General features: G+C 40.6%; 120 protein-coding genes, 4 long non-coding RNA genes and 2 other non-coding genes across 328 annotated transcripts; 62 read left to right on the top strand and 64 right to left on the bottom strand.

Annotated features, from left to right (window-relative positions):
* The first annotated feature begins 31,278 nt into the window (after positions 1-31,278).
* LOC100124254 (protein dimmed) lies at positions 31,279-50,321 on the top strand. Of its 3 annotated transcripts, none has more exons than XM_001608125.6 (6): positions 31,279-31,764; positions 35,831-36,002; positions 40,587-40,719; positions 41,668-41,856; positions 42,286-42,422; positions 43,617-50,321. In XM_001608125.6, exons 3-6 carry the CDS (start codon positions 40,591-40,593, stop codon positions 43,774-43,776), a joined length of 615 nt encoding a protein of 204 aa, XP_001608175.1. In that variant the 5' UTR covers positions 31,279-31,764; positions 35,831-36,002; positions 40,587-40,590; the 3' UTR covers positions 43,777-50,321. The 3 variants fall into 3 exon arrangements, with proteins under 3 accessions (XP_001608175.1, XP_032456994.1, XP_032456995.1); XM_032601103.1 differs by having other exon boundaries at positions 35,831-36,012; XM_032601104.1 differs by lacking the exon at positions 31,279-31,764 and adding an exon at positions 34,457-34,477.
* Positions 50,322-53,361: 3,040 nt separating this feature from the next.
* Positions 53,362-54,701, bottom strand: LOC103317854. Its single transcript, XM_016985852.2, has 3 exons — positions 54,449-54,701; positions 54,071-54,320; positions 53,362-53,991 (listed from the first exon to the last, which is right to left on the bottom strand). The coding sequence occupies exons 1-3, from the start codon at positions 54,672-54,674 to the stop codon at positions 53,790-53,792; spliced, it is 678 nt and encodes a 225-aa protein (XP_016841341.1). The 5' UTR covers positions 54,675-54,701; the 3' UTR covers positions 53,362-53,789.
* Positions 54,702-54,737: 36 nt separating this feature from the next.
* On the bottom strand, positions 54,738-55,832 carry LOC103317855. Its single transcript, XM_031931888.2, has 4 exons — positions 55,549-55,832; positions 55,316-55,446; positions 55,108-55,258; positions 54,738-55,037 (listed from the first exon to the last, which is right to left on the bottom strand). Exons 1-4 carry the CDS (start codon positions 55,812-55,814, stop codon positions 54,803-54,805), a joined length of 783 nt encoding a protein of 260 aa, XP_031787748.1. The 5' UTR covers positions 55,815-55,832; the 3' UTR covers positions 54,738-54,802.
* Positions 55,833-56,163: 331 nt separating this feature from the next.
* LOC100679284 (guanine nucleotide-binding protein subunit beta-like protein 1) lies at positions 56,164-66,181 on the top strand. Of its 7 annotated transcripts, XM_032601087.1 has the most exons (10): positions 56,956-57,084; positions 57,156-57,341; positions 57,432-57,715; positions 57,797-58,017; positions 62,413-63,448; positions 63,535-64,081; positions 64,573-64,844; positions 64,925-65,103; positions 65,175-65,508; positions 65,579-66,181. In XM_032601087.1, the coding sequence occupies exons 7-10, from the start codon at positions 64,701-64,703 to the stop codon at positions 65,879-65,881; spliced, it is 960 nt and encodes a 319-aa protein (XP_032456978.1). In that variant the 5' UTR covers positions 56,956-57,084; positions 57,156-57,341; positions 57,432-57,715; positions 57,797-58,017; positions 62,413-63,448; positions 63,535-64,081; positions 64,573-64,700; the 3' UTR covers positions 65,882-66,181. The 7 variants fall into 7 exon arrangements, with proteins under 7 accessions (XP_031788367.1, XP_031788366.1, XP_031788369.1 ...); XM_032601088.1 differs by lacking the exons at positions 62,413-63,448; positions 63,535-64,081 and having other exon boundaries at positions 56,838-57,079; XM_031932507.2 differs by lacking the exons at positions 62,413-63,448; positions 63,535-64,081; positions 64,573-64,844; ... (1 more) ...; positions 65,175-65,508; positions 65,579-66,181 and adding exons at positions 56,164-56,293; positions 56,627-56,795; positions 58,126-58,508 and having other exon boundaries at positions 56,887-57,079.
* Positions 58,248-62,730, bottom strand: LOC100124253 (globin). 4 transcript variants are annotated; one of them, XM_032601105.1, is made up of 4 exons: positions 62,476-62,730; positions 60,827-61,031; positions 60,018-60,243; positions 58,248-59,434 (listed from the first exon to the last, which is right to left on the bottom strand). In XM_032601105.1, the coding sequence occupies exons 2-4, from the start codon at positions 60,979-60,981 to the stop codon at positions 59,303-59,305; spliced, it is 513 nt and encodes a 170-aa protein (XP_032456996.1). In that variant the 5' UTR covers positions 60,982-61,031; positions 62,476-62,730; the 3' UTR covers positions 58,248-59,302. The 4 variants fall into 4 exon arrangements, with proteins under 4 accessions (XP_032456996.1, XP_031788373.1, XP_031788371.2 ...); XM_031932513.2 differs by having other exon boundaries at positions 60,827-61,012; positions 62,476-62,580; XM_031932511.2 differs by lacking the exon at positions 62,476-62,730 and adding an exon at positions 61,631-61,928.
* A 108-nt stretch (positions 66,182-66,289) lies between the features above and the next one.
* Crl (courtless) lies at positions 66,290-70,065 on the bottom strand. Of its 2 annotated transcripts, XM_008217749.4 has the most exons (9): positions 68,971-70,065; positions 68,768-68,885; positions 68,389-68,691; positions 68,100-68,318; positions 67,849-68,021; positions 67,113-67,779; positions 66,954-67,035; positions 66,762-66,880; positions 66,290-66,689 (listed from the first exon to the last, which is right to left on the bottom strand). In XM_008217749.4, the coding sequence occupies exons 1-6, from the start codon at positions 69,002-69,004 to the stop codon at positions 67,610-67,612; spliced, it is 1,017 nt and encodes a 338-aa protein (XP_008215971.1). In that variant the 5' UTR covers positions 69,005-70,065; the 3' UTR covers positions 66,290-66,689; positions 66,762-66,880; positions 66,954-67,035; positions 67,113-67,609. The 2 variants fall into 2 exon arrangements, with proteins under 2 accessions (XP_008215971.1, NP_001154931.1); NM_001161459.1 differs by lacking the exons at positions 67,849-68,021; positions 68,100-68,318; positions 68,389-68,691; positions 68,768-68,885; positions 68,971-70,065 and having other exon boundaries at positions 67,113-67,307.
* Positions 70,066-70,133: 68 nt separating this feature from the next.
* Positions 70,134-76,916, top strand: LOC100124251 (zinc finger protein 853). Its single transcript, XM_008217748.4, has 4 exons — positions 70,134-70,790; positions 71,165-71,566; positions 71,651-72,652; positions 72,753-76,916. Exons 1-4 carry the CDS (start codon positions 70,650-70,652, stop codon positions 73,590-73,592), a joined length of 2,385 nt encoding a protein of 794 aa, XP_008215970.1. The 5' UTR covers positions 70,134-70,649; the 3' UTR covers positions 73,593-76,916.
* A 182-nt stretch (positions 76,917-77,098) lies between these two features.
* Positions 77,099-81,454, bottom strand: LOC100124250 (neural Wiskott-Aldrich syndrome protein). 3 transcript variants are annotated; one of them, XM_001608120.5, is made up of 8 exons: positions 81,198-81,445; positions 80,872-81,104; positions 80,063-80,343; positions 79,412-79,717; positions 79,036-79,339; positions 78,606-78,956; positions 78,251-78,518; positions 77,099-78,027 (listed from the first exon to the last, which is right to left on the bottom strand). In XM_001608120.5, the coding sequence occupies exons 2-7, from the start codon at positions 80,965-80,967 to the stop codon at positions 78,264-78,266; spliced, it is 1,593 nt and encodes a 530-aa protein (XP_001608170.1). In that variant the 5' UTR covers positions 80,968-81,104; positions 81,198-81,445; the 3' UTR covers positions 77,099-78,027; positions 78,251-78,263. The 3 variants fall into 3 exon arrangements, with proteins under 3 accessions (XP_001608170.1, XP_031788360.1, XP_016845934.1); XM_031932500.2 differs by having other exon boundaries at positions 77,099-78,041; positions 80,872-81,454; XM_016990445.3 differs by having other exon boundaries at positions 80,872-81,454.
* A 171-nt stretch (positions 81,455-81,625) lies between these two features.
* LOC100124249 lies at positions 81,626-87,353 on the top strand. Its single transcript, XM_001608119.6, has 7 exons — positions 81,626-82,138; positions 82,228-82,489; positions 82,573-82,710; positions 82,788-82,949; positions 83,037-83,234; positions 83,310-83,518; positions 83,612-87,353. The coding sequence occupies exons 1-7, from the start codon at positions 81,954-81,956 to the stop codon at positions 83,775-83,777; spliced, it is 1,320 nt and encodes a 439-aa protein (XP_001608169.1). The 5' UTR covers positions 81,626-81,953; the 3' UTR covers positions 83,778-87,353.
* On the top strand, positions 86,387-104,003 carry LOC100116199 (prefoldin subunit 5). The gene is made up of 3 exons (XM_001608247.5): positions 86,387-86,654; positions 102,169-102,554; positions 102,627-104,003. Exons 2-3 carry the CDS (start codon positions 102,350-102,352, stop codon positions 102,896-102,898), a joined length of 477 nt encoding a protein of 158 aa, XP_001608297.1. The 5' UTR covers positions 86,387-86,654; positions 102,169-102,349; the 3' UTR covers positions 102,899-104,003.
* Positions 87,774-95,878, bottom strand: LOC100124248 (organic cation transporter-like protein). 4 transcript variants are annotated; one of them, XM_032601083.1, is made up of 10 exons: positions 95,835-95,878; positions 92,245-92,473; positions 91,537-91,768; positions 91,353-91,456; positions 91,091-91,245; positions 90,827-91,016; positions 90,613-90,745; positions 89,768-90,125; positions 89,501-89,685; positions 87,774-89,386 (listed from the first exon to the last, which is right to left on the bottom strand). In XM_032601083.1, the coding sequence occupies exons 2-10, from the start codon at positions 92,367-92,369 to the stop codon at positions 89,189-89,191; spliced, it is 1,680 nt and encodes a 559-aa protein (XP_032456974.1). In that variant the 5' UTR covers positions 92,370-92,473; positions 95,835-95,878; the 3' UTR covers positions 87,774-89,188. The 4 variants fall into 4 exon arrangements, with proteins under 4 accessions (XP_032456974.1, XP_032456973.1, XP_001608167.1 ...); XM_032601082.1 differs by lacking the exon at positions 95,835-95,878 and adding an exon at positions 95,540-95,589; XM_001608117.6 differs by lacking the exon at positions 95,835-95,878 and adding an exon at positions 93,659-95,437.
* LOC100124247 (flavin-containing monooxygenase FMO GS-OX5) lies at positions 97,809-100,481 on the bottom strand. The gene is made up of 7 exons (XM_001608115.5): positions 99,636-100,481; positions 99,416-99,554; positions 99,049-99,307; positions 98,808-98,911; positions 98,582-98,669; positions 98,340-98,503; positions 97,809-98,276 (listed from the first exon to the last, which is right to left on the bottom strand). The coding sequence occupies exons 1-7, from the start codon at positions 99,821-99,823 to the stop codon at positions 97,947-97,949; spliced, it is 1,272 nt and encodes a 423-aa protein (XP_001608165.1). The 5' UTR covers positions 99,824-100,481; the 3' UTR covers positions 97,809-97,946.
* LOC100124246 (RNA exonuclease 4) lies at positions 100,599-102,228 on the bottom strand. The gene is made up of 2 exons (XM_001608113.6): positions 101,480-102,228; positions 100,599-101,401 (listed from the first exon to the last, which is right to left on the bottom strand). Exons 1-2 carry the CDS (start codon positions 101,759-101,761, stop codon positions 100,832-100,834), a joined length of 852 nt encoding a protein of 283 aa, XP_001608163.1. The 5' UTR covers positions 101,762-102,228; the 3' UTR covers positions 100,599-100,831.
* On the bottom strand, positions 103,648-110,293 carry LOC100124245 (lysine-specific demethylase 9). The gene is made up of 6 exons (XM_031932474.2): positions 109,586-110,293; positions 109,330-109,397; positions 108,331-109,251; positions 107,925-108,254; positions 106,879-107,840; positions 103,648-106,798 (listed from the first exon to the last, which is right to left on the bottom strand). The coding sequence occupies exons 1-6, from the start codon at positions 110,052-110,054 to the stop codon at positions 105,388-105,390; spliced, it is 4,161 nt and encodes a 1,386-aa protein (XP_031788334.1). The 5' UTR covers positions 110,055-110,293; the 3' UTR covers positions 103,648-105,387.
* A 176-nt stretch (positions 110,294-110,469) lies between these two features.
* Positions 110,470-115,025, top strand: LOC100124244 (dynamin-1-like protein). 3 transcript variants are annotated; one of them, XM_031932485.2, is made up of 8 exons: positions 110,470-111,504; positions 111,780-112,344; positions 112,412-112,659; positions 112,732-113,262; positions 113,339-113,530; positions 114,074-114,341; positions 114,422-114,633; positions 114,715-115,025. In XM_031932485.2, the coding sequence occupies exons 1-8, from the start codon at positions 111,403-111,405 to the stop codon at positions 114,769-114,771; spliced, it is 2,175 nt and encodes a 724-aa protein (XP_031788345.1). In that variant the 5' UTR covers positions 110,470-111,402; the 3' UTR covers positions 114,772-115,025. The 3 variants fall into 3 exon arrangements, with proteins under 3 accessions (XP_031788345.1, XP_031788344.1, XP_031788346.1); XM_031932484.2 differs by having other exon boundaries at positions 114,029-114,341; XM_031932486.2 differs by having other exon boundaries at positions 114,131-114,341; positions 114,715-114,995.
* A 91-nt stretch (positions 115,026-115,116) lies between these two features.
* LOC100187722 (N-lysine methyltransferase SMYD2-like) lies at positions 115,117-117,861 on the bottom strand. Its single transcript, NM_001134397.1, has 5 exons — positions 117,803-117,861; positions 116,780-117,488; positions 116,393-116,653; positions 115,705-116,302; positions 115,117-115,604 (listed from the first exon to the last, which is right to left on the bottom strand). The coding sequence occupies exons 1-5, from the start codon at positions 117,859-117,861 to the stop codon at positions 115,117-115,119; spliced, it is 2,115 nt and encodes a 704-aa protein (NP_001127869.1).
* Positions 117,862-118,487: 626 nt separating this feature from the next.
* On the top strand, positions 118,488-121,723 carry LOC100124243 (cell cycle control protein 50A). 3 transcript variants are annotated; one of them, XM_003424562.3, is made up of 5 exons: positions 118,488-118,914; positions 118,987-119,811; positions 119,880-120,045; positions 120,270-120,322; positions 121,126-121,723. In XM_003424562.3, the coding sequence occupies exons 1-4, from the start codon at positions 118,860-118,862 to the stop codon at positions 120,280-120,282; spliced, it is 1,059 nt and encodes a 352-aa protein (XP_003424610.1). In that variant the 5' UTR covers positions 118,488-118,859; the 3' UTR covers positions 120,283-120,322; positions 121,126-121,723. The 3 variants fall into 3 exon arrangements, with proteins under 3 accessions (XP_003424610.1, XP_031788364.1, XP_001608157.1); XM_031932504.2 differs by having other exon boundaries at positions 120,422-121,357; XM_001608107.5 differs by lacking the exon at positions 120,270-120,322.
* Positions 121,724-122,186: 463 nt separating this feature from the next.
* On the top strand, positions 122,187-135,422 carry LOC100679230 (formin-J). 9 transcript variants are annotated; one of them, XM_031932465.2, is made up of 16 exons: positions 122,188-122,534; positions 124,062-124,725; positions 124,804-124,999; positions 125,086-125,166; positions 125,242-126,714; positions 126,799-127,047; positions 127,160-127,261; positions 127,674-127,778; positions 128,118-128,262; positions 128,345-129,771; positions 129,895-131,316; positions 131,411-131,614; positions 131,693-132,171; positions 132,255-132,498; positions 132,572-132,677; positions 132,750-134,433. In XM_031932465.2, the coding sequence occupies exons 3-16, from the start codon at positions 124,892-124,894 to the stop codon at positions 133,307-133,309; spliced, it is 6,705 nt and encodes a 2,234-aa protein (XP_031788325.1). In that variant the 5' UTR covers positions 122,188-122,534; positions 124,062-124,725; positions 124,804-124,891; the 3' UTR covers positions 133,310-134,433. The 9 variants fall into 9 exon arrangements, with proteins under 9 accessions (XP_031788323.1, XP_031788325.1, XP_008215963.3 ...); XM_031932463.2 differs by having other exon boundaries at positions 122,187-122,534; positions 128,345-131,316; positions 131,696-132,171; XM_008217741.3 differs by having other exon boundaries at positions 128,345-131,316; positions 132,750-135,422.
* A 1,273-nt stretch (positions 135,423-136,695) lies between these two features.
* LOC100124242 (phosphate carrier protein, mitochondrial) lies at positions 136,696-139,678 on the bottom strand. Of its 2 annotated transcripts, none has more exons than XM_001608106.6 (6): positions 139,333-139,678; positions 139,040-139,196; positions 138,180-138,340; positions 137,869-138,105; positions 137,483-137,779; positions 136,696-137,316 (listed from the first exon to the last, which is right to left on the bottom strand). In XM_001608106.6, the coding sequence occupies exons 2-6, from the start codon at positions 139,125-139,127 to the stop codon at positions 137,089-137,091; spliced, it is 1,011 nt and encodes a 336-aa protein (XP_001608156.3). In that variant the 5' UTR covers positions 139,128-139,196; positions 139,333-139,678; the 3' UTR covers positions 136,696-137,088. The 2 variants fall into 2 exon arrangements, with proteins under 2 accessions (XP_001608156.3, XP_031788370.1); XM_031932510.2 differs by having other exon boundaries at positions 139,284-139,389.
* Positions 139,679-139,849: 171 nt separating this feature from the next.
* On the top strand, positions 139,850-143,105 carry LOC103317853 (polyadenylate-binding protein 2-B). Of its 23 annotated transcripts, none has more exons than XM_031932514.1 (9): positions 139,863-140,074; positions 140,186-140,223; positions 140,717-140,853; positions 140,955-141,084; positions 141,170-141,237; positions 141,325-141,566; positions 141,645-141,740; positions 141,813-141,882; positions 142,949-142,974. In XM_031932514.1, exons 3-8 carry the CDS (start codon positions 140,719-140,721, stop codon positions 141,844-141,846), a joined length of 705 nt encoding a protein of 234 aa, XP_031788374.1. In that variant the 5' UTR covers positions 139,863-140,074; positions 140,186-140,223; positions 140,717-140,718; the 3' UTR covers positions 141,847-141,882; positions 142,949-142,974. The 23 variants fall into 23 exon arrangements, with proteins under 23 accessions (XP_031788382.1, XP_031788381.1, XP_031788385.1 ...); XM_032601091.1 differs by having other exon boundaries at positions 139,866-140,074; positions 140,970-141,084; XM_032601094.1 differs by having other exon boundaries at positions 139,887-140,074; positions 140,970-141,084; positions 141,654-141,740.
* Positions 143,106-143,721: 616 nt separating this feature from the next.
* Positions 143,722-144,967, bottom strand: LOC100116167 (dolichol-phosphate mannosyltransferase subunit 3). 2 transcript variants are annotated; one of them, XR_004345086.1, is made up of 5 exons: positions 144,718-144,902; positions 144,411-144,634; positions 144,176-144,324; positions 143,943-144,085; positions 143,722-143,865 (listed from the first exon to the last, which is right to left on the bottom strand). XR_004345086.1 is itself a non-coding variant. In XM_001608246.6 (3 exons), the coding sequence occupies exons 2-3, from the start codon at positions 144,630-144,632 to the stop codon at positions 144,262-144,264; spliced, it is 285 nt and encodes a 94-aa protein (XP_001608296.1). In that variant the 5' UTR covers positions 144,633-144,634; positions 144,718-144,967; the 3' UTR covers positions 143,803-144,261. The 2 variants fall into 2 exon arrangements, 1 of the variants encoding a protein (XP_001608296.1); XM_001608246.6 differs by having other exon boundaries at positions 143,803-144,324; positions 144,718-144,967.
* A 69-nt stretch (positions 144,968-145,036) lies between these two features.
* Positions 145,037-146,143, top strand: LOC100116137 (U3 small nucleolar ribonucleoprotein protein IMP3). Its single transcript, XM_001608245.6, has 4 exons — positions 145,037-145,360; positions 145,444-145,758; positions 145,843-145,915; positions 145,999-146,143. Exons 1-4 carry the CDS (start codon positions 145,224-145,226, stop codon positions 146,017-146,019), a joined length of 546 nt encoding a protein of 181 aa, XP_001608295.1. The 5' UTR covers positions 145,037-145,223; the 3' UTR covers positions 146,020-146,143.
* A 235-nt stretch (positions 146,144-146,378) lies between these two features.
* On the top strand, positions 146,379-150,334 carry LOC116417732. The gene is made up of 4 exons (XM_031932492.2): positions 146,379-146,876; positions 146,947-147,979; positions 148,061-148,771; positions 148,853-150,334. The coding sequence occupies exons 1-4, from the start codon at positions 146,807-146,809 to the stop codon at positions 149,109-149,111; spliced, it is 2,073 nt and encodes a 690-aa protein (XP_031788352.1). The 5' UTR covers positions 146,379-146,806; the 3' UTR covers positions 149,112-150,334.
* Positions 149,182-151,514, top strand: LOC100124241 (iron-sulfur cluster assembly 1 homolog, mitochondrial). 2 transcript variants are annotated; one of them, XM_031932528.2, is made up of 3 exons: positions 149,182-150,689; positions 150,951-151,004; positions 151,131-151,514. In XM_031932528.2, exons 1-3 carry the CDS (start codon positions 150,606-150,608, stop codon positions 151,383-151,385), a joined length of 393 nt encoding a protein of 130 aa, XP_031788388.1. In that variant the 5' UTR covers positions 149,182-150,605; the 3' UTR covers positions 151,386-151,514. The 2 variants fall into 2 exon arrangements, with proteins under 2 accessions (XP_031788388.1, XP_031788387.1); XM_031932527.2 differs by having other exon boundaries at positions 151,110-151,514.
* Positions 151,515-151,682: 168 nt separating this feature from the next.
* On the top strand, positions 151,683-155,191 carry LOC100677867 (mediator of RNA polymerase II transcription subunit 26). Its single transcript, XM_003424560.5, has 4 exons — positions 151,683-152,116; positions 152,646-152,720; positions 152,801-153,076; positions 153,164-155,191. Exons 1-4 carry the CDS (start codon positions 152,054-152,056, stop codon positions 154,337-154,339), a joined length of 1,590 nt encoding a protein of 529 aa, XP_003424608.1. The 5' UTR covers positions 151,683-152,053; the 3' UTR covers positions 154,340-155,191.
* Positions 155,192-156,273: 1,082 nt separating this feature from the next.
* LOC100124240 (UV excision repair protein RAD23 homolog B) lies at positions 156,274-160,870 on the bottom strand. The gene is made up of 6 exons (XM_003424558.5): positions 159,986-160,870; positions 159,800-159,872; positions 159,437-159,659; positions 159,195-159,365; positions 158,776-159,110; positions 156,274-158,695 (listed from the first exon to the last, which is right to left on the bottom strand). Exons 1-6 carry the CDS (start codon positions 160,049-160,051, stop codon positions 158,430-158,432), a joined length of 1,134 nt encoding a protein of 377 aa, XP_003424606.1. The 5' UTR covers positions 160,052-160,870; the 3' UTR covers positions 156,274-158,429.
* On the top strand, positions 159,783-163,783 carry LOC100124239 (synembryn). Of its 4 annotated transcripts, none has more exons than XM_008217738.3 (11): positions 159,783-159,971; positions 160,931-161,253; positions 161,340-161,479; positions 161,548-161,654; positions 161,733-162,025; positions 162,093-162,259; positions 162,332-162,584; positions 162,984-163,128; positions 163,189-163,336; positions 163,404-163,523; positions 163,593-163,783. In XM_008217738.3, the coding sequence occupies exons 2-11, from the start codon at positions 161,176-161,178 to the stop codon at positions 163,717-163,719; spliced, it is 1,578 nt and encodes a 525-aa protein (XP_008215960.1). In that variant the 5' UTR covers positions 159,783-159,971; positions 160,931-161,175; the 3' UTR covers positions 163,720-163,783. The 4 variants fall into 4 exon arrangements, with proteins under 4 accessions (XP_008215960.1, XP_032456975.1, XP_008215959.1 ...); XM_032601084.1 differs by lacking the exon at positions 159,783-159,971 and adding an exon at positions 160,344-160,422; XM_008217737.2 differs by lacking the exon at positions 159,783-159,971 and adding an exon at positions 160,659-160,750.
* A 1,330-nt stretch (positions 163,784-165,113) lies between these two features.
* On the bottom strand, positions 165,114-176,394 carry LOC100124238 (B-box type zinc finger protein ncl-1). Of its 2 annotated transcripts, XM_008217734.4 has the most exons (10): positions 174,190-176,394; positions 173,663-173,994; positions 173,341-173,545; positions 172,768-173,272; positions 172,507-172,680; positions 172,196-172,431; positions 171,746-172,103; positions 171,432-171,664; positions 171,221-171,339; positions 165,114-165,248 (listed from the first exon to the last, which is right to left on the bottom strand). In XM_008217734.4, the coding sequence occupies exons 1-9, from the start codon at positions 174,871-174,873 to the stop codon at positions 171,235-171,237; spliced, it is 2,832 nt and encodes a 943-aa protein (XP_008215956.1). In that variant the 5' UTR covers positions 174,874-176,394; the 3' UTR covers positions 165,114-165,248; positions 171,221-171,234. The 2 variants fall into 2 exon arrangements, with proteins under 2 accessions (XP_008215956.1, XP_031788340.1); XM_031932480.2 differs by lacking the exon at positions 165,114-165,248 and having other exon boundaries at positions 170,899-171,339.
* A 408-nt stretch (positions 176,395-176,802) lies between these two features.
* Positions 176,803-180,608, top strand: LOC100124237 (OTU domain-containing protein 5-B). Of its 2 annotated transcripts, XM_008217730.3 has the most exons (13): positions 176,833-177,216; positions 177,305-177,581; positions 177,699-177,797; positions 177,883-177,974; positions 178,049-178,200; positions 178,294-178,442; positions 178,518-178,673; positions 178,759-178,915; positions 179,007-179,218; positions 179,304-179,423; positions 179,496-179,648; positions 179,735-179,921; positions 180,009-180,608. In XM_008217730.3, exons 2-13 carry the CDS (start codon positions 177,438-177,440, stop codon positions 180,146-180,148), a joined length of 1,761 nt encoding a protein of 586 aa, XP_008215952.1. In that variant the 5' UTR covers positions 176,833-177,216; positions 177,305-177,437; the 3' UTR covers positions 180,149-180,608. The 2 variants fall into 2 exon arrangements, with proteins under 2 accessions (XP_032456962.1, XP_008215952.1); XM_032601071.1 differs by having other exon boundaries at positions 176,803-177,581.
* A 57-nt stretch (positions 180,609-180,665) lies between these two features.
* LOC100680460 (serine/threonine-protein kinase Nek8) lies at positions 180,666-182,302 on the top strand. Of its 2 annotated transcripts, XM_008217729.4 has the most exons (7): positions 180,666-180,807; positions 180,896-180,986; positions 181,048-181,215; positions 181,294-181,454; positions 181,531-181,675; positions 181,780-182,091; positions 182,193-182,302. In XM_008217729.4, the coding sequence occupies exons 1-6, from the start codon at positions 180,755-180,757 to the stop codon at positions 182,047-182,049; spliced, it is 888 nt and encodes a 295-aa protein (XP_008215951.1). In that variant the 5' UTR covers positions 180,666-180,754; the 3' UTR covers positions 182,050-182,091; positions 182,193-182,302. The 2 variants fall into 2 exon arrangements, with proteins under 2 accessions (XP_008215951.1, XP_003424605.1); XM_003424557.4 differs by lacking the exon at positions 182,193-182,302 and having other exon boundaries at positions 181,780-182,125.
* On the bottom strand, positions 182,113-186,235 carry LOC100679151 (MAM and LDL-receptor class A domain-containing protein 1). Of its 2 annotated transcripts, XM_031932482.2 has the most exons (9): positions 185,354-186,235; positions 185,044-185,281; positions 184,524-184,956; positions 184,259-184,435; positions 183,738-184,170; positions 183,041-183,619; positions 182,560-182,969; positions 182,318-182,483; positions 182,113-182,219 (listed from the first exon to the last, which is right to left on the bottom strand). In XM_031932482.2, the coding sequence occupies exons 1-9, from the start codon at positions 185,478-185,480 to the stop codon at positions 182,173-182,175; spliced, it is 2,610 nt and encodes an 869-aa protein (XP_031788342.1). In that variant the 5' UTR covers positions 185,481-186,235; the 3' UTR covers positions 182,113-182,172. The 2 variants fall into 2 exon arrangements, with proteins under 2 accessions (XP_031788342.1, XP_031788341.1); XM_031932481.2 differs by having other exon boundaries at positions 185,044-186,235.
* Positions 186,236-186,240: 5 nt separating this feature from the next.
* Positions 186,241-189,770, bottom strand: LOC100124236 ((Lyso)-N-acylphosphatidylethanolamine lipase). 2 transcript variants are annotated; one of them, XM_008217727.4, is made up of 8 exons: positions 189,456-189,770; positions 189,265-189,333; positions 188,610-188,686; positions 188,324-188,530; positions 187,902-188,231; positions 187,303-187,420; positions 187,035-187,221; positions 186,241-186,888 (listed from the first exon to the last, which is right to left on the bottom strand). In XM_008217727.4, the coding sequence occupies exons 2-8, from the start codon at positions 189,306-189,308 to the stop codon at positions 186,655-186,657; spliced, it is 1,197 nt and encodes a 398-aa protein (XP_008215949.1). In that variant the 5' UTR covers positions 189,309-189,333; positions 189,456-189,770; the 3' UTR covers positions 186,241-186,654. The 2 variants fall into 2 exon arrangements, with proteins under 2 accessions (XP_008215949.1, XP_032456976.1); XM_032601085.1 differs by having other exon boundaries at positions 189,609-189,770.
* Positions 189,771-190,196: 426 nt separating this feature from the next.
* Positions 190,197-193,011, bottom strand: LOC100124235 (phosphoglucomutase). Of its 2 annotated transcripts, none has more exons than XM_001608097.6 (8): positions 192,746-193,011; positions 192,410-192,659; positions 191,663-192,101; positions 191,389-191,591; positions 191,122-191,323; positions 190,829-191,021; positions 190,574-190,757; positions 190,197-190,502 (listed from the first exon to the last, which is right to left on the bottom strand). In XM_001608097.6, the coding sequence occupies exons 2-8, from the start codon at positions 192,653-192,655 to the stop codon at positions 190,278-190,280; spliced, it is 1,692 nt and encodes a 563-aa protein (XP_001608147.1). In that variant the 5' UTR covers positions 192,656-192,659; positions 192,746-193,011; the 3' UTR covers positions 190,197-190,277. The 2 variants fall into 2 exon arrangements, with proteins under 2 accessions (XP_001608147.1, XP_031788358.1); XM_031932498.2 differs by having other exon boundaries at positions 192,410-192,665; positions 192,746-192,854.
* Positions 193,012-193,328: 317 nt separating this feature from the next.
* On the bottom strand, positions 193,329-196,315 carry LOC100124234 (coatomer subunit alpha). Its single transcript, XM_001608095.6, has 8 exons — positions 195,957-196,315; positions 195,755-195,794; positions 195,433-195,656; positions 194,961-195,352; positions 194,655-194,828; positions 194,182-194,495; positions 193,786-194,102; positions 193,329-193,704 (listed from the first exon to the last, which is right to left on the bottom strand). The coding sequence occupies exons 1-8, from the start codon at positions 195,957-195,959 to the stop codon at positions 193,615-193,617; spliced, it is 1,554 nt and encodes a 517-aa protein (XP_001608145.2). The 5' UTR covers positions 195,960-196,315; the 3' UTR covers positions 193,329-193,614.
* Positions 196,316-196,409: 94 nt separating this feature from the next.
* LOC100124233 (actin-related protein 3) lies at positions 196,410-198,965 on the top strand. 2 transcript variants are annotated; one of them, XM_008217723.4, is made up of 7 exons: positions 196,410-196,496; positions 196,586-196,816; positions 196,911-197,091; positions 197,171-197,485; positions 197,570-197,884; positions 197,982-198,200; positions 198,275-198,963. In XM_008217723.4, exons 2-7 carry the CDS (start codon positions 196,776-196,778, stop codon positions 198,452-198,454), a joined length of 1,251 nt encoding a protein of 416 aa, XP_008215945.1. In that variant the 5' UTR covers positions 196,410-196,496; positions 196,586-196,775; the 3' UTR covers positions 198,455-198,963. The 2 variants fall into 2 exon arrangements, with proteins under 2 accessions (XP_008215945.1, XP_031788361.1); XM_031932501.2 differs by having other exon boundaries at positions 196,423-196,816; positions 198,275-198,965.
* Positions 198,703-201,724, bottom strand: LOC100124232 (transcription factor 25). 2 transcript variants are annotated; one of them, XM_008217722.4, is made up of 9 exons: positions 201,555-201,693; positions 201,308-201,476; positions 200,833-201,236; positions 200,534-200,759; positions 200,210-200,463; positions 199,819-200,128; positions 199,461-199,754; positions 199,193-199,383; positions 198,703-199,120 (listed from the first exon to the last, which is right to left on the bottom strand). In XM_008217722.4, the coding sequence occupies exons 2-9, from the start codon at positions 201,440-201,442 to the stop codon at positions 199,087-199,089; spliced, it is 1,848 nt and encodes a 615-aa protein (XP_008215944.1). In that variant the 5' UTR covers positions 201,443-201,476; positions 201,555-201,693; the 3' UTR covers positions 198,703-199,086. The 2 variants fall into 2 exon arrangements, with proteins under 2 accessions (XP_008215944.1, XP_001608143.2); XM_001608093.6 differs by having other exon boundaries at positions 201,308-201,724.
* On the top strand, positions 201,414-205,408 carry LOC100124231 (ATP-binding cassette sub-family E member 1). Of its 2 annotated transcripts, XM_008217720.4 has the most exons (10): positions 201,414-201,853; positions 201,932-202,383; positions 202,699-202,936; positions 203,027-203,242; positions 203,326-203,533; positions 203,606-203,792; positions 203,882-204,288; positions 204,359-204,671; positions 204,759-204,993; positions 205,082-205,408. In XM_008217720.4, the coding sequence occupies exons 3-10, from the start codon at positions 202,724-202,726 to the stop codon at positions 205,127-205,129; spliced, it is 1,827 nt and encodes a 608-aa protein (XP_008215942.1). In that variant the 5' UTR covers positions 201,414-201,853; positions 201,932-202,383; positions 202,699-202,723; the 3' UTR covers positions 205,130-205,408. The 2 variants fall into 2 exon arrangements, with proteins under 2 accessions (XP_008215942.1, XP_032456961.1); XM_032601070.1 differs by lacking the exons at positions 201,414-201,853; positions 201,932-202,383 and adding an exon at positions 202,468-202,527.
* A 406-nt stretch (positions 205,409-205,814) lies between these two features.
* LOC100116097 (RILP-like protein homolog) lies at positions 205,815-207,987 on the bottom strand. Its single transcript, XM_001608242.6, has 6 exons — positions 207,096-207,987; positions 206,878-207,019; positions 206,670-206,797; positions 206,226-206,599; positions 206,061-206,159; positions 205,815-205,985 (listed from the first exon to the last, which is right to left on the bottom strand). The coding sequence occupies exons 1-6, from the start codon at positions 207,417-207,419 to the stop codon at positions 205,862-205,864; spliced, it is 1,191 nt and encodes a 396-aa protein (XP_001608292.1). The 5' UTR covers positions 207,420-207,987; the 3' UTR covers positions 205,815-205,861.
* Positions 207,988-208,126: 139 nt separating this feature from the next.
* LOC100124230 (glycosyltransferase 25 family member) lies at positions 208,127-210,934 on the bottom strand. The gene is made up of 10 exons (XM_001608091.5): positions 210,576-210,934; positions 210,273-210,501; positions 209,854-210,196; positions 209,656-209,781; positions 209,384-209,573; positions 209,234-209,308; positions 209,099-209,156; positions 208,904-209,031; positions 208,620-208,823; positions 208,127-208,520 (listed from the first exon to the last, which is right to left on the bottom strand). Exons 1-10 carry the CDS (start codon positions 210,758-210,760, stop codon positions 208,355-208,357), a joined length of 1,704 nt encoding a protein of 567 aa, XP_001608141.2. The 5' UTR covers positions 210,761-210,934; the 3' UTR covers positions 208,127-208,354.
* On the top strand, positions 210,818-214,843 carry LOC100124229 (DNA primase small subunit). Of its 2 annotated transcripts, XM_016989171.3 has the most exons (7): positions 210,818-210,924; positions 213,082-213,194; positions 213,275-213,425; positions 213,499-213,674; positions 213,740-213,935; positions 214,015-214,222; positions 214,303-214,843. In XM_016989171.3, exons 2-7 carry the CDS (start codon positions 213,101-213,103, stop codon positions 214,690-214,692), a joined length of 1,215 nt encoding a protein of 404 aa, XP_016844660.1. In that variant the 5' UTR covers positions 210,818-210,924; positions 213,082-213,100; the 3' UTR covers positions 214,693-214,843. The 2 variants fall into 2 exon arrangements, with proteins under 2 accessions (XP_016844660.1, XP_031788362.1); XM_031932502.1 differs by lacking the exons at positions 210,818-210,924; positions 213,740-213,935 and having other exon boundaries at positions 213,066-213,194; positions 214,065-214,222.
* Positions 214,844-214,926: 83 nt separating this feature from the next.
* On the top strand, positions 214,927-216,030 carry LOC100116059 (V-type proton ATPase subunit e 2). Its single transcript, XM_001608241.5, has 4 exons — positions 214,927-215,155; positions 215,255-215,302; positions 215,376-215,463; positions 215,687-216,030. Exons 1-4 carry the CDS (start codon positions 215,058-215,060, stop codon positions 215,717-215,719), a joined length of 267 nt encoding a protein of 88 aa, XP_001608291.1. The 5' UTR covers positions 214,927-215,057; the 3' UTR covers positions 215,720-216,030.
* Positions 216,031-216,267: 237 nt separating this feature from the next.
* On the top strand, positions 216,268-220,156 carry LOC100124228 (E3 ubiquitin-protein ligase RMND5A). 2 transcript variants are annotated; one of them, XM_001608240.6, is made up of 7 exons: positions 216,268-216,503; positions 216,875-217,158; positions 217,253-217,390; positions 217,468-217,766; positions 217,849-217,951; positions 218,033-218,187; positions 218,265-220,156. In XM_001608240.6, exons 1-7 carry the CDS (start codon positions 216,368-216,370, stop codon positions 218,326-218,328), a joined length of 1,179 nt encoding a protein of 392 aa, XP_001608290.1. In that variant the 5' UTR covers positions 216,268-216,367; the 3' UTR covers positions 218,329-220,156. The 2 variants fall into 2 exon arrangements, with proteins under 2 accessions (XP_001608290.1, XP_003424602.1); XM_003424554.5 differs by having other exon boundaries at positions 218,247-219,578.
* LOC100124227 (synaptic vesicular amine transporter) lies at positions 218,444-232,344 on the bottom strand. Of its 2 annotated transcripts, XM_001608089.6 has the most exons (12): positions 232,161-232,329; positions 228,398-228,541; positions 226,051-226,251; positions 225,792-225,948; positions 225,578-225,720; positions 225,326-225,508; positions 225,133-225,234; positions 224,875-225,049; positions 224,752-224,803; positions 224,478-224,661; positions 224,257-224,390; positions 218,444-224,179 (listed from the first exon to the last, which is right to left on the bottom strand). In XM_001608089.6, the coding sequence occupies exons 2-12, from the start codon at positions 228,510-228,512 to the stop codon at positions 224,108-224,110; spliced, it is 1,518 nt and encodes a 505-aa protein (XP_001608139.2). In that variant the 5' UTR covers positions 228,513-228,541; positions 232,161-232,329; the 3' UTR covers positions 218,444-224,107. The 2 variants fall into 2 exon arrangements, with proteins under 2 accessions (XP_001608139.2, XP_016844656.1); XM_016989167.3 differs by lacking the exon at positions 228,398-228,541 and having other exon boundaries at positions 222,783-224,179; positions 232,161-232,344.
* TRNAA-CGC lies at positions 226,457-226,528 on the top strand. The gene has a single exon. It is a non-coding gene; the product is annotated as a tRNA-Ala (tRNA).
* A 3,465-nt stretch (positions 232,345-235,809) lies between the features above and the next one.
* On the bottom strand, positions 235,810-239,416 carry Or300 (odorant receptor 300). Of its 2 annotated transcripts, XM_016981188.2 has the most exons (8): positions 239,309-239,416; positions 237,429-238,627; positions 236,884-237,327; positions 236,707-236,794; positions 236,537-236,636; positions 236,362-236,454; positions 236,060-236,215; positions 235,810-235,978 (listed from the first exon to the last, which is right to left on the bottom strand). In XM_016981188.2, the coding sequence occupies exons 2-8, from the start codon at positions 237,688-237,690 to the stop codon at positions 235,928-235,930; spliced, it is 1,194 nt and encodes a 397-aa protein (XP_016836677.1). In that variant the 5' UTR covers positions 237,691-238,627; positions 239,309-239,416; the 3' UTR covers positions 235,810-235,927. The 2 variants fall into 2 exon arrangements, with proteins under 2 accessions (XP_016836677.1, NP_001177714.1); NM_001190785.1 differs by lacking the exons at positions 236,362-236,454; positions 239,309-239,416 and having other exon boundaries at positions 235,928-235,978; positions 236,508-236,794; positions 236,896-237,327; positions 237,429-237,690.
* LOC100124226 (calnexin) lies at positions 239,375-243,544 on the top strand. Of its 14 annotated transcripts, none has more exons than XM_032601079.1 (8): positions 239,375-239,636; positions 240,459-240,761; positions 240,832-241,127; positions 241,218-241,877; positions 241,974-242,114; positions 242,542-242,664; positions 242,794-242,955; positions 243,038-243,544. In XM_032601079.1, exons 2-8 carry the CDS (start codon positions 240,485-240,487, stop codon positions 243,089-243,091), a joined length of 1,713 nt encoding a protein of 570 aa, XP_032456970.1. In that variant the 5' UTR covers positions 239,375-239,636; positions 240,459-240,484; the 3' UTR covers positions 243,092-243,544. The 14 variants fall into 14 exon arrangements, with proteins under 14 accessions (XP_032456970.1, XP_031788355.1, XP_032456963.1 ...); XM_031932495.2 differs by lacking the exon at positions 242,542-242,664 and adding an exon at positions 242,244-242,369; XM_032601072.1 differs by lacking the exon at positions 242,542-242,664 and adding an exon at positions 242,244-242,369 and having other exon boundaries at positions 239,380-239,636; positions 240,418-240,761.
* Positions 243,545-243,901: 357 nt separating this feature from the next.
* LOC100679947 (CDGSH iron-sulfur domain-containing protein 3, mitochondrial) lies at positions 243,902-245,565 on the top strand. The gene is made up of 2 exons (XM_003424553.5): positions 243,902-244,174; positions 244,571-245,565. Exons 1-2 carry the CDS (start codon positions 244,106-244,108, stop codon positions 244,931-244,933), a joined length of 432 nt encoding a protein of 143 aa, XP_003424601.1. The 5' UTR covers positions 243,902-244,105; the 3' UTR covers positions 244,934-245,565.
* A 453-nt stretch (positions 245,566-246,018) lies between these two features.
* LOC100124225 (KAT8 regulatory NSL complex subunit 1) lies at positions 246,019-260,693 on the bottom strand. 13 transcript variants are annotated; one of them, XM_032601060.1, is made up of 14 exons: positions 259,200-259,664; positions 257,798-257,897; positions 256,868-257,315; positions 256,052-256,570; positions 254,883-255,745; positions 250,806-251,374; positions 250,378-250,572; positions 249,385-249,724; positions 247,855-247,962; positions 247,690-247,768; positions 247,448-247,604; positions 246,949-247,184; positions 246,690-246,824; positions 246,019-246,607 (listed from the first exon to the last, which is right to left on the bottom strand). In XM_032601060.1, the coding sequence occupies exons 3-14, from the start codon at positions 257,123-257,125 to the stop codon at positions 246,467-246,469; spliced, it is 3,600 nt and encodes a 1,199-aa protein (XP_032456951.1). In that variant the 5' UTR covers positions 257,126-257,315; positions 257,798-257,897; positions 259,200-259,664; the 3' UTR covers positions 246,019-246,466. The 13 variants fall into 13 exon arrangements, 12 of the variants coding, with proteins under 12 accessions (XP_032456951.1, XP_032456949.1, XP_016836519.1 ...); XR_004345079.1 differs by having other exon boundaries at positions 246,165-246,607; positions 247,855-247,982; positions 249,385-249,739; positions 256,787-257,315; XM_032601058.1 differs by lacking the exon at positions 259,200-259,664 and adding an exon at positions 260,521-260,693 and having other exon boundaries at positions 246,165-246,607; positions 249,385-249,739.
* Positions 260,694-261,614: 921 nt separating this feature from the next.
* Positions 261,615-266,078, top strand: LOC100116018 (small G protein signaling modulator 3 homolog). Its single transcript, XM_001608239.6, has 12 exons — positions 261,615-261,862; positions 262,169-262,452; positions 262,533-262,907; positions 262,998-263,128; positions 263,210-263,443; positions 263,514-263,754; positions 263,849-263,946; positions 264,029-264,208; positions 264,295-264,405; positions 264,476-264,786; positions 264,881-265,041; positions 265,109-266,078. The coding sequence occupies exons 1-12, from the start codon at positions 261,794-261,796 to the stop codon at positions 265,299-265,301; spliced, it is 2,388 nt and encodes a 795-aa protein (XP_001608289.1). The 5' UTR covers positions 261,615-261,793; the 3' UTR covers positions 265,302-266,078.
* Positions 265,313-268,947, bottom strand: LOC100124224 (glycerate kinase). 2 transcript variants are annotated; one of them, XM_008217704.4, is made up of 3 exons: positions 268,204-268,324; positions 267,350-268,042; positions 266,142-267,239 (listed from the first exon to the last, which is right to left on the bottom strand). In XM_008217704.4, exons 2-3 carry the CDS (start codon positions 268,035-268,037, stop codon positions 266,308-266,310), a joined length of 1,620 nt encoding a protein of 539 aa, XP_008215926.1. In that variant the 5' UTR covers positions 268,038-268,042; positions 268,204-268,324; the 3' UTR covers positions 266,142-266,307. The 2 variants fall into 2 exon arrangements, with proteins under 2 accessions (XP_001608135.2, XP_008215926.1); XM_001608085.6 differs by having other exon boundaries at positions 265,313-267,239; positions 267,350-268,947.
* Positions 268,369-269,186, bottom strand: LOC100115985 (histone H2A). Its single transcript, XM_016981175.3, has one exon. It carries the CDS (start codon positions 268,871-268,873, stop codon positions 268,499-268,501), a length of 375 nt encoding a protein of 124 aa, XP_016836664.1. The 5' UTR covers positions 268,874-269,186; the 3' UTR covers positions 268,369-268,498.
* LOC100124222 lies at positions 269,180-272,514 on the top strand. 3 transcript variants are annotated; one of them, XM_031932497.2, is made up of 4 exons: positions 269,180-270,275; positions 270,339-271,340; positions 271,540-271,841; positions 271,920-272,510. In XM_031932497.2, the coding sequence occupies exons 1-4, from the start codon at positions 270,068-270,070 to the stop codon at positions 272,100-272,102; spliced, it is 1,695 nt and encodes a 564-aa protein (XP_031788357.1). In that variant the 5' UTR covers positions 269,180-270,067; the 3' UTR covers positions 272,103-272,510. The 3 variants fall into 3 exon arrangements, 1 of the variants encoding a protein (XP_031788357.1); XR_004345084.1 differs by having other exon boundaries at positions 269,229-270,275; positions 270,339-271,414; positions 271,920-272,514; XR_004345085.1 differs by lacking the exon at positions 271,920-272,510 and having other exon boundaries at positions 269,186-270,275; positions 270,339-271,414; positions 271,540-271,643.
* Positions 272,515-286,699: 14,185 nt separating this feature from the next.
* Positions 286,700-288,751, top strand: LOC100115947 (tubulin-folding cofactor B). Its single transcript, XM_001608236.6, has 3 exons — positions 286,700-287,059; positions 287,458-287,745; positions 287,812-288,751. The coding sequence occupies exon 3, from the start codon at positions 287,871-287,873 to the stop codon at positions 288,600-288,602; it is 732 nt and encodes a 243-aa protein (XP_001608286.1). The 5' UTR covers positions 286,700-287,059; positions 287,458-287,745; positions 287,812-287,870; the 3' UTR covers positions 288,603-288,751.
* Positions 288,752-288,935: 184 nt separating this feature from the next.
* On the bottom strand, positions 288,936-290,231 carry LOC100115907 (histone H4). Its single transcript, XM_003424547.5, has one exon. The coding sequence runs from the start codon at positions 289,818-289,820 to the stop codon at positions 289,509-289,511; it is 312 nt and encodes a 103-aa protein (XP_003424595.1). The 5' UTR covers positions 289,821-290,231; the 3' UTR covers positions 288,936-289,508.
* On the top strand, positions 290,043-290,722 carry LOC100115866 (histone H3). The gene has a single exon (XM_001608234.5). It carries the CDS (start codon positions 290,085-290,087, stop codon positions 290,493-290,495), a length of 411 nt encoding a protein of 136 aa, XP_001608284.1. The 5' UTR covers positions 290,043-290,084; the 3' UTR covers positions 290,496-290,722.
* An 85-nt stretch (positions 290,723-290,807) lies between these two features.
* LOC100124219 lies at positions 290,808-292,472 on the top strand. The gene is made up of 5 exons (XM_001608076.6): positions 290,808-291,303; positions 291,378-291,578; positions 291,653-291,805; positions 291,878-292,036; positions 292,106-292,472. The coding sequence occupies exons 1-5, from the start codon at positions 291,256-291,258 to the stop codon at positions 292,391-292,393; spliced, it is 849 nt and encodes a 282-aa protein (XP_001608126.1). The 5' UTR covers positions 290,808-291,255; the 3' UTR covers positions 292,394-292,472.
* Positions 292,473-293,119: 647 nt separating this feature from the next.
* Positions 293,120-294,148, top strand: LOC100124218 (histone H1-like). The gene has a single exon (XM_001608075.4). It carries the CDS (start codon positions 293,193-293,195, stop codon positions 293,799-293,801), a length of 609 nt encoding a protein of 202 aa, XP_001608125.1. The 5' UTR covers positions 293,120-293,192; the 3' UTR covers positions 293,802-294,148.
* A 923-nt stretch (positions 294,149-295,071) lies between these two features.
* LOC100115833 lies at positions 295,072-296,991 on the top strand. The gene is made up of 5 exons (XM_008217701.4): positions 295,072-295,299; positions 295,574-295,662; positions 296,135-296,261; positions 296,339-296,394; positions 296,768-296,991. The coding sequence occupies exons 2-5, from the start codon at positions 295,588-295,590 to the stop codon at positions 296,897-296,899; spliced, it is 390 nt and encodes a 129-aa protein (XP_008215923.1). The 5' UTR covers positions 295,072-295,299; positions 295,574-295,587; the 3' UTR covers positions 296,900-296,991.
* A 205-nt stretch (positions 296,992-297,196) lies between these two features.
* Positions 297,197-301,940, bottom strand: LOC100124217 (ceramide synthase 6). Its single transcript, XM_001608074.6, has 6 exons — positions 300,712-301,940; positions 299,166-299,283; positions 298,607-299,050; positions 298,243-298,361; positions 298,020-298,164; positions 297,197-297,937 (listed from the first exon to the last, which is right to left on the bottom strand). Exons 1-6 carry the CDS (start codon positions 300,888-300,890, stop codon positions 297,821-297,823), a joined length of 1,122 nt encoding a protein of 373 aa, XP_001608124.2. The 5' UTR covers positions 300,891-301,940; the 3' UTR covers positions 297,197-297,820.
* Positions 301,941-302,342: 402 nt separating this feature from the next.
* On the top strand, positions 302,343-309,104 carry LOC100679299. The gene is made up of 5 exons (XM_003424546.5): positions 302,343-306,258; positions 306,340-307,105; positions 307,242-307,823; positions 307,922-308,036; positions 308,100-309,104. Exons 1-5 carry the CDS (start codon positions 304,526-304,528, stop codon positions 308,279-308,281), a joined length of 3,378 nt encoding a protein of 1,125 aa, XP_003424594.1. The 5' UTR covers positions 302,343-304,525; the 3' UTR covers positions 308,282-309,104.
* An 88-nt stretch (positions 309,105-309,192) lies between these two features.
* Positions 309,193-311,280, top strand: LOC100124216 (STE20-related kinase adapter protein alpha). Its single transcript, XM_001608072.4, has 5 exons — positions 309,193-309,671; positions 309,752-310,106; positions 310,186-310,547; positions 310,620-310,862; positions 310,936-311,280. Exons 1-5 carry the CDS (start codon positions 309,626-309,628, stop codon positions 311,013-311,015), a joined length of 1,086 nt encoding a protein of 361 aa, XP_001608122.1. The 5' UTR covers positions 309,193-309,625; the 3' UTR covers positions 311,016-311,280.
* A 117-nt stretch (positions 311,281-311,397) lies between these two features.
* On the top strand, positions 311,398-314,097 carry LOC100124215 (GPI transamidase component PIG-T). Its single transcript, XM_008217697.2, has 9 exons — positions 311,398-311,571; positions 311,648-311,887; positions 311,972-312,149; positions 312,226-312,457; positions 312,526-312,693; positions 312,766-313,063; positions 313,140-313,292; positions 313,367-313,613; positions 313,761-314,097. The coding sequence occupies exons 2-9, from the start codon at positions 311,710-311,712 to the stop codon at positions 314,014-314,016; spliced, it is 1,710 nt and encodes a 569-aa protein (XP_008215919.1). The 5' UTR covers positions 311,398-311,571; positions 311,648-311,709; the 3' UTR covers positions 314,017-314,097.
* Positions 313,643-323,621, bottom strand: LOC100124214 (neprilysin-4). 5 transcript variants are annotated; one of them, XM_016986577.2, is made up of 17 exons: positions 323,369-323,621; positions 320,989-321,154; positions 319,683-319,844; positions 319,627-319,652; positions 319,245-319,381; positions 318,827-318,942; positions 317,528-317,771; positions 317,219-317,303; positions 316,905-317,150; positions 316,624-316,826; positions 316,145-316,536; positions 315,855-316,077; positions 315,366-315,542; positions 315,041-315,203; positions 314,755-314,964; positions 314,559-314,665; positions 313,643-314,489 (listed from the first exon to the last, which is right to left on the bottom strand). In XM_016986577.2, the coding sequence occupies exons 1-17, from the start codon at positions 323,493-323,495 to the stop codon at positions 314,214-314,216; spliced, it is 3,060 nt and encodes a 1,019-aa protein (XP_016842066.1). In that variant the 5' UTR covers positions 323,496-323,621; the 3' UTR covers positions 313,643-314,213. The 5 variants fall into 5 exon arrangements, with proteins under 5 accessions (XP_016842066.1, XP_008215920.1, XP_016842071.1 ...); XM_008217698.3 differs by having other exon boundaries at positions 319,627-319,844; positions 323,369-323,620; XM_016986582.3 differs by lacking the exon at positions 323,369-323,621 and adding an exon at positions 323,043-323,203 and having other exon boundaries at positions 319,627-319,844.
* Positions 323,622-324,100: 479 nt separating this feature from the next.
* On the bottom strand, positions 324,101-340,430 carry LOC100124213 (segment polarity protein dishevelled homolog). 15 transcript variants are annotated; one of them, XR_004227996.2, is made up of 12 exons: positions 339,581-340,422; positions 337,191-337,260; positions 336,677-337,112; positions 336,378-336,588; positions 336,103-336,231; positions 335,814-336,028; positions 335,279-335,483; positions 334,892-335,196; positions 333,682-333,990; positions 333,314-333,590; positions 327,634-330,512; positions 324,101-326,663 (listed from the first exon to the last, which is right to left on the bottom strand). XR_004227996.2 is itself a non-coding variant. In XM_032601063.1 (11 exons), the coding sequence occupies exons 1-11, from the start codon at positions 339,739-339,741 to the stop codon at positions 326,623-326,625; spliced, it is 2,046 nt and encodes a 681-aa protein (XP_032456954.1). In that variant the 5' UTR covers positions 339,742-340,430; the 3' UTR covers positions 324,101-326,622. The 15 variants fall into 15 exon arrangements, 10 of the variants coding, with proteins under 10 accessions (XP_032456954.1, XP_032456955.1, XP_008215911.1 ...); XR_004345082.1 differs by lacking the exon at positions 333,314-333,590 and having other exon boundaries at positions 333,682-333,909; positions 335,279-335,465; positions 339,581-340,430; XR_004227998.2 differs by lacking the exon at positions 333,314-333,590.
* An 864-nt stretch (positions 340,431-341,294) lies between these two features.
* LOC100124211 (zinc finger protein 236) lies at positions 341,295-356,661 on the top strand. Of its 3 annotated transcripts, none has more exons than XM_016986573.3 (22): positions 341,295-341,473; positions 341,722-341,852; positions 341,930-342,045; positions 342,125-342,484; positions 342,562-342,693; positions 342,785-342,949; positions 349,438-349,569; positions 349,911-350,054; positions 350,677-350,794; positions 350,871-351,228; positions 351,315-351,450; positions 351,526-351,665; positions 351,787-352,161; positions 352,235-352,469; positions 352,542-352,773; positions 352,953-353,065; positions 353,155-353,403; positions 353,481-353,896; positions 353,971-354,121; positions 354,199-354,457; positions 354,646-355,285; positions 355,377-356,661. In XM_016986573.3, the coding sequence occupies exons 2-22, from the start codon at positions 341,789-341,791 to the stop codon at positions 355,774-355,776; spliced, it is 4,935 nt and encodes a 1,644-aa protein (XP_016842062.1). In that variant the 5' UTR covers positions 341,295-341,473; positions 341,722-341,788; the 3' UTR covers positions 355,777-356,661. The 3 variants fall into 3 exon arrangements, with proteins under 3 accessions (XP_016842062.1, XP_016842064.1, XP_031788332.1); XM_016986575.3 differs by having other exon boundaries at positions 341,295-341,565; XM_031932472.2 differs by lacking the exons at positions 341,295-341,473; positions 341,722-341,852; positions 341,930-342,045; ... (1 more) ...; positions 342,562-342,693; positions 342,785-342,949 and adding an exon at positions 346,112-349,275.
* On the bottom strand, positions 356,630-359,462 carry LOC103317850 (probable tRNA (uracil-O(2)-)-methyltransferase). Of its 2 annotated transcripts, none has more exons than XM_001608065.6 (4): positions 359,132-359,462; positions 358,711-358,825; positions 357,601-358,636; positions 356,630-357,518 (listed from the first exon to the last, which is right to left on the bottom strand). In XM_001608065.6, the coding sequence occupies exons 3-4, from the start codon at positions 358,573-358,575 to the stop codon at positions 356,652-356,654; spliced, it is 1,842 nt and encodes a 613-aa protein (XP_001608115.1). In that variant the 5' UTR covers positions 358,576-358,636; positions 358,711-358,825; positions 359,132-359,462; the 3' UTR covers positions 356,630-356,651. The 2 variants fall into 2 exon arrangements, with proteins under 2 accessions (XP_001608115.1, XP_016842095.1); XM_016986606.3 differs by having other exon boundaries at positions 358,711-358,803; positions 359,132-359,423.
* Positions 359,183-361,910, top strand: LOC100124208 (FAD synthase-like). Its single transcript, XM_001608062.5, has 7 exons — positions 359,183-359,791; positions 359,863-359,957; positions 360,033-360,156; positions 360,218-360,330; positions 360,393-360,536; positions 360,616-360,755; positions 360,833-361,910. The coding sequence occupies exons 1-7, from the start codon at positions 359,671-359,673 to the stop codon at positions 360,945-360,947; spliced, it is 852 nt and encodes a 283-aa protein (XP_001608112.1). The 5' UTR covers positions 359,183-359,670; the 3' UTR covers positions 360,948-361,910.
* Positions 361,911-363,442: 1,532 nt separating this feature from the next.
* LOC100124207 (TOX high mobility group box family member 3) lies at positions 363,443-608,397 on the top strand. Of its 11 annotated transcripts, none has more exons than XM_008217683.4 (13): positions 363,443-363,623; positions 364,724-364,852; positions 397,481-397,590; positions 573,185-573,307; positions 582,957-583,115; positions 586,436-586,551; positions 589,718-590,054; positions 591,866-591,978; positions 595,886-596,021; positions 600,711-601,151; positions 603,535-603,627; positions 604,355-604,638; positions 604,779-606,020. In XM_008217683.4, the coding sequence occupies exons 3-13, from the start codon at positions 397,507-397,509 to the stop codon at positions 604,843-604,845; spliced, it is 1,953 nt and encodes a 650-aa protein (XP_008215905.1). In that variant the 5' UTR covers positions 363,443-363,623; positions 364,724-364,852; positions 397,481-397,506; the 3' UTR covers positions 604,846-606,020. The 11 variants fall into 11 exon arrangements, with proteins under 11 accessions (XP_008215905.1, XP_032456958.1, XP_008215899.1 ...); XM_032601067.1 differs by lacking the exon at positions 363,443-363,623 and adding an exon at positions 364,013-364,103; XM_008217677.4 differs by lacking the exons at positions 363,443-363,623; positions 364,724-364,852 and adding an exon at positions 393,180-394,073.
* On the bottom strand, positions 607,269-609,732 carry LOC100124206 (histone H2B-like). The gene has a single exon (XM_001608057.6). It carries the CDS (start codon positions 609,563-609,565, stop codon positions 609,173-609,175), a length of 393 nt encoding a protein of 130 aa, XP_001608107.1. The 5' UTR covers positions 609,566-609,732; the 3' UTR covers positions 607,269-609,172.
* A 69-nt stretch (positions 609,733-609,801) lies between these two features.
* LOC100124205 (2-methoxy-6-polyprenyl-1,4-benzoquinol methylase, mitochondrial) lies at positions 609,802-612,063 on the top strand. The gene is made up of 5 exons (XM_001608056.6): positions 609,802-610,426; positions 610,511-610,923; positions 610,991-611,079; positions 611,164-611,287; positions 611,502-612,063. The coding sequence occupies exons 1-5, from the start codon at positions 610,249-610,251 to the stop codon at positions 611,589-611,591; spliced, it is 894 nt and encodes a 297-aa protein (XP_001608106.1). The 5' UTR covers positions 609,802-610,248; the 3' UTR covers positions 611,592-612,063.
* On the bottom strand, positions 611,676-621,870 carry LOC100124204 (CD109 antigen). 2 transcript variants are annotated; one of them, XM_016986535.2, is made up of 12 exons: positions 621,573-621,870; positions 619,471-619,809; positions 618,503-618,856; positions 617,346-618,243; positions 616,771-617,274; positions 616,279-616,689; positions 615,859-616,207; positions 614,785-615,787; positions 614,165-614,699; positions 613,882-614,075; positions 613,522-613,802; positions 611,676-613,436 (listed from the first exon to the last, which is right to left on the bottom strand). In XM_016986535.2, exons 2-12 carry the CDS (start codon positions 619,803-619,805, stop codon positions 613,246-613,248), a joined length of 5,055 nt encoding a protein of 1,684 aa, XP_016842024.1. In that variant the 5' UTR covers positions 619,806-619,809; positions 621,573-621,870; the 3' UTR covers positions 611,676-613,245. The 2 variants fall into 2 exon arrangements, with proteins under 2 accessions (XP_016842024.1, XP_031788331.1); XM_031932471.2 differs by lacking the exon at positions 621,573-621,870 and adding an exon at positions 621,258-621,544 and having other exon boundaries at positions 611,682-613,436.
* A 175-nt stretch (positions 621,871-622,045) lies between these two features.
* LOC100115787 (histone H4) lies at positions 622,046-622,617 on the bottom strand. The gene has a single exon (XM_016981307.2). The coding sequence runs from the start codon at positions 622,480-622,482 to the stop codon at positions 622,171-622,173; it is 312 nt and encodes a 103-aa protein (XP_016836796.1). The 5' UTR covers positions 622,483-622,617; the 3' UTR covers positions 622,046-622,170.
* A 214-nt stretch (positions 622,618-622,831) lies between these two features.
* LOC100124203 lies at positions 622,832-625,374 on the top strand. Its single transcript, XM_016981308.3, has 3 exons — positions 622,832-623,577; positions 623,953-624,120; positions 624,199-625,374. Exons 1-3 carry the CDS (start codon positions 623,515-623,517, stop codon positions 624,211-624,213), a joined length of 246 nt encoding a protein of 81 aa, XP_016836797.1. The 5' UTR covers positions 622,832-623,514; the 3' UTR covers positions 624,214-625,374.
* A 90-nt stretch (positions 625,375-625,464) lies between these two features.
* Positions 625,465-646,514, bottom strand: LOC100678876 (tricalbin-1). 3 transcript variants are annotated; one of them, XM_008217675.4, is made up of 19 exons: positions 639,397-639,653; positions 634,475-634,689; positions 632,457-632,707; positions 632,293-632,378; positions 632,019-632,214; positions 631,316-631,686; positions 631,002-631,227; positions 630,647-630,798; positions 630,387-630,481; positions 630,141-630,314; positions 629,394-629,591; positions 629,041-629,310; positions 628,795-628,968; positions 628,456-628,720; positions 628,131-628,351; positions 627,821-628,046; positions 627,611-627,731; positions 627,314-627,528; positions 625,465-627,061 (listed from the first exon to the last, which is right to left on the bottom strand). In XM_008217675.4, the coding sequence occupies exons 1-19, from the start codon at positions 639,455-639,457 to the stop codon at positions 626,910-626,912; spliced, it is 3,669 nt and encodes a 1,222-aa protein (XP_008215897.2). In that variant the 5' UTR covers positions 639,458-639,653; the 3' UTR covers positions 625,465-626,909. The 3 variants fall into 3 exon arrangements, with proteins under 3 accessions (XP_008215897.2, XP_031788339.1, XP_016836795.1); XM_031932479.1 differs by lacking the exon at positions 639,397-639,653 and adding an exon at positions 646,222-646,514 and having other exon boundaries at positions 626,910-627,061; XM_016981306.3 differs by lacking the exon at positions 639,397-639,653 and adding an exon at positions 638,049-638,164 and having other exon boundaries at positions 626,910-627,061.
* Positions 636,355-637,821, bottom strand: LOC103317849. Its single transcript, XR_513046.4, has 3 exons — positions 637,369-637,821; positions 636,954-637,166; positions 636,355-636,777 (listed from the first exon to the last, which is right to left on the bottom strand). It is a non-coding gene; the product is annotated as an uncharacterized LOC103317849 (long non-coding RNA).
* A 2,564-nt stretch (positions 646,515-649,078) lies between the features above and the next one.
* LOC100678844 lies at positions 649,079-653,959 on the bottom strand. Its single transcript, XM_003424590.5, has 10 exons — positions 653,695-653,959; positions 652,152-653,588; positions 651,714-652,081; positions 651,310-651,645; positions 650,970-651,237; positions 650,473-650,903; positions 650,168-650,386; positions 649,605-650,092; positions 649,414-649,528; positions 649,079-649,320 (listed from the first exon to the last, which is right to left on the bottom strand). Exons 1-10 carry the CDS (start codon positions 653,708-653,710, stop codon positions 649,165-649,167), a joined length of 3,834 nt encoding a protein of 1,277 aa, XP_003424638.1. The 5' UTR covers positions 653,711-653,959; the 3' UTR covers positions 649,079-649,164.
* A 470-nt stretch (positions 653,960-654,429) lies between these two features.
* On the top strand, positions 654,430-661,913 carry LOC100678812. 6 transcript variants are annotated; one of them, XM_008217671.3, is made up of 26 exons: positions 654,430-654,693; positions 654,768-655,033; positions 655,313-655,527; positions 655,625-655,865; positions 656,004-656,084; positions 656,155-656,318; positions 656,400-656,561; positions 656,638-656,916; positions 656,991-657,242; positions 657,324-657,572; positions 657,655-657,903; positions 657,985-658,233; positions 658,316-658,564; positions 658,646-658,894; positions 658,977-659,225; positions 659,300-659,557; positions 659,653-659,802; positions 659,887-660,039; positions 660,169-660,318; positions 660,423-660,527; positions 660,596-660,775; positions 660,846-660,962; positions 661,036-661,146; positions 661,225-661,365; positions 661,438-661,593; positions 661,684-661,913. In XM_008217671.3, exons 2-26 carry the CDS (start codon positions 654,883-654,885, stop codon positions 661,696-661,698), a joined length of 4,575 nt encoding a protein of 1,524 aa, XP_008215893.1. In that variant the 5' UTR covers positions 654,430-654,693; positions 654,768-654,882; the 3' UTR covers positions 661,699-661,913. The 6 variants fall into 6 exon arrangements, with proteins under 6 accessions (XP_008215893.1, XP_016836710.1, XP_031788333.1 ...); XM_016981221.2 differs by having other exon boundaries at positions 654,447-655,033; positions 661,441-661,593; XM_016981220.2 differs by having other exon boundaries at positions 654,448-655,033.
* LOC116417737 lies at positions 661,892-663,535 on the bottom strand. Its single transcript, XR_004228005.2, has 2 exons — positions 662,183-663,535; positions 661,892-662,094 (listed from the first exon to the last, which is right to left on the bottom strand). It is a non-coding gene; the product is annotated as an uncharacterized LOC116417737 (long non-coding RNA).
* A 46-nt stretch (positions 663,536-663,581) lies between these two features.
* Positions 663,582-698,098, top strand: LOC100124202 (rho guanine nucleotide exchange factor 12). Of its 5 annotated transcripts, none has more exons than XM_031932470.2 (28): positions 663,582-664,676; positions 665,406-665,625; positions 665,789-665,838; positions 667,035-667,092; positions 667,860-668,062; positions 668,149-668,355; positions 669,052-669,273; positions 670,058-670,330; positions 670,528-670,662; positions 670,776-670,889; positions 670,966-671,064; positions 671,132-671,224; positions 671,311-671,504; positions 671,580-671,926; positions 672,014-672,175; positions 672,258-672,314; positions 683,916-684,048; positions 684,327-684,404; positions 684,490-684,546; positions 693,432-693,691; positions 693,821-694,202; positions 694,293-695,034; positions 695,131-695,590; positions 695,670-695,846; positions 695,926-696,137; positions 696,214-696,370; positions 696,456-696,523; positions 696,608-698,098. In XM_031932470.2, the coding sequence occupies exons 2-28, from the start codon at positions 665,472-665,474 to the stop codon at positions 696,716-696,718; spliced, it is 5,205 nt and encodes a 1,734-aa protein (XP_031788330.1). In that variant the 5' UTR covers positions 663,582-664,676; positions 665,406-665,471; the 3' UTR covers positions 696,719-698,098. The 5 variants fall into 5 exon arrangements, with proteins under 5 accessions (XP_031788330.1, XP_031788326.1, XP_031788329.1 ...); XM_031932466.2 differs by having other exon boundaries at positions 695,128-695,590; XM_031932469.2 differs by having other exon boundaries at positions 684,327-684,405; positions 684,494-684,546; positions 695,128-695,590.
* A 575-nt stretch (positions 698,099-698,673) lies between these two features.
* On the top strand, positions 698,674-700,361 carry LOC100124201 (dTTP/UTP pyrophosphatase). Its single transcript, XM_001608046.6, has 5 exons — positions 698,674-698,714; positions 698,843-699,079; positions 699,215-699,459; positions 699,526-699,672; positions 699,735-700,361. The coding sequence occupies exons 2-5, from the start codon at positions 698,990-698,992 to the stop codon at positions 699,871-699,873; spliced, it is 621 nt and encodes a 206-aa protein (XP_001608096.1). The 5' UTR covers positions 698,674-698,714; positions 698,843-698,989; the 3' UTR covers positions 699,874-700,361.
* On the bottom strand, positions 699,802-702,147 carry LOC100678707. Its single transcript, XM_003424588.5, has 3 exons — positions 701,289-702,147; positions 700,767-701,056; positions 699,802-700,688 (listed from the first exon to the last, which is right to left on the bottom strand). Exons 1-3 carry the CDS (start codon positions 701,347-701,349, stop codon positions 700,359-700,361), a joined length of 681 nt encoding a protein of 226 aa, XP_003424636.1. The 5' UTR covers positions 701,350-702,147; the 3' UTR covers positions 699,802-700,358.
* Positions 701,506-704,597, top strand: LOC100115745 (mitochondrial fission 1 protein). Of its 6 annotated transcripts, none has more exons than XM_032601110.1 (6): positions 701,506-701,589; positions 702,823-702,882; positions 703,402-703,611; positions 703,733-703,838; positions 703,924-704,010; positions 704,102-704,597. In XM_032601110.1, the coding sequence occupies exons 2-6, from the start codon at positions 702,838-702,840 to the stop codon at positions 704,113-704,115; spliced, it is 462 nt and encodes a 153-aa protein (XP_032457001.1). In that variant the 5' UTR covers positions 701,506-701,589; positions 702,823-702,837; the 3' UTR covers positions 704,116-704,597. The 6 variants fall into 6 exon arrangements, with proteins under 6 accessions (XP_032457001.1, XP_032457002.1, XP_032457003.1 ...); XM_032601111.1 differs by lacking the exon at positions 701,506-701,589 and adding an exon at positions 702,270-702,344; XM_032601112.1 differs by lacking the exon at positions 701,506-701,589 and adding an exon at positions 702,291-702,406.
* On the bottom strand, positions 704,213-708,115 carry LOC100124200 (tectonic-3). 2 transcript variants are annotated; one of them, XM_016982885.3, is made up of 6 exons: positions 707,718-708,114; positions 707,319-707,579; positions 706,663-707,234; positions 706,351-706,587; positions 706,095-706,266; positions 704,213-706,027 (listed from the first exon to the last, which is right to left on the bottom strand). In XM_016982885.3, the coding sequence occupies exons 3-6, from the start codon at positions 707,011-707,013 to the stop codon at positions 704,739-704,741; spliced, it is 2,049 nt and encodes a 682-aa protein (XP_016838374.1). In that variant the 5' UTR covers positions 707,014-707,234; positions 707,319-707,579; positions 707,718-708,114; the 3' UTR covers positions 704,213-704,738. The 2 variants fall into 2 exon arrangements, 1 of the variants encoding a protein (XP_016838374.1); XR_004345083.1 differs by having other exon boundaries at positions 705,849-706,027; positions 706,351-706,508; positions 707,718-708,115.
* Positions 708,116-708,209: 94 nt separating this feature from the next.
* Positions 708,210-711,161, top strand: Mlh1 (mutL homolog 1). Its single transcript, NM_001161485.1, has 8 exons — positions 708,210-708,425; positions 708,503-708,566; positions 708,628-708,827; positions 708,909-709,339; positions 709,412-710,312; positions 710,393-710,456; positions 710,533-710,731; positions 710,798-711,161. Exons 1-8 carry the CDS (start codon positions 708,313-708,315, stop codon positions 711,082-711,084), a joined length of 2,259 nt encoding a protein of 752 aa, NP_001154957.1. The 5' UTR covers positions 708,210-708,312; the 3' UTR covers positions 711,085-711,161.
* On the bottom strand, positions 710,898-712,838 carry LOC100115704 (grpE protein homolog 1, mitochondrial). Of its 2 annotated transcripts, none has more exons than XM_001608230.6 (3): positions 712,568-712,838; positions 711,616-712,114; positions 710,898-711,534 (listed from the first exon to the last, which is right to left on the bottom strand). In XM_001608230.6, exons 1-3 carry the CDS (start codon positions 712,654-712,656, stop codon positions 711,427-711,429), a joined length of 696 nt encoding a protein of 231 aa, XP_001608280.1. In that variant the 5' UTR covers positions 712,657-712,838; the 3' UTR covers positions 710,898-711,426. The 2 variants fall into 2 exon arrangements, with proteins under 2 accessions (XP_001608280.1, XP_008215875.1); XM_008217653.4 differs by lacking the exon at positions 712,568-712,838 and adding an exon at positions 712,476-712,529.
* On the top strand, positions 712,715-715,240 carry LOC100124198 (ribose-5-phosphate isomerase). The gene is made up of 7 exons (XM_001608043.4): positions 712,715-712,806; positions 712,895-713,477; positions 713,559-713,619; positions 714,067-714,182; positions 714,287-714,420; positions 714,515-714,656; positions 714,778-715,240. The coding sequence occupies exons 2-7, from the start codon at positions 713,235-713,237 to the stop codon at positions 714,964-714,966; spliced, it is 885 nt and encodes a 294-aa protein (XP_001608093.2). The 5' UTR covers positions 712,715-712,806; positions 712,895-713,234; the 3' UTR covers positions 714,967-715,240.
* Positions 715,241-716,090: 850 nt separating this feature from the next.
* TRNAK-UUU lies at positions 716,091-716,163 on the bottom strand. Its single transcript has one exon. It is a non-coding gene; the product is annotated as a tRNA-Lys (tRNA).
* A 128-nt stretch (positions 716,164-716,291) lies between these two features.
* On the bottom strand, positions 716,292-716,835 carry LOC116417734. Its single transcript, XR_004228002.1, has 2 exons — positions 716,638-716,835; positions 716,292-716,563 (listed from the first exon to the last, which is right to left on the bottom strand). It is a non-coding gene; the product is annotated as an uncharacterized LOC116417734 (long non-coding RNA).
* A 3,831-nt stretch (positions 716,836-720,666) lies between these two features.
* Positions 720,667-730,212, top strand: LOC100678749. The gene is made up of 3 exons (XM_003424542.4): positions 720,667-720,933; positions 727,084-727,198; positions 728,601-730,212. Exons 1-3 carry the CDS (start codon positions 720,928-720,930, stop codon positions 728,822-728,824), a joined length of 345 nt encoding a protein of 114 aa, XP_003424590.1. The 5' UTR covers positions 720,667-720,927; the 3' UTR covers positions 728,825-730,212.
* Positions 729,008-731,234, bottom strand: LOC116738617. Its single transcript, XR_004345087.1, has 2 exons — positions 730,767-731,234; positions 729,008-730,439 (listed from the first exon to the last, which is right to left on the bottom strand). It is a non-coding gene; the product is annotated as an uncharacterized LOC116738617 (long non-coding RNA).
* A 110-nt stretch (positions 731,235-731,344) lies between these two features.
* Positions 731,345-738,053, top strand: LOC100124197 (putative pre-mRNA-splicing factor ATP-dependent RNA helicase PRP1). Of its 2 annotated transcripts, XM_003424541.5 has the most exons (14): positions 731,345-731,550; positions 731,849-732,078; positions 732,155-732,276; positions 732,361-732,512; positions 732,585-732,831; positions 732,908-733,056; positions 733,793-733,805; positions 734,207-734,545; positions 734,625-735,550; positions 735,638-735,857; positions 736,124-736,246; positions 736,334-736,524; positions 736,603-736,765; positions 736,857-738,053. In XM_003424541.5, exons 1-14 carry the CDS (start codon positions 731,428-731,430, stop codon positions 736,982-736,984), a joined length of 3,126 nt encoding a protein of 1,041 aa, XP_003424589.1. In that variant the 5' UTR covers positions 731,345-731,427; the 3' UTR covers positions 736,985-738,053. The 2 variants fall into 2 exon arrangements, with proteins under 2 accessions (XP_003424589.1, XP_016838365.1); XM_016982876.3 differs by lacking the exons at positions 731,345-731,550; positions 731,849-732,078; positions 732,155-732,276; ... (2 more) ...; positions 732,908-733,056; positions 733,793-733,805 and adding an exon at positions 733,306-733,534 and having other exon boundaries at positions 734,178-734,545.
* On the bottom strand, positions 737,782-765,192 carry LOC100124195 (alpha-protein kinase 1). Of its 2 annotated transcripts, none has more exons than XM_016982738.3 (3): positions 761,809-765,192; positions 742,745-743,206; positions 737,782-741,487 (listed from the first exon to the last, which is right to left on the bottom strand). In XM_016982738.3, exons 1-3 carry the CDS (start codon positions 761,815-761,817, stop codon positions 740,225-740,227), a joined length of 1,734 nt encoding a protein of 577 aa, XP_016838227.1. In that variant the 5' UTR covers positions 761,818-765,192; the 3' UTR covers positions 737,782-740,224. The 2 variants fall into 2 exon arrangements, with proteins under 2 accessions (XP_016838227.1, XP_016838224.1); XM_016982735.3 differs by lacking the exon at positions 761,809-765,192 and adding an exon at positions 743,400-743,960.
* A 3,305-nt stretch (positions 765,193-768,497) lies between these two features.
* LOC100124194 (F-box only protein 9) lies at positions 768,498-771,345 on the top strand. 2 transcript variants are annotated; one of them, XR_001728876.3, is made up of 7 exons: positions 768,588-768,770; positions 769,246-769,464; positions 769,542-769,850; positions 769,923-770,278; positions 770,354-770,600; positions 770,674-770,934; positions 771,023-771,345. XR_001728876.3 is itself a non-coding variant. In XM_016982789.3 (6 exons), exons 1-6 carry the CDS (start codon positions 768,768-768,770, stop codon positions 770,860-770,862), a joined length of 1,323 nt encoding a protein of 440 aa, XP_016838278.1. In that variant the 5' UTR covers positions 768,498-768,767; the 3' UTR covers positions 770,863-771,345. The 2 variants fall into 2 exon arrangements, 1 of the variants encoding a protein (XP_016838278.1); XM_016982789.3 differs by having other exon boundaries at positions 768,498-768,770; positions 770,674-771,345.
* A 200-nt stretch (positions 771,346-771,545) lies between these two features.
* On the bottom strand, positions 771,546-800,203 carry LOC100115660 (progestin and adipoQ receptor family member 4). Of its 4 annotated transcripts, XM_016982799.3 has the most exons (7): positions 799,794-800,203; positions 799,640-799,718; positions 791,306-791,751; positions 788,174-788,398; positions 778,629-778,732; positions 778,390-778,527; positions 773,922-775,248 (listed from the first exon to the last, which is right to left on the bottom strand). In XM_016982799.3, exons 3-7 carry the CDS (start codon positions 791,451-791,453, stop codon positions 774,994-774,996), a joined length of 870 nt encoding a protein of 289 aa, XP_016838288.1. In that variant the 5' UTR covers positions 791,454-791,751; positions 799,640-799,718; positions 799,794-800,203; the 3' UTR covers positions 773,922-774,993. The 4 variants fall into 4 exon arrangements, with proteins under 4 accessions (XP_001608278.2, XP_016838288.1, XP_031787833.1 ...); XM_001608228.6 differs by lacking the exons at positions 799,640-799,718; positions 799,794-800,203 and adding an exon at positions 793,910-794,354 and having other exon boundaries at positions 771,546-775,248; XM_031931973.2 differs by lacking the exons at positions 799,640-799,718; positions 799,794-800,203 and adding an exon at positions 792,791-793,205.
* LOC100678649 lies at positions 775,656-777,895 on the top strand. 3 transcript variants are annotated; one of them, XR_004345078.1, is made up of 4 exons: positions 775,656-776,234; positions 776,441-777,320; positions 777,389-777,553; positions 777,707-777,895. XR_004345078.1 is itself a non-coding variant. In XM_031931974.2 (3 exons), exon 2 carries the CDS (start codon positions 776,620-776,622, stop codon positions 777,277-777,279), a length of 660 nt encoding a protein of 219 aa, XP_031787834.1. In that variant the 5' UTR covers positions 775,656-776,234; positions 776,441-776,619; the 3' UTR covers positions 777,280-777,320; positions 777,389-777,664. The 3 variants fall into 3 exon arrangements, 1 of the variants encoding a protein (XP_031787834.1); XR_004227934.2 differs by having other exon boundaries at positions 776,441-777,292; positions 777,707-777,855; XM_031931974.2 differs by lacking the exon at positions 777,707-777,895 and having other exon boundaries at positions 777,389-777,664.
* On the top strand, positions 779,046-784,025 carry CCE-A6 (carboxylesterase clade A, member 6). Of its 3 annotated transcripts, XM_016988145.3 has the most exons (10): positions 779,046-779,136; positions 779,923-780,295; positions 780,886-781,174; positions 781,335-781,520; positions 781,613-781,812; positions 781,891-782,047; positions 782,111-782,422; positions 782,566-782,710; positions 782,884-782,989; positions 783,488-784,025. In XM_016988145.3, the coding sequence occupies exons 2-10, from the start codon at positions 780,158-780,160 to the stop codon at positions 783,536-783,538; spliced, it is 1,584 nt and encodes a 527-aa protein (XP_016843634.1). In that variant the 5' UTR covers positions 779,046-779,136; positions 779,923-780,157; the 3' UTR covers positions 783,539-784,025. The 3 variants fall into 3 exon arrangements, with proteins under 3 accessions (XP_016843634.1, XP_032455970.1, NP_001165962.1); XM_032600079.1 differs by lacking the exon at positions 783,488-784,025 and having other exon boundaries at positions 782,884-783,214; NM_001172491.1 differs by lacking the exons at positions 779,046-779,136; positions 783,488-784,025 and having other exon boundaries at positions 780,137-780,295; positions 782,884-783,215.
* CCE-A5 (carboxylesterase clade A, member 5) lies at positions 784,187-787,811 on the top strand. The gene is made up of 8 exons (NM_001172489.1): positions 784,187-784,374; positions 785,474-785,762; positions 785,973-786,158; positions 786,215-786,414; positions 786,488-786,644; positions 786,740-787,054; positions 787,271-787,415; positions 787,574-787,811. Exons 1-8 carry the CDS (start codon positions 784,225-784,227, stop codon positions 787,740-787,742), a joined length of 1,611 nt encoding a protein of 536 aa, NP_001165960.1. The 5' UTR covers positions 784,187-784,224; the 3' UTR covers positions 787,743-787,811.
* Positions 796,072-826,663, top strand: LOC100124191 (serine/threonine-protein kinase Doa). 13 transcript variants are annotated; one of them, XM_032601038.1, is made up of 13 exons: positions 796,072-796,208; positions 797,584-797,936; positions 799,076-799,219; positions 804,381-804,508; positions 810,263-810,632; positions 821,290-821,368; positions 822,828-822,894; positions 823,675-823,788; positions 823,932-824,022; positions 824,109-824,279; positions 824,414-824,543; positions 824,629-824,879; positions 824,971-825,575. In XM_032601038.1, exons 2-13 carry the CDS (start codon positions 797,775-797,777, stop codon positions 825,181-825,183), a joined length of 1,920 nt encoding a protein of 639 aa, XP_032456929.1. In that variant the 5' UTR covers positions 796,072-796,208; positions 797,584-797,774; the 3' UTR covers positions 825,184-825,575. The 13 variants fall into 13 exon arrangements, with proteins under 13 accessions (XP_032456929.1, XP_031787831.1, XP_031787830.1 ...); XM_031931971.2 differs by having other exon boundaries at positions 824,396-824,543; XM_031931970.2 differs by having other exon boundaries at positions 810,248-810,632; positions 824,396-824,543.
* LOC100124190 (NADP-dependent malic enzyme) lies at positions 825,914-842,596 on the bottom strand. Of its 2 annotated transcripts, XM_003424539.5 has the most exons (10): positions 842,542-842,596; positions 842,092-842,466; positions 840,799-840,946; positions 837,481-837,670; positions 829,828-829,986; positions 828,989-829,351; positions 828,562-828,873; positions 828,086-828,454; positions 827,717-828,011; positions 825,914-827,627 (listed from the first exon to the last, which is right to left on the bottom strand). In XM_003424539.5, exons 3-10 carry the CDS (start codon positions 840,879-840,881, stop codon positions 827,512-827,514), a joined length of 1,887 nt encoding a protein of 628 aa, XP_003424587.1. In that variant the 5' UTR covers positions 840,882-840,946; positions 842,092-842,466; positions 842,542-842,596; the 3' UTR covers positions 825,914-827,511. The 2 variants fall into 2 exon arrangements, with proteins under 2 accessions (XP_003424587.1, XP_001608277.2); XM_001608227.5 differs by lacking the exons at positions 840,799-840,946; positions 842,092-842,466; positions 842,542-842,596 and adding an exon at positions 839,643-839,972.
* Positions 842,597-842,632: 36 nt separating this feature from the next.
* LOC100124189 (SET and MYND domain-containing protein 4-like) lies at positions 842,633-846,027 on the bottom strand. Its single transcript, XM_031931972.2, has 6 exons — positions 845,292-846,027; positions 844,054-845,199; positions 843,692-843,972; positions 843,441-843,608; positions 843,214-843,354; positions 842,633-843,127 (listed from the first exon to the last, which is right to left on the bottom strand). The coding sequence occupies exons 2-6, from the start codon at positions 845,162-845,164 to the stop codon at positions 842,858-842,860; spliced, it is 1,971 nt and encodes a 656-aa protein (XP_031787832.1). The 5' UTR covers positions 845,165-845,199; positions 845,292-846,027; the 3' UTR covers positions 842,633-842,857.
* Positions 846,028-846,772: 745 nt separating this feature from the next.
* On the bottom strand, positions 846,773-849,683 carry LOC100124188 (SET and MYND domain-containing protein 4). Of its 2 annotated transcripts, none has more exons than XM_003424538.5 (6): positions 849,295-849,683; positions 848,112-849,217; positions 847,755-848,041; positions 847,517-847,681; positions 847,301-847,444; positions 846,773-847,221 (listed from the first exon to the last, which is right to left on the bottom strand). In XM_003424538.5, exons 2-6 carry the CDS (start codon positions 849,211-849,213, stop codon positions 846,955-846,957), a joined length of 1,965 nt encoding a protein of 654 aa, XP_003424586.1. In that variant the 5' UTR covers positions 849,214-849,217; positions 849,295-849,683; the 3' UTR covers positions 846,773-846,954. The 2 variants fall into 2 exon arrangements, with proteins under 2 accessions (XP_003424586.1, XP_001608081.2); XM_001608031.6 differs by having other exon boundaries at positions 849,384-849,683.
* On the bottom strand, positions 849,384-858,405 carry LOC100124187 (glutathione synthetase-like). The gene is made up of 10 exons (XM_032601051.1): positions 858,185-858,405; positions 857,008-857,339; positions 856,732-856,907; positions 854,391-854,800; positions 852,484-853,781; positions 851,378-852,411; positions 851,006-851,289; positions 850,751-850,919; positions 850,476-850,647; positions 849,384-850,393 (listed from the first exon to the last, which is right to left on the bottom strand). The coding sequence occupies exons 1-5, from the start codon at positions 858,282-858,284 to the stop codon at positions 853,348-853,350; spliced, it is 1,452 nt and encodes a 483-aa protein (XP_032456942.1). The 5' UTR covers positions 858,285-858,405; the 3' UTR covers positions 849,384-850,393; positions 850,476-850,647; positions 850,751-850,919; positions 851,006-851,289; positions 851,378-852,411; positions 852,484-853,347.
* LOC100678311 (FAD synthase) lies at positions 853,663-876,500 on the top strand. Of its 3 annotated transcripts, XM_032601052.1 has the most exons (8): positions 866,983-869,438; positions 871,261-871,377; positions 871,473-871,989; positions 872,277-872,532; positions 873,668-874,079; positions 874,312-874,453; positions 874,534-874,773; positions 874,869-876,500. In XM_032601052.1, the coding sequence occupies exons 3-8, from the start codon at positions 871,843-871,845 to the stop codon at positions 875,052-875,054; spliced, it is 1,383 nt and encodes a 460-aa protein (XP_032456943.1). In that variant the 5' UTR covers positions 866,983-869,438; positions 871,261-871,377; positions 871,473-871,842; the 3' UTR covers positions 875,055-876,500. The 3 variants fall into 3 exon arrangements, with proteins under 3 accessions (XP_031787960.1, XP_032456943.1, XP_003424585.1); XM_031932100.1 differs by lacking the exons at positions 866,983-869,438; positions 871,261-871,377 and adding an exon at positions 853,663-853,787 and having other exon boundaries at positions 871,822-871,989; XM_003424537.5 differs by lacking the exon at positions 871,261-871,377 and having other exon boundaries at positions 871,822-871,989.
* Positions 861,176-864,414, bottom strand: LOC100124186. The gene is made up of 5 exons (XM_001608029.6): positions 863,939-864,414; positions 863,100-863,430; positions 862,472-863,026; positions 861,968-862,365; positions 861,176-861,895 (listed from the first exon to the last, which is right to left on the bottom strand). Exons 1-5 carry the CDS (start codon positions 864,083-864,085, stop codon positions 861,581-861,583), a joined length of 1,746 nt encoding a protein of 581 aa, XP_001608079.1. The 5' UTR covers positions 864,086-864,414; the 3' UTR covers positions 861,176-861,580.
* On the top strand, positions 869,955-871,676 carry LOC103317842 (tRNA (guanine(37)-N1)-methyltransferase). The gene is made up of 3 exons (XM_032600213.1): positions 869,955-871,193; positions 871,261-871,377; positions 871,473-871,676. The coding sequence occupies exons 1-3, from the start codon at positions 869,955-869,957 to the stop codon at positions 871,674-871,676; spliced, it is 1,560 nt and encodes a 519-aa protein (XP_032456104.1).
* Positions 876,501-876,858: 358 nt separating the features above from the next.
* Positions 876,859-879,555, top strand: LOC100124184 (opsin, ultraviolet-sensitive). Of its 3 annotated transcripts, none has more exons than XR_004227953.2 (6): positions 876,875-877,168; positions 877,603-877,818; positions 877,895-878,276; positions 878,385-878,569; positions 878,639-878,799; positions 878,872-879,546. XR_004227953.2 is itself a non-coding variant. In XM_016982792.3 (6 exons), exons 1-5 carry the CDS (start codon positions 876,921-876,923, stop codon positions 878,739-878,741), a joined length of 1,134 nt encoding a protein of 377 aa, XP_016838281.1. In that variant the 5' UTR covers positions 876,881-876,920; the 3' UTR covers positions 878,742-878,787; positions 878,872-879,546. The 3 variants fall into 3 exon arrangements, 2 of the variants coding, with proteins under 2 accessions (XP_001608074.2, XP_016838281.1); XM_016982792.3 differs by having other exon boundaries at positions 876,881-877,168; positions 878,639-878,787; XM_001608024.6 differs by having other exon boundaries at positions 876,859-877,168; positions 878,639-879,555.
* A 91-nt stretch (positions 879,556-879,646) lies between these two features.
* LOC100124183 (monocyte to macrophage differentiation factor 2) lies at positions 879,647-886,737 on the bottom strand. Of its 3 annotated transcripts, none has more exons than XM_031932103.2 (5): positions 886,397-886,737; positions 883,461-883,655; positions 881,580-881,825; positions 881,253-881,514; positions 879,647-881,180 (listed from the first exon to the last, which is right to left on the bottom strand). In XM_031932103.2, the coding sequence occupies exons 2-5, from the start codon at positions 883,529-883,531 to the stop codon at positions 880,914-880,916; spliced, it is 846 nt and encodes a 281-aa protein (XP_031787963.1). In that variant the 5' UTR covers positions 883,532-883,655; positions 886,397-886,737; the 3' UTR covers positions 879,647-880,913. The 3 variants fall into 3 exon arrangements, with proteins under 3 accessions (XP_031787963.1, XP_031787964.1, XP_001608073.2); XM_031932104.2 differs by lacking the exon at positions 886,397-886,737 and adding an exon at positions 883,747-884,301; XM_001608023.6 differs by lacking the exon at positions 886,397-886,737 and adding an exon at positions 883,792-884,301.
* A 153-nt stretch (positions 886,738-886,890) lies between these two features.
* On the bottom strand, positions 886,891-898,401 carry LOC100124182 (solute carrier family 16, member 10). 5 transcript variants are annotated; one of them, XM_008217617.3, is made up of 9 exons: positions 897,424-897,790; positions 894,371-894,719; positions 894,155-894,291; positions 890,809-891,234; positions 890,588-890,726; positions 890,350-890,515; positions 890,023-890,269; positions 889,767-889,928; positions 886,891-887,042 (listed from the first exon to the last, which is right to left on the bottom strand). In XM_008217617.3, the coding sequence occupies exons 2-9, from the start codon at positions 894,649-894,651 to the stop codon at positions 886,987-886,989; spliced, it is 1,614 nt and encodes a 537-aa protein (XP_008215839.1). In that variant the 5' UTR covers positions 894,652-894,719; positions 897,424-897,790; the 3' UTR covers positions 886,891-886,986. The 5 variants fall into 5 exon arrangements, with proteins under 5 accessions (XP_008215839.1, XP_016838247.1, XP_031787952.1 ...); XM_016982758.2 differs by lacking the exons at positions 886,891-887,042; positions 897,424-897,790 and adding exons at positions 887,538-888,395; positions 897,979-898,401; XM_031932092.1 differs by lacking the exons at positions 886,891-887,042; positions 897,424-897,790 and adding exons at positions 887,538-888,395; positions 897,871-897,920.
* Positions 898,402-898,991: 590 nt separating this feature from the next.
* On the bottom strand, positions 898,992-901,549 carry LOC116415676 (deoxyhypusine hydroxylase). 3 transcript variants are annotated; one of them, XM_001608021.6, is made up of 5 exons: positions 901,436-901,549; positions 900,727-900,870; positions 900,077-900,378; positions 899,673-899,999; positions 898,992-899,599 (listed from the first exon to the last, which is right to left on the bottom strand). In XM_001608021.6, the coding sequence occupies exons 3-5, from the start codon at positions 900,354-900,356 to the stop codon at positions 899,289-899,291; spliced, it is 918 nt and encodes a 305-aa protein (XP_001608071.1). In that variant the 5' UTR covers positions 900,357-900,378; positions 900,727-900,870; positions 901,436-901,549; the 3' UTR covers positions 898,992-899,288. The 3 variants fall into 3 exon arrangements, with proteins under 3 accessions (XP_001608071.1, XP_032456945.1, XP_008215844.1); XM_032601054.1 differs by lacking the exon at positions 901,436-901,549 and adding an exon at positions 900,984-901,007; XM_008217622.3 differs by lacking the exon at positions 900,727-900,870 and having other exon boundaries at positions 901,436-901,537.
* Positions 901,102-908,965, top strand: LOC100124180 (tuberin). The gene is made up of 23 exons (XM_001608018.6): positions 901,102-901,566; positions 901,660-901,796; positions 901,890-902,083; positions 902,163-902,541; positions 902,623-902,965; positions 903,046-903,194; positions 903,284-903,456; positions 903,537-903,705; positions 903,780-904,004; positions 904,079-904,331; positions 904,411-904,529; positions 904,593-904,881; positions 904,959-905,155; positions 905,228-905,347; positions 905,428-906,246; positions 906,312-906,483; positions 906,563-906,761; positions 907,121-907,307; positions 907,376-907,540; positions 907,611-907,783; positions 907,850-908,342; positions 908,414-908,584; positions 908,662-908,965. The coding sequence occupies exons 1-23, from the start codon at positions 901,488-901,490 to the stop codon at positions 908,884-908,886; spliced, it is 5,430 nt and encodes a 1,809-aa protein (XP_001608068.2). The 5' UTR covers positions 901,102-901,487; the 3' UTR covers positions 908,887-908,965.
* A 124-nt stretch (positions 908,966-909,089) lies between these two features.
* LOC100124179 (protein canopy homolog 3) lies at positions 909,090-910,569 on the top strand. The gene is made up of 5 exons (XM_001608016.5): positions 909,090-909,442; positions 909,522-909,648; positions 909,731-909,865; positions 909,935-910,099; positions 910,172-910,569. Exons 1-5 carry the CDS (start codon positions 909,346-909,348, stop codon positions 910,290-910,292), a joined length of 645 nt encoding a protein of 214 aa, XP_001608066.1. The 5' UTR covers positions 909,090-909,345; the 3' UTR covers positions 910,293-910,569.
* LOC100124178 (28S ribosomal protein S33, mitochondrial) lies at positions 910,500-912,332 on the bottom strand. Its single transcript, XM_003424535.5, has 2 exons — positions 911,134-912,332; positions 910,500-911,051 (listed from the first exon to the last, which is right to left on the bottom strand). Exon 2 carries the CDS (start codon positions 910,933-910,935, stop codon positions 910,588-910,590), a length of 348 nt encoding a protein of 115 aa, XP_003424583.1. The 5' UTR covers positions 910,936-911,051; positions 911,134-912,332; the 3' UTR covers positions 910,500-910,587.
* Positions 911,945-916,837, top strand: LOC100124177 (two pore calcium channel protein 1). Of its 3 annotated transcripts, none has more exons than XM_001608014.6 (12): positions 911,945-912,254; positions 912,809-912,996; positions 913,077-913,241; positions 913,315-913,440; positions 913,530-913,837; positions 913,910-914,190; positions 914,267-914,485; positions 914,575-914,694; positions 914,764-915,103; positions 915,169-915,470; positions 915,541-915,647; positions 915,731-916,837. In XM_001608014.6, exons 1-12 carry the CDS (start codon positions 912,125-912,127, stop codon positions 915,974-915,976), a joined length of 2,532 nt encoding a protein of 843 aa, XP_001608064.1. In that variant the 5' UTR covers positions 911,945-912,124; the 3' UTR covers positions 915,977-916,837. The 3 variants fall into 3 exon arrangements, with proteins under 3 accessions (XP_001608064.1, XP_003424582.1, XP_016838197.1); XM_003424534.5 differs by having other exon boundaries at positions 912,032-912,254; positions 912,776-912,996; XM_016982708.3 differs by lacking the exon at positions 911,945-912,254 and adding an exon at positions 912,395-912,538 and having other exon boundaries at positions 912,776-912,996.
* LOC107980472 (mevalonate kinase) lies at positions 916,702-921,055 on the bottom strand. 3 transcript variants are annotated; one of them, XM_031932101.2, is made up of 5 exons: positions 920,822-920,994; positions 920,678-920,729; positions 918,335-918,429; positions 917,229-918,241; positions 916,704-917,127 (listed from the first exon to the last, which is right to left on the bottom strand). In XM_031932101.2, exons 4-5 carry the CDS (start codon positions 918,126-918,128, stop codon positions 916,861-916,863), a joined length of 1,167 nt encoding a protein of 388 aa, XP_031787961.1. In that variant the 5' UTR covers positions 918,129-918,241; positions 918,335-918,429; positions 920,678-920,729; positions 920,822-920,994; the 3' UTR covers positions 916,704-916,860. The 3 variants fall into 2 exon arrangements, 2 of the variants coding, with proteins under 2 accessions (XP_016837704.1, XP_031787961.1); XR_004345077.1 differs by lacking the exon at positions 920,678-920,729 and having other exon boundaries at positions 916,702-917,127; positions 920,822-921,055.
* Positions 918,526-920,958, bottom strand: LOC107980453 (probable dolichyl pyrophosphate Man9GlcNAc2 alpha-1,3-glucosyltransferase). The gene is made up of 3 exons (XM_032601050.1): positions 920,822-920,958; positions 920,678-920,729; positions 918,526-920,588 (listed from the first exon to the last, which is right to left on the bottom strand). Exon 3 carries the CDS (start codon positions 920,581-920,583, stop codon positions 918,871-918,873), a length of 1,713 nt encoding a protein of 570 aa, XP_032456941.1. The 5' UTR covers positions 920,584-920,588; positions 920,678-920,729; positions 920,822-920,958; the 3' UTR covers positions 918,526-918,870.
* Positions 921,056-921,673: 618 nt separating the features above from the next.
* LOC100124174 (zinc carboxypeptidase) lies at positions 921,674-925,384 on the top strand. Its single transcript, XM_001608012.6, has 5 exons — positions 921,674-923,674; positions 923,986-924,510; positions 924,604-924,894; positions 924,976-925,060; positions 925,140-925,384. Exons 1-5 carry the CDS (start codon positions 923,516-923,518, stop codon positions 925,346-925,348), a joined length of 1,269 nt encoding a protein of 422 aa, XP_001608062.2. The 5' UTR covers positions 921,674-923,515; the 3' UTR covers positions 925,349-925,384.
* On the bottom strand, positions 925,070-934,421 carry LOC100124173 (luciferase-like). 4 transcript variants are annotated; one of them, XM_008216824.4, is made up of 8 exons: positions 928,160-928,391; positions 927,799-927,930; positions 927,503-927,710; positions 926,592-927,067; positions 926,328-926,505; positions 926,029-926,253; positions 925,715-925,944; positions 925,070-925,631 (listed from the first exon to the last, which is right to left on the bottom strand). In XM_008216824.4, the coding sequence occupies exons 1-8, from the start codon at positions 928,181-928,183 to the stop codon at positions 925,470-925,472; spliced, it is 1,635 nt and encodes a 544-aa protein (XP_008215046.1). In that variant the 5' UTR covers positions 928,184-928,391; the 3' UTR covers positions 925,070-925,469. The 4 variants fall into 4 exon arrangements, with proteins under 4 accessions (XP_008215046.1, XP_031787488.1, XP_031787489.1 ...); XM_031931628.1 differs by lacking the exon at positions 928,160-928,391 and adding an exon at positions 934,120-934,421 and having other exon boundaries at positions 925,301-925,631; XM_031931629.2 differs by lacking the exon at positions 928,160-928,391 and adding an exon at positions 929,226-929,358 and having other exon boundaries at positions 925,301-925,631; positions 927,503-927,731.
* Positions 929,766-937,606, bottom strand: LOC100124172 (frequenin-1). Its single transcript, XM_001608009.6, has 7 exons — positions 937,178-937,606; positions 935,710-935,734; positions 935,581-935,629; positions 935,396-935,485; positions 935,246-935,324; positions 935,069-935,157; positions 929,766-934,912 (listed from the first exon to the last, which is right to left on the bottom strand). The coding sequence occupies exons 1-7, from the start codon at positions 937,239-937,241 to the stop codon at positions 934,733-934,735; spliced, it is 576 nt and encodes a 191-aa protein (XP_001608059.1). The 5' UTR covers positions 937,242-937,606; the 3' UTR covers positions 929,766-934,732.
* An 81-nt stretch (positions 937,607-937,687) lies between these two features.
* LOC100124171 (probable G-protein coupled receptor B0563.6) lies at positions 937,688-939,829 on the bottom strand. Its single transcript, XM_001608007.4, has 5 exons — positions 939,539-939,829; positions 939,323-939,472; positions 938,587-938,864; positions 938,239-938,505; positions 937,688-938,147 (listed from the first exon to the last, which is right to left on the bottom strand). The coding sequence occupies exons 1-5, from the start codon at positions 939,759-939,761 to the stop codon at positions 937,977-937,979; spliced, it is 1,089 nt and encodes a 362-aa protein (XP_001608057.1). The 5' UTR covers positions 939,762-939,829; the 3' UTR covers positions 937,688-937,976.
* A 117-nt stretch (positions 939,830-939,946) lies between these two features.
* Positions 939,947-944,586, bottom strand: LOC100677827 (protein GPR107). Of its 2 annotated transcripts, none has more exons than XM_008217616.4 (10): positions 943,876-944,576; positions 943,687-943,797; positions 943,435-943,598; positions 943,206-943,357; positions 942,562-942,779; positions 942,334-942,467; positions 941,992-942,259; positions 941,639-941,911; positions 941,385-941,557; positions 939,947-941,309 (listed from the first exon to the last, which is right to left on the bottom strand). In XM_008217616.4, exons 1-10 carry the CDS (start codon positions 943,963-943,965, stop codon positions 941,147-941,149), a joined length of 1,746 nt encoding a protein of 581 aa, XP_008215838.1. In that variant the 5' UTR covers positions 943,966-944,576; the 3' UTR covers positions 939,947-941,146. The 2 variants fall into 2 exon arrangements, with proteins under 2 accessions (XP_008215838.1, XP_003424580.1); XM_003424532.5 differs by having other exon boundaries at positions 939,968-941,297; positions 943,876-944,586.
* A 315-nt stretch (positions 944,587-944,901) lies between these two features.
* On the top strand, positions 944,902-946,996 carry LOC100233148 (uncharacterized). Its single transcript, NM_001142876.1, has 3 exons — positions 944,902-945,073; positions 945,251-945,477; positions 945,556-946,996. Exons 2-3 carry the CDS (start codon positions 945,275-945,277, stop codon positions 946,823-946,825), a joined length of 1,473 nt encoding a protein of 490 aa, NP_001136348.1. The 5' UTR covers positions 944,902-945,073; positions 945,251-945,274; the 3' UTR covers positions 946,826-946,996.
* A 1,716-nt stretch (positions 946,997-948,712) lies between these two features.
* On the top strand, positions 948,713-952,423 carry LOC100124170 (alpha-tocopherol transfer protein-like). Its single transcript, XM_001608004.6, has 8 exons — positions 948,713-948,963; positions 949,073-949,203; positions 950,332-950,529; positions 950,613-950,772; positions 950,895-950,956; positions 951,119-951,312; positions 951,433-951,646; positions 951,739-952,423. Exons 3-8 carry the CDS (start codon positions 950,355-950,357, stop codon positions 951,942-951,944), a joined length of 1,011 nt encoding a protein of 336 aa, XP_001608054.1. The 5' UTR covers positions 948,713-948,963; positions 949,073-949,203; positions 950,332-950,354; the 3' UTR covers positions 951,945-952,423.
* On the bottom strand, positions 952,370-959,513 carry LOC100124169 (U2 small nuclear ribonucleoprotein auxiliary factor 35 kDa subunit-related protein 2-like). Of its 4 annotated transcripts, none has more exons than XM_032601046.1 (11): positions 956,666-956,911; positions 956,142-956,586; positions 954,767-956,030; positions 954,488-954,671; positions 953,856-953,904; positions 953,619-953,754; positions 953,462-953,528; positions 953,166-953,370; positions 952,927-953,059; positions 952,614-952,783; positions 952,370-952,540 (listed from the first exon to the last, which is right to left on the bottom strand). In XM_032601046.1, exons 3-11 carry the CDS (start codon positions 954,895-954,897, stop codon positions 952,434-952,436), a joined length of 1,182 nt encoding a protein of 393 aa, XP_032456937.1. In that variant the 5' UTR covers positions 954,898-956,030; positions 956,142-956,586; positions 956,666-956,911; the 3' UTR covers positions 952,370-952,433. The 4 variants fall into 4 exon arrangements, with proteins under 4 accessions (XP_032456937.1, XP_001608051.1, XP_001608048.1 ...); XM_001608001.5 differs by lacking the exon at positions 956,666-956,911 and having other exon boundaries at positions 954,767-954,948; positions 955,060-956,030; positions 956,142-956,215; XM_001607998.6 differs by lacking the exons at positions 952,370-952,540; positions 952,614-952,783; positions 952,927-953,059; ... (3 more) ...; positions 953,856-953,904; positions 954,488-954,671 and adding exons at positions 957,595-958,451; positions 958,540-959,513 and having other exon boundaries at positions 954,985-956,030; positions 956,666-956,959.
* Positions 959,514-959,679: 166 nt separating this feature from the next.
* Positions 959,680-962,132, top strand: LOC100124167 (dnaJ homolog subfamily C member 22). Its single transcript, XM_001607996.6, has 5 exons — positions 959,680-960,732; positions 960,824-960,971; positions 961,130-961,494; positions 961,585-961,692; positions 961,773-962,132. Exons 1-5 carry the CDS (start codon positions 960,445-960,447, stop codon positions 961,977-961,979), a joined length of 1,116 nt encoding a protein of 371 aa, XP_001608046.1. The 5' UTR covers positions 959,680-960,444; the 3' UTR covers positions 961,980-962,132.
* LOC103317841 (ankyrin repeat domain-containing protein 65) lies at positions 962,123-966,801 on the bottom strand. Of its 3 annotated transcripts, none has more exons than XM_031932096.2 (8): positions 966,502-966,797; positions 965,900-966,403; positions 965,114-965,493; positions 964,372-964,681; positions 964,083-964,303; positions 963,436-963,891; positions 963,123-963,367; positions 962,123-962,658 (listed from the first exon to the last, which is right to left on the bottom strand). In XM_031932096.2, the coding sequence occupies exons 3-8, from the start codon at positions 965,168-965,170 to the stop codon at positions 962,526-962,528; spliced, it is 1,422 nt and encodes a 473-aa protein (XP_031787956.1). In that variant the 5' UTR covers positions 965,171-965,493; positions 965,900-966,403; positions 966,502-966,797; the 3' UTR covers positions 962,123-962,525. The 3 variants fall into 3 exon arrangements, with proteins under 3 accessions (XP_031787956.1, XP_031787957.1, XP_031787958.1); XM_031932098.2 differs by lacking the exon at positions 962,123-962,658 and adding an exon at positions 962,770-962,988 and having other exon boundaries at positions 966,500-966,801; XM_031932097.1 differs by lacking the exon at positions 966,502-966,797 and having other exon boundaries at positions 965,953-966,380.
* Positions 966,802-967,084: 283 nt separating this feature from the next.
* On the bottom strand, positions 967,085-972,637 carry LOC100124165 (MAGUK p55 subfamily member 7). 6 transcript variants are annotated; one of them, XM_008217612.3, is made up of 11 exons: positions 972,181-972,617; positions 971,655-971,747; positions 971,295-971,581; positions 971,080-971,211; positions 970,739-970,765; positions 969,996-970,163; positions 969,845-969,916; positions 969,511-969,763; positions 969,061-969,372; positions 968,633-968,976; positions 967,085-968,554 (listed from the first exon to the last, which is right to left on the bottom strand). In XM_008217612.3, the coding sequence occupies exons 2-11, from the start codon at positions 971,677-971,679 to the stop codon at positions 968,381-968,383; spliced, it is 1,794 nt and encodes a 597-aa protein (XP_008215834.1). In that variant the 5' UTR covers positions 971,680-971,747; positions 972,181-972,617; the 3' UTR covers positions 967,085-968,380. The 6 variants fall into 6 exon arrangements, with proteins under 6 accessions (XP_008215834.1, XP_032456938.1, XP_031787950.1 ...); XM_032601047.1 differs by having other exon boundaries at positions 969,061-969,237; positions 972,181-972,614; XM_031932090.2 differs by having other exon boundaries at positions 971,655-972,637.
* Between the last annotated feature and the right edge of the window lie 4,372 nt (positions 972,638-977,009).

Here is a 977,009-nt window from a genome sequence, read left to right as displayed (position 1 = left end):
ATTTTCTTATTAATATAATGCGTCCGCAAAGGGAAAAAGGCAAATTTTTACGATTCTCGCAATTTCCGAGATAATTTTCGGGGATTCTTCAATTACGTCTGATTATCCGAGAGGCAAACGCGTGCGCGTTACGTTCGGCGCACACGTAAGAAGGAGCTTCGACAATCGGCGCAATTTTTTCGGAAACCCAGAGAGCAGCTCACGTCTTCATTGCAACTCGAGAGAGAAACCGAGCAATTTACATAAGCAGCCTTATTAAGTATAAATTCAAATTACTATACGCGCGCGGCGAGCTCTCAATTACACGTCCTATACGTACAAAGCCCAGATTCTCCGGTTACCACACGCAGCATCCGAGTCGACGTGTACACACGCGAAATTACCGGAGGCGCGAGTGTAGGTCAACAATCGGCGAAATTTCGGGCAAACGTAAAAACTCAATCGAGATAAACACGCCACACGGCCGCAGAGCCGGGGAAACTTTTCCGAAAGCTCATCCCGCGCGCGCGCGAGCGAGCGAATAAATACATCAGAGCTGACCGCCGCGAGAAAGCGTCAATTACGCGGACGTGCGCATTTTCGGGCTATCTCGGCGTGCGCGAGTTTTACCACGCCCGAGAGAAATGCGTCCGTCTCTCGCCGAATCAAAGGAGAGTATCGTCGTTCGCACGCGAGCCGCGTTTATGCTGCATATGCAAAGCGGACCGGCCCTCGATCGTTTTTTTCTCTCCTTTATTTCAGTTTCTCCCCCGGAGATGATGTTATTCACATTTGAAAAGTGCATATAGCTGTGGAACGAGGTTTTTATCAATAGAGAGACGATGCGAGGCTGTGGAGTGAAAAATCGAGAGTCGTAAATTTAGCGAAGCTTTTGTGCATCGGAGATGTAGAGAGGGAGAAGCGTATACCCGGATATGCCGGCGCTGATCGAAAGTTCGCGGTATTCGAGATTATCCTATCGAAAGTAACGGCGACGATAAATTCTAGCGCTGCACGGATGAGCCTTGTTCCATTTCCGAGCTTGATTCTCTGTTGCACATCGACCGAATCATAAAAATTTTAATCGATACGATGGTCATAGCCTAGCGTAGTTTTACGCGTCGATTTCGAAAAACTCGTGCGTCACAGCCGAACCGTATAACGCATTATCATATAAGAAGTAGAACAAGAATCTCGGCGTTGAATAACCCGCAGAGAGGCCGCGCGAATTCCCGAGAATTCAAAATAAAAAACGTCGCCAAAACCAAAAAAAGCATTTATATACAGTTTCTCTCTCTCTCTCTCTCTCTCTCTCTCTCTCTCTCTCTCTCTCTCTCTCTCTCTCTCTCTCGCGGCGATAATAAACAGCTAATCCGCGCCTGACAGATGCATACGCGATTTCGTCACTTTCTACTCGGTTTCAACACCGCGAAATCCCTTGCACACATCGCTCTCTCGGCGGCTCTGCGGCGATACAGTCCTCGATGTCCCTCTCGGCTCTCGTTCCTTTTCGTTTTTATTCCCTCACCTCCCCCCGCTGTGCTCGCCGACGTGTGTGTGTGTGTGTCGCCTCGCGAAATCTCGTTGGCGCTTTCACGAGGTCAGAACCGGATCGGCTGCAGCGAGTCTCTCCGAAAAGCAGCCGATACGTGCAATTTACGAGGGGCGAGGCTCTCTCCCCCCGTCCTTCGAGACTCGCCGTGCAAATGTGTACAAATTCACCGAGAGAGACAGCTTAATTTGAGAAAATTAATTTTTTGGTTAATAATCATCGGGGAACGACGCCGAGTGTATACAAGTGAGAGAACACGTTTGCTGTGGCTGACAGAATCTATGCATAAATACAGGCGTGCTTTATTGCTCTTATTTTTAATGGAACTTTTGAATACGCAGCAAAAGTCTAACGAGACCGAGAATAAATCGGTATCGAGGCTACTGCGGATCCGGCGTATCCCTTACGGAGCGCGCTTCGATTCCGAAATCCGTTACGTGTCTCTTCAGAGTCGGATTTCACGACTATCGATACATATCACGCGCGTCCAATTATTTCGAAAAAATTCAGCGAATCATAACCTCGCGCATCGTATCTGATTGCCCCGCGCGACTGCGTATTACACGCCTGGCAGCGAGAGAAAGAAGAAAATTTATGCCATTAGCCTTAATGGCGTTCGATTGAAAATTTTCAATTACACGTACTCATATACGCGCGCGGTTAAAAATTGATTTACAGAACGCCGGCCTCTCGCGCGCGTTTGTTGCTTTCGAGTCGAAATGCTTAAAAAAAAAAATGAAAAATACGAATAAAAAAGCCGAGTGGACCGATCATTACGGTCGTCATTTAAAAGGCGTGTCAATTGGCCGCGGAAGGGAAGAGAACGTACCCTCCGGTGATCTTCAACTCTCGATGAAAGTTATCAAACATCGAGGCGAGGCGGATGCGGCGCAAGGCACACAGACACACACACAAACACACACACACACACAAGGGGATAATGAGCGAGAAGGAGAGGAAGAATAAAAAACGAACAGATGAACGATCCTTGGGCCAGTTTCCCAGCGGTGCACGGCCTCTTTCTCCTCCCTCGTGCGGACACACGTTTTCTTCTCCAAAATGATACACTTCAAGCGCAGAAAAGAGAAACGAGCTCGTCTCCCCGCCGTCGTCTCTAATTCGCGCGCGATAAAAATGATAAACGCGCGCGCGCGCTCGCGGGCGGGAGAGAGCCGCAAGAGTTATTACGTGCTAGCCGCACACGACCACCTGTACCTACACTTCTGCGGTGTATATTTATATATATGGCCTGCGCTTATAGGCGGAGAGAGAGAGAGAGAGAGGGAGGGTCAGTGACCGGTCGTTTTTGGGCCAGCGCCGCATCGCGCGTAGGATGTCCGAGCGTGCCTTAACCCCCTGCTCGTGAATACATTAAATCCGATGGTTGATGACCCCTTCCGCGTTCTCCGCGCGAGCCTTTTTTCCGCCGAGATCGGCCCCGAAATGCGCGCGCACCAAGATCCGAGTTTTGCGCTCGATTTATTTTCCGGGAAAAGCTACACATACATAATTATCGAGAGCCTCGTGTTCAGCTATTCGGAGAGAACTTTCACTGTGATCCTTTTGACTGAAATCCTTTTGAAATTTCAATTTCCAATCAGGTTGTACGCGTAATCTCCCCGCTCTATGCCGCGTATACGTAGGTATGCCTTATCTTTCTTTCTTTTTTTAATTCACATCAGCGACAAAACAAGCGAGCCCGGCTCTCTCGATAAAGGCCAGTTTTATCTAATGCTTCTCTATTAAAGCGTCGCCACGTATTTAATTACACATCCGGTACACGCTCTATAGAGCGGCGTTACGACACAGCGACGTTTTAAATTTGATTCAGCCTATAGCACTACTGTGCGCGCGCGCGATTGATAATCTATTAATGCGACGCCCGCGACTTTCTAAGAATATTTCCTCGCAAAGGCTGTTCGCGATTGTTGACCGAAGGCTTTAGAATACACAACGATGCGGGCGTGTTTACATTCGATAAAGAGTCGGGGAAAGAGAGAGAGAGAGAGAGAGAGAAAGAGCTATACATGTTATTGGATGTGTTTTAAATATCAATATGACATTGAACATGCTCGCGCGCACCTGATAAGCCGCGAGATACGCATCTATTATTTTCCTTCGAATTAATTCCTTTTAATAATCGCGGCGAGTGTTTTCCACTCCAAGAGGAAACGAACGCGGTTATTGGGTTAAATTATTCATTCGTCGTCGAAAGCCAAAATATCGGAGCAATTGCGTAACGGAAATTAGCGCTTCGCTCGAAAAATTCAACGGCGTCCTCTCTCTCTCTCTCTCTCTCTCTCTCTCTCTCTCTCTCTCTCCGAGTCACCGATAAAATAGAGCGCGTACGCGCTATCTCGCTGCCAATTAGCCCGTCTCTTTTCGAAACGAAAGAAAAAAAGTCAAAATAAATAGCCCCGATACATAGATCGAGGAAAAAGAGCAGGTCGATCTTATCGAGCTATTGTTAGCATCGTCGCGCTCAGATCAGCAGGGAGGAAAAAATGTCGAGAGCGTATACCGATCGATCAAGATGACGGCCAGTCGCTGATGGATAACGCGCGCTCGAGAGCCTCCTTCGTTCCTCATCGAGGGAGAGACACTTTACTCAACAATTACTCCGCGGACGCAGCGCCGTTACTTCTCGCCAAACTTGTCAAACAGCGAGTTACGTCGAATTATGTATCTAATCGAAGGCAGTTCGCTTATCGAGGAGCAGCGGAGGTCATCTGTTCCGGACAGGAATACGTCGAGGTAAGATAGCGGGCGAGGCAGAAAAACATAAGACCTTTTCTCGAGGTTTAGGGCGCAGGTAGAAGCCGGTGCGCCGGAGATGGGAAGTTCGAAAAACCTGACATAGAGTTACAGAAAATAAAAATGAAATCCATTTGATGAAAATGAAATAAAAATGGATACTTTATTCATCATCGCTTCGAGAATCTCGTCGACGCGACTAATTGACGCTACTGTATATATTTTGCTGCTGGTATTATAAGCTCGCGGAGGAATCCAGATCTCCAACCTATATAACGTCGGAAATTTCACGGACGACGACTGCCGATGTATACAAATCGGCGGAGCGGCTCTGCCGGTTTTCTTCTCCGCTTCCCTTTTTCGTCGTCTCGCCGCGACGAATCGCCAGCGCGGATACATGCCATCAGGAGAGAGAACAAGGCGTGTCGCCGCTGGATACGTCGCGTGTCGGCTTTTCTATCGCGGCTTATCTCCCGGGCTGATGTAGAGCGCGAGAGAGCCATAAGCTTGTGAATTATTGGCGATTGGTTTTCTCTCGTTCGTTACGTTTTTTGTTCCTCCCCCTCTCTCTCTGTTTGGAAAAGTAGTTAGCGGAGCACAATGGAAGAGCCGTACTTTTGACTCTCGTAAAGTCTTTGACGGCTTTCACCACTTTCCTGCTCCGCGCGCGGGGATCGTGCTCTCGCGTGGCGCGCTATTTCCCTTTTCCTCTTCGCCGGAATAATTCATTTCCAGATGGGATCCGCGCGTAAAATAGCGGTGGCTTGTTAGCTGAGAAAACAGCGCGGGGAATTCGACGCGGTTATATCTTCATAACTCGCAAAAGTACGCCGTGTTTCATCGCTGTGCTAAAATTGCGCGCCGAGTCCAAAAAACGCTCTCACTCTGGAAAGCTACGGCGATCGATCGAGATTTCCCAACTGCGCGAATAAGAGCCTGCCGGCTTTGCAGAGTGAAAAAAGAAGGAGAGACAAAAAAGAGCTGCAGCCGCGTGGAGAGGAGAGGGAAAGAAACCGATCGCGCGAGAGTAGGGAAAAGTATCGGGGCTATATCGGCATTCTAATCAAGCCGACGACGACGACGACGACGACGACTGTGTCGAGCTGCGCGTATACAGGTATACGTGATCGGCAGCCGTGTCTATGTACCTTTTCCAAAACCGGAACACGAACGGCCTTGCCGGCCGGCGGTCTCTCTTTCTCTCTCTCTCTCTCTCTCGCTCTGCTATACTTGTACGCCACCACGCCCTGCTCCGACATTCTCCGCTCGACTCGCGCGCGCACTCGCACGAGTGAGTGCATAGTCGAGATGCTGAATTAGTGACGGGCGCATAGGCATATAGGCGTTGTGGGAACGAGAGGGCGTCTGGAATTTGGAAATTTCGGCTTTTGATTTACAAACGCTCGATTCTTCCCATTTTTTGTCCAGAAAATGCTTTACGAGCTGGGATATTATATAGTTTGTTACTTTGTCACCGGGTTTTCCATATTTTCTCACAAGAGCGCGGGCAGTGTGTGACCGATAGGGCTTTAATTTAGAGCATCACTGCTACAGCGCGGCCACCAATTACGCGCGCACGATACGGTGTGCAGCTTCGATAAGTAATTTGTAGCTGTTACTAGGCTGTTAAAATGTTAATTTTTTTCGTATAATTAAAAGCCTTATCCGAGAGAGAGAGAGAGAGAGAGAGAGGAAATCGATTCGGTCGCGCAATTTCATCGGTAATAATAATAGCCCCGCGCGCGTCTATTCAGAAGAAAGCGTGAAATAAGCCGGGGAAAACAGGCGTAAAAATTCGCGCTCCACAGCAACAAAGAGAATACAAGAGGAGAGGGACACAATGGAAAATATAAGAGAGCGGCTGCTGCGGCTCCATCCATCGCTCTATGCTCCGGCGGAGGAAAGTGCGAAAAAAGTGAGCTGAAAAGACGCCGGAGAGAGAAACATGCCTGCGCCGCGGAGGAGAAAGAAAGCGACTCATATAGAATCCCCCGCGAGCGAGCTTTACACGCACACGTGCGCGCGGGTGCACATGACTGCAGCAACAGCCTCTCGACGCGATCTGTCTATATAATAAATATCTGTGTGTACAGCGTCGCTCTTGGCTCTGTGCCGCCGCGATGTAGCTCCGCCGCAACGAAATAGAAACTACGCGCTGAAAGCGATATCCCGCGGTTTCACTACTTAACTGCGGTTCTTTCACTCTTGGATTTTGGAAGGGATATTCTCGGGATGATGGATCAGTCACCTCTGGCTAAACCAGTTCTCCCACGAAAATGTAAATATTTTCGCCGAAGGAAACCCGTATTAATTCGGTGCGGGTTAGGAAATTTGCGAGACTGGTATGGTAGACAAGTTGCAGACGTTTGATTTTGCTCAGCTGCTCCGATCAAATACTGGATTCGAGACTCTATATGAAAATCGCGGTGGGTTAAACTAATCGCAAACACCCCCTCTCGCTCGCAGCCTATGAGCTAACCTTTGTTTGCCGAAACACACAACTCGATCGTTGTTTGATTTGTACGAGTTATGTGTCGGGGATTGTCGCTTTCCACGCACGTAAAAAGGGTCGAAACGCAAGGTTTGGAAAAGCGCAGGGTCGATGAACCTGCATGTTTATATCACGTTTTTCAGCATAACTAATAAGCGGGGTATACCACTTTGTTTCACTTAATTTCTAATCCCGTACGCCTAATTCACTCGATTGGTTTTCTCTCTCTCTCTCTCTCTCTCTCTCTCTCTCTCTCTCTCTCTCTCTCTCTCGATCCTTTTTTTCTGCGCGCGTGAGCGATGTGCCTTTCGTCGCAACACTTGTTTAAATATGGATGACGTGGATTTGAGTCTTATTTCATAAACGCTCGTAGATGGCTGAGGGGCATTACAAAGTCATCGGGTCGTTTTTGCATTTTGCCTTTTTTCAAATTTTATTTTCGTGAATAAGAGCTCGGAAATATATGTGTCAATGATATACGCTTTCTGTACGTGCCGCGCTCGCCTCGAGTGGAATCGAAAATTTAAAAAACTCACTTTTTCCACACTTGTGCGCAGCAGCGGTTTTCGAAAACTACTGACCTTATTAGGACGCACCTTTCCATTATCATATTGTTCGGATAAGCATTCTAAAAAGTAACTGTTTCATCGAGTGCACTGTGACGAAGTAGGTTACCATCTCTGGAAATGATTTATATTATAGATTTAAAAACGACGCATCTGTTCAATCTAGTCACGTTTTCATTCGATCTTCGAATTTTCTACTAAAAAAGACACGGTTCTAATCATTCTATCCATTATCTGCTTGGCTGTTCCTTTTCGCCGTATCTCTTTCCAATTTCCGTCATCGCTATCGGCCATCCCAGTGTATACATAGCAGTTTACTCTTGAGTAAAGTCGCTTGTATAGACCCGCTCATCTTCCTCAAGATCGGACTCGCCGACTATAATCGCGAAAAATGTGATTTTCGAAATTTATTCGTGCACACGCTTGCGTTGCGTAATTCGACGCCGACAACAAGGCGCAACGACAAAGAAGAAACATAATATGTACACATGCTCAATTATCACCCACGGCGCATTAACATAAGAAAGGCCGCGCGAAAAGAATGTCGCACGTGTACTCCTTTTTACCATCGCATTAAAAATCTCACATACACAGGTATATACACAGTGATATTGAATGCAGTCCGCTCTCGACTACTTTAAATAAAGCTCAAAGCGAGAAGGAGCGCGTTAATGATAATCAATTAATGCTCGGCGGACGTAACGCGAATTTACACGCGGCGAGTAGTTTTAATAAGGGAAAAACATTCTTTTTTTTTAAATTTCGCGCTCGGTCGTGAAAACGCACGTTTTCTTCCAGCGAGTCGAGTAATCGCGAAATTACGTGAAAAATAACGAAATGAGTGGGGATTGAACAAATGATAATAATTCCTTAAATAATAATTCACCTCTGCTCGTGAAACTGCTGCGCGCGAAGCTGTTACGCACGCCTCGCGCGCGTAATTTAAGAATTCAGCCTGCCGAGTATAATCCAATTAATTACACATCCTTGCCTTTCTCGCGCGAGCAGCTCCTCTCTCTCTCGCGTCTGCATTTCATTAAAACGAGTTCCACGTCAGCCCCCGGAGTAGGTGTGCGCAAAAATAATAATGTAACGATAATAATAATAGCCATGCAGCGCAGAGGGACTTTGGGAATCGGCTGCGACTCTTTTTCCCCTCGAGTTATACGGCTTATCGTAAAGATAAATTTTTCTCCCGCAACCTTCGGCGCTCTCTTTAAAAAGCGCGCGATTTTCAAGGCACACATTACTGTATGTGCTGAATAAATTCTACAAAACGCGAGCTGCACCGAGCGCTCTGGACTCCTATTTAATTATGCGCTCGAAAAATTTTTTATTATCTTTTCACGGAATCAAAAGCCTCGTCTCATTATGGTAAACGGCGAGTAAAGGCGTGTGCGCTCGATCCTCGGGTTCGGGTATTAAGAGAAAAATTATTCAAAAATAATGTCGGCCCATTGCAGTAAGTTCGCATGAAGTTACGGGGGAAAAAATTCAATTACGCCGCGCAAAGGGGCGTACGTTAGCGCGCGAGAGGAGAGATATGGGGAATCCATTTTTCTTCGCAAAACGAAATATCGCGTCGAGTGGTCAAAATCGCGTACTTTCACTGCGATTTATCGGGCCGATATATGCTCGAAAAGCGCGTATCAAATGTCGTTAATCAGGACTTTTCTGTCGGTGCTCGCCAAAAAAAAAACTTTAACCTCTCTCTCGTAAAAACTTCTCACATGAATCCCGCCCAGAGGCTCCTCTCTCTCTCTCTCTCTCTCTCTCTGTCTCTCTCTCTCTCTCTCTCTCTCTCTCTCTCTCTCTCTCTTTCTCTCTCTCACTCGCTGTCGTCCAATTTACAAAAGACACACGCGAAAAAAAGACTAATAGCTTATTTTAGCACTTTACGGGGAACGCTCGTAAAAGTAAACGATTTTATAGCTATCAATCTTCGGCCGCTGTATTGCCGTTTAAAATATCGCTCTGCTTAATGAAAAAAGAATCGCATTTTTAATCTTTATTTCGTCAGTACATGTACAGGTACACCCATGCAGGATAGTCTCGGTCGAAAGAAGGGCGCGGGCCCGGCCGGCATCTATACTTGTATACTTAGGCCGACTGCAGCGAGTGAACTCTCGTCCCTCCTGCGCGCGCCGCACGAGCGAGAAGGTCCCCGAGGTCCTTGACCCAGATCGAGACACGTGTTCCGGCGCGCAGGCGCTGCAGCGCTCGGTGCAGCAGGATTCTCGGCCCTTTGGGCTACCGCATCGCATCGCAGAGAGAAGCCGGAGAAGTTTCGCCGTTATCGCGGATTTTTGTTTTGTTTTCGCCCCCGACTCGAATTTCTCACCGGCCTGATCTTGCGCTTATCTCGCGCGGATCGCTCTGTACTTGGAGAATTTACGGCTCCGGACGGTCCGGCGGTTTCACGGGCGGCTTCGATTCGGATGTGATAACGAGGCTTTCGCCCCCCCCCCCCCCCTCCCTACGCCATTGTAAATATCCTCGCTTGTTATTGAACACGTCTCGCGCTATGATCGATGTGCGCAGCTTCTAGAACGCGCTGCGTGCTCAAGAGTGAGCTGCGGGACTATTGAATAATATTTGCCGGGCCGTTATACACTGTAGCTAATTTGCACATTTATACCATTTAGCTTGAAAATATCGTGCCGATGACGCCGTATTGTTATAAATGGAGTGTGCTCTTGTCTGGCATAATGCACGAGCGACTCGTTTGCGCCGCGCGTGTACGTATACCTTTAACAAATCAAACATTAGAGACGGAAAATGAATAATCGAATATAATGATAATTTTTTATCGCGTTTCATAATCTTTGTTTAAACACGTCGCAATGAGAGCTAAAAAAAAGTCCGCAGAGACGAGTCGCGAACGAGATCCGAATTAACGAAAGTAAAATAACATCGCGCTGTATATTATGTAAAATATATTTCCTCGCTCGAATCATATGTAACAAATTACAGGCGCGCGCGCGCGAGAGAGAGAGAGAGAGAAAGAGAGCCTTGACGAGACTTTGGGAATTTCGCTCGCTCCCGCACCGTTATTCAATATGAAGCTCTTTTCAAAGCTATTATTAGATCAATGTATTGAGGATAAATTTCGACTCTCGTTTACAGGCGATAACGAACGAACGAGGCGCGCATAAAAAGCGGTAAGGATTCTAAAATTGAAAAATTTCCGCGCTCGCGGAAACGAGCGACTTTTACGCACATAGATACAGTTGTAAAGCACATGCATGCACATGCTTGCGCGCGCGTAACGCGATTTGCGACAAGGGTAAAACGTGCGCGTGATAAACAGCAGCAGCATATATTTTACACGCGATCTACATACAGCGCGATGGAAGCGGTGCACACAGAAAAAGCAGACAGATGCGCGAGACCTTGAGGAACACCTGTATTTTACAAGTAAACGCGATAAAAAAATAATAAAGCGTGTTCGAGATATAGACGATCACGTCTAAGTATAATGCGCTCGCGTGAAACTTGTTGAATATATATCGCATATTTTTTCTTCACATTTACGCAAACGGCGAACTTGAATTTCTGCCGCCGAGACTGTCAATATTTTTCAGCGTCTATTACACACACACACACACACACACACTGGCTTTTGAATTCCTGACAAAGTGCTTCCGGTGTATTAACGAATTTATCGCCGTATTCCGGTTATAAAAGAGGACACATGCGCAGTGTGTGCGTTAAGTTCACACAATTCGACGAGTGATTTCGGGCAGGGGACGTACCGAAAGCGCGTTATTCCCCAAAAGAAACTTTATAAGAGCCCTTGTAGCAATAATGTGAGGTGAAATTATGTTGCTCAAGTTTACGGCATAAAATGTATTTTTCTTTGGAATTGGCCGTAATTCTCAAATTACCCGTGTGCAGTATATACAGCTACGCTCGTAAAAATAATGTCTTAAATGTTCCCCGCGAGCTGCGACGTCGTTTTACATACGATCGTTATATTGTAGTTCAATAGCCACGGATATATTCTCGAACTTTCGACGATCTTTTAATCGAAACAAACAGCCAAAACTTCGACGACGACATAACAAAGAGCCGCAAATTGCGCACAGGGAAAAAATCCCCCGGTGTATAAATCGTCGTAGCCGTCTCTCGGATAAAATTTTTTCCTCTTCCAAATTAACCGAATATCTCTCGTTACTCCAAAAATTACAAAGGAGAGCTTCATTCTTCGCTTCGCTTCGCGAGAGCGACTGGCTTTCTCCCCTTCCCTGCGCGCGCGCGGACTCTCCTTTTTTCGTAAATGTAAAACAGTAAAGCGAGCCGAGGAGCAAAAAGAAGCCGCGGATAAAACGAGTGAAACGAGGGACGCAAACAGGTTTACCCTGTGTGTGCTGCGGCAGCAGCAACAACCTCGGCCCCTCGCGCGCGCGCGTGTTTGTGTGTGTCTTCGATCGGGAGCCCGCGCGATGCCGTCGGGTGAGATTTTTCTCGATTCCGAGTCGCTCCTTTATACGGCCTGGACCTTCGTTTTTCGGCTCCTTTTTTTCTCGTTCGCGGCGACCTTACGCATCCGAGTGTCAAGACTTACGAAGATTGACGCTGCCCTACGCCCCCGAATTTCCTCGAAGAGTTTCCTCCGTTATGCTCGCGCGTATCTGCTCCGAATTATCTCGTCAGCTGAGCCATAAAAGTTTCTCGTACATCGTCCGTTTGAAATTTCCATCTCATCGCCGTGTGCGCCGGCAGCGTTTTTATGTGTATGCGCCACTGATGTAAATCTCCCGCCGAAGCAGCAGCAGCAGCAGCAGCAGCTCTGATTAAACGCCTGAGTGACGAGCGTCACGGCGACGTTAATAAATTCAGCGCGACGTTCGTAAGGGCCGTCTCGAATCTGACGCGATTACGATTTCGCAGTGGATTCGGGGACGAACGGCTGGTGCGTGTACCGTTACGTGTGGTGCTACTGAATTTTATTTTAGATTAATACTTACGTCCGCAGGTTTACGACTTATTATGCAAATCTCGGTGACCATAAGCTTTTGCGACTATACCGAGAAATTCGTCTCGCGACACACTATATCCCGATATATTTCTCGAATGCTAAACGGGGGATTATATCGCATTAAGCGCTCATCCGCGTCGGCGACAACAAATCGTTATTTACACCAAAACGCGACGTCTTCATTTTTTCCTCAATAAGTATTAACTACATCGACGACAGAGCCCCATTCCAGTCCGCGCAGGGCCACAGTCGCGCGCGTCCTCGCTGCGACGTCCTCGAAAAATCGTCCCACAGCTCAGCGGCGAATAAAAAGCAACGGCGCATAATTCGCAAAGGTGCATTACGAGCGCTCGCTGTTCTCGGCCCAATATAACATTCGGCATTGTGCGCACGCGCGTGCTCTTCTCGCGGCAATGAAATTTTATATATTCGCGCCATCGGCTTTTTTCGTACACGTCGCGCCGAGAGAACGTGTAAATGCATCGCGATGTGGTCCAGCACGCAGGCTTTTATTGCTCAGAGACATTGAGAGTAAAAAATAAGGAGAGTTGTTTATTGGCGCGGGGGACGATGACGCAGGTCGGCTGTCTCTGGAAAATATTTGAGGATATGGGGAAGACTGCGCTCGTAAATATGGTAATTATCTAAGCACTGATGTGTATATTATAATAACGGGGTATCAAATTGTTCTTACGCGGAAAAGCGGCGAAAGATTCGCCGCCCGCAGAAAACGGACGAGCCGTTGCGCAACGAACCGCAGATCCGAGGGGAGAGAGTTACGCTTTGCGTTTATCGGATTTCTCCGGCGTATTATTTATCCGATCGACATATAATACGCGAAAAAAGCCGCAAAGAGCGGCGCGTCGACGTCACTCCCGATAAATCGTCGAATATAACTTAAAGAGCCGAAAAGGAGGCGCGTAAACACGGGTCCGAGAGAATGCGCCCCCTATACGCACCTATACTGCAGCGTGTATAATGAACAAGTGTCCCCCCTACACGCTACAACAGCAACGAGGGCACAATGCGAGAAAAGGATAATAACGGGCCTGGCAAAAATGTTCGCACTTCGCATGCCGCGATCAATTAACCCGGATCTAAGAGCTCGTTCGTATATTATACGTATACACATTGCTAAACGGCGGGCGTTGCACTCGGCCAAACTCTGAAAAATGCAGTTCGCGCCCAGCTCGTTGATCTTGGGAAAGGATTATGTGTACGTGTCTAGGCGCGCGATACCGGCCTCGCCGCCGCGGCCGGATAATAAAATAGATAATGACCTTTGTGCGTGGCTCGCTCGCTGATAACGGGGGAGAGAAAGGCCGCGCGCGGGAGATTGGAATCGGCTCTGCAATGAAACGCAACAATGGTGCTCTCTGTTGTATTGGCTCGCGCGAGCGAGAAGTTTAACGAGTAGATCGGACATACTTCGCGCGGCCTGATTAAGTTCGATTTCATCCTCGAGCTCACTAAATGTACAAGAGTGAAAAATCACTCTAATAGAGTCAAAGATGACAGAGACTTTTGAGCAGATAAAACAGAGCCAGTCGGAATAGAGTGAAAAGTAATTTTCTTCAAGAGTGATTCATGTCACTCAAATCCTTGAGTGACATGATATTTCTACTAATACTACAAACCTAACCTAAAAATAATTAAACATGTATGTTTATCATCACGCTGCGAGTAACTCTGAAAAAAGATAAATTTTCAAAAATTTAATTATTTTTACTATTATATTTTAGGTTCATTATTTAATTTATTGTTCGTATTATTATTAATTTATTATTCATGCATTTATATTATTATTGCCTAATGTGTTGATTTAGTAAATTAAAATTTTTTGACGGCGACGGGATTTCAACCTGGACCCCTAGCTTGACAGTCGAGCACTCATCCAAACAGGACTCATGTGTGCACAGACTTTCGGATCGAATATATCATCACTACTTTACATATTAACTAAAGTTAATAATATATGAACAATAATTAATAAATAAAATCAGCAATACTTGCATAATGTAACTAAACATCTGATTATTAGATAAGTCAATAATATTTTCCGTGCGACATCACTCCAGCATCGAGTGATTCAGAGAAAATCACTCTATAAGATGATATGACTCAAACTTGAGTGATCTTACCGATCACTTCTTTTTAGAGTGAAAAAATCACTCTTGGAATTTAGAGAGAGTATCGCGTGTACCGGGATGATCGAGAATTGCGCAACGACGGTCTTGAGCAAGCCGGGGTATTACAAAAGGGCTCGCGCATTTGTACGAAAATCGAGAATCACCATGCGCTCGCGCGTACGTACGAACTTCTCTCTTTCGAGCACGATTACATAGCTGCAGCGATTTCCCCGCGCAGCTGATGGAGGAGCTGAAAAACGCTCTTCAAAGGAGTAGTCGATCAATCCTGAAGTCTACCGCCGCCGCCGCCGCCACAATGCGCCGTTATTGCTGCAGCATTTTTACTCCGTCTTCGCTGTATAGACAGCTCTCTCATTGTGTTACAGCGGCCAAGTGGAATTTCGTTCGACTGATCCTAATCCGCGGCTTTCGAAGCTCCGAGCTCTCGGATATATAATACGCTCGAGTAATCGTCGGTCAGCGATTGTGACACGCCGCGTCTTATATAACGAGCGCTATTGCTCCAGCCCATTGTGACGACGATGCAAATCGTTATAATATTTCGGCTGTAACGCGGCGAAGATAAAAAATAAACGGTGGAAAAGAGGCAGCTCTCGTCGGTACAAAGAGTGTACGCGCGGCTCTTATCCAGATTGAATAAATCCGGCGATCCGAGATTTATAACAGCAGCCGCTGAGAGAGAAAGAGAGAAAGTCATTGACTCTCGCATTTACATTTAAGCAGTATAATGGAAGAGCCCCGCTCCGCTCATCGTCCAGTGCACTGTACTGTGCCGCGTCAACGATTCAATTAACGCTCGTATCAACAATAACAAAAACACTTAGCAGTACGACAGTACAATAAAGTATAAACACACAGGCGGAACTGCGTAATCTCTAACTGGTTTCCTCTGCATCGCGCAGCTCTACTTCGGGGGACAGCCTGACGTCAAACTCGTCGGCGGCGGCTGCGGCGGGAACGCGGACGCGCGCGGATTCGAAGTGAGATAAATGAGACGCGCGCGCGAGGAGGAAAAGGAGAGGAGACACACATTCGCGCCGTCGTAACTCAGCGTTATCGCGCGCGCGCGCGCGAGCGGCCTTTCTCTCTCTCTCTCTCTCGGGGATGCGTTTCGGCGCAGGACTTTTGATCTCGTATAGTACCGTATGCGTATGTGCAAATTCGAGGGGCGTTGCTTCTAGGCAAAGTGGAACGAGCCATCGCTGTGTCGAGCAGAAGAAAACATTCCAAGCGTATTATTGCGCTATGACTCTCGCGTTCCAGGAAGCAAGAGCTGCGCGCAAGCTCTTCTCCCAGGTGTTCGGGAACGTGCGTTTTCTATCCCCTCGACCGATACCTATACAGCAGCTACACTCGCGCCGAGAGAGCATTGGAGAGCAGTAGAGCACGCGGTCGCTCGATTCCCTTTCACTAGCCGCGCGATTATTATAGAGGCTTGCTGCCTCTCTACTCTCGCGCGCACACACACACACACACACACACGGAGTACTTGTCCACTTGTCGAGCTCGTCGCTCGCTCGCTCCGTCATTATCGTAACGTCTGCTCTCGTTTGTACGTCTCCCGTGTGCTGTATATGCTACACTGTTGTTGCTGCTTTTGTTTAATACAACAGTTTTTCACTCACTGCGATCAAAATTATGTAAATATAGGCACTCGACAGCACACCTGTGTACAAAAATCCACGCGGTAGCGCACACACACACAGAGGCGCAATCGTGGCCCGATCGCGCGGAGGAGAAGCCAATTAAAGGCTAATTTAATCAGAAAACCCGTTCCTCCGGGGCTCCAAAACGGCGCTCGCTCTCTCTCTCTCTCTCCCTCTGCGCAGCGAGCTGGAGATAAGCCCGGCGTTCGCTGCACGAAAATCCGAGCGTATATTCCGCGGCCGCGCACCAAGTCGTGCTCGCTCGTATAACCCCCCGCGCGCATCCTTTTCGGAATACCTGTGCTCGGACGTACTTTTTAAAACTTCGTTCCCTATCGGCCAACGGTTCCTCCTCGCCTCGCTCTCAATTGAGTCGCGGAGATGAAGGAAAGTCGCGAGCGAGAGGGAAAAAACCGTACACTTGCCTGGCGAACTATTTCGAGGCGCAATACACACCAGGGAGAGGGAGAGACGCTGTCCCGATCACGAGAAAATTGCCTACTTCCTCGTAACGAAAGGCGTCCGTCCGGCTGATTGCTTCTGAATCATAGCGGCGGCTCGTCGCGTCGCGCGCTCCGGCACAAAGAAATGAGAGAATCTCTCTTTCTCGAGGGCACACACGGGCACACGCTCCCGGCAAAAAGCATCAGTGCACGCGAGAGAGGCTCTCTAGCGTTTTTGCCTCGCGTGCGCGCGACTCGAGATTGATCTCGCTTGACGGGCGTTTTTTCTTCTTCCTCGGACCGGACCAGAATTAACTCGCGCGCATCGCACAAAAAGCGCCGGCTTTTCGAAAAATTTGAACCATCTCCCAATCATTACGCGGGCATACGCGTGTTCTCGTATTGCGGCTTTCTTCCCCGTGCACGCATATCCGATGTATGATTGCGGAGGGCATAAACATTCACGATCGGCTGCGCATCTAACGGGACGATCCGGCGGACGCCTCTTAATTCGATCGTTGCGAAAGGAATCTCGAATTGCCCTCGCGTTCTCCAGCGTCATCTACTCCGATTTCGAAAAGAAAACGCCTCTCGCCATTGTGCGCGAGAAATCAAGCGAGCGCGAAAAAACGCAGCCGGAAGATATTATCGCGTCGCAAAGTACGGCAATTAAAAAAAGTCACGCTCGCACTCGCGCGGCACGAAAAGTCGTAGAGAAGTAATTTTGCAGCGGCCGCGCGCGAGCGCATAATAAATGAATTCCTAATCGAAATCCGGCCTCCGTTTATCTGTATCGCGTTATTCAATACTACCATGCGTCCTTTCGCTGGCAAGGCTCCTGTACACGCGTCTATATCGTTATGGTCTCGTTACAACTCCCGGCGCAATTTGTTCGATAACGCGCGGCTCTGTACACTATAGGCGGCCCCGCGCTCTTTGCCGGCCGATTCTTTGCGCGTATTAAACGCGAAAACGGAGATACTATCTCCGCACAAGGGTCCATAATGAAAACTGCATTTTAGTAATTAATTATACGGAACGACTGAGAGAGATCGGGGATTTAAAAAATCCCGAGAAATTACAAATTGCGCTTACGTAAATCGTCGCAGAGAAAAAACGCCACACACTAGGTTCGAATCTAGGAGCGAATTCCAAAAGGTGTCCTTATCTGCGATCGGCGGACGTGTCGCTCGCGCGCGCAGCTGACTTTCGAAGCCTAGTGTGTGCGCGGAGAGAAAAAAAGCGATACAAGCTCGCGCGCGCGTGTGTGTATGTGCTCACTTTCTATGCGGACGACAAATTGCGATGGTTCGCGATACCCTTGCTGATAGTCCGCGGCTGCTGCCGATCTTTACGATCGGATCCCCGAGCGGCTTTGTGCACCGCGTCTATGTGCTCGCTGTGGGACGTATACCGCTGCCTTCGGTTTTATGCGCACCTGAGACGAAATTATTACCCGCGAGAGATACTCGAGGGGAGAGAAATTGTGTTCGGCGTATAGAGGAGGAAGTGATTTTCAATTTCTCGCGCAGCGCCGATCGATCTTCCGCGCGTATCGGGCCGATTTGAAATTCGAACGTCGTTCGAAGAGAACGCGCTGATTTGAATTTGAAAAAGAAAAAACAGAGACATTAGCGGTATAAGGTACATGTAATATATCGGCCGGCAGCGGATCGTGAGCCGCGCTTGAAAAAGTCATTAAGCTACTCGCGCGCGCGGCAGTTTGTCGCAGGTCGTTCTTTATCCGGCGAGAATTCCATTTTCGATCGGGGTTTAAGGTAGTTCACCGGAATATTTATTTTCTTAGGATATCGCTCAAACTTTGTTTACATGTTCAATTAAGTGTCCTCTACAACGTGGTATATTCTTTTTTACCCCCCAAGCGACATTATTTTTAGAGATATTGAACCTTGAAATTTTGTATTTTAACATGGGAAGCCTATACCGAGTCCGAATTTTGAGGACGTTTAGTTGAATTGCGAAGCGAGTTTTCTTAGAATATTTTTGAAAAACCAGCTTATGCTGTAAAATAGCAATACAAATCATGGAGAAAAAGTCGGCTTTTTTTTAAGATACAACAATTCAAAGTTTTCATCCCATGCTATATGCAGTATATCTATATAGGCGCGCAGTGTTTCTCCCTCTTACAAGTTTTGAGAGTATTTTGTACTGTACAATATCTTTAAAAAGGAATTTTCTAATAAAAACCCTGATTGAGCACCACCGCAGCCGGTGAAATACCTTAAAAATGTTTAACAAGCTCGCGCAAGCCGTGTTTATTGTTTTACTTACAAGGAAGCGCCGTGACAAATTACGATGCGGTGTACCGATAGCGTACGCACACAGGCCGATTTTACGATCGCTCGAATCCTACTGTGCTTTCGTTATATACTCTATGTCTTATTGCAGCTCGTTTATGGACCTCCGAATGCATATATATCTTTTCGGCGTATTAAAAAAATAATCGTTTCGAGAATAAATATTTATATCGTCGGCGTACGCGGAGAGCCGGAAACGAATATAGATTATTCGGAAACTATCCGCCGAGATCTTTCGGGCGAATTGCGTGATTTCGCCGTCCTGATGTCATAACGCTAATTCGACGAGGTGATCGACGTGTCGATATTTTTAACAATTGCACAGATAGAAACTAGTGGTAATCGATAACTCGCTCGATCGGCGTTATCGTCTCGTTATCTGGATTGGAAACGCTGTTTCGATAAGTAAATAAATTCTGCTGAATCGTTCGATTATTCGAAACCTCATATTCTTCGCGATTATATTGCTGCCGACGATAACAAAGCTCGCGACTTTTCAGAGAACCAAGGATAATCAAACGACGAGATTCGAGAATCGTGGATTGCGACACGCGACTCTACGAAAATAGCGAAGGTTCTGACTTTAATACTGCGCAAAAATTGTAAATCACACTCCTCGTGTTCTCTCTCTTTCTCTCTCTCTCTCTCTCTCTCTCTCTCTCCGCTATAAAACTGTTATAAAGTTGTCTCGTGCACCGCTACGAACTTCGGTGAGATTTAAAAGCGCAGATTTTTTCGAGTAATCGTGTTTGTACTTCGCGGAGTAAACAATGCGCGGCTTTTTTAATCCTCAAAAAACATCGCGCACCCGCACGTGTGACTTTTTCGATTGTATCTCCGAAATGACACTTTACGTAATCCTGCGCGCAAGACTGTACGGTAATCATATTCGTAAAAAAAAAAAAACAACATCGCCGGCGATCTTGTCGACGATACATGCGCGCGGGACAAATATTTGCGCTGATCATAATTACAGTGACGTATCATCGATCAAAATCGCTTAACTTCATCTCGCGAATTTATCCCTTCGAAAACGAAGGATCGTCGCGCGTTGCGCAAAAAAGGCGCGTTTGCAATAATTTCCCATAATTGCTCGTTCGAAAAAGCCCGTTAATCGCCGCGCGCGCACGAGCGCGCGAGAATTTTAATAATCGCGGCGTACGGCCGTTCCCTTGCACAATCGAGCGTCAAACATCATCTCTCTCACATTGAGCTTCATTAAAAGTATAATGTATACGCCCTCTTTCGAGCCGCTTCACAAAACCCCCGTCCAATTACCGCCGGCGGAGCGCTTCCGATGCGTCTCTCTCTCTCTCTCCTCTCTCTTTCTCCCTCGTCTCGTTACAAGCTCCAGCGAGCCGTTATCCGATGTGGGACAGCAAAAAGGAAAAGAAGAAAAGCGAAAAGTGTCCCTTGGCAGGCGCCGGCCTCGTGTACCAGTATACATCAGTATACAAAGACTCCGGGAGACCTTGATGGCCGCGTTGCGCGAGCGCACCATTGACACTCATTTCTCTCCCCCTCTCGCGCGAGAGATCGCCCTTCCCGCGCGAGAAAGAGCCGCCGCGCAGCGGAGGAATTCCTCTCACTCGATAACGCTACCTACACAGCCGCGCACACGTAGCTTTTCTGCAAACGCTACTTTCCCTTGAGGCGAATGAATTTTCTGCTGGGCTTTTTGCCTCCCGAGGAACAGCTGATCGCGTGTTCAGTCGGATTATGCGCGTATTATTTTTGGGCTTTTCACAATAGGCTTTCGAATCTCTCTCCCTCTATCTAAAAGCAAACTTGTGTAGGCCGCGGAACTTTTTTTCTTCCGATCGTTATCATGTGTAGAACGTAGCCGAGAGCATCGGATATAAATTCAGCGCGCTATGGGTGTTGAGTAGAAAAGGCCGAGTTGAGCAAGACGGACTACTTAGTCCTATATAGCGGAGAACGATGATCCCGATGAATTGAATATTCGGCATCAGCTGATGGCTGTGCAGGACTAGCCCTAAGCAACGAGCGCAGCCGGTTACGTGCGAGAAGTGAAAGCGACTCTTAAAAATCCACTCGATCAATGCGCCGCAGCACTCTTTATTATTATATACGCCCGGCGAGATTTACGCCGCTGACGTAGACGCATTGTAATGAGCACGGAGCGAAAATAAGGCAATTTCGTTCAATTACAGCGCGCACTAAATCTCTTGCCGCTGACGGAAGCCATTATTGTTTCCTTTTTTTTTCTTCGAGACGATCATCCTTGGAAAAATCGCACATTAACACATCATCGCTCGCTCGGCGTCGTCGACCGAATCCGCGTAACGAAGTCGCGAAAAAAATCTCACGCCGAGGAAGAGGAGCGTATAAAAGCGGAAAACGTCGCGGCGAAATGGAAAGTCCACGCGTACACCCGTTAATAAATCATCGGCAAATTAACGCGTGCGTATGCGGATTTGGAACACGCTCGCGACGAGCACATTATTACGCCGGGGACTTTCTATGTACGACGCGAGAGCAAGTGTCAAGTACTTCCCAGGCACTTAACGTATGTACGCGCAATAATTGCACGTTGCGCTGCCGCACGCGGCGAAAGGTCAGGGCTCGATGAATTCCCCCCATTGATGAACGCGGAAAAAGATCGGGGTCGGGTTTCCTATAGATATGGCTTTTTTTTAAGGCCGCGTGCTATGGAGAGGTTTCTCCGAGAGTTGGGATTGTAGAGGACGGAGTGTGCGTGGGCTGTTTTGCGCGCGAAAATTTGATATACTATCTCTTGAAAAGTCACAGAAATTATTGGATCCTTTCATCAGTTTCTAACCTCGATAGGTTGCTAAAAACTCCTAACGCCGAATTGCAGGAAAACCACTTTATAGACTGGCCCCTCCCCCACCACCGCATTTTTCTAATTCCCTTGTCCCCATCGGCGAGCCCACCGCATAAATAGCGGTTTGTCACCTGTGTTAAAACTGTCTTTTGTTAGGTCGCGTAGAAGCAGCCCAGCTTTGGAACGAGTTTCCAACTGATCTCCGCGAACTGTACGGGAGCATGTATCTGGAAATTGTCGACACTTTCGGACCCTCGTCTGTTGTAAGTAGCCATCTGCTTTTTGCGCTGTATTTATTTATTTATTTTTTGTAACTTGCGTTTTTATGTTTTCGTTTAATTATAACTGCGATTCATTAATTTTGTGCTTACGGCGTTCACACGTGCCATTCATTGTTTTGTTTCTTCTTCGAAGATGTTATTCTATTTCATTTTATTTATTTGTTTTTACGCCTTAATTTTAAGTTTTTATCTGTATTTTAGCGTCTGTCAACTTTGTTAGGACTACAGCGTACTGTCAGTCCACTCCTGCACTCATTTTGTTGTAAATATACTCTGTAGCAATTATGACTATAACGGACCCTGAGTCCCTAGTCTGTGAGTAAATGAATTCTAATTCTAATTCCAATTCTTGGGTTGCTTATGCTATAACTGCTACAGAAGCTCTTAATTTTATTCCCTAAGTCGCCTGAACCTGATGTTAAAACCTTAAACGAATAATATTGTGGTGCAAATTAATTTGGAAATTTTGCGAGTGTTACTTGGAGAATATCTTTCAATCGAAATTTGAATACAACGGTATAAGCGTATCTCATAGATGTAACGAAAATATAATGTCAGACACCGTATAATCGGATCTGTGATAAAGTTATTTAATAAAATAAAGTACCCAATTCGATAAATCAAAATGGCATTTCGTCTTATCAAACGATTCGGAATATCTGCAACCATCGCACTATGCTCAAATGGGCAGGATGAAGAGCCCAGGCGCTATGAGAGTCTCCCAGTTGTGAATATTACGGCATCAATTAGCGCTCGGGAAAGCAGAACACTCGCAGACAAAGAAAATCACGAAGCATCGAGGGAACTCTCAAAAGCCTGCTCGACACTGTGGGCTCTCGGAAAACAGGCCCCGCTACAGCTAGAGCAGAAGGAATTCACGTTTTTCGGACAGCGTTAATTAGAGCGCGTGGTAGTGCCCGAAAAAAAGATCATAATCTGCCGCGTCGAGAAGCGAGAGAGAGAGAGAGAGAGAGAGGGAGAGAGAGAGATGCGCGCAGCGGCGGCTCACAATACAAAGGATCGAGAGCGGAAATACAAAAACCCGCGCGGCGGGGCAAAAGCGTGCGGCACAGCACAATACACAGCGCGGCCGATTCAAAAACTCAAATGAGATTTCGCTAGCCGCCTATTAATAGCATGCAAATGCGCTGATAGCATCGTCGGCCGTTAGCGTTCCTTCTTCCTTCGCACTAGCGCGAGCAGAAGAAGATACCCGGTTACAAAGCTCTCGATATAAAAGTCCCGTGAATCAGGCCAGCCGTCGAACTGCCGCACACAATCGAGAGAAGAGCATAGCAATCTCGAAAAAAGAAAAGGAAGCGAAGGAGGCTATACGATGTATACATAAAAGCGCGCTCGCGGAGTGAGAACTGCAAAAGGCCTTGACCCGTAGTACGTAGGCAGCGGCGCAGTATTATGCGCGCCAGAGAATCCCGGCTAGCTATGCGGGACTGTATGGCCTGGCTGTGTGTATATAGGTATACAGCCTGCACACGCAGTAGTCCCCTCTCGCTCGCTACTCGCTGGCGCGAGTCAAAGGACGCTCGCGCTATACTATACTGAATCAGCCGTCGAGGAATGCCAGAACCGTTGTTCGTGCGGTCTCTCTCTCTCTCTCTCTCTCTCTCTCTCTCTCTCTCTCTCTCTTTGCAGCGCGCAACTTTATCCGCGCGAGCGCCGCGTGCACACCTCCTGCGCTATAATAATCGGGTCATTGCACAAGTCCGGAAAACGGCTTATTGCCGCCCCCCTCTCTCTCTCTCTCTCTCGCCTCCTATAAATATTAAAGAGCTATTACGCGCGATATCGATGAGCGAAGCGTCTGAAAATTTTGCGAGAGAAAACGTCTCGGGGGATTATCGAATTTACTGCCTACCATTGCACAAGAGGGGAATCGAAGCTTTTCTTCGAAAGACCGTCGATTTCGTAAAAAGTATAGGCGCAACCTAGCTTTAATGAGCCGGCGCGGAGAGAATTTTATGGCTAAGTGCGCGCGCGTGCATTTAAATAATTTTAAAGCGAAAAAATTCAGCCGGCTTTTTTCGCCCGGAGACTTTCTCCGCGGTCTGCACTAAAACAAATTGTTACTGCAGCAGCCGCCGTCGTCGCGCCCGAGCCTTTAGCCGGCCGTTATTTGGGTTCGTTTCGTTAACCGCGTCCGATTTCAATACGCGAATTATTATATCCTCGCCGGAAGAAATTCAACCTGCGGCTAATTACATCAGCGGCGTGTCGTTTAGCTGAATCAGGCCCAGAAAGATCCTAGGATCCATTAGCAATTACGTAAGGCCGCGCGATGAGAAGCTGAAAAAAAAGGACGAATTATGTCTCCGTCGCTGTAAACACGAGCCTCGCGTTTCGCAATTAGCGCCGCACTCGCGGCTTGCGTATCAATCAATTGGCTCTTAATTCTCTCGCTATACTCCGCGCGGGGCCGTCATCAATTTTCGCGCTATGCACACACCGCGAATAACACCCGCGCAGTGGCGCTCATCGCTTTTTCACCGTCATTACGACTTTTACGTAAGGAGAGCCCGCGCGCGACTTCCTGCTCCGAGAGCTGCGACTACGGCGAGGCGGCGAAAAAAAATATCCGCAGAGAGGCTTGTGAAAACGAAAATCTAAACGAGATCGCATCCGCGCAATAATGAAGCCATCGTGTCATCGAGTCCCGGATTGATGATATTTCTGGTGCTTTTTCGACGCGGGCCGCGTTTACCGCGCCGCAGCGCGTAAGATGCCCGATCAAAAAGCGGGCGCTTCCGATAATTGCGGACCGATATTAAAATTACATTGAATTATTTATGAATTATCTTCAAATTGCAGGGGGAACTCCTGGCTGTGTTATGATTGAGCCATCATCATTACGAGCTTCTTTTTTTTTAATTTGCCGAATTTTCGTACTGCTCGCCATTATCGAGTGGTGTATTGATTGCGCTCTCCCGAGAAATCGACTAGTAATTATCGCTCGACGAGAAAAAAGTAATAATGCTCGTGATAAGACCGCCGGCGCGCGTTGTCTTGTTCGATGTAATAATCGTCCTTATCGCTACATAACACACACGTACACGCTTCAGATCAGTGTAACGTATAGCGGCTCTGGTGTTGTATAATAAACGGATCGTGTGCAGCCGCAGGATTGAAAAATTTTAGGGTTTTCTCGGACTTGCGCAAGCCAGAGTCTTAAATTACAAAATCTAATTTTACGCCGCGAGTTACGATACTGCACGCGGTGTAATAAGTTGCTGTGTGTACGATAAATAAATTCACGGTTATACATAGTACAGTGAGCTGGAGTTTCGGCTCTAGTATTCGATAGGTATTCGCGCGCACTCGAATGTGAGCTTGATTTCCGAGAGATTACGCGCGCGGCGGAGACACTCGAATCTACGTCAATAAAAACACACGCGGGTTCGTAAACACACAGACACGCGGAAGCTAAATATTATCGTCTATTATAGAGACCGAGGCGCTAATAGAAAATTCTTTATCACCGCGACAATTTTTACGATATATAGCCTGGAACTCATTCGGCAAATCCCCCCGTCAATCATCCGTACGCACAGATATATATATAAGTGGCGACTTCCTCCGGTAGCTCTCGAGATGGTTTTTACTTTGTTGAAATAGTTGCGCGTTTACAATGTATACCAGCTGTGTAACACACAACGTGATCGCAAACAATGACAGTGAATTTGCGTCTCTCTCTCTCTCGTCGATCAACTTCCGGTTTTCGCGAAATACCCCAGACGACCTCTCGTTAGAAGATTAGCTTACGTAATGAGCGCACGTGTGTGTGTGTGTGTGTGTGTACGAGCCGCGGACGCAATGTGTGTTTTATGTGGAAACAACGGCGGTAAATTATTTTAAACGTACTAAAATTAGCGGCGCACACAGCTTTTCAAGACTACTCGCGAATCTACGTACCCACACACGCGGACAATAAGTGGGCCATTCATGGGGCTTTTTGCGCAGTGGCTGTAACCGCAGATGAAGCTCGCTCGAGGCTGTGTGTATGAAAAAAAAATCAATACACCTCGGCTCTCGTACGAGAGTAACGAACGTTGTATTTTCAAGTGAATCGCGAATGTGAAAGTCGCGCGCGCGCGCGCGTGTATTTTGCGGCGTTAAATATTTAACGCGCGATAAGCACGCGAAAAGATTAATTTATTCCGGAGCTGTGTTCCATTCAATTCATAAGCCCGCGTGTGTGTGTGCGTGTGTACGCTGCAGCAGCGTGCAATTAAAATTTCCATCGGTTTCGATTAAAACGTGTACAACGATACACACGGGCGAAATGTATCTCGCAATACACACTCGGAGAACTTGGAGGCTCGACAGTCAAACCTAGATACGTATCCGCGCAACGAAATGAGCGGGAGCCGTGTAGGAGAGAGAGAGAGAGAGAGAGAGAGAGAGAGAGAGAGAGAGAAAAAAAACAAAGTGTAGCAGCAGCACAACAGGCCGATTGACTCGAGCTAGCTCTGGTATACGAGATATGCAGATGAACTAATAGTGTATACACGGGACCGAGATGAAGAGAGAGAGAGAGAGAGAGAGAGAGAGAGAGAGAGAGAGAGAGAGAGAGAGAGAGAGAGAGAGAGAGAGCAGGAGATAGAATAAAAGATCATAAGCGGCGATAGCCGCGTCCAACGGGAAAGAGAGAGAGAGAGAGAGAGAGAGAGAGAGAGAGAGAGAGAGAGAGAGATAAAAGGATTCTTCTGTCATTATTGAGCTCGCGAGCGAGCAGGAGAGCTAAAAATGAATGGCAGCGGCTGTCCGAGAGAGGCTCCAATTATCTCCCGACTATCGAACTTTCGAAGATATTTCAAAAGCTCGTCCGAGAGAGAGAGAGAGAGAGAGAGAGAGAGAGAGAGAGAGAGAGAGAGCGCAGATACAAGCTGCGAAATTTCTCCAACGACGTCACCGCGGACCAATCTAGAGGAGCGAAAAAAGGAGCCGTACAGCGATAGCGATCAACCTCTGAGCGAATTTTCGACTAGGGCAAGGCTGCGCGCGCGCGAGAGAGAAAACGAGTAGTTTTGCCGAGCGTTTGCGCAAACATCGCGCGGGGAAAATCTCTCGGCAGCAGTGGATAAGGATCGATATTTTTGTGATCGATGACCGACTCTGTGTACATAACGATTATTTATTTATTTTCTTTTCCAGGACAAGTTGGGCAAGCAACTATATAAAACTCCCATCGAAATTCCGAGCGGGAACGCGGGAACAATCAGGCCGCGGCGACATCAATTACCGACGAAATCGACGGAAAACTCGGCGCTAATTGCAACGCGGACGGAAAAAACAACGATCTCTGTCCGTGTCATTCCCAAGAAGCGCAGAGCTATCCGATGGGAACCCACGCGTCTCTCTTTCATCGCACGCGGTCGTTCACATGAAAATCGAAGAAGCTACGCATCGGGGAAGAGAGAAGTCAAGTGAAGAAAAATGCCGTCTCTGGGACGCTCGGTTTTCCGTCGAGTGTCGAATTCTGATGCACCTGCCGCCCGAGCCACACAACCGTTAATCGTATTAGGCCGTTGCTAAACGCCCCGGCGAAACTCGGACTTTCTCGTAACGCGATACATAGGTACAGCGTGTAATCCCCGCGGATAATTAAGTACGCGGCCTTATCTCCGCAACGAAGACAAAGCGGACGCATTAGCTCACAGCGCGACTGACTTCTAAAGGTTCTAACGATTCTCGATCGGCACGCGTCTCATTCGTTCTGTTTTCGTCGGCGCTGCGTATATAATCGAGGCGTCAACCCCCCGCCGCGTGAGAAATCAGAAAAGAGCGCTATCGGCGAGGGTAGCGGGCGGACTCGATCGCGCGATTTATATACTTACTCTCGTGCGCGCGGCCTTTTTAAATTGGAGCTCGTTCGCAGATAAGAATCGCGGCGGCGTTACTTTGCGGGATTTCATTTAAAAGTGTAAGAGCTCGTAATAACAAGGCTCATTTTCAATGTATTGAATTTATCAATCAAAATTAACTCAATCGATTTTAGAGTAAAAATATCAGTATTTATTATATCAAAAAGAATACAAGTTGTAGGAAAGTGCTAGGGCTGAACTGAGGGCTACAGTCCGCAGAGGGCTGCAGCTTAGATGCATATTTCGCCTGCATATAAAAGAAAAAGGTCCGAAAGCATTTTATTGCACATCTGGACACATCCTAATCCGCGGACCGGGGACGGTGCGTCTCGAAACGGTCAGCGAGCGAAAGTTTTATTGCATTACCTGGGTGTGGGGTTTTTCCCTGAATAGCAAAATGCTTAAAATATAAAGCCGTGCTCGCGCACGTATTTCTCAACACAATGCCGCGCTAAGCTTTTTACGGCCGAAATTGAATGGGCCGATCATTTCTCAAAGCGCCTTATTCTCGCGCGACAAAGTAAAAGCCTCTTCGATCCCCGTATGTGCTTTACGAGCGCGTAATGAGTTTCGTAAAAAATGAATCCGCGAACGCACTGCGCAGAGCTAAGTTATTAATTAATATCATAGGTATATTAGAGCGACGTCGCGCGCCCGGCAACAAATCGGTTCTCTCTCCGCGAGGCGCACAAAGCTCGCGATAACATTGACAGGTGGCCGCGGCGGCGGCGGCGGCATAGCAGACCGGTCACCGAAATACCCACACGCCGGCTCATTAAGTCGATCGATAAACCTTTTCCAAAGAAACTTCAGAAAAGCAGCGGAGTTTCGTAACGAGGTAAACTTGTATCTTTTCTCTCTCGCTCTCTCCCACTGCTGAGCCTCTCTCGGCTTGAAAAATGCTGCACACATTAATCCGCGCTGAAAGAGGCCTTTAGAACAAAGTGCCGGAGAGTAGTATAGAAATAATTCATGTGCCGCTCACGGCTCTCGGTACACGTGTGCGCGCGCGTATGTGTGTGTGTGTGTGTACACTCACTCTCGTTAAAGAAATCCTTGCTAGGAGTGACCAAAAATCGGCTTTCTCATGCGCGCGCGGCGAGTGTGTGACTCACGATCGGCAGCGTTTTTTTGCGCGGATTTCACGATCGGCCGGTGTTGGTTCTTCGTTATGCCCCGTAACCTAGATTAGGTGTATGGGAGGGAGAGGGAATTACTGTACGTCTGAAAATAATAGCCTATACTGTCGCTGCTGCATTCCTCGCTGGCACCGAAAAACCGTCCAGCTTTCAAATTTTTCTAATCAAACAGGGCAAAATTTGCAATTCCCGTGTGAGAACACGACCAAAAATACGTATCGAGCGCCGATTGTAAATACATAACGGGGAAAAGGAGAGAACGCCTGCGTGTCCCGATCGATATAGCCACTATGGCGCCTCGGGCCCCAAGAACCCGATGCCCAAAGGCTATACGGTTTGACAGATTTTTTTTTTTTTTTTTAGAGCAACGAGTTTCGCAAGATCCAAATAACGATCGGCAGAGAGCTCTCCGGCGGAATTTCAAACGGCTCCGATTTACGTTTTCGTACAGGTTTTGTAACCCGTAATATCAGAGCGACTTCGATTACGTATATTCTGCATATGCGGCGATTAACAGCGCGTTACTAGAAAACTACGTATTAATCGCTGTAGCACAAGCTACCGCCGCCGTCGCGATCGTGAAAGGTCTATACTCAACCGATTCCGATAGTCATGCCGCTCTACGCGTTCCTTACGCTGTATATAATTGATCGCGATAACTTTCTCGACATCACCATGCGCCGCCTGGATTTCTCGTCCGAAATGCGTTGAATAACCGAAAACCTATAGTAGGAAGCTGGAAAAATCGCAACGACGTGAAAATTCGTAATGACTGAGGGCCACACGCGCGCGCGAGACTCTCCTAGACATATCCCATGCAGTCGTTACCGGCAATCTCTCGATTATTATAAACGCGCGGCGCGGCGAGAGATCGTTAAACGAACAATGGAACGCCGAGAGAGAGAGAGAGAGAGAGAGAGAGAGAGAGAGAGAGAGTCGCTGAAAAATCGGTGTATATAGATAGGGGCAGAGATTTCATCAGTGCAAATTATCTCTCTTTCTAGTCGGGCGATGGATAAGATATACAATACACGCCGCCGCGCGCCAGCGCAGAGAGTCACGAGTGTCTGTGTGTGTGTGTATGCGCCTATTATGTTTTTGACTAATTTTATCGTCCGTATCATTGACGGGTATCAAAATAAAGCACCGCAATACTATTGTACGGCCGCCGCCGTGGCGAATCGATCGATAGCGTATTTATGTGAATCCCGGCGTCGAGTGAGTGTTTATACAGAGTATGCGTACACAAAACGCCAGCTATCCGCATAGCGGTATTATACTCGCATCCTTCTTCCCGGTCTAAAAATTCGGCTTTCGCGCCTCGCGACTGCAGCAGCAGCAGCGCGAATTCGAAACAGTCGACGGCTGCATCGAGAGAGGGGGAAAGAGAGAGAGAGAGAGAGAGAGAGAGAGAGAGAGAGAGAGAGAGAGAGAGAGAGAGAGCACAGGTGAACCCGGAGGTGGCGGCGGTGGAACTGGTTTAAAGGAACGTTGTGGGAGTGGAGAGGGGGAAGCACCGGCCGAGGAGTGAGGGACATGTCTTCCACGCTCGATCCTTCCCCCCCCCCCCTCTTCTGTATTATACGGCGAGGGTGTTATGCACTTTTTCCAACGGCGACGCCGAGTGCTTTGCCGTGTTTTTCCCCGCGGAGATATCGAATCGAGATCGTAATTGTTATATGTAGATCGCGGGAACTTCCTTCTATTATATCTAGCAACCGCCGTGAGATAAGCGCGCTTTCCTTCGCGCCGTTTTTTTTCGCGTCCTTGGACCGCATCTCGTGCGCCGAGCGTTTAAAGACTGTGCTGAAAAAAGCAGAGCCGCTCACCGCGGTGTGAAAAAAGGCAAACGGGTTCCCTTATCTCGCTTGCGCCGCGTAATTTGGGCAGCATTATGTATATCAAAGGTGGAAATGCAGAAATGAGGCAGAAATCCGTAACGTCGGTTTCCCGAAGAGAAAAAAGCGCTCACGTATCCGCGCTGCAGCAGGGACTTTCACTTATCGATCGAAAAGTGTAAGCCCCTCGTGTGTGCAGCCTGTAGACAGCCGCGTAATCCGCGGCCTGAAGAAGGCCCGAAAAAAGGGGGCAGCCAAGTAGCCGATCCTCCCGGAATCGGTGGAGGAAAGAAGAGATAAATCCCGCATAGAGCAGAGTGCAGTGGAGACGAGGCCGTACACAGCACACACGAACGCGCGCGCGAGACGGAGAAAGAATCGACCAAGTGTGCGCATGGAGCCGGAGGGGGGTATCTCAGCGGCGGCGGCTACGGAGTGGTGGAGGGGCTCACTGAGCGGTGAGACGGAGAGCGAGCGGGAGGCTAGGGGAATAACCGCAACAAGTAGTCGTTTACAGTTATAGTCAGTCCGTATCGGGCGTTCGGTCAGCTGAGACACGCACGCGTCGCTCGCTCGCTCGCGGCTCACACATTACTCCGTACACACGATTATTTTCGAGAGCCGAGAGCTGCTTCCTTTCGGCAAGTGCATAACCACGGACGCAGACGCGGGCTCCTGCAGCAGCGCACGAGGAGATTGCTACGAGTCAGTGCCGCAGCGCGTGTGAATAAAAAGTAAACCAGCCACGAGAGAGAGAGAGAGAGAGAGAGAGAGAGAGAGAGATCCGGATCGATAAGAGTGCTTCGTCGTCGTTCCTCAGATTTTCGGAGTGAGCAAGAGACTCGGTGCATCCGGAGTCTTCGCCGAGCCGACTCTTCATCGGCTGCCGAGACCCGAGAAGAATCAAGAGGATCACTTGGACCGACGTTATTTTAACGGTACGTACCAGTGCGCTCGCTTATATGGCCCGTCTACGTCCGTCTCTCCGTGTGCGCGAGTGTCGCGCCTGCGCCGTGACGGCGTTATTTTCGTAGAGACAGCGACAGAGACGGCGAGCGAGAGAGAGAGAGAGAGAGAGAGAAAGACTCGCGTCGACGACGGCACTCGCGGAAAAACGTGTAATTCGACGAGCGACACGACGAGCTGCTGTACACACACGCTCTATGCTAATCTCTCGCGCGGAAGACGTGCGCGTCGTCGCTCTAGCGCGGAAAAATAAGCGCTTACATAAAAAATTGCCGCGCGATAAGCTCTTGACGCCGGGCATACGCGCGCTCTAAACAAAACCGTGCTACATCATCCCACACCGAATTACACAAGTCGCGCGCGAGTTTTCGAATTCCGAGTCCGATGTAGCGAGCGAAAAGTGCAGCGCGGCGACTTTCCCCCGCGAGCGATCGGATAGCGGGACGAGCCCGAAAATTCTTCGCTTCGCGAGGGTATTTAAATGGCCGACATCTCACGGCGCTGTTGGACTGTGAAAAAGGAGGAAGGAGTCGCGGAAATGAAAAAAAAAAAAAAAGACACGAGACATAAATAAACTCCGAGCCACGAATAGCTGACAGCCACGTATAGACCACTATAAAAGCGCTTTAATGGCTTGCGGGCTATTGATACCGCGGGCGCGGCGTGTACTTTTTGCATTTTTCAAACACGAACGAGTAGCGGTGGAAGGAAAAAAATAGCTTCTTTTTCGGCGAAATATCCAGCGCTGAGTTACGAGATACGCCGGACTGATAAATTCAAGCGTCTGCATCATTGACACATTTGCTCGCTGCCCTGAACTCTCCGGCTCTGCGCGACGAGATATTGTAAAAATTCTAAATCATCGCAATTTAATTAGCTCTTAATCTTGTTTATCCGACGACCGGCTTGTACGTTTCGACTCTAATGTTTCCAGTCGATTCGGCTAAAACTTTATCGCTCTCGCTCGGTGCATATCGAAATATTTTTCAAGAGAGCCGGTATCTTCCATCTCTCCTCTCCGATTTTTTCTCCCGATGCCCCTCGCCGGTTATTTTCGTTCGCCGCCAGCTCCTTTTTTTTTCGATTTTCAGCGCGCCGATGATCGCGGAGCTTATATGTTATACATTAGAGTATAGCAGCGGCCGGTTTTCCGTGTGTGCGTCCGCGCCGCCACGAGAGAGGCTAAACGATTAGAGATATCGGCGCACTTATCGAACATTGTTTATGCAATCCCACGGCTTGCTACTCGCGTTTATCAATCGAGCGATTCGAAGAAAGCAAAGTCGCGCTGAATTAATTTATCGGCCCCGCGAAGGAGCCTGACAACAGCGGCCGTAGACGCGCGAAGGTGTGCTCCGTATACCTATATACACGTTGTAATATATAGATGTTCTTCGAACCCCGAGATAGAGGCCGAATCGCCGAGCGCGGCGTGTGTGGCGTTAATAAGCGAGCTTTTCGAACGAGACACACACCGGCAGGTAAATTCGTTAAAATTTCGAAGAGCGAAAAAAATGCTAATAATTCCCATTATCGATAAAGAGAGCGAGAAAAAATCGTTCGCTCATGCAGAGATAACGTTGCGGTTTCTCGCACGTTCGCGAGTTTGATCGCAGTCGCGCAACCGAGTGTTGGATGAATGAAAATCGAATCGCAGCGAGAGTGCAGCCGATCATCGAAAATAAGCGGAGACACAAAGGAACGATTGCGGCAGCCGAATAGTTATGAATCGCGGCGATAAACAAAACTCGCGGAGCTCGCGAATTCGCGATCAAATAAATGTCGCAAGCGCGCGACGCAAAAATTCGCGAGTGTTTCCAAAGAGCGCTGCGCTCGCGTGCAAGAACAGGCCTCCCGAAGCACAAACGAAAATCTGGGAAAAGAAACAAAACAGAAAACCACAATGTATAACTGGCGAAAATAATCGAGCGGGGACCGGTATAAAAAAGCGCGCAGTGTGTGTGTGTGTGCGGCTGAATTATCGAATTCCTCGGCCGTAATGGCAGTTTGTGCAACCTTCCTCCTTCTTTCGCTCTCTCTCTCTCTCTCTCTCTCTCTCTCTCTCTCTCTCTCTCTCTCTCTCTCTCTCTCTCTCTCTCTCTCTCTTCCTCTTCCAAAAGCCGAAATTGCGAGCCGCGCGAAGCAGGACTCGATGGCAATTTTTCCGATCGATCGAGGCCGGACGCCGTGGTTATGTAGGTCCTCTACCCTTGATGTTTACATCGCGATCGTCGATGCGCAGACGCGCACGTGGGAAAAAAGCCGGCGGAAAAATCGGAACGCGTCGCCGGTTGTCGGCCGCTATGCACTAGTATAGGAGACTCTTATCTCTCTCTCTCTCTCTCTTTCTCTCTCTCTCGCAAAGTCACTCGGTGAATGTCGAGCCGCTTTTCCGAGACTGCAGGCACTCGGAAGAGATAGCTGGACTTGCGCGGCGGCAGTCGGCTCTCCTAATGGCTCGCGCCGCCGGATTCTAGCTGTGGATTCCGGACGTGCAACTATGTCTGCCTCTGCGCTGACGGTGTATACGCGCTTACAACTGTTTACGCGCTGTCTTTGCTGCTCTTTCCGCGTACGGAGACGCGTTTCGTCGAGTGTGTATCGAGAAGAAGCTTTCGGATCGCGGATGTTTTTACTTTTCGCGCATTCTTGCGCCTCGACGACCACGAGGAGGATGATAATAAGGTAGAGGAGAAATTTTAACAAAGTCGTCGATCTTCTATGCGTGCAATTTATACCGCTACGCGCGTCGCGGCTACAGTGATAGGATTATGCCATCGCGCTGTCTTGTGCGAGCGCACGTAAATGGCGAAGGTCGTTCGTTACACTTGACTCGCCGGCCGAGGCTCGTTTGACGCGTGGCTCTGTGTATTATACGAATCCTACTTTTTGAGTTGAATTCCAATATTTGCCTGATCAGATAAACGCTGCAGTATCAAAGGAGCAAAAGCCGCGTAAAGCTACGAACAACAGCGAGCGCGAAAAAGAAAAGAGAGTGATTCAAGACTTTTCGCAATCTCCATTAGCGAGGAATGCCGAGCACACCGCCGCCGACGTTCTTCGCACGAAAATGAAAGTACTCCATTTCTTGCCGCCGCCGCCGCCGCCGCCGGAGCAGCAGCAGCAGCGCGCCGGGTAAAAAGCGCGAGTCGAGCCGAGCGAAAGGCGGAAAAGCCTCTATCCCCTCGAGCGCATACGCTCTATGCCGAAGCTCTCGTCTATCCGAGCACACTCACAGCGAGCAGCTCTCCGAGATTATTCTGGCACGCACTTGGGACACTCGCGACCCGAGGATTCGCAGCTGTATGCGCCGCTCTGCTGCTCCATTCATTGATTAACGTCGCGCGCGGCGGGCACACGCACGTCGCAGCCTTAATTAAGATAAATATACACGCGTTCTGTGCGCGGCGCCGCTGCGTTTTCTCTATGATTGCCGGTTCGGATAATGCGCGGATTATATACCTCCGCGTCTGCGCTCTACGCGTGTCAAAATCGCCTCTCTTCCTTTTTCCTCTCTAGCATCAGCGCGCGTAACGGGAAGCGTTGCTTTTTGTTCGGCCGCGTGAGATGCGACGATTGACAGTGAAAGTTCTTCTTTTTTTTCATTTCTCACCTTGCAGTGTAATGTCTCGTATATATATATATTGATTACACGAGTGTATAGTGTGTATAATTAAATCGATCGAATTAATTAGCGATATCGTACGGCGAGCGCTTGCCAGTTATGAATTGATCGACTGTTGCAATACGCGGCTCGGATTGCGCTCGGCTTTTCGTGTATCTACATACCACGAATCTTGAGGAAAATCGAAGATCCGCTCGATCGATGCGGCGTTATCGTGTTTATATTATTCTCCTATATGCTTCAATCGCACGCGAGGTACAGCACTCGGCATTATCGTCCCTCTCTCTTCCTCCTCGCATGCGCCAGATAACGACGACGCGTGAACTATTCATTGAATCCTCCTCCCTATACTACACTATATTCACGACTGAGATATTATGCTAACGATCGCCTACTTTTTTCTCTCCTTGCAGATATCGCCGACGCAGCGGACGGATTTAGTGACTGTGACTGTGTGTTTTGTGAGGGGAAAAGAAAAAGTTTTCTCTCAAGACTCGAGTTTCGTCGACGAAGCACGACTTTGGATGGATGCTCTCCTGAGATAAGTCGCGCAAAGCACGTCTCGGGAGACATAGACAACGAGCAGTAAGTGTGTGTGTGTGTCTTTGGCTGTTTGACTCTCTGTTTGTTTTAATTACGAGCCGCGAGCGTTTTCCTGCTGCTCTAAAAGGATTTCCCCCGTCAGCTTATCGTCGCGGGGAATTATGTGACGTGTGCTCCGTGATGATTTACTGCGATTTACGGGCGATCCTGGCCTCTTGTTTGAGTTGTGTAAAGAATTGGGGGCGGATTACAATCGCGTTGCCGAAACAGTGATGACTAATCTAAATAAGGAAAGAGTGTGGCGGCCGAAACATTTGCCGATCCATTATAAAAATCGCGAGATTAGTGGTAGAATCTGTGTCGTTTTGCCCCCTCCCCCCCCCCCCCCCCCCAAGTGGGTCACATCGGAGGCGTTTGTTTATTTTGGTATAGTGGCGAGCTGGTTTTTTAACACATGCGGGTGTACTTTTCCACTTTTACAACTGCGAGTGTACAGAGCCAGAGGTTGTACGAGTGTTTCGTATCGAGCCGATTCATACATTACATCGATAGACGCACACACGCTCTCGGTAAACAATAGAAGCTTTTTGTGGCTCTCTCTCTCGCGAGCATTTCCCATTATACGCGAATCGTAATGAAACTATTAATTAAATTAATCAAACAGGGAAATTAATGGCTATTGGTAATTTATTATGGCGATATTTCATCGATCCAATCAATTGTAAATAAGATAAACGGGTTCTCTCGTGTGCGCGAGTGTATTATATATCAGCTCGGCAGATTTTTCCTGCGCTCTCGGACAAATTTCACAGCTGCTGCGCATAGATAAAAACTAATGGGTCGAACCTGTTTCGAATGTAAAGCTTTTGAATAAGAATCCGCACTCTATTGGGGGGCCTCCATATAATACAACTGATGCATATTGGTTATCCCAGGTGAACACACAATTTTTGGGATTAAAAAAAGCGGACTATACATCATACTTTCCATAATTACTCGTTAACAGATAAAGTCTATCGAATCAATCACAAAAGAAACACACACACACACACACACACAGATGACAGCACGTTGACGCCACGTGATCGCCAGCATAACGATTCGCTTTAAACCTCGATTCCTAGTAAAACTCGGCGCAAAAAATGGAAGCACAGAAGCGCTGTATACGCGGACAGAAAGGAAAAAGAATAGAAGATCGCCGAGCACAGACATAAAGCAACGCAACCGGCATCACACCCACACCACAAAGTGGCACGACACGCGCGATGGCGCGCGAAAAGCCGCGAAGAATGCAAATAACGCCGACGGCTCTTTTCGTCGACTCAGCGCCGATTCTGCTGGTTCTCTCTCTCTCTCTCTCTCTCTCTCTCTCTCTCTCTCTCTCTCTCTCTCTCTCTCTCTCTCTCTCTCTCTCTCTCTCTCTCTGTTGTGTTATTTTTCGTATACGTATACGCGCCGCGTGCCACTGACAAAAAATCGGGGATAACCCGTGAACGTGTATATATAACGTATAGGACTGATGCGCGTGCGTAGATGGACTTTCCTATATGATATCTCAGCGCGTACGGGATTTCGGAGGGAAAGGCGCCGTTAATGGGACTTTTGACCGTGACTGGGTTGCGCGCTCGTTAAAAACATATTACGCCTGATAGAAATTCTCGGGACGAAATTATCTTTGGCTTCCACTTTGTGCAGAGATGTGCAAAGTCAATAAATATAGTGGTCATCGTCGCTGTTGTTTTTGTTTTGACACACCTATTGTTAACTCGAAACTCCAAAACACTCTATCTCGACGTGCTCGTATATCTCCGGTAAACAATAAAATCCACTTCAATCGAAAAGCCCCCCTCCGCTATCGCGATAGTTGCATAATTCTGTGTTTTCAGCGGGAAAAAACAGCGGCTTTTCCAGAAATGCTCGCCGCTCACCACGAGATCAATTGCAATACGTACACAATCGTTGCGGCGATCAGTAATACAATATGCTCTCGTTACACATCTGCGAGAGAAAGAGAGAAGAAAAAAGGCCCAGCGGTACTTCCCCGTGATTAATGTTATTGACGGTGAAAAGCTCGAAGGCAAACGACGTCGCTCAATGGACTCGGCGCGATGTGGAGCACGAGATGTAGCTTATCAGGCGGGAACAGCGCGCGCGAGCACGTGTTCGTCTGTGTTTTCGCGCGCTCTCGGCTAGATGACAGATCTCGCGCGCGGGTGTATACAGTGCTTAGCCTATGTTAGATATGCCTGGCTGAAAAAGCAAGAGTTGTTTGCCTCTGTCGCGGAGCCGTCTTCTCCTATACATGTAGCTTTGTACATTTTAAACGCACTTTTTTTCCTTGTTTACACGAACGACGTCATAATTGCAAGAGTTAGCGCGATAAAACTCGATAATTCGAAGGATCGCACTTGCATATTGGTTGTATGCAACGCGTCTCTTCGCGATTCGTTTTTATTGCTCGTTTGCGCTTCTAACGATCAAATGAATCACTCGGACTCGACTTTCCGAGTATAGCGAAGTCGTCGGCGGATTTGCATCCTTATCTCCGAGCTTTATCTATCACTTTGCCTTGCGTACACACGCGCGATATTTTCTATACATTAACCTCTATCTCGCCTTTTCCAACCGAAATTCTCGCTCGTCCCTATCACAAGCGCACAGATTAAAAAATCACCGCTGCATCGGATCCTCGCCGATAATAAACTTGAACTCGATAGCGCAGCTGAAAAACTTTCACCGCGTCCTTTCGAATTTTGAAGGCCGTTTCAAAACCTACACATCGAGTCCATCACCCCCAAATCAAAGCACAATTAAATGTACCTACACAGGTACTCTTAGCTGGGGGGAGAATAGAAACGATTTATTTCGCGGCGTTAGAAAGGCTCTTTCAGATCACACACACATAGCGCCGCATCGAAAAACGACTCTCTGAGAAATGGAGCTTTTCTAATCTTGCGGCGGCGATAGCGAGAGCTATTTTGACTATTAACTATATGTACCCACTCCTCGCTGTACATCTTCCTTGACATTCTTCGAACCCGCATGTTTAACCAGAACCGTATACAACACACACGCACAGACGCGGGAATTCCCGCAGACGGCAGGATCCCAAGCGAAATTTCAAGAAGCCGTCATCAGGGGATTATCGCGGAAAAATTGCGCAAACCAGGCGGAAAGTGGAAGCCGCACGTGACGACGCGAGCGATCGCCGGGGGGAAAAAGCCTCGCGTGCGGATTTTCACACTTCTTTTTATCCGCAGAGTTCAGCGATCTGCTTAGGCTAGACGAATTTTATCGGGTCGCCTTTTTCTTCCCCCCCCCCCTCCTCTCCCTCGCGCGCGATTTTCGATTACGTTTTTTTCTCTCGCACGAGCGTACACGTTTGCAATTGTCACAACAATGGAGATAAAAACGCGCAGTGTATGCAGTTATCGCGAGCCGGGACGACCGTCTCTGCGACAGCATCATCAGCATCCGATGCAACCTACCGCAAATCACGTAACGGAGAGATCTCAAACAAAAGTTATTTTTACTCGCGCGCGGGCGCACGCGCTGAATCACTGTCAAGGTCGTGTCTCCGGCGCTGCAAAAATACACATACGTACTAAAATCTCTCTCGCTCTCTGATGGAGCTGACGCGGAAAAAAAGAGCCGAGGAATGTCGCATTAGAGCAGTAGACACAGTCGTCGTCGTGCCAATGAACTTGATCGGTTCGCTGCACCTTGACCCATTTACGTATAGACCCGCGCGAGTCTCGAGCTCCGAGAGAGCTTACGTTGTGTATGCACACTATTTTCGCTATTGTACGTCGTATTTTCGCTTTCCTCCGCGAGGGCCTTGCGTCGACGAGGCCGGCGATAAAGGTAAAAAAAGAATTATTGAAATTACAATGAGAGAGAAAGAGAGAGGCTAATCATCCCGCCAATGCCGACGACGCAAGGATGTATGCGCATACTGTATCTCGTACACATGCGCCGGCACGCGCGCGGATTTTTCTTCGAATCGAGCGCGTCTCTCTCTCTCTCTCTCTCTCTCTCTCTCTTCTCGACGTATGCGCAGCGCTTGCGTTAATTTTCACTGCGATAAGAGTTATATATATATATACGTGAATGCGATTCTTATCGGACGCCTCCATGCGAAGATTCGCGTGCATCGGTTGCATTTGAAATTCAAATCGCGCGCGGCGATTTTTTCCTCCTCTAGCTCTCCATCGAATTTATCCGCGCACAGGTTGACGCGCGAGATATACTGGAGGCAGGTGTGCGGCGCCGGAGGAGAAGAGGCATTGGCCTCCTTAGCTCACGGCGTGATCTAAATACGCGGCTAGATAAGAAGCACGTTTTGTTTCTAATTGTTCTCTTTCCCATACACGCGCCGAGGCTGAGAAGATAGCCGTGCGTAATCTCTGTGCTTGACATAAGCGTACGATTTTTCGTCAAAGTAGAACGATAATTTTAGGAAACAAGTGAATCGGCGAGGATAATTGCCCCTGACAAGTCAATTATCGTCCCGAGTCGAACGCATTGCAGCCGGAATGCCTGCAGCGGCTGTAAATATATCGGCGACACACAATGCCTCGTTAGACTCGATCGGCGCTGGACTAACGAGGCGCTTTATTGTTTCAGGATAATGCGAAATTTGGAAAGGCTATCAGGCAGCGATCAGGACTCTGTCGATCAGGAGATGTACATCGACCTGGACGACGCCTCCGTTGACTCGCTAACCGGCAAACGAGGTCGTCACCATGTCGGCGCTGAGGTAATTACACCAGATCCTTCTTGCGATATACACATAGTGCATTCCTCGTAACGTGCGTTCTTTCTCCCGAAAATATCCGTGAAATCGCGAAACAAGTGCCGCGACATTTTCGCCGAGTATACAGAGCGAGAAGCACAACAGCAGCAGCAGCAGCAGCAGCAGCGCGAGAGAGAGATACGTTGTCACCTCATTATAAGCAACAAGTGTGCGGCACTTCCTTCCTCGCGGGCGACCCGGTTAATGCGCCGTATATCTGTGGAACGCTATCGCCGTACGTAGCCCACCGCACCGTGTCACCCGCGGCTTCTTTTTTCGTCGAATGTAAAGCAAGTGTAGAATAAACGTCGAGGGAAAATCACTTTCGATCCCTTATCACGGCCGTCTGGAGAATTCTGGAAAAGCACGACGTAAAAGGACGACTTTCTCTCGGTGCAGAAAAAAAGGAGAACATACGGCGCCTCGGGCTATTTATCCTCGAATCATCGTAATTGACACGAGTGATAATGTGCGGGCCAATTTCAGCCCCTCGACGTTCTCTCTCGCACATACGTGTAGAGGCTGCGGTCGCGCGCGAGTATACATACTTGAAAATTTCAAGGAACTCGCAAGAGAGCGGACAGAGAGAGAGAGAGAGAGAGAGAGAGAGAGAGGGAAGCCAGCCGAGAGCACCTTTGCATAACTCGAATTTCCAGTCCGACGCGACTAATGGCTCCTCCGAGTAATTGTCGAAGCTCTTGTGTATTAAAAGCAATAGAATTGTACAGTTTGCCGAGCGGTGATTCCTCGCGCTAATGGCGCTTTCGGCGAACGATTTTATCGCACTCTCGGATTGTTTCCAGAGCGCCGGGAAAAACCGCGGCAACCGCGTGATTTCCCGGACTATGCGCTAATCCTTCATGTCAACTTATTCCTCTAATCGAGTGCATTGCGTGTGTGCTGTTCATATAGGTGGGCGACGAGAGCGACAGCAGCGGGAGCGAAAGGGGCCCGAAACGGGTGAAGCGACGGAGCCGGGGCGGCCCCCCGACCACTCGGAGACGAAAGAGCGGCATTTCGGCGCGAGAACGAACCCTCAGGAGACTCGAGAGTAACGAACGCGAGAGGATGAGGATGCACTCGCTCAACGACGCCTTCGAGGTAAGCAGACCACGTATATTACTTGTGTATACTTTGCCTTACGTAACAAGACTCGCGGAGAATATGTATCGCGAGCTGATATTCTCGCTAATTTTGCTCTTGAACTCTAATATCGAGTCGCGATGGCCTTTCGCGCGCGTGCCGAGAGGGAGCTTATCGAGACGCCGTGGCCGATAAAGCTTCGCTCGCGCCGTTGGCTCTCGTTCTCGGCTCTCCCATGTGAAAACGAGCGCCAAAAACGGCTGTAACAACGCCTTCTCCGAATCGGAGATTCGTCACTCGCGCGCGACGTTGTTTCTCTAATACGCTGTATACACACGGGCGCTTATATGCTAATGCGCGCGGACGCGTGTAGGCACGGCGCATTAGTATATCAACGGGCAGACGTTTTAATCGGCATGTGTCTATGCGTTGTTTCTCTGCCGACAGCAACTGCGAGAGGTGATACCGCACGTGAAAATGGAGAGGAAACTCAGCAAAATCGAGACGCTCACGCTGGCCAAGAATTACATAATGGCGCTGACGAACGTCATATGCGAGATGCGCGGAGAGGAGCAGCCTTACACGTAAGTTCGCATATTATGTATCGTGTACAGACAGCTACATCACAGCGAAGCGCTTGTGTACGATTCGATGTATATTTAGCGCGAGAGAGAGAGAGAGAGAGAGAGAGACACACACACACACGAGTCTCTTATTTATCTTTGCGCGCGATCGACTCCTCTTTTCGGCTCTACGTAATCTTCATTGTTTGAGCAAGGCCTTTTTTTCCTCAATATCGCCAGATAATGCCGCGGCTTTCTAGCCTTCTCGGACGTAATTTCGTATGCGTACGGCGCGAAATTGTATAATGGGGGTATTTCCCGGATTATCGCCACCGCGACGGCTCTGCAATACAACAGAGAGAGAGAGATTATATTGGGCGTCGCGTGCGCTGGTAATAAAAGCGGCTAAGAAGTCGAATAAATTCAAAGTTAATCTCGGCCGATTTCGATTAAATATATCAACACACGCGCGCGCGCGCGCGCAGCAGCGCAAGTTCGTTCGATCGGCCTCGTAAAAATCAAAGCACACCATTCCCGCAGTCGCATACGGAATTAGACGGCCGGTTTAATGAAATCGATTCGGCCTACGGCCAATTGTTTTCGTGCGCGCGCGACGATAACGCTCTCAGCTGCTTCAATAAAAGACGAAAAGAACGAGAACCGCGCGCGCGTGTGTGCGTGCGTTTCATACACCAGTCAAAGTCATAATAGCCGTTGTAAAAAAAGAAAAACAATCAGCGAAGCGCCCGTGAATACGCTCGTCGAGCATCGCGCTGTATTAATTGTAATTATCAAGAAATTTCGAGCGTTATCGCGATGTGCGCCGGACGTGAAAACACAGCTGGTCATACCTCGGCGCGTCTTTCGCAGATAACCGGAATTCATGTACTCCTGCGTTGATAAAGCCTCGAGGCTTTTCTCGGGCTTCGATAAATCGCGCGTGGGCGTCGTATTTTTATACGAAAATTCTCAAAATTTTAAATGCCGCCGTCGCTTTTTATCTCTCGTTAGGTTATACGAGCGCGCGTGTGTCGAAATCGAGTAAGAGAGAGAGAGAGAGAGAGAGGGAAAACAAAATAAACACGAGCCCCTCTAAATCTCTTAGAAAACGCACTCGCGATTACCGTGTACACCCATCGACGATCTGTATCAGCTCATACGCAATATACACGTAATAATAAACGACGTCTCTTTCTGTCCCGTGGCTATGCACAGATTCGTCGACGGCGAGTGCGGCTCGAGCAGCGGCGACAGCAGCACCGGCCAGCTGGAACTGAGCGGGGGCGACGAGCAGCCGGAGGAGGCATCGCCGGCCTCGCTACACGAGACGAACAACAACAGCCTTCTGCACGAGGATCTCGAGCGCAGGATATAAGCCGTTGGACAAGTGACTAGATAGAGGAGAGATAGAGAGAGAGAGAGAGAGAGAGAGAGAGAGAGAATTAAAGAAAGTGCGAACACCCACATTGGACTGGACTGCTCGATTTCGGAACTTTAGCTTTATGATACGACTTACACGCAAAACGAGAGTGCAGTTGACTGAGAAGCTTGGTTGCTCGAGGGGGGGGGGGGGGCGGCGGATCGTCGAAGAAGCAGCAGCAGCAGCAGCAGCAGCGGGGAATGTTCTTCAGTGCAGTGTCGGAGTGATTTGAAAAGGGGTACGACAATACACACACACACACACACACTCACGCGCGCGCGAAGAGATGGCGGCAGAGTGAAGAGAGGAGAGAGAGAGAGGAGTGCGCGCTATATTTTCCCTTTCTCCGCGCGCGCGTGATCGGCTTTCACCGTCGTCTTGTAGTCCTCAGCCGGATATACTCCACACACACACACACACACACTCCTGTCTCTCTTTCACCTGGTGCGTGTTGCACACACACGCACACGACGCCTCGCGTCTGGGATTTCTAGAACGCGAATCGGGTAGAGTAGTAGATCGTATCCGCGCGAGGACGTCGCCGAGGAGGAGGAGGTGGAATCACACAGACACACACACACACACGCGCACACACAGAGGAGCGAGAGCTCGCGCGAGCAACGAGGACGGAGGAATTTCGCTATATATTCTGCCGGACGAGAGCTATGGGGGGCGAAACTGTGATAGAAACCTCGTGCGTTGCTCATTTTCGATGATTTATGTATGTACATGTTGTTATTACACACACGCACACACACACACACACATGAGTGCTCGCGCCGTTCGATATGACAATATGTACACGCTAAGTTGTATGCTATTATTATTAATATTATTATTATTATTGCTACTATTATTGTATGTTATCGCTCCATACATGTCTCGCATCTTACATAGTCGAAGCTGCAATAGACGTGCGACGACGAACGGCTCGAGTCGACACATATATAAGTACTCCCTCACCGTTGCTCCGATCACGTCCTCGCTCTCTTTCCATACAATACACACACACACACGCGATTACGTTCTACAGCTGAAGGAGTCATGCAAATCCGAATATATTATAAATATACATACCATTTTAGATTTTTATGCTATACATGCCGTTTCGATTGTTTTGGAGATTTCATCGAGTGCCGGGTATATGTAATACATTAAATGCGCGTATATATTGAGGGCAAATAATCGGCGGCGATTTTCGTGTGATATACTTTCGGAAACCACGTGCGAAGAGGTGCGAAACGACTGATACATGTACGGGAGCGTCACAGTAGGTACAAATGTAAATGCAACAGAAAAAAAGCGTAAAAACCCGTCCAAAAAGCTTGCAAAAAAAATTGAAAAAATATGCTGCTGCAGCGAGGAATATAATCAAAATTGTCGATGAAAAAGTACGTAGATGTAGAGAGGGAGAGAGAGAGAGAGAGAGGAGCGAGCGAAAAGAAAACTTTGCAAATTTTCGCAACTTCCGATACCAAGCGTCGCCGCCGATTTTCCAACTGTACTATATACATGAATATCAGTGGATATTTTTGAAGGATCCCTTATTGATATATATACACACACACACACACAAATTCTACGATATATACCTATAAGAGAGACAGACAGCTGATAAATATATATGGTGTACACGCGTTATATTGACATTCCACGAGAGGACATGGCGAAGCTCGCGCGATAATCCTCGATACCCGCGCGCGCACACACACGCATCATCGTCATCATCACCCCCATCAGCGTCCCCGTCACAATCGTCATCGTCATAATCATCGCTGAGCAGCAGAAGCTCAGAGTCGGATTCAGGCTGCTCTCCTCGCCTTTATCCAAGCAGGTATATAACGGTTCCGGCCCCGAAATGCGCTGCGCGGCGGCGACTTCGGCGTCAATGAACTTGCTCGAGAGTTTATAGTACATATATATATACATATATATATATACACACACGGCGCGCGTGAGAGAGCCTGCTGAAAAAGAATGCGGGCGAACGAGTACGCGGCGTATCGTGTGTCGCCCTGCGTATGTGTTGTACCTATATACGCAACGCACCGTCGAATTTTCGCCAAATCGCGCACGATGCGTCGCCTGCACTCCAGAGATATACGTGTATATTTTTTTCGGGTCTTCGTCGTCTCTTTCATTTCTCGATTTTTCGCGGACACGCGCAAACAGCAGCGAAACGAGAGTTGCATTTACAGAGGGAAACATAGCGTCCATATACATTTTTATTGCATATACATATACGATGTTACGATACACATATATATGTAAATCCGAATGATATCGAGAGTAGATTTGGCGCGCGAGCTTGCAAGTACGACGATATAATGATGCATGTACACACCCACAAGTAGATAACATTGACTATTATTATTGCTATTATTATTATAGAGAGATATATGAATATATATGTATCGGATTGGTGAACGGTTAGGCTGGTCTCGCGTTGAGATTCAACGTAGGCCCTTGAATATAGAAACGGAATAAAATATTGCGCGCGAGATACTATTTTTGATCGATCGTCGAATCGAATCTCAACTTAGTGGAGCGCATGGATTTTTGTGATTGATGAAAATTATGCTTAAAATATCGGAATATAATGAAAGTTGATATACTGGATACCGGAACTGGGTCATGATATTTTAAGGATAACTTTCAGTGCTTCTTTTTTTTTCTTTTGTTTGATAAAGGCATAAGTGCATTATTGAATTTTTAGTTTAAAATTTTAAGAGAGAGTTTATTATTATAAATACGCAGCGATTTACAGGAGATACTGTAGCAAATAATATATACATCCGAGAAAATATATTAAAAAAAACGATATGATTAAATATCAAACATATAGATATATATATATATTTTAAAGAAATTTTTTTATTGCGACGATATTTGTATATTATGAATATTATAAATTTTGTATGAAAACAAAAAAAAACGAAACGCATTTCCGTACAAATAGAACGATTAACGAGAGCAGAATCTGTTTGAAGAAAAAAAAAGCATCGGTGCATGATCGGAAAAGCAAAATTACGCAGCAGCACAATGTAACGAGGAAAAATTATTTTTCAAACGCAATCGGGAATTCCAATAAAGTAATCGATGTCTAGCTTCGGTGCTTAGTTACCAAGACTCGAGCAGAATAATGTACTTCATGAACGAACATAAACATTCTGACGCGTCTTTCAACTTGTAAAAAGACAAATATATGCCATCGAGACGTGAAATTATGAAAAAGCATGTGAATATAGAGATAAAATTTTTCATATTTTTATACTTGTAAAAAAGAAACGACGTATATATCGATTAAGGGTAGAAGAGAAAATTGTCGAGCGATGCTTTTCTATGACGGAAATGAAAAAAAAATCAGTTGTACGAATTGAAACGACAATTTGTAATAGCTAAAGAGTTTCGAGTATGGATATTATTAGTGATATTTATGACTAATACACGAGCGAGATGTTGTATGCCCTCGTGCTTGAAAATTATTTCGGGGTTAAGATTTTAAATTATTTTGCACTTTTGCGACCGTACTACATCTGTATAAACACAGCATTCAGAATCTAAAGAAAAATTGACTGTTGTACATCATACCGAGGAGAGGAAAAACCCTTACATTGATAATAAAAACGTGCAATTTTGTTTATCTTTCTTGTTTTCTTTTTTCGTTTATAGAACTATCTCACTATGTCAGAGGAATAGCCTTTATTCCAACACTTTGCGCATAATCTATATGTAAATTCTAATGTCTGTCAACGAAACGATAAAGCTTCGATTGTCACGTGTAAATGTTTGTATACTTTATTGTTTGTCAGCCACGAAACTAAACTGTTTATTCTCAACCTTATATCTGTTAATGCTTCATTTTATCGCACGCGCGCACAGCTCTTTTTCCGCGAATGAGAGAGTGCCTAATTTTGTAGAAATAAGTCGATAAAACGAAGAGAAAAATATATTGCAATACTCATTTCTACCAAGTTAGATATCTTTCACGCTCGCTTGCCTTCCAGTCGCACGTCGCATCGCACGCAATACAAAGAGCCATTCGACGAGCGGAAAAACGTCGACACACCTTTATAAAGAAATTCGATTCTCTCATAATGCAAGAATTCAACTCTTGCATATGCGTATAGAAGAGAGATTCGAGATGAAACATCGCAACATAAGGCAAAACGTTTGGTAGTTTTCTTGTCCCGCAACCGTAGTACAGCGGACGTCGTCAATCACACGGATGCAATTGCTTCCAGTAGACGTAAACAGACGTCGAAATTGAAAAGCCGATGCGGGAAAATTAATCAAGCGCGCGACAATGCAACTATTATACACGCGTATTATCATCGGGATTCCTCGCTCGTAGGAGAGCAGGCAGTGGCAACACCTGCAGCGCGCGCAAAACAAGCCTCGAGGCCAGCAATTTATAATCGCGAGCTACTCCTGACATTTTATATACTCGAGAGAATCGGGAGAGAGAGAGAGAGAGAGAGAGCCTCTCTCCGCTCGGGGAGTGTCGGCTTCTCTTCCGAGGCGCGGGTATCGTTTTTCGAGCCGGTGTGGAGAGAAGAAGCGAGGACGAGTTCGTTGACCGATTTTTCCTTCACTCGCGCGAAAAACGATCGTCTGGTTCGTACTTATTTCCTCATTCGTCCAGTGACTTACATATTGTACACACACACATGCTATGCGACTCACATACACAACACGCGTGAATTGTAACGTTTTTATTTATTGTGTATTCGTATAGAGTAAGTACAATATTGAAACGTGGCGTTTGTTCATCGAAGGGCCTCGTCGCTGTTCCACGAATATAAGTGGCCATGATAACTGTCGCAGTTTCGTATACGATTAAGCGGGATTTTTCGAGGTCGAGCGAGAGAGAGCCACGATTATTTGTTTTTTAGGTCGTCGGCTTTGCGCGTAGTTTATTTATTGTGAACATTCAAAGTTATCAGCCTGTCTTTTTTGTTATTCCGCTCGATTGTTGCTCGACGCAAACGTAAACATGCGGGACACATGCGCAAGCTCGATAAACGTCGGCGACGACTTTGTAGTTTTTTTTCCAAGCGAATCCACCGAAAAATGCCACGTGTACGTTTGCGAGTTGCAAAATTGAAATCGAGAGCTTCGTCGATACTGTAAACCCGGACGATATAGCGCGATACGGAAATCGTCGACGGGTGAAAATTTCCTCGACGTGCAAACGACCGCGAAATTTCGTACATAAGCGAGTGAAAGCGGACATGTATGCGAATATACAAGCGCGCGCAAAAAAGAAACGCATGTATACAACGTACGCACGCTTAGTACGTTGCAGTAGTGTATGTGTGTGTTTGCACTGATATTGTATACTCGTTTGTAAAAAGCTACGGCCTCAAAGTAAAATTCTAACGGATTATGTAAGACTGCTGTATACGAGTACATTATATAGCGTTGCGGTTCTTATCGAAGCCGGCTTGTGCGCCTGCGAGTCGTTCTTTTTAATTGTATACATGAATATGTAAAGAAAGCTCAACTACTCGGATGACTGACCCGAGAGAGAGAGAGAGAGAGAGAGAGAGAGAGAGAGAGAGAGAGAGAGAGGCGTCGTTTTTTGTCCTACTCTTGCGCCCGCTTTGAGTATGCGCGCGGAAAGGTGTTTTCATCCGCATTCTTGCAGACGTTTCAATTTTGAGAGCGACTCGACGCTCGACTTTACTCGGAAACGATGATCGAGTATACGATATATGCGTAATTCTAAATTGAATTGATGCCAGCGCTGCGCTGTGCACACGAACGAAACGCGTCATTTTAATTGCGAGCCGAATTAGCTCATTCCATTTTGTAATTGTACAGCGCGTCGACGCGAGGTCGAAGCATCGCGTTATGTGTGAATGGATTCTCGTAACGATAACGACAATAAGAAAAACATTCAAATGTGTCAAAAATTTTCAAAGTTCCCACGACGCTACGAAATAGACGCATGAGACACGATCTCGAGTATCGAGTGGAATCGAAGCTTCTCATTAAAAAAAAAAAAAAAAAAAGAAAATATCGTCTTTTCAATGCGGTTCTCTTGTACTGATTGGCAATTTCCTTCTCTCTATCGTCTCGAGATCGCGAGTCACGCGACTGATTCTTTTTCGAGCGCACAATTAATATTCGACTTTATTGTAGAGCGATAAAATGATAAAAGCCCGTAGCCGAAGGTCGAATCGTCGCGAGCGCGCTTGAAAGCCTCGGTGAATAGAGCGCGCGGGAATAAATTTACATATATTCAATTATTGGTTGATGCGAGCGAGAGAAAGAAAAAAAATAGATATGTTGGACGCTTGTTCTTTTTTTTCCTCATCTTGTGTTACATATTATATAGGGTTTAAATTATTTCGTGCGCTTCACATCTCTTCATTATCAGCTTGTTTTCTATAAGGAGGAAGACGACATATTCCTATGATAATCTAAGTACATTACAATATACAAAGTTCATCGTAAACTGTTGCTTAATAAAGTGCAAAATGTTTTTTCTTTAATCCAGCATCTACGCTTATTTATACCCGAACCCCTAACGACGATAAAACGACTAAATATCAAACATTATCAAAGTTTAGTAATTTGAGTAATTTCTGAGAAAAAATAGTTTTCGTAAACAATGGGTGTATAAATGCACGCGAAGGGAGATTACGCATTAACAGAAGGAAATTCGATGCATCATTTTAGTATATCTATTCGCGATGTATATACTGCCTTGTACACGAGACGCACGTAAATGCAAAGGTGGATAGTTCATCAAGTGTCACAGGCAGAATTGATTGAGGACGTTGCTGAGAAGTTAATTCATCTTGGCATTATGGTAGTATATGGCCGCGCAATATTTTATAACCAAAATGAACGTTTTTTTATGGTACTGTCTCGAGCGAGAGAGACGCGTCTTATGCGCCGTAAAAGCACGCTTTCAAGGCTAAACAGCCAACGGATTTCAGGTTCGAATATACGTGGAATTTGTATGCAGAAACGAAAATCACTGTTTATGCATGGCAGATTCTGCCATAACTCGCACAGAAACGTCCAGGCTTTATTTCCTGGAAATAGTTTCGAAGTGACGAAACTGACATTTTGGGGGCCTTGGCGTTAATGTTTGCATTATCATAATTTTGATGGGTCTATTACGCACTTTACTTGTCACAAAATTAGCCGTCGGTTACGTTTCAACGTTTTTTCGTTCGTTTCGAGTTTATTTGATACCCAACTTATGGCAAAATCACCCAAACAAAGACATACGTACTACTACGCCTCGTATGAATTCGACGCAGTTTTTTAGGTTATTCAAGTACAATAGGACAACGTATTTACAAGTACACATTATTCAACGATTAAATCATTTAACATAACGAACTTACGAACTGCAGCTGCCTCTATAAGTCTCCGCAGATTGATAACTCGACAGCATCACGTCCTCGGCATCCGGGATTGGAAGAGCACAAAAAACGCGTAACGGTCACTTCGAGTTCTTTCCACACACTAATGGCGACTATGGCGACCCTTGTCCTTTTGTCTATAAAAATATCTATAAGTATTCGATCTCGCGCCCTGCATATGGGGTACAAACTGATGTGCAACCTGTAGTTGCGCCGGGGAAACTAGTGCGTGCTGCCACCTGTGACCAGCTCGCGGAACCATGACCGCTTTGGCGGTTGACGTTCGTTCGTGTCAATAATCTCGAATGGAACGTGCAGTTCGTTGCTTAAAAAAGGTATTAAAACAAAAGTCATTGTTGATCGTGCGTTTTGCAGTAGAAGATAGAGCAAAATTAACTTCTGTTTCTGAATTTTCTTGAAATTTGTCAAGACTTAGTTGAAGAAAGCAAATCTTTTTCTCATTAGCTCCTAACCTGACAAGGCAAACAAAGCACAAAGGCTAAGGACCTGCTAATGGGACGATTTCAAAGTGTAATAGGTACGTCGTATCGGTAAAGCAAAAGGAATTTTAATCAAATTAATCATATTAATTGTATTAAGTATATGATAAACTTTTTACAGAATATGCAGAATATTTTCTATGATAATTTAGGAAACAGATTTTTATAAAGAGATCTGATATGTCAATAGTTCAAGGACCTCATTACAGAATTAACTGTTTTACAATGGAACTGAATTGCTACAACACAAATATTTATACTGGAGAAAGTATATTAGCCACCAAAGATTTTAAATAATTTAAGTAACTAATTAATGGTAAACCTTTTAACGTATCAATCTAATTTATAAAGCTGTACCATTATCAACAAATTAATACTGATCGAGTTTTATGAATTTTAGGTGGGAAAATTACGTTGGTTTTTGTACTAATATGGCAGTCCTCAAGGAAAATTATTTTATAACCATGAATTTTCATAGAGATGCATGCAAGATTTATATTAGTATGCTTACAAGCACTGTTCCATTACACGTATTAGTCAATAGGTTCTGTAGGGTTAATTTTTATTTGGCCATTAACGAACAAAACTATTGAAAATCTAAATCAATAACTAATTTGCTTGTTACAGTTTCTTTGCAAAGTTCAAGCTCTGCAGATACTCAACCAGTATCGGGAATAAATTGAAGGTAGAATATACTCCAAGGTGAACACCATTATACAAAAAGTGAACAAAAGCTTGTATCTTTTTGACAAAACGCCATTCATTAACTAGAATCAGATTTTCTAAAGTAGGTTTACACATTAATTACAAAAGTAATTTTCATTGCAAGTCGCCAGAGTACCGTTTTCTCACGTATAGTATTATATTTTGCAGGAAATAGCCGTTCTATCGAGAGACGCAGTATAAAGTATCTAAGCCGACTTACCGCACTGAGTTTATTTCAGAACAAAGTCAAGCATCTCGCCGATCTCGATAAGTTCGTCCATACATAGAAGCTGGCTTTCGCGTGAAATTTCCGCTGATAATTGATTGACCGGCGAGTTTTACCAGCCATTAAAAGATTGATCCCAGATAATGACGGAAAGTTTTCAAATCAATGTTAATTGCTCTCCGGAGCTGAGGTCGACTGAAATCTAGCAATTACGAGCGGCTTCATAAACGAACGAAAACAGAAGCTGAAATAAAAAAAAATGTTAATTGCAGAACTGATACGCTCGAAATGTCATCAGATGACAAGTGTATAGGTACAGAAGAAAAGCCGCTTCAATTAATTACGTACGCGGCCGCAACGAGAGAGTAGGTACATAGGTATAGATAGAGTTCACTAACAACACCGAGAGAGTAGCGGTGAAATCGAGCCTCGAAAAGGTAAAAAGAAGGAGAAGAGAAGGAGATGGAAAAGGAGGGAATCCGCAGCAGCAGGCGAGCTGTCGAGTTTTAACGATTGTCGATTGAAATCTGACAATGAAATCCAGCTCCTCTCTCTCTCTCTCTAGCTCTACTGCTGGCGGTCGCGTACGCGGCCTTGTCCTCTGCAGTGTGTGTGTGTGTGTGTGTGTCTTCTCTCTCGCTGGTCAAGGTCGGCTCCATCAAATCAGCCCCTCGAGCGAGTAAGCGCGCTGCAAGCTCCGATACATCGTTTTTCCCTCTCTCTCTCTCTCTCTCTCTCTCTCTCTCTCTCTCTCTCTCTCTCTCTCTCTCTCTCTCTCTCACTGAACTCCACTTCTCTCGCGCAACGACACTACCCTCCCGCTTCCCGCGTAGAGATATATTCGACAATCGCCGCCCCCAAACAATGGGTCTCAAGTGGTTTTGTTCTCTTGAGGGAGAGCGGAGGGATGGCTCAGCTAACGGTTTGTCTAGTGGCATGCATATGTAGAGTCTCGCTTTTGCTTTCGCCCGTGGATGCGCCTGAAATTGCATAAAAGCTCGTTCGCGAGCATAATGAATTTAGAGCCGAGACGTTTTAATGTTCCGCTCAAGGTTCGCGCTAATGCCTCTCCCGACAGCGAGTGTATAATAGAACTTGATGTACGCATTTTATTACATGTGCATCTTCCTCTTTCCAGGTGTGCGCTGCGTGTCAGTTGTTCCCAGAGTCGCCGCTGCACCGAGCGAATCTATCGATGACAAGCGCGCCGAGGATCACGACCAGCGCGAACGTCAGTCCGGCGAAAAGTGCCTGCACAATCAGCTCAATCGACGACCAGAAGCTCTCGTTGTCGGAGTCATCATCGATCACGGCTGTGGTAGCTGTGGCATCGCCGTCCGTCACCTCGTCGTGCCTATACTGGCGGCGACAAATGGCGATCGTAAATTGATGATTGCCCTCCTCCAATTCATCCTGATCAATCGAACGCTCACAGCACCGCCAAGCTCGTGCTCGTTTGCTGCTGTTCCTCGGCTCCAGGCAGCGGCTCGTCGATGAGTTTGGTGAGGTCCTTGCCGAGCTCGCGGAAGGTCGTGCGACCCAGCCAGTCGGCGAGCTTTTGGTGTCCCAGCTGACGGAGTCGACGCTCGATCAGCTCGTGCGTCTTGCCTCGGCCCTCGCCCGGCGTACCGTTCCAGTGCAACAGATGCCGCAGACACGGGATGTCATCGCTCACCTCGTGCTCTGCGATTTGATTAAATTAATCAGAGGAGGAAAAACTAATGTAATGGAGACTTGCTAATGAAGACGTATCCTCTTGATGTATGATGGATCGTATGGAAAGCTCGCGCAATGAATTGTAATATACGTACCGGCTCCGGCTAAACTTTCGGGCAATTCATAACTGTCGTAATGGAGCGCAGCGACGAGCCGACGACACTCGTGCGGGTCGAGACGAGCTGACAAGTATTCTAATTCAGCGAGGTTAACGTCTATTGTCGCGCGGACCATATTTCTTCCTCTTTCGCAGATCGACGTCAACGCGACTAGCAGCAGCGTCAGCGGGGAATGAATCATTTTTCCGCGTGTGTACTGCATCAATATACTGCATTCTAGCTTACGCGCGAGGGGTTATAAAAACTGACGCGTGCGCGGAGACAGTTGAATGTGCAAAGTCGTTTATTCGAAAGAGCTGTCTGTGTATAGAGCTATAGAAAGAAAATAATCTATTTCCGGCGTTTCTTGTCGCTCTTCTTCTTCTTTTTCTTCCGGCAGCAAGGTGAACAACCGACAGTTTCGGCCGCTTCCTCTTGCGGCTTCGCCACGGACGTGCGGCTGTCCTGCGTGCCCGTGTCGATCATCCGGGGATTCCCCTTTTTCTTCTTGCTCGACTTTTTGAAGGACGACTTGCGCGACGATTGATACGGGTAACCGCCATCCTCGACGTCGAACAGGTCTTTGCTGTGTAGGAATAACGCATCGAAAATCATTGTGCGAATCTAGGCTGACATTGGCGGCTTTTTCGTCTCACTTCGAGTCCTTCTTTTTGCGCCTCGGGCAACATTTCTTCAAACACTTGACGATGCGGTTGCGCAAAAACAAGGCGCAGCAGCAGGCCACCAGCACTATCGTGCCGAGTATCGCTAGGACTATCGAGACTCGCAATTTCGGGCACAGGTGCTCTGGAATTCACGCGCGAATTGAAAAATCGAATTTTCACTCAAATGCACAATGTATACCGAGCGCAGAGTCCAATCTGTTGGGCTTCTTGTTCTTCTTGTCCGCGTGGTGCTTTTTCCCGTCCTTTTTCGGCTCTGCGGTCGTGGGCTCGGATTCCGAATCAGCGTCGTCGTCGTCGTCATCGCGAAGCCTGAAAAAGCGCCGTTGATTCTCAAAATCCGTTCGAATCGTTCGAAAATGCAAATCAATACCCGATACTACGCATGCACATCAGTGTACACAAAGAATATACTTTGAATCGTCCTGGACAAGCCTGTGATCGTTACTATTACTATCGACATCGATCACTTCGACGTTCTTGCCTTTGACGGGTACGTGCCTCGATCTTGGCTTCACGTCCAGCGTCAGATCCAATTTCGAGTTGGGCTTCGATCTTGATTTCAGCTGAGAAGAAGCCTCGGCCAAGTAAGCGGGTTCAAAGACCGGGCGCAGTCCAACGGGACCGAAATAAAAGTTGCCCAGCGCCGGCGCTGCCGCTGCGTCGCTCGGCATCAGCATCTCGCGCGTCGCGTCTTGTGTAGGTATACAGGTATATAAAAGCTTTACGAGCCGATGGCATGCAGCGATACAAATCTGTTTTACGTGGGAAAAGGGGGATTAGACTGCGATGCGGTTTTACGAGCTAATTGAAAGAGGTGGCCGGCTACGTGTATTATATCTGATCTTTTTCTCCATTGCGCTATTTGTCTTTTTTTTATTATCGCGCTTGGAATTGCTTTTTACCTGGTTATCGTCGAGAGTCCATCTCGCGCAATGCCTTCAAAAAGTCGGGAGGTTACTATTATTGTTTGTACCGAGAGAGAGAGAGAGAGAGAGAGAGAGAGAGAGATTTCGGCTACGTTCAAGCAGGTCGAAGTCAACAGCCGTCATGAGACCTACAGTTCTGTCGGAGACTTTTATAGCGAGCTTATTTTCAACTCGATTTTGATATGCAAATTTTACGCGCTTCCATCCTCCTCATGGCGTTACTATCAGAGGTACGCATATAAAATATCTGCATCTTCTCCGCGACTCTCGCACCCGAACGTTTGCACGACCAACGGCGAATTTGCATGTCTAAAAATATCGACCTGATTTTGTGTGAAAAATAACAAACTTAGTTCCTCGTCCCGTTCCGCGATAGAGGCATAACGTATATTCCACTCTCTTTCTCTCTCTGTATGTAATAAATAAGCTCCTCTCCGCTCGGCATAATTCCCGTCCGCCAATCGACTCGGTCGACGTGCGCTAATACTCAGCTCTGTCTCTCTCTCTCTCTCTCTCTCTCTCTCTCTCTCTCACACACACACACACATACGCACTGCCTCCAGAGAGTATCTCGGACGACGACGACGACGGCGTTTCCCGGCGACTCGGCAAAGTTGAGGCACCTGTCGGGAAAATTGAATCCCGCCGAGTGCCCGAGGCCGCGCGGCTGTTCCCCGGTGACGGGGGTAAACTGCCTCCGGCGACTCGCCCACTGGCGCGACAAATTGCCAGGTGATGCTCCTATATACGTATACACCTCTAATATCTCAGAGCAGCTTCTTCTACGTTGTATGTCACATACACGACTCCGTCGGAATTCAAGCGACCTACCGAAATCCCCGGGACAATGCGAAAAGCGCCACATTACGGCGGACAAAGCGAGAGGCCAAGTTACCAGCGCACTTTCTTCTCCGGCTTCACGAGCCGGCTGCCGCCGTTGCTAATCGCCGAGACTCGAGGAGCAGCGCTAGGCGGAAAGCTCGCCGTCACCCCAAGAGCCGACGTCGGAGAAAGAGGTATTGTACGGAGACTTTTCTTTTTTCTTCTTCTTCGAATATGCTCAGCTTGTAACCAAAGTTTAATCCTTCACAGAATCTCACCGACGATAAGCAATAGCGATCCTCCAGGAGACAGTCGTCGCGGCTCACCACAGGTGGTCCTCATCGTCCTATGCAGCCTCGCGGCGATCACCGCCTCGGCCCTACTTCTGTTCTACCTCCGCAGGCGGTCTCGACAGTCTTCTCAACAGCAGCAGCCGCTTCTCGATAGCTTCTTCTGGTAGGTAGCATGTAAAAGCGCGCTTTGATCAGCGGCGGGCGTGCAATTGATAGCGAACAAACGCGCGTCTCCACTTGTCTGACTTTAAAGCCCGCCGGAGAACGAAAAGAGCCGGGACAATCTCGGGGAGATCGATCGGTGCACCTGCTGCTCGTCCAGTCGCGGGGATCAGTCCGCTGCAGCCACTTCCGCGAAGTCCGCAGTAGCGCCGAGGAGGAAGACGAGGAAAAAACGCAAGAGAAACAAGACCGACGTCTCGAGACACTACATCGAGAACGAAGAGCTGAGGAGCAGGATAGCTTGTATTCTGAGAGATCAGTGCAACTTGAGGTGCGACTGCTGCAAGTGCGATAATGTCCAGCAGCTCGATCGAGGTTCGCTGAAATTTTTTTTTTAGAGTAATTTTTAAGATTTGCGTTGCTAATGAGTCGTTTTCTTTGCTCGACTTAATTCAGGCCAGCCGAAGCGCGGCAGATTCAAATTCTTCCGCAAGAGTAAGGATAAGAAGACTTGCAACGACGCGCGATGCGACGAAAACAAGATAAGCTGCCTCGTGGATCTGTGCGGTAATCAGCCGCGTGATAACGACGACGACTCAAAAGCCATCAGAGGCAAGCCTGGATTGCGGATCAAAGAGTGACGAGCATTGTACGCGTGTAGATGCCATCGGCGAGAGGTGAGTTAAAAATATACCCCGACACGCGATGCACATGGAGAATCCAATGGTTCTATACGATGACTCGGTATGCGTGGGTGTTGCATATGTACATATATGTCTAGGAAGAACGGGACGGTCATTGGCACGCCGCTGATGGCGATATCCGGCCGCGCCGATTGCTCGCTGTGTGTGTGTGTGTGTGTGTTTGTGTATATGTGCGTGTGCGTATAATTGAAAATGCCTTGAGAGAAGTTTAGAACAAAGTTTATTAAAAAAGAGTTTATTTTTATAATATTTTAGTACACAAAAAAGGTAGTTAAAAAAATAAATGTCGAATTTGCTATTCAATCATCGTATATGTATATCATATACCAATAACGTCAATGCGTATCTGTGTTATAATATCCACGAAGGTGATGTGTATTATATATATATATTGACGCTGTCGAAAGTATAACATGCTATGCATATCATATATCATACGCCGTGTGCGTGCAGTTGTTAGCGATCTTCGAAAGCAAAAAATTTATAGTCCTCGTCTCCGCGCGGGAGATTGTGTGTATAGGTGCAGTGAGGTACGTGTGTATATGCAAATGGCCTATATTCGAAATCAGCGTTACATCGTCTCTGTATGTAAGTGTAAGCTTTACAAGGGATCGAATGCGAGAAAGAGAGAATAAGAGACGAAAAGTAGCGAACAAGTGTTTCGCGGCTCGCTCTGAAAACGGTGTATACGATTTTATCGATCGGAGCTAGCGCTCCTCTTTCTCCGTCGCGACTCGACTTGTTAGCTCGCTCCGTCTCTCTCATTCGCGCTAAACAATAGCATGAAGTCGCATATTCCCTCTATTGTGTCTAAGCGCTCTAGAGACCCGCGCGATGCAGTGGCCGTGCGTGATAATGTCTGAGCTTCGCTTTTGCTGGTGTACGAGAATTTTCGAAAAGGACACACATTTATACATACAGCAATTTTCTATATGCGCACTTATAATTGTAACAACAGATTGTGTACCCGATATTATTATATAAGAATGTTGTATAAGAACGCGACGCGCGTATTACAAAAGAGCGTCTGTATGTGTATAACGTGTACGTGTGTGTTCAGAGCCATTGGCGTATCAGCTCCTTATCAGGACGAGAGCACAAGCGAACATTCATATAATATTGTTATCGAGTATAGTATTTGTATATACAGCAGCGACGAGTAGAAATCATCGGTTGAAGAGATATAGCTCTGTTATTGGCGCGATTGGGAAGAGAATTACGGCGTCGGGACGAGGGTGTCGGAGCGGAGGAGCCTGCATTACGTGGAAAAGGTCTGGAAGATGCCGGTGTAAGCAGCGTCGATCGTCTTGTTCCAAGCCTCCGCGGTTTCGGCCGTGAACTTTGCCCCGAGCTTCTGGCGCAGTACCTCCGCTATCACCTCCTTCAGATGCTGTAATGGATAGAAAGATAAGCAAGAGGAGATATATGTATGAATTAGTCGTAATGATTACGCGTCGATGATTACGCGTTTCCGACGAGTTCCGCGCGCGCATAATGTACTCTCGATATATACGCCGGAGACGCGATACGATTTAACGAGCACTAATTCGATTCAATCGAGCGACGCTTCTGTACCTACGGATAATAATGCTTCTCATCTTTACTAGCTGTTTCGCGAGAAGCTCGAGAGTTTTCCACCAACTTTTTGCATTCTCGATTTAAAAGTTCGCGCGCGCGCGCGCTGATAGAACTTTTTTTATCTTCACCGATGCGCTCAGTGGCGTTATACCTATACGCAAAGTTTTCGCGCGAGTAATTTCGCAGCGTCTTATTAAAGCTTTAGCATATCATATCATTCTCATTCCGATCCCGCGGCTCGAAATTAAAAAGCGGAAAGCCTCGCTGATGTGTATACATATTTACTATGCGCGCACGTGTCGCATAATTTGTCCGCCTCTTAAATAATCAATAAGCTAGTGCAGGTGCGCTATGTACATACGTAAATGTATGATCGTATAAGAGTATGTACTCACGAGGAACTGTTCTTTGGTCTGGCCACGTCTGTGATGCCTCTCGCCTATGGCGACGAGGTTGGCCTCGAGCAGGGCCGGATCGTTTATGGAGTCGATGAGATTGTTGAGTGCCGTCACGATGTTGAGGCAGTGCGCCTGGAATTTCTTGTTGGCCGATAGCTCCTCGAGCGGCACGTCCTTGAAGTGCGTGAAGACCTTCTGGTATTCCGGATACTTTTTGAAGTAGCTGCACAGAGTTGAAGCGCGTTTTCGAGGCATTTTAAAACAGCGAAGTTTCGTGCGCTAGGATGTATCCGATGGTAGTCGAAGTTTCGGCGAAAGCTCGTTGAGAATCTTTGTTCGTCATGTGACTTCGAAAGATCTCGATTGGAGCAACGGCTCCTCGCTAATTAAAGAAACTCGCGAAACAACTTGGAGCTATGACGACTGACGTGTGCCGAGAAATCGTTAAGTTGGAGCTTTACGACTTGGCAAAGAGCTACGGCTCTGTTTTCAGGCAATTTGAAACGCACATGATAATAATAAAACCAAGACGACTCGGCTGTGGAATATTATTCTCGGAGTCGCCGCGCGGACGTGTCGGGATTAATGATAAAGTTCAGAGCGCGAGTCACTCTATACAAGGCGAGAGCAGTATAAATATTGCACCTGCGGCGAGTGAATAGTAATGCATCGCGCATAGCCGGCCCGCACGTGACATATAATAAGAGCCGTCGCAACTTTCGAAACAAAAAGCTCCCCCGAGAGCTTTCATAAAAATAGCTCTCTTTCTCGCGAGGCAAAGTCAAGTTATAACATTGTATACTCACGCGAGCATGATGGCAACGCCATTGGGTATCGGCTCCTTCCTGACGATGGCCCACATGTTCTGGACGAGCTTCTTCTGCCGACCGGTCAACCCAGTCGCCGGGTTCAGGACGTTGTCGTTGGCCGAGCCCCAAAACAGACTGCCGGACGAACCCATATCTCCTACGCTGATGCCTCGATTTGCACACCTGCGCACAACAACAATACCTGCACCAGCGCAATTACAAACGAGCCTCAGCAGCACAAAGAACGCACTCGAGCGCGTGGCCGAGCCAATAACAAACACAGAGAGCGAAAGAAAGCAATATAAGAAGGCAAAGAGGATATATATATATATATAGCGCTCGCAATATAGACTTAGGAGCGCGGAATCAACAGCGCGCGAGCAGCGCAATCAAAGAGCTTTCTTAATTGAAATCGCCTTTTCGACGCAGCGCTGATTTTGATTGCTGTTCATTGATTGGCACAATCAACGCGTGCACACAGAGTCGGAGAGAGAGAGAGAGAGAGAGAGAGAGAAGCTACTGTGCCCGAGTGTACAGCAAAAGCCCGATCGATTGGCTGCCCCCCGCGAAATTGAATTTTTTTCTCTTCCCCCGAGGATACGTAATTAGGTGTTATCCCCTGCAGTACAGCGGGCGATTTTTTTTCCCTTTCGTTTCATTAGAGAGCGCTCGCGGCTCTAGGTTATTCACCGGCTGCAGCTTCGTTATCGCGCGCTCGGCTCCGAAATTGTAAATTTGTTTTCCGCGTACGCGCTTATAGCGAGATAAACAATAATACTCAGAACTGATGCTGTAACTCACCGGCGACTCGACTGGCTCCTCGGAGACTCCTCGGCGCAGATGGAGGAAAAAAAATCGGCAGCTTATGAGTATAGCGAGGGAGAGAGAGAGAGAGAGAGAGAGAGAGAGAGAGAGAGAGCTCGTGGTGATTGCTGGTGTCCCTCGTGCGAAGCGGACGGGCGCCGAGTGCGCGCGCGTCTTTTCGCATGTGTCATGTCTCGCAGCAGCCGGCTTTTGGCCCTCCCGCCGACTCTTCCCCTTCTACCGAGAGAGGAGAGGAGAGAGCTGCGACGCCGCAGCGCAGAGCAAGAGAGAGAGAGAGAGAGAGAGAGAGGACTTCTCGGCGGCGGCGTTGTCGTGTGTGACCCGATTCTCTCTCTCTCTCTCTCTCTCTCTCTCTCTCTCTGCCTCGCTCTATGTGTACGTGCGTTATTATGTGCGCAGTATAGGTTCTACGGCGGCCTCTAGTGCGATAATTAGAAAAACGAAGCCGTCGCGCTGATATCACTTTTTCGGGGACGAGATGAAAGGGACAATCCGATGTAATGAAAATAGAAACGAGCGCGGAAGATGATGGTATAATGGAGAGACGTGCCAAGAGCTCGCTTTTTTCCATCTCTCTCCTCGACTAGACCTATATTTTTCTCTCTCGCTTTCCGGCGGAGCTCGTGTGTGTGTGTGTGTGTGTGTGTGTGTCACGGAGACGTGGAATTTCTCGCGAATTTTATACGCTTTTCTAGAGATAATTAACGCGAGTATGTGTGTGCGAGGGAGTCAAAGCGACGACATTTTTCCAATTACAGACGCTGCGCATTGGTCGGCCAGAGATACGGACGCAGAGGACAATTTATAACATGCATACGTACAGATCGAGTTGAATCGCAGTCTTGCTCGATGATTTCACGACGAGAAAGATTTTTGTATGGTACAGTGCATCAGAAGCATCACCGATTGAGCTCCGACGACGAGTTCTCCTGCTGCTGTATTATTATATATTCTACATACATTAGAGTGGACTGTGGAGACAGCTGAGGGTCCCTTATACCTGAGCCCTTTACTTCAACCAATGGGGATTTTGGACGCGACTTTATGCACTCCATCCTCTCGCATTATGCTTTTATATTGTATCAAGCTCAAGTGTCAGCCACGTGACTCGAATACCTATATGCATATCTACGTAGCTTTTATACGCATGTATGCATCAATATATCTATGTATGTGCAGATGAACGTATGAGGAATTCCGCAATTATTCTTGAAGGATAAAAATATAAAGGAAAAAGAGCTTTAATTTGAAAAAAAAAATTGTTGAAAAGAGCTGCTTTTAACTCATTGATATATTTTTACCTACAAGCAATTATTTATTTATTTATTTATTTATTTATTTATTTAACCAGTACAATCATACTACATGTTTGTCTATATAGCTATAGACAACAGTAGCATATCCTATAGAGGCAAAACAAGTTTACCTGTTATACATAGGGCCGGTTCACAAAACTTAAACTTAAAAACTTACATACTAATACTAAAACTAAACAATTCACGATTTGTTTTTATAAAACTGGTTAACGGTGTTATAGCCTTTGTTTGAAACTGCAATTATATTTAATGAGTTGCTTTATAACTATATTTGATATAACCAAAGTTCATTAGGTAGGTCATTAAATAGTTTAATAGCTATTACGTAACTATTCTTGTTACAGAATGTTCTTATTTCTAGTATTGGATTTACTTGTCTGATATAGTGCTTTTAGTTTGGAATGGTGATAATACAACGCCTCTGTATATTATATACTCAATGTATCTGTCTCATGTTGTAATAAAAAATTAGGCCTAGGTAACTTTTAACGATCTTTTTAACGTATTTTTAACGATCTTTCATTTTCAAATCAATTGAAGCTTCTTTTTTTACTATGATTTCAGAAATAAATAAACGAAGGCTATATACTCACTGCTCGCATAATTTAAATGGCCGAGAAAACAGTATGTACCACAAGGCACTTTTTCCGCGCTGGAATGTCATTTCACGTAGAACGGTAAAAATAATTGTTCTCCGCGTGCTCCAAAATTTGATGTCCCTCATATTTTTACCTTCCAGCCATACAGCAGTTTTTATTCGTATGGAATTCCTCGTATACATGCACGCACACAACGTGTCCCGCGCGCACGGCGACGGCGCATTGGCCCGTAGAAAATCGCGCGCGCAAATTTGAACTCGTGCACGTACACTCGAGCCGCGTCTCGCTGGTGTGCGTACTCCCGGTGCGCTGTATGCGCGAGAGAGATATATATATATGCCATGCGCGAACGCGAGAGCGAGACTGTACTCGCGACAACAAAACAAACCGTGAACAGCGGCGGAAGAAGGCGGGAGGTGAAGCTGGCACGTCTCCTCGTTCTAAATATCAAGAAATCATGGTCTGACAATCCTCGAAATTCACTAATTTCAGCGCAGCTCATCACCTCCCAGGTCAGTCTCTCTGATTTTCCGCGAAACCCTCTCGCTAATTCCCGACCGGGAAAGCTTGTCTCGAGCTCGCGGTACCGAGCCGTCCATACGCATACCTATATACATCTCACGTCGCCATGTTATCCGAACGTATTATATTTTCCCTCGAATTCTGCGTACCGGAGACTTTCGCGATTGCGACTTCTCCGGGATATGCTTTGATTCGAGGACCGTGTTGTTCCTCGGTAAAGTTCGATTTTGCAGCCAGGCCTTTCGAGATGAGACTCATCTGTTTTACGCATCGCGAGGATCTCTGAGGGAGGTCTTCAGTTTATGTATGTATACAAAACTGCGCGACCGTTTTTCGCGAAATTTTCGGATAATTACGCTGCTCTGCTGCGAGTTATCAATGAAACTGAAAGTTTTTCACTCTGAAGCATCTTCCACTGAACGTTTGGAGTAACTCCAACTTTGAATGAGGGAATTAACGGGTAGTTTTTTTTACTCTGCAGGAAACACCATCATAATCACCAGCGTGCCGTGAGCCTCCCGTCTTCTGCCAAACGCCAGTTTCACGGGTTCATCAGTTCCCCTGCAAAATCAAAATCCAAGCGAGAGAGAAGCTCGAAATCAATCAATAATGGCTATCCTACCACCAGACCCAGTTTATTTGATGAGAGGCGACATGGGCCCAGTCCATAGTCTGATGTTTCGAGTTTCACCTTACATCGAGCATCTCTATGCAGGAACTGAAAGTGGACGGGTACACATTTGGGACTTAATGGTGAGAACTGTGATACTGTACAATTGTGCCTTGTACTTGTGCACTCATTAAGCCAATGATATCCTCTTGCTCTATTTCAGAAAAATCGTGAAATTTTTAAACTCAATACCTCTAATGAGCCTTGTTTGGCAATGCACAACATGGCAGACGAATGTTTTATTACTCAGAGAAAGGGGGGTGCGATTAATTTCTGGCAGGCTCGCAGCTCCAGTTGGGTCATAAACAAAACTGTTGACACAGATTATTGTGGTTTTTGTCGGTGGGTATCAACATTTTTTTCTCAACAGGATAATAACTCTGTTCTACAATCAATTTCTCTTATCATTACAGATGCCAAGTTTCAACAGAAAGTGAACTGTTAATACCGCTCAACGACTCACGAATTGGATTATTTTCTTTGAAAACTTTGAGAACGGAAATAGAGTTGAACCCTGCTCATTGTCTTCCAGATATGAAATCTCTTGGACAGGTTATGGCTATAAAACCATTTGTGAATGAATCTCAATATGTGTTGGTTGCTTACGATGGTGGACAGATGTCTTTGTGGGACTTGAGGTCAAAGAAGATTCTATCCTCGTTAGAAGTTGAACAATGTCCCATGAGTGTTGATTATAATTCTACTTTGGTGCATGGCATTGTAGGGAGTCCATGTGATAATTTGGAAGTTAGTAAAGCATAATCACTGCAATCAATTGATTACTTTAAGTCTCTTATTCGTATAATTGAATTTCCAGGTTTTTTCATTGTCCAGGGATAATGAACTTTTTGAGAAAACAAGATTGCCTTTAAAAAATCCAGGTACATCAGCTATTGCGATCAGACCTGATGTTAAAGTATTTGCTGCAGGAGGTTGGGATGGTCGAATAAGGATTTACTCATGGAAAACGCTGAGACCGCTCGTCGTTTTAGATCAGCACAAAGCTACAATCCATGACATAATCTTTTCGACGTGTAAAGTTGAAGCTTACAACAGCAAATGTCTAATGGCTGCTGCTGGCAAAGATGGAAATATTTCTCTTTGGGACCTTTACAATTAATTGGATACCAATTGAATAAAAGATAATATTTTCTATATAATTGAATTTATAGTACAAATATTCAGAAGAAAAGACTATTATCATGAATGGAGAGTTTATCTTTGATCATGAAATAAAATATGTATTTTGAAATAATTTCAATATTTTAAATTCAAATACAAATGCTCCAATATTAATTTTCCATAATTTTAATAAGTACTTTTCTTCTAAAAACTTGTGATCTGTGAATAATAATTTTTTTTTAGTTAAACTGTTATCATTATTTCTTTAGAAAAATGAAGTTTATAAAATTAAAATGCATTTTAATTACGTTACAAATTAAAATATTAATTTATTTATCTCATCATTACTTTGGCTGCTTGAACTTGAAAATTAAAAGTCAAGGTGAGTATAATGAGAAGAAATGCGTAAAAAATATTTACAATTTTAATGAACAAATAACAATCTTTCACCATATTCAAAAATTACTTTTGAGATGAATAATTTTGCTTAAATAACACAACATCCTGTCAGAATTTTGATCTTGAAATAATTTACATTGCAAAATATTATGCGGGAATTCCAAGAGTCTTACGAACTAATTTTTGAGCAATCCTTTCAAATTCTGTTCGGTCTTCTCTCCACATTTTTGCTGCGTCAACATTTGCTCCACTCTCATCATTTGGTTCAGCTAACATGCTAACCACACTTAACAGAATTTTTTCTACGCTTTGAACAGGACTCCATCTTTCAGCACTGCTTTCATATCCCATTGGGTCATCACCGGGGGCATGTAAAATACTAATGCAAACTCGGCCATCTGAGTATACTGTAAATTACAATGACATAAGCTATGCATCATTTTTGCAAATTCTTAAATTCCTCAAACATTTCAACTTACTGTTTGGATGGAAAATTTCACATGTGAACTGCATCTTTGGTGGGCTTAGAGGATAATCAGTTGGAAAAACTAATTTGGCAGGAAAGATGCCACCTTCGAAGCAGGTTCCTTCAGGACCCCTAAAATTGCAATTTGTTAAACACTTGGTGACCAGACCTAAGACATATATACAAACGCGATTAGTGTACATACGTAATTAATGCTTCCCATTCGAAAAAATTTTCTTCATTCACTGGGCCAGCCATAATTCCTTCAGGCGGATTAACCGTTAATTCTGAAATTTATTCAAAATTCTTGGTAAATTAAATAATCGTTTTACAAAAAATGTTATATTAATGGGTTCTTTTTTACGTTTGTACTCAGCCATTAAGCGTCTTAAGGCAAAACCTGCCATTATCGAATATATTGGTTCCTCTTCTTGTAAAAAAAGTTTTTATAAAATAATGTTTGTAAAGTTGACGATTATAAGAAACAATTTTCTCCGCAGTATATCAATCGTATATGTTCAGTGCTGTGACAATTGCAAGGTTATATATTTGAGGTTATAGTAAGTATAGCATCAGCTGATGATTTGTCAAACTTTGCTGATGTGCGGTCAAAGCGACCCGCGGAAAAATCTGAACTCGTACTTATACTTACGTATACCTACAACTTTTTAATGAACTGGTTTAAGAATTTCTCATTATAGAAATATTAAATTCAGGTTTTTTTCATTGTATATAACAAAATAAACTAATGTAATTAAAAAAATTTTGATTTATTGCCAAAACTTTAATAATTTATTTACAATTTAATTGTTTTAAAAAGATTCAAAAGTTTTTATTTATAAAACCTATTTACAATTCTTCTCAACTACATTTTCTATGATATTCTGGTGGTGCTGCTCCAAAATCTTGAAGACTAAAGTAGTCACTGCTATTTTTGTGTAGATACCTCAAGAAATCATGAATGTGCGATAGTAGAAGTTGGATGCTTTTTTCATCCAGGGGAGTGTATGATAACATGCTTCCCAATTTCACTAGAAAATAAGTTTTTAATATAGAAATATTTTTGTTCATCTTTAATTTTTAACGATAGATTTACTTACCAAATAATCTCAGCAAATGAAAAGCTCCATATATCTGACTAGCAGGTGTATTGGGTTTTTCAGTCATAATATCTCCATATTGGTGTCTTTCCCATCTATACAAGAGTTGGGTTCCCAACATAACGTTGAAATACTCCCTAAGACCTCTTGTAACTTCCAATACTGCAACTTCTCTACAAAAATAGAAAAATATCCAAAATTTTAGCTTATTGTCTTATGAAATTAATAAAAATTGTGTAATTTTAACATACTTATTTGGAGTATTTGTTTTACTTGATGTTTTGAATTTTGTATAATCATCTAAGATTTTATCAACTGTGTGCCTTGCTGGTAATATTACCAATTTCCTTTGTCTACTGATTGCGTCCCAATCATCAACCAACCATGGTTTTAATTCGTCAGGAATCTTAACTTTAATTTCAACTTTGGATAAAAATTGCTCCTCTGTTTCAACCGTAGGATCAATACGACTAGAAAAATATTTTACAGATCAGTATTCATTTCTTCACACTCTGAACTAATAAAATCGTTAGATCTTACCTGCGCTTTCTTCTGGGCCCATCTGATGAGGAATCATTTGAAGTCGGTGTAATGGATCCACTGTTCTTTTGATAGCGGCTGTTTATTCTCTCGCTTGTGAGTGTTGGAGTATTAGACCTACTCTCCGAGTCTTTATCTTTGCTTACTTCTTTACCCTTCAAACTAACTTTTGAAAACACTGTTGATTTTTTGCCTTTCTGGCCAATCTGTTGGGCTGCATGTGTCTTTTGAAGATCTTTTTGGCGTTGAACATTAACTTCATTGTATTTCATAACACGACTCTCTGGTACCCATTCATCCCAACTGAAAGACAATGAAAGGAATAAGTGACAGCAATGTTGAGATTGTTAAATATATAGCAATAGGTGTGAACCCATACTTTTTATTCCATCCAGCATAATGAATCAGATATTTAACCTGCTTTTCTTTTGTTACGTTAGTTTTCAAGCACTTTGCTTCGTAAATTAACGGCCCATGGAAGCATAAAACGCGTTCACCTGTGAATTAAAAAAAAATCATAATTATTATTCTTTTTGTAATTACTTTAATTAACCATTAAAAATAGTACAAAACTAGCTATACCTTCTTGAAATTTGCAAGTTGGACTGCCAGGCATTTTGAATGAACAATGCTATGTTATATTTGTCTACACATTAAAACGTTTTACTTTGTAAACAATAGCTACCTAGCATAGCTAACGAGTAACGACTATAAGTACATAAGACAACATAAATAAACAACACGAGCGCGCGAGAAAACACAATCTATAAATATAGATATACATGCAGCAGCCATCTTCCAACCAGCTTATGATGTGAATGGCGGTAACTTTTGCGCGCGAAATTTGAAATCTGTTTAAACTATCATTTATAATTTTGAACTCATTTCGGAGTCGTTTATAAGATAAAACTTTAACTTTTTTTATCTTAACAGAACTAGGGTAATAGTACTTCTGGTTTTATTAAAAATATGATAAAAATGATCATCTATTGTTATCCATAGACTTTTGCATTTTAGTAGAAATATTCACATGTCCCTGCGCTTTTCTGTAATAATCATTTCTAGATGGTTTTTAGAAAACCGATTTAGAATCGATTATCGTACATGTATAATATTTTACACGTTTTCACAAAGTTACATGAACAAAAAAGTTATATTTAAACATTTGGGAACTTATTATTTATGTTTTACTCTTGAACTGTATTAAACAAATTTCGTTTCGTCGACCAGTAGCCGCCAGGGGGCAGACATTCTCGCGCTCATCTTAATTCGCGGCTCGCTCTTTCTGCGTTCTATATATCACTAATCATTCCAACCATCTGCCTATATATATCCCGCACCCTGCTGAGTAAAGATGCCTTCTATATTGTGCAAAAACACAGTCTTGTGAGATCATGCCATGCCTATTAAGTACACGGCGATAAATATAAAGCTGTCGCGCACACTCGCGCTTTACATTTCCATCTCCAATCTCTAAACAAGCGTGACCGCTTATCTTATGCAGTGTATACTATACATTATACTATAGCTATATATACATGTCTTTACGTTCTGACATATGTAGGTACGTTATACAAAAGCGCCAAATGAAACGAGCGCCCTTCCCATCGCACACATACAGCGCAGTTCCGAGTGATTTGTCCGCCCCCGCGCACGCACACTCTCCGCATCTATATAGGTATATAAAAACAGTGCACGCACGTACTATAGCTATATGTATCGCGACGGCGCGGCGGCGGCGGTGGCGGCGGCGGCGACGGCGGCGGCCGCGAAGAGAGCGCGATTGCATATTGCAAATGGCTGCGAGTCGTTGTTGCAGGTTATCGCCAAGGGGCTAGACGCGCTGCTGTTGAAGCGAGAGCGCGCTACAAGTATTTCTCGGCGCCAAGTACCCGACCGATTCAAGGCGAGGAGCTCGTTATACGGAGCGGAGAAACCTAATCGGCATCAGCGGGAGAAGAAGGAGGCGCGGGATGCGCGGGTCGGGCTACGAGGAAGAGTAGCCGCGCGCGCGCGCGCGAGTTGAGTGCATAAGCGACCGCGGTGTTGTTTTCGTGAAGTCAGCGCGTTCGCAGCTAGCCGCTGCAGCCGGCTTGTCTTGTTGCGACGTGCTGGGACAAGGACTGGCGCCTCCGGTTGTCGCCCGCGAGACTTCTCCAAGTGCGGCTGTCTATTCGCGTTTGTGCGTGCGTGACTAATTGAGTCTGAGCTGGAGCGCCTCGCGCCCCCGAGTGTATGATAGGCTGGCGTCCACGGGCAGAATGTCGGGCTACCGCCGGGTCAACTACTACGAGCTCTGCCGGCTCTGCACCAGCAGCGAGGGCACCAAGATGAACATCTTCCTCGAGGAGGGTCGCAGGAGACAGCTCCAGACCAAGATACAGACGTATCTGCCGGTTCAGGTTTGTCTTTTTTTTCTTCTGCTATGCCCTTTTCTGTTCTTTTCCTGTTTTTTTTTGCTCTTCGAAGAGCGCTTGTTTATTTTTGCGTCGAGTGCTGCTACTTATATACCCGCGAGAGAAGCTGTTTCCCTTTAGCCAGAACTCCTTATTACTTTGGAAGTATTTTTTTGCTTTTGTTGTTTACGTGACCGTCTGCCGTTTGCGCGGGGTTTTCCCCTGTTTAACTATTCTTTCGGCTTGTTTCGTCTTTTGTTTACAACTTGTTGCTCGTTCCAAAATGAATTTTCAAACAGACTGCTCTTTTGGCTGGTTTCTAGTGTTTTTTAGTTTTTAAAATGTGACAAATTGTAAATTGCTTTACACAAATTCTGTAGGTGCTGGAGGAAGATTCGCTGCCAAAAATTGTCTGCCTTGAATGTGTGCGTAAGTTGGAGAGCTACATTGAGTTCCGAGATGCCGTAGTGAATGCTGAAGGCATGTTGGAATCCTACTTCACCTCTCTGCGATTCTCGGAAGACTTTCTGAAAGAAGGCAAAGTGTACGTCAAGACTACTAAGATAGAGGAGAAGCCAGTCATTGCTGAGGAGCAGCGTCAAGAAGAAGATCCTCTTAGTGTTGTAGAAAAAATAGTTCCCACAACTACAACCACTCAAATTATAACGGATCAAACTCAATCGCATCCACAGCAAGTGTTGGTCAGCAATATAAATGCATCCAATTTACAAATAATTAGTGGGGTTCAGGCTCGAGTGCAACAATATAAATGTGCAATGCAGGTACCTGTCCAGAAATTGTAGCTCTAAAAAAGTCAAATTGTATTGAAATAATTTGTAAATTATGCGAAATTATTTTTTTTTCAGATGCAATCTGGAAATGTTGCAGCAGCTGTTGTTGAAGCAACAGCAGAAACTCATTATAGCTATCAGCAACAGACATCGCAGCAGATGACACAGCAGCAAAATCAAACTCAGAATCAAATAGTGGAACAGCAGCAGCAACCACAACCTCAAACAGCACAAATTCAAGTGCAAAACCAAATACAGAGCCAAAATCAAATTTCACAGCAACAGGTACAAACGTTAAGACAGATGTCTCAGCAGCCATCAAATCAAGCTAGTCAAGTAACTCAACAGCAGCAACAGCAGCAAACTCATGTGAGTCAGGAGCAACAAAACCAAACTCAAATAACTCAGCAACTGCAACAACAAATACAGAGACAACAGCGTGAACAGTTTGAAAAGCAAAGACACTTGCAACATATAGAGAAGCAGCATCAACAGCAACAGCAACAGCAGCAGCAACAACAACAGCAGCAGCAGCATCAACAACAGCAGCAGCATCAGCAGCAGCAGCAACAACAGCAGCAACAACAGCAGCAGCAACAGCAACAACAGCAGCAACATCAAGAGGTCCTACGAAGCAATATAATTTTAAAAACCGAGGACGTGAATGAGCAACAAGCTTTGCAAGCTGATCCGCAGAAGAACGAAGTAGTAGTTGTGAATCAGCAAAATCAACAAAGTCAACAAACGTTTACGACGGTCCAGGCATCGCCTGAAGTATTTTTGAGTTTGGGTTTCAAGGATGCCTTGACAGCGCAAGTTACACGGGATGATGCAAAGGAATTAAAAGATTTTGTGAAAAGTCCAGAGGATGCGTTATCGCGCACCTCTATAAGCCATATTTCGGAGTTCCTGAGAATCCGTTCGGGACCCGAGCAGCCCTCGCCATTAGTCACTGTGAATCCCCAAGCGATATCGCAGGCGCCACAGCGGCAATATGCTTGTCGAGAATGCGGCAAGACATTTAACTCTATGAATCAAATGAATGGTCACGATTGCACGACAGCTCTGTTAAATGAGGTATTTAAAATAAAATATCGTTATGAGTAAATTTGTTCATTTTAATTTTCGCGACTACATTATTGTACTAATCGAACGATTATTATTTAAAACAAATCAGGTGACAGAGATGAGCGGCAATGGTGGTACGGGCAGCGGTGGAAATGGTACAGGTACCGGTAACGGAGAGAAAGAAGAGAACCCTTTGCAAATAGTTATTGGTAGTCCGTTTAGCTGCGATGTTTGCAGTAAGGGCTTCAAACGAAAAGAACATCTCTTCCAGCATCGCAAGCTCCATACGGGTGAGCGGCCGTATGTCTGTACGACCTGTGCCAAAGCCTTCAGCCGAAAAGAGCATCTGGTGCGTCACCTTGTCTCGCACACTGGTCAAAAAATGCACGAATGCGAAGTCTGCGGTAAGAGTTTTTCGCGCAAAGATAACCTGCACAAGCATCGTAAAACCCATGGGATGTCGGGTCCCTACATATGCGAGACTTGTGGAAAGTCCTTCGTCGTCAAACATTATTATCTCATGCATTTAACGACCCACGCACCCGCTGTTTCTGATGGAATCAATTGCATACAAGATCCGCTACCTTACAAGTGCGATATTTGCCACAAAGCTTTCTCCGTCAAGCAGTATCTCACCACGCACAAACTCAGACACAGATCGAAGAGCAATAACTCGGCCCATGCCCAGACCAACAACGCCATGAACGGACAGCAGCAGCAGCAGCAGCAACAACAGCAGCAGCAACAGCAACAGGTACAACAAGCGACATCAAGCAACGAATTGACGGTTACGAGGGACATTACCACTGCTAGTATGAGCAATGGTACGGGACACGCCGGCAATGGTTCGGTAATAGAGATTCAGGGCGTCGTTGACAGGACAGAACAGCAGCAGAATGATGCCTTTGCCAGTAGTCATTATCAGAACAATGTCGCACAGTTTCAATGAGATAAGGGGAAGCGTGTCTATTACGTTCTCTTGCCGAACGGAAACAATCACAAGATCGTCGTCGTTTAAGACAAGAGAAATGTGGACACGCTTCGGGATTTCTCGATCATGGGCTCTGAATCTCTGGTATAGTGCTTTCGTTTATCTAACATCACACGCATCATTTTTTTTTATCCTTTTTTTAGATCCCTTGATAAGTTTTTTTTTACCTTTAAAACCAGTAAAATATTATGCGTAGAATTATGCAAACAAGTTATTATTTTTATATATATTTTAGCATTGTGTAAGAAATTTATACAAGAATCGTTCTTTAAAACTCATGAATTAAAAATTATGGCCGTATTCCGTAATTATCTCAAATACCGCGGAAGCTCCGAAATATCGCTTTGTTTGTAGAGAAATAATCACATTACGGAGTAGTCCAACAATTTTAGAAAATATGTATGATCTGGTCATGAATTTTTCTTTTATAAGTGACCTCTTTATAATAAGTATTTTTTATGGCAACTTAGCTATATGAAGGTAAAAATCTTGCATGAAATTTGAAATTTTTTCAACTCAACTGATATTTACAAGAAAGAGGAATGTTCGTCAATATATATTTATATATATACATATATTTTTTTTGTGTAAAAGAAATCAAAACTTTGACATGCATCTCCAGACATTTATTTGTTTTGAACGTTTTTTAATAATCTATTTTAAGATTTTTTTTTAACGAATCGGAGTTTATTTTGGATAAAGAATTTCTTTTGCTAAAATAACTTAGAGGCTACATACCATACATTTCAATAACAAAGGCCTATGGGATCAAACTAATACAATTGCTAGACTTAATTTCTAGATACGAAAAAGCAGTTACGAATCTGTATTGAAATTCGTATCAGGTAACGATGTTGCTCTCCTTTTTGTTGAAAAGGAAAATCTTTCAAATTTACAATCTGAACTAAAAGAAAATTTAAAGTACCGAAATTACTATACCCAGATTTAAAATTTCTTGTACCTACAAAAGGACATATGTAATTGAATATTCTATATATCTAGAAAAGAAACATATAACTTTCTAGACTAAACGATGAGAAATACATTCATAAATTGTCGATTTTTAGTGTCTTAAGGGAATTCTATACATATAAAAGAGTAATATATTTTAACAAATCTGTATTATAAACAAGTGTTATAAAACAGGATAAATTGATATTTCCTGGAGTAAATAGGAAACGTTTTATCTGAAACCGGTGACAGACATATTGCTTTATGGATTTAACCAATCAGATGCAAAAGCTTTATACCAAGAATTCATAACAAAAGTAAAAACTGTACATTTTTTACAGAAATATACATTGTAAACATAAACTAAATAGAAATTTTAATACAGAAAAGTTGTAAGATATAAAAGAGTAACATTTTATTTAGCCTAGCTTGATGAGAATCTTGGTATAAACATTTGTGCATCGTTATATCTTATAGTAAACAGTTTTTAGTTTGTAAAACTAAAAACTCGAGTTATAGCTGGTGCTATATCATGTTGTAAAATATTTTTCCAGTATGCATACGCGGAACGATACGCTCCACAATTTTGCATTTTGAGTGAAATTACACATGATTTGTATTGATCCTTGTAAAACTTTAAGTAAATCTCTTAAGATTAAATCCAATTCATCATTAACATAAATTTATTGTTTACACGTAAAGTTCAGGGAGATGCCAAACGCATGTATACTAACTTTCACAGATTAAAACATAAGATAAAATTAGATCCAAGAGTCTGTAGTGAAAATGTGTATTACCGTGTACCAAGTTTGATAGAGAAAACAAAATAATGTACTCATTGAACAGAAATTTTTGTAAAACTACGAAAAATTAACGTACTGAAATGGCTTGCTTGTGAGTTTCAATATTCTTCAAATTCGAAAAATTCCTTTCTATTGCAATACATGAAAGCTTACATTTGGCGGTATAAATCTTTATAAATTAGCGATAAAAGAATATTTCGATAGTTTTGAAAACGTCTAGATGTAAGGGATAGTATAAGAAAGAAAAAAAAATATCAAGATGCGTCACTTTTGCAAATACATATTAAAAGTTATTAAAGATATTGAAAACCACAAGCTTCATGCATTACAAAAGCACTGATTTTGGTAAGAGAAAACTTTGGCTTGAAACGGCTTTTTCTCTAGTATATACCTACGTACACAAGTGTGCAATTCTGCACTTATGCTACACTCATTAGAATCAATGGGTTTAACAATGATAGATATCATTTATTCAGTTTTATCGACGGTATTTCCTTTATAATAAAAAAGGAACGATTATTTGCATTAACCATTGCGTGACTTAGATACATTAAGATACATATAACATGCGTATAATTAAGAAAAGTACGATCTGTCTATTCAAAGTGAATTTGATTTCATGCCATCGATTTTTTTATTGACTTTAGTGATTCACTTAAAATATATGTAGTATGAATCTTATTGAGCAAACGTTTAAAACGAGTAAGTGTTACTGTAAGTGTCCATAGACTTTGCTAAGATCAAAAGATGTCGCGATTCACAAATAATATGTATTTAATCATTTACGTTTCTACTAAGTGCAAACAAAATTGTATTACTATTTTTTAAAATAACGATGCATGTATTTTCGTTTATTGCTTTTTATATTATTTTGCGCTCTTAACTTTTGTATACGTTTTTTAGTGTAATCTTTTAATTAAGCATACGCAAATACGATAACTACATAGTTGATTAATTAAAATTATAATCTTCAAAGCTAAAAATGTAATTTCTAGCTTGATGATATACAGAGGTAATTTACGATATTAAAGAGAACAATTCTAAATGAACGAAATATATGAGAGCATTGAAAGAATCACTTTTTCAATCGCATTCTGCGAAATGAATGCAAGAAAAACGGTATCATGTTCCCTGCGTTAAAAAAGTGACAAAAAACAGAAAAATTTTATTTTTTACAATAATTCGTAATTATTGTATTCACGCATAGCCTATTCAATTTATACCTTGGGTTATAAACTTCTGCATTCGTAGACGCGACTGATTAACGTTTACATTCATATTGATTCTTAAACGGTAAAGCGCTTTTCAAAAATTAAAATTTCGAAATCTGATAGAAAAATTTTCATCCTTTTGGCTATGACCGGCGATAACCGTTTGAAAATCAAAGGAATCTTCAAAATTAAGAGTAAAGAAAATGAAAAGAGTAGAGTTAAATTTGCATATTTGTGTAAATTATTATAAGACCAAAGATTAAAATATACTGTGTAATATATTGTAGTCATTAAATAGAGAAATAGATCTAATTCCACAAAAAATCTTATTTATTTTCCTTAAAATGCTTTTTGTACTATTAAATTCTTAAACTAAGGTAAATTGGACTAAGGGAGTTGCGTACACTAAAGATAGATTTGGAAGTCATAAAGCCTTTATTATTATTATTTAACTAATAAAATTAATAAAATTAATGTATTATACATTTAACAAATAATATTAATGTATTATGAAAACTATATATTTATAGTATACTTTCTACATGTTCATGATTCCAAAATGTAATGGATACTTGGTTTTCGCCGATGAACTTAAAGACTAGTCAAACGCCTTGAACAATTGCCCACAACATAATACAGATAAAAACATTCTCAAGGTAGAATTTGTGAATACGAGGTGCGCTTACATTTTCATCCAGAGAACAATGATTTTTAGGCCAATATTTTTTTTCACCTTTATACACTAACAAATTTCACTATCCTTTTAACGCTCTATAGATCGGGATTCTTTGTTACAGAATAATTTTACTACTTTAACAGTGAGAATTTTCTTGAATGATAACATAGTTTATTTTGTATTAACATAAATTTTACGCATACTTGTGCGTAAAAAAATGATTATAGATTTGGGAAGGAAAAAGTTTAGGCACTGACAGGAAAAATATAGTAAAACCGTATATTATTATTTTTGCCTTTGTAAAATTTCTAGACAAAGTAGGTAAATCTCTCTTAGTATTAATGGGCATGAAATTTTATAAATTTTCTATTAGTTGTAGCTAGCTAACAGTTAAATTGCGTTATTCCTTTGTTCACTGCTCATGGATTTATAGAGTTCATTATTGTAGACATTAAAAACTTGTCTATTTCTTTCTTTTTATATTATATATAAAATTTACAGAACAGAAGTTACTTCAGTACATGATAAAATCAAATAGGTGCTTTACAAAAACGAAGACTTTACTCTAGCGTCTTGAACAACAAAATAAATAATACTTATTAGAATCGGTGATTACTTGAAAATTACTATCGACATCAATATGAGTCTTATTTTTGCAACAACAACCATTTCACTTTGTGGTATTGACGTTGGTACTCCAATATATAAGGGAACTGTTCTTTCAAATCCGTTTGCATCACGACTCATGAGTTCTAGAAAAATCATACTAGTCATTGAAATTGAATGCCACAATATTCAATTAAGTAGTTTTAATAAAAAAAGATTTTTTAAAATTACGATTCGGAATGTCGGTAATCGGAATATTCAGTGCACTTAGTAAAGTGAACTATTTAAATTGAGAAAGGTAATTTTATGGAATCTTTTTTATAGTGTAATTAATAAATATTATTATTTCAAATTAAATATATACCGTACCATTCAAAATATACTAATCATCCCATTCATCATCATTGTCACTAAATTCACTTGAATCTTCACTCTCACTGTACATTGCTCTCGAACGTTCAGCCAATGCTCTGGTTAACGCCGCGGCTAATCCACCTTCAGCTACATTTGGCGTGGCACTATTGGGTCTCGGTTCATTTGCTACTGGCTTTAACGTTATGCCACTACGTATTTCTTCTAGAAGATTACTCCTTGGATCCCTTGGAGTTGGTGACTTCGTTTCTTCTTTGTTTATTTTCTGTGGAAGAGAAAATTAATTTTTAATAAGTTTCATGCGATATAAAGGCTTTGGAAATTATAATTACTATAAATTATTAAAATTTACTTTAAGATTAACGCCTTTTTGTATGGACTCCAGTAGCATCGACCTTGGATCTGGAGCCTGGTGCTTATTATCATTGGCACTATTACCATTATCTGTATCTCTGGGACTACTGCCCATACTGGGTAATGGTGGAGGAGGTGGTGCATTTGTAACAACTTTTGATGGTAGTTCTTGGGGCATTGGCGGAGGCGGTGGTGGAGGAGGTAGAGCAGATGCTGGTGCTGGTGCTGCTGATGGAGGAGGTGGCCTTGATGGAAGTGATCTATGAACCGGTGGAACAGCAGGGGGTGGTGGTGGAACCTGACTTTGAGTTTGAACTGGGGGTAGAGGTGGAGCTTTCCTCTGGTGGCTCTATAACAATAAGTGCAAAATCTCATTTAAGATCACTTGTATTGATTTATGAGTTAATTCGTTCAGATTTATGACTTACATTATTAGAAACTGCATTTGTGCTAACTGGTATTGTTCTGGCTGGAACTGGTGGAGGAGGCTCTAATTTTGGCTGAGGTTTTGGCACTTGTTGTTGTACATTAGTTGGCGTTGCAGAGGCAGGTTTAATTTCTTTTTTGACTGCATTCATTCCCCCATAACTTTCAATAAAGTCATATATAAAATCTCGCGTTTCTTGATGCTCTAAGTGACTTTCTGATATTCCTACTTTATCGAAAAACGCTTTTAATTCTGGATCTATAACTCTACAACTATTTATGTCTGTTCCCATATGTTCCACATGCCTAAAAATTAAAATTAATCATTATTTTATCACAGTGCATTTTACACTTTTTTTCGGTCTGCAATATAAATACCTGAAGTCAAATGGTAAGCCAATATCATTTGTTGTTAGCTTTTTCTTAGCTTCTTTCTCATGGCTCCTTTTTTTCTTTTTACTTTTACTCATTGAAATATTAGACATACTTCTGTTCACATTAATTGCCACAGGTGTTCCATTTGAAAAATTATCTGGAGGATTATGCGTGAGTCCCAGAGAAGGAGTACTTATGCTTTGATTTTTGCGAGGGAGCATCATCCCCCTCTGATTTTCCATTTCCATTTTTGAATGCCTTTCATTTCTACGCCTTGCTTTTGCATTCAATTTTTCAATTAAGATATTCCTTGAAAAGAGAAAGAAATTAATACGTATGCAGTATTAGATCCAAGTTGATATACTGCCAGTTATGCCTACATATACATGTTTTATTCACAAAACTGGAAATAATACACTAAAATTTTATGCAAATATTGGTCAGCATGTATCGTAACTGCAGATATCACGCCTATACAAGCAAAAGAAACCAAATTTTTTCTTATCTCTATACCTTGACATATCTATCTGATAAATATCATCTAACTTATCAATTTGATAAAAAGTAAACTGATTAAATATACTCATTGATGTATTGACTTAGTAGTGAATTTCATTTAAAATAAATTAATTTATGCAATGTTTATGAGCTTACCTTAAAACAATAGCATCAGTTTCATTGGCAAAATTAAATGCTGCCATACAGTCTTCTGCTTCAAAAGTGTGAAAATAATTAAATGGAGCCTTGTACTCCATAGAATTGTAGACTTCATGTTCCCATAACATAGCTTTCCTCTGAATACAGTATAATCTCAGAAAAAAGCTGCGCTTTGAAGTATCTCGGATCAAAGTGATGATTCCTGTATTTTTCTTTATCCATTCGTTATGCTTTGGAGGCTCTGTCAAGTACAGCTGGATAATACCAGCAGCAAGGCACTATAAAAAATAATTAATAAAATCATTTGTTTGAGCAGTTATTAAAAATATTTTATGGCAGTTAGTCATAAAAAAGAAGTAATAGTATCAGAATCCATGATGTGATCTAGTACAAAAATAAATGCTGAACAACTACAGATGACATCAAACAGTTGTTATGCGACTCATCACATTGTAATCGGGCTGACACTCACAGTCTGCATTCACAGCAGGAAAGGCCAACTTGATGTACTTAACTCAGTAGCATATTTATTATTTACTTGATCGTAACATGAAATACGGTACCGAAAATCCAAATTTTTATGCCTTGTATGACCTTTGGGCAAACGCGAAAATGCAAATGATACCGAGGATTTCACAAGAGGCATGAGAGGTAAATAAGTGTCAGTATATATGGTAGTGGTCCCATGGAAGGGAACTAAATGGGCAATTCTCGTCAATTGCGAGATCGAGCGCGTTGTCGACACAATTATCAACAACCTTGAAAATCGCTCGATGAATGAAAGATGATAGGATTTCGAAACTGACCTGGCAACGATTTCCGATTAATCGGAACACTTGCTCGTTCTCCTCGGGCTTGAGCAAAATCGAGCCCCTGTGCTCATTCACGCTGCCCGACTTCATGGTTCGCGAGAAGCCGTGCTGCTGTCGTGGTCGTCCCTCCTTGTCCCAGGATCCTCCTTGGCTGGCCAAAATTATAATTCCGCTCAGTCGGGCAACTTCGACTTTCCCTTTATGAATCAGTGCTTCTCGGGAGAGGACTATCGGGCATCACCGGAAGGGTTAGGTTTATTTCCATTTTTCGCGAATTTGCCGCTGGGCCAAGCTCGAGCCTCGCACACCCGGGAACTTACTCGTTGAACCTCGCGTCCGTGGCCACCTCCTTGTCACTGAGGATTTGAAAAACTCCGAAAAAAATATTTTATCAAACGTCAAAGCCCCAAGAGAGCTCGCGAGAGCAGCACAGGGGAGGGGGAAGGGGGCCTCTCTCTCTCACTCTCCCGTATCGCCTAAAGTCGGTCGCAAAAGCAATGCTTGCCAGTACACTTTCTTTTACTCGTCCAGCTGTTTTCGCTGTTCTCGCAAAATGTTCGCGATAACAGTGCTGTAATCAACTTGGAATTCTACCGTGGAATATTGGGAGTAAGCTCTATAGCGCGAATCATTGCACTAATTCAACGAAATCGCGCTTTGTTGGTGCTGTTTTCGTATCGGTAGGTCGGCAACAGTGACGAGGAACAGCTGATTTCAGAGAGTATAATTTGGCAGCACCGTCGTGGATATAATACATATGCAGCTGATGCGACTCAGTGGTGCTTATTGCTCCGTAGATTCCATATCTACGTTTGTTGACATTTAGAAGCTGTCAAAGCACTTTGAACAAATGTCATGATTTTGTAAATAACAAGTGAATTTTTTAGTTTCTCATGAGTGAACGAACAACAATATGGTTTTTGTGAAAAAGAGAAATCTTTTGCTATCGTCCCAGTGAGGTTACATTAATCAAATCAATGCATTTGTTTACAAAGTGTATTTTTTTTCAACTTTTCAATCTCCTGTTTTGGAATCCCTCGTAATATTTTGTGCAATAAATAAGTAACGAAATAACCATGAAACGTGCCAACTCAGGATCTCCAGAGCCATGTAGTGCTGATACATTGCCTCCGGAGGCAAAGCGCTCCAAAATTCTTTATCATGATGAAGTTTATGTTTATAGTTTGCTTGATTTATCGGACGATGTTTTACTTCATATTTTCAAGTATCTCTCGTCGTTTGATTTAATGTCACTTCATTTGTAAGTGTAGTTGTGTTGTGTAAATTTTGTTTTATTTAACGGTGTATATCAGATAAATTTTGTAACACCATGAAATTACCTCCTTTTAGGTGCTGCACTAGATTGCATAATCTGTGTTATGATAGAACTTTGTGGAGAACTGTAGATCTTCGTGCTCAGCATTTGCCTCTTGAAGAATTAAACGAATATATGAAATTTATCCAACCTGTAACAAAAACGGTTGCCATACGTGGAAACAAGAGAAAAAGTGAATTTCCAGAACTCGATCAGAGTTTTCTCAATACCCTTAATTCGAAATGTGGAAACCTACAAGAGTTAATTCTTGAGGATTACAGTATTTTACGAGGAAATGTAATTTTAAATTCTTTTAATATAATTATATAATTTAATATAATGTAATTAATATCTTTTTTCATAAAACAATCTACTTACAGATACAAATAAAAAACTTTCCCAGAAGTCTTCAGAAATTATCTTTTAAAGGTTGTCAAATAATTAAGGATGGTTTAAATGGAGAGAATAATAACAAATCTTATCTATGGGGAATTGATCGTCATATGCCTAATTTGACGGTAAAATTACTTTGCTAATTAATTGTTTGTCCTCATTATTATTTATTATAAAAATATTTATGATTAAATTCTTCCAGTGCTTGATACTTACCAATTGCAATTGGCTTAATTCACACTCATTCATGGCAATTAGTAAAATATCAAAGCTTAAAGAAGTAAGGCTGAATTCTTGTCATGGGTTAAGTGAAGAAGTTGCATATGCAAGCCTTGCCTGTAGATATGGACTGAAATCGCTAGAGGTAATTTTATAAAACCATCATATTTAGAGAAAGCCTTAAATATAAATTTGTACAAATAAAGAAATAATGTAATGAATTACTGTTCAGATATTGGATTTGCGAGATACGTTTGTGGGAGATAGTGTTGTAAGTAGTTTTAATCAGACATCAACTTTAACTGAAATATATCTGGAACGTCCCAGTTCTGAAACAGTGCAGCATCGCCCAGATGAGCGTCCTCCACAGCAAGAAGTACTGCTGGTTCAGTTGCAGCGAGGACCAGAAGCAATACACCAAAATCATCAGGTAATCATTATATTTTTTTTAGTACTGTTTATTTAAAATACAGAATTACTAAATGTTTGACAATCAATTTTTCAGGTTGTTAATGGGGATGCTTTCAATCGTTTAATTTTTAATATGATTGATGATACAGTAAGGGGCAACATTTCTGATAGGTCAGTATGCGCCTTAGGTTTAGTTAATCATGAAATCAATCAAGAAATTATACAAAATCGTAATGAAGTACAAGTCGTTCAAGGCAGACCACGTACTTCCACGAATCCAAACCTAAAAAAATTAGTTGTAAGGTAAGAAAACAACAATAAAATTTTAAAAAGTTTCAATCATAATTTAGAACAGTACATCAAATTGTAATTTTCATTTTTTTTTTTTTATTCCAGAAATTATGCAGGAGTTACTAATCAAACGTTGATTAATTTTGTTGTTAATGGTCCAAAGCTTGAATATCTTGACGTGACAGGCACGTCCGTTACGAAAGAAGGATTACAATTTTTCAAAACTAACCGGCCTAATGTGACTATTATTTCATCTTTTGATGAAATATAAATCTTACTCTGTGAATATAAAGTTTTAAAATATAATCTATATATACATATGTAAGATGGACAATGATGCATGTTTTGTAAAAATCTTTATATACCTTTAAATTTTATTATTTAAAAATAGTGCAATAGATTGGTTTGATTATTGGCAAAACATTTTAATTTATTCTGCCATGAAACTTTGCAATGTAAGAAATGTTGAAATTATTGTACAACTTGAATGGCTTATGATTGTGCTGAATGTCAAACTTAAATAATACCTGTGTTAAAATAGGCACTACGCATTGAAATAGAATTAAGTCTATCAGTTGTACTAATTTTGCTATATTCTAGTGAAACTGGATCATCAATATTTGTACAAATATTTTTATTTTTAAGTATTGATAGACATTGAAGAATTACTCAGATCTAATTTGAATAATTTTATAAGATTGTGTAGAAAAATGATTTGCCTTTAAACATAGGTAAATGCTTACTTTTGACAATTCATAATAATCTAATTCTACTTAGTGTGGATACTGAAATATTGTTTTTGGCCGTGTTATAGAAATAACTATTGAGGTGTTCCGTGAGATATAAATACCTATTTTTAAACCATTGGTACTACCTATACGCAAAAAAGAAGGAACAGAAATAATATTTTGTAGTCAATTAATAGATCTATGATTCGCATATACGTTCTTATACCAATTGCTTCTAATACCAATTTAATATCATTAAAATTAGACCAATCATGTGTTACGCTTTATTTGTTTACCCCAAGCGACTGACAGTGTATCAGGATAAAATGCCCTGTAGATTAATAATTATTAATGTTTACTTACCCTAGTGGAAATAAAAAATGTAATAAAGTGTAATAAAATATAAGAAAATGTAACAAATCGTACCATTTTGTACGTTTTTGTTGAATTTCGGACCTTTTCTACGTTTTATTGCAGTTTGTTACGTTTTATTTCAATTTATTACAAATCCATTAATCCAGAATTTCATGGGGGTCTCTTCTTTGAAACGACAAATGTAACAATACGTAAAAAAGTATAACAAAATGTAAAAAATCGTTTGTAAGCGTAATATTATATAAGAAAATGGCGACTTTTTTATTTTCTTACTTCTGCTTACATCCTATTACTTTTTCTTACAATTTCTTATGCACTTTCTTATTGACTATATTAGGCGGTAAAATAACATATTGTTATGTCCGAGTAACGAGTAACAATATGTAATAAAATGTAAAAAAACAAATCTGAAAATGTGAGAAAGTGTACAAAAACGTATGAGAAAAAAGGTTCAAAATCCAACAAAAAGGTACACTTTCTTACATTTTCTTACATTTTTTTACGTTTTATTACAATTTATTACATTTTTTTCCACTAGGATATTATTAGTTAAACTAAATAAAGGATGCGCCGCCTTGACGACAAACAATTTAGCGAGAGAGATTTACACCCATTAATGGTACAAATGGCAGGCTGATAAACTATATCACTTGTTAAATGCTTCCTGATGTTCTATAGCATATCGATATCACAGAATTACTAAAATTGACGAGTACACTTGAAGTCCCCCCAAAATTACATTCGTAATTGAAATTGGTAGTCGTTTCAAATGCGGAAAAACTGATGGATTTTCATACTTATGTTAATTTAAAATACGTAAACAAACAATACTTTCTGTAGGGTAAAACATTGGCAGTTGTGTCATCTAATAATGTGATCATAAGCACGACGATGTTATACGACTCTGTTTCGAAGATCGACGTTCGATACGTGTGCTATTTTTGATTTTATACACTCGTGTGATTGTTATTCTCCTAGCTTCGCTCAAATTTTTATATTAGCTCATTGAACAAGAAACTTTATTTATTTATCATTTTGTACATGAAAATGTATAATTCATTAGAGAATTAAATATACGGATGCTTTATTATATCGCATCTACCGCGTAAATATATTTTTTTCATTTATTTCTTATAGTCTGGATGGGTTTGGTGATTTTGTCTTGCGATGCTCTCGTATACAAAATTTATGACGATAAGCTGACCAGCGTAGCCTCGATCGTAGCTGTATAAAAAAAAGACGCTGACCCCGCAAATAATTTTTTATAGCCGGAACCTTAACTCTCCCTTGTCTCTATATTTTGATCCTCAAATCTCTCACATCCTGCCTCTCATTCCTCTCATATAATAATGCGAACCCATGTGGACAACTTATATTAATAAATAATATTCAATAACATTGATACAACGCATCTGCTGTACAAACGTTTCTTTTTCCTGAATTTGTTTCTCGATCGGTAAGTGAGGGCGACGGAGATATTAACTGTAATATCTCTACGACGTAGACGCAGAAGAAACCAAGGACATTCTTCGTATTCGAATATTTACACGACAATAAGCCGGCGAGCGTTTATTATACTTATAGCCGTAAGCATTTTCCAATTGTTACTCTCAAAATTTCGCACCGCCAAGACATGCCTTCTTCAACCTCTCTTTTCGCCCCCTACAGACAATAAACCACTATAGCCAATGAAAACTTTCGTTGGTAAATTTTGCGGTAACTCCCTCTCATACCGCGCATCGCCTTAAATCGGCAAACAGACGAGCTCCGACGCATCAGATTCGACTTGACCGTCGTGCGAACAGCATCTACAGTAGATCTTTCAAAGTGCTAGAGTATACTATACCTCCGATACTTTTGCAATCCGTCGCGTTCGTCGCAATCTTGTGCCTTGTTATCCTCAGTTTGGCGTTGCTAGCGTCCGTCGAAACTGACTGCCGCTGGATAGGATGTCACGCTCAATCGGCCAGCGACTGGTGCGATGTCATGGGACCAGGATACAGAGTCAGGAAAAATTTAACGTTTAGGGACTGCTGGTTGCTGAGGTGAAGTTTTATATATTTGAAGACTACTGACCTGTTGAAAATATATACCTGGATACATCCATGTGGATATTCCATATGGATACCCACACGGATATCCATCTAGTTTTTTAAAAAGTCAAGACAGTTAAAAATTTTCTATGCGCCTGTTATGTATAGTTCATCTAACCATTAATGAAAATACCATCCGGATGGTATAACACCTAAACTGGGGTTGTGAGCTCAAAAATATTCACTTTTTAATTATTTTATAGAAATTAAAATTTTTTGTAATGCTAAAAAAATTAAGATTTCGAAGCTCACAACCCCAGTTTTGGTGTTATCATGCGGATGGTACTAACGAATTTTTAACTGTCTTGACTTTTTAAAAAACTAGATGGATATCCGTGTGGATATCCATATGGAATATCCACATGGAATTCACATAAATGCATATGGAAAATCCACCTGGATATCCAGGTATATATTTTCAACAGGGTGCGTTTCGTAATGGATCATTTTCCTGCAAACCAGAGGATTAGATTTTATATCTGTATTCAAAACAAAATTCAAGTTCATCGACGAAATTGTGCGTATATACTTCGATTGGATTGTTGACAAACTAATGTAACGCTGCAACTGCTGTTAAATTCAATTGATTTCAAGACTGTAAACGTTCACGAAATAATTTCATAAAATAATTTGACTAAAAGGCAGTACTAATTTTGAACATTGTTTCGCACATTATTGTTCCCTTATATAGAAGGATTATAGGAACGAAGACTCGAAGTCAGAGAGATCGGAGCAAAATGATATTTTGGTTTTGCATTTTTCGTTCAGCGCTCTTGACGTCTAGTTTAATTTTGATTTCGCGTATTTATTCGATCATAATTAAAACTATTATCGTTTTGTTAAACTCCCTATTTTACGTTAGAATAACTTATTTCACGATTCACGTCTATATTAATAACGCAACCTATATTACGTTCAAAATGCCTTCTATATGAATCCGACGCAAATCGACTTCTATTTTTGTTTTGTACCTTTCATTTGTATTTGGCCGTTAATCTTATTTGACATCGCTATAATTAAAAAACGATCAAGTGGAATTATTTGAATAAGTTTGGGAGCCAGGGTGTAATATTTTTTTTATCATTTTTTTATTAAACTATATTATAAACGATGTTAGTTAATGAAACGCTTAATTTTTTGTAGCATATATACAAATCACTCATGCTAAAATCAATCATCGTATAATGCATCAGAAACTATATTTGCTACACTGAACTCTGATCAGTAGACGTTGTGCGTCTTTTAATAGTTTTAACATCTTATTTTTTATCTAACAAAAGGCTCATTAAAGATTTTATTAAGATACTGATATTTTCAACCATTCACATGAAATAATATTACAAATATTGATGAGTTGTGCAATTTATTTATGCGGACACACTCAATTTTTATTTTGGCACAGTTTCAACGTTAAATGCACTATATTAAACGCACAGTATAGAAATGGCATCGTGCATCGCAGCACTGAAAAATCTTCATGTTTTTTTCAACACATCGGGGAAAGTACAACGTGAAATGGATGGTTTACATTTATAATACTGTATCAGTTCTTTTTAATCTATAACGCGTTAACTATATACGACAATGCGTAGTTTGTCCATACCGATCGAGTGCTCGCACGCATTTTCTTATCTGCCATGCTTCGCCCATCCAATGTTTTTATCGCGACTTTTTTTCCGACCCACGTTGGAATGTTTTTTTTTCTTCTTTGTATCACGTAAAAGTCGAATGAAAGTGATAAAATTAAAATACCCTACGGGGAAAAAAAGATAATTTTAATGTTTATAGCGACATGCTGTCTGGCGTCGATTCGACAACGTTGCACCAATAGCCCGAATTCACATCTAATCGAATGAAGAGAGAACGCGTAAAAGAATGCTAAAATATAAGGATATACTTTATAATTATACTCGTGACGCAATGCCCTATATATTCAATGAACGAGCACAGTACATAGCTGCTAAAGATCGGTACAGTTCGCAACTGGCGTACAAAGTATAACGTATAGTCATAATCATCGGTAATATTATAAATACACGCAATCGAGCGCGTGTCAGTGAAATATCAAAACACAACAAATTACAATCCGTTCGGTTATACGCGGATTCATCTTAATTATGTCGATCCCGCGGGCGTTTCGCGGTTACAATTTCTTTCTCTTGCTCTCTCTCTCTCTCTCTCTCTCTCTCTCTCTCTCTCTCTCTCTCTCTCTGCCTGGCAGTTTAGTGCCTTGACGCAACTCGTCACGCAAGGGTAATTTTATTGACATCGTATAATTACGTCTTCTTCATCGCACTTTTTCGCGAGCCTGAAATATAAGTACTGACGGTATTCGCGACACTTCCTTCTCCGGTACACCATCTTGCAGGTCGGCAAAATCGGGTGAACGATGCGAAAGAAGACTATTATGGACAAATAAGGAGAAAAATGATTCATGCTATCTAAATGCAAAAATTCATAGAGTCCGGATGCGCGTGTCGAGGAAATCAAGCGGCGGACGTCGGTGCGATGCCGTTGCCTTCCGCCTTTTCTTTGTACTTGTCGCAGCCGATTTGCTCGGCTTCGAATAGCGTATCCGGCAATTTCGTCCCCAGCGTCTCGGGGAAGGTCAGCGACAAGAGTCCCGCGGTGAGGGTCACGCTTCCGAACAGCAAAACTGGCACTCCCTCGTAAGTGAGCTTGGCCTGTCGACACACACGCACACACACACACAAAATGACGCGAGTTTGTTAAAAACCACAGCTTGGAAAGTTACAGACAGGATGGTATTAGGATACTCGATGTAATATCGGGCTTACCAGTAACGACGTCTGCGGAGCGAGGATAGAACCGAGGCGGCCGGTCATACTGCAGATGCCGAGCAGCGAGTGCCTGAGCGTCGTGGGGAAGAGCTCGGTCGTGTAGACGTACGAGGTCGAGAAGGCCATGGTGATGCAGGCCTTGGCGCAGACGTAGAAGAGCAGCGCCAGGATCGGCAAGAATCCTGAAGAATATCGACTCACGCGTGATAGCTCTGGGTTTTGCGTAAAATTCAAGCTACTTTTTTATTCCCATAACGCCCTTACCGTGATCGGCGTCCGGCACGAATTCAATGGCCAGAAGGAAGACCCCAGTGAGGATGAAGGTTCCGCAGAGAGTAGCCTTACGTCCGACTCGATTGAGCAGCGGCAGGACGAGGATGTTGCTGGGAATCTCGATGGCGACGACGACTATGAACTTGATGTACTTGTTGCCGGCCAACAGGGTCGTGGCGTTCTGCGACAAGCCGTAGTAGACGAAGTTGTTGGTGAACCAGCAGAACGAGCAGATCATCAGTCGCACGAGAATCTTGGGACTCTTGAATATCGTCATCAGCCTCGTCGGCTCCTCTTTACTCGCCTTCTTCTCCTGCGTCAGCTCTTGCTTCGTTTTCTTCTCTTCGCTCTGTACGCGAGATTAAGAAACTTTTAAATATAAATAGTGAAAAATTCGGAATCCGAAGAATAAACAAATTTGTTGGCGGTTCCAGATCCCCCTCGAAAGGGCATTTTATTTTTGGATTTCGTCGCACGCACGCCTGATTATTAGGTATTGCTCGTGCGCGGCACACGTGTCCGAGAGTAGATTATGGATAGTCGTCGTCGGTCGGCATACTAATGCGAAATTTCAATGTCACGTGCGCTTTCTTTCGAGTGTGTGTGTGCATAGCGTATACTATTATGGTGTGTGTGTGTGTGTGTATTAAGCCCTCGAGATAGCATCGCGCGCCTATAGCGAGTATTTTCGGTTCTTTGACCCTGACACCAGGCTCCCCGAGGCCGAGACGTCGTGGGTACCGCGCGAGCATGTACACGCATGTACAATTATAAAATTGGAAAAGCCAAAGTTGAGAGGGAGGGGGACGCGATTTTTGTCAACAGGATGCGCTTACCTCACTGGGCTTTTCGCTGTTTATGCTCTTGAGCTCGAGGAAGGCCTCCTCGGACAGATCGATCTTGTTCACCCGAGCCATTTTCCTGTAAATCTTCTCAGCCATGTCGCGTTTGTCGTTGGCCAGCAACCACCTGGTGACGGGCAGATCTCGATTTAGAATTCGATCCCTCCGCTTTATTATCGCGAAAATACAGCGAAATTCGTGTACGAACCTCACGGATTCCGGAAGTATGAACATGAGCAAAATGACGAGCAAACCAGGCCCGTAGATGAGCCGCATGAGGAACCTCCAGTTCCTCATCCACATCGCGGCCAAGCCGAGCCACACCTCACCGATCGCGAAGATGCAGGATATTATGGTACTGCCCAGGATCCTCTTCTCCACGCCGGTCATCTCCATGGCTGCACGTGATTTTCAATATTAAAAAAAAAAACAACAAAAAAACAAAATATATCAAATATGCGCAAAAACGTACCGTAAATGAAGCCGGCGCTGTAGATACCGGCGGCGAAGCAGGCGTCGATGAATTCGAAGATTACGAACATCAAGTAATTAACGGCGAACGAGTGTATCACACCGCTTAAACCCGCGAGGAAGGTTATCACGGCGAGGACTGTCCTGCGTCCGTATCTGCATAAAAATAAAGAAAAGGTTCGGGATAAGCGAGCGTGTAATCCGCCTCTTTTCGGCGTTCCCATGCACATAAGAGAAAACAATTCATCATCGCTTGATATTACTTGTCGGACAGCGGCGAGGCGAAAGTCAGCCCGACGAGCTGGCCCACGTTGTTTATCGTTCCGACGAGATTCAGCATCCATTGGGTGTCGCAAGTTATTCCCCACTGCGAATGCATGTATAAGGTGTATCGTTATGCGTATTTTTCATTTGTTTTTCACTCAGATTCGAATGTACGGTTTCTACCTCGTTCATGATGGTGAGATCGTCGGGATCGTAGATCAGTTGGTCGCATTTGATCGTCTTGTTCTGGAAGAAGGACGGATCCGAGCAGTCGTTGTTCGTCGAACCGATGTTTGGGTTGGCCGGCTCGTAGCGCATGCAGTACTTGGAAGAATCGTCCGGCTGAGAGCTCTTCAACCAGGCTGGGCCAGCGAAGGACGCGTTGCTCGGGTTCTCGCATTCCGGTACCGCGCACCTTGATAAATGAGTTTTGATCAAATTTTGATGCTTTTATTCTCGATTACGAATTATGGATTCGAGTAGCCATATGAGAATTTATGATTCGAGGGATGCACTTTGTAAAATTTAAAATCTTGTTAAACATCGCGCGCTGCAGATTCTTGCACATATAAATACATCAAATTCGATCGTTGCTTTTACGACGAAAAACACAACGTGTTACGTAAAACGGATAATAGACTATACTTTATCCTTGAAGAAGTGAGATGAACGCGGTAGTATAAGGCGAAGCGCAGTGCACGTACATACGTTACGGCTCTCGCGGTTGCGTTAATTGCAAGAGGGCATTACAATCAATTCTGCTTTATTACACGATCAGTTGCTCAAACCCAGAGAACATCATGTGCGCGTCGCGTTCTCTCCCCCACAGTGTTTTCCGTTAAAAATCCATTTTCAAACACGCTATAAAAATAAGAAAAACAAATGACTCACCTCAAATCGACGGGTCCGGCGGTGAAGACGAAGTCGAGCGTGAATCCCGCCGAGAGTATGAGCGGCAGCGTGATGAGCCCGTAGATCGTCAGCTGATACTTGCCAAAACTCTCGATGTCCTGCATGTTTACCGCTGTCTATTTATTATACTTCCTGATGTATCGAATCACACAAACAGCTCCTACAAAGCTCTCACAGCTGTTGCGCACACCAACGCATTCACTAATTCCTGTACATTTAAAGCACCATATGAGCGTTAGACAAATATGGGATAACCGAAAAAAAAAGTTTCGATCATTCGTACACGCGATGAGGAACTTTAATTAGCCATCGCAGCTGTCCGGTATATTAGGTGTGTTGCAGCTTTACGCGCGCCCGAGCTTTCGGATTCGAAGGTGAGCTTGTAACAGCGGGGAAGCGACTGTCGCGCCGATAACAATTACAGTCGACCTCTTTGGATTTTGTGATATCCATGTTATTGCTATAATGCAGGTCTGCGAGACACGTCGCTGCAGGGGATGAACGACCGAAGGCCGATACTGTTCATATTATAGACGCATCGATCAGCTGGTGAACCAGTTACTCGTTTATATACACACTTGCGCGCGACTCCTCGGCTCCTTTTGCGCATATGCGGCATCGCACGCGGGATTTGCACGAGATTCGAAACTAAATTTTTACTTTACGCATAACGAGTCTCTGCGGATCGATTTGTCATGCTCCAGAGCGAGAACAAAGCTCGTCGATATACTTCAACAATTGTGTTGAATGACCAGAGGTCGGAAATTCATGTACAGCATGTAATACGGATATATGCGCGGCTCGTACAATTAATTACTTTGCGCTTCGCACACACTTCGCGTACACTTATCACGTTTACGAGTTACACGTGCGCCAGATAAAACGCACAGAAGCTCCTCGCGAAAAGAGTGTATTATATATGCCTTTGTTGTACATTATAAAGCGACGTTACAATTCTACACTTAAAGCCACGTTGGAATATTTTAGCAACGCACGAGTAGCCTCATCCTCTTTTTTTTTTTTTTCGTTACATCACGCCGATATGTAATATTAGCCAGCTCCTCTATAAAATCAGCGCAAACAGAGCTTATAGATTATGTAAGCGGCAGTTATAGACACACGCGAAATTAAATTCACCATATTACGTATAAACATATGAATAAATTACGTTTATAACTAATAACCGTCAGCATAAAGTGCTTCGAAGAAAGCGCGAGTATCATAGCGTCCAGCGATCACAGGCGCTGATAGATATGAGATAAAACAATATCGTATAGCGAAAAAAATGCGCACAGCCACTCGCGAGACTCGTGCGCGGGAGCTTCGGGCGATTCGAACTGAAATTCGAAAAAATCGTAAAAACAGTCTTACAAGGAAAGAGAATCGCACTTACGCTTCAGAAAACGCCCAAAAACGAGGCTTCGGCAGACCGCGTGAAAGACGCGCGGCTGCAGCACGATCGAGCGCGGCTCATCTAAGGAGGCTTTATATGCGTGTATAATCGACGATATTTACTCTTATCTGCTTCTCGCGAGCTGCAGCCCGGCTACATGTATGCTACGCACTACAACAACACAGAGTCGCTCTCATCGAGCCGCTATGTATACACTATATACAACAACTACTCGACCGGCCGAATCCCGAGAGCCGAATGGAATGGTGCGCGGGTCAGCGGCTCTTTTTCCCGGCGTGCGCTGCGTGTTGGCCGTGACGCGGCGACTCTCTCCCTACTCTCTCTCTCTCTCTCTCTCTCTCTCTCGCGCTCTATCTCTATCTCTTTGTGTACACCACGCACGCGTTGTGTGCGGGCGCGGATGACCGGCGATCCTATGTACACTCGTGTACCTATGCCGATTTATCGTTAGCAGAGAGAAATGTATCGGCTTTCGAAATGTAGTCTCTGGCTCCTCTCAACCTGATACGAGGATTCCGAGGAGGTATCGGCTACATCGGTGCGGTATAGAGATAAGCACGTGAGACTAGATGTGCTTTTCGACTACTGTATACTCTGAGATAACTATAGCTAGTACTTATATGAAGCTAGACTAATTGCTCTGGAATGTGTGTCTAATGAGCGCCGGTCGAATTTAGCAATGTTACGCGTGCTTTCTACATACATGAATACGATTATAGAGGAGCCGATCATCCATCGTTTATCTATTATATAATTGCGACACGGAAAATCCATTGATCAATCTAATCGTCGTTTTTGCGCGAGCGAACGTTTCTAACAATGGCCTATATTGCGGAGAAAAATGCTCAGAGAGCTCTACTACTCTATTTATTATTCTTTCGGTAGATATAGAATGATTCACTAAACTTAACACTTAATTGGGCGGTTGCAAACTTTCCGATTGAGACTAAATTTTATAACGCAGACATTGATGAGTGGTTCAGTTTAATTTTCATTCTATTTAACACGTACATGTATAAATGTGCATCTGAATCACGGTACCATAAGTATATATATATATATACTGACGGCATGAGCTGCACCACTCAACACCGTTAAAGTAGTTCACCGGAATATTTATTTTCTTAGGATATCGCTCAAACTTTGTTTACATGTTCAATTAAGTGTCCTCTACAACGTGGTATATTCTTTTTTACCCCCCAAAGCGACATTATTTTTAGAGCCTATACCGAGTCCGAATTTTGAGGACGTTTATAGTTGAATTGCGAAGCGAGTTTTCTTAGAATATTTTTTAAAAGCAAGCTTATGGTGTAAAATAGCGATACAAATCATGGAGAAAAAGTTGGATAGGGCAAACGAGGCTTTTTTTTAAGATACAACAATTCAAATTTTTCATCCCATGCTATATGCAGTATATCTATACAGGCGCGCACTGTTTCTCCCTCTTACAAGTTTTGAGAGTATTTTATACTCTAAACAATTTACATCACCATTCTAATGTTTGATACTATGAATTATAAGGTTTTGACATTAGATAACACTGTATAATATCTGAAAAAAGGAATTTTCTAATAAAAACCCTATTTGAGCACCACTGCAGCCGGTGAACTACCTTAAGATAAAAAATATCTCAGCACGCAGCTGAGTGCGCGCGAGATACATCACTCCTCTCGCGGATGATACGAGCGGCATTTAAATACATTCACATTGTTATACTGCGGGAAATAACGCGGAGAAAAACACTGTACAGCTGAGTATATATAATAGCAATAAGTGCACAGTTCTCATACCCCATGTTATTGTATAACAGATTATATATAATAATTACAAGCACACACACACACACACACACACACATACAGAAGAGCGACTATATGTTATAACATCAGCAAACACCACTGAATGACTCGACTCTGCGGTCTAAATGTCACGAGTATAGTATCCTATCGCATAAAGCGAGTAACCCACCGACAACAAACTGGTAGCAACTGGTTAAAGCCGTTTATACGCGTTTATCAGCAGTCGCGCGCTCGCGCTACTTTTTTTAATAACGAATACCAATTACAAGCTTAACTAAGTTTCCCACTCCAGCGAGGTATACCCACAGTAGAGGATTTGCGCCTCGCGCGTATGTATACGTCTACACCTAAATTACCATCGTAATTGAGAAAGACACGCGCCGCTGCCGAGCTATATGACTGACTGAGCGATGACCACGCGCTCGCTGATGATTCGGAATCGTGATTTATTACGCTGACCATCGTTCATTGGCTCGTTATTATATTGTTCTTATTCGGTTTCAATTATACTTATTGCTTTGCGCACTAGACGCGAAATAGCTCTTATTACCGAATGCAGTATAAGCAGTTTTCAATGAAGACTAATACTCATTTAGCGAGAGTTTGAGAATGCGTATAAAATAAAGACGACTCCTTTTAGTTACTCGAATTGGGAGCCACCCACGATGTTTGATCGGAAATCCTCGTTTTGTGCATGATATAGCGATTTAAGATCTCAGCGCATAGGGAAGAGAAATGTGTAGAAGAATGTTTGTGGGTCACATCTTCCTATCGCGACAAGGACCTTCGCGTGTACTCAGCTGGAGAAGTAGGATACAATAATAATTTGTCATTTTTTAAAGACGCGGCTACTATCAGGCCAGATCAAGAGATTGTTAACGTTCCCATTAATCCGGCTATTTATTATTTTTTTATTTGCATTTTCTTGCGAATCAGATCCGACGTACGAATGTTTGTTTTCGATAATTTCATCATCGATAATTTCTACTGTCAATAATATACGATATTGCGAGAGTGAGAATACAACGCACAGTGGCAAGAAAGTTTGTAAAAAACTTTTTAATCGGTAGAAAACCGTAAAAAAACTAATCGCGATTCACAATTGTGTACTCACACGCGTACGCGTTCATTGATAATCTACTGCACACCCATTGGGCGCGTTGTGGCTATATCAGTTTAACTCCGCACTGCAATCCGAATATAATATACAATAAGTCACTGCAACGATGAATCTCGTGGGATAGCTCGGATCGAGTATCAATATGCGCTGACGATCTGTAAGTATATGTAAACACAATTGTAAGAAACGGAACCGCGTGTGGAGTAAATATTTGTTTGCTCTGCAAAAGTAGGCGATTAACCTAGATAATTCACTGACACATATCACGATGTATGCGCAATTTAATTTGTAAGCTGATCGAGTGTAACGATTTCGAAAAAACTGAGCGTCTTATCAGGCATGCGTAATGCGAGTAGGCTATTATACACGAATGTATACTCGATTCTTCGCCAATAGTTACAGCATTGCGTCCATAGAAATTACATAAAGTATATAATAGCAGAGGAAATTCTCAGCTGTTATTTGCCGCCCGTAATTACGATATAAGCGCAGCATAATTGAGGCGCACTAAAAATCGATCCCAGATCGCGTCTCTTTTAATATTCGAAATCAACTCGGGATTTTATTTACTACAGCGCGTAACTCCGCTGAGTGAATTAAGCTATTTTTCTCGTTATTACAGCTTTACCGCGGCGCTCACCGTAATACCGGCAAAAACTCGTTTGCAATAATAGACCTCGGAATTCGTGCATATAATAAAAACATACCGCAGAAATGCAGAGAATTTTTCAAAGACGCGCAGTCGTCCCTGGAACGATTGATTGCGAAGACGAAGTACGATATACACGAAAAATATATCCAAGTGAAAAATGTAAATAAGCACACTGACATGCGTTGGTTGCAGCGTATCGTGTAACAACAATGACAATTCCATATTACATTCGCCTCGCTTTGCGTGTATAGTGTTATCGAATTGGAGCAAGTCGCGCAGCAATTGGGCGGCAACGCTCGCAATTGCATCAATGGAGCCGAAACGCGCGTCTTTGTCAATTATACCAGTCCCTTCTTTCTCAGCTCTTGCGCGTACCACAGAAGAGCCGCTGATGTGCAGTGCGCGTATGCAATTCAATTACTTATGCGCGCGATCGCGTCGGTCATTGTATGTATATCGGATATTAGCTCTACAGTCGTTCGAAAAAAAATTCGATTAAGGCAAACTTTCACATCAGACCGGAGCATCGCACAAAGGAATACAATTACACAGTAAAAGTCTAACAGACATACAGAATTTATTTCGATTCCTCGTTGAAGAGTTAAAAAAAATAACGTAAAACAAAAATATTGACGAGTATTATATACATTTACACAGAACGCTATCTACTGATAAAAACCACAAAATACGGCACGACTAATTGCCATTAACGGCGTCGAGCTGAATGTAATTCTCGCTATCGATGATACGATAACGATCTTCTCGGTAGTGAACGAGATCGTCTAGGAATCGGTTGCTGCTCTCGTTGTGCAGTTTAGTGAGCACAGGAGGCAAGCGCTCGATCGCCGCGGTGTCCGCGAGATCGTCGTAGTAGTCGCCCTGCAACGGGCCCATCATGTGGAATTGACGTTTGGTGAAGCCGCGCTTGTTGAACCGATCGTCCATTTCTCTCTTTTCGTCGGCGAGCATAGCCTCGCGCGAGGGCAGGTCCCGTTGTTTCAGCCAGAAGCGCAGCACGAAACGCGCCTGGAAACGAATGTTCCGTTTATTTACAGCAGCTCTATGTTACGGAAAAATTTTTTTACGCACCTGTAGATCGAACATACTGAAGGCGCAGACGTAGAAGGGAAGCCCGATGAAAGCCAGGGTGGGCCTCTCGATGCCGATCACGTGCTTCCACAGAGGCGTCACCATGTTAGAGTCGACTCTGACGCCGCAGCTTTCCGAGAGGAAAGGAAAGCTGTACTTGTAACCTTGGATGGAGGACAAAAAAATAATGTTATCGTTGTGTTTTGGTCACGTATGATACTTTTTAAGTATTTTTAAATTACCTGTGCAGTAGAATATTATATCCACGTCTTCGGCAGAACCGTCTTGAAATACGGCCGAGTTTTCCTTCAGTTCTACGACATCCTTTTTCTGTAACACACCAATCATTTTCAATTATAATGCTGCATCTCCATAAACAATTATATGGCAATTCGGCACCAAATTAAAAAAGGGAAATCCCCTTATATAAGCGACTCTAATTCTTAATAAAGTATACCTAAATCTTACTTGTACGACATTGTCGGGAAACTTGGTCAAGATCGTCTCCTTCGAGTGATGACTGAGAATAACACGTTTAGCCTTCTTTGAAATTTCCAAGGCCAAGTCCATGCCTAGGGTCAAGAGAATATAGCGAATATATATATATATATATATATACTTCAACGCGCGTGCGCTTTTTCACAATCGAAAGCTCAGTGTCGAATACCGGCACCGAGCATAAGTATAAATCGATGTATTATAACATTACCGGAAGGTCCAGCCCCAAAAACGACGACCCGCTTGTCGGCAAAAGTGTCAGGAACGCGATAATCGTGGCTGTGCAATTGCTGACCCTTGAAAAGCTCTCGACCTTTGAGCGCGGGAAGCGACGGATCGAAGTAGTGCCCGTTGCATATCATCACCCCATCGAATTGCTCCTCAGACGTCGTATTCTGGCGCAGGTCGCGGACGCGTACTTTCCACTTCTTCTCGTTTGTCGGCTCCGCCAACTCGACGTTGTGCAAGAACTGCGGGCATGTAAACAAGGAGCGCGAGGCGCTGTTATAAATTATATGTATTAGTCTAAGCATAAATAAGCATGCAACGGATAATATAGAAGAGCAAAGCTATTATACCCGAATCTTATCTCGTAGTTTGAAGTGATCGCAGTAGTCGTTGAGAAAAGCAAGTATCTCCGTACGGTGAAGATAACTCCTGGAATTTTCGGGAATCGGATAGTCCGGAAAACCCATCACTTCCTTCGGCAGATTCGTCCTGCGCAGAAAAAAAAAACGAAATTACACACTGCCGATTTTATTACGATCGTTATTGAAATAAAAAAGATATATACGTTACCTCAGGCTGTCGTACATACTGGAGTGAATCGGCAGACCAAAAGCGTCCTTACCGGTCTCGGGCACGTAGACCCAGGTGCCGCCGACCTTGTCGGTCTTCTCGTAACAGACCACATCCACGGACTGGGCCAGGCACTGCTTTATGCCGGCCAGTCCTGCCGATCCCGCCCCGATCACCGCGACCCTCATAATAATGATTATTCAACGCGTGTATCTGTCAACCGATTTTTTTTTCTTCAAACTCCTTCGATATTCACTGTGCATGTGCTGTACCGCGCGAGTCGAGAGGAGAAACGAATATAAAGATCGGCGCAAGACGTTCGAGAGAACGGCGGTGAAGCAACTATATACGTGCTTCGGGATGATAAGGGGAGACAGGCGTGATTAGCGCTTATTTTTGAGAAAAGCGCTGTGTACGTTATACGGAGGAGGCGCTACTCCGCTGTACAATCGGAAAACAGCTCTCGTATGGTATACAGAGGTCAAAGTCCGCGTTGGTACGCGATATAAATATAATTGTCGTGGGAAACGTCGTGTCGTTTATTTTCACTTTCAGTGGCCTACGCTACAGGGCATTCCGACACTCCGAACTCGTATGTGCATGGAATATACCGTCGACGAATCTGTTTCGTCGAGACGAAAACACGCAGTGGATATAATGTGATCGTATATACTCAACTGCAGAGAGATGAGAATTTAATCGGCGCTATGGCAAAGTCGTTGCTCGATATACGATATGTAACTAGAGCAATTTCTCGGCCAAGACTCGACTTTATACCAACTGAGCGATCTGCAAATAAACATTTTCACGCGGCGGGCAAGGCTGTACCAGTGTGTGATACCGCGATAACAAGGCCGTTGCACTCTCGCGTACACCATCCTAATTGTTTAAACGCCAGCTGTTGACCTTAGATCGGCCGTTTGAGGAAAGAAAGAGTTAGTGTATATCTTTCTGGGTCTTGACTAAAACTTATTACTCATATTCATTTATTTGCTTCTTTTTTCCAATATAATTAACTTTATTTAACAATAGAAAAATACTTAAAATAATTTTTTATATAATTTGTTTTTCGTCTTATGCACACATTTACAATATTTAAGGAAAAGGCACGAGTGCCATCTGTTATCGAAAAGAGAGATGCCATTGGTTTTTTTCGAAGTCATAGATCATTGTATCGTATGTATCCAAACAAATCTTCATCTTTTGGTTCTGATGTCGTTCTCCCATTTCTTTCTGAAGAGTTGATACAGTTGCATGGTTGCTCGGGCGTCTTCGATGGAATCGTGCTCCGCGGATTGGATGTCCAGACCGAGAAGTTCAGAGGCCAATTTCTTCAAACTTGGCGTATTACCTTTAGTAACTTTGCGAAAGACTTTATATCTTGACGTGTCCCGTTGAAAGCGCTTTGGGTGCGACAGAAAAAGCACAGCCAAATCATTGTGAAGAGCATGGCCTACGAGAGTTCGACCGCGAAGAATTTCCGCTACTTCTTTTTGTACGACCTTGAAGTCTTGTCCAGTTTCCAAATGATGAGGTTGAATACCACTGACAGCTGTGCGGTAATCTTTCACTTTTTCAGTGGGTTTCACATACTTGTCGTAAACACAATATCCATGTCTATTTACAATTGATACACGTGCGACCATACTGTCGGTTCCATCTCCTATGCCGACCATTTCACAATCCATGGCAACCACTTTTGTCAGTCCGGTGTTGGATTCCTCTTTCTTCTCGTTTTCTTTTGTCTCAGTCTTGGCTGCCTGCTGCTGCTCAGAGCCAGAAAATATTAAAACGATGTACCGAATAAGAGTACGGATAGAAGAAATGATATAATCGAGTAGTACCTGAACTTGAATTTGCTGTTTTGGTGCAGGTTCCTTACTGCTTTGAGTACGTTTGCGATTGCGCTTTTTACGCTTTACCTGAATATCACTGGGGTTCGTTTCGTTTGAAGTTTCTGTGACAAGAGTTTTAAACATTTGCCAGTTGGAACCAGGTATTCTGAGTCCAATATTGGCATCTTTTTTACTTGCAGGTACATCTTTCTTCTGTTCTCCTCCAGTTGGGTTTGTCAACTTGTTGGACAGGAGCTTATTGACCTTATTATTTACAGCTTCAGCTATCATTTTGCTATTTGAACTATCGAACTTACAGCTACTTTTTTTACGCTCGTCCAATGTCACGTGTACGTCGTAAAAATAACAGGAACGAATACTTGAAAACACTGATCGAAACTGCTCATTTTTAGTAATCGCTAATTGAGATTATCATAGAACTTGACGAAATCTATACTTTTCTTCATAATTTTCTTTCTCTGGATTTCGTCAGAATATACTGTTACTCAATCAATCTTGTGTTGATTCTCGTATAACCTCAAAAAGCGACCGTTTTCTTCAGAACGCGCTGCAAACATATAATAATGGCATCAGCCACAAGCCAGAATACGCATTACACGGTATCGATGCGCCCTCTATGGCGGTTGTGTTTTGTCTTTTGAGGATTCCATTCCACGAATCCATACCGTCTTTTTTAGATGTCCGCTAGAGGGTTCACCCGCACATGAACGACTGAACGAGAGTCGAGACGAGTGCGGACTGCGGCGAGGGAGAAGCAGTCGTTTTGCCCGTGTTTGGTCATAGTCCTATAAGTGCTATTTTCAAAAACAAAGTGATTTGATTTTATAATCCGTCGAAGAATCAAACTATCGATAAAAAATGTCGCAGATTTCCTTAACCGAACAACCGCATTTACAACAAGTAGACTTAACTCAATTAAGTTTACAACAACTCACACAGTTGAAACAGCAATTGGATCAAGAACTCATGGTATTTCAAGATTCATTGCACAGTTTAAAAATTGCCCAAAGCAAATTTCAAGAGTCTAACGAGTGCCTTGATAAATTCACACCAAATGCAAAAGGTAATTTATAAACAAAGAATTTGCTCCGTCTTGAATTAGTTTTAGGTTAGAAGTATAATTTATTTGTTGCAGGAAAAGAAATTCTGGTGCCGTTGACTGGATCAATGTACGTGCCAGGAAAATTGGTTGATACAGAAAAAGTCCTTATTGATATTGGAACAGGATATTATGCGGAGAAAAATATACCAGACGCCAAAGAGTATTTTAAAAGACGAGTTGTCTTTGTAACTGAACAGATGGAAAAAATTCAGGCAATAGGTCAAGAAAAAAGTAAAATTAGAGAAGCTACTATTGACGTAATGGAAATGAAATTGGAAGCGCTGCAGAATAAGGTTGCTGAATGAGCAAACCTTTTTGTCAGCAGCATTTATATTGACATTGTATACTAAAGTTATTTTTACATCATTCATTCTCTTAAGCAAAAGTTTGCAAATAATTTATGTGAATGCAGAAACAAATGAAATATAATATATGTAGACTGTTATTGATACATATACTCATTCTTCTATGATAAAAGAATCAAATAGCAAACATTTACGTATATAAGGTGAAATTGTTTTTTAAACTGATTATGTATACAAATGCATACATTTTTTTATCTTGATGAAATATAAATTTTGGACACCATGAAATTTGTCACATAATTATTTACATCCACTTCAATATACTTATGAGAATAAATCAAGTTAGCAAGAGCCACAAGATTCATAAAAATAGGAAAATGAAAAATTCAAATATGAGTATAAATTTTTATCGCTCTAACAATTTTGCAGGTACAAGCTTATAATCTTGATCATAATGTGACAATATATGATTACGATGATAATAATAATAATAATAGTAATAATAATAATGACAGTAAACAGTACAATAAGCATAATCATAACTTGAGCAAGCTTTAGTTCTATAAAAAAAGAGTTTAAATATAGTTTAGATGGTAAAAAAGCTGATAGTTTATCTCATATTTTGTGTATAACAAATAAATATATATATTTTGTATACCTCCCATGACACAGAAATGAAAAGGCAAGCTTAATAAAAATAATGAAAAACGAGATTATTTTTTAGACGACATAAAGAAGGCTGTGTGTGCTTGATAAAAGTCATTTTATTTTTTTTTTTTAAAAACCTAGTTGGAATGCCACTCTACACGTGAGACGGGACAATATGTAAAACTATATTCTACGATATATATATATATATAACTATATATGCTTTATGATTTTTTCGGTCAACGTTATATATTATGTATATATAATAATATGAAAACGCAGTTTATTGTAATATACTTTATTTCTTGACAAATGTAAACACTCTTCAATGAAAATGGATCATATTTTCGTATGGGTTTAGACCTTGAAACTCCAAATATTCTTGAAACTTCAAGCTCGTTTCCCAAGTGTCAATTATCACTATTAAAGTACACAACATTGAACTTGTTTAAAGAAACATTGCTCAAAAACACTAATAATCTTACGAGTGTGTATACCTTTGTCCTTCCATTATACAATCAACGTTCAGCAATAGTTTTTTTTTTTTGCAACTGTAAAGACCGAGTCTTGTTAATAATTCTCTTTCAGTTTTATTTGCAAATCGGAAGAAGCGGGGGAAGTCCTCGTACACACACGAAGATTTCGATCCTCATCTTAATACGGTAATTGTCTTTTTGTCTCGCTTTCATTTTAGTACTTCAGTGCTTTTGCTCTCGAATAAACTGGCTGATATTTACATAAATTTACATCACTGCTTATTTTTCTCGCCGTTTTCAATTCCGATATATGTGTAGGCTCGACACCACTTATTCCGACTTAATGACGATGACAATGAGAATAAAAAAATCAATTAAGTTAAATTTCACGCTTGGATCAAGTGCATTCGTAATAATTTATACATAACTATCTACATATTTACGTTGACAAAACGAGAAAAATAAAAAGAAATGGACGAAAAATTACTGATTTAAATCGACAGCAATTTTTTAGAAAACTATTTATACATGCTCGCATTTGATTATTTAGAGACATAATATAGTTTTATATTATGTCTTATTTTTTCTCAAAACTCGTTTTTTTTTCTACGAATAGTTAAATAAAGACACTTCTAAACGCAAAAAGTCGATATTCACACAAACTTCTAAACTTGGATACTTCACTGGTTTGAAATACTTCATAGAATTTAGATAGTCTTGTGTGTGAAGTAGAGCCCCCAACGCTTGAAGTATTATTTTCTTTTTCTCTATTTTTTTACCCTACGATGCAAAAAATAAAAAATATCTCGACCTAAAGTTTTCGTATATAAATAAGTTAATAAAGATATGAAGTTCAAGAGTTGAATAGCTTGAGCAGAAAATTCTTATCCATTTATAGGAAAAAAAAATGAAATAAAAATAGATCTTGTCTCGTCTTTATGGATAAGAGCATAATTTTCTATAAGATTGATACATTTATATGTACAACGTGCCGTGACGATGCTTACAAAAGGAAAAAACTTCACGTTTTTATCAATCTTTTGAGTAATGCTTTTGTTTTTTTGCAACTTTGCAAAGATTACAGAGATTTTCGAGAAATTCGAAAACCTTTGTTTTGATAAATACAATTTTCCGTATTTCTTGCAAGATAAATCAATGTGTCTTACATTTGCCTTCGCGAGAGAAAGCCGAAAAGAGCGTGTTTACCTTTGCATGTCTTATCCCTCATCTTCCTTATTGGCTTCGCTCCCGGCGATAGCCAACGCACAAGATAGACTCATATTCGATAATTTAATTTCACTTCTATCGCATTTTTAGAAGTTAAGATTGTACTATTTTGTCGAATACTGATGGTATTGGACCGGCTCATGTGACCGTATTTGCACTATTGTTCTCTTGAATTTGGTCAGCCGTACTAGCAATAACGTTATTACTGATTTCCTCCGTACGAAGCTTTTTAGTTTCCGGTTCAGTATTGCTTGAAACACTTGAACTCGAACTAGACTTACGTTTGTGGTTGCCAGAATTGCTTGTAGATCCAGATACTAAAGGATCTGATGGATTGTTATTTCGCTCAGACGAGAGGCTCTTATGAGATGACGAATGCGAGCTGCGATTATGAGTACTACTCGACGAGGAATCCTTAGAAGATTTGCTGCTCTTGTGACGGTGACTACTGCTACCACTGCTGATGTGCCTACTGCTACTGCTACTGTTGTGATGCCTTTTTCTATCCCTCTCTTTGTCCCTGTTTTTATCCCTTTCTCGATCTCGGTTTCGATCCCTGTCACGGTCTCGATGTTCGGTCTTTTTATGTTCCCTATGTTTTCGGTCGTCTCTGCTACTGTTGCTGCTACTACTACTACTTGGCTTTTTCTCGTTTTTTTCGTGATTTGATTTATCGTCTGAGTGTGAATTCGAAGGCTTTTTCTCGCAAGTTGATTTCTCTGTTTTAGACTCTATGCATTTCTCGTCAATAGACGTTGATGGCATCGTCAACGTAGTCGGGCTACTTTCTCTCTTTTCTTCCTCCACGGTAGCAATTTTCGTATTTTCGTCTGCTTCATTCTTCACAACGCTCTCTTCTTTTGACTCGTCTTCAGCAGTTTCGATCAGTGCTTTTACAGCATTTTCCGTTGCGCAATCGAGTTTTGATGTAAAAGCACTAACTGTTTCAGCTTCCAGTAGCCTATAAGCTTTTTCGACAGCTGCGCTGTCTTCGCTAAAAAGTTTCTCAGCTATCTCCAAACTTTCCTTGCGAATTTTTTCAAGCATTTCCTTGGACGCCGAAGACACGCCATCCCGCAACGATTGGCATTGCTCTTGCACATCTGTTTTGGATATGGCTATTTCCAGAGCTTTGTCGACCACCTGGGTAGCGTAAGTCTTTCCGACGGTCTGTCTAGCTGACAGCAATTCGGTGTCTACTTTCACTGGGATACTGTCTTGTTTCAAGCTTGGCGGCTCACTCACCCGAGTGCTTTCAACGTTGGGTTTTGGCAGTTCCTTTAGCTGAGGCTTGGGCACGGCTTCCAAAGTCTGGCTACTGGAACTACTTGAGCGCGCCTCCGTTTTAGAAGCATGATGACTACTAGACGAACTGTGTCTTCTGTGTTCGGACGACGACGGAGAAGATTTTTCACCGTGCTTACGTTTACTACTTTCGTGATTACTGCTACTACTGCTGTGATGATGACTGCTGCTACCACTTGTATTGGTATTTTTGATACTGTTCGATTTATCACTACTGCGATGACGATCCTGGTGCTTTTTGTCCCTGGAAAATAAGAAGACGATAAACGTATGAATATAAGAACATTTTCAGCTATTAAGGAAAGTGATCAAAACAGATATTACCTCTCCCTTTTCTCTGTAGAGCTTTTCCGCCTTTCTTGCTTACGATCGTCGCTGTGTTCTTTGTGCCTCTGCCGTTGAGATTTCTCAGTTGCATTTTTGTCTAGCGTGATCGTCTCAGTTGTCGACGATCTCTTCTCTTTTTGTTGCTGATCAGACTTCTTGAGGTTGCCTTGGTACTCAGCCGCTCGCTCCTTAGCTTTCTTTTCTTCGTCTGCATTATCGCGACGATCTATCCGCTGGCTATCTGTATTTTCCTTCTGCTCATCTTCCTCGGTATCTACAAGCGCTTTCTTGCTCTTTGTGTGAGAATGAGAGGATCGCCTGGGGCCAGCATTGACTGTGGTAGAAGTCGTGTCTTCGGGATAATACCGCTGCAACCTAACGTGCCAGGCGATGCTCGAGACAGCTGAGACGGTTCTAAACTGATGGATGATATTGCGTGGTAGAAAGTAAATATCGTTGTCGTAGAGGCTCACCCTCGCATATCGTATCGATTGCCTACGGAGTTGATTAAGTTTGGCGTCTTCGAGCCACTGAACGCACTGGGAAATCGGAGGTTCGTGTAGATCTAATTGAAGCTTTTCAACGAGTTCCGGGAAGTCTGCTGCATGGAAGGCTATAACATCCTTGGTTATACGGTTGAACTCGCAAGGCTGACCGCCGTGGATGGCCTTAAGCACACCGACGGCGGCGGTAGTCATACGGTCGAGGCCGTGACCTACGTGGTCCGCGTGAGCGCGAGTACGATCCTCGAACATGTACTCTCGGGCTTCGCTCAGGCGTGGCAGGTACTGGAGGTTGCGAAGTTCATTGATACCAGTGCGACGTCGCTTGCACGGGCTCTTGTTAATATCTGCTGTAGGGACAAGTTGTTCACCAGGTCGAATCCATAGGATGGGACCATCATTAGACTCCTGTGGGCTCTCCATTCGTACTGCTGATAAAGGACCCCAGGGCATGGTCTGCAAAAGTGGAGTAAAAAGAATTGTTATGTTAAGTCAACGTGATAAATTGTCGAGAATATTTGAATCAAAGATATAAGTCACCTTCTTCAAGAAAATATTTTCTTCAAGCATCTGCAAAATGTTGGGAAAGTATCCCCCCACTTCTTCATGTACAGTACCAACTAAGCTAATTTGATGCAATGGTCCATATCGAAAAGTACCATTGTTGTATGCTTTACACACGTGCTCTTTATACTGGAGCATTGTCGTCGTCTCTATGTCACTTTTGTGGCCTAAAACCCCATTTTTCACGGTCAGGGTAGGATAAATGTCAGCCATGTGATCCAGTAGATCAGGCATGTAGGAAGCTGCATTGTGAACAATGCCCATAACGTGATAGGCATTTCCATTCTCATCCTCTCCAAACACTACCTAAAAAGAGAAGATGATGATTAAATATTTAGCTGGTAAGGCACAAATTTCTTTAGCTCATAAACTGGATACCTACTTGAAAATATTCTTGAGCTAATTCTTCCAGTTGTTCACTTGTAAGAGCATCAATTTCATCTTGATACATGTGAACTACTGAAGCTCCACCATTTGGATAAGTTTCTATGTGAATGAAATCCTTATACTTCAGTCCTTGCAGGTGAACAGATGTTTCACTTTTATCTGATTGTTTATCCAATAATTTGTAGTTTTTACACTGCAAATTAAGCTTCAAATTATCGGAATTCGATTTTAATATAGAACTCACTGAGCTCTGAGATCTGTGATTTAAGACTGTTGAAGTACTGCTTCTTCTATCTCTCTGACACTGTATACCAATACTATTTCTTTTAATTTTACTTCTCTTGTAACACCTTGTGCAGTGATGTCGCTCCGATCGTTGATCTCTGTGTTTGTCTCTTGATGATGAAGAAGATGAGTGTGACTTGCTCTGTGAAACCACCTTTGACTCACTTTTGCACTTGGAGCTATCGGGTTCATTTTTTAACTCTTCAGGCTCTTGTTTGACTCTATCGACTGCAGGTCTCTCCACTGATTCACTCGGTGTATCAATGTCCTCTTTCTCTTGCTTGATACTGCACTGATGAAAGTTGTTTTCTAATGAAGATTCAACTTTTAACTTCTTAGCATAAGCATTTTCAATGATCTTGGCATTGGTTTTCCAAACATTTCCTGCTGATACCATTGGTAGGCCATAAGTCATTGTACTTTTAGTGACAATGGCGCTGGCTGGACTGTTGGGACCAAGCGAAACTCGTGGCGGATAGTCTGGGCTCTTGGGGCTGCCCAGTCCAAGCTGACCACTACTTTGCAAGCTCTCTGCCAACTGGGGACTCTTGCTGGATGCGTTACCAGCTTTTTCAGTAGCAACACCCTTGGTGTACCTGACCTCATTGTTGGGAGACGACGATGAGTCAACCTGGGAAAACCCAAGAAGTTGTAAAAAACAAGTTATACAGTACAGTGGATATTTGATAAAATGGCAGACTGTACTCACAGGCGACAAGCAGCCTTTGGAGTTACCCGTCATCTCAGCTGCATGAGGCTTTGGGCATGGCGTGTCACCTGAAAAACAGACAGAGATGAAGCGTACAGCGGAGGAGTAGTAGCACAAACCAGAGCTTGTTTTTGTCGTAGATGATTCTAAAAATAGTCGCGTGTCTCGTTTGGGCAACCGCGAGTGCAACGAGAAGCTGCAACTTCACAAGTGGTCCGCAGAGACCTAGAAAGCTCTCGCAAGGGCCTGTACATACCTTCGGCGGCGGTATCCTGCTCGATCATCAGACGAGTGGCATCCGCGGCAGCAGCCGCATCAACAAGCCGAGCAGTGGTAGCGGCAGCCGCATCGTCGGATGCTTCGTCGTTACCAGACATCTCGGCGACGCTGGCCGCCGGGCCGGCGTTCTTTTGTAGGCTCCTGAAGGTGCTCGTCGAGGGCAGCCGAAGCGTGAACGAGTCCGACGATGTCTCGGCAGGCGGAAGCGGAGCAGCAACGGTGGCGAATGCTCCGGCGGTGTCAGTAGCTACGACGGTGGGCGTCGTTCCCTCGAGCTGCGCTGGCTGTTCCAGGCTCCTCCAGGCCTGTCGGCTCCTCGGCGAATCCTCGGCTTCGTCTTCGTGCTCGTCGGCGCGCTTCTCTGAACCTGTGCGCGCCACCCCAACGCCACTATTTACATCGCATCGCACGCTTGACACGGCTCCCGAAGCAATATCGGTGGCCATCTTGCTTTTCCCTCGCGGACGGCGCTGCGCTATCCGCCTCTCACCACTTTGCTGCTTGTCTGTTGTCTCTGTCTCTCAGGTCTCTGTGCGCCGCGCCGCCGCACATAACTCGCGAAACTACGCGACTACGCGAGATGAGAGAAGGTTTGTTACGCGCGACCGCCGCGGCCCGCGCTATAGTATCATCGCTGTATATAAAACGCTGTAATATACTATACTTTATATACCCGTGACATGCCTATACTGCACATTGCACATATATTATTGTCGAATTGGAGTTCGCGGGCGCGATGGTGGGGGGTAGATACAGCGACTAGTAGATATCTATATTGGTACTGTACATTTTAATACCTAATACCTATAGGTATAGGCATACGAGCTACGAGCCAAGGCGCACGTAGGCGCACGCCGACCGACAACATCGCTCCCTGCCTCTTTCGCTACTCGCTAGATCCTTCACGTATACCCTATACTCATAAGATATTTCTTCTTCCTTTCCTACATATTTTAGCGCTATTATGCTATGCTTGTATATGTATACATTTACCAACAATTTGCCTAACAAACCAACGTTTTATTATAATGATTATGCTATTATACCACTTACATTGGCTACTTGCATCGAATTCCGCATTATGTAGCTGTTTTGTTGTAAACTTTGCTTACATTACGGTTATATAATTATCGTATTGGCCAAATTCATATGTATTTTGGATTTATATTAAATATAACGAATAATTGCATTTTCTGCGCAAATTTTTCTTTAGAGAGAACTTTAGTTAAGTGACGATTGATAGAATACTATCTTAGCCACCTACAGGCTGCAGACAATAGTAAGGTAGCCATTGCGAATTTCAAATTTCGCGGACTGTTGGCGAATCCAAAATGGCCGAGTAGCATATATTATTCGCCTCGCGCGCAGCGGATAATAATCTACAAAAAGAAAGAAAAAAATCCGAAAAAGAAGGGGGTCTCGCGCGACGGCAAGAAACTGTACTATACGTGAACTTTGTGCGCACAACGAGGTATAGCTCGCACAGTATAGACCATCAGCGGAATAATCTGTAGAAGTAGAAATCTATCACTATAGAGTGCTCGCGCGCGCGCGCGGAAAAACCGCCGACGATTACGACCGATGCGCCAAGGGGTGAACAGCAGCAGTGGGCTCGTAGGTTCAGCTACTCCTGACTCGAGTCATCGCAGCGCGCGTTACCTGTAACGCCCAGGAACGAGCTGACCGAGTCTTCTGTCCGGACGACAGCCGGTATACAAGCCAAATTCATATCTCGAGTACCGGCCAACTCTTGGACTTGCGCCCGTTTTAATCTCTAAGCTAAGGACCATCATCATGGAAGCTTTAATTCCCGTTATTAATAAGCTGCAGGACGTATTTAATACCGTCGGTGCCGATGCCATACAGTTGCCGCAGATCGTCGTTTTAGGAACACAGGTCTGGCTCTCTCTCTCTCTCTGCTCTCCTTTTTTCTCTTTCTTCTTCATTCTCGGCCTGCATTGTTCTCCTGTGGGACTACCACCATTTGTCCCACTTCAATTTAATGATTTTATTTCCTCCTTCTTTGGATGCTTACAGCTTGTGCTGACATTGAACGAATATTATGCCGTACTTGTGTCTTATTCAGTTTCATGCATTTTTATCTCTTAATTACACTGTTTGCTGGTGGGCAGTTATACTTTATCGTTGTATTTTTTTGTTCGTAATTTCAGAGCTCTGGAAAGTCGTCAGTTATTGAAAGTCTTGTGGGACGAACATTTTTACCAAGAGGCACAGGAATTGTGACGCGTAGACCACTAGTATTGCAGTTAGTTTATGCTCCAAAAGATGACAAAGAGTATCGCAGCGCTGAAGATGGGACTCTGGATGTCGATGAATGGGGCACCTTTCTCCATCAGAAAAATAGAATCTACAAAGACTTTGATCAGATTCGCCAAGAAATCGAAAGTGAGACGGATCGAATGGCTGGTGCTAACAAAGGAATCTGCCCAGAGCCCATAAACTTGAAAATTTTTTCAAAATCAGTGGTTAACTTGACATTGATTGATTTGCCAGGAATAACAAAAGTTCCTGTTGGTGACCAACCAGAAGATATTGAAAGTCAAATTCGTCAATTAGTTCTCAAATACATCTGTAATCCCAATTCCATAATTTTGGCTGTTGTAACAGCCAATACAGATATGGCAACTAGCGAGAGTTTAAAACTTAGTAAGGATGTTGATCCAGATGGGAGACGTACACTGGCTGTTGTTACAAAATTAGATCTTATGGATGCTGGTTTGTATATTTATTCTTATCAGGGGCTCTATTAAATTACGACTAACAACCATGTTCTCGATTACAGGTACGGATGCAATTGATATATTGTGTGGACGAGTGATTCCTGTGAAATTGGGCATTATTGGCGTTGTGAATCGCTCTCAGCAAGATATTATGAACAAAAAGACCATACAGGATGCTTTGAAAGACGAAGCTGCATTTTTACAGCGTAAATATCCTACTTTAGCAAACAGAAATGGAACACCTTACTTAGCAAAAACCCTGAATCGTTTACTGATGCATCATATCCGCGATTGCCTACCAGATTTAAAGGTAAAATAAAGCTATTAAAGTGTAAAAACCTAAGCCAAAGAACAGCGTCATCAATACCTGTATTTTTTTCAGACGCGGGTTAATGTAATGGTTTCTCAGTTCCAAACTTTGCTCAATTCTTACGGAGAAGATGTAGGAGATAAGAGCCAAACACTTCTCCAAATTATTACGAAATTTGCGAGTAGTTACTGTTCTACCATTGAAGGTACTGCCAGAAATATAGAAACAACCGAGTTATGCGGAGGCGCACGCATTTGTTACATTTTTCACGAAACTTTTGGTAAAACTTTGGATTCCATTCACCCGCTGGCCGGCTTAACGAAAATGGATATCCTGACTGCCATTCGAAATGCTACTGGCCCAAGGCCTGCTCTCTTTGTGCCTGAAGTTTCTTTTGAACTACTAGTCAAAAGGCAAATTCGCCGACTTGAAGAGCCTTCATTGCGTTGCGTTGAACTTGTACACGAAGAAATGCAGCGAATCATACAACACTGTGGAACAGAAGTTCAACAGGAAATGTTGCGTTTCCCGAAGCTACATGAACGCATAGTCGACGTTGTTACGCAACTTTTGCGCCGACGACTTCCTACGACGAATTCAATGGTACAGATTTATTTAGTAAAATACAAATAAAATTTATCAGGAATGACGAGTTAATGCGCATTCTCTTGGTTTATAGGTGGAAAATCTAGTCGCTATAGAATTGGCTTATATTAACACCAAGCATCCAGATTTTCATAAAGATGCCGCTCTTGTCTCGTCATTATTGAAAAATGCCGAAATGAATCAGCCAAAACAAAACAGAAGACATTTATCTTCTTCTGCTACTACAACTACTTCTACAAATGCCATAATTCCTGTTCAGGAAAATGTAAGTTATTTGTGACAATTTTTTTTTTTAATGGATCTGCATGTAGTTGGTCCAGTAGAATGAGTCTTGGCTATTTCTATAAAGAGTTTTCTTTTTATGCTATACATTACGCGACACGAGAATAATCTACTTTTCTATAGTGTTGCATTGATTAAATACTTGCCTACAGTCACTTTATTCACTTGAAAAATCAGAACTAATCATCTACTGTCAGTAAAAAATTGAAAACGAAAAAAAGAACACACCAGATTAATAAAAGTTTGCAGAATATGATAAAATTACTGTAAGAATCGAATTTACGATGAAAAGCTAGAGAAATTGATAAGCGGTAATTAATTCTCAAAATAAACTTATATTGAATTTTCATCTGCAAAATCTGATTCTTTAAAACTTTCATACTGCGCAATGATAGCATAAATTGAGTATACCATCTCTACGCCTATGCAAATACCCTGTTAACGCTTGTACCGTATTTTCTCGTACTAATAAAAACCTTAGAGACCGTCATACAATCGAGATGACTACAATGCATTTTCGGAGCAGAATAACAAAGAAAATATACAGCAAAATCATTGGCTGCTCAGTAATTTACTACCACAGGGAAGGGCCGAATCAGCTAGTTCGGTAGACGGATCGCCAGTACGAACCCGTGATGAAACGGCTTCGTCAAATCCAAATCAAAGTCCCGATGGCGTAGTAGAACTGCAAAAGGGGTCACCCCAACAGAAAGCAGTTAATCTACTACCCGAAGTACCAATGCAAACATCTCGTAAACTCAGCGATCGAGAGCAACGAGATTGCGACGTTATCGGTAAGTTTAATTTGATGATCAATTCACCGCTACTAGCAATTTTCAGAGAACATCTATCAATGATTCGTTTCTTCTTTCAGAGAGGCTCATCAAGTCGTACTTTTATATCGTTCGTAAATCAATACAAGACAGCGTACCCAAAGCTGTCATGCATTTCTTAGTTAATTACGTGAAGGATAATTTACAAAGCGAACTGGTCACGCATTTATACAAGTCTGATCATGCAGAACATTTACTTAATGAAAGTGAACACATTGCCGTTAGGCGCAAGGAAGCAGCTGACATGCTTAAAGTGAGTTATTGAAGACAATTTTTTTATAGTAAAAGTAGAGCTGATCCATTTATTTATTCGTTTACTTTTTACGATTTCTAGGCCCTCACCCAAGCAGGTCACATCATCAGTGAAATTCGTGAGACGCATATGTGGTAATCTAGCAACGTTTTCGCTGGGCTAGTTTCAAATAGAAAGAACAGTGTGAAAACATGATTTTAGATAAGTTGTTCAACAGACACGTCTCGTACCTATGTATATTGGACCTGTGTAAATACGTATTCTTACTTTTCACGCGAGCAAAAATGTCAGTCTCATTCATGAATAAGAGAGCACTCATCTCAGAGAGAAAGAAACACGTTGAATACTCAAAAACAAGAAAAGTTGTAGTTTATGTTATTTACATTTCGTACCAATGCTTGGTTCAACTGGGATCGCGGTAACATGCCATATTAGATCGAGTATAATATGTATATGCATATGTCACACAATGTATACGTATACTTAAACGGAAGTTGACGACATGGCGTTTAAGCATTGAATGATGGATTGTTGTGTTTTAACTGCTTCGAGACTCGGCTCCGACAAAATTTTGTCAATGCAATTCGCGTGTTCTAGTAGTAATGGTAACGCATCCTCATAATGTCCATCGTACATTTTTGTCAGAGCCGCCAGTCGTTTTTTCATTGAATTTTGGAGCGAGGCATAGAGCTTGCTCGTCTCAGTCTTTTGACCACATGCAACGCACTCTGTCGCATTTCTGGTTCTACGGCATTTTTTGAAACACTTTTTACATTTGAAATTGAATTGGTCGCTCGGTAACACAATTGGCCAATCAGCGAGACAAGGCTCGCACTGGCAGTCAAAGTAATATTTTTCGGCCAACAGGCGACGCCTAGAATCTCTTTTGTTCTCGAGAAAATGCTGTCCATAACAATCCAGGATTTCCGAACCTTCTGGTATGTAACGAAGGGATGTCACGACGACGGTGCCTGAACAAAAGAAAGATAGAAATTTGCATTTTTAATTCGCGGACTGTAACTTCTCGCGTGATCGAAGCATTTTTTAAGTATACTCGCATACAATACGCACCATTGGGAAAGGAATGCCTGACGATGTTTGGATAGCAGCTGTGATTGGTCAAGCTAACCGTGGTGTAAATGGCACCTCCGACGTTGCGTGGCTCCAAAATCTTGGTTTCGTCGTCACGCACGTTCTCGACTATTTCGTAAGCATTACATTTGATGGCTTGCATATTATGTAATAAAGCTACTGCCAAAATGTGTAAATGCCTTTCATGGTTATCGATTTCCGGATGGAAATAATTTAACGAATAAATGAGGCTTTTTGCAAAAAATACCGAGTGGATTGCTCGTTGAAGATTATCCGCCGGATCCGCGTCGGCGCAGTGGCTTTCCAAACTGAATACGGTTTTGTAGTCTCGCGACTCGTACGAAGCCAACGAGGCAATGTCCAGACTGTCCTTGTCGTTTTCGTGGAGTTTTAAAAATTCTTGATCGAGCGAAAATTCCTTCTCGTTGCGCAGAGCAGCGGCCACTACTGCCCTGTAGGCCAAGAGACAGTTGGTTTTCTGCGCTTGTTTCGCGTAAAAGTAGTCGAAAATTCTGCACTCGTACTTGTGGAATTTGTTCCAAGCTCGCCGCCGGCAATCTTCCGAACAAAATTGCACCTGGGAAGCAAAGAAAAAAGATCCTCAGTGCATGATCGATATCTATGTAATGTTGCCGCGCGAACGAATAATCGGCGCGTGTCGAATTACCGCTTGACAATGTTCACACGGCACCCTGATGCTCTCCGGCAGTTTCAAGGAAGCGTGACAGCAGAGACAATTTCTGCAAAGCGCTGCGACGTCGGTAGTAGAGGCAAAAGGCCGATCCACTATTAGCACAGTGCCGGGCTTGATGTCTCTCGTCGCGTATAGCTTCCTTCCCTTCGCCTCGTCACTTCCCAAGGCTAGCGCGTCGGAGCAAGAGGTCAGAAAGTCGTTGGGCTTCGCGCCGTGCACCGTAGGAATCCTTATCTTGGTTTGACCAAAAACATATAATTATAAAATACAGCCGTCAAAGTCTCGCGGTTTACGAGCTACATATCTCTTGGCGCGATTAAAATCTTATTTATTAGGCTGAAGTGTAAATTTAGACATTACTTGATTCGCCGTTGCGCGGCGGGACCTCGAGGCCGCGTCGAGGAGCCTCTGCGACAGGGCCAAGCTCTGCTTCTTCTCGAGAAAGTCTTTGAGCAGCTGGGCCTTCTCGATCTTGAACAGCTCGGGCTCCGCGCCGAGGCAGCGTCTCCTCGCCAAGTGGTCGATGCGGTGCATGGCCTCGTTGAGCGCGTTCCTCGCCTCCGCGGCGTCGTTCTCCCTCTTCAGGCAGTCCGAGAGCATGAGCAGCGCGTCGACGCGGCTCTCCTCCGTCCAGTCGTCGTCCTGCTGCGGGTCCATGGAGGCCAGCTTCTCGCAGAACAACCGACAGTCCTGGCCGCAGCGCAGCAACTCGCCCGAGCGATACCAGGCCCGGGCGCGCTGCAGGAGCACTTGGAAGAAGAGGGGGGACCGAGCCGGCGCGCTGAGCAACGCCTCCGTCAGCACAGCCGTGACTTTGTCGACGTTCAGCACCGCGGTGATGAGCGAGGACTCGCAGACCGGACCCATCTCCTCCAAGATCGTGGCGGCTCGCGCCTCGTCCTTCGCCCGGAACGACTCGCCGATCGGGCAGCTAGAGAGAGCGGCGGACAGCAGACAGCCGACCATCCCTGGCCTGTCGTTGTTGCGCGACAGTTCGGAGAAACGCTCGGCGAAGCCCTCGCTCGAACTCGTCTGCTCCCTGAGCCGGCGCTCGAACTCGGCCAGCAGGCTGAAAACCAACCAAGCGTTCGAGTCAAGTCTTACAAGATTACTTATACGCAAGCTCTTTTACTTATTTTCAAGCGGGACAATGGAGCGCGCGCGCGGGGGCCGCACCTATGCACGCAGCTCCGCTCGGGGACATTCCAGCGGAGTTATTTTCTCGCGTTGTTGTGAAATGCGAGCGTCCGCGGCGAGTCATTAGTGCAGCGGCGCGCTCGTCGAGGCGGAGAAGAACGCGAATGAAAATGCGCAATGATATAACAGCAGGCGCGTAGTATATTGTTGTCTCTCTATAAATATGTCATTGTACTGCACACTCACCCTGCTGCCGCCGATACGCTGACGCGCGGACGAACCGATGCCGATGGTTCCGATGACATGCTAGCTATGCTGGGGCTGCTGTGTCGAGAGCTCGACACCCCGGACTAATGGCTTCTGCGTACGCGCGACGCGCGGCTCTCGGCTCTCGGTATTATAAAAGTAGTAGACGGAGTCGTTCCATCGAAGGCTACCGCCCGATCCCTCTAAAATTAGATCTTCGATGCGCGAGAGAGACTATGCGTGTTAACTTTCAACTTTTCCCGGCCCGCCCGCCTACTGGGATCTGCTCTGATACACCTATAGGTATATCTGGCTGTCGATATCCTCACGCTCTTCGCGCAGAGCTTGCGAGCTTGCGGTTTAGGTACCGCGAGGATATCTTTAAAGTTTTTCCTTTTGGAAAGGATATGGCTGATATCGTGTACAGCTGGATTGTGGCGGTGCGTTTCACGCGGGGATCAGTCATCGGCATAAGGGATATGGCTTGCAGATCTTCACGATTCGAAGCGCTGTTTTTCCTCAAGCTCGTCTTGGTACCTAGTACCTATACACTGCCCGATGGCTCGGTTCAAATTTTCCCGGGCTCGACTCCCGAACGGCGCGATTGATCGAACGATGTACAATATCGTTATAATTTGTACAGAGGACGCCACTTTGCAGTCCATCTATATTCTATATGCATGCGAGTGACAGTGCTTTCGCAAAGACCATGAAAAGCGCCGCCCGAAAATCGTTGCTTTGACGCTCCTCCTCCAGCCACTTTGTGAATACGCACGGTCGGATATATAGATATAGATCCGTATGCGCAATCAGTCATCGGAGTGGAGTGTTCACGAAAACTAATAGGCTGATGTCATGCAAGTTGTAGGTGCAGTCCTTCAATATTCGATACAATCCTTTCCACCTACGAAAGGCCCCAAGACTATTTGGTCAAGATACTCGACTTTACTATAACTACAGGATGACTAACTAACGCGATAATTGCGTCTAAAATAAGATAAGAGATACGAGATATAAATTATTCACTGTCTCATAATAGTCTCCTTGTTTGTACATAATGACGACCAGTACTGGTGAACCAGATTCAGCTCCAAAATCTAAAAAACCTACAGGTGAGTTACTTTGCAACTTTCACGATTTCTCTATAGTAATATCTTGAATGCTTTGTTCTGTTTATATTGTAGACAGTGCCTTTAAACAGCAGCGGCTACCTGCATGGCAGCCCATACTTACTGCTGGAACTGTATTACCAACTTTCTTCGTCATTGGTATAGCTTTCATACCGGTTGGTGTTGGCCTTTTATATTTTTCGGACGAAGTTCAAGAACGCGTAATAGATTACACTGGCTGTAAATCAATTAATTTTGCACGTGACCAAAATATGAGATGCACTGATGTGATTGCCAAGTATCCTTCACGCGACTGTTACTGCAATGAAACCTTTACATTGCCTGTAGATTATAATGGAAAAGTTTACATGTACTATGGTCTTACTAATTTTTATCAAAACCATCGACGTTACGTCAAGTCTCGTGATGATAACCAGTTATTAGGCCAATTAAGCCCTATGGTTTCTAGTGATTGTGAACCCTTTGCTTATGCAGATAAAAATGGTACTCAGGTACCAATAGCACCGTGTGGTGCCATAGCTAATTCTCTCTTTAGCGATGAACTTAGCTTGTACTCTCATAAGCATGGCTCACCAGTGCCATTATTAAGAACTGGAATAGCATGGCCTTCCGACAAAAATATCAAATTTAAAAATCCACCTGGAAATCTGAGAGAAGCTTTTAAGGATTATGAAAAACCAAAGAATTGGAAAAAGCCAGTTTACGAGTTGGATCCTGAAAATGAAAGCAACAATGGTTTCAAGAATGAAGATCTCATAGTGTGGATGAGAACATCTGCATTGCCTACTTTCAGAAAACTGTATCGGAGAGTAGATCACGATCAGGATGGCTTTAAAGATGGTCTGGGTGCTGGAAATTATACACTAACAATTAAATATTGTAAGTTATGTTTTCTGATTAACTATATTAGCTAAGAGTTTATGTTGATTATTTGAAAATGTTTGCAGCATATCAGGTGTCAGCTTTTGAAGGAACAAAAAGAATGATTTTGAGTACAACATCACTTCTAGGTGGGAAAAATCCATTCCTTGGAATTGCATACATTGTAGTTGGATGTGTTTGCCTACTTCTAGGAATTGCTTTACTAATTATACACATCAAGTGCTCAAAAAGGTTGGTATGATGCATTAACCTAAATTCCATAAATTGAAGAAAATTCAAGAGATAATAAATAGCTTACATTGTAAATAACGATTTCAAATTCCTCATGTTAACTTAAGTAGTTAATTATTAGAGGAAAAAATTTTGAAAGATTTCGACTACATAAAAATGATTGTACATACAAGAGACTGGAACGTTATTTTTATGTTGACATATAATATGTATGTTTTATGCAGCAAACTTATCTAAAGAGGGGCCAAAATGAACATGCTTAGGACTATCTGTCCTTGTAAGTGTTTCAGAAAAAGGATTAAGTCTATGCTCATCTAAATCTAAAAATCTTTTCAGTTTTGCAAGTGTTTTCAATCTTCTTTATTTATTTTTTAAGCTTGACATAAAAAAAATTGAAACTTTGTTAAGTACACAAAAACATAAATTTAAGGACAGTCTTTACAACCTTCTTTTAGACGATGCAAATCAACATAATTTGTGTATTTCTCGTCAAATTGGGCTTGAATTTTTCAAGACAATAGAAACAAAAACTCAAGTTTATTATGCATACAATCTCTGTGTATTCCCAAATCTATGTATTTTGTAGAAAAGAAAGCTAAACTGCATATTGCATAGCAACTAGAAAAGATTCAAAGAATGAAAATATGTTTTAACTTATGATAATAGTTGCTATCATGTTCTTTTGATTTATGCATGATATTCAAATTAGAATAGAAAAGCTATGCTATACATTTCATATAGACAAAAATTGTTATAAATACAATTCTAATATTTTAGAATTTTATAAACAATTGTTGTAAAACATCGATTGCATGTTGATAATTATAAAATAGTACTTTTCATTCTTAAGGTGTAAAATTCCTTTCCTTTTTGCTATACTATAGCTTATAAAAATTATTTAATCTTTACTTGGTGCTTGATATGTTTGCTCTAATGTACTTAAAAACCAGTGCATCATGATGGTTTGCCTGATTATTGAATGTTTAAATTTATTATTTGCCCTTTTCCTAAATTCTTATCCACATTTTATTTATATTTTCTATTTTAATTAGGTAATAATTATCTTTTTATTTTCTACAGTACCAGCGATATGATCAACGTCAACCCAACTACACCGTATCAATGAATTGATTACTTTGGAGCATTGAAGACATCAATTATGACCAAAGTTTATAATTTTAATATAATGTAATTTCTCCAAAGTACAAAATTAATCAGCAAACTCAGTTGAATTTACATTAAAATAACACTTTTCTGTATATATTAATACTCAAAACGATACAGTTTTTAAAACTAAAATTAATATACACTACTTTTACAGTATTTTTCTTCACAATAAATCTACATTTTGACAAACAAAAATCAAGCTAAGATTTATATCCCTACATAATTTAGGAATATTGTTTGCACAGTAAATATAATGTTCTATCTATATTTATGCTTGAATATATGAGAATATATTTATTTATGTTAAAGTTTAAAAGTACTTAAAAAATAAAATAAAATTTTTAAATAATCATAATTCATATGATTGTATTTAATAAAAAAAAAAATATTTTTTCCGCGGTATTAAAGATTATACATATGTATGTATAGGTGGGTATGTAAAAATAATAAATGTGTATATATATACATGATCTCAATGATTACAATTTCAATAAATAAATTGCGCACGTCAGCAAATCTGTTTCTATGGTAATTTTTTCTTTGAAAACGGAGTATCCGTCTGCATACACACTTCCAATTGTCTCTATAGTTATGTAAATAATTCACTTCTGACAATGAAACAAACGAAAGTAGAATCCAGTTTGTAAAAAAAACTCGTTAAATCGATTAAATCTTTTTTTTTAACTTGTATCTAAAACGAATGGAAAATTGAAGTTAAAAAAAATATATATAAAAACGGACACTTGAGTCTTACATGTGCTGCATCTATCAAGAGATTGTATAATAAAGTTATGACGTAATGATGTTATATGTCCGTATGAATGAATTTTAAAGTTGGAGCCCTGCAGTTAATGACACAATAAGTGACACGGTCAATAGAGTCAGCATCAGTATCGCAGTTTGACACATGCAGGCATGAATTGTGTGCGTACAGCGCTCGCATCGGCCGCCGACGCGATATTCCGCCAAATCAAGTAGCGCCCAGCGACGACACCAACAGTCGGTTGGTTGGCTGGCTAAAATATCGAGATATTACAATTTGCCATTGGCGCCATTGCATTTTGCGGGAACTTTATGGGCCGTGCTAATGGCAACAATGACAAGTTTGTGATGGCCGTTGCCAGCTTACGCGAGAGAGAGAAACGCGTTTACTATCGGGTACACATTATTATCTTTCCACGAGTTACAAGTTGAGTGCATAAGCTTGGTGTTTCGGGATCGGAACGTAACCCAATCGGAAGTCTAGACGCGAGTGTGAAGTCGCAACTCAAGTCAGCATCCTTCAGCCCCAGGAAGACGTTGATCGGATCATTGTGAAGTCGGTAGGTTGTGCCTTTAACGGCGGAGCAGCAGAGCAGCAGAGCAGCAGCAGCAGCATCAGCAAATAGTAATCGGCGGCTCGGGAAGTGCTTATATCCCGATGCAGCCAGCAGCAGCGAACCGAGCCGACCTAAAGCACATTGCGATATGCGAACCCATCCTAGTCTCCGAATATAAGCACACTCGCGGCCTTGGCTCTCATTTTCGGTCTCTCTCTCCTCTCTCGCGCTCTCTCTCTCTCTCTCCCTCTCTCTCTATCGGGTCTCTCGCTCGCAAATCGCGGCGCTCTCTTTTGGCGTATTTTGTGCCTTGCTTGTCTCTGCCGCCGCCGCCGCGGTACGATACCTATATATACCTATATACACGAGCAGCTGCAACAACGCATCGCTAGTACCTACATACGAGTGCATCGTCCTCGTCGCCATCGCATAGAATCCAGATCCAATCCTTCCAATGCATCCCGCCGCTCTCCTTCTCTATATCTCTCTCTCGCTCGCTCTGCCTACCTATGCCACCTATCTACCTTTTCTTTTGTTTACGCCTTGTCACCTTTCTCTCTCTCTCTCTCTCTCTCTATTCCGTACCGCTGCTGCTGTGGTGGCGCTAGTTTCTCGTCTCTCTTTCCCTCCCTCTCGCCGACTTCCTACCCCCTGTGCCCCCCTACCCCCTCCCCCAACACACCTCCCCGTACGCACTCTGCAGATTAGCCAGTGTGTTCAAGCGACTTTGTGCGGGCTTTGTTGTGTGTAAAACGTATCCGTACATATATTCGCGATATGTATGTGCCTATTTTAACGACGCTCGCTACTCGACACAACAAACGCGCGTAAACGCTACGGTACATTTGTAAACATTACATGTATTGTCATTGAAGGCGACCGAGCGCGAGTTCGGAAAGACGAGTGCATTAGGTACCGTGACTGCACGGAGTACTCAGCATTCTGTAGCTCGAGTAAGTATAGGCTGATGTGCTTCTAATTCAACGTGCGTTGAGTTGAGAAGCCTCTTGAGGCTTGCGCGCGCGCGCGCGAGAGAGAGAGTGAGAGAGAGAGAGAGAGAGAGCAAGCGTCCGCGCGTCTGTTATACATTTAGTCCTAGTGGTCCTTACAGCCTGCTGCTACTGCTGCTGGTGTGTATACTTAGCTTAGGTAATAGGTGTACAAGTGACTCCCTGTGATACGCGCACGAGCAGCCGAGTATAGTGCGAGCTTCGGTCTGTTTGGCCAGACCACTCGAATTTCCATCCTGTCCAACATTCGAATCGCCTTACTTTTGCGAGAACCTGCACAAACTGAACTGAGAAGCGAGGTACTATTTTTCTGTCAAAACTGCGAGAAGCCCGTCCGCGAGATTGATACAGCTTCTTTCTGCTTGCGCGATTGTTTGCGCGCTACGGCTTCTAACCTCAAATTCCCTCGACTCCGGACTGTATGTCGCGCTTTCTCCATCAGTTCCAGCTGCTCTTGCTGCTGTCGTTCCTTTGGCCGATTCGTTTAACTCATCTTGATGTTTGTTCTTTCATTTTTCAGAACGGCTGCGTTTCGTCTGCACTGGAACAGCAAAGACAGCTTGGCTACATTTCCCCTATGTGCCAAGATTCCAATCCACAATGAGATGCTTGTGAGTTCTGTGTTTCGACTACTTACATGTACAATGCCAGCCAATTACTTTTGGCTTCTTGATCTGGGATAGCTTGTAGAAACATCGATGGTTTTTAGTAATGCTATGTTGTAAATTATCAAGCACCATGGACTAAGCAAGTAATACTTGGAATTTAACTAATGAGCAAAAATGAAGCATCGCAACTGTGTACTTTTTGAATGATTTTTGTTCACCATCAATATTATTTATAAATGGGTGAAGTTTATAAGCAAATGCACTTGAACGATAAATCAGAGCATAAACATTACTCGATAGTTTACCTGTTCTTCAATGGATAATGTAGTTCAGAGAAGATGTTGAACAAGTTTGTGCAGCTGATGTGGAAGTGTTGGTGAAATAAGAAAATTTCACCAGAGTCTGTGCACAAGTGATCTGACAAGGGAATGCTTGTTAAAATACATTCGCCAGTGGAAGAATCAACAGAAACTACATGCATGTCAGGAACAGGCAATCTTGGACGTAAACGCGTTGAGTGGCGTCGAAACGCCAACATTGAAATTCATCAGTATCTGAGGAACATTACCTTTCGAGGTTAGTTGGCTTTTGTTGCATTTGTCATCAACAATGCTGCAATTGCTTTTTACATATGTCTTATCTTTCCATCATTAGATATATATACTTTGAAAAGTTGAAAGATTAAATAAGGGAACTATTAGGTAGCTAAACGCTACCCAGAGTTTCGAGGTGCTGCGTGGGCATGCAGCAGCCTCAGTCACGCCCTCTCCTTGGGGACTCTGTATCCTCTACAACATCCCCAACCACACATCGCAGCAACAACCCTGTTGCAGTTCTTACACAACAACAAGTATGTGAAATATCAAAACTTGAATGTATCTAGTTTGATGAATGATAGCAACTGTATCATTGTTTGACTACTAACATTTTTTACAGCTGCATCAGTTGCAACAGCTTCAAACTCAAAATTCAGGACCTCAATCTGTAACGTTTACTCTGCAGCAATCATCTGGTGGTGTAAGGATCATTCATTATAAACATCACCAATTATTGTGAAACAGTTGATAAAAGAATTTTGCTTTATTTTCACAGAATCAAGAGCAGACAAATGGCTCTACAACAGGAAATCACATACTCTACGTGAACCAACTGAATCAATTAAATCAAGGTCCCATTAATTCATCTGGGACTGGTATGGGCCTACCCCCGGCCACCCCCACTTTTGGGGTTGGCCTTAATATGGGATTGCCATTATCATTATTAAATACCAGTCTCACATCTTTAACTTCAAATGCCATAACGACGTCAAACCCTTTACTCAATTTAAGCCTTCCTGGCATAAACTCGGGCCTAACTGCAATAAACCCTAGTATAAATCAATTAAGTGCTCTTGGCACAAATTTAAATTCCAATTTGCCATCAGACAGTATTAATAATGGACTGTCAAATCTTGGACAAGATCTAACTGGCATGAGTTCAGGCATTAATAGACTAGGTACATTAAATTCGACCAGTATTAATTCTGGACTCTCTAATATCAGTGCAGGACTTGGCAGTGTCAATCCAAATTTAACGAGCTTAAGTACAACCACAATAAATCAAAATCTTGCCACTATCAATCCAAATCTAAATACACCAAACTCTGTTTCATCTACTTTGAACTCTACAAATTTATCTACAAATATAAATTCAACTTTGACTCAACAAAGTGTGAATAGGCCCTTGAATACTATTTCCAATTTTAACTCTTCAAATAGTAATGCACAATTTCCTTTTCAAGCTATTCAAAGCATACAAAGTATTGCCCCTCATATTGTTGGTTCAAGTATTGCAAACGTTGTGAGTTCTGCCATTTCACAGAGCCAAAGCAATATAACTTCAACTGTACAGTCCAGCAACACTGGATCTTTACCAAGCGTTAGTAGTATTTATACTAACACCAGCAGTGGACCAATTCTTGCCACAACTACCAACACTGCTCATGGATCAAATACTAATCAACAAATAAATGTCGCTCAGTTTGGCATTATGAGTTCTAATATGCCTAACATCATAACGTCGCACGTCAGTACAAATGATTCCAATCCAAATGCTCCTATTAATACTGGATATCGACAATTTCCAAATCAGAACATTAATCAATCGACTAGTGGCCTGACCAATCAACCCTCAAATTCAATTATTTCTAGTATAAAAACAATGCAGGGTATTCAAAATCAAGCCAGCACTTCACCCAGTAGTCCATTTTCTATACCAATGAAAAGCCCAGCATCTAATATTGCTCCACCAACTCCAAGTCCAAGTCCAAATAGACTGTTGCTTCGGAGTCCTGCATCTAACTCTGTTCAATCTAGAAATAGTCCCAGTCCAGTATCTACTGCAACATCTAATGCCAATTTTGGCATGCAGTTGCAGAGCCCCATGCAAAGTCCCATTAGTGTTGGTCAAATACAGAGTCCAGTACCCAGTCCTTATCCTCCTGCTAAAAGCCCTCATCATTTAGGTGCTGGTTCAAATTTGAGTAATAAGAGTCCTGCACCAGGAGGTAGTCCAGGACCACCAGTTGTAAGTTTTTTATATTATGATGGTATTACTTGAGCACCAAACGCTTTAGATGGAGTAAATATGTCAAATTTTGTTGTCCACTAGGTGAGACCCAACACTCCAATTTTACAACAAGGAATGCAAGTTTTGCAAATTATTCATGGCACTCCTCAAGGATACCAGCAAGCTCCTCAACTAGTTACAAGAACTCATCTTTTTGGTAATCAACAAATACAAATCGCATCTTCAGCGAAACCAAGTAAACAGCCACCACAAATATTACCAAAACCTCCATTGCAACAAACAAATGTGGGTCAACAGAAACAACGAGTTACAACTTCTATAACCAATCAGGTAAAATAGAGAAGATAGCACGCATTGTGCAGCGAAGATTTTTTTAATTTTTCGTCAAATAAAACATTACGTTAAATAAATAAATAATGATATGTGTATTTTGCTCGCGCAGGTAACTCAGCAATCACAACCTCAGCTGGTTTTAGCTGGTCCACAACCAAATACACAAACAGCTACCATGATTCCAACAGCTTCGGGTCTTCTACTAAATCAGGTTAATATTTTCTGACTTGTAACAAATTATTGCATGTTCAAGATACTCTGCTTGCTATATTTTTCAAAAGAAATTTTAATACTACTTGACACGCTCCACTCTAGATTGTTAAATTTAGAATATGCACAGCTTTAAATTAGGAAATTATTATATTTTAAATCAAGCGCTAGTTAACAAGAAATAATCATTAATTATTTTTTTAAGATTAACATTCATTAATTTTTTTTTTCAATTTTACATTATCATGATAATTACATAACATTTATAATTCAATAATAATTTCACTTTCCGTTATTGTTCGTCATTTATTGATCTATTTTGATCCAGTTTCATCTACTTCATAAAAAAGATGGCATGTAGAGATTTAATAAGGGGGCATCTATATGTTTTTTTTAATGGCTTTGGTATATAGGTTTTGCCATCAACTGGACCAGTTATAGTGCAGCAGCAGCCTGGTGGGGTTCAACTGATTCTCAGAGCTCCAACAAATGCTCAACAGCAAACACATACCGCACAGGTGATGGTTTCATCCATTCGCACATTCAGTCATAACAATTCTCAAGCAATTTATTTTACACATTTCACGTCATTTATTCAAAATCAATTCAAAATTCAAAACTTGACACAAAAAGAAGTATCATAAAGCTTTTCATGTGCTTCTGTATGCTTTAATTCAAAAGTTTATAAAAACATATAAGTTTCTATGATTTATGTTGACTAAAGGTTAGTATAATGCCGTTTTGTAATTTTTTTTACATAATTATACAAACTTTGGCTCTTACTATTTATAAAATCAACCAAAATTCATAAAAGAAAAATAAATCACGATTATCAACGCTCTATTTAAATATTGCAGCTAACGCAACAACAACTAGTGAGGGTTGTCACAGCACAGGGAGTTCAACTACAAGGTCTTGCACCAACTTTTTTTGCTGTTCCCAATGGTTTTTCATCTCCAGCACCTCCTGTTATTAGGCATACACCTTCTAGTCCAGTTCCAAGTAAGTAGCTTTTAAAGTATGTTCAGTAGTACAATAAATTTTTATAATTTTTTATGAATTTGTTTTCCTTTTGTTTGCTCAGCCAACTCAAGCAACAACGGTTCAATAGTGATTCAAAATACAATGGTACAAAATTCACAACCACAAATCACACAACCTACTGCTGCCATTAATACAACTGGAAATGTTCAAAATTCACAAACTCTTATTGATCAGAGTTTGTTACCTCCTCCAAAGAAAAAAGCGAAGAAAAAGAAAAAAGCGAAGAAAAAGGAAGAAGAAGCACCTAAGCTTGATCTTGCTAGCATAATGAAAATATCAGGCATTGGTGACGATGATGACATTTTTGACACTGAACTTACATCAGAAAGTGAAGCTCCTCCAAGTTCTCAAATAGATATGAATCCAGTGCCAAATCCTCCAGTCATTACTATGCCTAATACCTCAACTCAACAAAATGTTATGCAAATACCTGTTTCAAGTACTCCCACAAATGTACTTTCAACCACATCTTGTCAACCGAAAACAGAACAGTTGAATTATAACCATTTGGTAAAACAGCTTCAAATACCTGTACAAAGTACTATTTCCGGAGAACTGCGATTGGCCGTTGATGAAGAAGGACGTATAGTTTTGCATCATTCACCTGAAGTGAATCAATCAGAAATTAGTCACGCTCTGATGAGAACTCTGACGCAAGGTGGTAGTCAAAACTCTCAAATAATTTCTCAACTGTTGCAAGCCCAGTCAGCAGTAGTGCAGCAAACATCGCCAAACACTACTAACAATAAACAAAAGTTTTCAAAATCACCAGTTCCAAGCACATTATCGACCGCAGGACCACCTCTTTCAAGTTCGACAAATACACAGGGAACGACAACAATAATTACTCCCCAGCAAGTACATGTCAATTCTTCAGGTTCCAGTAATCTGCAGAATTTCAATGTTTCTGGCATAACACAAAATACTCAAGCGGTATTACCACCGGTATCTCCAAGTTTACCCTCTAATGTTAACATCTCGGCACAAAACGTGGGTACTTCAACGAAAAATGTTGTTACTAAAAAAGTTTTCGACGCCAAAAAACAAACAATGGTTGATATCAAAACTACGACCTGTCAAAAAACTACTGTGCAACCATCTCGATCACCAGGGTCAAATCAGATAAGAACTATTAATTCTGTTCAAACATCGAAAGTTCGGAATAGTTCTGTTAATATAAATCAACCGCAAAATCTTGATAAGCAAATTGTTGTTCGGTCAATAAAGCCCGTAGCAAGCTGCGCGCCAGTTCAACGTAACGTTCAATTAATTAAAAACAACCAAAATCAGCTCCAACAAATAAGTATCCAAGAAGATGGCACAATTGTCCCACAAAATACAACTGTTTATCAAAACATCAGTCAGTCTCAAAATGTACAGCATATGTTTGAGCAGAGTTTGCAACCAAATGTTGACTCTACTCATTTACAACAGGGAACCATGGATGGCATCAAAATTGAATCTATGGTTAGTAATGCCCAACAACCTCAACAGCATACTATTAACTTTGTTCAACAAAATATTGGCAGTAATATCCCATCATTAGAACATAATTTGCAATTTCAAAACGATTTACTACTTTCTCAACAGCAACAGTTACAAGGAAATCTAAATAATGCCAGACAACAAAAAGGAAAAACTATTAATACAAGTTCAGCCAATAATCAAACATATGAACTACAAAATCTTCAAACAAACATTGTTATTTCAAATTCACCGTGCCCGTCACAACAACAACAACAACAGCTGCAGCAGCAGCAACAACAACAGCAACAATTACAGCAACAGCAGCAGCAGCAACAGGAACAGACAAAAGTCGAGGCCGACAACTTGTGCCATATAAATTCTTCTGCAGCTGCAATTTTGAATAGTGCACCAAAAATAACTCCTGAAATAATGAATGCTTTGAGCAATTTAAATCCAAATGATCAATTGTTGATTGCGAATGCCAATGGACAAATGCAAGTAATTAGCCAACAGCTACTGCAACAGCTGCTATCAGGTCAGATAAATGCTCAAGCTCAAGCTCAGGCACAAGCCCAAGCTCAGGCTCAGGCACAAGCTCAAGCTGTACAAGCGCAAGTGCAAGCACATGCTCAGGCCCAGGCACAGGCTCAGGCTCAGGCACAGGCACAGGCACAGGCACAGGCACAGGCTCAGGCTCAGGCACAAGCACAACAACAAAATCAAACTCAAAAAATTGTGATTGGTGATCCAGATTCTAGTAATTCAAATTTGCAAGAAGTTCAGATTAACACTCCGACTAGCCAGATAATAGTGAATAGTTCCGGTGGTGCGCCAACAATTCAAAATAATATTCAAAATATTGTAGTTCAAGCCGCCCCGTCTCAAATGCCACAGCAAATTCAAATTCAAAATTCAGGATTCCCAAGCCAATTTATTGATAATTTAAATCAACAGCAAATTCGAAATCTTGCAAACAGTACAGCTATAAACCAAACTGGAAATCAGAGTGTTAACCAAAGTTGTGCTCCTAAAAAGGCCAAGATAGTGAAACGAACAAAAATAGTGACTGTGACGCAACAGCAAACGGGAAAAAATGTTAATGTTTCTCGTTCTATGATTGTTAGTAGTACAGCTTCAGTTACGACATCGACTACGACGACGACGAACGTAACTTCTCAACAAAAGTTGGAAACTTCGAATAAAATGCTCAATTTCCTCGCACAGTCCACGGCGGTTGACAGCAGTAACAAAAACGATTCTCCACAGCTTGTCCCTGCTGTCAATGGACCTTTAACTTCTGCATCTCCCACTTGTCAAGTGCCTATTTTACCAAGTGGTCAAGTTGTTCAAAGGGTACAGACTATACAATTAAGCTCCCAAAAACAACAACTGCTCACTAGCAATCAGGCTCAAATTCGAACTATACTTGCGCGGAAAAGCAATTCTCAGACAGACCAAGTCATTTTAGCTAAATTGTATCAAGAGCAAGCACGAATATTAGCCAGTGGTAAAGTCATTAGCAGTACTTCGCATCCTGTTACAAGTGTAAGTTTCTGATTCTAGCTGCCCAAATTTTATTACTATTTTTCGAACAAAAAAACTTGAAATTTATACATGTATTTTTTTTTTATTTTAACAGGAGTCCGAAACCACAATCAGCGTAAACGTAGTATCCTCGACGACTTTAGGTAGTGTTGCTCAAACCTTGTCTAAAAGTCAAACATCAACGGTTCAAACTCAGACTTCATTAGCAAGTCCTACGACGACGACAACAGCAGCGACATGTCAAAATATTAATGTAACTACATCATCGTCTAGTAGCATATATTTATCAAATATTGCAGTAAGTTCATCGCGAATATTCAAAAACATCTGTTGCAGAACACAACTTGAAATTTTATATTTTGTTTTTTTCATTTAGCAGGACCAGAACGCAAAGTCAGTAATTCCAATGAAACAAATCCAGCAACAGCAGCAAGTTCAATCTCAAACACAGATTGACGCTGAGGTTGAATCTACTACTACAAGTTGCCAAATGTCTGTTCCGTCCAGCTCTAATGCAGAAAATTTCGGCGGCCCTAGAGAAATTTTGGAATCTCAACAACAAACGTTACAATGCCAAGGCGATGTTGTAGACGTTAAACCTTGTATTCCAGCAACGACGAGTCCTGTTATAAAACAAGAGTTTAACTCTCCCGTTCAGATTCAAGCTCAAAATGCCTCACCTGCAGGCCAGGTGGTGTCTCCTCGAATGGCCGGTAGTAAAACATTTCAGAATACCCAGAACAAATTATTGAGTCCCGATAATCCGTCGACGACGTCAACAAGTCCAAGACAGGGTGTCAAAAGAACATCGAGTTCTAGTCCTGTATCACTCCGCCAAGTGAATCGAACTGATCTGTAAGTATTGCGATAGAAATGGTTCGTGCGCACCTAAGTGTTGAAACAAATTTTCATTCAACATAAAATTTTTTTCCTCCTAGATTCGAGCAGCAATTAAAAATTGATCAAAATGGTGCAACGAATCCTGACGTAAATACGCCTTTTCAAAGTAAGCGTGATGCTTGTAAACGCCTTGTAAGATATCACTGTTTTAACGAGCAAGTGCTCAGTTCAAAGGATTTGGAAAAAGCTGACGAAATTTTTGAAGAAACGGCAAAGCATTTATTGAGCAAATTTAATTCTATGATGAATAAGTACACTTACCTTTTAATAATGGAAAGCATGGTAAGTTGTTATGAAATGATATGTAAAAAATAAAATAATCATAACTAAAACTAATTATTTTGCTTGATTTTAGCGTGAGACGAGGACATCCGAACTTATGATGATCGACCGAATGATCGTAAATGAAGAGCAAGTTACTTTGAATAGGTTGCGTGAGCAAGAGGCCAAGGTGTTAGTCGGTATGTGGTCAACAGTGAATCATTTTTAGATATTAAAAGACACACGTTTAAAAAAAATCGGTAATTTTTCAGATGAGAAGCTGTTGGTGCCAAAACTCGAGCCGCTTTCAGAAGACACGGATATGCCTGAAGTAGAAATGATGAGTAAGGAAGGCTCAGCTGAAGTTAAACTTGAGCTTGGGATGGAGGTAGGCGTAGGCGTAGGCAAATCCGCCGACTACGACGAATGGTTAGAAATTCAAAAAGAACTAGGCGTATACACGTCGACGGAGTTGGGGCTGGCCGGAAAGTGTTCTCGTAAGTCGAGCAGGGCACGTGCTAATGGCGAAAACCGTTTAGAAAATAGCGAGGCAAGTGCCTCTGAGCTGGAGCGCGACCTGCTCGAGGATACAGAAAGCCTTGACGGACTTGCTCTATATGCACAGGCCCAGTGCCCTGCTCGGGCACAATCTAGCGAGCGTAATTCGAATCCTGAGGATAACGACGATATAACGGCTCAGGTACAGTCGGCCATTGACAGCATTCTTAGTCTAAAGAAGCGGCCACAAACGGCGGGTAACAGCCAGAGTACTCAAGCTGAGGCAAATGATAAGCTACTCGACCAAGCAGTACGTAGTATAATGGGCTCGTGACCCTCCTCTAGTAAAGTTTATTAAAGTCGATCTCTATCTGGGCCTTGCGCCTTCCACCTCGTGCGTCTCGCTCCTTATTCTTGGATAAGTTCAAGCTGCCCAAGCAAGGGGCACATTTCATGCATCAATATAGATTCTCTTTTTTAATGATGCCGACCTGTAATACAGCTTGATAAATAGCAAATAGCGCAGTCCCCGCGTCGCGCAAGGCCTTCTTTTGTACAATGGCCTTTATTTTAGCAGCTATTCATGTGATTAGATAGCTAAATAATCAACTCGAATATTTTCTTCGACTACTTTGTAATGTAATTTTGTAAAATTTTATATATTTAAGAATCATTTATTCCAAATAAGTCACATCACATTAGTATGTAACGTAAAATGCATATTTAAAGCAGAATACCAATACTTGCTACGACAAGTACAGATGAATTGGTGAATTGTACATATGTTTTTAATGTGTATTATCATATTAGATTATTATGATTACGACTATTATTATTATTATATAATTTACCATTATTGTTATCGAGATTCATTCTCAGAATAATTGTAAACTGCTATAATTGTACATTTTTTCTAACGCACTTGAACAATTTCCGGGAAATTAGAATAAAGACCGGCATCAAGTGCTGCAGAGTGAGAAAAGTTAGAGATCATTAGAATATTGTGAAACTGCGTTGGTTAAGAAAAATGGGAGAACAAGACAAATTAAACTAGTCGAAGAACATAACTCATTCTTGAAAATTTTTTATATCAACATTTAGTATTGCACATATACAATAGATTGATATTTGAAGCTGCCATCATTTTAAAATTATTAAAGGTCAACATTTCCATTAATTTTTTTTCAAACATCAATTTATAAAGCATATTGGCTTGATTTTATATTTTATTAAATATTTTTCAAGTTTAGTCTGGTATATCAATAACATGAGTTAAGGAGTCTATAAAAATCTCAAGTTTTGCAAAAGATAATTTACAAGTTCTCGAGTGGTTTAAGCGTCTTGTTAGATAAACGTTTTCATTTAGTAGATTAATTTTGAAAGTAACGTTTGCAGAAAATACGTGTGCGGTGAAAGGATACTCTTTATAGTTTTAATAAAACTTTCAATCAAGGTTTATTAAGCGGGTTCGCGAGAATTTATTTATTACAATTATTTTAAATGTAAATTATTGTGTCACTCTAGCGCATTAATGATCGCTTGGAGTTGATAAGTTTTTAATCGAATAAGCGTTTATCGCGTGTGATTTATACTGGACCTAGTAAGTTTCGAATGATTGAAGGTTTATTTTCTAAGAGCTAGTAGGCAGAGATAAAGGCAGGGTAGCCGGTGAGCAAACGATGCGCACACTCACGCTTGGCTCAGCCCTCGATGTACACAGTGTACAAAGAATATTCTGCTAAATAAAAATAAAACTTGAGCAAGACTGACGTATATACCGATAATGAAATGCAAAATACTTGATGTAATTAAGAAATGAGTACCGTTCATTTGTACATAATATTTAATTACTCTCTCGAAGGCGGTGTGACTTATTACTTTCTAAATGCGAAAAATTTGACTGTAAAAATAGTACTTTAGTTCCTCTCAACCATTTTACTTAACAGGCTTCATTTGTTTCGCCTACGCAAACGCATACACTCAGTCAATTTAGGCTTATCCATTCATTGATTTTATATCAGAAACACAATTGCAAAATCGATTCTCGCACTTTTTGGTGATGTTTTACAAAAGCGTCAATCGATAAATTGTGAATAACTGCATAATCGAACGGTATATAATTCAAATTACTTGACAAGGCTGTTATGTTCCTATTAGATGCAAAACAATTTGACCGATACTGTTATCCTATTCTTGTTGCACAAGATATTGCGGTATTTTATTTCTCATTCGTACATTGCATTTCTACTATTTATGATAATGAAAACAAAATACTTTTAATCCGTACATATTCCAATGCGAATCGATACGTTTTACGCGGTACAAACGTCTTGTAGCAAGAAATCAAGCGAATAAATATCAAAAGAATACCGCAAATTTGACTTAACTTTTGTGTCTCAATCCGTTGTGTACATCTGACAAAACAAATTTTCATAGCTAAAAGTACCTGAATCATTATACAGCTTAGAGTGGCCCTTGTACAGAGTCGGTATGATATAAACATGATTCAACTCCTAACAAAATTATAATCTATTCGTATAATACTTTCACTTTGTAGTGCATCGCGCAACTATCAAGGAAACTAAGATTAAAGACGTCTAGACAAAACCCTTGTACAACCTATGAGAAGTAGGAAATTCATATTATCAAGTACAAATTTTTTTAGATACATGTTGAAAATAATAACAATGTAACGTTTCATGTGTATCTTTTTAGGAACATAAAGCAACTGATAAAGTTCTCTTTTTCGATAATTTTATTGCATATGTTGTCATAAAAAACCGTAGGTACTATTTTTGTATTTAACAAAAAGAAATGTGATTCTCATTTTTCTTTCCTCTCAATCGCAAAGTAAAAATCAATATAAACATGATTTTTAATACCGAAAGAATGTTAAATAAATTTGTAAATAACAGTAAAATATTTATTTTACCCTTTTAACAATAAATGTCATTTTTCACTTAATGAGGTGGAGTGCTTTGTAAACAAATTTTTCTATAAAGGTGCTTGCATTTAATAGTTATTGAAATTACTTCATTCCGTACGATCATGCATAACATACAAAGTAATACAAACTTTATTGGTGTGATATGTAATAATGATCATCATAATTGTAAAATATAAAAAAGAAAACGACAGTGTTTCGATCATTAGAGCAAATAGTTAAATTTTGAAACTCTAGTACTGTCGGTATAGTACTGTGTTTCTTTAACTAATTGTTTTTTATAAACACAAAAAGCAAATTTCCAAGAGTATCTCTTGGAGAATAAATAAAAATAATTTTATTTGAAAAACATAAGTTTTTGATAATCAGAAACTTGGATTTATTTCAAGACGTTGGTAAACTAGAGCACGATTTTTTTTCAAAGCCAATTTCTTTCAATATTTCTAGATTATACATAGGTCATAAGAAACTGATAAATGATAGAGTGTTCACCTATTGTAAAACTATTCTCCTACTATTATTATTTAATTGTTCTTAATAATTATTGTTGCGATGAATAATGTTAGGTACATGTAATAATAAGTATTATTATTGTACTATTAAAAACACGAGTTATTTCGTCTGTATATTAGATTTAAAATAAGAAAAAATAATTTTCTAATAAAATACTAATTTGATCTATGCGTTTTTATGCTTAAAAACCTACCATCAAGCAACTAAAAAAAATTTAGTTTAACAGCAAGTAATTTCAAGGGTTATTGAAAAAAAGGAAAAAATTGTTGAACAGTGGTGTAACCTGATCATTTATTTATAGCGATTGTTCTATTTACATCCTCTTATGTTGTCGCACAATGAACAAGTTGGAAGCGTACTAATCCGTTTTATTTAGTACCAAGATGTATGTGCTAACAATAGATAAGTAATCATTGCAGCATCATGAAAATTGATCACCTTCCCAAAATTACAAAAATCACTTACTTGATGTAATTAAAACCGATAATATAAAACAAATTATGTGAAACGGGCTAGCATCGGTTTCCCGAGTTTTTTCAGTATGTTTTATTTTAAAATTGTTTTTTTATCTTGGGAGGGTAACAGAATTGGTCTAATCTTTTTTTCTTCTTCTAGAGTTGTGATCAGTTGACGCATTTGTTAGAAACGTACGATCCTTAAGCTAATCCGTATTTCTTCTTCAGAGATTCTGGCATTTCTGGTGGTGGAGGACGTGGCATACGCAGCCATACCTTAACAGCATCATAAATAAACCATTGAGCAGCAGTGAGAGTACCAATCATGACAATCCTAGGTGCCAGACCCTTCCATACACCACCAAAACCTAATTTCTTCAATACATCAACGGCACTCGCTCCTTTTTCTTGATTTAGTTTAGATACAACCTAATAGGAAAGAAAAAAAGTATCAGGATTAATAAACAATGAAATCAAGTATATTGTGAAGACCTCAAAGGGAAAAATGTAAGTTCATTATTGAATTGACAAGGAACTTGAGAAAATAGGAGATAAATCTAAATTCTTTAATAATACAAGACTAGATGATTTTTACCGAATCAGCAGGATGTGATACAACAGCGCAGAAGACACCAGCAATATAACCAGCAGCAAATGTAACAAGTAATTGCTCTCCTTTGGTACATTCTTGACGTGGTTTTGGTACAACGTGACTGTAGAGAAGTTCAACAGTACGCTCAAAGCAAGCAAACTTCATCATTGTGTATGGAATTTGTCGAAGCCATAAGGGTACCAGCCCCTTGTAGAATCCACCAAGGCCCTCTTCAGCATTGATTTTGGGGAAAGCCTCTCGTAAGGTATTAGCAAAGCCGGGTGTGGTTTGGATTTTTACCTAAAATACAAGAAAATGCAAACAAATTTGAAAATGCGAAAGGAATATTAAAAATAAGCAATTTGTCCAGTAAAGGAACTTGAACTAACCTTGGCAGCTTCAAATGGTGCTAAACCAATATCAGCAAAAAATTCAGCAGAGGCAGAGGAAACTAGGTACAAGGTAGTTCTGTACTCGTAAGATAACTCTTCTCCAATCAAGTTTGAATATTGTACTTTAAAGACTTCATAGAGTCCGAACTTGAACATTCCTTGAACGGAATAGCCAAAGAATGTTGGAGCCCAACCTCTCGCCAGACCTTTTGCACCATCTTCAGCCAGGGTTACCTGTGTACAGTAAAAGATAAGTTAGATTTTTTCATGGTGTGCAGATAACCGATGACGAGTCACAATAAACTTACACGAAATCCATTGACCACCGACTTGTATTTTTCTGGATTGACTTGAATACGGCATTTGACTAAATCTAGAGGGGTGACCATGGTGTGGGTGAGACCACAAGACAAAATACCTCCAAGACCGCATAGCATGAAGTAGTGGTTGGAACCGAATTCGCAGCTGTCTGGAAAACGAAGTACAAGCATGAGAATTGGAAATCTTGACAAGTCGAATGCGTAAGGGAGATTCGCGCGTGTGAAATGCCTTTCTACCTGGCACAAGTTCAAGATCGCGGTTTGCCTTGCCTTGAGCTCATTCTCGCCTCTTGGCGATCGGTTCGACAGCGCGCGAGAAACGCGCGTGGCCGATTATTTTTACACGTTCTTTTCGCGCGTCACTTTTCAAGGCTACACAGTAGGGCATTGCAGCAGCTCTCGCTTACGTATGTACATATACACAGACAGACGAACATCCTCATATTAGTATTTGTATTTGGGGCATATAAGTATAAGTAATAATGTTATCTCGGTCTTTTAGCGCGCGGAAAAAGAAAATGGCCGCCGCCATTATGCAATGCGCGTGTGTCCTCCCTTTGGCCTAAATCGCCGCAAGTTAATTCAATAATTTCTTGACATTGGGCCGCGCCGAGTTGGCAAGTCAAGGGCGATCGGAGAGTTTCGAGCCTCGGGATGGACACAACTCCCGGCGAGCACGTCAAGTCGAGGATGTCCGCAAGTCCTTGGCGCACACGATTGCGGTCGTCGTCAGCAGTAGCACAGTTCGCGAAGCACGAGGAGACAAGCTCTCGTCGTGACGCGGCGGCTCGAAAAAAATCGAAGGATTGTAAGAAGTGTGCAAGAGACAGTTACATAATGTAACTTACCGCCTGGCAGGGCGTCAGCGGCGGCGATTGTTCGGCCCTTGACCAGAGCCTGGCTTGTCTTGGATGCGTCCATTGGCGACGACCACATTTTGTCTTCCGGCTTTCCCAGGTTTTCTGCTACTACGCGGCCTGCGAGTAGTAGAGGCTCGTGTTCGATCTGCCGAAAAGCCAGAAAATTGAAGCAAGTTGTCAAAAGAGGTACAGAGAGAAAGAGAGGGGTAGAAGTGTCAGTTAGGATATATACACTTGGAACAGAACTCCCAACTCGCGCTACCGCGGCAATGCCTACTTACCGTGGAGGCTGGAAGGAGAGTGGGCTCTGGCAGCTCAGTGCTCAGTCTCAGAACAGCGGCTGCTCTCCTGCTGCTCTGGCAGTTTTTACTACTGCTCAGCTGCTCTGCGCGGCGGCGGCGGCGGCGGCGGCTACAACTACTTTGCACGGCACTCCACTACAGCTATATAGATATAGCTAAATATATGCGTTACCCCTCGCGCAAACAATAATATATAATGTACAATAAGGGATGAATTGAAGCCGTACTCGAAAAAAAAGTCCGAGAGGTGAATAATACCGCGTTGAGATTCCTTCGACGGACTCGTGCTCACTTTCAGTAGTTTGAATTCCGAAACATCCGCAGTCGCAGGGTAAATTTGATTTGAGAGAATCGCGCGCTCCTCGGAGAGGTGTATAGTTATATATATATATATATATACGTATGGGAATTGAGCGGTGCTGCCCGCATCAGGCAAAACGCTTATATACCTATAGGTACCTACATATACCTACATATTAGATGTATAGATTTTGGCGCATGCGCAGGAGAAATAAGTGCTACGCCGCTATCCGCATCAGTCGCCGCCGGCAGCTTGGGCTCCGAAATCGCAGAAGCACTTCCCATAGAGTGGCCCTGTCTATCTCCTCTGCCACATGAACGTTCAAGACTCCGCAAGCCAGTCAATTACTCGAATACTCAAGACTGAGGCTAAGCTCGAATCTGGCAGACTGGCTGAGCAACGATTAGAACGCTCTTCCGCGTAAGCCCCCGAACTTGTGTAGCAGTTGTGCGTAGCCGTCGTGTAGCAGTCGTGTAGCAGTTGTAGCTTGCCTGTGCTTTCCTCTACAGCACGCATTTTTGGCTTTTTCAGTTCTATTCCATTTGAGGGCTGTGACTACGCAAATTGAGGTTCGTTAAAAACGCATTTTTTCTTTAAGGACCGCAACTCTTGAGCATTCTGCCACTGCCTGTGTGTGTGTGTATATATATATATCTCAATCTATATATGTGTGTATATCTTTATGTATATATATGCTTGTATAGATGTGTGAATCGCGCGGGCAGCATGCTTGATGCTGCCGTTGTATGCCGCTACGGTGGCTCGCACGAGAGCTGTTCTCCGTGCGCTCGGCGCTCTTGAAAACTCCCATATCTCGTATCCGAATAACTCGACCCGAGTACTTATTACTATACTTACCTACTATACTCACCTGTCACTTGTCAGAGCCGCACACAAGTCCGCAGCCAAGTCTTTTGCTCGCAAAAAGCTGGGCGGCGGCGTCGCGCTCTACGAAATGTCCAATTCATCTTATCCGCATTATAATACTTGACTCCATTGGCTTCTCTCCAATTTGTTTCATATCAAATTTCACCTCACTTTCAAATGTTTCCATCATTTTAGAAATGTCTGAATCGGATCTACTGAGCAACGAACAAATTGATGGTCTGGATGGTCTAGAGAATGGGCAAGACGGTGATTCCATCATGCAGTGCGACGGTGTAAAAAGAGACTTGAATGATGCCAATGTCGATGATCCAGTAAGACACACTCTGACTATTTCTACCTATGCTTTTACTCTCCATGCTCAAATTCAATTATGCTATCCACATCAAGTAGATTTTATTATTAAAATATCAAGTCCCTTGACCAACAGGAGCTTGAGGCAATCAAAGCACGAGTTAGAGAAATTGAAGAAGAAGCCGAAAAATTAAAGCAACTTCAGTCCGAAGTCGATAAGCAAATGAACATGGGTAGCCCTCCTGGAATCAGTAAGTTGATCCTATTTCCCACTTTCAATACCGACTTGTGTCTAGAATTTTCATTCATGTGTTGATTATTTGCTCCTCTCAACAGCTAGCCCGCTAAATATGTCAATTGAAGACAAAATGGAAGTAGATAATAGATCTATTTATGTTGGAAATGTAAGTATTTTGTTATTTGTGTTGTTTGGATTTTACTTTCACAAATTCAGTTTTACTTTTTTTTAACCATATATTTCTTCCAACAAGGTTGATTATGGAGCGACTGCTGAAGAACTGGAACAACATTTTCATGGATGTGGCAGTATTAATAGAGTAACGATTTTATGTAATAAATTTGATGGACACCCAAAAGGATTTGCGTACATTGAATTTGCAGAACGTGATTCAGTACAGACTGCAATGGCAATGGACGATTCAATGTTTAGAGGAAGGCAAATAAAAGTTATGCCCAAAAGAACCAACAGACCAGGAATGTCTATGACAAACAGGTGAGTTCCAAGTTAATCTTAAATAATCTTGGATAATCTCAAAATTAGATCATGACTCATTTAAACCCTTGTTTTCAGGGGCCCAAGGGGAGTTAGGGGAGGTTACAGAGGAGTAACTCGTGGGGTTAGTAGGGGGAGTGCATATTTTGGATACAGACCTACTAGACGTCCAAGGTAATTCTGATTTTTCAGCTTCTATTCTATTGAAATTCAAAACAAAACCATTGACTTTTCTCCTTAATGCAGGAGTTATAGGCGCGGTTATTACATGCCATACTGACCAGTTTAGTCATTGCTCCAATTCTGATGAATTAAGGTAAGTTTTATACTTAAGTTCCCTATATTTACCCAAGTTGTTATTTCCTATTCAACACCTTTATCTTGGAAGAATTTTATCTCACCTGTACTAACCAAAATAGTTATTTTAATCCTACAAATTATTAACACATTAATTTAATTAGTTTCCAATTTTTTTTTTAAATTCTTGTTATTTTTCAACTAGATCCAAATTGCTTCATCTAATCTTGATCAATGTATATGAAACCAATTCTGTGGCTGACAGCCTAAAAGACGTAAATCCACTTTTTGTGTTTTCGAGAAAAAAAGGTTATCATGTTCTGACTTGCATGTAAGTAAGATCGGAGCAAATAAGATGAGTCGCGACATGGTAAAAATTAATTCATACATCCAATACACGTATTCATACAGCGCTATGACCAGATTGTACATTTGTTGCTTTGTGTCCCAAAAGTATCGAGTTATATCGTATGTTGGGAATTGTTGATTTATTTAAACTGCGGTTCTCACCCGCGCAATGCGCATTGCAAGACCAAGAGCAAGGCAATCGGTACGCCAGCCATATAACTCAAATGATTTTCAAGCAATTGCAAAATTGCTATTCAATATAGTCCATTATTGATTTTTATCAGATCGATCATTGTTTTTTCGGCGAGTTAAAAGGCAATATTTTGTTGTAAATCAACAAAACCAAGTCTTAAAGAAGCCACCAGCACATGAAAATCCATTTTATAATGCGGACTTGTGTCGTAATATTGGGTGCTAAATATGAAAAGCGGACTTATATATTTTGGGTGTATCCTAGCTTTAGGGCAACGATTTAGCAACTCCCGAAATTTTATGCATGAAAAGGGTCTATTTGAAGATATAAAAACTACAGTTATCTCGATTTTCCCGAAAACTGGACTTACATCATTTTGGTTGTCATCTACAGAACTGTTTTTGCTATTTAATTGTTTTGTAACGATCATGTCGCAAATTTTCATACGTAAATAGGTTCCAAAGAAACTTCAGTAAATAATCTAAATTAAAACTACAAATATTAGAAACACAAATTTACTTTGCTTCTTATGATATGTCCACAGAAAAAAAAACACGATGGGGAAAAAAAGAAAAAGAGAAAGAGAAAGAAAAAAAACTTCATGTGAAAAAAAGATTGGACAATGATGGGCACAATTATACAATATTTGATGATTTTAAAGAAAAAGAAAAAAAGAACCGCAAGCAGTACAGAAAAAAAAAGAATGCAAAAAAGAAAAAAAAATGATATATTGTAGAACTACGGCCAATCAACATTGTAGTTCAAGTTCTTTTATTAATTTTCATACTTTAGTTTTGCAGACATCTTGCTTTTATTATATCCAACGTTATTTTTTATTGTGATTTGCAAATTGTTTCAAGATGTTAAAAAATACTTTTTTTGTTTGTACAATCTTAGAGACAGAAAAAAATTTAACATTTGAAATTATAAATACTGTCTCTATTTTTAGAAACTTGACATAATTCTTGAAATAAACCATTCAATGTACATACAAATAAAGCAGCTTGGAACACAATTTAGTGGCAAATAGTAATTAAAAACTTGATTTTAAAATTTTCGTTTCTAAATATTGCTTATTTTGGTTCAAGTTTAAGATTATCCATTTTTGATTATTGTTGTAATGAAATTAGTAATGTAAGATGTCTGCAAAAACTTGTTCCAGACATGGTAAATTTGAACAGAATTTCTGTTTATTTTATGATTCCAAAAAAATGCCATTAGAAAAGCAATAATTTAAAGGAACTACAATGTAAAGAAAAACCATGCAAATAGATATAAATATTTATCTAGTAATAATATTTGTAGTCAAACTAGTGTACTTGCTCGGTAAGTGCAAGTTGCTAATTAATAATTTTTTTTTTACTAAAATTATATTCAATTTCAATTTTTTTTTTATTGTTATGCAACTTGCATTTATTTACTTACGGTATGCACTGTTTCATATCATGAATTACAAGATTGCTGCAAAAAATTTGTTTCCATAAAATTCCATTTGTAAAAAATTTTGAAATAGAAAGTAATAGTGAAATAATACCAACATTAAGTTTCTCTTTGATTATCAAGTTTAGAATTGAAAAGTTCACATATTTCCCTGGTTCCTATGTCACTAAGTATTTTACAGGAGCAGCACAGCATCAACATCTTTACAATGACTATAAAATTCGACATACAATAAAATTCTCTTTAAAAAAAAAAGTTAAAAAATAAAAAAAAATGTATAATGTGAATGTAATGAATAAAAAATAAAGATTTTTTTTATTAAAATATTTACACATAATTTTTTTCATCTGTTTTCATATAGGAATGTGAAATTATCATCGTATTCAATAAATATTCCTTATAATCTATTGAAAACAGTTACGCATGCTGCTTGAGCTTGATTCCTTTATTTGTTAAATCTTGAGTTGCTTCTTTGATTTGCTAAATTCAGGGAAAAAATGGTCAGATTGGATATAAATAATTAAAAGTGAATACTTGACTAGATATAATTTGAAATTTATGCTTACTTTCTGAAGTTCAGCAGCCGCATCTTCACAATTATTGAAAGTAAATACACGGTACAGTACAATCAATGCAGCATAAATACCAAATAGAAACAGCAAGATAATTGGAAACCAATAGTGATACCATTTAAGGCTTGTAGGTGAATGAATATTTCCTGTAATTAAAGCAATCCAGGAGCCAAACAATAAAAATGCAACAATCAGCCATTCCATTAGCTTGGTCATTTCTGAAAATAATGAAATTACTTTCTAATTACGATAATATTTCTGCATAATAAATTTAGTGTTTATCATTTTAGTTTTTACTTACTTCAGTTGATAAATTATTAAAATTTTATGACAATAATAAAACCTTGAATAAGGATCAAGAGATTTTAGTTTACAAGTTTAACATTTGGTCACGTATTCTATGCAATACATAACCGCAAAGTTGACGCAGATATGTGCCGTGTTGGACAATTTCAATCGTCTGTCAACAGTCTAGCAACTTGGGCATGTCCATTTTTTTTCTGGACCAATCAAAATCTATTCGACTTGTTGCAAGTCCACAAGATAACGCTCGATTGGTCGAACGAGGCCAAGAGTCTAAGCTCGAGAAATCGATCAGCGTCGTGCCGGCTGATGACTGTCAGTTGTCACTGACGCAGTACAGTACTCTGCAGCAGACGGTCTGTTTACACGCGTCTATTTTATTTTCTATTTCTTCTGTCAGCGTTGCACGTGCATGCGTTGCGAAGCGACGTTCTATAACCCAAACGCTAAGTTATAGCATGTAGTGTAACAAAAACAATCAAGTAAAACTTGAAAGTATTGACAATGGTTCGTAAACTCAAGTATCACGAGCAGAAACTATTGAAAAAAGTTGACTTTATTTCTTGGGAAGCTGACAACAATTTGCATGAAGTCAAAGTTTTGAAACGTTATCAAATACAAAAAAGGGAAGATTACACCAAGTAAGTGCTTGACGCCTTTATTAATCATCATTTACGTTTTACGCGCATGATAATAAATGAGAATCATTTCTTTATCATCATAGGTATAACAAACTGTCTCGAGAAATTCGTGAACTAGGAAGAAAAATAAAAGAGTTGGATGCTGATAATCCATTTAGAGCAGAGCAAAGTGCTGCATTGTTAGAAAAGTTGTACATGCTAGGAATCATCCCTACGAAATGGGATCTTTCCCTATGCCAAAAAGTTACAGCAAGCTCCTTTTGCAGAAGAAGGTTACCCGTGGTTATGGTGCGCAGTAAAATGAGCGAAAGTATAAAAATGGCAACTCAGCTTATCGAACAAGGGCATGTACGAGTTGGACCAGAAATAATTAAGGATCCAGCATTTTTGGTTACTAGGTAAGCTAACGCATTAATTGATAATGTGCTATATTTATTTTTCTCCATGATAATCAGTAGCCATAACCGCATGATTGTTTTCAGAAATTTGGAAGATTTTGTTACATGGATAGATACTTCAGCAATTAAGAAACATGTGATGAATTATTCTAATGCTGTGAGTATTTTCAAATAATATACGCTCATTTATTATAAAGCAAGTTATATATCAAGTAATTATTATTTTTATTCTTTTTTCAGAGAGACGATTTTGAAATGTAATAAAACCATGCATTGACATTGTATAAATACTTTATTTTTAATAACGCTATATTATAATGTATCTCTATGCGTCATAAGCTATATTTTCTAGATAAAATTATAATAAAGTACAAGAAAAAAATTTAAAAAGTTGCTTTTTATATATTAAGAGCACCCCCCCAACTTACGTAACTTGTAACACCAATTCCAATTTCAGAAAAAAGAAACGCAGGTAAAGGAATCGAGTGTATTATATTTGCACTCTATACTCGCTCTATCCTATACCTATAATATAGCTATAGGTATAGGATTTACGTAATGGAACAAATGGAATAGGGAATATTATGGCGGCGGATTTCCCGCCAACGTGCTCTTATCCCCGCACATGCGTGATGTGTATTCCGCCTGTATAGATACATCGCGTATATGCGCGAGTTACGGCGGTAGCGAGGACGATGCTGATGTTTCCCGTATGAACGATGAACGCGTGCACAATTTTAGGCGCCAAATAGCTTGCTTGTGCTGAAAGCCAGAAGGAGAGGTTTCCAAGTCCGTCGGAGAATCGTGTGTCAAGTATCAAGTGGCCTGGCGTGTCCTGGTCACTGTTTCCGCTAACTTTGCCGCTGTTTTTGCAAAATATTTTCCAATTAAGGCCATTAAAAGCAAGTCCTGGACCCGGCTGACAAATTCATTGTTCGGCCGGTTCGGCCGTCTCGTCAAGAACACGAGGACTAGCACGGCCCGCGGCTTATTGTTACCGGCTTGGCCCAGCCCAACTACTAATTAGAACAGCCGGTTAATCTTCAACATGTTGAGCGTAGCACAAGCGGTTCACCATCCGGAAACGCCGGGATCTGCTTCCAAACATTCCAGCTTGGGTAAGTAATCACCATCTTACCTTATTCTCATAGTTCCTTCATATCTCTAGAACCCATGCTCTTTTTGTAGGACATTCTTGGTCCTCAGACAGGTCTAGTATGCTTAAACGTAGAAAAACTGAGTCAGAATGCTGTATTGTAGATAAGAAGCCTTTGACGACAAGTTCAATTGAGAGTATAACCAAACAATTTCATTTTAATGACCAAGAAATAACTTTGACGGCAATTCCAAAAAATCACAATCAAATGCATACAAAATCTATTGGAGTCATCCAGGAATCGTCCAATGACGAAAGTTCTCAAGATGACACAGTGAACGAACAAATATCTAGTAATGGAGCCATGTCTTTTCTGAGCAACTCTGGGGAAGTTCAATTAATTAAGCTCAACTGTAGCGATAATAAGAAGATTCAATCAAATGATAGTGTTGATGATGCTCACAACAATTTGGAAACACCTGCCATTGAATCTAAACAGATAGGTATTACTCTAAATCCAATAGCAGAACTTTCGGAAGTCACTATTGAACCATGCCAAAAATCTAAAAAAACTTCATCAAGACTTGCTGAAGCCCGAGAGTTTCTAAAGCAAAAGGAAACTCCAGTACATGTGTCGTTTTCAACATCTAGTACCAATGAAACCTTGGACAATAATTCTAATACCACAACAACACCAACAGCAAATCAGCAATTCGTGCCAGAATGCAATAAGACAGAATTTGAGGAATTATTTGGAGGTGACTTTGATAAACCAATTTTCAGCGATTCACCCAAGTCTCCCTCAGCTAATGGAAACTCGGAACATCAAATGCCAGTTCCAACTGTAGCTGATTATGAACCTTTTCACGTTGGAGTTTCTTGTGATTGCTTCTATGCTAGTAATAGAGATAGGCCATATTATGCAACAGGCTTTCCAAATCCACCAACTGAAAACAGATGTTGGATCAACTCAACTTTACAAGTATTATTTTCTCTTCCAATCATGGATGATTTGTATTCAATGGATTCCATCCAGGATTCAAAATTAATGTCTTCACTGCTCAATGTATATTCTTATTGGGGAAGAAGCAGTACAGGAAGCCGTATATTTGACTATACTTTCAAGTGAGTATAAACCTTGAATCTCGAGGAAAAAAATTGATTTTATAGACCAATTAAAACATTATTTATATTTCCTTTCAACAGCACATTTAAAGAAGAATTATCTAGACTGGACAATATGTATCCATCCAAAGCTCAGCAAGATGTCTCAGAATTCATCATGAACCTGTTGAATTTTATTAAATCTGAATTTGATAGTATATTGAAAAAGGAAACTCAACACACAGAGATTGAAAACATACCAAACAATGAACAAGATACTCCTAGAAGGTTGCAACAAAACACTGTGACTGATTCCAATAAAAGACTACCTTTGGTTGATATTTCTACGGCTACTACTACCACTACTACTATGCAACTCAGAAGTAATCACCAGCTGAATAGTAAAGCAAATTCATCTGCAATGAAATCCAAAAATGAATCTCAAATTCGCTCCAATCTAATTGATGAATATTTTTCGCTTGATATGGTGGAAAATTTGGTATGTAATGGCTGTTCCAAAACAAGACAACAGAAAGTAGAAAATTTAATGCTATTCGTTGATTTACCATCCGATGATCATGGAGCAACTCTTAATTTGGTTGAAATGATTAATACAACGTATGGTACAGAGCAGAGAGATATAAAATGTGAAACCTGTCAACATGATACACATAGTATGATTACAAAATTGAAAAGGCCACCAAAAATCTTGACAATCCAACTTAAGCGATATGAAATTGTTCATGGATTATTAACAAAAAAATGTTCTCTTGTTGATATACCAATGTTGATGAGGCTTGACACTCTTGTAATGTAAGTATATACATTTCTAGTTTTTTATTAGAGTAAAAGAAAGAGCAATTGTCATTAATTTTATGTGTTTTTTTTTTGCAGTAACTGTGAAGATTATACTCATACACCAGTGTACGAACCAATATGTATAATATCACATATAGGTGACAGTATAGATTCTGGGCATTACATAAGTTTTGTTAAACACAATGATCAGTGGTTTTACTATGATGACATTAATGTAAGATTGGTAAACCCTGAAGAAGTCTTCAAATGCGTCCAAAACAACGCTTATGTCATATTTTTTCAAGACACTGAGCTTGGTCAAAACGCTGATAGTTCAACTAAAAAACAAAACTAGAACTACTTGTTAAGATTAAAACTGTGTAAGTAATATATATATATATATCTTTTATAAGAATTGCGATTTGTAAATCAATCACCGTTTAACTAAATTGTTGACATGTTTGTGAAAAACAATGATACAAAGTCTTGTTTAAAATCAACAAAGTACATTTCTTCCTACCATGTATAAAAAATTTCGATTATATGCATATATTCTACTTGATAAAACTTATTTTATTATTATTTTTTTGTTTTGTGACCTCGTAATAGTAACTGTTTATCTTAAATATATCACTGAGACTGTAATAAATTCAAATTTGATTAAGACACTCATAATAATCTAAATTAAACAATAATAGTTATTTTATTATTCTTTTATCTCTAAAATTTGTAAAGAAAAAATCATCATTGATGATTGTTTTGAATAAAATTATAAATTCATTTTAACTTCAATTATCAATAAGCAGAATATAGAGTATCAAATCGAGTAGTTAATACTTGATGATTTATAAAAAATGTACTGTTATTAAATGATAAAAAGTGCAAGTGTCTTGAACTATAGTAGTTTATATTTGCATATGTACATACATAGAAATAATCTAAAATAACTATACAAATACTGTAACTGTAGGGGTGAAAAGATCAGTAAGTGGAGATGTTGATTAAAACTACTGGAATTTTCAGTAGTACACTCATGCAACAAAGTGTTGAGATATAATTTAAGTACTTATGGTATACATAATTTGTAAAATATAATAAATGTTATCTCTGGATATTTTTTTAGAATAGTAAAAATATGCTTAGTTGGATTATTACAAAAATAGTTTTCCATGATTATTATTTTAATTGTATCACATTGTGTATTAGTAATGCACATGAAATAACACTTATGAATACCATAAATATTTTTTAAAGCTCAACACCTTGATGCATTTGGTTAAGATTTTCATGATTGTATGGAGACTAAAATAAGATTTTTTACATGAATTATAACAAATAAGTTAGAATAAAATTGTATTGACTTCAATTAAATCGAAAGCATGTGTATATATGTCTAGTTTTATTTTCAAAATGAAATGGTTGATCTTTCTCGATTGAATATTATACGAATGGAGTTTTCTACGGACACGAAAAGACTTAAGTAATAAATCTTCTCACTAATTGTTGCATGTACTTTGCACAATTTGTATTTTGTAAAACCATCTTTTAATGGCAATAAAGCTGAATTTACTGAACTGAGCTAGAAATTGAATCATTTTAATAAATTACCAATTTATACACACAAATATCCATATTGAATCAATGTCATTGAGAACATTTATTTTTCTTTCAAGCTTTCATTAATCATTGTATATACATGTTTAATTAGGCAAATATAACTGTATTTGTAAGATATGATTAAAGTGTATTTAAAGATGTGACGAAAATTGTACAGGAATAGGAATAAAGCGTAAATTATTATAACAACTGTACTGGTGTTTTAAATCTGAAATAAAAATGATTTTTAAAAATGGCGTCACGCATAGCAGCCAGTGCAACGGTGCGCGCAGTAAAAGGAAGAAAGATTCTCCCGACTAGGGCTGCATTAGTTTTGGTACGTATCTTGTTGTTTAACATTTTAATTTTGAGCTGAAGACAGGAGTAGACGTGCTTTAGAGCAGTGTCGACGATATTACAGCTGATCGTTGAGTAACGAATGCGAAACCTAACCTCGCTCTTTCCTTTTTTTTCGCCACGAAATTTCGATTGTGGGTTGTGTTGCAATCGTGATTCGGGACAGCGAATTAATGATTTGTAATTGTACCCAATGGGCAACGAGTTGAACATGAAAAATTACAACAAATTTCTTTTGCAGACGAGCAACGCCGTGAATAAAATCAAAGAAATACTGAAGGATAAGCCTGAATACGTGAGTACAATATTATTCGACAAAGCTGCGATAACACTGCGAACGATTGAGAATCGATGCAGCTGTTGAGGCATAATTGAGTGAAAGATAATGCAAAAGTAAAAGGGAACTGGTATTACGTTTCAGATTGGCCTGAAAGTTGGCGTCCGACAAAGAGGCTGTAATGGGCTCAGCTACACGCTCGATTACGCTACCGACAAAAGCAAGCTCGACGAAGAAGTCGTCCAGGACGGAGTGCGCGTTATAATCGACAGAAAAGCGCAATTGTCCCTGCTGGGCACCGAAATGGATTACATAGAAAATAAATTGAGTTCCGAGTTCGTGTTCAACAACCCAAATATAAAGGGGACGTGTGGATGTGGCGAAAGCTTTAGCGTGTAGCGTGCGTGCGTGCGATGTAAAAAGTTAGGTTGCTTTGTATAATATGTTAGAAAAAACGAAATCCTCTGATCTCAAATGCTCATGATTGTACATATTTAGTTTGTCTGTAAATAAACGAATTCTGACGTCGCCGTTTCGTGGTCCATTATACCTATATGTATAGCCTGTATGCCCATACACCGTAGTCGAAAGGGATAGGAGGGGTTGGCTTGGAGAAGAACGTCGCGCAGTGTCTATTAGCGGGCTATATAGCTATATGTATATATCGCGACATTCGTGATATTCTGGGTCGGCCAGCTTTGGGGGGGCAGGAGGGGAGGAAGGAAAAAGCCGTAAGCCTAGGAGAATTGTGCAGAGGGCGCTGGCGGTCGGAAAGGAAGTGGGGAGGGGAGCAGTGCGCAGATACGGAGAGCAGTGAGCCCGGCGCATCCGCGGCGGGGCGTTAGTAGCGCTCTCCTAGCAGCGTGTGGGGCTAGCGACGATGCTCGAGCCGCTGCTAGGAGGCACTCGGGAGGCAGGGAGGGCATGCGAACGAAGGCGGTGAGGCACAGTTCAGTGTCGCCATTGCAGCTCTCCCGTGTAGACCTCGACTTTGCGAGCTCTGTGCGCGTGGAGCCGATTTCCAGTCGAGCGAAAGCCTCCGCGAGGGCTCAGCGCGCGCCCCCCCGATGCAGAGACACTGCACCGAGCTCACCGAAAGATTGTTGCAATCCCTTGACGAGGAGTACAATGTAAGTAGCGGCTCTTCTCTAAAGGCGCTGCTGCCGCCCGAGCCGCGAGCAAGCCGCCCGAGCCTAAGCCTGCTCCGCTCGCGCAAACGGCTATCGTGCCACTCGAGCGCGCGCGCGCACCGTCGCCGCCGTCGCCGCCGCTGCTCTCCAACCCCTCCCACCCCAGCAGCTCTATCGCGGCTATACACTATACTCGGATACCTACTCGCACTGCAGCCAGCCGCTGCGAACGCGCTACACTGCCTGTTGGCGACGATATCCTCGCGCGCACTTCTCGCAGCCGCTGCGCACCGACGTTTCTTGTCTGCGTGGCGGCAGCCGCGGCGCTCTCTCTTTCTCTCTCTCTCTCTCTCTCTCTCTCTCTCTCTCTCCCGACCCCCTTTACCCCTCTTTCTCAGCCTCTCCTCTCTCTCTCTCTCTCTCTCTCTCGGTCTTTCGCTCTCGATGATCTCTCTCCCCCACGATTATGTGCGCTTACTTTCTTATTATACATCATGCCCTTATGTAACTCGCTTTTTCCCATTACCAGGTTGTCGATATGGGAGTTGTTGTGGATGTCATCACGGCCCTGGAGAAAACGACCATCACCAAAGAGGTGCTGGAGGTCTGTAACCTGAGCAGTATGCCCCTTAGACTTTTCCCCTTTCAGCACATTCTTCATCATGATCTTACGTCTATTTGCAGATCACTAGGCTTGGAAGATATGTTAATGAACTGCGCCGAAAAACACATAATCAGGTTTTGGCCAAACGGGCCAAAGAGCTGGTGCGCAGGTGGAGAAACGCACTTGTTCCATCTGCCAATGCCACACCACAACCCCCAGTTGCAGATACGGCACCACCAGCGCTCAATGGTGCCAATGCCCCGAGTCCAGCTCTAAGATGTCTTGAGCCTCAGAGCCCAGCTCTGAGAGGTCTTAAACCACAGAGCCCTTTGATGCGAACTACATCGCTAAGTAGAGTAAGCAGACTGTTGTTTTCATTTCCTATCCTCCCCCCTCCCCTTCTTTTTTACGCAATTGCCTTACAGTTGGCTTTGATCTTGCAGGTTTCAAGCCCATTATTGCACAGTGATCAGTCTCATTCTCCGGTGGTCTCGCCAAATAAACCACAAGTCACTGCAACAAACAACCACAGGTTAAATTCCAACACTGCTCAAGTAGACGTTAAGTTTGGTAGTCAGAATCACTCATCTGAAGCAGTACCACGGACTCACAGTTCAAACAAACGTTTGCGAAAAGATGAACCAGTACTTGCAAATGTTGATGTTTCAAATAAAAAACAACGTCTAAATGGTGAAAGTGTATGTGGAAGTAATGAAAATTTACAAGTGCCTAGCCCTACCTTTAATGAAAAAACTTCAGAACTCGTTGAGCCTTCTTCCAGCACTGAAAGCAATGTAGTAAAAAAACGTGGCAGGAAAAAGGGCAGTAAATCAATTAAGAATCAAGTGTCTGTAGAGGACAGTGTTAAAGAAAAATTAGCAAGTATTTCTAGAAATAAAAAACTGAAAACCACTCAAGAATTACTAGCTGATCTACAGGCTCGAGGATCTAATGCAAATGCCAATCTTTTACCTAGTCACAGTGTTAATCAGCCGAAAGTTGAGAATAATTTAAGAACAAAAAATAATGAGGATCTGTGCAAATACTTGTCAGGAAATCAGAATAACTCGCTGCATAAAAAAGCCACAGATGTGAGAACGCAGCAGCAGAAATCTGGAAAGAGACAAGAAAATACTTGCCACTCTTCTCAACAAAAGTATCCAGAGCCTGATGTGAGTGACCAAGATACAGTGGATTCAGAGATTACATCTGAAAATAATGGCAGATTGCCTCAGGAACTGACAGTGGAGGAAATACTAGCCAAATTACCTCCTTTAGACCGTAGTTCAATAGACTGGGGCAGTGGTGATGAGTATTGTAGTGACAATGAAAACGAAACTAAAAAGGTACGTGAAGTTACTGAAGAAGATCTTGATAGATTGCATAATGAATGCATAGAAGGTTTGAATGGAAACTTTCAACCAAGACTTTCTTTCGGTAATATAAGTGAAACAGAAAAGACTTGTGAAGACGAAGTGAAACTTGATAGTGTTATTGGTTTGCGTAGACGTTCAGATAGCCATAAGGACGAAGTATTTCGAGAGTGGCATGAAATGCTTGCAAAGCCAAGCTTTGATGGCCAAATCCTCCACATATTGCCTTATGTTATCATCGATTAGTCATTAAAATTGTTTAATATTGCTCACAAAACGTATATTTCTGTGCTGACTATGTCACTCTCATGCGTAACATTCATTTTTTTTATCATAGAATGATTGTTCATTTGTTATCCATGTTTTTCATATCATATGATTGTCAAGATAGCATTTTCTATATATTGAAGATGTATATCATATAGGAAGCAAAAGATATGTGATGCTGAAATTTTTAACAGGCATTCAATTTTCCTAATAATAATTGTGATGATCAATCATTAAAGATATGTATTATTTTTGTTGTATCAATATTATATGTTTTTGCATTGGGCCTTGGTTATTCTGTATCTTTTTAACTGACATCTTTGTTTTACTTTTACAATTATACAGAAATCATATAAAAATCTAAGCCAAAAGAAATTACTTTCAAGTGAAAATTGCATGTTATTGATAAATAATGCATTACTACTATTATTTCAAGTTCATTAAATTATTTTTTAAATTTGTTAAAAATATTTTGAGATTTCAATATCCTTCTAATAGATATTAAAACTCCAAAAGAAATATAAAAATGAATGCAATATAAGTGTACTTTATGATTCGAGTCAGTGACTTGAAATTCTGCTCAATGGTTTTTTTTTCTACTACATTTATATTCGAAATGTATAGTGTGGAAAGCTTACCACCAAGTAATTTATACATTACTCTGCTATGATTTATTATAGACTAAGTCAATTTGATAAATAATTCGATGATTAGAACAATTATTTTAATAATGTAATAAATCATTGAAAAACAAAAATCTTTCTCTAAACATTTTTGGAATCTGTTTTGTTGACATTGATTACCCATATAAATGAATCATCTTAAATAACATATACATATCTTTTTGAATTTTGAATGTTTATTCATCCTTACTTTAGATCAAAACTTATTCGGTAATAACTTTAAAAGTTTTATTCTATTTTTTTAAGTTACCAACGTTTAACAAAACGCTATGCCGAGGAAACATTTTTTTTTTCAATCTAGTAATTGATAAATTAGGATTAATTATAATTGAAGTGTAACGTGAGTGTGTGTCAACACCACACACACACACACACACACACATATATATATATTTAAACACTATATGATAGAGATGACAGTTTAAGTCACTTTGTACAACAAGAATACATTAATTGGTTTTCGAGTTTTAATCAAGGTGCCTTAATTTTTTTCTTATTTTGTGCACATTGCAAAATTTTTATCTAAATCAACAATCAACATAATACAAAATTAGACTAAATCATCGCGTTTTTGACTAAAACACCTGCAGTGCCAATTTTGCTATTACATGGTCCCTCTGAAAAATAATCTTTTTATTCAGTCACATCATTTATAACAAATGCAACACTAATGATTATGTTATAAATCTTATAATTTTTTTCTGTATGTATGTACATATAATACATTGATATATTTGTAAATACTTAAATATTGTTAATCATCTTGCAAGTAAAAACTAGAATTGCCACTTAAAAATCTAGCATTATTTTTCTTTCTGTTCTGTAAAAAAAACTTCTAATACATGCAACATATCATTTATAGAAAAAAAATATATAAGATCTTTCTTTATATGAATTCAGTTTCATTATTACACATAAGTATAGTGTAGTAAATCAATTATGAAATTTGAAAATGGAAAATATCTGAGAGTAAGTATTTCAATGTATATATGAAATAATATACACATATTTTAAAGGATATTTTCACAATACTCTACTTTTTCCATGTCACTTATTCACGTAATTTTCTTCAAACTTTTTAATTTTTTTTTAAGTACAACTTTTTGCGTAAATAAATTTAGCGAGTGTCCTGTAATGCTTGAACCATTTAATCAATTGAAGAAGATTAAGTTTGAAACTATACATTGGATTTAAAAAAAATTTTTAAATGGTATATTGTGTATTAATGACATAAAGTGGTTTTTTTTTTTACTGAGTGTGACATTTGCAGTACGAGATGAAGGCAATAAGGTCCATACACATGAGGTCAAAATATGAACGTATGAATTTTCGCGTCTTTCGTAGATATAAATAAAAAAACTTAAAAATTTTGAAAACGACAGCAAAATCAACTTTTATCAGCGGGAAATTTTTTTTGATTCGCATGCTGGTAAAAGTAAGAAGAACGTTCGTGCATGTGTTAGAAATGTTTTTTTTTTAATATTTATTTAAAATTTTATGAATTTTATTTAAAACTTTATGAAAGCTTAATATTTAATCATTAGAGACTTGCGTATATCGACTGCGTTTATACAAGTTATATAAATGTACATACAATATGTATAAACATGAGTAAATGATAATAATAAACTGCATTCAAATTTGTAAGATTTATAAAAAAAAAATGGTTTTCGATTTGAACACTGAATGAATCTATACACTGAGATAACAGATCCCTTTATTTTAACGAACTTGGACTCGTTATTAGTTTGTCTATTGCGTTCAATATTAATTTTAATACACGTAATGTGGTATTAAATATGGTAAAATTAATTTTACCAATTAAATTTAAAAATACATAAGGGAAAATTGTAATGTATTTGTATTGTAAACAATATAATATATAAGAGTACCTAATAAAATACATGCATTTTTAAAATTTACCAAATGTAATTTTATCACTACAAGCCATAAAATCATTGCATAAGTATTTATGCACAATATTTGAGAAGTTTATTCTTTGTATTTTAAATTTTTATAATGCTCAAAAATCTTGATTTCAGTTGAATAAATGTTTTATCAGCTGATAATTCAAGAACGTTAATTTGTGTATATGCTTAAGAATTACCTAATTATTATACTTACTTTTTTAAGGCCTTATAAATGAGTTTGGAATAAGGTTCTATTTATATTAAAATATTTTATTTCAATAAAATACTTTTTTTGCAAGTCTTGGTCAAAACATTTTTATTAATTAAAAGCAGCAATATTAAAAAGTAAAATGTACATGTCAAGTTAGAGAAATCACTGAATTACTTATAGCGCATGAACTTCAACAATGTACATTTTTATTTCTCATTTTGGAGGCATCAAATTTTATATAAAAAATTCCACATTTTTCGAAATTAATTCTAGATTTTATTAATGTATGTTCTTTAAATACGTTTATTAATGAATGTTACATCAAAACGCGAAAGTTGAATTTTATATTGGTCTTTGATAAAAAAGTATAATATTATGTGTGACCAATAATGTAACTCGTAGGAATCGTATATATAAGGCTGGACATTTTTAATATCGGCGAAAAACTATTGTCATTCGCACAATCTCCTACTTGATTTGCTTGAGGACAGATCAGTCTATATAAAATTGTTAACTGCTTTTTCTATAAATATTTTCTTTAACGACGCAGCATGAGCAAATTTCAAAATTAATTTAAATTATCAGGATGTAAAAAAATAGGCTAAAGAAATACACCTTATACTGAACATTATAAAGATGTTATAGGATATGTTACAGGAAATATTAATAAGAACAAATAGCATTTACATACATAATTGCATAGCCTTATGTAAGTACATATGTGTATAGTTATAATTATACTACAACATATACATGTACTTATTTTAGGATGTATTTCAGTACACCTTTTAAAAATGTATTTTTTAAAGAAGAAGAAAGAAACAAATTTTTTTTAATACCTCTTTGAGAACACAAGACGTACATATATGTACATATATACAATTTCACTACAGTAATGTTTCTTTCAACAGAAAAATAATTGTACAGTATTATAATAAATTCGATACATATGTGATGCATCACTCACAAAATGTACTTATACAATCTTGTATTCTCATTATGATTACTAATTATTGTTGCAGTTATGTGTGGCTTATATAACATTTTTTAGTATAAAGCAAAGCAAGTCTGCTGAAATTGTTCCTCATTAAACTGAAGATCTACGCTTTAAATATAACATTTATTCTTTTCTCTCTTTTGATAATGTAATTGTTACTTGCCAATTATCATATGACATAGCAAGAAATAAAACACTTTTGGATTGGGCTTAACGAAATTTCGTTTGTCCATATAATGATGTACGTTGTCCATTTGCTCTAGTATACTCAATCGTCAAGATTTTGCGAAAGTAGAAAATTAGCGGCAAGATTTTCATTTTTTTCACACGCAAAGTATGCTTGAACAACAAGATCTTCAGGAAAACCAAGTGACTTTAATCTCTCAATAGCTTCTTTATCTTGTGGTGAAATTTGAATGACTCCAGGACCTCCAGGTACACCTGCTCCTGCACCTGCACCAAGTCCTCCTGGTGCCACTGGTGGAGTTGCTGATATGGCAGATGCTGGAGTAGAGCCTCCGCTGGCAGCTCCAACTAAAAAATTTGATAAATATCATGATTGCAATGATGTACATTGTTGCAGAAAATAAAATATCAAGATCGAGAATTTTCACCTGGTTCATTGAGCATTCGTACAAAAGCTTCTTGGTTTTGTGATATAAGTTGCAAAAGCGCAGGATTTGTTTGTCCGATTTGTTGAAGTACAGGATTAAGTAGTTGAGGATTTTGTTGAATAACTTGTCTCATTTGCTGAAACTGAGGTTGTGTACGTAAAAATGCTAAAGGATCTTGACCTGCATCAGCTGGAAGTGCATCCTGCGATTCAGCTGCTTCTTCAGGAGGATCTTCAAAGAGCTGAGCAGGTATACCAGTCAATAAATATTCTACTGCCCTATCTGGATTATTAAAACTAGCTCTTAATGCTTGTTCCACTTGATCTCGTTCATATCTGATTTGCAAGAAAAAATGATATTAATTTAATTAAAAAGCTATTCAAGTTAATTAAAAATGATTAATATGGAAAATAACATACCCCATATCCATAATATTATTAACCATTGCGTTATATTCTTCACCCATTAATAAAGCACTTTCTGGAGGATTGGAAGTTGCCACAGAAGTTGGCGTTGGTTGCTGTGTAGCAGTTTCAGGTGTGCGCGTAGGTGCAGTCGTGGGTACTGGTACAGAACTAGGTGCTTGAACGCTGTAAAACGAATGAATATATGATATACTTGAAATTGCTTAGTGGTTATAATTAAAAAAATATTTGGTTACCTGGCTGCTTCAGTTACTTGCGCTGGCACTGACGTTTGAACTGGTGCTGGTGCTGGTGTTGATGTTGGAGCAGTTTGTTCTTTACTCTTGGTATTATCTGTCCCAGACTGTGTTTCATCACTTGTGCTTGCTTCATTTTTGGGCTTGGAGACCATAACAACTACAAATTTCTTCTCATCGATATTGTATTCGGTTAGAGGCTGTTCATCGGTAAGTATCTTTCCTACAATAAGAATACCAAGCATATTTAGGAGGGAATGATGAATTGCATTTTATCCGCGGAATTCAGGAATGAAAGAAGGAGTGCAAGAGAGACAGAGAGAAAGATGAGAAAAATTTTGAGGTTATATAAAGCAGTCATACCGGCGTAAATTAATTTCTGGTGTTGAGATGGAAATCCTTTTTGTGCCTCGATTTTATCCTTGAGATCTTTGACCTAGAAGAAGGGTAAAGCTATGGTTAGAAATAAATTTAGCCAGATAATTAAACCGGTAATGGTTTGTAGGAATGCGTGAAAGTATAAAATGGAGTTTAGGTGAGTCAACTTACCGTTTTCGTAGCATCGATTTCGACGGTAAACGTCTGTTGCCAGAGATTTTTTATCGTTATAATCATGTTGACTCCAAGTGCTCAGGTATAATTAGGTGTGCGCGTAGGGCGTGTAAAAAGTGAAAAACCGTGCGTGTCTGTACTTCTGGTAGTCGGATCGGCGGCCGCGCTTGCAGCTTTCTCTCTCTCTCTCTCTCTCTCTCTCTCTCTCTCTCGCTCGCTCGCTCTCCCGCTATAGTTCTCGTGCTCCGCTATATAGGGAGTCGCGACTCGCACGAAATTCTCGTTCTTTTTTGATAATTACAGCCAAGTACTAAAAGCTGTGTTATAGCTATTATGTATAGTATAGCGTAGTTATAGTTGGTAGGCAACCGGTGAACTGTTTAGTCGCTTTGAACTATGCTATGTACTGATCTTCGAAACTGAAACAGCTCCTGGTATATTGCGTGTCCTGTTTTCCTTTTTTCTCTCTTATGCTTTCTTCTCACCTTCGCTTTTTTCGCTTGCGAAAACTCTTCAGTAACGAGAAGAAAGCCGTCGAAAAAACAAAGCTATAGCTACTATCACTCAATGAGTCGGCAGTATATAGTCTTAGCCTTCGGTCTTAGCCTAAAGTCTACAACTGCAACTCATGCACGCTTACAGTTATAGCCGCCGCAATATGTCCAATGACCGATGCGAGGAGACAAGTCACGTTCAATTGGCGATTCTCCAGTTTTTCTCGCGTCAATTTGCGTTGCACTTGACTCTTGACTGTCAGGAATGGTCGTAACATGCCCAGTTTCTATAATAGACTATAGTTTACTATGTATCTACCCCCATGATTGCTATTGTACAATTTGTATGCTACTCTGCTATATTTTGATACAAAAGTATAATCCATATATTTTTAATGTTCATGAATATAAATATGCATATTTATATGCTCCATTATTTTTTCTCCAGAAAAACGGTGCTGCTGCCCTCTTTGATCAAGCTTTATCTTAACCTCAAATTCCGGGTAGTGTACTTCAAGAATTGGTATATATAGGTACTCTGCAGCTGTAAAGATACATATGATATATACATATATATGTATACACTTACAATATATGTTGGATAAAATTATTTAATTATCCAAGTAACGAACGTATCGCTACAATCATTGTTATAATGATACTGTAATATTTGCTGATATATTACAAAGAAAAATGGAAGATTTATTTTTGAAATTGAAATCGGAGAATGATCAAGATTTTTCTCAAGCTTTGACAACATTTGTCAACAATGCAAGTTATATTGTCTTGCTGCATGTAATGTACATACCATGTTCTTGAATTTTAATTAACTTATGCATTATTTTTGTTGAATGTAGTATGCCAGTGTAACCAAGTTTGAATTTTTGGATAAAGAAAATTTTCGAAGTCAAATTTGGGAAGCTATATTTTTACATTTGAACAGTAAGGAACAATATTACATTCACGAACAATGTTTAGCTACGCTTAGAATTCTCAGGTATTATATTTTAATCCTTAAATTGTATTCCAATTTCATAATCTATCTAACAAAAATACAATTTTTAGCCGTGATAAAACAAATTTAGATAGCATTTTAACAAAAGAAAAATTAAATGTGATACTAGAGTATGCCGGTCTTAATATTAAGCAAGAAAAGTATACCATCAGTTCAGGTATGTGTGAAAACCAAATTTCATTACAAATCCAAGTCAATTTATTTTTAATAAAAGCCTCGATATATCTTGTTATAGTTGCAAATGAAGCTCAAAAGTTACTATGTAATTTATTATTCAACAGTCCTAAAATACAAACAACTCTTATAGAGACATCATGTTTAGAATGTGTCATTGATCGCATTAGTAAATATAATGAAAATAATTGTCACGATACAAAATTATTCGATGTGAGAATAATTTTTTTGGTCACTGCTCTAAACATTTCTACTCGAAATTTTGTATGTACTGAATTGCATGGAGATATTCAGTTAATAAAAATGTTGGAAAATGTTTTACAGTATTATAGTATGGACAACAGGGAAATAAAGGTATGAAAATATAATTTGATTATATTGTTTCATTAACTAGATTTTTAAATGACTATTTCGTTTTTAGGACAATGATGCAACTCTAACATGTGAAATTTTAAAAGCTTTGTTTAATTTATTTTATCAACCAAAAGACTTGACAACAGAAGAAATGGAAATTTATGAAAAATTAGTATTTATTTTGCGAAATCTATGTTTTAATAATAGTAAACAACATAAAGAAAACTTGATTAGGTAATACAAATGATCAAGAAATTATTCCAATTGTGATTCAATTTCATATTTAATTATTGTATCATGTTCTAGCAATACTGTTAATCTATTGACTGTTATACCAAAAAATTGTTATTCCAACTTAATTGTACAGCTACCGAATAATCAACAAGATATTATTCTATACGAAGATGTTGATATGTCCACAATCAATATATTGATAATATTTCTGAATAACAAATTAGAATGCAAAACTAATTTAATCGAAAATTTATCACCAATACTCAGTTGTTTTATTAGAATGTGCAAAACTGAAAGGTTGATTCGTAAATATACACGAATGCAGGTAATACTTTTCTTTTCATTATTACAATAAGGACATAAAATAAGGAGTTTCCGTGCATTTGGCCTTTAATATCGGATTGAAAATCGTGCATGTATATTATAAAGTGGGCTAGAGATCAAGTGTGCAGATTGCACTACCTATTACAAAACGAGTGACTGATGAGAACGTTCTCAGACGCGGCAACCGTATACTTTACATAAATAATAAAATTTATCTTAAAAATTTATTAGAGAGCATTGCCTATCGACTCAAATAACTCTTTCCAGACTAGCGGGCAGATATGCGATACTTGAGTCCTGATGGATGGTTAAAAAAAAAACAGAAATCGTACATGTGTTTCAGAGAAAATTCTAGATGCATTTCATATAAAAATAAAAAAAGTGTATGCTTCATTTTTAGGTGCTTCCACCTCTCAAAGACGTCTTGCAACGACCTGAAGAAGGAACAACCTTAAGAAATAAGCTCTGCAAATTACTTACCACTCCAATAACAGAAATTCGAGACCTTGTTGCAGAATTTCTTTTTGTGCTTTGTAAAGAAAAAGGTTTGTACAAAAAGTTTGAGCTTCTTCTAGTATTCATATAAATAAATCTTTTTTTTCTAGTTGGGCGTATGATCAAGTATACCGGTTATGGAAATGCTGCAGGAATGTTTGCTAACAAAGGATTATTAGGACCAGACCATGCCAAAGTTGATTATTCATCTGAATCTGAAGACAGTGAAACTGAAGAATATGAAAAATATAAAGAAAAGTAAAAAAATCAATCTTATAATAACGTACGTATGTACCAAGAGTACTAAATTGAAATTTTTTTTTAGAATCAATCCAGTTGTAGGATGTTATGAAAGTCCTAAGCCAAATCCCTTAGAGGGTATGACTGAAGAGCAGAAAGAATATGAAGCTATGAAATTAGTTAGTCTTGTGGATCAGTTACAAAGGTAATTATTCAAAAATACTAACTTATGTAAAAGTTGTTGCAACACTAATATTTTGAATACTAAAATTAGGAAAGGTTTGATTCAACCATGTCGTGTAGGAGAGGATGGCAAGCCAAAAGCAATTGAACATGTTTTAGAATTAAAAGAGCAGCTGCCAAAACAACAAATCCACAGACAAGAATCTGATTCAGATTAATATGGTATTATTCCAGTATTAACCAATATTTAAATAAAAAAATTTAACAAACAAATAATACAAACCACTGTTTTTATTCAATTTTTGCGCAATTATTTGACTCATTCAATTTTATAGAATTCATATATATACAGTAAACGAAGCAAATAGAGCTATCCTAAATAGTTTATTGACTGGTGCAATAACGACGTCGAAAACGGAAGTGAGCTTGAAAAAAGCCTCTGGAAACACATCAATAACTCGAAAAAATACATTGTGTATTCATGATTTTTTGAACGTCATTGTTTGCTTTCTGTATACCCATATCTTTGCTCTCAAGATGCATTGACAGAAAAAAACAATTTAAAAAATATTTTAAACTATTTATGAACCACTTTTTTATGAATGAGAAAACTAGAAAAAAAACTAGATTTTATTTATTTATAAATTTATTTATTGAAAATGAACAAAAAAATAATTGTACATATCAAGCAATTATTATTAAATAAACAAACAACAGTTTCTAAAATAACGTGACATGCTGCAATCTTGAACGATTTACCGTGCACTATTGTATGTTGTTACTATGTGCTTTGCGAGCATCACAATATATTTTTCATTGCATTGCAATCTGTACACACAATAAAAGAACACACGCGCTTCTTTATAAGTATTTCATACAGAAAAAATGTATGTTAAACTTAAGTTTTAAACATATATCTAAAAAAACTTGGCGAGTCGCTAAATTATTTCTTATTTTTAAACTGTTTTAGCAGTCTAGCAAGTCATTTTGAACTTTGAAACCATATCTCGAAAATTACGATACACACATCGAAAAACAAATCTTAAAAAAATTATAAAAACCGCTGGAATTTCATTTAAATCGAGCATGAGAACATTATATCAACATACTTATTAAAATTTTGCCCCTACTTTTACATTTGTATATTATACTAGTTTTCCAGGAACAAAAGTTAACGAAACAGAAAATAAGAGCATTTGCTGACACCATATTTGTTATAACTTGAATATCCTTAATTATTAAAAAACGTCACTGAAGCCCATTGTCCAATCATATCAATTCATGACAAGTATATATCAAAAGCTATAACAGCATTTCTTTTGCATTTCATTTCCATATGTACAAAATTCCAAGAAAAATTTATATTTTTTTACTTTGATATGTAAAGCAAAGAACATTTTCAAAAAATTAAGAAAATACCCAGTTTTAAAATAATTTTCTGAAATTCCTTCATAAACAATCTGAGAGATGGATTTTTTTAGTTTTGAAACACACGTCCATGCACACACACACATTCATGACTTAAGAATATCATTATGGAGGAATAATAATACATAGTACTCACAAACGTAATGAGTAAAGGATTAAAATAAAGTAATATTGTTTTTTAATCTTTGTATATTTATATATGAAATAATTTCTGTTCACTTACAACCTAGCAAAAAATACATCAAATATTTGTACTTGAACTGATGACTAATCGAGAATTGAATCTTGTTCATTCTTTTATCGCTACTTGAATGTAAATCTAGAAACATCACACCGTAAAAAAGCACATTAATAACGCAAAAAGGGTATATGATAAAAATGAATAAGCGCATACAAATAAAGAATAACGTTTTGACTCTACATGTAAGTTGTTATTCTTTTTTTAATTATTTATTTTTGGCACAAGATGTAAAACTTGAAAATGGCTTTATATTATATAGATGTGTATGCATAAATATAATAGTGTATCAAATTCACATATGGGCAAAGGAAAATAAACAAATGATAACAAGTATTTAAAAAGAAACTAAGAATAAAACACTTGTTTTTTTTTAAACATTATAACGCTTGTATAAAGATAATTTTTTAAACATAGTTTTAAATGCAGCATTACAAATACAAATTTTTATTTCATAAAATGCAATCATGTTTTTTGTTTTTTCAGTATAGATATAGAACATCAAAAATCACTTGAATTCCATTACTATTACTTTTTTTATCTGCATGTTATTCAATATATTTACACACTGCTTACACACAAGTTTTCGAGTATTATAATGCTAAATCGCACAAAACTTTATGCATTTGATATCAACACTCTAGGAAAATAGACTAATTGAAATAAAGGCAAGAATTAAGAACAATCAACAATTTATGAATAGTTGAATAATTATAAAAAAAGTTGATTAATCTTATTTTCTATGGTCGATTATAATACAAAAATAAAATTTTGACCAATATAAATCGGTCGATTTGACTACTAAGGGCGCCGAAAACAGCGTTGCTTGTGAATACAAAATAATAGAACACATAGTGCTTTTTAATAAAGAGAAAACACGTGAACAACTGCTTTCAGAACAAAAAAAAGAAAAATGTAAATTTATTTAACGCTCTTTTACGATCTATAAAACTCAGACTAGCGCTAATTAATCGACAGAAAACATAACAAAAATTATTATTAATATTCATTCTAATTTATCGAGGTCAAGCATACTGTGAACAATAGGTTTCGTTATTATTTTTACATACTTTCTCTTCTTACGTACACAGTAAAACGCTAATTGATAAATAGATGTACATATTTACGCTGTATATTCTTCCAAGTTGCAAATATCGTTATTTAGAAGACTTCGTTGAACGAAATTCGCACTCTTCACAAAATTGTCACTTATGTAATTTTAATAGACAAAAAGCTCTAAAAATTGCAAAAATTAAGTATGTATAATTGATTCATAAAATACAAACAAAAATATTTACTCCTGGTGTATGTTCTAATCAAGCTTTTGTATAATCGCAATCATAACTAAGAAATTCTATAAATTTGAATTTTTTTTCTAGGAAGACTATGATTACTTGTAGGCTAAAATTCAGCTTTTTCGCCTTAAGCCTACCAATAATATAATTGTATACTTGTATAGGTGCTTATTTATCCTCCATTACAATATACTTGAAACTAATTATTAAATATTGTATAAAATATACTAGGAATAGTATTTTTTGTTTCTTTAGCAGTGAGACGCATTGTTAAGACAAGGAACGCATTTCTTAAATTCTATTTAATACACACACGCACGCACAAATATATGTACGGATGATATGACAAAAATTTGGGTTTCAAGAGCATGGAAAATGTCAGAATAAAAGTTTTTTCTTTTGTTATATTAAAGCTCACATTGTAAATGGTATAAACACACATGTAAACAATGCGACAGTTAGGTACTTAGCTACTAAATCTATCTTTTATTTATCTGTGTTGTATATGGCATAAATGCTTATTAAAGCTTCCTCTTTTCTTTATTTATAACGATTTCTTTTAAAATACTAAATAAGACCTACATATAAACAAATCTTTGGAACCTAATTTAAAAAAAAAAAAATATTTATATATATTATTATTATGCAGTACAAATTTCTTATTTAAAAAACAAGATTTTTTAAAAGTTATGTTAAAGATTTTAAACTTATCGAAATAAATTATTCATTTAGTGACTTTAGAAGACTAGTTTTGCATTTGAATCGTAAAATATACATGTTATAAAATCAATTTTGCAGTATCAAAGAGTTCAGTTGGTATTTTTGAAGTAGTTTGATGTAATCTTATATTATGTACACACTTGCTGCGGAGGAGGCCGCTGCTTCAAAATAATTTATTACACCATATCGCTATGTTATATTTTGTTTTTATTTTCCATACGAGTTTGTAAAAAAAACGAGTTATTTTCACCTTAGTTATTATTATTATCTTGAGTAAAATTTATATATTTTTGCTCAAATTAAGTGGAATGCCTTTTTTAATTCTAGAGAACAAGTTTTTAAATATATATGTATTTATATCTATAAATGTGTGTATATATAAGCGGAATATATGTATAGCTCATAAAGAGTGAGGCTACTATAGTTATTTTTTTTCCTATACACCTTACAATAAAAAGAGCTTTGAGATTGTAAAAATTATCAAAAAATCTATCACATTTACCATTTTTTTACACAACAAGATATAATGCGCCTCATGTTTCTGTATCACGTTACTCAGCTAAACTTTGCCCCGAAATTGTTTTTATTATTTTTTAATATTTTATTTATATTCCGTAAATTTAAATTTCAAGGCAAATAAGGGGTGAATTTTAACAATGGCCTAAATTAGCCAAGTAGTCTTTGACAGATAAAAATATGTAAATAGAGTAAAATCTATACTAAAATATTCAAGTATATATGTACATGTATAATCGTGCGACTTGGTAAGTGAGTGCGTGTGTGTAACTATGAGAATGCAATCTCGCGCACGCAACACGTGCAGGACATGTCTGGTATATGCGCGCATTTCAGATTTGAGTGTACAAGATGCTGTATAATTTTTTTTTTAAGATTAACAATTTTTATGATTGATTCTCTTATCAGATGCTTGTTTTTTTTTAATCCAATGCGAGATAGTTATTTATAAATATATCATCAGCATTAGCGATTTATTGCGTGTATATGAATTTCTTGACGATGTTCAAATTGAAAATTCGTCAAGATAATTTCATCTTGTTCCTCTCCCCTATTTTCATTTGCGAGCCTATGTCATTGTTATGAATTGATCTTTTTGACAAAATATACCACATGATCTTATTGTGCAACAAACATAGGTTTCAATCAATTATTATACTTGGCATTGCTATTTAACTTTGATTCGTAAGGTAACAAAAATCTTTTTAATACAAAAATTAAATGTTAATTATTTTATTACATTGTTATAACCAAGTTGAACAAATAAATTTAACTATTAGCAGCAAGATATATGGTTTATTTTGATCTAAGATATTTCCTGTTTAATATATGCTCAAACCATATTTTTTCTCCGGAAAAGACAACGTCATATTTTTCCTTACTGTTTGTGAAAAAACTCTTATGTCCAAGTATAGAACATATTTATCTGCAGCCCGGTGTACGCGCGATAATTAACAAACTAAACCGGATTTTTTTCGTCACTTGTATGCTTATAGATGTTTATTTATTTATTTTTTAATTTTTTTAAATAGTTTTTTCCATTTATTGTTTTTTTTCTTGAGATAATCCTTAATTTATTTGTTTAATAATTTATTATTAATATTTACCTAGCAACAATATCAGAGACTTTATAAGGACACAACTTATCCTGACGATGCTATTATCACAGGCAATGTTTTTAATATAACTCTGCTAAACATGACTACTAAATATTTTCAGAATCATTTAAATTTCGCCCCTCAAGCTTTTTAATATAAAAATTAAAATCCCTAATGATATTCAAAGGATTATTTTTTATGACTAATTGGCTCAAGTGTAAATAGGCTTTGCATAATGTTCATTACACATATAAACTACACTTTGCTGGGAGACTGATTTCTGAAGAATCAAAAGCCTGATAATAACACATAGATGTATATTAATTAATCAATGTTTCTATACATTATAAAATTATATCATAAATATCACGCACTTGAGTGTATATATAGGATTGTCCAAGTTTTACGTAATACCAATAAACCATCACTGGCTTTCAGTACAGTTAGCATTGACAAGAACACTCTGAAAAATAATTTTTGTGTTTTTTTTGTTGCCTGATTAGTTTTACGTAATACATAGACAGTCTTTGTACATATTAACCTATAGAAACATAGTATATGAAATATGCAGAAACATTTTACAAATATATTGACACGTACATCATACATAATATATTGCCATATGATCCGTGCACATATGTATAGATGATCAAGTCATAGAAATATTTCTATTCAATATCTATGCATTTTATCAGACTTTTTCAAATAAAATTTTAGCCTCTGTTTCTAAAACTATCAACTTTTCTATTATTCATATCGTCATAAATGTGTTATGACGCGTTTTTTTTTTTAAATCATTGATTAAAAGTCAATCAATGATTTTGAAGTTTTTTTAGAACATTTTTTTTTCAATTTTGTATTAGTATAGCAACTTTATTCAAGCTATTTAATAGTAAATTATTTATTGGGTGTGCTTTAAACATTTTTATGGCAAGAGAGTGTTTTCCAATCTGCAATATTGTTAGATATGAAAGTAATTATTCTGTATAGCAGAATTGCCAAATGTTGAGCACACAAGTCTCATTTATCGTATATATATTTTTTTCTTTCTTTTTCAATTGAATTAAACATTAAGGCTGATCATGTAAACAACCCTACAAAATATGTGTATTTCTATATGTATATATTTGTGTGTATATATATATATATATATACGTGATTTAAATGAATTTTTTTCGTTTTTTTTTTGTAGAATCGTTTTTTATATTTACACAAATAGAAATCGATTAGCAAATGTTTTGTTTATCGATTCTTGCTCTACCTCTTGGAATATATATATTTATGTATAATATATATATATATGTGTGTATACATATATATTAGGTTTCGTCCTTATTTTTGACTGACATGGTACATGTGTATATAGCATGTGTGAATATATACTTAATTTGCATGCTTCCAACGATAAACCATAATAAAGCATCCTGAGTAAATATTGTAACCACCATGTGTCTTGTGTAAAATTGAACAACACACATATATGGAATTTAATTAAGTCGTTATTTTTTAAAATAAACGTTCTCTTGCTTTTGTGTAAGCACATATACATGCTAATAATCGTTTATCTTTCTCATTGTCCATAAAAGTTTGATTTTTTAACGTTTTTAAAGGTTTATTTTTTGTTCATCAATAAATTGGTATTGCCATGTTTTTCTTTAAAACAAGTAGTGACAAGTAGAGAAAGAAGGAACGTATTTATCCGTTTTTATGCATAAGATATATATATATATATATATATATATATATATATATATATATATATATATATATATATATACACACATACATACATACATACATCTATTAAGACAGTTTTTCTCCCGTTCCTATAAACGTTCTAACATTTTACGTTTTCTTTTTTTTTTATAAATATACTTTGGATATTATAATGGCAGCATTAACGAACTTTAGTTGAGATAAAAAAGTTAAAGCAAAGCTGCTGGTCCAAGACTAGATAAAATTTGATTTACGAACGCTCTTAAATACTGACGCGTAGAATTCAATGCGTAAAAAAACTGCTGAATATTTCGTTATTTGGCAATAGCGAAATAGCTCTATTGGGCAAGCAGTATTTTTGTCATAAATAATTTTCTAAAAACTCGATAATGTGGCAGCTTACCAACTGAATTATGTTGTTTACTTTTGTCAAATATTCATCATCAAATGCCTACAATCTTTTGCTTGTTCTTTCGCTTTTTTTTAGTTTTTTTTTTGTTTTGTTACTTTCATAAATCAAGAATACTTTAGGAATACCCGTACATCTATTAAAGCTGGATACTGAATTAATTTCTTCTATTGCTTCAGTAGGCCCAGATTTGAATTGAATCAGATTGAAACTGTTGGGCATTCTCTTTTATGATTCGTTGAAAATAACTAATCTAAGAATGTTTTGCACAAAAGTTTGCAACTTGACCTGTATTCTCACCTTAAACTATGTCCTCAGACTATGTATAGAGTGTTTAGCACAAGAACATGATGATTATTTTTTGCAAGTGTCACAATATATCCTTCTGATGTTATCTTTAAGCCGCAACATCTTGATACCTGTATAAAATTTGTATGATTATCAATCGCAATTTAGATAAATAAATAATTAACATATTATGCTGAGTTTGCTATGACTAGAAAATACTCACTTTGACATAAGGACATTCAAATTCAGAAATTAAAGAGCCATCTCTCGAGAACACTGCTACATGAAATCTGTTACCATGAGAATCTCCTACCAGTACGTCACCTGCATCACTTATGTCAATACCATTAGGAAAATTCGTTATACTTTCACAGCCAATACGACGTAGGAATTGACCATCTTCATGAAATACAACAACACAATGACCCTTAAAGTCACATACAAAGAATTCCTTTCCTGAAAATAGCAATATAAGCATTTTCAAAATAATTCTTTATTTTCAATAATGTATACAATAAATTAATAAATCTCTAGTACCACTGATAGTAATATCACTGGGCTCTCTCATATGGTTACTGCAATCAAACCACCAAAGGAGTTTTCCTGCATCATTAATAACAAACACTGTTGGAGATACACTATCTACTGCAACAATATGTCCATCACTAGTGACAGCTAAACCTGCTACAATATCGATGTAACGAATAGCAATTTTTTTAATGAAATGACCATTTTTCGTAAATATCTGCATTCTTGATCTTTCATTCCCTCTGTCACATACTACAAATTTGCCACTATTCCTCATAACTGCTACTTTCCGTGGATACCACAATTGTCCTTCTTCTTTTCCAGGAATTCCAAATTGGAACTTGAATATTCCAGTTTTTTCAACAATCTATAAATTCAGGATGATTGCATGAATAATAGCAAATGATTAAAAAATTAAAATTCAAAATAATATTTATTATTTAAAAGGTAGATTTTTACCTGTATGCGATGGTTATTTGTATCTGCAACAATAATGTCTTCGTCAGTGCCCAGACAAAAGCCATGGGGTGAATTGAATTGACTCTTATTAGGGCCTAGCTGCCCAAATTTAGACCGAATTTGCATTGGCGTCAATTTTGTATTAGTAGAAGAAGACCGAGCATTAAAATTATTTGTAGTTGAATTAGCTCCATTGGTAGACATATTATGTATTGAATCACCTGCACCAAGATCATCTAAAAAAAATTAAATTTTCAACAAAGATATACATGGATAATTTAATTTTCAATTTAAATTTTTATTTTAATTACCAGTAGTCTGAGATAATATAGGCGAGGTAGAGGAAGAAATTGATTGAAAGCCACCTCCATTCAACAGAGCATTGCCAGTTAATGTTGCTAGATTTGGTGGATCAATTACAACAGGTGAAGATCCACGCCCCAAAACAATATTACTTCCATTCATTGCAGTTGATGGATTCAAGTCTGTAACAATAAAAGTATTAAATAACGATATATAATTCTTTTTGTATAACTAAAAACAATTTTAAATTAGGGCCAAAAAAATGTTACCTTGATTTATAACTAATGAGTTTCCAAGCTTGGCTAAGGCTTGTAAATTGTTTATAGCATGACTAGTAGAACTAAGATCACCAGCAAATAAATCAGCAAGAGTAAAGGACGGAGTTGGGCTAGGGTTAGAACTTGGTCCTACAACTCCCGTATCGCCCGTAATATCAACTTTTTCAGCAAGACTTGCTAATTGCTGTAGATTATACTCTTGAATGCTAGTAAGACCATGCATTGAAGCTGGGGGAATACTGGACACTGGGACTGGAGGTGGAGCAGGAATATTTGGACTTGGTGCTGCGGGAATGACAAATGATGTGTCACCCTCAAATGAAGATTGCATTGATGCTGGAAGTGATATTGGCGAACTAGCACTCATAGAACTAGGACATCCAACAGATGTATGACTGATCTGCTGAGTTGTGATTCCAACAGGTATGTCATTAACAGTACCAGTTGGAGAGTTTATGCTTGGAATGTTTTCAGTATAAATTTTTCCAAAAGATTCCTAATAAAAATTTGCAAAATTAATATTTATTATTGGGCACATCTATATTAATTTTTTAGTAAACTTACTCCAATTGTTTTTTCAAAGTTATTATAATCTGTTTGAAATTCTATTGAAGATGAGATATTCGGTTTTGGCATATTTTTTAACAAATCCATCAACTGTCTTGTAACAGTGTGGCGAAGAGATAAAATTTCTGTTGTATCTCCATGTTCAAGAAGACGATTTGTAAATTGACAAGCACATTCAATTTTTTCAACAGTCTTTTCAACACTGAAAATGTGCAAGAATTATGAATGATTAAAGCAATAAATAATGTATTTGGATTATCATGAATTTAAAAAAATGTTAGTCCTCTAGTTTCAAGTGCAAAATAGCTTTTATGCTTACGTATGAAAAGAATCCATTATTTCGAGTTCTCTTTCAGAATGGACCTTTTCCAAATCATTAAGAGCATTATCACGACATTTTTCAAGAATAGCCTTATAACTCTGAAAGGTTTCCAAAATCAAATCTTTGGCTTGGTCACGCTGAGCTTGCAACTCACTGAGAGCATTTCCCAGTTGAGAAGAAATTTGATCACAATCTCCTATTCGAGCTTTACTTTCATTAACTAAATTAACTAGTTCTTCTCTGTGACGTGGCTCTGCATCTTTCAATCTTTCATACTGATGTTCCGGTGCTTTATGTTCCACAAGTAAGCATTCGTTACATATTGGTACCTAATTAAATAAAGAGTGTAATGTAGTTGATCGCAATACAATAATAATAATAATTATCATTATTATTTTGAACTTATTGAACATGTTAACTATCTATGAAATCCATATTTATCAGTGTAATAAAAATGTTACGAGCTCTTTGTTTAGTATTCGCAACATCAAAATGACATTAATGGAAATATTTGTAAACCTTACTTGACAAGTGTAGCAATAGAATTTGATGTTTTCCATGGGGTGAGAGTCGCAAAAGATTGGTTTATGTATTGGTATCGCTTCATCTGATCTTCTAAGGTCATCGAATGCAATAACTTTATGATTTTCAAAGCAACGCATAAACTGATGTGCTGTGTTACAATTAGGACATAGGAAATTGGCACAGTCAGAGCAACGAGCCACTGCATTTTCCATAGCCTTACACGAAGTGCATAGTACTGCTGTATTCTTAATGGCAGACATATCCAGAATATTAGTGAGGACATAGTCACATGGTAAGGAGGCTGCTCCTTTCGAGGTGACTTGGGTTTCTTGTTGACACATTGGACAAGTAACGATGGACTTGGTTTTATGATCAACAGTATCCTCGACATTATGAAGTTTATCGATGCAGCTTTCACAAAAGACATGAAGGCATGATAAAACACGAGGTGAGGACAATTTGTCAGAACAAATTCCACAGTGGTTTTGATCAGATGCGTCTCCGTCATTGTAATTGATTTCCTCCAATGAGTCCACTTGATTCCTAGAACTAAAACTGGCACTTTTGTCTCCGTAACTTTCAGATCCATCAATCTCATCACTCTTGACTGATCCACTGTGTGAGGCGACAGAGGTAACAGAGTTGGTGACATTTGCAGGTACCGCTAACGTTGTTGAAGCCATGGTTGTACGTGGTTTTCTATCAGGATTTTCAAAATTCAAGATCAAATGCTCTGATTCTCTTGTGTTGAAGGTTATAGCTGCGCGAAAAACTGCTCTGCAAATCCGCTGATATTTATTGGTGATCGAGTAACAAGTGAAGAGTCGTCAGTTTTCTTTTGTAAAACAAGCTAATGCGAAATCGCGACGTAGACGTTAGTACCTACATATATATATATATATATATATATATATATACAGGTATGAGGTATTGGGGCGGTTAAACTCGAGCCCGGACTGATGTGAGAGACGTGCTACAGAGGGGGAGATCGCGCGCGCGTACGGTGTCGATGTCGAGTCTCAAGACTCGAAAAGCGAAAGAGAGAGAGAGAGTGAGAGAGAGACAGACACACGAATGTGTGAGTGCGCGCGCGTGTCTAATATATTCAAGAGTGTATGTATGTATATATTACACTTCTAGAAATAGGGGGGGGGCACAAGAGAAAGAGGGTAAGATTATAAAGAGAGCCAGCAGAAAGCTGCGCGAAACAATCGAAGGCGACGGGGACGATTTTCCAGAGCGAAAAATGTTCAAAAGTTCGATTGGCTCTTTTCACTGCGGAAAGGCACGTCTCTTTCTTGTCTGTCTTGTGAAATCTATTATATATGTACTTATGCCTGATCAGGATGCAGAAGTAGCAATAGTATACTGTACAAGTAGTGAAGTAATAGCTGATCGTAGAGCACTTGCACTAGTACGCTCCATAGGCGCCACCACCTGCCATGTTGTTTTTCCACGAAGCTGCAGCAGCAGCGACAGCGACAGGGTTCTTGATAATTTTGAGCTCAACTGCGGACGCGCAGTAAAATCTGTAAGAGTAAGATAGTTGCGCGACGCACATTGCGACTCGGCCAAGTGTACAGAGCGAAGCCGTCTCCCCTTGTATCGCTTACTCTCTCTCTCTTAATTCACAACTTTTTGCACTTTTTCTCATAGAGATTATTACTTAGATGTATAAGGTATAACTGAACGCAGAACACACGAGACTATGACCCTTATTTGAGCGCGCGAGACTCGCGAGTAGTCTTCGCAGAACACACACAAGCACACACAATACGCGGGACACTCCTCTTGACTGCACTGCAGAGTGTGCTGATGCTGCTGAACTGCGCGCGAATACTTGGAAAATTGGAATGAGAAAGAAATTGGTCCTTTTCCAGTATACTTAGTCGTCTTCTACGTCGTACAGACTATAAACAGTTGACGACTGCAGCCGATGAGAGTTGAAGCCACAAGAAGATGCTTATAGGCTCGTCCTTGCTTATGTTCTCTTTCTGCTCTGTCCCCCTCGAGGGAATTTTCTCGGGTCTCTTTCGCTCTCACTTTCGAGGGCGCAAGCAATAGATCAATCGATATTGCCGATGTAGCCGCAGAGGGGTCCGGACTCAAGACTGACCCGGAGTCTCGCCGCGAGTCGCCGAGTGTCGCAGTCCGCGGACTAAAGACACCTAAGTAAAGCCAGCAGCGACGAGCTAACGACGACTGCAGCGCCTTTCAACCTTTTCAGAACGGGACTCACCTCTACGTACGTATAGGATATATCTATAGCTATAGTGTACCTATATACGTGCAATAGCACATAATATAGATGATACTATCGTTTGCTGCAGCTTCGATCGTCCGAATTGACATGTTCGAACCCGTCGACACTTTTTCAGGCTTCGATTTTCGCGTTTATCTGCTCTGTAGACAAAAGCCCATTTTCCTTCGAGCAAAAGGGCTCATTCGCGCACCGCAGCGCTATTAGTCGATATACCTAATACACACATATATATATATATACACACACTTAATATATAGCTATATATGTTAGAGCCGCGCGAGTGTGAGCAGTGCGCCGTGCGCGCGCCGCGCATATATATAGGATAGCATAGGAGGAGAAGGAATGAAAGGAAGGGGGTAGAGAACAAGGGAGGGGAGCGCGCAGTCGAGAGTTTGAGGCAGGCCTGCTGTGATGCAGATTGCAGAGAGGTTCGTCCGTTCATGGCCGCTTAGCCGAGCGTTACAGCTATAGTGCCCATCCGCCAAGTGCGCTACTCTGTCAGATGAATTTACGCCAACTGGCCGTTGTCTGCTGTTGTGCTTCGAGCCGTAGTACTTCGTGTCCGAGCGCGTCAGGCCTAGGCTAATAATAAAAGCCTATACGCTGACTCGCCCGCAGACTGTATCCATATATACTAGATAAGATCCAAGTATATACGAATTCTCGCTCTCTGACAAAAGAATAAGCAATAGCTGCAGCCTGGATCGGATCGCCTCCTCCTTCACGCGGCTATTGTGCTGTGCATTGGCAGTATGAAGACTAGGTATATGAAGCGGCAGTAGCATAACATCTACTGCGCCACGAGTGGCTCTATACACACTTGGTGTCGCCTTCGTTTTCCGCATTTATAGCTGACCTCGGATCTCGCGACGATTGTCTCGGCGCAAGACAGTGCTGGTTAGGGACTGTCCGAACGGCAGCTCCTCGTTTACGGGAACAGCAGCTGTTGCGCGAATGCTGCGACTTTAACCCGCAGACCCCAAGATGACGATTCTCTCGAAAAAGAAACAGAGCACGAACAAGGACAGGCGTGGCGAGAGCTCGTCAAACTCCGAGGTCGACGTTCACGGAGTCCAGAACGATCATGGCGCAGCTGGATCCATTGCCTTGCCTAATGCTCCCTATCAGGTCTCTCTAGCTATACATTTCCATACAAGCCACTTAACCTATAACACTGCATTCTAACTGGCTTTTTCTTTCTGTATGACTTTTTTCATGACTAATTGTATCTTACCTTTGTTTTAGGTACGCTCCAACAATGCCTTTGCAGTTGAGTTTGGTTCTTCCGTTCAGGCTGAGCACAATTCTGGCTCGATAGTCTTAACTGCCAATGGCTCCTATGAGGTAATTAGCATTGATTTCTTTTGCTTTTCTCTTGTAATCTCATTATTCTTAATCATAATAATCAAAATCCTGTCTTTCTCTTTAGGGCAATGTTGATCGTCGAGAGGAGAAACATTTTGACGAAAGTGGAAGTTCTAGCCATGGCAAAAGACATCGCAGACGAGCAAGTCCTCATAGGTACGTGATAACTTTTTTAAAATTTTTATTCCATTTCTTTTTTTGGAAGTGTATCACAGTAGTTGTATTAGCAGAAATTCACGAAATAAACGAGAACGAGAAAGGGAAAGAGGACGTGGTGCAGTCGCTAGTAATGTTGGTAATGTCACAGACCGTGAAAGAGAAAGGGATCATGAGAGACAATCTACACCACCCATTGCTTCCAGCAGTAACAGTGGACTACAAGGTTAGTTTTGTTTCCATCTTTTTAGAATTTATTCTTACTAGATATTCCACAACCGATCGAGTTAATTAATCTATTACCTATTCACAATAACAGGTGGGGACAGCGCAGTCATGTCAAACAGCCGGATGGCTATTGCTGCCGCAGCTGCAAATCTTGAGCATGAGTTAGCTAATGGATATAATAGTGGTGATGAATACACTGGAAGAACAGGAAACAATCTGACACTTGCAGAATGGCAAGAGGTTTGTATTACAAATTCAAGTATTATTTTTAAAATTATTGATCAATGCAGAACTAACTTTTTATTTGCATAATAGCGTGACAGATGGTTCGAAAAAAGATTAAGAAAATTGGGCTTCATTGTGAAAAAAATGGGAGAAGATGGTGCATGCCTTTTTAGGGCTGTGGCTGATCAAGTATATGGCGATCAAGAAATGCATGGAGTAGTTCGGAAACATTGTATGGATTATATTGTAAGTGACTTTTGTTATAGATTTCATTATTTTTAATAATCCAATCTGTAATATATTAATTGGCCGATAATAATTATGAAAACAGGCTGCCAACCAGGAATTTTTTTCACACTTTGTTGCTGAGGATTTTAGCACATATGTTGATAGAAAAAGACAGGAATATGTTCATGGGAATCACATAGAAATGCAAGCAATGTCAGAAATGTATAATCGAAGCGTTGAACTGTTTTGTTACAGTACTGGTAATATTTTTTTCTTACCGCTCACGATTTGAATTTATTTGAATATATTGAATAAATTGAAGGTTTGATTTGATTGTATTTTACACTTCAGAGCCAATAAATATCTTTCATGGCATAAACAAAAGCGATAATGAGCCTATAAGATTGTCTTATCAAAGAGGTAGTCATTACAACAGTATTGTCAACCCATACAAAGCAACCATTGGCGTGGGGCTTGGATTACCATCTTTTAATCCTGGATCAGCTGATCGAGAATTAATTTCCGATGCTGTCAGACAAAGTGAAGAGTTGCACATAGAACAGGTAAGTTTAGTTTATGTGTTATCTTTACAAGTATAAACATGACAATTTTTACTAATTCATATATCTGTATTGTTCAACCATACAGACAATGCTTGAGGACAAAATTAAAGCTACAGATTGGGAAGCTACCAACGAAGCAATCGAAGAACAAGTAGCTAGAGAAAGTTACTTGCAGTGGCTACGAGATAATGAAATGAGGAAAGCTGTAAGTTTATTTGTTTTAGATAAAGACATTGAAGTAATGATTAAATTTATTTTAAACATAATTATTTTATAGAGATCTGCAAGCAGTAGCAGTACAAGTACAGTAACTAGTTCTCAAAATAATCATTTTCATTCTCACAGTAGTAGAGCAGCACAGCAAAGAAGTCATTGTGCTTCTCCTACATCAAGTCAACCCAATCAAGAATCTTTACGAAATTCACCCAAGGTTTTTTATCTTATGACAATTCTAATGAAAATAATATCTATAATTTTAATTGTAAACTTGGTTGTAAAATAATTTTCTTTTTTTAGACTAATGACAGTATGCGATATAATAAGAGATCACCACAGCATCAATCAAGTTCTGGAATCCCACTTCTTCCATCTGAATATAAAGCTAAACCACCTGTTCCTCAAGAACCAGTTCCAGGTAGTAGCAAAGAAATGCATACAGCACCGGACGTTTCACTATTTAATCGTCTTCCTCCAGAAGTGTTTGGTTAGTTCCACTAATTCAATAATCATTATCTCATTACTAAGCAATTATATCTGAAGACATCTAATTGAGTATTAATCATTACTACAGGTTTAACTGATTGGGAAGACAGTGATATTCTATCAAAGGTACTCGCAACTTCACAACAAGAATATTTAGATAGTTTAAAGCAATCGCACACTACTTCTGTGAGCGATTCCAACGACACAAAAGATTCGGCGAATAGTTGAGCGATGTATACTTTACGGTGTTATATAAATATATACATATATATTTATATATATGAAAATTTTACATCTTCTCGTTTCAAGAGAAGTCATTTTAAAGGATTCGGAACAAGGATGTATACATTTTTACGTCACAGAGTGAAAAGAGATCACTCCAAGATTGTGCAGTATTCCTTCTTCATCTTTCAATAACCATCAAATTTTGTAATAGTTTCTTTTACAAAAGCGAGGTGTATGATAATCTGCGCCGTAAAACCACTAATAATTTTTTTGTTGATTTCTCGCGGATACTATCTTTTCTTTTTCTTACTAAATTAAACTTTTTTTTTAAACATCATCTTTTGAGAGGTTTTATGAAGCGTGTAGCTGCATTCTGATTTGTATAATAAAATACTAAATAAAGTAAAGACATTCAAAAGTACGAAATCCGTTCGTACTTGGAGTATGTCTAAATATTGAATAATACATTGTTGATGTCTCTCACCTTCCAAATTCCAAGACCTTCATTGAACCGTAAATAACTATCGTATAGTCTGTTATCATCCAGTCTTGAGACGTTAGACAGGTATTAGTAGTGCTAGTCGAACTGCTTGTGATATAGCCGTCAAAATGCAAAATCGTAATTTTCAATTCGAAGCTTTGCTGGGAAAAGGAACTTTTGGGTAAAATACATCGTTTCTCTTGAAGTTTTTTGTTTTATTTTTCGTATGCGCAACTTCTACGTAAATTTGTGTTCTTTTTGTAATTCAGGAAAGTGTATCTCGTCAAACGTCGTAAAGATTCCAAGCAATTCGTCATCAAGGAGCAAGAACAAAATTCTAGTAATGCTTGGATCAATAAGGTAATCGTGTAAAAAAGCATTACAATCAGTATTTTTTATAAAAAAATTATGATTTTACCAGATGATAACGGCAGAGGTAGAGTGTATGCAAATTTTAAGACACCCCAACGTTGTTTCATATTATGGCGCTTGGCAGGAGTCTAAAAACTTTTATATTTTAATGGAATATGCTGCTCACGGAACGTTGAGAAATCTTTTAGATAACCGATCCAGCCCGTTGCTAGAGCAAGTAAATATTTGAATCGTTATTGAATAAAATAAGTAAAAAAAATTACTTGTTTAATATGAATCTTGACGTGTTTCGTAGGATTGTTTATATCTTTTTGCTCAAGTCGTTATGGGTGTTCATCATATACATTCAAAAAATATATTACATAGGGACTTAAAGCCAGATAATATAATGTTGACTGGACGCATGGGAGATATAGTAAAAATCGGCGATTTTGGATTATCAAGAGATTTGCGAGAGTAAGTTGAGAAAAATACGATGGTATATAATATAAGTATATTTGATGATTGAATATTTGCAATTTTTATTTTATAGGAACAACTTGAGTCACGCTGGATCCTACTGTTATATTGCCCCAGAAATGCTAAAAAAAGAGCCATACGATTTAAAAATTGACGTTTGGAGCATGGGTGTAGTTTTGTACGAGATGCTTACTCAAGAACTTGCTTTTTCAGTAACGGTAATTGATAATATACATTATTCCAAATGTTTTTGTTTGATTTTTTTTCCTTTAAACGGAATCTTATTAATCGCAAGTTGTGACATTCACTGATTACTTATTAGACTTTCAAGGAAGCAGTAGATATGGTGTGCAATCGAAAACCAATATTATTTAGATCGTCTAAGGTGTCTAAAGAAAGTAGAATTATGGTCTATAAGATGCTGCAGCAAAGGGCTAAACTACGACCGACTACTCGTCTTCTTTTACTCTGTCCATATCTTGCTCCATATGTTGCCAAAGTGTACTTGAATCTAGGACGTTCATATTCGACTTCTTCCCAAACTTTTGGATTCAGTATTTTTAATCAATTTCTTAAAACACCGCTGAAGTAACTACATTGTGCTATGAATGTGCCTAATTTGTTTTAACATTAGGTGAATAATAAATATTTAATATATATAAAAAGTATATATTTATTCTGTTTTTAAATGTAATCAAGTGTAAAAATCCATATATTACAATTCTTGTGATGCAGAAGATAATCTCGCAGCAGTTGGACGCGCTAAAAAATAATTTCAGGAATATTAGTATAAATATATTTTAGATTGAGAATGAATTAAACATTTTAAAAATACAAATTTAGATTAAAATATCAAGTACTTGGACAAGCTTGCGATTGAAATTTGATGTCATCAATGGCAAAGCCACCGTTGCTTGCACTTCCTTCCAAAATCAATCGAAAGGACGATCGAGATTCAACAGTAACTTGCGCCCACGTCCAAGAGGGTCGTGGATTGTTAAAACCTTTTGCCGTTATCGACCAAAGCTGTAAGAAATATTTATTTATTTAAATAATTCGTTTTAATTATGTACATAGATAATATAGTAGACGTTGTACGTACTACTTGCTGTTCTGAATCTTGATTTTCTTGTGACGATTCCGGTGATTCGTTGGCAGGTTCCTGGTTAGCCGAAATTTTAAGAATCCTCAGACTCGTCGACTCTTCGACTCCGAAAGCCACAAACCAAAAAGTGAAACAAATGGCCTCTTCATCCGGCGCAAGAGTGACCAACGGTGAGCGCAGACTGACCTGGCGTTTCTGATTTGGAGAAAAGATGTCGAAGAAAACAAAGTCTCCGGGAGAACCGAAGGTCTTGTCGAGAAGCTGAGCTGGTCGATGATTCGGATAGGCTCGTTGCCACTGCATCCTGGGATCGTTCACTGCTCCACTACTGCTGACGTTTTCCCAGCCGCAGAGCCCTTTTTCGAAACTACAATCCTGGACTCGAACGATTGCGCTGCTTGGCCTGACTGCACAGAGTAAAACGAGCACATAAATCTAAGGTAAAAAGCCTTACATAGACGTAAGATAGGGTGCATACCAGTGCAATTGCCGGTGTAGAAGGCTATGTCATCGATGGCAATGTTGCCGCTAGCTCGATTGGGGCCCCAGCTGCCCTCGAAGACGACGTTGAAGCGTCCCATTTTTTCGATCACGTTGGCTTGCGCGTAATTCCAGCTGGGGCCCTGATTGTTGTAAAGCTGCCAGATTGGTATCGCGCTGTCGATGCTCTCGCCCACAGGCTGCACGAGAACCCGGAGCACTCCCAGACTCGGGCCAGTCGCGTCGATGAACGACTCGAACATGAGGTACCAGAAGCTCAGACACAGCGGATCGTTGGGCACAGACTTGATCTCGTTGCTTATGAGGTAGGCGCTTGTGCTACTGGCGGCCGAACTGCCGCCAGTACCACCTCGGCTCTGCAACGCCATCAGGAACTCCTGTCGAGGACGAGACGCCGGCAGACTGTAAGGCTTGCGCTGGTTGCGCGGACTCAAACTCTGCTGGGAGAGACGCTCCCAGTCGGAGCTGCCTTGGCCGCTGCTGATCCAGCCGCACTCGTCAATCTCAAAACTGCAGTCCCGGGGAAAGTGGGCCGGGGCAGCCACTTGGGGAGATGCTGTCAGTATAGACAAATATTTGAATCCAGCAGCCGGCTAACAGTAGTGTATAGGGCCTATATTCGACTGTCTACAAACAATGATACAGGCGCCTTATTTTTTTTTAACGATACCAACTTGGACAAGGTCCGGCGGAGAAGGAGATGTCGTCGACGGCGATGTCACCCATGGCGGTGTTACCGACAGTAGCCTCGAGGACGAGTTGATAGTCGTCGAGCGAGCTGACGGTGACGCGCGAGTCGAACCAGGAATTGCCAGCATTGCCGCGCAGTCGCCAGATCTCCTGCATCTGGGCCTCGAGGCTTCGGGCGTGACGTATGGAGATGCGCAATTCGCCGATACCCGAGCCGAACATGTGGAATGCAAAGTGCAAGCAGAGCGGGGAATCCTGATTGTTAGCTGGCAGCCCGACGCTCACCAGTCTGGCCAGGTCGCCCGGTCGCCTCGGAAAGCTCGAGTCTATATAAGCGTAGCCGCCGCCCCTGATGCTCGAACTCGCCGCCTCCCTGTCCATCACCGGGCCCGTCGTCGGTTTACTGCTGCCCCGGCTCTACTGTGCGCAGATCAACCATAACACTTGTATTACATATCTCATCAATTGTGTATGTATCTATATGTTCTTAACAATATATACTGACGATCGACCAGTCGAAGTCGTCCTCGACCTCGTTGCTCCAGTCGCAGAATCCCGCGGCGAAGTTGCAAAAGCCGTTACAAGTTGTTCCCGGCTGCAGATCGATGTCGTCTACGGCGATGTAGCCACGATAAGAGCGTAGGGGATCGCTCGCCTCGACCGGCATCCCCTCGATGATCAGCTTGAAAGTTCACAAGTAATTGCCGTGTGTGATCAAATTGTACCGTGTTCCGAAGAATCGGCAATTTCCATCAACAAGATAAACCTACAGTGTGAACTTCCGGATAGGTGTAGAGGATCTGCGCCAGCTGCCACTCCCCGAGGACGTGATAGTGCGCGTGCCAGAGTACCTGGTTCACGTTGTCTTGCGGAGGAACGTTCGCGGAAGCACTACTGCTACTGCTGGTAGGGCTCGGCGAAGTTGTGCTGACAACAGGAGGTGGCGGGAGAGGAGCGTCCGCGTCCGAAGCTGCGGCTGTCGATTTGTTCAGGGCTTTGGCGACGCTCAAGCTGTACTCGTCGTAGCCGGGATGCAAGAGGACCCGCAGCCCGGCCGAACTGAGCCCGTCGATCGCGTATCTGAACATGAAGCAGGTGCCGGAGACTCCGGTGCTTCCCAGCTGGAGACTGTGCAGCCGGCCGTTCGGACTGCTCACCGCTTGATTCGCTCTGGGCACTTGCGAGCACTCGATGAACGCGTACCTACGCGGGTGGTTGATGGGTGTAGTTATGAAGTATTGTTCAGGTACGCGTAAACACACACACATCCAGTTGTTCTTTGCAACTTACCCTCCCTCCATCGTGTTCATGCTCGAGTCGACAGCTGGTCCGCCGAGCCAGTTGCTCGTCAGTCCCGCACCGGGCATCCACTTGAGCGCGCCGGCTCCGTCCTGCCATTCGCAGAGAGTCTGGACGGGCAGAGGCCCAAAGTCACAGAAAACCTCGTCGGTGGTGGCCGTCGGCACCTGCACGGGAGCAGCTCGCGAAACTTGTCGTCTGATGATGTTTCTGTTCTTCGATGATTTGTCTGTGGCAATCACATTGTTAGAGTAAATAGATGCACTATCGGCGTGTGAGTTTATGAATAAACGACACCTACTGATGAACAATTCCGATGCACTGGTCCTCGAGCAGCTGCAGCCGGTGTGATCCGACAAAGCCAGCAACGTGTAAACGCCGAGGATGCAAGTGAAGACAAGACGTGGATAACTCGACGGTCCTGTCATACTCGCGACAGAACTTTCGTAGTGATTTGTTCACTGCACTACCGCGTTCTTGCATGTACAGTGGGATGTATAGTGTGTCGAACATATAATAGAGGAAAACTTTTGCTGTCTGCAGGCTCTCGACGCGCAGCGGACAACATACTCGCCCCATTGTTCCGCTCCATAGCTTTTGTTCGTTACGCTCACTAGTTGCACGCATATGTGCGGCTAAACAATGAATATCCTTCCTGCGACCGCTATACTTCTGCACCTTTGCTGCAGCACTTGATCGCCTGTTGATAAATTCCACGGTAATGCTTTTTCATTCATTTTCAAATGCGAACGCTAACCGATATACAGTTATTTCCTTCACTTCCTATATTCTATATTATACTCTAGCTCCTATACGCGTCCCGCGCTATTATGTATAAATGCACGAGGGCTATATCACCGTGAATACAAACGGAGCAATCACAATCAATATCTGCGCTCTATTCAATGTCCGGAAGCTCTACTGTGTATTTTGGGTACATTTACACAAATAATCGTTTTTTCAACGATCTTAGCTCGATTTAGTATGATTGTTGCAATTGCAATATGTGCGAATGCTATCCCTAAAAGCACAAAACGCTTTTAAAACGTTTTTAAAATGCGTATCTCGTAAACGTTGATACGCTTGATCGACCATCGAGTATGGAGAGGGACCAAAAATGCGTTAGAACAATTGGACGCACGTATTACGTTATTGTGAGGAAGAATAATTAAAAAATTAGATGAAGCCTTCGCAAATCAAACAAAGTGTGTAAACATTTTATTTTTGTATAATTCATGCAACTGTTCTACAGTTGTTGACATCATATTAACTTACTGTAATATTTGTTCTGTAAATCTTTAAAATAATACTTTTTGTAATTTTCTTATCATTTTCTTAAATTAATAATGTCGTCGCACAAGAAAATCGAATGTTCATTCACATAAATAAACGCTAGGCAAACATTTTGTACATAAATCTCTACAACTCAGTGTTCAAGAAGAAATCAAAAATAGATATAAAGCAAAATTTTTTCTTCAAATAGCATGTATTTATATATATGTACAAGAAAAATACTTAAAATTGTTTTATACGCTTATAGATGAACCAGTTCATCAAAAAAGAAAGAAGTAATGACACTAATATTGGATTTGGTTTCTATTGTTAGCTTAATTTTGATTTATCTACATCTATTGCTTTATCGGAAACTTTTGTACTATCATCAACTTCCTCATCACTCCTATTTTTCTCTTCGCATATTAGCTTTGATCCTGGATTTAAATTTTCAGGTTGAGTCAATTTTGAATGTTGGTCAATTATTTTACAAGCTTCCAGAACATATTTATTGAAAATTTCACTTTTGTCCAAGTAAACATGATGTCCTGCTCCAGTTATTATCTGCAAAAACAAAAAATGTTTTTTTTTTTTTTTATATAATATACATTTAAAATGTTCTTAAATGTCTGATGCTCTGTACAAATATACAAAAAGACCTTGATCATGCATGCATAAAAATACTTGGCTGTGGTTGGATTTTTAATTACCTGAACATTAACATAAGAGGATGATCTGACTCGTTTAATTGTTTCACCTGCAGTGTTGTCCACCCAAGATCTACTTCCATAGAGAAGTGTTACAGGAATTTTATGGTCCAGTTGATCAATCCTTTTTATTATTGGATTTTTCGCCCATCCAAAACCATGCATCATAGCATGAAAGGCACTTTCTCCTCTGTTATATGTTATATAGATATGAATTATTAAATTAAACTTTTTAGAAAAACAAGTTTTGATTACCATAATTCATACTTACGAAGGAGTTTGAACATTGCATTGGTGTATATACTGTGAAATAATAGTAGGATCATCTTGCAGAACTGGTGAAAACTTTCTTACTATGTCAGGGCGCGTAGTTTCAATAAGCCACTGGCCTAAAAATATTATTTTAGTTTAAAAAAAGGTTTTATTTTTTAATAATACTATGCAACAAGTAGGAAAAAATTAGCTTTTTCTAACGATGATGGCGTATTCTGCGCCCAAAACTCTTACTTGTGCTTGAACTATCTCACGCGTTTGAAAAAAGACCTTTTTCCTTTGTTACAAATAGTGCTTTTTTAATAAGGGCGTGTATAGACTTTATTGCAAGGAATAGCAAACAGGAGATCTAGCAATTCCTTTTGACATTAAAAAGAATTTTTAAAATCGTCAAAATTTTAAAAATATTGGTAATCTTAAAAAAAAAATTATCCTGGAAGGAAGGACAAGTGCTTCCATTTCTCAATTTATTTTCTGTTACTCAAAAGATGCTCGAAAAGCTCAAATTTTCATTTTCTTTTCCAAGACATGGAATAGCTCCTTTTTCATGCATGTATTAAAAAAAATTATCATTGAATATAAAATATAAAGTAATACCAAATGGTCCAGCAAATCTCACAGCCCATAGTGGATTTAATGGTTGGACCATATAAGCTATGGCCTTTAACCAAAGTGGAGCCTGTGATTTGTTAACAACATCAGTTGGTCTTTCTGGAAATCCCCATGGATCAGCAAGAATTAGATGTTTTACTCGTTCTGGATATTGAATAGCATATGATGCTGCTAAAAAGCCACCCATAGAATGACCAAGTAAAACGAAATTGTCCAATTGCATTTCTTTCCTCCATTCTTCTACTGATCTAACTAACTGGTTTTCAGCTTCCTCAGCCTTCTTGCTAAAAACTGGTCGACTACTCCTGCCAAATCCTGGAAATATATAAAAAAAACACAGTTGAGTGTTTTTTTTTACTTTTTTCGTGTTTAAATAAAAATTAGGAGATATATTGCATGTTATCTACCCAACAAATCTATAGCATGAACAGGCCTCTGCTTGGCTAAAGAATCAAGGTTTAAAACCCAAAGAGCAACACCAGCTCCAAGGCCATGAAGCAAGACAATTGGTACTTGTGGTGATTCTTGATTTAAAGACAAAGTCCAGATTTTGTCTGATTCTCCTACAACTGCTCCGATATCAACATACCTTCCCCTGTATGGTGTTTTTAAATCTGTTATAGGATATAGAATATAATTAGCCTAATGTTATATTACAATGTGGGAATCCATCAAATTTCTATAGGTACTCACATGAAAGTATTTTTTTTTCCACTGCTCTGAGCATGGTTGAAGAAGAACGTGACCAGCTAAACCATTCCCAAAACCAGCTGAAACGATACATAAATTAGAAATTTATTACTTTTAATGTTTTACATGTTTTCAACCACAACATAATTTATATACATTGAATCATTGCATAACAACTATGCCACTCTTGCATCGTTTCATGCAGTAGTTATCATTTAATACAATGCAGCAGTTTTAATAACTATGTAGAGATAATTTAACAAGGTTAAAGCAAAATAATCATCCATGAAACAATATTACATTACAACACGAAATTATTGATTGTTAACTGTATTATGCAATAGCCCACAAAGCAATCATCAACAAAATGTTTATTTTTAACTGCAAACTTGAAAAATTATTGATTAGAAATAAATTATCAAGTCGATAAAAAATTCTAACAATATTAAAAGCTTGCAATTATAAGAAAGTTACATTGCCATAGTTATATAGAAAAGTATATGATCTAATTCTGTTGAAGCGCAAGCATATTCACATACACAATATAAGTTTGTAATGGGCCATGAGGTTAGTTAATTTTTTTTTGCCAAGTCCATTTCGTTTATTCATGCATATTGTCGACGACAAACTTAATAAAAACATAACCTTAGTCCCTCACCTGTTTGAGTGCAGTTGAACTTCGTCATTGCTGTCTGTTGCCATGAGTTTTACTTAGCTCTTGATCTGTCTATATACAAATATACACTTTGCTTTTAGTGAAAATTTAACTTTGTACTATTATTTTGAATGTAGCGTTGAATCACTTATAATGTTCGATTTTTTATATTTAATATGCTTTATCATAGTTACAAGAATGATTTGTCATGCCATTACGTCGCCGTGAGCTGTCACATTGAACCGATAGACTATATCATACTTGATACAATAAAATGCTAAATAAATTAAAAAATGTTTTTAACTTCCTGATAAATCTAGCTTAACTAGCTAATGAAAACTGCGTACTTATAACAATGATTCTTTGTTATTTGTCAGTCTGGCTTGGTTGGATCAGCTGACAATAACAACTGTTACGGAATGACTGCCAGAGTGCTAGATCTAGCAGCTATATAGATATAGGATACCCAACATATATTTTTCTATTTGTAGGTTATATAAAAATGGCGGAGGGCGAGGGGGAAGGAATAGAGTATATGTATATTACCGTCATCACTGCCATACGAATAGACTCAAATGTATACTTGACAAATTTCAAATTTATTATAAAAAAATTTGCATTGATAAAAATGTATTCAACAAATATATAGCTAATCAGAATGCCTTTAGTTTATAGTATTATGTGTATACGTTTATATTTAAATTATATCGTTTCCTTCAGTCAGTCAGATTTAGTATAATACTGTTTGGGTTGTTATACATTGACTCGAAATAAAACATTTAATACTTACATGCTCCTGATGAATTGATCTAAAACTATCAAGTATGCACTGTGTATTTTTTTAATTGTAATGGAAAACGTGTTTCTATGATGAATATGTTCATTTTTTGGTGATAATGAAGAATATCATTTCAAGTTGCAATCTTAAAAATAAATAGTGATAAATAATTCATTTATTTAAATTTATTTACAACATTATCAAAACAGTCTTGCAACGGTTGAATGCAAATTATTTTTTATGTAATCACAGTTGGCTTATCCCGGCCTGTATACTCTTGAAGTTTGCTTAATTTAAGCGATATATCAACAAGTGGCTTTAAGACAATTTGAGGATCCAAAGTAAATGTAGATGGATCCGCTTCATAACTTTCAATGTATAATCTAATAGTTGCACCAGAGCTGCCAGTACCAGATAAACGAAAGATTACTCGCGATCCATCTTCAAATAATATTCTAAGACCCTGAAAAATGTATCAGTTGAAAAAATCTGTTCTAGAATCATAAAATATTTTTTCTTAAATTTACAACTTACCTGTTTTGTGGCTATGCTACCATCTATGGGATCTTTGTATGAATAATTGTCAGCCTCTTTAACAATATAGGTTTTGTTTTGTGATGCAAGTTTTGTTCCCACAAAGTCTGATTTCTTCATCAACTCTTCCACATAATTCATCATTTCATTAGATTTATCAGCATCACAGTTTTCATAATCATATCTAAAATAATACGTTAATCCATATTATATTGATTATTGGTGTAATTTATAGAATATAAATCTTATACGAACCTAGTGAAAAAATTTCTTCCATAAGTACTCCAATGATCAAGCAATATTTCTTCAACTGATTTCCCTAGATTGGCAATTACACTTAGCCATGCTAAACTAGCCCAAATACCATCTTTTTCTCGAATATGATCTGATCCTGTACCAAAACTTTCTTCCCCACAAAGAGATAGTTGTCCAGCATCCATCAAATTACCTATTTGGAAAAATTAATTCAATTTACACAAAATTTAAAATGGTATTAAAACTCAAAAGTATGTTACTAATAATTATTTTTGAAGAATGTTTTTTTTTACCGAAATATTTCCACCCAGTAGGTACTTGGTAACATTTTACGTTTGTTTTTTTTGCTACTAAATCTACAGCTGCTCCGGTTGGCATGGATCTAGCATAGCCTTTTATTCCAGTCTTTTTGAAATATGGAATAGCATTCAAATTAGCAGCTAAAACAGCCAATGAATCAGATGGATTTACAAAAAATGCTTTCTTTCCAATAATCTGAAATTAAATAAGAGCTAAAATACGTAATGCGATTCGCTGTCGATAATATTTAAAATATCTACCATGTTTCTATCTCCATCACCATCAAATGCTGCTCCAAAATCATATGGTCCATTTTTTACAGCATTAACAAGGTCTGCAGCATAAGTCAAATTTGGGTCTGGATGCAAGCCTCCAAAATCTTCTTTAGGAACAGCATTTACCAAGTCACTACTGCTCACACCTAACTCTTTTCCAAATATTTCAGTTATGTAAGGGCCAGTCACTAAAACAAATTAATAAGATAAAAACTCCAAAAAAAGAAAATAATTTAAATAAGGAACAAACTAACATTACCTCCATTCATAGCATTGATAAGAACTTTAAATTGAGGTCGTTTATCACTTCCTTGAAGTAACTGTTTGATAGCTGAGAAATCAAAGATTTCTTTCATCAAGGCAGTATAATCATTCACAGAGTCAATAATATCAACAGTAAAAGGTTTTCCATCAATCAGTACAGTTGTGCTTTGGATTTTTCCGATATCAATTTCAAGTCCAGAAACAATCTTGTATTTCTTCAAAGTTTTTGTTATTTCATAAATTTTATTTGTAACAGCATCTGGAGCAGGTCCACCATTTTCACAATTAAATTTAATACCAAAATCTCCATTAGGTCCACCCGGATTATGCGAAGCAGTTAAAACAATTCCTCCCAGTGTTTTGTATTTACGAATAATGTTTGATACAGCAGGTGTAGATAGTATACCATGTTGTCCAATTAACAATTTAACTACCTGTCAATAACAAAATGTTAAAAATAAAACTGTTTTCAAATTGATGTCACATATGTGGGTCTATATATAATGCACTATCACATTTTTTTTTTATATAGTCTCTTATCATGCTGCGTAGTAATGATAGACTATTTAATGACCAAGCTTTAATTTTACGCAATCAGTACATATATGCAGAGTACATAAATTCTTGAAATAATAATATAAATCTTCCGTTTACATGTAAAAAAAGGAGTATGAAATGCATTTCTTAAATAAAATTAACGGAATCGCTAGATTTTTCAAATAAATTATAATAAAATAAATACCCCATTTGCTGCAGCAATTTTGATGATTTTCCGAACCGCATCTTGGCCATAATAACGACCGTCACCTCCAACAACTAACGTGCTTTGATTTAATTTATCACCCAAAGCATCGAGTATTGCTTGAATAAAATTTTCTGTGTAATGTTCTTGTTGAAAAACTTTAACAGCTTTTCGAAGGCCAGAAGTACCTGGCTTTTGACCTTCAAATACTACTGTATCAACTTGCGAAACCGTTAGTGAAGTCATTATTCTATGGATAAAACACAAAGAAAAATTTATTATTGATTAAATGAATATCTTACAATAAGCAGCGAATGAAAAATCAAATTGCTTTACCTCAAATAAGGTGTGGCCGGTAATTTATTGAAAAATAATGATAAAACTAAAAATTTTAATCGAGTTGCGGTTGCCAAGTTGCCGCGACTAGCGAGATATTATATATCAATGACAATCAAGGGCACCCGAATCAAGCCGGTAGGCGACGTCTATAGCTAAGTACGGCCGGCTCGTCTCTTTTGAGATTCGGACAGCGCAGCGAGACAGCAAAATAAGTGGATTGCACAATCATCAAGCAGACGATTAGACGAAGAAACTTAAGCCGCGACGCATGCGCGTTATTCGAATGTGCACTGTCTACACATATATGTATATAATGACAGCAATAAATATTATTATTGCGTATACAATTTTCTAATTACCGTCATGTAAATGTTTTACGTTATATCTATACATGATGATGAATACGGTTAGATGAATATGACAATATATGATTGAAAATTAATAAACTACTTTTCAAGTATTATTATCAATGCAAAATGTACAATTTTACTTGAGTATAATTTTCAAGTAGATCTGTATCTGACAATAACGATGTAAAGGCAGTAATACTTATATTAAAATAATAAAATATGTACCAAGCTTATTTTCAAGCAACAAGTAGAAATTTTCAAACTAGTTTTCTTATGTTTATTTGCATAGTTTTATTGTTTGACAATTTATAATAATCATAATAATAATAATAATAATAATAATTACAATAATAATAATTATAATATGAAAAATATCTTTACAAACACAATATTGTGAATTTGACAGTAACCAGCATAATACCGATAAACTTAACTAAAAAGAATAGTTTGAAAAAATATGTCTATATTTATAAAAGAGTTCTTTGTTTTTGTAATAATGGAAATTTTATAAAAAGATTAAACTACTTCGTAGTTATCTGTTAAAAAGACTGTTTCTACAGAATGTTTTACTGGACTATCATCCTCAACAAGCATAACATCATTAATCTGAAATAAAATTGGATAATTTTAATAAGTGTTTGAAAACGATTTAAAATATTAAAAATGTACCTTTAAAATAAAATTTACCTTTATTTTAGCATACGGCGTATTAGATGAAAATGAAATATGTACAGGGAAAAAGTCTGTAGGTCGTGAGTTTGGTACTGAAAACTCCATTGCTCCAGTTTTTGTTGTAGCATCAATAATGGGTATTGACCAAACTAATATATTTTTCTTGGCCTCGTGAGTATATTGACCTTCACAATCACTCACTACAGGCTTTGCACCAATAGGTAGTGGAATGTTTATCTGAACATCGTTTAATTCCAGATCTGTCTGTTCCAGTTCGTACTCAATATTTACCTCACAGCCTCCTTCTCCATTTTCAGCTGGCCAGCAATTAACTTAAAAGGGAAATAAGATATAAAACATCCAGTATAAGATGAACAACTATGTTATGATAAAAAATTGTATTCAGCATACTTGAGATCGGTAGTGCACTTTCATCTTGAGTTTGAAAGCGCCACTTTAATACACCAACATCTGTATGCAGAGGAAATGGTTTCGAAGGAACCTTCAAACCAATCTGGCCCTTTGTTTTGAAAAGTTCCTTATCCACATTAGGGTGTGTCTGTAATTGCATTCCTCTTGTATCTTTATTATCTATTTGCACACGAATACGGCCCCATTTCTCATCAGATATATTTAATGTTACTAAACCACCTAATTCGAAATTTTGCACACCGCCATCTTGCCTGATTCTAACATTAAGTTTTTCTTCCTGTTTCAAATGGACTCTATAAATAATAAAAGAATGATGATTAAATAGATATAATAATAAAGGCTACGTATGACTATCAACAAATTTTGTCATAAAAATATAAGATTTGAAAATAAAATAAACTTGTATCTGACGAAGGACTAAATTTGTTAATTGAACATTATATTTATCATACGGTTCATTATTTGTAGAATCTGCATTAATTGGTGCAACTCTTGTTCCTGCACTGGCTAAGGAATTGGCAGAAGTAACTGTTTCACCCTCTTCTTTCAACTGATCAACGAAAGAGTCAATATCTCGAGATTTTCCACCCAATTTCATTGCACCTGCACCAACTGAGGCTGGTTTCCTAAAATAAAAATTCCATCTTTTACCAAACTATATCTAAAAACATGTTAAATGCAACCATGAAGCTCATTTGAGTTTTGATAAAATAATTTTTAAACCCTTTTGTGGAGATAAAGAATTTTAAGAAACTCACTGCATTGGTGTGTAGGATGTTTTCGTAGGCTCTGGTATAAAATTCGCTGAATCTCCAACAGTGGGAGTAGGTGCGAAATTGCTTCCACTGCCATAACCTCCTCCAAAGCCTGGGCTTTTAATACTCGTTCCTTTTTTATTAGCTTCTAATCTCTGCCGTTGCAATTCTTTTGCCTTTTCTTTCATTTTGTTTTTAGCTTCTCTTTCTTGCGTAAATCTAACAGCTTGATAAACTCTCTCTTCATGCGAATCCATTTCCACAAATGTCCTGATTTGTGCTAAATTAACACTTTCTCTGTATCCTAAAGCAATTATTTCATCAAAAGCAAATATTAAATTGAATGCATTTTCAGCAATTTCCAATTCATCCATGGATTTACAATACTCTGGAATCTAGACAGAATAATGATTATTACTCTAATATAATATTAAGCTTAAAAGTTAAAAAAATGATCAAATACAAGGACACTTACTACTCTAGCAAAGAGACGTAATGTTTCCAGATCCTCCAAAATGTTACTAGCTTTTGTTGTAATTAGTAACATGTAAAGTTTTTCTAATGGTTGATAAACATAGCGGACTGATTCAGTTTCAACAAATGTATGTTGTTTACCAGTACTCATTAGTTTTGGAAAAGCAGCTAACAGACCCTCTATTCTTGCCTTGGTCATTTCAACAAATTGACGAGAGATGATGGCTAAACAGAATATTTTATAATCATAATAAGTTAATGAAAATTGTATGGTACAAATTGTCAATATCACGTTATTATGTAGTAAAACATCAAGTACTCACTCTTGCCACCCTTGGTGCACACTGCAGCAGCGATGAGTACCTGTCATAAAAACAATTGTTTATAAGTTACCTCAATATTTTTTACAATTAAAGCTAACATGATAAAATCAAATTCGTCAAATAGCAATGTATTAAGGAAGGATAAAGTTTCTAATGAATGTCGGGAAACGGTGCACCCTAAAAATTGAAAATTAAAACTAACCATTTTGACATGTGATATGATAACGTCCTAAATGCAAATCTGATGGTACGGCACTATTTTGTCTGTCGTCGGTGTGCATCCGACATTACAATATGAAAATCTGAAAATGTTCACTAGCTGACGTGTGCGGTGTGCAATAACTGCTGTCCTGCTGGAACAGAACACATCAGCGCATTGCTTGCGGAGAAGTGGACGGCTGTTTCCAAAATATTCCAATCCAAGTACGAGCGGGTGATTCGAATTGCAATTTTTGATAGAAAAATACGATTTACTATCGAACAATATTGAATGGTTACACTATTAGTGGTATCATTATCGATGATAAATTATGTCCGGATAGATTTACGTCTAAATACGTTAGTTTAATGATTTCTAGATTTGGGGTGTGGGCTTGCGATAGTATAGTCAGCTTTATGGCCATGTGGAATGATGGAACGTGAAATATATGTATGTACATATAGCTTTTTTAGCAGTTTTGGTCGGCCACCATCAGGAACAGTCGCCGCCGCCTTGCCAATGCCGACGGCGAGTTGTACTTGTGTAGGTTATCGTTATAATGAATCATTGAAAAATTGAACCATGAATTGATCGAAATACGTTTCGCGAATTTCGGGTTTCGCTATTTTCAGGATTTTAAGCTGTTTGAGGTGTAACCCTTGCCACCTCTCAGCCAAACAAGCCTAAGTGCTATAGATCAAGCAGTTAAAGTGACTCACAATTACAAATCAACTTTTACTTATGGTTGTTAAAATTTAAAATTCACCTCTAATTTCTGTAGAATAATAAATTGTCACAACAGTTTGGTTGTTTGATACAATCATGTCGCACCTACCTCCTTGCGTGATAGATGTGGGAACAGGGTAAGCCCATTAAAACTTGCCATCATTACTACTATTATTATTATCATTATTATCATGGTTTATCCTAACATTTTATGTTTATACGTAATTGCAGATATACAAAGCTAGGCTTTGCTGGAAATAAAGAGCCTCAGCTCATGATACCTTCGGCAATAGCAATAAAGGAATCAGCAAAAGTTGGTGATAATTCAGCAAGGCGTGTTACCAAAGGTATAGAAGATTTAGATTTCTATATAGGAGATGAGGCATTTGAAGCAACTGGCTATGCTGTCAAGGTAAACTGATCATCTTTTGAGCTTCTTTATATTGTTGATAAATCAAAAATAAAACTTTTCATATTTCTTTGACAAATAGTATCCAGTCAGACATGGTCTTGTGGAAGACTGGGATTTAATGGAACGTTTTCTCCAACAATGTATTTTCAAATACCTAAGAGCAGAGCCAGAGGATCATTATTTTCTTCTGACTGAGCCCCCTTTAAATACTCCTGAGAATCGTGAATATACAGCAGAGATAATGTTTGAATCATTTAATGTTTCTGGATTGTACATTGCTGTTCAAGCAGTACTGGCTATTGCAGCATCATGGATGGCTAAGAATGTTGAAGATAGAAATTTAACTGGTATTGTTGTTGACAGTGGTGATGGAGTAACTCATGTTATACCAGTTGTAAGATTTTTTATCATTTAGGAATTTCCATTATACTTACGCCTAATCAAATAATATTTTAACTGGTATTTTAATTTTCTTTAGGCCGAAGGTTTTGTTATAGGCAGTTGCATTAAACACATTCCAATTGCTGGTCGTGATATTACATACTTTATTCAGAGTCTTTTGAGAGATCGAGAAGTGGGTATCCCGCCAGAACAGTCACTGGAAACAGCAAAAGCTATCAAAGAAAAACATTGCTTTATATGCCCTGATATTGCTAAGGAATTCGCAAAATTCGATAGTGATCCTAGTAAATTTGCAAAATACAATGGTATTAATAATATAACCAAGCAGCCATTTGCTGTAGATGTTGGTTATGAAAGATTTCTTGGACCAGAAATTTTCTTTCATCCTGAGGTAAACGAGACTAGACTTGAAAATCTTAAAAATCGACTTTTTAATATACTATATTAATATACTAATATTAATAATAATATATCTTATCTGAGTTTAGTTTTCAAATCCAGATTTTACAACTCCATTAAGTGAAATTGTGGACGATGTTATTCAAAATTGTCCTATTGATGTCAGAAGACCACTGTACAACAACATTGTTCTTTCTGGAGGATCAACAATGTTTAAGGACTTTGGAAGGCGATTGCAGAGAGATATTAAAAAAACTGTTGATGCACGATTAAAACTAAGTACAGCACTAAGTGGTGGCCACATTACGGTAATATTGAAGTACTAATGATTAAAATATTGCATGACAAATAAGTTATTAGAACAAGGTTGGTTTTTTTTCAGCCAAAACCTGTTGATGTTCGCGTTATATCACATCACAAACAACGTTGTGCAGTGTGGTATGGTGGAGCTCTGTTGGCTAGTGACCCAGAATTTTATACTGTTTGTCATACTAAAGCTGATTATCAGGAGAATGGACCAGGAATTTGTCGTTACAATCCCGTCTTCCGCAGCATGATTTAAGCAGAGTTACTTTAAAGACAGATGAAAGCATTTATAGCTCAAAAGCATTTGGCACAAATAACTATTGTGCATTCATTCAAGTTTGAAACTTCAAAAATGTCCAAACATTTATTAAAAAATATTTAGACATTTTTTTATCAGATTTGTATTTCTAATAATGAAAAGAATACAAATTTTCACAGACTTTGATTGTAAAAATTATTTGATATAATTCAATATTGAAATAACGATTTTATTATTTATCCTTATTTTTTATTTTTCCGAATTATTAACCAACTATTATTATTATACAAATTAAATTTATTGAATAGTTATATATGAAACTCATGCCAAACTTAACATTTCATAATAAAAAGCTCACAGAGTTAATGAAAAAAATATGTATAAAAAATACAATTTGTATGAGGGGCAAAATTAGTATTACTTTTTTCTTAATTTTTACAAATCTATGACTAAAATGAACATTTTTTATATTGTAGATTTGTATTAAAATAAAATGTATTAAATAATATTTGTTTTATTGTTACAATATGCGATTCATATTTATTTACAATGATGAAATTTATTTTAAGTTTCATTTTGACTAACCAAAATTTGAAAAACTTAGCTGACTATATTGGAAGTTGAGAGCCTTAGTCATATTCGTTTTGGTATCCCTGATGATCACTGTAAAATGCAGATTGTCATATTATTAAATAGTTTACAAAGTGGTTTTTCAATCGATCAATTTGGTCTTACTTTGGATTATTAGCACCGTTTGCAACTGCAATTTCATTTTCTAGATCCATAAAAAATGAAGAGAAAAATAATGATAGAAGATTAGTATGCGCTTCATTGTTTCTTCTTGCTGTTCGTGGATTGCTGTATATATTTATTGAATTTTCAGGAGGCAGAGGATCATGTGACAAAATTGAACCTTCATTTTGTATCTAAAGAAAAGAAAGTTAATTATTTACAATATTATTTGATCGTCATATGTAATAATAGTAATCAAATAAGTATGTACCCCTTGAACATTAACTGTAACATCTTTCAAATCAGAAACAATGAGATGTCTTAAAATATTTCGCGGTAATTTCCCTTGGTATCTTTTAGTCCTTTTAACTTGACAAAACTTAACATAATCATCCTTGGAATCTAGTCGTTGAAAAACTATGTTTACATTTTTTTCAAGCCATGGTAAGATTTCTGCTTCTTTCCATAAATGAAAACTTCTTGCAATGTATAAGGTTTGTAATTTATCCAAAGCTGGTGGTGTACTACTTTCAGCTTTAGTTGTGAAAAATTCATGAAGTTTCACCTAAAATTCAAAATTTATTAATTGCAATGCTTGTATTTTACGAATCAAGATAAAATGTAATCACCTTAGAATCCGTATTTATGCTACATTTATCTAATAATGGATTTAATACACCAGGAAACATGATAAGTGCATTTTGCAAAAGTTCATCTGCAGTTTCTTGCTTGCCCAAGTGAAAATAGGCGAGTGCTAAACTGTAAGCAATGTTGGGGAGTTGTTGAAGATTTCTCGAATTCTCCCATAAATTACAAAACTCACAAAACCATTCATACTCCTTTGATCGAATGGCATAAAAATCTATCATCAACACAACTGCCAATGGATCTCCCTCAGGATCCAAAGAGAGCAATAACTTGCAAAGTTCTAAACTAGTTCTATTTCGAAAAAAATTAACAAACCATGTGAATTATTAAAATCAGGATAAGTAAAGTAAAGTAGTAAAAGTAATGATATACCTGTAACATGCTCTACCACCAACTAAAACTAGATGTTTAAACAATGCTATAAAAAAGGCACGATTTTGTTGTTTCCTGTAATCTAATCTACAATTAGCAGTAGTCATATTGAACATTGGATGGAAAGCATATTCCAAATAAAATATTGCTCTTTCTATGAGTCTTGCTGCCATTGCCAAATCTTCACTTAATTTACACAGTTCAGCTGATTGTAAGAGTGCGTCAACATTGTAAGGATGTTCATTCACAATACTCTAAAAAATTGAATGGTAAATTATTTTAATTTTCAACTTATACAATGTTATCTGTCTGTTTTTAACTCACAATGATATTTTCTGGATTTAAACTCTCGACAGCATTAATAAATTTTTGTTGCACCTGACGATACGAAGTGCTATGTTCATATACAAAATACTGCACCCCTTTTTCATTCATGGTTCTGTCTATTGTCATAGAAATACCAGATTTTGAAATAGGTAACATATTTTCACGTACAGATACTAACCAAGTCTTCTTTAAATGCCCAGTTCGACCTCTATTTCTTGGCTTGCTATATAATCAGAAAAAATAATTTTGTTAGAAATTTGTGAATTATAGTAAAAATTAATTAATTGTTATCTTACGTTTGTTCTGCTTGAATAGTTCTGCTCCCAAATATCCTTTTCAATTCGTTGTAAGCATTTAGATGCTTGTGCTGTACAATTAATGTCTGTTCCTTTGATTTAGCTATAAGGGACAACTGTAGATTGTCTGCTGATCCAAGACTAGTGCTTGGTCCAGGTTCACCTAATAGTTTATTAATTTGCCGGACTGTTCGATCAATTTCATCTAAATTATCTTGGCTTTTATTGCTTTGATCATCTGAAATTTCTTCTAGAGTATCTTTCTGCTTATGAACTTTTCTATGCTTCTTACGTTTTTTCTTACTTTTGGATTTATTATCATTAATTTTTTCCTCTCCTTCTTCAGTTTCATCTTCTTGAATATTTTCAGTCTCATTATCGTCATTATCGGACGATTGGTTTAACTACGTATCAAGGTAATCAAAAATTAGTAAATCCTCACACATACATAAATAATAAATAAATATGAACTCACAAGGTCAAAGACATTAAATTGCTTTTTTTTACTTCCTCCAACTTGGACATCATTCAATTCCGGCTCCGACTCTTCATTATTATCCTCTAGAGCAATATCATTGCCATAAACTTTTTTTAAATACCTTGTAGACATTTTATAAACATCTGTCTTGATTAAAGTTTATTGGCTAATATTGTTATCGAGAGAAAATATATATATAAGTTTCATAGAATAAGCATGACGTGCACAAGAAACAACAATAAACCTTATATCCTTTTAATCGTACAAAATTTCAAACGTGCAATAATAGATTTTGAGGATTCCGTGAAAACTAGCAGATTGGTAAAGTAATGTGCAGCAGTATACATATAGTGCGTGCAACTGTATAGTATAGCATATCGTATGCGTATCAGACCAGGTCCAGACGTCGTCGTGTGCCAAGGATGCCAATATACAAGTAGTGAAAAGACGTATTAATTTTTGTACGTTTGGCAGGCGTGATTCCACGAAATCTGAATTAAGATGTGAATCAGCAGCCATAGATATTTAATTTTATTTTAAAATGTATGTACAATACGTATTTTCATTCGATTAATATCAATTTAAAAAATAGATACATTATTTCGATGTTTTATATTTCAGGAAAAAAATGTTTGACTCTGCTTTAAATAATAATTCGACAATCAAATGAAAGATAAAAACTGTAAATATATTATTCAGGATCAGATTATAATATAGTTGACGGGACTATAACTGATATACATATAATTACAACTATTGCTTACAATAAGTTCCGTAGTATATATATATTTAAAGTAAAAGTTCGAATGCTCCGAATAATCTGTATGGGGCAAGTAGATTGTGTCGGCTTGTGGGCGGACGATGGGGGTAAAGAGAAGTGGCGAAAAGAGAAGGCATCATCTCAAAGCGTGCGAGTCGGCGACGGACTGCAAAGAGGTCGTGCTGCACTCCCGAGTCCCATCGACCAATCTGGATTCCACGTTTCCTTTTTGACAAGCTAAGATATTTTTTATCGCTGCTTTCGTTTGTCAAATGTTGTTGCCGAGATTTCTTAATTTCTCTAATTAAAACAGGCAAGTATTCGCTAAATTTATCACAAGTCTTGCCCGGTTTTTAAGCTGGTTATGTTATCTCATGCGTATTGAAAGCTAGGTTAGAAACGCTTGAGAATCGTGCATTGCTGCAAGTAACCAGATGTGCGATTGAAGAGGAAAAGTGTAACATATTAATACATTAATAAAATCCAGAAATTTCTGAATTGTTCAGAAAACTTTGTGGATTTTAGAAGTGAAAAGGGAATCGTTCTTTCTCGATTAGTTGTATACAAAGTTGACTTTGTTTTCTTCATTTTTGCAAATTTAAATAAACAATTCTTTTTCCTCTACCAGGTTTCGAATAATCTGTTGAAGCAAAATGCCTCCAAAACGTTCAACAGAAGAAACGGATCGCTTGACTCGAATAGCCATTGTTAATACAGATAAGTGTAAACCTAAAAGATGCCGTCAAGAGTGCAAAAGATCGTGCCCTGTTGTGCGAATGGGAAAGCTGTGCATAGAAGTAACTCCCAATAGTAAAATAGCCTCCATTTCTGAAGAATTATGTATTGGTTGCGGTATTTGTGTAAAGGTATGTGTCAAACTTTATATGCAATGTTTGTTAACTTGACTTTCCAGAAATGAATCATGTCTCTCTCTCTCTCTCTGTCTATTTATTCAGAAATGTCCATTTGAGGCTATTTCTATCATCAATCTTCCAAGTAATTTGGAAAAGGAAACAACGCATCGTTACTCAAAGAACTCGTTCAAGTTGCATAGACTTCCAATACCTCGTCCAGGAGAAGTTCTTGGTCTTGTAGGAACAAATGGAATTGGAAAATCAACTGCTTTGAAAATTTTAGCTGGAAAGCAGAAACCAAACTTGGGTCGTTTTACTGTAAGATCGCTTATTTAATCAAATTAAAAACTATTTTTTATACTCTTTTTTAAATTTAAAAATGTTTTTTATACTTTTTTTAGGATCCACCAGACTGGACAGAAATTTTGAGTCACTTTAGGGGTAGCGAATTACAAAACTATTTTACTAAAATTCTTGAAGATGACCTGAAAGCACTCATTAAGCCACAATACGTTGATCAGATCCCAAAAGCAGTCAAGGGAACTGTTCAACAGTTATTGGATAAAAAAGATGAATGTAACAATCAAGTTAGAATTTGCGAATTACTTGGTAAAAAGATATTATTTATACAAAAATAGAAAATTTTTGTTCTCCAAGCTAATTTATTAATTTTATTTCTAGATTTAATGCACATACGAGATAGAGGTATTGAGGCACTCTCAGGAGGAGAGCTCCAACGTTTTGCTTGTGCCATGGTGTGCATTCAAGATGGAGATATTTTCATGTTTGATGAACCATCTTCTTATCTGGACGTTAAACAACGTCTTAATGCTGCTGTTACTATTAGATCTCTTATTCATCCAGACAAGTAATACATTAATTTTATTTTTTTAAAAATGTATATATTGTTGTAAAATTAATAACAAAATTTACATTATTCTGAATCATTTATTTCAGATTCATCATTGTAGTAGAGCACGATCTATCGGTACTGGATTACCTTTCAGATTTTATTTGTTGTTTATACGGAGTGCCTGGTGCTTATGGAGTTGTTACTATGCCCTTCTCTGTAAGAGAAGGCATAAACATATTCCTTGACGGTTTTGTTCCAACAGAAAATTTGCGCTTCCGTGAAGAATCTTTAGTATTTAAAGTAGCTGAAAGTGCTACGGAAGAAGAAGTTAAAAGAATGAGCCATTATGAATATCCAGCTATGGTTAAAACTATGGGTTCGTTCCAGTTGGTGGTTGAAAAAGGACAGTTTACAGATTCAGAAATTCTTGTACTCTTGGGAGAAAATGGTACAGGAAAGACAACTTTCATTAGAATGCTGGCTGGTAATTTACCTCCGGATGACGGATCAGGTAATTAACGAATGTTTGCAAGCTTCTTTTTCATATTCAAGAAATACTTATTATTATTTTTATTCTTCAGGTAACATACCGCAGTTGCATATCAGTTATAAACCCCAAAAGATTAGTCCCAAGTCTCAGGGCATCGTTAGACAATTGTTGCATGAAAAAATTCGCGATGCTTACGTTCATCCACAGTTCATTACTGATGTAATGAAACCATTGAAAATCGACGATATCATTGATCAAGAGGTACAAAATTTATCGGGTGGTGAATTGCAACGTGTTGCACTTGCTCTTTGTTTGGGTAAACCGGCAGACGTTTATCTAGTTGATGAACCATCTGCCTACCTGGATTCCGAGCAACGTCTAGTTGCTGCCAAAGTTATAAAGAGGTAATATTTCTTTTGCGACCCATATAATAGATATATTGTTGAAAACACAAAAACAATTTGTTATCATCATAAATTAATAAATTACAGATTTATATTGCATGCAAAGAAAACTGGTTTTGTAGTAGAGCACGATTTTATTATGGCAACATATTTGGCTGATCGAGTCATAGTGTTCTCTGGTACACCGTCCTTAAGAACGGCTGCACACAGTCCACAGTCTCTGTTGAATGGAATGAACAGATTTTTAGAACTGTTGGGCATCACTTTCAGACGAGATCCCAACAACTTTAGACCGAGAATAAACAAAAATCAGTCTGTTAAGGTAATTTTAAAAGAGTTTTTTAATTATTATTATTATTATTAGATATCTAAAAAATTACTAAAATCATAAATATTAATTGTTTTCAAAGGACTTGGAGCAGAAACGGGCTGGACAGTATTTCTTCTTGGAAGAATAAAAGAAGCTTGAAAAATATCTTACAAGAAATTCAACGAGGTATCTTTGACTTTATTGTAAGGAAATCTCGTCACTTTTTACACTTCTTCATACAAGTAATAAAACTAGGTTGGATTTCACTATAATGAAGTTTATAAAGGGAAACCATTGATCAAATGAAATTAATTACGATTTACAATAAAACGACCAGATTGTAAAAATAACTGAAAAAAAATAATTTCAGACAATTTCCCTAAACGTGATCCAACGGGAAAAATAAAGTAAAAAATTTTTAATAAAATTTAATATTTTTATTATTCAAGTTTAGAAAATGGTTTTAACGCGAGTAAAAATGAGCAATTTGGGCAAAAAATAAAACACGTTTATCTTGCATTATACTGATTTAAATAATTTACATATAGAGACAACTTTTTAACATGGTATTTAAGGTAACAACTCTGCAAAATAAATAAATATATCGTATAAAATACATATTTAAAAATATGAAATAGACTTACATGTTGCATAAATATTTCGAACAAGTAAGTCTGCAACAGTTGAGTCAAACGTAATTTCAAACTTGGGGAAATAACTCGACTTTTCGCACCATGCTAATTTACCTTTTCACTTTTCATTAATTTGTCCCTAAATCTGAAAACTATAAATGTGTGTTGAGTTGTCTATCTTTTTTTCTTCATTTTATTTAATCTTTTTTTTTTGGCAATTTGAAATGTTTTCACGACGCTTTGACAAATTAAAACGAAGTTTCTCCGCTACTATTCCCAGACAGAGCCATTTTCGATAGACTAGAAAGACTGCGTCGTGGACTGCTACCACCCAAGAAGCCACCACTCGTTTCCGAAAATATTTTTCTGAAACTAAACAGAAAATTCGTGTATGTAGCCGATGAACTGTTATTAAACACGAATCAATTAAAGAATGCAGAAGCTTACAATTTGCGTATTCCAGATTCTGAAGCTTTCTTCCATGGAGCGTCGTCTGGTTCATAAGGTAGTGGACCTTGAACTGGAGCATCCTTTTCGTCTTCCGCTCTGAAAAATAATTACAAGTTTTTTTTTCCACAGATATATAAAAGAGATGATAATAGATGGACTTACGGTTCTGCTTTCGGACGATACAGCTCGAGTTCGTCTTCTAGATCCGAGACTCTGGCTTTCAGTTCATTTCTCTCGTGCAGAATTTCCTTCAGTTCCGTGGTAGTGAACCTCGGCCTGTCGGGATCGTCCAAGTCGTATACAGCCTTATTTGTTAAATCGGGATATGCCTGGGACGACTTGGAGAGGTCTTCGTTTTCCTTTCTCGCGAGGCCAAGCCTCGCTCTGAGATTGATGAGCTCTCGATTTTGATCTTGCAGTTGTGCTAGAAAATCCGCGCGCTCCTCCACCAAACCACGAGCTTGCATTTGTGCTTGTCTTTGTTTGCGCTTCAGTTCCCTGCCAACAACGCTCAATTTGTCCACTTGATTGTTCAACTGCGGAATAATACAATGTATGTACAATAGAAATACTCGACATTAGCACACAATCGCTCGCAAGTCTTACGTTTTCGATTTCTTCATTCTTTTGCGAAAGCTCCCGATCGCGACTGCGAATTTGATCCCTCTGCTTGTCAATCATTGTTCTCAAGCGCTGCAGCACTGCGATGTCCACCTCTTGACTCGCGGTGAAAGCTGCATACAGTACAATGCATGTGAGCAAATATTCGCATTTATTGGTAGATAGAATGAGACAAAAGAAGTAGCGGTCGTACTTTGCTTAGTGCTTTCTTCGCTGTCGCTTTGAGTTTCTTGCACAGCAGCGGCGAGTCGCCTGTTTTCCTCTTGCAATCTGGTGACCATCTCCAGCAAATCACGAGATTCTTGTCTCCAATGCTCCTCAATTTGCTCGAGTTCCTGGAATGCGTGACGCGGTCAAGTTTGAATTTTAAATTCTCTATAATCGTGAAAGTAAAAGCATGTAGAAGTATACCTTTTCGAAGCGCTGTCTGTCTTCGGCTTTGCCAATCTTATCCGATTCGAGCTGTGAAATCTTGGTCCTGAGTTCCTGGACCGTCGTGTTCTCGCGTTCATTTTTCGTGGCGAAGCTTTCGAGTAGCTCGAGAGCATTGATCACCTTGGGCATCAGGTTGGTTATAGAATCGGCGCCGTACGTGTCGATGAGCTTTTCGCACTCTTTGCCGATCTCGGAGGCGATGTCGTAGACGTCGACGACGGAGACCTCCGCGGTCTCGTTGAAATCCTCCATGGCTGCAGTTGGCCTGCGCTGCTGGTCGACTCGCAGATACAGAGGCATTTATTGTTATTACTTGTTACTCAGGAGCTTGTCACTAATAACTCGAGCAGTAGCGGCAGCTGCAGCAGTCCCGCACTGAGGCAGCTTGCAGCGGTCTGCACTTGTTCATCTCGCAGCCGCCACTCGTGTGCAGTCTGCTCTTCTCTCTGCTGCAGCCACGGCCTGCAATAATAACTTCTCCCTGACTTTCTTCGTTTTATTACCGTTTTAACGCTGCGCTTGCACACTGACACACGCGTTGTATGGGAGCCGAGCCCGAATGAATCATGCTGCTGGAATGGTCCTTATTAATCGTAAGTGTGTGCTTGCCTCCGGTCTGGAGCTGGATACTTGCTGCCCGGAGTTGCCTACTGCTTTATACACAGCTAATACAGCTCCGCGCGAAGGCGGCGCTCGATAAAACTCATAACTCGGAAATTGATCAGGAGCTACGCAGCTGGTTTCTCCAGAGATATCCTGCTGTCGGTCGGCTCGAGAGAGCCCCCGCCTACTACTACTTATATCGCAGCGCAGCCGATATGGCGATACGCGATGGAACGCGCATGTATATGCGCGTACACTTGCGCACAGATGCACATTATATATTAACACGACACATATACTTACGTCAGACATGCGCGCGCAATTCTCCAGCTGCTGGATACTGCGCCGCTTACGTACAGCTTATATGTATAAAGATGTAATTTAAGGAAATTTGCCCTTCGACGTTTTGTTTTATTGTAGTAACATGATTTATTTTATTTGTAAATATACAAAAATACTCGTATAAAATTCAAGCAGAAATCATTTCAGTCACATTAAATTATGGCAGCATTTTTACATCTTTGGCATTATGAATTCTAGAGAGCTTATGCATTATTTATATTTATGTATATGGCGCTATTTTACTTTATTTGTACTGTACAACATCGCCTCCTGCTTATCAAACGGATTATTCAAAGCTCATCTTTACTTGGCATTTCTTCCGCCGGCAGTAATACCGAATTTTCAGTATCACTTATGTATCCACTATCGCCAGTATAGTGAGTAGGAAATAATACGAGTGGCTCTGCTGAAAGAGCAATCAAGTCTCTACCGTTAAAATACTCCTTCCAGTCTTCTCTGGAAACAAAAAATAATAATAAAAATAAAAAACTGTTTTAATCCAAGTGCAGAAAAACCAAGTATTTATGGAGCACTTATTTATAATTTGTACTTTACCTGGGGTGTTTGTCATACATAATGGGCAAATATTCATCCACTGGAATTAAGCTCTCAAGTGGTTTAGCATCTATTAACTTTTTAGCACCTTTAGCTGATAACATGTAGCCAACGGTCCAATAACTGTACCCAGCGTGAACCAAATACCGTGATCCTTCCACCCAACTTTCTGTGTCTCTTTGCATTTGTTTCCTGCCAAGGTATCTACATTTGTGAAACAAAAAATTATCGGAAATAATTCGTGTACTTGACAAAAACAGTGATTTAATTGAAAATATTCTTACACTAGATCCCAATCTTTTTTAAACCGTTCAAGTTCATTTAAAATGAGCTTAATTTTTTGCCTAAAGTATGGCTCAAATTTTACATCATCTTCCAAAATCAAAGAAATCTTGTCCCCATCTTCCACAATCTGTAAATTCAATATATTAGTTTTTTTAGAACATAACATGGCAAGAATCAACTTGTACAAAACTTACCCTGTTCCATACAATGTAATGGCTTAAAAAGCAGCCTACTTCTCCCATTGTCATTGGTCTATTTTAAAAAGTAATAAATAATGTGACAAATGTATACACTTAATCAATTAATGATTCAATGCAAATGCAATTTACCTTTTGTGGTAAGGATCTTTGTAACCAGGCATCATTTTTATATTCCAAGATTCCAAAAGACTTTCATTTAGAACCCTACAAAACAATATTATGTAAAGCTTTGGACTAGGCTTGTGTCAATTTTAAATTGTAGTTGATTTATATGCTTACCTGCCGTCGACAGCATCTATAATCTCAACTTGTATACCAAGTTCATTTAAACAGGACATCATTCTACGACGTCGTTCAGGTCTCCTGAGTAGGTTGATCATGTATACATTACTAAAATCCATACGATCTTTTTCTGGATAATTGACAAAAGGTTTCATAGACTCAGTTAATTCGATGTATTCTTGATCACCTATCATTAAATGAGAAAAGCATACAGGTTTTATTAATTGGTAAAAGACAAATTCGTATTTTTATGTTATCAAATATTATACCTGCAGCTAGTATTTCAAGCTTTACATTGACAAGTTGTTGATAATCATGATCAAAGCTATCATCACTTTGCAATGGAACCATAATGAAACCATACTTCTGGTCATTGCAAACATTTAATGAAATATCTGTGATGAGAAAAGATTGAAATCAGTATCTTTAAAATAAAACTTTGAGCAGGCAATGATAATAATCAATACCTGAATATTTTGCACTCAGGGCAAAAGTAATAATATCATCAATTGGTCCATTGTAATTATTTATATTCTTGAAGTTATACGTTAAATAGTCACTATTCTTTCTTCGAAGATCAATTAATACTGCACTATGTACCATTGGTACTGGAAAACATCCACTTACTTTATTGTTTAATATTGATTCATAATCATCTGTTCTTTTATAGTAAAAATCATCTGACATTCCTGCCCAAAAATTACTGTACATTCCATCAGATTTTAAAAGTGGTGCAACAACTGTTTCATTTTTTCTTATCAGTGAATCTAGTGTTTTGGGATTGGTCAAAAAAACATCAGCATCTAGCATCTAAAAAATTAACAAATAAATTAATATATGATGAGAAAAATATTTTCTAAAATAAAATAGTTACAATTATTCATACAAAAATAAAATCCGCCCATATTCTTCTGGCATAGTTAAGTACTTCCTCTCTCAATTTGATTATGTGTTCGAATCTTTTGGAAGACCAGTCAGCAATACCTTTCTCATCGTCATGTCCATGGGACTCTTCATCCAATGTTGCATTTACCATAAAATAATTATCTTTCTGCACAGTCAACCACTTTTTCAGTACTTCAATAGTATTATCTACATTGTTGTCGCTGTATATCCTAAAAAAAAAATCAACGATACGTTGTAACTCTTGTTTAAAATGGTAATTCAAAGAAAAAATCTAGTCAATCACCATAAAGCTATTCTATCTTTGGGGTAGTCCAATTTTTCCAAGTAACTCAACGTATATGGCAATGTGTGAGCTTTATTTCTGGCCAAAATTCCTACCAAAATATTTGGCTTTTTGAATGTTTCCTCGGAGTTGATAATTTTTAAAACACACAGTAATAGTACGAGAACACAGTAATAGTAATTCATTTCAATGACCAGTTTAAATCTTATTCGCTGCACAAATTGTATACCGCGTTAATAAACATTTAATATCAACGCAAGAGAAGGTTAGAACACGAGTTATCATAAGCGTTTTTTGGTCCAAGTCCGACTCCGGCCTCAGCGCGCATCATCAGCTTCACATATGATAAGTAAGTATATGTATAGGATGCATGCAGTTCATGCGCGCCATCGTCAGTATTATAGACAACGAATATAGACTTCCTATAGAAGAACGGTTCTGGGTTAAAATGGGGGGACGAAAGCTTGGGTAACAGGCCGTTAGTTCTGTTACCCAACCGCTCGGCGGCGCCACCTATGAGTTTCCTACAGCTTGGCGCGCATATGAGCACGCACAAGCAGACGATTCATCATTCATGCAGTATATTATGTAAAATATACTTTTTAACAATAATGAAAGTAAATAAATGACAAGAAAATGAATAATGAGTGTGTAAGGAGGTTTTACAAAAGTATTGGTTGCGACAACCATATTTTTCTGACTAGGAAAAAACCGCGAAAACGCAGCTCCTGTCAGTTTCCCGCTCGATCCTGCTGTGTAAACAGCGCGAAGAGAGCTTTACCGCAGTCTCTGTGTTTGTTGGTCATTGTAGTCGACAGTTTACAGATTTTTTTTGCAACAAATAGCGATAAATAATAGTAGTGAATAGGGAAGTACATCGTTCTAGTTTCGTGAGATTTTTTTGGATAGGTTTATCGTGTTTAGCGAAGAAGATTTCGTGGTCAGCATGTCGCCTCCACGTGCACTTTGTGTCTACACCGATTGTGGAACATCGAAGGCAAAAAATCCTGATTTGACCTTTCACAGATTTCCCAGTGATGAGATACGGTAAATCTGTTTATCACGAGTGTTATTAGAGTAAATAAATGTGAAAATTCAGTAATCAGAGGTTATAATAACGTCCGAAATTCATGAAAATCTTTATACATTAGTAAAAGTTTCAGATGTAGATAAATTAAAGGAAAATTGCAGAAATAAACAAATAATTTGATGATTATCAAGGTAAAAAGTCTATACAAAACATTTTTAACGAGAAATTTGGTTTTTTTGTACCAAAAATAGTGATGGTTTTGGATTTCAATTTTGCATTTATTGGTTTTTGGTTTTGATGAGCAAGTGATATTTTATTTAGATATAATTTATTCCTTCCTAGGAAGCCTTGTAATAGTGATTTTTTGAGTTTGTCTAAAAACGTGTGGGAAGTGTGTTTTGATGCATTCTGAGTCGAGAAATGGTCTTTTTGGAAAATGTCCGTACGGATGCGTGTGTGTGTCCGTTTTTACCTTTTGTCTACTCGTTTTTTTTTATAGTGATTTTTCAGTTTTGTGATTTGAGTTTTTTACGATAAAGTCATTGAAAAAGTTAAGAAAAGTAAATTGCTTAATATGTACCTGAAAGAAAATAAAATTACCTATCTTTTTACCGCGGAAAATTTTTATTATCATTCGTCGTTTTTTTATTATACACCATTTAGTTTTACGTTAAGTATGATGCATGTGACGATGACTTGTAACAATATTTTGTTTTTTTATCAGTAGTTAATACTCGTTTGTCTTTTCACGTTTTACTGAATTATTTATTGTATTTTTATCATAATAATCATTTATAATTTCTAATCATTAAACAATTGCACAGTCGGCTCGTTTTAATTAATCTTGATCTTTGCAAATATTGAGCAACATTGTATATTTATAATCTTATTCTACAACTGGGCATACACAAAGTTGTACGTGCAATTGTTTATTGATACAAATATCTATATGTTCATGTATTCTCTTATTATATTAATACTTTTTGAAAAATATTCAAGTACAAACAAAAATTATTGTATGCCCCATACAACCCTTTTGTATATTTAAACTAAATAAATTTCACTACTATTTTTCAACTTTAGTAGTAATTTTACAATTTTTGTTGGCGAATGTTTTAATAAAATGGGGTTATTTTTACTGAATACGAATAATCTAATTTAATTTAAGATAATAATATTAACTTGTGCAAAGTATAGATGCTTACATATTTAGTAAATTTAATGTTAATTTTATAACATTCATGTAGCAAGGAGATTGACATTCGGCTGACTTGACGACTGCAAGCTTAAAATTTGAATGGCGCCGTGAGAGTGAGAGAGACAGCACGATAGAAATTGATGGCTGCCGCCATCTCGCGGAGCGTACCGAACTATCGCTTTCCGTCCCCTCGCCGCTATACGAACCGTTCTTCTATATGAAGTCTATATTCGTTGTTATAGAGTATAATATATATGTATAGGGGTCTTGTCTTGCAGTGTATATATGTAAACAACGATGAATGCGGCACATTTAGAGGATGTTCTTCCTATTTATTTTTCTCGATTATTTCCGTTTGAAGATTTATATGAATGGTTAAAATACGGTGAAGGTATATATATATACATGATTTTACTAACTAAAAAATATAGTAAATTATAAGTATTTAAAATGCAAGTTTCGAAATTCTAGCAAATACGTTTGCATGCCGGGAATTCGTATTCAACTTCGAAGGAGATAGATATTTAAGATATCAAGCATACAGTAGCCTGAATGATTTAAAAAATGATGTTAAAAGAAAAAAGCCTTATAAAATAGATATTGGTGCTGTTTACAATAATCCGTAAGTATCACAATTTTTCTTTGTTTATTTACTTGTTGTTTTGTATTTGTTGCAAATTTATTATTTTATGCAGACCATCAAACTACATGAGAGAAGCAGAGTTTTATCCAGTTCAAAAAGAATTAATATTTGACTTGGACTTGACAGATTATGATGAAATCAGAACTTGCTGTTCTGGTACAAATGTTTGTTCTAAGTGCTGGAAGTTCATGATAATAGCGATCAAAATTTTGGATACAAGTCTTAGAGGTATTATAATGATGATTTTAACATTGTTTATTTATTTATTTTTAAATTGAAATCAATTCCTTTAGAGGATTTTGGTTTTGATCATATCTTGTGGACATTCTCTGGTAGAAGAGGTATACATTGCTGGGTTTGTGACAAAAGTGCTCGCTTTTTAAAAAAATATGGTAGGCTTGCTGTAGCTAATTATCTGCAACTAGTGACAGGCGGAGAATATAAAAAGAAAAAAGTAGAAATTAATAATGCTATTCATCATTCTGTGCAGTAAGTAAAATAATTATGGTAATTTTTTATACTAAATCATCAAGATATTGCTTAAATCATCAGAATAATTTGATTGCAGAAGAGCTCTAAAAATTATTGAACCATTATTTGTTAAAATTTGTGTAATAGAACAAAACATGCTGGGTACACAAGAGGGAATAGACAAGTTTTTGGGAATTATCGATGAAGCATTACGGACAGATGTACAGCACCTGCTTGATAAGTACCAAACAAGTGCTTCCAGATGGCAAGCATTTGTGGAATATTTCAGAAATCAAATTGAATCGGTTGGTATTTTGTTGAAAAATATGTTGAAATAGTATATAAGAATTAGTTATTTAAATTTTTATGTTATAACCACTTTTAGAAAGTAGATATGTGGTCTAAGACTCCATTTCTTATTGAGGAAATCATGATTCAATATGCATATCCAAGATTAGACATAAATGTGTCTTTAGGCATAAGTCACTTGCTGAAATCACCTTTTAGTGTTCACCCCAGAACTGGAAAAATTGGTATAATTTTAGACCCCAAAACTATTGAACACTTTGATCCATGTGAAGTTCCAACTGTCACGCAACTATTTAAAGAAATTGATGTTTATGATTCAACATCTGTTAAACAGGACATTGCAGTTCAGAATAATCAAGAAAAAATTACAGACATAATGAAAACCAGTTTAAACACATCATTGAAATTGTTTCGTGTATTTTTGAGCGATTTAAAAAAGTCGCAATCTATGAGTAACGACACCTGAGGCCAACTATATGCGTTCAAAGATTTATTAATATTTCATTTATCTAGGACTTGAAAGGGCACAAAGACCTGTAATATTTAAATGTGATAAAACGTACTTGTTATCGAAACGTTAAATTTGTTTACCAATAAACAAATGCATTTGTACTCGTTATCATTATTTTGAATATCCCGCCTCTCCCAGTATAACGGGATTGTTCGATATCACGAAATCTCGAACATCAAGCTGCGCCTACATATCGACATTTTTCTCTGGTCTCGTGTGCGCATGTTCATCATGTGACAGAAAGCAGACACCCTCCGTGCATCTCTTGCAGGACTCGGAAAGTTAAAGATTAGTTAAGAAAATTTCTTAATTAAACAACCATGGGGGCTTCCTGGGCGCCAGTTCTCTTCTTTACGGTTGTCTGGGGTGCAGTCGGCATTGTCCTGCCGTTTTTCGTGCCAAAGGGACCGAATAAGGGGTAAGCTTATCGATAAATATCGTTCAGTTAACCACTTTTGATTGTTTCATGATATCGAACAAGTATATTATTAATTCTTTTCTTTTTTTATGTACACAGAATCTTGCAAGTTATTCTAATGCTCACAGCATTTACTTGCTGGTTGTTGTAAGTATACATTTTCTAGTTATGATCCACAGTGAATTAGAAATAATATTATATGCTCGTTGTTCTTGTTTAGCTGGTTGTGCTGTTATATGGCTCAAATGAATCCACTGATAGGTCCAGCTTTAAAGAATACCACAGTATTGTTGATGGCTAGAGAATGGGTAAATACAAATCTGTTATTTTTACAATATATTGAAGTCTAAAAAGTCTAATATGTTTGAGACGCAGAGAGAAAACTTGAAGCATATCTACAATTTTCCTTCGTTTTCAAGCATAAGTAGACAAAAATTCGGTCTTTTGCCAATATGACATAGCTATTTACAAAAAAAAAAATATGTTACAAGAAAATGACCATTAACGTTTTTTTACTTTTCGATTTTGCAGCAAGACTACAACCCATTTTTACCAAAACCATAAGTGTGAAGATGATTGTGTACATATAAATATCAGCAATGTATTATTAATTTTACAAGATATGATTGCTACTCTTTCGTTCAAGACATGTTGTATAGGTATTAATTATTACTGTTTTACTATAAGTAAAATATTTGATCGTCATATTTTGATTTGTCATCATCTATGAAAATGTAATGTAAACTATTATTAAAACCAAACCTTATACAAATTGTTACAATGTATCTAGAAAAGAAGATGATTTATTGCATTCCTAACGTAATATTATTGTGTCCTATATTGGAAAATAAATAAATATGCTATTTTATATTTTATTTATTTAATAAAATTATTGTAAAAATATCTGTACTTGTAAGTTTAACAATCATAAACAAAAAAGACTTTTCCGTATATTTGTCATAGCATAAGCATTTGTACATTAACTATGTAGTACCACATTATCGATTCAAAAAAACTTATTCACGTTGAAAAATATTAATTGCATTTTTTACAAAGCCATTCATAATAGCGATTTGTATTTGCAGCGATTTTTCTGATTTAGTATAGAAACTTATACGCTTGAAAACAATTTCAATCTGGCAACACTGGCTGCCGTTGACGTCAGCTGGTAATCGTGACGCGACATATCATCATCAGTTAGGAATAACAATAATGGAGGCTTGTAATGCCGTAGAACGCGAAGTTGACAAAGTTTTATTGAAATTTGGCGCAATAGGTGATCATGCGGACACAACACTACGCGATCTTGTTAATCACATCGAGTCCCTTAAAAAGGAATTGGAGGAAGGTACGAAAAGTCCTCGTTTAATCGAGAAACGCACATATCAAAACAATAGCCCAGCAAGACCTTCAAACCATTGTCATGTATCTTTCTATTTCTGGCTTATCGGGCATGTTATTGCATTCATTCGGCTATAAACTATGGTTTTCTATCATACTAAATATTGAGAAGTAGAAATCGAATGTATTTCACGATTAGGTTATAATTCTTGTAATTGATATCCCATGCATATAAAAAATGCAGCGATTCTCTTTGTTGACATTCTTTTTCTTTTGAATATTCGTGATAATTTAAGCTACAGATGATTATAAGGCTTCAAAAGATGCATATTTGCAAGCTATTTTGTTTTGATATTAATAATTGTGATGTAAATTTAGCACCGCCAGACCATGAACTGACACCAGAGCAAGTCCAAATTCTAAAACAAGCAATGACCAAAGCAAGGGATACGGTACAAAGATTAGCTACAGACCATCGTGAACTACATAGTACAGTTTCCAAAGTAGGTAAAGCAATCGACAGGAACTTCATAGCTGACTTTGCGAGTACAAGTAGAGAAGATGTCTTCGCAGGCACTGAAAAAACACATCTCCTTAATCAGGTCATTTGCCAACATTTTTATCGCCAAGGAATGTTGGACATAGCTGACGAGTTGGCAGCGGTAATTATTTTTTATTTTAAATAGGAGTTTACATGTATGTTTTTAACTGCCAATAGTTGCAACATTACAAAATATATAATTTTTAACACCGTAGGAAGCTGGAATTAAGACTGATGAAGGAAGAAAAGAACCTTTCACGGAACTAAATTATATACTTGATTGTTTAAAACAAAAAAATTTAGAACCAGCGTTGGACTGGGCAACAAAGCACAGAGATGCGCTTATTGCACAAGTAGGTTTTTTTCAACGTTGTGCTAATTTTATATCAACTGAAGCATTTTAATAATGGTATTGATTTTAATATTTTAGAATTCTTCCCTGGAATTTAAATTACATAGGTTACAGTTTATAAGATTGGTTCAACAAGGACCAAGTAAACAAAGCGAAGCTATTGCATATGCTCGTAAATATTTAACCCAATTTGTTAATCGTCATGAGAAAGAAGTACAGTCACTCATGGGAACATTATTATATTTACCTAATGGAATTCAATCATCTCCATATAGCCATTTATTAGATCCAAATTTATGGCTTGATATTCATGATGTTTTCACCAAGGAAGCTTGTACACTACTAGGTTTAAGTGTTGATAGTCCTCTATCTGTTTGGTATGTGCAAGAAACCGAAATAATTGCAATATTCATAAAATAAGATGATCAATAAATTTACGTTATTTGTATTTTGGTTCAGTATAAATGCTGGAATCACGGCGCTTCCTGCTCTTCTTAATATAAAGCAAGTTATGCAGCAACGGCAGGTTGCAGGCATTTGGAGTGGAAAGGATGAACTTCCTGTAAGAATTACTATAATTTAAACAAATTTTAAGACATGTTTGATTGTTTTACATATTTTTTTTTTTTTGCTTATGTCAAAGATCGAGATAGATCTGGGAAAACAAGGACGTTATCATTCAGTGTTTGCTTGTCCAATATTGAGGCAACAAAGTACAGAAAATAATCCACCAATGAAGTTAGTGTGTGGTCATGTTATCTCACGAGATGCCCTCAATAAATTAACCAATGCCAATAAGTATGTCGTTCAATAAGAGTTGACAATAAGTACTATGATAGCTAAAGCACTTTTTAAAGGAACCAATTTGTTTCCAGATTAAAATGCCCATACTGCCCAGTGGATCAGAACCCAGAAGATGCCAGGCTTATTTACTTCTAGTTTGCTGTGATAACCGAGGAAGATGTATTTGTATGATACCTTAAAAGTATATTATCCTCCATGACTAGTACTAAATTTTAAAAATGGTGCAATTTTGCAGTCTTGTTTTATCAAGTTTTTTTTTCTGTCTATATCTATTTTCGCAAGGTTAAAATCTCTTTAAGATCGTTAACTTAAAAATTTTGTCCTATTTTTCAAATATATTTCCTCTACAGGGAAAACTTAAATTTTACTTTAATAATAATAGAGCAAACAAAATTGTTTATTAATACGATTCAGCCTTAAAAACAGGTAGTAGTTGCTAGAATTATAAAATTTATCATATGACTTATAAGACTTTTCAATAAAGATGTCTGAGAGGAAAATAGCAGGTACGGAGTATCCTATGAATGTATAATGATATAGTGAAATAGCAATTTTGTACTAAATAAGTGCGTTTTACTGATAAAATGAGATATAACCATGCGTGTTTGTACATAAATATTAACGCACGAAATTAAATTACTGATTCCTACTAAACAGTGTTGAACGTCAATGTGGACTCAACTTCAAATGAAATTGATAATTATGTAGTGAAGCATGATATTAATTATTGCCTTGGAACAATGTTATGGTTAAATTGCTTAACTCAGGTTCCAAATCTGCTGTCACTCTTATGCTTGTATGCTATTTGCAGCAACAATTATAATTATATAATTCAAATATTTATTTCCATTAAAGACAGTTGTAGAAATAACTGATAACTTAACGAAACAGTTAAATACTACAATGTAAGTAATATATAATTGTAATTATAGATATAGATAGTCATTAGAGCATTAACAGAGTTTGAAAAAAAGAAGTTGTTTTATATATTGATGAGACATTAAATAATAAATGTTATACTTCTACAAACAAATTTATTACATTAGTTATTATTTGCAAACAAATGTTTTTATATTATTTCATGTGTACACAACAAATAGGCAGTGACACAAGTTTATACTTTTTTATATGCATATGTATGTATAACCTAATGCAAAAACATAATATTATAATATTTGGGGGACAACGTATTTAAAAAATATAAGCAAAGCTTTAAGTTATTCTAAGAAGATAACATACATATAGTTGTTACTATTTAAGTAAGCTAAGTTGTCACTAATCATTGATAATAAATAAGAAAAATTATTCATTGATCAAAGTCTCAAACTTACTGTTTTAATACTTGAAAAAAAAAAAAAAAACGTGAAAAATAAAAAAAAATGTTGCCAAAATTGCCAAGTATCATGGAGTTAATGAGAAATGACAAATCAAGTACGCACTAGTGTAAAGATTTTAATATATGTCAGGATTCATAATAAATACCACATGTATAAACTGTAGGTATTACATGTTTATTCATGAATTTGCTTAAATTAAAATAAAAAATACAACAGTGTGGCACTTAATTTGAATTTGAATTTATTTTTTCAGAACATTTTTTGTATACACACATTAATTCCTCACTACAGATACATTAATTAATTGAAGTTCTTGTATGGTAAGCTGACCGAATATTATTTTTATGTAAAGATTGGTTTTAAGTTTTCTCAAGCGTTTACAATTTCTAATTTGTCATTAACTATTACTATCCTCTTAACTTGGATTATTATTAAACTAAAACATACAAGAACCCATCAATGAAATAGCTTAAAACCAAACCAATGGATGATGTAATTTTTTCTTACAAAACTTCAAGCAGTAATTAATTCAAAATTTACATTGTTGACGTTGTATGCATTATAAGCACTTATTATATTTAGCATACAAAAGTGTACTTGGCAATAAAGAAAGCGTAAAAGCAATACACGCTCATATAAGACTTTACATGATTTTATTATAGTCAATTTTCTTTGAAACGCACCTATGGTTTCATTATCATTGTTTACGTAGTGTGTTCAATCGGACCCATATACCAGCTGATACTAAGATGTATAATACGATACAATGTCTTAATAGTGAATTTTTGTACATAATAATTATATGGTCATCGAAAAATTAACTCAATAATGACAAAAATATTCTACAGTAATGATACTCAAGATCATTCATTAATAATTTATCAACATTTTCCATTTTTTTTGACATTATTCCACCGGTGCACAAATTGTTTTTCAGAAACTTGTTTTAATTTACATTAATTTAACATAATTTGTTCCTATTAGGAATCAGGATTCTTTTGTTAACTTAGCATAGATACGTTTTGCACTGTATTTATTTCTATACATATGAAACGCGAAAAATCTTATTATCGAAACCCAAAAGTGGCTTCACGGCGGCTTTTGTTTTTTATATTTTATCAATATATGCGAATAATTATTTATTATTTTTTTTTCATACAATACATTGGTAAGCCTTGTTTGTTTAAAGGTAACCGGGGATTTCTGCGATTCATTGCTTATTGTCTGTTCACAAAAGCAGCCCTCATCGAGTCACTAATTTCTTTCAAATCATATTACATCGATTATACAGATTTGAAATAAAACATTATAGTAAAACATGCGCAATACACTAGTGGAACATTACATTGGAAAAGAATTCCCTCTGATTCATTACTGTGCAAGTACAGATCGCTTTAAACATACAAATTCTGAATAAAAGTAAAGCTTATCAATTATCGTACATTCTCATTCGTTTTAATTTGCAGGAACACAGATACAGAAGTTTTTATGATGTTCCATTTATTTTACTGTCAACTTAGGAAAAGATAAATTTTAGCTGATCATGAAACAAACATCAGCGCGAGTAAGTGTTTATTTTACGCTACTTTTTAATTATTCAGCAGTGGTAATGGATTTGTTAAAATAATATTGAAAAATACTAAGATTTCGTTGTATACCGGTTTTGGTGATTTATATATGCTGCACAAAGTTCCAGCAGCTTCACGTTTGAATTTCCATCTGTTTGATTGCATTGGCAATTCGATTTATCAAGCATCTCAATAGTCTCCTTGAGTCAATTTGAATTATAGTTACGGATATTTTATATATTGTATAGATTACGTAATATACTACTAATGGCAAAAATTTAACTTTGGATGATAACGAAAAATTCTCAACAATTTTACATAAAATGTGGGTCAAGTGTGTCTTTGCTAATTAAACGAAAATAAGTTCAGAGTGCTTCAATTCTGCCTTTATCATTACGGTTATTATCATTCTTATTATATTCAAGTCTGAAATATTGCTATATTTACAAATTCACTATAGTGCATTCTATTGTCATATTATTTAAAGATTTATCATTATTCTTTTTTTTTGCAATATTATAAGTATTTACTTTTCCATACTGTAATATAGTTTGTCGTTTAAATCTGTAATGTTTTCATAGATGGATCTCGAAGTATGCTGCATAGTTCGTACAATGCGCAAATTGTATTCACACGCGGTTCCATTCGGCAAATTTGCGGTGATCGAATTGACTCACTTTTCGTTCCGGGAGTAGGTGCGATAATGAACGCTCCTATTTTTTCGTTGAATTTGCAGTGAAAACCTGTTGCGTTAACCTCTTAATATTTTACTATTGGCTCGAAATGCGTAATTATAATGTAATTCAAAATTATTTGTTTTAATTCTTTGGATCACTATCGAATTCAGCCAATTAAAGCAAAACAAGTACATTTTATAGATTTTTATATTATTATATGCAGCCCTTCATTAATCACACGTTCTATTAACTATAATTTATACTCATACAGTTAATTTTACATTCAATTATATAACTATACGTGTATAGCTACAGTAGCTTAGGATCTCAATAATTGTACAACAAACTATTCCCGTTTCAAACATCGAGACACATTTCTACTGATAGGCATAAATACACGACAGAATTATTTATTCTAACATACATATGCATTTTCAAGATTTTTTTTCATTTTTTTTTCTCATTGCAATTATTATATTTCTCATTATACCGTGCATTAAGTTAACTCTTAATACTATTAGACGATATATATTAATATATATATATATATTTATTTATATAATAGGTATATAGTATTTCACAATATAACTTTGCGTATTGCTTCTAATAAGTTTCATGTATTATATAATAGCAGTGTATTTTTCCAGTTTTCTACTTTTCATATAAAAATACCAGTATATCAATAAATTAGAAGTTAAACTTTAATTAAAAGTAATTAACGTTCTAGTTTTCCGCTGCAAATCCTCTATTAAGTTTCTCATGATCACCGTAAATTTGTAGTATGTTCCGCAATATTAATTATAATTAGTTCTCGTCCAAGTTTTTACAATTTAAAGCATATATATTATAGTGCTTTGAGAAACATCTGACCGCAACTATCCGAAATTTTTTCCGTAGAATACATATATATTTTAAGTAGATTAACATATAGACACTAACATTAACAGCGACACTCAATTTCGTGAATTTGATGCGATCAGAAGTTTTCGAATGTTTTTTCTTTTACAAATAGTTCACATCCGGTTGATAGTAGAGAGGCCGTTACGTTTCAATTTTACTTTACTTCATAAAGTCAAATACTAAATGCCAAAAGTGAGAACCCTTTCATGCGTTCCCGATCGCTTTAGATGCTCGGTTTCCCTGCAGCCATTCAGGGAATCCAAATCGGGCGGTTCTCTTATATACAAAAATTTTGAATTTTTCTTCAAAAGACTGGCTCTCTTGTAAAATTGTCTTAGCCGTGCGATTCTTTTATTATATATTTTCTTGTACTCAGATCTAGAACCTTTGATTCTGAAGCTTTTTTTTACTTTATACTTTCTTTCCTCGTTAATATAATTGATTTTTTCTAAAAACCTCTGTCATCCACTTTATTTTTTGTGGTTCTGGAATAAATTTTCTATTAAATGGTACACGTAGCTCACAACATGCATCATGTGTATACATGTGCTTCTTGCTTCTATAGTAAAATCTGTTGAACGCACTCTATAATTAAGTCATTTATAATTCGTAACTTTTTGTAATGTTAATATTTCGATTAAACTTGTGACAATTAGAGTATTTTGTATTTTTCAATTGAGATTATATTTTACACTTTTATGTTTTTACTTCGTTTAATTTTTAAAATATCGCAAATTCAAAGTACAGCATCGTGCATATCTCATGAATGATTAATAACCGTGTACTATGATATTCTTGATAAAATATTATATTCATAAAATAAAAAACTTTAAAGAAATGTATTACCTATACATGATATGAAGTGTCTGAAAACTTTAAGGATGCTTTATTCCTTTAAAATTCAATCTCGGTAACTACCAATTTACTGATAATAGTATACAACCAATATTTAATTTAATCTTCACACACAAAGCGCTTACTTCTTTATACTTTTGGCATAACCAACCCTTTCTATGGATTTCCTTTCGTACGCTTGAACAGCTGGTGAATATTTTTATAATATTATATACATAATCTACTATGTCGTTCGCAACGATTTTCAATAACAAAACTTAATTATTTAACTACCTATAATATTGTATTTCAGGGCGTCCTATATATTTTCTTGAATTATTGCAGCTATTATTGCAGGAACTTGTTCTAATTAACGTATATAAAATCATAATTAACAATATTTTGAGACATTCCTAAAATTGTTGCAAATAAAGAGACATTCTCTATAATTTACTTGGACTAAAGTTTTGGTGTTAATCTTTGATAATATTATAGCCAAATTAGTAATGATGTAATTAGCGTTTCCAGTAAATAATATTAACGGCGTCAGACACCCTGATGAAAATCATTTAAGCACTTAAAAAATATTTGCAGACGTCTACTGATCCTCTTCCTCGTTTTCGTAAGTCACGTAACGTACTGATGGAGACTTCTCGCCCACGATCAACGACTGTAATTTCGTACAGTACACATTTAACGATTTACAAAAGATCACAGTTAAATTCATAAATTGAAATAGATCATTACCTTCTTCTCTTCCTTTGTGGGAGGATTTTTCAAAAAATACATGAACGGCGCGTAACAGAAGTTCAAAATAGCGATTCCAAAAAGCATCCATTCAAAACCAATAGTGTTCACCAAGGTTCCACTTAACGCAGGTCCTGAAAATTCGTTCATAACGGACAATGTAAGATTTAACGATCGATTCATTGTTTTTTTTTTTTCTAGTATTACGAAACCATATTTACCGATAGCAAACCCAAGGCAAAAGGCTACGTCACCGATCGCGTAAACGCTTCCGTAAACCGCGCTGTGCCTTATATCGACGAGATAACCGAGCTCAGGCATCATCGAGCTGTCAACCATGCCGATGGCGAATCCTAAACCAGCGTTCGGTAAGATCAGATGATTGATGCTCTTTGCCAATGGTATCTGAAAGCAAACGTTGTTGTTGTTGTTGTTTTTTACTCTTTCAGCGATGAATCGGCGAATTGTACGTTAGAAAAATTAGATAATACTCACAGCCATCAAACAAAAACCAATGACGACAAGGCCGATACACGCTGCCAACCACCTATAGAATCGATCGATTTAAGATGCGCGCGCCACGAAAAAGTGCTGCAAAAATTAAAAAAATCGACATACCTTCCCATTCTGTGTCCCAGGGGTCCGAAAAGATTCGTGCCGATGAGGTAGCTAATGCTTGCCGGTAGGAATGTCGCCCCTTGCTTCCACCTGCTCGCGCTCATAGTGTCCATCATCCAAAGTGGTAGACTTGGTTCCAGCATAGCTATACCCATGTTTCCGAAACTGATCGCGCCTTCGTGCACGCAAGCAGTCAGTAATATATTGTTACTCAAGATATTCAAAGACTTTCGAGATATAACGTAAGACGAAAATTACCTGCTGCGAGTAATATGTATGGATCGGTAACGAGCGATTTTAAACTCGGCGGTTCGGCTTCCGTGTACACGACCGACGGTTGAAGCATGAGCAACTGCAGCACTGAAATCGACAATGCCAAATTTAGTGGTTGGCTTTTGCTATACGAAACTAAGTATTACAGAATGATGGAAAACTGTCTCCCGATACTAACATCCGTCACCAAGAGCAAGAGCTGAGAGTATGAGGAAAGGCGCCGATTTTCCCACGAACTCGTACATAAGACCGCCAAAAGGTGGTCCAATGAGCACGCCGAGCGCCAACCCACCGAGGGCTATACCCATGGCGTTTCCTCGTTCCTTGTCATCTTGGTAACGTTCGGCTAACATACCCATACCTAAATAGATCGTTATATTAAAGCATAGCCGTGTGGCATCGTTTTATTTAGATTTAGATTTCGGTGTACCAGAAACGCTGGAGCAGGAAGAGCCGATGCCTTGAAGAGCCCGAGCCAAGAAAAGGATCCCATAGCTCCTACCAAAGGCGAAAATCAACGTGGACAAGAACATAATGATGAATCCGGTAAACATAGGAATGCTGTATCCGATTCTGAAAAACAATTATCAAGTTCGACATTGCGGAGTATACTATATATATCAATAAGTAAGGTCGAAGTATACTTGTGAGTTAAGGGTCCGACCACGGGATTGGCCAACAACTGAACAAAAGCCTTGGAAGCGAACATCATGCCAACGGCAACGGTCTCCTCCGTCAGATCTTTGTGCCTCTGCTTGTTCTCCAGGATTTCAGCTGCCGTTTGATTTATCGTTGTCGTTTCTTCATTTTACACACGTTAAAAGAAAAATTTATACTTTGCAGATTATCGAGTTGAGACGCGATATAGAAGAAATCGTATGGAAATAACGAATCTGCACTGACCGATCGAGGTAGCGGACGTGGATAGAATGAATTCCAGGGGTGAATTGTTGGAACCGTTCGTAGGACAGGAGCAGCCCGATGTCGTTGGCGCGACCGTTGTCGTGGTCAGCTTAGGTGGATGGTGCTCTGCACCTTCGAGGCGCTCGCTCAAAGTTGCATTCGGATGCTTCATGTCGTAGAGGAACTCTGGGATGATCGGCACTGGAACGCATAAGGTTTGGATTTTACGCGTTTGATTCGTTGAATTGTGCTATAAGCATATTATATTTTTGAATTGCATTGAAAAATTAAGATAACACAAAAAGTTTGCTATTTTGCATAGCTCATACAAGCATATATTGCCGTATATCAAGTTGTCGGCACATTGTCAGCCTTTGAAGTGGCCTAACGTCGAGACGCTGATATCGGGGGTGTAACTCAGTGGTAGAGTGTCTGCTTCGCATGCTGAAAGTCCTGGGTTCAAATCCCAGCTCCTCCAATAATTTTTTTTTTCAAATTTTTTACCGCTCGCGCATCTCAAAACGTAAATCGCGTCGTTATTATTTATAACATTCGCGCGTTGCATGAATATTTTATCAACTACAAAATCAATCAACAAACATAGATATTCGCTACATAATCGCAAGTGTGAGCTGCCAGTAGACGAATAGAAGCTAGTTCACCATCGACTCGATATCAAATGTACCTACGCCATACAATTAACAATGGAAATGCGCCGCACAAAGGCAATTGATCCGCTCAAAGCCAGCTCGTTCATTCGCGCGGGGAAGTGTGAGTACTTTCGCGGGATGAGGTCCGCGGCGATCGAGGGTCGCGTAGTAGGCGTTATACGCATCAGTGCTGTACAACGCGTATAGAGTAGAGCTGGGCGCAAGGGCCATTCGCCAGCTCCATAAATGCATGACCACTTATCTGGATTGGCGTACGGCGTGACATACTGCGGGGCTCCATACGTTTCCCGCTCTCTCCCGTGCGTGCGCCGCGCGTAGCTCCTCCTGAATTAAACATCTTTTCTCGCCGCGCAAGCTCGCAAGCTCCGCGCGCCAGCTGAAAAGTTAAAAGCTGGAAAAACGGAGGCGGCGAGAGGGGGACGATCATTTTCTCTCAGCTCTCTCTCTCTCTCTCTCCCCAGCTCGTTTCTTCGAGAAGTGCCTTTCCTGGTTTCTTCCTCGTGTACAGCGGACTCGGCAAATCTCTCTCTCTCTCTCTCTGACGTCGTTCTCGCTGCAAGCTCTTCTGGCCTTTTCATCGTGTGACAATTTTAATATCTTTCGTACATATTGTTTTTCGCATATGGTATAGCGGCGCCGAGACAATCGTGTATAGTAGCCTATATGTAATCGGTCGACGCGAATCCTCGATACACCCTTTTCGCTCTTCCTCTACTTCCACTCTTCTTCTCCTTCTTCTTCGCAGTCTTCCTTTCCCGCCGGAGTAGAGAGCGGCTGATGCAGCCGTGCGGTATTACGTTGACTTATATTATATGTCGTAATATGATTGCCAATTTCATCGCATCAGCGCTGGGGTATTAAGCGCCGCCTGATTCAATTTTTCCGCTCTCTCCCTTCGATTTCGAAATCACGGTACATCGCGCGAGGAGAATGAAAAAAAGTCGTTTCATTTTCATACACCCGTCCTAAAAATCCCCCACCCAAGGTTGGATCGCTTTTTCTCTATTTCGGCCCTGCATGCGCGCGTAATTCCCATCTCGAAAATATAAGAAAGAAAGTGAAGAAGGCAAAATTAACTCGGCCAAGTAGAGAAAGCGAAACAAAGCCGCGAGTCTCGAGTGCGCGCACGGCGTTTCTCTGTGGCATAAAGCGGCGACGAACGATTTTCCGCACTCGCTTATATTCGTGCTTCGGCGAGTGTGAACAAGCTGGGCGTCAGATAGAGGCGCCCGCGCAGCAGTCTGTGAACGCTATGATGGAATAGAGTCCATTTTCTCCGCCTTCGATTACTTTTTATATTATACCCATATATATCGCGATTAGTCATTTACTGCGCGACTTTTCGCGTATACTTATATGACGGGACGCTTTGAATGTGTAAGTGAGAAGAATGGAAGCACTCTCGAGAGCGAGGCTTTTAATTATCGCTCGTCGTTTCTTTGCTTTCGAGCTTTTTTCTCCGGATTATTCGCGCGAGCTATATACAGACTCTCCTTCTCCCCTTTCGCGGAAAACCGCTGCTGCGCTGGATTTACATTATAGTCCTTAAATTGCGCGCTCTTCTATCCCTCCCGATGTCTCTCGACTCTATTATCTTTTCTCTCTTCCAAAGCTCCCGTACTTCTATCACGCGTTAATCACAAGTATGAAATGTTACAGATTTATACGATACTCACCGACAGTAGTGAGCAGCATGTTGTCCAGGAGCAGAGCCACGGCGACGATCACCAGGACGAGGCTCCGCGACTCGCGGCAGCGCTGCAGCCAGCCTCTGAATTCTCCCCCGGCCATCCTGTCCGCGGCTTCGATGTTGAGTTTCTCTATACGATATAACACAATTCTTATAACTTTTTCCCGCCCTTTGTGCGCAGCTCGATCATTGCTATTCTCGGTGCCACGCGATGCAATTAGCCGCATCAATTACGGGCTCTTAAAGCATGCGCAGACCCTATACTCTGCGAAAAGCTCATTTACACTTTTGCCCTCGCTCTCGGCGAGTTGGAGAGTCTTTGTAGGAACTCGACTCTGTTGAGCTTTTATCGCGCCTGTTATATACTCTACTTTTTACTCGAGACGATTTTTTCGCGTTATTCCTCGCACGAATCGGCATTATATATGTAGTGAAGAAAAAATGGAAGGCCGCTCGGTGTATAACGGCGAACAAAAAAGCGAGGAAAAGATAAGTAGTACTTAGAGGAGTGTGGGGGGGGGGGGGGTAGGGGTAGGCAATCAGCATTTCCTAAGAGCTTCCCCCGCAGCTTCTTCTCTCTTTTTCTATTTCGTACCTCTTCTCCGCTCCGACTCCCCCGCTAACGCTTGTCTATCTCTTTCTCAATCTCCCGCAGTGCTGTGTGTGTGTGTGTGTGTGTGCATTATTCCTTGAAAGGTTCTATTCTCTCGCGCGCCACTTATAAAGCCGCCGATGCTTGGCTTTCAGCGACTCGACGTTCAATCTGCTCGCTGCGCGTTCACGGCTTTTTTTTCCGACTCCGCGCGCGCTAGCTGTAATTACCGCTGAAAGAATGACCGAGAGGCCGTTTGTTTGCTCCCTGGTACGTCTGTGCTTGCAGTAGTGTGTACAGGGATTTCCTTCGCGTGAGTCGGATCTTTTTGATACAGTTTCGATGTCGCGAGTACAAGATTTTTCTATTAGCCGTCAGCCTCGACTCTCGTGATACGCGCATACACGCGAGCACGAGTGCATACGAGCCACTTGGCGCTAATGAGACGCGCGGATGAATCGGCGAATATCGCGCGGTGTACACGCCGAGAGAGATCACTTTATCAAACCGCTTGTCCCGAGCGTCAATCGCACAAGCCACTTCACTATACGTACCGGCCAGAGCCGCACGTCACTCTTGCGCGTACGTACTCGCGATATTTCGTGCCCCGCGGGTCTGTACTCTGTTTTTCAACGCGTTCGTTTGTTGTTTTTTTCTACGTCTGCATACGTATACGCACATCGTTGCGTGCGTGTGACGACTTTCAGGATATAATTTTCGAGAATAATAATAGGGCGGGGCCACGTCGCGAATCGAATTTTCGCGCGCAGGCACATTGTGCAGACGCGTATAATGGAGAGCTGTACAAGACACTGCAGTCTCGGTACACCGGGCGACTCTTAATCGAACTTGAACTATATAGCCTGCGCGACAAGAGGAGAGAAGGAGTTTCGAGTTCGTTAAGGGGCAATTAGCTCTCTCTCTCTCTCTCTCTGTCCTCCCGGCTGAATAGCCTAATCAGATGTTGCCTTAACTCGTGTACACGCGCTTCTATAGTTGCAATAAGACGTCAATTCGATGGTATAGAGCATGAGGAAAAGTACCCTATACGTATCGCAAGGGACAGGAACTAAACGAAGCAATTAGCTATGGTCGCGAAAGATTCTCACCTCCCCTCCGTCTTGTATCCAGCGAATCGAGTTATCCGCCGAATTAACGACTAAGTTCGTTATCACAGCTTCTCTCTTCTTTCAAAAGATGCGAGAAAAAGCTCCTCCGTCACATGTAGATAGATACTCGCGCGGAGAAGCAGCGCGAGACGCGCTTAAAGAGCAAACTGTTGCGCTTCGAGCTTCAACAAGTAGTCTCGAGAATCTATATATCCTCACGTTCTCCGCAAGCGCCCAAATTATACGTATACTCCGCTACGATGATCCGTCCGAAATTCCTACACGGAGTACAGGTATATAGAATTTAAATATAGGGGAGAACCGAGAAGCGGTCACTCGGAGCTTGCCGAACAGGCAAAGGATGCAAAGGCCTACACAGTGGCTGGTATATATAGCGTATATATCGCTACTCACTTTGTGTCGCTCGCTCGCGCGATATTACGGCGCTAAGCGAATTACTACGGGACGAAAATTGCATTAGCCGCCGGAGAAAACGGCTCGCCGCTCCAGCTGCACACCAGCTGCGCGCAGAGATTGGCACTTTGATATCTATCTACTCGCGCTATGGCGCGACACTGCCAAAAGTCATATACACGTACACATACATATACATATATATATGTATATATATATATATATATATACACACACACACACACGTATAGGCGCTACTCGCTTTGTAATACTCATTTTCACGCAGTGCAGCCTCGCTCGCTTTTAAATCATTTACGCGGGCTAATTGACGCGCGGCGGCTGATTTTTTCTCCATATGTTCGAGCTTGCGAGCGACGCGCGACGAGCTTTTACACTAGACTCTTTTTTATTCGCGTGTAAGCGAATTGTTGCGAAAATCTGATTATACCCGCGCTGCTGTAGATAGAGTTTCGTATAAGAGAGCTGTGTGCGCACCTTTCGCAAGGTGGTAACCGATAATGGTGATAAAGCGCGAGGGTCTTATCTAGATGATTTATTAAAGAAGAAACAATGTAGTTCGCGCCGTTTATAACGATACACGCAGAGCCGAATAAGCTTTTCTCCAGACAGTAGTTTGTTTGAAACGTATAACACCGTCCGGTGGATTTCCTCCGCATGTAAATGCCGCCGAAATAAAGTCGTATCCCTTATCCTCCCAACTGCAGCGTGTGCTACTCCCTCCGTAAGCTTTATTTCGGTATCCGCGCCTTATACGCGCAAATTCGATTCCGACGTCTCGAATATGTCCCCTGATTGCTCGCGCGCGTGTAGTCTCTTATACGTAAATTACGTTACTTCTTATATGCTGGTATGAATATATTTACTCGATTTACACCGAGTCGTAGATCCGATGAATGAAAGCTCGGATTCGTCTGATGCGCGCCGGGGATCGAGTGGGCTCGCTATATACTCCTCTCTGTCAATTATTGACTCCGAGATCGTTAATTATTATCGTCTAAAAATCGATCGGCTCTTCCGCAAGAAAGGAAAAGGCCGCGAACGATACTCTGCACCGATATATAACGTATACAGAGAGATGGATAGAGTCCGGCGATGATGTCCGCGCGCTCGCTGCGATGCTCATAACGACGTTAGCCTCGGCAATTACAGGGCGCACTCTGCGCTAGACGCCGGCAGCCAAAGTACCGAGAGATAGAGAGTGAGAAATGCAGATTGCTTTATAACTCGCTTACCGATCACTCTATTAACGCAGCCGACGAGAGAAGACTGCGCGCGATACGTATAGGGGCGTATTATGAATTAGGATCGCTTCTTGGCGGGAAATTTAAAGCTTGGAGTAGTCCGAGAGAGAGAGAGAGAGCGACGTGTCAGTAGCGCACAAAGGGACGATCAGAGCCGAGACACAATTTCCTCTGCGGGCTCTGGAGGTGACAAGCGCGGAAATGAGCGAACGAGTGCGCGTATCAGTTATATGGGGATGATTTTACAAAGCGCGTGTGTGTGGATCGTTGGCCGAACTATAATATCAATCGCAGAGATGTGTACTGATAAGATTAAACGGTAACGTACATTATGCTCCCACAGGTGAAGAAAACAATTAGAAGCATACTCACGAGATCGGTATAAGCCCACGACGATATCCCTCGCTCTTTCTCTCCCAGTGAGTCCGGAGATCGGCTAGTCCTCGCAGGACATCGGCAGCTCCTCGGCGATCGTTTCAGCTGGCTCTGCTCTCATGATGTCGGCCAGACCCGGACTGGCGCAGCGCGCCCGGCGCTCTGTGGGGATGCGAGGATCGCTCTTCCCGTCGACGGCACCTACTCTCTCTCTCTCTCTCTCTCTCTCTCTCTCTATCTCTCTCTCTTGTCGAGGGAGAGTTCGCTCGCAAAGCTTCTCTCGCACAACCCCAGCGGCGCATGCCCGACGCGAGAGATTCCATCCCGTGTATACCCCCGCCCACCAGGGTTCACGGTATTCGCGCGCAGCCGGAAGACCGGCCCTGCCCAGAGAGCTGTCTGTGTGCAACTTGTGGCGATCTCTCGCTGATCCGATGGACTATCTACCTACGAGTAATTTTATTTTTGGAGCGAGATGTGTGTATATATATATATATATATGCACAGCTGCAGAGGATCGTGGGCGTTTTTTAACGAATACCGCCGCTGCGAATCGACGCGCGCGTATATAAAGCGTTTGGTCCATATCAATGAAGCGTGTCCCGGCTTGCCAAGAATCCCCGGCTCGCCAAGAATTCTCGATATGAGTCGGCCGCGCTCTGGATGCCCGAGGCTTTATTAAAGCGCCGCCCCGTCTTCGCGCGCGGTTCAATTGACTCGCTTCTTCGTCGTCGTTGTCCTCGTCATCGGGTAGGACTATCGTATGCAATACAGCACGTAGCCTCGCGACCGCATTTTAGCTTTTCGCGATATTGCGCAATTCTCGCGCAAAAATCGCTCGCCGCATTTCACGGCATTTAGCGGCACAAAGCGCGCACTCGAGGTAATCTTTTATTGCCTTAAAGTGTAATTCAGACACGACGCGGCGCTAAAGGAGCTTACGTGCTTTTTTTCCTCTCCCTCTACCACTCGCTCGCTCTTCGCTCTCCTCCTTTCAGCCGCGAGAGGGAGAGAGCACTATATAAAACAATCCGATTATTACGTCGTGCTCCGCTTGCTGAAAAGCTCGCGCGTGTCCATACCGCGAGGATATGCGTGCATAGCAGTGCGCAATGCAAGCGGGGACAGCTATTTAGCTATAGGATGTAATGTATACAGTATAGCTCACCGGCGCAAATTCGCGGTCTGCCACCTGTGGAGTGCAGCTCGCTCAGAGGAGGAGGAGATCGCGGCACTTGTTGATTTCGCGCGAACCGCACCTACTGTATATAATACCGTGTTATATTGTCAGCAAAAACGTCGATTGCTAGAAGACGCTCCGCTATATCTGCGGAGGAGCTTCTACGGCGCAGGCCGATGGATATTTCATTAACTCGAGGACGCCTCTCGCGCGCAGCTTCAAGCTTTCTTCGAATTCAAGCTCAAGCGAGGAATAAGTATTATATATACACATAGACGAGGGTGCAGTAAGTAAGCAGTATTGTGAGCGAGAGAGAGAGAGAGAGCATCGTCGTCGCGCCCGTTATGAAGCCTGTCCGCGGCAGGCGCGAGATGCGATATCCTATACATAGATATCCCAGTAATTGCGGCTGGTTGCGATCAATTAAACCGAGGAGCGAGCTTATTTTATATATTTCCCGGTCTCGAGGAAAATTTCTCCCCTTTTCGGATACGAATGAATGACATTATGTCGGCGGACGCTAAAGTATGTCGACGGCGCGGCTCGAAAAATTTATCATCTTCGTGTAATCACGCACCCTCTCGGGTTTCTCGCAGGGACGAGCTCTTGCGTCGCACACACTAGGTCGGAAGCGCATTTCTATGGAGACGTATGTGTACAGTTGTATAACAATTGCTGGAAAAGGATAAGACAACAGGCAGAGATCAGGGCGATGACGATGCAGAATCGATCGCGCGCGCATATAACGGACAGATTCGCGATGTCGCCTGCGAGCGAGCAGTAGCTTGCGGCCCATAAAATGCCGTAATGAAATTCACGCCGGCTATAAATCAACCCCCGAACAATTTCCATTTGATTCGAACAGCAGACACACAATACGGTATAGTATTAGTTTTCAACTTGTCGCGCGCCGCGACTCACTGCCATTATAGTGTGTTTAGAAGAGACGTTTTCGAATCGAGCATGCGATACTACATGCGTTAACTGCCTCGACTTATCTTTATTTATAGCCATATATATATATATATATATATATATATATATATATAGTATTCCGAGGCGACAAGAAGAATTGGATGGAATCTCGAAATGAGCATCGCTCTCCGAGTGCTCTCTCTCTCTCTCTCTCTTTCGCGAGCTGCTCATGAAAAGCAATGAGCTTTTCCCCCCCACGTGCCAGCCGTTGTCCTGAACTATACACACACGCTCGCGCGATTCTTCTTTTATAGCGCGGCATCGCTCTTTATTTCACGCATCTCCACTAGCTGATCATAAATTACCCGATCCTCCTTCCTTGCGTCCATTTCCTCGCTTAATTTTCTCATTTGCCAGCCGCGTCTACAACTAACATTTTTTGCTCGAATAAATAAGAAAACTGCCGCGCAGATCACATATAGCGCTTATAGGAGATAGAAGAGGAGCTGTCCGCGCAGCTGTATATAAACGTGATTGTCGATAGCGAGGCCAATAGGACGTCGACGACGACGCGCCGCCTTGGATTACGCTTTTAACGAGTGGAGTAAGCAACTTCTTCAGGGGGGTGGGGGCACGTGGCTTCTTTCCTTTCGGCTAATACCTCCGGCGAGCGCAGCAGCTCTCTCTCTCTCTCTCTCTCTCTTTCTCTCTAGCATATCCCTGTGGAAATCAATGCGATATCGTAATTTTAATCGCCTTCTCGCGCGCTCTCTCTCTCTCTCTCTCTCTCTCTCGAGAAAATTCAAACTCATCGTTGCGGCTTAATTTTTCAATTACACCACGACGACGACGCGCTGCAGCGATCATTATTATTATTATTATAGCCCCTATTGCAGCCGAGCCCTTATGCTAGCGTCAGGGGCGATGATTTATACAGAGTCTGCCGGAAAAGAGAGAGAGAGAGAGAGAAGGGGAAGTAAAAGACATGCCGCGGCATAATCCAGGAGTTACAGGAAAAACCTTTTCTTTCGTCGTTTCGACGACGGACGGACTATCGCGTCGTAATAGCCGAGCGTCGGCTCTCGGTCTCGCGTCGCGCGCAGATCAACTTTGTCTCATAAGTCACTCTTTTATATGGGCCGCGACTAATAAATTATGGGCTTTTGGCGAGAGACTCGTCGGAAAGTCTCGCCGCGCGGATTCGACCTGGCTCTCTTCTCTGTACATAGTAAAAAATTATAGTTTGTGCTGTGGATTTTCTCACTGGTATGGATATTTTCGTCAGCTCTATAAGTAGTCTCGTCGATTTGCTACACGCGTACGTGTGCGATTGCGCATAAACGTCGCGGGAATGAAACGAAAATCAAACAAAGAAACTTCGATGCGCATAAACGCTCTCAATCATCCTATAGTCCGTGATTTTCCATGTCCGGTACTGCAGTTATATAGGAAACTTTGACCGGAGGTCGTTCGTATGCTGTGTACTTTTGTCGATTCAATCTTTAGCCGATTGTTTGCACATAATGCGAGGAAGAGCTCAAAGAATAAAAGTCGATCTAACGAGCCGTAATTGTATTTGCCGAAGTTCGCATGAGCAGACTTAACGAGTAAACTTTTGCTATATATTTTACATAACAGAGTCTATTCCGCCTATTATTACTGTGCATAGTTACAAAGTTTTTCTGAGAATAGAGAAGAAGGAGAAAGCCGACGAGAGTACCTGAAATCGAGAAATATTAAGAAGAATGAAAAAATGATTTAACGTATATATATATATATATATATATATATATATACTGACGGCAGAGAACGTCTCGAGAGATATGCTGGTAAACCGTCCCGCAGTTATCAGCATCGGCTTCTGGCTCCTCGTTATCAAAAACGTCACCAGACTCTTGTCGTCCTCGATCCAGTCGTACCACCTGAGATTGTAAGCTTCGAATCCGACTTGGGAGCTCTTAAACAGGCGGTATAGATAAATAGTATTGTATACACTATACGCAGAGCCTATATACTGATAATCGTGCTACAATCGCTTAATTCTTCATGCATGAGATGTCAGTGATGTATAATAGATGGTATAGATAGTCATTGTGTAGCAACCTCATCAATCAGATTATCAGGCGGCCAACAGAATATCAGAAGTTGAATGCATGCCCCGAGCAGATGAAAGCCGTACAGCAATTTCTCTTCTTGCTGCGATGTATATATTGAAAATCAAAACTCAACGCCATTATAATCGCAGCTACTGTGTATATATATATATATAACGACTTACCGCCAGCAAATTGAAGCCGAATCCGCAAATCGCTGAGATGCTGAGTATCATTTGAATCAGTACCACCGCTCTGAAGACGTATTCTATTTCGTCGCAAAAGCTTGATCGAAAAAAGAAAACATTTACGAAGAGTAATAACGTATCTTATAATTATGATAGTTGAAACAAACTGTATGATCTCCTGATGCTTGTCAATGAGATCGATAAGCCTGCGCCTGTCGTCCCTCCCACTAACCGACATCCTCCTGCTACTGCTGTCTGAGCACGCACGAAAAACAAATATCCGCCAAAACATAAAGAAAGGAAAAAAAAATTGAAGATATACTTATACGTCATGAGAATCGCACATTTCGCTTTACTCTCGGCGACGGCTTGAAACCTGGAGCGCAGTATCCGAAAGTGACCGCAAGCGTGAAGCACGAAAATGGCCAAGGTCGTGTCGATTCCTATGATGGCAATTATAGCGATGATACCGGCGAAGCACTGGCCGATCCACCAGGCGTTGAACAACTGCTGATTCTCGTGGACGATGCCGATGGAGTAGGGCAGATCCTTGCTCGCTAAGATCGTTCCGTTGGCTCCGTACTGAACTTGCTGGCCGAACGGTTTGATAACGATCGAAAGCAGGGCGAAGAATACCGTGCCGCCGAAGCCGTAGAGCAGGTAGTAACCGCGGCGTGCGTAAGGCTCCGCCAGCTGCTGCTCCTTCTCGTCCTCGATGTCGACCAGGAGACGAGTCGCGCGCCGGGAGACGCTGAGCATCGTCTGCCGACATGGCAGAAGGACTAGCGCTGGGAATAATGGTATACTTTTGCGTATTATTACACGTGCAGGACGTTTTTAGGCTATCCGCAACTCGAACGTGATCGACAAAGGTACTATAGTACAATACCTTTTATCGTGGTCACCCAGATTTCGAGCGCCTCGCCGGCGATTATGTCGACCTTGGCGGCTGCGTTGATCTCCGAGCCGTGGAAGGCGATAATGTAGAAGCCGGGAAAGAATAAGAAGACCAGCGAGCTGATCGACAGCATGATCAGGAAGTAGTTTACGAAGAGGCCTCTCTCCGGCATGGGAAGAACGCCGCAGAACTTGAGCATACCCTGGCTTAGCCAGAAGTAATCGGAAAAGCTTCGGACCTTACCTTTGCCCATCTATAAGTCTTGTATTATGATAGGCAGGTCTTTGTGCGCTAATACGCGTATCTACCTTCTCCTTGCTCTCGGTATCGACCTTCTCATCGTTTATGCTAATTGCGCGCGAGTAGCGAGGGATCGTGGAATCCCAGCTAATGTGCCCTTTCATTTTTTCATATACCACTGCGCTGTTGGAAAGAAAATAAGTTTGAGTTTGCAGGTTTAAACGACGAATTTATCGCAAATAACAGCTGCTAGCATGCGAGGTATTTCCGATAAATTAATTAAGTACCCTTAAGTATTTTCAAAAGTGCGCGATAAAACTTATATTTACAAGATTAGAGATCATTAATTGTGTTGTGGATTCTTGACTCGGAAAAGATTTATTTTATATAATTTACATACAGTTCTTTGTAAACAAAGTGCAATATCACGACGATAAAAAATCACGTGTGCTGTGCTTTTGGCGCCCACGCATTCAATACTTGAATCATATCATATCGTTTTGCTACAAATTTCGGCGCGGTCAGTTATCCCAGCTAGTCTGCATCCTTATAAAAACTGCAGAAGTAGTATATATAGTTTGTTATATACATTTTAAAATTTTTCAACATCAATTCTAAATTATACTTTTATTTAGGAACACGAACATAAAGCTATCCTGAAATAGCATAAAACGCCTAGGCTATATACGCGCCAAGTGATACATTCGTCCATACATTACGGCATATTGCAACTCATTTGTAGGAAAAATTTATTCAAAAAATGTTGTGTGGTTGCGGTGAAGCTTGTGTTACACAGCACTTTCAAAAAATAAGTTGAAAATGACAAATGAATATATTATTTCTGAAATGGAAATGTCCAAAGGAATGCTCAGCATCACGACAGCTATATTATGTGATCATCAGGAATATCCCAAGAGTTGGCAGAAGAAAGAAAATGCTTGGATGATTTCCTGTAAAGGCATAAAAAAATTTCATAAATTCAAAATACGACGATCTATTATATTATTATGTATATATATTGATAAAAGCGCCATCGATTTGGATGACGTATTGCAGTCCAGTATAACTTACAGGATATTTATCATAGCTGTAATTAATATTTGCGTACTAAATGTTTAAAGGAAGTTCATATAGATATTCTTTTGTAAATTACGTTTCTACAGAAAATAAGTTTTAAAATCGTATTAGGTATGTAAAAAAAACATTGTATTTTATAAAAATAAATCCGCAAAAAAAGCAGTGATCCCGCGCTCTTTCCTTAATTGTCCCTTCGATGTATCAAAGCGAGGGTGAACGAATATAATTTATATATTTTTTAAAATATTGTAAAATCCTTCGCAATATATGTTCCGACTATATACCTATACGTATATAATTCACACGCTCGTTGCATTTCTCGTATCAATAAAGGCCTCGACATAATCACTATAGCTAGACATACGCATGCGCTTCTAGCCTATTACGTTCACCTAAAATACAGCTCTAAATTCGAAAGAGCTATAGAATTGCATTCCACGCAAGATGCGGGATAATTATTATATATACAATACAAGCGCACAATGGCCGATCGACATCACCGGCGGGGTGGGTCGGCCCCCCCGCGTGTAAGCAATAGTAGGCAGCGTCTGTACCATACGCAGAGCTGACTGCAGCGCTTCGTATAAATTGATCGAAAACAATCAGCTGTGCTGTGCAGTAGACGCCGAAGGGGATGCTTGTCGAGTACTTATAAAAGCTGCGCTGTTCGAATGCGCGAGCTTATCGTGCACGCTTGCGGCTTGGCCTTTCCTTTGCGTTCTTTGGCGCAGCAGTTCGTCGTTTCGTGTGTCGGTCGTTGATTCGTCGGATTCGCTGCGACGCTTCGCCGTCCGCCACCAGACGACGACAGCGGATACCGGCTGACTCGCTGCCGCGCTATACTTTTACACAATAATATTAATTCTTCACACATACCTATAGGTAATGCACACATATATACTCGTCATATAGTCGCATACATACGCGGCTATCCCTAATGTTATATATATATATATACCATTTGTTGTGTTGTTGCTTATATTATAAAGTTGCCACGCCGATGCGGTTAACTGCTCACCTACTTAGCTGTCTGCTGCGCATAGCCATTGAATTAAATACAATAAGCTAATCCAATTTGAAACTCTTGAACGCCGGGGCGCAGCGCTTGTACACATTTTCATCGGTAACGAAAATTAGGTTATAGAAAATATACGCTCCGAGTTTTGCCCAGTGCGTGTAATGGGTGCGCGCGCGCGTTCCTTTTTGGGCTTCCGTGGCGACGTCGGTGTTAGGTTACATTAAAAACCATTGCCTAAAAACGTAGCCGCGTATGCGTGTGTGTGTGTGTGTGTGTGTGTGTGTGTGATACATTGATGCGCTGTCCGTGAGATAGCTGTCGAATAAAATTTGGAAATCGTAACGCCGCAGGAATTGCCGAGAGCCGATCCAATAAAAGTACAAGTAGAGGAGCGTCCCCCGAACTCTGTATCATATACCGGAAGCTTTACATTGCCGAGCATCATTTTGTCACGCGCAGCATAAGAGGGGCACTGGACTCTTTTTTCTATCCGTGGCGCGCGCGCGGGCCGCGGCGGTGATTCGGAGCTTATATCGTCGAGCGAGGGGCTCCGGTTTTCCAGCTCTTGAGACTCTTGAGAGGCTTCCCCGGCCGCCCCGCCCCGCCCCGCCAGCCTGCGGACGTAATAAGTGTATACGTGTGTAGTCTCTCTCAAGTGATTCCACTCGGCTCCTCCTTTTCGTCAGCCGCGAGTATCGTGTCACCTACTGCCATGGCTCTGACCCGGAGGCAGGTCCTCTGCTTGCTACTGCTCGCGGTCTGCAGTCGGTTCGTGCCCTCGAGGGCGGCCGAGCCCGAAGTCGAGGACGTCGTCGTCGAGGACGAGCCCGCCGACAACGAGCCCAAGATCGAAGACTACAAAAGCCCGGAGCTGCCCGGGAACGTCTACCTAGCCGACCACTTCGACGACAAGCAGGGATTCGACAAGATCTGGATCCAGTCGCAAGCCAAGAAGGAAAACATCGACGAAGATATCGCTAAATATGATGGTTAGTGTACTTATATACGTTGATCTCTCGTTTCATACTTTCTCCAACGCACTGCTTATCTGTCTTACAGGTATTTGGGCTGTGGAGGAGCCCAAGCGCAGCGTGGAAAATGGCAACCTAGGCCTAGTGCTCAAGAGCAAGGCTCGGCACGCTGCGCTGTCCGCCCTGTTAAACAAGCCTTTTATTTTCGATGACAAACCACTGATAGTGCAGTACGAAGTCATCTTCCAAGAAGGACAGGAATGCGGCGGAGCCTACCTGAAGCTGATATCCGTTGATCCTCAACACAAGGACTTGAGGAATTTCCACGATAAGACTCCCTACAGTATTATGTTTGGTCCTGATAAGTGTGGCAATGATCACATGGTGCGTCATTGTATCTTTACACAGCATTGACTTGCCGACACAAATTGTAAATCAATAATGAAAACCAAAATCAATTTCATTATTTTGCAGCTGCACTTTATCTTCAGACACAGGAACCCTCTCAATGGCTCGATTGAGGAGAAACATGCTAAAAAGCCAAAGGAAAGACTGGAAGACTTTTTCAAAGACAAGCAGCCCCATTTGTACACTCTTGTTGTTCGTCCAGACAACACTTTTGAAGTCAAAGTTGATGGAAATGTGGTAAACGAGGGTTCACTACTGGATGATTTTAATCCTCCTGTCAATCCCCCGCTCGAAATTGAAGATCCAAATGATAAGCGACCAGAAGACTGGGACGAAAGAGAAAAAATACCAGATCCAACTGCCGTGAAGCCTGAAGACTGGGATGAAGATGCGCCGGCACAGATTGTTGATGAAAATGATCAAGTGCCTGAAGGATGGCTAGAAGATGAGCCATCAACCATACCAAATCCTGACTCGGTGAAACCTGCAGATTGGGATGAAGAAATGGATGGGGAATGGGAACCGCCAGAGATTCAAAATCCCAAGTGTCTTGATGCACCTGGTTGTGGCCCATATAAAAAACGACTTATTAGTAATCCTAAGTACAAAGGAAAATGGCTTCCACCATTAATAAATAATCCTAATTATCAAGGAAAATGGAAACCTAGGCTAATTCACAACCCCGAATACTTTAATGATGAAAATCCTTTCAGAATGACTCCAATCGTAAGTTGAACTTTGTGTCGTGTGCACTGAACATTGTAATGTCACATGTAGAACTGAAAATTCATACTATTTCTCATCATTCCTTCTGAATTTTAGTATGCAGTTGGATTTGAGTTATGGTCAATGTCACCTGATATTCTTTTTGACAATATTATTGTCACCGATGATGAAATTGTCGCTCAGAAATGGGCAGAACAAACATTCGAGGTTCGAAAACAAAGAATTGCCATAGAATCGGTAAGTAGTTATCACTGATGGTAAATTTCTATTCATATTTATTATAAAAAATATATTACAAATCTTACTTTCCATTTAAACTTTTTATTACTGAACTCGTTTCTCTGTGAATACACATAATCCCATTAGGAAAGTTTTTGGGGTAAAATGATGAGAATGATGAATTATAAACCTGGATGGTGGTTTGCATATTTCGTATACTGTGCTATCCCTATTTGTATTTACGTGTGCTTTCTCATCTCACGAGCACGAGAGGTACGCGTATAAAGTGTAAATTTAGAGTAAAGCTGGAGCAAACTTGGGATTATTTGTGTAGAGCTAGTTTTTTTAATGTACTGAATAAATTGTTTAATTATGTATATCATCATATTTTAAAATAGAGCTTTAGTAATTACATAATTTTTTTTTATCATTGTCTTTTCTTTAGTCTGGTTTATATCAACAAGTTGTAAATTTCACCGTTGAGCACCCATGGATATGGACAGTTTATTTAATATTGCTAGGCATACCCATTATGCTGATTATTTATTGTTGCTGCTTTACAAGCAAGGTATAAGATTATAAAAAAGTAGATGTGCATGCTTGCAAGTAGTGCTAGTCACAATAAATCTTATTTGTTTTATAACAATTTTATTTAATCATTGATCTTATATTTACAACCAATCTTCAAATATTGTAGGATAGTCAAGATAAAGAAGATGATACTGAAAATGAAAATGAAGAACTGCTTCAAAAAGATAAAGAAGAATCTGAGGCAGCTACTGTAGAGGAAGTTAATGGTGATAAAGTTGAAGAATCGCCAGAATCCGAGGAACAAGCTGAAGAGATTATCAAGAGCAAGGTAAACATGATAATCTGAAAAATTTTATAAATGTCTTTAAACATTTTACTAATGCTTTTTTGTAATCCTTGCTTATATATAGGAATCAATCTCGACTGCAGAGGGACCACGGAGGAGAAAAGCAAATAAAGAATAATTTTAATGAATGTTATTTTTTATAATTATAAATATTTAATGAGTGCATTGATTTTTATCACAAGATTCACATTCCGTATGCCATTGCGTGATCTAGCCACATTATGGTGTGCTATAAACACACCAATTTAAATAGCGTTGAGTTCAAACAAAAAAGTGTGCTAGTATGATAGTGAAAAATTGAAGAGAAAAAGAGAAAGAGTGAGTGAGAGCAAGCGAGACTATTCTCTATAGCTATTTGTCCTTTTCTTATGTAACACGTAATTTTTGTATGCAGCAGTGTATCTATACTACGATTACGATTGAGTGCAACTTATTTATCGAAATTTCTTATAAGTATGTGTTGTGCACACAGTATGAAAAATTGTAATATTGAATAAAAATTTTAACGCCTACGTGGAGTTTTTATCTCACTATGCGTTCTGTTAAAATAAAATAACAATTAAAAAAAACAGTGTAACAATTTTGATGTTCATTAATATTTCCTATCCTTTGTCCAAAATTCTTGGTAACTGAACATATATAAATGTTATTACTTCTTTTAATGCTATGATACGTGCATTTTTTTTTTCATTAAATAACAAGCACTTCAGTCAATTTAAAAATAAAAGAAACAGAATAATTTTTATATTTTTCATCTTTCGTCTTAAAATGATTACATAGCGCCATTATTTTTTTAAGGAAAGAATAAAACTACAATTGTCTGTTAATTAAAAAATATTCTTCGGCATGCACTGGATCGTTAAAAAAAAAAGTAGTATTTATTATTTTTGTAGATGGTTGTATAACGTATAGTAGAAACGAGTACAGAAAGAATAGTAGCTGTAGGGGGTGGGGGAGTGGTAATGGAAGAATGGAACTATTGGAAACGAACAGACGAGCTCGAAACTCCGCGGAGAGTACTTAACCATCAGTTCAGCTCAGCACTCAGCAGACTGCACACGCGGGCTTCGAAACACCGAGCAATTCTTTTTCAATTCTATTTGTGCAGACAAATAGAATAATTAAAGTGAAGATGAGTTACTATGTATTGAGAAGTAAATTGGCTGGATTAAGCAGAATCTCCTATTTACGATGTCGTACGGTAAGCTTTAATGGAAATCGTTTTTGTGGTTAATATATTATTATGTAGATATAAATATTTCAATATACATATACTGTATATGCCCGTTGTTTCACGTGCCACCTAACCTATTATATGTAAGTTAAACGACAAAAGTATAAAAGCAACAATTACTGCATATTTTTACGTGCAGCCTAACCTATTATCTCTATCTGCCATTGTTATATATATTTTGAGTAATAAAAAACTTGCCTTGAAGTTTTATGCTCTGATAATTACTTCAGTTTTTTCAATTGCTATAGGTATAGTTTTATAAATGTATACTGCCTTACTTGTTATTATACATCTGGATATTTTAAGTAATATAAAAAAAAGCCTTGAAATTTTATGTCCTGACAATTTTCTATGCCTTTTCAGGTTAATCAATATTCCACTAAGTCGAAGGACAATGGAGCAGAAGTTCCTGTGAACCCTTTGGCTAAAGTTTATTCAGCTACGTATCAAAAAGAAAATGGTGCTATTTACGATAAAAAACCTCACAAATTTTTTTGTGAAGAGGGAAAAGTTTACAATTGGTGTTTATGTGGACACAGTAAAAATCAACCCTTCTGCGATGGAACTCATAACAATATATTCTTGAAGATTAAGATACGACCGATTAAGTTCACAGTAACAAAATCTAAGAACTACTGGCTCTGCAACTGCAAACAAACCCGTAACAGACCATTCTGCGATGGTACTCACAAAAGGGAGGATATAGCAGGAAAGAAAAATTATTAAGTTATAATGATTGATGGTATATTTTTAATCACAAAATTTACATTCAACCATCAAGACAATTTTTGTTGTAAATAGATTTATACTCTACTTGTACATATGAATGATACAAAAAAAAAAATAAAATAGGAAATGACATTGAATTGTAACATAAATTTGATTTTCATTAGTTCAAGATTAGAATAATAACCTTGTACTCACTTGCTCAATTTTAATAACTTCGAGAAATTCTATGTCATTGTGATGATTTTTGATATTTAATTCTTTTGTATAAAATGAAGGAGCCAATACTAATTTGAGCAGTATTTCTTTATTATTATTTTTCTTTTTTTGTAATTATTTTCAGTTTTTTATTTTATATTTAATTCTTGCTTTTTAATTTACATTTACTATTATACACTTACTACTTTTGCAATATATTTTGCAAAACGTAGAGCAGACTTTAGGATTATTTATTCCAACATTATCAGACTTGTTAAATTATCATTTACTTTTTGCAAGTATTCAAAAAAGTGTCTTATTAAGAAGCTTAATGATCACAGAACATAATTAATTTTAAAAATTGTGAGGATTTTAACATGAACTCAAACGTATGTATATCTATTTTGCAATAAATTTTATAAGTTTCTTTAATAGTGCACTTTTTCAAATTTCTTTTTGATGATGAATATTTCAAGAATGCTTGGCATTACAATTGAAACTGATAATCAATACTTAGGGTCCAAATTATACAATATTTAGTATGATTAAAATCATGTTATCTCCATCATATTATACGCAACAGGGTATATTTTACATATGTACTTTGTTAATTTTTTTTCATTTTTATCAAATTTTGTTCCTAAAAATTTCTCTTTGAATTAAAAAAATAATTTATTAAATTTAATGTCACAAACCATTTCTCGAATCTCTAAAAGTTTTCGTAAATTCAAATATTATTTCCATAATTAAGGAATCACTATGTAACAAATTATATTTTGCTAAAATTCTTGATTTTCAAGATTATTTTACAACAAAATTTCATATTTTAGTATTTAAAAAAATATATTTATAATAAAAACTGCAAAAACTCAAGAAATGAACGACGGTACAGAGATTGGAATTGGCACTTTTATTCATTGTTGCGACTCGCCTAGTTAAACTTCGAGTTTCTATTCTAAAAATTAAGTATAAATACATTCTCCCTGCCTCTTAAGTTTTCTTTAATTCAACGGTTCTAAATCATCAGACGCAATTTTTTTCGAGTTTCTTTTTTTTCATTCCTTTTTTTACAAAAAAGCTATTTGAGCGGATTTTTCGTTATCAGTTTTCTTTAAAGATAAAGCTATTAAAGCGCAAACGTCGGTGAAGTTACAAAATTTATAATTATAATACACTTTACAGCTTGATAGTATCATACTTTTACACAAGGTGCAATGTTGTCACTGACAGGTATGCATAACAATTGACAGGTAGCTTATTTTGCATAGAAAAACAAACACTCGCCATTAAAATCGAGATACGCGCCAAAAGTATGGAGCTTCTCGCGAGCCTCTCCTATCTCTTGGCTGTAGGACGAATTCGCTCTTTTTCTGTTTCTCTTGCTTCTGCTACTGTCCATTCAGGATCGTTTGGATCCTCTCCTTCCATATCGCACAAGGCAGATTCTGTTGAATCTGATTCCTGAGAATCTATATCCTGAATGATTGAGATAAATTTCGGTCATTAAAAACTTAACGAGTTTTACATGTTTTATAATCTATTATAAAACACGCCTTACATCCACTTTTTGTACGGCTGGAGAGCAGGCAGACATTGAAGAGGCCTGTAAATGTCCGCCCGGCATCGCTTCTAGCATTTTGTCATAGTCTTCATCAGTTAAAGGAAACCTTCTTGGTTCGTATGGCAAGACTTGCTGTAAATAAATTTATGTTATCAGTGTTACATAACCGAAAAATTAAAGTTACTAAAATCAAACATAAAAAAATTTAATGTCATACACAATCAGTTGTAAACTAGAAGTTATATAGTAGACGTACCTCATGCTCTTCTTCAATAACAGAATTGTTTGCCTCGTCCTTTTGCGAGCGGGCGGACGAAGACATTGTCCTACGACGCAGCGCGTTTTGCAGGGAGCCCGAGCGATGATGAGTCTCCGTTTGCTGTTGCTGAGAATGCTCGCTATCATGGACATTTGAGGGCGTAGCCGGTGGCGAGGTTATCGGTGACATCGTAATATCTCCACCGAAATCGCTAGCGTGCGGCGACATAGGATCTGTAATAAGGGTGTGACGATTTACGTAGCGGTTAGAAATTGTTTTGGAAACAAATTAAATCGATTGATGATTTTTTCATAAGTTTACAGCGAAAAACGTAAATTAAATCGATATGAAAATATAAATCGTTTACTTATGAAAAATATTAAAATTGTTTATTCGTCTTGTTTTTTTTTTTTTTTTTTTTTTTTTTTTTTTTAGTAAAAATACTAATGATATAGGTAATAGTATTGAAGAGATGCCATTTTTTATTTTGCTTTACCTGGCGTATTAGCCCCGCTATCTGTTCGACTGTCTGTTCGTCGGCTGTGACGCATCCGCGACTGCGGCAAATTTATGAAAGTCATGAAACGTTTGTTCTCTTCCCTTTCACTTCGCTCGTGCCGCAGTGCGATCGCCTCCTCGGAAACGTCTTCAACCTAAATGTAAAAAATCGTCGCGATAAGAACTTGCCATATCAATGAAAATATGCAAACATTTTTTCTCAGATTCATGTATGCTTACATCGCTATCCGGCAAAGACTTTTGAACAGCGCCGTTATTTACGTCCGAAGAATTTGATGAATTATCGCACAGCCTCCATCTAAAAAATATGCAAAATTATAAAAATTATTTCAAAAATATATTTAGATTTTAGCAATAAAATATACAATTTAAAAGTATACGTACTTTGGTATTTGAATTTCCTTGTAGGGCAGCTTTTCCAGTCTCGTTGCAGAAGCGACACTGTACGGTATGACAATATTGTCAATGTCGTACGAATTTTGTCGTAAACGACTGCAATATTAAAAACATACCTGTTAGCACAATGAAAATCAAAATACTTAGTTTGTATGATAAAGGTTTACGATCTGTATCAAATCAAAAGATAATTAAAACAAAATTTCAGGTAGTCCTTCCTTAAAACCAAACATTATATTTTATTATACTATATATTTATTTATTATTATTTTCTCTGATTATCTAAATAATCTAAAATATATAACGTAAGGTCTTACGAAGAAACTAATTGATTACTCAGTAATATTTCGTGTTAAGTTGGTCAAATATTAAATGAAAATGTGTTATTGATGTTTAAATATTAAAAAAAACGATGAATAAAAACAAGAAATAGTTAGCGTTTATTATTATAGATAGATGTTGAATTAGAGTTCGATAAATGATCGATCATTAAATAATCAGCCGATAAAAATCGATCTTTCATTGCATATTGATCATAAAGCAAAACTAGCAAATAACAAGCAAACATACAAGTAAAAATGTAGCTGTCATCAAACGCCTGCAAATTCCTTTTCATCTTGGAAGGACTACCTTAATTAAAAAAAACCTTTCCTTATTCTCTTATAAACTCTAATTTCACCTTCGATAAACCCTGTTAAATACTTTTTTTCATATTAATTATCATACATACATGTTATTATGATTTTTAAATTTTAACTAAAATATAAAATTAATGAATAATTTAATAAAAATGGCCTTTAAATCCAAGCAAATATAAATTTCCTTCTATCAGAAAATATAGCAAAAAAATCCTAGTATTTTGGATAGTCATTTTAAAAATATATGTAGTACTGTATATCTACGTTCTGTAGACTTTTTTTCAGTTATTTACGTTTTACATTATTAAATATAATTTTCAAAAATAATGTCGAAACAAGTCTCTGTCAAAATAAATCAAATAAAAAAATATTTATTTTTGGACTAGACAAAATAGTATAATAAAATGTATGTAAGAAAGAGAATTTAACAGCAAAAATCAATGTAAAATAAAAATGCTTCTTATCTACAAACAACTATAAGTGAAATTCATCAAAACTTTTTCCCATATCATTGTTTTTCATGTGTAAAACGTAAGAGTAAATTTATGGAAAAAAATGACTTCATCAATCGACGTTAATATAACTAGTAAGTTTAAAACTTCTAAATTAACGATGATATTTCATTAGAGTTTTATTTATCGTGTACAGACATAACCATCCATTAAAAGAAAAAAGGCACTATGCCGAAAGTAGTGAGTGCTATTTCTTAATTAGCTGGTCTAGCATTTTAAGTTAGTTAACTTTTTCGAAACCTTTTATTTTGTTTAATTGTAAGTTAGAACGAGCCTCACTCACATAGCTGTTGGTAACAGAGAGAAGCAAAAAAAAGAGTCGAGAGTCTTGAAAAAACCACTGACGCACTGACATTCCCGTGGCTTACCTATGACTGTGACTGTTGAAAGATTTCTCTTTAAGCGTATTTTTTTCGGGTGGTGGGAGTGGTACCGTCGTGGCTGCAGCGGAGCCGGTCGTCGTCCCCACCGTACCGAGCGTCGCGGTCGCGTTGGCGCCACCGGGCTGAAGAGGGGAAGGCACTGGCGACGAGTACTTGCTCGAACTGGAAAGCGCACTGGCCTCTTCTTCATCGTCCAGCGCAGACGATGTCTGCAGTGACTGCGATTGTGACTGCTGTTTTGGTCCGCGCTTTCGACCGATGCCATGATTCGTCCGCTCTGTACTGCTCCGACTTCGCTTGCCCTTCAAGACTTTTTGCTTTATCCCTGTGGAATCCGTTGCTGTCATTAGCAGAGTTCGCGTATCAGAGTAAAAGAAATTAGTTGAGAGAATAATAAATATAAAAGTATTAGTATAGAGGAAATAAGATTGTGTTATTTGAATGACTACTTTTAAATACTACTTTAAATATGTGATTATAAAAATTAAACTTTATCGTGATAAATTATAAATTTGCTTCACTTTTCATTTTAATGTTGTTTGCAACATTTTTATAAGATATTCTACTTCAAATGAGTTTAACCAATAGAGTGAAAAGGTATCAAATAGCACATTACAATACTAGTGGAATAAGTCACACTTTACGATACTAGTGGAATAAGTGCGCTTAACGCCGTGCCATGAAGGACGACTTATTTCTTGTGTATAGTACGATATTTTATAGCACTGACTAGAATAAACCTTCTGTAACGCTTATCCGTAGAATAACTAGCCCTTTTTTGCAGCGTGAAGTTAGCGCACGAGCGTAGCTAGTGCGATTATCACGGTGCAAAAAAGGGCTACTTCTTCCACGAATAAGCGTGACATAAGTGAGAATTTATTCCACGCAGTGCTATAAGGAGTTTTTAATGTATTCTTAACATCGATACTCTAAATCTTAATATTAGTTGCAAGAAAATACTGCAAATAAAATACTCACGCGCAGTAATTAAAGACGTCGGCGACTTTTTCAATCTCGCTGGATATTTGGTATGATGATCCGACACCTTTCTGTTTCTCCTTTCATTTCCATCCTTATCCTTCAGCTTTAAAATGCGTGCGCCTCCTCTCATCATTTTTTGTTGCCATTCCGACGATCGCATAATAGCGTCCATGTGTACAGTGTGAGTCACATCTATTGAAAACATCGAAAAGACATATTTAGTTTTATATCACAAAGAACACAAACTTTAACATTAAACAAACAAAGTTATGAAGGCTAGTACTAATTTTTATATGTAATGCACGTAAATGTCAAATAAAATAAGCAGTCTAATAAGAATCCATTATTAATGTTTTGCTAAGTTAATACTTTCTTATGAGATTTCATTGTACAAGCTTTCAAGCGTACACAAAAAATCAACGTACCATCAGGCATAGAGAGGACGGGGTGAAAGCTCGGATCGACAGCGGCGATGCGTTCGGGTGTTGACAGCAGTTCGAGCGCGTCATGACTGGGGCAAGGATCCGTTCGTCCGGTACAAACGGCACAGGGTGCGTGGCTTCCGTCGCAACTGCATCTAATAGTCGCTGGTCTGGCGGCCTTCTTCGACAGCTCGTGCAGCCCGTCGAGCTGCACGAGCTTGCGCTTTCGGTACATTGAGCGCACGAACGGCCTCGTTCTGCTCGACCCAAAGCCACCGGTACTAGCGCTTGTCCCTGCTTCAGACGTTGAAGGCATCGAGGTTGTAGCTCCATCGTACGAGCAGCCACGACCAAGCGTCGAGCCGGGCAACAAGCCGCTGTAACCATTAACCGCCGCAGAAGGTGATTCCGCCTCGAGCATGACCAAGCCCTTGGCTGTACGGATCTGACGTTGCATCTCGTTGTGCTGACGGATCTTGTACTCGAGGTCCGAGATCTGGGTCTGTAGCCAGGTCCATCGGGCGGCCACGTTCGCTCGGTCTTGTGCGTACCGCCAACTTGCTCGCTTTATACTGTAAATAGAAAGAGGAAATTATTTATTTAATTCTTATCTAATTCCAAGGTTGAATAATATTAGATTTTTATGATATAAATAAGTAATTTTTCAATTTTTTACAGTCTCAAAACAGCTATACATTAATCATAATTCATAATGATACGTAGTAATTAACTTGAGTTTTTTTGGTTTTCTTGTAATTACACATGCAATCAACATAATTATTACTTAAAACGAACAATCTTATCCGATCAAAAATACAAAACAAAAAGCATATTGCCCATAACAATCCAGAATCAATATGAACGGTTCGTCCTATACGTAGAATCGTTAAAACTATTTCTCTTGTAAACTAACGAATACGTCAATGGCCTGTAACTTTGACCTTCTGAATTTTCGCTTTCCTTCCGACACCCCGCTATGCGAACAAAATTTAACCGAGCATTTAGTGCGGTCCTCCCGCGACTGGATAATCGTCGCTGATGATCAATTTTCATGACTCCGGAAGGGCTTCGTGCAATCGATCACACACGTTTCTTTAAAACAACAAGCAAAAACTTGACTGCAGTGCATTTGTTTATGTTTGAATCTAAATGAGGCTGGTTTTAGTTCATGAATGTTAATACAAATTTTGGAAGTCAATAGTTAAATATTGGACCAGTTTATAGCTATTGAGAAAAAAAAATTGTCAAGTTCAGTTGATCCAAACATTTTTTGCATCTTATCTGACCTCATACTAATTATAACGAATTTCTCAAATTTCCTCAAACCAATTTGCAAACCTCACTCCCAGCAAATTTATATTTCCTCTCAAAACAGCAAAAACAAATAATTAACACACCGACAACTAGCTTCGACCTGTCAGGTAATTAAATCTCAGAACCTGCATCGTAAGATTAACTTGTAACGAGCTCTTTAATGCTCTTCCCTCGCCTGTGCGTATAACGAGACCATCGTAGCATAAATCCACATCTAAATAGTATACCTGCCCGGCGTCATTAACTAACGACCCTCTATCCGTATATGTCATAAACCCAACCGTCCCTTCCAAGACACCTTAGCAAGTCGTTAAATGCGATAATTCTATTGTTTATGGCGGCGCTAGAGTTTTCACGAAAATATCACGTTATCGACCTGCAGTATGCGCGCCGCGTCATTTTCGAACCGCCCGGCCGAAGGGAGTGGCTGGGTTGGTTGCCACTCTCGAAAAGGTGGTAGGTAGGTAGGCGGTGGGTACAGGTACCTTGAAGGGCGAGCTTTTCGCGACTGGATACGCCTGCGCTCTCGGTGTTCTCGTTGTAACGCATATGAGGGTTTTTGCGTTGTTGGAAACTCGATGCCAATCATTATTCAGTTTGTATTTTAGCAGAACGAGTTGGAGCAGTGCGGAATTAAAAAGAATCAGATGCTATGTTGAAATACAGCATTCAATGAGAAACGTCGCTAGCTATGAGTATCATTTTAAATTGCGTATGTAGGTCGTTAACCAGATTGACGAATGGACAAGTTCATTATTATGGAGATGATTGTTTTCTCGCTACAAAGATAAAATGTCACGTATATTAATGAGAAATGCTTTTTACAAAATCAACACTACGCTAAGTGTCAATATTGTTAAAGAACAAAAACATACATTTGGTAGTATACTCGGCGTTTACGTAATTCGCAAGAAAATCAGCAAATAATAGCATCACATGTAAATATCACTTTCATTATCTTCTACGCATAGCTAAGAAAGTTTATTTTTGTAGGTCGAAACAACGTAGTCAGCGCGCTATTTCATTACTTTTATCAGTCATCGAATGACTCATTTTCTCAGATAAAATTGAAAGAAAGAATTACACCACTTCGCGAATAATTACGGCAAGATGAGTTTTTGAAAACTTGCGTTTTGAAAGTATACAATGCTATTAGTGTTTTACATTTAGTGATATATATCTAAAAATGTTGGTTTAACTTATGATTTTCACAGTTTGCTTATGTTCTTGTTTATCGGAACTGAAATCTACATTATGTAACTTTTTAAAAAGTATACGTATTTTAGGTTCTCGAATTTATATACAGCATCCTGTTGGATATATTAAGTATACTAACGAAAATTCCAGGCGTTGATAAATATCGAATCCATCTCTAGCAAAATTATTTAAAACTAATTGACTACATTTCAAAATGCTCTTCTTTAATTTTGTTCTGCCTTTTTTTATGGCAACACTGCGTGATTATATGTTGCGTTTAAAAATTATTTTACGTGACAACGTAAAGTTCTTATAATATTTTAACATCATTAAATTTTTTTATTCGGAAATATGATTTCTGAGGATTAAAAAATAATATTTACATGAGTTACTGTAGCTAATACTTGTGATATAATACAACGATCGGAATAGATAAAAAAAAATATGCAATTCATATAATAACACAATTAAAGTACGAATTATTTTTTCAAAAAATAGAAACCCAAAATAAAGATCTAGTACAGATGGGAAAAGATGATGCAATATTGACTTCTATTTCACGAGTGTTGCGCAAAAATAAACAACACTACACTTAGTAATAAGATGTGTAAAAAATTTTCGAATGTGATCAAATAAGCATGCATAAACTCAAAAGTGTGCTAAAAAACTACGTGTATATCTTTTGAGGAAGCCAACATTCCTGATTGAAGAACGAATAAATAATGTTTGATGTTTAATAAATAGTAACAAAATTATAAAGAAGGTCGAGCTAAATAATTCTAATTGCGATCCTTCTTTATTGAGCGTATATTGCAAAGCAGTGAAATGATTTAGAAAATGAACATATCTGCAGTAAATAATTAAAACACTGTTTTTACCTGAAAGGAGAATTTTAGATGCATTTCATTTTACGTTTATTTAGTTTTAATTAGTTTGCTTCATTTAATTAAAACAACGCGCGATCGTTAAAGTATGATTAAAAATATATCAGTAAAACATGAAGCATAAGGAAGTAAACAATTTTTAGTAATATCAACGAGATAACAAAAAATGGAGACATATAAATAATAGAAAAAAGCATAAAATATGTATGTACATGATGGGGGGAGGTATTACTAATAAAAGCAGGGAAGTACAGTTTGATATTTTTAAAATTAGAATGCGTAAATCATTTAATTATTCAATTCAAAACTTGAAAAAGAATTAAAATTGGTTCATTGAACAAACATTTAAAAATTAAAGTGTCTATAAATTTTAAGAATATTCAATTCTGTAAAAGCAGTATAAAGCGTTGCTTCAAAGATTTAAAAGTGAAATATGCAATATAAAGTAGAAATAGAATTATAAATTATCTTTCAACGTAGATATTAAGTTTATTCCAAATCAATTAACTTGGAATTTTCACATGCTTTTGATCGTTAAAAAATCGGTAGGTTTTAATTTCCGTGCTTTACTCAGCAATCAATTTTATGATTAAAACTGTGCGTGTGCTCTATGATAGTCATCAAAGCCTAAAACATCAACACCATAACAAGATTTAGGACTCTAAAAAATGTTTGATACACTCACATTGATAACGGTTGTTGCTGCGTATTATTGAAAATCTGCATTTCATCACAACTCTCGCCACCACTACTCGACGCTGTAACGTCCGAATCATAGTGGTTCTGTATGATCTTGAGGCTGGTAGCCAACGGTCCCGCAACATTTTCAACTTGCACTTTATCTAGCTTAATTTGCGGCACTCCGAACGCCGGCACACGATTAGCCGTCGTGTTGACGTAATTGTCCTTGGAGCCGGCGCCGAAGTACCGGCAAACACTTCGCGGTCTCACAGCAATGCTGGTACTTTGAGCGGTACAATGTTTTTCAACTTTCTGCATAAACGAGTTGAGATTCCCCGCGAGGTCTGGGAAGTTGCGCGTGTTACCCGCCTTGGGTCCAAGACTGGCGAGATCTTCATAGAAGGCTTTCTGGGCGTTTTGTTGGGCGAGCTCGAGCACATGACCCGTCTCTTCGGCTGCGTGTTCGCCAACTTGCCTTGCCTGGATTTTCTGCGCCCTGCGTTTTAGACAGGCAAGACGCCGCTCAAGATCGTGCTGCCGCCTTTCAACTTGCGCCTGGTTCTGCGCGACTTGGTCGATTTTCGCGGTTTGTTGCTGCTCCAACCGCAGCTGTTGCTCGTGTATTAATGGCGACGTTTCTTGTGTCGGATGATCTGTCGCGACAACACCGCTATCCGATAAGTTGTCATTGACAAGTCCCATCATAGCCACTTCATTTAAGAGGGTCAGCGAAAAACCCTCGCCATCCGCAAAGATTTCCGATACACCTTCGGATGCTGACTGGACTGAGATATCGACATCGCTACAAGCTCCGTCACCGTCTATTACGTTTCCCACTTCCGCAGCATTTTCCATACACTTTATCACCTGAAATTAAGTAGAATTGATTAACATCCATCAATATTTTGTGCGATTTAGTGAAGACTGCAAACCAAAAAAATTGTACTTGGAGAGAATGTGGATATATACACGTAAACTTTACTCGCTTACTTTACGCCCATTTTGTAACAATGAAAATAAAAAAAAAAGTGTTAGAAGTAGGATAAAGCAGCTGACAGTCTTGAAGAATGATTTGGCCTATTATCACGAGTTACATAGTCATTCACAGAATGCAACAAGAATGTAAGCAATGACCAGCGGTTTCTTTTGCGAGCGCACACAAACGACAATTACCTGTAGTAACTCTTCGACATTTTGACCAATGTCGGCACTTTGCACGTTCATGTCGCTGTCAAAGCCCATGAGTTGCTCGAGACTCCTTACCTCTTCATCAGTCTGCTGTTTATCCTCAGCGTTAGCAGTCGTCTCGTCGTTATTCTCGTCGACGCTCTGTCCTGCTTTGGCGGCCTCGCCCACGATCTCAGCGATTTCGCAAGATTCCTCAGCTTCTCCAGGACCCATGATTTGTTTGAAGAAACACATACTATCTGCTGAATCGCCCATAGATGGGTCGTTCATTATAGCGGCGCCGCCCGACACCTGGGACTTGCGCACCGCCGCTGGTGCCGACTCCTTTCTCGGCGCCCCGGCAATCAGGTCGGACAAACTGTCGAAACCACTGCCGAACTTAAGGTTGATAACATCGTTGATCAGATCCTTTGGGATTCCGTACAAACACTGCTCGTCAATTTTCGATGGTTGAACGTTGGCGGAGACGACGAACTGGGCCAGGATCTCGCGGTTTTGACAAACCTAGAGATATCAAATGTGATTAATCAATACTCGCAAGAACAAGGTATGAACTACTATTCTCTTTTCGCTATAAACGTTCGACTCTACTCTCTCATTTGAATTCACCTACACGAGCTTTACGATTTACCACAGGCCGGCATCGCTCGAGGCTTAAGCTCATAATCAGATCACGAGCGACACCCGCCAATTATTTAATAAGAAGCCAAGATCTCTTACTTTTATCAGCTCAGCAGTAGTAGAGGTAGTAGTAGTAGTAGCAGTAGTAGTAGTAGGACGCAGTGTAGCGGAGAGACAAACCTGCTTGGCCTGCTCGGCGGATAGGAAGCCGCCCGCCGGCTTGAGCAAATTCTCAGCTTTCTGAGGTCCGGCTTCCGTCAGAGCAGGGGCCATCACTGCCACTGACGTCGGCAGCGCTGACGCCTCGACATTCAGCCAGGAGGGCCGCCCAGCCACGCTGCTACTGCCGCCGCTGCTACTGCTGCCGCTGCTTCGACGACGCGGCCGCCGAAGCCGCCGCCGACCCCTTCGCGCCGTCCACCTCGGACTCACTCCCATTCATCCATCGTCGACTCGGCAAGCCATAGCTCTCTCCTGGAGGGCCTCAAGGGCAGCCGCACTGGAGAGTGAGCGGGGAGGAAAGACAACGTCGGGGCTGCTGCTGTGGCACGCGTTATGGTTATCTCGCGCTTCTGTATTGTGTGCACTGTGGCTCTAGATATTGTTCTACCTGATCTATTGTATGTATCTGAAAACAAGAGAGTGAATTGTGGTCAGTCTGTAGATTATTCAAAGAAGGATATCGCGCGTGTGACTCGATTTATATATCGATCAGCCGATAAACCATTGCGAGTGATAAAACTCAATGTAATTTATAACACTTTTACCGCACGATTAAAATTTTTGAACGTTCAAAACAGCAGCGAGTGTACATACAACACGTGTATCGCGCATACACTCGTGGACTCCGAAAAGACGATCCGGAGCAATAATTCAATAGAGAACGTACGTTATCTTTTCTAGAGCGCGAGATAAGCCGCAGTCCAATTCAAAACACTGAGTATTAAACGCACGTTGTCGTTATTTCAATAAAATTATGCAACGCCGTATATTTAAAACAAATCGCGCATCGAAAAAACACGCGCGCACGCAGGCTCGTCGACTGCATCGAAATTACATAATCGCGCCATTCAAAAGCCGCGCGCGAAAGCAGTACGCTCCGAAACTGACCTATTGTAAAATCACAGTGCCCGGATCCCTCGGATCGTCAACTTCAACTTTAAGTCCGCATTGGCTCCTCCTGCATCGTCCTGATAACTGACACACTACCCTGTGAACACACAGACATAAACACTCGTTAGTATATATGAGTAATGAGTATTCGTGCGAATGACGGAAAACAAAGAAAGCCGGCGGACTTGCAGCAGACCAAGAGAAGAAAAATAAAAGAAAGGGCATCGAGCGTGAAAAAAGTGCCGACACACGGACGTAGGAATTTTGCACGCACACACGTGAGGGAGAGAGAAAGAGAGAGAACTAAACGGAGAGCCGGCCGGGAAGTTTCGGACGGCGCGAGCGAGCAACGTGCAGGATTAAAATAAGCGCGCGAGTCACGTGGCTTGTCTGTCTCTCACTCTAGCTTTCTCTCTTTCTCACTCGGAGGGCAAAACACTAATTGAAGAGAGATGGAGATAAGGAAGATTCGCACAAAACACGAAGAAAGACGTTTCTGCAGTTGACACCGATAGTCGCAGAAGTCGCGTCAGAGACCAGGGACGGTGCGCGCACGTGTGCGTAGGTATAACGCTCGCGGCCGAATAATATGGCACAAAAAGGGGCTAACCCTTTCGCACGCGCTCTGTTGCATAATGACGCGCAAGTATAGCCATCGGCACACACTCCATAGCGAGCAGAAGCTTCTCCGCGGGGTCCTACAACCTCTTATATTATACGCTGGCTCGCGCGCGCTTGGGACCGAATCGATGCGCAGCGGACTGGTATAGCGCCGTCCCTCTCTCTCGCCGGGCGTATTATTATCGTCGCCGGCCGAATTATCGGCGGCGGCGGCGCACACAGGAAGAAAAGCTGGCTCGCGTGTTCTTGCACTGCGGGCCAGCACACAGGCGAACTGACGAGCGTGCACGTATACACAATACACGTACACACGTATAAACGGCAGAGAACGAGAAGGACGAGATAGAGAAAAAAGAGCGAGAGAGAGAGAGAGAGGGAGAGAGGGAAAAAGCAAGAAGCGCGGCTCTGTATAGAGCTGCGTCGTCGCGCGCGAGGGGCACAATGGCGCGTACCGAGAGAAGTCTAGGTGTACGTACGTGCGATTGCTGCATACGTGCACGCGGAGAGGACGCCGCGCTGACGCGCACCTGCCGCTCCGAAATTCACGCAAGCAGCTCGCGAAGGCTCTCTTTCTCTCTTTCGCACAGAGGGAGAGAGCAAGCAAGCACAATATACTACACAGTGTTTCCCGGAGGCGGCGGCGGCGGCAGCGGGTTAAGAAGGGGGGGGGGAGGCGGTCGCTCCGCTATTGCACACATACACACACGTACACTGGACAACGGAGGCGGCGGACACAGATAGCCGCGGGAATGGTTATCATGTAACACAACGCACTCACTGGCACTACGAGCACACTGACGCCGTCGAGGATGACGAGGAACGAGGATCTAGCTGCGCGCGCGTGTCACACCCAAGCGACGCAACACACGCGCAAAACCTTCCTACTCTCCGCGACGCTCGCTGCTGCTGCTGCTGCTGCTCTCACGTCCGGCGGCAGAGCGGCCGCTTTAGAGGTACAGCGCGCAGCGTTACAATGGACGTTGTACAGCTCCTCCGTTCCGCGATGAACTGGCCGGCGGGCCCCGAGCGGAAAAGCGCGAACCCGCCGAATTTTCTTTCGCTGCTCCGCTTCGGTTCGGTTCCCTTCGCGACTGTACTCGGCAACTCTCTCCCTCTTGCGCCGTCTCTCTCGCGCTCTCTCTCTATCTCTCTCTCTCTTTCACGCGGTAGCGGCGACGTATGTATATAGGTATACGCGAGAGAGATGCGTTATACACGGCCGTCGACGACGACGGCAACGTCGACACTGCTGACGCACACCTCCCGGACCCGCCGCCAAGGAGCGCCACTGCCGCGCGCGAGTCGCGGCTCGCTCGCTGTTCGCAGACAGACAAGGACGGAGCTACTCGCATTCTCTCTCTCTCTCTCTCTCTCTCTCTCTCTCTGTGAGACTCGATGCGGTTGCTGCTGCTGCTGCTGCTGCTAGCCGATAACGACGCCAAAATCGCGCTCTCGAGAGGCACAAAGCCTATACAGTAGCGTATGCAAAGAGAGAGTGAGAGAAAAAGAGACGCCACGGTGCAGCGCAGCTATTTTTTGCGCGTCTCCTATCCGTTCCTCCTTCTTTCTATAACTCTCGAACGTGTCCGTACTTGCTGCGTTTCCTATCCTCGCCGCCCGCTTTTGCTCTATTTGTGCGACCCTAGCTATATTATATCTATATATACGCATACGTCCGTCTCTTTCTGCGCTGCGGTCGCTGCGGACGTTCTCTAATAAGTATAGTCTACGAAGTGTGTATCGAGCCACTCTCTCTCTCTCTCTCTCTTTCTCTCTCACTCTCGATTCTGCAGAGGCAGAGTGTAGAGAGAGAAAGAGAGAGAGAGAGAGAGAGAGAACGAGCAAAAGGGGAGGGGGGCAGAACAGACAACGTGTGTGCGCGTGACGCCGCCAAATCGCCTCGTTTCTTTCGCGCACAATATACGGGTACCTATACCACCTACATGAGCCCAGATATACTCTACTATAGTATAGATCTATCATTTATTTACACATGCGCAAACGTTACGAATTACGATTGCTCTTGTTAATACATCTATGCGTGCGTGTGTGTGTGTGTTTGTATATATCTATAGGTGTATGTATAACTCCGTACGTACTTATTCAGATTCAGTGGGAATCAGAGAGTAGGTATATATATAAGGACGGAGAAGCTCATCGTGGCTGATGCTGACTGTTGGATAAACTATTTAGACGAGCCGACCGGAAATCGCGCGCGGAGACGCTAGCACTCACGAAAACCAATCGCTGAGCGCGACGCTCCCGATTCAATGTGTGCCCGTTGTCGTATATATGTATACACATATATATATATTTCGTTCTGCATAAGCACGAAATATAGCATTCAGAGGCGCGCCTGCACGACGCCCCCGGAAGGTGGCGCCATTTTTCTTTGAGATTTGAAACGGCGCGAGATTTGAAATTTCGATTCGTTAATGCGCTAATTTTTTGCTAGATACAGTACTTGTATATATAAAGTAATAATAATAAATACGAGAGAGAAAGAGATCGACCGACGGATGATGTTGGACGATTCGGTGACAATTGTTAGTAATATGGAGCAAAGTATCTAGAGCGGCCGCTGTTTGCCAATCTATGGAGCTTGAACTTTACTTATGTAATGAGCGGTTACACGTTTGTTGCGTCAATTTGCACAAGACGCATATTGTTGGGCGATAGATTTAGTAGTTTCTGATATTTCAAACAAGATTTTGCTTACGTCTTTCAAATACCATTTAAATTCTTCTTTACTGCAAATCAGCCATGAATTTCTTTCTTGATTCAAACAAAATCAAGCGTTTATTTTTAAAAAGTGCTATGAAACCAACAGGCTGTATTATTGATAAAACTTGATAGTTGGACACTTTTTCATTTTTCAACAATTTAACAATACTATATTCCACATACGTCCTAAAACAAATGATCGCAATTGTGCAATGCAAAATTACTTGGATTTATAATGATCAGATTAAAAAATTGTTGTTAATTTATTCAAAAATACATATAATCTGCAGCACAATAAAACAATTTACTATAAGATTTAAACTACATAATACAAACCTGTTGATAGCGAACTTTTTATTTTACAAAAAAATCTATAGTTGCGTCAAGGCGTATTCACATCACATTCACAATTCTAATTCAATACAAGATACAAGATATAGTTATAGTTCAGCGAACTAACCTTACCTTAATAAACAACTCCGACGACGTCGTCAGTCCTCCACGCATCTGTCAACACGGTCGATAAATCGTTCGACAATTTTCGTTAATTCGCGTAATTCGGAAAGTCTTTGACAATATGTAACAATGTAGCAGGACTCGAATAATATTAAAGAACACTGGTTAACACGTAAATCCTGATTCATTAGAATGGAGATCGCCAAATCGTTATTTAACGTCCGCGATCATGAAGGTTACGTTGGGAAGGAAGATCACGATGTAAATATTAGAATATTTCGGAAAATGTTGTCTTTTTTTGTATTTTTCATTTCACAGTAATATTCTGTATAAAAATTGATTCATGGACTGAAAAGAAATATCAAGTTTGTTTGGAAAACTGTTGATTGACTTGCTATAATCTAGCTTGCTCCACATAAATTTTAACTATCTAATGTCTAAACATGATCATTAAATTAAAGTTAATCTTATTCATTGAGAATTGCATGTATTGTTATCACTAGTATTTGACTGTATCAATAATTGGATAATAGCTCAAACTAAAAGTTCTATTCTGTATGTGTTTAGAAAAAGCTGGAAACAGCTGTATCAGATGATGAATACGACATTGATGGTAGTGGACTGGGGACTGAAGTGTTGTCACCGGCACCAGGTGGACCATTTTCTGCATTGACTCCTTCTATGTGGCCTCAGGATATTCTGGCAAAACTCAATCAGCCAAATGATGATCCAAATTCTCAACCAGAATACAGGTTTGATGAGTTTGGATTCAAGGTAGACGAAGAAGATGGCTTAGAACAAAGTGCTAAAAAACTACTCAACGTACCTTTTGTTGAAGACCCTCAACACAGGCAAGTATTTTTTGCAACAAAACTTCTTGCTACAGATGTATGGACTTTTTGTTAATTCAAATTGTCATTTTTTTTTATAGATTGCAGTGGGTTGCATTGTTGGAATTTAGTCACAACAAAGAAGTATCTGAACTCTCATGGCAACACGTAGACAATCGTTTGCCTCGTACTGACAAGCTACGAGAAATGGTACGCAAGGGTATACCACATTCTCTCAGACCACAAATATGGATGAGAATGTCTGGAGCACTCCAAAAGAAGATAGCATCTGAAACAACGTACAAAGATATTGTTAAAGCTTCAAGTAGCGATGCGTTAATGACAAGCAAACAAATTGAAAAAGACTTGTTAAGAACAATGCCAGTGAATGCCTGCTTCAGCAATTTGCACAGTACTGGAATTCCTAGATTAAGACGAGTTATGCGAGGTCTTGCCTGGTTATATCCAGATATTGGGTATGACGAACAAGTTTTTAACTACTATTTCTCAAGAACATTCAAGTTTCACTATTAGCCAATAACCATTAGTTATTAAAATATTTGCAGATATTGTCAAGGAACTGGAACTATAGCAGCTTCACTATTATTATTATTAGAAGAAGAAGATGCCTTTTGGATGATGGCTACAATAGTTGAAGATTTGCTTCCAGCTTCCTATTACTCTTCTACACTTATAGGTATTTTGACAAGAATTTTGTTTATAATGAACAGTCTTGATCTAATACTAATAACATGTATAATATATGTTTACTTGATAGGAATTCAAGCAGACCAACGAGTTTTACGAACTCTTGTTGCAAATTTCCTTCCGGATATTGACCAAGCACTTGTTCAACACGACATTGAGCTTAGCCTGATATCTCTCAATTGGTTCTTGACATTGTTTGCATCTGTTGTTCATATGAAAATTTTATTGAGGCTCTGGGATCTATTCCTTTCTGATGGATCTATTGTATTATTTCAAGTAACTTTAGGAATGTTAAAAATAAAAGGTGAATTGATTACAACTTAAATTGTTAATATAAGGAAATTTATAGATTATTAATTTTGCATTAATTATAGAAACGGAGTTGAAGGCTTTGGAGAATTCCGCACAGATATTTAATGCCTTATCGGATATTCCTGGGGATATAATTGACGTGGACCAGTTGTTAGAAGTTTCATTAGAAGTCAGTGGATCATTGACTGATGCTCTTGTTGAAACACATCGAAGAAGACATTTAGCTTACTTAATGGCTGATCAAGGTGGCCTTGTTGGAAATCCAGATGCCGTTCCTAATTTACCAAAACAGCATCTCAATAGGTATTAAATAAAAAAAAATGTTACTTGGTTTTTAAAAACAACTTAAGATTGTTAACTGTGAATGTATTTTGTGTATTTTGACGTTTATTTATAGGAGACAGGTAAAACGAAGTAAATCAATGCTTCAATCATTTTTATTCGGCGATGACGAATCTGGAGATGATGTTAAATGTAAAAACATCAGGCAGACAGGTAATTTTTCCATAGGCACCATAGCCAAATAGGAAATATTTCGTAAAAGTTTTATTCAACTATGATGTCACTTGATTTGCAGAAATATTAGTTGATCTGAGAGAGGCTGTGCTGCAAGTTGCCAGGCATTTTATTAATTTGGATCCCAAACTTAGTAATACCTCGTTGACCGCTGATTATAGCATGGAAAGTCATGCTAAGGACCATGATAATTATATTAACGTTTCGCGAACTCGAAAACGACGTGCCAAAGCCTTGTTAGGTAAGAATATTACATTCACGAACACGACTAACAGATCGATTATTGTAAATTGTAAAAATTCACCAATATGTTAAAATTATTTCTAGATTTCGAAAGACACGATGATGATGAACTTGGTTTTCGAAAAAACGACATTATAACGATCATCAGTCAAAAAGATGAACATTGTTGGGTTGGTGAGCTCAATGGACTTCGAGGTAATTAATGAAAATTAAAGCATTCAATTAATGGAAATATAGACTAATTGCTTTAATACATTTTTTAAAGGATGGTTTCCAGCAAAGTTTGTAGAACTTTTAGACGAGCGAAGTAAGCAGTACACTTGTGCTGGCGACGACGCAGTCAGTGAAGCAGTTACAGATTTAGTTCGTGGAGGACTATGTCCAGCTATCAAATCAGTGCTCGAGCATGGAATGAAAAGACCGTCGTTTTTAGGGGGCCCCTGTCACCCCTGGCTTTTTATCGAAGAAGCCTCAAATCGTGAAGTTGAAAAAGACTTTAATTCCGTTTACAGTAGACTAGTTCTTTGCAAAACATATCGATTAGATGAAGACGGCAAAGTGCTTACTCCAGAAGAAGTACGTATTTTGAGAAAGCTCTTAACTCTTAACGAAAAAAATACATCACCAGATCCATCCATAAAAAATAATTATATTCTATATTATTATCCAGCTTTTATACCGTTGTGTTCAATCTGTAAATTTAACGCACGACAACGCTCATGCTCAAATGGATGTAAAGCTGCGTTCTTTAATTTGTCTTGGACTGAATGAACAAGTTTTACATTTGTGGTTGGAGGTTTTGTGTTCATGTGTAGAAGTTGTACAAAAATGGTAAAACTATTAATAACTTAATCTTTCGGTAACGGCAAGTCAATTATAAATTTTTTTTTCTTTTTAGGTACTATCCTTGGAGTTTTGTAAACAGTCCCGGTTGGGTGCAGATCAAATGTGAACTTCGCACATTAGGCCAATTTGCATTTAATTTAAATCCGGACTGGGAACTTCCTCCTAAAAAAGAACAATCACAACCATTGAAGGACGGAGTGCGCGATATGCTTGTGAAGCATCATCTTTTTAGTTGGGATCTGTAAGATTAGTTAAATTTTTTTATTTATTTATGTATGGTTATTTTATTTATGCATCTTTTAATTATTTTCATTTCGTGTGCAATAACTTTTTATTTAATCTAAATGAATGATTTTATTATTTTAAGTACTACCATTTTTAAAAGAGCTTTTAATATAAATTTAATATTATCAGGCAAACATTTGCATTATTCAAAGTAAGCTGAATTATAAACTCAATTTAAAGATTACTTTGAATTGAAATTTTGTACCTATACAAATTATTTTAATCTTATTATGATAATTTTTGGAACGATAGTCTGAAAATTCTGGGTATAAAAATTGTATGTGAATTTTTTCTAATATTAGTGTTATATAAATGAATGAAATCGTAAAGTTTATATTCTATTTGCATAGACAATAGAATCCTCTAGAAGTTATAAAAGTACCTGTCATGTAAGACAATAGTTTTCACCACACTGTAAATGTGAAGTGCAATATCTTTAAAGGAATTTACAGACTTCGATTTATTAATCATTGCTTTTTACATTCAAATACGAAAACTCTTTGTTCCGAGCCCTATGTCCGTCCTATGGCACATTTCAAAGAGAAAGAATCTAAACTTAAGTTTATGTACAATAAACTAAGTAACTATTATTGAACATTACTGTAAAAAGTTTGCGAATAAAATAGTTAGTTTGCATTGTTGCATTTATTGAAAAGAGAATATTCATAAAAGATAAAAGTGTAAAGTGATTGTGTATGTGTGAGAGAATATGTTTGATAAAGTGTGTCAAAGTATGATTCTTATGTTTCACTATGTAAACAAATTTTACATAACTTTCGATATGCTACATAAAAATTGAATTATTTAAAGAATAATTTATTTAAAATTATTGTAAATATTATACAATAATAAAAATATGAAAATATATTATTTCATCTCTTGTCTCTTTAATACACTCATTTATCAGTCTTCTGCAGTTGTATTGATCGGTGTATCATTAAAAAATGGCATATCATTGAGAATAATTTAATTATCGCACTCACAATTTCTTTTCTTTATATAAATAAAATGTAGATCCATTACATTTGTTCCAGTGAGCCCGGTTTTTACGAGGTCTTTTCCATTTTCAAAAGCTAAGTAAAAATTGTAACTATCATTTCTTTTTAAAATATGTTCAGGCAACATTTCTTCAATTTGTTTAATTTTGTCATTCAACTCCCTCACTTGCTCAGAACTTTGTGTTGATTTTTTCTTTTCTAAAATTTCTCCAAGATTGCTCATAATCTTTGGTCGTACTGCAGCATATCCAAATGCACCAGCTGCATCCGTTGGTCCATCTTGTCCATCTGTCCCAGCACTGAGAAAAAGTACAAAGTATTTTGCCAGTGTTGGATCTTTTGCAATTTCGCTAAGCCAATCCAGAGAAAATCTTAGGGCAAGTTCTTGGTTCCTACCACCTTTGCCACTGCCTTTGACCACTACAGTTGGTTCACCTCCACTGAGTAACACAATTCCCTTTCCTTTTCCTAGCCCTGACAAAGTTTCAAATGCTTTCTCCAATTTTTCTGAGCTTACTTTTAGAATTTCAATATTCTCCTTCTCAACTGCAGCCATAAAATCTTGCTTATCAGAAAATTTATTCTCTAAAGCATGACAAGCTATATGTGCCAATTTGGCATAAGCATAGCTAACGTTTTTGACATCACCTTCAACAACACTGGATAACACTGCACTATCAAAATCATAATCTCTTGCAGCAGCTTCTGCAGCTTGCAATGCAGTACTGTTGCTTCCAATTATTATATTCTCTACATGCTTAAATTTACCCTTATCCAGTATGGTATTTTCCTTTGATTTGTTTTCATCGGCTTTTAATAACAAATTTTTCACATCTTCCTCAAGATCATCGTACAGATTATATTTCCTCAGAATATCTATGGCTGCTCTCCCAGGATTTTCTAATCAAAATATAAAAATATTACATTACGAGCTTTTGAACAATTACCTCGCATTTGACTATTTCTCAAAAACTAACTATCTCGTTATAACAAAATCAATCTGCATATACCTGCACCAAGAGGACAGGTGGGTCCACTGGCAATAGATTCAATGGGATCTCCAATGATATCGGACAGCACTAGAGCCAGTACTCTCGCAGGATAGGCGCTTTTAGCTAATCCCCCGCCTTTCACCTTTGACAGTAATTTCCTCACATGGTTGAGCTCGGCAATGCCGGCTCCGGCGTTCTGCAGCCTCCGACACAGTTGTCCCTTGGTCTCAGCTGTCATAGGCGGTTTAGGGCTGAACAGAAGTGCTGAACCGCCGCCGGAGATGAGAGTAAGTAGTGTATCATTCTCGGTGAGGTTTTCCACCAGCTCGACAATGAGTTCGGTGCTAGCAGCCGAATTTGCATCCGGCTGATTGTGCTCTGCGCCCTCGCGGTACTCCACGACACTCGACCTATTGGCTTCGCAATGCATTTTAGAGCAGCGAGGAACCGAGATGATACCGCGCTTTAATCGTCGGCCTAAAAGCTTTTCTAGGGAATGAGCCATGCCTGCAACGGCCTTGCCAAAGCCCACTAGGTAGACATTCTCGGTGACGGCGTAGGAAATGCCGTCGACGACGAGGTGATTGTCAACTAGTCTCACCTTCTTCTCGATCAAGTCGGCCGGCATCACCGAGGCTACTCCAGCTTTAAAGATGTGAAGAAGTTGTGATCGCGCGCACGGCAAGAGTTTTGCGTCTATGTCCATTGTTGCTGTTGTATGTTTAATTTCAGATGGCAAATAGTTGATTTTGAAACGTTTTATTGAACCGAGCAAGTCGAGGTTAGGATGACTTGTACTTTTTCGAGATAGTAAACAAAAGTAACGCATTTAAGCACTGGTTTACTGAAACGCGAGTAAACAAAAAACTTACTTGGAAGACGATGTTGATAGCAGCATGCACGCGTAAATGAATACTTTTATTATGTAAAGGACATTTTACGTAGTAGAGCCTGTCGCGCTTTGCTTGCGATGGACAATCGTGTGATTAATATTTTTTCCTGATAAAAGCAGACGATACGTGTTAGAAAACTCAACGTTCATCTGATATTAGATTTATTACAAGATAATTATATTCATGATCATAAATAAACAGTTTGTTTCAACGTTTGAATTTTTTGGTGGCCCTGAAAAGGGCCGATTGTTTATAATATAGGGCAAACAAAAATTTAAGAGCTCTTCTCAGTCTTCTTGGGAAGAAGCACAGCCTGAATGTTGGGAAGGACTCCGCCCTGAGCAATAGTGACGCCGGACAGCAATTTGTTCAACTCCTCGTCGTTGCGAATGGCCAGCTGGAGGTGACGAGGGATGATCCTGGTCTTTTTGTTGTCGCGAGCAGCGTTGCCAGCCAACTCGAGTACCTCAGCAGCCAGATACTCCATGACGGCAGCCAGGTAAACCGGGGCACCAGCGCCAACGCGCTCGGCGTAGTTTCCTTTCCTGAGTAGACGATGGATACGCCCGACTGGGAACTGGAGTCCAGCCCTGGTGGAGCGGGTCTTTGACTTGCCCTTGACTTTTCCGCCTTTGCCGCGTCCAGACATATTTGATAGGCTGAGAGAACGTCAAAACAAGTCGAAAAACGAAGAGATTCTGCAGAACGTACGATGCACAATATTTTCTCGAACGGGTATTACCTTCGTTTCGCAGAGCAGCGCCGAACCAATCAGAAAGCGCTCTCTGATTTACTCGAGGTAGTGGGGGGGAGCTGCGTAGCGACGGAGTTGTGGCACTGCTGTATCAGACAAAAGACTGTTGCTTTCCCCCACCACTGAGTGAACTCGAGCGCTCATTGGCTCGGCGTAGATCAGCGTTCGCAGATGAAAAAAAATTTCGTTCTGTGTCACATCACTTTATCTCCGACTGTGGACACGCTTAGTGTACTCCAACGTATATTCCAAAGTTACGAAGATGGCTCCGAAGGCAAGCGGCAAAGCTGTTAAAAAAGCCGGGAAAGCCGTGAAGAACATCACGAAAGGGGACAAAAAGAAGCACAAGAAGAAGAGGAAGGAGAGTTACGCTATCTACATTTACAAGGTGCTGAAGCAGGTCCACCCGGACACCGGTGTCTCGAGCAAGGCGATGAGCATCATGAACAGCTTCGTCAACGACATCTTCGAGCGCATCGCCGCCGAAGCCTCTCGCTTAGCTCACTACAATAAGAGGTCGACCATCACCTCCCGGGAGATCCAGACCGCTGTCAGGCTTTTGCTTCCTGGCGAACTCGCCAAGCACGCCGTCAGTGAGGGTACAAAGGCTGTTACTAAGTACACCAGCTCCAAATAGATTGGACGTGCTCATCTTTTTTTTATAATTATTAACAATCGGCCCTTTTCAGGGCCAACATAATTTTCAAACGTTGAACAAATTACTTCCAAACTTAAAATTAATGTACCTTTTAATATGTACAAATTCATTGTAATCAATACAATTTGTATAGTTCATTAATTGTATGCATCAATCAGACTACAAAAAGTTCATCGTGTACTCATCTACAAAGCTCTCTTACAACTCAATACATTAGTAGAACATTCATAATTCATATGCACTTTAGGTACTCCCTCATCTATAGTTTCTGCTCGCATGATCACTATACTGCAGCAAAACAATACATTCAAATTCCTAACCTTTTATAAGTACGCTTTTAACCTTCATACAGTGCACACTCCTGCATTCTTATACTTACCTCGTTTCTGCATTATATGTTTCAAATGTAATAAAAACAATAGAACATCAAAATGGTTCGTAAATATAAAAGAAAAGGTCAGAGACAACTGTGGAGTAAAGATTCCATGAGAACGGCTATAGAAGCTGTTATTAGTAACAATATGAGTGTCAGGAGAGCCTCCATAGAACACAAGATACCTCAGGCAACGCTGTCCAGGAAAATTCACCAAATTCGGTCTGGACCCCCGAAAGACATAGAGCTGATTGTTAAGCCTTGGGGTAGGTAGGAAATAAACAACCAGTGTTGTATATTATGAGTACAATATTAACTTTTTTTTTAAGGATCGAATTTTCAAACAGTATTTAACAAAGAGCAGGAGTCAGTTTTATGCGAGTTTATTCATACATTAGAGAATCAATTCATTCCATTTAATAGTATGGATGTCAGGAAATTAGCTTACCAATTGGCTGAAAAATTCAATGTTCCTCACCCTTTTAATAAAGACTTTGCTGTGGCAGGAGATGATTGGTACAAAGGATTTTTAAAGCGGAATCCAGAGATTTGCATAAAAAAACTCGATATAAATGAAAAAACCAAAGACATGAAGAAAGCCCAAGTTTACAAATTTTTTGACTTATTGGAAGGTTTAACCGATAAGCATCAGTTGGAAGCTTGTGATATTTACAATCTTGATGAAACTGTTATAACTTGCTCGTTAAACACTAATGAAGATGAAGCTAAAAATACAGAAGAATCAAGTGGTCAGAACAAATTAGTTACAGCAACAGTATGTTTTTCAGCTAGTGGAGCATATGCACCACTTATGTTAATTTTTCCATGCTCGACCTACAAGAATTCCATTCTTAAAGGTGCACCACCTGGAGCATGGGCTGAATACGATCAAAGTGGACAAATGCAGTTAGATATTTTTGTCACTTGGTTGAAGAAGTTCATAAAGTTTTCTAAAGCATCTAAGCACTCTCCAGTTCTTCTTATTGTGGATGCATATCATACCTTTTTAAAAAAATTACATGTACTTGAATTAGCCAAGGAAAATGGAGTAAACATATTATGTTTGCCTCCGTATTGCACTGAAAAGTTTCAACCTATGCAGCAAGAATTCATGAATTCATTAAGTACTGCTTATACAAGTGAAGTTGCAAAATGGACACGCTCTAATCCTGGACGTTCGGTTTCCACAGAAGAAGTTTATCAACTATTTGGAAATGCGTTTATGAAAATTTCAACAATGGCATTGCCCGTGCATGGTTTTCATAGGACAGGGATTTGGCCTATAGACAGAGATCAACTTGAGAATGTGTTTGTTGAATTTTCTGAAAAAGGTTCGATTGAAACAAACTACAATATTTTATTGATTAACACTTGTAGAATTGTGATGCAGAGAAAGTGAATCACTGTGAGTAAATTTTAAGAAAAATACAATTCTACAAGACTTAGTTAATCCATGCGAGAGAAGATGGATAATAGAGTTAAATCCTATTGTGTTGACTAATGTTTTTTTTTTTATTCATATACATTTAGAATCTACTTTAAATCTACCAAGGGCTGCTGTAAAAGAGGCAAGTTCCAGCATAAATGATAGTTTTGTTGAAATGGCAGTTATACCAGAAAAAGTAGTATCCAAAGAAATTGTGCAGAAACCAGTTGTTGTTATTACACAAAGCCATAATCAGTCATATGTTGTACAATCACTTGAAACAATAAATCAACAGAATATGGAATTTATACAACAAACATTCATCCAAGAATCTCTTGATCAAGCTCAAGTGATTGAGCACTATTCTGTGGTTGATGAACAACATACAGAATCTATAATAATAGAAGTAATTAATCTTGTAATTTTGATAAAGTGTGTTAATATGCATCTGTACATTTAGCTAATCATGTTATTTTATTTCTAGAACGCGACTCCAGTAATACAGGAAACTGAAGAATCTCAAATAGATGACGAACTAAGTTCAGTAATCATTCCTCCAGAGGCACAGTTATGTGAAGTACAATTCGAAGACTTACAAAATTTAATTCAGAGTCGAAAAAGACTTCATTATTATGTTTCTCCTTACAGATTTAATCTATCGCGATAAAATTTGGAATATTTCAAAATGTGTACAGAAATTTTTATATAAGTTTGAAATATGTTATTGTTTTTAACATTTGTATATGCATCGTCTTTTTTCATGTTTTGAATGACTCTTTTTTTATTAAAACTAGATATGTATATTTTCAAATTTGGCATAAGGGGGTCGGCAGTGTAAAATAGTGGGAAAAACTTTCTCAATGTATTTAACAATCATTTTTACGTAATATATGTATAAGAGTATGTGTGTGTGCGTGTGTTTTAAAAATTTAAAAGATGAATATAGTAACGTAGCCGTTAATGTGAAACGAAATTTTTAATGGTTTGTTAAAATTGTATCAAAAAAGTTAACTTATTTTTATATAAATTATGTAATTCTAGTAAGCAGCAATTTTATATAAAAACATTACAAAACCTAATTTCTTTATAACTTAGTATTATCATTTTCTTACAATCAAGTTTAAGTAACCATAATATAATTTGAATGTTCCCGCCACAGTTACAAATACCTTTACATACCTATATACATATTATATACTTACTCAGTCTATATATATGCCGTGACTACGCACGCTTGTCTTTTCGTGATACACCTCCTTGCAACTCCTGATCGCCTGCTGCAACATAACCGTTTCGGGATTTTCGTTCCAGCATTTCGTTCCCCCATTTCGTTCTCTCCCGCAGATTTCTCTCCGTCAGCGCATTTGCCTCAACGTACACAATTATATTATGCAGCAATGTCCCATCCTATACCTACATGTAGTGATGCAACTACTTTTTCACTCGTTCAAAATCGTCTGCTGTAAAAAATGTGACAGCCTTGCGCTGCCGTCGAAGACGGAGTCAATCAAGTTGACGAGAGTAGAAGAGAGAGGTAGCGAATATCCGATGCCTAAAAGCTCTTGCAACGTCATGTTTGCCTGGTAGATCCGCCGATTGGATGTCTCATTCGCGTCTTCTAGCAGATGTCTTTCGGAGGGAAGATTTCGGATGTCTTTTTGACACTTATATATTTATTTGTCACTCTCATGATAAGGCTTACAAGTACAAATAAGTTTGATGTTCTGTTTGAAAAAACGTGTGTATACAAAGCTTAATTCGCATAATATGAAAAGTGTATTACAATTTGGTGGTTTGATTTTTCAAGCATAAATATTTATAAGCGCGTATAAGTGTATTTCAGCTGGGACGATGATCGTTTTGCTGTGAATTTGTCAGAATATAGACATTTTTAGAGGCAATTTTGAAGATTCTTTTGCTTCAAGTTATTTTAAAGTATCTGCATCTGTATGTATATCCAAACTAAGCATTTTATAGCATGAATTTTAATGAATTCTCTAATTTTTTCAATTCTAAAGATATTGAACAATTAAATAAATCATGCGTACTGTAATAATAAGAATCGATTGGTCGAATAAAACCCTTGCTGATTTTAAAATCACCGTGGCATAGTATACTTTCTTATACCTACATTATAATTTGAAGCCCGACGTTTGAAGCAGTCTGTAAAAGACATCTAAAAGACGTCTATTAGTCGATACTAAGAAGATACGGCAGAGACATCGATTCGCTAAAGTTATCAGGATAACAGGATATCAAAGAAACAGGATAAAATAAAAACTTGTTATATTATTCGTATTATAAGCAAATGTAAGTTATCCAAATGATTAAAATCAACGTAAAGTATTTAAATAAATATAATATTAATTTATTCAGAATAAAAAACGGATGTTTGAACAGTTTTATTAATACATTGTTGGTATAAAAATCACAGAAACTCTTTACACTATACGAGAACTATCACGTGATTTGTTATTTACATAATTTAATATTTCTAAATACAATTTTTAATAATAACAAACATCACAATTTCACATTGTTACTGTAATTTATGAAAAAAATATTTTATCTCTATGCATGCGCTATAGTATCCAATCGTATTGAATCGGTTTTAATCGGTATTTTTCGTATTCGACTACTCGTAGAACATCTGAAACGAGAAATCGAACAGTTACAAGTATTAGGGAAGCATAATATCAAAGAAACTGAACTTTCTTCATTAAAAGACATTTTTTCTTTTAATGTTAGAATCGGTATAATTACGCGGGTTCTAACATTATCGAACCAAATACTTTTGTTCTGCAGTTTATGTGTATGCGTATTATATAACGTAAATAATTATAGTAGAATAAAATTTCATTGCTTTCATGCATGAGTTGATTTCTATAGCAACATTTCATGCGAATTGAAAGATAATTATGTTTTACTTATTATTATTTTATACTTCTCCCAAAACTACATTAAAATATCCACGAATTTTCAATAAATAATGTATTACCTCTCTAATAGCATGCGTTCCTAATGTAACCACCGCGATATTGATGCCTTCGGATGCTCCATTTTGCATTATTGGAGCATGCTGTATACAAAAACGCATAATTATTGAATAAGATAGAATATTTATTAATAATAATAGTTTAATATGCTTTTGGTTTTGATCATCAACGCACGAAAAAGTATTATATATACGTATCAAGTTGGATATAATATACAATTATTTTTCAATAACATGTCCTTGATTTATGAAACAAATTTCAGTAACTAAAACTATGATTATTCACAATAACTTTCTTACTAATTTGTTTTAATATTACTTACATTTCGGCCTGGTGGCCCAGAAATGGACTTTGTTTGCAAGTTATACTTAAATAATTTATCACACTTATCGCCTCACTTATTCATTTATCCATTATTTTGCAATAACGTTTATCGAAACTTGATTTACCATTATTTACATATTTCTAATGGTTTACAATCTCTTTTAAACTTTTTTCTATTACTCTTCTTTACTCTATATCTATATTATGATCTCAACGCTCACCTCCTCTTTCACTAGATTTTGAATATTTTCTCTCTATATATTTAAATTTTTTGTCCACTGTACAGTATTCTATCATAAGCTCTGATGTGCTTTTACCAAACCGATTGAAACCGCGACATGTATTCCGAAAGACAGTTTCTTGCACCTCCTGTTCTCCGCGTATATTTGACGATTCGATGTTTCATTCTTCTTTCACTCGGACATTTTTCGAACATCTTATGTGGAAAGTGCGCATTGAAACCGATTGAAACTTATAGGCCCGAATCTCCATTGAATCCTGTAGACGCGTATAAGTAAAATCCAATCTAGACGCAGATGCGTATTAAAACCGATTGAAACGGATTCAATAAGCGCGTGTAAATTGCCGAATGTTTATTCGAGTATCTTTTGCAATGCTTAGCTATTTTTTGTTTATATTATCTATAACAAAAATACAATATTAATATATTGCGTAGTTGTAGTTATGTTTAGTTATTACAAATTATTTCTTCAAATAATCATCTTACTAATTCGTAAATGTTAATTATTCGATTGCCCGAATTTGTACTATAATATTTTTCTCTACCAAGTTGTTTTTTTATTATTATTTGTAAACAAAGAATTTTACAATCACAATTCTGCAAAGAAAATACTAAATAAGCGAATATCCTGCCGAAAATATACCATCTCAAATCACTCATAATTTCAAAATTTATTTATAGCCTTGAAGAATAAACGTATGATTAATAATATAAACATGCGTAACAGGACAAACTGGCAGACATCTAGTTCCAAAAATAATCGAGCTCCAGCTAGCTCCTGTTTTCTTGTTGATTTGGTCGACTAAACGTTTCATTCTCGTTGCGTTTTCGCTCGCACCCGGTAGGCTTACGGAACGACTTTGTCCAAGCTCTCATTCACTAGACCGGCGGCTGCCATATAGAAGATACCTCTTGTACGTTTGTGGTTGCCGTGGCCAAATCTCAATCGTGGCGAATTTATGCGTAGCTAGAGAATGCTAAGATCGTCTTCACGTACATACATACATACATACACACTTTTATGTCCCCTGTAGACTTCCCCTGACTGATTTTTGTTCCAAAAATAAGCTAATTTTCTGAAGGAATAGTTTGTGTAGGATTTTATCAAATGCTGAAACAGATTCAGCCTTCTCCGAAAAGCAAGTCATTCGATGACGGAGAAAATGAAGAGGCGAATAAACGCCAAAAGATGAATAATAAAGAGTTGAACAACGCTGTGACCCATAACAAATTTAACGGGCTAAGAGAACACGAAAAAAAATAACAGTTACAGTTTTTACAAATACTATATAGGAAGCTACGAGTCATTGCTCAAAGCACTACAAAAGCAAGGAGTCCTATATTATTCTTATACATTTCCTCAAAAAAAGTCAAAGCAAAAAGTAGTCTTTTTTCATTTAGAAATCTTATTTATTTATAGAAAATTTTTACATTGTTTATTTACATTTATTTTTACATTTTTTCGACGCCTATGTATCGCATATTAACTTATTGATTCGAATTTTGTACTGATTCCTTTGTGTATCGTTACTTTTGTTTACTTGCTATTGATAACATTCGTTTTTAATATTTCAATGTGGAAAAAAGATTGGTAAAAGCCATACTAATTTTTTAATGTATATTAAAGAAGCTAATGTTCATATGTATTTTTACCGCGTATGCCTCGTCTTACGACATATTAGTTCTACCTCAATGCCGCTAGGTGGATAGTTACCGTTTTTTTTTACTGTCTTCTAGTGATTCTTCTCAGTGAATTTCATAAATATATCCTCTTTTCGGTTTACCATGTAATCACGATCACACATTCATCTTGGTTTCGTTCGCGAAGCCAGTTCTACACGATATTGAAAATCGCTGTGCTCCTGCCTGCAAAAATTACATCAAACAGCCCTTATCAGGGCTAACCCCAGCGTCAATCCTGAGTGAACACCAGACAGCCCCCCTGAGCCCGACATCACAGTGGCCTCTCCTGAAATCCAACTTCTGGAACTCCACGGATCTGAACATCTTCACCTGGCCATCGCCCTCTGCAGGGCGCCCGGCGGGTGCGCCGAGAATGGATGAACACCACGACACCGTAACACAGCAGTCCTCGTCTAGCAACTCCGACGATCTCAACAAAGTCATCTTCGACCTTCGAGGTAAGGTCGCCAGTTTAGAAGCTCAGCTTCAACAAACTCAAATCGCACTCGCAAAGGCGGAATCACTGTTAACGGAGAGGCACTCGGCCACCAACCCGTCCCAAAACTCGCGCACTAACTCTCCAAGCGATGAGCTAATGGAGCAATCATCCGACGCCAAAAAATCACAGAGAAAGCGACGGCGCACTGGAGCAAGGATAGTCCCCAAATCGGCTAAATTTCTTTCGGAATCAGAATCTAACTCCGAATCATCCGACTCTGAAATCGAAACGGCAAAAGCAAAGCCTCCCCCTATCTTAATCCGCGAAGAGGATCGTTGGCCAAAGATACAGAGGGCTCTAGCCGAACACGGCATCCAACTTCGACGCGCGGTGAATCTCTCCGACGGGGTTAAAATCTACCCGGAAACCGTGGACTCCTTTCGCGAGATATCTAAAAAGTTGGATTCCTCCGAAATCCAATACACAACGTACCAACTAAAACAAGACCGCGAACTCATAGTAGTTATCCGTGGCGTAAACGAGTCCTACTCCGAGGAAGAAATCCTCGAAGAAATCCGCCATAAACACCCGGCGGTCAAGAAAGTCTTTCGCATGCGAAATGGCGAAAAAGTCTGGCCCCTAGTTATAGCCCACTTGGACCCCTCCTTCGCTCACGCAAAAACGATTTTCGATTTGCAAACGTTGGGCGGCCTCAAAGTCACGGTCGAACCAAAACGAAAATCAAAGTTTACCCCTCAGTGTAAGCGTTGCCAAAAATTCGGTCACACCGCCAACTACTGCCACGCAAACTGGGTTTGCGCCTTCTGTGCAAAAGATCACGCCACTCCGGCCTGTCAAAAAAAAGACAATAAAGAAATTCCCCCAGTCTGCGCAAACTGCAACGGCCAACATCGAGCCACCTATCGCGGCTGCCCAAAGGCTCCAAAATCCCCAAAAACCCAGAAGGAACCTCCTCAATCTTCAAAAAACAACAACTCACACCCTCGTTTTAACGCAATAAAAAACACAAACACTCCAACATCCTACGCTAACGCGGTGACAGGAAGCCCTTTAATTCAGAACACTCCCATAACTAGCGCCATTCAATCGCAGATACAAGCAGCGATCACGCAATTCACGGCAAATCTCACCTCTGCCATCCTTCAACTAAGATGATGGAAGAACAAAAAAAAAAAAAAGTTTCACCCTTCTTAATTGGAATGCAAATGGCATACTAAACAAATCCACCGAACTAATTCAATTTCTCGATGACAAGCAGATCGATATTGCTGTCATCACTGAAACTCACCTAACCTCGATCAAAAAACTCTTCATCCCAAATTTTACTATATACAGACGTGACAGACCTGATGCGGCGGGAGGCGGCGTAGCTATTCTCATCCGCAGAAATATCCGCCACAGAGCCATAAACACCGATTTCCCGGATTGCGAAGCAGTAGGAGTGGAAATTCATACAAAGTCCACGCCCATCAGAGTCATTGCCTTCTATGCGCCCCCTAACCCAAAAGAAAAATTTTCTTCACTCCACTCTCTTTTCAATACAAACATTCCTACTATATTGGCAGGAGATCTTAACGCAAAACACACCTCCTGGGGTTGCATTCACAACAACCCTGCAGGCCAATCTCTTCTCAAAAAAATAATGAAACACAACATATGCATTGAACCTCCCCTAGTGCCCACTCACTTTCCAGGCTGCGCTACACATGACCCGGATATTTTAGACATCTTCTTAACAAAAAACATTACTCTGCCATCTGATCCTTGGACTACAGAAGATCTCTCCTCAGACCATAACCCGGTTCTTGTTAAGATTCCCAGCTCCCCCGACTTCTTACCCATCACCACGAGCAGCATAGACTGGCTCCATCTCAAGTACATCCTTGAAACTTCTAACTTCAAATGCTCCCATATCAAATCAATAACTGAGCTAGACAAAGCGGTAGAAGAACTAACAAAAGAGATAAACACAGCCACCCAACAAGCCACAACCACAACCACAGTCCCCCAATTTAAAACGAAATTATCCCCCGAGTTAAAATCCCTCATCGCTGAGAAAAACAAACTACGCAAACTTTGGCAATCAACAAGAAACAAAATTCTAAAAACAGAATTAAACGCGATGACCAAAGAGATCAGCTCTCTCGTCTCCGAACACAGGAGCAAAGGATTGAATGAGTTTATCGCCGAAGCTGAAAAGAGCCCCAAAAGCGCCTGGTCTGTAGTGAAAAAACTCCGTAACAAGAGACCATCTCTTCCTCCCCTTAAACAAGGGAACAGCTCCTTCTCACTAGACGCTGATAAGGCAGAAATTTTCGCAACTTCGCTTCAAGCACAATGCTCTCCCAATCCTAGTCCGGAAAACCTAGTAGAGACCCACGCCAACATAACTGAAGAAGTGAAAAATCACCCCCTACATGAACCCGAATTCTCTCATACAACCCCCCAAGAAATTAGCTCCATTATACGCAACCTAAAAAATCGTAAAGCCCCTGGAAAGGATGGTATCACAAACAACATTTTAAAATTCCTACCTAGAAAACATCTAGTTGAAATTTGCAATATCGCAAATGCCGCCATGCGTCTACGCTATTTTCCAACAAGCTGGAAAGAAGCCACCGTGATTTGCCTCCCAAAACAAGGAAAACCTCTCACCTCACCGTCCAGCTATAGACCAATTAGCCTCTTACCATCTCTCAGCAAAATCGTCGAAAGCGTACTACTCACACGCCTGAACAAACACATTGACGAAAGTAATGTCTTGCCAGATGTACAACACGGCTTTAGGTCCAGACACTCTTCCGCGCATCAACTCATGAGAGTAGCCGAGCACATCGCAGACAGCTTAAACAGAAGGCATCACACCGCAATGGCTCTTCTCGACGTACAACAGGCTTTCGACAAAGTCTGGCACGATGGTCTCATTTACAAACTAATTAGAATAAATTGTCCACACTACCTCATAGGCACTATCCAGTCTTTTCTTACGGATAGATCACTGAGAGTTAAAGTGGGACACTCTCTATCCAGCAGCAAACCCATCACCGCAGGTGTTCCTCAAGGGTCAAAACTATCCCCCACACTCTTCAACCTATACGGATACGACATCCCTCAACGCGAAGGAATTATCACTGCAATCTACGCAGATGACATAGCTGTCCTGCGCACAACAAGACAGATCTCTCAATGCACGAACCTCTTAAACAAACACCTCGTCACACTCATTGATTGGTACTCTCATTGGAGATTATCAATCAACGAATCCAAATCAGTAGATATCTTCTTTTCGAAAAGAAATACAACCCCCCACACATGCATACAAATAAAGGGTCACACCCTCAAATGGAGTAACTCTGCCAAGTACCTAGGAGTCACTCTAGACCGCAAACTCTCATGGGTAAAGCACACAAAGCTCACCCTAAGCAAGGCCCTCGGTGCATTCATACAGCTTAGACCCTTCTTCAACAACAAGTCAGTCTCATACAAAACAAAACTCCGTGCTTTCTCCGCTATCATCAGGAGCATCCAAACATACGCCATACCCGTATGGGGTGCAGCCGGCGAATCTCACTTAAAACCCATTGAAGGATCATTCTTTAGAATGCTTAGGTCTATCCTTGACATCCCGTGGTATATACGGAATAAACAAATCCTAAAAGAAGTCGCAATCACCTCCCCCAATCAGGCCGCCCCGATATTCGCTGCCAAACTTCACGACTCAATGAAAAATCATTGCAACCCCACTATAGTGGCAACCACTACATACACAACAATGTCTTATGATTGGGTAAGACGGCCCTGCTCTATCCTAGAGCCAACCACTGCCTAATTTGAGGATATACGTAGCCACCCCTTATGACACTCACACCAAGTCACCCGCACGTCCGCACCTACACAATTACCTAAGCGTGCGCACTCATTCACACACATACAAATACTCAAATAAATATCTTCTTCTCATAAGGCATTACTGCCAAATTTCAAGCTTCGCTACTTTAGCGCCATAGTCACCTACTCTCTACCCTACGAGAATAGAGAGAATGGTCCTCTGAGGAGGTGGTTTTAGTCGGTAGGCATCTCCTCACGGCGATGAATCCGACACTACCTTCAATCCCATCTCGAAGGTGTCTTTTAGAAGATTTCCACCTCCTCCCCCTCATAAAAAAAAAGGTTTAGCATGTACGGCCAAGAAAAACTTGGAAGACGTAGACTTCCTCTCCGAGAATTCCGAATCTGACTCTGAGTCTTCGAGCATTGAAGAAACATCAACTCCAAAGCCTCCCCCTATCATAATCCGGTATAATTGATGTGTTCTTCTTCTTCTGTGTCTTTCTACCATCCTCGTTCTTTTTCACCGTGGCAGTACGCGCCCCAGCCCGTGAGGGAGGCATCCGTAAATATCTCTAAAAAATATTTGTTTTCTTTTATAGGGTTTTTGGTTGTTTCTAGGTGTGGTAGCCACCATTTCAGATCTCGTTTAGCGGTTCCAGAAATTTTCATTCGTCTATCGAAGTCGTCGTCATTTGCCGAGAGTGCTAGGAATTTTTCCCGTTCTATTCTTTTCGTGTACAGCCATCCGTAGCTTACGGCGGGGCAAGCGGCAATCAGAGCACCTATCATTTTTGCTACCGACCTGATAGTGGCGTTGTTTTTGTTGTAAATTGTGTGAATAATTCTTTGAGTGTCTTCCCGTTTATTTTTAGGCAAGTATATACTAAAGTCATCCGTGTCAAGAATAAAGCCTAGAAATTTGCACTGCCGCGAAGGATTTAGCTGGCTTTTGTTCGTATTTATGATAAATCTTAGTGACTGCAGCATTTTTCGAGTGATTTCGACGTTTCTAGCGCAGTCTTTTTTATTTTCCGCTATCATGAGTATGTCGTCCAGATATATGACCGAGTTGAGGCCCTCCGAACGTAATTTTTGAATGACCGGTTGTATGAGTTTTGTGAAGGCGTACGGCGCGGTTGATAGACCAAACGGTAAAGCGTTAAATTTGTAAATTTTGTTCTCAAACTCGAATCTAAGAAATTTTTTGTAATTCCGATGTATTGGCACGAGGAAGTATGAATCTTTTAGATCGATCGTTGCCATGTAGGATTCGCGAGTTATTAGTCTCAAGGCTATATCTTCCAACTTGAAGTGGGGGGCTTCGATAAATTTATTCAGCTTTTTTAGGTTAAGTATAAACCGGTTTTCACCGTTTGACTTTTTTCTTAAGAAGTATTTGGACAGGAACTGTCCTTTTTTAGGTGGGCACTGGGAGATCGCTTGTCTAGTAGGTCCTGAGTGGCTTTGCGGTGAGCTTTCCGCTCGTTCGAGTTGCAGGTTAGGTTCGACAGGGGCAGCCTTTTGTGTGACTTTGGACAGTTAGTTCCTCCGGTGGTAGTTGTCCCTTGGCGTCGGTAGTTGCGACTCCCTGGTGATGGTCTCTTGTCCGTTGGCCTCCTCCTGTATCGAGAGCCGCTCGTTGTCTGCCTGGAGGGGCCTTTGAATTAAATCCTTTGTTCTGAGGGGAGTTCTGCGTGTCTCAGGTTTACTTCTTCCTCTGTCGTTCTTCGTTGCATCTTTTGAGGTTTTCTCGATTTCCTTGCCTGCTTTTATCTTTTCCGAGAAATCCTTTCCATACAGGTACTCGTCAACTTTTGCCTCGACTGCGACGTCTATAGTTGCCTGTTTAAGGCTTGGTGTTATAAAAGCTCTTCGCGTCTTCGAAAAGTTGTAATGCAGGTCTGTCAGTAATTTGGCCGCGTCGCTGATGTTCTCGAAAATTCCTGTTTGCAGTTGGTCTGGTTGTGCGTCTGCAGCGGCCTTCAGCATACCTGTCAGCGCTTTTCCGAGTCAGCGCCATACCTAGCTGATTTTGTGCTTGTGTTTGGTACTGGTCTCTTCGTTGAGCAGTTTTGCTGATCCCCGATTTTATCTTCGCATTGAGTATGGGTGCTTTTAGGGCTATGCAGTTCTCCGGCCAGGCGTGTTTCTTCACCATCGCCTCCTTGCTTTCTTTGTTCATGCCTTCTTTGCACATGGCGGTCCATCTTTCGTTTATTTGTTGATCCAGAGGGGGCCCTGGTTCCTTCGACGTGTTAGCTTCGCCCAGAAGATCAACCAGGCCAGCCTACGGTGTTTTGCCGTTGTCTTTGTCGGGATTGTTCTCCTTGTCCTGGTCTTGGGAGGAGCTGCAAGAGTTCGAGCGGCTGCGTGAGCGCCTGTCTGAGCATGACGAGGATCTGCTTGAGAAGCTTCGTGGGCTGCTGTCGTCGCTGCGGCTGCTGCTGCTGCTTCGACTTTCGCTGCTCGAGGATGACGATTCGCTGCGGCTTCGTCGTGTGACATGGCGGGACTTGCGTTGTTTGTAGCGCTCTACGTCGCTATACGCACTGGCCAAGCTTCGATAGCGTCGGTCGCCGCCATTGTTAGATTTTCCTTGGCCGTCAGCGTGTTTATTTCGACCCGGCATATAATACGTCTAGCGTCATGCTCTTGGTCCTTTTTTCCCCGCTGGGCTCCCCGTGAGGATTCGGATCTTTCTCGCTTGCCGCCGTCGCGCTCGCGTCTGTGCGGTTTGGGTCGTTTTTTGTCTACCTGCCTTTTGTGTGCGAAGCGTTTCCCTGTTGATCGAGATCGTCGACGCCTTTTAGCCTCAGGAACGTACGAGTGGCTACTCCTGGAGGTGGATCGTGTGCGCCTCTTCCTCTTGTGTCGCGATGATCCCATGATGAGGGTGAAGGGAAAACTTCTTTGAGCGAGTTCTTTGCGTGTGGTTCCTAACGCACAGGAAAGCGTAATGACGGCTGATGGCGGATGAGGCGGGCGCGATGGGTGCGAGGCACACGCGCGCCACCTGGCGATCGAACTTTCACAATTTAGAGGACGAGGCAGTGAAATACAATTAACACTCTCGGCTCAAAACTAAGCGACTATTGCCTCAAACACGATTTTGATATACACGCACCAGCAGAATTCACACACTACTCAAATAACAAACTACATAAACCTGACATTATTGACTTTGTAATTACAAAAGAATTGAAATTCTCCACTAATGTCATAACGATCCACGAGCTAGCTCAGATCATTACCCAATAGAAATCTCAATAGATCTTGATATCACGTATAATATCCCAAAGCCTATAGATACAACTTTGCTAAAACAGATTGGAACACTTTTCAAACCTTTATAAACGATAGCTTACAAGACTCATATCAATTAGAATCAACAGAACACAGACACACTAATTACTTCACTCACAGAAACAATGACACAGGCAATAGAGCAATCGACGCCGCTTAAAGATAATAAATTTAATTATAATGAACCGCTACCGGTCGAAATCCTTGAACTTATTAAAAAAACGCAACCTTATGAGAACCGAACACAAAACATTCACACCGCATAACAACCCTTCGGACACTGACTTTACCAAAAAAAACGGATAAACTAGTGTCCGATTATCTAAATCAACCGTGCACGGACTATATAAAAAAAGTAACAGGGTTTGAACTTAAAAAACTACTTTAGGAAAACAAAAAATAATAAAGCACCGGGCCCAAATAGAATTTAAAACTTCATGCTAAAAAATCTCCCGAATAAAGCTCTAAAAATCTTCGCAGACGCCTTCAACGCGTGCTTCAAATTAAAATACTTCCCCAACCAGTGGAAAAAAGCTCTTATTCTTGCGTTCGCTAAACCAGGAAAAGATCCAACACTACCAACAAGCTATAGACCGATTAGTTTACGGATTATTATTCGCGATGAACAGTTCGGCTTCAGAGACGGTCATTCAACTCAACACCAAATTTTGCGTTTAACAGAATTTATAAATAAAAACTATAACTGGAAACAACACAACACTGGCGCGGTCCTCCTATAGACGTTGAAAAAACGTTCGATAGTGTCTGGATCAACGGCTTGCCAAGAAAACTTGTTGGAGTTCAACGATACTCACACATACACACATAGAGACGCCTACGCACATAGTTCCGGACCCCCCACTAGCCCCGGAAAACTGACCTGGGTTTTATGGCCCGGACCCAAAGGGACAGCCGAGTTAGTTCGGAAGAAGGAAGAAGCGGTCAGTCTGACGACAGCCACCTAGCGCACCACATCAACCATCAAGAATACTATCCGCGTTATTATTTTGCAACTGATATATATTATTCAAACTTGTATCTTTTATTATTTCTACTAGTGTACTGCATTGAGATTATTGTGATTGTTTCTTATAAATAAAGTTCTCTTATAATAAATAAAATCAATAAACTCCAACAAAACTAATAGAACTTGAAATACCTAAATGCTTAATTCACCTTCTCGCTTCGTATCTAAACAATCGACAATTCGAGGTAACACTCGACGGTTTTAACTCCGGAGAATTTTCAATAAAAGCAGGGGTACCGCAAGGCAGCCTCTTAGGACCCACCTTATTCAGCCTTTACATTAATGATATACTTTAGTCATTAAAAACGAAAAAATTATACTCAAAACGTTTGTTCGGCCCATATTAACATACGCATCCACAGTTTGGGTAGGCACTTGTAAATCCAACTTAGATAAATTACAAACTATGCAAAATAAAACACTCAGAGCAATAACCAATGCGCCGCGCTATACAAAAAAACGATCTAATACATAGAGAACTGGAAATAGATTTTTTATACATGAAGCGGGCCTTAAATTCTATGATAAAGCTAATAAGGAATCGAAATACGAATTAATTATAGTTACGACCCTTTAGATAAATATCGCAGACCAAAAGTCTTTAGAACTATTCATGAGTTAGATAAAAATATGCCATAAAGAATTCTGCCTTTTAGTTTCAGAGTGGCCAGCAGCAGCAGGAGCAATAAATATAAATATACATGTACTTCTCTCTCACTACCGCCTGTGGTCTTTACCTATCTTCCTCTATTCTTCTTTCACCTTCCCCTAAATACTAATCAGTTTTTAAACGCTCAGACGGTTAAAAAATGTGGGTTTTTTCTCTCCTTTTTCTTTCGGAAAAGGGTGTTTTTTTCCCCGCATACCTAAATTAATTCTTGATAAAATCACCTCCGCTAGGCTTACAAATTGGCAAGATTCGTGTAAACATGCCTGTAATGGGTTTTACACGCAAACCACCTCCGCAAAGAGTATAAATTCACTTTCCTTCCTTCCTGAGAGTCTCATATCGAAGGCTGTGGAATCCTAATCCACGGTCTTCGTGGGTTGACTTGTTCGAATAGTGACTATGATTTGGAGTGAGCTTTTCCAGTGGCTCCTTGCTCCCGAGAGGTGTTGAGGGGCTCATGATATTTGCTCGTAAATTCTCTTGGTATTGGTGTCTCGCGGGGGTGTTTTAATAATACCTCCGTTCGACTCGGCAGCAAGAACGTCTCCTGGTCTGTGGTCACGATGACGATCGAACACTTCTCTGCTCCATCGTCATTAACAAAAGGGAGAATGAAGATTTCCATTGTATGTGTTATGTGTATATCGAATTGAGGCTCTTTTACAAAGCCAATTCAGAGTGTTGTCAAAAGATGTCATTGGTGGGTACAATGAAAAAAGCGAGCAACTTCATAGAGTTGAAAATGAAAAAAATCAGTGCGCGCTAAGCAATTTCGTAGCCAACGACATAATATCATAACAATAATAATAGCGAAGATTATGGAAAACAACGTGTTTTTACAAAAGGTCCGTTTGGATCCAGAATTAATTCGATGATCTCCTCGAAGACTGTCATTGTCTTTCTTGACGGCAGGTTCTCGTAGTGCTGATGTGTTTGCATGCTGCAATGTCGTTTCCTGGACTTCATTGAACAATTGGTGGATTTTTCCTAGTCTCGATATCGTTGAGTCGATAAGTCCATCTTTGCAGGGTCCACTTTGTTGCTTTATCACTTTTTAAAAAACTTATAGACTACAAGAATATAAGAATTGTATGTGGAAACAAATTTACAATTATCTTACATATGTTTATAATCTTAATTCTTATACATTGTCCATTTTGGCATCATTTAAATTTCTGTTGATTTTTTTTTTTTTTTTTTTTTTTTTTTTGTAAGAGAATTAAAAATATACATAGAACACGCACAGATTAAAAACTTTTAAATACCAAAATTGATAACTTTAAACGATCACAACCGATAGTATCTATATTGATTTCTATTGACATTTTATTATAATCATCTATATTTTCACAAAAAAAAAATCTTGCAATTTCGAGGTTGATTTTATTATTACTGAATTTATATTTTATGTCACGTGAAAATGCAAATTAAACCAATTAATATATGTATATTGATAATATCTAAAAAGCACTTTTATTGAATTTTAGAATCTAACCGCTGTTGGAGACTTTATTGAAAAACAAATGATTGAGTTTTGAAAGGATTGAATTCATTGGCATTTGGCTTATGACTGACGTCACTGTTTAGTCAGCAAATGACAGTCAGTTTGTTCTGTCAGAAATACTCTGAATGAATCATAATATTGTGTACTCTAACCTATACCAATGAAATACAAAGTGCACTAAGTGATGAAATCTACATAAGCCGCGTTTATCTACAAGTCCTTATTTGGTAATAAAATAAGCCGGATGAACGTATTCGTTTTGTAAATAAAGGTACGATCATTCACTATAACCCTATAAGTAAAGTTTTTGTAGAAATAATAACTTGCTTTTTTTCAGAATGATAAATTGATCAAGATTATAATAAAACGAATTTATCAAGTCTTATTAACATAAATATGGATACCTATAACTCTGGCAGTGCAAATTTTGTTAACTTTGTAGTAACAAGTGCTAATAATGAATCTTATTCAGTGGAACGAAGATTCAAAAAAGATATAACCATTCAGGAATTCAAAGACAAGTTAGAATTGCTCGTTGGCTATCAATCAAAATCAATGGGACTAGAAGTATACAACAAAAATGATGATTTGGTATGCAAATTGAGTGAAAATGGTAAAGAACTAGGATCATATCCTGTTGAAGATGGAATGCGAGTCCATGTTATTGGTGATGTAGAACCAACAGATGATCCAGCAGCAGTTGAGAAGTTCGAGTTGTCTGAGGAAGAATATTCAAAAAGGTCCTCAACAGTCAAATCATTTTTGAAAGAAAATAAATTAGGCAAGTACAATGAAGAAGAAACCAAAAAGAAAGAAGAGGAAAGACAGCGAGAGCTAGAAAATGAAGAGCGACTGATCAACAGTATGAAAGTAGGCGATAGGTGTGAGGTCATTGTTCCTGGCAACCCTAAACGCAGAGCCACTGTAATGTATCTTGGAAAAACTGAATTCAAAAGTGGATGGTGGGTAGGAGTGAAATTTGATGAACCTTTTGGTAAAAATAATGGAACAGTAGCTGGTAAAAAGTACTTTGAATGCCCTGACAAGTACGGTGGGTTTGTAAAACCTGCAAGCATAGTGCTTGGTGATTTTCCAGAAGAAGATTTTGACCTGAATGAGGAACTGTAATATTAATCAAATAACTAGTGCATACTCTATTTTTCGTTTCATTATTGCTTAGCTTTAACAAATGCGAAATATTTATATTTATTCATAGTATATAAAACTTTTATATGATCAATAAAATATGCATTTAAATTTTGCAATTATTTCAGTTATTCCAATTTTATTTTATTTGGATCACAGTGACTAAACCAATTACCTTGTTTCTCGCCTTTAATTTACTCTTATTTGATTTTTAACAGTTTAGGATTGACAAGTTCATTTTTAATAATGATGATAAAATTTGGTATGTACAGTTCTTGCACATTAAAGGAAAATAATATTTAAAGATGCCATTAATCGTGTTTACATTGGGATCAATTTTATTATTCAAATACATGCGTAATCATAACAGTCATAATAATCCAAGATGATGGCCATTGCATAATTATTTGAACATATTGCAATTAAAATTGTATTAGTACTATAGTTTCACATTATTTTTCAAGAACAGTTATAATTTTGTATTTGATAATCATTTTTATTTTAAATTGATGACAATCTTTTATATTTTTGTATACTTATTTCTGATAGCGCAGTTTAAAATTAAGCTAATATTGAGCATCATTGATACATTTTTTGCTTTACGTCTCTAATTGATACATCATTGCGCAGGGAAAATGCATCTTTTACAATTATAGAATCATAACCTTAAAAAGTAAAAAAGGATTCAATTGTTTTCGTAAACGTAGACATTAACATTTATAATTATTAAAAATGTACATTGCTGAGTATTCGTTACATAATTCATTCGAAATCATTCATTGCATAGCTTGTAAGATAAAACAAAGAAATATTCCAACGTTAAAACATTTGGTGGCCCTGAAAAGGGCCGATTGTTTAGTAGAGTCAATAAATGGATCGAATTATAATTTAACCGCCGAACCCGTAAAGGGTGCGGCCTTGTCTCTTCAGAGCATAGACAACGTCCATGGCGGTAACCGTCTTCCTCTTGGCGTGCTCGGTGTAGGTCACGGCGTCGCGGATAACGTTCTCAAGGAAGACCTTGAGAACACCACGGGTCTCTTCGTAAATCAAGCCGGAGATACGCTTTACGCCACCACGCCTGGCCAGACGGCGAATAGCGGGCTTGGTAATGCCCTGGATGTTGTCTCGCAACACCTTACGATGCCGCTTAGCTCCTCCTTTGCCAAGACCTTTTCCTCCCTTTCCACGTCCAGTCATCTTCAACGGTGAGTGAGTAGTACAAGGGATACGACTGCCAACGTCTAAGTGATGGTGCTGTTACAGAAAAATCGCTATTTATGCGGGCTAGACTGCACGATTTCCCTCTCTCTCCAGGCACCCAACAGTTTCCCCCTCTACTGCGCTGCGTTTCGATTGTTTCGGAACAGATGCTCCGTCGCGTATAAATACAAGGGCCCCGGCACTGAAAAAATTATTCTTGTCTGAGCAGTCGCACTAGACGCATCAACCGAACTTCTAGCAATGGCTCGCACTAAGCAGACTGCTCGCAAGTCTACAGGAGGCAAGGCTCCTCGCAAACAACTGGCAACCAAAGCCGCTCGTAAAAGTGCCCCGGCTACCGGAGGAGTTAAGAAGCCCCATCGTTACAGGCCTGGAACTGTCGCTCTCCGAGAGATTCGTCGCTACCAGAAGAGTACGGAACTCCTGATCCGCAAGCTGCCTTTCCAACGCTTGGTGCGTGAGATCGCTCAAGATTTCAAGACGGACCTTCGTTTCCAAAGCTCTGCTGTGATGGCTCTTCAAGAAGCCAGCGAGGCTTACCTCGTCGGTCTCTTTGAGGATACTAACCTATGCGCTATCCATGCTAAGCGCGTGACTATCATGCCCAAGGACATCCAGCTGGCTAGACGCATTCGTGGAGAACGTGCTTAAATTTTGAACACCGTTCTTGCCCATAAACAATCGGCCCTTTTCAGGGCCACCAAATATTCAAACGTATAAAACATCTATTATGATTTTCAAATACTATCGCTTCCTATGAATAGCCTCAACCGTCCTCGTTTTCCTTACTAAAAGCAAAATGCTTTTTATCTACCGCCAGGGTCCGGACTAAAAGCATGCTCTTTAATTCAATTCCGTTGCATGCTGCTAATATTTCATGCAAGTAGGCAACAAAGATAATATTTATTTATACATCATTAAACCATTTTTATTATAAGCATTGCATGATTTCATTTTACTATTGCATATGTATAAGGTCTTGCATCTTGATTGAATATTTCATACTTGACTTCCTAGAATAAATGTCTTGGGTGTCTAATGCTGTATCCAACTCCTATGATTTTCTATTTTCCTGCGAATATCGTTATTTAATAACTATAATAGTATATGCAAAGCCAATTCTACAAATGAGTACTTTCGATGATTTTCTCAATATTATTCAGTAATTTATACGATTATTGATACAAAATAGCGAAATTGACGATAAATTTGTGATAAGATGCCTCTAGGGATCGATTATCTTTAGCAACCAGACGAACACGTCATGCTTGATTGAAACACGTGGCCTTTTCAACGTCGAGCTTTAAATACGAACATTGACACTGTAGGCTTTAGTAGACTTTAGTAGTATTCGACAACAGGGAGGCGTTGCAACGCAGCTAGAGTATAGATATCCTTCACATTTTTCGCGATGAAACTTGTTACGGCGTTCGGTTTGATGGTATTCTGCCTCTTCCATGTAAGTTAAGGCTGTTTGCAATAATTAATTTTACTATTTATGTTTTGTTTAAAGAATTTATTTAAAATAAACAGGCAGCACATGCAACAGAGGACAAAGATTCTTTATTAGCAAAAATAGAAAGCATGAAATATGAGGCACAAGCGTCGATTAATAAACTAAGGAGCTTTAAGCGAGATTTTTTAATTGATTTGAAGTATCTGTTATTTAATGTAAAAACTGACAATCTGCAACGAATTGACAGCAGTATCAAACAAACTATGTACCGAATAAAGGTAAGATTTGAAATACAAAGGGATTTTAACAACAAAAATATACATAGCTCAAATAACAATTGTTTGACACGCAGAGAGCAACAAAAACTGGAAACGTCGTAGACTGTGACCAATCATCAATCGAGAATTCTAATTTACCTGCTACAAAAATATTAAATCAAAAATGTTGGCAAATTAATATGGAAAGTGTTTACGGTCCGATTTATGAAGATGACGAGCTTGTTATAGTAAGTTTTCTCAAATATAGTTCTAAAATTAAACAATTGTAATAATAACACGGATTTTGCACACCTCTTAAGAGGCCAATTAAATCGGACAATGCTGAAAAATGTTACGATGTAGCAGAGTCGTCGATTGAACGATTGCTTTTAATGACTCGCTTAGATTTGACAAAGTGCTTGCATAAAAGTTTAGAGTCAGCTTTAAATTTGACCACTCGAGCAGAAAATCTTGTACAAGTAAGTTTTACTGCATAATCATCTGTGTATAGCAATAATTTCTAAAATCTTACAATATTATTCTTTAAGGATACCGGCTACATGGTCGTTGATAGGCTTAATACTATACAAGAAGAATGTCAGACGGCTGATGATGATGAAGAGACTAAAAATCGCATTTTGCACAGGATTTATAACATAGATCCATATGCAAAAGTACTGAAGCGAATAACAAATAATTTATTGAACGAGAGAAAATCGATTAAGGTTCAAGCGATAATAGACGCTGATTCGTGTAGAGAACGCCGAGTTGCTGATATGTACAAAATCTTGACTCAAATTGAGAAAACGGCTAATACATGTATACGCAGTTTCTAAGTGCGCATGAAAATGAATACTTATTAAATGTACTTTTATGTATGATTAATTATAAGTATATAAATTGATACAGCAGAAACATTCTTTTACTTCCATCCATTATTTCCAATTTGCCGCGAGTGAAAAAAATTTCATGTATGTACGATACTACTCTTAAAAATAAATAATTCGCAAACTAATAATTATTAGGCCAATGAATCGAACCTTTTTTTTCAATTCATCGATAACATGGAACAAAATTACAATGAACTGAGTAACAAGTGAGTGCAGTCATGCAGCTTCTCTCTATGCGACTATGTGTCCTACGTATTTGAATGCATTTTCTGAAAGAATATATTCACAAATCGAATTGCAAAACTACTTGAGTCGAAGAATCATCATTTTTTCAACAAAGTTCAACAACATTTTATCAATTTTCATGCTCAGATAATTAAGAAATCGCAATAAATGTTCGACAAGTCAGCACTAAAGCGAAACAACAGGCTCGATAATCTCGAAAAATTAACCGATAAATTGCTACAAATGAAAATCTTCGCACGACTATTTAAGCTTTAACATTTCATTAATCGAAAGCCGCTGTAATAACCGTAAAAGTGTAACCATTTTCCCTGCAAATACACGGAAAACTAACAAAATAGAAACGTAAACAGTTGAAATTTCATCCATGCGCTGGTCAGAGACAGGCCGGTCTCTCTCTAAGGTCCGCGCTAAGGGAATAAAACGGGGACTCTACTCGCGCTCAGCATCATTCTGAGTAGTAGCTTCATAGCAGCAACGCAGAGTACCTACCGCATCCAACATGACTGGAACAGCAGTTGAAACCGCAGCGGCTTCGCCGAAAAAAGCAGTAGTCTCGAAGAAGACGGCGAGTAAGAAGCCAGCTACCAAGGCAGCCCATCCATCAACAGCTGTCATGGTCAACGCAGCTCTTGCTGCTTTGAAGGACAAGAAGGGCTCGGCACTGGTGGCTATCAAGAAGTACATCGCTTCTAACTACATCGTCGACGTCACCAAGCAGGCGCACTTTATCAGAAAGTATCTGAAGAACGCAGTTGAGAAGAAAACCATCATTCAGACCAAGGGCACTGGAGCTCTTGGCAGGTTCAAGCTTGCTGTCGAGGCCGTAAAGAAGCCTATAAAAAAACCCGCAGCAGCCAAAAAGCCGAAAGCGACTGACGAGAAGAAAGCCGCAGCGAAGAAGCCCGCAGCTGCGAAGAAACCTGCAGCAAAGAAATCTGAAGCCGCGAAGAAGACCACGGCCACCAAGAAGGCTGCCCCTGCCAAAGCCAAGGCTCCCAAATCACCATCGAAGGCGAAGAAAGCTGGAAAATCTCCCGTTGCTGCTAAGCCTAAGACACCCAAGCCTAAGAAGACTGTCGCTGCTAAGACAAAGCCAGCTAAACAATAAATAAATGCCTTGTAAACAGTCCTTTTGAGGACTAACAATCAAACAATCGGCCCTTTTCAGGGCCACTATAAATTTAAACGTTGGACATTATATTAGCTAAATTTCCTAACCTTCAACGGTTTTCCATCTAACCTTTTCCCGCCATGTACTTCGCGCGCTTTTCCCAAGCGTCTATTCATATATGATCTTTAACGTTATAGAACTCGAGAATAAAATCAATACTTACATTTGCGGTGATGCGGTCTCGACTGAACCTAATACTACTTGCTATACGTAATTGCTTTCATTTTTATTAATTGTTAAAAAATTTATAGTACACCCACATAAATAAAACTTGTGACACTTAACAAGTTTAGAACAAGTTTACTGCCATCCAGATTTTCGAGACCTACATTTTGTTTCGGCATTTTGAAATTCACAGTTCAAAGAAATACAAATCTTAAAAGTTATTTGAAACTTTAATCTATTCAACCAAAAAATTCTTGAAACCTTATTTATCCTACTGTATAACATGATAATAATATAATATAAAATATAATCTCTTCGAGCGAAGCCTTCGTATAATTATGATTGAACTTCACTTACAGGTAAGTTCGTTTAATCTATAATTATTTTTCACCACAATTTATATAGGTTTAGATTATCCAAAGGTTTTCATGATATATATACCTTATAAAATTGTAAGATCTGAGGGATGTCTTATAAAAGTATTGTAACGTGTAATCAATCAACATTATATTAAAATATTACATTCATTCATAAATTACCGTCCGGAAGGACTAATAAGTCTGTATTCCTACCAACTATCTGTAACCGTATGTACAGGAACTTCACATAATTTTAAGGAAAATCCAAATATAATAATAATTCATAAACTTAAAAAATTATTAGTTTTTGTGTTCAAATACATAAATGAAATTTCTAATTATAGTAGCTACTTTTTAACAAAAAAAGAAAAATTTATAAATGTACGTTCTTAGACGCCATTCTTCTCTTCGACGACCGGTTTCATGTAGCTATACATGTTCTTGTTCACCTGATACTATGGTTTATAGTACATCTTTTTTCCTTTTTCCAATATCTACAGTTCGCTCTTAAACTAAATACTGGATTATCATTTCATTGATGAGTTGCATAAAATATTATTACTGTATCGAAAACGCAACAGAATATCTCGCATTTGCTAGAAAAAAATGAGTCAAATGCACTAGTCGTCCATTTAAAAAATGGCGCCACCAGGATTCGATGTCCGCCATTACGAGTACAGCACTCTCCAAACTCGCTAATCAAACGAACACTATACTTATAATTATTTAAAAAATTGTGCTCACTCTACGGAGCAATCATTTTTTCAAAATATTATTAAAAACCAAAAATTTACAAGTTGAACGGAAATACATCTACGCACGTCACAGCTAGAAGGACACTTCTCCCGCGACTCTAGCAGTGCCTCCAACTTCCGCTATCGGTCTTTTACCTCGTGAGCCACGAAGCAGAGGTGAGCATTTATCCAGAATTTCTATTTCTATTTATTCTTTCCGCCTTGCAGGCAAATAATCAACAATTGCAATTTAGTCTCCGTGATAAACAATGTTTCTTGTGCTTTCGATCGATTACCAGCAATAATTAGTAGATTAATTACAATTGCTTCACGAACTGAAAGTGCATCGTTTCACACGTGACTGTTGCCGAGCATTAACTGGATTTCGATAAATGCTAATTTAGTTTTGCAGTGCTGAAATAAGTCTAAAATTTTATTGTTGTTTTTACAGGCAGAACGATAAACATGCAGCTTCACATCCGCGGGCAGGAGACCCATGTCATCGAGTGCCAGGATGACGAGACGGTGGCACAGATTAAGGTTAGGTTTGCTTCCTACATCTGCACAGCGCGATTCATGATATACCTATGTTTTTTAATTGTTCATGATTGTTCATAAAACTTCGCCTTTTCTTATTCTTATCTCAAAATCTGTTGCACAGTAAAAATAATATCCACTTGAAGTAACTTTGTAAATGTTTGCGATACAACAGAAGTAGAATTTTTCTAATTTTCTCTACATTCTTGTAAGTGATAATACTTTGATTTCTATTGAAAGAATACAGTTTATAACTTAACTACAATAATTTATGGAAGCATTACATGATAACCTGACAATTGTATTTACCAGCAGTGTCAGAACGAGCAATAATGCAAAAGTAAAAGAGAGTCTCAGGGAGATGAAAAGGTTTATAGTTTTCGTCTTTTCATAGATTCTCAACAGCATCATTAGTTTTAATACTATATGTTTTAAAAGTCAAGTGCATATTAAAATTATAATTTTATATCTTTAGGCAAGGCTTGCAGCATTCCAGGATGTTGAATTCCATCTGTACTGCTCTGGTACTCCATTGAGCGACGATGTTCTTGTTAGCGAACTGACAAGCAACACCCTCGACCTGACTGTCCCACTTCTCGGAGGTAAATTTCTTTGTTCCTAACAAAGTCTTTATCTTTTATTGATGAAAATTTCTAATAATTTTTATTACATTTTATAGGTAAGGTCCACGGTTCTCTTGCGCGTGCCGGTAAAGTCAAGGGACAGACCCCAAAGGTAAATTTCATTATTCACTTGTTTAATTAATTGATTTTTTTAATATTTATGTATCATGGCAATGTCAGTGAATATTTAGTTATGACAAATAATGACCCGCAAGGTGTTAACGTAACATTTATAACCTTTTCAAATGCAACGACTTTACCTTATTAAAACTTTGTTATTAATTTTGCACTGATTGATCTAAACTGCAACTTAAAATAATTGAATTGCGGTAAAATAGCAGTGCTAGAGAAAAATTACAGATTAAAGTGAAGTAGAGTTGAGATTGTAGACTCTACTTTTCATTCGTCTGTTACAAATATTTGTCATATAAAATACAACATTATATAAAGATTGTTTGATATCTAACCAAATGTATTACTTGCAGGTTGAAAAGCAAGAGAAGAGCAAGAAGAAGACTGGCCGTGCCAAGAGGCGAATCCAGTACAACCGAAGATTCGTTAATGTTGTTCAGACATACGGTCGCCGACGTGGACCAAATGCTAACCCCAACCCTTAAGCATTTCTTCTTTTAATTTTATAAAGCGTCACGTATTTGTAATACCATGTATTTAATAAATTCCTGATAATACAAATTACGTCCGCAATAAATGTCTTCAGTTATTTAATACAAATAAACAATGCTCATTATAAGAATTAATTTAAAATTAATATATTATCGTAAGGGAAAAAAATAAACAACAATTTTGAACAAAATTATTTATTCGTCATTTCTAAAAATTAGCGAATGATCATTTGGGTGTTCTTTGGGAATGACATCTTATTCAAAAGGTATAGATACATTACGCATGTGTAATTACTTTTCATTAGATACAGTTTAATAGGGCCACTTTCATAATGCATAGAAAACTTTATTCCACATATTTAGACATGTCATAAAGCGTCGGAATGAACGGAATAAGTTAAACTTCAGCAACGTATAAAAATTTATTATAATGTAGGTTTACAAAACACAATGCTGCGGAATAAGGTTTTTCTTCACAAACTGGTAGGTGCATGGTAAAGAAAAAAAGTACATACATAAATCTTGATGAATAAAGATGTGTTCATAAAACATCATAATGATACAGTGAAAACGACATATACATTTCGCAACAATTGAACATTTCACTACTCAGTAATGACAATCTTATAAACAGGCGACCACTGCACGATACCCTTTCGGCTACTTTTGTATAAAAGCGCTCATCGACTATAGAAAATAAGATTAGAATCGATAGAATTCGTGCCACATCCAACCTCAAACCAGAAGGTTCACAATTCATTCGAGCTAAATAATTTCTAATTACTTTAATTACAAAACTTTAATCTTTAGATTTTCGTCCTTATCATTCGTCATCACCCTAAGTTAAAGGCAACAACATCCACTCTTAATCGATGTAATACTTTTTGCGTTCGCTAAAGCGACGAACTACTTACGCTAGTTTTGTTTTTGCCTTGTATTTGGCCTACTAGTGTGGTTAACATTGTTCGCAGTTGTTCCATTAATCTCCTCGGAGATTTCTTCGCTACTATCGCTACGAATATCACCTTCCATCTGTAAAAAAGAGGAAACGTTATCAAAGTTTTACTAAAAAAATGTGCTTATAATAAAATTAATAAGTTTACGATAAAATTACCTGGCCAGCATAAAATGCATTATAAGCTATCTTCAAAATGAGCCATGTCCAGAAGGTATGCAGGACCAGCAATAAACTCAGCAAAGAGTTAAAAATATAATATGCTGGAAACATCGGCACAATCTTTGGTGCTTCAATAGAGGTGCTAAAAGTCATTGGAATGTGTTATTATTCATTTCTCAAATAGTACAGTTGATGAGTTATTTCGTTATTTAAAGATTACCTATAAATAATCCAGAATGGATAAACACCCATACGCGTTACAATCCATAACACAGTAAAGAATGCAAAAATAAAGTCGCAAAGTCTTTGATAGTTTGCATATTTAGCCATTTTTGCTGCCTGAAATAATTAAAATTTTAAGTTGGCAACATACAATATTTGCAAAAAAGAAACTCCACAAACGAAAGTATCAATTTAAGTTCATCATATTGCCACTCTTAACAAAGACTAGCACAGTTTTCAGATCTTAAAATGAAAATCAAATGAGAATAACTTTGTTAGGAGCAATAATATGTAGCAAATAATGAAGTTTAGAGAGACATTCCTGTGAAAATAATTCAATAATTTTGAAAAATGAAATTCACCTCTAGAAAAATATCGGCACAGTCGTGAACTAGAAGTACAAGAGAGCCGATCCTTGTAAGATTACCGACCCAGGAAAAGGACATGAGAACAATAGTTGCTATATGATGTACAAACATTTGCCAAAAATCTTTTCTTTTAACATCAAAGTACTGAGAAAAGCTCAGTGACCAATAGAATGCCATTGACACCATGTAATACCACCATACATCATTTGATAAAGGATGATAAGGATAATTGTAATAACAATGGTTAATATTCCACAGCCATGGTTTGTCCCACAGAATAAATAGGCCAAAGAAGAAGGAATAAGTATAATACAGACATCGCCAGCTGTTTTCACAAAACTTTGTCAATGTTGAAGGCTTATCTTGAGCTCGTCTCAGTCTAAGCCATCGCTCTACTTGTCTCTCACTCCAGTCCAATTGTTTACCAAGGGCAGTTATCTGTAATTCACATATTTCATAAGTTTCAAGCATATTATGATTTTCCTAAAAAATGTATTTAAAGTTTATTAACTCAAGTCATGATTCATTGCATAGTAACAAATTGATCAAGTACCTGCTTCTGTTTAATCTTCTTGCCATTGTAGGCTTTGTCCAAAATAGGATTAGGAGCTGCCTTTTTTGATCTTGATGTCTTAATACCTAAACTTCTACCAAACGGTGCAAAGCAGAACCTGAATAAAACAAAAGAAATATAATGAATCGCTTATAATAAAAAGTCGTGAATGATGATTTGTTTTGTTTTACTTTGCATATTCATTAATAATTTACTTGTCATTTATCACAATTGATTGAGCGAAAATATTTAAAAAACTGAAACTATATAACCCGAGCCTCAATACATATTTTATGATAAAAATCCATTAATTTAAAAAGAGACTATTTTTCAATAGTTTCTACCATTCTTTATGTATGTATGAATTTAAGCAGGTATTTATTGATTAATATTAGATGCTGATAATGCTCAAGGTAAACTGAAACATTTTTAAAAGACCATGTAGAGAGTAATCAAATTGTTTTCATAATTAATTTCCTAAACTTTCATTTTCAATGCTTTATAATGTAAATGAATAAGCAACAATTAATGCATACACAGCAGTTAATATGCTAAAATTTTATTCAAGCCATCCTTCGCTCTCAGTTTGCCTTATTCAGAAGATAAGTGTTAATCATCATCTGAAAGGTCAAAAGGTTCATCATATCAAGACAATCATCGAAAAAGTAAACTACCAGAGCAAATACACCTCCCCTTTTGGATAAAATAAAAGTAGAGCCATATATAAACAAAACACAACGATGCTATTTGCTTTAATTACCTTACAAAGGGGCATTTAATATACACGAACGGCTAATTGGAGAACAAGAGAGAAAACCGTCTGAGACAGCTGAAAGATAAAGCATTCGCGAGATAAGTATCGAAGTCTGGTGGAGTAAGCGAGACATCATCAGACGCCGGAAAAAACTCCAAAACATCGATCCAATTGCAGAAACGGTAAAGACCGAATTCAGCGAACCGCGTATACTTTTTTCGATGCACGGCTCGATAAAGCGACGCCAGGCATGAGTCACCCGGAGCCCCGTTTTCGCTTCTAGCAGGAAAATAAAATTCATTGCGCGCGACGCCGACGTGGAAAAGCCGCACTGCGGGACACGGTAAAAAAAGCACATCCAAGCTCTGGGAAAGTCTCTCACGGTCGCGCCGTGAATATAAGCATCAGACACCCGCATCTACGGACTCTGTTCCGAAATGAAAAATCTGAGAGGGGGAAGAGAGCGAGCGTAAATCAGAGGCGGGTCGTATTAAATATGAGCTGCATAGCGCGGCTCCTTTTAAGGACCCTTTCGCGCGTGTTTTTTTTCGCAAGCCGCAACCTAACCTCCAAAGACCGTACTCTCCCACGACTCTGGCTTATCAGTGTAGAGTCGCGTCTTGTCTCTATGCGTGAATTTTCGAAAGCCGCAGAGACTAAGGAAGAAGTAAACGTTCCGAAAAATATGAGCGAGCGAGTGCAGAGAGGAAAGAACGAGTGAGAGAGAGAGAGAGAGAGAAAGAGAGAGAGAGAGAGAGGGAGAGAGATGACGATAAGCCGACGACGACATACCTCTCGAGGGCGTATCGCATGACGAGGAGCACCAAGGCCATCGGCAGCGGGTACAACAAGTGCCGGTAGTCGGCGAACTTGTTCTCGGGGGTGGGCTCGATGTCGGCCCAGCTGATGTTGGGCGGCAGCCAGATTTGCGGCGACCAAAAGGCCCTCGAGATGTTCCTTGCGATCTCCATCGTTCACCGTTTCGCAGCGGCGTCGACGAGTAGAGAGAGAAAGACAAACACGCGCGCACTGCCTACAGCGACTCGATGATGTAGCGGTGCCTCCTGGAGGAGATAACTGACAACGGTTGCGTGGCTCCGCACATGTACGCGCTCGGCTTGATTCACACTCGCTAACTACTCGCGGTGATCTTCTTCGCGATGTGATGCAGGATACCTCTCGCACACACTCGCACGCACACCCACACGACGCACAACTGTCGCCGCCGCCGCCGCCGCCGCCGCCGCGTAAGTATAGGCTAGGTATGTGCTGCTGCGGCGGTTAGGGGCGTAAGTTCGCCTTTTTTCCTCTCTTCGTATATATACACATCACTATACAGTTTCCGTTATAAATATTAGGCACTTTTTCGATTTTATTTTTTCGGAGCCTCAGTTGTTTAGGTACGTCTGGACACTGTCTCCCTCGACGTCAACCCACTACTCTGCGAGGGAAGCTATATATAGTTATACGAGTACAGATAGAGAACCAAACGAGAGATAGATAGGCTAAGTATAACGTTATTACAGCGGAGAACAGGCGCGTGCGTGCAAGTCGCGTGCCGTGTATACTGCTGCAGCATCGCGCGCTGAACGACTGTTGCGGTGCAAAGGGGCCGGTTCGCCGCTTCTGCGGCTTCTCCATTGCGGTTTTTTTTTTTACTCGAGTAAGTAAGTAGTTTTTCGGAGTTACAGACAGGCTCGGTTCGTAACTGTATAATTGTCCGTGCCGTAGCTCCTTTTTTACGACTTCCTGCTGTGCGATGAATGGTAAACGAAAGCGTATTGTTAGGGGAATTGTCGTATGAATTAAAATTCGATGAAACTATAATAGGGGCAGTACTGCGCACCTCCCAGGGTCTTATCGAAATCCGCGATCCGGATGTTTTGCTTCCGATATAATATATTGAGTGTATGGCGCGTTATCGGAGTAGATTAGCATTTTGTTTTGGTTTGATAATAACTGCGTCGAGACGTCGCGCGCGAGTTATAAATAACAAGTGCATAAACATCAATTAAAGTATAAAAAATTCACGTATGAGAATAAAAAAAAACTGCTTTATCAAGTAAACTAAAATAGCTAAATGTATAATGCAAAAAATCTTCAGTTAAAATCAATTGCAGTACAAAAGTCGGCGAAAAAAATAATCTAAAAATATGTCAGTCAGCCTTCGTGGCTCGTGTACGCGCGATTTTTCTCTCCTTCCATTGCCCGTCGCACATGTCACATAATATCCACCGACGGCGTAATGTCTATATACGAGTACAGCCATCATTAATCATACACTCGTACCTCTGAATTAAAAATAATGCAGCTGCAGCGCTTGACGAAAATCTTCAACGGCTGCACGTGACCTTATACGTACACTTGCCTAATAACTCACTGATCTATAATGAAACGGTAGCGCGCATAGCGATGTGCCTTTTTTTTTCTTTATTTGCAATGCGAGACTGATCCCAAGTAGAAGCTAGATAAATTACTGTAACGAGCAGAGAGACCTTGCGCCGACGTTTGCGTAATAAATAATGTACCTCGCGGTTGAACGGCCTGATTCGCATGAAAAGGAGCAATAGTGAGAGAAAATTGAAGGCTTGTAAAAAGGACTTTTAGACGACGTGTGTACTATATATCGATCGCCGATTAATCACAATTAAATGGAGGGAATGCGCATTGGACAGCCGGTCAGAGTAGGTGTCCATCGTTGGAAATAAGGAGCGGCTTGCGACACGCACACATGCGTCACTATCTTCCACTGCATCGCAATACCCGTTTGTTTCCTCCGAAATTGACGTTTGACCCCCTTTTTCCGGGAAGGAAATAATATTTATTGTCGAGATCCGGATTGATTCCGTTCGATTATTCGAGTATAAGCGCCGCTCGTTCGTACGGTATATTGTCGCGTCTCGACGCATTGGAATAAGTACAGTTATTATTGCGGCTCGAGCACGTACACGTTATTATACTACAACTAAGCGCCTTAATTTAATCCTCGCATCATACTTTGTACACTATATAGAGCAGGTGTGTTTGCGCCGTCTATCGATCGCCGCACTTTATTAAATTACGATCTCGGAACATCAAATTTTTGTGTGTCTATACAACGAAGCAGCTTTTACGGCTTTTCTTGGCTCGATCGCGCGTAACACTTTTTTTCTCTCTCTCTCTCGCTCTTCCCATAAGTGATCAAGTCTCTCGCGATCGCGCGTAGAAGTGAAAGGTAAATAAAGGCTCGCCGGTTTCTCGAATTTCAACATTCCCTACTGCACCGCGAGTTTTCCTCCTTTCGAGTCTATATACACATACACAATTGAACAGCCGATTGAATGTCAAATCGGAGAGAGGCGATAATTGAACAGGCGACACATTAATATAAATGTTGTCACGGCTATAAAAAACCTGACGCGTGACTGCAGTCGCGCGATTTTCCTCATTGTCATCCGGGATAGATAGCTCATTATTATTGACAATAACATGAACTACAGTTATTGCGATTTTTTTCCTCCTCTTTTCATTTTTCAAGTGTGATATATAATCATAGCTATAGCTATACAACGCGCCGTTATTGCGAATCGAGCGATAACAACGAGATCGTTAAAAATAATCGATCCAGAGTCGTTCTTGAAACGACAAGTGCACGCAACATCAAGCCTGCGCCCTGCGTACTTTGGATCGTGAGCGTTTTTGAAATTCTCCGGCGCGCGATTGCAGCTCTTAATATAACCAGCGCGTGCGATCGATTGGTAAAAAAATCGATTGCGTGCATAATATGTGCGCAGGATTTAAATGCTCGCGCTTAGCGTTGGCAATCGATGCGATGGAAAATCCTATTTTTTATACGCGACAATGGCAAAGAGCCGATTTTTTGCAACATAACGGAAACGACGCGCGAAAGCCTACAACCGCCGAGGCGACTTGAGAGTATACGGTAACCCGAGTCCTTGTTTTGCATCTCTTCGCACGCACGTACATAATACCTACATACGCGCATCGATCGGCCGCCAGCCTCGCGACTATACTTACTTGCATTATTATATACATGTACTTTATTCGTGCGCTACAGTCACCGCGCCGCGATATCTCCCGTTACCATCTCTCTCTTCTGCATACATTTTAAAAGTAATATATATATATATACTCATAACGTTCGCCCCCCGACGATAAGCGCATGCGTCCACCTCTATTGTTAGCTATTTATTTATTCTACGACGGCAGAGAGCGCAAAAAAGTTGCCTGTGCTTCCGGCATAGGTGTCTACATATATATCAGATCAGAGCGCCGCCCTCTGAGAAGGTTAGGCCACTTAGCAGACGAATCGGCCAGTGCGCTGTAAGCTGCAAGTGTCAAAAACACACGGAGACGCCAGTGCGCGCGAAGAAAACAGAGCTTAGCGCGAGCAGCTTCGCTGACAAGTGCAGCTGATCAACTGAATAAGTGCGTACGTCCGGTTACAGTTGCAGAGGAGAAAAGTGTACTCGCTGAAGAGGCGGTGGCTATGGTCTGGCTAATCGAGTCGTCTCCGCGGCTCGCGGAGGACAACGTCGTCGCGACTTAACCTCGTCGGAAAGAGAATTAGTTCATTATATACAGAGCAGTATCCGTCGCTGAGACAATGGTGCGGGTGATCCCGGTGCACAACTTCCTCGAGCAGAATGTCTCGCAGACCGAGGAGCCGACCGCGAGCTGCATCGCGAGCTGCCCCGACGGCAGCGAGCACCTTCTGCTGGCCCTGCCCAGCCACTGCGTGGAAGTGCGCGAGCTCTCCTCCCCGGAGTTGGCCCTAGTCACCGGCTTCCCGAGCGTCGACCTCGTCTCGCAGATCGTGCACTGCGCCAAGGGCAACTACGTGGCCACCCTCGAGACCAAGCTGTCGCGCGACTCCAGTTTCGTGCGCGTCTACGTGAACTGGGCCAGCCAGGAACGCCAGCCCATGCGCGCCAGGATAGCCGGCCGCGTCACGCCCAGCCTTAATCGACCTCAGAACAGCCTCGAGATGATAGAGCTGCCCCTCAACTCCAAACCCACTGCTATAGCCTGCTGTCAGACTACGGGCAATCTGCTGGTTGCTGCAGGCAACACACTGATCTTGCACGAGTTCAAAATCGAGACGCAGAACCCCTCCAAGCTCAAGTTCATTGATTTCGAAGCCAGGCCCTGGTCTCTGGGACTGCACTTCTCTCCCACGAGGCTGGACATTGTGGAGGACTTTGTGTCTGTGATGGACTCTTCTAGATTTGTGGTATTTCGTCTGACCAACCCTTTGTATGATGACATTGATCACCTAAGCTCTCTAACTTCCACGACATCATCCTCTAATGATAAGACCACTATATCTACTGACTTTTGTAGTTTGGATACCATTGATAACTCCATTAGCACTCAGGCAAGCAACGAGCTGAACCTCACTAAGCAGAAGAATAATTCCAACAAGAAAAGCAATGTGGACAAGAACTCCAATCCTCGCAGTTTTCTCAATCTGTCATTCAAGAAGATCAAAAAGAGTGCTTGCATAGACTGGGATCGCTTGGGCAATGATGAGAAACTAGGATTAGAATCTCTGGCTAATGAGGATATCATCGATCACAATTGCCAGCCCTTTTCTATCAATCTACCTTCCATTTGTTTGGAGAGGGCTGGACCAGGTCATACACTCAATCCCTTTGTACTGAACTCCGTGGATACAGAAGTGTACATCAAGACATCTTCACCAGACAGCGGCTGGTCTGAGAACTACGTGGTAAAGAATATTCTGCGACTGAAAATTGCCAGAGCCAATGACTTTCCGCAAGCAGATGGAAGTAACGAATTATTTACGAGTTTTGTACTGAAACCACTGTACCTAAAGACCAGCCACAACAACAATGGATTGAAGAAATCAATACTCAGGTCTGAGAGATACAAACATCTTAACGGAGTAACCTGCTTGATTTGCACTACTCAGGAGGGTTACATCTATCACTTTGGTGTAGAGAGCAACGACAACAACAACCCCACGTGTCTCACCACTTATCCATTCACTGCTCCAGTTATTCATGTTGCATTGGAGTACACTGTGTTGCATGCCTTGACCGAGGCTGGGTTGGAGTCTTACACTTTGCGTTTGCCTCACTACGTTGCAAAAACCACTTCCCAGCTGCAAAACCTGAAAGCCGTCTGCCCTGATGTTTCTGAACCTGTTTGTCTAATAGGTCTCAGGCCGTTTTTGGGTGTACAGAAATTGCTCAATTCGGACAACAACATTGTACTTTTGTCAAGGGCTGAAAACACCTGGACACTCTACTCGCTGAGACTACCTCGGCCAGAGAATGTCTACTACGATATCGTGAATGCTGCAAAGAACCATAGGTAAGTTTGCTCCACTTATAAAAAGTAACAGGCACTCTTTACCTCAATCTTGTTGGTTAACATTTTTCTACGCCATCGCAGAACCACGAGTCCATCGACCTACCGGCACCTGCTGGAAGAAGCGCACACGATGCTGCGCCTGGCGAAGGACATAGCTGACCTGCACGGCAACGACAACGAAGTGCAGACAGGCGACCAGAAGCTCGAAAGTCTCTACGATCAGTCCTGTGCCCTGCTCGCCGACTACTTCATCAGATCCGACAGCGAGTTGGAGCGTCGGCTTTGCATACCCTACTACAAAATGTCCGGACTCAAGCCCAGCGAGGTCCTTGCACGCAAGTCGACCCGCAATGCACCAGGCTTGGTGAGCTACGTTACGGACGTGCTGCTGAACGTGAGAAGCGGTCCCGAGGCGGATGCTCTATTTCAGGGCCAGGACATCGTCGAGATCATCAGCTGCGAAAGTCGCGAGGAACTACTTAAACTTGTTCTTAGTAGCGTCGTACTGCGCGAGTACGCCACCGAGAAGCTTATCAAGCTCTTGGTGAACCAGCAGGCCGAAGATGATTGCGCCCAGCTTGCTCTCACCTTGCTGTATATTCAGGCGGAAAGACAGCTCCAGGCGGAGACTGCTCTGGAGCCTGTGTCGGATAGGTTCTTGCTGAGGACCGTAGTGGAGTATCCCCATCTGCTGTTCGACGAGGAGGATTTCGACTCGAGGAACAGGGCGATTCTTTCTTTTTCGGATTTCGCGGCCACGCTCATCTGTCGAAAGAGCGCGGTCTTTGCAAGGATTTTGACAGAGCTCGTCGATGAAGAGGTGCTCACCCTGCATCAAGTTATGCAGGCAAGTTTTTTTTTATTTATTCGTACAAGAAAGTGTCGCAGTTTATTAAACCTTTTCAAGTACGAGTATAAAGTAGATTAATACGTATAGTCGATTGCATGCAACATTATATTTTTACCGTATATCTGTGATACAGGTTTTCTTGGAGTATCTACCTTCGAGGGTCGGTCGAGACGGCCACGACGCAGCAGCGGCTCTGCAACAGTTTCTCGAAACCTATTTGCACAGCTATTTCTCCAAGCATCAGGAGATGAGCTACGATTTCGCCCTGGTCGAAGCTTTCAAAATCCTCGTGCGATCATACCTGGGCAAACTCATGCAGTCCAAGATCTACAAACGAGATGAAAGTTTGACAAGCGGTGAATGGCACGACGAGGATGCTTATCTATTTGAGAGCCAGAGACCCAAGTATCTGGATAAAATGCCGCCCTGCTCCAAGGACTTCCACAGAATCATGAACGCCGTGGACTTGGATGAGTTTTCGCGACTAAACAATGCGGAGAACGACAAGGCCGTACGCATTGAGGTTCTCAAATTGCAGTCACTCATGGCAAGTGATTTCCTTCCAGCTGAATGCCTCCAAGAGGTTGAGCAGTTTTTAGACGCGGAAGAGGTGGATGGTAGCTTGGCTTTTCGAACACTGTGCAATCGCAATACCGAGACCGTTACGCACATGCTCATGGACCAGTGTCCGCAGGCAGTTTTGCAATATGCTAAGGTACTAAGAAAGATTATTTATTAAACTGATGAATTCTAGAATAGTCTTTTATGTTTCGATTGTTATCATGTTTGATTGGCTACCATAATCTGTTGCAGGACATGTATACCAAAGAAACCGAGTGGAAATTGTTAGTTGATTTATTGCAACAGAAAATTTCAAAAAATAATTCTAGTCAAGAATCGCGGCTCTTTTTTGAACAAACCATGATAGGTGAGTACAATACAAAAAGTGATACAAAAAGTGATTATTTAAACATACTGTTTTCATTTTTAGAAACGTTGAAATACGCGGCTGAAGTTTTGCCTTTGAAATCTTTACACTACATTCTACCGAAAGACGACGAACAAGCATTTCAGCACTACACGGAAATTTGTAGTCAGATCGTTCATGCTGCACACGTCAAGTCTTTATTGATGGAAACAGGCCGTCAGCTATTATCAACATTGAATTTATAATACTTCTATGATAGAAGAATTCTACGAATTTAGATAAAACTTTACTAGAAATCTATTGAGAGTAATGTCACATCACTACTAAAGCACAATTTTTTTTGGAGGACACTGATTTTTTTTATGCATAAACTTTACAACGATTTCTACTAACTGTATTTGCTTCGACTTTATACTTGCATATGTCTTATGTGTAAATGGCAAAAATCGCCCTCGATTTCCAACATATCTTCTAAGTATTATGCTTCCAGTACAATTTTGCTAATTTTTAACTGCAATGCTTCCAAAAGCACAAATTTTGTAATAACTATTATAAGGATCGTTATTTTTGTATTAACTTTAATCATAAACTTCTATTGCTGTAATTATTCTTTCATCTTAACTTCTGTTAACATATCTTCAATTATGTCCTTCAATCGGTCATTGTTACTATAAAGTAATCACTTCAGAAGACAAATAATAAATAATATAGACTATAAAGTTACACCTCAGAAAGTGTCATTATCGAACATCAAAGTAGAGAGTATGGTAATTTTATTTGAAATTCTATGAGATCAAATTAGAAACCAATGAGACTGTTAAAAGTGTTTGATATACTTTATAAAATTTTCTTATAAAGTTGGTTGGAGAAAAAATATTATGAAATTTCAATATAAAATCCATATCGTTTTATTTATTACCGTGATACTTGTGTCTTGACAGATAGTCAACAATAAGAAATGTACATTTTATGATTATTAATGCAGATTATATAAAATATCATATATACATATATATAGGTATTGTTGTTACTTTAGTCAATTTTATTAAAAATAAAAATAATATTATATATTTCTGTTTTTAATTAAAAAATTCTAATAAATGGCAATCAAGAACATCAAAATAATTTATTTTATTGTTACCTATACTTATTCAACGGCAGATGTTATCGCGCTTTCGTAAAGTGCGCGCTTGCGTTTACATTATTTTTAAATTCAGAGGTTATGTTAGTTTGAAAGAGAAGTTTTGTTTTCATTCGGTTTTACAAAATGTTATGTCTCATGTTCTACTTATTGAAATTTTCTTTCGACGCAATGATTGAAGTTATAAAATCCTAATGGCTTGTTCTGTGAAAAAAAAAACAAAATTTTATATTTAGTTTGATTGTTATTTCTTTAAACTTTAATGGTAATATTATGAGGTTATGATTTAGTAAATAAAAGCTATTTTGATTACAAAATAATACAAATTTTTTGATAAGATAAAACATTATGCATTTTAAGACTGAACATGTCCGCAAAATTTATATCTATTAAATATAAAAATATTGAAATTTTGTTGTGATTTTTGGCAAAATCCATTGTTGTCAAGATGTACGACAGTAATCTGAATAGTTACAGTAGTGGAATGGCATTGGGTAAGTAAATCAAACCTACTATTTTATAAATTATAAATAATTCATAAACATTGCTTGTAAAGCTTGATGCGTTCTTATAGGTGTTTCCAGTAGTGGAGCTGGAATTGTACAGTTGGCTTTACACAAAACAACTAATACTTATGTAGTTATTAAAAAGTACTTCATTGATGATAAAGACTCTGAGGATTATAGTCTTATTCAACAAGAAATAGTCACAACAAGGCACTTACAACATCCAAATGTTCTTCCTTACCTCAATGCTTTTGTATCAGGGCATGATATTTATGTTATTTCACCTCTTATGGCTTATGGCTCGTGTAGCAATTTAATTAAGGAACATTTCAACGAAGGATTCCCAGAGCTTGCTATTGCATTTATTATAAAGGATGTTTTACAAGGTCTTGATTATATACACAAGAAAGGGTTTATTCATAGGTAGAAGCACAAATTATATTTTTAGTAATTTATCAAAATTGAAATAACTATTTTTAATCAAACTCAAATATTTATTTAGGGCATTGAGAGCTAGTCACATACTCATTTCTGGTAGTGGTCAAGCCTGCATCTGTGGTATGCGATATTCTTGTGAGATGTTTAAAAGTGGCAAATGGCAACGTACTATTTTTGACTTTCCAAAGTCAAGCATAAATAATCTCAAGTGGTTGAGTCCAGAGTTACTTCAACAAGACCTTCGGGGTTACAATGAAAAATCTGACATCTATAGTCTTGGAATAACTATTTGTGAGTTAGCTAATGGAGTAGTACCTTATGCTGATGTGCAGGACACATTGATGTTGACTGAAAAAGTTAGGGGTTGTACTCCTAACATTATTGATAGATCTACATATCCACTTGATATGATGGATGTTAAGCAATGTAATTATTACAACATTGGCATTACTTGAAACTAAATCAACTTAAATTATAAACTATGACATTTTTTTGCAGCTGAAGAAAAAGTTAACAACGAAAATCCTACACAAAATACAGAAGTTATGTCAACGCGTAAATTTTCAGAACCGTTCCATGCCATTGCTGAGCTCTGTCTTGAATGTGACCCAAGCAATCGACCTGGAATTAATCAACTCTTAGCTCATTCATTCTTTAAACAGTGTAGAAAAGCCAACACAACACTTCTTAATCTTCTCAAGGATATAAAACCTTTAAATGAACGTTTTAAGGAAACTTTAGGTAAAAAACTAGATAAATACATAAGAAACTATATCTACAAATGCCAAGTAACAGCTTTTTTTTGTTTATTCAGGAGACCAGTCTGCGGAAATGGCTACAGAACTGGGAAATCTTGATCTCGAAAGTTGTCAGTGGGATTTTGAAAACACTTGAAAAACAGTATTTGCTTTATAAGGAACTATTAAAAAAAAGCACAAAGCGCTCAAAAGTATAAAGTGGTTAATTGTTATTTGATTTTTTAGCATAGATTTTGTTTTTTTTCTGTAATTGTTGAGTTAGTAATTAATAAAATGCAAGTTTATTGGGCTATTTTCTCAATTTTGTAAATAAGAATATGCTGATGATATTCTATATGTGATTGAATGCGTCATATTGATGGAATTAAAATAAAGTTAATGAATATTGATACCGATCAAAAGTGCATTTTTTACAATCGACTTATTTTGCATCTAATTTTATATTGAATTCTATAATTTTATAGTTATTGAAATTTAAAATAAGCCACGCCTATTTTCAATATGGCGTTTCCCAAGTGCGAATTTAACCTAAAAATTTGACGGCCACTGGCTCCGGCATCGGTCGAGTTTATTTGCTTTGATTAGTAAGTTGATTCGTGTCTGCTGACGCTGACATTCTAAACGTAAATATTAATTGTAAATACAGCGGAGAAAATGAAAACTGCAAGTGTTTTGTTGTTATGACTTAATTGGTAAGCGAGTGCATTAAAAAGAAAGCTCATAATATCTATTAGTAACGCGTTTAACATGTTTTACTCTATTGTTAAGGTGGATTAGTCATTGTATTGTAAAAAACTTCATGGTTTTAATGCCCAGTTATCAGGTGAAAAATGGTTCGTTTTCACAAAATTTTGTTGACTCTGGCATTTCTTAGTTTATTTTCCATTGCCTTGGCGCAGAGTGATACGTATGATGAAGAGCTAATGTTAAAACCTTTACCTAATGGCTACGTTTATGCCTATTTTCAATTCACAACATTATGGGCTGCTCCTAACACTGCTGAAACCTGTGAGTAATAGAAAATCGTCTGCTTTTACCATTTTGTAATAAATTAATAGTATATACTGGCATATTTCTATTCTTTTAATACAGTTAAGCACACTCACTTATTTCCTCGAGGATTAGCAGAGATTATTGGCAGACATTCCGTGGAAGAGTTACACATAACATTGACAGAAGGTCTGTGGAACTATGAAAAGTATGGATATCCATTTTATAGCGCTGGGCCTGGAGCAGAAATATCTGCATGGTTTAGTAGAAACGTGTCAGAGTATGTATCTTGTCAAATTTTCACATAAGGTACAAATTTGATCCTTCACAGTAAACCTTTTAATAAAACTTTTTAGTGTGGATCAAGAATGGAAAGGATTGACAAATGCACTTTCTGGATTGTTGTGTGCTTCATTAAACTTTGTTAATCCTGCTAACAGTTTGTCTCCAGAGTTCAGTTTTAGGCCTACTGGTGTTGTATCAGAAATACCACAATCTAGTCATTTGCGCTACTCGGCATTACCTCGAGAGACTGCTTGTACAGAGAATTTAACGCCATTTAAAAAGCTTTTACCCTGTGATTCAAGAGTATGTATAATTTTTCTTCTGCCTTATGTTTGATTTTATTGTATTGTAAGAAAATGTTCATCTTTTAGAAAGGACTTGCAACATTATTAAATTCGGCATACATTCACAACACAAACTATCATTCTATCGGTATTCATTTCCGTTCAGTCTGTCGCGATGCAGAATGCATGAAACTATCTCTGGAACTCAAGCAAACAGTTTCTTTGGTCTATGATACAGTGACGTTCGATACTGAGGTAAAAACAGAGATGCAATGGTGTATTCAAAACTAGATTTATTGTTGGTTTTAATATTGTCAACGTTATTAGGATTGGTCGACTCGTAAATTGTTCGGCATTGGATTGCGAGGTGCTTGTCCTCTTGCCACTTTGAGCAACGTCTACGTCGATTTGACCAACAACGGTACCACCCGCGTGTTCAAGCTTGCGCCAGAACCATCGGTAACGTCTCTGAGTTTCAGAGGTGGACAGGAAAATAAATACGCTATATACGATGTGAGATCGAAAACGACCGAGGCAGCGCTAAGTATAGCTACGGTCCACGCTGTACAAAAGTCTTCCGGTATTAACTACCCGTCAATTCTATACGCGAATAGATACATAATTGGTAAATACTCATATTATTTATATTTTAGTCAGCTTATTTGAAATGTTTAGAAATTCAATTTTTTATTTTACCCTAGGATATGGACAGGAGAAAGGATCGTTGGTGACAAAGCTCTACAATAATCATTGGCAGCCACTGGACATTATACTACTGGAAAACGTACCCTGGTATCTTCCGCTCTACTTACATTCCATGAGGATAACTCGCGACGGAGAGGAGATCCAACCATGTAAGTGGACACTGCCGAATGATTTATCCCATGCGCTGCATTGAGCTTTTAGTTCAAGCTATTTTTCAATTCAGTGGCTCAACGATACATTCCGGGGAAGGAGAGAAAGCAGCCGTACTACCTGGAACTCGTGCTGCGGCTACCGCCTCGCTCAGTGACCAGGTTCTCCGTCGACATTGACTACATGTTTCTAAAGTGGCAGGAGTATCCGCCGGATGCGAATCACGGCTTTTATATGGGACCCGCAATTATAACCGCCTCGCTTCCTATCGCTAGGAACTATACGGCTCTACCTCAGGACGGTCACACGATAACTTCCATGTGAGTAATGGCACTCGAACAAGCAACAGTTTTACTTATAAAATGATTTTATTTCATCATTCAAGTTTCTTAACATTCTTAACTGATACACATAACTATTTACGGCGAAGAAAATGCAATTAATGATAAAGAATCGTTCTATCTTAGATTCAACGCGACGCGAGAGGGCTACTTGGTGCAGTTACGCACGGAGACACTGCTGATAAGTCTGCCGACGCCGGACTTTAGCATGCCGTACAACGTGATCTGCTTGGCCTGTACCGCTGTCGCTCTGGCCTTTGGACCGCTCCACAATATCTCCACGAAGAGGCTCGTGCTCAAGCGCATCGAGAAGCAGGGCTATCTGAATTCCTTTATGTCCAAGGCGCGACGTTTAATAGGCCTCAAGGAAAAGACTGCCTAATTCGGTGCTCGTGTCTTGCTTTTTCAATTAATGTTCGATTAAGCTTTAGCAATAAGGATAATAAATGAGAAAAGTTTGTAACTGTGGTGCGTCGTTATTTGCGCGTCTCGTGAAAAACACTTTTGTTTCTCATTTGATTGAGAAACAACTGACGCGGAAATTCACTATCGGCTTGTAGATTAACAGAGAGTCGTTAATCACCATACGAGGCACTTCTTCTCGGGGTTCATAGGACTACCAAGTGGGCAGTTGAAGACCTTGGCAAACTCTTCGAAGTTGGAAAGAGTACCGATGACTCGGTACCTGCCCGGCGAGTGAATGGCCGTCTTGAGGCTGTTCTTCATGGCTTCGGGTCGCATCGCTCCGCACCAGACTTGCGCGAAGTTCAGGAAGAACAGCTGTCGGCCATTCGCCTCCATGCCTGGCAGAGACTCTTTGGTGCCCTCGTTTTGCGATAGCCATTTCTCGTAAGCCTGCGCGATTGACAAGTATATACATTTTTATTTTTTATTTTCTTTTTTATTTTGTAGTGTCAAACTTACCCTAAAGGCTTGCTTTATGCCACCGTTGTCAGCGATGTTCTCACCCTGTGTATTTACCCCGTCTACCGACATCTCGACTTCCTTGACAGTGAACCTGCCGTATTGGTCTGTGGATAAATGAAAGTAAGAGTGGTAAGTACTTCTGGATTGATCAAATCACTATAGTAAATGCTTCACGAAAGCTAGCTTCACTAACCGACGAGACACGATGCCCTTCTATCAAATTCCTGGATAGCGTTTCCGCTCCACCAGCGGTGCAGGTTGCCGTCCTTGTCGAAGAGCCTGCCCTTGTTATCGAAGCCGTGGGTGATCTCATGACCGATGACCACACCGATACCCCCGTAATTGAGACTGCGGGGAAAGTAGCGGTGGTAGAACGGCGGCTGCAGTATGCCAGCAGGAAACACTATCGAACGCGATTAATTTATTTTATGCCCAAGTATTTGAAAAGTGATCGCGCGTAATCGAATCTCACGACTCACTTATTTGATTTTTGTTGCGATTGTAGTAGGCGTTGACGATAGCCGGAGCAGCTGTCCACAAGGTCTTGTTGACCGGTTGGCCGAGCCTATCCTGCTCGATCATGGTCAAGTGTCGGAGAATGTTGAGGGTATTCTCGAAATACTTGTTCGGGTCGATCACCACCTGCGGGAGAAATCGGTAACCTGTTCGTCGGTTATACGTCGCTTAAGATGTAATTTAACTTTGACGAATATTTTCTCATCAACGCGAAATAACTAATTGAGATTTTCGTAGAAAAACTCGTGCATCGTACATGTAATCATACGTATTAAAAAAGACTCTTACGTCTCTGTAACGCTCGTCGAGCTCGCGACCACGTAGGATGAAATCGGGGTAGCCGATGCGTAACTGCATGGCCTCGACCTTCTCGCTGGCGACGAGCTTGGTCTGCGGGTCCAGCCAACTGGACTGGTTCAGCAGTTCACGAAACGCTCGCTGAATTTCGTGCGTCATGTACAGCGTCTGAGTGAAAGACCGTAACATTCTATTAATTATAGGTATAATCACTGCGTATACATCGATTCGTTAGATTGCGATTAGTATGATCTGGAAATAAGCGCAGGTTTGAGTTTTATTAGACACAGAATTAATGTGATAGCTAATTTTCAGAAGGTCGTCCTTCATTGCGAATGAAGAATAGTAAACGGCAAGCATTACTAATGACAGTGTACAACGATCCATTGTTCGTCGAGTAGTACAAACGGAAATCGGTCAGACCACGAGTAGGCAATCCGCGAAAGCGATGATATTACGTCAATGGATGTAGCGCATTACGTCGTTTTTACTCTTCTCGTCGAAGTACTTCCTCACGAAAATCGAGCCAACAGCCATTCCCATGTTCGCGTTCACCTGCACCACGCAGTTCTTCCATCTCGGAGGTGACTTCTCCCTGCCGAAGAGGATGTAGTAGAACGTTTGCTTGGCTTCCTGAAACCGGTCGTCCAGGTTGTTCACTCGATGCCGGACGAAACGCCAGAGCAGATAGTTTGCCACTGTTCTGAAAACAGGATTCGAACGTCAATTATTTCGAAGGCGATGCCACAATGCGTTTTTGGCATTCTCACCTGGGCGAAGTGTGAGACAGAAGCTGCACAAGGTCTTGGAAGTACTTGGTGGCAAAGACGACCACCGGCTCGGAAAGATCGACTCGACGCGCGAGTACTATGCTCAGATATCGATGCCAATCGATCAGGGGTATCATCTGGCGCAGCTCTCGCAACGTCATCCGCTTGTACAAATCCGAGATGTTGTGCCTCTCGTTGGAAGATATCGTGATGTTGGCCAGTCGTATTTCGAACTGGATAAGCTCTTCGGCTTGGATACTCGCGCTTTTTACAGACGCGCCGAGCAGAGAAGCTATGGTTATCAGGTAGTTCTTGTAGGCCATCAAATAAATCGCGTTCGCCGGCTGGAGAAAGTAATCCTTCGTCGGTAGTCCAAGCGTCGTTTGATCGAACTTTAATGACGAGAACAATTTTTTTACTTTTAGAGAGGAACGAAGCAGGACAACTGCAGGGAGACAAAGAGATAAGAGGAAGCGAACCTGTATGACGTACTCCTCGCTGTTCTTGATATCGGGACCAACCCACTCGGCGATGAGGATGTCGTTGTTGTAGAGCCTGAGCCGAGCCATGAGGCGGATCCAGTCGAAGCGATCGGCGTTCCAGTCCCGACGAAGAATCGGCCACCCGCCCAGCGAGTCAAGAAGCTCGAGTAAGGGACGCTCCGATCGACGCTCCAAGATCTCTAGGCCGCCCACCAAGACGCCATTAGTGTCTGTGAGTTGGATTCTTCCGCTGCGTTAGCTTATCGTATAATACTTACCGTAGTTCATGCAGCTGCGGAACAGATTCTTCGCCTTGACGATGGCCTCGTTGCTGTCGTCGGGCTCGGGCTCCTCGAGCAGCTGCTTCAACACAAAGGCCAGAGACTCCCGGAGCGTTTCGAACGTATCGAAGCCCGTCTTGTCGTCTGGTATGGGATTGTACTTGCCCCAGTTGCCGCAGGCGTATTGATAAAAGTCCTGGCAGGGCTCGGCCGTTCTGTCCATGTACTTCAGCATCATTTTGGCTGCGAATGGAAAAGCACCGCCAGTTTTTACCTCCGCTATCAAGGCTTATAACCATCCGGGACTGTACCTTGGGCTTTGCGAATGAACTCTTCGTTCCAGTTGCCTTTCCAAAAGGCCCGAAAGTTCGACTCGTCGTCTTCCTTGCTGTAGGACTGCAACGAGAAGAGAAACACTCGCTTAAACAAACGTCCCATCGACCCACACGGAGAAGAGTACGAGACTTCAAACGGAAGCAGTCTCAGAGCGAATTCAAAACCTAAAAAGCCCTCGCTTTCAACCCCGCCGCGCACTCTTTCTCTCTCGAGAGTCGCGCACACAGATTGGCAGAAATTTCCATCTCCCCCTTATATAAAGAAGTATATCTACGTTTTTATACCAGTGACTCGTCGTCGTGCTCGCGAAGAGCCTCGTCAAAGGGCGACTGACGCAAAGCCTCGTTGTGATCGTCCTCCTCCTCTGATGTCTCATCATCCTCTACGTCGGCGTCCTCGTCATCGTCGTCGTCGTCGTCCTCGGGATCCACTTCTTCGTCGTCTTCTTCGAAAGACGAGGAGGAGGAGGAGGACGAGGCGTCCTCAGTATCGTCGCAGTCCTCGCATCTACCTTCGGCCAAGGCCGACCTGTTACGAGTTGAAAATACTCGGTTATACGTCGCGCGAGTTGGAATTTGTTTCATTTTGTTGGGCCGGCTTTTTCGAAAAAACTTCGCATTCAAAAGATTTGAAAGAGAAATACAAAGCTTTAGAAGTCTTCGCGTGAAAAGCGTAACGCAAGCAAATGTAAAAAAAGAAAAAATTGAGTAAAGCTAATCGATTTCGAGTAAACCTGGGGCGTGTCACTGTATCGCATCAACGCACGCGGCGTGCAATAAGTGCAACTACTGTATGTACATATTATTTGTTCCGGCGGCCTCCGAATCGGTCTGTGTATCTTCGATCGCAAACAAGCCGAAATATCGTCGATGATGCAAGTTATATGCGTGCATGGGCAAACATCGCGCGAGAGTTAGGTATAACGAGCTGCATTCTACGATATCGATATAGCGCCAAATTTAGACGAGAGTTATATATCCATATCTCGATTTGTTTTTACTCAACTGTTCATTTACTTCAGATCCCTCGCTGCTATTTTAATCGCGAATATTCGAGGCGCGCGTTTTCGAAAAAACTGCAATATTATAGTCTGCGCATTTCAAAATACACGTGTACAAGTCGTATACGTATATCCAAAGGGGGTCTCGAAGGCGTATTGAATTCCTCAGACGAATTTCGAAGCCATTTGCTTGATGAAAACACGCGCCATGCGGAACTCATATACGTACCTATAGACTACATCGTTCTATACACAATATACACAAGAAGCATATCCGCAATCTAGAAAAGTGAAACGCCGCGATTATTTTTTCCCGTTTCTAAGCATTACTCCTGCTGCAGATTATCATAAATCCGCGCGCGAGACTATACTACCTCTCTCCGAAGAGCATCAGCCAAAATTAATCCTAAACGAAAAAGCCTATATGTGCGCGCGCGTGTGTAGATAGATATGAAAAGCTCGTCGTCGGCAAACAAGCGCGCAGGCGAAACTCGATTCAGCGCGAGACCCGGTTCTGCACAGCAGCAGTTTTTTTTCTCTCTCTTTTTTTCGTCGGACGTTCTACCGTGAGAAATTTACTTGCAGTTCCTGAAGCAGCTCGCTTTTAAAGGCTGCGGCTGAATGCGGCTTGCCGTCGTCGCTGCTCTGCCTTTTAGCCGCTTCGTTGATCGTCGTCCCCGGCGCTGATGTTCTCTGCACCTACGTGTACGCAGAGGATAGAGAGCGTTTGAAAAGCGGAATATTTGCAAGAGAGAGAGAGAGAGAGAGAGAGAGATGGCGACGATGATGAGATGAAAAGCTACGCGTGGTCTAGTTCTAGATTTTATCGGCGATGTTAGTTGCGCGGATTGTGCTGGGCAAATGGGGTTGAGTACTGCAGTCTGCGGGCGCGTTGTAACGAGGTGAAATTTTTGAAACGAGAAAGTGTCATGAATACACGAAATTGTAGATTTTTTTTCAAAGGTGATCGTTAAAAGTAAATTGGAACACAGTCCATATACCTGGCTCATATCTCTTTTATGTCGGCGGAGCGTTTGAGGCGGGATCAAAGATTCGGCGGGCAGGAAGCTCGTTTCCACGTCTGGATGTAAAAACCTGACGGATCCTTCAGAGGCTTCGATATCGCTTTGAATGGTCGCTGTGGAGGATCGTTACTTTCTTTTTTATTCTCGAATCGATGCGAGGCTTGCGCCGCAGGAATATACTCGTACGTATATTGATAGTACATACTTTTAAATTAAAAATCATACATATAAAAATATTTTAAAAAATTAACAAATTTCTTCATACTTTCCTTTTTAGCTGCAGCACAAAAGATAAACAGTTTATAAAATAGCGCATAAGGATTCTAATACAAAAAAAATAATCAAAATATGATCTCACTAAAGGATTGATCCCGTTGATCGTCGAGTCTCTGGGCGTTTGGCTGTTGATCGTCGGGTGCAGAAGTGGTCGGGTACTGCTGGCGCATCGACAATTTACCGACGACAGTGGACTTGGAGAGGGCGATGATGATGATCGTCACGGGCAGAATGACGGCCGGGATCAGCAGCATGAACCTTATTCGCGTGCGCCAAATGTCATTGCCGCCCATGCACCATCTGATGCAGCCGTTCGTTATTATTATAATCGTCATCACATCGCACTGAGTATATTGGCTTTATTACAGTAGAATATAGTCGATGCGCTACTTGGAATTCATGCGCTCGTCTGCAGAATGTTTTCAAATTTGCCGCCGGTGAAAAAAGCTCCGATCGGCGCGACATCGCGATTTAATTGTTGCAATAAATCTTAGTTAAACTGTTAATGAGGAGAATTGATAGGGAGATTAACGGCTCAGCCTTGAGCGGCTGTTTTCAGCTATTAATAACCGGCCGCGCGTATCGTAATGGGCGCTCGGTCGCGATTAATCGTGACATTGCCCTTTGAGAAGACGTGTATACACAGAACGTACGCATCAATAATCCTGCGTATCATCAGCGAGCAATTGCTCGTCGCGCCTCTGCATCACGACTTTCAATTGAATCGCGGGCATTACTCCCTTTTTTAAGCAAGCCGAGTTTTAATTGAGCTGTATTCGTTGACCCCTTCGCGGTGAAAAGCGTAATACAGTAGCTCTTTCACGATATCAATCGCGACGAGAGGTTTGCACAATGAAAATTTGAAATTCACTCGCCCGCCCAATCGATTCCCTTTGCCGGCATCAAAGGATCAAACGATCGGCCGCACGTCGTACAAATACGCCTTCAAAAGAATCGCAAGCACCCGATCTCTCCCCATTAAAAAGCCTTTCATCCGCGAAAACCACGAGCGCCTCGAAATTCGCGCTGCAGTAGCAGCATCGATCGGCCTCCTCCTCTCTCTCTCTCTCTCTCTCTCTCTCTCTCTCTCTCTCTCTCTCTCTCTTTTGCAAAACAAACGCGAGAGGACGATTCCGTGCTCGGCTCCATGCACTTAAAAGCTCGAGGCCTCAACCCCGCAGCTCTTGCTTTACACACGTACACGCGTACACACTATATACGGCACGCGTAAAAGGGTTCGGCCGGCGTATATATTATCCAACGGGAAGAAAGAGACTCGCGCAGCTTTTACCGTCGGCGGTGGCTTTGATCATGGCTGCCTTATATGTATAAGGCGAAAAAGTAGCGCGAACCAATTGACGCTTGTGCAAGTGTGTGTGTGTGTGTGAGAGGGTATTCCAGGGTAAGATCGGAGAATGTGTTTTGGGGGGTCAGGAGTACGTACTTGAGCCTGCCGGTGTCCTTGTTGACGGCGAGTCGACAGGATGGGCAGATACCGCCACCCCCGTCGTCGCTTATCTGACTCGCGGTCTCCACTGCCGAAGCTGCTGCTGTTGTTGTTGCTGAGCCTAGACCGAAACGCATCCTTCTCTTGGGCCGATGCTTCTTTGCTGCAAGGGTGAAAGATAGAGAGAGAGAGAGTTGTATCGAGAGCTTTTTTTATGGCAGGGGTGAGCGCAGTGGAGGGTTGCAGGATTTTGCTTGGTTTTGATGTGGTATTTTTTCCCCTTTTGTAAAATTTTACTTTACAGTGTTAAGAAGAGCTCACAATCAACAAGGCCGACATCAATAGGTTACACAACGTCCTAAATCGCAGCCCGAACGATTTTCGGAAATTAACGCATCACGACACAATGAGCGTTCTCTCAATACCTCGTCAGCAGCAGCAGCATCAGCATATCGGAACTCAACGTGCTACACGCCGGCGGTGAAGAGAAAAAGAGGAGAAAAAAAATAAACAATGGATCAATCAGGAAATGAAGCAATCTCTGGACGAGCGCGCACGCGAGTGCAAAGGTGCAATCCGCGCGCGTCACGAGCTGCGCGCTCAAATTGTACAATTTAGCGATTGAGTTAACGATGCGGGTCAAGTTGAAAATCATAAATCTCCCGCCGAGCTTACGCGCTCGCGTGCGCGAAAAAGGAGAAAAAGCTCGCTCGCCTTTGAGCCGCGAAATTCAAACTATGCGAAACTCTCTAGCGAGCCAATTAAAGAAATATTGCCGAGTGCGCCAGCCACTCTCCTACCTGTTGTTAATTAATCCCTCCGCTGTAAGGGCCGAGAAGTGTACTCGTGTCGTCTGTGCTGAATCCTCCGATGTGTACGGTGTAACGGTGAAGAAAAAAATATGCAACAACACACGCGCGCACTGAACCGAGAGCCGCAGACGTACACCAGGTATGCGCTAACTGGTGTACCTAGAGTGAAGTCGCAGTGGGTCCTCGAGAGCTTGGCCGGTTCGCGGCGACTGTCATATCTAGGACAGGTCTGAATGTCAATCTGGACGATTCGCGAATGGAGACACATCGAGTATACGCGGCGGTGTGTATGTGTGCACGATGGTGGGGGACCTACAGGCCCGCGGCGACTTGCTGGTGGGGCGGTCAGATCTGGGCAATTAATCTATTGTAAGTGAAGCGGCTATGTGCGCGCCGAGGAAGAGGAGTGGGTATTAGATTAGATTTGCCCGTCAAGGACTCGCCGCCGGCGAAGCTTCTTTATGAAGGTGATCACCGTATACGTACGCGCTTTATTGCAGGTATACGAAAATAGGCTGACTCTATGTGAATGGGCGGTCGCGACCAAGTACCCACTGGATAACACGCCCGATGGATTATTGTGTGTAGATGTAACGAGCTGCTCTCGGGTGTACAATTCCGTCGGTCCGATTTTTCAGGTCAGGCCGTATTGTTGCCTCGCTTGTTTGCACTGCACATCGTGCGTGTCGCTGTACGAACGTTGAATTCGTTAATAGCAATTAGATGCGCGCTGCGTATATGAGCGCATAATGCGCAGCAGTTACGATACGACAAAGGAATCGATGTTCACGAGCACGACTCTTCCCGACGACCTACTTGCTTTGGAAGAAGAGAATAGAGAAGAGACAGCCGAACCGAGTGTGTGCGGGCTAGATTCCCACGAGCGGCTCGAAAGCTCTCTACTGCAGTGTGTACAAGACGATGTGATGCGACGATGCGAAGAAGAACGAGACGCGAGAAAGATGAAGAGGAGAGGAAAAGAGCAGCTGCTGCAGGCACGCGCCGGTTCGCCAGTACAAAGAGGCTCGCGCGCCCTCGCACTTGCGGCTACTTACCAATCGACCTTAATTAGAGACAATTATCGCCCTGCTGGTTTATATGCCGCCGGAGAGTATAATGTGTGATGGATGGAAGGATATAGCGGGGATTGCAGAAGTGTCGCGATGATAGGTACGCTGAGAGCTTTTGGCTTAGCGCGACGAGCTTTGATATTGAGATGCCACGTGAGGCTCTACTTACTCTTTTCCCCAAACCGATTCACTATTTCAACGAAACTAATACTGTAACTTTCTTCACTTATGGCAGAAGCACATTACTCTCATAGTTCAATGATCACAAAGGCCAATTGTCCGCAGCGAATCATCGCAAACAACGCAACAACCGCCGCGACAATTCAATGAGAAGCTTCGACGTTTCTCTCGCATAGCAAAACTTGCGAAATACTCGGTCAAAGTTCGCCAGATAGCGACCTTATCATCGCTCGTGTGCTAATTGCAACTTTTGAAGTCACAACGTTAACCGACGCTAACCGAACCCAAAAGTGAGAAAAAATCTGGCAAACAAACCTCGCTTCCCGCGAACAGCCTCGAAGAACCTCCAGTTCGAGCTGTCGTAATCACTGGGCATGTATCCGAGCCCACGCTGCTCGACGTAATCTACGCCCGATGAGATAACGACGTTCGGCAGATCCATCGCTGTACATATGCGCTTTCGCGGCTGTCTCTATTTGCTCGGGCTATGGCTTCGCCCTACAAACACCGGACTTTCTTTATTTTTTATCGCTCGACGCGGCGGTCGTCGCATTTTTTTGGATTTTTTCTCTTCTGCTATTGTGGCGCGCGTTGTTATGTTGGTATAGGTTGGTTTCGGTGCTCTCCCTCTCTCTCTCTCTCTCTCTCTCTCTATTTGCAAGGAGGAGAGGAAATTGGGCGGATTGCAAACAAGTGAATTCAGAGGAATGTTTAATAGAGCGCGAAAAACGCGGGAGAGCTTTGTTCTCCGTGGCTCGTTTTAAATCGAGCTTCAAGTTTTTATGGATTTCTTTTTTGCCATTGTATACTCGGTGCTTTTGAAATTGGCGCGATTGTTTGAAAGGGAGTGCTTTTTTTCGATTGCACGAAATTATTTGTTTGCCCACTGCAGCAGCTTTTCCAATTAGCAGGTCGATTGAAGCGTGCGCTTGATGCAAATTATTGAATCTGGATTGTAGAGTTTGAAAACACAAGTTTACTTTTTGAATGAAAAACTACAGGATAGATTGAGAGGCAAGGGGGAATAAGCAAGAGACACAACTCAGATTCATGGCAATTACTGATGCTGGTCACACCAGATTAATTTATTTTCTAGAATACAAAAGTGTCGATAAAGAAAAGTCCTCGTGTTTAAATTCGTACGAATCAGTTCTTACGTTCCTTCGACGGGTCGCATATTATAATCTCGTATTATATATCTGAGCTTAGTCTTCATTTCGTTTCATAAGTCTTCTTTATTTCTCGATATTAGATATTAAGGTGTGTCCTTTTCATTGTGTATGTACGTTATTTCGGTATTGTGATGCGGGCGATTGACGGGAAGCGTTTTAGACTTTCAACATGCATATTTGGCACAGACTTTGTTGCGTTAATTATTCTTTGTTTGTTTGTTGCTTTCTCATATCCTTCGCTTCTATGAACCTTATACGCTATTATAATTGAAACGAATGCCGCGTTCGAAGACAGAGATATTTATAACGAAAGACAGTGTGTACGACATAATATGTTTGCTTCTGTTTTCTCTTTGCTCTCTTCGAGAGATGAGAAGAAGAGCTATACACCTTGAAAAAACGCATATATCAAAAAGTCGGTACGGATACCTTTGTACATGTATACTGCGTCGATCGACGACCGTTAGCTTGACGGCCGCCGACTTGAGCGTAAAAAAAGGAGCTGTTCGACCCGACATGACAGGGAGAGAAAATCGTTTATACCGGGATCGCGCCGAAATTTCGATTGATCATCGGGGTTGCCTTTCGCTTCGACGTCTCTCTATGGCTTCTCGAAGTGTCGAATTTTTAAATCGCGTCCCTGCGATTAATACTTATGCGGCGGCGCTATATTATACTATTAATACTTTTTCGTGCAGCAATAAAAAATGATTTTTAAAAAAGTCGCGGACTTGTTAGGCCAATCGATAAGATTGGTGGAAAGTCACAATTACTTTAGTGCATCTTAGGCTGCGGCTTTTTGAAAATTCAAACAAATTAATCAACGTATAAATGACCCGAACTTTTGATTGCTTTAACATTCAGAATTGTTACCCTCTCGTAAGTTATACCTACAGGTTATTATTTTGATTGTGCACTACGGAGTCGACGAAGCTCTCAGTATGATTCTGTATATTAACTGATGAACGAGCACGCCGAATCTCAAGGTACTCTCACACGATCAGCTCCCTTTAATAACGTGCTTTTTTTACACAAATTTACAATAGAATATATATCCTGTATAATCTCCGTATTATCCCTCTATGTATATATGCGTACATATACGTATACTTTCCGATTACGTATCGTGTTATTTTGATTATTAAAACGTTACTCGACACTCGACAAAGCCACGACGATGACGTCTCAGCGACACATGTATGGGGAGTGAAAAAGGACGACAATGACAAGTATACGTGTGCATGTTGTGCGTGCGCTTGAAAAGATTTATAATGGGAGACGATCGCTCGCAATTTCGGCGGGAGACGATCCCGCTTTTATAAGGCGCCTTAAACATCTACTACGATTCGAGTACCTGAAGTTGGTGGTTGGTGTGTAATGGTATGGAGTTTGCGTGTGTATGGCTGTGTAGGTGCGTTTGAGAGAGACTGGGAATCGATCGAGCGCCTCGTCAATTCCCAGCTGTCGGGAGGGTGAGTGGGACGAGAGTTTCTTTCCTCACGCGCGCGCAACGGCTGCGGCGACTCCCCACGGGCCACCGCGGCGCGCATTATTAATTGTTTGAATACACTATTATTATATTTATTAATTAATTTTTTTTTTCATCGGCTTCTTTTCTCTTCTCGGCGATTCGCTTGCCTATATGTGTATATTTGCCTGTCTGTTGGTTTTGATTGGTCGTGTGTGCGTGAATGATGAGTACGTGTGTGAGTGTGCGAGAGAGTCGTTTTGGTGTGAGAGCGACGATCGAAGTCCGAAGGTGGCTCGAATCCCCGATATTGTACTGTCGCGGATCGAGCAAACCCTCGCATTTTAATCGAACGATATATTTTTTTCATCCCCCCCTTTGTCCCTCTGTGTCTTTTACTTTTTCGTCTTGCTTTTCTTCTCCCCGCGTATATAATTATATATACTCATTAAATACAACAACATTGGATACCTTATAAATCTTACATACGCATATACACTTATCTAGTGCAAGTGGTACATTACTTTTATTTTGTAAACGCTCGAATCTCTCTTTCTCTCTCTCTTTCGTCAATTGATCTGTTACTTTTTTGTTTGTCACCCATAGCTTGCCTTGCTGCATTTCACTTTCCTGCTACATCACTGCTCGCGCGCTTTTTTTCACTTCAAGTCCTTTATATATAAAAAAACTTTCTATGAAATATATAGAAATATAATATGCATATCTCGTGTGTCGGCGATGGCCCTAACAAAGTAGCCTCAAATATACGTGTCTGTACGTGTGTTTCAGGGGTAACGAATTTCGTCCTTTCATTTTGCTCCTTTGCCTCGGTATATTATATCTTATTCGTTTCGTTTCAGCAGGTATCACTTGTTCTGGGCCGCGCATCGATCCGACGCTGCAGCTGCCGTCTCGTCCTCGCAGACTCTTCACTTGTGCAAGAAATGGTACTCCAGGATGTCCTCTTCATCTGGGGAGCAAAGAGAGATATTGTGAATTACACGAGATTGGAGCGTAGATTGCGAACGTAACAGAGTGGAAGTATACATTAGTGTATGTAGAAGAGCTTTGCTATTCGACTGCGTTTAATAAGCGTTGACGTTAAAGCCGTAGAATGAAAAGCACCTATTAAAGTATTATGCGGAAGGCTACTGTAGAAAATAGCGCACTACTCAATATTCATGGACATTTAATTGGACGATACACTTTGGAAATCACGCTGTTCACGTGGAATTTACATTGAGCAGTGAAAAGAAAAAAGAAGAAATGCCCTGCCGAATAAGAAATATAACGTAACTCTTGCGACAGAGCAGGACAAAAGAATATAAGAAAGTTTTAATGCTCCGAATAGCTGATCCAATTATTTTGTTATTGGACTCATGTAGTGATGCACACATTGCACAAAACTAGAGTTGTAAAAAACTAGATCAATACTTTATCACAGTTGATAAACTCGAGTCTGCCTGCTTTTATCAGGAGATATCTAGTATCTAAAAGATTTGAAAGTGTCCGTAAGAAATTAACTTACTCGATTAATTGAAAAATGCATAAAAGTGAGAAAAAATTAGTTAATTTATAATTGCATATACATCTCTTATATAGTTTATAGTTTTCACAACGATATGCATACCTCAAATACATGTTATTATCATTGTAAAAGCATTACTTCAAAAAATAAGAAATGCAAGAAAATTGTTAATGCAGCACATTGTCGGTTCTCACACAAAAGCATCGATATACAAAGATAATGACAAAACTGACGTTCTTGCAGCATCGAAGCATAAAGGGAAAATGACAATACAGAGCACAAAGAGAGTGAAAAAAGGGTTTTCAAAAGCGTGCCGTGCCAAAAGGGAATTACGAGAATTCTGAGAAAAAAGTCTTAAAAGAGAGAAATAAGAAGAGCATATAAAAAGCAGGATAAAAGGAGCAATGCATACCATCTCTGCTGTTGTCCAGGTCGCTGGTCTGCGTCTGGGTCTCTTCTTGGGCTCGTCGGACTGCTTTATTGGGTGACGGTTTTGAGATGCACGGCAAGGCACAAAAATATATTTAACTGGATTACAACGTGTGACTTGTGGGACTTGTAATGTATTTTTGTTTGTTTGTTTGCCCGTTTCTCACATGGTGCACTCGTGCTTCGTGCCCGCGGACAAAGGTTGGGTGAGACAGCTTGACGTCATGACCAAAATCAAGGTGGACAGAGAGTGCAACACATATATAATACACAAATCGAAATGGTGATAGTGGTGGTGGTGGTGGCGGTGATATTGGATGTGACGGTGAGAGTGAGTGAGACATTTATATAAACGGTCCAAGAGAGAAATATATAAGACAAGAAGTAGAGGAAGAAAAAGCGGTCGGATCGCTCGGCTACTTCTGGCTTCCATTACGACTCGACGGCCAAACGGATGTGTCTACTTATAATGCGCGTTCCTTTCACAGCAAGAGGCCAGAAATTGTCGAACGAAGCCCACAAGGCCAGGCATAATATAAAATATGAGTATATTTTACAAAGGGATATAATGCTGACGATATAATTCATGTCAATTATCAGAGGCTCGCCAAAAAGCGATGCGGCGTCAATTGGGTGATAGTTTTTCGTATAAAAAGTCTTTTACAATTACTAGTTAAACGTGTCTCAACTACTTTTAATTATCGATCTCTTGCTTTTTACTCTTTGCTCTGCCATATCTTTTCTATCGAAATGCATGAAAAGTTCCACTTATAATTGCGACGCGCTTGCGTATGTAGTTTTTGGCGTCACTTTTACGTGTCATACACCTCGGGCAGGGAATGTTTTCGACAAGCCTAAGGATGCGATATGCGAACGCGTTCGACATATGATATACAAAATAATTACTCGGTTGAAAGCTACGTTAGAGTTCTACGCGTCAACTCCCTTTTTGATAAGTGTCCTTTTGATTATACTTCGTCGCGACGAGAGGTAAAAAATGTATACATAGGCTCGTTGAAAAGCTCCGAACCCTAGGCTACAAAATTGCTACACTTAATTACTGAAACAAAAATTTTTCTCATTGCGTAAAGGCAAACTACTGACACCGAAAACATTTACACTTGTTCGATACAACTATAGCGTCGAGGTCGAAAGTCGGCTCGAATATATAAAATTCTCTTAGGTCTAGCGATTACACTCATTGTTTTATGCACAGAATAACGGCTACTCCGTGTGAGTATCATTTTCATTTTCTCGATTACTCGTCTACTATAATTTAGTCACATTCATACCGTTAATAATTAAAGCACGATAAAAAAAAACGATTCGGAAGGTAAAACAGAATAACGAAAAAATTGACTCTTTGTACGTCGACTTTCAGCCCCTCGGCTAATTTTTTTTTCATTAACCAGACGATAACATCAAATACAATCCAACGAGTAGCATAAATAAATAAGCTCGATCGAGTGATTATTCTCTATGTATGTATATTCGAATACGACTCTCGAGTCACGTTAAGCCTCGAGAGTTCAATAAGGAGGTGCGCTCTTGTAGAGAAATTTTTTTTATTGTGCCATCGCTCAACGTCCGTTTTATTTGTTAATTCTCTCGTCGCTGAGCCCACGATCACGCGTGTATATATATGTATAAGCGTCACTGGGCTGCGGACGAGCGAGATCAAAATCACAATTAATTACAGGCTTAAAAAGAAACATACACACACATAATCAATGATTGCGATGATTACGGAAGACAAAAAGCAACGAGCTCGTCTCTTCGGTTTTTCATCTCTTTTTCGTTTTTCGTATACAATTGACAAGGCGAGTGGAGGCTGAGTACAAATAAGATGTACATATATATATATATATATATATATATATGTACATGCAACGGATAAAAAATATTCATTACTCAGGCACACTTACCTCGGGACCTAAATAACGACTAATTGTTCATAGATTTGTTGTGGCTGTTGTTTTGTTTGATATATAAAATGCTCATGCGAATGTGCAGAAAATGAACGAAGAACAAAATGTATGAGAACAAAATATGCTTGCGATATCGACACATCAATGTCTTCTTTTTTTTTTAAGCATTCACAGTGTGTAGTATGTCATGTAATTTAAACGTAATGAATAAAAAAAAAGATCTTTAAATTTCAATGTTTCGCTTTCGGTACACCGCCTGCCTGCTTTTCCGCTTTTCACTACTTGCACGTCTTAGATTTAATTTTCGTTAGCTAGCTTTAGATTTAAACTAATAGAAAGAAAGAATGCGTAAATGGCACATTTGAGTATAATGCGTAGTCGTTACTATAGATATGATTGATTATTTACAATTATACGGTTCTGCAAAATACGATAATTGCGTTGTCTAGCTGCGACACAGAACGACGCGTATGCTTATTCTTATGCATTTCTTCTCATGCTCTCTTCTCTCTTAACACTTCCGTATATATTTTTTTAACATATATATAATATTTATAATTATTTATATATAAATATGTAAAAAAATTCTCGAGGTACGTATCTGCGTGCGTGTATTTTATCAACCCTTCTCGAATATGATTATTTTTCTTTTTCTCTTATTTACTTGTTTGTCTCGCCTTGCTCAAACAGCCTCGAATATCGATATATCTTCGTACTCGATAAAAAAAACGGACCCGTGATAGCCAATTCGTGTCTCCGCAGTGTTTGCATTTTTTATATATTTATATCGAAATTTTGTCATTTGCGATTTCGTTTTCTCTCGTATCACCTCGACGATTCGTTCGTTTATAAGCTGACAGAGATAATTATCCTTCACGGATACGACCATTGTGACTTTTTTAAAGAAATAGCTGCCCCATTGTACTGGACAATCCTAAAACGCAATTAAACGGAAGAAAATTAATGATTGTGATAATCCTCGATCGCTATATCGATGGGACATTTAACGAAAGGCGATTATTACTCAAACGTATAGGTATGGTATAATATTTAGATTTAGAGTGTGTATTTTATGCCACTTAAATACGTAGAATAATAATAGTAGTAGTAATAATAGTAATAATAATAATAATAATAATAATAATGATAATAGGCGCATGCACTTTTTCCAGCAATAATAATACAAGAACAACATCTAGAGTTCGCTATATAGTGAATGACGGGTCTTCACAATTCAGCAAAATATATACTGTGGTGTGTTATTTACAATTTCAAGAGAAATTCCATGCGTTTGTGTATGTACGTGTACGTGTGTTTGTGCTATTTGCTCAATGAGTAGGTTCCTCCGATTGTCACCGCACTTTTTCGACGGTAATGACAGACTTCGTGTTTTATACGCTACTGGCTCTTCGGTGCTTTTTTGATTAGACAGAAATTTAGGGTTAGATTACAGAGTCTTGAGATAAAATTACAGAGAAATCAAGGAGTTCGAGATACGAATGTATATTCTTATTTAAATCTATTGTGATTAAAAATACTTTCATTAGACTCTTATTGTTGCACAATGTGTCTATGGGACAGCAACGTTTGGCACGTGATCGTTATTGCTATTTCATACGTATTACTCTATTCATCTACATATTTACACTGCAGTTCAAAAAAGGAAGCACCGTTTTTTTTTTATTGCAACATGCGTCAACTTTGTACTATGATATATAACAAATTTACAGAACCCATAATGTAGGTGTAATTTGAAATTTCGTCTTGTTCATAAAAATTTTTTGCAAGTTTACCGCTAATGCCTTATTACTTATTAGGTTAACATTAAAGATAAATAAAAAATGTATTTACACGAATATAAAGGTTCCGGTAAAATGCAAATAAATAATTGAATTTTGAATTATATATCTCGTTAATTATAACCATACCCTGTATATTCAAATTTATCCCAAAAAGAGACTTATGACTTACATTTATTAAAATGTATATTGCGTATATTGATACAAAATAAAATCTCTATCAAAACTTATATCTACATACTTTCTACTTTTTATCATAGTAACATTACTTTTGATACTCAAAAGATTAAAAAAATAGAATTTACCAGCAATTATCGAACCCCTTGCTACTCAACAAAGACTACATATATTTTTGAAAAATAGAATCATCAAACTACTGCAAGATGCACCTTCGAGCCAATTTGACGACCGTCGATCGTCCAATGCATGCAAAGACGATCGACATTATTACAAGACTATAATTACTCAAGACGAACGTACGCCAATCAGTGAACATCAATTCAAACTGTTCCGCACGATACTATTTTTTTATTATATATATATATATATATAAACGTTCACAGTTTGAAAATGATACTCGCCGATCCCGAACGACGCATACAGATGTACAACAAGTGAAATTATGAAGTGTATACAGGCAACCCGGCACGTGGTTCGGCTGATGTATATGTTCGATATTCAACGTGCCGGGCTCTCTCAGAGAATGATAAAATACATCTATTTAGATCTGATTCTAGAATTCTACAATTACGAGAGAAACGCAGGAGAGGTCAGTGCTTTAACCACGAACCAATTGGGAATTTGCATTAATTTCTTCCATTTCATCGTCCGACAGTTATATATACGTTACTATCATATTGTAGTAAGTACCGTTATAAGCTACACACCACTGACTTTCCATTAGTTTTAAAATAATTAGCTTTTCTTTTGTTTAAAGACTGTAATTGAAAATTGCACAATGTAAAGGCGTGTAAAAAATAAATTTATTTTTCACGTTGATTATGTTACGTTGAAAATGTTACGGCTGAACTTGAAACTTGCACCAAAGATTTAGTACTATAGACTAGCTGAGCGAATGTTATTTGTTTTTCTGCAAGAAACAAATAAGGTCATTTGCATTATATAGATCAACTGCTTATTGGCGCCTCGTACGAAAATTAATCGTGGTTTTGTTATTCAAGTCTCTTGGTCGATTAATTTTTTTACAGGACGACGGCGTATGACTACAAATTCAGACCTGCAAAGTTAGTGTATGATAATTACTTACGGTTAAACAGAGTATTTTTTTCTATCGAAAAACATTAATAAGCCACTCTTTTTCGTACTGAGTCTTGCTTTATGCTAATAATGGCACAACAAAAGCTATACACAACTAGTACATACATGCGAAAATTAAATTCGCAAGGCTTATAGATATATCGGTACAATATTCATCAATAAATAAAATGTAAAAAAAATTCGTTGCGAATTTGGCACTTCCACAATTCATTTAATATATCGTATTCCTTACGAGTCTAAAGATAAATTATATAGGACACTTAATTACATTAAAGCTTTGGTCTCAAGTTTCAAGTTCACAAGCAGAAAACATTTAGATCTAAGGAATACTTCAAGTATGTTGAAAATTATTTGAAAATCTCTCAAGTGTATGAATGAGACTTTAACAACGAAAGCAGAATTAACGTTTGAAATTTGTACTCTCTAAATTCTTGATTCTGCGTATTGATCTATAACGCGTATGAGAATTATACGCGTACAAACAGAGTGGCTCAATCATGAATATTAATTTATTCTCACCGACATACAAGTATCAAAATAACAACTTGCGAAGCTGAAAAATTCTTTAACAATTAAAAAAAAAAATAAAACAAAAAAAATTAAGAAAAAAAAAACAGAAAAATGAAGAGACATTTACTTAAGAATTCAGAGAGCATACCTTATTTTGTTTGTACACGTACAAGAGTGCGAGAAATAAAATCCGTGAAAAAAGTGCGATTTTGCGATTTTGTGTGTGATTGTGTGCTTTGGAGGTGGGAGAGAAGGTAGTAGAAGATATCGTCCCCCATAGAGAATCACTTTCCGCGCTACTCTCTCGCAAATCCCCAATTGTAATCAATCGACGATTGACATAGCTTCGAACTGCGTCAAGGGTAGATTGTCGTCCGCGCGTTGAAAGCGAAACCTCCTCAGGCATTGGGCTCGGGACCTTAAGGCTACACGACAACAACACCAGCAACGTCTACATGACATCGACAAAGAATTCACAGGGATTGCCCATCGCAATGCGAAATGACTGTCTACTACCAGATAGGTCTTGCTGCTGTTGCTGCTGCTGGGGGCCGACGCTGCTTCCGCCTCCTCCTCCGGAACCGGTCCCTGTCTGCACCGACTGCTCGGAACCGCTGCTGCGACTGCGGCTGCCGTTGGACCGTTTGCCGTTAGAGCCGCTCCCGTTGCCGTTGCCGCTGCCGCCCGTCGTCACTGTCGTCGCCGTGCTCTTCGGCATCGCCGGCACCACCGGCATCTGCAGTTCTGATTCAGAAGCAGAACAACAAGACTTTACATCATGCATGGGCGCCTTGAACATAAGTTCGCTACCCGCGCTGCTCCCTCCTATAAAATGGTAACAGAAAAATTGTCGCCTTTGACGTCACGTCTCGAAACTCTGCCCTCGCTTCTTTCCTACATATATTGAAAACTCTTGTTTTTTACTCAGTGCGAACCCACCTGCCGCGAAACCTGTAAAGGCTCTCGCTTTTTCTTTTTTTTTTCACTGTGCTACGATCAACGACACCTACTTATACTCTCTACCCCAGTGCCCAACCCCTACTATAGTAAGAATATTGCTCCGCTGAATCATTTCTGTGAACAATGGTAAATTTATCGGAGCAATCTTCTTCTCGTGAGCAAACGAAAACTATTACTTCTAAAAAGGTGAGCAGCCAGTCTAAAACCAATAAACCGTTTTTATTGTAAACGTTACTTATTGAGCGACTATTTTCTTATGAAAACTAGTGATTGAAAAAAACACTTTGTTCTTTTGGGTAAGGGATTGTATTTCATAAATTCTAAGAGCTCAAATTTTAGAAAAAAATTCCAAACAACAATGAGGAACGTGCATTTATTTACGCAGAGAGATCAATAGAAAATTTTAGGATGATAATCTATTGAAGATTACAACTGAAGAGTATTACAAACTTCGAGTAGAAAAATCTAAAGTATACTCTACAAATACAAAAATAATATACAAAATTAAAATAAGTAAAACTATTTTTTATACAAATCCAGGAACTAAAAACGAACTAACTACAAAAATAGGAATGAATAAGAAACGTTTACATAAAAGAATCGACACTCCCAAATTGTTCGTGTTCATCCGCTTCTTCTACGAGTGCACGATCTATCGTTAAAATGTGCGTGTGATACGACAAAAAATCTCATCTCAAACGTGACTCTATTATCTACGTGCGGGTTATTAACGTGGCTGACGATCGTCCGTCCGACGATGAAATACCTGAACCGCTGTGCAAGCTCTCTTCTCGATGATAGCCGTAAACGGTAGGTTCGTTGGTAAAGTTGAAGGGCATGGGACTGTATCCCGTGGCCGAATGGGGCGCGTACGTTCCCGAGTAAGGCATGTCCCAGGCGCTCGGCGGTGGCAGAGGCCCGACTGTGTCGCAGTCCAGCTTCATGTTGCTCATCGCCGAGCAGAGATCGCCGAATATGTAGTAGCACTGCTCGGAAAAGGTGATCTTGTTGACCGTGTGCCTGATGAAACCAGCTTTCAGCATCAGTGAAGCATACTTGCGAGCGTCACGCCTGTAAAAGGGAAATTGATCGTGTAACTCTCAAAGTAGTTTTCGAGTAGAATAAAGAGTAAACAGTATAAATTTATGCTAACCTGTCGATGAAACCCTTGACGTGGTTGTGTAACCAGTCGACGACATCCGCGCCGATGAAGGCGTTTGGTATAGTGATCTTCAGCCACATGCGGTCGCGTATCTCGAGACCCGAGTCCGGCCGGGCCATCGCTCGCACGATCGTTGGCATGTCCGTGTTCACAGACAGATCCAACTCGTCAAACGGCCCTGAGAACAAATGCATTACTGCACTTTTAGTAATATTGCCGATTCTACTAACCTCCCGATCAGATACACTTCGAGGACTCGGTACTAAGAATAACCGATGCGAGCTTGAAATTCAGCGTAAACAAGTCAACCTCTGCGATTTATCTTAAATAGTCTCTTAAAAACTCTCGCACTTCTTCTTAAGCATATCTTCAGTGCTGCCATTAATAAGCCACACGTCTTGGTTAATCAAACGACTTTTTATGCGGACATTTCAATGTCACAAAATGATCGTCACTTCCCGATTCAATGCTCGCATCAACTGCTTAATACAGAATGCAAAACCAAGTCACAGATCGTTATACTTACGCTCAGTATCGGGTAGCGTGCTAGCCAGACTGCTGGACGTGGATGTGAGGGTCGTGGCGCTGGGCGGCCGAGGCGGGAAACCCTCGCCCCTGATGGCCGCCGTGTGTGCCACCCACGCTCCAGGGTCAATCGGCCGCACTGGTTCCGTTCGTGGGATCGTGAAGTAGCCTTTTGGATTTGGATCCCAGCACTTGGCCACCACCAGCTTTATCGGCCTGCAAAACGTAAAATTCCCAATGAGTGCTTTGAATCCTTGATAAGTTAATCTCGGATGCGTTTTCATGCATACCCAGGCTTCTGCACGACCTCACGCAGCACTCGAACAGCCTCGTCGTTGGACATGTTCTCGAAGTTGATGTCGTTCACTTGGAGAATCATGTCGCCTGGCTCTATGCGACCATCCAAGGCCACTGCTCCACTGTTTACAGATAAATAAACGTTAAATTTATATTTAGCAATTCACGCGGTTTTATATCGACTAAGTCTAAGCTCTGTGCCAAGTAGCAAAACTGCTAATTTTACAGATGCTCCTTAGTCGTGAGTAACACTCGAATCAACGCTCACCCCTTCATTATAGATCCAACGTAGATTCCACCGTCGCCACCCTTATTGCTCTGGCCGACGATGCTAATACCAAGGAAATTGACTGTATCCATATTCAAGGAGACTGTTATAATATTAAGGGACATTGTGCTATCTGTAATACTGCTGAATGAAGATGTCCTGGACATTGGTGGCAACCTGTGTCGTCGGCGTCTCTGCGGTCTGCGCCGATCTGTGGTAAAATAATACATCACGTTCGTTAATCGCCGTATAAAGCAACTTTTAGACATTCAGTTTTACACGCAAAATATAAGACTCACCAAGCGTTGCTCTGTCTACCGCACTGCTCATGTTCGTGTGCCTGCCGGTCGTCGAGGTGATGCGACTACTGGCATCGTCATCGGACTCCAAAAAGGTCGTTGTCTCGAGGTCGGAGCTCAAGATCGACGCCGATTCGTACCCCATGCCAGACCGGTGCTTCGAGTGGCCGTTTATGCGCAAGCCGTTGTACTTGTTGTACTTCTCGTACTTGTCCGTGTGATGCCGTGAGCTTTTGTGAAGGTGATGGCCCTGCCTGCTACTGATGATGCTCTCGGTCTCGGTGAGCGTGTCCTCGTGAGAGAGGGAGAGCTGGGCGCGGTTGGTGTGACCCGGCGTCACATGGTCCACCCTGTCGTGTTTCGGATCCTGGTGCGGCACCGTGTCCGTGCACTGGGACGCCCCGTCCGACACGTTACTGCCCTCGGCCGAGACAAGCTGTAATAGGGAACGAACGACGCGTATTAGTTTCATATAGGCATTGATTAGAGAACGTTGAAGAAAGATTATGCTTACCCAGGACACGACTCGGCCGTTGAAGCAGGGCAAGTGTGCATCGTCGTCGACGATTTCCTCCTTGACGACGCTGTTAACAGAGAGAGAGAGAGAGAGAGAAACGATTAAAGCTCATTCATTGAAATGATGAGGACAGTAACAGCTGACGAAAGGGGGAGAGTTATAATCGAAAACATATGATCGTCCGAGCGTTAGTGGAAGAATCGACAAGTAGCGGATTAAAGTTACTCGCACATGAGTGGATATCACCCGGCGTCGCCGCAAAGCTCGCGCTTGTATGTACATTCAAAACCGTACGCTGAAGCTCAGTGTAATTACACTCCCTCACATACTCGCACACATTCCTCATTATCCTCAAAGGCCGTCCCCTGCTCTCGTTTAAAGCATAATCCCGAATAAACTCGAAAAAAAAAGAAAAACCACGCATACGCTCTCTCTCTTGCATCAATCGACCAAAGCCGCACGTACACACACACGAGAAGAAAAAAACCGCCTCTGAATCCGATCAGCGACAAAAAGCAGCAGCAGAGTATAAAAAGAGAGCCCGCGGCGGGAGAAAAGCGCAGCGCAGCGGAAAACGAATTTTTTCATCCTCGCGCGCGCGCGTTGCGCGACCCATTGATAGGTGCAAGACAAAGGCCGCAGTCGTGAATGCTAGAAAAATCCTCGCGCCCCTCAAACTTTTTGAAAAACGCGCGCGACAAAGCTCGCGGGGGGTCAAAGCCGACCCTTCGAAAAAAAATCGCGAGAGAGAGAGATCAAAAGGGGGGAGAAGAAGCCGCCCCTCGCGCGCACGCGTGCGAGAAAAATCTAAGCAGAGAGCGAGAAACGCGTTGCGGGGTGAGAGAGTGTGTAGTGCTCGCTTCTTAGGGGGTTGGGTAGAGAGAGAGAGAAAGAAAGAGAGAGAGAGAGTTTTAGGGGAAAGGCCGACGACGACGACGACGGCGACTCGCTGGGTTAGGGGGTGAAGGAGTTGGGGCTGAGTTTTGAGGATTTATGGCGAAAAGCTCGAATGATGAATGCCTTCGCGTCGAGATGCTTGATGAATGAGAAAATTGATAGAGCGATATGCGTGCGTGGCTTCGGGTCATTGGCTCTTGCTTCGACTTCTGCGTCTACCCGACTGTTTTAATTGGGAGAATTTTCAGCTGAGGAAATAACGATGAGTACACTCGCTCTGCTCACGATTATTATGTGATAGCAATCAGAAGCACTCGTTGCTCAGATAAGTACACCTGCCAGTCGATTATCAGCGTTGCATCGCCAGCAAGAGACGCAATACCGTAATGACGGTATAATAAAAGGAGCTAGACGCAAGTGGATTGTTGCGAGAAGAAGATAGAAAAAAGAGCCACGGTACACACGGGCATTTTCGACGAACAATGCTGATGAAAAGAGGCGCATTGCTAGACCGCTGCACCGAGTTCTGCGGTGCCGTTTTGGCAGTATTTCAAGACGAGCCACATCCATACACCTGCATATAGCTGAAATATGCGCAAAAAATTCTACTGCGGATGCAAAGAGCCGCCACAATACGTCGCAGGCAATTCTTCAGAGAAAAAAACGTGCCGGCGCGCCAAATTCAAAGCTATACGCCGGAACGTCTTTTTTCCCTGAACAGTCTGGATTTACGAGCGGAACGTAATCTGTGCACGACGCAAATAGCCGCGTTCGGGGGAGAGTAACCGCGAATAAAGGTGATACCTCGCGCGCGGAAGAGAGAAAGAGAAATAACGCGGCCGGTCGTCGATAGATTTATCTGCCGCGAGGTGCGGAGAGAGAAAACAAGCGAGGAGGTTTATAAACGGCCGGTTTCTATTGTTTCAATTTTAGAGCCTGCCGCGTACGCTCGATGAAGTCCCCACAAAGGGAACACGACATCGGGGAGAGATTACACGGCAGAAGGACCATACGCGTGCAGAGTTCTAATGTACTTTTGATGCGACGACGAGTGTACACGGGCTTTGATACGCTGCAGGTGCAGCCGACGCAAAGAGCCGCCGAAACTGCGAGAGCGAGAGCGGCCAAGGCTTCTCGCCGTCGGGGACGAAAATGTCACAACAAAGTTTGCCGCGGCGAGCGGCTGAAAAAACGCGTCGATTTTGCAAGAAAAATCAGCTTTCACCGATTTAAATTATCGGAACGTCGAAGGCGATGGATAATTAACGATTAATTACGAGACGATGGGCTTGTTAACGCAAATAGCCCATCCTCGGCATTCGCTGCACGTACGAAACGTCGAACCGTTCTGAATTGATTCTCCCGATCGTATAATCGCGAATCTTCGATAGCATCTTCGTGACACAGTGAGATTAGTCGGGAAGAATGGACGTGCTCGTTAGAAAAGAAAAAGAGAGTAGTATAAGGATGAGGTAGGTTCAGACACTCACCCAAAGTCATCGTCCATCGACTTGAAGAAGTACTTGTAGTTCGGCCGGTTGAGCACATTCTTAAAGTCGGCGAGAGTTACCCGTTCGGGCGATATGTTGAGCTTCACGAGATACGGCGTTTCCTCGTCGTCGATGTGGTAGATGATCTTGGTCTCCTCCATAGTTCCGCGGCACACTGCACTCACCACCACCACCACTTCGTCGTAGTCGTCGTCGTCGTCGTCGTCGTCGTCCTCGGCGTCGTCCGCGCGCGACTCACTCCTCGCCGAGCAGCCAATATGGCGTCGGCACTTTCATTTCACACGCACGCACTCTCTCGCTTGCTCTCCGCGCTACTACTACTCCATCTCCCTCTTTATTCCGCGTATCCTCTGCTGTCGTCGCCGCTACTGCTGCTGCTGTCGTTGCGTCGGCCGCCTACGGGCCGGGAAGCACACGGCACCGGACAAAGGCTTAGAGCGAGGAGCCAGACCCGCAGGAGTCAGCGAGCGGCAGCATCTCGCCGGCACCGAGGACTACTCCCATCAGAGACACCCGCGCTGCGGCAGCCGCCCCCTATTGTCTCTCTCGCGCTCGGTCTTCTTTTTTATCTTCTTCCTTCTCTCCGCCTTCTTCTTCTCGCTGCTCGCCGGGGAAAGCGTCGCACGGTCTGTCTACGGTGCCGTACTGCAGCACTGGACACGGCTTTTCTACTTCTCGCGGCGACTATTTGCCTGCTCGACTGTTCTTATCGAGATGCGGCGGCGGTCGCGAAGGGCCTACTCCAGACGGCCGCTGCTGCTAGTCTGTGTGTTGTGTGCGCTGGATATAAATGGCGGCGGTGCACTGCTCCGCGAGTCGCGACTCCGAAACTCTGCGCGAGGGAGCGCGCGCGCATACCTACACTTGTTTATGCGCGGAGGCTGCTGCTGGCTGCTGCTGCTGCTCGCTATGTCTACACGAGCGGAGCAGAGATCTCTGCTCCGCGTGGGAGGAGGAGAGAAGGTTGATTGTTTATGGACGGAGGTGTCCTGCGGCTGATGCTTCGAGCTTCTCTCTTTCTCGTTCTTTCTCTCACTCGCTGAGATTCTCTAGGTTATTTACGTATGGAGAGGGAGGGACCCGGTCCTATATACGAGAATTGCTCCATGTGTGCGTCTGCTGTGGATTCTTTTTATGTGCTCGGAGCATTTTTACGAGCGCTGAGTTTCACTTTTTTTTGACCGATCGTTTCGAGGACGTCTGGTTGACGCGAGAGTTCGGTTCATTCTCCGCGAAAATGAATTAGGAGCGAGCCTGTTCCGAGGCGCCGTGAGATGTGTGGCGACGCCCTGTTTTTTGTTTCGCTGCGGGGGTGCTGTTGTTTGCCGCGCGCGTACGGCAGGTTTCGGGTTACACGGACAGATGTGGCTTAGCTGTCAAGGCTAAGGGGGAGATCTGCATTATCGAGCGAGTTTGTTTACGTTTGTTTAAATGCCGCTCTCGTGTTTTTGTTGAGGGATACTCGAATAATTATCTTTTTCTACTGATTTTAATAGTCGTTCGATCAAGTTGAACTGGAATTCCGCTTTTATTTGGTTCGTATTACCGCGGTTTGCAAGCGATACGTGCATCGAAATCACAAAACACAACTTTTATTTGAAACTCAATAAAAAAAGAACGCGATGAAACGGTCAATCAAGGCAACAATGTGAAATAATAATGAACGAAAAATCGGAGCTATTACCGACCGAGTCGACGGAGCACATGCGACCGTGGCAGAAGAGCGAGCCAGTTGTCAATCCGCCATGTTTATTGTTGTTCTTTTACCCCACACCATATATCGCGAAATAACTCCTTATCTGGAAGTAGTCGCGATGTTTCTGCGCGAACCACTACCATAGACGGGACGTACCGAGCGCATTTCAAATGCAGGTGAGTCGAGACTCGCAATTCGATTTTCACGCTTTCCAAGGACTTTTCAACTGTTCGCAAGTTACTCGCCCACTGCTATGGAGCTCATTGAGGTTATTTTAGCTTTAAATAGCGATTTCATTTATATTTAAACACTGGCATTCCGATATTCTGAAAGGAAAGCGTCTTGGCGGAGGCGAGTTTTTTGCGGAGAAAATTTGTTTTCACGCGAGTGACTGATTTTGTGCTTCTTTGTTTGTTCAATGCAGGTGTACCAGAGGCTGAGTTTTGTATATATTTAAATAATTTAAGATAAGTACTTAAAGGCTGTATGAGATGGAGGACATGGGGTTCATGAATATGCTCACTGATGATGGCACTACATTAGTGTCTGTGCACCGTGAGTTCTCTTTGATTACTTGTGTTCTCTTTGAATTTCAAACGTGAATTTTACACAAACAGTTCTCTCTTTTGTAGAGAGAGACGATGGAAGTTTGGAACTTGTATCAACGCCAGTGACAATCATACAGGATCCGTGTAATGGTCCTGTGCAGGAGCTAAATGCTACTAATGCAGAGTTTATTTTTAATCAAGTAAAATCAATTTCTATTTTTCACTCAACTTTATATGTTTGCAAAGCCACATTACTTACTTTAGTTTCTTTACTTTCAGATTAAGATCAACAACACTTCGATCAATCTTCCAGAGATTATTCAACAACCTAACATAACTTCCATCGATGTGATAAATTTGAATTCTCAAATTGTACAAGTGGCCAGTGATCCGCAGTGTTGTATTGCAAAGACATCGAATAATTTATTACCTGACAATGTACAAGAAATATCAAATGTAGAAAATAGCACAGCAGTAAGTACTGTAGATGTAGAAAGAGAAGAGGAAGAAGTACAAAATGAATCTCCAGAAATATTACAAGAATCTACGAGTCCTGAAAAAGACTCTTCATCTTCTAAACAGCATAACCATAAGAGTCTTGGCAGCCCAAAAAAACACAGCAAAAATGCTAATGGAGTGGTAACTATAATAAAACTGTTTTTTTATTTCCTCTCAACTCAGTATTCACAATTATCAACATAAATTATTATTTTCAGACAGTATATTTCAAGTGCGACATCTGTGGTTTGGGATTCCGGAAACAGTACTTGATGCAAAAACATATGCAAGAACACGCGCAAGAGAAACCACATCACTGTCCAAAATGTCCTGCATCATTTAATGTTCCAGTGAGTCGATATTGTTACAATCGGATTATTCAAACTTGCACTCTATAAAATTGAATTACCGATATCTAAATGATGTTAAAATTCATTGTAGACCAATTTCACTTTGCACATGGCGACTCACAACGTAGGTGAGCCAAAATGCCCACAGTGTGGACGAAGATTTGCACGTATGGCCAGTCTCAAAGCTCATATGGTGGTACATGAGGTGGATGAGAACCACTATTGCACCGAGTGTGAAAGTGTTTTTGAAACAAAGGTAAGCTTAGAGTGTTTACTATATTTATAATCATTTGAAAAAGAGATTCTTAAAAATATTATATGAGAACATTTGATAAAAAGTTTACTACTGGATAAGTGAATTATTAATTTTAAAGCTTTGCTTTTTTAATTACAAATTCCTTATTAGGTACTCTATAGGTTTCATACTAATCCGAGGAATTTAAGAACAAGTTGCTGCAGTATGCTGCATAAAAGTTTATCAAAGTACGAAAATACGTAATACATATAAGTAAAAACTTGTAACAGTCAATAGCGTCCGGTTAATTTAAAAAGTTCTCTTCTGATGCAGTCTCGTCCTTTGTGTAAATATGAATCATCTTGCCAGCTCCAGTTGTGATCAACTTGGTACCCGACCTATCAAATGTAACACTGAAAATGTCCGTTTTGGAATCGTCAATACCGGGCCGAACCGGTGCTCGTAAGGTTTGGAAATTATACCCAGATCGCCAATCCCAGAACTGCATTGTTCCGTCGTCAGTTCCGGAAACCAGAACATCGTTTTGATTCACTGCGAGACAGTTGATAGCGGCATTGCGCTTAGGCAAATTTTGAATCAACTTCTCGTTCTTTGTCCATTTCTTGATACTATCTTGCGATGCGGAAACAATTTCATTATAATTTGGATTGTAAGAGAGTGCTTTGACGCTCTTCTTATGATTGATTAGCACTTTATTTTCTATACCCGTCGTCAGCTCCCATGTCCTTATTGTGCAGTCGCGACTGCTGGTGACTAAGTCGGCATGCCGATCTCGATAGACGAGGCCTAATACTTCTGCTGTGTGTCCTATATAGGTATGGATTAAATGGTTCGACTTCAAATCCCAAGATTTTGCCGAGCAATCTCTGCCGACTGATGTCAATACGTAATTTACTACCAAAGAATTCACAGTCGACGCATGACCCGTGTATTCGTGAATCATTTTGTTGTACTCCACATCCCAGCACTTGAGCTGTCCGCCTTCGCCGCAGGAATAGAAATTTGGAAAAAGCGAGGAGATACCCAGTCCCCGTATACTACCGCTGTGTGCATTGGTTATAGCAGTCTTCAGTTTTCCTGAATCCAGATCCCAGAATTTGATTACACCGTCGTCTGAACCAGTGAGGAAAAAACGATTTTGTTGCTCAACGGTACAACAGCGTATACTTTCAACATTATCACTGATGATTTTGTGCAACTTCCACGGTGCGTGTTGCCTTTGTCTTGAACTGAACATAGTGTCAACAACTTCGTCGTCGGGTTTGTTTGTACAACGACGACTGAACTGTGCCATCTCTCAACCCGAAACTGACTATTGTCGCTGCTGCTGTATTTATCTATATCGATCTACAGAATAGATCATCGATTAGGGGGTAGGGCGATTACAAAGGATCAAGGAACTCCCACTCTATGAGGACCAATGCGACCGGGCCTTAAGATAAGGTTGGAGCTCAAGCACGGGGAGGGGGAGAGATTCCGATTTCGGAATTTCCCATCATGTGGCAGTCATAACACGCGATACTTAGTGTGCGTGGTCATACTTTGCATGGCTTTCGAAAATTATTTGTTTTGATATAGTCTCAAATGATGTCTTGAACAAGAGAGAAACAGGCATCCCTTTTTCGTTTGAATCTAAACGGTTTTGTAAATGATTCAAAACAATGAAACTCGTTCCACTTCTTCGCGCACATTAACTTTCTTAAAACATTTGTAACGAATTCACTCTCAAATATAGACTCATCCATCTAATTCGCAAAACAGCTAAAACTCAAACAAATCGCGCTGAACGATCCAAGGCTCAGATAAATCGTCGTCGTCAGCAGAATTAGGTCCAAACAGACCTCGAGAGAGAGAGAGAGAGAGAGAGAGAGAGAGAATCGTAGGCGACTCGATCGTTGCGCAAGCTCCACAACGTGAGCTCATAACCCGCGTACATTCCTCTAGGTACATGCATACGTACATACCTCCTACCTTAATGCACTTGATGTGTACCTATAGGCGAAATTAGGCGACTGCGCGATAATTTGCACGATTTGCCCGTCGGAAATTGTATGCAGCGCGGCTGTCTCAAGGACGAAGCTCTGTTTCGCTTCTGCAGCAGCAACAGCAGCAGCAGCGCCGACGACGTGCATTGTGCGGATAACGAGGCGTTTTCGCGCAAGTATAATTACGGCATTTTCCATGGGTTATTATTGCCGTCGAGGCGCCAAGCTCTTTTGATCGGTCTGACAATTGTGCGCCGCTGCTGCTGCATACGCTGTAACGCGCGAGTTAATGGCACGTGTACGTGCATGTATGGGTGCGATTGTGTCGTGTAAAGCTCGACTCTGAAGAAAGGGGTGGGAAATCCTCGCGTTGTTTGTTTGTTTGTTGACAAGAGAGAAGATCGAGTCGTGCGAACCGTTATTATTATGCAATAAGTGTATCGATCGCTATTCGAATTACACGTTTCTAAAACCCTTAAAAACAGATATTTTCAAAGGAGGCTCGTCGTTACAACGCAATTAAATCACGAATTGTTGCACACTTATTCAGTCGTCGCGTTGAATGGAATTGTAACGTTACACGCGCAAGTGGATGCTGCAAACACAGCAGCAGCAGCAGCAGCAGCAGCAGCTCGGAAAGATTACCATAGGAAGAGTAGAGGGAGAGTGAAAAAAAAAAAAATCGCGCACAATGCGCATTTTTCAACGTGGGAGCTCGTCGAGACGCGCCGCCATAAAGATCGCTAATGAAACGCGATGACGCGCTTCTCTCCGCTTCGCGTGTGCATTTCGACACACGACGCCTATTTGGATTATTATAGTGATTGCTAATTATGTTTCACGTCGATTCAGGGATAAACGCGGAGGGTTGGGCTGTCGATGTCAAATAAGCCTAGTAATTTTATGCAATAATCGCGCGTTTCATCGTTTCAAAAATGATCACTCCCAAATTTTCAAATTCATTTATCTTCATCCACGCACTCGTTCATCTCAGCCCAAAAAATCGCGAGTCTCGCGCTCTCGTATCTTCGGCGTGTACACTCGGCTGCAAGAGACTGTCCCCGCAGATGAATCTGCCGATACGACGCCGCTCGTCGGGCGGCGCGGCTTTTTTCTCCTATTTCTTCATTCTCCATAAAGACGCGCGCGCCGGGCCCAGAGCGCGCGCAATCAGTAAGGCGTGAAGCCGCCTCAAGCACGCACGTGTGCGCCCGCGCGCGAGAGCTCCTGACTTCTTGTATTTTAGTGCAACGTTTTCGGCCAAGTTTTTAGTGTTGTGCGCGAAATTCGTTCACGTGTGAGAGAAGTGTCTTCGTCGGAATTTTTTATTTGTAGAAAACGCGCGCATACTTGGGAAAACGCGAGGGTTCTTATACACTGTGATCAATAAAAAATCCAAAAGCTCAAGGCACTCGTTCCTCCTGAAAAGCGAGAAGCGAGCCGAGCGAAATCATCAAGATATCATATAATTATAATACCGCAGCGCGTCGGTCATCGCTGAAACTGTAATACACATATCGCGCATACGCAATCCTCCTCTCGCGAGATTACGATTAGCCGAGGAGACACGCACGCGCGACGAGCGTTGACATTTTCTCGGACACTGCCACACATAGTTCGTGCGCGAATCTGCCGATGATGTGTATCGAGCGTGGGACGCTCTAGTTCGGCCGTTATATTGAGAGGAAAATCACGCGCGCACGTGCGTCGCTTTCGAAGCGTCCCTTATTCGGCGCGAGATTAGAATGTGGAGCGATTGAGTCAAGTGCAAGGGGATAAGATTCTCGGAACCGGCGATAAGCCGTTCCGTTTTTTTTTGGGGATGAGTTTGGGCTCTTGATGATCCGACGCAGTGCGATAAGCTCGTTACGAGCGAGCAAGAGGTCAGTTACTTTGTGAAGCGTTTGCGTTGTGTGACAGATCTTCGAACGCTACTTTTAAATTCGCCCGTAATACACCATTGTGGCAGTTCATTTATTTTCACAGCGATCTCATCAAGCAAAAACTCAGCCATAACCCGTCGTTTCTGCCCATTCGAGTCGTTTAACGGATTAAGCGCACACGGCCGCATGACTCGTAAAAGCTATCTATTATCTGCGAAATTCGCAGCGCGTTAAAATGAAAACTTGGGTATAAAGCGCCTCGTTCATCTCTCGTGGTACCGAAAAAAGCTCGTCACCGTCGTCGGCATTCGATTTAGAGCGCCGAAACGGAAACCCGCGAGTATACCGGCGATAAAAGCTCACGCGGGGGAGCTATATGCGACTTTAATATACGCGCGAGCGCTACACGCGGCGTTTGACACCGAAATAGAACGGGTTTATGTAGAGGTACACACGCGTGTGGTTTTCGAACCGATACACGAGGGAGGGATTTTTTTTCGGGCGACGATATTTGTTGTATCGCGCTGGCAGTGGTATAATCTGTGAGAAACTTAATTTTTGTCAATCGTAGATATCTTTAATAATGTCTTTAAGTTTTCATAGACATCCCAACAAACGAAAGCCATAAGTGCACCGCGCGTTTCTCTCCAGAAATCCGGCCCAGCTGTTCTCCATTCAAAAGCTTTTTAATCAGCATTTTATATCGAAAAAAGTATTCAACGTAAGACGTTTCAAAAGCACTTTAAACGAAATCAATAACAGTATAAAACGATTCTCGCTTAATCGCTCCGTACACGAATTCCCCTGTAGAGCCCAAATGAACCTAACGGGTCGCGGGACACGCTCCAAAAGCTTCGTATATAAGTACATACACGCGGAGGAAGGGATTAACGATCACAGCGTTCATTTTCGCGCGCGCGCGCGAGTCGATTCTTTTTTTTCTTCTTTTGGAGGTGCGACGAAAGACTTTCTCGAGAACCGGTACGAGTCGTTCTTTTCTGCGTTGCTCTTCTTTCGTGTTGCTTTTTTCGCTCGAAGATTACACATGCGGTTGGAACAACTTTTTGGCGGTAGTCGGGCGTCCTTATTGTTTAATACCCGCGTATGAGAGATTAAGCTGTGATTAAGATGGATTATTTTAAATATTTTAGTAGTAGCTTTAAAATATTTTTCTTTTTGTATTCTCACTTGAGCTTTAAATATTGCACAGCAAAGTTAATTCCAGCTTGATTAAAACTTCATTGCACACCTTCTATAGCTGCTGAATGAAAACACCTTAAATTCACCCACATCAGCATCATTAATATCTCCATCCAAGCAGGAAACATGCTCTTGCATCGCATGCCAAGCGCTTAAACCGCGAGACACACATTAATTTTTCAAAGTGCAATGCACTTGGAATCTCGGGAGGGAAAGAGAGAGATGGCATGTCCGAGTAGTCGACCGCGTTTCTCGGACGATCGTCTCGTCGTCGCAAACGCGTAAGACACAGATCTGAGAGATCAGTGGTTCGACGCTAATTTTCCGCTTCCTCTATCGCGACCCGAATTGTATTATGCAATTGCTAACGCAATCGCCTAGCGACGAGGAGGGATGATGATTCTGCTGGCTTGTGAATTGAGCTTTTGGATTTTACAAAAAATTAATTCGCTGTGAATTACTGCGTTTTGAATTTCTTGCTGCAAGAGCGTAGAATACGTATTCGGTTCTTATTATAGTTTCGAGGCATGAGGTAGTATAGACGTTGCGCTCGTAACAATGGGGTTTACGCTTTGCTTTCTATGTTTAGCTGTACTTTTGATGCATCGTCAGTTCATTTTGAATATACAAGCTTTCGCAATGCCCGGTGAAACTGATTTTGAAGTTCTTTAGCAATCTCTAATAATAATATTTGAAGTGACTTAGCTAAATCTCGCACAGCGAAGAAATCCAAACGGCAGAATTCACAGTAAAAAAATTAATCACGTCCCAAAAACTCTCCAGTCGGTCGCGGTCGCATCATCGACGAAAGCGAAAAAGCGTCTCGGCACATCTGTTGAGACGATAGCGGCACTTCCTGAAAACCCCGGCGGCAGTAGCATCATCTCATCCGCTGCAGCAACAGCTGATAAAAGACGCCAGTCGTCCGCCTCGGCAGTTCCAGAGCGCGTGCATACGAGCCGGGAGAGACGGTTTCGAAGCTGAAGATGTGGATTTTTTGTGCGTTTGAAAACATTGTCGAACGACACAACGTGTGTGAATAAGACGGACTGAGTGTTTTAGGAGATGGAGACTTCTTTTTCAATTTGTGATTTGCGGTGTTAGTGATGTGATATTTCCATGTGTTCATACTGTGAGGTGACTTTTTACTATGGCCGAGATGAAGGATTTCACGGCCGAGTGCTTGAACTTTGTGCTCCTGGGCATTTGCACCAAAGTCTTTTATTTCGCGCTTGGGCTCAGCGCCGAGTATCACAAGGTGCATTTCAGTATTCAAATAATTTTAAAATTCACCCTTCAATATTTATTTAACGAATCAAACGTTCTCATAATATTACCAAAACTTTTTCGAGCATAATATACACATACGCGATATCCAACTTCACGCATAATTAATTTTTTTAATTCTCTTGTTTCGCAGGCCCAGTTGGAGGCCCACTTGAAGCTGCACAACGAGAAATGGTCAGCGGACGACTACAAGCGCTGCAAGCTCTGCCGCAAGCAGTTCACCCAACCCGTCCTCTATCGCCAGCACTTACGCGATCACTACAAAGTAAGTCGCCTCGTAAAAACACGAGGAGGAAGTTGCGGGATGTTTAGCGAGATCGGAGTCGCTGATTGTCGCGTCGACGGTGTAATGCTGAAACATCTCATTAAATTCATTTTCAACGAAAAGATTCTGCTAAACTGCGAGCTCTCGAAGAATCCAGACGAAACGAAAGTAAAAGTATACGTGCGCGCGATAAGGGAAGCTCGGCATCCGGTGTCGGTTTATACACGCATACACACACACACACACACACACACACACACACACACACACACACGCGTATTACCTCGTTTCCCCCGTAAAGCGATGCTATTTTCCGATCGCGCTGTTTGTTGACGTTGCAGATGCAGACCAAGTGCCCCAAGCAGACGAAGCGCGGGGTCACGTTCGGCACTATTTACAAGTGCAGACTGTGTCTGAAGTCCTTCGAAAAGCCCAGTCAACTGGCCCGGCACATCAGGGTGCACACCGGCGAGAAACCCTACAAGGTATGCGAAGTATTTTTACGGATGTTGGAGTTATTGACACGATGATCGGTAAGCGAAACTCTCTATTATCAATTTCAATTTGTTTCGATGTGACGGATGCGAAGCAGAGAGTTTGTGGTTTATCGTCGTCATTAACGCGCATCGCTCGATTAAACTTGACTTGCCTCTGTCGCTCTTCTATTTGCTAATGCAATTGATTTCATTTTTGACGTTCCCGAGAATTCGAGATTGTGAATTGAGGGATATCGTTCGTTAAACTCTGCGTAATGTTGTTTTGAAATAATAATTTGTTGTTTCTTTTATCTATTTCTGCTCCGGTTTGAAATATGTTTCTGAAGCAAACGTTATTTTCGGATTTGGTCATTCGTGTATTTCTAGACATTATAATGAAGTAACGGGAGGTTGAAAAATAATGACGAATATTTTTGGAATCCGTGGGATTCGAGCTTACGCGCGCTCACCCCATGAAAATATTTCATATTATTCTCCGGGGGATCCTAAAATTAGACGTATCGATCGTTCATTCTCTCCCACTCAGGCCGTTATTTTTCGTTTTATACACGAACTATTTGCTACACTCGTTTACAACAATGTAATTAACGCAACGAATGTTAACTTTCAGTGCAATCTGTGCAGCCGAAGCTTTTCGCAAAAGGGCTCCGTGAGGATTCACATGTGGCAGCACAACGGCATCAGGCCTTACAGCTGTTCCCTTTGCAAGGCTAAATTCAGTCAAAAAGGTGAAATTATTTTCGTCGCATACCTATACAGCAGCGTAGTATTACCCCTCGTTCTTATCGACTCCGATTCCAACAGGCAACTTGAACGCACACGTGCTGCGAGTGCACAAGATCCAGGGAGGCGCGCCGATCTACCGCTGCACGCGCTGCCCCTGTGTTTTCAAGAAGCTCGGCAGTCTGAACGGCCACATGAGACGAGCGCACGCCGGCGCCGAGGATGGGACCACCGAGGAAACCGCCGAGGAGGTCCAAGAATCTCAGGAGACGACCGTTGACCCCACCGAAAACGTGGTAGATACACCGTCGGAAGCAGAACCGAGAGCGGAGACGACGGAACTGCCCAAGGACGTTGAGGATGGTTTCGTTCTCACGGATGACAAGGAGCAGACGGCCGTCGTTACGCTTTTGGATAAGGTTGCCAATGATGCCAAGGGGTAAGTCGGTGCTATATATAATTTCTTTATTACTGTGCAATTTCTCAACGATATAGACTCCAACAGCAGTGCATTTTCGTTTGCAGGAAGTACGTTAAGCTGAAGCAGCGGTTTGTAAATAACTGTATACAGTACGAATGCGATTTCTGTGATAAAACGTGCAAGAAGCCATCGGACCTCATGAGGCATTTGAGGGTACACACGCGGGAAAGGCCTTTCAAGGTATAGTAATCATGCTTGGCGAGTGAGTAAGAGCGACACAAGAGCATATTTTTAACAAACTCGTCAAATTTTCAGTGCAAGACGTGCGATCGATCGTTTACCCTCAAGTCCACCTTAATGACGCACGAGAAGCTTCACGAGAATGCTGGAAAGTACAAGTGCCAAAACTGCGACATGGCTTTCAATACGGAAAATGCTCTCAGAGCTCACGACAAGTAAGCTTGTTTTTCAGTTGAATTAAAGCTCCTTATGCTATTACATGAGTCGCAGTTTATAAATTAAAACACTGCTGTATATATTCAGTCCACCAATGATCATTTTTATTTCTCTCGGCAGAACTCACAACAAAGTTCACAAATGCATGATCTGCGTAAAAACCTTCTCGAGCTTCGAGCGTTTACGGGAGCACTCCATGACTTTGCACATGGGCCGCAAGGTCCAGTCGAGCCGTCAGAAAACGCAACTGCCATCGGAAGTGCAGAACCTAACGCCCAAAGTCGTGTTGAAGGAGCCGCTCGTCTTAACCGAGCTTAGCAGCGGTTTGCTTCACGCCCAGCCCAAGTTCGCGAGGACCAGCAAGCTGGCCCATATCAAGGGAAGGCCCCACAAGTGCCAGACCTGTGCAGCCGCTTTTACTAAACTCAGTCATCTTAAACAGCATGTTCGAATGCATACCGGGGAAAGGCCGTTCGTCTGCCCTATTTGCGACAGGTTCGGGCCTTTCAGATCATCGCATTTTCATTGCGTGGTTTATATTCGAGCTTTGAAAACAATTCTGTTTCAGGAGTTTCACGACTAACGGCGCCCTTAAAGCACATCGCCGTACGCACGACATGCTAAAACCTTACCAATGTACGATATGTAGCATGAATTTTTCTACCTTGAGTAGTATGAAGAGGCATCATGTTACGCACAGCAATAAAAGACCATTTATGTGTCCGTACTGCAATAAAACCTTCAAAACGACGGTGAACTGTAAGAAGCACATGAAACTACATAAACAAGAAATCGCGCAACAGGTATGCACTTCTTGACGCAATTATAAATTTAATAAAAGATTTGATTCACTTTTTATATCCTCTACTCAACAGCAAATAGAGAGCCAGAAGAAACAGCAACAGCAGTCTTCAAATTCGGATGCAATAGAGACAATTCCTGCGACAGAACCAACCACTACCATTAATCAGCAAATCACTTTTAAGCCTATAGCAACTGACATAACGCAAAACTTGAATGAACAACTTCAAATAATGAACAACAATAATGCTCCTGAATCGAATTCTACGTTATCTCAAAATATACACGTATCGTGTCAGCAAGAAAGTATGTTTTATTTGCTCATTTTAAAAAAACCTGGATTGTTTCATGTTTTTATGTTTTTTTTTCATAGATTTTTGAACGATTTATCGTAATTTTACTGTTATGTTTAACGATCCAGTTTAAACATAGCTTATGTATAATCGTTGCGTGTATACAACTGATTATGTTTTGACGTTTTGCAGAGAATATATCCGTAGTAGAAAACTCTAACATAGGTTCGACCCAAACATTGCATGCCGACGAGACCGGCACTATTACCCTATCTAACTATACGGGTGACCCGACACTTACACCTGTATGTACTTTTATTTTGAGACTAATATTATCACTAAGCCGTTTTGCTATTAATACGCTAAGCTCCTAACTAAATATTTGTTACTGCAGGAAAGTATTAGAGTAATAGAAGAAACTCTGAACCAACAATTATCTAATATCGGACTAAACATGGCACTTAACAGCAGCGTTAGGCAGATTGAGGAACATAATAGTACTTCTACAGTTAACAGGGATCAACCAACGTTGAGCATTATTTACGACAAAACTGTGGCATCACCTATGAATACGAATACCATGAGTACAAATGTTTTTTCTCCCCAATACGAAGGTTTTGATATCAATCAAATAACTCTACAGGTGATTGAAATTTTTTTATTAATTCACAATAAAAATAAAATCATCAATTTAATCAACATCAATCTTTATATTTACAGGGTGACAATGAAATTGATTTGGGAATAATACAAAACAATTCGTCACAGACGACGAATATTTTACCAAATATGATACAAAATCAAAATTACAGTTTGCAATTTCTCAATAATGATCTTTACGTGAATACAATTCTTAAACAAAGCCAAGTGAATCAGTTAAAAGACAATAATCATTTGCATGAATCGATGAAAGTCGTAACAAGTGATCAAGTTTGTAGTGACGCGAATAAAGCTTCGGACAAAGAAAATAATTTACAATGTCATTTGTGCAACATGCAAGAATTAAGTATTGACGACTTAAAGGAACATCTTAAAACTCACCAAGAGCCTAAAGAATTTGAATGCATCCAATGTCTTGCGAAATTTCGTACTACTGCAGGCCTCAAGAGGCATATGAAGACTCACGAGACACAGGAGTAAGTAAATCTTTTTTCTTTTAAATTTACTTTTTTATTAATATTCAATTAATATTATACTTCTTTTGGTACAGGACTCATAAATGCTACGAATGCAATCAAGAATTTTCTACGACGTTGCAGCTTAGAGAACATATAAAAGAGCATGTCAAACACGAATTAAAACTGAAAAATGTAGTGGATGCTGATTGTATGCCTAATAATATTAAAAAAGGAAAAAAAGACGTGAGTTAAAAAATAGAACCTTAGATTCTTTTTTTTTTAATATTGTTACTATCATGCAATTCATTGATAACTTTCAGAATACTGCCAATAAGGATAACAAATGTCAATACTGCCCAAAGACCTTCCGAAAACCCAGTGATCTCATAAGGCATATTAGAACGCATACCGGTGAGCGACCATATCAGTGCCAATATTGCGATAAGAGTTTTGCTGTTAAGTGCACATTGGATTCTCATTTGAAAGTACATAAAGGCGATAAATTGTTCGGTTGCAATGTGTGCAATACCATGTTTACAACAAAGAGCAGTCTCAAAGTTCATTTACGACTCCATACAGGTAATACATTCAAATTATTAATATGATTTCATTTTTATAATTTTCGACGAATTTTGCAAATTATCAAGATTTCTTAACTTTGTCTGATAAATGCTTTTATCTTTATTATATATCGGTTAGTTTATTATACTTTTATTATACTATCTTTATTATACTTTTCACGCTGTTATTACTAATTTTATTTTCAGGAGCTAAACCATTTAAGTGTTCGATTTGTGACATGCAGTTTCGCACCTCCGGCCACCGTAAAGTTCACGAGATGTCCCACATGCGGGAAAGTAAACCCATAGACCAGCCAACTTTGATTGACGGAAGTTTAGACTCGGTAAATACCGTAGAATCAGCAGAATCACCTACTGACACCCGAATTGTGCAAATCGTACACACAGTGCCTGTTCATCAACAATTAGAACAACAAAACGCGAATCTCTTCAATTTCAATTCTAACAACATTACGATAAATCCACAACAAGTAAGCTTCAGCATGGATGATGGATCGAGCCTGTTGAGTTTGAACGAAAACAATCAGTTAGTGGCGAATCTAGACTTTTTACTGGCTAACGGCTTGGTCAATATATCATCTGAAGGTCTGCAGTTGACTGACGATTATGTCGCGCAGAAGATGCAAGAAGAGCCAAATGATGCTGATGCACAAGTAATCTTTGCGAGTGAATTGCCGGTCACGGATGTACAAATAGCACAAGGGATGCATCCAGATCCGAGTAGCATCGATATGGAAAACTGCATGGTTCTGCCGTTAGAAAACTTCGATTCTTTTTTGGAAGGGAAAAATGATGAGGATGAACTAAAAGAGGATGATAGCCCAAGGTAATCATAGATTTTTAAATATTTCACGGATAAAATTTTCGATAACCCAATCAAAAAACGAACTGTGCTAATCTTCTTTTTAATATTTTAGTACGACAGGACCACGCTACGACTGTGAAATTTGCGGTAAATCGTTCTCCAAACCTTGTCAGGTCGAGCGGCACATCCGCGTACACACAGGTGAACGTCCATTTAAGTGTGAAACTTGCAACAAATCATTCTCCCAGAAATCATCATTACAATTACATCAAAAAAGTCACACCGGCGAACGGCCTTACGCCTGTCCACATTGCGATCAATCGTTTACTCAAAGCGGTAACCTTCAGACCCATGTGCGTCGTAAGCACAAACTTGAGTCTGGAAAACGCCAACAGTTTGTCAATGTTAATTATTTTGATCCGAATAAAATTCTAACGTCGGAACAGCAGCAACTTATGTTTGATAGATCGATAGGGTTTGAGGATATGTCGATCGTTGAGTTGCTTAATTGAGGCTTTAGAAAAGTAAATCTTGTTAGTATTATGATTTTTGACCCAGTGAATGCAATAAGATTATGGTCTGACTGCATTTGTTAAAATAGCTAATTTTCTAAAATTCGCTTTATTTTAGTCATGCGCTGATGCCTTTGAATAATCAAACCAATAACAATCAAAACTTACTGTAAATCTTTACGATAAATCAAATAGAATAGAATTGTATTCTAAGTACACTATTTCTGAAGTACTTGACTTTTTATTTCTACTTCGTACGAAATACAGATTTAGTGTACTTCTGTAAAATTAATAATATACGAATATTTTTGTAATTTTGTATTGAATAGAGGTAATAAGCTAGAAAATATTTTTTAGAGATACGTCTCTATTGATGCTAATAGTTATACGTTAACAATTATGAATTCTAAATGATATGTTTTTTAACTTTAGCTAATTCTATTGATATTATATAATTGCAAAGACTGAAATATTTAATATGGAGTACTATAGCGCCTGTAAGTTGGGCTAAAATATAAATCCTTGGTGCAAACTCAGCCTAATGAACTTGGAACACAATCAGTGTTAAATTGTTTATTTTAGTGCAATCATGTATTCATAAATTTAAAAACTGTTATTAGTTGGTTAGCTAATGCTGGTCGATATTCTTGACTTGATTTTTGTATATTTGAGCTTTTTCAACTATTGCATGCCATGAAATTACTTAAATCTATTCACGTAATCACTACATTTTTTTTATGCCTCAAGTGACTTAAAAAGAAAACAGAATTATATTTTGCGTAGTATAAAAAAAATGTATGAATCTAGTTGAAAATACAATATGTTGGATTAAAGTAAAAAGAAAGCTGTTAAAATTGACTGTTAATAAATTAAATTTATTCTGAGTGTTTGAAGTCACATTCATTGTCAGTCAACGGACATCCATCTGGGTGATTTTCGTAAAACCAGCAGGCCTTCACCTTTCTCGTCACGTTGGAATTTTTAGATTTTTTGCTCTGTCCGACTTTGTCCTTTCCTGGAATGCGAAATCTGACCTTTCCCGACTCCACTTTGAAAATGTGTCCGTTGTTTCTCAGCAGAGTCTGTAAACCTCCGCATTCATTTTTCAATTCCTTAAGTGTATCGGAGCCGAGCATCGTGGCTACCTCCTGCAATTCGATCTCACCACCGGCGTTCCACGTTTTGACCGGGTCTTCTCCCAAATCGATTCTGCGCACCTTACGTAACAGAAGGGAGACCACGACATCAACTATACTAGATATCAAGCCTTTATCAATTTGCGTGCAATTTCGAACTTTTTCGACAGTGTCTCGCGGCTTAAATGCGCTGGACCAAGCATCTTCGATTTCTTTATCGTTGCATCTGCTGTTTATCATTTCTTGTATTTTCAGATCGTGAGATACGCTCTCGACTTCAGCGTAATTCCTTTCGGTACCAATTATACAAATTCGCTTGGTAGAGGGTATCCGTAGTTTGTCGATGTCCGTTTTGAAACCGCATTTTTCGCTTACGTCTTTAATGTATAACATGTAATCAAAATATTGACTAGCAGTAGCGCTCTCCCTTTGGTACTTTTTACCGTCGAATTCGTAGGCGCAACATGGTAACAAAAAGAAACGACATTTATAAGAACTTCTGGCAGCAATCACAGGGATCCAGGGCGTCAGTTCGTCCGAGTGATTTCCAATCAACCAATCGGTCTCTGGGAATAAACTTTTTGATGATGGAATTATTGTACGCACCTGCAAATATATTTTCAATTTTAAAATGGAATCAGAGCGGGTTGTCTAGATGAGTGAAGCAGTGTAAAAATATTTTTAGTACCTCTAGATTAGTAGATTTTGGATATAGGTCCCAAATTTTTCGTCTACGAAGATCTATTCCTAGTCCTGGATAACCTTCACTGTTTAAAATGTGTACTAGTAAGCCATTGCCACAACCAAGGTCTAAGAACGACTGTTTTTCATGGACTTTTAAATTTTCTCTTTCTGATTCCCATAATAGTATAAGATATGTTGCTATTGCTACGTCTTCAAAGACGAATTTCAGTGGATCAGTTTTCTCAGGCCAAATCTTGACCATTTCTGTTCCATATTTCAATTTCAGATTATTGTATAAATCCGTGTACTTCTCTGATGATATAAGTTTTAGAGATCCATTTACTAAACTATTTTTTGGACCTTCGTTTTCTATCCATTTTAACAGTTTGGGGAAAAAATGATTTTTCAACCATAATAAATTTCCACTATTATTCCAATGATTCAAATTTTGTACACGAATAGAAACTTGATTATTTTCGAGCCTTATTTGAAATGGATACTCAAAACTTAAGGATAATTTATCCTCATCATTACAACACCTATGAAAGAAATAAGTAACAGCATTGCTTTTAATATCTATTAAAGCAACTTCCAAAGTCTGAGCATATTTATTAACATGACGAGGTAACAACTTAGCAGTTCTAAGATAAATTGGACTATCTTCACTTTGCAAATAATCAATATCTTTCAATTCATTGCAAGCTTCCACAATAATATTATTTTTATTTATTTGTTTTAAAGAATCTAAAATGTTTTCTTCAACATTGACAACAGTAACAAGTTTATTTGCAATATTTGTAAACCACTCAAAAACTTCAATACTATCAACATTTTTCAGTCTATATAGGCTAAGTTGCATGGAAGCCAAAATTCTGCGATTAATAAGGTGAGGACTCTTGAGCCATATTTCTAAGGCTTTCCAGAAATTGGCAGCACCAGCACTACATTCCTCAGAAACTACATTATCAAAATTACCCATTTTTACAAAAAAATTAACGATATTATTTCTTGGGTGGATCAGGTGTTGTGTCTTTCTTGTACTAAATAAAAGATGTATAAATTTAGTAAACAAGCAGAAAAAAAATTATATTATTTATGAAAAATAATAGTGTACCTTTTGCATTATCCACTTGGCATCCAAGAGGGCTTTTTCCATAATTTGCTGAACTCTTTCAGCATCAGGTTCTGCTATATGTTGCTTGAAACTCTGTTACGTAAATTTATAAATTCTATTACGATGAAAAATAAAAATTAATTATGTGCACAAACTAAAATAAAATAACATGTAAAATAAAATTTATTAGGCTGCATATTTTACAAGAATCTTCTCAGCAAATCATGAGCGATAGTAAGGAAAAAATTATTGAAAAGACTTGTTAATTTTTGTTTGATGAAAATTGTTCATATGCAGTAGAAAACTGAGGTTATGAAAGGCTTGTAAAAAAAACGGAATGAAACACCCAATTTGACAATAATTAAATAGTGGCTCGAGAAAAACAAACAAGCAAATCACCGCTATATAAAAGTCCACTTGCCTGTCTGATGGAATGTTTGTAAAACTCGCTCGCTCCCTTTGGCAGCTTGTCGCATTCGCGTAGTAGATATTTATACAACGACTTTGGTGAGTTCTTCAACAAAACTCCACTTATTATCACCATAATCTGTATTTCTTCTCTGCAGCTTTTTTCTACTATAACTACCTACGAGTAGTTATTTGACGAAATAGCTCGAATGTTTATACCTTTATCTTTGATGTGTGTAAAAGCTACTCTGCTTGTCTCGTGTGTGATGCAACTGAATTAAATATCGAGCGCCGAAAAGCACGAGCGCTCTCAAACATAACCTCTCGTTGGTCCTTTGATAGAGTCACTGACGATGTGCGTAGGGCCTGTGAAAGTTTTGTTTTGTTGTGATATAACGTGAAATTTTTTTAGTTTTTTTTATTTTTCTAATTTGTTTATGAAATTTTTGTAGTCTTCTTCGTGTGATTACTGTAGTTGTTATATTTTTACATAGAATATTATTATCCTTATGATTTGATTTTGCGTCGCATATATTTGTGTTACGGAATAACATGACTTTTTTAAATTTTTGCTCCCGGAGAACTCTATTTAGTTCAATAGGTTTATCTACTACATCAACCCAAAGGTGTAGTAGTAGTTCATCTAGTAAAAGTACAACAGCCGGCATTATTGGTAATAAGCTCTTATTTTATGAGTTTATAATCAAATATCCGTGAGTATTTATTGCTAATAATTTGTTTCAGTGATTGGTAACGAGATACTCAAAGCTCAAGTAAGAGATACAAATTCACATTTTATTTGTAAGCATCTTTATCGCTGTGGAGTCAGAGTTGAAAAAGTTAGTTGACAATGAGCTGCATCTTTGTAAACAAGAGAACAATGCATATGCAAAAAGGAAACATTTTTCTTGAAGATTTCAGTTATAAGCGACAATGTCGATGAGATAGCACAAGAAATCAAGGAATTCTCTGGGAGGTACACACACGTAATTACATCAGGTGGCATTGGACCAACTCATGATGATGTCACTTATGAAGGTACTAATCACGGAATGATAAACTAGTGAATTAACTCCAATAATACATAGATCTGTTCTAGGCTTGGCTCAAGCTTTTCATGATACCTTGCATCGCAATCCAACATTGGCTGAGATCATAAGGACATATTTTGGTGTTGAAGATCCTTCATCTCCTGCTTACAAATTAGCTTATGTAATGAGTAACGTTATACAAAAATCATTGTCAGAGCTTTAAACAAAGCATTTTTTTTTCAGATACCGAAAAAAGCTGTTTTGAAATTTGGCATTAACAAAGCAACCAGTCTTCCACTAAATTTTCCATGCGTCATACTTAATAATGTTTATGTTTTCCCTGGGTCCCCTGTTTTTCTCCAAGCTGGCTTTGGTAGCTTATACAAGGTCATAGATATTCGATTTAATAATATTGAAGTTTTTTTACTCTGTCAGAGCTGTGTAATAGTATTATTATTCTTAACAGGTGCTGTTTAATACTGACAAGCGATTTGTCCATCAAGAACTGTACATCAATGCTACAGAGAGCGTGTTTGCAGATGCCTTAACTGCTGTGTCCAAAGAATTCCCAAAAGTGATTTTTGGTTCTTATCCAGAAGGTGCAAGGTAATAAAAGAAGATTTATTAGAGAATTAAAGACAAGTATCAAAAGTCGCTGTTTACATTTAGTATTTAATTTTCAGTGACCACAAAGCTAGAATAACGATAGAAAGCGACAGCGAGGCGGACACGAAAAGAGCCGTGGATAAATTTTGCAGCATGATACCATCGGAAATCATAGTTAGAAGGTCCGAGTGATCCAAAGAAACGTAGAATTAATCATCGCTTCAATTTCCATTCAGAGTCTCAGCCAGATACATTCTGTACGGCAGACTGGAGCCGAAAGCGCGAAAAATGGAGAAAACTCGCGAAATTAAAAGCGCGACTCCTTTAATCACAGAAGTCCGACGGAATGCTGCCATATACACTATACTGCGACAAGAAGAGGAGAGAAAAAGCTTCTCGTTTCGAGCGAAAAACCTGCCTCTCTCACTCTTTCTCCCTTTGCCTTTTTACTCGTTTTTATACTTTCTTACGAAATTTCATTTCGAGTTAAAGTATTTCTAGTTTTTCCTTTGAAAGTTTAAAATGAGGCTGCAGGGGGAAAGAATTGTCGCCCCCCTCCCTTTCGAAGAAAGCTCGTCGCTCTCAGAGAGTTTCGTGCGCGCTCGAGAGTGGGGATAAATTTTCCGCGCGTTTCTTTCTTTCGTCGAGGCGCGCGGGCGGTGCGCGAGCGCTATACTGCTCCCCGTGTACTTTTTCAATTCAATATTAATCTTATTCCTGTCGGCGCCCTCGATTTTTATTATTTATCTAGCGCGCCAGCAATTCTATCTAGTTCGTTTGTTTGCTTTTATCAAGCTCGCCGGCGAATCGATTCTAAGGAGAGAAGTATGAGATTTTAAGTACACGGAGAAAATTGTCGGCGGTGACTGTCGAGAGGCAGGCTGCCGCTTGATTAAACAACAAGTCTGAAAACACAATTTTTCCGATGCTACGGAATTACAATAATGTCCATAATTTGTAGGCGGAATTCGTAACAACCATTGTAAACAAGAATTTATTTTATCTGTTAGTATTTATTATTTATCCGCTTATTTTTATATAAGACTCGTACTTGTGTTCCGAGTATTGTGTACCTGACAAGGTGAATGTACAGGAATCGTGTGAAAATTAACCGTCGATCCACGAAATAAAGCGTTGCCAAAACTCATCTCTCAAGTTCATCGTCCATTCTTCTTTCAACTATGCATCCATTCCAGCTCGCTATAGATAAGGAGCTTCCCCCAAGCTTCGAAAAGACAGTGCACGAGCAATTTCCTAGGAGACATGCGGCCGTGTAAGTACACCAGAGATCACCTCTAAATCGCCTCTTGAAGCTTTTCTCTCTTAGCAGCTGCAAGTCCCATCTTCCGCGAGTGAATAATTTAGCTCGGGGCTATAGCCCAGGTGAAGGTAGACACGCACAAAGCATAGTCTCGGGAGGGTTGTTGCATTGCCTGCTCTGGCTTGAAATCGCAGAGAAAAGATCGAGATTAAGAAAAGCGCACAAAAGAAAGGAAACGAGGGGCTTGATGGCTTTTTCATTCTGCTTGTGTGTGTGTGTGTGTACTTGAGAGAACTGCTTTATTTTATGCATGCTTGCGGCTGAATTAGTTTGCTTTAATCGCCAACTAGGAAGATACTTTTATTTTTATTTTTATACGTTTTCAGTTTAGTGAAAACGGATACTCATATAGAACAAACAAAATGTTGCCTACGTAGTGATCATTAGAATTTATAGTTTTGAAAAAAAAAATTGGATTTCTTTTATCTGCTTATAAAGAATAAGTTATGCAGAATAAATATCGCAGTCTTATGTTAAGATAATCCAGAGCTAATATCGTGCATAGACTGCATCAGACACACACATGCACACAACCTACGGGTATGTATACAGAACAAAATATACATTCACGGAGGAGCGAATCGAGCGCGTATATTTCCGGAGCAAATATTTACGCGAGTGCGATAGGTATATATATATATATATATTTTTTTTTTTTTATTAAGGCATTTTAATCTTTCCATATAAAGCTTATATAGCTAGCGATAGGTATATAATTTGCTTTTCGTAAATATCAGCCTTACATCTTTGGCAAATGCATTTGGGTATAGCTGCAATTTATTTCCACTATTAGCTTTTCTCCATTGGTCAGACTATTGTGCACTTGTTCTCTAATCCGTTTGTCTGAATTACGTTGTCCATACTTAAACTCAGCTGTATGATTGCGAGAATATTTTCGTTCAATAATTACGTTTCTGTATAAAGACCCTATGCACGTTCCGATATGTAAGGATCCGATACATTCCCGTCGAAAAAAATATGTTTTTCTATAACACAACAAGCTAGATCGAAGGTCGGAGGGAAGGGTGTGTATTTTCGCGTTCGACTCGTCAAGTGTTTTATTTCCGTTACTGCTGCACCGTCTCAATAGGTGAGATTTGTATCGTACAGATCGACCAACTAAAAAAAAAATAGGTATATAATTACTTTTCTATCTATAATAAAAATCAGTTTTATTATTTTTATTTAATTAATTAAGATATTATACATTACTTAAAATACACGCCCCGCGCTCTATCGGATTTTTTGTAACTAATTGTAAGGAAGTCGCGACGTCACGTGACCCCTCGCGAAGAACATCCTTTCCCTGCAGGGCCCGCCCAAAAAAATCTCGCGCTGTCATTACCAGTCGGACCGTTGAAGAGTGCGGACCGGATCAGTCCTGCACATCCTCAGTGTGGACCACTGATTCATTTATATAAATTAGTAATAGGATTGTGCTTTTTAAAGCAGTGAGCATTGTATCACCTTGTCGAGTTAGTCTTATGGGAGTTCGATGCAAAAGCCTCTTCAGTTCTCTGTTCGACCGGTGATTTTTCAGGACAAAGGTAAAGCTATACTTAGGTATGATGTCTAAAATCGAATAATTCGTTTGTCGCGAGATTTGCCGATATCTAGATTCACTTGACGCGTATCATCAAACGTTTACCCTACGTTTTTGAAAAAAGACCAATTCGGGAGTAGATTGACCGTTAGGTGCGTTTTTTGCGAGAACGCCGCGAGCGCCGCCATTTTTTTCTAGGTAGCCGGCTTTTACGTTCGGGATGTCGAGACTCAAGAGCGCGTTTATTCTACATTTGAGACTTTTCAGTGGATAATTTAGTACGAGGGACGTTTGGATAAGTAAATTTTATTTTACATCGGGATACATTTTCGTTCGAGAAAACGCGCTCGTGCCGAGAATTTTCTAGGCTCTGCAAACCGCCGCCATCTTTTTTTCTTGGTGCGTTTTGTGGAATCAACAAGTCGTTCGTTTGCGCTTAGTCGTTGCGCAATGTATGTATCTAAGAAGAGTTGTAAGTATTTTGGTAAGTATCTAAAACGATTTGGTAATTTCTACGGATATTTTAACGCTTAAGCTGTAATTAGGTATACGCGAGGTGGCATAATCATCGAGTCGCGAATCCTGCCTCTTTCTCACCAAGTCCCTATTGACTCGATTTTGATTTTTCGCGAACTTTTCAACGCCGTTTACACTCCGTTTATCGCGTTTTATACTTGGGTCATAGAAGCTCTGATACGGAGGCAATAACAGCGCACGGAAGATGCTAACCTAGAGCATAAATGCAATGCGGAGAACACGGACACGTACGTTCTGTTCGTGCATATTCCGGGCCTGGTATACCCGTGCACTTTAGCCGCAGTAGATGACAGCAGATATTCCATGTGCATTGTCATATTATACCTTCATATGTATTACGTGCATGTTACCTGTGCGACATGATGAATTCATGATGCTTTGCCCAATAAGTATTTGTGCTTTGGATAATTCCCGTTCCGCGTTTATGTTGAATTGATAATCTATTAAATTTAGCCTTTAATGTGATTGCTATATTAGGTCAATGAACAGAGACACTGTCTATTTCTACGTTATTTCTATTGCACACATAAAATTATATTATTTAACAAAACCATTTTCTTTTTACAGGCAGCGTGACAATACTGAATAGCCGGATATTAATTATTGACATTGGCTTGTGTTACAAGAGGCAAAATCAATTTCAATTGCATTTGGAAAGATACATAATACAGACTGTCAATTTTCCACGATGACTTGGTGAGTCCATATAAAGTTAATATTCCATTCAATATTAATATTTAATTGAATATATTTTAAATTTGTATTCAAAATCTGTGATTTATTGAAATATGCCTTGTGGTTTTTCACATGACAATTATAAGTTTCCCATAGAACAAACATTAATTCAATCATTAATTCAATTTATTAAGATATTTTTTCAATTATGAACGCAGCTAGTGTTTGAACTTGTCTCGCATCAACAATAAAATAAACTATAAATGCCTCTCTATTTCTGCAGCAAGCAACCGTCTATTTATATGTATTATACATCTCGTCCCGATTAAAGTGCTTATGCAGAGAAGGGACATCTGTTTACGCCCTTCGTCGACAAAGCGCTTTGATCATGCCGCCCGGCGCGTGCGTGTGTGCGAATTTCCCTCGTTTCCCAGAGCAACGGCCAGCTAAACTCAGAGATGAAGTGGAGAGGGGGGAGAGGCGGATTTTAGCAAATCGCGTTTGTGTTTGTACAGCGCCAGCGGAGGAAATGATTTCATCGGGAAGCAATTAATTGTCAATTCAACGGAGAATTCAATCAATCAGAGCCACGATCTGTAAGTTGGCGAGAATATTTTATGCAGCCACCGCGATTTTCTTTGGCCGGATCTTTTGATGCCGTCAAGCGTTTTATACGAATGGCTGATCAAAGGAAATGGAATGTAATATCTCTCTGTGAGGATATTTATTTGGGTATAAATTTTAATAATGGATTTTTGGCAAAAAATTCGCTAAAGTGACTTCTACTTGTTTGTGTCTAATTTTTATTTTATATATTTTGATTTTGAGGTACGTACGCTGAAATGAGGAAGCCTGCAACCTATTAGATAACTCTAGCCGTTTATGCATCTCAAACTCCTTCAAGGTGCAATGTGCATTCTGATAAGAACTGCATTTTTTCCAATCGTCTAATCCGCTTCAATTAGAACAACAACAGGGATATAGAATATTAAATCGACGCAAGCTCACGCGTTCACTTAAGGTGCCAGTCGAAGCAGCAACGACGCACTTCGACGATTATCCTTCCAATTGATTGATTCGACTTTCTCGCGTGTCACGGCTAAGCAACGACTTTTGCGCGCGCGCTCTGATGCAGTTTGTCCACATTAAGCTGGCGTGTCTTCGCTGCCTGTTGTTTCGCATTAAAATCAAACATTGTCGTGTTGATCCAGGAAACGAAAAGTGAGCAGCGCAAAAGCAAACAATGAATAAGCAAGCAAGCTCGTGTGTAATGAAACTTTGCTATCGGAGATTGAAAACTCATCCTCCTCGCGTGAGGGCACGCGACGGTGTATGTATATATCCAGATGCCGGGGTGCCCGACAACTTCAACGCTCCGTGAGCGAAATGGAAAACAGCAGGAACGTGATGTTGTTGCGAGCTAAAAAGATAACTCGATTGGATGGCGGTCGGTGACAACGTATACGTAACGTGTAAACGTAAATACGACGTAATAATATAGGGAAAAAGAATAAGTGAGCATGTAAATGAGCTATATGCGGAGTTAATACGCTAGGATGTGAGTTCTTGAGTCTAGTACGAGTTTGGTCCTTGAATTAATTAAACGGAATCAGCTTATACTCGTATTTTTCTACTCAGTCTGAGGGCAAACCTGTTTACCCAGAACTGTCGCGCCAGACAATTCTCGGTCTCCCCCTTATCTATTCAAAACAATAGAGACATCCCACATAGAGGTCACACCTATTATTCGACTTGGCATAACAGCGTCTCACCCGAATTCAAGTCATCCCTCGCCCTCGAAGAACCAAACGAGCCATATAAAGTTCGCATATCTGTCGCGTTTCGTACAAAAAAATCCGGCTCGCGCAAAGTGCCGTAAAAAGCGATGTTTCCTCCGCTTCGCCGGAAGAAGAAGTGTCGCCTGCAACGCGGCACGCCGCCGGTCGCGTGCCGGGGGCGGAGCCATAGCTGCCTCCTTCCAGCTTGCTCCTCGGTGCGGGCTCTACTCTTCTTCCCTTGCACACGCCGCGGGGCGGCAGGAATTCCGCACAGTCGATCCGCAGCCCCACCAGCCGGTTAGAGAGCACACTTGTCGGTTATTGATTCCCCGGGGTGGTGGCTCTCTCGCTCTCTGTCTCTCTGCTTGTACTGCACACACCCCCTTTGCGACCGGCCTGTTCTTTGCATCCCTTTCTCCGACTGACTGTCTGTCTTCGTTATACCAGTGGATGTTTGGGGTTGATCTGCGTATTCGTGGTCTGGTGTTCTTTTTTAATCGAGGAACGTGCGGTTTCAGCGGTTTGATAGAGTGCAAATATACACGATACCGATGCTCGAACGCATTTTTTCCGAGCAGTCCTGATATTGGGAATAAGTTTCGGATAGGTCGCACCTCGTGTACGACGAGCGTTGCTTCTTCTGTCGACCTCTCCTCCTTGTTCTACTCTGAGATAAATGGTTATAGGTATCTTTAGGGTAATTGATGATGTTCTTGAATGGAACGTCCGGAGACGGGCCTTGCTTTTTTTGCTTCCGGAAGATGAATTTTTAATTATTTCGCGAAAAGTTTTTACGAGAAGTCCGAGTGCTGCGCGCGAGCTTTTAATTGATGATCGGAGAAGGAACTCGGGTCCCTTCAAAAGTAAACTTGGCAATTGATTCGAGTTGAAGGAAATTTCTTCTTTAATAGAATTCTCTCGGAAGAAGTAATAACATTAATTTTACTTGAAGGACTTTCCATTAGGGGAATAAGCAAAGTTTTACAGTTTTAGTGATGAATGCATTTTTATTTCTTACGCGACGTTTAATTTACGCCGGAGAGTGATTTATAATTAGGCTAATTGTTTCTTTCGTCAATCGATTGTACATTTCGAGCTAAGTACATACTGTACTAAAACTTTCTTTCTGTATAATCGGACATATAATTTATTTTGACTTATTCGTGATATACATTAATTGCTCGTTGGCAGTCGGATATTTCGAACAAGTAAATGAAAATTTTAAACCTCTTGATGGCTGACGTTTCAATTTATAAATTTTACATAAAAGAAAATTGTTGCGAACAGAATGGCAGAGGACAATTGATGTGTGATTCTGTATTCAATATTCTCAGCATGACCTGAAATTCAAAGAAATGAGAACAATTTTTTTAAAATCAGATCGATGATAAAAGTAATTATAGAAGCAGTTTTTATACGATGTACTTAAATATATATTAATTTTATTCATTCTTTTAGTTTTTTATACGAAAGAAATTATTGACACTTTTAATTCGACAAAAACATTTTTATTTTCACGACTTAATTTCCTCTCGACTGAGTTTCCGATGGCTGAAAGCATTTATTTATTAGTTTCAAAGAAGGACCTAAATTAAAATAAACATTACACGTAAGTGCCATTCCATTATGCAATTTTTTGTTTTACAAGTATTTCCGCCTGAAAATTCAAATTTGTCTATTATCATGACAAGTACCAGTTATATTTCATGGCACCTGAGAAAGGCTGACATTTAAAGTATAAGATGAGCGATATAGATAAGGTTTGAGCCGCTCAAAGAAAATGAAGAAGAGAAAGGGAGAAAAGAACAAGCAAAAAGAACGAAATGTAATCGCGAGAAGGGGGTAAGCGTTATGTTCATCGGGAATGGGATACAAGTAGGTTCTTCTCTTTCATTCGCGAAGTATATACCAAAAGACAGGAAGGGATGACGTTCCTCTTCGCCCCCTTTCTGGCTCTAGCTAGGAGTGGAGGGGGGAGCAGGGGTTGAGAGGGGGCTGCTGTTACTCGCGAGAAGAATATTACCTGCAGTTTTATGACTCTTGGATGACACAGACTTTTACGATTATTAATCCCTATATTCTCCTAGGATCCGTTTTGTATATTTTTCTCGGTTCGCGTCTGTTTTTGCTGCTTCCCCCGTCACCGGGCTACACACGCCTCTCCCCCCCCCCTTTCTGTCTTTCTATCTCTTTATTTCTTCTCCTTTGTCGCTTTTGCACATTTTGTTTTCTTTCTGCTTGAATTTTTTCCCCGCCTTTTACGACGTATAGGCTCCATTCTAGCTGTCAGCGCAGTAGTGCTGCTGTACTATCCGTTTTAATAGGCAATCGAATGTTTTACGTCTCTTTGCTTTTATAATGACTTGGCCTTGCGACATTGTGTAGAATAGCTTGAAACTTGGAAATAATTTAGAAGATCGTTGGCTTCATTGTTTCGGCTATTCGAAGAGATATAAAGTTTAGTTTCTTGTAACAATGTATGAAATGGAATAATTTTCAAACGCTGAAATTGTTCACATTTAAGAACTACATTTCAGATAAAATAAAAATCAGCTTGTGTCATTTCCTCAAAAAGCCGTCGGCTATATGAAATTCTCTGGTTGTCCGATTGAATTGAGGGCTGGACTGATGGTTGGTAAAATCAGACAGTGAGTTAATTAAAAAATTCCAGGATCAGCAAAATCAAACGGTTTCCGTTGAAATCGAATTAAATTTAATAAATAATTCACATTTGAAATTACGTGTTCTAAAATAAGAAATAATTTGATGGGATTTTATATGCGAAAACTTTTTTCTTTTTCATAATGATGTAAAACGATTATAAATTTTAAAAATAAACTTTAATTAAAACCGCATAAAACTGATTTGTACACATTTATTTATAAAGTGTGTCGCATGATAATTAAGTATTAATTCACACTGTCACTGTATCTCATATATCAAACTCTAATTTCATTTCCAGATACGATATGTTGTATGAATTTATAACTTACTTTTGGAAAAATTGCAGCGAATTCGATTTGCGATTAATTTAGTGGGAAATGTCATTTCAAAGAATTTTATTTCGCGGATGGTGGTCGATGACGCAGCTAGAACTCCGCAGTTATAAAGTTATACTTTAATAAATTTCCATCTTGAGGAATTCTTGTGGTTTTCATTCTCTTCGAGAACGACTTTACAAGGAATAAAACTTTCTATCATCATTCTTTATAAGAATGTTTCCTATTTTGCGAGAAAAATGGCCAAACTTTGGAGAAACTGTTTGATAAATAATACCACGAAAAGTATATCTCGTTAGACCATAGGTAAAGCATTGCGCAGTTCGCAATAATTCGTTTGCGCGTATGCAGGCCATCGCCGGATTACCATTCGGATGTTTTATTCTTGCTTGACCAATACCGGAGTCGGAGAATGGAAGAGAGAGATTTGTGCGTGCGACCCTCTCTCTTTCTCTCTATTATCGCGCGAGGCCCCGTCATTTCGCAAAGGCTCGTGCGCGAGCGAGCTTCGAAACGACCGGAATTTAGTGCGCCTTTGATTTACGAGGGCGTTACACCTGCGCCACTATTATTCCACTACATATGTAGAGTAAAGGAGGCTGTGTGTTCTCGTCGCGCGTATACAGGAGCCGCCCGCGTGCAAGCTTAACCCTCTTCCTGTTATCCCCCCTCCCCCATACAAGCTCTCCTCCATCGTCCCTTTACCGAGCAAACCGCCCTTTTACCCTTCTCTCTCTCTCTCTCTCTCTCTCTCTCTCTCTCTCTCTCTTACTGTCTCACTAGCTTGCTTTATCCCTCTTTATCCGCTCTACCAACGTGCTCTCTTGTGTTGTGGCCTTCCTACCGAAACTGTTTATACACACTGCGTGCGTTGATGCGCGTGGAGGTGACGATGGCGAAAGAGAGACAGGGAGAGAGAAGAGAGTAGAATACAACCAATAAAGGGTTGTACATCGGAATAATGGGCTTCAAGACTGTTGAAAATCGTACATGAAACAAATAATACGGTTACTTTTCTACATGGAAAATTTGGTTAGTAGATATTACAAAGTACTCAGTGGAGTATATAGATTTTTATAACGATTAATTTTTTGGTAACTTTTACGATGAAAAACTCTCCAAATGATTAATCATGGCGCGAACCACACTCGTGTCGATTGTAGGTGATTTACTGCTTACACTCCACAACCGTCTTCTACACATTTTTCGTTTTTTTAAAATCAAAATTTTTTTTATTTACAATTTATTACGGTGTTTGATTGTTTATCTTGCCCACGTGTGGTAATCTACATCCCAAGCAAAGATTTATAACTTATGATTTAAAAAAGAAACTACTTCTGATCTTATCATACTTTATTGCAGCGTTTTTTGTGTGTGTGTGTGTGCGTGTAATAAGATTTATCAAAATTGAAAAATATTACAAAAATCCTTCGACAATTTTAGTTCACAGCATCCTCTCGACCTCTCGCGCGTATTTTCTGTAATCAAATCAAACATCTGTCGTCAACGTCAAGCATTGCCATAACATAAACTTATTTCAATTTCCAAGAGCAAAAGAAAAAAGCATTCGACGCCGAGTCCCGAGGTACAAGCTCGGCGAAACGACTGCATAAAACTCGTGAACGAACGCCTCTCTGCGCGCGAAACTAATATCTCCGCGGGTTTAAAATAAAATACAATAAAAGTGCGCGAAGAAAATCCAATAAAAAGCCAAGAGAGGGGTATGGCGGTGAGCGCCGTAAAAAGTTTTCGGTTCGCGGCGCTAAGAGAGAGGGGCTGTGCGGAGTCGCAAACAGAGACACTCGCACACACACACACACAACCCCGCGAAACTGAAACCTGAAAACAACGAAAAAAAAAAATCGCGAGCCGCTAGAGGGCGGGCGAGGCGCAGAGGCTTTGTTTTCCGAAACTGTCTACACGTCAATTGGGTTCCGCGCGATTGGACGCGGTAAAGAGCGATGTAAGCGCGATAGCGTTTCGATGTATGCTCGCGCAGCGCGCTTTTGTGCCCCTAGCCGGCCTACCCACCCCCTCTCTTTATTTCTGCTCAGTGGCAGAGTCCGTAGCCCTCCTGCTCCTCTACGCTCGGCCCCCTCGCTGTCTGTGTGCATTACGCGAGCTCATAAAACCGGCTTCGTAAAACTGAAGAAATTAAAACTTCGAAACTCGCCTATCTGAAATGAGCACTCGACGAGCCGTATATACTCCTCTTTTCCTCTCTGCTTCTCACGACTATGTGCAGCACGTATATACACATATGGTTAGGTACAGGGAGTCACGTATGCACGATCGCAGTCTACCTATAGCGTTTCGTGTCTGCAGCATGTATAGGCGTATGATGAATGAATGTATGCATGATTTTCAGAAATTTTTAGGTACACGCGTAAATTGATATATCCGTACGAGTGTATAGGATGTGTATATGAGGCAAGGGCGAGAGGAAAAATATGGGCATTAAGGATAGCCCCAGCTATTAAATAAACTGAATATTCATGTGCGGAATATATTTGAATTTAAAAACGCGTTCGCTTGGGATCTTAACAATGAAAACAATTTATTCCTGGCTGTTTTGCATTTCAAGGAGATAAAAAAAGCCAATAGCTTTTATTTACGACGTATTTTAATTTCATGCGATGACTATCGTATCGATTCCGTGCGAAATTCGCCTTGCGTAGTATACCCTGTATAGAATGCCACGGATGCATGCAGAGCAGTCACGTATGACTATCTTTTAGCTCTTTCAGTTCTTCTCTCGCACACTTACAAACGAGCACTGGCAAGAGTTTTAGTTCCGATCAAACTTTTTCTTCTGCGCTCCTTTCTTCTAGGGCACACCCCTTCAGCTTCGCCTCTCGTTATATTTCTTTCGTGCCCGGCTTTAGTTTTATGCGCTTTTTGTTCGAGACTTTGCGCATGGAAACATTGAATATTTAGTTCGTTGAATTTCGAAATTGAATTGCGATATTTCGAAGTTGTTTAAGTTTGCAGTTATTCGGCGTTATATATACGTGTATATAACCAGGCTCATGGACTGCAGAGAGTAGAAGCAAAGTTGCCGACTAACTCGTTTTGTTACTTCTCCGGCGACTTTAATTAGCGGAATTGCAAAAGTGGATTGTTGAGTTTGAATGCGTGCCTTTTTGCTTTTTTGCTCGTTCGCGTATAGGCAATTTTGAACTACTTTTTTAATCCTGCTCTTTTTTTTAAGGGAATTTCCACTTTTACCAAATTTGGACGGAATTGTATCGTAGTTCAATGATTGAAAAAAGAAGGCACTGTGAAATTTTCATTCTGCTGGTTTTCAAATGTCCACTTTTAATTAAAAAATCTTGTTCATATTTGAACGAGGTTCTTGATTTTTTTAAAGTTATCGATTATTTAACCTACTGCTTTGGCCGACAATACTAAAACTGTGTGCGTCTAAAGTCGCTAGTAATTAAAGTAACACATACAAACACTAAGCTTGACTGTTAAGTAAATGTTAGCCGACTAGTTCTTAATTCTTCGATTACTGCCGTATACTTTCCTGGTTGTACACGGTGTGATTGTATTTTCATCCAAGAATGAAGCTTTGAAAATTACACGTAAAACAAATTTCCTGAAAAATATGCCATTTCAGACACACGTCTATGTTATCTCAAAAGTGCAACATCAATCGTATTTTTGTCCCAGTCCTATCGCGAATCACTGAAGAGAGGCAGACGGAGATAGAGAAAACAGCGGGGAAAGGGAAGCAGAGGAGCGCAGCAAAGTCCGATGCACTCTGTCGGGCCTCATTTTTCATGTCGTGCCTCGCGAACTGTCACTTGGATCACTTCGTTTCTGCGTGCCCCCCTTTTGTCCCATGCATCAGTTTGACGATGATATATCTCGCAGTGCGAACCTGTATCCTTCGCAGCTCATTCTGTTTTACTTTTTTTCTATCTTCTTTTGAATATTTATTGTATTTATTAAATTTCGAATACTTTGAGCGGATTTATTGCCAAAAGTTACGAAAGCTAGTCAGTTATCCAGCTGTACGCATTTTTTGCGGGATTAAACGAAACGTGTAACTCATTCAAGCTCGTATATTTAACCGTGCAGCGGAGTTAAATTTCTTCGATTTATTCTAACATGGCCGAATGTAGTAGGCAGGTATTGCGGTTAAGGGCGTTCGTGTTCGCTCCATCGTAATATCTTGCTTACGTGCTTATTTGCGGCTTCGCAAATTCGAGTAATATACAACTTGCTCAAAATAACTTAGGAAATGCATTTGCTGTATATTGGAATTGTGCATATAAGTAAACTTCATATCTGCTGTAATAAGTATACGATTCACAGTATACTGCCTTCCATTACACACAACGATCTGCTATAGTTAGGAATTTCGATAAAGTCGTTGTACTAAATCAACTTTAATTGACAGCTAAAACACACTTTTATAATGTTCAGCATATCGAATGTAGCTATTCAAAAGAGTCATCGAAGTATATAGGAAGCTCCCTCTACCCCTTCGATCCTTCTCACACAAATTGCATTGGTCGTATTTCTCTACAGCATTAGCTGAAAGAGGCTAAAAATATTCCTATACTATTTTACTTTAGAAAGAAGTCTATTAGATCTATGTTAAAACTGAGTAGATCTATTAATGGCATAAATTTTTAACATGTAGAATACAAGTTTCAATTGTTTGATATTGTGTATAGTATAAAAAGTGTTTTAATACTTGCAGAAATTTGCATTCGCGCTGCAAGAAGCATTATGCATGGCATAATTAGTGGGGCCAGTGGCAGAAGCTGTAGCTCACTCTGTCCCTTTTCTTCCTGTGTTGATTCATCAAATTTCCTTGATTTATCCGAGTCACTATACTATCCGTTTCTCCAACTTTCTGTTTGCGCAAACTCGGCGCGTATTGAGAGGCACTCTTGAAAGTTCCTAAACTCCGCTTGCCTCCTCCCACTTGTACCACCTTCACTACCTCCTCCTCGTCTTCCCCTCGTTCTTCTTCTATATCTCAACTTTCCTTTCTTCCTCTTGCCGGCCCTTTCAATTCTTTCCTCTTTTTCCCTCCTACGCCCTGTTTCTGTTTCTCTTTCACATCTGTATCAAAACGTTCTTTCCATCTCCATCCTTGTCCCCGTTTCTCTCTTGCGCAGAACTTCTCTGTCGCCTCTCTTGCTCTTCTCGCGTTCTCCGCCTCCCCTGCAGTCGCTTGCCTCCAACCCATTTACTCTCTTTGAAACTCTCGCTCGGCGGATCAATACTGAGAGAATAACATAGGTAAACAAGAGCGAGATGAATGACAACTATAAATTATGCATTTGGCTTGCAGCGAAAGAGTCTTGCAGGAAATGGAACGGGAGGGAGGGAGAAAGAAAGCACTGGAGGGGGAAGGTGCCGGGTGCACAAGAACTGCGGTGGGGATGGCTAGAATCGTGGGAGGGGGACGTGAAGAACAGCCTCGGTGCTGTGCGGGGAGAAAGGGGTAAAGCTCGCGCGAACGATGCACGTAGACAGTGGCGCCGCACGGAGAGCGAACACGAAGGTACGATGATGGATACGGAAGATGAAGTTGTTGATGTTGTTAACTTAAAATCAGTTTTGCAAACATAGATTTTAAATGACCGGTAGCTTTTCATCAGCCACCGGTTCTACGTAACCCCCTTTTTTACTGCTATATTGTACATGTAACTGTAAACTCTATTCTCCGATTGCACCATACAATTATTGATATAATTTGAAAAAAGTCTTCGAAACGTAAATATACGATCACATGGTATGCATATGTCGAAGAACCTGTTAAAATAACCAACACCGTTTATCACATTATAATGAAAAATAAGTTAATACAAGTGCATGCATATGTATTGTGATTAATAAATTTAAAAAACGCGAAAAATCGTCGTACACCCAACATTCGTTTCATACGAAATCGATATTTCGAATTCCGTAATGGCCCAGGCAGTCGGCGCATCGAGGGTCGAGCCAAGCCGAAGAAAGCCAGCGGCTACGACGTCTGTCGATGACTATCGGATGGCGCGCAGCATCGGTCTCAGAGGACATAATATCCAAAATACGCGCTTCGGCAACCGAATCTCCCGTCAACTTCTCGGATTCTGCCGCGACGCGCGTGGATCGCGCGTCAGGTGGCAAGCGAGACTCTCGCCGAGCGCAGGTACTTTGCTTTCTCTCTGTCGGCAGGAACGCCGCCACCTGTTCCGTGTAAAAGTGTAACGAAACCGCGCGAAACATTAGAGACCGAGAACAACGTATAGTCTGAGACTGATGTGGCCGAGCCGCGCGTTAAGTGCGATACTTACGGGAGATTGCGCGCAGGGAACGAGCCACGTGCACACGCGACAGCCGGTCGCAGTTGTGATGGTGTTTTTTTTTTTTAGGGTTAAGATAGTGGTTTCTTCAGTAGCGTGGATTTTTGAGTTTTCTTTTTTTTTTTTTTGAGAAGGTTACTTTTTTGCCATTAAAACACTGCAAGAGTTATATACGGGAAAGTTTCTCTGAGTTGAATATGAGAGTTTGTTTAATTCTATATAACGTTGTCATTTTGTTTTTAATTAGCGAAGTTTTAATTTGACAAAGTAGACTTGTTTTTGTCTCTGAAACGACTGCGGCTATGAAAAGAAAATAACCTATAATTTGTTAAAAATGCCTAAAATACGCAAATCTTCTTTACGAAAAAGCTGTAAATCTAGCTTTATATGCATTCCAGATAAAGTGAGTAATAAAATCAAAATTCTACGAAAAAGAGCTTGCGTTAAAACTTGAAAGAGATGTTGCTGGAACACTTGTGTGAATAGCAAAATAATTCTTGTGAATTTAAGCATCATATAAGTTTTTTCCTCGAAATCAGTTTTGCTTTATTCATATAGCTCGTCCAAAATATGTGATAAGCTAGATTTACATTATTTCTTTGTAGAATTTGCGCGTTCCACGCATTTTTGGTCAATTTTACGTTATTTTCCACAAAGCGTGATCTTAACAAACAATTATAATGAAGAATTTGACCGAAGGGTTCCCACATATAATCTTTCATACGTTCTAAATTATAAAAAAAAATTATTCTAAAAATAATAGGTAAACATTTTGTTTGAACTTCTTAAGACTTTTGAAAAGACCAAGTCTCGACACTCTTAGTTTGAATATTAGTTCACAGTATTGTCTTAAAATTCAAGGCAAGACTAGTTCTTGGTTAGCGAATGTAGGTGGCGCGCCGGCTTTTTTCCATTTCCTTCATCACAATTTGCATGCATACGGCTATAAGATATACATACTGAGAGAAAGATATCATTGCCGTAAACATGTACACACGTTAGGAGCAATGATTGCTAATATATTTGTTGAATATTTGTGTTGAATATTTGCAAGAAATATTTGAACAGAGGCTTCCAAAATAAAGTGTATATTTATTAAACAAAAATATAATATTGAATACAAGTTATAAGAACGTGACAGTTGAGAGCATCACAATTGTTCGTGTTCGGTGTCGGAATTAGACTGAAGACTGTCCTCCGCTGAGGGCATTACAATACCTCAGAGACGCTCAGCGGAGCGCGCGTCCCTTTTTTTTAATCCCTAATAGCCGTGTTTGTCGCACGTATTTTTCCTAGCTATAAACGCTCCGCGTCTCCGAGTCTTATCCTCTCTTTAAAAAATGATGGACTTGGCTGTGAAGCCTTTAATACGTGATTCTGATTGGTTGCTGTAGTCGGTTGCCTAGGTAACAGATGAAAACCCGCGCGCTTTAAATTCATAACCCTCATAACAGTCATAACCCTGGTAGAAATTTTTCAGGTGTTTAAAATAAAATGAAATGAGGTTAAATAGTATGAAATCTGAATAGCGGAGTCAGAAAAAATATACGCAATATTACCAGCAAGAAATCTTGATAAATTAATCATTACCAAAAGTGTAGTATTGAAACATGTGTATTGAAAAGTGTCACCCTAACCCTATTTGAAGTAGGTAATAATGTGTGTGTGTGTGTATGTTATTTAGTTTTTTTTAATATAAGTGAGAAGTGCAATTAAAAGAATAAAAAGTATAAAGATATATTGTGTCTCCGTGCCCAAAGTCGCCCACGGTGAGGTTTAAGAAGTGAATTTAAAGAAAAGTTCAGTATCCGAGTCAGTGAGTTTGAGTTTATCACTACAATGCCCTTTAAATTTTTAAAAGGCTAGACAACTATAATTTGACACAGCCACTTACTATGTTACCTAGAAATATGTAATCTAGATGATTTTGATTGAACTGTTTTCATTCATATTTGCACACCAACGCCAATGTGAATTTTTTAATTTAGCGGCTCACATTTTGCTTATAGGCAGTTACGCAGTAACTACTATCTCTAGCACATTGTATTTCTGGTTTCCAGTGTATTTTTACCTGGAGACAATGATAAATATTTTGGCTTTTTTGTCAAGGCATTAATGAGAATATTTACTTTTAACAGTTGTGAGAGATTTTGAGGTTTTTCCATTGCATTGCATTTGCTCTCATTTGAAAACTAATTTCTAGAGAGCTCATTTTTTGCATATAGATTTCTGTTTTGATTGTGAAAATATTTAAAGTTGAATTGACCTTAACTGAAATACTTTTGATTTAGACTTCAACCATGATAATTATTTAGTCGTATAAGTTATTCACATCAGTGTCGGAATCGAAATCAAAAGTATTTCAGTTAAGGTTAATTCAACTTTGTATATTGTTTCATTGACACAAAAGAAATCTATATGTAAAATATGAGCTCTCTAGACCTGTTAGTTTTCGAATGAGAGCAAATGCAAAAATAGAAAATAGGTATCGATCTCAAAATCTCTCACGACTGTTAAGAGTCAAAATTCTTATTAATGTCTTCACAAGAAAGGCAAAATATTTATTACTTTCTTCATGTAAAAATACACTGGAAACTAGAAATACAATGTGCTAGAGATAGTATTTACTGCGTAATTGCTTATAAGAAAATGTGACCCGCCAAATTAAAAAATTCACATGGGCCTCAATGTGAAAATATGAATGAAAACAGTTAAATTAAAATCATCTGGATTACATGTTTCTATAGGTAGCATATCAAGTATCTGTGTAAAATTTCAATTGTCTAGCTTTTTTACAATGCAAATGAATAGCATTGTAATGATAGGCTTATACTCACTGACTCTTCTACTGAACTTTTCTTTAAATTCACTTCTTAAACCTTAACGACAACGACTTTGGACATTGTTAATATATTTATATTAAAAGTATTACAGAATATGGTAAGATATGGTAGGTAATATGGTAAAAATATTAGCAGAAATTAGTGTACCCAAAACTTATGGTGTTTTTTCTACCAGGGTTATTAGACATAGATAGAATAAGGAGCGCGCGAAGCGCGCCTTCATTCCTAGTCGTCATAAAAGAGCAGATGCGCTGCCGAATTCGGCGACGAAACTCGGTGCAGCGTCTGCGCTTGGGGTTTTCCCAACTATAGTAAAATAAAACTATCCTAGAGCTACGCATATTTCTAAATTAAAAACTATGTCAGATTTTACCAAAAATCCAACAATATTCGTGTACATCTTACAAATATTCTATACGAAACAAAAACAGTTTGTATGTTTACTATAGATTTCTATAGTATACATACAAAATATCGCGGGAAATATCTGTATGTTAATAGTTACATATGAATTTCATGGCTATCATGTGTAGTGTTGCGTGCAGATGGCGTTTCTCTCGTACCTCCTAACCTCAAAATCCGTCATCCTCCTTCATGCAAAAAATATTCTTAAGGGTTTATTTATCATAAATAATCAATAAATCGTTAATAATAGAACGAAAGCATCTGAATATACCTATATATAAGGAAGCATGCAAAGTGCCTTTGGAATGATATGTCAAAATTAAAAATTTTGTCTTTCATCGGCTTTTTGGGTCTAAATACCAGATCTGCCAGTTCTAGAGTTAAAATAATGAGTGTGATTCCAACTGATTCAGCAGCCTCTGGCATTTCCAAAAAGGTATATGTCAACTAGTTTATCACTATTAGTTCAAAAGTTATTGGAAAAATTCAAATCTGAAAAATGAATGATTACGATATGATGCTTAATACACTACTAAATAGTGACATATACCTTTTTGGAAATGCCAGAGGCTGCTGAATCAGTTGGAATCACACTCATTATTTTATCTCTAGAACTATCAGATCTGGTATTTAGACCCAAAAGACCGATGAAAGACAAAATTTTTAATATTGACATTATATCACTGTAAAGTTACTCAGCATTAATAAAATTCATACAAGTGTGTTTTCTAATAATTTGTATCTGATTACTTCATAAAGTTTATGAAAAATCGTAAAGAGCAGCCATGTTAACTATTAACATACAGCTATTTGACATATAACATAGCTACGTTAACTATTAACATACGTATTATTGGCTCAAATCGAACATGCCTATGTTAACAGTTAACATTTATGTTTGCTGCCATGTTATTTTTCTCTCAGTGGCAGTGTGCTATTGCCTATTTCGTAAGAGCCTTGTTTGGCTAGTTTGGGCTGATCATGCTATAACTGCTGTTTTTGTTATTGCTATATGCTATTTTTGCTATACGATATTGTATTACGATTGGCTTCGATCTTCCAGCAATAGGTGCGGCTTAGCAAGAGTCAGTCGTCTATCGTTGGCGGCCACTAATCGCAATCATTTCGAATCCATAGCGTGTAACGTTTGCCTGGCTCGCTTTATCCACGTATCGGGACGGTCACGTAACACGTCGCGTCCTCTCAATATTACACGCATGAAAGAATCAGATGGATGAAAAATTCAGCCGGCCCAAAGAGGTCAACGCACCCTCGGACATTGACTCCTCGTCAGCATAAACGCTCTTCTTCTCTCGCGCCCTCGTATACGAAGAAACCCTGACTCAGCCTCTTAACACCATTTCATCAAGTGTGTGTGTGTGTGTGTATATATATGCGTGTGTGTGCGCGCGTGTGTGTGTAGAGTCAGCTCGAGAAGTGCCAGATCCCGAGTACAGAGCAGTCCGGAGTCGGAAAAGCGAGGGAGAAGCAGTATAGAGTACCAGCAGCCGCTGCCGCGACGATTCGTCTTCCGGGCGAAAGTCTTCCCTCGGGATAGGGCAGTAGCACGGCGGCTGCGGCAGCGTCTCGCTCTAATGCCGGCGTCGTCGTCTGCTGCTGCTGCTGCTACTGCACGCAGAGCGCTGCAGAGCGAGGGGAAGCAGAGAGAGGAGTTTCCTTCCTGTCTCGACTAGTCGGGGATATTCCGGCCGGCACGCGCGACCTTGACCTCGCTTCCCTTTATCCTTACCCGTCTCGGGGCGGTTTGCGTTTCCCCAGGTCAGGAATGCCTCCGCCGCTCTCGATCTCTCGACACCCTTCCTTGCGGCTGGCGCTTACGCCACCCTCCCTTAGCGCCGACACTATGAGCTTCTGTGTGTTTCGCGCGCGCGCGCGCGCCCGCGCCCCGTCTCTATACTCGCAAAGCCCTCGACGCTTTAACGCCCCGATGCCGCTGCCGCTTATTTGCCTCGGAGCGACGAGCTGCTGTCTTTCGTTTATTTTTACAAGAGAATAAGAGAGCATGGGAGGGATGGGGGACTGCTCGTGGGAGTTGATTTTGTTCAGTCCTTCCCGTGACAGAGCGTAGGGTTTACGTCTCATCGCAGCTCGCTGATCCCCTTGAAGTTTCCTCTCGAGGTGTCGCCGCAGTTCTTTGATATCGGCAATTTTACTCTGTATACGAGTTAAGCTTCGAGTTTTGCGTAAATTTTTCATTCGTCCCGCGCGCTGCAGTGAGAGGTACAGGGAATGGGTTTTTGAAAAGAATAACGAACGAGGAGCGTAGGCGAGGACGAATGTCGCGTGAATGCGGGGGGCTGCACTTTTCTTATCGAATTACGCGACGCAGAACTAAAGTTTCATTTCAGCAGTGCGTTGCCATGGGAAAGTTTCTCGCGTCGCTGAAGAGACAGGAAATTCGCGAAAAAAAGACCGAATAAATGGATCTGTGGAGTCTCGAGAAAAGGATATTCAAGTGTTCGAAAAATACAGGAAAATGAGAGCCATCGTTGGACGCCCAGATACATAATTCATGGCTCGCTTGAAAACCATTCTGCGCGTCCTTCCAGCTCTCTTTTTGCACCGCGAGATTCTCTCCACGCTCGCTCCTTTAGTCTCGCTGCGCGTCAGTTCGCGGTTACTTTTGTTATTAGGAGGAAACTTTATACCGCTTATTATTTATGTGACGATTATGCCGGGAAACTTTGCGACGCGGCGCGCTAACGGCTGACGAAAGCCTCGTCTATATCACTTTTTATTGCGTCTCTCTCTCTCTCTCTCTCTCTCTCTCTCTCTCTCTCTCTCTCTCTCTTTTTTTTGTTTTTAAGAATCGGCCTTTCAGAGCACGAGATTCGAAGCGTTTTATCGACTCGGTTTCGCGTTGTATTCGTTTCCGGAAATTTCGATGGTATATTGGAAAAATGCGTGATTGAAAAATATACATTTTTCAAATTCAATATCTGCGGGAGGAGCGTTGCTGTTTGTAATATACTATTTTGAATGAAAACAAAGAAAACTGGACGTTTTGCGCATTACTTTAATTGTGATAGATAAAATGTTTTCATTTAGTACGTTGTAATTTTTTATATTTAAGTCGTCACGTTTTACACATTTATTTAATTTTTTCCAAGAACAGATTTCAATTTGTTTGAAAAGTTTTCTCTTCACTCTTCATGAATGCGCATTAATTGTAAAATATGCTTTTTAAAACGATATTACATAATATTATTTATTTATTGCGTGGGGTACATTTCACGATTAAATTTGATTTTATTGTACGCTGTTAAAATAAAAGTTGTAAACCAACCCAAAAATTATTAGTTTTTCTGAATAGTATTAGTCAGTTCCTATGTGTATACCAATACGTAAAAATTAATTTTACTCACTTGAAAAAGGCCTGGTAACGGAAGTAATGAGTTTGATAATTTAAATGTTCAAGCTACTCCGAAAAAGAGGAAATATGGGGAATATTTTATAGAAATAGAATAAATCAAAAATAATTAACGAATAATCGCGTCGAAAGTTCGAAATCAAATTTCGCTTTAATCCGTATAGTAGCCTGCAGCGGGCAATCTAGATGAAGTGAGTTTTATTACGTTCGGCTGCCGATAAAACCCTGAAAAACACGAGGTAGTGAAAAAATGCGAATGGAGGAAAGAAGAAAAATCAATCGCAAATAAAACAGAATCATTCATTGTCTTTGGTAGAATTATCGTTTCATTGTAACGCTTCCAATCAACCGATGGACACAAACACGTCTGCAGCACGATCCCCCCTCTCTCTTTTTCTCTCTTTTTCTCCCCGTGTTTTTATCAATTTCCTTTTCTCTCACTTCCTATCCACCTTTCTCATTTTTATCTTATTACCTCCATCTCTTTTATCGCCTATTTTTCTTTATTCGCATCAGTCGGTATTACGGCGCGTTTTATCCGGCACGAGTCACTTTTTAATAACATGCCATGAACAGAGCCTTTCATCGCGCCATTATCATTAATCATCTTCAGCGAAATATTATGTTAGTCCAATTATTGCGCTCGTTTGATCGCGCCGTCGCTCATCTGCGTCTATTGTTAGCGCAGGCTTGTTTGTATCAATTTAAAATAATCTTTCAACGTTATTCAACTCTGCCAACGGCGCTAATTCAGCTGCATTATTACTTGGGCCGCACCAGCAGCAAACGCAATCTTCCCTAACATACATCGATCTGATTTCCTATATGCCAGGGTCGCATGCATATATAACGCTTGACGTAAATTTCAACGACCAATCCTGCTCGCTTGCGAGAGCTTCGCGAGGCCGATCAATAACCCTTACCTCTCGAAAAAGCGCGGATCCGGTTTCGGGCGCACCGAAAGCCTCTCGGCGCGCCTTAAAATCACAATGCGTTTAAAGATCCACTTTGCAAGTACGAGCCGAGAAAGACAAGCCTATCCTCGTTTCACTGGTATTATGTTTACTCGGCCGCGTTCTCTTTGGCCGATGCTGGTATACCGTGCGGGCTTAAACGCGCGTGTGTGAAAGCGCTCATTTCACGGAGAGAAAAGATCCGCGCAAAGCACACATGCTCGGGTAAAAGGGCTTTGGTGACGATCTTTCCGCGCATCGTCTTCCTTTTTTTGCAGGTGTTTCGCGGTTTGAGAAAACGTTGACTGCGTCTATCTTTCTGATATATTAGACGTAGCATGACACCACCTTCAAGCTTGCTCAGATAATACAGGGCATCCCCAAGATTTTAGACGCCCACATTGCGCTAGAGAGAGCTTTCTGAGACAGACTGTACAGTCGCGGACTGGAAATCCATTTCGTTTTAACTTGACTGGAATTGAATGTTTTGTAGCTTCAAGCTCGCGCCGCCGCCGCCGTGCCGCTGGAGGGGCGAGTGGAGGGGCGCACAGAGACCGGCAGGGGAATGCAAGACTCTTCGCGAGGGGCTGCGGGTGCAGCGGGTGAGTGAGAGAGAGGGCCTGTGTAGTGGGGGGACGGACGGATAGGCAGACAGAGTACAGCCGGAGAAAGCTGGCGGGGGAGGAGGCGAGCAAGATGGAAATCGAGTGCGTGCGAGCACATCAGACAGGCTTTGATCAATTTTCCAAAGTTTCACGACTTGCAGTTGCTCTCTCTCTCTCTCTCTTGCTGTTTAATTTTTTTTTATTTTTCGCCACGTTAACTTTTACGAATAGGTGGATAGGCCAGAGGAGACAAGTTGATCGATACGCCCGCGGTGAATAATGCCCAGAGGGAGAGCCGGGTGTCGGGAATAGGATATTGCTCGATAAGTCAGCACTGAAAGATGCTTTCGGGATCGAATTCGGTGCCGCGACGAAACAACTTCATTACACCGGAGATATAAAGCCGCGCGTTTGCCCGATAAAACCTGCGACTCGCGATAATCTCGGTCCAGCCAGTTTGCATGCTAATGTTATCCCAGCTTTCTCAGCCATCAGGCCTCCGCGAGTTGCACACATGTCAAGCCGAGAGCGCATTATAAAATATGTATGGCGCAATAAAGGGAGAGCGAGGGAGGAGGACGGTGTACCTAGCAACGTAAACTTCGCGGAGCCAGACTGCGTGCGTGCGAGAGAAAGAGAGAGAGAGAGAGAGAGAGAGAGAGAGAGAGAGAGAGAGAGAGAGAAAGAGAGAGAGAGAGAGAGACAGAGAGAGAGAGAGAGAGGCCCGCGCGTTATATGCTCTCTTCCTCTTCTCTAAATCACGTTTACCGTGGGAAGTGCGCGCAGCGGTGCTAGGGTGGGGCTGTGGAGGGGCGGGGAGGGGCAGAGGCAGCGACGAGTGGTGCGCCGCGTCTGTCTCCCTCTCGCGGATATTGATTCCCGCGGGATGGAGGAGTCGCTGTCGGAGCGCTGCTCTCTCTCTCTCTCTCCCTCTGTGTACAAAGGGTGGGAGCCGCACGCGCCGGGGACCTCGGCTGCGGATAACTTTTCTCAGGATGGGCGACGTGGACCGGTGTTTCGAGGAGATTTCGAGGGTCGTCGAGGTTTTCAGGGTTACTGGATGGGGTCTTGAGGGGGTGTAATGAGACGTTTACCCGCGTGGAGGACTTGTCGATGATGAGCACTTAAAGATGTTTTTTCACGATTCTGCAACGCCGTTTTTCCAGTAGGATTTGTAATTCAAAGAGGAGTTCACGAAAATATTTTGGTTCCATAGCGGAATGAAATTCCGGGACGTTTTCATTCTGTTGAGGGCATGTAAATTTATAGTTTGGTATGCGCTTTCAAAATGTATGCGTCGTGAGTTTTACGATATGGTGTTAAACGCACGTGCCGAGTAAATATGCTAATTTCGGAATGAATAATATTCAGTGCAGCAACGTAAAATTACCTTGTTCCTCGTAAGTTACAACGAAATGTAACACTATTGCAAATAACCGTAAGCTCCGTCTGTATGTATAACAACAACCGTGTTTCTCGGAACAAAGTATATATCACTTGCGCGAAATAACCGGTGTCACGCCATCTTATATCAAAACAATAATCTCGAAAACGATTTTATTCGCCCGAGAAAACGCGGGGATCGATACGGTGTTATCGCAGGAATATCTCAGTTTGGCTGCTTGCGTGTTGAAAAATGCCGGAAAGACAACCAAGGCTAAAACAAATTCGGATCTCGTTGTTATCGTTTCGAATCTCACCGCACACCAGTGCACGCGTTTGGGCATGTGTCGCGGTGCGCATCGAAAATTAAACATCGTTTTAATTAAATCAATAACAAATCGGCGCGTTCTCACCGCGAACGTTCGTTATTTAATCAAGCCCAGTGTCTATTTATTTGAAAAATAATATATACAAAGGCGGGAGAGAGGCGGTGCGGGCGCAAACTGCGCTATTCAATCAATGTCGTAATAAAATTGAAAATGCACGCCTCGCTTCATTCGCAGTCGTCTACACTCGCAATTAATGAAACGCTCGCGTCATCGGACAAGAGCGAAATAAAATATTTATGAGCATCGGTGCATGATTCCTTTTTACGATCATCGAACGCTCGATAATATACGCGGCAGAAATTTCGAAAAATAAATTGCTGTCACGGCTGATTGATTTTTCGCTGTTGTTGTTCGTTGTCGCTGTATAATTGCAGTCGCGGACGCAAATCGACGTGTTCTCGATTAAAAACAAGCGACTCTTTAGAGAGAAATTCAAACGCAACACTTTTCGGACGATAGAAACAATCGTCTCGCACTTGTACATCGCGTACACGCGTTGTATCGCAGAGACGCGAGAACGGCGGAAAAAGGAAACGCATCCGTATAGGTGGAGGCTGTAAGAAGAGGAGAGAGGGCGCGCAGTGTTAACACTGTGCGAGGGGGGGGGGGAGGCGCGCGCCGCCGCGGGATCGATCGATGTCAGTAGATAAAGGACGGGTTTGGGTCGTCAACCCTTCCGGCCTCGCGCTCGGCTGCTCCCTCCTCTGCGCGCGGAAGCTAAGTTTTCAGCGGATTCCGCGCGTCGGGCGCGAGTACATATACGCACTCGTCTATACGTATACGCGGCGCTAAGGGCGAGGTCGGCTAGACACGCACGAAATGGACGCTGTTCGATGCGCTTCGTTGTCGTTGTTATTTATTTTTTCTTCTCTTGTGTCCAGTTGGTACGAATTATCTCGTTATAATCGAAATCACACACTATGCGCAAAGTACTCCTTCGCGCACGGTGTTCATTCTATAATATTAATCGCAAACGGAATCGTCATCGCCGCCCGTGATTTTTGCCAGCGGGCATACGCGTGAGCGCGTGTAAACGAGCAGGAAAAGAGGCAATTCAGAGCCGGATGAGCAGCTCGTGAATCCTCCTCGGAGCGTTGTAGTGGCGCTGCGGTACATAAGCGAGACGAGGAGCCGCGTGAAACGCGCGAGCGAGTGAATGGGGCAGTAGAGCGTCGTGCGCTTCTCTCTCTCTCTCTCTCTCTCTCTCTCTCTCTCTCTCTCTCTGTTATGCGCAGTGTTCTCTTGCTGCGCTGCCGAAAGGTCGTTGCCTGACATCGAGGCGAGGGCGCGGAGAAAAGAGAAAGAGAAAGACATCTATCGAACGAGCTCCGCTACGACTGCTCTCGTATTTTCGTCGAGCAGTGTCGGTTTATACCTCAATTCCTTTGTCACTTATTTTACTCTTTTACGGATACATGGATGGGATTTTTGTCGTCGGATGACTGTACTTTTTTATTTTTTCGTGGCAATCCGACATTGAACTTTGAGTATTGCGAATTAAGGCCGCCAATTAGCGCGCTGCGCAATCCAGCATCCACCGCGCGTGAACCAGTTTTCCGACAAACTCATTAGATGTTTCAAAGCTGCTTATTCGATTCGAGTATAATAGGATCAATCATCGGCGTGATATTTCCCAACACACTGCGGAGATACGTTTGCTAAACGTCGCTGAAACTTATAATTGCGCAACTATGCGCGTGTCTGACGCCGAGCTGTTTCGCATAACACGCAGGATCCGTAAAAATTTATCTGAAACACACCGTCTGCAAAAGTTTCGTAAATAATAGCATGTTTACTGATGAGATAACCGATAGAAACAAAGGCAAAACAAGTTTCCCGCGCGCGCAGTTTACAACAAAAGTATAACAGTGCGGCTCGCGCATGAATCACGCGGCCGCGAGAGAGATAAGTGCTAATATTAAGAGAAAGTAGGAAACGTAATGCTTTTTAACTTCGACATTATTTCAGGCGTTTCTCGAGACTGTTCATCTTCGATAAAGCGACTGTACGACGTTGAAATATCTGCCCCGGCGGCTCTCCTTGCGCTGTAGACCGCAAGATACTCGGAAAGTTCGAGCGTTCAATCTAAATTAAGTCCAAGGCTAAATAATATATTGTTTCATGTACCAGAAAGTAGTGAGTGTTTGAAACAAATAAAGCGCGACATATCTTATGCAAGAAATAGCGTTAATCGGGTCATCGTATTTCCCCTCCCCGACAGAGCGCGGAAAAAGTAGGTCGTGCAAAAGGAAAAATTCACGGCACTCGAAGTGCATAATCTAATTAAATTTCATACGCGCTTTAAGATGCGCTTAATAAAATCATTCTGAAATTTCATTTCTGTTTATCGTCGGAGTTTGGAACTGCGACGACCTCGAGAGAGCGCGATATCCGTTTCAATTTTTAAACTGGAGCGCGTCCATTCTTCACAGGAGATGAAATGGGTTAAGGCTAGCCAGCTCGCGTTCGAATTCGAGTTTAATATTAAGTAAGTACCGCTGCAAGGAAAAAGTTAGTCTTCCAATGCATCGAAAATTGTACGTCTGGGAAGGAAACGCTCCGCGAACAATCTGAAATTCTAATATCCATTCGAAGTGAAAATAGCAGCCGATGAAATAACGCAAATTAGATATCGAGGGCGCGGGGCGCTTTAATTACTTTAGTTATTATATATAAGTTCCAGGAATTTGCCTTTAAGGCCACCCATTCAAAATATGCTAATATCACTCCATCGGTTTCATAACCGCAGATTCTATAAGTTTCTGCTTCGTCGCCGTAATTAGTTTTCATGAAAAATTCAGCGTATAAGAGTATCATCGAATTAGCCGATGGCATTTTATGGTCCGCAGAATGTAACGCGCCAGCTTTTTACGAAAAGCAATATTTCATTTCGTCAGAGGTGTACGACACGACTCAGAATTAGCTCCGATGGTAATTTATCTTACGATTCCGTTCACCCCTAATCCGATTCAAGTGGCTTTTCGCGAGACGTTCGCTCTTCCGCGTGCAGAGAGGATGGTTAATTATTTAACGCTGGTATCTCACAGTCGACGTGCTCTCCGTCCCCCGCTATTTCTAGAGCAAAAGAAAAGGCAGTTCGTTAAGCCCAATCGAAGGTTGATAAAAAATTAATAATCGTACGCGGCTCGGGTTCAGCAGACGAAAGTTCGATCTGTAATACAGCAATCCAAAGTTTCGTCCCAAGAACAACCGCGAAACGCTGTTATTTTCCCCGAACTCGCGAATGATTATGCGCAGCGATGATGGAAGTTTCGAGTTTCCAATTATAGAGGGGGTTGCGCGAGGGGGCTTATTCTAATATTAATCGAGCAATCGAGACTGCCTCCCTCCCGTGCAACAACAAAGGAGCAAATCGATTTCAAGTTGGTCATTCACAAGCGGCCTGCCCCCCTGCAGTGCGCTGTGCGTTATATCCCGTAAAAAGTTGACGAATTCGAGGAAAACACCTCGCGCGGCTGCGAAATTTCAATGCGCGCGCGAGGGGGAATTTCGTTAAATTCGAGTACGACAATTAGATTGATTGTGTGTGCGCGCTGGTAATGATTGGACGCGCCGCGCGTTTAACCAGATTATACAGCTGTGTTCATCGACTCGCGTGTACAGTTCGAAACGAATTTCGCGTCGCTCCTTGTTATATTCGGACGAAAATCGAATCCTGCTATATAATAGGTCCAAAGCGCCGTCTAAAAAAAAAACTCGCAGCCGAAGGAGGAGAGGGAAAAAAGGAGTCGCACAGAGGCGCATGCATAAAACACAAGCTCGGCAATATCCGCGACACGCCATCCGGGCGAACGACCTCGTCCTCTCAGCAGCAGCAGTGGCAGAGAAAAGCCTCTCTCGGCATGTCTCTCTCTCACTCTCTCTCTCTCTCTCTCTCTCTCTCTCTCTCTCTCTCTCTCACTCTCTCTAGAGGCGCATTACACACAGGAGCGAGTGAGCGAGCGGACGACGCATCGCTGGCGCTGGGTATAATAGCGCCTCGGGCTTCGCCCTCTCTCTCGCTCGCTCGCTCGCGCAGTAGTAAAAGCCGGCATCAGCCGGTGCTCTAGACCCGAGCCAGACGCGCCGCGGGAAAGAAGAGAAAACGACGGCGACTCTCGAGAGGGATAGACGACTCGGCTCTCTGCACTGCAAGCGAGTGTGGCTCGGGCTTCTCTCGGTCAAGGTCGCCGCCGCCGCTTTTATATATACACACGCACACGCGAGCGGGCACGTGACTCCGTGTGATTATGCGCGGCTCTAATGCGAGTGTAGAGCCGGAGATTGTCTGGATGAGCTTATAGGCCTCGTCTAGATCGCGAAGTGTGCAGGTGGCGTGTACTCGTCGTAAGCCTAACCGCATCCGGCGACGTCGCGTCTCGTGCGCGTCGGTCTGGCACCGCAGGCGGGCTACCAAAAAACCAGTGCACGCCACAACAACCGGTATATACAAACGTGCACGTGGTCCCACACAGCTCGCAGAGCTCCAACGCTCGGCGGCACGTGGCTTTCATTCATGAAGAGGCTGCCGCTGCAGCAGCGTTGCGCCGCACAGCGCTAATGGCTATAACGGGCGGCTGCTGCTGCTGCTGCTCGCTCTCGTTATATACGCGTGTGTGTGTGTATATATATATATATATATATATATATATATATATATATATATATATATATATATATATATATATATATATATATATATACACACACTTTCCCGCAGCGAGAGCAGCAGCGCGCGCTCTGGGGTGCCAACTCTTTCCGTCCCTCTCTCTCTCTCTCGGCGCGCCGAGCGATTGTGTGCAGCCTGGCTCTACTCCGCGTGCGTGTATACCTATAGAGCCGGGAGTTCGCTCGTTGCCGTCAAAGCTGCTGCTGCTGCTGCTGCCGCTCTCGTTATCCCGCGGCGCGCCGCCGCTTTTGCTCTCTTTCTCGCTCGCTGTGACCGTGAATCTTGCCTCGCTGCTGCTGCTCCTTTTTTATCCTGCGCGCTGCGGGCTTTCGCGCTTCCTGCGAGCTTCGGCTCCGGGGCCGTGAACTTGCGAGCTTTCGAGTAGCGGCTGCTACGCTACGGTGCGTTGTTCGAGGCTTTTTTTTGTTGTTGTTGCATTTCGCTTTTCTTCGCGGTCTTTTTATAGACGGCGATAGCGCGCTGGATCGTGTAACATCCTCGACACGAGTATAGTTACTCCGAATTTGTTTTTAACGGGCAACAAAAGCTAACAAGTTTAATTTTAGACAATCCAGGCTCACTCCTAGCGTCGACGGCCGCTTCAATAATTTCGCGCCAGCTTGGCTTATGCAGCTCGCGTATATAGTTTCGTGCTTCTAAGGGTTTTGTTCGACGCAGTGAAAGTTTGATAAGTTTGTCTGGCGCATACGCACGCGTTTTCCATTGTTCTGAAAAGATAACGCAAAGACGCATGTACAGTCGCGTTGAGCATTGCGTTTTTTCATACCGTTTTAACGAACATATTTATTTTTCGATTGAATTCCCGAGTGTTGTTTAACAAATTTCCACGATTACGCTGATTCCGACGATGTAATCGTACGTATTCTTTGTTTATTCCGAACAGTAATGCGCGCATCGATTCAATTAAATTTGTAATAAATGCATTATTTCGAGCGAAGCCATCGATAATGTTTTAATTATACTTTTGATGTGTACCCGTCCGCGGCAAACAAAGTAATATTCATTTCCAGTGTTATATTCGAGAAACGTCAGAATTCGCTGCTGGCTTTCACTGTTGATTGAATTTAATAAAATAATTATATTACAAATCAAATATTAATTCAATCATGTCGAGCCGTATTTCCAGCTAAAACTTTACCTCGTTAATCGAAAAAAACACGCGCAAATAACGTTGTCCGTCATAAGTTTATATCTCTGTACAATTTATCCTCGTTATCGTTAATCATTTCGCTGTAGTTCGATTATTTATCAGCTCGCGCTGAGCCATTTTCTCCCTTCGACCTGACGGCTTCTTGATTTAGCTACTCAACAATTTCATTAGTATCGTTTCCATTATCCGAAAACGAAACTTTTAATTGGCGTGCGATAAAATTGAGCGAGCTTTAAAACTGGATTGGGGAAAACGAGTTTTATAAATTTACTAAAATGCAAAAGTTGTATTATACTTTCGACCAGATTAAAAATTTGCGACTAATAACACCGATCGAGAGCGTCATCTCGGCGAAAGCCACCCTTTAAAAGCAAGACAGCGTCGTAGTCCTGCCTTCGGCTCTATATACATACACACAGCGAACCTTCGTCCGAGCCGGGGCTTTCTCTTTCTCGCTGAAAGTGAAAATTGCGCTCACTCGCGAGCGGAGCAACGACTGCAGTGGGCTTTCGCGCTCGCGAGCGGGTTTACGCTCTGGCTTTTCGCCCTCGGCGGCTCGAAGGCGGAAGCGACAGAGGGTCAGGCAGGCGTGATATCTCGCCGTCTGGCGCGAGAGAGCGAGCGAGCGAGCGCCTCGGGGAATCGTGACCTTATCCACTTAAAGTGCCTGAGTGAGCTTCCAGCAGTTGCTTCAACCACTTGCTCGCTCCTCTTTTTCGAGCTCTTCATTGAGGATTCGCGATGATCGCACGCTGGAGCTTTTATGGTCGTTTTTCGACAAATTTCAACTAGCGTCTTCGAAGTGAGAATTATTGCCTGATACTTTTCGAACGGGAGGGAGCACCCGCCAGACACTTTAACACGTAAGTAGAACCGGTTGGGTGTGGTACGCCGCGTCATCGACCAGCTCGGCTGAAACAGCGCTCGCAAACGCAGTCATCGGCGCAGACAAGGCCGATACACCGAAAAAGAACAGCCAGCCAGCAGGCAGCATCCAGGCAAACATTCCCAGCGAAAAGCCTCTTCCCCGCCGCACGCACACCCCCGCGCGCGCGGCCGCACCTCCCCGGGCACATCCTCTCTCTCTCTCTCCATGTCACCAGCCGCGCCGCAGACGCCCCGCCAGACAGAGAGAGAGAGAGAGAGAGAGAGAGAGAGAGAGAGAGAGAGAGAGAGAGAGAGAGAGAGCGCTCGCGAAAAGCCGCTGTGGTGGCAGCAGCGCGCCGCTTCCGCCTAGGCGGTGGCGCAGCAGCGAGTCGACGCGCGCGAGGAGGGATAGCCGCCGGCAGCGGGCGGCGGGGGGAGGAGAGAGCGAGTGAGCGAGCGAGCGAGAGAGAGAGAGAGAGAGATAGAGAGAGAGAGAGAGAGAGAGAGAGAGAGAGAGAGAGAGAGAGAGAGAGAGAGAGAGAGAGCAAGCCACGCTCGCTCGAGAGAAGCCTCTCCGGCACACGGTGCACTGCACCTACGGCTACTACCGCGGCAGCACGTACTACTCAAGCTCGCTCGCTAGCTGGCTCTCTCGCCGAATCGTCGCTCGCTCGGTCGCTCGCTCGGGTCCGCGGCCTTAATCCTCCTTCTTACGCACACCTTCGTTCATTCATTCCCCCTCCTCCTCCCTCATTCACTTCGTGTGTATACACGCTCTCCGCGGCGACAAGCTCGCTGCTCTTTCTCTCTCTCTCTCTCGCTCCTTATCCGCACGCAATCGCGCGCCGTGCGAAAGCTCTTCCGGTGTGCAGCCGGCGCCTCGCACACACACACCTCTGACCTAACCTCACCCCTCGTCCTTGGCACTGCACTCTCTCTCTTCCCCCTCCCCCTCGCCCTCGGCGTCGTCGTAGCGCTCCTGTGAAGAGAGCCGACCCGTGTTGGTGTGCGCGCGCGTGTAAACACGTGACGGGCTTGCAGCGGCGTGAGCAGTATTTTTTCCACGCCGGACCATCGGGACAGAGATATCTCCTGGTACTTCGCCGAGGCAGCGGAAGAGGCCGGTGACTGTGACCCGTGTACACGAGTGTTCGGATTCCACTGTGCTACTGTGTGTTGAACTCGGATAGATTGGTATACAAGTGCGCGGCTACGAGTGTGCAGTTCCGAACGTGAAAACACTGTGACATAATGAACGCCGACTACGCCCTGTCCTCGCGGAGGCCCTCCGTGTAGTCGCGGAAGCTCCTTCGGACGAACGGACTGACCGAGAGACTCCGGGGCGAGGTGTGTAACGGGAGGCACGACAACAAGGAAGACGGAGAGGGAAGCGGAAGACGAAGAAGTCGTCGGCGCTTCGAAGGAGGACAAGATGAGCGCGGACGGCATCGTCGGGGCCATCGCCATCAGCCTGTTTGGTACTCTTCCTTTGATGCTCGAATCCCTCCATAACGTCGCGCGCAACCTTGACTCGACGGAACACTATATACCGGCCTTCCGAATTATACACGGAACGAAACGAGCGCCGCCGTCAGATACACCGACACAAAGACGAACTTTTTCCGCTCTCCCCATTCATTCCTCAAACTCTGCGACAACTCGCGGCAACAGCAACAACAGTTATCGGTGCACCTGACGACGACGCGATTGTTCGTCGCGAGCGCGCGCGCATCAACTTTCTCTTCATTATTACCGTTAGCGCTGCCCGCGAATCCCGACGATAACGGCCAGCGCCGATACTTTTCCGTTTGCCCGATGTGTGTAGAGTTACGCAGGTATGAAAAAGTTTTGCTTCTGCTGTGCAGCGAATCCGCGCAAAATTTCGCTACTGCTGGATCGGTAATCAACGGGGGACTCGCGCGGGTGTAATAAACTCGGTCGTTGCTGGTCTCGGATGATATTGTTACAAACGAGTTTCTAATGACGCAAGCCCGCAGCCACGACGCTGCATTATTCATTCCTTTCTCGAATCCATTGGGAATAATCCATTGGTAACGAGGAATTTCTCGTGATCAGTGCAGTAACGCGTACCCTCCGCGATGAGGAGACGAAAAACTGTACCGCGACCTTTGATCAACGAACTCGGCGGCGTTAAAAATTGATCGGCCTGATGTGCTGGAGAGCAGCGCATTGTGCGCGGAGCCTTTCAACGCATCGATTTTCCGCTCAATCCACATCAGACGAATGTCTTCGTATAGGTACGAGTGAGAGAGGGCAGTGCTTCTCAACTCGGTGCATGTGTACAGGTATTTGCCAGCTTTTCGTTCGATGGTAGGATGCAAATCGAAAAGCGCGGATGATTGATTTTATTTTAAGATAGAGATTTACAACGATCTCGTCGACGGTTCGCAATTAATATTCAGCGAGAAGCGCGTCGGACGTGAATGAATGCCAGGCTATAAACGCCGCAACTGTATATTTTTTCCTCGGCTCTCGGCGCGTCATAAATATATTATAACGCTGAAATAGCGCGCGAGCAGCAGAAAAGAAGAATACGAATCAATAATTCAAACGGCTTTGCATTCCACATTCCTGATTACGGAAATGTGGGTTATGCATTGTGAACGTATTGCATGACCCACACTTCATTATATAGTCCCTCTCTCTCGCTCTGCAAATTGTGGATCATGCAATACGCGCTCTCTCGCGGCCCCGATGTGTATGCCTTACATTTTCGTAGCTAATCTAAGTATTGGTTCGGAGCTGAAATTGCTTCATTTGCGATTCGTAATGGAAAGCGTTTGACCGCATAAATTTTATTGTCTGACGCAGCCGCTGCATTACACGTGTACCCGCAGCGACGTGTCTAATATTTTTGAAATCCAATTTCGTTGCTCTGTGCGCCGTGATTTAAAATGAATATCAGCCGCGCTGCACGGCGGGAGAGTAAATTTTTGCCGCTCGAGCCCATGTTATTGTGTATGTATCGTTGCATAAAAATACATTTCGCGCTGAGACAATGTGGAATTCAACGAGATCGACACATTCTCCGCGGTATTTTTCCGGGATTGCTGTCAGATCCAGTATTATTTTTTCTTCCCTTTTTTTCGATAAGACATAATTCATTTCTACTGAAATGTTTAATCGATTTCGCCCGCCAGCTCGGGAGAGTTTTTATTTATTTATTTATTTTTGAACTTCATAAACTACAGCTCATTAAATTTCGCGATGTTTACACGATATTTATTAAGTTATTTGTATCAAAAGTCTCGGGGTTTTTCTTTACGAGACGTTTTTAGTGTTTCGGGCGAATGTGGTTAAAAAGTACATTTTTTAAAGCGCATTTCATTTTATTCGGGGCAAAGAAAATTGTGTTTGCCGGGAGTAAGCAACTTCTCACATAAAAATTTAATAGCTACAGATCACGAATGAGAGAGGGGGGGGGGGGAGGGAGAGACCGTTCTACATCAAAACTTTATGTTTTTCGACATTAAATTGGTTATGTATTATAAAAGTTTTGTAGTACGTAATCAAAACTTTGCCGCGCTAAAATGTCAGAAGTTGTTTCAAAATTAAAAACTTGTTTTTAAAGCTAGTTGAATAAGATTTTATAAAAGAATGGAATGGCTTTCTGAAATAACATCATGAGAAAGTTTAATCAATGCTGCAGTTCCATTTATTCAACTGCGCCCGCGCGCGCTCGCGGCTTTTATTATGCCAACGTTTTCGATGTATATGTCTGCGCAATTTTTACGAATGGTAAACGTGCTTTTCATTTTTACCGCAGAGATAACATTCCGAAAAGTCAATGTTCATAATCATGCCTTTGCATAATGGTAGAAATATAACGGATACGTTAATTTAATGTGGCCCGAATCCCGCCCAATTTCCGAACATTCAAGGGTATTAGTTAAGATTTAAATAACTTGGAGTATACACACAAAGCGATCACAATCTGTCCATTAACGATATTCAAATATTAACCCATTACAGGAATAGTTGGCTCAATATTTGTACAAATCAAAGATAGAGCTTCATTGTCTAGCTCCATGTATTTCGAATGCGGATCTAAATTATTCGGACTAGCTAAATCATACATCCAATTAATACGAAAAAATGCACTGCAATGACTCTACAATGTTATTACCGGTATAGTGCAGCGGTGTGCAATCATACGTTGGAATGATATTATCTTTTTATGGCTGGAACAGTATAGAGTCATTTGTGACTCTTTTTTTTTTAAATAAAACATTCGAGTCAAAGTGAAGTATCTTCGATTAAGTTTTTTTTTTGTGCATGCTGACTTTCGCGCGTTAATGGGACGTTTAAACGAAGATAAAGGAATTAGGTCACGCGCGCATGATTTTCATTTTAAAACGGAGAACTGTACTTCGTTCTTTGCAGAACGAAGTGCGGATGCACTTCGCGCAACTAAACGAGGTCGCAGTATGAAATCCGGTAATGGCGAAACGAATTTAAAATCGCAGAATAATGATGATTTATCGCATGGAAGAGCCGTAGTGTCTGCAGTAGAAACGTATGGTCATTCAAACGGTTGCGCGTAGAAAATGTTATATCCATTCACTAACTCTCATACGATGATCTGCGAATCGCGACCATTGGTGTACGAAGTAATCGGCCTTTGCAGTTCACTATTCGTAATACAGAGTGTAACGATGTACTTTCAACGGAAGGGATTATTGCATATTTCAATAAACCTATTGCTATTATTATAAACAACGCAAGAGCATCTCATGCCGAGCCACTTGAAAATCGTAATTAAAAAAGCCCCCGTGTCTGAAATAATTCTCGTTAAACATCCGAGCGGCACTTGAATTAATTTCTCTCCGGCCGATGCTTAATCCGACGTGTATCTGTTCCGCAGGTGGCGAGAAGAAGAGGAGAGACAGCATGGATTCGAGCTACTCCGTGCTCAACGGCAGCAGCGAACTCGACTCGGCTAGAATGTTCGATCAGTATCCCTACAAGTCAACGGTGAGTTTCTTTTTATCTCCTTTATTTGCAAGGCTTTCCATGTATACCCACGTGGAAATTCCTCGCTCTTTCTCTGTTGTAAGCTTTTTGCGCGACTATGCGGATTAACATTTCGATGTATCCGCGGTGTACAGAGTCGCTGACCAGTACCCTTTTTCAACGAGTTTTGAACGTAAAAACATGTGAGCTAATTTGCAATTCGTTTTTGTTATACTCGAGATTCTTCAAGCAATGTGTGTGTGTGTGTTGTATGAGGAATTTAAAAAAAAAGTGGTTCAATGGGATGGTCCAAAAATATCTGAAGGAACACGACTCGGGCAAGTTTCTCTTGCTTTTTTGTCGTGATAATTGAATTACGAAAAAACAAGCTTTAATTTACGCTCTAGAAAGAGACATACAGGACATATTATGTCAGGTATTCGTTCAAATGTACCTATGTAATTTTATCCGCGGCGATCGTACACCTATTATCAGTAAGAAATTTAGCGCAGCTGCACTTGACGAGAGCAATAGGATGTGAGTGGTCTAAGGTTGCAAAAACTCGGCTACGTAGAGACCGGCAATATTTAATGCAAATTTTGTGGGTTTTTAATGCTCGCTGTCATTAAGCAGCATTTTCTAACCTCAATTTCGAAATCGAAAGTAACCTACATAATCCTCTAGTGCACGTGATCTTTTTTACTTTTGCTGCCGGGAGAAAATTAAGTAATAATATTTGCATCAGACCTGATTATATTAACTTTGGGCGATGTTTGCGGAGAAACGAGGCAGCAAACGAAGAATTATTCACATCGGAAATCAACAAGCTCAACTCGGCAATGACAGTTCTGCTTTTCTATTTACGGCGTCAAATCAGATCGAAGCGCGCAATTGGACTTTACCCCGATGAATCGGACTCGGTAATGAATAATTTCACTCCAACTCGGATGTGTATACCTTTCGATTGTGTTTGTGAAAGCAAAAGAGACTTGATTTTTTTCTCTACCTATTGATTTATTGATGACCTCATTAAGAACGAGGTCAATCTAAAACGAGCCTCGCGCAAGAGACATTTCATGTTTGCAAAAAAAAGTCGCTCAAAGAGCCGGTCTACACAACACTAGCGCTTGTCGCTGCACTATAGTATATCGATGACGCCTTGCGAAATTCCAAATGATATTGTATAACAAAATTGACGCCGGCAATAAACTCGAGACGCGCGATTGCAGTTTTGAAATTTCATCGTGTGTACACGACGCGCACTGCAATCTAGTTGGAGAAAAATTCGAGCTTGCCTGTCTGTGCATATTGATATTTTTTGTCTCTCTCTCTCTCTCTCTCTCTCTCTCTCTTTCTCTCTCTCTCTCTTTCCCTCCCTGTGCGGAACATGAAGATTCAATACCGCTGATAATGACGGAGGGAAAAAATTGAAACAATATTTTTAAAACTGGATTTTTTCAGCGACCTGCGTCATCGCCGGTTTTATAGTAGAAAAGCTCGAAAGCAGAACAAACGTTTTCTTTGACGCGTTGAAATTATTCATAAAACCGAGCTTCTAATGGCATTGGATTTGTATTTACATAAGAGGAGGGAGAGACTCTTCTCTCCCTCTCTGCGTCGCAGCATTTCCCCCTGTGCTGTACGCGCGAGAGGGAAAGAGAGTGAGAGAAAGAAAGAGGAATTTTTCAAAGCTCTCTGGCACGCCAAAGCGGAAAAATATAAAGAAGCGTTAAACAAACCGCCAAAGAGGACAGAGAGTGAGTGCAGAGCGACAGAGAGAGAGAGAGAGAGAGAGAGAGAGAGAGAGAGAGAGAGAGAGAGAGAGAGAGAGAGAGAGAGAGAGAGAGAGGCAGAGCTGACGTAAGCGCGTGCACGAGTGATTAGTACGGACAGCGGGAAAAAATATTGTCATTTTCAGCTTTCGCTAATGTGCATAATGAAATATTTTTACGGCGCTAATTTATCGCCTCGAACTCGTGTATTTATTTTTAACGATAATGGAGCTCTCGGCGAAGCAGGTGCGCGAGTTCTCAGCACCTCTCGGTATTTTTATTTACTCTCCTTTGCTCTTCGATGCAACATTCGTTTCAGCCTGAGATTCGAACACTTCATTATCAACTTTGTTTTTTTTAAACAATTTATATGTCGTGAGCATTTGCAAAACCAATAAACATAGCTGCAGCTGAATAGCGAGAAAAATAATAACCCGACCGAATAACGCTTAAACATACACGATAAATCTGGGTCATGACATTGAGCGCGGGGGATTGTAATGTATATTTCTAACGCAGAACACTGCATTTCATTCTGTGTATTGAATTTTGCAATACCTTTATATAGTCGACACGATCTACGAGTTTTTTGCTTCGCGTATCATGAAAACTTGTGAAAGTAATATGTAACATTCTTGGGTACACCTGTGGGATACCAGACCGTTTCGGAACAAGTTTTCTCACGCATAAGTCATCCGAAACTTCTCCCCTACGAAAGAATGCCTCACGTAATGCGAAAAGACAATCGACGGCCGTATCCGTGCCGCCCTACCCCCACCCCACAAGCCCATAACAGAACAGGAGTCAATGACCAGAGTCGTTCGTCGCCACGGGATTTTGGTATCGATTGACCCTGTCTGCACGGACATCGCGTCCGGTACAAAAGTCACGCGAGGTATAGTGATGAATCGCGCGCAAAGAGTAGAAAAATATAAGACACATCGCACAATCAACGCGAATATGCGGGCGGAGGCTTGCTGCATGTGTGTGCGGCCACGACGGCGAGTGCACAGGAATTGGAGCGCTAATTTCCTGAGTCATCGAGCGCGCAAAAACGATGCCAAGCTCTTTGACGGGCATGCAACGGCCGCCCACAACCTTCGACGAAAGTTCAACGGTATTTTGCGCGCGATTCGTTCGCTGCTGCATCGCGAGGCTGTTGATTTTCGAAAAGTATACGTGCACTTACCGACGGATCGATAGCAATCGAGAATCACGGAGTTTCGCAATAGCCGCTGCATGTAGATTTTACGACTAGCTGTGCATTATACAGTAGTTAGAAGAATCGATTACTCTCAACACGTCGGCGGTGAAGGGTTATGCACGCGTGATAAAATTAAAAATAGCTGTTTGCTAGGGGGGCCCGTTATTACACAGCAAGAAAAAGTCGTTAAAACTTTTAAAGGCGAAAATTTCTGCCTCGTCGCCATAGCCATCCGTGCGATTTTCCCGCCGAGTCATTTGCTTCTCTCGCGATGGGAGAGGGCTGCAAAAATGGAGAAAACTTCATTTTTTCCTCGCTTTCTTCGCTTCTCTTTTCTTCTGGAAAACAGCGCGCCCGGGTGAGTTTGAAAATTTGTATTAAAATGCCACTCGCAGACTTTCCAAGTTCGTCTGGGGTATTTTTCAACAGGGCGTTACAGGATTATTGTCGCTATGAAACTTTGATACGCTCTTTCTCGGAAAATGAAGAGTTATCCGGATTGTGTAACCGAGTTATTTCAAACCGCGAAGAATATTGTTGATATCGATGAGATTCAGAAGAACTTTTCGTAGTTCATGGTTACCGACCGTCGGTAATTATTGAAGTCAGCTCGAATAATTCGATTAAAATTTTAAGAAAGATCTAGGGAATTACTATAAATTATACCCCATCAATTCCAAAACCAATTTACCAACCGAGTTCAATAAGTCCAAAAAAAAAGTTGTCTAAAAATGACAACTTCGTTCACGCAAATTTTCGTCAGCCAATCTAAACGACGTGGAGCGGTATAAAGCGACGTTAGCCTGGGGTATATTGCAATTCGATATAGCATCTCATAATCCTCGCGCAAACCTCCCGCGCATGCCATTGTGCGCCTGTATGTGCTCTCGTACGTGTGTGAATGCATACGTATATGTGAGGAGGATGTACCGACAAAACTCAGACTTGCTGCCACACGCGAATATTGATCTGCGTGCTTGCTCGACTCCTGCATGGGTGTAGGCGGTTACGCACGAATCGTTGAATTCGAGTTTCGGGGGGAAATTGACTTTGTTCGATTCTCTCGCTCTCTCTCTCTCTCTCTCTCTCTCTCTCTCTCTCTCTCTCTCTCTCTCTCTCTCTCTCTCTCTCTCTGTTTTTGCGATTTCGGTATTTTTGATTTTGATAGTAACGCGCGCTCGAAATGATAAAACTTTGACGTTTCGGTAACGAATGTCTGTGCCGAGCAATACACACAAATTCAGAGCGAACTTTGGGAAGTAAACAGTTCTGGAAAAAGCAATCAATCCTGCATTGTGAGACGTAACCTCGACATGCAAGTCACTCAGAAAGTTATACGCTCCGCCGCCACGTCGAAGCGACCTCATTCGCTCCACACACACACGCACACCCACACATACTTATAACGTACAAGAGTGAAAACTCTCTCTCTCTCTCTCTCTCTAAACTATGTAAGCAGCGCATACGTGCATCTATTTACTTTATTAATTTATCAACTGAATCATCGTGATCGATTGCGCAAACGCGTCGTCGTGCATTTTCGAGGAGCTGCGCGCGAGCGCGGAAATAAGTAGAAGAACTTCTCCTTTTTAAGCTGAATTCGTTTTCTCCCGTCGTGTCTATCCGCGGCTGTCTTTCGGCTTGTTAGAAAGACAAATGCGGCTTTGTGTGTACATGTTGCATACTTCGTATAGTCAATGACAAAAGTGCATAGATTAGAAAGCGCTGCAGGAACGTTGGCTAAACATTGACGAAATGCTTTCGAAATTTATGCCCACTTTTTTCTCGCTAATTAATTGCATCACCCGCGCTCACTTTCGGGCAAATATGAATAATTGGTTTATGCAACTTGCAGCGCCATTCATTAGACGCAAATAATAATGCCAGCCAGTGTAAACAGTATAATAATGAGCTAATCTTTCTCGTATCAAATTTGCGGAGAGGATTTTTTTTTAAAAGTTCGTTTACAAAATATATGTGTGTATAACGAGAGCGCTTGCGCAAGTCTGCTATAATTAATCTCCAAGCAGAGCAAATAGGTATTTTAACAATCTCATTTTTGCAAGTAATCTCCCAAAATCATTGCGCAAAGATTGACAAGCGGGATCGTTAAGCAAATTATCCGTGAGCGATATTTGAATTTTCCGCGCATTGTTTCGCGGCGGAAATAGTTTTCTAAAACACAGAGGGAGAGAGAGAGATACGTCGGTCTTAAACTCTTTCCAGAAAACACGCGGCGGTCGTGTAAACCGGACGAGTGACCGGACGAGACTCCTCTTGCATTTGAGGTTTCGCTCGGTGCACGTGCGCGCATTCCGATGAGATTGTAGAGCGAGCAGCCTGCCGAGCGAGAAAGGGAAGAGCGATCTGACGTAATCGTTGCAATCGTAATTCTCCTCTATTTAAATTGGCTCATTTATTCCGACAGACACGGGAAAACTCGCGAGATAGCCGTATAAATACTGCAGCCGGAGTGCAGACGATTCGCTTGATTTAGAGCGCGACTTTTACATTTCTTTTGTTATTTATTCCTGGCGATTTTTCACGGAGATTCCGGCTGGACGACGTTATCTGGAAATAGTTTTGAAGAGGATAGTCGGATTTGAATATAGAAGTAACAGAGTACCCGAAGTAAAATCTTGTCGCGAATAGTTTTTGCGTCGTCTGGATATACGAGTGCACAAGAGAACAACGAATTCATGCTGGATCGACTCTTTCGCTTACCCCCGTCTCGCTCACGCGGAACCGGTGTATAAATGTACTTTGGAAAGCACTTAAAGCGTCCTTTGAGAAAATAGAATTTGTAGGCTATATACGTTCCCTCTAGCGATTGTATGCATATACATTTGGTTCTTTTCGGACCGGCGCACGCGCATTACAAATTCATCTTTACCATTTAGGCATTATCTTCCAGTCGCGCGAGCAGTCGTCGAGCGAAATATTCGTGTCACGCTTCCGCGACACAGAGGAATTGCGCCGATCAAAGCGACATCTATCAAAATTGTCGAATCTCGCGTTTCTCGTTTTTAACGCGCTGCTCGAGCACGCAAAAGGATGCGGGATTAAAATTGCGCTCTCGGGGAGATTCGATGGAAATTGCTTTGGTCTTACACTTGGTTTTACCCGGAGAGAGTTTGCAATTTTGTTAGTTTACAATTCAATGTTTGGTTGGAGATATAAATAGCAAATGCACCCGGTATAGCGAATTCGTATCTTTAGCTCTGTACTCGATTTCGAACCAATATTCTCTAAAAGGGTATGTGAAAGTTACGTTGAAATTGAAGGTAAAAATGTGTGTCGAACAACACCAGTTACAGGAACACGCGATGTGGCTAAAGCACGAAAATCGCATGTGCTTAAAAAAAGCATCAGTTGATATTCATTCAATAAAACCGACCGAAGACGAAAACTGGCACAACCTTATCATCCGTGCTACTCTCCACGGACAATGAAATCAGGTCCACAATACACACAATTCCATTCTCACCGTTTAAATCTCGGTGGCTAAGTGTAGCGTAGCATCAGTAGCTCAATCTACTCAGCAACTCGTAATCACGATACACGGAACAAGTCGAGCGTGTCCGACTCGCGCGTGTTACACCTATGCGGCTCGAAACAAAACGAAGAATCGCTTTAATTGCTCATCAGATTCATTCGTGCGATCGATAAGTCCCCGAGGATAACATGCAACTTTCACACTTCCGCACACGTACACTCGTTCTTTTCATCCTTTCGGCCGCGGCGTTTCAAGTGCACATGCGCATGCATTCTCGGGGAGTCAAGTGCGCGTGTACATCGAGAGCTTTGGTGCATTATTTCGCGCGCAGTTCTTATTCCGAGTATCCCGTTTTTCTGATTTTCCGCCACTATTATCCGCGTCTCTTTCTCTTTCTCTCCATTTCGCGTCGCGTCGATACTCGTGGCAGGTGTGCTTGTGCGAGGATACGGATGCAGGTGTACGCGTTGAGCTTTTTTATTCGCGAAGCTGCTGAAACAAAATGAAAGGCGGCTGCCGCTGTATAGACCCCCCGTAAAGGCGGATGAATAAACGGAGATTGAAAGGACATACAAAAAATATATTGAAGCGAAGAAAAGGGAGAAGGAATTATAGCTGGCTTCGGCTGATGGAAATAAATTCGCCTCTTTGTGGCTATGCGTTCTTTCCTTCTCTAGCTGCGATGATTTTGCGTGAGTGCAATTTCGAATGAGGAAAGCTCGGAGGTCGTCTCGGGCAAAGACGTCGAAGGTCAATAATTTGCAGATGTATAACCGAACGCGACAAAATTAGATCTGGTCTGGTTTCTCCATATGAAATGTTGCAGCTTCGAGTCTCTAAACGCGCTGAAAGAGGAACTAAATTTACAGCGTGAAATCAGATCTTTTGTAAGGAGCTTTCGCAGCGTGTAATATTCATCGGTATAATAGCAGTCGGCGAAGTTTATAAGTATACAGCCGGAGCTATTTGAGGGTATCAGTTTGTATCTATCAAAGCGTGTCGAATTCATTATGACATCGCGCATAAGTCATGCATGCGCGGATCTATTAAAATTTTAATCATCATTAACCGTTATCGCTGCAGGAAAATCTATTCAATGTGCTGCTCTGTACGTGTTTTTCAATGCACCATTAAGCTTCTAGTTGAATCAACAACAATCGGCAATATTCATCTAAATGCATTTCACCCATGCCAATGTTCCAGTTCGTTATCACCAGCCTTGCTTCACAAAAGGTGCTCACAGCGCTATTCCTTCTTTTTGTTGTCATAAAATCAAGCCTAAACAAAAATGCCCAGTATCACCGAGGAAACGAAACGCCAATAATCGTTTTACGCCGATCGACCTCATCAAAATGGGTGTAACAGCAACGAAAACCTCAGCGCGGTAAACAAAGTAAAACTAGCTCTCGATATAGGATTTCCTTCGCGGCTCAGTAAAGTGTAAGAAAGATGAAGCTGGCATAGACAGAACAAGAAGTTAACGTCCCGCAAGTAACGTTAACCCAGATTATTTGTACCTTAGCCGTGCGCAGCTCGATGTAGATGTGTATGATACGTGCCTAGCGACTCGACGTCACACGAACATACACCAGCGTCGTTGGAGTCCATCGACCGCAGTGAGTTGAACTCGCCAAGTCAGCGACTTTCCTGTATGTGTACAACGCGCCCAAGTTACCGTCGATGCTTGCGAGGGTGCAAACTTGTCCGAGAGGGGCAAAGAGGGGGGGGGGGGGGGTGGACGGACAACCAAACTCACTGTATAAGCAGACAGTGCGAAAACAAGGAGGAAAATTGCACGCTTGCAAAATGTCTGAATCAACCTGATGGGCTTTCTTTGGTAAAATCCATACTCCATCGGTTGGGCGCCTATTTGGCACACGACTGTAATCTGCTTCTGCTGCTGGATTTAATAAATCAGTCGCGGCGATAATTCTATTATTGGGTTGTAGGCTTTCGGCTAATTGAGTTAGCTCGTCGAGGCTAATGACGAGACTGTCTTCGAATGGATAAAAGGTAATCTTTTTCTATACCTACTGGATTTACTCAGTCTACTAAAGAAGAAGGTAACAATTTTCTTGCTTCGAAATGGAAAAAAAGCAGTCTAACGATAAGAAAGGGGTGGTGGATGGACCGAGATAGCCGAAACATGGCTATTGCCGCGGCCGCAACATATACTCGTGGAGATTCAGCGAGCAACAAGAAAGTCCAATTAGATGGTCGCGAGGGTGCGTTATTTATGAAGGGCATCAGTCAACGTTACGCATGGCTCAGCTATTTTGCCTGCCACGGCCTTTTTCGAAAGCTCGCCGAGTGCGTGGGTGAGGGGACACGTATATATGGGGAATTCTACGGGAAAAAAACAAATTTTGGGGCACACTCCCGCAACTTTTTTTTTCTTATTGTACATATTTAGAACCATGCAAAACCACATTCCAACATCGAAAGAGTGCCTCGTGACACTGTTTTATAGGCCCTGCAAATTCGTCGAAAAATAGCCATTGTTCAATGGCATTTACCTAATGCAAAAGGGCACAAACAGAAAATGTATTGCGGTAGAATGAAAGAACGGTAAAAGAGCTTGAATTTAAAAAAAAAATGCGTTGGAAATGCTTGATTTGGTCAAAAGTTACGTACAAGAAATTAGCATGTGAACGGGATGATTCATTATTTGCCCTCTCTCTCTCTCGGTTATATTATTGTTGTTAGCGGGTATGCGCTCGGGCAAAGCTGTTACTACGTCGTTCCGCGGGTATTTACGTCGCATTGTTGTTTATTTATTATATACGCAGACCTATATACACAAATCGGGATAACATTTAATTCGCGAGATGATTATTCATCAATATGCGCCGTGCAAATGTCATTTACAATGAATTATAATATAAATAAATTATTTTTGCATTACTGGTGCACGGAGGGAAGATGGGAGAAAGGGGGGGGGGGTGATGCGTACGGGCGCACTGAGAACTGTCAATAAAGCGAAACAGCCGCGCGGCATTAATGGTAATTTATGTAAATATATTTCTGTATAACATGCAAAGCATCCGATGCATCTAAACGCGAACTTGTATAAAATGTAAATGTTTTGCTGAGAATCTGATACGAAATCGCAACAATAAATTCTGAAGAATTCCCCGCGCTGCATTTCCATTTCAATGATTCATGAGGGAAAATATTTACAACTATGGAATTCCGCACAATATAAGACTTTGAAATATTCTTCGTTTTCAGCGACATAAATTTTCATTTTACCTCTGCCGCCGCCGCCGCGCCCCCTACTTTCTCTCTCTTGCTCTCTTCCTTCATCCCGCCCTCCCCCCCCCACCCCTTTGAATCTCGTATTTTTCTCTCATCTTTTGAAAAATGCATTTCATAAGTCGGGAAAAGTTTTTCAATTCGACGAGGCAAATAAAATAAAAAATAACAGCCGAAGAAGCCGAGACGTGGAGAAGGGGAGGGGAACGTATTGACGCCGCCGTGCGGTACGCAAAGGAGGAGAGGTGACCCATTTTCCGCGCGGAATCGGCCGATAGACGTTTTCCGCGAGGGAGAACTTTTTATGAATCTCGATTTGTTGCTATTGAAAAGGTGTTTACGCACGCGGGACGTTCGAGCAGCATTAGAACGGCGAGCATAACAAGCTCCCGGCTCTTTTACCTTTTTCAATGCTCTCTCTCTCTCTCTCTCTCTCTCTCTCTCTCTCTCTCTCTCTCTCTCTCTCTCTCTCTCTCTCTCTCTCTCTCTCTCTCTCGGCGTCGTCGCATATTTATTCGCCTCGATCGCGATGACCTTTTACCGCGAGCTCCCGGTGAGCATTCCACTAATTGTATTGTTCTGGTTTCCTCGTCGCTTTACAGCTCGATTCGATCAACAATTTATCTAACCGAACCTGGACGATTTTCAATCGCCATAGTTATATATTTATTTCAATAAACCGTCTGTTTCGAGGCCCGAGTAGTTTACGTAACTCTCGCCTGGGAAGTTGATACCGCACATGCTCCGCCGGTCCAACATTACGTATTACCCGACCAACTCGTAAATTTCAATCACCCACATTTTTGCTAAATCGCGAAATTCAAAAAATTGCAAGTATTCATAGCCTTCGTATAAATTCAAAGCCCGAACGACGTCTTCGTCAGTGTTCACAATAAATTCAGCCTCGCGCAAACTCGTCTATCTAATCCTGCGTGTCTCTTGTCGCTCATGAGCAGCGGAAAGGTGTTGTCTTTCCATTTCACTTCTTCGGCGGCAGCTCTCGCGTTACATCGACGGGCTTAGAAAGTGGAACGATTCGATTAATTATGACGGTGGCGGGTCGGCGCGGCTTGCTTGCGGGAGAGCAAAGAACTCACAGCGGGGAAAAGAGGAAGTGGCCGACTGCTGTTACTGTGTCTCGTCGACGGATGTAGTTTTATTGCCGTGGATGCGAGCTGACCCGTGCCCAAGGTCGCTTATTAGTTGTCGCAGTGTAACTGGTCGCTCATAGGTTGTCGAGATACGGAGGGACGAATTACTGGCTCTTGGCGATTTATCGAAATTAGTGTACGTTCGATTTCGCAACGGAAGATTTTGAATCGTAAAGCTCTCCGGAGGGTACACGCGCATAGCAACAGCGCTCGAGCCGCTGTAGACTTTCTCTCGCGCTCGGAATTTTTCGAATTCCCCGCGCTGCAGTCGGCAGCACTTCTTCCGCTCCTCCGCAGATTCGAATGCGAAAATTGCATCATAAAAGTCGAGGTATCTCTCATTTAATAACGCCTCGTTGGCATCTCGCCGCTACCACTCGCTCCTTCCTCTCCGCGGCCTGTGAAATCTCTATCGTCGGCCCGCGCGATTTGACGCTCGGTAAATCACTCGCTAATGCGCGTAGGTGTTTGTTCTCTTAGACGACTCTCTCGAGGTGCATTAAACCGGATTTTTCGTTTAGGGCCTGTGTGTCGCGAGATTTACGATGACGAGAAAATGATAGAGTTGGTTTTGGACTGACTGACTGACGCGCAGTGTATACCTGGCTTTCACTTTGACTTACGGGCGGAATCGAAAATAAATCAGATTCTCGGAACGAGTCTGGCGCTTTTCGCGGACATAATTTCCGAAAGTGCATGCAGAAGATTCGAATTATTACATTCTGATATAATTGATATATATGCGGACGTGGCCTTTTTTGCAGGAAAGTTGGCACGAATGCAAAAACTTGGCGCCCTACCAATCTCGGTCATTATCTACTCTCAGTGGGGGGTTTTTATCCGTTCAGTCGGATGTTATAAGGTATTGCAAATGCAAGTTCTTGGCTGGCCGCTATTTAAAAGCTCGATAAAAAGCTATTCTCGTGTATAGGCTTTAATATTAGGAACTGCACGTTGCCGGTATGCAATTTTCATCCGAAACATTTTAGTCTTTAATAGTAGAAGCAAAAAAAAGAAAGAGAGAGAAGAGAAGAATAATAGCTTGCGTTGCTCGCATACCTTCAATTTTCAAAACTGCCGCAGCGATTCCGCCGCGAGAGACTCATGCGAAACTGTACAGACACGTCACGCATGCCCCTTTCGAATAAAAAGTCGATCGATACGTCGGCGTAATGCATGGGTAGCATTGAAATTGTATTCGCGGAACTAACGGCAGACGGGGGAAGAGATGAATGAGAGTGGAACTGTGGAACGGACAGGGGCGGGAATAAAAAAAAATTGGAAAAAGTTGTGTGTAAGTTGATTTGTGAAAGTGGCGGGATGTATGGCAAGATGCTCGCTATACCATCTGATTAATGGATTCCCTTCTGGCGACCGGCAGCGAGTATGACCTGCACTTATTGTTTTCCGACGAGTGCGCGGCTATTCGAGAACTTTGGAATCTCCTAGTCGTGAGTTTTGAATATGTGTCTGTCAGGTGGGGCGAACGACTGCGCTGTCTCTCCGGTTAATACGAATAATTGCATTTTTCGAGCGATACAATACGTTTTTATCGATTTCGAAATTGCGAGCAACGCTGTGTCTGAGAATCTCGGAGTCGGCAAAAAAAAAATGGGCAAACCGTTGATTGAAATATAACCTTGGCTCGGCGTAATTGCCGGCGAGAAATTTTACGGGCAATTAGCGTATTCCGAATATTAAAGTAACCGAGCGAATTGCCGCGCATACGAAACCCGTTTTGTTTAGCAGTAAATTACGGTCACTTTTTCACTCGTCAAATTTCAATGCACAAAAAACACGATACTCAAATCGCATGCTCCACTGTGTATACGTACTCGCGAACGTAAACGCGGTTATGATTGCCGGCGTTCAAACGGAATGACGAAAATTTTACGAAATATTGCAAAATTTAAAATGCGTAAAAAGTTTTTACTGCAGCGAATCTATCCTCTACGTGCTTGCGCAACTGTTCGAAAATATTTTCGAAGTTTACAACATTATATTACACACGTTTTCGCTTCTATGCCTGCGTTACATTCCATCAGCGATCGATGGCCTTGTGTGTTTAAAATGAAATTCTAGATTTTCAGATGGCGAACATGCACGCGCGATTGTTTTTGTCATGTTTTCCATGTATGTATACACAGGCCGCCGCAACCATGGTCAAGGATCATTTACATCGATTTTCATCGAAGCGCTCGCTTCTCTTGCATTATACTTTACTGTTGCATTCATCTGTTTCATTGTCCGCAATGCACATATTTTACTCGGGGGCAGGAATAAACTTCTCATTCTTCTCGGAAATATAATGCATTCGTATACCTTTATATGCGGCCCTAGTGCATATATTGAATTTTGCGTACTTCTATTAAAATATTTTAATGCGCACCATCCGGTTCCGTTAAAATCTATATTGAAAAATTGTCACTTACCGGCGTTAATAAGTGTCGTTTCACCGCGACGCAAAAAGATATCACTTCTTGTGTCCTTGCTCGTTTCGCGGCTCTTTTCCGAAGCTCCTTTCACGATCTTGGCAAATTAGAAATCTTGATAGGCCGCAATTTGTTCTCTCCCTCTCTCGTCGTGTCCTCTTCAAATTACAATGAGAAAGAGGCAGAGAGCCTTACGGTATTTTGTTGCGATGACTGGTCATTTTCTTCCTGCAAAGTCGCTGCAACGCCGCTTGCAACTGCGTTAGTCGCTGAGTGCTTTTATCGATTATACACTGAATTTATACGAGCGAAATCTATATTACAATAGAGCGAAAACGCTAAAAGCTGCGCGCGGGAAATTTGATTTCGTTCGATTTAATAACTTATTCATGCGCTGCGCGATATTGCGGAAATATTTTTTTTGCGCAGCTCTCGTACTTTATAGCTAAATGCCCGAGTCACGCGGAAAATAGAAAGGTTTTAAGACTTGTGCAAAGTGCCTCCGATGCAAGAGTCTGAAATGTGTTAGCGTTATTGAGTGTATTGCGCTAAAGTATTGGCAGATTTAACGAAAAATAGTTGCTGGATTCAGGAGTGTAGTTGTTAAGCAAACGACGATACTCGCATGAAAATATTATATTGCAAATTTAATTTTTCTAATAGAGACGCTCCATTATGCATACAGAAAGGAGACTAGTTTCAAGACCGACAAGGGCATACATATGCAAGTTGGAATTACGTATTCTTTGGGAGGAAGAAATGTTTACTTTTACGATATATCAGAACATGCTTGCCTTATATCAATGTTTTCTTTTGCTATACGAATTTACGAATCGTTCGATATTCTTCAATTTATTCTCCAAATAGATTCTACCAATAAATCACAGACTGACTTTTCTAAAAACCTCGTGTATCGTCTGCATCGCGGTCATCTCGCTGGTCGATCCATTACCACGGAAGAGAATGTAAGTAGTCTAACGAAGATAACGTCGTAGCGCATCAAAACTCATTCGAAACCGTAAACCACGTTATATACTTCCAGTTCCTTCACCCATTGCTCTCTCGATTCTCCTCTCTTTTTTTGCGCAAAAGAAGCACCATTAGCTCCCGGTACATCATTTACCGCAATGTCCTCGGCGAGTCTCATCTTTCCCTCTCTCTTTCTCTTTCTCTCTCCCTTCGCATCCGCTGTATAACAACTGGAACAAAGATAATAACGCTCATGAGCATTTAGCGTTTCGCAATAATTCGTAATAACGCCGAGGCTCATCGTCGCGGAATTCCTCCTTTTTTCGCGATACCAGCGATTCGACCTCAAGACATCGCAGAGTCTCTCACTCTCTTTTCTCTCTCTCTCTCTTTCTCTCGTCCTCACCTACTGACTCTCAGATCCGATTCCTATCGCGGCGTGTAATCGTCGCGCATAAATTATGCGAGAAGAGAGTGACGCTGCACGGCATCGAGATGGAAAAAGGAAGATGTCGCTCGCCGAGGAAAAACGACGACGTTTATCGGCTACGCTAATTGGCGCTAGTTATCCACTAACGATGCTAATTCACTTTTTGCATACGCGGATGCGGACCGATGTTATTTCTTCTCGATCTGATTTACGACTCTTCATTTTCGTGTAGCTCCGCGACTTCTCTCGGACTTTTCGTTTTGCTCGGCGCGATGTTGCGTCTCAATTTGTTGTGATTTTTTTCCAGGCACCCGTTGAGAAATTTCTTCTCCTGTCGGGATTATACTCGACTTTGTATGTATTCCGCAGACGCTGTGTGTACATTTAATCTGGCTTTGATTTATGACTCGGCGATGCTTTTTGCGAATATACTGGCTGCTCGCGGTTAATGGAATAATTTTCTGACAAATTGTTGGAGATAAGGGAGAGACGATACTGCGGCTTTGATGCTTTGAATTGGAATTCGCGGAATATATCGGTTCTCGCGCGCCTCGCGGTGTGGGATTGCAATGATTAGAGGAACTTTATTAGAGGAACATGATTTTCTGGTTTCATAAATCGTACTTTAGATTACGTGTGGGATATTTGCTGGGAGTTTCGCGAGGAAATTGGACCTGGTAAGGTGTTATCTCGACCGAGTTTTACAATGCTTGCATTAAATGGTATTTCGAATTCTCGATTCGTCAACTATTCGTATCAAGGTGCCCGCTAATGTGCCGCATAACCCACATTGAAACGACTCGCAATTTCTCGCAACCTCGACTGTGTAGTCTGTGTCATATTATTGCACTTTTTCATACTCCCCGTATTTACATTTCATTAAAATCTGAAGATAATGCCTCTGCCTAATTAGCACTTGTTTGCTCTTATTTCAGCGATTCTAATTAGTTTGCTAGAAATGTTGAACGTAATTTTACTTATATACACTTTAACTTGTTCTACTCTGTGTAGTGAATTATTCTACAGTCCGTCCCGAAATGCCGATTTCTCGTTATCGGCGATGATGCAGCTGGCCGTAAAGCAATAAACGATTTTCATAGGATTTCAAAGTACAGAATAAACAAGTAATATGCGAAATAGGGACGTTGCGTGACTTACGAAAACTTTATCGAAGGCCTTTATGCTCGTATAACTTGGTTTAAAAGTTGTCGAGGGCTAATTACAAAGATGCTGTGAATGGGCGCCGTGTAATAAAAAAAGTAAAATAGGTGATGGCTCATAAAAAAAGAGAAGTTCAGCTTTATAACGAAACATAAAGGCAAATAATTTTATGTATGATTTATTCATAAAAGTTTATATAATAGACGATAAATTTTAGTTATCTTCAGCGAAAATGTTATTTAAATGTAAATTAGCAACATAAATTCCGGTCTTTTCAGTTACTAAATTAAGTGTTCTTATAAATTGTATGAGAACGAGTTTGAAACTTTATTGCGCATTAAAATATGAAAAACGGTTTTCTCTTTATTCTCTCTCTCTCTCTCTCTCTCTCTCTCTTTCTCTCCCGCGCGTGCGCTGAAATTTGTTCAACTGTCAATGGCTCTCGAAGTTAATTTACGGCCGTACCTAAACGGTAACTTGATCCGATGTGTATTATTATCGCGTTTTATTTTATTCGATTTAATTGCGCCGCATTCTGTTGAGCGAAAAAGTGACTTTTCTCGTGATTGCCTGGGAAACAAATCGAGAAAATTGATATTAGCAAAACTTTCACTCGTGTTATTGATGATAAATTGTTTAAATTATTCATGTCTTTGAAATATGGCTTTGCTTTCAGAAAATTTACGAAAGCGCTGTTCAATGAACCGATACACGCGTTTTTAAATTCTAAAGGCACAGAGCCTTTTACTCGCGTTACTTTTACACTCGAGCGATGACCAATTCGTCCAATAACCTCCCGATGTAACAACTAACTGCCGTAGTTTGTCTTTTCGAAAGGCGCTTATCTCGCAACTTGTACACCGAACGACAACTCATTGTTAACCATCATATTGAAGATAATAATCAAGCAGGGTATAACTTCTCACGGTGAATATATTTATTAATACAAAAAGGAACAAGAAATTAATACAAGTATGACAGCGTAGTCAGATGTCCGTGAACTGCTATCCTCCGCTGAGGGTATTACAATACCTCGGTGACGCGGACCTACGGCTGATCGCAGGAGGGACGCTGCCGATATTCAGGTACGCGACGACGTGGTCTAAACGTGAGCGGACGGACCCTTTTTAATGGCCCCCGCTGCCCACCTGGGTATCATAAAGAGCGCGCACTCAGCGAAGTGCGCGCTTTTTCTTAATCCCTAATTGCCGTGTTTGTCGCACGTATTTTTCGTAGGCAAAAATAGACCGCGTCTCCGAGAAGCTTATCATTATAAAACGGGCAGATGCGCTGCCGAGTTCGGCGACGGACTCGGCACGGCGTCTGTTCTTGGGTTTTCCCTGCTACAACAAAATAGAACTGAATAATATTTCAAAATACTAAAACTAAGTTTTAACAAAAACTCCAACACATCAAAATGCGTAGTTCGTAGGTAGCGAATTACTTTTCACAAAAACCTCACGCGTGTAAACAAAAGCGAAGATTCGTTGAACCACAGCAGCGAATGTTAAGCCAAAAAGCCCGCAAAAGGGGATTCGTCCAACACGCGCAGCGCTGTGTATGAAAATCAGCGGCAGCGGCGGTTCGGCGCGACAGACTGGCAAAAGCTCTCTTCCCGGAGGCGATCTCTCTGCGGGAAATCCGACAGGCTGTTGGGAGTAGTATACCGCCGCTAATAATTCGATGAACACAACGCGGCCGCCCGCACGGACCATGGGCACTTGTTGCTCGCACTCGATGACGGTGTCGCGTGCGGTCGCGATTTTCGCGCGAATATTTTCCGCGCCCATAGTGCGTACAGGTATATATAAATATATACAGCGCTGCCGGCGGGAGGTCGCGTTTGCCGGGTGTGTAGAGCGTCGACTTTCGCCGGGCTTGAACATTCGACCCGGCATTTGACCAAAACGAGGATGCGGTCGTAAATTAACGATTAATCTTTCATCTTTTGAGTTGAGGTTCGTTTCCTCTTGTTTACTGTTAGAACAAATATGCATGAATGATTTTTTTTTTCAAATGATCGAGCCAAATATGACTTTTTCACTTTTGTTTAGTCTACAGTGAAGTGATATTAACTCCAATGCAACTGCTTTAATTTACTCATAGCGTACATCGAGTGGAAATTCAGACTAATAGAGTGGGTCAAGAAATTGAGTAGAGAAGAGAAATCGCTAGAGCGACTTGTGAATTCTGTATAATTAAAAGACAATTTGATCGGATTCTGATGCGTATTAAGTACATGTGATACAACACTGAGAGAGTAATTCATACGATTACATCTGCGTTAGCACTTTTCTGGGAATGGTAAGGAGGTCAATTATTTTCGCGAGTATGGTTAATTACTGTCTCTTATAGCACCCATTGCCTGTCGATACATTATTATACTACCATATTTATGCAACGATATTAGCTCCAAAAGATGGAAAAAAAGCAAAAACACTATTACGCCACGTGAAAATGCTTCATTCTGGCAGCGATAAGCGCGTGTAAATTTTATGTAACGCCGACCACTTTATTAGAATGCCTGACATAAATTTTGATATATCAAAATAACTTCCCAATTGCGTAATTTATTGCGCGTTTTAATGCAACCGGAATTTCGTCTTTATGCATTTTTCCCCCATCAGCGCACCTATACGAGCTTTTCTCAATTATAGACGATTCAAAAGCAGATTTATTACCCGGGCAAAAAACGCGGACGATTTATTCACGCGACTATGAATAATAACTTTTCATTTAGACAAGATTAACTCTGCTCTTATTCCGCATTAAATTTCCGAGTTGCTTCGGCGAATTCAGTTCAACTGGTAGTTTTAATGAAAGGGGGGTATACTATAGAGCTGCACATATCGATTAAAAACTTTAATTAAAGCGTATTACTTACGATATCTCTGATATGGCATTGCAGTATCGACGAAATATACGTTCGTAATAAAGATAAGTTTGATCGAATTTTATTTATATGAATACGAGGATAGGCTGGCGAAATTAGAAATGCAAATATTTTACGTAAGTTGTCATACGCGAGGTACGGCTCTCGAGTCTGTTTTACGTCCAGCTAAAAATACGTATTCTTTGTTATGATAAACAAGGGTTTTTTTATCGCCTTTGATGTGGAGATGGTTAAAATTGCACGTTAACGAGCGTCGCTTTTGAAAATATTACAGAAGATAAGATTGTGTAAACATAAATTCAAGTTATATGACTCGAATAGTAAACGTCGAGTGTCGTAAATAACGTCAGATAACGAATCGAAACTTTTGACATAAATAGTAATGACGCGCATTATTGACTTATGACATTAAATAGAAAATATTCCCTTGCGGGTTTCGTAAATATTTTTCAAATTTCATTACGATGTCCCTGCCGCTTGGATTGAGTTTTTGAGCTGAATTCGAGAGAGTTCGTCAGAGAGCAGGTATAATCGTGTCAGTAAAACTAGCACGACAGCGCGTCGAGTTGTCGAGAGTGAAATAAGATTAGAAAGTCGTTGAAATTCAATATTGTCGCTTCGCCTTTGTAACACCCGGATATTTTTGCAGGCTTTAAATTTTTCATTTATTTTTTAGAAACTGCACTTGAAAACAACGTACGATCACTCGTGTGCGAGTAAAATTTTAATCGCAAAAAGGAAAATCAAATTCACGTAACGTAATCATGTCGTCCTGTTTGCTTCGAAGTACTGCGAATATCAATGTAATCACAATGAATGTGACGAATCATCAATCGGACCTCCTTTTCCCAAAAGTCGATTCAGCGCGTTTAAACTCACCCTTTTATTCAAACAGCCAGTAACAGACGGCCTAAATTTTCCCAACACACTACTTCCTTGCGCCAACCCTCAGCTCGTTGGCAACCATTGCCAGACTCATAAAACGCTTGCGGAAAACCGCCAGCACTTGCGAGAACAGCGCGTTATACAGGTGCGTGGCGTGGATACCTATATACAGCGGCTCGTAGAGAGATGTTTTAGTCGCGGTGCGCCGCCACCGCTCGTGCAGGCTTTTCCAACCCAGCCGAGAGAGAGAGAGAGAGAGAGAGAGAGAGAGAGAGAGAGAGAGAGAGAGAGAGAGAGAGAGAGAGAGAGAGAGAGAGAGAGAGAGAGAGAGCGAGAGAGCTAACGCACAAAGCCGATATGTGGAGCTAGCGCGCAAAAGACCGGCGCTCGCGCTGTGAACGCAGCCTGCCGCCGACCGCTGACGAAATCATGAGCCACTTGTTGATTGCCGCCCGCAATCATTGCTCTTCGCGGTGTTATAATCCGCGGGGCGAGTCGTTCGTTCGTTACCTTTTTACCCATGTATACCATCTCTGCGTGAAGTACCTCGCCAGGCACGCGATTCATTCGGTGGCGATTTTTTTCTTTTGTCCTCTGTCGCAGGTGAGTTCTAAGACCGTATCACTCGAGCAAATGGGGCTTGCTCGTGTGAGCGTAAGTGTACAGTATTCGTGTAGATTTATACATCCGCTTTGGTAGTCCATTACGCTAATCACGGCGTTGAGTGCGTAACCTCTGATAAATCTCCGGTAGAGTTACAAAAAAAAAGAAGTTTTCGCGCGGCCTTTTAATACACGGCTCGCGCACCGAAGGAGGATGAAAAATAAGCCGCGCATAAAAATAAGCCCCCGTATATCTCTCAGGTTTTAAGTTATTTATTGCGCGCGCTATCTCGACACATTTTAATATATGGCCGAAACTTCAAATACTAATTACCTCGATAGGTCGGCTAATTTAGATAACGCGTACAATTCGATACATTTTTAAGTAAGCCCAGCGCTTGAAACGCTTGCACAAGGAAGTCCTTGATAATTACGCTATCACGGCGACCAGAGTGCGTGAGAGACTATTTTTATCTTCGCTAATACAAGAACTGGAAACGCGTGCTGAGAAAAGTGTACTATCGTTAATGACTGAAATTTGAAAATTTATCAAATGAGCGACCTTTTCACGTACAGCTTCGTCGTCGGTTCTCTTCACTTAGTTTTCTAATTAAAATTGGCAGCGTTGAATCCGCTCGTTAAGTTCTCACTTTCTGCCGCGAGACCCATTCAAAGAGCGTGTACTTAAACAAAAATTTTGCAATTAAAGCGGAGGCGCCGCGGTGGCGATAAAATCCGTAGCGCGTTAAAGCTTCGACTTTTCTTCCCTTTCTCCGCGCCTTCGCTGCTTCCCAGCTGACGGCCAACTGCCGGCGATGTCTGCACTTGAAAATCCTTCGTCCCTCCTCTCTCTCCTTTGGTCTGCTATTTTTTCTCAGCTTTCTCTCTCGTTCGCTCCTTTGTGCCTCGGCTGCAGCTTTCCTCGCACTTTCAGCGAGCGGAAATTCACACAAAAATAACGTGGATTTTATCGCGTGCGCTTTTTACTTGCTCATATGCACGTAAACGCGCGGATTTACGCGTGTCGAATTGTCGCTCGGACGAAAACAAGGAAGTAAGGATTTCTGAAAATTCAACACTGCAAACCGTGTACGTATAGAGCAATAACCGATCCGCGGCCGAGTGAAACGTCGCTGAATCCGAAACGAGTCGTAAACATTCCGTCTTCATAGATATTGGACAATTTTATCGCTCATCCGGACTGACAATCATCATCGGAAACGCAATAAAAATGCAAAACTTGACCCACCTCACTCGCGGCCAGAGTAATCCCTCTTTTTATAGGCAAACAATCCACACACACGTACACGTGCTCGCCTCCGAACGATCCTCGTTCAGTTAGATTCGTCAAGTTTTCAGTGTAGTTTACAGTTTAGTACGAGCAGCTCGAGAACCAGACAAAATATAAAGCATTTTCGGGATAGACTCAGGCAGTTATATGGTACAGTTATGGTGTATGAGCGGTCCAAGCAGTATAGGCCCAATAAGGCAATTCTGGAGTAGATGGCATACCTGTATTCATGCACTGTATTCGGCTCACAGATACCGATGGGCGAAACGAGAAACTGCCCATGCGCCACCTATCTTCCATAGTCCGTAACTAGAGAGCTATGCAAGTTCAAGCGATGCGGCAAAGACCAGTCCAAAACTGTTTTGCTTAAGGGCTAGACTGATTCCACATCCTCGTACTATATGCTTAGTATACCGTGTGTCGCGCGGAGTTGCTATCCCACAGGCGCGCGAAACACATTCATTCGGCTCGTAGCGCCGCATTACATCGCTCGTAGATACGGATTTCCATACTTCGAAAAAGGGTGTACATTTTCACATTTCAAAAGAGGTGGTGCGTGAAAAAAGCCCGTACACGTGTGAGAAGCGAGTGGGCGGGAAATTCGTATATAAAATCCACCGTATAAATATCACCTATAAAGTTAACTCCTGGAGAATACAGCGCAGTAAAATTGCGCGCGCTTTTTATGCACTGGCTTCGATAGCCGAGACGAGTTTTATACTTTATATTGAACTAGCCGCATAAAATCTACGCGGTTATGCTATGCAAAAATCAGAAAAACTTACACGGACTACGCGTGACACGCTTTACATAACTTTAATGCCTATGTTTATCGCGCGGCTTTGAGCGGAAATCATGTGGCGTTATATTTTCGTATGTACATAGAGAGGGAGAATGAAAAGCTGTTGCTAATAATTACGCTGGTTCGAATAAAAAATAAATAACGGCGAATTACACGCTCGCTAATGTTGTAACGTAGCAGCGTTTATTCAATCGACGATGTTTATAATATACACACTGCCGCCGCGAGTCTAATGAAATCACTCGACTCCTAGATTTTAATTAAAGCCCCCGACTTATACTCGCCGATGGAAAATAATAGAATTCGCTACTCATTGCAGCGATTCGCTCTAATGGACTCGCTTTGCCATAGATAATACTGTTTTATTAATGCTCTATAAATAGCTGAAAGAAGTGAATAGCGGAGTATACGAGCGTTATCTCCGCCAATATATGGGACGTCATTGAACTGACGTCCATATAGCGATATTACATTGAAGTAAAGATTTATCGATAGCCGGAATCGAATGCGTTACGATTCCGAGAAATGCGTGCAGCATTTCTGTGATGAGCTTTACGTTCCGAAATTAGAAAAAGTTCGAACTAAACTTTTTCATCGATCCCTGCGTACGCTCTATAAAAACGAGAGCAAAAAGAACGCGTGCGGATATTTACGATTGACAAGCCCGTAACAAGTTTTCCTCATCGCGCAAGATATACGGCCGGCTGTCGAGTACAAACGAACGACGGAGATTTCTCTAATTATACTGCGCCTTGTTGTTTTTAATAAAACGTTCGATCAAATATTTCCAATTTTTACGCTTCCTTGTTCCTCGCAATGACGTACAAAGGATCGTCAGCTGTTCGAAACATAATCCAATCCATTGATCAGTGATTTTGGAAAAAAACCTTATATTGGCCTTTGCAAAACTGCTCAATCTTCGCAGTTGAGATTCAGATTTCGTCCGATATTGATCATCCCAGTCTCGGCGTCTGCGACGAAGACTAAATGTCCAAATGCCTGTACAGGCATACGCGACGTGTATAGCTATGTGCTCGGAAATCCCTGTTATAATCCGATTATTAGGACGATGTGCATCATGATGAGCCGCTGCATCAAGCTGCGTGATGCAGTTACGTCGGGCTGATTCTCGAAGCCCTGTAAATTCAAACGTACGCGTCGATGCGCTTAAAACGTTCACCTGTGGAAGAAACCTGCAGTTGGACGAAAAATTGTCCCCATTTTATCGTCTTTCTCGAAAAGAGCGCGAGAAGAGAGATTTTTATCGAGCTGAAACAGCGGCCATAAGGGCGTCGGCCGTCGAGGTTATGGCATCGGAGCCAAGTCGTGACGTCGGCAAATGCATTCTCAAACAGTCCCGAACATGCAAATCTCAGCTCTATCTTGTATGGAGGCAAGGTAAATATCGCTCCCGGGGAAACTAATCGATCTTGGCCAAACAGTAATTAATTACTTTAGTAAATAGCTTTAGTTGTTTGGGCGCAACTGAGTTTAATTAAATAAGTTTCTCTGATAAAGTAAGGATAGAGAGCGAGAAAGAGGGGGGAGCTAGTTTTATCGCGATGTTTGCATCGGATACGGGGAATCGTAATGTGGGGAGGAAAAATTGGCTTCGACGGTTATTGATGTCGTCGCATTTTTTTTACTTCCAATGCAGTATTTACTGAAATGCGATTTTAATTCAAGGATTTGATTTGCTTCACGCGTAAAACATGAAAAAAGGAACCGGTTCAATTGAATATTTCGCGAAGCTGGAAGTAAGCGAAATTGCATTTGGAATTTTAAATCGTTTTTAATTCGATTAAATAGAAATGCGCGCTACACTGTGCGCCCTTTTTAATTCCCTACATAACCGTGAGCAGCCGAATAAATGGAAATTTTAATGAAATTTTATCTGTTGACACAGCGAAAGCGTATCTATTTCCAGCGAAGTGCAGTTATTCATCGTGAAAGGATCTTTTCAAAACAGCATTGACGCTGCGAAGTTTCGTTTCGCGTTAAATAAATGCAAATGTAATAACCTTATACGCGAGTGCAACATTGATTAAAAAGCTTTATGTGCGTTCAATCTTTTTTTTTGTTAGTACAACGACGATAAACCGCTTTCGAAGGAATACAAATTTTCTTCGACGCCGAGAGAAAAAATTTCTGCCTGAGCTTTTGTTTGGTGATATATAATGCGCGGTTATTGTGCGTTTGTATACCGAAGGCACAAGGAACTTTCCTCTGCCCCAAGGCGACGTGAAAAATTAAGCTCAATTTGTTTTGCCTCGAGATTTTGACAAATAACGAGAACGGCATGCAAATGTGGCTTCACGTACAATTAACTGTTATAAATATTTTCGTTCACATCGTGTACAGCAGTGAATCTGACCTCGCGGCAGTATAGAAGCTTATAAAGCTACGACTTACTCGCGGTAAAAGCATAATTCTATCGATCCACATTCAGTTTCCATCGCGCAAAGTGGATTGCTTTATTTTAACTTATAAACTTACATTCTACTACTGCGCTTGCGCTTGCGCAGCTGCAGCGCCAGTTGGAAATAGTTTGACCCTGTTTTACAAAATTTAATGCATTTAAACGCGCATATACATCATAAATTTATGCTCGCGCCGCGCATAAAGGAATTTATAGCCGCGAGTGTGTATATCCTGATACTGTTGAGGCGTGTATACGTATGTGTGTACGTTATACATTACAAATCTTTCACGGATGTCTTGCGCCTCTTGCGTAATGGCGAAACAACCGCTGGATAACTGTTCGCTATTGAATTTTTGTCTCTCCGCGCGTTGTATCTCGAATGTCTTCTCTCTCGTCGTTGCTTGTGTAATCGCTGCAGAGACAGTGCTTTCGACTAAGACTGGACTGACAGTCCGTTCGCTAATTACCCGACGAAGTGTGCGCTATAAATTTGCAATTTAATAATGTGCCATCGATGAAAAGAAATCGAACCATCTGCGTGATCGGCTCTGCTGAAACCAAACTCTCAGGCATCGATTGTCGGCTGCAGGTATACGTAACCGCGCGACGACTGAGCTTCTGCACTGTTATCGATGGAAGAGATTAACTCGGCTCTTTCCTGCTCTATGTCTTTATTCTCTTCCTTTTTTCTTTTTTCTCTCTTTCCCCGGCCGTCCCCTCCCGTGTATTAGTCTATGTATATACACAGCCCTGCGCCCTAGGGCTACTTGTTGCGCGGCTTTCGCGTCCTTGAAACCGGCGTCTGTGCGTGATCTTTTCGGGAGTAAGTAGGACGAGAAAGAGAGCGAGGTATAGCTATCGCGCGACGCGATGTGTTGTGTAGAACGCACACACCATTGGTTTTTCACTTTTACGGCTATATTTGCATGCGGAATAATCGAGCTTAATATCACGGCAATAACAATGGGAACGATCGGATCAGCGCTGATTTATTACTGGATAGATGTGTAGTACTCGGCTCAGTTTCGCTCTTTGTTGCGGCTTATGAACGATATATATCTTTTGGGATCTTTCGCGGGGCATTTTGTTTCTTGCGTAACCGAGCAGAGAGGGGGGAGGGGGAGAGAAGTTTGCTTGCACGAAAGTTCCGGGAATCGCATAATGTGGCAACGCGAAATCATTATTGAATTACACACAGGAAAGTGATGCATTGGCCAACCATGTAAGCGAGTGTGTGTATACTCTATGCTCTCTCACCTGGGCGATGTATAACGCAATAATCGATACACTAGATTACTTTTTCCAGCCATACACACGTACGAGAGTAAACAAGGATTTTATGGCGCCACAATTGATCGTTACGTTTGCCCGGGGTTAATTTAGAATTTACAGATTTGAACTAGAGGAAATCGTTGCGAAAGAGCATTGAACCGGCGAGTTTCGATCATCCCATATGTGTGTGTGCCTGTACCTGGGTGGATTGGCACGTGTACGTGTGCGCAGAAATTGCTCGGAGACTCGTTAAATTTAGATCGAGTAATTGATAGAAACTGTCAGGCCACGTGAAGGGAATTCATCACTCGTATATTGAATTTCTACGCGCGCGAGATAAATTTAATCTATCAACTGTCTCTCCCTCTCCCTCGCTCTGAACAATATCGAAAAAGCTTATTATGTTCTAATTCGACGCGAGATAACCAAGAATGGTCGCGGCGTGTCATAAGTGATTGTTTGACGTTGATCTGGTTCATCAAAGTTCCGTGAACGTGCAAAGCTTACGAGTTGGTGACCTTTATAAAATCAATCTTTAAAATCCACCGAAAAAAGCCCTCGACGACGAATTTTTCCTCAACCTCGCCCAGACCTAATTCCACGTCGGCTTTTGAAGTCGCTCGATTGTCTGATGGCAGAGAGAAGGAGAGAGAGAGAGAGAGAGAGAGAGAGAGAGAGAGAGAGAGAGAGAGAGAAGAACAAAGACATCTCGCACTTTCGAGGCTGTACATGCATTACGCAGTCGCTCGTCCCTCGAAACGCAGAGAGGCTGCTCCATATGCCTCTCTCTTTATATACATACCTATACACCCGCACTGTATAAGTTTCCCTGCGGAATGAAGCCGAGGTGAATGACTTTGCTCTCTCTCTCTCTCTCTCTCTCTCTCTCTCTCTCTCTCTCTCTCTCTCTCTCTCTCTCTCTCTCTCCTCTCCTCCTCCTCCGGTGGTTTATCGATTCCTGCGCGTATCGCTCGCGAGGGACGCGCCGCCGAGAAAATGTCGAGACAGTCGGCAGGATTTTTCCTGCGCGACGGCGTGTGCAGTTCTTCATTCCACTTTTTTTTTTCTTATATTACGCATTGGAAAGTTTGTTGTGTTTTCAGAATACCCTCATCGCTTCGACCGAATTTTCTCGGACGACGGGTCTGTGGAATTTAGGATTGTCGAAAGTTATCTCCCTCGATTCCGGTCGGGAGTTCGCAAACTTGATAAATCGTCGGATCTGAACGTCTGCCCTAACGACGCAACTTCAGCTGGTGAATCGAACCTTTCGTTGCATTTATTTACGGCCGAAGCGCGATCGAAGAGGCTCAATAGGCTTGATTGAAACGTTAAAAACGCGTAGAGCGTAACGACGCCGGCGCGTCTAATTCGCGTAATTCTCTGCGCAGGCTCGCAATCAGCATATATCCGAAAATTAATTGCACGTTAATCAGCCGAGCAAATAAAACGTCGAGTTTCCTCCCTTTCAATCTCTGTCCCCGTCGATATAGCGACGGAGGTTCAAAGTGCAGCCAGCAAACAAGCAGCAGAGCGAGAGAGACGGGGAGCGGGTTGAATGGCCTCGGGACACTCAGGTGCGCTCGCGGCAGGTGTTCCCCCCCCCCCTCTCTTGCTCACTCGCCACATCCTTCTCTATTATCCTTCCTCGTGTGTGTATGTACGCGTGTGTGTACAGCCATACAGCGCTGGCTCACGGAAATATTGTGTATTTCATTGCGTTTCTGCGTTGTTTGCAGGAGACGCGTTGGGTTATTTTTGGGGCGGTCGAGGCTTCTTTTCGACTAAAAATAATAACGTAATCTACGATCGGCCGCGCAGTCGTAAAGCTTTTATGTAGTTATGGCGTAATGAAGCGTACGGCAATCAATCTCTTTTGCTTTTTCATTATAATACACACGCTACACACTCGGCCTTTACTTTGCTCTCTTTATCGCGCTCGCGCGCGTATAATGCAGTCTCTCTCGCGTTCTCCCCCTTTCTCCCCTCACTTTTGTTCCTCCTCTCGTTTCGCTTTATTTATTCTTATTACAGGTTTCTGTCTCTCCCTGTAATTTCGCTCTTGTTTTTCTCATTACATCCTTTTATTTTCCATCAGCCATCAAGGGGCTGCGCGGAGACTACGCTATAAATATATATTTGCCACGGTGGAGACTATGTATTTAATTAGCATTTATTATTCGACGGCATACGTTACGCCTTTCGTTTTTTTTTTTGCCAAGTGAACTTTGCACTTCTGCGCGAAAAAGTCCTTTGCATATTTATACGGTGTTTTTCCGCGAAACGAAACTCTCTCTTTCGAATTTATATTACGCGTCTTTTTTTCCAGTTACGCTCGCGTCCTGACACACAATTAATGTCAAATTTCGAAACAGAAATAGCAGTTTGCTTTGAATTTTCTTCTTTGTTTCCATTATGCATCCTCGTTCTCACGTTCTTTTTCTCCTTTTCCGTTGAGACTCACTGACTCTATAGTCGTTACTAAAACGCTTATTAACTTGTCACACTTGGGGCTTTCGTTTTTAGAGAAATGTGTTTAGCCGAGTCGAAGAATGCACAAGGGCGTATCTCACGCTTGCTAACATGATTAATTCGTTCATCATCGGTGTTTTTAAAATTTTAACATATTGTTAAATTCGTTAATTTGATTCATTGAAATCCGGACTCGCCTGTCTTGCTAATTCAAGGTGATATCTCGACTGATATATTGCAGGCAATTAGTGTGTGCATTTGATTCTGACGCTTGATGTAAATGTAATCTGTTTGCACCAACTCGTTTTCGATTCGTTTTAAATTAAATGCGCATAATGAGGTCATAGACGTAAATAGGGAAAGACGCCAGTGCCCTAATGAGAACCGAAATATTATTCTATCGTGGATAATGAATGAAAGAATTTACATTAACAAAATTTTTGTAAATTTAATGATCAGAGAAGGCACATTCTTTTTTATCGTTTCAGAATTCATGAACATGTACTTTTTTAAATAAGAAAATTTTGCTGTTTGCTTTATGCGAAATAAAGTAAAATTTGAATTCCGGCTTTTCCGCTCCAATTTTTACTCTTTTATAGCGTGAGCAGAAGAATAATTATTTTATTAAATTCTCAATCAAATTGAAATTTTGCGAGAATAGTAGGTCTGTCGTTGATATTTTTGTAATTTACAATATTATCTTGACGAGAAGAAAGTGCACTTTGCTATATTCAGTGCCTAAGCAATTTAACTTCTCATTTTCCGAGGAGATGCTGCTGGCAATGATGACGGTTCAGAATTCAATGCAATTTCTCATTAGTTGAATAGAGTGAAAAGGATGCCAAAGAAGAAGAAAGTTTTTTTCTAATTTTACAATTTCTGTGAATATCTTTAGAATAAGCATGTGTCACTTAATGTGCATAATATATGCTTCAAAAAAGTAATCTTAACGCTTACACAGTGGTATAACGATGTGTACGCGGGTCCTATATAGCGATCGGTTGAAATGAACTTTTTACAAGTCCCCCGTCGACAGGTGAGCGAAAAAGAAGCAAGTATCAGCCGGATAAAGCCGTAAGTTGATTAGCCGCTAAATGAAGAGAAGATTAAATCCCCCGAGAAAGAGAGGAGAAAGTGCGGGAGCAGGGAAGAAAAGAGAGCAAAAGCGCCGGAGAGAGTCGGTCGATTGATTCACTTTGGGGGTCCCTGCATCATAGCAACCGAGAGTATAGCAGTAACAGGCTCTCTCAGTTCTCTCTCTTTCTGCCTCCCAATGCTTCCAACCCCGCAGGAATTTCCTTTATTTCCCTGGGCGTCCGACTGCGCGTGTATACACGCGCGCGCCTGTGTTTGTGTGTTCACGCAGGCGTCTGCAGTCTGCGTCGGTCCATGTTGTCCGACCGGATTCCTCTCACTGCCAAGGTCATATTCCGAGGAGCTGCAGCAGCAGCAGCGGTAGCGTCGTAGTCCTGATCCTTGTCTTTATTATTCCCTTCTCCTTCCCTTGTTCTCCTCGACTCTCTCTTTCTTCTTCCTCCTCTTCTTCGTCCAGATATTTTTTTTTGCAGCTGTCGTCTATGCTCGAATCGAAAAGGGACGAAGAGGAAGGAGTAATAGCCGCGTGACCGGCCGTAAAAGTAATAGGAAATTTCGTCGTTTTAGTGCCGATTTTATACGAGCCTTATACACGCCTATAAGTGGAGGCTTATACATTTTGCTTACTTTACATGCAGAGTCTCTCGGTAGTACGTACACGATGATGACTCGGTGCGAAGCCGTTTGTCTTTTTTCCCTTTCGGGGTCAACGATTTTATGGAAAGCTTTTCACGAGCAATTAACGAGCAAGAAAGTTTTCGAAGATAAGAGACGTACGTGCTAAAAGCCTATTTTATAGGCGAATATCTAGAGGAGAGGCTGGAACGGCTCGCGCATTCGTCACTGATGAAATATCTTCGATACGCGTAATCCAATTAAAGGAGGAGAATCTCACGGGGTTGGCTTTGAAAAGTCCCATTAAAATTAAGCGAAATACCCGTACAGAGCGCAGTCGTGAATTTTCCACGTGACGAGAGAAGAGCCAGGCGATAAACAACCGCACGTTGGGGCACACATAACCACGTCTGATGCGTTATACGCGCCGAAATGCGCGTGTGTGTATACAGTCTATCCAGCGTACATGGAGCGTGTTCGCGATTGTCCATTAACTCGAAATTGCCGACACCGCGATTGTATACCTTTCCAGAAATAAGCTGTAGTTTAAATAATACAACATAATAGTACGGCAATCGGATTGCGGTTCGCCGAGGTATGGAGAGTAATTTGCGGCCCGCGTCTTTTTGGCTGATTATGGTGAGAACGTTTAGCGGCGGAGATGCAGGAGAGAGAAAAAAAGAGAGAATCATCGCGAGATCGCCTTTATAGTCATCGACGAGAAACAGTTCTAAATTCTATATAATATCAACCGCACAACCGATAGAGAAGAAACCATCGATAATCGAGGCATTCGAGGCTCGAAAACGGAGGCCTCTCCCCTGCGCCCCAGTGAACCCCGTTTCGCGAGCACTCCTACAAACTTAAAAAAAAAATAATTTGCACAGATGTTTGCTGCTACACACGCCGTTGCGTAAGCACTCGCGACGGAGAAAAGACGGTGTCCCATGCTAACGACTCGAGCCTTTCCACGAAGCGCCGGAGAAATGTCGCTCTTTATCTGCGGATTAATGGCCGAGTTAAAAACGAATGCGCGGCGAGTATTTATGGCGCCGTTGAGGGCTGCGTTTATTCGCAGTCGCAGCCGACCGAAATAGAAAGTAGCTAGTCGCGGTCGTCGGACGACACTGTTCCGATTAACTTGTCCTCTCTGATCCGCGAGCGGGCTCCAAATCGAGGATCTTTTTACGTACTCGCGATTGTTTCAACAGCCAACTGCGCGATCGATCAATCAGCGCGGCAATACACAACAGGCTTCTCCGAAGGGAAGCGTGTGTCGCAAGCGCCTCGTTACGATTTTTCAACGCTTATGAAAGCCCATAAATCTTCATTCCTAAAACTGCAGCGCGCGAGCGTTTTTCTGATTAAAATGCGCGCGCAGTAACGGCGCGTTTAATGAAACGCTAATTCGGCACGTATAGCCCTTTTATTTTGTTAGCGCACGCGCAGAATCGATTAAAAGCCGCTGCGTGCGCGCATATACGCACGGCACGACAGAGAAGAGTTTTATACCGCATGTGCAGCGGAGGCGAGATATTTGTATGCGACTGCGATGGGCCTCGATTGGATGCGAGATAGAGAGAGGGAGTGCGAAAGTGAGATTTCCGGTCGGTCCGTTCACACGAGAGAGTATTGGGCGAGGAAGGCAGTTTTTTTGTTGTCTTGGGAGGTTCGATAACCCGTGTGTGACTGTGGAAGGAAATTTGAAAATAACGATAAACTTTGAAAAACATTTTACACGCGCGACAACTGCTGCGACGTAATTTATAAATTTCAAAATCGCTGACGTGGGGGGTGTGCTCTTCGAACGCGGACATTAATCACGCGTCATCGTCGATTCTTTGCCTCCGGACAATAGCCCCGGCTACTTTTATTCAATTCGACGCACACTGATCGATCAATTTTCCATCAGGCGCTTATCGGGGGATGCGCATCAGGAAGATCGCGCACACGCATGGAAGCGAGAGCAAGTTTCAGCGAGTAAATAAAAGCAGCGCGAGCGCAAACACTTGGAAAATAAATTAATACTGATCGCAGATGAAACGAACGATATACACGTTTATTCCGCGATGCGCACACGGGCGACGGGCGGCAGCACAAGTGGAATGCAAACAAAACGTGCTAATGCTCGAAGCGCGCGCTTGTCCATCAGAGCAGTCCGCTCTCGCGGGCGACTTGCATTTCTCTCGCTAATATACGAAAGTCGATTGACACTCACGTCATACTTTTCTCTCTCCGCATCGCGGCTGGCGGCGAAGGGGATAAATAATAAGCGCCAACGCGACTCGACGATCCCACCTATATTACCGCCGTGACACAATGTGTGTATCCTGTGCTGAAAAAGCCCTGGATTTACGAGTGGGAACGAAACCGCGCGATATGGGGATGCGGAGAGAAGTGGGAGAAGACACAGCGATCGTATGGAGTCATAATGCAGGGATTCCGGCACGGCGAAATTCTAACTTGGATTAACTGAGTTATCTTAGTGGAATTAAAGGAGTGTGCGGAAGAGAGAGAGAGAGAGAGAGAGAGAGAGAGAGAGAGAGAGAGAGAGAGAGAGAGAGAGAGAGAGAGAGAGAGAGAGAGAGAGAGAGCGAACTTAGTTTACCCTCGCTTGTAGAATAGCTTGTCTGCGCTCACGAGCGCGCGAGAACCAAGTTCTTAAACGCATCAGTCGGACCTTTTTTTCGCGAGCGTCTTTCAGTCCTCGGAGTTTCTAATTATTCGAACAAAACTGGATTTTCGCCTCGTTGGCTCCGAGCGAAACTTCCTTATTGTTATTTCTGATTAACGGCCATTGAGGGGCAAGCGGGATGGAAATGACGATAAGAAGCTCGTCGCTTGTTTTTCCGCTTGTGTATACTGCTTCGCGAAACTGTGTATTCGAGAAGGAGGAGGAAAAAACGACGACGTGATGGGTTGGACATAATCGTGCTCTTGGTATACTGAGAGATCTCTGCTCCATCCCCCGAGATAAATCTTTTCCCACCAGAACTTTGCACGACTTCGGACGTTCTTCATCTGATTGGGAGAGCGAGTGTATACATGCATTATCTTCTCGTGGCCCATCGATCATTTCCGCGACGTGCATGAATATCCAGTTCGGCGACGAGAAAACGGGTTGTCCCTACACCCGCATATTGTGCTCATAAACGCGAAAATATACGCTGATGACTGCCCTGGCGCAGCTACTTCTGTGGGTTCACTTATCGGGCGTTTTCGATAGCAGTAGTTTCGAGTAGTCGACGTCGCTAGAGGATGAGCCAGAGAGCAATTAATATTCTAAATAAGCCGCGCAAATCGCGCAATTTCAAATGTAATTACATTTTCGAGGTGGTTTAATTAGAAGTGCATGGATCCTAGAGGCACGTTACATTTTCTGTTGATTGTGTGCCCTCCCCCTTAGGTAAAGGGTTCGCGCAGAATTTAATTTCCTTGTCTCTCTTTCCCTGCGCTTGCACTCTGCGCGTCCGTGTGGTGTACGTGCACTTGTGCGTGTATGTGTGTGTGCACGTTTCTCTCTGTCCTTTTCCTCTCGTTCTCTCTCGCGCGCCGGTCCTTTTGTTCTGTCTCGAAGCAAGACTTATTGTAAGCATGACGGCTCTCGGGTACTTGCAAAATGTAGTTAAAATTTACAATGGGCTTATAACCTATGCGCAATTAAGAGGTTTTGTAATGAACTCCTTTTCTATTACGGCTGCTTTCTTCTTCTTCATCTTTTTTTCGTCTTTCACGGCAAAACGCGTCGCGTTATCGCATCTGAATTTTAAACGGTCATTAATTAATCTCTGCTAAACTTCATGACTCACCGTTAGTCAACGAATATAATAGTGTATACTCTTATTTTACTTTATCTTCAAAGAACGAGGCATATGTGTAACTTTGATTTTTTTTCGTTGCAGGTGAGTACTTTATCTTGAATCAACAATACTAATCGCGTTGCATCATCCTCGAAAATGTACAAAGAAGAGGTAAGTGGAAACATGATCGTATAGAACTTTGTGTGAAAGAATTGCAAAGAAAACAAAATGAGCTGTTCGCAGAACGACGTTAACTAATCCATATTTATCTAATTAACTCGTAAAACATTTCAGCGCGAGATCGCGTTACGTTGTATGTTGCGATATGGCGAAGTATCGTTTTATTAGAAACTGTCGTTTCTATCTTGCAAAGTTTGCGCGCGGTGACTTTCAACGTGGCCTACCGCAGGCCGTTAATTGTTTTATAAACTAAACGAGTATACGTGAGCTGAAAAGTAGCCAACTCGAAAAATGTTTTACAGGTTTTTCGAGTTCATTTTTAACGCGTGCCCCGATAAATGAATAATTGAGCGAATATCGTTCAACTATGTATACTCGCGGTACAGCAACAATATTAAGTAGAACGAGAACTTGTCGAGTTCAATAACAACGACAGCAACCGTGCGAGATCTACTTTCGAGAAGTTTTCAATTTAAGTTTTAATTGACAACTTGTTAAATTAAGGGGAAAAAATGAAAAAGCTCTTGTTATTTCATAAATAATTAAAGCCCGTTCGCTAATTGAAATGTTAAATAATTGCTTTTAAATTAAAGTTTTCTCATTTGTGAGTCACATTTACAATGGCTCGCGTACTGACCTAACATCATTTCACTTTATTACTTTGCGATTAACGAGGATTTGCTCGTTACAGCTGCAGTTTAATAAGAAATTGTGCTATTCATGCATTTCGTCCACTTTCGACGTCTCGTTGACTTTGAATTACACCGGAGTTGCCCGAGTAATTATGAAAAAGTTTCCGAAGGAAATAAAAATCCATTATCAATGCATAACCGTATTTAAAACTACTTATTCGGGCTGGGAGTTCGAGTGTATATCTTTGAAAAGGAGAGCTTTGACTATATTCGCCGTTTCATCTCTCGCATTTTAAAATGGTAATTGCGCGCGAGTGAGTACGAAATAAATCGAAATAAGAAGTTGCGATAAACTTTCTCGGGAATAACAATTCGCTCGATTCGGCGTACAGCCCACGCATTATCATATTTCCTCGAAAAAGAACAAAACTTTTCAGCGCGATTTACGCTTTCCAAAGCGTTGAGCGAGAGAGAGAGAGAGAGAGAGAGAGAGAGAGAGAGAGAGAGAGAGAGAGAGAGAGAGAGAGAGAGAGAGAGAGAGAGAGAGAGAGAGCATCAAATAGATTTGCCGAATGACGTCAATGGCTTTAGTACACATAACCTCGATAAATTGCGTGAGAACATTCCGGCAAGATGACATGCAAAATAGGATCCATTATATTGTATGTACCGGCGATTTTTCTCGTGGTTGGATTTCATTTGCTTCGCTCATTGAAAACGATCTCAGTCGCGTGCAGTATGTAGCTAAAGACTAATTAGCACTCGACTCTGTGGCGTATATGCATTTCTAAAACGAACCCGAACACACACGCGCGCGCGCACACAGCTCGACTGTTTATCTTCACTTATTCCGTCGGTACAAAGCTAACTTTGTTAGTGTAACTCTATTGCCACCAGTTAGTGCCATACTAATTTCAAAACACACTTCGCGCGCGAGCACACTATACGCTGACGAAATAATGCGCGCCAGTAGCGCCAACCGTAAAACTCGCTGTCGACGTTAATAAATGAGAGGGAACAGTGTATGTGCTTACACGAGTCGTGCTCTTCCTCAGAGGCTCGATAAAAAGCGAAGAGGAAAGAAAGAGGGCCAGCGCGAGGTGTGCGGGGGAGGGGAATCGTCTTCCGTTGCGGGGCTCGAGAGATGAACGCTTATGAAACGAAACGGCGCTATTAATACCGTAAAATGCAATTTAATGCCGTGGCTTAGGCAGATGAGAAAGAAAGAAAGAAAGAGAGAGAGAGAGAGAGAGAGAGAGAGAGAGAGAGAGAGAGAGAGAGAGAGAGAGAGAGAGAGAGAGAGGAAGACGGAATCCGCGAGAGAAAGAAGTGAATTTCGAAACGACGGACGAGGTAGGAAGAATATTGCGATGTAATTACGCGGCCTCTCTCGCGGTTATCGTCGAATATTCTCTCTCTCCGCGAGTATGCTTGAATTAAACGACCCGGCCGTTAGACAAACTTTATTTTTAGCGTCATCAATTTGCTTTCGTTCCACCCTTCCCCCTCTCTTCTCTCTTCATTTTTTTGATCTCCTTTTTAGTGCCGGACGAAGGGACGATAAAAGTTTAATTTATTACGCATTCGATACCGTAGGGTTTATCCGTCTACCTTTTTTCCCCATTCAGAGCGTTTTATCGCGAAATCGCACTCAAGATTGCAGCAAATTACTTTTGTATTCAATTGCTTTATAACTGGAAATAAATTTGACTTAATTCCAGCCCGCCGAGTGCTTTTGCGCTCTTTTAGAGCAAAGAGGTATGAGTCGAACTTTCAAAATCGACGTTTTCATCAATGCGTGTATGAAGCGTTATTTCACCCTGATGTACGTTTAAAACGTTAAATTAAAACTTTATTTCGCGAAACACGGCAAGTCGATGCGGTAAAATTGTTAAGCTCCTGTTATAACGTCACGGCTTAATTTAACTTTGAAACTGATTATTATCCAATTATCGAAGTTATCGAAGAATCAATAAATTCATGTTGAAATGTAATTACATTAACATCGATATTGCCCGGGATGTATATACACGCGGGTATATTGATTGGGAAGTATATAGCTACACTACACACGTATTTTCCTCGTCGGGCAATTTTTTAATAACTTTAATGAATTTCATTCGCAAGATAATGCTTGTGTCATGTTTGGAAAAAATAGAAGCACTTTTTATCAACATCGTTTATAGATCGTAAACTGCCGCTGTGTTTTACGAGCTTCGATTCCTATAAATATTTAAGACTTTGATTCTCGGCTCTGCGGACGTAATGGTTATTGAATCTCTTTGAATAAAAGGTGTCCGATTATGAAGGTGGTACGTAATTGAATGGGGGTATTTTCGTTTAACAGCGCTTTTCATCTTTCAAGGGTTTCGCAAAATTAACGAACGCACCCGAGGATATCTCTGAAAGGGTCTTGAATGATTCACCGAATCGCGCAAGCATTGAACCGTGTCTACAGTGTTCCGGAATCTCAGTCGACGCGCGATATTTTCGATGGAAACGATCGAGCGCGAAAGAAAGCGAATAATCGTCGGCAAGCAGCTGATTAAAATGTTTACTCTCATTTTCCTGTTAACCAAGCAAAACGAAAATCTCGAGAGACCTGTCGTGGCCGCAATAAACGCACAATAAAATGCTAAAGACCGCCATAAATTACCAAACATTTTAATTCGCTCTCGGCACTCTAATTATCCAAGATTGCAAATTCCGCGCGCAGTTATGACCCCACCAGTTTCTCGCCAATATCCTGTACGCACACACGGCATTATTAAATGGTGCATCGAATTTTTGCAAACATCGATCTTGATAGGGGAACGCAGACAGGGTCCCCGTATAGAAAGTCGCGACTGTTGGCGTGTCGTCGCGATCGCTTTGTTTTTCACGAGAACTTTGAAAAGGAAATTCAATATCGGTGCGCGCGTATACATACGATATGCATTTTCACCTCACGGTTCGCTAATAGGACTTCTTCGACTTTCTCTCATGCCACTTTCTCGCTGCAGAGAGTATCGTGTCTCCGTTTTCGATGATCGCTTTTTCTTTCGCTACCTGCGGTAATTCTATTAACGAGCTCGAATCACATCGACTAAACGTGGATTCTCTCTCTCTCTCTCTCTCTCTCTCTCTCTCTCTCTCTCTCTCTCTCATCAGTAGAGTCATTTTAGCAGTCGCGTGTACGGCCACAATGGAATTTCAGCAGCGCATAAATACGAGCGTGAAATCAGATGTAGCAACGACCGAAATCAACGGGATGAATTTTCATGCAAATTTTCCGAGATCCGTGCAAAGAGACACGAAGAACGAGAAGAATAAGAGAAACGAGGAAACGTCCCGGAGCGTAACGACATCGAAATAAAATCGCGGTCACAGCGCGGCGCGACTCTTAATGACGAGTAGCCGGGAGAATCGAGCTGGAAAAGCGGAAGGAAAAATTATTAAAATAGAGGGATATAAACAGAAAGAGAAACAAACAAAAATGGAAATGCCTCGTCATTTTTTTCATCCCGTTTTTCTGTGTACTTTACACCGCGCGCGGCCGGAGATATTTACATTGCATAATTAACAACGCAGCCCCCCTTGCTTTCATTCGATTTGCTCTCCCGGGCTTTGCGAATTTTTTTTTTGTTTTGTGTTCTCGTTTTTGTTCAATATTGAATTTCCAACAATCGTTCCTTTTTTCTCCCGCCATATTTGCTCAGAGTTCGAAACGAAGAGTTGGAAGTAGCCATAAGGTTGCGTGCTGTTCGGAAATACTTCGACAATCGTGAATTTTTTACGTCAACGTTCTTTGAAACGCGGTGATGCAGGATGGTTTTTTTTAAATCAACCGCGACTTCGTATTACCATCGTAAAAGCTGCTTATGGAGATTCGAAGAAGTTTCTCAGAGTCTGGATGGAAAACGGAAATTTTTTCGTAAGTTTGAGTGTTAGCATTACAACACTCGCTTTAATATAAATGCGACGCCCAAGTTCGGAGTAATTTAATGTTACGACAACGACCTAAATACATAATAATCCTATTAAAGGAGAGAATACGTTGTAATCGAGTGAAGCGTAACGACATATTGTGAATGCGATTATTATGCAAAATTGTTATTTTCAAGAGCGTCCTATTTATTCATCGGATGCAGTTCGTATTTATTATTTTGGATAAAGTTCGTTAGCTCGCTGTCGTGTACATCGAAATCCACAATTTCCTTCAAAATAAGCGTAACGAACAGTCCACATATTTTTAATTAAAGCACGCTGTACAAACGGTATATATTATAACGGCGAGTTATGCCCCCCGTCGTAATTTCAAAGTACGTCGATTACGTACTATATATTTTACGGGAAACCCTTCACATGCACAATATTGCCGACCCTTATTTGTGCTTTCGGGGAAGCTCGTACATACGCAAGAAGGGTGGCCCCTAATTTCATGCCAATATATCGGCGAAGAATTCCTCTTGAAAATGCCTCGGGCAAGCTCGTTATGCAGCGTGGCGACGTATACGTTATCATCGACTATTAATAGCAAAAACCGCCGCGAGAAAACGGCGAGAATCATCGCTGCGCGTCATCGAGTCCAATTCTGAATTATACAGAATATAAGTACATCTGCTGCATATTACTCGTGCGTTTCTCGTGCACACCTTAAAGTCTCCCCTGTTTTTTCGGTGTAAAGCCGGGCGCGTCGGGGCAAAACAAGCGAATAAAGCGTAATTGGAAAGCGAGTTTGTTCGCGTTCGAAAGTTCTCGGGCCTATATAGCGGCAGTCGAATACAATGGGCTCAAGTTTCCTCGGCGAGCTAAATGAGTTTGTTTAAGTTAGTCGGCTGCTTTGCTGCAACTCCTCCTCTTAACATATGTTTATACTTATAAACACTCGTCGAAAAACGAGGAGTAAAAAGAAAGAATCGGATGCGCTTCCCCCTCCAACGAATAGAGTCTCCCTCCCTCCTCTTCATAGCTGCTACTATATCCCCCCACCGCTACTAGGACCAAGAGTACCTGGGCAAGTTTGCTCGGAACTTCTCGACAGATTAACGACTATTGGAATTGTTCGAATTATAGCGGCGGGGCTGTATATACGCACACACACGTACGCGCGAGGGGAGGTCGGAATATATCGAAGTTTTCATCTCGAACGGGTGGGGAGGGAGTAAAAAAGACGAACGGAGGGGGGTGAATAGAGGGCGGAACCGCGCTATAGCGCGCTCAATATCCGGGAAGATTGGATCTGATCTGCGGATAAAGATGCTGCCACTGCTTTTCTCCGGAAAGATAAGGAAGGAAGAGGAGATCGACGTTTGGGTGTTGCGGCTGACGCCTCGGCGAAAATCTCTCCTGATACGCTGTTTCCATTGTTTCTTCTGTGCAGTTCGGGGAAGGGGTTATTTCGTGGACTTTTTTGGATTTTCTACAGTTTGTTGTTGTTGTGCGCCAAACAATCGTTAAATGACGTTTGGAAATTGCATATTCAGCGAATTTCCTTGGCTCGATTCTCACGATTTAGCGAGAGAAAAGCTAGACCCACATCCAACACAGCTCTCTCTCTCTCTCTCTCTCTCTCTCTCTCTCTCTCTCTCTCTCTCTCTCTCTCTCTCTCTCTCTCTCTCTCTCAAAAAAAGCAAGCCCTACACCCCTCGCGCGCGGAGATAGCCACTCGAGAGTTGAATGGAAATCAATGAGAACGAGTCGACGCGAGGTCCCAACGGGTCCACGGCGCACGCACACCTATATTATAGCGAACGCGTGGGGCCTCGCTCACACGCGTGTGTCGTACACACATTCGCGTCCCCCACTCTTTGTTTTTCCCGCTGGTTTTCTTTTGTTCTGTTGTTGTTCGCTGTGCTGCCTTTTTCTCGTTTGCGCGACTGCATCTTTTACACTTGTGCATACATATAATAGCGCACGTGTTTTGGCGTTTGTACGCGAGGACAAAATGCTTTTTTTTCAATACGCGCCGCGAGGTGAATGCCCTGTTATCTCCGCATTGAGTAGGAAAGCTCCTTTGTGCGCCGGCGGAATTGAATAATTGTATTGTAACTTCGGGGGGAGGGGGGAATTGTGCGTTCGATCCGAGCGTGTTTATTGTGATATTTTTCGCGGTAATTATTTGCGAGACGCTTTTCATTTGTCGGCGAGCGCTTCGCAGAACGGGCACACGCGTTACGCGTATTTTCATAATTTTAATTAAAGCAAAAATAACGTTATTCTCGCGACTGCACACGTTTTCGTTTTCAATTAGTCCGCCAGTCATTGTGTGCCTGTTTTCCTTTTTACGCGGCGATTGTATTAAAATTTGTTGTTGACGATTCAATTAACTGGACTACTTCAATTTCACGAGGAAAAAGTCTGGCACTCGTTCCTGCGTAAGCGCTCTTTAAACACCCTTTCTCTTAATTTGCTCTCGTCGCGCGATTCATCTCTTTCTCCCCGTCGGTGTGCAACCCTCGCAAAGAAAACGCCCCGATTAGTCTCTCCCCTTGATTCGAGGCGACCCACTGCAGAAGAAGTTGGAAGGACGCAGTGCTGCTGCTGCAGCTCTTCAATGGGATAATTATGGTTTGCGTTACTCTCGAAATCGAGCCGATCGGTCTGCTCTACACAATTTACTTGTGCCTTTGTATTGAGCTCGATTCGTTGCATTGTCGTGTACTTGTTTCTTCCGACGTTAGGCTGTGTATGATATCGATACTCTTGGATCGTTTTGTTTGTTTTGAATTAACGGTGTGAGTACGTTGAAAAAAGAATTCGAAATCTCTTTCATTTTTCGAACACACGTGTTTGCTGCTACGCCAGCAAAGGTGGAGTAATGTACGGGCGAGTACGATTGCGCGAATAAATTGAAGGCTAAAATTATATGAATATTTCCCTGGTAGAAATTTGGCTGGTTGAACCAGTCAATATTCTAGCGGCTAGGCAGATTCATTCGGTAGAATCCCGACTAGAAATACTCGAGAAATCTCGCCGATAACTCGGATCGACCACTAACGTATATTTTATAACCTTTTGCGCATGCGTTTACTCGTCGACAGACGCTACATAATACCAACGCATATAGTTGTGGCTTATTATATTTGTTATAATATTATTCAAAGGTGGATTAGTGATACATGTATATTATGTATACACGCGAATTAAAATTTGGTCGCACATCCAAATCCTACGAACCATAAAAAAAAGCTAAAAAGCAAGGTGATGTTATGTAGCCGCGACTCTTGCAGACGACTTCTAGCAGATCTGGCTAGAAATATTCCAGAATTCATGTCATTTTAGATGGGATTTCTACCGATATGTTTAGACTGGAATCTACCTAGTTCATACAAATCTTGCCTATTTCTGGAAATATTATTGTCAACATCTCTACCAGGGTTACTTTTCATTAATGGTGTGTACATATGATAATCCCGGCTTTCTAAAAAAGTCTCGTGTAAAACAAAAATTTATTCAGCTCAATTACGAATTCCAGATTTTATATGCCATTCTAATATGTAACGCACGAATTAATTCCACGGAATATTTCGGATGCGTCACTCGGATACACGAGCTCGTGTGTGTGCGTGTGTGTGTGCAAAGTGACTTTTAACGGGCCGACGTCCTGAATTCTGCTCATTGTTTGAGGGACTACTCAGCAACGATAACCGGAAACGCCGTTATTGAGTTTGACTTTCACGTGGTGGGAAATCCGGTAAAAGGTTTTGAAGCCTCTTTCTCGATGCACGGCGAATCTCGAGTGTGTGACATGTTTGTCAGGGCGAACGGTATTATAAATTTACGCGAGTCGAAATGGCGTGTCTTTATCAGGCTGCTGTCAATTACTTATTAAAAAGGAATGCGCAGCATCAATACGCTCGTCCGTAATTATTGACGTCATAGCCTTAAAAATACCTTTTGTGCCGGCGTATATAGGATACGTATGTAGGCGCAGTAGCATAAATTGCTTTAAATAACTCTGAATTCAATGTAAAAAGAAGAGAGAAAGAGAGGGACACGTGAATGGGTTCGTTATTTTTAAATCGCATTTTTGTCACTGGTTAGTACTAGTTACGGAGCAGAGACAAAACAAGCCTTCGTTTTAACGGTTTTAACTTCATCTATTCTCACTTGACCTAATTTATGAAAGCTATAGAACGAGACGGAGAGAGAGAGAGAGAGAGAGAGAGAGAGAGAGAGAGAGAGAGAGAGAGAGAGAGACGACTTGCGCATGTTGACGTACACGGCGCATCAGGGCAGCAGAGCCGCAGAGAGAGAGAGAGCAGCTTTTCACGACCAGTTAACAACCTAAATTAACTTACACCAGTTGACGCGGGCCTTTATGAATATATATTACTTTTTCAGCTAATTACGCACTATTGACAATCATTTTCCATTCATTCGAGAGACTCTGTATTTTACGTGAGCAGCGCTAATGCAGCTTTAATTCGCTTTGATTAAGGACAGATTGTCAGTTAAATCGATCGATTGAACGCAGGAATGTCAAGATTTTCCACGGTATTTTGCGTATGACGATACTGGTTTGCTTTTTGTTGGCAGAATGCGAGCAGACAATTTAGTGGGAAATTTATGTAGCGAACTGTAGATCTTTTTGAATATTTTTCCTTGGGTATAAGCAGTTGGTACAGATTATATCAGAAAAGCACAAAAAATATGTTGGGTTACTAAAAAAGAAGCTCTGTTATTGAAAATCAAGTTTGAAAGTTAACTGTCGATGTGCACACTTTAGTAAGTGTACCTGCAAGTTCTTACAATATAGAAAGTTTATTTTTTAAACTTCTGGCAGACGCCCTGAATACTTCTTCCCTGTCAGTTCGTAACTCTCGGGCTCAGGCAATTGGCCGTTAAACTCCTTCTTTATCCGCGCTAAACGTTGCCCACGTAATCGGTCAGCGCAACAATAACAAGCCGCGCACCGCACGCGACTTCCTCCGAAACAAAACAGCCCGAAAAATCCGAATCAACCAGTTGAGTCCACACACGCACAGCGCGTGCATACCACTTCCAATCAATACATATTTGCTCTCCGCTCACTAGATTCGCATCATCGCGAAGAGCTGCACGCGCTTGCACGTGTGCACGCGCACGCGAGTGATCCGATAGGGGAGAAAAAAATCATCGACGTGTGCTGCAGTTCTTCCCATTGTGGACACGGGCAGGCATGTGTGTAATAGGTGAGCCGGGGGGATTATAGGGGTAAGTGGAATGTGAAGTTGATACCGGGAATTGGATGAACGGCGTGTCTGATTCATTTAGAGAGTGAGATCGATTCGAGTTTCTAGTCTTTTTAGGCCTGAATGCGGTAACCGAGGTTATTGTTCTCTCGAGGACGACGTTGTTATGGAGATCAAGAGATCGTATTTAATTGCGATGTGGATGCTTTCTTCATCACACACTGCGGATCTGGAATAATAATACTTAATCTGCTGTGAATGAAGCCAATTCTGTCCATCAGTAAAATCACAGCCCGTTCTGACGGACTTCCATCGGTTATACAGGGGTGGACTTATTATAATTGATATTCCAGAAATTTCGTTAACCTCAGTATTAATATTTAATTTTCGATGAATATATTTCAAACCGTGCGACGACGCGTGCGTAATTAATAACTCGATATGGCAAAATCCATAACTCGCGCGCCGGGCCGTTGCCCTCGAAGTTATAACATAGTCTGGAGGTTAATCCGAAATAACACAGTCGAGAATCGAATGTCGAGTATTACTCCTGATCTCGCGAATTCCGCCGGCGCGCTGTGTATTATCAAAGGCAAATAGTTTTAATGCGTGTTTGAAAACCGCTCGAAACCCTCTCGGTACTTATAATCTATAACTACTATAATCCTCGACGATAACAGACGGATCGGATCGATGCAATTGTTATTAAACTCGCAGCGCAAACATTTTTTCTCCTCGCAGAAAATGCAAATACGCAAATGACGAGGGGCTAGCGCGTTGCATTAATTCGACGGGTATTGCAACCTCGTGAATGACAGTTCTAGTCCAGCGGATTTAGTTTATATACATATACTGTCTTAATTCCTTTCCTCGGCTCGATCTTAACCGCTGATTTTCCGTGTGCGTACATGATCTCTGTGTCTGTTCGTTAATTAACCGGCTAACAAGATTCAAATCATGAATGCTCGTTCCGAGAAATGCATTTAGTGTTTAACTATCCTCGATATATATAGTAGTTTCGTTTTCCTCTTCTTGCGTGTCCATCTACCATACATATTCTCGCGTCGTTATAAAAGCTTCCGTCGTCCAGCGGTACACGTTGGGTTCTCGAGGAGGAATGTGCATAATACAAGCTAGGAAATAATGATTAATAAATTACATTTCTGAGCTAATTCAAGATAGTTGCTCAAACTAGAAGCATTAGGCTAATTGAACTAATTTTCTGATTGTATTAAAGAAAAACCAACGGAACGATTTGTCAATCACGTTAAAGCATCCAATCATCTTATTTCCCTTCATTCGTCCTAGAAAATACCATCCGACGTCGCGTAAATCTAAATTCAACTTTTACACCCGTCAAACACGTCGTCGAGCGTCAGCTGTGTGTGCTCTTTATTCAATGATCTTTCGCGCGAACGTTTACCGGTCGATTTAAAGCTAAGCTTATACAAATTTTGCGCGCTTGGTAATCTGAAAACTGCTTCGAATCTGGTTCTCATTACGAAAGTCTCTCATTGCGATTTGTAGAAAAGCAAAAGTGATTTAAGTGCGCAGTGGCCTACTTTGCGTGCAACGCGACAGATGGCCAGAGTATTACGTTGCGCGATTAATAATCGGACACCCGCGCGAGCGTCTGTTCGGATGAAAGTGAACGAGCGACGAGAGAGTTGTTATCACGCTCATTACTGAAAAATGAACTCGACTTTTGACGCGTTCAAGGTTAAACTGGATGCATCGTTTTCACTGTGCGATTTTCAGACTTGCAGAATGTTTTCTTTGTGTGTATAGACTTTTGTTAGTTATTATTATTACGCTTGGAATTGTAAAGTGACCAATCACTCTAAGTCAATCTCTGAGTTTATTTTGACTTGATGTTAGAGTAATAGGCCACTTTACGATAAAGTGATCGTTTACTCGTTAATCGATGGAAACCACTAGGTCTAAAAATAAGTACACAAATTTCTTTCTTATCAGAGCATTACTTTTATTATTTTCATTACTAGAGTAAAATTTCTAACTAGTACTCGTCACGGCAGAACGTCTTGAAATTAATAGTTGTATGGTTGTGGACGTTTGATTTCCGGGAAACTGATTATGGTGCAACCTAAAACAAATTGATACCACACAAAGCTCCGTTCAGATGATACCTACCTTTCTATTCCCCGAAGCTACACCTTCGAGAAGCTGCACAAAGGAGCAATTAGTACACGGTTTGGGAATACATCCTTATCTGCGTTGCATTGAAATTTAATTGTACAAACGTACATGCATATGAACTTAATTTCCGAAAAAGTGGCCTTTTTAACTCATATAAATAAAGAAGGTAATTTTTAAGTAGATGCGATAATTTGCTATATACCTGTATTTGCGCCACGCAATAACGTAATTATTGAAGAAATTAAGTTTACGGTAGTAACGATAAGAGTGTGTGTATGTGTGTGTGTGTGTGTCTCTCTCTCTCTCTCTCTCTCTCTCTATATATATATATATATATATATATATATATATATATATATATATATATATATATATATATATATATATATATACTAGTGGGGCTCCGCCCCCCTGCTCGCTTCGCTCGCCAACCCCCTATTGTAGTTTCTGTGTGATTTTATCTTCAAAATTTTATTTTCATGAACTGATAATTATGTTCTGGATGGTTGAAAATGATCGATCTTATTGTATAAGAAAACCTGTTACTGGAAGTAAAAGTATTGTTTAACATTGAACTTCTACTATTAATGGCATTTAAAATAGTTTTAGCTAGTTTTTGAAGTTTTCTGACGCTTGAAATTCATCATTTGAATTTATATATATATTTTTTTTTAAATTAATTTTAATTTTTTTTAATGTTCTTAATGTTTAAATCTTTGTGCCGCAAAAGGCATCTATAAAATGATAGACTTTTCGAGTTGCGCGCCATTGGGAGACGTGAGGTGATCCTGAAAATTAAATTATTTGGAAAACTGTCTCTTTATTCTGTCTCTCTAGTTCTGTCTGACTACTCATATTACCTGAAAATTCATCGAGGTCTTTGATCTCGCTTATCTTGTCCATTTTGTTGTTTATTCAATCAGTGAATCATCTATAATGATTATACTTTCTGATGGTTCTTTGAGTTCTTTGAACTCAATTATTCCCTAACTTATTTACACGTTATTAATAATTAACTTTAATCTTATAACTTAAATAAAATTAGAGATCTTCAATATCTGGTTCTCTTGGAACTGATACTTCTTACCTTAACCTAAACCTTAATTCTATTTAATATTATCCAATTTAAATCTATTTAATCATAATATGTTATAAATTTGTATTTAATTGGACTGTTAATGCGGCCTTATTTTACTACGCAATAGCGCTGTGAAAGTATGACGGTCTCAAGCCCGATAACGCAGAGAGCAGTCATGTTATTTGGTGGGGGGGTGGTGGGGGGGTGGTGGGGGGGTTTTTGAGATTTTCGAAAATAACAGAAAAATGAAAGAATTTTACGTGTTTTGGTGGGGGGGCCAAGGTGGAGGGGTGGTGGGGGGGAGTCTTGCCAAAATGACTATATAATATAGGAAGATATATATAGCGCTTAAGAGAAAAGAAAAAGGTTTTATCGTTATGCGCGAAAAATTACACATAATGACAGCGCGCACGAGATTTTCATCTACCTCGGCGATCAATAACACGGACTTCAATAACGCAATCCGACGGATGATAAATGTGCCGCGCAGTCGATTTGAATAAAGGAAAAATCCAATTGGTCGAAAATCCGATACTGAGTTACACATCCAGCTTGTGTAATATCTTCACAATTGACACGTTTTATTGAAATATACAGGGGCTCGTATTTTTGTCGGATTCAACGGCTAATAAAATTCTCCCCTGGCCGTGCAGGCGAAATTTTCGCCGCTCGATTTTACGAGCTCCTCCGGCTGACTGGAATTCACATTTAATTGATCAAATAATTCTGCCGGACAAAACTCTATTGATGAAAAAATACTTTCGCAAAAGCCGTGTGCAAAATATGCGGTGGTATCAAATTTTAATATAAAACACGATGCGTTATATTGGCGTAGAAAAAGAACCGTCTTTCGAGCGCGAGCATAATAAAGGGCAAGATCACATTTGTTCAAAACAGCTTAATCCGTCCTTGTCAAAGAATATCTATGTGATTTGATGGTAGACTAAGTTACAGCGCAGGCATGCGTCTCGCGCGTATTATAGACTCGTCTGAATCGTGAAATTCGTTGTCGCGTATCGTTCGTGATGTAAACACATGCTCTCGCTCAAATACGCTATTTTTTTTTTTTTTTTGTACACGGTATTTGGAACTCGAAAGTTCATCGCCTCATCTACGCAAGCCTTCCACGCTGCCCTATCTTGCGTCAACCCCACCTAAGATGCACCTCTCCGATCGACACCCACCCGTCCTATTTCTACTAGATCCGCTTTTACGTTGTCCTCCCATCTACGTCTAGGTCTACCTAGAGGTCGCGTTACCATCGGCCTGCCCTTCATGACACGCGCTGCCGTACGGTCGTCTCCCATTCTCGCTACGTGCCCTGCCCATCCCAATCTGTGCGATTTTATTATTCTGTTAATATTTGGTGACGCGTACAGATTGTGTAACTCATCATTGTGTAGTCTCCTCCATTCCCCGGTTTCCTCATCTTTCTTCGGCCCGTACATTTTTCGCAAGACTTTATTTTCAAATACCCTAAAACGGTTGTCCGCCTGCTTAGTGAGAGCCCACGTTTCGCACCCGTACAGAACCACCGGCAGTATTATTGTCCTGTATATTCTTATTTTAACGTTTTTAGACAACAGCCTCGACTTAAGTAAATTACTCACGGCGTAGAAGCAAGCATTACCCGAATGGAGTCTCTTATTTATTTCGACATGAATCTCGTTTCTATCATTTATGGTCGTACCCAGATACCTGAATTCGCTAACCTTTTCAAAAGTAAAATTCCCAACTCTGAGATCTTCCTCCCCTCTGCAGATGCCTAGCTTATCCACAATCATGTACTTTGTTTTTGATTCACTCACTTCTAACCCTGTATACTCCACCGCTTTTATGAGGATTTCCGCGTTTCTTGCTACCGTTTCCCTACAATCCCCCAGTATATCCAAATCATCTGCGTAGCCTAGTATCTGCGTTGTTCCATTAAGCGTTGCGCCCAGCTGGCTAACCTGCATTTTTCTAACGGCATACTCTAACGTTAAGTTGAACAGCACCGTAGAGAGCCCATCCCCTTGTTTTAAACCATCGCGTATCATGAAGGGTTCTGATACATTACCGCCTACTCGGACCTTTCCCGTGCTTCCGTTCAGACATATTTGAATTAATCTCACGAGTTTTTTCGGTACCCCGAGAAGTACTAGAATTTGATACATTTTGCTTCGCTTAATAGAGTCGTACGCTTTTTTAAAATCTATAAATAGTTGGTGTATGGTTTCGCAAAATTCCTACTTCTTCTCTAACAACTGTCTTATGGTAAACATTTGATCGCTCGTCGATCTGTTGCGCCGAAATCCGCACTGATAATCTCCTACTATATCTTCCGCGAATGGAGTAAGTCTAGCTTGTATTACGTTTGACAGAACTTTGTAGCACTTTGCTAAAAGTGAAATACCCCTATAGTTATTGCAGTCTGTCTTATTCCCCTTTTTAAGAATCGGTATAATGATAGATTCCTTCCAATTTTCGGGTATTGTTTCATTTTTCCAGATGGCACATACTAGTTTATAGATTTTGAAAGTGAGCTCGACGCCCCCATATTTGAGTAACTCAGCTGGTATAGAGTCATTTCCCGCGGCTTTGTTGTTTTTTAGTTTTTTAATCGTGGCCTCTACTTCTTGCTTATTCAATTTATTCGCAGCTAACCTCTTTCTCAGGGGCTGTTCCTCTATCCGCAACCTAAGGACGCGCTGTGTAGTGGTGATAGGCATCCACCCGTCCGATCTGGACGACAACGCCCAAGACCCGCTTAGGGTAGCGGCATTGTAACAGCTCAAATACGCTATACACGTCGAAAATTTTCCCCGTCTCTTGTGTTTCGAGTTTATTTCCCTTTGAGTGATCAGTTAGTGGAGAAATCATCTTGAGAACTGAAATAATTACTTAAATTATTAGTAAGTTTTAATGACTATAATTCTGTGCGAAAATTTAATAACCAACAAGTATCGATAATATACCATAAACGCAGATAATTGTATAATTGATTAACATATCAAATTGAGTCTCGAAATTAAAAAGCGATATTATAGTAGTTGCTATTTTTCTTTGGGTAAAAGTAGTTACTACAGATAATAGAAGTGCAAGATGCAAATAGATTCAAGTCAATGTGATGCAAGGACGAATAATCGACAAGGCTCTTCAATCGTAAGTGTACTCTTAAAGCCAAGTTATTAATTATTAGTATAAGTGTACTTCCAAATTTTTGCAGTATGTCAATAACATTATTGATTCACAGATTAACATGAGACCTGAAGATGGAAAGTCCGGTTGTGTTTTTAAAAGTCACTATTTAGAAATTTTTCCTTAGGCAGAAACAGTTTCTACAAATAACAGTGCAAGATGCAAAATATGCGGGACAACAATTAAATTGAATATTAATAATAGCATGGGTATAAAAGCTCTATTCATACATGAGGCATCAAAAAAACACCAAAATTATGCTCGATTCATGGGTTTGGTTAAAAAAGTTAAGCCTGATAGTAGTTCCTATTTGAATGTTTATCCTTGGGCAGAAACAGTTCCTACCGATAAAGATAGTGCAAGATGCAAATCATGCAGTAAAGTTATAAATTTGACAAGAAGATCTCTGTACCGACATCAGAAAACTGAAACACACAAAAGATATGCTCAAATGATGGAAATGATGTTTATGCAACTCAACCCAAGTAATAATACAACGACAAACAATCAAGAAGGCTCCTTGTAAGTGCACTAGAAGTTTAACTATGCAATATAATAATACTGCGGACGAATTATCCAAATCCAAATATGAGAGAACAGTTCATTATAAAAAAGTCTGTTCTAATACTTACAATTTACATTACATATGCTTCGCTTATTTAAAGTAAATCACAAACACTTAAGAAGTTGTTCTTAGATGGAACAAAAACTCTGCCATTGAATATGAAGTCCAACAGTTGGCTGTCGAAGATTCAAGTCGGTGTAACATGATCAGGAACAACCAACAGGACTCTTCAAACGTAAGTGCATTAAGTTATCACTTATTAGTAAGTTTAACTTATTGTTAAGGAATTTTATTTTTTAATCTTCTGGCAGATACGCTGAATACTTCTCTCCTGTCAGTACGTAACTCCCGGGATCACGCAAATGGCCTTGGTTATTACCGCTAAACGTTGATTACGTAATCGGTTAGCGCAACAATAACAAGCCGCATCGCATGTGACTTCGTCCAAAACAAAACTATCCGAAATGTCCTAATTTTCACGTTACTCGTAACCCATTCGATGGGATCTCACTTATTTAACGCAATCCTTACAAAATACATTCAACCGGATTCCCGATGCTCGCGGACGTTTTTATACGTTCACGTCAATGGAGATCATTCATTATTTTCAATTTATTCGCGTTTTTCACCAAACAAACGCTCTCGAATGCATTGCAAAGTCTCCTATCCATCATCCGGGCACGAAAATTTCTCCCGTCTCCTTTAATAACGTCGTATCACGCGCGGGGAATGAAATTTCACACTTGCCGAGAAATAAATCTGCAAATCGACTTCATTTATAACGTCCCGTTTAGTTTGGCGTTGACAAGCGCGTCGAAACTGTCTTCCTGTGCGCGTCGGGATGCAATATCTCTTACACGCGCTCACGCGTACGCTATCCTCTGGCAGTGCGACTGACAGAGAAAAACGCCAAGCAATAATAAGCGCCCCTCGCTGCAATCACTGCCGTGATTTCCATTACCCCGCAACAAAAATTGCAGCCTCTTGATATTGCAAACAGGATACGGCCGATCACACGGGGAGTCAGCTCTCTGATGCAGTTCCTTGTGTGTGTAGTACTGTTACGCAATCTGTTATTAGTTCACCTAAATCGCTGTTCACCCGACTCAGTGTGGTTCCATTGGTGGCAAAGAGAAGAGAAATTTATTAAAACTGCGATCGACAGTGTAAATGCGCTTCATTGAAAAACTTTGGTCCGCGCGCGCTCACGAGTGAAAGCAATCAGCTTAATCAAATACCCGGGTCCATTCGAAGATTTTCCCCGGGCTATATAGATAATTGGTTCGATTTAATTTCTATGGAGTCCGAAGTTTTCGAGAGCAGAGCTACTACAACGGCTCCTGATAATGAGGTAAACTTTAGCGAATCGAAGTCTTCATACAGAGAGCGGATTCTCGCATCAGGGAGTTTGCCACTCGAGATCCATCGGTCATTCATCATTGAGACTGTACTATTTATATACGCTCAATCAGGCTAAACAAATTTCGTCGAGCCGCGCGAGTGTCAGTAGCTTTCGACGAGTCAAAAGAAAGAGATATTCCGCACAAAACCTAACTATAAATAATCCGAGCCAATGAAAGGGCCGGAAAAATATGAAGTGCAAAGGAGCGAAAGTGAGCCGGTCGCAATAACACCGACGAGAGAGAGAGAGTGTGGAGCCATTCGGCTGCGGCATCTGTCGATGCTTTTAGAATTTAAGTTCGGGGGGTGGCCTCACGTTATATTAGTTCGTTTCCCCCTTTGGAAAGTGATTTCTCTCTGCGCGCGGTAATGCATCTCTCTTTCTCTCCGTCCCTCTCCCCCAATTCGCCTCTGCGTTTATGATTCACTGGAGCAGCTTGTCGCTCGCGCACGGGATTTACATCTGCACGAATCTCGCGATTGGACTCGGCTTTTCAAGCGTGTGCAGTCTCTCTTTTTGTTTTTCCGCATCCGAGTTTGTTGTTTACCGTGGAGGCACGGCGCGAGACTAATGCGCATCTAGAATTACAGAAGCAGCGCGTTGTGTTTTCGCGCAGTGAAATGGCCAAGAAAGGGTCGCTAATATTCGAACAAAGGGAGTACGTAGCTGCTACTGCGTTTATTCTTTGTTGTTTCTTTTTATTATGCGTCTGAGAGCGCGCGTGAGCAATTGGTTTTCTTTTTCGAAGGCCACTCGGATCTTGGGTATTAAGGACGTTGCTGTCGCTTTTTAAAAGCGACTCGAGGTATCGAGTTGACTTTGATAGTCACCGAGAATTGTTGCATTAACATAAAGACGTAATCGCGATATGTGAAATGACATTAGCATCCGTAATGAACGATCCTCTATAAAATATTTGTTCAAACGAGTTCCACTTACGCCGATTCAACGCGGCAAGCCGATCATGCATTATGCATCGAAATCTGAATATCACAATGATATTTATTAAGCATTCACGCAACGAGCTGATGGTGTATCTGCGATTTATTTAACGACTCTGACAAAAGGTTCGAAAACACACCTGCGTCACTCGCGCTGCACACTCTCTCGACTTCGAAATACCTAACATTTTTCTTCGACTGTGTAACAATGAAAAATCACGGCTCCATAAGCACGTCGGCTTTAATTTAAACCGCCAGATATTTTTCCTGTCAAGCCTGGCTGAAGCTTTTATCTTCATATTTTAAAACGATTATTCAGAAAAATACAGCGACGATCGTTCAAGCCAGCTGCCATTGCTGCTCTCAAACTCGAGCATTGAAAAATTTGTTTTATCCCCTCCGCGCGAGACGAAGTTTTGTAATTGCCCATTTCAGCTTCGACTTCGAGGCTATCAATTTTCATCAACGATGAATATACCGCGTTCACACACGGTTATAATCGCGCCTTTTATTCACGAGACGAGTAACGATGTGTCAAGTCTTTTTTCATATACCGGACGACTTCGGGAGATAACTCCATTCACGGGAATGGAAAATTAAGCCAAGACCCGTGTGAATGTATGCACGTATAACGGTAGTCTCGGGTAAACAAACAGCTGAGATATCGCGAGCAAGTTCGATAACCTTTTTGACAAACACCGACCCGGGCTAATTCCGTGCTCGTAATTTTACTTCTCGCGCGCGCTTTTCATCCACGCCTCGCTCGAGTTATAATGAGCCTCTAATTGGGCGCGATTAAACAACAAAACGCGGTCTCGCGCTTACCTACCAATTTAAATTCAAATTTTCACTTTTCCCATCAGGAGCTCCGAAGAATCGCGCGTTTAGCGTATCGCGATTTTAATCTCCGAGATATAGAGCCGCGATTAAAACACAATCACTGCCTCCTCATTGTCTACGCGCGCGCAGCTCGCGCAACCGTTTTTACTGCCTCTTTTGCCCAATATCCGAAAGCCTTTGAATTAGATGTTTGTATGCTTTTCTGTTCATCGGGATTTTTATAATGTGATTTCGCGCGTTTGCGTTATTCTGAAATTTACTTGAGACCCCAAATTCATGAGAGAAATTTCATGAAAATTCCGAGCATATGCCTGCACAAATTATACGAGGCACGTCTGATTTAATACAATTTTGATGTAAAACTCGAGTGTTTTAATCGTATTACACGCCGCCTCACTTCTGAAATTCTTTCGTAATTAATTTTTGCCTTAACCACGCATGGCGTTTGCTCGTTTTTTCCCTTCATCAGAGAGAAGCCCGGTAAATCAGCGGCGGGGCAAAAAATTCAAATTATATACTGGTGCACGTTTCCGATTGCACATTCAATGGTGGCGTTATATATCACGAAAAGCATTAAATGTCAATTTATGGCCGTAATATCGATCCCATAAACAATTCCATAATTACGCAACTCGCGCGCAAACGATATGAAATCATTTTTCAATACACTCACACACACACACACACACACACACACACTGCATCCCGGGCAAATAGAACGTGAGCTCGCTGAAATACTTCAATGACTCTCTTTCCCTCTTATTATCATTCACATTATTTTCATTCGCTGAAGAGACTCGCTTCTTTTGTCTATGAGGAAGCGAAACAATGGGCCATTATGTTATTGTGTAAATTGAGTTGGAAGCGAAAGAATTCCCTCTGAAATAAATGAAATTTCGTTTCACCGCTGAATCCTGAGAAAGTATCAGCTCTCGCAGAATGCCCTCCGCGTGCGATATGCCGGTGTGCCATTATTTTTTACACTCTCATTTTCTCTCCTCTCTCGTCCTCGCAATACCTATTCTAATTAACCCGCGTGCAATACCGCACTAATGCCGCGAGAGAATCCGCCGCTGCATATCGCTGAATTCGACGATTTATTCGAAAATCCAATCTGCCAAGAGCAGCGAACGAAAGAGGTCGTAACGAGCAAACTTTGATACCTTGAGCGTAAAGAAAGTTATCATAAAGAAACACGCGCGCATACGAGGCACAATAAAGGCCGAGAATAAACAGCGCAAGAGAGAAAGAAGGAGAATTAAGGTACAAGTTGCGCCGCGGCGATGGTGCGGCGGGGAGGTCAGGATAAAAACACAAAGTTGGAAGGTGAAACTCTTTCGGCTTCCTTTTTTCCCCTCATCCCCCTCTCGCGTGTTCCTTCATTTTTTTTCGTCTCCCTTCCTCTGATTTACGGGCACAATTTATAATATTTTCACTACTATTGTATGGTAATACGAACGGCAAAAAATATGTTAATGGTTGCCATAAAGGAGATATACAGCATGTATACTTCATTCCGTGCCATATACCCGGTGCTCGCATAAACCAACGGCGACCTCTACACTCGTTGCGCACACGCGTGTGTGTATAGAGATACGATACACCTTACGTACCTGTAGGTGTATCGTCGCGTATAACGTGCTCCGTATACCTTTCCATACATACACACACGCTCGTCCTTTTCAAGTTCGAAGCCTTATGCCCTCTCCCCGTCTGTCTGTTTCTAAATTGTCTCTAATGGCTTCGTCTCCTTCTCGGCTCTTTATTCCGCCTTGCGGAGCACAGTTTTCAGCATATAATACACACAGCCGCGAAAGGATTTTCAGAGCCGTTACTCCGGCACGAAATATTCTCGAATTAGCGAGAAAAAGCACATCGAGATCGCGACAACTTTTTCGCTTTTTACAAGCGATACTCCAGCGTTCTTATTAGGACGATATACTGATACTGTGCAAGTTTGGCCTCTCACTTTTATGTTAGGCGAATCTCTCGACGACCGGCTGCTGTTTTTACTGCTTCTGTGCTCGGGATGCGCCGCCAACTCCGCGCGCGGTCGGATTGTTTGATTGTTCTCGCTGATGGGTTATTCTAATTTAAGTTCTGTTTGCGCTGAGGCCGTAATATGTTTTGTTTTAATTAGGCTATTTGAATTTCACGAGGATAGAGAGCTCGTGGCGTAAAAGGCCGTTTTCGCATGATTGCGCAATGTATAAGTCAATATGCGATTATATCATCGCCGGCGGAGGAACGAAGATGATGCCTGCGTTGAAGTCGAAACAAACTCGCCGTGTTTGTTCGGCGCGGATGTGTGCGCTGCACAACACACGCGACTTTCCGTTATCGTGTATTTTCTCCGTTGTGTCGGCCATCGGCGGAATTATCGATACACGTGTATACACGATTTTCGAGCCACTTTCATTGTTTATACAGGATATAATTTTTACGATCAAAGTCAAATATTATTGCAGAATCCAGCGATAAAGCGGACTCGAGGAAATGGCTTCTCTTTTTATTTCTCCTTTCGCTCTCTTTCTCTCTCCGGTGCGGAGGAAACTTTATTAAAATCGATTTACTTCTTTGAAAGCGAACAATTTATTTTATACGACGCAATTTCAAACTTAAATCTATTTAGGTATACGAGAGTGTGCTTTCGTACAAACTTGGAAATGCTCTGACGTCATCCGCTGTCGAGTGATTCAATCTCATTGATGTATGCTTCATCATCAGTGTGTACATAAACTTTGGAAAACGTCCGATTTGATGGCCATTACATTTATTGCGCAACCTCTCGTACGTTCTAGAAAATTCGTATATTTTAATAATGGATTGCGTCACTCGATGCCTCGTCGTTATGTAAATTTTTGTACATTCATATTATGCCGTTCAAACGATGCATTACATTTTTTCAACGGCGTCATTAGTTTGTTTGAAAATCAATGTATATCATTAATTTTTTTTTCACGGCGACTCGATCAATTTTGCAATATAAATGCATCGACGGTGTACAATACGTCCTTGAGAGTAGCCAACTTCTCGACAAGTTTTAATGCAGCTCCGACCATCGACTCGAGGAAATCACTCGATGATCAATTTTCGGCGTACAGGGCTTTTATTGTCGCGTGGGCGAACGTATATGTTCGTACAGTGCACTCAGGGACATGAAGAGCCTCCGTAGCTGGCTCAAGAAAGTTATGAAACGAGAAAGTGGAATCTACGGCTCGTGAGAGAGTGTATATTTACATAAGTATTTGTGACCAATTTCAGGGGAGTTTTCTGATAAATTATCCCCATAAATCCTCTACACACGCGCTTCTTTCTTTATCCCACTCCACGTTTTTAGGGCCCCAAGTCGATTACAGAAGACGTGCTCTCCTTAGCAAGTCAATGGAAATTTTATAACGAGATGTCAAAGTGCATCAGCTTTATTGAGCGAAAAAGAATTCTCCTTTCATCTCTCGAGTGCACGAGTGAGTAAGTTGTGTAATTTACTGCGTAATTACGCTTTAAGCGACTCCTTATTTCCACGACAAATTTCTCGCAATGAAAACATCCCGGCACTCTGCACACTCTATAGCTATACACACTCTTGCGTCCGTTTACGCTACTTTGTTTACCTTGTGTTCGCTTCGGGCTAACATTAATATTTGCTCGCGCGCACGTCGTGATTGATGTAGGATGCATTACATGGCTTGCACAAGAGGTGAAAAAAGAATAAAAATTAAGAAGCTCTAGAGTGTGTGCTTCTCTCTCTCTCTCTCTCTCTCTCTCTCTCTCTTCTTTGAACACAATGGACGTTTTTAGCGAGGATCGAGGTGAAAAGCGGGTATAATATCGTTTTGTAAACTGTCCAAGTTTTTGAATATATCTCCAAAGCCCGGCGTATCTCGACGATTAAAACGAGATGGCGTTCGCTGTTTTCCTTTTGGAATGCGAGACTTTCTCCGTAAACGATGTATTGAAATTCCTAAAATCGAAATTGCGAGCGAGAGCTTCTTCGAAATATATAAATTATGAGCAGTACAAAGAAAGCGTTTACACTATTACTTCGAAACCCTCCCGACAAAGCACCAGCTGAATTCCGCCATTCCGGAAGAAAAATTCTTCGAAAACGTAATACTCTGCCGAGACCCCAGTAGCTCGTCCGCGATACACAGTTATCATTTACAACGTCGAACGCGAACTTTTACGAGCCTAATTACGCGCGGGAGTATAAGTATATCTTGCTTCCGCATTTTCGACCGGATGAGTCGACCGCCGCGCGAAATTCGACTGTGCCGTGGGTGTCCCTCGCGCTTTACGCTCAGATGACTTCGAGAACGTGTATGTGTGTATAGTGGACGCGTTTTACCGTTCTCTTCGCTGCGGCGACCAACGGTACATCTCGACTTCATTATCCGCGCAAATCGACGCTGTACTCCTAGGGTTATGAGGATGGCCTCCGTCCACTGCACTGGTATTTATCTGTTTATCTTGGCTCTCCGGGCATCGGTCATGCAAAAACTCATTACGCCCCTCTGTTATGTTCGCGAGATGGGTCACACACAGTTCGCTGTGCTTTCGTAATGGCCACTTTAATTACTGCTATTTGTTGTGGCAACTGTTGCCGTCATTAATCAGTTTCGCGTACTTCTTTATACGATCGCATAATTTTCCGTGTGTATAATTTTGGGTTATTACGGTAGTCGAAGTGATGTATAAGTGATGAAAATGTGAGCCGAGAAAGTGTATCTAATTTTCCAATATGCAGGCTGGATAAGTGGAAAACGTATAATGGTCAGACGGTGCGTGTGTGAAGGGTACTTAATAGTAAGTTATACATTGTCCAATCGTCAGCTCTATTATCGTCACTTACGAGGCACTTATACTCCTTTTTTTTATTCCTCGCGCATTACATATGCGCATAGATAAGAAACATTGCACGTAATAACAAGCGGAAATCGCTAATTACGCGCGGTTTGCTAATTCAGAAAATTAATGTCCCTGCACATGCCTCGAATCAATTATTGCGCGAAATGCATACACGCTGTCCGTGTATTGAGATTAATTTTAAATAATTTTCTCCTGTGTCAATTTAAAAAGTTATTTCAGCAGAGAAACAAAATTAGTTTTCAGATGTTTCTCCTCTGCATCAGCGAGAGAAGAAAGGAAAACCATACACGTCGCAAACATGTCACACTTCGCGAATCTGCTTTTACTTTGGAAGCAAACACGCGGAAGGATGGAAAAATTCAGCAGTTTAAAGTTTCAAGTGTCATCGTCAAGACGCTCTCGACGTGACGCGCAAGTCGTATATGCACTCGTCTGACTCATAGATATATGTATATATTGCGAACTGAGAAATGCTGTTTCTCGACGATGGAAATAAAAATGCGTCTCTCAAAGCCTGCATCGAAATAAATCGTCATCCGCGTTCGATCTCTCCCAGAGAGATCAGAGTACATTACAAACCACTTCGCGCACGAAGCTGTTTTTATTTTTTGCCACCAGACATCACACTCATTGCTCGCCCAGTTATTACTCGAATATAGCGTGTTTCCAAACTCCTTTATTCCGCCATTTTCCGTAAAGCGTACACACAATAAACGATATCTGCCTGAGCATATCTTCCTCTATTTTCGATTTTTCTCCTTTTCTGCCGTCGCTGTGCACATACCTGAAGCCCATTCCTTGCCTCTCTCGCTCTCTGTCTCTCCGTAGCGCGAGATTTATCCTGATTCATCGCGCTCGTTAAAACTTTTATAGTCGCGCAATGACGAATTTACGATGTCTTGGCGGAATTCCGACGACGTTAACTACTGGTGTACGTTATTGCGCGCGTAGAAACTGGAAGTGTGTTCCTGACCCCTCCCCCCGCCCGAGCTAGCTTGAATGTTGAACTAATACTTCCCGCTTTGATGCGCTGCTGTTGCCGCCCACGCGGAGCGTGCGAAAATCGAGTTGATAGTTCGAAATTGCTGTTTCGGCTGTATACGATGGCGTTTTCTTCTCGGATTTTTATCAAATGCACTCGTTTGTACCAAGAAGCGCGTTATCGTCGCCGGTATAATCTGTACAACGGCTTTTCTCGTTGCTTCTTAAAAGAGGCTAGAGTTTCATTAAATTCCATCAAGTCTCGTTGCTGCGTACGAAGAAAATACATAAAGTTCAATTCAAAGTCTTAAGTGAAGCTTTCTCGCTCATCCCTTTCCGTATTTTAATAAAATTTACTTCCAGAAAGTTTTAATATAATTCCCGCTGTACAACACATAAGATATTGTGTTTCAGTTAGTCGTAAAGTCGCGCTTTAGATCCTCGCTATTTTCGAGCGAATTGCTTTTCCTATAACGGTCTCCGTCGGCTTGATATCTAATGCTCCAAGTTACTTTATCGGCGCGGATAATAGTTGATAAAGCAGCGCCTGGCAAATAAATATGGAGCGTTTACAAATGGAATTACAACTGCTATCTCTCCGATGAAAGAGGAAATCGGGAGTTGGAGTACCACTTGGGTCGAGCCTCGAGCATATTTCCTCTGATTGCACGTTTAAAAATTATTTTATCAAATTATCCCCTTCAACGTTTAACACTACTTATTTTTCACGACTAGCGGTCATCAAATACGCTCCCGCATTTTTCGTCAATTTCAATTAATTTGTGAAACTCGAGCATCGCGGTGGCGCTCGCGGGACCACCGGGAGGCTCGTCGAGCCAAGCGGACCACCTCGGCGACGCTGGCACGAATAATAAGAGATGAAGGAGACGACGAGGAGAAGGACGGAGGGCTTTCACCGTGGGGACGGATCAATCGATCGATCGATCGATGGATGCCAGATCCCAAGGATCGGCCGATCGATCGGTCAATCTGCGCGACCGTCCCCGTGCATGTGTATGCAAAGTAGGGATAATTAAGGGGTAGCTCTGCTCTCTCTCTCTCTCTCTCTCTCTCTCTCTCTCGATGTCTCTCTTTGTCTCGTGTGTGCAGTATCCGCGTAATGAATATGTCACCGGCGAGAGAACAGCTGCCGATCGCAAAAAAGGGACATAAAGTACGAGGGAAACCGCCGGAGGGTGGCGGTCGCGTATACCTGTGCACGCGTATTTCCGCGTGGGATTTCACTCGCATGATTCCGAATCCGCGCGAGTTTCGAGAGGAACGATTCGTTAGAGCGAACAAAGCTGTCTATCGATCGATTTTAATAATCTCCCTATGGCTTCGAGGCTGTTTATGCAAATGCGGCCGTTGGACGTATAAATAATAAGCGGAGTGCGCGATAAATCGTGGGAGTCGGGAGAGGGAGAACAAGAGAAAGTACACGTAAGCGGGGATATTTTAATTCAGAGTGCGGTGTACGGTGAGGGATAGGCATCGGGCAGAAATTTACAGTTATCATGCAGTTGCCAGTTGCTAATTGCTAAAAATCGAGGAAACATTTGCATATACGCTCATGGGAAGCAGCGCCGACGACGTTAATGGATACGTATGGGTGGGGAGATGAAGGAAGAAAATAAACCTTACGTTATGTTGTTCTCTCTCTCCGCTTCAACGGCTGGCGCACACGGCGTAATGAGTGATACACTCTGTCTTAATTAATTTGCCCGACAATAAAATCGCATCGAAAGTGATGTTGTTGCGTCATCGAAACGCTCGGAAATGTAACCCACTACGCGAACATCTTTTCGTGGTGTAGCTAAGCGACTCGATGAAAATCGCGGCGTTTTGTGTATACCTTTATCGAAAAGGTAAACCATTAATTTTAAGAGGATGCCTAATTAAAGCGTAACGTCAAAGGATGAGGAGTCGGGGCCAACAAGAACTTTCACCATTAAAACTTTCAGACATAAAATGTACTGCTTAAATTAAACGGGGCAGATTGCTACTTTATAAGAATAACTTTTTCGAACTTTTCGCTTGTTGTTACACTATAGCTATATACCGCTGAAAAAAATCAATGCACTACTTTCACATAACGCAAACGTAATTTTTTCTGTTCCAGGTGAGTACATGCAAAACCAAATCCGCTTGTACACAGCATCCACGTCGATCCGACGCGTAAGTACGTTGCAGAGCAATTCCTCCACCTATGCAAATTTCCTCGAAGCAGTTTGAAACGTAATCACTGTGTACTCCGCAAACTGCCGGTCTCAAAAAGGCCCTTTATTCGAGCTTGCGCACAGCAGTCAAACAGCGACAGCCTCACCGGCTGAAAAAAAAATTCTCGGCAACTTGCTCGTAAATCAATTCAAGCGGCCGCGAGGCAAAAATCCAAAAAACCACGAACGCAATCACCTCTACATCCATATGTGTACGCCCTTACAAGCTCGCACACGTACGAGTAAAATTTTCCAACTCTCGCGGCGCGACGACGAGCCATCCCATCTCGCTAGACAATAAGCCGTAAAGTTGAATTTCCATTAAACAAACGCGAGCTCGCAAAAGGAGGATAGAGATGAAACGGGGAGGAAATAAGAGGTCGGGGGAAAAGTTTTTAAAAAAAGGAGGAGAAGATGAGATGAGGAGGGGGCTACGGAAAACGGGCAACCATAATCGTTTCGCGAGAAACTTGGAATAAATTGCGCCATAACGATTCTCGTTAAATCACTGCAGCTTCGCGGATTCCTTTTTCTCATCCTCTTTATTTCTGCGTTTTCTTTTCTACCCGCCCGATGTGTGTATACCTCTCTGCTGTGTCGTTCGCGCAGTCGCGAGAGAAGAAAAACGCACAAAGACGCGCGGTTTGAAGAAGAAAAAGCTCGCGAGAAAACAAAAGGAAAGTTTTGAATTGAATCGTAAATATACGGTAAATTGGACGTTTGAATTTGCGTGAAATGAGTTTGCGCGTGGCGTTGCGCAACGTTCGCATAACGATTGCCATGGGAAAAATTACGAGCTAAAGAGATGTATTTTCGCCCTCGGTGTGCGATTCCTGTATTAATTTATATACGAAAGCAGCTCATGTACGCGATTCGTGCGTTTGGAAATGTTTATTCGCACAGAGGAATTTTAATTATCTTCGAGAGAGGAGATACTTGCGGTCGTTTTAATTAGATGAACGGGGTCAAGGGAGAACATTTTCGTGTAATCCCCCTGACGCTGACGGTGGCAATCAATTTTACTGCGCTCGTTAAGAGTTAGCGGATTGCGTGTATTTTTAGCTAGTTTGTACACTGCACTATAACATATCGGCGCTGAAGTCAAGCACAGATTAGAGACGAGTGTGCGGCCTTTCTCGAAGAGATGGAAGAAAAATCGTCGACACTCGAGATGCCATAAAGATGCACTTTATCAGCACATAATGCCTCCAATGCAATAATAAACGCTGCAACGAGAAAAAATACTATCAATCACTCATCACTGATGGGCCGATCTTAATAGCACTCGAAAGGCGATATTGCGAGATAGAGTTATCAGGAATCGTGCGCGGGAAGATTTTTATATTCGCATAAAATCGCTCAAATTTATTAGAACGTCTCTCTCGCCGCGCGCGAGAAAGGCATATCATCGCACTTATTGATAGGCCCTCGTAATTTTCCTTTAAACACTTGGTAATAAACGCAGCGAGTATAGAGTCTAATAAGAGGCACGAAAAAGTAATAACCATCGTGTATCATAACTATATACGAAGTCTTTTCAATCGACCGAATGCATCTTTCTCACGCAGAATGTGCATTCTCGCGCTCGTTCGCGCGCGGGGGGGATAATGAATTCTTCAAAAAGCCAATTTGATTTATAACGACTCGCGGAGGCCTAATCCTCGCGGTTAATCTTTGTTAAGACGTGAAAAGCTTCGCGGCGTAAATCACGAGGGTATCGCGATCGTGGATGGGCCGTGCGGTAATAATCGGAGGAGTCGAGAGGAGGCAGCATAAAAACGGGCCCAGTTGTTGCTGTGGCGGTTCCTGATGCCTTGTGTTGCGGGTTTTGGGAGTAGTGCATAGAAGCGAGTGTAATGAATCGCCTGTCGAATGCTCGATTCGCGATTATTGTTTAATGCAGGTTGATTTTCGCGATGAATCGACCGAGTCATTATCGATTGTAATTTGGGCTGTTTCGTCTTCGCAAACAAGTTTCACGCGATGGAACACACGAATCTTCATCTTGCGAAATGCTGAATCTACACGATTTACATAGAAATCTGCAGGAAACGCAATCATCGCCATCCAAGATAAGTGTCCAATGATACGTTACACATCACTGCCCATTATCAAACAGTTTACACTCCCCGCATATCTCTCGCGGTACACATGCACACCCTTGACATCGCATAAAAGTCCATTTCCACACCGCAAAAGATCATCCACCCGATCCCCAGCAGGCGTCGTGCAACCGCAGCGCCGCCGCATAGCTGACCTTGCAGCGAAATGCCCCCGGGCAGTATCCCACATAACCACGTCGTTCCCTCGCGATAAAGCCAACACCACCACGAGAGATAGCCGCAGCTCTCGCGCAGACCGAACAAAACGGAAACACGTGCGCGCGGGCGGGTGGCCGACAAGAAAAAAGAGAGAGAATAAAGAGCGAGAAGAAGACGGCCGCTAGGGGGCGCCAAAGATCGCGTCGAGAGATGGCAGGCCGCGATAAGAGGGAAAACAGCACCGATAAAGGGAGATTAGCGCGAGCGGCGCGCGCTGTTGGACCATCGGCCGGCTCTCTGTCTATCGGGACCCGCGCGGACTGCGGCAAAGACTGTGCATGTGTGTTCGCATAACGTATGGGGATCCGCGTGGCCGCTAGATACGGCACTGCCGCTTTCAAGCCGGCTTGTAGATGGAATTAAGATAAATCGCGTCTGCCAGCCTGATTTATGGAAGAGCAAACTAACTATGCCTCGTTAGACCGAGAGAGGGGGGAGGGGGGTCGAAAGAGTATTGCACAGTGCAGCGAAGAGGAAGAGGAGTAAAAGGGCAGAGAGAAAGGGGGATATAGAGATGTTTGGTTGCGCAACGCGCGATACAGTGCGTGTCGCCGTTCTGCTCGAACACCTGCGATTGTGTATAGGTATGTTGCCTGCGCGAGTGCGAGCTTTTCTTGCGCAGCTTCTCTCCGTAGGTCGCTTCGCGGAACGGATGTCGGCTATGAGCGGAGTGATTGCCCGCTGATTGATTCGATTTTTCATCTCTCGATGCTCGGGCTCCTGATTGCGATGTAATGTGCCGCATTATCTGGAGAAACGAGAAAGGACGTGTCGCGTTACGTCGTTGTCTTGTGTCCCAAGGAATTGAAATTTATCTCAGCCGCGTGATTAACGACGAGCGCGAACTACTCGAGGAAAGCGCACGATACTCCGCTCAAGATATGCGTACAATCAAATCTTGGAAGTTTCTCGTATACGCACGTATAATATTTCTGCACTGAAAAAAAACACAGTCGTTTCTGCTGTAAAGTCCGGTAGTTTTAACCGTTCTGCCACCGTAACGACTGTTCAGTAATAACAACGGTGTGCCACTGGTAGTTTTGGCGAGTCGGGACTCGTAAAATTGGTCGCTTACGCGGGACACCAGCAAAACGACCGAACTGATTCTTTAAAACTGCTGAACTCTACGGTAATTTTAGCGAGTCTTCGTACAATGACGGATTACTGGTGCGAGTTCAGTTAAAATGGATGTGTTTTTTTTCAGTGTGGGTCGAAATAAACTAGACTATTTCCAGGCAATAAAGCGAGCGGCACAAATCCTTCATTGTTTTTTTCCCGCGCATGGCTCGAGATATTGAAACCCAAAGGAAAATACACTATATTTTATTACGCATTCCGAAGATGGATGCGGCAACATATTTTAAACGAGAAAAAAAACGTGTATAGTGTACACGCGTTCGTTTGCGCATGTATAGGTATATTACGCTGTACACGCTGCCGCGGTGCGCACCTGTGATTCGCCGGGATGTGTGTGTGTGTGTGTGTGTGTGTGTGTGTACACGATGCAAAACTTTTCTCCTCTCCTTTTATGGAAGAGTTATATATAGAAATTGAGTATTTATGCTCGGGCTGCAAATGATTAGTATAGCCGATGCATTTGCCGCGTGTTTATTTATGTTGGAATTGTTCGATTCAACGGAGTTTATTGATTCTAAAACGCTCGTGTTCGGCGCGAGAGAAAGTACGCAATTGTAAAGCTTTTGTCTTTATTACTTTCTACGTTGTTTTGTACGCGTTTACGTCGTGCTGATAGATTCGAGGATCAAAAATTATTATTGCAAAACGCGGCTCATCCAATGAAAGGGTAATGATCGACAGTAACTGTACCGGCAGCAACATTATTATTGCAATTTAGTACGACCCAAGGGACGTAAAGCAAAGACGAGCGAGAATCCGTTAGGCGCATATTTGTATGTGTAACCGTGCATGTACCTGTAATGCCGCGTATTGATTTTCTCCGCTGTACTAATATTGTACGCGATGGACTGTTTACGCCGGTAATTTGACGTTAACCTCTTTTTTGTTGAAGCGCCATTCAATTGCGTTAAAACCTGGTATGCAAAAGTATTACCAATATTGCGCAGTAATAAAATCGACTCGTGTATTATACACTTGCTCGCGCTTTCGATTTTTCCGCGAATGCATGATTTATCAAAAGCTCTTACAAATTTTCGACCGTCGCATTAGTTTCGGTATTACAAAACTTGGAAACTGTGAATAAATGATAAGGAAGTGGAACGGATCGAAAGAAGTTCACACAACTTTTTCAAAAGTCATGAATATTATAATTTAATTTTACGATATAGCCGAAGCCGCCATTGTTACTCGTGAAAGGGGGGAAATCTATTTTCCACGCCGAATTTCTTTCCGCATCGTCTTCTCCATAAATCAAATTAGAGCCTGTCCCTGCCTTGAATGTAATTCCACAGTTTAAACTCTCTCTCCCCTCTCTCTGTCTCGCCAGAATGCTATAACGGAGCCATTGTACTGATTCATATTTTGTCTTTTTCACGCCCAAATATGGAAATGTTTGAATACTAAGCTTCGAAACTAATATTTTACTCGTCGCGTACAAGATACGTTATTCATGACATTTGAATTGTGTCCAATAGAGTTTTTTTCCACCGCATTTATGCGTGAGTCAAAACAAATATATGTAAAAATTGCGATAACGTTCGAATCGCGTAAAAAAGTGCGCGACGTATTTTAAGTGTCTTTTTTCAGAAAATGTTTTTCTGTTTTTAAACTGCGAAGTACAATGGGGACGAGTGAAAAGTTTGACGCATCACGTTTGGTCGGACTATTGAATGCAATGCTAATTTAATTTTTCAATGTATCTTTCATTGACACTTTTGTCAATAATCAGAGTAAACCGACGTTTCAGAGTAAGGAGCAAAATTCAAACCCGACGTTTGACATCGTTCACGCCTTCACTTGTCTAATAAACAATGAAAATTATCGACATCTAAAAATAATGAAGATACTATCGACGATCGCGACATAAATTATACAACCGTGATGCTCAATATCCAACTTTATTGTTGCAGTCGAACTGTCTGCAACGAGCTTCATTAAGTAGCTTAAAAAAATCTCTGATGAAAAATTTTAATCCACAGGCACACCATTATATTATTAGTCGAGTGTATTCGAGCTATACATAGAATCGGGAATGCAACGAATTTTTTTCCGGATTAACCGTTCAATCAGCCAGCCGGAGTTATTTTCTTAGCACAGTCGACAACTGCCACGAGCATTTTGCAACGCACCCCTCAAAAACCTGTTTTCCGTTGTCGGATACAGCGCTATACACGAACGTACACACACACGCGCATTAAAAGGTCCCTTGTTCTCTTTTTTTTTCGTCTCTTTGTAACCGAGAGCTCACATGTGCCCTACATAGTCTAAACGTTTCACTGAGATAATAATAGCACGGCCTACTACCGCAAAAATAGTCTTCGAATGAATTAAATGTCGTCAACCAATGTTACTATCTATGTTTAGAAAGATGAGCATAGCTTTCAGATGTTGTTTCTATAATTCTTCAGACAATCGAGAACGAGGTTCGCAGTCTGTTAGGTCACGAACTGAGCGTTTGTGTACAAAACCGCCTTGCACCGATCCGTTGTCTTACGCGTGCGCCACTGCTGCGGTAATTGAACATTCCGACGTAAGAGAACACGCAGCATCGTGTCACTCGTAACCTCAAATCCGGTATTCGGTTACAAAGCTTTGATTGTTACTAACCTATATCAACGTGTAAACGCGTTTGTTTGAACGATATTACATCAATCTTTTTATTAAACTAGGAATGAAGACGCGCTTCGCGCGCTTTTGATTCTATCTCTGTCTAATAACACTGGTAGAAAATCTATTATAAGTGTTGGGCGGCACACTAACGTCTGCTAATATTTTATAAGCATGTAACGTGTTACTAAATCCCTCAACACTATTTTTTAATAAATATATTAATAATGCTCAATGTCGTCATCATTGGTTTGAATAGTGAATTTGAAGAAAAGTTCAGTATAAGAGTCAGTGGGTTTGTCTATCATTACAATGCCATTTATTTGCATTATAAAAAAGCTATACAACTGAAATTTTACACAGATACTTACTATGCTACCCAGAAAACATGTAACCTACATGATTATGATTTAACTGTTTTCATTCATATTTTCACATCGAGGCCCATATGAATTTTTTAATTTAGCGTATCAAATTTTGCTTGTAGACAGTTACACAGAAACTACCATCTCTAGCACATTGTATTTCTGGTTTCCAACGTATTTTTACATGAAGAAAGTGATAAGTATTTTAGCTTTTTTGTCAAGGCATTAATTAGAATTCTGACTTTTAACAGTTGTGAGAGATTTTGAGACCGATACCTGTTTCTCCATTTTTGCATTTTTTTCTCATTCGAAAAATAACAGGTCTAGAAAGCTCATATTTTGCATATTGATTTCTTTTGTGATTGTGAAAAATATTTAAAGTTGAATCGACCTTAACTGAAAAACTGCTGATTTCGACTCCGGTACTGATGTGAATGCAAACTCATGCTATACGACTAAATAATTATCATGGGTGTTGTAGTCGAACACAAAAGTATTTCAGTTAACATTGATTCAACTTTAAATATCTTTCCACAATCACAAAAGAAATCAATATGCAAAATATGAGCTTTCTAGACCTGTTATTTTTCGAATGAGAAAAAAATGCAAAAATGGAGAAACAGGTATCGGTCTCAAAATCTCCTACAACTGTTAAAAATCAAAATTCTAATTACCTAAAACCTTGACAAAAAAGCCAAAACACTTATCACTTTCTCCATGTAAAAATAGGCTAGAAATCATAAATACAATGTGCTAGAGATAGTAGTTTCTGCGTAACTGGCTATAAGTAAAATTTGACCTGCTCACTTAAAAAATTCGCATGAGCCTGGATGTACAAATATGAACGAAAACAGTTAAATCAGAATCATCTAGGTTACATATTTCTAGGTAACATGTCTAGTAGCCTTTTTACAATTCAAAGAGCATTGTATAATGATAGACTTAAACTTACTGACTCGGATACTGAACTTTTCTTTAAATTCACCTCTCAAACCTCACCGAGGGCGACTTTGGGCACAGAGACACAGTATATCTTCAAACTCTTTATTCTTTTAATTGAACTTCTCACTTAAAAAAAACTAAATAATATTCACACACTTTATTACTACTTCAAATAGGGTTAAGGTGCCACTTTTCAATACACATGTTGTAATACTACACACTCTTGGTAATGATTAATTTTTACTAAAATTTCTTGCTAGTTATATTACATATATTTTATCTGTTATCAAGGTTTCCACATTTCATTTTAAACACTTTAAACATTTCTACCAGGGTTATGAGTTATGACTGTTTTGAGGGTTATGAATTTAAAGCGCGGTTCTGATCTCGTTGCCTAAGCAACCAACCAGCAACGAATCAGAATCACATATTAAATGCTTCACAACAAAGGGCATTATTTTTTAAAGAGAGGATTATAAACAATTAAAGATTCCTGTACCCTAGACGATCGCAACTGCATTTCGTACAGAAACTCCACAAAGACTGCCCGCGGTACTTATTGCATTTGACGTCGTTTATCAAAGATCGGAAACAAATTGATACCCAGCATAAAGAGAAGGTAGCGCGAAAGCAACTATCGCTCATTATCAAAGAAGCGAATGTCTGCCGGCGATCAAGCATTCAAGAGTGTCTTTATGCGAATCCCGGAAAAACCAATTAATTTTGACTTAGTCCAACCGTTTGGTGCGATTTTCCGGAAGCATTCTTTCCCGAACAAAGCTCCGACGCGGGCAAAACAAAAAAGAGACGACGGGGGGAATCGTCGATAATTAACTTCCTCGTTTAAGCGACATCTGGAGATAGAGAGAAAGAGAGAGAGAGAGAGAGAGAGAGAGAGAGAGAGAGAGGGGAGAAGGAGAGGAAACAGACTAATTACAGCCGATTACACTCGCGTAATGGCAACTTTCCATTTGTATAATTGGGCTCTTCGGAGGTGCGGACGTGCATGTAAAGCTTGGCATTTTTCAGAAACTACTGCTTTAAAATGTGCCATACCTTCATCGGCTCGTTTGCACATTCGCGCAGAGTTTTTTCCCTCCCGATCACTGTTTCCCAACTTTGTCAATTAAAACCGAGAGCTCGCGTAAATAAACATTGCTGGTTTCGAAACGTCGAAATACAGATCGCTCCCCCCCCCCCCTGATCACGCAGAAACGTTCGAAATAACTCGGTCTCTCGCGAGGGATGGAAATTTATTCAAAACTTCTCGCCCGTATTCGAAATCTCGAACTACTACTACCTGCGTGACGAGAGACGTGCCTGGCAAGCGAATTCCTTTCTCCCCGTACTTTTTACACCCGGTCCCTTCCCTCCACCCCATACGGCGAATTTATTGAAAAGCCGCGGATTACTCGCGGCGCAATAAACGCCGCGCGCCGATCAACTCGCAATCCGCGAGTTCAAAATTCCGTTTAACGCACCCGCCTGACATGATATCCCGCGACTACAAGCTGTTCGCGAAAATCGGGGTTTCGAGCTGATCTAATTATTCGAGATTGTTTATTTACGAGCTTGTAACGCACACGCGCGGATGAAATATCGCTCCTTTTTCTGGCTCTCTTTCTCCCGCTCATTCGAATTTTTCTGTGGGCTCTCGCGTGGTCTCGTTTTTCAAAGATTACACGGCCTTTGTTCGAGCGCGAACGCGCCAATGTGCTGGACGCGTGGGGGGAATCGTATGTGCTGCGCATGCACGTGTATTGGAAAAGTTGGGCAGGGAATCGAGGGTGCACGTTTGATTTATTGCCTGGAAAGAGTTATACGGTATCGCTGATTGTTTCATCAAAAAAGGGATGGGGTTTTCATTGTGGGCTTCCGCCGCTCGCTCGTGTAACTAGACATTTAAATGTCCGGCATTGCTCCGCGTTTACCATTCCAATGTTTCATCATTTTATAATATAAGAAGCCCAAAGTACAGTTTCAAAGAGTGTATGCACGCTCGCGGAGCTGGCATTAAACGAAATCGAGTTTGCTGCATTTTGTTAACGTCTACATGCTAATAGCGAAACGTATACAGCGCATAAAGTTCGAAATTAAATCTCTATCGAGTTTAGAAACACGCGTTGAGCATCTAAAATTTACAGCCCCTTCAATAATAGTTTACACAAGTGAATTCGAGCCGCGCGCACATCTCTCGGCTTTTTTGACTTTCCGAAAGTGGCGCGAACTTTTCGTCTCCATTACAAACTCGAAACTGTGCTGGTAAACAGCAAATTTCCCGTCGACGCGCTTTGAATTTCTTCAAAACAAGTCGCGTATAATCCAATTTGAATAACCGCGCCGCCCACCGCCGTAAATCTCCCCGGCGGAATAATAAACAACGACACCTCCGTGCGCACACAAACGCGCCGTAGTGAAAATCCTGTTGTCGATTATTCTCCGCCGCCACATGCAAAACGCGTACACAATGTACTCCCAAGGCAGCGCTCAAAGAGAGCTGCTCATAATTAAGCAAAACCCGTCTCCCAATAAATCTGTCCCCTTCTCCGGAGCGATCTTCTTCTCCCCTTGTCGAAAAAAGAGACACGACGAAACCGCGCTCTCATTGTGTCGGGACAAACCGGCTCGTTTCGCGTTAAAGAGCCCTCGATAAGAATTCCGAAAAGGATCCGCGTTCGGCTAACAAGCGTTTCTCTTCCAGCCCGTAGCGCGCGGATCGGAACAATTAATTTTCGGCCAATCCATCGATTACGACTAAGTGGATAAGCGTTTATGCTAATGGCATTAATTAGCTCGTTCTCCCTCCCGAGCGCTGCAGCCCTCTGATGCTCTTCGTTGCTCTCTGCCAATCGATGCGCGTCGATCTCTTGTCCCGCGGCTGCTGTGCGTTTGCGTCTGTGTGCAACTATAGGTACAGGTATATTGGTTTGCGGTGTCTGTCGGGGTACTAAGAGGTCGGTACAATCGGCGGTGGGAGATTTCGAAGTCTGTAGATTCGTCTTTGATATTTCGGTTGAATGTTGTTCGGAGAAAAATCCGCAAGCAAGCGTGAGGTAATCGTTTTTTGATTCATCGTTGTGGAATGTTTCATCATTAACCAGTCAGTGTAGTGTACACCTGTAATTTCATCGACATTCGAATGCATTTATTGATGAATGACGCCATTGTCTAGATGTCGGAACGTTTCAATTCTGCAACTTATAGCACCTCTGCGCTTCAGATTGATTGAACTTTTTGAAAACCTCACGGACGTGTAATCTTGCGTAACCGTTGCGTTAACGGAAAAAACCGGTTTTGTTTAGAAGAGACAGTACCGGGCGAACGTGATCCCTCGAACTATCATAACGCAACGGTAGATTCGCAAGTTTCCCGCGCACAAAGATGGGAAAATTGTAAAGCACACAGAGAGCGCGATTGGAAAAGCTTTTAAACTTTTTAGATTAAAAATTGTTTCATCGTTTTTCTTACTCTCTCCTCCCCTTTTAATCTCCCATTCACGCAGCGTACACAAAGGGGCTCTCGCGAGAATTTTCCGAAAGTTTCGAATTAAAAATTCCGCTCTAATTGAAGTCGAATGAGAAAATTGCGGAAATAACAAAGCGACCGGCGCAGTGCGGCTCCCATTATGTGTATATATAGTACGGTGTAACAGAAGATCCTATTTTTCCATCGACTTGGCGCCGATGTTTTTTTTTTGCTCCCTCCGAAGTAAACGCTTCGAAAGAGAGAGACGGAGGCAGGAGAAACCGGCCAATGCTAAATTAAGGCATAATAACTTTCTTGAAGACTCCGCGAAAGAGACGAACGAAGAGAGACGGCTGAGGAAAGATAGAAAAAAGAAAATAGTGAGGAATAAAAAGAGAAAGAGAGAGAGAGAGAGAGAGAGAGAGAGAGAGAGAGAGAGAGAGGGAGAGAGAGAGAACTCCATTAACTTTTATTTCCTTGAAAAAGTAACTTCTCTCTTCTTCTTCCTTCTCCCTCTCCTCCTCCTCCTCTTCTTCTTGCCTCCCTCTTTCATCTCTCTCTCCTCCCGCGCAGCCGTCCCATCTTAGGAGGAAACTTTGTAAAGCGACTTAGTCAAAGTTTAATAAATTCCTTCGTGGAAGTTTCAAAGCGGTTCTACGCGAGATTGCAAATGATTACGTTTCGCTCTTGCAAAGAAAGACAGAGAGAGAGACTCCGGCAGGAGAGGGATAGTGCGGCGGCTGGCTGAGCGCGCATTGAGAAAGGTAAAGAGGTGCTTTTCAAAATCGGCCAAGTTCGATGTGTTTGCTGAAAAGACAATTGACGTTGTTACACAGTTTTAGATCGGCTTCGATTTTCAACTTGTATACACTGCAGCTCGTCTCCCCCGCGCTTTCTCTCCTCGGAGATTTCTCATCTCCTTATTACAAATACTCCAACTTTTTCGTCGTCGCGCTTCCTCGCTGTTTGGACTGTTGAAAACAAGCCACTTTCCCCGCGCAAACAAAAGCCAAGTTGTTGCCGGGGGAATATTCATCCAATAATAATGGAGATCGCGCAATATTCCAGTTTTTCGCGCTCGCTCTATTATGACTGACAACGCATGCAGAGTATGTACTGCATTATAATATTCATAAAGTTTATAATGGTCTGGGGCACTAAAACATTACACTCGCGTATGGGAAATGGAATACTCTCGCAGGCCATTAAAATTTATGCGCCTCCATCCGCGACGGAAAAGTTCGAATCCAGATCATCAATCTTAATGGCATCCGAAAAAATTACTTTGAATATCAGATTCTCCAATGCGCCGCACGGCTGAATCAAAGCTAGACTGGATTATGAGAGAGACGGCTTTTGAACATTTGCGCACGTGTGTATTTATGTCCGTATAATATTATCCATGGGTATACACCGCGCACTTTGCGCGCGTTTCACAAGAATACGTATTGCTGATTAAGCTTCTATAAAAGCCTGCTGTAATCGCATAAAACGTATATCCCCGGCGATATTCCGCAAACACATAGTAGCGCGTAAATCACTGTTATTATGCTTTTCGATACGTAAAAGTTGCGAAATGTAATTACCAACACTGCACGGATAAGCGTTTATCACCTCGTCAATTTTAACGACGCCTCTCGTCTGCGAATCTTAAACGCTGTTTACACAAAAAAATTACTCGCGTCAAAGTTTTTCAATCGATTCAACGCAGCTTCTCTTATCATATTCCCTTATGGGGGCGAAATCAGCCACTTATGTGGGTTTCGTCGTTTTCACACTTGCGGCGACCCTTAGTTTTCACGGGACGAAATGCCTCTCTAAATCTCTTAGAGTGAAAAATCACTCTAAACCAGTGATAAATCACTCTTTTCCATGGCTAGGGTGATTTTAGATTTGCAGGTTATGGTTGAAAATGTTGGAGTCTAGAGCATCACACGCATCTAAAGTTTCCTAAAAATACAAAGTATTTGTTATTATTGTTAATGTCCTAACCTAACTTCTTTCTATGTATGCACGTATACATGCACATTGGATACGTATACACATATATGTATGTACATACGAATCGTAAATATATATTTTGATCTCACCTCAGGCAACTTTGATATGATTGTCGACATCCTATATTGTTAAAAATACTGCAACAAACACTTTTGCACATTTTCTAACAAAGCACGTGTTGACGAAAAGAGGGCTCCTTATCAAGTGACTTACTCTTTACAGAGTGATCGAACAAAGACAATAGAAATCACTCTACAACGAGTAACCTATAGATAGGGACTTCATAGTTTTCACTCGAACGCGAGTCATTCTATGAACTACTCTTTTTTAGAGTGAAAAAATCACTCGAACAGATTTAGAGAGTGTGATTCCGAAGATCGTTTTTCCCTCCTCATCGCCACGGGGTTAATGGAGTCGTCGATAAGCATCGGCGGCGGACGAAACGCGGTCAATACAGTCAGACTCTTTTATCGATCTCGAAAAATCCCCAGAAGCGTAACTCGACACCTCTGCCGAGCTCGTGGTTTTGGCTTCGAAAATACACCGCCACTCTTTCGATCGCGAAATTTCGGAAATAAAACGAGATGCACAGTAGAAAGTATAGGTCCTTTTTCGCGTCTCGTTCCAAGGCAAAAATTTCGATATCCATATCGAGATGACGGTGGAGTTTATTCGGTTTTAAAATATACGCGACGAACGCACGTGCTCGATGTGTTACTCTTCCTCTAAATATTAATGGAGATGCTATTACGTATTCCATCGTTTAACAATACTCATGAACTCACTCTCCTGTATCGATACAATCAGAGAGCCGATCGCGAGTCCTTTATGAATCTTCGCTCCGGCCACAAAGGATGACGGCGATGTCTATAGGTGGCTCTCTTAATTAAAAGATGCAATCTTAATTCAAGTGAAAAAAGAGGAGAAACTATAATCCCTTAATCCAATGTGCTCGAGAGAGTGAGAGTAAGAGAGAGAAGAAAGAGTGCAGAGCGCACAATGGGAAAGCGCCGCGCTCGTGACTAAATACTTAGCCCACATCCACTCTCGACTCGTCTATAAATATACTCGACGGGCCGAGCGGAGGGTTGTACTTTCACAGATTCCTATCGCCCGGCCAGATACCTCATCCTCTGCGGGTGTCGTGCGTCGCCCAGCTGTAACGTGTCTTTTATTCACCACTTACAATAACGCGCGCCGACGCGATGTTCCCGCATCGACGTTGGTATATGGGCTGTGTACTCACCGATAACGGACTCTTCCCGCCGCGATAAGGATCGAATTTTCCGTTAAACAATCTCGTGTCGTTTTCAACGCAAAAACCGGCTGCACTCCGCGCTTCACTCGAAAAATCCCGCGCCGAACAGTTCGGGATTCAGCGGGGGTGATCGTATAATTTTTAACGGGCCGAGGGTCAACCCTTGCACATAATGCTCTGCCCCGGCGAAAAAAAAAGCAACGAACGTATCCGCGCGAGACAACAACGCCGGCGAAGGGAACAACGAACGCGCCGGACCGAATTCCTATACACGCAGAGAAAAGAGCCCCGAACGAGCGGTGATTAAAGCTTTAAAATCCGCGGCGTTCAGGCTCGTAAAACGCAGGGTTGTTCGTGTGTCTATACACTCGCGACACACAGGATCGAGAAAAGGTGGTGGTGTGTATACACTGCAGCGGCGGTGGTGGTGGTGTTGGTGGAGGAGAAAAGGAGGAAGGGAGGAAGGGAGGAAGGGAGAGAGAACAAGTTGCCCATTCCCATGGCAACGATCTCAATCAGATATAGAGGAAGAGGAGGAGGAGGAGAGGAGAGGAGAGAGAGAGCAAGCAAAAGCGGAGAGGGCGAGCAGAGAAACACGCGGATAATGTATTCGATACAGGTAATATATAGCGCTCCAGATACAATATTTATGTCCCGGTGTATTTCACTAGCAGCCCATTATTCATTCGCCGGCATTGAATAAGCATTAGCATCATAGATTCAGCCGTCTCATAAGGCTCGCATTTATAAGCAATCCCCTCTTCTTTCTCTCTTTCATTCTCTCTCTCTCTCTCTCTCTCTCTCTCTCTCTCTCTCTCTCTCTCTCTCTCTTTCTCTGATTCTTCGCGGCCCGCTATTGTGTTTATCTCCGCGCAGGGTTATACGTGTACGGTTCAATTAAGTGCCTTTGATTTTTCTCCCCCGGTCTCGTGAAAATCGATCGCTCTATCGCGCAGCTCCGCGATGTCCAGGTGCGGGTAAATTGATTGATGCCGGATCACATTGTTCTTCCGCGACCTGTTTACTCTGCGAACGGAGATTCCCCGCCTGATTCGCAGCCTCTTTGTTCGAGTGTCAAAACAAACTTTAAAGCACATACACAAACCCCGAGGGATGAAATCTGGGGCGATCGATGTAACTCTTTAGGAAATGAAGAGATTTTCCGGAAAAATGCGCCGCGTTGCGTGTGTAACGCATGCTAATGTCCTTTTCCCAAACAGGATGTACGTGTTTTGCAGAGCATTGTTTTCAAATGATACGGAATAACTTTCTAGGTCCAGCGAGAAGAACACGTTCTCCTCTATACTCTTTCCTGCATAATGCCTCCGCGACGTAATCGGAGTAATATCCTTTAGAGAGAATTTCCCCGGCTCTGAATAACAAATTCTCATACGTACACGTCGAGACAACAGGCGCAACGCTAGACCAGCAGTATCTATATGCGCGAGATTAAATAACGTCCCTCGCGAAGTGTAACGAAACGATGACGAGTGTGTCGATGATGATGTGTAACGAAAAAGGTATATCGAACGTGGCGCAACTTAAACGGGAATATCATTCGGAGCGCTTTCTCTTTCGAGACAATGAGAGCGTTTCCGACGTGGTCTATTCTCGTGCGAGTGTGGCGAATGTACCTGCTGCGATCGAAAAAGTTTGACGCTTTTTTTACATTCTCTAGACGCGCCGTGGTAGTGAAGCGCGTTATCGCTGGATTTATATAACTGCCTCGACGAAAACTCAAAACGTTCGAACATTCTTCCTTAAAAAAAAATTGCCCCCCACAATAAAAGCGTCACTCACCAAACCCCTCGACGAAAAAAAAGCAGCTGTATCCCGTCAAGATTATATTTTTGCCGCTGCGCCTCCCTCTTCAACCTGCCCCCTTTGTTCTCTCTCTCTCTTTCTCTCTCTCTCTCTCTCTCTCTCTCTCTCTCTCTCTCTCTCTCTCTCTCTCTCTCTCTCTCTCTCTCTCTCTCGACTGGCTCTACCGATACTTTGTTTCAGCTCTCGCGCGCGAAATTGGAAGCCCCCGCGGGAGAGGCAACTGTGTACACGTATACACACACACGAGCGCGTCCCTTCGCGATGCGCAAAATTGAAAAAGCAATTTGTTTCTTCGGCGCTCGGCTTGCGAAATTCGACGGAAAGTGCAGCGAGCCGCGCGCCTGACAGGTGTATTTTTTTCGTCTACTTTGCTCTCCCGCATACCTGCTGATTTCTCCCCGCGGTTGCGCAAGACTTTCCTAATAGCGCGAGCTCCTGCAGTCGAATGATAGACGCGTCGTTGGGCTTTCGCGAAAATCGATCGAGGGCTTCGCGAGACGATGCCTTGATTGGTTGGCTTTGTCAAGGGTCGCGTATGTATGCGCTGATCGAGTGTTTGCTCGACTCGATCCAGAAATTGCGCGATTGTTGGGCGCATATTTGCATTACATCATAACAATGCCTCCACGCGAACAATGAATGAGCTTAACGCATGAATTGCGATATAGCGCGTAATTGCAGCTAACTCCGTTTCATTGCCGGCCGAATTAACGTTTCGCCGATCAATCAACGTCAATGACAATTGCAACAATCATCGGCTGCAAAACTATATGATTCGGGAGATTTCGTTTCGATACGGATGCTTCCCTCGTGCGCGTAATTGCCCTGCTGTGCACACAGCCGCAGAATCTGTGAGAAATCGCACTTCGTATTGTTTGCGTTTGCGTATTAATTTGCAGGTGACGTATCGTAGCCGACGATCGGCCCGCGGGACGTCGAAAAATTTGTACACGTTTACTCTCCGATTAACTCATTCCTCCCGAATTATAGACACCGCAGCCGAGAAGTGTATCGAAGGAAACAGGCCGTGACGTGCTCCGGAGTTATATATATTTTCTGGGAATGAGATAAGTTCGCGTTCATAAATCGTACGTGTGTATGTTGCTGTTTAAATGGAAAAAGTTTTGAGAAAACGATGAGGCGTCCGCTCGATCGAACGTGGTCTCCTATCCATTCGAATTTCGAGCCAAAGCCGTGTGATTTTCATTTTAAAACATTCTCCGTTTACGCTTTTATTAACTTACACCCTCGAAGCTTCAAAATAAAAGCTGTGCAAGAAAGAAGAGACGAGGGATATCCGATAAGTCGTCTCGGGCTGAAAAAGCGCAATCCAATTTCCCTTTATAAATTAAGAGCCTCGCGTATACACGGGTTTTCATTCAATCCAGCGAAACTGCGAAATCGCGAGAAAGAAAGCGAAAAAAAACAAAGAATCTGGGGTGTTGCTGTGCGAGAGAAAGAAACGTCTTTGGGGGGTGGCGCGGCTCTCGTTCTCGTGAATTGAAGAATCTCGGGGGGAAGAGGTAATCGGACGAAATTAGCCGGATTTATTAATCTGGAGCAGAGAGCGCGCTAGCGTAACGAGCAAAGTTTATATAAGAAAGGGAAGTTGCTCGTGTTTCCTTTTCTTCTTCTCTCTTTCTTTCTTGTAAAAAGCACGAGCGAGGCATTACATCCTCGTTATTCAACTCGTATATACACGTCGACGTAAATAGGTTTCGCGAATACGATTCTCGTCCATCGTGTATGTGAGCTCGTGTGTGTAAGTGTGTGTACGTTCTCGAAGCCGACGGTAGTGGTGGTGGTACACTTTCGAGAAGTCTTTCTGAAAAGTTGCGCGATGAGAAAGGAGTTTTGCAATTTCCGCGGAAAAAGTGGAGTGAGGCGCGCACGAGCTGTCGATCGGACGCAACGCGAAATTTTCCACGAGATTTATTGGACTTTATATACGTCGGGGATTACGCGCGGGGGAGGGCATAGGAAGGGGAGAGAAAAAGTTTCGCTGCTCCTCTATGTCTTTCAATATCGATCCGCGGGACCAACTGTTACGGTAATTCATGCCGTCCAATCATTCAACGTCCGACGTAATTCTTCCGAGGCCATATACCCAGCTCTGTAAAGTGTTGTGTGCACGTGTTAGGGGCGAGATTTTTATCGGATCTCTGCGGTTGTTTACTCAAATTCTTCCAATTATTCCATTAATATTTACGCGAGCTAGACGACGTAATTTATATCTTGCGCCTCTTCTATTTTCGTTATGACAAGTCGAGTGATCGATGTTTGCAATTCCTGTAGCCTCGAGAAATGTTTTTAATTTCTCCTCTCTCTCTCTCGGGATGATAAAAACTCTTCAGGTTTCGCTGCATAGGTATTTTTGAGAATTAATTAGATATTTTTTGCAGATAAATATTAATCAGCCAGTAATAAGAAAACTATCGCCAACTTCTTTATTTTTGTAGACATTTTTACTTCTTTTTAATAGTATACTCTACGCAGATGGTATTCATTCCTGGGAAAGAATTTACATGTTGCTTGCCAAGGCAAGCCATAATAGAACTATGTACAGGCATTGCATCATTTCAAATAAAAGTTGACTGTATAGATCTTTTTCTAACTCGCGCCGTCGTTTTGCGGTTGAGCATTTCATTTAAAACTTATCATTTTGCGTTAATTACACGCATAAAGAAAGTCTCCCCCAGCTTAATTATTTTTGCGAATGTATAGCGTACAATGTTTGCGTTTCAAAGCCCAATAACGTCTTCGTCGTATATTAAAGTATATGAAGATAATATTCTTGAACGCGAGTCGACTGAAAGTACCGCGCAATAAAATGTACTTGGATAGAATCGCTCGGATATTTTCTGAAAGCTATAAACGCGAATAGAAATAATTTTCAGTGTACACGAAAAACACGTTCAAACGGCAATCACAATAAATCTGCGAATGGCAAATCAAGGCCTACAATCCGAGTGGAGAGCAGTAGTATTTAGCGTCACGCGATCTTTCTCAGTTCTAATCTAGGCCTTTTAGCTCTGTGCACAAATTATCGAGGAGTTTTGTTGGATTCTTAAATTAAACTACCTCGTATAACGTGTAATTTATTTGTATACAATAATGCTTTTTCGGTGAATTCTTTTTCCTTCACTGCAATCCTCTTTTAGCTGCGAAAGCCGGTAGGCATCTATTGAAATCAATTCTTTCATTTTCTGTCTCTCTTCCGATACAATATGAAATCAACCAAGCAAAAATAACTGTCTTTTATACACTACGGATTTTAATCCTCGGTTGTGTTGCCTTCGACTGTCAAAGTCGATCAGTTTGTCTTACATTCACTATTATATGCACTATACTTTCACCCAAAAGGTATACGTATCATTTATTTGTACGCCGATGAAGAAACTATATATTATTAGAAAACAGTATAGCTTGAATAATAATAGAGTATCTGGAAATATTCTTTGTAAAATGAATGATTGATTTGTTCTTTTCAATTTATTTCTCAGTAAAACCTTCTATGCAAATTACTATATTAAATTATTAAATGAAAATTTATTTGCTCTTAAAAAGAAATGTTTTGCACAAGAAAATGTGATTGACAATTAGAGTATACAATACATGCAATAAATATTCATTTATTTAATATCAGTCATAGTCATCAGACGGAATGTAATTTATCCTGATAATGATAAGCCGGATGAAGTTGATTCCGGTTAATTTTAACTGACATTGATTTGCATCTGCATTGTTGTGTATAATTTGACAATATGATTCAACGATAACTAGGTTATATTTCGCAGTTGTAAATCTGCTTGTGAAATTATTACAAAAGAGAAATATCAATATTGTTCAACAGAATAACGATTATTAAGAATTGATGAAACAGCAGCTCTGTTGAGATGCACTACTATGCAACTCTCAAACGTGTCCGAAAACAAAAACTTCCTTTCGTCATATAATTAAAATAAAAACAAGCTAGTTCCTCGCCAAAGGCTATGAAGCATCGATGCTGAATCGTCGTGTCCCTGTATTTCTTATTCCACGTTTCATTGCGTCAGCCAAGAATGTTGTGTTTCAAATGTGCTTGAAACTAAGATACTACCTTTGTGGACGACGGTAGCAAAAGTTGTGCAACTCTACGATGTTCCGGCATTTACTTCTGTATGTTGTATACGTATAGATATATTACATATACCCGCCCAGTGTGTGTATAAGTATCGAGAAATGTGCGCGATCCTCGTCGTGCTAATGCGCCATAATTTACAAGACTTTCTCCGTTTCTCTGGCCGCCATTCATCTCTCTCCGGGATGCGCTTTTACAAGATTGATTTTTCGAGAGATTCACCAGATCCGTCTTGGCTTGCTTTTTGCAGCTCTCGAGGATCGGAGTTGAGATGTTGTTTCAGCTTGCTCTTTGTTTTGAAAGTTGGAAACGTAACTCTTTTAAACTTAGAAGCGGCGATGTGCACTTTCTAAATGTGAATTTAAAATCGTGATTCAAATAACTTGATGCGAATATATTTTGATGGAGAATATCGGTATATTTAGTGAGGAATCATGCAATCATAAACCTAAAGGTTATCATTATCTTATTATTATAACGATGTTCCACGTATACACGTGATGTCAAAGACTGTGACTGATTTGATTTGCTCACTGCGGATTCTCTCGTCTAGTTTACCCAATAATTTGTGGTTTCATGCAACGCCATAAGTTCACTTTCTCTTGAAAATGCTTGGCTCTCATACTCGTAGTTTGCATTCATCGAGTGAGTGCATAATTTTAATATTTTTCGAGCGAGTGACTCACAATATTCCAGGTTCATCAATTATCCCATGTACAATCGGTAAATGTACAATGTGACTTTATGTAACGTAAAAAATACACGTATTAAATATCATAAAAAGTCAAGTGCATAAAATAACGAACGTTCGCATGTCCGACAAGTATGACTTTCCATTACATTTTATGAGTTTCAACTGCGTATTCTTTTGTGCAAAACGCTTGAAGTAGATTTCTATATGTGGTACTAGGGGGGAACCCAATTTCAATAACGAGTTTCAGTTATTTTCTATCTCAATATAACAATGAAATGAATACATCAGGACAAGTCGACGTGCGTACTATAATCTGAAGCTAAAATGGATGCTTATGTAGCTTAAACTAAATAGCTTTTTATTGAACTCGTGATTGATTATCTCAGTATAAAGGGGAGTAGCTGATCTTAGTAATAGAGCATAATATGTATTAACTTTGAGCATTCAAACATCCGAATCGATTACAATATTGTAACCATTCGTATGGAATAACATTGAACATGAATAAGAGAAACCATTGATGCGTACAGACGGCTCATTAATAAATATCGAGATTTACCATTTGAAAAATGCAAGAATTGTGCAACTTTGAAATGACTTTGAACAGAGAAGGAATATTGTTAAAAAAAGTCTAATCGACAGATGAAACATCACATTATATATGCTGTAGGCATTTTAGCATTAAATAATCTAGAACGTATTAATAATACACCGTGTTTACTGTTGTAGTTTCGCTAGCTCTACATGGTTAATTTAAGTAAATAAGATTACGTAATCTGATGCATATCGATGAAATTATAATAAGTACGCAAACAAAGCTAAATAACTCATTTACTCAATGGCATAAGCTGATTAAACGATTAAACGCCTTTTTACATTTAAATTTTGAATTTGAAATGCTATCACGACACAATGTTCAATCATTCTTGCGTGATCCATAGCGCACCGTACATATCAGTCTTTGTGATCAGTAACTGCTCGATTCAATACGCAAGTTGTATTGTGTCCTTGTAAGTTTTATTAAAAATATCTTACAAATAAATGACACACGGCTAGAATATCCATCGATTTCCATCTATTGATGATACTCGTCAGTAATCAAAATTCGTAAAAAATTATTTCTTGTTAGAAAATCTACTTTTTCCTCTTTTGACGCTCTGTTAACTCGTCCCTTATATAGCTTATCCAAATCAAGATGATTTTACAATCAACACAACAACTTGCGCTACAATTATTGCTGTGACCTAGTTATTTATTCTAACTTATTTCTATAAAAAAATTCATACATAGCTTACAAACTATCATAGCTGCGATGATTTGATATTATTTTTATCTCTATACTTTCTAAATTATGCGCTAAAGTAGAAGTTTGAAACTTTCGAGCGACACCGTTTTCTTCAATTAAACTTTAACGTTCTGCTAACTTTACCTTCTCCTTTCAGTTCTTCTTAACTACGTTCAAATTTTCGTCTAAAAAACAATTTCCAAAAATACTAAAATACAGTTTTGGATTAAAACGTTATTCCATACATTTCTTTATTCGTACATTAGATTATCGAGATTCATACGTATAGAGTACATTTATTTCCCTTTAACCTTGCATTGCAGGAAAAAGAAAAAAGGTATTGAAAAAAAGTCATCCAATCTCCGCGCAACCCATACCCGCACTTTTTCAGCGCAAAAAGCTATTAAACTTAATTGCATCTACACGGGAATTCCGAACAAAAGCTTGGCAAACACTTCGCTGTTAGTTTATCACGAGGACGAAACAAATAATAGTAGGAATACCACGTAATAGTATGTATGAAGGCAATTCAATTTCAATCGACCCGGATGTTAACTCACACAAATTTCGATTAAAATAGCACCACTTGACCGTAATTGAATTTTCGAATCCTCGTGAAACATTGATATTTCAACTTTGTCACTTATCTTTCCGCTCCGTTAGTTCGCTCTCGCTCGATGCCTCGTTTCCCCTCGACAGAAATATAAAGTCAGAGAGACATTCGCGAGGGAACCGTAAAACGCGTGCAATATCACAAGCTCATGTACACATGCACGCACTTTAGAGGTAATCTTAATGTCGAGAGTTTGCAGATAACTTCCACAGCGGGCACGCGTCGTACTCATTTTTCCGTCGCGTGTATCTTCGGAAGTCGTAAGTCTTCGAGTGGTGTATGGGAAACGCTGGGGTTGCGCGATGTAATTCACGCAGTCGTTATTGTTATCAGCGTCGCTATCGCTGAGCCGAATGTTCGGGAGGGTGACTCCGTCGAACCGCGACGGTGGTGACAGCGACTGTCCTGAACTGTACGCGTTAAAAATGTTGACGTAACAACGACAGGTTGAAGCGTGACGCGAGTTAAATCAGAAGCGAAAAATGTTGCCAAGGACGAAAGGGAAAAAACGACAAAATGATCGAGTCCTTTGTATTTTTGTATTAATTTTATCTCGACGAGAAAACGTATCGATCGTTATCCTGTCAACTGCATAATTTCAATCAAACAACTCGCGAACGTTCATATTTCAAAGCTTCTATAGCTAGTCTATTGCTCGAAATATTCATCGGACAACCGGGACGAGAATACGTCGTTCAATTTTCATCAGCGCACTCTCTCTCTCTCACTCTGAATGATTTGTACAGATTTTCCTACACATTATTAAAGCAAACAAAAGTTTTATTGACACACGGCGCGCATAAATTTTGAAACACACGTAACTTACAATAACGCCGACGCTTGCGCAATTTGCAAAACAAACGATGCATTGATAAATCGAAAATACGTTTTTAGCATATATGCATTCGCAGAGCAGATAAATGTTTGCGTCTGCAGTTGCGTTCTCTGTATGTGTAGCGGCGAATAAAGCCGAGGGGGGGAATACTAAAATTTGACGAGCAGCTCTTGTCTATTATTTTCCGCGAATACAGAGAGGATATAGATGCGTCGCGGAGATACAATCGTATTATTTTCATCTCGTTCTATATTCCTCTGGAAATTACAGTTGCGAGTTTGTGTAATTTCCAGGATAAATTAGATTTTCTCCTTTAGTCACGAAACGCCTTTTAATGCAACATTGATTTTTTGATGAATCAGCAGAAAAAATATCATCGATTCATTTCTCGAAAGTCCAGCGCAGAAAAATGCAGGTCACGCCGAGTTTCCTTTTTTAAACGTTGACTAGTCATTCCGGTGTCCCTAATAAACCAAACAGATTTGAATTATCACATTTTACCTCGAATGAGATGTTTCTGATTCACGTTTAAAACTGCTACTTCGGCATATAATTCAACATCGAAGCAAAATCACTGTTCTGAACATTTACTTCGGGCATGCTCGTAAACCTTTTTATTCCGCAGTGACTCTGATCGAGAATTGCGAAATGTGCCATCAAAACTGTCGGTACGCGGTACACTTCAATTTATCCACATTCGATTGTCAACCATTGCAAAACAATAACAGAGCACAACTTCTTTCAATATCGGTTGATCAATTCAGTCGGCAGTACGTTAATACCCCTCGCGCCTAAATCAGCCCCGCAGTTCTAAATCAGCAGCAAGAAACAATAGCAGCGCCCCACCGAAAAGCCTGGGCCCCCGCTACGACATCTCAACGAAAATAATCGTCGTGTAAACTCATATTGCGCGCGGCAATAATAAGCGCCGTGGGGGAGGGAAACGGGCGGAGCGTGGAGAATCGCTCGGAAATGCAGCATCAGCAGTAGCAGCTCTCTCTCTCTCTCTCTCTCTCTCTCTCTCTCTCGGGGGTTTATTAAAAGCCACCGCGTGATTGACAACAGTTGTGGCCTGCATTTTGGCATCGGTGTCGTAATAATTGAACTGGACGGAGATTTAAGTTGTTAGTCGAGGCAGTTTCAGTTTCAGGATCGGACGTGGCCTGATTGATGTAAAAAATATTGGATACAGCGGATGGAAGGATCGTTTCGCGTTTATGGAAGGATCGTTTCGCGTTTTCTCAAGCTCAGTTTCTCTCAAAGTTTCGAAATTGCAGTACGTCGGTGACAGAATCATACAGATATAGGAGATACGTTTTAATAGACAATATAATACCGGGTTAAAAATATACCCGGACTAGGTTGTGACGCAGTTTCACACGTACACACAGTAAGCAAGCCTATAACAGCGACAAACGCAGAATAGGAACGCAGATTCAAAGCTACTCGTCCGAGTTGTCTCCAAAGCTCTGCACCGAAAATTAAAGCGCGAGATTCATCGTTCCATTCAAGCCGCGGACAGAGAATAAGAGATTTCTCGAAATAAAAAGAAGCGGACCAGAAGCGCCGAGCGTGCTGCCGTCACCGTTTCTGCCTGCTTTTTTTCCATCCGCGTACAGTACTGTCTCTCCACACTGCACTTGTACTCATGTCTCTCTTTGATGCCTCGGCTCTCGCGCCACGGCCAAAGGCAGAGGATAATTTATACTTTCGTTGATTCATTAGGTCCGAGTCCATTATTGTCCCGAGGGCCTTTAATCAATCGCTGTTTTTTTTTCTCTCTCTCTCTCTCTCTCTCTCTCTCTCTTTCCTATATACTTCCCGGCTACGCGGGGCCACCCTGTGTATATTCCATTAATGATTCCCTCTATGTCTTGGCCTCTATATTTTGCCGAGCCTTCTCTCCCCTCTGTCGCCTCGTCGTTTTTCCTTGATGCTGCTGCTACGGAATGAGGTTTATTTACGTCGCTGCGAGAGTGCATTCCCGAGATTCGTTTGGTTTTCTAGCTTTTATGCTGTGAATCCATTTATTCTTTACTACAGATAAACGTTTACATGGTATCTTACTTGATAATCCCATGTCGATATCGAGCGATACTCGAGCTAATTCCTCGGCAACGATCGATCACTCGTTATGATTCTCGATGAAAGGCTTAACGAAGCCTATCTCCTTACGTAATTAATGTAAACAATCATATCTGTCCCGATAAACTAAAATAAAATCAAACTCCAGCTCCGTAATTCCTCAGTAATGATCGATGAATCATTACGATTCTCGAGGCTTGTAACGAACCCAGTTCTCTTGCGCGGAAAACAAAGTCTCGAGACTCGCACGCAGATCCCTCGTACAGCGCAATTACTTCGAGCAACTCCGACATCTATTGCACACATCGTCGCGTCGTGGGAAGTGACGTTTTGCAACTCGTCGTCGCCGCATCAAACAAGCTCGTCGCGTTATTTACACACACAAGGAAGAGGCTTCGTTATGCATTATGCAGTGCATACACCTCAGACTTGGAAGGACGGAAGCGTCTATTCTGTATGTAAACGAGCTCTTGCTTTTTCCCAATTAACACCGCATTCCAGCGAAGGCTATTAGAAACAATGCGTCAATTACCAGGAATGATTTCGCTCGACGCTGCCCCTGCACAATCCTTCTTCTGCATGAGCGCGCGAATGGCCGCGATCGGACGTTCGTTAAGGCCTCTGGCGATCCATTAGGGAGCGAATGGTTGCTTTTGATTGATTTTTTCCGGCCCTGCGGACACGCACGCGCGCGCGAGCGGTATTAGCGAATTGACAAAAGGTAAACGATCTGCTTTTGTGCGGGCCTAATTAATGACTTTAATTCGGCCAATGGGTTGGTTTATACGTTCATGAGAATTATTTGCTTTCGATGAAGCCATTTCGCTCTCTCTGCGTCGGAATAAGCTTTTCTATCGCCGCTTGTTGTTTCGTTCGATGGACTCTGACGCTAAAATGGTGGTCATTATGCCAGTCGAGCGACGGCCGTTTGTTTCTGCTGTTGTTGTTTCAAAACGTACGATTATTTCGTTGGAATTATAGATTTCGTATATACTGCAGTATATCAATTCAACAAGCAGCTCGTTGCTTTGTTTTCTCGAAGAGGGGAAGTATACACGGTAAAAATCTATATTTTTCCGCGCCTTCGAATTAAAGCCGGCCGACAACAAAAACATCCTCGCGGCCGCACGTCTCAATCAAGCGTCCCTCTCTCGCGGGGTGGTCGCAAGCGCTCATTTTCGATGTCCCCTCTTCCAAAGGAGGAGGATGTGGGGTAGGGGAATGGACGCATGTGACTCAATCGGGAGACGCACAAGAAGTTCTTCTGGACTTTTACACCGTCCGTTTATCGAAGCTTTCGACGCTTGTCAAAGTAATAATAATACACGAAGATCCAGGAAAGAGGGGTAAGGGGGCGGTTGTGGCGCCCCGTCGCTACGAGAATTCAAATCGTACGAATGCGCGCAGATATTGCATTTGCATGGAAATTACGTAATTTCGAAGTAAAATAAGCTTAGCTCTATTAAATCGAACATTCTGCCGGGGGAAATATTATTCAAAGGTTATCAGTTAACAAGTTTCACTTGCTGTCTCCCGAAACTTTGCGCCAGCCAGCCAGCTAGCTAGCGAGCTATTCAAACAGTATTTTGGGTCTAAAAGCCATTCTCGCGGATGAATTATTCATTTCATGGTGAGATCCTAAATAACGCCGTAAAGTCCCCGCGAACGTTTGATGAATAATGCAGTCTTCGGCCGTGTGCGCTTCGTTTTGATTTTTCAACTTTCATATTTGCAACATGCACGAAGAAACGCACTCGAGCACAATTAAACCTGATCCAATCAATTGCACACTCGACAATCGGAAACGGAGTCCCGATCTGGGAGCAGAGCAACAGTCCGATTCACTGCGCGGCGGCACCTCGAGCTTTAACGGGCCGAGTTCCACTGGTAGACCGCAACGAACGCCGGAAACGGCTGGCGGTCCCAAGGCGGCTGCGATGCCAAGGAGGAGGAGTGTACACTGTGTGCGTGTGGGTGTGTGCGGCTAAAGGGATAGCACTTGTTGCTCGCGTCCACGAGGGATGGCAACTTTCGCACCCTCTGCGGCACGTCGTGCGCCGTTGTCTCGCGAGGGGCCGACGGAGGAGTAGGAAATTCATAAGGGAAGGGATGTGACGTTGAGCGAGGTTTTATGATGTAGTACTGAGATTACGGGGTTTGCGGGAGGACTGCGTACTAGGTCGATTGATTCTCGCGAGTTTTTCATTTCGAAGTTATTTTCGAAACAGGAATTGTGAACAGAATAGAATATTTTTATACGTCGCGATCGTTATTACACTCGCGAGGGAGGAAATCGCTGCGGCAGCTTTTCAAAACGCTGCTCCGCGGCACGATCGAATGCACTTTATTCCCGCGCAACGAGGCAAGCTCGTAACATCATTCGTCGTCAAATCATGTGAGAAAAGTCTCGCGCTAGCGAGCTTTTAAATGTAACGTATTCACGCCACATGCTGCCGGAGTTTTATGGAAAACACTTTTTCAGAGTTTTTTTTTTTCATTAATAAGTTGCCGAGCGTATTAAATGTTTTGCCGACGCCACGTCGGGAAATTTTCTTTGGTGAGAGGTTCAATGTTGCACTCATTGAAGCGTAAAATCATGTTGGAGTTTGAGGCATTTTTTTACCGTTACTTATTTTCTAAAAGAGTTGTGGCGCTAGTTAATAAATTATTTTCTAGGAGTGTTACAAAGTTGGTACTTTTGATCGAATTTATAAAGATGATCGTGTATTAAATTTAACTGGGTTCATTACGTTTTATCTACTTCGGGCGCATTACACAAAAATACATTAACGTGTAATATATTTTGTGCTCCAAAAAAAGGAATTATTATAATATTTCTATCACAAGAAGATATTATGCTATTGGAATGTCACTCCCTACAAAGTTTGCTTTTCTGCAACTGTCAGGTGATTTATCAACAAACTTTGAAAAAAAATACGCAGTTTGAAAAATCTCTTTGTTAAAATTTGCGGCAACTTCATCAAACTAGCGAACTTTCAGCCATAAATAACGACGCGAATTTTTTTCTTTTCGTACGCGCGGCAGACAAGCGCACTATTACCGAAGATTTATCACGGTCCATTTTTGTTGCTCGTGTGTCCCTAAGTAGCGCATAAAAGTCCGCTAGCGCGGTTTTTGAATACATCAACCTGCGGCCGTAATTACTACTCAATATTTCCCCCCTGGGACCAATACGGAATACCTCGAGAAGTGGGTAGGGGCTGCGGTCTTTCTTTTCCCCCGTTAATTTTCGTTTTGTTCCGCATGCATAATCGATCGCACAATGCCTAACTTATGAATATAATAAATACTCCTCTCGAGAATCTCGCGCTGCGATTTACATGAAATTTTATTCGCGCGAAAGGCCGATTCATCGAGCTTTATTCTCTCACTTCGCCGAGATTAAAATCGAAAACCTTCTAACAACAAGCTGCGCGCTGTGTATATTCGCGCTGTATGCATATACCCGCACACAACGTGTATAGCGTTTAGCGATCTATTATTCTTTTCGCGTATAGTCGTAGGACGGCCGCATTGTGGGATGAAAAACAAATTTCTTTGTTTGCGCTCGCGATTCTCGCGCGAATCCACTAACTACCAATTACAAGGGTGAGACGGGCTCGAGGAAAACAAATAACGTGCAATTACGATTGTTTTCGTCGGCTGTGAGAGTCGACAATAAATAGCCGCGCGCGCCATGCACACGCGAGATGAAAAAAGGATCGAGTGTATTTTCAGCTCAGCTTTTCACTTCTAAAATCGAATGAAGACTCACACTCGGCTCTCCCAATTATTATTTCGCTGGTTCAGCGCTTATGCAACACACACCATCGGTATGCTATATACACACAAGCAAACTTTCCTGTCTTTCGGGTGATTTATAATTCACGAAGAAGAGCAGAGAGATATTAAATGTATGGGCGCACGATGTATACCTTACACACGCATTACGTCATAATGTACATGAGCCATGTATTATGGTTATATTCATGCACTTAAAATCACATAAATTGCTATTCATTTTGCATGCCGTACGCTTGTTCGGCTTCTCTCTGTCTTAACGGGCGAATGCATTACAATTTGAATCGTGTATGATTCAGGGGAACCTCGGCGTCCGTGCGCGGTATCGTACGTGTGCGTAAGTGTTATTATTATGCGACAGCCCGATCTTTTTCGCGAATAATAACTCGCCGGCGAGGTAAATCGATCGCTCGAATTACGTACACTTCAGCGGACTCCTTCTTCTTCTTCTTCGTCTTTTCTTTTTTTGCTCCGTTTCCCGAGTAATAGGAGTGCCCGAGAATTTATTTCATTCGGGGAAGAAAATTTTCCATCGATTCTTTCTACGCGAGGCGAGGAAGATTATTTTAATACCTTTTAATTCCGCGATAAAATCGTATTGCATAAAGCGCGTGCCTTGAATTTGCGCACGAGAGTGAAAGCCGCGATAAAATTTGTAATTTTATCTGGGAAAAATCACCGTGAAATTCCAGCCTCTAAACCGCGCTCGGATTTGCGTTATCGATATCCGTAATGAGCAGATAGCCAAGGCGATTAACATTACGAGCTCTCCTTCTACTTTTTGATAGGCAATTAGAAACTATCCGATCCGTGGTTCCAAATAGGTGAAAAAACGTCGGAGTTTGATGCGGATAGTATCCGCGTTGTCTCAAAATGCAAATGCCTGCAGAGTCCCGACGTCGCGCCGGCGCTGCGGATGCCTGGAATACTTTCGGTGAAATTACGAGTTCATCCTCCCTTTCTCCGAAGCTCGCTTATTAAAATAAATTGTAAGCTAATTTACGAAAGAAATTTCAATCTGAAATTCAGAAAGGGAGACAGAGAGAAGCAGCGCTGGGGAAAAAAGGAACTAAGAGACTCGCCGCGACGCGATTTATTAATTGCGCAAAAAAAGGTCGCGCTTTTTGCGGACGTCTATCCTCTTGTACGCTTCCTTCCTTTGGTGCAGCTCTTTTTCTCGTTACGTCCCTTCCGCCTAATCCCGTTTGTCAACGAATTTGCAAAACGACGAGAAAGAGGGAGAGAAAGAGGAGGAAACGGAAAAGAAGAATGTCGAGTCCTTTTCGAGATGCAAAAATAACAAGATAAGCAGATGCTTTGAGAGATTATTAATGAGATACTTAAGCCGGAACTTGCGCGTAAAACGAAAAATTCGCCAAGTTGAGAATCTTTTTTTCTCTCGCGCAACGTTAATAATCTCGCATGACTCTGTAGAAATCGCCAGATGCTCGTTTCCAAAAGGACGAAGAAAAACGTCACGGAAATAGGATTCGCGCACAATAGCGCTGTATCGGCCGAGTCATGCTCGCAGATTTTTTAGTCAAACTTGCAAGCTCGAACTTTGTAATTGGAGTTTGGAAACTAATAATTGACGAGGTAATCTGCGCTGCTTATCAAACAATATACGAAAGTATCGATCAGCCATTTTGGGGCCATAACACGCGGGGAGTGAGAATCACCGCGTCGCCTCTTTCGCGCAGCCGAGCTGCACACTAACGACTATTTGACAAACTCGTTTTTCGCCCCGTTTAGTCGGGGCTTACTAAAGAAGAAGAGGAAGAGGAGGAGGACGAAAAAAATGGCCGGAGTTCATCAGTTCTCCTACCGCAGCTGTGTACGCAGGAAGGGAAGGGAACGAGAAACAAGATACCGAGTCGAAGATGACGAGTGTGGTGTTTCATGGCGATTTGAATGATTTCAGAGAAAAAAATCGGGAAATATAACGCAGAGATTCAAAACTTTAACAGACTTTCAAGATATCAAAAGTTAGCAACTCCCACTAATCGCTTCGTCCAATTTCCAAGTTTAAACATCAATTAAGCGCTGCTGCTGCTGGATTGTACTCAAACTGTTATGTACTCTCCGCGACACACGACTAAATGCATATTCTCCGCAAAAACTATATTTCATATCCAAAAATATTAGACAAGATCCATCAAAACTTCAATTATGTGACATTCTACACGAGCCCGAGATAATTGTCAATCAATCCAACTTACGAAACTTCGGCCCCCCGTAAACCGAATAACAGATTCGTTCTATTCTTATCCAAATATGCAAGCGTCGACATAAAGTGAGTCCTATACAATCCGAAACGCGCATCTATATATAAAAAATCAATACCCTCGCAAGTACATCGACCTCGAGCAAGCTGCAGCGCGTTCCTAACTTCGCTTCGAAAAAATACACTAGCCACCCACACTCGTACACGAGAGAATAGCAAGGAGAGAGAGAGGATGTACACACGACGACAAAGACGGGGCTATCGCGCGCAGAGAGAATGGGAGAACGAAAAAAAAGGCGGACGTAGAAACTCAAAAAACGACGCACAGGGCAAGTACCCGAACGCGCACGTGGTGCGGAGGTAGGGAGAAAGAGGAGAAGGAGAGAGAGAGAGAGAGAGAGAGAGAGAGAGAGAGAGAGAGAGAGAGAGAGAGAGAGAGAGAGAGAGAGAGAGAGGATTGCAAAAAAGGAGAAGCTGCGCGCACGTACATCAATCCTTGACGGGATGATTTACGCGGCAGCCATCAATTCCAGAATAACTCGGTAATAACTTGGCTCCCTCCCCTCATCCCTCCGCGCTCGCGTCTATGTGTGTGTATGCGCGTCTATACGTGTGAGCATCGAAAGGGATAGACAGGTGGAATAAAAAGGGAAGAAGAAAGGAACGGGGAAGAAAACTTTGTGCACATCGCAAACGTGTGCGTGTGTCGTCGTTTATTGCCGTCGGATTGGCTCTCGTGTATTATAATCCTGGCTACTTCGTACGACCATTACGTTAATTCCTCGGTTTGCAAAGAGGAATAAAAGAAGAGAAAAAAAATATACGAGGGTTATATCGCGCTTTTTGTCTTTCCACGGACGGACGAGTGTTTCTGCAAACTCTGTGTTTATCTTGGCATAGATGAAAGCTGTCTTCTGTGTCGACTGACCCCGCGAGGAAATTACACTGGACGGAGAATCAGGAATGTCAGGGTATTATTTTTTTCTTCTTCTCCTCCTCCTCTTCTTCTGTCCTTTGTTTTTTCCTCTTTTTGCGCTCGGATATGAGCTGTCGTCGCATTATTCTCGGTATTCGAGAGTCTTCTTCTCATTTTTTTTTTCTGCTGTATAAGATCCGCCGATCACTAGCTGATTTTAATGTTATGCCGTCCGGATGCTTTTTTATTCGTATCAAAGCACATTACACGCGGGATTATACTTCGAGATCGAAAAGGAAAGACAAAAGTCGGAGCAGAATCGAAAATTTATGGCTAGTTAAAATTACAGGCATACGATATTCCGCGTGTACTCGCGAGGGAATAACAAGAAAGCTTCTCAAGAATATACATAACGCAAATGCATATCCGTCAGGCAGTACAGTGAGAGTCGGATCGATTTTCGTATTATATCCACACGTACACACGTATATCCTTCGACTGGCGGATACTATCCCAATAAATAATACAAATGATTTACATTCATTATCAGCGCGATAAATCAGTCTAATAGAAGGCATTAAACATCTAAAACATTCAAACCGCCGATACACAGGACTCTCGACTCTGTAGATTAAACTCCCGGTATAATCTTTGGATTTTTTTTTCCCTCGATTCCGCGCAATTTTCTCGAGCCAATAAATAACAATCGAGCTCTCTCGAAAATGGTTTTGCGAGAAAACTGCTGTGCGCTGTGTATATACACACCGGCGAGTCCCTCGCATCGGCAAAGACGGCAATTATCGTACGCTCAATCCCATTAGCCTTAATTACAGTTTACAAGAGCGTTTTGTGTCGGGCGTAAGTGTACGAAAAAAAAATCAATCGCGCGCGCTTTGATCACGGTTCTGTAGCGTCAACTTTTGCGCTTCGACGATTCAAAATAAAAAAACCCTGCATATCACCGCCTATAGTTTCCGTATAGCAAAGAGGAGAAGCGCTAGTTATCAACGATGATAATTAACGGCTAGTTTTCCTCTCCAGCATCCAGGAGCTATAGCCGTCGTTGCATATTTAGTGCACAGCCGAGGTAGTTTCGTTGACGAACTGCGGCGGCGCACAGGTGGGCGACGTCTATCTACTGCGTGTATACACCTGCCTTGAGCATCGCACCGACGCGCATAAATGTCTTTCGAATAATAGCTATGCGGCGCGTTAATTTGCACTTTCGCTGCGCTGCGTTAACTAGGGAACGAATATACACGGCTTTGAAATTTCGAGAGCGCGCTCGACGATGTTCCTTTATTTTTTTTTTCTCGGAAATGGAGGGATGTATGTATTTAGGACTGATGGTAGGAATGAAGTCGATATAAATTGATTGGAGTATGAATTTGTAGTGCTGCCCGGATGTTGTGAGTCGGATCAATTTATTAAAAGGCTTTTAGTTGAATTAACATTTGGTATCTCGGTTCGATTGAATTAAAATCCAATTCTAATATTGCCATCGCTGGTAATAGAGTTTGATTAATTTTCGTTTAATTATACATATAACTTACGTACTCGATTATCAGGGAATTAATTTTTCGATTGGATATCGCGTTCCATCTCTGATAATGATATGATTTTTAACGAGGAAACTTCAGGTGTAATCGATGCCGACCTGTCAAATGTCCAATGAATAATTTTAAACTTGTTTGTTTTTTTCTGTTTCAGGTGAGTTTTTACTAAATTCTATTTTCGAATCCTACCAATGATCAGCAAAAAAACGCGTAAGTACAAGTTCACGTGAATATAATAATCATCAGTACGAACGTACCGTCAAAAGTGCTTACAACGCTTTCAAGTACAAAACAAGTCCTATGAAATTACGCGAGAATCATCCCAAGCAAATTCGCTCAGCCAGTTAATTCTATCAACTTGCCTAACAACATACACACGCCAATATAAACTCGACTGCGCTTTTGCCTCGTTAATTCTGCGCGTCGGCCTCGCATAAATTAAAAATCTTCAATCTAATTAACGGACAAAAAACGCGCTCGTTAAACGACTTCCCGAGAGTGTGTTAATTATTTTTTACATCGCTCTCTCGCACTACAACTTTATTTACAGCCGCGCTCAAAGAAATAGAAGAAAAAACGCTGTCACCGGCGCTCGTGTTTGTCAACTCCAGTTCACGCCTAACTATACACACACTCATACTAAATCCTCGAATTCAGCTCCAGCGTTTTTTTTTTTTTTCGTCGACGAAATCGAAACGGAACGACGAGGAAACGGCGGCGAGATAAGGTACGTTGAACCCATTTCGCACGAGACGGAAATAAAAAAAAAATGATGAAAAGCGGCGGACAAAAATCGGCAATGCATGCGGCAGTCGCGCCAGTTTGTCTGCGAACTGAGCGCGCATGCATATTTCATGAATTCAATGAAGAGTTTAATTGTTCTTGTAAATTACTGTACGAGCTTTCGAGCCTGTGTATGAATTGTATCCCCCTGCGCGGGCGCCACAGTCGGCGGCTTTATTGTGTATGTGACATTTTAATTAATTTCCATACACACGCATGCACGCTTTATGTATAGCTTTGATATTCACAAGATCAACTCCATGCGGTCCTCTGTAATTCTCTCGGTTTTTTGTAAAAATCATTGCTGGGGAACAACGACCCTCGTTATGGATTTATTATTTTTTTCTTTTTTCTCTTTGTGATTTATTCGCAGCCAAGCTTGTAAATTTCGATAATTAATTTACGTTCGTCGAGGAGTCGCAGCGGAATAGTATATATGCAGTTTCGTTGTTTTTTCGATTGCGATTTCGCTCGCTCGATTTTTGAGCGAGAGAAACAAGGTTTAATTTTTAAAACGTGGTATTGACGAGAATTGATACATGCTGTTGATTAGTTTCGAGCTTGTCGCTACGTACTACAATATAAAAGCATCGTGAAAAAATTAGATGCGGTCTCTTGTGGCTGTTACAACATTGAAGCTCACGAGTCTTTGAGGTCACCAAAGCAAACCTTGTAAATTACAAGGAACTAGAAAATTGAGTTAATATTGCTTTGACCCTTTATTCGATGATGGAAAAGCTGATTATAAAGTTAAGTAGGTTGAATGGCAGAAAATTATTGCATTTTTACATTTTCAGTGAATTGTTACTAACCACGAAATAAAATTATTTTATTACGACCATTTCGTAGCAGCTACAAATAATTCCATCGAAAACTTGCTTGAATTTAAAATAAAATTTTTATCAAATTTCCGGTCCTTATTTCAAATTATTTATTTATTATTGATTGAGCATTAGCAAGACTGATTCGATATGCTCGTTTCATAATATTTTCGATTGATCGAAGCGAGATTTGAATCAATTTTATCAGGTTCAGGTACTTTAATAAGAGCTGCTATAGATTATAAGGTTACAAAGTATGTTCTTTATCGTATTGTCAATAAAAATAGAATTTAATTACCTCTCGACGTTTGGTTAATCATCCAATTGAACTTTTTGCAATAATAATAATAATCGCAAGAAAAATATGTTCAGTAGAGAAAAGTACGATTCGCAAAGTTCGAAGTAAAAGAAAGTTTCGCAGAAGCGATCTGGTTTATGTATAGGAAAGAAGCGGAGAATAACATTACGTAACTTTCAGCATCTACAAGTATAAGTATGCGCTATAAACACTACAATGCAGGAAACTACACGCCAGAAGAATGTTTTTGATGATTCATTTTATTGTTCAACTTTATAATAACAATGCTACTTCATAATTCGAAAACTCAATTTGACTGAGTAACTTTTGCATAGTAATGACCAGCTATTCTTGCGATTTTACGTGTGTTTTCACCGTAAAGAATACAAAATGTGCTTTTACTTCGCGCAGATAATATACAATGCTTTAAACATAACTATTTGTTTTCAAACACCTTTACATTATGAAGTTTCATTATTACAGTGTTATAAAAGCTCGCTAAACTTGCCAAAATACTATTCATCGAATCCCTAGTAAGAAAAGATAAAAATCTCTTACGTTGTTTCAACACAAGCATCTCGCAAAGTATCTCGAAATTAAACCTGAACTGAAAAATTAGCACGTCCACAAGCAGAACCGCAGAAAAGAAAGCGCGCTACAAAGAAGACGTTGAAAGCTGCGCGTCCGGGGTCGAGAAACGACTGAAGAAAACATATTTGGAATAGCAATGATGTGGGCTATAGAGCAAACCTTCGAACTCCGAAATTAAAAAAGTTTTCTTTTATTACGCCCGACTAGCGCACGCAAGCTGCTGCCGAGATAAAAGAATATGGGCTCTGGTCTTCTGTTCTCTCTTTCTCTCTCCCCCTCCCTCTGGCGCGTGAGTGCAAATTTTTTCGCTCTTTGTCGCTCGGAATGTTTAAATCTTTCGAATTCTTTTCAGAAGGAACTAATTATCGAGGACTGTGATTACAAAGTTTCTAGAGGGCTTTTTCTTGATTGTAGCTTCAAATAAGTTTTTAACGAGACGTGCGTAAGCATCTGTTGTTAGTGAGTAAGTAGTTAGTTATAGATGAGGGGCAACGAAAATAAAAAAGTTGTGAAAAATTGATGTGAGTCACGGGTCTGTTAAGGAATTGATCAAACGTCGGGGTTCTATGTTCTATGACTATTTCCATTAATATTAGCGAAGGAAAAATTATAATGATTTCGAAATATGAATAAAATAGACCGTTCGATCTAGGAGTAAACGTGCGAGTAATAATGAAAGCGTTCAAAAAACTTTAATAAATTGAGAATCGGAAAGCTGGCTTGATAAGTCATTGCTGTACCGGACAACGAAATACATGAATAAAATATGAATTAAGCTGTAAGTTATAAAAAAGTTAGTCAGTTTTTTGCTAAAACCAGGTAGGCATTGTTTTTCGAATCCGCGAAATTACAGCGATGCTTTGTTTTTCTCCCAAAGCGCATAAAATACACAAGCACAAGAGTCGAAGCAGAAGCAGACAATTTTCGCGGACCTCTTTCACAATCCCATCAGCTGCAGTAATAGCGCGCCAAACCACGACTTTCCAACAATCCGCAAGATTAATGAAAACATCCGCAATTGCGTCCCCCCACTGTATACAATACATCCGAGAAAACCACAACCGCCTCATCCCCAGCTGCGTCTCGGAGCATCAAAAAGGGCTCCACTGTCGCATATTTCGCAGCTCGTTTAATCCGATACTCGCAACACCATCGCGATCCGTTGGCATATTCGCATAAGCCTTTTCCATTCCAGCGGCGAGGTGCGATGTTCGGATCGATCGCGTGCCTGTATCTCCGATCTATATGTAATTTCATTCGCTCATATATATTTATATGCCATAGGCCGCACATTAGCCGATTCTCGTTACCGCAGCCGCACGGTAATTTCGTCCGTCGCGCGGAACGAGTAATTCAAATCTGATTAGCCGTATATATACGCGCAACGCACGCGTGTAATAACTAATAACAATCATCCCCGCGAATTGCCGCATTCTTTGAAAGGGCTTTCCCGCAAACTATTGAATTCACACGGCAGCGGCGCGCGATAATGCAGCAGCGGCAGACATCGTTTGAGAATTCATTAGGCTATGGCAGAGCCCCGTTATTGCCACCTGCATTTTTAAAGAGCGGCAGCTATACTCTGGCATCCGATTTGTGCATTATTCAGCGCGGATAATAATGCCTGACATGGAATCGCGACGCTATCTTCGCGTTGGCATCTTTTTCAACAAATACTTCCTTTTTCCTCTCTTTGCAGTGCAATTAGGCGAAACGCAACGAAAACGCTGTTATACGCTTAATCGCAATGCTGACGGAGTATATGCATAGTTCTTTTTCTCCTTTAATGCGCAATATAATCGTAAATTGAATCTATGTAAAGTCGGTCACTGAATATTTAAATGACCCTCCATATAACTTTCCTACGCTGATACTTATTCAGAGACAATGGAAATTATGCAAGGCCAATATTCTAAGAATAATATCTTGCCTCTATTATATGAAACTCATATTGTGTACAGCTGAATAATCAATAGGCAGCTTTAGAAATTACGACGTTAATATTAAACTTTAAGACTGAATTCAAATACCCGCGTTCGTCCATTGTTCCTTGATTACACACACATGTTTGGGATGCAAATATTCAATTAAGAATTCACTCGAAACTCTCAATAACCCAATCATAATGTAGCGTACAAGTTCAACCTAATAAAAACAAAAATTCGATCAGATTGCCTGTGCGACTCATCAGCCAAGTTTGCACCCACACGTGTTACATAAATCGAATTACAAAACTTATGGATTTTCATCTCGGCGGCGGACGACCCACCTAAAACTCATCAAACTAAAGTGCATTCAATTATCGCTCTCAACCGCTAAGACGACGAGGGGAGTGAAAAAACGCGTCTTCCTTTCGCTATTATTGGGCTGACACTTCCGCTCGAGATAAAACTCGATCACGCAGTTTTCGAAGGCGAGCGTAATTGTTTTATTCTGAAAAATTCAGAAGAATACGACCCATTCGAGTTTTATATAAATAGCACGGGAGATGCGATGACGCCATCGCCGCGAGCGAAGCTTACATAACGTAGACAATATGATGCACACTATGGTATGTCATTTCAATCGAGTACAATGACGATTACACGACAATAAGACTATAGAGAGTGGATCTCCCCTCCCTGCTTCCTATTCAGAAAACGACGTCGAATGAAAAGACGCGAAAAACTCGCGGAAATTATCGCGACCGTTCGCTTTTATGCAAATTACACATTGAAATCGAGGTGAATGAGTTCCGAGCGATAATACACGCGTGTATACGCGTGGGTGTGCGAAGCTTTTGAAGATGAATCATCTGTGGCGGCCGCGTGCTCTCTTGTACTATCTTGACGCAGGTTCCGCTCGGCGATGATTTGCTCGCGCTCCAGTTTTGATAAGACATCGCACACCGACGTTCGCGATCCCGGACTCGTCGCGCTGTGTGAGTATCTATGCATTTTGTACACGTGTCTCCACGTGTATTTGTGGAAAGGATTGATCGTTCCTATAAGATAAGGGCATCGCGCGATTGGGTGCGAAAATTGTAATTTCCGCGTATCGCGTTGATTTCGCACCTATCGAATGGAGATTTTTTTATTCGTCGTTTTCATACTTTTCCAAGAGTATTGGAAACGATATTTTGTAGAAAACCCACACGATTTTCATGTCGTTTCTGAGTAAAGGCTCTATTGTGATTGCAATCGAACTTTTTGATTGTGCTTTGAATGGATCTTATATAAGCTTTTTTACCCAATTGTAACTTTCACCGAGAGTAGGTTACCGACATACACGTTCACAAACCGACTGACATAATTAAAAGTTCTAAAAAGCTGAGCAAATAAAAACAGCGCTACATAAGCTACATCCTACATGCGGTAATTCGTAGTAAAAACTCTGTGCTTTGCAATGATTGGTGAACCCTGTTATTGTTATATAACAAACAGCTTATTGTTGTGTAAACACCGCAAAAGCCTTTTTTTAATTTTCCGATTCAAAAAGTTGCAGTTCCTCGGTTATGTAAAATAAACCTTTCCTGCTAACTGCGCCTTTTGAAATTTAAAGCTAATCTAAAATTATGCGCACGCTAGTCGTATAGCTTGCTCTGAATTATTCAAATTTATTTAAAATTTAAAGACAAGCAGTAGAAAAAAGTTAGCTTGAAACGTTTCATCAATATCAAAACTTAATGAAATCATTTAGCAATATATTTACGCTCAATTATAACAAACTGTAACCTGTTTCTAAATAATGTACTTTTTAGGTAAAGGTTATCGTTTGGTTCACGATCCTCGGCGCATGTGCACCACGATTATGCTTCGAGAATAACTTGGTGAAGAAATAGAAGTCGTTGACCCCTTTTACGAGGGGACGAATGTTTACTTTAGCTTTTGAAATCCTAGTACAGCGACTAATCCTTAAAATACGATATTGAAATTGCAAGAGTGTATTTTTACTACAAATATATAATACAATGTTTCGTTAAATTATTCATTTAGATATTCTTGTGAATCCATATTATAGACTACTATATTATAGACAAAGCAAAAAAAAAAATTGCTCAAGATTAATGGTATTGCGTGTCGAGCATGCTCTATCCGATATTTCATTCATGGCCTAGGGACAGAAATTTATTGAATTGGGAAATAATTGCCTGAGCTTTTGAAATTTAAATATTCAAAGTTTCGTGTATACGTCAATTGAAAGAAATTGCTGTCCCGGTGTATTAGGAATTCGAAACTTCCGTTATTCACACAATTTTACGTGCCGGAGAATTCCGTATGAAAACATCGTACGCTGGTTCAAACAGCTGTAAAGTAGTAGGAATACGTTATTGATTCTAGGAAACTTCGTTTGGATGAGAAATAATATTCTTCAGTTTTCCGATATGTTTTTTTTCCTCTTTAAAAATAATAGCATGCTTTTTAGTTCTTAGTGATTATTGAAATACGCTTGGTTTTTAATGCTTGCATTGTTATAAAAATATGTCGACTAGTTTTCATTGCCCTTTCAATGACAAATTTAAATAGAATATACAAAGCAGTTCTCTGTTTAGATATGTTGATCGATGTTGTATGTAAATTTTGCCTTGGTCGTTTAAACTATTCGAGCCCGTAAAAGATTTCATAATGTAACATCATGGTATCCATAATACACCATGACATCGAATTATGTTTCAGCATAATATGATTATGTAACCGAACTTGATCGTGTTCACTGTAATGGATTCATATTTTGAAAAAAATTGTTAAATTATTCAAAACGTTATACACACAATCAACTACGATACTCGTATCTTGCATTTCAGCGCATTCAGTTACGTTTTTACAATTCATAACAAAAATCTGAATGATATTCTATTTTGTAAAATTGAAATGTCATTTCCAGCGTTCATGTCACGCCAAACACTGCTCTGTCGACGAGAAGCTGTCGGCTTCCACTCTAGAAAAATAAATTAATTTAAATACAAGGTTTTCGAATTATGACAAAAACAAAACTACGTTTTCATTGGAAAAATTAACTTTGGTAAATTTTTCAAACAACTTTTTTTAGATATAAATAGGGAATATTGCCTTAACGGAAGCAAGCATAGTCAAGCATCAAAATCATAATCAGTTGATCAGCATGTACCTCGTCAGTCAAAACCGCAGTAAACCACCGGCGCCTATATCGATTGCATTACACGTCCTTAGCAGAGCGGTGCCTTGCAAGTAAAAGTGAGTGGACCTCCTCCTGCCTTTGGCCACCGGCGCTAAGTGGCCGGAAGCTTGTGAAGTGCTGCCCCTCTTTCTCCGTAGAAGCATTAAGCCTCAAAGCAGCTTTCCTTGCGGGAGATGCGTGCGGACGCAATAAACCGTTCGATCGGTCACGTGTTGTGCGATGGTAATCGAATTAATCGAGATATTTCCCTGTGTATGTAATTATACGCAAAAGAAAGTGATTTCTTCGATAAATAGCAAAAAAGTTTTTAAAATTTTATCATTCGTAATTGGTGAAATTTTTGTTACACGATTCTTCTCCTAGTCCTGACTTTATTTTATTTATAAATTCAGAGTAGTTCACTGCTTTTGCTGCATCGTGCGTAACTCCAAAGTGATTTTCTTATTGATTAGCTCGCGATACAGAATCTGTGTCAAACATGTCGCCGGTGCATAAGTATGAGATACAAGCGAGAATTATCACATAAATTATTCGAATGTCATTCGAAAAATATTAGGAAAACAAATCATGCGCTTTCCTTGTGGCGTTTTTCAAAAATGGAAACCAAGCTATGCATAATAACTACTTTTTCTCGTTATTGCACATGGGCAATTTAAAGTATTTCGTCACGACAGGTGTGTTTATCAATTTTATTATGTAAGTTGACAAAGGCGTTTCGAAAAAACAGCGTGTACAGATTGGGTAACAAGTCTTTGTAATTTATATCGCAGATAAGCTTATTTTTAAAACTGTGACTACCATCTTTTCTTCGATTAGTTATGGGCCATTATATTTGAAACTGTCGTTACTTTTATGTCGTATTCATGAATTTTGTACATACAGGGCTTTTGTAAGATATTTCATCATTTTATGCTAATGAAAACGTCTATTGTCGACTGCGTGGATGTATTTTGTTGCTTTTTTACATAGAACCCAGTGCATAATAATATGCTCGAATAATCACTAATTTACTATATTTAATCAACGGATAATCAATAAATGCTTTTCGAATTGTTATTTTACTTTATATTTAGCTTAATTAATACCTCAGCTGCATGTTATTGGACTTTTATTCAAAGCACGAACGTATACAATCGTTTGATATGCTGAATATTTTGACGTATTAAATTATAATTAAACAATTCAGTTATTGCAGGAACGAGAGTTATTTGAGATTAATTCCAAAAGTTATTTGTTAGCGATGAATTGAATGCAATCAGGCGTGCATTTGTAATGATGTATTCAGTATCATATCTTCTCCTGTAAAAGTAATAAAATATAATTAGCTATTTTGTACTGTAACAGAGTCTTTACATTCAACGTAAATTACATACACTGAACAGGGTAGAACAACGTACAAATAGCTTGTTTATTCGGAATTCTCAATTTAGATGACTCATCAAACCAATTTTAATAATTTCCAACGTTTTATCCGACTTATTCAACTTATCGTGTAAATTATACTGACTTATCAACGATCACGTTACTTTTAAAAACGTATCGTGTATCGCGTCAGCGAATCTGTAGATATATTTAAAATTAAGTTATTGACCTATTTGCTTTAAAAATACAGCTCGTGGAAACGTCCGTTGTTTCATGCTCGATAAGCAAGATTTATATTTAAAATGAGATATAAAACGGATATTATTTTTATAAAAAATACACCCGATCCAAGATTAGATACTCTGATATTGTTTAACATATTTTTAACACTTGCGTTTCAAAGGCGCTCTTTAATTCAGTAATTAAAGTTTCCAATCTCCTAAAATTTAATCTTTTTAAAAAACAGTTTTTTCAACATCCGAAATAATCGAACATTTACTCGTTGCAAATAAATTCTCAAACTGCTAAAAAAAATCAGTTCCCCCGAAAACATGCGCAAAGCCTCAGAGGCAACAGCAGCCAACGTTTAAAAAAACAACATGGACGAAGCGCAGGTGCACAAGCAGACTGAGAAGGCAGTGTAGAGACCGGTGCCAGGCAGAAGATGAGAAAGTAAGGCGGAGGAGAGGAACGCAGCTACAACAGGTGCTGGCTCTGCTTGTGTAGGTATATTATAAGAAGCCTCGACTGCAGCTTAGCCGCGAACGAAAGAATCCTCTTGTTCCTGTATAGACAACCTGTTTTTTCGGATACAAGCTTGTCGTTGCGTAACGCGATTGTTCGACGACTCTCGTTCTTTTTTAGGGGGAGGCGCTCGTATCTTTATGGGTATTCGACAGCAGTTTTCAACATTCCAAAGAAGATTACGATTTTGTTTGAGGAAAAAAAAGTTTCCGTTAAAAACCAATTGCACCACATCAAGAAAGATTTTTAAATAACGTTATATACATTTTACTTCGTATAAACCCGCTCAATTTTCGAAACCGACGAATCATCCTAAAACATCAAGCGATGACTTTCACATCGTTTCCCAGATCCTAAGCGTGTACATATAAGTTTAAAAGACACAAGATGACGCAATCGAAAAACACTGCCGAGTCACAGGCCACACTACAACAAAAATCCAAAGTCGTACACATGCATACGTCTACGAGCTTCTGCCCGAAAAGGTGAACGCACTGCTCACGCCTATGTATATACAAACCAAGATACTCCTATAACACCACACACCACGACTTCCACCTTATACTGTCTCTCTCCCGCACATGTCCAGCGCACAAGTCTGAACTCGCTTATGCGATGACTCGAACCGGGCGACTCTCGTTATAAATAGCGCGCACAGCTGCCACACCGCTGCTCGCACGCGGTATTTTAATAACTGGGTTACCGGCACGACTGTCCGCGTGTGTGCATAATGCATACGGGCGAAGAGCAGGGCTTTGATCGTAGCGTACTATAACACTACAGCGAGAGCTGCACACGGGGGAGGTGTGAACTTGAACTGCAGCGACGAGCCCCCCGCGCTGCTGTGGTGCGGATTTTGCAATCGCTCGATGTGCGCCTGCGAGAGAGATCAGGTTCGATGATTTCGGTTCGCAGCTGCTACAGCCGTGTACGGATTTTTTTTAACGTTGCTATGCACTTTCGAACAATTACACAAAAGACGAGCTTCTTTTCACGAGCACGCAAGCCTTTTTCCAGCATTTTACAACCGTTAAAAGGTAAAAGCCGAAGCCGTTTATTGCCGGCGGTATACATACGCATGCCTACGAAAACACACACACACACATATACACACACTGTGTAGCAGTTCTATACGCCCAAAAGTCTCGACCCGTTGAGAATCGAAACTGACCATTAGCGGCGAGCAGTTCGCCGAATCTGGAGCTTCTCTCCTGCACCTGGTCTGAAAACGCGCATTACACAATCGTCAAGCGCTGCAGCAGAGCATTGTGTGCGTTGTGCGTGTAACGAAAGGAGACGCGTACACCCATTTTCCCACATTTTTCCGTGAGAGATCTAGTCGTGTTGCGCGGAATTAATGCATCGCCCAGCTGTTGGCTTGTTGCGTTCGAGGACTGAAATGACATTAACCGTAAGTGCTTTTGTATACTAGCGGTGAAGAATCGCCCTCGTGTGTCGAGTTGTTTGTGTGTCCAGCGTTACGTAATTCAATCGATTATTCGCCGTTTGCGCAAGAGATTTTTCATAACTTTAAATGAATAGGCGCAGTATTCGCGTTTGTTGACACTAGTCCTACTTTGAATCAGACGTAATAAGTATTCTATTTTACTCAGAAAATTGAAAAATTATTATAACAAGGGGTATATTGTCACGGCGATCTCGGCCTTTTCAAATCGAAATTTGAATAATTATATACCAACCTTTTTTATTTTGAAAACACTGTTATAAGTCTTCACTTAATTTTTATTAGTTTATCAGATTCATGCATTTTTGAAACGAGCTTAAAGTTACGAATAAAAGTTGTGAATTGTATTTTTAGAGTTTAAGCAAAAAAAAAACTACGCAGTGTACTAATACTCATAAACAGCTGGTTCTACGTAAGTGTCGTGACGCAACTGTAATTTTTTTTATTTTATGCAATGGAAGTTTTATTTTGTTTTTACTACGATTCTCAGAAAAAAAGAAACTCATAAAGTAGGACTGTTACATATTGTCAGTTGACTATGCATTTACGATAAAACAAGTACCCGATATTGAGAAATTAGATTATGAGAAACGTCGAAAATTGCAGAACGTGTTAACACACGTAAGACATATTATTGATCATTATTTATGTGCAAGGCTGACTTTAAAAATTTACTACGCGAGCAGAGTCGATTAATTTTATCGGCAATATTAATGCTGCAATAATAAGCGAATTTAATATGGCAATCTTATCTATTGGCTGGAACTAATTTAAATGTTAAATTAACTTTTTTAAAAGTCAACTTTTTGCTCGCGAGTCTTGAAAATAATTCTGAGAACATTCTATATTTGAATTCCTCGTCGAATAATTTGTTAATTGGAGCTTGTTCAAATCGAGCGAATTTCATACTATCGTTTACCATGTCAGACGTTCGCGTTGTGTAAGAGCGACTAACGTTTTATACTAAAGAGGGAAGTGAAGTAACGAAATTCTTTATCCTATACATTTACCATTCTTCGAATTCGGTGTTTCGCGCGTATAGTCGGAGAAAAAGAACAACTTTGAAACGTGTCTTCGAGGCATTCTTACAATTAAATAATTCCACGTATTACATTGCTATTTACATATGGTCGATTAATGCTTCTGGAATGTCATTAAATTAATCATTTGAAAACATTGTGCACAAATAAATTGTAGAAATTTTCCAGAGAATTGTTTTTATACGAGTCGAGCCTTAACGGCCACACGTAAAAATACTCTTCTCCTGCCTCGCGTGATGCGTTTCAGATAAATTATTTTAAGGAGCTCAAGTAGCGACTTCCATAAATTTTCGTTACATTACATACTGCTGGCTGTATAGTGAGCGATTGCCATTAGAAAGTTACGAGATCGAATTGAGTCGAGGAAACGCAGTCATTTGGGTCAATTGAAGCTATGACGAATCTTTGTTCGCGCGTACAGTTGGCGAGCGCACTTGTGGATTTCGATGAATGGATTCTTTGAAAGTAAAATGTGAAATGTCATTTTTATTAGTGCCAATCATTCGATTAATCTGAAATTGACTAATTCCAGTCGTCAAATTTACTTTTAAATGGTCAATTACGCGCTACAAAGCTGAACGCTCACGAATCCAAGTATTTTTAAATGGTTTATATTACATAAAGTACAGTATTATCGGGTCGCGCGCACTGACTTTGTCGGATTTGTCGTAATTCTCAAACAACACACAGTAATGCAACTGCAAACAATGCGAAGCTTTTTTTGCTTTACTTCCTTTCCACATGTTATGAGACATGTGAATGACAGTTTCCCATTATTCTTCCTCGCAAACTGAGCACTGCCGCTACTACTATACTCTTGCATCGCATGTTGAAGTATGGTTTTCCAGGTCAGGCAGCATAAGTACGTTAGCCGATTTGTAATTTGAAAGAAGCTGGCTTTAATTTACGTCGCTGTAACAATTTTTAAAGAGCAATTTCCAGCCGAAGTTTCTCCGTAAATCTATTTGCCTTCTAGTTTAAATATGTTAATCAGCTTATAGGCCGACGAAGATTACGTTAGCGTGAATCTTTCCGGGTTAAAAGTAAATGAAAATATATTCTACGAAATCTTCTTACATAAAACACATCGCTGAATCTAAGCAAACGGATTGCTCAACTGTATCAGTTTTTGTGGAATAAGTCTTCCTATCGACGTATCGACCGCTAATTGCCATCGTCATTATCGCCAAAATATGGCCGTACAGCAAGTGGACTGAGACATCTCGTAACGCTTCTTACGTAATAAAATAACACACCTCGCGTTTCTTCATTACACATCGGAGTGTAGAACGAAAAAAGAGCTCAACTTTCTCATACTTGCTTTGTAGAAAAAAACTCACAGCCTCTCGCGACAAGAATAAAACTGACGATGTTTCTTTCTCGAAAAACCATGATGGTTCGAGTTAAACAAGGTCATCGCCGGCGACAAGGCAAAAACGACAACGTTTATGCACTATTCTCCACGTACATAGCTCTACTCCTTCTCCGTCGAGAGAGATAAGCACGAGAAAGGTGAGTACATTGGCATAGCCGATCTCCCCCTATACACCAGCTCCAAGTTTGATTCACGCTCGGTTTTCACGACCTACTTTCCTCCGGCTGGCTGAGTTTTATCTCGAAACTTAATTACCGTTACATCATTTGTATCGATTTTCCTTTCATCGGAAAATCGATACGAGCTGTGCCAGTAGTGCGCTCTATCGCGACTAGGCCTTCTTTGTACGCTCTTGCTTGCGCGTGTAATATTGTGTGCTCTCTAAAAATGTGAAGAGTGAACATTTCCCTCGAAAGGCTCTGAGAGCCAGGCCCTTTTCTCAATTGAATGGGCTTTCATTTCTCCCTACGACGTTTTACATTATTTAATAATTTCGTTTCACTAATAAAAATGTGCATTACATATCAAACATTCATTCAAACTAATAAATGCAAGAAGCGCAAAACTTTTGTTTATCATACGCATATATTTTAATTATTTCACGTACATAAAACTTCACGAGCGCGAATATTCATGGAACGCGACGAAGGCAAACAAGAAATTCTCTTCAGTTGCATTCATAATAAGCCGCCTCTAATGAAAATAGATTGCTCAATTTAGAGTTTACTTCGTTTTGTAACATGTGTCCCGGATAAAATTAGACTGTGAAAGTCTGCTAATTAAAATGCATTCAATACTTGAATGAAAATGCGGCATTCAGCAGCCGTGCGAATAAACATCCACTATTTAATTTTGACAATTTAAGCATTATAAAGCCATGTGCTGCATACATTTGCATGCGTTTACCGATAAATAATTCCATAAGCTGATAAATGCTACAATAAACTTGTCCCACGCGTTTGAACAAAATACAACGACCGAGTGTTGCGCAACGCCCTGAAAACATATCGAACGAGATTAGATATCGCGCGAGCCTATAGTCGTCTCGATTTTTATATCCGACCTCCGTGTATTATTACCTTTCATCATCTCGGTCGCGTTTTGCCAGAATCGTCAGTGAGCCATCAATTCGCCAAACGCGTGAAATCATCGTTTCTCCTCGGCGATAGCATCGCTGCAGTGTACTCTCAAACCGCAGCAGCATCTTCGCGAAAGTGTTGCGCTCGTTTCTTCTCTCTTTCTCTCTCAGCGCACTTACGTAAAAGCCATATGCGCGTCTCTTCCGGTCTCCTTCTCTCCGCGTCAATATTTTTCCGGTTCGCCGAGACTGTATAACTCACCGCGCGCACACACACACACACATGCAAGAAAAGTTTCGGCTCGGTAAATTAGTTTTAGCGCGGATCGGCTAATTTATTGCCGGCAGCCTCGGCGTTTCGCAATCGAAATTAAGCGGTGCACGTGTTTAATGCTTCATTTACTCCGACTGCCTCTGCATCGCCCTCCAGCTCTGCGCTGCAAACGTGTTTCGCCTTTTTGTTTCGCTCGTTTTCTCTACACGCGTATACTTATATAGGTAGGCTCTCGCACGGATTGGAATATAGATGAGCGTGTCTAAGCGGCTATTTGTAACTGCGCGCCGAATTTTTTTCAGCTGCCGCCGCCGAGCTGCAGGTGAAATTTATCGGGATAATCGAAGCACACGGTGTAACGCACGTATCTGGGTTGAGTTTGACACGAGTTACTTAACGCAGTCTAGTTTCAATCAGCGGCTCTTTAAATCTGCCAGCCGTGCGGCGGCTTGCCATCAACAACGTTTAAAACTGGGACAAAGTTTGCCATAATTCTTGTCGCTCTGTTAATTACACCGTCATGACACTACACGGCGCAAACCTCTCCCCCGTGCACCTACACGCAAAGAAGAAGAATGCGGTGCCGGACGTTACAACTTTTAACAGCGATGATGCGCCGCCGCCGGGCTGTTGAAAGTTTCGCTGCAGTCTCGCTTTTACGGCGTCGAATCTGTTTGAACTTTTGTCGTTGAAGCTATATACGCAGCGCCTATCCACCTGATGCAGCCCTGATACCGCCGCATAGCCCTACCCCGCACGAGTATCTTCTTTTCTCGTATACGCGCGAGCGCGTCGACAACCGGTTGTGTTGTTGCGGCCGCTTGTGCGAGTTATTGGATTTTCCGAATTCCGTCTGGTCGTTTCCCCCCGCGCGTGAATGCTGCTCGCCAAAGCTCGTCGACGTTGATAAATTTTCGATGGCGATTGTTGCTGGCTATACGGCGCTATACGGTCTTCTCTGTCGCTCGGGCTATTTGGAGACAGAGGCGGGGGAGAGATGTGTGTGCTCTCACGGGGGTTGGTTAGATCGAATGCGCGGAGCGCGAGTGGGCTTGTGTGTAGGTGAAAGCCTTATACAGGGGGGGGGGGTAAAAATTGTTTGGAGTTTGCAGCGCGCGGAAAGTTTTAAAATTGAAATTTCCCTCTTTTAGTCTCATTGTTTACCGGAGCTTGACGATCATTGGTTCGGATACTTTCGAAAGTGTCGTCGCGCTGATTATTTTAAGCGAAACAGTCTTTGCATAATAAGTTTCCGATGCAACAAGAGCTCAAGGGTTATTCCCGTAATAATATAGATATCGAGAGAGAAAATTATATAAGTCCGTATCGCTTGAGCCATCTTCCCTCCGAGCCGTTGCACACATAATGAGAAAGCGCACTGTTGACAGTGTAGATTTGTTTGCTAATTCACAATACCTCGAGCTCGTCCCGAGGATCTATAATTACATAGGCAGACGCCAGAGCGCATACGGTGCGCGCATCGCGATCGCTGAAACACAGCGTTATTGATTGATTCGCTGAACAGTTAAGCAGATTGTTTCAATCTATAAATGTCTTCCATTATTCGCACAAAGCCAGACTCGCTCAATGTACACTGATCGCCCGTGGGTTTTATATTTTTTTTTTATGCAACGTTGTATTATGCCGAGTTTATGCAGTATCGACGTTTGCGCGAATGACCAAGGCAATGCTGTTGAATGTATGAAATTTGTTTTCAATCGTTCGTCAATTTTTTTTTTCATTTTAAAACAGGAATATTCCAATATCGCTCATTTCTTAATTTTCTTTTTACGACATATCATTCAATTGATAACAAAAACTTTCATGTCGTCGACGTTTTGAAATGTTTTCGAGCAATAAATAAAACATTGCACTCGCGCGCGTGCGATAAAAGAAATGAGAAAATTTTACGAGCCGTTTATTAAAATTTTTATGTTCGCTTTAATGTAATAAAGTATGTATTCATTCCGAAGTTTAATTTAAAGTCCTGGCATGCGACCTTTAGTGAAGTATTTGTCCGTGAAATAACAAAAGCAAGCGAGTACGAAGAAAATGTTTTTTTTTATTTGTTTATTGGCGTTGATGATGATAATAACAGCAACCTTATGTGTCGCAGTTAAATGATACCGTAATGATACGATTGGAAAAAATTGTAATTAAAATTACTTTTTTATGTATCTCCGAAGTCTTTTCCTTACTGACGAACTTATCGTAGAGCTTTAAATTGGGTCAGCACATTAAGTGTACACTAAAAGTACTTATAGTTTCCAAGTACAAGCACTTCTACGTAGTATAATTGCTGCGGTTGTATGCAGAGGAAATTTCATTTTGATTATTTTAGAAATAAAATATATTTTGTATAATTATTCGTTATTATCACACTTTTAACGCACTTTTTCTCTTTATATTTTAAGGATTTTTAAATACAAAAATACTTATTGGATAATGATGCGCGAAGAATTGTGACATTACTGAATACAACCTAGCTCTTTTCCTCGAAGATGAACACCTGATACAATATTCTGACATGGAAATGTGTCGTACGATTCTAAAAATATCTATTCGTACATGATTGAGAATTGCAAAAAATAAGCTTGCGAAAAAAATTGCAAAATGAAATTCTTTTTAATATATTCAACGCGTCAAATATGGACAGAAATAAAAAAACGATTAATCGATCGATGACGCGTGTCATCACATCTGCTTATCTGACACTTTCAACCGTCACCGATAATTTGTTAATTAACCTTGAGATGCAAATTTTTTGCTTCTTACGTACACTTGGTCGTGGCAGCACAATCCCCTGAGTTTGATTACTCGCATTGAGAACGCACTGATTAAATAGGTCACAATGGGACGACTGTCAAGTTTCTGTCTAGTTTTAAGTTTTTCAAAATGTTATAAAAATTATAAGCGACTGTCTGAAGAAAATCCCGAGCGAAAACATATCGGCACGCACAAGGAATTATAGTTTATTGTAGGGTTTTTATAGCTTTTTATGAACGATGGTCACAGTCGACAGATACGCTCGGAAAGAAGGACCGTGCTTAGAGCAGGTATAGAGTAGCGCTAGCACTCAGGTTTATGGCTCACGCCAAGCTCGTCCACGCGGCAGCGTCCATAGCGGGGAAAACCCAAGATCCGTCTGTCCCTTCGCAAGCAGGTATACGAAGTGAGCATTAGCTACTGCTGCAACCAGAGTTGTTCTGCTCGACAAGAACTGTCCACGAGTGATCGATGTATCGTTTGTGTAATTTTCCTCTTCTAATATTTTACCTTGAATAAAGTTCTAGTTTTCTTATATTTTAAATTCATCTTGTCAGCACCTTATTTTTGCACCCAGTCAACCGTGGAAAAAACAACGACCTCATTTCTCTGTACTATTCTACTGTTCTTGTACGTAGAGGCACCGATTATTGTTTGGTTATTCGTCTTTTCTCAAGGTATCCATTACAAGCTTCTAAAGCTTTGGCGATTGATCATTGCCTTATAAGAACGTATCAAGAATTAATAATGAAAAACGAGCTGCTTAGCGCGTGAGAGCGAGCAAGTAATATTGTGACGCTATATAACTGTAGTATTACAGCTCATGCATCTGGATTATGTGCAAATGCACACAGCTATAGCGTAAGTATACGACACGATGGAGAGAAATTAAAGCTAGTACGTTATTCGATTGATAAATACATGCGCAATCGACGTGCTTCAAGCGAGGAAGTAAAAAAACTCTACTATTTATCTTTCCATCGCAGTTATACACACACGTGAGCTTGTGACGGAGACCGAGCGATGCATACAATGAAAGCGTGTAATCATTCTGTACGAAAAAGTCATCGGCAATAACGCTACACGAGTATAAATAATGATATCATTGTATTGCAGTTTCATACATCATGATTACGCAAACCTATCACTCGCTGCCCGACTGTGAAGCTGTCTTCATTAATAACGACTTCATTATGAAACTGCAGCCTATGAATTTTAATAATGAGGATAAGCGATCTGCCGATTTTGTATAGCAATTTCTATACTGAATCGTATTTATATACCCTGGAACAATACGGTTTCGGTGCAAGTTTCCCGATGCACGACTAGACGATCAAAACGAAAGCGTGCGTAAGCGCATTTCAGTAAATATAAAGGAAGAACGTTATATCCAGCTATTATCGAACATAACGTCATCCATATTCGCAAATTCATCGTGCCGAGTATCTTCGGCGAATGTTTATTCGCCGTTAAAGTCGTAAAATTTTTAGTGCCACATAAATTCTCTCCCGCGCGCGCGAGCGCGAGTATAGCACACGGAACTTGCGGGACTGCGAACTAAAAATGTTGGAATCATAATTTTATCGCTCCTTTAATTGAACCCGGCGAAATTTATTTAACTTTGATAACTGCGCGTATTAGTTTGGAAATACAAAGTCGTAAATTCGATTTTTCAAGATTTATATTCGAAATTTATGACGTACGCGCCCGCTCGATAAAAACCGCGCGAATGAGAAGTCGCTCTCCATTCCGCTCCCCTTTCTCATCCCGTATATAATACGTCCCCGCGATGACACACACGTGCACGCAAAGCCAGAAGTGGCTTCAATTTCAAACGCCGATCGATCGTCGCATTAAAAAATATCCGTAAGCCTTGGCCCGAGCTCGTATTTATATTCTCAGCTCCGCATCTCGAAACAAGCAAATCTGCCGAGCGTTTTTTGCTTCCGCGGGATGCCTGAGTCAACGAACTGACGAGCGGCGCTGATGATTGATTTTTATGGGGGAAAAAGGAGAATCGTGTTTCTCATTTTCGGAGTCGAGAGAGAGAGAGAGAGAGAGAGAGAGAGAGAGAGAGAGAGAGAGAGAGAGAGCGCGTAATTACATTCGCCGGCGATGTTTACATTGTGTCCGAAATGAGTTTCGAGAAAGCGAATATTGAAAACGTAATTTCAAGAGTTATTTTTGTCCCGCGGCGGGATTGAAGCTTGGAGATGTTGATTCAACTTTTTTCTATATCAAGTAATGTGGATTAACGCTGATTACGAGTGCTTAAGCGTGCGTAATTAAACTCAATTTCGTCCCCGGTGTATACAGCGAAATGTGCTTCACAGCTGCTGCTAATTAATCACAATATTTGATGATTCATCGGTCCGTTTGTATTTGTCTCTCTATACGTCGCCAGATCTAGGTTCATTAACCGACCGATTGTTTGACAACTTCTATCGATATCATCTACGTTTCTAAACTAGTGCGATTGCAGGGGATTCCCTGATTCCGGCGCCGACGAAACCAGTAGCCTATACACGCATTTATCAGAAGAACAAATAAGATAGAAAAAGTATGATCGAAATTAATTGTAACGCAAGGTGAGTGTGTACGACGCATCCGGTATTTCCAAATACGAAAAACACGCTAAATAGCGAACGCGCTCTACGAGTGAACTCTCTTATCTGATCGAGTAAAGTACACCTTTTCAAAAGGCAGCGAGCAAAGATTTACGACAGGAAACACACCTTCGCGCAACACCTCTCGGCCTCAAATTTTCCATTTATGATTCAACGGCGAATTCCCCTGCCGACACGTCGTGCGAACAATGTTCCTACTCACAGTGTGCCGAAAAAAAAGAACACGATGATCCTTGCCGAATAAAAGAGCAACAACACGGCGATTCACGTGGCTTTTCGAGGCCCCGTTATCTCTCCCTCTCTATGCTAATAACTCACACACGCACTGGTGCGAGAGTTGACCGGGGCGATAAGGCCTGCTTAATGTAATTCATCGTCCGGTTTAATGAGACCGAATTAGAATAAATAGCGAGGTCGTTGTCATCGCGCCCTCAAACGCTCGTGCGAGCCCTCGAGTCGCAGGCAATTCGCGAAAGAAAAGAGAGCAGCGGGAGAGAAAGAGTGTGGGGAGAAGGTTTTTGTAACCGCAAGTGCAGTCGCTGCGTTGGAGGACTTTGACCCCTTTGAAAGAGCGCAGCGTTTTCTTTGTTTTCGAAGAATCGCCGGGTAATCTTCTTTTTGCACAGACTCGAAATCGAAATTTTTCATTCCAACTTATTTGCTTCCTTCGAATATTTAACGACGTGTGCTTTATCTTAACGAGAAAAACGTATTTAAAAAGCGTATTATAGGATGCATGTATCTACGTGCCGTAATTTCGATCGAGATTAACATAACCGGTCGAACAGACGATTTCCTGCAATTTAATAGGATATTCGCTAATTGAATGTTTGAAGGGAGAACAGCTGATCGTTTCTGAACTCATCACGAGAAAATGAGATTCGCACGATTCCCTCGGCGTAATTAGTTTTAAATACCACCTGCGGCTAATTTTGCATGTTTTTTTTTTTGCTCATTGTCCGGCGGATAATACCACGTTTCTACTGGACGTCGACTATTTTTTTTTAAGTTGTTCTTCAGTCGAAACGAATTTCCAAACATTATCCCTGTCGTAATGGAATCCGCATGACGCTACGGAATTACTATTCGAGTTAGTTCTAATGACTTTTGATAGATCGCTATCTCGAGCAATCAATCATCCGTGTACAAGGTTTGGAGTCAAATATTTGCCTGTTCCACAGTAATAATTGTGTTACGAGAATTTCATATACAGACTGCGGAGGTGATCCGAAGGTGAGTATAATTTATTCACAGCCGTAAAGTAAATCACGCAATCGTTACATTTTTCCTGCTATATCTGATTCTCGCAAGATAATTAATTTTCTTCAACAGCGCGTTTGTTCCGCGTTTATATGCCTGCGCGATATATAATTTTCTCGTGAATTTACCATTGCATCACACGCACGTCGTTCATTTCGCAATCGATTTATTGTACTATAAACAAATTTCGTTCCACGTGTCATTATACTTTTCCAGCGCGGCTGCACAAATCACTGCATCCTGTGCGCGTTTCTTGCGGCCATGACACAAAAACGTTTCCATAAATCCGTCCAGAGACAACGGCGACAACGGTCGGAATAAGTTTTGTAAACCTTATCGACGTCAGCTCAGCCCACGAGAGATAATTGTTGTTCCCCCTTCGATCCACGAGGAGAGATTCGCTCAGGTCAAACAAGACAACGCGTATGGGACGCAATCGGTCGTATAGCAGTGATTTCGCTAGGGCTAATTAAATACATCGAAACGAAGCTGCTGCACACGTACGCTCGCGCGCATTCCGCCCACAGGACATTTGTCCATTAATTATTTCGATTTGCGCTGGCCGATCGCTTGTGTTACGCGCGTTTGCACATACGTACTCCGAACACACACGTACGCAAAGTCGTTATTCAATCAGTTGTTCAAACAGTCGAGAGAGTCGCGCGCGTTTGCCGCATAGGTAAAAGAGAGCAGTTGAGCGGATCCGAAAATAGGCTGACTATAGCAAGAGAGAGAGAGAGAGAGAGAGAGAGTTTTTCCGGAAAGCCGGTTTGAATTTCTCGGAAAATCCAAGGGATGCGTCAGTGTGTGTGCGCGAGGGAGAAGTGCCTGGATTTGCCTTTGTTTGCCGCTGGTGGGTGCGAAGAAAATCTTCCAAGTGTGGGCTGATGGGACGGCTATTTTTAAAGTACAAGAATAAGAGAGCTATAGCTGCGTTCGAATCATCTTTGCAAAGTGAATTTTAGCTGAATTCGCCTGCGATTATCAGCATATACCGAAATTGGATCAGCCATAAAGTTGAAATATTGTGAAAAGAAGAGATTGCTAAGAAAAACTTGCGAACATTTCCGAAGGAAGTTTCGCTCTCGCTGATTCGGAACAACGTATATAGAGGAATATATAAAATTGTTAAAAGTTTGAAACTCAACTGAAACTTGGCTCTGCAAAATTGGAATATTAAAATTTCATCTGAATATATGAAACTATTAATTCGGCAGTTTGGATTCAAATCGATTCTAAAATTAAACGATCGTCTACATAATCCTTTCGACTATAAAGTCGTTAACGTAACTTTTCCGCGGCAGGGAGAAAAAGAAATTCTCGTTCTTAAATAATCGGCGAGAGTTTATACGTCGTGTAGCGCAAGGTTAAAAAAAAGGAAATTTACTGCTCGCTGCTTGGCGAAAAAGGACATCATAATGCACTCGTTCCCGTAAATCAATGTAGGTAATTTTATAAATCAAACTTAGCATTCGATAATACATTTACGAGAGCCAGGTCATTACTGTCTCTTGTATGGAGAGTAAATTGACTCATGTTAAGACGGAACGATTTGGAACGGAGCCAGAATTATGTAATTTAGCCTATGTTATGCTTCGAAATAATTGCACACTGCGTATCTGCACAAATTATCTAAAATCTATTTAGCCGGATCTAAAATGTTTATTCCTTTCCATAGCAATTTCCAGCCGAGTTTCGCAAGTGTAAAATTTTATCGCGCAACGTAGATTCTCTTTTGATAAAAAAAAAAGAGATTCGCGTGTATAAGTTATTATTTGAAACAATTTATAGCTTCAATTTCGCGTTTTTTGTTTCATTTTCCATTCGTGTACTGCGCACACATACCAGTTTTTTCTGCCCACTCGATACTACACGCGTCTGTCATTCTTGAATAACCGTTCTTATATTACATTAGTGTAACAAATAATTATTTTAATTACTTCCTGTAACACATAAAGCGACGTCAAGCGCAAATTGTGATGATTCATAGCAGCAAAGTAAACTCGTATATCCGCTATCGTACCATCTATAAAAGTAATTTCGGTGAATGATTTCATCATTTTTTATCTCGTAGTACTTTACGAGGCCGTTCATTCGACCTTAGATAAAGGAAAATGTTAATTCTAAAGAAATCGTTACGATGTTGCAAAACTATTCTTCGGAATTTTTCAGGTATTCAATTTCCGTTTCATCAGTGTCAAATAGATTTCGAATTCAATAACGAATTTTCGAAAAATTCTTCCTACAGCGGTAAATAACTCGTTCCAACGTCGCGTCGACTCGTGGCCCAATTTAATATGCTCTGTTTTCACGAAGAAGTCGAGAGCGCGACGCGAAATAACGTTTCAGAGATCGCTAAAGTTATTAAAGTCGGGCATAAAATATGTGGCTGTCTTTGTAAACGATTTTATTTTGTGAAATTTCGGAGCGCTTGCTTTGAATATTTAAAATCAAAGTCTCGGCTCGTTTCGTCACATCCGAGTGAATTACTTTCGACGACTGATAGCGTGCCTCCATACCACAGATATGAATAAACAATCCTTCGCCTCATCCTTCTACCTCGTGAAAACAATGCAACACACATCGTGTGTGTGTGTGTGTGTGTATACGCGAGCAGCGCACGAAAGCTAGCATCAATCGAGAAAACAATCGCGAACCGTTTCCACGAAAGCGACGCATTGAAAAGATGTAAACACGGGTTGCGCACCCGCAATAAAACAACACGGCAGGTCACAATGAAAACATTGCAAAAGCACGGCAGTATGTATAGTAAGTAGTGGTACATAGCACGCATCGTGGGACGACGAGAGCGAGAGAGAAGGAGCCGCGGAACGCGCGTCGGGAGAGAGCATAGCCGAGGTCAGTGGCTGACCGACACAACCTTGACATCCGCAGCGCTCAACGCTCGCGTCCTTGCGCGGTATTTAAACCCGTGCGCGCGTAAAACGATACGTCCCGCGCAAATATATGATGCAGGTGAACGCATGTGTACCTACACGCACGCACGATACAGCCGAATCGGCCAAGTAAATCTCTGAAAGAGGGATGTGCAGTATACGTGTGTGTATTGATCGAGGCGCGTGCGCGCGCATGCAATTCCAGTATTTGCGCGCGCTCGAGCGAGCGCGGACGTGAATCATCGAATAGAAACGTTTGCTTCGTTAAAGATTTCCAAACACGTCGACGAGAGAAAGCTTACACACACAGAGTCATCTGTTTATAGATCGAACCCCCGAGCTCCGCGCAGGCGAGGGATTACTTATACTGCGCAGGAAGAAATATTTACGAAAGCGAGAAAGACAATCGATCGAGATTTCGCGTTAACGAGCTTTGGATTCTGCCTGTTGGCCGGTTACGAGAGATGCTATAACGCGCTCCAATTTCGAATGTAAATAGGAGAGGCTGATGTTGTTGCTGCAGCGGAATAAGGGGCTCGATTAATTAAATCGAAATCAATTATTTTCCAGCAGTGCTCTCGCTCTGGTCGGCACTAATCGATTCGAGGTGAATTTTCTTTATATTAATTAAACGGGAACATTTCGCGAGCTGCTGCTGCAGAAAGTTTCTTATGAATCGCGGACGTTTGAAAAGTTTGATAAGTCATTCTATTCAATTTAAGTTCTCACTCACCCAACCGCTTGTATGTACAGCGTCGAATGTTTGTCGGGATAATTGATTGTATTGGCAGATTTGAGAGCTGATTAGACAATGGGAGGTCTGTCGTGAGAGATACTGGAAAAAGAAACGCGTATTCTATAATGGACATTTGCAAGCTTTTTGTGTCAAGGAGAATCGCTCGTTGTGATTGCATTATTAAATTATGATTGTTATATCTTTGACAATCGACGTACGCGCTTATTTCAATGCGCGATTAGAGTTGCGTTGCGGCTACTTCTTTTTTTCGTCGGTGAAAGAACGAGAACTATTGCGAAATTCGTAAACGTCTGGCGTCCGTTATTAAAAGTTTATACCGTTATTAACATTTTGTATCAATTGCGCACTATATTCTTGATTTATAGCTTCGTTCGGAATGATTTACGCCGCCTGCTTGGCGTTTAAATCCTTTTTATTCTTTGGTAAAATGCGAAATGCTAATTTAGCATTCAACCGAGCGAAATTTATATCTCGGCGTAAATAATTGTTATTAATTAAAAACTCGAAAGACAGGATGAATCCCCACGATTCATATGAACGTTCGTTCGGTTTGTAAATTAAAACTCAATACGGAAACTGTATAATATACGGATTTATTTCAGCAAATTAATTAGTTTGCATTGTTTTAATTATACGACGTATTGATCAACATAAACTCGTTTCTCGATGCTATCGAGAAACGATCGCCGGCCTTATCTATTCCGTAACAAAAGTAAAAATTCATTCGGCTTATCGATTATTCGATTATTTCTTATTATTGACGGTAAGATAAGGTTTCATAAAGTACACAAGCACTTTATCGTCTTGTGCGATATTAAAATTTCGCGTTTGATAACAGACATCCTGAATCATTAAATTACTGTAATAACGTTCGATAAATACGACCTAGGGCCATAAAAATTTGCTTACAAGGCTAGTTGTTATTAAAATGATAAAGAGACCGAGAGAAGAGCAGCATAAAAAGCATTTGCCCGTCGTGTGTTGTGTGCCCGTAGAGCATAAAAAGGAACTCGATCGATCCAATGTCATTATGCTTTATTATCCTCAATTACTTCGACTTTGTACTGCAAAATGACCGGCTCGAAACAATCAAATTATGATTTGCTGCTTTAGGACGAGTAAACGTCATAATCTGCGGCTATTCGCGGAGGTACGCGTTTTGATCCTCTAAAATAACTGTTTGCGCGAAATTCGCAACTCCACACAGCACAACGATTTAACAAGTTAATACGAAGGTACTCGATGTTTTTTGTATACACTTTGATGAAACACTCCTGATAGCTTTCGCGAGATCTCCGGCCGTTATGAATACGAAATAATCTCGATTTTACCTTGGATAACGAGCGGCTAATCAATCTTATAATTAATCTTTTCTCCGGAGCTATCAAGATCGCGCGAAAAAAAACCCAAGCAACCAACAACTTTGAAGTTCCGGTGTACCAAGTTGCAAGTCCCTCGTAACAGCCTGAAATGCCATTATCGTAAACGAGCGTTTTGCAAGAGCTGGAGTAAATAAAAGCCCGACCAACTATGCGATGGCCGTCGATAACAGCGTTTGCCTCGACCATAGCCGTTTTGCAAAAAGCGTTCGACACTCGAGCCAAAGTGGCTTCTATGCAGATCCTCAGAATCCCCGATTCTGTAAAACACGCGATAGACAACGAACGCGATTGTTTCGCGTTACACAGAGGCTCGTAGGTAAGCTCAATTACGATGCGCATACATCATTCAGCGCGGATGAAAATTAGTGCGCGGAGAAGCGTGAAAACGCGCGAAAGTGCTTGTGTCTATACACACGGACGTCGAACAGCTTGAGTCACGGGGTATGTAGTTGAGCTCGGCGTGATTTATTTTTCGCTTGTATGTTTACGAGGACGGTCATGCGCTATCGGGCGGTTCGATAATACGGAAACATTGTATCCGCTGCTTATCTCTTGTTGGCAAATTCTTTTAACGCGTGCGAACGAACTAAATTTTCGCAATCGTTCGTCGAGTAATAACGCAAAGTATCGAGCTGTCTCGCGAAGATCGAGGCTATTTTCGTCGAGGAGGAAACTGGTTTATCCCGAATAGCAGGAAAGATTCGAGCATGAAAAAAACATCGTACTTTGATATAATGGCTAAAGTCAGAGCTTCTTGCAACATTGTACAGCGCAGTATGAACGGAAAATCGACAGTTATGCGAGATTTCGCATACGACGCGAGCACTTATCACGTAGCAACGACTTGTCCCCTGTTGCCATGTTGAATAATTCATGAACAATCGCACGTGAACAATGTAGTGATTAATGTACGGGACTCTGGTCAACTAGACGAACCGACGTCACTTCCGTTCTCGAGCCTGAATTCGTTTCCTCTCCTCTTAACGAAAATGCTTTCTTTGTTAAGTTACAGGTGATTTTCACAAAGCACATTTTGTCATCCAACTGTATCTTCGCTTGGTAAGACGAAATTCAATACTGATAATACCTGCGCTAGTTGAAAACTCGAAACCAGTCCTTGGGATGTTGAAATTGCAAGTTGCCGTCGGGAAAATCAGTACTTTGATTCCGTAGTTTCGCGTAATCTAATATGTCCGTTTTACTGGAATTAAACTGCGGAGTGGAGCACAAAACATTGCTCATCGCTGCGTCCAGAAAATACTGGAATAATACGATTTCTAGAGAATACGTACATACGAGTCGTGCAACAACTGCGTAATGAATAAAATCAAGTTGAAGAAACAAACTCGATACGGCCGCGTGTATGAAAATAATAAAGTTTCTTTTACAACTCGCCTGAATTGCGCGCACATTAAGTAATTTAACTTTTAACGCTACAAGAAACAGTGAAAAAACTTAACAGCGCAAATTTAGAATTGCATAATGACTGCAATCACGGGCAACGTTTACGATCGCAGTCGAAGATACTTATATGCGAGTGTATTCTTTCTCCTGTAGGCAATCATCCTGATGCGAAAAAAGTAACGCCGCCCTTCGCACGCATCCCTGAAAGCGTATTAAAGCCCAACTGCAGCCATCATCGACCGAACGACTTCTCTCGAAATGTCAAAATGTATAATGCGCTCCGCTTCGCACGTACAAGTCGATACGTGTTTGCACTCGACAAGACGAGAGCAAACGGCCCCCTAATGAAACGCAATTTGCATGAGCGCATCCTAGGAATACTTATGCATGCCGGGAGTAAATTAAGAATTTCGTGAGGTCGGCCGAAGAATCGATGCGCGAGGGGAGGCGAGAGAGAGAGAGAGAGAGAGAGAGAGAGAGAGAGAGAGAGAGAGAGAGAGAGAGAGAGAGAGGAGAACTATCTGGCATTAAAAGATCGTAATAACGGAAAATAAGAAACTATACACGTCCCGAGGAAGCCCTGCATTCGGCCCCGTAATGACGTAAGTATACACTGCTACACAAGACTCGCTCTCTCTGTCTCGCTCGCTCTCACTCCTATACTCCTCTCGTCCTCTCTCCTTTCTCTATTCGCGCTAAGCACTATCATTACAACGTCCGCATACTATACACTTATTATAGTTGTAAGCTGTACAGTGCATGTGTATGGGACCTTTAGAGACAAGCCGGTATTATAGTCGTCGCGGTGGAGGGCGAATCGCGTGATTGAAGAATGGACGTAGTTTGAGGAAAAATTATTTATTCAAAGTGGCAATTAATAGGTGGTAGATTTTCAACTGTCGGAATTACAATGAATTTCATATTGTTGTTAGTTTCTTGTAATGGCTCGTGGAAAAATATGAGAAAAATATTACGCGAGAGTGTGGGACAAGAGAAAGAAACTTGTTGAAATAAAGAATATGAAAATAAGCAATCTGAAGTATACGAGATTGCTTGTACCGCACAATCATAGCAATCGAGTTCTCTCAATGTCAGTTTTGATTATTTGCGAAAAAGAAACGGAAGAATATTGTTCTCTTTTATCCAACGATCGTGCGGGCAATGACGTAAAACATCTAGAATCGTGATTTCGCGTTCGATTTGCTAAAAATGAACATGACGAAACCCCCGCGATACATAAATCTTTTTTCCTGTGCTCCAAATAGATCCTTAATCTTTGGTAAATAATAATTTTTTTCACCTGTGTATATAATCGGTTTTTTATATTTCAAGTTGTAAGAAACCCGGTTTGATTACACCGATGAAGATTGAAAAAAAAGCTAAAAAAGCCTGCGCCAGACCGATCGTGTAGTATGGTACTAAAAAGTGTTATTAAAAAGTTAAATCGTGTAATTCTGGAACAATTGATGTCGTAAAAAGTGATTGTGCAACCTTTTTATCTAGTTAGAGTAGTTTGTTTGGAATATTGGCAAAATACAAGCCTGCAGGAGCTTTTCCTCCACTTAATACATCTTTGCAAGGTCAGATTCGTCATTCCTAAAATTTTTATCAATTATTATCTGTATCTTATCAACGGATACATTCTGCTTTCTAAACAAGAGTGATAAAATGCACGTTTAGATTTCGTAAAATCCAAATGACGTTACAAAGTTGATCGTTTTGTAAATTGAAGCACAATTATGCGGAGTATTAATCATTGCAACCACATTGTCGCATATTATCAGTGCACAATACTCTTTTGCATAGAATAAAAGTCGAAAGTTGGATAAGATCCATTGTTACAATATAGTAAAAAAATAAGTTTCCTTTAAAAAATTGGAATGCAAACGCCATGAAAATTAGAACAACAACATGACAATGCTAGCAAGTTATACGACTTTCGGGTAATCCCTGCTTAACTCTGCTACTTTCCACCTAACTTGCCTGCATGTCTATCCTCCCCTCCCCCCTCTCTCTCTCTCTCTCTTTCCCTAAACAAGTCCAGAGGATTACAAGAGCCAAACGCGGCTTAAACGTGCTTCGCCTTCCAATTAAGACGCTTCTGTCCTTCTGCCTGTCTGCTCTGCTCTGCTGTCTGTCGGCTCGACGCTATCTTGTTCTGTCTTCCTCCCACAACTTTTCATTTTCGCGTATACACTATTTCTTGTGTACCTTAGCATTAATGCACATATTTCGCTTGAAAGAGTTTTCAGCTGCTCAGTTTCTCATCCCATTCCTGGAAAAGGATATTTAAGAATCATTTTCAAACCCATCTGCAAGCTAAAGGCTCCGTATACAAACTCTGTCTTTATGTTTTGGATACTAAAGCGTTACAGAACATTGCATAGTACAAATAGTGTATTTAATTTCATTAAATTCGCACTTTGCTTCATATCTTAATGAACTTTCATACTCAAGCCTTAGTACGAACTCTTAAGTCGAAAACAAGCAAAATTTCGGAAAGTGGACTTACCGAACTCCCATTCGGTCCTGTTTACACAGAATTTGAACTTGTGTCATTAGTGCATGATGTTGAATTATTATAACGGTTTTTTTCTTCAGGAAATTAACAAAGTTTGGTGAACGCGGTTATAGTGACACACAATAATTGTGAAATATTTGTTTTTCCTTCAAGTTTTCGTCATATTAATTTCGAAGACGCGTGAAACGTTTTCTGAAGATACACGTCATAGCATTGTGATTGGATATCCATAATATTATATAACAATAGATTACATTTTCCTTCTCGGTAGCCTACTTCATTATGTATTCTCGAGTTCTCCTCTTTTCCGCTTATAAAAAATTCTAGACTTTGTTTCAATCTCGAATGTTCTAACGTAGCCTTTTTAGTTTACTGTGAGGTTGAATATTTTTAATGCTGTAATAATTTTTTTTAAAACTGACGCCTGACATCACCTATTTTGCATTCGACGAATCTCATTCTCGAACGACCTTGATGTTTTATAACTTCCATTTTTCATACCCACCACGACAAAAGTAAATTTGCTGAACAAATTAAATGAAATGAAACAACAGACGAATTAATTTTCTTCATTCGTGCCTACTTTTTACTGGTTCTTCTTGCTCTGCAAGCAATTACTCCTGACGGAAAAGGATCAAGAGGACTTCGGGGCTAGCATTTCAGACTTTATTCAAGTGTGACAATAATAATTAAGCCTTTTGTCTTTAATTTACAACAAAATGAGTTTTGGTTTTGTGTTCTATCTTTAAATCCAGACATAGCATTTGGTTTACTTGTTTTTTTGTTTATCTTTAATAAAATATTTTATAAAGTGTTGTCACCACCAAATTTAAACTTAAAACTTCTGCTTTTAAACTAATGAGCAAGTAAAAACAAATACAAGTTTTTTATTGTTTGTCTTTGCAAAATTTATTATCAAAAAGGACATCACATATAATCGTTTATGAAAATTAAATGAATCTAAAAAATATGTTTTAATTAAATGCGTAATATGTTTAAAATGAATACTTTTTCAGTTGTTCAAGTATGAATCATTACTACTATTGTATAATTTATTGTGTTGACTATTTTATCAATGTATTAAAAATTTTAATTTCACAAGAATTCATGCTTAAAAATTCTAGAACGATGTCAAGTATTTCATATGCGACTTCTGATCAACCAGTGTCAAGTTTCTACTAGAATTCACTCCAGTGCTTTAATCATTCTCCGAGAATGTCACATTGATATGACATCCAATACACATATACCCATTGTGCAAAAAGCGCAAAATTCTAAAGTACCTTTTTCTATCCATATAGTTTAAAAAAGTTAAGAAAACCAGACAGAAAAAAATAATTGCATTATGACCTATGCGTGCTTACCTTAGACATCATTTAGATATTGACATTGTCGCAATTGTCAATTGTTTCGTCGGCCTTGGACTGGCATGAAAAGATTTTGCGCTACGAGAGAGCGAGATGACGCATTTGTTGAAACTATTATGGAATTATAAATTGATTGCTCGGTATCTTGATGATTAATCCTAAAGTTCTTTGTTATAGCTCTTTTTTATCTTAAGTAGACTTAATTTATAGCATTGATGCATTCTCCAGTCTTACGTCAATGAAACCTTGACTTTTAAATTCAACGCTGTATCCAATTAAATAATTATTGGTTATTTTTCTCCACCCCTCTCACTGCCCTCCTCTATCGTAAAAATATGTATTATTGCGCAATAATTATAAATACTCGTACTTTACTTATATACTTTACTTATATAATATCTTATCTCGCGACAAATTTATAAAAAGATAAAAATCTAAATACAACGTAAATACAATATTTATCCTGAGATTCTTTATCCTGCAGCAATGTGAAATCACAAAATAATTCCAAATAAGTAGAACGCGAATGTTCAAGCGTTGAAATAATTTTAAAAGTATTATTTTATAACTGCTATTTTACTTTTACCAAGCATATTTTATCTTATAATCTTACAAAAAGTTATTTCTAAATAAAATGTTTAACATATAAATACTTTTTTGCTATCGTAAAATTTTTACTCAAAATCTTAGCTATTTATTTTAAAAAGTCACAGCATGAATATAATTTATTCCGAGGCTCGTAATAAATTGTAAAACGGCTACGTGGAAGTTAAGATTTTATCTATTTTCAATTGGGACATTATCTTATCGCGATATTTCTTGTACAATCTCATGGACTTTAGTGTCGTACTGAGCGTACAAGTGTGAATGTATGATCTTTATCGTTGACGATATCAGCGTCCTAATCGAGGTCAACTCTATAGACGACAATATAAATGAATTCGTGATGAATAGAAGTGCCCGTAGTAGTTTCCAAGATTTTTAAATAGACGTCACAACTTCTCATAGTTGAATTTTCTTCATGAATATAATTTCGACATATTCATGTACAAGTAATATAGCTATTCTACTTATGATATAGTGCATACACTATTTCCCACAGATCGTATGCTTAAATTCATAATTTTGGAAACTGCACCTCCATAAATTTTGAAATAACAAAAGCCGGTTGCATAAGGAGAATTAATTACATCTGGATAAACAATGGGTGTGAAAAACACTTCGGATACATCCATTAGCATAGAATCTAACATCTCGTGCAATACGCAACAAATGCGATTCAGCTTTTATTACATCTTTCAATCCTAGATAATACTTAATTAAGGCCAGAGCGATTAGACTGCATAATTTATTGTAGAATTTTTTTCGCGATAAACCAGTTTTCAACTGAACACGAATCTCAATGAGTGCGCAACATTGCAGACTCTTGATAAACATTTTGCAAGCATTCTATTTTCTCCGCGCACGAAACGAATTCAGCGTTGTTTTAAAGACAGCCAACGCTGTCCGAACTGTTCCTACAGAAAAAAGAAATCCAGATTCATATCTCGTTTCGGAATACCAGATTTCAGTCGTGCGTCTCTCCTCAAACGAAAGTTACTTTCCACTGAAACAAAAATCACTTCCTCGGTCGAAGAAAAAAACGCTCTACATACGCTTGCGCAACGCCGTGTGTACAGAGCAACGTAGACACGAAAAAAAACTTGGTTTACACGAGAAAAGTCCGAATTCCCTTTCCGTGTACAATAGAAAAAGCGAAGAAAATTACGGATGCCGGGAGTGCATAATGCGAACGACGCGGTTGCATTGGCTTTTTATCAAGTGGCGCAATTAAGATCGCGAGATCTCGCTCTGCAGCCAATTAAGATTATTTATCTTATATTCGCGTTGGAGATCCGTTTATCGTTCAAGGCAGAGTATTGTATACGGCTGAGATTCGCTGCTTCCTGCTTTGCGAAGTAAACGCTCGAAAACTCCGAACTGTTTTCCGTTTTGCTCGCGATATTTCCGTCAGAGATTGTAATGCATGCACGATGATGCTTTGCTTTTGTTACCGCGATTTTTCCATTATCTCTCCGGTACGAGTTTGTTACACCTAGCATGCGGATCCCGTTATTTTTGGTCTTAACCCAGTTAGGTCGCGATAACAACTCATTGTTTACTAGTTGCTTGTCTCATTTCTCTCTTTTTTTTTATATACTGTACACAGCGAGGCATATCGCGTTGTTTACATGTTCCACGGCAAATTATTTATGCTTCGCTATCATGAAGAGTGCGCTGATTGCTCTTTCTATGCTCATTTTTACGAGTGAAATTTTCAAGTTTTAATATCATCCGTTTCACGGGCTGTACACACAATAAATAAAATAGTTTCTTTATTAATACCCAGTTTTCATATTATATTGGAGTTTGATTCAAGATTGAGGCCAGTATAAAGTGAAAGTTTAAAACCAAATCATTCAGTACAAAGATATTTTCTTCACGTCCAAAGTAAAATTGTACTTAAAATTTTAATATGGAAAGTTTTTAAATTTAGAACATTGCTTATAGTGCCAAGAAATTAACCACCACGATATGCTATTTTATATAATTATTGCGAACTTACGACGCAGCAGTAGCAAGAGATTCGACGTTATGGATATCGAAACAATTTCGCAACGGCATTGCTAAAATAACACCGAGAGAAAGCGCATATGTGTGACATAAATAACAATGATCGGACTATTAAACGCTATACAGGATAATCACCCTGATATATAAATGTTTATAGAACTGCTATCGATCGCACGACTCCAGTCGTGTCAATTTAAAATAGCTTAACAATAAAGGATTTGTTCTGATATTTTGATATTTGTATTTTTTACATATTTCATCAGTTTAAACTGTCCACTCGGCGTAGAATTCCAGAGACGAAATTTTTCACGTAAAACTATTTTCAATGCACAGCGACTTGTGATTAATTTAGAAAAACGATTGCTCGAATATTTTTAGAGCATCAACGCCCGATAAAGAATTGGCTGATAAAGTCTCGTGCCTATTCCAACCGCTATACAAAAACTTGAAAAGACTGCATCAATTATGTACCAGAGCCTCGGACTTTTTTCCGTTATCGGTCGTTGACTGCGGCGCAACGGAGGAAAAAATTCCGATTAAAGTGGTTTTAAACGTAACATTGAAATAACAGGGAGTAATCTACTGGCGCTGTTTATTTCACATAACTTTGTAATATGCAACCCGCGCTGATGATATCTTAATTTTATGAATTTATAAATTTGCATCCGCCGTTACTCGCGTTCATTTGCGATTCTTTTTCAAAAACACACTTTGTCTCAATTATGCGTGCATTTTAGATCAGCATTGAAATCACCGTACATATTCATAAGACGGTGTGTGTCTGCACACGCTGATTTGATATACGTGGAGACGTTAGACACACACACACACATATATCAAAATTACATCCCAGCGTCGTAGCACATTCGACTGCGTAATTTGGTTATTTTGCTGAAATAATAGCAGTCTCATAGGAGCAGTTCGTATATTTAATCAAGGAACAACAACGCGCAGGCCTGCACTAAACGACCAAAACGTTTTTCATCTTCAATTGAATTTCATCATCCTGTCCTCTCTCCTCCCGTGATGAAAAGTTCCTTTGTTTGTATATATAATACACACACGCACACGGGCGCAAGCATACATAGCCGCGTGTACACGCACGCGTCGTCCGTTATTTTTAGAACCGCACTAAGACTCGCGCGGTGATTCACGTTCAACTCTAATGAAGTCGTTTGTGGGCTTTTAAAATTTGCAAAAACGGCCGACGTCGACGACCTCCATTAGAGACCTAATTTTCCTCGTATTTCTCGGCGAAAAAAGACAAACGCTCGCATTGCGCGACGGCATTCCATCAAAACGAAGCTCTATACCGAGAAAGAGAAACGTTTCTGAAGTATACACTATCGGTGTGTGTGTGTGTGCGTGTGTGTGTGTAGGTCTAGTACACGCTGTATGCACTTGGGCAAATACTTAGTTCAATATTGTAGCAATTTCGTGTATTTCGCTTCCCTTTCCTTAAATAACCCTCCGTCTACCTTATCGATTCGCGAACTCGCGATATATAGACATGTCTATATAGGCGACCCAGCTGCTGCCGAGAAATTTCATATACATCTGTACGCGCTTCCCTGTGTGTAGACGCGTACACTCGCACACACACATACACACACACACAGATAGAAAAACTATGTACGAAAGTGCACTCTTTATCGATTCCAATAATATATCTAAGAGCCCCGGCGCGGAGTCGTATTTTCATCCTTTTAAAAGTATAAAACTTTCCGCCCGCCCCTCCCGTTCCGCGCGTGCGCACTCCCGACCCTTCGACAGTTATCTTTTCGCGAAGATCAACACGGTACTGTTTTTCAACATTGATTTAAACTTTTTCCGCGACGTCCTTGTTCATTTCTTTTCCGAACAAGTATACCTATAGGAGAAGAAGCGCGCGAAAAAAGAGAACGGAATCGAGGACTATAAGAGGTGCGCGCGGAGAAGGAGTAGCAGTACAAAGCACACATAAGCCCCTCCCACCCCACCACTCCGGGTGGACAAAGTTAGTTTTACATAATTAAGGAAAACAGCTCCCGCTAAGTCGCTCTCTGCATCCGCGATGAAATCCTTATCAATTCCGCGAAGGGCTTTAATTAAAGACGCACAATGTTTCGCCGCGCAAACTCGATATTATATACTCCGTTCCTCTGTATCGGCAAAAGAAGACGCGGGGAGGGGTCCTGGCGAGAGGAAGTAAAAAGAAATAATCGAGTTCCGATCTCGTCGATAATACAAAACTTTTATAATTGCGCTCAATGCGAATTCAACTCTCCTGTGAGCGTGTGCATGTGTACGTGCGTGTACGTACGCGCGTTTATAACCTCGTTATCGAATCAATTTTAATTAAAGTTCGTCGAGGAATATCAAAAGGCATAGAGGAGAGGGGGGAGGGGTACGACGTCGTTGCCGGTGAACGCATTTGCTCGAGTTTACTCTGCGCAACTCGTGTGCGTGTACACGTATATAAGTATGAGTGTGTTCCTGTCCGCGTCGTATAAACACACCGACGTGGTATGCGTTCGACTTGTTATAGCTACATATACACTCCCCTTTTCTCATCCTCTCTTTCATCTCTCTTTTTCGTTCGCCGTCGAATTGATATTTTTGCCTCGAATTCGCATTCAAACGTGAGAGGAGACATTTCAATTTGTTCTGCGCCGCGCGTTATTGTATAATCGCGAATTGTATAGCGCAAATACACATTCGTATATAAAATTGGATCAAATCAGCTTTTTGGACGGTGAAAAGAAGCTAATCCGGTGCGCGTGAGGAATATATCAAAATTCTCCTCTTGGAATAACAATCTTAATACGCGATGTAGGTCGCGCGTTCGCTCAGACTTTTCCACGCGTGTAAGAGATCAAGCTTGTCTATATATACATCGAAGCTGGCATTAGTTTAATTGCACACGTTCTTTTTCAGCAAATAATGTTGCAGAAGTCATTAATAAATGACATAAATCGCAAGGTCGGCGTACAATAACGCGTGTGTATAGCCTTGTTGACGACGTCTGTCTCTCGGTGTACATGTTTACGTCTATGTGGACATTGAGAACGTTTCCAATCGTAAACGTGATTAGAAAGGACTGATGCTAGCGACAGTCGGTGTATACAATATAATAATTCTCTAGGTTTCATTTCTGAACTTTTAACGGTAAAATTTCTACTGGAACGATTTAAATCTTATTTGAAATCGCAAAATAGTCGAAAGGACGTTTAACGGTAAAATTTTCGAAATTTCGGCGCTCCTCGCGATCAGCTGAATAATCAGCGCAAGCGAAAGTGCTTCACACTTATATGTATAGCGCGAAAAACGAGGCGCATGTACATAAACGAGTTCTCGCATGCGTGCGAAAGGAAGCGTTGTTTTCGTCGAGCTCATTCATCGGCGCGAGGGGCATCGTCTCTTCGCAGCAGCGTATGCGCTACATTGCGAGGCTGTTACAGAAAGATCGAGAGAGAGAAAACGCATCCTCATACGTATACGTGATATAACACGGCTTGAGAGCAAGACGCCGGTGGGAAGTATATAATAATGTTATACGTGATCGCAGGTGCAGTGTTTGAAAACCGGCGAATTTTCGACTGTTGACTTTTTTTATACACGGGCGTTTTTACAAGTCGTTTTATTTCGGCTGCGTGAACTGTACGCTTTTATATTTCAAGAAACCCGATATTATATTTTTTTGAAAATTCGTTTCAGAGCGTAAAAAATAGCTTGAAAAGATTTTTTGTACCTGGTGTAACTCAGTTGTCGATGAATAGACAGTGCAATGTTTACAAGCGTATAAACTTGAAGTTTGGATTGTATGGCTTTCATAAAGCGACGAATCAACAAAAGTGCCATAGGGGCGGAAACGTTTCGAGAGCAAAAAAAAATACCATTATTTACTTTGGCAGAGAGTTTTCATTTAAGGCGAAATATGTGTACATCGTCGAAGAGCCGTCTTAAAATATACCAAAGTAAAAATCCTTTCATAACTTTAGCCCAGGTTTTGGCCATATGGCCTCCATATATACGTTTCGATGTTCTTCGAAGAAAAACTTCTGCGCGTGCAAGAGGATTTTTAAAATTGAATTCTCAAGAGTCTTTCATCGGAGTATTATGCTCTGTACATAAAAGTTTTATTAACTCATTGAATGTAGCGAGGATATAATAATCTAAAGTACTCAACTTTTATACCGCGTGCGCGTATGCGCGCCCGCCGCATTTTTACATTATTATTTATTTTTAGAAAATTTCGCTTATACGATCAAATTCAGGTCAGTCGTATAAATTTGATTTTACCTCGTTACGCGTTCGGTCGATACGATGCGCGCTATTTTTCAAATCTAACTTTCTTCTAGTACTTCACTCCCCTGGTAGAAATGTGAACGGTTATTCAGATAAAGTTTAGCTTATTTATGCGAATAAGAACAAAAACCTTACGATTTAGCTGAAAATTCGTTTATTGAATAGGTCCTTAGCTAAAATTAGTTAAGTTTTAGTTAAGAGAATTTTTGAGGTTGTGAATTCACTTTCGCCATGTGAGGTAACTGCAATTATGTATTTTTTCTTTGCTTCTGCAACTGTTGGGACTTGAGCTAGCCGCGCGAGCCACGTACTCTCGTAACCTCAAAATCTAACCCACCATACTTAACATGCTGTTTAATTTCGTAGCGATTTTTACTCGTTAAATTTCTACAATCCCCGCGAGAGAAAAAAAAATGTACGCATCGCTTTATTATATAATTGGTCATTTTCGTCTCGGTCGCTCTCTTTATCGTCGTTAATTGATAAAAAAAGGGCGGATTCAGCAGCGTCGTCGCGCCGCACGAGATAAAATTAAAGTGCGTAATTAGGAAGTTTCGAGAGTTAATTTTCCGGGAGATAAAATTTAATCCCCCTCGAAAACAAGTGACGCTCTGTAGCCCCGCGCATCCCTTCGACCACATTCCGCACCTGCGAGCTCTCTTATCAGTACAAGTATTCAGCCAACAATTTCTGAAGATTATGCGCTACCGTAAATTTCGCAAGCGGCACCGCAGCGACGAGTGAAAAGATTCGCGGCTCGCTAACCCACTTTCTATAGGCAAAAATCAATCTTCGATCTCGCCCCGATAATAACGCCGAGAGAGAGAATTGCAAGAACGCATACACGGAGCGCAGAGCAGTATGGAACGCATTTTCTCCTCCTCCAGCGGCAGCGCAGCATCTGCCGGGCTGTTGCGATCGCCAAATCAGCTTTTGATTCAGCGGTACACGAATTCTCTGCTCGAGCTATGCCGATTCGCGTGCTCTCGATGCAACCGCGCATCGTCGACGCGATGGCCGCAGGAATGCGCGCGCGGCTGCGGATGGGTACCTCTCTACTGCCAGATCGCATTGTAGGAAAGTTTTCGTTTTAATTTAGGACTGCGTGCATACGTCGAATAAGTTTTTTCTCGGGCTGTCATCCGGTTGGCCAATGACGTTTTGAAAAGTTAATCGTCGCAAATGAGCTGAGATACCGCAGAGGTTTTAGGTTTACGAATGATATGATTTACGCTGCACCACACCTCTTTTTATTCCAATGAATTGGGTACTGAGAGTGTGCCACGCCTTATGTGTGAACTATTACGACGTCCTATAAAATGCTGCTTGTATAATCATCTCGGCGCGATAAAACTTGATTTTTAGTATAAAATTTTCAGTAAAGTGGTTTTATACTTTGAAACTCGTACCTGATGCGTTATTCCAATACATCGCTCGTTTACGATATTAAAACGAAATCCATATATATTTATGATGAAATTTGTTTTGCGAGATATTGAATTCTGATATTACTTTATATTGTTTAATAAAAAGGATATGGCAGACGTTTCAATAATAAAGGTTTACGTTTTATATCTATCGCGTGCTTTGCAACTTTTCAGAACGGAATTTTCAATTTCATATCAACAGAAAGCACTTCAATTCGCTGTATTGACGTTATTTTTTCCTTTTCCGTCCGTACACCGATAAATCAATTTCATTTTATGATTTCCGACTTATTATTTTGTTATCGAGCGACTGCCCAAGGCTATTTATTCGTAGCTTCAAACTTTTTAATTTTACTTCATCGAAAATCAAAACTTCGTAACTTCAATTTTTTTTTCTATAAACTTAGTACAACCGGTAAAAAGTTCATGTATCCAAATATTATACGTATTTTACCGGAATCCATTTTTTCAATACTGAAAAAAATATGGTATTTTTAAAGAACGTTCGATATAGACCATACATATTTATAAACTTTGACGAATCAATATTTTTTTACTTTGTAGCAGCACATCTGCGTAACTTCAAAATGATTCATAGCGCATTTTTCTGTCAGAATATCCGTGTTCCTTCTCTACTCGTACTGATATCACGTAAAGTTTTTCCAACTATTCGTAGAATCTATTCATAAATCTCGCAGGAAATAAAAGCGTATCGCAAAAAAATGCTTATACAACATCATAAATATGTAACTTACATCTAGAGTTATGACGCAGAGATATAGCAAGTAATTTTCTGCACAATTTAACGGTAAAAGTTATCAAAGGGAAGAAAAGATTTAATCTCTCCCGCGTTTAAGGCATGAAAGCGTTTATCATCGGCTTTGTAATTCTTTTTTCAACGCAATTACATGTTGGAAAAATATAAAGAATTTCTTTTCGAGCAAACGCGATGCTTTCGCAACAAACTTCTCTCTCTTCAATTCGTTGCGAATTATTTTAAAACAAGTTCGCTTTAATTTGTGTCAGCGGGAATTCGTCTACGTTAACAATAAACCGTTGCATCAATTTTCCAAGCGTCAGAAGTAAATTGAAATATATCAAGTTTATATCCACAATATCGCATATACATTGTTCGCGTATTTACAGAGAAAGAGAATCAAAGAGCAGGAAGGTACGGAAGAGAGGAAACAGGCCAAGACTACACAACGGATTTAGTATGGAACTCTGCAGGAAATAGGATTTAAATAAATTTGAATACTTCTGAAATTAAAGCCCCTTCGCGATATCTCCATAGAAACGTAATAACGCGAGACTCTCTCCCCCACCCGCTGCACCCCGCTAACCCCCTCCTCCACTCGCGCGCTTCCTGCCCTAGCCGGCTTTTCCCCTACCGTACCAGCGTTTTCTCTCTCTCTCTCTCTCTCTCTCTCTCTCTCTCTCTCTCTCTCTCTCTCTCCTCTATATATGTATATGTATAGTATTCGCGTACAAATACTCTGTTTTCCTTTAACTTTCTCATTACGTCGTCTCTCTCTCTCTCTCTCTCTCTCTCACACACACACACACACACACTCCGAGCTTCTCTCTATCTCTACGCTTCCATCCTCTTTTCCGATCCATCTCGCTTGGCTTTCCTTCCCCGCTCACTTATGCTCTTCTACAGTTTCTTGTACGTGTAAAGAGCACGTTATGCAAGTGTATGCGTCCGGTGATTGTAATATCGCTCGAGGTTGCTGTATCTAACTGTGCGTGTGTCCACGTGTGTGCACTTGGTTTTACTGGTATTTGCTAGACACCGTATACCTTTACACAGGTCTGTGCATAGATATAGTGTTTACATGCCACGTCACCCACACCTATAGTGCGAATGGTCGTGCGTGTGCATCGCGGTGTATAGCAATTCGATTCTCCGAGTTGTCTGCGTGTTCTTCTTTACAGGGGCTCTTACAGACGCTCGATAAGAAGTTTTTCCAGTGCTTCCCGCTTTGTGTGTGTGTGTGTGTGTGTGTGTGTGTACTCGAACGTGTGCATGTACGCCAGAGCAAGCTTTTCAGGAAATATGTATTTTTATTCCGCTATAAAGGTTTCTTTCTGTCTCTTTCTCTAAAAATGAACTGCCTTCTCGTTTAAATGCACTCGACTGTACGAGAAATAAAGTTATATTGGAAATCCCTATAAAAAGAATTTATATACTGCTTGCGTTGCTAGAGTAAGTTTCTCAGTATGCCAGAGATATAAATCTTGCGCGACCTACTAGATACTGACGAATCTTTAATGCATAGAACAAACAAGTAATATATAATAAAACCAATTATAGAAACTTTTAGTTATAACTACTATCTCATTTACTTTTTTATGCATGATCTTACTTTGAATTTCATAAATCCTGTTGCAGCTTTACCGTCATCTTTTATGACGAGTAGACATAATATTATGTATGTTATGAAATATAGTTACAGAAATTTTATTATGAATTCAAATTTTCGCAACAAATTAATCCAGTATACAAGCTTCAGTAAAATTATTATTCATTGTAACTTTATTCGTGTGTGCGTGCGTGCGTGCATGCGTGCATGTATGTGTGCGTCTGAGCGTGTGCGTGTTATAATCAGGCTCTCAATTGTGTACATTTTATATTCTGTTTTAAATATATTAAATTTCAACAACAGCTAATTAAAATAATTCTCTGCATGATAAAAGTTTGTTTTTTACATCGTTTAACGTACATGAAAATTAATTTCCCTATTTTCTCGCCGAGGAACTGCGCGAGTTAATTAACATGGATATTTCACTTTTAATTTGCCAGTTTCTTTTGTATACGTTTATTCACAGCTATCCACACCAAGAGTATTAAAATCTTTTAATTCGTGCATTAAAACCGCTACGTCAGCACTCAAGATCCATTAGTCAAGATAATAATGTACATACATAATTTTGAAATTAAAAAACATAAGCAAATCTGCCCTGATGAATTAATAAACTTATTTTACTGATCTATGCTTAAAGTCACATTAAATAAAAAAGTATATTTATCTAGTTTCGCTCAAACTTTCGAAAACATCCATTTTATTTTTATAAAAACTGTAAAGCATTCGCACGTCCAAGCAAAAGTGGCACACCTAGCGGATTTTTCTAAAAGTGTTGAAAGTTATAATAAGCAGACGATAAACAAAATATGAATATACAAATATTACATGAGTATGGACTTGAGATAGAAGGTTGTTTCTCCAAAATTATTAAAAAGTTATAATGTTGAATAGGGAATACTACAATATGAATTCAAATGCTTTTCTACTCTTTTTTAGTTTCTGCCTCCATGTATCACCTGATCTTATTATAACTTTCAGCGCTGAAAATAGCGCCCTCTAACGGTGCTTGGACGTCAGAATATGCGTTAAATCTTTTTCACTTGCCCGTTTGGAACTGCTTATGCGAAAATAGAAGCTCATTAAGTAGTTTTCATGTTTTGAGAAAAAATTTCAATTTTCAGTGATTTAGATAATTATTTCTAAATTTAAAATTCTTAAAATGAACGTAGAACATGATGACCTTCGTTATCTTTTTTTAAGAAACTCGTGCTTCGATCTATAAACATTCCGAATATTTGTTATCTATTTCTAAGATAAATAAGTATCTTAAACTTACAGTTTGTATTTACTTATTATCTTTTTTTCTGATGGCTCTCTCCATCTTTATCGTTTCGTGCTCTTTCGAGATATACTTACTTCTAAGTTTTCTTGGTTACCTACTTGTTTCTTTCCAGGCCGTATTTTATTCTTCAAACAAAATTAACTTCGAGACTGACTTATATTTTTTATTTTTTACTTCGTTGATTTTATACTAAAAGTTACAGTTTACATTTTGTAATTAAGGACAACAAACTGATCATCATAATCGTACTATAAATTATTATTCTTCATATTTTATTATAAGCCTACAATTTTTTGCCTTAGTCGGTTAGTCATTGAAATCTAATAAATCAATCGTTTTAAAGCCTACCAGACTAATTGACGTTTCGTCAGCTAGATACCTTTCAAAAAGTCTTGACCTTGTCAAACCATCGAATCGAAGGTTATCAAAGATCAAACTGACATTGAAATATTCAATAACCACTACATAAGAATATAAATAGTTATTTAGGATGTAGTTTCACAAGGCTACAAAGTATTACAATGAAATATTACAAGCAATAGAGCAATCAATAGTCTACATAGACTTTCTAGAATACCAAGTTGTCGGAACAATTTATTACAAAGAATTTACATATAATTCGGGAGTTTATGAAGAAACGAAAAAAATTAATGTTTGAGTAATGCCTCGTTGCACTCGATTGAGCTGACATTAAATACGACAGTCCATTAAATCTAAATCTGCAATTATTGCTATATTTTAGTAGCACAAAATACGAAAATGAAACTTTTGCTGCAATCTAAATTACATAGCTCTCTGCAAGGCCATAATTATTGTCGAACATGTCGATCGAATTTATAAGCTGTATTACTGCCCGGCATGCAACAATTTTGCCACACTATATCGCTATTCCCGTAATTAGAAGCAGAAAAAGTGCCCGGCGTAAATCTATCCTGTTATTACAATCGCAGTCTGTGTTGCGACAGGTCAAGTCTTTTCAGCTCTAATTTCAGATTTCATAACGTTCTTGTAAGCAAAGGCCGAGAAGAAAAGTCTTCAGACAAAAAAAGAGAACAGTTAAAGTAATCAAACTTTCGTCCTAAAAGTGCACGTGTACACCGGCCCACGTACACGTACACGATTCGTAACCCTCGACTTTCCATAAATCAGAAAATTACATCGTTAGCCAGCGAAAATGGTCCATGTTCTCGTATCCTCTCTCTCCGTGTATATGTGCATTTACGATCGAAAAGTACTAGCAGTATAGGTATATACAGTATACACATCGCATAGTCGTACACACAGAAAGAAGTGGAAAACGGGGCTCTTTGTGACAAGCAAAGTCTCTGCTCTCGACAGGCTGTTAGAGTCTCTCTTTTTCTCTCTCTCTCTCTCTCTCTCTCTCTCTCTCTCTCTCTCTCTCTTTCTTGCTATCCACCCCCACCTCCCCCGATGGCCTTCCCCCATTCACCACCACCCCCCAATAATTTCTCTCTCTTCCTCCCCACCCGACCGGCTCTAACACGGCGGTGTGCGTCGTCTCCCCACTATAGGGGCTCTAGCCGCGTTCTCTCTCCCCCCGCTCTACGGCTGGAGCGCGCGCGCTGCCGCTACCCCCACCACCGCTGCCGATGCTCGGCGGCCATGCCTCTCTCATTCCGCGTCGAGCGCCGCTAGTGCGCGTATCGTTTTGTCTCTGTCTCTCTCCTGTGTGTATTCCGGCCGTAAGCTTGTACAGCACTGCACGTAACGCATTGCATTGTACGTGTACTCGCCGATATAATAATTACGTATTCCCGTGGCGTATTTGCCGGCAAAGTCTTACGTGATCCGACACAGTGCCAGTTTCGTTCTTATTCGTTAAACGCCGTGCGTTTAAAGTGCTTGGTTCTAACCTAGAAAAAAGAAGGAAACACTGTGTTTTCGTGCCGTTATCGCAAGGGAGGCTGAGGACAGCGCGTGTGCTTTTGATTATTTGTGAAAAATTGTGAATTGTTGCCTGATCTCACATACTGGTGCTGTGTATGTACGTGCACGGGCACGAGATCCGCAATTTAAGCAAGGCAAAACTGTGATTTGTTCTTAAGTGAAGCGCCGCGCACCGCCGTCGCACACAGCAAGACGACGCGCCGCAGCTCAAGCTTTCCGAGTTAACGCCAGGAGCCGGCGAGGTGTTAGTTCGTTTTTCTCCTATGCACAGTGGAAAAACAGCGTTAAGCTGGATTTCGTTCTCACCGACCGTCTCGCCGCGCCGGTAAGTCAAATTTTCATTCGCCAATGCTACGGAGCGACGATGCCAAGCGGCGTCGACAAGTGTGAGGTTAGAGTAGTCGGGGAAACGTGTTTTCCGCGTGCCACCCTCTGATGCCGCTGATTTTCACAGCTGCACTATGTGTACGTGCCGCTACTGTACGTGGGTGAGTGGACTGGCGCGCGGACCTGCAGCCTGTCGCCATCTTGCGGATTTTCGCTGAGGCTCGTTAGAGTGCCTAGGGTTCGTCTGCTTGCAGTGCGAGTGCGACAGTGGAAAATTCCAAAGTACGACGAAGACGCCGGGAATAACGTTGACTGATTTTTTTTACGGCGTTTTCGGTCGTACGTGGCGATCGATATTTTCGAGATTTGCTAAACGCGTGCTTCGAGTTTTTCGTGCAGTTTCGCTTTTTTGAAAATTACGAAGCTTGTTTTAGTTTATTCAAATTTTGAACAAATTCACTTATTGCAAGAAAGTTTATAGGTTGAAAAAATATTTGATTAAAATTAAATAACTATTTTTTTTTTTAAATAATATTCGACTAATTAATATTTAAACGTGGATACGCGTTAACTCGATGCTCGCCATGCCCTTTGCCTTGAAAATAGGGATCTGCTTCCTTTTTATTTCTCGTTTTATAGCTTTTTTTACGTTGGTCGGTCGACGCGAGACTTAAATTTGAGGCTTTGGTATTTAGTTTACGAGGTTTTACGGACGCTTTCGTAGCTCTTTTTTCGAGGATTTCTCGGTATTTTAGTCGTCGGGTCATATTTTTATACGCCGAGGATTCTTTTTCCATTCAACGCTTCGCGGAGGGTGAATACAGATTTACATTTTTATTGAAAAAGACTGCTGCCGTGATTCTAATAATACGCGACGATCAAAGCTATTCGACATTGTAAATTTGTGAATGAGAGGAAAAACCGACTCGATCGTCAAATTGCAAAATTTATACAAGCAGTTATTTAAATTGTTTTAAAAGCATAATGGAGTTCAGCATAATTTCCTTCAACAAAGGTGAATTCGAAATTACCTCAGTGCAAGTTTAATCTTACGACACTTAAACTTTGGTACTTTCAGTAAGACTTTCTAAAACTTACGATAGTTAATTCTTATTAAGTCAGAAGTTTGAGGAGTTAAATCATGTTTTATTACTAAGCATTATAGAAACATACTTTTTCCTCGACAAAACAACAGCCTTATAAAGTTTTCAAACTTCGAAACGTTCTAGCGGAGCTATCTCGTCGTAGCATTATAGAGCAGCGGGATTTAAAGTTTTCGAAAGTCTTGATTTTTCGTTACTTTGGAGCGTCGATCTTTGCTTGGCGCATTTTCTTTATATATCGCTTACATTCGACGTTTGAAAGCGCAATCCAATCTGAAAATTACTTTTCTTCTAAACAAGAAAAGCATTTTCATTTTATCGGGAATGTAAAATCCTATCTGCAATATAATGAAAAATTTATTGACGCGCATAAACTGCTTTTTTTATCGTGAAAAGCCATCTCGTTAAAATATCTTGTTCCAGCTGAAATACTTCTGAAAGTATAATCATCTAATTCAAGATCTTATCTCCGGAATTACGAATGCCGTTATAGCAACAGCCGGAGTACATTAAATTGTTTTCCATGTCATGCAGTCGTCATTTAGAAAGCGAAATTCCATTTGTCCGAAGAACATTGCGTAAGATCCCCGCAAACGCTTGAGTTTCGAATCGATTTTTTCCATGTCCCCATAATTCTGAAAATTTATCATTCGCGACTTAGCCGCATTATCTTTTCGGAGATTATTCACTCCGTAATTGGAGTTAAAGCTTCAAACAAAGTGACTATAATCGTTTTAGTTCGCGATGCGATTATTCATTCATTGCAAAATCCTACTTAGGTTCCACTTTGGAGCTTCGAGATTTATCGGAAAGGCAGCAACAAACAATACTTTGTTATCACAGAAGCCAGCTTTCCTTCGCAAACGGCTTTATTTCGAAAATCCTCGACGATACTGGATACTTTCAAGTTGGCAAAAAAAAATCCAATCGTTAACTTGCAGTTCCAGTTTACGTTTGAATTTATCAGCGAGTTCGACCGCGTGTATGTTACATCGGGTGGGAGATAATTAAATTACACATGTCGAAACTTTCGCGGCTTCGGTTACGACTCCCGGCGCTCGTTTTAATGATGTTAGAGGAAAATATGTGGGGACTGACGCTGAGTTTGCGGCGGCTTGTCCTGTAGAAGTCGAATTCCGAAATCCAAACTTTTTCACGAGGAAGGTGCGGTTTGCGAAATTGTAGAATATTACGTTACTTTCAGCGCGCGCGCGTGTGCGCGTGTCTGCAAACATAATACGTCGAAAGTTTCTCACTCGTAATTCAATAGTCCGTCCCTTTCTAACAAGCAGTATATAAGTTCCCTCGAAACGTGTGTCTTGTCGCGTTCAAATATTGGCTAATCGTAAATTTCGATTTAACCGGGTAATGGAAGGGTATTAAAACTAGATTGAAAATGGCGACCAGCGGGCTTTTTTCGACTTTACGACGTTTTCTTTTTTCCCCTACAAAGGGTTTTCAGAAACGAGTCTCTATAGAGATACTGCTCTTCGGCGTTCATACGAAAATGTGCTTTTCGCTATTGAGTCTCGCGCGGCATTGAATGTATAACGTACGATTCGAGCAATGAGTAGCCTCAGACACGGACAAACGCGCAAAATAAAAAAACGTAAGCCGACGAAGACATTGCAAAAGCTTGACAAACCCCTTTCGCCAAATTTACAACGCCGCTATATTTCACAGCCTACTATTCACAACTCCGAAATCGACGTCGTCGAAGAGCGCCGCGCCGTAAAAGTGATTCGTCACGTAGTTTCACTTGGCACCCTGCAAGCGAGAGAGAGAGAGAGAGAGAGAGAGAGAGAGAGGGGTCGCACCACGCGCGTATTTTTTCAATGCTCGCTCACAATACCTGCGCGCGCGCGAGCCACTCCATCGAGGAAAAAAAACTGCATCGCTCTGCCAGCGCAGAGCCTAACCCACAAACGCTCGGCGTTGCATAACGAGAACTCTCTTCACCTCGATGTGTACAGTGTACACAAGCACAGATCCGAAATCGAAAACACATCCGTCTTCTATCTCTCCGTGGCGAATCGCTACGTGACTCGATGGGAAAATACGGGCTCGCTCTAGATTATCATATTTATAGGTTTTTAAAGCCGGTGCCTCGTTAGCATAATTCGGCAGCCCCTATATGTGTGTGTGACCTGCAGATCCTGCATAGTTTTCGTACGTAAGCGCAGAGTTTTTAAAAGGCCTACACCTCGAAAAAAGGGTCTCTACGCGCTCCTCTCTCGGAGGCTATGCTGTACACTCAGAGGAGAATTAGAGGGACGGAGAAGGGAAGAGAGGGAGAAACCGGTTTCTGGTCACGCTTGTTGAAGGTTAGAAGATTCTTGGCCCTTCCTTTTTTCGGTATCTATTAGATCTAGCGTGGCTACGCCGAAAACTATAATATAAGCTAGGAGAGAGAGGAGAGGGAGAGAACAGGTCAGGTAGTGCCATCTGTTCCCCCCTCTCTCTGTCTATGTGTCTTGGTCTCTCTCTCTCTGTCCTCTCATTCTTCTCCTCCACCTCCTCCTTCGACTCTGCTGCCGCCGCTGCTGCTACTCTGTGTATTTCTCTTCTCTCCCCTTTTTCCCTTGTCCCGTGTTATTGTTCATATCGGTTACTTTTCTTTCTTTCTCGGCGCGTTATTATGTTGCGGGGGCATCGAATTTCGAGGGGATCCGAGATGTTCCGAGAGCATGCTCTCGAAATTTAGATCGTAGATAATTTAATGGTAAGAAAATAGCCGCAGTTCCGTGAAATTAGAATTTTTTATCCCGGCTAGGTCGACCGTTTTAAGCGCTCTTTTTTTATCTCTTTTGTAATTACGAGTTACGCGCATTTAAGAGTGGAATTGGAGAAGCCAGCGGCGACGAGGGAGAGAACGTCGTGAGAGAGGAACTTGCGATTCTTCACTCTCGCGCGGCAGAGACGTCTGTTTACATAATTTTGTATTTATATTGTTAGCGCTGATTTAGTGCGTTCGAGTAATCTTTTTTCCCTTGCATACAACGCACGCTGAAATCATGCAAGAAGCATAAATCCACGCTATCTTATTTATAAACGTTCGATAACTCTTCTCTCGTTATTTTTAATTTTAGAATATACACTTTGAATTACATTTCGTTCGGTTTATTTTCATACGAGAGAAAGAGAGAGATTTCTGATTCTCTGTGTATACGCGCCGGAGATATGCCAACGTTTATCTTTATTTGATGGCTTGTTTATATCTTAAACGTATAACATCATTCCTCTCTGTCTCTCTCTCTCTCTCTCTCTCTCTCTCTTTGCTCTTCCTTTTATTTCTCATACCGTATCTCATTTTATTTTTATTCTATCCGGTTATTCCTGCTTCTTCCTCTTCTTCTTCTTCATCTTCTTCAATTTTTTCATCCTGCCTTTTTCTACCGCGCGTTTCTCATCCTTCTATGTTATTATTGGACGTTTGTTGATTTCTTCGAGATTTATTTACCTTACCTTATACGCACACGCATCGGGCCATAACTCTCGCGGACTTTATAGGAAATACTTACGCTATTTTACTCTGTGGCCAAAAAAAGCCACTAAAAATACACGACAGAACAATAACAACATTGTCCTCGCGTATTTCTTTTTTTTTCTCGAAAACTCCAACGTAATCATGGAATACTTACAGCTGGCCACATTGTTAATCCGACTGCACAATAAACGCGCTGTCTTTCTCCTCCTCTCTCTTTTCTCTCTCATTATTATATCGTGTTCTTTCTTCCTCTCTTTCTGTTCCTGCCTCAGCACTTCTCGTTTTGCTGTCTCTCTCTCTCTCTATTTTTCTCTCTGCTCTCAATCTCGCGTTTCGAGTTCGTTTTCAATTATTCTCGCCTCAGCGATAATTGAAACTGATCTCCTCTTTGGCAAATGCAAGCCATAGAACAGTCTCAGCTTCTCGCTCGAAAGTTTAATTTTAGACATTCGTTAAAAATAATCTATGCACAGCCTCGACTACATTAAAACAAGCACAGATGGAATATTGTATCGCAATAAAAACCCTCGTACTCCATCTTCCTTATAGCAAGACCGATAAGATTGGATAAAGTCAAGCAACTTTATCGCGATGAAAACGTCGGATGACCCGGCGAAATTCGTGACTTTTAAAATATCATAAAGGTACACATTGTAAATTCCGAGATAACCTCCGGTGAAAAAAAGGACGAACGTTTCCATAGCTTTCTATTACTTATGCATTTTTAAAGTAAAAAAATATACGCGGGACATCAAACGTCAATGTCCGACTTTGGTAAATTTTCATGCTAGATAACCGGTTTTATGGACGATTGGAGCATACACGTGCGCTCATTCGTATATATTCATCGCTTGTACAGCGCCACGTCGACGTTTTTATCGAGCCTAAGAGTAACGAGTATAACTGGAACACGACGTTTATTGCGTAATTTTTTCCCCTCCCGTGATCGTCCCTATACTACTTTTTTTTCACGCCTCTCTCTTGGTCTCTAATAATAAAAATAGAGAAGCTAAATAAATAAACGCGTGAAAAATATCGTCGCGACAGACGTATTATACACATCTGTATAATTTCGCATTTTTCTCGTCGACTACCGTTGGCAGCTCGTCGCGTTAGGAGCAAAACAAATTGAAAGCGATCATCGTGTTATTCCTCATTATCCCCGCTCACGCCGAGCCTGCGATATAAACAAGTTGACGAAGAATTACGTGTCACTTCTCAATAACAATAATAATCCATTCCCTTTCTTTTTTAATATTACGTCCAAGCTGCTGCTGCTGCTGCTGCTGCTGCTGTCGTTGAGAAATAGGCATCGGCTAAGATTTCTTCTCCTTATTTGAGGCACTTCAAAAGGAATAAAGCGGGCTTACCGTGGATGCTGGCGCGCGTCAAATAAATAAGGATCTCGTGTCTATTTGTGAGAAAGAGCGTTCGTTATAGCGAGCAAGCATCGGGGAAACGTCCTCGTAGTCGTCCCGGGCTTTTGTGCGGCTCTGAAGAGAAATCGTCTAATATAACGGCCTATTCGCGCGCGTAATGCTTACAAAGTAAATCTTGCGAAACGAATGAATCGTAATAAATATAAGAGTAAATCAATTATCGCTCGGCGCTAGTGGAGATAACGTCGATGCAATAACGCGAAAGCATAAATAAACAATGCGTGACGAGGATTCTTGCGTCAAAGAAGAAAAATCGCGAACGATAGTAGTACATAAATGCATTGACTCGATTTTTCCAAGCACGCGAGAAGCCTGTAACAATTAGTCAATTAATTACGACAACGAGAACGGCTAATGAAAAAGTGGGCCAATCGCATGCGTGAATCGCTGGCGAGAGACTGACATGCCGGCAGTGCTGTACAGCAGAATTTTCAGGTTAACAGCTCCGTTTAAATCTCTTGGTTAATAAAACTTTTTCCACAACGCGGAGAGTAATCGTCCTTTAATTCGCGTATAATACAAGCCATCGGATACGCCCGGCCCGACAAGACTGATAAGCCACGAGAGACCAACTCCAAATGACACGACAGCAGCAGCGAGAGTAAGTTCAAACTGCACAGCGTGCGGACGGGGGCAACGCTCGACTAAAAGGAAAGACTCGTGAGAGAGGAGAAAAAAAGAAGTGCGAAGCGCGCCGGAGGAGGTTAACAATGTACTCTGAATGTAAATAGCAGAGAGCCTTGGGGGTGGGTTTTAGAGAAAACGCCAGGAGTGAGAGGAAAAAAAGCGCGCGATGAAAGGCGACAGCGGATAAAAGAGAGCGCGCGCGCCGTGAAGTAGTTCGATCGTCTTTTCTCCCGTCCCCCTCCTTTTCGATCGTCGGGAAGTCGTTTTTTTCCAGGGGAAATTTATCGATGCGTCTCCGGTGCTCCGGACGGAGAGAAAGAGCGAGAGCTTAATCCAACTTCTTTTTTTTGCCCCTGCGCGGATCTGTCTCGACGTGTTTACCCCGACCCTCTCTGGGTAATTCCGTTTTGATGGCGCTTTCGGAAATTACCGACGGCGACTCCCTTGATTGCCTTGTTTTTATCGCGGGCTGCATTAGGTAAATTTGACGGGATCGATGCTGCCGTCGAGATTGAATTACGCGCGCTAGTGTCATTAAGACGATTGATTCCCACTCGCGCGCGTACATCGGAGGGGTCGAGTCCCCCTATATACAGAGAAGTGCAATCTTCTGCGATGCTTCCTCGCGCGTGTAATGTACGCTTGGATTTCTTCGTGTGCCTTAAACGACTACTCTCTCGTGTCATTCTTTTTGGCCAAGCTATTTTAAACTCGACGACAACGGGGCTCGCCACTCTCGTCGTCGCAATCGAGGTTAGGTCAGAGCCAGCGCGTCGCTAATTAAGTAAAAGGGCTTACACGAAAGCTCTCTCTTATCGTTTTTCCAGCGCGCAGAGAATAATTGCCATTAAAACGATCCAATTTAAATTATTTTCCGCGAGAGCTGATAAAGTTTTACGTTGATACATATTGTTGTCAATAAAGGTATCGACTCGTCCTCGCCTCGAACCTTCCGAACTTTCGGCTTTTCCGAGAGAAGCAGGAGAGCAGAAAGCTGCCACAATATTTTTACCTGGCGCGCGTGTCCTTGGGTGTTTATGCTCCAAACTGTCCGAGGATTATAAAACGCCTTACAACAGACAGAGAAGCGCAGACGAAAATAGGAGCAATAAATCCGTATTATCCCCCGAAAAGCCGAATAAACGCGTCTCCCTCTCTCGGATTCTCTTTCTCAGGCCTATGACACGGCGAAGGGTTTGTCCAGATGCGGCGGAGCCTGTCCCCGAAATCTCTCTCGAACATATGGGCACCAGTATATTTCGAAGACACACACAGCACGCACAGCTCGTATAAACGAGGTCATAAATATTTATGAAACTCCGTTTTAATGCATTTTTCATGTTGTAAAACGGGCTGTGTGTGAAAACGGCCCGTCATCGACGGCGCATAATGCGAAACATCGGGCTCTCTCTCTCTCTCTCTCTCTCTCTCTCTCTCTCTCTCTCTTTTTCTCACTTCATGAGAAAACGCAAATAACGTGTCGCGCAAATATAGTATCCCGACAGTAAATCTATACGGTAGGTTATATAGATCAACGAAGTGCCGTTCAATAAAACTTATACTATGTACCCGGCTTAAATTTTCGCCAGCAGGCCTAATTTCTCTGTCGCAGATTAGGGTATCATCGTAAAAATTGTCGGTTGTCAGCTCGTAAAGATAGGCCTTATACAGTCGGGGACGGATATAAAACAATTTACTGCGCGAAGGTCATTTTTCGGGCGAATTGGAAGACGACCGCCCGATATCGACTGCGGGATAGATTTTTCCTGTATTTTAGTTAAAAAATTTGTTCGAAAAGTTTCCTAAAGCTTGCGCGGGATATCAATTAATTGTAATATTAGTTTCAACAGCCGCGGATAGCTATGAAATTAATTGGAAAAGTTCGGCTCGGGGAGGGAAGGTATTTCCCATTAAAATTTTCCATAATGAATTTCAATGAGTTGGATATCGGAATTTCGCCGAAGCTTCTGCCAAGATAGTTCCTCGCAAAATATACATATCCGCATCGGCTCGTCGCGCAGCGGCTTTAATTCGAAAACACGGAGCCGTTCATCAGCGCGTCGTCCTGTCGGTCAGCTGACGCGACAATGCGAGGGAGGCAATTCGCGCGAGCAAGAGTAAGAGAGACAAGCAGCGCAATTACGATGTTTTCTATGAATTTTAATGAGCCGTTGTATACGAGCTTGAGCACATACTGCGCACTCGGCGCTCGTTCTCACGCTTTTGCCTTTTTCCTCTCTTCCTTTTTCCCTCCTCTCACTCTCTACTCTCCTCTTCTATATATATATATATATATATATATATATATATATATATATATATATATATATATATATATATATAATATATATATATATATATATATATATATATATATATATATATATATATATATATATATATATATATATATATATATATATATATATATATATATATATATATATATATATATATATATATATATATATATACTGCGCCTCTCTTTTCTCTTTTTGTCGATTCTTTTTTCAGCGGCTTTTATTGTTCTTTTCGCTCCTCACTCGTTTTTTTATCGAGTTACCGAGAGAGAGAAAAGCGGAGTTTTTAGACCGAGAGTAATGCGACGTGTATATTTTAAAGATGCGCTCGCTTACAGTTCAGTGCGATTACTCCCTAAGCTGTGTATACTTACAGTCTTGAAATCGAAGAAAAGAATAAACATAAGGACACGCGATGCAGCCAGAAATTAATGAGACACCAGCCGCTAATTGCAATCGCGACTTTTTTCGTTGCTTGGCCTCCATTATTCGATACACCGTATAATATACTCCCTCGCGTGCGCGCGCGTATATTCATACGTGCCGCCGATCGTCCGATAATCTTTTTAATAAGCCCAGGGGCGGAGGATACACGCCGCGGCGAGAGGAAGGAGTCGCAATATCTATGAAAATTACATTCGAATCAATTAACGCACGCGTGAGACGAGGGATTTTCTATTAACATTCCTCGCGCGAATGAGTAATTGAGTAATAAGTCGCTTTTTTGTCGTGCGATGTAAGAGGTTTCGAATAAGGTGGAGAAAAAAAGCGCGTCATGCCATCGGCACACGCGCCGTGTATTAATTGTTCGTCGAGCAAATTAATGAACCGTTTAAGCATACAACGTAGCATAGACACGAGTTATCGTACGGAGGAGAAATTATTACCATTTCTTTCGATGACTCACGCGCGTGCAATGACTCATACCTGACACGCGGTGCGCGTGTACAGCGCAGTCTGTCTCTCTCTGGACGTCGCGTGGAAAAAGTTTACCCTCGCCACGGCGCAGCCTCGACACTTATACACGGGAAAAACAATCGAGAGGAGAGAGAGAGAGAGAGAGAGAGAGAGAGAGAGAGAGAGAGAGAGAGAGAGCGTGTCATTTACCTTTTCCTCGGGGTCTGGGTCAGTGCAATAATCGTATATATAAAGTATTATATATACACAGGTGTCGTAAATTTCGGCCCTCTCCCGAACAATCGGCTTCAAGAGGAATTATGCTTGGTTTTTCCGTAATGTACACCCGGTGCTGTGCCCGCGCGCTCTCCCTCTCCCTCTTGCACAAAGGCTTTTTTGAATCTACCTGCCCTTCCCGAGCTATAATAATCGAGGCCTGAAGGGACCGCCATTGTAAAATTATGGCTCCGGCCCCTCCCCGCCCGTGCCGCGCTGCTATACAGTATCTCTCTCTCTCTCTCTCTCTCTCTCTCTCTCTCTCTCTCTCTCTCTCTCTCTCTCTCTCTCAAAAGAACTTCATTTCTAAATATGTATTCTCCGAGAGCCCCAACCCCCTATAGCTTTTTAACCTCTCCCCCTGCATTCCTTGCCCGTCGACAGAGCGAAAGAGAGAGAGAGAGAGAGAGAGAGAGAGAGAGAGAGAGAGAGAGAGAGAGAGAAGAAAACGCGTTGGGATTGAATTTGAATGTGTACGCAGCACACGTTATACTCGTGGAAACGCCGAGGTTTTTCGAGCAAATGCTTATTTAAGCGACGACTTCGAGCACGCTATATTATCAGCGATCGCGAAACAATCGGTTTTCTCTAACGTGCGAATGAATACGCGCTTATACGAAATCGCTTTTAGGCTGACTTTCGCGCGTATAAGAGCACTGTAATTCACGATTTTGAATGGAAAAAACGAGAGAGAACCAAAAGTAATGATGAAGGAGTCGAGAGTTCCTCGGGCAATTAGACTCTAAATTATACGCGCGTTCGCGATTTGCGCGGAGAGAAAAGAAACAGTAATTTCGAAGCAATTACAAACCGTTAAACCCGAGTCTTTATATTTGGACGTTTGAAAATAAAAAAAATTATACATTTGTACGCGGTTTTTTTTCTTCGGACCTTGAAGACGTTCGTAAACTCTTTCTCTCGACTATACACGCGCGTGTGTGTATAAATGAATAGCCGCGCAAGTAGAGAAATATAACCGACAGCTGCAAATGCGTTTCGAGTGTAAATGCAAATGCGCGCGTTTCGAGAGCGTTATATTGTCTCGGCCGGTGATAAATTCTCGAAATTGAAGTCACCGCACGATTTCCCGCCGTTATCGCACAGTTGCATCTTCGCGAGTATAACTTCGGCTTCGTAAAAAGCTAGCTTCAAAATATCGGGAGAGAAGAAAGCAATCTCTCTCGCGCGCGCAAGTTTCCCACAAAGAGCCTATAAAAACGTAATCGCGCAATCTCTCGAGCCCATGTCGAAATCCGGCGAGTTTTTTCCTCGCGACCTAACCCGGTTTGAGAAAAAAAGTCTATGTATACACGCGACTTTTTTTCCTCCGCGAATCGATTCGTTTCTTCTGGCGGAACGCGGAAACAGGCGTTTAATTAATTTCGCGCAGGGACGACGCGTCTGTATCACACACGCCGAGGACGAGTTTTACGAAGTGTATTGTCGGACGCGTTTCTTTTCATTCTTTCAAAAGCCATTTTCAAGGAAGGCCCTTTTCTCGACGCACAAAAGTATGAAAAAAAAGATGATCGCGCGTATACGTGGCTCGACGTGTAACAGATTGGAAAATTACAGACTATGGGCCGTGAAATAATGAGCGCGTGCGCACAAGGACAACGCGGAGTGTGTGTGTGTATATATAAAGCGGAGGGGACGACGAGAGGGCATCGACTCGCTCTCGTATTTGAGACGCGCGGAGGGGGTTGAAAAGCACTTAAAACTGGGGAAAACAATTCCAATCCAACTTTTTCTCTCTCTCTCTCTCTCTCTCTCTCTTTTCTCTCGTTCGTTTTCATTCCAACGGAGAATTTTAATCTCGATCCGCGTTTTTTTATCAATTATCCACCGACGCTCGTTCGGTTCGGTAGTTTTCGGATTGTTATTATCCCGTCGGTATATTGCGTGAACGAATCGTGATGTAATCATTCTTATCGAGCGCTTTTAGTTCGTACAGATGGAGATAACGAGCTTCTTAATAATTCAGGATCTCGTGAAAGCCCCGGGAAAGAGATAAGCGCGAGGCAAACTCGGCGATGCTATCTCTCGCCCTCCTTTTATCTCCTCGAGTGAGAGAGGAAAAAACAACAACGACGATTTACCGCCTCGTCATTGTTTCGAAAATGTTACTTCTTCATTCGGCTCTCTCTCCAATTAATTTAAATACCTGACTATAATATCCGTAGTCTCATTATCGTGATATCTCATCCTCTTCCGCGGAGCATCAAACTCTACTATACACTCCGCACGTAAATCATCGCGGCAATAAACTCACCAATCAATCAAACTATATACTCCTTTTTCCTCCCCCACTTTGGGCCTTTTCTCCGCCTTCATCCTCCCTCGATCTTTCAACGTAAACTTCTTCCTGTTTCTCTCTCTCTCTCTCTCTCTCTCTCTCTCTCTCTCTCTCTTTCTCTCTCTCTCTCTCGAAACTTGTTTTCCTCGACGAGTTGAACGGCTGCGGAAAAATATTCGAGAAAACAGAGAGAAAAAAGTTTCTTCTCTCTGCCAAGTACTTTTCCCGCGAGCGATTACCATTTTTCTCCGAGGCATTTTTTTTGAATTACCGATAAAGGAAAAACTTCTCGGCTCTGTACCTTCGAAAGATAATGCAGAGGCGAGAAAAAAGTGCTTTCGGCATGAATTGCAGTAAGTCGGACGTACTTTTCATGCGAATCCACTCTCGCTTTATTAGCGTTTTGCTTTTTCCTTCGTTTTTATTTTCTGGAAAATAAAGGACGAATTCGCATTCGCAAAGTCCATTATAACATCGGAAGCCAAGGACTATAGAATCAGCGTAACCGCAACCTACATTTTACTGCTATATCGAGGCGTTCCTCGGAAATATTCTGCAGCCGCCCCTCGACTCGCGGAAACGGCGCGCGAGAGATGGATCGAAAAGTTTCGATGGCCGATAATTCCCATGGTTTAACCACACTTGCGTGACCGTTGAACTGAATATTATTATTGATATTTTTTTTTCTTTCGAAATCGGTCTCTCAATACTCAACAAGCGCGTCGCGACCGTTATGTCGTTTTGCGCGGGCGTGACACTTGCCTACAAATCGAACGTGCTGCAATTCTCGAATTCTTCCATGCCAGCGTCGTTAGCGATGTAATCGATTTCCTTATACATTTACCGCTTAATCGTAAAGTAAGCAATTCGTTAACCGCCACAACGCCAAGTTTGTTTGATTTTCTCCAAGTTGGCGCGCATTGAAGCTAGGCTAAGCTCGCAACTGCTCGTAACTGGGCCGGAATTCAATGCAGTTCCGACACTATAGAAATCTCTCTCACGTATATATACGACAGTTCGTTGTATAATTGCCCATTGTTTTTGCCGAAAATTTCGTCACTCCCACACAGTCGTTGTATAATTTTCACGCTCTTTCTCGAAACCATAACTGCGTGGCCTGATTTTAGAAAAGAGCGCGAAAAAAAACTTTTACTCGAGCAGCCGAGTGTAAAATCAAACCCAATATTAGTTTCTCTCTCTCTCGTCGAAAAAAGTGGACCACCTCGAAAGAGGCGCGAAATTCCGAGAAAGGAAGCGAGCGAAAGAAAGAGAAGAGAGACCACCGACGAGACTCGCCAAAAAGTTCATTAGAGATCCGTGGAGGCGACTGCTGACAGGTGAAACGAAAACTGCTCTCCGCGCGGCCGTTAATCGAGGCATAACGCTTTGCGAAACTGGTTTTCAGAAATGAATGCCTCTCACACTTGTCTACTGCGACTTTTTTTCGATAATAGTTTGCGGCTTATTGTGAGTTAATTGGATCTGCCATTGAGAATGGAAAAAGTTATCCGTTATCAGGGTGGAGTCTGATCGGAAATAGCCTCTTAGTCATGGGTTAAGTGGAGGAAGATGAGACGGTTTCATTGCGTGTTATTTACGATGACGATGACAGTGATTCATCTGCTTGTGACGTAAGAAACTTTTGTCGATTTTTCGCTGATACACGTCAGGTATCATATACGAGAGATAAAAAAAATCGGCGCAAGGTCTCGATTTCCACTCTAAAATTACGACTGACGTACGCGTATCCCCTTTTCTTCCTCGTTTTCTCTGATGCAATACACTCGCTGCATTCGATAAACTAGAGAAAGGACGTTCTGCCGCGTCATCGATTTTCTAATTCCGTTTCCACGATTCTTATCGCTCAGCCATGTGTCTTATAGATTGGAATTTATTGTGCTGCATGAGGTCCCTTATTTCTCTCTCTCTCTCCCCCCTATACACACACACGCGCGCGCAACTCGGCTCTTTATCATTTCCACTGACTACGGAGCTTTTATTTTATGAAGTAACGCTCCGAGAGATGCACTGTTACGTTATACGCCGGAAAGATAATCCACACACACACACGCGCGCGCGCGCGTATACGTATTGGCTTTTCTTTATGTACTTTGATACTTTAATGGCGCTGCATATTATAATATGAAGGAGCGATAAATTTTAAAGTGTGTGTGTGTTTTTCTCTCCTGACACGACTCTTTTAGAGAAAATACAAGTAGTTTTTCATGCTTCTTTGGAAGTTATTGTTGAGCGCGCGATGTTTTCGTGTTTTTTCTCTCTCTCTCTCTCTCTCTCCTTTCAGACTCGGTAATAAAGAGACTTTTACGTCAGCGGTAAATGTACGAGTAATGCTAAGAGGTCCCCCCCTCCCCCTTCGCGCACAGTGGCAGTAAAGCCCGTAGAATAGACATCTTTCCAATTTATCGTATAATATAATAAGAAATTTCTGCGAGCAGCAGCAGTCACGTAATACTAAGTAATGCGTCCATTAAAAACTCGCGGAGAGAGAGAGAGAGAGAGAGAGAGAGAGAGAGAGAGAGAGAGAGAGAGAGAGAGAGAGAGAGAGTCGCTTGTGTTCTCCGACTCGGAAGAAAGAAAGAGGAAAACGAAACGAGAGGCAATCCCGTAACGAACAGTAAAATCTCGGAGATTACGAAAATTCTAGGGCACTCTCTCGAGCAGGGAGAGAGAGAGGGAGAAAAAGAAAGAAAAAAGTGGCCATACACGTCGTTAACAAAGGCCAATTCTTGCTTGTCGTCGTGAAAGCTGCATGTGTACGTGTATACACACACGTATAGTGGGGATGGAGGAGGAGGAGGTGCGCGCAACGCCGGCGGGAGAGAAGAGGGATTTATTATAGCGATTGGCGAGGATAAGTGGTGACGTTTATCGGAGGAACGACGCGGGGGTACACAATGCGAGAAAATTAATGAAAATAACACGCCGCGAGATAAATTGGCCCGATATATATATATATATATATATATATATATATATAGCGTTTGAGAGCGAAATGTGATTTGTGGGGATCCGTTTTATTGGGATTGCAAAAATTAACCTGCGCCTCAGCGCCGAAACGACAATGTGCATAATAAATCGCGCTCTATTTTACGGCTCTCTCTCTCTCTCTCTCTCTCTCTCTCTCTCTCTCTCTCTCTTTCGACCTTGTTTATTATACGCTGTGTGCGATCTTTATCCCCCTTTTTCAACGTAATTTTTTCATTGAAAATTCAAAGCGGCGAGCTTTTTGATCCGTAAATGTGCTTTTTCTCTCGTACTTTTTTCGCGACCGCATTGAAAATGTAACGCGCACTGGCTATACGTAGCGGAAGTCCAAACGAGCTGAATTTAATGCATAAATGCATACTCATCCATAAAGTCTCGCGGTTCTATTATTAAAATTAAACATATGATAAATATTTATCGGTCGACTTTTCCAATTTATCTTAATACTCTCTAAATGCCATTAGTCTCGAATACAGCCGGCACAGCAGCCCCGTCGTTAAGTGAAAACGTTATATCGTTTGAATTTTAAATGAAATGCACTTTGGAGAGCCAATAGCCCCCGCTATTCTAATTCTCATCGTATATTATTATACAATGCTTTATTCATGCTCGCGCGTGTATATAAAACTAATCGCGAAACTCTTTGTTTATGTTCCAGGTAAGTCCCACAACAAACTGCACTACTTATGCCACAACAACTCGTAAGTAAGTAAACAACGCGCGGCGTCGTCCATCGGTTATTTCACTTTCAAAGCTGCGACGAAAAAAAAGAGGAAATACTCTCTACGCGACTTGCACCTGTGAATCTCGCGTAAATATTCTCGCAACAGCGCGTCGTATACACAAAGAGGCGCTGCAGCAGAGAGAAACAGAGCAAGACGAGTAGCTGACGACGATGAGGTGGTGGAGGAACGAGAGAGAAAAAAACAACGGAGAGAAGCTTATATACCCACGGAGGTCGACGCTTCGCCATATAACTCGGCCTCTCTCTCTCTCTCTCTCTCCCTCTCGTGGTTAATCGCCTCGGCGGAGCAGCGGCCGTGTAATTTATGATAATCGCAAATCGATAACTCAGTTCTCGCCGACTATATCTGCCCCTTCGATCTTCCGAATGTCAAATCTACTTCTCTTTTCGATGCTTCTTTAGGGGGGCGCTTAAAGTCTCGTTTTACGCCGCGCGTAATAACGTTTCTTGCGCGTGAATTTTCGTTCGATTTATTAATCTCGAACGAGAGTACATTATAGATAGACGCGTGGCGTCGTCGGCAAAATTGATTTAACGACTCGTCCTTTTATCGCCTCTCGCGCTTGGTTGCGGCTAACTTTTACGGCACGCAGGTATATTTATATAACTTTCGCTTTAATAATTTTACAAGCTGCAACTCGCGATGATTTACGGCGCCGGATTTTCCAAGTATAAACTGCCGATCGATCGCTCCGCGTACATTTGCATCCGGCGTAATTTCGTCGATGGAACACGTGTCAGTATAATAGTCCAGCCTTTAAAACAATTATCTCAACGAGCATCTCGCGGCTTTCTTTTGGCGAGTGAAATTGAGGAGAATTAAAGCTTTTTCTCTCTAATTGGGGCCTCACGCACTTTTTAATCGGCTCCCCGAAAACAAAGGTCGGGAACTAATTTAGAAACTTATTTACGCGCGTGCACACACGAGGCCTACTGCTCTCCTTATAATAGCGCGTATACGCGGGGACGAAAGCGGAACGAAAGAAGGGCTTTTTTGGCTTAGCCGGGCATATCAGCGAGCCCTAATTAAAGCCCATAAATCACCGTCGGCAAAAAGCCAAGTTGCGATATGTCGAGTTTTTCTTTCTCCTTATATTCTCGCCAGCGGAACTCAGGGGAATAAATCATCCTCCACGCACACGACGAGCTGATGCATGTATGTGCCTTGTTATTAAGCATAAATGTATTTATACACGAATCGCGCGTGAGAACGCATGATATAACGAGACGATCGATGCAGACGCTTTTTTTCATACCAGGCGACCAGATGTCGTTTCATTGCGCGTATAAAGAATATTGTTTTCGGTCGAAACGACGTGCTTTTACTATTTCGCTTTACTTATTCGAATTTTACGCGTCGCGAAAAAAAAGCCGGATGAACGGGCAAAAATCGACGGTGATAAATCAAACAGATCGTTCGATACTCGTCGCGTATGCCGGTGGAAACGCAATGGGGCATACAAATATTGCGTTTGATAAGGAAAATAAAAAAAAACGTTTTGCTCCGACGATTAATCCGAGAATTAAAAAAATTTTCATGCAAATAGCTCGTTTTCATAAAAAAAAGAGGTTACAGCCAATAAAAAAAGGTTGAGTGCGCGGAGAAACAAGATAGCTGAAACTTTATCGACGGCAATAAAAGTATATTAACTTTTTACAGGTAAATTTATTATTTTAATTCGGGTATACGACTCCGAGCGTTGGCTGACGTTTACGGTGGAGGGAGAAAAAGTAATTTCTAATTTAAAACTGCCGCGATAAACTAGTTTCGCGTTTCAAGGTTTGGGAAAAAATGGAGACAAAGCTCGCGAGCGAAAGGAGAAAAAAATGCATTATACTTTAAATAGAGAATCCACCTCGTCCCTTTTAATGCTATGCAAACATCACGAGTCAAGCTGCCGCACGAAGGTTTGTTAAGAGAAGTTCTAGAAAGCACACTCTGTGCGTGTGTATTTTTACTTCCAAATGAACGTTTATTTGCCTTTTCTTTCTGTAACTCATTGTTATAATTGCCACAGTAATATTCGCAAGCTCGCTCTCGGCTAAAGCGGCTAATGAACAAGTTCGAACGTGAAGTGGAAATTATTATCAAAAGTCCGTTATAAGTAAATCAGACGGAGCCGAGCGACCACTGCGTTTCGGGATCTTCAATTTCTGTGAAAATGATTGAAAAAGCGAAGCCGCCTTTTCGACGAAAAACGTCATTGTTTGAACTTTTAACGAGAATACTCGCGTTCCGTAAAAACGTCGATAAACTTTTTTCATTTGTGCGCGATTGCGACACTCGTTATAGATCTGCGCGACATATCTGGAAATGTTTGCATTAGGTGTACATAGTCTCACCGAGCGTTCAATCATAAGCCGCTTCGCTCCTTTTTTTACCGCAAAAACCGTTATAAAGTACAGCGTGCGAATCAACTTGTAAAAGCGTGTAAAAAAATCATACTTTCGAGATGTACACAGACGCGTCAGGGGAGTTCATCAGACTCCCACACATGCGTGAGCGCGCATACCTCCAGGCTCATTTGTTCGCTAATTCCATGCGAGTGAAAATCCCCGATTTACCCGAGTGCCGCCTTTTTTATCCAGCACGCGACGGGGAAACAATCGCGAATTTGAATAGCAAATTTCATGCCGCTCGCTCTGTGTACATGTGTTATTCGTGTATGCGTTTGGATTAAATTTTATTAAGCTCACGCATCAGCGGCTAATTAAACGGAAATTATTTTTTCTCGATCTCTTGTTTCTGATAATTCGAGCGTTTTTAATTGATTAATCGATTATATCATCCGAATTGAGCTCGCATTTTGATTGTTGTGCGCGAGCAAACGTCAATCGAGCTATATCAGCGATAGGATTGATTGATTCGTGTCGCGTGGCACGGTGGCTCTTTATCTAAATCAGATTGTTCTGCCCTGCGCCGTCATCCCGGGGTTATTAATCCGCGGGTCGATTGATTAATCCCTGCCTCTTGTTCCGCCGCGATACCGCCAATTACTCGTGTACAATATAAATTATCGAATCCTTATTATACTGCACTCAACGGTGTTTGTATAATAATACCGAAGAGGGAATTTACGATCCGAGTGCAAATAAGCCGCATTTTCGAGAAGTCGAAAGATATAGTCGCGAAAATTTCCAAAGAATATTGCACGCATCGCGCGCAAGGGTCAACTCGATAAATAATCGCGCACCGGTACACACATAACGCGACTCTTTGCAAATTGCTGATTCGAAACAATAAATCACGCGAAAACGTTCGTGCGGTTAATTGAGTCCTTCGCCTCGATCGCAGGCATATCTCCCGCTGGAGAAAGAGAAAAGAAAAAAACGCGCCGTTTCTGCATTATAAATTACAAAACGAAAACGCGCGTAAACATTCACGATATACAAACGTGGCTAAGTATCATTAAACGCCATAAATCACCGCTTGCCAAACTACATAATGTACTCGGCTCGTGTGCGCGCGATGCCACGTAATTAACGCAAGATCCGTCGGAATACAAAAACACAGAACTGCATCGTGTCCGATCGATGTAAATTAGCGAGAGGCAGCTCTCTCTACTTGCGATTTTCTCAATCTCCGCAAAAGCGAAGAAAGCGATAAATCAAGCTTGCGGGTAAAAAGTCGCCTCGTGTACAACAATATATCGATAGGAGGTCTATTATCGCTCAAATGAATCACTCGGCTCAATATCTCGGCGATCTATTCGCGAAATGATTAACGTGCCTCGGCGCTAACGCTATAAATACAACTATGGAAAATCCTGCGTAATGGAAGGAAGGGTTGAGAGATCGCTATCTCTGGAAAATATAATGAAGACGAGGAGAGGAAGCGACTCATCGTTGGAAATTAACGCGTTTCGATGTGCGTATTTGAGAGACGAGAAAAAAAAGAGTAGGTACACACGTACAACACGTGTTTGTCCGTCGATCTCGTAGCGCTGATTATGCGATTCAAATTTCATTCGGGTCTTAATTTTCCCATAGTTTGCGAGCCGAGAATTTCACGAAACGTGAATTAAAAAGGCCTCGTTACATATACATTAAATCGGATAGATTCGTTTCCTCGGCCGTCGTTCCGAAGCCAGATTAATTGGCGGAAATAATTTCGGTGAGCAAAAAACTTCTCGCTGATAAGACTTCGGAGAGAGGAACGGCCGCGCGATCTCGGCATTATGATAATTTTGTTAGATTCTTTATTTCCAGTGAGCTAAAAACCTACTTTTTCCGGCCGCGCAGTGTCGATGGGAAAGGGAAACAAACAGCGCGCGTTTAGTAGTAGAAAAGAACCGGCGCGAAACCTGAAAGAATATAGCATTTGAGCTGTAATCATATACGTGAAAAAATACAAGACCAATTTCATCGAAGATAGTTCCTCGCGAATAATACATTTCGTCGATCGCGTATTCGGAGGAAATTAATAATAACGCTTTATCGATGTTCCGAGGCTATTTAGTCGTAAAGTGGATTTAAGCCGATGGAAATTATGCAGCCGCCGCGCGCAGTCGTAATTCTGCGTTATCTAATATAAACATTGCACGCCATACACTGCCCGGTTATTGATTATCGTAGATTTTCAATATAGATTCATTTTATTCAGTCTCCCGCAGCATACACGGCGTAATATTTCAGCGTTTACGGCGCGCGTGTTTATGCAAACTAATGTCCCTCGCATGAAATCGCGTCATAATGACGCCATCGACTGCGCGTTATTACCGCTGATGCTTGTGAAAAACGTCGTCGTACCTGCCCACGCACACCTGACGCGATAAAGCTTCTTACTCACTTTTCCTCCTTCCGACTTGCTCCTTCTCGTTATTATCGCTCTCAATTTATGCCGCACACTTCGATATCGGTTCCGTGTACTCGTGTACCTTGCCCTCTCTCTATCCCTGAAATAGGTACCATTCGATTCAGCTCTCCGCGTTTAGATAAAGGAAACATCCAAAGGCAATCTCAGAAATGGCAAGCTCGCGAGACGCTGGCTATTAGACCTTCAAAGTATGCGTACACACAGGTATAATACGCGTATATGGGAATAATGAAGGGAAGGGACGAGGTGAGTATTAATTATGCATTCCGACTACGCGATATTAGAAACATTATCGGTCCCGCTGTCATTTCTCGCGCGAATCGATGATGACAATAACAATAATAATTTGTTATACATATACGAATGCGATAAAGCCCGGCGCAAAGTTTGTTCTGGCAATGGGCTCGGCCATTTTGAAAATTTGCTCGATTTACATTTATGCATTGCGCGCCTCGCGATGAATAATTTATGGACTTGGGCGAAACTTTATTGATTGCGCGCCGCTATATACACACGCGCCCGAACGAAGGGGGAGAGAGAGCGAGAGAGATACGAGTGCGAGGCTGATGCTGCATCAGCCCTCCGAAATTGTGTTTTCAGCTTAACCGTGTTTTAACTTTCCCGTAATTAAATGATACTTTATTTGCCGTTCATCAGCCGGCGTCGAATCACGGATCGCGCAATTACGATTCCGCAGCTCGCGCAGTATTAATAAGTCATTTCGGTTGATTAACCGCGCGATATCCGCTTATCGGCTCTCTTTCCGACTCTAAAACTCGCGCTCGTAGGAGAGAGAGAGAGAGAGAGAGAGAGAGAGAGAGAGAGAGAGAGAGAGAGAGCTGCGATGCACATACGTACACACACTGTGTATTATATTGTTTTACTAGGTCGACCGCCGCGTGTGTATTTTTAACGGAATCGATACGCCACTTTCCAATACGCTCCGATCGCTCGCGCGCTCAACGAATTTTTACACGCGAGGCGTCGTCGTCGTGCTATATTTACACGTACACGTACATCTCGGCGATGATCCATATACCCCGCGGCTATAATTACCTGCTAAACGCGAGAGTGAGAGTCTAATTTTAGCCGCGACTATTAATTACGCGTCGAGAATGACCGGAGCTATTCTCTCTCGCTGCATCTTCGATCGGCAATAGCGAGCGTATTGTGTACAGTTTGTTTACAACCAGTTATCGGGACCAGCCGGAGAAGGAGGGGGGAGGGAGGCGAGAAGCTATCTTTGGAATTCCGACATTCCGCGCGAGCCTGACACAATTGCCGGCTCGGCATATTAATAAGCGAAATTCCTTCGTTTCTTTCAACTAGACGATGAATCTCGTATAGGTATACGTCTTATCGAAAATTGCAGTACCCATACGACCGACAAGAATCCTTTCATATATGCATCTGTCGACGCGAGGGGAGATTCGATTTCCCGAATTATCCAGCTTTATGCCTCTTCCCTCGTCCGTCTCTTCGATCCGACTGTACTATACCTATATACGTATACGTGTCTATACAGCGGAGGCTCGTCTCTCGCGAGTATAGGCGCAGAGGACATTGCACTTCCCTTTTTGGCGCACTGCACGCGAACTCGATATCTTGTTATCCTTTCTTCTCTGCTCGCATGTGTGTTTGCGCGCGAGACTCGATTAATTATCCGTCGGAAAATTGAGTTGAAATGACCCGGACTTTTTCATTTCGCTGATGTAATTCTCAGCCCTTGATGATGTTTACGCGCTTTATACAATATGGAACGAGAGAAAGAGAGGGACAGTTCGGGTGAGTAACGAGTCTAAGTTCGCTTTAAAACGGCCCGCGTCGCGCACAAAGCAAAACTTGTTTCGGCCGGCGCGCGTGAATTATTAGCGCCGTTAATTGCTCGGCTAAAACTGTGTTCTGATCTATGTTCGTTTATATCGCGCGCGCGTTATTTGTCACTGTTATGAGCCCCCGGGCAATCGTCCGACTTTTCGACGATTTTTCACCGCGAATTTATTAATGCCAGCGCTAATGTTTCAATCTGCGGCCGGTAAACTTGGCGAGTTTTACTTTTTTGCCCCCGATAATTCGCTCGTACATTATGACACCTTATTCGTAACGCAATAATTACGCGGGAATTTCTTTCGATTTTCGTCGTAACGATCGAATCGCGAGCGTGAAATTGCAGTAAGTGAAATTTTTAGCTGGAAAAGCGCGTTGCGTGGACCGGCTGATCGCGAGTTTCAAAGCGATACCCTCGTTTTTGCTTTTCTTTTATTTCGGATTTTCGTCCTTCTCTTACGCAACGAGACGCTTGCGCAAAGGTGGCGAGGCGTGAATTAGATTAGATAAGCGGCGTCGTTTACTTTCTAAAGATGTCGATATTAGGCTCGACAGTGTTTACTTTAACGTGTCTCGAGGAATGACGCGCGGTATAGTTATTGGCGTATAGAAAGTTGATAATGGGGCACAACTGAATCTATATTGCTCAAGTGAGTGGGGGCAGGTGCGAGTACGAGTCGTCGCGAGCGGGACAGGAGGTTTAGATTAGACAAGCTTGCAGTCGTAAATAGGCTCTCTCTATTATAGTTATAAACATAGAAAACTGCGTCCGCGAACTGTTTAAAGCTAACTCGTACTAACCTTTGCGGTTAAAGCATGTCTACGCACCGAAAAACGTGTACAGCAAAATATTCGTTAATCTTTTATCGCAGCGCAGACAACAATGGCATTTATCCTCCGAATAGGCGAATTCCCCAAGCCAAATACGACGTGGACACAATACACGTGTGTATATACAAGTCACGTCGTAGGACAGATTTAATAAGAAAATACTGGAACGAAAGCGACGCGTACATAATGCAGACGCGCGCGCGCGCGTGCCCCTTTCATCATTGCGTCTAGCTCTGACGAAATTGAGAAAAATGCACGACGTATTAGAAAATTGCATTCCGCGTGGCTGCACATACACACACACATGCTAGTGTGCTCTCTCTCGTATGCGTGTATCCGCGTCGTGTATGCGATGATGGATGGCAATGAGAGGGGTGTACACAAGAAACACGCACCCGCCCATCAGCTTTCTCGAAATATGAGTTTTGATCAAACCGTGAAATACGCCCGTATAGAAATCTGAATTGAGGAAGTAATCGTGTTTTCCTGTAATGATAGAATAAAAATTTTTCGGACACGAGTATAACACAGGCGTACATCGCTCCGTCTCTTTCCACGGCGTTTTCCTCGGCAACAGCAGCAGCAGCAGCTTCTCCCTGGCGCATTGTCATCATTTTTTTCCCTTCCGCCCTCAACTCTTTTTCCCCACCGCGCGGGAATTCATTTCGCCCGAACAAACGAGCCGTGTATATACTCACACATATACACGCTGGCTCTTAACGTCCATCGACCTGCCCACGTACAAGATTAAAAGCACACAGAGCGCAAATTGCGCGCAAATGGAAGAGAGAGAGAGAGAGAGAGAGAGAGAGAGAGAGAGAGAGAGAGAGAGAAAGAGAAACGAGTTGCTCGTTATAAAGGACTACGTGTCGACGTCCTCTTTTGTATCTTGCCAATTGTTGCTTAATTTTTAGCCGCTCATCGGGACACTCGCGAAATCGAGTTTGTACCTTTGAAAATCCTCGCCGGATTCGCTTTGACGACTGCAACGGTGTTTTAAACTCGCGGAGATTAAACAGCGCTTTACGCGGTGTCTCTTCCGTCTGCTAGTAATGTCCGTCAGTAAATTGCTCGCTTTTTCTTCATTTTTAAAATTACCTAGAAGTTAACTTATTTTTAGATTCAATTTCGTCATCTCACGTGCTTTACATTAAAAAGAATTATACTGTCACCAGAACTGCCGTTGTTTCAGCAGCTGTTTGTACAATAAATCGTCGGAGCTTTTTACGACGCATTTGTAACGCTTAATTACTCGCGCTCGCCGACATACGTCACCCCTCTCTTTTACCAGAATTGAGCAACGGCACTGCAATAAATATGAATTTTATAATCAACGCGCGCGCGCGTGTATATATTATTTATGGAATTAAATTAGTTCTCGCGGGGATTAGCATAACCCGCTTTTTACTACATGAATAATTATTTTCCGCGCGTGTATATATATATATATATATATATATATATATATATGTGTGTGTATATATATATATATATATATATCAGCCCCCCATGGTGCATAAACAAATATTTTTCTCCAACCAATTTCGAAATTGCCGCGTATTTGCATGCACGAGAAAGTAACCCAAATTAAGCTATTTCAGCTTGTTTTCACGTTCTAAAAAGTAAACCTGTTTTTTTACCTTATTCGAGAAGGAAAAAAAAGCGAATCCTCGATTCCGGAAAGTTTGCTGCGCAGCATTTCGCGTACGTACACACTTTCATATTCCAAAAGATATTTGCTCGCTCGCGCGCGCCCTTAATTAAAATAAACTTTGCCGGCGATGCTCGTCTCCCACGAGGTTTTTTTTTTCCGAATTCGCGCGTGTACACAAACATCTGTATACACGTGCGTCGAAAAGCCTCTCCTTCGCGATATTTTCGAAAAGACGAACTTCAAACGAGAGCAAGTTTGTGTACTACTGCTGCTACTGCCTTTCAACTCTTTCGCGGATGTAAGCGTCCCATGTCCGCTATGCGGATACCCGTTAAAAATTATTCACACAATCGTTACAAGCGCGTCATCGATTACTTGACAACCTGTTGAACGAAACTTTGTAAATCCGATTTATTCAGTGCAATGGAAAAGAAAACGCAAAGGGAAGAGTCAGAGCAAGTGCGAATGTTTACTTGACTAGATCGTTCGCGCGGGGCACGCATACACAATCTCGCTTCAAATGTAAACGAGTGCAGCACACGTGTCGCGACTGCGCGCGTACACAAATAGAACTCGGCTGTGCGTTGCATAATTTTCCGAAGGAAACAAAAACCGAGAAGACGCGAGCTTTTTCCATTAGATATTTTCTAATAAAGTGAGCGAGCCTTTTAATACCCCGCCAAAAAGTGGACAAAACGAAAAAGTTCAATTTATCTGAAAGCCTCTCTTTCTCCCGTTCGAGCAGCGGGGAGACCGAGAAACGGAGGGAAAGAATAAAGAGTAAAATATGATTAGCTTTCATCTCGGCGCGTGCAATTTTCATTGCGATTCTGGCGAAATTAAATGAAATCTAATGCTCTATGCACATACGCCTATGCAAACGAACGCGGTTTGAGAGTCAGGAAAAACGAAATAGAAGACACTCGCTTTAACAAAAATATAAAATAGATACACAGGCGAGAGGAGGAAACACGAATTAGCAGATCAAACAGACGTCGGGGGCCGCGTATGAAAAAGCAACGACGATTGCATCGACATAGCGCGCATACCTGACATTCCAGGATCCCTCTGCCCCATCACGCTGATTTATCCCGGAATCTACTGCGGCTCCCTCCTCTTATACATTCGCGCGGCTCGATTCTCTTCTTCGGCGACCGGAATGTTTTCGGGTTTACTTTATTCGGACATGTCAATTACGGAAAATTAAAGCTTTCGATCGCTCACAATCCTCTCTTGAAAATTCCGCAGAAATAATGCCATCCCGCGTGTGTCATCGATCATTGCATCCTCTGTGCTCACTTTCTCTCCTTCTCCCTTCGATTCCCTTTTTCCAGCGCGAGTGTAGAAACTAATTTCGAACTCGGCTTTTTGCGAAATTTCCAATTAATCGAGTGTGTCCCATAGATAGCCGCGATGACTTTGATAGGGATTTATGCGCTTCGCCGTTCAAATTTATCGAGTCGCTCGGGCAAGTTATTGCGATCGATGCCGCTTCTGCGGGCAAAACAAGTGAACTATCTTCGTTGCACTATTAATATTAATAGGCCGTATGAACTTTTGCGAGCGGTGAAAGTGCGCGGGGTATATAATACGAGCCCTCAGCTGCGACTATAGAAAGAAACTTTGTTGCGGTTTGGCTTAGAAATTCTCGTTTTCGCATTTATTCATCATACGCGTGATCTTATAAAGAAAATATGGAACTCGAGGTCACAATTATACGTTTTCAGGTTCGGCATGTGTCGAACGCGTGTAAACTCGTTGAAAAAATAAAGCAGCGCGTACTAATAAAGCTTAAAAGCCGTAAAAGAAATTTTTCGGGCACATGGGTGCCGCGCGGCAACGGTACAATGTACGCTAACCCTAATAAAAGCCGTTAACACGTTCACACGCACGGGTGAAATGTGTTACGAAACGACGTAGCGCAGAGCAAAGTTTCACTGATTTCGGTTTGCTCGCCTCATTTGAGGAAACCCGAAAAACTAAATTCCGTTATAGCACTGCTATCTATTGGACGCATTACGCATGCATCAGCGCTGGAAATAATCCGGGGAATCCGCGGCGCATATCTAAGCCGCGCACGAATTCCTGCGCCCATATACATATACATGCGGACATTGTTCTCTCTCTAGCGCGTCTGCCCTTCCTATGTACGTGAATCTGGATATATCCGCGAGTCTGACAAAATTTCTAATACGTATTATTCTTCGAAAAATAAATGTATAGAGATGCTTCTAGTATGTAACGAAGATTGATGCGGGGGAAAGCCCGTTTTGGAATTTCTGCCTGTAAGAGTACAAGGGGATAAATTTTATTTGTCATCGCGAGTCAATTTATTAATGCAGGAGAAACCCAGTCATTACTCTTCCGAGAGATTATATACTCGGCGACGGAGCGGAGATGAGCAAAACGAAATTTCATGCAATTCTAAAAGACACACTTTACGTACGTTATACGTATACCGGTCAAAGATAATTTCATCCAGCTCAATAAAAGCCTCGCGGTATTCCAGGCTAAGCTCGGAATCGAAAGTTAGTTATTCTGGCTCGATTATTAAGCGTCGCGTATGTGTGTAAGGATATACAGGTAGTGAAAGTCATTTTGAAGCTATGGAGCGCACGCACGAAGCCTCCGAGCGTGAGTGTATACACTCAACTAGATCTTTATTGAAATGACTATCGCATCTGTTAAGTCACATTATATATTTAGGCCTTCATTATTGACTGTACTCTCTCTCTCCCTCTTCTATATATAAAGATTACTTCCTGCCCACGTCCATATACCGAGCGTACTTTGTAATAATTCTACATCGTCGCGTGTGGAGAGTGGCTCTCGCGACGATTTTTCCTTTCACTTTTAAAAGATGTCGTTAATAGACGCTGCATGATATTGCGTCGTGAGATTTTTTTCTTTCACAATTACACACACACACATACGGCGCATTTACAATTAAGATATACTATAAAGTGACTCACAAAATGACAAATTGAATTTACAATTGCTTGCGTTAGCATAAATGCTTTTGAATAATAACATAGATAAAGCGTCGTTTATTCCTCTCCATAATAATTAGTCGACAGCGGCAGCACGAAGTACTGTACGACGATGACGGAATTCATCGCGAGAGGAAACAAACACGACGAAAGGAAAAAGAGATTACTGAAGATTATCGCGTCATAATTCACATCTGCCCATGCACACGTACTCACGACAAACAAAAGGCTTTTTCTGCATTGTACAAATGTAGGAAACTGCACCTTATTTGGCCAACGAGAGAGAAGACAATAGTCTCTATAGTCGCTATACATATATAACCTGGCCTACACGACGTTTGCGATCAATAATGTACGAAGCTCTGCACAAGCTCGTAAAATGATACTTTCATTTAGGTTATAGTTCGCGAGCGAGAGAGGGAGGGTGGTAGTTTTGACTTCATTACACCCGCTTGTTCCCCCTACCCCCTCTGCCGTCCCCGGGCACGTCGGTAAAAGCATAACAGTTTACCTTCCATTGTTGTAAACTCGCGCAAAAGTATTATGTCGGCTGCATGGAGCCGTTCCGTTTTGCCTTTATCGTCTGAGAAGTTATGCCCTTTTGTGTAAAGAAGTAATTAGATGGGCCGTTTCTCCGAGTTTCAGCGATAATAGACAACTGTAATTCCTTTCTCTCTCTCTCTCTCTCTCTCTCTCTCTCTCTCTCTCTCTCTCTCTCTCTCTCTCTCTCTCTCTCTCTCTCTCTCTTTCTTTTCTTATTTTTTTTTCTGGAGAACTTGTCCGTCCAGTATCATTACACACGTCGATATTCACACCGAAATCTTCGAGTATACTTCCGACAGCATCGCTTACGCAACGCCTAATTTATGCAGACACAGCTCTGTCGTAATAAACGCTTGGCTTTAAATTATATACAGTCGCTTTTTTTCCTCGTCAAACATTTTCAACAGTCATTTCCGATTTGTTAGAGTGTAGCTTTTCTGGCTCGCGTTCTCTCTCTCTCTTTCTCTCTCTCTCTCTCTTTCTCTCTCTCTCGCTCCCTCTCGCGAGAGCACAGCATTAATTGAATTCACTCATGGATGACATTGACATGACATGACGTTAATTAAGTTGGGTCTCTGTTTCTAAGGATTAACATGTAAGATAATTCAATTATATGTTATTTTAATTAAACCCAAATAAAGCGTCGTCGCGAAAAGCTCTCTGCAGTCTCTAACTCGCCAAATCGAATTATGATTTCCGAGAAAATCAGCGGTATTATGTACATAGTAAAAGGGGTCGCGACTTTTCTTTTTTTCATTTTCAAAAAAAAGAGAAACAATAACCTCGTTATTCGGCAGTCGTCCGCCGCATTGAAACGACTCGCAATCGATAGCTGCCTTTTCATACGTCGTCGACAAAAGCAACAACAACGACGACAAGGACAATAACAAACCCCCTTGTAGTATTTCATTATACCTCGCGTTATTCAAGTTCCAATTTTAACGAGGCTAATGGAAGTGCAAATTGTAATATTGAACGACGCTTTTTAATTGACAGCATCAGCCGCGCGGTATCGCAGCGACATAAATGTATTCGTGATTATTTATTAAATTATTATCGTTTTGAGGTCGTAATTAGCAATTTAAATGTGCGCTTTGCAATTTGATTCGAGAGCCGTGCATTGTACGGACTCAAAAACTATTCAGCTTATTCAGGGATAGCAATTACGATTTAATTATACGCGCTGGGCTTAATAGATGAAATATAATGATATTATTTTCCCCCGCTTCTCGCTTTCTCTCCTTCTTCGTCTTCTCTCGAACTCTTTTATTTTTTCATCGTGAGCCTCCGCGCGCCGCATTTGCAATTAAAATGCTTTCCTCTCTCGGAGTTCAGGTATAATTGCTCCGCGCGCGATATTTTACCGCATTGTTTCAAAAAATCTCGAGCAACTCGTTCGTCATTGAAAATCCCTCATATTTTTCCTTGCCATAAACATCCTTCCATTCTCGTACGTTTAGCCTCATCCCTCTCTGATGTCCGTTGCAAACGATTCCAGATTTCCATCTGAATTCACCGGCTTTAAACTTTATCGCTCGCCGATGCTGCATTCTTCATTGTAAAAGTTCCCCTTTCATCAGCGCCATAACATCGGAGATAAACTTTTATCTTCCCGGCACTGGAATATCGATAAACCTTATCAGCCGCGTATACTCCCGCAACAAAAGACAGAGACGCGTCTTTCGTCACACACACACACATATATATTATGTCGACCGAGTAAAGTATATTCATCGTCATACGCGCGATTGTATTTACCCCAGATCGAGCGCATTATCATCTCGACTTCTTCATTCACCTCCGCGTCTTTCCACTCTCTCACGCAAAGTGGAGAGAGATAGAGAGAGAGAGAGAGTGAGAGAGAGAGAGAGAGAGAGAGAGAACAATAGCAGAAGCGATTTTTATCATACCGCTCCGCACACGCGTATATATACCTACATCCTTTTGCAAACTCATTCCGAGAGTTGATGCCCCCTCTTCTCCGGTTGCGTTATAACGTGTACGAGGCTCTTACGAGCAGCCGGAATTGGAGCGCGGAGAAAACGCTTTCGCAATACACAGCGAGAGACTCCGCATAGAAAGCCGCGTAATCGATACTTACGCCCGAAAATCATCGCCCAGCCGTGACATTGACATTCGCTCATAATTTATCGATCGATTTTTTGAAAATAAAAATCCTCTTAATAGTCGCTACATTTGCGGGCCATTGTAAAGCGTATTAACGGAATTGAATCGGAGTTTCTCGCTATAGCCTGTACTTCAATTGAACTTTTGAGCTGCGTCATACAAAGAGGCTTTACGAGAATCGGCCAACAAAGAGAGCGCATTATAAGCGCTACGTCGAATTGAATTTCTTTTACGAGCCCGAGGAAAAAAGGCAAGCGCGAGGTGGTGAAAGTTTTTTAATTAAAAATAAAAATAGCGAAATGTTGTTAATTAAAAATATATTTCTGCTGCAAAGTCATGGGGGGTTGAAGAGGGTGTGCAGTATTTCAATATCACGTCTATTCGGTGCCGAACAATGGGTCGATAATTTTTTAATTAAAAATTTTTCCGTTTTATTGCTTCTCCATACATTTTTCTCTGCAAAATACGATTTTCAATCGAAATTTCACATTCCACATAAGCTGCATCCGGCTGAATCGCAGCGATGGTTATCTCGTTGCCAAATATAACTATTTACAATAACGAAATAGCGCGGAGTATAGATAGTTTGATATCGCATACACATGGAAAGTTCGACCAGCTTCTTGAACGTTATACAGCTATAGTATAGAAAGTAACGAGAAAATTCATCAAACTGCCCCGACGAGCAATAACCACGACAAATATTCCGAAACTCATTTCGTAAGAGCGCAGCTCGTGCAGGAAATTCAAGTTTATTGGTATTGTGTGCTTTCCGCCGTTTCTTTTTTATTATTATTATCCGGGAAACAGCTGTGCACACGCAAAAGAGAAAGATGAACTCCTTGTTGACTCTTCTCCTCCGTCTCTCTTTTCATTCCTCCATCGCTAATGTTTGCCCTAAGCACCTTTTTATGCTCTGAAAGGAAAAGGGAGGAGCGAGATAAAGGAGAGAGATATAGAGGGTGAGACAAAAAAACAAGCTCTATTGAAAGGGAACCGCGCGTGTTTATATTGCGTATTAGGGACCGGAGTACCTCTTGTCATGTGCGGTGAAAAACGTAAAGAAAAGGATCGCCTATGAATCAACGATTCTACGCTTTTGGAGCAATAAAAAAAATATACATACAAATCGAATTTTTCGATCGCTCTCAAAAGACGTTGAAAAATCAAGAGAAAAGCAGCGAGACTACAATGTCCGTCGGCTGTGCATTGTGCAACGAGATATGTCCGGTAATCGAAGTCTGAATGCCTAGGCTCGTTTACCTTTTGCGCAACGATACGATTGTGCACATCGAAGGAAAGGATTTCTGGCTCAGAATTTCCCTCGTTTACATATCGTTGTACATAGTTGAAATGGAAAAGGTTATACTGAAATACTATTACTGCAAAATCCTCTCTCGGATTGTCGACGCAGAGAGCATCGCACGCACACCAGGAAATTGCATTAGAGAGAAGAGAGCTGTCTCGTGGTGTTTGATCGATGAGTGCCATTGGCCCCACGCCGCGCGCAACTTAATTAATTTATTCCCGGTCGACGTGAAATTTGACGATGCGCATCGATCGCGTTTATCGAATTACGCGCGCGGGCACTTGTTGTTGTCTTATTTTAGCCGATGGTTTACGAGAGGGATAGAGAGAGGTTCGAGTATTATCAGCGCTGTGGTCTATACTCGCGAGAACAATGCCGTTTATATCCTTATCAGTATAGAAGCCTGAAATATATTCATGCAAATGCTGTGGTCGAGATGAATTCCACTGTATACATATTAATGCCGTTCCAGCTGCACTGTACAGCGGCTGACGTTCGTTTCCGCGTTTCTAACGTAATTACACTCATTTCAATGTAGCAGTAGCAGTACACACAACGTTTTGTTACTATTTTCGAGAACTTCCATATCGCATCCATGCAAAGCACGACGAAGAGAAGCGATAATCATCCCGCCCATAAATTTTCCCCGCGAAAAACGAAGACTGAGTGGAGAAAGACAGAGATTATAGATTTGATCAGATTCAATCTGCGAAAAGGGCCGGCCGCGGCTAATAAAGTGTAAATAATCAATACCAACGCCGCGTGTGTATCGAGAGGAAACACGCGATGGGTAGAGACTATAGAGTAATTGAATGCCCCGCGCCGATTACACGTACATATTTTATCATGCGCGAAGTGATAAATCCAACAGAGGATAAAAAACTAAAGCTTTGCTTTCTATTATCGTGTTGCAGAGAAGCGAGAACCTCGACCTGTCCCTAAACGTGCCGCAACAGCACCATCACCACCAGCCACAGCACCACCACCAGCAGCCGGCGTACCATCACCACCACGGCGGCTACAACATGGCCGAACAGGTACGTTATACGAGTATAATATGAACACGTGCTGCACCTGTGTCAGTGCCCATGTGTGAATAAGCTTCGCTCTCCTTCCCCTTTTCCACTTCTTATTCTTCTTCTTCTTCTTCTTCTTCTTCTTCTTCTTCTTCTTATTCCACTTGTGCTCCCTACTACACTCATTCTTATTCTCACTGGCTCTTGCTCTTCTTCTTGTTTTTCTTCTTCTTCTTCTGCACTTTTTGCTCGGCCTCTTTACGTAACAAGGGGACTGTACTGAAATTAACGAAGGGATAATAACAGCTGTTCCTTAATTATTTACTAGAGCAATTCTAGTTTTTATCCCACTGCTCCTCGTTCTTCTTGTTCTCCTACTGCTTTTTCTTTTCGTTAATCCTCGCGTACACGTACAGCTAGCTGTGTTTGTGGGGTCCGCGTTTCTTGTTTACTCTCTCCGTCGTTTTTTCTCAACGTTGCTCACCTGCAACCTACTGATTTAGGATGAAATATATCGCGCGGTTTTAGCGTTTTCACATTTTTTTCGGTTGTAAAATCAACTTTGCAAATACAGCACGAGCGAATCGCAGCGGAAAAGGAGAAAAATTAACGACGGACTCCGAGAATGAAACTCACTTCGGCAAAACAATCGCTGCAGTATATAAAGTCCTGCTGATTACAACGCGACGCGAAAAGGTCGCCAACACGCAGCGCCGGCAGCAGCATAGTGTAACGAGCAGAAAAGCGAAGGGCGAATTAACGACGCGTAACGCGACCGCGAAAATGAAAAAGGAAATGGCGCAGGGTCTTTGCACTTTATAATACTCTATGTATATATAGTCAAACGAGTCGTTATGGGGCAGCTTCGTGTGTTATTAAAAGTCGTTTAACGTGTGTAAGTGTATATAACACGCGAAATCGAAAGAGTCACATTTGCATCGCGCGAGCCATTAGCGCGTTTTCAATCTTCTACCGACACATTCCGGCTCTTTTTCGCGAAAGATCATAATCGCGCGGAATGGAATGTTCGCATGATTTCCCCTCGAGAGCCTCGATCTCGTTAAATCTCGCAGTTTGCGGTCGGTGAGAATAGAAGGAGGTATATTTATGTGCGAGGAATCTTATTGAAATCCACTGAAAAGTGAGAATCGTTGTATGGCTCGCTGCGGGCGTTTTTCGTTGTTGTCGCCGCTGATTAATCGGCGTCGATGTATGTACATTGTGTGCACGCGCACGTGCTTTCCGCGATATCTGGAATTGCGAAAGGAAATTTTTCATCCCGAAGATTTATTCTCCAGATACTATTAAAGGCATTTTCGCCATTACTCGTACACGCGAGTTTGTAATTTCGAGGTATGGGTAGGACGTTACAACTGTCGATAAATCAAATTCGCGTTTCGTCGTTATACGTTTGTTTCTCTCTTTCTCGCGTGGACGCGTCAATCCGAATAATAAGCCGGGCTTCGAAATAAATCAAATACAACGCGGTGTATTGAAATTTTGAGCCGCGGCTGGCTATTTTTATACCCCTCCCCAAAAAGCCATAGCGTAATAAATATCATCCGACGCTTGCGATAGAGAGGCGCAATCGGCGAATGCAATAATCTTAAATTATACACGATTCCCTCTCGCGTTTCTTATTAATAACCGCGCTCGTATAGCGCACTATCGGGCTAACGATAATCGATCTCCATTATCCACTATTTACCGACGCTGATGACGATAATCTCTCGATTAATAAAAACCGATTGATTTACGGCGACGGCGTCGCGACGTAAACGCAGCGGAAGAGGGACGCGCGTACATACTTCCTCCCGTGCGTTGAACCCCGGATAAAAAGTTCCGGCTGCAAAAATTTGAATATAAAGGGAAAACTGAAAATGTATTCTGCGACTCTGATAGCTGCGCGCTTGAATATACTCTCGTGCGCGCGAGCGCGATAAGAATCGCGAATCAAAGTAACGACATTGAATCTTTCATGAAGAGAAGTCATACAAGGCAACATCGGATAAAAGTTTTTTCTGTTAAATCTAGCGTGAAAAAGAGGAACGAAAGTTTTCGAATTACTTTTGAAACGTGTCGAGATGAGACAGAATTGATGGCTCTGCGCGTTTCTTTCTGCTCCGCGTAGATTCGCGGGAAATAATATTATGCACACGGGGACTCGCAAATTCTGCGAGAGTGAAAGAACGAAGGAAAGAAGAGAGAGAGAGAGAGAGAGAGAGAGAGAGAGAGAGAGAGAGAGAGAGTGTGAGAGAGAGATAAAGCCGGAGGATGGTACGGAGGAGGGAGAGAAAGGAAAGAGAGAATCGCTAGGCTCGATCAGTCAATGCAATCTAGGCGCTCGGTAATTGGCAATCTGCAATAAATAACTTGCCGGGCTATAATTTTCAGTATTTTAACGATCATGCCGAGCCACTGCCGACTATTCTATAATATCTCTCCTTTATTTTCTCTCTCTCCTCCTCCTTCTCCTCTCCTTCTTCTTTCTTGGCACTTTGCATTTTTCATTCCATCTCGTAAACTCTGTCGCTTCGCGATTGCACTCGTATTTATAAGTCTATTTGTCTTTCGCGATTGCGCCTGAATTATATCAGCCGCGATGCATAATCGATTACGCGATGTATACATTTTTATTAACGACCGATCGTTATCGAGGCTTATCTTCGTTTATACGCGCGCGTTTTCAGAGCCGGTGATCGCTATGTGCACAGCTGAGGATTAGCTTTGCACAATGCGCTGATTAAATCTGATGTGCATCTTGAGGATCTCCTTTCTCTTTTTTTCAACGTAAAACTTTACCGCACGCGATACGATCTTTGGTTTCACGCGCGAGGATAATTGCGATTCGTTTATTTATGCAGCGGAGTGATAGGTGCAAACGAATCTCGTATTGTGTTAGCCGATATTTACGGGTCGTTTCGCAATCGATGTCTCCGTAACTTCTCATTACAGAGAGCCCCATCTATTTTTTACTTATACATATGTATTATAATGCGCGAGCGCTTTCGCCTCTTTTTCTGAAAGGCCGCAACTTTATCGTTTTCCAATTCAAATATTCCGTTATCGGGCAGAGCTCTCCCTCTCTTGTTTTTCCATCATTTTTCATCCCGATTTCATCTATCCGCTCGCTCTCGCAACAAGTTCCGACCGAAGCGATATACATACGTATATACCCTCTCTCTCTCTCTCTCTCTCTCTCTCTCTCTCTCTCTCTCTCTCTCTCTCTCTCCCGACGATGTATATAGGATAAATAATCTCCTTTGCTCTCTCTGCGCGCAGTATACACTTTTTTCCCCGGCGAATCCACGCCGCATAATACAATCTCTTTTGTTCGATTTCTCGCGCGAGGTTAGGTCACACTTGATTGATATACATAGGATATACACACAGAGGTATTGGGAAATCGCGTCGATCAGCTCTGCTGAGCAAAGAAAACACACGCACACATTGTTGCGCATCTTTCGCAGACCGCTAGAGGGCTCTCGTTCGCACGCCGGTGATACGCGTTATAAATAATGAATCGAGCAACGCGTTGCGTTGAATCAACGCTCGTGAGAGAGAGAGAAACGACTTTCTCGTAATAAACACGCGTGTAACACACATTTTATGGTAGGTGATGAAATCCTTGCATTAGCATTTTGCAATTAAATTAATTACGCTAATTACCGGCGAAACTGCAGCGGAGAGCGAGATATGTTTTCACTTTGCCGCTGTGATGCCTCTTATTTATCGCTTTATTATGGTTTCGGTTTCGCCGCAACAACAACAACAGCAGCAGCTTATAATACAGCCCCGTCGTCACTTTTTTTTTTCTCTCTCTCTCTCTCTCTCTCTCTCTCTCTCTCTCTCTCTCTCTCTCTCCCTCTCTCTCACTCCGCACAGTGCGCAATCGCGTTTCGCTGAAATAATGCGCCGGTTGCGCGTTATACACAGCCGCGTCATTATTCACCTGCTGCATTATTCATCGGCTCGTCTAATTGCAGCCCGTAAGAGCATAATAAATCCGCGGAGCTTTTGTTTTCTTTTCTTTTAGCGTAAAAAAGAGACAGAAGCCCGACGATTCTCATCCTGCAGTCCCCGGGATACACGTACAACACGACTAATGACTCGTCCGCGCTCTCGTCAAATTCGCAAAGCCAATATTTAATCAATACCGACAAAGCCCACGAAGAGAGAGATAGAGAGAGAGAGAGAGAGAGAGAGAGAGAGCCGTATCGATCGAATCTTCAATCGTCAATTGTCAAAGCAAACACGGAGCTTCGAGGCCGGACGAGAAAGACCAGGAAAGAGAGAGAGAGACCACCTTTAGAGAGCGAATCGCCCTCGTAAAGCTTTCGCGGAATTAGATGAGCTTTTTTTACGCGCACTAAGTGAAACGACCTCGTAAAGCTCGGCCTATCGCGGCGAAACATCGCGTGTTGTGTGCTAAACCAAAAGGAGAGAGAGAGAGAGAGAGAGAGAGAGAGAGAGAGAGAGAGAGAGAGAGAGAGAGAGAGAGAGAGAGAGACGGAGGGAGAAGGAGAAAATGCTCGCGCTATAGAGATCCAACTGGACCAGCGTCGTCTCGTACATCAGGTGTACCTTGTAAGGCATTTTTCTCCGATGAAGTAATGTTATACTCCTCGATGTATAATACTTTACAGATGTACATTTTAGTTTACAAACAGCGTATTATATTTCCCATACGCCGTAATCGCATGCGAGCATTAAATCAACGCGCTCGTCTCGTTCCAGCAAGTTCGAGAGCTTGACGTTTTCATATATCGCACGCATAATTTTTTACACTCCATCGAGCGTCGTTCGACTTGCATTAGCATAACTTTCGCGCACGCATTACGCCTACACTACTGCGTACGCAAGTAGCATCGCTTTAAAATAAGCTGCACTAAATATTCTAATGACACGAAAATGGGATGATGAATCATTTTAATAAAATTATCAAGTATCCGCGTGTAATGGAGCTGTGTACTGACTCCCGCTGCTGCTCGGCCACTGTAATATTAACGGGTATTAATTATATTCGCTAATGCACTTCTAATTGCGAAATAAATACGTGGCTTTATCGACGCGATGTGTAATCGCTGCGCTGCGCGCGATCGCACGCGGGAGCAATTATAAACTGGCGCCCTTCGTGCAAAATTAACGTCGTTTAATTATGTCGATCGCCGAATCGTCATCTTCGAATCCACTTACATCCATACGTAGCCCTACGATTCGATCAGAAGCAAGGGTCCTTTCCCAGAGCTTGAAAAAAAGAGATCCACTTTAGCGGAACGTTACTGAGGCGATATTTCGCGCAGCTACTGCCACTACTACTGCTATCACTACACAGCGTTAAATTATTACAACTGCTCGCAGCGCCGTGGAACACCATGGACTAACTAATTTCGTTGTTTATACTTTACGAGATAATCTAATGTTTGCGAAATGCGCAGCGCTCGCGAGTGTGCGCGTGTATATGGCGGCAATTCGATGCAGTTATATAGACTTTAATAACGCAATAAATCCCCGCGGAGCACTGCTATAGGTGTATATAGCTCCAGTTCCATTCCCCGGCTCTCTCTCTCTCTCTCTCTCTCTCTCTCTCTCGCTCGGGCGGCGCGAAATTGCAACGAAATTTTTCATCGGCTTCGCGTCTAACGAACTATTGTTGTAAATAACATCGCCGGTTTAATTCGCGGCTTTTATATTTGGCTGCGCGGGCTTCTCTTTTGTAACTTCTCTAATATACATTTGATTTTACGCTCTGATGTACAGTCGTGTATAAGAAGAATTGGGTCAAAGGCGTTTACAGATCTTCATCATTCGTTGCGTACACATACTTCGATACTGTCGACTCGTCGACTTATTCAAACTATATTGTTATTTTTCGTAAGAATAACACGGCTCTTTTAATTCCTCCTTTATATTGTTGCGCGTCTGAATGGATTCTCTTCGTCGCCGTCGTCGTGCTTCATTCAGACAAAGGACAATGGAGACGAATTCGAAATAAAAGTATTCGATCATGAATTGCTTTTCAATTTGTTGCCCGATCTGTCGGTCTATATACTCTCTTATGCATTGTGCGCCGAGAGAGAGAGAGAGAGAGAGAGAGAGAGAGAGAGTAAAAATACCTCCTCGTAAATTTTTGCCTCCGAGCGTTTCATCAAAATCCGCGCGCGGCCGATATATAAACGAACGGCTCTGTGGAAAAAGAAAGGTGTAGCGAGAGTAAAACAAACCGAAAGGATTCTTTGTTTTTCTCCCCCCCCCCCTCTCTCTCTCTCTCTTGCAAAAATGCTCGTGATAAATCTTCCGCATTTTTATAAAGCCCCCTTCCACCGCGGGGGTGTAATCAATCACCGGGAACGAGGCTGCACCTGCGCGAACTGTCCCACATTCCCTCGAATTTGTTAGCAAAAATCGATTAGAACAAACGCAATGCAAACAAAAGAAAAAAACGCAGCCTTACGGTATCAGTTCGTTCCGTCCCCATCGCGTTCGATTTCTCAAGCCCCACACGCGCGCCCTCACAGCTCATTACCCTCTCGATATCGCGCTGCAGAAAAACGAGCCTGGCAACAATGCGTCACTATAATATATACATCCCTCTCTCTCTCTTCTCTCGATTGTGTCTACTGCACTCCCCTCGCTGTGTGTTTCCTTCGTTAGTCTTTTTTCTGCACGGCGCCATAGCCGCCAGTTCTTGCAACGTGTAATTTCCCGCAATTCCGGACACGTCATTACCCAGTCGTAAACGACCGAATACCTCGCTCGCTAAACTGTCTTTCAATGTGCAAGTTGGGCGATAATTTTTTATTGTCCGTTCTTTTTTTTCCGCGACGGTTCTTCTTGCATTATCGTTTTGTTCTCTCTTCTCTCGCTTTATTGGCTTTTCTTCGGGTCTTGATGATTTTTTTTTGGTGTGGGGGGATCGCTTGCTCTTGTACGTAGTCGAGAACAATGCATAATTCATCGAAGCTGTTACATACAGTGGTGAAAATGCAATTTCATGCAACAATCGAGAGCGAGTTTATCAGCTCGTTTGTGCAGTGTGGGAAAATAAAAAAAGATTTTTATTGTAATTTAAAATTTTCGCGCGCAAGCGTTGTATAATACGCCTCTCCGCGGGTAATTTGCATGTCAATTGCTTTAGACGTTTCCGCGTGGAACTGTAAAGTCGTAAAAGTAATTGCATAAAATTTAAATGGCCGAAACACGTTAATTGTTGCATATTATAAATAAGAGCATGAATTATTTATTTCCCCCTTTTCCAAACTGGCGCGCGCGAGAGAGAAGAATTTCGTCATTCCGCTCATTACTATAATCAAGAAGCCGTGAAATACGCGCTGGAAACTATATAATTTTCCTGCTTAAAAAAAAAAGAAAACGAATTACCGTACGTACTTCCAGTGTGTATAATAGACAATCGGCGCTTCAGTCTAAAAGTATCGTACGGATCTTCGTGACTTTCTAAATTAACAAACATAGCCGCGCGTGTCATTCCGCCGATTGGGTGTTATACGCCTATATTTACAACGTTAACTCTCCGGCTTGACTTTAACGATATTATAAAAATCCCATTTCGACGGTTCATAATTCACGTTTTTTCCGAGAGTACATCGAGCGCTAGGCCGCGCGTGCGCGTAACAACGTTTTCTCGCTACTTTATTATGCAAAGCGCGGTATAAAAGCCGTCGTAATATAAAATCCATCGAAGCGTCGATAATAACCATAAAGGCTCGAAGGCCATTAGAAATCAATGGATTTCCCGCGCGTGTTTGTACAATTTTCAGCGATTGGCACACACACAGACACACGAAAGAGCGCATCGCTTTCCAAAAACTTTCTCTCCGATGTTCCCCAATATTTTCAGCTCAAACATTAGCGCGAGAGAGCGCCACCTGTGATAATATTTCCTCTCGGTCTCTTATTCACTCGCTCGCAGGCAGTAATAATATTTAACGTTATAATATGAGTTCCGAATGTGTAGTCGTCGTTCGCCTTGTTGGCTTTGGGGATGTAATGACCGGCGAATTTTGACTCGCGGAGATTTCGAGTACATCCGATGCTGTTTATCCAAGAGAGGCAAAGACGATTCGCGCAAAGTTTGCGGGACGTGTTGGAAAGAAAGGAAAGTGTTATATGGTACTGTACTCAATGGCATTGATTAAATCGCTTAACGCGATTAGCTCTTGGAAAGCTCCAATTTACCAGTGAATCGCGTGCCTTTGAAAAAAGTCGAGGGAAGCCCTATGGGGAAGGCTGCTTGTGATGTCTTTTTACTCTCGAGTACAAATAGGAGAAATTATCGGCGATTCGATTATAAAACGTGTATTTACGCTGGAGGCCGCTGAACTCGAGGCAACCGTCTAAATAATATCTCAGAGCAAGAAACGGGGAGAAAGAGAGGAGAAGAAGTAACTCGTCGAGTACAAGTTTTAACGAGATGGACGAGAGCGAAGGAGGGAGAGAGAGAGAGAGAGAGAGAGAGAGAGAGAGAGAGAGAGAGAGAGAGAGAGAGAGAATCTTGGTTTCCCTTTGGCAAAGAAAAATTACTCTCTTTATACGTGCATAGCACCGAATCCGGCGCAGCTAATACTTCTTATACACTTGGTTCGTTCGTTTCCTCCGCGGCACTATGTATACTTGTTTCGCTTCTTTTATACTTCAGCACTTTTTCCATTTGAGAATTATGTCACTGCCGACGTCTCGGCATTTTTCTCCCGTTAGTAGTTCGCAACTCTCGTTAACGTCGGCGCGCTCCTGAAATTCCGGCGTTGGATTAATTCTTTCTTCTCCAGCCTCTCCTTTGCATTCGCGCGAGTGTAACAGTGATATTCCCATCCTGCTAGCGGATGATTAAAAAAAAATCTCAACGAATAGCTCTCCGGCGCGCGCGCATTTTTAATCAGTTTTGCGAATCTGAAGGGGAGTAAAAAGGCAATCAAGTTCGTCAAAGGGAAGTGTATCGCGCGCGTAAAATGAATTAGCAAAGCAGCTCGTCGTGTCCCGTTGTGTTGTCGTCGAGTGTACAGCGTATACGAGCGAGAAGAAGAAGAGAAGCCCAAGAAGAGAGCAGTCGAGCCGATCAATAGCACTGCTGCTACTGCTGCAGACGTTGGTGCTTTTCTTCAAAGGGAAAAATTCCTGGCCCTATTAAATTCAATTGGAAAAGTTTTTTATTCTCTGCCTGTAGCTTTTCCTTAGAATTCCTCTTATTCGCTCGCTTCTCTCCGCTCTCTCTCTCTCTCTCTCTCTCTCTCTCTCTCTCTCTCTCTCTCTCTCCCTCTCTCTCTCTCTCTCGTATTATACACACGCGCGCATGTATATCTATGTACAGCAAATTGTTAAAGGGACTTTTTTCAGACGTACGATGCGCACACACCTGCATTTCGTACGGTTCGCCCGTCGGGAAGAAGGAATTGAGACAAAGGCTCTCTCGCGGTCTTTGATTCCCAAACCCCTTACGAACTGGCCTTTTATATAAACCAGACCCGCTTTTTATCCCCAAAGACGGCCGAGAAGAATTCTTTTTGTCCCTTTAGGCGAGATCAATTACGAAAAAAATGCGCTGATGAGACGCAGCTTTGAAGCTCGAAAAGGAGAGAAAGACTCCATCTTACTAATTGCACCTGTGTGTATACAGCGCTTTTTTTAAACAGGACTCTTTTTTCTTTGATTGCAGACGTTTCACACGCCGAGCTTTGGTGACGAGGACTTCGACATACCGACGATGCACACGCACCCGCATCAGCAACACCAGCAGTCCCAACAACATCACCAGCCACAACAGCCACACGATCCAATGGGACATCACGCATACCAGTCACAGGTACATATACGTGTAAGTATGATCTCGAAAAATTCTTCTCCACACGGTAGATCGCCTGCCTTATCGGCAGTCATTGATGTGTCTGTACGCACTGAGCGACTTGACTGCGGCGCAATGCTGTGTGAGGTAAAAGGCAGGATGTTGTTTTCGATTTGCATGTAATGAGAAATATGAAGTTGTGAAACGGCAGACCTCATTGGAATTGCGCCAATATTTGAGCTCTCCTATTAGTTACAAGGACGCCGGGGGAGACTATTAGACACGACTGAACAGACTTGTTTCTCTGATTTTTTAAACGAGGTAAAAGTTTGCGAGACTCGTTTGTGATCTATTGTTCGTTGATTACGCCTGGCATGATGAAACAAAAAACTGTAGTATCGATCCTGTTCGAACGAGATTACGCAAAAATCACCGAATTCTTCAAATTCGATTCGAAAGAGCGGATATGCTCAAGGTTCCGGACGTTTTTTTTCCTTTCATCGGCTCGACGCGAATTTCTTTCTGGCGCGCGAAAGAGAGAGATACGCGATGGCATATTTACGAGTTCTATTTTTAGACGTATTCATTGCAAGCAGGATTCCGTTCCGAACGAAATTCCTCTGCTGGCGAACGTTATAAGTCTGATGATTTATAAAGCGGGAGAAATTAAATTAATTTTCTGATTTATTCGATCGAAATGTGTATAAAGAACTTTCCTTGCAATTTCGTTCGCGACTACAGCGCAATTTATAAAGAAAATTTTATAGAAAGTCCGCCTAGAAAGTTGATAAATATTTTGATTGGCGATATAAATTGAGATTCGTATTAGATTTAGTCGGCTGCACTCGATACCGATCATCGCGACAATTTCCAGACTCGCGAACAGAACTCGAATAAAAAAATCAACGCTCGCAATAATACGATTATAATATATTATCGCGTGACATCTCCATCGACGCTATAAGCTGATTTGGTCAATTAACAGCAAACGACCAGGTCCCCACGATAAGATCATTAGCATTGGATTCCTCTGAAAAATTCGCTTTGAGAGAAAATAGCGATAATCGCATCTTCCTCAAAGCCTATCGTGTCTAATTACGCGCGCGACATTCGGTTTCCTCATTATTACGTGCGATCAGTGACTTTGATTGATGCAAAACGAAAATCACGATACTATACGCCGTTAGCATAATCGCGTTGGATATTCGAAATGGTTTTGGTGATTTTTCCTGCCGTGAATACATTTTTTTCTCCGCGAAAATAATTATCTATTCTATTTTAATAATATCCGTTGATATATGAACAGTGAAGTAAACGCTTCAATGTCACCGAGAGATAAGGCGAAGATTATTTTGACAAGACTTGTAGGAACGAGTACTTTTTCACTCCTACACATTGTACACGGGCCACGTGTGCAACGACGTGCTTTTTTTCTCGCAAATATTTAATAACGTTTTATTTTTTTAGACGCTGACGTAACCTCGGCAGAGCCCCGATATAAACATGTGCGCACACATCAGGCCTTAACTCGACAAATATGAAAATAAAAACTATCCTTGAGCTTTGACGACTCGAAAATATTTAACGCCAACATTATTTCGCAACGGCGTTTCTCTTTCAAGGATAGTTCGAATAGATATACATATATACATACGGCGTTTCTAACTGTTCTCGTGTATACTTTCGCGCAAACAGGGGCTCAAAATCTGACGTCTACTATCTTAGCTGGGAAAACAGCAGCTCGTTAAACATTGATCTTCGTTATTTATACGTTCGAGTCGACGAGTAATGGAAACTCTGTAAAAATCGATAACTTCACTCCCATCGCAGTAAAACAGAACAACGATTCATCATTTCTCCGACGCGTTTCATGCGAGAGCGACTTATTGTGTATTCGAGCTCCAATTGAAAACGTCGCCGCGTTTATGAATGCATATGTAACGCACTAATGCGATGTGTATTATACACTTTCTCGAAAGAAGCCGTGGAATTTTTTAACTTTGGTCGTTAAACTATCTTTTTTCACAGTCAAAGCGCGCTTGATTAATGCTTTTATCTTATCGCTGCCAATTAATTAATTCATTCGTCGTTGTTTATTACTTTTGCTGGATTTTTTTCCGGTTCGAACTAGTAACTGCATATCTTATCTTATCGATATATAGTAAAGCTATTATTTGTCGAACGATGTATCCTTGTTGCTGTTTTATTTATGCTTAGAGTGACTGTTTTCTTTTCATCGTGTTTACTATTGAGTCGTAAAATACATCGGATCGTTTTAATGTTCAAAAACGAACTTGTCATGCTACCCATGAGTTTTTTTTAAATAAAATCTTCTGACGACACGACACCGTTACATGCGATACATCGTTTTATACCCGATCGTGAGATGGAAAAGTGTAATTGAATTCCGCACCGCATCGCGAGAAAATTTCTGTATATGTATGCTTCGCGGATTAGATATCAAATAATCGCGCAAGAATTTCTATTGAACTTTCAATGCCGTTTCTACAACCTCCTCTCGTGTACATAACTGGCACACATTTATGACTTTCACTCTTTCCAATTCGAAATTCCCCTGATGTAGTGGTTTTATTATGCTTCTTGTTATTGCTCAATAAAAAAAAAAAGAATAACGCGAACTCGCAACCTATACAAGAGAAAAAATGTAAAAAGCTTGTGATTAAGTTTTAACGAAACAATCGCTTCTTTGCATTGAAATTCATATACTTATCTTCCTTTGCATTGCTATTAATTTTAACTTTAAATATAAAACTGCATTTGAATAATAAACGACGGATACGAGAATAACAGAAACGTCATAAAAATATAGAAAGTTTTGCGCACGGAAATAATACATTTGAATATGCACTACTGTAAAATCATTAATTTTGCTCAAATTATTGCGCTATTTTTCTCTATGTATACGCGAATAATCGCGAAGCTGCTGCTGCTGCTGCTGCTGCTATATATACATCTCAAACTTGGACAAGACAAATGGTCATTGTCAGCTCTATGCGCGCGAGTTAATGGCTCTCAAAATTAATTACGCCCTTTCCGGCTCTAATTACTCGCGACTATGCCATGGGAAAGAAGCGTCCAATTACCATGAGTATCCTTGCAGTCGTTGTCGCACTAAGAAAACTACAGAAAGAAATGAAGAGTAGAAAAAAGATCGCAAACAAGCGTCTTCGTCAAGACTTCGTTTCTTTACTACTGTGTATAGTCTGATGTATATCACACGTCGCAATATTTCTCTTTCATACTAATGCATTTAGAAAAAACCTTAAATCTCGGGAGGCGTAGCCATGAAGTGCGCCTGTTCTAATGACTTGGACGTTTTCTTTGTGTTACAGATGATGTCGGGGGCTGGTATGCAACAGTCACCGGACGGACTGAGCCTCGATCCAGGCGGATACCAGCAGCCGCTCTACCTTCAGCAGGAACATCCCATGCAGTCGATCAACGTCAGGTGCGTGTATATACGTGCACTTCTTTTTTTTCAAGCCGATAATTATTTACTGCAAGAGAAGGCAGGCTCTGCATATTTGCATTTTTATTTACGTTCGACGCAAATCACTCCTACTCGTAGCTTATCTTTTTTTGGAAAGAGCAAAAGACTAATTGGTCGAATTTTCGTCGGGACATTCTGGTTTATTGACGATATGGATGAATGTATATAGACGAGAGCATATTGGAGTTAATAGGAGAACAACGGAATTTATATGCTTGAACTAGATTGGCTTGAATTGCTAAAGGTATAGTTACCGCGTGCACTGTGTGCGAATACTTAAGCGATGGTAAAAATATACTTTTAAATAGGATAATATAAAAAGAAGGTTGCTAAGAAATCGTCGTGTATACTTTCTTTGCGAGGGATATAGAATTTCTTTCGTTGACTGTGGTTAAGCAGTTATCGATTCGCATAAGTCAGGGTGAAGCGCAATTTTCCTCGACGATTCTGCGCTCTCTCGCGATGTCGGATTTCATCGAAAGTTTCGAATTGAATCCTGTACAATTGATTGCTTTTCGCTCATAAAGAAATCACGACTCGAAAGCAAAAATAAGGAAAAATTCTTTATTGCAGAAGTTTCCATCGTACAAATTGTTAACTTGGCGGTTTTTTGTTATAAGCGCGTCGTGATTCGGCATTGACATTGCGTCACTCATTAAGTTCATTTGTAAAAATACTCCAGTACGGCAAGGCCACGGAATTATAATTAAATTTTCTTTACAAAGCAGTTTAATGAATCCTTGACTCATAACAGGGTCACACCGGTGTACACAAAATAATTAACTGTACGATTTCATCGCCGATTCAAAGAAAGTGTATTCGTGTTTTTCTTATCATAATATTGAAATCACCTTTTCTGTACACGCGATAAACGCGCGGGAACTAAAAAATAGTTCCCCGGCAGACCCATTTTGCAAATTATAACATTATTTCTGTTTCTCTCGACCGCTAAGTGTACTTTATTCCTATACATATTTTAAAGACTGCTGACTCGGCAAAAGGATATAAATTTAACTTTAATGGAGGCAGCGAGTTACTTTAAAACTCGCCTCCCCCTCCTCTCCGACTTTTAGAGCGTTCGTAAAAACGTAAATCACACGAATATCTTGCTTATATGTTGATCCTGTTAGAGTAAGAAATAACTTGCTCCGGCCGCGCGTTTGCAAGAGTTTTGTTAACTTTTACAACTTCAACTTTTAATGAAACAAAAGTTCCAAAACGAAATTACTTTCTCTATCTCGCCAACCTCCCGCTCTCTTTCCAACTCGTTTTTAAATTCGAACTCGAAGCGCTTACTCTCGCGCGGAAAACATAAAAAAACACACACGAACGAACGAACGAGTCTAAATTAGTTCCTTAACAAATCTTCGAGCTACCTCGCGGATCGTTTGATAGTGCGTAAACAGTGGGCGTTTTTATATTAAAAAAGTAGGTGTGTGTATGTGCGGGGAAAATTTATCGTTCAGGCAAATTTAATTTGAGACGCGGCGGCGAATAAAAGGCGCCGAAAGAGAGAAGCAAGGGGGTGGAGGAGGAGGAGGAGGAGGAGGAGGAGATGCACCGATGCAGAATGGCCCGTAAATCCTGCAACGCTGACGCAGCGCCGGCCATATCTCATAAGTTATCCAATTTGTGTTAAAATAGCATTCGCCCTCGCGCCGACACACTCGGTAATTTCGCCCCTTTCCTCCCCCACTCCTCCTTTTTTACTTTTTCTTCCGGTTACGCAGCGCGTCTTTATTTGCCGTTCGAGCTAATTATGTTGTTTCCGTGTAAGCCTGCGTAAATTTGCTCTTGTTTATCTCTGCGTATCTAAAATCATGAAAAATAAAAAACGAACTACATGTCCATTGACTCATCACATTCAGTTAGATCAACCGTCGTTTAAGCCATTGGAATCGTGAATAGTTGCAATCATCTTACATAGAAATACTACTTCCGTCGAAGCAATTTTTTTCTTCGCTCGTTAGTCTACTGCACACTTAAATGCACACATGCGCGTGCGCTCAAATGACGAACGAGACTAGCATCATGCGATTGAAATTTCCTCGTTCGTGTATACTGCTTGACGTTTCAGATTTAATAATGCAGTCGTAAAACTTATTAGTCGCGCCTGCGAGATTGTCCGTGTTCGCGATTCAAAGATTTACAATCCGATTATTCTGCGAGATTCAATTATTAATTTTGCAACTTGCTGAATAATTGCGCGATCGCCTGCGATGGAAATAGAATAGCAGATTGTGCGTCAATACATAATCCTTTTATATTTTATAGACGCAGATTTCGCAAACTAGCTCGCGCGCAAGTGTAAAAGGAATCGATGTCGAGCCAGGCTTGTTTGCGTCATTATGAAATCAATCAATAGTGACGTTGACTCGCGAGCAGAGGAAATTTATAATAGCGAAATTTGACGTGTACTTAAATATTGAACGCCGGACGCGATGCTTTCATTCGTTAATATGCTCGTATCGAATGTTTTTAAAACGACAACGAAGTGTTCGTCCTCCCTCTGTGCCAGCTTGTTATTCCATTACCTATGTTTTTTCATCAAATAAAGCGGACGGAGAAGTAGGCAGGGAGGGTGGAGGCATTTGAAGTAACGCGCGCAAGTAAAGCTGCTAGTTACAAACTGCAGAGCAAATATCTGCCCTTGTGATTTTGAATTTCCGCGCGCGATTCTGATGAAATATTGAATGCGTAAATATTTTGCCGGCCACAGTACAGCGGTATAACCGCTGGTACTGCTGCTTCAGTTTCTGTGGATCGATCGACGTATAAGTATACGAAAACAGCTCGCCTTCAAACACTCGCGTCTTGATTGGATACACACATACAGCTGGGGGTTTATTTGTTGCGCTTGTTTTCGTATTGCGACTTTGGACATTATTAACATTGCGCGATGGAATGCGTCAATACTGTCCAGTTGTACGCCTGCGATTTGTCGTTTGCGGTTACGGTATCTGAGGCAGCACGCTTATTTTGAGCTTGACTTCTCTAAATAGACACCAGCTAGAGCGTTTAAAATAGAAGTGTTTTTCGTTTATGTTGCTTGATGTATACGCGAATTGAAAGCAGCGTATTTTATAACGTGCATTTTATCAAACAAAATCTTTTCTCGTTACAGCCAAGCGTATAGCAGTCCTCAAAGCTCTTACACGACTATGAGCTCGCCAGGCCACCAGCACAGTGGTCAGCAACAGATGCTGATGATGCAACAACAGCAGCAACAGCAGCAACAACAACAACAGATGCAACACATGCAGTACTTGCACTCACAGCAGCACATGCAGCAGCAACAACAACAGCAGCAGCAACAACAACAGCAACAACAGCAACAACAGCAGCAATTGCAGTACAGGAGCCAGGCTGGAGGCAGTCCCCCAGCGATGCAGCAAACAGCCGCGCCCGAGAACACGACGACCAGCGAGGACAGCGACGACAGCACGCCGCACTCGGCGATGGTTAGTACTCTTTTTTGTGTTGAACGAAATTTTGCATGTTGATTCGCGAGCTCATGACAGAGAGGTTAAATTGATTTTGAAAACCCGATTCGGGCTTACTCGATTGAAAATTCCGCTGAAAGTGCATTAAGCGCTGCGGTAACTCGCTGACAATAACTTCAATCCCCTTTAGTGGGTTTTTGGCCTGCACTCACCCCTTCCCACATTACCACGGGGAATTTGTTATGAAGTTAAACTCTAAATTGCCGGCAATAAAAGGACTCATGCATTATTTATTATGGCGCGGAAAATTATTCAGGAATGTAAAATTCCTGTCGAGTTGTAAAAATTGAACGTTAATGGCCGAGCGAAATCGACAGCCGGACATTTATTTAGCTTCGCAACAAAATCGCGATGCTTTGCGGAACATTATGGGCCATTGTATCCGCTTATTGTCTATTTTACCATTGTTTTCGGGAATGCGTATTTTTTTACCGCACTGTATCGGTAATCTCTGTGGAGAGAGAGAGAAAGAGAGAAAAAAAGCGGCGGCTGCAGCAGCAGCACGTGTGTCGTAAAAACGAATCGCAATTTTCTTTATTTTCCCTCTCGAAAAGAAATTCAAAGCGAGTAATTTGAAAATACATAACATTTTTAAACGTATTTTCATGCAAACCAGTTTTCTTTTTCCGGTCGCTCAGTGTATAAATAAGCGCGAAAAGATAAAGGCAAAAAGAGGACGCGCCAAGGTTACACTCGTATCTTTAAAACTATTTATCCACGCTACATGTAAACATGACTTTGTACTTTTTGTTCCTTTTTGTAAAAAATTGTAAAATATTGCCAAGTGTTCGGAATACCAAAAAGCTTTTTAAGGCCACGTCGTGACCAGTTTTCTATTTTGCCCGGGCGGGCTATTTTTTCTCTCTTTCTCTTACTCCCCTTCTATATATCGGCCGCAGAGCCAACTTTCACTTTTAGAGTCTCTTTTGATCTCAAACGGCCTTAGAAGTTAAAAGCGATTACGCTGACACAAATAAAGTGCCTTTGATTACTGTTAGATTCTTTCGTCCGAGAAGCACTTTGTCATTTTAATGTTCCATTTTAAAATGGGAACGGTCTATTGATCGACGTCGGAAAAAGAAAGAAATTGCTAAATTATATTTCGTTCCCAGTTAGTACAATGGTTTTCAAATAATAGTTCTGTCATCCTTGACTCTATTTAAGGAATATAAATTTTCATTGCGCGCCAAGACTGTATTGATCGCTTTATATATATATATATATATATATATATATATATATATATATATATATATATATATATATATATATATATATATAATATATATATATATATATATATATATATATATATATATATATATTATATATATATATATATATATATATATATATATATATATATATATATATATATATATATATCAATAATTATAGCCAATTATCGTTTGAAAATATTCCATTTTTTACTTTGATAGGGTACAGCATAAACGCAGTACGTTATTATTAAATGTAATTGTTTTAATCATAATAAAAAAGAATTACTGTTCGCGGAAACGATGTAATGAGAGTTTTCAAAGAGATTACTGACATAACAATGTCATTGTTGTTGCGGCAATTACGATGATATGATAAGATTCCGAGAATCCGTTTGAAAATAATGATGCTTTATATACGATGCAGAAATACTTTTTATTTAATAGAAAACAATGAAAAAAGGAAACGTTACTCAATTATCTGTCGCACTCAACACATCATTCATCGACTAACGCATACATTCATATATTTTTTTGTACTTGCTGTTACAGATAACGGGTATCAAGAGACCTTCCCCGGAGCCGGCCGACACGATTTGTAAAGCGCAAAAGAAACCAAAGGCCCAGAAGAAAAAAAAGAAGAGGGATCCCAACGAGCCACAAAAGTAAGCAGCAAAACTCGAGCTTCTCCCTACGTATATCCCCCTGCTTGCCTATACACCGACCTAAATTATTTCGATCACCTCTTGTGAAGAGAATTTCATTTCGTTCCGGATAATTAGATGTTAGCCGGAATTATTATTTATAAGGAGCCAGGCAAGGGCCCAGTCTTTTGCATTTCTATTTGGTTGGCTTCGCGAAAAAAAGCCATTTAATTCGCCGATCGTCTTTTTCATTTCTATTTGGTTGGCTTCACGAAAAAAAGCCATTTAATTCGCCGATCGTCGATCGCTTTCTTGTGTATTCGCATAATTTAAAGACTTTGCAGTAATGCACGCGCATCGCATGATTAGATTATTGTTTTGGGCTTTTTGCAATCGAAGAAAAGAGCTGTATTTATGTTTTTTGCGATCATTAGTTAAATGAGGTTTGTAGGCGGGTCAGCTTGTAATCCATATGATTGGCGGACAAACTTTTTTTTTATACTTTCAACGGTTAGACGGAATTTGTCCGTAAACTACTAGCTGTTAATTCAAATTTCGAAAGATTGTGATAATGACAGAATAGAAGGTACTTCAAACTCGAGTGAATCATTTTTTCTAAGGTGAGAAAACCTTTCACGCAAAATTCCGCCATAGTCAAAGCTATATACGCAATCACCTCGGAGAGACCTCGCTCTATTCTTTTTATCACTCGTTCCAGCTGTCACTGGAATATTTTCTGAATTACTCACCAAATTCGTTGGCCATATAATCGAGTTATTGTACTTTCATTTTGTCTTTCTCTCTCGCGCTCTACTTTTCTTCTCCTGCTTTTACAATGCTGCTATTACAAAATTTATCTTAACTCGACTTCTCTTATTAGCAGAGAATAGAGCATTAATTCAGAAGAAGATAACTCGTTCGTGAAATAATTTTATTACAATCAGCTAATTATTTTTAACGTGCGGCAAGAAAGATATTATATAGATTAATCGTATAATTTTTGTTCTCTATTCTTCCGAACTGAGCAAAATTTATGAAAGCCATTCAGCATAATGGGTCTATTGTGACGACATGCCTTGGTACAATTCAGCACTGTTAAGTCATATACCTTGGCAAGTTTAAAACTGTTATATCACCTTGACTATTATATATTCAACTCGTTTGAAGAAGAAAAGAAATTTACACTATAAAGCGCAATTGTTCTTCAGGAAGATTCCAGCTCGAATCGCCAATTGCGGCAATGAAAAATGTTATTCAGCGATTTCTACGTTCATTGAAATAAATCGCATCACCGCGCAGATAAATAAAAATAAAACAAGGCGCATCGCTCGTCAATTCCAGTAGCATCGATTTGACGGGACTCGTAATTGGTTAATCAATTTAAAACGTCAAAGCTCGTCGAACTGTCGTTAAATCGGTCCGCTATATATATATATTCATTCTGAAAACTGCGGAAAAACGTTAAAAGTTTGTCTCTCCTACGCGTGTGCTATAGCTAACGCCAACCAAAGACCGAAAGGAGAAGGAGGCGGCGGCGGGGGGGTGTAAGTTATTACCTCTGTGAATTGGCAATTACCGTTATTGTCGCAACGCCGTAAATGCGCAAGCGACAACGACGACTGCCTCCGGGTCCAACTGCAGCACTCGTGGAGACCGAGAGAGGAAGATAGGGGGCGATACGCATTGTTGCACTGCGGCCAGGGAAATAGCTTTACACGCGCGCGTGTCTCTCTCTCTCTCTCTCTCTCTCTCTCTCTTTCTCTCTATCGCTCGCTTACTCACTCGCGCGCAAGAGGTATTGTAATGATCGCGCAATAGTTGAACCAGATTACACAGTTATGGTCGGGGATTAGCGAGATCTGCTGCTGTTGCTTTCGTTCGCCGCAACCTATAAATCTCGCTGTCTAATACAGCACTGTTGCGCTGTGTTTTACGCGAAAAGACGTATGTTTGTCACGTTTTCGTATACTTCAACTAGTCGTGCTATTTGATGCTGAAAATTAGAGTATATACTTTTTTTATCGGAAACAAAGAGAATGGATTTGCCAAAGAGTCCGTGATCCAACGAATTTATCGGTTTTAATTAACTTCTATTTAGCTTGCCAGCACTGATTGTAATTAATGAACTCTCTGAATAAGATAACATTCAATCGCGTTCAATTTAAATCTCAGACGTCGCTGGTCCTTTAATCGTTAGATAACAGAATAAACGTGCAAAGAAGGCTAAAAAAGTCACGATGCCTACGACAGACAAATCGTAATTAAACTTTACTAAACGGTACACGGCGTTGCACGAAATCGAATTTTCACATGAAAGTGAAAGAATCGCAACAGTAAAAAATAAAGAGCCCGGTGTATCAGCGCTATATCTTTTACGAGCGTTGTCTCGCGCCACTGGACCTGCGAAAATGTCTTCGTTCCTCGTTTCCTAAAGTTGAAGAATTTGATATTAATACACCTTGTCTATTTACGGTTGGTATACCTACATGAGTTTGAGATTCGCCAAGTTGTCTATGAAAGAGAATAACTTATTTGCTTTGAAAATTAGAATATTGCGTAGTCTTTCAATTTTTTCGAGTTCATCGTTAAACACTCACGTGATACGAAATGGTGGAGCAGCTGCATCGGATCGAAAAGTAATTTCTCCTTCTCTTTAAAAGCTTCTTGATTCTCCTCTTCCTTCATTCCGGTCACCGTGTTTACTCAGCTCCGCTCGTCTCTGAAAAAAAGAAGAGGTATTATACAGTAAGGGAATAGAGACATCGAACTCACCTCGATAGTTATGCAAAGTCAACGCGCGCGAATCCATTTCGCGCTGTATATTTCCTCTCGCGACGAAACCAAAAAACCGCGATGCAAGAACGGAACCTATCGATTGGCTTCGCTTTCCATTGTGCTATCTGCTTCGTTCCCTCCTTGCTTTCTTATCGTGCTCTCTTTTGCAGCTCTTGGCCCCTGGGGGCAAAGGACTTGCTCGCGACCATCAATTTCGATTTTAAAGCCTCGTAAAACATTCCGTTGTTGCGCCGTTACGTTACACCGTCTCGCGGCTCACAATGGTTGTTTGATTTGTAAACGGTGCCTCTGTACTATATTTTGCGAGTAATGTGAACTTTGACGATTTTTTTTCAATAAACTTGTCAAAAATTAAATAATATACTAGGGATTTTCGAAAAGCAAAGCACAAAACAAAACCTCATCTCCAGCGAAGCGAGTCTAATGGTTCAAACGAAATTAGAGAGCCACTTTAATGAGAAGAATGCAGGCGCACGAATTGAGTCAACCTGAGGTGCAGGGGTTGTGCTGCTCGGGCACCAGAGAGTAGGAAGACAAAGAAATGCAATGTAACACCGTGTAGCGAATACAAAGCGAAACTCAAAAGGAACGACGAGACTAAAAATCCATTCAAGAGCCTCTCCCCAGCTCTCTTTTTCTTTAAATTCAATTAAAGCTCCTCAGAAATATAATTAATGCGCAATTATTTTTTACTCCCCTCTCATCATTCTCTCGTTTGCGATAAAGCAGAGAGAACATAGAGGTACTCCTAGATTGCGATATTCAAACTCGCTTGGAACGAATGCGATTTTAAACTTTTAACGATATCATTTGATGCGAGCGCGCGGTAGATAATTGTGTTCCAAATTTGAATGCGACTTTTCAACTTTTTTTTAAAGCGCTTTAATTAACACAAGCAATTTTAGAAAAGGGATTGCTCTTTATCGTGGGCTTTATTATGTACCAAGCACAAAGGTTTTTGAAAAATCACGAGTTAGCTTTCAATTCTGAATATGTCACTCCTATTACAATCACGAAAGTTTATCAAACTTCCTTCCACCGTTCTAATATCCGTCTGTATGATTGTGCATTCAACTCGCGCCACAGACATTTCATCGAGACTAACATGTAATTGTGTTTTTCCTTGTTTCAGGCCAGTATCCGCGTACGCGTTGTTCTTCAGAGACACGCAGGCGGCCATCAAAAGTCAAAACTCGAACGCGAGCTTCGGCGAAGTTTCGAAAATCGTCGCGTCTATGTGGGATGCCCTCGAAACAGAACATAAGGACGTAAGTACACACGAAGAGAACTTTTTTTCAAGAGCTTAACGAAGGGCATTCACTAGATTCTCTCTCTCTCTCTCTCTCTCTCTCTCTCTCTCTCTCTCTCTCTCTCTCTCTCTCTCTCTCTCTCTCTCTCTCTTGTGCGCAAGGCGTTAAATACACAGAGCCTGGCATTGTGCTGTCGGCCCAAGACCCGCGAGTCCTTTAATCTTTGATGAGCAGCGTGTATAAAAGAGACCTGAAGAGCTGTACAAGTAGAGAGAAAAGGATCGCCCGTTGAATAAGCCCCTATTGATGGCAATCAATCATTTACCGCGATTATGAGCTCGATAGAAAGCAGAAAATTTCATAAACCGCCTCTCCTACGTCGAAGGGGGGTAAATGTCGTACAAAGGGTGTAACACGGCAATAATGCCGCGTTGAAAAAACAGATCTTGTGATTTTATCGTGGTGACAAGCACTTCATCGAACAGAGGATGGCTATATATACATAAACGAGAGCCAATGTCATGTCTTACAGACAGATTAGATGAAGTTCAAAGCTGCATAGGACAATTACGAAAAGACTATCATAAAAATAAGAGCAGAAAGTGACGCTTCATTGCGCTCGCTGCAGGACTAGTTAAAAATGCATGCCTCGAATCCATTGGTCAGTTTCCTCTCCGATCCAACGTAAATACACTTGAATATACGCGAGTCTCTCCGACGACCGCAACTACTGCAAATCATTTTATCGGACTGCGCATAACATCGCGCGAAAGCCTCATTTGCTTGATAAATATACACACTCCTGCGCCCGAAACGTTTAGCATTTTTCTCAGAAATCATTATTTCGAACTTATCGGCTCTTTCGCGCGAGAGATGGAAACTCCAAGAGCGTTTGACGTTTTGCTTTCATAAATTTTTGCAAAATAAATGCGTAAATCACCTTAAGTGCAGAAGCCGTTACACGTATTCGCGAAAGGAAATTCCGACGATCGTTTTCACCGCAATATTATATACTCTTTCGATACGTACGTAATTTACCTCCGGAATATAATGACAGCGTCGATTGAATGATTTTCTTTTAAACTTTTCCACGCAGAGAATATTACGCTGTTACTGCAAACACAAAACAAAGCAGACTCTATTGTAGCTGTAATTCACATACGACGTGAAGTATAATAAACGCGATTCGCTCCGCATGCATTTATTGCGCTGATGTATTTAGTCTCAAGTGACAGAGAGGGACATTAAAATGTATGAAAATTCAATGACCTCTGGCGGACAGTGAAATTGGCGCTCTCAGAGCTCTCTCGGTTTCTCCATCTCTCTCATTCTCTCCCGCACCCTTTGAATGAAAAATGACGGCTCGACGAGATAGAGGAATAACACGGGTGTAATATAATCCCTCCTTCCTCTCTCATATATATTAAAAAAGTTATTAAAAGTCCTGAATGGGGAGTTGATTAAAAAACTTTAAAATAACGGTGAAATAAGTCCTCGTTCGCGCGCAGCTCTCTAAAAAACTGGAGCGAGCCGAGTTAGCATTAGCATTTTCATCTACTGTATGCGCGTATATATAAGTATGATACGCGCATTTGCGCCAATGCTTTCTTATACTGCAGAATTTAAACATCGTCGCGGACAGACGTTAACACCGCCTCTCGGCCATACAGTGGTACAATACTTGGACCTGTTTTATATATATTTTTTTTTGTACAACATCAGAGCTCTGCATTTTCGAACGCTGTAGAGAGTGGAGTTTTGTTCGTAGCTGCGTAATTAAAACTACTAAACATTTTTTTCTACATTATCTTGTTTTCAATGCTTCGCAACAACAGCAGTCGAATCTCCTTTTCCTCTCAGATTATCTATTTAATTAAATTTCATAACGTGGAAGGCCATTAAGCTGATTTTATCGGGACGTACAACTTTTCGATTAAAGGCTTTCACATTTAAATCTACTCTAATTAAAATAATTCTATGCGGTCGCACATAAGCTTTGCCTGAAAAGCTAATTAAATTTATTCACGAAATGTGAGCAGTATCATCAGTTCTCTATCCGCCTGTGCGTGTACGCTGCTCGCACATACACGGCATGAGAAAAAGGGATGCACTTTTTATTTACGCATAGGTCGGATTCGTCATAATTAATCAGAGAGCGGCTCTCCTTTGAATTCAACAAAATCGATTTTACCGCTTTGAGGGGGAACAGCTTATTTGATTTATCTCTCGTCGAGTAGGTTGAGGGAAATGTTTGATTAAGTTTTATTTAGCTGATATTTCACGAAATTATTTCGGAGATCCTCTTGCAGTTTTCTAATGGACGACCGTTTCAGCGAAATAAAAATTGGATCTCTCCGTCTATCGTGATTGACAAGAGCTTACGCCTTATCGGGAGATTTCTGTTGAAATAATTTTGCCATGTAATTGGAAAGCTCGATTATATCTCGTCTATTTCTTTTATAAAAAAAGCATCGCCCTCTTGTAGCATCAATGTATACGATTATCGACGCTCTGCGCAGTACGTTATTATGTAAATAGCCCGAGCTTATCGGTCTTCTGCCCTTTGATAAGTCGGCATTATTAGCGCTATCGGTAATTAGATCCGAAGTCGTATATGCGAGAGAGGCGCTGATAACAATAGGCGACGCTTTTCTCCCGTCCTTACGTGATCGCGTAATCGACTCCTGAACAAAACACGTTCTCGAGTAATAAACTATTGTAAAAATAAATTAGGAAAGTTTAGTAGTTAATGTCAAAAATTACTTTTAAAGACTCGATTGATCAACTATTTTTGAATCGCACTCGACGTCGCTATACTAGATTTCGTGTAATTAAGTTATTTATACGAGGGTATATAGGCAACAGCGTGACAGCTGCGGGTCATGAATTTTGATCATCGGAGCTCTCTCTCTCCTCTCTCCTCTCTCCTCTCTCCTCTCTCCTATCTCCTCTCTCCTCTCTCCTCTCTGTAGGAGACGCTTCCAGACCAAAATAATGGCACCCGCGTCTATGGTCTGACGAGGCTTGGTTATGTAATCACAATACACGCGCCGATCAAATTTTTATTTAAAAAACACCGCAATATAAATTATATATTTCGAAATTACGAATATACTCTCGCTCCAGAGGAGTTATGCAGAGCTTGACGAAATAAAAAATTTCCAGCGCATCTGGAAAACCAATGAAAACATCTGCGGTCTAGACCACGGGACGGCTTTTCTTTTTTTGGATTCCCATCGAGATTCTCGCGACCACCCCAGACTTCTTTCTCTCGCCCCCGCGACGAACGACGATAAATCGCTGTGACGATTCGGTATTTTTATGTCGTTGTATGCTTTTTAAGCACATTTCAAGCGCAATATTTTCTGTAAATATAGAAAGATCTCGACGGTATTGATTTTTAGAGACCCAGTATAGCGAGCACTGCTCTCGCCTACAGTCCCATTATACGCGAAACGTATTTAATTAAAAACTTTCAGCTTTTTAATTAAACATAACTTTGTTTAACAAAGTTACATAATAACGGCCGTCAGAGCTCGTCGTGTACCGCTGAATAAAATATTCTCTTCGTAACGACCGCGACGACGCTGCGCTGCGACGATAATGATATTTTTCCTTTGCTACTCTTCCAATTACATAAAAAAAAAAGTTTCGGTGCGCACGGCGGATAAACTTGAAATTTAAGGTCGTGGGGATATAGGAAACAGTGTGCATATGTAAAAGAAGAGGATCGAAAAACTTCCCAGTGCAAAAAAGAGCAGCAATTAGTTCCGTTTACCTCGATTTATGAACAACTTATCATTGTTTTGGTATGAAGATTACTTATTCCGGTGTTGAATTATTCGTCATCATCGATCGAGGTTTTCAACAAGCTCGCAACCGAATTTTATACGTTCCGCACGATTTCATCCGAATTATTCAATTCTCTCGAAATTTTTCACTTTCTAAGCAATTTTCCGTACCTCTGTCGTTCCAATTACGCTCGATCGCGATAAACTTTCGAGTCTATTCTGTAATTTCACGCCGCCGAGTTTAATCGAGTTTTTTTCGCTCTTTCTTCGAGGGATACAACGGCGAAATTAATCGCAGCCGGCAATTGTTCTGGAAAAATTATTTTTGCTGTATAGAAGCATCACAACGTTTGGCTTTTCGTCATACAATGAAAACGTCACTCGCGAATATTATTACAGAATTAATTCGAGCTTTAATTAAAAGCGCACAATTACGCGCGCTCACAAAGAGAAACTCTATATTACTCATTATTGTTATTTCGCTCTAATTAAAACCTATTGAGACGTATCTGCGTATACAGTTGCGAATTTTGCCGGGTCATTGTAACTTGTCTCTGCACCTTTGCAAATTTTGTCATCATTGAACTCTTCTGTTTATAAAGCGAATAACGTCTATCTTCTCGATATGTTATGGAAGAACCTACGCGTACATAATATAGCTACATCGAATTAACGTCTTATAACTCGGAGCAGCCATCCTCTCGAAATCCCCCTAAGTGCTTATATGCTATACCTATAGCGCGTGAGCGCGGCATCGGCTTACACACCCTGCAGCGTGTTATCGTTAATCCGCATTGGCGAATTGACCCATAACACAATCTCTACAATATCAGTTCATCCCGGAAATTTTGACAACGAAACTCTAACTCCTCGATTAATCGATCATTAATTAACCGTTGACCTTTTCTTCACGCAGGTTTACAAGAAGAAAACTGAGGCTGCGAAGAAGGAGTACTTGAAAGCGCTAGCAGCCTACCGAGCAAGTCTCGTGCAAAAGGGCGGCGACGAACAGGCGGTCGCGGCAGCGGCAGCGGCCCAGCACGCGGCCCAAGCTCAGCAGCAAGCTCAGCAACAAGCGGCGGTTCAGCAGCAGGCCCAACAGCAGCAGCAGCAGCAACAGCAACAACAACAGCAGCAGCAGCAACAACAACAACAACAACAGGTGTACGCGAACTATGGTACGCCATACGGACAGACCGCCGGACCCCCGGCTGGCGTTGCTTATCAGGTCTACAGCCCTCAGCCACCGTCGCCCCAGCAGCAACAACAGCAGCAGCAGCAGCAGATGGGTCAGATCAAGAAGTCGCCACATCACCTGTCGCCCAGCTCGCACATGCAGGCGAATCAACATCCACAGGTCAGTTTTATTCTGAAGAGTTTGTAAACATATATGAAATGTTATAGGCCGTTGGTGTTGATTTTTGTATATGTATACACGGTTAATACACTATATGCTGACATTCGTGCTACGTGTCTAAATATTGCTGAAACAGAGACTTTCTTGGAACGCTATTCAGTTGGTGATGAGTCCGCAATCGAGAACAACTATATAGACGTTACTGTTACAACGCTTGAAATATATAACATTTGTATAGAAATCTTCGAAAGTTTTCTTTTCAGTTCAATGTGGAGTTTTAATTTTTGTTATTAAAGCCAAGTCTGTGAATATAAGCGTTGAAATAACAGGAACTAACCGTCTATTTCAGTACCGTACTAGTAAATTAAAGTGACTTAAATACTCCGTCTATATGATTCATGCTGAATACAGATGAGCTCGTTTAATGACAGTTATTAAAATCTCAATGTGTCCTTGGCTGTGGAAACGCGAATAAGAAATAATATAAATTATAACAGTGTGTTCCTTTTAATTTCCACTTTCGGAGCGAAATTTTAGATTATTAATTTTCGAGGGAACGCTGGAATACGAAACTTACATAAATTAGCACGAGGGAGAGAGAACCTACGTATAATTACAGTGGTTATTTTGCCACGCGGAGTAGATTGTAAGGACGCTGTGGATTGAGTTGCCAATTAGCACGTGTAAATAGTAATTTACCGAGAAGTTTATCAAAGGAAAATGAAAATCACGGTGTAGCTTGTTTCCTCTCCCATCTTCGCTGCCATACCGATGCCTCGAAATATACATCCTGCAGATAAATGTTTATACAATGTAAATTAGTCGTGATGCTGTGGAAAATTCGCTACGACCGAGCCAAATTTATCTTACGTTACTCACTGATAGACGGTCTATTGCGGTTTATGACGGTATTCATTGTTCTAAATCATTTAACAAACTTATTTGGACACCGTCCAAACTCTACACAAAAATAACCCTACACCCTACACAAAATAACTTTACACGCATATTTGCTACACGAAAAAACTATACAGATATTGAATACACACAAAAACTCTACACGTATTTTTGATTATTTAACTACACCGTAAAACTCTACACAATCGTATAACCTATTGTTGCAACAATGGATAACAATAGCTTATACGATTGTGTAGAGTTTTACCGTGTAGTTAAATAATCAAAAATGCGCGTAGAATTTTTGTGTGTAGTAAATATCTGTGTAGAGTTTGTACGGTGTCCTTATTTGAACAATCGAATCACAACTCGAATCGTCAATACCGAATTAGACAATTAATTTAATAAATGCCAACTAGTTACTTATATATGTCGAAACGTTTTTTAAAATGTGATTAAATTTTCTTATAAAACTGACCTCAACTGAATTTTCATCATCGCACTTGATTAAATTTAGATCGAAAGTGATACATTTTTTCCGCTTTAATAAATTCATCTCGTTTTATCGTATATTTAATTTTTAATATGTACCATGTTTTTTAAAATATTCTGTTCACTCAAAGATAAAACATATTTACGATTTCTCAGAACTAGTAGAGAGAACATTATTTAACGTGCACTTTTTGTAGATAAAAAGCACAGTCATTTACATTAAAAGCAGACGGCGGTTGAGTTTTTCATTAAGAAGTTGCACTGGATTTCTTGTTAAAATAGCAGCGTCATCTCTATAAAAACCTTCACAGTGTATCAAGATTCTATATGCATCTAATTATACAAAGAAAATGCAGACTCATATAATTAATATTAAATATCACTATTGTTTCGAATTATTTATCGATTCTCTGCTTTTTATCGCACACAATGAGACTGCAACTCTCGGTTAAGAATAACTATTAGCAGAACGTAAACAAATTACGTCAAATAAATTTTCTACATTGTGACACCATGCGAATGTCAACCATTCGAAAAGATAACTAAAAAAGACCACCTATATCCAAGGTTATTATGCTGTCAATTGATTCTCTTTCAGTTGAAGTTACCTCGGTACTTGAAAACATTTATTAAATGCGAAAGCGGTACGTACAAGTTAGAACACATCATCGTTACAGCATTTAAACCCCGCAAGAACCCGCGGAGAGAACTTTAAAATGCCCAGATTACCATGATTTTAAATATGAAAATATTGTACCGAAGGGAGCGACGTTCAAAAGTATTCAGATTAGACGCGCGCGCGTACAAAGTTTACCCTGCAAACAAAGATGCTTTCGCTGAAGTCGGGCACATCTTGGCTCCGATGCAAATTCAAAACCAACATTAATCTCCGCTTTCCTCTACGCTGAAACTATAAACATTCTTCAATTTAACAAGCATATGTATGTATGTATGTATAACGAGGGATTTAATATCGAACCTTTTGAATTTCCAGAGTCTAATGAGCAACCCGATGGCACCTCCACCTCACATGACGCAGCAGCACATGCAGCCGCAGGTCCCGCAGCAGCAGCAGTATATGCAGCAGGTCAGTGAACTCGGCTGCCCATCACACATGGAAAGTCTATCCTTTGGCGTGTGCACACAATAGACGTTCTCTCTCTCTCTCTCTCTCTCTCTCTCTCTCTCTCAGCCACCTTACAGCGCATGCGCTATACTCAACTCGCTGTGCTCTCTTGTTTCAAAAAGATTTTGCATCGCCGAGTATACACAAGGACCTTATAGAAGCAAGCGTATTTGAATTCCTGCATGCCGTTGCAGTTTCGCAAAACTATACCAATACCAAGATATACCCAGTGCAAAGAGACGACGAAAAAAATTACTAATACAGAAATGAGAGAAAAAGAAGGACGAGCTAAACGACCGTTCTGCAAATTAACGGGAAGATTGGATCAAATTACCGGCTCTGGAACGTTATATATAACTCGTTTGGCCTTTTGTATTATGCATTCGATCTTTGCCCCCTCCCTCCCTTCTCCCTCTCGTCTTTGTCTTTACTTTTCGTTTCGCTGCTCTCCGTTATTATGTCCCTCTTAGATTTTTTACCGAGCGTCTTGGCCAAATACGTTTTTTTGCAAGCGAGCTCTGTAATTTTTGGTTCTCAAAATCCTATTTATTTCACATTGATTCTAATGTGTGCAACAGAAAGAAAGCGAGTGTATAATATACTCTTTCGCGCGTTTGTATAAGTTTTCTTGTGGAACAACTCTATTACCTATCACAACAACAATTAACCAGGCTTTTCGGTGTTGCAGGTGCCACAGTCACAACAGGTGCCAGTACAGCAGCAGCAACAGCAACAACAACAGCAGATCCTGCATATGAGTCCACCGCGAGGCAACGATTCCTTGTCGAGTCCGCCGCCAGGTAGCAACTCTCAAGTAGCCGCTGCTGCTATGGCTCAACAGCAGCAGCAGCAACAACAGCATCCGACCAATGGCTGCATTCGTCACGGCTGCCCTAATCCCGCCATCTCCAATCATGAATGGGAGGACGAGTACTGTAGTAACGAGTGCGTAGTTAGCCACTGCAGGTTTGTGTGAGCATACAAGATTTATATTATAAATTTAGTTGCAAGATATCGATTTACGATGGTAATTTTTTGTTGAAAATCTGGAGTTGTAAATCAATTTTAGGTTATGTCATTAGCAATCGGTAACATTTTTAATGTCGTTGCAGGGATGTTTTCAACAATTGGGTACCGACAAATCAGAATCCACAGCAGAACTTCTCGACAGTTAAGTAAGAATCAGGAAATCATCGAGACCAGACACAATGACATGAAATATTGAAATTAATATTTAACAAACCTATACGCATTGGACTTTCGACAAATCGGAGAAGGTCCGTCGTCGACTGAGATAACAAAATAAGTCTTATCTGGTATGTACATAGAAGAAGAGGCGTAAAGAAAAAGATTAATTTTTTGGGAACGCAATCAAAACTCGTGCCCTGGACTGAATTGAAAGTGCGAGTAATTCACAAACCTTGAATTCTTTTCTCAACTTTTCTTGTCGCGTGAAAGGAGAAATAGTGCGCTTCAGCACCTTCAACAGTCGATGATGCGAAATAGAGAAAGAGAGAAATGGAAATCAAAGAGGGAACTAAAAACAAACAAGAGTAGCAAATGCATTATAATTTTAGTCGATATTCTAATTTCTTGATAGTATATTTTTTGTCTATTTGTTACGTCGTTTTATGAAAGGCACGAAATAGTTGTACGATGCTTCTTTTACGGAGTTAGAAAATACGAGACGGCAAAAAAATATAATCTCGGAGTTTATCGTAAAAGGAAGATGTTTGTTTTGCGTATCAATTTGGTAAAGAAGGAAACTGAAAAACAGCGAAACACAAAAATAAGAGAAGCATTACAATTTAAGGAGAGAAGTCGCATGTAAATAAGAGAAGAGGCAGGCAAACGCGAATACGGATGCATAACTCTTTGTAACTTTTTTGAAAGTGATAGATAGAAAGGCGAAAAATCGATGAGAGTCCCAAGCGATATTGACTTTATCGCGTGCTCTCGGACGAGTAGTTAGGAATTCGCAAAGATGAAGTTAATACAAGTAAAATATAACGAATTCTCTAGGCGTAGAGAACGTTGATCGATGATCAAGTGGTTTGCTGTACGATCAGTCAGTTATATGTAGCACGACAAATAAGAATGCGCATTAAATATGCACACCCTGGAAAAAACATACAATTTATTTTAGTAAAGTTTTATTTCTGGATTTTCTGTTCTAAAAATGATTTTTTAACCATTTTTTAACAAATTACGTTTGCGTAGCCTACACTTATTAGGTTTGAAAAAAAAAACTTTTTAGGTTTTGCAGATAATTGACAATGTTTGGTCAACGCGTTTAGAAATATCAGAATAAATGTATGTTATTTTCAGCGGAACACAGTAAACGTTGACGAGAATAAAAGAGTGGAAGAAAGAGAAAAAGGGAAGGAAAGAGGAAAAGCGTATAACGATAAACCGAATATGACGGTTACAATATGATGATTGACGATATATGTTCCTGACTGCTCTCGCCGCCTCCCACGGTGGCACTGATCGGGGGCTAATATACATACACATACATAGATATACAAATATATTTATGCGACAAAGACAGAGAAAACAAAAATCATTGTGTATAATAAACAATACTTCAGGCAGTCGCAGCGGCGCCCAAAAAACATCCCCTTATCGCACTCACCTTCGTGTCTCCCTAATCCTTGTCCTACTCCTCATCCTAATATTCCTTTCCTTACGAGCGCGTGTTTACTTCGTGAGGTTTTGTTGTTGATCATCACTATCTCTCTCTTTCAGAAAGCGATTATTTTTCTATAATGATAAGGGTATTATGATATCGTGCGTTTCTGCGAGCCGCACGCATGCGATGATTTATTATGTATGTTCGAAGTGCCGATTGAACGACTTCTTATATTTTTATTTTGTTTTTTATCATCATTATTATAATTGTAACTATCAATATTATTTTTATGATTTGTATTTTATTGATCGACCTGATTATTTTGTTGCCAGTTCCTCAGTGCCAATGACTTTTCTCTTTAGCTTGTTTTATTCTTGAATGATAGTTAAACAGTGGAAGGCAATATTTCTATAACTAACACGCTCGCCATTATGAATAAATGATTCAATAAAATAGTTGAGAAAATAAATTTTACATTCAGTTGCAAAGTAATCGAATTATTACATATGTTATTAGAAATTACTTCCACGTGATCGATTACTGGCAGACGAGATAATTACGACTTCAACAGCTATATAAAATTGTAGAAGAATTTTTTCTCTTTTTTATACAACGTACTGATTATAATTTCATTGATTAATGAACAGGTCGATTGTGGGCCCCTAAAACAGTTTTGTAAAAGTGTTCTTTGGCGTCCCATTTGTATGTTTACTAGTTAAGTATATATTTTTGTTATTATATAACGAGATTAGCGAAACGTTGCACGAACGATTGTTCACTCGGCTTTGTGGGTTGAAGACGCATTTATTTTTATTAATATTAAAAATCATTCATTTTTACGCATATTAAAATGCGTATGTCAAATTGAAACAAACTGTTTGAAAATAGGATCTGTGCGACGACGTTCGCGCATACGAGGCGCTGCTCTCCTATTCTTATGCGTTTTTTCTCGTTTATTTTTATTTTTATTTTTTTTTTTCATTTAAGAAAGATCTTTTACGTATAGACTTACCAACCCTGCCCCCTTTTTTTCACATTCTTATTGTACATACATAAAAGAAATATTTGATAGATATCTAGGCTAAGTCATAAGAAAACAAATTATAGTCGATACTGTATTATATACCGATGATGATTTGAGGTATATTAAGAAAAAGCACGATATATATAAATATTATATGAAAAAATATAAATATATTCTATCTCCATGCGTGGAGTGCGGCGAATTCGTTAAAATGTATTATTTGTCCGGTGTCAAATAATAAATAAGTAATGTAGCTTCCAATAGAGTTTTGCAATGAAATCAAAATGTAATATTTAGATTATTTGTATTTTGATTTTATTCCATTACTATTAGAAGTATATGTTATATTTCAAAGCTGACGTCGTTCGAACAATGTATTTTGTTAATTATTAAATATTAATAATATGTTTGATAAACGAAATGGTAAAATTATGACGAATAAGAGAGCGAATTTCGCCGAGCTCCCACGAAGCCTCCAATCGATAACTGCGACTGGCGAGCATAGTTATTATTGATTATTGAGTAAAGATTAAGAAAAAAAAACGTTGGGTAATCAAGTCGCCACAAGAGGCGAAGATTCTTAAAAACATACATGGATAATACCATCCTGCGGACAACTATACGCAGATGAAAATCCCAAGCGATATGCTAATGATAAGAAAACTACGCGTAAGACACAACGTTTCTTCGCCAACGCGAGCGATCAGTTTTAAGAGAAAATAAAGCAAGGAAAAAAATTGTTCTTCATAACCGTGCGAGGCTCTGTATAACTTATGTAGAAACAAGTTGTTCTGTTTTTTGTTTACGATGTACGCGAGCGTGTTCGAAGTTTTGATGAAAGCAAATGCGATAGAAGTGGAGAGATAATAATAAAAATGCGTACCTATCGATGATATACACATACAGACACACACGCTAAAGAAAAAAGTAAATCTAGCAACTATCGAGCGTATAATAGTAGCACTAGCACTACACATCAAAAGCTAATATATGATGGTGATTTGCAATGATTTATGTTCGTTTCTATTGTTTTCTGTACAAAGACTTCATTATTATTAAACGATTTCAGTCCCAACATTGTTTGTGAGTTTTCATTTTCCCCATTTTTCCCTTATTTTATGCTTCCTCTAATTTTACAATTTTACGTATATAATCAAACATACTTATGGGATTTGAATAAATCAGTAATAAGAATGTTTAGGTTTACATACATTCAATTTACTCATGTGATTCTAAACTATTTACGTATAAAAAATTCTTACTCATCGTATTTTCTAATACTTTCGGACAACCAGTAGATATATTTCTTTCAACTGATTATGCAATGCTGAACATAAACAATTTAATGATTGTTATGCAAAGTGGATCTAACAGTATGCATAAAATATGTTTAATTGTTTAACAATGTATAATGTTAAAACACACATTTTTAAATTAACCGTGTACTTAAATATTGAAAATAATAAATATGAAGTTCCTTTTTAATTGTTTAGATCCGATTTGCAAATATAATTTTGTGTTTGATTATGGCGATATATTATAATATTGACTATGTGTTCTTATATAATTATTCGAAATACAATTGTTGATGTCAGATTATATAAATGTTGCAGTAGTTATTTGATCAACCTATAATATTTATTTCAATAATAAAATAAAATATACATTAATGTAGAATTTTTTTTATTGTGATTTGGAAGTTTTTAATTATTCATTTTTATTAATTTTTTATCGATATGCTGATAACAGTTGGTATGTACGTTTTAAATATTTGGTAGCCCTGATAAGGGCCGATTGCTTTTTTTGGGTGGCCCTGAAAAGGACCATTTTAATTGTAGAAGCATGTAGATTTACTTAGCGCTGGTGTACTTAGTAACAGCCTTAGTACCCTCGCTGACGGCGTGTTTAGCGAGTTCACCAGGAAGAAGGAGCCGAATGGCTGTTTGGATCTCCCGGGATGTGATGGTCGACCTCTTGTTGTACTGAACAAGTCGAGAGGCTTCAGCGGCAATGCGCTCAAAGATATCGTTGACGAAGCTGTTCATAACGCTCATCGCCTTGCTCGAGACGCCGGTGTCCGGGTGGACCTGCTTCAACACCTTGTAAATGTAGGTAGCGTAACTCTCCTTCCTCTTCTTCTTCTTCTTCATCTTCTTGTCATCTTTGCTGCTAATGTTCTTGGCAACCTTCTCGACCTTCTTAGCAGCAGCGGTAGCAGCAGCCTTGCCACTTTTAGGAGCCATCTTCGAAGCTTTTGAGATACTTGAAGTAAACCAAGTGAGTCCGGTTACCGGTATTCTGAGACTGAATAATTTTTTGGCGGCGGACCCGACTTATATTATAAGTTGCGCGAACCTGCGCCGAACCAATCACCGCTCGCTGTTACTCGGCAGTGGGGGAAAGCAACAGTTTTTTGTTTACCCCCACTCTCAAACAGTTGACAGCCATGTGCGCGCAGGACTATCACACTTCCGCGAGAGGGCGCACGAGTGCTGCCCAACCTCTCTGATGAATTAATTCACGTGCGCGCTGAATTTGTTTTTAAATCTACCGATTTGGTTGCGAATTGCGATTAAAAAGTTTTTAAAACTAAAATGAAAAAACAGATTATGCCTACTCGTTACTAATTTTTTCACTTATTGATTTTTATTTTAATTTGAAATAGCAATAAAATCAATTACATTAAATTATTGCAATCTATCAAAGTATGTGTAGATATATCTACCGATAAAGAACAGACGCTTATAAATTATGCAATGAGTGGTAATTTCGTCGACAATAGCTTTTATATATATATATATATACATACAGCATGTCTCGAGTCGCCATAAACATAACCTAAAAATTTAGCACGAGATTGTCAAGCAGAGAGTAGCAATTGAGTGTTGTGTTTTTTTTTATTAGAATCTTCGTTAAATACTTAAACATGAATCTAAGAACACCGTTTCGATTTGCACTGAGCCGAGACTATAATTTACTCAAAAGACGAAATTTCAAAGCCAGCTGTTTTAATCAAAATAAGACCCAGGCAGCTGATAAAGATAATGATAAAACCACACACTTTGGATTTAAAACCATCAAAGAATCTGAAAAAACGAAAGAAGGTAGCGAACCATTTTACGATTAACTATTAATTAACTCTTGTAAGATTTCTTTGATATATTAATGGCATGCGCTTTATTTCACAGTATATTCAGTATTTGAGAATGTTGCAAATTCTTATGATCAAATGAACGATGCCATGAGTTTTGGAATTCATAGAATATGGAAAGATCAGTTTATACAGAGACTTGACCCAGAACATGGTACTCGGCTTCTAGACTGCGCAGGTGGAACAGGAGATATAACTTTCCGATACCTGACATACTTGAAAAATAAGTGTAATCCAAAAGCTATCAAAAGTCATGTAACCGTATGTGATATAAATGCTAATATGTTAGATGTTGGACAAGTCAGAGCCAAAAGACAAGGTTTTACTGTAGAAAATGGATATGATATAGCATGGCAACAAGCTAATGCAGAAGAACTTCCTTTTGACAGTGAAACGTATACAGCATATACCATTGCTTTTGGTATTAGAAACGTTACAAGAGTTGATAAGGTATCAATCAATTTTTGAATTTGTCAACTTACTTGTATACAAATTTATTTAAAGCTGTTTTTTGCAGGCTTTGGCTGAAGCTTATAGAGTATTAAGGCCTGGTGGAAGATTCCTTTGTTTGGAGTTTAGCCACGTAGACAATGATTTACTGAGATGGTTTGTGTCGCACAATATTTCAGAATCAGCCAATGTAATTTTGTATCAGTAATGGTTATTATCTTAATTTTAATTCTTTTTTAGGGTATATGATCAATACTCATTTCAAGTAATTCCAGTATTAGGGACACTTATTGCTGGTCAATGGCAACCCTATCAATATCTAGTTGAGAGTATTAGGAAGTTTCCCAAACAAGAGGAATTTAAAGTATGTTAATAGTACTTGTACAGATAATATATGCAACTGACTTCATGAAACAGATTTAGCAAAAACTTTAGAAACTGATTACTAGTATCAGCAAAACTAACTTGTTTCATTTTCTGATACTAGAAATTAGTTTCCAAAGTTTGAGTAAAGCTTGTTTCTGGGTCGTCTCTTTGCAAGTTAGTAAAATACTTATCACAAAACTATATTTTTCTAGGAGATGATTTCAAATGCTGGTTTCAAGAGAGTTACTTATGAAAATATAACTTTTGGAACAGTTGCAATACACATCGGACATAAGGAATAAGCTTTATCAAAGGATTTTTAAATGGCTCAATTTGTGTTAATGTGTTTTTTCACCAATTATGTTTGAAATAACTGAGTACTCTCATTATAATTTTTCACGTTTTTATTCATACAAATGTTATAAAACTTAAAAAATTTGTTTAACATATCCAAATACTATTTTTACTATTGTAAAAATAATTTATTAGCAATGTGACAAACGCGAATATCAGACAAAAATTTGATACTCTTGTTAATGTTAAACACTGTATATTCTATTGAAACGACAACGATTCTGTGAACGTAAGATAAGCTATGTAAATAAATAGCATTAGTTTTTTACATTAAAAAAATAAGGCATGTTAACATTTTTTTTTGCGATTCGTAACGCAATAGCGATACGATCTTTGGCCGGCGGTGTTTACACATTCTAAACAAAGAGTAATGCTACAGATATGTAAAATTAGCTGGTAAATCAAGAATGAAAAAAAAAACTTATAACTAATGCAGTAAATACAAAAACTATTTGCATAATGAAATATGAATACATAATGCTCCGAAAGTATATAAAAAAATAAAAATACATTTCGTGTATACAGCAAAAATTTTACTTGGACGGCTTTCTAATAATCGGGTTCATTATTGATGATTTTTTAAGAATTACACAAATATATTTTAGATGTAATAGATCTAGTTAAAATAGAGTTGATTTTTATATAAATTTAAAAACACTCAACAATTGAACCCAACACTTCACACATTCTACTACTCTTATACACTAAATATAAATTCTAATGGATGGAATCTTTTACAATTGTTAAATGTACAATTCAGAAGTATTGTACAGCGCATAAAAATGTTGGTTTGATTTAATTATTTTTAATTTTAAACCTTGCAAACAATGAATTATCATACTTTTTATGATTATCACATTATTCAAATATTTTTTTATATTAAAAGTTTGTCCTTTAATATTGATTAATATTGTAATTGTAATTACTTTAGTTTTTCTATGTACACAACAACAGTTTTATCTGTTTTTTTTTGTCATAGGAAATAAAATCAACTTTTTTAAGTTTCATTTGAACTTTTGATAACTGAAAATATCAAATCTTAACAATTTTGAAATATCTTTCAGATGCTTCGAATTTCATTAGGTATTAGAGATTCTCTCCACTTGTAACAAATTAAGAATCTTAGCAAAAAGCTATATTAGGACGGAATTATTATCGTACTGTGCGCTTTTTATGCACATAGCGTCAAAATCATTTCTATTACGCTAGTAAAAGTTTGTTCTTTTGTACTTGACATTATCTATTGCCTATAAAAGAATTTGTACGAATGCCTCTACAATGTAGTGTATACATTTCAGATCTAGGATCTTTTGCGCTATTTTAGTCATTAACGCGTGTACTTTAATGATATCAATTCAATAGTAAGGCACCATGCAAAGAAACGATTATAAGTATAAAAACATTCAATTTTTTACAAATTGGATTTAGTGCAGAAATTTAAGACTTCATTATTTAATGTTGAATTCCTGCATGGAAGATAGCGATATCGTTACATATTCAAGAAAACCGAATCTGTTCCCTTAACTTTCTCTTTTCGGTCTCCTTTGTTCGTCTATTAATTTTCGCACAAAAACTATGTAGAAAGTCAAGATTATTAAATCTCTAGCCGACTTCCGAGTCTCGTGTTCTAAAGATGAAGAAAAATGATATCATTATTATTAAAAAGCCTGGTGGACTGAGCAGCATCGCAGCATTGTAAATTGGACAGTATGGACATTGGGAGCTTCCGCACACTTCGCAGATGTTTAATACATAGGTTGGCAATGAATCGAACATTGTTTCGTTAAATCGTTCTACAAAGAAAATTTTTTCGTTATAATAGATAGAAAATATTAGTAACCACTAATTCAAAAACATAACATTATTTTAATACTTTACCTGGTGAGTAATAATCGTAAACTCTAATTGGAAGATATCTGGACATATTAGCGACTGGATACCACCGTTCAATAGTGAAATTGACACACGTTTCTTCCTGGTCGAGATAGTCAAAGTAGAAAAGTACCTTCGACGGTTGGAATCGCGCTCTTTGCAGATTTCTAACTTGACGTGATAATATGTAACGATCAAGGTTTTGCTGTTGGATTATATAGCCAGTAGGAATCGTAACATCAAGTACCGCCATTCCCGATCTCTCCGACTCATTAACATTAATCCATCTGAAAGCACACCGTTAGATTATGTATTCCATATGAAACTAGAAAATCGCAATGTTACAAAAATCAATTGAATTCGTACCTTTGACAACTTAGATAAGTAATGTGAGACTGATTTCTTCCATAAAAGTTAGCGTGTGTGACTAAATCGAAGGCTGGAACAGGCGGCTTCGTTTGGAATCTCCTGATGTCTACGTTGTACTGTACGTGCATTTGCAAGATTGCATAACCTGCTCCCTTTGCCTGCACTTTAACAGTACCCCATGCTTCTGGAATCTGCAAAAGGAGATTCAAATGTCAAAATTCAATATATTACTTGTTCAAGTATACGTTTAAAATGGGAGTTTGTTATAATTTTAACTTACGTGAAGAGTTTGCAACCTCGCAAGATTTTTGTTGTTGACATGCAGTATATTTGTTTGTCCTGGCAGAGCTGTAGCCTCGATTGTTACCGACAATTGGCTCACGTCTCGGATTCTTGACCTGACTGTGTATTCCATGAGTGCTTTCATAGCCCAGGCGGTATCCTGCGTTGAGGCCCAGCCACCGTCCGTCAGTCTCTGAGAGTTAAGCCACTTGACTATTGGTTCAACTTCAACCTCTTGTCTCGCTACATGTACCAAAAGCGCATACGCCGTTGTTTCTATATTCTCCGAATCGTACGTGTAGGGCAGACGCGGCAGCAAAAACGGTTTCTGATTCTCGGTTTTATATGGTGGCTGAGGCACCATTTCCCGACCCCAGTACACAAGACCACCTTCCTCACGTCTATAGCGACGCAGTAAGTTGAACGCCTGCTCAGCCGTTGATGCCTTAGCTTGAAGTAACGCGTATGCCACTATAGCTATCTCATATGGTCGACCCCCTAGTTCTAGGAGTTGAAGGTTTTGCTCAAGGTACCTGTAATAATCATGATTGTTATTTATTGAAATAATTAGATGTATATAGTTATTTGTTATTATTATTAAGAAAGTCGAATATCCACCTCACGGCATTGGCAGCAGCAAGGGCGACTCTAGCACCCAATCCGTCCGATAGATCTTTGACGGTCTCGAGCGTAATGAGTACGTGTGCTGTAAGAGATATATTACGCGATGACTTGTACGGATAGTGACTTTCATCTCCGTCATAGTGCAGCGTGCTGTTTATCTTGCGATCAGGTAGCCAGGTGACCTCGTAGAATGAGCCTTCGTATGTCTGATGGTCCAGTAACCAGGATACTGCTTGAGCTATGACCTTCGGATCGATGTAAAGATGATTCTCCCATTCGTAGAAGCTAGCTTCTTCAAAGATCCGCACACAGTAAGCAGTCAGCCAGACACTCGGAGACGATACATTCCAGTCGCTTCGAAACAAGGAGAATGATCCATCGGGATTCATGAAAGAGAGTTGACGCTGGTAGCCAATGTTCATGTAGTAAAAACTTTGCTTTTCTTGAGTGAGATTACGCTGGTTGATCAGACGCATATGTAGGGTAGTGTACATATTGGCGGCAAAACTGAACATCGTTTGCTCGCCGCAGTCCATAGGCAGACCGATGAGACTCGTTGCGTTGACCGGCATCGTAGGGAAAATCGGACCCACCACGTCACCGACGACACTAATGGTAGCTTTGTTGGATCCAAATATGTAATAACGATCCTCTTCGTACGGGATGATAGGAGTTTCAGTGATATTCACATGCATGTACTGGAAGACGTAGGCGCGGTTACTCAAATCCAAAAGTATCGACTGATGTCTGTACTGCGGCAGACCGTCGGCTTCAACGTGCAGCGTTCTCGTAGCTGAGTCTTTACCAATAAGCGTTGTCGCAGAGATGTGTACTTTTATATCACCCAACCGCACTGGTACGATTGGAATGTAAACAATTGAGGCATCTTGAGCTGGTATCCATAAGAAGAACTGATGTTCACCGAATGAAGTACGCGGATTGTAGGACTCAACTATACCGTTATCCTCCACGTGAACAAATTTGTAATCTCTAGAATCTACAAAAATGCATACAAATTATAGATTCCTGCATATGTTAAAGAATAAACGTAAAGAAAAAATGAATTACCTGCTAATACGACTGTGGCCTCGATATTGTATCTCATGTAGTTGAAGATGGATACACGAATACCGACCTGTTCACCTTGCTTACAATGCTCTGGCATCTCGACGTTGATGTAGAATGGTAACACAGCAATGTACTCCAGAGCAGTAGGCAACATACCAAATCCATTAGTAGGACTCATACCGAAAGCTGTGATCATCCAGTGAACAGGCGTCTTGGGTACATCAATGTTGAAGATAAAACGTCCATGCGGTCCGATGTTGATATCTCGCCACATCCAAACGTTCTCGTATTGACGCTGGATACGGTTGAAGCGCCACTTACGGAAGTGTGCGATGTCAGTTGCATTGCCCTACAAAAGTTTAGATTTTTAAATTGTACATTTTAATTTACTGAACTGATTGCTTGACCAACTGAACTCACCACTGGACAACGTGCTTCGTCAGTGCCGTCGTCGCATTGCATGATACCATCGCATTGCTGCTCTACTCGGTAACACCTGCCAGTGAGACACTCAAGATAGCCCAATGTACGGTTACAGTGTTCCGGCCTGCGATATATCACCGCATCTGTAAACGCTACCAGACCTATGTATTCAAAGGTCCGATTAACGTCTATACCAAAAGTTGATGATGGGAAATTCACTACAACATCGGGATCGCCTTCGTGGAAGAGCCAAGTGTGAGCGTGCGTGCCGTTGGTCTGTTCGCCAAAATTCGACATTTTCTCAATGACGTTGGCATAGGTCAGCTCGTTACCAGCCTGCATTGCGTAGAACGAGCGATCAATGCCCGAAAGTGCTACGTATGCGCCCGCCTCGCCGTAAACTGCTACCTGTAAGAAGTCACATCAAAAGAATATCAATACAAGTTCAAACTTTTTAACTTTGACACAGAAGCTAGAAATTATAAATACCTCGACTCGTTCGCCCGTACGAGCTTTCTTATTGTTAATAAATACTGTAAAATTATTTCTTGAAATACCGTTGACTGGTACAGTTAATGAATCGGCTATTACATCTCCGTATTTTCCAACATGATAGACAAGCACGGTGGCGACAGGTGCCATTTCAGGACTGAGAGGCACAGCAAAAGTCTTGATGGACTGCTGCATATGCTCATCGCTCGTCAGCAAGATCGTACCCTTCGACATGACAAGGTAGTTGAAGCTCTCGATGTAGAAGTTGGATTGCACATGGAGCACGAGATACTCGCCGACCTTGGCCTTCTCGGTGGAAGTCCAAACCTTGATATGTTTTTGATTTGGAGATTCGTGGGCCAGCATCAGAAGCTCAGCGTGAGCATGATGGCCCTCGCCGTCTGTCAAATCGGCGTAAAAGCGCATCGATACAATTTCGTTGAGTAATTGCTGCGTGTGTTGAGGGCCTTGAGACGATTCAAATTGTTTTCTCAAATCAATCTGAAAAAAAATTTGCATCATAAATTTGTTTCCCATGTTACTAAAATGTGTTTTGAGCAAACGGGCTTCACCTGCAAAGACCAAACAGCCGCATTCTCAGGCGAGACTCTGACAATTTGATTGTCCAATGACCTGCGACCACTCCTCATTTCTATATCTCCTCTGACTTCGAGCTGAGCTCCGCGCAACTGCGCTGCTCTCAAGGGTGAGCCATCGTGGAACGACGCAACGAGATTCAGATCGAATGGCATTCCAGGTTTAAACACCTGGGGCGAGCCACCGAAAAAGTGGATCTTGATGCTCGAGTTATAAATACGAGCTGTAGAGTATCCGACAATAATTTCTTCGAGGAAGCGCTCACCAACCGTCGCCGTTACTGTTACTTCCATGCCGTCGCTATTATTTGGCAAATATGGTAGCAGCTCGCTCATCGGATATTGGAATCTATACGTGCCATTGAAAAACCTGAGTACTGGCACGGTTTCCCTGAACAGGTCCGGCGGATTAAACCACGCTGGATAGTATTCATTGAAATTGAAATATCTATCGGGAATGTTTTCCATGGCACCAGTAGTCTGGCTGTACTTGTTGATAGGCTTGAAGCTCGCTTTGAGTGTGAGATTGCCGTGTACGGGTGCGCCCGAGGTGTAATTAGCCTGGACGATACCGTGGATGTAAGGCTCGTTGTCGAAGAAGAAGGCGGGCATGGTCACATTGACCTCAAAGCGCGTCTGGTAGTACTCTTCGACAAAGATGGCCTTCTCCTCGATCTGTCCCTGGGCTATGACCTTGATGATCCACTCACCAAAGACCGGCTGGTCGGACAGTTGATAAGATAGCGAGACCGTTCCGAGGTTGCTCTGCTTACTCAGCCAACGACGCATAATTCGCCGGTACGGGTCCAGCATGTGCACCTCCACCGTGTCGTCGAAAGCCTTCAGCTCTGTGTTTATTGGTATCGTGCGGAATCTGCATTTGAAAAATTCAACGTTTAATACTAGATTCTTAACTAAATGAAGACTCATTTTTGAATATAATGTTTTCTAAGAATCGCCTTGAAGTTACAGTTTAAGCGCGTAATCGTTAATAAAAATTTACGATCTATTCTAATTACTTCTGAATACACCGCAATTTCAATGAACAACTTATATGGAAATCAAACCGTTAACTAGCCCAAAAATGATCCCGTATATAAAAAATACATTTAAAAAATCATAAAATAACCAACCTGATGGTCTGTCCCTGCATGTAGACAGGCTTGTCGCACTGAATGAAGATGGTCATGGATCTCTGGGTGAAGGTAAGCGTGGTCTCGTTGAGGAAGGCCTGTCCACCAGTGAGACTGTTGTAGTTGCCCTCTACTCGCAGCCTGTAATCTCCGTGAACCGAAGTCGGCGGCATCCGCATCATCAACTTCTCGGGGATGCCTTCGCGTACCTCCTGGAAATCCGCGGCTATTTCGACACCATTGCGCTGGATTGAGGAGCGCACCATCATTGGCAGTGGACTACGTAAGATGTTGACTGCCACACGGTAAACCTGGCCCGGTCGTACCATCCGCGACGCAACGATAAAGTATGTCCTGAAAATCGATGGAAAAGGTTATTGAATTTTAAATTGAATCAAGCATGATCTTATATGCGATTGAGACTATTACTTCATGACCGCAAGTAAACCGAGAATCGAAACGTGAAAGTGTGACACTTTGAAGAAAGCTTGTTTTGATTATTTGCTTCGTTCTAATAATCATGTGCACCGGGTAAAACCAAATCATAGTTTAAAATTAAATTTTGTTACGCTGTATCAGAAATAAATATTTACTTCCTGTTCGGTATCGAATTACAGTATACTATTGTTATATCTTCCGTTGTAATTGAGTTTATTGAAGGTGTGAAATTATTTGTTATTTTTCTTAATAGCTTGTGGACGGTAGCAAAAACACAAGTGACCTCATAAGGGGTGATGAAAGCAAAGAGTAATCTTACGCCGCTGTCGACTTGTTAAAACTACAATTAATCCTTTGTTCAATAATCGCATCGACTCCTCTATCGCGACACCGCTTTTTATCGGCGACATTGAACGACTTTTACGCTAACCAACGATTAAAAAAGTTCATTTTGCGCGATATTTTGTTTATTTTGAATAATTCAGCCATTATTTTCTTGCTTTTTTTTATAATCGATAAACTACACTCACGCTTCCTTGATGATGACATTTTCGTTCTGCTGACTAGTCGCTCGGTAGCCGAATCCAAAATTGCTGTCTCGGTCTCTGCTGCTCGTGTCCCTGTTGATCGAGTCCCAGTCTCTGGTGCTACCACTGTTGCCGAGTACATTATCCCGGTCTCGATCTCTGTCCCTGAACTCCACCCTATCTCGATCTCGATCTCTGTCTCTGAAGTCCTGTTCTCGACCGTCGTCGAAGCGGTTCCAGGGTAACCTCGGCGCCTCCGTCTGTTCCGGTGGAAACTGCGCCCGACTAATGCCCACCAGGGCCAGTAGGGCCAGAGCTGCTGCCACTTCTCGCCGCATGTTTCTAAAACATATTTAAGATTTGATTTTCCTGTTGCTGTGGGTAAGGTAGTCGTTAAAACAACATTAAGTTTGAGTAATGCGAAATTTGTTTTCATGTCAGAGGGTAGTTTGAAAATCTGTTTTGGAATACAATCACATTTTTTCCTCGTATTTGCAAGTGTAATTATATCCTCATATTATAAGCTGTTTATATAGATAGCGATTCATTAGTCGGGTATGACTAACGAGAGGCGCCGGAAACGTCCGAAAATCAGCAAGTGCAACGGTTAGATTCGATCTTGTCACCGCGCGAGAGTTTTCGATATACTCACTCTTTCATGTACATGAGTCATATAGAGCGTGCATCTGCAGCGCGAGGCTAAGCAAACGATCTAGCATAGACTCATAGAGCCGAGCATACGGCATTACGTTTAATTGTGCCTTTTACTATATGCGGGACAACGCGATAGTCAATCGCTTCTTCCCAGCTATAGCCAGACACACACACACACATACATACATACACACACACACACACACACACACATATATATATATATATATATATATATATATATATATATATAATGTATCTGTCTATAGCACGTAGTGTATGCGCGAGAAAGGAAAGAGTGTGTCTTTAGCCGTGTTTACTTATTAAATTGGCTTATCTCTACAGTTCAAACGAGTTTATCAATGTGTTAATACTGTTAAAGCTGGAGATTCAAACGCTCCGAAGTGCAATATCTCTAAAAATTTGAAAAGTAGTGGAGAACTGCAGAGGAATGCATGAAAAACTCCCCCACAAAGTACATAATGAGACTATACGCAGGCACGGAATATATATATATATATATATATATATATATACACACACATACGAACGACATTTTCACGCCCACGCCTGGCCCAACCTCTCTGCCCAGCTTAATCATCGTATCTTTAAACTATACTAGCGTCTGAAGTTATGTCGCTTACGCGCGTAGTAGCCACAACGTTTGCCTCGAGGCTGTACTACTTATTTTCCAGTAAAAAGGGTTCCGGATGAAAACAAATCGTAAAGTCTTATCATCGCGAAGATGACGCGAGGATGTGGGTTAAGGATAGTGCATAAAAATAGCGACTTGATTAGCTTGGTTAATTAAGCTTCAATTTAAAATTGTAACTTTCAAACTATAACGTCTACCCCGCTTTGAAATTCGATCCCAACCCAACCAAGCGTCGATAAGAATTAGTAAAAACTACAACTATACTAGCGAGCCAACAATGGAAAAGTCGAGTCAGCCATGTCGATATACGTTACACCATGCACACACCGCGGCAGTGTATAGCCGAGAAAAAAGTGAAAAGGCGACAGCACTCCCCACACCTCGTCTCATAAAAATACTAAGTGCAAAGCACTCGATTCTCCGACAAAATGCTACTCGATCTTCTACTTGCATACTATTGATAATAAAACAAAAATCTAACCTCGAAAAAAGTTACTGTTCAAAAAGCCAGCACACACACAGAGACACGCAAGCGTGCACTGTATCACAGTAGTAACGCACAGGTTAACGGCAGCGCGTTCGCCATCCTGGGACCACCGAGTATTTACGATCTAGAAAGAAATCGGAGAAGAGGCAAAAGGAGCCGAGTTGATAACCCTTCGTCAACAAGCGATATTCAACCGATATTCAACCGATCGCGTTTACAGTGGCTGCAGCGCGGGATCGGGCGTGTGCCGCGCGCGAGCTATAGCGGTCAACGCCCAAAAATACCTGACTGTTGACTTGTCTCTTTTACCTGCTGGCGGCAGCAGCGGCAACTTGTAGACCTGCGCGAGGCGTCTCTCTGCTGCTGCTTGTGCTGTTGGCGTCGCTCCTTCACTGTGTGATTTTTTCACTAGGATGCACCGATTCACCTGTACACTGTCTCGTAGTCGCGGACGAGGTAGGGCTGATTCGGCATAGCAGGTGCAGCGTCTTCGAGACGAGCTGCGTGTGTCTGGGTACCCTGTGGGAGGGTCCGCTTCGTCACTGGGACGAATACAAGCGCGACCGATCGGTACGGCGGTTCGCCGCGGGACTGAGCGGCGGCGACTCCCACGAGCGGAGAGAGAGGACGTGTAAGGTGGTATAGTATATGGCGTGTGTATGTGTACACGCCACTGCAGGTTCCCCTTCCCTCTTTTAGCTTCGATCCGAAGTATACGCGAGATGTGTACATGCGTGTTGGTAGTTTTTAAATCATAACAGTTTCTTAAAAGCATAAAGGGATATATACTATACTTTTTTAATGAAAGAACAAGCTAACATGTTAATCATTCCATTGTTAAAATCATATGGTGGCCCTGAAAAGGGCCGATTGTTTTAAGAGCAGATGTGTAGGAAAAATTTAAGAGTTAGCCGCCGAAACCGTAGAGGGTGCGTCCTTGTCTCTTGAGAGCGTAGACAACATCCATGGCAGTCACGGTCTTCCTCTTGGCGTGTTCGGTGTAGGTCACAGCATCTCGGATGACGTTCTCGAGGAAAACCTTGAGGACGCCGCGAGTTTCCTCGTAGATCAATCCAGAGATACGCTTGACTCCTCCACGCCTCGCTAGACGGCGAATAGCGGGTTTGGTGATGCCTTGGATATTGTCACGAAGAACCTTGCGATGACGTTTCGCTCCACCTTTTCCAAGTCCTTTGCCTCCTTTTCCGCGTCCGGTCATCTTAACTCCTTAAGATCCTTTACTGTATAGGCGATCGTTCTTCGACAACTGATAGTCGGAATATAATTTTTTAGCGGGCCCGTCAACGTGTTTTATACCCTCAAATCGTCTTTTCCCCCAGTTTCGCCACATACACATCCCCTCTCCTAACGCCAAGCGCCAATCGCAGAGGGAACGACGCGAAATGTTTCCCCTTCCACGACTTCAGCGACCAATCAAACTCGAGGCGAGGTTATAAAAAGGCGGCATTGACTTCTTAACGCATCATTTGCTCTTTACTAGTCGGCAGTCCAGAAGACAAGGAAAGAGGCCAACAACTATTTACCAAATAAGAACTAGTAATAATTTATTTAAAGCTGACGCGAGATGAACCAAGATTTTAAGACGATTTGCAACTTATATTTTCAAAGCTCTGCGACGATGATCAAGGAGCTGAACATAAGCTGCTCTGATTTTTTTCCAACGGCCCTTTTCAAGGCCAGGAATAATCTTTCACGGAACAACTATTTGATATGTTGTATATCTTCGTTTAAAAAAGTTTTAGATTTTCTGTTAATGCTTTTATCGTTAAAGGCTTATTAGTATAGCGATTGCCATTATGCAAATCTGAATCATTTTTTTCCCACCTTACTAATCTAAATCATAAGTAGACATTTGTCATATTGTACACTGCGCACATTATACGTACGTATGTATATATAGGTGTGCTGCTGTTGGGTATTAGCATAGCTATAGATATACATCTACAGTCTAATGAACCAAAAACAGTGCCAGTTGGCGATCAACCGTGCATCAGCTGTGATAGTTTACAAAGAAATATACCTTTAATTTATTTTTAACTCTTTAATTACTTGTGTTGAGTGTAGAAAAGATATTGTGGTTTTGCTGTGAAATACGTATCAGTTTGTTTTTCTGTAGCAACTAACTGCAATTTGCTTATGACTTTGACACTTAGTAACGTCAACACTGGACTGTGATTTGGATATACGCTTTTTTTATTAATAGTTGATAGCAAATTTTGAAAATTTTACAATGGGAAATTTATTAGACTGCTGTAAGGGTTCTTCATCATACGAAGACATCACTCCTGATCGTGTAAGAAATTTTGCTTTAAGGTTATGTTGCTATGAGTAATGAGGATTTTATCAATAAATCTGCAATTTCTGTATATTTTTGATGAACTAAGAAATTGAAGTTTATGATGATTTAGAGTAAAAAATTTATTGATCTACCTTTTCTCGTTAGACAATAAAAAAGTATCATTAATATCTTATTTGTGCGAAACTCATTTTCTTCAAAATGATTTTATTGTTGAAAAATTTGATTTCCTTGTCTATTAGTTAGTTATTATTTTAAATTTTGCAATTCGCAGTTGATAATAGTTGGCAAGTTTGAAAACAGATTCTTTATAGCATTTATAAACACTCGTTAACTAAATAAATCATGGTCTTACAATTTACATGCATTTAGGATACAATTCGACAACAGCAAGCAGAAGCAGCTGAGAGACGTCTAGCTGAACAAGAAAAAAGAGGAATTGGAAATGTAAATGCTGTAAAAAGACAACAAAAGTTAGCTGAAGAGCGAGAAAAGAGAGAAAATGAAGCAGGAAATTTAAATAACCAAGCAGGACTTAAGGTATTTTTAAATATGTATAAAGATAAATAAACAAACATACTCATTGCTGTATACTAAAATATTTATTATTTTTTGTAGTGGCAAATGAATTAAATGTCTATTCCAAAATGTTGGAAATGGTAAATGTCCAAGAACACTATTTGCAGAATAATTTCTACACGTTAAATAATAATTATCTCTAACAAGATAATTTCTGTCTCACTATCAATATGTATATTTTGTTATAGAAATATGTGACTCTCGCGTGATTTATTCACAACTTGTAAAGGTCTTTGAAGCGACTGTTTGAAAAAAATTGAAAAAGACAAATTGGCATTGAAAATACTGTACACAATTCTATATTTGTTATACAATATTTTGATAGTTCACTTACTTAATTTATGTAGTATTTTGGTACGGTATGATTGAATTTTCAATACCTTTCACAACACTAAAGGTGTGAAAAATATCTCCTATTGTTAACGAATAGAATGTTTGTTGTCTAAAATTATTGGTTTGTTACATTGCTAAACTAATACGTTACAGTACAAATATTTATTATGAATGAATCTTCATATATCAGTTTATCAAAGTAGATTATTAAACATAAAACAAAAATTTAACTTTAAATTAATATATGCAGAAAGGTATATGCAACAAACAGCTTAATTATTTTATATGTATGTCATTGAATCGTATTCCAGATGTAAAGTTTTAGCTACTGTTGAATATTAAAGTATTTATATTTTAATTTTTGTTAGCACTGCATTAAAATTTTTATTATACGTAGAAAATTATGTGAGTTGTTTGTTAATTATTAGAAAATATGAATCTAGTCTCGAAAAATGAAATCCACATCTATGATACCTTTAAATAGAAATGTAATATTAGCAAGAATTTTATAAATGTCTACAAGACTTTAAAAATTTACTATCAGTGTTGAACATTTACATAAAAAGGCATAATAAAGACTTTTCATAAAATTATGTAATACACATCGAAAAGCCGTATCCCAAGGCTATAAATCTATACAATGTTTAATTTCAAAACTATTTTATTTAAAGCAAATAAAATTGTGAAAAGTTACAATAACTTTCTTAATTATGCATTCACTTAGTCACCAGATAATGCACGATTTCATAAAAATGTACCGTCTTGAAAATTTTACAGGTTTATAGTATTTTTGTGTATGTATAATATATACTTTTATGCGGATTTGTTATATAATATACTTTATGAGATTTATAAATAAATCTTGAACATTCCATAAAAAAAGATGCTAGTATTATTTTATAAATCCTTTGTATCACATGCAAAAAACTGTAGCTCTTAAGAAAAAGGAATTAATAATAAAAATCAATAAAATTTGTATTGTAAAAAATTTGTTAATGTCTCGTGGACATTAAAATTTATTATTGCATCGTAAAAGTTTTATACATAGAAATACATTAATTAAACTAATTTAATGAATATAGTATACCTGGTGAACAACAAAAGCCTGCAACAAGGCTCTATATACTTACGTATTTATTTCTGTTGCATAAGGCAGTCTCATTTAATATTAAAAGTGCTTGGTGATGAACATATAACATTATCAAAAGTTATTATTTTAATAAGTAATCTTAATCAGGCTTTAATACTTTATGTATGTGTATTTGTATATATGCATTTTGTTTGCTCGTCTGATGCTAAATTTTTTGTAGCTTTTGAACTGTAGAATTAACGTTATATTTTCTTTTCTCTTTGTTAAATTGTATTTATATTATTATATATATCATATATTTACCAATATTTTAATACTTTTTATTCGTTTATTCTAATAAAAATAAATATCTTCATATAATTAATTTCATTATTTGATTTTTTTGTAAAACAAAATTTATGTTGAAGATAAATTTCCATAAAATTATATTGATATTGTTTTAACTGAGCTAATTACTCTATTACTTCTATTATTATACCCACAGTGATTATACATTGTATTCTTATTACAATTTTTTAAATAGATCTTCAGTTTTCATTAACATGAATCATATTTCTTACATCTAATACTAAATATTTGCGCTATTTTTAAATATAGCAAAGTAGAAAAATATCAAAGATTACTATTCTGTATACTTTAATTTCATAATAGACTTAAGGAGATGTCAACATCCAGCCCGGTCCCCTGTAATTTGTATTTTCAAATTTTTACATAGACTTAATGTCTGATTAACATTTGCTTTTGATAAAATGATTCATTAAACTTAACACTATGGCGCTACATACTTCATTTTTAAGCTTTATTCGAAAAGTAATACGTAATAAAAAGCAGTGTTTTTAGCTGACATCCCCTTGAATTCATTGCATTTTCTAGAAAATGATACGAGTCACAATCACAAAGAATAATATGGAATGTTTAGACAATCGATTTCTATATAATATTATATACTGTGTATACGCAATGCATAATTATAATCCAATATTTCTATTGCAGTCTACTTATATATTAGGATTTTCAATTTTAATTTTCATTTTTTGTACATACATTATTTTAACATTACCATATTCGAAAATTCTCTTAGTATTTTCTCAGGTACTGTCACCTTTTTATAAGAAGCTGCCAAAATCAACTCGCTTATCAGGAGGAAAATGTCCACAACATAGTGTAATGTTTTTAACCAGCCTTACTCAATTATTGCAAACGTCAACGCATTATTTACAATAAAAAAATCTACCGATACCTTATATAAATATTTAAGAGAGATTCAATAAAGAACTGCATGTTTAATGTACAAAGTCAGAATTTTTCAAGCTTTGGCAACGTCCACTTAAATCTTTCCGATGCGGTGCACCGACCACGATCTGAAGAGTTTCTTCGTTGATCGTTTGATCTCACGACCGTGGGCTATTTGAATTTCCATAGACGCACCATTATTCAGGGCAAGCCATGTGCGCACTTCATTTGTCGCTGACGATGTACCTGTAACAAATATTGAAGTAATGTCTAATTCGCTCATTCAATCTGACAGTATTACAATGAAAAATGTGTATATGTAATCTATTTATAGGACTCGTTAAGCAAAAAGTATTCAAAAATTACTTATCGATACTTTGTGCACAAAGCTCAGGTTTGCACTTAGTGTGCCAAAACAGCGTATGCTAAATTACATTTTGCACACGTCGTGTTGAACAATACGGTCTGATACAGGTGCAATTACCTGCAGGGTCTTACCTAAAAGCTCATGCAGACTGATTCGCCGACTGGCCAACAATTCTTTGCTAGCACTGCGAATCTCAAAGACGAGCATTGCCTGTCGTGGAACGGAGTCGTGGTCGAGTTGGAAATCGATACAAAATTGAGGATTAGGCATTGCGGGCAGTAATCGCGACTTTGCGATGGTTTTTCCTCCGGTCACCGACATTGTCATCTTCTCCGGACTCGTGCAACTAAAAAAATCATATCAAACAAATTCTGTATTATATTCGTAATGTCTCCAAAGTAATGGTAATAGTTTTAGAGAAAACTTACTTCTGGAATTTAACGCGGCAGTAGAGCTGAGCGATGTGAGCTACGTGAAGACCTTGCGCTTGGAGTACCTTTCCTTCGACTCCCGAGTATTTTTCTCTCATGCCATTCATAAGTTTAAGCTCTATAGGATTGAAAAGGCGAGTAGTTATTATTTGAAAGAAAAGATAAATCTTAGAGTGACGATAACGCAATTCAATAACTATAACGCACCACTGGGTCTAAGCCTCAACTTGGGACTAGGCTGTCGGACTCTGGATAACATGTCCGGCTGAGAGACAGCGTGCGACAAACACGAGTTCTGCAGTAGTTCCGTTGCGTCGGCCTCGCCCGCGCCACGAGGCTCGAGGCTCAGGGTCACGCCTTTGTTGGGATCGCACTTGCTGTCTTCGATGTTTACTTCCGAACGAAATCTTCGCAACTTCAACCCTCGTTTCATCTGTAACGAAAATTTTAAAATCATGTCTGTACTTGAAACAATGTGGCATGAAATAGTATAATATCGTATTAGTGAAATCTATACCTTCTGTTTCATCATTCGAAAGCTATTGTACTGTGGTATTTTTTTCCCAAAGCTCTGATCCGGACTGGGAGTTAGATCGTGATGGCTCGCTGCCATTTTCAACTTGGGATCGTCAGTCTCGTCAACGCACTCGATTTGCTCTCCATTCTTCTTACAGCTCCACTGATTATTGGCGGACATATGATTTTCCTCATACTCTTTGGCTTTTGCAAGTACTTTTCCTATTGCGAAAGAAGTACACAATCATTGTTCACTTGTTCTTTTATTTTTCGCATGACAAAATCATATTGCATTGAAAATTTCTCATTTGCGACTCGAGACTTACCCGCGTTGTTTGCATTTCGCACATTGATCGACGGCGAAGATTGTGCCGAACGATTTTGTGGAACTGTAGGCGGTTTGATCAAAGTTACGGTTCTGGGCGGTGGAGGAGGTGGAACAACGGGTTCCAGGTGCAGCCTCATCCTGGATTTTTCCATTGACGGTCTTCGGATGATACTCGCGGTTGCTGTCTGCACTGGGATGTCTTGGGACTCACTGGGTCTGGTCGAGGCTTCGCTGACAGTACTTGTAGCATAAGTACTTTGAGTCTGATAAAAAAAGGGAATCAATTTCAGTACTCGGAAAGACAACGAGTGAAATCTTTTGGCACGACATTCATTACCTCGCATTCTTCTGACAAAACTTTGACTTTAAGTTCAATAGAGCCAGATTTTGTACCGCGAAGAGTGAACCAGTAGGACTGATCGGTATTCGACAGTCTTCGAATTTCCTCCAGAGTTAATGACACTTTACCAAGATAATCTTTCATACCGAAAGTGTCGTGATCCCATAACACCTGTCGATACCAAAATGATGTCATATGTTTGTAATTAGTTAAAGGTAAAATTTAAAATCAAATAAAACTCACCACATCCAGAGTTTCACCGCTGCGCGGCAGCCCCATAATGGAGCTTTCGTCCCAGCACGGATTTAACGTTTTCTTCTTGACGCTGCTTTTGTACTTGGTTTCGTTGTTCAATCTGAGCTCGCAGAATGGATCGCTGAATCCATTTAGGTCCTTGGCTACGAGGTCCTTAGCTCGGAGTAAGGTGACCTCCATCAGACCACTACCCGTCGACAACAAGCTCGACACGTCCGAAGCCGCTGTGTCGATGTCCCGATGTGTTAGCAGCAACTTCTGTGATCAAGGACGTTTGCATTTAGCCTTTTATGAGCTATATTCTCACTTGATGAGGTATTCGTGCAATAAGCTATACTGACCGCTTGCTGCATCCAAGGAAGACTGTTCCTTTTGGTTTTCGGCTCGTCTTCGACCGCAACTTGGTTGACGCTGTTGCGCCGGCTCGGCGATACTTGCTGAACACCGCGGACCGGATGAAACAGTACTGATACTGTCATCGTTGACAAACCATTCGATCCACTCAGCGTCAGTTCTTTGCGCACTATCCATTTCATTCCCTGTGATTAAAGATTGAAATTTAAATGAAAATCAGTTTTAACGTTGAAATATTTTAAGTTAATTTAAACAACCAGGAAGCACTAACGCACATGTATAAAGATACACACACGCACACACAACAAACGTCGCATTCTGACAAGCTGCGAGCGATTAACAATAAATTACACGTTGAAGCACGAATTGGAAAGCAGTTTAAGCTGACACCGGACACCGGCCCTGTAACCGTAACTCGCCAGGATATCGAGTCGCGGCGAATCCATCAAGCGTAATGAAAACCGGAATGCTATCGATATATCAGCCGCGCGGTATAAGCTCGAAGCCTTAAAGAAGTTCCCGAGGACTTTGGCACGAAACTATATCGGCATGCAGCCGGATGCATTCGTCTTATCGCATCGTCGTTAACGACTCGCGCGGCGCGTAAGACAGAAGGATGGCTGCGGATAAAAATCGGGGAATCGTATATCGGCTTTTTTTCGACGACTAATTTATTAAGTTGGTTTTGAATTAGATGGTTCGAAAGAGAGCATGAGGATATAGATTATACCAACCGGGGATAGAGACAACATGGCTAGGCCCAGCATGTCGGTATCGGCCATCTTCGAGATGTTCCAGGAGTAAATGACAAAGCTCAAGGACACCTGCGTGTAATCCTGGACGAGGAATTCCGCGCGAGACTCCCAACGTGGTGAGTTGGTACTGCGAACGTAATGAGTCGTTTTTACCTGAAATTTCAGAGGGAACGTGATAAAATAAATTTAATTATGGTTTTTAATTCAGAACACGATGCTATTTACCTTTTTGCGATTATTGAAGAGTAAACAGTACGGATTGCACTGCGACGTGTCGCTATTGAGATTCTCTGCCGAATGGATGTACACCACGAGAACACCTATAAAACAAGGACAATAAGAAAAATCAGCATTAACTCGAGCATATTGAAATAGAGAAAAGGTAATTTATCAACGAGATTTCAGTAGCTGTCGATTAAGCGCATACTTTTCGTTGCGCAAAAAGAGCGCGAAAACGAGAATATACAGGAAGGGGAAAAAATTACCGGAGGAATGCGAGTCCATAGAGTCGGTAAGGCTCGGCTGCGGCGCGTCTGGCTCAAGAGTAGGCAGCGGCGCGTACTCCAGTCTCGCGTTTATGCTCGGAATGTTCATACTGCTGCGGGACGGCTTCTTCTGCTGCAGCACTGTTTCCACTCTGTTAACAGTTTTGTCGTTTTAACTTTGTTCTGCTCGGTTGCGGGGATTCTTTGGAAAAAATCATTATTGACGCTTCGGGAATCTCGAGGACTTCACTCGAGCGCATAACTCTTGAACTTGTAGCGATTTCACGAACTCTTGCAGGATATTTTTAATAACTAAAGAAATAAAAGCTGTACATATTGTAATTCTTGCACTCACACTTGAGAATTCTCCCAGTTGTAGACGCCCAGGACAAGTTCGAATTGGGCAAGGGTGATGGTACTGACGAGCCGCTTGGCTTTGAGCTTGATGAGGATGCGCTCGTTGTCAAGTGCTCCAACCAAGAAGGAGACGTCCTCGTTCCAGGTCGGGCTTAGCTGTGAGGTAACGCGACGCTGATCGCCGATCGTCACCACCAGCCATCGGACCTCGTCGCTGGTATTTGCTGGAAATCAAGCGAATTTGCAAATCGTTACAACTCGAAAATATCAAACATAATACAAGAATAAAAGTCAATTTTCAAAAAATAATACCAAGCGAAGCAGCGCACTGGGCCAAGGAGACAGTGAGCACACCCTGCGGTGTGCTGGCAGCCAAGCAATCAAACCCGGGTCCAGGTCGCTCCTGGGCTCTCAAATCAAGCTCGAGGTGTCCCGGATCGACGAGCCAACTGGCGAGTGCGTCGGAGACGACGGCGTGTATCCAGGTCTTGAGCAATGGCACTTCCATCATCTGGACACTGCGCAGCAGTCGGACGCTGAACCAGACGTCCGGCTTCTCGACGAAGCTCAGAGAGAGGTGACTTGCGTGTGGGAACGGTGCGTTTGCGTCTAGGGTTAACGAGGCCAAAATCGTCCCCGAGATCGAAAGCTTCTCCACGGCTAGATCCATGTCCATACCGACTCTGAGAGGATGGTTCAGTGTTAAATTTTCTTTTAAATATTGTTTTCCTATTTTAAAACTCTAACTTCTTTCTCCACGTAACAAAATTTTTCTTAAAACAACAGCAAACGCGATAAGCAATAAGCCCTCATCCAGCTCGCAAATCCTCTCTCGCTCGATTTGCATGTGAAAAGGGCGACGCGAGTCTGCGGGCATTGTCTGTCGCTCCAAATCAAAGCCCCCGCACGCGGAGCAAAGACAATACTTAAAAAGCAGAGAGAGAGAGAGAGAGAGAGAGAGAGAGAGAGAGAGAGAGAGAGAGCTGTAATCCCCTCGGCAAAAAGGAAGACTCACCCCTTGCCGAAGAGCCTAGTGGCGATGAGCATGCGAAACTGTTCGCAATCGAGATTGAGATCGGCCTCGATGCAGAGCCTCGTCGAGCGGCTACCGCCGAGGGCCGACTCGTCGTCCCCGTTGTACTCGAGGGTTCTTATCCTCGTGACGCAGGGCGTCTGCTCGCCCAGTGTCAGCTCTCGTAGTTCCAGCGAGCCTGAGAATAATTTTTTTCGTTTGCTCGTTAGTTTCTTTTTTTTTCAGAGTTGCGATGACTGAAGGGGCTGTTTCTCACCTAAAATCGCTGGTTTCGCCTCGTTTAACAGAGGCTCCAGTCTCTCCTTCGCCTGGGAGAAGATACTCGCCGCGCTGAACCTCCACCTGCGAAATTCATCAAAACGTTTCCGTACAGTCCAGGAGCTTATGAAAGAAAATCAATAGAAATTATTGTATACCGACCACTTGTTGATGAGAAGACTGAGCCACTCTGCTGTTTCGTCCTTGTAGAGCGCGCGCCTCCTGCGCAGCCTCGCGAGCTCCTGCTGCAAAGCCGTCTGCAGGAGGCGCGATATCCGAGCTTTGGTCATCGTGCCGGTGAACGCCAAGATGAGCATAAGCCAGGCTAGTGATAAACCGGCTACGCCTACGATCCAAGCTACTGTTACGCTTAGACCGAGATACAAAGCACCGCGTAGGGCCTCGGTGTCGCGCTGGAATTGGAATTTTTTTCATTTTATTTTGAGATCGAACACTAATTGTAATCTATTGTTTGATTTAAATGTCGCTTCTGCTTTTAACATTTTACTCTCGTTGTAAGGAAGAGGAATATTCAGTTCGCGTGATTATTTAAACTTATCTCTGACTCTGACTGTTCACCGGGAGACCAGTATTTTTCTCCGTTACGTCCGTTAGTGATAAAAAGGAAATTAACTCCCGGCTGCCAAGTACTTAGAAGCCAGTCTAAAAGTGTACCACAATGACGTCACTCGGCTCAACGCTACATAGTGGTATAGCTATTACGCGGTTCTCACCCTATACGTGTGTGCTTGTAATATTATGCTACTACAGCTTTCATCCTCGTGCAGTCTTACGATAGCGCTTGAGACAACACAAGCTTTTAAAAACAAAATTACATAGAAGCCAGGTGAAAAAATCCGATAAGGAATATTTCCTTGGGGACAGTTGCAGAAGAATCCGAGCTATAACGAGGCAAGTCGACAAGGAAGTGATTCGCTTATACGAATTTCTTTTGCATAATAAAGTATATGCTCGAACCAAAAACTCGAAGAAGACGTTATGCGAAGGTCGACGATTATTCTTTGCTATACCTATTAATCATTCAACGACTTCATATACTTAACGAATTACACGTGTAAAAGATAAAGTTCAAATATACCCAAATCTCACCCATCAACTTCTACAAAGCAAATACCCTCCCGCAATCCTGACCCCATACAACATTCAATTTTCCCGACCGCAATAAACATATCGCTGCAATAGAACCGCATCGGGTCAGCAAGGCATATCGATACCCGCACGTGTATATGAATAATACCTATAGACAGCACACGAGGTATTAAGTCCAGTTCGAATTCAAGATGTAGGACACGGGCTCACGCAATGTTGCGTGCGAAGCTGAATGCAAAAGTGGGGTCCTCGGAATCTGAAATCAGGCAGCTCGTCTTACGGGCGAGCGAGCTGACGTCAGAAACACTAGCGTCAACAACCTTGCGAGGGATGTATCGATCTGTTTTGTGAAAATTTTTGCCGGTCTCCTGTACTATCATGCTTCCTTTTCTCCTGATTAGACATGCATTGGATACGTGATTACGTAGGTATTACAAGTTAAAGTAGAAACACTTGACGGCGGTATACGCAGCAGGGTTGAAAGAAGTCTAAGCATAAAGTTCAGCCATGAATTTTTTTCGCAAACAGGGTACTTCTGATATATCAAGGCTCCCAATCCAATCATCGTCACAGACACTATATCGATAGCCGACTCACCCGATCGTAATAGCATTTTCCCCCCTTTTCAATTCCTCCGCACGTATTATTAGTGTGTGTGTGCGTCGATATGTTGCAAGTACGTATATACTCATTGAGCTCCAAGAATAGCTCCGAGTCTACGATTCCACGCCGTTGATTAGTCTTATTTTTAACCTCATCGAGGCACGAGGCTGATAAAAAAATAATATACAGATGTTCCACTTTCGTATGAGTCACGTCAATTCGCCCTGATTATGGCTTTCCAGTTTATCGCGCCGCCAGAGCTTTCGATACAAATGCGCGTGTACGAATGGTATATCGCAATGTTGATCGCGTCGAAGCTCGAGCTAGTTTTACTGTAAAAAGCTGGAACATTAGCTGCCCTCTGCGTCAGCGACGTAATGGGGGGTTATTATCGAACGATTTATTAACACGACTCTCAACGTGTGCAGCAAAAAATAAAACGAAGGAATCCACAATTGCGCACGCACCAGTGATTTCTGGGCGACAGCGGTGGCGAACTCATCGTCGGCGGCTGGATCGTCGGGGATCATTCTGTTGGCTGGACCCGGCAGGACACCGTCAAGTACGCCGCCGTTGCACTGGCCGGGAAACTCGGCAGCGATCGACCGGATGGTCGCCGCTGTTCCGGCGCTCGGCGACGGCTGCGAACCCACTGGACTGTTCGGTCCGCTATCCCTCTTCCCTGGAACGTGAAAAATTTTGAAGATTATTACAAGGAAACGCAAAAGTTTGTGTATTTGTTTAAAAATATATGAGGTTGATATTAGGCGACAGTGTCGACATCGACATTACTTTTCATAAGACCTCTGCAATGTGCACAAGGAAACGTATGGCAATCGAGAGAACGACAGAATTGTTAATACGCAAGTGCACGTCATAGTTGTAATCGACGGTGTATATTATCCTTTCTCTAGAAGCAATTGCGTTAATGAGTAGTAATTTAATAGTAATTTAATAGGGAGGGTGCATACCGTAGTACCTGATTAATGAACTAAGGAAAGAGGGCTAATAAGATAAACCTGCCTGATATACGTCAATGAAATGAGCATCTGCTTTGTTACTGTACGTTATTATTACAGCGTACATAAAACGCTTCCCTATTGTATAGACGATTGACTTTTTGTTTTCAAACCAATAATACTCAATGCGTATGACATAGCTCTGTAACATGAGGCAACGCGTATGCTTATTTTAAAAATCGATAAAGACATCCTGCAATTGTACATAGTTTTTTTGCGATGATGAAGCTGGACTGACCCCATTTTTACTATGCTCACAGTGTTTTATCCATCACATCGAAATGATAAATCCGTCTTTTATCACTTTAACCATCGCCACATCGTCAATTGACTCAACCCAGAAAATCGAAAATTGCACAATAAACAGTCCATTTTTCCTACAAATTCCAAAGCACACAAAACATTCATATATTCATACAACACCACTCCATTAACCACCAGCATAACTCCTGCACATTCCTCGGCTGAAAAAAACCTCAGCGTCGCGCTAAACAATCGTCAAAGACGCCAAATCTATCCAGAGCAAGACACACCGGAAACCGTCGTCATATCCAACACAAAAGCACCAAGTCTCACGCGAGGATTCCGGAAGTGCTAATACGCGCGGCTAACAATTAATTCCACGCTGGCGCCCTCGACCTTTTCTTCGTAGTGTTGAGCGAGTTGCGTATAGCTTAGCATGCGATATAGCGAAGTTGCATCGATTAGGCTCGAAGGACGCGTGAATCCTCGGGATGCATCGTTTAAGGTTTTTTTTTTTATTCAAAAGTTTTTGCAGTTTTTATTGCGTGGTTGCAGGTGTGAAACTAGAGTTGAACAACCGGGAAATTTTATGTGGGCAACGCTTTGCTGATGAGATAGTTAACACTTGGAAAGTACGAGGAAATTGCTTTGGAAATAAATGTTTGCAAGTGCTCGTTGGAAAACAGTAAAACTACTTTGTTGTGGGTATAAGTTGCGACTTTGATTATAGTTACTGTTCGTCGGTCATCTTTCAACAATTCTTTTTCTCGCAAATATCTTTTATAACGTAAGTGAGAATGTGGGTCGCGTTTCTTCAAAAATTTACTACTTAAAAAGTCCGAGCTCTTCCGGGCGACTATAGAGATTCGAGGAAGCATCGCGTGACTCGAAAAGTGCGAGTATCGCGCACTGGCCAAAGTGTTTTATTACGATGTTTCGCCGAGAGATATTGCCTCGGCGATAGCGATTTCGCAATAAAATTAAGTTCCGAGCTTCTCGAATATCGACTGCATGCCCTTGTGCACTTTCTCTAGAAATGTGCTATTTTTTTCATGTGATTTATCCATGTATGTGTGATATTATCGATTTGGATGCGCTTGCACGCTTGTATGCAATCTTTTTTGAGAGTAAAATTTGGAAATGGGATAGCAATAATTATTCGCTCTCAATTATCAAGATATAAATGCCTTTAATTTTATGAGATTTAACTAAATGATTTCTCTCTGCAGCTGAAGCGTTTGTGTGCCTTTTTCTCTTGTACATTCTTTGCAGCCAGTGGCAAGCTTCTTCTTTCAGAAAATTTGTAAGAATAGTAACATCGACGTCATGGTCTAAAAACTGATCTCCTAATTTAACATCTTGGACATCTTCGATTTCTAAATAATATTCACTCATCGATAAAGATTAATATTTTTTTTAGAAACTTGAAGCCACTTTAGCATCGTTATCGCTTGATAGGATAAGCTTAAGGCTGAAGTTTCGTCTTTGTCCATGTAAACAAGCTGATTCTAAAAAAAAATGATCATTAGAATTATGAACTATAAGTGACAAAGTAAATACGATTATAATAAATAAACTTAAGATTTTTAATGTCATTTAGATACTAAATTTTAATTATTAGCTACTGTGGACGCGTTTTTTATTTTAACTCTTAGATATCACAATAAAATAGTCGTGAACTAACCTTGATAATTTTATAACCTTTACATTTTTCTGGAATCGTCAAGAATTTACCGATTGCCAAGCTTCTTCCATTATATCGTCAATCAAATTCGATCCAAAACGTAAAATTTCAAATTTTTTCTTAACAATCACATCAAAGAGCTTTAATTTATTCGAAATTTCCAATTTATGCTCGTCTAGTAGAATCAAATGGTTGTTTTCTATCGCCCAACAACTATTGATAAACAAATTAAGTACTTGCAGTCTCGAATGAAGAAGTACAGTAAGTTCGTTTAAATTAATATTTCACGCGAATATTAAGTATTTTTCTACTTATGTGCATATGTATACAATGGAATTTCGAGAATTTGAATTTGCGTGAAATTTCAGTTTGAACAAACTGTATTAAAATATAATATAAATATTGATATAAAAACCTTATGTGCTCTAGTATACTGTCTTTGCGGCTATAACTAAAATTTCGTAAATGAAGGATTTCTTCACAGGATGGAGCTGTCGAAAAGACTTCTTTAAATATTTTCCTTAAAAATTCAGATGTCAGATTTTCCGGGATATTGTCATGTTCAAACAAAACACTTATCAGCTTCTGATATTTCAGAGTGAACAGTCTTTTTAGGCATCTTCATGAAGACAAAATTCAAATTTCAATATGAAATATGAAGATTATTTTGACATACACCACTGATATCAACTTGGCAAATGGGCTTCATTTGTTTGTTAGCATTCAAATGAACAAGCACTATACAAACAACTGAAGATTACCAAAGTGGCTCCAGGAAATAGGAATGACAATCGATGATAATCCTTGGCATCTCAGCATAAACACAAGCGAGTTTTTCTTGCTGTGCTGGAGAATCGCCAGGACAGATATGTAAAGCTTTTGGTCAAAAGCTCCAATGGCTTCAAAGTGCAGTTCAAGGTGATTCGAAAAATTACCGACAATAATCTGAAGCATTAATATAAAAACACAATCAAGTGTTTCATTGTTTCAATAAAAGAACGCAATTCCAGAGCTGTGAAATATTTTCCGGCAAAAGTTTCAACGACTAAAGGATGAATATGCAGTAAAAAATAATCTTTTTTTTTTAAAACTTACAAAAAGTGAGTTTCATATGTCAGCATCAACCAGCTACACCAAACAATCCTTTACACACACTGCGCAGAACTGTTTATACTCAATCAACCGTCAGCGGCACACAAACGCACCAACTTTCACCCTCGCTGTCAGAGCCAGACGAAAGTCAAAAATCCACTCGTTCGACGATGTTCGAGGAAAGTCGCGGCACCGAGAGCTGGAAGGAAAAAAGGCCTGCGCATGACTTATCCTCGCAGCTCTCTCTCTCTCTCTCTCTCTCTCTCTCTCTCTCTCTCTCTCTCTCTCTCTCTCCTACACAAATGCATATCGCGTGCAGTGTGGCACCACGTATGCGAATCCTATCGACCAAACGGAACAGCGGCCTCGTGGAGATGAACGAGCCTCCATTTATCTGGAGCGGTTGTTTTATTTTCTTTCTCCTAAGAAGGAAAAGTGCCTGGGAATGCGGTATGGAGTCTAAGAAAAGAATCTGTTATGTGCGTGTGTATACGTGGTCTTGATTTGGTGAACCGTTGTCATTGTGTTTTCGGCGGGTGTATAGCTATGTGTGCGGAGAATAGAAGCGCTTCCTTCATTTGCATATAGTAGTTCCGAGTTTGAGTGAGCCGACGTCTGCATATGTATGTAGATATATATGCGAAAACTTTTAAGAACTTTATAATTTATCACATACGGTATATCTTCGGACGACTAACTGTTGCTCGTCTCTACTACTGTACGCTAAATGAGTTTGTAAACAAGCTTAAGAGCTGTATATCTGATTGAGTCAAAGTATAAAATATATAGAAAGGGGCGTTAAGATACTTTTTTTAAACATTTGCTTTGCTGACGACCGAGAATAGTCTCCACGTGCGCTGTTAATTTGTTGAATAAATATCAGATTGATAAGGTTGATGTTGTACGTACGCCGCAGGTGCTTATTTACCCTCGATAAAAGCGCGACATTGACCGATGATAAAAATACACAATTTCATAATCGATAAAAAAGAATAAATTGCGCTAAGAGAGTATGTTAAAAAGCGTCAACTTATATCGGCCAAACTCTTTTTGCTTCGTATTTGCAAAAACTTGGAGCGGGTCTCGCACGTATTGCGATTATAAAACGATACAAGAAAAAAAAACTAATTATTATACGAATGTGTCTGATGGCCTGCAAAAAAACACGAGTTAAAAAAATTATCGCAGTTAAAGTATAATCCGTCATACGTCCTTTTCAACTTATTCATTCACACTGGATTTTCTAATATTCCAACAGGTCACATAATAAACAACTTTTTTTCAAGCGGCCCGAAAAGTTCCAATTTCACACTAACTTCCCAAAAACCATCAATCCTAATCAACCCCATACCTTTTTTCAGGGACGGACCGCGTTTCAGGTGTCTCGCCATGAAGCTCGACAGCAGCTGCATCCTCCCAACTTCGAACCACGCACCAGCCACTCTCACTAGTTTTTTTTTTCAAAAACCCGTATCACCAATTCCTCATTATCTCCGAAAAAAAATCCAACGCACAAAAAACACAATCCTGGTATTTCAAGAAGGAAAACAATTTCTCGGCTACGGCCGTGAGCGGCTCTCGCGCGCGTCAAGTGCCGACTGATGGCCTGAAAACTCGACACACTGGATGTGCGGCCGCAAGCTCTGCTGCGGGACGCCTGCGCGCAGGACGTGCCGGTATATAATTTCCGATGCGACGATCGTAGATCAGCAGGAGGCAGTGTCGGTGGTGGTGGTGGTAAGTACACTTTTATCGCTTTACGAGGATCGAGCGCGAATTTTCATGAGCAATTTGGGCCGCGGGTGAAGGTCGAGATTGTGGGTTGCATAGCTGTACATTGTAGAAGGAGTGGAGGGTATGCGATGAGATTTGTATCTGTTTTGGAATGGAGATAGTGTTTGCGATGTTGGTTCGGGTTTTGATTTGATGGGAAAGAAAACAATTGAGGTGCGTGAAATCAGAGCAAATGGCTTTATGGAAGCTATAAAAAAACTCTATACGCGAGGGTGCGCATAATGAAGCAGTATAGTATGTAAATCAATGAGCAGCTTTTTTTACTGCCCTTTCATTTCGAAATGTTTGACATTATTTAAACTTGAAAAAATATATCATAATGAAACTACAACGTCATCCGCGTCGCGAGCGAGAAAACATACTGATTTATTCGAGAAAAACGCTTCCTGTTCCAAGCAATATTTTCCACACACAGGAGCCCGGAAACTAATTCATCCCGTCAGGCTGGTTATAAATTTTAAAAATCCAACAATATTTATATGACAACGGCAATTTTCGAGTTTGACGGCTCGATGCTATCGCTAAATTTATTAACGCACGCGCGACATTTTAAATCTTTGACGCGTACGTATAGCAACGCAGCGTGAAACCGACACTCTTTTGAGTGAAAAAAATCTCTCCGCATACTCGTCAAGTAATTTGTTCTGATCTACACACCTATACCACTAATTTAAGCACAAAAACGTTCCACGAATGCGCTCCCCTTTCGCTCTGGAGCGCAATTATTATTTATTAGCGCTGCAATCTTGATGCATTTTAAAAACGCGATTCGCTGCTGTAACAATTTGCCTCGTCGTGTTCGTACAAAGTAATGGAAAATAATGTGTATGAGGCGAAGATACCGAGAAGCTACTGCTTTTACGCTCGACGTCCGTGTCGGCCGTACATATAGACATACCTCTCCTGTAGATTAATCATCCAACAATATCGAAACTATACACTAATACTATAACAGTAATAAAAAAAAGTGAAAGTTGAAAATTTGAAAAACAAGCCGACACACCAAAACGAGTTATACCCTAGAATCGTCATAGTATACACACGGCATTTCAGGATTATCTCTTATAAAAAACTTATACCACATCAGATCGTCAGCGGCTAACGGCACCGTGCGTGTGCGCGCAACGGTTTGACTCTTCCGAATCTCGCTTCCTTTCTTTTTTTCCCTCTCTCGCCTATCTCTCTAATTTTTCGCCGGGACTTTTTTGTAGGTTTGTGATAATGAGTCTCGCTCGAGAGACGCCGATTGAGCGATTGGAGAGAAAGAGAGCACGCGCGCAGGTGCGAGCGCGGGATTTAAATTGCGATTTAATAGAGCGGGAAATGCGAGAACTATGCTGATGCGCACGTTGGAATTTTTTTTCCATTGTCACGATTTCGTGGTTTCACTTTGAGCGTTTTCATCCGAGAACTGAAAGAAGGTTTAAAAAAAATTGGAGGATAAGTGCTTCTTACTCATGCAAATATTAACAAAACGACAACCCGGAAGCTCGGCTCTCCGAATCGCGATCATGATTTAAACGATCAAGTTATACAACTAAGCCCACGTCCGTCTATTCCCTGCATACCTCTCAAGGTAAGGCTCGTGCATACTTATAGCAGCTGCTACACACCGCGCGCGAGTGCGCCATCAGAGCTCATCGTTAGCGTGAGCGCAAAGTCGCGCGGAATGTCTTAAATAGGCGTTTAACCGGTCAGTCCTGTGTTATTAATGTCCAAACATTTCCCTGACACGAAGAGAGACGTGGACGATCCGGATTGTTTAACTACGCTGTCCTTGAGCCACAGTCTTTTCTCTCGCTCGCGACAATAATTACCTGGTTACAAAAATGTGAAAATTAAAAAAAAATCAAGAACACCATTCAAATTTGCCGCAAACACGCAGGCAGGCAGACAGCGGCGTTACCCTGAAAAGAAAAGCCGTCTCGATGCAGCCGGAGAGCGAGAAAAATCGCGACGAACCGGTAATAGTATAGCTCGGCGACACGCCGCCGCCGGCTGCGGAGACTGATCTCGAGCTCCTGCGCTGCAGCTTGGCAGACTCCTCGAGAGTCAATGGGACAGAGGGAGAGAGGCGTGTACGTATAGCCAAGAGCGTACTTAGCTGCATACGGGCCGAGTGCACTGGACCCTGTGGCCTGTCTCGCGTGTCTGTGTGTGTGTGTGTGTATGACTAGTAGAGACTTGGGGAAAGAAAGTGCATGGAGTTGAGAGACTCTTTGCAGCTGTGCGAGGCCTTATGAAATTTAAATTTTGCGAAAATCTTGTGCTTATCTTGCAGCGGAGACTGCGAGAGCGTCACTGAGAATCGAGACGAAAGGGTTGCTTTGAAGTTGGTGAATTGATAAACTATTGTTTGAATTTTATTAGTATAGGAGATATAATTTAGAAACCCGTCACTTTAGAAAGATTAGAAGTATCAAAACAATCTACAACACTGCCCAAGTGCACAACAGCTCACTTCTCAAAGCAAGCTCTTCCTCTCTCGCGCGCGCAAAACAAACCGCACGAGTACTTAATATCGCTCGCCTGAGAACGTTCCACCATTGATCGAAAGTGCGAAAGGAAAAGCAGCAGCAGCAGCACAGTAGTCGTCGAGGGGGACAGCAGAAGCAGCAGCACCGGGTAAAGAAACGAGAAAATATGCGTGAGAGCCGTAAATATATACAACGCAAGCTCGAAAGAGAGTAAAAGGACTCGCGCGCGGGGGGGGGGGGGGGCGAGTAAAACAGATCGCTCGCCGCGCGTTTTAACGCAGGATATGGAGAACGTATGTATATGTGTGTGTGTGCGTGCAGTGTATATATAGGCATGGGTATATACGCGGCTGCTTTTTGCGCGCGGGAGACGTATCTCTTTCGCGAACGAGTTGGAAGTGCCGAGGAAGGCCGTGGGAATAATCGGGTATACAGGAGACGGTATGGTGAGGTGAATAAGAGGACGATCCTTTGGATATGGAGGGTGACGATTTGATGGATTGGCCAGGAATTGAGGGTGGATTATTTTTTCGCTGTTGTTGGGATTTTTGATTAAATGTAGGTAATGTTCCCTCTGATGGATACGCTTGGGGTTGTTACCTCTTTTTGTTGTTTTGGGGACTTCCTTCGAATTTGCAGACAGAATAAGCTACATACAGAATGAAGTAATTAGAAACGTGCAAGCGTTTGTGAAATCGCGAGCCACTACATGCTTGGATTCCGACGGATTATTTTAATTGTTTGCCTTTTCAGGTCTCTCCTGCTCGCTCTAACGTCTCAATTTAGCCGTCGTAATGAGCAATCATTTCACCATCAGCTTCATCAAGAGACAATTTCGAAAAAGCTCTAACCCTTGGGTCCCTCCACTTAAAAGTAAACAGCTAAAAAACTTTCAAATCAAATGCTAAGCGCTGACACTTCGAACGGAATCCAAACAAACGCACTTTTACCAAAAAGCACACAGAAAACGTCTCTTCTCTCTCGGTCCCCTAATTAGCATTTCTTCCAAGAAACGAGAAAGACATATCTCCTGTCCTGGAACAGTACCTATCCCTATACGAGTCTGACTCACTCACAAACACACGGATACCCGTTCTTGACCTGCGTTTTGCATTTCTTATGCACAGAAAGACATTTCAGGCGCTCTGTGTGTCGCCGTGAGACGATTACTTAATAAGCGCCCACTCGCGAGAGTGCATAGTTGCAGCGGCGGCTTGTTAAAACCGAGTCAACTTTCAATTCCTGTCTTTCATCCTTTCTAGCGGGAGAGAGAAAGAGAGAGACAAGGAGAGAAGCAGCCGTCTTTGATTTCCATAGAGTTTGAGAAATACATTCTCTGTCAAGCTGCAATGGGACGACGATAGGAGTGTTAAGTTTGCATTGTTTTTTTAGTACATGAAATTGTGCAAGCATCTAATACTATTATTAAGTAGACAGTTGTTTTTATAATTAATCGCCGTACCAAAACTGAAAATTTACTAAAGTTTAGAGAAGAAAAGACACATCGTCGTTAAACCAGTCGCAACAACATCTGTCTTCATTCTGACAACAACACAAACCGAGAAAATCGTCAAAGCGCCGAACGTTCGCGCAATCGACGACTTATAAATACAGCGCGACGCGTAGGTGCAATAGTCTCGATAAAGCATCGGGGCTTTAACGATTGTCCCGAAGCTCATACAGCCGTAAAACCTTATAACGCACTCCCACGGGCACATGCTTTTGCATCGACGGCGCGACACACGTGGCCGCGTTCTCTCTCTCTCACTCGCGAAATTAGTATTTACGATGTAGGCTGTATTTCCATTGAATGCTCGCGTATACGAGAGCGCGCGCTGCACTTAGGAAATGTATTATTCATAAATTAAAATCAGCGCGGAACTCGCGAGCTTTCCGGCGTACTTGTGTGTGTGTGTAGCTATATGTGTATGGGATTTTGGATAGTGCAATATGAAACAGGTTTGAATTTTCGAATTTATGATTGAAAAGTGGCTCTCCAAAGAGTCTTTTCACCGTGTCACGTATAACGAAATTCAGTTTGAAAAGGAGGATTTAAAAAAAAGCTTCAAAGGAATTTGAATTGATCAACGTTGCAAAAAAAAGTCACGGCGTAAAGGAGATGCGCAGTCGGGTCGCGCACCATCGAATGAAATAATTCAAAGAGTTTTGATAGCAAAAAAGAGCTGTAAAATTGAACGGTACACTTAGTTTCATACAGTTTCGCGAAGGAGACACAGCTAACGAGACAACTCGCGGAAACGCGCAATAAAACGCCGCGAAAATCACAGCCTACAGCTGGCGCTCAGTGATAATAGAGTAACCAACTCTCTATGCGTCTACTCTATAATAAAAAGCGAGCGGTAACACCCCGAGTGAGAAATCTTGACAAATTGCAGCGCTCAATTATCACGCGAGTGAAAAATTCTCCACGAGTTCAGTCGAAATTTAATTGCCGCGCTCGGAAATTCGTAAGAAGAACCAACGCCGTTAACTTCCGCTTATGGTTATATACCATGGAATATATTTAGAACAGAGCGGAGCACGTGTCTCTCGAGTTTTGGTTATTCATGGGAAATGCCAGATCTCCGAGATATATACACACACACACACACTCCTTCGACTCTCGGCTTGGTAAATAAGCCGCAGGAAGCAATGATTCTCCCGTAGACCTGTATGAATTATGCCCTAACTTTCAACAGCTTGGGAATCCTTTTAATGCACAGAAAACTCTCTCAACGAGAGATATAAAACGACGATTATTTTTAGAAGGATGTGCCGATACTGCAACTGATCGTCGAGCCAGCGAAGCGCGTCTGTACGTGAATGCGGAACGCGAAAAAAGCGTCGCCTGCACCGCGAGAGTTTCTTCTCCCGGCGACGACGGGCTGCAGGAGGAAAGAAACACGAGAGGTGCAGAAGGTGACGAGAATCACGCTGCAGATGTCGAACTTGAGAGCTGCACGCTTGTCTCTGTGTACATATAGATAATTGTGACGCGTTGCGGTTGGTTTATTCTATAGGAGGTAAAGAGAGATGTTGGATATTTTTGTGGTGCTTGGGTTCGTTGACTTTTCGAGAACTACGAGTAAAAAACGAACGCGAACTCTTCGCTTTAACTATCAACAAACGGTACTATACACCCCATGATATCAGACAGTCCCGAAGCGTCGTCTCGTACCGAAAATCATCAACGTGTCCGTAGTATTTATTCAACAGCACTACACAGCCCGAGAAGACGTGAGGAAACTCGTGAATGGACGTTAACGCGAGTCGTATTGTAGTATCCGACGATCCGCACGTGATATTCACAATAAAACGCCGGGGCTCTATACCGCGCGGTTTTGCTCTAAATAAACCTCACAAGTTCGACAAAATAAAGTGTAAGCAATAGGCTCTTCCGAGAATACTTTCCCGGCGGTCAGTCGTTCGGAATTTTAATTTAGCGCTTCACGGTAGCCTGCAGAGAAGAGAAGCGGCTCCTTTTTGCGCGGCGTCGCAAATCGGGGGTGCGAATATACTGAAGCGAAAAAATCAATAGTGTGTTAGCTTCACTATACTACACACGAGCGCACGAGGATGCAAAGCAACAATAGGGGACGTATACGACGTTGGCTATATCTAGTTTAAAAAAAGAACGTGTAAAACGTTTGTGGACTTTTATAGCTGTTGGAAACATTGCTAAACAGTCGTATATCGGCTAGCTAAATTCAGTGCCGAAATTCGACGTTGATGAAAATAAATAAAAAAGCGAATTTATTTGCAAAGCTCCAGTAGATACACGTCGGCGCAACACGTAAAAGTCCGCATTTACCGGCATCCAGAAGCACAACGTAAATGTATACGCATAGCACTCTCGCGCCTCTATGGCGCATTCCAGTGCCTCACTAAAAATCTTCTTCGCTCACCTCTCGTTACTTACTCCTCTCCGGCTCTTCCCGGTAAGACAGCAGCAGCGGCAACAGCGTCAAAACTAAATCCCCGATTCCCTCAGAGTATCATCCTCTCGGACAGCGCTGCACAACAACAAACACAAGCGTCCCGCGAACACATAACACCTGCTGCACGTTCTCCAGGTGCTATCTCCGCTCCGCGTCTTATATATATATATATATATATATATATATATAAACAACGACAACAACACTGTATAGGAGCAAACACACTCGGGTAAACAAGTGTATATATGCAGACGGAAGAGTGCTACAAGCTATGCGCGTGACGCCGCCGCGCGCGCGGTATAACTGACCTGCCGCAGGAGCTGCACTAGCGAGCGCAGCGCTAGAGAGAGTCTGCGGAACAGAACCTTTCCGCCATCTGCCGCCGCGAGTTTGTGTGTGTGCGTGATGTTGTAGGTTGTACACGTATATATAGATTCGCTCTCCGTGCAACCTTATTTTCTCCCATTTTTTTACAGTTCCGCGAGAGAGAAACTCTCCTCTCCGTGTTGCTGCTGCTCCAGCCCCTCTCCGAGCGCGCGGCGTGTCGTATATTGCTTCTGTGTGCATGTGTGTGTGTGTTTTGCCCTTTCTCCTGAACACGCGTCGGCATGAGTATCTCTCTCTCTCTCTCTCTCTCGCTTCTTTTAGAAAGAGGGCTTCCCCTGTATATGCTATGGTGTGTATATGCAACGTACACACTTGGGTATGCGCCTTGGGTACGGGATAGGATATGCGACTGATATCGCGGGTTCACGGGGGTTCAGCGCTCGAAGCTGTTTTGATTGACTTTCTTGCAATTACATGCATATAGGTACCGCGTTTTAAAAAATCGTTGCCTTTTTCTTCGACTTATTTGCTGTCGATGCGGGAGATGGATTATTAGGGTGAAAGCGAGAGACGCGATTAGGTTCGGTTGTATGCAGTATCGAGATACTTTATAATGCGATCACGATCGCGATTTCCGATTGCCGATGATGGTGAACGGAGTGGAGAACAATCTTTTAAGGGGATAGAGCGATTTTACTCTTTTGCTCTGACATTGTTTTTGTGGAAAGAAGGTTCGAGGTGTATGCAAGTTTATTTCAAGATGGACATGACTGTGCTTTTAGAAAATCGGTAAAAATTTCTAGAAACTAATGTCATACGTCTCGATTCCATCTCTATACAATGAAATCAAACTAAAATCATGCTCTTTCACTCAAAAATAGGAAAATTCTTCAACCATATCTCTCCTTTTCTTGCGCATCATTTTCCCTTCGTGTCTTTCCTGTTTGTAGGTAATACACACACGATCGGTACGTAGACTTCTTTCCACGTTCGGCACTTTGACAATTTGCCTCTGCTCTAGTTACACACAAGGAGCCCGTTTATTTTTCAAATTCTCGACGATAAAAAAATCTTGTTTTTTAAAATTTTTCTGCGGACAAGATAGACTATTACAACAAAAGTGCATACGAGTTCGTGCGCCGCGCTGCTGAAGAAGCAATTTTTGTTTCCGCGGCTGAAAAAAGCTGTTCTACCTGTACCCCTTCATTACGGGGATAATAAAACTCTGTACGCAGCTTTTTCCACGGACTCTCGCGCTGTGTTGTTTGTGGATATGTGTGTGCGTGTATCTGTGGCGCGCTTTTTCTGCATTCTTGAGCGCACGCGGGGAGATTGACTCTTTTGCTCTTTCTTCTGATCAGCAACCGATCTCTCGATGCTGTGCTACAGATACATAAACTTTATTCAAGAGATTTGACAAATAATCTATGCATTTTGTACAGCGAAACAGATGTAATAATTTCACGGTGCTTGATGCTGCTGCGAAAGCGTTTCTCGAAACGCAGGTAAATATTGCCAGTGAACGATCACTTTCTTCGAGGAACAGCAGCAAGGTCGATTTATGCCTTTAGTAGTACCGATTGCACGGAGTTGTCGTCTCGGTGTTTTTGCAAAATAAATCGTTCAAAGAATTTTTCCCTGCGTTCGCATATCTTTCAAAGCGTGCAATATTTCATACTAAAATCTAAAATTCCTTCCAAACATGAAAACCAAAAAAAAAATCTCCAAATCCCGCAAAACGATCTCGCATACCTCACAAAAAAATCCTCTTACCGCAGTCGTGCCCCTTTCCTTTAGCTCTCGTTGCTTCACATTTCCCCCCCAACGTTTTTTTCACCTAACCTGCAGAGTCGTCGGCCGTCTCTTCTCTCTTTGTCTGTCATTACGACTCTCGGTGCTATGCGCGATCATAAAAGACGCGGGCCTTGAAAACTCGGACTCGCGAGAGCGCTTTTTTCGCTCCCCCATCGCTCGCTGCGCGCTGTCGTGTCTGAGTGCAGTGTGCAGTGGCGCGCTTGAGAGGGATCGACTTCGCGGCTTTGTTTATTTATGCTGCCGGCGAGAGGTTGCGGAGCAGAGCTTGCGCGACAAAGAGTATTCGGTTTTTTTTTTTTTTTTTTTTGCTGTTTAGTTATGCCTGGCCAAAGCTTGTACTTTTACTACTTAAAAATATTGATAAGTATTGTCGCAATTTGTACTTTAACGTTACTTGTTTAACTGTTACTTGAGCTCGTTTTTCAGATAGTCTCAGAGAAATGTAGTAATTCTTTTCGTTTGTCGGAGGCCTATACAATCTTCAGGACTAGTCTGGTTTGCCGGTTATGTAAATTTTGTCTCGTTAAAGCGCATTGTGCGTATCTTTTAAATAGACAGCAGAACTTGGCTTTGTTAACGGAAAAGATTTTAAAACTCACTGAATTCTGTCGTACAAATAATTTTTTACTAATTGCTATTTCAGAACTATTGAAATTAGAGATAAATTAGAAAAACTATTAAATTTTTTAAAATTAACAAACTTACTTTATTGAATGTACAATTTTATGCAATCATACCTTTTTACATCCGACCATAATATATACATTATTATATTTTTCCAGTAAATTTATGATACTTTATATAGTTATCATAAATAGTCTTGAAAACTTGTTGCGTCGATACCGGTAACGTTCGAGAAAGGAAACTGATTGCGTGTCGATCGCAATTACTTAGAAGATGAGATAAAGATGAATCAATCGATACCTTTACAAAAAATATAAAATAATAGTAAGTTAAAACAGCGTATTATAGAATAACTTGGTAATAAATTTATACAAAATTTCATGTATATTTCACCTTTAGGAAGGAAGGTAGGACTCCTACTTGTGACGAAGCATCGATAATGTCGGCGATCAAGTAGGGGCTTATCCTACCCACGTCTTTCTTTAGTTTAGCGAAAAATGTACAAAACCTGCATTAAAAATACAAAATTTATTTTAAATATTGTCATTAATAATGATGATTTTAAAAATAATGTTGAGTCTTACTTTTCTATATCTACAGCTAGAATCCTGAGCATCTGTTCGTCCGAAAAATTAGTTTCCTTCGCTTCGTGCAGAATAATCCGAATGATTTTTCTGAAAAGATTAGTCAATGCAGGTAATCTATCGAAAAGAAAATCTGTTTTTGACCTTATGAAATCCAAGCAAAGTCCTAAAGCTTCTTGGCAAGCTATCAATTTCGTATCGATGCACAATTCATTCAAACTTTGCGTTGATGTTACGAAAATAGAATCGACAAGCCTGTCTGACAGTCGAATCATTCTTTTGGACGCTACAATTGCTCGACACATTTTTAATAGAAAAACTGACGAAATTTCTCTTATATCTGAAGCGATTAACTCGTTGAACAAATTATTGACAGATGTGCATAGCGACTTCGAACGTATTGCTTTGGTCTCAGCTTTAGAAAGACTCTCCCAGATTGTTATGAGCTTGTCTAGAAGAGATGCATCGCCTTCTGTTAAGCCTTTTTTCTGTGAAGTAAAATTTATTGGAAAATTATGCTTTTAGTGACAAAATGTAATCTGAGTATGTTTGTAGTAACGTACCGTTTCGTTATTAAGCGTTTTAGCAAAATAGTCAAATTCAATATCTTTCAGGACCTCCAAAAAGTGTGAAAATATTTTTCCGTCTGGATTGTGAATCAGAATAATACATAACTTTTTTACTACATCTTCGTTTATATCAAACTTTTCCCTATTCGATAAAGTCACTAAAGATAACTGTAAGCTTTCGTGAATTAACCTATTATCAGCTGTTTCAGAATTCTGAAAAGAAAGAATTTAAATTAATTATTGAATTACTATGAAGAACTATTCTACTTATACACATAAAAATTATAAATATTAGTAACCTCAACCACTTTCTTTAATGTCATCTCTATGCAATTTTTCAAACTGCTTTTCAGTTTCTTTTTCTCCAACAAAATCACTTTCAACGACACTCGAACGCCCGAAATTTCTTCTGGATCGCTGATCCCTTCGTGAAGTTCTCGAACAATTTTAAAACTTAATTTTAAAGACAAATTGTGCAAAAGGATCTTATGTTCGTTGGTTGAAGCCTTGTTCTTCGAACTATCAATACACGATAATAAAATACAACTTATTGTTTTATTGCATTCTTCCGTGCTTATGAATTCTTCCCAAAAGGATAGAGCTGCCAAACTAGTTAAAGATGATTTGAAAACTTTCAGAAGCACAGGTTTGTTGTCTTTGAAATGGTTTATGAGAATAACTGGGTTTGAGACGTTGCTCATGACGTCTACATCATTTTGACGAAGTAAATCTATAAAAATTAAATTTTCAGTTTGACCTTAACTAAATTTTATTTGACCAATTAAAAATTGATTACCTAAATATAAATTCGTGAATAACTCCTTGAGATCGGGATTCTTTTCAGTTTCTTTTTCCAAAGTGTACAAAACCATAAACAAAAACGATCGAATGCTTGTATCTAAATACGAAATCGGTAAGGATGACAAAAGTATAAGATTTCTTCTAGTCTTATCTGAATCAACAGGGCTTGATGATTTGATGTCTTGTTTAAGAATTTCTTTCCTTGCACTTTTTAAAACTTTTTTGAGACTATCAGAATCTCTGAGTGATATTAATAGTTTTCCCTAGTTTATAAAAAAAAATAATTATTAGAACTTTTCTTATAATGCATATGTAAACGTAAAATAAGTACGTACAAAGTCAACTTTATCTATAATAGTTTTTGTAGTAGAAACTTCAACATCCTTCACAGTATATGAAAAGATTTGTAGAGCCATGGCAGTTGCAAACATTTTGGTCATTCTATGAATATTTCGCGAAATAGATTTCCATTTAGTAAGAGTTTCATGGTTGCGACTGGCTTCTTCAACAAAATGAGATGTTAAATTTAATATTTGTGTTTCATTAAAGGATTCCAATAATTGAAAGTGGTTTTCTAAAATAGACGACCACAAATGTGTTATAATTTTGTCTTTGAGAACAAGTTGATTATCATGATTGTAAACAATAGAATTCAATAAGCATAATTGATCCTGAAAAAGAAAAATATAATTAGTGTCAAATAAAACTTCAACTCTTGCATTTTATAATTAATTCATACCAATGACTCTTCACAATTATGATGTTTACATTTCTTGATTATTTGCTTCAATTCTTTGAATTGAGATTCATTCACTGGAAAATCTAATTTATCTGAGGCAGAATTTTGTAAATAATACCGCAATAAATCATAAGTTTCACACCAGATTCTGACTATATCAGAAAAAGCTACAAAACTTATTTCTTCATGCTTAACAGAAGTTTCACATATAACTTCACAAAACAATGCCAAAGTATTTCTTAAATCAGTGAATACTTGATAAAATTTATTTTGCCAATCCTTTGGTAATGAGCTGTCTAAAAAGTGTGAATGTTCGAAATAAACGACAAGAAGCTTAGCAACAATTTTTGTAGTTATACAAACTTGAGCTGGAAAAAGAAAACGTTTATGTTAGATTTACAATAATACTAAGAAAGCTTTGTAAAGAGTAATACTTACTTGTTGGGCCTGATGTTTTTAATTTACCAATACAATCTGATTTCAAGTGAAACAAAAGTGTGTGAAATATTGATATAACTTGAGCACTGGTAGTGCGACTCTTTAAGTCTTCGCTGAACTCAGTAATAAAATTATCTGGTAATTGAAATTCATTCTTGAATTCTAAACATTCTACTTCTTTATCCTGATATTTACTGATTGAAAGTAAAAATTTAGAAAGAAATTTTTGCTGTCTTCTCAATCGGACACTTGCTTTCCATAATTCTTTAAGCAAATTTTCATAGGCTGCCATTTCTTTGTCATGTGACTTATCTTCAAATAAAATTCGTTCTAACATAGCTTGTGTTTCATCTTCTACAATCAATGGATTGAGTTTTGCTATTGCACATAGTAACTCATAATCAAAACTTTTGAAACGTTTCTTCTTTGATACAATTTCTTCAATGTACTGTTTTAAGTAAACTTTGAGGCTGACTCCTTTTATTTCATGATCAAAATTATAAGATATATCTGACGAATTTTCCAATAAACAAATCAGAACTTTTTTAGAATGTTCTTTTTGTTCAACAGTTTCTACAAGTTTACGCAAAATTATATCTATGAGATTAGAATTTTGTTGAAAAGTATTGCCTGCACACTGAAATAAACAAACAAATGCTGCTGTAATATCCTCCAGTTTTGATGCACTAACTTTATTTCTCAAAATATCAAAAATGACTTCAGATTCTTCAGCTTTTGCATTTTTTCCATCATTAGTCAAATTAATATTGTTTATACCACCAAGCAATAACCTCTTGATACACTTTTGGCTTTCCACAACTATCTTTGAAGATACTTTTTTTAGTTTTAGAGTTTTTACGAGCACTGATAATGGAAAAAATATTTCTTCAATAAAAATGGTAATAAGATTTTTCTTTTCTGACAAGTTTTGTCTACATATGAAAGCAAATGTGCTAACTGCTTGCTCAGCACAATCTACAGCTCCAATGCAATTTTCAGACTTATTCTCTGTTTCTCCAGATAAATTGAGAACTTTGTTCGTAAATAAGAGCAGAGTTTTTATCAGAGCAACAACTTTGTTATCTTTTGTATAACTCTGAATATTAGTGGTCGACAAAATATAACTACCACACATCAACATTTCATTCGTAACTTGAGTTTGAGGATATTCAATAAGACTTGCAACCAATTTATCAATGAGCAGATTTTTAGTTTCTGGAGATAATCTTGTGAAATTCTTAGGTTCCAAAGATAGACATCTGTGAATTGTTGTCCAGATTGCAGAACTATTTTCTTTGGAAAATGCATGACATAGCCAGCGAAATATACACTCCTCTTTGCGAACAATTGGAAGATCTGGACTATAGAAAACATTCTCAGCCAATTTTAATCGCTTTGGCAAAGGCTCATCACTGCTATCAAGACGACGAATAAGGCCTGAATAATGAAAAATAATTGATTTGTTTATTAAATCTTTGATTATTAATTTTCCGATTCTTTTAAGTTGTTATTTTTCGCAAATAGTTTGTCGTTTTAAACGTACCTGTTGATAGGGCCATTATGACGATTTATTTACTTGTTTAAAACTCTGGTTACGTAAAAATTTGCAGGAATTACTATCTATAGTTAAGAACTGGGCATTTATCCTTAAAACACATTTTATTACTTTTACATTTTTAACAATCTTCAGCCGTTACACAAATAAAAAACGTGTATGAACTTCAATCTAACCTAAAAGTGATGCGCCGAATCACGTGTATATGTATATATGAGTATACTCAAACTGCGAGCGCTGCGCGCTGCGTATATGAATGGGACACGCATCAGTCGTGGAACAGCGAGGACGGCCTATGCTGGTTTTACAAAAATTATCCACATGTAGGATGTTCGTTAATTGAGAATAAATGTGTCTTCAAATAAATTTACTTCAATCCAACATTCTATTTGCGCCCATACGTACATTTTTACTATATGGTTTTGGGATCGATAATCCAAAACGGAGAACAAATGGTCTATCTACAGCTAATATCATCGACAGAAACTGACCTTTTACTGATAAACTGGCAGTATTCATTACTAAATTTTTGTACAACGCTAACGTAAACCCTTTTATACCCCATATGTATAAATCCTTCGATTTTACATTTGCACTCGTCGTCATTTAAATGTTCCCGCCGGATTTGCATTCACTAAAAATATCCTGGCGCGCATGCGCGCTTGACAGTCTATTACGGTCCAGTGACGATCATTTCAGTTGAAAAATCCGTTGCTTTGTTTACATTTGATCCTAATATTCCTAAAATCCTAACCGAGAGAGCGAGAGCGAAAGAGACGGAAGATGCGCATTTAGCGCAATTTAAAGAGTTCGAGCTCCTGCGCGCGACCGGCGCGACTTTTCGTGTACGAACTTGTTCAGGGCGAAAGTCGTTACAGGCAGTCGGATTTGAACGCTAAACGGAGCCGTACGCCGGGAGCGCGGTGCGTTATTTACGTGCAGTACACTGTATATAAGTATTTGAATCATCGATATTCTGCATAAACTGTAAAGTTCTTTCGTAATTGTGATATTATTTCTGCATAAATACGTTTCAATATCTTATATTAACTTATTTGAAGCAACTGTTAGTGAAAACGGAGCAGTGGTATCGTCTCGAATTCATCGATACAACACTGTGTGCCCTGTGGGTAGTTTTGTTATTTTGAGATCGTTTAAGTACTTTAATTGAAGAAGATGAGTCAATTTCAAGTCCTTTACAAACGAAAAATTGTACCTCCAACATTGAAGGAAAATTTGGACATCGAACGACGGTGTAATTGTTTGGAGTTCCGAAGAACAAAAAGGAGTCAAGCTTTTGATTCTAGGAGGGGATTTGTTTTTGAAGGTAAGATTTTGCGCTTGCTGTTATTTGTTTATCAGTTTGGGAACAATGCATGTTATACCTAAATACGTACTTATGTTTGGTTCTAAAAACCGTTACAAATTTAACATACATGGTATACAAAACATTACTCATCCAAAAAATAAAAGATTAAAATCTTAACAAAAGTTTTTTGTGACATGAAGTGTACAAATTAAAAAACCATATTTACAGTGGCATAATTTTACTAACATCATTAAACAAAGAATATATAATACAGTTTTTTTCTAATTATATTTAAAGACCCAGAGCCTTTGGAGCCTGTTAAAACAAAAGTGAATCCATCAGTTCGCAAGAATAAACTGCACAAATACACAACAAAGAAAGTAGCTGTCAAGAAGCAGCCACCTCCATTTCTTGTTGGAAAAGTGAGACACAAAATTCATTCTCCGCCCTTTTTACATGGACCAAACGTTGCTACAGAGCCCAAAAAGAGAATCCCATTGACTCCAATACAAGTATGAATCAAAATTTTAAAATAGAATGTGTATAAAGTGTTTATTTCTGAAATTTGATTTTCTCTGGTTTCTAAGGCCTAATCTATTTTCTTTCCAGTCATTTGCTCCTAAGAACTATAAATTCAAAGCAAATTACATTTCAAAGGCACCTGTAATGGCAATGACTACAACACCTTCGAAATTAAATAATTCACCATTTACTCTTGAGAGTATATTAAATAAAAATAAAAATGCAAAAAGTAACAACAAGGATAAAGAGAATTACTTTAAAAATGTAACAGTACGGTCTCAAAGGAGGAGGGAACTAAAAGATTCACCAACTACAATGAATCAACTGGGTATATTTATTTTTCTTTCATATTTTATATACAAAACAAAACTATTAACATTAATTTTATTTTATTGAACTTCATTTATCACATAGATAAAAATACATAAAACGATTATTGCTTGTGCCTTCATTATATCTCTATTAGTTCCAGGAAAACCAGTTTTTGTTTTTGGAAGAAGAAATTTAGAAGAAGAGTTCAAAAAATTAAGCAAAAATCCAACAAAGGGTTCGAATTTATTTTTAAATCATCTTTAAATGAGTTACTTGAATACTTATTCATAATTTTTTAATTTCAGATTCCATAAATTTTGAAATGAAAACAGTAAAAGAAAGTCAAAGCAGTGCTAAAAAAGAAAATGTATTCAATATGTTCAATAATGTCGGAAAATTATCGACAAAAATGGCCAAAGTATTTTCATTTGAAACTGAAACAATAAGATTGATGAACACAGAACATCAGGTATGTATAATATACAACATGATGTATTAAATTACTTTTTCAAAATATAATTTTTAACATTTTTTATACATAATTAATCAGAACCATGAAGATAAATCACAAATGCTTTCTCCAAATTTGTCAGCCATCATTTATAGTCCTACTGATTCAACACCTATATATTCTAATAAGTGTCACATAAATGTGTATACTTCACCCCAGACTGAGAAGAAAGATCTGGCTGAAAAAGGATCCGATAATGAGGTATTATTTGCTTATGATTGTAATTTTTTTTACATGATTGCAATTGATAATTACTTTAAAAAAAATGTTTTCATAGGATTTAAATTCAGATAGTACATCACCAACTTTAAATCAAACAGCAATTGACTTAGATTCTACTGTGAATTCTGCAAGCAATCAACAAATCAGTCCCGCAAAAAACCATCAAGAATATTCACCAAAATTACCTGATATTACCAGTCCAACTGTTATTTCAAATAAAGAATCGGATAATAAGAGCGACTTGGAAGATAATCAATATAAAGCGATGTCACGATCGGTTGAAAATAAAACTGAAAATCATCCATGCCAACCTGATTTAATAGAGTTAAATCTGGTATGAAAATTTAATCAACCAGCCAATAATATTATAGTTGTTCTTTGTTCTTGTTACATGTTTTTCTTTTTCAGCTGGAAAAAATTTCGAAGACATCGATGTCTGACGTGCCGGTTTCAGAGGATAACGTTAACTTGGTAGTTAGTGCAAGTATAGAAACCAACTCGTCCGATTTTAACCAGCCGCATAAAGATGTTGAAGTAAGTGGACTTGATTCATTGTCCCGATTGTCCTTATCATATCCGGAAAAGCGCGAAAACATGGGTATTTTAAGACAATCGTCACAAACACAACATCAAGAATCTAACAATGTGGCCAATGAGCAGGTACATAGCATTTTAAATGATTTGTTGGATGTTGGAAATCGAAAAAATAACTTTTGTTTTACACTATTTCTATTTACACAGATCGAAATTTTGAAGACATCGATGTCTGACGTGCTGGTTTCAGAGGATAACGTTAACTTGGTAGTTAGTGCAAGTATAGAAACCAACTTGTCCGATTTTAACCAGCCGCATAAAGATGTTGAAGTAAGTGGACTTGATTCATTGTCCCGATTGTCATTATCATCTCCAGAAAAGCGGAAAAGCACGGGCATTATAAGCCAATCGCCACAAACTCAAATTCAAGCATGTGACAATGTGGTCAATGTGCAGGTACAGCTCATTTTGAAAAGTTTGTACAATTATGTAAATCGAGAAAAAAAGCTTTGTCTTACAATATTTCAATTTTATGTAGAACGAAATTTTGAAGACATCGGTGACTGACATGCCGATTTTAGAGGATAACGATAACTTGGTAGTTAGTGCAAGTATAGAAACCAACTCGTCCGATGTAAATCAGCCGCACGAAGATGTCGAAGAAAATGAACTTAATTCATTGTCCCGATTGTCCTTATCATCTCCAGAAAAACGCGAAAACATGGGTATTTTAAGACGTTCGTCACAAACACAACATCAAGAATCTAACAATGTGGCCAATGAGCAGGTACATAGCATTTTAAATGATTTGTTGGATGTTGGAAATCGAAAAAATAACTTTTGTTTTACACTATTTCTATTTACACAGATCGAAATTTTGAAGACATCGATGTCTGACTTGCCGGTTTCAGAGGATAACGTTAACTTGGTAGTTAGTGCAAGTATAGAAACCAACTTGTCCGATTTTAACCAGCCGCATAAAGATGTTGAAGTAAGTGGACTTGATTCATTGTCCCGATTGTCATTATCATCTCCAGAAAAGCGGAAAAGCACGGGCATTATAAGCCAATCGCCACAAACTCAAATTCAAGCATGTGACAATGTGGCCAATGTGCAGGTACAGATCATTTTGAAAAGTTTGTACAATTATGTAAATCGAGAAAAAAAGCTTTGTCTTACAATATTTCAATTTTATGCAGAACGAAATTTTGAAGACATCGGTGACTGACATGCCGATTTTAGAGGATAACGATAACTTGGTAGTTAGTGCAAGTATAGAAACCAACTCGTCCGATGTAAATCAGCCGCACGAAGATGTCGAAGAAAATGAACTTGATTCATTGTCCCGATTGTCCTTATCATCTCCAGAAAAACGCGAAAACATGGGAATTTTAAGACGTTCGTCACAAACACAACATCAAGAATCTAACAATGTGGCCAATGAGCAGGTACATAGCATTTTAAATGATTTGTTGGATGTTGGAAATCGAAAAAATAACTTTTGTTTTACACTATTTCTATTTACACAGATCGAAATTTTGAAGACATCGATGTCTGACTTGCCGGTTTCAGAGGATAACGTTAACTTGGTAGTTAGTGCAAGTATAGAAACCAACTTGTCCGATTTTAAACAGCCGCATAAAGATGTTGAAGTAAGTGGACTTGATTCATTGTCCCGATTGTCATTATCATCTCCAGAAAAGCGGAAAAGCACGGGCATTATAAGCCAATCGCCACAAACTCAAATTCAAGCATGTGACAATGTGGCCAATGTGCAGGTACAGATCATTTTGAAAAGTTTGTAGAATTATGTAAATCGAGAAAAAAAGCTTTGTCTTACAATATTTCAATTTTATGCAGAACGAAATTTTGAAGACATCGGTGACTGGCATCCCGATTTTAGAGGATAACGATAACTTGGTAGTTAGTGCAAGTATAGAAACCAACTCGTCCGATTTTAACCAGCCGCATAAAGATGTTGAAGTAAGTGGACTTGATTCATTGTCCCGATTGTCCTTATCATATCCGGAAAAGCGCGAATATGTCGATATCTCACCACAAACACCACTTGCACATCTGCGCGCATCTCACAATGCGTCTAGTATACAGGTAGATCAAATTGAAATAAGTTTTGTTAAATATCGTGATAATTGTTTCTTACAATTTTTACATTTTTATCATAGGATGTGAACGTGAATATAAGAAAGTCTGACGAGTTAACTACGTTTGATACTACTAGATTGTCATTTAGTTTTAAAAACATGGCAAATGAAACGTCTTCTAAACAGTCACATAAGAAAGTAGCTAAAACAACTAGTGAAAATAATGTTTTATCTCAGTTATCCATGAGCTCTTTGGAAAATAAGAAGAATGGAACTAATTTGCCAAAATCATCCAAATTCGAAACACGCACATGCGAAGAAAATAAATCAATTGACGAAGTAAGTAAAAATTTAACCTTTTCTTAAAATCGTGTTTGATTATTGAGTTTTTATATGATACAATTTCTATCAAAAATAATCTAATTTTTTTTTAGAAAATGCCAAATTTGTCGCATGGGTCTCCACGATTACCGAGGAGCGTAAAAGCTGTTTCCTCACATGCACAATTACTTGAGCAAAGTCCAGTAAGGGTATTGCGTGGAAGAATAATTGATGTAACGCCATCGCCACAAAGAACGCCAAAGGTATCATGCTTTGCTGAATTTAATTCATTAGAGACTTGCGAATATGTGAGTTAAACAAATGCAATAAATTTCCTTTTTTTTCAGAAACGAAATGTAACTCCATGTAAGTCTCCGTATTCTTTGTTATCTTCGAAAGTTTATTCACCAAAACACTTAGCGATTAGTCCTTTAAAAGTTTTAAATCTTCGTAATCGAGACATTGCTGTGACACCTTCACCAACCAAATTAACACCGAGAGTAAGTTGGTCTTTCAAATTTTTTTCTATAGAATAATAATTATGTTTATTTTAATCTGAATATACACTGCTATATCTTGATACACCATACACAAAATTGTCACGATCCTCGCGGATATAATTTTTCTAGAAGTTACGAAAACCACATACAGATGTGCAAGAGATTGATGAGGATGATTCACCAATAGTTTTATCTATTAATAAAACTACAAAGTGTAAAAGTCTTACTTCGCCTCAAATGGAAAGCCTCATATCTGTAGAGAAAAATTCGACTTCAAAGGTATTTTTCGTTAAAAATAAAAATTATAATTTATTTACGTTATAACGTTATCATGTATTTTTAAATACCATCACCGTCACATTGAATTGCATTTTTTTTCTTAGCCAGAAGGAAATTCTCCTTCAAAGCAGATTAATACGCAGATCCCTTTTTCCAAAAACAGTTCGCAGGTCGAAAATGTTGCGTCAATGATAAAAATGAATAATAAGGTAAGCAAAGTTAGATAGTGATCAATGATAAAATAAAAACCGTTTGACGTTTCAAATCATTTGCATAGGACTTGCACGCAGGCACTGCAAGTGCTCATTCTGTGGTTGCATCTCCGCTAATTATTAGTCTGGTAGAGTCACCAATTAAGAAGGAACCAATGAGTAAACCGTTGATAAAATATATCTCTTCTACTGTAGAAGACGAATCAACCGTGCAAACAATAGATTTGGTGTCATCAGATGATGAGGTATGCGTGCATTCAATTCACGTTTGCAATGATTTAAATTTACAAAGTTAACACTTCCGTTATCTTACAGGACGAGCCTTCAACGTTGTTAAAAAATATTTTACAAAAATATTCTTCTATAAACACCCCATCTCCAAAATCTAAAGGCAAAAGTTTAACACCCACCCAAAAAGTTCCAGTTGATGAGGTATGAGCACACTTTATTTTTGCGATTATTTGTATTATGTATACTGAATAAACGTTTTATTATTATGCTATAGGAGGAACACTCTACATTTTTGAGTAATATTTTAAAGAAATATTCCTCGGTAAACACTCCATCTCCGAAATCAAAAGACAGAAGCGTATTAGCACCTATTGGAAACCTTCCGGTAATTTTTTTAATTTAATTGAGAAAGTTATAATCTTTTCAAAATAATAGAATACAAATTTAGAAAAATCTTTTTCAGATAATACGTATATCGCCTAGTAGATCACCATGCTTACGGGAAGTACCCTCACCGCAAAAAATTGGTAGCAGTCCTTTGAGAACGCTAGCTCTTCGTAGACGATTAGTTGATTTAACACCATCGCCCAAGAAGACACCAAAAGTAAATTTTTATCAAATGATTTTTTTTTTAATTATTTGCAGTGAATAATTTGTTTACATATATTTTTTTCAGAAGAAGATAAATGTTACTCCATGTAAGTCACCGCGCCCTGCTCTGCATTTTACGAAAGAAAGTTCACCACAGCAAATTGAAAGTCCTCTCAGAGTCTTATGTCTTCGGAAACGAGATGTTGCCGTAACGCCATCACCGAAGAAATCAACACCAAGAGTAAATTTCTCCTTGAATTGATCATATATTACATATCATTTATTTAGTATTATTTATAACATAGAGTAAAAATAATATTTTTTATTTCAGGGAAGAAAAAAATGATGTTAAATAATTGCAGTGTCTGAAAACGACTGGCTATTAAATTGTACATATAAATCTACGTTTTTAAATAATTAGACTGATTATTTTATCTTTTTAACTCTAAATAAATTTTCGATCGTTATTTGTGATATAGTTTAACAAAAAAGAAGTAAAAAATAGTTTTATAAAAAAAAAATAATAAATATAAAGATTATTAAAATAAAAAATACTTTTTATTCAATTTTTGATTTACTTGTAAAGGGTCGAACATTTTAAAATTGAGACATTTTTTCCTTCATCCAGCCAATGAAAGTGTAAATTCTTGTAAAGATATCGGGCTTTCCGCGAGCACAAGGACTACCAAACGATACGATACCAACTTGAACGCCATCGGCAACAAGAGGACCACCAGTCACCCTACAAATATGGGAAAAAAAGATAATCTATAAGTCACCTGCAGCTCCACTAATAATCATCAAAGTCATATCGAGAAAGTGTAACTTACATGGCATGCGTCTTATCACAGAGATCGATTTGATTGATTTTCTATTTATTTATAATGCTAGCCTGCATGTACAATATTTTTGTAACTATTTGAAAATAAGACAATCATGAGTTAACTTACGTGTATAAGAATCTTCAGATTTAATGGTTGTAAATTTAATTTTCTAATATCGCTATAATTCTAGATTTGCATTATTACTGACTCCAAACCAATATGATTTATGTTGCCTTTAATATCTATACTTGCATAATTAAAAACAAATATTATAGATTTTTAAGATTGATTGGATTCATTGTAATGGCATTTTATTGTTCATAATGGTCTCCAGCTATCTTACAAATTTGAAATTTCCATCCCGCGCGCGAACATACAGCGTATATACCTATAGCTGTCGAGAAACGAAATGTCTACCTTATCATCAATAGAAGCTGACCAATTATTGATAAGCTAGCATTTACCGCTGAATTTTTGCGTTATATGAAAAAATTCTTATACCATTTTGCACTGCGCAGCGCATATGTGCTATATCGACATATGCGCTAGCCATAAATTAATACGAGCATATTAGCACTTTCTTCCTAAAATCGCAGCTGTACACGCTTTTTTAGAACGAGGATAAAAATCCAAATATAGCGCAGCCCATAATTTATAGCAATGTCACTTTCGAAAATCATCGAAATTCCGCGCGCCACATTCCGCAACGGCGACGACAATCATGCAAATATAATTGCGGCATCATCATCAGGTCGTTGCACCTGATTCTCTCTCGTATAGGCTAAAAAAAAATCGCCGAAATCGCGGAGGAAAACGACGAGATAGGCCATAGAAGAATATTTGTAATATGAAATAAAACTTATCTCCTTTGTGCCCGCAACTATACAAACAGTGGCACATATTGTAGGAATATTAGCAGAAGGGTCAGTTGCAGAGCTGTAGAGACGCGAAAAAGGATAGTAAGATATGTGTGTGCGAAAATCCCCGAGTCGTCGTTTCTTCCGCGAAACGGCTGTGGTGGCGCCATCTTACACACAAAGATGGCTGCCACTTGTTAGCTGTTTAAGTTTTTCTTTCTCTCGCTCATATACATGCGTACAATACATATACATGCATCGCACACTGGGTTAACATATCAAGCAGAGCGGAGCGACTGCGAGAGAAGGAAAAACTGACTATATGCGGTGCACCTTTCTCTCTCTCTCTCTCTCTCTCTCTCTTTCGGCGCTGCAGCAACAGAGAGAAAACGCAGCCCCCGGCAGCCAGCAGCAGCGGAGAGATGTGTGCATACACATGTGTGTGCGCGAGGCGAGCGCCCGTAAATGCAATCGGCGCCGCTCCTCGCGCTATATACCCATGGAATACATACGTATATATAGCTATTTTCTCTCTCTTTCGCTCTGACTAGACTGTACGCAGTGGAGAGAAGTATATGTTATACGTATAGATATACAGCGCGGCGTATTGTACATACGCAGAGCGCGCAAGAGAGAAAGAAAGAAAGAAGTTATAGGAAGGGGGAGAGAGAGAGAGAGATCAACACCGTCGACGCCCGCGAACCGAACCGTCATCCTCCTCCTCCTCCTGTGTATTATCTCGCTTTCTCTCTCTCCCTCCGCAGCAGCAGCAGCAGCAGCGCGTGCGTGTACGCGCACAGTACTGTGATGCGAAGCGGCCGTGCTGCTGACACCGCGGACAGCAGCCGCCTTCTCGAGGACGAGCTGCCCCCAGGAGTCACCGACGTGGCGTACAGTGCCAGCGCTTAGCTCTATCTTAGAGTGTGTACATACGTTCCACCGCTGCATATACACACGTCGCTCCACACTGCCGAGAGTAGTATAAGGAAGGAAAGAAAGAAAGAGAGCTGCAGCATACATAGGAGAGCGCGAGCGAGACGGAGAGTGCGCGACGCTGCGGGGAGGCTCCTTTAGAAAGCTGCTGCTCTGCTGCTGCTGCTGTTGTGCGCTGTGCTGCAGAGGAAGCGCTGTCGAGGAAAAGCAGCAGTAGTGTATCCTTGTCCCGTGCGTGTCTCCAGAGTCCGATCGTCGTCGTCCTCGTCGTGGAACCGCGAGTGTGCATATATATAGTGGACGATGAGGCGTCGATTCGCGACGACGCCACCTCCGGACGCCGCGAGACAGTAGGAGGCGGCGGCTGACTCCCTCGTCCCCTTTTGTTATGACAAGCCACGGACCGCGTCCTCGAGGAGCACACTGACTGCCTGCTTGTGGTTGGTTGCGGCCTAGACTGTCCTACTGCTCTGTTGCTGCTACTACTGAACTCTGTTTCTTTGGTCATGTGGACTCTACTTGGACAGTGGACTGCTTATAGACTCTAGTGGGTGCTGTTCTGTGCTCTGACCAGGTGACTCCCAACAGTGACTGTGTTTTTGTGTGTGTTGTCCACGTCCAAGTCTTCTTCTACGGGTAGAGGAGATCCACCAGCTATGCTGGATGGCAAGGTGTTTTCTCTGGAGACATGGAGATGATAGTTTCTACGGGTGAGTTCTCTTCCATTCTGAGATTTGGAGCAAACTGTCCAGTTGACGAGGTTGCTTTGCTTTGCATGAATGGTATGGTCCATGTTGATCTATAGGTTTATTTTGGAGCTCTGTTTATTTTCTTTATGATAGCATTGTACGCCAACAGGTGTACCACAGATTGTGCCTGTCATCGCTTGAATATCTTGCAATGATCTTTGTTGAGACTGATTTTGAAGATTAGCCTATATTTAGTGGCACGCTTTGTTCTGCAGTATGTGTATATATACAGCACTCCTTTATGATAACATTCTTTGAGTCATTATGAATCTGTTTCTTAAAATTAATGCCATTTCCTTGCCGTGTCCCAATTGACATTACAAAATGGATTATACACTCTTGCAGTGCAGACTACTCAAGCTTGCAAAACTATGTTTGTCATCATAGACATTTATGTATCTGTGTGAGTTATTAAGGAATGAAAATAAACAAAATGGAGCAATCCTTAAAGGTGTATTTTTGGCATCAGAAATATTTTTATTTTATGATTGTATACACACTTGTTGATATGCTTTGTTTTGTCAAAAATTTTACTAAACAGTATGTGTATGTAATTGATTAAAATTTATGGATTATTTATGAAAATTTTTCAACTTTAATCCATCAGAGATGTTTGACTTTTTTTCATTAACCAGCATGAGACTTGAAAAGATTTGGGATCATTAAATTTTGTGTCTTCCTTTCAAGCAGGTTGTCCAAGCAGACAGCGTTAGGAGCATTACAATTTTATTTGGCTTTCAATAGCCTTTAGAAGGGATGAATGGAACAACAGCCCTGCGTCACAGTATAAGTGGCAGTGGAATCGGTGAGCCGTTTCCAATTGCCACATTGGTTGTTTACAAAGATGATGCTGGATATGGGATGAAAGTTTCTGGAGACAAGCCAGTCTATGTTCAGTCTGTAAAAGAAGGTAAATACAAATCTTTTTATCTTTATATTATTGTTTAACTCAAGTTCTCTAGTTTAATCAAATAACCTTTTTAATAAATTAATTAAAATTTCTGTTTCCAAAAATTCAAAATAAACTGCCTTGCATATAAAATTTGACCAACTTTATGTTTTTCTTCACCTAGGTGGTGCGGCAGAAAGAGCTGGCCTTCATGCAGGTGATGAGATAATCAAGGTAAGTTTTGTTTGACACATTTTAGTTAATATTACATAATAAAGAATCTAAAGAATGTTAAACCATTATCGATGTGATGCATATTAAGATGCATGGTCATTTTTATTACTGTTCTATAGATGTTAAGTGTTTGATGTTACTATAATAGTTTTTATTATTAGGTTTTGACTTTAGGCTGTTTTATTAATAAATTTTTGTTATTTACATACAACGAAGCAGTTAACACAAAAGTACAATAATAAAATATAATTTTCTTGTCATTTTCAATTTTACTTCAGTTGTTATAAAAAAATGCAGAAGCTAGATAGCTGTATATAGAAGATTTGTGGAATCATAAGTAGTATTAAATAGTGCAATAAAATCAAATATCAATTTTAATTAATCATCTAGATCTTCAGATAAAAAGCTTATCAATGTTTAAAAAGTGTGGTCATTCTTTCATTGTACAACATTGAATTTTAGTTAAAAGTATCATAAAGCTATCATTTATAGCTTTATGACTATTATTAAATATCATGAATATTGTCTCTTAAAAAGACAACTCTTCATTTTTAATAGGCAAAACAAGAAAGAACTACTTATAATGACATGCAGTTAAATGACTCATGTTTGACAAACTTGTTCTTGAGTTACAAGTAAATTTAGAAACTTATATGCATTATCTTTTAAAGATATGTGACAAATACAAAAAAATCTCGTAATTGTTTCAAGCTGAAAATTGTTCAAATAACAAAGTATTTTCAATTCTAGCATTCAATTAAAATTTATGCAATGAAAACAGAATGACTGTAATTCCAAACAACTGTAGCTTGTATAGAATAAGTTTGTGATGCAATAAAACTGTATATAATTTGATTGAAGCTTAGCCCATGCTATACATTCTGATTGTTAGAGACATACAATCATTAATGGAAGTTGCTCTGATTCTCTTTACAATAATTGAATATTTTATTACTTTTAGCAGAATCTATTTCCCTTAATCTCAACTACAATGATACAAAGCAAAATTATTATAGATGTATAAAATAATGGCAACTCGTATTTTTATTACATTGTTTGTTAATAATATTTCTTAAAATATAAATCAATTCAGAAAACACACTTTGGGAAGATATTCATCTACTTCTTTAGAGCATAATATAAAAATATGTTAAATTTTTAATTCTTGCTTACAATTTTTCTTTTTTATGTTACAGGTGAATGGATTGAATGTCACACAGTCAACACATACAGAAGTTGTTAAACTCATTAAATGTGAGCAAATTATTTTTATTTAAGTACTTTTTTTTCTAACTTGATGAACACTGTTTTGTTTTTATTTATTTGTTTCATTTTTTTTTTATTGTAGTTGAGTTCTTTACACAAAAAACAATCAAATTTGATTCATATGTAATATATACAAGCACAATTTAACAACATTTTAAAAACAATATTTAAATACATTACAGAAATTATAATGCATAATGTCTTAAAAAATTCACTGTATTTTACGCTTAAATTGTTAAGGCCTATTGTTGTTACTAGAGTTAAGCAATAGTTATCTTTACATCTATGTAAATAGGATGTGCATGTATATTGTATACACTAGCCACATGCATACATTCAAACACATGCTTCATGTGTCAGTGTGCTGAAGTGAGCTTGAGGCATGATGATGTAAGCATAGTGTTTATAGCGCTGACACCTTCAGCTCTGTCATAATTTGTCTTGCTTTCATTTGGATGGTTTCAGTCGATGGAGAGACTGACTTTACCTTGCAACTGTTAAAAATAATCATTGATTAACCAAATTTATAAAAATCCTCAACTTATTATATATTTAAAGTGGATAACTAAATTGCAACCTTGACAAGTAAAAATTCAGTGTAAATTTATCTAACAAGTGTTTTCAAGTGCATTAATGGTACTATGAATAAATTCAACAGCTTGGTGACAAAATTTTATTCAGCAATAATTTAATGCATAACTGATTAAATTGTCTCATTTAAGCTATATTCATTTACTTGGTCATTTTGTTTGCAGCCTCAGTACAAGTGGTATTAACAGTGCAACAAAAATCTGTTTCAACAATGTCTACTGGGCTATCTCCGTCTCAACATCATCGACCAACAAGTTTATCAACTAGTTCTGTATTGGTCTCACCTGTAGGGGCTACTTCTCTTCATCGAGCTTCGACTGCACCTGCTTCATGTACTGAAAGAATTACTGGACCTCAACCAGTTGATGTGAATATTGCTTTATTGATTTCAAATTTATTAATATTTATATGTGCAGCTATACCTTACCTAATGATTGATTGTCGTTATTTTAGCTCGAAAAGAGGCGTCAGCTAGAAACACAACGCGTTTTGACTTTGCAGTTGATGCTGGAAGATGAACAAAATTATGTTGAAAAAATACGCAGTGATTTGGCGAAAGCTGCAGCTGGTGGTGGTAATGCAAATAACATAGCTGCCTTACAAACAAAGCTAGCCAATGCAGAACGAAGATTAAAATCGCTGCAAGAGCCGCTAGATCAAGTAAGAACATGGATTTCAATTTAATTTAAGCTGTGTGTTTAGTGTGTTCAAGTTTTATGTAAATATTTGTCTGGCTAGCATATGTGTTTAGAGTGATCATTTTTGTTTAGAATGTGGACATCATTTTTTCAAATCAGTCTTTTACCACTGCAAAAATGTTTCTAATTTTTTCAATAAGTTTTATGCATTTAATTTAGAAATTCAGTTCACAGTTAATTTGCAATCACACGCAACCATATCTGGTGTTAATGTTAAAATAGCTAACATGAAGTAGTCCTAATTTCATATTTTAAAACTGGCATGAATGTTGTTGAGAATTACTGACATTACTAAATAATTTTAATGAACTTGGGACTACTTTAATTTAATTTAATTTACAATCCTCATTATTTGTTTTCTGGGTTCACAATTTTTATAGAATGTAATAATCCATTATTAATGCACTCACCATTACACTGACTACTGGATTTTCAAAGTATAATGTAACGTTAGTAGCGAAAGAATTAAATTCGGCGTAAGGAAACGACTAATTACTTTGAAAGTCTGGAGCGGTATTTTAAAAAACCTGAATGCCAATCATCGATCTTGTCATTTGCAAAATTAAACATGAATTTATCGTCGGTTCAGCAGCATTCAAAACATATATAAAAAGGAAAAGATGTAAACTTCATCGGCTTTTGTTGTTGTGTCTTACAGCTTTGCCCATTGGTAAATCAGCACGCACTCGCTCTGAGCAGTAGCGGCGGCGGTGGCAGTGGTGATGCCCCGCCGCCGCTGCCCTCCCGTAAGTCCCTATCCACGCGGAGCCTGTCTCCGCCGCCCTTGCCACCACGACCACCCCCTAACTCACAGAACGTAGTACAGTCAGAGATGGCGGGACACTTAACGCCTCCCATCGCAAGTGGTATACCTAACTCTGTAAGTAGGCTTGTTATAAAAAAACGGAAACCCTGCGCTTCTTGTTCTCATTTATCTCTTTTTCTTAATAAATTTTTCGTTGGGCTATACGTGTGCACCAACATAATATCGGTGTTCTACTTAAGTAAATTATTTTTTCGGCTATTATGAGTGATATCTTGTTGGTGCACCATATGTTGGAGACAAAAATCTCGGGACCGGTCAATTGGAGGTCTCATTTGAGCTAGGATCAAGTATATAATACAATAATTTTTATATTAATTTGCTAAAGTTGGGAATTGGCATTGCTCGTTACTACAAGGGTAAGCTGCTTTCATTTTTCATGAATCAAAAATCTAACAAAGATAATAACTGAAGAAGACAATAACTGTATAATATTCTACTGTAATTATCAGCCGAAAAATATGGTTGCTTTTAATTAGAGTCTTTAACAACAATTTTGTATTTAATTTTGGTATTTATATAAAACGTTTTTAAAACTCGACCTCTAACAAGTGGATTATTTTTTAATGCGTGTTGAGTATATATTTTTGACAATGATAGAAGCGTACGTTGTATATAACATTTGCAAAAACGTTCCAAAATCAAATTCTGCTTACTCTCACCTATTTAAGAAGATGCGGTCACTTGCACGTTTACCTACACCTATGCACCTTGGCAAGAGGATCGCATCTTGAATTTTGCAACAGAAACCCTCATAGCCAACAGCAGTGCCAAAAGTATCACCCTTAAAGGTAATAAAAATACAAATTCAGTCGTCTAATAGAAACTTTGTCTTTCACAGTTCTCTCAGGGAGCAAACCTAGGCTCGTCGAGTAAGCACCAGCGTACTAAGTCGAGCCCGGAACAGCTGGGTATTGTATCACCTGCGGAAGCCAGTCGTCGGCTCATCGCATCCGAGTCGATGAATGAGCTGTCGCCGGGCTCGCGACCTGGGCGCCACAGTGGCATCGATCTGGACGATCCAACGGGTGCCAGCCATCGAACGCCACCTGGTACACCGCCGCCGCCTTATCCTGCTCCCATGCTTGGCGACTCTTGCTCGTCTTGTAACGAGGTTCGAAATTTTTTCTTTTTTCCTACTTTGAAACTCTGCATTTTTTTCATCTTTAGAATATCGTTATTGGAGTTTTAAAATCTATGTTATTTGATTGCTCTAATTAGTTTTCCGCAGTTAGTTCTAAAAATGAAAAGCGGCTCTATCTAATTTTTTGTTTCTGAACTATCATGACAATTTTATTTATTGCATCACAGAGTCTCCTCGATAATTTCAACGCAGTATCCTCGCCGAGATCTCAGAGCGTATTGGACGGAAGCAATCCTGGGATGCCAATGATTCAGCAGCCAATTATGTCAATGGAAGACGACGACATGAGCGATCAAGAAGTTGTAAGTGTATTTCGAATAATTGATCTATCTTGCGTCGGAGAAATTCATTCAAACCTATTCTTTGCCGTTTGGTGCATGCTTTTATGCAATTTCATTAATTGATTTTTTCACAGGGGCAATTGGAGGATCATGGACCATTTAAATTGCTCTCCCGGTTGTGGCAGCATCACGCTCATCTCGCCGTTTTCATGAACTACGTGCTTTCCAACAGTAACCCCTCGAGTCTGGTAAATGAAATCGCATAATTTTGTAGTTAAGAATAGCTTTGTTTACCATTTTCTTATTGACAATATCCGTTTCCAGTTATTCTATCTCATAACCGAAGTCTACAAAGAGGGAAACGCTAAGGAAATGAGGAAGTGGGCTTACGAAATACATTCAAGTTTCCTTGTACCTGGAGCTGTAAGTTGAATTTAAACTCTGTCGATAAATCAATTTGATCGCATCTCAAACTACATTCTGTTTTTAGCCTCTGCGTCTCCATAATGTAGATGAAAATGTTGCTCGCGAGATCGATAACGTTTTGCTGAACGAATCGGACAAAGAAGAAATTCTGCGAAAAGTATATTATTTACTTGTTATAGTAAAATAAATCGTTAATGCCTGTTCTTGATAAAATGATGCTAAAATAAATAAATTTTTCTTTAGATATTTTGGAAAGCGAGAAATCGTGCAAAAGAGGAGCTTAACGAACAATTAACCGATTTCCAGCAGAAGAGAATTGCTGGATTGGGAACGCTTTTCGGACCAAGCGATGCCCAGCTCGATGAGAGCGCTAGTGATAAAAGTAAAGAAACTAAAATCATTGAAACATATCTTTTACCAAAAATGGAGACGTATCTGTAAGTTTTGTTTATATTTGTATACCGATATTATGACGTGATGAAGAATAATAACCCGTTACATTTATTTTTTAGAGATGAAATCGAAAAGGAAAACGCCCGAGAAAGCGTTGAGCAACGAAAGTTTGGAACTCCGGATGCCGAAAAAGAAAACGACGAACAACGAAGGTTCGCGACCGCAGCTAGTCTCGCTACAGTGTTAACAAAAGTATTTCAAGTGCGGTCGATATCCTTGGATCGTGTTCCAACGTTCGTTGCAAAAGATAAGTCTCATATTAAGGCTAAATTGATAGCTGCAAAGGCGAGAAAAATGGCAGTAAGAGGCCATCATTTTGTTGCCCACCAGTACTTTACAGTTACATACTGCAATCACTGCCAACATATTATCGGAGGAATCGGTCCTCAAGGATACCAATGTGGAAGTAAGTTCAAACAATATCTGTACATTTTGATTTAGTCATAGTGTAAGCTAATTCAAATAATGCAAAATTTACTTCAATAAATTCCAGACTGCACCTTAAATGTTCATCGTCAATGCGTTCGAATTGTCGAGGAAAACTGCCCGGGGCCTCTGGTCAGAAAAGAAAAGGGTATCAGTAAACTAATGGAACGTATTCGACCAGAAAAGAAGCCTCCGACTCCTCATCATAGTCAAAATCAGATGCATCATAGTAAGTTAATTCATCTTGCAAGCGTAAATCAGAAACCTATCAAAATGAAGTGTTAGGTATTAACGTCATTGTTCTTTTTTAGTCGAACGCATTAAGCGAGGCGAAGAGGACAGCAGTCCTCTGGCTGACGGCGAGAACGGTGAGTTTGTCATTAAAGTTAACATGCATTTTTTAATCCGTGTGTATTCTAAAAGAGTGTTTAAGATTCAAATGACAGAAACGTTCACTGCATAAAACATAGCAAGCGTTGGCGTAATTTTCTAGATTTTTAAAACACTTTTGAATAAATTCTGCTATGATTTATCAAGTCTTTCTTAGCTAAATGTCTAGTAACAGATCTTTGAACAATTGCAACATCTTAACCACTACGACTGGCAAACGATTTCTTTGTCAAAGGAATTCGCAAATCTACGAAGTGACTAACAGCAGAATCCTCACGTTTGTCAAAAGCGCATAAGATAACGAAAAAAGCAGCAGGTATAGCCCGGGGCAGCTCGGATTCGCGAGCACATGGAGAATATATATCTTGGTAAACCAGCAAACGAAGCACACGCTCCAAGGCTGGCTTCGGCAAAGAATAACGATTGCGACTCGCCGCGCGGCCGCGGCGGCAATACGGTCACGTTCGCGCGCCTGAGCGCATGTTATTACTGTGAACTCGATTGACCCCGAATGTTAGCGAGCGAACGAGCGAAGGAGCAAGTTGTAAGAGAGAACAACTTGCCGGCTGCTTATTCGCGAGAACGACGATGGCGTAGACAATGGAAGTATGCGCGAGATGGAAATCGCGCGAGATAGTTGCGGAATTTTAAGCGATGGGAGGAGGCTTGATGAGCCTTTGCGGGATTTCTGAAGTTTTGCGTGAGATTAGTTTGTGGCTGATGATTTACTGCGTTAATTAATTCGGTATGCTGCGTGTCTATGCGCGTAGACTAATTACGAACCATACAGGCGGAAGTTTATAACGTTTTAAAAAAGCAACTATCATGACTCGTAATTGAGTAAGAGAATTAGGTCGATCGTAAGTGAATTCCTCGATAGTTTTATCAAATAAAGATTCCACGAGAGATAGAGCATCGAGCAGCTCCATATAAATATCCAAATACCTCGAACCCTATCGAACGAATTGCGCAACGCTTGTATACCTGCGCAGAGATAATCGAGATAGAAAACGAGCGCGCGTGGGTGAAAACTAATCACCGGAATTAGAATAAACGACAAATTCGAATCGCTATTCGCACAAATCAGCGCCGCGAAAACTGCCCTCATAAATGAAAGTAAATTGTCCGAGTGCTATTTTCAGTTGCAATCAAACTACGTTTCGAAATAGCCGCACGCGCTGCATCAGTGTCTACAGGTCTTTCCAGTCGCACTGTCTAGCGCAACGTCACCGTCACAATGAGCCGTGCACACGCATGTGCGCATACGATTACGAAGCGCTATGAAGTCGAGATACAGACTGACACCTAAAAGCATCGATCGATTCCGGTTATCTTCACGCAGTTATCTGTTGATTCGCCGTTGGATGTTGATTAGCAAGAATCGAAAAATTATGCGCGAGGCGCAGTGAGATCTTCAGAAGAAGAAGCATTATGCCTCCTCCGTCCTCGAAAACAAAAACAACCCAATGTTGGATAGACAACGTCACCCCGTGAAAAGCTATGGCCAATCGATATCGATCCATCGCCCAAGCAGCAGTATATTTGTATACTTGTTCGAACGAAAGAAAGGAGAAAGAGCGCAGAGCAAGAGCTGCAAAAACAATTCGGCATAATTGATAATCGCGGAAATCCGCTTATTAGCCTGCTGTCGGTCGTTTGGTGCATCGCGCAGCGGGTGGTTCGCTCGTCCGAAACGGTGCGACTCTCTCGGTGTCCCCGTACACAAACCGACGCGCAGTAAGCGTTATTGGGAAGTGGAGTGATTTTCTGAAGAAACGCCGATTTTTTAAAGACGATTTCTGCGTGAAAGTATCTCGAGAGACATCAGGAGGTCAAGGTTGAATGAACCAGTGTATGCACGAGTCTCCTTCTGACAGTGTGTAAAGTGCGCCGCAGACGGATGTATTAGGCACAGAAGTAGATTTGGGAAAATAAACGAGAAGAACAGGGAAGCTAGTCCAGCGCCGAAATCAACGACGAGAAAGACCTCGGAAATGAAGTGGAAGTCTGGTTTACGAGAAACGGCATCTCTCTAAAATAATCAGTGAGAAGATTTATTGTGACCGGTTGCGCACCTCGGGCGGATGCTCCGAAACTCTTGCGACTCGTAATGCGAAAGTCGATATTGTATTATCATTGCATCAATACGTTAAGTTTAAAAAAATCTTATAACTTTACAATTGTTTAAGCTCGCACAATAAGTAAGAACAATAGGAGCATCAGTTATAACAAAATAAGACGAGAGAAAAAACCAGCACATCGACCGACTCTCCGCCATCAGCTTCTACTCTACGTAACCCGGCTATCGCTCTCTCCCGTTATCAGGCTCGCGCAGAGGAAGCAGCGCCCAGATTAGCAAAAAAAAAGAAGAAGCGGCAACGCACACTACTCTCTACAGCAGCAATAGCGTCGACTCCAAGTAAAGCATTGGAAGGGCAGAGTCAGCACATGCGACCGGAAGCAAGAGAGGGAGAGAGAGAGAGAGAGAGAGAGAGAGAGAGAGAGAGAGAGAGAGAGAGAGAGAGAGAAAGAGAGAGCGAGAGCGAGGACTGGCCTGTTACACGCGGGCCTCTTGAAAATACAATTCTCCGGCTGTGCTGCTAGCAGCAGCAGCTGCTGCTCTACTGTATCTTCTGTCTCTGTCGCTCCGCCAAGCGAGCGCGACTCGACTACTTACGCGCTGTTCTGTGTCCTCAGTGAGGAGCGAACGGCGCACGCAGCCGGTCTCGTGGTGAAAGAGAGTGAGCGAGAGAGTCGCTCGCCACCGGCCTGGTTTGGAACACCTGGTTTTCAGGATTGTTTGGATTTTCCGAGAGTTTTCCAAGTTTGAAGATTGTTTTCGAGTGAAGCTATACTGGACGGCAGAATTTGTAGTGGAGAAACCACTGAAGATTGTTGCTAAAACTTTGACAGAGATATTTTTCCTCGAAAAATTGGCCGTAATTTTGTGCTGCGCGATTGTTGTTTCAATGCCAGAATTCCGGCAGTGCGCAGTGTAAAAGGCGCGTGCCTTGTAGAGCGGCACTCAAGGAGAGACTGAAGCAGCTGATCGCGTACCTGTTGCGAAAACACCTGTTCTGAGATTTCGAAAAATCTTAACGAGTTTGGCGAAGAGGAAAAAACCAAAGGCGCCAATTCACGCGCAGTGAGTGAAGTCTTGACAAAGTGAAGTTCAAGTGATGATTGTGAATAATGCAGTGAACGAGTTCAAGAATGGTTTTATCGAAATGCGTTTGTAATTGGTAGATAAACCCCGACAGTGCGTGGCTTTGTTTCTCAATGTCTGGTGATTCTTGATAATGGCAACATTGAATTTCGCAGCCTTTTGTAACGTTCTATTTGCCTATGATACGCGATAAAGCGCGTCTAAAGTTTTATGGCCTGATGTTACACGATGATACTTTTACAAAGAGACAGATGTTCCAGTAAACACACGCACGCGCTTTTCACGAAAAATACAAAACCTTCGTTCGACTAGTTCTTTTCTAGCTCGCAACAGCTCTAAACGAATCTCGTTTCATCCAAACGCGCGATTCCGCAAATGCCTAATCCAAGTTTGCGCGTAATCGATTTGAATAAACGTTACATAAGCGTTACTTAATTCTCCTCTCGTTCAACGCAATCGCTCGAACACACAGCGAGCCGAGGAAAAAAAGCTTCGATTCATCGTCTCGAAAATGCTGGAGCTGCAAGCACCAATGTTGGAGAGTCTGAGCAACCGATCTCTGAACGGACACCTGAACGACAGCAACAACAACGATGATCAAGACGACGACGAGGAGTCGTCGGTCCAGCAGCTGACACCTAGGCGACTGCGGGGGCGTCTGCTACAGCGCAAGTTCAAGGCCAAGGCCGCTGCTGCGAAGGCACACCTCCACCAGCGAGCCCAGAACCGAAGCTCAGCCATAGCCAGGGTTTGGGATACTCTGGCCACAGTGAGATGGTCCAACAGTAGTGGAAACAATGTCAAGAGCACGCCGGTAGTGCAGAGCGAGGAGGCGATACTCGCAAGACTCGAATTGCTTAGGAACGCTGCCGAGGCTGGATACAGGAACGATGCTGGCTCGAATGGTACTGATGATTATTTACTGTTAGGTTGACGTGATTTCAGTCGATTTTAGCTTTATTTATTATTGTTTACTGCTAATAGTTTGCGTCTTTTGAATGAGGTCGAGCTTTAACTTTTATTTTAACTGTGAAATGTTAGAATATACTATACAAACTTGAATTCATTTACCTCGGTCCCGTTGCTAATCTATTCCCGTTGATTTTGTCATGCGCATTTTCACCTATTGCGACAGTTCGTTCCAGTAAAACTCGCTTCATAAAGATAACATCCCCGCTGTTTATTGCATTAGAATTCGTTTATAAAGCGCAACAAAAGTGAAAGAAGCGCGCCATCAGAGAAAATTACGACGTACATTATATAATTAGAAAAACGCATTAGATTTTCTAGGCTGATTTCTGCGGATCTAAACGCGAGTTTATCGACATCCTTATAAACATCCGACCGCAACAGCTTAGTAATAAAATCGAGCTCCTAAATTAAAGCTCACTGGCGCGTGCACTTTCTATTTTAATTTTATCTCCGTCGAATTTGCCGAGGACATGTGGTCGAGAGGATCGGCAGCAGCGCCGCTGTCGGTATTTATTACGCTTTCCAAAAATATTACCAAAATAGCCTATCTCGCGCGCGTATACCAAGGTCCGTCGAAACTACGCTGTTTCTCGGGATGGAAAATCGTTCCAAAACGAAAAGTTTTGTTATTTCGCGCGCGGCGACACATATATACTCACTCTCTCGTGTTTGGTATACAGCGGAATCGGTTGGCCAAGTTTAGCGCGTATAATCTTAATGCTAATAGTTCGTCGCGAGAGACTTATCAAAAATGTCTCAATCCCGTTTAATCTTTATGCAAAGATAGGAGATTCCGCTGTGTCTCTGCTTTATTTTGTACGCTATATGTTCGAGCGGGATTTTTAATTTGGCGCTCGTCTCGCGTTCTTCGGTTTAGCATATATTATTTTAACGATTCGCGAAATGCGTCAGCGGCGATAAAAGAAATCAACGAGCAATATTTCATAGCTCGCGCGAAGTCAGGTTTATCGTGCAGCGCGATACGGACATCTGCTTTTCTAGACTTTGCGAGGATGTAATTCGCTATTGTTTCCGTGATAAATCTCCATCGCGAGAGCAACGCATTCGATAGGCTCGGATGTGCTTACAATGAAGTTCTGTCTTGCGGCGCCTTGGCTTGGTTAACATTGACACGAAAACGTCACGTCGCATGTGTGTAGTCGAGTTATTTATTTGGTTCAATAACGGTTTTTAAACGCAGAACTTCCCCTCATTTTTCTTTCAATGTACACGCTGCGATGACAAACCGTTGCAGTTATTTCTTTTTCCGCGAAACTCGCTAGAAACTATAAAGGAATAAAAATGACTCTCGACATCAATTTCCTAATGGCATTAGCATTGGAAATGAAGCTCGAAAAAGACACGGCACTCGCGCAGATAGCACACGGCAATATTGCCGATGACTAACATCGCGTATGCGTCAATTGACATTTTTATCAAACTCGGGCAAAATTTCGCTGCAGAATGTGGCATAGTGGCAGCGTTTCGCAGCTGACCGCTTTTATGATGCGCGCGTCTGTCTAGCTTCAATTTTTATTCGCCAAACTCTTCATCGGCTTATGCAAACAGTCGTGACACGTACGCGAAAAATCTCAAAATCCGACCTTATTGGCATCAATAACTCATTAATCCGCGCGATATCGCTGTACACACACATACATTCCGAGATCGCACGAAGCACATGTTTTTCGAAGCTACTGTACACCGCGTCAGTCATTCACATGAGAGAAGGGAAAATAATGTACTGTATGTCGCGTGAGAGCTGCGTGTGAATGGGACAGAAAGCGTTGTTTTGGGGTCGTGGGCACGAGCGTCATCCTTCTCGGTTCTAATGAAGAGCAGCTTTTTTATTTCGTCGCTGCCGCCGACGCGCGCGTCATGTGGGTGTATGCGTGTGCAAGGGAGTTTTGGCGTAAACTCAATTACATCAATTAAAACGGTCGCGCGCGGCTTTGTGCGTGAGCTGTGTAAATTGAGACAAAGTGATAATTTTTTTTTTTGTTGTTCAATCTACTCGACTCCTATACAGAGGGAGCGAATTTTCTCGTTGTAAATAGGTAATTTACGCAGTGATCGATATCGTTTTTCTTTCTTTTTTGCGCGATTATTCGAAAAAGGTATTGTAGTCGTCTTAAAAATAAAAATTGAATCACGATGACGTGTTTACCTGCTCTCTCTCTCTCTCTCTCTCTCTCTCACTCTCTCACGCATCGTTTCGAAACCGATGCTTTCGCGAGAAAAATACGCATGTCCACCTATTTATTTAGCGCGGCGCAACTCTTAGATATAGAGTTTCTGCAATCGTCTCGCGCGTTGTCGAGAATTTATGTACTCATTTTTATTATTATCGCCGTTAAAATTGATACGACTGATGTGTATGTGTCTGTAAGATATACAGAGGTTTCGAAACAGCAGCAGAAATATAGCGAACACAGTATTTTTCGTTTGGATTTGTTTTCATAGAGCTTAATTTGTTTACACATTTCTGCATACGACGATTTTTCTACAGATCGAACTCACGCTTCGAAAAACATCGATAGCCAAAAACTGGCTTCGATATCGCTTCAAAGAGGCATTAAAGCGATGTATCGACGCTTCAGCCGCTCTAAAAAGTCGTCGAACGAACGCGTGTACATGAATTCCGCACTTGCGGACGCGCACGCACTGGTCCAATGAAATTCCTACGGCGAATCGAATTCCAATCGGGCGCGTTGTAGTCCGCAGTAAAATTCGTAACAGCCCTGATTTGCATATGTACGTCGCGACCGGTTCTTCGTGGAAGAAATTAACGCGCTGGAGCCAAACTAGGAACGAACGAAAGCCTCGTGGGACGTTCTTTCTCTCCGGCGTCTTTTTTTTCGCGCGTGACGTGAGTCTCGTGCTTTTCACGCCTAAAAATATGCGCCGACGAGCAGAGTCGCGCGCCGATGGCTCGGGACGTGCTTCAATGGAGGAAAATTGAATTTTCGCGTCGCGTGTGATTATTAATGTGATTGGATAACGGTGCGGATAAGAATCGATCGTGGTTTAAATATAATATTTGTTGAGATGAGTTTGATTTACATATAGGTGGCGTTTTGAGAGGAAGTAAAATTTTTTTTGCGTTGTTCGCATTGTTTATTTATACGCACTCGTGGTTAAAGAACTGTCAGAAAATCACTCCATTTTTGAACCAATTTGTGACTCACTAATTCTGGCCACTTGACAAAATCTTTCTATAAGGGAAACCCACGTAGTTCCTGGTACTCAACAGATACTCCGTTTTCGTCTATTTTTAAAATTGACAAGTCACTTAATAAGAATTTCACGGGTCCTAAATTATTTTATTTTGAAAGCGCACGTGTTATACCGAGTTACATAAAGCTACGTAATACATCAATTCGTGACGATAGCTTTCGAGCAGGTAAACTTTCGGTCCCGTAAAATTAAAAAAAAAATCTGTACGTGATTGACGTGTGTCGTTTTATTTAATAAACGTCACGTAAAAACATTATTGCAAAACGTTCTATGGTATATTATTTATCGGGAAACACTTCAATCGAAAACAAATCAATAGATAAATTCCATATGGCAAACTAGGAACAATTTCAACAACGTAAAACACTCAAATATTTTAATTGTTCGCAGAACAAGACAAGTGCTCCGCATGCTATAGAAATGCCAAAAGTAAACTTTCCGATGGATGATTTCATCGAACACCTGAGTAAAATGACCTTGACTCGGAACGCGGCTTGAATCGAGTAAATTGATCAATCCTCTTGAGACTATACGGAATGTCTAATTCTAACGGAAGAATGAAAGTTAGCAATTTTTTTAACCTTCCAATTAACCGTCCTCTTGTCGATTCTTTCGAAAAACGAAATAAGAAAAGTTATAAAACAAACAAATATCCATTCTCTTTCAAACGCTTTCCATGCCATCCTCCACTACTCGCTCTTTCGTAGAACAGTTACAGCTCGAGAATTGATCAATGAGTTCAAGGCAGACCATATGCCAAGAGACACAAATTCAGGTGGCCGATGAAATCATCCATTGTGTAAAATGATTTTCACTCTAGCGCTCGAATTCCACCGAGCCCACGTTTGAATTCACAAGTCAAAAACTAACGGATACTTCTGTTGCGTTGCGCAATTCCTTCTCCAAAACTACGTCAAATTTTCCACATCATCCCTACGAAATTTTCCCTCTTTCCTGCACGCCTGACTCGTCTATATAAAGCAGCGCATCTCGCGGAAAGAACAACATAAGTGCGGAAGCGCATCGGCTAATCGCGCGGAGCGGCTGTTTATTTCTATCGGAGCGAGATCGCTGGCCGGTTTTACGACGGCGACGATGAGCCTTTCCGCGATTCCATTAGACGCTCCTTCTCCTCGCGACGTGTTTTTCCAGCTCCGGCTACCTTCTCGCGTGCAGTAGTTTCCTTTCGCAATTTGCGCGTCGAGGAAAGTTCTGCGCGTGGTTTGTGTGCGTGTGTATACATATGCGTTGGGAAAAAAGACGTTCCTTTCTCTTGCATCGTCATGGAATATTCTGCGAATCTTTTTTTTCGATTTTGGTTTCGGAAAATTTCCTATTATCGGGGTGTAATATAACAAACGTCCATTTTTAAATGGTATTTGGAAGCTTCGCTTTTGAAAGCATTAGAAAATTGTAAAAATCCGACGGGCCCTCGAGCGTGCACCTGACATCTAAACTCATTCACGTTCTCACAGGACTTATATAGTCGCAATATATATACAGTCCCCCAAATCAGTGAAAGCACCGGAGTGAACTCGAGGCATTACTTAGAGCTTATGCGAACTTTAATCAGCTTATTACTAAAATTCCCATCCAATATAGCCCTATACACAATTATACAGGCGCATAGACACACCAAGCGACTCGTTGCGGTAACAGCGCATAATATGCATAAACAAGCTTTTCGAAGTCGTTGAATAATTCAATCGTTGCCGCAACTCCATTTTTTCCCCTCCCACAGTTATAACCACAACGATCCATCATATACACTGCGCTCGTGTGTACGCGTATACATTCGTTTTATCTGGCAATGAAAATCTCTCTATACACTGCACAAAACTAAAAGCCCAGCGCCGCACTCGAATCAATCGAACAGCCATCGCAACGCGTCGGTTTACGCAACTCTCCGCGAAAAGTCAATCGGGCAATGAAAATATCGAAAGCTCTGTGTGTGTGTGTAAACTAATGCATATCCGTCGGCTCGCATTCGTCAAACCGACTGATTAGCTTTGGCGCGGGAGTCTTAAATTAACCCGCAGTCGTTAAATCGCCTTTGGCAGGAGCTCAAAACACCGCGCGCGGAAATACTGATGTATGTGTGTACGTGCGCCGATGAGCGGGTCTTCCGATGCACGACTTATGAAGATTTCCACGAGCCGTGTATAAACTTTGATTTCTTTTCCTGCATACATTGTCGTTGTTCTATATAGTCTCAGAAGATAAAGACAACGATTTGTATAATTCTCATTACAATGAAACTCGATAATAGAAATTGACTTTCATCGAATTACCAATCAGCGACGCGCGCCGACTAAATTTCGCGCAAACTCTCATCAGCGTCAAAGTTAGCCACTCGAGCGAACCGCACGCATCGCGAGCCCTCTCGTTATATAGAGTCGCCGCGCGGCGTCAGACGCGAGCCGCACGTGCTCTATCGGCTAATTCCCGGCGCGCCTCCTCCTTTAGGGCTCGGAACGACGATCACGTATGCGGGGATCGTCAAAAATGGTGTAAGAGAGGCACGGCCCGCGTATTTTTAGCGCCGCCGGAAGCCGCGCGCGGACCCTCTCTCTTCTTTCTATTGCTCGTCTTCGGAGATGGATTTTTTTCTCTCTCGGCGGACACGGATTTCTGTGATTATTAGTCTAGGTACACCCGCGTTGTTGTTTTAAGAGCTGTGTCTTTCACCGGCTCGGGTTTGGCGAGAACGTTTAACCCTGAGACGAGTTCGCGTATATAAACAATCGAGAGAAGCGCACGTTTTCATCGTCGTCGTCGTCGTCGTCGTTAGAAAGAAACGAGATTTTTTTGACTAATCGGAAAAAACACGTCGCTCAATTATAGTAACCAACATCAGCCACCTCTTTATTTTTAGCATAAGTTCCTTTTAAAGTTCCAATGAACCCTCCTCCTCCCATGTTTTCACGTCTATTCGAAAGTGATTTAGCGGCGCCGCCCGTGCGCAGGGAGTTTAAAAATACGAATCCATTTTTTCCTATCGAAGACTAATAGAGGATGGCTGCTGCTGCTGCTGCTGCATCGCCTTCGAAAAATCCGCAGCGCCGCTATCATTGCTCCCACCCTCTGCAGCAGTTGCGCTCTGCGCTATACCTATCCTCGGCTCGCCGGTTCGCGCGCGCGGTCTTCAGTTCCTCCCCGTCTGTCGGCGCAGTAGACACGCGGAGCCGTTCGCTAGCTCTAACCCTCCGGAAAGGGAAAGAAGAGGAAAAAATCCACCCGGAGTCGATAAAACAAGAGAGAAAGAGAGAGAGAGAGAGAGAGAGCGCGCGCGGATGTGTGGGACTGAGAGGAGGACTGTTATCTCGATTATTTAATTGCGCGCGGCCGCTGTAATTGATATGACATAAGCGAGGAGTAGGAGGCGGTTGCTCCACTGTGTGTGCATAGTATAGTTGTTCTTTTGTCGTCTCGGTGCGGTTTTGTTCTGTGAGATCGTTCGGCGATGTAGTACGCGGAGGACTTTTTTTCTTCTCCGATGCGCGGAGGAGATTAATTGATTTCGTGTGCTGGGGACTGTCTGAGCTGTTGCTGACTTCGTCTACTTCGAGTGGACTCGAATTTGGTGAGGCTATTTTTGGTTCTTCTGTATCTTCCGATCTTGGAAATTCAGGGAGGATTCGACGTACAGCTTCGCCGTTTGCTCTTCATTATTTATGTAGTTTCTGGGAACACGAGAAGTTTTCATTTCATATCGCACTGCGCGAACCACACGTCGAGGAGGAAATCCCATTTGAATCACATTTAAATGGAAATTCCTTCAGACAGGCCCTGGTATAAATTTCAGATCGACGCGATCGTGCGGACTGCTAATTGGATCGTTTTCGAAAGCATTTTTTTTAAATATAGATTCGGTACATATACTTGTGTTTATTTACACCAACCTATATGTATACATTATGAAGGCTAAGCCAGGGATGCGTGCGAAAGTAGGTTGTCAATTAACTGTTCGTTACCTCGATCCTATCGCTCGACAAACTTAATGAATTATACCACAAATTTCATTTAATCATGACTGCGCAATTTTTTCCGCTGCATGCGCGTTAGCATACGACATTACGTACGAACCTCTCTGGAGACACAAAAGAATCTTGAACACTCGTTTTTCTCTCTGCGACGACAATGCTATCCGTACACACACATATACTAGAGAACTTCATGTCAACAACTCTGATTTTTGCCGCAGGAGAGCATCGCGGAAGTGGTCCGGCAGGAAGCGCACGGAGCGGCAGCGAGCGAGGCCGCGTTTCCGGCTTCGGAGGCGGCGATCACGCCGATAGCATGGACGACCCCTCCTCGAGGGAGGACATTTCCGAAATGTACGTATATCATCGCACTTGTTTTATATATATATATTTTTTTTTACATTTTTCCTCTATTTCTACATCCACACCTTTTCTTTTCCTCGTATTTTTTTTCCGCGAACGTCGGGCTTTCTTTTGAGTTCAGTCGAGTGAGAGAAGATATTGAGTTTGAAGGAGGGAGTTTCTCGAGGAGTGCGGCTGCTATGTGTTTTCGGGTGGAAAAGATATACCTACCTTTTTTTTATTGGATTTTGCATTCATTTGCTGTTTTTTCTGTTGCTGCGATTATTTAGGGTGCAGCAGAATATTTCCAGTAAGCCAAAGACGTCGAATATAAACAGGTCTGAAAGTTACAAGGAGCGGATACACAAGGTGAGCACCTTCGATAATTTTTTTCAAACCAATACGATGCTATTGTAAAGGTGGATTTTCATTCGACTCATGCGATTTGAATTTTCAGCGGCAACTGCGCGAGAAGCGGAAAACTAGTGACCCGAACCTCTCGAAAACTAAGTAAGTCGTTGCTTCGACTTTATTCTCTATTTTTACTTTTACGATTCTCCAATGCCCTGATTCTATAAATTGATCAAACATCCCCGTGAACTTACGAGCGTAAACTCGCCGAGGTGATCTTCAAAGTAATGACTCAAAGTAGTCGCCTTGTATAGCTATACACGACAGGCCAAATAAGACTTTTAATGGTCATTGTAAACACATTGCTTTTATAGCTGTATATAGTTGACTAATTCGTTCCTCCAAGCGAACGACGATGATTTAGAACAGCTGTAACGCACACTATTTTCATTTTGAGTTCGAGCAAAATTTTATTTAACAACGAAAAAAGAAACGCGAACGTCGCCGGCATTTGCAATTATATTATTCACGAAACTCGCTATCCGGGTGTGAAATGCAATAAGTATGATAAGATTTATTAGCCTTGTACCACGATACAGAAAAAGCTTTCCGTGCTTTTAACTGGGCATCGCAAGCTTTGCGTTGCTAAGGTTCGGGCTGCATACAAAGAGAGCAATAACCTCCCCGAAACACATCAAAAATTATATTTTTCCACTCCCTTCTCTCGTCCTGTAAAACGCGAACGATATACCTTGTGTCCACAAAGTTCATAAAACTTTAGAGAAAAAATAATAGCATCTCCTCCCAACTCCATCCCCCGGAAAATCCTTGCGCGAACTTTTTTCCTCTCATTACACTTTACGACATCAGCCTATGCCGCTCGAACAATTCAAAGTTATGGCAGTCGGTAAACGCCAGCTCCGGTACTCGGAACTTTTAACGTCATCTCTCGAGGAGAAGCCGACGCGTTATATTTCCCTTCGTCGCGTAGCTCTATAATACCGACTCCCTTGTGTGTCGATTATAATTTCCACCCATACACCGAGAAGGCCTTGAGGATCGACGCACCTGTGCACTCGCGCGTTGTTATAGATTAGATCGGGGGATGTATGCAGGCGCGTTTTATCTACCCTGAGTGGGTGAGCTTTTTTTTGCATCGAATGCTTTTACGAGTTGATGCAATTTTTTAATTTGCTTCGTAATAAAGGCTGATGCGTTTTCTAGAAAAGTTCGAATCCGCGCGGCGAACTTGAAAGCTTCGGCGACGCTGTCTGAAGGTAACAGCCGGCGCGCGACGCTTTATTCTCTTCTCGCTCGCTCTGTCTTCTTTCTCCTCTTTCGCCTCGAGTCTCCGTTTCAAGATGAAGCAACACGTTCACGGTCGGAAAACTCGGCCAACTTATTTATTAAGCTGCCGGCGCGTCGTCTCTCAAAAGCGACCTTCGAGAGCGACGAACGCCGCGCGAGCTTTTGGCAAGAATCTATATACTCGCCTCGCCTTTACCCTGATCTTCGACTTTTTTTCCCGCTGACGCTTCAGAATTTCTCTCGAGAGAAACGAGATCGTTAATTGATCTTGCGTTTCAAAATTTGACGGCACAATACATACCGTCGTGCCGAAAAAGTTTCTCCTGAAATTGATCGCCGCTCTATCAACGTACCTTTTTTCCGCGTACTTTCCGCCTATCCATCTCGGGTATCCCCCAAGGTTTCCTTTCGGGATTCCCCCCCCCCCCCCCCCCCCTCATGATTTTTTATCCCTGCGAGCGCAGTTGCGCACTTATACATTATCTCGCCACTAATTCTGGCACCCTCTCCTCTTCCCCTCCTTACTACGCATTGGTAGTCCCTCCGCAGTAGCGACGATTTTTCTTCCGCATATAGTAGAAATAATAATAAGCCGAGTTGCAATGCATCACTTGGGATTTTAATCTTTAGAACTAAGTCAACTCTAGAACGTTTTTCTCCGCGTGACGAAGTTTTACCGAGTCGAAAAACGAGGCGCGCGACGCGTACAATGATTTTAAAAATAAGTTTCACTGCCGTCGTTAAAGAAGCTTGTAGCAGCAGCGGCATCGAATGAATTATTACGGGTTGTCATAATAATAGTTCGTTGGAACTTGAAATACGTCGTTTACGTTTTAATCGTGTGTACACTAAGAGCTTGATTGATACACCGAATAATCCCTGGCTCTTGTTAATTTTTTGATGTTGTTTTAAACAAAAATAATCCATTGAGAAGATTTTTCTCGCATTTGAAGCAAGCACTTAACGTTTAATAAATCCGATTCCCTCGTAAAAGCTCGCGCACTACGCGATAATCTCGCGGGACCTCGGGAAGAACTATGAAAATAACCTCGATGTCCCGCTAAAACTTTAACGCGCGAGTCACAATGAAATTTCATAGGAAGACCAATGATTTTTACTGCCTCTCGTTGCTCAAATATCTTCGTAGCGCGCGTCTACACTCGCACCGAACTAAAGTCATAAGCATCGATGTCTGCAAAATCCAAAAGTCGCACCTTCGTCTCAGACCTAATCACGAAAGAAAATATTAACAAGAAAAAAAGGGGAAACTGCAAGCTATACTCTCACGCGCAGCCACCCCCACCCCATCCCGTTCTTCTATCTTTGAATTCCACTACCTCCTCTTTCTCCTATAGCGTTCACCCTCGCACGTACGTACACACCTCGACCCACACATTTCACACTCGTACACGGACAGAGTCTCTCTCTCTCTCTCTCTCTTTCTCGGCTCGAAAAAGAGCGCGCAGGCTCGAAAACAGTTTATAACCCGCGCGCCTGGACTTCCTCAGTCCGTCGCCGGCCACGTACGTATGCGCCGGTCGCTCGCACACCTTACAGCCGATTCGCGAGTGTTCTGCAGTGTTATTGTTAATTGTTAAAAAACAATTATGAGTTTTAGTCAAGTCTCGTAGATTGCGTCTGGTGTAATAAAGTTCGCGGCGTGTGGCGTCGAGAGGACAGAGTGTAATCGGTGATTATTGCCGTTGGAGGGTTTCTTCAACGCGACGCAGTTTAGACGAAGAAGGCGTCTGACGTCAAAAATCGCGAGCAATGCAACTCGTTGGACGGCTTCTAATACAGACACACACGCACGGAGTCTCCTCTCTTTTCCCTTTTTCGACGACGAGCTCCTTTTTGCGCTTTACGTCACGCTGTGCTATAATTACCATTGCGAGTGTTCGGTAACGCCAAGTGCCCTGGTCAATTCGGCCGGAAAAGTTACTCTCGAGTCCGCGACAGATCAAAGTATAGTAGAGATATATACGTTATATAGACGCGAGGAAAAAAGAAAATAAATAAACGGACTAGCTTTCGCGAGAGTTAATAAAACGCGCAGTCATCAGCCGATATTTTATACGTGTTTCCGAAAGCTCTCTCGCGACTCGCGCCGTGGGTATAATGATTCATCAGCGCGGATTCGCCGCAGATATACACGACGAGAAAAGCTCTGCGTCGTCTTGGAAAGCTCGCGGTATAGAGATGGACTTGGCACTTCCTACTCGAGAAAAGACCACTGGGAGCAGTTTTAAAATAATCTCCGATCGTCACGAAGCGCACGTGCGTTAGAGAATTCGCGGGGGGCACTCGAATGCATTTGGGCTCCTCTTATCTGCGCGCGAGCCTCTACGGTAATAATAGCGCTCTAAAATTAAGTCCAGACTTTCCCGATTATTTTTCTGCCGATCGCTGGGCTGTCGAACGCTCCCGTGGTCGGATAATGTGTAATATCGAAAAAGAGCCGTGAAAATGTTTGTAAGAGGAGTTTTTCGTCGCGCGCGTAACTTATTTTTCATCGCGAAAATTTCAATTAATACTGCGGAATACACCCGCGAGTTCGTCGGGTCTCTCACCTCTCGAGAAAAAGACTATAAGAGTGTACAGCTATACACACACGTATAGGTGATGTTCCTTGGGGAATTTATTGATCGGCGATGAAGCCGGGCCTGCTGCTGCTGCCTTTTCCGTCTCTCTCTCTCTCTCTCTCTCTCTCTCTCTCTCTCTCTCTCTCTCTCTCTCTCTCTCTCTCTGCTATAGCCTTGAATCCAGCGGCAAACAGCCCCGCGATGGCTGACGTTTGTTTACCCCCCGCAGAGCCGAGCCTCCACCTTCTTCCTTTATACTTACGTATACACCCACCCGACACTTGGCGGTATATAGGTCTCTCCGGACTGGACTTTTTTCTTTTCTTCGATCTATAGGGGAGGAGAACGGCGGTTACCCTCAGGAAAACAGCTCGCGTATAGGTGTGATGCTGCGCGCGGGGGAGTGGGTGGGACTCTGACGATCGAATTAAAAATCCTCAAATATAAGAGCTGATTCCCGCGCGTCGAATTAAAACCGGAAAACTCTCCGCGGACAATGTCTCTCGTCAGAAGGAGCTGAGAGCTTGGAATATCATCGCTTATCTCGAGTTTACGAGTCTTCTTCTTCTTCTTCTCCACCTCCTTTATTCTTCCCAACGAGAAAGAGAATGAGTAGCTCGTATAACACGAGCCGGTGTCCGGTTAATTAATAGGAAGCGCGTCGAGGCGCGCAACTTTCCGAATTGAAAAAGTTCGGGCGACGCGCAACGCATTTCCGCGTGTAAAAAGTGAATCACTGAACTTTACCGCGCGCGCGAGCGAGCCGATAATATCCTCACGGACGTGATTCATTTGCGCGGCTTTATACACATCGTACCGGATCGAGGATATCACGCCGCGACTACTTATTCTTCCTCCACGCGCTGAGCTTTAATCGTCGTTTATATACGGCTGTCAGGTGAGGGCTGGAGCTTTGTTTTCGGGGGGAAAAGTCGCGTTGAAGGGTTGATCCTGGCGTTCGACGCTGCGGACTTTCCCGGATTTACGCCGCCCGGCGGTGATGGAGAGGATTTTAATCTACTTCTTTGTAATTGCTGTCTTTTATCTCGTATATAAGAGTATAACCCGCAATCCAAGAAAAGCCCATATAGACTCTCCACACCGAGTGCGCGTTTTATTCTCGTCCCATCAGCAGCAGCAGCGAATCGATCCCGCGCATTTTCCATAACGAGATAGAGGCCTATATTCGCAAAAGGTGGCGCATCACGGCTATATAACGCTGCAGCGTGTGTTTGCACGGACGACCCGGTGACAGGGAGGAAATTAGAAGGGGTGGTATATAGCATTGGCGGCGGCGAGAGAATAAGAGAGAAGATCGATCCGCTCGCGAGTCGCGAGAATTTTTACGACTGACTGCCACCGACTCGACGACGATTGTTTTCTTTTTATTGCGCGCGCCGTCGTCTTTTCTTTTACGAGCCATCTTATTAATTTCGGCGGCGCGTGATCGCCTACGTTGTAGCGTATAGAGGCTGATCGATACGGGAAAGGGTATTGCAACGGTTCTCGCTGTGGGCGCTATCGTCATTAGCCTGTTAATATATCATTAGTATATACACACACGGGCGACGACGACGTTGCGTTGTATTATATGGCGATATGATTGATTTATTCGCTACGCGGGGCTTATCTTGAGCTATTGCCGATGACGGGCAATTACATTGAAAAGAAATTTTTATCTATACAGTGTTATTAGTAGTTTCCTCGGGTGACAATGGACAGGTGACTGCTGTCGATCGAGGTGTCGCAAAAATCGGGGCTTCGGAAGCACTGCCACCGCGAGAGAGAGAGAGAGAGAGAAAGAGCAAATACGAGAGGAAAACTAGAACGACGTCTGTGTGCTGGAAGGCTTGATTAAAGTGACGGCCGAAGGAGCGGCTTCGATAAGGCTCGCCCCTCTCGTTTCCTATATATCGCCGAGCTGCTTATCCCCCGCGCGCTGCGCTTTTTCCGCTCTCTCTCTCTCTCTATATATAATAGCTGTACTCGTATGGCTCGTCTTCACGATGTATTAGGATTTTAGGTTGCGGCAAAGGTGCGTTTCGGGACGATTTGTATCGTTGCATGTAGCTTACAATAGGCGGTATAGCGGGAATTTTAAGAAACGTCGCAAATGGTTTGCAAATGTAAAGGGCACTCCTCGCAGTCATAGACGAGAGGGAGAGAAACGTCTATAAGCCATATGCATACATACATACACGTATATAGAGGAGAGCCGAGAAGCGGATAGGAGGGATGGACGCGCGTCGGAGCGCGAAAAAGGGGCCAGCGTGTCGAGTGAAATGTCAGCTTGCGACGCTAATGCTCGACTGGCCTTTTTCATACTCCGTTTGTCCTGTGTACACACTTGCCCTTTTTTTCTCTTCTTCTTTTCCGCGATTATATACGTCCCCGACCGCAATTGCCGGCGAAAAGAGAGGAGAGGAGACTCGATGGTGTCTATATTCGAATATGTTTTTTCGCGCGTAAGCTTCAAAGTCGAGGATCGTTCTACGAAATAAAGCGACGAAAAAGAGAGACAAAGTCGAGAGTTCAGCAGTGGGACAAGTGAAATAAGACTCGTCAAGGGGGCCGAGCTCACATACAGTCGTCAAGCTGGTGGCGTTGGGCGAGGGTGAGCTGGCGGCGCTGCGACAGCAGCCGGTGCAGCAGCGCAAGGCGATGGAGCCCGCGCCAACCATCGGCAAGTCCAGCAGCGCCAGCGTCGACGAGCCGACCGATCAGGAAGCCGCCGGACTACTCGTGCCCGAGAGAAGGACTCGTTCCGAGAGGTATAGAGTCCAAGCTCATGCGGTCGTATACTTCCTGAGACTCGCCTACCTATTTGCGATCTGTTTTTTTTTTTCGAAAAAGAGCTCAAATATTGTGTAACCCGATAGCTCTTATATCACGTTGTAGCCTACTATACTACTGCGGCAAGTGTATCAGTCAGATTTTGATTTATCACCGCTGCTATATGCATCTACTTCGTATAATTCTCCCTCTTGTCTGTTTTGCTTGTTTTCTTTTTTCTATCTTCCTTCGCGCCGCGCACGTGCCTGAATATTCAAGGGCTATTTTTAAGCCTGTCGTCGAAGAGCACGAGGTTTTTAATCTCGTTCGCTTATGCAAGCGTAAAAGCTCGGCTATTTATGAGGCGTCGTGCGCGGATAAAAAGTTATTCTAATCCTGTGCGAAGCTTTTTCCAAAAGCTCGCGCGCACCGTATCGCAATAAATCCGAGAGCTCGCGAGGGAGATAACGCCGCGTATGAGCAGTATATAAAGCGGCGGCTCGAGAGATTAATGACCAGAGCGTGTCGCATTATAATGTCCATATACGCGCCCGAGCGCGCAATGGATATCGAATTCGCCGGGGTTATTGTTCTCTCTGAAATATGCGCCCGGGGCATGAGCATTTTTTACAATAGAATGAATAGAGCGTCTTCTTCTTCTTTTCTGCACATGCACGTGTCGCTGCGGATCCATATATAATGGGATGACGATTGTGTCCAATGGGACGCGAGGATTAATTAAGCGAGCGATACATTATGTCGAGGCTTTTGATGTCAAAGTTTTCCATTAAGACTTATTACTTACATCCGCGCGGACGGATAGTCGATACAGAAATTTTCCCTTGACCGTAGACGCTGTATAGGTGTATAGGGTGCTGCGCTTGTCGCGAAAAGCGATTTTTATATTTGATTAGTACTGTACGTGGATTCCGCTTCATAATTGCGATGCGAAGAGGAGATTATATCGAGTCACCTTACGGCGTAAATGAATTTTCGACGAAACAATGTTTTCACGCGCGCGAAGCGACCTTTGTTTATCAAACTTTCGACGCAACTAAAACGAGAATCCCTGCCAGCTATGCGTTTTCTCGAAAGACACGTATACACACCTGTTCGATATAAGGCATATGTATACACGCGAAATCGATCACATCCGAGCGTAGTTTAAAACTATGCGCCATTCATTCATGAACAACCTTTGAGAAACAGAGGTGTGTCGGCGTCGATTAAAAATGGCGAGACGGCTCTGAAAGCTTCTCCGGTTACTTGATGGCCGCCGTTGAGTTCAGCTATCGTTTTGTTTTCGTTCATGAATGGCCGAAGATGCCTGCATCGGCGTTTGCTCTATTATTTTTACATTTTTCTTGGAAGCAAAATCTCTCTTTAACCGGCTAATCTCGACGATTCGACTTGCGAGGCTTCGACTGGAGCTGTTGGCAACCTATATATTTACAGTTGAACGGCTTCGATGACAGTATATTCTTTCTCGGCAAAGCCTTTACAGCCGTTGTAAGCATTTGCATAAGTGTCTACAATAACCATAAAAATAATTTATCGATGCGATTGTCTATGAAAATACGGAGAATCAAGCGCCAAGAGGAAAACGATGCGGCCTTAACCGTCGCATTGTGTTGTTTGCTCCGGCTAATTCGTCCGAAAATCGTAATTATTTATAGTTCAGTTATCTAAGGGGAGGGAGGGAGTCATTGAAAAACACGCTGACCAGCGAAAGTAGGTTAAATTCCACAGTCGTGAAAAATCATCGAATTTCGTGCCAAAAGAGCCGACGCGCTTAGATGTTAGCTTCGTTCCAATTTGTTTGATGTCCATATATCGGCGAGGTTTATGCGTTAGAAAAATGTCTTGCAAAAGTAGCTTAGTGATATCATCGAACTTGTTTTCCAGTTACTAATACACGCAGTCACGCCTGTGTTTCACGTTCTTGGAATCTGAATTACAGTGTGTATTAAATATGATACAAGAGTTTGTTATTTATAAAAAAATTCGCCGAACTTACGTACGTAACATTGCCAAAAGTATATCTCGCATATGCAAAATTTTCAATGATTTTCGGAACGGTCAAATGGCTCTTCTTAAAATTAAAGTGTTTCAACGAATATTTATATGATTCACCTAAAAACAAACTATTAGTATGGATCATCTCAAGTGTTAGTGTGATAAATAACTTAAAAAAATGTTCACGTATAAATATAGAGGAAACCATAAAAAATAGAAATAGAACGACTACAACGCTCCCTAACAATGTGTTTACAATCCATTAAATTAAATAAATGCCAACAATCCCCTTCTCAAAGTGCCCTAAACCATCAATCAATAGTATAATTGTCAATTACTAATCATCTATATTTTGTTCTACTAAAGTGACTGTGATGCGAGCGGCGCTTTCCCAGGCAACTCAGCGGGCAGCTCGTCCAATAGTAGCCTGTCGACGCGTAGCCTGGACAGTCCGAGCACCAGTTTGGAGCAGGTGCATCCAGCGACAGCCGGCGCCAACGCTTCAGCCTCATGGGACAGCGACGTCGATGTCGAGCCTGATCCACCAGACTGGAGTCAGGGCGTCGCCGAGGAGGTCCTCGCCAGACTCGGCAATGCCGAGAAGAAGAGGCAGGAGGTCATCAATGGTTAGGAAAAAATTTGTTGTTTACAAATATTGCTCCACGTTAGCTTGTGATTCAGTTTTATAGTTAAAGTTATGTAGCAATAACAAAAGCATCTCTTTTATAACAAAGTACCGTTCAATTTAATTTCAGAACTATTCCACACGGAGCGCTCGCACGTGCGTGCCCTCAAGGTCCTCTCACAAGTCTTCCACAAGCCGCTGTTGGAAACGCAGGTTCTACCTCCCGACCAGATCCACCTGCTCTTCTCGAACCTCGACGAGATGGTGACGCTGCACTCGCAGTTCAACCAGGCGATGAAGCGCAGGAAGAAGGAGAACCCCTGTGTCGGCGATATCGGCGACTTACTCCTCGAGATGTTCGACGGCGAGGCCGGCGAAATCTTCGAACGCGCCGCGTCCAAGTACTGCGCCAAACAGCAGGTCGCGTTGCGCGCCCTTCGCGATCAAAGACGCAAGGATCCCAAGCTCAACTCATTCCTCAACGAAGTCGAGGCCAACCCCCTTTGCCGGAGGTCAGTTTTTCTTTTGAGAATCATAGTCGCTTTTCCAGTTACTCATTATTGTTTTACTTAGACTAATTGAACGCTTGATCAAATAAACAGGCTACAGCTGAAGGACCACATACTGACGGGAATGCTTCGGCTGACCAAGTACCCGCTGCTCTTCGACAACCTGGCCAAGTACACATCCGAGCAGAACGAGAAGGAAAAGGCGGCGGTATTGCGAAGTCTTGAGCGCAGTCGCGAGATCCTGAGCCGAGTCAATCAGGCCGTGCGCGAGGCCGAGGACTACCATCGACTAGCCGAGATTCAGCACACGATCGATCGCTCGGCTTTCGACAAGTTTGAACACCCAACGGTCCAGGAGTTCAAGAACCTCGACATCACCAAGCGTCGGCTCATATACGAGGGTCCTCTTCAGTGGCGCGTTGTCGCCAAAGCCAAACCCGTCGATCTGCATGTCGTTCTTCTCGACGACACGATTCTCCTTCTTCATCGTCAGGATGAGAAGTACGCCCTCAAGTTTATCAATCAGACGAATCAGTCGAATGCAGTCCTCAGTCCCATCGTCAGGGTATCTACAGTTCTGGTCAGGCACAATGCGGTCGATAAAAACTCGCTCTATCTGGTTAACACGTCGCAGAACGGTGCGCAGATTTACGACCTTGTCGCATCTTCGTCCGAAGAAAGGAAACTCTGGTGCAAGCACATATCTGAGGCAGCGGAAGTGCACAAGTCAAGGGACAGAGAGGGAAGAAGGCCCATGCCACCGAGTTCGTCGTCTACAGATCTCGTCGAGTCATCCGAGGAGCAGCTGCTACCGGAACCTTCGTCCGCGCAAACGGTTAGTCTCAGATTTTTCACTCGATACGTGAGATGTGCCTATAAAAGAAAATAGAGACTTGAGTAATTAAATTATTTACGTCTACTTTTTTAGCAGGAAAACAGCAATGAAACTCGCGCCGCGGAGAAGCTCGAGCAAGACAAGCGAAAGGACTCGCCGGTCGCAACGATCGATTCACCGACAGTAGCTACAGCGCCCACACAATCATCACCCCGACCGCAGCCACAACCCACGGAAACAACTGACGCGGCCGCCGTAACTACTGAGGACGACGAAGCAGCTGCAGCAACGGCAGCAAGCGAAGAGGGTGCAGCAGGCGCTGACCCGGTAAAACCCGGGCTTAAAATTGAAGGTAGGAGAAAGCTTCCGGAGCCCGAGGAAGGCGTCGCGGGCGGCGCCAGCCCTGTCGCCGGTTTAGCAGGTATCGCTGGAACGACGAGTACGGGCGAGCCTCTTCGACTGCTAACCTGTACACAGAGCTCACTGATCGATCCCATCGAGGTGCACGTCGAGGAGAGACCAGTACACGTGGCCGAGCCAGTTCTTACACCCATTGGTTAGTGTACCTAAGACGATATGTTTTTTTTTTCATTTTATTGTTTTCTGACAAATAAAATAACTCCTCATTGTCTTAGAATCCCTGCGAAGAAAGGATGAAGTTATCAAGCAAGCTCTGCTTGAAAAACAAAGCATAGTCGAAAACATACTAAATATTCCAAAAACCGAGGTTCAACCTGTTACCGAAACAGTCTCTGAACTTCCAGCTGTTGAAAAAGAACCTTCCGAACTTATACTCGCAGCTATCGGTCAAGGTAAATAGACGAGTGTATACACAAATTAATTTAGTACAACAAAAAACAATAGCTTATATTCATTATACTGCTTTCACAGCGAATCAATTGATCGAGCTGCTAAACTCAGCGTTGACGGTAAGCGAAACAGAGACAGTTCTCGCCACCCAGACTGAGAGTGCTTCCGACGGCTGCAAGGCAACAGGATGCCCGACTCCAAGAGTACATCCTCGAACACTCGAGCCAGCAATCCCAGTATCAACTCTGCAGCCATTCTGCAACTCGCTGACCTCACAATTATCACAACTACTCGTAAGTTAACAAGCTGTTTTTGCGAATATTGAATATACGTTAACGCATATTTATATTTATGTTGAACTATTTTCAGAAAATCGTGAAAGAAAGAGACGAAGAGAGAGAACGACTGCGAAAAGAATTACGGCGAAGTCGTGAACGTCTGCATGCAGTTGATGCCGAGGCTCAACGCCGAGAAACTCCAGAAGTACCTTCTGCGTCAGCTGAAATTGAAACACAAACCGAACACCGTAAGTTTCAGTTCGAACATAACTTTTTTGTGATTCAACTTTTTTGTGATTTAAATGTACAACTGAGAATGATCTTCAATTGCAGCAATCCCTGCAGTAACGACAGATGATGAAGTAAACCAACCAACAAGCTACGATGGACCTAATAAAGAAGTAAGAAAAGCATTCGCATAATTCTCATCTTATTTTTGAATTCGATAAATTAGAGTTATTCATGATTGCTTTGTTTCGGTATAGATTTTCGTCGACGCTCAAAGTGAACCAGAGGCATCCACAGTAACAACGGAACCTGTTGAGGAGGTCAAAGTGGCGTCTGACAATGAAGTCATGGGAGATAGTGTAGGTTGACGCGACCGAACTTTCTCCTTAAATCGCAGACCTGATGCATTTGCAAGTGCGTTTCCGCGATTCTTCGCTCAGTATCAAAAATGTGCGCAGAGCATAAGACGCGCGAAGAATAAAGATTTATAAGAAAATAAAACACTCGCTCCGATAAGAAAAGGCAGGGTAGCATAACAATTTTAGATATGTATTTACCGATTCGAGGGGCTTTACACTAACGCGCGATATAAAATACTCGCTAATGATTTCGTGCAAGATAAACAAACAAAAAGGAAACAAAATCATGGAATTTTCCGCTGAAACACATCATTGCCGTGAAGAATGATTTTTTATAGTCGCATTAAGGAAATGGGAAAAATTTTGCGATTTTGACGTGGACATACCTTCCTATTTTCAAGTACAGCGTTATACAAAGTGCCTTTTTTTTCTACACACTTTTTATACTTAAGCTAGCAGGTTTAAAGGGGAAAACTGAGTTTCGTGAGATTTATACAATTACCAGAAAAGCCTTATAGCTCTTCCAAGAGTGACTAAGACTTGTAGTATTTCAATTTTGAGAACATACGTACTATAGTCTTGACGAATCATACAAAGTTTTTAGAATGAATTGTAAAACTTTATAAGCCAATCAGGTTCTTCAATATAAAACATATACAAACCTAGCAGCATATACTTGCTTAAAAGATTTTTTATAAATGCATTAATGGAAATTAAGACTCAAGTGTATCGATATTGATGGATTGTATTTATGTTGATCAACGTACTTCGTAAATCGAAAAAATAAAATAAAAAGGAAAGCTATACAAATATTATGTGGTTCCTTTTTTTAATAATTGATGATCTTTACATTATATTTTATAATACGTGGGTGCTTTTTCAACCTCGAGTATCGTATTCTATAAAGTTTGTTGTAATTTCTGGTCGAGTTTACAACTTCTTCATGTAGATTATTATGAATTTTGAAGCAGATGTGCTGAATCTCATTTGAGCTGAAGGAACAAATCCATTGACTAACTTAAAAAAAGCACGAAATCATTACGCGGGTGTTGAATTATACATAATTAACACAATATTCCACAATCATTGGAACAAAAATATAGAAATGAGATAAATATACAAGCAAATATTATGAAAATAAACATATAAATAAATTATAAGTAAATAAATTAATGACATTAAAAAATAAAGCTGTAGTACATGTATAAAGGAAATATTTAATAACTTTGTTAGATTGTAGAATCATAGTGGCGATTATTATTATTATTGCTATTATCATTATTACTATTATTATTATTAGTTATATTATTATTAGTTGTATTATTATCATTATCATCAACATCGTATTACCATTATTTCCCTGAATTAAAACACATATTAAATCAAAAACTGTCACTGTGTATTTATGTAAATTTAAAAACTTTTTATTTATGTTTAGATAATTTTTTCCAATTTTTTTATTTACGTTATTCCTATATATTTTTGAGTTTTTGAAATTTCAAATATATACAGATACTTATATACACGTCAAACGACTCAATTTTTAATGTATACACCAAATATTGTAAACAAATTTATTGCAAAAACTTTTTCACTTAAAATCTATCAGAATACTGATAACTCTGAGCATTCGAACATTTACAAACATTAACATATATATCGCGCAACAAAATTTGATAAGCGCTTTTACATTTTCAAATGTAATATTTTCCAATATATTTACTACAAAATATTCTTTCACTTTTACACGGGTATTTACTAAAAATGTAATTAAACTTTCTATCACTTTTCGAAACAATTGTTGCGTATTTTTATGAACAATATTGTATGAAATGTAAAATTTGATAAGTCAAATTACTCAAATTTGTCATACATTTTTTTCCCACAACCCCTTTTACCGCCAATCCGCTAAAGAATAAATAAACTTTGTATACCAAACTATATTGTCTTTATTTACTTATTTATTACTAATACACGCAAGTTTACATTTATAAAATGAAATAAGGTATGAATATAGCTACAATATGTATTATTATACAGCAAAGTTCATGTATAAATTTACAGATAGTTTAAAATAGATGACTTGATAGATCACATATATATGATAAGAGTATATGTACATATATTTTATAGATTATCTTGACACGTGCGTTGATTTTTCCTAACCTTCTTGACCAGAATAAGCCATTCGTGAGAAACGTCAGTACTTTTTGTCAACATCAGATTATTCTGATAAGATTCGGTTTCATAGAAGTCAAAAGGAACAACAATTATTTAAGTATGTTAAAATCGACAACAAAAACGCTTTTAGAAGGGCGAATTATTTTAGCAAGTGGTTCTCCTAGAAGACGAGAAATACTTCAAAATTTGGTAAATATTTGTGTTGATTAAATTCAATTGGCTATAAAAAGAATAATAACATAATTTTTTATTGCGTTGCAATTCAATTTTATAAAATATCCTTGCTGATTATTAAGTGCTTGACTGATATATTATTTTAAATAGGGAATAAAAGCAGAAGTCATTCCTTCAACATTTGATGAAAATTTAAATAGAAGTAATTATAAAAGCCATGGTGATTTTGTAGCTGATCTTGCTGCACATAAGGTTCAAGAAGTATTTGAAAGATTGAAAGAAGCTAAAGATTCTAAAGCATCTTTAATAATTGGTGCGGATACAATTGTCACTCAAGGAGACACAATTTATGGAAAGCCAAAAGATGAAGAAGATGCTTTTGACATATTATCAAAGTATGTATTGTCTTTTCAATTAAGTATTTCATTAAAACAATCTTTGACATGTGCATATTTTTTCAGCCTTGCAGGGAAAACTCACACTGTATTTACAGGTGTCTGTTTGAAAACTCCAAAAAAAGAATTAAAATTTTGGGAGTCCACTGAAGTTACATTTGGACATGTAACAGAACAGCAAATCAGAGCATATGTTGAAACCGGAGAGCCACTGTAAGTGTTATTTTATTTTTATCGAAAACGATGGATGGTAAAATATAATTATACATCTGCAGAGATAAAGCTGGTGGCTATGGAATACAAGGAATTGGAGGATGCTTAGTGGAGAAAGTGAACGGAGACTTCTATACAGTTGTGGGGTTGCCACTTTATTCGACAATAAAACAGTTGAACAACTTATTTTGTGAAGCATGACATAGTAAATAGATAATACAATGAAAATTGTCATAATTATGAGAGTACAAATTGTAATATGTAAGTTATTACACATTGTGATAAATACTGTATAGTTAATAATATATAATACTACAAAAATCACACCGTACATAAATGTTATTGCTCACAGTCATTGATAAAAGCAAAAAAGCTAATTGATCTTTAGGTACGTTCAGTCTATGAAAAATAAATCATAAATGATTGGATGTTTAAAAGATGTTAATTAATTTAGTGTAAATAATAAGTATATATAATATACATGAAACTTTTTGATAAATAGAATAATTTTAAAAAGCAATAAAATCATTGCTTTTTGATTCTTAAAGAATGATTTATGTATATAAAAAATATTGTTGAAAGCTGTCAATTCAACATGGAATTATTTCCAATTTTTTTTCAAATTATAATCTAGGTCTTCTGTTTTTATTATGTTACTTTATGTGAAAATTAAAGCACTTATCATACTACTTATTATCTTTTAAATTGTACTTTATCCACTCTTGAAAATACTTGTCGAGATATGAACATGGCCTACAGACCTCTTCACCTTTCTCAATAATTATTGTACACGATTTGTGTCTCCATCGATTACTATAATAGTCTTTGTATGCACATCTCAACAATATATCTTGATTATCTTCTATATTAGGTCCACCCTTACACACAATCATGTTGACTATTTCTGCAAAAGACTGTTCAAAGTCCTCTCGAGTATTTTCGTAATCCAAGGTCTTCTCAACTACAAGCTTGTCTAAGACAAAAGCTTTGAACTTTAATTGCTCCGTAAATATTACCTAAAAGCAAATGTTTATTTTTGAATTGTCAAAAATGTGACAAAAATTAACTGATTGTTCAGAAAAGTATGTACATACTTGTTTTTTGTATGAAGGTGACATCGAAACGTTGAACAACGAGAATGTGATCTCAGACAAAACTATAGCTCTATTGGGTGGCGGCACTCTGTGAATACCCCATAACCGATTAGATAATGTTAGATCATACGGCCCATCATAGAATAACTCGAAAAATATGTTGTTGATTGCCAATGGAATTGGGGGTGGTGATAATATGGTGGTCTCAGATGGAGGATTTTTAGTTTTTATAATGGCATCATTCTTCACCTGTGGGCTCTCTTCTGTGTTATTGGAAGTGTTTTCTTTTTCTGTAAACACAATTTTAAGTCAGGAAACTTACCAAAAATGCGTCGAAATGTACAATTAACAGTATAAAAATAATCTGTTATAAATTAATAATTCTTTAACGATAAAGTAGTGATAACTTGAAAAAAAAATTGAAATAAGCCAAGACAAAACTTGAAAGCTCAAGAGCGAAAACTAAACAAACAAATATGGTAAAAGCTTCAACAAAAGCATAGCCTAGCTATTTTAACCTACTTTGAGCATCGTTATCCGACTGTTCCTGCGGCTCGTTTTTCACCTGCGTCTTGCTCTCCATATTATACTTGGAAAATCACGCTCTTAAATAATCGCGCCGCGACCACCTGTTTCTTTTTCTCTTTCTCTTTGCACCTGTTTTTTTTCCTGAGCGAAACAAGAGCTCCTTGAAGCGTACTGCGCGTCACTTGGCGACTTGGCGTCCCACCTCCTACTAACTACTGACTCTGTCCGCTGTCATGTCGATTTTCTCGACAAATTTTGCATTTTCGCGAGAGTAATAAGCTGCGGACACGCGGAGGTGAGTTTGAAAAAAAAGCGCTCAAGCGCGCGCGGACACCGCGGATATAAAAACAAACCCAACCTTATCCGGGAGTTCTTCTAACCTAACCTCGCGGAACTGGGGGCGACATTTCTAATTGGAAAAACGCCATTATTATGTGTCCTCCGTGCAGCTCGGTGTTGCATTTTTCTTGTTTAACTTTAATTTGTTTACTTTGTTGTTTTACAGATGTTCAGCAGGCATTAATAAAAAGACTCAATAGAATGATACACTTGATAAATATAGTATATATTTATTATTAATTAAGAATTACGTGGAAGACAAAAAATATTATAGCACAATCATTTCAAAAATATATACTTTACAAGAAAAAGCTTTCTCTTGTAAGCTTAAACATGATAAAATGTATATATAGAAAAGGCTAAAATCGTTTGTGTTTTTAAAAATTTTTTACTATAAGATTCTGATTTATTACATTTTAAATTAGATACAGTAGTATAGTAATCATGAGTGAGGAATAAAATCCTAAACAATGATTTCAGATAAAAACTATAACATTAGCAATAAAAAGAATTAGAAAAATTATTAACCAGAGTAGTAAATTGGAAACATTGAAAGTTCCTTTAATTATAGATAAATTATCTATACTGTATCTGAAACGGATCCTCTACGCGAAAAAAAGGTTCTAGTTTTGTAATAGTATGTGTTACGATCAATGTCGAATCCAATAAAACAAGCTTGCATAGATTTTTTTATAATTATTATTTTTTTATGTAATTCAACAACAATGAAAATCTAAATAAAATGATAATAAGAATAATAATAAGTTGTTAATGTATCAAGACAATTTTCTTTAAAATATTTATAAAACTATAATGTATTTATTTGTTGTGTTTTATTCATTATACGCGTTGATCGTCGCAAGAATCGGACAATGTGGACGGTTTCAGAAGAGAGAAAATATCAGATTCACATTTATGCTGTCAAAAACAATTGATATTAACATTCGAGCTTGAGGCGTAACCTTGAAATTTATTGTACCACTTAACTCTAAGAGAAATTATGGCAAAACGCTTTTGATCTTTGGACCTTAATTTTAATTCTCTTTTGCTAAACTACATATATAACCTATAGACATCGCTTAGTGATTTTGCGCGCACACTACATATATATATATATATATATATATATATATATATATATATATATATATATATATATATAAAGATTTTCGCTTGGTTTTCGTTATAGTTTGCGAACGGCAAGATGGAGGACGTGTTGGACGAGATCGTTTCTTCGGAAGATTTAAAAGTAAGATTATTCAGGCTTCTTATTTACTGCTTTGCTGCTTGTTAAAACAATTTTAGTTCTTGATAAATTATGATTTGCGGTTTTGCATTTTCCCTACCTCGCTGTGACCGTGGAAATATTACCCTGCACTTTTTTTGGAGGTTATATTTGATAAACAATTATTATTCAATTTTTCGTAATCAAATATTCATGTTAACAATCGTCCTGTTTTGACATTTACTCTATTTCACGTGCAAAATCATTGTTTGGGCACATCTCAACAAAGAATTAAACGTTTATTTTTCTTTTTACGTTGAAATCAATCTACTGATCTCAGTAGATGGATGACTCACGTCTACTTATAATCGTTACAACGCATTTATTAACGGGATCCGGAGATCTGTCAAAAATGTCAACAATAATATGGATGTTGCGTCATTTCCGCTTTGCAATGTTTTTTTATTACAATGATCTAGCTTGACGCAATAAATATGCTGTGTCATTATATTTGATATATACAAATTTTCTTTGTCTTTATAGAAATTCGAAATTATCTATAATGAGCAGTTGCTCAGTGGAACGGTCGACCAAAAAGTACAATTTCAATATGCCTGGTGTTTGGTTCGAAGCAAGTATCCTGCCGACATAAGGAAAGGTATTATGCTATTGGAAGATTTGTATGGTAGAAATGGTGATAGCGAGAAAAGGGACTGCTTGTACTACCTTGCAATCGGCAATGCAAGAATAAAGGTACTTTTCCCATTTATTATCTATATTTTTTAAATAATTTTATTAGGCTTTTATTTAAGTATTTAAGTGATTAAAAAATATTAAATTTTACTTAGAAATGTAAAACGTAATGTTTTTATAGGAATACTCCAAAGCACTTCACTATGTTCGAGCTTTTCTTCAAATTGAACCAGGGAACACACAAGTACAACGTCTAGAAGTATTGATTAAGAAAAAGATGGATAGAGGTATTATACTATTGACAGTAATATTTCCAAATAAGAATATTATGAGATTATAAATAAAATAAATATTATTTTTCATTATTTCCAGAGGGTCTGAAAGGTATGGCTATAGCAGGAGGAGTAATTGTTGGTATTGCAAGTGTTTTGGGCTTGGGCATCGCTATGGCAAAAAAAGGTTAGATAAATGAAGCAGGCAGTCCCATGCAAATGGAAAACTTGCTACAAAAAAAAATGCTGATACTGATAATCGTGGCATCTCATTGCAGACAGGAGATCCTAGCCTTCCAGAAGGCGAAAGCCCATATTCTTGTATTGTGTCAATCACTGAAGCCTTTGTGTAGTTCAGAGGCTGGATCCTCGCTTTGAATTGTGCCCGATTTTTTTATGTCGTGCGTCATCATCGACATTCCGTAATGTGTTAAACTGCAAATTAAATGCAGAATTCATCTTGTCTTATCTTGTCTAATTTTTGTCTAGTATACAGCTGTGTATCAAATTATTTATTGATTACAATTAAGTATTTTCATAAATGGAATATTTAAATTATTTGGTGTAGTTCTAAAGTATGTACATAAAGGAAAAGTCGCTTTTAACTTGTTTTGGTTTTTAAAGATGCTACATGGAACTGAAAAGCATGAGGTCTATATCATAATGTTACTATTTAAAAAAACCTAAGTGTAAGAAAAAACTATGAAGCGATTACTTTTACAAGTGTTAAATGTTATTATTTAAAATAAATTAATTGTTCTATCAAATTTGAAATAATTTTGTTTATTTTACAATATATTATCCATGGATAATTAATTCGAAAATCTATAAAGATGAAATATGCATTTTTTACATTGCGTAAAATTGAATACAAAGCATGGTTCAGTTCTTTGTTTACACGAAGTTAACTTATATTTAAACACTTAAGATGATAAATATCATAATAAAAATATGATGGATAGTTATACAATTTTGAATCGGTGCAATTGAGTTTGAATGACTTAAAAATGGATAGAAAAAATCGTATGGTAAGCTTATATCTAAATTTGGCCCTCCAGCAATATGATATCTTGTAGGCCTAGAAACATCATGAAATGCTACGTAGCTAACAAGATCTAGCTGTAATACTTCTTGACAATTTTTCCCAGTGCACTTTGGCCACTTTAAATCAACTTCTTGTGAAAATGTTATACCAACTCCCAAAATCACGTGATTTTTGTTAGTTCCAGGTTTTGATATTAATGAATGTACAATGTCAAATACCACTGAAGTAACTAAACCTGAACATTGTACTTCGTTTTCCGTTATTTGCGCAGTGATAACGTTTTGTGGTATTTTCTCAAAAAATATTTTAGCCCAACTTTCTGTGCCATTGTCAGAAATGTTTCCAGATTTAGAGACAAACTGTCTTTCAAAATTAACTTTCTCAAAGTTTTTGAACATCATAAAATTAACGATCGATTCGAACGTACGATTTTGTAACTTGATACAAGCTGATGTTGAAAAGTTATTTGATTTCACGACAATGGAGCACTTCAATTTCAAGTCTTCTAAAAATTTTACTGGGTAACTCTCAACTTCACTGCACATACCTGTTCTGTCAGCCATTGGTAGGGTCAAGTGTTGATGAGTTTTATTAAAAATCACATACTTAACTTCCACATCACCAGTTTTGTTAACCGTTTGAGTTCCAATAAGTATCGGTTTTCCTGCAATATAACCTGGATTTCCACTTCTTTCAAATACTAGTGATTGATTTAAACCAATCCATTTGTAAAATATTTCAAATTCTTGTTTAAAACTGTCAGAGATATTAGCTAACTGAATTTGTACTTCAATATTTTGGATTCCTTCACTTCCATTGTGATAAATCATGTACCTCATCTTTTTTACAATATTATAACAAACACTTTTTTCTGTACAGTATGATTGAACAGTAATGTTTTTTTTACAATGGGTCCAAGAGTCAGAGCAGTACGAGACGTTGATTGCACGACAAATATTGTTTGGACAATTTTGCAAAAGAAATTGTGAGTTGAATTTCAAAGGCAGAGCAACAATTGTAAAGTTACTGAAATTTGAGGGAAACAAAAAAACATTTTTGTTATTTAAGTTATTCTGATGACAAGAATCTTTCCAGTCTTCTAAAAATTTAACAGTCTTTTTGAAATCACAAGCTTTTCCAAAGCCAGTTTGTGGAAGCTCTAAAAATCAAAGAATGAGTTAAAATACGTCTAGATTTAACAGTAGAAAAACATAAATTATACTTACCAAGTGGTTGTAAAGAATTTTTATTTATTTTCCATAATATGTCTCCATGTCTGTATGAATTTGAAATATTGAACTCTGGAACAATGAGTTTCATTTGTTCTAAAGTCCACTTGAATTTTGATGGCTTGTTGTTATCAATGACTTTTTTGAAACTTTTTTCATCCTTAATTTGCTGTAGAATATTTAAAATATTAGATAGGATTGTGAAATGTTTGTAAAAATATAAAAATAAAAAAAAAATTATGTAATTACGTACCAAATGGCTAGTTGCACTATATACCGGAGGAAGATTGTCAGAAGCTACACAGAATAAACTATCAACAATCTTCTCTAAAATGAACCTGGTATCATTGTGCCTGAAAAAGGGCTTTTCATGACAATACCAATTATCTTTCTCTTTGTCAATTTCACGATCTATACAATGAGAAAAAACTTTGAAGTGATACTCTGTGCAATCTAAATCACAGCAACAATTTATGTCACAAACGCTAGTCTAGAGTACAAAACAAAAATTTATTTAAAAATATTTTGATAAAAATTGTGAAATATCTAAACTGTTTTCACTTACTGTAAGATCACAACTACAAAATTTATTCTTTGATCTTTCCCCTAATACTTTCTGAATTTTTGAAAGATCAAGGTTCAATTCTAGATCCACTTCTTTATTTACACTTCTTTCAGTGCTGGTAGTAGTAGTTTTTGTACTGTCAGAATTCTTAAATATACCTCCTGCTAGTTCTCTAATATTTACATCATTGATATCATAATCTTCATCTTTATTTCCTGAAACTGTTGAATTTTCGCAAAGAGTATTGTTTTGACAAGAGTCATTTGAATCTTGCACTTCCTGCCCAAGTGTGAACAAGAAAAGTAAAATTAATTGTAAAAGAATTAAAGTCACACTCTTGATTGTACTCATTGTCGATACTTTCTGATGGCAAGACTTTTCTTATCTTTTTGGTCATAAATGGCAACCAAACTTATCAAAATTCCTTACAAGCACATAGAGATCTATTTGGACAGTACCCATGCTTTCAGTAAGGAGTTCAAACCTATCATCAGCATTGACTAGAATGTCAGGTGACTTTAGTTGGAGGGTTGTACCCAAAAATTTATCTTTGAGCCTATCTTGCCAGTTACCTAAAATACCATTTTTTAAATGTTATAATTGCTCTATTCGTACAGAATAAACTAAAAGACATGAAATTAAAATTTAAATCTAACCAATTGGTTTCCAAGTATGACAGTCTATTGAGTGAAATCCAGGTTTCAAAGGAATACTGCAGACCCCATAAGAAACAAACAGTATCCTATTGAAATTATCTCTACAAAACACTTGCAGCAGGATTTTTGGAGAACCTTGAAGAGTTTGTGTCGCAAAATGCAGATCGATGGGATGATCCCAGACTGGTTGATTAGAAAATGGGTCACAGCATTCTTGGGTCTGTCCCTCGCCGTTACCGTTTATAATTTTCCAACCACTACCTGGAAACAGATAAGAAAGCAAACATGGAAACAGTTAAGAAACAGATATGCATTTACGAATTCAATTTCCTACGTAAATCGAAAATGTTTTAATTGAATGAACGGAAAAATCAAAGGTTGGTGTAAAAACTACGTTACCAGTGGAAAAACTCCATTTGCAAAATAAACGGGGCTGTTGAAAGTTTCTTGCGGATGCGATCGTGCCTACTAGATGCAATTCGGCCATCATGTAATCGATGCACACGGCGAAATGTTTGTAAATTTCCGTGCGCTCGTCGTCTTGGAAACACTTGTTTTGAATTCGAATTGGGTCGTGTTTACTAACCTTAACTGAAGTATTTTTATGCGCGCTCTTTAAAGGGACGTTTAAATATGTATAACCTCTATAAACAAAATTTTGGATTCGCAAGGATATAGTGTGACCATTATATGTTGTGAAGTTCTCGTTTGATCATACTTTATATACTTAGTGAGAAGTCGTGGCTCCTTTGTGCAAAGTATGCGCAAAGTATGCACGTCTCGTTGAGACAGAAAGTGGCGCGGGAGCTCCGCACGCTATATATATATATATATATATGAAGTCCCACACACACACACGCACACATTCATTGCGCGCGCAGGCGCAGAAATAAACTTACTCAGTACTCACTGCATGCATTGAACAAATGTTGCGATATAACACTAAGTTTTGGCGCACGTAAACAAAAATTACAGGTCAGCGAATAAAAACAAAATGACAACTCCGAGGAAAATAAGAAAACTCGACGAGACTGTCGTCAATCGCATTGCTGCGGGTGAAATTATCCAGAGGCCGGCGAATGCTTTAAAAGAGCTGATTGAAAATAGGTAATGTATCGCAATAACACACGTAGTACAACCATCACGATTGTAAGTTTTGTTACTAAACGTTTTGTATTATTTAGTCTTGATGCCAAAGCAACAAATATTCAAGTATCCGTAAAGGAAGGAGGAATGAAACTTTTGCAGGTTTTTAAAAACTTATTATAATATATTATAACGATATTAATAAAGAATGAATGAATTTTAGATTCAAGACAATGGCACTGGCATCCGCAAAGATGATTTGGACATTGTATGCGAACGTTTCACAACCAGTAAGCTACAAACATTTGATGATCTCAAGTCTATTTCAACTTTTGGTTTTCGAGGTGAAGCTTTAGCTAGTATTAGTCATGTTGCTCATCTTACAATAACAACTAAGACAGCAAATGAAAAGTGTGCTTATAAGTAATAGCCTTTTTTCTACTTAAAATTTAAATAAAATATATTATGACTATTTATAATAACGATTTGCTTGTTTAATTCAAGAGCATCATACTTGGATGGTAAGTTGAAGGAACCTCCAACACGTTGCGCTGGTAATCAAGGAACAATAATCACTGTTGAAAATTTATTTTATAATGTTGCAACACGCAGAAAAGCTTTAAATAGTCCTTCTGAAGAATTATCAAAAATAAATGAAGTTGTTACCAGATATGCTGTTCACAATCCTAGTGTAGGATTTACTTTGAAGAAGTATGGTGAAGCAGCAAATCTTGTTCGTACTCCACATTCATCAACAAACATCAATAATATTCGTCTTCTTTTTGGAAACAACATTGCTAAAGAACTATTAGAAGTTAAATTAGACGATGCTAGATACAAATTCAAATTACATGCACTTGTGACAAATGCAAATTATTCTGGTAAAAGAATGATGCTTTTATTATTCATCAATCATCGTTTGGTTGATTCCTCTGGTAATTTCTTATCTATTTAATTTAATTCCTACATCTTTTACACAACAAATTAAAGAAATATTATATTTCCAGCAATAAAAAAGACTCTTGAGGATATATACTCTGTATATCTGCCAAAAAAGGCCCATCCTTGGTGTTACATTTCTTTGGAGATAGAGCCTCAAAACGTCGACGTCAATGTGCATCCAACAAAATATGAAGTACGATTTCTTCATGAAGAAGCGATTATTGAAAAAATAAAAATCAGTCTTGATGAAAAACTTGCATCAAATGATGCATCAAGAACATTTTACATTCAAGCCAAACTTCCACAAGTTAATATTACAGAGGAAGTTCTTGAAGAAAATTTGCCTGGTACTCAAGAACAGGCAGATAAAGACAAAACGAAAAAAGTTCACCCAAAAGATATGATTAGAACAAGTTCATCAGATCAAAAACTGGATAAGTTCAACTTTACTATCAACAAAAATGATTTGGAGAATCCTGAGACTGAAAAAAATAAAATATGTGATAATGAAACAATGGAAAAAGAAGCTTGCAAAGATAAGGATCCATCAGATATTTCAACTGATAGCAAGGATGCTTCAAGTACTTCAGATAATCCTAAGTATCTTTTTGATACTTCAAATGCGACGAATCAAAGTGAAGTTACTGATAAAACAGACAATAAAGAACATAAATCTAAATCAGAATCGTTAGAAAAAAAGGCTGAAAATCACCAAAGTTCTCAAATAAATAAAAATTCAGATAAACAAGAAACACCTGTTGGATTCAAGTCCTATTCAGTAAACGAAATTCAAGTAGAAACAAAATTGTTAAGTATATTAACTTTGCGGAAAGAAGTTGAAGATAATTTTCATGAGGGATTACGCGAAAGCCTATCCAATTTAATTTTCGTTGGTTGCGTTGATGACTGCTCAGCTCTAATACAAAGTGGAGTAAAGTTATACATGTGTAATACTCAAAAACTTGTGTAAGTTATAAAACTATGCTATTTTTTCTATCAGTTCCTTATTTGAAATATTACATTAATTTCTTATTTGTTTATTAAAGTGAAGAGCTTTTTTATCAAATCATGTTGTATGATTTTGCTAATTATGGAGTTATCAAGTTCTCAGTAAGTAAAGTATTGATTGACTATTCGATTAGTCTGAGTAAAAGTTATAACAAAGTCAAAATTATGTTCTACCTAGGAACCAATACCAATCTACGAGCTTGCATTATTAGGACTTGAGCATAAAGAGGCTGGATGGTCACAAGAAGACGGTGATAAAAAAGAACTTGCAATGAATGTAAAAGAACTGTTACTGGAAAAAGCTGATATGCTGAAACAATATTTTTCAATTTATATCGATAAAAATGGCAATCTTAAGTCTTTACCATACATATTAGGTAATTAAAATTATTCAAAATCATATTTTTCTAAATCAAATAATTAATGCTCTTGAATACTTTCAGAGAAATACTTTCCTTCACCAGGTGAGCTTCCTTTATACATTTTAAGGTTGTCAACTGAAGTGAATTGGAGTAAAGAAAAGCCATGTTTTCGTGCCATATGTCGAGAAACTGCAAGATTTTATTCTAAAGTAGATACAGCAATTGATTCATGGAAATCTATAACTGAACATGTACTGTACAATACAATTAAGGAAAGTCTTTTACCTCCACCACACTTCTTACATGACTCAACGATTCTAGAAATAGCTAGTTTACCTAATTTGTATAAAGTTTTTGAGCGTTGTTAAACAGTATTTAATAAACCATAGATATGTAACTTATATTTTTTTACAAACCGTTTAAATAAATAAACATTGAATAATCACTTGATGATTGCTATTTTATTAAAAAAAAATCAATTTTTGTAATACCTGTTAACATTCAGTATTTATTTAATCTTATATTTTATAACAAATAAAATTTAACTTGTAATGTACAGAATTAAACATCCCCAATGCTAAATCAGACATATTTTTAAAATGAATATATCTTAATATTTGTATGGGATATGGATTTGTGATAAAGTTAGATTCTTAAAAAAAAGATTTTTTTATATAAGTTCTCATTCTAATGAAAACAAATCATAACTTTTATCCCTTTGCAACACCAACCAATGCGGGTCGAACTATTCTTTCGTGTAATTTGTAGCCAACTTTTGAGACAACAACCACTGTTCCGGGTTTCTTGCCTTCAACCTCCTGTAATTTAGAAACCAAGCTTAGACTGAATCATATTCAAAATTGTCCATGAAAAAATTGAAAATCAAGTGGTGATCATACCTGTTGGAATAAAGCTTCATGTTGATTGGGGTCAAACTTCTCATCCAGAGGATTGAGAGAAATCAAGCCATGTTTCTTGAACACTTTGTGCAATTGTGCTTCTGTCATGATTAAGCCTTCGTAAAGACTTTTGAGATGAGGATTCCTTTCAGAAATTTCGTCTTTTGGTACACTTTCTGTTGCTTTCCCTAATATGTCAGCAACATCTAACAAATCTTTGCAAAATCCTTGTATTCCAAAAAGTTTAGCATCTTCAATTTGTTTCATGAGCCGTACTCTTAAATTTTCACTGTCTGCTAGCGCTCTTTTGTATTTATCGTCTAACTGTGAGTATTTTTCTTTCAATTCAGTTAAATCTTTATTCAGCAGTTCAATTTCAGACTTCAGTTTCTTTTCATTTTCAGATAAAGATTGCTCCGCACTTTCACTTTTAGGTTCTTCAGCGGTTGTTCCAAAGTTTTTTCTCAGTGAAACAAATGACTGGGAATACCTCGCAGGTCTGCAAATAAATAATTTCAATAAATTTTTTTTGCTCACTCAAAAATTAAAATATAAATACTTATTTTTAAAGTAAAACTTTATTGTTTCAGAAAGGTTACTTATAAAATTAGATTTGTAAACAAAACATTATTCAATTAATCAGTGTTAATGCAATTTCGTCATGTGCAATACAACAAATTTCACGTCTTGTGTAACCTTAAAAATGCGGAAAAAATTGCCAAGAGAAAATCTATTCTTCCACCAATTACACAACGCAAGTTTGATAAAATATAAACAATCAAAAATTGTCAAAAATCAAACTTATTCAACGTTGAAATGAATTTCCATCTGAGATAAGGACCTGTTAGGTAACACTTAACCTAAAACTCATGACTATTCGTACTCGAACGTCTATCCAAACGATTATTTGACTGATGCTGCCCGAAATTCCGACGCGGAAAAAACGAATTACCTGAGTGCAAGGGTTTTGCCATTGTGGTAAACATTTTCCACAGCGATACGTGCAAATTTCATTGCAACCGGCATAGCGAGCGACGTCATGTTTCTCGTCTTAGCTCAGCTTCGTTCAACGCACGCGGATGACGACGGGCCAACTGATCGGATCGGATCAAAAACCACGAGGGACGAGATTTATGCGCTGACGAAACACGAGATCGACGTCGCGAAACGAAAACTCGAAATTCATTTAAAGTACGGCTTCTTCCTTACCGTAGGCCGATAATGAAGAAGCTTCACCAAATAAGGCATGCTGTTATCTTAAATTTCATAAATCTTATAGCTGATAGCATCATAAGACATCATCTCTATACGCAATGCGGATTGCAGAGGTAAGAAATTTTGGCGCGCTGATATGGGGAGGGGATTTCCGAGAAGAGGGTGTGCGATCGCCGTACGCCCGTACCCCCCGCTTGCATTTTCTGTTCAGTGGCGCCCTCCGAGCACAACAGTTTCGACATCGACAACAAGATCGTGAAAAAATTCAGTACATTCGTCTTCGTTGCGCAGCCGCGGTGTCGTCGCGAGCACGTGTAGCCGGTTTACATATACGTACACGAATACTAATATATTTTAACCAGTAAGTCGCGAGTGTGTAGTGTCAGTGTGCCAAGAAGAATATTATGAACTTTGTACGTCACGGAATTATCATTCCGGTGGCGCGTTTCGCAACGCTTTGTGAGATAAAGTCGGCGGCCGCGTTGCTTCTCGGAAATTCGGCGGTAGAGGCTCGTCGACCAGTTTTTCGGGGATTCAAAGAAGCTGCAGTTGTTTCGAATCATCAGCGTGGGATAAACATGTCGAAGAGCACGTTGGAGAGCGCGAAAAAAATCGCGGCGTACAAAGCCGTGGACGAGTATGTAAAGGTAATAATTAATGACTTTTCAATTTTTCAAATGGAATTTTGTTACTCTTATAAGTACTTATGACTATGTTCTTTTGTTTAGGACAACAGTGTTATTGGGATTGGTAGTGGGTCAACTATTGTTTACGCCGTCCAGAGGTTAGGTAAGTGGATTAGTTAATTTTACGATAATTTATGTTTGTCGATCGGTGTTTTCTTGTGCCAGCGTTTATTTTACGTAAAAAGATCTGATTCCCGGAATTATTTGGTTTTGGTAATACCATGTGATAAGTATGCGGATTTACAAGCCGTATTTTTTAAAAATCTGTGATATTTTATGAAAACCTTTTTCTTTCACACTACTTTGTGTGCAAACGTTAAATCATTATTAAATTTTTATTTATAAATGGATTTATGCTACCAAATTTATGTTTTGTTTAGAAAGTAAAATATATATATAGAATCTTATATTTTACTTCATAGAAACATCATGGTTAAAATATGCAAACATCTGTAAAGTATTGTGAATAATTAATTGTAAGCTATGTCTGTGCTTATCATTGAATCAACTGTCACATTGGCACTTTTTCTACTAATTTAATTATCTATAGCTGAACGTGTGAAAGAAGAAAAACTCAATGTAGTTTGTGTACCTACCTCATTTCAAGCTCGCCAGCTTATTATTAACAATCATTTAAGTTTAGGAGATTTAGAAACTCACCCTCAGGTAAATTTATTTATTCTATTTTATTTCTTTTCGTTGTCCATACTTAGTAATTTGTTACAAGTTTTAGGCAAAAGAAACATTTGTTATCTTACATATATTTTTAGTTGGATTTTGCTATTGATGGTGCTGATGAAGTTGACTGTGATCTTAATCTTATCAAGGGAGGTGGAGGTTGCTTATTACAAGAAAAAATTGTAGCCTCTTGTACCGATACTTTGGTTATTATAGCAGATTACACGTATGTATTTTTTTAAATGAATTTCTATAAAAGAAATTTTTTAAATATGGCATAACATAGTATTTTATGATGAATAATTAAATATTTTTTATAGAAAAAATTCGCAAAAACTTGGTGAGCAGTACAAAAAAGGTCTTCCTTTGGAAGTAGTCCCTATGGCCTATGTTCCTATAAGAAGAAAAGTAGAAGAAGATTTTGGAGGCAGTGTTAAATTGAGAATGGCAGTAGCTAAAGCAGTAAGTTATTATTTAATTAATTACATATTGCTTTATATTATTTAATAAAAATATATGAAATGCCCATTAAATGTATGATTACCTTATCTATTTACAGTATATTTAATTTAATATATTTCAGGGTCCAGTGGTGACTGACAATGGCAATTTTATTTTGGATTGGCAATTTCCTGACAATGTCAAGGACTGGCCTGCTGTGAATCAAAAACTTTTGTCAATTCCTGGTTTAGTTGAAACTGGTCTATTTGTTAATATGGCGAAAAAAGTATTCTTTGGAATGCCTGATGGTAGCATTAAAGAACAAGTGTAATTAAGATAATCTATTGAAAAAATTAATTTCATAAAGACTACATAGTTTATATTTTTATAATGCAATTTTTAGAATTATATTCATGACTTAATTATCAATCTGTAATATGATCTGATAATTAGAATTAAGGTTGACTATAATATCACAAAAGAGAACGTCATTTATGTAGTTTTTGTACGTGCCATACATTACTTGTTTTATAAATGTTCATGTTTATATTTATGAAATTAATGTGAAACCCGACAATGAAAAATATATCAACAGTTTTATGAAATCTAACTTGTTTTAATTTTGGTTATTCCTGTAAATACATTTCATAACATAATTACTTGCTTCGCTCGTACGCACACTCTAAACCTAAAGTTGAAAATCAGGAAGTGAAAAGATTAAAACCTACATTTTAAACTTTAAAAGTATTTAAAAGTAAATGGTATCCTCATAGAGAATTAATTGATGGATTTTAATCTTTATGCAAATCAATTCTACAGATGTACACTTAATTGTAATGCTATCATTTTGAGGATATTAATCACTTTTTAATATTCATAAAGTTTAATATGTAGGTTTTAATCTTTTCACTTCCTGATTTTCAACTTTAGGTTTATAGTGCAAACATCTATACAAGGCTAAAATCACATTCTTGCACCAGTTTAAATAAACTAATTTGATTCATCAAGATATAAAACATAGAATCGAACGATTCAAAGTTTTCGATTGAGAATTCAAATTTATTTAAATAATAAATTTATTCAAGATTATAATTGTTTAGAACCTAATATTTATGTGATTAAATAACATACTAAAATCACATAAAAATGTTTCATGAAGCTAAAGTATTTCAATTTTTTTAATACATGATAAAACGTTCGAAATTTATACATAACAAACTGGTCACAAATCACATATAAAAATTAGATGAAGAAGTACGTAATTTTTATATATCACAAAATATTTTTACCAGGGCAATGCTATATTAAACAACTACGTAAAAACAATCACAATTTGTGTACAACAATTGAATGATGAACCTAACTATAAAAAATTTCAAAAACTTGGCAACAATATGACTCAATAAACTTCTAGAAATGTATTCTAACTTTTGTAAACGAAAATGCAAAAAAATACGCCCGAACAGGGACTCGAACCCTGGACCCTCAGATTAAAAGTCTGATGCTCTACCGACTGAGCTATCCGGGCGCCTGGCAAACTGGGCTCTTTTGTCCAAGAAGTTATAAAATACCAATATTTAAAGAGAAAAAAAGAAATTTTTTGCATTAATTTTTTTCTCTTTCTAAATAGCGAAAAGAGAAAAAAACAGTACAAAAAACCTTTAATATATAGCTAGAGGTATAGCACACAAGTATATTTCGAGGTACCACTTATCGCCACAAGGTGCGCTTCGATCGTACAGAAATCTAAATTACCGCATACTCGCTTCTCAACATACATGTATCTAAATGTATACGGACTTCGAAAGCTTAAAATGTCAAGTTCATGAGAAGACATGTTTTGTGACATGTTCAAGGTCATGTTTTGTGCCCTGTTTCATGGACAACATTTAAGTATTCAGCAAACATCGATCGCTGATCTCTATGAGCTAAAAACATTTCAAAAGTATTATAAACAGAATAATTTCTTAAAGTAATTTATTATTTATGTTTTTTACTGTACTTAACCCATGCTTGTCCCCTTAAATCTCATTAAGGGCTCTCGAGCATATCGCTATAGATGTATAGTGAGGGACGAAAGCGACCGTCTATATTAGCAAAGTACTTTAAAAAAAAAACTACTACGCGTAGAACTTTGAAAAAAGTAAACGATCTTGTTTGATATGCGCTTTGTGCGCGAAAGCAAGCTGAAATGTCTCCATGAGCTAGAAAATGAATAACAAGTCATTTAAAATTACCTGTCTATATGAGCTGTCAAAGCGCGTAACCTTGCTGCTATGGCAATAAATTGACATATACATATAAAGATCGGATAGCTCTGATAACGTATTTTTTAACTATTTTTTTAAAATGTTTTATTTTTTGGAGGCATTTCAACGTGCTTCCGCGCACAAAGCGCACATCAAACAATTTCATATATTTTTTTAAAAGATCTTAGGTGAAATAGTTTTTTCAAAAGTATACATCGCAAAAAAAGACGATTTCCTCGTTTATTATATATCTATAGCGGTATGCTCGAGGGCCCTTAACTTTACATGATAATTGTTGTGGCCATATAAGTAATACATTAAAAGTTATTGCAAACATGCAAAACGCAACAGTAGCTGATGCATTAATCTTTCTTGATTGCAATAATTATCTCTGATGATTATGTAAATACTATTATAACTATTAAGATATTGTTTGATTAGACGCAGCGTATTATTTCTTTCTCTCATTTCTGCTTTTTACGGCATATATAGCGATGTTCTTTATGATCCCCCGAGAAAATTTCTTAAATTTTAGATCTTCCTCGTCATGGTAAAGAAATATGGTAAAATCATAATTTACACAGAGTATTTTCGTACGATGGTTGGTTTCTTATTTATGCACGAAAAGAGTGAGAGATAACAAAAGCTTTCAAGCAATTTTTGGTATGTAAAGTTATTCTGGTCTTTTGATATTTTTCTGTTCTTTTAAAGATATTTGATATTTTTCCTTTTCAACATGATAGACATATCATCGATATGTTTGAATATCTTGCATCTTCTTCGCTTTAGAAACGCGGCTGCTTAAAAATGTATGCAGTCGAGCTTTTGCTCTTGCTATGTTTTCACATTATTTTATTTTATAAAGCTGATTTATTGTGTCGTTATAGCGATTTAGATTACAAATTATTTTTGCCAAACTGGCAACTACAATAAATAATTTCCATATTCTAAAGAATGCTCTAAAAGACTTTAATTAATCAATTCTTAAGTTGATTGTTACAGTTGCTTGCGTCAATGCACGCATTGCTAATATAGCGATAAATAATAAAATCGAGGGCGTTTTCTCTCTGTTGATGTTTTGCAACCCGCGGAATCTAGTGAACCATTATAATGATGCTAAAAGAAAGGGGTGAGCTCGGGCTGAGTCACTAGAAGTAGTATTAGCTACTGTTTCTTGCGGGCACCTCTCAGCGGGCTCTGATGCACGAACCCTGTAAGAGCAGGTACCCCCAGCTGCTCCCGTGTCGTGATTTACACAGGCCATTTCGCTTCCGGGCGTCGACGATCATTGGACTCGTCGATCAGTTGGATGACCTCCTTCTTAGCCATGCCTTGTTTTCTACGACACTCTATTTTGCCGCAGCATAAACATCTGCATGTTTGTCTGCCACAGCCGCCGCGTGGGAATTCGCACGAGATATCGCTCTTTTCGTAAGATTATTGAGCGCTCTCAGCGTTGGGGGATAAGGTGAAACTCTCTTTAGATATAGAAAAATAGCATTTGTTGTTTATCGAGGGTGTATTTTTAGAATTGCAGCATATAAGAGTTCTTAGATTGTAACACGTTGTAATAGTAAGCAATCGACTACTTATATTTGAGCCAAATACGTAATCTGTCTGAAATGTATAAATACATATCAGATTCCATGCACATTCATTACGTGAATATATTGAAAATTATAAATAAAACTGCAATAATCACTTTGGTGATATTCAATTTATTACAAGTGATTCCGGAAATAAGATTTCGTTATAAATGAATATTCTGTTCAATCAATTAAATCGGTTGAAAAGTGTAACAATTTATATCACACACACACACACATTGCTTTCGAACGCAAATTACAGTACTCAATAAATTTTACAATAGCAATCGTTATATCAATAAAACTGTTACACACTTAAGGAGTTTCATTTTATATTCGCTTAGAATGCAATAAAATGAATAAAATAAAAGATTTTTACGATCACTAAATAAATTGCTTTGTTAAATGTACCCCAGAGAGGAAAACTTTCTTATATGGATCATAGGAAATTTTCCTTACTTTACTCTGAAGTTATTTCCCATACGCTTTATACGTTGCTATATGTATGCCAATTTAATTTTTTAAGTAATCTTTATTTATTCTAGATTAAACATTAATTTAAACATACTGTGATACTTTTGAGGGTTTCGCCATTTTTCATAGATGATATAGTATACTCGTGAAAGATTGACGGCCTAAAAACATCTGAAATTCAGCGTGTATGAACAGAATTTCGTTTAAAATGACTTAAGTTTTAGTACACCTTTTTAATACGTTATTTTATAATACTTATATGGGAGGACGGGGCTAATTCTGTACTAGAGGCGATTTTGTATTTTAGTATCTTTTCTCATATATGTGCAAATTTTTATCCAACACTTAAAAGGTATTTTCAATTTAATAGACAAACGTGATCTTACGACAGCAACTTTATTGCTACCCCAACATATCTGCTATAAACAAAAGATATGATTAGCTCCATATCCTCCGCCTATATCAGTTAAGCATTCATTTGAATATTACAGATTAATGAGTTAAATGAGATAAAAGAATAAGAATTTGATAAAAAATTTAGATTCCGTGTAACAATTTTTGTTATGTATGAGAAATATTATATTATGTAATGTAATTTTATTTGTGTTATTGGGGGTAGTTTAGCTGTTTACCTACATAGTGCCATTCCATCAATTATTGTCTTTATTTTGTATACATTTTTTTTAATTTAAACTTTTTAGAACGGAAAGAAAAATACTTTGAAATTTTTTTAGAAATTGCAAACTCAGGAAACAAAATTCATTTCATACTTCGAAAAATGAGCAGTAAGAAATTTTTCTACTTTGATGTTTGATATAGATTAATTATTGGACTGTCGAAAATTCGAATATGTTAAAACCCTAATAAAGTACTAAAAGCTCATTTCTCGAACGTAATACAAGAATTTTCAGGCTTTGAGAGACGACATTTTACTACTAATGTATTGGCTGCGGTTAAATTTGATTTTACTCATCAGAGCACGTGCGACCTCAACAAGAAGAAAAGGTGTCCAGTACTAGCGTAATGGACACTTGTGCGCAAAGGCTTAATTACAAATGCAATAGAGTTCGGTCAAAATTATTGAAATAATTTTAATATAATAATCAAACTTTTTCTAGAATATTTTTTACATTCTGATCGGAGATCTGTACTACTATCTTTAGTATTTTTTGATTTGAAAAACTAACGCGTTAGTACGAGAATCCTGCGATACTTTCAAAGTTTTGCATATTTACGAAACATGCCTATTTTTAAGAAAATAGAACATAAATTATTTACAAAAATCAGCATAGCAACACCAACAAAAAAGTTATGTAGCCGAAGTCTTTAAAATTGTCCGAATCCCATTAGACCCAGGAAAAAAAGAAATCCTTATCGTCATAAATATTGCAACGCCAGATCGCTCCTTTACCCTCGAAGCGTCAAAAAAATTGAAAACTTTTTCAAAAGAGTCATTGAAATTCAATCAGATCCTCGTACCTCCGCGTGCGTGAACTTCAGCCTTAAATAGCGTCCTCTCAATCGTCTTCCCTCCTTCTCCATATACCTGCCTTCTCGCCCTCAATAAACAAACAACATGACGACGCCTCTCGCCATAACACGAGAGCCGTACTCGAATTGAGATCGTCAATCGAGTCCGTGTAGGCGACGAGGATACGCACGTATACGTAGATGCCTATAATGTAGATATCGAGAGGGAGAATTTTGAGAGAAAGAGAGAGCTATAGCGCGAGTAAGCGTGCGCGCGATCACTCCTTCGCGCAGGACGTGCAAAATTCTGGCGCGTCGGCGCGACGCAGTCCTGAGTACGGGGGTGGGAGTCACTATTAGAAGCCAGAGTACCCTTATCCCCGTCAATTTCAATTCTGCCCGCGAGAGATTCGAAACCGGACATCGAGTGATCTCGCTCTTCTGCTGCTGCTGCTGCTATTGCCGCTCCTTCTACTGCTGCTAATCGCTCTTGAGGCTTCACAAAAGTTTGCCATGAAGGTTAGTGATACATATGAGCCTTGTGCGTGAATCACGAATAATGTAATTGTTTTTACGTATAACTATTTTGAAAATCTTGCGCACCCCATCTTCCGATACGATTTACAAGAAATGAGTAGTAGATAATCTTTGCACGAATACAGCTTGTCGCCTGAGCATAGCGAAAGTGACAAAAGTACGAGTGCGAAAAAAAACCTACCCAGCACGTGTATCGTATACTATTTTTTGATACTGTAGTGCGCCAAGTTACATTCTTAAATGCATGAAGTCAGTTTTAAGCACGCTCCGGCTTCTAGTGCGAGAATCCAGCATTTTGCACTCTCTAAGCATCAAGGAGAAATCAAGCTTAGCCCACAGGGTTCTAAGAAAAAATGTTTATCGAAATATCAGTTATGTTCTAATTTGAAAGCAGTGGTTTAGAAAACTTTGATTAAAAAATTATTACTGCAGTTTTAAACATTTTCCATTCAGATGGTCAAATCTTTTTGTATATTGAACTGAAAAATTGACTCACTTTCAAAGTAAACAGTTTCCCGGTAGAGAAAGTATGTGTGCACCACTATGTGTGCATCGTCAGGTTTATTGATTAAGAATAAACAGCAAACAGTGTGTAACAGTGCACATTAGAATATTTTTTCGTGATTATAGGCACAATTTTTTACGACAATCTTTTACTTTGCAATCGATTTCACCTATTGTTATAAAAGCTAAAATTGATTTTCGGAATACATTAAGTGATCAATGTAGAAAAAAAGATTCGAGCAAGAAAAATAAAAATCCCGCTGAGTAATATTCTGTAAATGGAAAATCTATATCTACATAAGTGCCAAAAGTAGTAGCGTCATAGATTTACGCCCGGAAAATCTACAAGTCTACATAATAAATGGACGCTGATATATCCAATTTATGGATATGTGTGATCACGTGCATGGAAGATTTTATCAGATTTTTATCCTCTACTACACTTGTTGTGATCTAGTAGTGACCATTCCCGAAAATGCATCAAAATATTAATGTTGTTACGAAATCACATGTTTATTGTTATTATATGGCTACTGAAAATATCCATATTATTATTAGAATAAATTTTAATATTATTAATCCAGAGTCAATTTATCAATTTAGAAAAATGGTACATTAATACATTATTCCATATGAAATTCAATAAAACGTTCGACGTTTTTATCGTTTGAACATCAGTATCTTAAAGACTTCGATATTTTCTAATAAGTTTTTTAAACTCAATCCATCAATCCGAGAAAGAGATTAAAAAATACTTTTCGATTAACCTTCAATGTGGGTCGCAATGATGTGTCATCCTTCTTGTACGCCAAAGCCATAAAAGATATATTATACATATGTAATTCACGTGGCATGGGGTGAGGGGCGACGACCAATGCATTCCATTTCATAGCTAAATGCGAAATCAATCGCACTTACGATTTTACAAATCGAAGTGAATTCCGGCAGGTATGTACAGGAGATGAATCGGTTGAATAAGTATTGTAAATTTTCTTTTTTTTCCGAATGAAATCCCGATGTAATAGTTAAGCAAAAATTATATTATTTTATGTTGGCATATGATGCGTGTTACTCATATGTTTTAAGGCACATATGTTACTTACTTTCGTATAATTTTTCAATCAAAATAAATTTTGTTGTTTATTTATTTACAAAAAACAAGTTAATGCCAAAACTATGTCATGCAGTTTCAGTACATTACTTTTTCATACGATTAATATAATGCGTTCTACCCCATACCTTATGGGAGCTTTTATCCAGATAAACGTAACTCTATTTCTACAGCGTCTATGTTTGATGGATGGTGTATTGAAATATTTTCCCTTTATAAAATGAATTTATTAAAATTAAAATAATATATTAAATAGTTAAAAAGTGTATTAATAATTGAATTAACTTCTTAATACTTTTCAAACGTTATTTTGTCATACTATATTTCTCAAATTATAGTCTGTGGAAAAGTTAATATAATTTTTTATAGTACGAGCGGCATAATCTCTTAATACTATACTAGGGGTGCAATAATCAGAATATGATAATTCGGCATTCCCATCGTTACCCGCCAACTTTCCTCTATGCTTTTTGGAAATCTATTTCCCATGTAAAATATCCACGCATACATAGATATACGGGTGCGTATAACGTATTTATCTTAATGAATGATAACAGTGTAGCCGATCATTTCGTTATATAAACGTCTAGATTTAAGCTTATTTGAAATAAAATATCACTAAGAAACTCTCGCACAGCGAAGAAGAAACGATTTCCGAGCTATCGTGACGAGTATCTACCCCTGAAGCGTTGTCCACCGTCAGTTGGCTGGTTTGTATACTAAAACGAATTTCATGGCGATCAAGCTTCACCCACTTTCGCGTCATCACAGATTGAACGTCTTTATGGGACGCGCATAGACCGATCGAGCGATTTTTTGTTGTGTAAACTTTCTTCCGTGGCAACGATACACGTAAACCATGAAGAAAGATTGTCTTCTACGCGAGAACATTCGCTCATGAATTCAAGATCAGATATGGATTTAATGTTATTGCCGTATCTCTTTTACAATTATTCTGGAGGTTTACATTCGCTTTTATGTCAGATAACAACGAGATCAGTGCTGCGAAAATGTATATATGATGCGAAAGACGCTTATATTTCTGTGGCGTCGATATACCTACACCAACGCACGCACTGAACTGATACATGTGTAAGTCGGAAAAAGTTTTATTTAAACATTATTTCTATACAAAATTAAAATACTTTTATGTATAGGTACGTACGTACTTAAGAAGATTATATACGAATGATTTCATTCTCGCGAGATTACAGATAATCCGCATTGCTTTATATAAATACATTTTTTTCTTTACACTTTGGAAGTAAGTACACCCCTTTATTTGAAAATAACCAGAGTGATTCCGTTTTAGAATTATACTTTTATGGGTTTTAGTTAATGAGACATAAGGTACTCTAAGATAAAAGATAAGTTCATACTCATATTACTATATCTGCAAAAATTATAAAATTTCTTCTCGCAACTCTTGGATTCTAGAATTAAAAAAATTCAATGTACTATTTTGGTAATTTTCTAAAGAAATAAAGTAATTCTTTTTTGTACATAAAAATAATGACTTTTTACGTAATTACGATTGTGTTCAATATCTACAATTATTAGAGTTATCTTTAATGTTTATTTGTGTAATTTATCTAAAAAAAAGTTTATTTTGTTTATTTTGCCGCCTTCTAACATTAGTCCAATGTTCTATTTACCCTTCTGTATGTCTGTAGCCTTATTTTGCCGCACCACACGTATAGACCTTTGAGTGATTAATGTTTTCTTTGACATCAAATGTGCCGATAAGATTGTCACTTTGAAATTCGTATTAGGAATCTATTAATTTTTAGATACCATAAGTAACGGTAGCAATTAATTCTAGTAAATAAGGTATGGCTCTATTTCAAACACACTTACTTTTCTTTAACAATTTTCATCGAAATTCTCAACGTGTACATGGCATAAAATGTAGCCGTAATCATATGTTCCGTAAAAAAAGGTTAAGAGCCAGCTTACATAGAAGTGTGAAAGAAGTTCATTATGTATGTAGCTTGCAAATCTGCTCAAAGCTCTAAAAACATAGTCAGGGTAGCTCGATTCGGAGTAGAAGATTTCATCAATTTTCTTAAAGGGCAATCCGGGGGAAACTTCCGTAGCGCTAAAATGACGCATAAAGTTTGAAGACCATCGTTATATTCTTTCACGATCCGGTGAAGATACGATTGGCCGTACTAACAACACACGTGATTCAGAAATAGAACTTTCTTCTATACGCAGAGAAAAGATTGTTGTACTGAATGAAAAAATAAAATTTTTTTATTTGCCTATCACGTATGAAGACATTTTTTGATGATTATCGTATGCCTCATATGGTGATAGTCTCGCAACAGAAATTTGTTATACTGATTTGAAAAGTACTTGTTGCATTATTCCTTACAATTTTCAACAATAATAACGTGGACTGTGCGATTGACTTTTACCTTATTTTGATACATTTTATAGACTATATTTTATCTTAAAAAATGGCTCTATAAGAATTTTCTTGCAAGTATTTTATATTATCGCTATATTTATTGATTGCCTCGAAACTCTTGATACATTTACTTTGGCATTTTGCTATTAAACGTGGACTAGCCGTTTTATCCCTTGACAGCTTGTTTTGTGTAAAATCATTATAGAAAAAAAGATTCATCGATTTTTTTTAAACGTTATCCTACTGTCTAATAATATTACTATTATTTATGAAAATTAATACATCTAAGCAAAATCCAAGTCGTCCTTATTAAGTCATTCGTATAAAAATGCATCAGAATATAGAAATGAAACAAAAAACGGACATCGATGACGTAGGGCGATGATACATGGATTATAGTATCGTAAGTTTCGCATTCGCCTGCAAAAGGCTTCAGATTTTACGATTTACGCAGTTCGTTATCCAGCCGGCTGTAATTTGTTCATTCAGTATATTCGTTTTGACATTTCCTTTCTTTTGAATCACACCTTTTTTATTATTCTTTGTATAAGTTTTTATTGTAATATATTATTATTATTTAAAGCGTGATGCTTTTTTTTAGTTCAAAGAATAACGCCGTTTTAATAAAAAAAAACTGCCCCATATATGTAATATCTAGTAGAAGTCTCTTTTCTGTGTGATCCGGTTCTCGCTGGCCCTTTTAATTGGCATAATGCACTGAGAATTATAGAATATGCCCCACTGATTGCCGCATTTCGTGAAGTGACGGTGAAAAGTTAATCTCATTAACTATGAACGTTTGTATTATACAACTCGTTTCTGATAGGTGCAGTCGTTAAAGTAGCTATATCTCCAATCAAATGATGTCGCGTCAAACACTGTTAATGAAATGTCGTGTATTATTATTGATCCGGCAAAAGCAGTGCTTAGGAATTCGATCCTTTTTTCTGATCTCCCACTTTGACTCTAAAACCATTCAATCCTTTTCACAGAAGAGAAGATTTAATTACAAGTTATAACCTCATTCGATGATCGATATAGTTGCAGAAAAATTGAATACTTGACCGTTGTTAGTTTTACAGAAGTAAATATACTCCTTGCAATGCATCAGTCGATGTCAAAATATATAAATCCATGTGGCACTGTACTCATAGAGTCACGTTGTCAGTTCACGGTTCATCAAACTGGAACCCAGAAATACACACGAATTGTAAACTTTCGAGTATCATTAAACCAAGCAGTGAATTATACTGCCTTTGCAGTATAATTCACAGCAGTAGTTGGTGCACTTCAGTGTAAATCATCATCTACTACGGTCACGCGTGTACGATACGAGCTTGCGACTAATGTGAACGTACAACCTCGTCAACCCTTCAATCTTATATACTTCAACTGATGTGCTCGTTCGAACAGAAAATAGGCGGATACTTTTTCGTATGAAAATCGAAACCTCAACTTTATGATATTTATATGTACCTAACTACGAAATATCTTATAGCTGAGTATAATTTCGGCCGAGAATCCGATAGTGTCTTTCGATAATGTCCGATAGTCGCGGCGACTTTTCCTCTCCCCCTCCTGTTCGTGTTACGAAATCGAATACGAGTTCAGTACTCGACCTGAATTATTCATTCAGTGATGCAAATAATTCGTCCGCTGGACGCGAAATCGAAGTTAAAGCTAGACTGTAATGAGAACGCATTTTCTTATATGGGTGTATAGTCTCTTTTTTTTCAACTAACACGTGGCATTTTTAATTGGTACTCTCATACCCTTGTTATCGCAATTTAATATTAGAACTAATACGATTTCGAAACGAAATCTTATCGAACAAAACACTCCTGCCTGAGAAGGTAAACTCAAACTTTTGCTCTCGCAACGGTGCAGTTTACGGGTATTCCTCGAACCGTCTTGTTCACTAACTGCGTTAATATTGTTATGTGGAAATACCCGATACAAACTTTGAGCGGAGAGAAATCGTCAAACTGCGGCTAACGGCGACTGTAAACATAATGCCATTATACAGAGTCGATTTCGAATTTCAATTATTCCGCCGACTCTGCGTTTTTACACCATATAAATATATGCTCTTTTTCCGTTGCAGGTGCTAAAACTCGTTCTTTCCCTGCTGATAATCATCGAGTCCGTGGAAATCGCTCGAGCCGATGATGGACTGGAGATCGTTGCAATGAAACGGCCATTCTGCAATGCATTCACGGGTATGTCAACGTGATTAAATTTATTATAATTATGCTCTCGATAAATCGATTTATCATTTTTGATCGCACCCCGCGCACATCCTGTGTTTTATGTCATTGCGTCACGTAGTTATACGCTCTCCCGCTGTTAAGCTGCATAAGTGCAAAGTTTTAATGAAAATCAGCTATCCCCAATTATGCTGAAGGTAAACACATACACATGCTCGTATGATACGCTCTTTAATTTTCCGGGTCTATATAGGTGTATTCTGCGCAATTTTTGATAATACTGTCGCAGGGATTCTTCTTACATATTCATCGTGAAATGATTAAGTTGTATGAGGAATTCATAAATTCATTCATCATTTGTAATGGTATTAATTTATACTGTATATGATTATCAAATTAGCGACTCGAACGGCTTTTATAAAATTTGTTTGACATCGAATATACGCATATTAATCATGATACGTATGCGCATTTTACGAATTAAAGTTCTGAAATTAGTTCGAGCCGCGTTTCAGTTATTAATTAGTTTTTCACAAGCCGCACTTGTGTACACACACACACATATATGACAAATATATATATATATAAACTTTCAAAGTATAAAGTGCAAGGGGCCTTTTGAATTAAACTCTCGAAGCTATATAATCTGTGCCAATATAATAATAGTTATATAGAAACATGCAGCAAGGCTCGATAAGAGCCCAAGACCCACGTTCTATAGCTTTCCAAAATCAACTTCCAATCATCCTCCAAAATTATTAAGGCAAATTTGGAAAGTTTGTAAAATCAAGCAATAGCTTTGTCGTGTTTGAGTTGTAACGTATATAAGTGCATTTAATATATCTTGCAAGAAATCCGCCCCCCCACGCTTGCGCTTATATATAAACCGTACAACTTATTGGCGGCGTTAAAACGAGCGTAAACGCACGCACGCGTTCGTTGGCGCAGCTTTATAAGAGCTTGTACATATAATGGCCTGTAGAATTAATAAGTCTATATTGTCTTTTTACATATAGTGTGGCCTGTTATTATGGCGGTCATTAAGGCCGCCCGCGACTATGTATACTCGTAGAGGCGATTGTTTGACACGAGCAAACGCAGTAATTTTAACATTTTTTCTTTTAATTTTACAGTGTATAGATACAGCAGGAAACCATATTTTGTTTACCACAAAATATGTCCCTTTTATAAATTTGTAAGAGCGAAGGGATTTTCTAATGTTTAAATTCCCATATATAATGCCTACAGATTCATAACTCGTTATGAGCCAATACCATATACGCACTCGAACTATAGGATATATAATCCTATTATAGCTCGCACTGCAGGCATTACAGCATGCATTACGTGACGCGTAACTCAGAGATATATCTATATATTACACAGTATACTTTGTCTGTCCACAACCCCACAGGCTGCGGCAGAAAGCGCGACCCGTCCTACGCGTCGGGCCTGCAGCTGCCCATTCCACTGTACCGGGCACTGCTGCGGCTGTCCAGTCTGCGCAACGGCGCCGCCGCCGAGGTCAGGATGAGGCAGCGTCCCCTTGGTCTCATCGGGCCGGAGAATCTCGTGCAACTTGGCCCGCAAGCTCCACGTCTGATGGCCGCTCCGGTCGTTGTGCCGAGCCTATATTAAACTATATGCTCTCTCTCTCTCTCTCTCTCTCTCTCTCTCTCTCTCTCTCTCTCTCTCTCTCTCTCTGCTGCGATGTCGTCTCTATACACTCTGTCTCTCTCACTTATTGCGTATTCGTACCTTTGAGTTCTGGATCCAGACGCCTCGGGATGTTTTTTGTTTTCTCGGCTCTCTTGCGCCGAGTTTTTTTTTTTCATTTTCTTGAGCGCGTGGGAGGAGAGGATTGCGAGTCCTGGTATATATCGACGATGCGACGAAATGTCGGATCGTTGTTGTATTCACCGATATATTTATTTATGTGTTTTATGATGATATCGGCTGCTCGAGGATGCTATACTTCGAGTGTGCTTATGGAATGTACAATCGTTTGTATGACGGTTTTGGTTGCGATACTCAAATTGATTGCACGAACCTTTGGTGACCAAGTTTTACGAACAATATTATCAGAGTTTTATTTATTAATTGAATATGTTTGTTTGATGGATAAGGATATAAATGAAAAAGCAATAATTTTTTATTTATAATAGGACTATAATCACGAATCACGTTAAACCTCTGATGAATTCACAGACTCAAATTCGTTGATATGCATATATGTTTTGGACATCAAATGGTTGATAGAATAATGAAAAAACTGACTCGCTATAAATTTGTTTCTTATTTTGGTTCCGATTTGTCAATGGCGGCTAAATAAAATACTCGAGCATAACACCGATCAAAATTAGTTATAAAAAAAAATCAAGTACTACTGTACAACTATACAGACATATTGCTGTTCAAGCGACGCAGATATTACGTATTATCTATATTCTTTAATGAATATGTATATTATATAAACAGAGGCCTTCGATATATCCATTCGTGTATAATTACGAGAATCGATGTACAGGTTTCCGCAACTGTTTATTGTTCCATATATTAAATTATGCTGTATTCGATACTTATCCATTTTTTTAAATCAATTATTATGTAACATGTATGGAAAAATTATTGACTTGAAGTTACAAAATTGGTTAACGTTTAATAAGATGATATATAAATCAATGTAGTATATAGTATGTACATTAAATTTAAAAAAGAAATTATCTGTTCTATATATGACATGTTGAAGATGCGACCTATAGAAAATAATAACGAACAAATTATGATGTTTATCGAAGTGAAAGTATAATTGGTGTTTACGCATTTGATTCATGAAAAATTATCCTTTGACTCATTCGTCATCGAAAAATTTTTTAAGAGCCTCATAAATTATCTGATTTTTTGTACAATGAAATTCTACTCTTGATTTCGAAACATTTATTATGTCCATTTGTTACATATATATTTTATAAATAAAATTACACTTATACTCCTGGAAGATCGTGCTTCATTTCCAGAACGTTATAAAAAAAAAAATAATAATAATGTAAAAAAAAGGACTGTAATATTCATGTAAAATTTGAAAAATAAGATACTGTCTTAAAGGGATTCGCCTTGGGCGTCCTGACGTATTCCTTCCTCTGACTGAAAGGTTGAAATTTCGATTGTATGAAATCCGTCAAATTCTGCTGCAACTTTTCAAGCCGCTCCATAAATGATTTTTCCATGTTCTTGAACGTCTTCATCATTTCTTCTGCAACAGCAGCACAAATAACAGGATAGCGGGTTTAAAATTCACGCGGAAATCAATGCAGTCCGATCGGACAGTCTAATAAACGAGTTAACGCTCTTCTCTATTTAAATGTCGAATCCGCATCAACGCGCAACGTCGTTAAAAGGAAATGAGACGGCTTTGGTCACAATAGAATACACGTGGGCGTTTGGAAAAAAGAAATCAAATTCAACACTATGCTTCGAACGATAATCCGATGTACTCGTGTAACGATTATGCGACTACATGTAACATTGAGATATTTTGAAATTAGAAGTAAAATAATAAATTTTTGTTTCGACTACCCACCTGTTGTGCAGACTCCGTGCAAAATTCTCGATGCCGTCGATTCGGCTTTGGCGACGAATTCCTCCGTCTTTACACTGCAGATTGTGTGCTGCAGCTCCGACGCGACGCTCTCGTTCGAAAAGTGAATGTGCGTTGCTTTTGTTACGTGATCTGAGGAATTATGAAGATTATGATTACTTTGTTCGAATAAAATACTGTAAAATTCGATTAAAGCAAAATATATTGTTCACAAGTCACCATACCATACTTGACAACAGGTCGTTCGGTAACGTCGTTCGGTTGAAAATTCTCTTCGGTGGGAAATTCGATATCGTTGCCCTTAGCTCCGAAAATCGAAAAGACAAAAATCACCGCCACAACGCGATAAGCCTGCATCCTTTGTCTCGAGTTCGTCGCACTCGTCAGAATCGGACTGACTCCGGCGCATCAAAAGAGGAAATCTATTCTCCCGCGGATTTACTCTCTTTTTCGTGCTAAAAATATATTTCGCGGATTTTTTTTTCAAATTCGCGCGCCACCTCATATGCGCATCGAGATATCTCGAAATCTCCGAATTTCTTATTCGGGAACACACGCGCGCGCTTTTGTACATTGTCGGCGAAATAAGCTGCGCTGAATAAGTGTATTTTGTGATAATAATTGATAAGTCCGGGGTGAGAAGATGTCGGAAAGTATACAGAGTATACAGGGTACTTTTGTCTCGGAGAAAATATCGAAGGTCAGGTGGAAGCACGAGGACTTCACCGATGCGAATTATTTCCTCACCGGCAGCTGGGACGATTCGGTGAGAAATTATAACCTGAAACTTTGCTCCGAGTTTTTGTTGTTTTTTTTTGTGTTTTCTACATTTTGAAGCGCGAATCAGCTGTGATGATTCGATAGGAAATTGTTGTTATTCTTATTTGTTCTAGAATCTTTTTTGTTGTTAAAGTACTTTCGCTTTGCTTTCAAGATACTCCAATGTGTATAACCTCAACTCAGATTGGAGCAACTTTTGAAAATATTCAATATTCTTAGTTGGATTCATATTGTTGACTATATATTTATTTGCTTAGAATAATATCAAAATATTTACAATGTAGGCAAACAAAGTCAGTTATTGGACGTTTCAAAAAAATGATGAAGAAGAGTTGTATCCAGCGTGTATCACATCTTACCCTGTGATCGGTGATGTAACTGAAATAAAATTCATTGGTCCAGACCACTTTGTTTGTTCGTCATCTGCTGGCAATGTTAAGGTGCTGAAACTTCAAGATGAACCTTTTCCAGAAATAAAAGAGGAAAATGCTTGGGACAAAATACACAGATTTCGGTATACTACAGATTGTGCAGTTATGAATTGATTGATTTAATTGATTGTTTAAATCACTGCATGTTTTGTTTTCAAGTTATAAAGAACCAGCATCTTGTACAGCACTTTCAACTTTTGAACAAGATATTGTCACTGTAGGGGAGGATGGCAGAATCAATTTGCTCACTGCCCAGCAAAAAAATCCAGTCAGAACAATTGGTAAATAACACCTTCAAGTAGATGTATGTTAATTTTGATTTAGAAATATTTTTTAAAATGTGAATTATATATCTTTGTTTATAGATGAAGCAGACAGCTGTTCTCTGTACTGTGTTGACTTTTTACGCCACAGTGAAATTCTTACGGGAAATATTCGAGGTCACATGAAAGTATGGGATTTACGCAGCGACCAAGATACACCATCTACAACCATTATGCTTTCGGAGCAAACAAAAGTAATTTTATATGTTTCACATCTGTGATCGAGAAGGATAAAAAAATTAATGTATTATTGTATGTATTCACAGACAGAAGCCACTAGCATAGCACACCATCCAACTCAGAAACACATAGTTGTAGCTGGTGGAGGTGATGGTAGTCTCACAGTTTGGGATCTACGTTACAACACATATCCAACTAGCCAATTAAGCGCACATTCCAAGAGCGTCAGTGAAATTCTCTTCCACAGAGACAGACCAGATAATCTATTCACTTGCTCCATTAGTGGAGAAGTTTGGCACTGGAATAACACGCAGCAGAGTAAACTCAAATTGGGTAAGCAAACATAGAAGCATAATATCGCGTCTTACTGTCGATTTCTGCAATTATTACAAGAAATTTTCCATTGCAGATGCAACGGATACACACTGGCTGAACACGATCGCGAGCAAAGGAAAACTCCAAGTCAACTCCATATGCACTCCCTTGCACAAGCCAGTGAACAGCATTGATATTGACAAAACAACTCTGCTGTTCGGGTGTGATAACGAGGCGATATACGTCGTTAAAAACTTGAACGTCTAGTTGAAACGTTCTAAAACAATCAAACCAAGCGTGTAAAATAAATGTCTAGGAAATAAGTACATACCAACTCGTTATAAAATCCATAATCTAAAGTATTTCATGTTTTTAATAAAGAGAATCTTATTTAAAAGCACGCATACACACAATCTCACCAAATTCCCTATGCGAGCCTAGTGACATTCCAAGTTGTTCAGCCTGTCGCTTCAACACTAGCTGACTAGCCGCGATTAGTCGCGGAGTCGCAAGCATGGCCGCCTCAGTTCGTGCTCTGCAGCTTGCCATTTTGTGACGCCTTGTGTGCGCGCGCGCGCATATTCTTGTCTTCTGTGAGTAAGATCCGTTGCCCGTCCGGGTTGTTCGCGTCGTCGGCACCTCCTAGACGAGACGGAAGTTGCACCGCCGCGATGTCCAAGCGGAGGATCGAAGTCGTCGACCCGTACGTCAAGCGTCGACCGTAAGTATACAATGTGTATAGCTGTGGTCCAAGTATAATAGCTTTGCGCGAGTGTCTTATATTTCGACAATATCTACCTAGCGATTTGGTGCACACCTGTAGGGAAATCGTAAGGGATTAGGGTTGTTGTTGATGTTCATCAGGGTGACTGTTGATAGCGGTGTCGTGGGCTCTAAATTCTAATGAAAACACGGGTTGGCGGGACATATCGCGCGACTTAGGCCTGTCTAACACATGCGCGCGTGGTGCTTTTTCAAGTCGGCTACCTCGTGTTCAGATTTTGTGGTAACTCGAGTGTCGACTCCGGTTTTGTTGTGGCGCTCAGAGTTGTGACTCTGGTTTCGTCGTTTAGCATACTACTGAACATGTTTGATTTACCAAAGATTGCACAAATTTTCTCTCTATCATTTCACTTGTTTCACCACATTGTTTTTGTGATTTAGATTTTTTGCTTGCTGTATTAAGATTCTGCGTAGGTGTGTAAATTGTGCCTGGACATGATGGATAGTTATATGATCTCATGGTATTGATTACACAATGTTACAAAAAGTGCTTGGATAGATATTGATATTGAGTTTTTTTCATGACATCTGCTTAGTCACTAGTGTGCACAATGTTTATTACATTATCCTGACTATTTCAGTGACGGAACAATAGTCAATAGTGCTGCAGCAATAGCATCAACAGCAGCAGCAGCAGCACAGAAGAGTCAAGTGCAATTGAATCCATACACTGGATTGCCCTACACACCTCGTTACCATGAATTTTACAGGAAAAGGATCACCTTGCCCGTGTTTGAATACCGGGCAGATTTTATGCGGCTATTGGCTCAACACCAGTGTATTGTACTTGTAGGTGAAACAGGTTCTGGAAAAACAACACAAATTCCACAATGGTGTGTAGAATACTCGAAGAGTGCTGGCACAAAAGCAGTAGCATGTACGCAACCCAGACGAGTCGCAGCAATGTCTGTTGCACAAAGAGTGTCAGAAGAAATGGATGTCGCACTGGGTATGTATTAAAAAAGTTATAAAGCAGCAGTATACCCTTATGATATCTAGAAAATAAAAGCAAATGATTTCCATTACAGGTCAGGAAGTTGGTTACAGCATTCGTTTCGAGGACTGCAGTTCGTCCAAGACAATCCTCAAATACATGACTGACGGTATGTTACTTCGCGAGGGTATGTCTGACCCCATGTTGGAGGCTTACCAGGTGATTCTGCTTGATGAGGCTCACGAGAGAACTCTGGCCACGGATTTGCTTATGGGTGTCCTCAAAGAGGTCATCAAGCAGCGCTCCGATCTGAAGCTCATTATCATGAGTGCGACCCTCGATGCTGGCAAGTTCCAGCAATACTTCGACAATGCGCCCTTGATGAACGTGCCCGGCCGAACCCACCCGGTCGAAATCTTTTACACACCCGAGCCGGAGAGGGACTATCTCGAGGCGGCTATTCGCACAGTTGTCCAGATCCACATGTGTGAGGAGGTGCCCGGTGACCTGCTACTCTTCCTCACTGGTCAGGAGGAGATCGAGGAAGCTTGCAAACGGATAAAGCGCGAAATGGACAGTCTTGGGCCGGAAGTTGGCACCCTCACATGTATACCACTGTACTCGACTCTTCCTCCAGCCCTTCAGCAGCGCATCTTTGAACCGGCGCCACCCACCAAACCTAACGGTGGAATCGGTCGCAAAGTTGTCGTATCGACGAACATTGCCGAGACCTCGCTCACCATTGACGGAGTTGTGTTTGTCATAGACCCAGGTTTCGCCAAGCAGAAGGTCTATAACCCGAGGGTTCGAGTTGAGTCGCTCCTTGTGTCGCCGATCAGTAAGGCCTCGGCGCAACAGAGAGCCGGTCGTGCCGGTAGAACGAAACCCGGAAAATGCTTCCGACTGTATACCGAAAAAGCTTACAAAAACGAGATGCAGGAGAACACCTACCCTGAGATCCTCAGATCGAATCTCGGTAGCGTCGTCCTGCAGCTCAAAAAGCTCGGAATCGACGACTTGGTAAGTTTTACTTTTGTTCTGTTTTGTGAAAGCTAAGGGTTTTCATAATGAAAATCGATGTTGATCGTCTGTGTCTGTCAAATTTAGGTGCATTTTGACTTTATGGATCCGCCAGCTCCCGAGACCCTCATGAGAGCGTTGGAACTTCTCAACTATTTAGCTGCGCTTGACGACGATGGAAATTTGACGGATCTGGGCGCTGTCATGGCCGAATTCCCTCTTGATCCTCAACTTGCCAAGATGCTCATCGCTTCCTGCAATCACAACTGCAGTAATGAAATCCTCAGCATCACTGCTATGTTATCAGGTATGAAATGTGGCGCCAGGTATCGTATACATAGCAGATAAGGAACATAGCTGTCAAAGCGAATACTCTTGCATACTGAATATTTTTTGATTTACATTTGATATTTGGTGTGAGTAATGTTGTGATCAGGTTATTCAGTGAATTTATTTTTAATATTTTTACTCTACAGTCTTTTGTAATGTTATATTTGAATTATCATTTCTGAGTCTTTATAAAGAGTTTGGTCAGGTACCGTGGTTTTTTATTGATGATTGATATGCTATTAGTCCCGCAGTGTTTTGTGAGACCTAACGAGGCAAAGAAAGCTGCGGATGAGGCAAAGATGCGTTTCGCTCACATCGACGGAGATCATCTGACATTGTTGAATGTCTATCACGCTTTCAAACAGAGTGAGTATTTAGCATCAATTAAGGGTCGAATAAGTTAATTGACTGTGGAAAGATATGGCTTCTCTAAATTTATTATTTTGCTTATAGATCAGGAAGATAATCAATGGTGCTACGATAATTTCGTCAACTACAGGTCCTTGAAAAGTGGAGACAACGTGAGGCAGCAACTGAGCAGAATCATGGATAGATTTCAGTTAAAGAGAACGTCGACGGATTTTACATCAAAGGATTACTACATCAATATCAGAAAGGCCTTAGTTAATGGATTCTTCATGCAGGTAATTTTATCGACGTTTTGAAAAATATTTTCATTGGTAAAATTCATTACAAATAATTCATATACAATTTTATTTAAGGTTGCACATCTTGAAAGAACCGGTCATTATTTGACGATTAAAGATAATCAAATTGTTCAACTTCACCCTAGTAGCTGCCTGGATCACAAGCCCGACTGGGTTATTTACAATGAATTTGTATTAACTACGAAAAACTACATTAGAACAGTGACCGATATCAAACGTAAGCACGTCAGCAAAGACTAATTTGTGATAATTTTTAAGTTCCCGCAAAATTTTGATAACTTATACATTTATTTTTTTTTATCTTGCAGCTGACTGGTTGTTGAGGATTGCACCTCAGTACTACGACTTACAAAATTTCCCTCAGTGCGAGGCAAAGCGGCAGCTTGAGGTTATTCAGGCTAGATTAGATTCGAAACAATATCAGGAAGGCTTCTAACCGCAGTCAACCGAGATCTAGATACACTCAGCCAATGTGTTGAATCCTAGAAAAACGAGATGAAGGTTATTCCTATAATGACGCTTGATGTCAGAAAAAGGAAAAAGTTCAATTGAAACATCACTGGAATAATTTGAAAGTGGATGGCAAATGTTATTTATGTACTGTTTTAGAATTCTGTGACTAAATAACGCGATTGTCAATAAGTAACATCTACAAGAAAAATGATAAGGTTAGGCTAATTTTTCTAATGTGTAAAGAATTCATATTTTAATTCTTTAAACGGAAAAGAATATAAAGTGCGTTTAAAAGTCGTAAGAAAGCAGTTTGATTAAAGAGCAAAATTTATAAAACCTTTGAAGAAGATTTTAAGATCCACGATTTTACTAGTACACAATGATCCTTATAACCCACTTTCAAGATAGTTTTTTTTTATTTGCGATATGTTTTTATGATGATTAACGAGTTGTGAAACAATTAAAATCTAAGATTATAAACGCATTGCGTAATCAGTATCAGTATTGCGTAATCAGTAATCACCTATAAAACTGCATCGCTATCAATAGTCATAAAAATCAACCCAATTTACAAAAATTAACATGCATTATCAACTGTTTTATGAACTGTACAAGAATAATGCAAGTTTTTGCTGCTGAAGCTAGTTTTGTAAATAGAATATATTATAAAAAAAAAATCATGAGTTTTGGCGGCATAAATTTTCATATATAATTTTAATGATTCATTTATATGAATGTAAGCTAAGCCCTCATTCCAATAAAACTTTTTTGGACTAAGAAATGGCCAATCAAACAATCTTGCTCAATGGAAATGAAAGTTCGTAAAATAGTACATATAGTTTTTCACATTTTCACACTATATTTTGCGCACTAAAGGCTTATTTAACTGAAAGTAATGAAAAAGTCAGCACAGTGTTTTGATTGTACAATGTAGGTTAAATATTTGCGAAAATTTTGTTAAGCGAAAACATGTCAATGGTATATTGAACATTTTGTTTTTAATTAGATCGATGTTGTATTTTCATTATTTTAATAGAAATATATCATCGCTAGTAAAGTTTTATAATTTCAAAACAAAAAATGTACATGCATATCTGGATCCATCAACTTTTTGGCATTCGTTGCGCCACAATAGATATATTTTTTGTCATATAGCTCTTGATCTATGTTCTAGTACTCGACAGCTAAGCAACGCGGAATTAAAAGCAGCGCAAAGTCTCGTAAATCACCGAATACGTCGTGCTTATACTTACGGAGCAAAACAAAATTCAATCTACCCAGCGATTTCTATATAAATTTCAGAAAATTCACGTTGCGCAACAGCGACACGTCAGTCTCCTCTCGTTCAGAAGCATTTTCAGCAAAGCAATCTCTGAGTCTCTCGCGATCGCATTACTTCACCGTAACTTTCGGCGTCCCGTTCATTTTTTCGCCAAGAAAGCGCTCGACTCCTTAAAAAAAAGACAATATATCGCTGCCGACGACGACAACAATGGCTTTCACGAGAATTTCATAATTTTTCAGCGCCGGCAAAAATGCTCCTCCGGCTCGCGCCGCGCGCGGAGAAAAGAAAAAGGAAAGTGAAGAAGCCCGTTGGCGGCGCGGGAAATCTGGTAGCGCGCGCTTTATGTCATCGATCATCGGCGTGAGAAAGATAAGGAGAAAGAGTGTATAGTGTGCATAGTCAGGGAGAATAAATTAACATATTTAATTCGCCGTCGTGAATTATACCGATATTTTTCAGCGGCTAATTTAATGTCGGCTATAATTCACGGCGCCTGTAGAAGTAGTTAGGAGGATGTTGAGATGTGGAGCGATGTGTGCGATGCTTCTGAATGAGGATGCGAGGCGGAGAGGAAAGTTGTCGCTTTGAAGCGGATGACCGAGTGGAGTTTTGCGTGTGCGTGCGTAAACAGTCGTTGCGTAATTTGTTTACTGTAGTTGTTTTGCATATTTTAGAATGGGTCGCGCACTTTTAACACGTTCTTAGTTTCTACGTCAAGAGTGCACCATAAATTCGTGTACCAAAGTCGAAAAGTGAAACTTCTCACGCATACTATGTACTACTTTGAGAATGAGAGAAAATTGACGCGCGAACTCGCTATTTTCACACCTGCCAGTCAGGACGATAGACGCAGAAACACGCAGCGGTGCGAAATTGAAAAACCATAAAATCCCTTGCGTGCGCGGAGAAATCTCGTAAACGAAATCGAGGTCGCGATGCACAGGTTCAATTTCAATTTCGCGCCACGCGCGCTGTTACAATACCGTTTTCATTACACGCCTCTATACCTGTACGATGCGCCTCTATACATGTACGAGAGCCACGACGGGACTTTAAGCAGACGGCGAAAGTCGCGCGCGCGCTCTCGGTTGTAAGATCATTTTCGAGATGCACGAAAAATTCCGGACCTCCGACCCTGCATGCGCACACAATGATGTCGTTTGTTCTGTCGATATATGGGTTGCCAGAGAGATGCGCTGGTTTTCCTGCGCTGCGGTCTTGTATACTTTACTCGCGTATATTATAATTGTACTCGCTGAGGTGTATGTATGTGCTTTCGAATGAGGATATTAAGTTTTTTTTGGAGTTTAAAAAAATAAAGAAGCAAGCACGAGTCGCTTGTTTTGTGTTAATACTATTTATTAAAACAAAATATAAAGTTGGGCATTTGTTTTTACAGGTACATGGGATAAGTATAAATATACATTTAAGAGAAAAAAAAGTTCATGCTTGTAAACTGTTAAAGTTCGAAACAATAATATTAATAATAATAATAGCGATACACTCTACTATACTTATAGACTCACGCAAAATTAACAGTTCCACTTAAATAATAATAATAATAATTCACCGCGACAGTGTATAACAGAAGTATATTCATCAAGTGTTTTTATGAACGCGTCATAAATAGCTCGTGAAAGGTCGGACTAATCAAGCGAACAACGTTTAATACGAGGGTGCTATACATCAGAGAAGTAAAAGAATGAGAAGAAAGAAAAAAGTTAAGAAAGAACAAAATCCATCCGTCCGGCAAGTCCCTCCGCAGAGCGAAGAAAGCGGCGGATCTACTAATGCAAGAGAATAAATTATCTCGCGAAGGGACGTCCCGAACGCTTGGAATCCTCGAGGACGCCGCACCTATATGTACATCGCATGCGAGTGGAATAATCACTCGCTCGAAAACTCGTCATCAAGTCCTGCACAATAGCTTGCAGCACTTCACTTCTTCTTGAGTCCGGAGAACTGCTGGAAGCCGTGTTTGCCCGGCAGAGCGCCGACGTTCAATGCCAGCACCTTGGACACGATGTTGATGTCCTCGAGGTGTCGCGTACCAGCGCCCTGAAGATCGTTCGCGATGCCGGACTGGTAGAGAAGCTCCTGGATCTGTCTGGCGGGCGTGTGCTGCGGTGGGCTCTGTCCAGGCGACGACTGGAGCTGGAGTCTGTACTGCTGGCGGAGTGGACGGAACGGGCCCTCGCTCTGCTGCTCCTGGGATCTCTGCTTGACGAACGACGGCTGGGACTGCTGCTGGATGTTGTTGAAGCCGAAGTTGCCAACGGAGTTGAAGGCCTCCTGACGGTTGAATCTCGCCAGCGGTGCCTGCTGCTGCTGCTGCTGCGGAGGGAAGAACTGGGGCTGAGGCTGCTGCTGGAGAGGGGTGCGCACTGGGCCCTGCTGGAAAGGCTGGGCAGGCCCGACGCTGGGAACCTCGAGGCTCAGACTCGGCTGAAACTGGACGTTGTTCGTCGCCTTGAAGGTCTGCTGCTGCTGGGGCTGGGGCAGCTGCTGGAACCTCGGCAGTTGCTGGATGAACTGCTGCTGCTGTTGCTGCTGCAGCTGGACCCTCTGGAGCCGCTGCTGCTCGTGGAACCTCCTCTGCTCTTGGAGGAAGTAGTCCTGCTGCTGCTTCTGGCGGAGCTGCTCCTCGTAGGCCTGGCGTTGGCGCAGCAGGAACTGGGTCTGCTGGCTCTGCTGAGCCTGAAGCTGGGCCAGCTGCTTCTCGAGAAGCCTCTGCTTGAAGTCCAGCTGCTCCTGGAGGCTCAGAGGCTGACCGCTGGCGGAGCTCTTGTAGAGCGGTACCACGCTCTTGGGGATGCCGCGCTCGTCCTGCTGGACGGTGAAGGCCGCGACCAGCGGCGCCTGGAATATCTTCACGTCCTCGGCCGACTCCTCCTTGTTGCGAGGGATCTTGGAGGAGGTGTGGTTGCTGGCCTTTGGCAAGTTGGTGGCAGCGGTGGGACGAGGCGCCACGAGGCTGTTGGCTGCGGCAGAGGCGATGCTGCCGCTGGCACTGACGGACAGGGTCTCCGTGATCGGGGCGAAGGTCACGCTCTTCTGGATCAGATTGAGGTCGGAGGAGGCCGAGGAGGAGGCTGGCGACGAGGTCGAGCCGATGCTGCGGGATTCCACTGTCTCCAGGAGCTCACCGGGCTTGGTCTCGTAGATCGCCGAGGCCTTCTCCGAGGGCACGACGTGGTGGACCTGCGAAGTTTTTTGATTTTCTTTTCTATTCACATTTTTCAAGAGCCTATTATTAGCGCATGCATCGGTGGGATAATGATCGTATGTGTAACGGAAGCGTTTTCCGGGTTTCGACGCGAGAGTATAATGTCGGCTCTTTTTTCCTCGCTCGAATCACGCTGACGTAGCTTTGGAAAAAGCAAAGTGAGATGTATCTCAAACTGCCTGTTCCATTTCAGATGGAAAACGTTTATACGCTCGCGAGCATCATGGTTATATCTCGGAGGATTTTCAGGAAAAAAGAAACCTCTATAGCTTGACGAGACAGCCCGAGCGGCTGCCGTGCGCGCGCGTGTGTATGAATATATTTACATACATTTCCAGACGTTTTCCTCTTTATTAAAATAGAAGGAAGAGAGATCGGCGCGATAAGAGTTCACGTATGAGGCAGCCCCGGAAGCGCGTCGTGCTTTTTGTTTTTGAAAAATTCGCTTTTCATCGCTTCCATAACATAAACAAACTATGATCGCGGAAGTTTTTCAAACCACGTCGCTCATCCCGTACATTGCAGAAGTACTGAACCGGTTTCGATTTTACGTATAAACTTTCGTGTAAATAAAAATGGATGGAAAATCCTTCGCGGAAAAGCGTAATCCATACGCGTATAGAAGCCGTTTAACATAATAACGCCTACTTTCGATATATTTTATGGGTAAAAGTTTTACGTAAAAGCCGCGGCGGCTACTCGAGCGACGCGATGTGTATGCACGTCCAGGTAGTTCACGCCTGTAACTATATATAAACGATGATTGATGAGCAAGCTGTATAATAAGTTCTCCGCGCGCGAGAGCTCGTGATGGCCTGTGTTAAGTATCATAGATGTATAGAAGAGCAAAAAGCGGGAGTATACAACACATACGCAGTGTATATGCCCGCGCGACAAAGTTTAGAGTTCGAATCGAAGGTGAAAGTACAATCTCCGATCCTATAAGCTTCTCTCGGAATTGGTAATTCAACTTGTATAAACAAGCGTCGCGCGTGTGTATACCAAGTGGATCCTCGATTTCGAGTGGAAGTGGAAAAGTTCGCCAACAAAGTTTTAAAGTTATGACACGGCTCGGAGTATAGTCGGTACCAGAGAGCGAGTATTAATTAGGATGACGCCGATGCGCTGTTCCTGGAGAAAGTCAGACGCCGCCGCCGCCGCCGCCGCGCCGTTTTACGTGGAATAAATAATAATAGCCGCTCGCAATGGCTTTTAGTCTTCGCCTGTTATACCTGGACACCCTTGGTGTAGTCCTTGGGCGGTTGCTGCTCTCCGGTGGGCTGCTCGGGTGCGTCGGACTGGGCGTACTTGTCGCTCTCGACGAAGCTCGAGTTCTGGAGCTTGTCCTCGCTGGGCGTCTCGTCCTCGCTGGGGAAGCCGTCGAACGAGAAGCTCGAGCTCTTCTGTCTCGATATCTCGAGGAAGTCGTACTTGTTCTCGTCGATGTTGACGCTCTCGGTCGATCTCTCCTCGTCGTTGACCGGTTGATCGGTCTGCTGCTCGGCTGATTCGGCCTCGAGGTCGACCAGAGCTTTCAGCAAAGCTCGGCGGAGATTCTTGTCGAGCTTCACCGGCGGCGGTGGCAGAGACGCCGATTCCGGGGACGAGGGCGAGGCCACGAGGTCCTCCACCAGGTCCAGCGGGTTCAGGGCCGTCGCGAATGCCGCCGTGGCTAGCAACACTGCTATTGTTACCTGCGAATCGAGAGAGTTGGGTGTATTAGTTTTATTGTGTTTGTGTATATTTTTATTGGGGTCTAAGCGATGCTTGTGTGTGTGTGTGTTTGCGGCATCGAGAGCTGATAGGCAACGGACGACTTTCCTTTGTCCATACATCACTTTTTTCCTAATCACACGTGTAATCGCGCGTAATAACAGGTATACGCACACATACTTCAAGCGATTCTCTTCTCTCTCTATAAAGTACAGTTGTAATTTCCGTAATAACACAGCAGATCGGCGAGGACCGCGCGAGCATAATACGCAGACACTAATATTTTAAATCCACAATTAAGGCCATCGCATAGAATAGTTACAAAGGAAAAGCGCGCACGACATCGATACACGCGCGCGACTCTTCTACCATCGCATACACAAGACGACACCTCGTCGGCAACAAACGCGTTTACATTCCCTCAAAACAATGCGACGCATAATTAAGCCATGTAGTAATACAACGCCAGTGGTATACACGATCCGGCGTAAAAACGCGCCTAATTAATCACACACCAACACTCCGAGCTCTCGTCGCGCCTCTAATTAACGCGGCGCGGGGGAATCCACGGCTGCTCGCGCACAGCAGAGCGATTTCGCGCGCGACCGTTTTACGTAAGCCTTTCGCGAGGTACATACATATATACACGCATATACGCGTGAGAGAAATAACAAAACGCAGAGCGACGCGGAAGGTGCATCGCAGCAGAAGAATAAGGACTTTGTTGCGCGCGCGTGGAATGCCGTCGTTTCTTTTTCTCCTTCGACGCGCTTTATTTGTTTCTCGAAGCTCGCGTTTGTGCTATTATTTATATCTATCGCCCTTTATATACCGCGGAGGCTATTGTTCGATGAGAGGTTAATGGCTGTTCGATATGGGGTGTGATACGGCGCGGATTTATGTAACGCGTTTCTCTCTGATGCGTTTGATTTTTCTATTTATTTTACCTGCATCAATGTCGAACTCTGAAATCGAAGAGTAGAAATTATCGGCCAATTAGCGATTATCAATCGGACAGCGCAAAGGTTTACATAAACGATAACTGTTATGCAAAATAGCTGCAGCTGAGCAGCGGACCCATTGAAAATTAATCCCACTGAAGCTATTAACCGGGATCCGTTTATCTAACGGATGTATCGAATTCTCGAGATTATGCTCGTATATGGCACACGCATTTCCATTCGCGAGTGTATGCCTAAGTACGAATTCAAATTCGCGGCTAATCTATCTAAATCGCGGCTGTGCATAGCCGCACTGGCTTTACTAACGGAGGAAGTTGGAGGAAAAATCCAGGACACGTCTGAAAACTTTTTCTCGATTTTTAATGAGTTTTTTATACACTTATGTAAGTCGAACTGCGCGTTTGTGTGGATTTCTCTGGGATGACTAAAACGCACGGCTCCTCACTTTTTTCGACAGGCGATACGCGTACGCGGGAATTAAAAGTTCGTTTACTTTCTATACGTGTCGCGCTTCGGTTCTTCTTCCTTTTTTCGATTTATTTTTTACCTTGTAGCCTTATAGCGAGTTCTGTGTAACAAAGAACAGTTTTTCTACTTATTCGACCCAGTGAAAGACTCCATATAGGAATTACTATCGACTCGAGATTGCATCTCGGCATCGCTACACTTTTTCATCGCCGATCTCGACGAATCCGCGTATTATATACTCACAGTCTCACAATATTCCCAAGCATCGCCAACCCAATAATCAGATAATCAGTCGGCGCGAATTACGTAAACAATCGATTCCCAATCGAACTGTAGACAAAAAAACACAAATCCGAAGACGGAACTCACAGCCAATAAGACACACGCACTAATATAAACTCGGCTGCATCAGCTATAACGTAGTTCGCTCCAATCATCGACGATTATAACCCGCGTCTTTACGCAATCGTGAGAATCTCCGCCAGTTTTGATTTTCCAAGAACGAACGAATATCTCATTTCGAACTTTCCCGCGGGACCACGTGCGTGTGTGCGCGCGTATGTATAATTGCATCAGTATAGGTGAATTGAGTCACTGGAGCGTAATCACCAGCGCTAATTACACCGATCGCGAACCGTTACGTGCCCGAGCGAGAGCTATATATATATACCTTCCGTATTACCCGCAGCAGGTGCGTACGGCTGCGTTAGATTAGCGTCTTTTTTCGGAAGTCTAAAACGAGGATCTTCACTGCGCGCGAAAAACAGATCGAACCTTAATTCGAGGACAACAATTAGGCGATTTCTCTTCGTGTACGAATTCGTATACCTTTGATGGTTTATGGCTTTTTCCAAAACGGCATCGCGCGCACTGTACACACACACACACACACTTTCATCCCGAGTGGTAGTAGTGGGTAATAAGAGAGAAAGTGCTGCAGCACAGCAGCAGCGGCAGCTCGAGAGAGAAGCCCATATTCAGAGCCGCCTTATTAACAATGGAATCTCGCCGGTGCGGAGAAAAACAATAATAAAATGTATACGCATACATTTAATACGAGAAAAACGAGGGACAGCTGTAATATATATATATATATATATATATATATATATATATATATATATATATATATATATATATATATAGAGAGAGAGAGAGAGAGAGAGAGAGAGAGAGAGAGAGAGAGAGAGAGAGACTAATGGGATAACGCCGCGCATACGTACGAGTGCATATCTGGTCTATGGGTTAGGCGTCTGCAGCTAATGCGATTTGCGAATTTTCTCTTTTATCTATATCTAGCGAGCCATTTCTCACGTGCGAGACTCGCGTGATGTGATATGGCCAGTGCAGTGGTGAAACGCACGTGCACAACGTGATCGGCACGCAATGACATACATCGCGCGGAGAGAATGACGCGATGGCGTGCGTTATGGGGCTGCGGACTATTCGGCGCAGGTGACGATGGGAAAGTAGTTTGGCAGATTCAAAATCGCCTCGGCGAAAGCACAAAGCTTTCCACCTCGGCGCTAAACTGTATCGCGTAAACACACAGAAGTGTGCTGTGCGGTTCCATAGACCTCGCGGAAATAACGCCGAGCATCACGTCCTCTCTCGTGTATAATAAACGTCGAGTCGGCGACTTTAACGGCGGCGGACTTTTCATCGCCGTCGTTATTAACTTAAAGCCAGGTACGATCGTTACGCTAAGAGAAAAATCATTATGATTAGGCCTGAATTGCCGGCCGTAAAGCTTCTCTCTCCCTTTGGACTTTTAGAATCTCCGCGTGTATACAATATATAACGGGAGATACGGCCGTTTTGCGAATTACACTGCAGCAAGGGTGACATAACGCGAGCGTGTATACAGTATTCGCGCGAAAGTGCTTAACAAAAGCGTTGCGGCTGTATTTTTCTAAACGGCGTGTAATTACACCCGCCTCGGATATCGCGGAGAATCCGCGAAACGTCGCAATCAAAGAGAAACGAGCGCTTCGGCCAGGCAATCTGTCTAACGAAGAGCGACTCTCTCATCGCTCTATGGAAAGATGGAAAATCGCGCGGTGTAAGGTTTCGCGTATATCGGGATGTATATAGAGGGGAAACCAGCGCTTTGTCTCTGAGTATAGGCCCATTAGCGGCTGATTCGAACACGACGTCGTTTCGCGCCTCGAGCGGTTCTCCCGTTTCTGCCTCGTTGATTGTCTCTCGACTGCGTTTTTCAAAGAGTAAATTTTGAATTTTTTATACATAGACACAAATATAGTTCGAAACATAATACCGAGGAACTTTCTCGCCTCCTCCATCATCGTCCCGCTAACTCACGTCTCCTTTTTCCGCGTGACTTGCAGTCTACCGTAACACACGCGGTTCCGCGGATGCTACCACTCGTTGCCGTATATTTACAAGTCCATAAAGTTCCCTGATATACGTATATATATATGCAGCGTCACAATAGCTCTGGCGCGCGTCGCGGATGAAAAACCCGATCGCTAATACTCGCGCTAACTTTCGAGGACGTTACTCTCCGCGTTTCAACCTGATGTTTTCCCACAGATGAAAAGTCCCTCAGTGCAACGCGTGTGTGTACGTGGGTCTGTGTATTATATACGAGTTTTAAAGAGTCGAGAGCGCGACGCTTTGTGTTTACTACAGAGACGGCTTGCGGTACACCTGCGGTGAAGCTCGGCCGGATGAATGGCTCCGAGAGAAGCGAGTAGCGTTGTACCGCGTCACGAAGATAAATAAGCCGTGTGTGTATGTATTGTCGTGAAGAGCGGCGCTTTCGATTCATTTTTTGTCATCTCCTTTGAATCGCGTCGAAAAATCAAGGCGGTAATGTACATCCTATCGGAGCCCTAACACACAGGCAATAACGATAATTCGCTTCATTAGAAATGCGCCGCGCCCGTATACGCGCAAACGCGCCGGTGATGAAGTGCGCGATAAATCCGAGGCTGGAAATTCTCCGAGAGAGGCGTCTCTCGTTGTGCATTGCCTTATTAATTTCCCGGATTTTTCCGCATCTCTGATGATGATTTAGAGACGCGCGTCTATTGCCGGGGTAATTGATGGCGCGCTGACGCGGGAATTTTGAAAAACAGCTCGCCGTAATGAGCTTCATGGGCGGAGAAAGAGAGACGCGAACAGGTGTGGAGAGGAGTGTCGCGTGGGTTAATGGCGCGAGCGAGGGGATTGAGCGACGCTTTAGCCGGAGATTTTTCCGCCTCTCCATATAGAGATATGATGGGTTGTTTATTGGTTAAACGCTCGAGTCACACGTATGATTGCGGAGAAGGAAAAATCAAGTGTCAACACGAGTGTCCGGAAGAAAGCACTCGAGAAAACGTCGCCTCGTCAATTTTTCCCGTACGAGCCACCCGCGCGACAGCCGTCAACCCGATTAGCCCTCGTAAAGCAATTTCACAACACACACTCGCACATCTCGCGCCGGGAGTGTCATATAAACGACGGAGAAGACGCGCGCAGCCGTAAATCAGATATACATTTTGAGTTGAGTCGCGCGCTCAGGCGGGAAAACTCGCGGGAGCGGCCTTAGACGCGATGAAAGTTAGAAAGTACACTCGCTCGCCGCCGACTCGCGGGGAGTGTTACCCGCGAGGGCTCCTCTTTTCGTCTATACGTGTATAATACTTGTACATTTCAGGAAACGCGTTTTTCCGAGCGTCGTTACTCCGAAAATTTACGAGACAACTCGCTGTGTGTAATTGCTCGACTCCGCGCGGCGCTTGTGTGTGATGATTTTCGCGTTTTCTAATTTATTCCATAAAGTAGGCTGATTACGTGATATTTTTCGGATTCAGCGTGTGTTTATTTATCGACGTTTATTAACGATGCGCCTCGCGGCGATCTCGAATTATGAGGGATTCCGGAGAACAACGCGTTTTCGAAAGTTGACGCGCTGTATTATACGAGCGCCGAGTTACGATCCAACGCGACTGATGTATTTCGGCCTTTCTGTAGAATTTTGAGAATCGGAGACTTTTGGAGATATGGAGAGGGAGAGAGAGGAAAGAGCTTACTTCCATGAAAGTGGGGTAATGCGGACTTTCGCGCTTATTTATGTGATTGCGATCGCCGCCGAGATCTCGACCTGTGTGAAACGCCGCGCGATCGTATCTAACTAGGCATATAACGCCTAATTTTATCGAAACTACTGAAACGTCCCGACTACAGAAATAAAAAGTGCAAACTCAACTCTTCGATTCGTAAATCGAAACCGGCTCCATTAATCATCGGCCGTTTATAGTAGAACAAAAGTTCGACGCCATCGATAAAAATCGATAATGGCAATACTCAATGATCGTCTCGCGTCTATTTCTCGAAAAAAATTCGGTCGCCGTCGCGAAAAGTCAGCGCCTCTTCGCAAAGAGACGCGCCGGGATGAGCCTCCTTTTCACGGAAGAGCTCAAGTGGGAGACACGCCCGGGGCTAGGACTTTCTAAAACGCGGGAGAGAGATGAGCGGTGAAGTCGTTTATCGCCGCCGAGGATCTGTGACCGAGTACCTATACGCTCCTTTATGCGCGGCTCGCTGACTTTGGCTGATGTTTCTCTTTTTTTTTTAGGACGATGCGTGATTTATGTCTCGGCGATAAATTATTTGTTTTTCGCCGAAGATTCGGGCCCTCTCGGTCGATTTCAATGACGAAAAACCGCGGAGCCTGCTGCACCTGTCCCCTGCAATTTGCGAAGAGTAATTGAAATCTTCGGGCGCGCTCGGCGGGCATCAATTTTCTTATCTCGGAGATGCGCTTTCGATCCTCCTCTCCGCGAAATTACACAGTTAGTCAGCGCATAACTTGGCCGTTTCTCTCGATAGGCGTGAACTCGTCGATCGAGGCCACGGGTATATAATACAAGCCTCCGAATTCGAACGATACATATAATACGCACAGTGTTAGGATGATTGACGAACGCGCGATCGGTATCATGATCGGTGACGACGATCGGCTCATTGTCGGCTGCTCTTTTCAATTTGCCTTCGATAATACTCGTATACACGTTATAATATAGTCGAGAGCCGAGGCTGTGAGAAAATCTCGACGACGTGCCCGGAGGCTTCCTCGTGTTAATTCGGAATTCGTTTGCCATACCCCGAGGGGGTTGAGAGTCGACGACGTGTCATCACTCGTTATAAACGCGCGAAGAGGTGTGGCTGGAAATTTGGCGACGCGGCACTTTCCACTGCCCCAACCGACCTCCCAAAAAAAAACGGTACATACCTCGTGAAAGGGCTGAACAATACCTGCGCTGACCGGAAGCGTAATACGTATAATATAAACGCTACATTTCACGGGCGCGCATTAATCATAAAGAGCAATGACTTTCTAAAAATACAGCTAGTGATTCCACACCCACGAGCTCGGGGCTATACATAAGCGCGGCGTGTGTTTATTTAGATGGATGAGACGAGTACGCACGAGTGTACTCGATGCCGCTGTGGTATGCGGATAGGAGCCTTGTGCGGGCGAGATTAAGCGATCGGCCTATGACTTTTCTCACGCAGCGCTGGATAATCTGTTTACTTTTTGCCGATGTAACGCCGGATTAATGGACGCCGAGGAGAAAAGGTATTTCTGTAACCAAGCGTTCATGAATATTGTGACTGAATGTTTCTACTGTGTTGGCCACGCTTCACCGGATTTTTCCATCGAGATCTCGACGCGCAATTTTTGCACCCACATACGCGCTTAACGATTAAATCTTTAATTTCCTCCAACACGAACCGTTAAACAGCCCATTACTCAAGCGCGAGCGATAAGCAGCCGCCTGCAGGGTACTGACGATGCAAAAGCCCACATTAAACGAGCTGATCTTTCATACCGAGCATAAAGAGATAAGACGGACAAGCCGACGCAGTACTTATTATTCGTCGAATCGCAGCAGACGTTTCAATCGTCATCTCGCCGTGATTAGACACCCGATGCGCATACGCAACACATCGGCACAAGGAGGTCGAGTATCTCGCAGTGATAAATAAGTCCGCGATACGCATCGGCGTATACGAGCACGCTTGCGCGCGACAAATTTCGCCGGGCACACGATTGCTATCTAGGTATGAAAAAGGACGTCGCGGTAGAGATCAAAGATACGCGATCTTTTTCGCTCTCCGTCGCGGAGATGATTTGTGTTTGACGGGCGAATACGGGACAATGGGCGAAATTCAGGCAGATACGTATATGCTGGGACACAGCGGTAATAATAACGTCAAGCGAGGCGAGGGACAAAGAGAATTCCCCGAGTCGAAAGTCGCCGATCGCACGTTTAATAACCCGTCCTTATCGTACACCCGCATATATAGCAGAAGCTCGAGAGCCCGTGTAAAGAAAGACTTATATATAGGTCTCTCTGTACGTATATGAGGATCGAGTGGGAGTCTCGAGATTTTACGAGAGAAAAGCATTGCGAGACACACCTTTTGTATACTCGCAGGTGTCGCGCGTGAGTACATGACTATGGTTTCACTTTCAGGAAGAGTATAACGCTGGTTTATTTATTTTTCGTCGGTTTCTCTTTCCGAGCATCGCTATACGCGTGTGATCAATGAACTCTGCGCGATGAATTTCGCGAGGCGTTTCGAAACGTCTGCTTGTCTTTTTTCGAGGCACAACGCGACGAGCCGTTGGATTTTCGCCCGAAAAAAGACGCCATGCCCATATACGTATAATCTATACGTAATGGCGGCGCTTTTTCATATTTAACGTCGCACTTATGTAAAATGAATTTACGGCCGAGGCTCTATACATTCCGCGTAGGGAAATAACGTTCGCGTATATTTATAAATGTTTATAGAATCGTCGCGTAATTGTGTTTCGTCGCCTGTGATTAATTCACCGGTTTGTGTACAGATGCCGTATGGATAAATTTTTCAAAACGGTTCCTTTTGGCTCTTATCTTGTCTCTCGCTCTAGACCTGCATTTACAGACGTATGTAGCGCTCATAATCGGCCTCGTAAAAAGGTTAAATGCACATTTAATAAGACGTTCCTCCTAATAGCTTCTTCGCGGCGGGGATCGTAATCTTTTTCAAATTGCCCGCGCCACAACACACTTTTATATAATAACGATCCTACTGTATATCACGCGCACGTGTATACTGTATTCCGATAATGACACCCGAGTACAGAGGCTTAAACGCGTATAAACTTACTACGACAAAGAAGAAGAACACTCGCAAAGTGTGAGAATTTTTCGTCATCCATCTCGGTTAACGCCACAGGCGCTCAATTAAGCAAATTGAAAATATCGAGTTGGAAGCCGCTTCTTCCATATAAATCACGCCGCGGAAACGGCTCGGCTTAATGAAAACGCTCTTTACAAGCGTGTAATTCCAGTGTGTGCCCGTCTCCGGGCATGAAATTCCGCGACGTTTATAACTGCGCGCGCTTATGTTCTCGGGATAATTATCGCTGCTGGGAGGAGCTTTCTTATTATCGTTATTATTGTTATACGGTAACATCGATCGCAAGGTGTGTTATTAGGCCGAAGCTTTATCTCGAGCGTCCGAATTTCATCGCCTCGAGCTTGTACATACATCGACACATGCAAAATCGGTAGTAGCCAGACGTGTAATCAGGTGATTTTCTATACCCGAGAAAGGCATACAGAACCGATTCACATACACCATCAGAATTCGCAACTTGGAAAACTCGCTCGTCTCCGTGATCCGCGCGAGAAAGTATACACGTACAATAATATTAAGCATAGATCGGCACAATGTATAATAATATCACGTGCGAAACAGATGCCCAGAAGATTAAAAGCCATTTTCACTTTCCATCTCTATATAAACGTATATAACGAAGCGTGCGTGTCTCGTAGCAGCACGCACCGCCCGGGGGTTAACGATTTCGTTACCGATACTAATGCCTTTCCCAGGCGAGGTGTAATCGATCCCACTGCGCGCGCGAAAAATCGCCATTAATCACGCTAATTATACACGGAGATGCGCGGGAGAGACAATAATGCACGTATGCAGGTGAAAACGAGCTGTGTTAATTGATCGCGAGGAGTATATTATGTGAGCGGCTTAACAGAGTGAGAAGTAGTCAGGCTCCGATTGTTGCCGATTTCTCGGGGATTTTTTCGGTTTTCGCGTGTAATATTATACTGCAAAGCCGTGCGAACGCGTACAAGGACGGAGTTTAAAAAGTTATAAATCGACGGTAATTGCCGTCATAGATAGAGATTCTATCGGCGTCTAATTGAATATACTCTTTTTTTCTGAAATTGGTGAAACCCGCACGAAAGCGACGCGTATTAAAATTCCATTAGGACGCGCTTACGCCGAGATATGATCTCTAAGACACGAGAGCGATGGGTGTGTGCGTGTGTGTGTGTGTGTGCCACGTAATTACCATTACGCGACTTTTTCATCTGCGCTTTGTTCTCTTTTACTACCGCGCGACGTAAAAAACAAAAAGCCCGCTATTTACGTAATCGAGTTATGCTCGGAGTTTAAGCAAGGAAGATTCGCCCGTACGATATAGCATTGCGGCGTGTGTGTTATATCTATATGGAAAAAAAGTAGGCAACGAATTTATGGAACGTCTTCATCTCTCCTTTGCCGGAGGACTTATGAATCGAAAGCGCATAAATCAGTGCTGAAACGCACCCCGATCAAATATATCAATTATTCAGCAGCCTACTCCGCGTGTGTACGTCCTGATTTTAAATTATAAGCAGTCGCACTTCCGCCCGCGAGTCTCTTCTTCTTCTTCGGCTGAAGAGACGCGGATCTCGCGTGCGCGCATTAATTAGCGTATAGAAATCGAACGTTTGCGGCCGAAGAGAGAGAAGATGATTTCTTCGCTCGAAAGCTGTGCCGCCGGATTCCATTATTCATTGTCGTGACAGAAAAATAAATCGGTATGTGTATAGTCGTTATGGGCTTATAAAATTTGAGATATTGGGAGGTGCGACACGATTGTTGAGCGTAGTGGGATATTTATCGAAATCATAAATCGGTGACACGATCGGTTCTATCGGTTTCGATTTTCGGCTTCATGTGAAGTCCATCAGTTGAATCGGAGACATTTCGCGCGATTTTACGGCTAGATCATTATACGGCGGACATAAATCACGGGCTTTTTTCCAGGTCGATGATAAGATTCCCACAATTTATTAACATTTATTCCTCGGTCTTCTTCTCGTCGAATGTGAAAGTATAATAAATAGTCTTTAAAATTAAAATTTCCATTTTAACGCGCACGCGCGGCCTTATAAATGTCAATTAAATCACATTTCTCTGAATACTTTTTAATCATAACGCTCGCGTGCGCGCGTGGCACATTTTTTCTATTCCTAAAAACGACCATTAAGATTCGCGCTTTATAACGTTTCTACGTGTTTTCTTCACCTTCTATCCGACATGCTTAATTGCTGCATTAAAATGCCAGAATTTAAACGATAAGCCCGAAAAAGAGGCCTATTCAAATTTCATTCATACACCGCCGATGAAGCGCGGAACATCCCGACGTGTATCATTATGCATCATTATAATACTTTCACTACACACTTACGGATTCACGTTCCAGTTTGAATGAACGGAATGCGATGAAAAAAAGGAGCTCTGTATAAACTCGTCGAGTTCTGCTTCTAGTCTATGATAGTTAATTGATTAACCCATTTGAATTGTCCGGAGAAAAGTATTAATCGACTTGCGGACGTCGAGGTTCTGGGCGGTACAGAAGACTCCATATACTGTATATGCATGAATTGGAAAGTGATATATAATGATCCTCTGCTTCAATTACAGCTGAATAATCGTTCGTACGTAGCATACGGTAGTGATGGATATATCCGCACGATTAATTATCATGAGAGATTTTCAGATTGTCGAAGCTTTGTAAACATCAAAAAGCTCTCGTAACAAACATACCCGGACAATACACTCGTAACCGATATATTCATTTCGATTTTATACTCCTCACGACTTCGAATTCGATGCATCTCAATTCCACATCCATACACACTCGAAAATTGAATCCTTCGCCGAGATCTCCAGAAACAATTCCATAGGCCTCGGCAAGCGATATTCCATATAAATTTCAAAATTCGATAACACTCGCGCGCGTGCGGCGAAACTTTCCTCTTCGCTTCCTCGTAATATAAATTCACCGCCATCAATAAATATATAATATCATCTTAATATCCCGAAAGAGATGATACGAAAACTCTTCTCTCGCGCGGCAATAATAAGTTTCTACGACTGCGCGCATCTAATTGCGATCTTCGACGGCCGATAAATCACATGCGAGCGGCCCGCGATTAATACACCAGGGCGCAGAAATGATAGAGGCTTTAACGGCGATTCGGCACGAGGAACACACCGTAGAACTTTGCGAGGAAAGAAAGAAACAATCGATGCGCCTCTGCCTCCGCTTTCACCGCCGGCACGAAAAGGATCGCACATGTGTATAGGTATATAATACTGCAGCTGCACAGACGCATACGCGCGTCTTTATTCAAATGATAGTGTATGCGCGCGGGGGTATGTAATCGGGACAGAAGTCATGCGCCGAGTCCAATTAGGAAGAGAGAATGAACGCGCGAGATGTTGGCGCCGAGAGGCATCGTCGTTAAGTAGAGGGAGAAATCATATAAATCGCGCCGGTTCTGAGTAATCCCAGTTTTTCATGCCGATCGTCGCAACGGATAACATTATGTGTTATACGCAGGCCGATTTTAATTTCTTGAACCGCCGAGTTTAGTATATACTATACACACGCTACTGCGATGCTTGGGTATTATATGGGCGCCGCGAATTTTTGTCAATCGATCGCGATCGACATCCATCCTATATACACGTATGCGCTAGCTGCACCTGAACTTTCACCACGAGCGGCTTCTCCGAAAGTGAGTCTCTCTCCCGTCTTATCTGTCGCTATGAATTTCGCACCAGATTGTAAATAAATACCCGATTCCCTGCGTATAGCTATACCTATACGGGTTTTCGAGTTCACCCGGACTGTACATCAAGAGGAGGTCGGGTAATCGCGAGGCTCCTCTGTATCCACACGGAAGACACGCGAGATTGATGGAGGAAAATGTTTAGAGCGATGACAAGCAGCGTTTTTCGCTCGACCGATAGAAACGTTATAAACAACTCTGTGCATGCGCGGAACTAATTGAACCGATCGATTTCGGCTGGGTTATTAATGATCCGCTATGCAAGCACTGAAAGGCGTTAACACACGATATTGAATAACCATATCCATCGTGCCGTCGCTCCAAGTCAAAAATATAAGTACAAAATTTCTAATCACACTGACGTCTAATTGCCCATTCTCGCGTTGTACGCGTGGTGTATAATTGAGCCGAGGATGATTTCAATTACACGAATATCCCACGAGAGTGTGTGTAGCCACAACAAAGAGTAGCAGCACGTATCGTTGTCTTGTCCTCTTATCTCGGGCAATTTTCCATAAGTGCCGCGCACGATCTTCGTGTGCACAATCCGTACGTGTGAAGTTCACCGCCGCGCCATTGTCTCTCCCCGCGGGCCTCTGTACATAGAAATTATAAACACTGGAAATTTCGAGAGAGACACGGTTTCGTCGAATCGAATATAGCGGCCCGTATGTTGTAACGCGAAGCTATATCTATATCCGTAATCGATGATTCGACTCGATTTTTCCCCGATTCACGGCTGCAACACGCGTTCCAAACGACAACAACAACAACAACAACAACAGGAGATGAAAGAAAATCACCGTTAATCGATATAATACAAGCCCGTTAATCATCCAAATCCTGCGATACGGTGTACTAATCGACGCAGCGGGACGCACACACACACACCGACAAAGAACGAAAAGCCCGGAGTAATGCAGCTGTACCGGGGAAAAACAGATATGCGGGTATACACCATAGGTATATGTGTGGGCGTCGTGAGAGGGCAGGGCACCTGGGGGAGCATATAAGCTAAGCAACTTTCACCAACTGATGCCAGATGCGCGCGATGCAGCGCGAGGCTGAAAGAATCCTTCTGTGTAGAGGTATTTTCGTTGTGGAAAGTCGCCGCTGATAAGAATGTCGCTTTTTTTCAGTTCCGTCCAAGTAATTTTTCATATCATCGCATACGCTCGCTTTTTCCGCGGAGATAAGCGTGTGTGCAGCGTAGCCTATTGTGGAAGCGCGGCTCCAATTTCCGCAGACATACGTCCTAGCCATGTGTATACTTCCTTGAGATTTGACGGCCGGAGGGTAATTGAATATCGGCTCTCTCTCTCTCTCTCTCTCTCTCTCTCTCTCTCTCTCTCTCTCGCGAGATGTGCCTAATCGATAGAGCGTAGTGGAGTTTGATTGCTTCGAGGCGTTTCCGCGCCAAGTCAAGCGATTACCTGGCATTGTTATTTTCGAATCCATCACACGCGTATACGTTATATTCCCCAAAGTAACGATCAATTTGTTTTCCTGCAGTCGCGCGCGACGTCTCAGCAATCGTCCGGCTGAACTAGAAAGCCGTCCATCACACTACTGTATTCCCACGACGAAAATTCCCGACGACGTGTATAGAGTTTCGCAAGCGCCGTGTAAGTATACAGTAGTATCGTCGCGAGACACGCGGTAGAGGCTTCACGACACTCCCGCTCTCTCGCTCGCGGTTTCCGTATTGTTTGCTAATGAGACCCTCTCGCGCCCCTTACGTCACGACGAGGCGCTTCTCTCTCTCTCTCTCTCTGGGGTCCAGCTGTTCTCCGCGGAGATTCGCCGATAGATATGACCTGGATTTATTCGTTTTCGGGGGCAGAGCTGCTGAGAGGTGAAATTGATGGGGTGACGGTCGGGTTATGGGGAATTTTTAATGGGACACGATTCTGGGCTTGCGCGAGAGCTATAGACCTCGTGAAAGCCTGTCCGATACGGCCGAGTGGGAAATAAATGCTTTGCGGAGAAATTTCAGGAGGAACGATGATGCGAGTGAGTCGGAGGTGTTTCGGAAAAACGAGACGAAATTAATGCCACTCGAGGAAAGAGGCTGTTCGATCACTATAAAAGCTTCTCGAGACAACGGGCTCGTTTTACACCGAGCAACTCTGGAAACCCAAAGGTCGGCGCAAAAACCGATCCTCTTACTCCCCAGCAGCGGCAGCTGCAGCAAAAAGCTTGCTTTATCAGCTCGTCGGCATCCCGCCGTACTCTAGCAGAAAAGTGAAAACTCTCGACTCGCATTGGAATCGTGATCGTCTGCTACTCTCACTCGAGAAAATCGCGCGTGTTAATTCCCATCGCCACCCTCCGCACTAACATTTCCTCTCGACATGCATAAACATAAACCCGCGGCGCACTAGGCTAATAAGGGGCGCGTCGTCGTCGTTGAATAACGAATTGGATGATTGAATCTCGCGGGGGGTTACGTTCGCTTTCCTTTGTGTGTGGGAATCTGCGGTCGTGAAGCTCGCGGGAGTGTAGTGTGTGGGTAATGAGAGTTGACCGCAAATTTCCCGGGCGGAGCTGTGTATAGAGAGCCGAGAGCGAGGAGCGGCTTTAATTTAGTCCGAAGTGCTCGAGTTGCGGCGTTTTTCTCCGGCACACTGCACTCGCTTCATTGCTCTCAGACGCGCGCGAGAGAGTTTTTAGGAGGGATTTTGCAAAGCGAGATGATACGCGGTGCGGATTTAATTAGTTTTCGCGCGCGCGGTTTGCTTTTCCGCGTGTGTTTTCATAACAGCCGCGCGTTTCTCGTTAAGAAGTTTCGTTGCGTGCGTTAATTCCACGGATAGTCTATCCGGAGATAATTCTAATTAGCTCGGGAGATGCGATTATTATTCGAGCGGAAAAGATCGTTAGGAAAATCGCATTGTGCGCCGATCCGATGTTCGATCGGTAATTAATCTCAAGCGGCTATTTTAATTACGCACACTACTCTCGATCTATGCGCAATTAATCAGACGAGTCACGTATAAATGCCGCATAGAATCTCCGAATTTTCTACGGGGAAAATCGAAGAGCGAAGCCGGAGCTCATTAGCCTACATCGAAATCGAGAGTCGTTTTCTTTTTTTTCGGGGCGCGAGAGCAGAGACGGATTTCCTTTTCACAGCGCCAACGAGGACGATCCGCTAGATTTTCGACCGGCCGCATATTACACACACACACACTTTACGAGCTGGATTTACTGCGTCGAACGGATTTCTCCTCGATAAATAGTCGACGCGCGCATTCCGTTTTTCCCGCCACTCGCGGAATCCCTTATCTTCTCTCTCTCGCTCGAGTAAATAAATAATTAGCCGTCTACCCGCGCAAAAAACCGGTATTACAATAGCGGAAGCATCCGACTCTTCCTACGAAAACACACATGCTAAAAACTCGTCGTTCGCGCGTATGTGCGTAAAACAGAAAGAAGAAAGTTGTCTCGTCGTCGCCCGAGGGAAGAGACGCTCCTCCTCTCGCCGATATTTTTTCGCGGGAGTAAGTAAGTAAGAGAGAGAGAGAGAAGCGACTTCCGATTTCACTTCGATTATTGTCGGCCGTTAAAGCATCGCGCCTGACAGCCGCGAGAGAGCAGACGCCGTGTTGAGGAGAAAAGAAGTGACCAGAGATGGGTATATGCCCGAGACTCGCGCGCCGATGTGAGAGAGCAAAAAGTGCGAAGATACTCGCACTTTCGACGTGTGTAAACAAGGGGAGATGAAACGTAAGTATGTGTGTTATGGCGATGGGAATTTGCGGTTTTCTTTTTTTCAAAACTCGTTATCGCAGTTGCTTCTGTTATACACGAGATGATTTAGTGCAGACATACGTCTATGGTATTTCCGGTCGATTAACAAAGTACAATAGGCAGAATCAATGTAAGAAACTTGGCAAAAAAAAAAAACGATTGGAAATTATCGACTCGCTTTCATCGCTACTGTGTGTGTGTACGTTTAATCCACGATAGAAATCAAATTACACTCGAAGGAACCGAAGCACGACGAAGAGGCCGGGATTACCTCACACAATAAAAGAGGAGATAAAAACAGCCGAGTTCCGTGCTGGTTACACGCCTAATTGGCAAATTGATTTTCGACTACCTATTGCGTTTACGCTTATCCCAATAAAATAATCGCTAATCGCATAATTAGCCCAGTCGGAGAAAGCACACACATACACGCACTTAACGGGCGATTTGTGAGATGATTTCAGAGATCGCTGCGTGTGTATGTCCGTTACGAGGAAGTAATCTGGGCGTAATTCTAGCTTTATAAAATTGAAGTTTGTTTGCTGTGCACAGACGCTATACACGGGAATTCGTATAGTCGTGTGACGTAAATCATCGGAGCTCGGGGAATAAAGGTTCCAGACAGAGTCTCGCCAACTCGTCTGTTACTACTCGAAAGAAAAGCTGATCCGCGCAGCCGAGACAAGTTATACAACGATTGTATCGCCGTATTCCAGATCATTCCCTGCAATTATACCTACGCGTCTCGCATTTCGCAACGAAGCAATCGTACAAAGGGATACTCAACAAAAGAGTTATCCAATGCAATCAGCCCCCGATAAGGCGCATAGAAAATTGATTAAATCTCAATTGATCGCGGCAACAAAAGCCGAGGTATAATGAAATCCCACAATAGGAGCGACGACGACGCCCGAAAAAGTCAATCGAATATACGTGTGTGTCTGCGCGTAATTGATTGCATTAGAAATTGGCTTCCCAGCCCGAGCCTTCATTATCTTAATAAGCACGAGAGCCGCGAGTCACAAAGAAATAATTTCGCCGATCGATCGATCAATCAACGCGCATATGTGGGTTACGGCGATTTTTCCTACGTGTCGCGTCTTCGATAAGTGTATTCCTTTTTTTCTCATCTCTCTCTCTCTCACTCTTTCTTTTTTTTTAATTAACGAGCGCGCTGTGTAATCGCCGTTTAGCGGTGGCGAAGCGATTTTTCAATTTCGAAAGTCGCCGAAATCCGGGCCACCCGTGCGCGTGCGATGATACTTAATCGGGTATAAAAAAAAAATAAGACGTTACTTATATATCTGCGAGGATGTTATTATGTACATTGGAAAGCGGATCGCGATTTTACGTCGTTGTGTCTTAATTAAATTACGTGTTTTTTTGTCCTCCTTGGAAATTACGACGCTGTACACACCGTGAGATTTCGACGCATCGACGCGTAGTTACGTTTTTTTTTCCGTCGATATGCTGATTCACGCGTTGACAGTAGCCTCGCGGTAATCGAGATTCCAGCTACTTTCTAATTAAATTAATCGAGGAGTCTCTAGCAGCGCGCGAGAAATGTTTAAGAAAATCGAGCCCGATTCCGAATGACTGTTTGAGTACGTGCTATGCTAATAAGCCTCTAATCATGAAACCGGGCGAATTAGGACCGACTTGAAAAATCGATAGGTTTATCACACGATGGTCACTCGCACACGAAAATCATTGTCAGAAAATCTCCGTACAATTACACGATAAGCGTATAATCGAACTTTCGAATGCATAAATCTCCTCCCGGGAGAGACAGGGACTTTCTTTTTTTCCCGAGACGATCATTATTACCCCCTTCGATCGCTCGCGCACTGTGTACCGATATAATCGTGTAGGTACTCAAAAAATCTCGCTCTCGACGCACTTGATCGCGCAACAGGTGCACTTTTCCAAATGTGCTACTCCTAGCTCGTCTGCGCCGACGAGGCGCAAATCGTCGGCTCTCCGACGGGTAGGTATGTCCATTATTTCCCTGTGCACTTGACACGTTTCCGAGCGCAAACTTTCTAACGGCTCTTTTTATTCCTATTATTCATTGTCTCTCCGGCACTGTCACTTTTGCAGCTTTCGTCCGTTATCTTATCCCGCGAATACAGCGCACTTGTTGACACACACAAACTCGCTGGGCACAATATGGGGGTGGACGTATTGTAAACCTATGATTTTGTTAGTGTACAAGAGATAAGAATGAAAAAAGCGTTAGTCAATCAGTTTCCATCCAATAAAACGACGACGACGACGACAACGACGAAAGAACCAAACAAGCCGACACGCGAGTCGATTACTCGGAGCTTTAAAAAAAAAAAAAAAAATCGGCAAAGCGTGCGCCGAGAGAAAGTCGTCTTCGTCGTCGTCGTCGGGTATGGTGTGCAGAGAGACAGAGGAGAAAAAAAAGAGAGGAGAAGATGTGCGCGGCGGCACACTCGTACTCACCGAGCGCATGATGCTGTCTGTGCCTTCCGCGGCGGCTGCTCCTCGCTTTTACCTTTCGCTCTCTCAGTTTCTGTGTGTCCCTCTCTTACTCTCTCTTCGCGGCTGTACAGTATATACGGCTGCACAAACCGGAGGATCACGATCCTGCGAGGTGGGGCCTATTTCCCCAGAGTGTCTATGTGTGTACGTTTTCTCACGAGAGGCGTCGCTTCTTCTCTGATGCTTCTGCTTTTGACGGGACCGCGTATAGTCGGGAGAGAAATTTTTTTCTTTTACAAGAGAAGCGTCGATGATTGGGTGGGATGGATGCGCCGGGTGCAAGGTCGATCCGGAGATAGATGTGCGATTGAGCCGTCGTGTGATGCTTATGGGACGGTCTATGATGAAAGTTATGTTTAGGATGTTGGGCTTTTCGCATCTTCGAACCCGAAGACGACGACGCGCTGGCAAAATCAAAGGCGCCGCGCGTTGACTTTCTCTTTCTGCGCAGTTTTTGCGAATCTTCTCCGCGTGTGTACACGCATTCCTCGTACGTCTCTTCGCTTTTTATCGCTTACACCCACGCGTGTACACCTGTGACGTCTTGTACGAGGACTTTGCGTCTTCCTCGCCGCGACGCGAATAATAAATAAATAATAAAAATCGAATCTTGCGCCACCAGCTATGCTGAGTTTCCTCACATTTCGCTCCTATGCATCGAAAATCTCGCTTCGCCGTCGTAAAAATCGCGGCGTAACGGAATCCATAAATCCGGGAATAAACAACGCCAATAACAAGCCTTTACCGCGCGTCTCATTGACAGCCTCGTAAAGCTCGCCTCTCTTTCTCGGCCGCAACCGAAAAGAATAGCATATACACGGCATTCCGCTGAAACTCGAGCTCGCGTTACATTGTTCTACCTATACATATAGAAGCGGCGCTTAATGGAAAAGCATCGAGTAAACCTCGCGCGTTCGGTGTGTAATATAACGGCGAACGTCTTCTCCGGCGGACACGTCTTACGAGCCGACAGACGTGCAATTGTGCGCGAGAGATCGTCTCGCGTACATCCGTATTCGGCGGGATGATATACATATAGGACGACGCGAGAGAGGCTCGTCGTTAACATGTCAGATTGAGATGTATGTAAAGTATAGAGTTGCGGGCTTACGTAAAATTTTTCTCGCGAAGGGCTGAGAGTCGTGGGTGTGGACCGGTCTGCTCCGATGGAAGCTGGAACTTACGCTGATGTATGCGTAATTGCGATTTTCAACAGACGAGGAGAAAGCGACGCTTTCTGGCATTTTCCGCGGATGTGTATTGTGAGGTAGGTCTAATTGTTTTCAAGTTCCTGTATAACGTGCATTACAAGTACTGATTGGTAGAGCCAAATTTGTATACGCGTGTTTTTTTAATCGCCGCAGCGAGTGTACATTATAATTGTTATCTCGCGGCGCTGTTACACGCGTGCGTAGAGAGTTCGTTCCCACGATTGCGGATGCAATTTTCGGAGCTTCGAGTTTAACAGCCCGCTTTTGCGCGATTTTACCCTCGAGATATACTCCGCAGGCATATACTATACACACGATGAAACATTGCGATTGTAAATCCAAAGGCGGAATGTTTTTCACGTGCGTGTAGTAATGTCTCTGTTTCGCGAAGACTTTTACAACCGAGTCGAGATATAACGTACGTAACCAACGACGAAATCACTGCATCTAGAAACGTTCCGCGCACGATTCGAATCATCGATACGACGTACGTATCATTACACCATTATTCCATATAATACCGATCTAGCGAATCTAAACCAGATTACAGTCGCGCGAGAGAGCATAAAGGCCCCCATGCGGCTTTCCCTTGTGCAACGTAATTTCTTCAAATTCATCTTTTTTCATGCCCGAGCGCGTCTCCCGTTCACGAAACCGATTTATGCGCGCTCGTTCTCGGATTCGAATAGATTCGGATCTCGTCAGCCGCCGCTATGCTAATAATCGCCGGTGCAGAGCATCACGTGTGGAGGTAACCGAAGAAGATTCCATTGCATGTCTCGCGACGTTTCTACTATACGTAGCTGTGAAGAGAGAACCGATGGAAATCTAATACGCTTTTCGTGATTGGGATGCGCCCGGATTAATTATTGTCGATTTTCTCGATTTTTTTTTTTTTATATTTCTGGTTAATTGTTACGAGGTACGTTAAGGGCTCGCGGATGGTTGTAATGAGCTGCGGTGATTCAGTATTAATAAATCAATGAAGAATTTTTGCACTTTCTATTATACAGCGCGCACACTCGAGGTGGAGGAGATTTTCGAGTGATAGCAACGAGTGCATAATGCGTTTGTCACGTTTTCAATATAGGCGGCTCAAAAAATCGACGTCCTCCGCTGTTTACACAGAAATGATGAGCCCGAATCAGATAAATTACATTAGTTGTGTGTGTACGACGCACATACCGGGTATCAAAGGTCAAGTGGCTTTTCCTAATAGACCGCGGGTGTCTTATTTTGCGCAATTATGATTCTTAGCCTCGCGGTACTTGATGATCGTCTTTTTTTACTAATTAAATTAAATGAGAAACACGAAGATACTTTTTTCTTCGAAATTTGATGATTGTATAATTATTGGCTACTGCTGTGCGGTGTGTTACTTCATAATTTGATATTTTTACTTTATAATAACAATAACTTCCAAAGGTTCACACGGAAAGCACTTCAGCTTCACATTGTTTTCACTCGCGCATATAATTGACACTTTAATAAACCGTAAACGTCGCGTTCTCAGACCTTCCGATCCTCGATTAACAATTCTTTTATCATTATTATATATATATATAGTAAAGTAATTGCCACGATAGTGCCATCTCTCGATGCTCCTTCTCGGCACAGCGTCGTAAATCAGTCATTTCATTCATAAAACCGCGGACGAGGCACACGGCTTTAAAAGTATCCTAAACATGTTTTATAAAAAAAGAAAGTGTTCCTCTCTGGAGAGTTGAGAAATTCCTCGGGTATTGACTTACACGTGGACTGCATATAAATAATGATGACGCCTCGAGGATATTGCCGTTAAATTAATTTATTTAGCGACGCGAAAGGATTGCTATTCTGAAGAATAGCTCAATACGTCCGAAGGTAGAAGAATTATTTTTACGATCTTTTTTTGCGAAAATTCAAAAGATCTTCATTTTTAATTCTGCAATGCATAATCTTCGATAAATTTCCCATAATATCGAGCCACATGTAAGTAAATCGCGGCTAATCAGCACATCTCCCAGCAGAGCAGTGGGTAACCCGAATCTATCGGTTCCGATCCTCTCGAAGCGCAGACCGAGGATATATACAAGCGTCGGACGGCTAATTAACGGCGAATCTCCGCTTGATCCATCCGCCGCCACAGGTTTCTCCTGTCACCTTGGATCGCTCGACTCTTCTTCTTCTTCGTCTGCTCTTCGATGAACCGCGGCGAGATATCTCGTTGGCACGAGAGCTATGCACTTTCGCGATGCGATGCGTCGGTCATTGGTGAGATTTTGTTACCTGCTTGCGAGTATTTGACGCGTACATTCTTTCTTTGCTGAGAATGATTTTTGAAGGAACGGCTTGTAGGCTTCAATTTGATCAATCTAATCTATTAAGAAAGCATCACGCGCTACTACCGAATATTTTGTTTCGTAAAAGAATATCCGTCAGTGTGAAAAAAAAAACGAATCGATTATAACAGCGCACAAATCGTTCCATCAACTCTCTCGAAAAGCGACACTTTAATCGTCGTATACGCAAAGAATTTTTCAATCTCCCCGAATCGGAATGAAAAATCGGCTCAACACCATTATAACCGACGAATAAATTCTATTACTCCTAAAGGAAGAGTATTAGACACAGCAGAAGCATATCCGCCTAAATATTTCGACAGTGAAAACTTGTCTGTACATAATACCGCATCAGCGACAGTAGTCATGTGAAGCCTTTGACTCGAGGCGAGGACTTTCCTCGAATGTTAATTTCGACGACATACAAGGCGAGTCCAAATATGACTTTCAAACAGCTCAAGAGGATCATTGTCAACATGCACGGATGGACCGAGAGTAGATGTTGCGAATGAAAGTCACGAATATTTTCACGAAGAAAGAAACACTATGCTCATATTATTATACTCGATGAGTGCTTCTTATTTGCCCGGCAAATATTACGGAGGATAGGTACGTTTAGCGCCCACTTTCGATACAGAAAATCAATGTCAATACTCAGGGCCTTCGATATTATATAGTACGATCGAATCGGAGAAAACGCGTTCTTCAAAAGCTTCGCTAATTGAAGCTTCGTCGTAAAACTCGATAAGATTTACGGGAAAAAGAAACGCGCAAACCACAGCAACGCGAACTAAAAATAAACAAAACAAATTATACGCCCACTACAACCGCAATTACAAAACGCGAAGAACCGAGCGTAAACAATAAAATCCATCATCCTCTCGGCTCTAATCGATCGAGAGGCACTGCAGTAGCGTAGCCGTTTAGAAGTACACGCGCATCAGCAGTAGCCGCGCTCGTCATCATAATCCATTCGAGTCCCAAGAATTACGAGAAAATCGTGCGCATTACCATTCCGACCGCAGTCTACTCTTTCTGCGCGTAAGTGCTTAATAGAAGACTCATTTAAATTCCTGCGGCTACAGACACACACATACAAATATACTCAAAACGCGGTGAATTCGCCCGGCGCGCAATCCTGCGATGTGCAATTAAAACGACGACGAGTTGCCCAGTGTGTGTGTGTGTGTGTGTGTGTGCATAAGCGCGGTATTCGCGAAAGTGACCGTTTCATTAGAAATATTAGCTTTTGCATTTACGTATACTAACGTTTTCTAAGGCAAGCGCGGGCGTCGTCTCTGCGGTCAGTCTCTTCGTTATGTTACCGGCACTCTATCTGTGTCTGTGTGTACATACCAATGGCAAATTCGTCATAGAAAGTTTTTCTCTCTTTGCTCGGCCGTCGCATCTATGGGAAAACGTCGGAGCAGATCGGCAGATATTCGGTAATACAGCAGACAGTCTCTCTCTCTCTCTCTCTCTCTCTCTCTCTCTCTCTCTCTCTCTCTCTCTCTCTCTGTGGCTTATCTCGCGGCATCTCTCGTATAGTTCTTGTGGGAACGAGCGGTTTTATTCGCGAAATACAAGGACACATTTTGAAACTGTTGCAGATATGCGCTGCCGCGAGATGACTTTGCGCGATGCGGAATTTTTTTATTAATGCTCGGGGAGATGCGGCGTGCCGATTTCTCATCCCAAAAATGTACACGCTTGTAGAATCGCGCGATTGTTCTTGCGAAAGGTGTATATATAAGCTCTCTAGAGATGAGGGCCGCCGTTTAATGCTGTGATGGCGTGTACGCGCGCGTATTGACGTTTTGATTGAGGGTTTTATGAGCTGCTATGGGAACGTTCGAAAGTGACAATTTGATTTAGGATTCGCGCGAGAAACTGTGCCTTTTGTTGTTTTATAAACGTTGAGCGATGGTAGAAAGACTTTTATGAACAAAAAAAAAGTTATATTCTATTGTCCGATCGATCCTACTCCAATTCAGCTGTGTATACTTCGTCGTGAACTTATTGTTCGATTACATACGCGTAATTTAAGGCAACGTTGTGCATCGAAAATCGATTCGAATAAATGACTTTCTTTCGTCGTTTCTAATATATGTCGCTGCAGTCGGCATATAAACATACGAAAGAAGGCGCGATGCGGTACGAAATTTAAAATTCCACAATATATTTCTGGTGAAAGTATGCGTTTTCTGAATTATGCGGCTATCCGTACATTAATTATCGAGCCTTTCATTGGGAACACGCGCGCGGGCCAAATGAAGATTGATAATCTTCTCTGTGTTTATGATAAGTATGATTATTATCTCATTATAATATTATATCACTGAGAGTCGATTTCGAGCGCGAATATCCGAATGCCTCGCGTGTGCGCTGGTTTTGCGAAAGGCGATTTTACGTTTTTAATCGATTTCGCGTGCGGCCACTGATTTATTTATCATATCGGAGTTGCCAGCTATTCATAGGTATATTCATTAATGGTCGCCGATTGGAGTTTTATTTTTTTATTTTATGGAATAGTCTAGAATTATTATAAAATAAAAGAAGCTTTTGACCGCCCGCGGGTCAGGGTCAGCTCGCCTTGCGAATGATTCTGCGGATGGGAAAGGATAACCGAATGGAAACATGTCTCGCGAAAAAGTGTATATGACTTCTCGTGGTATATAAGTTTTCTAATTGATTAATAGCAAGTTTTCACGGGGCAATATAAGTTCCTGGGCGAAGTACGTATCTATAGTGGGTTTCCTCTATTGATGTATGGGAGATATTCAATCGTTATACCAATTCACCGAAAAATATAAGTGTATTAAATGGGATGACAAAGTTTGAGCTTTGTACTGCATATTTTATTAAAGGAAATTCAACATTAAAAGTAATAAATGAGACACGTCCATACAGGGAGTCATTAACGTATATATCTATACCTCTATGCGGAATTCGCAAAAATTAAAGGTTAGTAGACCCTCGCTTTATAAATCAGAAAAAACTACAAATCCGTACAAATGATAAGTTATCCCTATACGAAACATCAGTCTCCTCTTGCGTGATACTTACTAATCTATACTTTCTTTGCTCTTCAAAATCACGTTATTTGCCCCCGCATACATGTTACTCGCGACTCGTCGGTACAGAGAAAAAAGCCTCTATCCAGGCTGTAAGCTGCTGTAAGTCGTATACATATATATCTTCATATAGTTATATACACGCACCAACTTGATAGACCATCGCAGACGGCAAAAGAAAATATGTAAAATACGCAGAATCATGGCGGCGGCTCACCTTGCGAAGCTGCGTTTTCGTTCGGTACTGCGATTTTCCGACCGAGAGTCCATACGCTGAAGCCTCGTTTCTCGGACTGCACTTATCCCAAAGCGTTATGGTGAGTTTTATCACTGGGATGTAATCGTTTCTACTGTCTTTGCTGATGTCGGCTGAACGAGCTGTTTTTATTTGCGCGACGCCGACATAACCTCAAAACTGTCGTACACACTGCAGATACACTCTATGCGAGAATGTCCGTCTGTTATTGTCTTGTTCCCGATTATAGGCTGTAGGCAGGATTGTCGTCGTGTTTTTTTGTTGCGAGATAGGTTTTTGACAGATTTGTAATATCATCTGGTGCGTTGTAAGTTGTAACGTAGATAGTTATTTTGGTTTCTCGGAGTCTTTTTTTAGCGCCGATTGCCACGTAATAGACACTTGTATGTTATTATTTGCTTTACATAATAAATAACAAAATGGAGTCATTTTATTGCAAATAATGAGGTGACTTTGAGACTTGCACTTTTTCGTTTTGTTTGTCATTTCTGCATTGACGTTAAAAAATTAAAGATATGCATTGCTTTAATTTGTAGAGTTATTCTGGTGCATCTGACGATGATGCTGGGGGGGATGAGGATCAGGAATCTTCTTCTTCCTCCTTGTGTGACATAGATACGCTGAAATCTTTTCGAGAGCAATGGCAGAGAGAGCTGGAAATATCTCCCAAACATGCTATTCATCCTCAATTAAAGAAACTCCAGGATGAAAAACTCAAAGAGAAGAAACCAGAAGAGGTCTCCTTAGAAACTAAGGTACTTGTTTATCCTTTTACTCGAGTTCTGTTATAATTTGGATTCTAATGTTGAACTATTCTGTTTTTTTGTTTAAGGCAAAGAACTTATTTTTACAAGGTATAGAGAACGAGCAGTCTGGAAAACTTTATGAAGCTATACAGTTCTATCGCAGAGCAGTGCAGCTTGTACCAGATGTAGAATTTCGTCTTTATGAGTCCACTAAACCTAAAATACGTGAGAAGATTGATGCTGACGAGACGGTTTTGGAGAGACCTACTGGTGATAATGACAGGACTGAATCAGATGATTTAAATGTAGATGAAAATGAATCTGATATCTTGGGCAAGCTGTCTAGAATCATTCAAAAAAACGGCTATGTTTGTTTACCTCTACATGAGCAAAGTGTAAGTCATTCAACTTGTTAAGAATCTCATTTTACTACAATTCGCAGTTATTGATTTTTTGTTGCTTTTCAGACAACACACATTTCATCTCTGCCTATGGAAATAGTCTTATATATTTTAAGATGGGTTGTATCATCCGAATTAGACATTCGAAGTCTAGAAGTGATTTCGCGAGTATGCAGAGGTTTTTACGTTTGTGCCAGAGATGCAGAAATTTGGAGGATGGCGTGCGTACGCGTTTGGGGTGTTAACTGCGGTAGATTCGAACCAAAATATCAGTCATGGCGAGACATGTACATGCAGCGTCCCAGATTGCGTTATAACGGATGCTACGTTAGTAAGACAACTTATATAAGACATGGTGAGAATAGTTTTCAAGACCAATTTTACAGGCCTTGGCATCTTGTCGAATACTTTAGATACTTGAGGTAAAATTTTAGTATCTAGTAAACGTTGGTTTCAATGAATAACACGGTTACTAAATACGCAATTATTGTTTGCAGATTTTTCCCGGAAGGAAGAGTTCTTATGCTCACGTCTACTGATGATGCACAGTCTTGTGTCAGTTCCTTGAAAAGTCGCAATCCACGCAATAATACTGTCCTGATTGGTCACTACAGGCTGCACGATAATTGCGTGAGTTTGGTTCTAAAGCGTCAGGAGACCAAAACCAGTTCAGCCACTTTCAGCAATCGTCGACGAAAGCGTGGCGAACCTGTGCATGATAGCGGAGAACAAACTTTTCATGTGGTAAGCTTTTTATCTTGATAACAAATAAAACACTACAATTCAGCTCTCTAATAAAACATTTTATATTTTGCAGGAATTCGAAATTCAAAATTACCACAAACGTCCAAACTCACAGCTATCGTGGTTGTGCTACATCATATATACAAAATATATAGACGGACAAGAAGTTCCAACCAAACTAAGCCTTGGAGGTAGATATCCTCCTTTCCGTTTTAGTCGAGTCAAGAGTTATACTCAGGAGAGCGAGTTTCCGTTGCAATAAGTTTTTGTAATTGTTTCAAATATTTGAATATCGTACATAGAATTGTACATAAAACAAATCGATTCTATATAGGTAAATGTAAATATTTTTAAACAATTGTTTTCATTTATTAATATTAAAGTTGAACAGGTTTATTTATTTTTTTTTTTAAATATTGCAGATGATGTAGATTTCAAATATACACTATTATTGAGGCTTTCAATTGAAAATATTAAAATCTATGTAAACATTGAATGATAAGCAATTTAAACTCTTTGAAAAAGTTTTTTAATTGTTATTATATTTTATTAGTACTTACCGAAATCGGAGATTTGAAGAATATAGATATTTTGTTAAATGTTTTTCGAGAAAAGAAATTATACAATTTTTGGAACGGTGTATAGTTTATTTATCTAACAATAATATAATCTGCTTCGAAGCTTCAATGTCAGTTTCGAAGTTGCTCTTCGTATATATACTACAATAAACGTATTTTTGATGCAATCGCTTTATTTCTTGCTTTCTCAACGAGGTTCAACTCTGAGTTCAATTTACCATTACACTTTAATAATTTTATGGCCGATATGTACTATAAGTCATCTCTTCATTTACTTATGTACGAACAAAAGAAAAGGTGAAAAAAAGTCAACATAGTGCACTGCGATATTAACCCTCTCGTCGTTTTTCTTATGATTTGTTTTTACTTATTAGTTATCGATAGATAAAGCAGCCAACGATTAGCGGGAAAATACTCTTTATCGTAGCGTATTTTAACAACGTATTGGCGTTCTTCACAAACGCATCACAGCCTTTCATGACGGTACAGCAGAAAAACTTCATGAAATCATCAGCTTATTATTGGTCCGTTTTTTAAACGGTATCATTTTTTTCAGTTAAACAGAATTCCGAGGACATAGCGTTATTTTTTGCAAGTAATACAGACTGCTCGCATTTCATTTTAGACAAAAAATGTAATTGTACTCTGATAGTAGAGAGAAATCATGCTTGAATTTTTTTTCTTTTAAATCGTACCTAACGTAATTTATAATGACGCATAGATTATTAGTTTACGTGTACTTTGTACATCACGACCTCGCGCGTTCATTTCAATTTGCTATTCCGTACTTCCACAGTACTTAATTTTTGTTTAGCAATAAGCTTTCATTTGTAAAATTTGAGATACGATCCGTTCCATAAACTGCTGAAGAAGATTTTTTTTCTTTTATTTTAATATTGCTATATCGAAGAGTTTTTAATAAATATTTCTATATGATGATTGAGAAGCCAAACAAAGGGCAATTGTGTATTACTCAAATGAACAGAAGGTCTGTATATTAAAAATGATGAACGAGAAATTCTATTTTTAATGCAAAGTACTGTCTAGATATACTATAATGCATACCTTATAGTCTTTAATCATTTACTTGAAGAGAATCGCTAAACTCGTGGAAGCCAAACTATTTTTGCTTTTCGCCGAATACAAATATTTCATATACATGATCTTTCGAAATTCCTCAATTCCATGAACAAAATTACAAGCATTGCACGCGCTTTGTTTTAATGTAAAAATTGCTTTAAATGTTTCTTAGTATAGTTTGGTCGTATACTTACGTATTCTTTAAACGTTACGTTTTTGCTTATTTTATTGCAATGTTTCTCATTTTATAAATGGAATTAAGTAAGATTTCGTCAACAATATTTTCGTTTTGTAAGATTAAAGCAGATCTTTTCATCCAGATCCGGGTGTCTTTATAATGTAAACTTAACACGATGTATAACCAGCGAGAAATTTCAACGCAGACGATAATATATATGTCACAGTACTTAGTAAGATAGTATTAGAATTTTCAATGCTTACATCCTAGGAAGGTTTTTCTCGTACTTGAGTGATCCTTAAGGACACTTTAACTATACCACAACGGACGTCTTACTTCGTTACATGTATCGTATAGGGCTATCTAAGGCATGTACACAGCTACTTGCGTAAAGTTATAAAAGAATCTTTTTCTTCGCGATTTAAGAAAGCTCGCAAGCCATGCAAAAACGTTCATTGGAATTTCTTATTTACGGAATGGATCTATACATTTTTTATTTCGCGTAACAAAAACGTGCACCACGCGGTTACTTAAGTTTTTCGCTTTTAAAATATAATTTAATTATACTATTATATTATTATGAAAGATGATGCACTGCATCGGTGAAACTTTAACAAAAGCAGAATTGATAACAGTATTATTATATCTGCAAGTTTGAAGGCGGCTAATGCTCTATCGGAAGTACTGTAAAAACGGAAAACTTTATTTTGCTTCACTTTTGGAATGGATAATTGCAATATCGAAAAATGATCGATAGTACTGCCTTCGCTAACTATTACATTATTCTTAATCATTACTCCCATCACTTCACCACACAAGGTTCTTATACATAGCATAACACTCTCATGATATAATGATATATTATATATAGCTATAATTGGATTCATCATATATATGCGTTCAATTGACAAAATTTTCAGAGCACCTGTTTAGACAATTTGGGAAAAATACCCGTTTGAGAGTCTCTGAAAGTCTGCCAGGAGGGTTATTCTGAGTTGATAAATTTTTTTTATCGCCGTAAGATTTTGTGATAAACAGTGAATGCATAACTTTTTTATCACTATAGAATAACCCCCTAGTATGTTTATTGAGATTATATAGTGAATTTCAAGAGGTAAGAAGACACGATGTTTTGTCGAGCAGCAGATGGCGCAGCATGATAATGCAGCGGGGAATCACAGATTTTTAAAGGTCAAGAGATATAATCAAGTCGATCTATCATAAAAGACTACCTTGAAAAAATGCCTTATACTTGCTTGCAATTTAGCCGAATTTCCGTTTGAAGTTTTCTTTTTTGGGAGTTTAAAGTTGCAATGCGATACTAGCGGCAGCTTCGGGAATTAGAAAACATGGCGTCGACAAAGTCTCTGTTTACATTGGTGGTATATAGGAGTTCAGTATTTTTAGTCAATTTTTAAATAACAATTGTTGTAAATTGTATGTGAACTCATTAAATCAACTTCTAGAGTTGACTATTATCTAGGGCGAAATGTATTTTTGTACTGAATACAGAAAACTTACTAAAAAAAAGAGTCTGCTGCACTAATTCGTTCCTCAAGGACTGTAATTCCAAAATGCAAAAACTCTGTCATTGAGTTTTTACTCAGTACTCAGCAAAGGAACGATATTTACTACAAATTGACTAAAAAAAATTTATTTTGTGTATCTGAGCAAGAGCAGGAACAGTCCTTTTTTCAACTACTACTTCTACGTCATTTTTATCGTTTTCATTTTAGTAACAATATCCCTGTGACCAGATAAGGCTTAGATTTCGAAGAACTTGTTTGTCAAACTAATGAATACAGCTAAATTTTTTCTGGAGCTTTTACGGAGCACCACACATGTTAATCATGCCAGAATTTATAACGTTCTGGCCTTCCATCATGTTTTTTGATAATGGTGTAGCTTCGTAACGGCGAAGCTCCATATAAGAGTCCTGTGTATTTCGGAGACTTTCTGGCACGAATTGAGCAAGCGAACCAAGTTTAAACTCCCAATAACGCTCTTTTTACACGTCAAATTTTAAACTGCATCAACGAACAAGAAAGTTAAGGCATTTTATTGTTAAATACGCGTATAGTTCTCCGTAAATAGATGTATAGGACGTACGATCACTTTGTGTATGAGGCGCATGTTTACCATTATTTCTTCGATTTTAAAAAACGAGCACTGTAAATATACGTATTATTCGTAAAAATTCAAGGTAAGTAAGTTTAAAACATACATGTATGACAAATAAAATACATATCTTTTCGTCACGATCTTTGGATCAACGTGCAGACACGTTGTCGTACATACACATGACTTTTTCTTCTCGACAAAGGAATTTCAATAAAATCCAATTACTCGATCTTACAGGAATGAACATACACTTATTGCACTGTGTACGCGTGTGTCGTGAAAACCAAAAAATTTTCGCACAATTAAACCTTTACAAAAACCTTCCTATCGATCGCCTCCACGAGTGGAGTGGTATATACTTTACACATCCTTTTGGAGAGTCGCTCGATCCAGCCACAAAAAAATTAGTCCACATCTTTACATGAATTTTACGCAGTTAGAGCTCGTCGTGCTGCATCAGCGTCGAATCGATTCCCAGAGCGTCGGCTGCGGCGATATCGGCCTGGCAAACTTCGGGCTCGATCATCCAGGCAAGATCCTGGAGTGTAGCCGCGTGCATCGAGCAGACCGCCATCACCACCATCACGTGCATTATGTTGTGGGAGTTGAGATACATGTCTACTCGGCCCGGCATCCACTTCTCCGGGATCCGCATCGCGCCGATCGTGCCGCCGATCACCGCTATCAGGTCCTGCAAACAGTGATATTTGGTGGTTATCATGAAAGTTTGTGGATAGTATGTTGTTTTTATTCAGTTACGTTATTTTATAGAGCGAGTTGTTGCGCGGCGATGGATCTGCTATTAATGATTTGAATTTCCCGCCTTGATTTTCCCAAACGAGGAGAAAAAGAGAAAACGAAGCGAATATTAAATGAAATATATGTTAAGGCTTCTGCAAAAAGTATGTGCAAGATGGAGGCATATTTCATTAATTGCAGATTAAAATTGAAAACAAAACAGTGATAGTCAAATAAAAGACTCTCGCATGCATCAGATTTTTTTCCATCGTTCAAAGGCTGCACATAGGTACTTCAAAATATTTTAAAGCCCTCTGAGTATACCCATTTTTTTAAATTTTATTATTTCGTTTTTTTTTTTTTTTTTGCTGTAAATCCAAATTTAAAGGTGCTAAATTAGAAACCGCGGCGCAAACGGCAACGCGGACAGCATCCGGCAGATTTCTGAGGATGCCTGCATCGCTGCAGTGCTGCCAATGCACTTGTCACTTTTTTCATGAGTAGACCGCGTGAAGGTATCATGTAGCCGCTTTTTGAGTCTTCACTCGCTTTCGCCCTCTTGGACACCTCGGTTTCTTTGTTTCAGTTCAGTCTTGTCAGATCTCGTGCTACTCTTGTCTGTTCAGGCGTGCGGCAACGGTGGCAGCGAGAGAATAGTACTTATCGTTTATTCCATTGTTATCAGAAACTACGAAGTTTGTGAGATCAATGACGATCGTTGAGGTGGTCGAAGCTATGTTTTTCTGTCAAGATTTGAGAACATTTTTTACGTCGTTTTTATCGAAGGTTAGAAATTATGCATGATAGTTGTTGGCTTCGTTTTTCCTGGACGACTTTCGGCCCTGCACATCGAAAGCTTACTTGCTTCTGCAACGCAGTGAATACGTTAAGAGATCTGTCGAGAGAGCTTCGAATTTCCAAAGTGCATTGACAGAATAGGTACGTTAAGTTTATTGACCATAAAAGCATTTAATATTTTGTTTGACTTTGCACAGTTGCACTGTTTTTAACCAAAAATAACTGTAAATGTTTTGCTAAAGAATCATTAATTCTTGTTTGAATTTGTTTTAAGCTTATTTTTATCTCTTATAATAATATAATTTAAAGAAAATATATAAAAAAACATTTTCTTTCTGTTGTTTCAGCAAAATGACAGTACTTTGTCCTCATTATGATTCTGTGATTGGATGGTATGTAACAGTTGTTGGTCCTGATGGCCCTAAGAAGAGGATAATTGTGTCCCCGTTGCACTACTATAAGGAAATGGGAGTTGTTCCACCTGTTGGTGCTATTTTCACTGATGCCGATTATATAGGCTTGGAAGATGATTCATTTGATGAAGAGTCAGACATTCTGGATCCTTATTCCATCAAGTGATCTTTACGCGTTACCATCAGTAATGAAAGTTGGTCCTAAGCCTTCTGTAGCATCAATCATACCTGAAGCTGGATTTTCCAAGATTTCCACAGATATGACTGACGATCTATTTATGCCAGAAGTATCTGATTGCCCTCCACAGTATGTACCAATTATACCAGAAATTGGAGTTTCAAAATCGTCACTAAAAGCGACAAATTGTCCTCCACAATATGCACCACTATTACCAGAAGTTGGAGTTTCAAAGTCTTCACTGAAAGCGACACAATTTCCTTTACAGTATACACCAATTATACCAGCAGTAGGACTTCCAAAGTCCTTACTGAATTTTGCAAATGGCCCTTCACAACATGCAGGACTTACACCAGAATTTATACTGACAAATGTTTCTGAAACCGATGAGCCAACATCCATGTACTCACCAGAATTTTCATCCTTCTTGTATAATCATCAAACGACAACAAGTTCTATTGAACCACAACCATCAACTTCTAATGCGGTACATGATATATATTCTCCAAGTTATTCATCACTTGATAAAAGTTTGATGTCATTGTCATACGACAATTACAATGAAGATGATGACTATAGCATGAAAAGAGCTTAAGATGATTCATAAGGTGAACCTCATAATATGTAAATAATAACGTAAGTTTCCAGTATAAAATTTGTCTTTGTATTTCAATTGTCAAGTAACAATTTTATTTTATTTTTAGAGTTAGAGTTTAAATAACTTAACTAAAGCTGTTTTTTGAAACTCGTCACAAAAATTATTATCAAGACATATCATGATCATGAACCTCGCATGTTAACTGGTGTTCAAAACATAGGAGCAGGACCTCGGCTAGAGGTTGCCGAGGTGTTTTGCTTCAATGAGCAAGGTATCTTCATTTATTTCTTGTATTAGTTTTTACCAAAAAGATATTGTAATAATTTTTTAAAACGATTTAACACTTCAAAAACTAGATATTAAACTTTTCAAAAATCCCAAATGCCACTTTAATTTATTAAAACAATTTTTTAATTTGTTCCAGGAAAACAGGACTTTAATTAATCTGAAGTGTAATTGATGTTAATTATTTAAGTTGTTCTGCGATATTTGAAAGTAATTTAAGAGTTTAAATGCTATCATGAAGTTTTGAATAAGGACTATTTGATTGTCATAGAAATTTTGTAGCATTTATTTTTCAAAGTTATCGTCAGATCACAAACAAACTGTCTTTGTGTTATTAATCTGTTAGTTTTAAAGCATGTAACTTTTTTTATCACTTAAATATTTAGTTATCAAAGTTGTTTAAGAATATTAGTCTTCCCTATATAATAATAATAAGAAAGCAAATAAATAGTTCTATAATTTTGAAAGGAACATTTTGTTTTTTGCAATAGTCCTAATTACTTTTGATCTGTATTATACCAAGTTTCAAACATAGAATATTTGCTGATTATCTTTCTGAAACAGTAGCCACTGTTTCAAATTGAATGTATTGATTCAAAATGAAGCTGCCAAAGAATAAACTGTGACAGTTAAACTTTAATACATTTAATGATTTTATTTGAGTTTTTTAATGATATTTAAATAGCGATGACAAAACAAAACAAAATTATTTTAAGGATCTCATTGCAATTAAGTTTGAAAACAATTGGACAATGGAAATGGTAATTTATTGCAGCAATAGAATGAAAAAAAAAATATATATATATATATATATATATGTACCTGTAGTACTACGTGAGTAAATGCATCAGGATTGCCACCGCCAACTCCGAAGGATCGAAGAACGAGTACCAGCATGCGCATCATAAAAGGCGGCGAAAAGCAAAGTCGCCTTTCCCACGGTGACTTTGCGTGCATCGCCTGCGAACAAAGTGAGTTGTTATAAACTTATGATGTTTGGCTAAAATTAAAATTGCAAGATGAATGATTATTATAACTTTAAAAAAATGTTAGATATTTACTTTGAAAAGGCCCCAAACGCTGAGAAAACAATAAGTGACGATGCACAAGTGCCAAAGGATACTTGGCAGACAGTGTACCGATGCTGCGATTAGCGGCATTGCTCCTAGAAATAGGATAGATGTTTATTTTACTTATTTGAATGTGCACATTCAAAAATATCGATTAGTTTTCACTACTGCCTTGACTCTTTTCGATATCAAATAACTACTATAAATGAAATCATAAAGATTTCGCAGCTGTTCCGTTAAGCAAGTTATATTATCTGACTTTATTGAGAGTAATAAGGATAATAAAAACTTGCAATATAAAGTTTTATATTCAATTCGCAATAAAATGGCTAAACTTTAATCTCGTAGGTTGAGTTAATCGACGTCGAATCAACTGACGAATCATTTTTCAACATGTGCGAATAGTTGGTTGCGGTAACACAGGCAGACACCAAGACCAAGAGTAGCTCGAATACTAAATTCTTGACCTTTCAATGATGTGCCATGCATGAGATTTAAGGTGAATATGAGTTTTTTCACTTAAGTGTACGATCAAATGGTTTTTATTCGGTAGTAAAAAGATTTAAATATTTAAATCTTTAAATCTTTTAAGTCGTTAAATATTTTTATAAAAAAATTTTTTAAATTATTATGTTAAATTAATGCCGGTACCGTCAGTGTGCATTACTATATATATATATTTTTTTTTATTTTAGCAAGAGGTGAACTAAAGGCATTTAACAAACAGTAAAATATGCTATGATAGCTGTGTTTATTTATTGTCATATCTCTTGTTCAAGCGCATTTAATAATCAGTCACAACAATTTTAAAGGCAGTCTTTTTATTTTATTTATGGAAAAAAGAGTAAAAGAAAAGAAACAAAAGTTTATGTTATCTGTGTCGCGTCAGTGGAAAAAAGTATAGATCATTAAACATTTGCACTTCAGATTGAAATGATAAAAAATTAATTAACTAAAAATTCTTATGATTATGTCTCATTCAGATATAAAGTAACACATTGGTGAAGTTGTAAAAGTCATCTAAGACGACACTTCTTTTTATGTGTTTATTTTCTCATATTTAAAATACTGCCAGTTTATTTTTATGTTAATTATGATTTTAGAATTCTTAATGTTTATTATGATCTTAGAATTAGCTTTAATTTCACGTCCGTTGTAAATATGTTACGTAATTAAAATATAACCTCATCAAAGCAATTCTGCAATATACAATTGTTTAAAAATAATATAATTACTATTAATGTGTAAACAAGTATATTAAACCTTGACTTTATATTTTTTTCAGCTATCGCGCAATTGAGAAACAAGCATTTATGAAGTACAATTATATGGTTCAATTGACTGAAGTAATGCATTGTCATCGATAAGCTCTATTTACCTCCCATAACAAGCCTGCACTTCAACTCGTTCAACAAAGTTAAAAAGTGCAAGATTACGTGTACCGATGACGTATAGAGAGAAGGGGAAGCCAGTTACGTTCGCAGAGCCAAGGCTTGACCAGTTTGCGCTTGGCTGTCAACATGAGCGAATCACTGGTTGCGGAGACGTGCGCCGGTAAAGTTAAAGGATGTCTGGACAAAAGTAGTTTGGGTCCTGAGTACTATGCATTTCGGGGTGTACCATACGCAGAGCCGCCCATTGGTCCGCTAAGGTTTGCTGTGAGTTTTTTTTATTTTGCTTTGATTTTTTTTTGTTTAATTGAATATTAATTTTTTTTATTCTTGTTCAGAACTTGAAAAATGTAATTATAAGACTGTGAATTTATGTATACATGTTTTTATTTACTTTATTCATGCAATGTATGCATAGTGACTATTGGATAATTGAAAAAAGGTCTGTGGACTCATGAAGATAATATTATATAATACTCAAGTATGTGTGAGGCTATTGCTTTAGATAAAACGTGCACGTTACAGAAAAATTTTCAATTCAAGTTGACGTTTATGATATCTGTTTGTTATTACTATTAAAATGACTTTGTGATTAAATATGTGAATGTATGTGCGCGTCCGCAAATGATTCGTATGAAAGCTGATAAGCACTTATATTGTTTAAAAAGATCAATCAGTACTCTTTGATTTTGTGTGCATTGAGTTTTAAATCAAACGAAATCATCCTTGTAAGCAAGGCAACGTGCGTTAAAACATGTATACTAATTCGCTTTTTATCTGAGGCGGCGCCTACAAATTAGCCATCAGCAATACTCAAGTGTTTTCTTGTGAACGTGTGCAAAATTTTTTACCAACAGGATCCAGTGCCAGTAAAGTCATGGACTGGAGTTCGCGAAGCGACATCGTTCGGTTCAAATTGCACACATATCAATTTCTTGACGCTTGAGATGACAGGAAGTGATGACTGTCTCTACTTAAACGTCTATACGCATAGCTGCGAGAAAGATAAACGACGACCGGTAATGATCTGGATTCACGGAGGTGGTTTCGTTGGCGGTAGTGGCGATGACGACCTTTACGGACCCGATTACTTCATGGTCAAGGACATCGTGTTTGTCAGCATCAATTACAGAGTCGGAATTTTAGGTAACGTTTCCTTGTAAAATTATCGGTTAAACTGATTCCTCGATATGAGCAATACCAAAATATTATAGGCAATTTAGATATAATTGTATTTTTTCGCACACAATGAATAGTAAAACGTGTTTGTTAATTTTTTTTAATAAAAAAACTTATCGGATTATAGGATTTTTAAACTTGGAAGATGAAGTGGCACCAGGTAACCAGGGCTTCAAGGATATGGTATTGGCCTTGAAATGGGTCAAAAGCAATATAGCAAACTTTGGCGGAGATCCTAACAATGTCACGATCTTCGGCGAAAGTGCCGGTGGTGCCGCTGTGCATTACCTGACTATTTCACCGTTAGCGAGAGGTAAGTCGATGGCGTCGTATTACAATTGTGCAGATTTTTTAAAACTATAGAATTAAAAGTATTAGATAAGAAGGTCGAATGAAAATTTTCAGGCCTTTTCCACAAGGCGATTTCTCAGAGTGGTGTAGCTTTAAACCCCTGGGCCTATCAGACGAATCCAAAGTCCAAGGTATATCGGGTATGCGAAAAATTGGGATTTAAGTCTCGAGATCCAAAGCAAATAGTCGATTATCTCAGAAGCATCGATAGTAGAAAGTTAGTCGAAGCTCAAGAATCGATTTTGACCGAAGAGGTAATTATGATTGCCAAAGATTGTTATTTTTTGCTGTATAACTTGTTAGTTAACATCAATCATTTTTAACTTTCACAGGAAAAAATCCAATTCACGTTTGCCTTCGGGCCTGGAGTGGATGCAAAATCGAAGAAACCATTCATGCCCATCTCTATTGAAGAAGCCTCAAAAGAAGGTGCCCAGGTACCTTTGATTATTGGTCACACCAACCTCGAGGGTGCTTTGTTAGCCAAGGGTAAAAAAAATTACTTTAATTCAAAGATGCGTTGGATACATTGACGTTTGATCGATTTTGTAGGCATAAATAGAGTTTACGACAAGTTGAACGTCAATCTTGAAAAGTACCTGAATCCGGAGTCTGTGAAGTTGATAAAGCAATGCAACCAGTCCATTGATGATCTGAGACGACTGTATTATGGCAATGCGGAAATAAGTGAAGCAAATTCAAAGCCACTTTTCGAACTTGCCGGTGATTTGTACTTTGTTGAGGGTGTACATAGAGTCGTAAACATGCAAGTCGAAGCTGGATCAGCTCCGACTTATCTTTACCGCTATACGTTTGATAAGGAACCTTCAGCTTTCAAAATGATGCTAGGCGTTAAAGCGAGTGGCAAGTACAGAATATAAATAAATAACTAGCTTTTTTGCATGGCCATATCCAGATTCAGTAATAAATTTGAAGCTGTACTTCTTCTTTCAATTAACCATATGAATGTTACGAAATTAAAAAATTTCGATTTCGTTTATTTGCAGGAGCTTCTCATGCTGACGAATTGCCGTATCTCTTTCGTGCTCGACAGTATGAAACTATGACGTTTGATTCCTCAAAAAAAGGAACAATCGGCCACAAAGTTATGGAACGCATGATAGACCTTTGGGTCAATTTTGCAAAAACAGGGTAAGCTCATGAGTTTAAATTCAGTTTGTGTACAACAACTTTATAAAATTAGTAATATTATTCTTATTGATCGATCTCTGAATCTTTTGCGCGCGTACGTGCAATCTAACAAAATAATGAATGCATCGGTTGCGAGGTCAGCTGAATCTAATTAGTGTGTATTCCTTGCTCAGGAGACCGACATTAGAAAAAACGGAAGATATGCCTTTCTACTGGTTACCGGTAAACAGCGGAACGTTGCTGCGTTACTTAAATATCGATGAAGACCTGCGAATGGAGGTTTGTCCGAATTTAGTGCAACGCTTCTTGATTCATAAAGTTACTAAGAACAAGCTCTAGCCGATAGGTTAATAATTATTTACAATTTATCATGCTGTTTGCAATGTAAGTTTATTTTTAAGCCATTTTTAGAATAGTTTTCATGTAAAACGATGTTCGAAATATTCATATAAGTAATGCATCAAAAAACAAACAATAAAAGTATTTTTTAAGTAAATGATTTCATGAGAAAGTTGTGCATTCAAAAAATTTACTTTTAACCGTTAACATGAATGGACCGTTCGGTATAAACAAAGCAAGAAATTTGAGTTTGCTTTTCGAACTGGCTGGTGCGTTAGAAGGTATTAATTGGAACCCTATTGGTGAGCATTTATAGAATGTTTCGTTTATTAAAAAAAAAAACGCTAAAATTATGATTGGTACGTGCGTGATTTTTTAAAAATAATTTAATTAGTAACTTTCATCAAATATCTTAAGCTTAAATTCTTTTGATTACAGGAACAAGCCACTGAGACGAATTTCCATATCTGTTTAGTGATTGGAATATAAATATGAGAAAAAGAAATGATTAGTTACAAGTTTTCAAAGATTTGATAAACCTATGGAAAATTTGCAAACTGGCAACACAGGCCTTTTCAATCACTAAATAAATAAAACATTTGAATGTTGTCTGCGTTGATACAGAATCCATTTCGAATGGAAATGATGAATTTTTCACGCGTATCTCATTTGCGGGCCCTCAACACACCACCAATCCCAAACAAGACCGAAGATATGCCATTTTACTGGCTACCGGTGAGCAGCAGGACGTTGCTTCATTATTTAAACATAGACGTTTTGCGGATGAAGGCTCGAGTTTGGAGCATCGCTATACTTGGTTTGCAAAGTCACGAAGAATAAGCTCTAGAGAAAACACAAGATGTTACGATATCAAATAAAGTATAGTGCACTGCAATTTTAGATAAAAACATTTTATCAATAGCGCAATGCACAATCTTCTATAGCGTCTCCGTTATAAAAGGTGATATATATCTTACTACTTTTTATCTCTTTCTCTCTCCCTCTCCTTTTATTTCTGCGCTGCAGTTGCCACTATCAAGCGCACACATGATCGGAGATAAACAGCATCGCGGAAGCAAGTTGTCACGTGACAGATTCACGCAAGTGTATATAGGCAGTGTGCCGGATGGGTTCAGCGCTCGAGGCCCCTGCCAGTCCGGTACAGCCGTTCAAGCATGGAGCAGCAGCAGCAGTGGAAGATCCAAGTGTCAACGGCGAGCGGGGAGCTACTGGGCTCGAAGCAGACTAGCTGTCAAGGCGACGACTATTTTTCTTTTAAAGGAATACCCTACGCTAAGCCGCCAGTTGGTTCACTTAGATTCCGAGTAAGTTGTCTGGCTTGTTGTGCGTCTTAAACGTATGTTTGTATCATTAAAACGGGTGCTTGTTAGTCTGCGAGTCTAGTTTCGCGATTAGAGAATGGCGATGCGATTTAGTTTGATGATTGGCTTAACCGAAAGATTTCAGTATATTTTGTTTTTGCAAAGTACAGCTTGAAGTTCAAACAATCAAATCTTTTTCAAACATAGAGTCGCGGATAAAATTAGAGATATCTACCAGAATTTGAATGCAAAAAGTGACGAAAGATAAGTGTAAGCAAAGTGATAACATATCAATTAATACAATTGGAAGGTTACATTGCCTGATTGTGATTGACTGTTTTAATTCTTGTAATTTTCGAAACGGAATACACCCATCAAAATTTTGTAGATTTTTTTCTGGGTTGAATTTGTTGACTGCGTTTTTTTTTTGTATAAAAGTTAGATTGCATTAGTCTTGATAATAAATCACACATTGGTACGAAATAAAAAAATACAGTTTTTATGCAAAGAGGTAATAATTTCTTCATTTATCTTGACTGAAAAATATTCAGTTAAACAAGTGAAAAATGACTAAGATTTATTTTTAGAACGATCCAATGAATATGTGCATTTTGATAAAGAACTGCAATTAATGAAAAGCAAGGTAAAAAAACAATATGCGTCGTTTTTTGATTTCGAATAAATTTACACTCCAGATAAAATATTTGTCCTGACTACGTAGCTTAAAAAAATTAAGTAGACGAAATCAACTATCAAAAAGTATAGGTATAAAGAACAATAAAACACTGGCTTTTTCGTTCACTCTTATAGTTTTTGGGGAAGCTATTATTATAAATGAGAAATTGCACTTATGTAACGCAGAAATAATTAATCTTGTTATCAAAGTTAATACAGGTAAATATTTTTTTCGTAGATACAAATGCAGACAACAGAAAGTTATAAATAAATCAAAAAGCTCTTATCTTATTTTTATCCAACCAGATATCATAAAAGATTTGAAATCAGTTTTTTAACTCGTTACATTTTATTTGAACAAAAAAAAAAATGCAAAACTGAAAATATACGATTCTACTCTTATATGCATTTTCAATTGATCACGCAGGACCCAGAACCTCTGAAACCATGGACGGGAGTACGCGAGGCTTTCAATCATGGTCCGACGAGCGCGCAATTAGATCACGCCACAGGTCAAATCCACGGCTCGGAGGACTGCCTGTACCTCAACGTCTACACTCGCGGTTTGGACGAAGCCGAGAGAATGCCGGTGATGCTCTGGATACACGGAGGTGGCTTCCTCTTCGGTAGCGGTGACGACATCTCCTTCGGACCGGACTACTTTATGACCAAACGCGTCGTCCTCGTCACCATAAACTACAGGCTCGGAGTCTTAGGTGAGAGCTAGATTTTTTTTGTGTCATAATATAACCGAATGATTTTTCACGAGAAAAAAAGAAACTGAAGTTAATATTCTATAAATCCGCGCAACTAATGTATGTCTCACATTATAAAGGCAAGTTTGCTGATAGATGAACTCAGATCAAAAGCTCCACATGTTCGCAGTCCGCGTAACTATTCAGTGTACGAACTTGGCTGTTGTGCAGGTTTCCTGAACTTGGAGGACGAGGTGGCGTCGGGCAATCAGGGTCTCAAGGATCAAGTAACGGCTTTGAAATGGGTCAGAGAAAACATCACCAACTTCGGAGGCGATCCCGATAATGTAACAATCTTCGGTGCTAGTGCCGGAGCCGCTTCCGTTCATTACTTGTGCCTGTCTCCGCTGGCGAGAGGTGAGCTCCGAAGAATATCATTTATCGATTGGGTCGTACAACTTGATCGTTTCCAGGTCTCTTTCACAAAGCTATCTGTCAGAGCGGCGACGCTTTTTGTCCCTGGGCGTCAAAATCAGAGCCCATCGAAAGCGTTTACGAGTTCTTGGACCATCTCGGATGCAAAGACAGAGAACCAAAAGCTATTGTAGAGTTTTTGAGATCCGTTAACTACAAAAAGCTCATCGAGGCGCAGGAGAAATTGCTTAACCCTCAGGTGAGTAGAATATGCAAAAGACATCGACCTCGTGATTTTATTTACGATCTTGACGCGCATTATGTATCTTTAGAAATGGCTGCAAATGGTTTTCCCTTTCGGTCCAGGAATAGACGAAAAATCGGACAACCCGTTTCTACCGGTACCAATTGCCGTGGCGGCCGAGGAAGGAGTTCAGGTGCCACTTATGATCGGCTACAATAGTTTGGAAGCTATCTTCTTGCACAGATGTATGTATTATACCGCATAATATATATTCAGTATAAAACTAGTGAATTCGCTTCACTTTAATAAAGAACCTGATCCACCTATTCGAGTCTTTCAGTCTTACAAGCCGCTGGTTTAAAAGAGCTGAACGGTGACTTTGACAAGTACATAGGTCCAACGATTTCTGATCAAATTCGACCGTATGGCGCGACACTCGCGGATCTCAAACAGCTGTACTTCAACGGTGAAGACATAGGCGAGCACAACCTCCGCAAGATCATGGAGTTCTGGGGTGACTTAGGGTTCGTCGAGCCTATCCACAGACTCGTTAGGATACAGTTTCATAATAGTGCAGCTCCGACGTATCTGTACAAGCTGTCCTTCGAGAAAAACATTACGTTGACCAAGAAGTCACTGGGTTTTAATATTGACGGTGAGTAAATAGCATCTCATTCGAATACGCGAATGTTAACAATGGTATACATTTCGATATTAGTGGTGGTTTAAAATTAAGTTTCGAGCACGAAGTATTAAAAAAAAAACATTAATTATGAGTAGCACCACAATATAACTCCAACTTTCTCTGCCTACTATATTGTGTTTAACTGTTTCAATTGTAACTGACGAGTTTCTCTCTGTCTCATTGAAGGCGTTAGTCACGGCGACGAGCTGACTTATCTATTCAGATCAAAGGAATGCGAGGCCGCGAACCTGGAGCAGCTGCAGCCCGGTACTGGCGCCGACAAAGTCATGAAGCGCATGATAGAACTGTGGGTGAACTTTGCGCAGACTGGGTAAGTAATTTATCTATGAACTTGCAGACGATATAACGTTATAAAAACGAACCCGTTTGGCAGTAGATAAATGCAGTATGTGGTCGGATACATCGATACATTTTTTCTCAAATTCGCTCTGGTATTAAAACTATATTTACGTATGATTATTCGCGCAGACGACCGACCCCAGTAAAGTCGGAACTGGTGCCATACTACTGGCAGCCTCTGGCCAGTCACGTGGTGCTGCGCTACTTGAATATAGACGAGGAGCTGCGGATGGAGAAGATGCTCAATATCGAGCAACGCTACTCTTTCAAGAAGACCTCCCGACAAGTCTACTACTGAGAACGACCATAAAACTGTGATTTTAAACTTACTCAATACATAAATATACATTCTTATGCTCCAAACGAAGATTCACTGTTTAATCCACTTCTAAGCGTGAATTTCATGTTTAATATCGCATACATCATCCTCAATGATGTTCCCTCCGACGACGAATAGTCGAACGTATATTTTTACGATAAATCAATATAGATACAAATATATACGTGACGTCAGCGTGACTTTGAAAAAAAATCGAGTTCAAGACGCGCTGCAGAATTCCATTTATAATACTGGTGTATTATTGGCGCTTGTATAGACAACCAAGCGAGAATAGCGCATCATCAATTATGCCTGATGCCTCGCTGACATTGCGCCCTAGTTTTACTATGATATTAGCTGATGATTATTATAAAAATTTATGCGTATTATCATGTACTCATATACGTTACCGATGCTTTGACAAATCCAAATTCCGAGCATATCGAGCTTGAGTAGGCACCTGTAGACCGCCTCGCCGTAGTCGAGGTTCATGAAGACGTGGTAGAGGAAGGAGCCGATCCAGGGACTGACGGCGCCGATCAGATGGCACCAGGAGAGAAAACCGGTTAGCGCGCCGCGCGCACCCCACGGCAGCATGAACGGAACCGTCACTAGTATATAAACAATGGCAAATCCTGAAACAATCATACATTTTTCCTGTAATACGAACTCATTAATGCGTTTTTTTTTCATTACACAGGTTTTTAAAAGAAAATAAACATCGCGAGTTTTTTACAATATCGCACCAACAGTAGCGACCAGCGAACAATCATCAAGCTGTTCCAGAAGTTAGACTGCAGTCACGGCTCTCTAAGTCTATATACATATACACATCTAGCGTCATCGTCATCATCATCATAATCATCGTCGTCGCCTGAAAAGCTCTGCCACAAGCAGCAGCAACTAGAAAAGCTCTCCGATAGACACCTCTGGCAACCTACGCAGCCCTCGTCCTTGGCCTTGAACTCAACTCGTAGTCGGCTACTGTGTGCGACTCTGAAAGAGCGCGGTACCGCTGGAGGGAGAGAAAAAGACAGAGAGACTTATTTACGCACTGCGGCTACGACGATGGCTCTCTTTCTCTCTCAACGTATGACGTATAGGTTTACACGTACAAGAGAGAGAATGAGAGAGAAGATCGATGTCTAGCTCGGGAAGCACTTGAATGGACGTTATGCAGCCGAGCGCGCGCCAGAGAGAGAGACAGAGATGAGGGGTGGTAGTAGTGGTGGTGGTGCAATGTCAAGGCCGCACACGCGCGCAGTTACAGCAGCAGCAGCCCACTGCCCTCTTTAATGCCTTTTATCGAGTTTCGTCGCCACCGTCCTGCGGGCTTTTCTTTCGTTTCTATAGGACATAGAGTTGACTGCGACGATTAGCTGCATCATCAGGTACGAGGCGGGCAAATCGATGGGAGCAGAATTAGCTATATATACGCTCTGCTGCTGTGGGACTTTCTCTCTGGAGACTCGGTGAGGATGATTTTCTATATTCATAGAGGAGGATGAGAGCCTCCTATTGCGGATCCGTGATTCAGACCCTCGGGATTTCCGCGTTAGACTCTTCTTACCGTCGATCGAGTTACGTAACTGCGCGTACGAATTCATGAAGCACCGTGTATAGGATTTTAAAAAATTCCCTTGTAGCATGAGCTAGAACGCCGGATTTCTCTTTCCTAATTAGATTGCAGGTCTGACTCTTCCTACTGCTCTTGATATATGAAACGAAGGTTAATACCGACTGTCACACCTCGAGTGCGTATAACAGAGTCGACCCTGAGTCGCGTGATAAACTATTTCCAAATATATTTGCATACTCGAGAATTGAAAAAAAAATACGGTAAAATTGTAATGTATCGATACATATCGATTGGTGTGTCCGTGAATGTACCAATATTGTAATAATTGAAATTATTATACCGACGAACGGAGAAGTGCTATATCACGTAACCAGGTCTCGCGTGACCAAATGGATGCCGGCGTCTTTTATTGCGGAGAAAAAGGTGTCAGTGGCACACGAATTTTCACCTCATCGTGATACTCGAATTTTTCATGTCCGATATGTGGAAGAAAATCGATAACGACCGGCCATACAACTCTGTAATTTTACGAGCATCTCCGGGAGGCTATAAAAAAAAACCACAGACCGTGTTGCTATCCATCCTGAATGTATGAATTTATTTTTATCTACTTTTGTAGAACAGACGATGAAAAATGGACACCATCACTCGTAAATGCGGCTGTATCGTTGAAATATTGATATGCAATTATCCTGAGCGTGCTGCGCGTTTAAATTTCAAGCTGTATATATCTAATTAGTTCGAGAAACTATCTGCAGATTCCATCAAGGATCATTAATTTCATGTCCAAATTGCTTCTGCGAGGATCTCTATTAGCCTCATCTCATCAGTTCTACGCGAATAAATGTAAAATACACCTACAATTTTTAAACAGAAAACTACACGTTTCGTTACACGACTTTTAGCATCGACCAGCAGCTGAAGTAGCAGCACGTGCACTTGAAAAAGTCGTCCCTGTACACTACAGCGAATAATCCGTTCTCGCGCGCGGATTAAATCGAGCCGCGCTAATCGGAGGGGATATACTTTTCGATTACGAGAGGACGAGTTTTTGTGCCCCGGGAATGTAGCGTATGTGTACAAGTGCTCGTATATATAGGCTTTCACGAGATACTGTAAATATTTCCGCTTGTTTTGACCTACATGAAGGACTTTTTCGTTGAATGCGAATGTAGGTGCGGACAAGCATTTTTTAAAATAAACTTTTTTTAGTTGTGGTAGAGTGTGTGGTAGTTTATATAGATTCGATGTTATAGACACTAATTGAAAAAAAAGAAATGAACGTTTCAATTCAAGCTTTGCAAATTCGACGTTTTTTTATACCGAGAAGACACGCTCCGACGCCAAGTGCTACTGTCCTCTTAGCCAAAATCGGGGTAAGATAATTGAGTTTAGTCTCTAATGAAGCATCCTGGCAGTTAAAAAGGATCGGCTAACTGAATCGTTGTAAATTTGAAATCATGATAAATATCATTATTCGCCGTGACACATGTTGTTCCGAGAGTGTATGCGGGATTATAAGTCTTCCAGTGCTTTCTCCACAGGGTTTAACAGCAGAATGCACGTGTATTTCGTTACATAACGCGAGCGTATTATATATTATATAAGGAGTAGGGATTAATGGATTTACCGGTGTAATGCACATCATAAATTGCCAGAGCTCGTTTAACAGAGCCCCGGCAATACTCCAGAACAAAGTTTCAAAATAAAAAAAATTACGATCTTATTGCTCCATATATGCACCGATGCATTAATTTCCTCGTGCGCTCTTTAATTACGTAAAAGCCACTTAGCGTGATAAGTTTGCAGGAAACCGGAAACTTATATCACACGTCACCTTGTTCCCAAGGTATTCTGCGCTATCTAATTGCAAATAATGCAGCACGCATAATCGCATTAAGCTCAAAATATTATATTCTAAATCAATATTGTATGGCTCATTGTCTTATAATCATGAACTCACCGTGCGTCAAAATATTTACAGTCTCATTGTGCAGGCGGAAGATGCTCCTGATGCACTGGCCAGGTGTCATGAGTGGCCTGTATCCGGAGCGAATATGCGGGTTGAACTGCAGGTGCTGGGGCATCTCGCTCCAGCACCTGAGCACCATCTCGCCGTCGTCATCGTCAGCCGGACTGCTGACTTTCACCGGAACATCTTCGTCGACGAGGACGAAGTCGTCAGCAGTGTCGTCCGGCCGCGTCTTCGTCGGCAGCCGGTTTGTCGACTCATCACCGGCTGCCGACGGCGGCGCTTCGCCCGGGGCGGCCGTCGTCCTTGCGCAGCGAGCAGTCACCTGGCAGACTGGGCCGACGACGATGTCGGCCTGAAGATTAAACTGACCGGCATGCTACGACCCGCGATCGAGTCCCTGGGATGATCGCTGCTTGGGGGCTGCGCTTGGAGATCTGTGGAAAGAGAAGAACCATATGTTAGAAAGCGCTCAATCGATTGTATGGTACTGGCAATAATCTGAAGATACCGAACAAGTATACCGATCGAAGAACCGTATTTTTTGCGTTAAATATATTCGTTATTGACCCTAGGTCCATTATGTGATTGGACAATTTATAGCCAGTCTTAACTACTCTATATTAGACGCGTGATATAATTTCCTGTACTATATGAATTAAATGTAAGGATGACGAGTGTTGCCCTACATTATACTAATTAACTAGTAACGACCATTGATATACTCGATTGTTATTTGTCTATTTATTTTTAAAACGAAAGACACGTTATCATATGCTTCTAAAGCTTGCTTATCCCGTTTTTCGAGAACAAAAGTGGAGAGCGTTCAAGTCATTGTGATCACATCGTTTGTTATTCAAATGTAAACATGCAAATTGAAACGGATCCTTTGCCAGGGCATATGAGAGCTTTAAAAGAGATACACTGATCTAAATGAATTTAGCACACGGATTAATCTGGTGGAGAAAAAATTAATTATCATGAAAAAGATGCTTTATTCATTCGTGTTCGTAAATATATCTCTATACGTAGTCTGAGTATTCGATTTTTCTGTCATCAAAAAACATGCTATATATCTGGAATACATCTACCACGCGAATTGCAATTCACACTTTTTCACAGTGTTTCCCTTTCAACTTTCAGAGAAACATGTTTTTCTATATATGCAAATATTCTATATAAGCAAAGTGGAGCAGCTCTCGAGGCACCAAATCCTTTCTTTTTTTCATACATGAGCTTTGAATGCACATAGGTATATATACATTTGTACGAAACAGCGAGGCTAACTAGGGCGCTTTATGTTTTGCGATTTTTCTGTGTATATTCCTCCAACTAGCAGAACAGAAAAGTTGGACCACGCGATTCAGACTACTTAATTAAAACAAACTCGTGATTAATTATGTAATTTAAAAATTCGTGAGCAATGCCAGATGTGCAACGCGTTAGTTTTGTTTAAGAAATGTTATGAAAACTTACGTATTCAGTAGCGTACTCGTTCTCGAGAACAATCATTAATTCTGAGCATATTATGTTTCAAGTGCAATTTTTACTACTACGCATACACTTTAAACTAATAAAATTTTCAATTTAAAGTTCTTTATGGGTTAATTTAGCAAAGCTTTTGTCACATTACTACGCGGTGATCGATAATTTTTACTATTATCATTTCATGGTAAATATTTTATTTTAAATTAAACGCGTTCTTCTAAAACGAAAGACCCTCTGTAAATTGATGCACATACATCTAACTCCATTCTCGTGGGATTCTTAGGTAGAACGCAATTTATCTGACAGAGTTGAGGCTTTTTCTGCAGTGTACAAGTTTTAATTATCTGTTCCTCTCGTGCGAGTCTTAATTAATCAGGAATATCATGCTACGACGTCAAACTCGCTAAAACGAAAGAAAAACATCTTTGATTGATAAGCAACATCATGTCGTTGGCTAAAAAAAATCTTCGCCGCAGTTAAGATCATAATGAAATAACTAATAGTCTCTTTCAAACATTTGCACACCAGAAGAGATAAAAAAGTAAGCACCTGGCTCGGGACGTTTAATTAACGCCCGCTGCTCTCTCTCTCTCCCTCTCATTCTCTCTTCTCTCCGGCTAAAAATATAATCGCCTCCGGTTGACTGTAACGATCAACGCGCTTATTCATAGCGCGCCGCTAACTTTCATTCGCGCGAATTTTTCCTCTCCCTTTCAATCGCTTATCATCATACGCACGAACACTATACTGGCTTATCTCGACACGCGACTCCCGGAATTAACGATTTTTCCATCAGCCTGATGACTGATCGCGGGCCTCGTTTTTACTGATTAGGGTTGAAAAATTAAACGAGAAGCGTTCGCCTCTTGAAAAAGTTAACGAATTTCGCTCTGCTATACATGTAAAGGTATATAGACACACAAGACCTTGCATTATCATCCAACTTCCAAGCGAACAGTGCATCATCGCACGTGTGTACCTATAACAACATTAATACACACTCGATCGACTGCACTGCATGAGATCCAAAGCTCTCGCACACATGTCCCATAAAGGAGAAAATAAAATTGTAAAGCAAGCCCCTGCAAGCTCGACATCGAAACATACTTGTTCAGTGCGGATGCGCTTCTCGAACAGTCTCCACGTGAGAATCCTCGGCCTCTCCTGTACTGGTTATTGGTTTCACCGTCTTTTGAAAAAAAGCTCAGTACAGTGCAGCCTGAAGCTCGAACAACGAAAAATAACACCCCTCTCAACGCGCGAGAGCTTGCGGAACGCGGAAGTGTCCTGTCGCGCGAGCCAGTCGAGGGTTGACTGTTTCCACGAGTGCGCGGCTGCTGCTGCTAGCTTGCGGACTTCAACCCCCTCTCTTCGCTCCCGCTCAGCTGCAAGCTCAGCGCGCGCCGTCGCTGAGGAAACGCGCGCGCGGTGATCGTATCGATCGGCCGTACGTCTCTTCTCTCTTTTGTGTACCGCAAGCTCTCTCGCTCTCGAGCTTTTTTGAGGTTATGGCCCAACCGAGCGAGCTGGGGATTTGCTTCCTTGGGAGAGGAGTGGGAGGTTGGCTGAAGTGGGGTGAGATTTTGAAAAAGGCGCGGGATGAGCTGCAGTGTTTTTGGTTTGAAGTTTGGTACAGTCCATTTTTTGAGGGTTAACCTTGTGGCCTGTGCTTTTGTTGGCCGATAGATGCGAATATAGATAACAATTACTATTTTTTGCTGTTTATCGTTTCCCTTGATTTCCTTTAAATTTTCTTCCAAATAAGCGATCATCCATCATTCGTCGCGTTTTCAAACAAATAAGAAAAAAACACTAAAAACGAAACTGATGTATAAGAACTTAAATATTCTTGTCTCCGGCGCTCGAAACTTTTCGCAAAACTTCCAGCTTTCCCGTCTACTTCATCCATCCTCGGAACACCTGTTTCTCAACTGGGATCTGAATTTTTTTTTTCTTCACAAAGGATCTGCAGAATTGTATACACTTCGTCGTAAGAGACTCAACTCTCAATAGCCGAGAGAAAAGTTTAGGAAAAACCAAGGACGACGAAAGAATATCGATAAGAGGGCTTTGATAGAGGAATCCGGTTAGTGGGCACGTGCTATTGTTCTTCTCCTTTTGTTAATTCAGCTTTTGATTTGGACGATGGAATTTGCGCTTCTGCAATGCATTGTGGAGAATAGAATTCAAAATTTCTTCGTAAAAATGCGTAATAAACAATTTTAACTCGAAAAGTTGACCTCGCTTTATCCATTGCATAGAAATTAAACACCACAACCTTACAAGAAAGAAAAATGTGTCACGCACTCAATTGCTCGAGGGAAGAGCACTGAAAAGAACCGCAGTCTTGCAGAGCCGTGCGGATTTAAAATAATGCGGCAAGCGGCGCGGCGGTTCGTACAGCTCCGAAGAATTGTGTCAGGACACAGCTGATTTAGGCGCCCGAACGCGGCCGCGCGATCGCCTACTGTACGCGTGTATACACTACATATACATGCGCGGCAGGTATACGCACACACGTGTATACCTTCGGAGCAGAGCAAGAATGTTTAGCATTGCAGAAAGCTCGAGTGTTTTTTATGTGCGGATTTCAAGGATGAACTTTTTTTTTGTAAGAGGAAAAAAATGACGCAGTTTATAGGTTTTCCTCGGAAGCTTTTTTTATCTTAATTGACGGGTATACGCGCGGTTTTACTATTCTTTTTTATATTATGTCATCGCACGCGGTGTAATATGCAGTCTTCGATTATTTGCAAACTGTCTGCGAAGCGGATGTTCTTTCGGGCCGATGCCAAAATCGCAGCGAGTGATCTCATCGAGGAGACTCGAGTATAGGGCTTGAGAGACTCTTTAAGCTTGGGCTAATTAGTTTTTTCAACTCCATGCCAAGTCTTCTTATGAATAAGTGAGGTATTCATAAATCTGCAGTCGTTATATCTCGTGAGACGAATCCGTCCGCGTTGTATATGACGAACTTATGATATTCCAAAAATGTGAAAGCACAGTTTAGTGAAACGAAAAGTTTCGGATAACTTTGTTTGATCGCGAAAAATTATACACCAGATATACCTACTAAAGTAAATCAGGCGCGCGCGAGTGTGAGCTGCGAGTGCGATCGACGCGTATACAGGCCTATACATATAGGAAAAGCCCGAAATCGAAAGAGCTTCACTGTAGGCCATACGGATGTGGTAAGCTATAGAGCTGCGGCGGCGGCGGCGACGGCATAATTATCTCATCCGCAGCGGCGAAAATAGCCCATAGCGTCGAATTTTCAGTTTCAAACACAAGACCCTAACGGGCAGATGGCTCACGCTCTCGAGAGCGAATGGGCTAATAAGAAATAAGAGAGGCGAGTGTGCGGCTGTCGTTTTGTTGCTTTTATAAACGAAGAGGATTGGGGTTTGTAGGTGGAGTGATAATAAAGACGTTATGCAATTTGTTCAATTGGTGTACACGAGTGAATCGGTGTGTTGTGTTGGGGTTGCGAGCAGCTCATTGTTTTGCTTGACGGCTAGTGACAGATAACTCGGTGCTCGAGACGTGCAGCGGTTTAAGATTGCGCGAAAATTCAATTATAGCGAGAAAGTACTTTGTACATATATAACAGCAGAATTTTTAGGGAAACTTTGATAAAATTTCAATTTCACTAAATGGCGCGCACTTGGCCCAGTAATATTTATACAGAGCGGCTACAAATTACGTAAGCGTCGAGCGAGCTTTCAAATTCGCGAATGCAAAGCAATGAACGAAAACAAGCATCGCTGGGGGAATAATTACACTGTGTATATCGCGTAAAAATGATCGTGACAAATTGACGCTTTACACGGCTCACGAATTATCGAGGCTGGTGACCTTTCGAACTCGACTCGATGCTGACGCGACAAACACGAGGGTCCAACTGCGACATCCTGGTGTCGAGTTTGAGGCCAGAGGTGTATGATATAAGTGGTTATTACTTTCTTCTGGTCAACATCCAAGTGAGCCGTGCTAGCCCGAGGTGTTTGCATTGAGAATTTATCTTATCGGAGAGAAGTGTGTGCTTGTAAGTTTTTTGCTCGAAATTCGGCAAGGTCACGAGGCTGCTGCGGATTGTGAAAGTCAAAAGTAAAAAACGAGATAACGTAAGCTCTCGCGCAGCTTTCAAGCAAACGTTTTCACTGAACACTGAATCGCTAATTTTAAGAGCCATCTCTCTAACAGCAAGAGAGAAAGAGAGAGCTTAGCGCATACTTGAATTATACCATCTGTCTCGCTCGAGCGAGCTTCAAAAGTCACTCCGTCATAATATACAATGAAGGAGCGAGCTGTATAACACACTATCCTCTCGGCAGCTTCTCGGCTTCGTCGTATAATCTTCGCCACACTCTCTACCCTTCCTCTTCCCTACATAAAGTTATATACGTATACGTATAGGATCAAGGATTCCCGATGGATGCGCGCTTTCTCCAAATTGATTTTCCCCGCGATAATGACCCACATAGCAAGTCGAGCTTTTCAGGGGGGGAAATTGATTAATTACTATTGTTCGGAAGAAACTAATATCCAAGTTTTTGTGACTTTATTTTTCAAACGTGTTTAATTTCGGAGTGAAAAAAAAACACAGCTCACAAGTCAGCCTCCAAAACCCTAAGCGACTAATCGATATTAAACCCAGCGCGCACCAAAAGCTTCTTATTCCCACATCACTCTATCCAACCCTCAATGGCTCACATCATCCGCAGCCACACATCGGTGCATCGTATAAAGAGCCCTCGTTCTTCAATCCATTTTTTCCACAGAGACCTGCATCTCACGAACACACTTGGAGTGTGTGAGAGAGAGAGAGAAAAAAAAGGCGACACACACAAGCATCGAATGGAGGTCGAGGCGCCTGCGCGTCTCTCGTTCGGCCCTCGGTCGGGCCTGCGTAGTCCTACACCTCGACGGAATACACTCGGCATAGTGCGGCCTGGAGCGCCGCCCTCGTAAGATGAGCAGGGCCCTCGTCTCGCGGTTAAGAGGCAAAGTACTGCTACCATCAGCCGCTCCGATCGCGCTCCAGACGACGATACAACGATCTCGGATCCATCAGCGGCGGCAGCAGCAAGCGCCCAGACGGGACGAGTTACTGGAACGACTCCAGAGGTGCAAGGTACACAGAACTTGGCCAATTTGTTTAACTCACCCCGCTGCGCTGGACTATGTAGTCGGGATCGGACAAACACACGCACACGCGCGCTCAGCTGTGATATACTATCGACCGCGAGAGGCATGCCGCCGCGCAGAGAGCTGACTTTCGCGCGCTCAGGGACGTACGAAATTTGGTAATTCTCACACGCGGGTTCGTCAGCTTGTGCGATATTTTCTCTATCTTTCTGTGCTTACATGCGCCTTTCTTTTATTTTTACTATTTATCATTATTATATGCAGTTGCTGCGATGGATATGAGTTGCTTTTAATACGAGTTTCGATATTGGCAGTTTGAGAAGGTCCGACCCGCGGGGGTGCGATGCTGCTATACTGCACTGCGTCACTCTCTCTCTCTCTCTCTCTCTTTACGTGCGTCATGATGGTTAATTGATTTTTTGGCTGTGGCCAAGTTTTCCGACTTTTCGCTCATACGTTATTTGTAAAATAAAAAAGTACTAAACAAATTTCTCTCCGACCACATTGCATGCCGGTCAATATCGATCGAGCATTCTTATCGCGAGTGCACGAAGTCTATACTTTCAAAGTCTTTTCGCGAATCTTTCGATTTCTATATAGTCTTGAAAAACTGTCAATATTTACTCGTAATAGTTGATACTTGTCTAGATCGATTACCGTCTGTCACGTGGATTAGACGATGCCACATTGTTTCTTATACTTAAACATTTCTCTTATCACCATATTTTATGATACTGTTATACTTTTATTCTTGCATGCATAAATTTTGTAATGCACGCAATCTCGATACATCCTTCACTGCCTTCATATATAGCGCGGTCTCGGATATACAGTCGCAATATTGGAGCTAAATCACGTTTCGAGGATATTTCGTAGATACCTACTAAAGTCGATTTGGAGCTTATTTCGCTCGAGCTTATTATTAGTTTTTCCACTTGAAATAACGTAGCAATTGCGTTCGACGATACTTCATTTCATCTTCGCGCTATACGTGTAAAATAATGAAAGGAAACTTAAATGAAAATTAAACTAATTATTGATCGAATTGAATAAGGATTTTAAAAAACAATAATGTCACCTTAAGAGAAACACGCATTAGCCAAATAATGTCGATTCCATTTTCAGTTGGCATGCAAAAAGCTGTGGATGACATCGCTAGATACAGTGCTTTCATCATCAAAGTCATTCGCACCGATTAAGATTACTGTGGGAAGTAATTCGAACAGATCGAAAGTTCTTGCATCAACCAGTACCTTACTAGCTTTGCAAGTACGTATTTTAGGTTTATCATACACCGGATCCTCCGACGCATTTTTCTTTTCATTATTTGTAGTGACCATTTTTCATTTTTCTTTTTCTTTACCTGCAATACGCTTGAGTCATGGGATTGAGTTATTGATTGACGGTTTAAATTTTTATATCGACTCGTGAAGGTAAGGATAACATACACTAGTTTTCCGACGTTGTACGCGTTCGTTCTATTGTAAAATATTGGAGTAAAAATAAATAAATCAATAAACGATTACAAGTTCATACTTATCGCTAGTTTGGTTGTTGTTTTTTTTTTACAACACTTCGTAATAGCACACGTTTTATTTCTCTCGCCGACCATATATGTATATATCCTCGACGAACATTGTAAAGGCCATAAAAGTATAGTTTTAAATGCAAGCGTGTTATGTACTCAACTGCATGTCTTCCCTCGTGTCGTTGTCTCGTAGAATAACCAAATTTCTCTCCATTTTACTAACAGTAGAGAATTGTCTATCTGTTGTACGAAATAATCAAATAAATTACAAATAAAAATCTATGCACAAATCAGTAGTTCCTCGTAAACACTCACAGACTCCAAAACAAAGTCCAAGGCTAAACACACTAGCAGCAAAACACACAAATCTCGTGTAGCATCACTTTCGCTCTTTCGCACTGACTCGCGTCGCCGATAAAATACCTCACGCCGCTACCACGTGGTGTCCTCCCGAGCTTCCCGCGCGAATAAATCCCTCGTCGGCTGGCGCCATCTCGATACCTTCCGATAATATCGTCGGCAGCACGAGAGCGCTAATACATGTCCGTGCGGCGAATACACACAGTAGTACCTAGCCGACGAGCAACCGACATAGATCTCGATCGTGTGTGGTGTGCGCGCGCGCGCGTACATATATAGACTGTGCGCTCGCGCGAATGGGGCCATTGGCACCGACGAGGCGAGCTGCTCTGCCTCCTGGACGACATGTTGTGGGCCTATTTGAACATCTGCAGGAACTTCTTTAATCGTTGGTTACTCGGACAGGTGAACGTACGTATCGTCGTCTCTTTCATTTGATCGCAGCGTCCGCGGAAGGGCACGTCGTTACTCGTTGGCGAATGTAAACATTCCTCAGCTGCGCGGCTTCGAATAAGTTTAAAAGTGCACAAATATATATTGATTGACGATAGTCGAGTGTTTTCTCCGCTGAGCGCTTTAACCGCAACCGAGAAAACAAACTAGCCCACCTGACACCCCAAGCCCCGCGCCGAGAGTACACACGGTAAATAAATACTCGCCACAAATTTCGGATCCTCAATCGCAGAAAATTTTCAAAGTGCAAAGATGAGAAAACTAGCTAACGAAGTAGCCATGCAGAGCACCGCGACGATGGAACGCCTCGCCGGCAGACTCAAGGTGATGAACGACGACGGCCGCTCGCGTCGGAGAAAGTTTATTCAAAGAGAATCCGCGGATGGGATTCGAGAGAGACATAAGTATTCCGCGTGTAGTTTTCTAGGTTAGCCGGCGATATCTGCGCTCTTTTCTCTTCTCTAGGTGCACACGCGCGTTTGTATTATTGTAACCACGCGAAAGATGGACGCGTCACGTGATTTATTTTTTTTTACGGCGGAAAGAGAGAGAGAGAGAGAGGGGAAGAAAAAAGTCAGGAGAAACACTGAGACGCGCTTATCCGGTTCTGAGAGAACCTTTCGGGTGTCTCGTTTCTTCAAGTTCTTTGTCTTGAGATGTTGATGCGTGTAATCGTGGGCAGGATTTTAAAGATTTTCAGTCAAGACTGTGGACTTGAATATCGTTTAATCTAAATCTCTTGGATTCATAATTTTGAATTTGAATTCAAGCATTTAGTCATACGTTTATTACGAGATTTATTGTGAAGCTGCACAGACCCGTTTGAATTTTTTCTGAAGCACGAGTCTATCGCTGTGAGACACATGAGACCATTCGAGCTTGTATTTATTGTGCGGAGTATGGTATTCGATAAGATTACAATTAGATTAGAGTGTGACAATTAGACAATCGGTGAACTGTTCGGTAGATTCAAATCGTCAGGTTATAAAAAAACGTCGTGCTTTCATCCCGATACTCTATTTATAGTTTTCAATCCACAATTTTATCAAAAATTTTGCGTAAGCCTATCTTTTTGCGGAGAATAACAAACGTCGAATAAATTTACGAATCGATTAATCGAATAAAGCAGCAATGCCAGTTACAAATTTATCAGATACTCTCTCCAAAAAAAAGTTAACAAACAGTCAAACTTACAAAACGCTCCGAGCATTCAATTCAAATTTCCCGCCGGCGGGTAGCGCGCGCGAGTCGGTCATTTCCGGCCCGGCTCGTGCACTTCCGCGCGTGCTTCTCGATTCTTCCAACCAATCCCATCGATCGCCGCATCTCCCCTCTTGCCGCCTTCCCTTGAAGCGAGACGTACCTATTCCAGTCCACCGGCAGCCAGACAGAGACACGCGATACGTGTATATAGACAAATTCGCGTATACATATACCTAATACCAGTCTACGGGGCGCGAGTAGTGCGTCACTTCACGCAGGCTCTCCATCAGTCCGCACATAGATATACACAGAGTTTTGCGCGAGAGCTGCGAATCTCTGTCTCCCTCTGCCTGCCCAGGACGATTCGCGCAGTGGTTCTCGAGGTTGAACCCTTACACGCCTTCGCGTACTCGGTATTCGCTTATCTTCCGCATCGAGGAAAGACTTGCAGGAGAAAAAGGCAGACGATTCCAACGTAAGTTCTCTGTTGCCGAGTAGTGCCCCCGACTCCTCGAGAGTTGTGCATCAGCTGTGTGGGAGCGAATGGCTGCGCCCGCGTGTGCGAGTGTGAGAGTGCACAGAGGAAGTGTCTAGAACGGAGCGTAAGGATATCGTCTCGGAGTCGAAGGTTTTCGGGGGAATTTGTACTTTGTTGGTTAGGTCGGGGATGTAGGGTGCGCCGGCCGCGGAAAAACGCGGCAAAGCCAAGGGCTGTTGCAGCTGTGCTCTCTCTCTCTCTCTCTCTCTCTCTCTCTCTCTCTCTCTCTCTCTCTCTCTCTCTCTCTCCCTCGCGCAAACGTCGTGTTTTGTGTGCTGCTGTCTGATGCGCCGATATTGCAAGTGCGGAATCGTGACGTCACTGACCGTCACCGTTTCGCAGTTGCTTCGAAATCGCAGCGCGGATTGCGTATTATATTCATGCATGTCTTATTACTTTTCTTGATTTTTTTACTTTGAATTTTCATAAGAAAAACTCGGTTCTTCCTTCGATAATCGTATATCAGCAACGTATATGCACCGGCTCTTCATTAACGTTCAAACGTTTAACTTCCAATTACCAAAACCAGTAGTTGACGCAAAAATGACCACTCGATAATTATACCCGCAATTACGACGGAAAATGCAAACAATCGATTAATACATAACTCGCTGCACATCAATTTAAGCGCGCCAATCCCGAAAAGCTGACGGTCAGCTGACGTAGTCGTCTCGCGGATCTTCCACCGTTCGACGGGGGGCAGATGTTCCAAAATGGCCGCCGAGCAGTCGCGAGAGTTCGCTTTGCGCCCCTACTGTTAAAGCTGCAGCACCGGTTTGGAGCATCGTCAGCTCTTCTTCATCGGCTATAGACGTTCTGAGACAATTGTTTGCTACCCAAACACGGCCTAGACATTTTGCGGAGAGCGACTTGGGCTTTGGCAAAGTTTACAGCTGCCGCTAAGGCTCGGCTGCACACGTTCGCGGCTGACTCTCATCTATCTCAAGGTCTCCTTGTTGATCACTGATTCTTATCTTGCTTTAGGTTATAAGATGTATGCGTGGATGATTTATGTTGCTTAAGAAGCTGCTGATTGATGCAGTCGGGTGTCAGATTTCCTGGTGATGTGTTTGGGGTTGGGATGAACTTATAAGTGGTTGGTTCCAGAGTGACAGGATGTAAGGATGTGCCCAGAGCTCGATGCGATAGAGAGATTCTAGTTTCCTTGTGTCTGTGTGTATATATATATATATATATATCTGTAGATGTGATGGATGCATAGAATACAAATGAGGTTTGAGTGAGCGTTGTTGGAATTGTCGGATTCATTGGTTTTTCTTTAGATGTTGTCAATGTGGTTTTCTATTTCTTTGTGATTCGTTTCTGTATTATCCAATCAAGCCTAAGTGTATGTGAGTGTGTGTGTTTGTAGCATCTGAACTTATATATATGGTTTTTAAGTGCATTGATTCAATGCAGTTGGCACTGACTACTTGTACAATATTTTTACTTGTTTGTACTACTGCAACAATATCTTGATATCTCCTAATAAGCAAATATAAAGTCATGATATTTCAACAGCTGCTGGTCTTATTTATTTCTTAATATTTCAGTTTTGTAATATAAATTTCATTTATCCTTTGTTTATTTTACTTAAGTAGTCAGTTAGTCAGTCAGACATGATTTTAAAAATGTCAAAATACTCAATGTGCTTGTAAAAAATTCAATCACAATACACAATTCTAAAAATGTGTCAATAACATGTCTCATAATCTATTAACAAAGCATCTCCATCTTCATTTTTTCGTCATGCTTATGTTTGTCATCAACACCCAATTACAGAGTGGTTTAAGCAGATGTCCTCCCCATCTGCTTCATTATCACAAAGCAGTCTTGTACCAAAACAAGCTTCTTTGTCGTTGCTGTCTTCATCTTCGCGCTCTTGGATATCATCAGTCTTCGATTTTTTTTGGGACCAAGTGAGCCTCTTCCGCTTTACTACTGTAAGTATTTGTCGAAAGCGGCTCTCTTACCTCTCACCATCATTATGGAGATCATATTCCTCTTGGTTACTTCCTCTCACATTAGATCCTATATTTGTTTTAATCACAACCCGTTATCTTTATTCTCCTCTACCAGTCTCTTATGAGCAATATATTTTATTGGTGGAAGTTGGTGGTAAAATTCTTTAGCAATCCATGACATTTTCTAGTATTTTCATTTTATTGCCTGCCTTATCACATGATTGACTTAAATATCTACTTGGCATGTTTTAGTAAAATTCAATCTATATTGTTGTAGATAAATTTTGCTGTCTCACGTATTATAGTAGTTCACTTATTTTGAACTCTTGATATTGGATATGGACTTTATATTTAGACTAATTTTATTTGTTTTGTCATCTGCAGATGCCACGAAGCAGGAGACGTCATCGCTCGCGAAGCCACTCACGAACACATTCACCGGCTTCACCACAATATGACCATAAGAGAAGAAGGGTTGATTACGAAAGTCCACCACGTAAAGGAACATACAGGTAAATAATTTCATATTGTTTGTTTAATATCATATTTATTTCAATCGTTGTTGAGAATATGATTAATTAGAAGAAATCTGTTTTACCAACAATAGGTTAACTCTGAACCGGGAATGGATGGATTACTTTCTCAAGTAATTTAAGTTTTGTTGTAAAAAATATACAAAAAATACCTGTAAGACTGAATAAGTTGACTGATAGGTCTAAACTAAATAATTTGTTATTTAAGTACTCAACCATGTTCTTTGGAAGACTCCTAATTTGGTTAAATTTAGGCATTTTTTGGTTCAATATGCTATGCATGTAATTGAAGCCTTTTACGATGTTCAGAATTAGCGGTAATGCGTTTATTTGTTGGTAAAATAGTGGTTTCGTTAGTTTTTCATATTACATAACAATGTATGTATATATAAAGCTTCTATCTGGATTCTGTTGGTCATAGAAATTAAAAATGTATACACTACTGTTACCGAAATATCGAATTATACATTATTACAAGATTAAATGTTTTATGATTATCCAAAACAACAATAGTTGTCTGCAAGACTCTATTACGCAATTGACCCCCGGATTTCTCCTTAACAAACCGATTTCGTAGTTATATTTAAACCAAGTCTTCGCTGGAAAAAGTATTAATAGCCTATCATCGCCATTCATTAACTTGAAACTATGAATGTCATTGAATGCTCACCTTGTATTCATTCATGTGTACACAATCCATAATTACGGTATTTTTCTGCAGTTTGATTGTTTTACTCTAATTATCGATTGCACCTGCATCAAAGCTAAATAAGTAGTTCGAATACTCGTCCACGCTAATTCGCACATAAAGTTCAGTGGATCAAAAATGAACGTACATAACTCTAAAGGCTCTCTCTCTCTCTCTCTCTCTCTCTCTCTCTCTCTCTCTCTCTCTCTCTCTCTCTCTCTCTCTCTCTCTCTCTCTCTCTCTCTCTCTCTCTCTCTCTCTCTCTCTCTCTCTCTCTCTCTCTCTCTCTCTCTCTCTCTCTCTCTCTCTCTATCTCTATCTCTCTCGAGCAAGCCTCTAAACGATCAATTCACATGTAGGTGTTCACGCAGAATGTGGAAACGCCTCATGTTTATAAAATCAGCATAGATACATGAAAACGAGTTCTCCACTCTGCATCCGTGGACGCAAGCAATTTTTCATCGATCTTGCATTTTCACACTATAAATCCATCGTAAATCTCGTTTCACTTCTTTTCCGAGGAAGTACGCCACAAGGCCGTCCTCCAACTTCACCGGAATCTTGTAAGACTGCATCGGAGAGCTTATAATACCTATTACGAAATGGGGGTATGAAAAATTTTAACGACGATCTAATAGAGCTTTCATCAAAGCCCTAGCAGTTTCATCCGCACGCGCGGCGCACGCAATCATCGCCCTCGAATTTCTCTCGATCCCGTTCACTCGCGGGATTATTCGAAACGCACAATCGCCCGCAACAGGTGTAGATACGCTCGCTCTCGTTTCGCTCTCTTGGCTTTTCCGGTCTCGGTGCGTGATTTTCCTAATTGATTACTCGTCGAGCTCGGAAGATCGATATCTCTCCCCTCTCTCTGCTCTAAAGAATAAATCGCGTGAAATTTCTCCGCGCACGATCTCCTTGTATAGTCACACAGTCCCCCGCTGCGACATATACAATATCCGCATAAGCAAATGGAGCTACTCGACAGTGTATCCTATACCTGCACTTAGCCTAATCGCCTGTGCCGATCGATACATCGTAAACAGCCTCTCGATTGCCTATCAATCACTCGCTGCGAAAATCCTCGAAAATTACACGCGTCGCTCCTTATATATCGTTACACGAGTATACGCATATACACACAAGCGCATACATCAGCCCAATGCAGTGTAGCGTGTGCGGTATACGCGATCCCCTCCTCCGTCCGGACAGCGCCTCCCACTGTCTTGCGGGACGAGAGAACCGCCGCTGCGCGAATATCCTTTAGCGAGCGAGCTGCGGCAGTCGCTCGCTCGCCGTCGACGGGCTGACGCGACACCGGCCCTTTTCCAACACATCTGAGGATGCTGCTGCTCTGACGCGAGTGCGATATGACGTGAGGGGAGAGAACTCTCGGGCTGGACCGATTTAATTTTTCTCTGTTCGTTTGGTTGTGCGCCGAAATTTCACTTTTGCAACGATGATAAACAAAAAGAGGAAACTTAAAAGATCGTGACGATAAGAGTGCGGGGAAGATGCAGCAGTGCGTCGGCCGAGAATCGGCGAAAGTAAAGCATCGACAGAGTTTCTAGCGAGAAGCGATTTTTCCGGCCGCTGACTCCTGGAGCGCGAAGAGGAAGAAGCGCCGCGACGGCGGCGTCGTGACTACATAGCCCGACGAGAGGATGCCGGCTCTCGCCGTCTTGCTGCTGAGGTATATAACGTTTCGTCGACGAAGATTTTACAGAATGATCTGAAAAATTGGTATCGCGACGACGTTGTGGCGTGCGTGGGACTACTTTTCGGACTGACCAGACGGTGACGTGCTCGCGAAAACTTATATCCGCGTTTTATAAGCTCTGCGGATCGGTAATGAGCTTCGCTCTCAAATCTCGATTCGACTCGGTCAGATTTTCCGAGGGAGAAGTTATAAACGCGTGGGATATTACAAACGCATCAGAGGTCTCTATTAAAGGACGATACTTCAAAGTCGTCCGTGAGAAACTAGATTCAATCGCGCACACGGCTTATTGGACCGATTCCAGGACGAAATTTATCGAGTTAATAATCCATCCGTATTCCAGGGAGCATTTAAAAGCCAACTTTCTCCAGGCTCTCCGAATCAATTCTGAAGAAAATTTTCAAACAATTCAAGGCGCCACACGTGCGAATACACTCGGCATCAAGGTCGCTTCGAAGCAGCCGGAAAAAATTTTCAGCAGTGCGAAAGATGTACGGAAGTGGGCGATAAAAGAGCCGAAGACGCTGTAAAAGTAACGCGACGGCTATGCGGACCCTTAAATCCCTCGATTTCGGGAAGTAAGCTCCGGTTTAGCTTTGATAGCCAATGACGAACTCTATTACGAGAGATTGTTTCTTCGTCCCGAACAACGAGTCGCTCGACGGCCGGTTACAAAATATTCATGGGATCGTTATTTTCGCTAATGCGACGCAGTCGCGTATGTAATGTGTCGCGGCCTTGCGCGAGTTATGCGAAGAATTCTTTTGTCTCAGGCAGGAGCGACCCTTAATTAACAATGGCATTTTCGCGCTAGGCTCGTTGCTCAACGAATCGGAGTAATTGTCGTTATGGAGAGGCTTCCTTATACAAGCGTCCAATTGGTTTCCATTACGCGAAAAAGAGAAAATGTTTGCACTTGGTACTTTATGGGCTCGAAAATAAAAGAATATACAGCTCAAATGACCTGAAGCTCTCGAGTATCCTCTGACATCTGGCGAACGCTTCGATCCCCCTCGAAGAAAAATAAGAGATAAAAAGGAAGGCATCGATGCATCGGTAGCCCGACACTGCTACACACACATCGGCTTGGCCTCGTTCGTGGGAGGCGTTTTATCGCGTGGATTCTCATTAGGCCTCCATCGCGCCAAGGTCCCTGGACTTCGTCCAAAGAGGGAAGCAAACTGCGTCTTCCGCAGTTTTGCCAAAAATGCTGCTTCACTTTCGTCCTTATCCTATCGATTCGGCGCGTGGCCGTCGCTTCTTTCTCTTCTACTTCTCTCTCTCTCTCTCTCTCTCTCTCTCTCTCTCTCTCTCTCTCTCTCTCTCTCTCTCTCTCTCTCTCTCTTTTCACCAGCAGCCAAAGAGCCGAATCGGTCACTGGTGCGTCCGCAGTTTTTACGCGAACAGCTGACTGCGATAAGTGGACTGATTTTTCTCTCACTTATAACTTAGGGAGAGATGTGCGGGAAGGTTTTCACCTGCGTTAAACGGTAAATAAACTGCCGTTTAACGCGTATAGCGCATTTTTTATCATCATTGGCTTCAGTCGTTCTGACGTAAAATTTATAATGACTCCGCAGTTGATAATGAGCGTCTATAAGCCTATTATAAGTACACACGGAGAGCGAGCGCGTTTTAGATAATCGCAGTGTAGAGCGAGCGTTTTATATGGTTCGCGATCGAGATAATAGTCTGCGCTACTTTTTAATGCAAGCATATATTTTCTCTCTGTAGCGGCGCGAAAGTGCTGGTTTGCCGACGCAATTGCCGCAAACGCTGTAGTCTTCGCTCTTGAAACCATACCGGCATGTGTATTATCGTTGTAAATATGCATGTGTACGTCTATATACTCTAAAAAATTGGTAAACAATTTTAACATAATCGATGTACAAAACCGGCAGTCGCGCGACGCCTCCAGCACTTAGCTGTGTATCATATGCACTCGGAGCTCTTTCTCTCGACTGTCGCGTCTCGTGTACACACACGCATACGGTCCCAGAACTGCACAAAGAAATGTAAATGCACACACGATATCCGCGTCGCAGGGTTATCGACTCGCCTTGAACTCGCGACGCTCAGAAGAGAGAGAGAGAGAGAAAGAAAAAAGTGCACCGGCCGATGCGTCACTCCGATTTTCGCGCGAGCGCACAGGTTTTTCGTCTTGATTTATATGCCCACCTAATTGTGTGTATGTGTGTGTATATTCGAAGAGACAAAAGCGGGAGATGATTTACGCCGCGGACTTTTCGGAAGCATTTTTTTCGGGGAAGACAATCCCCTCAAGGTCGCGTTTGGTCTATAAATCATTATGCGTGTGCATATCCCGCTAAACGTTACGATCTGAGTCACGTGTGCCGAGTATTTTCATTATACACACAGATATCAGGGAGGATATCTGAGTGGAGCAAAAAATTTGATTTAGCGGCGGCAACTACCAAATGCGAGAGATTGCTTTTGCGTTATAAATATAAATCTTTGATCGACTTGGTCGTAGTTCGCGGTACGTGACTCGGTCGAAATTCCGATTTCCGTCGATACAATTTCGCCTCGAAATAAATTTCGCGATCGATAAACAGCGAATCTCTATTACGGAGCCACGTGTAATGTGTCACGCGCCGAGAGAAAATTCGCTGAAACTAGCGTAATTGAGATCGACAAGTGTAGGAGAAGGAAATTTTCACGAAGCGAGAGAGAAAGAAAAGAAGCGAAATTAAAGCTCTCGTTATGGAATTAAGGCGCGCGTATTATACGGTTGACAAGTTCTCGTAATAACGCGGCGCATAATGGATGTGCCGCAATTTCCTCGTGTCTTTATCAGCGGAAAAGCCTGAAACCCACGCGGACTGAAATACATTATACGCGTGTGCGGCTGAAGTTATAAATCGCGAATCGTCGATACGCCGCTTATTCAGTAGCCAGTTTCGAGGCGAATTACGTTATACGCGCGCGCGCGCACAGTATCGCGCATTGAGCGAATGTCATAATCCGGCACGCGTAGAAGTGCTTCAAACAAACGTTCGTTGAGCGAGTTGTTTCGAAGCGAGCGGCAAGATAAATTAACACTGGAATCTCCGTTCATCTCATCGTCCGTCTCTCGTGTGCATCTCGGCTGCTTTTTTTCACCGTCAACTAGCGCGGAGAGGTCGTTAACACCGCGGGGCTGGGAATTGAATCGCGAATCTAGAGCCACTTGAACGCGTACAAGCTTACACGATTTCTACGACCAACAGAACGTCCAAATAGAAAGCGATAAAAAAAAGCAAAAGAAATAGTAAGGTAGCAAAAGAACGAACCGGCTAATCTCATCCAGGCTGCGTGTTCGCAGTGGCGAGAGGGTCCTGCGATCTCGCCAGCACGAGCGAGGCACCAGCCAGGAGCGGCGCTACAAGCGCTCGCATCGTCGTTCGCCGAGCAGCGGCCGTCAACAGCACAGCTCCCATGCGGGCCAACAGCAGCACCGGGAGCGCGAGCGGGAGCGCGACCGGGACCGGGAGCGCGAACGCGACAAGCCCGACAAGCAGTCAGCCCAAGCAGGTGGCCTGACCTCAAGCAGCAAGTACAGCAGCAGCAGCAACTCGGCCAAACTGGCGGCCGTACAGGCTGCGCAGGCCGGCTCGGCCCAGGCTGCCGCGACCGCAGCCTACTCGCCCAAGAGGGAGTCCAACAGGCACAAGCCTACGTCCAATAAGAGCCAGGTGAGTTTTCGCTCTGCAGATGGGCCGGTCCTTGTCTTTTCTCTCTTTCTCTCTCTCTCTCTCTCTCTCCTCTCTCTCTCTCTCTCTCTCTCTCATTCACTCTGTCTCTCTTTCGACTCTTCTCATCTCCCTATTCCACTGTGTGCTTTTCCCTCCATTTTTAACCCTATGTCATTTTGTCTGAGGGAGATAATCGTGGATTCGCACATTTTTCATCCGGGGGTTGAGTCGATTGATTCGCTGCGAGCGACAAGGTAAGAACTGCAGCGACAACCCCTTGGAGTGATATGTAAATAAGGAAAACCCGTTACCACGCGTATACACTACTCGCACGAACGAAACGAAAGATCCTCGTGCGGTTCATTCATCTCTTTGTTTATACGTCCGCGCGCGCGCGCGCACGTCGGCCCTTACACGAGCTTTGTGCCGCGCAGTGTCGTCCCGTCGCGCGCGCGCGCTGCAACTTTCCTTTTCTGAAATCTCGCTCGCGCTTTGTTCGACTTCCGCCTCCCTTTTTCTCTCTCACTCGCGCGCGCTCGCGCTCACTGCTGCACTCGATTGACGCAGCTTGAGTCACTCAGTGGGTATAGTTGCCGGTGCGCGGGCCCATTTTTTCTCCAGTCTATCTCCTTAGCTCACCTCGTGTGGTTTCTCTCCGTGTATACCTGAGAGCGCATCGGGCTCGTATTCCTGGCGGTACTCAGACTTGGTTCGCGATTCTTCGGCCGAAGGATGAGAGTGAGGTGGCTCGAGGTGAGTGAACGGCGGTTTGGCTTATTTTTTAATTATTTAATCGAAAAAAATTACGCAATCGGGTATAATCGTAAAGTACGAGCAACGGTTCGAGTTTTATCCTGACGCGAAAACCGGTCGATCGTCCTTTGTCTCCCGACGCTCCCCCGAAATCCCGGAGCAGACAGCGGCCAGCCGCAGTCGTGAATCACTGCTATATATACTACACACACACACACCTCTCGACCGATCGGGTCGCCGCTATCATATCCATTCACTCTCATTAGCCCAATCGAGTGATCCTGCCGTTATAGGGCTGTAACGACGCTGCGCTGCTGCCTCGAGCAACCTTCGCGATCGATGCATACGGTGCGTGGTGTGTACCGATGATTTTGCACGGCGCAGGAAATCGGTTGCTGTATAGCGCCCACTTGCCTCCTCCAAGTTCGTCGTCCCCGTTAGCTATCACGACCTCGGAACGGGATGCAGTTTTGCAACTCCGATGTGTATATAGCTTGAGATCTCGTCGATTTTTTTCTTACCGATCTCGCCGTTGCTTTTTACCGATATCTCTCGGAGGCGGTGGTTTTTAGGACACTGCCGATTTCGACGCGCAGATGGAAAATCGGTCAGCTAAGCGTATACATGTGCGTTTCATTTTGGAGCTTTTTTACCAAAGCTTCGCTCGCAAAGGGGAGAATTATTGCGTGACTGATGAATTTCGGTTTGTTATTATTGTGCGATAACGAGCGTCTGAGTTTTTTTCTGAGTTATCAGAGCGACGAGAGTGCAATCCAGAGATAGCAGCGCTGTTTTTCAGCTAAAATTAATTAGCCGGAGGCTTGGAAGCTCGAAGAGCAAATCAACGAAATCCGCATCGGCGCGCAACAAACAGATAATACAAGGAGTCTCCAGCAGAGGCACCGCAGCAGGAACGTAGCAGCTTCGCGCCGGAACTTCAAGCAAAACAAATCTCGGCTCTCGCGCTGATTCACCGGTCGGCCAAGAAAGCTCACTCCCCCTGGAAGCCTCATCATCATCAGCAGCAGCAGCGGTAACGCTGCACAAGAAATAGAAGCTTGGTATCATACACACACGCACAGAGAGGAAGAAAGAGAGAGAGAGAGAGAGAGAGAGAGAGAGAGAGAGAGAGAGAGAGAAAGGAGAGCAAGAATCGCAGAGAGGAGACTGTGCTTTCTTTCTACACCGCGGCTGCGGCTGCGGCGGCCCGGCTATTTTGGACGAGTAGCGCCGCGCGAACGAACGAGCTCCGCAGGCCTCTTCTCAGTAGTGCTGCCTCGACGTGGCGCGCCTCGGACGCTCCTCCGATGCCCCTTTCGATCGATGATCATCATTGCCATCGTCGATTTCCTGATGTGTAACCGACACCTAGTGCTGGAATATATACAGACGTAATAGTGTGTAACACGGAGCGGCAAGAGATGCGAGCTTGAGGCGATAATATAGACCCGGTGAAGCTTCGGTGATAATATTCGGCGAGAAGAGTCGAAGCGGGGTGCAGTAGTTGCATTGAGTAAAGAGGCCAAGCGCTTCCAGAAATACCGAGCTCGCGCGCGGCTGTGTGTGGCCTCGAAAATCAATCATGGCGCGGCAGGAGTTGGAACAGGCCCCGACGAACATGTCCTTCGGCGATAGAATGATGCTGGGCGCGAGAACCAGAAGACAGCAGCAAGAAGCAGCCAGAGCTTGGTGGCCATGCCAGGCTTGGGAGAACTGGCTGCAACACGCCATAGCCGAGAGAGATCTCGTTGAGGTTGAACAAACACAGCAGCAGCAGCAACATCAGCATCAGTGTAGGGAGAGTCACCGTCATCATCACCACCATCACCACCATCAGGGCTGCGTAGGCGGTGCGAAGAAGCTGGTGGTGACGCCGGAGAGCAAAGAGCAGCTGCAGCAGCAAGAGCCGATCGTACAGAGGGTCTTGCCTCCGCCAGAGGTACTTACGCCGGAGTTTGAACTTCTTTGTTTAGTGTGTTATTATATCTATACGATGGTCCGGAAAATGGACTGGTGAGCAGCTTCTGTTATACGAATACACGCAGTGGTGTGACGACGACGATAGTGCGGTGACTGGAATCCAGTCCATTTTCTGGAGAACAAACAAACTCGCGCTGCGAAATTACGTGATAAGCAAATTGATTCCGGTCTCGGTTGACGCAAAATTTCCGACTATGGCTCGTCGGCTGCGTATACGTATACGATCAAATGCGCGCGTTCTCTCTCGATATGGTATCGCCTCGTCGCGTTGCTTGTCACGTATATAGTATGCTCGGAGTGAGACTGACAAATTAGCAAACAAGCGGCAGTTATTCGGATTCAAAGAAGCGGATACTCAGGAATAGATATATTTAAGCGACGTTGTAACAATAGAAAAATTTATACAAGAGCATGAATTAACAGCACGAATATCTTCTATACTAATGTACCGATATATACACTTCCGAAAGCTCCGCACGCGTCGTTCCAACTCTCCGCCACCTAACCTCGTTTCGGACTTTTTATTTACCCGCGCGCGAGCGCGTGTATTTTAAAACGCCGTCGGGCATGCGCACGCGGCCGTTACACTTGAAAATCTGGAGCGACCACTTCGACTCGTCGAATATTAGTTGGCTTGTTATAACTCATATCTCGACGTTCTATCTAATGCATGTTAGTTGGTGCTTTTCTTATTGTTAGAGTACGCGCGTTAAATAAGACAATCGATAAAGCAGACTAGCAACTAACTCTGTTTTACTGAACGCAGCTAAACGCGATCTCTTGCCAAAGCTCAAGCGCAAACCGATATCACCCTCTGCAAGCTCCTCGACGTAACCCAGTACAGAAAAAAAGTTCGGGGGAGGACGTCTGCCAATGTCGCTTCGAGTCGTCGAACTGATCGCGAAAGAGCTGCGGAGCGACGACGAAGGTTCTCCCTGACAAAGCCTCTTCTCTTCTCCCTCCGCGATGTATGCGCGCGTGTGTGTTTCGACAGCGGCCGCGAACTAGTTCGCCGCAGCCGAAGCGATTGACCCAGTAACGATTTTAAATAATAATAACAGCGGTGGAGAGGAGGGACAGCACGAAATTTCGCGTTGACGCGCGTCGTCCATAAACATAAACAATGAGCCGCGCGCCGCTAAATGACATGTTGTGACTAGGACTTCTTTTATATTCGATCGTAGGTATTATAAGTGTACACGCTATACTTAGATTTTGGCCGAAGAGAAGGCAAAAATTGCTGCGCGTATTCCTCCCGTTAATAAATTCGTAACAAGATCGACCGCAAAGAGCTGCAGCCGTGAGCGAGCGACATGACATATCGAATCAAGTAGGCCGTGTAAATCCTAAAATTAACTAATCACCGCTCTCTTTCGTGCGGCGCACAATTACACGCACCTTCCCGTCGCGAAACAAGCCAAATCCACCTCTTAATCAAAGCGCAAAAATCCTGGATCATCTTTCTCGCTCGCAATATCGAATTTCTCGTCCGCTGAAAAAAGCTCGCGACGCCGGCGGGGGGACGCGCTTTTGTAACTATATCGAGCTCGCGATTTTGGAACAATGGATTTTCATCCCGCGAATAACAAAGGGTTTATTTTGGCTCCGCGCGCCTGCGTGATTAATTTTCTCATTTTCCTCGAGAGCAGAGAGACAATGACGTGGACAAACTTACGGTTACTTCTCAAAATCGCACAGCTGATCTATGACTAATCGACGATGCGTATACGCGCGCGCGCACATGTGCACGTGCGTCTCGTTTCATTCATTCGAGTATTACATGGCTCCTTCTGTAACCAACCTCTCGCCTAACGTTTCAATTAGTTCGCGGAGAGTATATAATACAATGACGAAACAGAAACGGATAAAAAGCCGCTGTCGCTCTCAAGTTCACCTTTTCCTTCTCGAAACTCGGAAAATCATCGGGCGCGCGCACCGGTCCGATGGCGAAAATAGTGTCCGCTCGCCAGTAGCCGTTCCGAAGGCTATTTATACGTTTATTTATACTTGCGCGCAACCGATTTTCTCGGACATTCGCGGAAAGAAGCGGCCGCGCAGGCGCGATGCGACAACAACGAGGAAATGCGACCTTGCGGCGACGAGCTTACGGGAAGAGAGCTTTCGCTCGACACAGCTTTTTTGGCCGAAAGCTTCGGATTCACGGATGATTCAAGTCGTTATGTGCGCATATACGCACGTAGAAGATGGATCATACAGCAGCCCCCGCAAAGGATGCCATGTGTGTGCGAAGATCGAAAATGAGCAAAGTTTTACGTAATGCCGCTTTATGGCCTTCCGCTCTCACACTCGCAGTCCGCTGTCGAGGCACGAGTATAGCGATGCGGCGCATCGGAGAAGAGTAGCTCCACTCCTTCTCTCTCTCTCTCTCTCTCTCTCTCTCTCTCTCTCTCTCTCTCTCTCTCTCTCGCTCTCACCTCGGCGGGCCTCAGATCGCGCAGCCCGATATTTTTAGTCGCGCGACTATTTGGCGGGCTGCGATTCTCCCTCTGCGCGCTCGTGTCGAAGAAGACTGCGTCGCTGGTCTCTCTCTCTCTCCCTCTGCGTCTGTATGTGTGTGTGTGTGTTTCTTTCGAATTCTCTCGACGACGAAGACGACGACGACGACTCTCTCAGTGACTCTCGGGCAATCGGCCGATCGGTTCTTCGCTCTACCTCGCACTCTCCAGGGTCAAGAGTAGCTCTCACAGGCTCTACCATGAAAATGCGAAAGGACGAGATCAAAATCAACTAACGTGAGCAGCATCAGCAAGTGAGAAGATTAGCAGTAATAATGTTCATGTTCGCGTCGTCCAACGCCTCCTCGAGGGACAGCATGCAGCCGACGCCGACGAGTCGCAGGGGCCAGCAGAACCGCTACACGCGCTCCTCGACGACGAGCGTGACCCAGCTACTCAGCGACAGCTGTTCCAACCTCCTGCAACGGCTGACCAGTCGTGTGCGTGGACCTACGGCCGAGCGCGCTGCGCCTCTGTCCACAACCTCGTCCTCGACGCCGGTCTCGCCGCGGGCTCAGCAACGAAGGTACCAGCCGGCAGCGTCGTCAGCTGCGACAACCGGTAGAAGCAGACAGAAGACCGAGGACTCGTCACTGACGTCGATGCTCGGCAGCGCGAGAAGCCGACTCGAGGAGAAGTACTCGTCGATCCTGGAGAGGAAGCCGAGCTTTCTGAGACACCGGGACCGCGAACTCAGTCCCTTCGTCAGGGAGGATCGAACGCTCGAACCGTCGGCCAGGCGAAGCGTCCTGAAGAGTCCCAGCAGCACGATACTGCTCAGCGAGAAAGCCTACCCCTACGTCAGCCCTGTGAGGAGAGAGAAGACACCCTGCGGACACGAGCGGAGGGCGCAGAGGTCCAGGAGGACCACCGGCAGCAGCGGGTAGATTTGCCTCGAGAGTGAAAGAGTATTACAGTTGTCGTTGGCTGCGAAGTGATGTTGCCGATGAATCGATCATGCTATTTTGTGTACGTGCGCGTCTATATATTCAGTGAGCCGAAGACACTGTTGTGCGTGCACGTGTGCTCGTCGACATTTATTTCGGGAAAATATGGCGCCGCGGATGCATGCAGTGCGTCACGCGGCTCAACTGTTTGAATGGGCTGTGGGCAAATCGAGTACAGCGGTGCAACCGTTCCATCATGCGAAATCTGTGATAACCGATATACGTATACACCTGCGCCTTAGCGACAACAAAGAATATCGTCCAGTGTGAAAAGCTTGAAATTTTTACGCGAAACGCGAAAAGCTCTCGCGATCCGATCATCGAATTGGCCATCAGCAGGAAAAATTAAAAATAATCCGCTGGCTTTTGCCAAGCGCGCACTTACTTACACACATCAACCTGTCGTTGTTCCCGACTCTTTGTATACACGCAGTTATTCGAAAAACTCGGCTGACGAGCGAGTATCGCCGAGTGTCGGCGCGCGTTAATCCTCTCGTTACCGTATACAACGCGGGTCAATTACACGATGGCCATTGCGCGACTAAAAATAATGCTTTGTACATGAGCGCCGAAGACGCGAGTTTCCAATTTTTGTTGACGCTGCTCTGCGCTGCGCGGGACTATCCTTCGCACAGCGGTGACGCTGTGACGCAAGAGACGGTTAATTTGAGAGCGGATTTTCGAAATTTTCGATTTTAAGAGTATTGGTTCGCTCGTGTACGAACATTTCGCCGAGAACGAGCTTCATCAGAGCACAAAGTCGCGTCGAGATCAGAGATACTCACACCAACGAGCTTATGCACGACCAAATTCGAATTTTCGCACAGACCGACGTAGTATCGGTCTAGATACACATAACAAAATTTCCCGGCGCCTATTAATAACGCGTCTATTTTCCTCGTCTCCGAAAAAGAATCTCGCGTATTTTTTTCCTCCATAGCCGCGCAGCACACGCGCCGGGAGAAATTGGAAACATCCAGATATTCGCGCTCGCGCAAGCAGAAGCATAATATAACAGAGTCATAAAGATACATCTCGGCTTAAGTGTCCTTTTTACTCAAGACACGACACTCGCGCACGATTTAATCTCTAGATCGAACAGAGAGGGAGCGCTACAGCTTCTTTCTCAAGGTCGCCCGATTCTATTTTCACATTTTTTGCGCTTACCGCCAAAATTTCATATGTTTCCGGCGCGCGGCACCGCTTTACGCGTGTGTGAGTGTATTTTCGTCGAAGGGTTTATTTCCATCGGCGAAGCGATGATCACGCGTGAATTGGTCGGCCGAATTATTATTGTATATTTTCGGAGTTGACTGGACGGCTTCTAGCTGGATCGAGTTCTTTGTTGATGACTTGTCGGGAGGCAAAAGTGGGGCAGTTTACGCCGCTTGATGACGCGGAACGTTTGCACCGAATCGACGATGTAGATATTGTTGAAGGATAAAGGGGATCGTAAAATCTAGTTTCTTTCCGACTCCGAATTCCTGGCGTTACAGAGTCGTTGTATTCTCGCTGTGTGTAAACAGTATATACACATGCGCTATTATGCTCCCAATCGTAAAACCGCACAACACCACCCGCGGTTGTTTGGCTATTATTAAACCGGCAATAACTCCAGAATCGGCGCGTACACCTCCCACGCGAGTCACTTCGCAGCCAACAAATTCGAAAACCCCCGTTATTTCTTAAAAAAAAACTTGCAACCCTGCAGCCAGAGTAGTTTGAGCAACAGCGCGGTCAACCTCCACGACAAGTACTCTACTCCGTCCCTCCGTCGTCAAGCCCATCAACACGGCAGCCACATCTCCTCGTCCACGACAGCCCTCGACGGCCCGGAATCGTCCTACCGTCGCTATGGCCGTCACAAGTCCGGCCAGTCCGAGACGCGAACGCGCAAGGTTCGTCCGCAGACGCGTCACGGCAAGAGCGAACAGCCGGAGACGTCGACGGTTTCGTCGTCGATCGACCCAGAGAAGACACCTCTGGTCGAGGAACCCGACGAGACGCCAAAGCTCGTAATAGTGGACGATTCCGCCGACGACGACCCCGCCATCGCCGAACGCGAGGCCAAGAGGAAGGAGATCCAGAGCCTGATAGCCAAATACGCGGCCCTCGACGATATCTATGGAAAGTCGACGACGGACGCCATCGCCAGCAAGTATCAGAAGAGAAAAGACAGGGAGACGAATTTGCTCGGCAACAACGTTGAGGACGAATTGGACGAGGACGATTTTGTGGTGGTACCCGACACGACAAGGAGGCTCGGCAAGAAGGCGCCACTCGTAAGTTCGGTGCTGGATATGCGGCTGTGCAGCGTTTGCTCGTCTTGTATACAATAGGGGGTTTGTGTGGGCGCGATTTGCGTCAGGATCGAAAATAAATTAGCCGCCCTCTCTCTCTCTCTCTCTCTCTCTCTCTCTTCGTCGCGTCAAAATATTGGAAGCCAGCCGCAACTCGCGTCCGCACATGTTTGGATATGTAGGAGACTTTATTAGGTTGATTTAGTGCCGCTTATATATATACTCAGGGAGAACGACTCGGCTTGTTTGCTCACTCCGTGTGTTAGGGGGGTAATATGCGGAGATCGATACGAGATAGGCTCTCGAAAAACATCGAAATCCGCGACTGTACGAGTCTGGCTCTCGCGTACACATAGTTTGGCGATGCTCCGAAGATATGCTCGTGTTAAAGAGACGTTTGTACCGGTGATAAATAAGCATGAAATTTTGAGTAAGCTTCCGCGCAAAATTTTCCAGCATCGTGCGTAAATCCTCTTAGGTCGTTAACCCTTAACGCTTGCGCGCTATTAGCCCTAAATTCTAAGCCACCCCCTCTCGGTGTTCGCCTCATTAAATCATGAGCTTGCTAAGCGAGACGCGTTGACAGTTTATTTCGGGGCTTTTATCACTGTCCTTCGATCGAGAGGCTCGAAAATTAAGGCGAGGTCGCGCGCGTCCTCGTTTCTCGCCATCGCGCACACACACACAATCCGAGATATATTAAGCACCCTTTGCGCGCACGCGATTCGAGTCTCGTCGAACCTTCGCGGTGCTTGACTCTTATTATTTTTGCTCTTTGGCTATATGAGGAGGATCGTCGCGTTGAGACATCTGTCCAGCAGGTTCTTGAAGAGATGCCGTATGGTTGTGGTCACTGTTAAATGTCTAGTTTTTTTTTTTTTTCGTGAAGTGTTTATCTTCAAGGATTTCGCTGCGACGACGGATGCCCGTCATAATATATAATTAATCCCTGTATGCACGATTATCTCACAAAAATGACAACACTCTGTACCTGTAATAATATCCTCTCTTCTATGTGTGTAACACGTACTTATCTTCTCTATGCATTTCTTTCTCACCACTATCTCTAACTCTGTAATCTGTGCTGTGTACATAAACTCAAGTATTTCGTACGGATACTAGTTTTGCTAAAGCAGCGCAGGTAATATGCGCGTGTAAGTATATGCGAAAGCTCCAGTCTCTCATGTCTCGGACCTGCGAGACTGAAGCTTTCGCTTGGGTAACTCTATAGTCGTTCATCGGAGTAATGACGATTGAGTAATACGACTATCAACGGTGTGCGCGAGGCTGACGTCGAAACCTTGTTGGAATATCGAATTATTGTCGAGATGAATGTTTCGTGTAAAAGAATTTTCAAAGCAATAAAGACGTTCGCCTTGCGCGACCGCGAATCAGTCATACAATCTTTATCTCTTATATCATAAGCAATATATAATTCTCGAGTATCGCAATGTTTTAGAGCAAATGATGCTTAGAGCTATATAACGAGAACGAGTCATAATAATATGAAAGCTTAATAGTACATGTATAAGATTAACTATAAATTACATAATAAGATGAAATACTATATATATAAGCGCGTATAGAATGAATTTTTAAAATATAAACAAAAAAAATGGCACTTCTCTTACTTGGCAAACCATTTTGCCCTCTCCCCTTTCTCTCTGATTGTTGGGTTACCATCTCCGTTGATAATGGAATGTGGATATGGAACGGAATGGCACGTTTGGGTCTCACTCTCACGCACACGATGATGATGATGATGATGATGACGATGATGATGATGACGATGACACACACAATGCTCGGGTCACGTCGTCGCGCGGGTTGTGTTCTTCTCCTCTTCCGCTCTCCCGCTCCCGCCCGTTAAATCGGCCCGCCGCGAATCCGCGCTTCAACCACCTGGATGACGACGTCAACCAACCGCTGCTGCTGCTCAACTTCTGGATGGATGTGGATGCTTCCTCAACGACGACATCGACGACGACGACGATCAACTCAATCTGCCTCTGCCATCAACCGCCAACCAACTACTGCAACGACAACAACAACAACAACAACGACTCCCCAAAAACGACGCTCTCTGCGCTCACACACCCACAAACACACGCTGTTGCGCGCGTGTCTCTGTGTATGTGCGAAACGCGTCGTCGATGCGTAGAGCCCACGAGCGCCCTCCGTCGAGGACGACGAAGACGGCCACCTCGTTTACCATTCTGGCGACGTCCTGGCGAATAGATGTTCGTGAATACCAAACTTGAATACGTGAATACACATACTCATTGTAGTAGAAAATTCTCTCTCTTTCTCTCAATATTTTTTTTTAAACTCTTCATTCATCATGATTGAACATTCGAGATGATTATACTTTTTTTTGTTTTCTCATTTTTGTTTTGATTTTCTGTTTTACACACACTCGCGCGGAGCCGCGGCGACAGGTCGATGATTAGGATGCGGTAATGTATGATATGTCTTCCGTTGTTCCTCTCTTCAGATGCATTATTATTAGAGAAATGGATAACAGTTGCGCGGCCTGTCGCTGCGGCAGTAAAATCAGACTTTTTTTCTTTCTTTCTCTCGAGTTTATAAAGTCATACTGTTTTTGTTTTATTTTGTTGGAGACACTCTTTTGAATACTTCTACCAGCATTAATTGACTACTACTACTTCAGCCAAATACAGTCTATACCATTCCATCCTCGCGTTCCTTCTTGATTTTGCTTTCATATATGTATAAGAAATTTTGATTTGCGATGCTTATACTTTCTTCGCGATTTCAATTTTTTGCTTTAGTGCTACAAGCTTTTTGAACGTAAAAGATTCTGTCGCTACGTGATTTCACGCGACTTTTAAGTTTCAAAGATCACATTTGTCCAAATACAATTTTTTTTGTTGCCAAAGTAAAAAAAAGTCTAAAGTCTGAATTACAACAATTGTCTTGAAAAATTCATCCCAGAGCCACGATTCCAAGTTTCCTATATACATCACGCAAACAATTTTTTCATTCATCCACACACACGTACACGTATACATGCGATCGACGAACCGCTGACCGACGACTCTTCGACGTAAAAGAGAATAATAATAATAATTTGAAACTACTGTCGCCAAAAGAGTCGTCGAGAGCAGCGGACCGTCCAGATCGCCCTGCCACAATAAGTAGGGTCGTAGGGAGTCTCTGGAGAACACGTGGCGCCTCACAGTCCGTGACTCCATGGACGCATCTTACATAGAAAAAAAAGAAACAAAATATCAATAATAGATACATATATATAAATAATGCAATGCAGAGATAAAATGAAAAGAAACCGTCTATCTTATTCTGTACTTTAAAGAAACATTTAAAAAAAGATAACTATTCAGTACTGAGCAGAAGACAGGAAAAAAAACAACTCTACTTTTACCGTTTAATCTTAAGATGATGATTGTGTACACTGCCAGGCCGAGCGCAGTCGGTCCCTCCGTCGCTGATACCTCGATAATCTCTCATTTTCCGATCGACATTTCACTTGTACTTGTTTACCAAAAAGATCTAAATGAGTATAAACAAAGTAAGAATCCAGAACAGATTCAAAACAGAAAAAAAAAGAGAGATTTGGAGATGATGGAGCCAAGTCAGCGACGCCCGGGGGACCGAGACTAGTTGCTCGAGCCGCGCGTCCTTGAACAGAAGGAACTCACATCTATTTTTCAATTGCAGATAAAGTACTGGCCACCCTAGGAGAGGGTACTTTTGGAAAGGTTGTCAAGGTTAAGGACTTGCAAATGTAAGTGTTTCAGCCACTAGTACACTTCTCTCTCTGTTTCTCTTTTTCTTTCTCACACCCTCTTTTGATGCATACACACTACGTGTCTTTACCTCGAATCGGAATGCTCCGATGACGAGCAGAAATAACTCGCTGGCGAGCAACGCGACTGTCATAACGTGCGCGAGATAATGGGGGGGAAGAAACAACCATGACGACGAGGCGGGACGACCTTGAACCTGAAGTTGTTCCTTTGGGTTCGACGTGGAGTGCATATAGAGTCACCTCTGTTTAAAATATATTTTTTTGATCTATGATATCAATATTTTAACGTTATTACATTCGTCTATTCTCAATCAAAAGTTCTGCGCTTGAATTTACGGTCTAACTCGAAGCGAAGAAGAAGCTAATAAAAACAAGCCCAGAGGCTAAATAAAGAAAACCGCAATTGGATATACCAAAGAGCCGTGTGTCTATACGTTTAATTTTAGAAAATATTTCTGAAATTTCGTAATTATTTTCGGGTAGCGATACTATCGATCAAGTGTGTAATAACGGCAACTATAAATAGCGAAACCATACTGTCGACCTTTAGGACTCTTCGCGAGGCCGATGCCAGCCAACTCGACCGAGCTTTCTATGATTTCAAATTCGAGATGCTGCGAAAATTCTTAAATTTTCTTTTTAAATTCGACAAATCGTTTAACGGTTCGTTGAGGAATCAACAAAGCAAAGATCCACAATGGGACGCTCAATATCCCTGACACGATACTAATCTCAGTTTATTCTGTTTCTCTCCAGGGATCATGTGATGGCACTGAAGATCATCAAGAACGTGGAGAAGTACCGAGAGGCCGCCAGACTAGAGATCAACGCTCTGGAGAAGATCGCGGCGAAGGATCCCGAGGGGCAACAGTTAGTATCTTCGTCAAAGCGCAAACGCGGACCAGATCGATTGGACCGGCCGGAGCGAGAGCCAAGATTTTATTATCTGTAGAGTCGTATCGTGTATCATCGAATTTTACTAATGCTCTTCTTTTTTTCCTTTCTTTTCACAGCTTGTGCGTCAAGATGCTTGACTGGTTCAACTACCATGGCCACATGTGCATCGCTTTCGAAATGCTTGGACTCAGTGTCTTCGATTTCTTGGTGAGTTACTTTTTTTGCACACTTATCGTTGGAAATCCATAACTTACCAGTACCGATCGTTTGCATGACTGTTTATCGTTTTACAGAGGGACAACGACTTCCAACCCTACCCGCTGGATCACGTTAGACACATGGGTTACCAACTGTGCTACGCAGTGAAATTCCTACACGACAACAAACTGACACACACAGACCTGAAACCTGAAAACATTTTATTCGTCGATTCTGCATTCGACCTTGTCTACAATAGTAAAAAAGTAAGTTTGCATTACATATTCTCGCTAGGTTGTTCTAGAAGCAATCCATGCAAATCACTGTGTGTATGTGTGTGTGTAAGTCGTTATGATAAGTATTGTATTATAAATGTCTTAAGAAGACTGTTCCTTCTAAGCGAAAGGACGTGAGAATAGTCAAAAGGACGGACATTCGACTGATTGATTTTGGCAGCGCTACCTTCGACCATGAGCACCACAGCACTATCGTCAGTACAAGGCACTACAGGGCACCAGAAGTAATTTTAGGTATGATTTAATCAATTTCATTATCCTGTCTTCTTTTAAATTGGCTTTCGAGTTTTACCAAAGAAGTACTTTTGAATCTTTGTAGAATTAGGATGGGCACAGCCTTGTGATGTATGGTCGATCGGCTGCATCCTCTTTGAATTATACCTGGGCATAACTCTATTCCAAACACACGACAATCGCGAGCATCTCGCGATGATGGAACGCATCCTCGGTACGATACCACACAGAATGGCCCGCAAAACCAAAATCAAGTACTTCTACCACGGCAAGCTCGATTGGGATGACAAGAGTTCCGCTGGCAGATATGTCCGTGACTATTGCAAACCGCTGCATGTACGTAAAAGTTTTCTCACTTCACTTGATCAAAAATTAAAAACGTTTTTCAAATTCGATTAATAAGCTGACTTTTATACATGTTCCACAGAGATATCTTTTATCAGACGACGAGGATCACAAGCAGCTGTTCGACCTAATCCAGAAGATGCTAAACTACGAGCCGTCGTCGCGCATCACACTTAAAGAAGCCCTAGCTCACCCCTTCTTTGATGCGCTTCCCGCGAGTCAGCGACTGACGGATCCGCGCGCCGCCGGTGACTCCCAGCAGTCGCACGAACGCTCGCACTCACTCTCACGATGAAGCTAGGAGAGGGACCGCCGCACCTCTGGCTGCCCAACAATGGCATCAGCGCGTCGTCGTCGCAGCAGTAGTCGCCGCCGCCGCCGTCGTGGCCGCGTCTTCACTGTCAGCAGCTATCAGTCGCTCGTCGCGCGATGACACCACCACCGAGTGTGTGTGTAGCCGTCGTTTTACTCGTTCACGTTATTCAAGTCATTCACGAACAGAGCGAGCGGAAGATAACCACGTCGCTCCATACTGTCGTATCTCATGGTACAGATGTTTGTCTCTCCATTTTGTTTATTTTTTTAACGCACATCGAATTTAGTTTTGAGTCTTTTTAAAAAAAAGATCTTTGGAGCCGCGAATGAACTTGAGACGTGGACATCGTGTCGGTCCTGTAGACGATGAGAAAAAAAAAGAAAAATAATTTATGACAATTATTTTTTTTTAAATGCTTTTGTGAAATTTTGTGGGTCGACAAGCGTGTACGCGTTGTGTGCGAGCTCGCTGGGCTACGTAGAATCCACCGATTGTACAAGAAATTTGAATCAATTACCAAAACTTTTCAGTTTTAATGTGAATTCCTCGAGAACGAGATATAATTATTGAATTTTACTTTTGACCATTGAGGAATTGTTGTATGTTGTGGATTCTTTCAAGAAATCATTATTGTATAAGACTCATTGTAAAGTCCATCGTGGACAGCTCGCGTGCGTCCCGCGAAACTGTAGACGTTTTTGTATGAGAATCTTCTGTACATTTTATCCTTTAATTTTCTTAAGATTATATATTCTTAATATGCAATAACAACACAACAGCGAAGAAAAGAGTAACGAAGTAAAATTGGAAGAAAAAAAGTAAATGAATGGCACTTTTCACTTGCGTTCTCGTGTTTGGTCGTTGTGTTGATTAATGACATAGAATCGACGACTAGGATAGGTCTGTTTATGTTTCAGCTAAGCTAAGCTAGCAGGTAATTTTAGCATAGGGTACAATTAGCGATTAAATAGTTGTTGGATTAATTGATTCTTAACGAAGAGAACGAGTGAGATTTTTACAAAGGATATTTCCTATTTCCCTCTCGTTTCCTTTCGTCGCCGAATGGAGAATCCGATGATTGCCCTATGGAAAAGAAGTCCGAAGTGTAAATAAGTAAAATATGTTAACAATTCAAATTCATAGCTTCTTTCAGTGACCTACATATTTCTAAATATACTATTATAAACAAGATACGCTACTCACAGAAGCCTTTCGATAAAACTTATCTTATTCAGTTTCATCTTGAAACTTCATTCGTAATACATACATGATTTCATTTTCAGAAACTAATGTTGCCTACTTACGGCGGCATATTATTTTCATTCGCTTACCTTTTAAAAACAAAAGTATAGTGTATACTTTTATGTAATTTGAATTTTACGAATGGATACTTTTGAAATCTATATCATTATATTTTTCAAAAATAATATTATTTGTGAAATAAAAGAGTTTATAGTTCATTTTTTTTCGAATATTTAATGAAACCTTAATATTATTTTGTCACATGGTAAATGTTATATTACCAATGATCACTGATTTGATGCAATCGCCTGAAATTAGGAAGACTAAGGATTAACAGAGAAATTGGTCTGTTTAAAATGAACAATATAAATTTATTTTAAAATAATACTTTCAACAATTTTGAAATGTACTTATTTATCGGATACAGTTTTGGTGAATATTTTGGAGATTCAAGTTCAATACTTTTGAAAATATTGAACTCAGAAAACCATAATAAATAAACTACATTATTTGTTGTAATTAAAACGGTGAGATTAACAATTTTTCGCAGCTGATACATTAAAAGTTTATTTCTTTAACACTTTTTTACTTTCTTTTATATTTATTATTCTCGATATATTAATTCTTATCGATAAGATCTTTGCATTTTTTTGTTAATTTTAAATAATTTGCTTTACAGATAATATACATAACAGCCAAAAGAATACGACGTTCAGTCCTGAGAGCCTCCGAATTTAAATTATCATATTCGCTTTTTGCGAATCTCCATTTATAGCTCAAAGATTCCGTACGCAACTTTGTATAAATTAACACGCAGAACTTAAAAAACAAAATTATAAACAAAAAAAAATCATAAAAATTCACGTCGTTATTTGGAACGGCAGAAAACTTGATCCCTTGTTGCAAGGCCCTTGATAGTTGTAGCAGCTTAAATCCATTGACTCGATCAACGGGTCCTGGACTCTTTGAGTTTTGTTCATTGTGGATTGTAAAAGTGCAGTTCAGTAACTGGAGAGAATGATATACGGAATCGTAGAATTAAGTTTAGCAGCACTCGCTCGCTTGTTACATCTTGGGCCACGGGTAAACCGGAGGTATCGACGACGTGTAGCTTGTGTCGTAGAGTTGGGCTCTGATGAACTCCTCGTAATTGTCTGGCTCCGGATGTATCGTTGCAAGTGCTAAAGTGACAAAGAAGTTGATTAAAATGTTGTTTTTTTTCTTATTATTAATCTCAAAAGCCCGAGCTCTTTTGAAAGATTATACTTACATTCCGCATAAGCGTAGTCCATGAGCTTAGTACCGATGCTAATGGAGCATTTCTGGATATCTTTGAGAGGGGGATACAGAGTACCTCTTTCGAGATCCGTGTCTGTAACGATTTCGGCGAGGGTCGTCGCCGCCCGGAGGAATGCCTCCTCGGGTATCGTCTTCATGCCAGCGCAGATGGCACCTAGCGCAATACCTGGGAAGATGTAGCTGTTGTTACCCTGGCCTGGGTACAGCATCTTACCGCCGTAGTTCACCGGGTCGAAGGGCGAGCCACTCGCGAAGATAGCGCGACCCTGAATGATGAAAATAGGTTGTGAATCTGATAGGGTTTTTTTAAATATAAATGAAAATTTTGTTTGAAAATTACCTCAGTGGCATTGTAAGCCTCCTCGGCGGTACACTCGGCTTTACTCGTAGGGTTGCTGAGCGCGAAGATGACTGGCCTGGCATTGTTCTTGCCCATCTCCTCGAGGATCTGGCGAGTGAAAGCGCCACCGATAGCTGCGGCTCCGATCAGCACCGAAGGCTTGGCCAGTTTGACGACCTCGGCAAGACTGTCGACGGGCGCGTGCTCTCGAGCGAACTGCACTTTGTGCTCACTTATGCCACCGCTCGGGCGGTTCTTCACGATCAGACCCTTCGAGTCCACCATCCAGATTTTGCTCTTGGCCTCTTCTTCCGTTACGCCCTCCTTTCTCATTGCCATCACGCACAGCCATGCAATTCCCAGGGCGGCCTACAAATTAAAATACTACATTATAAACTGTTGTCTAAAATTTTTCTCGTTATCTTTACACAGCCCTTTGTTGAAGGAATACGTGATATTTTAAAAATTCGTCTCACCTCTCCGGCACCCTGGAACACGATAGTGTTATCCGAAAGCCTGGTCTTGGTGAGTCTGAGCGATGCGAACAGTCCGGCGACTGCGACGGAAGCAGTGCCCTGAATGTCATCGTTGAAGGTGCAGTAGTGGTCTCGGTACTTGTTCAGCAGTCTGAAAGCGTTGGAGTTGCCGAAATCCTCAAATTGGATGAGGGTGTTCTGACCGTAGCGCCTGACTGCTGCCTTCATAAACTCATCGATGAAGGCATCGTACTCGGGACCGGTCACGCGTTTGTGACGGTGTCCAATGTACAGAGGGTCGTCCAGGAATGCCTGTTAGATTACATATATGAATATCTTCTTCAACTCTGACATTATCTACTTATGAATGTCATCCAATTTTAACGTGTTTTCGTTATTTATAAGCAAAACAATGACGACGTCTCACCTGATTGTTAGTGCCGACATCGAGGGTGATAGGCAAGCACTGGTGCGGCTTGATACCAGCAAGTGCGGTGTACAACGAAAGCTTGCCGATGGGTATACCCATACCCTGGGCACCAAGGTCTCCAAGGCCAAGGATACGCTCTCCATCGGTGACAACGATGGCGCGTACGTCGTGCTCAGGCCAGTTCTTCAGCACGTCGTAAACGTGTCCCTTATCGTGGATACTGATGAAAAGGCCTCGAGGTCTACGGTAAATAAGGCCGAACTTCTGACAGGCCAGACCGACCGTTGGAGTGTAAACCAGTGGCATCATTTTCTCTACATCCTCACTCAGCAGTCTGTAGAACAGCTTTTCGTTGCGGTCCTGTAGGTTCGATTATTTGATTAATTTTTTAAGTGTCATTTGGTGCTTTTAATTAATAACGATAATGTATTCATTGGATATGCAAGGTTCCTGTTAAAAAGTCGATATTTTGTCGACATTGAACGCTGAGCCTTATTTATTTCCTCATGAAAGAGCAGTTAAATATAGGTCGACTCATGACATTATTTTTCATCGAGTTTTATGTAATTACTCGGAACACGTGTATTATCCCTAAACCGTTTCAGCGGCTCATTAAAATCGAACAAAGCGCTGTACGTATTTCCCGTAACTCTACTTTTATGTCTCCTTGCAAGTCTACTATAAAGGAACAAAAGGAAAATCGTTGCATAAGTGTGACTAAATCAATTCGATAATTTACTTCTATACCAATATCAATATCAGTGTCATAATTCAATGTAAAAACTACAACTTCGAACAGAATTTTATAAACCAGCGCAGTTGTTATAGATACGTACCAGAAGACCAGTGAGGTAGATGTACTTGGATAGCTCGTCGGTGTATCTGTCGAGGTTAAGCCTGCAAAGCTCGAGCTGTTCATCCTGGGTCTTGACAGTCGCTGGGAGAAGACCGTGGATCCCTAAAGTCTGGCGCTCCTCGATCGTGAAGGCCATGCCCTGCGGACAAAACGTCAATGCGTTAGCAATTTAGTTCAATCGATGCTACGATTGTCTATTTATCAAACGCGTATGATACAGTCTTTTGAATTATGCGTTAACAGCGAACGAGATGTAATCGTACTTATTTTACGAACGATTAAGGACATGCAACGCTGTGACGTCAGTTGGCGCAACGTACTTCCAATGTTACAATACCGCCTAATGAAATTCCGCAAATTCTAGGTCGCATACCGCGAGAAAGAACGAGACGCTATTAAGACGCGGTCGTATAATGTATAAGGTGAAACAAAATTAAGCAAAAATAACATCATAAAAAATGTCTACTTGTATGTAAAATCACAGACACAAAAAAAAATCGCACTCGACAAAATAACGCATAAAATCGAGCTAGTCGTATATGCGCGACAAATGCGCGCAGCACAGCCCTGACCTAGAGGCACGTCTCCTCTGGCCTCGGCTCTCATAGATCGCGAGAGTGCAAACTCCAGTCGTCGCACTGTCAGGGACTTTACCTCCTCGTAAATACCACATTTTACACACACACACACACACACATACATTTCTCTCCGGTTTCGATCAGCTGCGCGCTCGACACTCGAGATAAGCATCGACGAGCCGTCACATTACCGCTTTCTCTTGTTTCTATTGTACAGGAAGAGAGTAGGAGTACGATTTCGGTTGAGTTATTGGCTTGATTTTCTCGTGATAAGGTGGCTTGATTAGACGGAAACTGGGGACTCAGGGCGTTTAAAGATTCGGTATTGACTGAAATTAACTGGTTGATGGAGTAGACGGCTTTTTGCAGTTTGTCGTGAGTCGGCTCTTTCGTTGATTTTCTGTCAAGTTTTCTGTGCTATTTCATCAGCGCAATAATCACAGCTATGTGATGCGATAAATCGCGGATGCAAGCAGGTTTTGCTGAAATAATATTATTTTTAAACGATGATGAATATCAAACGCAAATATTATTTCTACAATTTTGAAGATTATGCAACTTTATCTTCTATTCTTCTTCAACAAATTGAACAATAATCAAAGCATATGCAATGATATACATGTAGATACCTCTCGTTGCTCACACGACTAAATCAATGTTTGCACACAAACGATTGAGCTTTTCTAGAACGACGCAATGCAGAACATTTTCCCTCCCGAGACAACCAGCAGCAAGTCATTCGTGACGCGTGCAAATAGTGCGCGAAACTTCAATTACCGCGCAGCACGCTGTGCATAACGCAATAAGATTTCTGGTCTTTTAGAGCAAGGCCCAACAGCCCCGGGGCTTATGCCATTGCCAGCCTACTTCCACCAGCTCTTACGTGTAAGTACTTATCCCATCGAATTTCAAATCGAGCCTTCGAGCGTCTCCCTAGGGTAGCTATACTTTTTACGACTATCCTTTCATCCATCGCAGCCTCGATCCATATACGACGCTCTATTCTCGTTGAATAATGTACAGACAAATTTCAATGAAAATCACGCCACACCCACGTCATCACACGCGTCGTCGCGCGAACTTCCAAAAAGACGGGACGAAAAAATAGCTTATTATACATGACGTTCGTCGCCCGACGCATGAATAAACATCGAATTTACGTACGCGTCGGGGGCTCGTACTCGATCTAAATTTTCCGGTGATCTTTGACCAGTCGCGTCTCGTCGGTGGCCGCGACCCTTCCGGTCGTTGTTTGGTAGGCGTTTACATTTTGTATTGTCTTTTTTCCGTCTGGTATACAATTTTTTTTATCATTTCAATGAGGTAATCTTTAATCATCGGCGTCAGTATAAACCGGGGAGTCTACGTTTTTCGCGCAGGTGTTTATCGTCAAAAATTTTTTCACGCAGTTATGGTATACTATTGTAGAATATAAAACGAGAATAATCAACAATTTCGCTGCTATCGTACTGTGCGATCTTGAGGCTTTATAAAATTCGTCCCGTATCAGTATTCACGCAGACATAATAAACGCGAAGAAAACTTTGCCTACTGTAGCGTGTGCGAAACCAATAAATCTGGAGTTAATAAAGTTTCGAAAAAGAAACGTGCTTTGTATGTAATATCTGATTTGCCAAAATAAAATAATCTCTGCACATTAACGTTTAGATGACACTTATTATTTGGAAGAAAAATATTAAAGAAAATGACGGTCCGCTCGACGATAAATTATATGCATAGATTAGCATATTAACACAGCATTTAAAAGATAAGCAGCGACTGTAATCAACAATCCAAGGCTAGATTTGCGTCGGGAAACAATAATTATTTGAATATACATAGAGTGATTAAGCGCATCTGTCTAGACGATCAGCTGACCCGATAAGGCTCTGCTCATAAAAATCCGGCAATCGAATCAAAGTCATACACACAGACATCATAATCCGCTTCACTTCATCACCATCACAACAGCCTGCTTTAAAAAAGCAACAACAACAACAGACCTACCCGACCATCAATAGACAGCAGAGCCTCAGGAACGCGCGGTACTCTCTCGTCGCAGCCCGGGATCAGCGTCCACCAGTCGTTCTCCATGTCACGTCACAGCGCACACTGTGTATATAAAACTCGACACTATATAACCAGCCCCGTAGAGTGTATATACAAAGCTAACTCGGAGATATCGCCGTCGGTGGCGACATGCTATAGACCAGCGCGCGTCGTTGTTTCGAATAAACGACGTGAGAGAGAGAGAGAGAAACCGTTGCCCTCGTCGCCGTCGTCGTCGGCGTATAAGGGGGTAGCTGGAATAAGACCTGCGCTAGGCCGCACCTGGCGCCCTGATCGATATTTCGCCGGAAATTCAGGCCGATGCACTTTGCCTTACTTCGCGGACACATCTCTCTCTCTCTCTTCCTACTCCCTTGCGTGAACAGGAGATACGGGATTTTCTTTCTTACGTGCGTTATATTGTTTGGTCGTTGGTTCGTTGTGGGGGAGGTAGTTGAGATTGTTATAATACGAAGGAGCCGATGTGTTTTACCGCAAAGGGCAGGAATTACAGGTCGAAAGGTACGTACGTGTTGCCAGGTAATTTGAGGAAAATTGACGGGACGGTTTATCGCGAAAAACGAAGCTGTAACGCGGGATATTTATGGTCGGCGTTCAATGATATAGATGTTTTCTATGCGACGTTATTACGCCTATAATATTTAAGCTTGAATTTTACGAATCTATAATTTAGCATCGTTGGTGAAACGTCATTATTATTATTAGTATACAGCTATTAATTGAGCTAACTCTGCACACGCGCCGCGGTCGAAAATACAAAGCTAAAAATAGTACGCGCGAGTTTGTACGTATCACGATATAGAACTGCGTGCATTCGGCAGCTCGTATATCTACTTTTAATTTGAAATCGACCATTTCAAAGTCCATCGGTTTATTAGCGAACGTTCGTCGAGCATTGATTTGTGGGTTACTGCTTTTTTTCAATAAAAGATCGAATTCTTATTTTATCGGAGTATTTCCCAAGAAAATAAATCGAGAGATTCGATATCGTTATACGAAGAAAAAGTACACAAAACATCGTTCCGATACGAGGGAAACACAATTTGCTTAAAAGTCTTCAGCCAAGACATATGTATACAACATCCACTCGCCATCAATATCGATGTGCCAATAAATGAAAACGCTCATCGCTTATCAGCACATTTCCGGCTATCACCAGCCCTGACATTATCGTCACAATGCGAGATTCGTCATTTAGCATGTACATCATAGATAAAAGCAGCTCCAATCGAGTCACGCCCAAAACAATCTTTCGAATGCACATACACACACACCTATCGGTCTCAAACGTCCCGCTCGAAATTACATAACAACCAAAGAGCGCTATTCGCATCTGTAAACAGAGCCGTCGCGAAGAAAAAAATCAGCGAAGTTAAATATAATAAGCGCCGAGTCATCGTTGCACTTCGCCCCCGTCCATCATTACACAGCAGTGACGCTCGAGTCTGCGATGTATACACGGAGGCTCTTCTCCGACATTGACTGCGCGTAAGTGTATATAGCAACGATTATGCGCGCGCGAGAGAAGCAAACGTTATACGTGTGCGTAGAAAAAGATCTGCGGTTAACCGGTATATAATCCGAGCTGCGCTTTGATTTTGAGTGGAAAATTTTGTCGGGAATCGATGGCTCGTTATTTTTGTAGTTTACTCGCGCAGATGCACAGGAGAAGCCGGTTCTCAGCTTTGATGCAAAAAGTTTATTAGCTTGAAAAACAGCGAATCGAGCTGTTTGCGCGAGTTTAAAAATCCAACGGCTGATTATCATTCCCAACGCAGAAGAGCGCGAGTAACGAAGCGGAAAAGACTGCACGCTATATGACATCCACAGAGCGGTCTAGCTCTAGACGATCGAGTGACGCGTGCACGGCCTCGAAGACGACAAGTGAACTATCTAACGAGCCTCCGAGTCTATATGAAAAATCATCGGTGCGGATTAACAATAGCCAGACGCACTGTATACGCGATAATCAATCGTGGGTATCGTGTGTCCTGCGGTGACGTGGAGAACGCTCTAGAAGCTCCTCCAGCAGAGAAAGTCTTTTCAGCGGAGAGAAACTCACATCGCACCGAGAGTAATTCTTTCTTCTTTCCACTCTGCTAGGTACAGCGCGTGGAAACATTGGGAGATGTTGAAAAAGAGTATATTTAAGTCGTCGTCGAGCGACTCTCAGAATTTTTGTGTATGTATGCACAATATGCAAGAGAGAATGAAAGCGGAGTTTAACGAGCGTTTTTAAACCGACAAGGTGAGGATTATTCATTATGATATTCAAAGGCGCTTATAAGCATTGCTTCGATAGGTATAATTGCTCGAGTATAGGCTTGTGCAATAGTTTGAAAATTAACAACGAAGCTGAGTCAGGCATTAGTTTTCGAAAAATCACACGCGAAAAACAATCAGCTGCAATCGAACATCTCGCTGTTTTCATTGCGCAACAGACGTTCGTATGGTGTATTTCCTTGTTTGTACAGTCAAATCCGCAGTCTCGAATCTACAATCGCAGGCAGAAATAACCGCGATGATAAAACAACCGCATGTGTATTCGGGAGATAAGAGGATCCGACGCGATTGTTATTGGACGATAACGCTGCGGTGCATATTTGGAGGTGAAAACTATTTCCGCTTTTCGTGTTTGCGCTCGCCGAGATAAGGCTAGAATTAGAGAATGTGAAATTATGTGAACTGATATCGATGTACGAACCAATTAATTCGGTAAAGTTCCTTTTACTGCAGCGTCATAAAGATTGATTTATGTTTCACGAAAGATACATCGTCGTCGTAATTAAGGCTCTCCGTGCCAATCCGATGTCTATTCTGTTTCGGGGACACGTTTAACATAAAAGAACACAAAAGAACACCGTTAAGTGTGGTAGCATTGCGAGAAAAAACGCGGGAGCATGACGGATTGGAACCTTGAGATCCAAATCGAGTTCAGTCATTAGAAAATGAATGGTTTTCTGATTTTATCTGGTAACGTAATGAGAGCACAGGACTGACTTGCGAAAAAAGACGTTTTCTACTCTCCATGTCAGAAGAGGTAAGAGTTACTCCCAATAGATTGAAAAAATTGACTAGTTTGAAGATTGCAAATTATAGCAAGAGAAAAGAAACGCTACACACATTCCCGTATCATCACGCCAGTGTCAATAGCCCTCACAGCTCATCGTCATGAAGCGACATCACACAGACTGGTTGAGATAGTGGGTCATCAGGAGAGTAAAATAACGTGCAAGTCGAGCGGGCGCAAGAGAGAGAGAGAACAAGCGTATTATAAGAGGGCAGCGCACGTGGCTTCCTTTCAGTTTCGCCGGTGGTGCCTCATGCGTGGAAGTTTCCGTGGTCCCCCCGCTTTCGGCCGAAATTGCCCTCCCTGACGCAAGCGAATTTTGGCGAATTATGCCTCGTCCGGGAATTCTCCTCCCGGAGAGAGACTGTCTGCTTTGGAAGTGAATGGAGAAGCTTCGCGAATTTTTGCGACGAAATGATCTTTATAGCATCTCGAATTATACTTTTATTGTTTGTGCAATGCGCATTGATCGAATCGCTTGCTGTATCGCAGTCGAATCTTATTTATGTAATGCATAGCGATTCGATCGTTTATAGTAGTCCGAAATTAACTCTGTGTCGTCATCCGGCGAAAATTCACACACTCCTTTCACTTTCTTCTCAGTCAATTGCAAGAATCTTTCTGGAGATTGTGAATTTTTCGAACGGAGGTTTTGAAAATAGCTGAGTGTGCGAAAGCATCATTCGTCTGTCGGTATATTGAGGAAAGAGAATTTCAGCTACAGTACTAAAACTCGATGTGTTTTTGGAGAGCACCAGAATAGAGCGTTTATTCACGAGTGATGAGATTTCGCGAATGAAGATGGAATTAGAGGCTGTGCATGAATGAACGAATCTTCTCTTGTCTACTTTTACTATCTAATAAATAGTACACACCGTCCTTTGAACTCGATGTAACCGAAATTACGATGATCAATCATTTTTTATCGTAAAGAGTAGTATAATGATTTCGTTTTTATCAAAGTTGTTCTTCAGACTGAATACTTGCAGACAAAAAAAATTCAATTACTCAACTTTTCTATAGGGTTTCATTATAGCAGTTATCAATAAAAGAACAACTCGAATTATGTCCTATGTCCAATATTCGTCTCTGTAAATCGAATTTCAAGTGCCGCTCTCAATGACTGACCAGTTATATCCATACGCACTCAGGCTTTCGAAAAATACTGAATCATCGTTACAGAACAATACCGACTGCTAACTTAACTTAACTTTTCGTACTCGGAACTATTTAACTCGCCGAGTATCGGCTTTAACCTGAATTTCCTGAAAATTATGAGATAGAATTCGAATAGAAATTAAAATGGTTGATAAAACCGCACAATTTAATTTTTCAAACGCATTATCCACTCGATTGCGAAATTGCAAAAGCCTACTTTATCCACGCTCGCGCATATTGGAAATTCCGCACGTAATTTCGTCACACCGCGCAAGCGCCTCTCTGCATTCGCCACCTTCTCTTTCGGCGAAAAACCGAGCACGTGTACTTAGGTGCTATCGACATTCCATTGTACTTCAATAAGGTATTTAACTGATATGAGACTGTTGATATTAAGCGTGCAAGTCGTCAAGCTTCGTTGAATTTCAATTTTAATGCGGCCTCCTTTCATCACGCCATGGCAGACTGACTAGAAATTTCCAAACAAATTGCACTTTGACATTCGCTTTTATTCGCAGAAATTCAACGACGAGCCGATACGACTGCGATCGATAAAGCTCGAGCGAGCTTTCTTCTGTCTGAATTACATCAGCCAGTACGTATATCTTGTACAATAAACAAACCGGCCGCTTTGGGAACTGCGCGAGCAATCGATAAAATGCTCGTCATCGTCGCGCTCGCTCAAGTGCAAGGTTACGCACTGATATCCAGCGGACAGTATCTCAATCTAAAAAAACACACATCGATTCTCGCTCACCTTATTCAGCTGCGGATTCCTGACGTGATCCAAACCTCGGACGAGTCCAGGAGTACCGGTATCCCCGTCGGCAGGCCGCTGTCCCAACTGATCCCTTTCGAACGTAAACATCTTTCTCTGAGGCGTTTGACAGTTGGTGCCGCTACTGCTGACTACCTGATTCTGTTCGGCTATGCTCTTGTACTGCAGCCTGGAAATGTACGAGATGCGTCGGATTAGCGAAGCCGTAGCGACAGTTGTATAGACACGAAAGAGACTGATAGATGCACGAGCACGACTCGAACAGCTGACACGACGTGCGCGAGCTGTGACACACGCACAGACAGCGAGGGGACGAGGCGAGCGACGAGGTTTAAAAAGGTGTGTGCGGAGGAGTCGAGAGGCGCAAGCGCGCGAATGTCGGCTATGCCGCACGATAGGAGGGGAGCTGACCTAGGGAGCAATTGGCCCACGTGATGCAGAGCGAGTGTGTGTACGTCTGGGGGGCGCGCGGTGCACTGGGTTTATTTGAATTTGTTTTTCGTTTTTATAGAGGGATACGGTTGTTTTTTTCGTTAAATGTGGCACAGGATGTGGCCAAAGGTTTCGGCTGCGCATTGTTTTTCACGACTGTTCGGTGGTGATAAGTTCGTCGAGCTGATATGGATGACGATAGTTTGCAATGAGAAATTGCTGTGATTCGTTACGCGGGTGATACTACTGAATGCGCGCTTTTGTCTATATTTTTACTACGCACACTTTATTCAGCGATTGATGAGTATTTTATCGATAATTTAGAAATTCAAGGCTCGAGAGAACACGGCAAAAACTCGTCTATAAAAATGGTAGCGCGATGAAGGCTATTGTTTATCAGAAAGAAATTTCGTTATTGTTTTCAACTGGTTGCTCAAAGAACGTAATCGAAAATGTTAATGGCACGAGTTCAAGAGGCAACAGCTCAATTACTCAATCAATTTGATTGTATTCAAGTTCGCGAATCCAATTGTCTCTGTTTGTATTTATCGCCGCAGACACAACAAACTAAGGAATTGAAAAAACGTGAAAAATGTTGAAAGTGCAAGCTACTATCTACAGAGTACAAAGCCTATCATCTCAATCTATAATTCAAAATATCCTATGCAAAGTTCGATTTAATGTCTCAGGTAAATTAAGATGAATGGATATCCGTCATAAGTTAATCGATGGTAAATGTAATTCTCATTATTGTCGTTGAATACAGCTTCAAGCATAAGCAACATAGCAATAGTAAACGGAAGTGTAGTTTTTCACCTGGATTTATCGTCTAAATCAAGGAAAACCTTTACGCGATAAAATTTAAAGAACACGAAGGCTATTCGCTGATATGCGATTGTATATACGTAAACAGACGCTCTATCGGACGCACTTTTCTTACCAAATGATGAACACGCAAAACCGGTTTTATAATCATATCGGCTGTCATTTGCAATTTGAAATCAGATCGAAATAAATAAAATTTAAAACAAAATAAAATTATCGATCGAATACGTTGTAGAATGCACAATCTTTAATCATAAACATTGAGACTAAAAAAAACAACAAATGCGGTTAAAACTGCTCACGTTATGAACTTTCACGTGCTCACGTGCACAAATAAAATACATTTTTTATCCAAAAGTAAACTATCTATTCCAGAGGTCAATGAATTCAACTCTAGCCATGAAATTGATTATACACACAAGTGATTAGAAAATTCATGTTCGATTAGACCTTTACGAGAAAAAAAACATCCTCGCTAACATCAATATAAATACACTTTGAACTGACGCAACACGCGATCGCTGCAATTTTGCCATATATTAAACAGACGATCAACCGCCATTGAAATCACTCCCAGCTATAAGATGACAGAATTTTACAAATTTCGCAAAACATAAAACACACGTTCGCATCGTATCTCAAACGCGTGAGAACGTAAAGCTCAATCAGCAGCAATAACCTAATCATCGTCCGAGCGACGCGAGAGTGACCGCGACAAAAAAATTTAAGTCCACCTCCTATCGCATATTCTCCCTTATCATCCACAACATTCGACAAAAAGCCCAACATCCGACCTTCTTGCATAACGAGCCCCAATATCGCAAGACTCTCATCACCGAACCAAAACTTCCTACACATCTCAATCGTTCGATTAATTAATTTACCTGTGAGAGATAGGATCGTTGATCCATCCGCACGTGTTCCCGTCGGGTCTGTCCTCCATAGCCTCGGGTCTGGCATTTGTCTGGACGACAGTGGAAAATCGTCCGGACCTCAGTTCACCAAAGATTCGCGTCAATGTTTTCAACCTTCTCGGCGACATGATGCAGCGCGCGTGAACTGTACTCGCGATTCCGGAAGAAAACAAAGGAACCGCGCGAACGCGAGATTCAACGCAGACTGAGATGCTGCAAGTCTAGCGCGGAACTGGCAAGAGTTGGCGCGAGAAACAAGAAATCCTAATCGATAAGAGATCTCTCTCCGACGTGGATGAAATAAACAGGGAACGTGATAAAGGCCTGCGTGAGCCGTGAATCATGGGAGAGTATCGCATGCTTGATTCTGCGTCAGAGCTGTCTTGTGTGTGGGGGCTGCGTGTGTTTTGGTTAATTGTCTATAGTGCCGATCGATACTCGCTCGATAGGTGGTTTTATGGAAATTTCGGGACACGTGATTTTGACGATTTTGCGCAGAGAGCGATTTGTCTGTTTAGAGTTACTTATGCGCAGGTCTTTTTAGAATCATGCCAATGCTAAATAAGTTATATATTGCACTTTGACAATGCGTAGAAATATTGTGGAAAAAACCTTACCTTGGGATTTACAGCTAATTATGATTTGTCGTGACAGTTTTTATTTTTAACGATGCGCTGCGGGTACAGTATGATCAAGTATTTGCGTGTTTTATACGTTGCAATAGACTGTTATGACAAAATGAACGACTGTGACGATTATTGATTCGATTTTATACAGTGCATACACACAATAGTGCCGTCTCTAATGCAGGTATGAGCCAAAAGTGCAAGCAACATAAAAATTGCAAACGCTACTGTATGGATTAATGTATGCGCTCTGAACGTTTGCATACGTTCGCCCGATGGTAAAGTAATCTATAAAGTAATGGGTTCGACGTTTAAGAATGAAATGTCATCGTGTTATTCGGTTAAAAGCAAGCATCAATCAACTTTTAAATATTCATTTAAATATAATCGTCTAGTCGCACGGTTCATCTATAATCAACTCCGCTGGATAACGTTTAGAAATCGCACCACGATAATCTTTTCAGCGCCGAAATAATCCACAATATTAAAAAACAACTTACGGCTTGGTCCCGTTGTAACCATTGTACTGATGCTGCTGTTGATTATAGAACTCCTTAGAGTCCTTACAATTCTTGGCTCCCATGACGAGATTTACTCTTCAGATCCTCACTCCTGGTCTCCTCGACTACAACTGCCGCTCGGACTGTGCTGCAGCAGCAAGTATATAATACCGATCACTATACATCGACTTTCACGCGCCGGCACGTGTTCGCGCGAAGCAATTCGATATAGCAGACGCACAGTTAGCCGCGAGCGGATATCTGCGCTCTGCATATTATGAATCTATATATACACGCGTGTTCTCGAATACGTATACATTGTAGATAGACAAAAAATTATCGGTATCGACGGCCGATGTCTCGATTTTTTTATTGCCGGATCACGGAAAGCGATTATTCGAGCTACATGCTGCGCGACCCGCGTGCAGATTACGATGCGTTGCTGACCGGAGGTGTGCTAATGATTACGCCGGATAATTTTGCAACCAAGGGGAAACCGATTCTTTTTTCCTTTCGCCTATCGGTTGATTACCATCGGTGTCGTCTTGGCTCAAGTAGTAACGGTCCCGTTCAAGTTAGACCGATGTACACATGTAAACGGTAGGATTAGAGTTTGAAATTCGAGTGTTTACTTTCTGAGATTGATAAATATTTAGGATTAACATTAATTAATAAAAATGAGAGGCGATGTGTGAGGTTGTAAAAAAAAAAACGAAGAAACTTCTATCGCGCGAGAGTAATTTGCGCCAAGCGAGAAAAAAGTCGGAGATAATTGAATATCAGATCTCGCGTGTATAATATATGTACGAACCGAAACAATTAATCGCGAGAGACGTACGTAACGAGGAATGAAAGGCCGTAATTTTCGAGCAGTCAGAATTTTGAGCTTTCACCGCGAGGCCATTGTGAAACGTACAAACAGTCGCAACGTTTCACAAGCTCGAAGGAATCGTCGAGTGCAAAGATACTTATCTACGAAAGCCCGATAGAGAAAAAAACGAAACATGCTTTCAAAATTGAAATTTTTACTGTTAATAAATTCTATTTTTGTAAGTCAAGTTCCGTGCGACCGATTTAATGAGTAATCACTGCACCTGCGGAACAACGTTCCAAACCTTCAACCAATTCAGATCCTTGACCCAAGGTCGTACGCAGTATCCCGCGTTTTCACTTTTTCTTATACCACTGTATAATATGCAAAGACTATCCCTTTACATATCCCAGGTGTTATAAGCAACCCGATTGAATTTGCTATTTTTCCTTATCTATTCTAAAATTAAAGAGTCTACGTACAGTGTATAGAACGATGCCCGTCGCGCCGAAGAATACAGATGTACGCACTGCTGCTTACTGACCACGACGCTTCGCGCTCGATTGTCTATAAACATCGCGGCGCGCAGGTGACTCGCGCTTCTCTCTCTTTGTTGTGTCCTCCGGAATATCACCCTTTCACCGGAATGATTTTATTCCTCTCGCGAATTTGAGCTGCGAAAAAATTGCTACTCTCCGCGATTGTCATTCGCTTTTACGAAGCAATTCTCCTCTTGACGATTTTTGTTGACGAGTTAATAATTTTTATTGAAGACCCGAGGGTTGAATCGATTATCTTTCGATTTATAATAAAGCCTCGCGTATAGTGTAGCTTTTGCATATATAACTTATGTAGATCTGAAAAAAATATTTGGATTAGTTGTTGCATAGAGCAAAGTTAATAGAAATGATATTTGACTGTGTTTTAATCACCTTTTAAACGTTATTATTGCTCCTATCGTTAAATATATAAATGTTACTATTATTTTGAATAAAAAATAAACAAACACAATTCACAAGAATGTAACGTCTTCTCCGTGATTTTATTAATTTTTTTTCGTGTCTGAGACTCATTTATATGTTTTACATACAAAAGTAGAAAAATATGATGTAGAAATAATACATGAATGTGTACACAAATAATTTGTGCTAGTGTAACGATGCAATAAATTATTGAGAGAGAAATAAGTTAGTTAGAATGCGAGTATTTCTTCGTTGAGATAGTGAAAATTTTAAACCCTGCCTTGGTTCAGCAAGTCTCAGGAATATTCAACCATGTCCCAAACGCATTAACCAGCATCATGTATATGAAATGTTCAAACATCTCATAGTCCATGCTTCGAACAGTAATGTGGTTCGCATGTTCCACCATCAATTTACTAACCATTTTGATCATTTTAGGATCATAACGATATTCAGTCTTTTGTAAATTAGTCATTACTTGATTTTGCAATTTCTCTATGTACTTGTGTTTGTTTGCCAAATTGATTCTTATTCTAGGAGAAATCACTATTAAATCCTGTTAGAAAAAAATTACACATTTCAATGGTGGACAATCGCAAACGTTAATTTGATAATTATCATATAAATTTTCCTAGTACAAACCTTGACAAAAGGTAAAGTAGTTGGCAAATTTTCGTAGCAAGCATCACATTCACATTTAAAGTGGTAAGCACTTCGTAAAGTATTTTGTCTGTCAGCTTTAGGCGCGATCGTATAATTGTCACCGACATAGCACAGGAACAGCTGTAAAACAAAAAACAATTGAAAGAGCGTTGCTTGATGTAAATCGGTTTAAAATATAAAATAGTTGTATCGCGACCGAGAATCACCTGTTCTCCTTCTTCTATAACGTGTTTAGCATAAACGATTCGTTTATTACATTTTGTAGGAATACTTTTGACATTTGGATCACAGCTGTGATTAAAAAGACTGCAAAATGGATACAAAGCAGCTCCGTACCTTTGACCTATTATTGTACTTTCTCTGTGTACAAAGTACTGAAAAATATTTGCAATAAATATTTTAACTATGTTAAAATTATTATTTAAATTAAATAATATCCATATTGAAAAATTATTACTTTCAAGGTATTATTAGGGAGTAAAAGTGAACTTTTCAGTAGCAAAGCTCCAATCAACTTGATATCTTCGTTTTGCATCATTTCTACTGGTGTTAGTTTTACTTTTCTTCCAAAAAAAGTTGATTCTCTAGCCAAATAATATGTAGCAACGCACACCATTGTTACATAAACACCAAGGGTATCATGGTGTAGTTGATCTCTAGAGGTTGTCAAACTATAAACACTCCTACATCTGTCACTGTGGAACACTTCATTATTTGAAAAGCCTTTAGTACGTGGATCTGAAATAATTTTTTTTTTAAATTATGGATTATATATGTACACTATTTTATGAGCAAAAAGTAGGTAATATAAACATTTACCTTCACAGTTTTCAATTTGGATCAATTCCCTTTTCATTTTACTTATACTACCAACTTGACTAACAGACAACAATAATAACTTCAAAGCTGATGTCAAAGCTCTTACAAAAATTTTACCATTATCTAAATCATGCCTATTTATGAAAGGATATATGCTCAAATCGAGATTGTACAAATGAGATATGACTGGACACTCATATTGGTGATATTTTTTCCAAGCCTCCGATTTGCATTTTTGTGAACAGTAAACGTTGTAAATACAACTCTCACATGGAATAGATGCCCATGTCTGTTGTACACAGTTGGCACAGAACAAATACATTCCATCAAGACAGATAGAGGTTAAATAACTTTTTTCAATTGCAATCACTTCTCCAGGCTCAATTCTTCGATCAGCAACAATATGTCTCCCCCACTTCTTGTTATACCTTATAGACACTGCTGTAGATGCACATGGGGCCTCGGTTTGTTGTTTAAAAGTTGGAAGAGGCATTTCTTTCTTTTCTACAGTCTTTTCTTTGAACTTACTGTTCAGTACAGTATTTAAGATAACATTCAGTTTTTCTATAAACTTATCCTTCACATCTTTATTCAGTGTAAACTGTTCAAAAGTTTTTAAAGCATCTTTACAAGTGCTCAGTGCTGTCTGCTTTTCCAAGGCAACTAAACTCTCTATTTTTCTAAACAAAAGCTTGGCTTTCAAGAAATCCGAGCCAGTTCTTTTAATCCCTTGATCACAATCTTTTATGCACTCTTCGTATACCTTGAGGTGAAATAATAGAGCAGATCTATTGCCATACGCTAAGGCCAGTTCATCTGAATCATTAGGAGCTGTGGCAATGCTCTCCGTATACAGACTCCAAATTCTATGATGCGTGCCAGAGTCGTGCTTCTTGTTCAAATACAAATCGTTTCCCACTTTTCTACAACGAATAGAGTCCTTTGAATTTTTCTGCTTAGGCTTCACAGGGTGATTCACAAATAGTGAATTGAACTGTTTCATACAATTATTCACAAGCTGCTTTTCTGATAGCAAACCCTCTTCTGAGGTCTCAGCAGTTTCTATATCCATTGTTTCATGAAGAAAGTTGGGTTTATTCATGGCTTCCATTTTTAGCACCAAATTCTTAAACACCTAAATAGCACCTACAAAAATTACCAAGCACAAAGAATATTAAAAATCGCGTTAATAAATAAATACGAAATAAAACGTTCAGAATTTATTTCCTCGTTTTTACCTTAAAAATTCAAGTAACACTCGTCTAATTGACACAAACCAGAGTATCCTTTTTACGCGGATAAATGTTTTGCACAAAACTATTTATACTTTTTTTTTGCTACCACGTCTGTGCTGCTGTCCTGGTGAATGAGCGCGTTTCCTTATTCACATTTTCTTGCCGTCGAGAGCAATTACCGTCTTGCCGAGACTAACCTCAAATAAACAAAGGAAGTTCTCGTATAATAGTCCCGTGCAGTGAAAGTGTGCAGACTGATGCAGAAGCCGGCGCGCGACGGGAACATCCTCGACGCGCCTATTTGGCGCGATACGTTTGCGTTTGCGTAGGCATACTTGTATTTCGACTACGTAATATGGTCAGGATAGATTTGCAGCACAAGTACGTGGGCCGCAGCTCGATTATTTAGTATACTAGACCTGGCGCAGTGCGCTGCTCGTACTGTAGTAGACTATTAATTCATTAACTTATTAAATGAAATATAAATGCTTGATTGATATTTTTAATATTTGTTTTCTATCACGAAAATATTTAGAGTTGAGTTGGTTGGGATCTCTATCTTCTATGCTCCCTAATAGGAGATAAGGTAGGGAAAGGCGAACGGACCAGGTACAAAGAATAAAGACAATGCTGAGAGCTGATTGTGACTAGATTATAATTATTTATGTACAAGATGTCTAAGTCTGTTCGACCCGGCGGCCAGGCCGTAACTGATTCACGAATCACGAATGACGAAAGTGACAAAGCTTCTATCTAAAATCTAAGCTCCCCTCGCGCTCGCCATGTCGTGGTGCTCCGCTAGGCGGCGTTTCGGGCCGCATGTGGTGGCAGGATGATTCATTTCGCGCTTATATAAATTTCAAAATTGCCGTGGATTCGTCGCCAACTTCCTTTTAAAATTTTAAGGTTATGTCTCAACTCAGTTCGTGTCAACGTTCACATCATGTTTCTATTTGTAACAATAATAATATTTACAATACAGAATATTATAAATACACAAATTATAATTTGATATGTATTATAGTATTATATTACATTTTTAATATTAGAATCAATTTTAGAAATCAAAAACAAATCAAAAAAATTCTAACGATACTTTTGACGCATGCGCACTACATGAGCCAATCATATTGACGCATTCTTGGCTACACTTCATCCGGTCATGACTTTTTTATATATAGGGATAAATAGGGATAGGGATTGGGATTTATATAGGCCAGGGCCACATAAGCGCGTTCGACGGCGCTCGACCTTTAGTAACGAATTTTCGAATTTTAGTAACTTTCGGATAGTGCCAATAGTAAAATTGTCTCTATACAATCTTAACACGGTTAGATATGCACATATGTCATAGGTATGAGACATTTCCGTTGTTGGCACTATCCAAAAGTTACCAGAGGGATTCTTCGTTCACGTACTTGCGTATGTACGAACAAAATTTACGAAAATTAAAAGTGCCGCGCATGAAATCAAAAGAGGCGATATATGATTTTAAATCACCGAATCAGTAAAAACATATTTTTTTATTATTATATGTATAGCTAAAGTTATAACACATTGTTACATGGTCTGTACAATTAAATGATTTAAGTTAATGTATGTTATAAAAACAAAAATAAAATATGTATAAAATACAATTGCACAAAAACACATTTACAAGACAATCTTATTTTTCAGACTCACATTCAGGAATATCAATTTTCATGGCGAATGTCATTATAAACATTTTTCTCATTAAACTTTGGTAATATACATATTCCTTGCAACAAACAGTTACTTTTTCATCGATGACCTTTAATATTTCAGCAATTTTCTCTAATATTTCTTTTTTGTACACAAAGTTTTCTGTAAATAACTGCTTGATTACTTGATTGTTTTTATCAATCACTGAATTGATTTCAGCAGCTAACTCAGGTGTAGTATTGAGTAAATCCTGGTGAATAATAAAAAGCTTGTTGATTTGTACCAGTTATATTAAACTTTTTGTAAATTTTGTATAAGATTGCAATTACCTTAAGACTAGGTAAACAAACATCTGACCATTTATTTTGGCAAGGTATACATTCACATTGAAAGCTGTACCACTCTTCCATATATCTCTGTCTATCTTCTCTTGGCCAACTTAAAAAATGTAGATCATAGTAATTGATGAATATCTAAAATTGAATTTTATATAAATTTCAATAGACTCTTAATATGACTGTAGTTTTAATAAATTTGTGTAAGACCTGTGATCCTTTTTTTATTGGCTCCTTGGCATAAATTGCTAATTCTTTATTTTCGGTTACAAAATGATCAGCATTTGGAGAACAACTATGATTGAACATGCAAGAAAATGGCCATATGGAAGCAGCTATTGCTAAAGACTCATATTTCCAAGTGTGTACATGTAACTAGAATGAAAGAATGCATACAATATTACAAATAGAAGGATAAAAATATGTGACATATATCTTTTAGACTTACTATTAGCTTATTGTTAGATAATGAGAAAAAACATTTTAGCAACAATCCTGCAAATAACATCATATGTGGTTGATGAATAATTTGTGAGGGTGTTAAATCGAACATTTCTCCAAATAATTCAGTTTTTGTGGCCAGGTAATACACAGTGTAACAAGTTTTATTTGCAAAACTAGTTACTGTAATTTCGTCAGAGTCCCCCCAATTATTTGCACTTCTAATACAAAGGCAACTCCTAGCTTGATCGCTGTAAAACTTTCCATCATCCATAAATCCTTTCTTGCGAACATCTGAATAATATGAACGAAGGAATTAAATATTGAAAACAATATATGATGATTATATAGAAAAGTTATATACCTTGGCATTTTGCTACAGCTATTAGCTCTTCTCTCAAATTATCCATGCCACCAGCATTGTAAACCAAAACAAGCATAAATCTTAAATAGAAAAAGAGCAATTTTACTTCAGATTTCCCATTGCCTAGATGAGAATATATTGGGCATTCAAATTGATGATATTTTTTCCAGGCCTCTGATTTACATTCTTCTGAGCAATAAACATCATAAATGCAATTGTTACATGGTATCAAGCATAAGGAAGGTTTCATGCAAGTACTGCAGAACGCATACATTTTAGTAGGATCAAGAAATGAAAGATAATTCTCCTCAACAACAATAATCTCTCCAGGTTCAATATCTCTTTCCGCTATAATGTGTCTACCCCAGATTTCATGGTGAGCTATTGCTACAGCATCAGAGGCACAAGAGGCTTCTTTGTTAGGTTTGAAAGATGGTAACTCTTTATCTATAATGTGTTTTTCTTCCTTGATCTTCTCATCAAAGGTCATTTCAGAAATTGAATGAGACATATCAGCAAACTTGTCTCGAAATTCCCTTTTACGTTTCTTATCTAGAGTACATGTCTTGAGGAAACTTAGAGCTTCATCATAAACTCTCTTTGCATTTTTATCTTTCAAAGCCACCAAACATAAAACTTTACGGTGCAAAAGTTTCAATTTCAGCTGACTTATGCTTGTTATCTGCAAAGCTCTGTCACAATCATTAATACAATCCTGATACCTTTTCCAATGAAGAAGAAAAGCTGATCTGCTGCCAAATCCAAGAGCTAATTCTTCAGACTCCCTTGGAGCTACAGCAATACTCTCATTGTAAAGCTGTGAAATCCATAAATGCAGTGTACGATCGTGTATCATATCGTTGAATAATCGATTTCCATGTATTCTCAATTGATTGGATCTATAACTACTTTTGACATTTTCATTTTCATCTTGCATTCCCATCTCATCTATTGCTTCAAGAAAATTGTGTATGATCCCTTTCTCAGAATATAAATTATCTTCTGAGGAAATATCGTAATCATCCAGGTGAAGAAGAGATATCTCCTGCAGTTTCTCGACACGCCGCTCTACTTCTTCACTATCCAAGTTAGGGTCCATCATTTTTCTGCAAATTTAAAATAACAAAATTAATGTAGCTCTTTAATGAAAATTTCCAATATATCACATATTAAAATAGCTTACAAATTATAATTTGAAAATTCAACAGTTAGTGAGTTATAGCTATTTCTGGTAGTTTATTTACTCTCATAACAAACGTGACGAACTATTACCTGTTTTTCAGCTTGATTTATTTTATTACTACGTCGATATTATTGTACGCTTTGTCAAGTATCTATACTTATCCAGTTTTAAACAGTCTTTTTTTATTGCGAATTTTATTTTCCACACAACAGTTGAATACCGCACGGTGAGTATAACGATCGTGCTTCTTACAAAGTATTAAAGTATGTTCGTGCTCGCACTTATATTGGACGATCACTGGCGAGTGAAAAGTCGTTACAAAATGTACTTAATCCTTTGTTATGATAATACTAAGGCGAATTAGATATAGTCCGAGTTTGAAATGGCGTTATCTACATTTAGTTTAAAATCAAAGTTAGGTCTTGTATTCTCAAAAGCTGGGCATTAATACTCAATGTTTAGAATATAAAGAAAATTTTTTTTTTATTTTTTTTCCCATAGTTATCTAATAATTCGGGTTTCATAACTTTATTTCAATTTTGATATACTTTTATTTTATAATATCATACACTGAAGATTATGTAAATAATTTTTAGCAACTATTTTTTTTTATTCAAAAAAAGTTTAGATTATTGTCCAAACTTATTTAATAAAAAATATTATGAAAGAAAACAATGATTCTGGTTGAAAAAATTGGTAAAAGTATATGCAGACATGCAGTTATTTGTAACAAATACTCAGACAGCGTAATTATAGTGGCAAATGAAAAAAAAAATAATTAGCACATTTAAATTCAATAAAAATAGTTTTGACAATAGGCTTTAATCAACATTTTTTTGGAAATTCAACAAGCCAATTTCCAAACGTTTTCATTTGCATTTTATGCAGGTACTCTGCAAAAAAAAATATTTGATACTATAAACCGTGACTTTTTCGGCTAATGTTTTAAGGATGTTTATAAGATCTTTTGCAGTATCATTATCATACATAAGAATGTTTGCTTCTGGATCTTTTCTTTTAATGATAGTTTTAATGATAATCAATTTTGTATTAACATTGCCATATTTTTTGCCAATTCAGGCTTGTCTTTTAGTATTACCTATTATGAAATAGTTTTTATTGTATAATCATTAAAAAATTAGAAAATAATCTACAAGAAATATAATTAAATAAATTATTACCCAATAAGATTTCAAATGTCTGGATGTCCAATTTTTTTCACAAGCTATGCACTGACATCTGAATTTATATTCAGAAAACAAACAATCCTGTCTCTCTTTTTTAGATTATTGTATTCATCACAATGTCTCTCTTTTTTACGTTATTGTATTCATCACAATAAGCGACAAATACCTAATTATAAAAAGATTATTGTTTTATTGTATAGATTTTGCTTGTTAAAAAATAAATCTCGCAGAAATATTTTGTACATGAATAAATGTTTGTTACAACATACCTGTGAACCCTTCTTAATAGGATGTTTAGCATAGACTACCAATTCATTGTTTTTTTGAAGTGAAATATTTTGCATTTGGATCACAACTGTGATTGAAAAAACTACAAAATGGATGGACAGAGAGTCCACATTTGTTATCATTCTCGTAATCTGAATGATATCCATCAAGCTGCAAACAAAATTATAATTATTCATAATAAAAGATTGTGCTAATGATTAAAATTATAAAAATATTTATATAGTAATATTACTGACAGTAAAAGCATTGTAAGGCAGCACACATAAATTTCGTAAGATGATTGCACCTATGAATACCATATCCTCATTTTCAAACGTCGTTGAAATTTGTGATTTACTTAGTTTTGTTCCAAAAAAATTTGTTTCAGTTGTTAAGTAGTATACAGCATCGCTAGCATTCTTAGCCATAAGTGATACAATGCCTGCATCTGTTTGACTTCGATAATTTTGAAGACTGTTTGCACTTCTTAGTTTGCTGTTGTCAAAAATTCCATCTGCAGAAAAGCCTTTTGTTCGAAGATCTAAAAATGAAGCAATATATTGCTTATAAGCTAAGGTACTTCTTCGAAATATGTTACATTGATGTAGAGCAATAAAAATGTATCATACCTTTATTATTTATAATACTGAAAAATTAATTTCTAAATTGACTTATACCACCAGCCTCATGTACAGAAATGAGCATGAATCTTAAGCAAACTAAAGATGACTTTTGATCTTTATCAATATCCCAAAGATATGTAAATACATTACACTCATACTGATGATACTTATTCCATGCTTCTAACTTGCATTCTTCTGAACAATAAACATCATAAATACAGTGTTCACAGCAATGATTTCACCTGGCTCAATATCTTGAGTAACTGTTATGTGTCTACCCCATTTTTTGTTATAATTTATCACAGCAGATGTAGAAGCACAAGGGCATTCCATTTGATGTTCAAAAACAGGGAGCTCTATAGAAGTATTTATAATTGTTTTATTTGTTGATTTTAATTCCATTTTCACATCAGAATCCAGGATATCCTTTATTTTTTTTTTTATAAATTCCTTTTTCATTTTGTCATTTAGTAATGATTGTTGTAAAAATATCAAAACTTCTTCACATTTCGCTTTTAATCTGTCATCTTCCATAGCTGGCAGAGATTCAATTTTCCTAAATCTGAGCTTGGCTTTTAAAAGTCAGATGAAATTGTGCTTATTCCTCTATCACAATCACTTATGCAATCTTCATACTTGCATAAATCAAAAAAAATTGCAGACCTGTTGCCATATCCCATTGCTAATTCTTTAGTATTATTAGGAGCAAGTGCGATACTTTGAGTGTAAAGTTTATATTTCTTCGTGTACTATTTTACTATGCAATTTACTGATGTTATAAAGTTCATTTCCTTTCTCTCTGTATCTAATGGAATCATGGACATTCTTTTTTCTCTGCATGCTTCTGCTTCAAGTCCTAAGTCATCAAATTGTTCTAGACAATATGATATAGCATGTTTTTCAAACAGTAAATCATTATCTTTGTTTAGGTAGTTCAAGTTATAAAAATCAATGGGAGTCGGTAGACTAAACATATTGTATATATGCTATACTATAAAATTTTGATTAACAATTATCTGTTCACAAACTATCTGTTCTGTCTGTAATTATATAAAAAATAAATCCATTAGATTAAAATTTACATGAACTATAATCTAAGCTTTATTATATACCTATTACTACTTATTTTAATTGTAGTAAAATGTAGTGTCATAACTGATGTATAAGTATTTTTTTTACAAAGAAAAGATATAAAACGGCCATATACATATACATACACTCAAGCTTCGAAAAAAACACACGGTTATTTAAAAATAATAAAAGCTGATATTGATGCGTATCCAATAATCTAAATAGTATAATAAACAATGCTCGAGAATGCAACCGACCGGTCAGGCAGTCAACACTGTAATAAGCAAAGAAAAGAAAACAAGTTCCGACGTGATACGCGATCGTTCTAAGAAAAATTAACCCATTGTATTTGTATATATGATCCAATGATGCCACATCTATGTGGAGGTATTCGAAGACAATGCCAACATTAAAATTCAAATGAGATTTCAGATGTATAAGTATTAGTATAGGGTTTTTTCTTTTGCAGCAACGTAAAAGTATATAAACGAAATGCAGTAGCATAGCAGTGCGGACTGCGCGAGCTAGTGGCAGACAAACCTGATGACTGTTGATAGTAGTGCGTGGGTGGTGAATATGTCAACGTGCGAGCGTTAGAACTTGTAGAAGTATAAGTATGCAAAAAAAGATAGATAAAGACAAAGGCTGCTGTGGCACCGACGTCACTGCACAAACACACACACACACACACACACACACACACTGATTGGGTTGTGCCATAATGATAAGTACTTAGTCTAAAAGTAGCTCGTATAGTCGTATGTATATCCGCGTAAAGGTAAAAGTGAATTCGTATTATAGATATATGAGTTTTTTTTATCGAAGATTATTTTACGAGGTATAAACTTATAACTAAACAGTATGTAACTAAAAACTTCATGACATTTAAAATTAAAAGTCTTTATTTATAAAACAGCTTTGCTATCTCCAACCAGAAGCGGACTGTCACAAGCACCGAACCCGCTGGAAACACCTCCTTCGTTGCTCTTGGCCAGCTTAGTCCTAAGCGTGTGACCCACGGCCAAATTCCTCAAGATCTTTTCTCCGTTGCTCAGCACCACACCGAAGATCCCCAATTCTGACGTGACGTCCACGGGTCTGTTGTCCGCCACATCGGGCCTGATCAACTGATTACTTGTGACGACGGGTCTGATTTTGTCCATGAGGATCCACGCATTTCGCTCGTCGCTGTGACGAATCGACTCAAGCTTAGACCTGAGGTCTTCGCCGAAGAAGTTGTTGGCGCCGCCTTCGCGCTGTGGTTTCAGGACGAAGTCGTCAGGGTGGCTGAGAGCCTTCGAGATGATGGATTCGGAGTCAGAGTCCAAGAAGTAAAGACCTGCAGGTGACGTACACTATTATTAATATTTATTTATTTTTTATAAAACGCGCGAGAATCGACTAGAATATATATGTAAATTTTATAGAGTATAGAATTTTATAGTCTATAGAAGTACATTGAAATCGATAAGACATCTTATTGAATTGAATGGTAAGTCTTAATCGCTATTTTCGCATTAAAACTAGATTAAATTCGATAGGGTCAATAGAAGTCGATTCAATTTTATATGAAAAACAATAATTGAAATAAATAGATGGAAAACAGCAATTAAAATCCATTGATTTCTCTATAGATTTTAATCGATTCCCATTGACCCAATCTAATTTTATCGAGTTTTATTGCAAAAATCGTGATTAAGACTTACCATTCAATTTGATAAGAGGTGTTATCGATTTATATTGACTTTTTTTAGCAGGGTGTTGTAATGATGTTAATATCGTATATTAGGTAATTATAACGTTTATGGGCATTTAAGGAGATAATTCCGTGATTGGTAAGGCGCCGATCGTTTTTATATTATCAAGAGTATAAAGCTCAACGATGTCAAACTTTATAAGGAAGAGATACTATAAAATAGATTAACAGAGTATCATTCACAAACCATACCTGTGAAGAAATTCTTCATCCTCCGACAGTCCATCTCGTCTTCCAGGAACTTCTCCAGAACTCCGTTCATCGCTAGCTTCACCTGCACCTTCTTACAGCCTGCTAAGTGCATCCCGACATTCGGGCACTTTATTGCCCTTGATCTCTCGAGTGTCAACCTCGCATTCCACTCAGCTTCGCTCGGGTACTGACTAGGCGAGTATCCGCTGCGCAAATACACCAAAGCCACCTCCTTACCGTCCACCAGGAGGTGGCGTTCATCCGAAAGAGAAGCGCACAGAGATAACTGACCCAGACTACGACGTAGGACTGATATCCGATGGCCGAGTTGACGTCGTAGCTCGTACTCGTGCTGACGCTGGTCACCGATGTGGCGAGGCTTGTCCTCGACGACGAAGAGAATCGCCGCACTATGGATTAGATTACCGATTATTTTGTTATGTTTATTAGACTTATACTCGCTGAAAGTACCGTCAGAATCTATTATTAGCTACAACTATAGAAAGTTATGACTATAGGATGATTTTCATATTATGTTTTACGATATTTCGGATATAATACAGTTTTTAGATTTTCAAAAATTTACTATACGATTATATCCTATAATTTTAAAATAAAATTCTGACATATTACCATCACTAAAAATGATATTTGTAAATTAGCAAACACCCTGCGATTTAATACAGATTCTCTATTTGTAGATATCGTTTTTAGTATTTCCGAATTTCATTTTAAATTAGGATATAAATCATGCGAATACAACACAATTGTCACACGATTTACGCGTGATATTTTTCAGTATTGGAAAGAGATTGCACCTTATATAGACATGTTTTAGATAATTACAATTTGATTACTCCCGTTATATCGGGAGCTGTGTTTTGAACCTACATAATTGAGTTCTTTCTCTACTCTAACTCCAGTTACTTAGCTTCCTTATTACTTCATAACAATACTAATTAAATGTAATTGTTATCCCCTACTAAAAAAAGCAGATGACAATCGACTGATTATTAGCAGCTGATGATAATTGCTGATAATTATGCCAAAACCTCAGCTAATAAACAGGTGATAGCAGCTTAACATTTTTATTTAAGCTAATAGTTACAAATATGCGTTTATATGAGATAAAATGCTAATGACAATCATCAAACATTTTTAACCTTTAGTATTTTTTTCGAAGTTGTTTTAAATTAATAAAATTAATAAAACTCACATAATAAGGGCCATTACGGTTTCACCATTCAGATGATAACACCAAATCACTGGTTGCCAAAATTTTTATTTTGTAATAATTTCATTAAAACAAAAATTTTTTAAAATATTAATAAATAAAAATTTTGTAGCTCAAAGCAAATGTGTTGGTGTTATCATCTGAATGATAAGACCGTATTAGGCCCTCATTATATGAATTTTATAAATTTAATTAATTTTAAACTACTTTGAAAAAATATTAAGAAAGGTTAACAAATTTTTGATGATTATCACCTGATAATCAGCTGATTATCACTAACATGTAATTTCATACACACCCATTTTTGTAACTATTAGCTTTAATAAAAATATTCAGCTTCAATAATCACCTAATAATCAGCTGACGTTTTTGCATGTTTAACAGCAGATTATCGGCTAATAATCAGCTGCTTGTTATCTGCTTTTTTCAGTAGGGTAGGATGATTTTCATATTATGTTTTACAATATTTCAGATATAATACAGCTTTTAGATTTTCAAAAATTTACTATACGATTATGTCCTATAATTTTAAAATAAAATTCTGAAATATTATTATCACTAAAAATGATGTTTGTAAATTAGCAAACACCCTGCAATTTAATACAGATTCTCTATTTTGCTTATTCGTAGTTATCGTTTTTAGTATTTCTGAATTACATTTTAAATTAGGATATAAATCACGCGAATACAACACAATTGTCACACGATTTACACGTGATATTTTTCAGTATTGGAAAGAGGTTATACCTTATATAGACATATTTTAGATAATTACAATTTGATTACTCCCGTTATATCGGGAGCCTGTGTTTTGAACCTACATAATTGAGTTCTTTCTCTACTCTAACTCCAGTCACTTAGCTTCCTTATTACTTCATAACAATACTAATTAAATGTAATTGTTAAGTCTTTATTCACGATTACTCTATTGCCTACAATCATTTATGCGGCGCTTTTCGCTTTTCTTGCACGTGAATTTTATTCCGTTATACGAAAACTTTCTGTAATTCTAAAAAGTATTATTATCGATGAAGATTTTTTCAAGTTCAAATAACATATGCTATTATATCGAATATTTCGAATACTATAATTTAAATACATGTTCACCTGGGGTTGTTGTACATCTTCCAAGCGTCGAGCATTCCTCGACAAAGCCCTTCAAGCGGATTATTAACCGGCAAATCGGCTATGCGTTCTAGTAAATTCGCCTCCTCTAGAACATAACGGTGTAGTCTGGAACAAGCCGTACCGATCCATCCTTGACCACTTGCTATAGTGTTTACCTGTGACATTCATTGGGTCATTCACATTAGAAAATCAAATATATTCTTCATCGAGTATTGTAGCTCAGTAAAAAAAATCGTTCACCAAAGATCTTCCTACCTCGACCTGTTTGCAGCTCTTCGCTTCATGACCACCTGCATCGCACCTGTTCACGTCTAGCATATAATCAGCTCTGAACAAACCGAGCTCGACGTTTTGAACACACCCTTCTCTCTGTACAATATCGTGAAGCTCTAGTAGTCGTCCTGTAAAGTCGTCGACTTTACCGGCTTCGGACAGAGTCTCTTTCAGAAAGTCACCGTCGCGAGACACTTTCAACATCAGTTGGTTCACCAGAGGCTGAATTGAAACCACTGACTCGTAAGCCGAACGAGGGAATTCCGTTGGATACAGGGTGAAAGGGACAAATTCCACGCGATCGGTTGGACATTCTGCAGATGGTTAGTTTTACTAGTTTTGGTTAAAAATGATGCTTCGGTGATCGTAGCTTGAGCTTTTGAAAAATACAATAAAAATCGTTCCCGCAATCTCTTTTTTTTTTATTTTAGACTGTTTGATGGAAATACAGAAATAAGTAACGCCCTACATTTTCTTACTTATGCACTAAGAAAAATGATGTAATAAAAATTAAAATAACTTGAATAAAAATTATTTTTATTTTATTTAATATTATATAGTGAAAGAAATAAATGAAAGAAAGAAATTTTTTGTGGCGACGGGAATCGCACCTGGACCTCTGGCGTGGGAGTCGAGCGCGCTGACCACTTACCTAAACAGAACTGTTATGTACCTAATTTCAGATCTGATATATTAATCACCTTTACTTATAAGTTAACATTAATAATAATTTAACGGAAATCAATAAATAATAACAGCGAATAATATCAGATAAACGAAAACTAATAGATTTTGAACTCTAATTACTGCATAAACTAACTTTCATAAAGACAGATAACCTCAAAACAATAATAATCAAAAAAATATAATGTAGCAATATTTAATGTACGTATAATAATTTTTAATACACGTCTAACAATTTTTATGACCGAGGCTTTTAGAAAAAAGAAACTTATATGAAAATATCTCATAGAGCGAGTACGTCCCGCCATTACTCCAGATTATAGTAATTTTTATTCAAGATATTTTAATCTTTATTGTATCGCTTTTCTCAGTGTAATAAAAAAGTTCATTTTTCAACTTTGCCATCTTCTTCGCGAAAATGTGTTCGATACAATTAATGATTAGCAATTTTTAAATTAGAAAAAATAGGTCATACCTTCCAATTTATTACTTGTCCGCGCGACGAGCCCATTGACAAGTGCCCAATCCTTGGCCGCCTTGACAACGTCGTCATCGTCGTGACACCTTACGTCCATCGCACCGGTTTATCTTTACTCTACGTCGCTGCTCTGTTACACAGAAAAAGGTTTTCAGCGGTTTTTCACACGCCTTGAGAAGTAGCGAGTTCTTGATTCTTTGACAGCGCGTTTCGCTTTGCTGGAATCCGTTTTTCGGGTTCCAAGCAGCGAGTTTTGACGCGCTATCCCGCCAGCCAGGCGGTAGACTAGGAAGAGTGGGGAGAAGAGAGACAAAGACAGAAACAGTAAACACGTGCGTTGATTGGTCCGCGCGTCGTGACTTTGGAGAGTGGGGCATACGTCCGAAAAAGTGGCGTGCATCCGAAAGTTTAGGCCACTCAATAGAGCAAAATAAAATAGATATTTTGACAAAAATACGTACAGCAATCCGCCTGTGCGATCATTTCAAATACAGTCCGTAGATGTTTACTGATGTGTTTCCAACTCGCAACTTGAATTGCTAAATTTGTTATTAACAATTTACTGAAAAAACGCGTTTTTGTTTAGTTTTTTGCTTATAAAATGAAAACTACTTGATCAATATGAATTGTGTAAACGGAAAAGTTGTAGAGTATTAAATTACGAAGAGAATGAGACGTCGAACAATCCGATCGGTTGATTAGAACCGGAAAATTATCCGGAAAAAAACGGGAAATTTGGCTTTTTTTTTTAATTCATAACTTTGTTATTTATAAAGATTAAGAGCTAAAATTTGGCACAGAAGTAGATAGTTATATCAACTTTAAGTGTGCAAAAGGCAGGCACTGTCGGCTCAATAGTTTTTGCGTAATTGCAATTTCAATTTTTTTTATGCATTGACGTTTTTTTTATCGCTTGACATGGAAGCGAAAAATGGCTGAAAACCTTTTTCTGTGTATATCTACACCAAGCTTCGAGCTCGCTCGACTATTTTAGTTATCGTGGCCGCGGCCCGCTTGCCTCTTAGCGACAAGTTCATTGTCGAGTCTATTTTATTCGGTTCGTTCACGCGCAACGGAACCGAATAAAAAAAGCGTAAGTCATTTGAACAAGAAAAAAGCATACAAAGAAGTGGAGCATATGTCGATACGAATTTTTCGACGACCTCGTGTGCGCTTTTTCATCTATTGATAATATGCGAAATTAAATAGACTGTATTTTAGAAGGTATTTAAGTGAAGGTCTCACAGTGCGAGTGACCTTCGTTTACTTTCTAGATGAAGACATGGTTTTCAATGACCTATTTCGTAAAAGAGAATGCGATGCTTTCGGCTCCTTGTTTCAAAAAATAGTATAAGTACCTATACTGACCAATAGAGGGAAAAACGATATTTCCGATCTTCGCTTTAGGCACGGGTGTCAATTTACACGCAACTTGTATTAAAAATAAAGTTTACTTTCGGAAGAAGCGTGGACTGTACAAAACAATGTCTTAAAAAGTTTCTTAAGGGCATGCGCCACAGTCCTGTGGTTTAATCGACCCTAACTTATTTAGATTCCACTTTTCGGCGAAACGGCTGCTCAGAATGAATTTTCCTGTTGGGAATCGCATTTTGATGACCTAATAAAAGGCGGACGACCGCTTTTATGTAATTTTTCGTCAATAAAAAAAAATCCGTGTTAAATAGAAATCGATAATTTCATGAAAACACGTGGCGGCAGTTGATATAAAGCTGGGAGAAAAGTAGGGGCACTGTGGTCCTAAAACGTGTCGCGCAGCGCGTCTCTGGATATGCTGGCTATGCCACAGTCCTTTTTTTTCTTTTTTTTTGTATATGAACAGTCCTCTCTGTTTGGGTGCGTGTCTCGCCCAAAATAGGCGCGCGTATCATCCGTGTACCTAGACGTATCGCTAGACACTAAGTTGGTGGCGCTGCTCTTCCACTTTTCTCCCAGTGTAAGGCGAGCGAGCTGTCGCCGTGTACGCATGATATAGCTATATATACGATCGCGACTGATGTGTCATTGTTTTTTCATGCAAATGATAAAACTGCCAATTTTGTAAACAGGTCAATCTTATAAAGCAACATCGCATTATTTTAGTGTGATGCTTCGCATGGATGATATTGACATATACACATCGATGCTTTTTTTATGTTAGTTTGTGTGTTGTGTACAATATTTATATATCTATAAACAGGACTAATGTTTTACCAGCTCGCTCGCCGCGTGCGTGTGCTTGTTGATCTCCATAGCAACCGCCGCCACGTGTTTTCATGAAATTATCGATTTCTATTTAGCACGGATTTTACTTTATTGACGAAAAATCACATAAAAGCGATCGTCCGCTCTTTATTAGGTCATCAGAATGCGATTTCCAAAAGGAAAATTCATTCTAAGCAGCCGTTTGGCCGAAAAGTGGAATCTAAGTTAGGGTCAATAAAACAGGACTGTGGCATGCCCTTAAGGCCCTTGAAAGCGTAATATTGGATAGGTAGGATTCCAATATTATAATTAATATATATAGTTAGTTAGTTAGTTAGTAAACGAGGAAAACTAGTGTGTCTTGCGCATTCGCACTCAAACTTTTGAATTGACCACTGCACCGATGACCCTAAAAAAATTACATTTGATGTGTGTTTACGCGAGGAGCGAGCTTAGAAGCCTCAGTGAGCTCAGTGACAAAAAATAATTATTTGAATTCGTCGTTACTACTAATTTTGAAATTAATAAACTAAATATATATAGTTTTTTTTAATTTATACATATTGCTCACGGAAGCTTATAAGATCGCTTCCGCGTACAAAAGGTATATTAAACAGTACTGTCTATTTTTTTAACATCGTCGGTACACCGGTTGCTTAAAAGTTTCAGTTGGGATGCAACGTACTCCTATTTTTCTCCTTTGCTGTTTACTTATGCTTCTAAAGAACCTTTTTGAATGCAAATAGATTTTCTACTAAGCTAAGACGATAAAATCAAAAAGATAGCTTAAAATTTCAGTATATTTTATTGAAAAAATCTCACTAACTAAATACATCACACACGTTAACGTTTAAAGCCTCGTTAGTTATCATAATAACAATCAATAAATACAAATAAATACAAATAAATGCAAAAATAAATAAAAACAAATAATCTAGCAACTACGCACTTTTCTCTCCTTTCTCATTCTCTCGGTAATCAAATAACTATACAATATAGACAGACATAGATACGAGAGACAAAGGAGTTAATAACGCAAGGAAAGAACGATACAAAGAAACGAAAGAAGTATAGAGAATAGAAGCAACGTTCAGAGAACAGGTGAAAAGGAAAAGTTTTAAGCTCAATCTCGTCGCGTTATACATTGTACATCGACTGATGGTTGGGATATCTCCCGACCGTGTCGCAAAATTAAAAAACGGCATCCAGCTTGACGATCTGCACCTTGGAGGTGAGAGTGGCTTTGCTGATATCATCTGCCATGTTGTAGGTTGTCCTGTAGCTTATCAGCTCCATGACACCATCGCCGTTAAGATCGGCAATGCGTATGGAGTGCGCTTGCCGCGGCAGACTTGGTTGACAATCCTGGCCACGGCAGAGCTGTATCAGCTCGCTCTGACTTGCGTTCATTACATGTACCTCTGTGTTATTCACAAAGATGATGCTCACGCGCTCGGTCAAGCTCTGCTGACGCACCGTTGTTGGTCCCGGTGTTACTGATTTTTCCTAAAATCCCAAAAAATATAATGAATTTTTTTAAACAAAATGAAATAAAACTCTAATGAATCTCATCTATACCTTATCCTCAGCTGCAGTATCAGCGGTCCAATTCCAAAACTTGAGTGCAAAACCTGCAGTGTAGGCTTGGCCGAATGTGTCAAGTATCGCTGGCCTCGTGACAAAGGATGAGGCACTCGCATGGTCCCAGATGCGGCTCTCATTCCTCGCATGCACCAGTGTCAAATTAACGCTAGTCTGGCACACGTCGCTTGGACAACGGTCACCGGCTACGTTACGTACGTAAAGTCGGTGATGAGGTGTCAGATCCCAACTGTCGGTTGATGTCTGATTCGGATAAGAAGCCGGCGGTTTGCTTGTTGCAGGCTGTGTTAAAACTGTCAATGCCAGCTTACGACGTGCTTGCGAGAAGTTGATTGACTCGATTAAATTCTTGAGGAGGATAGTTTTTGTCGACTCTGAAAAATATTTAATTTATATTTGGCAGCTCACCCAAATTTACTCTAATATACACTGCATTCACATACAGTGAAAATACGAAACTTTATTGGAACATAAACTTACGATTCGAGTTCCCATTGTGGCAAGTGTACGACAAAACGAACGCCGAGTCGATATCGCTCAGCTCGACGCTCTGACATCCGGGTATGGATTGTCGCGCGAGCACTTTCCCGCTCTTCCCGGACAAAAACACAAGACTTTGACTAGAGTTTGTAAGCTCGATGGTGAGCAGGTCGTTGATCCCGTCGGAGTCAAGATCCGAGAGCAGCAGTGGCAGCGCTGGCTGCGCGTGAATTTCGGAGTTCCAGTGGATAGTACCGGCGATTGGCTCGATGCTCACCAGGAGACCGCCTTCACCGGAAACTAAGCAATCCGGCTTTCCTGAGCCGTCGGTATCGAGGATCTCGCAGTCTATGTCGGTAGGAAGTCGTTTCAGTACAACCCACCACAGCGGAATGCCGCTAGTACCCTGCATCGACAAAACTCCTCCGCCTTCTGGTGTAATTTGTTGCTGCCCTGGAGATTCTCGCGAATCTATGTCACCAAACTGCTGACCTCGCAACAAGAATATTAGATTGTAAGGGCTGCCTGGTATCACTGTTATCCTTCCATTTATCTCTGGAAATAATTTATTAAAATTTAGTGAACATCAGTTGACTTTTAAAGCACAGATTAGTTCTAATAAACTCACCAACACCCTCTAATGTTTTATCCCAAGACACAGAGGTTTTAGGCTCTGGTGCAGGTGGGCATATCGACGAGTTGTCGCAAGGTAGTACATACAAGAATATTAATATAGTGAGTATACAAAGTAATACTGAAGCAACAAGGCAGAACCGCCTAAGAGGTGACATGTCATGTCTCTTCCACAGATCATCGTGACTTTGTCCATCGAGTATCATAATTGGAATATTGTCAGTGCTATAGCCAAAAGAATTCCGGCCATTTCTTGCTCTGTTTGCAAGATTTTTCGTTTCATCCAGAGGATAAAACCTTCCATTTTGACAAATCGTTGTTGTATCCTAAAAAAAGATTCAAATATATTTCATTTGCATGATTAATTTATTATTGCGCATTATGCTGACACAATTGGAAACTTGGAAAAGTAAATATTTCTTTTTTTTCAAGCTGTCACTTGGCAAACAGATTGACACAGATTCACATCAGAGATTGATACAAGATAAAACAGAAATTGACATAAGTAGTCTAAAAATAAACAGTGATGAATGTATTCAACTGTTCCATGCATTTATTGGAACAAAGAAATCAATATTTCAATTATATATTACTATATTGTTAGTATAAAGAAATTATACTTTGACAATTTTATATAGAATATTGCAAATTAACAAACTGTATTAACAACCATGAAAACACATAATTTGATTAAACTTAAACGAAATATACAAAGGAAATGTCCTGTTATTACGATATATATAAAATTATTCAGAAAGCTCATCAAGATAAGGCTCCAAAACCTTATCCGGACCCTCAAAATCCAAAATCAACGACAACCAAAGCCAAACTCACGCTTATTCTCGACTGGTCGTCATCCTTGGACAGACTATCCGCGTGTTCGCGATGATGCTGATGCTCCTCATCGTCATCCTCGGTATCAGTGTTACTGATACTCTGGGGCAGCGGCGCATAACCTTTGACGTTCGGTTCGCCCGACATTGCGATAATTCTCCTTCAACTCGTAATGCACAAAAGTAAAAAAATATCTGGGTTAAAAAACGCAATCAACCCAACATCTCGCGACCTTCTGCGCCTCAATCTTCTGGATTATTACTATACTGGGCCTAGCGATAAATCCGATAAAGGAGCGGACGATGCGCGTCGCAGTTCGCACAAAGCTTGAGTGCTTGACATATAATCAGCTGGTACACCTGAATACAGCCAATAATACCGTGACTTTCTTCGATCGAATAATATCAAGGATTCGACTCGAAGAGAGGTTAGGTTTCGCGGTTAACTTCAAGCGAGTCTTTTCAAGAGCAATAAGGAGTTTGTCATTACCAACGAATATAGACTTCCTATAGAAGAACGGTTCTGTGTTAAGATGGGGGGACGAAAGCTTGGGTAACAGGCCGTTAGTTCTGTTACCCAACCGCTCAGCGGCGCCACCTATGAGTTTCCTTCAGCTTGTCGCGCATATGAGCACGCACCAGCAGACGATTCATCATTCACGCAGTATATTATGTAAAATATACTTTTTAACAATAATGAAAATAAATAAATGATAAGAAAATGATTAATGAGTGTGTAAGGAGGCTCTACAAAAGTATTGCTTGTGACAACCATATTTTTCTGATTAGGAAAAAAGCCGCGTAAACAGCGCGAAGAGAGCTTTGCCGCAGTCTCTGTGTTTGTTAGTCATTCTTGTTCACAGTCTACAGAGTTCTTTTGCAACAAATAGCGTTAAATAATAGTAGTAAATAGGGAAGTACATCGTTCTAGTTTCGTGAGATTTTTCAGATAGGTTTATTGTGTTTAGCGAAGAAGATTTCGTGGTCAGCATGTCGTCTCCACGTGCACTTTGTGTCTACACCGATTGTGGAACATCAAAGGCAAAAAATCCTGATTTGACCTTTCACAGATTTCCGCGTGATGAGATACGATAAATCTGTTTGTCATGGGTGTTGTTAGAGTTAATAAATGTGAAAATTCAGTAATCGGAGGTTATAAAAACATCCCAAATTCATGAAAATCTTTATACACCCTGGTAAAAATAACTCATTAAATCCGATTTAGAAGAATATAATCAGTTCTAATTGTAAATCTTAATCGGAAATTTATCTATATAAAACGATTGATCCTATTAAATCCTATATATCCTATATACCAGGGCATCAGTAAAAGTTTCAGATGTAGCTAAATTAAAAGAAAATTGCGGAAATAAACAAATAATTTGAGTTCCTTCAAGGTAAAAAGTCGATAAAATCTTTGTAAACATTTATAACGACAAATTTTTTTTTACCAAAAATAGTGATGGTTTTGGATTTTTATTTTTAACTTATTAATTTTTGGTTTTGATGAGCAAGTGAGATTTTATTTAGATGTAATTTTTTTAAATTCATTATCACGTTTGATTAAGCAGGTAATTAAGATTGCATTGAATTGATTTTTACGTTTTGTATGATGCATGTGACGATGACTTTTGTAAGAATATTTTGTTTCTACATCAATAGTTCATACTCGTTTGTCTTTTCACGTTTTACTGAATTATTTATTGTATTTTTATTATAATAATCATTTATAATTTCTAATCATTAAAAAATTGCACAGTCGGCTTATTTTAATTATTCATGATCTCTGCAAATATTGAGCAACATACTATATTTAAAATCTTATTCTACAACTGTTCATACACAAAGTTGTACGAGCAATTGTTTATTGATATATACATAAATATCTATATATTCATGTATTCTCTTTTTATATTAGTATTTTTTGGAAAATATTCAAGTACAAACAAAATTTATTTTGTATCCCATACAACCCTTTTGTAAATTTAAACTAAATAAATTACACAACTATTTTTCAACCCTGGCAGTAATTTCACAATTTTCGTTGGCGAATATGTTAATAAAATGGGGTTGTTTTACTGAACAGGAGCAATCTAATTTAATTTAATATTAACTTGTGATTATGCTAACTTATGCAAAATATAGATGCTTACATACTTAGTTTTTTTTTTTTTTTGTCAATAATTAAATAAGCAGTCTTACGTTTCAACTTTGAAAATTCCCCATGTATTGCTCAACTAATGCGGAGCATTTCTACCAAGGAATTGATTTTATCCAATATATAATATATAATTTGTTAATTTTTTGAAGAAAAAGTAATTAAATAAATGGTTAGTGAAACAACTTCTATTATTTTTTTCTACAGTCGCGATTATTTTATAATCTAACATAAAATAACGTAGAGATTATGTACCCAATGTGAATTGCCGTCTAGCATGGATTATTTTTAGCTTGTAGCTCTGTATATCTAGTTTTTAACCAGCCGAAATTTATAGACGTTCCGAATGGATTCTACGAAAAAGCAACGCAAGTTTGGTAGATTTGACTAAGCAGCAGTTAGACAACAAGCGTATCTGTTCATCACATTTCGCAGATGATAATGTGATGAATACTAATAAAGCAGGTACGAGAAAACTTAAGACTTCTGCAACCCCAAAAGCATTTGTGTTATGTACAGTTCCAGAAGGCTCTCAAAACATAAATGAACATGTTACTCATGAAATCGATGAACCAATTGATGATAGTTTACTTGATGATACTTTATTAAATTCAGATTTGTCACAATTAGTTAATGGAGAGCCAAGATTGATCGATTTAAATGTTCGTTCAACTATACGCGCTTCTTCTTCGACAAATGCACGCGAAGTATAATTCAAGTATAATTAATAACAGCAAACTGTTCCAAAATCAAACTTCAACTCATGCTTATATGAATTCAAAACAAAAGTTAGAAGAAGAAGTCACTAACTTAAAAAAAACAATTACTTCAAATAGACGAAAACTGCAAGAAATCTGTAAAATTAGTACAAATAGCCGCTAAAGCTCAACTAAAAAACATAAATATAAAATCGTAAATTACCAAAAAGTTTTGAAAAGTAAAAACAAAAAAATCGTTAATTTAAGTAAAACAATCGAAAAAAATAATGAAACTTTAGATTTTATTGAACAATTTGAAAAATTAAATGAAAAACAATTAAACCTTTTTAAAATGCAGACTAATCATATCAAAAAACGTAAATGGACAGACAAGGAAAAACAATTTGCTTTACAGTTGTTTTATACATCTCCTAAAGCTTATTGTTTTTTACGTAAATAATAGAATTTTGCTCTCCCTTGCGTAACAAATATTAGGAAATGGGTTAATGAAATAGATTTAGCTACGGGAAAATCTGAAAATTTATCTAAATTGTTAAAAGCTGACGCGATGTCTTCAAAAGAACGCGAATGTGATTTAATGTGGGATGAGATGAGCATCAAAAAACGCTTAGATTACAATTCTAAAAAAGTTTATGTTGAGGGATTTACATATTTAGCTGAACACGGCCGAAGCGTGCAGGCGGGTAATCATGTTTTAGTTTTCATGTTTTCATGCAGTATAATTGGAGACAACCTGTCGCTTACTATGTTTCACATAACGCCGTTTGTGGTACTCAACTCAGTAAAATTATTTTGGATATTTTAGATTATGTAGAAGAAACCGGTTTTAAAGTAAAATCCATGGTTTGCGATGGGGGTTCTCCAAATCGAACTGCAGATAATACTTTAAAAATTAAGAAAGATAAACCTTACATTGAGCGATATGAACGTAAAATTTTCTTTAACTACGATGCTCCTCACCTACTTAAATGCCTCCGTAATAATTTTAGGCTTCATCAAATGACCATTGCGAGTAACAAAGTATCTTGGGACGTTTTAAAAGAATTGTACGCTAAAGAAGAAAATTGAATTTCTAAATCGGCACCTAAATTAACTATGAAACATCTCGAACGTAGTGCTTTGAAGTAATGAATGTTAGCTTAGCGGCTCAAATTTTCACTAACATAGTTTCATCTGCTATATTAACTGCTTCTTTTGTAACTAGGGACAAATTAAATAATCCACACAGTATAGCCACGGGTGATTTTATTAAAAAAGTTAATGATCTTTTCAATTGCTTAAACAATAGAAGCCCTAAAGACAAAAATCCTTTGCGCCGACCTTTATCCGATCACAATCCACAGGTTGTAGATTATTTAAAAAATAGTTTAGAGTGGATCAAAAGTACTTTAATATTGATGGGACATGCAAATCGCATTGACAACGTATAGTAGCTTTTTTTGTGAGAGTGCACATTTTTTATGAATTAAAATGGATTAATTGGCGTGCACGTGATGCAAAATGTCAAAAACGTGCTGTTGCTGGTGAGAAACCGAATGCCAAATTACAGAAATTAAGCCATCGATAAGCACAGTTCGAGTATATAAAAATAAATTTTTCAATCAAATTCTACAGTCATTTTTAGCAACAAATTTTATGTCTCGAAGATAATCAAAGTGCTTATTTGCTTATTGTGTCGTCTCAGCCAATTATTACTTTATACTTTATATTTTATTTTATTCACCGAGGAATTCTTATAAATTGTCGATAAACGGTAGTAATTTTTTAAATAGAATAAGCACTGGTTTTTATTTAAAATTATTTTTGTTTACAACTTTTAATCACTCATCAATATAAAATCATTTGTATTTAATTGCATGCACATAATAAATATTTTAACTCATTAATTAAATAATAGTATGTTTTGATTTTTCATATTCTTTTCTTTTCTTTAATTAATTAAATATTTGTAAATACCTTCATTAACAGCAGTTGCATGAGTGTTGATCGATAGTTGCATGAAATGTAAATAATTTATGCGTATCATCATCGCTATTCTTACACCTATGCTTTCCTTTTATCCTAACCTGTTCCTAATGGAAGAAAACTTAGCCACCTTCCTGATTTGTTTCCATCGAATAATATTAGTTTGATTGTTTTTAATTACATAAACAAACTAATATTAACTAAGAACAAGTATCCCGATTTATTATTTTTACGCACATTGTAGCGAAAATTAAATTCTAAGTATTACGTAAAAATTAAAGTATCACGATTTTTATAGTGCGTCATATATAATATTTATTTATTATTTACATCTAAGCTGCTATTATTTAATTTTATAACATTCATATAGCAAGGACATTGATATTCGGCTGAGTTGACCGCAAGCTTAAAATTTGAATGGCGCCGTGAAAGTTAGAGAGACAGCACGATAGAAATTGATGGCTGTCGCCATCTCGCGGAGCGTACCGAACTACCGCTTTCTGCCCCCTCGCCGCTATACGAACCGTTCTTCTATAGGAAGTCTATATTCGTTGTCATTACGTACCTACAATACGTATATAAGCCACGCGGGATCGAAAGACTGGAAGAGAAAAGAGTTTAGTTTATCTTTGTTGTTCGTCACTGAAAATTGTTGAAAGGTAATTTTTTTTATTTTTACGTTGGGTTGAGGGTAAAACGACCCCGCGAACGCTGTTATACTAGTTGCGACTTTAAATTGCATATACGCGCACGTTGACAAACAAACATCTGTAGGTTATGAGAGAGTTTACTCAACATTTTTATTCATCTTGTCATTATGTCATTTGCAAGTGTTCTTATCGAACTTTGTGCATCATTTATTGTTTTTTAACCTATTGTCTGTTTTCAAAGTAAATATTAGATGAGTTTTGTTTACTTCATCTTTCCTTCATTTGTGTACTTAATTTAAACATTGCCTTGTAAAGTTTATTTTCATTAATTTTCACAAATATATCAGCATTTCTATCATCTCTCTCATATCTGCATGATGCAACTGTGCTGACAGGCTTTACAATAGCTTGAACTCTTGTTCAAGGCAGCATTGGTCCAAGGGTTCTATGATTCGCTCCCGACTGTTAGTCAAGTTGGGGTGCGCCTACCTATCGAGGATCCAATTAAGCTTTTACCACGCTTCGATGACTTCTTTGCTGGTTCCTCCACCTGATGTGCGCGGCCAGACTAAGCTGGACTGCGAAGCATTCAGAGTTAAGCTAAAGAGTGTTCCTTACCTGCAAGTACCTCAAAACTGCATCACCAAGTTTCAAGGCAATGTCAAGAATTTTCTGCTCAAATTGCCCAAATTCAAGCCAGTCCAGACAGCCAAGAACCTCCATGGAGAAACTGAAATGTGTGTGTACTTTGATCCCAGTAAAATTCAGAACATCTCCGACAGCTTCAAAGAGGAGATCAATTGGGCTGAATATTATGCTGAACAGGATTTAGAACTGACATATGAAAACTGGCCGAGGGACGATGTGCTTCGCGCCATCCTCCCCGAGAACGTCGAAGTCCCGACATCCTTCAGCCAAATCGGGCACATTATCCACATAAACTTGCGGGACGAGCAGCTGCCTTTCAAAAAAGTCATCGGACAGGTTTTGCTGGATAAAACGGCGAACGCCCGAACGGTCGTGAACAAGCTCAATGTCATCAACAATACCTACCGCAACTTTGAGATGGAGATCCTGGTTGGCGATCCTGACACCATCGTCACTGCCAAGGAGTCTGGCTGCAGCTTTACCTTTGACTTCGCCAAGGTCTACTGGAACCCTCGACTCGTTAACGAACATGCGGCTCTAGTGAATCTGCTTAGCAAAGGCGACGTGCTCTACGACGTGTTTGCAGGCGTGGGACCGTTCGCTGTACCCGCAGCGAATAAAGGAGTGAGGGTCTTGGCCAACGACCTCAATCCCGAGTCGTACAAGTGGCTCTGCAAAAACTCCCAGGGAAAGAAGGCCAGGAAGCTGCTGACGGCATTCAACAAGGATGGCCGAGACTTTTTGCGAGACGATGTCAAGAGGGATATCCTAGAGAGAAGAAAGAACGGTAGCCCCGGAGCAGAACACCTGGCGATGAATCTACCAGCATTGGCAGTCGAGTTCCTCGACGTGTTCCGCGACAACTGGCTGAGCGAGGACGAGGCAGACAAACTCTGCTCGCGACCGCCAATGGTCCATCTGTACTGCTTCGTGAAAGCTACCAAGCACGAGGACTGGAAGGCTCTGACCCGACAACTCCTCGAGAAGAAGCTGGGGAAAACACTCGTCGAGATCGAGGTGCGGCACGTGAGGAACGTCGCCCCGAACAAGGAGATGATGCGCGCGAGCTTTAAACTGGAGCGCGGGATATTTAAAAACGAGAAGGAGGAGGAGCCAGCAAAGAAGCGCGCGAGAAAAGATGATGATGATGATGAACCGAGTTCTAAAGATGTCGATATTCCAGATGGGCAAGAACAAGGGGAACAAGGCCGGAGGAGCGAAGAACGTGTTTAAGGTCGCGGGCGCCCGCAGCCAGCGAGCCAAGACCAAGGCGAAGAAGGTCAAGACGACGCTGAAAAAAGTAAGTTGCTCGCACTCTGGAGTCAAAGAGAAAGCAATCGACGAGTAATTTTCTTTTCGAGACGAGAGCTCACTCTGTATATGTGTGTATTGTAGCTGGACCTGGGTCAGGGCAGCAAGTTGAACAAGGAGAAGACGAATCAGATAAACAAACAGTTGGTGGAACTCAGCAAAGAAGTGCATCAGCCCAAGACCAAGCCCAAGAACAAGACGGCACAGCCTGTTGGCAAAACAGTACAACCGATCAGTGGACAGGTCAAAGAACAGGCCACCAGTCTTATACAGAATATGCAGATTTGACAGTGACGAACTAGATAAATAATTTTGACTCATTGTTATCATTCTTCTTCCTCATTTGTGTATAAGACTGTTACTCTGTTGAATAAATGTAAATATTTTGTAAGAATCTTGCCGAGTTGGTTTTTATTTTGATTCGACCTTGTAGAGAGGCCTAGTGTAGTGAGAGATGACAGACAAGTACAAGGCCGCGTTGATAGTCATCGGTGACGAGGTTCTCAGAGGACAAGTACAGGATGCGAACACGATCTACCTGGCCAAGAGCTTGCAAAAGGTCGGCATTCAGATACGCAGAGTCGTCGTCATTCCCGATGAGGTAATGTTTGTTGGTTGAGCGACAATCAGGAGTCGATTGCAATTTATACGGTTGATTTAAGAAAATGTAATTATTGCAAGCATTGGAATTTATGAAAAAAATGTTTGTTGATAAATTTAAATCGCGTGTCATCTACTGTCTTGAAATTTAATTTTTTTTTTTTAATTTACTTTCGCTACTTGCATAAAAAAATTCAATATTCGAGCATCGTTAAAAGCTTCACTTTCGGTCATTAACCCCGCCAAAAAAAAACACAAGCCACCGCAAGATAAACTTTGCTGCGTCAGGTCGACGTTATCGCAAAGGAGGTGTCGGAAATCTCCAAGAACTTTCCAGTGGTCTTCACGTCCGGTGGCGTTGGTCCGACCCATGACGACGTCACCTACGAAGGAGTTGCCAAAGGTTTGGGTCTGACCTTGAAAGAAAATAAGACAGTGCTGGAGCTTTTGAAAAAGGCTTTCCCTGATCAACCGGAGGCCAAACGTATGGCGGTGGTACCATGTCCTTGTGAGATCGTTTCTGTCAAACGTCAGGGGTCAGATGGTAAGTTGAAAGGATTGTTTAGAGCATTCTTTAAGTCATTACTTTTCCTTTTTCACTCATAAACAACGATTTGTAATTTTGTAAAAACGTGCCTTTTCGGAACAAAAAATAATAGTTAATTATTCAAACACGATCGTTAAATTTCAGTTTTTTACCGTTTTTGTAATTGTACGACTGCTGGAAAAAGCATTTAGATATTTTTTTACGATAAACCTACTCAACTCGCACTTTTACATTTCTGCACATACGATCTACAACTAAAAGAAAGAATTTTCTATGTGCAAAATAAATGAATTCCAAGAAAGACAGCAATACCAATTACTGCAATCTCTAGAAGACAAGAACTCTTACACAACCAAGTCCAATCATTAGTTTTACGCAAAAATTCTCTGCGTCGCTTTTATTACACAAGAAGCATAAATAAAAAATTCATCTTTGCGCCTTTGTAGTGATGTTAAGGCTCTTTAAACAGTTATGAATTTATCGAAATGTAAAAGTTGATAAAATAACTGTTTAAACATATCCGTATGTTCTACTCCGATTACCCTCATCACGTATATATGATATAGGTATCATACACCCGTATATTGTTTTAACAATCACCACACACGTGCTCATTTTTCACCTGAGCACATCACGTCTCGCTTCTCCAAAGTTTTCCGTCCAGATGAATTTCAAAGCCTGCCCTTACTGCACGCATAGTTGAAAATTAAATTGTGAATTTACAAGATCGTGTTGTAAGTAGTGTCGAGATAATTCATATATATATTTGTGTTAACGTTGTTAATATAGAAGACTTGCAAAAATGCGATAAAAGTTTGGTTTGACTATATTTTTAACACTTGCATCATTTCATTTTATAGCAATTAAAACTCATGTTATGGCAAATATTAATAATTAATGTAGGTAGACTTTCATCGCACGTCCACAATATTTCTCGTCATTGCTAAAGATTATAATAGACAGTACAACGTAACAGGAAGAGACAACGATGCATTATTTCCCTTTACTTTCGCCTCACGCTCATAACATTTCTCATTTCTATTGCACCGTAAAATTTTTTACACATCTAACATTCACTACATAGGCATAATTATAACCTAAGCAAAAACAATAATATCCATTTAAACCACAGGCGAGTACTCGGTGATAAAAGCCAACAACGTCTACATCCTGCCGGGTTCACCGCGTTACTTCCGCGCAGGAGTGGACGCAATCGTTCCTGGCCTGGAAACCGGTCGCCGATTGCACTGCGAGCACGTGGACGTTTGGCTGGACGAGTTCGAGATCGTCGCTGTTCTGGAGGAACAGGCGCTCCGCTGGCGCGGCGTCGTCTCCATCGGCAGCTATCCCCAGGTTCAAAAGCGAAAGACCAGGATCACTCTCGAGGCTGAGAACAAGGAGGCTTTGGTCAAGGTCAAGAAGGAAATTCTACAGATGTTGCCGATTGGGTTCGACAGGGCCAAGGCCGAGGAGGTGTACAGGAGTAGAGAGGAATTCGAGCATGTGAGGAAGGCTTTCGACGTGCTCGAGGAATGCTATAGCAGGTGAGAACGTACGAATGCGTGAAAATTATTACGACCTTGAATAGTTGTAGTTTTCTAGTTATATACTCTATTATTAGACGAGTTTGATAAAAAATCATTCGAGCTTTCATAAGCATATCCGATAAGAAACTTATAACAAAGTAAATTTTCATTCATGTATATAGAGAAGAACGACAAATTTTAAATAATACTAAATTTATGTTACAAATTTCAATCGTTTTGAATATTTCAGGTATAAGGCAGAAGAAGTCTTTCTGAGTTTCAACGGGGGCAAAGACTGCACCGTAGTGCTGCACTTGGCGGCGGCGTTTGTTCAGATGCGAAACCTCAAGGCTCCAGTGTGCCTCTACGTCACCGGCGATGCTTTTCCAGAGGTAATATCACGTACGATTGCGTGACAGTTGTACAATCAAAAATTTCACCTGTAAAAATTAACCTTTCGAAATCTCTGAAGGTAGAGGAGTTTGTAAGCGAGGCTGCGAGCTACTACGGCTTCGAGACGCTGCACAAGGACGGTTCGATCAGAGAGGCCCTGGTCAAGATTCTGAAAGACAGACCAGAATTAAAAGCCTGTCTTTTGGGCACCAGAAAAGGCGACCCCGGAGCTCACTTGCTCGAGCCGTTCACACACACGGATCCCGGCTGGCCCGAGATCATGAGGGTTAGTCCTATTATTGAGTGGTCTTACAACCAGGTATGTTATTTATGTTATCGTTTAATCATTAGAAATATAGTAAAAAAATGACTATAATGACTGGTTGATGATAATACATTGTTTAATACTAATAGGTCTGGCAGTTCCTTCTACGCCACGAAGTACCGTACTGCTCGCTTTACGACGAGGGATACACTAGTCTCGGTGCTCGTGCTACTACACTAAAAAATCCACTTCTGCGTGATCCCAACGACTCCAGTCGTTATCTACCAGCGCATAGCCTCGCCGACGACTCCACCGAGCGCCAAGGACGCGGATAATACTCGCCGACAGGACACGTCTAAATCGCTTTTAGTTCAAATTCTCGTCGTTTGTTTTTCTTTCTTGATCGTCGTTTAACGAGATTTTTTTCTATACTCAGAAAGAATAATGAAGACTTTTAAATTAATTCGAGTTACTAGATACTTTATAAATAGTGGAGGAGCGGCGATACACTGTCTCAAGATTTTTGCAGAATAGTGCTCCGTGATTCGAAAAGGTTAAGAGGCTTCAAATCAGTAATGCTATGTAATAGGCGAATTGTTACCGGACAACTTTGACGAGCAGACGTGAAAGTAGTACTAATCTATCGAGATCATTTTAAGGGTTTAAATTATTTTTATAAAAATTGTAAATAGTCATTTAAAGAAGATAGGGGTGCACAGTTTTGTGAAAACTTAATTTTTTCGAAATTAATTTAATTATAATTTGTTGAGGTCTGATAAATGTTATTCCTTGTTAGTTATTAAGTACGTACTATCGCAGCTATATGTCACTTGAATAGTGCTTAATTTAAAGTGTAGATCTACGAAACATGCGTGAGATGCACAGACTTTTGTTATTTACAAAATGAATGTTGAGATAATAAAGCAACGACGGATATATCCTCGTATGCTTAGCCTCGTTTGAATTACTTGCTACAGCAATGATGTTAGCGAGTCATTGATACAGTATTACTTTCACGGCTATTAAGTCCCGTAGTTTTAGTTTTGTAAGGCTTATTTATTACGTAAAGGTTTATGTTTGCTCTGCCTCTGGAGAATCTCTAATCTGTATATTCGCACCGGCGCTATAGCCTGTTACGTTTTATTTCGATTTATACTCACCAGTTACGTCGACACCTACTGCGCTGTCTCTATTCGAAGAGACCAGATTGTAGAAAGTTCTTGATTTTTGCGTTTTATGTTATCGAGTTTCCCACAGGAAGTCTCGCCTTACAATTCGGACATCGAATTTTCATCATGTGATGAATATTTCATTTTTACGAATCGAATAAGACAATAATTTACATTGAAATCGGACAGTTTCACGCTGAAATCTTGAAGCTCGTTACTTATGAATATTGTACTCTAAATCTATAAAGGTGTCGTAAAAATTCTAATTGTGTTTTTGTACTTGAAAGGCTTGTCTGTGGGCCAAAAGCATCGACGAAGGAAGCTTTCCAGAAACCGATTCGTCCGTAAACACAGACTAACAAGCTCACAAGTTTCTAGAATCAAGCGAGGTGAGCGCACGCGTCCGCATCTAGCGTAATAAAAGTTCACGCGATGATTTCCTTTCCTTCGTTGCAGGGGTTGTCTTAACTTAGTTAGTTGTAATAAAATGAACTCTAATCGAGTTTGAACGCACATTATATTTTTGATACTTGAAGCACAACATATGTCACAAGCGTGCTCTATATGATAAACAAAGCATCGAGTTCAATAAAAAGAAAAGTGCACACGAAACTCAGTGAATCTGCAATAAATAGGCATCCCTCTAGAATCCTCACCCTCGATTTGCATGTAGTAGGCATATTCGAGCGCAACTGTCCACAGCGAAAATAAGCCTTTGCGCTGCTATAGCGCACGTGCGACCCATTACCCGTGGCAATGGATTTGACTTTGAGGGGGATTTTCCGCTGACCGACGTCGTGCCGAGTTTAGCAGCGCAAGAGAGCGAGCGAGCCGAGGGTAAAGCTAGAAAAAGAGCGCGAGTGAGAGTAGGTATAACCCAGCTAGATAATCTCGAAGCAGCGGCTAATCCCGTGCGCGGCGAAGCCCCGCCGTCGAATTAAGGGTTTCGGAGCAGCGGCTCTACTGCCGAGGGTAGATAAGGAGCCGCGGCGAGCGAGTCGAGTCGAGTCGAGCTCGGAAGGGTAGAAGGACATGCCGTACTACAACTGGAACGGCACCGATCAGACCGCCGGCTGGCCGGAGGCAAGGATTCAGCCAGCGGGTGCACCACGCCTGCTTGGCTGGAACGTTCCTCCTGAGGAGCTGGTGCACATACCCGAGCACTGGCTGGTCTACCCTGAGCCGAATCCCGCGTTGCATTACCTACTGGCTTTGCTCTACATTCTCTTCACCTTTGTTGCACTACTTGGTAATGGACTCGTCATCTGGATCTTCTGCGCGTAAGATTTCACATCTTGCAGTGCGTGTGATCGTGCGGTGCGACGTTGTGCCGGCGGCTTGCTTTTGACATGTATCATATGCCCAAAAGTGATGATAAATTTGGATAATTTCATTATTGTTGAACTGTCGCTAGATTAGGTAACGATAAATTTACGTACAAGTTATGGCATTGATTGTGGTTGGTAAAATGTAGATTCTCTAGTATCTGTATATACCTATCCTCATTGACGTACACGCGCTTGACGTATATCCCTTTCATTCGATCTGCAAAATTGCGATCGACGTGTGCCGTTAATCGCATTAGAAAAAAACTCGCCTCCAACTAAATTTAGCGATGAAAAATTGAAGTACACCAGCGCTTTGTATATACACCATCAGTAATCTAATAAGCACGCATACTCGATCAAATCATAAAATTCCCGCACGACCTCAGAGCAAAATCGCTGCGAACGCCGTCCAACATGTTCGTCGTCAACCTGGCGATCTGCGACTTCATGATGATGCTCAAGACGCCGATCTTCATCTACAACTCGTTCCACACGGGCTTCGCCCTCGGAAATCTTGGATGTCAGATCTTCTCGTTCATCGGCTCTCTGTCCGGTATCGGCGCTTCCATCACAAATGCCGCGATCGCTTACGATCGTTACAGGTATAAGTAAACTCAATCATTAAAAGAGAGAAAAAACGAATTAAGCGAAATTTATACGAATATTAAAATCTGCCAGCACGATCGCGCGACCTCTAGACGGCAAACTGTCGCGAGGACAGGTGATGATGCTGATCGTGCTCATTTGGATGTACACGATACCTTGGGCCCTGATGCCGTCGATGGGTGTCTGGGGCCGATTCGTACCGGAGGGTTTCCTCACCTCCTGCACTTTCGACTACATTACCGACTCCGACGAGATCCGCTACTTCGTCGGTACCATCTTCACCTTCTCTTACGCCATACCGATGACGCTCATCATATACTTCTACAGCCAGATCGTCGGGCACGTCGTCAATCACGAGAAAGCTCTGCGCGAACAGGCCAAGAAGATGAACGTCGAGAGTCTCAGGAGCGGTCAGAACAAGGACCAGGCATCAGCGGAAGTTCGCATTGCCAAGGTCGGTTCAATATATTTGTCGAAGACCGGTAACGAACGCCGGTACCGATCTTCTTCATGCCCGAGCTCCATATACAGAAATCGGTATACCTTGCACGTTGTTTCGCAGGTGGCGTTAACCATCTGCTTCCTGTTCGTTGCCGCGTGGACACCCTACGGAGTGATGTCCCTGATCGGAGCCTTCGGCAACAAGAGTTTGTTGACGCCTGGAGTCACCATGATACCAGCCTGTTGCTGCAAGGCTGTTGCCTGTCTCGATCCCTATGTCTACGCCATCAGTCATCCAAGATACAGGTATATCCTCGATACCGATCGGCAAGTGAATACAGTTGATACGATCAAATAAACGAACAATTTTCGTAGATTGGAACTGCAGAAGCGCATGCCATGGCTGGAGCTGCAAGAGAAGCCACCGGCGTCCGACGCTACCAGCACCACTACCGAAGCAGTACCTGCCTCGAGCTAAGCTGCTTTTTCTCGACTCCTCGCGAATGCTCGGTTGCTTCAAAAAGGTTGACCGAGTTGTGCGTAAACCGAAAAATCGACTCATCATTAATATAAGCATTGAATAATTTTTTTTCTATCATGTTTTATAGTACGACGATTTCGGTAACGATCAAAGAAAGCAATGATTAAAAGAAAAGCGATTGCTCTTCGACCACGAAACCAAAATAAGAACGAAAGAGAAGAAGCGAGTGTCCTCGCTGGACAGCGATCTCCTGTTCTTTTGCTTTTTTTTACGCATCAGACTTGTTATATTTTTCTACGGATTATTTCTTCTTCCAAAAGCGTACATGCAAGCACTCCTCGTTGATTATTTTGAACCAATATATTACTATAACGTTATGTCGCTTTAGATCTAAGTCCATACCACACTTAGTTTTACTATATTTCAAACTAAATCATAAATATGCAAAGATTATTGTCTCTCTGTGGACCTATTGATTTTTCATAGTCGATAAGGCGTCAGGTGCTTCAGTAAAGTAAGGGAAATGTGTATATTTTATTTATCCACTAACCCATCATGCCAATAATACGGTGTCACACATACACACATGCATACACACATGCATACACATATATACCGAGAGATTAGCATATCATTGTTATTTTTTAATGCTTAATTATACACATATATCGAAATTGTTGATCGTGGTCATAATATAATCAGCGCCTCAAGATAATAACATCAGAACTTTGCGTTGATAAAAAAAAAAAACATGTAATTCGCCAATTTTTCAATAAAGTGCACGGCGTTATGTTCAAATTTATTCATTAAATCCTGCTTGCTTATATTTCTAACAAATGTACACGATTAGCACAATAGATTTTAAAGGAAAAAACGCGACAATGTTAAAAATTGCAACCCAATACTTCTGAGTAATTTTTTATTGAAATGCTTTTAATACATTATCGTATCTTACATAAATACTTAAATTAAATTCAAATAGATACACAATTTTTTTCAAACTTATGTTTCGATGCCGTGAAAGATTTCGTAACAGTCCATTCATTTGAATAAAAATATGTGTATATTTTTTGACGCGCAACTTTTCTCAAAATAGAGATCAAATTTGATAATGGCTAAAAAATTTGATGCAACGTTAACTTTAGAAAGCGAGACAAAACAATAACAATAAATTTTGAGTCTTGCCAAGGTTAGAAAAAGAATAAATTTTATATTTTCTATGTCTACATTCCCATTGCACATTTATATCTCGTTAAAAATATTTATTACAACATACGATTGATTTTGAAATCGATCAAGTCTTAATATCCTCTACGCGTATAACAGAACACACTAACAAATATTTCAATCACAATGTATAATTCTTTTAGCTAGTTTTATCACGTTAGCTCGTTTAGAAAAGAGCAAATAATTGGTTAAAACTCATTATTTTTCAACTCTAAGTAGATAGAGTAAAAATAACGTTTACCTGCACCTACAACGATACCAAAATCAGCTTGAGAGGTATAAGTTGTAAAAGATAATGCTTCGAAACAACAGTCGAAATTTCAATCTTATGCTACGTTTGTACATGTTAACTTGATTAATCCTTTTCGAGAATTAAATTCAATAGGGAACAGACAGTACCGAAATCATGATTTATTTTCTAGCCTGCTGTAGGAAACAGTTCAGCATAATTTGCGCCTACAACCTTGCTTTGGCAAATTTGAAAAAAGTCTATACATACAAAATGCTGGAGTAAAAAATACGTTTCTTCACTTTCGCATTCAGTTTCTAGTAGTATACTATTTCGCTCGAAAAATAAATAGAAAAAATTCATGTCGGTTCCCTATTTATAAAAATGTAATATCATCGAAAACGTTCGTTACCCTCGAATTTGACTACAATTCATCTAGATTATCGATCCGCGGAAGATCATTCTGGAAATCGCGAGCTTTCGAATACCCACAAGATTATCCGGATTTTGTACAATTATAATTTAGCGTATGAATTGGACGCACGTCAAACTCGCGACTTCCGCTCCCGCGCGAATCGGCTTTGGCATTTGGTCATGTATATTTTGCATCAGGTGGGTAGAATATGAAGTTACAAGTTGTGTGTGAGAGAGAGAGAGAGAGAGAGAGAGAGAGAGAGAGAGAGAGAGAGAGAGAGAGAGAGAGAGAGAGAGAGCTAGAACTCGGTATGAGATTCGACGATGTGATGATCGCTGGCAGCCAAGATGTTGTAGAGCCGCTCGCCCGAGGCTAAGATGGGCGAATCCGAGTCCGGGTAGAGGTGATGAAGGATCGCCAGGTAGTGGAAGCCCGCGCCCGTCGCCACGAACAAGTGCCAGATCGCGTGGGCGCACGGGATCCGGCCGTCCGACTTGAAAAACACGATGCCCAGTAGGTACGCTAGTCCACCCAGCTTCAATTCAAGAATGTTGTTATAGTCGTCCTGCAATTAGAACGATTAATAATCAGTATACACACAACCGCAGCTATTCAGAGAAGAATCTTGAACACTGACAATTCCAACTATCGCGATACTGGGGCCGATGCCCATGATGACGTAGAAGGTGGTCTCGAGCCACTTGTAGCGCTCGTGGAAGATCTGCTGGTAGAGGATACCAACAGCAGCCATGATCCAGACGAGAATGCGCATGGTGGGCAGCAGCACGTCACCTTGGACCGGTTCGTGGTTCAGCCAGGGGAAGTAGGTTGCCGCTATGAAGACGTAGATCATCGCCCGGTCGCACCTGTGCAGCACGTCCTTCAGATGCACCAGTTTACTACGGGAAAACAAAGCCGTTCAACAAAATCATCATACAGTTCAAGAAAAAACTAATACGCTTACCCATTATGAAAGCAATAGTGAATGCTGTGGAAGACCGTGGAGACGGTGAATAGCAGGAGCAGCGAGGTGCCGTAGATGATGGCCGAGAATAGTTTCGGCTTGGTGGAGGCGCGCTCGATGAGCTCCAGGGCGCCCAGCAACGCCGGCACGATCCAGATCCCGTGGGTGAACACGTTCGCCACGTGCTCCACGAACGTCGGCACATAAGCCTCGTGCGCGCACGCCTTTTCGTTCTTCCATTTCACTCTGCGTTCGAACAGAAAAGCCGACGTCGTTATCGTCTATCGCTACTATGGGTATGTGAGTTATTGTGTTTCTCAATTAAGGTGATTGAACTTCTTCGGGGAGAGCGGATGGGTCTTGATACGGGATAATTTAATTGGGCGTATTCTTATATAATATTAATATACTTTGGCCGATGCTTGTTTTATAATTAAGATAAATCGAGAAGAAAAATTCTTGTTTTTCTCGTCACTAATTGGATACCGCCAGTTTGTTTCATTATAGTTAACTTCTATAAGTAATTATCAATTCGGCTTTTTACGTATTCAAATATCTCAAAATATTGCAATCGACAATAGAAAATTCTCGGCAGGCGAGCTCTTCTACGCGTCTCGACTCGAGCAGAGCTTGTATAAATGTGCAACTGACGTGTAATCGTATTATCGGTTTATCGAATCAGGAAGGCGATGGTCAGCTCTCCTTTTCAAGTGGTTCCCTAACATTCCAAGGTTTTGAAAACGTTGCCGGATTGAATTTTTTCGTCGCATTGATTAACGTAAGATGTATATACTTTTAAAATTTTGTATGTCTTTACCGGAGGCTCTATAAGGATGACGTAACCGCATTCCGGAAAACCAATAATTGTTATGCCAGAGAAAAAAGCAGTATAAATATAGCAGAAAAGTTACGTACGGAGCTTTCTACGTAGTTATATGCGAAAAGCTTAACGAGACTTTGCAAACGACTTGTAATTTTGCCGCGATGTGTCTATACGTTCGCTAGAACTAGTCACATAATGTTTCTTTAATTTTTTATTATTTATTTATGTTAACAATTTGGCGAGACAAAGCGTAAAGTCCCTCAGTATTCGACAATTAGGAAAAGTTTTCGGCTACAACAAAGTTTAGAAAAGTTACGTCTAATAATTTTGTAAATTTGTTGCTCGATTTCACAGCTCTACTTAATTTCGTTAATCTCCACCTAGGCCTATGGAAGTCGCAAGCTTGGAGAAAGGGATTTGAAATATTCACAATGTTAGACATAGCGAAGGAAATAAATCTCTCTACTCGGTGTAAGGTGTAAGTATGCAAAAATCGTCGTATGCCACAGTCAACAGTAGTATATAATAGAGTATTAAAATAACTAAAAATTACAGGAAAAAATCGAACTTTATTTGCAAGTGCCATGCTTGAATATATATCACTGCAAAATAATCTCGTGCGCACATGTGCGAATGCTCCGCTCTATCTCTATCTTGCACTTTTTTTTCATCAATAACTCACACGCGAGCAATCCAGATTTTTTCTCTTACCATCTGACATAGGTTGAAAGCTGCGATATACATGATAAAATCCTCATGCCTTACAAGATAACCTTTTGCAATACAATATCTACGAAAGAATATATAATGTATGATACGACGTCAAATTTTTATACTAATTTACCAAACCATATACAGATATAGAATAGAATAGAAAGAGAGAAAGTAGCATGCACTAGTAGACAATTACGCCTATTACTTCTAAATTAACGATCAAATGTAGACCGATCGTGCGATCATCTTATATGAATTACGATAGAAATTTCAGTAGTAACTATTAATTATCTCTACTTTACATAACGATAATAAAGACGTCAAACCCTTATTCGGTTGCTTACTCTTTGAGTCGATGCATTTGCAGGATTTTCTTAATGGCTACATTGAACTGGTGCTGGCTCGATCCATCCATTTTTAAAATTAACTACGTCTAAGTCAATGCCAGCAGGGTAAGAAGGCATTTGCTTATAAAGTGTACACTGGACGATACCGATGCTCAGCTTTTCTTTTTAATTCAGTGCAAAATGTTACGTAACCTGTGCAACACAAATATAACACAACAAATCCTTGTTTAGTATAATTAGATAAAAAGTTACAAACCGATTTATCCAAAATTAAAATTCTTACTGGCTATACAAATTACTATCATTTATTCGTAGGACTACTCTTTACCTCGATCAAAACTTAACGCATCTAAACCAGCACACCGAATCACACAAAGAAGTATCCCGACGACGTTCCGACTTCGTCCGTCATATCCATCCGAGCCGGCCACCCTCGCGCGACTGACATCGGAGCAGCACACAGTAGCCCGATCGTATCGCGTCGCAGCGCAGCCGCTCATTATAGCACACTTACGTATACCCGCACACGCGCTCCTCCACTAGAAAATACTCGCGCGATATAGACTGTCGCGAGCGCGGGCGCGCATCAAAAATAAGTTTTTGGCAATAAAATCGCCTCGGTAGCAGCACCGGCTGCAGAAATTAATGAACGTTGCGCGATAAAGATCGGCTTTCTCGCTGCCAGCGCGGTGATAACGCGCGCCGCGCTTCGAAGATCCTCGAGAAAACCGCGACGGCCGTCGTCGTCCGATGCATCGAAATACATATATGCGACTCGTCAATTACGTAATGCGGAGGCTTAGTCGCGCAAGTACCGTCGCGCATGGCGATCTTGACGGTTCTTCGATTTTTCGCCGCTGCAGACGAATCTCCGACGCGTGATCGAGGCCTGATCTCTGAGAGAGAGAGAGAGAGAGAGAGAGAGAGAGAGAGAGAGAGAGAGAGAGAGAGAGAGAGAAACGAGAGTACAATAGTGAAACTGGAGCAGAGGTTCTCTGTACTCGTACGACTGGGAATTATTGCTCCTCTCTCGTTTTCTTTTTTGCCGATTTCAGCGGGCTTTTCCCTCGGCGAGTGGGCATATTATTGGAATCTTCAAACGGCTTTTTGTCCTGCCTAGGCATTATACATTCGTGCAGAGAATTTGCACACGTGGATAGAGGCCAATCGGAAAAAAGGAAAAACGTCACGCGAAGAGAAGCGTCCTTCGCTGAAGTGAGCCCTGTAGGTATTATACGCTGCAACGATTCTCTCTCGCTAGCCGCTCGGACGCTTGTTACACACACCAATCCGGCTAATAAGAATTGAGTGCGAAACTCGAATTACGCCTGAATGAGGCGATTGAATCGGACAAACGGTCGTGATTGAATGTAAATTGTAATCATTACACGGCGCGTCGTTGATGGCGTTTCTCTCTCTCTCTCTCTCTCTCTCTCTCCCTTCCTGTACGATATCCCTTATTCCTTCTACTATAGCCCTTCCTCGCAAAAATCGATGCAGAAAAGCGTATTGATTCGGACTCGAGCACTTCGCGATCTCATACATCAGAGATAACGATAAAAAATCGAACAAAGAGACATCGTGGATTCGTATCATATATAATTGGGAGGCGATTCACCCGGGCTTTTTTCCCGACCGCAATCTCTTCCTCGCGCATTCTTTTTTCGTCTGCGTCCGATAACATAACATTCTATATAGGCTTCGAACGACGCATATAAGTATACACACTGCACACACTTCTGGCCGCGCGCGCCTTTGACGATTATCGGAGAGCGAGTGACCTTGAACTTGTTCGATATTCTTGAAGAATACGGAAGGCCGCGCACACTGATTTTCATTGAGCGCGCGCGGTGCTTCGTTTTTTTCCTCTTCTTTTTTGTTTGCCAGAGGGCGAGAGCTGCCGCAAGATATCCGATTGATTTGATTGTAAATACGTAGGTCATGCAGATGATTATTATATACATTACAAGATATGTCGTCCTTATTATATGCAATGTACAACATCTCGCGAAGAGCAGTTGGATACTCGAACTCGCGCGCATACACGTACTTACGTCCGCCAATTGGCCGCAATTATCCAATTGGCATATGCCGGCATTAGCGGAGAGTGAAAGGCCCAATGTATGCGTACGAACACGTGATCCAATTAGGATCCATATTCCGGCCGACCGTGAACCGCGCGACGTCTCTCTACATCTCGCGTACGTATGTACTCATATATATATAGACATACAAGCAGTACATTGCACGTGTCCTCTGCAATATTCATCTACTGTGACCATTATGGACCTCACGCGAATACGGCTCTTATAAGCTTCTATCGATTGGACTCGTGTACGCGCGCATACATCTCCAGGTTTAATATTGTACGCGAGAGCGGGAAATAGTTTCCGACATAAATGAAGGATTTGCTCGGGTCATCGGGCTGCTGCATGCTCACGTGGAGCACGAGTGGGCTGCGCGCTGTCTTTGTGTAAACAAACACTCGTGCCGTTGCGGGATTAATCAGCTATGTTATATCAATGAATTATATTTAGATATAATATAGGGACAGACAGTATGTAGGTGTCTTTACTGCTGCTTTTTTTCATTGATTTTTTTTTATTGTAATATATACTTAAATTATTGAACGAACGTAGTTATATGCGCATTATCGTTTGCTTTGATTCGTTTTTAATTAAAACTACTTATTACCGCGATTCAGATTAATATCACTGGATGACAGAAAGTCAATCCTTTCGAACAATATCTACTCTGACAGTCTACTTATAGTGTATCCACCCAAGTTCAAGTGCTCGCACACTCCTACACATGTTCTTTTCTTCGAAGTGCATCATAATAAAGACGCGAGAGAATCAGCGGCAGCCTCCCTTTCACTCAACCGCGGGAACAAAAACAACAAAGTACAGACTATACATAGAATCTATATTCACCTCGACAGGAAGCTCCTTCGTCATTTTTTTATGTTTGGATTTTGATGTGCGCCGTGCAAGTGTCCCCGGCTTGCGTTATATGCAAGTGTGTGCGTTGTGGACAGCTAAAACTATGATACGATCCTGGCACACTACATTTTCTTCTCTGAACTATGGCTCTGAGCTGCTCTCTCTCTCCTCGGGACCGCGACGAAATCAGCTGTAACGATCTCCCATCGTTGTTCTATACACACCAGAGACAGCTCGAGGCTGACTGCTACTGCCAAGCGCCATGGCAGGCTGGCTACTGTCGATGGCTGATGGGGCTGAGTGGTGGGAGGGCCAGTAGCAGGGGTGTATGTGATGTATTATTATCGTCCTAACTCGCACGCTTGCGGTCTCGCGGCAGATTTTGACGCTAGGGCGGCGACACGAGCTGCGTTAGATAGATCAGAGGGCGCTCGAGGCATATCTCTTGTGCCGCCAAATTTGACGGAGATTGAAGAGTGTAGTGGTGTTAGTTGTGTATGTAGAAAAATCTCTTTTATTCTGAATTTTATGTACAATGAGTCTTGTTAGCATACTGTGCAATATGGCTTGATTTGATGAATCTAAACGCTACTGATTTCTGTGTGCGACGGCGTATCCGAAGCTGATTTGATCCGGGCTGAAACATTGGCAAAGAGCGTATTAGTGACATGCAGTGCAACAGTTTTTATTTAAAATTCTACAGTGCATAATATCGTGCTTAAGTACTCTAGTAAATTAAATTTCATCAAGTGCAAAATTGAGTGCTATTCTAGTTTATCGTGCGTATTTTAGTATAGGCCTGCAGTATCAGCGTGCATTGTTAACATATTTATATTTTTTGTACCTCTTGTCATCATCAGTAATCCAACGCTACGTTCTTCTGTGTAATTACATTGTATAAATGATACGAGAACAATGTTTGTTTGAAGAGGGTTTGTATAATAATTAAAAAGCAATATTTCTTGGATGAAATATATATATATATATATATATGTATGTAGATCTCGTTTCTTTTTTACATTAAAATATCTATAATATACATAATTTTTCGAAAAATAACGGAGATCTATTTTTCGCATGTATATACACAAAGTATCATCCATCATAAAACACTTGGAGAAAGTTTCGCACGTTTATCTCGCTAAAAAAATCTTATTCCACGCGCAGAAATAAAATAAAGAACGCTACATTTACTCCGATCGATTATTATATATAGTGGATGGGCGGAAAATCTTTTGTAAGAAATACGAAAAAGTAAACAAAGCATGAGTTGTTGAAGAAAATGAGAAATGATTCCGCGATTGACGGAAGTAAACGTTATACAGGATCACATGGCGCAAGCACTAGACACTTTAGTTTGACAACCAACTAATCGTTTGATGGTAAAATATTTTTTCAAATCGATACAAATACAGAATGTTTGCAAATAAAAAGGCACATGGTAGTCTAAGCGCTGATAGCAAATTTAAAGACACATCAAAACTATTCATCTGAATAACGTAACATTATTCTTCAACAGAAGTAGATGATTTGTTTTTTTCTACGAAATAACAGCGTCGAGAACAATATAAAAAATAATTAACTTCCATATCCTCGATAAAACGAACAAAACTGTGGCATGGATAGCAATGCCAGTGATGCAGTAGTGTCATTACAACATTATAAGCAACTATAAATACTAATAAAAAAGAACTCTTTGCTTATTTTGTAGTATGCACACATTGACATCAGAGTAGAAGGATCGTTTTTCGAGTTTACATAACGTGTACGGCAGATCATTTTTCTCTTATACACAGCTGATCAATTCACGGAATCATGATCAGATCGTCCGATTTTTGACGTTTCAGCGGCGTTGAGGTTGTTGTAGTTGTTGGCCTGCGGCACTTTAGCAGGGGCGAATACTCGTCGCTCGTCTCCCAGAGGCGACGATTGTGATTACTATCATCCCTGTTCAAGTACATCGACGCAGCCAGTGCGCTGCTGGTGATTCCTATGAATGAAATATTGCAGAACCACCAGTAGTATTTTCTCTATAGTTTTTTTTTTGCGGTTCTTTTTATACTCATGGCATTCTTTGTATTAATGAGCTATGGCAGTAGTTCCAGTATTCGCATGCTTGATTCCAGGTTATAGCCGATGCAGTGTTTGATTTTCGTGCGCTAACAGTTGACAATTTCGTATATACCTATATAGTGATGGAAATTAGCGATCTACTTTGATACTTGAAAATAAGTTGAACGTATTTGATTGGTTAAGTTAGAAATTGATTAAAAAATAGAAGGATACGCTTTGTTTTTTCAAATATCAGATATAGATCTATACACCTCGTCGATGGCATGCACGTTATACAGCGATGTACTTATAGTAATATTGTCAGGTTAAGTGATGAAATGCTAGCCCATTTTGAATCGACGAATAAATCGTGCTGTTTCGAGATGACAATGAAATGCATTAAATATACCCATCGATTTTACTTTCATACAATTAACAGTATAAACAGTGAAGCTCGATGATTCGCAATACAATTATGAATTTTAACCGTATCTTATGTATTAGCTGTGTTATTTAAATTTAAGAAGTAATGATGCTCTTTATCCCTTAATGCATTGCTTATAATTTTTAAAGCTTTCAAACTATGCCTTGTTTGCAATAAGTTTACTCAATCGAATAAAAATATGAAATTTGTTTCACAAAAGTTAAAATACAACTTAAAACTAAAATTATCCTAGATAACTTAATTATTAACGAAAATTATATCAAACATGAATACAAATCAAAACGCCTTAAATTGTATATCTTCTAAAATTCTTAAACTTTACAATAAAATGTTAACATTTGTACTCCATTAACGATACATTGCTTTTTTCTGAAAATACTTTTTTAGTTCCAACTACCTTTACGTGATTGCACTCTTCAACAATGATAATACCTTTTTGATGATTCAGGTAATTTTGTCGAAGTGTCAATACTTTTATATTTGTTTTCAAACCTATTTTCTAAATTTGTCCTCTGAATAAAATAATGATTTTCTTCTATACTCTATTGACTATTGAAATTGACACAAGTAGTGGATATGATTTAAATTTCTATTTAGGTAGTACAAATATCAACGTTTATAGAAACGCGAGAAAGCCATTACGTCCGTCTAATTTATATAACTGATGTTGCTCATTGATTCTAAACCAGCTTTTCGATATAAGAAAGTTCTTCTCAATCGTTCTAAATGCACTTACAATCCATTTTGACTTGGTGTGAAGTCGATGCTAAAGTCTTTCAAGCCTTCTCTTTCTCTTTCTCTCATAATTCTCACTTACATACCTAATTCTCTTTTTCGCTTTGTAAAACTGATTAGCACACTAACCATTCTGTCGCTTGGGATCGGTTAAGGATTCTTTGGCCGCACCCAGTTCGTCATCACATTGCTCGATCGCCGGTTCGTCGTGCACACGATATACGAAGAACATCGCCAGGGCACCGACTATCGGTGGTATACCCGCTAGTATAAACGGCACGGTATACGATCCTGAAAAAATCCAATGCGACATTGACTTAGACCTCCGACTGAATTACAAGAATACTCAGTGGAATAATATGTTATGTAGAAACGAGCGGTTTACCTGTGTGGTCGTAAATAAGACCGGCAATAGGTGGACCCGCAGTCAAGGGTATCGAGCACATTCCAAGCAAGAATCCGATTGCTTGCGCTGCATCTTTGTGACCGCAAATATCGAAGGCAATGGGGCCCAAGAGTGATATGAAGCAGCCGTCGAAGAGACCCATGCAGAGCGCGATGCCCAGTAGTACTGGGAAGTGCTTGGTTGAGGGAAGTAGCATCGTCAGGATACCAATACTTACGAATGATATCTGAGACAAAAACATAGTATGGTATGAAAAAAACAATAAACTCAGTGTGTAAGAAGACCAAGGAATAACAAATGTTTCACCTGCTGAAGAAGTATTCTATTGACTTTGGGCAGATCGGCAATGTATCCAAAGACAAGTCGCCCGACACCAGAAGTTATGCCGATGCACATGACGGGCAATTTCATATCGGAACCTATGAAGGCCGTTTCGACAAACTTTCCTATATGGACGTAAGGTACGAAGTATCTGCAGAAAGAAAAATTAGTTTCGTCTCATTATAGTGAGTCAGCTATTATAACATTAATATCAGAAACTTACCCGAAAAGTGCAATGGGAATAGCACTGGCCCAAACCACGTACTTCTTTCTCTTCCAAATTGACACGTTCACAGTCTCCTTGAGCATCGTAGAGAACTTCTTCTTTCGCTTCAGTTCCTCCTCTTCATCGGCCGAGTGTACTGATTGAAATAGAGAAAAAATGCATTAAAACACTTTTTCCACGAACGATCGTCAGCTCAAAGTAAAGCAGAAATAACCAACAGTGTATCGGCTTGAACAGCGTGCCGCACAGCATGACGACTCCCGTAAGTACAGCGAGCGCCCTGAGAGTGCCCTCGAGGCCGAATTTCTTGAGCATGAACTCCATGGCGTAGGGCAAGAGTATCGTGAAAACCGAGCTACCCGTCGTGACGATACCGTTAACTAGGCCAAGGTGTCGTTTGAAGTAGTGTCCCAGGATGACTAAACTAGGAGTATACGCCAAACTGGCGCCTACTCCGTACATCACACCGTAAGTCAGGCAGAGGTACTCCACGTGGTCGACCAGTAGAGACGACAGACCCATACCGGCTGCAGCCAAGGCACCTCCCAGGAACGTCGTCAGCTGAATACCGATCTTGTCCGTGAGAATACCGGCGATGGGTGACAAAAAGAAAGTCGTGCCGATCGTTAAGGATCCCACCAGAGCTGAAAGAGTAAGGTTTTCAAATGATTAATTAGAGGGAAATCAAAGTCGATTTGCGCAATAATCGGTATCAGTCGCGACTACTGCTTTCGCTGCGCTCTAAGTAGTATGAGCGTCATGAGCGAGCGCCCTATTGCCGATGGAGAGAAACAGAAAGAGCAGCAAGCATGGATGGATTCAGCTCAACTGATGCATGCGTTGTTGCAGCTGATGTCTATAAGTATAATGCATTTTCGAGACGAGCGTTTTTTGTTTAAAATAAAAGTAGCAGTAAAATTTCTCCGGCATACCAGAAGATAAAAAGTCTTATGAATAATTGTGATCAATAAATTTTCTCGCGTGCAGACGGAAGCCTATTTTCGTTTAGCGATAAGAGCATTTTTATCCTATTATAATATGTTGCATTTCGCATTGTATATGCTAGGCATTGGTCGAACCCGGTTGGACTTGCGCACATGACAGATAAAATCGGTTCAGTGACCAGAGGCTTTCAGCTTCTTCTCTCCTCCTCTTCGTCTTTTACACATATATACATATCGGATGCACTGATAACCGAGTGTTCGCTGCACAATAGTTACGGGTGCATAGCAATTATTATTGTCAATCGGTACAATAAACCTATGTCATCGAATGATCAAAAGCCACCGCGTCATCCTCTATTATCCTCACTGCCGGTTTTCTGCAGACAGATTTTTCGTCCCTTATTCGATATCGTCTACTATTGCTGCGATATTACAGTCTATTAATCAAACTGACACATTTAGCGATAGACGAATTAATTAACGCTAACTAGCTTTAAAGATTTATAAATAGGCATACATTGTTAGGAATCTTTTGGTAACTCAGCAACAAAGTAAAAGACATACGGAAACGCATCTACGGGATAAGTTTCAACTCAACTATGATTTTTCTCAATATAAAAGCATTTTAATTAAATTCGTACGCGTAATTTTAATCAAAATAAATTGCATTGAAAAATCATTCGAAGTAGACGCGCGATAGAGACCCTTGAGTGTGTCAGATATAGATTATCAGATTTCATAATCTTCTCCCATCTAATGACAATCCCCGTATTTCGCATCGTTGAATTCCAAGACAATAATAATACTACAGACAGGGCACGTAACGACAAAACCGATTTTGATAAAACGAACAACACACACAAAGGACGAAAAGGCATACAGAAGATCGCATCATCATCATTATCATCAAAGGCCAAAATCGCCGTCGCGCTTATCTTTCATGTGTAGCCGCCGCAGCCGCGATAGGTATAGGCCAATACATATATATATATATATAAGTACACGCAAGCAGTACTATCATTCTCGTCTTCGTCCCACGGGGCAGTGACTTGCGTACACTGCTCGTCGCGCCAACTTCCCATTGAGCGTCTTTTGCAACAATGTCTGGAGCCTTTACATTCATCTGTTGTAAAAGCTATCCACTGAATGCGTCACAATTATAATACTCTGATGGAGCGATATATATATATATATATATATATATATATATATATATGTGCACGATGAAAATTTATACGTACGCGGCTATAATAAGACGCAAGTTTGTAAATGCGCTGAGGAGTTTCGAGCACGCTCGAAAGCGTCGCGCAAAATCGATTTGATCGTATCGGGGATTTCGATACTTTTCATATCGTTAGGTATATAAATATTGTTATGTACAATTTGACGAATCACGACGTAGGTTGCACACTATGTGAAAGGGGTAGCTTTAATTGATTGCAGCGCGCTGACAGCTGGCTTGTTTGAGACTCTGAGTAGAATACAGTGACCTATCAGATTTTCCGTACGTATACCCTTGTGGATTGCTATTTTCTGTCCATTACAAGCTTGTGGAACGAGCAAAGCCAAAAAAGGCTGTCGGCGAATTGAAAGCCGCGCAGAAATCGATGGCATCAAAGACGCCGCGGGCGCAACGAGTTAAGTAACTTTAATTACGAATTCAATTCAATGCGGTCGTGAATCGAACGAGGAATGTACCGAGAGAAAGAGAGACTCTATAAGTACGGCGGTTAATGAATTCGAAAACTCTTCAATTGTCTTTTACTCGAGCGGCGAGAGGAACATATCGTCAGTATTCTTGCGTATATTAACGAACTCGTTCTTTTCTCGTCATATACGTGCGCCCGACGGGCGGATTGATTGCTTGAAATTGTCGCTCATTGTACCCGAGAGTCCGGCACTAATTGGCAAATGTAATTAAAGTCGACTGACCGCACCCCCGCACACGATAGTATACCTACACACAGTACACCGCTTATTGATATATAGGGATCGATTTATCGATATTGTCCCGGTCACCGCAATATAAAGCGCCGCTGCACTTGATCGGCCCCAAGCCGCTCTTATTCATATTATGCCTAATAATAATGTATGCATCGATTTTACCGCAGATCACTGCTTCATTGATCCTAATTTTTGTATATCTTAGCGAATCGAACGCGACACGTGCGCACTTGATTCGCTCTGGCGACTACGCGCGCTGTCAATAAAAATCTTGGTCGTTGTTTTGCCGCAACGAGGATACAAGAATTAATCCGCTGGAAGAGAACGTTGAATCACGCGAGCACGTGAAACAATATTCGAGATAACGTGTTCAGCTTGTTAATATCTCACGAATACAATATGCATTAGTTGTATATAAAAAAGATCACGCGACGTGATACATAGGCATTATCATCGACGAGTAATTCCCCAGGGAGATGTAAAGCAGACACGAAAAATGTCCATTAATAAAGTCAAGTTTAGCCGCGATCAAATCGCGCAATATACAATGGAATTTAATTGAAAAGCCTACTGAAAAGAGGGCTTTCTGATGTTTACGGATAGCGATTAGATAATACGACAGAAAATCAAAGTCGGCGCCCAGTAGAATAATTAGATAAAGAAAAGCGAGACACACCAGCTTTCGACGACACTTCGGTCTCGCCTTTTTCCTGCAGCCTTTTCTGCAGGTCCAGGTAGATGAACGAGTAGGTGTTGATGACACTGAAGAGTATGCCGTTAATGAGGAAACTGCCCACCATGATCGACCAGGCCCTTAAAGCAAAAACACAGCAATTGTGAAAATCCCAGTGTAAAACGTATAACGCATCGAATGAACAATATGACAAAATACCTCCAACCGCCGTCCGGAGGCTCATGCATCGTCCTGCTATCACCGTTGCCCACCTCATCCTTAGCCTCGGCGGCTTTGTTCGAGCCGTCGATCGTGAGAACAGTCGCGTTTCCGTTCTTGTGCTCGGGTGTCCTGGACCTCACAACCGTGGGCTTCTTGCCGCCGTTGACGACTTGCGTGTCATCCTCGGACTCGCTCAGAGGCTGGTTCTCCTGGTCGCGGACTGAGCCGTTGGTCTGATGGACATCCTTTTGGCTCGACTCGACATCTGTCATCGTCATCTTGTCGATGCTGTCCGCTTCGGCGGAGATTACGGGATTTACTCTGGAAGCTCAGCTTGACTGCGATCCTAATGATAAAATCGACGGCAAAAAGTTAAAAAAAACAAATTACCGCATTATGCAGAGAAAACACGTTAGCAAGCGTTGAAGCGGAGATTCATGAGATTCGAGATAACGCGACGAGCCGAGTTTACTCAAGACTTTTGAGTTTGTCGTATATACCTACACGGCGATAAAAGCTTAGGCAATTCGCTAATTATAGTAGGTATTACAGTTATGTATACAGACACACAGCAGCTTCTGTATATGATCATCGCTGTCGATTGCAGCGATAACGCGATGTACACGAAATCGTAGGGCGAGTTCCTCGCCGACAAAGAAGATTCCGCCTTTGCACCTTGTGGGTCAACGAACTGGATGCAACGAAGGCATGAATCCCATACAATCGCGCGCCGCATGCGAAAAACGCTGTTTAGCTGCAACGCGTGAATCATCGAAAATCGCTGGTAAAAAGCTGCTGAGAATTTTAGCGACTAATGACGGCAAATGCAATAAACTTATCTAACGCTAATTATATAAGTGTGGCATGATTCTTGATAATAAAGTTATTCTAATCGTTGCGTGAAGAAAGGAAATTGTTGTTGCAAGACTGATATAATTATTTTCTCGTCCAGGAGAGAGAAAGTTCTACTAATGTAACTGCCGATTGCACTCTGCTGGTACACAATGTGTACATACTTCGTATGTATTGTATGAGAGATAACATGTCCGGCAAATCAGCCGTTTCAGCGAGATTCTTACAGAAGATGAATTTTTTCCCCTCATTTCGTCAAGGAGATTAAATTTAATAGCAATAATACTCGCTCGAATCACCACTTGGTGACAAGATAATACAGCTGCTTCGATTTGGACTACAGCGGGCACGGGAATTGATTCGTTAATTTATGGCTTCACTAATCGCCGAATATGCCGAGTGTATATGCTTAATTGAAAGTGTTTTTGGCATAATTAGACTTGTAGTTGTCATTGCTGCGTTCGCATAGTTATTTGGTAACCTAATTGGTTCTCTCAGACTGGTACAAGGCCTCGAGATTCTGTGGGGTAAGCCGATGTTATCTCCGATTCTTTTTTACTTGGCATCTTTAGTTCGATCCTAACTGTTTGATGGGAAAACGTTTTTGGTACTCGAACATGAGTGAGTTTCAGAGAAGTGCCGTTTTTAATTGTCATTTTTTTATCGTTTAGACAAGACGTTAAAAATGAAGCTTATAAATAAAGCTTTTTAAAAGTTTGCAATAATAACGCTACATTATTATTACGATAAACATCCAGTTCTTCGTTTCTGATTTATTCTCGAGAGGCTGTAAAAGACGACGGGGAAAGTTTGATTCATTGACTGAGCGCGGGATAGGAAGAACGAGAAGAAGTAGATTCGGAGAAGTTTAATTCTATTGAGACCAAATAGAGGATTCGGGCTCACACGATGCAAACTGGACCTGGCATTGCATCATTCGAAAACCGACGGATTCACGAGCTGAACTGTGCAATAAAAATAGCAATTTTATGTTCAACTTTGTTGTAGAACGCGATTTATATTCTAATGTTTATAATAATAACAATACAGGTATTTCTAACGAAGTATAAAATTCTTTCGAATAATAGAATCGAATGATAAACAAGAATTATCGAATTTCAGGCAGAAGATAAAAATAAAAATATTGTGCATCTCGAGGCACTATATACAGAAGCTCGGGTTATAAAAACGAAAGAAACTACATCTGCAGACCACAGCAGACACATAAACCTCCGAGTCAAAGCCACAGCATAAGTAAAAAATGCAAGGCCAGCTGCGAAAACTGATCTTAGTATATGGCAAACCAAAGTAGTACACACGAACGATCGACAAACAGCTCGATCCTGACGTAGCCGCAAGCTCCGCAGTAGCTTCTATACGTATCGTTATATATATATATATATATATATATATATATATATATATATATAAATTTTATAATCAAAGCTACGTTTATATAACGTTACTACAAGTAACCGCAAGTTATCGTTTTTTTTCGCGGCGCAGTTTTTGACGGATGAAATAATCTGCGATAACCGTAGAGAAGTTACATACTTGCCTCCGATGCCGCAGTGGCACACGAATCGTAATCGCGTAAACAAATGTATATATATACTTAAGCGAAAGCTCAGAGTCCGGCGGCGCGTGTAAATGTACATTGTCGCGCTTTTTCTCCATTATTTTACAAGTCCGAATACACAGTCGAGCGTCACAAAGCGACTCTCGGGGACAAGGAAGCGCGATTATCTCATGAATGAAGTGTGTGTACTCGGTATTTATAGCAGCTGCGTCTACGCGCTGTTATACCTAGACCAGATACCACGTAGAAGTGTATTTTACAAACGCTAAGCGTTTTGCAGGCGGAAAGACGCAATTACATCAGACGTCGAGTGTAAAGTAGAGGAAAAAATTCCGCGATGACTTTCTTTCCTCCTAAAAGCGATTGGCTACTTATCCGCGCGCGTGTGCCCAGCAGAAATAATAAGAATGTCCAAGCATGAAGTAAAAAGTACTTATGCACGCACAGCATGACTTCGAGCGCACTCGTAAAACCAACATCGCTGACTCGCTATACGTATACACATAAGCGCGACGAAACGCACGTGCCATCGCGTCTCCGATACATAGGTACCGATACGATATGAACATACCTCGATCGAAACAACGGCGTCGGAAGTTACAGCACAGAGGATACCTACCTGCACGATCACCGCGTGTACGCCAGAAGATGTCCAGCGGGGCTCACATTCGGTCGCGCCGGTGTGTTTACCAAAGCTCTCCGTTTGGGTTTTACATAAATGAAACGTGCACACGCGGATAAGAAGAAGCGAGTCGACTCGTCGGTTAAGCCGCTCGTTGGCTACTGAACCGCGTCGCGCTTATACTTTATACTCTGCGCTCGCACAGCCGGCGCGCGAGCATCACGATCACGCACACACGGACTCACGGCCCGGCCCCACACGCGGCAATTTCGAGACTCTCTCGTGTGAAGTCAAAGTATACATATGTGTATAGTGAGCGAGAGATACCAACCGGCCGATATACCGGAGCTATGCGTGGAGACGGCTCTATGCGTTTGCCACACACGATACATACACACACACACACACACACACATATATATATATATATATATATATATATACATATAAATAGAGCCGGGGACGCTCTGCTGTTCTCTGTGCGCCTCCAAACACAATTGTTGTGACGATCGCGCCGTGTGTATTTATAAAAACGTTCGTGTCTGCACTCACCGCGTATACAAGCTTACAGGATTCACGAGCGAGTTGGAGTGCGCTGGATCGAGTTATCAGCAAAACAGATCATCAGCCGCGACCACGTGCGAATAGCACTCGTATAGAGGCGAGAGGGGAAACCTCTCTACCGGCGCTTGTACGCGCGTCTAATAGCTATACGCGCTAGAGTGGCTATTACTCAGTCACGAATTTGCCACTTTAATTCACTCCCGACACGCGAAGGCGGCTGATTTTTTCTTCACACCGGGGATAATCAATGAAAGAACGGGGCCTGACTAATTTTGGAGTATCATACGCTCTCATGCTCCGAAAAGCTCATGCACGTGCAGGCTTTCGATGATTCGTGTAACATTGATGCATATAGGTGTGTACGATAACTCGAGATGCGACGCGTTTGCTGAAACTCGAGAATTCGCTCGTATACGTTGAAAAAAGCTAGAGCCTGTACTTTTTCTATCTGTATGAACTTGTAGTGCATCTCGATCGAATATCATTGTTATTCTGCGTCATTCGATTAACAATCTGCAGGAAAGAGAAAAAATCTTGTCGTGTATACCAGATTAAAAATTAAATTAATGCGACATCGGACTGTTATGCATACCTAAGAGATTGGAAATTTTTCGGGAGTGCTCTGATCCGTATCGAGTTCTTGTTCAACGCTGCAGATGATTCGCTTTTATCGCCAAACGTGATGATGAGAAAGAGGCCCGAGCAAAAATTTTGTTGTGACATGAGCTTGAAGAAAAGCTTCTGGAGAAACGTATTTCATTTGGTTTGCATCAATTGTCTAATGTGCATCACGTTACGCACTGAGGTTCTCGTCGTTTCCATATAAAGATAAGCTGTATGACTTGTGTTTTGGACGACTTGCGTTTTCGGACTTATTGCATCGCTTAAAAAACATGCATACGTAATGTTGCAACGGTGCATGTGCTTGTAAGTGCAAATACATCAAAACGTGAATAAAACAATTTGGGAGATGGTGCAAGTGTGTTCTGAATAATCGAAAGTTTTTTAAAACAAAAATAGTCCTTTAATAAACGGAATTTTCAAACATGGATTTCTCAATTTCAATTTATGCCCCACTGGATATCGTAAATTCAATTATGATTATTAGTATCTGTAGGCAAAACTTTTATGTTCATCAGGAGGAGTCAAATTTTAGACGTTTAAATACCTGTATTAATTAAGTAATCTTGGTCGCCACTTAAATTAAAATTAAGCAAGTTGATGTATATGACGCAGCTGTACATTACTTAAAATTATTTATTAAAACTTCAACGTGGATCAATTCATTCGTTCAATCATCACGTGGAAACTTGCGATAAAATATTTGCATACTGGAATTCTGAGCTATTTTCATATTCACACATATCCAATGCAATCACACAGCTCTCACGGACCACGCGTTTTTCGTCATCCAAATACTTCTTTAGAATGTCCAAGCAATAAGGAGTAGCAATAGCACCTAGAGCTTCAGCACATTCATGCCTAACCATTTCATTTTCATTTGCATCTTCCAGAGACTCTTTCAAAAGAGGTATACTCACTTCCTCTTGTAACTGACCAAGTACAAATGCAACTTCATGTCGGAACAGTGCACTGCCTGCCTTTAAGCCTGAAAGTTTGTTTATTTTTATTAGTTCTAATTTTAAGTATTTTGTGGTATCATCCATGTTATTTATACTAACCTTTTGCAAGAGCAAGAACACTTTCTTCTGTTCTCAGATTTCTCAATGAGAACATTGCTCGATATCTCTCAAAAAGAGATGCTTTTTCATCCAGAAGGATATCTGTTAATTCTTTCACATTTTTTGTCTGGGCTGGTGGAGCTGGATCAATAGATGCATAAGGATTCTTTGATAGATCCTTTTCTTTTGTTTCACCTTGACTTTCTATCCACTTTAATCTTTTCAAGGCAAGTTCACAGGTTTCAGCAACTTCAACAGTTGGATCCTTGCTATATTCCTCCAATACAGATATGACATTTGTGTCTCCGATTGCTCCCAATGCTTCTCCTATATATTTTACGATATCAATTAATGTACATATTAATCAAATTAATCATTTATATTTGAATAAACTTTATACTAACCAGCTTCATGCCTAACCATTGGCTCTTGATTTTTATCTTTTAAAACATCCACAAGTATTGGTATAGCACGAGAATCTTGCATTTGTCCAAGACAATATGCAAGCTCATGTTTAAGTAGTGCTGATGGATCCCTAAAACCTTTTTGTATCTGCTCAATTGCTAAAGATCCTCCGATATTTTTAAGAGTAAATAAAGCACGGAATCTTTCCTTCAATGGTCTATTACTGTCGTTCAAAACTTTGCCTACAGATACGATTTCTTTTTCTTGAATGGATAACATTTTGATTTTTTACTTGAGTGAACTGTGCAAAATTAAAAATAAAGATGTTCTATTAAGCAACAATGATATTTATTCTAGTGCAAATGGTTAATACATTTTTCATATAATAAGCGTTTTTTGTCGTGAAAAATAATGGAATAATGAATTTTGTAAATTAAAAAAAAATTGAGAGAACCTTATGTTGATTCAAAAATACATGCCAAGTGCATAAAATACACCATATAGGTTTACAGGACATTTTAAAAAAGTACTCACAACACTTGCCTATATTTCCTACAGTTTTTAACCGCACAAGAAAAATCAATATTTACTAATACAATTTGGTAGTCTGGCACTAATATCGAACAACTAACACATTGATTGAACTAACCTGGACGGAACACGTGATGTATTTTCACGAAATATAACGCAACAGAAGTCGATTACTCAGAAACCTTTGAGTGCTGAGTATTTGGCTATGTGTCATTTAAAGGGTTGCACTGATTACCGCTGTAGTATCCATCTGACGAAGCTTCTGAATAAAAAAATTAAGAGAACTAAGGCAAACATCGAAAAGCCTCTGATAGGACCCTGATGATATATTATACTCGGCTAACTTAGCTGATACTGCAGGGAGCGACTACGTACTCTACGACTGCCAGCCGTCACTGCGGCCAAATTACGTCACAGTTACTTTGTCTGACGTTTATTGTGACAATCATAAAATTGCGAAAAATATGAGAATATCACGTAATAATAACGATGTTTAGCGTTTATTTATTTTACCGTGATTGACAAGAGACATAACGATTCATTCTGAATTTCATCAATGCTTGGACATTGCAATAATGAATAATTTTGAATTTATTATTTGTTTACCATGCATGGAAGCTCCACCTATATATCGGATCTCGCGGAATAAAATTTTGTTTGTTTGGCCAATTGGCGATTCGTAGCGGGACAGTGATATATATAGGTATAAGTGGAGATGTTTTTCTACAAGAAAAAATAGGCTACAAGTAGGTTAGGTCCGCGAATCTATCTACAAAGGCTACCCTTACACAGTAAGTCGGTGTCGGTGTTTGTGAAATTATGCATACCTTTTGTCATACGTAGTTATGAGTCGAATTTGCATATGTCATTAGCCATATAATGTCCAAAATGAGAGCTCAAGACAAGGACAATAAAACATTCCCAGATAAATTGAGACAATTTTTTCGTATCAATAAGGGTGAGTATCAAATAAATGAGCATCTACTTCTTGTGTACTTCTCACTTGTGAAACTTGTTATTCATATTTTTGTTACTTTATTCTATGCTTTAGGAAACTTTAAAAGTAGAGAAGATATCACATTGACTAATGGAATCGAGAGGGAAATTAGTTCTGATAGCCCAGTTCACTGTCGCACAAAAGTTATCAAGGATCTGAGCGAAGCAGTTTTGAACAATCAATGGGAAGATGTAAGTACTATGTTATTTTAGCATGCCTACAACTGTTTTATATATTTTGATCAAGCTAGATTTCATTCTACTATCAACTTTGACCTTTTACAGTGTGCAGCCGAAAGACTATGGTTTCTCGTGCAAGACCTTCTAGCACCAGAGGTTCCACGAGAGCACAGACATATAACTTTAAATTTTTTAAAATGTCTAATTCAAGGTCAATATTCAAGGCTTTCATCTTTGATGAGGGTTAAATTTTTCAATGTAATCAAAGAGCATGATATTCCAGAAGACATTGGGCTGAGGTAATTTGAAAAACCAACTTTTTTTCTAGAGACAACAATCTTCTGAAAAATTTAAATTCTTATGTTTTGTTGCTTTTAGGCTGGAATTACTCCAGAGTTTAACTGAAAATGGAAAAGACATCATTCATTTGGAAGAAAAGATGGGTCCGTTTCTTCTTTCTTGGATGCCAATAGTAACAGGTGCAGATGGAAAACGCGGTGCAGAGTTTTTGTCTTTGCTTGTTAATGTTATTAAATTCAATTCAGCCTGCATTGATGAAGATATTGTTTCGGGCCTGGTTCAGTACATCTGTCACCTTTGCTATTACAGCAATAATCCAGAAGTGGTTTCAGCAAGTCTTGAAGCTCTTGATGCAATAGTTTGTTATAGCAAGCTACAACCAGACTCATTACAAACATTTATTATTGCTTTATGCCGTAGTGTCAATGTTGAAACTTACTGTCAAATTAGTTGGAAGGTGAACAATGATAACATAATAATTGAATTTTATTATTAAAATTATGAAAAAAATAATCATTCATAATGTATTTCTTTTCAGATAATGCGCAACCTATTAGGAACTCACATGGGTCATTCTGCACTCTACAAAATGTGCTCTCTGTTACAAGAACCAAATTTTCAAAAGGATGTACGTCTTCTAAGAGGCGCAGTATTTTATGTAAATATGGGATTGTGGGGTTCACATAGAATACCAAAACTAAAGTGCACACCATCATCAGTGCTGCCATCATTTCATCAAGCACTGCTCTGTAATCATCCCATTGTTATGTATGAAGTTACTTTGTCTATTCAGAGATTGGTTAATAAATATGGGATTGAGCTGGAGCAACCTACATGGGGTATAATTTTAGACATAATTGAACAAGTTATTGTTCATACTGGTAAACATGAATTTTATAAATTTATTTAACATTCTACAATGATGGTTGAACTCTATAATTAATATTAAAATTAATTACAGAAAATAGTAACCAGCCAGCTACTAAACAAGTTTCTACGAGTTTGCATGAAACAATCAATAGTATTGAATATTTGCTGGATAACAATTCCTACAATGGCAATGTTCAGAAATTTTATGAACTTGTTGAACGTTGTTCCGATACGAGGCCGGTGTGCTATTTATTTATTGCTTTAATTACATGGTTATTCAGGCTATTTTATGCACATAATATATGTTCTAAATTTTGTGTTTTGCACAGGAGGCTTCAGTTTTAAAGCTCATTGATTACAGAGCATCTATGTTAGGCCCAACTTGCTATCAATGGCAATCCAAATTGAGTTCTTTAATTGATCGTTATTATAAAGTTGAAACAAGAACTAATATAAGGGTTAAAGTTCTTGACGTTTTAACCAATGTTATTCAAATGAATAGGTATACAAAAGCTTTATATTTTGTCGATAATACATGATTGTATATCAATGAAATTTTAAACTTTTTTAATTCTTCTGAAGGTCTAGATATGAAGATGAGCTTATTGAACGAATTATTGTACCCCACTTACAGCATGTAGAACTGGATCCCGATGTAACAATACGAAATTTCGCTGCTCACGTGTTGGTAGATTTATGCTTGGAATGTGATACAAAGAGATGTATGGATTTGTTAGATATTTTGGATAGGGTAAATACTGAAACAGTCATTAATTATTAATAGAGATTAATCCCAATCATAATATGTTTATTTAATTTTTTTAGATAATAAACAGACCGTTTCAACTAGAAACACCTGTGCAAGTTGACGCAGATATTAAAGATGTCAAGACGTCCGTTGTAGGAGTTATAAAAATTCTTACCCAGAAAGTGTATCGTTTACCGTCTCTGCACGCTATCCGTGCTTACCAAGTACTTGTAAATCATCTGGAACTGTATTATCAAGATCACAAAGGAATTTTCCAGGAAGTTTATACGATTCGATATTTGGTTTGTTATACATTTTTCTATGAAGTATTGAAGTATCATCAAACATGAAGAATAACATTTCTCTTTGATTTTAGATTTTCGAGTGTTTTCTCAAAGCTCGTGCCAATGGTTTGGGTCATGTAGGTTTTCCCGAACAAGCAACAGGTACAGTCACACGATACAGTCCGTACCTTGTCCTAGAAAATACTTCATTCAATTCAAGCAGCAGCGGAACGAGTCCACCTCCGGCTAGTCCCGTACCCTTGCAAAGCGCAAACTGCCAAATCACCAATATTTCTTTGGCTCACGCCTGCAAAGCCGTTACTACAGCGGTGAAGCAGGAAAAAAGTAAGCTAGATTTTTAGTAGTAAAAGATACGCTCGTGTCAGACAACCTGTCATTCATACAAGTATTCTTTTTTTTACAGATGTACAAGTTTTACAGCTGATATTAAAAGAATTGCCGCAATTATTACAAAATAGAGCATTGATTTTATCTCGACATAGCAATGACGTGGGTTCTTTAGCAATAGCACTTTGCAATATGGTACGTTGGAAAATTTATGAATAAAATTATCTAAATTAAATGCTAAAATACTAAATTTTTTAGATTGATGACAAAAATTTTCGGACTGAATTTCGAACGGAAATCTTCCCAGTTCTTGCAGCTTGTACATCTTACCACGCACATTTTGATTTAAATACCCAGCAACGTCTCATAAAATGTTTCGAAGAAGGGCTAAGAACAACTTGTGCAGCACAATGCGTCACAAGTCTCATGACATGTGCTCTAGAGATGCGCGACATCATGAGTAAGCTTGTGTCCAACGTTCTTCTGAGTCTGTCGAAAACTTCCGATACCGTCAATATGGCGATTCCAATATTAGAATTCCTGTCGAGTGAGTTAAACAAAAGATAAAATAAAGTTAAGAAGTTAGTATATTACAACACAAGTAAAACTGTTGGTTTGTTTCAGCGCTTACACGGCTATCTAAGGTTTATTCGAATTTCACAGTTGAACAATATATGTCGATATTTGCTATAATATTGCCTTATACAAAACCAATTAGGTATAATCATTATACCGTGTCATTAGCGCACCATGTGATTGCAGTATGGTTTTTGAAATGTCGACTTCAACTTAGACGAAATTGTGCAAAAGTTATTACGAAGGTAACAGGATTCGTTTAAGTATAGTCATTAAAATTAATCCCTCACCATCTCTTACTATTGATATATTTTCAGGGCCTCAAATCTAACGCTAAAATGCTTCTAGAAGAAGGAACTATATCAGCCAAGCCGGACATTGGCCTCAGTAACGAAGATTCTTCCAATAGGAAACGAAGTTCGAGTTTAACTGAACAAGTAGACATCCCGAGCTTCTTTAAAAATGGATTATAGTAACTTTCCTGCACTTTTGTTTAACTGACAAATTTTTTTCTCAGGGAAGCAGGGCTCGAAGATACGTCAGGGAAAGTAGGACATTGGATTTAAAGCCCCCAGTTGATCAAGCCCTTCAAAATTTTCACGTCGAACTCACAGAAACTTGCATAGATCTGATGGCGCGTTATTCCTATTCTATGTATTCGGCTCGTCCAAAGAGGCTTTTGGCTGCCGATTTCTTGCTAAAAGATGGCAATTCAGTAACTTGGATTCTCGGAAACAAGTTGATCACTGTGACGACCAGTGGCTGCAGCAACAAAACGATGCGCGGTCCCCTCTGTGATAACTGCTGGGCAGCTTGCAAAGCTACCCCCGATCAAACAAGGTCTAGTCACTCGAGTCTACTGCGAGCCTCCAGTGCGGAAGGCAATAAGGAAGACAAGTTGTCCCGACAGTCATCTGGAGGTCTTGCAAGCTCAAGTGCCAACACGGCCGCGAATTCGCCTACGGAGGAAAGCAAGCGCTCTCTCGATGACTCGGATACATACAAGACCAAGGAATCGGGCGTCGACAACTCAGACAGAGGCGAGCAGCAGCATCAACCGAACAGTGAGACCTACAAGCTCGAGCAGATGATGAATACGGACAAGCAGGAGGAACACCAACCGTGTGCCTGCTGGTGTCAGGGTTGGGCCGAAATTTACGTAAGACGACCTACCGGAGACATGTCCTGGATTACGCGAATACAGAATTCCATGCACGAAGTTTCACCTTACGAATTACCGCTTGACAATATTACCGCTCTCTATATGCCCACCATCGACATACTGCCTCAGAAGAGTCAGGACCTTGCCTCGGAGTTCTCCGAGGATGAAATACCGGTTAGTTCTCTAAAGAATTGATTTATGGGGTTTTTACTTAAAGCTTTAACTGTATATCGATTTAGGATACGACGGAAAAAACTCTTGAACCGATTCAAGCCGAGGCCAACACTGTTGTTAAATCCAGCACGTCGTCTACTTCCGGACCCATCGACATTCCAGGCTCTCCCGCTCGTCCAAGTCCATCAAGACCGAGCCCACGTGATAGTCTTGAAAGTTTGGAAGAAGGCGAAGAAGGTACTGACAATCCAGAAAGATTTCTTGTGTTTGTAGATACTTATTTTTAATAAAACACTATTTTGATATCTTTTTCTAGAGTCACGAAAATCACGAAATCCAGTTCGCAGGTCGAATTCCAGTCCAGAAATGAGTTCGAACTGGAAAAATCCTTTTTTGAATAAAGACAAGCTAAACTTACCGTCTGCTGAGCGAGACGACGTTAACCCTGACTTGGATATCAAATCTGATACCGATCTAAAAAAACATATCAAAAGTACCTACACCAAAGATATGAGGTACGGTATAAATTGATTTTATAGCGCAGTGTGGCTAAAATCCGCTGTTAAGTCACGCCTATCTGTGACTAAAGTAGTCCTTTTTTGCACCGTTTTTATCACACTCGCTACGCTCGTGCGCTAACCTCACGGTGCAAATAAGGACTACTTTAGTCACGAATAAGCGAGACTTGCGGATTTTAGCAGTCTGTGCTATAAAATTTTATACGATACTCTTGACTTAAATGGTTCAGTTCTCGCTGCGCTCGGGTGCTAACTGTGCCGTGTAAAAAAGAACCATTTAAGTCACACGTATCGTAATATACTATTGTACAATCCATTATAAAAGCAACAATTCATTATAATTTGTCATAATACAGAGTCAGTTGCGAAGCAATTCCCGAGGAAATATCAGGGATGGGCACTACTCCGCCTTCGACAGAAAACACTGGAGAACATCCCTCAGGGTTGTTATCGCAAAGATCTTATCCTGGTACGAGTCAAGTTTCCCAAACGACAACGACAGCGACAAGTAATACAGTACCTCCATCGCCAACAGCTGGCCAGGTAAAACTTTTTTGTTCTCTTCCTCGTTGGTGTTTATACAAAAATATTTATAGTATGATTTTCTACAGCCTCCTGCAAATTTATTGACATCTCAATCGCAACTTGCTTCTAAACCACCTCAGTCGCCGACACAAATTTACTCTCGATTAAGTAATCTAGATTCAAGCCACAACCGGCAATCTTGGGTCCTCGATTCTAAGCCACCCATTGGTCGGAATCATTTCATTGAAAAGGTTAGTTTAATTTCAAAGTTTTCATTAAAACTATCTGCATCAAATTGAAATACGTTTTAAAAACCATTAGTTAAGAGAAGAAAAGGCCGATCCTTCCTCTTTACCTCCTCTGTCTTTTCGGGATCGTGGACATACGATATCTGTTATGAGCCCAGCGAAAATCAGACGAACGAATTCCCCTCGAATAAAAGATTCGCCGTCTCAAATGAATCTACTTAACAATAGGAGTGGAATAAATCCAAGGTATTTAGCAATATTTTCATAATCTGATGATGCACGTAATCGTTAATAATAATTAATCGTTTTTAGTTACGTATTTTTGCAATTGTATCACTCGGCGAATTTTGGGCAATCCAAGGAAAAACCTTTGCTGGTCCCACAAACCAGTGCTCTTTTGCAGACTTCAATTACAAATCTAGATAGGATACAACCGTACGAGACTCATAAGATTGGTATTCTATATGTTGGTCCAGGACAGGCTAAAAATGAAACTGAAATTTTGGCAAATCAACATGGTTCGCTGCGTTATGCACAATATTTACAAAGTCTTGGCACACTCATAAGACTTAAGGACGCGGATGAAAGTATCTTCCTTGGTGGACTCGATCGTAACGGTGAAAATGGAAATTTCGCATATATTTGGCAGGATGATGTTACACAGGTAGCTTTTCACGTCGCAACACTGATGCCTACCAAATCCAGTGATCCCAAGTGTACTTCTAAAAAGCAGCATATAGGAAATAACTATGTAACAATTGTATATAATGAAAGCGGAGAAGAGTATGATATAAAGACTGTTAAGGTACATATATTTTATTTTTCGTTCTACCGAAGCTGTACATTGTTTACAATATTTTCTTTTAATTATTTAAGGGACAATTTAATTATGCTTGCGTTATTATTCAACCACTTGATCATGGAACTAATCAAGTGACGGTACAAGCAAGAGATGAACTTAGTAAACATATTGGACACAGTGAGCCAAAAATTATATCCGATCATAATTTGGCAATTTTGTCTCGGCAGTTAGCGCTTCATGCAAACGTAAGCATTATTTCAATAATAATTTCATACATTTTTATGCATGTGTGATTATTTTTATTTTATATGTTTATATTTAGTTGGCTTCAATGGTCTGCTCATCATTAAATCAGAAAGATCGCAATCCATATGCATCCAACTGGTTGGAACGTCTACGTCATATAAAGCGCTTACGAAAACGAATTTTAGAGGAACAAGCACGAAAAAATCCAGATGACGATTCAATAAAAAAAGCCTTAGAGGAGGAAGATAAATCAATAATCGTGGACGATCTTGTTCAAGATTTTACAGAATTTACGACTTAGAATGGCTGTTTTTATAAAGAAAGTGATAGCGATTTCATTTAACTGTATGCAAAAATTACGAAAATCGTGCTAAAATAAATTTATTTATTATTAATATATATCAATTCATTATTTTTTGAGCATCATCTTAATAATAGTAATAATATAAATAGGATTGAAAATATCGAGAATTTGAAAAAAAATCGTTACCGCTGTTAAAAGCTGTCGTGATCATTGTGACAAAAATTTACCATCTATTGACCCATCCTTTAGATAACTTTTTTCGAAAAGATACGCACGCAGCACGCATATTATCTTTTATCTGGTATTAGCCGGATAAAGCATCAACAAGCGAACAATACACATGACGCCATCAATTTTAGTCTGCTATAGGGTGGCGTTATAATGCATCATAACCTGCAATCCAATTAGATTTTATATTGTTTATAAAAAAATTATTTCGATAGTTATAATACAATCATGTTATACTATTGTCTATTATTTTGCTTGTTACTAAATGCAATTTATTGCGGCCCTGAAGAACAAGAGGGAGTCAAATATGCAGATAAATGCGAAGGTTACATTAATATATGTATTCATAAAAAGTTCACTGTCACAAAAACAGTTGATAAAGCTTATCTTCTTTTTAATTACAGTTTGTAAAGTCGTGGCTACGGAGTTGGAGGCAAAATTAGATGAAACTGGAAAAACCAGTGATGTTTTGGAGATTGGATACTCAATAGATGATGTGGCTCCAAGAAAAAGAAAAGAATATAAAAAATCGTAATATCTTTTTTTATAATTTATTACAATTAGTTATAAGTATAACTTTATCCTTATATTTAATATTTATCAAAACTTGCAGAGAACTTAGGTTAATTGAGTCATTAGAAAATGTTTGTGCCAGAATTTTAGAATATAACATTCATAAGGAGAGATCAGATAGTACTAGATTTTCCAAAGGCATGAGTCAAACTTTCAAAACTTTACATGGACTTGTGTAAGTATTCTTTTATAATACCACTAGTTCTCTTCAGAAGTTTTATTTATAATGTTTTATGATTTGCAGAGATAAAGGAGTAAAAGTTGATTTAGGAATCCCTTATGAATTATGGGATAAGCCATCTGTAGAAATAACAATATTGAAAACTCAGTGTGAAGATTTGATAGAGAATTATGAGTCTGATATTGAAGACTGGTACTACAAACATCAAGGAGACATTCCTTTGACCAAGTAATATGACAACTTTATAAATTACATTTTTTTAGTATTCTAGCTTATTATTATCATTTGTTTGTTTCCCAGGTATTTGTGTTCAGAACGTGCTTCAAAGGGAGATGATGCATGTTTAAAGGAAAAGGGAGACACTGGAGCAACGGTAACACAAAAGAAAACTGAAAAGTCTCAACAGAAAAATGAATTGTAATTGATGTAAAAAGTTTATCTTTTTGTTAAAGTAAACATTGAGATTCCATAAAGCTGCCTGAAGTTCCACTAATACTGAAAACATGAACAATTAAGTGATATTTTCAAAGAAAAAGAATACTTATGTATATACATGTTATTAATGTTAGTTCCATATCTTAGGAGTAAATTTTGTTTCATTGTCATCAATGGAAAGCAATGAAAGAACTGCATTTTATATTGTATTTTATTTTGTTTTATAACAACGTTTTTTAATAAATATTGAATTCCATAAAATATAACGCATAGTGAACTACTTATTTTAACGTTTTAACGTTTTCCTTTTTGCTTTGACCCTTCTTCCAAACTGGTTTACCTCTGAGGGCTCTTAACCTTTGCATCTCTTCTTTGAAATCTTGATGTTCGTCTCGGAATAGACCGTACCAGCGAAGATTTTTCATCAAAAGATGCGTTTCTCTGAGCCTCGGATAGTACTGCACGATATCTGGATTTTTGTCAACAGGCTTATCACTGAAAAGCTTTACAACTTTCATTGACTTTTGATTAGTGGGTCTGACCACTTCTGTGAATATTCTGTTCCTCAATCGATTCATGCGATTTGCATAATTACTTGCTACATTTGCCAGATTAACGTATTTGCTCATTTTTCTAATTTATTTTGCCTTTGAAAACAAAATTATGAACAGAACATTTGAGGTTAGACGATTTCTTTGCCGACACTGTGTATGCGTTAGTTTTCAATGTCAACTCGCTTGATCATCTGCAAAAACAAGCAAATGTAAATATGTTGTAAACTGTTGAAAATGATACACTAAAAGTTATTGATTATCGAGTATAATTACCATTACAATTGATGCTGCACTGATTGCATGCCCGCAAACTCCCAATGGAACAATCCTTTGGCTGTATCTTATTAGTATCTTCCAAGTATCATCTTAAAGTCATCTCGTAAGATAATTATCGAATCAAAACTTTTCAAAAATATGCTTTATTTATCTTATGCTTAAAATTTGAGGAATTAATTTGAGAATTAAGCGCAAACACGCAACTCGTTGCAGATGAACATAGTTATTACCTTACGTATATAAACTTACAAAACATATTAGTATATAGAAAAACAAAGCCCAAAGTAAAAAAAAAATGCAACAAAATTAAGAATGCAAGATATACTGTAATAAAATCTAATAAACGTCTCTGAACGTCCGAAACTTCAAAGTCCATACAAATTATGCTATGGAAACTTACATCGGTCTAATAAATTTTCTCACATTTTATTTTTACTATTATGGTTAGTTATTTTATCTAATCTAATACATGAACCAGAACCATGAACATTAATTTATATTATCAGGTGCCGCCATATGCACACACAAAAAACTCTACATTACGTTCTCATTTCGTAGTTTATAATCCTGTACCAATAACAATCTCATTGTTTGATTTATTTGCTGGTTCATTTATATAATTTATATCATTTATTTCATCATAATAGGTATAATATATTCTGCTGCAACTATATATATCATACCTATATTAGGTATACTACACGCCTACACCACCCTCTACATTTACATAAGGCGTTTCTCTTCGCGATCTCGCATATACTATATATAGTAGCTGTCAGCTGAGCTGTCAGCAGGCACCTGTTAGGACGGTCGCGTCGCGCTCGGCTCGCGCAGTTGTATATATACTTACTGCTCGTGTATACACACTACGCAGAGCAGACGTATTCGCGTACTTATTCGGCGTGAGCCGCGCTGCGGATAACATCTCGCGCACTGGTGGCCAAGTCAAAGAGACGACGATCAGGAGGAGGACGTCGTTGCCGCACAAATGCAGACTGCCCGTGGAGACGATCACGAACCGGCCTCCACTGCACGGGACAGTTACCAGCGCTTCGAAGACGATGCCGCCGAGCCCTGGAGCAAGTATAACCGCGAGCCTGACGGTTCCGGCAGTCCAAGTGAGTATCATAATGCTTTCATTAACAACTTTATCATTGTTTGTCTCGCTGTCTCTTCGTTTATGCGCTACTGCTCTGTCTCCTTTTACCTACTTTACTTACCTGCGATGCCTACTCGAAAAAAGACCCGATAACGAGATAACGTCATTTGCGTCATTGCTCAACACTATCTTTCCCTCGTTCTCGAGATATAAATCATTATATTCTTTGCTACATACGTATGTAACATGTACGTGGGTAAACATAGTTTTCTGGAAAAATGAAGGAACCATTGTTCTACATAAGTAAGTGTTTTTCTATAATTATAGCTACGGATATGATTAAAAGCTTTTAATACCTGAGAACTATGTTTACATATACGTAAAGTAGTTTTTTGCAACTTATATCGGTGTACTATTATATCAATTAACTTGTTTCGCATATGTATATTTTACACTACCATATCTAGGGGCTGATTATTTTAATTAATGATTGCACATTCAGCTCACATATAGGCACTGCTTGCTTTCAATGTTTTTTAGAATATGGATCTATCTTGTCTTGCCCTTCCCCAGACAGTCGGATAAAAATGCCTACAAGGGGGAGTGTGGACACTCCTAATGAAATGGGACATCGTATTCTGGCTGGTTTGGACAATCATATGCTCACAGAAAATGCTTCGTTATCTCGCAATCCTGGAACAACTTTCGATGCAGATATGTATTGGGAGATGAATTATCATGAAGCAGCAATTTTTCTTGAGGTAACATTTGCAAATCTGCTTTTTTTAAAAGCTTGAAACAAATATTTTTTAATTAGTTATTTGCGTATGTCTGGGTTTAGGAGGGCAGAAATAATGAAAAATTTGATTCACATCCAAGGCATCCAGAAGATTTACCAGCATATTTGTTAGTCCACAATAGCTGGTATTATGGTCTTGATCTGTTTACAGCTTTGATCTTACTAGGTTTAGCTTTTGTAGAGAAGCCAGCAGTACCTCTTTTTCAAGTGAGTCAATCATCCATCTACATTATATGGCAGTTGACACTGGTTTTAACTCAAAACACTTTTAATCTCTTAGCTACCAGTGTGGGCTCATGGTTCTATAGAACTGCTGGCACTCACAACAATTGGTGTTGAACTAGCTTTAAAACTAAGATGGATTGGGTGGGGAACTATGCTTAAACACAAGCGGACTATGGTAAAGGTAGGAGAAAAGTTCATTTAACGATGAGGAACAGGTACCTAGTAGATATCCTTGATTATTGGTATACTCATAAATGATTTTTTTCTTAGTGCATCACGCTCTTTATCATGTTCATCGAGGCACTCATCGTTTTGGTTCGCCAATCGTCGCACTTAAGGGTGACGCGTGCTTTGCGCCCTATTTTCTTGGTTGATACGAAATACTGCGGCGGTGTTAGAAGATTCATACGACAAATTTTACAAACCCTACCGCCAATTTTGGACATGCTGGGACTTTTGCTGTTCTTTATTTTGACTTATATGGTCTTAGGATATTATCTTTTTTTCGAGATGAACCAACATTTCGAAACTTTACAGGACAGTTTTGTCAGTCTTTTCGTTTTACTTACTACGGCAAAGTAAGGCATTTTTTAAAATAATTTTATGAATTGTTGTACTTAATATACTCATTTTTTCAAACATTATTACAGTTTTCCCGATATCATGATGCAGTCTTTCGCGATAAACAAGTGGTATGCGATTTACTTTGTATCCTATCTCAGCACCATGCTTTACGTCATGATGAATCTCATGCTCGCCGTCGTCAATGAAACCTTTACATCGGCCGAGCGCGATAAATTTAAGAAACTGTTTCTTCATAAAAGGAAAGCTTGTCAACATGCTTTTAAACTTCTTGTCTCAAAGCAGAGCCCTGATCAAATGCGCTTCAAGCAGTTCGAAGGATTGATGCGGTATTATGCACCACAAAAATGTAACGATTTTCTTTATCTATGTATCATGAATTTTGTATTTTAAAATTAAATATTTCATCGTGTTTTCTTTTATAGCGGTGAAGGATATCGTTTTGATGTTTCGTTACCTAAACATTAGCGGCAGTGGGGCTTTAACGTGCGACGAGTTTTTAAATATTTATGATGCCACGGTTTTAAGGTGGGAACCACAGTATTCTAGTGTTCCATGGTACAATATGACATGGCCACCTTTACAAATTCTCTGTCAAGGAGCTCATGCTGCTATTTCATGGGCGTACTTTGAAACTTTAGTTTGTAAGCTAAAATTGAATTTACTTTTGTACAGCTAATCCTTTTTTAATGGGTAATCATTAGGAATTTCATTATTGAATAAATTGTTCTAGATGGCGTTATCATTGGAAATGGTATTGCCATGATTTTTCGACTATTACAACCCGAATCCGACCGATTAAGGTCTGCTCATTTGTTTGCTGCTTGCTGGGATACGCTGCTTTTCGGCGGTTGTAAGTATATAATTAAACAAACAATTTTGACTTACTTGACAATAATTACATTATCCTTTTTCTGTTTAGTGTTTGCTGCGGAGGCTCTGACGAAGGTGCTAGGTCTTGGTGTACGACGATACTTGAGTTCTGGCTGGAACCTTTTTGATCTCGGTACGTCAATGATGGTACTTGTAGCTGCATCTGGGCTCACACTGTTTCCAAGCGCCGTCTTCCTAGTTATGTTTCGACCACTTCGTATGCTACGTCTTTTCAAAATAAAAAAACGATACAGGGATGTCTTTGGTACATTGGTAATACTCACCCCACTGATGTGTTCTACCGCAATAGTAATGTTAGTACTGTACTACTTCTTTGCTATTATTGGAATGGAGCTTTTCGCTGGTATCGACATGAAAAACTGTTGCAAGTACGTAATTGTAATATAATACCTTCTTTCAATAAGCTACAACAGCTTTTTCTTTCAAATTTTAGGAATACGTCGGTGGAAGATTTTTATAAGTATTCGGCAAACGTGACAACTGGTTTAGGATATTACTATCTCAATACTTTTGACAATTTGATGGCAAGTGGAATGACGTTATTTGAACTCACTGTTGTAAACAATTGGTTTATATTGATGAATGCATATGCTGTCACCGTTGGAATGTATACAAGAGCTTACTTTATGATTTTCTATTTGGTAACCATGATAGTTTTGACCATTGTGGTGTCTAGTTTTCTGGAAGCTTTTCGCTTTAGGATTCAGTACAAGAGATCTACCACAAAACGTGATGGTAAGATGCAGCGAAAAGATATCTTACCAAAATTGGTATACATTAAAATAATACGAATTTCATTTCGCAGAAGAGAAGATGCTTCACGAAGAAGTTGAATTAAGATACGACGAATTAGAATCTATTGTTCAAGATTTTCTATTGATGGAACAGATTCGCACATTTCTGCCAATCAATGTAAGCAATATTAAAAGATTTTATTGATTTGATATGAACTTTCAATTGTTTTTAATTAATCACGTAAATTTTTCAATTTTTAGACTACAACAATATTTATAGGATCGAGACCTCGAACAAGGGAAGTTTTACAGCGTAGAATGTACATTCATGAAATTTTGGAATGGCTATCAGAAGCAAAGTCACAGGAAAGAATAACGACGCCGTCTACCGTTAATGATTTTGATGAAGATAGTATAGATGATCAAATAAATGAAACCGATAGTGCAATATTAAACGGGGTTACGTTAACTCAGAGAAGACCAAGTGCTGTTTACAGTTCTACGTAATAGTTGTATGTATATATATAGCAATAAGAAAAGGTTTTCTATTATTTGAGAAAAATATAAAACCGAAAGCACCTAGTCAAAAAATTGTTATATTTTAGAAAGCACTGCTTTTTTCTAACATCAAATACTTAGTTGTGTATGAAAAACAACTACAGCATTGATTTTGTTATTACCATGTGTAAATTACTATGTTAATAGTAGTAATCATCGCATCTCATTTTCGCGAAATAATTTATATAACATTGAAAAGCATTTGTTGATACGCCAAAGGAAAGTTGAAAGAGTAGTGCACGAAATTGTAAATTATATTGAATGTAAGATTACATTCGCCGCATTTAGAAATTAAAAATAGTTCGTTCAATCAGGTTGCTAATAGTATTCTCAGACAATACTCCACGTTAAATGTTAAGAGCACCAGACTTAATTTTTAATATTATAAACAATTCAATGAATCTTCCCCAGCACTGTGGTATTAAAAAAAAATTCTTTTGATAACGTGTCATTTTAATGCGATATTTATGATGTAAGGTGATTTAAATATAAAATATTAAAACAAGTACTAAAATAAAAAAAAAAGTTTTAGTGTTTAGAACACATTTAAGTTTTTATAGAAAAGTATACTTACGTGGAAGCGACTGTTGTACGCAAAAAGATTAAGCAAAATTGTAATTATGAATTAATTTTCAAGCGAATCAAAGATAGCAAAGGATAAAGATTTGTAAACATATTTTTTCATCTGTAAGAATTTATGTCTAGTAGTTGTTTGCACCAAAGTAAGTAAAACTTATCGAAACCGTTTGTACAGCGTATTATAAAGATGTAAGAAAACCAAAATAAAATCTATATGTATATACACATAAATAGAAAATTATTTAGCAACAAAATCAATCCATGTCGTTAACCTCTACGCCCGAGCCTCCTAATTTGGTCTCTGTTACCGAGAAACCTTGTATTTTCAACTCGTTGGTTAAATCTTCCACTTTCGCATTGTTTACGTTCGGTGGAATCAGTACATATGCAAAACCTCCGCCACCGGCTCCTGTAAGCTTGGCTGAAAATCCGTACTTTTTGGCAGTTTTACAGATCGTATCAAGCGTTTCGTGCGAAACTTGACATGTGGCCAATAGTCCTTGATTAATATCAACTAGAAGCTATGAAAATAACAACAATAGGTAATAAGCACTCGTTGATCATTATGCTAACAGACAAACTAAACAAAAATATATGCGTAATATACAATTTAAGAACTCACCGAAAGCTCATCATAATGTTTCAGTAGGCGATCTTGGTCATTCTCGGGTGTGGCATGGATCTTCTTAATAATATCAAGAGCTTGCATGGCCAGTTCATCGTAAACTTGTAGCATATCCTTAAATATTGTTGGAAAGCTGGATGACAAAGCGCCGAACTTTTCGACGAGCAACTTGGTACTGCGAGCGACCTTGGTGTCGACTAGAAGAACTCGCAAGCTCTTCGAACCCAGAGTTATAAACTTAGGAGGCTCGGGTTTCCGAAATTCAATGACCGAGCCAAAGGTGCACACGGAATTATCAATTCCGGAAGGTTTGCCGTGCATAATCTTCTCACAATTGAGTGCATAGTGGGATATCTTGTTCAAAGTAGGAGAATCAAATTCATTTGGAAGATTAGTACCTTTTTGAAGCTGGGACCAGTGCAGGAAGCAAGCTACGAGACAGACAGTGAAAGATGCCGAGCTGCCGGCACCGGCACCGATGGAAAGCTCGCTGTCGAGCTCAAGAATAAAAGAGCTCAGCCTCAGTTGATCGGATCTTATCACTTGCATCATAGCGTAGAAAAAACACTCCATACTGAGCCTCTGATCCGGATTTTCGAAGCCAAGCGTCGCAACGTATTTCTGGAGCTTCTGATTAATCGCATCGTGATTCATTGCGATGCCGCTGTAAAAGTCTAGACGATGGAAATCTTCCTCTACCTGGTGCAACGAGAGAATCTTCGATATACCGAGCTTTGGCATCTTGATGTGAATGATACACTCTTCATGAGGCAACTCGGTAAAATGGAGGCTGCTTCGGAGCCCGAGACTGGCCGCCACCGCGGTCTTGCCGTAGACAACCGAGTGCTCGCCAAAAAGGATCACTTTTCCCGGGGCTGAGATTCTGAACGAAGCCATTGCTGCTTATAAGTTATTGTTGTTGCTGTTTCTTCCACTGCTCGGGGGTCAGAGTCTTCTGTGAGAAAGCATGGATACTTTTAAGCTCCTCTTCGAGAATGCTGTTGACCAATCTTTGAAAAAAAAGGGAAGAATTTTTCAACAATCAATTTTCACCTTAATGACACATCTCTTTAGCATTGAAAAATAGAGAAAATATTTTCTACCTGTGACGTTGAAGAAGAGGCTTGCCTTCAAACTTATCCGAGACAATCAGAACAGCAAATTTTCCGCCACAGCCGTCAGACTGATCATCTACTTCCTGCAACAGAAAAGTAAAGATTCATGCAAATGTTGTGTAATGAAAATTAACTGTGGCAGCTGACTTAGAAGGAAGTAAGTGTGACAATGACTTGGATTTGCGTTTTGAATAAAAAAGAACAAATTTATTTATATCAATTCTCCAAAGTTTACAGAGCATTGTTATGTAAATGATTCATCACAATTGTGTATTTGGTATCTTGTACAACCATCGCAGCACATACATTATACCATTCATACCCTAATTTATATGTGCTTAAAATTCAAGACTTTGATAGGTACGTTTTGGTAAAGACATTTTACATTTCTCTATTGTAAAAAGAACATTTACATACAAAGTGGTAATGGTTTTTTTTTACTTATTCTTCTTACATAATATTATCATCATTAACAGTATGATTATGATAATTATTGATACGGTCTTGGTTCACAGCAACTAAAATTATTTGACTTTAAATTTCCGTGCTGGCACTGATGTTGCACAAAATTGTTTGTAATTAAAATAAATTAAGAATAAGAAAAAGTGTCCGCAGGAATACACAGATATAAGTAGTGAATACAGGTCAGGGTACTTGTTAGGTGCTTTCAAAAAGCCATTACATACAGACAAAATTAGAACACCTAAGAGTGAGAGTCCAAACACAATATTGACGTATATTGAACTAGATGTCCACACACTGACAGTCTTTTTTACTTTTGTCTTCCTTGATGTCTGCTTCTCCTCTTGCTTTTCTTCCTTATTTTTCACAAGGTTACCAATTTTTGTCTCAAACCACATCCAAGAAACAGAGAAACTGAAGAATGTAACTGAAGCAAAGTATGCAAGATACAGATTATCTTTGATAAGCAAGGGAAGCATGCTAAAAACAGAAACAACGAGAAACCAAAAACAAACAAAAGGCTCTTTGTGAAAATGCAGCAAAACAGGCATGGCTACCAAGAGAATGGACTTTTCGTGAACCTGGAATGAAAATAGGAAAAACGAGAGAGATGAATTTATAAGTGCCAGCAAAAACTTTTCTCTCGAAGGTCTGAAAAATAAATCAATACTGCTGGGTAACAGTGATATGGTGGTTGAAACCAGGCATATTTGAGCCAATTGCAAGTTGCTAAAATTATTGCGTAATTTATAGAGGACGTTTATTGCACACCAGATATTGGCAACCTTATCCTCAAATATACCTCTAGTCAGTGGGAAAAGTCTTAAAACCGTGTCCATAAAAACTTTTCTGTCGGTTAAAAATGGAGCCCAAATGAGGGCAAAAGTCACAATCACGGTCAGGGATACGCAAATCAAGGAGCGCAAACAGACCAATAGCGGCTTTCTCTTGCCAGGCGTATTAATGCCGAGAATATAGAAAAAGCAAGGGAGAGCATGATACAGCTCCATTTGTTTATAATTCAGTGCTAGCACAAAGAAAAATGATCCGGTGGCCATTGCACCTTGAAAAAGTGCCGACACAGAGGCAGTGAAGAGGCCAAGCGAGACGCAGTTGTACTGGAAGTGGCCGTAGTCAATCAAAATCAAGCCCGGATAGAAGAGTACGGTGGCCAGAACGAAATGACGTTTTTTGAGCATGGAAAAGTCCCTCTTTTTATTCTTGTCTTGCTGCTTTTTTATCTTAGAGTCGAGAATGGGTAGTATGGCGAAAGCAAAATAAATAACCGCGGGAATAAATATAAGGAAGTCGACAACTAGAACAGACAGTCTCATGAAGTACTTGTGCGTATTTGACTCGTAGCCCCTGGACTGGTGCAGCTTGACAGAGTCGGGGTCGACGAGGTTGGCGACGCGAGCGAGCAGCAGGCTGTGGTAGGCCGTGATGGGTGGATAATCCAGGCCCCAGTACTGCAGATCGTTATCCGAGGAATTGGAGTACCACTGGGAAACGGGAAGATTGAGGGTGATCTCCTGCCAGTGTCGCTGGGCCTCGTAGTCGCCGAACATCGGGGGCTTGCCGGCGCCGCTGTAGGGATGGTACGAAATGCACCAGCGCAAGAGCAGGGCTAGGCTGACAATGAGGCCAGTGAGCAGGAGCTCGGGCATGCAGGCCTCTCGGGAGCCCGCGTCTTTGCTGCAGGACGCGGAGCCGGATGAATCGGCGCCGTTGTCCTTGCGGCTGCTCATCCCCGTCGTGCTCTCCCTCTCGCGCATTTTCGCTATGGGTTAGTAGTTTTTCTCTCTATCTCTCGCTCGCTCGCTTTCTCTCCCACCCCGAATAGCCTCTATTCCTATTTATCTGTCTTACCCCGTTGTGTTGTCGTCGGCTGAAATCACGGCTTGTTGGGGTAGTTTGCGCGCTGCAAAAGTGAGGTTATGCGTTGGCGTCTTAGCCCGCTTTTTCGCGACTGATTGTAAACATGCATCGGTTTATTCAACTTCTCATGCTTACCAAGTGTAGAGGCTCAAGTTCCTTTTGCAGTTTCTCGCGTATGTGGTCTTCGGAATATTGCATATTTTGGCCACGTAGGATATAGTGAGCAAACACAGGCTCTCCTCGCTCGAGCTTGTAAGCAAAAACGGCTGATTCTTCCGGGAGAGAGCCGCAAGTCGCGCGGTAATGGGGGCAAAGGGGGGGGCAAAGTCCAATATAGAATAGACAGCTCACTATATGAATTTGAACGTAACTATAACGAAAACGAAATATCAATCGTATCAACACAACAATCAATCTTTGCTAGTAAATTAGAAATGCGATGGCTTGTAGACTGATAAAAAAAAACGATTTGACATTATCGATTAGAACAAATCTATATCGTATGCAAATTATCGATTTTTTGTGACAAGTAATAAATTCATTAATTCGACATTTTATTTAATTTTACGAACTAATAAACATTATTACAAATATATCTGGTCAAAGAACTAGAAATAGTTACGTTCAAATTCAGTGAGCTGTGTCTATAGATATTGGACCCCCCCTCCTCCACCCATTATTATGATTATATTGTGCCAACGCGTCTGCTTTGCCGGCAGCCAACACGTATAGGCCGTGCGATAGCGAGCTAATCCTTATATACTTACTTCTTGTATATAATTATGCAATAAGCTAGCATAAGTATGGTTATAGTTGTTTTACAATTAAAAATGTATCAGTTGTAATTTCTTATTTACCACCTTTATTACATACCTAGGCTATATATCTCAAGCAGAACAATTTGCTATAAAATTCAGAAATATATAATTAGAATTTAATATTGTGTAAACACACATTATAAACTATCATATTTTGTATGCATATAACAGATCCGCGCGATTATTCGCACACTCTTCGATTGTAATGGACTTTTGGGCACCTTTCGTGCGCAAAAGTATAAAAAGACTGATTATATCCAGTAAAATTTTGTAATTTCAAAAGTAAAAATATACATCGGCTCATCTCGGCATACATTTTCACGAGCGAGAGTTTGAATTCCAGTTTTTCTATAGATTTCGCTTCCGGTATACCATATTTAAGGTATAAAAAAATCTAGTTCCTTTGAATCTAGTTGTTGATCGAAGTTGCTTAAAAAGCGTAGAACCAACCAAGAACACGCCAGTCTTGGAATGTCATTTCGTTCAAATTTATTGCCGCAGTTGACAAAGACAATTGACAAAATGATATTATCAAATCGCATCGTGCGTATAAGAGATAATCTTTCATTGTATTAAATTATCTAACCATCATATCTATCCGCGAATAAATTAATTAACAAATATGTTTACCAAAACAACGTCAGACCATTTTCGCTCGAAAACAGACATTTGCGCGATAACATTTTCTAGAATCCGTATCTATATATATATAACACTTATCCTTACATACGCGACCCTCATAAAAAAAACCCTGATTTCGGCTAATCGATTTCGCAGGTCGCCGTATAATGGAAGAACAAAAGCGCGGCGATTTCGATACCGCGGCTTTAATATAATGTCTTAATTGTTGGCTTTATCTACGAGAGCTATTTATAATCGTGTGCATACATGCACTCGCGCGTGGCCCACTTCTATACAGTCATAATAAATTAAGATTTGTCCTGGATCTATAATACACACCAGCATAATAACAATAAAAGTGAATAGAGAATAAACCTGTACGTTGCGCGCAGGCGCAATTTTATTACAAAAAGATCGCGCCGGGCCATTAGTGAAAGTTTCCGATGCACATAAAAAAGGAATAACACAAAGAAAGAAAATACCACGAAACCAGAGAGTAGGTGACTTTTACAATAAATTCGCGAAAGATAACTCGGCCGATCCGTCGAGTATGACGCTGGTGTGGTAATACACATAGCCGCCGAGAGTGTCAAGATGAAAGTGTTATAGCCGCACAACCGGCGTTTTACATTAGGAATAACGAAGCCAAGTGGCGGAAGTACGAAATGCCGCTGAATTTTTTTACCGTCCATTCTGGAATGTCTACCTCTTGTATATAATTCTTGCATACAATACACACAAACACATATAGGTAGATACACTGCAAATTGCTATTCCCAAGGCGCAGCCCGTATATCGCGTTATCTATCGCGCGCAGTGCTTCCTCGCCGGAACAAATAACCTTCGAGAGTTCCCAACTCGAATCAGCTCTACGTGATTTTTTTTAAACAACCTACTTAGCCTACGTTGATAGCCGCGGGACAGCCTCGAATTTCAATGCGAATCCATGACATTTATTCGCCCGGCTGATCGTGACGATGCGACGCGGCGATAGAGATCGGTATAGGGCACTGCCGATAAGATGCGCGCGCTTCCAGTGAAAATTGATCGCCGCCAAACGATCTCTTATTCTAGGATAGCTGCAGCGAGATTGAGTAAACGTCTGCTACGATTTTTTACCAATACTCGTGCGGAGAGTCGTTAGAGCGTTGGTGTGCGGCATTGTGTGTTTCGAGCCCGCGGCTTACGAACCCGAGTGTTATATATATATATCCAAAGAGTGGGGCTATCCAGCGGGACGGATAAATAGCCGCGACACCGATCTCCTGTCTCCTACTTGGCATTGTGTGTACGAGGGGTAATTAGCTATACTCGCGGGTTTATTTGCACTGCACCGGATACTCTTGGAGTATCGTATATAAAACAGTAAAAGAGTATTGGAGCCAGTAGGATGCTGTTCGCGTGGATAGCGCTGGTTGCGCTTAGCGCGACGGGAACTTACTGCCAGCAGGCGAGCTTCAGGAACTATCAGGTTTTCAGGATCGTTCCGTCGTCCTTGGAACAGCTCGAGGTTTTGCGGCAGCTCGAGGATACTAGCAATGCTGGCGGTGTGAGTATAACTATTTTTATAATGTTATTCCTATAGTTTCTATGGAAAAAACCTGTTTTTCACAAACAATATTGCTCATTATTGAAGATTATAATATTATAATTATAAAAAAGAAAACCCTGATACAACCTCTTTTTTACGGTTTCACTGGGATACTTCCTTTAATATTGCATATTACAAAGTAGATGCCTCATTTCAGCATCTTTTATCACATTGTCAAACATTTTAGATTATTTTATATAACTACTATTACATTAAAAACTGTCCAATTATTAATTATAATCGACATACTCATACGTTTCTGCATACAGTACTCATACTGGATCGGACCGAGCTTCGTCTCTAGCAAAGTAGACCTGATGGTAGCGCCTGACCACCTGGACGAGTTCACCGAGCTGATGAACGCGACGGACATGAGTTACGACATGTACGTCGAAGACGTCCAGAAGCTGATCGACCAGGAGCAGCGCAGCAGCGAGATCCGCCAGGCCGGCAGTTTCGGCTGGACGAGCTACCACACGCTCGACCAGATCTACGCCTGGATGGACCAGCTCGCCAAGGATCACCCGGACAACGTCGAGCTGCTGGTCGGCGGACGCACTTACCAGGGCCGCGAGATCCGCGGCGTCAAGCTGAGCTTCGGCTCCGAGAAACCCGGTGTCTTCGTCGAGGGTGGCATCCACGCCCGCGAGTGGATCTCGCCGGCCACCGTCACCTACCTCATCGACCAGTTCCTCAACAGCCAGGAACCGGAGGTCCGACAACTCGCCGAGTCCCACGACTGGTACATGTTCCCGTCGTTCAACCCCGACGGCTACGTCTACACCCACACCTCCGTCAGTCTCCTAATTTGAATTGCTAGCTTATATATTCATGTAACCGCGCGATTTAGCACCATAAATAATGATCTCTCTCTCTGTTGTCAATAGAACCGACTCTGGCGCAAGACTCTGTCGAAGAGCGGAATACTCTGCAAGGGAGCCGACGCCAACCGTAACTGGGGCTTCAAGTGGATGAGCGGCGGCGCCAGCCGCAACCCCTGCATGGAGACCTACGCCGGAAAGAGCGCCTTCTCCGAAATCGAGACCAGGACCATGTCCGGGTTCATCAAGTCGCTCTCGGGCAAACTCTTCGCCTACATATCCTTCCACAGCTACTCGCAGCTTCTGCTCTTCCCCTACGGACACACTACCGAGCACCTCGACAACTACGACGAATCCGTGAGTGCAACCATTGCATTATACTATGGTTCTTATGTAATATATTAATCTATAATTACGACTATTCGGTTCACCCAACAGAAAGCCATGGGCACGAAAGCCATCACCGCCCTGGCCCAGAGGTACGGTACCAAGTACACAACTGGAAACATCGCCGAGACGATTTGTAAGTGTCTAGCTTGTATTTCATTTATATGAGTGTACGTGTAATAATACACTTTGTTAAACGCTTCTTTCGCCTCCAGACGTCGCGAGCGGCAGTTCGATGGACTGGGTCAAGGACACCCTGAAGGTACCAGTTTCTTTCACCTACGAACTCCGCGACACCGGAAAGCACGGCTTCATTCTTCCGGCCGATCAGATCATTCCCAACTGCGAGGAGGTTCTCGATTCGTTCGTAGCCATGTTCAAAGAAGCCCTGAAACTTGGTTACCCCAAGACTTCTGGCCAATAATAAATTTATTTCGATTTTTCGATCCTCATAAACTTATAATGTTATACTTCTTTTTCTCACTTATGTTATATCTACTCCCTGCAGAAATGCACGTCCTTTATACAATAACACTTATTGCACGTCATTTGTTGTGAGCCAATTTGGCCATTTCTTTGAGTTCTTTCCGACTGATTTTTCCCGACGCGGTGTAGGGTATTGCGTCCACAAATTTGACGCCACCCCTCAGTTTCTTCACCTCGCCCAGTTCTGATTGACTGAGCAGCACCAGTTCCGCCTCGGTCACCTGCAAATAGTTAATGTTTATGCTGATTTGTGCGTACACGTGTAATTTTATCTAGAAAAATACACATTCGTCGCGTAACAGACCTTGGCACCCGGAACTTTCCTCACGAAAGCCATAGGCCAATCGACATCCACGTCGTGCGGAACCGGTACCACTGCTGCTTCCATAACGGCCGAGTGTCTCATGAGCACTTCTTCGATTTCGTGGGGTGAGATTTGGTGTCCCTGATATTTCATCACTTCCTTCAGCCTGTCGACGATAACGACTTCGCCGTCCTCGGTGTAGTATCCTTTGTCACCCGAGTGCAACCAACCTGTCGTAGAAGAAAATCGTTCACCTGACGCAGCTGATAAATCGAGTATTATACTATATCGTGTGCGGCAACAAGCGCTTTTACCTTGATCGTCGATCGTCGCCCTCGTCGCAGCGGGATTTTTGTAATAACCGAGCATAAGCGTCGGCGACTTCATGCAAATTTCTCCCACCTCGTTTGGTCCAAGAACTTTGCCGGTCGCGACGTCGATCGCCTTCAACTGAATGTTCGGTATGACGAATCCGACGGAATCGCTCTTCTTGCAGTTGATCATCTGAATCGTGGCGAGTCCTCCGATTTCAGTCATGCCTGAAAATAGTTGTGTTATACGTTTGTTTGTGTGACACGCGAGATTTTAAAAAATCGCATGTAACGATCAATACCGTATCCTTGAGCGACGCCGGCGTGAGGGAGACTCTTCCTCAAACCCTCTATGACTTCGCGGCTCAATTTCGAGCCTCCGGTCAACAGCGCCTCGAGCGATTTCAGCCGATACTTTTGCAAAACGTTCGATTTGTACAGGAGATTGATGGCGCTCGGCGATATGAAGAACCAATCGACCTGCGACGATCGTAACGCGTTAACAGCGATGACAATTAATATTAAATGAAATTAGATGATTGTAAATACTGCGCGTGCGTACTTACCTTGTATTTTTCGATAACTTTACAAGTCTCTTCGGGATCGAAGTTTTCGTGCAGAATGCTAGTCGCCCTGGTGAGTATCGATCGGAGCATGCAAAAAGTCCCGCTTATCCAGTAGAGGGACGAGTACCATAGAGAGATGGAGTTTTTAGCGCCGAGAATAGTGAAGGAAGATATATTGCGATAGAGTGATTTATAGGAATGTGTGACGCCCTTCGGCATACCCGTTGTGCCCGAGGAGAAGAGAATCATGGCGATGTTGTCGGCCTGGATCGATCGGGTCTGAAAGGTTCGTACTTCCTCGTTCGTTTGCAGTCGCATTGTGTCCCTCAAACTTTGCATCTCCGGGTATTTCCCGAAAACAATGAACCTCGTGTCAACTTTTTCCAGCCTCGCGGCCTCCATCAGTACCTTCAATGCGCTCTCGCACGAGAACATCACCTTTGGTCTGGTTAGGCTCATCAGATACTGGGCGGTTTCTGTGCGTGTGAAAGTGGTAAAGTGAAGTATGTCTATAACTATATTAGTTTTTGATAAACTATGCGTATGTACGAGACATTTCACGCAAAAAAGACACATCTTAATTGTGACACAAAACAATGCTTTACGCGGCAAATTGAAAATTAGACGATTCGGTTGAAACGCAGTGATTGTCGGACGCAACTTTTTACCTAATTTTTTTTGTTAAATTGAAGTTCTTCTCCTGTACTTTTTCTCTGATGACATATGAGATTTTTCCAACAATGACGTAGCTGTGTTCAATAAAAAAGTTTGATTTGCATGAAAAAGTGTGTCACGAGTGTATTAGAAAATTGATTCGCATACGAAGAAAACAAAAATTGTTCCAACTCAATTCCACTTCTGCAAGATGTGATATTTTTTTGTAAAATTCTCGGATATCGCGTATCACATACTCAAGGTAACTTCGTGATGCCAAGGATTGAAAACAGCGCCAACGTAAAAGGTGGCAATGCAAGGTATGTAAGAGTCGGGCTGATTTTCCGTGCAGACTGCAATAACATCGCCGGAACCAATATTTTGCTTTTGCAGCCAAAGCGCACAACGTATGGTAGCGTCCTTCATGTCCTGGTAAAGGGTCTCCTTGCCAGTTTTGACCTCGATCTGTGTTACACGTTTTTACGACTTCAATGTTAATTACAGTAAACACAAAGTTTACGCGCAACTGGATAATTTCAAAGGTTCGAATTACCTGTGCAACATGCTTTGGATGATCACTGAATATCTTCAAAATCACGGCTCCTATGTCGAAACTCGAAGCGTCCATTGGTACACTAGCACCTATGATCACGTTATTTTCGATCGTGAAGGGTGCCTTCTTGTTCTGCGAAAAACACAGTTTGTTTTTTACTATACTACGTAATTATTGACGTTCCGTCATATATATCGCTACAATTATACTGTAGTTCAGAGGAAAAATTTTAATGATAACACCGCACGATAGAGCTGATATGGTTTATACATCTATCATAAAAACAGATACGTGATAGAATGAGAATGATAGAGCATAATAGAGATATCAAACTTTTCCTGAAGAAAAAATAGATCTTTACGTTTGCTTTGCCGTTATCTGTCATCGTGCGATGGTCACCGCTGTCTAGTTTTACGTGGAAAAAATGTTTTCAACTAAGAATAACTTGCGATCCGAGCTCTTGAATCGACCAGAAGAAACTGAAGGATTTTCCTTTCATTTTGTAAGATACTTATAGGTCTTTACAGTTTTAATGGCTACTCGCTTCCTCCGAGAATAATAAGAGGATATGCGACAGATCGTGGATTTCCTAGATACTGCAGATGCTGGCAAGTCATTCTCTACCGTTTTCCACCACGCGCGGTCGTCACGATCAAATTATCACCTATATACTTATAGTGATGAGCTATTATTTGGCAAATCATCTCTGTAATTTTTGCCTGTTTCGAAGTATTACTGACATGCGCTATTATTAAGCGACACGACTATGCAGTTAGAATTGATTTGGATTTTGACTTTGTTCTGGTACCTGTTTAGATCGAGATATACAGTGATGTGTGTTCATTAGAGAACATGTAACACAATACAAATAAGCTCGACTTCTAATAAATAGCCGAGTAGAATAGTAACTTAATATAACACTGGGCATTATTGAACTTTAATATATTGAATACTATTTATGAAAAAAGCTCTAATTCGCTATATCTATCAACAGTCAATAGAAATACTATCTGATTTATTACAAGAACACAGCTGCAGCTTTTATTCTTCGTATAAGACAATCGACCATGATATAAAAAAGAAAATAATATTTTCAAACGATAATTGCATAGATTTATAAGAGCGAATTTCAGTTACATTACTCGGCGAAGAAGCAGGCCTATTGTGAGAAATAAACTGCACGGTAACGAGCAAGACACTTAAAGCAAAAGGCGGCAGCGCTCTAATGAGAAAATGAAGAGGTTTCGGGTGAAGCGCTAACTGCGGAACCCCGAGCAGCTGCACTAATAACGCATTATTCGCTGCACACTACACTTTTACCAAAACAAGCTCGAGAGTACGACGCGGGCGACCGATTTTCTATTTACACTCTACTACTTGAAAACAAAAATTCTACCGCTGCATGATCGATCGCGACGAACTTTTACCTTTTTTTCCAATTATTGGAATGCACTACTCCGAGTAGCTCTTCAATCCTGCCGGTTCTCTTACACGCAGTTGTCTGCGATATTCGTGTACACGGCGTATGGTGTATATAGGTCGCGAGGCTTAAACTGACTGAATGCGTGCAGCCGGCCTTAAGCTATTTTAAGGCACAACAAGAGAGTCACTATAAATCTACTTTTTCAGATTCTGATAAGGGAAACGCAGATTCGCTTATTGAATTAAGCATTCACAAATGTTATCAGCGCGCATTTCTTTAATGATTCTTTCGAAAATTGATAAAGTCATTATTCTTTCAATTATTTACATTATTTTACAATTGCTCGCGCCAGCTCCAGATAATGAGATAATATATATCAAACTTGTGTGGATCAAAAGATTAACAAAACTAAAAAAAAGAATAAAATGATTTACTGGATCAAGTACAATGTTGTACTTTTTTGGAAACTTTTCGAATACTATACAAGTTTGGGAAAAATTAAAAATAAACGACGCGTAAGACAATCAAGACCACAAAACATAGCTTAGCTTAAAATGATTTTTATTAATACACGTCGTCACCATACCGTGTGTGTTTTACAATATAGTTTAGAAAAAATGTATGGGACCATAAAAAATAACAATGCGCTTAATAATTTGTTTAAAACGAGCAACGTTCAAAGGTATAATTTGTTTTTGTTTTCATCATTTAATTTGCCCATCGTCATCGCTGACAATCGTAGAAGGCGCAACATTTAACAGATTAGCGTAACAAACTAGAACGATTATCTCCTAGCAAGACACGGCGTTTATTTCACGAGGATAGGGCATCTCTCGCTTTGCTTAGCGTTATACATTTTTCTTTCTCTCTCTCTCTCTCGCGATGTGCTTTGCTCTCATCAGCTTCTTTTTTCAGCTCGTCTATTACCGCGTAGAGGCAGCAGCTCTACTATCCTATACAGTCAGGTGTATATAATTATTTAGTCATGTTGGCGCTCTTAAAAAGCTTCAGGTTATTGCATCATTGTCTGACACTGACATTGCTTATTCTCGTTCGCTTTTCCATTCCATACTCTCTCATTGTCATCGTCGCTCATACATCGTTGTACTGCCATTGCCAGTGTCGCACAGACGGCAGTTGCAACAGCCATCATCGTGACGCATGGAATTCCGAACACTTTATACTGTACCGAAAAAAGCTCAATTTCCAAGCTGTTTATTACCAGGTCGTCGTTACATTTTGTTTCTTTGTTCTTTTTTCTTGTAATAAAAATTTTCTGCAGTTGTAGGTGCGGCCAAGAACGCGTGATAACATCGGAAACAAGGCTTTGGGTGTATATCAATCGAGCATTACACCTACAATGTACAATTTATATATTGCGTTCGTGCACAATGTAACCGAATACTTTTTAGCTTTAGACGAATTAACAACCATTGTGACAAATTCTTATACAAATGGTAGGAACGCGAATTTCCTCAGCAGCACATTTAACAATATAATTTGTGTTCAGAAACTTTATTATCTGTTATTAGCATGCAACATTTTTCATTTTTTTTAAATATATATTATGTGTATATATATATATATTATATAAGTATCCAGATCACAACGTCGGTATTATATGTATGTTTTCATCGCTTTCTAATTATAACCATTCGCCGTTACTTATTGATTGTTAATAATTATCACAGAAAGTTTATAAAATAATGATCGTGAATTATTGTTGATTATTATTATAATAATACACGTTTGTGTTATTTTACCAATGCCTATAGGCGTAAGTACTTTTAATTTAAGTTCAAGATCAAGTTCAAGTTCAAGTTTTGTAACAGTAGGTGATGCGCTTTATAGACAGGAAAATTTCTTTATCGCAAGTCGAGTTCATTGGCAACACACGCCGAAAATTTGCCAACCTTTTTGTCGTTAAAACTTTAATAGATTGTATTGAGATACGTGTAGAATGTCAGAGAGATTAGAGATAGGGTACGTACGTAGCTGCAATTTATGTAGGTTTTCGGAGATTCAGGATTTATTTTTTAAAACCATTTTTTTGTTCATTTTTTTATATCTCTTACAAATAAAAGACATAGTCTACTTTCGAGCAAAAAATAAATTTTCACCGTGAATTTCATATCTTTCAAAGGACTACTTATCGTCTCTTAATGCTATATCATAATCAGTTCTGTCGCTATGTAATTTAAAGTACAATGACATCGAGGTGTATGTACAGTACACCCACTCAGTTTGTTTATATACTTTTTTTTTCATTTAAAACTTACGTTATTACGTCATCAGCCAGGACTTAAAAAAAAACAATAAGAAATTACGTCTGTCAATGATCTAACATAAATGTTCAATGATGTTTTGGACGCGTTCATTTTGTTTCGATACGACATCTATTCCATCGGTTTACGAATTGTGATAAATGCCGCTTGCCAGATATAATTTTTTACTTTCATGTAACCATAAGAAACGTTTTAAGATGTTAAAAAAACAAACGAATTCGTATATACTACTTGTTTAGTTCGACAGTAAGGTTCCGCATGTATTTTTAACGTTTTCACGATCGATACTCTCATCAAGAGTAAACTGGACTAATTAGATTTTCGTACCGCTGTGATACTTGCGCAACCTCCGATCTTGTTTATTATTGCCACTCTATATTCAGCGTTTGAAAAATGTAATTCTTTTCACGATGTGATATAGAGAATTTCTTTTCATTAACATCATTAGAGTTATATAAAGTGATTATCCTTAGCGTAGTAGTATAACGAATTAAGCTATGTGCGTTCTATACGAAATCAAAAGCAGTTGTACTCAACTGCATCGGATATATTATTAGAGTCGAATATCGATAATTAAAGCGTTGGATTTCACATTCAATTTTACTATCCTACGTTCATATAGTACTTTGAAGAAAACTCGGAATGATGATTGTTCTGATAGATCGGAAAATCGTTATTAAACATTTGTGCAGAATTAAGAGCTGTGTCTTTTAAGTTATCGAGAGAGTGTGCGTCTTTATAGAAAATCTTCGTATATTTTTCTTACGCGTCATTTCGCATAAAAGTATTAAGTATATATTGTAAAATTTATTCAACTCATTGCGGGCAGAAAAAAGCGAATTCACATAAGCAGCCTCTGCATTTGTGATAAGATACGTTTATCATAGTATCCTACATGTATTAAATTGCTTCGTAACGTGTATAGTCATGCTTATGTACGATTATCAGTTTTCTGTCAATAACCGCTATCGGTAACAATGCTCACTATATGTTTATATTATGATTGTATTTAATTATATAGAGAAGCTCAATTCTATAAGTTGAAAAAATACGCAACGCCAAAGTCATATGTATACGTATATATATATAGTATATTTCATCGAATTGGTGTTAATTATTTTCCTCGATATAATATAAGTATAAAAATTAAAGTTATATTGCTCAACAACGACATAAACTATTTCCTAAAAAATGATTTCGGGCCTAACATCTCGAGAGATTTTCAACAAGGTTAATTTGCGTGTTCATGTATACGTGTTTGTGTTAGCGCTCCAATATATCTCCCTGGATTTCACGGCATAAATTTTACGAGACAGGTCTTCTGCCCTCTATAAATCGTAAAAACGCCTTGAAATGGACTGTAATACTATAAATTATGTGCGTGTAGTGGGTGTACGTGTGTGCGCAGTATAGACGTGTATAATACGTATATACCGTAATGTGGCTCGATAAATGATGTTGATGAACTTGTAGCGCTTTCAGCAATATACTTTCCTCGAACGATGTGTAACGTACGTTTGATATAGGACGAAGCAAAGCCTACGCGATTGGCGCACAGCAGAGAGAGGGAAGTATATAGAAAACGACAATATTATAGAATGTTATGCGATATGCGCTTCCTAATAACGCTATAAAATGTATCAAGAATCTCTGGATGGAATCGAAGCCCGCGCGCAGCTTATTTTGAACTCTACTATACATACCGAGACGAGGTTTTCATATTTCTACAGGCATATAAACGTGCATTCTCGACTCGCCTATACGAGTATATGTAAGCGCGATAACATTGGCTCTTCGTCGCGCGATATATTATAATAGAAATTGACTGAATATGTTCGAAGTAGATCGGATCGAAGCTCGCTTTGGGTAAGTCAATTAAGTGTGTACGCCGTGAGTAGTTCTATACGCGCGCGCACTTGTAGGCATGTGTGTGTGTGTGTGTGTGTAATAATTATTTATACCACTGCCGCATCGTTTTGCTCAGCGAGTTTACAGTCGCGATGTGGCGCGCGCCAGAAAAAAAAAAACGGTCATAGCATATAACACACAGAGATTATTTATTAAAAGTCAAGAAAAGGAGAAGAAGAAAAGAAGAAGAAGTGTGTGTGGCCTCGAAAAGCAGAAAAGAATAAGTCGAGCGGAAAAAAAGAAACAAGTCGTTTTGTAGCTGTGTGTGTGCGTGTGTGTGTCTATATAAGTCGCGGGAGATGCATTTGAATAGCTGCCTATAAGCGTGCAGACTATAAAGCGGGGGCGCGAGAGAGAAGAGATAATGCAAGCTCGTTTTCACGAGCGTCCTTGTCGGATGCGCAGCAATTACACGACTATACTATATGGACTGGGGGGGAGGAACGGAGTTGGAAAGAGCGAAGATTTAAAATTCGTCGCAAGCCGAGCTTTTTTTCAATAGTACACGGCGCAGTATAGCGCGAGGATCATACATAAGCGTATGTATAGATGCTCCGGCGGAGTGAGCATGGTATCGATTGTGAGCTTTCGTGTGTACGCGCGCGTGTGTATGTGTGTTTGCGTGCGCTCAAGCACGGACGGAAAGTTTATTAAATTTCTCCTGAAATATTGCGAACGACAGTTATTAAAGTTTAACTGGCTTGCCTCGTTTGTCCTGAATTTTCCTAGTTTCTTTTCCGACCCCTTCGGAAGGAGAGCAGAGAGAAAGAGATTGCCGCGCATATAGAGCGTACACAGCCGTGTCGAAGCGACATGAATGAGCGCGCGCGCGCGCGTAATCGCAGTAGTGTGAATGCAGCGCCGGTCAACAGCTGAAATAAGACTAAATGCCGCAGCAGCAGCAGCAGCGGAGGCGTGTACAGTTGTGTGTGCAGTGTGTAGGTGTGCGGGTGCGCGAGGAGGGGGGTAGAGTCGCATAAAAGGTGGGCGAGAGAGTGTGCGTGTATATAGCGAGAGGGAGAGATGAGTAGCAGCAGAGGGCGGCTCGCGCCGATCGATAAGCGCGAGAGTATACACACAGCTTCCCGCAGTGGTTCCTCCTTGGCTGCAGCGGCGGCGGTGGCGGCGGCGGTGCGGCTCCGAAAATAAAGATGCTCTTCTCGTTAATTATGCATAGCTGGCGTATCTCTCTCTCTCTCATTTTCCGGCGAGACGAGTCGTTAGGGGGTGGCGGTGGCCTTGGGCCGAGCAGCCAGAGTCGGCGGGCTTTATCGAAAAGAAGTACTGGCATTAGGCGGAATAGCGGCGGAAGTAGTCATCAGCCGTCTATGGGCGGGCCGCCGAGCGATAAGGCCTGTACAATCCTTGGATCGGCTTTGCTACCCTCTCGAAATTCCTCGAGGGTCAGCTTGTCGTCGTGATTCTTGTCCATTTGATCGAAGATTTTATCGACCCTCTTTTGGGGCGTATTTTCGTCCTCGGCCTGCGGCGCCTGACCCTGGAAAACGGCAAATGGCGAGCGCCCCGCCCAACCGGTGTCGCCGTTATGTAGATATATACGTACACCCACCACGCGACTCGTTCGTTGGGTATAATATTTGTGTGTCGGCTCTGCGATACCTCATTCTAATATACTACGCTACTCTCGACTTACCACCATCTGGTAGATCGCGTCGACAATGTTGTACATCTCGTCCCTCGTGATGAAGCCGTCGTTATCGACATCGTAGAGTCGAAAGGCCCCTGCAATCGTGCGATTGAATTTTATTTTTCAACTGATTCTACAACTATAGCCCGTGGGCGAAACAACAGAAAAAAAGAGACCGCTTACAGTGTAGCTTCTCGTCCAGGTTGCCCCTCGACGTCACCGACAGCGCTCTAATGAACTCCTCGAACTCGATCGTCCCGTCCTGCGTGACAAGCGCGCGTAACATCGTAACGATACAAAAAAGAGAATCTGTGTATTGTATTTTATACTCACGTTATTCTCGTCGAAGACCCGAAAGACCAGCGAGGCGAATTTCGAGGGGTCGCCGTGGGGGAAGAACTGCTTGTAGATCTTGATGAAGCCCTGGTGGAAAGTCATGAATTATTGTACATTATTATACGCCAGCCCCTATACTGACAAATCGTGCCGATGCGTATCAATTGAATACGTAAACATACCTGCTCCGTTAGCAGCCCGTCCGGACAGTCTTTGAGGAAACCCTTGTGCCTGTATTGTGCGGAAGGGGAACAGAGCGAAATCAAAGTGGAATATTATTGCGCCGCGATAAGAAAAGGAAAGAAACTCACCATGACCGGATCTCCTTCTCGGTAACTGAAAAAGACGAAAAGAGAATTTAAGGAGGGTTTTTACAGGCGTTATCCATAAAGTACGCGAGTGAGTCAGCTCGCCGACATCTATAAAAGCGACTTTTCCAGATATATGCGCCCGGAGGATCGATGTCGGCTTGTAAAAATATCCGAGAGTTTATGACGTTCCTGCCTCTTGCTCTCTTTCTCCTCAATATATATATACACACACATATATATATAAAAGCGCGAGCGAGCGAGTCGCGCGTCTTGCGATCCGTCTCTCTCTCTCTCTCTCTCCGATTCGGCTGTTCTGTGAGCCGCCGCCACGTGCGCCGCGCGAACTCTGGTATACACGTATATGAATGTCTATACGTGTATAATCCAGACTCCCCCTTGGCCGGATTGACCCAAATCCCCGAAATTTCCCATGTCTCACAAATGGATCCATCTCGATAAGTCAAATAGGCCCGCTATACGGTTGTTATTCTCATCAAGCGGCAGCCGGCCGATATAACTGGATTAGCTACACTATCTTTTCTCGTTATCTGCCGAGCGCGCCGAAAGAGGACGGTCGTAGTGTCGCTCGTCGTAATTGCCATCAGCGACGAGCAATTTGTCCTCTTCAATTACGCGAGTTAGTTCCCCCGATGCATCGGTCTGAGCGAACGCGCTCCTCTTCTACTTGCTCGTCTGATGCTCATATCTCTATGTATACGTATGTATAGTGTGTATGTCGTCTGCTACTACTACCACCGCTACCAGCAGCTATCGATTTTCCACTCTTCCATACGTATAGAGAGTCGAAGAGAGAGAGAGAGAGAGCGAGAGAGAGAGAGAGAATAAGAGAGTCGGAGAGAGAGAGAGAGAGAGAGAGAGAGAGAAAGAGAAAAAAAGTGCGGATCGACCGAATTAAATATCCCGGTCAGACAATGCGTTCCACTTGCGGAGAAAGAGAGGAGCGTATACATTTATTTATACGCAGGCAGCGGCGCGGTGGCGCTCTAGCTCGATTCTTCGCATAGCTCTTTTTCTGCCTATAGTCGCCCGCGCGCACGATCTCTCGCTGAATAATTAATTTTTGCCGACTTTAACTTTTTAATCCTCGCGGGTATATAGGCGCGAAATCAATGCACGATGTATGTCCACACAGCGTTGCGTTTGTTATATACGACGAGCTTTTTAACGAGGATCCAAGATCGATGCGAGAAGCGCGCGCTCGCGCGACCACAGAACATCAGCGGTCACCTCTCTTTGCTGCCGCCGATAAACGCTAGCTGCAGCACACACACACACACACACACACACACACGCAGAGATGCGGAGTCTCAAGGCGATTGACGAGCAGCCATGTGCGACACGAGAGCTGAAAGCTAATAAAGACGAAGGCGGCGCAAGGCTCTTCTCTCTTTATCTGCCTTATGTACACGGCTGGCTCGCGTCCGATGTGCGATGGAGGGATACTCACAATACGTGTCTGTGGTCAACCGGTCGATCGTGTCTTGCTTGAGCTTGCTGTTCTTCTTGCCCATCTTGTATGGCCACTATGTTGACTCTTCTCTTTACGTATTATCTGTATGTATGTATGTATGTATGTATGTATGTACGTATGCGTATGTGTATGTATATGTATTGTATGTACAACTCGGGCGCGTGGATAGACGTCTATCTATCTCAGTCTAGCTTTGATGATGCGGTACTGGATCAGCTGACGACGGCAGGAAACTGCAGCTGCCGGTGCAACAATGACACAGCATCGCGGCTCGGACGGAATTTTCATTCATAAAACCTCAACCAGCTAATAGTCGGACTGCTGTGGCTGCTGCTGCGAGCTCGCGCGCGGGACAGATCGCGGTCGACGATCCCCTGGCGTCATAGCGTCGCGGCGCTGGGCGTCGGACTGACTCGCGGCTCGCGCGCTCTCGAGCAGCTCAGCAGCAGCAGCAGCAGCAGCAGCAGACACGCATCCCCCTACCCCCTACCACTACTCTTTTTGATGCTCGCCTCGCATGCGCAGCGCAGACGTGCGGGAGGCATAGGCGCTAATCGGCTGATATGCTAATCCAACCCCTCGTTCGCAGTCGAGAGAATGCGAGAGAGGCTCTCTCACTCTCTCGACTGCGAAAGGCGCGCACGCGAAACGCTAATCGCGCCTTATCTCGCCGTTCGAGAATAAATAAGTGTATGTAATCATTGGCGTTATGAGAGTAGAGAGCATTAAAAAGGAAAAGGCTTTGTGCTGCTAGATGATGGTCGTTTTTTTATTTTTAGCTGATCGGACTGGGGGTTCGCTGCTGCTGAATCGAGGTGCCGACTGACGACGCTCCGGTAAAGGTGCGCCGGAGGGTGTTGCGAAAGTCCTCGGAAAACAGGCAGTAGATGTAGAAGGTGAGCGAGTAGTTGGTCACTTCGAGAAGGTTCGCCAGCGCACGAAAGACCTGAGATTTGGATAAGTATCCGTAAAACTTTTTCAAATATAGGCATACATCGGATGATTCGTATCAGCAGCGTGAAATATAAAATACTCACCTGGTAGGCAAAGTGAGCTAGATTATCCTGGCTGAGGGTGAGGTTGAGAAAGACCATGGGGCTGACGCAAACGAGGAAAAGCAGACTGGTGCTCCCGAGGAGGAGCATCAGCCGGCGCTCCTCGGCCAAGTAACCGCCTCCGCTCTGTCGTCGTCGGCGGCGCTTGTTGCACGCGCGCCGGTAGACCAGCATTATGCGCAGGTTCAGACCTGCCAGCAGCAGCGTCGGCCCGATCTTGAAGACCAGCTCCAGCATTACCTGGTATACCTGTTGCTCGCGCGCTCGCATCTATAGTCAACCGCTCCGCATAGTTGCGGTAAACCTATATATGCTATATGCATACGATACCTGGTAGAAGGCGGACTGGAGCAGTGGTCGGTTATCGCGCTGTTGGTAGAGTCGCTGGTAGTTGAGCCGAGCCGAGATACAGCTGCTCATTTCGGCTCGGAAAATGGTGGGCAGGTAGAGGAAGAAGGTGCCCAAGGCCAACAGGAGGAGCGTCAACCGAGGTGAAAGTCCCCGCTGGAACGTCGCCCCCGAAGCAGCCAAGTTTGACGTCGGTCGCAGCCTGCAGACGCTCGAGTGACGCTCCACCGTCAGAGCTAGCAACGTCATCACGCATACACCTGTACCGTTGTATAAGTACACCTTATGTTACGCTAATTTTTTTTACGGGTTTGGAAATGCCGAAAATATTTTTCAACCTACGTATACGACCATTGTAGAGTCATTATTTATTATGCGTTTGTATAAAAATAGAACAGCAAAATCCTGTTTAAAAAAACGTAATTAAATGACGTTATAAAATGACGTCAGTAAATAATTGATTGGACGTGTCACATATTGGAACAAAAAATAACGTTATTTTATGACGTCATTTTCTTAATAATTTATGGCTTGGTGACAAAATCAAGTAGCTTTCTCGATCTTTTGTGCTTGCAGTAGATATCCTTTGGCTCGCAAAACCTCCTCGCCTCTCGGGCAAATTTCACGGCCGCTGTTTATACAAGATATACTATTTCTTTTAATTTCTATAGATTAAAAAATATTTTCGTCACTTTAAGTGTTTAGTTATCGTTAAGACCAAGACAGCTGTTGCCGAGGTAAAGCTCGAGATGGACGTGGTAGAAAGCTTGAAACCAGCTGGTCCAGCCGCCTTTCTCCTTAGCAATCAGTACCCGCAACGCGAACGGAATGCAGAACGATATCGCCACCAGCGAAGCCGTCGAGTACGCTGCAAGTCATACACATATTATCAGTCCCATGAATCGCAAATTTAAATCATAGATGTAATAATTACCTCGCATGTAGATGTAAGCTCTGCCTTGCATATTGCGCCTCGTTAAAACGACCAGGTTCAGCACATTTCCCACTATCCCGAGCAAGCAGATCGTCGGCATAATGAAGCCGTAGCTGATTTTTCTAAGCTCGCTTATACGAACATCCTCGTCGTCGTCTACTACTCCGTCGCTCTGGTTTTTCGACGAGCTCACGCACAAACTCTCGGCAGCAGTTTCGTTCATCCTAATACATACTAGTGTATACCTACCCGATCGCGCAATTGTCTTGACACTGCGATGCTATCACCTGTGCCTCGATGGCATCACTTACACGCCGACAATCGCCGGATGCGGGCCGCAAAACGGCTTTCATGTTATTGATCTGAGAGGAGGCCGGAGCCGGCAATGAACGAATAAAAAAGCACAAATCACAATTCCATTGCCTTTTATTTTTTTACGACTCATCCGTTCAAATTCAAATTATTACACTTGTACGCTCGATTTTTGCTCTTTCTCTCCCTCTCTCTTTCTCTATACATATTATGATACACAACTTTTAGATCACTTCGCCAATTTTTGAAAAACGCATACAAACCAATATCCACAACGTTATACACGCAAGCGATTCTTTTAAGTAATCATTACAACGCTATAGCAATATCAAGTATATACAATTAATCTATAAAAATTGGAAAATTCAAGAAAAATATAAACGACTAAGTTCCTACATGTACGCTATCGTTTGAGTGATATAGAAATGCAGCTTGCTATCGCATCGAAATATCCTGGCGTAAGAAAGACCCCTTTTGTTTGTAATTGCGAAGAAAATAAAAAATCGTTTTTCACAGCGTAGCATTGTAATCTGTAAACTGAGACGTGCGAGTTTTATCACAAAATCAGCAGATGTTCTGCTACAAAGATTTGCGTTATTTCCAATTACTGCAAATAGATCGGATACCGATACTTGGAATGTTAGCTATTATAATAGGTAAAATATCTTTTTATCTGAGTTTCGATCTGATGTGAAAGTAGCAAACACGTTTTCAAAGTCTTATCGTTATTTTTCATTTTTAGGTAGACATAAACCGTTTGGAATGAGAAGCGCAACATAATGTCAAACTAGTCTTATATTAACTATCTGCTTATGCGTTACTCGTTTACTGCTTTCTACGGAAACTGTCGTTCAACAGATACGTTTCCCTTAAAACAATAGAAACCGAATGTAACATTGCTTTCAAGGAGTGTTTAAAGGAGATTCTAACTTTACACTTGTCTACAGAAAAAGTCGCACTATCAGTCTGAAAATGCCGCATTTTATCTTTATAAGGAGTAAAATTCTTGTTCTCAGTATTGTACGAGAGCACAAAAAGACTCGTATAACTCGAGTTAGTACACAGCTCCAAAAAGTCACTCCGAGTGTTAATAATTTTATAGAACACAATACATAAATATACTGAAAACGCTTCGAAAAGCGTTATCATAACAGATTTGTTCCCTCGAGTTAAGCTTACCGCTCGTGTATCAAACATTGGCGAAACTGACAGAATAATTTTTCTGCGCAAGGTTTCATTAAACATATTTATCAAAAAATGGTCACACACATTCTTATGAATAGAAAAAATATACGTTCAGTCGTATTCGTGCGAGGATTCCCTTTTACTTATTAGATTATCCCTTTCCTCTTGAGTAGATGGCACTTCTGACGTTATTGGCCTGTTGACTTTTACTACTTTGCTGACTTTGCTAAGACCCTCAGTTATGCCGCTGCTTCCCGATACGCTAGAAAATAAACTAAGATAGTTTTTTTAAAAATTAACAAAGTGTTTCTGTTTAAATTTACTATTTCGACATTCGCTTTGTACATACACAACATCTGTTTCATCGTCATCTCCCGCTTCAGCTAGTTCCTCAGCAGAAAGTGTGAAGTACGGATTTGCTGATGCTGGTCGAAACTTGTAACCAGTTAGTACGAAAAATACGTAAGTAGCCATTTCTCTAAACATCTCGTCCAACCACTCATATTGGAATGGTACAGTTATCTATATAAAGAGAATTCAATTTAGCTTAGTTTCAATTTTTTTTATATCAATAATATTCGAGAAGGTTGAACAAAGTATTACCTTCAATAAGTAAACTATCACTCTAGTGAAGTAAATGTAGCAAACTATCATGATATAAAAATGTCTGAAGAGCTTTAGTTTACGCAAATTAGCAGCAGCTTTGCCATCCATATGCGCTGCTTCCTGTAAATGTCTTATACTCCAAACAACAGGGAACATTATTGCACCGCAACAAACCAAATCAACCAAAATAAAAACATCGCGCCATCTCTTATGCTCAACATCACCTTCCTCGCTTTCCTCGATTATAATTTCTGCAACATTTGCTAATACCTAAATACGAAAATATTCATTGTTTATCACATTTATCTTGTTTGACACACGAAATATCATCAGTTAAGCTCAAGTTTTACCTGAAGTGGAATGACAATCATAAACAGCTTTTTATCCTTGTCTGCTAGAATGTGTTTGATAAAAGTCCAACCAGTGCCCACAAGAACTATTGTAATAAATAAAACGGCTCCTTTCAATAAATGAGTGATATAGTAAAGAATAGCCCAGGCAGCAACGTGTTCGCCTTTTGTTTGAATGAAATGGAAATTGATTCCATGAAACAGTAAAGAGAGCGATTTGAGAAAAACGAGAACCGCCATAAGGTAATGAATTTTAAAAACTGAGTGCCTGTCAAAAGAATCACGGTTAATGTCAGTTGTATTCTTATTATATGATCAATAATTTAAACAAGTTCAACTTACTTGCTATTTTTAAGAATAAAGACCCAAAAACATCCCGACAAAAAGAATAGAAGCGCCATCATGAAGTAAAGTTCTGGCAGAGGCATTTCACCAGCACTCAGAAAATTGTCATTGTTAATTTCTCTTATTTCCATCTTTTAAAAAATATCAATTTTACAATTTTAGATTTAGATTTGTTGTGATTAAAATATGATTCATTATAATGTTAATAATAAAAATAATAATTACCGAGAAGTCTACCGAAACACGTTGCTTGTAATTAGGACAACTATGAAAGTATAAATTGTACAGTCCTTCTTCTTTTTCATTGGCAACATACATGGCAAAGCTGGTGTTGTAGTATTTTTCACTATTGACTTCTTTAACAAACATTGGCAATTTTTGCAAACATGCACTAGGTTCTTGAAAAGAAGCTCCCATATTTATATTGTCAGACTTTTCAATATCTAAAAAATTAAAATTTCAAAAGATGATTAACCATGTTGTTAAGAAAAACGACTATTTTCGTAAAAACTATTTTCATAATCCATAATATCTTTTATATGTTTTATTTAAAATTTAAAAGAAAAATCACGAACAAACTAATTTACATAATTGAGGACAACTCTTCAAAACTTTGATTGGCGCGATCGATTTTTGCGTTGTAGGATAAAAATAGAACAGAAGATCGATCACGTGTGCACGAAAACTGGCCAAGATGCAACATTTGAATAATGATTGCAAATACTCAATAGTTGTCGGAGTATAATTATATACTATAGTTTTATGTCAATTATAAAACTAAATGATTTTAAGTACTTGTGAAGTTATCACGTCAAAATTTCATTATTCATTGCTTGAAGTAGAAAAATTGATGAATTCATTTTATTTACCATGAGGAAACGAATCTCTCTTTCTGCGAGGAAACAATGCTGTATCACTCAATCTTCCTGGCAGAGTTCTTTTATTTCTCTCAATTCGTATAGCAGTTGAGTTTTGATAAATATGCACTGAATGTACATTACTACTGCAATTCACTTTTAATCTATAATATGAAAAAAATTGATTATAGCCAGTCTAACAATATTTATTCTGCAGAAGTGATAATAGCTTTTTACATACTTTAAATGTTTCAAATCAAACGTGAAGTATATGACAGCAGTTTCATCTTTTTGCTCATAATCAGATTTGGTATTGGGTGCACCTTGAAGAAGGCACCTATCATGACTGTCCATATAAGGATTCATAGCATCGCTACTGTGTTTTCGTTCCAGGCTGAATCCAAACTATAATTGACAATATAAAATGCATAGTTTATGCACAGAGAAAACAGAGATAGAAAATAAGCATAATAAATTTGATTAGTTTTCCTACCACAGCATTTTCATCGAATGGTGCAGCTTTAAAATTGATCAAATTGACATCTAGAATGCCATCTTTGTAGAATCCAAAGGTACTGAGCGATATAATGCGTCTGTAGTCATTCTGTGAACGAATTGCAACGTATTAGTGAAAATCTATAATCCATAGATACATTAATAAGTAGATCATAAATGTGCATACCCTTATGTCAAATTTGTGAATTCTTGCTGAAGAGAAATGTAAAAGGAAAAAGACTATCTGTCCAAGAGTGAGTGCAAATCTAGGCTTCATTTTTGCTGCACTTGGATTGCTCAGTACTGTAGAAAAGTATTCACATTACGAGAAAATTCGATAAACCGTCAATGAGACTCAAGTGTTGACTGCAGCTGTATTGTTTAATGAGTGTGTACTGCTACTACTCCACCCCTCGCTATGGGCCACACTCGCGATGATTAATCTCACTCTATCACTGCGGCAGTGTTTGCCTGGAAAACTGATGTGCCCACATATGCTGCAATACTAGTACGAATCCGTGTGAACTTGAGCCTCAAGATCTGTCAATTATGCAGGAAAATTAGTTGCCAGGAGTAAAACACGGTCGACGATTCAACGTGTACGCCGTGTGTCACTGTTTGGGATTTGCAAGTATATCTGTCGTGGACACTGCAGTGGTGTAGTGCTGCCGTGATATTAAGTGATGGCGCAGCAGTAAGACAGATTAAAAATTGATCGTCCATTCGCCCATGATTTGTGCGTCACGAACTTTAACTGTAGCAACCGCTGAATTGGCAATAATTTTTTACGTTATAACGGTTGTTAACCATGTAACACATCTTGATCCCACATCAAAAACCTAAAAATTTTCTTGAACATGCGTTAAACGTGGTGTTAAACAAACAAAAAAGAATAAACAGTTATTCGGGTCACATATGCCGTCCTCAAACGGTTCGTCGTCGTAACCGTCCGTCAATTTTAGTCCGCTAAAATTCAAATTTAAAACGTTCAATAGTAACAAAAAATCTCAAGTCTCGCAAAAAAAAAATATTCATTACTTAATAGAGTTATCATATCACTCGTTTTAACGGCTATAAAGTATTCGGCGTGCTTTTTTGTTGAGCATCTTTTCGATTTTGCGATATAACTTGCGATACTAATTATAACTTATAAGGCCCTATAAATAATCCCTATACAGGTGGTTGCACTGCTTACAGATTGCTGATAAATTTTGCAGACTAATCCTTTATCCTTCTCAGATTGCTTTGATTAGCGTTTATACAGAAGATCGAAAGTGTAAAACTATTCTAATACCTATAACGGTTTCTGTCGGCTTGTTTGACAATTGCGGCTGATCCATGTGACAACAACGGATGCTTATTTTGTTTCTTTTTACTAATACTAAGTAAGTATGTACTTAATCGAACAATTGACCTCAGCAAAACAGATCAGTGCTATATTTTCCAAGAAATTCTTCACCTTTATGTCAATTTTCTTTCTTGCAAACTTGGTCGAATTTTTGTAGAGGTTATGTATGTATGTACTTTCTGATAACATTATCAACGTTTCTTAATGTTTCCAGAAGAAATTTGACTTTTTTGATGAAATGGATGGAGAGGAGTGCTTCCTCACTCGGAGCCCCTCGCCTGATGAGTGCAGGCTAATGAAATCATCTAGCTATTCTAAATTGTTTAAAACCAAGACGCTTACTGCTGAACACATATGTGATTCATACCCCTGTAGACATAACAAACTTTCAAGAAAAGAGTATAGCTGTGAGGAGGTTTACGATCATAGGTTAAGAGCAAAGTAAACATACGTTTCATTTTCATTATAAAAAACATGTGTTATTTCCGTGATTTGCTAATTTTTCTTTTGTATGGATAGGGTATGGAGAGTAAAGTCTGATCATGAAGAAGTTGAGCCTAGAAGGCCAATGAGATTTCCAATATTACCAGAAATTCCAACAAGTGATAGTTCGCCAGAAACAGAATCTCCTCCTCGTAAACTTTTTGAACGATCAAATCCAGTACTTTTCGATAACAGATTGTGGAAGATGATCTTAAGACCACCACATCTTTTAGTTGATAGAAGGCAAAAACCGACTGAGGAAATTTACCAGCATGAACCTGTACAACATACTGTTTCAGGTGATAAATCTGACCTGTCCTTTAAAAAGCCATTACCACGCATAAAAAAATCTAGTTTAAACAATGATGTAGCAGAAAATAAAACTACCTCTGACGATAATGCGAAAAAAAATGATTCAGATGAAAATTGTACTAAGCAGAATAATGTTGACACTACTGAGCTAAAAAAAAGACTGAGATGTCTAGTTAGAGAAGAACCAAAGAAAAGTAAAAGCACAATATGCTCCTGGTTGTCATTCAATTCATTTATAGTACTACTTTCCATAGTGGCTGCTTGCGTGGCATATTTTCTCAGTGGAGAAAACGTTTCAAAAAAGTTTTGCAGTCCTCGATTCGAATTCGACGGAATTTCCGAGGATTTAAGAAATCGTATTTACGATCAAGAAGACGCGATTGATGAACTTGCCAAATATTTCAGAGATAAAAATAACGAGACTGGTTTCGACGTGCTTGCGTTGGTCGGTGGAATAGGAGTTGGAAAATCATACACCGCCGAAATAGTAAAGAACAGAATAAAAGCGAGTGCTAATTCAATCGATGTCTTCCCGCCACTCATCAACAAAGAAGACGAAGCTTACTTCTCGTTATCGATATGTCGATGCAACATAATAAGATTGGAAAATTTAAAGACCGACGATATTCCAGACGCCGCTGCGTTCGCCGACAAGCTTAGAAAGAAAGCAAAAGGCTATTGTATTCTTACGATAGCGCTATTCAACACGCAAGAAACGGACGAGCATCTGCGAAAGACATTAGATCTGAGCAAATCCATCTCATTGATCGAGCGGACTTTTGAAGAGAGAGAGTTGAAGCCGACTCTGATAAGTTACAGGTCGATGAGCAGCGAAGCTCTGATCAAGTGCATAAATGACGCGGCCGACTACAGCAACGTTAAATTGACAGACACTGACATGGAGAACATTCGACAGGAGATACTGATAGCCGACAGCGGCTGCAAGGGTGTATACGCTAAGGTCCAACTTCGGTCGTCCGCGTCGGAGCTGTAAAAATAAATTCTCGATTGACTGCATGTAAACGGAGTACAAATGTAAAAATTGTGATATAATGTAAGTAGCGGAGGTGTAATCCGGCAACTGTTACGCAATGCACAATAGAGAGAAAGAGAACGATTGTAAGGCGATTTTTACGAACAATAAAGAGTCGAGTTAAAAGAAAAAGTAAAAGTATAGCAGCTCTTTCCACGAATCGAAAGTGTAACGCGCGATTTTGGTGGAAGCTCGGTAATGTCGATGATATTATAGTATATAGAGTGCATTTTGATACATCATGGTTTTTTTTTTATTCGGGCGAATCTATATGTTAATTGTTCTCCGATTTGACGCGCGGATAAAAACCGGTTTCGCTTGCGTGCGCGTCTCTCGCGCAAATCGCGAATCGATTTTATTATCATTTCTTTGCCGATTCTAATGGGCAAATTATCTCTGTTTAGCTAGCAGAAACGTTAATACAGACGAGGTGAGAAAAGATATATTCCTAGTGCACGAAAGAGAATAGAAATAAGCCGCGGGACGATGGTTGTAACGTATTACGAGCCGGTTGGAAATCGATGTAGGTAATAGACGTAATAGTTAACGAGCTTAATAACAATGATAATAACGCACTTCTCGCGACAATAATCAGCTCCGCGCGTTACACTCGGCAGCACGTGGATTACGTGTAGAGAGTTTAGGAAAACATTTAAAGACGGCTGCGGCCGCGGCGGCAGTACGGTTATAACAGCGGCTATGTAATGTATAGTTTGGAGAGGAGAGCATAAGCTTCCTTGCGGTGTATAATGGTATTTTCACTTTTTCCGATTATGAGTACGCCATACAGCTATGACAGGGGGAGAAGGTATGACGCTTTAATACTTGGCGGGCTCGAAGCGCACGCCTCGGCGGTGCTGTTGCGTGCAGCGCGCGCGTCTGTCAAAGTCCTTTGGAAAATCGTGTTAGTAGGGAGGGAAATGTTGCGCAGCCGTTTGTACGCGCCCGTTATGCAAAGATCCGAGAAGGAATACACCTCATACCGGCGGTCCGCGCGCTAAATATACGAAGTTGCGCCGCTATGTGGTCTAGTGCCGGCGATTCGGCCCCTTTCTCTCCTGCGAGCGCTCAATTAAGAGAGAGAAAAAAATCTGGCTTACGCGCGTCAAGGATAAAATGCATCATCTGCGTCGAGAGAGGATATTATGTGTTTGTAGCTATCGAGGGTTTCCTAATATTTCGTAGTACGCGATGTTATGTATAGTGATCTGAGCAACGGCACCGGCTATAGGATCGCCCAATGTGTTAGATAATGTACACACACACACACACACACACACACACACTCGCGCAATCAGTCTATGTTAATTAATTCGTATGGCGATTCTCTCTGCGTTTGTGTCTCATATAATATATGTATATACAGAAGCAGCTGCGTGCGTATATCGAGCAAAAGGGAAAATGGATCAGTTGAAAAAACTGCTCTGCATTTTTCCTAATCCTTTCACCGCTCCTCTCGCGTAAGTGTTCTCTCTTTCTTTCAAAGTTTCAAAAAGCCGAAAAAAGACCGACCGCACCGAGCACGTGCCGTCTGCGGTCCAGCTTCTCAAACACGAGAGCGTGCGCGCGGCTGCTTCTTTTTGTCCCAAAAAGCGCCGCAAATGTCAATGAGCGTGAAAACCTATAACACTGGGACACACTTGCGCAACGCGCGTACAGAATCGCCGTTATACACGCGAGCATCACGCAGTACAGTATGTAAAGCGGAAAAGCGCGCGCGAGCGAGCAAAAATTACAGACCCTTACGAGCTTTGTTTTCCCTCCCTTCGTCGCTTCGTCGCGGCGTTACGAAAGTTCGCGAGCGATATATCCTATATAAACACACGGCGACGAGGTTCGCATCGTCAGTAACGATCGCAGAGTCCTGCCGCTTTTCGCTATACTTACAACTAAACTCGAGATAGAAAAAAAGGCATCGGCAAATAGATCGACTCGCGAGAGAAAGAGAGAAAGATAGAAAAAAAAGGGAGAAGAAGTTATGTTGAAACTTTGTTAAAAGTTCGAAGGCGAGCGATTGGTGCTGCAGGCTCTCGAGAGTCGGAGAGGAGCGAGTATAGAGCTGCGGTTTGCGTCGAGTATATTACAGCCGGCGCGCAAAGGTAGGACAGAGAGCGAGAGAGCGAGAGAGTGAGAGGGAGAGTAACAAGATCGGAGCTGAGCCCGAGCGCGCGCGCGGACCCGACTGAAATTATAAAAGAGTGCTTGCAGAACCGGTAAGGGGGCAGTCGCAGTTCCAAGTGCGCCAGGACTACTTCTACTCCGGCGAACTCGCTTGTTCTACGTACGGACACTTCCTCGTCGCTTATAGATTCGCTCACCTACATTCCCCTATTTACACGGTATGTTTGTTACTTCATTACGATATTATACAAGCGACGCCTGCATCATTGCTTATTTTTAAGCGCGCGTACGCGGATTCATCTTTATGCAGATCCGTTAGCGCTTAGTGCAGGTAGTTTTTGCCGCGGCGAAAAAACGACTCGCGCGCTCGTTCATAGCTTTCCTGGAAAAACCTCTTTTTGCCAGAGCGCGTCAACGATCGTGCGCGTGGACGCTATTGGTGACCGCGCGAAAACTGGGCCAAAGGGCCAAATCGCCGCGTATATTATGCAAGTGTATTATAGTATGCGTTATAGCCGCGCGGGCAGCAAGTTGAATGAGATACGCCGCGGAATGACTTTCTACGCGGAAGAAATCGCGCGCTCATAACAACGCGTGCTAATACACAATCGCGACGCGTTTTATTTTATAAAAATCGTCAAATTTCTGGACCGTCGTGGAGGTATGTTGGCGTTACGCAAAATAACACCGGGCTAACACGTATTATGCAAGTAATATACACAAAGTGTGCGCGTGTCGCAAGTCCACGATATTATGCATGCGATTATGTGAAAAGGGAGCTTCGAGAGTGAGTCAGTGAGTGAAGCAGGTAAACGGCGACAACAAAGATATGGGTGAAGAACCGGCGAGTTCGAGCCCGTTGCATAACATGGCCCGTTCTCCAGACGCTCGCGCTCGCGCGCCCGGGGAGAAAGTTCTTTCGAAACCGCCGATGTTAGTCAGCGCGTATTACCTACACACATACACGCTATCTCTTATGTCATTATATGACTTGGCTGCGGCGAACTCACGCCATACGTATTCGAGTAACCCGAAAAGCATATTATGCCACCTGACGTAACCAATATATAATAACCTCCGCCTGGATTACAGCATCGCCTCGGGCCCAATTCCTCATTTTTTCAATTCTCTATACGGCTCCCCTTCGACTCGCGTGTATTTATGATGCTAGCTTCTGCGTTTCTGGGTCAATCGTTATGCGCGCGAGGAAATCGGTAATTATTGCGCGCGCGCTCGTCGGCCTGTCTGTCAATCGTTAATTTAGGAGAGAGAGAGAGAGAGATAGAGAGAGAGAGAGAAAGAGAGGATGTGTCCTCGATGACAAAATTATCGGGATACTTTCGCAGATAATACACGCACGTGAGACAACATGGGCGCCGTCGAGTATGTCTCCGAGGAAGACACCTACGAGTGTCCTTTGTCCGAGGAGACTCAGAAGATAGCCAAGGAGGAGTTGAGAGAGGACAAGAACACCAGGGACCAGGCCCTCGAGCAGGTCAGGAGCTGGATCAAGCTGAACCCGCGTATCGAGAATAGCCGCATGGGTATTTCTTCCTTTCTTCTTTTTTCTTCGTCGTCATTGCAATCCTCTGTATAGTCTTCTGTACACACGGGGACTTCGTTCCAGACGGCAAGTTCCTGCTGAGATTCCTGCGCTGCAAAAAGTTCAACGTTCCCATGGCCCAGGAGGCGATCGAGCGCTACCTGCTTCTGCGCCAGGTCTACCACCCCGCTTTCCACAACCTCGACATCAACGAGCAGGTCATGAGCGAGCTCCTTGATCTAGGGTAAACAATGACAACAGTCGGCGCACACGCAACTATCACGCTGCACATTCGCACATGCTATACATACACCCGCGGAGAACCGCAAATGTACTAACTCTCTTGCTATGTTGTCGCTGTTTTAGCTACATCTTCGCCGTTCCCGGACGAGATCACAAGGGTCGCCGCGTTATAGTCGCAAGACCTGGTAAACCACCGAGAGCCCACTTGTTGCGTCGATTACAAACGAACCGCAATTATTCACTCTCTCACTTTATTATACACATAACACGAGTTATATTACAATCAATCTCGCGCTTGTACAGTCTTCTACTAACCGCGCGCAATCGGCGTGCAAAATGATTTTCAGGAGTTTTCGACCCGTACAAGTACACCAACGCTGACATGTGCAAGATCCACGCGATCACTTACGAAGCCCTGATGGAGGACGAGGAGAGCCAGGTGCGAGGATTCGTGCATTTCGCCGACGGAGCCGGTGTCAGCTTTCCCCATCTCACCCTCTTCACGCCCAAGGAGGCCGTGCGCATCGTGAAAAACGGCGAGGTATATAATTAGCGTATAAATACATCGTCGTGTCTCAAGGCCGCGCGAGTTTTTTACGTAAAAACACGTTCCGGAACTCTCTTTGATGAATAAACCGGTTCATCGCGCTCTCGCTTTCAGAAAACTCTGCCGATGCGCCACAAAGAGGTCCACGCTATCAACGCTCACCCATCCCTCAAGTTCGCCCTGGACTTTGGCATGTCGCTGATATCTGAGAAGATCAGGAGTCGCGTTAGGATTTATACTAGCCTCGATGATGCCAAGAACAACAAAATGGACACGAGCATGCTGCCCAAAGAGTACGGCGGCACCATGCCCATGAAGGAAATGATCGGTGTGTATACAATATACATATGAGTATTATTCTTATTCTTTACGCCGTGACAGTAGAGCGATTGATTTACTCAAATCTATTTGGCTTTTCAGATCTCTGGCGCAAGGAGTTGCTGGACTTGCGACCAACTCTCTTGACCCACGACAAGATGAGGGTCCGACCAGAACTCTACTCGGAGAAGGCTCGGGAAGGAGCCGTGTCAGCTCTCAAACAGGGCTTCGCATGCTCCAGTGCTTCCAACGGAGAGTCGACGATGCACGGGATTTGTGGTTCCTTCAGAAAGCTCGAAGTTGACTGATCTCTTTTTCTCATCGAACCGCTACTCTCACATTAGTACCTTTTTTCAATCTTTCTCTTTTTATCTTTCTCTATATCTATCTTTACCGACAAACGTGTCTGTTGGAATGGTTTCTATACCTATCTTTCGACTTCTATTCTTCACTATACTTACGTCGATATAGGAAATAAATACACATTGATGCACCTGTTGTGATGGGGTTTTCCAAGTTCTACGTACACTCATCGTTGTATTATCATCGATCGAATATGTCTATTAGAGGTGCATCGCTCGCCGATATCATTGCCCAAGCGCTGAATCACCTGTTCTTACTTATAAATATTCTTTTTCTTACTTTTAATCGAGATGTTGTCTGCGACATCGACCATTGTACAAAATACTTAGTGTTTAAGGGATGTATCCGTAGATGTTAATTTTAGTCAATGTTGTAGTAAACAATTGTATTTTTCATATTAAACGCACAAAAAAATATTATAAAATCCTCGAATTTCATTGAAGCCATCCGGAAACAATGTTTCTTATCTTTTTCCTCGCTGTCCTCAACTCGGGAACATCGCCTGCGCTATCGGCTTGAAGATCTTGGCAGTGGGAAGAACCTAGAATTACAATGATTAGACAAGCAAATCGCATAGTCGCGGATGTATATCTCATTAAGCATGCCGGATCTACCTTGAATAAGAATCGCAGGCGAAAACTCATTGACATCCTTAAGGACGGAAAGTGCGTGCCAAGGATCTACGTCGCCATTAACGAATATCACATTCTTTATGTCGGGAAGCCTTCCACCGTACATTATGTTTGTTCGACTAATACCAGAGTCCAACAGTTCTCTTTCATAACTAAAATTCAATCGTTCGAATAAGCGACGTTACATCGAGTGCATTCTTTCGCCTCTTTTTAATTTATGCGCATAGATCATTCTCAAATATACAATACAGATGACTAGATTATTACTGTGCGCGGTTTCTTAGTATGTACTTACTAATCGCCGTAGACGTCTTTGCAAATGTTGACAAAAAAGTCGAGATTCACCAGTCTTCCGAACGCTGATTTGCTAGAGTTTGCCGTTTGGTAATATCCAAATTCAGTGCAAGTTTGGAAATACCATTGCCTCACTGCATTAAAAAAGAAATTATGCATCATTGACGAAACTGATTGACGCGTGATTTTGTAAAAAATTGCTTCATCGATCATTTAGATATTGAAGAAAAAGTTTATTACTTGCTGAAGTGCTCCAAGAACTCATTCTAAGATCCTTGATCATATCTTTATAATCAACATCTTTACACTTTGGACCACTGCGAATTAGATAAGCTAATCGTTCAATTGGTTTGCCTATACTAGCGCTAGTCATTGTGTCGCAAAGTTGTCCGATGTTACTCATGCCATTGACTACTTTGTTGTACTGAACCGCACTAGCAAACACCTGTGCGATTTGAAATTTATATGTTTGTTCGTATCAACGTCAACATAAAAGAAGATTGAAGAATTAAGAAACTATTAAAAATACTACGTACTTCCGACAAGAAATTCATGAAATAACCAACATCAGTCATTGAATTAACATTCGGAGTTTTGCAGATACTGAAATGGAAAGAAAAAATTACGTATGCTACGCGAAGAATTTTCTATAAGGCCAAAGTAGGTTATGAGAGTAGAAATTTGAAAGTATACTTGAAGATCTTTTGAATCTTTTCTGGACCTCCTTCCGTAACCAAAAGCTCTTCGGTTTCGTCGAATGCGTTTTCGACATCCAACGCGCATTGAGAGTCGTGTCGCCTCAGCGAGTTCGCTACTACTTCGTAATACTCTGCAGGATGAATCATAATGAAACCAAAATTCAACTTTTTTTCCAAATTCTACTAAGCTTGTAAGTTAAAATAACTGTATATTATTGATTGATAGCATTACCGTAAAAATCTGCTTTGGCATAAACTGGAGCACTACTTGCCACAGATCCCTGTTATTTCAAGAAAAATGAATTTTATTTTCATTCTTATTTCTGAATTGACGTTCATTTGTTAACCCTTATCACAATAACAAAGCTTATGACGCAAATATCAATAAATATCAAATAAAATCTGCTAATCGATTAAAATCGATAAAATTATTGACTTCAATGGTAAGTCTCATTAACATTAAAACTCAATTAAATTTCACAGAATATACTGGAGTCCATTAAATTCTGTATAGAAAATTTTTCGCTATCATATCCATTGATTTTAATACCTTATTTTTCTCGAGGAATTCAATCGATTACTATTGATCTTATCTAATTTAATCAAGATATAATGCGGAAAATGCGATTCAGATTTAACATTCGCTTCAATTAAGTATTTTATCGATGACTTATCAAATTCAATGGGTTATTAATGAAAAAAATATAATAATAATAATAAGAATAATAAAATCTCTTTAAAAGTGACATCGCGATTTAAGGCGTTCCTTATGGCCAATTAAAATTAAATTGTAGCCCGAAATTAAATGCTTATCTGATACAGTTTCGAATTTATTTGGAACTCAAGAAGAGAATGAAGAATTACCTGAATGAGATGCGGATACTTAATCCTGATCCAAGCCGCCATATTTCCAGCGTAAGATCCACCGAAAACAATAACTTTTGAATCTGTAATGTTATATTCTGATTTTCTATTATCTATAAAGTACGCTACATCTGCTAATGCTTGATCGACATTCAAATACTGCATATTATCTGAGCTCATATTCCTGTCAGCATTGTAATTAAAATAAATATTAATACGTGAGGAATAGTTATTGCTGTAATCTGCTATGAATACTGAAGTGAGAATTATGATCTTTACTGCGTAGGGTAACTCTTTCCGTAATAACGGTGCTCAGTATAAAACATTAAAGCTCCGTGTTGCTTCGCGAGATCATGCATTAAACCATTTTGCAAAAAGCCCGGATTGATGGTCCATTCTCCTCCCAACATAATGAATATGGGGCCGATGCCATTGAAATACTTGTCCTCTTCATAATAGCGCTAAATATTTTATTGATAATAGTGAGAAAGTATGGCTTAACAATTTGAAATATCGCCGTATGCGTTTATTTTTCTTCAATAATAAACATTACTATTATTGTACAAACATACCATTTGCCAGGTTCGATTATCGCGGTGGTTAAAATGATCTAGAGGCTGTTCAATCCACTTCTGATCTAATTTTCGAGGTCCTATCCACGCAGGCTCTTCGAGCCCTTTGAAATGAAATCCATGAAAACCTACTGCATTAACTGAGGTGAACAACGCCAATACTAAATGCACACAGAGGCAATTCATTGCAATCTTCATTTTAGTTCTAAATTATACAAATTATACTGTCAAGAAAATAACGTTCGAACTGTAGGAACGTTAGGTTCTTTCTGAATGCTTGGTGCTAATTTATCCTTATTTCTAACAGGAAATCTGTGTCAATCAAATGCGAAGCGCTCGATAGCTTATCATGATAGACGAGGAACGCGCATAGCTTACAAATGACTGATAAAGAATAACTGTAAAAAAGCCATTGACAACGTAAACGACGATCAAGATAAGCACACAATTCTTGCACCACAATGCAGAAAAACGTGAGAATTAAAACATTAATTAACGCCGGATTATCGTGATCTTATACTGGCATCTTCAGCGATCGGAAGCTCTACAGCCATATACTATCTAATATTGAAAAATATTTATTACTGTACATGGTATTGTTTGTTCAATTGATCGAAATTGCTGGTATGTGTTATACATTTTTTTTAAATTCATTAATTTTCTGAATCGGTTGTGTCCCACTCATATTCTTTTTGCCCGCCTGATCTAGTAGCATTTCCTGCTGATGATGCTGGTGGTTGTGGTGGTGGTGGTTTTGAGTATGAATGATGCTGTATATCTCTATGCTGAACTTGCTTCTGAACATTAACGTTATTTTTGTGTTCACTAGTCTTGTAAGGTGATGCTGATCTTGATCGTGATCGTGAACGCGAGCGTGAACGGGAACGAGAATCCCGACTTTCTGTGCTCGAATCTTCACGTTTTTCATTATCCCATTTGGATATATTCTGAGTCGGAGCCTTTCTCACAACCTGTTAGGAAACAAAATTAATATGCTATTAAAGAGTACCGATATTTATGTTGCACTAACGAGGCACTTAAATTTTTTCCTACTGACAATTCACATCAATCAAAAAGCTTACCTTAGAGTGACTCTTCTCTTTGGGTGCTGATAACGGGGAGGGAGGTCTGCGTTTTCTTTCACGTGAGATGGACCTACTATGTCTAGCGGCCTCTCTTGCTCTCATTCTTTTTGAGTGGAAATCATGCTCCTCCATTGCAGTTCCGTGGATTGGGCTGCGAGAACGGGTTCTAGATCTTGATGCTGACTTAGAAATAGAGCGTGATCGGGATTTGGATCGGGATGCCGAGCGTGAACGGGAGCGGGAGTGCGATCGTGATCGTGATCGGGAACCTCGAGATCGAGATCGTGAAGGGGACCGACTTGCGGAACGTGATCGAGATCGCGATCTACTTCTTCTATCTAAGGAGCGTCTTTCCCTCCTCCGGACTTTACTCGAACCGTAATCTTCATTACCATCTGAATCGGAGTATCGCCTTTTGAATTTGTCATTGTAATTGAATTGTCTGAAAAAAACAAAGTCACAATTTACAAGCAAGTCCTCGCGATAACGCAAGATAACAAATAAACAAATATAGCCTTTACCTTCTCTGTGATTTATTGAAGCGATTGTCATCTCTCTCATCGTCAGAGTATCGGTTATTCCTATTGTCATTAAAATTTCTTGGTCTTCTGTTATTGTAAAAGTTTCTTCGATTATCGAAGTTACCACGGTTATTATATTGATTGCGTTGGTGAAAGTTTCTTTGCATATTCTGTTGTCTGTACTGATAATTTCCTCTACCCTGTTGTCTTCTGTCATCGGGCTCTGGAGACTCGGACCATCTCCAATTCCGATTTCTTTCTTGACCATTGTCATATTCTTCCCAGTTAGATCTTCTAAACATTCAAGTACAATTCTGTCAGCATGTTCACTTTACACAATTCGATAATAATTATCTACAAATTTTTTTGCATAGCTTTAGTGTACTCTAAATGCACAAAGATATCTAAATCAAGAAAATGTTTGGAGTCAATAACCCCAAGGATATGAGTAATGACTTTTAAGCCCAGTTTTGGTGCTAAAATAGCTCTAACATATAACTGTGACTCTTAAAGTTGTTCTTATATTTTACTGCTTCTTATTGGAAATTATTTATTCCCAAATCATGAGCACAATCTACTTCCAAAACTTTTTCAGCAAAATGTACTCCAAATGTACACACATGTCTACATCAAGAAAATTTTTGAAGTCAATAATCCCAAAGATTTGAGTAATGATTTTTAAGCCCAATTTTGGTGCTAATATAACTGTGCTAATATAACAAAAATATCCCTAATATAAGTGTGATACCAAAGTTGTTTACCTTACATTAAGAACAAATTATAATAAAGTCATACAAATATAATTAAAAAACATATTAACAAGCTTTTGGAAAATGGTAAAAAATTAGGATAGTCAAATTAAAGTTTACCTACTCATGACTAATATTTATGCTAATTTATAATTTAGGATGTAAATATAGTATTGATACCTGTTATTACTGAAAGAGCCTCTGCTGCGGGAAGAAGAGCCAGTTTTTTCAAACAACTCTTGTCGCTTCTGCCATAGGGGTGGGCTTTTGACCCCGTAGTCTTCAGTTGGATTTCTGAATACGTGCAAGAAGTTACAGGCACTTCCTTTTGGACATCGCATCATTCCACAAATGGCTCCTCTCCATGACTTTAGATTGACAAATTCGCAATGCAATTGTCTTCCGGCGTACCATCTACCTTTGAGACCTCGCAAAGCCCTTGCAGCCTCTCTTTCTGTGGCGTACTCCACATACAGATTTCCTCTGAGATGAGCTTCAGTATTTTTGCAATACTGTAAGGTTTTGATTTTACCAAACTTTTCCAGTTCTGGTACAACGTCGAAGTAGAAATCTCTAAAGTGATTGCGAGTCTCTCTATGGTCGTACTCAAGCCTCACATCCGTGTCGTACTCGTGCGAGTGCCGCTCAAGGGAGAAGTGGGTGTAGAAGTTTGGTACAAGAATAACCGTACTCAGTCCAGGTCTCTGATGATTTCTGGAACAAATATCTCCGTACCTACATGCACCAGTTTTGTTGAAGAACGGACAGATCTCTTTGCCTGGCTGAGTCTCGTTCAACGATCTGAGGGCTTTCGGAGTCCTAGATCCATCGTCAATGTAAGCATCAATTTCCTTCTTCATTCTATCGAACATTTTTTTCTGTTCGTCCCGCCTGCGCCTCTCGGCCTCCTTCTTCTTTCGAGCATTGTCCTGCATGGCTTCAAATTCTTTCCTAATGATTTCTTCTTGAGCTAATTGCACCTCCCGTGCCTTGGCTTTACGCTCCTGAAGTATCAACCACTCCTTCTGTGCCTTATCCTGAAACATCGACAAGGGTAAAATGAACAACGCGCGCTTGGTGAAGAAACGTGGTGCAATCGTAAGTAAGGCGTTAGATTGTACTCACCTCAGCTTCTAACCAAGCCTTCTCCAACTGGGCGTGCTCCTCTTGGGCGCGTTTTTCCTCTTCCTCTTTCTGTTTATTCTGCTCCTCCAACCATTCCAAATAATCAGCAGACTGCAGAAGAGTTTTTTCCAGACGATCGGCTTCCTCGTCCCGTACCCGGGCGGCTTTCTGTCGTAGGCGCTTGCGTCGTTCCTTTTTTGCTAGGCGCCTCCATTCCCTATGGGCCGGCCGCTTCGAAAACTCGCTTGCCATAACCGGACATTTTGATTGTTTTAGTCAAGCCCTCTTACCTGTATATAAACAATATATCGTACGCGGCTCAACTGGCGCACAGGAGTAAACAAACCGGTCTACGGAGTTGAAACGTTATGGCAAAACGAGATTTGCGAAAAATTTGCGTTCTCCGATAGCGATCTAACACACAAACTGCAATGGAGGAGTCGTGCGATGCGTATGCACGCCTGGGGCGACACTGGAGTAGTGCTATACCAGTGACTACCACCACAGCACGAACCGCGTAATCCAAGGACTCAACGTTACTTGTACGGTATACACGGTACGGAAAGGGAAAACTATGCGGAGCAATTGCAAGTTGCAGCTGTCGCAAATGCTTCTCGAGTACTAGTAGACGGATAGAAACTACATCACGCTAGCCAGCCATCAGCCACTACAGCGCACCTTGCACGCGTTCATGAAAAAGGGGGCGCTGTAGTCGGAGTCGCTCCTTCTCTCCCATTAGTGTGATAGAGATAGAACTATTTAGTAGCCTGTCTGTGCCTGTCTGTCTTTCTCTCTCTCTCTCTCTCTCTCTCTCTCTCTCTCTCTCTCTTTGAACTTAAAAAGCAAAATGCTGCCCATACAAAAAGCGCTGATTTTTTAGAAATGTTCTTTGCTTCTTTCTCAATTGATTTAATGATGAAACAAATGAAATTGCGCAGCAGATGTTACGTATATTCTCGGAGCTTGACAACAATGGTAAAACAGAGAACATGCATAGAGGGCCATCTAACGAGTAACGGTGGTAATGAAATGTAGAATTATGCATGATCGGCGGTCGGTATCTATTTATCAAATGCACAGCATTGTATAATTACATTGTTCGCGCATGCATTTGAACAGAGAGATTTAAAATCGTTTTTTGGGTACGGAAATAAGTAGTTGTAAGGTAGACTCACGTAACTTGTAATTTCGATAAAGAGCAAATCCCCTACTATCTAGAATGCTTATACTTATCTTTGGCTAATTAACATAACAAACCGAGTGTAATAGAACAGCTGCGTGTAACAATATTTGAAACATACCGACGTGGACGGACACGTGTTGCACATCCATAAGATGGAAAGCCATAGATTTCCGCTAGCGGCTAATGTTTATTTTTTAAATAAAAATTGCGCTATACCAAAACCAAAGCCCATACAAATGATCGAGTGTGCAAAAATGAGGCGGTACAAAAATAAGAAGTACCTAAACAGTTGACGAGTAGATTATTTTCAGGATTATTTTCATTTACAAACGATTAACGATAGCCGAAAATTTTTCGGTCATTAGGACGCAGTGCGTGTAGCACAGTGGGCCCGACAAAGTCATCACGTCGCAGCGCAGGTAAAGCCTCCCCCACTTGCTCGACGGGCTTCGTAGCCGCGTATACACGAAGAGTGAGGTGGCCGTACAGAGGTACCGTTATTATTCCTCCTTCTCGCCGAGCGTTGAACCAGTCTTCAGCTGGATCCGGCCGCGCAAGCATCACTGAAATGCCGCTGGATTCCTCGCTGTTTACCACCGATTCGAGGGAGTGCAATCGCGAATCAGCAACGAGCGAGGAGAATTTGGCCGGGTAAACAGTCACCCGCACTCGCATACACATCCAGCTAGACAAGACACGACCATAGTGTAATCAAGGCCAAGATGAGCGGTAAGCTGCAGGTGAATTCGAACGCGGCGGAGCAGACGAGGCCGAAGCAGAAGTCGAAATTTTGGGCCTACTTCTGGTGGCTGTTTGGTGGCGTGTTCGGGGCACACCACGTTTACCTCGGACGGGACGAGCACGCGCTGGTCTGGTTCTGCACGTTGGGCGGCTACTTTGGAATCGGATGGCTCAGGGACATCTACAGGATACCTACCTACGTGGCCGACGCCAACGACGATCCCGAATTCCTCAGCTGGTTCAAGCACCGAGTTCGCTTCAACAAGAAGGTAAACGTCGCTATTTTTTATTTTTTATTTTTTATTTATGAGCTTTGCGTTAACTTGGTTCGTGTCTGTTTCTTTGTTGCTGTAACCTTAGCCCCCGTTTGGAACAGTGCGCTTCCTGGGCGCTATCATAGTCTCCTACCTGTTCGGTCAGCTCGTGCTGCTGGCGATTCCAGAGGACGAAATAAACGGAATAAACTTCAAGCCGCTCATCATCTTCATACCACTGGCGGTGGCGTACGGTGAGTTTTTGCTTTAATTACCCCGCGATAAGCCGCGTAAACGTGCAGTGATAAAAACTAGTGAGCGCGATCGGGAAGGTCAAACTACCGACATATATATATAAAATATTATACGCGTATGATAAGCCGCATGCATAATTTTCGTGTGCACGTTGCAGGTACCTGGTTGGTCGGTAACGTAGGTCGGGAACAGGGTTCTATATGGCTGGCCCTGATCGTCTCGTACCTCTGCTACCCGACGCTCTACTATATCGGTGACGACAGCACATGGCTTGGACTGATGGTCCTCGCCTCGACTCTGACCTTCGACACGTTCTCCAAGGAGTGGAGGCTCAGGCGGAGACAGAAGCGCAGCAAATCACGACGACTGGCCCTCTTCCTCGTCTTCGCCCTCGTCTACGGGGGCCTGTGGGCCAGCTACTTCTACTTCAACGCCACGCTGACCGACAGCGAGGGCGAGGAGATCAAGCTGTCCGAGGCCATCAAGCACTTTTTAACTTCGCCGATATGGCTGGATCTCAAGGTCGCTTTACGTTGTGTATTTATAATGTATAGCCTCATCTTTGCTCGGAAATGCGTCAAGTTATAACATGCCCTTCCTCTGCGTTTACAGGCGAGTCTCGAGGATACCTGGACGCAGACGAAGCACCAGGGATTCTGGGCGACCTGGAGGCAAGTGATCGACCTGACCGATCCTCGGGGCGAGATAAACGCCTACAGGGTGAGTTTCAAACATAAAACTGCGCTAATTAATCAAGTGTAGATCGGAAAAATGTTCATATCGCTCGTCTTCGCCCGCAGGTTCTGGGCTTGTCGCAGACCGCCTCGCAGAGCGAAGTGACTCACAGGTGGAGAGCGCTCTCGCGAGAGCATCATCCCGACAAGGTGAAAGGCTCAGAGGAGGAGCGACGTCAGGCCCAGGAGAGGTTCCTCGAGATCCAGCAGGCTTACGAGATTCTGTCGAGTGCGAAGAACCGACGGCAGAGAAAAAACAAAAAATCCGATTGACACTTTTAAGCCTAATAACATATATCGAGTGTTTGTGAGACTGCGATTCGGCGATGAGCGCGAGTGTGACTATTAAATTTTTATCTCATTATATCATAATGCTAGAACCAAACTTGTCTTCTCTTTTTCGGTAGTAAACGTACTTGAAACTTATACTTATATTTTTACGTACTTTGGATGTATACATTTGGAGATAATAATATATATATATATATATATATATTTATGTACGCGTGCGTATGAATTGTCGTCGTCAGTAAAAAAGGTTAATATAACAAAGGAAGGGTGCTCGTTGCACGCGCGCAATTCAACACTTCACATATACACATAACGAGTATACAGTATAGTAATAACGAGAGTATATGATAACAACTGCATATTACACAGTATATAACGATAGTTATCGCAAGTGATAAACAAAGTCGACCAGGGTTGCATATAGACGTAGTAACACGTATCCGCGTGTGAAATGCATCGGTAATTATACATATAACAAATACAGATAAGAGCGCGAGCTGTATAATATAATACGTAGGCCTGGTGAACTCATTTACTCTTCTTTTTCGTTCTTGGTGGCTTGGCCATTGTGCTTTCGATTTTTTCAGTGAAACTCGTGCCGTGATCGCACTTGTCGCTTGATTTCTCGAGCATGTCCTGATGGGGCGCTACGAGTGTTATCCTGCAGGTGGATCAGAGTAGTGCGCAGTGGGAAGAGAAGTAGAGAGAAGAACGATATATAATGTGAAATACGAGATGGATTAATATAAGTATAATAATATAGAGCGCAAAGTTAGTATGCAACACAATGTGTTTATTATTTCTCATTCAAATATGGTCAATCAACCAATCAATCAATATAGAGAGCTGTTGTCGGTAGAGTGGCTGTAGCAGTACTAAAGCTGTTGATGTGTAGTGAAGCAGTTTTTTTACAGCACAGATATTAGAGAGAGAGAGAGAGTGCGTGTAAAGCTGTGTGCGAGCTAGAGAGCTAGAGCGAGTTTGTTACGAACTAAAACACACGCGTTAAGTTTAATAAAATGAGATGTGTATGTATAGAGAAAGAGAGCGAGCGTATGGAGTAGAGAAAAGGACGTATGCAAATCAGGTCAGAGGGAGTGCGCGAGAGTAGGCGAGGTGGTGTACCTTAGTTGGGGAACGCTGAGCGGTCGGAGAAGGCTCTTGACGACGGGCGAGACGGCTGCGTCGCCGGGCTTCGGCAGGACGGGACTGCTGGCGCAGAGCGCCGCGCTCGTCAGCTGCGAGACCAGATTGTAGCTCGGGGAGGAGCTCGAGGAGGTACGGAAGACTCGTCTGATCTTGGACTTTAGGCCAGTCGACGGCGGCGGCTGCTGCTGCTGCTGCGTAGCTGCTGGCGGGATGGGCAGGAGCTGCACTCGGAGATGGAGATGATTAGAAGATATCAAGATTATGAACGGGGCTGATTCAGCGTTTATACCTTGCCCTGGAGTAGCTGCGCGGCGAGCTCGGGCTCGCTGCCCCAGCGACAGGAGGTGGTCTTCTCGAGGAGCCTGTGTCGGGCGAATCTCTCGATGACCTCGGCGCAGACGTAGCGGCCGCAGAAGCGGGCCCACTGCTCGGCGCGCAGTCCCCGGCCGTGGTCGCGCAGGGTCGGGTTGGCGCCGGCGAAGAGGAGAATCTTGGCGCACTTGGTGCGACCCTGGAGGGCGGCCTTCATGAGGGGCGTGAAGCCGAGGCCGTTCCTGGCGTCGACCTCGATGCCGTGGCAGCGCTGCAGCAGGATGTTGAGGCACTCGGTCTGGCCGGCCTGGGCGGCGAAGTGAAGCGGCGTGTTGCCCTCGTTGTCCGGCAGGTTGGGATCGGCGCCGCGCAGCGCCAGACAGGCCTCGAGCACGAGCGCGCTCCCGTTGCCCGCCATGTAGCTGATGGCTGTCTGTGGAGGCCGCGGAGAGAGAGAGAGAGAGAGAGAGAGAGAGTGTATTAACATGTATACGCGCATTTATTTATAAAGCCTCGTGTGAATCGGGAATCGATGCGCGCCTGCACAATAACTGACTGTCTCTCACGCTCAGCCTCAAGTACACACACTCTCATAGACTGCAGGAGAGATTCAGAGATACTGACCCTTCCGCTGGCGTCGCAGGCGTTGAGCTCGATGTTGCCGAGACCGGACTTGCCGGCGATCGCGAGAATCTTGCCGATGAGCTCGTCGTCGGCATCCTGCGCCGCCCCCAGGAGGGCCCGGGGCCCCCCCAAGGACTCCTCCCAAGACAACGGCAGATTTCTCGCCGGCAGATCGACGCTGCTGCTGCGAATCTTGCGCTCCGCGGCGCAACAGTTGATGGCTGCGCGTTATTACGTTATACTTATATGCGAGTCCACTCGACACGGGAGATCCTGACGCAAAACTCACCCTGGAGAACGCCCCGCCTGTAGAGCTTGGACTCGTGGAGGCGTTTGCCGTTGCCGCTCCTGCTGGCGCTCGCTGCGGCGGCGGCGGCGGCGGCGGCGGCTGCTGCTGAGTCGAACGACACGCACTTATTGCCGTTGCTCGCCGATGAGCAGGTCGTGGCACGTTTGAGGATGCTGCGACTGCACTGCTTCTGCTGACGCGAGGCGGCGGTAGGCGAGGGGGACGTGCTGCGCACCGGCGAGCTTCTGCCGCTCCTACTTCCGCTTCCGAGCACGCTGCCGTTCTCCTGGACCAGGATCTTGCGCAGCCTCTGCAAGTCGCGAGCGTCGCGAGGCAAGTTCTTTATTAATTATTAATAGCGGCCGCCGCAACGACTGTGCAGCAGCCGAGAGGCTACTACTTAAGCAGCGTGTAGGATAGGGAGCGCAAGCGCCAGTAGCCGCCGCACTCTCTACCGCGCGCGCGATAAATATAGCGAGAGCGCGCGTTTGTTTTCCCTTAGCTTCTACTCTCTTCCCTCTCTCTCTCTCTCTCTCACGTACACACATGCAAACTCTCTCTCTCTCTCTTTCTCTCGCAGCTTTTCTCCCCCTCAAGGTTTCTTTATTCTACGATTTATTGGCAATTTTCAAAGCTACTTCACACTTGCATGATTTTCTCGGCTATTAATAAGCGCACACGATAGAGCGGGATGTCTCTCTCTAGATTGTGCACGTCGTTCGAAAAATTGCAAGATACTCACGGTTACCGGATAAACGGCTCTGCGGCTCCTGCAGCTCGCCGACGACGACTCGGTCATCCTGGCTGATGTTTCCTCTCGCTGTTGCTTCCGACGCTAGTAGTTTATCCATCCGATCCGGCTATCCAAACAAACGCCTCTATTTTCGTAGATGCGCCAGTGGCTGCTGCTGCTGCTGCTGCTCTCGCGCGCGGTAGCGGCGTGTACGGAAGAGAGGCCGCCGACGCCGCCAGCGTGCGTGTGCCGGGCCTAATTAATCCGCGCGCTGAGCAAGAGAGTAGCGGCTCGAGTGATCGAGCGATAAAGCAGCGGCAGGTAGGTAGTGGGCGCAGAGAGCGAGAACAGGCCTCCGGGATCGATATCGCGCCTCCTCGGACTGTGTGCTGGAAAAAGGAGAGCGGCGAGGGGCACGGGCTTGAAATTCGGTGTGTTAAAGATATAGCTATACATACACGCGCGGACTATTATGGTCTCTCTATCTCAAAATCGCGGGCGCGGGGCTGCGATGGCTTGGAAACGCGTACGTGAGCGGCTGAGGCGATCGATCGGATTTTCATTAACTCCAATTGGCCGGCGCGCCGCGCGAGACATCACATGCAAGCTTACACAAGCGATGCTATGTACTCTCTCTCTCTCTCTCTCTCGCTCTCTCTCGCTCTGTAGCTCCTCCATGAGAAAATATTTGCCCACGGGCTTTTTATTAGATTGCAAACGGCTGTAAGTATAATACACCGCGTGTCGGACCTCTATTTTCGACACGCGCGCGCCCAAGCGGAGCGTTTTACCCACCTGACTTATTCTTATCCTACGCCGTTGCAGTTATAACACATCAGACTGCTTACTATATTTCTCGTTTGCAGCTGACTCTGCGCCTCTGTATACAGAATTTCTCGCTCGCGAGAAGGCGCGAACAATAGCCGCGCGGCGACGTAAAATCGAATAATCGATCAAAACTTTTGATCAAAGTTTCGTCTGCTCCGATGATGCTTGTAGGTCATCGTGATGCGTGCTCGCTTCTTGTATGTATTGTGCACCAAAGCTCTCCTGCTCTCTCTCTTTGGAACTGTTGCCAAATTTCAGCAGATTTCGACGAGTGATTTCCGGCTCGATAGCGAGGGCTGTTTCGTTTACGCACATGAACCGATGCAGTCGCGCGGATCGTAGGATGACGATTAACTCCTCGCGCTCTAAGGCTCGCTCGCCCACTACTGGGCTATTCGGCCAAATTCAAATTTCAGGCTGCCGCCACGCTAGACCACACACTCGACGCACGCGCAATTTGGTCGCTTCTTCCTGTAACAAAACACACACACACGTCAGATCGTCAAACTCTCTCTCTCTCTCTCTCTCTCTCTCTCTCTCGTCGTTGTAGGGTATACTTATACGCACACGTTTTCTTTAATCTCGCCAAACGATGTTTATCCGCGTCGCTTTTAATAACCAGCCCTCTGACGCGCAGCCTGTTCGCGGCTTCTATTTTAGCTGGTCGCTTGTGCAATCAGCTTCTTATTTAGCTCGGACGTTGGCATCGCCGGCTACACAGCACATCACACGCCGCGGCGCACTTTTCCGCGACAGTCTCAAGCCAAAAACTGTCTAATGATCGCGTATCACCTGCGTAAAACCGCGCCGACGATGACGAGATCGCGCGTTATAAGTACCACCACGGCGGAAAATCCGTCGGGCGCGACTAACCGATCCGCAGAAAGCCAAGCAGCGACAAGAGACACGTCGCCTTAGAGGCCAACTCGGCCTAGGTCGTCTATTTCAATCGTCGGATTGTCGGCTCTTCTTCTCCTTCTCCTCGCACAGTGGCTTGTCAAAACTTTTGATTTTTCCTGCGCACATGGCGCTTATTGCTGTGCTTCAAACAATGATATTTCACTCTCTGCTTTTCTATACTTGCAATCGTAATACCAGTGAGAACTAGGCATGCGACTACTACGTGCGTGTCTGGGACAAATAATCACCTCCTTTTTTATCTCTTTTAATATATCGGTTTTCTTTAATAATTGATTTACAATGTACACTTTGAATTATGTATACTTCGTAAGTTTCTAACGTATGCATTTGGCAACAATTAACAACAATTGAAATTTAATCACTATTCACAATAGTGGCGATATTTGCGGCGAGAGTCGTTTGTATATTTTAATACTTTTCTTTCCCCTTCATTTTTATATAATTATACATACTAAATTCAAGCTATTAAAGTACTGTATGGCACGAAGTACAATAGAGTCGCTCATCGTCGTTTTACCTCATTTTTTTTTTATTTTTATTCAATACTTTGAACACTATGTGTAGTATACTGATATTTTCGTAGGATAAAAAAATTGTTGTTCTTTTTTTATATTATTAAAAACAGCAGTGGGTGTCGTTTTGCACTTTTTAAGAGTAGTCGATAAAATTTTTTTTATATATGTATAAGTCATTGCACATAAAACCTAATTGCGCGCACTTCCTATAAATCCACGTTTATACGCTTATTGTACTTTTTCTTTGATAATAGATTTTCAAAACGACTCTTATCGCTCTTAAACTTGTTCGATCGTCTCTACTTAATCTAGAAAAACTCGACTGTTCAAACACGAGAAAGGCAAGTGTCGTGCGCGCCCGCGTAAACGAGCGCGCATGATCGGTACAGGAGCATTCGAAACACATCTACCTAGGGAGTTATTAAAGAAAGTTATGGTTTCTTCCACCTGTATCTAAGTACTGCTTTGAAGTTTTCAATATTTCCTCGACTTTTAACGACGACATGAACCCATTCGCAAAGTCACAACAATGACGAGTCAATAGAAATCATACAAGTGGAAAATAGATATATTTCTTCTGCCTTTACGCATTCCTTTTCGAAAATTACTACTGGCAAATTGTTTCGTACAGCTGATAAATGCAGGGCTATTTATAAACTATAGTGGTACAGTGATATGACAATACAGTATCGAAGAAAGAATATATACACGCAGAGATAGAGAGAGAGAGAGAGAGAGAGAGAGAGAGAGAGAGAGAGAGAGAGAGAGAGAGAGAGAGAGAGAGAGAGAGAGAGAAACAAATATCAAAAGAGAATCCGTTGCAAGTACACGTAACCACACTAAGAATGGTTTTCTTTTTCTTAATCATGACCAGTAGTATTTTTCCTCAAGGTTTGATCTCGAGTAAAGAGGCAAGACAGCATGCATCCTAATTTTCAAGATTTGACAATAATTCGCGACTGCTAAGACGGTAGGTACTCTTCACCGAGTGAATATACTGTGTGATTCGCATTTAGACCCATGAAGCTGGCACCCAGAGAGGCTCCGATTCGAGTTTCTGTATTATAGTGAGTAGTTGTTCGAAAGCCATTGACAGGTCGGCGTTGATAATTATTTCGTCAAACATGTGTGAATAAAGGAACTCTATTCTCTCGGCGCTGTGAATGATCTCGTCGAATTCCTCGTCCTGCGCATGTAATGAAGCATGGATCAATAAAGCATCGTAATATTGTATATAAAAAAATTCGTCGTGAAAAACACTTACGGTGAATCCTCGAGAATTAGTTTCGTCAAACGTTGATCTAGCTCTAGATTCATTCCTCGTCTCCTTTAGAATTTCAAATCGCGGCGGCTTTATATATATAACGTAAGGCTTTAATGCCGGGGTTCGCAGCATTTTCAGGGCTTGATAATGCGGACTCAGGATGCAGACGTAACCGGCGTTCACCAGCGAGGTGACGCTCTCAGCGCTAGTTCCATAAAGATTGCCTTTGTATTCGCCGTACTCAATGAATTTCCCGGAACTTATGTCTTGGTCCATTTGCTCGCGCGAGACGAAGAAGTACTCTTTACCGTCGATCTCCCCGGGTCTGGGAGGCCTCGAAGTGTCTTTGATTTGAGTAAATAAATGCACACATTATCGTCTTATTCATACAAGCGCACGATTGATCATCGATTCGAGTAAATACTCACAGGGAACTGGTGTCTTGTACTTGTCGGGGTCGGTGGCCATGAGCCTCCTTTTCAACTCGTTCCTGCCGACTCCCGGGGGACCGATCATGACGACCGGCCGATAGAGACCCGGTCTCGGATAGAGCTTTGCCACCTCTTCGTAGGTGGCTATCTCTTCGCGGTCAAAGTCGTCGTTCTCTGCAGCGTCATACATGATTTTTTTAGTTTTTATTCCCTGCAAACTGCATTTTGTGGGCGATTCGTGCAAAGAAGAAGAAGAGGTACGGGGACGGGGGCACAACGTGGGCAAAGGCACTGGAACAGAACACAAGCCTGATCGCGAAGCTCAGGTTAGATCAAAGCAAATCTCGCATATGTTAATTATGTATTAGTAGCATATAATGTGAGCGTCAGTGTTAATTCGGACGTATTCTAGCTTACCCATGGATACAACATTTATCAAGCTCTTACTTATTTTGTCGTCGTCCGACTTTTCCTGCAGATGCTGTCTTTGCATGATAATGCGATGTTCCTGTAGTGCTCGACTAGGAATCAGACCGGCTCGCATGTTGCGGTCACCCTCTTTTCTGGCTTGCCACCAATGGGCATCGTCCTGACACACGATGTGAAGAACATCACCCTTCTCAAAGTCCAGGCCTGCCTCCGTGCAAGGCGTTTCTGGATCCTCCGAAGCTTTGTACGAAAAATGCGCGCGTACTCGTACCTGCGATCGAAAAATAACTTCTCGTTAAACTCATTCGCTCTATCATTTTTTCTTCGTTCAGAAAAATTTTATCAGAATTACTTTGCTTTCCCGAAAAACACCTTTACTATCCGCTGGTACAATTTTGAAAGTTATCGTTCCCTCGGAACTTTGCTGTAAAAATAAATAAGTCGTTAAAAATAGCTTGGACTGACTACAAGACTCCGATAATTAGCTCTGCTCTTATAATTACCAGAATTTTTAGAACATCGTTCGGTGTCTTTCCCTCGACGCTGATTCCGTTTACTTCGTGAATCTCATCTCCGACGTGAATAAGACCAGATCTGTCCGCAGCTCCGCCATGCATCACTCGAGCAATAACAATTTTTCCAGTTTGCTCGTCAGTCTTAATAGTTGCTCCCTATCGCGCACAGGTACAAGTTTTTTTCATCAAACGATAATATCACATTAAATACGACTAATTTTATGCAAAAGTCGAAAATAAGACTTAGACTACTGGCTAGATAAAGTAACGAAAATTTAATCATACTCAACTGAAAAATAATCTTACAGGTAATTAACTTAAACCTATGGTCGGTTACAAAAACATGCAGGTAAAATAACAATAGTTGGGTGTTTTTTTTTCAAAACGGTTTATTTACAAGAAATGGTTGAAGACAAAACAAAAATCATGCAATAACATAAATATAATTAAAACAAACATTATGTACACATAAAAAGTTAATTTACAAAAATAAAAGTATTTCAACACAGGTATAAGTATGTATAAAATATAAGAAACAATTGGTACAGACTAAAATACTGAAAAAGGTATTGGACAGGTACACAGTGTAATACAAATTGTTTTGTACAAAATAAAGAGATCACAATCACTGATAGCAAATTTAATTTTAGCGAAAATGAGCAGCAGATATTGCGATTCGCAAAAAAAATCGCGCTTTGCTTTGGATAAGTCTGGGTTCCGATAACACTTACCATAATTGGTTCAATGCCAGTATCAGACTTCGGAGCAAGTTTGACAATGAAAAAAGAACGTGATTACTTGCAATATTGCAAATCAAGTATTATTGGAAGAGGCAATTGTAAGCCCATTAATCTATACATAATAACTTCATAGATATGGAAAGGATACAACAAAAAAAAGTGCATGCATACTCGAGTATAAGGCAATGTTGATAAAAAAATAAATTGCAATAAAATTTGCTATCTCACAGTTTAGCACCACACTTCCTAAGTAATTTGTTAGATGTATTGGTAATTCATTAAATGAATCTTTACAAGACAAACACAAAGTATACAGATTCTGGAAAACATACCAAGGGTTCATCAGACTTGACCAATTGCACTATTTTAACAGTTTCTTCATCTTCATCCACTTCCACAGGAATGTCCGGAAGCCTGGGGTAATAGTCCTTCTGAGCAACCGTGTCGTGTGCTATGAGCAAAGCCTGGAAATTAAAAGGGGTGTATAGAAAAGCAGCATGAACCAAGCCATGGCACTATTTAAACAGCTTGAAATATATTCACTGACTTGCACATGAGGCTTTTGGAGCAGCTGAAAGAGTTCCTTGAATTCCTCAGACACATGCGTCTTGGATGCTAAGAGTCCCAGAACTTCGACATTGATCTCCATGGCATTAGAAAGGATAGGGAAGAATTTGTCATCTTTGAGATTCCGCAGTATTTTGTTGTAGACATGCACCAACGCATTCAGTTCCTTGGACTGCAAGAGTTCGCTGAGAAAGTTGAATTCCTCGTCGGAGCACTGGGGTATAGAAGCTCTGTTCGCTTCCAAGGCACTTAGTAATTTGGACAAAGCTGCAAGGTAACAAAAAAGTTTTAGCCAAGACTGCAACAATACATAAGCTGGGTCAACGGTTGAAAAACTTACCAGGATCCCAATTGAAATTTTCCATGATTGCTGCCTCTTGTCATAATTTGCGCGCCCGGCGCTAATTCTCGCTTCGAGGCTCTTCCGAGATCGCTAGAGAGAGTGCGGAAAGACGGAAAATATCCAACGAGTTCAGGTATAGAAAGGTCAGGATATGCGAGTGTGTAGTAGCTTAGACGGCTAGCCGGAGCTTGTGTGCTTGACTGTGCGTGCAGTGGGGGCTCGCGCGAGCGCAGCGAATCGGGTCACTTGGAGCTTGCTGGCCGTGGCGCGTGTATATTTCTGTATTCCGAGATTCCGGCAGAGAGGTGGCCGGCGGTTCAACCGAGGGAGAGCATAGGTATATCGAGGTCCGATTTCGTGGACGGCGCTACACGGGGCCGCGGAAATATTTCATTACGTAAGCAAATGTCACTCGACACTCTAGCATTTGGGGGGCTATACTATGCTCATCAGTGTGCGCGATGTGCAGTAGGTAGTCAAGGGCCAATACAGGGATACACCACCATCGACAATACACACTCACTATAGGCAGCTCTCCTTTTCTTTCTCCGAAATCGATGACGCACTTCGCGATGTTTGTTTGCGAAAATCCTGAGAGAAACTCGACGCGTCGGAGTGGACGAGATTGTTCACCGCATCGTTCTCGTACGAGCCGAGCCTCGCGACTTGCAGTCGGCCCGTGTATTTCGTGGCTACTGCTGTTCCTCTCGTCTGCAAGGAAAACGTCTGCAACCTGCAACTTGCAAGGCTGCAATTTCAGCCATGGACGCCTGCAACTCGCGCCTGCGCAATCACCGCGAGGAGCATCCGAGTGCATCAGCTTTTGTATTTCTCCGAATTCCCGAGACCCGTCAGTCTTTTTCTTTTTCATTCCAGAGTTCTTTTCTCCATCGTCCCGATGACCGCAGCGCAGCGATTGTTTGAGCTTCTAAATTCGTCGGGCCGAGAGTACACACACTTCGTTTATTTATAGAATCTTCATCAGGTCGCGTCCACCGAACTTGCACGTACCAACGGCTGAAAATTCAGAAAATCGAACGCCGAGCCAAGGCAACCGAGAGATGGCGCCACCAACTCGCGCGAAGGCGACTAATAGTGTGGCCGAATCAGAGATAGTGCGGATGCCCGTTGGCCCATGGCCCTCTGCGAGATGCGTGCGATGAAGCTGCAGGAAGGAGACGAGCCATCATCATCATCAGCGACCTCCAGCAGCGGTGGACCGGTCGGACGGTCGCAATAACAAAGAAATACTTGCGGTCGCCTATAGCGCTGCTTTCTCGCATAACCGCCTCGCGCCGACCAATGACTTTCCTCGCCGGTGGAGAGAAGAAAACAACAACGTCAGGAGATCTTCCGTCGTCGCGACTTTTCTCTGAGAGAGAACCCGGTAAGCGGCCGAATCATGCATTTCCTATCGTCGCTCGCACTTATTTTGGCCTGAAGCTTCTTTCTCGCTCTCTGTCCCTCTCGAAAGAGAAAAAAAACATCGGCGTCGGCGTCGCTGCCGCGGCTAACTTTCCTCCGTCTCTTTCTCGTATTCGCTTTTGTCGAGAGCACAGAGCACTGTTGTATCTCTGCTCGTACAGTCCGCCGATGACTCGTTTGGGCCTGTGCAAATCGTTTTTCTCCTATTCTTGCGTCGGACTGTTGCAGATCGGCGAAGCGCGCCTGACGTTTCACAACAATCCACAAGTGGTCGTTCCCGGTCCGACACCCTCGCAATCCGTGCATCGGGTATCGCCGCGCGCCTACCTTATCGAGCTTCCTCTCTTTTTTTCCTCTATCAAAATAGAGTGCTCTCGCGTTATTTTTTTACTGGTGGAAATATGTAAACATCGAATCGTGCCGAGCGTTTACGGCAAACAATCGTCGAGAGAGGCGAGAGCGGCTCGAGAGATACATTGTTTTTAACTTAATTTTTTCTTCTTTCAGACGCCAGTCTCCACCCGGAGCCCGCCTTTCTTTCCTTTTCAGGTGAGTTTTTCTCCGAGCAAATTTTTCCGATCTCGTCTTATTTCGCGAAGACGAACAGCTTTGTTTATTTTTGCTTCCGAACGAATGTACCATCGGAGCGAAGGTAAAGAAGCGATAATCTCGCCGACAGATGGCGAGGACTGAGCACTTGGGACGCGATGTGGAATACGAGTGTAAAGAGAGCAAAGACGGTAGAGTTATCGCGAGCTGTCGAGTGTCTAAAGCACATTCTAAATAATAACAATGACGCGCGACATATAGAACAGTGACAGTCTGAATAAGTGAATAATTGCGTCACATTATTGTAGAAAAGTTTGATAAATAAAGTAGTCTGAGCGATGAATAAGTGATGCGGCTTTGTCGAGCCGCTGAATTTTTAATAGTTTAATTAAGCCTAAGGGAGGGATAGAGAGAAAGAGCACACGAGGGTTGTCGCTGTACACACATACAGTAGTACAGCCGAGAGACAGGGCATTAGCATTTGTCACATAAGAAGAAAGTTGGCGTCGCACGCGTGCGTGTATTACGCGTTTGAAAAATGTCTACACACACGCGCGTGCACGTCCTTTATTCGCTCCCGCGTATCAGCGCGCGCTTTAACGAGAGTCCTAAATATTCGTTGGCAGTTTCGCGCAGTGCTGCACACGCGCGTATACACGTCGAATATTTCGCGAGAACGCGCGGGAGGAGGAAGGGTGAGGGGGAGGGGGGGGGGTGGGTGTTGAGCATACTATATACAGGGCTACGTGTCAGAAGAATGTTTTACTAGCCTTAATTTCGGCTGCTTTCGCAGCCAATATGTCGAGCAGTAAATTCCAAAGTTTCGCTCGCTGTTCGGTTTTCAGAGGCGAGCTCGCTCGTTTTTGCGATCGCGCGCGGGCGTCCGAGAGAACGCGCGCGCGCGCGCAGAGAAATCCCCCGGATATTAATTTCCCTCGTACAAGCGCCTTCGCCTTGTTCGCCGCCGCCGCCTCGCTTCCAACTTTTTCCGGCGGCGCCCTCTCGCTCTCTTCTATTTTTCTTTCCCCTTAACTTTTTATATTTTTCCTCCCCCCTCCCCCTCACGCTCGAGCTTTGTATTTTTACGACGTTCACGAGCTTGTTTCGCGCGGCGTAATCCAGTTATGCTCCGACTCTCGCAGCTCTTTCAACTTTTAGCGCACTTCTCTCTCTTCTCTCTCTCTCTCTCTCTCTCTCACCCTCGCGTCCAGCCAATCTAATTCACGCGTCGAGACAGATATCCGAAATTGTAATACACCGATGTGTATGTATATCCTACGGCTTCTTGTATATATTTATACGGAGGTCTTGCGCGCCGCCCTCGAGTTATTTTCTCTCGCTTTGCGGCAAAGATTATTTGTTTAGGTTAGTCCCGAGGTGAGGCGCGTACAGCGAGAGAGAGAGAGAGAGAGAGAGAGAGAGAGAGAGCTTGGAGATAAGGCAAAATTATATTTATGGCCCTGGTTATGCGCTCGCCGTGTGTGTGTGTGTGAGAGAGAGAGAGAGACGCGAATAGAGAGACTCGAGCCGTAAATAATTCCTCTGCAAGATAAACAATCTGCCGGGGAGCGTCGGCTGGTTCGTTTTTTTTCTGGCCTACAGATGCTTTTCAATTTCCGAACCGAAAAGGAAATCACGCGTGTTTGTACAACTGGCAGCTTCTAGTCGTCATCTGCGCAATGCCTTAGCTCTTTCTTCGTTTCTCGTGCATATCATCAGTGTGCAGTGGACGAAGGCAACTCGTCGCTAATTTTCAGCTGTTATATAAACGTTAGCCGCGCGCTGAGTATATAAAGGTGCGCGCGCGCGTGCGTTACACATCTATAACATATATACGCGCACACATACATAGAGGCGCGCGCGAGCCGGCGCGTATACGCGAGTTATTATGCCCTCTAAATGTTTAATGTGTTTGCCTTCCTTCACTAGCCGGCCGCCGCCGCCGCCGCTGCCGCGGCTTTATGTTTTACTAAGTAAATTACTGTTTTTTTTTGTTCCTCCGCACGTTAATGTTAGCTCAATCGATTCGCGCTTCCGTGCTTTCCGCCGCCCCCTCCCCGCTGCCCCCGTATTGTACACCGCTACGAAGCTGCCTTCCTTCCTTTCCTCCGCGCGCGCGTATACACTACTCCTTCGCTTATATTCTTCCTCGAAGTTTTCTACGTCGCTCGCGTTCTCGCGCATCAAACATTTAACCGGTGACTTCCTTTCGAAAAACACAGCGCGACGCGCGGCTTATTTTCTCCGCATCGATTCGTATACAGAAAATCGCGATTCATCGGTTCCCGTTACTGGTAACTTACCAAGGCGTATTCAAGAGAGAGTCTCTCTCTCTCTCTCTCTCTCTCTCTCTTGATGTCAGGGAGCATTGTTTGCTCGCCGCGGCGACAATGAGCGGAATTCTTGCACGTTTCAACAAATCTGTAGAGTCTATATATGTGTGCCGTGTATAGTGCGCGCGCGTCTTGCTTTTATCGTTGAAAGACGCACAGGGCAGGGACGAAAAAACAATGCGACGCGGAGAATGGAAACGCGGCTGAATAAGAAAAAAAGGGAAGAATAGCGCTCGCGCGTCTTATATTGACAAAATACCGAGGAGGAATCCACGGCGACGATAACATTCAGCGCGCGTATGGCGTGTATATAGGAGAGATAAGGTAAAAAGAGGAGGAGGCTAAACAATCCCTCGATGAGGCTAATTATAAATAGACGGGCTCGCCGGTGGTTTACGAGCCATTTCACAAGAGAAAGAAAGGCTACACGGCGGAAAGCTCGGCCGAGTGTAAAACCGTCGAGAGATCGACAGATGCAGCGAAGGGCCCTCGAGAGAGAGAGAGAGAGAGAGAGAGAGAGAGAGAGAGAGTGTTTATTAGATTGCGACGGCTGCGGATACGCGCGTGTATATTGTAATGAGGGGGACGACGACTAGCTGCGCGGACCACAGCGACCCCCACACGCTGAGTTTTTGTTGTAGACGCGAGAGAGAGAGAGAGAGAGAGAGAGAGAGAGAGAGAGAGAGAGAGAGAGAGAGAGAGAGAGCAGACTAGCGCGGTATAATACGACGTAATGCGTGTCAGAGGAAATCGCAGGGTAGCTTACCCCGGGCGTGACGAGGCGCTCTTGTCAATCAAAAATTTCATTTCCGATGATGGCCCCCCGCAGCAGCTGTCCCTTGACTTCTCTCTCTGGCCATACAGCGTACATAGTCCATCTCTCTCTCTCTCTCTCTCTCTCTCTCTCTCTCTCTCTCTCTCTCTCTCTCTCTCTCTCTCTCTATCTCTCTCAGTCTCTCATTCGCGTCGGCGATGGAAAAATCGGCGGGAAGAGGCTCTCGAGCGCGGAGTCACGAGCTCGTGAGAAGGAATAAGCCGCGCGCTG

The sequence above is a fragment of the Nasonia vitripennis genome, chromosome 5 (genome assembly GCF_009193385.2).
Source record: "Nasonia vitripennis strain AsymCx chromosome 5, Nvit_psr_1.1, whole genome shotgun sequence".
NCBI classification, from domain to species: Eukaryota; Metazoa; Arthropoda; class Insecta; order Hymenoptera; family Pteromalidae; genus Nasonia; species Nasonia vitripennis.
The sequence above is the reverse complement of the archived record's forward strand: the minus strand, read 5'-3'. Positions and strand labels throughout refer to the sequence as shown.

Excerpts from the sequence above, each read along its gene's own strand:
- LOC100124254 (XM_001608125.6), top strand. The coding sequence starts at position 40,591 with ATGCGAAATTTGGAAAGGCTATCAGGCAGCGATCAGGACTCTGTCGAT. Across the intron at positions 40,720-41,667 it reads GTCACCATGTCGGCGCTGAG|GTGGGCGACGAGAGCGACAG; the intron begins GTAATTACACCA and ends CTGTTCATATAG. Across the intron at positions 41,857-42,285 it reads CGCTCAACGACGCCTTCGAG|CAACTGCGAGAGGTGATACC; the intron begins GTAAGCAGACCA and ends CTCTGCCGACAG.
- LOC103317854 (XM_016985852.2), bottom strand. The coding sequence starts at position 54,674 with ATGCAGTACACACGCGGAAAAATGATTCATTCCCCGCTGACGCTGCTG. Across the intron at positions 54,321-54,448 it reads CGAAAGTTTAGCCGGAGCCG|AGCACGAGGTGAGCGATGAC; the intron begins GTACGTATATTA and ends ATCAAATCGCAG. Across the intron at positions 53,992-54,070 it reads AGCACGAGCTTGGCGGTGCT|GCACGACGAGGTGACGGACG; the intron begins GTGAGCGTTCGA and ends CCGCCAGTATAG.
- LOC103317855 (XM_031931888.2), bottom strand. The coding sequence starts at position 55,814 with ATGCTGATGCCGAGCGACGCAGCGGCAGCGCCGGCGCTGGGCAACTTT. Across the intron at positions 55,259-55,315 it reads CAGATTGGACTCTGCGCTCG|AGCACCTGTGCCCGAAATTG; the intron begins GTATACATTGTG and ends CGTGAATTCCAG. Across the intron at positions 55,038-55,107 it reads CGCAAAAAGAAGGACTCGAA|CAAAGACCTGTTCGACGTCG; the intron begins GTGAGACGAAAA and ends ATTCCTACACAG.
- LOC100679284 (XM_031932507.2), top strand. The coding sequence starts at position 56,246 with ATGCAAATTTTACGCGCTTCCATCCTCCTCATGGCGTTACTATCAGAG. Across the intron at positions 56,796-56,886 it reads CTGGCGCGACAAATTGCCAG|CGACCTACCGAAATCCCCGG; the intron begins GTGATGCTCCTA and ends TCGGAATTCAAG. Across the intron at positions 57,342-57,431 it reads CTTCTCGATAGCTTCTTCTG|CCCGCCGGAGAACGAAAAGA; the intron begins GTAGGTAGCATG and ends CTGACTTTAAAG.
- LOC100124253 (XM_031932511.2), bottom strand. The coding sequence starts at position 61,817 with ATGCGAAAAGACGCGCGCGCACTCGGCGCCCGTCCGCTTCGCACGAGG. Across the intron at positions 60,244-60,826 it reads GGCGTTGCCATCATGCTCGC|CTACTTCAAAAAGTATCCGG; the intron begins GTGAGTATACAA and ends AACTCTGTGCAG. Across the intron at positions 59,435-60,017 it reads AGACCAAAGAACAGTTCCTC|CATCTGAAGGAGGTGATAGC; the intron begins GTGAGTACATAC and ends TATCCATTACAG.
- Crl (XM_008217749.4), bottom strand. The coding sequence starts at position 69,004 with ATGCCTGGCAGTCCAACTTGCAAATTTCAAGAAG. Across the intron at positions 68,886-68,970 it reads AACTTGCAAATTTCAAGAAG|GTGAACGCGTTTTATGCTTC; the intron begins GTATAGCTAGTT and ends TTTAATTCACAG. Across the intron at positions 68,022-68,099 it reads AAAACAAATACTCCAAATAA|AGAAGTTGCAGTATTGGAAG; the intron begins GTATGTTAAAAT and ends CTATTTTTGTAG.
- LOC100124251 (XM_008217748.4), top strand. The coding sequence starts at position 70,650 with ATGTCGGGCTACCGCCGGGTCAACTACTACGAGCTCTGCCGGCTCTGC. Across the intron at positions 70,791-71,164 it reads AGACGTATCTGCCGGTTCAG|GTGCTGGAGGAAGATTCGCT; the intron begins GTTTGTCTTTTT and ends CAAATTCTGTAG. Across the intron at positions 72,653-72,752 it reads CGACAGCTCTGTTAAATGAG|GTGACAGAGATGAGCGGCAA; the intron begins GTATTTAAAATA and ends AAAACAAATCAG.
- LOC100124250 (XM_031932500.2), bottom strand. The coding sequence starts at position 80,967 with ATGAAGTCGGGCAGCGTGAATGAGCACAGGGGCTCGATTTTGCTCAAG. Across the intron at positions 79,718-80,062 it reads ACTGATGCTATTGTTTTAAG|GAATATCTTAATTGAAAAAT; the intron begins GTAAGCTCATAA and ends TCTCTTTTCAAG. Across the intron at positions 78,957-79,035 it reads CAAATGCAGTTTCTAATAAT|AGCCACCAGAGGAAAGCTCC; the intron begins GTAAGTCATAAA and ends TTATTGTTATAG.
- LOC100124249 (XM_001608119.6), top strand. The coding sequence starts at position 81,954 with ATGAAACGTGCCAACTCAGGATCTCCAGAGCCATGTAGTGCTGATACA. Across the intron at positions 82,490-82,572 it reads ACAGTATTTTACGAGGAAAT|ATACAAATAAAAAACTTTCC; the intron begins GTAATTTTAAAT and ends ATCTACTTACAG. Across the intron at positions 83,235-83,309 it reads CAATACACCAAAATCATCAG|GTTGTTAATGGGGATGCTTT; the intron begins GTAATCATTATA and ends TCAATTTTTCAG.
- LOC100124248 (XM_032601083.1), bottom strand. The coding sequence starts at position 92,369 with ATGCAGGACATCGAGAGTTTTGGCAAGTATCAGCTGACGATCTACGGG. Across the intron at positions 91,769-92,244 it reads GCCGGACCCGTCGATTTGAG|GTGCGCGGTACCGGAATGCG; the intron begins GTGAGTCATTTG and ends TCATTTATCAAG. Across the intron at positions 90,126-90,612 it reads ACAGCGAAAAGCCCAGTGAG|AGCGAAGAGAAGAAAACGAA; the intron begins GTAAGCGCATCC and ends TCTCGCGTACAG.
- LOC100124247 (XM_001608115.5), bottom strand. The coding sequence starts at position 99,823 with ATGAGGGTCGCGGTGATCGGGGCGGGATCGGCAGGACTGGCCGGCATA. Across the intron at positions 98,504-98,581 it reads TATAATATTCTACTGCACAG|GTTACAAGTACAGCTTTCCT; the intron begins GTAATTTAAAAA and ends CCTCCATCCAAG. Across the intron at positions 98,277-98,339 it reads TCAGTATGTTCGATCTACAG|GCGCGTTTCGTGCTGCGCTT; the intron begins GTGCGTAAAAAA and ends ATTCGTTTCCAG.
- LOC100124246 (XM_001608113.6), bottom strand. The coding sequence starts at position 101,761 with ATGATAGCTGAAGCTGTAAATAATAAGGTCAATAAGCTCCTGTCCAAC. Across the intron at positions 101,402-101,479 it reads AACAGCAAATTCAAGTTCAG|CAGCAGGCAGCCAAGACTGA; the intron begins GTACTACTCGAT and ends GGCTCTGAGCAG.
- LOC100116199 (XM_001608247.5), top strand. The coding sequence starts at position 102,350 with ATGTCGCAGATTTCCTTAACCGAACAACCGCATTTACAACAAGTAGAC. Across the intron at positions 102,555-102,626 it reads ATTCACACCAAATGCAAAAG|GAAAAGAAATTCTGGTGCCG; the intron begins GTAATTTATAAA and ends TATTTGTTGCAG.
- LOC100124245 (XM_031932474.2), bottom strand. The coding sequence starts at position 110,054 with ATGGCCACCGATATTGCTTCGGGAGCCGTGTCAAGCGTGCGATGCGAT. Across the intron at positions 109,398-109,585 it reads GCAGGATACCGCCGCCGAAG|GTGACACGCCATGCCCAAAG; the intron begins GTATGTACAGGC and ends TCTGTTTTTCAG. Across the intron at positions 109,252-109,329 it reads CCAAAGGCTGCTTGTCGCCT|GTTGACTCATCGTCGTCTCC; the intron begins GTGAGTACAGTC and ends GGGTTTTCCCAG.
- LOC100124244 (XM_031932484.2), top strand. The coding sequence starts at position 111,403 with ATGGAAGCTTTAATTCCCGTTATTAATAAGCTGCAGGACGTATTTAAT. Across the intron at positions 112,345-112,411 it reads ATTAGATCTTATGGATGCTG|GTACGGATGCAATTGATATA; the intron begins GTTTGTATATTT and ends TCTCGATTACAG. Across the intron at positions 114,342-114,421 it reads ACGAGATTGCGACGTTATCG|AGAGGCTCATCAAGTCGTAC; the intron begins GTAAGTTTAATT and ends TTCTTCTTTCAG.
- LOC100187722 (NM_001134397.1), bottom strand. The coding sequence starts at position 117,861 with ATGTCATCGGAACCATCGGCATCGGTTCGTCCGCGCGTCAGCGTATCG. Across the intron at positions 116,303-116,392 it reads CGTGTGAACATTGTCAAGCG|GTGCAATTTTGTTCGGAAGA; the intron begins GTAATTCGACAC and ends TTTGCTTCCCAG. Across the intron at positions 115,605-115,704 it reads CAGGCATTCCTTTCCCAATG|GCACCGTCGTCGTGACATCC; the intron begins GTGCGTATTGTA and ends TCTTTTGTTCAG.
- LOC100124243 (XM_001608107.5), top strand. The coding sequence starts at position 118,860 with ATGACGACCAGTACTGGTGAACCAGATTCAGCTCCAAAATCTAAAAAA. Across the intron at positions 119,812-119,879 it reads TACACTAACAATTAAATATT|CATATCAGGTGTCAGCTTTT; the intron begins GTAAGTTATGTT and ends AAATGTTTGCAG. Across the intron at positions 120,046-121,125 it reads CACATCAAGTGCTCAAAAAG|TACCAGCGATATGATCAACG; the intron begins GTTGGTATGATG and ends TATTTTCTACAG.
- LOC100679230 (XM_008217741.3), top strand. The coding sequence starts at position 124,892 with ATGCAGCAGCCTCAGTCACGCCCTCTCCTTGGGGACTCTGTATCCTCT. Across the intron at positions 125,167-125,241 it reads TGCAGCAATCATCTGGTGGT|AATCAAGAGCAGACAAATGG; the intron begins GTAAGGATCATT and ends TTATTTTCACAG. Across the intron at positions 128,263-128,344 it reads ACCTTCTAGTCCAGTTCCAA|CCAACTCAAGCAACAACGGT; the intron begins GTAAGTAGCTTT and ends TTGTTTGCTCAG.
- LOC100124242 (XM_001608106.6), bottom strand. The coding sequence starts at position 139,127 with ATGTGGTCGTCGCCAATGGACGCATCCAAGACAAGCCAGGCTCTGGTC. Across the intron at positions 138,106-138,179 it reads CGGTGGTCAATGGATTTCGT|GTAACCCTGGCTGAAGATGG; the intron begins GTAAGTTTATTG and ends TACTGTACACAG. Across the intron at positions 137,780-137,868 it reads CACCATTTGAAGCTGCCAAG|GTAAAAATCCAAACCACACC; the intron begins GTTAGTTCAAGT and ends CTTGTATTTTAG.
- LOC103317853 (XM_031932515.2), top strand. The coding sequence starts at position 140,719 with ATGTCTGAATCGGATCTACTGAGCAACGAACAAATTGATGGTCTGGAT. Across the intron at positions 140,854-140,954 it reads ATGCCAATGTCGATGATCCA|TCCCTTGACCAACAGGAGCT; the intron begins GTAAGACACACT and ends TAAAATATCAAG. Across the intron at positions 141,741-141,812 it reads AGACCTACTAGACGTCCAAG|GAGTTATAGGCGCGGTTATT; the intron begins GTAATTCTGATT and ends TCCTTAATGCAG.
- LOC100116167 (XM_001608246.6), bottom strand. The coding sequence starts at position 144,632 with ATGACCAAGCTAATGGAATGGCTGATTGTTGCATTTTTATTGTTTGGC. Across the intron at positions 144,325-144,410 it reads CGGCTGCTGAACTTCAGAAA|CAAATCAAAGAAGCAACTCA; the intron begins GTAAGCATAAAT and ends CCCTGAATTTAG.
- LOC100116137 (XM_001608245.6), top strand. The coding sequence starts at position 145,224 with ATGGTTCGTAAACTCAAGTATCACGAGCAGAAACTATTGAAAAAAGTT. Across the intron at positions 145,361-145,443 it reads AAAAGGGAAGATTACACCAA|GTATAACAAACTGTCTCGAG; the intron begins GTAAGTGCTTGA and ends TTATCATCATAG. Across the intron at positions 145,916-145,998 it reads TGATGAATTATTCTAATGCT|AGAGACGATTTTGAAATGTA; the intron begins GTGAGTATTTTC and ends TTCTTTTTTCAG.
- LOC116417732 (XM_031932492.2), top strand. The coding sequence starts at position 146,807 with ATGTTGAGCGTAGCACAAGCGGTTCACCATCCGGAAACGCCGGGATCT. Across the intron at positions 147,980-148,060 it reads ATATTTGACTATACTTTCAA|CACATTTAAAGAAGAATTAT; the intron begins GTGAGTATAAAC and ends TCCTTTCAACAG. Across the intron at positions 148,772-148,852 it reads AGGCTTGACACTCTTGTAAT|TAACTGTGAAGATTATACTC; the intron begins GTAAGTATATAC and ends TTTTTTTTGCAG.
- LOC100124241 (XM_031932527.2), top strand. The coding sequence starts at position 150,606 with ATGGCGTCACGCATAGCAGCCAGTGCAACGGTGCGCGCAGTAAAAGGA. Across the intron at positions 150,690-150,950 it reads CTAGGGCTGCATTAGTTTTG|ACGAGCAACGCCGTGAATAA; the intron begins GTACGTATCTTG and ends TTTCTTTTGCAG. Across the intron at positions 151,005-151,109 it reads TGAAGGATAAGCCTGAATAC|GGAACTGGTATTACGTTTCA; the intron begins GTGAGTACAATA and ends CAAAAGTAAAAG.
- LOC100677867 (XM_003424560.5), top strand. The coding sequence starts at position 152,054 with ATGCAGAGACACTGCACCGAGCTCACCGAAAGATTGTTGCAATCCCTT. Across the intron at positions 152,721-152,800 it reads TCACCAAAGAGGTGCTGGAG|ATCACTAGGCTTGGAAGATA; the intron begins GTCTGTAACCTG and ends GTCTATTTGCAG. Across the intron at positions 153,077-153,163 it reads GAACTACATCGCTAAGTAGA|GTTTCAAGCCCATTATTGCA; the intron begins GTAAGCAGACTG and ends TTGATCTTGCAG.
- LOC100124240 (XM_003424558.5), bottom strand. The coding sequence starts at position 160,051 with ATGATTATAACGATAAAAAATCTCTGGCAACAGACGTTTACCGTCGAA. Across the intron at positions 159,873-159,985 it reads AAATCGATGCTACGAAAACG|GTCAAAGATCTCAAGGATAA; the intron begins GTAAGTTGACTC and ends CCCTTCTTCTAG. Across the intron at positions 159,111-159,194 it reads AATAATATTATGGATATGGG|ATATGAACGAGATCAAGTGG; the intron begins GTATGTTATTTT and ends CTTGCAAATCAG.
- LOC100124239 (XM_008217738.3), top strand. The coding sequence starts at position 161,176 with ATGGAAGATTTATTTTTGAAATTGAAATCGGAGAATGATCAAGATTTT. Across the intron at positions 162,260-162,331 it reads CATAAAGAAAACTTGATTAG|CAATACTGTTAATCTATTGA; the intron begins GTAATACAAATG and ends ATCATGTTCTAG. Across the intron at positions 163,337-163,403 it reads TATGAAAAATATAAAGAAAA|AATCAATCCAGTTGTAGGAT; the intron begins GTAAAAAAATCA and ends ATTTTTTTTTAG.
- LOC100124238 (XM_008217734.4), bottom strand. The coding sequence starts at position 174,873 with ATGGCTTCAACAACGTTAGCGGTACCTGCAAATGTCACCAACTCTGTT. Across the intron at positions 172,681-172,767 it reads CTCATTAGTTATAAATCAAG|ACTTGAATCCATCAACTGCA; the intron begins GTAACATTTTTT and ends TTATTGTTACAG. Across the intron at positions 171,340-171,431 it reads TTGAATGTCCTTATGTCAAA|GTATCAAGATGTTGCGGCTT; the intron begins GTGAGTATTTTC and ends AATTTTATACAG.
- LOC100124237 (XM_032601071.1), top strand. The coding sequence starts at position 177,438 with ATGACGATTCTCTCGAAAAAGAAACAGAGCACGAACAAGGACAGGCGT. Across the intron at positions 179,424-179,495 it reads ATAATGAAATGAGGAAAGCT|AGATCTGCAAGCAGTAGCAG; the intron begins GTAAGTTTATTT and ends ATTATTTTATAG. Across the intron at positions 179,649-179,734 it reads CTTTACGAAATTCACCCAAG|ACTAATGACAGTATGCGATA; the intron begins GTTTTTTATCTT and ends TTCTTTTTTTAG.
- LOC100680460 (XM_008217729.4), top strand. The coding sequence starts at position 180,755 with ATGCAAAATCGTAATTTTCAATTCGAAGCTTTGCTGGGAAAAGGAACT. Across the intron at positions 180,808-180,895 it reads CTGGGAAAAGGAACTTTTGG|GAAAGTGTATCTCGTCAAAC; the intron begins GTAAAATACATC and ends TTTGTAATTCAG. Across the intron at positions 181,676-181,779 it reads AACTTGCTTTTTCAGTAACG|ACTTTCAAGGAAGCAGTAGA; the intron begins GTAATTGATAAT and ends ATTACTTATTAG.
- LOC100679151 (XM_031932481.2), bottom strand. The coding sequence starts at position 185,480 with ATGACAGGACCGTCGAGTTATCCACGTCTTGTCTTCACTTGCATCCTC. Across the intron at positions 184,171-184,258 it reads ACGACTTCGACTGGTCGATC|AGCCGGGGCAGCAGTAAACC; the intron begins GTCAGTATATAT and ends TGCGCACAGTAG. Across the intron at positions 182,220-182,317 it reads TCAATCGCAAGCTTGTCCAA|CGCGTCCAACTGCTGCGAGA; the intron begins GTACTTGATATT and ends ATTATTTTTTAG.
- LOC100124236 (XM_008217727.4), bottom strand. The coding sequence starts at position 189,308 with ATGGCAACAGACAGCAATGACGAAGTTCAACTGCACTCAAACAG. Across the intron at positions 188,687-189,264 it reads GTTCAACTGCACTCAAACAG|CTGGTTTTGGGAATGGTTTA; the intron begins GTGAGGGACTAA and ends GTATCGTTTCAG. Across the intron at positions 187,421-187,901 it reads GAGATTTGCTGGACCATTTG|GCCAGTGGCTTATTGAAACT; the intron begins GTATTACTTTAT and ends TAATATTTTTAG.
- LOC100124235 (XM_001608097.6), bottom strand. The coding sequence starts at position 192,655 with ATGACTTCACTAACGGTTTCGCAAGTTGATACAGTAGTATTTGAAGGT. Across the intron at positions 192,102-192,409 it reads AAATTGCTGCAGCAAATGGG|GTAGTTAAATTGTTAATTGG; the intron begins GTATTTATTTTA and ends TGTTATTGACAG. Across the intron at positions 191,592-191,662 it reads TATCAATGCTATGAATGGAG|TGACTGGCCCTTACATAACT; the intron begins GTAATGTTAGTT and ends AATTTGTTTTAG.
- LOC100124234 (XM_001608095.6), bottom strand. Across the intron at positions 194,496-194,654 it reads GATTCTACAAATAATGAACC|AGTCCATTTGAAACAGGAAG; the intron begins GTATGATAAATA and ends TATTATTTATAG. Across the intron at positions 193,705-193,785 it reads CGCCGTATGCTAAAATAAAG|ATTAATGATGTTATGCTTGT; the intron begins GTAAATTTTATT and ends ATTTTATTTCAG.
- LOC100124233 (XM_031932501.2), top strand. The coding sequence starts at position 196,776 with ATGTCGCACCTACCTCCTTGCGTGATAGATGTGGGAACAGG. Across the intron at positions 197,885-197,981 it reads AAATTTTCTTTCATCCTGAG|TTTTCAAATCCAGATTTTAC; the intron begins GTAAACGAGACT and ends ATCTGAGTTTAG. Across the intron at positions 198,201-198,274 it reads TAAGTGGTGGCCACATTACG|CCAAAACCTGTTGATGTTCG; the intron begins GTAATATTGAAG and ends GTTTTTTTTCAG.
- LOC100124232 (XM_001608093.6), bottom strand. The coding sequence starts at position 201,442 with ATGTCTACAAGGTATTTAAAAAAAGTTTATGGCAATGATATTGCTCTA. Across the intron at positions 201,237-201,307 it reads AATTTAATGTCTTTGACCTT|TTAAACCAATCGTCCGATAA; the intron begins GTGAGTTCATAT and ends CTTGATACGTAG. Across the intron at positions 199,121-199,192 it reads AACGGTGCTAATAATCCAAA|TGATCATCAGGGATACCAAA; the intron begins GTAAGACCAAAT and ends TGCATTTTACAG.
- LOC100124231 (XM_008217720.4), top strand. The coding sequence starts at position 202,724 with ATGCCTCCAAAACGTTCAACAGAAGAAACGGATCGCTTGACTCGAATA. Across the intron at positions 202,937-203,026 it reads GTTGCGGTATTTGTGTAAAG|AAATGTCCATTTGAGGCTAT; the intron begins GTATGTGTCAAA and ends CTATTTATTCAG. Across the intron at positions 203,243-203,325 it reads CAAACTTGGGTCGTTTTACT|GATCCACCAGACTGGACAGA; the intron begins GTAAGATCGCTT and ends TACTTTTTTTAG.
- LOC100116097 (XM_001608242.6), bottom strand. The coding sequence starts at position 207,419 with ATGCCTCTGTATCTGCGAGTCGACCAGCAGCGCAGGCCAACTGCAGCC. Across the intron at positions 206,160-206,225 it reads TATCGTCCGAAAGCAGAACC|AGCGGAAGACGAAAAGGATG; the intron begins GTAAGTCCATCT and ends ATTATTTTTCAG. Across the intron at positions 205,986-206,060 it reads GAATCTGGAATACGCAAATT|TTTCAGAAAAATATTTTCGG; the intron begins GTAAGCTTCTGC and ends TTTTCTGTTTAG.
- LOC100124230 (XM_001608091.5), bottom strand. The coding sequence starts at position 210,760 with ATGAATTACTATTACTGTGTTCTCGTACTATTACTGTGTGTTTTAAAA. Across the intron at positions 209,782-209,853 it reads CCTGAGTGCAAAATATTCAG|ATATTTCATTAAATGTTTGC; the intron begins GTATTGATTATT and ends TTCTCATCACAG. Across the intron at positions 209,157-209,233 it reads AAAGATCCTTACCACAAAAG|ACCAATGACAATGGGAGAAG; the intron begins GTAAATTGCATT and ends TTTTTAAAATAG.
- LOC100124229 (XM_016989171.3), top strand. The coding sequence starts at position 213,101 with ATGAATGCGGCACATTTAGAGGATGTTCTTCCTATTTATTTTTCTCGA. Across the intron at positions 213,195-213,274 it reads ATGGTTAAAATACGGTGAAG|CAAATACGTTTGCATGCCGG; the intron begins GTATATATATAT and ends TCGAAATTCTAG. Across the intron at positions 213,675-213,739 it reads TTTGGATACAAGTCTTAGAG|AGGATTTTGGTTTTGATCAT; the intron begins GTATTATAATGA and ends CAATTCCTTTAG.
- LOC100116059 (XM_001608241.5), top strand. The coding sequence starts at position 215,058 with ATGGGGGCTTCCTGGGCGCCAGTTCTCTTCTTTACGGTTGTCTGGGGT. Across the intron at positions 215,303-215,375 it reads GCATTTACTTGCTGGTTGTT|CTGGTTGTGCTGTTATATGG; the intron begins GTAAGTATACAT and ends GTTCTTGTTTAG. Across the intron at positions 215,464-215,686 it reads TGTTGATGGCTAGAGAATGG|CAAGACTACAACCCATTTTT; the intron begins GTAAATACAAAT and ends TCGATTTTGCAG.
- LOC100124228 (XM_003424554.5), top strand. The coding sequence starts at position 216,368 with ATGGAGGCTTGTAATGCCGTAGAACGCGAAGTTGACAAAGTTTTATTG. Across the intron at positions 217,952-218,032 it reads GTGGAAAGGATGAACTTCCT|ATCGAGATAGATCTGGGAAA; the intron begins GTAAGAATTACT and ends CTTATGTCAAAG. Across the intron at positions 218,188-218,246 it reads AAATTAACCAATGCCAATAA|GAACCAATTTGTTTCCAGAT; the intron begins GTATGTCGTTCA and ends CACTTTTTAAAG.
- LOC100124227 (XM_001608089.6), bottom strand. The coding sequence starts at position 228,512 with ATGGCCGGGGGAGAATTCAGAGGCTGGCTGCAGCGCTGCCGCGAGTCG. Across the intron at positions 225,721-225,791 it reads GTCGGACCCTTAACTCACAA|AATCGGATACAGCATTCCTA; the intron begins GTATACTTCGAC and ends ATTGTTTTTCAG. Across the intron at positions 224,391-224,477 it reads TTGCCTTGGGTTTGCTATCG|GACCTGCGTTAAGTGGAACC; the intron begins GTAAATATGGTT and ends ACGAATTTTCAG.
- Or300 (XM_016981188.2), bottom strand. The coding sequence starts at position 237,690 with ATGGGCAAAGGTAAGGTCCGAAGCTTTTCCGATTACTTCTGGCTAAGC. Across the intron at positions 237,328-237,428 it reads CTGGGTGACCACGATAAAAG|CGCTAGTCCTTCTGCCATGT; the intron begins GTATTGTACTAT and ends CATTATTCCCAG. Across the intron at positions 236,795-236,883 it reads CGCCGAGAGTAAAGCGAAAT|ACAGCAGTAGCAGGAGGATG; the intron begins GTGCGATTCTCA and ends GTGCGTGCTCAG.
- LOC100124226 (XM_031932495.2), top strand. The coding sequence starts at position 240,485 with ATGGCTCTGACCCGGAGGCAGGTCCTCTGCTTGCTACTGCTCGCGGTC. Across the intron at positions 241,878-241,973 it reads CTTTCAGAATGACTCCAATC|TATGCAGTTGGATTTGAGTT; the intron begins GTAAGTTGAACT and ends TCTGAATTTTAG. Across the intron at positions 242,956-243,037 it reads AAGAGATTATCAAGAGCAAG|GAATCAATCTCGACTGCAGA; the intron begins GTAAACATGATA and ends GCTTATATATAG.
- LOC100679947 (XM_003424553.5), top strand. The coding sequence starts at position 244,106 with ATGAGTTACTATGTATTGAGAAGTAAATTGGCTGGATTAAGCAGAATC. Across the intron at positions 244,175-244,570 it reads CCTATTTACGATGTCGTACG|GTTAATCAATATTCCACTAA; the intron begins GTAAGCTTTAAT and ends ATGCCTTTTCAG.
- LOC100124225 (XM_016981030.3), bottom strand. The coding sequence starts at position 257,125 with ATGGGAGTGAGTCCGAGGTGGACGGCGCGAAGGGGTCGGCGGCGGCTT. Across the intron at positions 246,825-246,948 it reads TTATTGAAGAAGAGCATGAG|CAAGTCTTGCCATACGAACC; the intron begins GTACGTCTACTA and ends ATTTATTTACAG. Across the intron at positions 246,608-246,689 it reads CAGCCGTACAAAAAGTGGAT|GATATAGATTCTCAGGAATC; the intron begins GTAAGGCGTGTT and ends TCAATCATTCAG.
- LOC100116018 (XM_001608239.6), top strand. The coding sequence starts at position 261,794 with ATGGAGATCGCCAAATCGTTATTTAACGTCCGCGATCATGAAGGTTAC. Across the intron at positions 262,453-262,532 it reads GTTGAAGACCCTCAACACAG|ATTGCAGTGGGTTGCATTGT; the intron begins GCAAGTATTTTT and ends TTTTTTTTATAG. Across the intron at positions 265,042-265,108 it reads GTAGAAGTTGTACAAAAATG|GTACTATCCTTGGAGTTTTG; the intron begins GTAAAACTATTA and ends TTTTCTTTTTAG.
- LOC100124224 (XM_001608085.6), bottom strand. The coding sequence starts at position 268,160 with ATGCGTTACTTTTGTTTACTATCTCGAAAAAGTACAAGTCATCCTAAC. Across the intron at positions 267,240-267,349 it reads CACCTGTCCTCTTGGTGCAG|AAAATCCTGGGAGAGCAGCC; the intron begins GTATATGCAGAT and ends TATTTTGATTAG.
- LOC100115985 (XM_016981175.3), bottom strand. The coding sequence starts at position 268,873 with ATGTCTGGACGCGGCAAAGGCGGAAAAGTCAAGGGCAAGTCAAAGACC.
- LOC100124222 (XM_031932497.2), top strand. The coding sequence starts at position 270,068 with ATGGTTCGTAAATATAAAAGAAAAGGTCAGAGACAACTGTGGAGTAAA. Across the intron at positions 270,276-270,338 it reads GCTGATTGTTAAGCCTTGGG|GATCGAATTTTCAAACAGTA; the intron begins GTAGGTAGGAAA and ends TTTTTTTTTAAG. Across the intron at positions 271,842-271,919 it reads CAGAATCTATAATAATAGAA|AACGCGACTCCAGTAATACA; the intron begins GTAATTAATCTT and ends TTTTATTTCTAG.
- LOC100115947 (XM_001608236.6), top strand. The coding sequence starts at position 287,871 with ATGGATACCTATAACTCTGGCAGTGCAAATTTTGTTAACTTTGTAGTA.
- LOC100115907 (XM_003424547.5), bottom strand. The coding sequence starts at position 289,820 with ATGACTGGACGTGGAAAGGGAGGAAAAGGTCTTGGCAAAGGAGGAGCT.
- LOC100115866 (XM_001608234.5), top strand. The coding sequence starts at position 290,085 with ATGGCTCGCACTAAGCAGACTGCTCGCAAGTCTACAGGAGGCAAGGCT.
- LOC100124219 (XM_001608076.6), top strand. The coding sequence starts at position 291,256 with ATGAAACTTGTTACGGCGTTCGGTTTGATGGTATTCTGCCTCTTCCAT. Across the intron at positions 291,806-291,877 it reads AAGATGACGAGCTTGTTATA|AGGCCAATTAAATCGGACAA; the intron begins GTAAGTTTTCTC and ends ACACCTCTTAAG. Across the intron at positions 292,037-292,105 it reads GAGCAGAAAATCTTGTACAA|GATACCGGCTACATGGTCGT; the intron begins GTAAGTTTTACT and ends TTATTCTTTAAG.
- LOC100124218 (XM_001608075.4), top strand. The coding sequence starts at position 293,193 with ATGACTGGAACAGCAGTTGAAACCGCAGCGGCTTCGCCGAAAAAAGCA.
- LOC100115833 (XM_008217701.4), top strand. The coding sequence starts at position 295,588 with ATGCAGCTTCACATCCGCGGGCAGGAGACCCATGTCATCGAGTGCCAG. Across the intron at positions 295,663-296,134 it reads AGACGGTGGCACAGATTAAG|GCAAGGCTTGCAGCATTCCA; the intron begins GTTAGGTTTGCT and ends TTATATCTTTAG. Across the intron at positions 296,262-296,338 it reads GACTGTCCCACTTCTCGGAG|GTAAGGTCCACGGTTCTCTT; the intron begins GTAAATTTCTTT and ends TACATTTTATAG.
- LOC100124217 (XM_001608074.6), bottom strand. The coding sequence starts at position 300,890 with ATGGAGATCGCAAGGAACATCTCGAGGGCCTTTTGGTCGCCGCAAATC. Across the intron at positions 299,051-299,165 it reads AGAAGATTAAACAGAAGCAG|ATAACTGCCCTTGGTAAACA; the intron begins GTACTTGATCAA and ends TGTGAATTACAG. Across the intron at positions 297,938-298,019 it reads ATGCATTTTATGCTGGCCAG|ATGGAAGGTGATATTCGTAG; the intron begins GTAATTTTATCG and ends TCTTTTTTACAG.
- LOC100679299 (XM_003424546.5), top strand. The coding sequence starts at position 304,526 with ATGGTGCGGGTGATCCCGGTGCACAACTTCCTCGAGCAGAATGTCTCG. Across the intron at positions 306,259-306,339 it reads AATGCTGCAAAGAACCATAG|AACCACGAGTCCATCGACCT; the intron begins GTAAGTTTGCTC and ends ACGCCATCGCAG. Across the intron at positions 307,106-307,241 it reads CCCTGCATCAAGTTATGCAG|GTTTTCTTGGAGTATCTACC; the intron begins GCAAGTTTTTTT and ends TCTGTGATACAG.
- LOC100124216 (XM_001608072.4), top strand. The coding sequence starts at position 309,626 with ATGTACGACAGTAATCTGAATAGTTACAGTAGTGGAATGGCATTGG. Across the intron at positions 310,107-310,185 it reads AAGAAAGGGTTTATTCATAG|GGCATTGAGAGCTAGTCACA; the intron begins GTAGAAGCACAA and ends ATATTTATTTAG. Across the intron at positions 310,863-310,935 it reads ACGTTTTAAGGAAACTTTAG|GAGACCAGTCTGCGGAAATG; the intron begins GTAAAAAACTAG and ends TTGTTTATTCAG.
- LOC100124215 (XM_008217697.2), top strand. The coding sequence starts at position 311,710 with ATGGTTCGTTTTCACAAAATTTTGTTGACTCTGGCATTTCTTAGTTTA. Across the intron at positions 312,694-312,765 it reads CAGTGACGTTCGATACTGAG|GATTGGTCGACTCGTAAATT; the intron begins GTAAAAACAGAG and ends CAACGTTATTAG. Across the intron at positions 313,064-313,139 it reads CGCGAATAGATACATAATTG|GATATGGACAGGAGAAAGGA; the intron begins GTAAATACTCAT and ends ATTTTACCCTAG.
- LOC100124214 (XM_008217698.3), bottom strand. The coding sequence starts at position 323,495 with ATGGATCTGCCGAACGTCGTTATCTCATCGGGCGTAGATTACGTCGAG. Across the intron at positions 319,845-320,988 it reads AAGGACACCGGCAGGCTCAA|ATGGTGCATGGGCGGCAATG; the intron begins GTACGTACTCCT and ends CGGCTGCATCAG. Across the intron at positions 314,666-314,754 it reads AAGGGCATCGTGTCTCGTCG|ACCAATACGGCAGGTTCACT; the intron begins GTTAGTGAAGCT and ends ATTTATCCACAG.
- LOC100124213 (XM_008217689.4), bottom strand. The coding sequence starts at position 339,741 with ATGGAGGAGACCAAGATCATCTACCACATCGACGACGAGGAAACGCCG. Across the intron at positions 337,113-337,190 it reads ACGGCCGAGTCGTGTCCTGG|CTTGTCTCGGCCGAGGGCAG; the intron begins GTAAGCATAATC and ends TCCCTATTACAG. Across the intron at positions 336,589-336,676 it reads GGTAGACAGAGCAACGCTTG|ATCGGCGCAGACCGCAGAGA; the intron begins GTGAGTCTTATA and ends ATTTTACCACAG.
- LOC100124211 (XM_016986573.3), top strand. The coding sequence starts at position 341,789 with ATGGAGGACATGGGGTTCATGAATATGCTCACTGATGATGGCACTACA. Across the intron at positions 342,046-342,124 it reads CAGAGTTTATTTTTAATCAA|ATTAAGATCAACAACACTTC; the intron begins GTAAAATCAATT and ends CTTTACTTTCAG. Across the intron at positions 351,666-351,786 it reads GCTCTCAGAGCTCACGACAA|AACTCACAACAAAGTTCACA; the intron begins GTAAGCTTGTTT and ends TTCTCTCGGCAG.
- LOC103317850 (XM_001608065.6), bottom strand. The coding sequence starts at position 358,575 with ATGGGTAATTTTGATAATGTAGTTTCTGAGGAATGTAGTGCTGGTGCT. Across the intron at positions 357,519-357,600 it reads CAAAATCTACTAATCTAGAG|GTGCGTACAATAATTCCATC; the intron begins GTACTAAAAATA and ends ATATATTTGCAG.
- LOC100124208 (XM_001608062.5), top strand. The coding sequence starts at position 359,671 with ATGACTTTTTTAAATTTTTGCTCCCGGAGAACTCTATTTAGTTCAATA. Across the intron at positions 359,958-360,032 it reads GTGGAGTCAGAGTTGAAAAA|ATTTCAGTTATAAGCGACAA; the intron begins GTTAGTTGACAA and ends TTTTTCTTGAAG. Across the intron at positions 360,331-360,392 it reads CTGCTTACAAATTAGCTTAT|ATACCGAAAAAAGCTGTTTT; the intron begins GTAATGAGTAAC and ends TTTTTTTTTCAG.
- LOC100124207 (XM_031932488.2), top strand. The coding sequence starts at position 394,766 with ATGTGCTGGAGAGCAGCGCATTGTGCGCGGAGCCTTTCAACGCATCGA. Across the intron at positions 394,902-397,480 it reads AACTCGGTGCATGTGTACAG|GTGGCGAGAAGAAGAGGAGA; the intron begins GTATTTGCCAGC and ends TCTGTTCCGCAG. Across the intron at positions 603,628-604,354 it reads AGCAGCAGTATATGCAGCAG|GTGCCACAGTCACAACAGGT; the intron begins GTCAGTGAACTC and ends TCGGTGTTGCAG.
- LOC100124206 (XM_001608057.6), bottom strand. The coding sequence starts at position 609,565 with ATGGCTCCTAAAAGTGGCAAGGCTGCTGCTACCGCTGCTGCTAAGAAG.
- LOC100124205 (XM_001608056.6), top strand. The coding sequence starts at position 610,249 with ATGAATCTAAGAACACCGTTTCGATTTGCACTGAGCCGAGACTATAAT. Across the intron at positions 610,924-610,990 it reads ACGTTACAAGAGTTGATAAG|GCTTTGGCTGAAGCTTATAG; the intron begins GTATCAATCAAT and ends TGTTTTTTGCAG. Across the intron at positions 611,288-611,501 it reads CCAAACAAGAGGAATTTAAA|GAGATGATTTCAAATGCTGG; the intron begins GTATGTTAATAG and ends ATATTTTTCTAG.
- LOC100124204 (XM_016986535.2), bottom strand. The coding sequence starts at position 619,805 with ATGCGGCGAGAAGTGGCAGCAGCTCTGGCCCTACTGGCCCTGGTGGGC. Across the intron at positions 617,275-617,345 it reads CGGCTGTTTGGTCTTTGCAG|ATTGATTTGAGAAAACAATT; the intron begins GTGAAGCCCGTT and ends ATTTTTTTTCAG. Across the intron at positions 613,437-613,521 it reads TTACGATTATTACTCACCAG|AACGATTTAACGAAACAATG; the intron begins GTAAAGTATTAA and ends TTTTCTTTGTAG.
- LOC100115787 (XM_016981307.2), bottom strand. The coding sequence starts at position 622,482 with ATGACCGGACGCGGAAAAGGAGGCAAAGGACTTGGAAAAGGTGGAGCG.
- LOC100124203 (XM_016981308.3), top strand. The coding sequence starts at position 623,515 with ATGGGAAATTTATTAGACTGCTGTAAGGGTTCTTCATCATACGAAGAC. Across the intron at positions 623,578-623,952 it reads AAGACATCACTCCTGATCGT|GATACAATTCGACAACAGCA; the intron begins GTAAGAAATTTT and ends ACATGCATTTAG.
- LOC100678876 (XM_008217675.4), bottom strand. The coding sequence starts at position 639,457 with ATGCAGCTGCTGTCGAGCTTCATGGCGAGACACCTGAAACGCGGTCCG. Across the intron at positions 632,215-632,292 it reads GGCGAAACCAGCGATTTTAG|GCTCGCTGGAACTACGAGAG; the intron begins GTGAGAAACAGC and ends AATTATTCTCAG. Across the intron at positions 630,315-630,386 it reads TCTTCAATAATCGCAAAAAG|GTAAAAACGACTCATTACGT; the intron begins GTAAATAGCATC and ends CTGAAATTTCAG.
- LOC100678844 (XM_003424590.5), bottom strand. Across the intron at positions 651,646-651,713 it reads ATAATTGTGAAGAGTCATTG|GATCAATTATGCTTATTGAA; the intron begins GTATGAATTAAT and ends TTTCTTTTTCAG. Across the intron at positions 650,387-650,472 it reads CATTAAAGAAAGTGGTTGAG|AATTCTGAAACAGCTGATAA; the intron begins GTTACTAATATT and ends CTTTCTTTTCAG.
- LOC100678812 (XM_008217671.3), top strand. The coding sequence starts at position 654,883 with ATGAGTCAATTTCAAGTCCTTTACAAACGAAAAATTGTACCTCCAACA. Across the intron at positions 657,243-657,323 it reads ACAATGTGGCCAATGAGCAG|ATCGAAATTTTGAAGACATC; the intron begins GTACATAGCATT and ends CTATTTACACAG. Across the intron at positions 658,895-658,976 it reads ACAATGTGGCCAATGTGCAG|AACGAAATTTTGAAGACATC; the intron begins GTACAGATCATT and ends AATTTTATGCAG.
- LOC100124202 (XM_031932466.2), top strand. The coding sequence starts at position 665,472 with ATGAATGGAACAACAGCCCTGCGTCACAGTATAAGTGGCAGTGGAATC. Across the intron at positions 670,331-670,527 it reads CTTGCTCGTCTTGTAACGAG|AGTCTCCTCGATAATTTCAA; the intron begins GTTCGAAATTTT and ends ATTGCATCACAG. Across the intron at positions 694,203-694,292 it reads GCCAACCCCCTTTGCCGGAG|GCTACAGCTGAAGGACCACA; the intron begins GTCAGTTTTTCT and ends TCAAATAAACAG.
- LOC100124201 (XM_001608046.6), top strand. The coding sequence starts at position 698,990 with ATGTTAAAATCGACAACAAAAACGCTTTTAGAAGGGCGAATTATTTTA. Across the intron at positions 699,080-699,214 it reads GAGAAATACTTCAAAATTTG|GGAATAAAAGCAGAAGTCAT; the intron begins GTAAATATTTGT and ends TATTTTAAATAG. Across the intron at positions 699,460-699,525 it reads GCTTTTGACATATTATCAAA|CCTTGCAGGGAAAACTCACA; the intron begins GTATGTATTGTC and ends ATATTTTTTCAG.
- LOC100678707 (XM_003424588.5), bottom strand. The coding sequence starts at position 701,349 with ATGGAGAGCAAGACGCAGGTGAAAAACGAGCCGCAGGAACAGTCGGAT. Across the intron at positions 701,057-701,288 it reads GTCGGATAACGATGCTCAAA|AAAAAGAAAACACTTCCAAT; the intron begins GTAGGTTAAAAT and ends TTGTGTTTACAG. Across the intron at positions 700,689-700,766 it reads CACCTTCATACAAAAAACAA|GTAATATTTACGGAGCAATT; the intron begins GTATGTACATAC and ends ATTTGCTTTTAG.
- LOC100115745 (XM_032601107.1), top strand. Across the intron at positions 703,612-703,732 it reads TCGGCAATGCAAGAATAAAG|GAATACTCCAAAGCACTTCA; the intron begins GTACTTTTCCCA and ends ATGTTTTTATAG. Across the intron at positions 703,839-703,923 it reads TAAGAAAAAGATGGATAGAG|AGGGTCTGAAAGGTATGGCT; the intron begins GTATTATACTAT and ends CATTATTTCCAG.
- LOC100124200 (XM_016982885.3), bottom strand. The coding sequence starts at position 707,013 with ATGAGTACAATCAAGAGTGTGACTTTAATTCTTTTACAATTAATTTTA. Across the intron at positions 706,588-706,662 it reads TTTGTAGTTGTGATCTTACA|ACTAGCGTTTGTGACATAAA; the intron begins GTAAGTGAAAAC and ends TTTGTACTCTAG. Across the intron at positions 706,028-706,094 it reads AAATTCTTTACAACCACTTG|AGCTTCCACAAACTGGCTTT; the intron begins GTAAGTATAATT and ends TTTGATTTTTAG.
- Mlh1 (NM_001161485.1), top strand. The coding sequence starts at position 708,313 with ATGACAACTCCGAGGAAAATAAGAAAACTCGACGAGACTGTCGTCAAT. Across the intron at positions 708,828-708,908 it reads AATGAAAAGTGTGCTTATAA|AGCATCATACTTGGATGGTA; the intron begins GTAATAGCCTTT and ends GTTTAATTCAAG. Across the intron at positions 709,340-709,411 it reads TCGTTTGGTTGATTCCTCTG|CAATAAAAAAGACTCTTGAG; the intron begins GTAATTTCTTAT and ends TTATATTTCCAG.
- LOC100115704 (XM_001608230.6), bottom strand. The coding sequence starts at position 712,656 with ATGACGTCGCTCGCTATGCCGGTTGCAATGAAATTTGCACGTATCGCT. Across the intron at positions 712,115-712,567 it reads GGCAAAACCCTTGCACTCAG|ACCTGCGAGGTATTCCCAGT; the intron begins GTAATTCGTTTT and ends ATTTATTTGCAG. Across the intron at positions 711,535-711,615 it reads ATGAAGCTTTATTCCAACAG|GAGGTTGAAGGCAAGAAACC; the intron begins GTATGATCACCA and ends TCTAAATTACAG.
- LOC100124198 (XM_001608043.4), top strand. The coding sequence starts at position 713,235 with ATGAACTTTGTACGTCACGGAATTATCATTCCGGTGGCGCGTTTCGCA. Across the intron at positions 713,620-714,066 it reads TTACGCCGTCCAGAGGTTAG|CTGAACGTGTGAAAGAAGAA; the intron begins GTAAGTGGATTA and ends AATTATCTATAG. Across the intron at positions 714,183-714,286 it reads ATTTAGAAACTCACCCTCAG|TTGGATTTTGCTATTGATGG; the intron begins GTAAATTTATTT and ends ATATATTTTTAG.
- LOC100678749 (XM_003424542.4), top strand. Across the intron at positions 727,199-728,600 it reads ATTCTGCAATGCATTCACGG|GCTGCGGCAGAAAGCGCGAC; the intron begins GTATGTCAACGT and ends ACAACCCCACAG.
- LOC100124197 (XM_003424541.5), top strand. The coding sequence starts at position 731,428 with ATGTCGGAAAGTATACAGAGTATACAGGGTACTTTTGTCTCGGAGAAA. Across the intron at positions 732,513-732,584 it reads TGCTTTCGGAGCAAACAAAA|ACAGAAGCCACTAGCATAGC; the intron begins GTAATTTTATAT and ends ATGTATTCACAG. Across the intron at positions 735,858-736,123 it reads CATCACTGCTATGTTATCAG|TCCCGCAGTGTTTTGTGAGA; the intron begins GTATGAAATGTG and ends ATATGCTATTAG.
- LOC100124195 (XM_016982735.3), bottom strand. The coding sequence starts at position 743,489 with ATGCTCGCGCGGTCCTCGCCGATCTGCTGTGTTATTACGGAAATTACA. Across the intron at positions 743,207-743,399 it reads GAGAATCGCTTGAAGTATGT|GTAACAATAGCAGTGTTGCT; the intron begins GTGCGTATACCT and ends CTCGATTCGCAG. Across the intron at positions 741,488-742,744 it reads ACTACACCAAGGGTGTCCAG|GTCCACCACGTCGTGCCCTC; the intron begins GTATAACAGGCG and ends AAAACTTCGCAG.
- LOC100124194 (XM_016982789.3), top strand. Across the intron at positions 769,851-769,922 it reads TACCTCTACATGAGCAAAGT|ACAACACACATTTCATCTCT; the intron begins GTAAGTCATTCA and ends GTTGCTTTTCAG. Across the intron at positions 770,279-770,353 it reads GAATACTTTAGATACTTGAG|ATTTTTCCCGGAAGGAAGAG; the intron begins GTAAAATTTTAG and ends TATTGTTTGCAG.
- LOC100678649 (XM_031931974.2), top strand. The coding sequence starts at position 776,620 with ATGATTCATTTGATGAAGAGTCAGACATTCTGGATCCTTATTCCATCA.
- CCE-A6 (NM_001172491.1), top strand. The coding sequence starts at position 780,158 with ATGAGCGAATCACTGGTTGCGGAGACGTGCGCCGGTAAAGTTAAAGGA. Across the intron at positions 780,296-780,885 it reads TTGGTCCGCTAAGGTTTGCT|GATCCAGTGCCAGTAAAGTC; the intron begins GTGAGTTTTTTT and ends TTTTACCAACAG. Across the intron at positions 781,521-781,612 it reads TATTTCACCGTTAGCGAGAG|GCCTTTTCCACAAGGCGATT; the intron begins GTAAGTCGATGG and ends GAAAATTTTCAG.
- CCE-A5 (NM_001172489.1), top strand. The coding sequence starts at position 784,225 with ATGGAGCAGCAGCAGCAGTGGAAGATCCAAGTGTCAACGGCGAGCGGG. Across the intron at positions 786,645-786,739 it reads AGCTATCTTCTTGCACAGAT|TCTTACAAGCCGCTGGTTTA; the intron begins GTATGTATTATA and ends CGAGTCTTTCAG. Across the intron at positions 787,416-787,573 it reads GTGAACTTTGCGCAGACTGG|ACGACCGACCCCAGTAAAGT; the intron begins GTAAGTAATTTA and ends TTATTCGCGCAG.
- LOC100115660 (XM_016982799.3), bottom strand. The coding sequence starts at position 791,453 with ATGGTGCTCAGGTGCTGGAGCGAGATGCCCCAGCACCTGCAGTTCAAC. Across the intron at positions 778,733-788,173 it reads TTGGATTTGTCAAAGCATCG|GAGCAATGCCGCTAATCGCA; the intron begins GTAACGTATATG and ends TCCTATTTCTAG. Across the intron at positions 775,249-778,389 it reads TTACTCACGTAGTACTACAG|GACCTGATAGCGGTGATCGG; the intron begins GTACATATATAT and ends CACTGTTTGCAG.
- LOC100124191 (XM_016982711.3), top strand. The coding sequence starts at position 816,157 with ATGTTCATGTTCGCGTCGTCCAACGCCTCCTCGAGGGACAGCATGCAG. Across the intron at positions 819,111-821,289 it reads TCGGCAAGAAGGCGCCACTC|AGCCCACGAGCGCCCTCCGT; the intron begins GTAAGTTCGGTG and ends GTCGATGCGTAG. Across the intron at positions 824,023-824,108 it reads TCAGTGTCTTCGATTTCTTG|AGGGACAACGACTTCCAACC; the intron begins GTGAGTTACTTT and ends ATCGTTTTACAG.
- LOC100124190 (XM_001608227.5), bottom strand. The coding sequence starts at position 839,800 with ATGTCGCCGAGAAGGTTGAAAACATTGACGCGAATCTTTGGTGAACTG. Across the intron at positions 828,874-828,988 it reads ATGTCGGCACTAACAATCAG|GCATTCCTGGACGACCCTCT; the intron begins GTGAGACGTCGT and ends GTAATCTAACAG. Across the intron at positions 828,012-828,085 it reads AGGCTTACAATGCCACTGAG|GGTCGCGCTATCTTCGCGAG; the intron begins GTAATTTTCAAA and ends TTCATCATTCAG.
- LOC100124189 (XM_031931972.2), bottom strand. The coding sequence starts at position 845,164 with ATGGAAGCCATGAATAAACCCAACTTTCTTCATGAAACAATGGATATA. Across the intron at positions 843,973-844,053 it reads CCAAATTGAAAACTGTGAAG|ATCCACGTACTAAAGGCTTT; the intron begins GTAAATGTTTAT and ends AAATTATTTCAG. Across the intron at positions 843,128-843,213 it reads CTACTTTACCTTTTGTCAAG|GATTTAATAGTGATTTCTCC; the intron begins GTTTGTACTAGG and ends TTTTTCTAACAG.
- LOC100124188 (XM_003424538.5), bottom strand. The coding sequence starts at position 849,213 with ATGATGGACCCTAACTTGGATAGTGAAGAAGTAGAGCGGCGTGTCGAG. Across the intron at positions 847,682-847,754 it reads TATCTAACAATAAGCTAATA|TTACATGTACACACTTGGAA; the intron begins GTAAGTCTAAAA and ends CTTTCATTCTAG. Across the intron at positions 847,222-847,300 it reads TTTGTTTACCTAGTCTTAAG|GATTTACTCAATACTACACC; the intron begins GTAATTGCAATC and ends ATTATTCACCAG.
- LOC100124187 (XM_032601051.1), bottom strand. The coding sequence starts at position 858,284 with ATGGACGTAAGGTGTCACGACGATGACGACGTTGTCAAGGCGGCCAAG. Across the intron at positions 856,908-857,007 it reads AGAGCTGCAAACAGGTCGAG|GTAAACACTATAGCAAGTGG; the intron begins GTAGGAAGATCT and ends TGAATGTCACAG. Across the intron at positions 854,801-856,731 it reads AAGATGTACAACAACCCCAG|TGCGGCGATTCTCTTCGTCG; the intron begins GTGAACATGTAT and ends TCTAATCCATAG.
- LOC100124186 (XM_001608029.6), bottom strand. The coding sequence starts at position 864,085 with ATGTCGGGCGAACCGAACGTCAAAGGTTATGCGCCGCTGCCCCAGAGT. Across the intron at positions 863,431-863,938 it reads ACGACCAGTCGAGAATAAGC|GATACAACAACGATTTGTCA; the intron begins GTGAGTTTGGCT and ends ATCTTTTTTTAG. Across the intron at positions 863,027-863,099 it reads TAAAACATTAGAGGGTGTTG|AGATAAATGGAAGGATAACA; the intron begins GTGAGTTTATTA and ends AATTATTTCCAG.
- LOC103317842 (XM_032600213.1), top strand. The coding sequence starts at position 869,955 with ATGACTTCTTTGCTGGTTCCTCCACCTGATGTGCGCGGCCAGACTAAG. Across the intron at positions 871,194-871,260 it reads ACGAGAAGGAGGAGGAGCCA|ATGGGCAAGAACAAGGGGAA; the intron begins GCAAAGAAGCGC and ends TCGATATTCCAG. Across the intron at positions 871,378-871,472 it reads TCAAGACGACGCTGAAAAAA|CTGGACCTGGGTCAGGGCAG; the intron begins GTAAGTTGCTCG and ends TGTGTATTGTAG.
- LOC100678311 (XM_031932100.1), top strand. The coding sequence starts at position 871,843 with ATGACAGACAAGTACAAGGCCGCGTTGATAGTCATCGGTGACGAGGTT. Across the intron at positions 874,454-874,533 it reads CCGGCGATGCTTTTCCAGAG|GTAGAGGAGTTTGTAAGCGA; the intron begins GTAATATCACGT and ends AAATCTCTGAAG. Across the intron at positions 874,774-874,868 it reads TTGAGTGGTCTTACAACCAG|GTCTGGCAGTTCCTTCTACG; the intron begins GTATGTTATTTA and ends TAATACTAATAG.
- LOC100124184 (XM_001608024.6), top strand. The coding sequence starts at position 876,921 with ATGCCGTACTACAACTGGAACGGCACCGATCAGACCGCCGGCTGGCCG. Across the intron at positions 877,169-877,602 it reads GTCATCTGGATCTTCTGCGC|AGCAAAATCGCTGCGAACGC; the intron begins GTAAGATTTCAC and ends GCACGACCTCAG. Across the intron at positions 878,570-878,638 it reads ATCAGTCATCCAAGATACAG|ATTGGAACTGCAGAAGCGCA; the intron begins GTATATCCTCGA and ends CAATTTTCGTAG.
- LOC100124183 (XM_031932103.2), bottom strand. The coding sequence starts at position 883,531 with ATGGATGGATCGAGCCAGCACCAGTTCAATGTAGCCATTAAGAAAATC. Across the intron at positions 881,826-883,460 it reads CAAATGCATCGACTCAAAGA|AGTGAAATGGAAGAACGAAA; the intron begins GTAAGCAACCGA and ends GTTCGAACGCAG. Across the intron at positions 881,515-881,579 it reads CACTATTGCTTTCATAATGG|TAAACTGGTGCATCTGAAGG; the intron begins GTAAGCGTATTA and ends GTTTTCCCGTAG.
- LOC100124182 (XM_016982758.2), bottom strand. The coding sequence starts at position 894,651 with ATGACGATGACAGATGTCGAGTCGAGCCAAAAGGATGTCCATCAGACC. Across the intron at positions 890,516-890,587 it reads ATTCCCATTGCACTTTTCGG|ATACTTCGTACCTTACGTCC; the intron begins GTAAGTTTCTGA and ends TTCTTTCTGCAG. Across the intron at positions 888,396-889,766 it reads CGATCCCAAGCGACAGAATG|GAATCACCAGCAGCGCACTG; the intron begins GTTAGTGTGCTA and ends TTTCATTCATAG.
- LOC116415676 (XM_001608021.6), bottom strand. The coding sequence starts at position 900,356 with ATGTTATCCATTCAAGAAAAAGAAATCGTATCTGTAGGCAAAGTTTTG. Across the intron at positions 900,000-900,076 it reads AATGGTTAGGCATGAAGCTG|GAGAAGCATTGGGAGCAATC; the intron begins GTTAGTATAAAG and ends TAAAATATATAG. Across the intron at positions 899,600-899,672 it reads TGTTCTTGCTCTTGCAAAAG|GCTTAAAGGCAGGCAGTGCA; the intron begins GTTAGTATAAAT and ends ACAAACTTTCAG.
- LOC100124180 (XM_001608018.6), top strand. The coding sequence starts at position 901,488 with ATGTCCAAAATGAGAGCTCAAGACAAGGACAATAAAACATTCCCAGAT. Across the intron at positions 902,966-903,045 it reads ACAAGTTATTGTTCATACTG|AAAATAGTAACCAGCCAGCT; the intron begins GTAAACATGAAT and ends AATTAATTACAG. Across the intron at positions 906,762-907,120 it reads ACCTACACCAAAGATATGAG|AGTCAGTTGCGAAGCAATTC; the intron begins GTACGGTATAAA and ends GTCATAATACAG.
- LOC100124179 (XM_001608016.5), top strand. The coding sequence starts at position 909,346 with ATGTTATACTATTGTCTATTATTTTGCTTGTTACTAAATGCAATTTAT. Across the intron at positions 909,649-909,730 it reads AGAAAAGAATATAAAAAATC|AGAACTTAGGTTAATTGAGT; the intron begins GTAATATCTTTT and ends CAAAACTTGCAG. Across the intron at positions 910,100-910,171 it reads GGAGACATTCCTTTGACCAA|GTATTTGTGTTCAGAACGTG; the intron begins GTAATATGACAA and ends TTTGTTTCCCAG.
- LOC100124178 (XM_003424535.5), bottom strand. The coding sequence starts at position 910,935 with ATGAGCAAATACGTTAATCTGGCAAATGTAGCAAGTAATTATGCAAAT.
- LOC100124177 (XM_003424534.5), top strand. The coding sequence starts at position 912,125 with ATGCAGACTGCCCGTGGAGACGATCACGAACCGGCCTCCACTGCACGG. Across the intron at positions 914,695-914,763 it reads TACGCTGCTTTTCGGCGGTT|TGTTTGCTGCGGAGGCTCTG; the intron begins GTAAGTATATAA and ends TTTTCTGTTTAG. Across the intron at positions 915,104-915,168 it reads GACATGAAAAACTGTTGCAA|GAATACGTCGGTGGAAGATT; the intron begins GTACGTAATTGT and ends TTCAAATTTTAG.
- LOC107980472 (XM_016982215.3), bottom strand. The coding sequence starts at position 918,128 with ATGGCTTCGTTCAGAATCTCAGCCCCGGGAAAAGTGATCCTTTTTGGC. Across the intron at positions 917,128-917,228 it reads AACATTATGATGAGCTTTCG|CTTCTAGTTGATATTAATCA; the intron begins GTGAGTTCTTAA and ends TTATTTTCATAG.
- LOC107980453 (XM_032601050.1), bottom strand. The coding sequence starts at position 920,583 with ATGCGCGAGAGGGAGAGCACGACGGGGATGAGCAGCCGCAAGGACAAC.
- LOC100124174 (XM_001608012.6), top strand. The coding sequence starts at position 923,516 with ATGCTGTTCGCGTGGATAGCGCTGGTTGCGCTTAGCGCGACGGGAACT. Across the intron at positions 923,675-923,985 it reads ATACTAGCAATGCTGGCGGT|TACTCATACTGGATCGGACC; the intron begins GTGAGTATAACT and ends TTCTGCATACAG. Across the intron at positions 924,511-924,603 it reads ACGTCTACACCCACACCTCC|AACCGACTCTGGCGCAAGAC; the intron begins GTCAGTCTCCTA and ends TGTTGTCAATAG.
- LOC100124173 (XM_031931628.1), bottom strand. The coding sequence starts at position 934,392 with ATGCGACTCTACCCCCCTCCTCGCGCACCCGCACACCTACACACTGCA. Across the intron at positions 927,931-934,119 it reads GAAAATTCAGGACAAACGAG|AACAAGAAGGCACCCTTCAC; the intron begins GCAAGCCAGTTA and ends TGTTTTTCGCAG. Across the intron at positions 927,068-927,502 it reads GCATCACGAAGTTACCTTGA|AAACCGCCCAGTATCTGATG; the intron begins GTATGTGATACG and ends TCACACGCACAG.
- LOC100124172 (XM_001608009.6), bottom strand. The coding sequence starts at position 937,241 with ATGGGCAAGAAGAACAGCAAGCTCAAGCAAGACACGATCGACCGGTTG. Across the intron at positions 935,325-935,395 it reads GGGTCTTCGACGAGAATAAC|GACGGGACGATCGAGTTCGA; the intron begins GTGAGTATAAAA and ends CTTGTCACGCAG. Across the intron at positions 935,158-935,245 it reads CCTGGACGAGAAGCTACACT|GGGCCTTTCGACTCTACGAT; the intron begins GTAAGCGGTCTC and ends GCACGATTGCAG.
- LOC100124171 (XM_001608007.4), bottom strand. The coding sequence starts at position 939,761 with ATGAACGAAACTGCTGCCGAGAGTTTGTGCGTGAGCTCGTCGAAAAAC. Across the intron at positions 938,865-939,322 it reads CCTCGGCAACAGCTGTCTTG|GTGTATGCGTGATGACGTTG; the intron begins GTCTTAACGATA and ends ACAACGGTACAG. Across the intron at positions 938,148-938,238 it reads TAGCTCACTTTGCCTACCAG|GTCTTTCGTGCGCTGGCGAA; the intron begins GTGAGTATTTTA and ends TCCAAATCTCAG.
- LOC100677827 (XM_008217616.4), bottom strand. The coding sequence starts at position 943,965 with ATGAAGCCTAGATTTGCACTCACTCTTGGACAGATAGTCTTTTTCCTT. Across the intron at positions 943,798-943,875 it reads TTCACAAATTTGACATAAGG|AATGACTACAGACGCATTAT; the intron begins GTATGCACATTT and ends ATTCGTTCACAG. Across the intron at positions 942,260-942,333 it reads TTTATTCTTAAAAATAGCAA|GCACTCAGTTTTTAAAATTC; the intron begins GTAAGTTGAACT and ends TTCTTTTGACAG.
- LOC100233148 (NM_001142876.1), top strand. The coding sequence starts at position 945,275 with ATGGATGGAGAGGAGTGCTTCCTCACTCGGAGCCCCTCGCCTGATGAG. Across the intron at positions 945,478-945,555 it reads GATCATAGGTTAAGAGCAAA|GGTATGGAGAGTAAAGTCTG; the intron begins GTAAACATACGT and ends TTGTATGGATAG.
- LOC100124170 (XM_001608004.6), top strand. The coding sequence starts at position 950,355 with ATGGGCGCCGTCGAGTATGTCTCCGAGGAAGACACCTACGAGTGTCCT. Across the intron at positions 950,773-950,894 it reads AGCGAGCTCCTTGATCTAGG|CTACATCTTCGCCGTTCCCG; the intron begins GTAAACAATGAC and ends TCGCTGTTTTAG. Across the intron at positions 950,957-951,118 it reads CGTTATAGTCGCAAGACCTG|GAGTTTTCGACCCGTACAAG; the intron begins GTAAACCACCGA and ends AATGATTTTCAG.
- LOC100124169 (XM_001607998.6), bottom strand. The coding sequence starts at position 958,791 with ATGGCAAGCGAGTTTTCGAAGCGGCCGGCCCATAGGGAATGGAGGCGC. Across the intron at positions 956,960-957,594 it reads GGCTCTTTCAGTAATAACAG|AAGATCTAACTGGGAAGAAT; the intron begins GTATCAATACTA and ends TTGAATGTTTAG. Across the intron at positions 956,587-956,665 it reads TTCAATAAATCACAGAGAAG|ACAATTCAATTACAATGACA; the intron begins GTAAAGGCTATA and ends TGTTTTTTTCAG.
- LOC100124167 (XM_001607996.6), top strand. The coding sequence starts at position 960,445 with ATGAGCGGTAAGCTGCAGGTGAATTCGAACGCGGCGGAGCAGACGAGG. Across the intron at positions 960,733-960,823 it reads GAGTTCGCTTCAACAAGAAG|CCCCCGTTTGGAACAGTGCG; the intron begins GTAAACGTCGCT and ends CTGTAACCTTAG. Across the intron at positions 961,495-961,584 it reads CGATATGGCTGGATCTCAAG|GCGAGTCTCGAGGATACCTG; the intron begins GTCGCTTTACGT and ends CTGCGTTTACAG.
- LOC103317841 (XM_031932096.2), bottom strand. The coding sequence starts at position 965,170 with ATGACCGAGTCGTCGTCGGCGAGCTGCAGGAGCCGCAGAGCCGTTTAT. Across the intron at positions 963,892-964,082 it reads CCTGCGACGCCAGCGGAAGG|ACAGCCATCAGCTACATGGC; the intron begins GTCAGTATCTCT and ends CGGCCTCCACAG. Across the intron at positions 963,368-963,435 it reads CGCAGCTACTCCAGGGCAAG|CTCCTGCCCATCCCGCCAGC; the intron begins GTATAAACGCTG and ends CTCCGAGTGCAG.
- LOC100124165 (XM_031932090.2), bottom strand. The coding sequence starts at position 971,679 with ATGGAAAATTTCAATTGGGATCCTG. Across the intron at positions 971,582-971,654 it reads AAATTTCAATTGGGATCCTG|CTTTGTCCAAATTACTAAGT; the intron begins GTAAGTTTTTCA and ends GTTACCTTGCAG. Across the intron at positions 968,555-968,632 it reads CTAATTCTCGAGGATTCACC|GACGAGGAATTCGACGAGAT; the intron begins GTAAGTGTTTTT and ends TTACATGCGCAG.